At 33.6% G+C, this 1060983-nt stretch overlaps 7 protein-coding genes, 1 long non-coding RNA gene and 1 other non-coding gene across 13 annotated transcripts; 7 read left to right on the top strand and 2 right to left on the bottom strand.

Moving 5' to 3' along the window:
* The first annotated feature begins 26068 nt into the window (after window positions 1-26068).
* ppl (glycine cleavage system H protein, mitochondrial) lies at window positions 26069-42245 on the top strand. The gene is made up of 5 exons (XM_035351679.2): window positions 26069-26409; window positions 31726-31805; window positions 37884-37947; window positions 40803-40934; window positions 41799-42245. Exons 1-5 carry the CDS (start codon window positions 26256-26258, stop codon window positions 41891-41893), a joined length of 525 nt encoding a protein of 174 aa, XP_035207570.1. The 5' UTR covers window positions 26069-26255; the 3' UTR covers window positions 41894-42245.
* Window positions 42246-84387: 42142 nt separating this feature from the next.
* Window positions 84388-105499, top strand: LOC118182345 (peptidyl-prolyl cis-trans isomerase B-like). 3 transcript variants are annotated; one of them, XM_035351676.2, is made up of 5 exons: window positions 84388-84574; window positions 85737-85853; window positions 87570-87774; window positions 95811-95933; window positions 104620-105499. In XM_035351676.2, the coding sequence occupies exons 1-5, from the start codon at window positions 84515-84517 to the stop codon at window positions 104841-104843; spliced, it is 729 nt and encodes a 242-aa protein (XP_035207567.1). In that variant the 5' UTR covers window positions 84388-84514; the 3' UTR covers window positions 104844-105499. The 3 variants fall into 3 exon arrangements, with proteins under 3 accessions (XP_035207567.1, XP_035207569.1, XP_035207568.1); XM_035351677.2 differs by having other exon boundaries at window positions 84438-84574; window positions 85704-85853; XM_035351678.2 differs by lacking the exon at window positions 85737-85853 and having other exon boundaries at window positions 84391-84574.
* Window positions 105500-109817: 4318 nt separating this feature from the next.
* Window positions 109818-151557, bottom strand: LOC118182344 (glutathione synthetase-like). The gene is made up of 12 exons (XM_035351675.2): window positions 151223-151557; window positions 145097-145277; window positions 144857-144932; window positions 139045-139187; window positions 138882-138924; window positions 134316-134389; window positions 134012-134173; window positions 123886-123952; window positions 122057-122245; window positions 121746-121827; window positions 119232-119421; window positions 109818-110125 (listed from the first exon to the last, which is right to left on the bottom strand). The coding sequence occupies exons 1-12, from the start codon at window positions 151314-151316 to the stop codon at window positions 110002-110004; spliced, it is 1425 nt and encodes a 474-aa protein (XP_035207566.1). The 5' UTR covers window positions 151317-151557; the 3' UTR covers window positions 109818-110001.
* Window positions 151558-284473: 132916 nt separating this feature from the next.
* On the top strand, window positions 284474-877996 carry LOC118184608 (uncharacterized). The gene is made up of 11 exons (XM_085808461.1): window positions 284474-284769; window positions 592851-592945; window positions 743353-743400; window positions 781706-781867; window positions 797683-797943; window positions 820821-820844; window positions 823938-824068; window positions 837621-837864; window positions 849549-849674; window positions 857114-857476; window positions 872518-877996. Exons 2-11 carry the CDS (start codon window positions 592939-592941, stop codon window positions 873312-873314), a joined length of 2163 nt encoding a protein of 720 aa, XP_085664587.1. The 5' UTR covers window positions 284474-284769; window positions 592851-592938; the 3' UTR covers window positions 873315-877996.
* Window positions 291762-291835, top strand: TRNAS-ACU (transfer RNA serine (anticodon ACU)). The gene has a single exon. It is a non-coding gene; the product is annotated as a tRNA-Ser (tRNA).
* Window positions 824596-894594, bottom strand: LOC146999584 (uncharacterized). The gene is made up of 3 exons (XR_015038748.1): window positions 894040-894594; window positions 841152-841383; window positions 824596-824983 (listed from the first exon to the last, which is right to left on the bottom strand). It is a non-coding gene; the product is annotated as an uncharacterized LOC146999584 (long non-coding RNA).
* A 23052-nt stretch (window positions 894595-917646) lies between these two features.
* Window positions 917647-970147, top strand: rin (ras GTPase-activating protein-binding protein 2). 3 transcript variants are annotated; one of them, XM_035354315.2, is made up of 11 exons: window positions 917647-917771; window positions 927964-928067; window positions 932598-932679; window positions 940276-940377; window positions 942085-942253; window positions 945032-945125; window positions 945242-945480; window positions 956089-956282; window positions 961821-962120; window positions 965019-965078; window positions 966893-970147. In XM_035354315.2, the coding sequence occupies exons 2-11, from the start codon at window positions 927973-927975 to the stop codon at window positions 967112-967114; spliced, it is 1557 nt and encodes a 518-aa protein (XP_035210206.2). In that variant the 5' UTR covers window positions 917647-917771; window positions 927964-927972; the 3' UTR covers window positions 967115-970147. The 3 variants fall into 3 exon arrangements, with proteins under 3 accessions (XP_035210206.2, XP_085664584.1, XP_035210204.2); XM_085808458.1 differs by having other exon boundaries at window positions 917713-917771; window positions 932598-932700; XM_035354313.2 differs by lacking the exon at window positions 917647-917771 and adding an exon at window positions 917882-918111 and having other exon boundaries at window positions 932598-932700.
* A 10902-nt stretch (window positions 970148-981049) lies between these two features.
* Window positions 981050-1039570, top strand: LOC118184610 (RNA-binding protein NOB1). The gene is made up of 8 exons (XM_035354316.2): window positions 981050-981247; window positions 1006042-1006174; window positions 1007740-1007873; window positions 1014336-1014392; window positions 1025016-1025303; window positions 1026047-1026144; window positions 1033638-1033779; window positions 1039274-1039570. The coding sequence occupies exons 1-8, from the start codon at window positions 981182-981184 to the stop codon at window positions 1039541-1039543; spliced, it is 1188 nt and encodes a 395-aa protein (XP_035210207.1). The 5' UTR covers window positions 981050-981181; the 3' UTR covers window positions 1039544-1039570.
* Window positions 1039571-1048232: 8662 nt separating this feature from the next.
* LOC146999583 (uncharacterized) lies at window positions 1048233-1054871 on the top strand. The gene is made up of 2 exons (XM_085808438.1): window positions 1048233-1048392; window positions 1054500-1054871. The coding sequence occupies exon 2, from the start codon at window positions 1054500-1054502 to the stop codon at window positions 1054725-1054727; it is 228 nt and encodes a 75-aa protein (XP_085664564.1). The 5' UTR covers window positions 1048233-1048392; the 3' UTR covers window positions 1054728-1054871.
* The last annotated feature ends 6112 nt before the right edge of the window (window positions 1054872-1060983 follow it).

The following is a 1060983-nucleotide window of genomic DNA, read 5'->3' as shown; positions in this document are numbered from 1 at the left end:
ATTAGAACATTATACTAATATTATTAAGCTGAAGTGCATAAGATATCAACTCATAAATCAGTAAATATTTAAGATTTTATTAAAAATATTAATCCATATTTAATCACAAACACATGAACTAAAGACCTTTTCATGTATGTGGAGGAGGTAAGATTTTTTTTTCATTTTAAATCAGTGCCTCCCAACTAATCAAAGAGCAGTTTTTAGAGACAGTTTCTGTGGCAGAGCCCATGGAAAGTTACAAATTTGCATAATGTTTAAGATTAATTGTATGAGAAGGAAGAATGGATAGGTAGTAAAGGGTGTGTAAATTAAAGAGATATCTAAACAAATGTGTGATATCTGCACAATGAAATTATACTTTTTAAACTCTGAAATGAACCACAATATATCACTTTATTTGAATGCCATTCATAATATATTCAGTTTTCACAATATATCCTTAGATAGTAATTGCAGATGAGTGTTTTGTACTGGTATAGGCATAGAATCCATTTTGAAAGCAGCAACCATAATTTTGCATTCTCAGATAAGGTTTTGAATTTATTTTGTAAGTGCAACCAAAACTCCAGCAGATTTTGGTTTTGAAATGCAATTTTTAGTTTCCTTGAGATGTCGCATATAGTATCATTCCTGGAGCGGTCACACTTTAAGTTTGGGAATTACAGATTTAAATGAAACACATTACATGTAGAATCAAATATTTGGGTAAGTTTTGTTATTTGTTGAAGTTGTTGCCTTTCCAGAATAAGCACATAAATTGATACTTCTTAAAATATGTTTTTATTTTAAGATTTATTTTATGTGCATGTGTGTACATGTATACATTTATAAGTATGTATTAAATTTTAAAACAATATTCTATTGAAATATCAACATAAGATTTAAAACAAAAAATGAATATGTTCCTTCAGACAACCGTTGAAGTGTAAACAAATTTAGAAACAAAGGATCATAAAAGATTTTCACATGTTATCTTCATTGGCATGGAAGGGGAGAGTACCAGAGGAATATTAATCACAGTTTGTTTCTGAGCTAACCATTGAACAATAATAGACCATAATAATGCTTTAATAAATTTTTAGATTAAAACTGCACATCAACTGCCCAAACTCGACACTCTTTGAGAGGGATAAATGAATATTTGGTTAAATACTTTTGTAAATGTAAGGTGAAAAAAGATCAAACAAAGAAACAAATTATAAATATATATATAAAATATCAACTAGGCCTAGAACAAAGAGCCAAAAAACACAGGTTTATAACTGCTGCATGTGGCTGGAGCCTTTGAGATATGTAATGTGGTTAGCAGTACAATTCTTTAAAAACAAGAGTTTGTAATTGCATATATATTAAGGTGAAAATCCTAAAACTGTGTGTCAGGCTGAAAATGCTAGTTGGCAGTAAATTATTTGCTAAACCACGAAAAACCTCATTCAAACGCAAAATTTAAATAAGTCAATGCAAGTGATTATCTTTGTAATTAAATAATGAAGAATCTGTATATATATGTTCCTTGCACTGTGGAGAAACAAGCAGCTTAGAGCCACCAAATTTTGAACACTTGTTGTCCTGCATCAGAGCATGTGCACCTACAGACTTAAATTTTGAATTTCCTTTTTGTTTTGTATTTATTTCATATTCAGTGCGAATTTAATGACACATTAACAAACTTGATAATTTAAAAGTAATGTGTTGCCATTCGGCAAAGAATAAGATATTTATGTTTCAAATTTAAACACACATCTCCATGATATAAAAGAAATATGTTGCCAGGCGTCAAGGATGTAACATACTTTTGTTTCAAATTTAATATGGAAACTCTGCTATTTAACTGAAATAAAATACTTTTATCTTACACTCACCAGTGTATTGCCATTTCGAAAATTGTAAATTATTTTTCTTTCAAATTTGATCTGTTTATTATTGAGTAACAAATTAAGTGATTTAAAAACAATAAATACATTTTTTATCCTTATTAATTACTAGCTAGACCCATGAAATTAAACTAGTTGAATTCATTATGCATTTTTTTTCCTTTTTATAACAACTGTTAGGCAGCTGATCACACAATCAGGTAGTTTATAATAAACCAGGCAATAAGAAATGCTATGAGCTATCTGTTCTTTTCAATGCTAAGAAACGTATTCAAATGGTGATAGAAGCAACCTTCAAATGCGTTATAAAACAAATGTTTCTAAAAAGTATTAAAAAAAATAACATAAAATTTTAAAAATATTGTTAAATGAATAAAAATCTGAAAGGTTTCAGATTTTAAATTACGTCCAAGGGGGCGTTTTTTTTTTAACGTTTTGTGTGTTACTTTTATTTATTAAATATCATGTTCTTTGCACTTAAACCATAAAATTCAGTTCAGTAGCAATATCGCAAAATAATTTTAAAATGAGCATATCTTTAGAATTTCCTATACACAGTTACGCGGCCGCTAGAGATAAAAAGGTTTTTTGTTTTTTTTTTCCCGGCCGTAGAGTGTTGCCATTGCTCGCTTTTAAATCGTTGAGTTTGTTACTAAAAAATTCCTTAAAGTTTTATACAATATAAAATCGATAATAATAAAACAAATTTCAAATTTGGACTTCCAGATGCCGAGATTCGGGTGAAAACCTACGTTATTCAAAGTTTTAGGGCTCTAGGTACCGTTGTTTTATCACAATACGAGAAACATACATACATTTATGCAGATTCCTTATTTAATTTCTTTAAATATAATACAGCAGGGGGTTAATATCTTGTGGCAACAATTTGAAAAGTGAAACGCCGTTTATAGTGAACCAAGGCAAAATGCCAAAACAAAATTAATAGCCCTTCTGGGCAAATTGGGCTAAAAATATTAAAGCTGCAAATTTTGACAAGTTTTACAAAATATGAAATCAATAATAAAACAAATTTCAAATTTGGTCTTCCACATGCCCATATTCGTAGGAGGATTACGTCATTCAAAATTCGATACTCTGTGTACCATTGTTCTATCACAATGCAAGGAATATACATACATTTATGCAGATTTTTCATTATTTCTTCAAATATAATGCAAGATTCTAACATTTGGTGGCAACAGTTTGAAAAGTGAAACGGACATTTATAGTGATTCGACGCAAAACGAAAACAATAGTCCTTCAGGGACAAAGCCCCTTTGGACTAATTATATATATATAAAGTCCCCGTCCCCTTTGAACTAATATAATATAATATATATATATATATATATTGTATCGAGTAAAGGACGAAACACCTTCGTATTTATTTCTTAATTTTTGTTGATTGAACGGAAGTTGGTTTGTTCCCCTTGAAAAGTCAACTAATTTCCGATCAATATCAATGATTACTTGCATTTAATTTGATTACTTGCTTTTAATTTATTTCTTTTTACAATTGAAATTTTGTTATTCATGATTTAATTCAAGTACCCGTTAAACATTTTTAACAATTTACATTCAAGTTACTTTAAAACAATTTTCGAAATTGAACTTACTAAGTATGGATGTTGTCTTTTAAGATAATTCTACTAAAATTAATCTTAGGAGGTAATATAATCAATATTTCTTTAGTAAATAAATTATTATATATATATATTCTCTTTTTTTTTTTTTCTCTCTCTCTCTCTCTCTCTTGGCAAGATTCTTGCTTCAATTCTTCTATTTTATTATCATTTCAGTATAAAATTAAAATAATTTTCGATACTTTTTACAAAGTATTAACTCTTTAAGCTAGCAGATCCACTCATAAGATCTTGCATATTTTGACTAATAGCATATCGCTATTTATTTTATTTTGTACAGCGGCATTTCTATTCCATTATTTATTATCCTTGGGGAACATTTAAGGCCGAAAACTTGGAAATTCTAAGTTTTTGAAGGTCTAAGTTAAGGTTAAATTAGAAAAATTTGCAATTAAAATCCTTGAATCTTGTGTTTGATTTTTTCAATGTTTCAATATTCATATTGTTTTTACGGTTTTTTATTTTTATTTATTTTTTTTTCCCCGGAATCTTTTAAATAAAAGCAAGTATAGAAGGAAGACGGTTATCTAATGATTTAACAGAGATAAGTACTAAATATTCTCCAGAAAATATAAAAATGTGACACTCATAGCCACAATAAGGAGGTGATCCAGATCCACTGAAATTGCAACAATCACATTCTTTTTTAATAAATGATGAACATTTTTAAAACTAATCTTTCTAATGTGTTGAGTTAAAATATTTGTTTCCCCAAGTTAGTACTGGGAAAAAAAAAAACAAGACAAAAGGGGGAGGAATTTTTAAATCTTAAATCCTTTCATGGAGTTTAATGATTTAGATATCCCATCCTTAATTCAAAGTATCATCAATAGATTTTTTTAGCATATTCCATATCCAATCATCAGCATCTCAAACATAGTTATTTTTGCTTCCTTGTACGAAGAAAAAAGGAAGTATTGTAATAGCGAAAAATTTCGGGTATCATTTTTCAACGAAAATATCGATTTTGAGAGCTCTCTAATGCAATTTAATGATGTTTTTGCTTGACATCCGCAAGTAAGGACAGAATAAAGGCCTCTTTTCCACCAAAAAAATTATAAAACTGATTTTAAATGAATTCTGAATAGAATTTTTCGTTGCGTATATCGCATAGCTCATAAACGTGTAGCCTCAGAACGTAGAAATTTTGTATGTAGGACTGCTATAACATGTAGATATGCACCTCGTATTTTGGTTGCAATCGGCCGCACCAAAAGTATATAAATATGTGTATATATATATCCACTCTGTTACTCGGCTTAGTGAGCTCAGTTTCTTTATTCTGATATGTTTGTAAATTGTGCATTTTTTGCTTTAAAAAAGATTGAATTATGTTGTTCTTATCTTCCGGTTAAGGATTTTATGCCGTTAGTAAATCTGCATGCAATATTTGTGGAGTTATCAACAATTTAAAAGTTGCTCAAGTACAGCTAAGCATAATGAATTTTGCGATGGCGGACATGTTTCTTTACATTTTAATCTTGGCAAAATAGCGGATTTGTTGCCAATGTAGAGAAACTAAGCTTCGCAACAACAAAGATAACGCCGCCTTTTATTATTGCGAATTAAATCATGCTTAACCCATTCTGGAATTTATTCGAGGAACTGTTTCGGATTTACTTCGTAATTTTTAATATAGATATTTTGATTTTTTATGTATTTTTGCCTTGTCGGGAAGTGAGAACAAAATTAACTGAATGAGGAATACTGAATCGTCTGAAAAAAACTGTTTCTTTTTTGTTTTGTTTGCTTAATTTCTTTTATACATCGTTTTAGATTTATTATAGTATTTGAATAGAACATGTGGCAACGATTAGATAATTCTTCAAATGATGTAAATTTATATCCTACCATTTTAGGTGGGGCTATAGAAAATCAAACAAAAACGGTAACATTTTGCAGAACTTTCTCTTCAATAACCCATACTATATCTATCCCCCTGAAGAATTCACTTTCAGGCCCACCAACATTCGGCAGTATCCCGATATACTTGACATAGTCCTCACTTCGTCAAACATACCCATAGATCTCGAAGTAGTCAATGATCTGTCTTCAGACCATGTCCCGGTCATAGCCTATCTTGGCGTCGTTAAAACTGATAAGGAATACGCTTACAAAATCACGGACTGGACTACATTCAGTGAATTCCTTAATAAACATAACCCCGACATTAACTCTCTCAAAAGCATAGAAGAAGTTGACTCCGCCATTGAAATTCTCACTAATAATATCAAAAATGCATATGATTCTTCAACCACAGAACACAAAAGCAATAAACAGAACCTGAAGCTCCCTCTGTAAATTAAACATCAAATTCGAGAACGTAATCGTCTTAGGAAACATTATACATATGCTCGTGACCCAGCTATTAAATCCGTAATCAACAAAATGAACAGAAAAATTAAACGTCTCATTGAAGAACACAGAATTAATACCTGGAGCTCATTCAGAACACCAATCGATTCCTATACACAGATGAAGATAAGGCCAATGCATTTGCTGGTAATTTTGAAACTCAGTTCACACTAATGATACTCCAGCTGATAGCAATTTCGTTAACCATTCGGTGGAAAAATGGTTGATTCAGCCCACGGCAAACAATCTCCCAACTTTCACAAATCCCAGCGAAATTAGTAACATCATTTCCAAACTACATAATAGGAAAGCACCAGGATATAACAATATATCAAACAAAATGCTGAAAACTCTACCTAGAAAGTACATCTCCAAAATCTGCAGAATTTTGAATGTCTGCCTATTTCTAAACTATTTTCCGACGGCGTGGAAACATGCCGTAATTATCTTGATCCCTAAACCAGGAAAGCCCCTCACGAAAGTTGAAAATTACAGACCGATAAGTTTACTCCCTTCGCTCGGAAAAATACTTGAACGTATTCTTTACATCCGATTGGACCCTGTTCTCAGCGTTCTCAGCCTAATCAGCAATTCGTACTCCGCAAGGGCCTCTCTACCACTATGCAATTAGTAAGGATTGTCGAGTTTCTCAGCTCTGCAATACACAAGTATCAAACCACTGCGTTCCTTATGTTGGATGTGGCCAAAGCTTTTGGCCGCGTCTGGCATAATGGACATATTTTTAAACTCACCACTCTCGATGTCACCGAGAGTTAGTATTGATGATCCATTCCTTTATCAGTCACAGAACGTTGAAAATCAGACAGAGTCAACATTATTCCAACCCCAGAAACATTGCTGCGGGCGTTCCTCAAGGATCTAATCTAGGGCCTCTGTTTTACTTAGTTTAACTCAAGGATCTAATCTAGGGCCGTGGACTTCCCGATGTTTGATAACAATACTAATTGCATCACCGCCTGCTATGCTGACGACACAGCTATTCTGTCTTCTTCACTCAACTCCCGTCATGCAATAACTCGCATCCACAGCCGGATGAATGAAATCGAACGTTGGTGCTGTAAGTGGAGAAATCGTATTAACGCAACTAAATCCAAACTCTTGCTCATAGGTCGTCACCACAAGAAAACTGTGGATGTTGACATGACACTATTTAATGAAAAAGTGCCTAAAGTCACTCAGGCAACATTTCTTGGCGTCCAATTCAACTCCACGCTTACCTGGAACCCTCACGTTACGACAACAATAGGCAAAGCAACAGGTGCGGCAAGAAAACTTAACAACATTATTATCTCAACATCCACGCTTGATCTCGCCAGGAAACGAAGGATCTATATCTCCATCTTACGCCCATTTCTTACTTATGCATCCCCAACTTGGTCCGGAACTTCAAAATCTGACTCTTTCAAACTTCAAACTTTTCAAAATAACTTTCTTAGAAAAATAACGGGAACTCCATGGTCCATCAGAAACACTGACCTACACAAAGACCTAAACTAGATGACATCAAAGCTTACATTGGGAAAATAAATACAGTCAAAAGTCGTTAATCCGGACACCCATAATCCGGAATGATCTATAATCTGGACCCCAAAGCTACAAACTTTCTGCGCATGCGTCAACGAAAATGCGTTGACGCTTGCGTGTAATACACGCATGCGCATAATACGTTTACGTATGCGCATTTAATGAATAACGGACGGTATAAGCTAAGCTAAAATTGTTGTTCTAAGCTAAAGCGTTGTTCCTTAATCTTCGAATTAGACCCGGCTTATTATTTTTTACAGACTGTTAGAACAATTTTATAAAAGTAAGTTGGAACTTTCGATTATGTCAAATAGAATTTCCGATGTTGGAGCTGCCAAAGGAATCTACAAAGCGAAAGCATGTTTCTATGTCCATCAAACAAAAAGTGGAATTGCTGCAAAAATTGGATAAAGGCACATCCTTTGTTTCTCTAACCATTCCGAAATCTGTTTATCAATTTCACGCTGCTCTGCGTGTGTGTGTGGGGGGGGGGGTAGCCGCGGCGCGCAATGAATTGGAAGTTGATCTGTCAGCACTATCCTTATCTTCAGGGCAGAAGTTTTTATTTTATTTAGCTTATAATTCGCCCATTTCTTACTAAATGTAGTATTTCATCTCGATGTACTCCGTCTTTGATATGATTTATCCACAACCGGATGCATCAAATTCCTCGTCATTATAAATATCACGAATACAAATCAAATAGTTTTCTGGTTGCAATTTTCTGATTTCAGCTATGCGTAATCTATGCTTTACGCATGCGCGCGTTGAAAGAAATGTTTAATAAAGTAAACAAATAAATATTAAGCTTTTTTTTTTGTAAATTTTGATGCCCTTTAGATCATAATTGCTCTTTATTTCATAAATTACCATATTTCTAATTTTATAATTTCTGCATGCCATCTTACCAGATTTAAACTGATGATCTATAATCTGGAATCGCCGAAGTCCCGACGAGTCCGGATTAAAAATTTTTGACTGTAATAACTTTTATTCCAAGGCCACCAACACTAACATTGTTAATTATGCAGATAATTTCAGGTACAAGCTCCTGGAAGAAGACCTTAATCTCCGCCCGTATGCTACTCACCTTTTTACATACAATATCTAAATAATTGGCATATTCCTTTCCATTATTTCACATTTATTTTATTTTCTTACAGTTTCAGTTCTTACAGGCATGGACCTCATTTACTTCTAATTTCCCTTACTCACAGAGTTTATCACTCGAAGATCTTCATGCGAGTTTGCCCTACCCAGAGATAATTGAGGTGCTGGTAAGAGCGCGATAGATATTGCGCTGAGGCCATCCTAACTGACAAGTATCAAAGTTATATAATATGGACGAAATGTAAGGCTGTTAAGTGAACCTAGCGCCAGAGTGTCGCTATGGGAAATAAATATAGTGAATTTTAAAAAGTGATTTGTTCTATTGTGGTTTATGCGTTATCGACGATGTAGATTTAATTCAATCCAATAAGTTTAAATGAAATGCAAGAAAAAATGCGTATAATTTAATATTCCGTGTAAGGAAGTCATGTGGTGTACACATCAGATTTTTTCTATTGTCATCATCAGCGATTTTTAATTTGAATCCAATTCATACTACTAGCAACACTTTTAAAATATCTCCTATGAAATAAGGTTCCAGATAATGAAAGAGGCATAACTTTCTTAATCATTGCTTCAATAAACATCTTAAAATTGCATAATTGTGTAGTAATTATGAAATCTAATTACAGTTATATTTTAATTGTAATTACAAAGTAATTGTGTAATCTAATTCTAATTATGTTATTACAATTATATAATCTAATTTTAGTTAACAATATAGTTGTGGTTGTAATTGTAGTTGCAGTAGATAATTATAATTATATATTTAAGAAAGTGATTGCCCTGATAATTTCAGTTGCATAGCCTAGAGAAATCGTAATTGAAAAGTACAATAAATGGCAGTATATCCGAAATGGTTCATTAGTTTGGATAATAAGTAATGGAATGGAATAATAACCTATAAGGAAATCATTAGTATTTTCCATTTGGAATCAATCATCCTGCTTAATTTATGCAATATAGTATATTGTTATATATAGCAGTTTATAATAGCAATTTAAATTATTAAATAATTCTTTGTTACTACGCATGATTTCAGTAAATATGTAGAAGAATATAGTTAAAGCTGATTGTATTTAAACGAATTAATTTTGGCTATTTCATATAGAACTAAATATGCACAACTTTGTTAAACAATCTATTATGTATGTTTATAATGTCTGCTGATAGATTTGAATTTGTCTGAAATGGGAAAGCAAACAAAGACTGAACGTCTTTATGGAGGATTTGTTTGGAACTGGTATTTTTTTAAAAATATATATAACATAGGAAATAAATCACAAAAGCCACCTTTATGAAATAGAAACCATATTTGCAATACACAGTTAAAATAAGTTTCACTTTAAGAGAATTGCGTATGCAAGAAATACTTCGGATAAAAATAAATACGTGTGTATTTATTAAATAAAAATATGTATTAATTGTTTATTTAATTGAACGCGAGAAAGCATCTAAGGGTAAGAATTTTTTCATGAAGGACTTTCTAAGGGAAACCACATAGATACCCAAATATCTAGATTGTTCACCAGAATTCGAACCCGAATCGACCTACCACTATTAAAATCGAATACTCAGTTAGTAATACTCAGTTACTGTTAAGCCAAAAAATAAGTACAAGATTATATATATTTTTTTATTCTCATACTGCATATATTGGCGCGTTCAGAACAGATACATACTAAATGCAAAAAATACATATCCAATTCGACCTTGAATCGAGGCTACAGTTTTAGAGTGTTATTTTAAAAATTTTCTATGCGGTTGATAAGAGCTTTTTACTCAGTGTCGCCCAAAAAAGTTAAAAGCCTAGATGTGTCTGCTCTGTATCGGGAGGGAGGGGGAGGAAATATTGTTACGTAGGTACAGGTTCGTAATGCATTGAATGCCCACAGAACCCATTTCAGGAACTTTTCACAAAAGTACTCCTTCAGTTCTTCTCAATATGACAGAGCACAGTCGATAATTACCACTTCAAACTACTAAGAACGTTAAACACAGCGCATACAAAGCGCATCTAAGAAGCGAGTACAGATTACTCAGTACTCCGAAAATTTCAACTCTTTTCGAGATTTTCGATTTCCACTTCGAAAATTTCCACTCTTTTCTATTTCTCAAAATTATTGGAAGGTTACATATGCGGTTACAGTTACGTAGATATTGTTGTGTTCTACGGGTTCGTGGATTTGGAGTGATTGACAACAACACTTGATGAAGAATCAAAACACAATTTATTCGTCAGTGTTACACAGGATAGTTCCCAAAGACACGTTACAGTCGTCGAGAAACTACAATAAACATGCTGAAACAATCAGCAACACAGCCTTCGGGCCCTCAGGCTATAACGGTGAAGACAGCTTCACGGCAAAGCACTAAAGTACAGCTCTCGATCGTGGCATTCGTGAAAAGAGACCTCCCTTCTCAAAGGCCACGTCCCGACTCGGTCAAATCGCTCTCGGAGCTCAAGACACTACTAAACTCAACGTACTCAAGACACTCTCGACGATAACTCACCATACAAAAGACGATACGCTGCTACTTCGCGTACAGGAACGGTTTATATAGCTTTTGACTTGCCTTCGAGAACATTTCGGGGCAAAACGGTAAGAATTCGTTCCAGAAAGCTCTTGCTCCGTCTATGGCATATCGCCCAATTGGTCGCCAAATGTCGTCAAATGGGCACTATCGCGCCAAATCTGGCAACCCTAAACACACTTTGCGGGAAAGCTATCTTACCACGGTTGGGCGTTTCGTAACAATATTTAGGCCAACTACAGTTATACAAGAACCAGACCAAAATGTCATCGAATTTGGCGATTTCTCATCAAATTTCGCAACAAAAATTAGTCTCCGAAACCACTTCCAGCTTGGCGATACCTCGTGAATTTAGCGAGACAGCCATTTACGTGAATTTAGCGAGACAATCTATTTAACGTTGAGCTCAACTTTCTCAACGTTAAATAGACTTTCCCTGTAATCTTATTTTCTCAGCGGAGCTTCTTCTCTTAAAGTTATTTCATGTTAAGTTACACAACTACAACTTTAAACATAACTTCACGAAAATTATGTACATTTATACCAAATGTTACAATATTATATAGATTATATTACAATTTCTTTTAAATTCTATAATTTGTATATTTAAAACAAAAAAATTAGGAATTTTTTACCTTCCTGAATTCAAATAGTAAACGTTATACTGTAATCTGAAGTTTTCAGGCTGCAATTTTTAGTTTTCTCTAATTGTTTGCACTTTCTACAAATTTATTTACGGTGAAATTTATTATAATACATAAAGTTAAATTAAAGTTAAATAAAATTAAATAATTATCTTGCACCATTGCGAAAGGAATGAAATTTGAATTTACCAAATACAATAACATTCTCTCATTCATATCAAAGCTAATTTAAATTTAAAATTATGAAAAATCAATTGTAAACAAATAAAAGATTATTTATTGCTGCGAACTAATTTGCAATATCATTCAAATTCAGAAAGCATATGTAAATAAGTGCAAGCATCTAAATACATGAAAAAATATTTAATAATCCAAAAAGTAATTCTAAAAATTTTTAAGAATTTTTTAATACTAAGTTAATTTGCATAAAGTGAATAATTGTTGAGCAGGCAGGAGACAGATCTTTTCAAAGGGATGTTGCTTCCAAAACCTAACTCTTCAATTACTCAATTCGTGTTCCGTCATCCATATGGGCATGGGTAAAGAATTTATATATATTTGATTCCTTGCAGGAATGGCGCAAGAGAATTATTTACATTTAATTTAACTTTACTGCATTGTTGTGAAACAAATACAGTCAAAAGTCGTTAATCCGGACTCGTCGGGACTTCGGCGATTCCGGATTATAGATCATCAGTTTAAATCTCGTAAGATGGCATGCAGAAATTCTAAAATTAAAAATATGAAACCGTAATTTATGAAATAAAGAACAATTATGATCTAAAGGGTATCAAAATTTGCAAAAAGAAAAAGCTTAATATTTATTTGTTTACTTTATTAAACATTTCTTTCAATGTAAGTTGTTTAAGTTTTGCTTCGTTTCATGTGATAATACTTTCTCTTTAATTCTATTAAACAGACATAATTTCTTGTTCAGTTACAAAGTTCCGCTGTTCAAGTCCTATAATTGCTGTGTCGAGAACACCGACTAATTTGTCAATCGAAATTTTTTCGTTTTCAATAACCTCTGTCACTTTTCTTCGCTATCGGAAGCGAATTATAATGACGAGGAACTTGTTTTAAATCATATCAGAGACGGAGCATATCGAGATGAAATACTACATTTGGTAAAGAAATTATAAGCCAAATAAAATAAAAACATCTGCGCTGAAGATAAGGATAGTGTTGACAGATCAACTTCCAATTCATTACCTCGCGGCATTCCCCCCGCCGAGCAGCGTGAAATTGATAAACAGATTTCGGATTTCAAAACATACTTTCGCTTTAGATCCTTTACATATTAACAAATATATATCGGAAATTCTATTTGATATAATCGAAAGTTTAAGCTTACTTTTATAAAATTGCTCTTACAGTCTGCAAAAAATAATAAGCCGGATCCAATTCGAAAATTAAGGAACAACGCAATCATCAACATTAACTGAAATAGATAATTAGATAATTTTAGCGTATACGTCCATTATACATAAAACGCGCACGCGAAAACGTATTCTGCACTTGCGCACACTCATATGCGCAGTCGTAAAAGGTCTTACGCGCACGCGCAAACGCCTATGCGCATGTGTCAACGCGGCGCATGCGCAGAAAGTTTTTAGTTTTGAGGTCCGGATTATAGATCATTCCGAATTATGGGTGTCCGAATTAACGACTTTTGACTGTATAATTATATATATATATATATATGAATAATGAATAATGAAGACTGATACTAATATTTTGCCATCATATTTGTTGAGTTTAAAAAAAAAAAAAAAAAAACAGTTTACTAGTCTAAAAATCGTTTTATCTTCCTCTACTCCTAATGTATATTACGCAGATTTCAGTATTGGCTAAAAAAGTGCAGCGCTCGAAAAACGAACTGAGAAAGTGAAGAGCTTTTAAAACTTGAGTGCAGCTGCTGATAAATCGAAGAATGGATTCTAACAGCTTCTCGTGAGAAGTTTGCGTTATTAAATAATTGCAGTTGTTTATTTTTTGACAAAATGTTTGAAATTGCCTCCCAGCTAAAGCTACATAAAAGTCGAACTTAAATTCCATAAAAGTTAATCTGTTTCTCGCAGAATTGCTGTATTGCGAAATAAAGGATTTAATAAGCTTAATAAAAGGCCTATACTTCCCAAACATCGAGATTTTACCACCTCTAATCTCTACGTCAAACTTATTTAGTGTCACTTATTCCAAATTTTAATTAGAGCTCACCACTGTAATGTATGATAAGCCACTATGTATTTCGACAATCTAGAGTACTGTTTCCCAACGTGGGGCCCACGCCCCATAGGGGAACAATTCGAAAATGGACTGGCCCAGATTTTAAGGGGACAAGGAACATTCAAATTTCCAAATTTTCTTCAAGAAACCGAAATTTCATTTTTTTTATTCCCAGAAATAAAGAATCATAAAGAACATGCGAAAATAAAGAAATAAAGAAACACAGAGAAGAGAAATAAGTAATGTATACGTAAAAAGAGTTTTTAAATTGCGGTGCATTTTAAATACACCCCTAACCCTCGATTTACACGGAAGATAGGGTCCGCACAAAACCGTGTAAATCGAAATCTTGGATTTTACTACGTAAATCCGTGTAAAATGAAGCACACTAAATATGCATAATTTAGTTATTTATTTACATAAAACAAAAGTAAGACATCTTAAAATAAATAAAGTTATAATATTCGTTCATAAAATAAAATATATATATATATATATATATGTATGTAGGTAACAGAAGTGCATATTTAATTTATTTTACATTAGGAAAATACTATAAGATCATTCAAAAAAATTATTATAAGTTTAATCACTGTCATCACTTTCATGAACTATTAGTCTTTTCTTCTTGATTGGTATGATGTCACTTTCATCACTAAAACATTCTTGATAAGATTCTGCTTCAATGGTTGACAGATTAGGGAAGATCTCAGATCGACAAGACTTTGTAGTGAAATCCGTCATTAACAATTGCCCAGTTTTTTTCCCTAAATATTTGTAAACCTCCTCATATTGATTTAAGCACTTACTAAGCTCCCGTTGGAAACGGAGAGCTCTCTCAACATTCATGTTCATATCGTAAAAAATGATTACCTAATTTTCTTCCCAACGCTGACGACTCTTGTTGTGAACGCAACTGGTTCAGATTGCTCTTCATCAGAATCTTTGTCTTCATCATGTTTATTTATTTTATAAGGTATTTGTCCCACCTTCTTAGCGAGCCTTCGTGGTGTAGTGGCCTGCACGCTCAACGCGTAATGGAGAGGTCTACGGTTCGATTCCCAACGAAGGCTTTGCAAATTTTTAATCTCTCCGGCTTTTCCAGTTAACCTAATGTCTCTACAGTGGCGCCCGAGCTAAAAAGGGTGGTGGATGATGATTCTCCCCACTCAGGATTGGGCGATTGGGTCCCCTAAAAACCCCAGTCGTCCTTTAAAAGGTGGAGTATATAAGGTATTTATTTCTCCTACCTTCTTGGCGTGCCTTCGTAGTGTGGTGGTTTGCACGCTGGGCTGGTATTCCAGAGGTTCGTGGTTCGATTTCTGGCGAAGACGTTGCTAATTTTTCATCTTGCCTGCTTCCAAAAAAATACTTACTAGCTCTACAATTTCATGAATCATGTTAACTAACTCATTCTCACTTAGTTCTTCATCAGCCATTATTTCTTTAATAGCTGCCTAAGCTAAATCCTCAAGACCTTCTCCTCCTATAATTTGGGCCACTTTAGTGATCTGAGAATATTTATGCTCTAATCTATCATTTTCATATTTAGCAACAATCGGCCATATTGCTTTCCAGCATGAGTTGAGCGTTGATTATTTAATCTGAGTATATGACAGCCCAACGCAATCTAAGATTGTAAATTTCTTCCAAGCATCCATAAGAGTAAGAGATTCATCATTCTCCATTTGTTCTGAAATGTACCTGAAGGCTTGTTTAATATACAATGCATTAAAAATGTTGAAGGCTTGTTTAATATACAATACATTAAAAGTCGAAATTATTCCTTGATCTAATGGCTGTAATAAGTAAGTTGTATTCTTTTGTAAAAAGGCTTCTACATTTTCGTGTTCTAAATCTTGAGGATGACCATGCGCATTATCAATTAATAGAAGAGCCTTAAAAGGAATCCCTTTCTACTTAAATAATGTTTGTTAAATAAATAAATAATGCATTAAAAATGTTGAAGGCTTGTTTAATATACAATACATTAAAAGTCGAAATTATTCCTTGATCTAATGGCTGTAATAAGTAAGTTGTATTCTTTTGTAAAAAGGCTTCTACATTTTCGTGTTCTAAATCTTGAGGATGACCATGCGCATTATCAATTAATAGCAGAGCCTTAAAAGGAATCCCTTTCTACTTAAATAATGTTTGGCATCTGGGACAAACATATTATGAAACCTTTCATTGAAAGCTATGACGGGGACCCACGCTTTCTTATTAGCCATCCAATCAATGGGAAGATTATTTATGTTTATTCCTTTAAATCAGTATGGTGTTTTTGATTTGTTAATAATCAATGGTTTCATTATGTAATCGCCTGAAGCGTTGCAACAGAAAAGAATTGCTATACGACTTTTCACTACCTTATGACCACTAGCTTATTGGCAAGCTTTAGCTAAATAGTTTCTTTCAGGCATTTTTTTTTTTTCCAGAACAAGCCGGACTCGTAAGCACTGAAGTTCTGATCAGAAGTGTAGGAATTGGTTTGCTGGATATTGTTGTGCTGCATCCGAATCAGCAAATACACTTTTTCCTTTCAGTCTTAGATTATGTAAAGAATGTCTTTTTTTAAATCTCTCAAACCAACCATGACCTGCGGAAAAAGATATTTTTTTTTCATCTGACGGTGACTGATTTTCAACGGTGACTGGTCAAGTCAACGGTGACTGATTTTTAAGTTCTTTATAAATCTCTAAAGCCTTATTTGTAATAGCATTAGTATCAATTGGAATCCGTTCTTGATTTTGGTCTTCTACCCATATCTAATGCATGCCTTTTCCATATTTTCCATTGTATCATCTCTTGCATATGAAATTACTCTTACTGCTGTAAGTTCCAGCTGCTACATTTTTTCTAATAGAGTCTTCATTTTTTCTAATTTTATTGTGGCTTCATTCATGCAGTAAAATTTAGCAACATCTGTTACTCTTTCTCTATTACGTAGACGATCTAATATTTTAATTTTTGTTTCTAAAGAAATAATTTTCCTTTTCATTTGATTTTTTTTTTCAAATCTTAGGCATAATAAAGCTTTAAAAAATTTACGTAAATTATAAAATGCCACAAAAAATATAAATGTTGAAAACTTACCAGTAAACATTCAAATATGTAGATAAAAATGATGTACTAAAATACTGATACTGCACGAGTTCACATGAACAAAATAGCTTTACTATTGTAAAATAGATATACATACTACTATGAAGATTCCCATTTTACAACATTCTCTATCATTGCTGTTGCCACCAGTGTTACCAAAGCAGGGGCGTAGCTAGAGGGGGCAAGGGGGAGCATCTGCTCCCGGGCGCAGAATCCAAGGGGCGCCAAACTGATGTTCCGACATTTTAGAATTAAATGTTTTCCATCCTTGGCAAGCAGTAGGAGGCGCGAAATCTTCAGTTGTCCCTGGGCGCTGAAAACCCTAGCTACGACTCTGTACCAAAGGAATGAGATTCAAAAATGACTTCAAATATATATATTTGCGTATACGCAGCCGAATATACATTCTTATTAAGTTTTTGAAATACGTTAATTTTTAAACCGTGTAAAACCGAAATTGTGTAAAACGAGTACCGTGTAAATCGAGGGATAGATGTATTTCATAAAGTATTTTTGCTGTAGACATGGACATTTAAGTGCTTTTAAAGGGCATTTAAATAGCTGACACATTTCGCTGTCCAGATGTTTTTCGTACATGTCAGCCAACGAATTAATTTCATTTTTTACTGTAGGAACGGCAACAGGTATATCATACACGATGAACGGCCACCTTTTTATCTTTTATGCCAACAATGCATGACCAACGAATTAATGAAACGACGTCGCCTTGAAGCACATTTGAAGGCTAAATACAATGCTCATATTAATTCACATTTGATTTATTTTCAGACTTTAAAGAAAAATTTTGAAAAAAGAGTAACATTAAAGTCTCTATTTACTGCTCATAATGGAACTATTACCGTACACTTGGAGGCTAATTATCAAATTTCATTGCTCATCGCTAAATATGGGAAAGTTCTTTCCTAACAGGGAAGAATTTAATCAAACCTTGAATATCAACATTTCTTAAAACGGCTCTGGAAAAGGATGACAAAGACGTTAAAGCTATGCCAGTAAGTAACAATGCTGTTAGCAGAAGAAATATGAAAAGAGTGAGGATATTGAAGTACAAATTGTCGAAAAGCTGAAAATAAGAAAATTTTCGGTGCAAATGGATGAATCAACTTCGAGAGACAGTGAAGCCGTACTTATAATTTATGTAAGATATATTGATGAAGGTGATTTAGCTGAAGAAATGTTGTTCTCTAAATCATTAGAAAACACCACTACCTCCAAAGACATTTATAGTAAGCTAAAAATTTACTTATATTTCAAAAATATAACATCTTGTGCTGCAGATGGTGCTCCTAATATGATGGGGAAGAAAGAGAGTTGCTTAAAACTGATGAAAGATGAGAATCCAGAAATGCTTCTTGTGCACTGTGTTATTCATAGAAAAAACCTAGTAGCTAGAAACATTTTGCCTGTTCTAAATGAAGTACTAAATTCAGTTATAAAATGAATCAATGCTACTAAAGCTAGTGCCAAATGTGAACGTCTCTTCAAGTTATTTTGTGAAGAACAAAATGAAGACTATATGAAACTTATACTTCAGGCTGTCGAAAGGGGACTGCATGAAAAGAGTTATTTAGCCGATATCTTTGAAAATTAAGTTTTATTAAATAAACAACTTCAAGAAGCAAATAAAACTCTTGTCAATGCAAAAACGAAGATATTTGGTCTCATTATCTTTATTGAATTATGTCAATCATATACCACAAAAATTTTGAAGAGTTTCATTGGCTCCAAAAATATGAAGTGACTGATATCGCTATATACATGTTATAGTTGATCATCTGAAAATTTTATCGGCTGATTTAAAAGAAAGATTTTTCTGATTTGAAACAAACTGATTTCCCAACTTGGATGATGCAGCCAATGTTAGCGGATTTTGCTGATGTTTCAAATATGCAGTATCAAGAAAAACTCGCAGAAATGGTAAATGATGAGTCAATTAAAACTGTATTTAATATAAAAGCAGCGATGGCATGTCTTTGTGAAGAAACCGAAATCAAATATCCCCAATGCAACAAAATATGCAAGAGAACTATTGTTACTGTTTCCATCTTCATATTTAGCTGAATGCGGGTTTAGTGTCATAAATAATTTGCTGCTAAGAAAAATCAGCTGGATATAATAAAATGGGGAAACTTGAAACTAAAATGAACTAAACTGGAGCCTGACATACTTCTCTTTTAAGCAAGCATCAAGCGCAAGGATCTTACTAAATTTAAATAATAAATAATTACTAATACTTAAAGTAATATAACTTTCATTAAAATTATTTCGTACTTGAATTTCAGTTCTCCATTATATCTTTTGAAAGTTTACTTATTGTGTTTGCTCACAAAATTTCCTATTGATTTCTTCCTAAAATCTATCATTCAAATTTCTTTCATGAGCATTTCCATTTTTGAATATTAAAAAATATGTATATGCTAGGGGGAGCATAAGAATTTTAGAGAGGATTAGGTGGGGCATAGCTCAAAAAAGGTTGGGAGACACTGATCTAGAGGGAAGAGGGGACTCATATAATATATATTGTAACGAAATTTGTACATAGATATATGATTTTAGTGCAATCATTTGTGAAATTGTTGGATTTTGCTGCGTAATGTAACATGAAAAATCTGAAGAAACGAGCTATGCAGAAAAGTTAGAATACAGGGCAAGTCCATTTAACATCGAAGTAAATGTGTATCTCGGTGATTTGGAGAGAACGCTTCAACAGTCGCCCAATTTGGCGGTCAGTTGGCGACATTTTTGTCTGGTCTCTTTATATCACCGTAATAGATACTGTAATTGAATAAGTGCAATTGATTTCATGTGTGACTGTATTTAGCGCTCATGTTACTTCTAGTAGTTTCTAAATGGCGAAAGTACTAGAAATATCTCGGCGGCCGTGTGAAAACCAATGAGGCTGGAGAGAGCATCTGCTTTCAGTTAGTTGTTGTTACTGTTGTTGCGAGTTGTTAGTTCAGCGTGCTGAATTCTAAGGTGTTCCGAATACAAATGTCATTTTCAGACATACAAATTAATATACAAATGTCATTATGGAATCGGATCAGAGCCGTTTCGAATGGAAGTTCCGGAAAAGGTAGTGTTGTAAAGGACTTTATGTGAATAGTCAAGAGACTTTTTCTCTGCACAGGAACGATATAATTTTGCGTGCAAGGACAGTGAAGCTTCTTCACAAAGTGACCGTGTGTCCGCTGAAGGAAGTGCGCTCTAGTGCAGCAAAGTAGCGAAATTTTCCCAGGAGAGTTACGTGTACCCAAGTTAGCGCCAGGAGAATAATCGAAGGCGTCCTCAAATTGGTGAGTACCATTTTTGTGATTTTAGAGAAGTTGTGCCGGTTATTCGAGACTAGATTGATTTTGGACATACCTCTGTTATCGGGAATTAAAAGTTTTCCTGTGGTTAAACCTTCCTAATTGAAATTTAACTGTTTGTTCTATTGTTCAAATGACAATTTAAATTGCTTGAAATATTGTAACGGTATGCTTTAGAAAAATTTAGTTTTAAAATTAGTCCAGAATTTTAGGACAATGTTTTTATAGTTGAGATAAAGCAGGAAAAATTTACATGTTAATTAGCATTTCTGATTTATGTTTTGTATTTATGCATATGTTAAATATTTAGAGATCATTAAGTGTTTTAAGGCAACTAATGTTCAGAAATTATCAGGATATTACTCAGTTTTGAAGAAGTAGATCCGTTTTTGTTTTTGTGCTTTCGTCCGACCTTGACAGTACGTCTTTGGTCGAAATGGACATTAAATTATTGGATGAGACCCCGGCTAGAGTCAGGCATTACCGAATGTCGACGAAACAAACGGACATCTCAAGGGATGAAATTAGGCGTTTGCTTGAGTTAGGGGTCATAGAATTCGGCAATCTGACTGTGCATCGCCTATGGTCTTAGTAGAGGTCTCGGCAAAAGGTCCTCGCCCTTATAGAGAATTAAATTCAAACACAATGACCGAATTTTTCCCTCTCCCCAATATAAAAGAGGTTGTAGAAAAATTCAGCGCAACTCCGTTTATCACCAACATGGATCTAACCAAAGGATACTTCCAGATACCGCTCACAGAACGTGAGCAGAGGTATGCTGCATTTGTGACGCCTTTTGGGCCTTTCATCCTGAAGAAAATGATGTTTGGACTCTTAAATGCGAGCTTCTGTTTTTGTAAATCGATCGCTCAAGTTTTAGGAGGGTTGGATCATTTTGTACTACTGTATATTGATGACACTGCAGTCTTTTCGACGAATTGGGAAAGGCATATCTTCATATGTCGCCTTTTAGACGTCTTGGGTCGCCTTCAGGAGGCTAAATTGACGGTTAAGCCCTTAAATGCAAATTTGCTCAAGACCATGCAAAATTCCTCTGCTATAAGGTAGGGTCTGGGAAAAGGTCGCCTAGTGAGCCCAAAATTCAGGCAATCAGAGATTTTTCGACCCCCGCTACTAAAACACAAATACGTAGCTACATTGGTACTGTAAGCTACTACGCAAGGTACATAAAAGACTACGCGCATATTGCGGTACCTTTGACAGACGCTTTGAAGGACAAAAATAATAGAGAAAAAGAAATTTGGACAAAAGAGTGCGACGATGCTTTCAACGAGGCCAAACTAGTAAAAAGGCCGGTTTTATTTGCACCAGATTATTCTAAAGAATTTTTTGTGCAGACCGACGCCATCTTATATGGTGCAGGTATTATGTTGTCTCAAATTCGAGATGGGGAGAAATACCCTATACCAGGGGTGAGATGTTCGTTCTCGTAAGCGTATCACTGATGGTACGCAGGAGAAAAATAGGTGGTATGCAAAATATTTTTAACTATTAAATTCCAAGATTAAAACCCCAACATCCTGATTCAGTTTCTTCTCTAACACTCGTAAAATTATCTGATCGATCTTTATCGATCTGAGCTTTGTTCAAGAGTGGTGGTGGCAATAGTACTTTGTAGTAGTGGTACTAAAGGTTTTCAATTTTTGTTTAGATGGTACGCGTTAGTCAAAAGGTTGAGAACCGCTGCCCTATACTGTATCTTAGTAAGAAGTTTTCTAAAGCTGAGCGTAATTGTAGGATCATTGAAAGAGAACCAGCGGCTATTATTTATGGACTAAAGAAGCTAAATCATTACTTAGACGGGCAAAATTTAAGATCCAGACGGTTCATAATCTGTTAACCTTTTTAAACAAAATCATGGGTTCAAATTCTTGTTTGACTCGCTGGGCATTGCGTCTCCACCAGTACAATTTTGAAATTGTTCGTAAGCCAGGCAAATTACACGGCAATGCGGATGGCTTGAGTCGTGCCTTAGTCTAATAGCTGAATGTCATTAGTGGAAACAATGTCATTGAAAAAAATTTTCCTTATGAACTGAAAATTAATGACAATTTTTGAAGTTTTCTAGAATCATTTTTTTTTTTTTTTTTTCAATTCAAAATTGTTGGAATCGTGTTTTTCTTTTTAAAAATGGTTAGAATCAAATGTTTTTATTCTAAGTATTAGATTTTTGTAAAATTTGAGGAAGGCTCAGATTTGAAGGGGGAATAGGAAATCTTAATCTCCAAAACTAAGAAATGTGTCAGGGAAACAATAGCAGTAGTTTGAATCTTTTTTTTATTTTTTTTATTTTTGCTTTTAAGTTATCTGTCTCAAGGTGATGTTATCTAGAAATAAATGCAGGTTAAAGTAACTGGCTTCCCTATAATCACTTAAATGGTTACCACTTGAAAAGTACTTTGAATTTTCCTTTTCATAGTCTAGGAAAATTCTTCTATGAGGGAGGAAATGTGATAAGGTCACATAGAGGTTCTTCGTCTAGAATGAACGATTTTCGAATGCAATGGTACCTCTTTCAGACCATGAGAGAAATCCTTGTGCTGCGAGGTGCCTTTGTTAATGAATCCGGTTGCAGTCTCGAAGGTCGCTCCAACGAAAAAAAGGAATAAAAGAAGTCTTTTCATCAGGATCAGAATGTGGACACCTTTGTTATGAGTAAAAGATCTTCTGCTCCCCCCAGGAGCAGGTAACGACACCATGAGTTAGAAAAGGATTTAGCAGCGAGGAAGTAAGGTTTTGAGTAGCGAGAACATGAGGTGGTCAGGACTTTCCTGCTGAGATGAGTCAGGACTTCCCTGCTGGAGCTATGGGCATTTTGACCCGCTAGAACTATTACTCCTCGTGTATACCGTTAATAGTGCACTTTCCTGTTTAATAACTTTCTAAAATTGCGGGACTAAATGTATCCAAGTCCCACATCGTCATGAACCGCAAATGTTAATGTTTTTATTTTATTAAAATTCATGTTACGGTTAGAACTTGAGTTAGTTAGAAGTTCATTTCAACCCTGTATCACAACCGGGGTTTTGTGTAGCGGCTTCGACCACTACCCCACAATATAGACTACTTTTATTTACGCAAGCAGACACGCTTATGTTCAAGAACTATCAAAGGAGCGGTTACTATCGAAGGGATGACCCTTACATTGGGGAAGGGGAAGTTAGAAATGATTTGAGCAAAGTAGTAGAGCGGAGTATTAGGGGGCAGAAAGAATCATGAGAGGAAGGCTGATGGAAGACTCGCAGTGGGTTACTGGCGATAAGGAAAGGAAATTTGAGGAGTAAGAGCATGGTTAGATGGAGTTTTAAAGCAGATGTGCAGTTGCGAAATCAAATACAATCTAACATTTTCTGAACACGACACCTTCTGATATAATTCTAGCTGTCAACCAGAATGTGACAGTAAAACTGTCCTTCGAAGTCCGAGTTATAAACTGAGTACGAAAGTAAGGTCCTGCGCCAAGTGAAAATTTTCGTCCTGCGCATTTAATGGCATTTTTCAAAAAAATCCATTTCCAGTACTTTCGGGAAAGAAAAATTTACCCACCGTCATAAATTCATTTCACTTCTCGGAAAAAAGGCCTTTAATATGTGGGTGGGGGCTTGCGAACCAAAGCTTACTTCAAATGAATTATAACACTACAGCTGATGGGAATAATCGCATGCGACTATTTAATCATCAAAGGATTTGTTTCCCAGAAAAAGAAAGGCAAATGTTCAGAAGCTTAAATTGTTTTTTAAGACAGATTTATTATTAAAATAAAATTTTCAAGCTGTAAAGATTTCTCTGCTGAAGTTGTGCTTCAGGTACATAAAAGAAGTGCCGTTGCGCTCTTTTTTAAGTTCTCCGGTGAGCTTCGGCTATTATTAAGATTTATCTCAATTGAGAAGGAACTGGAGCTGAGTTCCGGCGCAATTTAAGCTTTAGCTACGAGCATACTTCACAGACAGGAATAATTCCCTGCTGCTACCCTTCTCTTTCCACCAAAAAGAGGGGTAGCTATGTCTATTTGAATATTCTTATGTATTTTTTCTCTTCGTATCTAGTATTAGCTCATGTTCTGTATCTTAATTTTCTTGTAATATCTGTTGACTGTAATTTAAAAATTTTTGAAGTTACAGGATAATGTATAGCTTTGTTGAATGATTTTCTGTTCTTGTTGTGACTCATCTTGCTTTTCTGAAATTAGAAAAATCCCTCTAAATTCAGAGTGGCAAGGAGGTAAGATTGCGCATATCGTTGGCAAAAGCCTTGGGCAACATACAGGTGAGAGTGCTACTTGGCTCAGTTCCTCCCCCCAATTTTGAAGGAGAACACCACGGAGTCCGAAGGTTACCACCCCTCTTCCCTTACGACTAACTTCTCGACAGTACTTTCACCTCGCCGCATATTTTGAGTGTGTCCATTCCGTACAGCCACTATACATTTATAAACATCCATGACTTCTCCAGAACTCGAACCCGGGCCTTTTTACAAATATACTTCTTGTTAATGTTATGCCAATATAGTGTTCTGCTACACAAATGTATTAACTTATATTTATTTTCATGCCTTGCTTTTGACTGTATTCGTCTGGAAATGTTAATGTAAATATTTTCATGTCTGTATTTCATCACTGTATATTCTGCTACATTTTGTCTTTATAATAATAATAATTTTAATAAATAATAAGTTTTATTATCTATCAAAATTTTCTGTACTTTTTGCTATTTAATTTATAAAACATACTAAAAAATAACATAAATCTAAGTTGCATATATGTATTTTTCAAGTTTTAGAAAGGAGGGAAAGGGATGATCTGTTAGAGATTGTAAAAGCGGTGTATGGGGCAAAATAGGTTGAGAGCCACTGATCTAGGTACTGCATAGGATTACTATACTGAGCGCTGGAATCGCTGATACTGAGTTTGTTGTGACTAATCTCGCTTTTCTGAAATCAGTAATGAACGGATCCACGAAATTCATTGTGGCAGGTTACTTCAATTCTTCATCATTTGAAAGGTTACTTTAAATGAATTACACCATTTCAGTTGATTGGAATAATTACATGTGACATGTATATTCCAAATCTTTGCTGTCTCGTCCTAACTTTAAAATCGATGGACATAATAAAATTATGCGAACATTGTACGAAACCTGTGCGGAAAGCTTACACACAAACACACACACAAAACAAATAAACAAAAATGTAATGAGCGTAATTTTTCTCATAGCGGTAGGATTTGATCGTGGTATGGCTTGGGCCCAAGGCCCAAGGCGTTTTGCTTCCGGAGTACCTTTGCAAATAAATGCAATAACCTCCACAACTTCGTTAAGAAAATAAATTGAATAATTAAGAGTGAGCATAGCTAAAGTGAGGAATGAAACCGTTAAGGGTTTAAAAACCAGAAGTGAATGAGAAGTCCACTCAAGGGACGAGAAATTCCTTCATCTTTCAATTTCGCTTAGGAAGGGTCAATGACCTCAAGTCGAAGAAGAATGCAGGTATGGCTTCGGTGCCATGAAAGATGTTTATACACCGTAATATGGCTTTGACGGAAGAATACCTAAAAAATATTTCAGATATTCTATATTATAAATTTCTTAATGAAATTTTAAAATGACCAGTATTTTATAAATTCATTTTTAGACAATTATTTAATAAATACATAATAAAGAAGATAACAAAAGGAGAAGCAGACGACTCCATTGTTCAGCATGTACACAAACAAGTAGTTCCTTTCGAATACTGGTCTACTGATGATTATACAAAAATGCTTTTGTGAGAGAGATATTATCTTTGCATGGTTTTGACGTCATAGCAACTTATCTTATAGTTCGAGTATAGATTACAAAGTGTGCTTTTTTCTGCGGCTAACGTATGCCGGTAAATAATTCTATAATGGCTACTATTGTAAAGAGCATTAATTTCGGCTTATATTCCCGAGCGTTAGTTTTTCGGTTAAAAAGAGCATATGATTGTCATTCTGTTAAAACGCTTAGATGCTTTTCACAGACACATTTTCAGTTATCTAGTAAGTGTGTAATGTTTTCTAACAAGCTTGGAATTTCGAAAAGTAGCCTCTGAGTATTATTTCATTGCTATACATTGTCCGAACGTTTTGAAAATACTTTGGTTATTAAAATTCTGAACTTTATATGTTTATCAATTCTATTACAACGACCTACTAATTGCCTAAAATACTGTATAACCGAATGTATATCTGGAATTAATGTAAATTTATATTGTTATTTTTTAATATTTTGGTGTGATTTCTGATGCATTTTAAAGCCTGGAATTCTTTTCGTTCTAGTTAGCGAGTGTTCCGTGGAAGTACAACCAGTTTTCCATTATAGGTTTATAGAAATCTATTAAGAGAGAATGTATTTTTTATCTTTAGTTTCTTAAAGGTTTGCATTGCTATACATAGTATGGTCGTTATTTAAATTCATGCGTAACTTCACGAAATAATGTATATTTTAATGATTACATGTTTAAAATATAATGATAATAGTACAGATTAGTTATTAAAAGTACTTTTACAAGAACATTTAAATAGCCTATTTTTGATATTATGTACTTCTTATTGTTATATAAAAGAGTCTAATGAGACATTTTGTTCTTAGTTATCAGTCAGATGAAATTTTATAAGATCCTTTACTAAGTTTCACATGAGTAAACTATTTTGGGCCTTTTGAAATTTTATCTTATGCTGAAAGGAATGTATGCTTTGTAATGTGATAAGCTGGCTTAAATTGCAAGATGTTGGTAATATATATATATATATATATATATTTAATTTAAGCACAGCATGGCAACATTATGTGTTTTATCGAATTTAAAATTTTAGGTTAATACATAATTCATAATATTTAATGCAAAAATGCCATTTGAAGTCAGTAAATGGTATGATGTGTGCATGTTTCCAATAAAAGAAATCTACATTCTGAAAAAATGAAATGTTATCATAAAAAATAATAACTTAGAAAGAACATTACATGCAGGTTTTTGCTTGAAACATTTTTGCTGTGTAAGAAATATTGTTAGATGAAGTGAAATTAGAATTTGCTTGTTAAACAGTAAAACAAGTGTTTTTCTTCAGAATGAAGTAATAATCTTTTAAAAGTGGTTTACAAGGAGAAAAATTTTGCAAAACTTTATGGGAGTAGCTTATTTAAGAAATATAATAGCAATATGAATGAAGTAGATCCAAAAATGAAAAACCTTATATGGTATCAAACCATTGTCTTAAGTGAATATTTCACAATGATGCATAATTTTGTATGGTAATAAAAAGTCTGGCTTCATAATAGTAAGATCTCCAATCATGTATCACAATATCACAATCATTGGTCCACTTTTTAGGAAACTTAATAAAAGGTGTTTCCTAAAAATAGATGTTTTTTTTTTTTTTTTTTTTTTTCATTTAGACAAACCTGTTGAATCTCGGGAAATTTTTGAGTTTTTGAAAAGAGCTGTAGGAAAATGACATCTCAAAACAGTCTAGGATTTGTATGAAACATTTGTTGGATTAATCTTTTAAGAAAAAGTCTTTTTCCTTTAAGAAAAAGGCTTAGAACATGTATCGGAATTATGGATACTGTTATCAACTTTCTGTAGAACCAAATAATATCTAATAAAAACTATACTTGAGTCATAAATATTCAACACATGATTCATTGTAATAGTAATTTGATATAGTTCATACTCCATGTGATTCACTATAATTTATTACTTATGTAAAAATTGATTTATAATAAATAGTGTATTTTAATTTCTTTGTAATTAGAAATGCATACAATAGCAATGATGATGCATTAGTATGAGTAGTTGTGTACTTACTAATAGTTGTCAAATGTTTGTCATTGATTTAAAACTATTTCCTGATAAGGTACTTTGCATGTACACTGTTTGTGAATAACAGTACAATGTAATGAAGTAATTCTTTTCAAAATTCAGTTTAGGTTTTTTGATTTTTTCTGATTATTTACATGAAAAACCCTAAAAGGTAAGGCAATGCACTATGTCGCTAAAATGTATTTGTGCCAATCCAGGTATTTGCATAGCATCCACCCCCGAGACTTCTGCAAAATATTTTCTTGGCATGATTGCAAATTAAGATCTCTTGTAGAAGAATTTCAGTGTTTTAGCATAGAAGTAGTCTACACATGCAGTTTTCAATGTCTTTGGCAGAATCTTGGCCTTAGCTTTCTGCATGCATAGTGTGAAATGCTGCTCACTTAAAGGTATCGTGCATTTCTTTTTTTCCTTCACATTTTAGGATTTTGATCGCGAGGTTGTATATGATGCCAAGTTTGTGTAATGCTGTAATTTTTTTGACCAAATCAGATTGTTTACAGGGAAAGAACAACAGCAAAAAAACAGAAACAAACAAACACACACACACAAAAAAAAAAAAAAAAAAAGAGGAAGTGTATGTGTCTTCTATTGAAAAAGAAGAATGTAAAAGAATAGATATGGAAAAAGAAGAATTAAAAAAATAAGTGAAACTGGATTCATCATTGAAATGGAAGTAAAGATATCCAAACAGATGTTTATCTTCAACGTGGACAATGAGTTTGTAACTTTTTTGTACAATGCAGATAATATCAGTTTTTTTTATTTAATGTTCTGTAGATTGAATGATAATTCATCATTCAAACTGAGAAGAAGAAAAAATTGATAAAATAAGCCTTTTTTTATAAATCAATTAATGAACTAAAAGAAAGAAAAAATATATAGTTTGATGACAACAAGAGTTTAAACAATTACCTTTATTGAATTCAGCTACAGTTTTATATCATGAATAGTAAGAGCATGGGCACCCAAGTAATGAAAACAAATTATCAAATTGCATTAGGAAAAGCATAAGCCATTATCCATGTAAATTTATCAAGTGTGCTCCACGTTTTTATTATTCATGATATAAAATTGCAGATAAATTTTATAAAGAAAGTCATTGTTACTTGCATATTTCATGATTGACCACGAAACTGTCCCAAGCAAGGCGAGTTTGTGCCAGTTATGGATAAATGATGTCCAACACACACATAGCATTTGTGCTTTTGTTTGATGTTACCTTGTTTGATTCTCGATAAGCCATTTTTTATTTTTATCAGCAAGTATATACACAGTCCAGTCACATTAATGTGACCACCACGTACTTTCCATGTCAGAGTTAAATAACCAATCACAGAAGGCAGGTGGCAGCACAGTGCAGTTGAGCGTATATAAAGGGTGTGTGAGGGCTTCGGAAAACATTTCAGTCGTTGGCGTAATGCAGAAACGAAGCGATTTATCCGACTTCCAAAAGGGCATGATCATTGGCTTTCGGGCCAAGGGTGGAAGCATTTCCGAAACGGCTGAGTTTGTGAACTGTTCGCGTGCCGCCGTGGTAAAAGTGTACCGTGCATGGCAAAATGGGACTGTCCAAAATCAGCGATGTGGCAAATGTGGTGCACCACGGGCCATAGATGACAGAGGTGAACGACGGTTGCGGAGATGCGTTCGGGCAGATAGACGGGCTACCGTTGAGCAACTGACCACCAAAATGAACCAAGGGGCTACCAAAAGTGTCTCCCAAAGTACTATTCAGCGAACATTGCTGCGTCTGGGCCTCCGAAGCAGACGCCTGGTTCATGCACCTATGCTGACTGCTGTTCATCGATGGCGAAGGCTAGAATTTACACGCCAGTACAGCAGCTGGACGTCCACTGAGTGGCGACAGGTTGCATTTTCGGATGAATCGCGTTTTATGCTCCATCGGACAGATGGATGTTGGCGTATAAGGCGTGAAACCTCTGAAAGGAACCACCCTGCAACCATTGCCGGAACGGTCCAAGCTGGAGGCGGGAGCATTATGGTCTGGGGAATGTTTTCCTGGCATTCTCTAGGTTCACTGATCATTGTGGAAGGCACAATGGATCAATACAAGTACGCATCTGTCCTTGCGGACCATGTTCACCCCTACATGCGCATTGTTTTTCCTCAGGATGATGGCATCTTCCAGCAGGACAATGCGAGGTGCCATACAGCTGCCAGTGTACGTGCGTGGTTCGAAGAGCACCAGGATGAGTTTACCGTCCTCCCCTGGCCAGCAAACTCACCTGACTTAAACCCAATCGAGCATCTGTGGGACCATCTCGATCGAGTTGTTCGCGCCATGGATCCTCAACCGCGTAATCTAGCGCAGCTGGCCACGGCATTAGAGTCGGCATGGCTCAACATCCCAGAGAACACCTTCAGGGACCTATGTGACTCTCTTCCTGCACGTCTCGCAGCAGTCCGCTCTGCGAAAGGTGGTTATTCTGGCTTTTGACAGATGGTCACGTTAATGTGACTGGACTGTGTAAATTAATCTTTATTGCTATAGTTTTTCCTTGTATTTTGGAAAAAAAAAAAAAAAAAAGATTTAGAGATCTGTAGAATCACATTTGACCAAATTGTGGTTCATTTACAGTTGGTTGAAAGAATTAACATTTATTGAAGAGGGGGGGGGAACGCCTGGATATGGCCGACAAACCAGTAATAGATTGGAACAATCACCTGCAGAAAGTTCGTACTCATAGTTTAGCATTTTAAACAGAGCTTTCAGTAAAATCTGAGGGCCTAACAAAATAATAGAAACCGAAGAAAGCCTTTTTGCATAGTGCAAAAACGAAGAGGGTCGAATACTTCATAGGAATGGCTGTTTGGTAGATTATGCAGAGAGATTGATGATGTCTTACTGTAAGAGTTACAAGTAGAAGTGCAGTTTAGAATTCCTCATGAGCGATTAGTAGAGCGATTTGGAGTGATTTCCCCCAACTTTCATAGTTTAATGGTAGCCAGGTTTCATGTTCAGTGGAATGATCGTGAAGCCTGGCTACCATTCAACTATGAAAGTAAATACTTCATGATCAGTGAATACGAGTACCAAATTATTTAATCTGTTCCCATTAAACTGTATGTTAAGTTGTTTTTCTTGTTTTGGATCATTATTTATTTTGAGTTTTAAATAAAAGCTTATTTTATTTTTAAAAATAATTTTCTATAAGTTAAAAAAGTTAAAAAAATTTTAAGTGTTTATTTTATTAATTATGCAATATATTCAGTAATCAGAGATAAGCCTTCATAACTCAGGCATAAATAATATATAGCAGAAATTGGAAAATTAATCTAAAGCATCTTTTTGGTGTAACTGTAATTTGACACTTATTGAACTGCTTTTCAAAATGCCAAATAATCTGTCTTCAGTGGCATTTTCATCTAAAATCATTTCTTTCATTTTGCTGAGTACTTAAATGTTGAAATTTGTAAGATTTCTTTCTCTTTATCTGAATGAAAGTAAAATTTGAAATCTCCTTTTCAGATCGAAAGTATGCTGAAAAACATGAATGGATTGTAACAGATGGTAAAATTGGAACCGTTGGTGTGTCTCATTATGCTCAGGTGTGTTTAAAATTTTGATAAAAATGTGAATTTTATGCAAGGCAAAATTAACTATTTTTTTGCCCTAGGCACTTTTTCCTGTTGTGCCACATAACCCTCATTCCCCAAAAAATTAGAAAATAAAAAAAATAAATAAAATATGTTCCCGAGTTTGTTAAAAAACTAATGCATGTATTAATTTATATTAAACATATTAATTAATATTATTAAAAAAATTGTAAATATAAAACAAACAATAAATTTTAGTTTCTATTCCAAAAGGAATAAAAATGTATAGATATGTATAATTTTGTTTTACTCTAAATATTGCAAAATTGGAAGTAAAAGTGCATTTGTTTGTATATCAGTAGACCATAGAGTTAGAACTGTTTGATTATATTTCATAAGTTAGAAAACGGAATTTATTTTATTAAATGTCAAAACTGGTTTTCAAAATTTATGAAATTAGTTCGGTAAAAATATATTTCAAGGTGTCCCTTGGCAATTTTTGGCAACTGGCCAGCAAGGCACAATTTCAAGATGGCTGCTACACAAAACCAAAATAACAACTCAAAGAATTGCACAAACTCAGTGTCCATGTACACATTAATCTATTTTCACTTCAGAAAAGATAAGAGAATTGCACAAACTTGGCATTGCGCACTCCCTTGACTTTATCCATGTACACATCGACCTATTTTCACTTTAAAAAAAATCAAGAAAATGATAATGTCATATAAGGTTAACCCATTAACCACCAAAACTACAAGGAATGATTCTTTTCTCATGAAAATAATAACCAATATTAAATTAAGCATTTATAATATAAATTTACATTGAAAATAAAAAAAAAAAATGCTCTTACCTGTGGAAAAAGCGGGTGTTGTGTTCGTGCAACGTCAGTGGAATAAGACTACGGATGTTTTGTGAGTAGGATTGTACTCGTGCGATGTTTCCTTTGAGTGGAGCACTGGATTACTTTTTAGCTGTATAACATTTTATAAATCTACAAATCACTTTACTTGTAATTAATTTAGTATTAAAATATACATTATATTTCTTTTACAAATACAGATTATTTCAATTGAAAGGTTTAAGCATGAAAAGCTTCACTACAATCATGATGTAAAGCTACATTACATACTTTGCATCTATAAACAGTCTAGCTATGGCACTCTTTACAACAAAGTCTTTTGTTATCATTGGACCTTTACAATAAAATGTCTACCATCTTCATGCAATGATATTTGAATGCTGAATTTTATTAGGTCTTCTTGTTGCTGATCTATTTCTGGCTAAATCTACACTATCAGTGTGCAAAAGGAATAATGCAATCTCGCATCTGAAATCTAAAAGAGACGTTTTATTTCCAATAGTAGAAAGTCGTTATATTTTCCATGCATTTGTCAAGGCAACATCAATGTAATTAGTAAATATTGGCGACCACCATTTTTTTGCCGCGAACTCTTATTCTGTAATTGGCTACTAAATTGTCACATAAATCAACTCCACCCATTTTGGCATTGTATTGTTCAATAAGATGAGGCTGAGATATAAAAACCTTTTTCCTTTGCATTTTTGAATAACGAGAAACATTTTTTATGGGTTGAATGTTTCCAAATGTTGAACCAACAGTTACAACCGAATTGTCGTTCCATCGGACAAAAATTATTTTGTTTTTCTCTTCATACTGGAAATCATAATAACCCCTATCTTTCTTACAGACACATTTCACAGTTTCTAGTGGGCACATTTGTATGCGGTTTTCCTGCATTGTTCCTGTAGCATTGAAACCTTTATTTTTAAGATGACAGAGAAGCTGAAATGATGTAAAAAAGTTATCAAAATAAATAGCATGGTTGGCAGGAGTTTCAACAACACTGAGCAAATTTATCACCACACTTCCTCCAAGCCCAAATTCCTTATATTCTGGTAATTTTGGAGCTGTCGACTTACCTGAATAAATATTGAAAGGAAACACATATCGATCATATGACTCCAAAGTCCATGCTTTGTATTTAAATCTTATAGGTTTTCCTTTTAAAAACATCTTTGCTGAATGTTTGCCATGATAAGGAATCATTTGCTCATCGATATTCAGAACGTAGGAAAATATACCAAATTGAAGAATTTTTTATTTAGTAAGTTTTGATATGGTCTCACCTTATATAATTTATCAGTATTGTCAATTTGACTATTGTCAGCTAAATGCAAATTCTGCTTCATATTCCTGTACTGCAAATGTGACATCGATTCTCGTACAATATTAACAGAAATGTCCTTATCAAGAGACCAATACATTTTTTCTTGAGGTAAAGCAAAAAGAAAATCGAAAATCTCTCCACTAGTTTTACCTTGTATTTTGTCTTTTATAGTTTCTCTTCTATCACTTTCTTCATTTTTTTCCTGAGACATAACTAACGGTTCCTTTTTTATCCATTTCAAGTTTTCAGTTTTCTGCTTTTTAAACTTTTTCGTATCACTACCACTGCTTTTAGAAGGCTGAAACTTACTTCTTACGTGAACTTCAACTTCCCCCAGCAGTATCATTTGGTAACATATCATTATTTAAAACATTGTCTTTCCCTTCTTCTTCTTCACTAGCTTCTGCAATTTCTGGGCAAACAACAACAATATCAGTTTCATTCTGGTCATTATTAACATTATCATCATCTGTTTCTTTATCAAAAAATCTTTGAAGAACTTCTTCGAACGTAAGATACCTTGTTCTAGGCATTTTTTCAAGCAGCCAAAACATGAACCTTAACATCGAAAGAAATGTGTTTCCTGCTAATGTTACGTCAGCGCAACACCTGTTTTCCCTTCCTTCCCAACATTAATATAAACATCTGATTGATGTACTGTTCTGATAAATGGTGACTTTGACTAAAAATAGATCACTCATATAGACTGCAATTCTTTCGTGAAATATTTTTGGCAAAAATACACGATCGAAAATTTTGCTTAAAGTATGAGATTAATTATTATAAACAAAATGATTGTTGAAGGCAAATATTTTTTTACAGAAATAATCTTCATAATATTCTCTACGCAAAATCCTCTGCTGGTATAAAATATCTTTGTAGTTATATTTATATATGGATTTATTTTGACTGTTGCGTCAATGCTGCACCAGCGGCTAATGGATTAAAACAAAGTTACTCATCAACAGAATTGAACAAAATTTGTAGCCAATCGAAGCTCAATAAACTGCATTTTAAATCACACAATGAAATAACATAAAATAGGAAATACATGTTATCACATATAAAAAAGGAAATATCGACTTACCATGTTTAGAAATTTCTGTGTCTTCAATCTGTAGCACACAAAATTTCTTAACAGCATCCAAAAACTTTTTAACATTATCTGAACTAGAACATGTATACTGCCGTCACCACATAAATTCACAAATTAAGAGTAAAAAATATCTTCCATAGTGCCGGCCTGTCGATGGCATTTCTTGCACGAACCTTTCTTGCGACGAACGCATAATCACAATCTTTTTTCGACCATATGCATTTCCTGTGTATAAATAGGACTCTTATAATGACTACTAAGTAAGCCTTCATTTACACACCAGTCAAATAATGCCTTTTTTCCCTTTCATTCCAAACCATAAAGAAACTTCACATTAATCTCATCACATACAGCTATTTTATGGTGTACAGCACAAAATATGCAACATACTTCCTAACTGAAATCCAACACAGAAATAAGCCCTTACAAATATTTTCCCATCAGTCAAATTCACCGCAATCACACAACCAATCACCTCCTAACATTCAACTACACAGGCTACCATAAATGAAACAACAACTTAACGATAATCCAAGGGGCACTCTAAAAATACCATTCCCTGTATTATGCCTCACCTTGCAGTTAGTCAGAACAACACTGTTTGCATACAATGGAGACGTAGTAGATAAGAAAAGAAACCCATAGATTTTACTGAAAGTTTTTTTTTTTTTTTTTTTTGATTTATTAATTATCTATGCCTTGGTGAAAAATTGCTAGCTGATTGGTAAAAAAAAATTATGGCTGTATATCTTTATGGCTGATAGGTACTGTTCTGATCATAAATAATAACAAAAACATTTTAATAAAAGAAAGAAAGGAAAACAGTTTTAAAGGAAAACAGTCTCTTATGTCTGATATTTGCATTTTTATAGATAATAGATGTCATTCAGCAAAATGACTGTTAATATATAGGTTGTAAACATGTATTCAAATGTGTCCATATGTATTCAAATGCATGTGTGGTATACACAAATGTGGATTAGCTATTAAACCATGTATATATGAAAATATGTCAGAAAAATGGGATTCTACCAAATTTTGAAACTGGCAAGTCCAGGCAAATGAAATCTTATTCATAGCTTCAAGTATGTATAGCTTCAAGTTGTTTATCACTGGATTATCAAATGTCTTGTGATAACCAAGTCTTAAAGGTTGTACTACACTAGTTCAATTTGCTGTGAGGAAAACAACATTAAAATTTTGCAAAAAATCTGTGGTTTGAAGATGGGCAGTATACTAATCCATAAAAAGTAAAATTTTGTGGTTTTGTCTCCTCATAGTTTTGTCTATTTTGAGCCATTTTGTAAAAATGTTCGTAGTCAACTAAGCTTATTTGCTTTGTATTGTAATAACTTGTTTGAAGCATCTTGGTTTTTATGATTTTCCTATAAGAAAAGGAGTCACTTTGTCCGTACCTTCGGTATTTGCACAAAGTAAAACAGTGAGACGTTCTTTACTTTGCTTAGCTACATGATACTTGTCATCTTTGGAAGCTAGATTTCTTGCAGGCATAAGTTTACAGAAAAGACTAGTTTCATCAACATTAAAAATGTCTTTTAATTCAAATACATCTGTTTTGATAGATAAATTCTTGAACTACTCTTTAACCAACCTAGCAGGAATGCTTTTTGATTCTCCGTTTATTATATGACGTGAGATTCCATGTTACAGTTTTTAAAGTGTCCACAAATTTCTCCACTTTCTTTAACTTTTTCTATCATAAAAAATTATTTTTAGTGTTATCACTGGAATATCCAGTTTCTCTGTTAACTGAACTTTTGTCAAACCAGTATTCTCATCAATTTCTTTTAAAATTTGAATTTTATCTTTTAATGAGATTGCCTTTTGCTTTCGTGAAATTTTATATCAGTTAATTCTACTCCACCCAGTTTACGTAATACAGCATCCTGTTCAGAACAAGAAAACATTATCGACTTTTCCTTCCAAGTATCTCCTCTGTTCATGAACTGGTTTTCAACTTGTGTATTAGATTGTAATGTCTCATGCTTTTGTTTCATTTTCCTATCTTCATTTATGGGAAACATCATTGAACAATGGGACTGTAAAATGTAAAACAATGCAGTAAGTCAAGCAAAAGCAAAGTTTAACCAAAGCTATGAAAGGTATAAAATAAATATTTTACTAAAGTAAATAGGACTGAATCGGGTCTAAGATTAAATGACGTATATAAATGTAAAAGACATATAAGTGGGGACCCACTGTATTTAAAATTTGCTTTGTCTGTATAATACTATTTAAAAAAATTTTTAATGAAGTTATAATACCAATATTAACTGTAAATGTTAACAGAAAAACATTAAATTTTAAGGATTATATAATCTTAGTCTGATGTATAAGTACTTTTCAAGTGTCCCTTTTCCACTTATTTAAAATTGCCCATTAGAATCACTCACACAATAAAATCTTATATTAAATACGGTATGTAAAATAAAATTAATAAAAATGTATGTATTGAGTACTGAAATATTTTGACAGCTCTGATCATACATCTATGGATAAATCATACACATTATAAAATTAAAACAGATCAACCTATGTAGTAATTCAAGTAGTGCTGATCAGTTTCTTCCAACTGTTCATTTTTATATTTTTTCCAACTGATCATTTCATATTTATTTTAAAAACTAATATAACTGTAAGAGTGGTTTTTTTTTTTTTTTTTTTTTTTTAAGAAAAGGAAGTCTGTTTTTTGAAACTTCAAACTGAACATCTTTTTAAGTGGAGTAAAAAATTTAATACAAAATGTTGTCCTAATATTATATTCATTGTATATTTTAGGAAGCATTAGGTGATGTAGTCTATGTCCAGCTTCCTGATATAGGTCAGACAGTTGAAAAGGATGGTAAGTAACACAGCTAAGAATATTTGATTCAGTCAACCAACTCATTGGTGACTTTGTGATATGTCAAAAAGTGTTTGTTTGACTACCTTTACAGTTCACAGATATTATCCCATTTATAAATAATAATAATAATAAAAGCATAGTATGGTTGGTTTAATTAATTTCAAGGCACTCTACAAGTTGATCCATGTGAGATGTCCTGATGGAGTCCTGAAGAGCAATTTGGCTTGAAAAAGAACAACAAAAAAAAAAAAAAAAAAAGTGTTGCTGTAGGAGTAAATAATATCAAAAGAAAGGCTTGCAACACACCAATACAAATTATTCAAGAGGAAACAATGCTATCATACTGCACAGTCATTTTGTAATTCCTAGTCACCATGCTGTGCATCAGGTTATAAAAAGTAGTAAACTCGTAAAGAAATTTCTCCTCAGTCAACTACTTTGGAAAATATTGATATTCCATTAGAACTTAGGACTACTGGTGACAAAAAATTTCTTTAAGATAATCCATCCTTTAATAATAAACTCATACTAAAGCTCAGGAGCCCTTTCCCCTCCCCAAATGCATTCTGAAAGAAGCCCTTTATTGGATCTAGTCTTGGATGAGATCCATTCACACCCCTACTGGAACAGGTGAAAATGCAAAAGTGCTTTCTTTTTCTTATGCTTTGATGCCTAGCAATTCAGAAGATATTTATTCTAATTTATTTCAGTATTTGAATAACTTTACTGCTGAACATGACCTTGAATTAAATCCTCATTCCATTATCAATGATTTTGAAAGAGCAGCAATTAATTCTTCTAGTCACAAAATCCCACCAGTCTGCTAGTAAAGAGTTTTTTCATTTAGGGCAAAGTGCATGATGCTAAATTCACGCATCAAAATTAGCTAAAAGGTATGCTGAATATAAAAGTTTTAGTCTGAAGCTTTAGAGCATTCCAGTTTTTGCATTTCTTCCATCTGGTGATATTTCATCTTCAATTGATGAGATAAAGTCTCTTATTCCTGATGAAGCAAGTGTAATAGTAGTACAGTGGTTTGAGGATAATTATATACATGGTAAAATCAGGAGGGATATGAGAAAATGAGAAATGGGAGAATTAATCAATGTTCTGCCTTATTTCCTCACGCTTTATAAGTCCATGAAAATGATCGAATAAATCATGGTATTCCAAGAACACAAAATCAAGTGTAAAAATGGCACAGATGTTTTGAAACATTTGTTGGAAAATTTCATGTTGGTGTTTATACAATAATTGATGAGCTTAAAAAGGAACAGTTAAAAGTGCAGTGTACGACAAATAATATTGTTCGTGGGAGTTTTTTTTTGCCAACCCACAAGAAATATTTTTAACAATTAAAATGCATTGCTACTGTCTTTAATGTCAGAACAAACCAAACAACTATAGATTTCTTATGTGACATTACACACAATATTGCGTTATAGACTATTGAAGAGGATGAAGCCTCAGCAGAGTTATCTGATACACATAAATAAATTAATTAAAATGCTACCCAGAAGGAACTAAAATTCTGAAGGTCTTAAGTTATTAAAAAAGGTTACTACTCTCTGTATATATCCTTCAGACAACTCAGCTGTTGGCCAAATAACATTAGGAAATCGAGCAGTCAAGCAAATGAGTGTCGGACAAATGTACCAGACCTCGAAGCAGATGGCAGTCCAGCTAGACCAAAGTGTGTTGTGTTCAGGATGAAATCTCAATTCAAACTGAGTTAGTTCTCAATGCATTTTGATTGGATAATTAACACTGCTCTAAAATTATTATTGGCTGTTTGAGTTTTAGTTCCATTTACATCACCAACATTATACAAGAATTATATCACGTGTATTAGTTTCAAATGATGCAGTGCAAAAAGAGATTACTATTTTTGGAATAAAGAAGCATATGCATCGAAGAGCTAAGTAAGTATTTTGTAGATTTGTCATTAACCCTAATGTTAATAACAAATAGTAGATAGTTGTAGTACCCTGCATGATCCATGGATAATGTCATTGTGTCCCTAGCAGGGTCCAGCTGTGGTAGTAATTTGCTGTCTGCTCTTTCCATACCAGCTTATGTCTTAAATCATTCTTAATTGTGAAACAGAATTCATGTGAGAAATCACCATTGACCTTTTCTAATGACCCCAGTGATGATGTAATTTGGCTTATATGATGGCATGATGATAATGGACTAGATCTTGACTAGCTTCCATGAATATAGAACAACATAATTTGGTTCACAGGTGATGATTTAAGGAGAAATGTAAGTACTTGTAGCATTGACAATTTCTGTAGATCTAGCATTTTTCATTAAAATGGAAAATAGTTATCATCTCATCTCCTTTCATGACTACCATCATGCATATGCTGAGCAGTTATAGTTTTAGAAGTTTCTTCTATCATGAAATGACATAATTTGATATCTAATGTCATTGCAACTTCAGTAATGCTTTGTCCTATCTCAAAGTGTCCATTTGCTTTCCATGATTGTGCTCATTTGGATGATGTCATAAAGGTGTTTTGCAGCTGATATTTGCTGTAAACAATATAATCTTTCTTGTGAAAATATATGGTTTAATCTCCAGAAAGTGTAAACTTGTATGCACTAGGACATTGTTGCTCGTTTCAAATTAACTGTAATCCATTTTCTTTTATGAAGACAAAACAATTTGTTTCACAACATTTTGCTTATCATTTTCCCTGAGTCTGTTGGGTGACCTGGCAAGGCAAAAACCAATTGTTTCTTACCAGAATATATATAATTGAGAATTCTGTTTGTGAGCTGTTTTGTTAAACTATTGAAGTTTCAGCTAAATTATTTTTGTTTAAAAAGGAATTCTTATATTCTAGGTGAAGCAGGAGTTGTGGAAAGTGTAAAAGCTGTAAATGAACTCTATAGTCCTGTTAGTGGAACCATTACTGAAGTAAATGAAAAACTTACAGATAAGCCAAGTTTGATAAATGAGTCATGTTATGATGAGGGTAAGTTCTCTAATTTCTGAGGTTAATTTTATGAAATGTTATCTCTCAAAGCTATGTTTGCTTTTTTCTAAGTTTTTAATTTTCTATTTTAAGATTATTTCCTATTTAAAATTTGCTTTAAAAATATTGTTTTTAAGCATGATAAAATTGAGTTATGTTGGAGAAGAAAATTCTCATAATTCAGATAATTTTGAGATTTTAATTGTGAAAATTTATTTGTTCATCAAAAAAATGCTTTTTTCAATATGTTAATTTTTAGATTCGGATTTTTTTCATTTAACTTTGTAAAATGAAAAGAGTATTATTGAGAGTAAAATATATGAGTAAAATGAAAAATGTGTTACAATGTATTATTTTAATTTAATTTTAAAATGCTGAAGTCACAATCACTTTTAATTAATATTTGTAATTGCCAATCAAAATTATCACATGGTTTCACTTAGTAGAAAACACTTTCCTCTTCAGTATTGATGTAGAAATTGATCTAAGGGGGGAAAAAGGTAATATTCAGCTCTAAGATTTATTTCTCCCATATTGTTAGTTATGGAAAAGTTAGTTATGGGGTTGTTATGAAAATTAAAAATGATAAAATTCTCTTAAAATTGAATTATATATACCATATTTTTGTATAAATCTAATTGTTGAAAATTGCTATACATTGTTATTTTTAACAGGCATCCTCATTGTAACTTACTGCACAAGTAATAAATTCTAATTTATATTATAATCCTACTAAAAAAAATAGTAAAAAGAATTTTATTTCCAATTTTTATGCCATAAATTTTGAATTGTATAAATTAAAGCTGTTTGAGCATTTTCATTTATTTAGAGTTATCACACTAATTTATGTTCATTTCATTTTAGGTTGGGTATTTAAAATAGAATTATCTGATTTAAAAGAGTTGGATACTTTAATGGATGAAGAAAGTTATGAAAAGTACTTGAAATCCATTCACTAGCATTTGTAATCCTTCATAAATGAGTTTGTGTTCTTTCGCTGAGTTCTTAGTCATATTTCTTAGTCTAGTCAGACTTAAGTATTAAAAAAAAAAATCTGCCAATGTTTGTTAAAGCACATAATTTTTACATTTGATTTGTATTTTCATTTGAATTGAATAACTTTCTTATTATTTTGTGATTGTCTTATTTGTCCGTCTCATCTTCATTTAGTTAATGAGAACATGGTTGTTGTATCTTTGGCACTGTATGCATTTATATCTCTTTAAAATGGATTGTGCATATAAAATACTGATGAATTTTAGAGGTACTTGTCTAATTTTATAATGTGAATAAAATATTTCAATTACTCTATTTGAAGTCTTTTATTATTTTAATATTAATCATATTTGCCAAATTTTATGCATATATACCTTTTGCCTTTGTAATTATAGTGCATGTAGGGCTTTTTTGTGCATGCACATGATTTTAATTATTGTGATCGTAGTGCTGGTCATCCTGAAGATTTAAACACATTTGACTTTAATTATATTAAAGCTGCAGATTATCTGAATGTAACTGTGGATTAATGGCATCTTTATATGGTGTAGAATCTTCCTGCAGAACAATGCCCCATGTCACAAGACTCGAATTATGATAGTGTGGTTCGATAAGGATAAATTCCAGTTAATGTCCTGGCCATCTCGCAGGATCTTAACTTGATAGAGCACATTTGAGATATCATAAAGCGGCAGCTGAAACGCCCCCATGTTGGAATATCTCGACTTCATGTAACTGCTGCTTAGACATGCAGTACAATTTGTCTCCAGTCACCTACCAAGAGTTTGTAGCATCCATGCCAAGGCAAGTTGCAGCTTTTTTGCCGGCCAAAGGTTGCACCACACGTTATTGAGTGGATGGCTATAATGTTTTTTTTTTTCTCTTTTAGAGTAGTGATAATGAACTAGAAGTTTATTCTTAGATTATTTAAAATCCAAAATTTTATTCTTTTCATTGCACAAGGTAAAGCAGAAAGAATGAATGTTTTTTTAGTAAATTACAAAATTATTTATTTAATTAGAAATTTATTGATTGAATTCATACTTAAATAGCATTTGACAAAATTAGGTGTGGAAAATAATATCTCCCATGTGGTGTCCATTATTACTGATGTATTTCTTAAAGACATTCTGGGAAGTTGGCATGCACTCTTCCAAACATTGCTCTGTCCAAACATTATTCGCCATTTCTCGCTGAGGCAGCAACTCTGTGGGATTTTAACTGCTATACGGCGTGCAATCTCTTTGCCAGAAATACTGATCTTACACCGACAACATGCTTTATACTACTCAGACACTTCCCCATTACGTCTACCTGCATATCTGCGCATGTGCTACCGTACATCACCTTACTGAATCTCCTGATTGGTCTTTCTGTCCGCTCTGCCTCTTCGTTCAGCTGATATGCTAATTTTTCGACTTCGTCCTTAATTTTTGCACACCAGTGTATGTACTCTAGTTGCACTGAAATTGGTAAAATTAAATTAATAGTTCAATGAATCATAAAATTTCAGATAACAAATAATGAAGCAATATGCATTTGCATTAAATTGGTGAAACTTGAGTTTATTATTATGTGGAATTTTTCTGTTGTTGTCACCAATAATGTAAAGCCTATTGTAATGCAAATGGTTTGATTTATTGAATTTGGAAGGTCATTTATTGCATGGCCATGTTTTGACAATATCATATATATTTATATATTGTCATGTAATTGATTAGATCTCTCTTTGTATATATTTTCATATCATATATCTTCTCTTCCTCTTCCCTAATAACACTATTTCTAAACTTCATTCATTGCCTTGTAAGACATAAGGTAGGACAAAATGGCTTGGCTATAGTAATTGATTTTAAAAAAGGTTCTGAATATTGAAAAGTTTGGGAGCTCCTGTTCTAGTGCTTTACCGTATTAAATTATCTTAATGTAGTGAACTCATGTTGAGGAGAAAGTTAGAATGAATGAATAATTTTTCTCTTGGATGTTGGTCATAGATCCGTTACTTAGTTTAAGAAAGGAAATTAAGTAAGATAGGCTTTCTGACTTTGTTACTTTTGGTTATGTGACATCTATTCTCTTGGATTCCATTCCGGCAGGAACTGCAGCAGGCTCATCTAATCACTATACCGTCCGGGTGGCTCTAAATGGCAGTGGCTTTTGTTTGGCTAGTGGTTCAAATGATACTCTTATTTTTTTTGTGAGGGGGCAAACAAAGTTTTGTTTACTACAGAACTTTTTTTGTCTTTATATAAATCTAGTTTTCCCATGCCTTCTCCGGGATTCGAACCCGGGCCCTTTGGTATCGCAGTTGGCTTCCCTAACCACTATACCGTCTGGGCGGCTATGCCAAAAGTAATTGTTCTCAAAATCTGCAAAAACTTTCTTAGTTACCTGATAAGCCCACAGTTTCCGGATTAATGCCTCACAACTGGCTTAAACTTCCCTTAAATCTTGTTTCTCTCTTTTCAAGCAAAGACAAGGAAAGAATGCTTTGAGAATCTTTAAAAAGGTACTATATTTACGGCCTCGAGCTTGGCTTTATTGGAACTGCCCATAGAAAAATAAAAGTGAAAGTAACAATTATACCTTAGAAATTAGAAATAAACAGCACTGTTGAATATCACTTCTACAAAGTATGCGCCTTCACAAAAGACCAAAATTTTCTGCATATATATACAGGGTGTATCAGTACAGCGGTGACAAACTTTCAGGAGAGATAGAATACACCTAGACAATGGGAACTCGCATAGGAATGCATGGACGGAAACCCTTTCCTGGTGCTGTAGTGATGACACAAGTCAAGAAAGAAAGGACATAAATCGGGTGAGAAAACATGTTTATTATTCATAGTACAACAAAAACAAAGAGAAAACAGCACAAAGAGACAACGATCAACATCAAAGAAGGTGTTCGAAATTACGACCCAGACCGTGATGCAGGAACCATGCGTCATGCATCTTCCATGCGCCAGAGAAGTGAGGGTCCATCAGGGGTCCGGGGCCTTAATTTCGAATGCCTTCTTTAATGACGATCGTTGTTTGTTTTTGTTTTTATTTGTAGGTTTCTGCTGTAAACATAATAAAAGATGTTTTGTCTCACTGTTTGTGTTTTTCCGTTTTTGCATTTTGTGTCGTCACTACCGCGCCAGGAAAACGTTTCTGACCATTTAATTGCTATGTGATTTCCGATCGTCTAGGATTACTCTATCTCTCCTGAAAATTTGTCACTGTACTGATACACCCTGCATACATATAATTTATTTACTAAAGTAATATTGATTATATTATCTCCTAATATAAAGTTAAGAGAATGTATCTGAATGAAGTAAGCATTAAAATTTAATCCCGAAAATAATATTTGTAAAGAAACTTGAATTTAAATCATGAAAAATAGAATGGAAACTTTTACAATGAAAATTAATAAACCAAGTAATTATCGTCATTGATCGGAAATTAGTTGACTTTTCAAGGGGAACAAACCAATCCCCGTTCAATTAACAATAATTAATAAATGCGAAAGTGTTTTGCCTTTTACTGAAGTAAGAATGGCAATTTGAGTTAAAGCCAAAGCTGTAAGTCAAACTTTTTAAAAATCTCAAGAAATTATTGCCAAATTAAGTAGGAGTAAATAAATTTATCTGCTGGATAAAGTAGTTGTAAAAATGTTTTATCATTTACTTGAGTAAAGTGTTCCCTGACAACCTTGCTTTCATGCATGCTAATTCAAAGCTATTTTTATAAACAGAATTTAATCTTTGCTATATTTATGAAATAGAATTCAAAGTAATCATTATAAACAATGCAATCTTTGCAAAATTAATCAAATAAAGTACAAGGAAATGTGCAAATTTAAATTTACATAATATACATAAAAGGACAGAATATGAATTAATTAACTTGCATCCTTTCTAGTGGGAGGATGGTGAAGTGTTCGTGTCTGTTTTCTTACTCAGAAGGAGTGTGTTATAGCTATTCGAGATGTAAGGAGCAGCAGTGTGGACCCTTTGAATTATTACAGTCGGTTAACCTTTGAGAAGCTATTTTTGGAATGTGGGAGGGACATGGTTCCAGAGCTCTTTTGTGAGTATAAATGCGTCTGTTAGAATTTTGATATTATACTGACTAGTGAAAGGAAATTAGTTAATTTCTGGCTAATTGTCGTTGCAGAATGAGGAAGAATAGAAGAAGTAATTTTTATTGCTCGTTAGCAGTAAAAATTACTTCTTCAGACTTAGAGTATGAAAAAAGCTCATTTTTTTAGTAACAACAAAAGGAATAAGAAGAAGCCAGAAGACAAGGAATTTTTACATTATACACAATTATTTCCGTAATTACACTATGTACAAATCCTCCAACTAATAGTAATCTAACTTATACCGCCTTTTCAGATTAACGAACGGCGAAACACGAATTGAGTAATTGAAGAGTTAGGTTTGGAGGCAACTTCCCCTTGATAAGATCTGTCTCCTGACTGCTCAACAATTATTCACTAATTCAAATTCATTTAGTTTTAGAAATTTATTTAAAAAATTTTAGGATTAACTTTTTTTTAATATTATGTATTTTTTCATGGTACTTGCAATTAATTTGCATATTCTCTCAGAATTTAAATGATATTGTAAATTAGTTCGCAGCAATAATTAATCATTTTTATTTGTATGTAATTAAAATTTCATAATTTAAAATTTAGATTTTAACTAATTTGCTTTATACGAATAGAGAATGTGTGTTAAATTTATATATATACACACACACTGCCCTCCAAAAGTTAAGGAACAGCATGCTTTTTAAAGCTCACCATTACTAAAATTTCAGTAGCGTTTAAATTCACAGTTCATGTGCATGAAAGTGACAAAGAAAATATATACAAAAACAATAGCTATCGCTTTTATTTTGTAGAAATGAATATAGTAGTTTTATAGTAGTTGGAGGGAAGAAATGCAAAAATTGTAATCTTTGTTCACGAGTGTTGATTTTCAGTTGTTATTACAGTTTCGTTGACAATATCCAGAAGAGTCTATCAATGTCCAGGAGAAGTTGTTTGCCCTATTTGTTGAGGTAGCGGGCGATCGGATGCATGGAAATGGGGATGTAACAAGATGCTGCTAGACGTCTCAATGTCTCTTGTAATGTGGTCCACCGACTATGGAATCGGTTTGAATTCGAGGATTCTGTGTCTAGAAGACCAGGCAGACCTAGAGTTACAACACCTGCGAGAGACCGTTATTTATGCTCTTTTGGCCCAAAGAAGGAGTAAAATTACTGTGCCTCAGCTCATGGCAGATCATTTAGTGGCAATAAGAATTTCAACTACTACAGTGTGCAGACGCCTGCACAATACGGGTCTTTATGCAAAACGACCAGTTGTTTGTGTCTCGTTGACCGGTGGACACAGAGATGCCCGTTTATGTTGGGCAAGAGAACATGTCTCCTGGACCAGTCAACAATGGGTGTCTGTTCTCTTCACAGACAAGTCCAGGTTCACTTGGAGATCCGATAGAGCATCTTTGGGATTACCTTGGAAGACAGGTTACTGCTTTAAGTCCTCCTCCAATGTCGTTAGATGAAACTTGAACAAGGATTACGCCGTGTCTGGTCGTTGCTTCCCATTTCACTAACCGATAGCTTAATTGAAAGCATGGAACGTCGCTGTCGCCAATGTATTGCTACTAGGAGTGTACACATTCCTCAGTAGAACCCATTTTCGTAATGTTACCAACCCATTTTTCCTAAAAAAAAAAAAAAAAAAAAAAAAAAAAAAAGAGGCATACTGTTTCTCCAAGACTGGATTTCTCCAAGACTGGATGCCAAGAGTGCAATTTTTTTGTTGTAATTCATGTTTGTGTTGAACTTTAGAAACATTCTATGTCGCAGTTATTAAGGAACATGTTCTGTAAATTTCTTGTTTTTGTGTTGCTTCATTCTCAAATTAGACACAAAAACATGCTGTTCCTAAACTTTTGGAGGACAGTGTATATCTGTGTGCAAATAATTAAAAAAAAAAAAAAAAAAAAAATGCAAATCAAAATTCTAACTAATTTGCGATAGTCTCATAATAGTGTTTTAATTTGGTTTTCATCCCATATCTGACATAACAGAAATCCCATTCCTGTCCTAAAAATAGTAACTGCTTATAATAAATCTCTCTACACTGTGCCATTTCCAAATTTATCTATGCCATAGGCTCTTTCATAACACTACAGGCATTTATATCATGCTTCTCTCTCACACTTTCTTTCTGAATTGCGTTAGCCATTTTCGTGCTTTCTTGCATCCGACTTCTTTCTTTCATCCATTGCTTTTGTCTTAAGATGTAGGAAACTTAACAAAATGTGATGAAGATTTAATGCAGTTTGCGTCTCCTAAAAACGTGTTTTGTCCAGAAATACAATGTGTTGAATAGTCACAACGGCTGCGATTGATTGTAACTACGCAATTCTAGACGCCGTCACAAATCTACAGCCCTCCACCATGACTGAAGTTTCTCGCATTCTAGATTGTTAGATGTATACACCTTTTTTTTTGTAGGGAGTGAAGAGGAGATCGATTTATAAATAATATTTCAAAAAGGTTACACAACTAAGTGTACATTAAAAGATTAGCTGCATTCGAAAGGCTGTAATTTTAAGAAGAATCCAATTAAGTTAGACTAGAGTAAATCAGATTTGGTCATATGATACTTTTCATTGAAATTAGTACTTCTTAAATTTTTAGCTGGGCAGCCTACAGAGAAATGTTCAGTCGGTAACTTTTCATTTATAATCTGCTGAAGATCGTTTAAGAGAAAAGATTCTGTAAATAGCAAAATATATCTCGCATGTGTTTATAACCTCATAAGTCTGTAAGGTTTATCCTAACAGTTGTTTTTAAATTAAAGCTCCTTTCCTATTTCTTCTAATTTCAGATTAAAATACCTTACCATTATGAGTTTTTAGAATCGCGTTAAATGCAAATGAGAAGGAGTAGTATTTAAGTCGAAGTACACCGACTTCGGTAGAGAGATTTAGATTCTCTGAATAGTTCCCTTTGTCTTTTGAGTACGTCTCTCTAAACTGTTACTACGCTCGGCCGTATTACGTGCCCTTGATAGCTTCCGTAGCTAATTTAATAATATGGGCCAACTAGTTAGAAATTGTGTTAGCTTCGGCTATATCTCTTTAGTTAGTCTTTAAGTTCTTATATTTTTTAGCTTAAACAACCCAGCTGGAGTCTTTGTTGTACGTCCTGAGAAAGGGACCGTCTGTACACATTTAGTTTGAGCAATAAAGGGTAATTAAACCTTCATGAGTTTTACATATCTGTTTCTGGACTTAGCGATTATTCGCTAGTTTCTTGATAAAAGGGAACACTACAAGTTTTTTACATCAACCGCAATAGACATTTCATTTTCTCTGAATTCTAATTTGTTTACAAGATGTTTTCAATCAGTGGTAAAAATATTGTCTAAAAAATATAGCTATTTCATCTGCAATAAATGTCGACTGAAGTTTCAAGCATAAATCTTCAAAAAAAAAAAAAAAGACTATTTTCTAGGGAAAAGAAATAAAAACACAGTCCATCAAACCTGCTTAGACTTCTGCTATATAATTGTAGGTTATGAATAAGGTAGGGTACGAACTGCGCCAAATTTGATCGAATTTTTTAATCCACGAACTGCGCGACGTTTCCTGTCCCCCATTTCTTTCCAAGAAGATTGGGTGCTACAAGAAGTCGTTTATCGCCATTAATGGTACATTCTATTGAGACTGCAAGCCTTTGTTTTCGTTTATCAATACTGTAAAAACTGTGCATGTAAAACAAATATTAATTTAAAGTCTGGCGTGTGCTAAAAAATAAATTTCTTTTACACTCATTTTAAAGTTTTATGATGCTTAAAGGAATGATGAGCCAGATCTTTTTTATTCTCTGTAAGAATTAAAAACTTTCCAAATTGTAGATTTTAGTCGCTGATATATATATATATCAGTTTTGAATAGTAAAATTGATAGATTAATGACATACACAAAACTGATACATAATCAACGTATCAAATATCGGATTTGTAGTTCACCTTAAATAAGTTTCTTGTCTAGATAAATATTAACTAATCTTCTTAGACAGCAGAATGGTTTTAACTTTCAAATTTACCATTTTAGGTAAACAGTTCTAATTTAATTATAAAAATTATCTTTATTAAATCTAAAAATTGGACTTCTTAAGTCGTTCTAAATTCACACTAATATTATTGCAATATATTCCCGTATTAAGCTTTCCATTTTTAATCATTGAAGTTATTTTAAGGTTATTTAACTTTGCTACGAATTCCATATTTTAATACTAGAAACGAACTTTATTATATTTAACTTTATTATATTTAATACTAGAAACGAACTTTATTATATTTAACTTTATTATATTTAATACTAGAAACGAACTTTATTATATTTAACTTTATTATATTTAATACTAAAAATGAACTTTTAACAAATTCCATATTTTAATACTAGGAAATATTTATTCTGTTTTCCACCTGATGTACTTTGGCATACATTTAATTTCTAATACGCATTTAATTAATAAATTGATAATTATGAGTGTCATCAGAATTTTTATAATTAAAAAAAAAACAATTCAAACTCCCTTATATTCATATCTTGGGATTTTCAGTCTCCCTTTTAATCCATTCCTTTTTCACATATTGTTGCACTGTACTCAAGTTTTCATGTATGTAAAATTTATATAATTTGTATTGTATTTATGCCAATTTATATTTAAATGATAATTTTTACAAATTCTTGCTTCATAACTCTAGTTAACAGAAGATGTTTCTAACACCTTGGCAAAGCTTAATCTTCAGCATGTAGCTTATTTTCTAACCTAGTTTCAGGCTGACTTATTTGTAAAATTAGTTACTTGAAATTATTTGTTAACAAAGATGGTCGCTAAATCACGCTAATAATATTTCTAACTGTTGTAATTTATAATGCAACGAGTTCATACGATTTATAATATAATTCATTTATAATTTTTTCAGCAGTATTGAAATTAATAGCAGATACTGATAATGTTATACATTTAGATTAGAATGATTTAGTTGCCATTGCCTTCTTCACTCATGCTTTTATGCTACTTCCTAATATTTCATAATGGTATACAGGTAAGTTTAACTTATTCATTAAACATGTAAATCTCTAATTCAGCCCACTTTTGTTCTTATGTGTGCTGTATCTTCTATTTTCTTTAATATACTGTTCAGCCTAATTTCAAAAGGTCTTATGATCAAGCGGAAAAGTCACTAAACATTGGTAGTTCGACCCGAGTTTCTAGTCCCAGTGATCCCCTAACTCTTTCTTTTTTTGTACTTATTTACTGTGAAAAAATGTATCATAAAAATTTCAGTTCACGAAGTAAAAATACTTTTAAAATTTATTCTTTAAAAATATTGCAAAATTTTTCACCTTAGCGTGTCATTTTACAAATCCCTCTGATAAGAAAAAATAAGGAAAGAAATTAACTTGGTTTCGGTGATTGATACCTCAGTGCAAATTATGTGTAACTTTTTCCAAAAGCATAGAGTTTATATGGATATCAATAAATTATGGATTATTTCTCATCTAATTTTATTAACATTTTTATTCCAGAATTTTCCTTTCACACTGTAGTGTTTAACTTTATGCGTTTTCTATAATAATTTACATTTGTTTATAATTTTACGCGAATGAAAGTGATTATTTAATTGTATAAGCTTTGCTGAAAGATAAACGAGAAAACAAAATTCTATCACTTGCGGTCAAGAGAGTGTTTGATGTAATAATTATTATATATTTTCTTTGATAGTTTTTATTTAATTTCTTTCATTTATGCATTACTACATAGTTCTTTTCAAAAAATATTTTTCTGTGCCGCTATGTCCTATTTCAGTTTCAAGGAGTGCGTGCTCCGTGTAGGGTATATAATGCTTAATAAACTTATGATATGAAAGAGATCTAAATTCTCTTCTCATTTCTGCTGTATTTTTTAAATTTCAACCCCTAAGAAATTTACTCTAGAAATCTTAAACACTTATTTCCTGGAATAAATTCCAGAAAGGATTAAGCATGACTTAATTCACAATAATAATAAAAGAAGGCGTTATCTTTGTTGTTGCCGAAGCTTAGTTTCTCTAGATTGGCAACTAATCCTTTATTCATTTATAAAAAATATATTTCTTTATTTTTATTTTCCTCTTGGCTACAGTTGGCTTCGAAAAATAAAACTGTAACCCTGTGGCCATCGGGGGAAAGAAATTTTGATCGGCGCAGTTGGACTATCTCAGGACGAGGGGTGGATTTTCATCAGCGCAGTTGGAGTACACCCATGAATAATAATTTACGTCTGACAGTTAATCAAGCATATTTGTAACTTTATTTAAAAACGGGACAAAATGGACATTTTTATCAAAATTATGAGACGGCTGAGAAATGTTTAAAAAAAAGAGAGAGAGGAAATAATGTTATAGTATGTCTGGGGTCAACTTACTGTATCGAAATAAAGTTCGGCTAGACGGAGAAAATATTTCTGCTGAATAAAAAGAATAAAACTATTTTTTAGAAACTTGCACAAAATGTATTAAATTCTAGGACTTTCGCCAGACAACCTCTTTTCGTTTCGTGTGCTGCCCTGTTTCCTTTCAACATTTTTATATTTTTTTTATCGTATATCTTCGAATACGAAGGGAAATATTGCTAATGAAGCGACTGATTTTGTTTTATCGAAAGGAAAAGACTTCGAAAAAATAAAAATTGTGCATTAACCAGTTTGCAAAACTAGTAACTCCGGAACTTTTCCTTGCGCCTTCGTCCCCAAAATGCCAGTGATGTTAAGAGAAATCGAAACTTTCTGGGGTAGTATGCCATAGTGTTTGTGTGTTAGTTAACTTTCTTGTATTGATTTTATTTGAATTCAAGTCAAACTTGCATTAAATCGAAACAAATCACACCCACTTCATGTAATGTTTATGAAGAATGTACAGTCAGGTGTACAACTGGGACTTTATATTTTCGATTTCTAGGCCAGTTATGTATTTATTAAATGATATCTTTATTAAAGAAATGTTGCGATGCATAGCTGCTTTTGTGAAAAAAAAAAAAAAACATCACGGAATCTTTTGGGGAATTCGAAGAAGAAGCCATTTTGCTTTTTATCTATTTATTAAATGGGAACGATATGAAATCTGTAACAAACCTCTCTTTATTTTTTTTCAACAAAGTTTTCATTCTGAAGTCGCAATAAGTTAATATCTATATATACACTCTTTTGCAAAAAATTCGAAGCACTAAGAAGGACTTTGGCGATCATGACGAAATTTGGTATGCAAAAACATCTTGATCGAACATGCAAATGATCAAAGTTTCGAGGAAAATGGACAGGAATTGCGATCATAGCGCGCATTTCTAATGCGCAATTCGCAAAGTATAAAACCAGTAACAGAGGCGGAAAAATTATCTTCTTTTGTTGCTGCCATTGTAATTCCGTAAAGAAGCAACTAAAGGTGCCATTACGACGATATCGAAAACCTTACAGACAACTAAACGACTTCGAATGTGGTCGCATTGTAGGGTTGCGTGAAGCTGGATGGTCATACCAAGCAATAGGCCGCCACCTGCAGCGTACAGACACTGCTGTGCAAAGATGTTGGCAGCAATGGGGGCTACAAGGAAATTGCCGACGAAATGAAGGCTTTGGAAGGCCAAGGAGCACAAATGCGAGGCAAGATAGGATGATTGTTCGCCAGGCCCGAACCGCCCCAACGATATCATTTTAGGTTATTTAATGCACTACAGCCACGTCTATACCTCCCGTGGTACCGTCCACCATCTCATGGTGCTTGTCTGAGGCGGGGTTACGCTTACGGAGGCCTTTAAAAGTTTGCCTTTGGCCCCACAACATCGGTGGAGTCGTCTAGAGTGGTGTCGCAGCCGATCATCATGGCTGCCATCAGACTGGCATCGTGTAGTGTTCAGCGATGAATTCCGCTTCACTCTTGAAGCAGATGACCACCATGTTCGTGTCTGGACAGGACGAGGCCAGCGTTCCCAATCAGCTTTTGTTTTACAAAGGCATACAACTATAACCCCTGGTGTGATGGTGTGGGGGGCTGTTTCTTATGACAGCAGGTCATCTTTATTCATCCTCCGTACATCTTTAACAGCTGAACGATATGCTGAAACCCAGGGATAAATAGAAGGGCTAGGTCATTCCTTTGTTCGACTCCTCGCCGACGCGAGCCTCATGGAGGGGGGGAACTAGAAGTAATCTGACGTGTCTCTGTTGCACCTGCTCTGATTTCGCGCCTTTAAAACTGTAGTTTCATTCATTTGCGAGACGATTTTCTGGAGATTGCATATCCCAAATTAATGTTAATCATACATATTTGTTTTCTAATAATGCAAATATTTAAAATAATTTGTGTATATATATATATATATATATATAGTTTTAGTCAGTTTTCCTTTTAATTCTATATTTAAAGTATCCTTTATGTAATATGGCTTCTTGTGCTGTAGCAACGTGCCGTAACACTTATAGAAATACGAAAGGAAGAGATATTGTATTTCATGCTTTCCCAAAGGATAATTTGCTTTTGACGAAAGAATGGATACATAAATGTCGAAGACAAGATTCTATTAATGTGAAAAACGCAAGAATTTGCAGCGAACATTTTCTGTGTAGTGATTATGAAGATGACATGAGAAATCGCTTGCTTGGATTGCCGCAAAAGAAACTGTTGAAATACAATGCTGTGCCGAAAGTAAATTTATCGTGTGCAGTAAACAAAATAACACCAAGAAATCGGAGACATTTGAAAAAACTAATGCAGAGTGCTTTTGAAAGACTACATGAATTAAGCCCAAATAAAATTTATTTTGAGGCCGAGAACGAAATTGAAGCTGACAATAATAAATCAAATGTGAATGATTTTGAAATAAAACTCACAAGTCACAATGCCCTATGTGACAATATCCCTGAGTGCCCTAAGTGTAAAGATAAACAAGAATGTATTGATAATTTGAAGAACAAAATAATATCCTTAGAAAATTGTAATAAAATATTGACAAATAGAGAAAAGAAAGATTTTAGAATGTTTGCTCTGCGACAAAGAAGGTGGACGACATTTAGAAAGAAATTTGTATCGGAAATTCAGAAATTAAAATCCCAAACAGCGAAATTTAGGAAAAAACAGAACAGATCGGAGAATTTGGAAAAACGTTTAAAGCATATTTTTACAAAGACGCAGATTAACGCATTGCTAGAAAAGAAGGAAAAAATCAGGTGGACTAGTGAAGATATTTCACGTTGCATTGTCATAAGAGCTCTGTCATCTAAAAGCTACGATTTTTGGAAAGAAAAAATGGGAATTCCTTTACCTAGCACTAGCACATTAAAGAGATGGTGCGCTAAATTTTCATGTAGTCCAGGAATTCAGAGTGATGTTCTTGCTGTAATGAAGGAAAGATGCCAATATTTGAATTCTGTAGAAAAAATATGCGTTCTCAGTTTCGACGAAATGCACATAGATTCTAAACTCTGCTATGACTCTAAACTGGACCAAATTCTCGGTCCTTTTCAAAAAGTGCAGTTTGTTTTAATCAGAGGTCTCATTTCGCAGTGGAAACAATCAATGTTTTTTTATTTTAACACTCCAATGAAGAAAGAACTTTTTTTTTCACTCATAAGACATATTCAATCATCTGGAGTAGAAGTGAAAGCAATAGTGTCTGATTTAGGAGGATCTACTACTTTGTGGAAAGAGTTACAGATTTCGATTAATAGTTCTCAGTTTCCAAATCCAGTATTCCAAACGAAAAAAATATGGGTTTTTGCAGATTTAGCACACTGCCTCAAATTACTGAGAAACCACTTTTTAGATAAAGGATTTGTTTTAGAAGATGGAACTGTTTTAAATGTTGATATTATTAAAGAGGTTTTAAATAAAGATTCAGGAGAAATTAAATTGTGTCACAAACTAAAACCAAATTATTTAATGGTCAAGGGAAACGAGAGACAAAAAGTCGCTCCAGCGAAAACATTATTTTCAAGAACTACAGCAAAAGGTATACTCCACCTCACAGGAGATAAAAAAAGCATCCGACTTCTTTGAGTTAATCGACAATTTTTTCGATATTATGAATAGTACGAAAACATACCCTCCTTCAGATAAAATACTTAAAGCAGCATTTGGATTAAATGAACATCATGAAAAACAAATTCAAGTTTTGGAATTAATGAAGAAAGTCATTGGTGGATTAAGAGTTCAGGGAAAAGCCAACTTACTGCCTTTCCAAAAAGGAATAATAATTTCAATAAATTCTCTTTTTAGCCTACACCAGGATTTGAAATCATCGTATGATGCTAAATATATTTTAACCTCTAGATTAACTCAGGATGCACTTGAAAGTCTCTTTAGTCAGATTCGAGGGCTTGGTAGGTTTAATGACCATCCATCACCTAGTGAAGTTATACGCCGCTTAAAGCAATTAATACTCGCTAATAAGCTGCCAAATTTATCTTTAAAAGTATGCATGACTAAAGAAAGCAGAAATATTGATTCATATTTAACATCCGAAATACTTGAAAGGGCTTTGAAAACTGAGGAGGAAGATGCTTTTCCATTAAATACTATTGATGATTTGGATTTGGATTTCATAGAGGAACCTTCTCCTATGGCATGGGAATTAGAATTGAATTCCGACAGACAATTTTCGACAGCCGAAAAAGAAGCATTAACATATGTTGCAGGTTATATTGCCTATCGTGTGCGAGACAAAGACTCATCATTGGGAACAATATCTAAAAATAGTGCTGATGAACCAATATTTAATTCAGAATGGATTAAATTATTGTCCTTAGGAGGTTTGACTACACCTTCTGATTCATGGATGAATACAGTTTATGAGTTCGAAAACATATTTTGTGCAGTTCATGGTACAGGTTACTATAAAGGGAAGCATGTAATTGGCTCTTTAATTAATAAACTGGTGTGGTGTGTTGTGGTGTATTTAATTATGGCAAAGCACACTAGGGCTATCTGCCTAAGAGGAGGGATGCCTTTCGTGGAGGACTTTCTAAGGGAAACTGGCTCGTATACACGTTACACATGGGGAAAACCACGAAAACACCCATGCAGCCAGCCCGTTCGCGGGATTCGAACCTCGGACCGAACTACCAGTGTTCAGCGACTTTACCGCTCGGCCGCTGGTGGGCCAATTAATAAACTGGAGAAATATTATCCTGAAGTTAACAGAGAAGCAATTCGTTTATTTTGCAGAGTGAGAACTTTTATTAGAATACGTTTCTTAAATAGAAATGCATATGTTTTTTCCCTAAGAAAAGCAACCCAAAAGGCAAAAAAATGGATTGCTTCGAATGTGGCAGCCAATAAATAATGTTTCAACAACTTGTAGTTGCATTGCGACTGTACAAGTAAGCATATATTATATGTTTTGATTTGAAATATTTCTAGATGGCATTTTAGAAGTTAATAGCCTAAAGCATATTTCAAATGAGAACTAATTCTGTTAAGTTATTGTTACAGTTATTTTTATTGTATCCTCTGTTATTATTGATTCGATTTTGTGTTAGCTTAGCATTCTAGATAAAATATATATAAAGTATGATATTAAAGTAATTGACATAAGAAGACCTGTCCCCTAACCCCCACTTTTGAAAAATTAAATAATTATTTTAGGTACTGTGAGTAAAGTTGTTTTGTCTAAATTAAGATAAGAATCTTACATGTATTTATTTAAATGAAATATTGATGTAAGCCTAAGTTACAAAATTATTTAAAAAAAATATATGTTATTATATTGAATCGGGATAAAAATATGCCAATGTAAAATTTACAATTAGGCTGAAACTCAAACTTAGATTAGCAGAAATTTTGCCATATATAACCATACATGTTTAAAACTATGCCAATTTAAGGTTGTTTTTTTGATTAATTTTAAATAGATGTTATTATAGTTATCTTAGAAGCAGTAGTACAGTTCTCTTAGTTAACATGCAGATAAAGAAATGATTAGAAACAAACAGGCATTTAAAGAAAAAAAAAATCCCTGCAAATAAAAAAAGGAACTTTATGCTAAGAGTAGCGCACTTTATCTATTATTTTAAAATTGAGTAAGTACTATTAAATTTTGTAATGTTCAGTGTAAAATGCATACTGCAGTAACATTGTCTCTTCCAAATTATAGCTATCTTTCACACACAGCTCATTTTAAACGCTGGTTCTTCAAATTTAAAACGCTAATTTCTATGTTGTCAATTGCATCTCCGCGCTCAGTGGCATCATTGCTACGTCACCACTCCTCACTGCATGTTTCAGAGGGAAACGCTCTATGAGCTAGCCCTTCTCTTTAGTCCTGGCTGAAACCATCCTGCGGCTGTTTGCATTACCCTTCATGGCATGTCATCCTGGCCCATTTTCCGATAAGATAATGCCAGGCCACATACTGCTCGCATATCTCTGGACTGTGTCCGTGCGGTTGATACTCTTCCTTGGCCAGCAAGGTCACCAGACCTTTCACCAATGGAACATGTCTGGGACATGGTAGGCCGCCAGATTCGGGCACCTCAAAATATCTCAGATCTGGAGCGATAACTGATGAATGCCTGGCAGAATGTGTCGCAGGATGGCATTAGGAAACTCTATCACTCCTTGCCTCGACGAATTCAAGTATGCATTGCCGCCAGGGACGGTTCGACCAACTAGTAATTTGAACACTCAATGGGTGATTGTGAGCCGTGAACAGGTACTATGACCTTGATATTGTAACCATTTTATTATCTGTGTATGAGCTATACACCTATTCAATTTCATCAAAAACAACCACTTCCTTCATGGTGCTTCGACTTTTTTTTTTTTTTTTCCAAAAGAGTGTATATATTGGTCCCCAAGCGAACTTGATACTTATTTTATCGAGGGATGAAAGGCTGAGTCATCCAGCCTGAGGATTGAACACCGAACCTGCGGTGCTGCTTCGCGACGCGCTAGCCACTGCGCCCCCGAGACTCAGAAAAGTATTTAATAATGGCAAATAAACCTATCGCGTCAGAAAATCGATAATTAAATGAACAAAAAGTCTGAAAGGGTTCAGATTTTAACGGTTTCCCAAAAGGCCTTTTTTAAAGTTAAATTATATGTTTTATCAGTAGAGATTATTAATAGAGAGTCTTAGATAGAACAGCGAAACATTTTATAGGCTTTTAGACAAATACATATTTAGAATAACATGGGGACGTTCTATATCTCCTGTACGTTTGAAAAGGGAAAAAATGCGTAATCTAATTCTATAAAAAATAGTGAATGTTTTAAATTAGATATAATATCAATTAAATGCATTTTTACTGAAATCAGTCAGATTTAAAAAAGTAAGAAAATAATATTCGTAAGAACTGCATCTGTCGTTTTAAACACCTTAGTTCATTAACCAATAATACTAGTCTAATAGCACTTTTGGGCTAAAAAAGAGAAAAAGAAAATTTGAAACATAGCAAGGAAGAAGTATACGCGGTTAGGTTTCTAAGGTAAATCACGTGATCTTCAAAGGTAAGAAACGACTGTTAGGCAACATTTGGATACGTGAAATCGTAGCGCGATTTATTAATAACAAACAGTAAAAATCGCATGGTTAATACAGTTTGTTAATCCTTATTTCAGAAAGAGGGTCGAATATTGTTTACCAAGTGAAAATTTCAGAGTGTTTTAAAAGAAATATTTCCTGATGTTCGAAGTTAAAAATAATAGAAAAGTGATAATCGGGATAAAAATCGATTAATTTTAAATCGATAAATTATGTTAAAAATTCGAAATAAACTTTTCTAAGAAAATTATTTCCCAGGCTATCCCATGGTGCAAAGACTAAAATTGTGTGATTGCTCGTTAGGAGATTTTGACTAGTTTGAAGTGTAACTACCGATCGCATTGTGTCATATTGAGAAGAGCCCTAGAGTACTTTTGTAGAAAGTTCTAGAGCTGTGAAGTGTTCCTTTTTGGTAAAATAAATATTAAGCAATTATTAGTTCTGTGCATTTGATCCTTTGCGAACCCATACGTACGCAACAATATCGATTATGAAGCTTAAAATTACGAGGTAAGATATTTTCACAGTATTACACTGTGCGTTATTTCGGGTCATTTTTCTACATTTATTTGTTCTGTTTAATGAACTTTTCGTTATTTCTTTCTTTATTCCTCTTCTAGCTATTGTGGTATTATTGATTATTTTCTTTTGCTCTTCTTTATTCCTGCCGCAATGCTTGTTTTATATCTCCTCCATTCGTCTTTGAAAATTAATGAAAGGTAAAAATTTACAAAATTTACCGCGGAATAACGATCTAAATTTCTTACTGAAAAATAACGTACAATGAGAATCCAAAATTTTTATAACATTAAATATTCTAAACCCCAAAAATATTCATAAACTGATGTTTAAGTTATTTTCAAGAAGAGAAGAAGCTGTACTTAGAATGTACATCTTACTTTCTCTTTCCCTATGAGCCAGTTCAATAATCATATTCTAATATCACATATTTATTTTTTGTTATCCAAAGATATAAATGCCGGCTGGGGTGTTAAACCTAGGATCCTGTTTTTCGTGCATCACTGAAATCCGCAACTTCTTTTGGCTAATTTTTATTTGAAGGTAGCTTCGAAAAATTCAACCTTGATGATGTGACCTGAGTGAGATTAGCTTTTCCATTTGGGTAATGTACTGGAATTCCTGTCATATGTTTTCGATAAGATATACCTCGGCCAAGTACAGCAATGGTGCAGGGGTCTTTTATTCCCCAAAGAATTCTTCCTTAATGAAACTCCACTGCAAACCTGAACTGAGTTTTGAACTCTAAGACTTCCGATTCTATGAGGCTAGTCTTCTTTTGAACTCTGAGCTTCGAAATTAGCCAGCAGATTTGAGAAATTTATGATTAAAGATGGAAGATTCGAACGAGCTATCATTCTTTCGCGGTTTCGGTCACGTGGTCACTGGTAGAGCACACTAAAGAGCAAAATTCTCCCTTTTTGTTACGCATTATATTAAAAACATCTGTATGAAAAGAAATCAAGGTATGAGTTTCCAAAACTTACAATAAAAGCTTAATAATGTTATCTTACAATAAAAAAACTGATGAATGGCAGAAAATAAAGAAAGAAAGAATTGGACAAAAAGTATCGCAGTTCACAGTCATGCATTCTAAAATGAATCTTTAAATGCAAAAGATTAATATAAAACAGGTCCTTAAAAGTTCTTACTCGGCCTTTGTTTTTGCAACCTTTGGTCACACACGTGTGCTTCCACATACAAAAATGTTCTGAATGACGCAAATATTTATATTTTAGTATTTTTAAAGATAAAAAAAAGTCAATTCTGGAAAAACTACGATATTTAATTTTTTGTTCAGTGTTCAGTGTTCAGATTTGTTCAGTGTTCAGATTTGTTCAGTGTTCTGGTCTCTATATTTATATTTAGTAAAAAGCTAGCCGCTTGCACTGTTATCCACTGCAAATGGTTATTATATAAGAGAAAAAATATAAATTGGTTTTAATGAAACCAGCTAGTGTAATGTCACAGGTCCGGATAACAACGGAAATGAAGATTTGTGTTTATTGCTTTTAAATCATTTAGTTTGTTAATGAGTAGCAGAATAAATTTGAATAAATTTTAAATATCTTTCACTTTGTCGAATGGCAATACGCAATAGACGATAAAAACATTTTATTTCGGTAAATGGCAACACGTTTTCTTTAAACCGAGGAGTTTCTTGTTAAATTCAAAAAACAAATATTTTCGACATTATTCATATTCAAATATTCAAAGACATTTTGACGAGTGACAACACGCTTTTTTTATATCGCTGAGTTTTCTGATTAAATTTGTAGCGCCAATATCTTACGCTTTACCCAGTGGCAACTAATTTTTTTTTAATTGCCGATTTTTTAATCAAAAGTCCGTTGAATTCGCATAAAATATGATATAAATAAAAAAACAAACTCGAAATTCAAAATTCGGGCTTCAAGGTACTTATGTTCGGGTCGAGGACTATATGTGTTCAAAGTCTGGTGGTTTTAGTTTTTCCTAAATGCGAGGAGCAGAACTACATACAGATTCTTCTCGATTTAATAACAGAGATTATATTGATTCTAAAAAATAGAACGCAAAACGTTTGACTCTCGTACGACAAAAATTGACCCAGGTATTTAATTTTAAAATTTAAAACTTTGCCAACTTTCTCGGCTTGCACTGAGTAGTCGTTTAGAAATACAAATTAAAATAATTTGAGGTTGATTTTTTCCCCCTCCTCTCTTTAATTCTTAATCCGTTCAGTAATATTTATTATTTTATGATTTACTAGCGTTTAATATTCTTTAAATTATAATTTTATTGAAGCCGAAAGAATTTTTACACAATAATTTATAAGTTTTCAAATGCTAAAAATATTCTATAAATATTCTCATGCAGTTTTATTGCTTAAAATCATCCAAATAATTCAATAAACTAAAATTTTCTTCTGTTATGGAAATAACGTTATGAGTTTGTTTTCATTAAATATTGAAAGCTCCTGCTGTTTTATAAAAACAAATTCCACGAGATTTTGTGAATAAGATCTCCTTTTCGAAAAAAATTATATTATAAATACATCTCGCGACAGTCTCAATAAGTATGCTCATCACTTAGCCTACTAACATTAAAAAATCTTTCTCTAAATTGAGATTTCATTTTCAGTCACGTATAAATGCACACATTTCTCTTTCTATTTGTGTACGATCCCTAAATACAAATTCAAACTTAAAAATTACAAAGATCAGTCAGTTTTTGTCCTACCAGAGTCAAAAGTTTTTGCATCTTGTTTTTTGGAATGCGTATAAACTTTTATTAAATACAACTATAGGGATCAGGACCCCTATAAAAAGGTCTGATTTCGTAGTTTCTCAAATAGCTTTTGTTTAAAGACACCAAAGCATGAGTATTTGTCTTGCATAAACTTTTTTGCAATTGGAAATGGTTGCGAAAATAAAGGCCGCATAAGGATTTTTATGGGTACGATGTGTATGTACAATGTAGTTTTTATATATTTAATATATTTATTATATATAATACATTTAAATATATTTATAAATATTTATATATTTAATACTGTCCCCGGGCGTTGGAAATCATAGCTACGGCCCTGCTTAAACTTTCAGCTTAAGCAGTGCACAGACTTTTATGCAGGAAACCTAAACATATCTATACTGATCAATAATTTACAATTTGAACAATTTTGTTACTTAAACTTAGCGACCGCATTTTGGGAAGACCTTTATTACTTCCAATAAAGGAGAACAGAAGAAATAATGACTTTTTATATCACACAGAAGAACATTTTTATGAGTCCGTAAGACGATGAAAGATCTTAAAACGTTGCTCAGAGTCCAATGGTTGTCAAATTATTCGTTAAAAATTGTATTTAAAGTTCAAAGAAAGGAATTCATGAAAGCATAAAATACACCACAATCAGTGCCATCATAATTATTGTATTATATTCGCTTCCATTCGATGCTTATTTTTAAAGAATTATTTCATCGTGGATCACAATTTCAGGAAACACCAACTACTTTAACTGAAACATTAACTACTTTAATGTTTTAAATAAGGGTTAACACTCATTTAGGATTTACCGCTCATCTGGAACGGAAAAATATTCGAAAGAAGAATTTAAGAAGACGTTAAGCAAAGAACGTGGGAAGCCGAAGGTCGTGAGACATTTAATACAGCTGGGATGAATTAGAACTTTCCCGTTGAAAGAAATAGGCGGTTTAGGAACAAGGAACCGTCTTTAAAATTCAAGCCGACGTTCATCGGATGGGGAAACCGGATGGAGGGAAGGTTATAATCAGACGCGTTGACAGGACCGTTTTCTTCAATGCATCGTCTTCAAAGACGCAGACGTTACAGTCGGAGTTTTCGAGTAGACGGTGCTGTAAAGTACGGTAGAGTTTTCGAATTATTAAGCAGCGGTTCTCAACTTGTTTTGTATCATACATCCCTTTCAACACTGCCAGAAAATCATACCCTCTCTTGTTGCCCAAACTAAGAAAATACATACATACTTATTAAGATTTAGATAATTTTTAACGTGTTTTATCAAAGCAACCCAAAATACAGAAAATGTTGATAAATGCCGAAACTTGAATAAAAGAGTTTCGTAACATTCATAAAGTAAAACTAAGTACTCAATAGCTAAATAAAAGTCTGACCGCATCCCCCCCCCTCTCTGAAATTATGGAATTCTCTCCCTGGTTGAGAACCTCTATTATACAGAAATCGCAGTACTATTAAGTTTAAAAGTGTTATCCACAGCCTGATTGTACAAGAGCAAATGGGGCATATGGCTTCGCCTCCGCCTGTAGGGCTGCCTCAAAATTTTTATGTAATATTTAAACTCTGTAAGCTTGTATATTCAAATATACTTTTCAAAAATACGAAATTAGAAACTGGCACAAAATTTAAAATTTTGTATTTTAGTTTTTTATGTCTTTCATCAAAAATCGGACACTGGATTGTTGTTTTGCACTTCCACTAGCGCCTGATATCGTTTAGCAAAGCCTTAATTTCAGACTAACTTTAACACAGTAGCAAAATTTAACTTTGCAGCTAAATTCTGCTACTGTGTCACCACTAACATATTTAAAATTCATGACATCACGTAAAACTACTGTAGGCGAGTGATTATTAAACCGTGAGTGTTATTAAACTGTGTTATTAAACTGCGAGTGATTATGTAATAACATTATTTTAGTCTTATCTTTTTTATTTAGTTAAATTAAAAAGATAAGACTAAAATAATAATTGAAGTTTGTAAAAAGAAACGGTTACAATTATTTAGGATCTTCTCTTAACCCTAGGCCTTTTTTTTTTTTTTTTCGAGAGGGGGGAAGAACACCTTGGTTTAAAATATAAAAATTTATATTTTATAAAACAACTACGCCGCTACGCGGTCAGCCTTCGTCTGGCTTTTAAATGTACCGGAAAAATGCCTAAAGGAAACACCAAACATTAAATTTAAAAACTGCTCAGAATTTTACTCTGCAGAACAACTTTTATCTTAAAAATATATATATATAATTATCCTAATAAATAAATTAATCAACTTTCCGTTGCCTTCTCTCGACAGACGTCCGGTATCCAAGAGAGATATTAAATTAAAATACTGTACAGAATTATCGCCCTCATTTTTCCGAGTGGCAACAGTGCTCATATCAGCAACAATGACAACAGTGATATATCTGCAACAATGACTGCATGCCATTGTTGCTGACATAATGAGAGATTATTATCAATTTCATCAAAAAAACATAAAGTTTAAAAAAAATCATTCGAATTTTGAAAACATTCGCTTCGAGGTGCACTGGATCTTGTCTAGATACACCATATGTACCAAATTTCGTAGCCCTGGGTCTATTAGCTTACGCGAAAGCACGGACGAAAGACACACAGACTCTTTCTTTTATTATATGTAGAGATTTGCAGAAAACTTTATATAACTCTTACTGATGACACTGATTACTTTGAAATGAATCGGAGGAAGAGGAGCCTCCATAAGAGGTAAACCCTCTGTCACTAGTTTAATAAATCTGATTCTAATGTTGTACTGATCCTAACTACCTTAAATATTAATGTCTGGATCCGCGAAGACCATCAGTTGATTTACCGCACTGCCTTAGTCTTTCAGTAAAGTAATTCCAGCACAGAAGAAGATTTAAAGTACTTTTGTATTAGTTTGTCAGCCAAATCCGTGAAATAACAGGCGGAGAATTCCGCAGTTTGGAGGAATAACAGAAGTTAAGCTTAATATAAAACTTTAAGTATTAATAGGAAATTTACAAGACAAAACGTGCCTAAGAGCTTTGGCTTAGGTCCATATATACATACATATATATATATACGTTGGTTTTCAAAAACTAAGGGAAAATTATAAAAATAACGATAACTCGTTCAAAAATAAGCCAATACGTATAAAATTTGAATATATTACTAAATAAGAATTGCTGAGTAAAACTGCTGAATGCAAATTAGTGGCACTGAAGAGTTACAAGTGTATCTAGATGTTCCGACAATATATTTGCTATTTTTAAGAGATCTATTGAACTTGTACCATTATTGTTATTTACCCTAATATAGTACAAAGTCCGTAATCTAGACTCGTGAGGACTTAGGCGCTTCCGGATTAGGGGTTTTTCCGGATTATAGATCATCAATTTAAATCTGGTGAGATGGCATGCAGAAATTATACAATTAAAATGTGAAACTGTAATTTATGAAATGAAGAGCAATTATGATGTAAAGGGTATCAAAATTTACAAAAAAAAAGCTTAATATTTATTTATTTACTTTATTAAACATTTCTTTCAATGTAAATTGTTTAAGTTGCTTTGTTTTATGTGCTAATACTTTCTCTTTAATTCTATAAGCAGACATAATTTCTTGTTCAGTTACACTGTTCAAGTCCTGTAATTGCTGTGTCGAGAATACCGACTAACTTGTCAATCGAAATTTTTTCGTTTTCATTAACCTCTCTGTCACTTTCTTCACTATTAGAAGCGGTATACCGGAAGAGGTATCGGAAGCGGTACATCGAAACACACTTTCGCTTTGTAGATCCTTTGGCAGCTCCAGAATTGGAAACTCTTTTTGACATAATCGAAAGTTCAAGCTTAATTTTTATAAAATTGCTCTAACAGTCTGCAGAAAATAATAAGCCGAATCCAATTAAAAGATTAAGGAACAGCGCAATCTGCAACATTAACTGAAATGCCTTAGAATCAGTAAAGATAATTTTAGTATACCGTCTGTTGTACATTAAACGCGAATGCGTAAACGCATTACGCGCATGCGTAAAGCATACAAAAAAAAAAAGGTTTGTGGCTTTGAGGTACAGATTACAGATCATTCCGGGTTTTGTAATAAAATTTTTGTCCGTTCGTTAAGTAATAGTCCTTCTGGACTCAAATTCCTTTGGACTTTAAAAAAAAAAAAAAAAAAAAAAAAAAAAATCTATATTTCCCGTTTTATTGGGCCGATTGACGAAATTCAGATTGCGTTTGTCATCTCTCGAAAGCGCGACTTAGCATATATATTAGATTTCTATATAGCGACTGCTATATATTAGATTTATATATAACATTATTCTAACACAGGTATTTTGACACAAAATCGGACTTTTTCTGAAATAACATATCATTTTTTTTCCATATTTCAATTCTGCGACTCAAATTATGCCAGACTGCCAAGTTTTGTAAAAATCGCACGAGTAGTTTGTAAAAAATTAGCTCTCAAAATTTTAGCTCCTCCATGTTAATTGAATTTGGCATATATTTATTAATATCTCATTTTTTATTAAACTTTTTTTATTCTTCCTTTCATATTTCGAAATTTAGGTTCATTCCAAATAAAATTCACCCATTTTTATGATTTATTTTCAAAATTTGTATTTTTAAATAATTTTTATAAATTTCTCGAAAAAAAATTTGAATTATAACCTATATTATAACCTCTCATCTTAAAGTAGATGTATGCAAAAAATTTTTTTATTCAAAACTTTCTAAGATATACACGAATTTACATATTTGGGCGGTTTGAAATTTGGCATCTTTTTTTTGAGCGATAATAACGCCAAATGTGGTTTATGGATTTTGTTACAGTGAATTGCCACAGCTATTTTTAACCTTAAATTTCTAATAAATTTTTACGGAAAATTAATTATATGAAATTTTCCCCCTCAATTATGCTTAATAAATATTTAGTAATACTATATGAAAAGCTATTTTTTAAAATTATAGATGATATTATTCAAATTTTTAACTTTTTTAAAAATTTCTTTCTTCCTTTCTTTTTTAAAAATATTTGTAAGAGTAAATTTTTACTTTCACCGTGTTATTGTTACTTTTGCCGTGTTAACAGTCCGTCTTCTACTTTAATTTAACTGCCTTTAAACTGTATTGCCTAAAACTGAGAAGAAAGTTCGTTTGATGTTTATTTTCACAATGTTTTTAAGCAAACAGGACGTCGACAGTTTGGGTCATGTCCCAACTGTCAAAAGAAAAAAAAAATATATATATAAATTTTTGCATTAATCCTCTTAGAAAGAATGTTTTAAGTAATTTCCTCTCGTGTTGTAGATTACATAAAAAACATGTTCTTTAATATAGAAATTATTAGGCTTAAAAATTCTAAATAATAGTATAACCAAAACTAACATAAACAAAGACTCACTTGGCCTTTTTAAATAGTTTTAATTAACAAAACACAATTACGATAAAACACTGCATTTAAGGGGTTACAATATGATTTAGATTGTTTGCACCCGATACAAGAAACAGGTCACTCGATGGTACATCATAAGCGCTGCTGGAGTGGTTTATTTTTTTCTCATTTAACAAAAATCTTTTAATTCAAATATTTATCCTTTGGACTTTGCTTTAAACTTTATTTATAGTTAAAATGTCTAGAAAATGAAACGCTGTCTTAGCTGAAACGCATTTAATGCAACTGATATTTTAAAAATTGACAAGAAAGCAAAATTTATGGAAGGGTAACAATCGAAAAATCTTAATTTTCTTGTGTCAGCACTGAAAACAAATGTAGAAGGAAAGAAGGAAATTAGGGGGTAGCTTAAAAAGGAATCTACTTCAAGGAAGTTGGGTGTTCAAAGAGAAACATACAGACGTCTACACCAGCAAAACAAGCAGCAACTGAGTTTGTGCTAACAGAAGAGACAAAAACGATATCCTTGCAGATTAAAGTGAAGAGCAACTGGTTTTCGACTATATGGTTGTATAAATTTAAATTACGTCATAGAACATCATATCGTATCATAAAAGAAGCATCCCATGATTTTTCAGTCGAATTATTTGAAAATTCAGGAATTTATCCAGTAATGTACGTGAATGTCACCTAAAGATGGTCGAATAGTTCCGTTTTCAATTACATGTCCCAAAAATTCAATTTTACGTTTTAAGAATTGGCACTTTTTGAAATTTATTTGTAACCCATACTCCGAAGCAGTTTTGAGTACTCTTTCTAATTTGTCTAAACACTCAACTTCATCATTAGCCGGTATGACTATATCATCCATATAAATAATTAGTACACCTTCATTTAACAAGTCAAGAAATACTGAATAAATATACCTTTGAAAAACATTTGGACTAACACATAAACCAAAAGGAGCTTTAAGAAATTCGTAAATACCATTATGTGTTACAAATGCGGTATATTTGGTGCAATTTTCGTCTATGTCTACATGGAAAAAGCCATTTCTCAAATCTAGTGTCGTGAAGACTTTGGACTGTTCTAAGCGATCAAGTACTTCCGGAATTAAAGGCAGTGGAAATTTGTCTTTAATAATCTTCTTATTTAATTTCCGATAATCTATACATAAACGTTTCGAATTATTACGCTTGTTACACAAAACAATAGGCGCCGAATAATTAGAATTGCTAGGCTTTATTATGCCCTCTTTCAACCATTCCTTAATTTGATCGTCAACAACTTTTTGTTCTGTAAAAGACATGTATCTTCTATTTTGACAGACAGGAATATCATCGCATAAATTTATTTGCATCTTGAAGTAAGATTGTCTATTTTTCCGTGGTTGGTACGAATTAATTAAATTACACAGTCTTTCTTTATGTTCTGCATTCGAAATATGCGATAAATCAATCTCGTTGACAGAAATAGCATTCACCAGATGTGAAAGGTAATTAAACGTCGAGCTACTTCCGCTTTCGGGACTTTTGTTTACATTAACAGAGACGCCAGACGATTGCGAAGGATCATAAACATTCTTCAATGAGACAGCAATATTCAAATTTCCCATAACGCAACGAACGTTAGAATTTCGAGATGACTCAGCAGTTATCAAGTTTACATTACTTTTATTCCGATGAGAAATTATTTGAAGGCCATTCTCGGTAAAAGAGAAGTTAAACTGACTCAATACATCCAAACCTAATACAATTTGATTACATAATGACTTAACAACATAAATTTTCGTACGCAGTGAAAAACTATCAATTGAAATATCAGAAATGAAAAAGCCGATGGGGTACGTTTGCTTTGATTCAATTCCGTTTAATGTGATATCGCTACAATTTAAATTAGGAGAACCAATCTGCTTGTGTAACTCTACGCTGCATATCGTTATATCTGAACCAGTGTCAACCAAACTATCAACTAAATGATTAGTTATTTCTACAGTCTTCATAATTCTATGCTTGTCGGAAATTCGTTGTAATAAAGCTGCTTGTTGTGTCTCGGGGGTCTGCTCTGGACAGTTCGTTGAATAATGCCCGAACTTCTTACATTTTATACATTTTACACCCTTTGATTTGTTTACACAATGCTTAGAATAATGCCCAAATTCCTGGCAATTAAAACATTTGACCTTATTAACGTTAGATTGATTTCGGTTTGATGACGAAAGCTTACTTCTATCTTTAACTTGAGTGTCTACTTTCGGTTTCGGATTTTTAAACTTATCATTGTCCGATCTCATTTTATCATAAATTTTATGCCTTTGTTTAAATTCAGTTATCGTTTCGCAACCATATAGTATAGTTTTCCTCACTACAGAATCGGGAATACCATCAATAACATATTTAATTAATGAAGCATCTTCAATGTTACCTCGCGAACACATTTCTTTCGTTTTCAAAAAATACTCATCTAAAGATGCATTAGGCATCAATTTACGTTTACATAACATTTCATGCAACTCAGCAGAATTAAAAGCTTTACCATATTCAGATTTCAAAAGCTGTTTTAACTTACACCAGTCATTAACTTTAGGTTCACTCTGAATAAATAGTTTCGCTTTACCTTTTAATGATCTTTTAGCAAAAACTAATTTATGCAAATCACTTAATTTCAAAGAATTTATAACATCTTCAAATTCATCAATCCATTTATCAACATTTTCATATGCATTACCAGAAAAAGGATTAACAATACTTTCAATATCAGAAAAACTAAGATGAGGTTTAAAATGATCTTGAATTGGAAGCTGCATACTGTTATTTACTTGAGACTCATTAAAACCAGGATTGTCTCTTTGATTATCATCAAGCATTACTTCAGAAATTTTATTAATAGTTTCATCTTCAATATCACTATTTTCTTCATGCAAAATATTTTCAAATAATACAGATAAATCACATAGGAAAGAGACAATTCGGGTTACTACTTCCGATTTCAAACCTTCTGAATTTATGCACAATACATTGCAAACTTTAATTAACTCATTCAAAGTAAAACTATTCTGCACTGCATCTATTTTCTTATTAAATTCTTCAGAATCTGGTTTAAATATAAAGCCAGAAAATTCACGTAATCTTTTCCGGTTATTTCGATCTCCATCAGTATTAAAAATAAGCTTATGCAAACTTTTGATTTCAGAACTTTTACTGTTCTTTAAAGCTGCTTCCAATTCTGGAATTTCTACTAACTTCATATTGGAAAGAAAGTTTTGTACTCACCCGATAGATGATCGTCGTCAATTGGGTAATCCACACTTTATACGAGTAATCCAATAAATCGAATAACTTTCACTCAGTAGTTCAAAGGACAGTTCTACTACTCGAACATTTTGGAATTCGAGGCCGCACGGTTGGTCGCCATATTTTTTTGTAGAATTTGACTTGATTCACAGCATGAGAGCACGAAGTAATATTTAAATGGTTTATTTAATATAAAGAAATAAAAGTAATTAAGAAAAGTATATAAAGATGAAGTTAACGGTATGCAGGATTAACATAATGATGTAAAGGCATAACATCGAAAGCACAATATAAGTTTATAAACTCTTGAAGACGTGTGAGCCGTCTGCTCACGTCTGCCCTCCACTCTCGACCAGGTCTCAGCGCTGTCTGGGATGATTCTTACTGCGCTGGGTGATGCTATACTGATGACGTCATAATCCTGGTATTCTAATTCAGCATTGGACGTTGATGACTCCCACAGAAATAAGAAAACGCTGTAAATAATAGAAGAATAAATATCTTTAGAAACGAAGAAACTAAGTTACAAGTTTCACGGTTACTATTATTTTGCATTTGAGACTTTACTGTCATTTCTCCTTTTCCGTTCCCTCATTAGAAATGTAAATTAGTTTGAGAATATTTAAGCTGACCTGTTTGGATTGTAAAATAGAGCATGTTTCTGCGTCTCGAGGCCTCGTTGCTAGGTTTCGCTAGCTCTGGTAAAATTGTAATTTTTCAGTTTTTTGTTATTGCTGCCGATATTTAATTGTTACTCCAGTGAGAAGTTCTAAGCGAACTTAGTTTTCAATTACATTGTGTAGTCCTTGACTACTAGGTTAAGTTTTAATTTGAATTTGACTTTAAGTTGTTACTTCAAGTTACTTTAAGTTACATCGCCACAAGATGGCGTAAGTAGTGGTTGACAAGTTGTACTTTTCTGTTCACGTTCTGATTTAATAAAAAGGTTACTTTAATCTTTTCAAGTCTCCGTAATTAATTTCAGACCAAGTCTGAAGTCGCTTTAAGTCTATTAGAAGTTTGGATATTAGTTTATGCTCCCACATCAAGTCAAGCTCTATACAGTGGCATTAGGAGGTTCTATTTACAAGGAAAGACTTCAAAAAGTCATTGACTTCATACTCGCGTAAAGTGTCGGTTAGAACTTTTTGAGTGTAGAACAGTGGGTCCAGAAAGGACAAAAGAATAAAAGATCGCGATACTGAGAGCAGATGGTCTTATATAGTTCAGGTCTTATATAGTTTTCACCCGGGTGCCGAGTAAATTCCATTTCTCGAAATGACTGGAAGGCATATATGATTAAAGTTGCATCTAACGGCCGGATACGGTTGCAGTTGCATACATATACAGTTATTCAATTGCAGCATTTTCTTTAAAATACAAGACTAATCTACGTTCGAATTTTACCTTTTTGCGAATTCAAGTTAACCTTCCATTTGTTGCTAATTATATCAAAACTAAATATTATAAGAATATTCAATAAAACGCAATTTGATGGATGCAGCAACATCTATCAAACGCTGATTATATCGGAAATCAGTAAAATGCTGATTATACAAAAAAAAAAAAAAATCTATCAAGGTGTAATCCGATGCTGCGTTCACATGATCTTAGAATTTACTGGAAAAGAGTACAGTTTACTGGGAAAGAGTACATTGTACTCTCGATTATTCGGGTGCGGATTATCCGGTTTGCGGATTAAACATGCGTGGCTGTGCTCACGCACGCACACTTAACGCTAAACGTGAGAGTGTGTAAAAAACACGAACGTGTAAGTCCGAGCATGTTCTAAATTGCGTCTTTAGACTTAGTTTCAACTATTCGAGTATAGTTAGAAGCTCTGGAAAAGTAAAGGATTTAATGAAATTTTAGAAGAATTTTATTGTATTGGATGCCATATACAGAATCGCAAAATTTTGGTCGAAAGTAAAATCAATAACACTGATTCGACGGAGAAAGAATCTTCCTAATAATAGAAATTGCAGATTTGTCTAATTGTAATGAAGTTGAGGGAATAACTGAAGTTGTATGCCAAAAATTGAAAATGCAAAATTCTTAGAAAATGTTGATCAGCAAAACGTAGAGGAATAATTCTACAGGACCAGATTTTTAATACTTAAGTAATACGGATATCGTTTCAAATGTCACAAAAACATAAGTAGAGAGTAATACTGAAAATTCGCGCGAAGAAGATACTGACAATTACATTAATTTTGAGATATCTGCTGTAACAGTTTTGAACTTAGTCGACCAAAGAGAATTTGAATACAATGCCAAAAACGTTCTTAAAAGAAAAGGTTAAATTATTGGCCAGTTTAATTAATAGGCACATACAATATGTATGGAAATCAATAGTTTGGATTACCCGTGTTTTTCATTTATCCGTGATATGTTTTCCCGGCCATTAGCTCGGATAATTGAGAGCGCACTGCGCTATGAAGAGACATGTGTCAAATTTAGAATGAACTCTTCGATTCTCACACGAGTGTTGCTCTTGGACTCTTCCGAGGTCATCCCGCCGCATGTCTACAACAGCTCGGTAGATGTAATGAGAAGCTTATCTAAAGACGAGACGGAGCGGATCAGACGACGAGCGGCTAAGCGTTCTTCACATATGTGTAGGATCATTATCAACACAGCAGTTTACTTCCTTGCACGAAACCTTGTGGGTGTTTCAAAGCCAAGTTTTTTTGCTGAATGATGAACAGTGCCAATATCAGTAGGATGGTAAAGCAGGGCTTCATTTCGAGCCGTATGGGAGGTTCTCAGGAAAGTCGAAGAGAAGTTAATGAAAAATAGTTAAACAAAATGTAAGAAAAATAAGCAAAAATATTCATAAATTAATTGTCATGAGAGGAATTATGAATTAAATGAAATTATTGCGACCCCAAAAAGAATTTATTTATTTAATAAATAAAAAACAAATTGCAAAACTAAGCACTAAAAGGAGATAAGATCCGAAAGGTTTCAGTTTTTAACTCTCGTTTAAAGCAGCTGTTTGAAAGTTTCATATATTTTTTCCCCAATGGCGGGCTCTAGCCATCTTTAGGGTCTGGTAACTGCGAAGGCCATTGGTTTCTTTGTGGAGGTTCCTAACAGGTAAGCCACCGTTGCCTCCAATGAAGGGACGTCCAGGCCTTCTCCGGGGATTCGAACGTGGGCCCTTTGATACAGTAGTCAGAGTCACTAACCAATTTCCCGTCTGGGCGGCAGTTTCATATGCTTTATCAGCAGAGATTATCAATAGAGATGGCCCAGGTGGAAGAGTGAAACATTTTTGAGGTCGCGCCAATTCAATTCAGATGCGTAAATTTAAAGAAATTGCATTAGTCAAGCTCAAAATAAAATAAACTTTCACAAAGTTCAGTTTTCAGAAAATTAATTTTCACAAAAATCCTTGAATGAATTCTGGATCGGAGATAGAACTGAATTTCCGGCTATTTCTAAAAAATGGCATTAAATATTCTTCAGCCATCCAGCATCACATATTTATGTATTTATGTGAAACGACTTTTTCACCCTTATTAAATTCCACGCTGAAAAATGTTGAACATGGTTTATTATGTTAAATGTCTAGCAATGTCAAATGTTGCACCAGGGTTTAATTTGTTATGCAGCAAAAGCAAGCACATCTGTCTCCTTTAAATTTTCTTTCATTAATTTTTGCATACTTGGAAGAAATCATAAAACTACTTTTTTTTTATGTGTATATTGTTTATGAAAGAAATAAGTTCTATTGGGGAAAATATTTTTTTTATATCTATTTTATATATGAAATTTTTTGGGTCACAAAAAAAAAAAAAAAAAAAAAAAATTCAGTCTTTAAAAGGGATTGTGAGTGAAAAACTTTTAACTATGATTTAGACTAACATATTAACGTTATATTTCTTCTGTATATTTCAAACGTGAAAAAGTATATAAAGTAAATTCTATAAAAATATTTAATATTTTTTATCATTTGAGTTATTAATTAAATTCTATAAAAATAGTTAATGTTTTAATTATTACATTATTCAGATTAAAATGTAAAAAGTAATATTCTTATGAAAGATACATTATTTTGAAGTTCCGTGAAGCTCTCCCTTCTACTCCGTTGCAGGTATCAAAGGTCAGGTTTGATAAAAAAAAAAAAAAAAAAAAAAAAAAAAAAAAACAGTGAGATATTCCTCAAAAAGCATTTATTTATCTATTTATCTATTTATTTATTTATTTTTTAGCTCAAAGGCCGTTAGCCCAGAAAGGCTATTAATTTCGTTTTGGCATTTTGCGTTGATTCAATATAAACGGCGAATAACTTTTTAAATTGTTGCCGTATTAGTGCCCTGTATTATATTTAAAGAAATTAAATAATGAAGAATCACCATAAATGCATTATGTTCCTCGCATTGTGATAAAACAACGGTACCTACAGCCATCAAATTTTGAATAACGTCAGTCTCACCCGAATATGGACATCTGGAAGCACAAATTTGGAATTTGTTTTATTATCGATTTCATATTAGTACAACATTAATGAGTTTTTGATTAAGAAACTCAACGATTTCAAAACGAGCAATGGCAACACTGAACGAAAAAAAAACATATCTCCAGCACGCGAGACTGTGTATCGAATAACCCACAAAACATTTTAAAAAAAAAAAAAAAAAAGCCCCGTTTGGTGTAATATAAAATCTGAAAGCGTTCAGATTGTTAAAATAAATTTTTTAAATTATTCAATTTATTTATATTTTATTTCATTTTATTTATTATTTTTACTTTTATTTTTAGTATTTATTTATTTTTGCATGAAAGATGGTAAAATGTCGCCTTAAAATGATGCTAATTTTTGCAAAAGAAGAGTATTATGTGGGACCACCAGTGACCATAAGCCTGCAGGTCACCGGTGAGCAAATGTCTTGATAAGCACTAGTGTTCTTCGGTTTTATTTTAATTTTAAAAATCTATCAAAATTTACTATTCTGTATATTATTGGTGACCTACGGATTGAGTGCACTGAGTGTCAATCTGTAAGTTACCGATAATAAACTGCTTGACAGTCACCACCTACCAATAGCTCTGAAGGTCATTGAGCACCCGCATTTTCCGGCTTATAACGCCATTTATAATTTCAAGCTACTTTCTTTTAATTTTTAGAAATATTCGCCTTATAACGCGTACCCATTTCTTCACGAAGAAACTTAAAAAGATTTATGCACAATGCTCTTATCTTTTGAGATTACTTATTCGAAGTTTTGTCCTAGTGTTTCGAACAATAGCATACCGAATTGACAAGCGGTATGGGAACAATATATATGCGGGTTAAAGGCTTGAGAGAATAAATATTCCTACAAACAGGGTGGATTGTATTCAGTGAAAAAGCCCAAAAGAATGCTATTGTAGGGTTTCGAGAAAAAGGGAGATATAATTTGGAGTAAATGCACTTCCAACTTGAATGAGTTAGTGGAATTAGGTTGAAAACTAGTGTTCCTTTTAGTAATAAATATAGCTCCTGCGAAGAAAAACAAACACAGTGCTGGTTTCAAATGCAAAGCCATTTATTTTGCGAAAGAAAAATGGAAATCGTGCTGCGGCAAGGGTGTTTGGTGTTGGTGAAAGATGGAACGGATGAAGATGATTATTTATGTATGAATCAGAGTAACAATGATGGTGAGGATGAAACAGAATTCGATGATGTGCCTGAAGATGTAACGGAAAACGGAGATAAAGAACTTTTCATGTTATCCGATAACGAACATTTTAAAGTTCATAAGGTATGTCTTTTTTTTTTTTTTTTTTTTAAATAAACAGCATTTAGGTACAATGCGAAAAAAAAAAGGGGGGGGACAGTTCGATATCTCCCGTTCTACCGGGAAGATTGACGAAATTCAAATTGCGTTTTTCATGTCTTGAAAGCGCGACTTAGGATATATATTAGATTTATATAGCATTGTTCTAACATAGGTATTTTGATACAAAATCGGACTTTTTCTGAAATAACATACCATTTTTTTTTTCATATTTCGATTCTACCACTCAAATACCTAGATATTAAATTTTGTAAAAAGTGGTGCAAAATTTACTGAGAAATTCAAAAATATATCTTGGTGCAATGTTTTCAGTTCAAGAATAATTCACTTGGCAACATATTTTCTTTACTCTTCCATTATGCCGGAACGAAAAAAAAAGACAAACTTTCCTATGTTTTTACATAGTGAGATGAGCGGGAAAAAAGTCACTTCGTTCTTACTTTCAAATAATTTTGACTTAAGTGCGTAAACCACATTTTCGTTATTATCACTTTCAACAAATATGCCAAATTTCAAAATGCGCCAACATATAAATTCAGGTATATCTTCGGAAATTTAAAATAAAAAGCTCTAATTTTTTGCAGGTATGCTTACAAATATACCTGCTTTAAGATAATGGTAAAAATTTTATAGATTATAATTAAAATTTTTTTTTGAAAAATTTATAAAAATTATTTAAAATACAAATTTTAAAAATAAATCATAAAAAATAGGTGAATTTTTTTGGAATGAATCTAAATTTCGAAATATGAAGGAAGAATTAAAAAAGTTTAATAAAAATGAGATATTAATAAATATATACCAAATTCAATTAACATTGGAGCTAAAATTTTGAGAGCTAATTTTTTAAAAACTACTCGTGCGATTTTTACAAAACTTGGTAGTCTGGCATAATATGACTCATAGAATCGAAATAGGGGAAAAAATGGCGTATTATTTCAGAAAAAGTGCGATTTTGTGTCAAAATACCTGTGTGCCTTCGTGGTGTGGTGGTCTGCACACTGGGCGCGTATTTCAGAGGTCCGTGGTTCGATTTTCGGCGAAGGCGTTGCTCATTTTTCAAGTCTCCTGTTTTCAAAAATGCCTAATGTCTCTACAAGTTGACCTACAGTGTTCGTGCCATTTATTTACACTTTGAGATCTTAAATCTCAAAATCACTTTTCTTTCTCCCTCATAAATAATTTTATTTTGCGGTTTATAAGATATGTTCTATTTACAGCATTAAAAATATAATCTTCTTTGATTCTGTATTTCAAAACAATTACCCAAATTCTTCTACAAGCTCTAATTAAAAATTCTGTATAGCAGCAATATACCAATATCCAGCGCAACTTACCATCAATAACTGCTTTCAACCTCACCGTTGCATGTCTCTACAAGAATTTTTCTACCTCCATCTTCCCAAAGACTAACTGCAAAAAGTGCATCCTTAGGTTTCACCAAATAGCGCCAGATACTGCAGACACATCTACAGGCGATTCACATGTTTCTAGCCGACTTCTTCTTGATTGGAGCAGTCTTTTTCTCCAGCAGATTATTTTCCTGTCGTTGTAAGATTTGGGTAATGCAGAAAACATTAAGAAAACGAAATATAAGATTCTTGGAAAATGCATCACCAACAGAGCTTCACTGACGAATTTGTAACATTTATGGACCCAATTTCATATCTGATTCAATAGTGAGAAGCTAGGTGAGATAATTTTAAAAAGTTGATGATACTGTTTACGAAGAAAATTTTTGTCCGGAACATATTCGAGTGCATAATATTGATCTATAGTATTAAAAACTTAATTAAAAGAGCCTGATTTTACGAATTGGCAAATAGACCTCATTTATATTAAATGATGCTATCTTCTATATTTAAGCTGCTATCCATATATTAAGCATTCCTTGTATATAAAACTGTTATAGTTATTTCATTAATAAAGAAGTTATTGAACTTCCAAAACTTATCCTGAATTTTTTTCTTAACCCGTATCAGCTTTGTGTCCTTTAATGTGGAATTTAAAACTTGTTATAGTTTCAAAAATATAAATTTTGCTCTAATGAAAAGATTTATCCTTTTCGATTCGGATCTTACAGATTTAACCTATTAATATCACAAACTAATTTAAAAGAGAAATCACATGGGAGTTAAATTCATAGAAAACACAGGAACGAGGAGGAGAATGCTATGATGGAACATTGAAATGATTGATTTTCTTCCTATCCTATCATTCCATTAAAATGTTATCTGCTCACATTCAGTTGTTCCTTTGGATGCTTAAACAAAAGTAATCTGAAACTTAAAAGAGAGAAACGTGGCTGCCTGTTAATATGGGAAATCTTTAAGTTGATAAATGAAGTCTCAGCACATCCATTGCGGCTCTTATGTACAGCTAACAGACCACATGGTTAATTTGTCATTATAATCCCAAATGAATATATTTAACACTTCATATCTGGATGTTCATCTTTTGATTCTCTTCTAAAGAGGTTTTATATATTTTTTAATACGCTGAAACTGTATATTACACTTATACGTTTCTTAATTCAAAACAGTGACTCTATTTTATTCCTTTTCTGTTACGAGATCTAACTCCGAAACAAATTTGTTTTCTTCTGGTGAGCATTTTTGTTCTTACTTTGCATGATTTCATCAATACCCAAGCTCTAAAAATACAGAAAAATTAAATTCTTAATAAAAAATTTAAAATGCTGCTTTGTAGAATATTGTTTAGTTAATTTTAAGATGTTTAAATAAATTAAACAACAAATTAATACTTTTCATACTAGCCATGGATTACAAAAATTAGAAATACTCTCTATTTAAAAATCTTCAGTTGTTACATTATTAATCTCAATAAAAATATTCTCTAGAAGAAAATTTGGGGAATTTTACTTTCAAATATACCTAACCATCTCTTTATTTAGGTATACAAAAGAACAGTTGATTCATTACTTCCCACTTTCACCTGACAATACCCTACGTTCTATTACAGAGATATTTCACCGTCGGGGATATTTGATGATATTAAAAATATTCGAATCAAGAAAAGCCCTGGAATCGATAGACTGAAGATGATTATAAACTTCCACAGAAGTCTGTAAGTCTATTTGCAAGCTAACTAAGATCATAAACATTATTTTGACCGTCAACATCTTGCAGGTTTCTAGAAGACTGCAATGGTTAAGCCAATATTAAAACCAAAAAAATAAAAAATCTCCCCAGAATCCTACCTATTACCTTTCCTAATCAAGATCGTCAAAGCTGTGATACTGAATAGAATTCATTCCTTCATGGACCAAAATAATATTCTCATCCGTAATTAATTTGGTTTCTGACACCAGTTTTCTACATGACCTATGCAGAGTTGTGGACCAACTGTACAGAGCTGTCTCAAGTGGAATGCAAAAACAAGAAATTACTAGGGGACTCTTTCTAGATATAATCAGAACTTCTGATTGCGTCTGCCTGGATGCAAAAGAACAGTTGATTCATTACTTCCCACTTTCACCTGACGATACCCTAAGTTCTATTACAGAGATATTTCAGCGTCGGAGATATTTGATGATATTAAAAATATTCGAATCAAGAAAAGCCCCGGAATCGATAGACTGAAGATGATTATAAATTTCCACAGAAGTCTATAAGTCTATTTGCAAGCTAACTAAGATCATAAACATTATTTTGACCATATATAAGCTACACAACATTTTCCAGGTTACGTCACAAGCCTTATTAAATCATACGTAACCGGTTAAACATTTTATCGTATCGTTTGCATTTCTAATAGTACATATTTTACACCATTCGAGCCGATGTTCCACGAGAGTCTGTCCTCAGGCCCACGTTATTTAACATTTATGTGAACGACATTCCGCAGACACGAAACACTACGCCGGTGATACAGCGATCATTATATAAAGTGCATTTCTGGGGTAAGTCATACAATATTGACAAATCACATATATGCACTTGGGTCTGGCTACTCAAGCGGAAATATAAATAAATATTTAAAATCAGTGAAATTCCTATTCACGAAGACAAAACAGATAAACTGAAACGTACAGCTTTATGGTCATATATATGTCATGGTCTCTTTCCTGGGCTGAGAAAGTTCCTTGTCTCGGGGTGATCCTCGCTAATGCTTTCATTGGACCCCACACGTTTCATTTATTATTCAGAAGCTTCGAGAGCATGAAGTTTAATTCTCCCCCACCCCTAAGCTTTATTTTTGAAAACAACAAGCTAATTTAAATTATCTGTAAACAAAGCCATCTTGCGTTCCTGTTCAGTTATGCTTGCCCTACCTGGGCGTACTCAAGCCGCATTAATCTAAAGGAACTACAGACTGCACAAAACATTGTTTTTCGACAATATACAGTGGGTATATTCATAATAATAAAATACACGAACAATTAAATATTTTGCAACTTAGGAATAAGCCAAGAACTTTCTTAAAAAATCTACATTAATTAATAAGGTTTGCATTGGAAATATATATGATATTCGTAAAATAAAATGCTCCAGGGCGATCCTTAATGTAAATATATCCTAAGGGCAGCAAGTTTTAGTTGTCTTGCTTGTTTTCATTACTTATGTCTACTGACAAAATGTAAGCCCTGTGAAACTTTTAATTTTTTGGACTCAAGGAATTGCCATAATGGTCATTCATTGACCTGGTGGTGTGGTGGTGTATTTAATTATGGCAAAGCACACGAGGGCTATCTGCCTAAAGGGAGGGATGCCTTTCGTGGAGGACTTTCTAAGGGAAACTGGCTCGTATACACGTTACACATGGGGAAAACCACGAAAACGCCCATGCAGCCAGCCCGTTCGCGGGATTCGAACCTCAGACCGAACTACCAGTGTTCAGCGTCTTTACCGCTCGGCCGCTGGTGGGCTCATTCATTGACCTGACAAGATTCGAAAACAAATTACTCTGCAAATATACTGTCTGAAACACAGGTGCCCTGGCGACTGCACCGTTTCAGCTTGAAGAAATTCATTACTTGAATCGCCTATTAATACCTAAAAATTTCCGGCATTTGTTTGCTTACTCAATTTAGATCGAAAAAGGCGAGATTGAAGCAAAAGAAGAAACAATTGACAATCACGTTTTCTGGCTTTGTACGAGGCGTATTCGGAAACTAAGTACTGTTTTGTAAAAAAAAAAAAAAAAAAAAAAAAAAAAAAAAAAAAAAATTAGTAAAACAATTTTTTCGAGTCCAATTTTATTTTTACATGAAAATACATGTCTTAAACTATTTTTCAACATAGTTTCCGCCAATGATCAAACACTTGTCATAGCGGGTGACCAGTTTTTGTATACCATCATCAAAGAAACTTCCCGCCAGTTTCGATAACCACGACTCCACAGCATTTTTCGTGTCATCGTCAGATCCAAAGCGCTTGCCACCAAGCTCGCGCTTCATGTGCAGGAACAAGTGATAGTCGGAAGGCGCCAAGTCCCTTTACGGCGAGTGATCGAACTGCTCCCAATGAAATTGTCGAATTGAGCATTGTCATGGAGCAACACAATTCCTTTACTGAGCATTCCTCTTCGTTTGTTTTGAATGGCACGCCTTAGTTTTGTTAAAGTCTCACAATATCGTGCCGCATTAATGGTTTCACCTCTGGGAAGAAATTCAGTAAGCAAAACGCCTTTCCTATCCCAGAAGACAGTGCACATGATTTTTTTGTGATGACATTGTCACTTTGAACTTTTGTTTTTTCGGAGAATGAGTATGTCTCCACTCCATCGATTGTTGTTTCGATTCTGGTGTGAAATGACACACCCAAATTTCATCACCTGTCACAATTTGGTTTAAAAAGTTTTCTCCCTCATCACTGTACCACGTGAGAAATGTCAGGGCACTATCAAGTCGCTTTGTTTTGTGAACATCAGTGAGCATTTTTGGAACTCAACGGGAACACAGTTTGCGATAATTCAAGCGGTCAGACACAATTTCGAACAAAACAGTACGTGAAATTTGTGGAAATGCCTCTGAAAGAGTTGTCATTGTGAAGCGTCTGTTCTCATGAATTGCTTCATCAACTTTCCTTATCAAATCATCGGTGACAACAGAAGGCCGACCACTCCGAGCTTCGGCGTGGACATTTGTTCGACCTGCATTTGTAGCCTTGGCTACTAATGTTTAAAATTAATTTATGACTAGTAACAGCATGAATTATAAACAAATAGCTAAGTTATTGCATTTTATTTTCCAGCTATCGAAATGCGACGCTACGAGCAACGTTTTGAAACCAAAACCTCGCAATCATGAATCAGAGCTAGAACTAGTTGCCATTCAGCATAAAGAAATTTAAATATAAATATGAACTACTTATTGCCATTCAGCATAAAAGAAATATAAATATGAATATTAACAAAATATTAAAGTTAATTTTATAAAATAATTAAATATATGAACAAATATATGAAATAAAAAATAATTATTTCTCATGCACTAACTGGGCCACTACACATTAAACATTCTTACCCACTTTCTCATCATTCCATCACTTATCGCGTGTTCACCGTAAACTTCTGTCACTTGACCATAAATTTCGGCCAGTTTAACATTCCTCGCGTTCAAAAATTTAATCGCGGAACGAATCTCACAGTCAACGGGAGAACTAATTGACAATTGAACTAATTGAACTTAAACATTTTGAATATGCACAGCAAACTGAAAACACAACATACAGAAACCAAAATGGCGAGAGTTGAAAGTCAGTGAACAAGAAAGACTAGTGCGCATGCGCAGAACGCCTACCACAGCGCTGCGAGGGCGCTAGAAGGAAACGGTACTTAGTTTCCGAATACGCTACGTATATGTGTTTTGTATGATTGAAAATGGTTTTTAAAAGACCTTTTTGAAAGACGTACTTTAAAGAAAAAAGTGATGGAATGTTTCAAAATAATAAAGAGAAATATTTCATGGAATACCTCTGTAAATAAGCAATAAAACGAAAGGAATACATCGTTCATTTTATCAAAACGCTGTGTACTTATAAAAAAGCCCTTATTAAGTTGCCAAATTCATTACAAACCCATTTTTACTTTTCCCCTCTTATCCAGAAGGGTGCAGCACTAGTAACCATCTTAAATGATCTGGCAACGTTAAGCGTCGTGTCACTGACCCATATCAAGTTCTTTCTGAGTGGATGAACCATTTTCTCTGATCTGAAATTTCTAAATTATAGTTCACCCGGCTTTAGTAGGCAAAGCTACTTAATTTCCTATTCATTCAAAATGAATTATCTGCCATGTTTAACTATACTTATAATAGTTGTCGCCTTTTCCTATGCAAAGGTAATAGTTTCTTGCTTTTGACTTTTTTTTTTTTTTGTTTCAGTGTTTTTATTTATCTTTACATTGCAGTTGTCTAACGTATGTGTTATAGTTTTGAGTTACATGATTCTAAAAATGTGAATATGCTTTTCTTCGTGTAAAAAATATTTTGGCAAAGTCTAGACCACCGCCCAAATAGTGGCGCCCTCTGTAAATAATGTTTAAAGGTCTTATTTTTAATATTTATGTCTATAAAGCATTTTTATCATTTAACTTCCACTGGTAATACTTGCAATTTTTAAGATATTGTAAGTCATTTGGCATAGTAATAGGAAGATTTTCAGATATAACACCCGCTTGATTTGTCAATTTAAATGCATATAAATGTACAACTTAAAATTTAATATTTCATTTTTTATTGCTCTTGATTTTATGTTGCCTTAAATTACTCAGTAATCCTTTGCTCGTAAATCTCTAAAATATATTTAGTCGGGGTGGGAAAATAACTTGTCCAGTTTTAGTAATCTTGACTACTCGGTCGGTGCAAATTTGTATTTGATTATTTATTATTATTATCATGGTATATTCATTGCATATAAAATTATTTAGTTAGAAATCCTGATTGAATGCTATTAAAATATATATTGAAGTTTTAACATTAACTAATTAACTGAGCTTATTAAACAAAGCTTATTGTTAGCTTCACGAGTATTTTGCAAATTTTAAGTCTTTTTTTTTTTTTTTTTTTTTTTTAACTGCTTTATTTAGATATAGATTTCAAGAATGCAGTTAAAAGAGGAGCAGTTAAAAAAGGAACAGTTTTCTTCTTTTACTGAACAAAATATTTTTTTATGTGTATGAAAAAAAAAAGTGTATTATTCACTGCAAAATAATTTCAGGATATTTAGCTAGTTTTAATTTACTGATTATATATGGTATATATTTTGATTTTTATATTTCTTAAGAAGTATATTTATCATTTATATACATGTTTCATTGATTTAGCCAAGTTTTATCTGTCTTAATTTATAAGTATGCGTATGTAGAATCTTAAAAAAAAAAGGGGGGGAATTTTAAAAGTTAGTTTTGTAATTTAAAAATGGCGGAAATTCTTGATGGTTTGTATTAAATTTTTTCAACTTATTTCCAGTTCTGAATGAAAATAAAAATTGTTTATCTGCAGAGATCATCAGACTGGAAGAAATGGCCTCCACAAATACGTAACAGATACCTGCATGCTTTAAAAATTAGCTTAAAAAATCGTCTTAACAATAAAATACCAAACAATGCCCAATTTTTGGTAAGTCTAATTTTTTTAGTTTTGAACTAATATGGAAGGTAGAATTAATGTGGGAAATAAAAAAATTTTCAAGAATTCAATGAAAATTAATGATCAGAAAAGGGGGGGGAGAATGAGTACCTATCATTATAAAGTTGTCAATATTATTTAGACATGCAGTTAGAGTAATATTAGAAAAACTGCCTCCTGTCAGTGGATGGGGCGGCACTAATTCCGATTGGCAATGTACCTTAGGACAGAAGCTGTCCTGCTCCCAGTGTTGTATAACAATTAATTACTAACAAATACTGAGAAAGTAATATGAACTATGTATTAATTTATTACTGATTGATATACAAAAACTCATCAACTTGAACTTTTAAATTAGGCAGAACTCCAGCATAGACCATTCTAAACTGAATTTTGGCTATTTCTAATTTTTTATAACATTTATATTATGTTGATTTTATGTGTATTTTATATCTAAATCAATAACAAAATATAAATGGATTAATTTTCATAATCTGAATATTATGTGTCCTATTTGCAAAGTGATTTTATTTATTAGAGTAATTTTATTTTCAAACAATTGCTGTACATTTAAATCCCTAAATGATTTTTTTTTTTTTTTACAATTTTTTCCTTATGTTGTAATGTAACGCTTGTCATAAGACTTGTGAATATAAAATACTGTATAATGTTTTCAGAATAGAGAAATACTTGATATTCTATAAATAAAATAAAAAATTCTATAAGTATACTTCTGTAATACTTCTATGTAATGTTTTTAGAATAGATACTACAGTAGTTTATTTATATAGATTTCAGAATCAATAAGTACTGTAATTTGGCAAATAAGGTGGTTGTCAAATACATAGAGATTCCTTCAAGTAGACTTTGCTTAGCAATGATTTAAATTGAGACTTCAGAAAAGTATTATTCATTTGCAATACAGATAATTTTTATGTACAGAAATTGATGTCAATTTAATTAATGGGCATTGTCAGAAGGTCATCTTCAGAACTTCATCTATGCTTTCAGATTACAGGTCAGTCCTAAGAATAGCAATTTGCAAAATTCATCTTTAGCTATAAGAATATCAGCAGAGGATCCCGGCTATCAGTGGTCAAAATATCAGACTCTCCTTCCACATATGTGTTCTCATTAGCAATATTTTGTCACAGTTTAGTACTCGGAAATTTTTTATTTTTGCGTTTGTAGGGTTCAAGCATAAGAGTTGTGATGCTGTTAGTGCTTCTAAAACTTGAGAGAAGCCATAATGTCTTATCCATTAAGTGACTTTAAGAGAACAAATTTTGTAATTTTTATAAATTATGCAGTATATAAAATGATAATAGTGCATGTACAGCATGTTTTATTAGTACTAATTTATAACATCTTACTGTACCAAATTTATGAACTGTACTCCAAACTTTATGTACCAAATTTTATGTATGTTGCATGGATAGGGCAAGTCTATTTTATAGCATTCATTGCTACCCACAGTTATGTCCTAGAATGAATTAATTAATCATGGATGTGAGAGTTCTACTATCGTGTAGTGAAAAAATTAATATTTTTGTACAGAAATAAGAAAACGAAAATAAAATTTTAATGTAAAGAATATTGATTTGATGACTTTTTTATACTTTACATATGCATAAATCTATTTTCTAATAGCAAAATGTATTGCATTATAATTTTTGATAGTTTTATGAGTTGCTTTTCTCTTTCTAGGGTAAACAAGTTGATGTTACCCATAAAGTATATTTTGATATCACTTCTGATGGAAACAAACTTGGTACTATTGTAATTGGACTTTTTGGGAAAGTTGTACCCAAGACTGTAAATAATTTCATTGCTTTTGCTGGTAATGGATACCAAGGAAAGAAGTATGAAGGTTCAAAATTTCACAGAGTTATTAAAGACTTTATGATTCAAGGTATAGATTTTGGTTATGTTGCATAATATATTTAAACAACAAAATTAATTTGCTTAAACTTCGGAGTTTTTAAAAATTTTTATACATTTAAATATAATCTGATTGAAAAATCAAAGAAAAATTCATTGTACTTTTTTAATAAAATATTTAATTTGATCTTCATAAGCAGCAATAGAAAGAACACCAGCTAAAATTAATGGTTGATCTTTACATTATGATAACATGGCGATTTTTTGGCGAAAATTTGGCGACCAACTCTCCTAGAGCAACCCTCTAATTTTTTTTTCCCGCCGCCATTTTGTCTTCATGAAGTAAAGACATGTTTCTTTTCTTTTTATCTACTGAACACTTCTTCCAACAATCTACTAGCCGAATTACACTTATGCTGGAAATTTTATCTAACAAAACTGCTTAATCATGACAAATATTCACTGCAAAATTGGGAAAAAGTGCACAATACCATACTCCTTACGCGTTTTTCACAATAACACATACACATAAACCATGTACACGTCGACTTATTTTTACTTAAAAAACATCCCAGAATTACACAAAAATGGCATTGCTCACACTCTTCACTATATCCATGTACACTGCTTTTTTCTCATAAATTAGAAAAATTTCACGAAAATACATGACAATTTTCTGAATCTTTAAACCCGGTAAAAAGAACATATATAAAATTACCTGATCGCAAAAAAGTATATACCCCTTTCCAAATATGAACATTTCCACATATAAAATAAATAAAATATCCAAAAACTTTTACCTCTAAATCATCTATTATATTATAAACGTCACCAACGAATTCATACCGCAAACATTACAAATACTTAGTGTCAAATATTTAAATTATTTCCATGCACGTTTACTTCAACTAAAACGTATACCAAATGCCTACAAACATAAAATTCACAAAATAACTATCATTTAATTAAAATATCACTAAACCATGTACACGTCGACTTATTTTAACTTAAAAAAAATCCCGGAATTGCACAAAAATGATATTGCGCACACTCTTCACCATATCCATGTACACTCCTTTTTTCTCATAAATTAGAAAAATTTCACGAAAATGCATGACAATTTTCTGAATCTTTAAACCCGTTAAAAAGAACATATATGAAATTACCTAATAACGAAAAAGTATATACCCTTTCCAAATATGAACATTTCCACTCATAAAATAAATAAAATATCCAAAAACTTTTACCTCTAAATTATCTATTATATTATAAACGTCACCAACGAATTCATACCACAAACATTACAAATACTTAGTGTCAAATATTTAAATTATTTCCATGCACGTTTACTTCAACTAAAACGTATACCAAATTCCTACAAACATAAAATTCACAAAATAACTATCATTTAATTAAAATATAATTAAATTCAAAAACACTAGTTAAAATATAAATAAGCACATACATTAAATTAATAAAAATTAGCTTACAATCCTAATTACTAAACTAAATCATTGCTAATAACAATTTTCCCAGTAATATCAAATTACTTTACTTCCACCTTACATTTAGAACAATGCATAAAAATATCCTCAAATAATTAAAAATACTAACTTACCTAATCTTCTTCAGAATCTTGATTACGTGTCCGATAAACTTTTCTTATTTCTGTTTCAGGATCTTTAAAATCATACTTATAATTCACAGCAAGGTACCAGGTAAAATAAATAACTTAATAAAACATCTTTACTTCTATCTCGCACAACCTTAAAGAAACACTTATTACTATTAAGTTGATATCATTAGTGTTTATTTAATATTGCAGGCATTATTATTCTAAAAATGTCTCACTAAATACCCATTTCGAATTCACTTTAGTTAGGGCCATGGGATCCAAAAATTAACGAACACTGTTTCACACAACACAGAATAAAGCCAAATACAAAATTTCCAGATTTTTTCCCGATTTCCCCCCTTTTCCGATTAAAGAACCGTAATTCGTTCGTTAATATCACATGTCATATCCCATGATCTCTCATTTCCCTCACACAAAATAATGCGTAATCGGAACTGAGTACTGCTCACATTATTACCAAAGTCCCAGGTAGTAACCTTTATCGCCTCCAAAATGTCGCTAAACTACCAGTTACCATATTCTAAAGATCAGCTAAATTTTTTTTTTTTTTTTTTAATAAAAAGTAACTTCTTTAATGAAAAGAAAGAAAACAGACTTTGGGGCAAGGAATGAGAATAGGGCAAGTTTTGAATTTTTCATAATTAGTATGAAAAGTGTAAGATAAAAATAAATAAATAAATAAAAAAAAAAAAAAACTTTTTATAAAAGTATAAAGTGATATCCAAAAGTTTGTGGAAGTGTTAAAAGTTTACTACTTATGTTAACTAATTTTATTTATGTATATTATTTTAAAATTAGGTGATAGGAAAAAATAGTGTTTGTGCCTTAAATGTTGTTATGAACTTGGTGAAATGATTCAGCTTTCAATTAAAATGCCAGATTATAAATTATAGTGCCTGTTTAAACAATTTTTTTTAAAAAATGGCCATTTAATCAAAAATGGTTAAATGTCTGTTGAAGCTGATAATTTATTTAGTAATGTTTAAAGTTGGAAAAAAATGTAAAATTTGCAGCCGTGTTGTAGTGCAAGTACAGTCAAAAGTCGTTAATCCGGACTCGTCGGGACTTCGGCAATTCCGGATTATCGATTTTTCCGGATTATAGATCATCAGTTTAAATCTCGTAAGATGGCATGCAGAAATTCTAAAATTAAAAATATGAAACCATAATTTCTGAAATAAAGAACAATTATGATCTAAAGGGTATCAAAATCTGCAAAAAGAAAAAGCTCAATATTTATTTGTTTACTTTATTAAACATTTCTTTCAATGTAAGTTGTTTAAGTTTTGCATCGTTTCATGTGATAATACTTTCTCTTTAATTCTATTAAACAGACATAATTTCTTGTTCAGTTACAAAGTTCTGCTATTCAAGTCCTATAATTGCTGTGTCGAGAACACCGACTAATTTGTCAATCAAAATTTTTTCGTTTTCAATAACCTCTGTCACTTTCTTCGCTATCGGAAGCGAATTATAATGACGAGAAACTTGTTTTAAATCATATCAAAGACAGAGCATATCGAGATGAAATACTACATTTGGTAAGGAATTATAAGCCAAATAAAATAAAAACATCTGTGCTGAAGATAAGGATAGTGCTGACAGATCAACTTCCAATTCATTACGCGCCCCCCGCGCGTTCCCCCGCCGAGCAGCGTGAAATTGATAAACAGATTTCAAAATGTACTTTCGCTTTAGATCCTTTACGTATTAACAAATATATATCGGAAATTCTATTTGATATAATCGAAAGTTTAAGCTTACTTTTATAAAATTGCTCTTACAGTCTGCAAAAAATAATAAGCCGGATCCAATTTGAAAATTAAGGAACAACGCAATCATCAACATTAACTGAAATAGATAATTAGATAATTTTAATTCGCGTGCGCGTTTTATGTATAATGGACGTATAAGCTAAATACGTCCATTATACATAAAATGTGCACGCGAAAACGTATTCTGCACTTGCGCACACTCATATGCGCAGTCGTGAAAGGTCTTACGCGCAGGCGTAAACGCCTATGCGCATGTGTCAACGCGGCGCATGCGCAGAAAGTTTTTAGTTTTGAGGTCCGGATTATAGATCATTCCGAATTATGGGTGTCCGAATTAACGACTTTTGACTGTAGTAAAAATTCAGAAAACTTTCCCTAATGTTCTTGTAAAAAAATTTTGTGATCAAGGATTTGGAAGGATGGCTATTAAAATTAAACAGTAACATAAGGTTATAAACATTTCATTTTAATACTCGGGAACAGGCTTCTGTCAGGAACCCTTTTTTTTTGTCACCTACGTTCACTTGAAGAAAGAGTTTTAAGTACAACTCTGCTCAATGTTACCAGTTTTAATGCTAAATCCAGCAATTCCCCCCCCCCCCAAAGAATTTGGCAGAAAATTTTTTTAAATAGTACTTATTGGGGAAAAACTGCACTTTTTAAAACTCATTTTCCATTTTTTAAAGTTTATTTTTAATAACATCCCTCGATTACACACATTTAGGAATGTATCATGTAGTAAGTTAAATTTAATTCTTTTCTTTTGTACAAGTACATTTTTGAGAAACTGGTAACACTGTTAATTTTGTCCTCGGTTATTTTCTCATCAAATAGCTGTTGGTACTTCATTATTACTGAATGAACTGAAGTTTGTGATTATTGTTTAGCACTGGGCTATTAATTGCTGCTTGTCCATATACAGTCAGTAAGCTGTTGATGTCTTTCAGCAATGAAATGTATTTTTAATATCAAAATATCGTAATTCATGTTTTGATATCTGGCATATATTGCTTAACAAATGCATTCAAAATGGCATCAAATACTTTTGCTATCTGTAATTTGTCTGTGCCTGTATACGAATTATATTTAATAAAACAAAAAGTGACTTATCTCAAACCAATTTTCAGTTCTTATTTTTTAATGCTTTGTTAGTTATTGTTAACATTGTATTTCTACCAATCTTTTATTATATATAATTTCATTGCATAAAAGTTGGAACACTTGTGATGTTTTTGCAAATTACCATAGTATGCTTGAAGTAATGGATCTTTACTGCTCCATTTTTTTGGCATATCTAGGAAATGGATGATGCAGAATGCAATAGAAATTAACATTATTTCAAAATATCTAAGCGTGAGATGAACAAATTTTCCATGGGAAAAGAATTAAAAAAAAAGTGCACTGCATATATGCGCTTGTTCCAATTGGTTGGATGTTGAAAATAAGAATAGTTGACACTGAAATAAAAGAGAAGCCATTTCTACTCTCCATCAGCCCTCTTCCCCCCCCAAAAAAAAGGGAAAAAAATTCCAGAATAGCTCCTAGGGTTGCCACAATACACACAGTGAAACAGAATCATTGGTGGTTTAATTTGTGGTTTAATTGGTGGCGTATCAGCAGGTACCAGTCGGTAAACAGTATTATTTTAAGTATGGGATGTTGCTTTTTTATTATACATGCAGACTTTCTTTATTAAATAGAATTAAAAAAATAAATTGGATATTGGAATTATTCAGCATTCACAGGCAATTTTATGTAACAGTGAGAATGGCTTTTTCTCATATTTTAGGAACTCGGCAAACCTTAGGGTAATACAGAGTACAGATTTGATTTTGGTATAGAATTATTTTGCAGTGCATTTTGCAGAAATTCTGCTTAATCAAAAATTATACTTATGATTGTGTGCTTGTTCAATCTGTTTAATAAAAAAAATATATATACCATAAGAAATTATTTTTAAATAAAAATAATCCAACATAAAAATCATAATAAAATGTTAAAATAATCGGAAAGAGTTTGAAATTTATAGATATATTTGAAATTTGAGGAAAAATGTGAAAACTACAAAATCTTGGGAAAATTCTGCAGCATTCACGAAAATAATCTTGGAAATTAGTCGTGTGATAAAATTTGCTACGTTGATGATAATTCTATGCATCTCTTAATCAGCACAGTGAAGAAAATGTTGTAAAAGAGCATGAAATCATCCTGAGAAATCATAGTCAGAATATTCACAAATTTTAAGAAGCTGCCAGATTATTTTATGACATGTATTTAACAATTTCATCAAATGTCTGAACATGAAAAGACTTGATTGCTCACAAACTTGGGTAATGAATGTTTTTGCTATGCAGCAGTTTTTGCCATCTTGTAACATAATTGCCTTGCATTGTCCTTGCTTACCTTAAATTAGCTTCTGTAATTTCATCTTCTTTAAAATAAAAATATAACTGAAAAGAAGATTTTGATTTACAAAAGAAGTTCAGGAAAGTTTACAAATAGTACTGAATATGTTGTACAAAATATAAGGAAATGTCAATATAAAGTATAAAAATAAATGGTTACATTATTTAGAACTACTTTCATATACATACGCCTTCAGTTGGCGACTACCTAAATTTTTTGTCTACATTTCGAACTTTAAGCCTAAAATGCAAAAATCATGTTTTGAACACACAATTTAAGCTTGAAAGTCCGAAACAAAAACAAAAAATTTAGATGGCAAAACTTAAAGTTTCTAACCAAAAATATTTCAAAAGAATCCATGTACTCAGCGATATGTTTTAACTTGAAAAAAAGTCTATAAATTACACAATCTAGGCAGCGAAGGAATTTATGAACTACGCACACTTCACTTTAATAAATTAACGTAACAATAAGTTTCAAGAATACCGTGTACACAGCGTTCTGTTTCAACTTAAAAAAAAATCTGCGAATTGCACAATCTAGGCATTGCGCACTAATCAACAAAATTAACTAAAATAAATTTCAAACAATTAGAAAAAACAACAATAACGACAGAAATTCATATTAAAAAAACAATGAACATAACATTCTACAAAAAAAGACCAAGAATAAAATAAAATACACTTACCATAAATGAATGCTTCTTTGAACAGCAGAAATGCCAGTTTCATGCCACCTTTAACATGCTGCCACGTAATCACTATCATATTTATATGACAGCCAGACTCACTATCCACAAGATTGATATTATCTTTCACAAATAAATGTTCAAAACCTTCTTTCCTAAATCCTTGTAGGATTTCCAGCCATCAGAAAAAATAGTTGTACCAGGCTCAATCCACTCTTTAATACACTGCAGCAGAGTTTCCTGACTTCTATCATGCACAGCCACCATAAATAACATCCCAGACCCTCTTTCCATACCTCCAAATACCCACTGCCCCTCAACAGGATGGCCATGATATTTCCCTTTGCCGAATTTTATCAACTTCCACCACTTTATCTTTCCCTCCCATATTCTGAGACGCAGAGTATACAAAGTCCAGCATACATAAATCACTTAAATACCACACACACCACACGAACCAACTAGCAACCTGTTTTCTAAAATAGGTCTTAAAACTTAGAATTCTTTTTAAATTGCTTTACAAATCATTGCCATCCTCAGCTTCAAAACAAAGATTAATTAAATCAAACATCTTGATATTTTTCAGTGTTTTCAAATACTAATTAGTATTTTTGTGTGTTAGCAGTTGGTATAAACTTTTTGATTAAACATGCCAGAGCAGAGGAAAAAAAATTAATATTTTTTTACGACTCCAATCAGAACCAGTTTTTACTGGTAAAAATATCAGAAGCAAATATGGATATCTTCATTATTTTACAACCTCAAATATAGACAGTGTAGCAAGTATAATGAAAGCATAGCAACAGTTCACACTCCGTAAACATAAACATTAATCAGCTTAATGCATCCGATTTTTTCTCTTTACCTTTTCTGATATAAGATTACTTCAAATAATTGTAAGTAATAACACAATGTTGTTCATTTATTTTAAATGGCTGGACACCTGCAATTGGAATCCAAGTTTCCACATAAGAAGAGTTGCTGTAGAAACCAATATCGCCGCCAAAACCATCGCAGAACACTCAATCATGCCAGAAACCAGCGCACAACACATATTGCTGCATTGGCAACCTGAGGGTGCATATAAGAGTAGTACTCATTATTTAAGATTTTATGTAAAATTCTAGGAATTTTGGGGGCAATTAATATCTATGTTGGGAGCAAAACAAAGCTGAATAAGTAGGCAGTTGAGTTGGAGCAATATTAGGATTAATGTTTAGATTGTAAAGGAAACCAAAAAATAAAATATTAAACTATCAAAAATAAATCAAAAACCAGATCTTTTCAAAGGTAAAGAGCGCTATGATGTATGCTAAATATTTTAAAAACAAGTCTGTGAACCTTAGTGCAGCTTCTCATATTGGAGAATATATCTCAATAAGGATGAAAAAATTTTATTTTAGGATGTGGTTCCACCACCATTGTGAATTACAGAATTATTCAAAATTGTCATCTGAAAAATAAATAAAACTTAATTCTTAAATCTCAATTTTACATGTTATGATTAATTTTTACTGGCTTATAAAATAATTTATTATATCTAATTTACTTTCCTTTTGTAGGAGGTGATGTTGTATCGATGGATGGATCTGGTTCAATTTCCATAACTGGAGAAAAATATTTCCCTGATGAAAATTTTGAGTTAAAGCATACAGGGCCAGGAATCCTTAGTATGGCTAATGCTGGTAAGCTAAAATTCAGACTTTTTTAAAACTGATTTTCTGTCTTTTTAATATAAAAAATGTTTGAGAATCAAATTAAAAAAAATGGTAAGTTTAAAAATTCAAAGAAAGAAATGGGTGTAATAAAACATTAAATTTTATGCAAACATGAGCTTAAATATTTTAGATAGTTACATTATTTTTACTTATAAAACATTTTGAATATATGTGTGTCTTAATATTCTGTGTGCCAGTTTTATTTTTATGTCTACAAATTTGTCTGTAAATAATTAATAGTTTATAGAATGCTAATTAGCCCCAGTTCTCTAATGAATCATATCATAATTAAGACACAATAACACGCCGAATAAATACTGATTCAGAAGTCAAACAACAAAAATCAGCGTTAATTCACAAAATTTTCACAGGACTAGTTTCGATGGTTTTACCGAACCATCATCTTCAGCTGCAAAACCGCAAATGAACAAGATAGGAAATAATGTTTAGATAAGATAAGAAAGCCTGGACAAGAATAAGCAAGTGGCACCATCTGTTGGCGAAACCAGAACTAAAACATAATTTCTCTAAAAGCCGAAGGCAAATTTGGATTGGAATTAGGATCGTTAACTAGAACAGAAAGATTTTTATGAATGTGAAATGCCTCTAGAAAATCCAGTTCTCCAATGGAAGATGTTTTTTGAATAATTTTGGCAGCAGAAAAATTGAAAGTGTGATTTTCGGACCAACAATGTTGAGCAACAGAAGACTTCTGTGTTTCCTTTTTTCTAACATATGCCTCATGTTCTTTGACGCGAAATTTTAAGGCTCTCTTAGTTTGGCCAATGTAAATTAAACCGCACTGGCAAGGAATCCTATAAATACCCCAGGAATTCATATCCGGAATGGGGTCCTTGAGTATAGAAGTTGGAATTTTATTGATGGGAGAGTAAACAACCCGAAAGTTAAATTTCTGCAAAATATGTGCAACTTTATAGCTAATTGATGGAAAGAAGGGAATGACAACAGAATTTTTATAATCTCCTAAAATAAGAGTGTGGCTTTTAGTGTGTTGAGATGAGAATTTTTTAACTGCTTGATTAATAATGTTGGGTGAAAAGCCCCTGTCAATAGCTATCGCTTTTAAATAATTTAGTTCTTCATCAAGGGCTAGTTTGGAGGAGCAAACTTGAAGAGCACGGAAAACATAGGAATAAAATGAAGCTAACTTTTGTTTAGTTGGATGACATGATTTAAAGTGTGGTGGAAGGCAAACCGATGAAGGTTTACGGTAAACTGTAGTACTGAAGTTGGATGTGTTACGTGTGACCAGAATGTCGAGAAACGGAAGAGAATTGCAAGTCTCAAGTTCAAAAGTGAACTGAATAGCAGGATCAATAGAATTCATTGTTGAAAGAACTCTATTTAAATCATCTTTATTACCTTCAAACAGGGTAAAAGTATCGTCTACGTAGCGGAACCATGCCGGGAAGTTTAAAGTTTCAAACAATTTTGATTCATAATAATGCATGTAGATATCAGCCAGGATGGGACTGAGGGGGCTTCCCATGGCTAATCCCTCAGTTTGCTTGTAATATTTATTTTGGAAAACAAAATGTGTTTGTTTCAAACAGAGTTGAGTGAGAGAAATTAGCTCATCAATTTCGATGCAAGAGAAATGAAATTCGCGAAGTCTGGTTTCTAGACATCTTAATGCACCCTCCACTGGGACATTGGTGAATAATGATTTTACATCAAAAGAAACCATGAGTAAATTACGAGGAGAAATGTTTTTAACCTTTTTTACAAACTCTATTGAATTTTTTATGGTGTAAATGTTATTGTCTAATAGAGTGGAAAATCTAGAAACTAAATATTTAGCTAATGGATACGAGGCAGTACCTAAATTTGATAGAATAGGGCGGAAAGGAATACCACTTTTATGAATTTTCGGAAGAGCATATAATCTGGCACAATTCGCAACAGATGGGATAAGCTTATCAAATTTAGGTACTGCCTCGTATCCATTAGCTAAATATTTAGTTTCTAGATTTTCCACTCTATTAGACAATAACATTTACACCATAAAAAATTCAATAGAGTTTGTAAAAAAGGTTAAAAACATTTCTCCTCGTAATTTACTCATGGTTTCTTTTGATGTAAAATCATTATTCACCAATGTCCCAGTGGAGGGTGTCTAGAAACCAGACTTCGCGAATTTCATTTCTCTTGCATCGAAATTGATGAGCTAATTTCTCTCACTCAACTCTGTTTGAAACAAACATATTTTGTTTTCCAAAATAAATATTACAAGCAAACTGAGGGATTAGCCATGGGAAGCCCCCTCAGTCCCATCCTGGCTGATATCTACATGCATTATTATGAATCAAAATTGTTTGAAACTTTAAACTTCCCGGCATGGTTCCGCTACGTAGACGATACTTTTACCCTGTTTGAAGGTAATAAAGATGATTTAAATAGAGTTCTTTCAACAATGAATTCTATTGATCCTGCTATTCAGTTCACTTTTGAACTTGAGACTTGCAATTCTCTTCCGTTTCTCGACATTCTGGTCACACGTAACACATCCAACTTCAGTACTACAGTTTACCGTAAACCTTCATCGGTTTGCCTTCCACCACACTTTAAATCATGTCATCCAACTAAACAAAAGTTAGCTTCGTTTTATTCCTATGTTTTCCGTGCTCTTCAAGTTTGCTCCTCCAAACTAGCCCTTGATGAAGAACTAAATTATTTAAAAGCGATAGCTATTGACAGGGGCTTTTCACCCAACATTATTAATCAAGCAGTTAAAAAATTCTCATCTCAACACACTAAAAGCCACACTCTTATTTTAGGAGATTATAAAAATTCTGTTGTCATTCCCTTCTTTCCATCAATTAGCTATAAAGTTGCACATATTTTGCAGAAATTTAACTTTCGGGTTGTTTACTCTCCCATCAATAAAATTCCAACTTCTATACTCAAGGACCCCATTCCGGATATGAATTCCTGGGGTATTTATAGGATTCCTTGCCAGTGCGGTTTAATTTACATTGGCCAAACTAAGAGAGCCTTAAAATTTCGCGTCAAAGAACATGAGGCATATGTTAGAAAAAAGGAAACACAGAAGTCTTCTGTTGCTCAACATTGTTGGTCCGAAAATCACACTTTCAATTTTTCTGCTGCCAAAATTATTCAAAAAACATCTTCCATTGGAGAACTGGATTTTCTAGAGGCATTTCACATTCATAAAAATCTTTCTGTTCTAGTTAACGATCCTAATTCCAATCCAAATTTGCCTTCGGCTTTTAGAGAAATTATGTTTTAGTTCTGGTTTCGCCAACAGATGGCGCCACTTGCTTATTCTTGTCCAGGCTTTCTTATCTTATCTAAACATTATTTCCTATCTTGTTCATTTGCGGTTTTGCAGCTGAAGATGATGGTTCGGTAAAACCATCGAAACTAGTCCTGTGAAAATTTTGTGAATTAACGCTGATTTTTGTTGTTTGACTTCTGAATCGGAATCATATCATATAAGTAACATCAAAACTGTAATGCATATCATAAAATTAAATCATAATGATAAGACTTATAACACCTATTGTATATGTTAGTGGAATCTGAATGTTCACAATTTTAAATGTATAAAAATAACCTTGTTACCCGTTTTCTAAAATAGGTCTTAAAACTTAGGATTCCTTTTAAATTGATTTACAAATCATTGCCATCCTCAGCTTCAAAACAAAGATTAATTAAATCAAACATCTTGATATTTTTCAGTGTTTTCAAATACTAATTAGTATTTTTGTGTGTTAGCAGTTGGTATAAACTTTTTGATTAAACATGCCAGAGCAGAGGAAAAAAAATTAATATTTTTTTACGACTCCAATCAGAACCAGTTTTTACTGGTAAAAATATCAGAAGCAAATATGGATATCTTCATTATTTTACAACCTCAAATATAGACAGTGTAGCAAGTATAATGAAAGCATAGCAACAGTTCACACTCCGTAAACGTAAACATTAATCAGCTTAATGCATCCGATTTTTTCTCTTTACCTTTTCTGATATAAGATTACTTCAAATAATTGTAAGTAATAACACAATGTTGTTCATTTATTTTAAATGGCTGGACACCTGCAACTCAGGGGCATAGCTAGAGGGGGGCAAGGGGGCATCTGTCCCCGGGCGCAGAATCCAAGGGGCGCCAAACTGATGTTACAACATTTTAGAATTAAATGTTTTCTATCCTTGGCAAGCAGTAGGGGGCGCAAAATCTTCAGTTGTTCCTGGGCGCTGAAAACCCTAGCTACGACTCTGCTGCAACTCGATGCATTCATTTGGAATAGTAGAACCCATTGGTCTTTGGTACTTACATATTGTCACAACCACCTTATAAAAAATCGCAAAATTTTCAGACTATGCAAAACTCTGGTAACTATGCATATAATCATTATTTGGGCTACTCCTGCTTGTAACATTCCTTCAGTCAAGCAATGCCACCATTTTCGTATATTCGTTCTTTTTGTTACTTTCCAAGTTCTAATGGACTTTTATAAACCGATCTTGATATTTTTTGTTTTAAACTCAATTTTAAAATATGTGCTTGAGGAATTTGCCAGCAATGGAAGAAACTGGTAAAATTTCTGCAAGAAAATAGTATTTTGCTGCAAAACCACTAAAGAGAAATATGATGTGAAGTATTTAGTAGATAGCCAGTGTGTGATGTAGAGACTCTCCAGTTCACTGATATTTACTTCTTTGTACAAAGTAAAGAAAGTATTGCACTTATGTAAATTTTTGGGTGTCGTATTTCAACGAAAGTATCCATTTTGACCGTTATCAAATGCAATTTAACTATGGTTTTATGTGACATCATCTGTAAGTAAGGACAGAAAGGATTCTTTTTCCCAGGCAAATTAGAAAACTGATTTAAAATGGCTCCAAAAGAGATTTTTTTTGTGGCGTCTACATACGTACATATGCATGTATCTCGCATGACTCGAAACTGAGTAGCACCAGAATGTTGAAATTTTGTATATAGGACTGCTATAAAATGTAGTTGTGCACCTCCCTTTTTAGTTGCAATCGGCAGCACCATATATGCACACACACTTAGTTACTTGCCTTGGTAAGTTCAGTTTTTTTATTCTTATATGATAGTAAATTGTGCATTTTTTGCTTTAAAATGATTGAATTATGTTGTTCTTATCTTTCGGTTAAGTTTTAACCACCATTGAATGCAGTTTAACGAAGAGATTTTTTCATTGTGTCTGTACGTACGTAGGTGCATATGTATTGTATAACTCAAAAACGAGAAACCTCAGAACATTGAAATTTTGTACATAGGACAGTTATAAATGTAGTTGTGTACTTCCCTTTTTGGTGGCAATCGGCCGCACCTAAAGTTAAGAAATATATATATACCAACTCTGTTACACGGCTCCGTGGGCTCAGTTTTTTATTCTTATATGTTGGGTAAATTGTCCATTTTTTTCTTTAAAGATGATTGAATTGTGTTGTTATGTTCCGGTTAAGGTTTTTGTGCCTTTAGTTAATCTGCATGCAATAGTTGTAGAATTATCAACAACTTAAAAGTTGTTTAAGTGCGGCTAAGCCTATTTTTTTTTTAACCATAGCAGCCATATTTGTTTATATTTGAAACTTGGCAGAATGTGAATTAAATCTATTTCTGCACCTTTAGTGTCATTTTGCCAAATGGGACTAAAAGTGAACTTGCAGTTTTATGCACCGGAAAATTTGCCTTCTTGCCTGCTGGCCAAATTGCTTGTTTTTGAGTACAAACTCTAATTTTAATTGTAAAAATTGTTTTCTTAAATGTTTTAACTGTATTTGGCATTTTATATTTTTCAATTTTTAATAAAGATATTTTGAGGTTTTATGTATTTTTGCCTTGCCACGAAGTGAGAAGTGAATTAATTGAATCAAAGATATATCTGTAATGAAATTTGAGGAAATAAGTTTAACTGGAATGCAGGAAAAAATGCGTATAATTTAATATTCTGTACAAGGAAGTGATGCGGTGTACACATCAGACTTTTTTAAGTAAGTTTCTGAAGATCTTCTATCTCTCTTCCTCTATCTATAACCAAATCTCGTGAGCGAACTTGTGGCTTATCAGCACTTTAAATGCCCCATGCACAAACAGCATATACATACAAACATCCAAGCTTTCTCTGGGATTCAAACCTGGGCCTAACAATATGGAAGCCAACAGTACTAACCACTATACCAGTTATGGCAACATAATGGTTAGCTTTTCTGGATTATTTATATGTAATGACATATAAATACATTAACTTTTTAGCTCCAATTATAATTAACTTATGGATGATACTTCAGTTGTTGCTCTATATAAACAGTATTGTGTTCAGTTCTTTTAAACAAATTTAACATAATAAACACTCATTAGGCAAATACATATATGCGTGAACTTGCCAGTAGTATTGCTAGTTTATCTTTCCATGACCTTGTTAGTTCCAATAAACATGTCTCAGCAAGGGGTTAACAACCATGTTGCAAAGATTTTTTACTAATCAAGATGTCATTCCGTATCAGATTTGTTAGACTTAAAAATCGGTATATGCCCAGATTTAGTATACCTTTAAACCTCTACCTATTCAGAAGTTTTTAGAAGAGAAAACTTTTAAACCTGATAATGAGCTGGATAACCTGCTGATGTTTTGCATGAAGGGGTTAAGACAAGATTTTAATTCTTCTGTAGAGATATTTGTGGTTGCTGTAAGAAGTACTACTATATTACGGTGGTAGGTGGATGCATTAAAAATAGTATGAGTAGTTATTCAATAAATAAAGTTAAGCAGATAAATTCATGTTCATATTTTATTGTTCTCCATATTTTTGTTACATGAGAAACTCTAAGCAATCTTTCTTATTAAAAAAATCTGAATTTTAAAAATTTCACCAATACAAAAACAAATTCCATTTTTTAAATAGCATTAAATAAATATTTTGTGACAATATGAATGCTTATTAATAGTTAAAAAAACATATTGGTCTTTGTTGTAATATATTTTGTAAGAACAGAAGCTAATGGAGTGAAATCTTTATTCTTGTTTCTATAATATAATTCCCAACATCTGCTGATTGAAAAAATTAAATACATCAGTTAATCGTTTTGCCTGGAATAAATTTCTTGCTTAATTGATATCACTTATACATCAGATTATGAGATGAAGTTTGAAATTAATCATTTCAGTACTCTTGATATCATGGGTACTTATAAATATTGTATAATCCAAACATAACAGAAGAGGCAAAAATTTAGTAATTCGGAAAGTACTGAATGTAACACAATGCTATTTTCACAGAAGTGCACATAAAGACATGATTTTTTTTTTAAATGATGACAGATCTTTTTTTTTACCAGGGTAGTTAACTATATTCACTGATAAGTAATGCTTCAGTTGTGTCAGAAGTTCATACAGTCGTGCATGGTGCAACACAGCTAAGATTACAAATGATCTATGTAATGGCTGTCACTTACAAGAATGCCTGTTAGACATGGCACTCTGCACTGCATCAAAGAGGATTTAGCAGTAATTCTTATCACTTGATGGAGAATAACTCACTTATGTGGTATGCAGATGTGCGAGGGGGCATTGTTGCTTCTATATTCAAAAGTACAGCAAAAACTTGAGTTTTAATGATTGTTAAAACTATTGGTGTGCATAATCAGGAAGTGGTTACAAATTTTTCTCTTATCAACTTTTATAAATAACTAAGCATGATATTGTCAGTAGTTTTTGTGTGTTTCAGTTATAGATTTTCACAGTTACGTTGGTATCCTTGATAAATTTTTCGAAAATATTCCAAAAGATCCGAGTTTAGAATTAAGTAAAAATAATGATAATAATCAAAAAAGATGATTCTGTTTGCCTTATATGTAATCATGGTCTATATTCTTCCAAGATTGTAACTGTACTAGAAATAATATAAATATTTACTTTGTGTTACAGATTAATAAATTAAAAGTTTGAGAAGATGCATGTAAAATTTTATTTCAGTATATTTTTAGCTTTTCGAAGGTATAATCAAATTTATTAAAATATATGTTTCTTAATTTTTTGTAAATTTACTTTTAAACTGTTGTATTGGATCTAATAGGAAGAAAAAAAAAAAAAAAAAAAAAAAAAAAAAAAAACATTAAAATTTAGGCTAAAAGGTAATCTGAGTTGACAGAGCTAAGTTCTGTACCAATCTATGTATGAGGATGTTAATTTCTTTAATTTCATAATTTATTATAGTTGCAAGAAGAACCTGTTAGTGCATAGTAATAATGATATTTTTGCAGACAATTTTTCATATAATGTAGTTCTGAAGAGGAAAATGACAATACAAATAGTTCTAAAAGTTTTATCGTAGTAAATGCTGGAAAAAAAAAAAAATGAGTTCTAGCTGTGATTATGAGTAGTGACAAGACTGGTGAGCAAGCAATACAAGTAATTGGTCAGAAGCTGATTGTGAACTTTAGCTTTGAGGTCAGAAGTTGAGAATTTGGAGAGTAATGAGAGATATCTACATAAAGTTACAATATAAATAAATGGCTGGGTATTAAAGTGTTTACTTTGAATAATGTAGTAAAATGTGCTTTAACATAAATGTTGGCTTTTAAGGATCTGTACCACTTTAGCAACATTAAAACTGTATAATATTATTTTTGTTTCAGGTAAAAATACAAATGGATGTCAGTTTTTTATTACAACTGTTGCAACACCATGGTTAGATGGTCATCATGTTGTCTTTGGTAAAGTTCTCCAAGGTATGGATGTCGTAAACACTATTGAAAACGTTAAAACAACACCAGAAGATAAGCCAATTAAAGATGTTGTTATTAGTAGATCAATTGTGGAAGAAGTGAAAGAGAAATTGCAAGTGAAAATGGATCTATAAGGAATTCCTTTGCTGTTTTTTATAAAGTTTTTTTTATATAAAAAAACTGGTTTTGATATACTTAATCAATTTTTGATAAATGCAAGTATACAGTTACTTGTTTCTTGTTGCTTTTAGAAGGTAGCGTAATTTATCTTGTCTCAAATCCAGACAAAAATTAAAAAAATTGCATCTAACATATTTTTGGCAGGTGTTCTTTTTTAAACTGTTATATCAGTAACTCAGTATTAAAAATAGCTATGCAATAATATACAACCATTTGTAGGTTGCATTTTCTGTATAAAGAGAAGAGGGGGAAAAAACTAGTATTTTTTAAAACTTTATATATAAAAATATACTTTTTGTATAAAAGCAATAAATTAAGTGTAGTTTTAAAATTTCATTAACTGCAAGATATTTGAAAGTGTATGCACATTTCAGTATCTTTTTTTATTCATGTTTTTTTATTAATATTAATTGCAGGACAAGTTCTGATAATTGATGTAATTGGATAAATAATTCTTTGTTTTTATTTTTATACTTAAGTCTATTCAGATATTTATGTGCCAAAGATTGAAAAATTTGAGCTTGTATTTTCCTAAAAGTTATTAGTAATTTATTAGACCAATGTAACTTTTCTATGCAGCTATATTTCTAATAAAATGTTTGAATAATCAGTTTTCTGTTGATTTAGTTTAGTAAGATGCAGCTGAAACAGTATGTGTGAGAGTTTCATTCGAACTTAAAACAATAAATGGGCAAATTCAAACTTTATTAGACCAATGTTTGGCATCGGTTTTAAATGAAAGATTTCAGTACACTGAGAGACAAGTTGCTCTTGAAGAAAGATGAGCACTTCTTAGGCACTTCAAATTCGCTGAATTTTCTTGTTTTCAAAAAAAGCCACAGGCTAAATTGTAAAAATTATTATAACTAAAATGCTGATTTTGTGAATTTATTTAAACAAGCAGTGTCTACTTTTTTATTTTGCATCAGTTTTTACTTCCTTGTACGAAGTAAAAAGAAAATATTGTAATCGCAAAAAATTTGGGATACCATATTTCAACGAAAATATCCATTTTGACTGCTATCGAATGCAATTTAACGATGTTTTTGCATGACATCTGTACTTAAGGACAGACTAAAGGATTCTTTCCCCCCCAAAAAAAATTATAAAACTGGTTTAAAATGAATTCTGAAGAGAATTTTTCGTGGCTTCTGTGTGTAGATATTTCTCATAACTCAAAAACGAGTAGCCTCAGAACGTTGAAATTTTGTATATATGACTGCTATAACATGTAGATGTGCACCTCGTAGAGTCTTGCAATCTCAGAAACCTTTTGTATTAGAGTCTATACCATGAGCAAGTTTGAAGGATAGATTTCACTTGCTTTACATTCTTTGGAGTTTGCATTTCTTGAATAGCAACTGTTTTGTCTGGATTGACTTCAAGTCCCTGACTCATTGTGTAATGCTCTAAACATGTTATGAGATTACAAGCGAAATTGCATTCCTCATGTTTAACTTGAAAATGGCATCTGAATTATCTAAATGGTCATCAAAAACTGGGACAGCATGATGTCATATAGGTGTGAAATTACAAGAATATGTTAAAAAAGATTCTAAATTTTTCAATTGTTCTTTAGAAGGTTGTTGGGGCGTTCTTCAGACCAAAAGGGGCAAAGAAAAGCCATTTTGTTATGAACTGTAGGATTTACTTCAATTTGGTGGTTTAAGTCAGTGGTTGATGTAAAAGGAATGTTTGGCTTCATGAAGTTCTTCAATCTTGGGCGAAAGATTTATCAGTCTTAGTTTCTGGTAATCTATTTAAAGTTGCACATGCCCATTAGGTTTGGGTACTAATAGTATTGATTTAAAGTGAATTCACATTCTTCAGTTTTTTTATTTGCTTGCAACTCATCTAGTGCTTGCTTTAATATTTCTTTGTTGGAGACATACAATATGATGGAACTGCAACAAGGGGATTATGACTCTTGTTAATGTAATGTTGTACTTTGGGGTTGGTTCTTCCCGTAGTTGAATATTTTAATACTGAAAAATTTATTGAATTCTGTTCTCTGTTCAATGGGCAGTTGTTTTCCTTCACTTTCTCTTACACTTGTAAATCTGGCATAATTTTCTGGATGCTCAGATGGTCTGATAATGTCATCATTAAAGATAAGCTTCTGCTTAGGGTTGTTGTTGTAATACCACCTAACAATTCCAGTGCTACATAAAAAAACAGTTTCTAGAAGTGTTTGATTATCTTTTGCTGTAGGTAACCCAAATAAAATTATTCAGAATGATTCTTTCAATTTCTGCTTGGGTTGTATAAACGCCTATTTCCATTTGGAGTCAGAACCCAAATGAAAAATTATTTGGTTGACAGACTGGTTTTTATTAGCTTGTTAGATTGCAATTCAATAGAAGAAAAATATGATAAAGTTATTAAAATCAAAGTTTAATCAGTATTAGTATTAAAACTTCCATCTATAAGATGGACTTCTGTGTACCTCCTAAAATACACGATAGCTAAAGGTGCAGTTCTACAAATGCATTGTATCAGTTCATCTTTATTGTTGTTCCTTACCTTTTGGTTAAGAGTGACTTGGTATATATTCAGGGGGAGAAGATCTTGTTTCAGGAACTAAAAACGATATCATTTGGAACCTTCACATCACTTTGTTCCAACCTAGTGAAAGGAAGTGTGTGTGTGGGGGGGGAGGGGTAGAAATTGTTGTGGATCTCGAACATTTTGCTCTTTTTAAGAAACAGGTTAGTGAACATCAATAGTAATTGGGGATCATTCTCAAGTTTTATTCAAAATCCAACATGGAACAGAATCCACTGGAATAGAAATCGACCCATTTCAAAAGACAGCAGGGAATTGGCAAATCCAACCTCTTGCCAGATGGGAAACATTGTGTATTGGCTGTCAAACATCCTGCTGAACTGACAAGGTACACTTTTCACTTGAGTGAGAGAGAACCCACATGTGATTGTGGAAACACCTTTGCATCAAAGAGAACAATGTTGTGCAGATTCATTGCATTGTTCATTGTCCCTTTTTTCTTTGAGGAAGTAAACAGCCTTCTTTCAAGAGAAGCAAGTGCTCCATAGCGTAAAATTGATGCAGGACAGAGCACCTCCACACAAATGTTGCTCAGAATTTTTAAGACATGTCACAATACCTCTGTCCTCTGACATTCTTTCCTGCATGAATGGCCCACTGAGGTTTCCAGATTTAACCCTTGCGACTTTTGGTTATGGGGCTATTTGAAACCAAATGTTTAGAGAATAGCTGACATTATTGGCCTTATTAAAAGAAGTATTAAGATTTTCTGCAACAGAAATTACAGCTGAATTGTCTTCACTGATATGCAAACTTTCATGCTACATTTAACAAACGTTCTTATGAATGGTGGCCATCACACTGAACATTTGTAATCCTCGCTATATTATGAACTGTTCTGTGCCATTGTACATACATAACTGAACAGCACCCAAAAGCAACCCCACTCAAAAAAGGACTTTCTGTACATTTTTGGGAAAATCTCATGCTATTGTCTATTCTTTCCAAATTAATTGAAATTTTAATTTTTTCTGTTAAGTTTTGAATCCTGCTATTTAGTTTTCTAATCTTTTCAAAATATTTAGTATTGTTCGCTTAAAATACACTATTGGTACAAATGCATATAAAATTATCAAATGTAAGTTGAATATACAGGAATAGTTAAATTCTTCATGTTGTGGTTATCTATCTATCTATCTATATATAAAGAAGAAAGTTTGTGTTTGTCTTCTAATCACTCAGTCACTACTATAGCTATCATCACCAAGCTTTCTCCAATTCTCTTCTGGGTCCTGGAAAAGGTAGCCATCCACTTTTCCAAAAAAATTGGAGAAATTAATTAAAAATTCTGAAAAATGATAATTTTTGCCCTCATTTTTCAGAGTGGCAAGTTTCCAAGCTGGAGATGAAAATTTGCTTTATTTAGAAAGTTGCTGCCACTGCTCGCTTTCAAATCCTACAGTTTGTTATTAAAAAAAATTGTAAAGTTTTATGACGAAATAAAAATAGCATTGCCAAACATTAATTACATTGTGATTTAAAAAAATTTGGGGAAAGCCATTTCGGCTATTCCCATCTTCGTATGACTTTAATCAGCTGAAATGTTAAAAACTTTGAAAGCGCTATTTTTCGCACTCATTTTTCAGAGTGGCAACAGTGTCACGCATTGGAGATAAAAAATGCTTTATTTCGAAAAGAGTTGCTACTGCTCGTTTTCAAATCGTAGAGTATGTTAATAAAAATTTTATAAATTTTGCAAAATCTATACATATAAAGAAAAATGCCTGTTTGTGTGTTTGCGTTATTAATTTCTGGTCAATTCTAATCAATTTTTGACATATTTAATAGACTAAAATTGAATATAGGTAAAATATTGGATGGAACTTGAGTCTTTATGACAACTTGATTAGAAAGACTAATAGTGTTAAAAACTGCTGCTGAAATAATGAGAGAGAATTAGCTTATTTTTCTATCAAAATTTTTTATGTGGGTTTCATATCTTATTGAACTGAAAAATGTAAGGGTATGAATCGTATTTTTTGCTTTGTTGTTACAGATGTATCGTTTTCTCTGTTAGATGCATTACTCTCAATCTGACTTAACTGGCATCAGGAACTTCTGCTAGTATTTTAATATAACAATTCTGTGGATGTTGAAAGTCATATTATAATAGAACTTATATCCATGAAATGGTGACAACATACAATACTAATCTTATGTCTAATAGATTAAACAACATTTCATTATTTTTCAGCTTGACTTATTTCTTCAGTTCAGCTTTAAATCATTTAGCTGCTTTAGGAAAAGAATTATCAAGGCATACTAATCTTTTTTATAAATACAATTATAAAAGAAAAGAGGAATCAAATAAAATAGTTTTACACAAATTTTCTTATAATTATGTTTGAATGAATAAAACACAGTTTTTAATATCTCATATTTTTTTATTTTAAAAAGTACAGTAAAAATTTATAAAGTGAAGATATAACAAATATATATATGAGAAATGTTTAACAATGCAAATTCTAATTAAAAAACAATCTTTCCATACATGCAACAATGCATGTACTAATATATAAATTGTTCATAATGAATTTATAAAAAAAATTATTCTAAGTATGGAGAATCCAGTGCTCCAAAACCTGCAGCAATGCCACCTTCATTGGAATCAATTTTCTTACTGCGTAGAAGATGACCTGCAGCATTATTAATAAATACATCTTTTTTATTCCTGAAAATGCAAAATAAGATAAGAACAAGAAAATATATTAAAAAGATAAATACAGATGATTCTTAAAATAGCTTAATTTCTAATGAAAGATTAAAGAAGATGTAACTTATCATAGTCTGTTTTTCACTGACAATACAGTATCTTGAAATTCAAGTTTATATATCCATTCTCTCTTTTGACACGTCTTTATTTTGATGAGAACATAATGCAATGTTGCTCATCACCAGTGGCCAAGTGGTTGAAAACTGGGAGTTTGATCCAAGTTCAAGCTCAGTAAGAATGAGCTGGCTGCATGTGTAATGAGATCAACAGACGTTTCCCCTAGAAAGTTTTCCAAGAAGGCATTTTCCTCTTAAGCATATACCCTTGATATGCTTTTCCTTATTCTACTAACCTAACAATCTTTCTAATGGCAGGTAACAGTGCAATAAGAACTCGTTTAACACTAGAACAGTCAACCTTGCCAATAACCAAGTATAGACATTAGCATGATTTGAATATCGGCAATTAAATCTCGTAAAACTTTTGCTCTAATCTTTATTCTTTAATATTTTCACTAAAATTGATATTTTATTGCATGGAAAAATAAGTAAAACTATTAAATTTAACTTGCACACCAAAAAATAAAAATAAATTGATATTACACAAAAATGAAAATTTGTTAACCTGCAAGTGCACATGATCATATGAGTTACACGAGTGTGCGCATTGGGTCTAAAAGACTCGTTTTGTTTAAAAAAAATATGCACATTAAAATTTTTATTTCTCCAAATGCATTTTATGAAATAAAATTTGTTAAAGGAATAGAAAATCGTATTATATATTAGCATAGGAAAAAAAATCTCTGTCAATTCTTTTATTTTCCTTATTAACTCTGTTTTTTACTCTGCATCCACTTTTTATTTTCTTTATTAGCACAACAGACACCAAGAAAAAATGCAACAACAAATGTTAGCAGCACTCTGATCAAAGTGTTGTGTGTTCCAAATGCAAATATTTTTCACATTCGGTACAGTGCATTTCCGTTTTTGTGTGCTTTTTTGCTGCACAAACTGCACTTTTTTTAATCCTTTCTGATAATTTTTTCCCAATAAAGCAATTTATGTCATTCTCACTCTCATTTTCAAAACCTATATCAGTTTCTGAGAATCACTATCGTATGAACTAAAAATTCACGATCACTTCCATCCTCATTTTCTTCAATACATTCTTCTTCAGTTGATGCATGTAATAACTTTTGCAACATTTCTTTTTTGTAAGATAAATTACGCGACGTTTTCCATTTTCTATACTATCACAAATCAACTATGTAACAGTAATAAGAATAGGCACACTGCATCTAAAAGCCCCAATCCGATCAAAATCAAGACTCCAAATCAAAGCCCCACTGAAAAAACTTCCGAAACATAAAGAGGTCAACCTCGAATATGGCTACACTGGACCACAACAATTTGCGTAAAATACGCGTACTTTGAGAAAGGTTTGCTTAATCGTGCGGGTCCACTGGACACAGTGCACGCACTCTCGGATTAATTTTTGACTATGAATATTCATAGAGATATTTACATTAATATAAAAAATAAAATATCTTATGTAGAATTTATACATTTATGGGTACTTTTTGGGTGCATTTCTATATACCATTTTCTTGCACAAAAGGTACTTACAGCATTTTCATTGCAATTCTTACTTTTACTTCTTTTCATATTACAGAACTTCCTTAAATTAATTTAGACACCGCATTTTGGATAATTTTATACTATGTATAAATTTGAATGCAATTCATTTATAATTTATTATTTTAATTTCAATTCAGTTTTTCCTTTGAAATTAATTTCACTAATGTTAATATGGCTGTAGCGAATAGTTTATCCAACAGATGGCAGTATCTGCCAAGCTCCTTTGGTAATTGCCAATGCACATGCGCAAGTGGAGTGTAAAAAGAAGTATGTTATTAGGAGAATGAGCTTTCGTTAATAATGTTGCTGCGCGTTTTCGCTGTGTAAATAAAAGTATATTTTTATATCATAGATGTTCTTTACTCTCTAATGCGAAGCACTAGGTTAGTGCACGAATCTCTTCTGATTCAGAAACCATTTTCAAGCCGTGGATCACCACAATAAAAAGTGGCGTCCGTCTAACAGGACGCATTAGTTAGGTAAAGGACACTTTTGATGGTTTAACAGCAGAAATGGAAGCCTTGAAAGTAAGAAGAATACCACTGCGTGCAGCCTTCACGAAAGCATATAATAGCCTACATGGACATTTGAATGAGTCAGAATTGAACAGTGATGTTCTATTATCGTCCCTGGAAATCCTGGAAGATAAAGGAATTCGACTACAACAGTTGGATGAAGAAATATTGGATCTCCTATCAAAATCGAAAGAAGTCTCGCAAGAAGAATATACTAAAGAATTTGAGTCATGTGAGACTTACAAGGAGAAATTAATAGCAGCCAGAATGAAAGTGAAGCAAATCACTGTGAAAATAGAGAAAAATTTGCTGACTCATGCATCGGTAAATGAAACCAGAACTGTTGATTCAAGAACAACGACAACGAATTTGAAGCTTCCGAAAATAAATTTGATTGAATTTACAGGTGATCCACGACAATGGTTGAATTTCTGGAATACGTTTAGTAAGATACACGAAGATCCAGTGCTAGATGATCATTTGAAATTCGTATATCTGATCCAGGCTACTGCTGCCAAATCGAAAGCACGGGAAATAGTGCAGAGTTTCCCAAACAACTAAAGATAATTATCCGAAAGTCATCGAACATTTAAAGAATCGTTTTGGACGTGAAGATATTCTTATACAAGTGTACGTTCGGGATTTATTGAATCTTGTGTTGATAAATAATAATGCAACCAAAAAGGACTTTGGGCTATAATCGTTGTACGACAGTTTAGAAACAAAATTGCGTGCTCTGGAATCTCTCGGTGTGACTGAAGATAAATACGCTAGTGTTATTTTTCCGTTAGTTGAATCTTGCCTGCCCCGACATCTTACGCGTGTGGGAGAGGGAACGGGAGAGCTCGTCACAACAAGGTAAGAGCGATCTTGAATATCTGAAGAGAGAATTAAATTAGCGCGTTTTTCTTTTGATAAAAGTAGAAAATCTAAAAGTTACATTAATGATGAGTCTAATATTCCTACTTGTAATGATTTGTATACAGGAGACAAATTTAAAGAAAATGCTCCTATTAAGAAAGTTGAGGAATCGTGTTTATTTTGTGATAAGCCACACTTAACAGAAAAATGTTTTAAAGCTAGTACGCTTACATATCAGGATAAAAAAGATTTAATATTTAAGAAGGGTTTATGTCTATTATGCTTGAAGAAAAACCATATTTCTCGTAACTGTAAGTCCAAGGTTAAGTGTTTAATTTGCCAGAAAAGGCATTTGGCAGTAATGTGTCAACAAGTTCCTTCTCAATTGAAAGAGACTAAACAAGTAGAGCCTGTGGCGAAAAATGAGGTCAATGTTTTGGCTAGCAGATCCGTGAGCTCAGATGTGTTACTACAAACATAAACATTAATCGTAAGGGTAAAAAATGGCAACAGGGAAAGGATAGTCAGAGGGATTAGATACGGGTTGCGAGAGAAGTTATTTAACGAAAGATATTACAGATTCTTTGAAATGTAACAGTGTTGGTGAAGTGAAATTAGTTCATAAATTATTCGGAGGTGTAGAAACAAAAGAAAAATTGCATTCTAAATATATAGTTAATTTGAGTAGCCTTGATAATAAATATGTATGTAGTGTGCATTGTTTAAGTGAATCTGTTATCTGTTCTGATGTTAAGAAAATACCTAAAGGTCCTTGGTTGAAAGAACTTCGTAAATTAAATATTCAAGTGTCAGATGTAGAGGGTAATGCTCTCAAAAACGAAAGTGACATTAAATTGTTGATAGGTTCTGATATTGCTGGAAAATTATTCACCGGAAATATTAAATGTTTACAAAGTGGTCCGGTCGCGATGGAAACAAGTTTGGGATGGATTTTAATGGGTAAAATTCCAGCGAAGGAATCTTCGGGTATAAATGATTCTCTTGCATGTGTTTCTTTATTGCTAAACGAAAGATCAGCAGAAAACTTGTGGAAGTTAGACGTTATTGGTATAAATGACCCAGTTGAGTCTAAAAAGAACGCTGAAACTCATGAGGAGACCATGCAATATTTTGAGGAAAATTTGAATTTGGATTCAGACGGGAGATATGAAACTGCATTACCTTGGGTATTGGACCCCTCTCGCTTGTCTAATAATAAAACGTTGGCAGAAAAATGCCTGACTAATACGCGAAGGAAATTATTAGATTCGAATCAAATTAAAGTTTATCAGGAAGTATTTGATACTTGGTTGAAGGAACGAATTATTGAAGAGGTAAATGAAGGCGAAGTAGATAGAGAGCACTATTTGCCTCATAGGCCGGTTTTTAAAGAATCTAGCGAAACTACGCGAGTAAGGCCAGTTTTTGATGCTTCGGCACACGCCAAAGGAGAACTTTCCTTAAATGATTGTCTTGAGAAAGGTCCCAACCTAATAGAAATAATTCCAACATTGCTGAATCGTTTTCGGAAATATCCTGTTGCAGTAATTTCAGACATTGAGAAAGCCTTCTTGCAGATTGGTATAAGAGAGAAGGATAGAGATTATTTGCGTTTCTTTTGGAAAGGTGCACAAGAAGAGAATACTAAAATTTACAGACATTGTCGCGTGGTTTTTGGGCTTAACTGTAGTCCATTTTTGTTAGCCGCCACGTTGAACTATCATTTAAATCGTGCCCCAGATCAGTTTGCAGTTACAGCCAACATTTTGAAGGAGTCCTTCTATGTTGATAATTGCCTGACTAGTTTTAAGAATGTTGAAGAATTGAATAGATTTGTACTAGAATCGAGAATGTTATTGTCACTGGGAAAGTTTAATCTTAGAGGATGGCAGTCGAATTGTGAAATCGAAATAATTCCCAACTCTAAATTAGATACATTCGTTTGCGTTTTAGGGTTAAACTGGGATTTGAAGGATGATACTCTTTCCTGTAAAATTGAGTCACTAAAGAAAGAGGAGATTGTCGCAAGTAAACGAACACTCCTTTCTTGCGCGCATAAGTTATTTGACCCAGTAGGCTTCCTTTCTCCCGTTACCCTGTTCCCAAAGGTGATATTGCAAGAGTGTTGGAAATTACGATTAAATTGGGATCAAAAATTGCCAGAACATTTAGAAAAGAAGTCCAAAGAATGGGTAAAGGAAATGAAACTGCTGTCTGATGTCAAAATTCCTAGATGGCTTAATATTGACAGATCGGTTAACGAAGATGTAAGTCTTCATGTTTTCAGCGATGCCAGCAAGCATGCCTATGCTACCTGTATTTTCTTAAGAGTGAAGACCGAAAATAAGGTTTATTTAAATTTTGTGCAAGCACGCACTAGAATTAAGCCTTTAAAGAGTATATCCATTCCTCGTTTGGAATTATTATCCTGCTTAATCGGAGCATGCTTGGGACGTATGGTCTTTTCAGATTTGAACATGCCAAATTTAAGAACATTCTTCTGGACTGACTCAACAACCGCTTTGTGCTGGATCCAGCGAGACGTACGGTGGGGAACTTTCGTTTGGAATCGTGTCCAAGAAATCAGAACACTTACAAAAATAGAAGATTGGCATTACATCGCTTCGGAGCTGAATGCCGCCGATCTCCCTTCTAGAGGCTGTTCAGTTAAACAGTTTTTGCTGTCGAAATGGTGGGAGGGCCCATCATGGCTGTTAGAACCAGAATCGTCATGGTCAAGAGGCACCGATTTGCCGGACGAAGAGATCATAAATTCAGAAAGGCGTAAATCAATATTGACAACTCTTAACAAAGATTCTAAACCTGACAATTGGTATTACAGGTACTTTTCATCCATAAAGAAAATTGTATGCATGTTAGGTTGGATTCTTAGGTTTTACTTTAAATTACGAAGAATTACAAACGAAACCTCCAAAATTTTGTCAGTTTCGGAAATTGAAAGAGCTGAGATAACTCTTATGTTATTGGTTCAAAGAGAATCATTTAAGAGTGTGAATGATGATAAAATTAAAGACCTCAGACCTATAGTTGATCGTGATGGTTTGATCAGAGCTAAAACCAATATTTCTTATCGCGACGATACTGATGACTTTAAGTTTCCTCTCATTTTGCCATCTGATCATTCAGTAGTAAAATTACTAATAATGAATGCACATAATGAGCTGCTGCATGCTGGTACTTCTATGGTGATGTCTCATTTGCGGGAAAAGTATTGGATCCTCAAAACTCGTAAGACAGTATGAAACTGCATTAGAAAATGTGTTAAATGTCAAAGATTTAAATCCAAAAGTTGTGATGCAACTCCAGGAATTTTGCCGAAAGATAGAGTACGTGATGCAAATGTTTTTGAGATAGTCGATCTGGCAGGACCCCTCTACCTTAAAGATGGTCGAAAAGCTTATATTGTTCTTTACACATGTGCGGTCTATAGGGCCATTCATCTGGAGTCAGTACCATCCTTGACAACTGAAGCTTTTTTCCAGTCATTGAGACGTTTCATTTCTCGTCGCGGAAGACCATCTATAATATACTCAGACAATGGCAGTAATTTTAAAGGAGCGGAGAGCCTTCTGCATACAATTGATTGGGAGAGTCTACAATCAAAGGCCGCTGAGCAAAGAATTCAGTGGAAATTTATTCCTCCTTCCGCATCTTGGTGGGGCGGTTGGTGGGAACGTTTAGTTCAAATGGTGAAACAGATTCTGAGAAAAGTTCTAGGTCGTGCTGCCCTGGATTACGAGGAGTTGCTTACAGTACTATGCAACTGTGAGAGAGTAACCAATACTAGGCCACTTACCTACGTGTCGGAAGACGTTGAAGATTCATCCCCATTAACTCCAGAAATGTTCCTGCGGGAGATTTCCAAATCAGGAGTACCTGATATCGATACAGTGGATAAGGAAAAACTGAGTAAACGAGCTAAGTATCTACAAAAGGTGAGAGAACAACTTAGAGCAAGATTCCGTGTGGAATATCTAGGACAGTTACGTCAGCAGTCCATTAAAAACTCTATAGCTAAACCTCTCCAGGTGGGTGAAATTGTTCTACTTGAAGATAACAACAAAAAACGTGCTTTTTGGAACCTGGTGCGTGTCATAAAGCTGCTACCTGGTCGTGATGGACAAATAAGACTTGCTGTCATAAAAACAGAGACTTCTGAGTTTCTGAGACCAGTGCAAAGACTGTACAGACTTGAGCTGGATAACCCAGTCCAAAAGGATATGACTGAAAATATTCCTATGACTACCAGCAGTGGTAGAACTGTGAAACCAGTGATACGTCAGTGAAATGTTTTGTACTTGTTTGAATACTTTGTAATAATTTGATTTATTTTTATTTTTCTAGGTTTAGTATTATCTGTTAATATGTCTAGAAAATTATGGAATGCTGCATCTTCAGGTAAATTTGTATTTCAATTTAATTAGAACATCTTGGTAGGCATAATTTTATACTTCAATGTTGTATACTGTACTATTATGCATATATTATACTTAACAGATATGTGAATTTACCTCCCAGTAAATTCAGGTGGGAGGAATATGTAGCGAATAGTTTATCCAACAGATGGCAGTATCTGCCAAGCTCCTTTGGTAATTGCCAATGCGCATGCGTAAGTGGAGTGTAAAAAGAAGTATGTTATTAGGAGAATGAGCTTTCGTTAATAATGTTGCTGCGCGTTTTCGCTGTGTAAATAAAAGTATATTTTTATATCATAGATGTTCTTTACTCTCTAATGCGAAGCACTAGGTTAGTGCACGAATCTCTTCTGATTCAGAAACCATTTTCAAACCGTGGATCACCACAATGGCTTTGCTAATGATTCAAATGCTAACTACAAGATCTAAGATACTTGTAAGTAGGGATTGACCACAGTCTTGATCTAACTTTCACACGATATTTTCACCGACAATGTTGTGCATAGGACTTGGTTTTCGCTGTAATTTTGGAAGTTTTGTTTTCGTTACAACCTAACAGAACACTAAATTTAGGATAATCAATATAATAATGTGCTTTATTTCTTTGGTGGAGTAATAAATGTGGTGCTAGTACATTTACGCTTATATAAATCCTTCAAAATAAAAAGTCTTTCCAACAGTTCAAATTATGTAGAATTTTTTTAGTGGTATTTAATTTTTTTGCAGAAGCTCTTTTACATTTATCAATTCTTTGAATGTTTATGATGCAATAACATCAAGCCCTATACTTTTAGATAGTTCTATATGTCTTACATTTAGACTTGTATTCACCTGCATTCAACCCACCGAACTTAAACCTCTAACTGAAAGCATACCAGAAAAGTTTTAATTTCCATTTTAGGGAAGAGAAGAATATTTTTTAAATTTCCCGTCCCATGTAAACACTGACATTCATTCTTTATTACATACTGGAAATGTTCTGACCTTCTGTCTCTGTTTTTGGTTGCTTGTGTATCATTTAGCATTTAAAATATGAGATACGTCGACATTTTTACAGATTTTTGACATATTTTAGGGTTGGACTGGATTATTTGATCATGGTAAAGCACATAGAGATGTCTCATATGAGAACTTTCTAAGGAACCTGTTCTGTGTATTCATTACATGCGAGGACAACCATGAAAAGCTCATGCAGCCACCTTTTCAACAGTTAGGAATACAACTAATTATCGGTGTTTTTAGGCTTTAGCTACTCAGCCTGAAGTTAAGTACAAAATTTAAAGCTTAATGCTGAAAATGCAATCATACATATATAAAATTTTATCATAAAGAATGATATGCATATTTATCATGAATCTCCAATTCGAGATTCTTCATATTAATTCTGAATCCTGCTGTTAAAATAAACACAATAAAAGGTGAATTATTGTATAAGTATAGCATTTAATTTGTGCTCTACTACATCATCTACAATAGACAAAAAATTGCAGTAAAAAATTATATCCTACAAAAACTGTACAACTATCATAAAATGCAACTGAATCTATTTAATAATCCAACTGATTAACGTTTTCCCGCATTTAAAATATCCTAATTTGAGAATATGTGAACTCACCCTAAAATAACACCAAAAATTCCAAGCTCACACACAATGTTACTTGTTTCTGGTACTTTATCTCTCTGAATAATACAGTTGGGAATGCCAGGAGGTTTAATGCGCTCCATCAGTATATATGCTTTCCTTTTTTCAGTCAATCTAATATCTTCCAAAAGACGTTTCACATCTTCACCATATATATTATTTCCTGTAAAATTCAGAAAATCAGCATCTTTAAAATAGAAAATTTACAGAAAGATATACTGTTTATCAAAAAAGCACACAACAATTTTTCATTCTTAATATTAAGCTATATACAGAACCAGCATAACTATCCTTCATATTCATCACAGCCTCTTTTATGCAATAATGAGTAAGTATTCAGAGCAAATTCCCTCCCCTGTTTAATTTATTTTATCAAAATCAACTATTCTGATGGAGTTTTTAGCCATTATGTTATGGAAGACATTCATGGACTTGAATCCCTCTGATTTCTGCTTCTGAGAATTCCTGAAGGATCATGTCTATGAAGGAAACATATGAACTTTGCATCAATATAGTGTTGCTGCAATTCCTCTAAAATATTTTAGCATTACTGTTAAGTATGCCATGATATACACTACCCGACACTGAAAGTGCACCACCAAGAAGGAGTGGCCAGAAAGTGATTGAACTCGGCAAACAGAGAGGGACAGTAACGAACATTCTTTCAAAAATAGAGAGCGAGAAAGCGCCGGCTGAGCAGGTTGCAGGACCACTTTTGATGGCGATACATGAAGCAACACGTTTAGGTATAGAGTCAATGAGATTATGGATGGTATCCTGCGGAATGGCTCTCCATTCCCTGTCAACCATTTGCCATAGTTTGTCTTTTGAATGAGTAATGGCAGTGTCTGCAAACGGTGTCCAAATGTGTACGATTGGTGAGAGAATGGTGGCCAGGGAAGCAACTGTACACGTTGCAGAGCACATTGGCTGATGTGAGCAGTGTGTGGTCAGGTGTTATTATGCTGATAAAGGGCACTAGGAAGTTCCTGAAGGTAGGGGAGTGTCACCGGTTGCAGCACATCATCTGCTGCTGGATTAAACACGTCTCCACATCAACACCACACTCGTATGTGGCAACTATCTCTGGAGGAACAGAAGACTCAGTTGAGAACACGATCCTGTGCCATTCCGTCATCTACATCCCTCGAGCCTGGAACCATTGCAGACATTGGCATCTATGGTGTGGGGTCAATGACAGTCTTTCTTCACAGATGCCACAAGTACAGGTCACTAGCCAGCAAATGATGGCAAATGGTTCTGTTCAATATGGAACATCGAGGGTGCAGAATGGAGGTAGAAGTGGCTTGTAGGTTAATACTGCTTGCGGTGAACACATCGATCCACGTATGCTCTCGGCACTCTGGTTGCACCGGCACCCCTCGGCCTTGTAACATTTCTTTGTTCCAACCATCGTCGCCACAGCCGGTGCACTGTGGATGCATCCAGGTGTGTGTCAGCTGAGATTTGCCGTATAGACCAATCTGCCCTTCTCAGTCCAATCACCATGCTCCTCGTAAGATCTTCTGCCTGCTGGATCTGCCTCTGCTAATGACTCTGTTGATGACGGCCTGGCATTTTCTGCTATTACACACATCCTCTGAAACAAGAACAAATTTTCTACAATGTTTTCCCAAACAGAAATAACGGCACAAAAATTTAACATTCTGCGGGTTCCTTCCCTTATATTTTCAACATGCGATGGGCAGCTGCGCATTTCACATCATTTGCATAACTTGGTGACGTGTATCTACCTTGAAATTTGCATAATTTTTGAGCAACTCCTTCTCGGTCTGGCATTTTCAATGTCGAGCAGTGTACTTTAAACATGTGACTGATGCAAGTGGAATGCACATTGAACAAATGTTATGATTACATAAAAATTTTCCAGTTTGGGTTTCTTGTTTATGCTCTACCTTTTCATGTGGTAGTCAAAATTTTAACTATTATATATTATTTTTTAATCACAGTTTTCTTTTCTCCAAGATACATAAACCAGAACGAATTTTACTTGAATAAATACACTTTAATTATAACTGTAAATTAACACATTTTAGTTAATGAAAATTTATATGCAGCATTTTCAACAAATTAATCTAAAATACAGTACTAAGAACTAAACATAAAAGTGAGCATTTATTCATTCACATCCAAAATAATAACAAAGAAAATTGTTTCTGTTACATAGAATGCTCAAAAAAAGGAAGCTACATGCTTTATTTCCTTAAATACTGAATTCAATCTAATTGACAGAAAATTGAACACACACTCACAAACAACACAGATTATGCTTGAATGTATAATGCAGAAGAAATTACTCTTTTTTTCGATTGTAAGCAACATAAAGGCAAATCACCATACTTAATATTTTTCATATGTATAAACTTCATTTGAATGCACAGTAGAATACTGGTTATATGATAAAATCTTCAGTATAATCAAATTTACTACTGATTACATAGAGAAATAAATGAGTAAGTTAATTACCTCCACCTTCTCTTTCTGGTTTCATTACATATTTATCAGGATTCTGTATACCCATAGAAATTATTTTATCGCCATCTGGTCCCTAGAATGAGAAATTTTACAAATAAAATTATAATAATGACTTTCTGCATAAAATATCACATATTTCACAATATTTTAACAAAAACTGGTATTCAATAAATTAAACACTGTACATTATATTTATTAATATTTCTCAAAATAAGTGCAAAAACATTCATTTTATGCAAAGCAAAATTAAAAAAAAAATTGACAAAAGAAAAAATCTTTAGAAATGTTAACCTGCAACTTACCATATCAAGTGCATACTGATGAACAAATACTTCACGCAACTTTTCCGCAATGTCATGGCTAACAAAGTTTTCAAGCACTCCAGGCTTAGTCAAGTAAAGTTGAACTTTTTTTGTACCTGCTAAATGTAATCCAACTGAGGGGCATTTAATAGCAGCAGAACGCTCCATCAAAAGCCTAACTTCCCAGTCCTTTAAAAGAAGAAAGCTAAATTTCAGTTCTGAAATCGCACAATATTTTTAACATCATAAAACAATAATTTTTCTTACATCCAAATTAAAGAGCATTTGTAAATCAAAATAGATGTAAACTAAAGAAAGCAGTGAAAGATAATTAACATAACACACACAGGATGTTTCAGTACAGCAAGTACAAACTTCTGGGAAGATAAACTGAAATCATATAGCTATGCAGGGTCAGAAGGACTACTGTTGCATACTAGTGTGCAGAGAACATGAGAAATGAAAAGAGTAGTATGTAAGTAAAAATGTGATTTATTAATAACAATAGGTACATTTAACAAAATGCACAAAAGGCACACACATTATTCATCATTACACCTAACACAAATGAGCTGTAAAATATCGGGTTTTAATGAAAGTTTCCTTCCACCGCAAATATTGACTGTACAAACAGTTTGCATTGGCATGCATAATCATATTTTGTCAAACAATTTTTGGCATTTGAAAGAAAGAGAACACTTTAGAACACTGTGCTGTGAAATTTGTAAAAGAAAAATCATTATCATTAAGTACAAGGTGTCTGAAACAGAACTATCACACTGCCAGATTAGAACTATCATTTACTTCCAGTTCAGTTGCAAAAAGTCAGGTACAGAATGTCACCAAATCGTGTGTATAGCTTTAAGTACTAATGTTGTATCATGTGACACTGTGAAAGTTTGGTACCAAACAACAGATTAAACATTATATGAATGATAGTTTCCTGAGATGACATTTTCTACTGAGCAACCTACTTATCTCAGAAGTTTGTATATGTTGTATTCAAACACCATGTACATATACCAAGTAAAGAAATAGAAAATGTAAAAATTCAATAATTCAGAATGTATACAGAGAAGCATGTATGCTACACAAATATCATATTATTCATAAAATTCACTGTTATCTGCAGTATACCTGGGAACATAATACGACATAGATATAAGAGTCCTACTATATATATACATATATGAAATCTCTCTCTTTTCAGGCATACACACACACATAATCACTTTTGTCTTTTTCAAAAATGCAAAATTATATACTAAGAAACAAAATATTTAAAATTTTCATTGCTATTTTAAAACTTTATTTACTTATTAATAAATGAGCATAAATTCAAAGTAAATGTCTCATAACTATTGAATTATATGTCCCACGTAGTTCTAAAGCAATGCTTTGATTTTATCAGAACTATATAGTTAATTTTCAGAAGGAAAATTCTTATCTTTGTTTATACATTATCTGCTGGGTGGTGTTGGAGACACAATTTAAGGTACTGTAAACGACCTAAATGGATATTTAAAAAATGTTCTAATTTTAATTTTGATCCTTTAAATCAACAGAGAAAGAACAAAAAAGTATTTTCACTATTTAAATTCTGGAATATTTCCCTCCTGATTTCTTGAATATACACCGAAACATTAAAATTATAAACCTGAAAACTTCTAAATGTAAAATTATGCATAGAATATTTTAATCTTTAAAAACAAGCACCCTATAGTTTTAATTGGTTTAATAATCCTCAAGAAAGGTGAATGTACATCTTTGAGAGGTAGCAGGAAACAAGCATTATAAAAGAAATTCTAAACCTTAAAAAGCAAACAAACCTCAGGTTCATAATGCTCTGGAATGTATCCAGTACGATAATAGACAACTGCAACTTCTTTATCTTTCCTATGAAAATGTAATAATGATAAAAAATAAATAAATTAGGATAATCAAATCATTTCAATCACAAGTTCTGTCAAATTTCATATTGTATGATGCAAATTAAAATACTTAAATTAGTTACAAAATTATTTTGCCACAAAGCAATGAACAGTTAAATACACAAATTAAAATAATTAAATATACTTTTTCTTCTTCATGTTACAAAACTGTTTTATAATATAAAATAAAAGGTACTCTTCTGTTATCAGAATCGGTGCAAACTACCACAATACAGTAATTATGTGGATCCTTTTCACCAGCACAGCATTACAAGAAATTTGATGAATTTTAAAGAGATAAGTACCAAGTTTCATCCCACTTTCCATATCAGCAAAAAATTTTGCATTCAACAATTCAATAACAATTAGAACACTTTCATCATCAATACAGGCTATCAGACAAATTTACCCACTACTACTTTTCTTGAGTAGAAAGATGCTTTACTTAACCCATTAGCCGCTGGTGTTGCGTTGATGCAACGGTCAAAATAAATGCGTATATAAATACAACTACCTAAGATATTTTATACTAGCAGATAATTTTGTGTAGGGAATATTATGAAGATTATTTCTGTAAAAAAATATTTGCCTTCAACAATCATTTTGTTTATAATAATTAATCTCATACTTCAAGCAAAATTTTCGACCGGGTATTTTTGCTGAAAATATTTAACGAAAGAATTGCCCGTCGTCTTTATGAGTGATCTATTTTTAGTCAAGGTCACCATTTATCAGAACATTACATCAGTAAGATGTTTATATATGTGTTCGGAAGGAAGGGAAAACAGGTGTTGCGCTGACGCAACGTCAGCAGGAAACGGGTAGTCAAGCTCCTTTTTCACTCATTCCTTTCGATGTTCTGATTCATGTTCTGGTTGTTTAAAAATGCCTAAAATGAGGTATCTTACATTAGAAGAAGCTCTTCAAAGATTTTTTGATGAAGAAACAGATGATGATAATGTTAAGAATGACCAGAATGAAATTGATATTGTTGTTCTCCAGAAATTGCAGAAACTAGTGACTAAGAAGAAAGGAATGGCAACATTTTAAATAATGATAATGATATTTTACCAAATGATACTGCTGGGGAAGTTGAAATTCATGTAAGAAGTAAGTTTCAGCCTTCTAAAAGCAGTTACAGTCATACTAAAAAGTTTAAAAAGCAGAAGACTGGAATCTTGAAGTGGATAGAAAAGGAACTGTTAGTTATGTCTCAAGAAGAACACGAAGGAAGAGAGAGAAGAGAAATTATAAAAGGCAAAATACAAGGTAAAACTAGTGCAAAGATTTTCGATTTTCTTTTCGATCTAGACATTACTCTCTTCTCGTTGAACAGACAAATATATACACTCAGGAAAAAAAAAAAAAAAAAAAAGCCCAGAATTTATTGCATCTGAAGCCTATATGAGAAGATTTATTGGAATATTATTGCTTACAGGATATCATTCTTTACCTCAAGAAAAATTGTATTGGTCTTTTGATAAGGATATTTCTGTTCCTGTTGTACGAGAATCGATATCACGTTTGCAGTACAGGAATATGAAGCAGAGCTTGCATTTGACAATAGTCAAATTGACAATACTGATAAATTATATGAGGCGAGACCGTATCTAAACTTTAACACCACTTTTTACTACTGGAAATATAAAGTCTCTTTTACATTTCAGACGCGAGAATGCATTATTCCTTTTGAAAACTCCTATTGAGAGTGTAGAATTAGCCAGAAATAGATTAGCAACAGAACCTAGTAAATTCAGCATTCAAAAACCATTGCATGGAGATGGTAGACATTTTATCGTAAAGTCCGTTGATAACAAAAGACTTTGTTGTAAAGAGTACCATAGCCAGACTGTTTATAGATGCAGAGTATGTAATGTAGCTTTACATCATCATTGTAATCAAGCTTTTTATGCTTGAATCTTTCAATTGAAATAATCTCTATTTGTAAAAGAAATACAATGTATATTTTAATATTAAATTAATTACAAGTAAAGTGATTTGTAGATTTATAAAACATTAAACAGCTAAAAGGTTATCCTGCGCTTCACACACACAAAAAAAAATTACACGAGTATAATCCTACTCACTGACGTTGCGTGAACGCAAACACTCACTTTTTCCACAGGTAAGAGCATTTTTTTAAAATTTTCAATCTAAATTTATGTTATAAATGCTTAATTTAATATTTGTTACTATTTTCATGAGAAAAGAAACATTCCTTGAAGTTTTGGCGGTTAATGGGTTAAAGATTTTATTTGGAGAATTTTCATTTCCACCAAGTACAGTCACAATAAAATGCTAGAACTTATAACAGTTACATGAAAAATTCATTATTACAAAAATAGACAAAGCAAACAACAACTTCAGTATTTTATGAAAGACATTCTACTAATTTAATAAAGCAAGAACTCCTTAGTACTACTACTTATCAACAAGTCAAAACAATCAATAAATCTCCAAATGAGGTTCAAAGCTTGGCATCAAAGACTTAAAATATCGCACAACAACAACTATAATAAATTTCCAAATCTTTATGCACTTCCAAAATTTCACAAAACACCGGTCAAGTTCAGATTCGTAGTCAATGGTACAAAAAATGTTTTGAAAGAATTGACAGTTCTTTTTTTGCTAAAAAGCTAAAACAAATTTTTAACATTATCAATAATTTTAATTTTCAAGAACCATAAATTCAGTTGGATTATTAATAACAACAAGCTGATTATAGAAGGACCCCAAACTCTAGATATTAAGAATATTAACTGCTATGATTTCAAAAATGTCTATACTACTTTACCGCTAGAGGATATTTTTGATAATCTTCTCACTCTGTCTGATTTGTTTATGCAAATTCTTATAATAGTCTCCAAAGAAGAATAGAAAATCTACCTAAGATTTTCTATTCTTCTTTGGTTTTCTTGAGATTTCAATTTTCGTACCATTAAACTCATCAACTGGAATTCCAACATCTCCAAGAGATTTATAATTAATTCAGAAGTCAAACAACAAAAATCAGCGTTAATTTGCAAAATTTTCACAGGACTAGTTTCGATGGTTTTACCGAACCATCATCTTCAGCTGCAAAACCGCAAATGAACAAGATAGGAAATAATGTTTAGATAAGATAAGAAAGCCTGGACAAGAATAAGCAAGTGGCGCCATCTGTTGGCGAAACCAGAACTAAAACATAATTTCTCTAAAAGCCGAAGGCAAATTTGGATTGGAATTAGGATCGTTAACTAGAACAGAAAGATTTTTATGAATGTGAAATGCCTCTAGAAAATCCAGTTCTCCAATGGAAGATGTTTTTTGAATAATTTTGGCAGCAGAAAAATTGAAAGTGTGATTTTCAGACCAACAATGTTGAGCAACAGAAGACTTCTGTGTTTCCTTTTTTCTAACATATGCTTCATGTTCTTTGACACGAAATTTTAAGGCTCTCTTAGTTTGGCCAATGTAAATTAAACCGCACTGGCAAGGAATCCTATAAATACCCCAGGAATTCATATCCGGAATGGGGTCCTTGAGTATAGAAGTTGGAATTTTATTGATGGGAGAGTAAACAACCCGAAAGTTAAATTTCTGCAAAATATGTGCAACTTTATAGCTAATTGATGGAAAGAAGGGAATGACAACAGAATTTTTATAATCTCCTAAAATAAGAGTGTGGCTTTTGGTGTGTTGAGATGAGAATTTTTTAACTGCTTGATTAATAATGTTGGGTGAAAAGCCCCTGTCAATAGCTATTGCTTTTAAATAATTTAGTTCTTCATCAAGGGCCAGTTTGGAGGAGCAAACTTGAAGAGCACGGAAAACATAGGAATAAAACGAAGCTAACTTTTGTTTAGTCGGATGACATGATTTAAAGTGTGGTGGAAGGCAAACCGATGAAGGTTTACGGTAAACTGTAGTACTGAAGTTGGATGTGTTACGTGTGACCAGAATGTCGAGAAACGGAAGAGAATTGCAAGTCTCAAGTTCAAAAGTGAACTGAATAGCAGGATCAATAGAATTCATTGTTGAAAGAACTCTATTTAAATCATCTTTATTACCTTCAAACAGGGTAAAAGTATCGTCTACGTAGCGGAACCATGCCGGGAAGTTTAAAGTTTCAAACAATTTTGATTCATAATAATTCATAATAAGATTTATAATTAATACTATTAACATTCTTAGAATTAAAAAAGTTTGCAATGAAACAGATTATCTTCAAGAAGAAATATAAACCTTATTAAAATCCTCATAGAAAATCAAATTCCAAAACAGTTTCATACACCTTAGAAAAAGCTAACATTAACTTTATCTTTCGAATTACTTGTTTACAGTGAAACGATATATTTTACCCAAACTTGAAAAGAAGGTAACTTATGGATGACCTCGAAGAGTAATTTAGTGTGAATAGTAATTAAAAATATCTCTTTTTCTTTTTGAATTCGGCTAGAATTTATGGAATTACTGGCATGCTATCCTATTATTACTAAACCTATTTTGATTCTTAAGACATTTCTATAGCTTGATTATGTGAAGATTTTCAACATTTTTAACACCTTGCTTCTTTTTCTTGAAACATTCTTCCAATTTTTTTTTTTTTTTTTAAAAAGGTAGTACTAGAAATACATTGCCATCTTGGATGATTCTCTTAAAAGCATAGTAGTCACCAGTTTCACCAATTAAATAACTCCCAGAAAGCGCAGGCTGTTTAATTGTTTTTATGTTCTTTACTTTTCGTCCTTCACGAGTCCCCCCCTTCTGATAAACCCCTAAGCAGGGTTCGTTTAAATTCTTACAGCCCTATTGATTGGCATCCATTCTTTTGGCTTTTGAAGCATTCTGCTGATATGGAAGATTTGAAAAGTTATGTTTGTCTTTTGTTTCTTAATTTCTATGTTTTCATTTTTAATAAAATTTTTTTTTCAATTTAACTCAGTTTGCTCCAGCAGCTTATTTTTATGAGTAACTTTTGGCTCAAATTTAAAATTCACAAAAAAGCTAATTTTCGAGAAATTGAGCTGCACTTGTTTTAGACTTCATATAATCCGACTGAACAATTTATTTTTCAATTTTGAAGGAAAAAATTGTTTCATTAATTCTTGTAGAATTTTTCTTCTCGATTTAATTGAGTTTATATAATTAGTTTGTTTCGCCTTTTTTAGGCCTTTTATAGGTTTTTTTTTAACAATTTATTTTTACTATTATTTTGCTTTTATATATAATGTTTGATCTTATTTGAGTAAGAATGCATATAGGGAAAAAGATCTGAACATTTGAGAACTATTAGAAAGCTATTTTAAAATGAAGGTTTGATACAAAAAAGCGGTTTTGAATTTCAAATGGTTAAGAGGAATGAAATATGTATTCGGAACTCATTAATCCACTTGGTTTAAAGCTTCAAAACACTTTCCCCTTGACAAGTTCTGTTTGAAGCTTTAAACAAAGGAGATTAATAAAAAAAGTTATTTTGTTTTGTTATGTATAATGTTCTGTAAATTTTAAAAAAACAGTTTCCCTTTTCTCATATTAATTTTAAGTTAAAGATTACGTTTTTTAAAGTTTTATTAATTTACATTTACTCAATTTGACTACCCCGTTACTTACCCGGAGAAGAAAGCTTAGACCTTCATATGAAGGGACAAAATTTTATTCAATTTCGTTCCGACATTTACTTTTTCATTTTTACACATATCTAAACACACACATCCATATATATATGCATTTCTGAATCTGGTATCAGTAAAAAAAAAAAAAAAAAAAAAAAAAAAAAAATCAATTATTAAGAGATTAAGAATGTATCTAAATACAGTCTATTGCCATACTGTTCAAATATCTTATAATTAGGAAAACTCAATTTAAAAATTCAGTTTTAGAGAACTGCTATGTATGGAAATGGCTTTCTGTTGCAATAGAAGATGAATATATGTTATTTTTATTTACTATTACTTTTGCTGCTTGCAGTATTTTTTCAGTACTTATGTTTAAAGTGATGTTTAAAACTGCATTAATATTCCTCCCCTATAGAAACTAGAAGGCAATCAATTCAATGAAATTAAATGACAAGATTTACCATACAGCAAACATATTTTAAATGCAATAAATTTGTTTATTAAAATTATAATTCTAGACCAGGGATTCTCAACCAGGTGGGAATGCTTCTTTTTTCATAGTTTCAGGGAGGAAAGCTGTCAGTCTATTTAGTTTTACTTTATGAACATAAAAAACTACTTTTATTCAATGTTGGGTATTTATAAAAATTTTCTACAATTTCTGTCATTTATTTATAAAACAGATCGGAATATCATCTAATTCTAGACAAATATATATACAGTCAAAAGTCGTTAATCCGGACTCGTCAGGACTTCGGTGATTCCGGATTATAAATCATCAGTTTAAATCTGGTAAGATGGCATGCAGAAATTATAAAATTAAAAATATGAAACCATAATTTATGAAATAAAGAACAATTATGATCTAAAGAGTATCAAAATTTACAAAAAAAAAAAAAAAAAAAAAAAAAAAAAAAAAAAAGCTTAATATTTATTTGTTTACTTTATTAAACATTTCTTTCAATGTAAGTTGTTTCGTTTTTTATGTGATAATACATTCTCTTTAATTCTATAAACAGACATAATTTCTTGTTCAGTTACAAAGTTCCGCTGTTCAAGTCCTATAATTGCTGTGTCAAGAATACCGACTAATTTGTCAATCGAAATTTTTTCATTTTCAATAACCTCTGTCACTTTCTTCGCTATCGGAAGCGAATTATAATGACGAGGAATTTGATTTAAATCATATCGGACATAAGATGGAGTACATCGAGATGAAATACTACATTTAGTAAGGAATTATCAGCCAAATAAAATAAAAACATCTGCCCTGAAGATAAGGATAGTGCTGACAGATCAATTTCCAATTCGCTGCGCGTCGCGGCGTTAAAGGTAAACAAAGTTTAGATAAACAAACGTTAAAGTTTAGATAAACAAAGGATATGCCTTTATCCATTTTTTGCAGCAATTCCACTTTTTGTTTAATGGACTTCGAAACATACTTTTGCTTTGTACATCCTTTATATATTAGTAAATATATATCAGAAATTCTATTTGACACAATCGAAAGTTCAAGCTTACTTTTATAAAATTGCTCTAACAGTCTGCAAAAAATAATAAGCCAGATCCAATTCGAAGATTAAGAAACAACGCAATCTGCAACATTAACTGAATTAGATAATTTTAGCTTAGCTTATACCGTCCGTTATACATTAAACGCGCATTCGTAAACGTATTTTGCACACGCATATTCGCAGCCGTAAAGGTCTTACGCGTTGACGCATGCGCAGAAAGTTTGTAGCTTTGAGGTCCAGATTATGGGTGTCCGAATTAACGACTTTTGACGGTATTTACTTTTCAAGTTTTGAAAAGGAGACAGGACGGGAAAGATCTTCTAACAATAGTGAAAGGGGTGCATGGGGAAAAAAGGTTGAGAACCTTTGTTGCAGACTGACCAATAATAAATGAAAGACATAATAAGAGCACATCAACTGGAATTTTAGAAACTATACAAAATTCGGTACATGATTTTGAGTAGCCTGGTGAAAAAGGGGAACTGGATGAAAAATGGACACAAATTTGTATGTGTGCACATGGCTCATGTTTCATTTGTATATGTGGCTAGTGAAAATTTTCTTTTTTACGATATGATAGTTTATTATTAATAAATATTTAATATATGAACTATTTTCAAACTGTCCTCAACAACAATTAAAAAAAAAAGATGTTGCATCCAGAAAATAGACACTCATTGGGATTAACAAAATGGTTAAACAAAAAACAAAGAGCTATGTCTAGCCATTACCTAATATTGTAGAATAGGCATCACGTTAGCCATGATAATGTGTTTGACATATTATTAGTAGTAACTGATAAATTGCAGCTATCAGGAAATGTATGTTAAAAACGAATTTTTGGATGTGTTTAAGTATGTTCTTTATCTTAAATAAATTGCTTATAAAATTGCAAAAACATTAAATACAAACATAACAAAAAAGAATAATCACAAGTTTACATTAAATTGCTCTGGTATTAAACTGAATTGAGCAGACGCTAGGTGAACTGCCGATTTGCAGTAGTTACTGTTTAATTAGTTTTGTTTATGTTGCTTTTTATAATATTTGATAACAAATCACACTTCCTAAATTTTAATAGTAGCAATGTTGTATTCTCTTACAGAGACTGCTTCAGAAAGGATATAACCAAAATTCGAGGTACTATTCGGTTTTGAGGGCCGTAAAAATTCTCCAAACTATTGTTGATGCCAATGCTGCCAAAAATAATTGCGGCAACCCTAATGCAAGAAAGGAAGTTTAATAGTAAATAACTATTTAAGATTGATGTTTTAATTTATATGAAAGGTTAATTTCATATAATACATTTTTATTATTATAATATATATGAAAAAGGCTAAACATGACTGTATGGAAGCATAAGAGTAACTAACTATTTCAGATCATTATTATAATTTATATAAAAATTGCTAAACATAACTGAATGGATGGCTGCATCGCTACTTCGCTACCGACTTATCGCTAAAGCATAATTTCATCTCGTTGGTTGTTCAAATGTAATTTTCTGTAATGAATGATGCCTTTTCTTTGAATATATTCTCGGTAAAGTGCAGAATCGCTTACTTATTTGTTTGCCGCTTTTTACAAGGGTAAAAACAATTGGATTTTTGTCAATTTTCTTTTACTTTTTAAGTGAAAATAGGTCGATATGTACGTAGATAAAGTCAACGGTGTACGCAGTGGCATTTTTGCGCAATTCTAGGATTTTTTTTTAAAGTGAGAATACGATGTGCACATGGATACCGAGTATGTGCAATTCTTAAAAATGCGTCAAGCAGCGGGTGATTCTGCACTTTACCCAAAATTCTATTGCAGAGTTTTCATCATGGGCAATTTCCAAATTGTTAAATCCACAGGGTATCAAAAAAGGATTTAAAAATTAAACTAGTATTTCAACGGCGTCTTAAGAAATATAGAACTATATAAACTTGCGCAATCTGAAATCAGCACATACGCTAGATTTGGCGCTTTTGCGCGTACATTTTCGCTGCAATTTTTTTACGGCCCTCGAAACCGAATAGTACCAAATTCGATCCTAAATCTAAATTTGCTGTTGGTTTTACAGGAAAGTTCTTTGTATTTTGAGGAAACCTGACAGGGGTCTTTCATTCTTAAGACAAAAAAATTCTGCAGTCATTAAACTAATTTCATTTTTTAAAAACTTATAATTCATAAGTAGCATTTTTATTTTAATAAAAAAAATTTCTGCAACTACAAAAAAAGGTAAAATTTACAGAAAATGAAAATTTTTTAAATACTATTAAAATTTTAATTCTTTTAAACATTTCAAAGATTATTCTGTAAAAATCACATTTCAATAGTTAAGGAAATATTAAAAACTATTTTGTTTGAAGATTTCAAATCAACAGAATTCAGCCGTTTTTCAGAATTTCAGCCAGATCAGAATAATAATTTTACTAAACTGTAAGAAAATCTTGTTTGCTCTATGCAGCCCTTTCACCACTGTAAGAAAAATCATCCCTCCTCCTTCCTAACTCGGAAAAATAGATATATGCTTATTTAAATTTACATTATTTTTTAACATGCTTTTATAAATTAATGAAATGATATAGAAAATGTTGATTAATACGAAAACCTCAATAAAAATAGTTTTATAAACTAAAACTAAATAATCAACAGGTAAATAAAATGTCGACCGCATTTCCCCTCTGAAAGTATGAAATCCCCCCTTCGATGGAAACCCCTGCATTAAAGTAAGCTGCTCATTTCTTTTAAAAATAAAATTACACTCATTTCAGTATCCTTTAATTTTAACTGAGAAAGTTTTATGAGGATTTCTACATATAATCTTGTAAAAATTAATAAACAATTTCAGAAAACATGAGAAAGCACTATTGAAAATGTTAAAAAATTTACTCAAATATGGAAAAGAAAATCAAGAATTCTACTCACACCAATAAATTTTTCCCTCGTAATTTAGCAGTATTTCTGAGTTCCTTAAATGAACATCGCAATACAGATATTTTACTTTCAAAATCTAAAATAGCATACTCTAATGCACGTTGATCACATATGTTCAAGGTAGTTTCTTCTACGACAAAAAGAACAATGGCACTGAAATAATGCAATAAGTTATTTTAGAATATTTATTTATAGCATTTTCAATTGTACATAGTAACATTATTCACCACTACTAAAGGGAAAAAAAAAATCTCCATTAACTTACTAGAAGATAAGAGAGTATAAAATGGCTTACTTTTGGTTCTCATAAGCATCCCAAGCAGATATTATGCCTTTTGCTAATTCATACACAGATTCATTAATTGGTAACTAAAAATACAATAGATATATAAAGTGATAAAATATTAAATCAATATCAAAATTAAAATGTATTAATTACACTATTAAAACATATCATGTATTATAGTATATATACATATATGTAATAAAAACAAATTTATAGAAGTACAGATGAAGGAACATTGAGAAGCCAGAAACGTAGAAACACTCATTGTGCATCACATACACAGGACAGATTGTACATCCATATTGAAGAGGTAAAATTCTGATAGCATAAAATACTGAAAATGCTGATCCACAATGAATAAGAAATTTGGCAGTTAGGACGGATTAAATTCTGTTTTTATTTAAAGTGACACTTGTGGCCACAATTTACTTGGCACTTATATTGTGCCTATTTCCAGAACATTTACATTTTTGATACTATTGCAATTGGAAAAGAGCACAGAAAAATTGCGTCCAAGCAGCAACAGAGGTTGAGTCAAAGTGCATATTTATCCAATATGGCAGCTCATCAAAGAGGAAGGTTTTGGTTTAGGTAGAAAAGTTTCAGTTCTCAAAATTTTGAGTTCAAGTTCCTAATTAGCTAAGTCATCAGCATTATATGCCAGTTATGCGACATAGATTTACCAAGAAATGATGCTTTGCAGAAATGTTATTGATTTTTTTTAGAATAAAGAGGAACTTCCCAGATTAAAAATGAAAAATTAAGTGGCTATTATTAAATTAAATTATAAAGCTGATTTACATATTTTAATCTTACACACACATATATATATGTCGAACTGAATCTGACTTCCAAAGTATTCTGCTGCTAATTAAAATAAAAACTATATTTCACGAAAGCAAAGTTCTTTACAAAAAGTAATTCTGAATTAAGACCCCACATTTTCAGGAATTATTTTAAAAGTCAATGCATTTTTAAGCTAAATGTTTCTCTCTTAAAATGAATAAAAGAATAAACATTCATTCAATAAAACTAAAAGGGGAAAAGAATATCAAAAACGTCATACATTAATTTAACAAGGTTTTTAATAACTACTAAATCTAGCAATTTATGGCATGGGGCTTATTTCTAAGGGTTTTGCAAAAATTCTACCCTTTTTTGTTTCCCACTTCAACATGGTATGTTGTTGAATATTTGAAAAGATCGCAATAGATGCATTCTTACTGAGGTGAGAAGAAGATTTTTCAGTTTCTTTGATGTTCATTTTGCATGTATGCAGGAAGGCCCTGGCAAGTGAGAATACAGCAATAATGAACTCTGTTCCTCACTGTGTAGACATGTAGGACTAGGGTTTGTTAATGAAAGCGATCTATATCAGTCACCTATTAGTTTGTAGGTATCATTAACCTCCCTTTAAGGGTTGAAGAGCAAACCTTTTCAAAGGAATGCACAGTTAGTGAAATTCATCATCTTTGAGTATTTTAATAATGAAACAGAGTACAAATTAGTTACCTTTCACACTGCTGTTCTGTGAAAAGTTTAAACATCAAAGAAAATGATATTAAGGTTGTAAGAAATTTAACTATAGACACCATAACTGATTTCTTATTGATACAATAATAAAATATCTAGTTTTCTAATATAAAATGGATACAACTCCTACATTATGAGCAAGCTTCTGGCCAAGTAGCATATATACCTACAAGCTAAATGATCCATGGCTCAATACTTGATAACGTAAATGTAATACTCCAACTAAGGTAAGGAGTACTGAAGTGGAAGTTTGCAGTTCAATACTTGACAGATCACGCATTGCTGGATGGAGGTTATCAGATCATGTGATTTTTCACATATTTGGCCACTTTTGACAAACCTATACTATTAAAATTTATGTCTATATGATTCTGCTACTCCATCATTTCCTTGTGCTATTTTATGCTACTTAAGCAATTTTTCGATCTATAATAAAAATATAAATCTGAATATAATGTCTTTATTAAAATTAGTACATTATAAAAAGTAATACGTTATTTAGGCTTGAATTGGCAATTCTGCGATCACAGCCCATGAATGCATATGTATGCAGTTTTCATTGCTAATAGTTGGTATTTTAAATATGTTTCATTCAATGAATTATTTAATAGTTTATTGATCTAAAGTTTTTTAATGTCAGAATATAGCTGCTGCATAAATTAAGCTGTGAATTAAGAGTAACATTAAGAAATCTAGCACCAAAATCATTGGCTTTAAAAATACCTATAATTGAGAACTGGCTAGGAAGAATGAAAAGGGGGGAAAAAAAGACTAAAGCTTACTGAAGTCATATAAATGTGAACTTAGGGCATATTAAATTGATTTAATGGAACACAGTACTTCTTTAAAGCATAAATAAAATTCTATGTTTAAAAACTGATGGTTGAGTTACACTGTGTTTGTTTTATAACACATTTCATTCCAAAAGCTACTTGGTTAGTTGCAAAATGAAAGCAATGAATAATTTATGCAAGCAAAATGAATTGTGGTAAATGTAATCTACCTAGAATGAAGCTAAGATATGAATGTCTATTCATAATCGAAATAACAATTTTATTTAAACTACAAAATTCCAAGTCATTCTTTACACTTTTATCCTTATTGAAATTCCATACAAAAATTCAATATATAGTTCTAAAAATGCTTTTACTTATTTATTTAGTATATACATCAATAATTTTTATATTCTTATAATTTCAGCATAAGTAACCTATGCAACTTTAAATAGTAAAAATAGATAAAAAATTATACATATAATTAAAAAAAATTAATGCTAAAATGGTTTTAAAATTTGCACTCAAGCTGAATATCTTTTGTTTACACGAGGATTTAATTTGAATTCATGGACCACAGACTGTATTGCTTTGTTGATGGATGGGCCCAACTGCATAAAAGAAATAGTAATAAAAGGTAAAATATTGCAAAACAAGAGTAAAACAAAGTCATGAACCTTAACCAATATTAGCAATTTTATTACTCATTAAGTTTTGTTTTTTAAAGTCAATTTTTTCCCCTAGTTCCAAAGTGAAATATCAGTTTGTGCCCCACTTACCATATATTTGATATTCACTCTCCTGATCATTATATTGCTAAGAACTAAACAATTGAAGTCACTTAAAAATCAAAGCAACATCATATCTCTTAATAACAGAACAAAAAAATTTAGCAATGAAAGAGGGTAGATTTTTATTATCAACGAGAATCTCATGAAGTGAAATAAATTCATTAATCAGAATAAAATATTAATTGAAAAGCATTAGCAATTAAAGTAAAGCAAGAAACAATGAATAAAAAAACTGTGGACTGAAAAGAATTAATGCAGCAATGGTAATGATCCAAGCATAAGAAAGTATCTAACAACAAGTATGAGTAAATTAAAGAATAAATAAATTAACTGATAATTAAAAGAATTGAAGATTTAAACAATGGAAAATTGGTAAGCCAGTTTTAAGTTAAACATAACAAAGCTATGACATCATCAAAAATCTATTGATCTCTGAAGTCACATTCTACTTTTTGTGAATTTTCAATTCTTCTCTTGCTACTTTAGATAAAAAATTTCTGCTAACCCTGGATAGAAGTTTAATGCCTATAACTAACATTGACAAATGGCATCACATCATTGCAGTACATAAATGTCAAAATCAACATTAATGAAATATTTGAAAATTCATGCGAGTTTTGAAAAGATGCATCTGATATTGTAACAGGCACATAAAAAGAACACCAAACACATTTTTGACTGCTAAAGCTTAAACCAAATATGAGAATCGTTAAAACAAGGTTTTCCAAAAGTCTGTAGCCCACCAGCAGCCAAGTGGTAAACTGGCTGAATAATAGTAGTTTGACTGTGTTCGAACGCAGATTAACAGGCTGACTGCATGGGCATTTTCATAGTTTTCCCCATACGTTCCGTGGACATTAACCAATTCCCCTTAGAAAGCCCTCCACAAAGGCATCCCTCTCTTCAGAAAGATCACCCTTGTGTGCTTTACTCTAATCAAATAAATCAAACCAATGCAAAAATCTGTGCAGTTTTAAGATTAGCTTCTGATATTTTTTCCTTAATGAAATTTCGCAAAGTATTAATTTTCTCAAAGGAAATTCACCATACAAAAATTTAAGCATATTTTATAAACATACTCCACAGATCTCAATAGTACTTTGTGTTAGGAGCTATAAATCTATCTACAATTAAAAATGCTAAAAGTTGCATGTGTTGTAAAATTAACTAGTATAAAATTGCAATTTAAAAATTAAACGCATAGTTTGTTCATTTAATTTTCAACCTTGTGAAAAGAGATATAACATTTACTGTATGGAATATTCTTTTTTCAAAACAAGCACCTACAGCTCTTTCCATAAATCATTCATATGTTAACTACAAACAATTCAAAGAATTATTAGTTTACTCTCATTGCCAAATTTTAATTGGTATTATATGAAGCAAACCATATTGCACTTAACTACATCATTATTGACTATGGAAATATTCAACAGATAATTAAAAAAAATTAACATATGATTGATTCAAATTCATACTTTATGTTCAAAACTTTTCTGGCCAAGTTTTTCCAAGACAAACCTATTTGTATTAAAAACAAGAAATTCTGGTGTTAAAATTTTAACAAATAAAATACAAAAGAACACTTACATAAGATACGTTTAAGAAAATACAGAATTTACAAATTCTAAATTATCTTACTCATGCAAATCTCGAATTCTTGGTGCCAATCCACCAAAGGATGATGCAATGGTATTATTTTCAACTTGTTTAATGCCTGTTATCTTTTGGGATGAGTCAGTGTTCAACATATAATCTGAACGTATTAAACCCAAACTCAACTGCTGTAAAAGGAAAAATAAAATAAAAAAAAATAAATAAATAAAATTCCTTTGTGCATTTTAAAAATTTATTTTACAAAAGTGCTGTATATTTATTGTATCAGAAAAAAGGTACTTCCTTGTTAATGCAACCACCTTGATAAGTCACCAAAATGGAAAGATTAGTCACCAATTTTAAATTACATTTTTTTGAAATGTTGATTATTTTTACCAGTAAATATTTAAGTGGCAGCAATATGCTGGACAAGAAAAATGGTACTTCATTCTCCCCATGTACAAAGTGATCTGTTTTCATATTTAAAAAAAAATTGCACAAATTTGAAACTGAACATTGCCTTGGCATTGAGCACATTAGACTTTATATAGATACATATAATAGAAACAAACTTAGAAGTAATAAACAACAGGAATATTTCCTCGCAGGCATGATGGTCTAATAGTGCTGGAATTCTTCCCGACCGATGCACAATGTGAAATATACTAATCCAAAATTGTAACTATCATCAACGTCAATTTAATTTCTTTCGGTGGTTCAAATTTGTAATGGGATAAAAGGCTCAGTCTGAAACACAACAAAAACTAATTTATTTACAAGTTACTGAAATAGAGCATTATACTTCTTTGCCTCTAATTATTAGGGCCGGCAACTCCCTTACAAACATTCTACAAACTAAGTTAAGCACATCTCATTACAGTTCAAATTCTAATCCTACACTGAAGAAAAAGGCAAAGTACAGAGACCTCTATTTAGCAAGTTTTGCAACACTAAATGGACGCGTCAAAGGTGCTCCATTCAGAGTTGTTTCCTGTGATTTTAAAGAATCAAGTCGCCCAATTTGCCAGGCCTTTGGGGATGATGCCGTTAACAAACGAACTGCTAGGCAATGGTTAGAGAAGTTCAGGGCAGTGGATATGTCTCTTAGTGATACACCACACAGCGGTCAGTTAAAAGCACTGGACGAGGAGATGATGAGGCCCTGAGAGCAGCCATAGAGACTGACAGTACCCAAACATGTGCTGAGCTTGCTGCACACTTCTAGGTATCTGATGAAAGGATCAGCCTCCATTTGCAACGCACAGAAAAGGCATACAAGCTGAGCAAGTGGGTACCCCCCTCACTGTCCGATGCAAACAAGCAACAGCATGTCACTGCCTGTTTGTCATTGCTTACTCAGCACCACAATGCATTCATATTTGATGAAGTACTCACTAGCAATGAAAAGTGGGACCAGTATGACACAACCAGGCATTCTAGACATTGGTTGACACCACTCCATGTTGCCTCGTCCAGCGAGACCTTCTTTCCATCCACGCAAGATCACGCTCTGTATCTGGTGGACTAGTTACCAAATAGTGCATTATGAGCTCTTGCCAGAGGGCCAAACCATCCCGGCAAGCCTGTACTCGCAGCAGTTGGAACACATGCATCAGGCACCAATGCATAAAGAGCCAGAACTGGTCAATTGTAAAGGTGCACTCCTCCTTCATGACAATGTGAGGCCGCATGTAGCTCGGGAGGCCAGGGTCACCATCCAGCGACTAGGCTGGGAGACGCTACCAAATCCACCATACTCCCCAGACCTTGTGCCAAAAGACTACTACCTTCTCCATTCCCTGGACAACAATCTTTGTGGTAAATCCTTCAACAACCGGTCAGACCTCGAACAGGCCCTCACAGACTTCTTTCTGTCCAAGACTTCTGAATTTTACCACGTTGGCATCTCATAGCTAGCCACTTGTTGGCAAAAGGCACTGGATGCTGATGGTGATTACTTTGAGGATTAGCAGTGATTATTATTTGTTTTACGACTTTTTCTTTCTGACTGTCTAAAACGGCAATAACTTTGTTGGTTACCTTGTAATTCTAAATGTTACCAAATTTTGACAAAGCAATTATACTGGTAGCTTTAATAAGGAAGAAACAGACAAAAAAAAAAAAATAACATAAATTTCCAGTCTTGCAGAAAAAGAACGACATGATACATCAGCTATAAGTTAACCTAACAGTTTGACTAAGAAACTAATAGGTTGACTTTAAAAAAGAAATCTGGATACTGTTATATTTCTTCCTACACACAATGGGCCTTTTTATTACTTTGGATATAATTCAACTACCAACATAATTTATCACATACATCATTCATAAAGATTACTAAATTAATTTTCTATTAATTTTTGTTTTAATGATGAAAAACTTACAGAATTCTAATACACAAATCTTCTACTGGTTACCACTTCTGAAAGTGACCTTAGAGATGCGATGTATAAGAACATCTCTATAAAATTATTTAATATCCATTTATATTTATATCCATTTATATATTTATATTATTATCCATTTATATCTCTATAAAAAATCAAAATAATCTAAAACTATACTGACTGTCTTGGAGAGGTTTCACTGTGTCTTCTTCATCAATTCATTCTTTAATTTATCATCTATTCTTAATAGAGCTAGGACTAGAGTGAAGCAAGTGAGGCACTTACAGTTAGGAAGAGTACCAAGTTTAGAAATGCAATAAAAAATTTTAAATTATGGTTTTTAATTCTCAATTCTGAAATGCACTGAGAAACACCATTTTAAAATATCATGTTTTAAGAACTAAAAAGAGTGTCACATATTTTAGCACTTGCACGCTTTTCCTTAATGAATTAAAAAAATCAAATGAAAAATTTATTATTAACATTTTAGTATTTTAAGTGACATAGAAAAATCATTATTACATTGTATTTTATATAATTTAAACTTGTTATTATTGCTTTATGCTTACATAAGTGCATCAGATATAATAAGACAGCGAATTTTCACACCAGGTAACAGATATTTCAGGAATGTTCCTTCTAAGCCATGAAAACACAGAGATGAATCAATGCATCTAGTGTAATATCACATGTTCGATGCACCCATTCTCCATGGATACACAGATCCAGATGCGTGTATATGCTCCATATTGTTCTGCAAGCATAAAAAGTGGCACATGCACCAAACAAGGTTATTCTCTTTGGGAGAAAACTGTTTGCCTCATGGAAACAAGTTACTGGAAGCCGCGTGAAAGGAAAGTGTGATAATAATTTTTTTTAAGATTTGATTTGTAAATAGATTTTTATTTGTATTTAAGTCTAGAAGGAAAGGTTTTTTATGCCTCTAACTTTGCAGTACTGAATTTTGTGAAAGTCTGTGATATGAAAGATTTATATAAGGGATTAGGGATCTCGCTAGCCACTTGTAGACTGTATAAAGATTTTTAAACATAACAGTGTCAGCACTTCGACACAGCCACTTGATGAAAACACTTTAGTTGATGACAATACTAGTGCTTCGAGACAGCAGCTAAAAGTTCACTGCTGAGAGTAACCACAAAAGAAGGAATTCAGCATTGAAGGTATGCCAAGACCAAAAGGATCACCATATCATTATCAAATGAATTATGCACTTAATTGTCTGATGCAGTGATGATGAAGGTCCCTGAAGTGAAGTGTGGTGTCTATGTTACAGAAGAAGCTGGCTTATTTGAGTATCTCTTATTAATCTTAATAATCTTGAGGCTTAATTAAGGGAAAGAAAAGTAAAATTCTTTAAACAAACTGAGTTTAAAATTGGGGTTGAAACTGCATATGAATCAAACTGTAAAATTTGCTCAGTAATTATCTGTGTTAGAAGTTGATTGTTGATTAATGAGTAACAGTTTAGTAATTATAATGTACGCATGTAAAGACAGCAGAATTGAGTGAAATATATCAATTTAATAAGGCAGGGAAAAATCTGTACTTAAGCGTGAAGAGAAAGCAATTCTCTGAGAATTATTTGAATGATATTTCATATTAACAATGAATTGTATTGAATGTCAGTAATATTTGAATAAGAAGTTAAATCTCTTACCCATACTGCCAATGCATTATATCTTACTGCATAAATTGATATTAAGTGGTATATTTGAATACTAACTGTGTATTTGAATACTAACTGTAACTAACTATTTGTAGTATAAATATGAGTGGCTAGGAAGTATTAATACAATGTATTAAGGTAGATTTAGATCTACTGAAAGTATTGTATTTTAATTTAGTAGTCGAGAGAAAATCTAGAATTTGATCAAAATAGGAAAATAATGTATTTAATGAAAGTCAAGCACAAAGAGCTACTGCGATTAGCTGGGTCTTGTTATAGGCACAGGAATGAGAAAAGTACAATTAAGCGATGCAATTCCAAATATTTCTATTGTCTGCATGTGGATATTAGTCTGGGGAAGAAGTTTATACTGAAATAAGAAAAGAAGCCCTCTACACTCTCCTTTAACTTCTTAAAATGAACAAGAAGAGGAAAAATAAAAATTTCATCTTCATTGAAGAATCTCGAATAACTTCTAGAGTTGTTAAACACTCACAATAATCAAAGTTGCAGTTGGTATTTTTGGCAGTTATTATGCAATGCATATTATTTACATGTTATTAGATTCTTAATTAAATTTTATTTTCTTTAAATCTCTTTCATTCTTTTCCTTTTAACTGATGTAAAACATGACTTTTAAATCTTAAAAATATATATAAAAGAATTTTATATTTCAAAATATAACATTCAAAAGTAGCTAAAATTAAATTTTGAAGTCTTTCAAAATATGGTACTTTTCCGTTTTGCTGTTGCAAATGATAAAGTCGCCAATAATGATACAACTTATGCCAAACGGAATATCTTCGCTAGTAACCTTTAATGCTTCATTTTCAAAACACGTCGCAGCCATTTCTTATCAAATTGATTGTTTCTTTTAATACCGGCATACAACTGCATAGAATTTTTTACAAGATAGTTAAATTTTATACCCTAAGACCATTCGCGGTAATTAAGTCAATTAGGATGCAATCACACCGCTCACCCGAAGGTGAAAATATAGAAAAGGCAAAATCAAGGGTTAAATTCATCAATTCTAATGAGAATGCACTAGTAAAGTAAATCAATGCGGTTTTACATAATTTCTGAGTAAGCTAGTCATACAAATTGAAATAATTCTTGCATTTAAACTTGTATTCCAAATTAGGATTTAACTTGAAATTAATATAGATAATTACCAAGAGAATAAGTTTTTTGTAGCGTAGTTTACGTGAGATGAGATCACCTGGGGTCATGTGATATGAACTGGTGAATCAGGATGTTGAACCATGAAAGCATAGTAAATTCTTAAATTAATGTCTGTTTACAGATTTATTGCCTTTATTTTTTGGCTTTTTACAAAATTTTAAACCATATTAAAATGTTTATGCTTTCAAAATAAAAAATCCTTAGAACTAACATTTGTTAACATTTTTTATGTGTATATACTGTTGCCAACAATGTCTGCTCGGCGAGATTTGCGCCGGCGAAACAGAAAAGTACCCAAAATATCTTATTTTGAAGCTATAAAACAAATAATTAATTACAAATTAACAACTGAGAAATAAAATAATTAATCCATAAATTAATACTTAATTTGCTTAAAAGCAAAATTCCAAATTAGAATTATATTATTGGAGAAGTCAAACAACAAGAATCAGTGCAATATGTGTAAATTTTGCAGAACTAGTTTTGATGGTCCATTAAAACCAATCCTACAAAATTTACAAATATTACATTAATTCTTGTTGTTTGAGTTCTCCAATAATAATTTTTGGTATATTATTTTAACCTAAATCATAGTTACCTGTTCTGAAATTTCTTGATCACATTCTTCATAGATCTTGAAAATATTTCGAGTAAACTCATCCACTTCAATTGTACTAAAAAAATTTGCAATTAATTTCAATCGTACTTAAATAAATTATGATGCTAAAAATTTCATGCAGAAGAAATATTCAGGTATACAAAAAAAAAAAAAAAAAAAAAAAAAAAAAAAAAAAAATTAAGTTTAAAAAAATTAAAACTATAAATTAAACAAATTTACCTAGACAAACATTTTTTGAGAATTTCTTTAGAATAAGAGAGTTGATGGAGAATTAAATTAATATAAGGTTGCAAGTCATATACAAATTGGAAAAATTTTGCAGGGAATGGTGATGGAACAATACAAAAAGAAAGTGGTACCCTAGCATCCAATGGTAAATCAGATGCTCTCATAGCAATACCTAAAACAAAAGAATATCATGTACTTAAAAACAAACTATTAAAACATAAGGAACTTAGCTAGTATATTCTTACTATGCTGTACAAGATCACCAAAACTAAACAACTGCTCTAACTTACAATGATGATTCTATTATGGATGGTTGTAAGCTAAGAATTCCTTATTTAACAAAAACATTTTGATTATGATCCTTGTGTAGAAATTCTAAATATCTACTACCATCTATACCAAAAATAAATAAACAAAAATAAATTAAAATTAAAATATATTACTATATTTATTTGCACATTCCCCATTCTTTTTACTAATTTTATTGTATGAAAATTTAGAGGGGAAAATTTTGAAAATAAATTAAAAAATGCAGTTACAATAAGAACATAACAAATGAAAAATATTTATTACTACAATTAAGAGCAACTATCAGAATTATATTATAATTTCTGCATGACATCTTACTAGATTTAAATTGATGATCTATAATCTGGAAAAACCCTAATCCGGAATTGCCGAAGTCCCGACGAGTCCGAATTAAAGATTTTGTATTGTATTTAACATTTTCTAAAAAATAATTGTGGGTGAAATTTCTGAAATAAAAATGAGGGTACTTTTCTATTTTGCCAGTGCAAGTCACCAATAATGGTACAACTATTGCCAAACGAAATATCTTCGCTGGTAACCTTTTGCGCTTCATTTTCAAAACAAGTCACAGCCATTTCAATACTGGCATACAATTACATAGAATTTTTACAAAAGATAGTTAAATCTTATACCCTAAGACCATTTGCAGTAATTAAATCAATTAGAATGCAATCACACTGCTCACCCGAAGGCGAAAATATAGGAAAGGCAAAATTAAGGGTTTAATTTATCAATTCTAATGAGAATACACTACCAAAGTAAAGCACTGAGGTTTTAATTTCTGAGTAAGCTATTCGTATGAATTGAAATAATTCTTGCATTTAAACTTGTATTCCAAATTAAGATATCACTTGAAATTAATGTAGATAATTACGGAGAGAATTATATTTTTGTAGCGTAGTTTATGTGAGCTGAGATCACTTGATACGAACCGGCGAATCAAGATGTTGAACTATGAAAGCATAGTGAATTCTTAAATAAATATCCTTTTCAAATTTAGTGTCTTTATTTATTGGCTTTTTATAAAATTGTAAATCATATTAATATGTTCAAAATAAAAAATTCTTAGAACTAAAGTTTTTTATGTGCATACTGTATGCTGCGAGATTTGTACCGGCGAAACGGAAAAGTACCAAAATGAGTCTTTAATGTCAGATTTCTTTTGTAAATAATTTAAATTCTTAGCTATTTATTGCACTAAATAGTTGCCTTTTGAAAATTATGCTTTACAGTATAAATAGTAATCTAGTGACTATCATTTCCAATACAGATTTGAATGTCTTTTTGTTCACAGCTTGACATTTGTAAACTGAATTCTGCCAGGATCTGAGATAACAGCGTGCAATAACTTTTTTTTTAAAAATTTTTTTTTATTTTATGTAACATCATATATATTTCACACATTTAATGTGTAAGTTTCATATCTATAAACATACTTTTATCAACTTTAAAAATAAGTCTCACATGATGTACATTCTGATGTCCACTTCATCAGAGCATCTCTCTTGCAGATAATCGTTTTGCTCCATAAATAATTTTATCATTCGCAGTCTCTTTGGGAAGGGGGGAATATAACTGTCATAAACGAAAACTTGATTGCCTTCAGATTTATTTCTACTTTGGAATTTCTACATACTAAGTATACTTATTAGTATTACATTTCCAACATAAAATCTATACTCCATTGGATGGGGATAAGCCCATATTTGCACTTATCAGGAAAATACATCATACCACTATAATATATATATATATATATATATATATATATATATATATATATATATATATATATATGTAATGAAAAAGACTTAGCCTTAATGATACTGTAGCAGCACTGATTGCATTGTATTAAAATAAGCAATATTAATGTTGTAGAAAAATTGATTGCACATATACATAGAAATACTAATGGCATAGAAACATGAACTGAATATTCATAATTAAGCGCAAGAATTTTAATTGCATAGAATGCTGAATTCAGTGAATTTTTGTGGTGCAACTTACAATGAATATGGTTACCTAATGCATTGTTATGCACATGGTTACCAGAATTTGATACCTTCTATTAAGTTGGTTGGGATAACACATAAGTACTTATATAGAGCATTTTTCCAAATTAGCTGACATTTCCTACAGATGCATCCTGAAAGCCAAATAGCATAACTGAAAACACATAATAAGGAATTTAGTAACTACTGTTTTCTATATTTTAAATCACTTTTACATTTATAGCTAAATTATTAACTTTACATATGAATACAACTATAATTTACCACATCACGAATATTTTGATCTAAATGGAGTTAATGTAATTTATTCAGAGAAATTAACTTAATTGTTATACATAAATATTAGGTTGATCTTTACAATATGGTAACTGGTAGTTTGGCGATATTTTGGAGGCGATAAAGGTTACTATCTGGCACTTTGGTAATAATGTGAGCAGTACTCAGTTCCGATTACGCATTATTTTGTGTGAGGGAAATGAGAGATCATGGGATATGTCATGTGATATTAATGGACAAATTACGGTTCTTTAATCGGAAAAGGGGGGAAATCGGGAAAAAATCTGGAAATTTTGTATTTGGCTTTATTCTGTGTTGTGTGAAACAGTGTTCGTGAATTTTTGGATCCCATGGCCGTAACTAAAGTGAATTCGAAATGGGTATTTATGTATGTATTAATTTAATGTATGTGCTCATTTATATTTTAAGTAGTGTTTTTGAATTTAATTATATTTTAATTAAATGATAGTTATTTTGTGAATTTTATGTTTGTAGGAATTTGGTACACGTTTTAGTTGAAGTAGACGTGCATGGAAATAATTTAAATATCTGACAATAAGTATTTGTAATGGTTGCGGTATGAATTCGTTGGTGACGTGTATAATGTAATAGATGATTTAGAGGTAAAAGTTTTTGGATATTTTATTTATTTTATATGTGGAAATAATAAAAAGGGGGGAAATCAGGAAAAAATCTGGAAATTTTGTATTTGGCTTTATTCTGTGTTGTGTGAAACAGTGTTCGTGAATTTTTGGATCCCATGGCCGTAACTAAAGTGAATTCGAAATGGGTATTTATGTATGTATTAATTTAATGTATGTGCTCATTTATATTTTAAGTAGTGTTTTTGAATTTAATTATATTTTAATTAAATGATAGTTATTTTGTGAATTTTATGTTTGTAGGAATTTGGTATACGTTTTAGTTGAAGTAGACGTGCATGGAAATAATTTAAATATCTGACAATAAGTATTTGTAATGGTTGCGGTATGAATTCGTTGGTGACGTGTATAATGTAATAGATGATTTAGAGGTAAAAGTTTTTGGATATTTTATTTATTTTATATGTGGAAATGTTCATATTTGGAAAGGGTAAATACTTTTTCACGATCAGGTAATTTCATATATGTTCTTTTTACCGGGTTTAAAGATTCAGAAAATTGTCATGTATTTTTGTGAAATTTTTCTAATCTATGAGAAAAAAGCAGTGTACATGGATATAGTGAAGAGTGTGCGCAATGCCATTTTTGTGCAATTCTGGGATGTTTTTTTAAGTAAAAATAAGTCGGTGTGTACATGGTTTATGTGTATGTGTTATTTTGAAAAACGCGTAAGGAGTATGGTATTGTGCACTTTTTCCCAATTTTGCAGTGAATATTTGTCATGATTAAGCAGTTTTGTTAGATAAAATTTCTAGCATAAGTGTAATTCGGCTAGTAGATTGTTGGAAGAAGTGTTCAGTAGATAAAAAGAAAAGAAACATGTCTTTACTTCGTGAAGACAAAATGGCGGCGGGAAAAAAAATAGAGGGTTGCTGTAGGAGAGTTAGTCGCCAAATGTTCGCCAAAAAAACGCCAAGTTACCATAATGTAAAGATCAACCAAATATTATATTTACCATAATTGTTATTTTACACATATAATATTTCTCTTTTATTCACTTAATAAAGGAAAATATTCAGCTGATCTTTATTCTACGGTACCCCTTGATTTTTTTCTTAAAAAATTCCCATGGGGTTCCAGATTTGGTTGTTCGCCAAATCTGGAAGCCCACAGCAGGTTTTATGGGAACCCTAATGTTGGTATGTTAGCAAAACTACTAATTATTGTGATAGTTTTAATTTTATTTTAGCGTCCTGATTTTTAAGTGAAAACAGATCGATGTGTACATGGACAAAGTTAAGGCAGTGCACAATGCCTAGTTTGTGCAATTCTCTGATTTTTTTTTTACGTGAAAATAGGTTGATGTGTTTATGGACACTGAGTTTGTGCAAGTCTGACTTCTTATTTTGCATTGTGTAGCGGTCATCTTGAAATCGTGCCTTCCTGCCGCCGATCTTGGCATAAAAAAAGAAACGATTCATCAAGGGCTATATAAAGGGATACATTTTTACCTATAATTTAGTAATTTTTTACACATTTGTTTGCCTGTTAAATCAATAATCTTGATTTAAAAAATCCTATCACTGATTCTGAGGGATTCATTAAATCTGTGTATGGCTGCATTTATTAGATTACATACTCAAGATCATAATTTTAGCTTCGAACAAAATTTTTCTGTGATATCATTACATAAATTAAAGTATGATTCAAATTGTTTAATGATACTTGATTTCTTTTAGAGGAGAAGCTCATTGAAGTAGATGCTGAATTTTACACTGGCTATCTATTAATCAGATTCAAATCCAAACCATTACAATCAAAATGCATTAAATCAAGGCTCAAATTCCAATAACAGAAGAGTATCCCACATTCTGAAAATTAGTAGAATCTGCTAAATTAACATTATGAAGAACATATTAATGAGATAAAGTTCACTTTTGAATTTAATATAAATACTCCAGAATGCTTTTAGAAACATAATACAAATATCTTAGAATGTATAAATAAAAATACTGTTTATAACATGGAATCACAGTGTCAATCAAACAATATGTTTTTTCAATGGTTGGTCACACATCAGAAATAACTGACATGATATGACAAGTAAGATTAATAACGAACATCAGATATTTATAGCTAATATTTACTGTATTTAATTTTATGATGCAAATATTTGTGAAAATGTGCATTAACCCACATTTTGGTGCGATTCAGGCTAAGTCTGCGCTAAAGCTCACGTCAGACTCACAAACATATGTGGTATTACTTCTAAGTAAAAACAAACGTAAGATTTAAAGAATATTTCACGCGTAAATATTTTCTTTCATTAATTTAAATTACTTTTGGTTTAATCCCAGTATCCGGTGCACACGGGATTTGGCTACTTTTGGCGACTGTATGATGAACAGTAGAAACGGACATATACAATGAGTAGTTAACGGGTCATTCAAATAAAATATACAGTTAAACATAGTATATACTATGTATATAGTACATATTTGGATCATTTTTGGTGGTGGCGATAATTTTCAAAATTGCGCGAAGGCTGCACCATATACCAGGATTTTACCTTACTTTTTTTTTTGGTTGCAAATTTAAGGGGAAAAAAAGCGATAGTAAGAAAAAGAAAAAAAAAAGAGAGAGAATTTACGCTTTAGTAAACATCTTATCAGAGGTGCTATGCTTTACGAACACATGCAAAAAACATTACCTCCGACTTTAAAAAGAAATGATTCGACGCAAGCTACTTTTTTAATCAAACTTAAATCCACACTTAGCTGGAAGACTTATAAAATCATATTTATTGAAAGAAGAGAAGTGTAATAACGCCATTCTTACAAAAAAAAAAAAAAAAAAAAAAAAAAAAAAGGGATGTTCTTAAAGAAAAATAAGAGAAAGAAATCTGTTTAAAAAAAAACCTTTCGAAAAAGCATAATCCTTTGCATCTTCAGCCAAAGCATCCAAGTTCTCCTCATCAATACCGAACCTTGTATTCAAAATATGCTGTTCCATTGTAATTTCTTAAATTGAGAGCAGACGATTTTGTGCCTTTAGCAGTTAAACAACAATACAGAAACTCCTACTTTTATACCTTAAGAACACCTTAACATATCTTATAGTAAAATATCTAATACAATTAACTGAGCATTAATTGCTATTATATATATATAACAAAATAAAGAACAAAACAAGTAACAAAATCGATGCATTCAATCTACAACTTATATAAATCAGAATTTCGCGACTTCTTACAATGAAGCTGAGTTGAGGAAAAGGAATCCTGAAGTCACAAGATTTCAACAGAATTTTAACAATAATAATAATACTAATAAAAATTCAAATACAAATAAAGAAACAAAACATCTGAGAGGTTTCAGATTTTAAATTAGGGCGTTTTCTTAACGTTTTTGCGTGTTACCTTTATATAATAAATATCATGTTCTTCATACTCAAAACATAAAATTCAGTTCAACAGCAATATTTCAAAATAATTTTAAAACGAGCATATCTTTAGAATTTCCGATTGATCCATTCAATGTAAACAAGAACAAACAATGTTTCAACCGGAACTTATTTCAGGTTAAGTTATTTTTAAAGGTTTTTGTCACCTGTACTGTTGTTTGGGGTCATTTTTCTAATTTTTGAGTGATAGTTGAACAATTTTAGTTTTATTTACTTGTTTATTTATTTTTCTTACAGTTAACAATTAGTTTTCGGAACTCAATATTGGGATATTTTAGTTTTATGTAATTATTTTATTACATTCTGCTAACCTTTGAAAACAAACAACTTTTTCTTTTTCTGTTTGTCTGTCCTGAACCTCGTATTTAAAAACTGAAGAGCTGTAATCTGGATGATAAGGATCATTAGGTTTACCTGAAAAAATATGTATAGTATTGGAAACAGAATGAAAAATAGCATTAGCTTCTATTTTGATATTTCATACACGGATACTTTAATGTGTACTCTCTTAAAATATTGCAATTTTCATAAATAATACTGTGTGCAAACTAAGAATAAAAATTACAGTTAAAATATGTGAAATGAATGCAGAATAAATTTCAATTAATGTACTGAAAATCATTTGAATTCCAAAAATAAAAAAATAACACGAAAAAAAAAAAAAAAAAGCATCGCCAATAATACTTTCTCTAAAATGCGGTCACACGAATGTAAAGCTTTTTAAGATTTTAATATATGATAACATAACCTCAACAGACGAAAATCGACGATATGTTTACATATCCATTTAGCAGTGCTTAAATTGCGCCCGGCTCCCGTACTTCTCAGTTTTTAAGATAAACTACAATTCTAGCCGCAGCGCACCGGAGCCCTAAATAAGATGAGCTGCGGTACTTCTTTTTACAAATCTGAGCCACAATTTGAAGGGAAAAATTAGATTTCCTAACTTTTAGTTTAACAATAAGCAGACCTTGCAATACTCTATTTCCTTAGAAATACAAACTCATGACAACATGAGACGTTCAAGTAAAGTCCTCTCACTCACATGCGGAAATCTTTCCCTTTGAAGGGCAATAAATTTGCGGGAGTTTGTTTAAGAACGTATAAATTTCAAGGCATGCCATCTTATCTAGTGTATTGTTATCGATGGTTCCAGTTAGTTATCCTCGCAGGAAGGAAAATTTGTGTTTTTAAATGTGCGTTAAGTGACAGTGAGTACATTAAGAGTGAAATACTGAGATAAACTGCTCAAACACGTCCTATACATGGTCTTTCCACAATATCCACTAATGTAACCAAATACGGGGGGGGGGAGGGTGAAAAGTGTAACCAGCAATTTTACGTTCATCCTTAGGAGTCAGATTGAGGACACATTTTACCCGTGACACACATCCACTTGATGGCTATAATTATGGGCGCCAGAGACCGAACCTTCGACCTGGGATTCCTTACAAAGTTTAGATGAAACGGGCTCTGGTTGGGACTCATCAGTGGCGGCGCAGACCCCACAGTCCCTGCCCGGCTTTATACTCAGCCTCGGCGAGGTAAAATCAAAATGCGAAATCAAAAAAGATACTAAAGTCACCTTTGCCTCGGGGCACCACTCCCTAAGCATCAGTTAATTCGTGATCGGTGCCTTGCCTTACTCAGTCAGTCCCCGTCACTGGGACTATGAGGGCCAAACCCCCATCGAAAAGCCCCACTTAACATCTACATATCTGCTCCACAACAGCCGAGGGAACGGACACGACAGTACCAGTACGGTCCCTGCCAAGCCCGAACATACCCGAGTACAATACTCGGGTTCTAGTCCTGTGAAGAGTGTTTATGTACCCCAGTGGTTGAGACTGTCTAGGTACAGATCCTAACCAGTAATCAGCAGAGAGCCGCGGTCGAAGAGAACGCTCTCTCTCACCATAATTCCCTTCAATTTTTGTTTCCACTCACTCATACCCTCACGCCCTCATTCTGTTTCACCCCGTTTTTAGCATTATCTGAATTTTCATGAGCTATACGTTAAGTATATTTAATTTTTGTGATGATAAAAGAACTTTCTTTTTTCCTATGATCCCTTGAAATAGTGCCTTATATTGCACAGAAAATTAGTTTTTTTTTCTTCCGTTGCCTTTTGAAAGATTAGACTAATTTATCAAAACGAGAACGAGACAATATGTAATATATTTTGCATTACTTTATTAGGGTCCTACAGTATGTAACATAGTGCAGCCTAAAGTATACTTTATTATTATATAATTTATCAATTAAACGTGATCCTATGTACATAATTTGCAGGAATATCCTGTATTATGTATAATATTCGCTATTATCTACAGTTTTACGTATCTGTGGTAAATCTTGGTATAATGTCATAATTTCAAGTAACTGAAGCCATTGTTCAATATTATATTGTTGCAAAATAACGTCGTTTTCTGAAGAATCGTTTTATATAACAATACGGTAGGATTTAAATCCCCCCTCCTCCCCCCAACAATAAAAATATTTTAACGATTTGTTAAATATACAACTATACTTATATTTCGTTCTTGGTTTATTATCTTAAAGAGAAATATAATGTTTGAGCTTTTTAGCAAAAAGGGCTATTAATTTCGTTTTGTGTCGAAAACTTTAAAAGTCTGTGTCACTCTTCAAATTGTTGCCACCAAATGTTATCGCCCTTTATTATATTTAAACAAATTAAATAATGAAGAATCTGCATGAATATATGTATGTTTCTGGCACTGTGATAAAGCAATGGTACCAGAGCCATCCCATTTTGAATAACATACGCCTCCACCCAAATATAGGCATTTCGAATCTGGAATTTGTTTTATCATCTATTTCAATGCTATACTCATAAATGCTATACAAAATATAGCATTTATGAGTTCTTTAATAAGAAACTCAACGATTTCAAAGCGAGCAATGGCATTTACGGGAAAACAAATATTTCCAGCGCGCGAGCCTGTGTATCGGAAATTCTAAAGATACGCTCTTCTTAAATTATTTTGGAATATTGCCGTTGAATTGGATTTTATGGTTTAAGTAAGAAGAACATGGTATTTAGAAAATAAAGGTAACACACAAAACGTTAAAAAAAAACAGCCCTTTGGGCGTAATGTAAAATCTGAAAACTTTCAGATTTTTTAAAAATATTTTCTTTTAAATTTTATTTCTCAAAGCTTAACATCAGAAGTTGTATTGTTATAAGATCATAGATATTATTACAGATATCCTTTTATATATAGTTTTACTTTTTTTTAATTTTTACTTTTAATTCATCTGTGGCTTTCTTTTATAGATGCCATTTTGGGTGGCGTGTGTTGTTGCGGTAGATAAAACGATGAAAGCTTGGCTCGGTAATATTAACATTTTTATTTAATGCTAGAAAGGATATATATTTTAACACACGTTCACTCATACATAGTCACATTGAATGAAGTGCACACGATAAGCATTTTTACAGGTAGCAAGTCCACGTAGGAAAAAAAATCATGAAAGTCGTATTACAGCTACGAAGACATCACGAAGTGGAAGAGAGGTGAGCGCGTGCTTCACCAACACCTCCTTATAGAAGGAAGCCGGGACACTGGATTGTGACGTCACGCGTAGTCGTCTATGTCGAAACCCCGAGAGAGCAACGAAACAAAACAGGCTGCGCGCTAGTGCCGTACTTAACGTTGATTTCACTATTTGATATAGATACTTGGGTGGGATTTTATTCAGAGATTCAATTATATATAATGAATAATTTAATTACTTCAAAATTTAACACAATAAAATTTGACATAAATTTAAGAATTTTTTGTTTCTTATTTCTTGACTTTAATGAATTATACTTCCTTGTAGGTTTCACAGCAGCATTTAAAAAGTTAAAAATCAGCCATACTAACTCAAAAAAGGAATTTCTGACTTTTCCCTCATAATTTAATATTGCTTTATATTTTTCTAATATTTATGAAAAAAACCCAAATTATCTGCATACAAACTATTACTTATCATTTCATTTTTCTTCCAATCAGTAATTTGTCTTTAAAAGAAAATGGTATAAAAATGCACTAAATTTTGTCTATAATATGCTATGTGTCTTGCAAGTTTCAAATAAATTAGTATATCAGAGGTTTGCTTAGCAAATAATTCAATGTGCAATTTAAAATTATTGCTTAAATCTGTAGAACCAATAATATTAGTTGTATATGTACTTAACTGTATTGTGTTAGTTATATAGCTGAACTTGAAAATAAAGATTCACAAGTGAAAAATAAAAAAAATTTATTTACAATTTTATGCAAGCAGTCAGCATAACAACACAACACCTAAGTTATAACATACAAATAAGTTAAAACCAGCTGATCTCTTTTTATCAATAAATTATTCAAACTTTCTTGTAAAAATTGAAGCAGAAATCTCATTAAGCATATTGCCATACTAAGAAATCTCATCAATTCTTATTTATTAACAGGTGTGAAAATTTCAAAACTGCTTCTATATTAATTGGGTCTCATCAGAAACAATAAGATGAGACTATGTGACCTTAATATTTAAATTTTGATACTGCAAGTTCAAGTTTCTATTCGTTAAATTTCAACCCATTTTGTCTGGCAATTACAAACACCGTTATTAACTTTTTACAACAGCCAATTAATAGTTTCAAAATGTATTACGATACTGCCATAATATGGATAAATATCGGGCAAACACTTGAGAAGACCGTCCATTACCATTTAAAACACTTCAGGTGCACAAATGATATTAAATTTTATACGATGGCTATTATTATTTATGAAGCATATAAAGATACATTCAACAGCAAATGGATGTCAGCATCACCAGTATATGTAAAAACATTTATTGATGTTGTGTAAAGGAAGTGATTATCAGTTAATGTTTCAAATATAGAAAATAATAAAAATGTTTTACCTATGCACCAGTATCCAATTTGAAAGTATCTGGTCACTACATGCAACACAATTTTGTTGTAATTTTTCCAAGCTAAAATCGTGATCTTCTAAGTAACTCGCTATCAGGCTTGTTTAATTTAAGCAAAGAATATATCAAAATGATTTGTCCAGAAAGCCACCAGTCTTAATTATGGGACACCGGTAATTTCAAAATGCACATGAAAATCACAGGTTTGTGAAATGAGTGCTCCTAATCAGAGACACCCTTTATTCAGCCAATTCCCAGAATAATAGTAGGAGTTATTACAAACCTGTTATTTTGTCGCCATGCTGAAACACATAACTGTTATCTTGATACAGTAATTTATCATATGGTAACATGAAAATTATACTCAAATGATATAAGTAATGGCCACTTAAAGACACAACACAGACCCTTTTTACACAACAACAAATTAAAGACAAGGAAATGAATTTTTCAATATTTTTAAGTGTAAAACAGTCAGTACATGCCCATATAAAAAATATAAATTATAATGACCCATTCTCAGTATAAAAGCAGCAGTTACCATAAACTTGTCATCTTGTAAGCATGCTGAAACACAACTTTTATCATGAGAAAGCATTTTACAGTATGTTAACACCAAATGATAACCACTTACTAAACATTAAGTGGTAGCCATGTACAACCCAGATACCATTTTATGCAGCAAACACTCAACAGAACGAAAATGAATTTTTCAATATTATCATCTTTCAAGTGCTCTGAATATAAAACAGTCAGTGCATGTCCATATGAACAAAATTATAATGACCCATTCCCAGTATAATAGCAGCAGCTATTATAAACATACAATTTTCTAATCATGCTGGAAACATATAACTGTTACCTCGATAAAACATTTTACCATATGTTAACACAAAAATTATATCAAAATGATAAGAGTAGTGGCCACTTAAAACATAACCCAGACACATTTTTATGCGATGACAAATTAAAGGCAAGGAAATTCCTTCTTCAATATTTCAAGTCATAGAGTGGATATATATATAAATATATTTATATACGTTTGGTGTGGCCGATTGCAACCAAAATACGAGGTGCACATATACATGTTATAGCGGTCCTATATACAAAATTTCAACGTTCTGAGGCTACTCGTTTTTGAGTTATGTGAGATATGTACGTACACACGAACGTACGTACATACGTTCGTACAGAAGCCACGAAAAATTCTCTTCAGAATTAATTTTAGTTTAAGTTTTTTTAAGCAGTTTTATAATTTTTTTGAAGGAAAAGAGTATTTTATTCTGTCCTTACGTACAGATATGGTGCAAAAACATCGTTAAATTGCATTCGATAGCGGTCAAAATGGATATTTTCGGTGAAATATGCTGCCTGAAACTTTTCGCGATTACAATACTTCCTTTTTACTTCGTACAAGGAAGTAAAAAGGACATGCCTTCTTCAATATTGTTACGAATTTGGTATTTAAAAAGCAAATGTTAGTTCAATTATAAATTAAATGGTTTTATTTCTCGCGCAGTGCAGCGCGTGACGAATATTAAAAGAAAGCTAAGCCGGAAAATTGAAAATACTGGAAAATTCTAGCGCGTGATTTTAAAATGTTATAAAAGGAGGAAAACATCTCAGTTCGTAGTAGTTGCTTAGTTTGTTGTTGTTTAGAAAACTACTGTTGTTGATTGTAGCGAATTCGCGGATTAGCGTTCTTTAGCTGTTTTGAATTACGTTCTATTGGACATTTGAGTAGTTAAAAGAAAACTACTGTGAGATATTGTAATACTGCGTGATAATTTGAGAAAATTTAAGCATTTTTGTTGTGATAATAATAAAGTTGTGATAATAATAAATTCATTTTTCATCGGACTTGTGCATTCATTTAGTAACGAATCCGTACGCACGCAACAATTTTTGGTGTCAGAAGTGGGGTTTGAATGCCAATAACAAGAGCGATGGAAGAGCAGTTAAGGCAATTGATAACAGCCTTTGCCTTGTTTAAAGAAGAAATGAAAAAAGAGATGAAATCTAGCCAAGGAAAGATGGAAGGGGCCGTCAACTCTGTTAAGGACGAAATGAAAGCCGTTCAAGCTGGTCAAGAAAAGATTGAAGCAGGTCAAGAAGAAATGAAAAGAGAGATTACCTGCATAATAGAAAATAAATTTGAAGCTATGGAAGGCAGAATTGACACAGTTGAAAATAAAGTTGGACTAATTGAAGAAAGAGTTTCTTCGGTGAAAGAAGAAATAGAAGAAAGAGTTTCTTCTGTAAAAGAACATATAGAAGGGAGAGTTTCTGCTGTGGAGGAACGAATTGAAGGAAGAGTTTGTGCCGTCCAACACCAAATCGAACAACAAATTGATGAGAGAGTTTCTGAAGTTGCCAAAGAAATGGATACTTTAAAGAAATTCGTAGCGTCGGCAGGGAGCAGGAGTGATGATTTTAAATTCTTACCAATGCCTGCTCGTCCACCTCTGAAGCTATCCACATATGATGGGAAGACTTCCTGGCAGGTGTATAAGACACAATTTTCTATCGTGGCGGATGCGAATGGATGGGATTCCCAAGCTAAGGCCTGTCATCTCGCCGCTTCTCTAAGAGCCGACGCAGCGGATATCCTTCAGACTCTTCCCGAAAACAAAAGATTAGATTTCGAAGCTCTGTCCGGCGCCTTGGAGTTGCGCTTTGGGGAGAAGTGTTTAAAAGACTACAGCAGGCTCCAATTAAAATCTCGTCAACAGAAGCCTACCGAAACACTTCAGGAGCTCGCCGCGGATGTTGAAAGGCTGTCCCATCTCGCCTTTTCGGAGTGCCCGACAGAAACAAGAGAAATCCTGTCGCTGCAATATTTCATCGACGGCATCCGAGATCCTGAAATACAGAAAGCTCTTCGAATGGCAGATGTAAAGGACATGAAAAGCGCTCTGTTGTACGCCATGAAGTTCGAGGCAGCCCAGCAAGCAACTAGTAGAGATCGCTACCCAGTTAGAGCTGTGCGAGTCCATGAGCCAGTGGATCAACTGATGGCTCGTTTAGATGATTTAGCCAGACAAGTCGACGCTTTGATACGGAGTAGGAGGGAGAAGAAAGTGGCTCTAAGGTGTTGGAGATGTGGTAGTGAAGGTCACCTAAGACGGAATTGCAGAGCACCCCAGGGTACGGAATATAAAGCAGATGATTTTACCAGACAAGTCAGTGGCTTGAGATGGAACATATGTGAAAAGAAACTAATTCTAAAATGCTGGAACTGCGGAGTTGAAGGCCACATACGAAGAAATTGCAGAACATCCCGAGGTACGGAAAATAAGACCATTTCCCAGCAACGACGCAGTAAACGAATTAGTGACCATATCGAGGAACGGAGGTTGTCAGATAATGAAAAACCTTGTTTTAAAGCGCTTAAAATTTATACAGTGAGTGGCAACAGTAACGGAATGTCCATTAATGGGAATATCGATGGAGTTCCTTGCGATATGATCATTGACACAGGAGCTAATGTTACCATCATTAGGAAAGATTTAGCTGAACAGTTTAAAGACAAACTTATTTGGACGCCATCCTGTGTTACCCTTCAGACTGCGTCTGGTGACAAGATCGACATAACTGGGAAGTTAAACGTAAACATCACGTTTGGAAATGCCGCCTACCATCACACGGCTTATGTGGCGGATATCACAGATCCATGCATACTCGGATTGGACTTTTTAAGGAAATACAATTTTTCCTTAGACTTCAAAAACAACAAACTGCTTTCAGCATCTGGTGACATGACTATCCATCCTCAGAAGAGATCCTCACTTGGAAATGCCGACGCCTTGTCCGAAAGACCCAGCTCGGGAAGCCGCCGAAATCATACCGGGGTCGAAAAGAAACGCAAGACTACCATCTATTCTCCATCTCAGAAGCTCTCCGGTCGAGACCTTCGTCTGCCTTGTGACCACGTGTTTGATCGCCATACGGATGCGCCTTCATCGCCTGAGGAACACATCCAAGACGCCCTGGCCCGGTTTGAGGGGATGCACCGTTCTGCACGAAAGCGAGTCAACTTGGCGACGGAGAAAATGAAGACCAGATGCGACACAAGAGCTACTAGACATAGATCCAACAAAGGAGACAAGGTGTGGTTGTGGAACCCGATTCAACGAAAAGGACTGAGTCCTAAATTACAGTCACCTTCGGATGGTCCATATACAGCGCTGAACACGAATGACGTCGTGGTTCGGATCCGTGAGTCTTCGAACTCTTACGACAGGTTAGCTCGTTACTATGGCCATAGTACATAATGTAAATAATTGTAAATAGTATTAGACCATGGTCCTTTTTGTTTATAAATGTGTATTTGATTTGATTTGTATTTAGTATTTGTTTTATATTTAGTATTTGATAGCATTTGATTTGTTCAAGTTAGTTATTGCATTTATTGTTCATGTTGTTTGATATTGTAATGTAATGTTTATGCCTCAGTTGCATTTATGCCACAGTTGTAAGTTTAGCTTCCTATCCAGGGACTGTACTGCTCGGGACGTGCAGTCCTTGGGAAGGGGGCAGTGTTACGAATTTGGTATTTAAAAAGCAAATGTTAGTTCAATTATAAATTAAATGGTTTTATTTCTCGCGCAGTGCAGCGCGTGACGAATATTAAAAGAAAGCTAAGCCGGAAAATTGAAAATACTGGAAAATTCTAGCGCGTGATTTTAAAATGTTATAAAAGGAGGAAAACATCTCAGTTCGTAGTAGTTGCTTAGTTTGTTGTTGTTTAGAAAACTACTGTTGTTGATTGTAGCGAATTCGCGGATTAGCGTTCTTTAGCTGTTTTGAATTACGTTCTATTGGACATTTGAGTAGTTAAAAGAAAACTACTGTGAAATATTGTAATACTGCGTGATAATTTGAGAAAATTTAAGCATTTTTGTTGTGATAATAATAAATTTTTGTTCATTTTTCATCGGACTTGTGCATTCATTTAGTAACGAATCCGTACGCACGCAACAATATTTCAAGTCATCTAAATATAAAACAGTCAGTATATGTTCATATCAACAAAATTATAATGACCCATTACCAGTATAACAGTGGCAGTTATTATATACATATCATTCGGTAAGCATGCTGAAACATCACTTTTATCAGGAGAAAGCATTTTACCATATGTCAACACCAAACTTATACCCAAATGATAAAAGTAGTGGCCGCACTAAAACACAAACCGAGATACTTTTTTACGCGATGACAAATTAAAAAAAGGACATGCCTTCTTCAATATTTCAAGTCATCTAAATATAAAACAGTCAGTATATGTTCATATCAACAAAATTATAATGACCCATTACCAGTATAACAGTGGCAGTTATTATATACATATCATTCGGTAAGCATGCTGAAACATAACTTTTATCAGGAGAAAGCATTTTACCATATGTCAACACCAAACTTATACCCAAATGATAAAAGTAGTGGCTGCGCTAAAACACAAACCGAGATACCTTTTTACGCAATGACAATTTAAAGGCAAGGAAATGCCTTCTTCAATATTTCAAGTCATCTGAATGTTAAACAGTCAGTATCTGTCCATATCAACAAATGTATAATGACCCATTACCAGTATAACAGTGGCAGTTATTATATACATATCATTCGGTAAGCATGCTGAAACATAACTTTTATCAGGAGAAAGCATTTTACCATATGTCAACACCAAACTTATACCCAAATGATAAAAGTAGTGGCTGCGCTAAAACACAAACCGAGATACCTTTTTACGCAATGACAATTTAAAGGCAAGGAAATGCCTTCTTCAATATTTCAAGTCATCTGAATGTTAAACAGTCAGTATCTGTCCATATCAACAAAAGTATAATGACCCATTACCAGTATAACAGTGGCAGTTATTATATACATATCATTCGGTAAGCATGCTGAAACATAACTTTTATCAGGAGAAAGCATTTTACCATATGTCAACACCAAACTTATACCCAAATGATAAAAGTAGTGGCCGCACTAAAACACAAACCGAGACACTTTTTTACGCGATGAGAAATTAAAAAAAGGACATGCCTTCTTCAATATTTCAAGTCATCTTAATGTAAAACAGTCAATATCTGTCCATATCAACAAAAGTATAATGACCCATTACCAGTATAACAGTGGCAGTTATTATATACATATCATTCGGTAAGCATGCTGAAACATAACTTTTATCAGGAGAAAGCATTTTACCATATGTCAACACCAAACTTATACCCAAATGATAAAAGTAGTGGCTGCGCTAAAACACAAACCGAGATACCTTTTTACGCAATGACAATTTAAAGGCAAGGAAATGCCTTCTTCAATATTTCAAGTCATCTGAATGTTAAACAGTCAGTATCTGTCCATATCAACAAAAGTATAATGACCCATTACCAGTATAACAGTGGCAGTTATTATATACATATCATTCGGTAAGCATGCTGAAACATAACTTTTATCAGGAGAAAGCATTTTACCATATGTCAACACCAAACTTATACCCAAATGATAAAAGTAGTGGCTGCGCTAAAACACAAACCGAGATACCTTTTTACGCAATGACAATTTAAAGGCAAGGAAATGCCTTCTTCAATATTTCAAGTCATCTGAATGTTAAACAGTCAGTATCTGTCCATATCAACAAAAGTATAATGACCCATTACCAGTATAACAGTGGCAGTTATTATATACATATCATTCGGTAAGCATGCTGAAACATAACTTTTATCAGGAGAAAGCATTTTACCATATGTCAACACCAAACTTATACCCAAATGATAAAAGTAGTGGCTGCGCTAAAACACAAACCGAGATACCTTTTTACGCAATGACAATTTAAAGGCAAGGAAATGCCTTCTTCAATATTTCAAGTCATCTGAATGTTAAACAGTCAGTATCTGTCCATATCAACAAAAGTATAATGACCCATTACCAGTATAACAGTGGCAGTTATTATATACATATCATTCGGTAAGCATGCTGAAACATAACTTTTATCAGGAGAAAGCATTTTACCATATGTCAACACCAAACTTATACCCAAATGATAAAAGTAGTGGCTGCGCTAAAACACAAACCGAGATACCTTTTTACGCAATGACAATTTAAAGGCAAGGAAATGCCTTCTTCAATATTTCAAGTCATCTGAATGTTAAACAGTCAGTATCTGTCCATATCAACAAAAGTATAATGACCCATTACCAGTATAACAGTGGCAGTTATTATATACATATCATTCGGTAAGCATGCTGAAACATAACTTTTATCAGGAGAAAGCATTTTACCATATGTCAACACCAAACTTATATCCAAATGATAAAAGTAGTGGCCGCACTAAAACACAAACCGAGACACTTTTTTACGCGATGAGAAATTAAAAAAAGGACATGCCTTCTTCAATATTTCAAGTCATCTGAATGTAAAACAGTCAATATCTGTCCATATCAACAAAAGTATAATGACCCATTACCAGTATAACAGTGGCAGTTATTATATACATAACATTTTGTAAGCATTTTGAAACATATAACTGTTACTTTGATAAAGTATTTTATCATGTTAACACCAAACTTATACCCAAATGATAAAAGTAGTGGCCACATAAAAACATAACGCAGACACTTTTTTACACAACAAATTAAGGGCAAGGAAATGAATTTTTCAATATTTCAAGTCAATTATAATGATAAAGAATCTTACCATATGTTAACACTAATTTGATATCCACATTAATAATAAGGACCACTTAAAATACAACCCAGACACTTATTTACATAGATGCATAGAAATGAATTTTTCGTTACTATTACTTTTCATGTGATTTCAAGGTTAAACAGACAGCATACATGAGTAGAAAAAAAATAATAAGGAATTCACAATAATGTGTAACAGTAACTGTTAGATGCGAAAATATTTTTTCAACAGAAATAAATCTGAACTAACATCACTAGGCTTTGCAATTAATTTTTTGTGTCTTGTTACATGCATTAAAGTTACTAAACTTACTAGTCTATGAAATACAGCATCATTTGAATTAAAACCTACATTTTTTAAATGTTTAATTGCTAAACACCCATTATATTTTTATTTATGCTTTAAAGTTTTCAATTTGCGCTCTTTTGCAATGCTTTTCTGGTTTAGTGTATTATTCTTTAATTTGCAATAATTATTTAAAAATGTGTTCGTTGATGACCAAAGAATCTGCTTTAACACTTTCTGTGACTCACTGAATTTAGTACATCAGGATGAGGATATAGAAGTCCTCTATCAAATCTTTTTATCCAAGACTGTCCTTCATTTTCTACAATTAATTCTTTATCAATAGTTAGATTGCCTTTACAAATATCACAGCTTAATAGTTTCACAACTTTATAACTACAGTAACCAGCTATATACATTAAAATTGGTATGTCATTTTGAACATTTTGTATATCTTCATTTGTAATAGTTATTCTTCCTGAGAAAGTGCATCCAATATTTTCTTGCTCCAGAGATTCAATACACAGGTTTTTACAATTTAGATAAATAGGAATTCCTCCATACTTTGATGATTTAATAACAGTTGGCAGAAGACTTTGTAATCTTAATTTTGCTTCAGTTTCATATACTTACCTTATAGAAATATTATGTTGTGAACCAGCCAGCTGTCTATATTTTCCGAATCTATTCTCTAGGAGATCTGTCTGAACTTTTCCTGGTAAAAAGTAAGTAAATTTTAGCTCTTCAATGCAATACCTTGCCATTTCGAGCAACGAATAGCTAGTATGTGTTAATGCAAAATGTGTTTCCTTAGTTAGTCCACCACTAGAACAGCCTAAAAGTTTCCACTGATCTAACCACTCAAGTAACTTATTTAAATAAATATATCTAATATCATCATTTTGCACAGTTAACGGCTTTTGATACTCATTCATCTTATGGTGTCCTTTAAAGATACTTTTGACATTGACTATTGACCACCATGTAGATATAATTTTAATAAATTCAGCTGTTGTTTCGTAATTTAAAATACTATTTTCTTTACCAATAACCATTATTGCCTCTGCAAGACGACTGTCAAATATTTGTAATGCTAGCTTGACATTTTGTCTTTCCAAATTGGTTGGATACAGAGCTTTCAGAGTCAAACCATAACTATATTTTACAATTCTGCCTGCCTCTAATGAATGGAGACTTTTTATGCATGCAAATGCCGCTGTTTCGACCTTGGAAAAATTTTCAAAATTTGGATAAAATAAACATTGCCCAGAAGTTTTTTGATTTATCCAGTTGTTCCTGACACACTTCAAGATGTGCACTGAGTCAATAACAAAAAATAGTGGCCGAGATAAGTCTGCAGGGTTTTTATACACAATACTAATTTTTGGAGGCATACAAAATAATGACATGGCTTTTTTATTTATTGAATTATTGTCAGAGACAACTGCCACAATTCTATAACCTATATTTTCTAAACCAATTATAATTTTCTTAAGATATTGATACAGATCCTCAGCATTTAATGATTTAACTGGTAATATATGTGCCACATCCTTGAAAGGTGATAATAAGCTACGTATCATAAAAACATAAGCACTTGTAGCAGCTTTTTCACAGTTGTAGGCCATGCCACACAAATTTCCTCCTTTAAAATCGAAACATGAATTTAAATGCACTTCATCCATCATAATAATTACAGTTTTATCATTTTCTTCTAAATCCTTGCATCTTTGTTTAACATATCCTAAAAAGTCATCATTAAATTGCTCAGTAATAGGATTAAGAGAAAACGTTGAACAAATTCTACGAATAGTACGTGGATGGGGAATAGAAATGTAACCTGAATGTCGTAAAAACTTGTATGCATGCGGTGAGATCGAGTTTAACAAACTGCAAAAAATAAGTAAATCTGGAGTATATCGATACTTCTCTTTCTTTACATTTAGTTTATTTACTTGCTCTGAAAGGAAGTTCAGTTCAGTTTCTTTTTCAGGTAACACTCTTTTCAATTCTGAAAGCATATCATCCACAATTTGTATAGAATTCTTAATATATTCTTCATTTTGTAAGTTATGAGACAGACTTTCAACTTCCTTTAGTACTTCTAGAAACATATTTACATTACTAATTTTTAGAGGGAAAACAAATTTACCAATAGATTTTATAGCGATGTTTTTAATATAAACACATACTGTTAAATCCTCATTTATTACTACCGATTTCTGAATTTCTGGAGCTGGGTCACTTAAAATATCAAGTAACATAGTTGAATTTTCAGTATGTACAGTTGTCCAAAATGTTTCTAAAATCTGATGTTCTAGGCAATTATTGAATTCAATTAAACTTTCAAATGATCGTTCATTATCATACCGTTCTTTCATTTTCAAACTTTCTTCTATCGCTTTCTCCAGGTATTTCTCTTCTAAACGACTTTCTTCTTTTCTGGTGACATTCTCGATACAGAATTTGATGACATGTAGGATGGGCCATCAGAGAACTGAGAAGGTATGCATCCTTTTTTCAAACGTGGCCTAAAAATTGGGGCTTTAATTAACTTCGCTGATTTCTCATCATACATTTCGATTTCTCGTATTATTTCATCTGATCGAAAATGTAATTCACATACCTATAAAAGAAAATATTCAAAAATCAACTTGTTGTGAGTACAAAAGTTAGATGCATGTTAATATTTAGTAACAGAAGTCAATAAGCCCTATGATTTAAATAAATAATTTGATACATAAATACGAATTAAAAAACCAGTAATATCATTTCAATTACGTGTATAATTTAAGTAATTTGTAAAATCTGGAATGCTCATCATAATGATTACAGCTTTATTTACATTTAAAGAAAATTATATATTTGAGATAATTGTTTACAACAAACACTGGTTACCAAATACAAATAATTACCTTAAATACATCATACCAAACTTTCATATATCATTACAAAAATTTTAAAATGAAACCTATTATGATTACTTAGTAGTTCCTTGTCATATAAATTATGATAAATTTGGAATAACTACAGAATCTGCCTGCACAGTATACTAGAAAGCATTTACAAATTATTGGCATTTATGTAACTACTAAATTTAGAATTATTCCTGTTATATGGAACTTTATTTCATTCATAAAACTTTGAAGGAAAATATTTTTTTTGAAATGATTAAAACAGGCAAGATTAAAATCTTTCAAACATAAAACTTCTTACCCACAGATCAAAATCTAATATCGTAAGCATAAACATCACATACCTATCAATAAAAGTAATAAAAAAATGTAAAGATACAAAACATAAAAAATGCAGTAAATTGAACTTACTCTGGTATGTTTAGTAGGTTGAAAGCCATCTTTTCTTCGTAGACTCCTTATCCATTTCATCCGGAGTTCAGTCTCATTTGGAAACTTGAATACAGCCACTTTTGGTCCGTTTTTATAATTACCACGACATGTGGCTACAGCACATTTATGAGGCATCGTATGAAATTATAAAAGCACGAGACAATATATAAAAAAAGCACGAGACAATATAAAAACTCTGTCGCTAACGCAAATAACCGCTCCACGTTCGTCGCTCTTGGCTCAACTACGGGGCTTTGATTTTGTTTGAAGGAGCGAGGTGAGTCAGAGACGACTACCTGTGACGTCAGAGCTTCCCCTCGCTTCAGTGTCCCGGCTTCCTTCTATAAGGAGGTGTTGGCTTCACCGACAGTATCCAGGAACAGACTTAATGTCATTGTCCTTACGCGAAGTCTCACGTGACTACTGACGTCATTTCACTGTTTACCAACTGGATTTGACAGATGATGCGATCTCTTGAATAGAATTTACAAGTACCTGTGAGAACGCCACAGTACTCCCTCCCAGTACCACTGGTACGTTATAAATATTTTGGGTTAAATTTAACCGTTCTTCCAGATCTGGTAGTTTTATGTTGTTCTTTAACAGGATTGAATTAATGTTGATTGAGAAGTTTCTGGATCTTGCATCAGAAATGCTGGTTTGAGACAATCAATTCCAATCACTGATTGTTTGCCGTTGCAGGTGATGGTGAAATGTTTAGGTGTCCGTTTGACAACTTTGAATGGACCATCATACGAAGGTGTTAAAGTTGGCTTAATGGCATCATTGGGCACGAATACGTGAGAAGATGTCTCAAGCGTAGGATGTACAAAATAGCTTGGCTTGTTATGCGAGGATGCTGGGGCTGGCGAGATATCACTCATAGGTGAAGGAATGTTGAAGGATCGATGGCTGGAGTAGATGCTGGATGAAAAAATTCGCCCGGCAGGCGGAGGGTTGCACCATATAACATTTCAGCACAAGTACTACCAATGTCTTCTTTGAATGCTGTAAGAAGACCGCTTCGTACAGCATTCAAAGAAGACTGCATTACACCGGGTAAGGCTATTGTATGAGCTATTGTGACACTTCAGAGCCTGTTTTAGAGATCGGTAAAATTGTTCCGCGATCCCTTTTCCAGATGGATGGTATGGTGTTATTCGGATATGGCGAATGCTAAGAAGATATGTAAGGGTACAAGTGAGTAGATGGTAGTAGGCATGCCAAATCTTGAAATCCACTGGGAGATGAACGCTCGAGCTACAATTTCAGCAGAGATACTTTCAATAGAAAAGGCTTCAGGCCATCTTGTGTAACGGTCAATACAAGTGAGAAGGTAAGTATAACCATTTAAAGGAGGCAATGGGCCTGCCAAATCTAAGTGTATATCATCAAAACATCTTGCAGGAAAGTTAAATTGTTGAATGGGGCTGTGAGTGTGACGCGATACTTTACACCGTTGACGCGTCTAATACATGAATGAGTCCATTCTGTGACGTCCTGGTTCATTGCTGGCCAGACAAATCTGTCCGCGATCAGCTTTTTGGTGGCGCGGATTCCAGGATGTGCCATATTGTGCAAGGCATTAAATACTTCACGTCTAAAATTGACAGGAATATAGGGACATATTCTATTATTCTCTATGTCACAGTAAATTTTTAGCGTTGGATCAATGTGCAGTGGTTGTTACTGAAGGGAGGTTTGTAGATTCGAGATTGGGTTCTTGAGTTCCTCATCATGCAACGGAGCTTTTGCAATTTCAGAAGAATTTGGAGTGTTGAAGTTGATTTTGTTTATCCGAGACAAAGCATAGGCAACACAATTATCAGTACCAGAGACATATCTGATGTCTCTACTGAACTGGGCAATAAAATCCAACTGTCGAAGCTGACGAGGAGAACACGAGTCACAGGTTTTTCGAAAAGCGAAGATTAATGGTCGATGATCAGTGAAAATGATAAACATTTTAAACTGGAAGTCGTGTCCTTCCAGATTGTGCAGTAAGTATTTAACAGCACAGTGCACAGCAAGTAATTCCTTGTCATATGTGCTGTATTTCCTTTCTGCGGTGGTAAGTTTCCTGGAGAAGAATGGCATTGGAGAAAAGTCCTCTAGTGGATTCCTAGTGGTATGGGCTTGAAGTCCTCTAGTGGTATGGGCTTGAAGCACAGCTCCTATGGATGTGTCAGAAGCATCCACCATAATAGAGAGCTTATCATTAGGTGAGTGATAAGAAAGTGTGGCTGCATTTGCCAGATCGTTTTTGCATTGCACGAATGCTGATTATGCAGATTCAGTCCAAGGGACAGCTCGTTGATCGTTTTTTTTTGTTATTCTTCAGAAACTCGTGCAGGCAGGCCAGTTTTTTTGCAGCATTTGGCAGAAAGCGTCGGTAGAAATTTAACATTGCTAGGAAACGCTTCAGTTCAGAGATGGTTTTTGGTTGAGGTAGTTCGTTAATTGCTTTGACTCTTTCAGGTAAAGGTTTTACTCCATTCTGAGTGATAAGACATCCAAGAAAGGAAACTGAGGGCTGACCAAGTACACATTTGTATGGGTTTAGTTTTAGTCCATGCTAATTAAGGCGAATAAAAATCTGGCGCAGATGTTGGAAATGTTCTTCTGCATCTGTTTATGCAACTAGGATATCATCAAAATATGGGATGCAGAAATCAAGACCAGATAGCACTTGGTGAAATGTTTGGCTAGCGTTGCGAAGGCCAAATGGCATGTACAAGTACTCAAAGAGACCAAATGGTATAGTGACGGTCGTTTTCGGAGTGTCTGCGCGGTTTACAGGGATTTGATGATAGGTAAGGGGTTAAATCAAGCGTTAAGAATATGTACTTTCCTGAAAACATTTGAGCGTAATCCTAAATACGGGGTACGGGATAACCACGATATTTTTGACGACGATGTTTTTAAACTGCGAAGTTTTTGAACCGCTTCATTTTCGACGACGATATTTTGTACCACGATGTTTTAGAACTGCGATATTTTCTCTTTGCTTTATTTTCTCCCACGATGTTTTGTACTGCGACGTTTTCGCTTTGCCTTGTTTTCTCCACGACGTTTTCATCCTCGGTGTTTTTGCCGCAATGTTTTCGGTTGTAACACCGGGTACCGCATATTTCAAAGAAAATATCCATTTTAACCGCTATCGAATGCAAAACGATGTTTTTGCGTGATATCAATATGGATAAAACTAATTACGTACGGAGAGAATAAAGGACTTTTTCTCCCCGCCAAAAAAATTATAAATCTGATTTAAAATGGATTCAGAAGAGATTTTTTCGTGGTATCTGTACGTACGTAAGTGCGTATGTATGTATCTCGCATAACTCAAAAACGAGAAACCTCAGAACGTTGAAATTTTGTATATAGGACAGCTAAATTCAACTCAATAAAGTTTAAATGAAATGCAGGAGAAAATGCATATAAGTTAATATTCCGTGCAAGGAAGTCATGTGGTCATATTTTTTTCTTCGTATTATAGTTTTTTAAATGGTTCAAGATTGATTCTATCAACTAATTTGTTGATTATTTGCTTCTATTAGCTTGAAGTTTTAGATATGGAAAAATAAATAAGTAACATTATATTAATTTAAGCGTAAAGAAACGTTGCTGTTGTTATAGCAAAGATTCCGTTTTCAGTTTAACGAGCGCGTCTAGTTGGTAATGTGCCAACTAGAGGGAGAGGGTAAGGAAATGAGAAAAACCCACTTTTGAACGGATAACGATACGGAAGCCGTTAATGTGCACATTACTAAATAATACGCGAAAAACTCTTAATTCTGCACTTTAACAAAACAAATCAATTAATTTGCAGAATAGCTAGGTGCACTTCAAAGACTTTTTCAAACACATATATTTATATGTGTTTGGTGCGGCCGATTGCAACCAAAAAGGGATGTACACAATTGCATGTTATCATCACAGTCCCATGTACAAAACTTCAAAGTTTTTAAGGCTTTTCGTTTTTGAGTTATGTGAGATACATAAATATGTATGTACGTACGTACAGACGTCACGAAAAAGTCTCTTCTGAATCTATTTTAGATGAATTTTGTAATCCGTTTTGGAAAAAAAAAGAGTCCTTTGTTCTACTCGTAAGTACAGAATTCATGCCAAAACATCGTTCAAGTGGATTCGAAAGCGGTCAAAATGGATATTTTCGTTGAAATATGATACCCGAGCTTTTTCGTGATTAGAAAACTTCCTTAAATCGTACAAGGACGTGAAAATTAACCAAAACAACCTCTTTCATTTTAACCGACAAAAATACACAGCGGGGAAAAAAAAAAAAAGTACACTAAAAAAAAAAAAAAAAAAAAGGGGGGGGTGGGGGGGCAGTTTTATATCTTCCGTTCTACTGGGCCGATTGACAAAATTCAAATTGTGTTTTTTATGTCTCGAAAGCGCGACTTATAGGATATATATTAGATTTATATATTGCATTGTTCTAACATAGATATTTTAACATAAAATCGGACCTTTTCTGAAATAACATACCAATTTTTTTCCGTATTTCGATGGTACGCTTCAAATTATGCCTAGATATTAAATTTTGTAAAATTTGGTGCGAAATTTACGGAGAAATTAAAAAATTTATCTTGGAGGAATTTTTTCAGTTTGACCCAAGAATAATTCACTTAGCAAACTTCTTAATTTATGGCAAATAATTTTCCTTTCCCTCCCATTATGCTGGACGAAAAAAAAAAAAAGGCACCTCGTTCCTACTTTTTTACATTGTGCACGAGCAGAAAAAAGGTCACTTCGGTCTCTACTTCCAAATAAATTTAGCAAAGTGTCTAAACTATACTTGATGTTTTATCGCTTTCTACAAATATGCCAAATTTCAAAAGGCGCCAATATTTAAATTCGAATATATCTTCGGAAATGTTGAATAAAAACTGTAATTTTTTGCAGGTATGCTTAGAAATACGTCTACTTTAAGATGATTGAAAACTTTTTATAGGTTATAATTCAAAACTTTTTTTGAAAATTTTATAAAAATTATTTAAAAATACAAATTTAAAAATAAATCATAAAAAATGGGTGAATTTTATTTGGAATGAACCTAAATTTTGGAATGTGAAAGGAATTATCAAAGAAGTATAATAAAAAAAGAGAGATTAATAAATATATACCAAACTCAATTAATATTGAGGAGCTAAAATTTTGAGAGCTAATTTCTTAAAAACTATTCGTGTGATTTTTACATAACTTGGTAGTTTGGCATCATTTGAGTGTAGAATCGAAATATGGAAAAAAATTGGTACGTTATTTCAGAAAAAGTCCGATTTTGTGTCAAAATACCTATATTAGAACAATGCTATATATAAATCTAATACACATCCTAAGTCGCGCTTTCGAGACATGAAAAACGCAATTTCGGCAATAGACCCAGTAGAACGAGTATAGAACTGTCCCCCAATTTTTTTTTTTTTTTTCGTAGTGTACCTTACTACCTGAGATAAAATAAAGATATGGAAGTCTTTCTAAGTAGCGCTAAGACGTAAGCGATTTATGTAGAATCGGTACGACATGCTTTCAGCATAAAGTTTTTTTTGTGAACCTTTTTTTGAAATAAAGAAAATGCTAAGAAGTTTAATAACTCTTTTTACTTATTTATGCACATAAACCAAACGATTTCTATAAATTCTAAAGCTTTTGTTTTAACATGGCTTTAGATAAAGCAGAAATAGTGCGTTGAATCAGTTATCTGGAAAGATACGCTTTGTTCCTTACAGTAAAGATGCACCTCGTTTGACAATAAACTTTTCTTCCTCTTTACAGTCCATTACGTTATACTGACCATCCTAAAGTTTCCCATTTATCCATAACTGTAATTTACGATATGCTTTTTGGCAAAATGGATCTTTATCGGAACGTAGTTACTTTTTATTGAGATTTGCGATTCTTTTTTTGGATACAGGGCATTTCGCAAGGAAGAAAGAACGCGTGGCTAGTTGAGGATGAGTTATATTCTTACAGGACATTTTATATAATCTCTTTCACAAAGTGGCATATATTTTCATAAATTTTGAAATGTTTTTGTATTTTGGCGTCTTCAAAAAGCGGTAGTATATCTTTTCAGTAAAGGTCACTGCTGAATGAGAAAATTGTATATTCAGGCTAAAGAATAATAATCGACGTTTGATTTTCACGAGCTTATTCAATCAAAACATTTAAAACTTAAAAAAATTTCTGATTTTAAGAAAATTAAATTAGGTGCCATGCTGTTACAGTAAAAAAAAAAAAAAAAACATATTGTATGGGCTTAAAAAATTTGTAGTATTTTTATGTTCCTTATCGAAGAAGGAACTGCATGTTCATCACTAAATACAAAAATATATAACAGTAAAAACATTAAAAATAAATAGTATAGGACCCATTCGCCACATCCTGGGGGTGAAGAATCATCATTCATCACCTTTTAGTTCGGGTGCCACTGTAGAGTCATTAGTCTATTTTCAAAGCAGGAGTACACAAAAACTATGCAGTGCCCTCTCCAGGACTCGAACCTGAATCTCTCGAATGCACGCCGAGTGTGCTACCGTTACACCCCGAAGACATGCAGAAAGGAGAGAGAAAATATCTCATAGTGTTAAGGGCAATTTAAAAAGTTTCCTTTTAATTCAAGCAGCAAAGAGTGTATTGTATTATTGATAGATAGGAGAATTCCGTAAATTTATTAGTAAAAGCGTTTAGAAAGGGAAAATATTGCAAAAAATATAAAAGAGAGTTCCGCACCTTAATACTAATACTGATGATTTACCTTATAAGGTATTTCTCACACTTTCCTAGCGTGCCTTTGTGGTGCACTGGTTCTGCACGCTGGGCCGGTATCCAGAGTCCGCGGTTCGATTCCCGGAGAAGGCGTTTGCTCATTTTTCATCTCTCCGGCTTTTCCAATTAAACTAATGTCTCTAGAACCTTAATACTAATACTGATGATTTATCTCAATACTAATACTGATGATTAATACTGATACTGATTACTTTACACATATTGAACAGATCATTAATGAACATAATATTTAATCTTAAACAACTTGTAAATTAGTCATAAACAACTGTATCAGATTACATCGTAAACAATTATAATATAAGTAAATTCCCTCACCCTACAGAGTAGAGAAAAAGGAAGCCTGGTGCTGTCATCTATTGGCAAGGTACCATCGGTATGGGCTCTGGTATATTTTATGTACCGGTTTTCAAAAGCATATGAATAAGCTTCTTTTAACTATCAACTTTGGCCGAAATGCAGTAAATATATAAGGTTCAGCATGTGTACGTCATACATTTGCAGATTTTTAATTCCCTCCTCCAACAGAATTTATGAATCTTCAAACATGAGACCTTTGAACGAGGTATATTAATTTCATAACTGCAAAAATGTTGAGCGTTCGTAGGGTAATGCTGCCATTTGAAATTAGAAGGAAACGCTAGAAACTCAAGATTACAGCTTTTGGTGCAGAAAAATTATCACTTTTTAGAAGGTTAAAAAATTTATAAACTTCCTGTATATTTTAGATACCGGTGCCCTTTAAAGAGTAAGTAATTTAGTGCAGAAAATGTTCAAAATAGAGTGCTAAGGCAACCTTTTTTTTTTTTTTTTTTTTTTTAATGTCAGGTTCTAGTTGTATACAGGCATTGGCCACTACTATGGCCAGAAGCGGTGGCCAACTTTATTATGGAGGCCCCCTAACAGGTGGGTCCAAAGAGAAGGGACTTTCAATTCGTATTTCCCCTTTAGAAATTGATCGAAATGATTCTAGCAATTTTGTACTAAAAGAACGCCCAAAAAGGGCATTTTATTTAAAATATAAGCAAAGTGATAAACAACAAGGGGATCGGAGAAGTTGGCAACTTATTCACATCTGAAACTTTTATAGTGAATTAAATTAGTTACTGAACCAACTTCAGTGTCTGTTTGCCTAGTGGGACCAGATGCTAACTTCACATTTTTGCGCACCGAAAATTTTTGTCTTCTTGCCCGTTGTCCGAATTGCTTGTTTTGGCGTAGAAGCTCTAATTTTTCGGTGTTTTATAATTTTTAAGAAGATGCTTTGAGTTTTTATGTATTTTTCTTTGGCTCGAAGAGAGGATTGAATTGATTAAAATACACCTCAAATGAAATTCGTGGAAATAAATTTAAATGAAGTGCATCAAATTTGTGCATAATTTAGAAGGAAGACAATGCACTTTCAAGAGTTCCACGCAATATCCATATTTTTTTTTTTGCATAAAATATAGTTAAACTTTTTGCATCGAGGATGGTTTGGATATTTCGAATACTTTTAACATCTTTATCATCTTGCCATGTTCACTTTAAATATGGATGAATTAATATATTTTTCTAAACAAGTAAAACTTCCAAAATGCAGACGATGATTTTTGCGATGCATTTTCATTTAAAACAAAAATTTACAAGAAACACTGTCTACCAAAACATTTCAGGAATAATTTAGAGTATTTGAATTATTATGTGAGTTGTTGATTAATACATTTTGAGCAAATTATTTTATTGCGAGAAATATTTCGATAATGTTTATCTGACAACAAGCTTAAAATAGAGGAAAAAACTATACTAGAAAAAAAAAATGTGAAATCTGTGCTTCGATATTTATAACAAGATCTATGCGAAAAAATTTTAAAAATATAAGTGTCCGAAAACACATTTGAGCAACAAATGTAAAGGTTTTTATTTTGGTTCTTTCTAGTGGATTAAAGTGGATTTCTAGTGGACTTGTATCTAATTCGAGATACTGAGATTCTTTTCTTAATGTTTGCTGTTTCTAGCACTTTCCAGTAATACGATTTCCTTAATTCCTTTTCTTGTAACCTTGATACGAAATTCTTATTATCGTATCAAGGTTACAAGAATCAGATAAAATAAATCTTAGGCAACAGGAAAAGAGAGGTTAAGATGCAAACAAGATTTAGTGAGGGATTAAAAACTCCGTAAAACGAGATTTTATTCAAAAGCAGCTTCTAACAACCACTACAAATCCTTTCTGTTATTGCAGTCGTCACGAAATTTCTATCAAATAGATGCAGAAGGAGGATAAGAAGTTTTGGAAAACATTTATTTTTAATCCTCTTTCATCAATAAAAAGTATTTTTATATCTTGATAATATCTGTACCGATGAAATCTACATTCAAAGAAACTAGAAGAAATTGAGAAAAAAATGTGTTATTAAAAAGTATTCAAGATTAGAAGTATGGAAACCAAAATCTCAGAATTACACTTTGTACATCATTATAATTCGAAATAATAAATGAAGGCGTTTTTTTTTTTTTTTTTTTTTTGTTGTTGTTGCGGAGCTTAGTCTCTCTAGATTGCCAACAAATCTACAATTCTGCTGTTTCAAATGTAAACAAATATGTCCGCCATGTTATGTAAAACTTAACCGCACTTAAACAGCTTTTAAATTGTTGATAATTGTACAAATATTGCTTCCAGAATTACGAAAGGCATAAAACCCTTAACCGGAAGATAAGAACAACATAATTCAATCATTTTTAAAGCAAAAAATGTACAATTTACAAACATATAAGAGTAAAGAAACTGAGATCACTGATCCGGGTAACAGAGTGGATATATATATATAAATATATTTATATACGTTTGGTGCGGCCGATTGCAACCAAAATACGAGGTGCACATCTACATGTTATAGCAGTCCTATATACAAAATTTCATCGTTCTGAGGCTACTCGTTTTTGAGTTATGTGAGATACGTACATACGTACATACGGACAGACGCCACAAAAAATTCTCTTCAGAATTCGTTTTAAATCACTTTTATAATTTTTTTGGGGAAAAAGAATCTTTTATCCTGTCCCTACGTACAGATGCCACGCAAAAGCATTGTTAAATTGCATTCGATAGCGGTCAAAATGGATATTTTCGTTGAAATATGATGCCCGAAACTTTTCGCGATTACAGAACTTCCTTTTTACTTCGTACAAGGAAGTAAAAACGATCTAATGATCGTACAATTGCTTAAAATATATTGTTGAGTGCTTACGGGTTCGTAATAGATTGAATACTCTCAGAACATATGATAGCTTGATAAAATTTATTTCACCAAAAGAAACACTTTACAGTTCTGGAACTTTCCACAAAAGCTTTCATAGAGCTCTTCTCATTATCACAGGGCAGCATCAGTAGTTACACTTAAAATACTAAGAACGCTAAACAGAACACAATACGAAGCGCAATGCTCTCTCGGATATCTCAATACTCCGAATTCAGCTCTCAACTAACGACAACTGAGAGCAGATGCTCTCTTCGGTCTTAGTTTTGACCCGTCCGCCGAGAAAGTTCTAGTACCTTCCATTTCTCGAAACGGTTAAAGTTACATCTAGTGCCGGATACGGTTATAGCTACATATAGCGATCAGTTCCAAATATTCGATTACACTATGAATTAATTATACAGAGACCGGATTGAAATGTTGCCAAATGGTTGCCAAGTTCGGCGATTATTGTAGATTTCTCGCCATATTTGGCGACAAAAATTCGTCGCTGAAACTGTCGCCACGAGATAGCATTTACTCAATGTTAAATAGACTTGTCCCTGTATTCGTATTTTTTCTGGCAAAGCTTCGTCTCTTTCAAGTATCTCCTGTTACATTATAGAGAAAAATACTACATTTTCATATATAATTTCAATCAAATTATTTACTTCTATAAAAAATTCGTAACAGTATTGAGAAATTATTATTGACGACTCATTCTGAGCTCGCAGTCGTCCAGTCTGCTGTTGCACTCACTCCTACTAAATCTTTATTATTAGGCATCACTTTCTTCGCACTCTTACGCCATATGAAATTCAATAGCAAAATTGCAAAATCGTTGAGTTTGTTAATTAAAAATTAGCTAATATTTTACAAAATATGAAATAGATTACAAAACAAATTCCAAATTCCGAATTCGGGCTTCCAGCTATCCATGTTCGGGTGGAGAACTATGCTATTTAAAATTGGATGACTTTAGGTATCGTTGTTTTTTCATAGCGGGAGAAGCATGCATACATTCATGCAAATTCTTCATTATTTAATTTTTTTAAATGTAATACAGGACGATAATATTTAGTGGCAATAATTTGAAAATCGATACGCCATTTACAGTGATTCAAAGCAAAATTCCGTTTCTCGATTAACATCCCATTCTGGACTAAAAACATGGAAAATAATCCAAAAAAATCTATTATTCTTATTCGCAGATACAAAAATTCGTGCAAAACAATGGTAATGTGTATAAACAACAAGATAAATCCAACTACTGTGGCCCATTAGGGGCCGAGCAGTGATAAACGCCAAACACCGATCGAATAATCTACGTTAAGGCAACTGCCTGGGAATTTTCTTCGTTTTCTTCATGCATATCGTGAATATAAGTTAGTAGCTAATTTCTCTTAGAAAGCCCTCCAAGCAGTCAGCATTTCCCTCGAGCGGATATCATTCGCTTTGGTATAGTCTGATTTCATCCAATCAATGCAGTTTTTAGCAGTAAACTAGCTTATACATTAATAAAGTCTTGTAATTTTTCATAATACTTATGGCATAAGTTTTAATATATTGTTGCGTGCATATGGGTTCGTAATGGATGGAATGCGTGCTGTACCGATGATCGTATTTTTCCAAAATAAACACTTATATTCAAATTCAGATGAGCAGGTTTGAAAAAACTTTATATATACTCACATTTTTGCCCCTTTGGAATTTCGGAAAAGAAATGACATTCACAAAGTATTATTCACCATAGGTGCGAATTATTATAACTATTTCGAACAGCATTAGATTTCGTTACTATTAAAAATAACTTTGAGGAAAGTCATTTCTTCAAAAGTATTTAAAAAAATTAGAATAATTCTAGATAATACCGTACAAAAGAAACATTAAAGTTCTGAAAAAAGCGTTTAAGTATATTTTGTCAATTTTCGAGACTTTCGCTAAATATGAACCATTCGGATAATGCACATCAAGAGCTTTCATAAATTAGTGTTATATTGTAAGTGATATATTTCTTATAATATAGAATAATTTATTCCCAATTCAACTCTTCGGATATACAGTGGCTCAAATAACTGAGAATACACCTTACTTGATAAATCTAACCTGGTTTTTATTTCCATACATAACAGATAGTTTAATTTAAAGTAAAGAGTAATAAAAAAAAAATCCAAAATGAAAAAGTCAGAAGCATTTTAAATAATGTTATATAGTTTTCTATATTTTTTAATTTAAATAAAAATATTTCGAGGTTTTATGTATTTCTGCCTTGTAGCGAAGTGTGAGAACTGAATTAATTGAATGAGAAATATATCTCTAATAAAATTCGAGGAAATAAATTTAAATGAAATTCAAGAAAAAATGCGCATAATTTATTATAACGTACAAGGAACTCATGTGGTGAACACATCAGATTCTTTTAACATAAATTATATGTAAAAGGAGCAATTGAGCCTACGGTGTAATCGGCGAGAAAAACGATACGTTTTTAATCATCTGAGAACTGCTTGCAAATTTGCGATTGTTGACAAGAATTGAACGAAAAGGAAAAAAAAAGAAAGAAGAGGAAGAGACTCAGTAAACAATCATTATCTTTGCGTTCGCATTAATTTCCGCTTAAAACATGCTGGAAAATTAATCGGGAAGATATTATGGTTGTAATATCTTCTGACTTCCAGAGAAAACTTAATGAAGAAGCTTTCCGAAGAGAAAGTTATTTCTTTGACCAAAGTTCACAGAGGCGCAGTATCGTTTACGAAGATGCATATTTTATGAATTGTTTATAATCCAGAAAATGAGGAGCAATTTTCCTTAATCAAAATTCGCTTTTCTTTGGGATTTTTCAATCTTTTTCCCACTCATTTCCATATTTTCAAAGAACGAAATTAGAACTAACGACACTTGAAGGAAAGCCGTTGCAAACTGCTTACAAATATGAAATGGTACTCATTTATATACGATCCAGGAAAGCATAGGATATGATACTTAAAAGCAGGGAATTTATTCATTTTTGAATTATTTTTGAAGTTAGGAACGTTCCGGGTGAAATCTTTCTAAAAATGTACCGTTCTACGTTAATACACCGCAGCGGTTTCCAACCTGTGCTCCGAGGAGCCATAAATGATTCTCGGGCAGTTCCAGGGGCTCCTCCAGAAAAACTTAATAAAACGTAACAAAATTAAAATAAAAATATAGAATCAAAATAAAAAAATTAAATTACATTCTGACCGCGAAAATTAGCCAAGCTGAATTTCGCGTCTCCTCTGGCAGACGATGCTTGACCATTTCTTAGAACTGCACATAATATTTCTATGCATTTTATTTTTTCATTAAATGTTTTTTCAAGTTATTTCTTTATTCAAGCATAAAATGTTGCATAGTAGTAAAATTAAATTGTAATTTTCTTGTAATAAGAAATAATGACCGAATGCGAATTTGAACTGAAGTGCATGTCATAATCAACTTGCAGCAACCGAATTTATTGCAAGGATCTTAATGATGCTGTCAGTAAAAATATCTGCTGTTAATACAAATTGCTTTGATTTATTGAACTTTGGGAGTACCTCTATGTAGGGCTAACTTTTAATAAAATCACGTTGAGAATAAACTGAGGAGTTACTAAGTTTATTCGCAACGAGATTCAAAGTCATTAGGTTTTTTTTCCATGCTGGGGATGTGAAAAATGTGCAATGACCTCACCGGGATTTGAACCCTGGAACTCTCGAATATGCGTTGAGTGTGCTTACAGTTACACTACGAAGGCATGCAGAAAGCAGGGTAAAATGTGTGTGCGTATGATAAAGCCTATTCAAATGATGCCATGGGCGAAAATGACAGTCCTAGCAGTCTGCAAAATGTTATTGCCTGCGTAGAGGTTCGTTATCTACAAGACCCCAGTTTTTAACAACTCAGCAAGGATGGCCGGACTGTAAAAAATGCGTGCAGTTGTCACAGTTTCTGCAGGTTTTTCCTAGCCTCTCTCTTAATTTTCAATCCTCTGTGATGGCTAGTTCTAAGCCTGACTACGGTTTTAGTTGTATGTCGATCTCCATTGATGTTATGGGGCTGAAGCTTTATTGCGGATTGAATATTCCTCCAATCTATATTTGATTAAGTTATTATTATTTTTGAAATTTCGAGTTTCTTTTGGCAATTTACCTGCCTTCTCGTTTCTTGTGAGGTTGACATGCGCTAGCAGCTATTGAAGAATGCAGACCTTATCTTATAAGGTATTTCTTCCACTTCCCTAGGGTGCCTTCGTGGTGTAGTGGTTCTGCGAGCTGGGCCAGAGGTATTCCAGAGGTCCGTGGTTCGATTCCCGGCGAAGGCGGTTGCTAATGTTTCCTCTTTTTTGCTTCCAATTAACCTAATGACTCTATAAGTGACGCCCGAACTAAAAGGGTTGTGGATGATGATTCTCCGCACCCAGGATTTGGCGACTAGGTCCCCTAAAACCCTAGTCGCCCTTTAAAAAGGGGAGTATATAAGGTATTTCTCCCACCTCCCTAGCGTGCCTTCGTGGTGTAACGGTAGCACGCTGGCCCGGTATTCCAGAGGTCCGTGGCTCGATTCCCGGCGAAGGCGGTTGCATATTTTTCATCTTTTCTGCTTCCAAAAAAAATTACCTAATGACTCTACAATCTAACTCTGAGTCACAGAAGACAACGAATCTTTTTCCTTCCTCATAAATTTGAATGGTCTCTGCTGCTGCCAGAAGCTCGCAAGTGAAGTTAGAGACTATGATTTCAGCGCTAATTTTGTGTTGATAAGTATTATCTCCTGAGGTAGTCACAAATAATCCCGAACCATTATTAGTGATTGTCTCATCAGATGAACCATCTGTATGGGCATGTATAAAGTCCACTTTTGGATACTGTTCAAAATCCTGACCCTTTAGCTTTAATACTGCCAATCAATTCCTTTTTATTGCATGGCTCTAGTAAGTTGAGTACAATTTTAGAGGTCGTAGGGAGCAGATGGAAGATTTATTGCAATCGAGGCCGAGAACTGCTCTAATATCTTTGTCAAATTACACGGGAGATGATCTTTACAGTCTAGTGCTGACAGAGGAGTTTTGAAAGGTTTTTCTAGAGATGTGTTCTGGTACACGGTTTCTTGTCTTGTATGTAAATTTTATTACATTATACTATCTACTTTTTCCGAGGTTTTCATTCCTGAATTACTTTTAAATTATTAGTAGAAGACACTGCACCGGTAATGATTTTTCCGGACTTTGCCTGAGAACTTCCTAATTTCCCCAAGAAAGTTCTGGAAGAATGGGAGAATGGGAGAATTATACTCCATTATCGGTCTAATTAATGAGGTGTATATATCTGACAGTATTTTCTCATGCTGAAAAAAAGTATTATCTCCCTTTTTTCCAGCATGCCTTCAGGGTGTAACGGTAGCACACTCGGCGCATATTCGAGAGGTCCAGGTTTGAGTCCCGGTGAGAGCATTATACATTTTTCACATCTCCTGTTCAAAAAACCCTAATGATCCTATAGTACAAACAGTATAAATAATGAATGGGATTTAGATGGTGCTAGAATTTATTATTACTGTTAAAACTTCATTTTTTTCATTAAATATAAAATATAAAATGAAAGAAATACTTTATGTTTTAAAAATCATGCATGATTCTTGTTTTTCCTATATTAAAATATTTGCTGAATTATTTACTTGAAATGATCAAAAGGGATCTACCTACCTAAAGGATTTTCGGTAAACAGATCAATCTAACTAAAAGATATTACTTAGATTAATTAAAGGAATCTATGTACTTAAAGGAATTTTTCAGTATTTAAATTGTGTGTATTTTAATTATGGCAAAGCACACTAGGGCTATCTGCCTAAAGGGAGGGATGCCTTTCGTGGAGGACTTTCTAAGGGAAACTGGCTCGTATACACGTTACACATGGGGAAAACCACGAAAACGCCCATGCAGCCAGCCCGTTCGCGGGATTCGAACCTCAGACCGAACTACCAGTGTTCAGCGTCTTTACCGCTCGGCCGCTGGTGGGCTTTCAGTATTTAAAAAAACAATTCACATTGGTGAACCTTTTCATATGTAGAAAGTCATTATTTAATTATCTATTTGATGTGATGAGTTTCTCAATGTTTAAAGTCAGTTCACGTGGGTGAATCTCGTAGTTTCCGTAAAATACTAAGCTCCCATCTAAACTGACCCCATTTTCTATGCTTAAAATCCGCATAAGCTAATAAGTCTGGTACCTAGAACCTAGTGACTCTGTTGGGGTATTCAGTTAATTATCTGTTTCAAATCACGAGATTTTCAGCTCGGCGAGGAGTACTCACGTAAAATTTAAGTAAGTAAAATTTAAAATTAGACACACACAAAAAAAGGGGGGGGGAAATCATAAATCGGCATCGGCGTAGGTTTGAAATAAAACTGCATTGATTTCGAAAGCCATTAGGCCTAAGTACTTCTTATTCAGAAGTGAATATACTTTTGGTAAATTTCTTGCTTGCTTTATGGATGCTTGTCTTATTTACTAGTTTGTTACAATGTTCCTTGCTAGTATAACGATACATGTCTCATAGAAGGAATCAGAATATTATTTTGCTTCTTATAATCGGAGGAGAAGTTGTCATTAACTAACAAAATAAGATTTAGAATTTGCAATTATTGAGTAAAAATTTAACAATCCATTAAATTCCTTAAAAATTCTCAAATAATGTTCATTCTTTGAATGAAATATTTCAAAAATATAGAAATGCCACTAAAATAAGTTAAATTGGCGAAAAATGCAGCATTGGAGATCGTAATAATCATGATTATATGATCGATTTCACTTTGTCATAATCCCAGCCGTTTGAAACATCTGTTTGGAGTCGAAATATAAAAAGTTTAATATTCCCTCTCATAAACTGAAACTCATTTGGCATGATTTCCTTCAGAAATAAATTATATTAAAAAATTAAACGATGTATAGTCCTTTAAAGTACTTGGTCTGCAGAAGCAACAAATTTCACTTTAATTCTCCGTTATTGAAAAAGTAATTATATAAGTTATTTATTTTTTAAACCCCACTTAATTATTTTTAATTGCTGCTTGAGTGAAACTGATTTTCGAAACAATTGCTTTCATAAAAAGTAGTGTATTTTTCTTTTTTCTTTCTATAAATATGTTTAATAAACGTTTCCGGGCTTTCGCATTTCTTTGAAATATAATTTAGATACCAAAGAAGGGGAAAAAAAACAAAGTAAATCACTCTGTTTAAAATGAAATTACCCTGTGAGTACTTAATGAGAGGCTAGAAAATAAAATAATAAATTTGTAGTACAATATATTCTTTAGTGAAGCAGTCTGTGAGTTAGATGTGGTTTAGTTTGGTTAATTTGATTCTGGCAAAGCTCTTGAGGCTATATGCCTAAGGGAAGAGATGCCTTCGTGGAGGACTTTGTAAGAGAAACTGGTTCGTATACAGGTTTACGCATGAGGAAAGCCACGAAAGCGCCCCATGTAGCCAGCTCGTTCGCGGAATTCGAGCCTCAGACCGAACTATCAGTGTTCAGCGACTTTATCGTTCGGCCGCTGTTGGGCGAGTTAGATGTGGATATTCTCAGCTGAAAAGGTGCGAAGAAAATTTGCATAGCAATTTTCCTCGGAATTTCTTCTAACTTTCTTGTTACGAACTTCATGAAATTGTCTAGCTCACTGGTGATTAAATTTCGGTCATTTACTCGAGAAGCGAACATTATAATAATAATATAAATCCTACAGCGAACATTATAATAATAATATAAATCCTACAGCGTGGGAAACCGGACCACTAATTCGTTCGGCGAGGTTACTATTTTGATTTAACGTGATTTTTATCGCTTAGGGAAAATAATATTATTTAATTATTTCAAGCAACAAAGAGAGACGGGAGAAGGGAATTTGCAGTTTGAATTTCTATAATCCAGGTCAAAGCCTGAGCATGATCGAAAGGTAAAGTCTATTTTTTAATGCGAAACATTTATTGGTATATTCCTATACCATTAAAACTAAAAATAAATTTCATACTTATGATTATGATACATGGGTAACAGTTATTGTTTATCAGCTGATAATCGATCAAACAAAGAAGAGCTTTTATTTACAAACATGTTGCCAAGTGGCCTGGAAACTTCTTAGTTTCATGAAGAACGATTTTCTATGCTTGGCGAATGCGATAACACGCGCTCCAGGAAAGTGTGTTTGAATAATTGAATTTCGAGGTTTAACGAATGAAGTGTAAACTTGATAGAGAAAATTACAGAGATATCAGAAGCATATTAAAACTCAATGTAAGTTTTGTGATATATTTATACAGTATTTAGTATTATTAACTTTCAGAATTCTTTAATTTTGCTTAACGGAGAGAGCAATTCCTGTTTGAGGATGTTACCATGATAGAAAAACAATGAAAATACATTCATCTCTACAAAAAAGGCTTTAAATTATTTAAATTAACAGCATACGCACCCTTCGTATGAGGAACACGAAAACTATTTTTAGAGGATATATAAAATAGCATTAAAAAATGTCCGTAAAAATGCAAAATACTTTCCTTTGCAACGAAGTGAAATCATGCCACTGCCGAGTGTAGTCATGTGTCGGAATGTGAAAGAGCAGAAATTCCCACAGTTCTTTATTTGGCATATCAAACCGTAATAAACTCACAACAACTTAAGGAATAAGATCACTGAACACCTGTAGTTCGACCAGGGTTCAGATACTGGCTGAATGCGCGTTTTTGTGATTTTGCCAATAGCTAAAGTGAATACGACCCAGTTTCCCTCAAAACGTGCCCTATGAAGGCATGCTTTGCCTCAGGGTAATAACTTTAATTTAATTCGTCGTAATCTAATAAATGAATAAAAGAGTTATTGCAATATATATTTTTTAAATTGCAAAGAAACATTAGTATAATCTGACAATTCTTCTTTAAAGACCGAGCAGAGGGCCTATTTTATGAGCTGTGAAAATTTCAAGACTTTATAAACTTAATTTTTACATATCGAGATTTAAGCACATTGAAAATATAATAATTAAAAAAAAATCCTCCTTTGTTGAAAGCTCTCCAAAAGTAAGTAAATTTTGTCAGAGATTTGAAATAAATTTTATTTCAAAGGCTATTTTTTCTTCTATACGGTAATGAAGAGATTTAAGTTCTGGATTATCGTAGAGAGGAGAACATAGGCTATTTCTGTTGTTAACTTCTAGTTATATAGAAGCCGACGATAGATTGGTAAAACATTTTTTCCCAAAAGAAATACTTACAGCTCTGGAACTTTCCACAAAAGTACTCCTACAGCACTTCTCAGTATCACACAGTACAATCAGTAGTTGCACTTCAAACTAATAAGAACATTAAACGCAAATAATGCAAAGTGCATCTCAAAGCCGAAGCTCGCACGGAGATCTATCAATACTCCGAATTCAGCTAACAACTGAGAACTGATGTTCTCTCCGGTGTTATGTGATTTTTTCCAGATCGCCGAGAAATTCCAGTACCTCCGATTTTTCGAAATTGCTGGAAGGCATATACAGTTACAGTTACAGTTATATACAGGGCCGGGTGTAGTTACAGTTACATATTGGGATCAGATCAATTACAGAAATACAGTTTGGCGATAAATATTAGTTTTCGAATCTGTGATCAGCTTCGTGCTACCTCGCCAACTTTTAGAGACAGCCAATTAATTACCTTAATGCAAAATGGACTTGCCCTCTAACTTTTTTTTCCTTGCGTACTTTCGTATTTCTTGAGGCTATTCGTGTTACATTACACAAAATTCGTAACAAATGGGACCTGTAAATATTCAATTCAATATATTAATATTAAATGAAAAAAATGTAAATTTAAAAAAGAAGTACCGTATTTGCCGCCGTATAAGACATACCTCCTTTTTTATACACATTGTTGAAGGATAAAACTTTATTACTCATCATTATAATGAATTTACAGTATTTTAAATATAAAGGAATACAAGTACAAAGTAATACTTTCTGCAAATGCTTAATCTATCTGGGAAAGAATACCTTTTAATCTTCTTCGTCATAACTCAGATACTTATCTCCAGAGCTAAATGAAGAATCACTTGAAACCTCTTTTAAATCAGCATCCGAGTCCTCATACAACAAATTGTTCTCTGTACCATCCAGTGCATTATTAATGAAACATTTCTTAAATGATTTAACCACTGTCTCTGTTTTCACAGCATCCCATGAAGCTTTGACCCATTCACAAACTTGCGAAATGCTTTTTCTTCTTTCTGATGGTACAAACTCAAAATTTGAAGACTGCATCCAGCTGTTCCACTTAAAAGTCGTTCGTAAAAATTGGAAAGTTTAAACAAACCCAGCTGTGATCGTCGATGACAGCGCATGCGCATTCACTGAACTCTATGTAACTGTAATAGTCATACGTTTCGCAAGGAAACAAGGCAAAAACCGCCCAACTCCGAATAGAAGAAATTTCCAGAAATGAAGGTAATCAAAAACTGAGTATCGACGTATAAGACGCGCCTCGTTTTTCAGACCTATTTTCAAAGAAAAAAAGTGCGTTTTATACGCCGGTAAATATGGTACTTCGACTTAGCTGTGAGTCTTCCCATCTTTAAGCTACGTAAGAAGCGCAGAGATAAACAATTTCTTTATTTAAGCATTATTAGGCCCTTGCGCGATTAAGCGCCTAAAATAGTTAGAAAAAAGAAAATATATATAAGATTAAGAATATTAATTATAGTAATTAATAATAAACAGATGACGAATTGCTTTATTGCTTTTATCACTTAGCTTGTTTATCAATAACAGATATTAAATTTCAAAGAAAAAATTAAACATCTTATGTTGCCAAATGGTAAGATACTGACGCTTGGAAGATCAAAAATATTTTATTTCGGGCAATGGCAATACATTTCTTTTAGATAGCTAAGTCTGTTTGATTCAATAACAAAAAACAATTACTTTACGTTTCCGAGGTGACGACATGTTTCTTTTATATCACCCAGTTTTGTGATTAAATTTGAAACATAAATTTCTTGCGCTTTGCCGAGTGGCAACACACTTCTTTTATCCGCTGAGTTTGTTAAATAAATTTCATTAAATGATTACAACGATATTTAATAATCATAATTAATTAATCGTTCACAGTTATAGTCTTCAGTATGTTAATATTTATTCTTCACACATGAAGTGCATGTAATTATTCCTGGTTATCAATAATTGAAAATTCAATTATTTAATGATGAAGATTATTGAAACACTGCATCGTTTTTGGAGATTGATTACTGAATATTATTATAAATTACATTTATAAAAAGTTAAAGATATTAACTTTTTATAAATGAAACATTAATTAATGAGAATTTCAATTAATATAGTAAGCAACTACCAGCCTGATCGTACCTATATGAAGTAAAAGTTAAAAATTATTCTTTTTATTTCTCGTGCGCATTACGTTTCGGCCAGGAATTGGAATTGTTAGCACGTGCTTGGACATTTTTTTCTGCCATAGAACAAATGAAATAACGTTGATCGCTTTCACTTACATTCAAAATAAAGGAAAAGGAAATTCAATTTCGCTTAGAGTTAAAATTCTTCTGACATTTGAAATTTTTTTATGTTTGGACATTTAATTTCTTCTTTGCAAAATACTAAAAAGTTATTCTGAATGCTATTAAATTCTTGGCATTTTTCATTTCATTGCATGTAGAATTTAATTCAATTAAAATATTGATAAGAATTCGTAAAATTAGATTTCTTTTAAAATATTTCAAGCATTATACTTTTTAGTGGTGAACTTTTATTTTATCATTCTGATTTTTTTTAAGTGGATCAATATCAAATTACGTAATCAAATAGTTCGCGATTAAAAACATTTCCTTCCTTTCGAATTTGTGCTTAAGGTTTATACCAAAATTTGTTTGAAAATTATTCTATAATGTTTTTCTTAGTTCTTCAAATGGCAGTATTTACTTATAGGAAATATAAAAGGAAATAAAATGATCATTTGCCGAAGTTTCACTGTAAGGTTTTTATAAATACATTTCCTTTATCAGTTTCACACTATATGATGAAACACACTAACATGTAATACAAAATTGATCAAGAAAGTGCATTTAAATCATTTATGGCTGAAACACATGAGAATATTACTTTGAGCAATAAAGTAAAAAAGAGTGAATTTTTCCTCTTCATTTTAATTACGATTTCCATATTTTAAGACTGGATTCTCAGTTATGAAATTTTACAATTATGATTAGGGTTAATCTGTTACATTTTTACAATTTTGACAATTAAAATTAGAGTTTCTAGGCTAAAACAAGGAAGTCGGCCAGCATGCAGGAGAAGCCAACATTTTCGGTGCACAAAATTGAAAGTTAAATTTTGGCCTCATTGGGCAAAAAGGCATTGAGCGCCGCCTGGGATACCACTGGTCTGACTTCGTTGTAAAACTCTTACAGTGTTAATATTCATCCCGGCAGAAGGGCCTTCCATATATAAATATTGCAAGGGCTTCCTTATAAAGCACAAACCGGTAGTAAATACAATCTGCAAAGTTGTTAACAAGCTCAAGAGAATGGGCCAAGATTTGTGCTCTCCTCATTAACCAAAACTCTCAAGGCATGATACACTAAGTCAGCATGCAGTTCCACATTCTCAGCCACATAAGTCTACTCCTAAAACTTACATAAGTCCCTGTTACAGACACTTATCAAATAATGTACAGTCAAATGTATTTAACATTTCCTCTTCTGTATATGCATAATACTTAATTTTTTTTAAACTCATGAGCCTGTATTTTAATCCTATTATTTTGTAATTGTATTTTTGTATCTGTATATTTAATTTGTATTTTTATTTGAATTTTATTATGAATATGCAAAATTACCATAGCAAATTGCAACAACAAATGTCAAAACAGTAAAACGAATGCAATCTGCCCTTGTATGGCCATGTAAATGCTCTTGTTAACATCCTAAAAAGCTCCCGAGGCGGCCTCTTGAGGCCTCAGGGAATTGTTCCTGGTTAGTGGAGGGCGCGGGACACATGCCTGTTTACCTCTGTTAGACATCAGGTGTCCCCGTCCTCCGTTACCAACCAACCAATATTGCAAGGGCATACAATGTCTGTGTATAAGCACAGATATTACAAAACATTGTGTTGTATAAGTTACACGAGACTTATAATTTTTAAATACAATATACATAATACTTAGATGTAATATACATAATACTTAAATATAATATACATAATACTTAAATATAATATACATAATACTTAAATATAATATACATAATACTTAAATATAATATACATAATACTTAAATATAATATGTATGATACTTAGATATATATTACATAGTGCTTAGATATAATTATGACAGTTATTGACAGTTAATTCTTAATACCTTGTTGAGTATAGCTCGATAACCTCCTCTATCTTACTTTTCGCCTGCTTATTGCCGCAAGTACTCTCCGCCCATTACGGCCAGTATTCGCTAGTTGGTGTTTTTAAATGAAATTTATCAGTGTGTGGGCAACTGAAGAGATAGTGATCTGCCTCACCTACCGCACCACATTCTCACAATTCCGAATGTCTTAAGTCAATGTGGGAAGGGACCACGGGCAGTGTGAATTTGCGCTCCGCTGTGTGTTTTAATCGATCATGAAACTATCGGAAAGAACTTGTAGGTCCTCCTCTCTGTATTTTCCCTTTATCCATCTTTTCTGCTATTCTTGTACAAGGCTATTGAGTGCTATTTTTTAAAAATAAGACTGTGGCATACTTACTGAGTTTTCGAGTCCACTGGAGTCACTGGCTGCAGATTTTGCAAGAAAGTCCGCCGCTTAGTTGCCAGTGATATCCACATAAGCTGGAACTCAGATCAGGTTGGGTCTATCATCTGGTGGGATTTTTAGAATTTTTTGTATGCCTTGCACTAAAGGACTCCTTGCTTTCATGCCCTCGGATAGCCTCCAAACTTGATGCTGAGTCACCATATATATTTACCTTAGTTGCTAATTGATACTTTGCGCCAAATCGATGGCTGCTTTTAATGCTAGAAGTTCTGCCTGAAAGACGGTATTTTTGCCTTCCAGTCGTCTTTCGCCAACTTCTAACCACTTCTCCTTCTTGGAGTGCACTGTAGAGCAGCCTGTGCCTTTCTACGTCTTTGAGCCATCTTTTTTTTGTATATATAGCTAGTGCTTTCTTATCTAATGGGTTTATTGCAGGTGTACTGTGTGCGATATGTCGGTATATGCCGGGTGCTCTAGCATGATTAGCTTGCGCTTTTCATAGTCTATGTAGCAGAATGTCTTTTGCCACAAAGAGATGTTATCTTCCAGTCTTTACTAGTTCTTACTAATAATGATTCTGTCTCCACTACAAGGTCCAGTGGAGGTATACCCGCCAGCACTTGCAATGCCGCGGCTGGGGATGTTCTATATTATCAATAGTTGCATTCTTTGGATGGTGAGTAGCTACCTCCTCATTTGAGCGATGAGTTTCCTTCCTCATTTATTTCCTCCCATATAAAGTGGTCTTTTCTTGAGATTGTTCTGTAACAGCTTTTAGCATAGTGATGAGAGTACCCCAATTAAGTTCTGTTGTTTTAAACATGGAATTGCTAAGCTGATTTATTTTCTGAGATCTTTAATTTGTGGTACCCAGGAAAGATAACTATTAATTATGATACCTAGGTATTTAAGGTCGGTGACTCCTTTTATAGAGACTCCATTTACCTTGATGCTGGGATTCCTATTTCGTGCTCCATGCTTACATATAAACACCTATATATCTGCTGATTTGCTCAGCTTGCAAAAGCATTGATCGCGTTTTGCGCCTTTAGCTTAATGTCCGTGCTACCAGAAATCACCAAAAGAAAAACGTCCGCGTACGCTTGGATACCCACTCCTTGTTGTTGGTCATAGAGTGCGAAGGCTGTGTTCCCTACAAGATTCCAAAGCGTAGGTCCCAAGCGGCAACTCTGTGGACAGCCGCTTTCTAACTTAAGTTTGAGTATATCATTGTCTGTTGTAACCTGTATCCAGGGATCCTGTTAAGTATCTACTTAGAGGATCGTTGGATGCAGGTTACAATGGACAAAAAACAAGTGCAAAAAGGCACTGAAGTTGGTGCACCAACTGATTTAATTCACGCTTCTACTAGTTTCAAATGTAAACAAAGGGCGGCGCCTTTTAAACTTTTAAATTATTTATAATTTTACAACTACTGCAGGCGGATTAACTAAAGGCATAAACACGTTGAGCAGAACACAAGAACAATATAATTCAATCACTTTTAGAGAGAAAAATGCACAGTTTAACAACATATAAGAATAAAAAACTGAGCTCACCGAGCCGAGTAACAGAGTGGGAATAAATATACATATTGATAGATAGAAAGATGCATTTATATATGTCTGGTGCGACCGATTGCAACGAAAAAGAGAGACGCACAACTAGACGTTATAGCAGTTCCATATACAAAACTTAACGTTCTACGACTATTCGTTTTTCAATAATGCGAGATACATATATACGTAGTTACGTACGTACAGACTCACGAAACATTTCTCTCTTGAATCTATTTTATATCCATTTTACAATTCGGTTTGTTCTTTAGTCTGTCCGTACACACAGATGTCGCTCAAAAACATCGTTCAAATGAATCTGAGAGGAGTCAAAATGGATATTTTGGTTGAAATAGCGTATCTAAAATTTTTCGCGCTTACAATATTTCATTTATTTCGTACAAGGAAATAAAAGTTCGTTTAAAACTTTCTTAGGTACCTGTCATAATTTCAGAGTCACTAATTTCTTCTGTCGAAGACAGAGGAGAACTCGCTTGTAGGATTTGGTAGGGGTTGAAGACCTTAAGTTAAATTTACAGAATGAACCTTACAAATATTTAAAATTAGACTTGGGGAAGATCGCGGGAAAAATTAAAAATAAATCAGTAAATCATTAATAATTAAAAATAAATAAAATGGAAAGTTGTAAACAAAAATATTAATAAGTTAATGCCAATTTGTTTATAAATAAAACTAATTACTTTATAAATTAAAATACCAGAACTCATTCTATTTGAGGTTCAGCAGTAATTACAATTTTAATCTAAAGCTGAGAAATACGGAAATTGGGTTCTGGTGCTCTTCGTGTGAATTTAATTTCATCCAGTCTAACTAGTTTGACAAACAGTGATAATTGTATTTTACATGCATTAAAAACGCTTAAAAGAATCGCTAAAAATAATTTTTAGATTCATAGTAGAATAGCTTTCAGAAACCCAAATATATTCTTACTTCGTTCTCGAATTGGTTTACTTGTAAAGCGCCTATCACTTTTTAATATCACAACAATTGTATCCTTTTGCTACGTTAGCTATCCAATTTTGAACGAACTATTAAGACTGGTCTCCACCCACCTTTATTGTTCGAAACTGAAGGTATAGTGCGTTAATTTAATTTGGATCTTCAAAGTAAAAGTAAAAAATAAAAAAAAAAAAAAAAAAAAAAAAAAAGACTTACCAAATGATTTTTTTAAAAAATAACGCTGGTAGCTTCTAAGTTGGAGACTTTTGAAAAATTTAATCAGAATCTTTTGCGAATTTCCTGTCTTCCTTATCGGTTTGCTTTTTTTATTCTACTGCTTGGAGGCAGATGGAAACGTTAAGAAAATTATTGCGAAAGTGCTTAAAAAAAGAATCTTTGTTTCTTATGCATTGTTGGATGAATATGCAGAGTGATACGTCTTAACAGTTTTTACAGTTCAAGTCATTCAGCTTTTGCTCGTCGAATTATTTTGAAGCACGAATTTTAAGAAAAGTGCATTTATTCTCTCTAAAATGTTGTGAATCTCTTTCTTTTTGTATATTTTTAAGTCAACGGAATGTGCAGGAAAGTTAGCAGATTCATTTTTCTTTGTAGAATTTCTTAGAAGATTAATTAGTAGAATCCATAAAAATATTACGTGATTGACTCTTTACGCGCTTTTATGTTCACTTTGGCATTGAACCAAATTATGTGAAGACTCACCCTTTTTATAACACAACTTCTTCAATCAAAATTCTGAAAATTTTCACAAAGAAAGTTTAAAATTTCTGAAATGCAAAGTAAGAAAGAAAGAAGAAAGTTAGCGTTTATAAGGTATGTTCTCCCTCCTTTCGGCAAGCCTTGGTGGTGTAACGGTTAGCACACTCGGCTTGTATTCGAGAGGTCAAGGTTCGAGTCCCAGCGAGGTCATTACTAATTTTTCATGTCTCCACCTTTCAAAATAACCTAATGTCTCTACACATTTACCGCCTAAGCAGAAAAACTTATCTTTTCAAATAATGCTGAACCCATCGCTGAACAAAAGCTTAACTCAGCAGCACGTTAACTACTAGGAAAAGGAAGAAGACCTAGTCAATCATATCCAGTTACTAATGAATTATTGTCTATTAAGGCCATCTAATTACACCACTTTAACTTTCCTTACCTCTAAAGAACTTTCGATTTGGAACTAACTAAGTTTTATATCAGGTAAGATTTAAAATTTAAAATTTTTTTACAATTTATGATTTATTAATTAAAAGTTAAGAAAAATACTAGCAGGTTTCTGGGTTTCCCTAATTCAAACATTTAAATAAATGCCGTACATAAGGCTAATTTTCAAATACTAAACAACTCGGCTCTAAAAATCGGAATTTAAATTCTACGCGCTAAGGGGAAATAGAATATACAGAAAAGAATTAACATAAAAGTTAACGCGTTATACCATTTTTAATCTAAAATAAACATTAAAAGCTATAACTATTTATGACGTCTCCTTTAGCATATTTAAAAACAATCCCCCTCCCCCCAAAAAAACCTTTTTACAAAGTGTGTTCAAAATTATTATCGCAAGGAAGAAAAGAAAAAAAAAAGTTATATTGACATAAATAACTTAAAACTACAGTATTAACAAAAAAGCCATATATTCAAAGGCATAATTTACATTTTCGTGTTCGTAATTTTCACAAAAATCTCATGATCACATCATCGAACCTACACCAAATCATAAATTTGAGAAGAAAGATTATGTGAACACCACATGACTTCCTTGTAAGGAATATTAAATTATACGCATTTTTGCTGCATATCATTTAAACTTATTTCCCTGAATTTCATTAGAGATATATCTGTCATTCAATTAATTCAGTCCTCACTTCGTGGCAAGGCAAAAATACATAAAAACTCAAAATATTTTCATTAAAAATTTAAAGATATAGAAAAACATAAAACACCAAATACAGTTAATACAATTAAAAAACAATTTTTACAATTATAAAATTACAGTTTCTACGCTTCAAACAATTAGGCCAGCAGGCAAGAAGGCAGATGCTTCGGTGCACAAAACTAAAAGTTTCCTTTTTGTCCTACTCGACAAAAAGACACTGAAGATGCAGAAAGAATTAATTCACTATTTTCTAAGTTTCAAATGTAAACGAATATGGCTGCTATGAATGATTGATAATTCTACAACTATTCCATGCGGCTTAACTAAAGACATAAAAAACCTTAATCGATAGATGAGAACAACATAATTCAACCGTGCAAAAAATGCAGAATTTATCGTCATATAAGAATAAAAAAACTGAGCTCACTGAGCCGAGTAACAGAGTGGGCATTTATATATACATATAAAATTGAAAAGCTAATAAGTACTGTGCTGTAAGACCTATTTGGTCTCAAAATATATATTATATATTATTATATTAAAATATATATTAAATTATATATATATATAAAGATATATACTTTTGGTACGGTCGCTTGCAACCAAAAAGGGAGGTGCACAACTACTTGGTATAACAGTCCTGTATATAAAATTTCAACGGTCTGAGGTTACTCGTTTTTGAGTTATGCGAGATACATACGTACGTGCGTACAGACGCCAAAAAAAATCTCTTTTGAATCCAATTTAAATCAGTTTTATAATTCGTTTTGGGAAAAAGAGTCCTTTATTCAGTCCTCACATACAGATGTCACGCAAAAACATCGTTAAATTGCCTTCGAGAGAGGTCAAATGGATATTTTCGTTGAAATATGGTACCCGGAATCTTTCGTGATTACACTACTTCTTTTACTTCGTGCAAGGAAGTAAAAAGGTTGTTTCAGAAAATTGCGTTTAAAATGCGAAAAACGTTTGGAAAAATAATCAAGTTCCATCTTTTAAATCCAAGCTATTTTTATTCTACTCTCCCTATTTAATCTCTATTTTAAAATTGTGCAAAACATAGAAATGAAAGTTTAAAAAATGCATTTAGTTAATTGGAAGAAAAAAAATAAAAAACAAATCATATTTGTGTCTGTCGTGTAAATACCTAAACAAAAGTTTCGAAACTTGCTCGGAAACAACCTCTACAAATTGATGGAATTTTATAAGCATTTAATTTATGCTATTCAGCTGATAATTTTAAGAACATTTTAAACTTTATTTCAATTGCTAAACGATATTTCGAAGGCTCTGTATATTACGTACTTAGTCCAGAATATTGTTTGAGCTTTTTCTTTCAAATGATTGCTATTTAGTATTCTGTTGATTTCTGTTTATTGTGTAATTTACCTAAAATCAGGTACAAAATTTCATTTCTAATGTAGTGTGATACTTCTTTGACAATATGCAGCAACTCCAATGATGGAACACAGAAAAAGAAAAAAACTTTATTTAGCACTCAAAATGGCGACATACAAGAGAAAACAACAACAACAACGAAAAAAGAATTCTAACATTTAAAAATAAAATTATATTCTTCGTGCGAGAGTCGCACGTGGCACTGGAGCCTGGTTTCAAATACTGCCATTCACAAATACCTTAATGTTCATTTAATTAAGTTATTTATTTTAAACAACAAGATTTTAATAATATTTAAAGCTGTTACAGTAGAAATCATCTGTTAAATAACCAACTATATTATTCTATCATTTGATAGTAATATTTATTTTCTTCTATTGACAATAAGAACAGCGATATATATTAACTGCCTTGGACTCGTAGTGCAGAACTAATCGCACTACAATCCCGATCATTATTACTCCCCACATTCTCGTCCTTCATTTCTTCTAACAGAATGTCAGAAATTCCTATCTTTATTAAAGACATGACTTAGCAACCCTTATTTCATTTTTCCCCCTGCTTACCGTTCCTCACCAAACGTAGTAAAAAAGGAAGACAAAGGATATCATTAAAAGCAGATTGCGAAAAAGAAAAAGAAAAATAATGTTTTATGAAGAAAGTAAACATTAGTTCGTTTTCTTAAAGTTTGAGTGAGTAATAAGATTTATGATTTTTCCCTGAGACTGTAACTAACCCCACCTGGCTATGAGCGACGAACAGAGAATTTTAAAATCCCATCTTTATCATTTCGTAAGGATTAAAAATATCCGCTTTGAAAGTTTCTTAATTAAACATTCCGGAGCTTGTGAGTTCTGACTATTCTCAAAATTTTATTACGGGAAGCATGAGATAAAAAGTGATAAATGTAACTGTAGGAAATTTCCTAATTTGATAATTGCGGTAAAGTTTGTTTAGAACAAAACTTAACAGTTCTCGCTTCCGTGATTAGTAAAAAAAATACATTTGTTTGCGCTTAAATAAAATTAATTATTAAAATTCCGAAAGAATTATTAATTAATGTATTAATAATTTCTCCAAAATTTTGTAAATATATTTTTGATTATACTGTAGTTTTATAAGATATTCACGGTGTTATAAATAAGCACATTCGGCTAGATATCGGAACGCCGAAGCTCGAATACGGTGAGGACACTGAACATTTTTTACATCTCCTGCTCTAAAATATAAAAATCCCGCCAATCAAGTGGCCCCCGAACTAAAAGGTGGTGGACGATAATTCGTCATCACCAGGACTTGGAGATTGGGTCTCTTCCTCTCCAGTCTCCCTTTCAGTGGGAGAGAAGGTAAAGCATTTTCGCCCTCCTTGATTCAGTGCTTTTATGGTGTAATTTTAAAGCACATCTGGATAGCAATCTCAAAGTTTGGAATTGAATCCCGGCGAGGATTCAATTCCAAATTCTGCACATTTTCAACATCTCCTGCTCCGAAATAAAAAGATCTGTAATCTCTATACCCCTGCATTCTTTATGTAAATTACATTCACTTGTATTAAAATAATTTAATAAATATAGTTTAGAGACTCAATATTGCAAAGAATAAATTTCCTGTTGCTTCGCTTTCGGCCATTGTTACTTATCTCTGGTATTTAAGAAGTGATTTTTGATTTTTCTAATGTTAAACCCGCCCATTTCGACCACAGAACAAAGCCAGACGTAGCATGTAAACAGCATCTGTACCAAGATATCTCATATACCTTCCCAACTTGGGCTACTATTTCCGACAGACAGCTGGATCCTCGGAAAACACTACAAAATAAATTCCTGAAAACAATCAAGGATGCTCCTTAATTTACAAGACACTGTCCTATGACAATACGTTTACAGAATCATTAAATATGTCTTCCAGACATCAAGAAAATGTGATAAGCTTCATTACGAACAAATTCACAGTTACGAAGTTATATTTGAAGATTATCTTTTAGGGCCATATACTACACACCATCTCAGAGTTCTCACATTTTGCGTGACTTTCGGTCCACTTCAATCATTTAAGGCTCAATGTCCTCCTAAACAGTCCAGCTCTCATTTTGCTTCTTTCCTCTTTCAGTTCCCCTTCATTATCTTAAGGATTTATTGATCAGATATGATCAAAGTTGTTGTTATTGTTGTTCTATCTCATTTGTCTGACGTATACAGAAACAAATCCGCGAATATTATCTTCGCAACGAGTGCAATTTTTTTGCCTGTTGTTTGGCAGGAGCCTTGAGCACCACAGTGACATTAAGTCTTCTGCTCCGTTCGGCCCCAAGTTTGACAGAGAGCACCCAGGGAAAGGGTGTCCAATTGTCTTTCAGCTCTCTTTCCCTACCACAAAACCACACAATAGGACTTTCGGCTCGCCACATATTTAGAGTACTTCCATGTCGCAAAGACGCTATATACTTACACCATCCGAGCCTTTTCCGAGATTCAAGCCCGGGCCCTTCAGCACGGTAATCAGAGTCACTAATCGTTATCCCGTCGGAAAGCTACTATCGTAATCAAGACTTATATAGGCATATTCTTTAAGTTAGTATTAATTAGCGATTCTAACGGAACACTAATGTAATAAATACTATCAAGTCAGCAAACAAAATTTAATTTTTATACCCAGCGACACCAGCAAGCCATTTATAGGATGTAAAATATATTTTTTGTATTATTAGAGACGCTCATTACTTCGTCAAGAAATTTCTGAAACTGAAGAATCTGAAATTGAAGAATATTGATTTTTAATTAACTCTCGCTCATTTGGGGGCGGATTAACGGAGTTAGGAAAAAGTCCAAGCCTTGTTAAAAATAAGGGGAAGATTTATTATCTCAAATTATTTGCTCAAAACACATCTATCCACGGAAAATACAAAAAGAATATTCATAATAATCTACAATAAGGCAATATATGTTAAGGCAAAAGGTATATATAATAAGGCAATATATCATTATATATAATGTAACGGATTTTGTGTTTAATTTGCTATTTTTTGTGGAATTATAATTAAAATTGTTTTATTTCCAGTGCAATGCAGCGCGAGACGAGTTTTAAGAACGCCGAAAAAAAGTAGAAATACAGGAGCACGCGCATTTAACATTTAACAAATAGATATCTCGTAATTGTAATTTTGCTTTAAAGAAACCTCCAGAAAATACCAGAATGTACTCGTGCACGATTAAAAAGCTTATAAAAGCCGGAGGAAAACATCTCAGTTCAGTTGTTTACTTAGTGCTGTTATTGATTGCAGCGAATTCGCGATGAGATCGGATTAGCTTTCTCTGAGCTTTGGATTGAGTTCCATTTAACAGTTTAGTAGTTTAAAATATAACTACTGCGTGATACTGTACGAATATTTGTGAGGAAAAATTTCAGCGTTTTGTTTTATTTCTTGTGATAAGAATAAATTTTATTGACCTTTTTATCGGCCTTGTGCTTTCAATTTATTACGATAATATACGCACGTAAGAATAATAAGGCAAAAGAATATATAATAAGGCTAACAGCAGTGATTGCAGACGATATCATAGTAACTAAGAACGATTTTTATTTATTGAAATACATCATTTAACGTTACGTAATCAGAAGTATATAAACATTGTTAAATCCTCTTTAAAAATAAATTGCTGAATTTATTTTTAAAGAGAACGCTGAAATTTTGTATATAGGACTGCTATAATATATGTATATATATTCACTCTGTTACCCGGCTCAGTGCTCTCAGTTTCTTTACTCTGTTATGTTTGTAAATTGTTCATTTTTTGCTTTAAAAATTATTGAATTATGTTGTTCTTAACTTAAGGTTTTTATGCCTTTAGTAAATCTACATGCAATATTTGTAGAGTTATCAACAATTTAAAAGTTGTTTAAGTGTGGGTAAGTCTAATTATTTTTGCCACGGCGGCCAGAGTGTCGCTATGGTAAACAAATATAATGAATTTTAAACAGTGCATTTATTCTATTGTTTTTTATGCGCTATCGACGAAGTAAATTTAATTCAACCCAATAAGTTTAAATGAAATGCAAGAAAAAATGCGTATTATTTAATTTTACGTACAAGGAAGTCATGTGGTGTACAAATCAGGTTTTTTATGTTTATTTATTAAATGTCACGTTCTTGGCGCTGACGTCACGATAAATTCGATTTAACAGCAAAATCGCAAAATATTTAAAAACAACATATCTTTAGAATTTCAGATAGAGAACCTTTTTTTTCAGTTCAGTGTTGCCACTGCTCGCTTTCAAATCGTTGATTCTGTTAACAAAAAATTCGCTAATATTTTACAAAATATGAAATAGCTTATGAAATAAAACTGAAGTATAAATTTCGGGCTTCTAGGTATCCATGTTGGGATAAGGATTATATTATTCAAAATTGGATGGCTCTAGATACCGCTGTTTTTCCCAATGGGAGAAATATTCATGCATTCATGCAGATTCTTCATTATTCATTTTCTTTAATACAATATGGGGCGATAATATGTGTTGGCAACAATCTGAAAAGTGATACACCGTTTTTAGTGATGCAACGCAGAATGGTGTTTCGAAACTAATATCCATACAGGACTGACGTCCATTTTCAGTTAATGCAGGTGATTTAAAATTCAAACACTATTTAATTCTCACATAATTCATGTAACAGAATTATTTATCGAGTGACAAAGAATTAATACTCTGTTTTCTCAAAATTCATTAACATAAAAGTCTTTTAATAATTCTTAAAATTTTTAGTTGGAAATCGGATATTACTGAGAATCGTCGTTGAAAAGATGTTTCAAAGACTTTAAAAATTTCAAGAGTATCTTCTGGGAGAATATTTCCCATGAATGGATTCTTTTGTATCCATATTTTAATCTTAGGCTAATGAATTCGGATTGTATATTCTAAACATGCTGGAATTAAGGACCCTTTTCATCACTTTATCGAAATCGACTGACGTGAAATAGAATAGATTCGAAATATTTGAAGAGCATGGAAGGCAGCTGGCGAAGATTCCGTTACGGGGACAAGGATCTCTTACTTATTGCAAACCCCTTCGAAAAATAAAAAAAAAGTACAAATAAAAATATATATAAAAAAAATGCAACACTGTACCAGATATTTTAGCATGACCAAAACGTCAATAAATGGGTGTATCATTTCAAGGGGATTTTTTTTACGTTGTCTTTAAAAGATAAAAAAATGTATATATTTAAGAGCAGAGTATAAAATACCGATAATCGATAAACTTTTCTTTGTAAAATGTATAAAAAATAAAAACTTTGCAAATATTTTTTCAAGGCAAGATAAACAGATCTCTCGTGGGATTTAATGATATAGTCAATATGTCTGATTATAAATCACGCTTCCATTAAAAAAAAATATTACAGTTTTGGTCTTGCATTAACAAACATCGATTTGCCTTACAAATTACCAATCTGTTTTTGAAGGACCTACCGTAGATGGATTTTAACACAATTTCACTTTCTCTTTTGCTCTATTTAATTGGAACTCACATTGGCTTTAAAGCATTTTTAATTTCTGTGTTTTCTAACTAAGTGCATAATGTTTACTTCCTTGTAAGTAGTATTGCAACCGCGAAAAATTTCGGGCGTCGTATTTCAACAGAAATTTTCATTTTGACTGGTCTGGAATCCATTTCAACCATTTCTTTTGCGTAACATTTCTATGCAAGAACACAATAAACGACTATGTTTTCCCAAGCGTATTGTAAAATCAGTTTAAAATAGATTAGGAAAAAAAATTTTTTTTTGTGATGCTGCGAAGGGATGTATAGTGCGAAGATGGGGAGAAAAAAAAAAGTCTCGAAAGCTCGACTTAAGATAAGATATATATTAGATTTATATATAGCATCATTCTAACATAGGTATTTTGAAACGGAATCGGACTTCTACTGAAATAACATATCAATTTTTTTTTTCATATTCCGATTCTACGACTCACATTATGCCTAGATATTGAATTTTTTAAAATTTGGTGTGAAATTTAAGGAGAAATTCAAAAATTTACCTTGGCGCAAATTTTCAGTTTGTGGCAAGAATACTTCCCTTGGTGAACTTCTTAATATATGGCAACCCAACTTTCTTTACCTCCCATTATGCCGGAGCAGAAGAAAAGGCACTTCGTTCCTACATTTTTGCATTGTGCATGAGCGAGAAAAAAGGTCACAGAGTTCCTACATTTAAATAATTTTAGCAAAGTGTCTAAACCACATTTGATGTTTTATCGCTTTCAACAAATACGCCAAATTTCAAATCGCGCCAATATATAAATTGACGTATATCTTCGGAAATTTTGAATAAATACTGTAATGTTCTGCAGGCATGCTCAGAAATACGTCTACTTTAAGATGATGGTAAATCTTTTATAGATTACAAGTCAAAATTTTTTTGAAAAACTTATAAAAACTTTAAAAGTACAAACTTTAAAAATAAGTCATAAAAAATGGGTGAATTTTATTTTGAATGAACCTGATTTTTGAAATGTAAAAGAAAAAATAAAGTAAGTATAATATAAAGAGATGTTAATAAATATATACCAAATTCAATTACCACTGATGAGGTAAATTTTGAGAGCTAATTGTTTAAAACTACTCGTGCGATTTTTACAAAACTTGATAGTTTGGCGTAATTTGAGTCGTAGAATTGAAATATGGAAAACAATTATTATGTTATTTCAGAAAAATTCGTATTTTTTTTGTCAAAATACCTATATTAAAAGAAAGCTATAGATAAATCTAATACATATCCGAAGTTGCGCTTTCGAGACATGAAAACACAAGTTGAATTTCATCAATATGCCCAGTAGAACTGTTGGCCCCTTTTTTCCCGCAGTGAAGGCTCTTAGGTATGTATGTATTTCGTATAGCTCAAAAACGATTACCTGTAGAAGGTTGAAACTTTTTTATATGGTATGACATATTTTTTATATGATCTGCTATGACATATAGTCATGACATATTTATTTAAAAAAAATAACAAGTCGAATAACGATTATTGGAGAAGTATCTTTGTAATATTGCGCAATGGCCGGCTTTGCTTGTGATTCTTCTGTAAACAAAAAAGGATGTACCCCAGACGTCAAGCAAAGATTGCATATTGTCCTTGATCAACCAAGAATAAGAGAAAGCACGACCTTATCATCAAATAACAGCACCAGAAATTACAATTAATTTACCAGTTTGATTAAAGTGGGATGGCTGTAGACGAAGAAATCTTTCTGATTAATGCCTGCCTAAACAGCGTTTTCCTGCCACCTCCTCAAAATATCCACTTCATTAGCTTGCTTTCAGAAAATAAGGAGTTATGGCCACACAGGGAGAAATAAATAAAGGAACATATAAAGAAAGGCAAATTATTCTTGATAGTCACAAAAAAAAAAAAAAAAAAAAAAAAAAAAAAATGCTCCGAGAAAACATTTACGAGAATAGAAGGCGAGTTCACTAAGAGTAAACTAAAGTTTTTAGGAAATTTCTGACTACGAAGTACTGCTAACAACTACTAAAAATCCGACAAGAGTTTAAGAAAGCCTTTAGAGAATTCTACTCTTAAGTTCCGGTTTATGCGCCTTGTTTCTGGCTTTACGTTTCGTTCAATATAAATCCCGCTGTCTCAAAGGCCTCGTTTCCTACCGTAAATAGCGAGAATAGATATAAAATTGAGTTAAGAATTGAGAAAAACCTTTCCATTCAATGCAGAAATGAATGATTGTCTGTTTATTCTCCTCATTGGAGGAGCTGGATTTTTCATATGCCATTCATCTCTAAATTCTCTAATCCGTAAAAATGTCATTTTGTTTTTGTCATTTTCGAAAATAAATAAATAAATAAAACAAAACCTGGAAAACAAAATCAGTCCGAATATCGAAGAATGAATTATTTATTTTAGGTCCGAAAAGTGAAACGCTTTTTCTTTTCGACAACTTACTTTTCTTGTCAATTTCATCAAAATAAATGCTCAGCGTCTGAATTTTCTTTTCCTTGATTCTTGAATGAATTGACATTTAAATGAGCGCTCTGTGTAGATATATGAAGATGTTATGGCATTTGCTGAAGTTGATCGTATTTTTGAGTTCTGTTTTCAAAGCCTTTTGATAAAATAGCATTAAATGCCACCCGGTTTTCTCTGTTTGCATGACTTTGCGACTTTTCCAAAATTTCAGCTTATTTCCGAATCTCGATTTTCTTTAAAACATCGTTTATTAATTGCTTTTTACATTGATATTTAATTCATTTCTAGCAAGCAACCATATCCACTGAAAATAATCCAACTAGAGCTCTCTTTTTTAAAATTCACTAATCCTTTTTTGATTATTCAGGTGTACGGCCTATTCCTGAGGATTATCGATTACGCATGATTGTTATGAATAAAGCATGAGTTTCTTTTTAGTTGAAAACAATGTGCAAGGTATTTGAAACCCTCATAAAATATTGAAGGTTAGATTTATCCATTGTAAAAATATATACCTAAGACGTTTTTAATGCATGAATAGGCCTCACCCATAGAAAGGCTTTTGCATCGGCAGGGTTAGATCCATTGCGTTATCCTCTTATCTCTTTGATCCACCTCACCTATTGGTTGAAGTTGAAAGAATTAATTGAAGGGAAAGTTTTTTTCAAATCGCTAACAATTTCCTTCTTATTTCTAACAGAATTATATTGCGGTCACTTTGGAATTTTGAATGCACAAGTTTTATTTTTTAGCCCAAAGGACCCTAGCTCAGAAGGCGTATTAACTTCAAAACGGTATTTGGCGTCGATTTACTTTCCAACTGTTGCCACTGAATATTATCGCCACATATTTTATCAAAAAAAAAAAAAAAAAAAAAAAAAAAAAAAAAAAAAAAACTAAATAATGAAGAATCTGCATGAATGTTTCTCGCATTGTGAAGAAACATTGGTACTAGAGCCATCCAATTTTAAATAATGTAGTCCTCCAACCGAACATGGGCATTTGGAAGCTCAAATTTTAAATTTCGAATTTCTTTTATTATATATTTAAAATTTTGTAAAACTTTAACGAATTTGTGATTAACGAACTCAAGCAAGCAATAGCAACACTTTATGGAAAAAAAAATTATCTCCAACGCGCGAGTCTTTGTATCAGAAATTCTAAAGATATGCTGTTTTTAAATATTTTGTGATATTGGTGTTGAGTTGAATTTTATGTGTTTTAAGTGCAAAGAATATGATATTTAATAAATAAAGGTAACACACAAAATGTTAAAAAAGCGCCCTTTTGGGCATAAAGTAAAACCTGAAAGCTTTGAGATTTTTTTTGTTGTTTTGTTTTTTTAATTATTTTTTATTTATAAGTGTTTGGTCAATTATTTACATTAGATCCAAAGATTTTCAAAAAGAATTTTTATTGATTAAGAATGGATTTTTTCGCTTATTTTGATCCAATCGTAAAATAAGAGAAGAAGTTGATTTTCTAAAATCAACACAAACTTAGGACTTGAAAAGAAAGAGTCAGAATTTTGTTATGTCTAATATTTAATAAGAAGGAGGACATGGAGAACAATAACAGGAAAAAGGAGTAATATGTTCCGCTCTAAAGGCGCCACTTTAGTTTTCCCATCGGTTCCTTGATGCGGAAACTGTATTAAGTTTGATTTTGTAGTTGTTATACCGAAGTCTTCTATAGACAGAAGTCAATGTCACGGTTTGAGGCATATACATCCAATAATAGACTTCTGCTGTACAAAAATATTTGTGGCAACCAAAACGCAGAGGGTTCACCAGTGGCCGAGCGGTAAAGTCGCTGAACACGGGCAGTTCTGTCCGGAGTTCGAATCTAGACGAACGGGCTGGCTGCATGGGAGTCTTGGTGGTTTTCTTTAGGTGTAACGTGTATCCGAGCTAGATTCTATTAGAAAGTGCCTCCACGAAGGCATCCCTTCCCTTAGGCAGATAGACTCCGTGTGCTTTGCCGTAGTTAAATAAAACAAACTTGAGCCAAAACGCAGTACTGATATTGTTGCGTGCGTACGGGTTTGTAATAGATTAAATGCCAAAGTCCGATGATGAGTTAATAAAAATTTATTCTTATCAAAAGAAATGTACCAGAACTCTGAAATTTTCCTCAGAGATATTCGTACAAGTGTTCACAATATCACGCAATATAATCAGTACTTCAAACTACTAAAAACGTTAAAATACAACTCAATGCAAAGCGCATCTAAAGAGAAAGCCAAATCGTATTTCTCAATTCGCGCGGAAATAACGACTCGTAGCAACAGTAACTAAGCAACTGAATTGTGCTCTCTCTCCGGGCTTTTACAGCTTTCAACCAGTCGTGAGATATTTCTAGTACTTTCTGGATGGAATTACGGTCACAGCTAACATAGTTGGTAGTTACATTCATTTAATTGAGATACAAATTACCGAGATAACCATTTATTTAATCTTAAATGCACGTGCTCCTGTATTCTTACTTTTCTGGCATAGCTTTCTTTTAAAATTTGTCTCGCGCTGCATTGCACGGGGAAATACAATAGTTTTAATTACAATTCTACTAAAATTACCTATCTAAATAAAAAATTCGTAGCAATATATATAATTTACCTTAAATGCAACAATGAAACTTTGATCCATAGGCCTTTAACGGAATTGTATTTATCAATACTTTAACGGTATTATACTTGAGGGCAAGAAAACAGGATTCGCATCGGGATTTAAATATGCTAAATGCAAAGACAGTACTCCAGAAAACTTTTTTCTCAGGTGCAGATAGCTGTCAGAATTGCTTCAATTCATCAAATAACCAATCAATTAGTCTTTAGACAAGACAAATACCTATATAATAATATATTACAATATATTATACTTAAACGGTCTTAAATAAACACTGAAGTCTAGTTGGAAGCAAAAAATTTTTACAAAGGAAATGTAACATATTTTTAAGCAAAATGCCCAGCTGAATATGCAAGAAATGTGGGAAGAATAAAAATACAAGAAATGCAAGGAAGGTGACATAATACGTTTGCAATTTCAGAAGAAGTCCTAAGTTCCTTATATATATGCATGTCTTTCAATGCAATTTCAGAAGAAGTCCTAAGTTCCTTATATATATGCATGTCTTTCAAATTCGGTTCTTAAAATTCGGTTTCAAATTCGGTTCTAAAAAAAAAAAATGCTCCGAGAAAACATTTACGAGAATAGAAGGCGAGTTCACTAAGAGTAAACTAAAGTTTTTAGGAAATTTCTGACTACGAAGTACTGCTAACAACTACTAAAAATCCGACAAGAGTTTAAGAAAGCCTTTAGAGAATTCTACTCTTAAGTTCCGGTTTATGCGCCTTGTTTCTGGCTTTACGTTTCGTTCAATATAAATCCCGCTGTCTCAAAGGCCTCGTTTCCTACCGTAAATAGCGAGAATAGATATAAAATTGAGTTAAGAATTGAGAAAAACCTTTCCATTCAATGCAGAAATGAATGATTGTCTGTTTATTCTCCTCATTGGAGGAGCTGGATTTTTCATATGCCATTCATCTCTAAATTCTCTAATCCGTAAAAATGTCATTTTGTTTTTGTCATTTTCGAAAATAAATAAATAAATAAAACAAAACCTGGAAAACAAAATCAGTCCGAATATCGAAGAATGAATTATTTATTTTAGGTCCGAAAAGTGAAACGTTTTTCCTTTTCGACAACTTACTTTTCTTGTCAATTTCATCAAAATAAATGCTCAGCGTCTGAATTTTCTTTTCCTTGATTCTTGAATGAATTGACATTTAAATGGGCCCTCTGTGTAGATATATGAAGATGTTATGCATTTGCTGAAGTTGATCGTATTTTTGAGTTCTGTTTTCAAAGCCTTTTGATAAAATAGCATTAAATGCCACCCGGTTTTCTCTGTTTGCATGACTTTGCGACTTTTCCAAAATTTCAGCTTATTTCCGAATCTCCGTTTGGCAAAACTGTTGATGCCACGCTAGAGGGAGTGAGTGAGTGCGCCGTTGAGATGGCTTCCGACCACAGGGGTGAACCAAAAGGAGTTGCATACCAATCAACAGCGGGAAAATATACTGACAGTCGAAATGTGGCCAAAACAGTAATAATAATCTACTAATATACAAATGATCCCAAAACTCTGAGTAGCGCAATTACTGTGCGCGAATTATTCCGGCTGCGCAACACATTTTTTTCAAAGTCCAGCGTTCGAACTTCATGCGCTGGGGATCTCCTGGTTTTAGTGACTAGAATTGGTACATATGAGAAAGATGGAAATCTTTCTTGTATAATATTCGTTTCAGCCCGGATACACCAAAGTGTGTGCTTCTACTTGGGCGTAGGTTTCATTCGATCAATCGATCCTTCTTTCGTAGTGGATGGGTCACCAGCGGCGAGCGGTAAAATCGCTGAACACTGGGAGTTCTGCCTTGAGTTCGAATTCAGGCGAATTAAGATGGATGCATGGGAGTTTTCATAGTTGTCCCTCATGTGTAACGTGTACACGATCCAGTTTCCATCAGAAAGTCCTCCACGAGAGCATCGTCACTTGCGCATATAGCCCTAAAGTGCTTTGCCATAATAAATTAAACCAGGCCAAACTATAGTGGATGTAATCGTTTGATCCAAATTGCAACCGCTATTTATATCAAAGAAACCAGTTTCACAAAATCTTGGTGCAAGTGTTTGAGAATGGAACATATGTCTCTTTGAAAACCTTTTACGAAATAATACTGACCTATAAACAAGGTGCTTATCAGCTGTATCAATTAGGATTGCTGTGACAATGCATTTTAATCTCGCAGCACTATTACTTTGAACGGTAACTCACTGTGCCCAGAGAAAAATGCGTTCTAAACCATATGAATGGCGTTTGCAGGTCCAAGTTTCTATAACAAACTGGTTTATTTTATATTTCTCACCTAACTTTAAAATTTACCTAAGAGTTTTGAATTTCTAAGCATTTATTAAATTTTAAATGCCAGTATAAGTTTTAACAATATGTATGTTAAAAATATCTTAAAATTTTATTTTTTAAGAAAGGGATTGATTTCGAATTTTTCACAGTTATCTACATTGGTTTTTAACCTTTGACACTAATTTTAAGTCGCCCACGAAGATACGTTCATACGTTTATTAAATTTATTAAATTAATAATTTGTTTAAGATTTGATTTTAATTTTTGTGTGAAATCGTAAGCAAACTTTCTTAATCATTGATAATGGCAGCACATATTTCTACTCCAATAAAAATTTAACAGAGAAACGCTTTCACAGAAGATATATGTGAAACCGATGAAAAAAAAAGATTGGATATAAGGCAAAAGAATTGAGATGAAAAAGGAAGAATCAACTGTAGATTAAACAAGAGTATCATTAAAATTTCGTGAACAATTACGATAGCGAAAGCAAACAAATCGAAAAAATCATTGTAAGCTGTAACGCTAATAAGCACTGGACTGTAGGCATTACTAGCGTAAAGCTTACAATACGATTTATTATTTATTTAAATGTAAACAACAGCACTTCGAAGAGACGTTATTGTTTACATTTTGAAATAAAATATTATAACTCCTAAATAGACATTTTAACAATCAATTAAAGATCTGTCACCCACCTTTGATATCATAAAAGCATACTGCTTTGAGTTAATCATTAAAGGATTATTTTATCAGGACTTCTTAGCAGAAAAAGCGATGTTTTCACAGATGTGGAGAACTTCGAGATTTCGATAACAATATCTGGAAGATTACATTAACCGCGATGACACTGAGTGACGTCTACTATAGTAAAATTACACTTATAATAAGACAAAATAGGAAAGAGAATTATTTTTAATTTAAATATCTGCCATTTTAATCATTTGAAGCAGAGCTAATAGAATGACTATGCTAACGATAAGTATCCAAGCCAGCCTCTCTCACTATTCAGAGAATCCAATGGTAATATATGCAAGCCAACTTATATGATGCACGCCACCTTTATACTTTAATATGTGGTAAACTTCGATCTCTGTTTGCGTTTGCGCTAACTTTAAATGAGTTAACTCTGGGAACTGTGCAAGATTTTGAATATTCCAATTTCTAACAGTGTTCAAGCTTCGTTAATTCAACTGAAGCAGCTAAACCGTTTTGCATTATCAAATATATTGACACATCTAAAATTCAAATACAATGTTCATAGTTGTTCCGGTGTTTAATGCTATAATATTAAATACGTGCATTCTTGCAGTGCCATTTTGAAATAGAACTGTTTTAAATCCTACTAATTTGTTTATAGGAAATTTGTCATTGGCAAGGAGAGATGAAAATATGATTAAAATTATACATTGTGAGTTTTTCATATCCTGTATCATGTTACAATTTTAGACTTAATAGCTTCGAAACAGAGTAAAAGTACAGTGTTAAAATTATAAATCAATTTGAAATATGTGGTTGTGTTAAAGAGAATGTTTTTGATGAATCTCTGAGAAACCAAACATACAATAACCGAAGGCCAAAGTAATCAATATATATTATAGAAGTAAGTGTAGGATGTGCGTGTTGCTTAAACTCAACGAGTCCACGTACGATCTAGAGAGTTAGATGGTGTGGTAGCTCTATGCTGCATCCATGAAGAAGGTTCCCGTTTTTATCTGAAGGGCGTGCTTTTGAAGATATAAAGACTGGAAGTTTCGCCCTCTAGAAATTTCTGGAACTGTCCAGAATATTCTAGAGCCTTCCACAACATCCCAGAACATTCTGGAATGTTCGGGAATAGTCTGGAACGTTCGGGAACATCCCTTATCATTGTGGAACATTCCAGAATACTCTCGAACGTTGTAGAATATTTTGGAACATTGTGGACTATTCAGAGCCTTTTTTGTATGTGTGGGGCTCCCGGGAAGAGAGAATATACAAATCGATTGACACGATGGTAAACGTTGAAGAAAGTGTTAACTTCTCCCACAGAATTTTTAAACTCTTTGCGAATAACATCATTGAAGATGAACTTGTGAATGGAAAGGACAAAGGACACACACTATTAATCCTCAGAATACCACTGATATCTACTAAACTGCCATTCTAATTTAAAAGATTGAAATTTCCAATCAAAGTTTTACCTATAGTTTTACAATTAACAAAGTGCAAGGCCAAACTTTAAAACATTGAGGCATCAACCTCCAAAGGTTCTGTAACTGTAAATTCTGTAACTACCCCTTTCTCATCTCTATTATGTATATACATGTGTTATTGCAACACTGGAAAATTGTTATGATGTGCAGTATTTTTGGTTTCCTCACTTAGGAAAATATATATCAATATTTTCGACTTCTCTCTATGCGAGTTATGGCCCACGAGCGTCCGAGCAGTAAGGTCACTGAACACTGGTAGTTCGATCTGCGTTTCGAATTCCGGCGAACGGATTGGCTGCACAGGCGTTTTCGTGATTTTCTCCATGTACGTGGATACGAGCCAGTTTCCCTTAAACGCTCCCACGAAGACATCCCTACCCTTAGGCAAAGAGCTCTCAAGTTATTTTCCATAATCAAATAAACCAAAACAAACAGTTGGAGTTGTTGATCACTGGAATAGTTGCGATCCTATGAATTAATGCTTGCTGTAATGAATGTTTTTCTTTCAAAATGAATGAAAATGCAAGCAATTCTAGATATTATTGTTATGTGATATCTGTCTGAGGCTTAGCTTATTTAACTAATTCAGCTTTCAAATCTGACTAGGTGTTACATATATCCTGTGGATGAGTTATCCCTGCTGCAATAACTAAACTCTTATAGCAAAAATACAGAGGTATATTTTGAATTTATTTTGTGTTACTTCCTGTGAGAGCTAAACTAAAAGATAGCTCAGCACCACCTTCCCAGTCGTCTGGACCTGCATGCAAACATAAGCTTTCCTTAAACTGTTTCTAATTACAGTTCTTAATTTACTCTAACCAGAGGCTAATTTTCACCTAAGATCGCTAACAGCGATACAAAATTCTAACTTCCCAAACTAAATCTTATCTCCCAACTTTTAATCTAACATGAAACAGCGGTTACTCACCAAGAGACAAATTCCGCGGCTACCAGTGTCGGCTTGAATGCCAAAATTCTTCCACATCGGTTTGCGCTATTTTTCTAATTTAACAGTTTAACTACCTGCCACTCAAAATCGACATTCATTCTGGAACGAACGAAACTCGAGGCGAAATCAGGTAAGAGGAAATATGTAAATTAAATAAATTTGTTAGTGAAATTCAAACACCAATACCACAGTTATTTAAAATAGAATGGCTTCTCAGTGGATATTGTTAAAATGTACGATTTGAGCCTTTTATTTAGCTCTGATGATTAGATTTTATTATACAGGGTGGTTATAATTAAACTTCTACTTTCAAATGGTCATAAAAAGAAAACGGTACTTTTCCGTTTTGCCGCCGCAAATGATAAAGTCGCCAATACTGATACAACTTATGCCAAATGAACATCTTCGCTGATAACCTTTTACGCTTCATTTTCAAAACAAGTCGCAGCCATTTCTTATCAGATTGATTGTGTCTTTCAGTATTGGCATACAATTACATAGAATTTTTATCAGATAATCATATTTTTACCAAATGTTATCAAACTTAGTAATCGTGTAAAGGAGGTCATGGGAATTTATTTGCAAGAGGAAAAAAGTTAAAAAACTAATTTAATTTAAACTAATTTTTTAAAAAACTAATGTAATTTAAACTAATTTTTTTAAAAACTAGTCGTGCGATTTTTACAAAACTTGGCGTTTGAGTCACAAAATCGAAATATGGGAAAATATAGGCACATCATTTCAGGAAAAGTCTGATTTTATGTCAGAATATCTCAGTTAGAAAAATGCTATATTAATCTGATAAATATCCCAAGGTCTCGTTTTCGAGACATGAAAAACGCAAGTTAAATTTCATCAATCCGTCCCGTAGAATGGAAACTGTCCTTATGTGTGTAAGGTGTACATCAAATGAGTGAGAAAAGTAAATTTAAATGCCGAAGTGGAATTCTTAAAGGCTTTAAATCTTTAAATATTCCACTAAGTATAGAGTGATTAATGTTTTTCTCCTAGGGTTTGAAAAAGATTTATAGTTCAAACTATAATAAATACTGTAAAAAACTGTATTTTGAGGTTTACAGTAATAGACACTATCATATGTTTACAGATTTAGCCACTAAGGTTGTAAACATAATTTTATGCGGAAGTACAAGGCAAATATTCAGCTTTCTGATGAACGGTAAAAAATTATTGCGTGCTAGAATTTACTGAACGGAAGTTGACTGTTGTTAAATCAGAATTTTCCCATAGAAACATTAAAGAGAATCATCTACAAAATGAAACATTTCATACGTAGTAAAACAAGTTTAAGGAGAGTATGTTTTATATAAAACTTAGTTTCGTTATGTACTGATATGAATAATTTTGCCGCATTTATTTTAGTTTTGCATTGTAAATTTTCGAAATCCCGACGAGAATGAATCCCGTTGTATTAGTTGTAACGTTTCAATTTTTTTTTTTAAAAACACAATTTTTTTTTCAGGAGATTTCCTATGAAATTAAATTTATATGTTAAAATTTAATTGTTTCATATTTCTTCAGCATACGTAATTAAATGTTAAGCAATTGTAGACAAAATGTAAGAAATTTAGAACCAAATCCATAAAGACCGGAAAGAAATGAAATTCAAAACCAGCAAATCCAAAGTTCCCTATATATATATAAATAATCAACCATTAGTCAGAAGAATTACAGATATGGGAAATACAGAAATTACTTGTTTAAATTAAAAATTGTGACACTGTAATATTGAATGTTAGGCTATATATTTGGTATGTAGACATCTAATAATGAGCAACTTGCGTTTATAAAATAAGCATTCATTAGAAAGGCTATATAATCGTTTAATATGATGAGAGCTCTTGTATGGTATTCGTTGAAAATTTTGGTAGCTTGCTGCGATTTCAATTTTTCCATGAGAAAAAAGTATCCGTTTTCAGGGCAAGAAAGCGAACAGAGAGAGAGAATAGATCTTAAATAACCTCAACAAAGCAAGGAGAAACATATCCCTAAAGTTTTCTCCATCTCTCTTTACAAGAAGAAACGACTGCGCACGTCATGACGACATCCAGTCCCTTAACATCTGCTCTTACGACATCGGAAAAGTGAATGAAAAATCGGATCTTTTGTGATGTCCCGGTCATGCCGTAAGCCGCAAAAGCCGCAAAGACACGAGTGGTGTCTATTTTTGACAACCCAGAGGTCGAGGGGAGATGGAAAAGGAATGGAAATAATGACGGAAAAACTTCTCCTCTGGCTAAGAGCTGCGACGGAAGTCTTCCATAGTTCGGCCAAGTTTTTTTTTTAATTCTCCCTCTACCCTTAATGAAGCTTTTTGTCTTCTTCTTCTTGAAGGAAGATCGACAAGAGCTGAAAAGAATTTGAACATAAACTAAGTTGTGCTTCTTTCTTCTTCACAGCCCAAGACTCTAGTATAATTTGTACCCCAAACTTACGCTAAGGAGAAAATTATCATTGAATGTGTATTTTAAAAGGAATAGCCCAGAAGGGCTATTAATTTCATTTTGGCATTTTGTGGCATTTACTATAAACGGCGTTTCGCTTTTCAAATTGTTGTCACCAAATATTATCGCCCTGTATTATATTTAAAGAAATTAAGTAATGAAAAATGTGCATAAATGTATGCATGTTTCTCACACTTCGACAAAACAACGGTACCTAAAGCCATCCAAGTTAACGTACGTCTCCTCCCGAATATGGGCATCTGGAAGCCCTAATTTGAATTTGTTTTATTATCTATTTCATATTTTGTGAAGCATTTATGAGTTTTTGATTAAGAAACTTAACGATTTCAAAGCGAGCAGTGGCAACACTGTACGAAAAAAAATTACCTCCAACGCGCGAGACTGTTTAGCGGAAATTCTAAAGATATGCTGTTTTTAAATTATTTTGCGATATTGCTGTTGAATTGAATTTTATGGTTTTAATTGAGAAGAACGTGATATTTAGTAAATAAAGGTAAGTTTTAGAAAGCACCCCTTTAGGGCGTAATATGAAATCCGAAAGCTTTCAGATTTTTTTTAAAAAGTTTTTATTCTTTAAGACGTGAGTTTCAATGCGTTATTTTTCTTTCCCGATTTCCATCTGTCGATTAAATTAGTCCATTAAGATTCCTTTGGATGGCATCAGTCAATAAGCAACTTAACAAAGAGAATTGTAACTAGCTTCAATATGGAAAGCTATAGTAACTTATATAAGCTACCTTGATTAATTAAAATCTCATTCCTATCAATTTGAAAAATGTATATCAGTAGAATTTTCTGAATAGTTCATTAATGAAATATTATTACCCTTCTCATAACACAGTATATTTTAATATAATGAAATCATCTGGCTTGTTATTTAACTTATCCATATGAGCTCCATTATGCTGAACAAACAACTGTATGAGTTTCGATATTCTTTGTAACTTTTCCACGAAAGGAAATCGACCTGCTCGACAGGACAGCCCAAGAATTCATTTTACGCTATTGTCACCTCAAATAATTTTATCCCATTTCATAAGTTTGAAGCCCACCAGCGGGCGAGCGGTATAATCGCTGAAAACTGGTAGTTCCAAACTGGGTTCGAATCCAGGTGAACGGGCTGGCTGCATAGATGTTTTTGTTGTTTTCTTCATGTGTAACATGTATACGAGCCATTTCCCTTAAAATGTCCTCCACGAAGGCATCACGCCTTCCAATCCAAACCATTCCAAAAGTTTAAATGGTCACCTGCAGAGATATCAAGGGAGTAGTATAGGTATATCCGTGACTCGCAGGAGAAATGACTCCATAATACGCTTTCAAAATATGTCCTTATAATGTGGTCTCAGTAAGCGGGAGATTTTCAAAATAATTTACCAAGAACAAATAAAATTCTTATATTTCTTTGTGCTATGGTCACATGCAATGTTGAATTATGCTAAATAAAAAATTATGGAATAGTTTGGAATCTCTTGGGAAACTTATGAACAGTGCTAGAAAATAATGTTAGAATCATAACTAAAAACGCTGAGATACGCAAGTAGGAAAAGAAATTACTAAAATGGTATCGACGAAGCGTTCTACTTTTGCAAAATAATTCTGAATTTCTTTAAACTATGCCTTTCTTGTGCTCTTTATTTCACCAAATAGCGAAACATTTAATAAGAAAGAATTACAATGCATACGTTTTCAGAAATAGGCTTGAAAGTCTCCATTGCATAACGACGTTCTTTCCCTAAGAAGAACAAAATATGTTCCAAGAAATCAGAAGCGCTGCCTAACGGGTGCTTACATTAAAAAAAACATTTCTTGTAGACAGCGCATGACTTCCTTGTATGGCCTGTTAAATTATATACAATTTTGGCTGCATTTCGTTTGAACTTATTTCCTCGAATTTCATTAGAAATATATTTTTCATTCAATTCATTGCTTTCTTGGTAATTCTCGATGCAAGGCAATCTTGAATAATGAAATGGTAAATATAGATTTTCAACAGTTAAATCGTTAAATGATTAAAATTTAATAAATTTTTCCAATGATATGTAATCTTTCGCACATAACAAAGTGCAAATTTAACAAAAGAACGAGAATCTAGCAATTAGTCTAATATAAGTACATCTCGAAAGGCACGTTTCCGAGATTGCACTGCACTTTCTGCCGCCCAGACGGTATAGTGGTTAAGAGAAGCCATTGAGGTACCAAAGAACCCGGTTCGAATCCCGGAGAAGGCATGGATATTTGTAAATATAGTGTCTTTACGGCATGGGGACACTCCAAACACATGGATAGTCGAAAGTTGTTTTGTTAGTAAGTGGACCCTTGGACTCTACCCCGGGGGGTTGCTCTCGCTCAAAATTGGTTTTTGGTAATAGTAGATTCCAGTAAGTAGACCCTCGGAGCCCCCCTCCTCGGATGTGCTCTTACTCAAAAGTAGTATGGAAAGTAAAAATTTAACCTTCTTGAGGCGCTGGCAACCATTGTTCCATGAAATACATGGACAAGACAACAATAATAACAACCGTACGTACTTAGTTTTGGCTATGGCTATGAAAAAGAGACTCAGAAGTTGTCTGTGGCCTGTGTTTAGGATCACTGAAGTTCGACACGGGTTCGAACTCAGCCGAACGGAAACAGCAAAAAACAGCCGAAAAAACGGAAACAGCCGAAAAAACAGCAAAAATTGACTGCATGGTCAATTTTTGCTGTTTTTTGACCCTAGTAAGTACTACCTTGGGGTGCTCTCCCTCAAAATTGGTATGGAAGTAAAAATTTAACTGGTACTACTCTTATATGCGCTCGCAGGTCGCCAAATGTAAAGATATGTATTCTGCGCTGGTTTTTGGAGCGTCTGTGCGATGGTTTGGAGGACGATGTTGTTTGTATGGCAACCTTTTTGACGTTGAAACTTACTCTTTTGCTGCAGTAGAAATTATAAGAACTGTTGAATGGGAGAAATTAAAAATTTCTTTCTGTAATATTTAAAGAAAGTGTTTGTGTTTTTTGTTTTGGCGATGTTTGAAATTGTCTGGTGTTCGAAGAAGCATTCATTCATGGTAAGTGCATTTTGTTTTATTCTTGCTGTTATTTTGTAGAATGTTATGTTCATTGTTTTTTTTAGTATGAATTTCTGTCGTTATTGTTGTTTTTTTGAATTGTTTGAAATTTATTTTAGTTATTTTATTTTATTTTGTCGATTAGTGCGTAATGCCTAGATTGTGCAATTCGTAGATGTTTTTTAAAGTTTAAACAGAACGCTGTGTACATGGTGTTCTTTGAAATTTACTGTTGTTATCTTAATTTATTAAAGCAAGGTCGAATGATGCTGAATAATAAAACTAAAAAGATAAAAGAAATGGGTTAGCAGGAATGAGTTAAACAGCTAACTTTGCATGTTACACACATTGTGAAAAAACGATGGTATCTATATCTATCAAATTCTGAATAACGTAGTCCTCCACCCGAACATGGGCACAGCGAGCTCAGAGCGCAGAAAAAATCTTATTGTGTGGGGGAATGGGAGTTTAACTTTGTAATGCTAGTATTGTTTGTTGCTAACATAAACTGTTAGTACATTGTTTGCTACTAGCTTTTGAGGTTGGCTTATAAACGAATTTAAAATGATCCAAAATAATTCGTTCATTGAGTTAAATGATTAAAAATATTACTTTTTTTTAAATTCTAATATACTTTGGTTAAATTTTTAATATTGAATTTTTTTCAATATGGATTCCCTATTTTTCGAGTAGATGGAGCTTCCATTTTTTAGATTATGGGAAAACAATCGGTGACTACCTGCTTAAGAAAGGGATGCCTTCCTGGAAGACTTGCGAAGTGAAACCAACGCGTAATGAAATTACATTGAAGAAAAAGCACGAAAACTTCCACGTAATCCGCTCATTTGTTGAAAGCTTTGCAAAAGTACGAATCCCAAGTCGAACTACCAGTATTCTGCGGTTTTACTTCTCGGCAGCTGAGAGGTTCGAGGAAATGAGAGCTCTTATTTAAAGAGCTCAAAGATCTTAGCTCTTAAATACATTAGACGAGCGGCCGAGCTGAACGCAGGTAGTTCGATCCGAGGATCGAATTTCGCGAACGGGCTGGCTGCATGGACGTTTTTCCCATGTGTAACGTGTATACTAGCCAGTTTCCCTAAAAAAAACCTTTATGAAGGCAACCCTTCCCTTAGGCAAATAACCCTTAAGGGCTTTGCCGTAATCACATTCCATAAACATAAATAAACTAGGCGATCAAATATTCGTGCTTTTGGCGATATATAGCTGGATTTGCATGCCATTTTTAAGTTCGGCTTTTATATGGCTATGAATAATTGCGTCGAAACATTACCTCTCGGCTTACAAGCGGTAATATACGATATACGCGTACGATCTGACCATCTGAGCTGACACTTCTCGCAAATTTTTGTTGACATTTCTTGTAAGGGCATGGCATAAAGTATTAAATTGCGGATGTAAATGGCTGTCATTCGTGGGAAAGGAAGCTCATAACGCGAAATAATGTACACTAACATATCCTAACTTCCTCAGATAGTCATAAGCTCGAGAAACACGATGCTGGCTTATAATCTATATGTGCAATTTTTTATGTTTTTCAACACAGGCATGAATTCGAAAGATTTTCAGGATCCAGCTTAATGTAATCACGTTCGGCATCAACAATTTGGCAGCAGAAAGGGAAGCGCGCGGACTGGGAAATTTTTGTAAGAGCTTGTAATTCAGTTCATGAAATTCCCGAATTTAGAACTGGAAATCTCATCTATAATGTACCGAATATATATAATAAATAAATATATATATATATTTTTATTCACTTTATCCTTTGCAAGGCTTCTTATTTTAGTTCTCGAAGAGTAGATATGGTTTAGTTCTTCGTACAGTCGTCAGAGAACGTGCTAAAAATAATAATAAGTAAGTGCTTCAAAAAGCATTTGAGTGTTACCTTTAAAAAGCAAGTTTGATTTTTGTAACTTATGCTTTTAGTTAGCTTACGTACGATAAAAATTTCTGATTGCACATCTCAAGATGATTTTATGTAAATAATCATACACGAGCGTATAAAGGACTCGCAATTTTCGGATTTCTGAAAGTCACATTTTTAGGCTCTTTCCTCTTCTCTTCATTTCATTTCTTGATACATCTATCCCATGGAAGATTCAAGCTAGGCTTTAACATTTCGATACAATTTTTAAAACTTTAGGAAGTATTATAAAGAGATACGATGTTTAGCTAGCTTCCTATCTCTTATGGCATCTTCTCTTTGTATTATAGTTAATGTATAATTATATGTCTTACGTTTGAAACATTTGCACCTTTAATACTTAAGGTGGTGAAACGAATTCCTTATTCAATATATGTGGCAGTCGAAACAGCTAAAGCCGGGTGCTATATATGTAAAAAAAGACTCCAAAGAAAAAATGTTAAAGGAACTAATAATGAGCAAGAAGAATAAGGAGTGTCGTGGAGTCATTCCTGATCCTTTCAGGTCCGTAACGTGAGTAATCAGAATGTAAATCCTGAATCATAACGAAATTCGTAAGACTATAATTCTAGAGTTTATGTAGAATTTAGTTGCGTGAGTGAAAATGATGAATGCTGTCAATTCCAATCCTTTTTTACTCTGTGCTCTCCGAGAAAGTGTTTTCTAGTAGCTTTTCTTTTATGTTTTAGAAAAAAGATGGGACTAATGACTGTTTGTTACTTAAATAGAATCTTCTCGATTTTTACTGCCTTGTGCGAAGTAGAGGGAATATTGTAATCGCGAAAAATTTCGGATATCATATTTCAACAAAAATGGCCATTTTGACCGTTCTCGAATCCATATAAACGATGTTTTTGCGTGACATTTGTACGTAAGGACAGAAATTTTTTTTCAAAATGGATTCAGATGAGATTTGTTTCGTAACGTCTGTACGTACATACGTATGTATCTCGCATAACTCAAAAATGAGTATCCTTACAAGTAACACAAGTAAAAATGAGTATCCTTATATAAGTTGAAATATTATATATGGGACTGCTACAACATGTAGCTGTGAACGTTTCTTTTAGAAATCGGTCGCATTACCACCCACACGTTTATATATTGGGTCACATAAAATGTCTCCGCGGTTTTTTGCCGCTAGCTGGTGTTGATGCCTGTATATACGGCAACATTCATACGATTGTTTCAAACGAACATGTGCTAAAAAGGTGGCATTCAGCTTCCATTGTTTATGAAGATAGGTTTCTAATTCGTTGCTCGTGTAAAATGTTATGTTGATTTGAAAATGAGGGAAATATTTGAAGAAAATATGCTATGTAATGCCTTTTTTAATATAAAAAAGGTAAAAACGCTGCAAAAATATGCTGAAAATTTGTGAAGTGTACGGTGAGAATGCTGTGAGTGAACGAAGGACCCAGAAGTGGTTTGCTCGAATCCTGTTCCGAAAATTTCGATGTCAAAGATGCACCTCGCTCTCGTCGGCCAGTCGATGAAATTTTGCAATTCGGGAAGCAAGATTGGCACGCAAGCTGTCAGGAAATAGAGCAGGCACTAAATATCAACCATATAACAGATTGGAATCATTTAAAAAGAGCTGGCCACAAAAAGAAGCTCGATGTTTGGGTGTCACATGAGGAATTGTCCATTATGGGCTGCTGCAACCTGTCGAAACCATCAATTCAGACCTATACTGTGCACAACTAGACCGTTTGAACGAAGCTATCAAGAAAGCCAACAGAAAGGGAGATGTGTTGCATCATGACAATGCGCAGCCACACACATCTTTGATGACTCGGAACAAATTGACGGAACTTGGCTGGGAAGTTTTGATACATATGCTGTATAGCCCGGACCTTGCACCGTGTGACTACTATTTGTTTCGGTCTCTGCAAAACTCTTTTGATGGTAAAAATTGGCCGACCGAAGCGCCGCTGAAAATCACTTGGCCAATTTTGTTAACGATAAGAAGGTCTACACCGATGGAATTATGAAGCTACCCGTAAACTGGCAGGCAAAAGGTCATATATAATAATGGTCAATATAATACTTGATTAAAATTAATTTTCAATAATGAAAATTTTTGTTAAAAAATGTACTAAAAAACCACAAAGACTTTTTATATGACCAAATATATACATATATTATGCAATATTTTAATTGCGTAGGAGGAATCCGGTACTTTTAACTTGTGGCTCAGTGGAAAGGAATACAGACGACGATAACAAAACTGGATATTGATGAATCACCAATCTTTATTTTCGCACATATCAAATCATTTCTTAGTAGATAAGATACTTCTAGATCATAAGTAATTACAATAATATTTATATACACGTTACGTCATCTTAGAATAAGTTCAAAGGTGAGCATATCAGCATGTTCGCATGGCGGAAACTAGGAAAAGGAATGACGTAGTTTTTTGCATAGTATTTATACCAAGTAAATGCATGAGTATATCTAAGCTGCTATTGGTTAATTTTAGGTTGTATGTAACATTTAAAGATTTCGAATTTGGGAGAACAGATGAATTGGGGGAAAGGGGCAGAACACCAAATTTAGAATAGTTAATTTTGAGGTTGCCAATTACTTCTTAGAGCAGCCATTGTCATTTTGTTTTATTTTACATATATATATATAATATTCTCACCCTCTTATCCGGATCGGCGAGTTCAGTAATATTATGTTGGTAAATTGTTCATTTTTTGCTTTAAAAGTGATTGAATTATGTTGTTTTTATCTTCCGGTTAAGGTTTTTATACCTTTATTTATTCTACAAGCAATAGCTGTAGAATTGTCAACAGTTTAAAAGTGGTGTTAAACCTAATGAGGCTGTCATTTGCTTATTCTTAGTAGAATAGTGAATTAAGTAAGCTTGTGCTCAAACTTCAGTGTTTTTATGCCGAGTAGGTCCAAAAGTAAACTTTCAATTTAGTGCACCACAAATCTGTCTTCCTGCCTACTGACTTGCGCAAAAACTCTCATTCTAATTACAAAAAATGTTTTTCAAGTGTTTTTAACTGATTTTGGGATTTTATGTTTTTCTGTATTTTTCAATTTTCAATGAAGATGTTTCAAATTTTTATATATTTTTGCCTTTCCGCGAACTGAAAACTGAATTAATTGAATGAGAAATATATCTGTAATGAAATTCGAGGAAACAAGTTTAAATAGAATGCAGTAAAATATGTGTAAAATTTAATACTCCATACAAGGAAGTCTCGTGGTTTCCACATCAAGTACTTTTTTTGCCTGTTGTTAACGCGTATGCTACATTTTTTCTTCGTCGTCATTCTCACTCGCACAGTATAAAAGGAAGATTCTTTAACCCTCGAAAATATATAATCCTGCAAACTTACTGAAGTTTCCTTTTTTCCTCATTGTTCGTGAATAGTTTGTTTGAGATAGGTGGGTAATAGTATGGTAATATTTCTGTACTGTTTCCTGCTACGCTTGTAAGTTCCAGTAGAGAGGAATGCCCAAATGTATGTTTTTTTTTCTTTTTGTCAAAAACTTATAATATAAATTTGCAAAAGATATTAAATTTAAGTAAGGAGAAATATTTCTCTTGAAATGCCACACGAACAAAACAATGAAACAAAAAAAATGCCTCGTTTTAAGTTGTACTAAATTTAGATATTCAACGAGTGAGTATTAGCAGTCACCATTTTAATTAATAAATAGGAGCGAAATAGAGCCCAGACTTCAAACTACGCGTACAACTATGATATAAAAGCCTCTCCTTCTGAATTTTTGTAGCTTCAAGGCAAGCTCATTATTTCGCATTTTGATAACAGTATAGCAAATTTTACTTTGTTTATCAGTTAGGGCTATCTCATTAAAACAACGTTCTGGACATTGCAAGCAACGTCAAGCAACATTCAACAACAACTATCTCCTTCAACTTTTTTTTTTCGTTCTCAATTTTGTTTAAGTGTTTTTACGCATCAAATATAATTCATTTCTGCTATACAATAAAAGATGCTCCGTCCCCCCTCCCCCCCAAAAAGATGTTAAAAAGTTTTCATATTTTATAATTATTAATGCTTTGTGTGTTAACTTTATTTATTAAATATCATGTTATTCGCAAGTAAATCATAAAATTAAGTTCAACAGCAATATCACAAAATATTTAAAAGAGCATGTCTTTAGAATTTCCATTTAAAAGAGCAGGTCTTTAGAATTTCCGAAACACAGTCTCGCGTGCTGGAGATAAAAATTTTCTTTTCCCGTACAGGTTGCCATTGCTCGTTTTTGAAATCTTTGAGTGTTTTAATAAAAAATTCGTTAAGGTGTTACAAAATATGAAATAGATAATAAAACAAATTCCAAATTTACGCTTCCAGACGCCCATATTCGAGTGGAGGACTACGTAATTCAAAATTGGATATCTCTAGGTACCGTGGCGTTTTACAGTGCAAGAAACATACATACATTTATGCAGATTCTTCATTATTTAATTTCTTTAACTATAATGCAGAGCTCTAATATTTGGTTATGGTTATTCGCCACTGACCAGGTTTTCTGACCTAAGGTAAAACCGGACGGAACGATGCCTGATCACTGGAAAAAAACAACTAACAGCCACCACAACAAGGCAATGGCTCAAAGACCAAGTGCCATTAATTCCTCTTAATCAGGAATGTCACAGTACTACAGTACTTTACAAAAATGATTTCAGGACGTCTAGCATAAGATGTTACATATGGCAATAAGCAAAACGTCAGTGTATAATATTATAGTTCAATAATATAATGCATTTAGTACCGTAATTTTCGGAAGAAACGCCGCGGCGTTTGCGTGTTCAAAACTTAAATTTTCAGCGGGTGCGGCGTTTCTACCCATGCGGCGTTTAGGTGCACTAAAAATAAAATATTTCCTATGATGATCATTGTACATAGTTTGGATGGCGTTCCCACACAAAAGACCACTCAGTTGCTTTTTGCGAACGTTATTTTGTTTACATTCTTTCCCTTGAACGGACCTACATGCCTTATTCATCCTAAACGAGATCTCAGAACAATAACATTCTTCCCCCTTTCAAATCAACATTCTCATCAGTTTGAATAGTCTCTCTCCTCTGCAATTCGATGAATCTTCCAGGACCCATCCTCTCCCCACCCCTGCGTTTTCTGCAATTTTTTTCAAAGGCGGACACGACTCCACCTGCCTCGCAATAACGAACTTTCCCTTCAGCATGAATGTATATTTCTTGGCATTCTGCCAAATACAGATCCCATCAGTTTGGGTACAAGTACTTGTTGGATAGTTTTTAAGTAAGAAGGGAGCGGAAAATTTTTGAAAATGTCTCTAAACGGCACAGAAGCTATACATTTCTTACCTTTAATTTATTTTTGAGTTATGGTTTCATTTTATGCATTTTTCTTAACTGGTATGTCATATATCAGGACTTAGGTTGAGTTTTCGCATCTATACGGCCCACGACGATGTCACGCGCAATTTAATCTATTGTGGCGTTTACGCTGATGCGGAGTTTCTGTGTAATTTTAATTTTTTTCCCGCCATTTTTCTCGAGTGCGGCGTTTACGCTGATGCGGCCTTTCTTCCGGAAATTACGGTAATAAGATACATGAATGCATAATTTGATGGTATTCCATAGTATAATGCCTTAATATTATGAGATAGAGATATGATAAAGTTCGAATAATATTATAAGTTAAATACCACTAAATGTGAAATGTGACACATTAAGTTTATGTTGTTTGACATAATAACTGTACTAATGCAAAGCGTTTAATAACACATAAATAGTTATGTATGAATGATGTAAATAGGTCATATATGAGTGAACCAAAATACGATAATACATTGCGTTAGGTGATTACATTAGTTGTTTTAAATCGGTGCCCCACTGACTCTACACATACCTTACAAACATAACAGAAAATAAAGTGTTGCATGAAATGATTCAATGAAACAGTTACACTATATGTAACACGACAGATATGATAATAATTTAAAAATATACTTGACACAGGAATTCAATAACAATATGCAAATTATTATAACAATTAAACCAATACTTGAGGTGCTTATGATATAATACTAAAAATCGTCAGTGCAATTTAAATTTAAATATACAAGATCGTATATAAAAAGTATACTGGTGAAAAATAATATTAGAAAGAGAAAATCAATAAAACTTACTAATTGAAATTCGATCAGGGGAAGAAAATTTATTTAAGTTGTAACAAATTTTTATACAGTTACTAAGTTTATTTAATGCTCCTTTTGATTTCAATAATTGGCTAAGCCAATTTGCCCAGTATTGTTCTGAAGGTTGACGTAGACGAAAAGTTTTGGTATGTACGCATAGTGATCAGGTGATCCCTGATGACCGCAGCTACATACATCGTTCTCTGATAGGCCAAATCTCTTCAAGTAAGTCGGGAACAATTTGAAAAGTGAACCGACATTTAAAGTTTTTAACGCAAAATGCCAAAACGAAATTAATAGCCCTCCTAGGCTAACGCCCTTTGGGCTAAAAAAAAAAGAGAGCCTATTTTGTTTATTTTAAATTGAAAGTTAGCATTTTTATTGAAAGATGCTAGGAACGGAAATAAGGATAATTTTATTCACGAAAAAGATTATAATGTTGTTAATATCTCTACTCTCACCCCGATGCAAATTAATAAAAATATATACGAACACAGTTCTTGGAGTTATTTGGCAGCGACCACTGATTGTCATAATAATATTCTCGCCCACAACTAGGTTTACTCAAACAGCCTTTAGTTTTTGCTGGACGTGTTTGCTCGGTTAGGGCATGTGCCAAAACTCACAGGCACAATTGCTCTTGTAAGTTTTAGCATTTTAAAATAGTTAAATTTTAAGTTGTCATTTAGATTCTGTTAAGCCTGAATAGCGGCAATCCTTCTTCTTACGTGAGCCGTGTAAAGCTGTTAAGCTGAGCATCAAATAAAAAGATATTTTTAAAACTTTTCACGAATTTGTATAACTAGCGTGTATATGTATCTAGGATTGGTGTAAGTCGCCTGGCTGTCTTTGCGGAGCCAGAATTTAATGTTCCAGTAGCTGAATTCCGTATAACTCATTTAAATACCTTTCACAAAATGACTGCATACAGTTCTAGATCTCTACAAAAAATCACCAGAAAAAAAATCAAAAGACTAGAAAAAATATTATGATTGAAAAAAAAAAATTAATTTCGTCGAGCCAGCCTTAGGAAAATTAAACTTCGTTCCAGCTGAGAAAAGTCAACAGAAACTTATCAGAATTACCTTATAAGCTTTTAAAACTTGCAAAAATCACAGAGAGAGATTGGTTTCGAGAAGGTTTACCTAAGCTTAATTGCGTTTTCCTTCGTGTATGCCTAGCTAAAGAGTTAATTTTAGTTTTTAATGAATGAAAAACTGTTGTTGCATATTCATCACTTTACCAGCTTTCGAATACTTGAAACTGCTATTACAGTTTTTAGACCTCTTTGTATAAGATAAAAATATTCAGATTGAGAAAAATAAACCAAAACTAATCTGCCAATGGCAGAAAGAAAAAACTATTCCAAATTTCTAAAAAAGTTTAAAATGAATAAGAGAAGTTAATTCATAGAAATATTTTCTATAAGTAAAAGAACAGAAATAAACATATAACAATATAGGACTGTGCATTCGGAATGACACTAAATATAGAAAATGTATTTCACTATTCCAAACTGTTTAACACAGAAATGGCTCAATATATGAAGCGAGTCGAAACATCATAAATGTTGATGGATATTCACGAGAATGAAAAACTTTCTACTTTCTGGATCACGAGTTCTATGACAAGGGTGTCTACAGAAACTCGAGTTCTTATTAATAACACCAACTAAGAACATAAATACAACACAAAATATCCAATGTTTAGACGCAGGACATGTATGTCTAGAGACGAGAGCGTAAATGCTTCGGTAATGAACGTAGATGAAATTGCAGTATGATACAATGGTAAAATACGCTGTAGAGCCATTAGATTTTTTTTATTTAAACAGGAAAGGTGAAAATATGCAATATCCTTTCCAGGACTCGAGCCCTGGACATCTCCATTACGCGCCGAGTATGCTTTCAATTACGCCCCGAATTCATGCGGAAAGGAGGTTTTTTTTTTTAAGTTTATGTGATTACGACAAAGTCTCGATGGCTTGCCTAAAGGAATAGATGCCTTCGTGGAGGACTTTCTAAGTGAAACTGGTTCGTATATACTCTACACAGGGGGGAAAACTACGAAAACGCCCATGCTACCAGCCCGTTCCCGGGATTCGAACCTCGGACCGAACTACCAATGTTCAGCGAACTTTACTACTCGGCCGCTGGTGGGCCTGCGGTAAAGAGGGAGAAAATACCTTATTATTTAACCTAGTGAAATTCCGTCAAGAGATATTGCAAAAGTGCTTGTCCTATGTTAAAAAAAATGTGTTACTGTGTTAAACACAGTGAATACCATCTGCAGAATAATCAGCCAGATAACCGCCCTGGGGCAAGACCTATGCCAACCCCACTAATTCAGGGTCTTAAGTGAATGTAAGTACTCCTCTGCATCTAAGGAAATACAGTATCTTCCTTCTGCTAAGCGCATGTACCTTCTTTATTAATAGTATTTATGTGTCATGTCATGTATGTGTTATGTTAATGGTTTTTTTTTTCTTTTTTTTTTTCTTAAATGTGTAACCAGTATGTTATGTAACGTATACCTTGCAAACCTAAAATCTGTAATACAATACAAATAGCCAATGTATCTCTCATCTTCCCCTGTATGGCAATGTAATAAATCTTTTAAGATCTCAATAAACCCCCGGTAGATAGGGGAGGGCGCGGGACATATGCCTGTTTACCTCTGTTAAACACCAGGCGTCCCCGTCCTCCGTCACCTGTCACCTGTCACCTGTCCTATGTTAAAGTTTTACCAAAATTTTTGCAAAATATTCAGAAATTGTGTATAAGAAAGTTTAGAAATGCTGACTTTCTGAAATGGGCACATGAGACTGCTTTTACATTTTAATGCGACTTACTTGAAGTTTTCGAACAGTACCAAAGAAAATAACAGTTGTGAAGAGTTTCATATTGAGAGAAGGGCAACGCATTGAAGGCGGTAAAAATACCCAAAGTTCAGAACTCGCAATTTTAGATAATACAATTTGTGAAACGAAAAAAAAAAAAAGAGCTGAAAATTTTACGTAGTCAGACCATTTAGTCGCCGAGAACCGCACTCAGTATTAACGACAATTTGGAATATTTTAATTGCGAAGGGTAGTTATTTATATTGTTCACTAACTCAGTGGAACCTCGAGATACGAGCACCTCCATATACGAGAAATTCGAGATACGAGGAAAGTATAAGCGAAACATTTCTCTCTAAATACGACCATTGACTCGAGTAACGAGCAATGAGCCAGGCTGTTGGTATGCTTGGCGCCATTTCCCGATCCGTCTCGACTCGGGGTATCCCCTCATCAGATCACTCAGTGCTCGTTGATCTACGTGTGTGTGCGCTTGCGAGTTAATTGTTGATTACATTTAACGTGAAAATAATTAATCCACGATGCTTCCCAAGAAGATTATTGCCTCAGATAGTGCTGCAAAGAAAAATAAGGAAGCCATGGCCGTTGAAATTAAAGAAATCATAGATAAACTAAACCTGGTGTGAGAGTGACGGAACTGGCGAAGGCTCACGGCCTTTCGACATCGACGATCTGCATTATTCGGAAGAAGAAGGAAGAAATTAAGAAACTTGATGCAGGCGAAGAAGTTACCGTTACTTCCAAGCAGCGTCCAAAACTCCTAGAAGCAGCTGTTGAGAAGCTGTTGTTGGTGTGGATTAACGAGAGGCAGTTAAGGTCGGTGTCGGAAGCTATCATAAAGATAAACAACGGTTATATTATTTACCAGTGTTATTCATTAGAAAAATTGATTTTTATGTCGATATTTTTGAACGGATTAACTGAATTTCCATTATTTCCAATGGGGAAGTTTGTTTCTAGATACGAGAAATTCGCTATACGAGCTCAATGCTGGAACGAATTAAATTCGTATCTCGAGGTTCCACTGTATAAAGACATTTATGTTGTTTAGTCATACCCACTAATGGAACGTAAGAACATTCTAGTACAGATTGATATTGAGAATACTGTGTAATCATCATTTTCATTAAATGTAATATTTTCCAAAGGAAACTATAAAATGCATTACAGTGAGGAAAGAAATGCTCATTATCAAATGTGCAATAAAAATGTTCTTCGTTCAGATAAAAAGTACTAGGAGAAAACGTAATCCCAGGCTAACGTGATCCAATGAAATTCGGCAAGAAAATTTCAAATAAATGACTTCAGTCCCCAATGAGTTCTTCATATAATCGTTTTACTTTCAGAACCGTAATAGTCTTTAGATTTCTGAATTATTAATAGAATATCTATTAAAATGTATAAATAAAAACTTCAATAAGAACGTTATTAGAAGGAAGATTTTTTGATCTTATCTGTTATATAAACCCATAGAAAGAAACATCTAGTTATTTATATTGCTTGCTTCAAAAATGTAATCATTTTATCAAATTCGGTATGGTTCATAATGGTATAAATTTAGTAAACGTTACATTCTAAGATAAAAATTCTCTCTTCATTAATGAGAAAAATTCTGAAGTATTTTTTATTATTATTATTATTTTTTTTATGTTAAGCAAAACTATTTTGGATCTAGCGAAGTGAATATAACTAATAATCATCGATTGGTAATGCAAATATCTACGAACATTTTCAGGTTATTATTTTTTACTTGTATTCTATTCAAAGAAAAGCATCAGTTTTTTCGCTTTCATAAAGCAAAGTGCGATTGCTCCGTATATTCACAGAAAAAGAAATAAAAAATTCACGAAATGAAAGACGTAAAAAGAACTAGATTTAGATTCAATCACACAAATTCTTAAAAATTTGTTTTCGTCCGGTGAAACGATATCAGTCAAAATTGAAATTTGAGGTTAATTCAAAGATTTCCTGTAACTTCAGTTGCTTTGACATTGTTTCAGATGTACGTGAATATTACGTACGTTTATTAGCCCAAAAAGGCAATTATCCCAGAAGTTATTAATTTTTCGCAATTAATTTCGTTTTGGCATTTTGTATTGGTTCACTATTAAATGCGTTTCAATTTTCAAATTGTTGCCGCCAAATATTAGAGACCTGCATTATATTTAAAGAAATTAAATAATGAAGATTCTGCATGAATGTTATGAGTTTTCTCGCATTCTAAAAACCAACGGTACCTACAGCCATCCAATTTTGAATGACATAGTCCTCCACTCGAATATGGGCATCCGGAAGCCATAATTTGGAAACTATTTCATAGTTGGTAAAACTTTAACGAATTTTTTATTAAAACATTCAATGATTTCAAAACAAGCAATGGCAACACGGTGCGAAAAAACATATTTATCTCCAGCGCGTGAGACTGTGTATCGGAAATTCTAAAGATATGCACTTTTTTAAAAATTGTTTTGTGATATTGCTGTTGAATTGAATTTTAAAGCGCGAAGAACATGATATTTAATAAATAAATGTAGCACACAAAACATTAAAAAAACGCCCCTTTGTGGGTAATATAAAATCTGAAAGCTTTCGGATTTTTTATACTCTATTTTGATTTTTAAATATTTCTGTAGTGTTGTATATTGTTACTCATTTACTTAATTAGTTCACTTTGTGTAATAATTTTATTAACTATTTTAGCTTAATTAAATTCGTGACCAAGTTTTGTGTTTGTGAGTATTTATTTTGTGTATTATACTGTAGATCTTTGTAATTCTGTTGAATTATAAAAATAACTGAATTAGAATACGAGTTTAATTGGTAGAAATATTCCTACTGGATCGTGACAACGTGTGGTAATTTATTGCCAAATTGGTGGTAATTTTTACCTTTCCAAAAAATGCATTTCGAAGGTTTAGGAGCTATTTCTCGAAGCTCTCGGAAGTATCGCGCAATAAAACTCGTATGTGCGTGTGCTCGCGCATATTTGTTTTAAATTGTTTTATATATGCATTCTTGAAGTTTAATATTAAATGAAATAAAATAAAAAAAATAAAAAATTCTTTGCTTGAGCTGCAAAGGAATGGATTTTAAATATTTCGGAATTATTTTTAACAATTTTTCAAGAAAGATGATCTTATACTAGGAAAACATTGTGCAGGGAATTAAAAGTGTTACAAAGCAAAGCGTGTGAGAATGCGCATTATTTCATATCATTATCAAAGCTGGAAAATTTTTGTGGCATATTTGATTACAAAAGAGAAATGGAAAAAAGTAATCGTAATATCAGTTGAAGAAACAAATAAAAACTATTAATCCTCCTCTGATTTGAACTATTAATTATCCGGTTTTAATGTTTTAACAATGTCAAAGCAATGAAACAATGTCAAAGCAACTGAAGTTACAGGAAATCTTTGAATTAACCTGAAATTTCAATTTTGACTGATATCGTTTCACCGGACGAAAACAAATTTTTAAGAATTTGTGTGATTGAATCTAAATCTAGTTCTTTTTACGTCTTTCATTTCGTGAATTTCTTATTTCTTTTTCTGTGAATATACGGAGCAATTGCACTTTGCTTTATGAAAGCGAAAAAACTGATGCTTTTCTTTGAATAGAATATAAGTAAAAAATCCCTTGAAACTAAACGTTAAAGTAGTGTTTAATTAGCGCTTATCTTTCTGCATTCAAGGCGGCTGAAGGTGTTTTCATAAAATTTTATGCCTTATATTTTCAAGAACATTGCGACTAAAGGCGGATATCTAAAATCGATATTTAAGGAAATTAAGTCCGCAGCCACATTTTGAAAACTAATCATTATGAATTATTTAATCAAACTCTGGTGAACTTAAATTAATTTTTGAATTTTCCAAAGTTATATTTAATCGAAATATCGACTAACATGTATTTTTTAATCAATACATTTGTCTTGATTGTTCATCAAACGGAACGGGAGAGAAAAAATTACACTAAAGTTTTATGGTTCATGGTTGGACAGGAAATAAACTTTAAGTCTTAAACAAAAGCGTTTCTTATTTGATTACTTAGAGTTAATAGACTCATCCTTTTTAACAATTTTTTGTTTCCAGACGCAGATCTTTAAAATGTTTTAAAACTCAAGATTTTCCTGAATACATTGTAAAATCTAATGTTCATAGGGAGTATAAACTAAGAATTTAAAAAGGCTGTTGAAGAATTATCCTCAAGTCTTCTGGAGTACAGAAACAAAAGCAAGAAGAAGGATGTATAAGACCCTTTTATTTGAACGCAAAAGAAATACCAACGACCCAACTCGGGTTTACAGAAATCAACACTTCTGGTTTAACTTAAATACTTAATGTTGAACGAAATCAAATGTATTAGCTTGGCCTAACGGCTCACAGAATAAAGTCATGCGCAGGAAAGGCTCTGGTTTGTGAAACACCGGCGAAAGAAGTCAAATGGCTAGAAACACTCAGCGCCACAGAATCAAATCGCTAATAGTCATGACACAATGTGGCCTGAAATAGGCAGTAAACGCTCTAAAATTAACCTAGTTTCATTTATGCCACGGGAAACATGCGTTTCGCATATTTTTTCCGGCTGTCATGATTTAGTTGCCATACGCGCTGCTGGTGAAATGAATCCTGGAGCTGTGATCCGGAGGACAACACTGAAGATGGAGAAGGGCGTGTGACCAGTTGTCAGGCGATCCAAAAAAGCCATCTAGTTAGTTGAGAGATATTAAGAATTATGTACATATTTACAAGAATTTACGTTCTGAAATGCGCATATGAAGTGAATCAGAAAATGAGTTCCGGGTCATGAGAGTGGTCACCCAATCAAGTGTTGGCTCTGGTAGTTGCTGCAAGATTTGGTTCTTCACTGCTAAATACACATAAACATATTTACATATATGCACAATATTACGAAAAGTCGAGTTACAAAAAGTGAGAAAAGTTACTAAAAGTGAGAAAGTCCTGACTTTCACTAAGTCTGCCAGGGGACGTAAGAATTTATCTTCTTTAAGCACTTGATAGTGGAAGAGTCCGAATGAATTCATATGCTCACTTCGTTGCGCACTATGAAAGAACTTTCGATTAGCAGTCGTGAGAAATCTTGCTATGGGTTCGATTTTTAGATCTCGATGAAGAACAGCATTTCTTACAAAGTAATGAGCATGAGTGCATATTCTCAAAAGCTTGCTCTGAACCACCTGTAATTTTTTAATATCAGCCGGTGTTGCAGCCGCCGCCCCAAAAGGAGAGGCATAAGTTATGATTGTCCTTGTTCTTGTTACAACTAATGCTTTTATTAATTTCTCTCTATTGTTGGATATTTATTATTTAATTTCATGTTAGGGTATAGCAAAGCGCGCATGGGTTATCTGCCGAAGGAAAGAGATACCTTAGACTCTTTTAAAGCTAATTTTATGATTAACAATTCATTAGATATGTTAGCGTATTTGATTCACTGAATCAGTCTAAAGACAAAACGTGCAGGTAAAAATTAGGTCTCGATAATTATTGATTTAACTGCTACATTATGAGGATTTAAATTTCGATTAATCTGATAATTGTAGCTGACGATTTCATAAAATAAAAGGCCGCTTTTGCTTAACTTCCACTTAATCTGCAGTCTAGTGGAGGTTAAAAGAAGAATTAGAAGTTACAAGAAAGAATTAGATAATAACAACGTGGGATCGAAAATGTACCTTAAAAGTGAATTGCAATATAAGTTCCAAGGACACATCGGAATTAGTCAGTTCTATCAAAAGAAATTTAATGAAGTCTTTGACAAGCTTGACAAATTAATGAAGTGCTTTACAAATTATAAACTGCTTAATAATTTTTTATTTACATTTTAATATAAAATTATGCAGAGGAAAGAATTAGATAATAACAACGTGGGATCGAAAATGTACCTTAAAACTGAATTGCAATATAAATTCCAAGGACACACGGAATTAGTCAGTTCTATCAAGAGAAATTTAATGAAGTCTTTGACAAACTTGAAAAATTAATGAAGTGCTTTACAAACTGCTTAATAATTTATTTACATTTTAATATGAAATTATGCAGAGTTTCTGCCGAATAATGCTGCTGCACTTTCCTTAACAATGACAGTTTTTGTGTTTCTGATAAGACTAAATTGTTTTCAATTTGCATTTTGGAGTAATAAATATAGGACGAAGAAACAAAAATTGCATTAAATTTCACAAAAACCTTCTTTTGCTAATTTTCTTTGCATAAATATGATTTTTTGAATGAATGTGTACGGAATTATGGCGTTCTCTCGTGCGTGTTTTCGTGGTGTAAGCGGTTAACTTGTCCAGCCAGCATTTAGAAGAACTGTGGCTTTAAGCCCAGTAAGCGCACAGTTGATTTTTCATTTATCCTGCTCCGAATAGTCTAAAGATTCTGCGATTCTAAGAGAATCTATTAGACTAGAAAGCATTTTTTTTTAAATGTATATCAAATAGGTATGGTTTTTTGGAGGATTTTACAGGAAAAAAAAGCTTCGTTTATATTCAGATTTGTATTATAACTGTATAATACCATACTTTGTTTTATCGAGATTTAATTTTATGCCAACATTTTAGCCTTTCTGTGTTTTCTTAAGATTATTTTCCGCATATATATATTTTAACAGAATTTCATATTTTCCATCTCTGCATGACTTGGGAGAGTATCGATTCAGATACACGCAAATATTTGATAATTAAGTGCACAAATATACACCTAGTGTCCCTTTTGTCTGGTTTGAAGTACTTACCCCTTTTTGCAATTCGCATTTGTGTCAAAAATCAGCAAGCGGCCCCAGACAAATGGGACAGCGAAAGCAAAGGTGTTGGAGTTTCAGGTGACAAACGACGTATCCGCCCGAAGCCACAGTGTATTAATCAATGTCAACTTCACGCGCCCAACGATCCATTCAGTAAGCAAGCAAAGGAAAATAAAATTATGTCGCCATTCTGTGCGTGTTGTGTTACCTCAGTGTGGGGCATTCTAAAGAGAACTCGAAGTAAAAATCTTTGAAACGTACAAGAATTTTAATTCTTCCTAAAAAGTCGTGGGAAGTTTGGAAAAGGGCTATTGTCGGCTTCCCGACTAAGTTACATAAGCAGAATTCTTAGTTCAAACTCAGACTGCAGTTCTTAGCAGTATTCCTTCGGCAATAATGATAAGCTGTTAAGTGGTTTGCTCGAGTTAAATATAAAAGCACTAAAATCAGGACAGTAAAGAAAGGGCTAAAAGATAAAATTAATGTACATGAATTTATTTAATTCATTTACCTTAATTTACGATTCACAATTATACAATCAGTAAATGATTTAGATGTTTTCGCGAGTTTATTTGTTCTTCAAAGGATTGTTGTTGGGTGCCTGTTTGAGGGAAAAAATGAGAGAAAAAATCTATCCAGAAAATACATAATTCAAACTTAGGTCGGAAAAGACTAACAAATGGGCAAATGTCAAAAACATTTATTATTAATACATTTATAATTTATGCAAAAACTGCTTAAAATCGGAAAATGAAAGATGAAATAAAATACATTTAAATCAAGAGAGCGAAAGATAATGAGAAATTATATTAAATAATATGGATACTTTGGCTAAAAATGGATTCAATTGTTTTTCGTTAACTTTAACTCTGTGTTCTAAAAAGTGTACCACGAGGCTTGCATATGTAAGTTACAGCACTAACCAAATATATATATATATATATGCAATAGCAAATGCGGAAAAATTATTAAAAATTAATTAATAATAATAAAAAATCTGAAGGCTTTCAGATTTTATATTACGCCCAAAGAGGCGTTTTTTTAACGTTTTGTATGTTACCTTTATTTATTAAATATCATGTTCTTCGCACTTAAACCACAAAATTCAATTCAATAGCAATATAACGAAATATTTAAAAAGAGCATATCCTTAGAATTTCCGATACACAGTCGCGCGCGCTGAGGATAAAAATGTGCTTTTTATTTCGTACAGTGTTGCTATTGCTCGCTTTGAAATCATTGAGTTTGTTAATGAAAAATTCGTTAAAGTTTTACAAAATATGAAATAGATAATAAAAAAATCCCATATTCCAAATGTGGGCTTCCAGATGCCCGTATTTTAGTGGAGGACTACATTATTGAAAAGTTGATGTCTCTAGGTTCCGTTGTTTTCCCACAGTGCGCGAAACATACATACATTCATGCAGATTCTTCATTATTTAATTTCTTTAAATATAATTACAGGGCTGTAATATTGGTGGCAACAATTTGAGAAGTAAAAATAATTAAAAGAAAAATAAAATAAAAAATGATAAAGAAAAGAAAACTCCATAATCTAAACTGAGACTAAAATTTAGAACAGAAGTTGTCTCTTTAGTCCGAAAAAGCTCAGAAAAAATTGATGACCAAGATACAGACAGGTGCATCAAAGTTGCCTGAAATATCTGCTGTTCAGTGAAAAGCGCACTCGAGAAGAATATGCTTTACATCTTCATCTCCGTTACTGCAGCAGCGCAAAACACTTGAAGCAGTCCAAATCGCTTTAGATAGCTCTCAAATTGCCATATCAAATAAAAAAATTTAACTACTTTAAAATCCGTTGAAAATTGAACAACTTTTATTCTGTGAAGAAATGTAGCAACAAAACTTATAGTCCATTGTGCTTTTGGTGAGGCCGGATATTCTATGCTATAGCATGCGGAAAATTGCGAGAGAGTATATTATATTACGAACCCGTAACGCACGCAGACAACAATATAAGTTTGTTGATGAGAGTTTAGAAAGATGTTACATGAAAGTGCCTAGTTTATATTACAATACATTCATGGAAATATGTAGGAAACGGCCAAACAACTTGTCTTGTTCATAGTAACCAAATTCGCGAGACAATAATTTCCAGAATCTTTCGACTACTAAAAATTCAAAATCAATATTTCTTTTCAGTCGTTGCTAGCAAAGTTTTACGGAATGTGAACTTCTAATATAGAGATTTGTAAAAATTATCAAAATATCAAGAAAGGAAAAACCTACCTGCTTCAAATTTAAAGTAAAGAATATGTTCCTATGCGTTTTACTATTCTTATTATGGTGTTAACAATTTAATTAGAAGTCAAGGCTAACTATGCAAATATATTGCATCTTTTGAATAGTTCACTAAATTAATAATAGGGCTAGTAATAACATTAATAATTACTATACACACGTTTTTGTACTTCCTTGTACCAAGTAAAGGAAATATTGTAACAGAGAAAAATTTCAGTTATCATATATAAGGCATATTTTAATTTTAGAACAGTTATTTTTAATTTTGAAACCGTTTTCTTTTAATTCTTATTTCCCACTTACAACTCCCAACCAGAATAAGTTTTTAGTATCTCGTTTTATGCAAATGCGTTAGCTTCGGAAGAAGTATTCAAGGAAAGTTTAACTTACTTCGAAAGAGAATACTTAGGGGTCCTTTAGTGACACGTGCTTGCCTTTTGGTTACTTCGTTCTTGAATCTACTATGCTCGACCGCATTGCACGTGCCTGTTGAGAATCGTCGGGGCTAGCTTAATTTGAGAGCCAACTACATTATCTATTTATGTCTGGCTTCAGCTAAGGTCAGGTGTCTGGCTTAAGTTTATTTGGTTTAGTATTAGATTAGTTTCTCATTTTCTTACCCTGATTTAAAAGCCCAAATGGAGGTTTTCCTGTAAGTCCAAGAAGGGGCCATCCGTTATTATTTTTTGAATAAATAAAAGGGTGCTTTAACACTTCTGAAGTTTCTGCAGGCAACTACTTGAACTCGGCGAAAACTCGCTACTTAGTGTACTAGGTTCCTCGACATTCTGTCTAAACGAAGTACTGAGGAACATTATATTGGCGCCCGAAGTTTCAATGAGCCATGTCGTTAGAAGGGGGAAAATTTTCGTTAATCCCTTTTACGTTTCAAATCCCGCCGACACCAGTAAACCCGACGGAAGGATTTGGATTGATAGTAGAGATCATGCGGGCAGCAATGAAACCAACTGCGACGTCCGACGGGAAAGGTTCTGTCATGTCCTTTCTGGAACAGTTGAAGCTGCATTTGACGTTACATCCGGTCCACGAACTTCAAAACGTCACAATAGCCATAGCGAACTTAAAAGGCCAAGCCCTTAGTTGGTTCAAGGGAATCGGAAAGTTTCTACTGGGGGATCTAGACTCTGAAACATATAATTAGAGGCCTTCAAGACCGAGCTACTAAAAGCATTCATGCTCCTCAAAGACTGAGGGAAGCTGGAGTCGAAGCTCTTCAGTAAATACCAGACGAAAATGGAAGAATTGACAGACTTTAATTTACGAAAAATTCAAGTATTCAATTTATTGTGTGGAAAGAGGCCAGATAGTGAATTGATCAAAGTTTACTTTGCCGCATCTGCTTCATTCTATACAAGATTTTCTTGAGGTGAGAAACCCACAGACACTCGAAAGTGTATTTCAACTCACCGTGGAGTTCCAAAGCCGGCCACCTTCTGAAAACGCGCGTGCGGTAAGTTCAGACCAGGGCCAGTACTCGAGATTTTTGTCTCAACAAAGACCTAAAAGTAGGCAGTATCCGTACCCACGATCTGAGAAGACCGAGAAAGGCGGTAGCAAAAAGACGAGTCGAACAAAGTCATTTGGCGATAGCCAAAGGAAGCAACAGAAACAACGGATTGATAAGCAGAGGGATTTAAATTAGGGTACCCGAGAAGATGGTCCGGTCACAACCCGTGGAGGAAAATCCCTCAGAGATTAACCTAAATACCGTAGTGGTACAAAATTTGGCTTTGCCCAAAATTCACATAGTACTGAATAACGTGTCTACCACTGCATTGCTGTACACTGGAATGCAGTGCAGCTTTTTGTGGTAAGAAATTTTTAAAAATCATTTTCGAAGGTTCAGACTGTTTAAAATCACGGGGCAGAAAGTAAATTGCTCCCAAGGTAAACAGTGTGTTCGCGTAGGAAAGTAGGGGTGCATATACAGATTAAGAATGAACACCAAAAAGTGAACTTTCTTGTGATTAAAGGTCTATTAAGATCAGTAATTTGGGAGTCGACTTTTTACGCGCAGCCTAGCTCTAACTTTAATCACCAGAAGTAGAACCTGAATCATCTCCAGAAAGATAATAATAAAAAAACTGAAGCCGGAAGAAGAAAGAAAGTTTTACAAACTTTTGGACTCGAAACCTGGCTTCTGTCAGGCAATGTCGCGTGAAATCAACGTAGGCGATGCCCCCCCCCCGGTGCGGTCGAAACAATTTCGCTATGATAAAAAAATAAGAGAAAATATAACGGAACATCATATAAAGGACATGTTGGCAAATAAGATAGATAATCGCGCCAAGTAATAGTCCTACGCGAATCCGGTAGCCTTATGCAAAAAGAAACACGGCCTTCCATCTTCAGATCCGAAATCTTTGAGATTCGCCGTGGATTACTGCAAATTAAACAGTATAACGAAATATCCGGTGTATTCCCTGTCTATAATAGATGAATAATTTCAAAAATTAAATCAACGAACTGTAAGACAACGCTTGACTTGACGTCAGGATATTTTCAGATGGCAGTAAAATTACATAAATGAAATGGTTATGGCATGTAGAGAGGCATTTTTAAGTGTCATATGATAAAAAGATATTTCGTGAGTTATGAGCAGCAACGTTTTTCGATAAAATAAAATCAAGTATTTTGTAAGAGAATATCTATGAATATCAATAAAATTATTATATGTTGACAGACTGTCAACATATAATAATTTTATTGATCTTAGTAGAGCTAGTCTATGCTAATACCCAAAAGTTAAGAATTCTGAATACGCAAATTAATCTGACAATGATAATTAGGCAATCATTTCGAAGCTGAAGCAGCGTCATCATTAGAAGTAATACTAATGAAACAAATAAAAATGTCCTATAAATGGATTTAATTCCTTTTTCTCTCTCGCTCATCAGAATAAAAATAAAAATCACAAAAAGTAATACCGCAATCTTTTTCTGAAAAAAAAAAAAAAAAAAAAAAAAAAAAAAAATGACAGACAGAAGAATACGAAAGCTGAGTAAACACAGAACATTGTAAAGCAAAAAGAAATTTCTTGGATTCATTTAATGATGCCATATGAAGAAAAAATAAAAATGTAAAATTGCTATTTCTTATCAAGGATCCTTAATAGAATTCGACCTTTTATCTAGCTAAGTCAGGGACTTTTAGAGTCATTAAGCTTTTACCGAGACAGGAAGCATGAAAAATGGGCAAGATACTTGCCGGTATTCGATCATTAGACCTTCAGAGTCTAGCCGGACTGACTTCCAATTACACCACGAAAGCAGGCGATAAAAAAGAGAGAGAAGACCGTACGTTCTCTCCTCCTAAAGGGGGATAAGGGAAGTAAGGATACAATCTCAAATATTGATGGTAACGAATTATCGTACTCCACATTTTTGTTCGGGCGCCACTGTGGAGTCAGTTATGTTGCTTGGAACCGAAAACGTGAAAAAGGAGTGGTGCCTTTGCCGGGATTCGAACTCCGGATCTCTTTACTGCTGATTGAACGTGCTTCCAACTACATCACGAAAGCGCGCCTTAAAGTGGGCCTTTCATAAATTACCTTATATTCTTTTCCTTTTGAAAGGCGACCGTGAAAGAGGTAAACCTATCTTAAAATGTGATAATGACGAACTATGACCCAAAGCATTTTAGTTCAGTTTCCACCTGAAGAATGTTAATAATTTTTTTTTTTTGGATCTGGTTTATTTCATTATAGTAAAGCACCCGAGGACTATCTATCTTCGTGGATGACTTTTTAAGAGTTACTGGATCGTATAAACGTTACGCAGGGGGAAAACCACGAAAACGTACACTCAGCCACCCCGTTCGAGGGATTCGAACCTCAGGACTAGCGAAGTTCAGCGATTTTACAGCTCAGCTACTATTAGGCAGAACTTTTTTTTATCAGGCAGTAAATGTGAGAAGTCTGCTGTACCCTCGCCGCGATTCGAACTCTTTCCCTTCCGCTAACAGGACGAACTTCTAGTTACACCACGAAGACATTGTGTTGGAAAGCTTTCACAACGGAATGAGCCGATTTCAGTCCAAAGGGGCAATTTGCCCTCAAGGACTATTTATTATTTTCGTTTTGGCATTTTGCGTTGGTTCATTATAAATGTCCGTTTCACTTTTCAAACTGTTGCCACCAAATGTTAGAGTCCTGTATTATATTTGAAGAAATTAAATAATGAAGAATCTGCATCGATGTGGAATATGTATGTTTCTCGCATTGTAATAAAACAACGGTACCTAAAGCCATCGAAGTTTGAATGTCGTAATCCTACTGCGAATATGGGCATGTGGAAGACCAAATTTGAAATTTGGAATTTGTTTTATTATCGATTTCATATTTTGTAAAACTTTAAAGAATTTTTGATTAACAATGATTTAAAAGCGAGCAATGGCAATACTGTACGGGAAAAAAAATCTAAAGATATGCTCATTTTAAAATTATTTTGCGACATTGCTGTTGAACTGAATTTAATGGTTTAAGTGCAAAGAACATGGTACTTTAATAAATAAAGGTAACACACAAAGCGTTAAAAAAACGCCCCTTTGGACGTAATTTAAAATCTGAAACCTTTCAGATTTTTTCTTTTTTTATTTATTTTTCTGGCTTTTGGTATATACTTTCAGGATTTTATAATTTTTAGGTTTTAATTTCAAATTTCTTTCATTCTTATGTTGTATATTTATAACATATTTTGAAATATATTGGTGTTGAATTTCAAATTTTTTGGTTCTTTGTGTAAAATAGGTTCTAAATATCTCACCTTTTACTTGTTCAATTTCAGCAGCATATTGCGCGAAAACAAAGACATTTTTATATTACATTGTTTTAACTATGTGCACTAAAATGCAAAAATAATTTTTTGGCTAGTATAATGTTCTTGGTGATATGCCATTAAACCTATAATCATGCGGTTGCTAACAACGCCAGATATTAAATCAAAAATATCAAAGAGAAATTAAGTGAATTGAATGTCATTGTTCTTATGTGCTAGATTTCCATGCTATTATCTGTTCCATGTTATTGATCTTTGTCATTTTGTTAATATCTGGACAAGATGTTTAGACGGTTTTTGGAATATGTGTTTCTTTTTGGCTTATACGGCTAAAGACATTATCAAGGAGAAAAAAAAAACATTACTTTTTAGAACTTTTAACTAAAATCATACAGCTTAAATAATTTTTGTATATACTGTATTTAATACTTTAGAGTTTTCGGAAGAGAAAATTAATAAAAGAAAACTTCTTCTGAACTTGGAGAAATTGTTCTTTCAAAATTATTATAAACAATGATGTATGTGACGTCACTTCTGTCTCTAAGCCTTTTCCCTATCTTTCGGTGGTATAATGTTACATGCCCTTTTTTTAATTTCCATTTGATTTAGAATCCAGAATCTCCATACGAGTAATAAAATACGAGTAATATTCATACGAGTAATATTTAAAAAAAGGGAATATTGGTTTTACTTACTATTAAAATTTTTTAAATAAAACAAAATTTCTAATCGAAAACATATTTGAGACAGCACTTTTAAAAATACATCTATACATCGGGTTTTCACGAAAGTTTCCCGCCACCGTAAATCTCATCTGCGCAAACAGTTCGAGTGTTTAATCTTATTTTGTCAAACGATTTTTGGCATTTGAAAGAAAGAGACTTGCTTTAGAATACTGTGTTGCAAAGTTTGTAAAAGAAGTATCGTTATCAATAAGTACAAGGTATCTAAAATGGAACTATCACGTTCCTAGATTAGAAACATCATTTACTTCCAATTATGTTGCAAAAGGTCAGCTACAGAATGTCATGAAACCATGTGTACCCAGCTTTAGGTACTGTTCACCAGAGAACAGGGGCTCCATTACCTAGCTGACATGATGCCTGCCTCCCACGGATTAAAGCCCCTGCCTCAAGCCATTTATTATCACTAAGCAAAATAAGTTTACAGTGGTATACAAGGCCTTCAAGAACATAAGTAATATAGTCATGATATACAGTAATCAGAAGATTTCAAATTTAAGATTTGATACCATAATAGAAGAAAAATATTAATACAGTCTATTAACTCCAAAAATAAATCAGTGGCACGAAGAACCCACTGCCGGAATCTCGCAACACTATACCACAACGATGTATCCAAAAATCACCATAACTTCGAAATTTTCAGGTCAAATTTCACAAAATTGGTATCTTCGTGATCAAAAACACTTTATGCACACATTTTAAAACATGTAAAACACCAATTGTAGTTATTTCCACCTTTAAAATGCACTAAAATCGTAGCACGAAGTTTAACAGCCAACAGCATCGACGATCTCACGGCTTTAGGTACTAATGTTGTGTCATATGACGCTGTGAAGGTTTAGTACCGAAAGTTCAAAAACAAGGACTATGACATTGAAGAAGCACAGCGCTCTGGATAGCCTACTGATGGCGATGAGGCCCGCCTGCAAGAACTTGTGGAAGAACATTAATATGCGACCACTCGAGAGCTTGCTAAAGAGTTACACGGTAGTGCCATGATCATTAGTCGCGCTGTGCAGCGCATAAACTTGACGTACAAGTTCAGTTGTAGGATGTCGCATGAGCTCGCTCAAGCAGATAAAAACAGACGTGTTCGGGCCTGCACTAATCTGCTCGAATATCAACGCAAAGATAATATTATGGACCGGACCGTCACTTGTGATGAAAAGTGGAATTACCTCAACAACACAGGCCGAAAATGAGGTTGGTCCGCGCCAGGTGAGCCCATCGACAGCGTCGCAAAGTGCAGTTTGACTAACAAAAAGATCGTGCTTTGTCTTTGTATCTGGTGAGACTACCGTGGTATTATCCACAAAGAGTATCTGGGAAAAAAGTTAAACCCTCGACAGTAAGATGTACAGCGAGATGCTACTCCGTGTTGACGCTGCTATCACACTGCTATCAAGGAAAAGCGTCGAACTGAGTTCCGTCGCAAAAAGGTAATGTTCCTTCGAGATAATACAAGACCATATGTGTCTGCATTCACCAGCTGGATTCTGTGCGATCACGAATGGGATCTTTTGCTACACCCACCATATAACCCCTACATGGCTTCTTCGGACCTTCTACCTTTTTTCACACTTGCAGCTACATCTTGCTGGTGCTATCTTTTATTCTGCATGTATGGATGTCCGAAATGAGGTTGCTCTGTTTTTGGACTCGCGGCTGCCAAGTTTCTGAAAAGCTTCCAAGGCTTTGAAAAACTACCAAAACGTTGAAAAAAAAATCATAGATTTGGGTGATGATTACTACCTGCACTAAAGTACAGCTTTCATGTTTTTAACTTTCTTAAGAAAGTTTTTTGGCGGAAAACCTTCGTTACAAGCAGATATTTATTAAGAAGTTACAAATGAAATTATTAAATTTAGTAAATCATGTGCTTAATTAAAACCATTGAGTCTTGAAATTTATTTTCTTTCCATCAAGGAAAAAAAAATTGAATATCTATATACTAAGTTTTCGACACTTTTCTAGAATCTTTATGAGTCAAAGGAAGTGTGGAGGAGTAGAATTATATTAGAGCCTGTAATTGAGCACTAAAGTGGAATGTTAAATTCTTTCCAGAAATGTTTTGGGTAAAATAAATAATAAAAGTGGGGCAGTCAAGGCCAATGATTTATGGGTGATCCAGGCAAAATGAAGCTGTAGCAATCACGCTCAATTTTATTAAATTTATATTAGGTGTCGATTAAAAATATCTTTCCTAAGTTTAAAATTTAAATGTGTGGTGCTTTTTTTCCCTTAGTTAATGTTTGAGAGGTTTAAAAGACGGAAACAGCACAAAAATTCGAGCTTTCAAAACTTAAAATCTTTTGCAATATTTGTGATACTCATTAATATTATTAATATTATGTTACTAATCGTAGGTAAAAATACCAGAATTTTAGGTCTCGGTTATATTTGTTATTATATAAACTAACCAAGAAAAAACATTTTCGAGCAATATCGTGTTTAGTATTAAAGTGTGGATATTGCTTATGTTTAATAAAACAAATTGGATAAATCAATAAAAATATGAATAAAAAAGATTCACAAGCTTAAAAAAAATCTGAAAGGTTTCAGATTTTAAATTACGTCCAAAGGCCCGGTTTTTTTTTAACATTTTGTGTGTTACTTTTATTTATTAAATATCATGTTCTTCGCACTTAAACCATAAAATTCAGTTCAAGAGCAATATCGCAAAATAATTTTAATCCTTAGAATTTCCAATACACAGTCTTACGCGCTGGAGATAAAAATGTTTTTGTGTACAACGTTGCCATTGCTCGCTGTGAAATTGTTGAGTTTGTTAATCAAAAATTTGTTAAAGTTTTACAAAATAGGAAATCGATAATAAAATAAATTCCAAATTTCAAATATGGGCTTCCAGATGCCCATATTCGCAGTAGGATTACGCCATTCAAAATTCGATGGCTCTCGGTACCGTTATTTTATCACAATGCGAGAAACATACATACATTTATGCAGATTCTTCAATTATAATACAGGGCGATAATATTTGGTGGCAACAGTTTGAAAAGAGAAACGAACATTCAGAGTGATTCGACGTAAAATCGCAAAATGAAAACAATAGTCCCTCAGGAACAAAGCCCCTTTGGACTAATAAAATTTCGAAATGTAAAAATGGCAGTAAAAACAACATGAATATAGATTTATTCGATTTTGTAATTCCGAAGTACTTTAAACGCCATACATATAATAATCAAATCTCTCTCTAATCAAATTTTGATAATATGACAATTCTGACTGTATTTGTTTTTATTAGCATTCGAAAAGAAGAGCTTAAGCTGATTGCGTTACAATTTGAAGGCAATCGACAAAGGATTGCCCAATTCGAGGGGAAAACGAGGATATTGGGAAGAAAAACGGGGGAAACGAAACGCAATTTCATTAAAAAAAAAAAAAAAAAAAAAAAAAAAGAAAAGAAAAATAGAAAGAGAACTTCTTATTTATCTGGAAATTTTATGTTTATTTTATTATTTACAACATTTTGAATAAAATGACATTTGAATGAATCCTTTTTTTTTCGATATGAATGTTTTACTATTTTTACTCCAATATCATCTTAAATTTAGACTAATGAAATCCGATTTGATTCTCAAAATGGAATCTTTCCGAAATTATTTTCGCATTTAGCGTAGCTCGAATATTTCCTTTCTTTCTCGGTGTAATTTAATTGCTAGAAACTTAAATTACATAATTCCTAGCAAACGAAGCAGGATATGAAAATATTTTTTTAAATATCTTGCTAAGATACAATTCAGCTTGCTTTGAGAATTCTAGGTTTTTAATTTCGCTGAAATGTGGCATGTTAGAAAGTAGTTATATAAAAAAACTTCTTTTTGGAAATTTTAGAAAGTTTAGCGGAGGGTATATTTTCAAGTTGACCTTTCATATATATAAATGCTCCAAAGTTTTAATAAATGTAACAGTTTTAACAAACCGAAAACTATTTAACATCGTTTTTGGTAGATTATATTATACAGAAATAGATGCCAATAACTTAAAACTGATATTCTTTTCAAGTTTAATATTGGTCAGAAAATTAGGATATATTTTTTTATTGAAATAAATGTTATTGTTTAAGAAAAAGGGAAAAAATGTTTGTATGATACACACCACCTATACTTCGATTTACACGGAAGATACGTTCCGCACAAAACCGTGTAAATCGAAATCTTGGATTTTGCTATATACGTAAAACCGTGTAAAACGAAAAACACATTAAATGTGCATAATTTAGTTATTTATTTATATAAAGAAAAAGTGAGACTTCTTAAAATAAAGTTATACTTCGTTCATAAAATAAAAAATATATGTAGGTACTAGAAGTACATATTTGATTTATTTTACATTAGGAAAATATAAGGTCATTCAAAAACTATTATAAGTTTAATCACTGCCATCACGTTCATGAACTTTTAGTCTTTTCTTCTTGTTTCGTATGATGTCATTTTCATCGTTCTTAATAAGATTCTGCTTCAATGATTGAAGAATTAGGAAAGATCTCAGATCGACAAGACTGTGTAGTGAAATTCGTAATTTAACAATTGCCTAGGTTTTCCCCCCCCCCTGAATCTTTGTAAACCTCCTCATATTGATTCAAGCACTTATAAGCTCCCGTTGGAATCGGAAAGCTCGTTCAACATTCTCGTCATATTGTGTAAAATGATTACCTAATTGTCCAACATAATATCTGCTCGAAACATTACATCTCCACTACTGTAATAATCCTTTTTCCTGATGAGGAAGCATCCACCAGCGGCTGAGCAATAATGTCGCTAAATACTGGTAGTTCGCTCTGAGGTGCGAATCACGCGATCGGGCAGTCTGCATGGGCGTTTTCATGGTTTTCTGCTTGAGTAATGTGTATACGAGCCAGTTTTCCTTAGAAAGTCTTCCACAAAGGCATCCCTCCCCTTGTCAGATAGGCTTCGAGGATTTTCCGTAATCACATAAACCAAAACTTGATGAGGGGAGACTGTATAGTGTTCCAGACTCTCTCCAAATACAGATACGCAGAGAATCTGTGTCTAGGCTGACTCTTGACTCATCTGTAAAAAATACAATGCACAAGATAAAGTGTAAAACATGTTTTATTTAAAATACCTATGGCAAGATACTTTCAGAATTTAATTTTACGAAACTAAGTACTTACTTTCTGAAATAGAATGAAGAACAGACCAAAATTTAACAACCTTTCTTCTGCTACATATTTAAATAACAAAATATACATGAAAAGTTTTGTTACACGATTTTAGTAACTTAAAACGGGAATAATTGTTTTTAAATGTCATAGCATTCTCGATCAGTTAAAATTAATTTCTTCGGCTGGTAAGAACGATGAACGTTGAAGTCAAATCTGTCAGAGGGAAATTTAGTTAAGTCCGTAATTTAGTAAGTAATAGGAATCTACGGCTCACCTGGTGATACGCTGTAGTCAAATTCTGAAAGCGGCTGCAGCATATTCAATTAGAATGTTGATTAAATTATCATGTAATATACCTATCACATCTGTTGACGTCGTCATTTCACTCTGAGTATAATAAAAATAAATTCATGCAGTTGTATGGGATCTCACGATTAAAACAGTTTATACCGGAGGAAAATGTTTCAAGCTATATAGTTTTCGAATTTCAGCCTGTCAAAGGAAATCAAATGGTTAAAAAAATTCAATATGAGATCTACCTTCATTTACAAAATTTCTTATGAACGTCTTTTTTTTTCACATAGAGACTAATCCATAGACCTTTAAAATTCAGGAACAGTGAGAGTATACAATATGCTGAACACAAGGACGTAAAAATGCTTTAAATAGCTTTCCATAGTCGGAATAAAAATCAGGAACGCCCTAGGCATTCGGCCGCCAAAAGAAAGCTTTACAGTATTGTAATTCTACCAAGCATTACTCGGTAAAATCTTCAAATTTTGCCGCACCTAAATTCTGCTGCACGGTGCGACCGCCGCGGTTGCACTGGCACTGGCGCTCGCCCAGATAAAAACTAAAAATTTAGATTTTTGGAGGCCAAAGTTATAATTCACACGGCTTTAGTTTGGATTTCTTAGAAACTTCTGATATTTCTTTGTAGAGCTATCTTCTTTATGATTCAACTTTCATTCAGTTTCCGTTGGAATCATTACCAGAGCTTCACCTATCTTCTTTCGACGGAAAGCTGCAACATCAAGAGCTATCCACTTTCAACTGCTTTTACTATCGCTTACACACATTGATAATGCTGTATTAGGTCTCTGTGATATTGCTGTCAGCGATAAAATCTTTGATTTCGTTTTCTCGCTATATGTTGAATTTCATCTCTGAACACTGGTAGTTCGATACTGGTTTAAAATCCCAGTGAACGAGTTAATTAACGAGAATAACGTCTTTCTTAATTCTTCCAAAAAGGCATTCCTTTTTCGGAGCAGATAGAGCTTGCTTGCTTTGTTTCAATCACGAACCAATCACCAATCACGAACGCCCAACGTTTTTACTTCCTTGTACAAAGTAAAGAAAGTATTGCAATCACGAAAACTTCTGGGTATCATATTTCATCCATTTTGACTGCTATCGAATGCAATTTAACAATGTTTTTGCACGACATCTGTACGTAAGGATAGATGTTGGACAGCGTAAAGGACGCTTTAATCCCAAATGGATTATAAAATTGATTTAAAATGGATTTAGAAGAGACTTTTTCGTGACGTCCGTCCGTATGTATGTGTCTCTCTATCTCGCATAATCCAAAAATGAGTAGCCTCAGAAAGTTGAAATTTTATATATAGGGGTGCAAACATTTGTCGTTGTGCACCTCCCTTTTTGGTTGCAATCGGCCGCACAGAACGTGAATTTATACACATATACGTCACGGACTTATCATGACGACTTTGAATATATATATAATATATATATATATATGTGCGTCTCTTGTTTAGTAACAGAATAGTAATTAAGAAAAAATTAAATATAAATAAAAAAATTTAAATTTAAAAATAAATAAAATCTTATAAACTCTTTAAAACATTCGTCTTTACCCTTCTCTTTTGGAACTTTCAGATAAAAAATTCATTCTTTAAAAAAGTTTTATAGGGTGTAGACTACTCCAGATTTCTTTAAAAGAAAATTAACGAACTTTAAATGAATTTCATTATCTTTTCAAATTTTGGTGAGAATTAGAATTTCTTTTTTTTTTTGCATCTCTGTTTTAGTGCAAACATTTTTATTTCTGCTAATTTGGTTAATAATAGTATTTGCAATAACCTTTTTAGATATGTTGGATATTATGCGAATATTAGTAGAAAAATTAAAATCTTTTCTTTTATCCAAAAGTTTATTTTCTGTTAGATTATGAATACTTAGATAAACATTTTCAGTTTGGTTTTTATTAGTATTATATATATATTATATATATATATATATATATATATATATATATAGTTTAAATTTTTTTTTGTAATTATCTATATCTATATCTATATATGTACTTAAAGAAAGTATATGTATACGTAACCACTCTGTTACTCGGCTTTGTGAGCTCAGTTTTTTTTATTGCAATATATTGGTAAATTGTGCAATTTTTGGTTTTAAAATGATTGAATTATGTTGCTCTTGTGTTCTGGTTAAGGGTTTTATGCCTTTAGTTAATCTGTATACTATAGTCGTAGAATTATCAACAATTTTAAAGTTGTTCAAGTACGGCTAAGCCTAATTTTTTTTTTTTTACCATAGCAGTCATCTTTGTTTACATTTAAAAATTAGAAGAATAGTGAATTAAGTAAATTTCTGCACATTCAGTGTCTTTTTGCCGATTGGGACGAAAAGTAAACTTTCAGTTTTGTGCGCCGAAAAATCTGCCCTCTTGCCCGCTGGCCGAATTGCTTGTTTTTGAGTAAAAACTCTAATTTTAATTATAAAAAATCTGTTTTTTATCTGTTTTAACTGTATTTGGTGTTTTAAGTTTTTCTGTATTTTACAATCTTAATTGTATTTTACAATTTTAATTGTATTTTACAATTATAATTTTAATTAGAGTTTTTATGTATTTTTGCTTTGCCACGAAGTGAGAACTAAATTAATTGAATGAGAAATATATCTCTAATAAAATTCGACGAAATGCAGGAAAAAGTATGTATTATTTTATAGGCCATACAAGAAAGTCATGTTGTGTCCACATCTGATTTTTTAATTTTAATTTAATAATTTTTTAATTTGCATTTGACCGGAAATATTGTGGTGGATGAAAAAATAATTTTTTACTTCATAGTGTTTTTGATTAAAATGTAATACTTTTACTAAAACATTTTCCAGTACAAAATTTTGAATCTTAAAGTAAAAAAATGGAATCAGTGCCTCTGAGCGTAATAAAATTATTCCCTCTTATCCGTCAAAATAGCGACGTAGTATACTGCATCTGCTTTCGCTTAAGATTTTCCATCTGTCCTATATTGTAATATTGCATAAAAGTTATTTGAATTTCTTTTTCTGATTATTTTAATTTTGAAATCTATTATTGTTAGCAGAATATGAACATTTTTAGAAAACCACTAATAGACTTTTTAAAAGCCTGTAGAGGCATTAGGTATTTTTTGGAAAGCCGGAGAGATATGGTCACTTTATTTAACCTGTTCCGCCAAACTGAGTTAATGGCACTACAGGGTTAGGAAGTCATCCTAGTCATTGCTAGCAATCTGACGGTTAGGCCGCCTTTCTACATTTTACTTTAATCTGTAGTTTCTTGGATATAATTATTTTCATTCACTTGCTTCATTATCTCTAAGATGCCCTTGTTGCAGTAATAGTCAGTGAACAGTCTATTCACAGGATATGTGATGTAGTCGGAAGGAAAGAACTGCTGTCGAAGCTGCTCTGTCAGAGGGCAGGAGAGCAGGTAATGAAGTGCGTCCGCGTCTTCCCCGCGAAAACCGCAAGAACAGTTGACGTCCCGTCTGAGGAAACGTCTGTAATACGCTGGGAATTTTCCGTGGTTGGTACAGGCTTGGAGGAAGAGTCGGTTGCATTTCAGCCTCTTGAGAGAAGGTATTGGGAAAATGTTGTAAGTAAATCTTCCTGTCTCTTCTTCCTGCCATCGTGATGACCATGTCTCTTGAAATGCTGTCTTGAGGAGACTTTTTGTAACTTCTGCGGAAAGCGGAACTTCCTTGTCAATTTCTGGTTTGAGAGCTGCAGTCTTAGCTAGTTCATCCGCTCGTTCGTTGCCTTTCTGCCCGGTATGTCCTTTTATCCAGTTGATCTTTAAAGGTATGGAAGAGCCTAACGTCAAGAAGATCTCTGTAAGTGCTGCCGTGTGCCGATGTTTTGGAGGAAAGGAATTCAGCGCATTCAGAACGCTCATGCTATCTGTGAAGAATGAAGTGTGAGCTGCTGGTTGCGTACCTAACCATAGTGCTGCTTCTTTGAGTGCTAGGGACTCGGCTTGGAAGACTGAAGCATGATTGCTTAGACGGAATTGTGCTTGATAAATTTCTTCATTGTTCGAAAAGACTGTGAACGCTGCCCCTACTCGTCCTGAAATTTTTGAACCGTCAGAAAAAATCTCTCTTTGTTGTCCTGAGGGTGGCGATTTGCACCAGGAAAGGATGGGTAGATCTCCTGGGTGTAAGTCAGGGGGATCTTGGAAGCTTTCTATGCTGGCATAGGATAGATGTAAATCTTTTTTAGTGTGAAGGTCCTCTTTGTAATGTAGAAGTCGATAGATTGATCTTTCTAATTCTGCTTTTAGGTCGAGTGGGAGCGTGCCAGCTAAAACCTGAAGTGCTGCGGTTGATGTGGTGTTATACGCACTGGTGATTTTTAACAGGATTACTCGCTGTATTTGATGTAGTTTTTGACATATTCTTGCTGTGCCATTCATCCAGACTGGGCAGCCGTAGAGGATCATGCGTTCAATTGCATTAAGGTATAGATGTTTTAACAGGCGCCCCTTTTGGCTCCACTTGTCTGTGATTATCCTGTTTAGTTTATTGATGATTCGATGCGTCTTATCTCGGACTTCCGTAAGATGTGATACCCACGTGAGCTTCTTATCAAGCGTGAATCCGAGGTATTTAATGGTATCCTGGCGTCGCAGTGGATGCCCTTCCCACTTTATGCGTGGTGGATTCGCGTCTATTTTCGAACCTTTTGGAAAGACTATTATCTGTGTCTTTTCAATACTGAAACACAGTTTGTTGTCTTGACTCCATTTTGCAAGCAATTTGAGTGCTGCGTCTGCTTTACGCTCTATTGTTGTCCTATTGCCTCCGTCTATTATGAGTATAAATATCGTCGGCGTAAGCTTGTATCTTGGCATTGTCTCCCAAGTTGATGTTCAGCGCTGAGTCTGCAATTATGTTCCACAAGATGGGTCCGATATTAGACCCCTGTGGGGCTCCTTTGTGGTAATTCATCGTGATATTTAAGCCGTCTCTTTTGTAGGTCACTTGACGTTCTGTGAGGTAGCTTGCGATCAGTTGGTAAAGATTCTTTGGACGTCGCAGGTCTTTTAGTTTTGTTTTGAGCGCTGGCCACCATAGTTTATTGAATGCGGAAGCTACGTCAAGCGATATTATACACGTCTGTTATTTTGTCTGTTATTTAAGATGATGTCTTGAACACGGTTGAGGGCGTCGGTGGTGCTCCGCCCTTTAGTAAACCCGAATTGGGCGGGGTTTAGTAGTTTGTTTTTGACTAGGTAATACGTTAATCTCTGCGTAAGCATCTTGTCAAGGACCTTTCATCACGCTGAGAGTAAGCAGATAGGTCTGTAAGAACTGGGCATGGACTTTGGATTTCCTTCTTTTTGGAACAATACTTTTGCGTTTTCCCATTCCTTTGGAAAATAACCTAATTCAAGGCACTTGTTAAAGAGTGCTAAAATTTGTTTGTCGTCCGCGAGCCTAAGCTCTTCAATGGTTTCAATCGTGAGGCCATCCAGCCCAGGAGCTTTACCTCGGCGTGTTGAGTTTATCGTACGTTGCATTTCTTCGAGTGTGAACGGCTGATCGTCTTCCGAGTTTGGAATCTCGGTTGATTGGGAACGGATATCTGCATGGTATGTAGAGTCCTCGTTGGGGTCGTCTTCTGGAAAATGGAGCCTCATGATTTCTCTAATTGTATCCTCAATTGTGCTCGTCATTGTGCCATCTTCAATAACAACGCCTTCGCTGGGAATCGAACCGCGGACCTCTGGAATACTGGCCCAGGGTGCAGAACCACTACCCTACGAAGGCACGCTAGAAAGGCGGGAGAAATACCTTGTATACTCCCCCTTTTAAAGGGCGACTGGGGTTTTTAGGGGACCCAATCACCAAATGCTGGGTGTGTAGAATCCTCATCGAACACCCTTTTAGTTCGGGCGCCACTGTAGAGACATTAGGATTTTTTTGAAGGCAGGAGAGATGAAAAATGAGCGACGCCTTCGCCGGGAATCGAACCACGGACCTCTAGAATACCGGTCCAGCGTGCAGAACCACTACACCACGAAGGCACGCTAGGAAGGTGAGAGAAATACCTTATAAGCTGATAAAAATCATTTGAGGGGGAGGATTCCATATAAACTTCATGCGCATAACTGTTTTTGTTGTTCAGCTGACAGTGGAAAAACAGAACTTATACGATGATTAATTTGAGAAAAATTCATAAAAAATTAATTCAGTATTAAATGAAAAGTTCTATATCGAATTTTGATTTAGTACATTATGGCGAAGCACTTTAAAGCTATTTGTCTAAAAGTAAGGATGCCTTCGTTTAAAATTTCGAAGAGAAAATAGTTCCAATAATATCACACCCTGAGGAAAAACAGAACTTATACGATGATTAATTTGATAACCTAATTCAAGGGTTAAAAGTAAGGATGCCTTCGTTTAAAATTTCGAAGAAAAAATAGTTCCAATAATATCACACCCTGAGGAAAAACAGTAGACAAGGTTTGCTGAGATTCGCTGAGATCTGGACCCGAATTCGGTGATTTGATTACTCTGCCTTCTTCGTCATTTGAAAAAAAAATGCTTATAAAATATTGTATTTCCATAGCAAATAAAGGCAAAACTGGAAAAATTTCGTTTAGGTAGAAGCGGATCAAAAATTTATTTCAAGATTTCACCCAAACAAACAGGCGCACCAACAAGATTTCAGAGAAAGTAAAATTATGTAGAAAATTGGTATAACAAATTGCATGTAATTGTATGACAAATTGGTATAACAAATTACTGGTTCAAATCTTAGTACGATTAAACAAAATTTTAACTAACGATTTATTTTTACCGAGAGGAAATGACGGGCACATTGGAAACGCGTAAGTCGCATCTTCGGAATCTGAGCCGCCATTTCAACGTCGCAATTCTGTGATGTGACTTCAGGAAGACAAAGTGACAGAAGTCAACTCGAATCGATGGTAGGGAAATTCACCATTAGTAATCCTTAACAACTGGACATCAGAATTCGTATTGAAAGCTGTCCTAGGCGACTGTAGACGAGGAAAAGTGAAACAACGCGTGCAGATCACAGTGTGTGATTAATTAATTTTTAACAGTTAGAGAACCTACTGATATCCTAATCATACTTTATTAATGAGTTCTGGGAACAATGCCTCTGTCACTGCCTGCCGCTTAATGATAGTGTCACCAAAAGCTTTGTATTCTGGCGAAAGAGCGTGGACGATGAGATTAATTAATCAATGATGAAATGGGAATATAACAATTATTCTGCAGTGCCTAGGCAAAGTAATTCATGAATGAAGAAATACAGTACCCATAAAAATATATAGAATTAAGAAAAAAGGCATTGCACATTCGAAGTCCTTGAATTTCCCTTCATTTCATTCCTTATAAGATAATCTGATCAGAAATGGAAAAAGATTTCGGCGGTTATATTTATCTGGGAGATTTTTAAATACATAATACAATTAATAATAATAAAAAAAAAAAAAAAAAAAAAAAAAAAAAAACCCTGAAAGAACTCAAATTTTAACGGTCAACGAAAAGAGTTTAAGATTTTTCTACCTGACCTCGCAGTCTACCAGTCTGCTGTCACACTCATTCCTACTAACATATTTTTAGTCCAAAGGGGCTTTGTCCCTGAAGGACTATTTTTTTCGTTTTGCGATTTTGCGTTGAATCACTACAAATGTCCGTTTCACTTTTTGAACTGTTGCCACCCAATGTTAAAGTCCTGCATTATATTTGAAGAAATTAAATAATCAAAAATCTGCATAAATATATGTATATTTCTCGCATTGTGAGAAAACAACGGTACATGGAGCCATCGAATTTTGAATGACGCAATCCTTTTACGAATATGGGCATGTAGAAGAACAAATTTGAAATTTAGAATTTTTTTTATTACCGATTTCATATCTTGTAACACTTTAACGAATTTTTGATTAACAAACTCAAGGATTTTAAAGCGAGCCATGGCAACGTTGTACAGAAAAAACATTTTCATCTCCAGCGTATCGGACTGTGTATCGGAAATTCTAAGGATAGGCTCATTTAAAAATTATTTTGCGATATTGCTCTTGAACTGAATTTTATGGTTTGAGTGCGAAGAATATGATATTTAATAAATAAAGGTAACACACGAAATGTTACTAAAACGCCCCTTTGAACGTAATTTAAAATCTGAAACCTTTCCAAAAAATTTTTTTTCAGTTTTTTTCGCAATTTATCATATCAAAGTTCAATTTTCTAATTAAGATAGCTTTACAAAACTTTTTTTCTTGTCTTTTGTTTTTTAATGTTTTGTGTTTTTACTTTATTTAGTAAATATCATGTTCTTACTTCTTATGTCACGTAAAATTCGATTCAACAACAAACTCACAAAATATTTTAAAACAGCGTATTTTTAAAATTTCCGTTAGATAGTCTCGCGCGCTGAAGCGATAAAATGTTTTACACTGTACAGTCTTGCCAATGCTCGCTTTGAAATCGTTGTATTTGTGAATAAAAAAAATTCCTTAAAATTTTACAAAATATGAAATAGATAATGAAACAAATTCGAAATTCAATATTCTGGGTTTCAGCTCCAAATGTTCCGGTAGAGGACTACGTTATTAAAAATTGGATGACTGTAGGTTACCATTGTATTTTCACTGTGAGAGAAACATGCATACGTTCATGCAGATTCTTCATTATTTAATTTCTTTAAATATAATGCAGAATGACAATATTTGTTGGCAACAAATTGAAATGTGATACGCCGTTTATAGTGATTCAACGCTAAATGCCATTTAGAGACTAATATCCCATTGGGGACTAGCGATGGTTTTGGGCTAATAACGTAATTTAAATTAAGTAACAATATACCTGCAGTAAGTTGAGCAGCAGGGCCTGATTCACAGAATGGTGTACAGGGCATGTGATCTGTGTCGTTTCTTTAAGGGGGCTCTAAGTTCTTCAATGTATTCAATTAGTAAAATATATAAAACTTTTGAAAAATTTTTACAACTCTTAAAATTTAAAAAATAAACACTGGATCGTTGTCTTAATCTATGTCACGGCGACTGATATATTTTACTAAAGCCTGCATATGTCAACTAATGCTAATTCGCACAGCCAATCTCTGTTATCGTACGATCACCACATGTGAAGCTTATGATATTAGGTAAACATACACTTTATTTTAAAATTCATAAGAAATTATTTATTATTATGATCTTATCGTCTTAAATTGAATAGTTGTAATAAAATCAGAATTTTTCTGTTTATTCCAGTTTTTTTTTCTGAAGAGAAAGTTTCCTCATTTTTCCCCTACGATTTAATATTTTCTACAACATACAATAAACTGAAACCGTGAAAACAAGAGGTATAGAAAGGCGAAATGTAATTTTTAATTAAATAATCTTTAACAGAAAAATACTATATTGTTAGATTATTTAAAGAAATACTTTATATAATTAGCATGTGATATTGGTAATATATAAAAAATGAAAGGCTTGAATTCTAACTCGGACTTCCAGTTTTGTAAATCAAGCCTACCTCAGCAGTTAAAATAAATGGCCCCTTTCGGTAAATTATGAAAATGAGGAGAGACTTGTCATGATTCTTAGCTACTGCGAATGTTCAAATTGTAAGGCATTATGTTGATTAACTGTTTATCTTGTTATTTTTATCCATACCGTCACTTCTACTTTCGCCAGCCCCCACCCGGCCACACATATAGTACAACTCCAATTACCCGAATCGCTGATTATCTGAATCGCTTTCAGAATTTCAGAATTTTTCAGAATCAACCGAAGAAGAGAAAGAAAAGGAAAAAAAGAAAAAAGAAGCCCAAGAAAAGGAAAAGGAAGCGACAGGAGAAGATGAGCATGACGTGTCACTTGAGGTATTGAGAAATATTCTTTTGAAAATTCCTGGATGTTCAGAAGTTAGTGCTGAGTGCTGAGGATACAGCAGAATGGATGGTGTGTGATTCGTCAGACTCTGGGTTTCAAATTTTAAATGATGATGAACTTATTAAAAGTGTGAGAGAACAAAGTGTCGAGGAAGAAGATGACGTTAATGTCGAAGTTGAAGCAGACACAGGACCATTAACGTTTGCCGGTGTTGAAGTGGATGAAGCGTCGAGCACATTTAACTTCTCGTTTTCAAACGGACTTGGCAACTTGGCTGCCCGTAACGGATGAAGGACAGGTATAGGTACAGGTAGAAGCTAGGCCAGCACCTCCGTAGTACCACAGGTAATTGTGTTAAACAGCTTACTTTGACCGAGATGTTCAGCAAGAGAATGACTTTGAACACTTGTAAGTACTGTACTATGTAACATGCACGTAAAATTGTTGTCTTTTCACTTTAATTGATTAAAACCTCTTTTTCTTTAAAAAATAGTTTTTCCCCCCATTTTCAACGAACGGTACATGGAACAGATACAGTAATTTATTAAATTGTACGTATACCTTTCTTCGAAAAAATTCAGTTATCCGAATGGGGTCCGGTCCCAATTGATTCTGATAATTGGAGTTATATTGTATATAAAAACAGGGCTTTTGAAGTCAAAAGAGAGCTTTTTGGCAACGACCGCGGAAAGCCTTGAACTAATTTCGTCCAGTTCTTGATTTCCCTAATCGGCTTTAGCCTTTGCTGGGCATTTTGTCACATGAATCGAAGTACCAGGGCCAAAATTTACAGCAAAACTTTTCCGTGTGAATTGCATACTTTACTCACTTCAGTTTAATGTTCTGTTAAATCTTGCAAGAAGTAATGATTTTTCTGTCAGTTACATCAGTGCTCCGCAACAGGTGTGCCGCGGCACACTAGTGTGCCATGAGTAGGATATAGGTGTGCCGCAATCAAATACATGTATTTGACATTTTGCAATTTTTTATCATGTATTTAATACACAATGACAATTTTTTTCCTTAATAATGTCTATTTTAAATGTTTTTATATATTTCACTGTTGTGTGGTTGTGTGTGTGATTGTAAGTGTGTCAGCATTTGAATTTTTTCGGCACTTCCTTGATAACTCGGAACTCTTTGGTGTGCCACGAAATTCCAGAAAGATTTTTTGTGCGTCGCAGGTGAGAAAAGGTTGCGGAGCACTGAGTTACATGAAGCGTTCAAGTTGAAGTTCTAATAAAAATATTTATTTTAAACGTTCTGAATTCACAGTAAATTCTCTGGAACCTAAGACTAGCCAATAAGTCGCCCAGCTATCCACATGGAGCCAGTATTGAGCATTTAATTAGCCAGTTGACATACCAAGTAATCAGTGTTTTGGTTACTATTCAATAAAACAAGACATAAATATTTTGTATTAAATCTGACACTGCTATTAAAAAAATAAAATAATTTGGGCGTACGTTTTGTTGCATGTACCTGCTAAACTGCTGCAACTTGTGTAACGTGACAAGGCAAGCTGGAACTTGTGCACCGAACCTTTCTTTGTATGAAAAGATGTGAAGAATGGAACTCGGTTGGTTCCTTAAAAGCAATTTAAATAATGTTCTGCAGTTCTGCAAAGCATAGTTAAAGAAAATATGAAAGATGTATTAATTACATTATATATAAGTAACACATGTTTTGTGTGCTGTAGGAAAACGAATTATGCACAGTATATTAATATTCCTTACAGGTGATGCCGTTTCTAAGCATTTATAATTACGCAACCCTCAGTTTTGGTAACGAACTTCATTATTTCGATCAATCTGTCTCTATAGCGTTGATTAGGAATAACATCGTCATAAGAAGCTTAGAGAAGTCTCTTAAAAGAGAAGTCTACTCTTCTAATATTTTTTCTAAACTTAATTTGATTTAATGTGTGCAATGTTTCACATTCGACACTGGTGAAAATTCGTGTTCCATTGGCATGCGGAAATATTTCCTGGAGTTTAATGAGTACTTATCTTGCTTTCAGAAGTTCTATGAAACCAATTTTTTTTGCACCTTCTTCGTTGCTTTTGAAAAGAACTTGCAAGATGGAAATAGATATGTGTACTAATCTGTAATTGGATTTAGATATGCAGTGTTAATCACTAATTTGTAATTTGAATTCAGACCAAATAAGAGCTTTGGTTTTGTGAGAAAAATGTGTGCGTTTCACACGGCACAGGCATGGATCGTTTGCAAAAAAAAAAAAAAATGTGACTGTGAGAGAAGAACAACACCAAATTTATAGGAACGTTAAATGGAACGGACAAAAAGGAAACATAGCGCTATCTGTCGAGGAGAACAGTAACGAGAGAAATTAAGCTATTAGAATTTCAAAAGTACTGGAAAGACCTTCCAAACACTATCAAAATACAAATATAGTTGAAAATTCTGGAATTCACTAATAATATTAAAATATTAAAAGACATTAAAATATTTCAAAATTCTAAGATCTTAACTTTCCTCATTTCATTACTGTTACCCTTTACAGATGCCGCTATGTTCACTTTTTTTTTGCTTTCTGATTTTCCTATAAATGTTTTATGACTCCTTCTCCCTTTTTTGCTATTCCATCTCGCAAGACAGCAAAGGGAGGCGCAATAACGAATTTAAAGGATTTATTTGAGATCATCCTCGAAATCAGTAGAGTTTTATTCAAAATTGATACAAGTAATCTAGGCTTACATTTTTGCTTAACTACTTCCTTCTATGAAATAAAGGAAATATTGTAATCGTGAAAAATTTCGTGTATCATTTTTCAACGAAAATATCCATTTTGGCCTCACTCGAATCAATTTGAACAATTTGTTTTGCTTGATATTTGTACGGACAGAATAAAGACCATTTTCTCCAAACCGGATTGTAAAATGGATACAAAAGGCACTTTTTCGTGACGTCTTATTTCAGACTTGTATTACATTTTGTCCAAAAGCGACGGTTTAAAAAATGACAAACACAAACAAAATGAAATTAGTTTGATTCAGTCCCCTTTAAGAAGAACAACCCACGCTGTTACTTCTTTAATGACGTGTATTGTTTTTTTTATCTCCCTAAGCAACTGCAAAATATATTACTGAAACCATTTCCTTTCTAGCTCCTTATTGTGCTTTTGCATTATCAGTGTATTGCTACACAAGTGTAGATAAAAGAAAGTACGAAATAAGATTTTTGTGAAGTAAAAATGTCTAAGCCTCGAGGTTTTTCCAAATGTAGTATTCAAAATTGGGGTGCGCATTAGATTCGATGGCGCATTAGATTCGAGTGCAAAGTTCGCCGATGACGTCAACCAAATTTCTCGACTACATTTACCGTTACATTTATCGTTGACACATTATTGCATAGAGGATACAAACTGCAGAGTACGTAGTCACGAAATGGAGGGCAAACAAAGAAGAATGTCATATGACGCTACTTTCAAACGTAAAGTAATTCTTTATGCTGAAAAAAATGGCAATAGAAAGGCAGGGAGAGAGTTAAACGTAGCTGAGAGCAATGTTCGCTTGTGGCGGCAACAGAAATTGGCACTGTTTGCAACTAAAGCTAGTAGAAAGAAATTCACTGACCCTCGCAAAGGAAGACACCCTAAAATTGAAGAAAAAGTTTTGGAATTTGTACGTGAAAGGAGGAAGAATCGACAACCTGTGACTAGTGACACCATAAGAAATAAAGCAAAAGAGGAGGCTGAAGTTCTTGGAATACCGAAACAAGAGTTTAAGGCTAGCCGTGGATGGGTGGATCGGTTTATGAAGCGGATGGGTTTATCTCTAAGACGCCGTACAACAATATGCCAAAAGCTTCCTGCAGATTATGAGGGAAAACTACTAACATTTCAGCGGTATGTCATCACACTTCGGAAGGAAAAGAATTTTTCAATGGGGCAAATTGGCAACGCTGACGAGACGGCAATTTGGTTTGATATGCTTGGTAACTACACCATTACGGAGAAGGGGACTAAGGAAGTTATCATCAAAACTTCGGGATGTGAAAAACAACGCGTAACAGTGATGCAGTTCAATAACAGCAGACGGGTGCAAACTTCCCCCTTTCTTAATCTTCAAACGGAAAACATGCCCTAAAACCCCTAAGAATGAAAAGCTGTTCCCAGATGATGTCCTGATTCGAAACCAAGAGAAGGGGTGGATGACGGAATCATTAATGCTCGGATTGGCTCCGAAATGTATGGAAACGCCGTCCCGGTGGCTCTCTAATCCACCATCAATGCTTTGTCTGGACGCATTTCGTGGTCATCTCACCGACGACGTAAAAAAGAAGATGCACAGCCTAGGCAGCGATCTTGTTATCATTCCTGGAGGGATGACGTCTGTGTTACAACCCCTGGACGTTAGTATAAATAAACCTTTTAAGGGGTACGTTCAGGCGGAGTACGAAAAATGGTTTTGTGAGCCAAACCGTGTATTGACCCCGACAGGAAAAATTAAGCGTGCTGCACCGCACATTGTTGCACACTGGGTTTCTGCTGCCTGGAAAAGCATCAAAGCACCAATGATTGTGAAATCTTTCAAGAAATGCTGCATTTCAAATTCATTGAATGGCAGTGACGATGACGTGCTCTGGAGCGCCGAGGATGACGATGACCATGATGAGGAAAGAAGAAATGAATCTGCTTCTGACGAAGAGAGCGGCGAGGATTCCAGTGATGAAAACATTAGTGAATAAAGACGTTTACTATTAATCACTGATTGTAGAAGCTGTTAGCTAGATAGAAATGTTACGATTTATTTCATGTTCATATTTTACTATAGGTACCGTATATACGGCAGTGCTAATTAACAATGATTGTTGTTTCACATGACAATAGCCCACTAATAGGTTAATTCTATGTTCTGCTACTTTATGTATAAATCCATTGTTGTACAAAATATGGTATCTAAATTTAAATAAAATTATCATACCATTCATTGATAGTTTATATACAAATCCATTGTTGTATAAAATAAGATTCAATAAATTCCTCATATCATTGATGCGCATTACATTCGCCGACAAACAATTTTTTTATTATTTAAAGTTTTAAAATGGGTATTGTTGCTCCGAACTTCTATATTTTAACATCTTTCTATGAAACTTGATAGTATCACGAGTCGCGTATGTTATTTGATAAATCGAGTAAAAACGAACTGAGTTCTAAATTATGTAGCATTCGCGTTCCAGTTTATTCGATTTATGAATTTTGCGAACACTTATAAAATCTTAGTACAAAATCGCCGAGAATGAATGACTAGATTTCATGAAGCCGCTGTGAAGTAAATGTCAGGCATGAAATGAAAGCATTTTTTATATAAAAAGAATTCTGTAAGGTTTCAGATTTTAAATTACGTTCAAAGGGACGTTTTAGTAATATTTTGTGTGTTACCTTTATTTATTAAATATCATGTTCTTCGCATCTAAACCATAAAACGTAATTCAACAGCGATGTCACAAAATATTTAAAAGAGCATAACTTTAGAATTTCCGATACACAGTCTCGCGAGCTATAGATAATTTTTTTCCCCGTACAGTGTTGCCAGTGCCCGCTTTGAAATTGTTGCGTCACTTAATCAAAAACTCATAAATGCTTTACAAAATGTGAAATAGATAATAAAGCAAATTTCAAATTTGGACTTCCATACGTCCTTATTCGGTTGGAGACGTACGTTATTCAGAATTCTATGGATCTAGGTACCGTCGCATTATCACAATTGGCTAAACATACATACATTCAAGCAGATTCTTTATTATTTAATTTATTTAAATACAATACAGGGCAATAATATTTGGTGGCAACTAGTTGAAAAGATATTCAGACGTTTAAAGATTTCGACGCAAAATGTCAAAACGAAATTAATATCTCTTCTGGGCTAATGCGGTTTGGCTAATAATTTAATTATTCAAAAAATTATGAGATTTTTTTTATATTTATTCTGCTCACAAAAGACTTAGATTTTGTTGAAAGTGCTTGTGTTCGTAGTCCTTTAAAACACTTTTTATGCTTTAGTCAACAGTCAGGTCATTCAAAATCAGTTGTGTATGTCTTGATGTGCTAGAGGTTGGAGTTACATCCCTCTAAAATTCAACTGTTGCATTCAGTTGAACCGCGGAAGAAGAAGCGGGGGTTGCATAGCTGTTAATGCGTTATAGTTACAGATATTTGAGAATGATACATGTATACATAATAATACAGCGCTTACATATTAGCGCAACCAACCTTGAAGCTGTTTGGTGGATTTTTATAGAAGAAAAAGGTGATTCGGTGAATTTTTGAATTGAAACTTACAGTGGATATGATTTCCTAAAAATAATACGTAAGTACCGAACTTTCTTAAAAGTTTTCTCGAGGCAGGCCACGTTCCATGTAAACCGTAGGGCCTAAAAATCCACTTGTGACATATTAACACATCGGAGATTCTCTAAGGTCAATTATTTGCGCCTCTGAAGATTTTTGGCCTTTTTAAATTTCTTGTACGAAGTAAAGGAAATATTGTAATTGCGAAAAATTTCGGATGTCATAATTCAACAAAAAAATGCGTTTTGACCGGTTTCGAATTCATCTGAAAGATTCTTTTGCGTGACATCTGTACGTACGGAGAAATAAAAGACTCATTTTTGTAAAACATATATAAGATGAAGAAAACATAGCACTAGTTTTCTGGGCTTGAGGTATTAAATTTGGAAAACTTATTTTCGATAATGATTTGTAAAACTCAAACTTTTGACATATTTAGAAGCAACCGCTTGAGTTGATTGTTAGCTTGCAAATCAATTAATTAAAGCTACAAATATAACCTCATTGCTTCACAATTTACGTTGAAAGCCATGGTAAAAATATCCAGTTCTGTTTAAATAGCACTGAAATCTACGTTCGAACTCAAAATGCATTATTTTCAAGCCATATTCATAGTTCTTAAGCTTCTCTTCATTTATTGAGGGTACTGAATTTAACCTCGGAAAATGAGATCGTTCTTAGCTATATGCCCAGCAAACAGATAAAGTTTTATTAAGTTTTCAGTTAAGATAATTAAGTTAAGATTAAGTTTTTTCTAAGAGGTCCAATTCACCTATATTGGATTCCCATGTCTGCTCGAGAAAGAGATAACGCTTGTTGGCACCAATCTACAGCTATAACTAACAAAGAACTTCCGCTTTTAACACTTAACCAGTTGAAAGCTGTATGTGCTTGCAATTTCCGTCGATTTATGTTTTGTAGAACAAAAATAGAGAAAGTGAAAAGATCATCAGTCCTTTGAAAAGAAGGAAGAAAAAAAAATAAACAAAGTGCAAAAGGAGATGGATATATAATACATAAATATATACTTCTTTGAATTTGCCTCGGACTGGCAAATTAAAATTCTAACCACGGGCCGGATAGAAACTCCCGGCGGAACGGAGTTTGCCCATCCCTGGATTAAGCTATTCTTTCACTTCACGAAAGAACTCTTTTATACAAGCGTTACCAAAGAAAGTACAATTAGCACCAAACTCCGGTCAAGTCCACGGATGCTAGAAAAAATAAGAAGTTTAGCAAAGTAACTCTATCGAAAGCTCTTACCGAAGACTTGGTTGGGCGGAATCTACGCATTGTTCATTGATTAAAGATGATAGGAAAAGCATAGTTTGAAGACCCGATGCGCCTTGTCCCTTGGGATATTACTGGCTGAAAGAAAGGAAAATCTCTCAGTGGATGTCTTAAAGAGTCTAATATGAAAAGATATATTGAAGGATTTCGGAGAAAAAAAGCTATTCCTGAATGTAGGATCGTAAATCCATGCCCAAAATCTAGCAGTATATTTTGAAGAATATTGAAGCATTGATTTCCAATAAATAAGAATGTCTGCTAAATCGCTAATAATTAAAGAAGTTTTTAATTTCCAAAAATTTCCAATTAATAGTAGATTACTCTATTTTTTTTTACACCAATGGCCAAGTGTGTTAGTTAAACGCTAACACGGCATCACGGGTTTCAGTAATTGGCAAATGACCCATCAATTCCTGATGTTTTTCCTGATGTTGCGTATGTGCAAAGTAATTACGAGCCATTTTTAATTCCTTGTACGAAGTAAAGGAATTATTGTAATCGTGAAAATTTTCCGGTAACATGTTTCAACGAAAATATCCATTTTGACCGCTATCGAATTCAATTTAACGATGTTTTTGCCTGTATGTAAGGACAGAGTAAAGGATTCTTTTTCCCAAAACAAGTTGCAAAAAGGATTTAAAATGGATTCAAAAGAGATTTTTTCTTGACGTCTGTACGTACGTACGTCTTTATATATGTATCTCGCATAACTCAAAAACGAGTAGTCTCAAAATGTTGAAATTTTGTATATAAGACTTTTATAAAACATGCAGATGTGCACCTCCCTTTTTGGTTGTATACAATCGGCTACACCAAAAGTATATAAATATATATGTAGGAAAATTTAATTGCATGCAAATAAAAGATTAATTATTGCTGTCTCTAAAAAGGTCTGTCTCCTGCATGCTCAACAATTATTCATTTTATGCAAATTAATTTAGTCTTAATTTTTTGGATTATTAAATATTTTTTCATGGTTTTAGATATTTGTATTTAATTTAAATATGCTCTCTGAATTTAAATGATATTGCAATTAATTCGCAGCAATAATTAATCTTCTATTTGTATACAATTAAATTTTCATAATTTAGAATTTAGATTTAAATTAGCTTTATACGAATGTGAGAATATTCGTTAAATATATATACATATTCCCCCTCTGTTACTCGGCTCTGCGAGCTCAGTTTTTTTAATCCTTATATGTTGGTAAATTGTGCATTTTTGTGCTTTAAAACTGATTGAATTATGTTATTCTTATTTTTCGGTTAAGGTTCTTATGTCTTTAGTTAATCTGCATACAATAAATGTAGAGTTATCAACAATTTAAAAGTTGTTAGAGTACGGCTAGGCCTAATTTTTTACCATAGCAGTCATATTGGCTTACGTTTGAAACTTAGCGGAATAGTGAATTAAGTCAGTTTCTGCACCTTCAGTATCTTTTTGCTAATTGGGACCAAAAGTAAATTTTCAGTTTTGTGCATCGAAAGATCTGCTTTCTTGCCCGCTGTCCGAATTGCTTGTTTTTGCGTAGAAACTGTAATTTTAATTGTAAAAAATTTTTAAATGTTTTAACTGTATTTGCTGTGCTATGCTTTTCTATATTTCTCTATTTTAAATAAAGAAATTTTAAGGGTTTTATGTATTTTTGCCTTTCCCCGAAGTGAGGATTGAATTAATTGGATGAGAAAGGTATCTCTAACCAAATTCGAGGATGTAAGTTTAAATGAAATGCAACAAAAAGTTCGTATAATTTAATGCTTCGTGTGAGGAAGTCATGTGGTGTACACATCAGATTTTTTCCTTAGATAATCCTCCATGAATGCACTCGTCCTTCGAAGTAGTTAGCCATAATTTAATTTGTATTATATTCAATAAAGCAAATCAACAAACCCAGTTATTTTAAAAAGCAGATAAATTTGATAGCTTGGCTACTGGAGACAGAAAATACTTAGAAGGCAAATTAGACAGAGCAACAAATTTCTGTACTTCCACTTTTTAAAACAATAACACCAGTTTTAGAGAATAGGAGAAAATTTTACATTTCTGATTAAAAGGAAATAAATTTGAATAGGAAAAATAGTTCACGTTTTCTCATTTCTTGCGAAGCATTACGTTATAATTATTGTGCTAATATTAAAGGTATGAAAAGCAATTAAAAATATATTAATTCGTTTCGAGGTAGCTGTCTCGGATTTTAAGTTTTCTCTTCTGCAGAATGATACGTAACGAAGCAATGAAACTTCAGATTAATTGAGAAATATGAAAATGCTTTCCTAAAGATAATGATTAGTAAGGTATTAATTTTCCTTAGAATATAAATACCGTAAACTTTGAAAATGAGATTTTAAGAAATGAAGAGTCGTCATTCCGCTACCCTTTTGTGACTTTAAATAGTGATTTAGGCGCATTAATGTTCTATGTCTGTTTTCGATTAATAGCAACGCATATTAATCAAACTGAATCTGAAATGCGTAGAATGAGTTCAAACAGATCTTTTCTAAATCCGCAAACATCAAAGGTAAAAGTAGGAATTAGAATTCGAAGAAAAGACGATACTACAGAAAATTTTAATTTTTAAACTTATAAGGTATTTCTCCCGCCTTCCTAGCGTGCCTTCATGGTGCAGTGGTCAGCACACTGAGCCTGTATTTCAGAGGTCCGTGGTTCGATTCCCGGCGAAGGCGATTGCTCATTTTTCATCTTGCCTGCTTCCAAAAGTCCTAATGTCTCTGCAAACTAAGTGAAATTTGACTTTGTAATTTGGGATGAAATAGTAGATTTCAAAGTACTCTTGATTTTCGAGAGTATACGAAAATACTTCAGAATTTGAAGCTAAATCATCATATTAGTACGAAGGTAGCTATTTATATTTCCGGCCTTGGCAACAGTAAGTGTTCCTAGGCGACCGCAGACGATTCTAATACAAAGTTTGATATTTTTAATCATAACATGTTCATAAAGTTTTGCCATTTTAGCCTAATTTGTATTGTTTACGGTAAATTCATCTCGGGCAAAGAATGGAACTGACTCGTGAGCATTTTCAGGCAATTATGTTTCATAATTTTAGACGTGGATTATCAAGACAAGAGTGCTTCGACGAACGTAATTCTGTATACAACCTTAAAGCACCATCCTACAGCACTGTAAAAAACTAGTATAACGAATTCTGTCATGGTCGAGGTTCGTTCCAGGACGAATTCCGTGAAGATTGTCCAAAATCGGTTGTTGTGCCAGAACATATCAATGTTGTGCGTGAACTGATAAAGCAAGATCGGCATGTGACATATCGCGAGATAGAGGCATCTTTGGACATTAGTATGACAAGCATCAATAAGATATTACATGAAATATTTTCCGGTAAAAAAAGATGTGTTGGCCCTGGATCCTGCATAATCTGACAAACGCTCAAAAGAAGGCTCTAGTCGATTGGTGCAAAGAAATGTTGGAAATATACATTCAAGGTGCATCAAAGGCTGTGAGCATCTACATAGGTGAATCATGGATCTATGCATATGAGTCCGAAGCAAAATAGCAGGCGGCTGTATGGGTCTGCCAAAACCAGGCAAATCCAACCTAAGTTGTTCGCGAAAGAAGCACATCGAAGTAAATGGTTGCCTGCTTCTTTGGCATTATCGGTCAGGTGGGAACAGTGGCGTTAGAGTAGAGTTTCTTAAACTATGGGTCGCTACCAAAAATGGAGTTGCGAAAATTCAATGCGATAGATGAATTTAAGAAAACTTCATTCATAAGACTTTTAAAGAAATTACATTAATTGACATTAATGAGATTACGCTTGTAAAGACATTACATTAATTGATATAAATAAGATTAATTACCTGTTATATAAAAAGCAAAAGGAATTTGTAAAGTTATCTAGCGATTCAAACTTAAAACTTGAGTTTTCTCAGAAATCCTTAATGAATTCTGAATCGGAGTTGGAACTGGATTTCTCACTATTTTTGAGCTCACCAGCGGCGAGCGGTAAAGTCGTCTCTGTTTGAGGTTTGAATCCGGCGAGAGGCCTGGCTGGATGGGCGTTTTAATAGTGTAACTTGTATAACAGCCAGTTCCCCGTTAAAAGTCCACCACGAAGACATCCGTTCCCTTAGGCAAAGAGTCCTCGAGGCTTTGTTGCAATCACATAAACCAAATCATTACTTTTTCAGCTTTAATGCTAATTAAAACCAAATGTCGTTTAACGTTGAAACATGTTGAAGATGCTTTATGTCAAGCAGTATCAAATATGGCACCAAAATTTGTTTTGTTATGCAACAGAAAACAAGCACATCAGTCTCATTAGAATTTTCTTTTCTTAATTTTTGTTTGCTTGAAATAAATCCTAAAACTACTTCTTTTTTATGTATATTGTTTACCAAAGATGTAAATTATTTACGGGAAGATATTTATTTTTATATCCTTATTTTTTACATTTAATATCTGGGGACGCAAATAGGATTTCAATGATGAAAAGGGGTCGCAATTGAAAAAGGTTTAAGAAGCGCTGGGTTGAAGCAACGCAGGATGGTCCATTCCGAATGGTAGGTACACGACCATTTGCTTGCCAGACATCATAGGAGAAATTAAAAAAAGCAGAAGAGGCGAATCATTCTTCATCATGACTGTGCGAGGTTTCACACTTCGGTCAAACAATGGAATTTTTTGACGGGCCGAAACACCGAATCGATAGGTCATGCGCCGTACAACCCTGATTTGGCGCCCAATGACTTTTTTTTAATCTCACTCAAAAATAAATTACTTGGTCAACGATTTGCGACACCCGAAGAAGCGGGTGGTGCATTCAAAACGCATGGTTTGGAGTTACCTCAATCGGAGTGGAAAAAGTGCCTCGAAAATTAATTTAAACGCATACAAAAGTGTATTGATCTTCATGGTGAATATTTTAAAAAATCAATAAAAACCTATTTCGATCATAAACATTTGTTTTTTCATTATTAGGTCAGAAATATAAATAGCAAACCTCGCATGCTTAAATTTTAAGCGCAGAATTCATGTGATAAGTCCAACTCATGGAAGAAAAATGTATGCTAAAATATTCAAGGGGTTCGTTTGAAGGAAATCTTAATATTTGAGCAGTTATTTTTAGAAAAAATGCAATAACTTTTACAGATTCAAAGACAGTGAGGTTTAATTGCATACTATAACTCAACTTATTTTGCGAGGGACAAAAAGAAAATTCTTTCCATAAGTCTACACTTGTAAGTTGCGTGTCATATATAGAGAAAAGGTTTATACATATTCTACTTTCTTCAGAAAAGATAAAGAATACAAGGAAGTGAAATTGGAAATTCAAAATCTTTGAGAATCAGAGCTGTAAAACCATAAATTCACAGGTGTATTTCCGAAAAAAACGAGATTCGAGTAAGAATATAAAGGAAAAGAAGTGTATTGACTGTAAATCCTTGTTTCTGAAAAGGCATTGTTAAAAAATATAAAAACACGCAAGGACATTAGATAGGAGAGCAAGATGGAAATCATAAGGAAAATTAAAAAAAAATATTGATAACTTGCTTTAAATATACTTCATGTATGCGAAAGCAAATAAGAAGTAGAGGAGTAAGGATATTTAATTTAATATAGAATTAAAGGCATTAGCTGCATGTTAAGACAAGGATTTTAAACATGTATCTTGCAACATTTTGTTTATAATATTAACGTAAATTTGATAGTAACATAAAGCCACCCAAGAGGTTAGCGTCGCTAACTGCCATGCCAAAGGTCCTGGTATCGAATCCTGGAGAAGGCATGAATGTCTGTAAATGTATAGTGTCCGTGCGGTGTGGGGGACATTCTAAATATGCTGCTAGCCGAAAGTCCTCTCGAGAGGTTGAAGGTAGGGGAAGAGGAGTGGGAGGCCCTCGGACCCGTCCACCCACGTGGTGCTCCTCATCAAAATTGAGGGTGGAACTGAGCTTAATCGAACTGTCACCTGTAAGATGCTCAAGGCTGTTGCCAACAACAGGCGCATTCTTGTGCTCCTTGCCACGAGGAATTTCGTGGGCTTGGGCTAACTATATACGTCAGACAAGTACTGTACATCAGCAACAACAACAGCAATATAAAACCTTCTTTACTAATAAAATATGTTCCTCACGGAAAGGACTGCTGCGTATTTTCGATTAACTTGCTACGGGAAAATCCTCAGGTGCTTTTAAGCTATTGATTTGGTTATATTTTAAGGTTTAATTTAGCTAACATGATAATTTTATGCTGTTGGGAAATTTGGATTCTCCCTTGACAGGTGCTGAAGAGGCGAAAAGCTCAGAAATGTATGTCCTCCCGATATGCCTTTCCCGGGTGTCTGTAGTCCTGGTAACGCCGTCCCGGTTATCGTCGTGCCTGCTGGTGGCCAGTAGCCGTGATTCACTCCAGCGTGGTGCGGCGATTTTATGCACGGAATCTTGATATGGAAAATAGCTGTCGAAGATTAGAATGGGAATAGGTATCTAGAAGAGTGTCTCGGATAGCATTTACATGAAGTTGTTATAATAAAAATGTAATAATAGAATAGTTTTATGGGGCCAAATGTAAACCGCAATAACCCATAATACTTGAAAAATGTAATAATAAAAATGTGTGATTTAAATAAAATATGAAATCAAGGAAACTTATCCCAAAAGATGGCAAACAGATATTACCAAATCAATTAAATTTATTTCTTCATCTTCGTTACTGAAATAAGCATTGACATAAATAAAAATTATCAACCAGACAGACGAATGAAACGGAATCTGAATATTTAGCACGAGTGATGCACATCATCAAAATAACGTAGCACTCAGAATAAAGTCAATGGTTTTCCATCAGCGCGAAACAAAGTCTCGGTATAAAAGAAACAATCAAATTTTGATGGCAGCCATTAGGTGTAATTGGTTAAGCATAGTATTATTGCATTTTCGTTTTTAAATCAGTAAATTTCAGATCTTATAAACACGTACGCGCGAAGAGTTCTCGAAAGGATGAAGACGTTGAACCTAAATTATTTTTCGCAGCGATGTATCAGGAAACTAGAGTAATTAATTACTTAAATATTCATTTTAAAATCTCACCAAAAAGGAATTTCATGTATCAACAAACATCATCTAAGGGAAGCAGCAACGAAAAAGAACAGGAAAATGGCACATCGCCTCCAGCGGCCATTCTACACCTTCGGACCCCAGAAGCAGAAGAGAGAAAAACCGGTTGTTGTAATCTTTTTCGCCTTGTCATTCGGCGTTCGCAGTTAACACACCTGACGCTGAATAATGTGGAGGCTTGCCTGCACAGAAGTATCACATGAAAATGTTGCAACCAAATATACTTTACACACACAAAAATGCGACAATTCCATATCTGTCATTCTGCTTGGCCGATTGACGAAATTTATCTTGTGTTTTTCATGTCTCCAAAGCGCGACTTAAGATACATATTAGATTTATAGGTAGCTTGAGGGTAGTCTATGATTCGGTGTACCCTTTGGATTAACGCCAAATTGTTGCTTCATTTATGGTAGCCTGATTATTTTACTGTGTTATGTTTTGGAAACTTTGCCATGATGTGATTGGTTGTAATGCGTGATCACGGTGATTTTGATTGTTGAATTTTTCTCAGGACTTATTTCTGCTTTGGATGTCGGTTAGGAAGTACGTTGTTTATTTTGTGCTTTATACTGTCGACACTATCGAAGGTATGTGGGGTATAATAAAAAGGGACTTTCGAAAGAAATGCCACCGACAGTCCGGCACTACGGAGGATATTTTTGATTCTTACTTTTGTAATATTTATGTGGCAACGGCAGTATACAGATTCTATTTCAGATAATTTTAAACAGTTTTTGGATGCTGTTAAGGAATTCTGTGTGCCACAGACAGAAGACACAGAATGAAATACATTTTTCCTGTAGCTTTGTTCTAATATAGGTATTCTGGCACAAAATCGTGCACTTTCTGAAATGACATACCGATTTTTTCCCATATTTTGATTCTACGACTTTAATTATGCCAAACTGCCATGTTTTGTAAAGATCATAAAAGTAGTTTTTTAAAAAAATTACCTCCCAAAATTTTAGCTCGTCAATATTAATTGAATTTGTTGTATATTTACAAATAACTTCTACTAATAACTTCTTTTTTATTAAACTTACTTGATTTCTTCTTTTACAAATCGAAATTTAGATTCAATCCAAATAAAATACTCAGTGATTTTCTAATTTATTTTTAAATTTGTATTTTTAAATAATTTTTATAAACTTTCCCCAAAACGTTTTTAATTATAAGCAATAAAGTTTACATCATAACATTGAAAGTAGATGTATTCCTAGACATACATGAAAAAATTTAGAGTTTTTTATTCGAAATTTTCCAAGATATATTTGAATTTATATATTGGCCCACTTTGAAATTTGGTATACTAGTTACAACCGATAACAACGCCAAATGTGGTTTAAGCAGTATGTTAAAATTACCTGAAAGAATGAATGATGCATCTTTTTTTTCTCCTCGTGTACAATGAAAGGAAAAGGAAAATTAGGTTACCCACAAACTGGAAAAATTGCGGCAATCTACATTTTTGAATTTCGTGATACGTTTCTGATCAGATTTTACAAAACTTGGCATTTTGGCATAATTTGAGTTGTAGGATCGAAATCTGAAAACAAAAATCGGTATGCCATTTCAGAAAAAAACTGATTTCGTGGCAAAATACCTATGTTAGAACAATACTATATATAAATCTAATATATATCCTAAGTCGTGTTTTCGAAACATGAAAAATGCAAATTAAACTTCTTCAATCGGCCCGGTAGAACGGCAGATACAATAATACTGTCGTTTTTTTTTTTTTTTTTTTTTTTTCCAGAGTTGTATTTGCTGACGTACCAGTCATGTTAATTATCTGTTATTTATCTATTGTTATTCGTCATATGTTTTTCCTCACATGTCATAGGTTGACATATCCTGTTCATCTGTTTTGTAAAGTTCAAGAAAAGCACCCATTAAAATTTAAGTTTTACTCAGAGTAATTTTGCTCCTTTGGCAGGCAACCAAGTTTTACAAAAAAAATTGTTACGAATTTTGTATTATTTTGGACACAAAATATTGTTACGAATTTTGTAATACTGTTTGAATTTTGTATTTATTAGTATAGGTTATTTTAGTAGAATTATAATAAAAATTGTTGTATTTCCCCGTGCAATGCAGCGCGAGATAAATTTTAAGAGAAAGCTATGGCGGAAAAGTAAGAATACAGGAGCACGTGCATTTAACATTGAGTAAATGGATATCTCGATAATTTGTATCGAGACTGAATAAATGTAATTGGCCGCTATGTTAACTATAACCGCAATTTCACCCTCGTATTGCTTTCCAGTAATTTCGAGAAGTAGAAAGTACTAGAAATATCTCGTGGCCGGTTGAAAATCTTTTAAAGAGAGAGCATCTGAGTTCAGTTGCTTAGTTACTGTTGTTGTGAGCTGTTTAATTTCGCTTGAACTAAGATATCAGAGTTAGATTTCTCTTTAGATGCCTTTGCATTGCGTTGTGTTTAACGTTCTTAGTAGTTTGACGTGTAACCTCTGACTATACTGTGTGACACTGTACGAATATATCTATGGAAAATTCTAGAGTTTTGAAATATTTCTTTTGGTAAAAATAAATTTTATTAACCTATTGTTGGATTTGTGTATTCAATCTATAACTACCCGTACCGCAAGCAACAGTATCACCATTATTCTCAGTATCAGCACAATCTTAATAAACATAATGATAATTTATTGCACTTTTTGTTTTTGCTGTCAGTATTAATTAGATTGAAAATTAGCTCGAGATTTAATATTGAGCGATTCTGCAACTTAGGAAGAATACTGTGCAGATAGTCGTTATAGCTGTTATGCAGAAGGCAGGAACCTCTCACCTAGCCGATCTGTGAAGTTAGTAAAACAGTCTGGTTAGAATCTTTAATGCCCAAGAGATTTAAAGGTGAAAAGATTCTGTGTTTCGCTGCTTTAAATACTTGATTTCCTGCCCGCAAATAGTGGTGTATCGTATTTGTTAATTTGTTGACAGTCTCTTTTTATCAGTATGAAAGTTTCGTGAAATAATGAAATAATAAGTAGCGCACAAAGAATGAAATTATTGATGTTATTTTTTTATTTTCGTTGGATCTGTGAATGGATGCTTAGCCTGAATATTTTTATGATATTTATTGTTTTAAAGATGACAAGTTCTAACGTACTCTACAATAATCTTCGTCATCTAAATTTAATTATTAAGAGGCGCATCTAAAAAAGCAGATATTTTGCAGTTTTAAATTAAAACTATGCAAAAATTTTGCGTAGTTTTAAAATAGAAGCCTGCTTCATATTTCGCACACTTAGTCTCGTAAAGAATATATTTCCAGTTTCCTTGCATGAAAGAAGTTATAAGAAAATATCTTACAAGTTGATCAGAAAAGCGAGGTTTTTCATAACATATTCATAGATTTCTAGACAGGTTTTGACAGTATTTCAAAGCACTCCTGTTTTTGTCTTACAGTAATTGGGTATTGAGAAGAAAAAGTAAACTGAAAGGGTCCGTAACTCGTTTTAAGAAGTAGGCAACAGACGATGGTAATCCTGACTTGCTTGACGCTAAGCATAGTGCCGAAGAACTTTTTTATATCTTCTACGCACCATCTGTGACGATAGAATTATAGAATAAAACAGAGAAAATGGAAGAAGGATGTCATAAACTTAGACACATACTTGCTATAATATCATCATAAGAATTTGGTAAGGGATTTAAACAGCATTTATAAATTATTAAAACTAAAAATTTATATTACAAACGATTTTATACATTAACCAAGTCGAAGTTATTAGTCAGATATAATCCTTGTTCGCAACACTTAGACCCCCTCAAAAATGTTTCAGATTTTAAATTACGTCCAAAGGAGCGTTTTTTTAGCATTTTGTATGTTACCTTCATTTATTAAATATCATGTTCCTTGTATTTAAACCATAAAAATCAGTTCAAGAGCAATATCTCAAAATAATTTAAAATTGAGCTCATCTTTAGGACTTTATATCATGCTTTTCCGTATATTGTAAGAAATATTCTTGTCTTTATTTCGAGTGGTATCAATGCATATTTGAAAACACAAACAATCATAAGCCTAGCCATAAACCATACTAGCATAAACCGAGATGGTTAACACTAGTCTTAGGGCAAGTTAAAATTACCGTTTTCCTACCAATCTTCTGTAAAATATGCAGCCATTTTTTCCAGTTTACTCTTGCTACAACTTTAATTTAAAATTTGCTACAAACTGAGGCAAAAAACGTCTGTAAAATCACATTAGAATACAATTTCAATGTGTAACTTTTCTCTGGTATAAAATTTCGAAGGCAGTGAGATAATAAACATTTCAAAAAGGCTTTTTCAGCTATGAAATAAAAATTTCAACACACTGTTAATAAATTTAATATCAGTTCTTCGATATAACTCTTTTCTTTCAATGAAAACATAGAAATTTTAAGGAAAATAATGAAGACTCTTAATACCGTCATGACATTTCATTCTCTGTTATTCGTACCTTTCTTATACTTCAAGTCGAAATTTGTTTAATTCGTTTTTGGTTATAAGCAACGAGTAGTAGTTTTGTCTAGCAATCAGTTTCATAAAATGAAATAAATGTATACAAATCTTCTATTCTTTTCAAAGATAAACTGGAACGAATTAATAAATGATTAGTTTCAATAACTGAGAAAAAGGAGTTAAGAGAATCTTCTTTATAGAGTAGATGTGAAACGCGGTTTATAGTCAACCAACGCAAAAACGAAATTAATAGCCCTTCTGGGCAAATTGCTATTTTGGGCTAAAATGGTAGAAATAAATATTAAAAGTAAAATTACGCATGATTTTGTCTTTAAATTTATTTTACACTCTGCTTGTTGAAACAGAAAGAGTAAGTAAAAATTAAAAAGAATTGATGAATTCAAATCAATTTTTTTAATATCGTTATTCAACGAAAATCTAATTTCCTAACTCAATTTCGATATAAAATTTATTTATTTTAAATATTAAATTATTTTGGAGCTTTAAATAATACTCAATTCAAAGCAAAGATAATGCGGTAACACTTTTTATTCTTGAAATCTGTAAAAGAAACGGACTAGCAAAATTAACGCATCAGTGGCAGCTGAATGATTATGTAAACATTTGCACAAATAATAAATTGAATGAAAGGGATAAGAGGAAATAAAGGTTTAAAAATAGTTTAAAAATAATATTTTATATATTGAAAAGGATAATATTTGTTTCTAAGAGGTAGAGGAATCCGGGAACTACTGAGCGTAATTCAGGAAAATAATCATTTTAGTCGGACTGGTGAGGAAAAAATTCCTTTCATTTGACTATTTCGTTAATTGCATTTTGCACTTGCTGAGTTTAAATGGTGCAGTTTTTAATGAGGTTTTAAAACTTAAGCTATTATATGACGTATTTTTTTATTCAATTGTTAATAAAAAGAGTCCCCATCACTTTTTTTTTATCGCTTTTGGAGAACTCGAACGAGAGCTTTGTAGCTTTAGTACACTCAACTTTGAAGAAAACCAGTTTCATACCATTTTTTTAAGTGATTTCTTTTCAAAATTAAATGCGTTTGATTAAACAGATTCCCCATTCTGTGGATGACAATAAAATATTTCATAGAATAAAATTCAGTTTAGGTTTTGGATAGAAATGAAGGCAAAAAATTAATTTTGAGGTTATGAAATAAAAATTATTTTAACAGTATAATAGTTTTAAATCACTGGATTCTTTTATAATGTATAATTGAAGCAATCTTCCTAAATAAGACCTTTCCCATTTTTTCTTCTTTTTAACGCAATAGGGTGTTTGCCCAAAGGGCTATTAATCTCGAAAGGGACTTTTCCGTTATCCAATTTTAAATTGCGAATCCCTTTTCAAATTGTTGCCATCACATATTATCGCCCCGTATTGTTTTAAAGAAATTGAACATTGAAAAATATGAATGTATTTATGTGTCGGAATGTGAAAAAATGACGGTACCTAGAGTCATCCAATTTTGAATAACGTAGTCATTCCTCCAAACATGTGCACCTGAAAACACAAATTTTGAACTTCAAATTTCGTATTTCATGTTTTGTAAAACTTTAAGGAGTTTTTAATTAACAAATTAAACGATTTGAAGCGAGCAGTGGCAACACTGTACGGAATAAAACTTTCTTATCTCCATCACCCGAGACTGTCTATCGGAAATTATAAACCTATGCTTGTTTAAATACTTAGTGATTTTGCTATTGAATCGAATTGTATGTGGGATAAATACGAAGAACATGATATTTAATTAATAAAATTAACACACGCTAATAATAAAAAACAAATAAAAAGTGTTTAGCAAACCATCTTAGAAAGAAAACTAATATTAATATGATAAACTGAGAAAAGACTGAAAAAAATAGAAAAATGTTCGACAACACATTCTGCTGACACTGCATCGGGAATTTTAAACATATGTTGTTGCTAAGCTGCCTTTAATTTTTTTTAAATTTTGTTGTTGAATTGTACATTGCATAAGTGCGAAGAAAACTATGGTGATTAATAAAGCTAAAAAGACAAAAAGAAATGGGTTAGCAAGTCCAATAGCAGACTAGTAGCCTGCGAACTCAGAGAGAGTGTAAGAAACCTTAACAAACCCTTTTGGGCGACTATTAATATCTGAATGCTTTCAGATTTTGATTTTTTTTACATTAATATGTTTTCTGTATTAAAAATTAAGAAATATAGCATACATTCTTCGCAAATTTGAAAAGCTGAGTTCTCACACATTCCCAGCATTTAAAATTGAAATTTATTCGTGGCAAATGTTTTTTATAGCAATCAAAGAATTGTCTGTAATTTTTTCTTCTGTTAATTCTTACCATTGAAGAAATTGGAGAAAAAATTTAAGAACTTGAATTTTAATCGGTTTATGAGTATTTCTTTATATCTGAATAAGATTCGATTGTCCAATGTAATAAGGATTGAAGGAAGTGTAATAGTGTAAGAGAGCGATAAATAGATTAAATGTAAAAATGGAAATCAATTTCCATTATGTATCAGTTCATACGATTTCACTTTTTGACTATCACTTACGCATCGTTAGCTCCAATATGGCTAATCGCACTGTGTACTTAAGTAATCAGTATCTTTTCTAGCTGTGCTTCTTAAGTGTATATCTCAGGCTTCACAGTTAAAATCCTTTTGTGTTCAATCTATTAATTACACGTTTTTATTTTATTTTGTTTCTTTGATCAAATCTTGAAATTAATTTCTTTTCTTGTCTTCTCTCACTTTTTGCTTTCTTACACGAAGTAAAAAGGAAGTATTGTGAGAGCGAAAAATTTCACATATCATATATCAACGAAAATATTCATTTTGACGTCTATCGAATGCAATTTAGCGATGGTTTTGCGTGATTTCTGCACGTAAGAGGACAGAATAAAGGACTCTCCACCCCTCCAAAAAAAAAAAAAAAATATATATATATATATATAACACTGATTGAAAATGAATTCTGAAGAGAATTTATATGGCGTCTGTGCATATGTTCGTATCTTCCATAACTCAAAAACGAGTAGCCTCAGAACGTTGAAATTTTGTATGTAGGACTGCTATAACAAGCAGATGTGCACCTCGTATTTTGGTTGCAATCGGCCGCACCAAAAGTATATAATTATACGTATATACATATCCACTCTGTTACTCGGCTCAGTGAGCTCAGTTTCTTTATTCTTATATGTTTGCAAATTGTGCATTTTTTGCTTTAAAAATGATTCAATTAAAAATTGAATTGCTTTAAAAATGCTGAAAATTCTGTTTAAGATTTTTATGACTTTAGTTAACCTGCGTGCAATAATTGTGGAATTATCAACAATAGAAAAGTCTTTTGAAGTGCGACTAAGCCTTCTTTTTGATTACCATGTCGCCATGTTTGTTTACATTTGAAACTTAGCACAATAGTGGATTTGGTGCCAATCGAGAGAAACTAAGCTTCGCAGCAACAATAACGCCTTCATTTATTATTGCGAATTAAATCATGCTTAAGCCATTCTGGAATTTATTCGAAGAAATAAGTTTTTCAGATTTACTTCGTAATTTTTAATATAGGTATTTTGAGTTTTTATGTATTTATAAGGTATTTCTTCCGCCTTCCTAGCGTGCCCTCGGGGTGTAGTGGTTCAGCACGCTAGGCCGGTATCCAGAGTCCCGTGGTTCGATTCCCGGCGAAGGCGGTTTATAATTTTTCATCTCAACAATTTTTCATCAAAAACGAATAGCCTCAGAACGTTAACATTTTGTATATTGGACTGCTATAACATGTAGTTGTGTATCTCCCGTTTTGGTTGCAATCGGCTGCACCAAACGTATATATATATATACCCACTTTGTTACTTGACTCTTTCAGTTCAGTTTTTATTCTTATATGTTGGTAAATTGTGCATGTTTTGGTTTAAAAATGATTGAATTGTTGTTCTTAACTTCCGGTTGAGAACTTTAGTTAATTATGGCTTTAGTTAATTTGCATACAATAGTTGTAGAATTATCCATAATTTAAAAGTCGTTTAAGTTCGGCTAAGCCTAATTTGATTTAATTTCGGCTAAGCCTGCTACGGTAAAAAAAATCAAGTTCGGATAAGCCTAATTTTTCACCATAACAGCCATATTTGTTTACATTTGAAACTTACCAGAATAATGAATTAAGTCAGTTTCAGCACCTTCTATGTCTTTTTGCCGAATGGGACCAAAAGTAAACTTTCGGTTTTGTGCATCGAAAAATCTGCCTTCTTGCCCGCTGGCCGAATTGCTTGTTTGCGCAGAAACTCTAGCATTTGGTATTTTATGTTTTTCTGTATTTTTCAATTTTTAATAAAGATATTTTGAGGTTTTATTTATTTTTGCCTTGCCGAAAAGTGAAAACTGAATTAATTAAATGAGAAATATATCTCTTATGAAATTGGAGTCAATAAGTTTAAATGAAATGCAGCAAAAAATGCGCATAATTTAGTTTTCCGTACAAGGAAGTGATGTGGTGGTACACATCAGGTTTTTTTCACTTTTGTGTTTATTTATTTATTTGTGAAAGGTAGTTTTTATAGTGAGAAAAATCATAATAAAAGATTTAGATTTGGTGATTAATTGTCAAAAAAATAAATAAAAACATTTCGTCTTTAACTTATCATTTCTCAGAGTTATCAGTTTTAATCTTTTATCTACTTTTAACGAACAATCAAATGAAAGCTTAACAATAAATTAATTCGTAAGAAATTGATTTAGTGGAAATGAAGAATTCTCAGTTCATCAGTGCTAAGAAGCTTCAACAGGTCTACAGAGGCCAGTAACAAGATTAACAACTTGAGTGAAGTCAGATATAATGGTGACACTAATTTGTTTCTTTTTTTTTTTTTTAAAGTGATTGAGCTGTTTGAATCATTTTCAGACTGGAAAAGTAAGAAAACTAGTATTCCTCCGAGCATGACTTTAAAAGTAATATAAAGACACCATTTCTTCAAAGAATATCCCATCCCCACTAATATCGTTCTCCTCGAACAATCATAAATTATCTCCTTTCAATCGTCGATCAATGAGTTCGATCGATGAAAACTACTACAAGCAGTGTCTTTTTCCTCACCCTCCCTTCAAACCAACTTTCTCGTCCTCTCGCGTACTCCGATTCAAGGTGGAGACACCAGGCGGCGCTAGGACGATCCCAGAGAATCCAGCGAAGTTGGCCCGCACGCACCAATCCTCTCTCAGCATTCTTTAACCGAACATCTTTTCAACTGTTGCTCCACGCCGTCGGATGCTCTCGCAGTTCTTTGTTGGGAAGCGCTGGCTGAATTCGTGTATCCTCGTCTTCTTTCGATGTCGTAAGAGATCATTGCCTGATAGGATTACAAAGGCATGAGGTGACTGTCCATGTGTTTGAAAGGACGCTTCTTGGAAGGACTACATATCGTGTGGGGTGTCTGTAATAACGGTGGAAAAACCCGTCATTCTAAATGGTGCCGTGGAGGGTTATTTTTACCCAAGGTAAGTAAGGCAAGAAAACTTTTTTTCCCTGCTGTCCCACCTTCCCTCCCTGTCTCGCTTATTTAGAATGTTCAGATGAGATCTTGCAAGCGAATGTATTCCACGTATTTTGACGTAGGCGGTTACATGTACATCGCTGTACTCTTAATGATAACGAAGATTATAGAAAAAACAATTTGAAAGTTCTGGTCTTCGTTGTCGGATTTAGTTAGCGTTTCAATTCACTTTTCATCTAAAATATTATTCACGAAAGAAATGCGTGTTTTGCGTTTAAAACGTAATGTGAAGCATTTAGTTAAAAGACACAACTAAATTTTGATATATTTGCCTTGAAAAAGCAATTAAGTATTTGCTGCTTTGAAAGGACTTATTTTGTTAAATTAATATTTGCTCTCAAAGTAATGAAACAGGACAAAAAAAAAAAAAAAAAGTAAACACTATACAGTTAGACGTAATAAGCTGGTGATAACGCAATGAAAAAATGTTGTTTTAACTTCAAAGCAAAATCATATTTCGTATTAAATTATTAACTTAAAGTTACGGATTTGTTTCTCCAATTAATCAATTTTTTTTTCACGATTGTTATCATTCGATTGTAATATTTTTTGGGTTAAGAATAAGAATATTATTTTTATCAAATCTTCACTATTAATCCGTCTTATGAACCAAAAATGAAAAAACACCCATCATGCAACTGACTTCAAAATAAAGTATTAAGCTGTTTTTTAAATGATGAAGCAGAATTGAAAGTAGTGTTATTGAAATTAATTTTATTTTTTACGTATTTGCCAATGCTGATTTGATTAAAAAATTCCTCAAAGTCTATGAAATTGGCGAGGAAGTCGACTCCTTTGAAATAAGCTGTCAACGAAATTCCATTTTTTGCAGCTGATGGTGAATGCTATAAAAGAAGACGCAAATATATTTTTTAACCCAAAGAGGCGTTAAACCCAAAGGGCTATAACTCAAAACGGTATTTTGCGTAGTTTCACTTTCTGCATTGGTTCATTTTTCAAACTGTTGCCACCAAATATTATCGCCGTGTATTATATTTAAAGAAACTGAATAATGAAGAATCTGCATGCATGTATGCAGGAATGTTTCTCGCATTAGTGAAAAAACAACGGTACCAAGAGCCATCCAGTTCTGAATCTTGTAGTCTTTCAACCGAACTTGGGCACTTGGAAGCTCGAATTTTGAATTTCGACTTCCAGCTAACACTAGTTAAAGTTTTATTTTCGATTTTATATTTTGTAAATCTTTAACGAATATTTGGTTAACGAACTCAACCATTTCAAAGCGAGCAATGGCAACACTGTACGAAAAAAAAAATAAATTTTTATCTCCAGTGCCCGAGACTGTGTACCAGAAGTTCTAAAGATTTGCTGTTTTTAAATATTTTGCGATATTGGTGTTGAGTTTTATGTGGTTTAAGCGGAAAGAAAATTATATTCAATAAATAAAGATAACACGCAAAACTCCCGTTTAGGCGTAATATGAAATCTGAAAGCTTTCAGATTTTCTTTATCTTTTCCTCAGAATAGAATTTCTAATAAATGTAAAAACGTTCAGTTATTTTATATGGTCTTATATTTTTATTATTTCATGTCAGTTGCCAAAGAAATCGCATCTTCGTCATGTACGTGCTAAATAAATTTCTCCATGTGTTTAACAATTACACACCAACTACATTGCTGTGCGGATTTGTGAACCAAATTTCTCCTTGTACTTTGTAGAGACATTAGGGTTTTTTGGAAGCAAGCAAGATGAAAAATTAGCAACCGCCTTCGCCGGGAATCGAACCACGGACCTGACCTCTGGAATACCGGCCCAGCGTGCTTCCGTTACACCACGAAGGACGCTAGGGAAGTGGGAGAAATACCTTACAACTTAATAGTTGTTTACTTTGTAAAAATTCTCTTCGCGCCACTTCGGTTTTGTTAACGACTTGTGTTAGGGAAATGTTTTTTAATCCGATTAATGTCTGAACGAGTTTTTCGTTTTTAAGAAAACTTTAAAAATGTTAAGTTTGTTCCGCGTTTGTTTTTTAAATTATAAATAATTCAAGGTATATTTCCCGTGTGTTCTTATGACATAGCAGTCAGCCTATTTAGCTTTCTCAGGGAGGTTTCGAGTACGACTCCTAGCTAAAGCACGCTTGAAATGTGAAAATGCAAGAAAATCTGAAAGCTTTCAGATTTTATATTATGCCCAAAATGGCGTTTTCTAACATTTTGTGTGTTACCTTTAATTATTAAATGTCATGTTCTTCATATTTAAACCCCACAATATTCAGTTCAACAGCAATATCACAAAATATTTAAAAACACCGATATTTCCGATATGCGGTCTAGCGCGCTGGAGATAAAACTGTTTTTGTTTCGTGTTCTGTTGCTATTGCTCGCTTTGAAATCGCTGGTCATCAAAAATTCGTTAAAGTTTCACAAAATTTGAAATATATAATAAAACAAATTCGAAATTCAAAATTCGGGCTTTCATGTGCCCATGTTTGGTTGGAAGACTACGTTATTCAAAACTGGATGGCTCTAGGTACCGTTGTTTTATCAGAATTCGAGAAACATATATACATTCATGTAGATTCTTCATTGTTCTTTAAATATTTCTTTAAATATAATACATGGCGATAATATTTGGTGGCAACCGTTTGGAAAGTGGATCAACGCAAAATGCAGTTTGGAGACTAATAGGCCTTTGTGTCTAACGCCCTCTTGGGTTAGGAAAAGAAACTTGATAACTACATTGAAGCCGAAACAGACAGACATTAAACTCATTCGCAGATATTAACTCACTATTATTTTGAGTTGCTAAACTGGATCTCTCCTCCTCCACTCCACTTGCCATTCGTGGGAAAGGGAATATAAGGTATTCAACGTATTCCTGCGGAGGGTCTTTATGATATCACCTCATCCAGCTAACACTAGAAAATCTTGAGCTCGATTCCTGGTAAAAGCACGGTTGATTTTTCGAGACTTATATTCACAAAATTCTAATAAATTTGAAGAAAAATGCATTAAAGTTGGAAAGCAAAATAGAATAGCAGGTGCTTTAACGCCTACAAAGAATTTGATGTCACAGAATATATTAGTTTAAGGAGTCACATTTCAAGACTTCCGCACAGTCATAACAGATGATAAATTTCAATCTTCTATACCAGCGATACACAAATCATATGGTAGTATGGTTTGTGTATTAAATTACATTTAAGCATATTAAATTTGAGAAATGTTCAGGATCCGCAGCTATATTTTTCAATAACTAAGGCTAGATATTTATGTAATTTTGACAGAAGTAAAACACTTTGTGAATAGAAAGAAGCATTTCAAATAAACTACTGAAAACTTCGTTATTTTATAATTAGTATGCTTATTTGCAAATATCAATAAATAGTTAATGTTATTCTTGTTGTTCATTAAAATATGTTCCTAAGCCAAACAAATTATAAACGGGTTTACGCTGTACTGAATTTTTTAATTATATAAAAATAAGCATTTCCTTACGATTATTTTCCTTAAAAATATTTTTTCTTATTGTAATTATCAGTGGATATTAATAGAAAGAAACCGAATTCGAAGTTTTTTTTTTTATAATAAACACAAAAACTTTAAATTCCAGCGAAGAATTGGGTAATAATCTTAAAAATAGATCCAGTGATTTTTATTTTATTTTTAATCCCTATGCATTTCTTTATTTCATATCAGAATAAAAATAAAGTTGATGTTCAGAGGGCGCGCCATGAAGAAATTACAATTTAATTTTGAAAATCATTTAAATAAAATTTTCAATTTACAAGTAGCATAACAAGCAAATTTGTTTTTATAATTGACATAACCTTATATACTATTAGTGATATACTTAGCCTTAAATAATAGAATTACAAGTAGTTTGTAACATACAATCTGGATCGTCAGATGCGTTTTACTTTTTTCAGCCACACATGTGTGTAAATTTCTGAAGTAAGATTCGAAATATATTTTTGGTAAAACACATTGCCTAAGTATTGCTTTCTTGACAGTCATTTCCTGTTCTAAAAGAGCGTAATCGTCACTCCATTACGCCACAAAAATGTAATTATTTTTAAAATGTGTTTGCTCTGTAGCGTATATCGCAGATTTGGAAATAGTTTTGAAATTTGTTACTTGTATACGCATAATTTAATTCAAGAAGTTCAATTACTTATTAAATATGTGCATCGTGAAATTTTCTTCAAATTTTAATTATACTTAAAAAAAAAAAAAAAAAAAAAAAAAAAAAAAAAAACTAGTGCTTGTTGCTACGGAAACCACATTTAACAAGCCAAGCAGCCGTTTAGTAATGCCTGATCTATACCGAGGCACGCAGGCGCCAATGAGACTGTATTAGGTATCTTCCTTATTCAGCAGATTCAACTAACAGTTAGATTTTTAATATTTATTCTCCTTTCCATCTTCCTGCCGTATTCTAATCTGTTTCTTTGACCGACTAGACTACAATAGATCGTCCTGTTTAAAATTTAAGAAAAATGCCCTCATTGTCTTTCCGCTTCTGGACGTTGAAACTAGAACGAATTCCTGATTGAACGAGGATGGATTGGTTTAAAAATAAATAAATAAATTTTTTTTTCCGGCTTCGCCACAACTAAGGCGAGAAGTGGTGGTCACTTTATTATAGAGGCAACTAATACGTGGACTACTTTTGCCTTCTGTGCAGGCACGGACAGTTACAATCATGCCTTCTCCGGGATTCGAACCCAGGCCCTTCGGCATCGCAATCGGCTTCAGTAACCATAACTCCGTTTGGGTAGCAATTTATTTATTATGAAATGTTGGAAAATTACAACACAAGACACCAGAATAAAGCAAACTGTCTGTGGAAAATACAAAAGAAAGTAGAAAATGTGTGGTACTGCAGATGACGTCACAGTTTGCAAAAATTATTTTTACACAATAATGTATGACAGGGGTGATCGCATTTCATTTGAGTAATAAGTGAAAAATTGCATGAATTCAGGGAAAATTCGAGGGCCGCAACTAGATTTTCTAAAAGCATGAAAAATGAGCAACGCCTTCGTCGAGAATCGAACCACGGGCCTCTAGAAGACGCGCCTAGCGTGCAGACCACTACACCACGAAGGCACGCTAGGAAGGTGGGAGAAACACCGTATAAACTTACCATATTTCATACATGTATTTTATTTGCATAAGAGCGCACCACTCGCTTATGGGAGCCGCGCTAGGTATCTGATGTAATTGTACATAATTTGGAATATGTAAACATCGTTAAATCATTCGTGGAAAATAAATTGCTAAGTCGTAAAAATAGGTTAAGCGTACAGCCACTTAAACTATCGAAATACAAGTGTCATAACAACAAAAACATAACAAAAACATTGTTCTTTATGTTTTTGTTTTGAATGATGGTTTAAGTTACATAACCAAATGAACTTATTCTCCGAATCAAACTGCTTGAAAATACAGTTAAATTGTCAATAATATTTTTCTGTTAATTATAATATATGGTTTACACTTTTTCATTCTTGATTAAGCTACTATCGGATTACGTGATTTTGAGATAACCGTGGAGGTCGTCCTTTGCATTAGTACGGTTAATTTGCAGTCCGGTTAATTTGCAGTCTTTGTATACATCACTTCAACTCCTTTAAAGAGCGTAATTTTAAGTTTTATGTGTTTGGTAGGCAAAGCTCTGTGCCCAAAAATGTTCGAAGCAATATTCCTGTATTTAGTAATGCCATTTTATTTTTACTACAAACACCTTCCGTTTACGAAACTGAATGCGGACGACCTCCCAAAGAGGCTATGCTAAGTAAGGAAAGAAAGATCCAGCTAAGTCTTAAAGTAAAAGTCCTTATCTGGGGGTGATCCTCAATAAAACTCTCACATGGTTCCTACACATTACATCTATTATCCAGGAATTTCGAGTAGGTAAAGCCAGACTCTATACCTTTAATTGCTCAAAACAGTGTTTTATCTATAGATAACAAGTTACTTATTTATAATTCCATTCTGCATTTCATGTGATGTTATGCAAGCCCAATTTGGGGATATGTCTGTAAAAGTAATCGCAAAAAATTTCAAACATGTCAAAACTGTGTTCTACAGCAGATCATTAATGTCGAATGGTGCATACGCAAAAACCGCACCCACGAGGAGTTGGGTGTGGAACAAATAATAACGCATTACTACAACCTTGCCAAAAAATTTTACGAACGACAGAAAATGATTAACAACCCTGTAATTAAGATCTGTGAATATGATTATAATGATTTAATAAATATTAACAGGCCTCTGGTCATCCTCAACGTTTGGAATATGTAAACTACTCGTAATTATGCTTATTGTGTTTTCTCACTTATGGTATCCTCATTTTATTCCTTATTCAATTCATTATGTCGGAATGCATTCTATGTTCATAATTTATTTATGTAATGTTTTATATCATTATTCTGGATTCGAAGTACCATGATTTGCCTTACCTTACTATTATATATTTTTTGTCACTTACTTAATAAATAAGGGCTTCCATAGTTAGGCTACACTTTGGCTAAATCAGTTAGTGTATTCTCACTTTCCCTTAAAAAAATGTGATGTGTCCACCACATGACTTCCTTGTACGGAATATTAAATTAAACGCATTTTTTTTTTGCATTTCATTTACACTTATTGAATTCTACTTCGTCGATAGCGGTAAGCCACAATGCAATAAATGCGCTCTTTTAAATTCCCTATATTTATTTACCATAGCGACACTCTAAGTTCATCAAACAGCGTTACATTTCATTCATTTTATGACTCAGAATGCACAAAAATTATATCATCTGAAGAATTACCTAATCGTTTGCTACATGTTCTATTCAAATTCTATAATAAATCTAAAACGATGTGTGAAAGAAATTAAGCAAATAAAAAAGAAACAGTTTTTCACAGACGATTCAGCGCCGCTTATCTCATAAGGTAATTCTCCCGCTTTCTTAACGTGCCTTCGTGGTGTAGTGGTTCTGCACGCTGGGCCACTATTCCAGAGGTCCGTGGTTCGATTCCCGGCGAAGGCGTTTGCTAATTTTTCATCTTGCCTGCTGCCACAAAAATCCTAATGTCTCTACAGCGGCCCCCGAACTAAAAGAGTGGTGGATCATGATTCTCCTCACCCAGGATTTGGCGATTATGTCCCCTAAAAATCCCAGTTGCCCTTTAAAAGGGAAAGTATATAAGGTATTTCTCCCGCCTCCTCTACATGCTTTCGTGGTGTGGTGGTCTGAACGCTGGGCGCGTATTCCAGAAGTCCGTGGTTCGATTCCCGGCAAAGGCGTTGCTAATTTTTCTATCTCTGTTGCTTCTAAAAAATCCTAATATCTCTACAAAGTAACATGGTAAATTCATTTAATATGGGATGTACTGTGTCCTCAGATCTGTTATCTGTATTTTGTATAAGTACAGCATAAAGTAACCAACGCTTATTGCTTTGTGTAAATGTGTAATTTGTTTGTAATGTGTAATATTGCTCTTTATTTAAGCCTGTTGTATCAAGTTATTTATTTAAGCCTGTTTTATATAACAAGTTATGTACTATATAATCAAGTTATGTCTTATATAATCAATTACATTATTCATAATCTATGCTGAATTGTCAAGAGAATAATGTTCAGCGTAATATGTTGCAAAGAATATGTAGTGTATTAAGTGTAGCACTGAGTTGTAAATATGCCTTAAGTACAGTGCAATGATCAATGCAATGCATATTATAAAATGTGTAGTGTAACGAGCATGTGTAGCAATGTACCTCGGGAATAAGTAAAAGTAATAAGTAACGGAATAAGTAATTTCCTGACAAATGCTCATTTTTCGTGTCCTCTGCTTCAAATAATCCGATGACTGTACAGTGGCGCTCGAACTAAAAGGGTGTTGGATGAGGATTCTCCACACCCAGGGCTAATAATTCGACTCATTGGCACAATTCGTTCACATAAATAAACACTAAACTAGTGAACTATTGTTATTTTAATGTATATATGTTTTAATATTGGTTGTCGGCCGAAGGCATTTTGGATTTTGGACAGATAGCTGGATATTTCGCGGACCGGCAAATATTTCTTGCGGACAGGCGCCGTTCTGCGGACTGGCGGCTGAGAAACACTGGTGTAGTGGTTCTGCACGCTGGGCCGGTATTCCAGAGGTTCGTGGTTCGATTCCCGGCGAAGGCGATTGCTCATTTTCATTTTGCCTGCGTAAAAAAAAAAAAAAACATCCAATGTCTCTACAACCTAATGCGCATGCGCTTCGCGTAAACATTCTCCTTTGTCCGAGTACGACTGGGGACAATATGTGCTGCTAAAACGAAACGTTTATTTCCTCAAAGTTCGTTAGAGATATATTTCTCATTCAATTAATTCACTTCGCGGCAAGTCCAAAATACATAAAAACGCAAAATATCTTAATTAAAAATTTAAAGATATAGAAAACCATAAAACACCAAATACAGTTAAAACAATTGAAAATATTTTTTACAATTAAAATTAGAGTTTCTGTGCAAAAACAAGCAGTTCGGCCAGCAAGCAAAAAGGCCAAATTTTTCGGTGCACCGAACTAAAAGTTTCCTTTTGGTCTCACTCGGCAAAAAGACACTGAAAGCGTAGAAATTGAACTTGCTGTGGACACTATACTGAGTCAATACATGAAATAATTTAATAATTTAAATGATAATTCCAGAATGAATTACGCATGATTTAATTCGCAATAATAAAAGACGATATTATCTTTGTTGTTGCGAAGCTTAGTTTGTCTAGATTGGCAACAAATCCACTATTCCGCTAAGTTTAAAATGTAAACAAATATGGCTGCTATGCTAAAACATTATGCTGACTCGCACTTAAAAAATTTTAAATTGTTGATAATTCTACAACTATTGCATGCAGGTTAACTAAAGGCATAAAAACCTTAACCGGAAGATAAGAACAGCATAATTCAATCATTTTTAAACCAAAAAATAAAAGCACAATATACAAAGATATAAGGAACTGAGCTCACTGAGCCTAGTAACAGAGTGGATATGTATATATATAAATATTTATACACTTTTGGTGCGCCCCATTGCAACCAAAATAGGAGATGCACATCTACATGTTATAGCAGACCCACATACAAAATTCAACGTTCTGAGTCTATTCCTTTTTCAGTTATGCGAGATACATACGTACAGATGCCAAGAAAAAATCTCTGAATTCATTTTAAATCAGCTTTATAATTCGCTTGGGGGAAAAAGTCCTTTATTCTGTCCTTACGTACAGATGTCACGCAAAACATCGTTAAAATGCATTCGATAGCGGTCAAAATGGATATTTTCGTTGAAATATGGTACCCGAAATTTTTCGTGGTTATAATACTTCCTTTACTTCGTACAAGGAAGTAAAAAAGTAATTGAGATCTTTAGTTGGTTATTTTCCTCATAATTCGCAATGTTAAAACTTATTCGACAAGGGGTAGGGCCTCGCGCCTGGTGTTTGACACGGCCCTACGAGTCTTTCAGTCTTAAAGTAAGAAAAGAAAGGGAGTTTAAAAAGTTATAGTTAAGCAGAAAAAGCAATTAAACTATATATAAAATAAAGGAAACGTAATGAAATAGTAAATCATGCCTTTTGTTCACTGATTTACTGTCCCTGTCTAACAGAAGAAAAAGGGAGAGGGGATGTTATCTAATTCGATGTAATGAAGTGATGAAGGTATCGAAATACAGCAGTGGAAACACGCGAATTTTATGTTTCTACAGTAATCATGAGCCTGCCGCTACGAACTACGTAACTAATAGGGATTATTATGGGAAAGGTAGGGAATTGGTGATTTTAAATATCGCTTTAAGTACGTTCTCTGGTTCCAGGAGACCCTTTCCGATTCGCATGACCTCTAGTTCACAATCCCTCTTTGTGGTCATAAATATGTTAGCAGGGGATCACAATTATCGGTAGTCCTTGTTTTCGTACACATTACCTCTTCGTCAAATTTTACCACTCTTCTGCTTCTGTCATTCTCTCTATTCTCATTAGTTCCGTTTTATTGCAGTTCTCACGCTCGTAAAGTTACCGCAATATTGTCTCCAAAGTGCAAGAGTGGCTATACTGCTAGTGAAGTGTTTTACATAACATAAATCTTTCTGCCTTCGTTTGCTAAAGTATGTTATGTCATCTAATTCAGGAAATACATTTTTCTTTTCATTTTTCCCTCGTATTTTGCCGATTAGGTAAATAGACAAAATCCGTACTTTTAGTATCGGAGAAATACATTAGTATACAGTTAATTTTGAATCACTTTATTTAACAGTATGGTAATATAATGTAGGGGTACGTATGTGCGTAGCACTGTTAAAAAACAACGGCGCCTAGGGTCATCGAATTTTGAATAACGTAGTTCTCCATCCCAGCACGTGCACCTGGAACCCTAATTTGGAATTTTGCATTTCATGTTTTGTAAAATTTTAATGAATTTTTGATTAACAAACTCAACGATTTGAAAGCGACCATTGGCAACACTGCACGAAATAAAACACTTTTACCTCTAGCGCGCGAGAATTATATGGGAAATTTTAAACGTATGCTATTTTTAAATATGCTGTGATTTTGTTGTTGAATGGAATTGTATGTGGTGGAAATGCGAAGAACATGCTATTTAATTAATAAATTTAATACACAAAATGTTAATAATAAAAAGATAAAAAAGAGTTTAGTAAGCCACCTTACTAAGAAAATTGAATATTGATATGATGAACCGAGAAAAGACTGAAAAAAGATACAAAAATGTATGCCTACACTGTGCTGAAAATTCTAAACTTCTGCTCATTTTAAAATTTTCTCAATTTTTGAAACTGTATATGGTAAAGATGCGAAGAAAACAATGCTTATTAATAAAGCCAAAAAGGGAAAAAATAAAGCTGGGTTAGCAGGAGTAACTTTAACAGCAGACTAGCAGACTGCTGTTCAAGTTAGCAGACGTTGTAAATACAGATAAATTACTAAAATAAATTAACGAGCAACAATGATTTTCAAAGCTTAAATTTAGATAAATTATTAAAATAAAAAAAGATCTGAAAGCCTTCAGATTTTATATACGCCCAAAGGGATTTTTCCTTTACACACACATACATTTAGGCTAACGCCCCTTTGGACTAATACTTAAAAACAAACATGTATTTAGAATTTCCGACAGACATTCCCGCGCGATGGAGATAAAAATGATTTATTCCGTACAGTGTTGCATCAAAAATTCGTTAGTTTTTTAAAATAAGAAATAGGCAATGAAAAAAATTAAAAATTCAAGATTTGGACTTCCACTCGTCCATATTTGGGTGAAGGACTACGTTATTCAAAATTGGATGGGTGTAGTTACCGTTTTTTTTTCCAGTGCGAAACATTCATGCAGATCCTTCATTATTTAATTTCTTTAAATATAATACAGAGTGATAATATTTGGTGGCAAGAATTCGAAAACTGTTTCAACTCTTTTAATGATTCGACGCAAAATGCCGTTTCGAGACTAATAGCCCTTTAGGGCTAACGCCCCTTTGGGCTAAAAATTAAGCATTTGATGATACTCATGACTATCGATAACTTTCGTTCGACGATGTCCGGCTCTGACGATCAAAACTCCATTATCATCGATGATTTATAGGTAATCTGATATACTGTAGCAAATTTAAACAAATTATTAAAATAAAATTATGCAATTGGCAGATGAAGACGAAGGAGAAAATAGAAGTATTTATGTGTGACATTCTAGACAGGTACACTCCTACCCTATAAGTCCTTTTCTTAAACCATCAAGATTAATTTTATTTCACTCCTCCTTTACAGTCCATCCAATGTTTTGGGATCCCGCTTATAAAGAACTTGTTTTTGCAGTCCAAATGCACAGTGATCCACAGGAGACACATAAGGAGAGTTGGGTGGGATTCATTTAAATGGATAGCTTCCATTCCTGTTTCATTTCTCATTTTTTTCAAAAAATAGAGCTGCAGATTTGGAGGTATGGCTTAGAGCCTTATCCTGATGGAACTTAACACAATCAAGATTGTTTAGATAACGAGATGGAATTTCTTCTTTAAAAATAGGTATTAAAACATATTTCTGATAGTAATACGAATTAATTTTAATATTTTTTTTCTATTTTATTTTAAGTTTTCCATTATAAAAGAATCCAGTAACAACCACAAAACGTTTAGAAAAACTCTCCTTGTTTTCTCTGAACCAACATATTAAGTCTTTTTCTCCCCTTTTTCGGTAGTAAATCGATCTTTTTCTATGGCAATGGGATAAGTATATCCAAGTCTCATCAATTGTAACTATATATTTCCATTTTTCGCTCGCCAAATAATTTTCGTACAACAATCTGCGTATAGTCTTACGCCGAGAAACGTGTTCTATTATTTCGTTGTCCTAAATGTTTTTATTAAGCTTTATTTCTAAAGATATTTTGGTCTAACATATCGTAATATCTGTTTTTTTCTGCACATTTATTTCTGGTTATTCACGACATTTATATTCCCTCTATATTCATGTCTTTGTTCCTATGATAAAACTGATGATTTTCACATTTGTTTCCAATAAATAAGGGGAAAATTTCGATATTCAAATAATTTTATAGGGTATATCCCCCACCTTCTTCGCATGCCTTCGTGGTGTAGTTGTTCTGCATGCTGGGCCGGTATTCCAGAGGTCCGTGGTTCGATTCCCGGCGAAGGCGGTTGCTAATTTTTCATCTCTCCTGCTTCCAAAGAATACCTAATGTCTCTATTTTAATTCCAAGATTGTTTATTAAGACATTAATTCTGCAACCATTAACCCAGATTACAATTCAGCAAATATTTATATGCTCAGCATTATCTCTAAGGTTTAAACTCTTATCTAAGCAAACTAATTAAATTAATGAGTAATCTTCATGGCTGACGAATAAAAATTTTCCAACGTTAATGCAGTTTTGAATTTTCGAGATGTTTCGTTAAATACAGTTCTTTGCCGTCTATTCCGCTAAAATCAGAAAAAGGGGAAAAATAAAGAAATAAACATAAATCTAAAGTAATTAGAGAAAATACTATTATAATAGTTTAACATTAGCGGGAACCGTTTTATAAAGGATCAGTACATGATTATTCTGCTTCGCACTTTTTAAGCAAGCTATTTATGTGAGGAAAAGGAAATTTGTGATTGATAATTATATATTAAATTCTTTGTTTGTCAAAAACTGGTATCGAATTACTTTCTTTGATTACACGTCCTATTGTATTAAATGAATTCTCAGCTTATAAGTTATTTGTCCCGCCTTTCTAGCATGCCTCCGTCGTGTGTGGTCTGCAAGCTGGGCGCGTATTCCAGAAGTCCGTGGTTCGATTCCCGACGAAGGTGTTGCTCATTTTTCAATCTCTCTTTCTTCCAAAAAATCCTAATGAGTCTACAGTGGTGCCTGAACTAAAAAGGTGTTGGATGATGCTTCTCCTCACCCAGGATTTGGCGATAGGATCCCCTAAAAATCCCAGTCGCTCTTTAAAAGGGGGAGTATATAAGGTATTTCTTCCGCCTTTTTGTCATGCCTTCTTGGTGTGGTTGTCTGCACGCTGGGCGCGTATTCCAGAGGTCCGTGGTTTGATTCCCGGCGAAGGCTTTGCTCATTTTCCAATCTCTCTTTTTTCCAAAAAATCCTAATGCCTCTAGAAGCTGAATAATATAAGAAAAATATTTTTACTAAGGAAATACATATTCTTTCAGATGTACTAAAAAGCGTAAGAAAAATCAAAATCGATGCCAAAATGTGTAAATACCCCCTGTAGATGGATTCGCTGCAGATTTATATTACAGGTAGAAAGATGACTTTGCATGGCAATGTATCTGCAAGATGCTTATATGCATGTTTTGTTTTGTCCTGCAAATTTAGACAGAAATAAGAACGAAGAATAAATTATACAGAAGACTGTATTAAAGGAATACAGGTAATCGTCAAAGTTATGACGACCCATGTGTTTGCAGTCACCTCTCTGGGTATTGTACAGTATTTTGTGCAGTAGCAACATTTGTAAAACGCGTGGTTGTTATGCGCATAGTGTCAAAACATAATCTCCAAAAATTTATAGGACTCTTTTAAGCTCCTTTCTAATCTCAAACATTTACAGTCATCAAACTCTAATTTAAAAACCTTTTAATCTCTAAATTTCATGTACCATATTTGCCGGCGTATAAGACGCACTTTTTTCTTTGAAATTAGTTCTGAAAAACGGGGTGCGTCTTATACGTCGATACTTATTGCTTCGGTACGTCGTTTGTGAATGGGTCAAAGCTTCATGGGATGATGCGAAAACAGAGACAATGGTTAAATCATTTAAGAAGTGTGGTATTAGTAATGCGGTGGATAGTACAGAGAACAATTTATTGTATGAAGGACTCAGATGCTGATTTAGAAGAGGTTTCAAGTGACTCCTCATTGAGCTCTGGAGATGAGTGTTTGGGTTTTGACGGAGGAGATTAAAAGGTGCTCTTTCCTAGATAGATTGGGTATTTGCAGAAATTTTTACTTCGTATTTGTATTCCTTTATATTTAAAATACTGTAATTACATTATAATGATAGTAATAAAGTTTTATCCTTCAAAAATGTATACAAAAAAGTGGATGCGTCTTATAGATCGATGCGTCTTATAGATCGGTGCGTCTTATAAGCTGGCAAATTTTATCTTGCCATCGATTTTATCTTGCCAGTTTATGTTCATTTTTCATTCACTCGAGATTTTAAAATACTTCAGGTGATCGAACTTCCTAACTTATTTTAATGGAGCACTACTAAATTTCTTCTTTTAAGATGCTTCATTCGAATACCATTAACTGCACTCGCATACATACAGTTCTTTGTACTAAAATTAATCCCTAATTGCATAATTTAATATAGCCTCAGCCTCCTAAAATAAACTCCTCAGGAATGCTTGGCACGATTTGGTTTGATAAAGATAGTTAACAATAACAAAGCACACGAATCTAGCACAGTTATCTGAAGCCAGTCATCTGACAAATATCCCAAGTCTATTTTTATATCTCTATTGCAGAATATTACACTTTGCCTCAGCTTACTAATAAAACACTTTTTGATGCAATCGATAAACGCTATTTCAATAACAGCTATCGGCAGTTTCATTACGTTACATATTTATGATAGTTGTAACTCAGTTACAAATTCAGTATGCTCGTTAGGTAACCAAATATTACTTCAGGTTACTAAATGAAATACGAAAGCTTTCCTTCATTCTTTCAGCGTCGTAGAAGCGGTTTTGTGAGGCAAGCACGAACGGGTGAAACCAACTTCGTAAGAAATATTCACTCTCGGTATCACGTACGTAAAATGCAGTTGGCAACCTCTCAAGAAAACTGGAAGTTCAAACTACTGCTTTTATTTTTTTAATGGTTTTGCGAGTACAACTAACGTCATAGATCAGGATCTATGCTTGCGTGTTCGTTCAGGTGGTGGCAGTGGTGACGAATGGGAGCGCGACTCTAAGAATCCCACGGAAGACTACTCAGGAAGAAAACTGAAGGCAACTTAACTACCGTTACCTTTATCGCAATATACCGCTATTCTCTCAAACAAAGAAACAGAAACAAAATATTGAAGAATGCATACATAAAAAGAAACGCGTGGAAGGAAAGGTATTCCTTCATGCACGTTCTCGTGCTGAAGGTGGTAGCTACTGGAAGAATCGGGTTTCGAATCACGGGGAGAACACAATTTGTTTTCTTGCTTGTTTCTTCTGTTTTCTTGATGCTTTCTTTCCTAAAGTTTCAGATTTTAAATTACGTCCAAAGGGGCGTATTTTTAACATTTTGTGTGTTTTACCTTTATTTATTAAATATCATGTTCTTTAAGAAAGCAATGTCGCAAAATAATTTTAAAATGAGCATATCTTTAGAATTTACGATACACAGTTCTGCGCGCTGGAGATAAAAAGGTCATTTTTCAATTACGTCTACAGGTGGGCCCGTGAACATCGAGACTGGACCACGGATAAATCGGAAGACAGTGGCTTGGTAGAATGAATCACGATTTCCCGTTTATCACGTCGATGGCCGTGTCGGGGTACACCGTCTTCCAGGCGAACAGTTGCTTCCCTCTGTACAACAGGTCATACACAGGCTGGTGGTGGTAGTATTATGCTCTGGCGGACGTTTTCGTGGGCGCCTCTGGGACCCTTAGTTGTGGTAAAACAGAAAACACCATGAAAGATGCGGACTTCCCGAACATAATTACGGATTAGTTGCACCCTTCTATGGTGTCTGTCTTCACAACTGGGAATGCAATTTTCCAGCAGGACAACGCCCTATGCCACAAGCTCGAATTATATTGAAGTGATTCGAGGTGTATAAGGATGAATTCCAATTAATGTGCTGGCCACCTAACTCACCGGATCTTAACCCCATACAGCACAATTGCGATGTCATGGATCGGCAGCTCAGAGCTCAAACACCACCATCTCGGAACATCTCGACTTTGCGTGACTGCTGCTTAGGTATTTGGTGTAACCTGTCTCCAGTCATCCATGCCAAGAGGAGCTGCAGCTGGTTTGTAGGCCAAAGGTCACGCAACGCGTTATTATATAGATAGTGATGATGTTTTGGCTCTTCATACGCAGATTAACTTATTTGCTCCGTTGACGTGCAGAATCAAGAGTTTTCCGCATTTTACTTAAGTAATGTGCACATTAATAGCTTCCATATCGTTTAAGTTCAAGAGTTTGTCGCTTTGATGATTAATTATATCAGCTAATTTGTTGCTTGTTTCATTGTATCCGTTGATTCTTCAGCTATCGAAAAATAAATAAAAACATTATGCTAGTTTAAGCATACAGAAACGTTGCTGTTGTCCCAATAAAGTAAAGAACTTGTGTGCACTTTAACGAGTGCCTAGTAGGTAGTGCGCAGATTATCTAAATAATGTTCAGATTTTCTAGGTAGTTTGAGAACAATTTCGTAAACAGTTTCGTCCCTTTAACGGATCACCCTAGTTAATTTGCAAATTACGTAGATAATCTGCAGCGTAACTGATTTCTGAACTTTAGCTGCATATTTCCTAAGTTGCATTTTCAAGAAATGAAAAATTAAATTAAATTTCGTTAATCGGCCCAGTATAAAGGCAGCTAACGAACAGTCATTTTTATACGTGTGTGTGTGCAATGCGCTTTAATTTTCAGTTTTCGAATTCTCTCTCTCTTTTTTTCCCCAAGAAAGGGCTCGCAGCATCTACATGCTGTTCTGGAAGTTAACAGTTATTAAGATCTGGAATAATAAGAGGAAGCTTAGAGCTATGGAACTGGAGCTCAACAATAATTAAGATACAGTTTACGGAAGTGTTTTTCAAAATTCGTATTCTTAGGACCCTTTTTTTCGGAGGGCGAGGGAAGGAAAGAAGAGAATGGAGAAAAACTATCTAAAGAAATACTTATCACAATGGAAATAGGTTTTCGCCGAATAAGTTTAATGAAACGTCCCACAGAGAAACGATAAAATGAATTCGTGTATATTTACTTCATCAACCCTTTTATCGAAAAATTCTGTAATGAAAAAAGTTTGCGAATGCTTAATTAGAACCCCTCTTGCAAAAAGCTAAAGAAATATACTTACACTGTAAGAAAAATTAATTGTATGTAATCATAGCTATTTAATGCAAATTGTGCTTGCCTGATAAAAGATAATAAACATAAAAAAAAAGTGCAAAGTGAGTAATTTCCGGATTTATTTGCTTTCCGGAAAGAAAGAAAAAATAAAATTTCGGCTTCCTTCTTTGATGAAATGCATTACTCCCCAAATGTGGTTGAATTGGCCCAAGTTTGTTTATCTACTTTGGAGGGGATGTTAGCTTGATAATAGAATCTGTTTCCTGGTAAAGTGGGATGATATAGTACACTCTTCAGTACCTTCAGGAGTGCAAGGTAAATTGCATGTACTAGCATCTTCTTTTTAAAAACACGCAAGGCATCCTTTTGAAAATGGCGTCTTTACTCAGCTGCAAAATCTTCTGAAACCTTTTACAGGAAAGCCTTCAGCTTGGACAAAGACTTTCGAGCTATTAACATCTTCATAGAGCTTTAACAGCTGAGAGTCACATAAAAAAACCTCCTGCTATCGTTGATAATAAATATTACACTGCTTTTCATTGAAGTCAACGTCAAAATACTGTTAGGACGGCCAGTGCCATTTCCACAGTGCAATAGTGTTTAGTTCGAAATAATGGTGGATTCTCTTTAAATTTTTCAGTAGGTAAGCTTGCGTGCTTAACTCTAGATTGGTCATCCCTCAAGCCATTCGGCGCCAGTCATAACGTTTCCAGAGATCCATCTTCTTTTCTTGAACTTCGCTGTACTAGAAACGTAAATATATGTCTCAGTTAATAATAAGTAAAACAGTTGGCGTAATGTGAGTAAATTTAAAAATTATTATTTCGAAGATTAAATGGAATCTCCCTCTCTTTTCAGCTGCCAAAGTAAAAATGAAATAAATAAATAAAATTCTGAAAGCTTTTGAATTTTATATTACACCCAAAGGGGCGATTTTTTTAACATTTTGTGTGTTACCTTTATTTGTTAAATATCATGCTCTTCGCACTTAAACCATAAAATTCAGTTCAACAGCAATATCGCAAAATAGTTTTAAATTGAGCATATTTTTAGAATTTGCGATACAGAGTCACGCGCGCTGCTTTTTCTGTACAACGTTGCCATTGCTGGCTTTGAAATCCTTGAGTTTGTTAATAAAAAAATTCGTTAAAGTTTTACAAAATATGAACTCTATAATAAAACAAATTCCAAATTTCAAATTTAGGCTTCCAGATGCCCATATTCTCAAGAGGATTACATCATTCAAAATTGGATGGCTCTAGGTACCATTGTTTTATCACAATGCGAGAAACGTATATACACTGATGTAGATTTTTCATTCTTTAATGTTTTCAAATGTAATAGAGGGCGATAGTATTTGATGGCAACAACTTGGAAAGTGAAACGGACATTTAGAGCGATTTGATGCAAAATCGCAAAACGAAAACAATAGTCCCTCAGGGACAAAGCCCCTTTGGGTTAATGAAAGATAGGACTGCGCAAGATAGGCAGTGAAATGCATAAGGTGTTTTTAACCAAATGATAGAAAATTAAGTTACTGGTGGCATATACTTACTGACAGATGTACAAGAAGCAGCTAAGAAATTTCTTGAAAAGCTATGAGGTATTTCTCCCACTTTTCCTAGCGTCCTTCGTGGTGTAACGGTAGCATGCTGGGCCGGTATTCCAGAGGTCCGTGGTTCGATTCCTGGCGAAGGCGGTTGCATATTTTTCATATTTTCTGCTTCCAATTAAACTAATGACTCTACAAAGCTTTCGATAAAAACGGAACATAATTGAGATAACTAACCAGAAAGAAAGATTTTGATGGTTGTGAATGTCTCCAGGAAATCTAATTTGCCAAACGAAGACATGTTTTGAATAATTATGGCTGCCGAAAGACAAAAAATGTGATTCTTTTACCAACAGTTATTGGCAATGGAGGAATTATAAATTTATTTTTTTCGTATGTAAGTCTCACCTCTTTAGTTCGTTTATCATTGAGCTGGAATCTTCTCGCATTTTTCTCTGTTCTTCTCCCGTACGCATATACTCCTTTTCATTATGTGTACTCTTGCAGCAGCAAAATATGCTTAACATTTAAAACTATAGGCTTTCAAATTTACTGATGTTAGGCAATTGCTTATGTCTAATGCCACTAGACCATTAGACAACGGGCTCTCCAATATCTCGCCACGCGATAAGAAATACCAGACAGTGCAGGGCCCTCATCCAAATGTAAAGAAGTCATGAGAACGTGTAGGAAAGTCCCCAATGTTAAAATGAAAAAGAGGCAATAATGCCCAGTTAACATTCTAAAAGTTGCAACTGCAACCGCATGAGATGTATCATGCGGTAAGTTTTCTTGAAAAGAGTACATTCAAAGGTCTGCCATTGGAAAGATGCAAAGAGCACCAGGAAATCCTAGTTATTTTCAATTTAGCTGAATGAAATTGCAATTTCATGAAGGATTTCTGAAGAATAAGAAAATGGAATAGTAGAAGAGAAAAAGGGAATAGTAGAAAAGAAGAATGGAAAAGTATAATTGAAGAATGGAAGAATTGAATAGTTCCTTTCTTAGCAGGTAATCAGCTCTCTGTGACTAATTCCCTCAACATTCTGTGTTCTTTTTTGTTTCAAGTAAATAAATATTTGAAAGGATTCGTGAATATTATAAGGTTGAATTGGAGGATGATCCGGTCCCCCTTGTCAATGAAGACCTTATGACCAATGTAGGTCCCCTCGATCATGCCAAGCTTGTTAATAAATAATAAACATACAAAAATGAAACACAAACATACAAAACAGTAATACAAACAAGACAATTTCAATTCCAATAAAACATACAAAATATACATAATATTCAACCGAGAAAATGTATTGACAAACCTTATTTTATAATGCTATCAAAACATATTCTTATTTTATCTATAATTTTTAAAATTATATATTATATAAATATAAGATCAATCACACAACTTTAAATAAAAACAAAAGATCAGAGCAGTCTTAGATCTCAATACCACAGATGTTTCTATTAGAATTAAGATAATTCATAAATACTCTGGCAGTCCCCTTAAGTAACTATTATTATAAGGTATTTTCTTTCTCCTTCGAGCATGCCTTCGTGGTGTAACGGTAGCACAATCGGCGCGTACTCGAGATGTCCAGGTTCGAGTCTCGGTGAGGGTATTGCACATGTTTCATATCTCCTGCTTCAAAATAACCTAATGATTCTACACTACATTTTTGTATCAGATTGCAAAGAAATGTGTTAGAAAATTTAAAACGTAGTTTATTAATCTTCTTAGTGAAATAAATTTCATAAATTACGGAAAATTCAGAAAACTAATTTGTATGAGACCGTGTGTCAACCGGATATCCGAGTAACTGAGTTATCACTTTTCCTTACGCCAACTGTTCATTTACTCTGTAATATGAATAACAGAATTTTATTTCCTTATTTACTATTATTTCAGTTGCTTAAATATATTGTTTATGTTACGCTTATTATTTATCTGTTTAAAGAAATAACATTACTGTATTGTTATGGCTTTTGTATTGATTTCGCTATTTTTTTAAATAGAATTAATTAAAATTGTTTTATATTGCCGTGCAATGCAGCACAAGACTTAACTGAAGAGAAAGCTACGCCGAAAAAATTAAAAATACAGGAGCACGTGCATTTTAAACAGATATCTCGTAATTCTACGCTTTGCCTTCCGGAAAAATCGAGAAAATACCAGAATATTTTCGTGCTGATTAAAAAGCTTATAAAAGCGGGAGGGAAACATCTCAATTCGGTAGTAGTTGTTTACGTATTGCTGTTAAGGACTGTAGCGAATTCGTGATGAATTCGGATTAGCTTTCTCTGTTTTGAATTAAGTTCTGTTGAATGTTTTAATAGTTTTAAACATAACTACTGAGAGATATTGCAATATTGTACGAATATCTGAGGAAATTTAAGCATTTTGTTTCATTTGTTGTGATAATAATAAATTTTATTTACTTTTCATCGGACTTGTGCATTCAATTCATAACGAACCCGTACGCACGCAACAATATTACTTCAAATTTAAGTTAACTTTTATTCAAATGTTTAAGACGTAAAACTGGAGTACAGTTTAAATTCAAAGAGAATAGTTTAACTTCTTATTTATGTCGATTTCCCGTAATGTCGTAAAGATATCCTTAAAGAAATTGTCAAAACAATATCCGAAAAAAAAATAAACTGAAAGCTTTCAGATTTTATATTACGCCCAAAAGGGCGTTTTTTTTAACGTTTTGTGTGTTACTTTTATTTATTAAATATCTTGTTCTTCGCACTTAACACACGTAAAATTAAGTTAGGTGTGTTTCCTTTTTACTTCGTACAAGGAAGTAAAAGGTTTGAAAGACAAAATGATTATGTTCAACGATCCCCCCCCCCCAAAAAAAAAATCATTAAAAGTTTTTTGCTATCTTTTGGTTCCGAATGCAAATGATAAGGGAGTTAAAGCTTTTATACTGTTCGATAAAAAGAAATCCAGATTTAATTAAACTAGTAAATATTTGGCACATTAACATAAGAAAGGTTTCGCCTTTTATTGAATGATTATTCAATCGAAGTACTTATTTGTTCTGGACCCCTCTGTATAATTGAATATTGATTTACAAGCTAGCTGTTTTTAAAGACCCTCTCACTTTGTTCAACGGATTTGATAACGTTGTAATACAAAAATCAGTTTCAGCTTCATTTTTTTATTTCACATAGCATATTTCTAACAGTTTAGTATTAGCACAGAATTAAATATTTGAGTTTAATATTAAGTAAAATGTATCCTTGGATGGCGCTTTATTTTATAAAAAAATGTATTCTTTTCTATGAAGGCTGGCAACACTGATCCTGTCCTTCAAGGACCGAAAGTATTCCATGTTACTGACCGGAGTAAAATTATGAAGTAAGAAAAACAACGTAAATACGTAGTAAAAAGGAAGTGACTGTTTCAACGTCACGAGAGCAGAGTCAAAATCAAAATTTGTGGAATGAAGCTTTAAAAATTCTAACAAAAACTGGATTAGGTATTTCTCCCTCCTTCCTAGCGTGCCTTCGTGGTGTAGTGGTTCTGCACGCTGGACCGGAATTGTAGAGGTCCGTGGTTCGATTTCCGGCGAGAACATTGCTCATTTTTCATCTCTCCTGCTTCGAAAATACCTAATGTCTCTACAGTTGCGGCCGAACTAAAAAGGTGGTGGATGATGATTCTCCTCACCCAGGATTTTTCGATTGGGTCCCCTAAAAACCCTAGTCGCCCTTTAAAAGGGAGAGTATATAAGGTATTTCTCCTGCCGTCCTAGCATCCCTTCGTAGTGTAGTGGTCTGCTCGCTGGGTGCATATTACAGAGGTCCGTGGTTCGATTCCCGGCGAGGGTATTGCTCATTTTTCATCTCTCCTACTTCTAAAATACCTAATGACTCTACAACTTTATTAACAAAAGTTGACAGATTTGAGTGAATGGGGAATCACTTAAAGAAATTCAATTCATAAGTTGAAGAAATCTTTTGAAAAATTTTAGCAAAATTTGTACAGTTTCAGCTTTATATCAGAATTTGTTGCTCTTTTTTACTTCGAGTTTGCTCAGCAGACAGCGCTACAATAATTGCTTCCCACTTTTTTTTTGTTTTGTTTGAAATACACTTTGAATTTTTATTGCTTTCATTTCTCGGATTCCTCGTGCGGCCTGAAATGAATTTTTCTCACAAACCTTGCGCGTATGCGATCCAGTGAATGCAGCTATGGCTTGAATGATTAAGTCTTTTTTATTTCCCTGTACGAAGTAAAGGAAGTATTGTAAGCGCGAAAACTTTCGGGTATCATATTTCAACGAAAATAGCCATTTCGACCACTCTCGAATCAACTTGAACGATGTTTTTGTACATGGCATGCGTACTTATGAAAAGCATGAAGAACTCGTTTTTCCAAAACGGATCGTAAATCGGATTTAAAAGGGGTTCAGAACAGATTTGTTCTTGTCGTCTGTAGGTACGTATGTATATCTCTACATATAATAAAACAAAGAGTCTGTGTGTGTCTTTCGTTTGCGCTGCGCGTAAGTTAATAGACTCACGGCTACGAAATTTGGTACATAGGTGCATCTAGACAAGAGCCACTGCACCTCGAAGCGACTTTTTCGAAATTCGAATTCAATTTTTTTTTTAAATTTTATGTTTTGTGACGAAATCGCGTCATTTTGAGACATAATGGGCTATAGGAAAGCGAGATTTTACTCTACGCACTCCATTTCACATCGTCATGAAACGTAGGCACTTAGCTATTTTAGGAACTTAAAATAAATTTCGTGTTTCAATAAATCGATTAAATACGAATTTATTTAACAAAGTGAGCTTAACACCTTTTCAACGGGATTTTTTCTAAAAAAGTTTATTTTTAAAAATGTACAGTTTATTTTTCTTTGATTTTTGGACACGTTTAACTTTTATCCTTGCGACTGCTTTTACAAAAAGAATTTTGGAAAAATGATAATATTTTGTACTTTTAAAAAAATTTTTAAATTGTTCCGAATACACTTCTCACATTTTTAAAAATGTGATTTTGGCAACAATTTTCCTTTCTTATTGTTGTTGATAGATTTTTGATGAAACCGCATCATTTTGAATAGTTTCATTCTTTTAGAAATATGGGTTTGGCAACAATATTTCATCGTATTTCTGATATCACTGTTTTTAAGAGATAGGCATTATTGAGTTTCTTTCATGTTCTGTTCATAAGATATTGAAAAGTTTTGCATGATTTTTTTCCTTCAAAGGAAAATAGGGTAATTTTTTTTATTAGGATAATTAATATTTGTATTAAGGGATATAGCTTATTTCATTGTAATTTTTTTCTCTGGAAAATATAAGATAAAATATCATTATTTATACATTGCTTTTCAGAATTTTTTGTTTTTTGTATTCTTTTATGTTATTTATTGCTCATTTCACTGTTTTTAAGATATTGAAAAGTTTTGAGTGATTTTTTTAGGAAACAAAGTTCTTAACCTCCTTTATACCATTTGAGTTCTTAAGATTTTGCAAAGGGAAGGTTGTTAATTTATTTATTAGCATAATTAATATTTGTATTAAGGAATATTGCTTATTTCATTGTAATTTTGTTATAATAATAACTTTTTTTATGAAGTTTTTCTGCAGAGTAAAATTCTATGCAGTTTTTAAATTTAACGTTTGGTGTTCCCTTCAGCCATTTTTCCGGTACATTTAAAAGCCAGACGAAGGCTGGCAGCGAAGCTGCTAGTATAACATATAATTAAAAGTGATTAGCTGCAGAACGCTGAAACACGAGGCTGGTTTAACATGTAGTTATGCACTTTTCTTTTTTTTTGCAATTGGTCGCACCAAACGTTTGTGTTTGGGTTTGCGTATATATATGTATATTCCCAACCTGTTACCCGGCTCGGTGAGCTCAGCATTTTAATTCTTATATGTAAGTTGTGCATTTTTGCTTTAGATGTGGTTTAATTATCTTGCTTCGGCTCATGTTTTTATGCCTTTAGTTAATCTGCATGCAGTAGTTGTAGAATTATCAACAATTTAAAAGTGACGCTAGGCCTAACGAGGCCACCAATTGTTTACACTTGAAACTCTTAGTAGAATAGTGAATTAAGACAGCACCAACATCAGTGTCATTTTGCCTAGTGGGATCGAAAGTTAACTTTGAGTTTTGTGCACCGAAAATTTGGTGTTCTTGTCTATTCGCCCACATGCTCGTTTTTGTGTAGAAATTCCAAAATTCTAATTCTTTTTAATTATAAAAACTGCTTTTTAAACTATTTTTAACTGTATTTGGTGTTTTAAGTTTTTCTGTATTCTACAATTTTTAATGAAAATGCTTTGAGTTTTTATATATGTTTTCCTTGGCGTGGAATGAGAACTGAATAGATTGAATGAGAAAATTATGTGTAATGAAATTCGAGGAAATAAATTTAAGTTGTACGAGGAAGTCAAGTCCAACATCATGTATTTTTAATTAAATAAATGTAAAAGTTTGTATGCGGCATTAATTTATGATGAAATGATATCACAACAAATTTTCTTCTGTTTTTTTTGGCGCTGCTGGTTTGAACAGCTTTTTTAAGGGGTGTTGGGACCCAAAAATCCTCAAAAAATGGCGATTTCGGATTTTTGCATTTTCAAATTCTCTCCACGTTTATCTTTCTAAAAATACCATTTTTTAATCTCTATGAAAATTAGAACTGTAAAAAATCTGGTTTTAATTTGTCATCGAATGCTTTGATAAATGAGAATTTTTACATTAAAAACGCGTTTTTCTCCAAACGTGATTTTTTTTATATTCAATGTACCTTTTCTCAGGAACTACTGATCGCAGGTATCTAAAATTTTTATGCCTTATTTATTAGGTTTCCTAATATTTACTAAAATAATTTTTTTGTGATAAATTAAGAAGAAAAAAAAATTAAAAATTTTTTTGTCTGAGAAAAGTGCTAAATTTTACTATGCCTAACAAAATATTCTGTAAGTTACTCTAAAATTCAAAATGTATCGAAACTCGTTTTAGTATAATCAGGTAGGTGTACTTTAATTACACAAAAAATTTCAAGCATGTATCTACAGCAGATTTTGAGAAAAGGTATATCGAAATTGACCAATTTAACATTGTCGGTATAGGGATTGAAGATACCCCTTAAATGTACAGATTCCATGCTCTGTAAATTTGATTTCTGGGGAACTTAATCTTGCAAATAGCAGATTTAAAATTATTTCACGCAAATAAACTAGAATCTGCATGTGGAGTCAGATAGTAATTTCTCTGTGCATCTTACAATTTTGTAGTTTTTAATTTAATTTTTTTAACTTTTAAAAATTTTAATGGTAAATTCTTCGAGCTGTTATACGGTAATCTAAAGTTCCGGAACACGATCTATCGAATAATGCTTTTCTCAGGAAATATTTTATGTTTTTTTTCATAATTTTTTATTCTTACTATTTCGGTTTTGCTCTAGATGGCGCTAAAGTACTTTTTCCTTTTATTTATTATTTCTTTGTTATAATTCGCTTATTTTACCGATGCGTGTATAGTGGAAAATATTTTCCACTTTAAAGAAGAAAAATCTGATGTGTACACCATATGACGTTCTAGTACGGAATATTACATTATACGTATTTTTTCCTGCAATTTCATTTAAAGTTATTTCCACGAATTTCATTAGATGCATTTCTCATTCAATTAATTCAGTTCTCACTACGTGATACATATGAAATATATAGAAATATAGAATATCAGTAAAGCCATAGAAATATAAAATATGATATAGATAATAGAAAATGAAAAATATAAAACACCAAATACCGTTAAAACAATTGAAAACAATTTTTACAATTAAAATTACAGTTTCTACGCAAAAACAAGCAATACGGCCAGCGCGCAAGAAAAGGCATATTTTTCGGTGCACAAAACTGAAATTATACCTTTTTTTTTTATTTATTTAAAGAAAAAGAAATCCTCGTGCACCACAAAGTATCACACGAGACTTACAAGGAAAAAAAAACACAAGTAAATACAAAAGTAAAATTATACCTTTGGTCCGATTTGGCAAAAAGACACTGAGAATGCAGAAAATGACTTAATTCACTATTCTGCTAAGTTTCAAATGTAAAAAAATATGGCTGCTATGGTAAAAAAATTAGGTTTAGCTACATTTAAATAACTTTTAAATTGTTGATAATTCTACAACTACTGCATGCAGATTAACTAGAGGCATAGAAACGTTAACCGGAAGACAAGAATAATATAATTCAATCATTTTGAAAGCAAAAAATGCAAGAATAAAAAACTGAGCTCACGGAACCGAGTAACAGACTGGGTATATATATTTATATACTTTTGGTGCGGCCAATTGCAACCAAAAGGGGAGGTGCACAACTACATATCATGCAGTGTCACATACGAAATTTCACCTTTCTGAGGCTACTCGTTTTTGAGTTATGCGAGTATATACGTTACATAAACTACGTAAATACGTACATACGTACAGACGCGACAAAAAAAAAAGTCTTTTCTGAAAGTTTCATAATTTGTTTCGGGAAAAACCGTGCTTTACTCTGTCTTAAGTACAGACGTCAGGTTAAAAACATTTTTAAATTGCATTCGATAGGGGACAAAATGGATATTTTGGTTAAAATATGATACCCCAAAATTTTCGCGATTACAATACTTTTACTTCGTATAAGGAAGTAAAAAGGTTTACGTCGCATTCCCCTACAAAATGCAGAACAGTTTTAACATTTTGAAATTTTAGTGGCAAACTCCTCGAGGTGTTATACAGTAATCTAAAGGACCGGAACACCATCTATCGAATAATGCTTTTTCCGGAAGAATTTCATAATTTTTTATTCTTATTATTTCGGTTTTGTTCTAGATGGCGCAACGGTACTTTCTCGTTTTATTCATTATTTCGTTGCTGTATTTCACTTATTTTACTGATGCATGTATAGTGCAAAATATTTTTTACTTTACGGAAGAAAAAGGTGTACGTCTCATTTGCCCACAAAATGCTGAAAGATTTTCTGCAAAATCCATTTCCGTCCATACTCTAGCGTATTTTCAGTATTCCGATATCAATCTATGTTTAAATTTTGCCTAATTTAAAATTTGAAATTAGCGTTTTCTTTTGTATTTAATAACTATTAGAAACGTTAGAGTACTTTAATTCCTAAATACTCAACAGCTCAGATGCAAACTTCCGTATTTTTCATCTTTTTAAATGAAAACGCGTAAGAGTGGCTGTGAATTTTGAATTTTTGCAATTCGTGTTTCGCACAATTCTTAATGGTTAGCTTACGTGTTCTAGGTTAAGCAAATATTATTATAAGAAACCCGGGAGCCTCGCTGGCGTTATTCCAAAAATATTTCCAAACCGAGAAATGAAACACAAGACAAACAAAAGATGTGTTGTTGTTATACGTGCATCTATTGTGCGGAATAAAATACGTGACCGTATTTTTTTAGCTGCATTTCAAGGATTATATCTCTAGTGTGTTCGAATTTTGTAAATTTTATGTCCCTAACTTTGTAGTATGGATAGAATAAAACAATTAGAATTATTCGTGTTTTGTATTTTTCAAGAATCTATTTCCTTACATTTTTGTGATAATGATTGGATTGGATTGTGTGATGACGGAATGAATGACTTGTTTATTTTTCACTCATTGTATTGTGACTACAAGTGAATGACTTATAGAGTCAGTTAACACATTTTTAGTATTTTCTTGATAACTGATTATGAAATTTAAACTAGCGAGCTGCCGCCAAAGGAGAATTTTTAAGTTCTATATACACCCGAAAAGAAAATGCATAGAAACAATTTCGGTATGAATGAAATCAGTTCATTCTTTCCAAGCAACAACTATTTCGTAAATAATTTTTTTGTTGCCAAACCAGGGAACAAAAACTTTTCACACTTCAAGTTGATACGTATGACGTCATGATTTAAATTGATTGCAATACAATAACTTTTCTCAATATCAATAAAAGAATTAACGTGACAATTACGTATCATGTCAATTTTCCTAAATTGAAACAGAAATGTTGCCAACGACAGTTATTCATTTAAAATGCTGAGGTTAACGAAAAATTTTCGACATACAATCACGTCACATGCAATCGCATGCTTTCTTCGACGTTAGAATATGACCAACAATAACAATAACATATTTAATATTTGGCAACGTTATTTGTAGTCCAAAGGAGCTTTGTCCCTGAAGGATTATTGTTTTCGTTTTACAATTTTGCGTTGGTTCACTATAAATGTTCGTTTCACTTTTCAAACTATTGTCACCAAATGTTAGAATCCTGCATTACATTTGAAGAAATTAAATAATAAAAAATTTGCATAAATGTATGTATATTTCTTGCATTGTGATAAAACCATCGAATTTTGAATGATGTAATCCTACTGCGTATATGAACATATGAAAGACCAAATTTGGAATTTGTTTTAGAATCGATTTCACATTTTGTAAAACTTTAACGAATTTTTGATTAACAAATTCGAGGATTTCAAAGCGAGCAATGGTAGCGTTGGTACAGAAAAAACTTTTTTTATCTCCAGCGCGCGAGACCGTGTATTGGAAATTCTAAAGATATGCTTACTTTTTAAATATCTCTTCTTTTGATTCTTTCTTTTTTAAGAATGTGAGTAACTTAGTATAAAAGAAGAGTATTAGTATAGATTAGTAATATTAGTATAGATTTTGGCTGAGCTAATGTCTGAGATCAAAAGTATTCTTGCTTTTACAATCTAATCGTGTAGTTGGATTTACGGTTTCTTGTCAACTGCTATCGTCGTAGATTGAGATTTAGAAGAGAGCTGTTTGACTCGAGCTTGCCGTTTTACCAGTAAATGGGATTGGAATTAGCCTTTTGAGAGTTAGATAAAAGGTAAGTCTTAGATGGGAATTCCCTAGAGCAGCAAAATTCCCAGAACACAGTAATTGCAAATAGATACTGGAATAGGTTAGTTATAGTAACAATTACAAACTGCTTTAGGTAGAATTACCAACTGCTTTGGCAGAATTACAAATTGCATACTGTAATTACAAATTACTTTTCGCATCGTAATTTTTTATTGTTTATTTGTATACGTTATCGGCAAAGTGTGAAATGCCTGCCTTCTATAGAATATGCCAACATATTGCGCGAATCACTTCGCCCATTGTCGACGTCAGGAATAGGAACTCGCACAATAGTTCTCAAAGAAGAAATGGGAAATTGTTTTTCCGAATTCATTAATATTTTTTTTTTTTTTTTTTTTTTGGCCTTGTATTTTTAGATTGATTTTAGAATTTATTTTACCTATAATAGAATTTTCAGTTTTGAAACAAAGGGTGCACAAAACATCCATTTCATCATCTTTACTAGCATGGCTACAGAAGATGAACTTTTTGAAGACATTTTTTGCTTGCAAGTGCATGACTCGTTTCCTTTAAATGCGCACAAAAGATACCAGAAACGGAGTATGTGAAATATTGAATGAATTGAAATGCACGTGATATTCGAAACGAATCGGAGATGTATTTCATACTTTGCCGGTTTCTCATTTAGTATTCTATAGAATGCCTGGTAAATGTGTGAAATATGAATCGTTTTGATTGCCGGCTAGATTTAGGCATTATATACGAATTTCAAACTTTGCCGGTCACATATACAGGTGATAGGTGACGAAGGACGGAGACGCCTGGCGTCTAACGGAGGTAAACAGGCATATGTCCTACGCCCTCCCCTATCCAGACGCAACAACTCCCTGGGGCCCCGTAAGGGCGCACCTAGAGTTTATTGATACTTCATGAAAGGCCATACAGGGGCTATTTCTTTTCAGAGTGACATTGGTTTACATGTTGGTTGGTTTACATTAGTTACATTGTTGATATGACATAAACATAAAACTTACATGATGTATGATATTTGACACATAACATTACCCTAAACTTGAGCATAAGACTTGATACTTTACATAATACATAAACTACTACTTACTCAAAAATTACTGCATAATAATTACATAACATATAAATAACATAAAGTCTGCTTATTCGTAAATTATCGCATACACATAAGTCACTGCTTGCACTTGAATTACTGCTTACACATAAATTACTGCTTACACAAGAATTACTGCTTGCACATGAAATACTGCTTACACATTAATATGATGCTCAATTACATATAAACATCATAGAAACAGTCACCAAACAGAGGGAGAAATCTGAAGACACATGGAACTCCGATATTGCGTTTTACCATGGTCAGGAGGCTGCACATTGGTGGTTTGTTTGCACGACGACCTGTGCTGTGTATACCATTGACGCTTATTCATCCGAGAAGGCGTTTTCTGTGGTATAGGGAACACCAGAATTAGACAGATGGGGGTCGAGTACTCTTTACGGATGAGAGCAGATTTAGTCTGAGTTGCGATTCTAGACATCTGGATTATATACATCTGGAGAGAGCGGGGAACACGCAATAACGCCTTCAACGTCAAAGGGACCGGAGTTTTCGTTTGGGGAGACATAATGCTTGGTAGCCGTATCGACTGTCACATCTTCCGAGGAGGTTCAGTCACAGGAGACTGCTATTGTAATATGTTCTCCTTCCTTACATGCGTCTTTTTCACAGGTGCTATGGGTCCTCAGTTCCTCTTCATGGATGACAACTCTCCACCTCATCGCAGGGTTGCTGTCGAAGAGCTGTAGGAGAATCATGATATTAACCACATGGAATGGTCGGCAAAGTCTCTGGATCTAAATCCCTTCGAGCATAGCAACGATTCTGGAGCTGTGATTGGTGTTATACGAGCAGGAGAGATCATATCCCCTACTAAAGGCTGGATGTTTTTTGCTGGACACCTGTCACATAGATGTTTCGGCCTTCTGTTGCATTGTGCCTTATGCTGCTTTTACAATAAAGTTCCTTTCTATCATTCTGATTGCTTTTTTGCGAAGTTTTGCTTACATTGTAGAGCCTTTAAGTTATTTGGAAGCATGAGACTTGAAAATTGAGCAACGGCTTCGCCGGGAATCGAACTGCGGACCTCAGGAATACGCGCCAAGCGTGCAGACCACTACACCACGAAAGCCCGCTAAGAAGGCGGGAGAAATACCTTATAACATTACGTTCTTACATCTTGGGGGTCTTATGGTATTATTTTTGTTAACTTGGAAAGCTTTGGCACAACGTTATATTGAAAAAACAGTCTCGTCCTTAATTTTTGCACACCAGTGTATATTTATATACGCTTCGCGCGGCCGATTGCAACGAAAAACGGAGGTGCACAATTGCATATTATAGCAGCGTCATACACAAAATTTCAACGTTCTACGGATACTCATTTTTGAGTTACGCGATACACATACACACGTACCTACAGACGTCACGAAACAAATCGCTTCTGAATACATTTTAATTCCATTTTACAATCTATTTTGGAAAAAAGAGTCTTTTATTCTGTCCATACGTGCAGATGTCAAGCAAAACCATTGTTTTTTGGGATTGCAATATTTTCTCACTTCGTACAAGGAAGCAAAAATGTGTAGAAGAGAAAATAAAAGAAATTACGTTTTAAATAGAAACGGTAAAAAAGATGTAGAACTCAACCAAAGCTTCTGAAATTCATGAGCATCCATAAACAAGAGTATGAATGCAATAATCTGTTTGTTTTATATTGTTATGATATGCAAAAATTAACGAGAGAAACTTAATTAAGACAATGTTTTCAATTATTTCATCAAAATAAATATTTGTACTTTAAGAGCTTATTCTTTGAACAGTTCGTATGCGAAATAATTAAATACCTCAGCTGTTTATGCAAACGGAAGTAAAAAATTGCTTTCTGCTAAATTCTAAGCTATCTTTAGTGTGTCCAAAAAGAGAAGCTAGAAAAAGATAAACATTTCCTTGTAATTTAATGCATAAATCTTCTTAATTAAGAATGCTTAATCGAATTTTTCGAATGGAACGTGGAATTTTGAAAACTTTACCATTAGTTCCCTAGCTCAAATTCAAAGGTAAAATTACTGTTTAAATTTTTAGAACTTCCTCAGTTTACTATTCGAATCTCGCCATAATTTGCCTAAGAAAACAAAACTATAAATTTCTTATTTAAACTTTTATCAAAGTTGCTAATGAGCAAATATTAGCTGGTTGATTATTTTAGATAAAACAGGGCCACGCTTTCGTTGGCAATAAAGTTAAACTTATTATATATACATAAAGTTAGACTTGGTGTTTCTTCTTTAAATTCAATTTATACATTACTATAAAACCCTGTTCAGAACTTAGATTCGGATTCAGAACTTAAACTGTTAGACCTTAAACTAAATGATCAGTGTTCATTCTACCGTTTCCTTATTTGAACAAGCCAAAATTCGGATTAGCAATCAGGCAAAGCAAGAATTCAGGTTTATATGTCTGTGGGGAAGGATGCTTCCATCGTAGACTTTCTAAAGGAATTTGCTCCGTATGTGTAATCCAACTATAATTTAATGATATCAGTGATTTAAAGCTTATTTTCATTAGTCCTGATAGAGGGTTTGGTTTGTTTGGTTTGTTTTAGTTACGGCAAAGCCTCTAGGGCTATCTGCCTGAGGAATGCCTTCGTGGAGGACTTTCCAAGGGAAACTGGCTCGTATACACGTTACACATGGGGAAAACCACGAAAATGCCCATGCAGCCAGCCCGTCCGCGGGTTTCGAACCTCGAACCGAACTACCGGCGTTCAGCTACTTTACCGTTCGGCCGTTGGTGGGTCCCCTGATAGGAGAAGAGAATGTCAAATTATTTCCGTTTTAGCGTTGAATTTCATCGATTTACTAAGATTTATCCATTTTATAAGAACTAATAATCGCTAAAGACATGCATGGATGCACTTCCCCAGCGGAATGGATGAAACCGCCGAAAACTGATATTTATCCTTAATTTGGATACTTAAAAAGAGGCTTAACTGAACCCTCCTCTCAGACTGAGAGCTCTCATGCAACTTGTCAAAACTGATTACACAAACAAATGAAGTCATATACACGATATTTTCGGTTTTTCTTCAGGAAAAATGTTGCATCTTTCTTTTCAAGAAGTTCTGATGAGAAGTGGACTGACACGTGTCAGTTTCAGACACACAGATTATTTAAATTCAGTAAATGTGATTATGACTTATATTACTGTTCACAAAATGAAATCTGACAGTTTTTAACCGTTGAAGAAATTTGTGATAAAAAGAGACAAGATCCAGTACCCTTTACTTTCGAAAGGACAAACGAAGAAAGTGAAACACGCATGAAAGTAACCCCTGAAACAAACGAAACTATGCAACATCAACATCGTACTCAATGAAGTCTGACTTGGACGATGTTCCTTTTAGTTGGTTCACTCTATTTGATCAAGCCTACTAGTGATTGAGCGATAAAGTCGCTAGCCACTGGTAGTTCGATACCAGGCGAATGGGCATTTTCGTGGTTTTCCTCATCTGCATGTGTATGAGCCAGTTTCCCTTCGAACATCCTTCACGAAGGCATACCTCTCCTTAGGAAGACAGCCTTCGTATGCTTTGCCATGATAAGCTAAACCAAACCAGTAGATTTGCTAAGGAAATAGCCAAACATGTTTTAAAATATAAAAACTAAGTAGTACTGTATTAAAGATTTTTATTACAGATTTTTAAAGCAATATTTTTATTAAGTATATAATTAGACATAAAAGAGCAAGGTATTTGGAAGGTACGGAAAACAAGTACTCAGTTTGAAATATGTAGGGCGTTTCTGGATTTAATTCAAATTACAAGATCCCTTTAAAAAGTCTACCATTATGCTGCATACACAGATGAGGACACTGCTTCTGTTTGACCAGAATTCACTTACGTAATTCATCGAATTATTGTTAAAGAATACAAAAAAAAAAAAAAAAAAAAAAAAAAGATCTGTATATTTAGACTTAGTGAAACACCCGATACACATTGTGTTTAAATCAAAAAGCATTCTCTGTTGAACAGTATTTTTGATAGTCTTTTGACAGGTGACAGGTGACAGCAGGGCCGGACACCCGGACGGCTTACAATGACTACTCGGGTGCTGTCCGGACCCTGCAACTATCTGTAGCTAAACCTTTAGACATAAATATAGTAATTTACAAATACACCTCATCGTGTAATCGCACGACGCGTCAATGTACATAATGCAACACACTAAGATACTGTAAACTCAAAGATAGACACAATACACCAATACACATAATTGTGACACACTAATACGCTATACACCAGTATTCTATACACTAATATACTATACACCAGTATACTATACAATAATTCACTAATATACTATACACGAAAAGATAGACAAAATACACCAGTGCGCATAAATGCGACACACTAGTGTACATCGACACTAATACATAAGTGCCATATACACAAAAATACACATAGGTAAGATAATACAATTATTCTATTATACTACTGTAACATACACGTGGATACAATACACTGAGATAGGTAGAAACGTACGCTAAATTACAATATATAAAAAAGTTAAGTATTGATACACATAGATACTGCGTAAATTCTATATATTTTAAAATACACTTTTGTGTAAATATTAATAATACACAGTACTACTACAGGTGTTTCTCTGTATGTTCTTAGATCTTGAAACATGACAACTTGCTGCTAGAATATATTTATAGACACAATAAACCAATGACATGATGCGTCAATATACATAAATAAATGTTTCACACTAATATACTATACACTAAAAGATAGATACAATACACCAATGCGCATAGCTGCGACACACTAATATACTATACACGTATATACTAAACACTAATACACGATACACTAAAATATAGGCACAATACACCAATGCACATTAATGCGACACACTAATATACTTTACACTGATATACATTGACACTGATACGTAAGTACCATGTACACAAAAATACACGTAGTAAAAAATTCTTTTTCTTAGTAATTATTATAAGGTGTTTCTCCCACTTTCCTAACGTGACTTCGTGGTGTAGTGGTTCTGCAAGCTGGGCCGGTATTCCAGAGGTCCGTGGTTCGATTCCCGGCGAAGGTGTTTGCTAATGTTTCATGTCTCCGGCTTTTCCAATTAACCTAATGTTCCTACAGTGGCGCCCGAACTAAAAGGGTGGTGGATGATGATTTCTCCCCACCCAGGATTTGGCGATTGGGTCCCCTATAAAAAACAACCCAGTCGCCCTTTAAAAGGGGGACTATATAAGGTATTTCTCCCACCTTGGCGAGCCTTCGTGGTGTAGTGGTCTGCAAGCTGAGCCGGTAGTTCAGAGGTCCGTGGTTCGATTCCTGGAGAAGGCGGTTGCTATTTTTCATCTTGCCTGGTTCCAAAAATACCTAATGTCTCTACACTATATTCTCCCAAGAGGTAAAATCACTGAATACTAGTAGTTTCGACCCGGGTTTGAATCCAGGCGAACGGGCTAGTTGCATGGGTGTTTTCGTGGTTCCCCATGTGTAACGTGTACACGAGCAAGTTTATCTTATATAGTACTCCACGAAGGCATCCCTTCCTTTAGGCAGGTTGCTCTAGTGTGCTTCGTTATTATAAACTAAACCAAACCAAACCTAGGGAAATTTTCACTTGATTAAAATTCTAAGTAGCCAAACTGTTCATTAGCTAGGAACAGAACTTGCAGCGCTCTAACAAGATTTCTATACTTAAAGCTGTATTCGAAGAAGTTCAAGAAGAATACTGAATCCGAACAAGAATACATAAGTCTACAAGAAAACTAAAGCACATTGAATAAACATATCTAATCCATCGAGTTGATAATCGAGCATCATTCTTCTGTTTTTAAGAATCGAACTTCAAATTCCATCTGGTATTTGCTCTCATTGATCCCAGGCGTTCCCTCCAATATTTTCAGCCGTCAAAACTAATAGAATGAAACATATTTCATTGCTGAGAAAAGTCGGTGGAAAATGATCTTATGCCGGACTCAAATAGCAGTGGGTAAATGTAATATATTTTCCACCGCAGAATTTCTTTTTGTAAACTGAAACTAAAAATTCGAACAAATAAAGAGAGGCAAGTGAAATATATATTACATTTAGTTTTCTATCACTTCCCTCATCCGGATAGACTCAAACAGAAATGTTACGCTGTAAAAGAATTAATTCTGTATTCTTAGGCCTTCTGGAATGGTTACCTTTCTTTAACTTAAAAGTGTAGTGAATTCATTCATGGACAATTTATAATCCTAGAGTTTGGAAATTAAATATGAAATAACAGTTTTTAATAATAAAACTTAAAAACTGCTTTTAGACATCAAATAAGAATTGAGAAACCAACCAATTTTTCAAATCGAACCAATTTTTCATGAAATATGTCAAAAAAAGCATTATATCAATATTTCTTCATTTTATTACATTAACTACAACTTTAATTTTTATCATTATAAGAAAGTTTTTGAATATAATTGGGGTGTATTGGAGAAATATAAGGTAATAGATCTATCATGTAGTATAATTTTTGAATTATAGAGATATTTAATACATGGATATATTTAAGGGTTTTTATCTGAATGGTTTTAAAAAATATTGGTATATATTAATACGCTCATTTTATGTTTTTCAATGTTAAATTGATTTTAATTTATAATGCGATAGTTCTTAAAGTATAAGTTAAAAGAAATTTATACTTTTGATGACCTCAAACGGACGTACACCAAAGTCAACAAAATGTGAAATTGATACATTTATGAAATATTAAATGTGGGATTCCTATTGAATGAAACCAATTTTTTATGAAATTTTTATTAACTGGGTCCATAAAATAACAAAATGAAAAGGTTTTATTTCAATATGTCTTCATGCAATGCAATTTAAATTACAGCTTTATATTGATATGTGCAATTTTTTAATTTTTATGATCATGAGAAAGTTTTTGAAAATAGTCATGATGTATTTTATTATAAGATAATGGTTCTATCATGTAATATAATTTTTGAATTAAATGTTATGTCTGCAGAAAGTGGACTTGCACCATTTTCAAAGTAATTACCTTTGTAATTTCATTAATACGTAAATTTGTGTTGACAAAATGATGAAAACTTTTGAAAGATATTTTTGTTTGGGGGGCGAGAACTGTTTATGGATTAAAAGGCTCTTAGCAGACTGCATTTATTGTTTTCATCAACTAACTTTTTGTCTAAAATGGACTTGCACCATTTTCAAAGAAAACGGCACAAATATACTTTTGAAATGATTTGCAGATGACAGATGTTTTTTTAAGCAAAAAAAAAAAAAAAAAAAAAAAAAAATTTGACATACTCCGAAAGTAAAGTAATTTTAATTAATTAAATTGTGAGGCATTATTAGTCCAAAGGGGCTTTGTCTCTGAAGGACTATTGTTTTCGTTTTGAGATTTTGCGTTGAATCACTATAAATGTCCGTTTCACTTATCAAACTGCTGCCACCCAATGTTAGAGTCCTGTATTATGTTTGAAGAAATTAAATAATGAAGAATCTGTATAAATGTATGCCTATTTCTCTCATTGTGATAAAACAACGGTCCATAATGCCATCGAGTTTTGAATGACGTAATCCTTCTTCGAATATGGGCATGTGGAAGATCAAATTTGAAATTTAGAATTTGTTTTATGATCGATTTCATATTTTGTAAAACTTTAACGAATTTTTGAGTAACAAACTCAACGATTTAAAAGCGAGCAATGGCAACACTCTACAAAAAAAGATTTTTTTCCCTCCAGCGCGCGGAACTGTGTATCGGAAATCCTAACGATATGATCATTTTAAAATTATTTTGCGACATTGCTATTGAACTGAATTTTATGGTTTAAGTGCAAAGAACGTGATATTTAACAAATAAAGGTAACACACAAAACGTTAAAAAAACGCCCCTTTGGACGCAATTTAAAATCTGAAACCATTCAGATTTTTTATTTATTTTATTTTTTTTATTTACTAGTTGCATGAATAAATTGTTTGGAATTAAGAGAGTGAAAAGTTTTTATTCGGAATAAGTCCAAGATAAACAATAACGTATTTGGCTGTTGACTTCAATTCTCTCACAACACTATTCCCCACCTAGTCAGTAAGCATGATATTCAGAATACGTAAAGGGTTGTTATAAGTAAGTGATCCACGGAGCATTGTCAGTGAAACTGATAAGAATGGATATTTGGAAAATAATTATGTAACGCAGCTGTTGTTTGGGATAGTGAGGAGTAGAGATTTTCGAACACATAAGATGTTTTAGCCCCAAAGGAGAGTTAGCTTAAATGTTAGTCTCCAAACGATATTTTGCTTTGAATCACTATAAACGGCATATCAATTTTCTAATTAATGCCACCAAATATTATCACCCTGTATTATATTTAAAGAAATTAAATAATGAAGAATCTGCATGAATGTACGTATGTTTCTCGCATTGTGATAAAACAACGGTACCTAGAGATATCCAACTTTGAATTGCGTAGTCCTCTACACGAACATGTGCACTTGGAAACGTGAATTTTGAGTTTCGAATAGGTTTGTATTACCTATTTCATATTATGTAAAACTTTAATAAATTTTTGTTCAACAAACTCAATGCTTTACTAGCAATACTGTACGGAATAAAACATTTTTATCTCCAGCATACAAGATTGTCTGTCAAAAATTTCAAATATTTTAAATATCTGGTAATTTTGCTGTTATAGATATATTAGTCATAGATATGTTAGTCATAGACTCATATTGAAGACATAGACTCATATATACGTTAATTTTGCTTTGTGAAGGTTCTCATCGTCATACACGGCCGAACTCTCTCACTGGCAAAACCGTATATATATGGCCTAGAATATTTTATTATGATGTATGTAAGAACGAATATATACGTTCATCTAGAAATAGGTCTCAGAAAATAAGGCAAAATATTAAAAGTACATTAGTACGGCATTGAAAAAAATACTTCTTTCTCATGACAGTTTTCCAAAATTTAGGCTTTCTTAGTGAAACCTCGTACTGGTCAGAGGGTTATATATATGCCTGCTAATAAATTAAGTTAGAATACCATGAAAGATAAAAGAAGAGGGAAATAAATCAAGCCTTATTAATATGCATTTTCTGTATTTGTGTGTAATTTTCCAAAAGTTTCCTTTTAAGGGAAGATTGGGGTATTTTAAAAGTTTAATTTGCTGTTTTCTTCAGCTTGTGGTGCTAGCTTATAAAAGGAAGTCTTTGAAATAACTGGGTGCTGGAAAACTCTTAATATTTCTTCCACTTTGTCAGAGACTAAAAGAAGTTTTAAGCTAAAACTGAAAAACTTCAAGTATTATTAAAATTTGAAAGATATAGAAAAACATAAAACACCAAATACAGTTAAGACAATTAAAAACTTTTTTTACAATTAAAATTACAGTTTCTACGCAAAAACAAGCAATTCGGCCAGCGGGCGAGAAGGCAGATTTTTCGCTGCACAAAACTGTAAGTTTACTTTTGATCCCACTCGGCGAAAAGACACTCAAGGCATAGAAGCTGACTTCATTTGGATAATTTAATGACTTAAATGGTAATTACAGAATGGATTATGCATGATTTAATTCGCAATAATAAAAAGAGATGTTATCTTTCTTGATGGGAAGCTTAGTTTCTCTAGATTGGAAACAAATCCACTATTCTGTCAAGTTAAAAATGTAAACAAATATGACGTCTATAGTAAAAACGTCAGGCTTAGCCGCACTTAAACCACTTTTAAATTGTTGATAATTCTGCAACTATGACATGCATGTTACCTACAGGCATAAAAACCTTAACCGGAACATAAGAACAACATATTTTAATCATTTTTAAAACAAAAAACGCCCAACTTACCAACATATAAGAATTTAAAAAAAAAAAAAAAAAAAAAAAAAAAAAAAAAAAAAACGAAGCTCATTGAACCGAGTAACAGAGTGGATATATATATATATATATACATATATTGCAACTAAAATAGGAGGTGCACATCTACCTGTTATAGCGGTCCTGTATACAAAATTTCAACGTTCTGAGACTACTCGTTTTTGATTTATGCGAGATACATACATACATACGTACGTACAGCGGCTACGAAAAATTCGCTTCTGAAGCCATTTTAAATCAGTTTTATATGTCGTTTGGGTGAAAAGAATCCTTTATTCTGTCTTTACGTACAGATGTGACGCAAAAACATCGTTAAATTGCATTCGATAGCGGTCAAAAATGGATATTTTCGTTGAAATATGATATCCGAAATTTTTCGCAATTACAATACTTCTTTTTTACTTCGTGCAATGAAGTAAAAATCTCAAATTTTCTGCAGAGTTCTTATTCGATATGCTAACCAAATGCAATAATACGCGTTTGATTTATTCTTATTTTAAACGATTCATTTATTCTTATTTATTCCTTACTTTTATTCATACTGTAAAGTAATTCTTACTTATTCCCTTAAAATCATATTTTCATTTCCTTGTTTTTCTTCTTTTATTAATGTTTTCTGCTGCAAAAATATATTTTTTTCAGAATTTTAGCGTAATTTAAAGTAGTTATTTATTTACAACACGCTGAGATATTATTTTCAAGATGGTAGTTCCTTAGTACATATAAACATCAGTTTTTACGGGTGAAGTGGAAAAGATTATGGTATATGCATTAATATTTAAAGAAAATAAAAATTAGAAGTGTTTTCTTTCTCCTTATCCCTTTTGTTTTCCTTTTATTTTTATTCATTTATTCATTTATTTAGGCTAATATTTTGTCTCACTGCATTACAATTTATTTTTTTAATGTTAAGAAAATTAAACAGTTGACAGTTTGTATTTTCTTCTGCTGAATATTTTTATGCAATATCCGTCCTAATTAATCAGACATATTAAATCTCACTATTTTAATTTATTTACGCGTAAAAATTTACATATTGTCTCATTAGGCTTGAGACCCCTCCCCTTGCCGTAAAAGCTCTTTTGATTTAGCAGGGTAAAACAGTTTCATTTTATTTATTTCCTGTCTCTTAAACAGAATGTCACATTTTTAATGTTTTCATCGAAGAAGAAGCATCAAAATCGATTAATTTTATTTTCCTCATTTTGTCATAACTTTTTTTTTTAAAATTTCTGAATCAATTAACTAGTTAAAATAGTAAACGCGCAATTCTCTAATAAAAAGTATTTTTAATGCTTTAAATATGCTTAATAGACTCCCGACTGCAAAATGAGAGAAAAAAAAGAGAATCTGAAAGGTTTCATATTTTAAATTACGTCCAAAGGGGCTTTTTTTAACTTTTTGCGTGTTACCTTCATTTATTAAATACTAGCAGCTACGCGGCCAACCTTCGACTGGTTTTTAAATGTACCGGGAAAATGCCAAATGTTAAATTTAAAAACTGCGCAGAATTTTACTCTGCAGAACAACTTCATAAAATAACCACAAATTTTAAAAGAAAATGATATAACAAAATTACAATGAAATAAGATACATAATTAATTACCGTAATACATATATTACATATATTAATTACCGTAACAAATAAATTAACCTCTCCCCGTTGAAAAATCTTAAGAATTTAAATGGTATAAAGGAAGTTAAGAACTTTGTTTCCTATAAAAATCATGCAAAACTTTTTATATAATTAAAAGATAATATAAAAAATTACAATGAAATAAGAAATAAATCTCATATTTTCAAGAAAAAAAGTCAGCAGTCCAGTATCCATCAAAGCAATGAATGAAAAACTGTTGCCAAAATCACATTTCTAAAAGAATAGAACTATCATCAGAAAGCAATAGCAATTCAAAATTGTGCTTTGTGGATGAAATAGTTCAAAATATACAAACCTCTTTGCCATTAGCTAATAAAGAGAGAGGGAAAAAAAAGGAAATTATTTTCTGTTGTGCCTCGCGAGACACATGCGTGTCAGAATAAGAATGTGCGTCCAAAAATCAAAAGAAAAAAAGCAGCATTTTATCTCATATTTGCAACAGTCAGCAGTCCAGTATACAAATCATTGAATGAAAAATCTGTTACCAAAACCACATTTCTAAAATAATGAAACTATTCAAAATGATGCGATAAAATCGAAACGATAAAATAATAATAATAATAAAAAACCTGATTCGAATTTTGAAAAAATCGCTTCGAGGTGCACTGACTGTATGCACCTACTATAGTATACCAAATTTCGTAGCCCTGAGTCTATTAGCTTACGCGCAGCACGAAGCTATTAGCTAAGCGCAGCACGAAGCGAAAGACACACAGACAGACCCTTTCTTTTATAAGGGCGAGTCAAATGAAAGTGAGCCAGTGCGAATATATGACAAACAGAGTACTTTATTTAAAGGTAGTCTCCATGAACATTGAGACATTTATCCCATTGACAAATGAGCCGTGTGATCCCCGTCTCATAAAACTCCTTGGCCTGTCGATTCAAAAAGTCTGTAACCGACTCCTTCACGGCGTCGTCCGACACGAATCTGGTACCCTTGAGATGTTTTTTCAGTTTTCCGAAAACGTGAAAGTCGCATGGCGACAAATCTGGGCTGTATGGAGGATGTTGCAGCGTGTCCCACTTGAACTTTGCCAGTTGTGTCTTAACCACATCAGCGACGTGGGGACGAACATTGTCGTGTAGCAAGATCACACCATTCGTCAATCTTCCAGGTCGTTTGTTCTTGATTGCTACACGCAGCCGATCCAGCGTTGCACAATATCGTGAACTATTGATAGTCTCTCCACGTTTAGCAAATTCAATCAGTAATGGCCCCTGACGATCGAAAAAAAAGTCAATAGCACCTTTCCGAGGAAATGACAGCCTTTGCTTTCTTCGGGGGTGGTGAATTCAAATGTTTCCACTGTAAGCTTTGCCGGCATGTTTCAGGTTCGTAGTGGTGGCACCATGATTCGTCTCCGGTCACAATTGCAGACAAGAAGTCGTCACCCTCATTGTGATACCGGATGAGATGAGTCAAAGCAGTGCCGAACCTCTCCGTCTTCTGGCGGTCGTTCAAAATCTTGGGCATCCATTGAGCACACAAAAGCCGATAACCGAGATGATCATGAATTATGGTGTGAACCGAACCGTGACTGATGTTCACACGCTCTGCCAGTTCATCGATGCTTATCCTCCGTTCTTGTCTAATCAGCTCATCAACCTGTGCAATTGTGTCGGGGGTGATTGCAAGGTGGCTTTGGCCCGGTCTTGGATCGTCTTTGCAACTTTCACGTCCTTCTCTGAACCGTTTGCTCCAACGCTTCACAGTGACCAATGCGATGCAATTTTCACCGTACACAGCAGTCATACGGCGACTAATTTCATGTTGGGAATCACCTTCAGCTGTCAAAAACCTGACCACACCACGCTGTTCCTCTTTTGGAGCGTCCATTATGTCACGCTACCGTCTTCAACCCAATGTAAGAGCGCCTTAAAGAACTTTAACCTCACACTTTCGCGCCACTTTCGTAAATGAAGGCTGTCTCTGTGCTACGCGCATGCGCCGCAGATGATGGACCGAACCATTCTTGCTGAGGAGGGGTTGGCTCACTTTCATTTGACTCGCCCTTATATTTATATGTTGAGATGATGTTTTTCACACTCAAACCATAAAATTCAGTTCAAGAGAAATATCGCAAAATAATTTAAAAATGACAATTTCAGATGCGCAGTCTCACGCGCTGGAGATAAAAATGTTTGTTCTGTACAACATTGCCACTCGCTGTGAAATCCTTACAAAATTAAATCCTTATAAATTACTGCTAATTTTATTTCTTGCTATTTCTTATTTTACAGCATGCAATGTCTTATGAAGGAAATCTTTTACATTTCTTTTCCTTCATTATGTGGGAGAATATGCTTGCTGGAGGGGCAAATGAAATCATACTTATTATCGCTGACATGTCGGCATTCCTCCTAATAAATCGTTTAGTAAGACTGACAACAAGATCATGTCTACCATTAATAAAAGGGACTCTTTTTCTTTATCCGGTTGTGAAAGACCTTACTAAAAATTAATTTTATCAAAACAAGATAGGGAAAAAAAAATAGAACGATATCTGGAACGGAATCGTAATTTAAAATAAATCTGGACTCGATCCAGATTCACCTTTCCTTCGATGTTACAACCTAAAACAAAACGTGGAGTGCTGAAAATTCGCGAGAAAACATACCTCTCTCTCTCCTGCTGCGGTGCAAGTACAATTTTCTGGGGGAGGGAGGAGAGAAAAAGCACTTCCGGTTCAAAACAATGCCTGCTGCGGAATAATGTGGGGTGGGAAACTTTGGAGGTAGTTCGGAAAACACGAGGGTTATTTTTGAGCTACTCGCAGAGAAAGTCTTCTTGTTTTTCTACCCTTTTTTTTTCACAAACGAAAGAGGGAAACTCGCAGGTTTGGAAAACATCCTCAGTAAAGAACTTGTATTACGTAATCTTCATTTCCCTGCCTGAGACTAGTTGCGACGCAGCTCAGGAATTCACGTCATTCTTAGGTCCCAATCACATTATGTTTCAGCTATGCGGGACTTGACGTCGAAAGGGACAATTCTCAGAACCCGCACAATTCCGGGAAACACACGTAGCTAAGTTACCATTCTCACTTACTACAAAGACTTGACGCCAAACAGTAATCGATTATCGCTCAAATTGGGATCACGGGATCTTTCAGAAGCAGAACTTTCGTCTGATGGGTTGTCTCTACCCGGGACCCGAGACATTTTCGGTGAGGTTTGAAAAAATCCCGCGTAGCCGCAACATAATATCCGTAGCTAGGCGGGGCTTCGCTTCCAGCGGGGCTCTTTTTTCTAGGAATCCTCCCATTTAAACCAGTGCTACCAGAATATCGTTTCTCAGAAAAGTCTCGTCTAGTAGGGATTATGGTATGTGATAACCATATGTGATTACATGGGTACTCTTACAAGAACCGTGAGTTAGGAAAATTCTCTAGTTCAGCAGTTCCTCAATGTTTTGACTAACACGTATCATCTAAACAAAAACTGAAAAACTTTAATACCATATAAAGTATTTCTCCCGCTTTCCTAGCGTGCCTTCGTGATGTAGTGGTTCTGCACGCTGGGTCGGTATTCCAGAGGTCTGTGGTTCGATTCCCGGCGAAGGCAGTTGCTAATTTTTCATCTTGCCTGCTTACAAAAATATCTAATGTCTCTACAACAATCATTACATTTTCCAATGATTATTTTTCAGTTTCTTATATATATATATGTGTGTGTGTGTGTGTTTGTGCGTATGTAAGACAGAAAATACGTAAATCAAAATAATTTAAACTAACGGGTAACTCTTTAAATCTTCCTCTCTGTTTTAAAAATTGTAATAACTTCTCTGAATTGCGTCATTTCCAGATCATTCCATTTTGTATGGTCTGCGCAAAGCTGATGACGTAATAATTGGGAACTGAAACTTTTAACTCAAAACCAAAACTTTTTTTTTATCCTGACCTTTTTACTTCCGTGTACGAAGTAAAGGAAATATTATAATCGCGAAAAATTTCGGGTATAATAGTTCAACAAAATAGCTATTTCACCCGCTCTCGAAACCATTTGAACGATGTTTTGGCGTGATATATGTACGTTAGAACAGAATAAAGGACTTTTGTCCCCAAAACGGATTGTAGAATGGATTTAATATAGATTCAGAAAAGATTTTTTTCGTGACGTCTGTACTTAAGTACGCACGTATATGGAACTCTTATAACATGTAGTTGTGCACCTTTTCTTTTGATTGCAATCGGCCGCATCAGAAGTGTATAAATATATATACTCACTCTGTTACCCTGCTCTGTGAGCTCGGTTTCCTTTTATTCTTATATGTTGGTAATTTGTGCATTTTTTTTTTTTTTTGCTTTAAAAGTGGTTGAATTATGTTGCTCTTACTTCACGGTTACTGTTTTTATGCCTTTAAGTAATCTGCATGCAATAGTTGAAGAATTATCAACAATTTAACGTAAAGTTAAATAAGTTAAATAGCAAGAATCAGCATACTATTTGTAAATTTTCCAGGCCTAGTTTAAGTATAAAGAACGATATTCTATCTCGTTCATTTGCATTTAAGCAGCTGAAAAATTGGGTTCTGAATTTAAACCGTCGCAACTAGTCCTGCAAAATTTAGAAATATGACGCTTATTTTTGTTGTTTAATTTCTGTTATAATCGTTGCGCGGCATGTTATTTTAACGTTAATTTAAAAGTTGTTTAAGTGATGTTAAGCTTAACGGATCTGCCATTTGAAACTCTGAGTAGAATAGTGAATTAAGTCAGTTTTGGCACCAACTTCAGTGTCTTTTTGTCCAGTGTCACCAAAAGAAAACTATCAATTCGATGTATCGAAGAATTTGTTTTCCTGCCCCCTGGCCGAAATTCTTGTTAGAAACTAATTTTAGTTGTAAAAATTGGTTTTTTAATAAACTGTTTTAAACTCTATTTGGTGTTTTATGTTTTTCTGTATTTTACAGGTTTTAATGAAGATGTTTTGAGATTTTATATATTTTTTGTCTGCCGCAAAGTGAGAACTTAATTAATTGAATAAGAAATATACCTCTAATGAAATTCAAAGAAATAAGTTTAAATGAAATGCAGCAAAAAATTTGTGTAGCTTAATAAGTTGTGCAGAAAATCATGCGTGGCCGCATCAGATTTGTTTAAAGTAAAGGAACATGAGCACCACAGGGCAATGTTTCATAATTGTAAATGAATGGAAATTTGGGATTCAACGAGAACACAAACTTGATGATGAACGTTGAAACATTGTTCAATTCTGCTCAACTTAATGCAAAAAATAAACTGATTTTGGGTTTAAATCAGGTACTTAATGAAAACCTACTTCATATATTTTTTTTAATTCACGAGGAGGAAAAAGTTGATATCTAAAAGGATACCATACCTTTAAAAGATTTTCCCTCTTTCTCAAGGAAGTATAATCAGTAAATCGTTTTTAGATCCAAATAGGAAAATATCCACAGACTGACAGAAAGGACTCGATATGTAATCCAATGAATATTTTCCTTTTTATTACTAGTTAGTTTTGTCATACGTAAGTCATAATATACCTTACATTATAGAGACTCGTTTAATTATGTGCAGTAATACTCACAATATAGAAGTCCAACCTCTCTTTGGAGGAGGCTCTGGCAACCATTGTTCCATGTAAAATATATGGTCAAGACAACAATAACAATACTCACAATATACCTTATATATGAAGACTTTTGTATAATTCGACCGCCTCATCCGCAACCATGAGCGCAAACACGCATGCGCCATTCGGACCAAATTATTCTCAAAATAGGGTGGAAAGATGGGGACTTTCTTTCCCTCGAACATATAAATTCTCTCTTCCCGAAGAAGATAAGACTTTCTTGTGACCTTTCACATCACAACAAGTAATTACTCCTAATTACTCCCCTTTTGGACGAGTCTATGTGTTTTGGCAGAATGCCAGCCAATGTTGCGTTTGAGACGGTCGAACTATATCAATCTGAATACTTATGCCTTTCATAAGAATGAAATTTCTGATTCTAATTCCCTTCAGCAATTGTGAAGCAAAATATTAAGGTCTATTTGAGAAACTTGAAGAAAATAGCTGTATTCTAATCGCAATCTTTTGTTTGCTATTAAAAAACTTTAATTTGGCAATATTGTGAAATTTATTAAAATAATTCAGCTTTATCCAGTTTTTCATTGTCTCAAAATTGAAGTAATTTTATTAATATTTTAACAAAATTAAGATGTCTTTGCTTGGATGGAAAGTAACGTCTTCGTGTAACTTAAGTATATTTTTCTTTAGTTTTCTTTCATTTTATAACACGGAGACAAGAAATTTTGTAGTTTTGCCTTTCAGTGCATTCGTAATTACTTATAACAGCTAAATCCAGATAAACTACCAACAATTTTCATTTATTTCTGCAATTATTAAGCTATTGCTGGATTTTAAGATTTTTTTTGCAACGTTATTTTGAATATTTTTTTAATTTATCGTCAAGTTATTTCGTATATGAAGTTCTTCAAAAGCGTTTTTAATTCGGATGCAAAACAATCAGCTTAAATTATACGCTCAAGAACAAAATTATGCCTACAACGTTTACTGAAAATAAATGGTAGGAATTTTAACGGGGAGTCATGATTTGGGAATTTAAATGAAACATAATACTCAAGAGCTTTAGCGCAGACTAAAGCACTTAGCTTGATTCAACAATAGCCTATTTCGCAAAAGTAGTTTACAACAAAGAGTTAGGTCGTCATAAACAACCTGGCCAGATTCTTATGAAAAATTTAATTTGAATACGAACGTAATAGCAGGTTTAAATATTATTACGTAAACAGCACAAAATATAAAGGAAAAGGGGAATTACTTTCTTGAGTTGCTCATTTAAATTGTTTTTATATTTCTACCATTTTGTTTAGGAGATTTTATATAAATTGAACCTATATATTTGACTGCCAAATTATGAAAGAAAAATTTTGATATATTCCGCCTATGTGCAGCTAAAAAATATTTTCTTTAAATTCTCATATGATATAAAATATTAAGTGTTTTTAGTTCAGAATTTAATTTAACGTTTCTCGTGAACGTTTTTCAGATTTTGAGGAAGTTCGTTAGATATGGTTGTAAACGCTGTACGTTATGAGCAGAAAATATGCGAAAAAATTTGAATTTTAAAAGGAATTCTCTATATTTTTATTAATGTATACTGTGCGCGGGAAAAAAAAGTTTTAAAAATCTAAAAGCTCTCAGATTTTACATTACACCCAAAGGGGCGTTTTTTAACTTTTTGTGTGTTACCTTTATTTATTAAATATCATGTTCTTCGCACTTAAACCATACAATTCAGTTCAACAACAATATCCAAAAATAATTTTAAAATGAGCATATCATTAGAATTTCCGATACACAGTCTCGCGCCCTGGAGATAAAAATGTTTCATTTTTCGTACAGTGTGTTGCCATTGCTCGCTTTGAAATCCTTGAGTTTGTTAATCAAAGATTCGTTAATGTGTTACAAAATATGAAATCGATCATAAAACAAATTCCGAATTTCAAATTTAGTCTTCCACATGGCCCTATTCGTAGAAGGATTATGTCATTCAAAATTCGATGGCTCTATGTAACGTTGTTTTTTCAAAATGCAAGAAATATACATACATTTATGCAGATTTTTTCATTCTTTAATTTCTTCAAGTATAATGCAGGACTCTAACATTTGGTGGCAACAGTTTGAAAAGTGAAACGGACATTTATAGTGAACCAACTCAAAATGCCAAAAAGAAATTAATAGTTCTGGGCAAAATTGCCCCTTTAGACTAAAAAAGGGAGACAGTTCTATATCTCCTGTTCTACTGAGCCGCTTGACGAAAAACCGCGACTTAAGATATATATTACATTTATATATAGAAGTGCTTTAACTTAGGTATTTTGACACAAAATCGGACATTTTCTGAAATAACATATCATGTTTTTTCCATATTTCGATTCTACGACCCAAATTATGTCTAGATATTCAATTTTGCAATTTTTGGTGAGAAATTGATGGAGAAATTAAAAATTTATCTTCGCGCATTTTTTGAATTTGCGCCATGAATAATTTCACTTGGGGAACTTCTTAATATGTGGGAACCTATTTTCCTTTCCCGTTTTACATTGTGCATAAGCGGAAAAGAAGTCACATTGCTATCTCTGATTTTGGTTTTCTTTTCTTTCTTTCTTTTTTTCTTTTTTTTTAAAGTGGATGTCAACCTTTTCTAGCACCCAGAAAAGAATTGTAAGAAGAACGGTGATGATAGCTATAGTAGTGACTGAGTTAATCGCGAACAATTACCGAAATGCACACATTCTTCTTTATATGTTTATATATATATATATATACATAAATTGTAATCACGGAGGAGGTGGTTAAATGCAAGAGCTCAGTCTTTAAGAATCTCGCATTTGAGCTGGTCTATATTATCTTAAAACCGTAATCATTATTAACGGTCATAACTTGTTATCATACACCATTCTGCAAAGGCAGCAAATGAAAAATAGTATAAGTAGTTCAAGAATGTAATTAGTCATTTAAAATATCAAAATGAAAGAGAAATACACAAATGTGAAATTTAAAACTAGTAAAAAATGCAACGTTATTTCAGTATAGAGTTTGAATTAAACTTTTTCCGTTTTGAGTTTGGCTTTGGCAAAAAACTTTTTTGCTTCTGAAATAGAGGGACTCGTATCTGATCGTTCTCGAAACAAAGAAGTTTTATTAAAAAAATTCAAACTAAGGTTGGTTCAACAACAATATCACAAAATATTTAAAAACAGCATATTTTTAGAATTTTTGTCACAGTCTCGAACACCGAGTTTTCGTACAGTGTTGCCATTGCTCGCTTTGAAATAATTGAGTTTGTTAATCAAAAATTCGTTAAAGTTTTACAAAATCTGAAATAGATAATAAAACAAATTTCAAATTTGTGCTTCCGGATGGTACTGAAGTGGAAGGCTATGTTATTCAGAATCTGATGTCTCTAGGTATCTTCGTTTTTTCACAGTGCAAGAAACTTACATTTTTTTATGCTGATTCTTCATTATTTAATTTCTATAAATATAGTGCCCGGCTCTAATAGTTGGTGCATTCATGCAGATTCTTCATTATTTAGTTTTTTGAAATACGTAGGCTGTCTGAAAAGTTTCTGACCTAACAAAGAAAAAAGTTATTTTTCTCCAAAATTACCTTTATTTTTAGACGTAAGTTTATACATTTCTTCCAGCGATGCTCGCATCCTTTTAACCCATCCAAATAATATGTGGAACCTTTCAATGCAAAGACGAAAATTTTTATCCTCAACACACTTCTTTAGCTTAAGGAGCAAACAAAAGTCACTTGTTTCCAGGTGTGGCGAATAGAGCGGGTGGCCAAGCAGTTTAAACCTTAATGGATTTTTCGCTATTGCAAATGCTGAGGTGTGAGATGGAGCATTGTCTTTGGTGAAAAAATTTTTTTTTTTCAAATGTGGCCGTTTTCCGCAATTTCCGCTCTCAGCTTGTCAAGTAATGCTGCATAGTATGCTCCGATAATGGATTTTCCCTTTTAAAGATAATCTATCGAGACAATCCCATGGAAGTCCCACAAAACTGTTGCTATCTCTTTCCCAGCAGAAGGAACAGTTTTTGCCTTTTCTTGGAGCCCATTCTCCCTTTGCAGTCCACTGTTTTGACTGCGCTTTTGTTTCTGGGCTGTAATGATGAATCCATGATTCATCTGCAGTGATTGATAGTCGAATCTCCGATTTATTGAGCCAACAAACAGAACGGTACGAATGTTCATTTTAAGTCCAAAGTGACTTCGTTTAAGTCCAAAGTGAGCAAACGCGGCACCCAATGTGCAGCCAGCTTCCGCATATCTAAATCTTGGTTCAATATGTGGCAAATTACGTTCTCTGGATATGCTCATAGCTTCTGCTATCTCTGTAAACCTTTATTCAATGGTCGTCCAGCACCATTTGGTGGATTTGGAAATGTTTTCATCAGTGGTTGCAGTTTTTGGCCATCCTGAAAGTTCATGGTCACCCACGCTGGTATTCCCACGTTTAAATTCAGCTACCCAAAATTTCGCAGTTATTAATGGTGGTGCAGAGTCCCCGTACACTGTGTCCAACTATTCTTTAATCCGAGTAGGCGTATTGCTTTTCAAAAACAAGTATCGAATGACAGCACGATTCTCGGTTTTTCCATTTTTGCAAACACGATCACATCAACTTAATAAAAGTAATTGTGAAACAAAACATTCGCGTTCAAAATAGCTGAAATTTTGATTGGTAATTATCAAGTGACGTCCAAACAAGTCCCCCCCCCACACGTCGGTTGATATTTGAGTTGCCATCTACATAACTCAGGTCGGAAACTTTTCAGACAGCTCTCGTATTATTTATAATAAATGACGATGATAATTGTTGCCAACAGGTTGAAAAGGGAACCAACGCAGAAAAAGAAACGACGCAAAATGCCGTTTTGAGATTAAAATAGCCCTTTGGGTCCAACAATCCTTTGGGCTAAAAAAAGGGTACTTTTTTATAGTATAATACTTTTATATACTTTATGCTACTTTATACTTTATATACTTTACAATACTTTTATAGTATAATACTTACACAAATATAAAGCTAATACTATATATATAAGATATCTTTGGTACTGACGCGAATAAATATTTTTGATGACCTCGAGGTATAAGAAATAGTCTTGCTAGAGAAGAGCATAACAATTATCTGTAAGGTTACTATTATTAGTTCAATTAACTAATTACTCCGAGTTAGACCTGTACTGTTACTTTTCTTTCAGTTTCCTCATCGGAATGCACATCAGTTTGAAAGTTTTAAAGTCGAGGGTTTTAGATTGTACGATAGAGCATGTTTCTGCCTCTCAAGACCTCTTTGCTAGGTCTCGTTAGTTCTGATAGGATTGTAATTCTTCTTTTTTGAGTTATTGCTGCCGAAATTTAATTAATAGGCCAGTGAGAAGTTTTGAGCCAACGCCTCATAATTCAAAAGTATAGTCTTTGATTTCTAGGCTTAAATTTGACTTTGACTGTTACTTTTAGTCACTTCGCCGTAAGCTGTGGTTCTTTTATTAAGCAAGAGTTGTGCGTTTATGTTAAAGTTTTGATTTAATAGAAGGGTCGTTTTAAACCTTTTAAAAAATCTGCTGCACTTTTCAGACAAAGCGATCATTCGCTCCAAATCTGTTAGGAGTTTGATGATAGTTAATGCTACCAAAGAAACCCAAGTTCTGTTTTGATATTTTTTTGTATTCTCAAAAGTGCTGGTAACTTGAAGAGGTGGTCGCCCACGGGAGATAGTATCCACGAGAGGACTCATTGTATATTGAAAATCAAGATGCATGTATATTGATACTTGAAATACGCAGGAAAGACCGTCAGGTGAGGTACTCAAAAAATAAGTATTTTGTATTTAGAACATTAATTCTAACAACAGTAATTCATTTTAAAAATGTTTAAACAGCCTTTATGATTCTCCCTCCGAATCCATATTGTAAAATATTCTTAAATATGTTTCGCTTAGGGATCTTTTTAAATTGGTCTAACAGTTAAACGTAAGTAAGTTGACTCACGGAGTCGATCACAAAGAGGATTTTACTGTTATGAGTCATATACTATTTAAGCCATTATCTTTGTAACATTGCGAAAAACAAAAATGGAACTGTTCTAGATCTCTAATTCTACTGGACCGATTGACGAAATTCAACTTGCGTTTTTCATGTCGAAAGCGCGACTTAGGATATGTATTAGATTTATGTACAGTGTTGTTCTAATATAGGTATTTTGGCATAAAATCGGACTTTTTCTGAAATGACATGCCAAGTTTTTCCATGCTTCAATTCTAAGACTCAAATTACGCCAAACTGCCAAGTATTGTAAAAATCGCAAGAGAAGTTTTTAAAAAATTAGCTTTCAAAATTTTAGCCCTTCAATGTTAATTGAGTTTGGTAAATATTTATTAATATCTCTTTTTTTATTCAATTTTTTTGATTCTTCCTTTCACATTTCGAAATTTAGGTTCATTCCAAATAAAATTCACCCATATTTTACGATTTATTTTTAAAATCTGTCTTTTAAAATAATTTTTATAAATTTTTCGAAAAAAAATTTGAATATGGGAATGTATATATTGGCGCGTTTTGAAATTTGTCACGTTTTTTGAAAGCGATAATAACATCAAATGTGGTTTAGGCACTTTATTAAAATTATTTGAATGTAAGAACGACGTGCCTTTTTTCCGCTTATGCGTAATGTCAAAAGGTAGGAACGATATGACTTTTTACCTGCTCCTGCAGAATGGAAGGGAAAGAAAAATAGGTTGAAATATATATTAAGTTCGCCAAGTGAATTATTCTTGGCGCAAACTGAAAAAAATACGCCAAGATAATTACGCTCTGTAAATTTCGCACCATTACAAAATTTAATATTTAGGCATAAATTGGAGTCGTACAATCGTAATGTAAAAAAAAAATTGGTATGTTATTTCAGAAAACGTCCGATTTTGTGTCAAAATACCTATGTTAGAACAATGCTATATATATAATCTAATATATATAAGTCGCGTTTCGAGACATGAAAAACGCAGTTTGAATTTCGTCAATCTGTCCAGTAGAACGGGAGATATAGAATTGTCCCTTTTTTTCCTCCCCCCCCTTTTTTCACAATGCACCTGTCAAGAATCAGCTCATTTTAGCTGAATCATTTTGCATGATCTTCCAGAGTAAGTGCTCGTATCTGAAAACAGAAGAGACGGAACAGATTCAAGCTTGTTTATAGTTTCAAATAAACTCTACATGTCTTTTCTTAGAAATGTATTCTCAGAAATTTGAGATCGAACGTTTGGTGTATGGACCAGAGTCGGTTGTGTGGATCACGCAGATACCAATGTTCTTCTTCTAATGATGTAACAAGTGTTGCCGTAAAGTGCTTCCAGTTGAAAATATTATCTTAAAAATTTACCCACGAGTTTGAATTCCTCGGAGTACATTTAATTGCTTTGCATAAAGGAATTCTTTAATGAAGCTCTGCTCGTTAGTAGCAGAGTTAGAAAATGTCAAATAAAAGCGTTGTTATTCTCGGATTAACAAAGGCGTTATTTCTCAAGAATTATTTTCTCCTAATGATGATGCGAATGGGAAAGAGTGCTGCTTCGGTAAATCAGTTTGTTTTAATAATTACCGAAATAATGTTTGAAAGTCCTTCTCTAAAAAAAAATTCGGGGTAAATTACGTTCTAAGCCCGTAGTCGTCAACCCTTAGAACTTTACGGACCACTACATATACAATTTTATATTTGGTAGAACACTAATATGAATTTAAAAAAAACCTTGAAACAGATCTTAAAAACAACATATTAATACGCAAAAACAATACTCAACTTTTCAATACATGTAATTCTAATTTTCATTTGCTAATATAATTTTTGAAATATTTGGTGTTCAGCAGCATGCCTTAATGGAAATTCAGGCTACGCCCCTGATTGTGAGTAACAATACTATTAATATCCCACTGACACACATATTTCGTTCACATTGAAAAATTATATGAAAAGTACAAAAATTTTACCTCCTTGTACAGAAAGCCTCACATTTCCATATCACTGAAAAGAAACTTCACGAAAAGCAAGAACAAACCGGCAAACGCAAAGCAATATCAATAAACTGATATTCTTAAATTTTTTTGTTGACCTAAGTATTCCTAATGTAACTTGAATTGAATTTTTTTTATATTACTTGTTTATAATGGGTATAAACATTTATTAAATATAACTACAAGGGTCGGAGGTCCGTATAAAAAGTCGGTTTTCTTAATTTTTCTTTGTTTAAATTTGTAATTGCTAAAACATGACCATTTGCGTCATACAAAACTTTCTTTTTGTTATTAGAAATTTCTATACCTTACGGATTGCGAAAATACACGCAAGAGCCGAATGTGAACATTATATAGAGACTGTGTACACAGCATTGCCTTATTTTAATATAAGCAGAAAAAATTGAAAGCAGAATTTCCAAACAAAAAAATTATCTTCGAAACAACAATTCAGAGTTCCTTGGGCCAGTAGGAGGTATTTCGGAGTTCCTATAGGTCTTAAGCTATCTACTTCCTAATCATAAAATTTAAAGCAGTGGCTCTTAGCCTTTTCACTTGTCGGTAAGGCTTCAATCTAAACCTAAATTCTTCCACTCATTTGAGAAATGAATTTTTCTGCTTTGCTATTTAGGAAATTTGCTATTTTATTGAAAGGCAAATTAGAAAAATACAAGTATATTTGTACAAAATAGTGTACCAGTTTTTAATGTTCTACCTTCTTCTCCTTTATTCGTAATAATTAATTCATTTGAAATACGAATCTTTTTTTTTTTTTTTTTTTTTTTTTGAAAGAGATATATAGTAGTCATGATTTACATTCAAGCCATTTTTGGCTGTGTTTTTTAATTCCCATTTATTAGTTCACACTCTCTTTATATCTTGTTCAAATTTTCAATCATTAATAAAATACTTTTTATTCATTTACTCAAATTTAAAAACAATTTTTTAAACTTGTAGTGGATAACACTTGATGTTAAAACAGTTTTTTCACATACTAAATATTAAAAATTTTAAAATAATTATTAAATTGTATTATTTGTAATTAATTATTAAAATTAATTTTTAAAATTAAAAAATAACTTAATTTAAAAAATTATTTTTTAAAATTAAATTATTAAAAAATTAATTTAATTAAAATTAATTTTAATTTTTTAATTTCGATTTTAAATAAAAAATTAAATTTTAATTTTTAATAAAAATTTAATTATTTTAAACATTTTTTATAATTAAAAAAGAAACTGGAAGACTGATTCATCATTAAAACAAACATATTTCAAATTGTATGCTTGTGGTAAATTCCTTCCGTTGAAATTCTGCCTGTGGTAACAGGCCTTCGGTAATGGTACTACATATGTGCATCGACATACGAAAATAAAAACCTGCAAATCCACAAAAATAACGTTAGATAAAAACTAAAAATTTTTCGCTGAACATTTCACAGAATGCATCAAAATATCGCAAACAAACGAATATTTCGCGACTTTTTAAACTTCTTATAATAATTTATCCACAGGCTATGCTTCTGTAATAAAAACATAGACATGCTGTACGATTATTTTGCTATTAGCACTCGGAACTTTCAAAACTATGTCAAGTTAAGGAAATTAACGAAGATTTGTGATTTATTATGTCTTAGAAAACTCATGAAACTATTTCTCAATACGCCTAAAAATGCAGAAATACTTTTTTTCGCAAACTGATGGACAGTATCATTAATAAACGCTTTGCATAATTAAGTGATTTAATCAAAACATTAATCAATAGTGCATCACGTTCTGAGAACGTTGGAATAACAATGAAATATTACACGTTTATTTATAAATTAGTTTCTGACGAAGTTTGACAGAAGCTTTCGACTTTTTACCAAAAATAAATCAGCTGAAGAACCTTTTAACGAATGGTTATTACATGCTTTTATTGGAAAATTTTAAACTGATTGGCATTTACTCTACTGAGTTCAAAATTCTTTTGAGAATGTTAAAAAAATATTCAAATAAAATAATCTGAAATTTTATTTACTTTACTAGCTGAGACCCTGCAGCGGCCGAGTAGTAACCACGCTGAATACTGGTAGTTTTGTCCGAGGTTCGAGCCCCGGGTTGGTTGCACGTGTATTTTATGTGGCTTTCCCCATTTGTAACGTGTATACTAGCCAGCTTCTCTTATAAAGTCCTCCACGAAGGCATCCTTTCCCTTAGCCCTCGAGTACTTTGCCATGATCAAATAACTCAATTCAAACCTTTACTAGCTGAAGTACCCGACGTTGTTCGAACTTGTAACGTTGTTGCGGAGCGTGAAAAAACTTCATTTAGGCGGAAGGGGGTAGCTTTTATTTTTCTTCCTATTTTAGTGAATTGTGCAAAATTTTGCAGAGCTCGGATAAAACTTTGCAACAATGAAGAACTAACACGACCTGATGTAACGGTATTAATAAAAATTGATACTTGTTTGTTTCCGGTTTATCTGTTTATTTTTATAAATGGGTTTTAGGAAAATCCGATTTTTTCACCATTTTTGAAGTAATCGCAAAAAAACCGAGAGAGAGCGTACTTGAATTCTGTGTCCAAGCTTCGATACTGTTCTGAAAAGTTCAACATTGTTCTAAAGCAGTGATAACTAAACCGTTGATCGCGAGCTACAACTAGCTCGTGGGGACATTTTCAGTAGATCGCGTCGACCTTATTGGTTGGCTAACCTTAATTACTCCACCGAGCTGATGCTGACGACAACAATTGCCATTGTTAGCCTCATCTCATAGTTGATTGCATACGCGTGAGGTTGTGCACGTTATGTTTTTTGTGTGTATATTAGACATTTGCTAACTTTGATAGTTTGATTTACGCATTGGTACCAAGCTAGGTAACGATGGTGTGTTCAAAGCAAAAAGCAAAATACTTATCACTTTCATTCGGAATGGGAAGCCGATTACTTCTTTACCCAGGTAAAGGACAAATGTGTGTGTTGACTGTTCTATGCAAGTGTATCAGTTCGTACGAAAGTAGTGAATTCAATAAACGCTTTCAAGATTTCAAAAGGATTTCAGTTGTTTGTCAAATAGGGATTAATGCTTTTATAGGGATTAATGCTGAAGAATTCTCTACTTGTGTTATAGAGCATTTTGATTTTTAAGAAGACAATGAACCAGTGGAATTGGAATTGATTGATTTTCAAGATGATTTATGCGTAAAGTCGCCTTTTTTCAAGTATTTTGCCTCTTGCTCCTAAAGAAAAATACTCAATTTTGGTCCACGTTTGTCTCAAAGTGAAGGCAATATTCGGCTCTACATATATGTGTGAGATTTATTTTTCCAGTATGAAATTTATTAAAAATAAGTACAGAAACAAACTCACTGATGAACACTCGAACAACTTCATTGAAATAAAAGCCACTAACTACTCTCTCAACACTAAAAAAATTGTTGATGACAAATTTTCATTTAAGTCTGATAAAAAAATCTGTCATGACTTTTGTTATTTATTACTAAGTACACTTCAATTTATTTCTTATGTACATTTCAATTTCAGTTTCTTTTTGTTATATACACTTTAATTAAAATTAATTTCACATTTCGCTCTTCTTTATATATATACATATGTCAGATATAACCAAATACGATAATTGCTTTAAGAATAATTGGCGATCTCAAAAGTAACATTCTAGATTTGGTGCTCTCCCCCTAAATGCATCTGTTCTCCCAAATTCCCATCTTTCCATGTTACGTAACACTTAATGAAGATAGCAATCTTAAAAAAAAATCATTCAGCAGAGTCCAAGTCTTGACAGAGCCTCTTTAATAACCACAGGTCACAAATATCTATCTTCCGAAGTAATTTTATAAATCCAACTAGAAATTTATTTAATTTTGAATTAAACTTCAATATTCTATAGAGATTTTTGGCTAGGCTTAGCGATAATAGAATGCTCCACCAATTGAGTACAAATGCTGATAGTCATATAACAGGCGGTACAGCAACTCAACTGGTGGTAAGTTAGTAAGTAAGTAATGAAGATACCTCTTGTCCAATCAAAATAATTGTAAACCGAAAGATTTCTAACTCGAACTGAAACCTTTGACTCCATCCCTTCTTCCTTTGTAGTGCGGCTTCCCTTTTCGCTTAACTTTCCTTCTGGCAAGACGCTTCGCTGCTACGCTTATTCATCTAAAATGACTTACGTATGATCTAGAAATATTTTATCTACTAAGGAAATGATTTGATATGCTTAAAAGTAAAGATGGCAGATTTGTCGAAATTCAGTTTGGTTGTCTTCATCTGTATACCTTAACCACCAGCCTTTCGGATACCGAAAGCTGTTAAAACTTCCAGTGTTTTCTTCTACGCGTTAAAAATATGACATATGCAGAGGGAATTTTCTTGAATCCAGCTGGTGTCATTTCACGGGTTCTGTTTGTAATTAGTAAGGATTGAAATAGATGTGCGTTTGTTGCTTTTAAATCGCTTAGTTTGTTAAAATAAATAAATTCTAAGACATTGTAGACACACGATATAGAATCTCTTCGCACATTTTTTAGACGGTTTCCATTCTATCTACAGAAATATTTAACCTAACATTTTTGTGTTTTAAATGTTCCATTTGATTACTCTTATTCTTCACTTCCTTTCTACACCGTAACTTCAAAAGAAAATGAAGACTTATTTAGTGCCCAAAGAGGTATTTTATCCCATTCCTCTGGAACAGTTTTCCAAAACCCAAGGAGGGTCATAGGTCGACGTTTGGACAATTTGCTATTTAAAAGTCTTACAAGCGCAAACATCCGTGGATGATACGCCAGGAGAGTTAATAGGGATATGAGCGAAAGGCATGGCCTTGATATACGTTTCTTGTTCCATTTCTTCCAAGAAACTAGCAGTGTATTTTGACATGCGGCTGCTTGTTTATTTTGAATCAGCTTGTAAGAATTATGTTAATTTTATTAACAGTTAAATTTTGAGTTAAACTTCTTTCCTGTCAAATTCTGAACTTTAACTTACTACTTCCGGCCAGAATGTAGTTTTAGAATCACGTCTGAATACATAATGAGGAGGAGCGGTATTTAAACCGCGAAGTTCTTTTTAGAGAGAGAGTTACCAGATATTCTGTCTGCACGCGTCCGCCTTTTTAGGCTACTCTCTCGTAAGCTATTATGACGCTCGGCCTTACTTAGACCCTTGATAGCTTTGCAGTCAATTAGCGTTAAGGGGCCAACTCGGTTAGAATTTTGATAGCTTCGGCTATATCTCTTTTTAGTTGAGATTAGTTTTAGTTTACTTCTTAGCCTCTTAAGTTCAAGCCCAAGTGTCGGCTTTCATTGTACATTCCAAGACGGAGTTCTGTTAAATCTTATCTGAATAATAAAGGGTTATTTACCCTTCCATCTTATTGTTTCTTGTCACACGAACTCAAGCGATTATTCGCTTATCAGTTCTTAAGATTTTTCACGTTCAACAGTAGCTTAACGTTTACAAAGTGGGGAATTCTACAAGCTGTACTGCTTGATGGCGCTGTTTTTAAAGATTTAGTAGAGATATGAATGAAGGTATGGCCTTGATACATGTTTTTGGTTCCATTTCTTCCAGGAAATTAGCAGTGTATTTTGACATGCGGCTGCTTGTTTGTTTTGAATCAGCTCTATTGCTTTGATTTATGAATAATGTATTGTATAATTAAGCAGACAATAAGTACCATGTAATGTTACTCCGCACGTATAACTATACCTTTCAATATTATATAACTGTATAACTGTGCATGCATAACGGTGCATATATAGCTTTAGTAGACTCTGCGCATGCATAACGGTGCATGTATAACCGTGTTATACCCTGCGCATGCATAACTGTGAACACAAGATATGAATACTGTACTGTGAAGACAAGATATGAATACTGTACTGTGAACACAAGATATGAATACTGCACAATTTAACTTCCTGTACGAATAAGCATCAACATCAGTGTAAAAATCTACTACCCATGTATGACTAACCCATTGCGTTTTATTCTCCATGTTAAGCGTAATGTGCCTAGGTGCGTTCATGTTAAACATAGTATGTTTTGATTGTCACGTGCTGTCATGTGTTTTTCGTTTTTTTTATATAAGTTTTATGTGTTTAATGTAATGTGTGTGTTTAACGTAATGTTTATGTATGTTTTATGCTGTTTAATGTCATATTGTGTGTACTTTGTATCGTGTACTGTTATGTTTTGTATATTGTGTGTTGAACTGTGTTTACTCTATGTGTATTTATTTGTCATGTATTTGAAATGTGTATACTTAAGCTGCATGTACTATGTCTTACCATTAAGAAGCCAAATCGTATGTCTACCAAGTATCCATTGTACACTTGTACACTTAAGACGCCCCTGTTTGGCCACGTGAAGAAACTTATTTTGATATCTCAATAAACTTCCGGTGCGGGCCTCTTGCGGCTCCAGGGAGTTGTTGCCTCTAGGTAGGGGAGGGCATGGGACACACGCTTGTTTACCTCTGTTAAACATCAGGCGTCCCCGTCCTCCGTCACCTGTTTACTGTTTGATGGCACTGTTTGTGTGAGTAGTAGGGATATGAATGAAGAGTATGGCTTTGATATACAGTTTTTGGTTCCATTTCTTCCAGGAAATTAGCAGTGGATTTTGACATGTGACTCCTTGTTTGTTTTGAATCAGCTCTTCTTGAATTTACTGCCTGATGGCGCTGTTTGTAAAGAGAAGGCATTTCATATTTGCAGACTGGGTATAATATAAAAAAATCAGCAATAATTATAAATCCTGTTGAAAAACTTTCTTTAGATACTTTGAACCATGTTCTAAGATTTTCTTTCTTTTCTTTCATGATAATAAATGGATCTCTTTTATTGCGATTATTTTAATATACTCTAGATCAATCGTGCCATTTTTTCCATTTTTATCCGAATAGTTTCTCATAGAGAATTCTGCAACGCGTTCAGCTTTCGGCGATACGTAATGAAGTAAGATGATGCACATTGCGTTTTTCGCTATTTAAAGATACAAATCAACATTAATCACTTCGTTTGCAGTTGACAATGCGCATTTTAATGGTCGTGTTGTAGAGACATTAGGTTATTTCGAAGAAGGAGAGATGAAAAAATGAGCAATGCCCTCGCCGAGACTCGAACAACAGACCTCTCGAATACACGTCGAGCGTGCTGACCGCTACACCAGGAAGGCATGCTAAGAAGACGGGAGAAATACCTTATAATGTAACTGTGTTTTGACTTCCCAGATTTTCTTTTAATATTAAAGTTTTTTCCTTTGAAACATTCTAAACATTCCATTTTTCCCTTGGGTATATATTTTGAATAATATTTCTCCTTGAAGCCAAACTTTGAAGCTTTCTTCCTTTCTTATTGACAATATTATCTATCATTCCTTAAGATAATGAAAATTCGTGGCTTTTATAGTATTTTTAACAACTAAATACGAATAGCTTTAATTGAGAAGAGCTCAAACATAGCTTTCCGTCCATAGCTTCTTTAAAAGCGTCATTTTGCGCGAAAACAAAATTGTCAAGTAGCAGATGATAATTCACACTTTCAAAAATACAATTGCAGTTAAAAAAAATTTCCATGCAGGTGATTTATTTTTATTAGCAAAGCAAAGTCATCTAAAAATGTACGAGCAGCTTTTGTATATGTTTCTTGAATTTTCAATCTCTAGGAAAATGGTTTTGTGTACAAAAAGTTACCAAGAATCAGATTCTGATACATTCTAAGGTTACTCATTACATCTTTACTGGGAGAAACATGGCTACTAATGTGTTACACATGAAGTCCCTTTGAACTTGCATGGAGATAGATGTATTGGACAACTGCCGAGGAACTGACTCAGCTGAAAAGCGCTGATGCAAAGATTTGTTTATTTCTTAGGATCCGGCTTCCAAAACAGAGGTACATGACATCGAGGAAAGAAACAACAAAGAGAGTAAGAAGTATTCTTGCTTCTGAACTTGAGGTACGAAAGCAGGGAGAAGTCGGCATTAAAATATTTTGTTCATTTGTTGTCATTCGCTAAAATTAAAAAATCTGATGTGTATACCACACGACTTTCTTATACAGAATATTAAGTTATACACATTTTTTTCCTGTATTTCATTCAAACTTATTTCCTCGAATTTCATTAGAGAGAGATTTCTCACTTCGCGCTTAGGCAAAAATACATAAAAGCTCAAACTATCTTCATTAAAAATTGAAAGATATAGAAAAAAATAGAACACTGAATACAGTTAAAACAATTATAAAAAACAATTTTTATAATTAAAATTACAATTTCTACGCAAAAACGAGCAATTTGGCCGGCAGGCAAGAAGCCAGATTTTTCGGTGCACAAAACTAAAAGTTTCTTTTTGGTCTCACTCGGCAAAAAGGCACTGAAGATGCACAAAGAATTGATTCACTATTCTGCTAAGTTTCAAATGTAAACAAATATGGCTGCTATGGTAAACAAAAATTAGTCTTAGCCACACTTAAACAACTTTTAAATTGTTGATAATTCTATAAATATTGCATGAAAATTAATTAAAGGCATAACAACCGTAACCGGAAGATAAGAATAACGTAATTCAATCATTTTTAAAGCAAAAAATGCTCAATTTACCAAAGTATAAGAATAAAAAAACTGAGCTCAATGAGCCGAGTAGCAGACTGAGTATACACACACACACACACACATATATGGATATATACATATATAGATAGATAGATAGATAAAAGTATATATATATATATAGATAAACGTATATAAATAAATAAATATATATATATGCGGCCGATTTCCACCAAAATACGAGGTGCACATCTACATGTTATAGCAGTTCTGTATACAAAATTTCTACGTTCTGAGGCTACTCGTTTTTGAGTTATGGGAGATACACGCATACATAGATACATACGTACGTACAGACGCCATGAAAAAAAATCTCTTCTGAATCCATTTTAAATTAGTTTTCTAACTCGTTTTGGGAAAGAGAGTTCTTTATTCTGACCTTAAATAGAAATGATACGCAAAAACACTGTTAAATTGCGTTCGATAGCGGTCAAAATAGATATTTTCGTTGAAATATGATACCCGAAATTTTTCCCGATTACAATACTTCCTTTACTTCGCACAGGGAAGTAAAAGGTGTAAATAAAAATATATGGACGTTGCTACAAGTGCCACAATGGATATCAAAAATATATCTTGTGGCAAAAATCTTTTTTCTCAGTAAGATATTTGCAAAAATATAGAAGAAAGCTCCCGAGATGTTATTTTGATTACCACTATTGAATAGAATATTAAAAAAAGATTTTGGGGTTTTAAAATAAAATTCAAATTGAATAATATATTATATACTCTCTACAGAAAAATACCTCTGCCACTAGAATAACGAGCTGGCTGCATCAGTCTGTCATTATTTTTTCAAGTGCGTCTTAATAACGAGCCGATTTCCTCTAAGGACGTCTTTTACAAAGTAATCTGTCTTTTGCTGAATACTACCTAAAGTTTTTGGTAATTACAATAATTACCTCACGAGCAAGCTCGATTCGTATAAATGTGATTGTCAGTCATTTTACATAGACGAATGACAACTATAGATGTTGTACCGGAAGACTTAATTACTACAGCAGATTGAACTGGCTTTAATAGATACTTTTATAAAATTAGAAACGTTTCTTTAATGTATTCAAAGAGAATGGGAGAGAGAATGAGAAAGCTCTGAGATATTACTGAGGAAGTGAAACAAGTTCCTACTGTAGGCTGGTCATAAAAAATCTCCCCCGATATATGAGCCGCTCAACAGTTTATCCGCTCAACCAATCGAAATGGAATTTCAGATATCATTATTTGAAGGTATGCGCTCGAAACTGTTGATTTTAGGGCTGTGGAATCGGTAGGGAAAATGACCGACTTTGACTCCTGGAATTTTAAAGTAACTCCCTGACGTATATGTAAATATATACAAATGGGTCACAGCTTATATTTTAATATAAAAGAAGCAATAGCTGTACAGAAAACATTGATGGCATAGCAAATTATTTATATTAATTAGCATTTATTATGAAATGGAAAAACTGGCATTAGTAATTTCTAAGAAACAGAAACCTCGGCAAGATCCTTTTTATTAGAAGGCCATAGATCCAATTTGATAAACTTCAGAGCTGAGAACTTTCCACACTAACTTGAGTAGGAGGAAAAGCTGTTACTGTTACGGCTACTTCTTTTAACTTTTCAGGATAGATTTTTGAAGTTCTAAAAGAGGTGTCTTGCAAGAGCAATCATATTTCTCTATTTCTACAAAGGCGGTGTAGAAATCTTGCTTGCAGTTTTTTATTTTTATATCTGAAAGCTCTTGGTTCGTTATTTTCACTCGCTTTGCCTTAGCCTTTTCAATTTTATCCAAAAGTAAGTTTCAAAATTTAATTCATCACTGGAAGAGGATGATAGAGACTCAGTTGCAATGTCTGCAGTTTGACTCTCCTGATCTGAATACTCAAATTGTTCTGAGAATAATTTCATGCTTAATGAAAGTTCATAGATGGCTTTCTTTGCCTTTTAATTTGTTCGTCATCCAACAAAATTCGGTGATTTGGATCTACATATATTGAATCCAGCAAGGTCTCATTGTCTAGCAAACTAGTTTCTCTTTTCTTCGTTGAAGAAATGATTCCTTCTGCAATAAATCCTCCATTTCAGAAAGAACAAACATGACATTCTTCCATCCTCGCCTGCTGTTAATTCTTCAGATTAATTAGAGCTTTTTTGTGGCTATATACGGTGCAGAAAGAAGAGTTTCTAATTCTGCAAGATCATTCCACAGTCTTTCTGTTAGTAAAACATTAGGGTTATCTACATCTTCTAAAAAGTTCTTGATTCTAATAAAATCTTTATCATAAAATATGTACTTCCCCGTTGCGTTGCTTGAACAATAATTGCTCCTTTTCCTGGCTTGCTTCCTAAGAATGGCATCATTTTTTGTTCTTATTGCTATTGCTGCTTACCTAAATTTACCAATGAGATTTGTAACTAAATGAATTAGTTTAATCAATAGTGGCAAATATCACATCCATCCTCCTCTCTTATATTTATTTATTAATAGGTCAATTAAAATAAAAAAAATAACTATTTATTATTGTATATAGTTCATAAATAAAGATAACTCAGTTTGTCATTAATTTGTTTTTCAATTCAGTTTAATTTCATTTCAAATTCAAACTGTCCAACAAAACCTGGAGTCGGAGTCGACGTGTTTTTAGCAACTCCAGCTCCGACTCCTTTTACCCAAAAATCTGCTTAACTCCGATTCCTACTCCAAGACTCCGACTCCACAGACCTGGTTGATTTAACGCAATAAAGCTCTCATGGTTACGGTTTGATGAAAACATTTCTAAATTTTCGAATGGCAACACCCACGTTTTTCCTGCGCAAATTGATCAGCGCATTAAAAAACCATAAACGCATTAGACACGACGACGAAAACTGGCGGCTTGAAACTTTTGCGAAGAGCATTGTAAAGGATTAGTGACAACACAAGAGAGGAGAAGGAAACAAACTTTTATTGGAATTACAAGTTTTCTACGTGTACTATGTTTCAAGTTAGAATCATCACTTGTAACTTTGCAGTTTGTGTCCCTGGTTCTGGAGTTATCTGAAGTCTAATATGTACATATCAAATCCACGAGATTTGTCAGACTTGAAAGATGGCATAAAAAGTGAAGTTATACAGATTTCTCCTGCGACGTTCGTCATTGTTGTCAACAAACTCCCGCATGCAGTGAGTTATCGTCTGCGAAGGTGGATACTTTGAAGACTTGTAATTCCAATAAAAGTTCTTTTCCCTCGCTCCTCTTGTGCTGTCAGTGGTCCTTTACAATGCTGTTCTTTGTAAATGTTTTACGCCGGCATTTTTTTCCACAGGTGTATCTTTCCGACGCCATTTATCGTTTCTTAATACGATCGTTTGCGCAGGAAAAAGGTAGGTATTGCCATTCGAAAATTTCGTAATCTCTTCACTGTAACCGTACGCTTTAAATCATCACCATCTCGAGCGCATACCTTCTGATAACAGTACCTGAAATTTCCTTTTGATTGGTTGAGCGGATAAGCCACTAGGAGTTCATATATCTGGGAAGTTTTTTGTATGACCACGCTGTATTATTTCACATAAACAATAAACCGGGTTTAAATTCAGTCATCAATGAAGTGGTTGGTCCGTCTCCTCTCTAAAAAAATCTGTTTGAAAAGAATTTGCCACTCCGTGCCTTCCTTGTATTGGACAATGATTCTTAACATTCTCCAGGTCTAGAAGATGAATTACTTAAAGAATTTAAACTAATTAAGATCAAGTTTTTGTCTCTAAACGCTATTCCTTTACAGCAGTCCATGGAACAGCAGGCCATTTCAAATTTTAAAAAGTTCTAAACTAAAGCAGTTTCGAGCGTTGTTTTGAGGTAATTGAATGAACCCATTTCATAGTTAGAGAGTTTTGGAAAGACATCTTTCACATCGTTAACTGTCTTAAAATGTCCTTAAAATTCTGCTGCGTGTTCAGCGTTAGTCGATATATTGTGGAGAAAGACGATGCACATTATATGTTTCGTCATTTTGAGATTCAAATCTGCATTAATCACTTTGTTTGCAGTTGACGCTGATCATTTTACCACTCTGTTGCTCGGCTCAGTGAGCTCATTTCTTTTTAATCTTATATGTTGGTAAATTGTGCATTTTTTGCTTTAAAAAGATTGAATTATATTGTTCTCATCTTCCGGTTAAGTGTTTTATGCTTTTAGTTAATTTGCACGCAATAGTTGTAAAATTATCAACAATTTAAAAGTTGTGCAAGTGCGGCTAAGCCTAATTTTTGTTTACCATAGCAGCCATATTTGTTTACATTTGAAACTTAGCTTAGTAGAATAGTCAATTCAGTTTGTGCACCTTCAGTGTATTTTTGCCGATTGAGAACAAAATTGAACTTTCATTTCTGTGCACGAAAAAACTACCTTGTTGCCTGCTGGTTGAATTGCTTGTTTATGGGTATAAACTCTAATTTTATTTTTAGAAATGTTTTTTGACTGTTTTAACCGCATTTAGTGTTTAATTTTCTATATGTTTCGATTTTTAATGAAGATATTTTGAGATTTTAAATACTTTTGTCTTGCCGAGAACTGAGAACAGAATTAATTGAATGAGAAATATATCTCCAACGAGATTCGAGGAAGTAAGTTTAAGTGAAATGCAGAAAAAGTGCGTATAATTTAATATTCCGTACAAAGAAGTCATGTGGCGTACACATCAGATTTTTTTATAGCAAAGCAAATTCGTCTATAAATGTGCGAACAGTCTTTGTAGTACTATAGTGTTTTATAGTAGAGAGAATGTATTTTAGAGTATTGTATTTCATTATAAGTATGTATTGTATTATTACAGGGCATTAGGACACAGTCCGTATTCTTCTCAGTTTGGAAAGATTTTTCATAGACTTATCAAATCTCCCATTTTAGAGTTATTTGTCCAATGTGGCTTTTTAGCTTCAACCACAAATTATGTAACTTGTTCTTAATATTTAGATACTATTTATTTTTCTTTCTTTTGCAGGTAAGACATGCATTGCTTTCTTGGTGCTAGAATCTCAGACGACTGAGACCACTCACATTTTAAAGTAACGTATAATTGTTCTATAAAAAGTATTAATGCAACATAAGTATTTTCTTGGATCTTAAGAAATGGGAGTACGTGCAAAACAACAAATTTCGAACTAAAGAATTGTTAATAAATGTATTCTGAAACTTTATCAAGTTAAATTCAGAGGCGTATGCTTTTATTATTAACGTTCCAAGGAAGTCTGTATAAATAATAAACTATATTATTATAAATTCGTTTGAATATTTTTTCGGAATGAAACGCATCATTATATTTTGATTACGGATAAAGTTGTTTCACTTAACGAGATGTAGAGACATTAGGTTAATGGGAAAAGCCGGAGAGATAAAAAATTAGCAACCGCCTTCTCCGGGCATCGAACCAAGGACCTCTGGAATACCGGCCCAGCGTGCAGAACCACTACACCACGAAGGCACGCTAGGACAGTGGGAGAAATACATTATATACTCCCCTTTTTAAAGGGCGACTGGGGTTCTTAGGGTACCCATTCGCCAAGTGTGAAGAATCCTTATCCAACACCCTTTTAGTTCGGGCGCCACTGTAGCGACATTAGGTATTTAAGAAGCAGGCAAGATGAAAAATTAGCTACGCTTTCGCCGGGAATCGAACCACGGACCTCTGAAATACCGGCTCCGTGTGCTGACCATTACACCACGAAGGCACGCTAGGTAAGGGAGAGAAATACCTTATAGAGTGTTTCACATTAGGAGTAAGATTCGGGAACAAATTATGCTCATTAAGCGAGGTTCCGATGTACTACTTTGTACATAGTTTAACAAAATTTAAATCAGTTCAAAAAATCAGTCAGGCACTAAATAAGGTATAGAAAAATTAGTATAATTATGTTATATTTTAAAAATAGAATGGAAATAAGATTTTTCAAACAGTTTATAAAAGTGCTTGTTCAATTCAGTTACTAAACGTGAGCTATGAAGTTGATTAGAATAGAAGGCTTTCTTCTCCGATTGGCTTAGTGGATGAAAGAAGTTGCAGCCCAAGTCGCTATATAATGTAATTTCAAGATTACATAATATCAAATAAAAATTATAATTGCGTATAATTATTTTTTTAAACCGTATGGTTTTCTGAATGGGTAAATGATTTCCTGAACAGGTTAAAAGATAAAATATTCACTGTTCAGTTTATTTTCAGTAAGAATATATTTGCTGAACATAAAAAGTGAATTTCGAGTCGCATATATTATTTTTTCAAGCCATATGATCTTCTGAATGGGTAAAATGGGCTAAAACTGGGTAAATGATTTCCTGAACAGGTAAAATGATAAAATATTATCTGTTCAGCTTATTCTCAATAATAATATAACAATAATTCTTTACTGAACATAAAAAGTGAATTTTAGGTTGCATATATTATTTTTTTAAACCATATGATTTTCTGAATGAGTAAAGTGGGCCAAAAATGGGTAAATGATTTTCTGAACAGATAAAAAGATAAAATATTCCATGTTCAATTTATTCTCAATAATAATATAACAATAATTCTTTGCTGAACAAAAAAAAAAAAAAAAAAAAAAAAAAAAAAAAAAGTGAATTCGTACATAATATCTTTATAATTATTTTTGCTTTTAGCATTATTTGGATAATATTTCTAAAATTTTTCAATTGTATTTTGTGTAATTCACTGTGATTGTCAAAATTAACTGCCAGATGTTTAAAATTAACAGTCTGGAAGATTTTTCCGACGTAGGTATTTGAATTTTACGATGCCTTAATGCTTATTTAAAAATATCTTTATCAAAGCTTTTATAGAGCTTTGCGTGAGATTTATTAGCGTGAGATAAATACATGGCAACTGTCAATGTCGCCGTGTACGATCTACTATTCATTATGAATATGAATGCTATTACTGTGACGATACAAATTAAATGACGATTTTGTTTGGTTTGGTTTATTTGATTATGGGAAAGCACTCGAGAGATATCTGTCTAAGGGAAGGATGCCGTCGTGAAGGACATTCCGATGAAAAGTAGCTGGCATACATGTTACACATAGGGAAAACTATGAAATCGCTCATACAGCCAGCCCTGTTTGCCGTGATTCTAGCCCTGCACAGAACTACCAGTATTCAGCGACTGTACCGCTCGGGCGCTGGTGGGCAAATGCAGATCTTATTCTTCGCACAAAAGTTACCCTTCAACTTTATCTGGTTAAGAAATTGAGTGACTGAGAGCAAACGAAATGTAGTGTTACTCAATAACTTAATTCTTGATGCGTTAAAAAAGCAAAATAACCTAAATGGTGTAATAATAAATTTAATTTACGATGTATTTAGTTCATAATTCTGAGCATTTTATGTCTAAAACAAACACGAAAAAATTTAATATTGCAAGCATTTTGCAATGATTGTGTTATCAATAACCAAATTCCTAACTTAAAACTCACACGCTCTAAGTGGCAAAAAGTTTTACTTATTCTTGTTCTTAATATCTTAATATATTGACTAAAATATTCCATTTTGAGAAGCTGAATATATCAAAAATGCTTGAGTCGTAATTTTTAAGATTATTTATTAACATTTAATAAAATTTATGTCATAATTCCTAATAAAGCTTCTAATATTTAACATTTCCAATATTTAAGAAACCAATAGGAAGAGGCTATTTTTTTATGAAAAGGTATACAGAAGGGTTCAATGGAAAGTTTTTCCTGTAAAGGTAAATTAATTGCATATCTGTGTAGCACTGTTGTTTAGGTAATACCTGCTAGAATTATTTCAATTCATTAATTTGAGAATAAATGCAATCAAAAATACAGCATTTTATTTCTTTTTTGATTGTGATACCAAATCCTGAGAGCAAACACTACACCGTTGAATACCGAAGCCCTTCTTTAACTAATTACGCTTTAAAAGCTACTTTAAGATTAATTACCACACGCGAGTTCAAATAGTTTCTGTGAGCTGCGTGTATTTTTAATTAATTATTCTAGAGATGCATTAAAAATAAATTTCTCTCTCTTTTCCTAGCAATGACATTTCGTATTTTAGAATAAAAGATTTCTAATCATGAAAGTCTTAAATTACAGTGAGTTTTATGTTTCAGACAATTTTGAACTTTTGCATAGGTGGTCCTCTTGGAGTGCACGACAATCAGTGATGACGATTATTGATTAGCATAATTACTTTACCCTCTTTAAGGCTCTTAGCTCCGTATAAAGAAAAATCCTAAAGTAAAAGCGTGTAAATAAGTTATTTTTAAAATCATTATGATCTAGCTAAAAGACAATGCAATTAATTTTGCAGCAAAAATTATAGAAAACGTTTCTCCTATGATTAATTTTCTGAAATAATGTAAGTTTCCAAATAAGGAAAACTGATTTCGTGGCTAAAGGAGAGAGAGAGAATTATAAAGAGGTTGCGTTAGAAATTATTTTTAGTAACTTAAAAAAAAAATTTGAAAGATCTCAGATTTTAAAAGTCGCCCAAAAAGGTTTGTGAAGGTTTTTACGCTTCCGCTGATCGCAGTCTACTAGTCTGCTCCTACTAATACACCTTTTTTTTTGTCTTTTTAGTATAATTTTTATCATCATCATTAAGTATCATTTTCTTCGCACTTATGCCGCATACAATTCAACAGTAAAATTACAAAAAATTTAAAAGCAACACAGCGATACGTTTAGAATTCTCGATGAAGCGTTAAGCGTTGGCACACATTTTTCTGTTTTTTTTTTTTTTTTTTTTTTTTTTTTCAGTCTTTTCTCAGTTCATCGGATCAATGGTCAGTTTTCACATTAAGCTGGTTTTACAAATTTTTTTTGTCTTCTTATAATTAACGTTTTGTGTGCTAACTTTATTTATTAAATACGACATTCTTGGCGCTTACGCCGTATAAAATTCGATTCAACGGCAAAATCACAAAATATTTGAAAACAGCATATCTTTAGAATTTCCGATATATAGTCTTGCGCGTTGGAGATAAAAATTTTTTATTCCGTACAGTGTTGCCACTGCTTTCTTTGAAGTCTTGAGTTTGTCAATCAAAAATTCGTTAAAGTTTTATAAAATACAAAATACGTAATAAAACAAACCAGAAATTCCGAATTCGAGTTTGCAGGTGCTATGTTCCGGTGGAAGACTAAGTTATTCAAAATTCGATGGATCTAGCGACCGTTGTTTTTTTCACAATGCGGGGACATGCGTACATTTATGCAAATTCTTCATTATTTAATTACTTTAAATATAATGCAGAGCGATAATATTTTGTGGCAACAATATGAAAAGTAATGCGCCGTTTATAGCGATTCAACGCAATGTCGTTTCGATATGAATATCTCCTTCGGGACTTAACGTGCCTTTTGGGATAATAATGCTTATTAAAAGTATTTAAAATTAATGAGTTCAGCAATTACTTTATTCTTTCTGTTAACATTCCTTTCTGAAACAGTCTGAAATTATTATTAAGAAATTATTATTCTTACGTTTCTTAAAAGTAGAATGAAAATAAGCATTTCAAGAATGATTTACTTCCAACTGGTGTTCAACCCATACATGTACGCTAAACTGTCAGTTCAGAAATAAACGCGCTTGATTGCATAAACAGAAATGAACTGTCTCAGTACAGTAAACAGGAAATGAAAAAAAAAAAAAAAATATATATATATATACCATAAGCTAGCGGCTTCTAAACTTTTGCACTCGCTGTGCCCCTTTTTTAGATTCAGCTTCTCCAGCGAAGTCTGTTAGTCAGATGTTTTAAGAATAGTATTATAAGGGTGTTTAAAACGTATAGATAGTAAGAAAATGTTAAGTAACAAGATATTTCAAGAGCTGTCCAATACCCATGCAGCTATACTTTTTATACCTGTAAAGTCTATATCTCTTTAGGAACATAAACTTTTAAAAGGCCTATTGAAGAATTATCTTCTAGCCTTCTGAAACAAAACAGAAATCAGAAGAAGGGTGTATAAGACCCTTTTATTCAAACATAAAATTAACAAATGACCCAACTTGGGTTACAGGAAACCAGCACCTCTGGCTTAACAGCATAACGTAATAAAAATAATTTCAAGGTGTAGCAGATTAGCCTAACGGCTCACAGAATACTTTAACGTCTAGACAAGGCTCTGGTTTGCAGTAAACCGGCGAGACAAAGCCTGATGGCTAGAATACTCAATGCCGCAGACACAAGTTGCTAATAATCACAGTACAACGTGGCCTGGAATAGGCAGACACTTATAAGGTGTTTTCTATATATATAAAACTTATCAGGTATTTAGCCTTAGGTGGAGTTTACCACCCGATTAGGTAACTTCTAAGGTATTTTCTCCCTCTTTTCAGCATGCCTTCGTGACAATTGTAACGGTCAGGTCTATTGTAACGGTTAGCATACTTGTCGCTTATTCGAGAGGTCCACGTTCGAGTCTCGGCGAGAGCACTGCACATATTTTATGTTTCCTGCTTTAAAATGCTCTAATGACTCTACAGTGGCGCCCGAACTAAAAAGGTGAAAAAAGTGATGCATGATGATTCTTCACCACCAGGATTTGACGACTGTGTCCCCAAATCCTCAGTCGCCTTTTAAAAGTTTTTCTCTTTTCAGCATGCCTTCGTGGTATAACGGTTCGAATCCCAGTAAGGGCATCGCACATTTATCACGTCTCTTGCTTCAAAATGGCCTAATCACTCTACAAATTAACTTCCGAAATTCTTGCCTTAATAGCATTTCATTCTACATAAATCTGAATAAACTATCGCTATCTCATTTACATTCTGGGATGAAATGCATGGGTGAAAAGGAAGTAATAGGAAAGTTGCAACTTAAAATGAACTATTAGTTAAAAATAAAGAGATAGACCTCACAAACATTTGAAATTTACTATAATATCTCAATTTTTTCCCGTCGTGATTTGTCAAATTTAGCCGTACCTAAGTGTTTTTCCAAAACTCAATAAATCAAAGCAATTGCGTTACGAGAGATATTTTACGTTATTGCCGAAAGCATCGTTAAGATCCTTGCATTGAATTTAATTGCTGCGAGTTAGTCATTACATGGAATTCACTTCTAATGCATATACATCATGCCTTCTCATTTTAAACTTTTTTTATTCATTATACAGACAACTGTAATTCACTTTTACCCTCATGCAACTATATTGCAGTATGAGCCTAAATTAAAACATAGAAAACGTTTAATATGTTACCTGTGGGCGAATTTTTGTGCACAGATTTCTTTTTTTAATTTCACCTGTTGACAACTGATGGCATTAACACGAATTCTGCATGTTGTTTTGGTATGTGCACAGGAAGAGAATCCTGCTTTACAGGGATGTGTAGTTGAGAAAGTCTGTAGCATTAATTTTGATATCTCTGACAAGATTTTCAAGTTTTCTTGTCCTCAGCTAAAACTCCAACGGACTTTTGTTTTAAAACGCGCTCTTTTGTTCGCCGTCAGAAGTCAAGTCTATGAGGACCTTGTATTCTCTTGATATGAAGCTAGATAATTTTTTTTTCGGTTCTTTCATATGAAACGCTCCCCATTGCCGAATACAGTCACATTATAACTTTCGGAGGAAAATATTTAGGGATTGCTTTTAGAACAACATCGAACATATCATTTACAGCGTGTCCTTTTTCTCCAGAGAAATTCCGCTAGGTAGGACTCGACGTGGTGGCAAACCGTTGCATGACGCCTTTTATTTCGCCATTTAGCGCTTCCCCATTTGCGTTCTATATTTTGCGTGTGTGTGCCAGTTTCAGAATCTACGAAATTATATGTATGATTCACTTTAATATGGATATACCAAATTGTTTAAGTTCTTCTACTTTGTACCCTTTCCAGAAGTTGGAAAAAATGGTCGTTCGTCTTTCATGTTATTTTAAATTTCATTCATTAGTGAAGTGACACTACGTGGGTGTATTACAAGAAGTGTTTAGCTCCTTTCGCGACAAATGCCCTCCAGAAAACCACTGTGGAAGCAACATTCTTCCAGCCCCGTATTTGCGTCACGTGAACATGCTTTCGTCAATCTCCACAATGCATTCGACGCCGCCGATTTTCTCCTTTTCTGCTGCCACTCTTTCATGAACGCATACCTCTCGCAGATAAGGCGTTATACTCAGATGCCTTATCTGCACTTATGGCCCCCTCCCGCCTTTTCCAAAAGAATAAAATGGTTAATGAAAATAAGCAGATTTGTTTAGCAGCAGAATGAAAATAAGAAAATTAATTTCGCTGGTCATTATGGGAACGAGAGACCGGATGCACTAGCAAAAGATGCCGTCCTGGGGTTGGAACCGAAAAGGTTTCTGTTCAAGCTATTGAAACAAAATACGTGTGTTATAATAGAGGACAAGCTTATTAAAGACTGGAAAAATCTGTAGGATCTCTCCGAAAGAAACAATTACCTAAGCTGCTTAAAAATCAGAAAAAAAAAAAAAAAAAAAAAAAAAAAAATGCGAATTTTAGAAGACGTAGATGTCAATCATATTCTCACTCCGCATGGAAGATTCTCTGCTTACTTAAAAAGGCTCACATCCAGGGAAATGGTATATGTGAAGTTTGTAATAAATTCGGCGATTCAAAGCACTTCGTCGAGGACTATTGCCTGACCGGAAGTATGAGAGGAAAATATAAATTAACAAAGTTTGAAGATTTATTTAGTAACCATGAATTCTTTAGTAAATTTGCAAGAGATATTATGCAAATTGTGAATGAGAATAACAAGAATACTGGTATCGAGATATAACGAAACAGAAAATCCTATTGAAAACAGATATGATTGAAGTGAATTTAAAAATTTAAGATGAATTTTGATAATATAAAGGAAATTTGAATAATAAAAATTGAAAATAAAATTTATAAAGGTAGGAAAGTACATATAAATGAGAACGATTTACTTTATGCGACTGTATGATCTGGTGTTTATATTAGCTTTGCAACCTATCGCCAGATATTTATTAAGTTTGTTATGTTTCGTTATTTAACCATTTATTTTGTTATGTTTCGCTATGCAACGCTTGTTTGTTTTTGAATTGGCCTGTCCCCCTCATAACCATACGGCAGGCTTCGTCTGCTAGGTGGGCTGGGGGCCAGTGTTTAGAACTAACTAACCTCCCGCAGATAAACTGATCGAATCCACTACTATCGTTTTGTTGGTCATTCCGAGTTGCTTTTTGCAGAACTTGACAGATGTTAGTTTTTCACACCAGTAATATATGAAACGTAAAGCTATTGTGAATGTCATTCGACTTCCTTCGAACCCACACGCATTCGAATACATTTTCAGCATGTGCGGATGTTAGATGTGCTTCGTTGATGTATACCTGCATTAGTTCGCATTCTCGGTTTTCGGAAGTCTGCAAATAGCGAACGTTTCATTTCGAGGTCCAAACACGGAAGTGTTTAGAATAGCAAGGTTGCCATAAACAGGGAAATATTTGATGATTAATCGTTGGGGGTGCGATTAAAATTTAGGATATATTTATTATTGTTATTTTTATTCTATACCAATTCGGTACCCATCTAAAGTCATTCAAGTCCTTTTTCTTCGGCCTCTGGTAAATAAATTTCAAGCGACTCTTTCGAGATGCGCTTGAGTATTTGGCCAATCCGCTGTTTTACACACTCAACCACTTATCAGTTTAAACCGTCACCAACACACTATTATTATCTATTGCTAGTGCTTGTACATTTGCATGCACTTTAATCAAATTTGTAAATGCCTTTTGTTTCAGGACAATCATCTTAATTCAGTAAGCAGCGGCAGGGACTCTGGTGGCTTAGCATATGGCTCATACATTAGTTTTTTTAAAAGCAAGCGATTTTATACGGTTTAATATTTTTTTATTGTTGTAGAGACATTAGGAAAATTGGAAGCAGGAGAGATGATGATTGAGCAACACCTTTGCCGGGAATCGAACCATGGACCTCTGGAATACGCGCCCAGCGTGCAGACCACTACACCACAAAAGCAAGCTAAGAAGGCGGAAAAATACCTTATATACTCCCCCTTTTAAAGGGCGACTGGAGTTTTAGGGGACCCAATCGCCAAATCCTGGGGGGTGGAGAATCATCATCCACCATCCTTTTAGTTTGGCGCTATTGTAGAGACATTAAGATTTTTTGGAACAGGAAGAAGTGCAAAATGAGCAACGCCTCTGCCGAGAATCGAACTACAGACCTCTGGAATACGCGCCCGGAGTGCAGACCACCACACCACGAAGGCACGCTAAGAAGGCGGGAGAAATAGCTTATATTGTTAATGAACATTTAGTACTTAATTTTAATTTGCATTTGTTAATGAACATTTATTAGTTAATGTCAATTTGTATTTGTTAATGAACATGTATCAAGCTTACAACTAAATCTTCCAAAGAAATGAATCGCACGCAATATTCGCGAGGAAACCGATATGAAATCACATTGCTATAGCTTCACGATACATTATTATAGATACGATATATTATAGATACATACATACGTGCAGAGGTCGCGGGAAAAAACTCTACTGAATCCCTTTTAAATGCATTTTTAATCCGTTTTGGTAAAGAGAGTCCTTTATTTTGTCTCGACGTACACATGTCACGTATAAACATCGTTGAAATGGATTAAAGAGTGATCAAAATGGGTATTTTCGATGAATTATAATACCGGAAAGTTTTCGCGATTACAGTACTTCCTTTACTTCGTACAAGGAAGTAAAAATGTATTTACATAGCTTCGTAGTTTAACATTAATGAAACCGTGTACTATTTTGATTTCAAGCTACTGTATTCGGCTCATTTAATCAACTATTTTGTTAAACAGGCGTCAACATATCAAGCTCTGTATGTACAAACGTTTCCCTTTAAAAAAAAAAATATACCTCCGAGAAAAAACTGAATCCCTTTTATATTCAGGCCAAATACGATACATACAAGTACCTGGACTGACAAATTCGTAACAAGCAGATTCCACCCACTTGGGCGATAGAAAATAACGTGCTTTATTTTCGGAACAAAATAAAACTGTAAACCTGTGTCTCTCTTTTGTTTTAAACATTTTTTTTTATCAGGCAAGGTTTTCTGGAACATTTTTTATCCGACTCAACGCAGAGAAAAAAATGCGCATAAAAAAGTGCTGTTTAGGCGCATCTCCAGTTTTTTCTTACGGTTTTTTTTATGTGTTCCTATTTACTAAAAGCTGGCAAAGGAGCTAAATCCTTCAGATGTGAAATAAACTATTCTGTTTCCCGGTATAAGGGTCTGAGAAGGAAATTGACTTAAAATATATAGAAAAACACAAAGCGACAAGAACATTTTAACATTGACATCGAAGGATCTTGTTAATAGATGACTCTATAAGGTATGTTCTCCCTCCCTTCCGCATGCCTTCGTGATGCAACTGGAAGCAAACTCGACGCGTATTCGGAAGGTCCGGAGTTCGAATTCCGGCGACGACATTACATATTTTTTAAGTTTCCAGCATCGCTATAAACCATGATTCTACAGTGGTGCTACGATAATTTGTCAGCACACGGATTTGGCGATTGGGTCTCCAAATCCCCAGTCGCTCTTTAAATGTGGAATATTTAAAGCATTTCCCTTCTTTTCCGCATGATTTCGTGATGGATAACACGTCCGGCAAGCATTGGGAGGTCTGGCGTTTGAATCCTGAAGACGGCATTGCGCAATTTTAACGCCTCTTTGTAGAAAAATTAGGTATTTTTTTGGAAGCAGGAGACTTGAAAAATGAGCAACACCTTCGCCGGGAATCGAAACACGGACCTCTGGAATACGCGCCCAGCGTGCAGACCATCCTAAGTAGGCGGGATAAATACCTTATATACTCCCCTTTTTAAAGGGCGACTAGTGTTTTAGGGGACCCAATCACCACATCCTGGGTGTGGAGAATCATCATCTACCACTCTTTTAGTTCGGGCGCCACTGTAGAGTCATTAGGTTATTTTTTGAAACAGGAAGAAGTAAAAAATGAGCAATGGGACTCGAACCGCGGACCTCTGGAATACGCGTCCAGCGTGCAGACCGTCACACTACCACACTAGGAAGGCATGCTAAGAAGGTGGGAGAAATGCCTTATATCCTGCTTTAAAAACACTTAATGACTCTAGAGCTCAAACACTATGCTTCATTCGTTCTACTGGTTTATGAAACTAATATATTTACACAAGTTGACAAATTTAAAATGATATTACATTCGCATTTCGTTTTCGCTGCATCTCACTGTGACCAGTGGCGCAGCGCCCTCTGCAACGTTTTCTACAATTTAAAAGCGGAATTCGAATTTTCGAATCCTTGATTCTCGGAAAAAAACGAGAGGGAACATGACTGAATATTCTAAAACTCTAATCTTCGCGCTTTTTTTGACATTCGAATTTGTTAACACTAACAAACACTACCCGACGTTACAAATGCAACACCAAGAAGGAGTGGGTAGAAAGTAGATGAAAACCGCAGACAAAGAAAATTATTTCGAAATGATATGCACAATGTAGAGCGAGAACAGAGTCGGATCAGAATGTTGGTTGGTTGAAATGAAAGGATACCAGATGATTCCTATAAGTAAAATAGGTACTGTCCCTTTGCACTGTTATTTAGAGCTACTCCCCACTTGGCGGGCGGCATTTATTGAAATTTGGTAATATACACAAAGTGTACATAAGAATGTAGCATATATAATACTGTACATGAATTCTGTATGAATAATTTGGACATATTAGATTGAATGGACATTGCCTTTGTATATTATATTAGTTTCAAACTTTAATAAGTACCTAAATAAGTTTATTGGCATAAGTTCGTTGGTATAGGTTCATTGTTCTAGTTCTTGATGCATGGTTTTAGTTTATGTTGAGTTCATATGTTTTAGTTCATATGTTCAGGTTTATAGGTTCATAAATTGACAGGTTCAGTATTGCATTTTACATTCGAAGAATTATCCAAATTGAACACGGAACTGGAACTAATCATTATGGACTGTTTTATCTTTAGAAATAACAGCAGAATTATCAGCATTTAATATTGCCATATTATCTTCATTCTATAATGGTTGTACATTCAGTAGATACTCTGCTGTTATCCGAAATCTTCTCGGATGTCAGTCTAGATGAACGTTTAGGTATGAACTCATTTAACATTTTCAGATCAGACGCATTTGTGTTACTCTGAGACTTTTCCTGGAATAATTAGAAGTGGTAAATGCATGGCTTCAGTTTTTTTTGTTTTATTTGTTGTTGCTGATTCTTCAAGTATTAAGTCAAATTTAGATTTATCATTTGAACTGATAGTTTTGATTTCAAGTTTAAATGATGATTTCACTGCACTTAATACCGTCTTCTTTATTATATGTAGAATCTACATCTTTTGTTTCTTCAGGTAATGAAATGACAGTAACAATATTGCTACTTGGAGGTGCTGTATGTTTCAAAACCAGTTTTATTAAATTTAGTATTGCATTTTGTCTTTGAAAGGAGACTGAACAAAGAATTGGAACTCGTTTCATTATTAACTGTTTCGTGCATGGGAATAACAACAGCAGAATTATCAGCAACTATTGCTGCCATATTATCTCCATTCTGTAATAGGTCTTCTGAAATGGTAGCAAATTCAGTTGATACTCCGTTTTTATCCGAACTCTTCTTAGATGTTCGTCTAGATAAACATCTAGAAATTAATTTATTTAATAGTTTCAGATAACAAGTATTTGTGACATTCTGGGACTTTTCTGGAGCTGTAGGAAGTGGAGAATGCATAGACAGATTCAATACTTTGTTTATCTGTTGTTACTGATTGTTTCCAAGCTGCTGTTACACTGCCTCTAGATAGTAGGTAATATCGCTGTATAATTAGATTATATCGCTGTATGCAGTTAGGGCTTTGATTTTTGTTATTTCTCTTTGATACGTGGGGCAGTTGGGTGCATATGCTGGATGACTGACATTGAAATTAGTTTTATTTACATAATTTGATAGTTTACAATTAATACACTTGGGATTGTTGGCATTGCATTCTGTAATATTATGCTTTCACCCGCAAAAAGAACAGTAATTCCTATACCTGCAGTTTTTGGAGGTATGTTTGAAGTCTTGATATTTGTAGCATCTTCTAGCTCCAAAAAGTTGTGTTATTTTGTGTCTTCTCCTTCCATTGTGAAAGGTGCCTTGGTACATTAAGATCTGGAATGCCAACGGAGTACAGTCCATTTAACGGCTTGATTTATTTTGTCGTTCAATTTAAAAGAAGGTTTGGTATCCGAGTTTTTAATAAAGTTACTAGTAATTAATTCGAGTACTTCTTTTTTCTGTAGTATTTTTAGGTAAATTGTTGATGGTACATTTCGGTGTTGTTTGTTTTTTAAACTTTTCATTCTCTTGGTGTGTCTTCAGGTGCCACATTCAAAAAAGTGCTTTCTTAACGGATGAATCACTGCGAATGCTCTTATGATGTCAAGATACAATCAGTTAAAAAAAATAATCTGGATTTCTATATTTTTATTGTCTTTTTTATTGCGATAGTGCGATGAAATGTTTAGTTAGCAATTAATCTCAAATTTCTGTGTTTTCTAGATATTCAAAGGAATTAAAATCAATAGTAAAGAATAAACTTTTTCTTTAAAATTTTGTTTTAAATACTTTGTTGTATAAACGAATTTTCTTTTTCGCATGTGCTCTCTTTAAGTAACAGGTAATACGTCCGGCTGACAGTCAGGAGAACTGTAGTTCGAATCTCAATGAGGGTACAGAATATTTCTTACATTTCTTGCTCCAAAAGAATCGAGAAAGCCTTTACAGTGGCGCCCTATTAAAGTGTGGCGGACGATGATTCGTTGCTACTTGGATTTGGCAAATAGGGCTTCGTTCCTCTCTCTCCAACACCGTTTAAGTGGAGAATATTATAACGAATTATCACTTTTCCCCGTGCGTGTGCTAGTGGTGTAATTGGTAGCACGTCCAGTTGACAATCGAAAGGTCCGAATCCCTATGAGGGTATGGTTAAATTCTCGCTTTTTCAGGCTCCGAAATCCTGACATTCTACAATTTTAGAAATCTGTGTTAACAGAGATCGTTTAATCCATATAATAATAAGTTCGTTCTATTTTAAAATGAAAGGGGAAAACTTGTGGGGGCTCTTTTGATTTATATAACAGTTAATTTTTATTTTAAAACAAATTTCTTTTCATTCTCGTTTTCAACCCACGTTTTCTTGCCAGCATGTTATTAAGTTAGCGTGCGTGTGTTCAAATGAGGTAGAAAGAAGTAGTATTAAGAAGGTGATTTTAGAGCATGTTATGCCTGCTTGAAGGCCACGCTGCTATCTTGAATTATCAACAATTAGATTTCTGTGGCGTTGAGCGCTTCGAGCCATTAGGCTTGTCTGCGTCGACTTTTACGAGTCAGTGCCATCCTGCGCGTTAAATAATCCTTTGAGTCTTAGGCCAAACTTACTACATTTAATTTTAAGTTCATCATTACCTTTTTTAGTGTCGGTGACATCTGTGATTATGTTGAGTGTCTTTACACCCTTCTCTAAACTCAGTTGTACTTGAGGACAATTCCTCACACAGTCTTGTAGCGTCTAGTTAGTTTACGCTTGCGAAAAACATGAGACACTATGAACTGTTCAAATTTTTGCGTTCAGTTTCTTAAACGTTTTGTCAAATTAATTAACAGTTATCGGAAAAAAAAAAAAAAAAAAAAAAAAAAAACACAGCAGATGGCAGTTTGCGCAATAAGGATACAATTCCCTTGAATATCATTTTCGTATTTAAAACGCTTATCTCTGCTTAAATTATTCCTTTTGACAATGAATTATTTGTCCAATATATGTTCTGGTAAGCGAGGCGAAGTCACAAAAGGACAAGGATCCGTTTGGGATGTTATCTACAAAAGCGACTGTTATCTGTCGCTGAAGTTTGGGTAAATGGCCGAGCTTTGAAAATAACACTGGGAAGCTAATTGTCTATTCCCGCCGCTTCTCGTCTGCTTCCGAGTAAAGCCCCGATCAAACTCTTTATCTTTCTTTGATCAGTTTGTTATTGTCCTTCAGGGTAATGGGAACGTAATGATATAGGGAAACATTAGGCTCCAAGCCGGTTCGGCAACTGAATATCTCAGGGAAGAAACCAATGTTTTAGCGTTATTGCTGTTAAATCTTTTTCCACGAGTAAATTATTAAAATGTTACTTTCGTATATAATTTGTCACATGAAGATAAAAGCTTTTGCTGTATTAATAACTTACTTTTTCATTAGGTACCAAATTATAAGAACTTAATTTACATCTTAGGTAAAACACTGTTCTGTACACCAGTGTCGATAGTAAGAGTTAGATGGAGATATTCGAATTCGGCTGAGTTATTTATTATAGCCACATACTTTAATTATCCACAGAGATTAATTATGGAATATCAAAATTTAATATGTACTGTTATTATCCCGCAAAAGATATTAAATTTACGTGAAATTTTTAAGCAAATTTTAAAACAATTTGAAGCATTCTATATGAAAAAATATTAAAGTTATGTTAAAAAAGTCTTAGAATAATAAATTACATGCTTTTATCTAGGGAATGATGTAGGATTTTAAGAATATCTTAAATAATAAAAAATTTCAGAATTTGGAAATTAAAAAAAAAATAATTAAAAAAAATTTCAAAATTTGGAAATTAATAAAAAAATTTAAGAATTTGGAAATTTTTTTATGAGATTTTCAATAAATTCACGATGTCATTATCTAAATAACAGGTGAGAATTTCAAAAATATTTAACATATAAATATTCTGGTATGATAATTATATATTCCCTAGATAATTATATATACTAGATTAAGCATACAAAGTTTCATAAAAATAAATTAATAATAATTTGATTTATCTTGCACGAAGTGAGCCAGTTTTTAGAAAAGATAGATTTTGAGAAAAATGCGTTTAAAGTTTAAAATGCTATAGTTTTATTATTAAATCTTGACCTAGATACCTAAAACTTCCCAATCTATAGGTTATACCTTCCTTTTGTTCAACTTTATCTGTTTTTCTGTTTGTATACAGCCTATTCGTTTTTTGTGGAAATTTTTACTGGGTAGTGAGTGATATTTTGATTTACTTATTCGCTCCGTGTCGATCTTACTAAATCTCTCGACTGCATATTCACCATGTTGCATACCTATATAATTTAAAATATATAGTAAGCCTAAAACTAATGTCCTCTGTTAAAGTGTATAACAGCTATATATGCCCCCAATTTAAGAATTTGTAATTCCGCAATGGCAACCATCGGTATAAATTTACAAAAAATGTCATTACAATTTTGTTTGCATTTTGTGTCCTCTATAAGCACTTTTATAAGAGCTTCTACTCACATAGTTTTATATACGCTCTGAAGAATATTAAATGCATTCTTTGGATTTGTTTGTGTACACTCTTCTAACTGATACAGATCGCTTATATTTACAAAAAATGTCTGGTCTGGCAAAATGGTCTGGTAAAAAAAATCTGGGCACAAACCATGTATAGGTAGATTTGCACTAGAGGAAGTGTGAAAAAAAATGGAGCAATTACAGCACTTTCCATTCATTGTTCGTGATTCTAACTCCATTTTGAAGTTTGTCAATAAAGACAAACATTAGTGAGCGAAGTTGACCCCTCAAGCAAGATATTTTTGTTTTCCCTTCAATTTTCTAAATCTGGAACGGGGCTTCTGAATATGACTTATGCATTCATATTTAGTGACACTACTTGAATATAAATATCTTTTACGTCACAAATCACTTTCAAAAACATCTCCTGTCGATGAGAAACATTTTAGTTTTAGTTCACTCGATGAGAATTGCTTTATTCTCAATTTCCTGCGTAACCCGTTTCATAAATTTGTTCCTTACACATTTTCGTTTACAAACACGGCTTCGATTTCTTTATCACCTTTTATTATACTTTTAAATCGAATGTTATTAAAAATAATCAAAGACTAAGATAAATCTAATTACAGTATGCAATGTTTCTTATCAAATCAAACTCATATGCTAGCGAGAACATAACGCTTTCAACAGGTAATTAATAAAAATATAGCATTTTATTGGAAATGCTTTTATGTTGCTGCACAGATTACAGATAAGATTCTCTTAATTCCCTCTCTTTAAAAGTTTGTACATGACATGTCAAGGGTAAAAAATTATTTATGTCCATTTCTAGCTCTTTTCAATCCTTTGAATGCTCACTTTCGGTGATTTGAATGCCCATTTCCGGTTTTTGCGTTTTTATGAAATCCTTAGTATCTCGGTTTCTAATTAACGTAGAAACAAAAGCAGACCAGTTTTGGAAAGCTCAATAAACAATCTATCCAATGAACGAATAAAAGAAAATTGCCATTTTTTGCCAAAATTGGCCTTTTCAACGTGTTCCTTAAGAAGTTTGTTGAGTCATTAGGCTATTTTGAAGCAGGAAACAGGGAAAATGTGCAGTGTTCTCGGTCGCGACTCGAACCCTGGACCTCTCGATGACCCTTCGAGTATGCTTCCCATTACACCACGAAAGCACCGGAAAGGTGGGAGAAAATCAGTTCCAAACAAACTGATCCAAAAACATGTTCCAAACAAACTGATTAAAGTACTAAAACGTACTTATTTTTCCTTAAAGAAATTTGCATTTTCTATCGGAAATATGCTTGTTTATGAACAATCCCTTTTTAAATTTAAAATTTTTGTTTTCGCCGTCAGATGTTGGGATGAATAACAGTCCCACGACCACACTTACCTAAAGTCCCATATCGCCGTGCCCGCATATGCAAATCAAATACATCTGTTACTAAAAATGAAGAAGAGGAGCACTTCCCTACATTACTAAAAAAATCATGCAAGCTGTACAACATAGAAAGAACTCGTCTTATTTTAAATTTTACTCTAACTAGCCAGGATATTAAATCCAGACAACTACATCAGAGCCCTCCACGAAACCATGCCTCTTTAAGCATAGAAATTTAAGTACTATGTCAAATAGTTCGACCGCGAGAGACGCGATCATGAGCAAACATACGCTTGCGCCACTCGAGCGGATTTATTTATAGAATAGTGCAGAATGTACCCATCTTTTCCCTATTTTCCTATACTGTTTTCACTAAGAGGAGGGATAAGGTCCACTGAGCTATCACGTTACTCCTCTAACCTATTTTTTGAAACTAGCCGCCTTATTGGACGAGTTAAAAGTCTTTTGATGTTGTGTCAGTCAGTGTTTATCATGCCAAACTCGTGATCGATTTAAAAGTAGCTATGCTGAAGAAGGTACTCATGTATAGATAGAAATATGCACATACGTTTATTATCTCTCTGCTTTTCAGTTACGCTTCTAATATGACTTTTTTAGCTTCAACTGCAAGTTATGTAAAATAATTTGTACTAAAACTTTAGGTAATATTTATTTCTCTTTTTATTGCAGGTAAGTCATCCATCGCTTTTTCGGTGCTAGAAATTAAGACGACCACTCGCATTTTAAAATAATATAGAATTGTTCTATAAAAGGTATTTTTGCAACATTTGTAATTTTCTCGGGTTTAAGAAAGTGAGTTTAAAAATACATGTATGCCGTCCAGACGTTAAAGTGGGTTGTGACTCTGACTAACGTACCGAAGAGTCTGTGTTCGAATCCCGGAGAAGACATGGATGTAATTTGTACTTCCCCTTCATAGGACGCAACGGTGGCTCACCTGTTAGGTGCCTCCATAATAAATACCAACACTTCCGACTTTAGTAATGGTCAATGCCTGTAAATGGCTAGAGCCCGCCATTGGGGAAATACTAATCAGGAACGACGAATGGCCACATGTAAGTCATGTATATGCGACACTTAATTTTGTTTGAAATTCTAAAAGATGTGAGAAATGTTATATTTGATATTCTAATGGCATTAAAATGTATAAAATTTGATAACAGCAAATCAGAATCAAATTTTATCATTCTTTCTTCTATGCACGAGCCTGTTCAAAGACTTCTGTTTAAAGTGGTCTATCGTATATACAAACAACTGTGTAAAGAGAGCTACTTTACATATGATGATTGGAAAAAGAGCTATTGAATTGACAAAAGCTTTATTTCTAAAATTCCTGTTGGATAAAAATTAGTAAATATAAAAGAATTATTAAAAATTATCACAATGAGTTTATTTCGATTTTACTGCAATAAATAGGTTTTGATTTTTCGAATGAAAATTAAATTTGAAATTCTAAAATCTACCCTGATAAATAATAACACCAATATTTGATTAAGAGATTTACTTTTGATAAAAGGAACGTATCCTAAAAGCAATTAAAATTGAATCTGTTAATAATGTTCCTATACTATATCTGCTTAATGTGTTGCTCCTGTCTCAGATAATTTTATTGTTGCGGGTAGAAAAAACGATTTTAGAGTTTAATAATGACATATTTAGATGTATTGCTTTTGGTGAAAAAAGAGGTTAACAGGCATTTTAAAACTGTCTCCTTCAATGCATAGGCATATTAAAAATGCCAAATTAGTACATCAGCTTTCATAAAATAAAATAATGCATTTTAAGCAATTACTGATGTTGCACCTGGAAGTAAACAGTGAGAAAATCTGACTGATGATTTTTATCTTTATTAATTATTTAGATAATGAAATTTTTGTTATCTCTTGCCGTTACGCTGAGCGTATCTGTAATTAATAAAATTACCACGCTGTTGCTTTATTTTAAAAGAAGAACCCTTTTAAGGATAATTGTTTCAATAATGCTTCCCATGCTAAACATGTTTACTTCTTTTGATGAAAGACTATTGAAATTATCTTTAACGACATGTAATTGAGTAATTATATTTGACATCATTGCATTAATAATTTACTCTCCCTGCTGAAAGAAACAGCTTATTTAGTCATCTTCTGACGGTCAGACTTTGTTGGGATAGGGAACGCTTTCATTTCAGCAGAATGCTTTTATGTGTATTTAAAATACCAAAGCTAAATTTATGTGAAAGATAATTAGCACAGATTTTTACAGCAACTCATTATCGCGCTTTCTGGTTTTCTTATTTATGCTCTTTATTTAAGTTACACGAGGCATTCCTGCAGTCTAATTAGTTTAAAGTAGTTAAGTTCCTGAAGAATGATTCTCATGTTTTCATGGTGTTTGTTAGTAACAAAATAGACTGTCTACAGGAGTTTTTTTTCTCCTTATGCAATCAAAACACAAATGCTTAATTCAGGTGCTTTTCAAAAGTTCTGCATCGAAAGTTTCTACGCAGAAGAAGGACGTTTCGTTTCAAGGCAGAATATCCTTTTTTCAGTTTCTTTTTAAAGCATAGACCTTAAATTATTATCTCATAACTTGAATCAGAATAGTTGTTTGTGTTTGTTTTGTTTTATGTGATTATGGCAACAACGTATTTCCATATTAGCCTCGAGGGCTGTGTGCCTAAGGGAAAGGGATGCCTTCGTCAAGGGCTTTCTAAGGGGAACAGGCTCATATGCAAGTTACACATGGGGTAAACGCTCATGCTGCCATCCCGTTCGCGGATTCGGACCTCAGACCGAACTCGGTGTTCAGCGACTACAGAGAATACTCACAAACAACAGGGTCTACCGCACGGTCACTGGTGGGCCTGTTGTGACTGCTGTTCCATACAGTGACTATCTACCACATGTTTTTAATTTCATAACTACAACAATATGATGAATTCGTTATGCTTTCTATAGAAACTTTGTAATAAATTATTGCATTCCTCAGTGCGTAATGTTAGTGTTAGCATGCCCGGCTGGCATTCGTAGATCCATGGTTCGAATCCGATCGAGGGTAGGTGATTCCTTTATTTCAGCTCCAGAAAAGCTTAACAATTTCAGACATATTTTAAGTACAACTGGAAGATGTGAGGCTTGTTTAAAACGGAGGCACCGTGCAAATACCTGGTCCACACTTTGAGTGATTTAGGCCTCTGATGGTGTCACGCATTCTCACGTTAAATATTCTGGTGACTTCACCTGATCAATTCAATTTTCAATAAGAAACAGTAATAAATATTATTGTTTTGGTTTATTTTGTTAAATGGGAAAGCATTATTATACATTATATATTTATGTACCATGGTATCATTAAAAATACAGTGCCCATATAAGCAACCAAGTGTAACTACCAAATGCATTGTTCGTGTGCTTAGACATACTTAGTTAGCATAATCCAGGCACTTAAGAAATTCACTCCTTATAGCACATTCAATAGACTCTAATATACAAAATGTATAATCCAAATTATCTAACCCTTCCAATCTTCATTACGTTGCCAGTAACCGCGGGTACAACCCCACTGGCAACAAAATGCTCCAAAGGCAAATGACAAGTAAGTCGGAGTCATCGATTCAATGCGTTAATCGCATACTTAACGTCGCAGGTAATAGAAGATTCGCTAACGAGTGGGGCATTATGAGTGAAAAGTTGATAAGGACATCGATAAAACCGCTTTAACGAAAGGAAAGCAATTAAGGATAAAAGTGATGCCACCTCTTTTCACGGCATCTTCGAAAGTCTTCGTCATCAACGAACTGGGGTCGCCCACCATTTAACCGAGGGGGATTTTAAGTTTTCCAAAGCACCCCGAGGCTCGTAATTAATCATTTCGGCATCGGCCCAGTGGGGCGAATTTTCTTCGGCAGTAACTCTGTGTATGTAACCTTTGCGTCGTTCAGCATTTTCTTAAATTTAGGAATGGATTAGATAAATCGGTATTTTGTTTGCAAGAAGCTGTACGGTAAAATTAATTCTGACAGTAGATGTGAATCTGGAAATTTTTGGGAGGAGGCTGAGTGAGTTGTGAATCATTATAATACAGTGCGCTTTATTCTAATAGATTACATAAACTATAATGATTATTAGTCCAAAGGGGCTTTGCCCCTGAAGGACTATTGTTTGCGTTTTACGATTTTGAGCTTGTTCACTATAAATGTCCACTTTCAAACGCTTTTTAAACTGCTGCCACCAAATCTTAGAGTCCTACATTATGTTTGAAGAAATTAAATAATGAAAAATCTACATAAATGTATACATATTTTTCGCATTGTGATAAAACAACGGTATATAGAGTCATCGAATTTTGAATGATGGGCATGCGGAAGCCCAAATTTGAAATTTAGAATTTGTTTTTTGATCGATTTCATATTTTGTAAAACTTAAGTTCTAAAGATATGCTCAATTTAAAACTATTTTGCGATATTGCTCTTGAATTGAATTTTATGGTTTAAGTGCGAAGAACGGGGTATTTAATGAATAAAGGTAACAGACAAAAGGTTAGAAAAACGCTCCTTTGGACGTAATTTTAAATCTGAAAACTTCCGGATTTTTTTCTTTTTCAGTTTTAATGATATTTTTGCTGTGTGCAGTCTTATATATAATAACATGGGTGTTATGTGGAAAGTGTATGTTATAAAGACAGTAATGACCCTGTAACACTTTCCGAGGATCTGTGCTACTATGAAACGTAGTGTAACGGATTTTGTATTTAGTTAGCTATTTTTAGTAGAATTGTAAGGAAAATTGTTTTATATCCTCGTGCAATGCAGCACGAGACTTCTTTTAAAAGAAAGCTACGCCGGAAAAGTTAAAAATACAGGAGCAGGCTCATTTAACATTTAATAAATAGATATCTCGTAATTGTACTCTTTTGCTGTCCAAAAAAATCGAAAAAAAGGAAATTACCAGAAAGCTCTCGTGCACCATTGAAAAGCTTTAAAAAGGTGGAGGAGAACATCCCAGTTCAGTTGTTTACTTAATGCTGTTATTGATCGTAGCGAATTCGCTGTGAGATTGGATTAGCTTTCTCTGCGCTTCGGATTGCGTACTTTTTAATGTTTTAGTAGCTTAAAATATAACTAATGTGTGATATTGTACGAATATCTTTGAGGAAAAATCTAGCGTTTTGTTACATTTCTTGTGATAAGAATAAATTTTATTACATTTTTATCGGACTTGTGCATTCAGTCTATTACGAACTTGTACGCAAGCAACACAGTATTGCTACGAATTTTGTATCGATGTAAAAAATTTTAGTGAAATTAGTATCTGTTCTGCAGAGTACGAAACTGTGATAGAAAATATATGATTACAAAGCTAAGTCTATTTAACATTGAGGTAAATGGCTATCTTGCTAAACTGGCGAAATATCGCCGAGCTGGCAACGGTTTTGACGACTAATTTTTGTCGCCAAATTTGACGAAAAATCCCCAAAAGTAACCAAATTTGGGGACATTTTGCTCTATAATTGTAACTGGTACTGTATTGAATAAACGGAATTGATCCATATATGTAACTGTAACCGTAACCGCATATGTCTTCTAGTAATTTCGAGAAAGTGCTGGAAATTTTCCGGCTGCTGAAGGGAGACTCTATAAGACGGAAGAGAGCATCAGTTCTCAGTTTTTCAGTTCGTAATTGACTTCGGAGTACTCAGATTTCCGTGAGATCTTCGTTGTTTAGATTCGCTTTACATTGCGTTGTGTTTAACGTTCTTAGTAGTTTGAGCCCACGAACGGCTGAGCGGTAAAGTCGCTGAACAGTGGCATTTCGGTTAACAATAGTAGTAGTATAAATCGAACTAAGTTCTTTACTATTTATTTTTGATGTTTTTATTTTGATGTTTTTATTTTGATGCACTTATTTAATTATTTTTATTTTCACACTAAATATTTCTTTAATTAATGTTTCAATTGATCATGAAAATAAAGTGTACCCGAAACATACGCTTCACGGATAAATTTTTTTTTTAATTTCCGAGGGAGTAAACAGTGGTAGTTGAAATAGAAATTGTAAATTTTAATTAGTAGGAAGTATTTCTTAAAATCATATGAAAGTAGTAATGCCTTTTAACATTCACATTTATCATTCCTTTACATTACCATGTGTAAAACATATTGCACGGAAAGTTTTCTTGCGGAAATTAAGAGTGAAGAAATTCTTTTCGAAATATTCTGTAGTTTTAATTAGGTAATATTTAAAACTTAAAATTTATGAAAAAGAAAATTAACATCTGTAATACACGTAAGATGTAATCGTAACATAATCATAAATGAGAGTTTTCATTAACTACATTTTTTTAAGATTCTGTATTAAGTATTTCCACATATAATGAATTTAACATATTCTCCGCAGAAATATTTTAATATTATTACTTCCTTGTACGAAGTCAAGGAAGTATTTGTAATCACGAAAAATTCCGGATACCATATTTCAAATAAAATATCCATTTTGACCGCTATCGAATGCAATTTAACGATATTTTTGCGTGACATCTGTCCGTAAAAACAGAATAACGGACTCTTTTTTCCCCCAAACGAATTATAAAACGTATTTAAAATGGGTTCAGAATTGATTTTTTTCGTGGTGTTTGTATACGTACGTATGTATCTCGCTTAACTCAAAAACGAGTAGTTTCAAGAACGTTGAAATTTTTGTATATAGGACTACTACAACATGTAGTTTTGCATCTCCCTTTTTGGTTTCGTTCGGCCGCACCAAAAGTATATAAATATATATATGCTTCCTCTGTTACTCGGCTCAGTGAACTTAGTTTGTTTCTTATTCTAATACGTTGGTAAATTGTGCATTTTGTCTTTAAAAATGATTTAAGTATGTTGTTCTTAGCTTCCTGTTAAGGTTTTATGCATTTAGTTAAATTGCATACAATATTTGTAGAACTATCAACAATTTAAAAGTTGTTTAAGTGCGGCTAAGAATATTTTTTTTACTATAGCGGCCATATTTGTTTACATTTGAAACTTAGCAGAATAGTGAATCAAATCTTTGTGCATCTTCAATGTCTTTTTGCCGAGTGAGACCAAAAAGAAACTTTTAGTTTTGTGCACCGAAAAATCGACCTTCTTGCTCCCTGGCCGAATTGCCAGTTTTTTCGTAGAAACTATAGCGGCCATATTTGTTTACATTTGAAACTTAGCAGAATAGTGAATCAAATCTTTGTGCATCTTCAATGTCTTTTTGCCGAGTGAGACCAAAAAGAAACTTTTAGTTTTGTGCACCGAAAAATCGACCTTCTTGCTCCCTGGCCGAATTGCCAGTTTTTTCGTAGAAACTGTAATTTTAATTGTTAAAATTGTTTTTTTAATTGTTTAACGGTATTTGGTGTTTTGCGTTTTTCTAGATCTTTCAATCTTTAATGAAAGTATATGTTTTTATGTATTTTTGCCTTGCTGCGAAGTGAGAACTGAATTAATTAAATGAAAAATATATCTCTGATGAAATTCGAGGAAATAATTGTTTCTTATTAGTAGCAAATATTGTCGCCAGGTTGTCTCGAACAGAGAAGAATGCTTACGAGTGTCGTATGCGCATTAAGTAAGCAGTGGTGAATCGTCTGCGAAAAACTGCTTCTTTTTTATTTGTTTAATCTCTTTTATACTTTGTTTTAGATATATTATAGTATTTGAATAGAACATATGGTAACGATTAGATAATTCTTCAGAAGATTTAATTTTGTGCATTCTGAGTTATAAAATGAATGCAATGTAACTCTGTTAAATGAACCTAGCGCCAGAATGTCGCTATGGTAAGCAAATATCGTGAAGTTTAAAGAGTGCATTTATTCTATTGTGGTTTATGCGTTGAAATAGGATTTAATAAGTTTAAATGAAATGCAGGAATAAATGTGTATAATTTAATATTCCAATACAAGGAAGTCATGTGGCGTAATCATCAAATTTTCTTCTATTTATTTCAAGAAAAATATTGTTGTCATAATTACACGTACTTCAATAAACAAAATGAGTTCATTGTTCAAATGCACTTAACATTCACGAACTCCCACGAGGAAAAACTTATAAGACTCTTTATTTTTTATGGCAGTAATGTTAGTTATTCGAACGATCCGACTTTCAATTTAATATGGCAAATGTATTTAACTTTACAGTGTCGTCTACCATAATCCTGTCTAGCCTTGAAGCCTATAAGAAAAATTACTCTATTAAGTTAGAAACTTGGAACTGCATCATAATTAATGATTAATGAGGAACTGCATCATAATTAATGCATCTTAATTAATGAGGAAAATGTTAACAATCTAATCAATGATCGGAAATTAAAAAAAAAGTAATCCGGGACACAAATGTTTAGGGCACTTTATTTTCATGATCAATTCAAACATTAATTAAGGAAATCGTTACTGTGAAAATAAAAATAATGAAATAAGTACTGCATCAAAATAAAAACATCCAAAAAAATCTGAAAGGTTTCAGATTTTAAATTACTTCCATAGGGGCGTTTTTTTAACATTTTGTTTGTTACCTTTATTTATTAAATATTACATTCTTCGCACTTAAACCATAAAATTCAGTTCTAGAGCAATATAGTTTTAAATTGAGTATATTATTTAGAATTTCCGATACAGAGTCTCCCGCGCTGGAGATAAAAATGTTTTTCTCTGTACAACGTTGCCATCGCTCGCTTTTAAATCCTCGAGTTTGTTAATCAAAAATTCTTTAAAGTTTTACAAAATATGAAATTGATAATAAAACAAATTCCAAATTTCAAATTTGGGCTTCCACATGCCCATATTCGCAGTAGGATTAAGTCATTCAAAATTCGATGGCTGTATGCACGGTTGGTTTATCACAATGCGAGAAATAAACATACATTTATGCAGATTTTTCATTATTTAATTTCTTCAAATATAATGCAAGAATCTAATATTTCGTGGCAACAGTTTGAAAAGTGAAACGGACATTTATAGTGAACCAACACAAAATGGCAAAACGAAAACAATAGTCCTTCAGGGACAAAGCCCCTTTGGACTAATAAATAGTTAGACAACTAAGTTCGAATTGTGTTTTTAAACTTAAGCAATTAATTTAGTTATCTGCTAAAGAAACTGAAAAACAATAGGATATCTTAAGTTAGCTTAGTTAGTTTATCTTATCTTAAATAAGATGTCGCAAATTTATGCATCAGAGATACTGCTTAAAGGGGTTTAAGTTGTTTGTTTTGCGTACACATGTGTACGCTGAACACTAATATATGGGTCTGGATTAAAGTTTTATAGAATTCGATTATTTTATACGATTACGAATTTTAAACAAATTAGAGCGGACTTACTTGCAAACATGAATTTCATTCTTTTTGCACCCTTAATAATTTAGACACATGAAAAGAACTTTTACAGAATTCCACCAAGTGTATATTACATATCATTTCATTACTGCATCCCACGAAACACTGGATATTTTTGTTTATACTAAACTGAAATAGCTATAACTAGCCGAAGTACCCGATGCCAGATAAGTTTGAGAGTAATGTAACAACAGACAGAACGATACCACTGTAATCCTTCTCTAATAGCAAAAATGGAAAAAATTCGATTCATAGTCATACATTTTTCAGTCTGATGCGATATGGAACCCACATAAAAAATTTAGATGAAAAAATAAACTAATTCTCTCTCATTTTATCAGCAACAATGGCACTCAGTTTTGAAGGATTTTCGTCTTTCTAATCATATGGTCGTAAAAGCTCCAGTTCCATCCAATATTTCATCAATATTCAATTTTAGTCGATTCAATGTGGCCCAAAATTGATCCTAATTGATCAGAAATCAATAACGGGAACAAACAAACAAAGACACAAACAGAAATTTTCTTTATATAAATAGATTTTGTAAAATTTACAAATTTTTGATTAACAACCTCTACGATTTGAAAGCGAGCAGTAGCAACACATTTCGAAATAAAACATTTTTATCTCCAACGCACGAGACTGTTGCCACTCGGTAAAATGAGTGCGAAAATGAGTGTTTTCAAGAGTTTTAATTTATATCTCGGCTGATTACAGTCGTACGAAGATGGGAACAGTCGAAATGTCTTCCCACGAATTTTTGGAATCGGGAATAATGTATTTAATGCTTATCAATGCTATTTTTATTTCATTGTAAAACTTAGAAATTTTTATTTAAATGAACAAACTTTACGATTTAAAAGCGGTATGCTAACAAACTTATACGTTTATTGGTAAACGGTATTCTTTTTTTTTTCCTCTCAAGAATATATTTCGTCATTAACGTCAACTTTGACACTCTCGCCTTTTTCAAACTACTTGTCACTAACTCTCTCTGGTGATGTAATATTCCTTTTATGACTCACATACATAATCTGCCATATTTTCATAGTGGCATTTTAGTTTAGAACTAAAAAAGGGCACAGGGATGTAGATGCACTTCACTCAATTTTACTTGTAAATAAAAATGAGGTTTATTGTTGTGTATGAAGCCATAAATAAATTTTAATATCTTAAGTTGTTCACTTAAGATATTAAAATTTATAAAACTCCTTACAAAGTTAAAATATGAACTTGCAGTAACTTAGACATACAAGCGAAATGATTAATTTTTGGGAAGCATCTTATAATCCCCCTACTGCTTCAATTTGTAAGATTAAATTTTGTACCAATTTGCTTGAATTTGAAATTTACAGCTGCCTTTGGAATGCTTGGCTTATTTTTAACAAACAGAAAATACAAAGGAAAACAATTGCAATATATAATTTCACATTATTGTCTAATACTTTGAAGAAAAGTGTACGAATGAAGAGTTATACGATTTTTAAATGTCTAAAATCTTAAAATGCGAAATATATGTACATATCATTTTATGTTTTCAAAAACTTAATTTTGAACATTTCTACCAAAAACCTGCAGTTTTCTTGACAGATAATGCTTAAAACTAAGTATAGTCCTAAACGCAACCCTAATACCACTTGAAATCAGCACCTAATTAAAAAAAAAAATTGTACATACTTATTAAACAGCAACAGAAATCTTTTCAATTAACATTAGTTGCATTTTTCTCTTTTCATTATTGCAATATTTAGGTTTGTATAAATTATAAACACTTTCTTAATTTGAATTATTCTTTAACTTTGTGAAAAGCGATTTTGCTGGACGCGCAGTGAGCTAATGACCCCGCGTTCGACAAGGATCTGCTGTAGTTTTATCCATTAAGATCTCACGCACAAAAACAAATTCGGAAAAAACAATAATATTAATCTCCGCTGTGAAACAATTTTTAACCCAAAGGGCTATTCATTTCGTTTGAGCATTTTGCATCGGTTCACTTTTCAGACTGTTGCCACCACATATTACAGCTCTCTAATATTTAAAGAAATGAAATAATAAAGAATCTGCATAAATGTATGCAGGTTTCTCGCACTGTGATAAAACAACGGTACCTATAGTGCCATCCAATTTGGAATAACGTACGTTTCCACCCGAATATGTGCATCTGGAAGCCCAAATTTGGAACTTGTTTTATTATCTATTTCATATTTTGTAAAACTCTAACGAATTTTTGATTAACAAAACTCAACGATTTCAAAGCGAGCAATGGCAACACTGTACGAAAAAAAAAAAAAAAAAAAAAAAAAAAAAAAAAACTTAACCGCGCAACTGTGAATCGGAAATTCTAAAGATATGCTCATTTAAAAATAATTTTGCGATTGTATTGAGTTTTATGGTTTAAGTGCGATAAATATGATATTTAATAAATAAAGGTAACAGACAAAACGTTAAGAAAACGCCCCTATGGGCGTAATGTAAAATCTGAAAGCTTTCAGATTTTTTTTTTTACCATTAATTTTGTTTGATATGTTTGCCGGAGAAAACAAGGTAGAGTCAGATTTTTAAATACCCCCCCCCCCCCCAGTTTTCGTTTGTATTTTCTTTTCTTATTACGAATATTCAATGTTCTACTACGAATGAGAATATCGTTTTGTGGCAGTTAACTTCAGTGAATTTGGATCCCGATTCATTCCGTAAACTACTTGTACTTCTGTGAGCATGGGGGCATGAAAGAATTGTTTCCGAAAATGCCAGTATTGGGCATTACAAGAACTCACTCATGCTTATATTCTCCTTGCTTTTGCTAATGAGAGGATTAAGAACCAACCGAGGCCGAAGGAGCGTATCATCTTGATCGATATGCGGGCTTTTCTTACTTAGAGTGCGACCGGAAAGAGTTAATTTATAACCAAGCAGACTTGTTAGGGGTTTAGTTGTTTTTTGTTCGTGGCACCTGACATGATTTCGCTTAAGGTACTACTGTTTAAGAACTAAAGAGAAAAACAAAGATGAATTTTTCATAAAAAATAAATTCTTGTTAGAAATCGCATGTGCAGTGCGAAAAAAAAATCCGTTTTACTGGCCGATTGACGGAATTCAACTTGCGGTTTTCATATCTCGAAAGCGCGACTTAAGATATATATTAGATTTATATACAGCATTGCTCTAACGTAGGTATTCGGACACAAAATCGGACTTTTTCTGAAATAACATGGCAATATATTTCCCTATTTCGACTCTACGACTCAAATTATGCCTAAATAGTAAATTTTGTAAAATTTGAGGCGAAATTTACGAAAAAATTCAACGATTTATTTTGACGCATTTTTTCAGTTTCCTCCAAGAATCATTCACTTGGCGAACGTTTTAATTTATAGAAACCTATTTTCCTTTCCTTTTTGTATCGTAAACGAGCGGAAAAAAGTCGCTGTCCATTATATCAAATAATTTTAACCAATAAATTTAAAGTGTGTAAACCACATTTGGCGTTATTATTGCATATAAGCAGAGGCACTAAACATGAACCACATGACAGTTGGAATCATTTGAAAAGAGTAGGTTACAAAAAGAAGCTCAATGTTTGGGTACCACATAAATTGCAACCTGGTGCAACCTGGCGAAACCATCAATTCGGACATGTACTGTGCACAACTCGACTGTTTGAACGAAGCAATACAGAAAGAGCGACCAGAATTATCCAAAAGAAAGGAAGTTGTGTTCCATCATGACAATACACGGCCACACGCATCTTTGACGACTCGGAAAAAATTGACGGAACTTGGTTTAGAAGTTTTGATGCATCCGCCATATAGCCCGAACCTTGCACCGTCTGACTACCATTTTCTTCAGTCTCTGCAAAAGTCTCTTGATGATAAAAAATTGGCCTACCGAAGAACCGCTGAAAATCACTCGCCCAAGTTTTTCGACGATAAACCACAGAAGTTCTAAACCGATGGAATTATGAAGCTACCCGAAAAATGGCAAAAGATCATACATAATAATCGTCAATATGTACTTGATTAAAAGTGATTTTCAATAAAGGAAATTTTTTTTCAAAAATGTACCAAAAAAGCAAGGAGACTTTTTACCCAATATTTACGACGTAATTACAAAATGCTTACTTCCGATTTTGTCAAAACCTGTTGATCTTAATAGCAAATCACTGAATGTTTTTGCTTACCAAGAGGGATGCGTCAGAGAAAAAATTCTTCCTGTCCTCTATTTCCTACCTCCATGCGTAGAATAAACATTCCTCATCATTTATGTAAAGTCCAAAACATGCTTTGAAATCTCCCGATTCACCAACAGATCAGCATGCTAGTTTCTGTGTTTTCTCATCCATGAGACGCAAATATAAGTGAAAAGAGATACAAGTTGACTTTCACCTTTAGATACTCCTTTTTTATGAGGAAGCTTCCTGGTATTACTTGATATCATGAAATAAAATTTCCCTCGGAACTTTGTTATTCAATTCTTTATAAAGGGAAGAACTCCCTGCTCTGTGTTTGGAGCTTCGTTTCTTAACGAAGGAGACCAAGATGCTTTCAGAACTTCTTGGATGAAGTAAATGAAATTGAATTCTTTTCCTTTTTCTTTTCGTGTGACTAGGGAAAGCTTTTAAATAATTTATAAGACGTGACTGCTCTTGCAGCGTTTTCCACAGTATGAAGGGAATAAACATATAAGTTCCGTTTTGATGCATTTTACAACCTCTCAAAACGAACTTTTTAAGAAAAGTGAGAGAAGAAAACTTCAGTATGACTTGTTAGACAGTTTTATTTTTAATAATTTAAAATATTTTTGAAAATTTCGAAATATATTTAAGACGTGAAATAGTGGATAAATTTTAAATTAATAGTAATTATAAACTTCAAGGTTTCAATTAATCCTTTTTACTTCCTTGTACGAAGTAAAAAGGAAGTATTGTAATTGCGAAAAGTTAAAGCATCATATTTCGACCCAAATATCCATTTTCACCGCTATAGAATGCAATTGAACGATGTTTTTGCTTGACATCTGTAGGTAAGGACAGAGTAAAGGACTCGTTTCCTCCAGAAAAATTGTAAAACTAATTTAAAATGAATTCTAAAGAGAATTTTTCGTGGCGTCTGCGCATACGTATGTATCTCGCATAATTAAAAAACGAGTAGCTTCAGAACGTTGAAATTTCGTAAGTAGGACTGCTGTAACATGTAGATGTGCACTTCGGATTTTAGTTGCAATCGGCCGCACCAAAAGTATATAAATATATGCATATATATATATATATATATCCACCCTGCCACTCGGCTCAGTGATCTCAGTTTATTTATTCTTATATGTTTGTAAATTGTGCATTTGTTGCTCTAAAAATTATTGAATTATGCTGTTCTTATCTTCCGGTTAAGGTTTCTAATGACTTTAGTAAATCTGTATGCAATATTTTTAGAATTATCAACAATTTAAAAGTTGTTTAAATGCCGCTAAGCCTAATAATAATTTTTGACATGTCAGCCATTGCTTGTTTACATTTGAAACAACAGAATAGTAGATTTGTTGCCAATCTAGAGAAAGTAAGCTTCGCAATAACAAAGATAACGCCTTCTTTTATTATTGCGAATTAAATCCTGCTTAATCCATTCTGCAATTTATTCGAGGAAATAAGTGTTTAAGATTTACTTCATAATTTTCAATACAGACATTTTGAGTTTTCATGTATTTTCTTTGTCGCGAAGTGAGAACTGAATTAATTGAATGGGAAATACTGAATCGTCTGTGAAAAACTGTTTCTTTTTTAATTTTTGTTGTTGTTCTTTGCTTAATTTCTTTTATGCATCGTTTTACATTTACTATAATATTTAAATAGAACATGTGGCAACGATTAGATAATTCTTAAGATGATATAAATTTTGTGCATTCTGAGTTAAAAAATGATTCTTATCGTGGTTGTAAGGTATACAAAAAAAGATTCAATCGTTTAGAGAAGATAGAAAAACCACAAGAAATTCCCACTAAAGATGACTTGTCCGAAGTCATTCAAGCTTCAGGCCAAACTAATCAAGAAATGCCTAAAAACCTTTACAGTGACTAAGTTAAGCAGAAAAACTCTCAGGAAAATTTAGCACAAATCATTAACATTTTCAAAGATCAGAAAACCCTTTATTTCATGAAATGAATAACCACAATAGCTCAGAGAATTAAATCAGCTAAATCAAATATGCAGAAACTTTGTCTAGCTTTTTAAGTCATCGAGATTATTTCGAACTTTGCAGATCAAGATTAATTCGCAGCTTCTCTCAAGACAAGCACAGCCGAGCGGCAGAAATCCTCAAGCTGCAGATCCTCACATCGTGGGGCCACGTTTATTTCTCTTCTAGAGACTCTGCACTAGGTGTAAAAAGTACGTTCCATCTTACTGGATTCAACTCATCATTAAAGACACCTATACCTAATACCCAATATTTATAATATATTGGTAAAGGCCGAACTAGGCCGATTGCCTCTTAATTGTGTTACGACATAGGCATAGTTAAAAAATGATTGAAATGTAGCGCTGTTAAGTGAACCTAAAGCCAGAGTGTCACTATGGTAAACAAATATAGTGAATTTTAAAGAGTGCAATTATTCTATTGCCGTTTATGCGCTATCGACGAAGATGATTTAATTCAATGCAATAAGTTTACATGAAATGCAAGAAAAATGGGTATAATTTAATATTCCGTACAAGGAAGTCATGTGGTGCACATATCAGATGTTTTTTTTTTTTTTTATGCGCAGTGTACATTATACAGAGATAATAGGTAAATGGGCGCAGATGACATCCAGATACGCATACAGTTATATATTGCGTGAAGAGATAAGAGCTGGCATGTGAGACTCTATGCACGTGCTTTGTCACGCATGTTATATATAGTGCAGATGAGTTGTAGGGAAATGAATAATTAAACCAACTGTTGGCAATTAACCATGATATTATAAATCGTAGGGACAAGCCATGCTGCGTAATCGCAACGTGGCTGACGCGATCGCTGTGTCATTAGCTTTGCAGCGTTATATGATTCAGAGATGTACATTTGTGGTTCTGGATTTGACGAAATAAGGATCTCTATCCAGATATGTAGATGTAGGGAAATTCGTATTTTAATTCAGCCCAAAATGCTTAGCTGATTCCCTTTTTATAGCCAAATGATTTGTTATGAGTTTTACAGTAAAAAGCCTTAAAAAAAATTTGCTACCTTAGCTCCTTGTAGGAATAAATCTGTTAAATAACACTATTTTTTAGACTTCAGATAAAAAAAGATAAAAAAGGAAAGCAAGATAAAAAAAACTAAATGAGATTTTAGAGTCAATAGGTTTAATTATTAATTAATTAATTTATTTATTTTTTGTACCAAAGGGGCGATTTGCCCAGAAGGACTATTCATTTTGTTTTGGCATTTTATGTTGGTTCACTATAAATGTCGGCTCACTTTTCAAATTGTTGCCAACAAATATTATCGCCCTGTACTATACTTACAGATATAAAATAATGAAGAATCTGCATAAATGTATTTCTCGCATTGTGATAAAACAACGGTACGTAGAGCCATTCAATTTTGAATAACGTAATCTTCTACCAAATATGGGCATAAAGAAATCCTAATTTTGAATTTAAAATTTGTTTTATTATCTATTTCATATTTTGTAACACTTTAACGAATTTATCATTAACGGACTCGACGATTTCAAAGCGAGCAGTAGCAACATCACAGGAAAAAAAAATTACCTCTAGCGCGCGAGACTGTGTATCGAAAATTCTAAAGATATGCTCATTTAAACATTTTTTTGCGATATTGCTTGTGAATTGAATTTTAAGATTTAAGTGCGAAAAACGTGAAATTTAATAAATAAAGGTAACACACAAAAGGTTAAAAAAAAGCCCCTTTGGGCGCAATATAAAATCTGAAAGCTTTCAGGTTTTTATTTTTATTAAAAATATAGACTTCTCAAATACGCGTCGAGCGTGTTTTCAATTACTCCCCGAAGGCATCCGGAAAGGAGAGAGAGAATAGCTTAGATGCTATCAAACCCAGCGTAGTATATTTTAAATGCTGGATACGAACATAATTCAAAATGGATTATGTGATATTTGGAAGAAGATACTGATAAATAGTATGTATTTGAAACGGGAAAAGGAATATCTTCGAAAAATCATTTCCAGAATAAAAGCGTGTTTCCCTCGAAAACTGTTAAACATATCGAAATGTAAGACATACTAAGAAATAAATATCAGGCATTACCTTCTTTACATTGCTAATTTTCAATATTTTAGTAGGAGCTTCGGAATTAGAATTGATATTTTTGCAAGCATACTTAATTTCAAAGCTTTGCGATGGGTGTGTAGCTGTTTCTGCAGGTAGACAATGAATATTTGTATCACATTTGATATTTTTGACAAAATTCCGCAAAATAAGTTTTAACACCTTTTTAGTTTAAAAGAGTAAGCTCATATTGCTTTTCTTTATCACAGTAAGTAGTGATGGAGTTTAGCCTTTTATCTTTCACGTTAGACACGTACTGCTTGATAAATTCTGTCTGTTTTCTGTTTTACTGTCTGTTGATCTCTTCTATCTGTTGCTAAATTCTGTCTGTTAAACTGTTACTCTCTGGAAGCTGCGAAGAATTTTAAATTGTGCTTGGTTAGAGTTGAAGACACTATAAGATGCTAACTACCAAAAATTAATTCTTTTCCATCGATAGAGGCTAAAATCTTTTTCTTTCAAACATCTAAAACGGCCGTTATATACGAATTTCTGGATGGATTTCTTTCCTCCTTGCCAGGTAAAATGCTACAGTGTTAACAATAACCTACTTAAGTAAGGTGATTACTTCTATTTTAGGGATCTTTTTGCGGTTTACCCCCAGGGAAGGTTTGAGGGAGAAGGAAAAGTTGTATTCAAATAGGAGAGCTCATTTTGTCGTTCTTCAAAAGAACATCCAGTCGTTCTTGTCATTTAACAGCTCCCAAAAAAAAAAAATGACCCGTGCAGTAACATGATAGAGGACATTATCAGGGAGAAAACTGACGCACGCGTTCTGGCTATCTGCCGATGTCTAAATGCACGGGCGTTTCGGGCGCTTCGCTGAGAAAGAGTTAATTATTGGACAGAGTTACTGTAAACGAGTCACCGGGTTTCAAAAGATTCTATTTGAAGTATTTCACATACAATAATAAATGATATGTGAACAGAACCGAAAACTAGCCGAATTTCTCTAGCATTCTACAAATATTCTGTGTATATGTCATTGGTAACGCCACAAGTATCAAAGTGTTAGCCCATTTCGGTTTATACCTTTTGGCTTCGTAAATCTTTTGATGTAATACCATATGACATTTCCCCCTGCGTGCAATAAGCTCTGTTTTTCGCTTATACTCTCGCCGCCAGCAAAGGTGTGGGAGCTCAGGAAAGGCAACAGTGTTACTATGATAGTCATTGATAAAACACTATAATAAAAGGCAGGATCGACATCGATTATGCTTAGATGTGTGCCTATAACCAGTGAGGTACACTAGAACATTTGTAATGCGTGAGGAAAACTTTAGGACTTTCTATATATTTTCTCATATCACTTGTTGTATAATCTATTATTAGTCCAAAGGGGCAATTTGTCCTGAAGGACTATTAATTTCGTTTTGGCATTTCGCATTCCAAACTTTAAAAGGCTGTATCACCATATATTATCGCTCTATGTTATATTTAAAGAAATTAAATAATGAAGAATCCACATAAATGTATACATGTTTTTCTCATTGTGATAAAACAACGGTACCTACAGCCATCGAAATTTGGATAACATAATATTCCATAGAATATGTGCATGCGAAAGCCCTAATTTGAATTTGAAATTTGTTTTATTATCGATTTCAGATTTTGTAACACTTCAACGAAATTTTCATTAAAATACTCAACGATTTCAAAGGGAGTAATGGCGACACTGTACGAAAAAAAAAAATGTTTATCTCCAGCGCGCGGGACTCTGTATCGGAAATTCTAAAGATATGTTCATTTTAAAATTAATTTGCGATATTGCTGTTGAACTGAATTTTATAGTTTGAGTACGTAGAACATTATATTTAATAAATAAAGGTAACATACAAAACGCCAAAAAAAAAAAAAAAAACGCACCTTTGGACGTAATTTAAAATCTGAAACCTTTCAGACATTTTTTTATCTTTTTTTGTTTATATTTATCCATGTGTAATATTTTTAAAAATACAGTGTTTTGAAATCTATTGAATTATTTATATTAGTCCAGCATATATGTGTGCAAGATATTTTTTAACTCCAAGCGTTATGATAATCATATCTTACTTAATATGATGCGCGCTCGAGGTTAAATCTTATAAAAATCACATAAATATTTTTAATTAATGATCACAAATAAAGCTGTAGTACTCATATTTTGACATCTCCCATTCTTGTCCTAGTTAAAGATTTAAAGTTAAGGAAAATTCTATACTTAACAAAATGGAAGGAAAATCACGTTTCGAACAGCTCGCTCGAAAATCAATCACTTTAGTTGCTTAGAAACAATTATTTGTTTGGAAGTTCATCCTGATAACGAGCACATTTCACGATCAGTCAGAGATTTCTAATTGCCACTTACCTATCTAGCATTCTTAATTAGGTGGGAGAAATTCTAAGAGGCGTTTTTTGCACTTACCATTATTTCAATAAAATTAAAAATGATACAATGATCTAATTCCGTACTAAAAGAAGAAAGGCTGATTTGGGGTTATAAACTTCGTACCTACAAATTTATACTAAATTAAAGGCCTGAAGAATTCTACATTTTTTTAAAATTTGAATCCTTGAAGAGTTCTCGTATTTCTCGAAACTCTTATCTCCCGAATCCTTCATATGAGAGTAAGAATAATAATAATAAATTTAAAATACCGTTGTTGCTTGCTTACGGGCTCGGATAGATTGAATACACAGAGAACAACAGATGATAGCTTAATAAAATTTATTTTACCGAAAGAAACAGTTCACAGTTCTGTAACTTTCCACAAAAATACTCGTACAGCTCTTCACAGTAACACAGAGTACAATCAGTAGCTACACTTCAAACCATTAAGAACGTTAAACACAACGCAGTGCAAAGCGCACCTTAAAAGCCAAGCTAACACGGAGATATCTCAATACTCCGAACCACGCTGAACCAAACATCTCATAAACTGATGCTCTCTTCGGCTTTATGTAGTGTTCTCCTGGCTGCCGAGATATTTCTAATATTTTCTGCTTCTCGAAATTACTGGAAGACATATTAGAGCCGAATTACGGTTACAGTTGCATAGACGATCAATTACAATTATTCAATTACAGTACCCATTAAAGTTACGCAGAGGCCGAAAATTTAGTTGTCAAAATCGTTGCCATCTTAACGATATCTCGCTAAATTAACGAGATACCCATTTACTCATTGTTAAACGGACTTGCCCTGTATTTGTATTTTTCCGGCAGAGTATCGTCCCTCTAGATTTTCATGTTATATTATCCAGAAAAGTATTATAACTTCACTAAAATTATCTCTCTACGTACAAAATTCGTAATATTTCCCCTTTCATAAGGACTGTACTTCCCGGACAGTACAAGCCCTGGATAGGAAGCCATACTTACAAATAAGACAAATCAATGCAGTACTTAAATAAAAATAAGCCAACATACTAAAGACACCTTATGCATGAAGACATGGAACTCAACTAACCAAAATAATAATAATAATAATAATAATAATAATCTGAAAGCTTTCAGATTTTACCTAAAGGGGCGTTTAACTGGAATCTCTTCCCTTCTCCATTGTTTTCTCTGGTACTCCTGAAACCTCAAATAATCCACAAATAGTTAGAGAAGGTGAATGCTGAATCGTTGGTTGCCGAATTATTCAGCAAAATCGTAGACTGAATGACAGTTCATGTTTGCTTCGGTGTGACAGTAACATGAGAACAAGCCGACGGAATTCATCATGGCAAAGTGTGCAAGATTGCGCATGTCGTTGGCAAGACCCTTGAACACCGTACAGGTGACAGTACGACTTCGGTGAGTTCCACCCCCGAACTTTGATGGAGAGCATCCCGGGGGCGGTTTCGAGTATTTCCCATCCCCTTTTTCCCTATCATCAACCTTTCGAGAGGACTTTCAGCTCGCCGTATATGTATACTACCCCCATACCATACAGATACTATACACTTACAAACATATATCCCTTCTGCTGGAGTCGAACCCGGGCTCTTCGGTTCTTCAGTCAACGTCGCTAACCACTATTCTGGTTAGGCGGCGCAGGTAGTTTGGGAGGGTTTATCTAAAACGGAAACAGTCACTACGTGGACGAAGTCATTTTTAAATATTAAGGAAGCTGATTGTCTGAACGCATTAAGGAAGGGGAAAATTATGCTGATATTGCTTTAAATCTTCATGATCTGGCGTTAAAACACTATCGAAAAAAATACGCGAGGGAAATATACGCCAGGAAATACGATATTTCACACTTTGAGTTTGGATCTGGGAGCCATTATTTTGAAAGTGACTTAATAACTATTATACATTGCATATAGATGAAATAGAAATTGCTCTAAGTCATTTGTCTTCATACTATTCCGTGGAACGTTGGAAATTCACGAGTCCAAACCTGGGACTCTACCCGTCAAAGTAAAAATTCGACATTTGACATATTGTTACGAAATCCAGTTGCGGTAAGACAAGTAAGGTGGATTTGGCGCGAAATCGGCCATTTGGCTACAAAATTGGCGATAGTAGTAGGAGTAGCAGTCTGGTGAGTATCGTCAGTCTAGTGTCAAGGTGTCTTGTCGGTGTATCGCGAGTTGGTGTATCGAGAGCGTGCATCATTGAGGCTATCGAGTGTATCGTCGAGTGCTCGCGAGTTGTAGCGTGCAGAGTCTCGAGAGTATGTTGAGTTCCGAGAACGACTGAACCGAGTCGGGAGCTGTACTCTAGTGATTTGCCGTTAAGCTGTCTTCACCGTTATAGCCTGAAACCTGTGTTGGTGATTGTTTCAGTTTGTCGTAGTTTTTCGACGACTGTAAACGTGGTTTTGGAGATGCCCTGAGTAATACTGGCTAATAAATTCTGTTTTATTGTCCATCACGTGTTGTCATTAATCACTCCAAATCCACCAAACCGTACAGAACACAACAATATGTCAATTTATATTTTAAGACTGAATTTAGACGACAATATTAAAAATTATACAATGGAGCCTATTTCCTAAAAGCGAAAACTAAGTAGACTGTTTTCTCAAGTACAAGTCATCATCGTTTCAGGAATGTTAGAAAGGAAAGTATAAAGGCTTAAGATATTAAGTTATTGACTCTCGACGATTTATTTGTCAGTGTTTAGTTTAAAATTTAATGACATTTGTATTAATTAGTTCTTTTTATTACTTAATTATATCTCTGTAAAAATAGTTCTAATTCTAACTTATCATTATGAAATCTTTGTACATTTTTATATAAATGAAATGAATTTACAATAAATATCTTTTAATCTGCTTTAAAAATCCGTATAATGTAATTATGAAGAAAGCGTTGGCTCTGTATTTAATCATAACGAATAACTATACTACTTACAACTTATAACAATAATCGGATGATGAAGTTAAGCTGCGAAAGGATGATTGATTTAATGACGAAGTTAATCTGTAAAGCTAAACATAGATATTTATATATTTAGCTATGCTAAAGAAACTTCTCCTTGGATTATTCCGTATAAAGTTGTTTCGGATGAAGTCCAATTTTACGTAGCATTCTAGTAAAATCCTTTGTAAATTTAAAAGGCATAAAGCGAGGAAGAAATGACCATTAATTACATGGCAAAAAAGTCTTTGAGAGTTCCCAGATCTTGAACGGAATCTACTAATTTATTGCTGAAATTTAAAATAGCGTTAAGCCATATTATGATATAGTAAATACATAATTCATATAATAACTAAGATTAACATACGCGCAGATGCTTTCATTTATTCAGATTGAAGAGACCGAGATACGAGGCCTGCGGTGGAGAGAAACGACAAAGATCATCCTTTCTTTATTTGCATCCGTAAAATCGAATTGGAATAACTTATCGCTAATTGCGTCCATAAAATCGAATTAGAATATCTAATCTTTAAATGCATCCATAAAATCGCCGTATCTTAATCGTTTCAGTGCCTGCCTGATCAAATATCGAGAATCGAAATCCTGTTATTTCCGTTGAGAAATAATTTTTTACCTTTCTAAAAGTAAAATTACTTTTCGAATTTCTTTCATAACCCAAATATCTGATGTGGACACTACATGAATTCTTGTACGACCTATTAAATTAAACACAATTTCTGATGCCTATCATTTAAACTTTTTTTTTTCCTCGAATTTCATTACAGATATATTTCTCATTCAACCAATTCATTTCTTATTACGAGGCAAGGCAAAATTACATAAAAACTCAAAACATCTTCATTAGAAGTTGTAAAGCACAGAAAATCCGTAACACCAAATACTGTTAAAAAAAGATTGTCGATACACAAAACTGAAAGTCAACTTTTGTTCCACTGGGCAAGAAGACACTGAAGTTGGGGTTCCAAATAACTTGATTTTTTTTGCCCTATACTAAGAGTTTCAAATGTTAACTAATGGCATCCTCGTTATGCCTAGCGCCATTTTAATTTTTAAATTGCTATTAACATCGCATTCAGATTAATTAAAGCCATACAAACCTTAGCCGGAATATAAAGATAACATAATTCAACCACTTTTAAAGCATAAACGAATATATAATACCAATCTATAAGAATAAACATGCTGAGCTCACTAAGCCGGATATATAAATATATATGTACGTTTGGGTGACTGATTGCAACGAAAAAAAGAGGTGCACAACTACATGTTATAGCAGTCTATATACAAAATTTCAGCGTTCACGTCTACTCCTTTTTGAGTTATGCAAGATATATAGACGTACGTACGAACAGACATCACGGAAACATATCTCTTCTTAATTCATTTTAAATCCATTTTACAATCCGTTTTGGAAAAAAAGAGTTCTTTATTCTGTCCATACATACGTATGTTATGCAAAAACATCGTCCAGATAGATATTTCTGTTGAAATACGATATCCGAAATTTTTCTCGATTACGATACTTCCTTTACTTCGTACAATTGAGTAACAAATGTGTTATAATTTAAGTCTTTCGTAAAGCGGGGATACCTGTGCTTTAAAGTTACATAAAAGTACAAGTTTATTTAATAAATATATATTATCTACATCTTTATTAATAAATATTTATTATTTATACATTTACTAATATATAAATCACTACTGTATTTAAATAATTATAAATAAGAAAGCTTTTTATGTTTCATTGTGCTTTTCTAAGACCATCGTTAGTGATTTCTGACCTTCAGACAGATACGTGATTTCAACCCCACTCTAATCAGTCTTTGCTGTGAGACTCTGGTTGCGATTTGAATATTATGCAGCTTTTCCGAAACATTGTAAACGAATTCAACTGCATGTTCTGTATGCTAACTAAGATAGTCTCAGGCCTTATAATTCCATCTTTGCAAATTTCAGATTTTAGTTCAAAAACGTAAGTTTTTATTTGTTTCAACGGGGAAATACTAAACTCTAAATCTATATCTGTTTTACATATAATTAATTTTAACGTACTTCTAAGCTATAGCTTAATTATTTACGCCATTTGTTGTTTCATGATTACAGCTTTAGAGAAAATGTGATTGTGTAAATTTATAATTGTGGGAATATTTATGACCTCAGGTACAATGAATAAATTAACGACTAACGAAATAAGTTTTGCACTCCAAATATGAGGTTCCAAACTGAAAGCTGCGTTTATTTCTTGGCAATATTTCTGAATTAAAATAAGTTTTATAATGATATTTCGTGGTTTATTAATAAACGTTTAACACACATTTAGATAACTGGCTATATGTGATGTTAATTTGCTTTTAATTAGACTGCATAAAAATATCAAGCATGCATAGCTTAGGTAGAATCCATTTTAGCAGAAATTAAATTCCTCAGTATTGCGAATTGTAGAAGGGAGCGTTATGAAAAACTTTAAAAGAAATAAAAAGTATATATAATCAGAATTGAAAATAATTATAGGAGTTATAAAGAATATAGCTGTTACTAAAAGTAACTTGCGGCAAGTCCTCATCGCTATGTCTTATCGCTATGTGTAAGATGAAAAAGGAACATAAGAAGAATGTAAAAGACCCTTTTATTTAAAACTAAGTAAATTGGACAGAAGACACACCTGGTGTTTACAATAAGCCAACAGTTACGGTGAGAACTTAAAGTAGAATTTTTAATTTAAAACTAAATCGAAATCTTTATTAGAAAAAGGCTCCGCAGAGCAATTTAAAGGCGAAAGTTAACTCTTAAGCTTAAACCGACGTGAAAGTACAGTCGCCGACAATAGGAGCAAACTAGTGACGTTGCCTTCAGCAGGCAGAACACGCTCTGTCTAAACAATCTCAAACCTTCACTTAAATACGCGCGAGCCAATTTCCATTCTGGCAGGAAACGGAAAGCGAATAGTAGCAGTACAGATTCAGAACATAAAATAACTGGTTAATTAACGTAAAGAAATATTGGTGTTCTTCAGAATTGAGAAGAAATTACCATTAATGTGCATGGACAAAAGTCTTTGAGCGTGCCCAGACCTTGAAAGAAATCTATTAAATTGTTGCTGAAATTTAAAATAGCATTAAACCATATTAGGATACAGTAAATAATTCAAATAGTAACTAATATAAACGTATGCGCAGATAGTTTCAGCTGTTCAGATTGAAGAGATCGAGGTACGAGACCTGGCAGTTCAGGAAAGAAAAGTCAAGTATTATCTTCTTTTAATTTGCATTCATAAATTCACTGTACCTAAATCTTTCCAAATTCTTTCTGATCAAATGTCGAAACTGTTTTGTTTATGTTGAGAAGTAACGTTTCACCTTTCTTTCTAAAAGTCAAATTACTTTCCGAATTTCTTTCATTTACCAAAAAAAGAATTTCATAATTTATGTCTTTCTTTCAAATGTCGAAAACGCATAGAATAGACACATAGAATGGATATTCTGTAGTAACTGTTCTTTACAGATTCTAATTTTTTCCTATTTCCTTGGTACTTGGAAATGAATTTCAACGGTCTTCTGTTATTTTTACGTTCTCGTTGACTTCCACATCTCTCCAGTGAATGAAATTGCGACAGAAATATCAGGTAACTTCATTGCGTCGAAGTCAAATTACACGAGTCTTTTAATCAATTACCTGAAACTTATACTTCAGGTATAGCAAACTTATGATTTAGGTGTAGCATGTGCGTTGACTAAACATAGATGATGTCCTGGGCTTGATTCTAAACTGGAACCCAGGTCTTTAGAGTGAGTCAAACTGGAGCGCAACGACGGTGGAGGATACTCGGTTGGTCCTGTACCGTTGTTTCGTTGCGCTTAATTATTGTACTTTAGCCGTTGCTAGAAACATCTGGACCCAAATAAGATTAATTCAATCCAATAAGTTTAAATGAAATGCAAGAAAAAATGCGTATAATTTAATATTCCGTACAAGGAAGTCATGTGGTGTACACATCAGATTTTTAAAATTTTAAATTTATGGATAAACATCAGCAAATGTTATTATACATATTTTATGTATATTATACATAATTTATGACGTTAGGTATATACTTTATTAATTATGAAACGATTCCATAAATGTTCATAAAATTATTACTTGGATACAGTAGACAGTTGACAGCCGAAGTAAGACCAAAGGCGCCAGTGTTTTGCCCTGGGTCGGCGGCTACTGTTATAGGGTGAACGGATGTTGAATTGGAATTTTCTGTGAATAGAACACTTTTTCAGGGTACAATACTTCTTAAGCATCAGTACTTCGGCATATTTGTGAGAACAGCTATACGTGTGTTCCTTGTATTTTTGATGACACTATGTTTTGATGAGTTTCTGTAAAGATTACTTGTCTGGAATGTAGTTTTATAGGTGAAACTTCTAGGATGCAAACTAATTATGTTTAATGTGTTATATGTTTGTAAGAAAATTGAGCAGAGGAGGAAAAAACACCTTTGGGAATATTGGAATTTATTGTCAGATGCCGGGTTGTTTTTTTCATGGGCGATGACATAAATTTGTGTCTATATTTCCTACCATATTAATTATTCTGATGATGTTTTTTCCGTATTTTTTCCTTTTTTACAACGAAGGGCTATAATTGTTTTAGTTAATTGGGATGGATGGTGAATACGGAGATTTTTCGTAACTGGGAATTTAACTAGATAATGCATTCTAATTCACTGTAAATACAGATATCTGCATAGGATATTCCTCTGCAATAAAAAAATGGTTAGAGAATTGCACCTGTCCTGAAATAATCTACGTAGTTTATTTTAGGAGCCACATTTAGTCTATTGTCATCAGAATTTGGTAACATACTGAAAGTTTTACTGCAGACGATTTCTTGTTCATGATATGAATAGCATGTCGTTATTTATCGTTACTGAGGTGGTGTCTTTTAAAAGTATACCTGCTTGTTCTTTTCCTTCGTATATTTCGTAGTCTTCGATTAATGAAATAATCCTTTGTCTGTATTCCGAACTAAATAAAAATATATTAAGTTACAATGAAACCTTGAGATACGAGTTAATTCATTCCAGCATTCGCTCGTATAGCGAATTTCTCGAATCTTGAAACAAACTTCCCCATTAAAAGTAACGGAAATGCAAGTAATCCGTTTCGCACCCCCAAAAATATCAACATAATCAATTTTTCTAATAAACAACACCGGTAAATAATATAACCGTAGTTTACCTTCATGATAGCTTCCGACAAGTGATAGCTTCCGGCACCGATTTTAACTGCTTCTCGTTAATCCACACTAACAACAGCGTCTCAACATCTTCTAGGAGTATTGGACAGTGCTTGGAAGTAACGGTAACTCATTTGGCTACATCAAGTTTCTTAATTTTTTCTTGATTCTTCAGAATAGTGCAGATCATCGATGTCAAAAGGCCGTAAGTCTTCGAAAATTCCGTCACTCTTACGCCACGCTTATATGTTTATCTATGATTTCTTTCTTAATTTCAACGGCAATGGCTCTCTTATTTTTCTTTGAAGCGCTATCTGAGGCAACCATCTTCTCGGGAGACATCGTGAAATATTTATTTTCACATTAAATGTAATAAGCAATTAACTCACAAGCGCACAAACACGTAGATCAAAGAACACCGAATGATCTGACGACGGGATTCCCCCAGTAGAGCCCAGATCGGGAAATGGTGCCATACATACCAACAGCCTGCTCGTATTTAGAGACAGAGTTTTCGCTTATACTTTCCTTGTATCTTGAATTTCTTGTATATAGAGGTTTTCGTATCTCGAGGTTCCACTGTATGTGATTTAAATTAAAAATAAAATATAGGTTAAAATTTTTAAGAAATGTGTTTTTAAGTTGTATATATATATATATATTAACTTTATAACAACAAATATAGTTAAGTATAGTTATAAGAAATATAGTTAAAATTTGGAAGATGTTAAAGAGTATATGTCATGTAAAATATCAAAACTTCGGAAATGTGCTGTTGCAAGGTCTCTTGAAAAGTAAATAAAATGCTTCATATACTATACTATAGTCACGTGTGAAGTCACAAAGATGATAAGCATGGTAGCGTAACGTAACCATCTCCGAACCTTTCGAGCTACTTGGTTGAAGACGTTGATGACGTCAATACTAGGGATACTGCAATACATGTAAACTGAAGATGCGAAACAGATTCGCAGTAAATGAGATGAAATATAAACATCAATTCTCTTCTCTGACATCAAATGGAGAAGAGAAAATTTTGAGATTATTCTGCGAATTCAATCAAAATGTGAATCGGAACTAGCGGAAAGGAAATTGAATTAGAACTGAAAATTGTCAGTTAAATCTTTTCTTGGAAAAAATATGGTATGATCATATGGGAAACAATAACTTCCTTAAAAAATCTAATGGTAAATTTACATCAAAATGGATGCTTGATTCACAAAATTTCCACCCGGGTTGGAAAAATCCAGACTTTAATAAATTTTTCGTATGGATTCGAGGATATTATCAGTTAAAGAAAAAGCTGTTTTCATAAACAAGAACTCGGCATATAGCATACCGAGAGGTTTTGTTTTTGTTTACTGGATTACGGCAAAGCACTCGAGGGCTATCTGCCTAAGGGTAAGGATGTCTTCGTGGAGGATTTTTAAGGTACACTAGATCATATACAAGTTATACATAACGAAAACCACGAAAACGCCCATGCAGTCGGCCGATTCGAGCCTGGGACCGAATTACCAGTGTTCAGCGACTTCACCGTTTGGCCACTGGTGGGCCCTGACAGAAGGAACAGACAGTTTTCACATCCGGGATTTCATTCAAAGTTCGAACAAATTTATAATTTTTTATTTATGCTTATGCTTACTAATCAAAGCTCTCTATATTGAATAATTATCTGGAATGGGGCGCCAAATCTAGTATCTTGATATACGGACCTCAACCTTAGCGTGTCTGATCAAAAACACATTTATTAGAAATCGTAACTGTAAAACAATTAATAGCAAAATATTGGGTTACTAATTATTAATATTGTTTTATTACTTTAGACCAATACAAATAGCTTAATCACATCCTGTTGCAATTTAAAATTTTTATCTGAAATGTTTCTTTAAATTTTTAGGGAGAAAAATGTATTTCATAAGCATTCTTACCGTAAATAAGGAAAAGCATTGGGGCTATCTTAACGCTTGTTTCCTGTTTACTTTATATAACATACCAGCTCCCTCCGTTGCTATTTTTCGTGCTTTACGACCACGTTTATTCTAAATTTTCTCTCACATTTGGAACCCATGACGGCAGATGTTTTCTTTATCAAATCAATCAATGAAGTGAAATTGCTTTTGGCGCCATTAAATGATATTTTAGGAACGGAAAACTGAGATATCATAGTTATGTTGTTTGGACAGGTTTACAGGTTTCCTGGATTTTGTTCAAAGATTTTAATTGTAAACATTTTAGACGTACTGTGTTAATTTGCAGCAGTTTGATGTACAGCGATTACAAAAATTCTTTATGTTGGTCATCTCGGCATGGCTACGATTTCATACATTCTACAAGGAAAGCCACGAGAAATGTTAACTAATATGGAAAATCTGATGTGTACACCACATGACTTCCTTGTGCGGAATATTAAATTATAGGCATTTTTCTTGCATTTCATTTAAACTTATTTCCTCCAATATCATTAGAGATAAATTTCTGATTCAATTAATTCAGTTCTCATTTCGCGGCAAGAAAAAAACACATAAAAACGTAAAATATTTTCGAAAAACAGAAAGACATAAAACACCAAATGCAGTTAAAACGATTGAAAAACAATTTTCACGATTAAAATTACAGTTTCTACGCAAAAACAAGCAATTCGGCCAGTAGGCAAGAAGGCAGATTTTTCTCTGCACAAAACTAAAAGTTTCCTTTCGGCTCACTAGACAAAAAGACACTGAAAGTGCAGAAAGACTTAATTCACCATTCCGCTATGGTTGAAATGTAAACAAATACGGCTGCTATGGTAAAAAAATCGGCTTAATGCATGTAAAAAACTTTTAAAATGTTCATAATTCTACAAATATTGCAAGCAGATTAACTAAAGGCATGAAACCCTTAACTGGAAGATAAGAAAAAGATAATTCAATCATAAGAAAATGCACAATTTACCAACATACAATAATAATTATAAAAAAAAGAGCTTTACAGAGCCGAGTAACAGAGGTAGGGTATATATATATATATATATATATATATATATATATATATATATATATACTTTTGATGCAGCCGACTGCGACCAAAAAGGTAGACGAAAAAAAAAAGATGTTATAGCAGTCATATATACAAAATTTCAACTTTCTCAGGCTACTCGTTTTTAAGTTATGCGAGATTCATACATACGAACGTAACTACATACAGACGACACGAAAAAAATCTCTTCTGAATCCATTTTAAATCAGTTTAATAATTCGTTTGGGGAAAAGGAGTCATTTGTTCTGTCCTTACGTGCAAATGGCACGCAAAAATATCGTTAAATTGCATTCAATAGCGGTAAAAATGGATATTTTCGTTGAAAGATTGTACCCGAAATTTTTCGTGATTACAAATACTTCGTACAAGGAAGTAAAAAAATTCCAGAAATGTGCAAACGGATACTGAGGTACATTTTAAATAAAATATTATTTTCTAATCTGCACAGTTTGATTTTCGAAGCATGGTTAATAGACCCTTCTCGAAATTTCTGAATTTTTTTATTACTTTACATTACATTTCAGACAATTGTTGCCATTGAACGAAATATTAAACCTTTCATTTATCTTCCACGCACTCTCGCAAATAAAAAATTCTTTGTTCAGAAAAGCACGAAATCTTAAAATTTATTTTTCAATCCTCAATCATTTTAAAAACTCTGATGTGGACACCACATGAGTTCCTTGTGCGGCCTATTAAATTATATACAACTTTTTGGTGCATTTCGTTTAAACTTATTGCCTCAAACTTCATTAGAGGTATATTTCTCATTCAATTAATTTCTCACTTCGCAGCAAGGCAAAATTACATAAAAACACTAAACGCCTTAATAAAAATTTGAAAAATATAGAAAACAGAAAAAAAAAAAAAAAATAGAGTTAAAACAGTTAAAAAAATAATTTTTACAGTTAAGATTAGTTTCCACGCAAAAACAAGCAATTGGGTCAGGGAGCAAGACACCAGATTTTTCGGTGTACAAAACCAAAAGTTTACTTTTGGTTCCGCTCAGAAAAAAGACACTGAATGTGCAAAAACTGACTTAATTCACTATTCTGCTAAGTTTCAAATGTAAACAAATGGCTGGTCTAATAGGCTTAGTCGTTCTTAGGAAGAAAAGAGAACAAACTAAAAAAGATCTGTGCGGTCAAAAATTTTGCGCATTGAGCTGCAAAATATGAAAACAAAGTAAAAAGGGAATTCTTCAAGCTATTGCTTAAAAGCAAATGTGATACTGTGGTTTCCGTGTAAAATTTTTTAACACTATGTAAAAATAAATTGTAACACAAAAAGTTAAAATACAAGAAGTATGAAATACTAAACAGGAAAAACGGAAAAATACATAGTGAATGTAAAACTTAATTCAAATTTAAAAGTTAAAAAATGAGATGAAAGTTTAAACAATCCTAAAACATTTTAAAATTGAAACAAAATTATTTAAAACACAAGTAAAATTGCTAAGAAGCGGTAAATGGTAAATTAGCCTAATTCGAATTTCATTACGGACTTATTAAGGGAAATGCACAATGAGTTTCGACTCCAGCTAATTCCATCCAGCTAATTCGTCAAAAAAGAAGAATTGAGACTGAACACGAAAAAACGTTTTGAGTATTAAACAGATAAAAATACCTGATATAACTTATATCTCAATTCTTCTATATGTATCTATCTATCTATATATATATATCTGGTGCGGCCGATTGAAACGTAAAAGGGAGGTGCACAACTACATGTTATAGCAGCCCATATACAAAATTTCAACGTTCTGAGGCTACTTGTTTTTGAGTTAAGCGAGATACGCACACACGTCAGACATCACAAAAAATCTCTTCTGAATCCATTTTAAATCCACTTTTTAATCCCTTTTGTGAAAAAGAGAAATTTTCTTCCTGTCCGTACGAACATATATCACGCAAAATCATCATTGAAATGGATTCGAGAGCGGTCAAAATGGATATTTCCATTGAAGTATGATACCCGAAATTTTTCGCGATTACGGTAATTGCTTTACGTAGTGCAAGAAAGTAAAAACCCGAAAATTTAAAAGCAATAAACGGTTTTAATATTTCAAATGTTTATTTTAATCTACATATAAATGCTGTAGTTTAAAATACATTTAACTTACATGGAATAAATAACATTCTTAAAACATTTCAGCATTACTCTAATTAATAAAATATGCTTTTAACGTTATATGTTTATACACAGAGGAATTTTTGTTTGCAATTCATTAACTGTTTGCTAAATGAGAATTTGAAATATATATTTCGATTCTAAATGGAATTTCGAGACGTTTATCGTATGTTTGCAGTGTAATTTACTCAATCAATATTTAAAAAGATTTACAGCTTCGACTCATTATTAATGCATCGTGTTAAATTTTTAAGCTGCCATACTTTTTAAACAGCTTTAATCATTCCTCGTTTTTCTTCCTTTTCGTGCGTTTGGAGATATGTAAGTAGACAGTGTTTATCTTCTTATTAAATTTATTACTTGGCTCGCGAAATGTTGAACGAATTTATTAGTAATAAACTTGGATGAAAAATATAATATATTGTTGTGTTCTGTGAGGGTTTGTGAATTTGAAGCGATTGACAACACTCGATGAAGAATGAAAACACAATTACTCAGGACAGCTCCAAAAACACGTTTGCAGTCGTCGAAAAACCAAACACACTGAAACAATCAGCCGCGTTATCTGATTATTGTAGACGATGCCATTCTACGTTATTTGTTGCAAAATTTAAATGCTAAAAGCAACTACGACAACAACAAATTCTTAAACGATTTAGATTTTAACGTTGCACGAGAGGATGTTTTAAGGGTTTTTTATACTACACACATACCACACAATGCAGCAGCGATAGCATTTGATAGCACCATCCTTTTATTTGAAAAGTGATGCAAACCCAAATGTAATACGGACAAGAAAGTGAGTATCAAAACTAATACCACTTCTTGTTTAAAAAAATTCATAAAACTAAAGCAAAATTTGCTACTAATATAGGCGCAATGAATCTGCCAAATGAATTGTAAAATAAACTATCCGGTTAGTAAGTTTTAATGATAAAATTATACTTTGTATTTTTATGCTTAATTTATACTTGACTTATTTTTGCAGCGTTTGGAAAGCCAACATTAGACAGAAAAAAGATAGAAGGATATATTTTAGATAGTTTTTAATAAGGTATTTATATTTTTTTCACAGAATCTTGAGATAGTTCTATTTGGCGATTAAAAGAAGCTCTCCGTTTTCTTTCTTTAGTTTCAATGCATCTAGTAGGACTATAGCAGCTAATTTTATAGCTTTATTTTTGACAGTCTAACTATGTGTAGACATTAGGTTATTTCGGAACATGAGACACGAAAATTGAGCAATGCCCTCGCCGGGACTCGAACTTTGAACCTCTCGAATACGCGCCGAGTGTGCTGACCGTCACACCACAAAAGCATGCTAAGAAGGCGGGAGAAATACCTTATAACTCTACTTTCTCCTCCAAATGTAGTTAAAGTAAGCATAGCAGATTGCGGTCTCGTAAGAAAACTGATAAAGCGTTTAAGATAAAACATTGGAATTACTGGAAATACGGCAATGTACACACACGCACGAGGAAATGAAAACGAAATATTTTTAATTACTTAGTAGTATGTAATGTTGTAAAAAAACTAACCGTCATATAAGTGTAAATCGGAAATTAAGAATATACATAGCTGCTATTGAGCTATGACTGCATGTGTGTATGTAGCGCTGTTTTGAAAATTTCACAAAATTTAAAATTTTCAGGAAATTCTCCGTTGACGATCCAATAATCTGTTGTGATTATTTTTTTGTTCTCTTGATTATCTGCAGAATATTAGCAGCTAGCATTTTTAATGTTATCTATTTATAAATAAGTAGATTCATATATATTTTTTTAAAAAAAATTCAGAGTTTATAACCTTCGTTGTTAATGTCCTAAACAAGGAATAAATTCAACAATCATAGAGATATAGCTTACGTCAGATTGGTTTGGTTTATATTGGTTGATTATGGCAAAGCACATTACGCCTATCTGTCCAAATAAAGGATGCCTTCGTGGAGGACTTTCAAAGGGAAACTCGCTCGTTAACATGTTATATGTGGGGAAAACCCCAAAACACTCATGCAGCTAGTCCGTTCGCCCGGATTCAAACCCAGGTCGAAACTACCAGTGTGGCGCCCAACCGGGATATTGGTTATCCATGATCAAATCCATCGAGAAGGCATAGATGTTTATAAATGTATAGTGTCTGTGCGGCACGGGGGAACTCTCATTATGCTGCCAGCCGAAAGTCCTCTCGGGAGGGTGGTGGCAGGTGAAGAGAGGGCGACTCTCGAATCAACCTCTGGTTGCAGTTCATCAAAATTATGGAGGCGAAATTAAGCAAAATCGTATTGTCACCTTTATGGTGCTCAATGTTGTTGCGAACGACAGACGAAATCTTGCACTCCTTGCCACCATGAATCTTCAGACAAGTGAGATATGTCACAACAGCAACAACAACTGTCAGCGTTCAGCGATTTTATTACGCGGTCACTGATGGGCCTTCGAACAAAAACAGAAGAGTGTTACAATGGCCGTTTAGATTTGCCAAGTGTCCCTTTTAAACAGATTCTTACTCGTATTTGAATCATATCATCATTCATATATTCATTAGACAGAACAACAGGACAAATTTTTAACCGAGGGGAGGGGGAAATGTGTTAATTACAACAAAATTTACATTCCGCTTGTGAGGATTCCATGACTAAATCCACGAGGAAAATTTTGACGATACATAATTGGTTCTTATTAAATTTCAGTAGGAAACATTCACTTAAATTCAGGATGAGAGGCAAGAGGGAATTTAATTTTCTTCAAAATTCCTGGGCTAATTGAAAGAAGCGTGTTCTATTTATGGAAACTTAACCACTTATAAAAAAACTCTTTGCTCTTGGAGATAAGAAAAAGGCAGTATCATGCAGAAAGCCTTTTCAAATACTTGTTTAAACAGAAAAAGATCAAGTAGAACAAGAAGGTCATTGGGAATTAGAGAGTAATACCAACAGATGAAAAGATCACAAGATTAGGAGGCATAAACACTTTTCTGTAAGATATGATGTTGACAGAAGCTGTTTACATTATCAACAGAAATTGCGCTCAGGAGTGTTCCGATGATCGCATTTGAAAGCAAACTAAAAATTGAAAACTTTCCTTTAGACTTCCCACTTGCGTTTCCATTCGCTGACAACTATATTTCGCAAATAGGCTTGATCTCATTTAATTTGTGACAGAGATAACTCCTTTAATTGCATAAAAAAAAGCTTCTTGAAGAACAGCAACAAGGGAGCTATAACATACGAATTTAGGTTCTTAGGGGAAAAAAAAAAGGTATATGTGTAATTAATTGAAGCTTCTGTAAACAATTTTATCTTCTGTAAACACTTTTGGGAAAGTTTAATTTAATAAGCTTATTAATCTTAATAAGGTATTTTTCCCGCGTTCCTACCGTGCCTTCGTGGTGTAACGGTAGCACGCTTGACCGGTATTCCTGCGGTCCGTGGTTCGATTCCCGGCGAAGGCTTTTGCTCATTTTTCGTCTTGCCTCCTTCCAAAAACATCCTAATGTCTCTACAGTGGAGCTCGAACTAAAATGGTATTGGATGATGATTCTTCTCACCCACGATTTGGCGATTGGGTCCCCTAAAAACCCCATTCGCCCTTTAAAAAGGGAGTAGATAAGGTATTTCTCCCGCTTTCCTAGCGTGCCTTCGTGGTGTAACGGTAGCAAGCTGGGCCAGTATTCCAGAGGTCCGTGGTTCGATTTCCGGCAAAGGCGTTTGCTCATTTTTCATCTTGCCTGCTTCCAAAACTATCCTAACGTCTTTACGATCTTTGTTTCTCAAAATCTTTCTCATTTCTTGTGCATTTTAATTAATTAAATCTTAGATATAAACCATACCATGAAAGCTGTTCTAAAATAGTGCACGAAGATATTAATGCCGACATCGATGAATTAACAGTTTTCGTTTTCATTTATCTCATACTCATTCATTATTTAAGGCCCACCAGCGGCCGAGCGGTAAAGTCGCTGAACACTGGTAGTTCGGTCCGAGGTTCGAATCCCGCGAACGGGCTGGCTGCATGGGCGTTTTCGTGGTTTTCCTCATGTGTAACGTGTATACGGGCCAGTTACCCTTAGAAAGTCCTCCACGAAGGCATCCCTCCCCTTAAACAGATAGCCCTCGAGTGCTTTGCCATAACTCAACACACTAACCATTCATTATTTAACGTCAGATCGGTCACAAAATTATGTGATTTCAGTTAATTAATAATACTCAGTGATATTATGCAACGATGATGAAAATAATCATTTCTCAGTTTCTCCTAAAATATGAAAATATCTCCTTTTAATTCTTTTATCCCATAATGCATAGGGTGTATCAACTAGTTTGTCTGCAAAGTATCAGTTATATTTCTTTCCCACCCTACGTAAAAACGCGATGTTTTGCTATTTAAAGGCTTCGCATCGATTCTTGCGAAATTACAGGATGAGTGGATTCATGGGAGGTAATTAATTGAATTCGACATCTATCTACTGAATGGCTAATTCTGCTACGCGTCGCCGAACTTCGTCGTGGTGATTCTATGTACTCTACCAGATGGGGGGGGGTATGTGAATAGTTATTGAGACTTCGGTACAAGAGACACTTTGATTCAGGCTCCTGGGCGACAGACGCATCCTCAGTGGAACAGACAGCAGTTTCATGGCTTTTGCTGGCGTAACATGGAATATTTCTAAGTGTGAACCAGCAGAAATGCTAATTCTCGTGAAATGCGGGTTTGTAACTCTTCAGATATAGAGTTACTCTGCATAAACCAGAGCGGTATAAATACGTTACTGATCAGCAGAACAGAATGAGAGGCAATTGCATGGCAAATAAACTGATCTTCGAAGCAACATTCGTCTGGTAGTCAAAGTCCGAAGAAATAATTATTGAGTGTTCACAGAAAACCTCGCAAAGAAAAAACTCCTCGTACAAAACATCGTCGGAGAAACGAAAGGAAGGATAAAACCTTGGAGTTCTAAAGTAACGTGGTATGAAATATAGTCGTTGAAAATAAATCGCTTAGAAACCATCGTCGTCGAAGATATCGTTGTTAAAAATAAAGCATCTAAATATCATCGTATTACATAACAGGCACAGACATACGTTTTTCAGGCTTTAAAAGTTGTAAATGTGTATTCGCTTAATGATTCGTGAGCGCAAGAACGAATGAGAAATAGTTTTAACGAAACGAAAGAAAATCATTTTACAATTTGATACTTAACTAAGCAATAATTTCATAAAGTTACTCTTTCCGTTTTTTATTTTTTTTTCTATTACATTTTTCTTGAAAAAAAAACCAATACAGTTTTATACGATAGTTTTTTTTTTGGGGGGGGATTGGTTAATTACAACAAAGCCTCGAAGTTTATCTACCTAAGGGGAAGGCTGCTTTCATGGAGGACTTTCTAAGGGAAACTGATCGCATACAGGTTACATATGGGGAAAACCACGAAATCATCCATGCAGCCAGCTCGTTTGTAGCATTCGAACCTCGGACCGAACTACCAGTGCACAGTTCAGCGCTGGCGGGCTCTTTTTATGCAAGACATTCATTAAATAGCGACATTTAATAGTTAACTACAAGAATTTAAAATTCTGCTAACTGCAATGCGTCGCATTAATTTTCTACTGATTTTCAGTTCTTTGCTTATGCTTCCTCCTTACTCTTATGGAAACAAAAATAATTGATTAAAAAAATTAAAACAGCAAAACGTATTAAAAACTTTAAAATAATCTGAAAGGCTTCATATTTTAAATTATGTGCAAAGGGACGTTTTTTTAACGTTTTGTGTGTTACATTTATTTATTAAATATCATGTTCTTCGCACTTAAACCATAAATTTCAGTTCAATAGCAATGTCGCAAAATAATTTTAAAATGAGCACATCTTTAGAATTTTTGATACACAGTTCCGAGCACTGGTGATAAAAAGGTCTTTTTTTCCCCGTAGAGTGTTGCCATGGCTCGCTTTAAAATCGCTGAGTTTGTTACTCACAAATTCGTTAAAGTTTTAGAAAATACGAAATCAATCATAAAACCAATTCCAAATTTCAAATTTGGTCTTCCACATGCCCATATTCGTAAGAGGATTCAAAATTCGATGGCTCTAGGTACCATTGTTATATCACAATGCGAGAAACATACATACATTTATGCATATTTTCCATTATTTAATTTTTTCAAATATAATGCAGGACTCTAACATTGGGTGGCAACAGTTTGAAATGTGAAGTGGACATTTATAGTGATTCAACGTAAAATCGCAATTAAAAAAACCCTTTTTACATTTAAAATTATAGTTTCTACACAAAAATAAGCTAACAACTTAAATGATAATTCCAGAATGAATTAAGCATAATTTAATTATCAATAATAAAAGAAGACGTTACTTTGTTGTTGCGAAGCTTAGTTTCTCTAGATAAGCAATGAATCCACTATTGTTTCAAATGTAAACAAATAGGCCTACTATGGTAAAAAGTTAGGCTTAGCTTCACTTCAACAACTTTTAAATTGTTGATAATTCTACAGCTATAACATGCAGGTCCACCTAAGGCATAAAACCCTTAATTGAAAGATACGAACAACATAATTCAATCATTTTCAAAACAAAAAATGCACAATTTACGAAGATATAAGAATAAAGAAATTGAGCTCATTGAGCTGAGTAATAGAGTGGACGTATGTATACATATATTTATATACTTTTGATGCGGTCGATTGCAACCAAAATAGGATATGCACATCTACATGCTATAGCAGTCCTATATATAGAATTTCAACGTTCGTTTTTGAGTAATGCGAGATACATACGTACGTACAAACGCCAAGAAAAAAATCTGTTCTGAATCTATTTTAAATCAGTTTTTATAATTCGTTTGAGGAAAAAAGAGTCCTTTAGTCTATCCTTACGTACAGATGTCACGCAAAAACATCGTTACATTGTATTCGAGAGAGGCCGAAATGGATATTTTCGTTGAAATATGACACCCGAAATTTTTTGCGATTACTATACTTCCTTTGCACAAGAATGTAAAAAAACCAAGCACTTCTGTTGAAACAAAAGAATCAATTATTTATTCAAGCAGTCATGTGTTTTGCAATTGTTAAGAATGAATTTAAATACGCTTAAAATTTCATTTAATTACAACAACACGTGCTACCGATTATTTAGAACGTTACGAAGAGTTATTAATCCTTTGATTTTCATCTTAAACCTTTTAAGAATTAGCGACATGCTTATTATAGTTAATCCTTCTTTGTTTCAAAATATGAGTAATTCTTCCAAGCTTAAAAATGTAAAATGCAGGTATTTTTAAAAGAATATATTTATTAAACTTTCCCATTCTTAAAGTTACAAAATATATTTCTATTTTAACGCAAGAAAGAATTAATTGTAATCTATAACACAGCAACTCAAACGTACAAACGGATGCAAATCAATAAATCTCATTATCTGAGAAACCAAAGTAATAATAGCTGACGGCGCTCCTGGAATGTAATTGAATAATTATTGAGTTTTTAAAATACAGTATTTAGTAAGATACGGATACAAATAAATATGATTTTACGACAAAGAGGTATTACCTTTTTGTGCTAGAGATGTTGACGATAAAGTCTTTCGAATATACCGCTGACTTACGTTACGCTATTATTCATTTTTCATCCAAGCGATTTGACAAATTTTGCCATTTTGCTAAATATAGGATATTTGAAACATCTTCCACGCTGCCTTGGTGATATGTTAGTTTTCAGAGTGCTACCAGTCCATGACATTTAGTACAAAAGTACATGACTCAATTGTCAGCCTGCAGTTTACTTTCGAAGGACGATTTAAGGACCTTTATACGAGTATATTTCGGATTACATACAGTTAAATTATGTACTGTTTTACTCTGAAAGTCATCTGAAACTACTCTGAAAGTCATCATCTACTCTCATTGCTGCATTTACCCCACTCATTTTGTTTGACTTTTCGCATTTTTCGTTTTAGTTTTTTTTTTACGCTGATAGTTAATGGCCCTCCATGAGAAATCGAAGACTGACTGTATATCGAACAGTTCATTTTTATAAGCATTACGTAATTAATCAAATATTTACAGCAGCATTTAGTAATTACCTTTCGCAAAATCATTCAGCTCAAGTATTCTGTGGCCACTGTTTACCCACGAGGGCCCCCTGATTTATTTCCTTCTGATGAAGAAGGACCTGTGTGCGCTAGCCCTCGAAATCGTTGAGTTCTTGAAAAAAACCAGATGTTGCTTTGCTAATTTTATGTTTCCCTTTGCCGTGTTTCTTTTCTGTTTTGATTTTTTATTGGTGATATTGCAGATTTGATGAACTAAAATTTCTCGAAAGCGAAACACTGGAAAAAAAGCAAATGTAAACAATTTTGCGAAATTTTATCAAAAAAAAAAATTTCATATTATAGAGTCTCAGGTTCTTCCGTTTACGTAAACTATAGATGGAAATTCTGGAAGACCTAAGCGAATTATCACTATGTCTTGGAAATTAAATTACAGGAGAGACTCATAAAGGGTGTAATAGGCCTTTTTATTAAAATCAGAAATCAGAAGACTGACAGAAGACACTACTCGTACTTACAAACCCAGCCAGCATTTATGGGGAAAATCAAAAGTAATGAATTAAAATTAAATAAGTAAATTGTAAGCTATCGCAAAGGCTGCATAGACAGAATGCGTGCAAGTTGGCTTAGATCAAATATCGGAGGGACAAGTCTAATGCGAGAATAATGCAACACCTCAGATAACCTGCTATGGAGAGATTCTACTAGTAACATGGCCTTCAGTAGGTGGATGACGCTCTGATTCTAACATCTAAAAACCTTCCTTTAAATACTATATATCCTTCTACATCATTTACTATATCTTTCTACATCAAATTCTGGAAGGAAAACGGAAAGCGAGAAAGACAGTAAATATTATTAGCATATAACAACTGCTTAGTAAAGCTAAATAAATCCTTACAATGCAAAATACTATATAAACGAAACTGTCACTAGAACTTAAGACACTTGAAAAGTTTTGTCGCTTCCATTTGGAAGTTTTTCAATATGAGTCTCCTATTCTGAGCAACGCCTACTTGAATTCGAAATTGCATAGCAGTACGGATCATTCAGAATCGAACTCTAAAGTTTTAGATTTCTAATTTTGAATCGTGGAAAGAAGAATCAGTATTCTTGATACAAAATACCAATAGAAATTCGATTCTTTTACTGTTGGATAAGCTGCAGCGGAATAAAAGCTAAAGGAATTTCATTTCCTTTGTTCTCAGAAAGAGACTTTGTTTCCTCGATCGTCTAAGTTTACACACAATTTTCTATTCGAACTCAATAAGAAACTACAGCCTAGTATCCTTTTGTTCTACTCCCTACGCATGCAGGAATTATCTATTTATTCATGATGCAAAAGCAACTTTAATTAAGCAACTTTTAATGTGCTTGATAGCGCATATGCTAAATTAAAGAAACAGTGCTAAAGAAATTTCCTTAAAATCATCACCAAATTCTAGCCAAGTATGTTTTGATCTTCTAGTGTTTGTTTTAGAGAAACTGACAATCAACGATGGAATTAGCAGTTTTCATTATTATTTATCCTATTTAAAAGTTTTGATTTATTAGAATATGGCAAACGCACTGACTATCTGCCTAAATGAAGTATGCCTTAGTGAAGGATTTTCTAAGAAAAAATCTGATGTGTACACTACATGACTTCCTTGCACGGAATATTAAATTATACGCATTTTTTCTTGCATTTCATTTAAACTTATTGGATTGAACTAAACCTACTTCGTCGATAGCGCATAAACCACAATAAAATAAATGCACTCTTTAAAATTCACTATATTTGTTTACCATAGAGACACTCTGGCGCCAGGTTCACTTAACAGCGTTACATTTCGTTCATATTATAACTCAGAATGAATATAAATTTACATCGTTTGAAGAATTATCTAATTGTTGCCACATGTTCTATTCAAATACTATAATAAATTTGAAACGATGTATAAAAGAATTTAAGCAAACAAAATGAAAAAGAAACAGTTTCTCACAGACGATTCAGTATTTCTCATTCAATTAATTCAGTTCTCCCTTCCCGGCAAGGCAAAAATACATAAAATCTCAAAATATCTATATTAAAAATTAGGAAATAAATCTTAAACACTTGTTTCCTCGAATAAATTACATAATGGATTAAACATGATTTAATTCGCAATAATAAAAGAAGGCGTTATCTTTGTTGTTGCGAACCTTAGTTTCTCTAGATTGGCAACAAATCCGCTTTTTTAGCCAATTTTGAAATGTAAACGAATATATCCGCCATCACAAAATTAATTAGGCTTAGCTGCACTTAAACAACTTTTAAATTGTTGATAACTTTACATATATTGCATGCAGATTTACTAAAAACATAAAACCCTTAACCGGAAGATAAGAACAACATAACTGAATCATTTTTAAAGTAAGAAATGCACAATTTACAAACATTTAAGAGTAAAGAAACTGAGATCAATGAGCCGGTTAACAGAGTGGAGATACGTATACATATATTTATATACGTTTGTTGCAGTCGATTGCAACCAAAATACGAGGTGCACATCTAACATGTTATAGCAGTCCTATATACAAAATTGCAACGTTCTGAGGCTGCTCGTTTTTGAATTATGCGAGATACGCACGTACGTACAGACGCCACGAAAAATTCTCTTCAGAATTCATTTTAAATCAGTTTTATAATTTTTTGGGTGGACATAGTTCCTGCCAGCTCTGATAAGTTTGTAATTATTCGGCTTTGCGTTATTCCTGCCGGCATTTGAATTGCTGTATTAGAGTTTTAGAGCCAGCTTCGATTTAAATTTAATTGTATAGTCCTTGACTACTCTATGTATTAAATTTGAATTTGACTGTTACTTTAGTTATATCATTACAAGTGGTGCTTATGACAAGAAATCCATTTTATATTCAAAGTTTTGTTTTAATGAAATGGTTATTAAAATCTTTTCACGTGTTTGTAGTTACTTCAAACACAGCCATAATTCGCTTTAAATCAGTTAAGAGTTTGAAACTAGTTTATGCTCGCAAAGGAAGTCAAACTGTATAGTTTATCAGGCTTCAAAAAACATAGTCATTTTTGGACAGGGTTATCGGGAGAGTTCACTAGATTTACAATTTTGTATTTCAAGTTAGATCCCAGAATTACAAATCTGCATCCTGTTTGAGTTACGAAACTATAAGTATGGAAGTGACAAGTGTAAGAAAAAGTAAAAACACTTCATACTATTCTTTAAGCATAGAGAATTAATTCTCACAAATAAAAGTACAATATTCATTTCTAAGTTATTTTATCCGGAATTGCTAAAGTCAGAATTAAAGCTCCTAAGCTAAACAAAGCATGAATCAGTAATTGTAGAGATACGTTGCAGTTAAAATTACATAAACACGTAATTTAAGTACCTTTCACTAGAATTACTCCTTAGGAGTAGCAGTCATTCCCATAATTTAATTTACCATTTGCAAATAATTACAGGTTAACTGGGGGAATTTTATACTGAATACTGAAAGGCAGAGGAAAGGGGGGAAAACAAGGATTATTAGATATAGTCTAATATACTAATTAGACTAAATATAGCAAATAATTTCAAGTCTAAAACTTACAAGGTAATGGAATGTCTGCTATCAAAGATACATTAATGAAATAAAACACACACACAAAAATCTGAAAGCTCCTAGATTCTACATTACGCCCAAAGGGACTTTTTTAACATTTTGTCTGTTACCTTTATTTATTAAATGTTCTTTCCACTTAAACCATAAATTTCAATTCAACAGCAATATCGCAAAATAATTTTAAAATGAGCATATCTTAAGAATTTCCGATATACAGTCTCGCGCGCTGGAGACAATTTTTTTTTTTTTTTTTTCGTACAGTTTTGTCATTGCTCTCTTTCAAATCGTTGAGTTTGTTAATCAAAAATTAGTTGAAGTGTTACAAAATATGAAATCGATAATAAAACAAATTTCAAATTCCAAATTAGGCTTCTAGATGCTCATATTCGGTGGAAGGTTACGTTATTCAAAATTGGATGGCTCTAGGTACCGTTGTTTTATCACAATGCTAGAAATATGTATACACTTATGCCGATTCTCCATTATTTAATTTTTTTAATTATAATACAAGGCGATAATATTTGGAGGCAACAATCTGAAAAGTGAAACGGACATTTAAAGTTTTCAACGCAAAATGCCAAAACTAAATTAATACCCTTTCTGTGTTAACGCCCTTTGGGCTAATAACTCACGTTTGGAGGTTTTATTACTTTATTTGTGATAAATTTTATTCTTTTTTAAACGTAAGGAAAAAACAATAATATAACTCTATTATTGCACAGAACGAACGCTTGTTCGTACGAAATGTTATTAACAAAATAGCGTACTTAATGCATGTTTCCGAACACTCTTTTTGAAGTTTTAGAAAAGCTTACTGTAGTTATTAAGTTTATGAAAATTATCGTGCACACGCTACACCTCTAAACTTTTAAGAGTGAATTTATAAAAATTTCAAAGAGAACGTAATTTTCACCATTTAGCGTTTTTTCTACAGTTAGAACATTTTCAGCATCTTGATGCTTTCGCTTAGAATTTAGACGTCGAAATACACTTTAGTTCCCTCTTTAAATATTTCTAAATTTTTGATATGCTTATAAATTTTTATTTACTTTAAAATGCGATTTTGTTTCAGGAACAGAACATCTGGCAAGAATAATCGTTAAAAAGAAACAATGTTTTCTCTGATGTAAACTGCTTGATGATATTTGCATTTTCCTAATGCTTCTCGCATTATTTTCTTTTCCTTCAGATTTTCATTCCATGGTATCGGATACCGCTATACAAAATCAAACTAAAATTTCCATTTATATTCCTTTATGAAAGCAGATGCTATTTTACCGAAAGCAGATACAGCCGCCCATTAGCATCATTGCCATATGTGTCATTTGGCAGCTTCAGAGAATAGAAATAGACTACAGGCATGCAGTCTGGAAATTCAGATTACATTCTAACACCAAAAAGAGTATTTTACCATTAGAATGTTTGACAAATTATGATGTGGACGCCACATTCTTCTTACGCCCTATTAAATTATACACATTTTTTGCTGCATATAATTTAAACTTATTTCCTCGAATTTCATTAGAGATAGATTTCTCATTCAATTAGTTCAGTTCTTACATTGCGGTAAGGCAAAAGTACATAAAAACTCAAAATATTTCATTCAAATTGTAAAATATAGACAAACATAAAATACCAAATACAGTTAAAAACAATTAAGAAAACAATTCTTACAGTTAAAAGTAGTGGATCTACGCTAAAAACAAGCCATTCTGCCCGCGGGCAGGAAGACATATTTTTCGATACACCAAACTGAAAAGTTACTTTTGGTGCCACTCGGCAGAAAGACGCTGAAGTTGGTGCACAAACTGACTTAACTCACTATTCTACTAAGAGTTTCAATGTAAACATAGGGGAGCTTCGTTAGGCTTAGTAGCACTTCAGCAACTTTTAAATTGTTGACAATTCTATAACTAATGCCTGCAGATTAACTAAATGCATAAAGAATTTAACCGGAATATAAGAACAACATAATTCAATCACATTTAAAGAAAAAAATGCACAATTTACCAACATATAAGAATAAAAAGAAGGAGCTCACCGAGCCGGGTAACAGAATTTAATAGGTATATATATATAACAGTTATATATTTATATTTATATACTTTTTGTTGTACCGATTGCATCCAAAAAGACAGTGCAGAACTACATGTTATAACTGTTCCATATACATAGTTTCAACGTTCTGAGGCTACTCGTTTTGAGATATGTTAAATACATTCGTACAGACGACACGAAAAAATATTTCTGAATACGTTTTAAATCCATTTTACAACCCGTTTTGGGAAAAAGGATCCTTTATTCTATTCGTACATACAGATGTGACTCAAAAATATCTTTCAAATGTATTTGAGAGCGGTCAGAATTGATATTTTCGTTGAAATATGATACCCGAAGTTTTTCGTGATAACAATATTTCCTTTAATTTCGTACAAGGAGGTGAAAAAATAATATGAAATCAAATCAAAACACGTGAAAAAACATACAAATATTATTTTTCTTTACTTTATAATAACACAATATCTACTGTTGCCAATTCAAGAAACTAAATCTTTATTGCTATAAGAAATTAAAAGTCGACTCAAAACATTTTCGATTTTAAAAGCTCGGTTCTTCCTGCATTTCGTTTTCGAACGTATGCCACTGGTCAAGTTATAAAATCGCTTAAAGCTGTTAGCTTTATCCAGGTTAAGATACCAGCGAAACAGTTGCCTATGCAGAAGTTTCTATGGTTTTGTCCACTGTAACGTGAAATGAACCAATTTCCCTTTGGAAATTCTCCACGAAAACATCCCTTCCTTTACGCAGATAATCCGCGAGCGATTTGCCGTGATCTGAATAATCCAATGCTTTTCGAACTTAAAATAGTGTACACAGACTGTGAAATATTAAAAACGTATATTACCGACTGAATAAAACTAAAAATTTAAATACATATACAAACTTGCAACCTGTACACCGCTACAAAATTTCATTATAAGAATTATATTCGGTTATACTAGCAGATGATAGCATACATAAGTAGAGATAAAATTTTTGTTGTCGACTAGTCATAAGGCGATTTTAGTTATGACTATTACGATAAAAATTAATATGTGTTGCAAAAATATTGTTGAAAAGTCCATGTAAAATAGCTTTTTGATTGATTCACTTACGTTTGTTGTTGTTGCTAATGCTCACTTGTTTGAGCTATAGTTACCGCAAGCCCACGAAAGTACGATTCAGTTCGGTTCCGTTCCCAATTTTGATGGCTAGCATTCCGGGGGGGACGGGTTCAAGGGTCTTCCCCCTCCTCTTCCTTTACCATTAACCTCTCGAGAGGACTTTCGGCTCGTCGCGTATTTAGAGTACCCTCATGACGCACGGACACTATACATTTACAAATATCCGCCTTCTCCGGGATTCGAACCTTGGCCCTTCTGCACGGGTCAGCGACGCATAGCATTACACCGGTTGGGAGCCTATTCACTTACATTGTATTTAACGGCGCAGTTTTATGATAGTGAGGATAAAATAAAATATCTTAATGCTCAATGTCAATACAGTTCATTGATTATGAGAAAACAATTATCTCAAAGTGAAAACAGTAAACATTTCGAAAAGAATTTTCTTCGAGTTATTTAATAAATAATGTGCGCTTTAGAAAAAAATAAAGGACCGGTCTAGATGATTTAATAACGGCAGCTCAAGCTGTTTACGATCAAACAAAGAAATAAAGTCATAAAAATTAATCAGACTAGACTCAGGATTATCGAAATATGCATCTCATCAAATGTTGGTTTGGAAATTATATTTTGTTCTAGTTCTATGAATGGTTCCTATGTTTCAAATTTATTTAATTGCAAAAATTGAGAAAGTGCAGAACCACTTTGCTGTGTTATTTATCACTGAATATGAGTGTATTCACCTTAAACAGCTGAGCATGTCTAAGAGCGGAAAAGGAGCGGGCGTTTCAGTTACTTGTGGAAGGATGAGAATTTGGATTAAAACTGTACATGTTCAATAATTTTAAATCTATAACCCTTCTGTTTTACTTTTGGCTTTGGTTAACCTATAAGGTATTTCTCCCACTTTCTTGGCATGCCTTCGTGGTGTCGTGGTCTGCACGCTGGGCACGTATTCCAGAGGTCCGTGGCTCGATTCTCGGCGAAGGCGTTGCATATTTTTCATTTTCTTGCTTCCAAAATGCCTAATCTCTCTTCAGTGGTGCCCGAACTGAAAGGGTGTTGGATGATAATTCTCCTCACCCAGGATTTGACGATCGGGTCCTCTAAAAATCCAAGTCGCCCTTTAAAAAGGGGAATATATAAGATATTTCTCCCGTCTTCTTAGTGAGCCTTCGTGGTGTAGTGGTCTGCTCGCTCAGCGTGTAATTGAGAGGTCCGTGGTTCGATTCCAGGCGAAGGTGTTGCTCAATCATCATCTCTCCTGCTTCCAATCAACAATAATAAAAATTAAGACACAATAACACGCCGAATAAATACTAATTCAGAAGTCAAACAACAAAAATCAGCGTTATATTTACAAAATTTTTTTCACGGGACTAGTTTCGATGATTTTACCGAACCACCATCTTCAGCTGCAAAACCGCAAATGAACCAGATAGGAAATAAAATATATGAACCAGATAGGAAATATAATTTATTTCCTATCTGGTTCATTTGCGGTTTTGCAGCTGAAGATGGTGGTTCGGTAAAACCATCGAAACTAGTCCCGTGAAAAAAATTTTGTAAATATAACGCTGATTTTTGTTGTTTGACTTCTGAATTAATAATAAAAATATTAAACCGTATAAAATCGCTTCCTTTTAAAAGCAGAGTCTATAAACTAATGTATGAGCCATATAAATAATTACTTGAAATTTAAAATAGGACTCCTAAAATAGGAGTTAAGATTGTTTTATTTCATGAGATTCTTTACATTATGGCGTGCTGCAAGTTTCTAGAGATCTTTTTATAAGGTATTTCTCCCGCCTTCTTAGCACGCTTTCGTAGTGCAGTGGTCAACATGCTGGGCGCGTATTTGAGAGAGTAGTAACACGTAAGAGGTCCGTGTTTCAAGGCATTGCTAATTTTTTAAGAAATACCTAATGTCAGTACATCGTTATTAACTATGATAGATGAATAGGAAAATATTGACACTTTTTTGAAATACCAAGAACCGTAGGAGCCCATATTTCTGATTCTGAGTAATATTAATAATGCAAACGTAAATCAATCCAGATGTAAAAGCATTTACAACATAATATCCCCACATACACACAAACAAAAAACAAACAAAACTGAAAAGTGTCAGATTATAATGGTCGCCCAAAACGGTTTGATAAGCGTTTTTCTTTTTATGCTTTCGCTAATCTCACAGTCTACAAGCCTGTATGATAGTAGAGAGTATGTGTTAGAGTATTATATACTGTATTATAAGTATATGCATTGTAATATGGAACACGTATTCTCCTCATTTTGGGGAGATTTTTCATACACTTTTTACATCTTTCATTTTTGAGTTACAAATCTAATATGATTTTTTAAATTCAGTTACAAATTATATAAAATAATTTGCACAAAAAATTGTTAATATTTTTTTTCTATTTCTTTTGCAGGTAAGACATCTAATGCTTTTTTGGTGTTAGAAACTCAGACGACTGAGACTACTCGCATTATAAAGTAATGTAATAATTGTTCTATAAAAAGTATTAATCCAACGTAATTTTTTTTTTTTGCTTCAATAAATGAGAGTTTAAAAATACATGCATAACTACAAATTTCGAATCAAAGAATTGTTAATAAAGTTAATACTGAAACTAAATCAAAATAAATACAGTGGGATGTACTTTTACTTACTAAAAAAAATCCAATTCCATGAGCGTTATGATGATGTATTATTTAATAAAATTTGTTGTTTTCGGGATATTTCAAGTTAGTTGAAGTAATTACAACTGTAATCAATTTTATAGAGGAACTTTAAATTTGTATGTTATTTAATTGGCATTTCATCCGTTTTCTCATAAAAAGGAGCACTTTTTGTAAACATTATGAAATTTTATTTGCTATTTTATGATGAGATTTTCTATGCGCTAGTTAGTAAAATCTCGTTACGAAAAACTCAGCAGATGTAACATCGCAAAATTAAAATAGGTACAATAATATACCTATTTTAATTTTGATCACGTGACACACTCATATGAAGCAGGAATAACCCTGCCTCATATGAGTATGTCACGTGATTTGTTACGCCTGAATCATTCAGGTTTAATCATGTACACCATGCACTAAAAAAAATGAGACAGTTCTATAACTCCCTTTCTACCGGGCCAACGTGGCGTTTTTCATGTATCGAAAGTCGACTTAAGATATTTATTATATTTATATATAACATTGTTCTAATATAAGTATTCTGATGCAAAATCGGACTTTTTCTGAAATGATGTACCTTTTTTTTTTTTTCATATTTGGATTCTACGTCTCAAATTATACCAAAACGCTAAGTTTTGTAAAAATCGCATTATTAAGTTTTAAAATTAGCTTTTGAAATTTTAGCTTCTCGATGTTAATTGTATTTGGTATATATTACCTCTTTTTTGAATTTGAATTACAACCTATACAATTTTTACCATCAGCTTAAAGTGGATGTATTTCTAAGCATAGCTGCCAAAAATTAGAGCCTTTTATTCCAAATTTCCAAAATCTAAGTTTATTTATATATTGGCGCCTTTTAAAATTTGGCATATTTGTTATAAGCGATAAGAACGCCCATATACGATTTACGTACTATGTTAGAAGTGTTTCAAAGAATGAACGATGCCTTTTCCCCCACCCCGCTCGCCCACAATGCAAGGGAAAGTAAAGCAGGTTACTACAAAATTAAGAATTTCGCCTAGTGATTATTCTTGGCGCAAATTGAAAAACGTGTATTGAGAAAAAAGATAAATTTTTTAATTTCTCACCAGATGTTACAAAATTTAATATTTAGGCATAATTGGAGACGTAAAATCGAAATATGAAAAAAAAAAAAAAAAAAAAAAAAAAACGGTATGTCATTTCAGAAAAAGTCCGATTTTGTGTCAGAATGCCTATATTAGAACAATGTATGTATAAATCTAATTTATATTTCAAGTCACCCTTTCAAGACATGTGAAAAATGCAAATTAAATGTCTTTAATCGGTCCAGTAGAACGGATAGAACTGTCCCTTTTCTTTCTTTCTTTTAATATGCAGAGTGTACCTGCAATGAATCTGACAAAAATGGCGATTTATTTCTACAAATTAAAGATGCAAAGAGAAATCGTATAAAACTTGTAATTCGATAATGACACATTGAAAGAATTCAGTTTATTTAGTATATGATAACAGTAATAATAAAACATTTATAAACCATTATCATATGTATGTCAAACATTAATTTAATATATAACTCATAATATTTAAAATGGATTTCAGAGGAAATAAGGAATAGTCTTTCGAGAACACTTTCATAAAATAAATTACTCGAATTGTTAATTTTTGAAACTTTTCAAATTAAACTGTGTGTGTATTATTATTTTGTATCCCGTTTTTATTTAATACGTTGATATAATGTATCAAATCATCATGAAATAATTTGTTTTAAAAGATTAAACAGTATTTAGCAAGTGATTTTAGAATGAAGGAAATGTTTGTGAACTGACTGAAGCACTAAACAAATTTCTACGTTGCTTGATACTCTAACAAACTCCCAGGAAAAATAAATATTATTTAACAGGAAGAATACAAATGCATGGTACTAGGAAGGTAATTTTAAAAATTATAAATAATTGTGTTAACCCTCTCTGTGCAGTAGTGACAACTAACAAAATCTCCTGAAGATTCTATATCCATGCGAGGTGTGTAAGTAAAGTAGTGAGACTGATTTTAGTTTTATAAATTCTATTCGATTAAAATTACTATCTCACATTGTATTCTTCAAAGTAATCACCTCAAGAAACCACACAGCGAATAAGCGGATTGAGGAGCATTAACTAAAAATATAGTGTGAGAAAGCAGGTTGTCGTTATGCATCTTCCAGTTGTTCCTGATTTCTGGTCTCACGTACATGAGCCTTCCTCAATATCTTTCAAAACGTTCTCAGTAAACGCGTTGGTTCCCCGTTCGGTCTGTACGCACAAGCTCTTCGTAGAGTGTTGATTCCCCGTTCGGTCTGTAGGCACAAGCTCTTCGTAGAGTGTTGGTTTCCCGTTCGGTCTGGAGGCACAAGCTCTTTGTAGAGTGTTGGTTTCCCGTTCGGTCTGGAGGCACAAGCTCTTCGTAGAATGTTGTTTCCCCGTTCGGTCTGGAGGCACAAGCTCTTCGTAGAATGTTGGTTCTCCGTTCGGTCTGGAGGCACAAGCTCTTCGAGGAATGTTGTTTCCCCGTTCGGTGTGGAGGCACAAGCTCTTCGTAATCCCCGTTCGGTCTGGAGGCACAAGATCTTCGTAGACGACTTCATGGCCATTGAACAAAGAAAATCGGCATGCTTTTGATCTTTGGCTTGCTCATTCCTGCATTTCTTTTATCTTGCTGAGTGCTAAGTATATCATTCCTGGCTATGGTGCTTCGTTTCTGAGTCGTACTCGAACGTCCAAGACTCGTCACCAGTAATGATATGTTCTAGAAACTCAAGAGTAATTTAAGTCTACTAAAGAAACAAATAAAGGCATGTGTCACTCCTGTTATTAACGTACCAGCGGCCAAGCGGTGAATTTATAAAACCCTCTTTTTCGATTTGGGTTCGATTGACGGCTAACAGGCTGGTTACACGTGCTTCTTCGAGATTCTCTATTCCCAGTCAACTTTCCTTAGAAACGTTAGGGTAATTGACAAGATAAGTTATTGTTACGTTAATTCTTTTATTGATATTGAGAAAAAGGTTTTATACGACATTAAAGTTAAATCATAAAACGTCATATGCGTACATGAGGTATCAAAAGCTTTTGTTTCTGGTTTGGCAACAAGACAAACATTTACGAATTGGTTGTTTTTTGAAAAGAATGAACTAATTTCATTCATATTGAAATGTTTTGTACATTTCCGGTGTACACAGAACTTATAAATATCGCTTGGGCCGCAGCCCGCTAGTACGTTTTTAAATCATGCCAAAGAATAAAGCTTGAAGGTACACTGTTTCACAAGATCTTATTAAAGTGCAATTTGAACCCAAAGTTTGAAGAACCAAAACATGTGCATCGATAAGCAGACGACTAAAAATAAACGCTGTCATCAGATAACAATATATATTATTGTTCGTTACAAAAAGAAATTATTCTGTTTCAATTTCCTCAAAACGTTTGTAGAGTTATTAGGTTATATCGATGCAAGAATATGAAAAATGAGCAGTAATCCCCCCCGCGGGATTCGAATTCCGGACCTCCAGAACACGCGTCGAGCGTATTTCCAGTTAACGCCAAAAAGGTATGCAGAAAGGAGGAAGTACTTACGTTGTTTGAAATATATTTTTTTAAATTTTAGCAGTAAACAGAGACGTTAGGAATGTTCTCCTCAGATTTTTGGTTTTCTTGATTAAAGACAGAACGCATGCATTTTGTAGTTGCATAACATGTCCCCAAATGTGTAAATAAAACCACTAAATATAAGTAGTTTAAAAAACGTTTGATTTACGTAATGTTTTAATGGAAGTTTCCGTACTTTATATTCCTACATATGATGCCAATTTGTAGTAGATTTTGTTGGAAACTGTTCTGACCGACCATTCAAATAGCAGAGACTTCCTGTGCTGTCATGTAATAAATGACCAGCTATCTAGTATATCCTACCGGGACTGTTAATCGGAAATTATAGCTTAAGCAAACAGTCACACTCTTTGAAAAGTCACTAAATTGATTTCAAAGCTGCTAATTAATACGATTCTAGCAATCAAATTGCAGTCAGCCTCTTTAGATTAACACGTTGAGTGCCACGTCAGTCACCGGTGTCTGACACTGAACTTTCCATTCACGCCGCGTCATTCACCGGACTGACACAGACGTTTCTATTCAGGCCAGTTGACTGACAGTCACAAATACGATGTAAAACTAAATAAAATATAAAGTTTTTTTAATGGATTTTATTGAAACACGATAACATAAAACGGTTGTCCTTCGCAGGTATTACAAATTATGGCAATTTCTTCAGTCAATTTTCTGGCCATTTCTCTACAAGACTATGGCGTATTTTCTTCATAGCGTAATTTACAATATCTTCGTGTTGCAGAAATGTTTCCAGACCTTTTTACTTCTTTGTACGAAGAAAAAAGGAAGTACTATAATCGCGAAAAATTTCGGGTATCATATTTCAAAGAAAATATACATTTTGACCACTATCGAATGCAATTTAACGATGGTTTTGCGTGACGTAAGGACAGAATAAAAGACTCTTTTTCCCTAAAAAAATTATAAAACTGATTTAAAATGGTTTCGGAAGAGATTTTTTTTCGTGGCGTCTGTCCGTATGTACTTATGCATCTATCTCCCATAACTGAAAAATGAATACCCTAAGAAAGTTGAAATTTTGCATATAGAACTGCTATAACATGCAGATGTACACCTTCTATTTTAGTTCCAATCGGCCGCACCAAAAGTATAGAAATATATATATATATATAGTTTCTTTATTCTTATATGTTTGTAAATTGTGCACTTTTTGCTTTAAAAATGATGGAATTATGTTATTCGTATCTTCCGGTTAAGGATTTTATGTCTTTGGTTAACCTGCATGTTATAGTTGTAGAATTATCAGCAATTTAAAAGTTGTTTAAGTGCGGCTAAGCCTAATTTTTTACCATAGCAGCCATATTTGTTTACATTTGGAACTTAGCAGAATAGTGGATTTGTTGCCAATCTAGAGAAACTAAACTTCGCAACAACAAAGAAACGTCTTCTTTTATTATTGCGAATTAAATTATGCTTAATCCAATCAGGAATTATCATTTAAGTCAGGGGTACTCAACCGGTGGTACGCAAGAGAAAAATGGGTGGTACGTAAAGAAGCAAAGTATTTTTATCTATTCAATTCAAAAATTAAAACCCCAACATCCTGATTGAGTATTTTCTCTAACACTCGTAAATTTATGCGATCCGAGCTTTGTTCAAGAGTGGTGGTGGTAGTAGTACTTTGTAGTAGTGCAACTAAAGGTTTTCAGTTTTTGTATAGATAGTACGCGTTAGCAAAAGGTTGAGAACCGCTGATTTAAGTTATTAAATTATCCCATATATTGACTCAGCATAGCGTCCACAACAAATTCAGTTTCTATGCGAATTGCTTGTTTTTGCGTAGAAACTGTAATTTTAATTATAGTTTTTATTAATTGTTTTTGGTGTTTTATGTTTCTCTAAATGTTTCAATTTTAAATTTAGATATTTTGATGTTATAGAGACATTAGGAATTTTTTTAAAATAGGCAAGATGAAAAATTAGTAACCACGTACGACGGGAATCGAACCACGAACCTCTGGAATACCGGCACAGCGTGCAGAATTACTACACCACGAAGGCACGCTAGGAAGGCGGGAGAAATACCTTATAATGTTTTATGTATTTTTGCCTTGTCGCGAAGTGAGAACTGAATTAATTGAATGAGAAATATATCTCTAATGAAATAATGATGAAATGCTTTTAAATGAAAGGCAGGAAAAATATGTGTATAATTTAATGTTTCGTACAAGGAAGTCATGGGGTGTACACAGCTGATTTTTTTGGAGTTTTGTGTCGTGGCTTTTGAGCAATATTTGCAATACTGCTAGTTGGAATGTCTCAGTCCCGGCATTGTGAGGTGACATTCAACTAATTCAACAACATTCTAGGCTAAAGAAAGATTTTTGTCTTCACTGGATCAAGAACCACAAAGAAGTGAATGCATAAAAAAACAAAAAATTACTAATCTTGTGAGGTATTTCTCCCGCATTCCTAGCGTGCCTTCGTGGTGTAGTGGTCAGCACACTGAGCTGGTATTTCAGAGGTCCGTGGTTCGATTCACGGCGAAGGCGTTGCTAAATTTTCATCTCTTTTGCTTCCAAAAATCCTAATGTCTCTACAATCTTGGCACTGTTGTACCACAGTACTAGCGCATTTCTAAGCAGCGTGCATGGCCTGACGGGAATTCTCTTATAAATTCTCGTGGCACCCAACGGGTTAAACTATCATGAAAGGAAGAATGAGAAGGGTTCGATAATCTTTTTAATAGGTTTAAAATCATTGAATCGGCGCTTCATGTGTGTTTACAAACTTGGATATTTTTATAATTTTCTGAGAGTTCATTTCTTGTTCCTAATGCGCAAAATGATTTGTAGTTTTAACGCTAGGTATTTCATTACATTTAAAAATTACATGCATAATAGAAAGCAGTCCCGTTGGCTCTAGGCATTAGCATTAATTTACTGATCAATGATCTAAAATTGGAAGAATGATTGATTTTTTAACAAGAAAATTGTATTTAAATGATTGTAGAACGCTCGACTGAGATCCACTATGAATTAATTTTACATCTTAGTATTGACGCATGAGCGGAGGAATTGATTCATGAAACCACTCGAGCAATAAATGCAAATCTTTATTATTTTCTCTTCAGTATCAAAGCTTTTGCATCGTTAAAGATAAGATTTAATGCGCATTTTTGCTGTTTTGTGCACATTCCTATAACGACTTAATTTTGATTGTGAAAATAACTTCTTTCAAGTTTGGAAAGCGAAAAGATTGAGAAACATTCTCGAGTATTTTGTTATCGAGGTCATTAAACTCTTCAAAATATGCTTTGTATAACCTATGTGAATAATTTTAAGCGTAAATTTTAAAAAACATTGTAGAGACATTGAGTTTTTTTTTTTTTTTTTTTTTTTTTTTTTTTTTTTTTTTTTTTTTAGGGAGAGATAAAAAATGAGCAACGCCCTCTCCTGCAATCGAACCGCGGACCTCTCGAACACGTGCCGAGTGTGCTGACCACTACACCACAAAGGCATGCTAAGAAGGCAGTCGCCAAATCCTGGCGGTGGAACATCAACGTCCACCACACTTCTAGTTCAGGCGCCACTGTAGAGACATTAGGATTTTTTGAAGCAAGAGATGTGAAAAATGAGCAATGCCCTCACCGGGACTCGAACTACGGACCTCTCGAATACGCGCCAAATGTGCTGACCACGAATGCATGCTAAGAAGACGGGTGAAGTATCTTATAAATTTAACAGCAGATCGGTAGCCTAAAAGCTCATCGAGAGTGTAAAATATCTTAACAAAACGTTTAAGGCGATCGCTAAATTTTGAAACCTTTAAGATATTTTTCATTTAATTTTTATTTATTGTTTCTAGAAATTATATAATACTCTTTTCGTCTCGCTGCAAACAGCGGATAATGGATCGGCGGACACAAAGACGCGGCTCTTGTTTTCTTAATTTTCTGTTTTTGCTTTCTTTACAGTATGAGTATACAGGCAGCTGTGTAAAACGTATTTCCACATACGTGCGCTTTCATAACATAAATGATAAGCATGTCTAGACAATCTTGATTTGAATTCCAGTGAAGGCAAAGTTGATTTTTGATGTTTCATGATTCAAAATCTTTAATAAACCTTACAGCGGCGCTGAAACTAAAATTAGTGGATGTTATCTTGTTAGGACTTCCTTTGGGAGACTGAATTTCGGCCTTCTTCTTAGTCGCTTTTTAAGTAAAGATGGATAAAAAGCACTTGCTGAATGAAAGACAAATTCTATTTCTGGATAGTCTAGGCAATTTAAAGAGAGTTTTCGTTCCTTATTTTTAAATACACATCTCTATTTTACTTAAACATTGTATACTTTAGTAATATCTATTACAGACATAATTCAGCAGTTTGAGAATACATTTAGGAAATAATTATAAACAAATTATGGGCTATTACAAACAAATGTTGTTACAATTGCTATTAATGGTTTCCTGAACGAACCTAGGATACGCACATGTAAGATTAAAAAAATATGTAAATCAAAACAAACACTTAATTAACAATACCGTCTTAATTATTCATTTTGATTTGAATATTTTCTCTCTCTGATCTAAAAACAGTGATTGCTTATAATAACGTTTTCTGGAATGCGTCATTTATATATTAATTCATATCAGCCGCAAAAAAGTATAACTAACATAAAAGAAACGTTATTTAAATCTGCTAGAACTGTTTCCTTTTACATCTGTTACGCCTGCAATTATACTTCATGCTTCAATATCTCATGTTTGCGAGGTTTCCCAAATCATCACATACGTATATATAGAGAGAAAGCTAGATAGATAGATAGATATAAATATAGAGATAGACAGCTGCCATTCTTAAGAGAAAATGTTATAGCTCTAGTTGTAGAAAAAAAGGTCTTTTCCAAGTACTCTTGTAACTGTAATCTCATGTATTGCTGAAAAGCTTTATATCAGCTTTCCAGTATGCAAAGCGTTTCAGAAAAACATGGCTACAAGATTTATTTCTATACATATTGCTTAGATACATACAATTCAGTTTGAGAGTTTTTCAAAATAAGGTACAGAATTTTCTAATATATTTTCAGCACTAAACGTAAGAATGCTTCATAAATACAAAATACATAATGTATGTAAATAAAGTGCAAAGCGTCATGTACATAAAATATTTATCACTTTGAGTACTAAATGAAAGAATAGCTACTTTCACGTTAAACATTTTCAGAGATATCCGTATTTGTTGAGCCAAAGTATAGAAACCAAAGCTTCATGCGATTGTCAAAGCGAACAATATTTATTTATATTTATTTCCTAAGTTTTATGGGAAAGAATATATTTAATTTTACTTAAATTTTAGAGAATATTGAAATTCGCTAAATCGTGCATTGAATAATCTCATTTAATCAAATATTTCTGTAAGATTTACAACAATTATCCACGTAAATGAATAGAGTGGTTTTGTATTTAACTAATTAAAGCAAAGTATTTTACAACTGAAATTTGTCTTTACAGGGACCGTATAAAGAATTACGTACTGTATATACAGAAAGTATAGGGATTATTTTCATAAATAATTTCTGTTATATTTTGAGAAATGTTGTAATTGGAAGTGCGTGATTAATATTAACATGTAAAGAAGTCTGTACTTACCTTTTTCCAACACTTTATATGCTTGTGTAATTTTAGTCATAAATATATTATATTTTTGTTTACATGTAGTCAAACTTGTAATTAATTATAACCGATGTAGTGATACACTGAGGACTTGTTTTCACTGGCCTGGAGTTAAATATTTAAACGATTGCCAAATTATCTTCGAGTTAATGGCAATGTTTCATGAAAATAAAAAACAAAATTGCGAAATTCTATAATTAAGCTAAAACCTGAATTTATTTTCCTTCACCTATCTTATTTTCCCTCTTTTACTTCGAAAAAAATATGATGTGTACACCACATGACTTCCTTGTAAGGAATATTGAATTATACGCATCTTCTCTTGCACTCCATTTAAACTAATTAAATTCTACTTCGTGGATCGCGTATAAACCACAATATAATAAATTCACTATATTTATTCACTATAACGATTCTCTGGCGTTAGGTTCACTTAGCAGCGTTACATTTCATTTACTTCATAACTCAGAATGCACAAAAATTATAACATCTGAAGAATTATCTAATCGTTGCCACAAGCTCTAATCAAATATTATGTTAAATCTAAAACGACGTATAAAAGAAACTAAACAAATAAAAAAGAAACAGTTTTCCCAGACGATTCAGTGCCGTTTACCCAATGAACTTGCGCTACTCGTAAACATTCTCCTATGCCCGAGTCAGACGGGCGACAATATGTGCTGCTAATACGAAACACGTATTTCCTCGAATTTCATTAAAGATAGATTTCTCATTCAATTAATTCACTTCTCACTTTGCGGCAAGCCAAAAATACATAAACACTCAAAATATCTGCGTTAAAAATTAAAAAATATAGAAAAACATAAAATACCAAATACAGTTAAAAGAAAATTACAATTTAAATTAGAGTTTCTGGACAAAAATAAGCAATTCGGCCAACGGGCAAAAAGGCAGCTTTTTCGATGGACAAAACTAAAAGCTTCCTTTTGGTCGCACTCGACAAAAAGACATCGAAGGCGTAGAAACTTACTTAATTTGTTGTGGACGCTATGCAGAGTCAATACATGGGATAATTTAATAGTTTAAATGATAATTTCAGAATGGAGTAGCATGATTTAATTCGCAATAATAGAAGAAGACGTTATTTTTGTTGTTGCGAAGTTCATAGCTTGTCTAGTTTGGCAACAAATCCACTATTCTTCTCAGTTTCAAATTTAAACAAATATGACTGCTTTGGTAAAATAATTAGGCTTAGTCGCACTTAAACAACCTTTAAATTCTTGATAATTATACAACTATAACATGCAGGTTAACTGAAGGCATAAAACCCTCAACAGGTAGATAAGAACAACATAGTAATTCAATCATTTTTAAACCAAGAAATGCACAATTTACCAACATATAAGAATTAAAACAAAATCAGCTCACGAAGCTCAGTAAGAGGGGCTATATATATGTATATATATATATATATACTTTTGGTGCGGCCGATTGTAACCAAAACGGGAAGTGAACATCTGCATGTTATAGCAGTCCCACATGCAAAATTTCATCGTTCTGAGGCTATTCCTTTGTGAGTTATACATACATACGTACATACATACGTAGGTACGTATAAACGCCAAGGAAAAAATTTCTCCTGAATCTATTTTAAATCAGTTTTACAATTCGTTTTGGGGAAAAAGAGTCCTTTACGTGCAGATATCACGCAAAAACATTGTTAAATTGCATTCAATAGCGGATAAAATGGATATTTTTTTCGAAATATGGTACCCGGAATTCTTCGTGATTGCAATACGTCCTTTACTTCGTACAAAGAAGTAAAAAATTATCTGTATCTGAAACGAAAAATCAAAAAAACTTTAATTATCTGCTCGAAAAGAAAGTAAACGCTCTTATACTATCAGTTAATTAATTGTTGTAATTAAATTTTTACATGTCATTATCGACCACTCTCAACGGAAATTTTTTTCTTAATTCTATAGTCATTTAGAAGCGATACAAGCAAACTAAAAATTGCTGGTCTGAAACTTATGCGGTACGTTCGCAGACGCTTGGATACTCTTAGCCGATCATAAACATTGTTTTCACGAGGTGTCTTTTAAGCTTTCAAGATAAAAAAAAAAAAAAAAAAGACGATGTGTTAGAAGTTACGGAATAAGCTACTTTGATAAATTATGTTTTAAAAACTTTGTATTATAAGTAAATTGCAGTTGAGAAGTTGAAATGTTTTAAAATTTTACACCCTTAAATGTAATAAACAGAAAGAAGATGAATAATCATCTGATTTCGAAACGGAAATTTACTAGATGAAGCAGATTTGAAACAATTAAAACAGGTGATTTTACAAAGGGTAAAAGAATAAAGATTGGTATTTGATATGGCAAGATTTTTTATACTACATTCGATATCGTTGACAAGACAAAGGCCTTTAGTACTTTAAAATGTGAAAATAATTAGCTCTTTCGACTATATTCTCTTACTAAAGTTTTTTTAAATAATATATTTATATGAAAAAAAATGTTAAAAAAATTTTAATATTTTGATTTTCATTCTTGTAAGTTCTTTCGTCCTCTCCACGCTCTTTCGGCACTCTCACTTTACTAAGAACTTACTGCGATTCTTTTGTCATCTTCAGTCTGTATCTAAGAAGACGTTTTCGACAATACTCAGCTTTTTATAAGAATGCATGGCTACCTTAAATCATCTTCAGGCTCAGTAAGATCTTGGGTTATCTTGTCACCATTAGTAGATACTCATTGTAGTAAGAACTTATGGCCTTCCTATGGTCATCTTAACCTTAATAAGATCTATTATCCTGTCATCCTGCGACTACCTTCATACACTTAGTACGAACTTTCGACTATGTCTATAGCTATATTCACATTTTAGTTTAGTACTCTCTTTCGTCAATCCTAGGGCAATCCACAGATTGTTATTATAATAAGATCTTGGGAAACGTTGGAAAGTTCAGATATTCTTACGAAGGTAATAAAATTTAAAATAAATAAAGATAAATAAAAAAAATTGTAAAAATTTTCAGATTTTATGTTACGTCCGAACGGGCATTTTTACTTCCTTGCACGAAGTAAAAAGGAAGTATTGTAATCGTGAAAAGTTTCAGGCAGCATATTTCAACGAAAATATCCATTTTGACAGCTATCGAACGCAATTTAATGATGTTTTTGCGTGATATCTCTATGTAAGGACAGAATAAAAGACTCTTTTTTTTCTACAAAAAAATTACAAAACTGCTTTAAAATGAATTCTGAAGAACTTTAAATTTTTAAAGAACTTTAAATTCTGAAGAACTTTAAATTGATTCTTTAAAATGAATTCTGAAGAAGGCGTCTGTACCAACGTATGTACGTACGTACGTATCTCGCATAACTCAAAAACGAGTAGTCTCAGAATGTTGAAATTTTGTACATAGGACTGCTATAACATGTAGATTGCGCACCTCGTATTTTGCTTGCAATCGGCGGCGCCAAACGTATATAAATATATTTATATATATATCCACTCCGTTACCCGGCTCAGTGATCTCAGTTTCTTCACTCTTATATGTTTGTAAATTGTACATTTTTTGCTTTAAAAATGATTGAATTATGTTGTTCTTATCTTCCGGTTAAGGTTTTTATGCCTTTAGTAAATCTGTATGCAATATGTTTAGAATTATCATAATTTTTAAAATTTTCTTCTAATAATTTTTTTGATGACGGCCATTGCTTGTTTACATTTGAAACTGCAGGATAGTGGATTTGTTGCCAATCTAGAGAAACCTAGCTTCGCAACAACAAAGATAACGCCTTCATTTATTATTGCGAATTAAATCATGCTTAATCCTTTCTGGAATTTTTTCGAGGAAATAAGTGTTTAAGATTTACTTCGTGATTTTTAATACAGATATATATTGAGTTTTTATGTATTTTTGCCTTGTCGCGAAGTGTGAACTGAATTAATTGAATGAGAAGTACTCAATCGTCTGTGAAAAACTGTTTCTTTTTTATCGTTCTAGCTTTATTATAGTATTTGAATAGAACATGTGGCAACGATTAGATAATTCTTTAAATGATATAAATTTTGTGCATTTTGAGTTATAACAGGAACGAAATATGATACTGTTAAGTGAACCTAGCGTCAGAGTGTCGCTATGGTAAATAAATAGAGTGAATTTTAAAGAATGCATTTATTCTATTGTGGTTTATGTGCTGTCGGCGAAGTATATTTAATTCAATCCAATAAGTTTAAATGGAATGCGAGAAAAAGTGCGTATAATCTAATAGTCCGTACAAGGAAGTCATGTGGTGTACACATCAGATTTTTTTTCGTTCACATACACATATACGTTTCGAGAGCATTTCGGCTAACCGCACATTGGGCTAAAAATATTTAAAAATAGCATATCTTTAGAACTTCTGGTAGACAGTCTTGCGCGCTGGAGATAAAAATGCGTTATACCATACAGTGTTGTCACTGCTTGATTTTAAACTGTTGAGTTTTTTAATCAAAAATTCGTTAACGTGTTACAAAACACGAAATAGGCAATAAATCAAATTCGACATTCCAAATTCAGTCTTCCGGGTGCCCATTGTTCGGGGTGGAGGCATCATGGTATGGTGGTGGTATATATGTTTGTTTCATTATGTTATTCAAAATTTGATGAATCCAGGCACCATTACTTTTTAACAATGCAGGAAACATATACACATTCATGTAGATTTTTCACTATTTAGTTTCTTTAAATATAATATATGGCGATAGTATTTGGTCGCAACAATTTGAAAAGTGATACAACCGTTTATAGTGTTTCGAGGTAAAGTGCCATTTCCAGAGTAATATTCCATTCGGTAGTAACGTCCCTTTTGGAATGCGAAGGGTACTTTCTTTTGGATTAATAAATCCGCGTTTTTCTAGGAGAACATTACTTAATTTATTACGATACTCGATTAAAATTTTTATTGTAATATTTCTATTTTGTATGTTTAAACTATAAAAAAATAAGATAACTGATAGGTTGCAAACAAAATTCTTTAAAAAAACAAGTGTAGAAAAAAATGGCAATTATTTCCATGATTAAAACTAAAATTGGGTACATCGTTCAACTCATAATTTACGCTAATTTAATAAACCATTCTTGATTAACTATTCTTTTTTGCAAAAGAATTAACATAATCGGACTATTTGAACAATATATACATACAATCTGAGCAATATATATATATATAAATTTAACAAATATTCTCTACTATATAAAGCTAATTTAAATTTTAAACTATGAAAATTCAATTGTATACAAATAAAAGATTAATTATCGCTGCGAATTAATTTGCAGTATCATTTAAAATCAGAAAGCATATGTAAATTAAGTACAAGTATCTAAAAACATGAAAAAACATTTAATAATCCAAAATTTAATCCTAAAATTTTTCAAAACATTTTATGACTAAATTAATTGCATAAAGTGAATAATTTCTGAGCAGGCAGGAGACAGAGCTTTTCAAGGGAAAGTTGCCTCCAAACTTAGCTCTCCAATAATTCAATTCGTGTTTCGTCATCCATATAGGCATGGGTAAATTATTCGAAACCAAAAGTAGTGAAAGTAGTAATTGGAAAGTTAGCTTTGGAGGCAACTTCCGCTTGAAAAGATTTGTCTCCCGCCTGCTCAGCAATTATTCACTTTATGCAATTAATTTAGTTTTAAAAAATTTTAAAAAAATTTAGGATTAAATTTTAGATTATTAAATATTTTATCATGTTAGATACTCGCACTTCATTTACATTTGCTTTCTGAATTTAAATGATATTGCAAATTAATTCGCAGCCATAATTAATCTTTTATTTGTATACAACTGAATTTTCATTGTTTAAAATTTAAATTAGCTTTATATAAAGGAGAATATTTGTTAAATTCAAATTTCATTCCTCGCAGCAATGGCGCAGGAGAATTCTTTAATCATTTATTTAAATTTACTATTAGTTTCTTATGAAACAATATATATATATACACTGACTACCAATAAGTATTTGGACACCTATGCAAATGATGATATCAGCGGTCCTAAGGTACATCACGGACTCCGCCGGTATATATCGTGTAGGAAACAGCATCGGCTTTAGTGCATGCAAGATGCCTCGCAGTTCGGAGCTCTCTGATTTCGAGAAAAATTATAATCGGGTATAATTATCGGGTATCACAAATGTGACCGATTCTTAAGGGACATATCTAGCGATCTGAAGTACCCAAAATCGACAGTGGCCTATGTGATTAAGAAGTGGAAAGTGAGCGCTGATTGTCAGAATGTGCCCCGAGTCGGCAGACCAACGAAACTGGGAGAGAGACCGACGAGTGCTGTCCAGAGAAATTCGGAAGAACCGCACCCAACCGATGGCCTTCATCCGCGAGGAGTTTCAACAGGCATCCGGGAGTATTATTCCAATGAATACCATCCGTAAGGAAGCACATCTGTTGGGTTTTCATGGTCGTGCTGCTGCCCATAAGCCTTTGATCACAAAGTCCAACTGCGCTGCTCGGTTAATGTGGTGCAAAGCACATCAAAATTGGACCGTAGATCAGTGGAAACGGGTTCTTTGGACTGACGAATCAAGGTTCACCCTTTACCGTTCGGATGGCAGACTCTGGGTCTGGCGTCTACCTGGAGAACGTCTCCTGCCAGAATGCATTGTGCTAACAGTCAAGTTCGGCGGAGGTGGAATTATGGTCTGGGGGTGTTTCTCCTGGTATGGGCTGGGACCCTTGGTCCCCATTCATGGTAAGCTCAACTCCGATGCCTACTGCACTATTTTGGATGACAATGTGCTTCCTACGTTGTGGCAGTTTCACGGGTTGGACCCTTGTTACTTTCAGGACGACAATGCCAGTTGTCATGTTTCGACGTTGACCAAGGCTTAGTATGGTGCCAATGGAGTTCATCGAATGGACTAGCCTGCCCAGAGTCCAGACCTGAACCCTATCGAGAACCTCTGCGACGAGTTGCATCGCCGAATTCAGGGGTGCACTACCCGTGCAAAATCGGTGAAAGAACTTCTACGTCTTCTCCAAGCCGAGTAGAAGAAAATACCACTAGCTGTCATACAAAGACTTGTGGAAAGTATGCCCCGGAGGGTCCACGCTGTAAATTATCTCTCGTGGAGGCTCTACCAACTACTGATTTTGAATAAAGTTAGTTTTTCTTTTCTATCACAGGTGTCCAAATACTTATTGGTAGTCAGTGTATTACCCTGATTATTATATATATATATATATATATACATAATAATACATCCAAATATTTGAGGAATTCCAGATTAATGAAAAAGTTTTAATTTTGGACAAAATATAATTTCTGCCATTTTATGCAATTTCCCAATCTGGATTAAAAAAAAAGTATCTTTCTCCAGAATAAATCGATTTTTTTTCTCGTGTATTTAGTAACCAATGCTGAGTGAATTAACTGTTTAAGCCTCCATCGGTCCGGAGACGAATAACCCAGACGCCTAATTTTCGTTTGAAAGAAATGTTACATGCTCTGCCTCATTTATTCTTCGCTTTTCTTGACAGAAAGAAGAGTATCAACTTTTTTTTTGTTTGTTTTTATTATTTCTTTTCGTCTTTTCCGTTTCCTCCCTACTCTGTTATTTGAAGCAAATCTTTATATTTTCTTTTATTTAAAGTTTTCATCCGGAAGCAAAAAATGGGGAGAAGTGTGAAAATGTATTCTTCTTTCTTCTAGTTAAATGTAGCGAAGTGGTTGAAGATCCATCGGAGCGGGAGGGAGGTGCGAAAATGCTTTTACTAGCTGTGTCTCAATCATTTTTCCGCTTTATTCAGGTAGAAATTCAAAAAGACTTTAATGAGTTTCCTTATTAAGTTTTTTTAATCATATTCGAGATGGAAGGGATATGACGGAAAGAACAGAAAAAAAGGGCTATGTCTTTTAATGGATGCGAGTAGAAGGTTATGCGAAACTGTCTTGGGAATCGTGAAAGATTTCACGGACTGGGGATTCTAATTATTACAGCATAATTTTTAATAGGCTTATTCTCATAATTTTTAAATCTAGAATTAGAAATACATAACAGCTATGGTATGAAATTATCATTAGTTCAGATATTTCATTAGTTTCAGAGGATAGATGTTTCTGTTGTGTTACCGGTGCTTAAATACAAGTTTCAATAAAATTATACGATTTCCATACTTAAGGACCCCATTCCGGATTATGAATTCCTAGGGTATTTACTGGACTCCTTACCAGTGTGGTTTAATTTCCATTGGTCAAACTAAGAGATCCTTAAAATTTCTCTTTAAAGAACCTAAGGCATAGGTTAGGAAAAAGGAAACACAGAAGTCCTCTGTTACCCAACATTGTTGGTCCAAAAACCACACTTCCCGTTTTTCTACAGCCAAAATTATTCAAAAAAAAAAAAAAAAAAAAAAAAAAAAATCTTCCATTGGTGAATTAGTTTTTCTAGTTAAAAAACAATATCCTTCTGTTTTAACTCACGATAGATATCCAATCCATCTTTACCATCTTTCCTTCTTTCCATCTTACGATATTCCAATCCATCTTTACCTTCAGCCTTTAACCCTTTGCGGCACAGTGTGTCCGGTCTGGACACACTTAAAGATTTCCATTTGTACGCACAGAAAAGTTGAATGAAAAATGATTTATAGGTTACCATAGGTTCCTCTGAACCTTCTTTATTTATAATAGATGACAACTCAACACAAACCAGTCCATATATTTTAGCCATGTTTAGTTTTTCAAAGAAATCTTCCAGACTTTTTTAGGGTATAAAAGGAATTATTTGAACAGAAATTTCTATGTTATGTTTTTGGATGTATGTTAATCTCCTTATTCTATATTAGTTTAAAATGTTTACCTTGAAATCTTCCCTAAAATCAAACAGCGAACCCTAGGTGTGCCCAGACCGGGCTCACCGATCATCTAGGACAACTAAGAGTCTGTATTCTTTGTTTCTTCGCATCTGATTGGTCTGTTCATTGACAACAATGCTCGTTTCAGCACTTTTTTCGAAGTTCTATTCAATCAGTGTGCCCACTTTGGGCACATGCACAGAATTAAACGATAAGTGCTATCTTCCCAAAATTTTACTTGTGTACTCCTCTAGTCCTAATTACACTGCCTATCTCTTTTTTTTTTAATCGAAACTCCAACTTTATAAGGTAGCGTGCGGGAAAGGGTTAAGGGCGAACGGCCTGTCCGTCCGGTCTGTACTCCTCTCGGTCGTACTCCTGTGCAGCTATTCTTATCTTATCTATATCACGATATCTTATCTCATTCATTTGCACTGTAGGAGCTGAGGATGATAGTTCCGTAAAACCATCGAAATTAGTCTTGTAAAAATTTGCAAATGTAACACTGATTTTTTTTATTTGACTTCTAAACTAATATTTGTTCTGCGTGTTATTTTTACCCAAACAATACAAATTATTTCTAGTTTCGTCATTACAAGGGAAACTCAAAATTTCAAAACAGCACATGTTACCTTTCAAGTTTTTTCGTGAAACAAAGGATGGACGTTATACTTGCGAATACACCTAAAAATTAAGAAATGAAGTTTGAAGAGACAGGTGCCCGTTATATGCCGGTATATAAGGACATCATTTTTTCGTCGAAATACGGAGACAATTATGCATTAATTTGAAGACCATTTGAAAAAACTAAAATTTTTAACTAAAGAAGGTCAGATCCGTATATTACCAGCTGCTTTGATATACAATTTTAGAAGCGCATCTTCTGGTCTTTTACCACAATTTCACTAGTCAAAGAAAACACTAAAAAACGAACATTAAACTATAAAAGTTTTTTGGTTTACGAAAGATTACGGTATGATTCACAATGAACGTCATATTTGGTTTGACAAACCTGTACGCACATTATGAAGGATTAAAATAAGGTTTGCTTAAATTAAAAAATAACATCTCCCTAGCTATAGAACTGAAAGTTATTTTTCTCGTTATTTTACATGTTTAATGGCATCGCAAAGCTTGTATGTCCGTAGAACAAACGAGCACGCATCTGAGCAAAGATTATAAATGGGAGATTTATAATAACTAAAATAAAATAAATAAGTAATAAAAGTTAATAGCATAAACATTTTGCCACCAAGAAAACACAACTCTTTTATTATTTAAACCAAAACGGAGTCTTAAAATTTTATAGCCAGCGAAAACTCTGAAAGAGAATTTTTATACCTCAGTTACAGTCTTTCAAAGTTTCAAAAATATTTCGTGGTTTATGGCTGAGACCGTAGTTTAGATGAGTGAAAAAGATGCTGTCTTTAGGCTTGGAGCGAAGTCGACAACAGGCTTCCTCATTCTTCTCCTCGTTTCTTTCTTGGCTGATTTTATTTAATTAACTCCATGAAGTTATTCTTTCGTAAAGTTTATCTTATGTAATTACTGATTCGCGGTTACTGAATTAAGCAGGTTCTAGTATTAAATTCATTATATAGTTAGATTATTTTGTAAAATATAGCAGATAGACTTCAAATTGCATCAGCTTTTCGTTTAGAGCGCATTTACTTCCACAATTTATACACTGTTTCAAAATTTATAAATTAAAAATATTAAAAAAAAGAAAGGAAAAGTGAGTTAAAATTTATTTTAGAATTAAAATTAATTGGATTAAAAATTGTACAGTATTAAAAAAAATCCAATGTCTCTACAGTGGCGCCTGAACTAAAAAATCTGATGTGTACACCACATGACTTCCTTGTACGGAATATTAAATCATACGCATTTTTTCTTGCATTTCGTTTAAACTTACTGGATTGAATTAAATCTACTTTGCCGACAGCGCATAAACCACAATAGAATAAATGCATTCTTTAAAATTCACTCTATTTCTTTACCATAGCGACACTCTGGCTCTACGTTCACTTAACAGTATGATATTTCGTTCATATTATAACTCAGAATGCACAAAATTTATATTATTTAAAGAATTATCTAATCGTTGCCACATGTTCTATTCAAATACTATAATAAAGCTAGAAGAAAAGAAATTAAGCAAACAAAACAAAAAAGAAACAGTTTTTCACAGACGATTGAGTATTTCTCATTCAATTAATTCAGTTCACACTTCGCGACAAGGCAAAAATATATAACTCAAAATATCTGTATTAAAAATTACGAAGTAAATCTTAAACACTTATTTCCTCGAAAACATTCCAGAAAGGATTAAGCATGATTTAATTCGCAATAGTAAATGAAGGCGTTATTTTTGTTGTTGCGAATCTACGTTTCTCTAGATTGGCAACAAATCCACTACTCTGCTTTTTCAAACGTAAACAAGCAATGGCCGCTATCAAAAAATTATTAGGCTTAGCGGAACTTAAACAACTTTAAAATTGTTGATAATTCTAAAACTATTGCATACAGATTTACTAAAGGCATAAAAAAATTAACCGGAAAATAAAAACAACATAATTCAATCATTTTTAAAGCAAAGAATGCAATGGACAATTTACAAACATATAAGAGTAAAGAAACTGAGATCACTGAGCCCGGTAACAGAGTGGATATATATATAAATATATTTATATACGTTTGGCGCGGCCGATTGCAACCAAAATACGAGGTACACATCTACATGTTATTAGTAGTCCCATATACAAAATTTCAACGTTCTAAGGCTACTCGTTTTTGAGTTATGCGAGATACGTACGTACATACGTTCGTACAGACGCCACGAAAAATTCTCTTAAGATCACATTTTAAAGCAGTTTTATAATTTTTTTGTAGGAAAAAAGTCTTTTACTCTGTCCTTACGTATAGATATCACGCAAAAACATCGTTAAATTGCATTCGAAAGCGGTCAAAATGGATATTTTTGTTGTTATATGCTGCCTGAAACTCTTGGCGATTACAATACTTCCTTTTTACTTTGTACAAGGAAGTAAAAAGGTGGTGGATGATGATTTTCCACCACCAGGTTTTGGCGGTTAGTTCCCCAATCGTCCTTTGAAAGGAGGAGCATATAAGGTACTTCTCCTGCCTTCTTAGCTCGCCATCGTGATGTAGTGGTCAGCCCGCTCGGTGCGTATTTCGAGAGGCACCGTGGTTCGAGTCCCGGCGAGGGCATTGCTCATTTTTCATCTCTCCTGCTTTCAGAAAATACCTGTTGTCTTTACAGTCGATGGGAGCCACGTTTAATTAATTGTGATTTTTATCAACATGGTTGTTCGAAGTATGTGCAGGAAGAAAAGACTACTTTCAACTCTTTGGTCCTGGACATGTTTTAAGAATTGTGTTTCTGCAACCACATTTCACAAGTCAATAGACAAAGGCAACTGCGAAATTCTTCAAAAATACTGATCCCAGTCATTTATTTCCAATAACACAGTTTCTAAAACTTTTAAGGAAATATTCTAGTTTCAGCGCTGAAATAGTAAGCTTTCATAAATGGAAAATTAAAATTGTTTATATCGTTTTCATGTAAAATAAAAACTCTATAAGGTATTTCTCTCGCCTTCTTAGCATGCCTTCGTGGTGTAATGGTCTGCACGCTCGGCGCGTATTACAGAGGTCCGTGGTTCAAGTCCCAGTGAGGGCATTGTTCATTTTTCTTCTCTAATGCTTCGAAATAATCTAATGTCTCTAAAAATCTAATTACTAACAGACCTTTTAGTGAGCTAATGTTTCAAGCGCGAAAGTGTTCGAACTTTTAAATATAAGATTCAGTGAAACATTCATAATAGCTAATTTCTGGGGATCATTAGAAGAGTTAATATCTGATATTGTTTAGCTCAATACAGAATAATTAACGTCCAAAACAAATTTTTTTTTTTTTTTTTTTTTTGTAATGACTTCTTCGAGTTTGTAGAAATTTTTAGAGCCTATTTAATTTCAACATTAAAGCTTGGAAAATTATATTAGTCGGTCATCGTATTTTTGAGGGATTTCAAGAATATTGTACGTAAAATTATTTAAAATTTTAAGTTTATTATTTATCTAAAGTTACTGAGCATGGAATTTTTTTTAATTCCAGTTTTTGCCCTAAATGAATTATATAAGAAATTGGATTTTATGCTTGTGTATCTTTCACTTCTATGATATGGAAAGTTTCATAGCATATTTTCAAAAATTTTATGAAGTAATTTTGTTTGAGTAATATGCGTATTAGCTTACTCTTATTCACATAATCCAAAATTATTAAAACTGTTATGCACGCCACTAGATGATTTCAATCTCATCTGGAGGTAGTTATTTTAAATACGTGATTTTTAGTATTGATATTTATTTGTGTTTTTCATTTTCTACGAGGTGACCGTTTGTTATTTAAAAACTGTTCTGACATCATCGAAGTTTATACACTCTGTTTACAATAAACACATAATTTACATAACAAAATAATTTTCTATTGTCACAAATTGATGACATAAACAGACAGAATAAAGGACTCTTTTTCTCAAAACGGATTGTGAAAGGAATTTAAAATGGGTTCAGAAACGATTTTCTTTCTGGCGTCTGTACGTACATATGTGCGTAAGCACGTATGTATATCGCATAACTCAAAAACGAGTAGCCTCAGAACGTTTGAAACTTTGTATATGGGACTGCTATAACATGTGGATGTGGACCTCTCTCTTTAGTACATATATATATATATATATACCTTTTCTGTTACCTGGCTCGGTGAGCTAATTTTTTTATTCTTATATATAGGTAAATTGTGCATTTTTGCTTTAAATGTGATTGAATTATATTATTCTTGTGTTCCACTTAAGGTTTTTACGCCTTCAGGTTCCACTTAAGGTTTTACGCCTTTAAGTTCCACTTAAGGTTTGTTGATCTGCATGTAATAGCTGTAGAATTATCAGCAATTGAAAAGTTGTTTAAGTTCCACTAAGCCTAATGACGCCGCCATTTGTTTATTTGAAACATAATAACATAACGTATACATGGGTGCACTCCGTACTTAGTATCATAGTGAATTAAGTCAGTTTCTGCACCTCTAATTTTAATCGTAAAAATCGTTTTTTTACCAGTTTTTAACTCTATTTGGTGTTTTAGATTTTTCTGTATTTTACAATTTTTAATGATGTTCTGAAATTGTGTGTATTTTTTTCCTAACCGCGAAGTGAGAACTTAAATGATTGAATAAGAAATATATCTCTAATGAAATTCGAGGAAATAAGTTTAAATGAAATGCAGCAAAAACTGTGCCTTACAAGGAAGTCATGTGGTGGCCATATCAGCTTTTTTTCACTTGCGATGGCACTAAAATTATCTCAAGTAAGATAGTAAGATCCTTAAAACAGAGCACAAAGTCAAAAATAAGAACTTGAATACATAATCATTTTCCTTAGAACACTTATCTCACCCAATATCTCTCAGAACTTTCGTGCAACACTTTGTAATGAAGAATGTGGGACTTATCTTTTACTGCATGCAGTTCACAAAAGCTAGAATTTGGGCTAGAAGAAGCACCAATCCTACAAATGCGTCCCACAAGACAAATAAGTCCGGTTAAGAGACAAAAGAAACTGTTATAGCCTTCCGATGTGGCCAATCGGGGATATTACTCTGGCAGAGTTTTCCATTTCTTAAAAGAGATCCTATCTCTTAGACCCTGGTGGAGTATGAAACTATGGATAAAAGTTTTTACTACGGGAGCAAATGTTCTGGAATTAATCAAGTGTATGATTTCGACATTCTTATCTGCCCACATATTAGACTATTAATTTCCAGAAATCTTTGACTATCGTGATAGCCATGGGGGAGTAACGGGTGTGCTTTCAATTTCTCTAAAAACAGCACTGCTTCTTGTAAATTGAACTCCGCCTCGATATTCCTTGAGGCAAAAAATTATCCATCCCTATGTATAATGGAATTAAATGTGAATGGCATAATTCTTTTTCATAAATTTTATCCAGTTTTATAACTAGTATTTATAACTAGTTTTATAACTAGTATTTTTAATTAGTTTTATAACTAGTATTTATAACTAGTTTTATAACTAGTATTTTTAATTAGTTTTATAATTAGTATTTATAACTAGTTTTATAACTAGTATTTTTAATTAGTTTTATAACTAGTCATAATTTTATAATTACTATTTTCAGTACAAAGTATTTTTAACAGTAAGTCTTTTTGTTCAAGAAAGTAATGCACATAATATTATAGTAAAAATAAAGAAAGTATTAAAGTAGTGTTATTGGTAGCTCGAACGTAATAAAAATTATAAGAAAAAAAAAAAAAAAAAAAAAAAAAAAACAAGTCTGAAAGCTTTCAGATTTTATATTACACCCAAAGGTGCGTTTTTTTTCCTTTTCATTTACATACACATACACGTTTCGATAGCATTTGGACTAATGTTCCTCTGGGCTTAAAATATTTAAAAGCATCCCATCTTTAGAATTTCCGATAGACACTCTAGCGCGCTGAAGGTAAAAATATTTCTTTTTTGTACAGTGTTGCCATTGCTCACTTTTAAATCACTGAGTTTGTTAATCGAAAATTCGTTAGCGTTTTTGCAAAATATGAAATAGACAATAAAACAAATTCCAAAATCCGAATTTAGTGTACCAGGTGCTCATATTCGGGTGGAGGACTGCGTCATTCAAAACTGGATGGCTATAGGTCTTGTTTTCGCAGCGCGAGAAACGTGAATACGTTCTTGCAGATTCTTTAATATTGAATTTCTTAAAAAATAATATAGGTCGATAATATTTGGTGGCAAAAATTCGAAAAGTGATTTGCCGTTTGTAGAAAACACAAAATGCCTTTTTGAGACTAATAGCCGTTCTGGGATAATAATTAATATAAAAATTATGTAATTACTATTTATCGTTTTATGATTAATTATTTTCCTTTTGTAGCATAATCATTAGTAATATTTTTCAGTAGGTTTCGATTTGCCGAAATTACTTTCAGTTTATTTATTTCTTTAAACGTGAACTGATAATGATGTAATTTGTATTTGATAAATATTTTAACGCAATATTTTTGTTTACTTTATGCAGAATATTTTAAATAAATGCAAGAGATAACTTTTAGCCTTTCGCTCATATTATGTGCAAAATACATATCTTTACTAATAGTAGAAGATTTAAATTATTATCTTAAAAAATTCTTATCGAAACTTCGTGGATAAGAATTTGCCAATTTTGTGACAAGATTCTAATTTCATAGTTCGCTATCATTGTAAATGTTTTGACTCCTTTTCAATTTCAGTAAGAGATCCTTTCTAAGGTTCTCTAAATCAATCGAAATTAAAGGACTGCACAAGGACTTACTCTGCAATGGCAGCCTTGTTTATAGAGTTGTGAAATTTAAATATAATTCTTCTAAGAACGAATAACAGTTATTCTGACCGTATATTTCTTTTTGAATGATTGTAATATCATTATGTTACCGTGTCTCACTGGTAGTCTCATTTTAGCAAAAATACTAATTTACGCTGTTTATATAAATTGTTTAAAATCAGCTCAAATTACTAGTACATATAGCACCTATAGTTTAGCTAGAGTAAAAATTTTCTCCATGAAAAGTAACAATCATTCCAGTGACGAGGTGCTGATCCAAATCTCCAAATCTGCAATAAAGCACAAACATTCAGATTGACCGAGAATAGTTTGAAACACTACCAGTCTTCTCACATACTAATTTTTAAAAACTAGTCTTTAAAAAGTGAAGATTTACTAGTGTACTCAGTTGCGTTGTTGGTACTCATGTACAACTAACGATATAATTATACAGCATATTTATAAATTCCTTATGCTGTTTCCCCAACGATATGTTGTTGTCATGCTGTTCTAATACAGACGTAGTTTCTAATTAGGTAAACATTTACGAAATCTACCTTGTAAGGTCCTATAGGTAAATTAAAGTAACTTTTCTCGCTAGATCTTTACAACTGTGTAGCGGATATTCACTAAGTTCAAACTGTATCAATGCTAGGACGTAAGAAGGGTAAAAAGGCTCTTTTATTCAACTCAAGAAAGAATAAAAACAGCAAAATTGCAAGCCTTTTAAATATCAGCGAAGCAACGCGGCCGAACGACAGAACACACTCTGTCTGGAGTAACTCAGACACCACCACACAGCAAATTTGCAAAACATCAAACGATCTGAAAGATTCTGAAACGTGTAGCACTGCTACATGGAAGGTTTCGTTATTTATTCCTTCTATAACATGAATAAGAGTTGTCAGAAAGGCATTTTCTCGAAGTAATATTACTGTGCTTTCCAATAATGTAATAAATTTAAAATTTAATCCAGAACAGTATCTTGGTTTGCCAAAACAAGAAACTATTTTTAAATTACACGTTTTAGAATCTTTCACTTCGCTTTCAAGCAATAAAGGTTTCATCAGCGTAACAATTCTGAAGCAGTATATTTTCTAATGGCAACAAGAGGATTGATGCATTCTTTGCGAATCATTCCTGACGTTCTTGGATATACTGAGTGACCTTTCGTTTAATGATTTTTACAGAATTGTCGTCAACATCATGTTGCGTTGTCTAAACACACTGATCCGCTAGATTAATTTTGATAAAACATGTCGCTGGGCAGTGGACCCAGACCCAGGCAATTAACGCCCATACATAGTTTATAATCCATCTCCAGTGGCGAACCGAAGTGGAGCGTTCCCGCGGTCACACCCGAGGGGATGAAAAATGAAGTCGAGTAACATAGGTGACAGGGCGGCTGTACACCCGGACGGATTTCTAAGACTACTCGGGTGTGATCACTGGAACAAATATGCATTGGCCGCTTTACAATTCTACAGTATGAGCATTTATCCAGTATCCATAGGTGACACGAATACACAGGAATTACAAAGTGGCATGCATTAATTTTAGAACAGCAAGGGTACCACTCACGCAAGGTGACACGGTCCGCAAGGATCAAGGCCATTTCTCCAAGTACACGAAGTTTGTGGCGGACAGTCGCAACCGGGCACCAATAAGTCACAACCAGACCACCAACTGAAAACAAAGTAATCCCCAAGAGTGGATCAACGGAGATGAAACCCCAGAAATCCACCATTCCATATCAAACATATGTAGCCTCCCCAGAACTAAGGGGCAGGCAATACAGTACCCGTTCAGTCTCTGTCGTGCCTGAACCTACCCCTGAATGAATGGCGTTTCTAGTCCTGTGAAAATTGATTTTATAACCGTGGCCGAGTAACTTCACAGATTTCACCTGCGTCGACCCTCGGGGGAGGGGGGAGAATTTTGATAAGACAGAACAATAACGGAGATGCAAATAAGGCAAAAATCTATTTACGATCAATGGACCCAAACTTATTTTCTCAAACGCTGTTTGGGGTTTAAATGTAGTATCGTTTCAAACGGCCAAAATTTACTTTAACCCTATTTTTTGCTCTAGCAGGCGAGCTTTGCTATCAGGGTGATGTCACTTATATACATTTCTTTATAGCCAGTGCACTGGCACTTTCTAACAACGACTTTAATTACTGCAAGTTTCGCGCATATCACATGAATATTCGAAAACGTTTCTAGCCGAAAAGTATTACTGTTAATCTTATATCACAGATATTTTGAAATTTGTTTGGTCTGAAACAAAAGCAACGGAATGTCAAATAAAGTGCTCTTAACTATCAAGAACACTTATTTTTACATTCAATTGTCCCAAACGATTTAATATTTTTATTTTTCTGATGTAAAACCAAAGGTTACTTTTGCTTGAAAGTACTTCTATAACGTTGGTGTCTTTTGGGGCAAACTGAAAAGTAAAGAGATAAAACTTCAGTTCATATATTTTATTTGGTACGCTTAATGAAGCAGTGAACACAACAAAGACATCAAAACATAGTTAAAGACATCCATTATTTTTTCAGTGGGTAAAATTTGCTCTTCCGGTTTTCTTGCAGAGCAAAGAGAGCTGATAACCGTCACAGCTGGCAGCTTAAGTTTTTCGTCAAGCATTCCGGCTGCTGCCTCCAGAGAAACGAGAAAAAATGCTCCTTTATTCAAATGAAGCGATACGAAAGGACTGTGGGACAAGAGAAACAGAATTTTTTTGCCCCCGATTTCTTTCCTTTTTTTTCTTTTTTAGAATTTTTTATTATACAAAATGAAAAATAAAGACATGACGTGTGGAAAAGAGCTACATACAAGAAAGGTGTTGTATAAAAAGAATATTTGTTTCCTGAAGAAAATTAAATGTTATAAAAATACTCTCTGTTTTTTTTTTCAGCATCCTTTTAATTAGAAGGCCAGTAAATATTTTCTAATCTAATGTTAAGGAGCTCTTATAAACAAGGTTAACGTAAAGGAAACAGATAAGTTAAAAGTTTAAAAATGCTTGTTTTTATCAAGTAGAATTTATTGCTATTTTATAGAGGAAGTCTTTCATGTTTATGCTCCCTCCTTTCGATCGTTTCAGTGATCCCGTAAGATCTAGCACACGTAAGTGTTTGGTCGCTAATCAGGTAAAAAAAGCTTTTCGTGTACAAAAAACTAATTTTTTTTTGGTGTTTTTCAGTGTTGCTTTAGAATACGGTACATACCAAAATATGGTTTGGCTTTGGATTGATTGTCCAACAGACCAGAAAATGGCTCTGGTGTGCTGGCAACAAGAGATCCGAAATTGTGAGTATACATCAGGAAAATAGGTTCGTTATCAAACGAGACATTTGAACTTTCATCTATGTATCATTTTAAATATTTACTAGTTTAGCTACCTTTTTTTTTATTTATTAGTCCACCAGCGGCCGAGCGGTAAAACACTGGTAGTTCGGTCCGAGGTTCGATTCCCGCGAACGGGCTGGCTGCATGGGCGTTTTCGTGGTTTTCCCCATGTTTAACGTGTATACGAGCCAGTTTTCCTTAGAGAGGTCCTCCACGAAGGCATCCCTCTCCTTAGGCAGATAGCCCTAGTGTGCTTTGCCATAATTAAATACACCACACCACCATTTATTTATTAATCTTTTTTATTATTATTAATCTTTTTGCTATTAAGTGCCATTTTATCAGCTACTGTATATAAAATGCACCACATCTATACTTTCTTCAAAATAATAATAATAATAAATCTGAAAGGTTTTAAATTTTAACAGTCATCCAAAAGTATTTGTTAAGGTTTCTTACGCTCTCGTTGACCTCGACAGCTTCTCAGTCTGTTACTGCACTCACTCCTGCTAACCCATTTCTTTTTGTCTTTTTAGCTTTATTGTTAAGCATCATTTCTTTGCACATATGCCATGTACAATTCAGCAAAAAATTATAAGAATTTTAAAAGCAGCACAGCAGAAAAAGTTTAGAATTCTCGATGGAGTGTTAAGTGTCGGCATACATGTTTATATTTTTTTTCCAGTCTTCTCTCAATTCATAAAATCATTGTTCAGTTCCACAGTCCAGCAGAAAATTCATAAAATATTTAAAAAAGCATATTTTTTGAATTTCCAATAGATAGCCCGAGGCGCTGGAGAAAAAAATGTTTTTTTTTCCCGTACAATGTTACCACTGCTCTTTTTCAAATCGTAGAGTTTGTTAACCAAAATTCCGTTAAAGGTTTACAAAATATGAAATAGATAATAAAACAAATTCCAAATTCGGGCTTCCAGGTGCTCCTGTTGGAGTGGAGGACTACGTTAATAGAAACAGGATGGCCCTAATTACCGTTGTTTTTTTACGATGCGAGAATTCATGGAGATTCTTCATTATTTAATTTCTTTAAATATAATATAGGGGGGATAATATTTGGTGGCAACAGTTTGAAAAGTGATACTTTGTTTACAAGCGATTCAACGCAGAATTCCGGTTCACGACTAATAACGCATTTGGGCTACCGCCTCTTTTGGTTCCTTCCCTCCCAAGAAAAATCTTAAACTTTGAAATTGCAAAATACTGCCTTAATGTCTTGTTTCACTTATATGAATTATAAATTCTCTAAATCGCTGATAGAGGTTCTTCAATCTATTTAAATTATTAGTGCACAGCTGCTATTACTTCTTGAATTGAAAGATGCCTGAGTTAGAACTCAAACCAATTAAATGTGCTGCATGCCATGGGATTTCCAAGTAAATGTGCTGCATGCACATGTACTTGGAAATCCCATAAATAGTTGTTTCTTAGTTTCGTATCGCAGTGTTTCGTAGTTACCTCAGCACTAAAGATGTCAGCAACTATTAAGTTCACCTGGTGTCATTGTGATGAAGCATGAGAAGTAAAATGATATTTGAATATTATATGACATATTTATGATATTTCGAATATACCTTTTTTGTGCATTCGGTGCTAAATTCACACAAAGCATCTTATGAGTAAGGATAAGCGCCTGTTATAGCTACAAACTAGTATTAGATAACGTGCTGAGATAGGGTTAAAGAGGGGCATTGTTTTATATTTATAGTAGTCGCTAAGCGGCCAGCTTTCGTCTGGCACCGTAAAAATGCCTAAAGGGAACACCAAACATTAAATTCAAAGCCTTCACAGAAGCAGATCACTCCAGTTTAAGTTTGCGCAAAGAACTAAATTATGCAGAATTTATCTTAGTGATAACAGGCACACAATCTTTTAAATGTTTTTACATAAGAGTCAGGCACATGGAAAGTAATCTGCGTTAAATTACGTTTGGGCGCTAGGATTTTTTTTAAATCTTTTTTTAATCTTTTTTTTTTTTTTTAAGTTTACCCTGTGCAATAATTTAATAGGTTACATCTTTCCTCCATGCAGGACCAAAGACTTTACAAAAGCCCCATAAATATATGACAGTTGTGTCAGGATTAGCATCCGCATGTAGACATTTAGCAAGTCCAGAAAATCCACGGCAGTTAATTTTTCAGGCAGAGTCCTCCTTTCTTTACTTTACACAAGTTTCTGTCTATTCTAACAGCGATTCTTAACAGTCTTTTGATTGATTCCTTGCTTAATTTTAATTAGTTCCTAACAGGATACTCTTTCCATGAACACCAACTTCCAAGCTTACATGTAGACTTTATGAGGTTCTTAGCCGTCTATTCGGCTGCGATATCGGAGCAGGGTGGAGCTGAGAGTGGATGGTTTCTGCCAGGGAGATGACAGGCTAAGACCAGGTCAGTGGTCTTCCTTGGTGGCGCTCACTCACTCCTCACTCTGCAGATCAACTTTATCAAAAAAAATTGTATCACCTATTAAATTACAATGAAATAAGCAACATCCTTAACACAAATATAAATTATCCTAATAAATAAATTAACCAACTTCCCATTGCAAAATCTTAAGAATTCAGACGGTATAAAGGAAGTTAAGAACTTTGTTTCCTGAAAAGGCCCTTTGTAAAAATTATCTGAAAATAGGAACGATGTGACTTTTTTCCGCAGATGCACAATGTAAAATGGTAGGAACGATGTCACTTTTTTTCGGCTCCTGCGCAATGGAAGGGAAAGGAAAATAGGTTGCCATATATTAAGAAGTTCGCCAAGTGAATTATTCTTGGAGTAAACAGAATAAAATGCGCCAAGGTAAATTTTTGAGTCTCTCCTTAAAATTCGCACCAAATTTACAAAATTTAATATTTAGGCACAATTTTGACTCGTAAAATCGAAACATGGAAAAAAATCGGTATGTCATTTCAGAAAAAGCCCGATTTTGTGTCAAAATACCTATATTAGAACAATGCTACGTATAAATATTATATATATTCTAAGTCGCACTTTCGAGACATGAAAAACGCAATTTGAATCTTGCCAATCGGCCCAGTAGAACGGTAGATATAGAACTGTCCCCCCTTTTTTTTGGTGCAGTGTGCATATGCTTTACATGCATCAGTGTGGAAATATAGATTTAAATCGACTCCGGTGTGCCCCGGGAATCGAGTAAAGCAGTTCTCCATTTGCCCCTTACTCCCTTGGGACACCCGTGCCTTAAATAAGGTCAATGAGCCGCCCATTAACTCTTTTAATTTTGAATTTTTGAACATTAACAAAATTTCTTTCAGATGCAGTCTTCGAACTAGCACTTATTTTTTTATATAAGACTCCTCCTCAGAGATATCTTTAAACTGAATTTGCAAAACAACATACTCGGTGCAGTCTTCATGTAAGCAGCTTCCAAATTTTCAAATTTTAATTTATCGCTTCACTGATCTCGGATCAAGCTTTCCCAAAAGAACGAATACCTTCTTAATCTTGCATTACACGAAATTCCATTTATTGACGCGAGACTTGCTAACTCAAGAGACATTTTCATGTAGTTGCGCCGATACAAAGCAAACGCCTTCATTGTACTGCGAAAACCGGGGATTAAAACTTCATTACGCTCATTTCAGTTTATTGTCGCCGAAAAGTTAATTACTTAACGAAGTTTCAATGAACTCCCGGTTTTATACTACCGCACTTGGCGATCGTAAAAGGTCGGGAATAATTTTGTTTCTGAAGCATTTATCTTATATGTTTCAAAAATCATATAAACATTGTGTATAGAATAAATTGCATTATTAAATCACAGAGTAGATTTTAAGCGACGATAGAAAAGTAATTTTCAAAAGGAAACGCTTAAAAAGAAAAAAAAAAGCATATTAATTTTCTTCGTAAAATTGACATGAAAAGAAATTTTGAGCCTAATAACCATTTGAAGTGCTTGAACATTCTAAGTTCACCTCTTAGTACTAATAAAGTCACCTTCTAACTTAGCAACTAATTAGTAATTCTAACTACACTTTAGTACGTTAACTTAGTAAGGTGAACCTAGTAACCTTAGTTCAACTTATTGAGGTGTTTAGTATGAAATTACTAAACACCTTAGTAATAAATGTGCATATAATATACCGGGCCTGATTTCCGCAACGGCAAATCGGACATGTGCTTCAGGCTTTCTCTTTCGAGAGGTTTCCAGTGGTATATTACCGTAGTGTTTAAAACACGTAAAACTGTATGCATATTTTCGTTTCTAAAACATTTATTGCATGAGAAAAATAGAGAGGGTAGATTTGTCCTCGATTTCTAGTTAGGTAAATTCGGCCCGATGTATATATATATATATATATATATAATTTTTTTTAGGTAATCAATCTCAATTTGCTTCTTGTTTGACGAAACGCGTTCTGGAATTAGCAGAGTTCGAGGCTCGCTATGCATTTCTCTTGAAAAGTCCATGGTGATCTTAGAATTGGGCTAATTTTCCAGTTACCGCTGCTTTGTTATTGTTTTTTTAACATAATGTTTTCGTAGTATTTTTTGTAATATGTTTTGTGATTGTTTAAACTTTATTCTATATACCTATTAACTTTTAAGTTTGAATCAAGTTAGGCTTTCACGTTTTCCTTAATTTCTTTATTAGTATTTCATACATATTGTGTTTTTACATTATAAATAACAATTGGATCTTTACTTTGTGTTTAAACTACTTTGCAAAGGAACCGCAGTATCATTTTAGCTCATAGGCAATAGCTTGAAGAATTTACGTTTTAGTATTATTTCAAATTTTTCAGCTCAATCCGCAAAATTCTTGACCTCACAGGTCCTTATGCGATGATTTGTAGGTGCTTTATTTTTTCCCATGCTATTTTCAACGACGATGTTTTAAACGAAATTATTTAACCACTTTATTTTTTAGGACGATGTTTTGTACCACGATGTTTCAGACTGCGATGCTTTCTCCGTCATTTCTGTTCACCCGCAATGTTTTGTGTGACGACGTTTTAACCTTACGTTGTTTCCTCCGCGACGTTTTCTTCTGCTATTTGGGGCAATGTTCTCGGCAGATACCTTTCTTACAGTGAACGCCCCCCCCCAGGGGTCGATGTAGAGAATTCTGGGAAGCTTCTGGTTAGGATCTGTTACTAGACAGTCTCGGCCCCGAGGGTATACAAATTACGAACCTACTGAGTCTGGAGGCCCCGGAAAGGTCACTTATTGCTCGGCTCATGGGTCTGGCAAGTCCTAGAGCTGTGGGCTCTAGTCCCGGGTTGGCTGGGTAATGTCCCTCTGCGACAGGGAGCCCGAGTGACTGGTAGGTAGCAAATAGTCGACGATAGCGCCAGCGTTGCGTAGGGTGTCAATCTTCTCCAAGGTGCGAGGACAGGGTTGAACCCCTGGGCCTACTTCTGAGGGTGGATTGGCTACGTAGTGCCAGCACCTAGCGTGGCGGAGCGTTTATTCCACATAAAACTAGTTACAGTGAATGGGGACCATGGTTGGAAACATTCTCAACACATAACCTTGCAAGGCATAATCATAATGGCAGAGAAGTTAATAGAGACGGATCAGTATTTTATGACTTACCACAACTCAGTAGTATAATTGAAGCCAAATTTTCAACGTGATTGTTCTGCAACAGAGGAGATAGCCAGAAATGAAAATTCAAAATGCAGACTGTGATAATTCTTTGAAGCTTTATTAATATTTGAACGCTGTTTTTACGCTACCTTATCTTTTCTTTGATTCATACCGAAGCAGTATTAGTCGGAATTCACAACAATTTTTTTCTGCTGCTTAAGATAGTTAAATATCCCTTTATAATAATTAGTTAAAAGGAGAAAACTGGGTGCCTTGTTTGAGCAAAGTCGATTTTGATAATTGTAAATATCAAAGGCGGGACTCCTGAATGCAAAACAGTTATTACCATTAAGTAATCAACCTTTAATTACACTGTAGATTTGTTAGGCTTTTTTATGATGGAAACATGAAAAATGTGCACTGTCCGAGCCGGGATACGAATCTTGGACCTCTCGAATACGCGTCGAGTATGCTTCCAGTTACACCACAAAGGCATGCGGAAAGGAGGCAGAAGAGACCTTATAACACACTCTCACTTTAATTCTATCGTGTCAAGGGTAGACAAATAAGGTTTATTGAATCTTAATTGATAAGCTGATTTTAATTGATTTGGTTGATAAGTAATACTGAGTATTAAACTTTTAGATGGTAATACTTTTAAAATTAATTAACTTACAAGGCTGGTAAATTAGGAACACGTTTATAGTATAATAAATAAGATTAAAGTGAACTTGCTTCTTGATTTAAAGCGTATTTCTTCTTTTAATAGAAACAGTTTCGCCGACTACGTTTTGAACTTGTTGAACATTTAGTTACCTACAGGTGAGATAATATTGCCTCTACAACTCAAATGACCTTTAGAGGAATTTTGAAGCCATAGTCTTTTATAGAATTTTGGAAGTATCGACCTTGAGATATTCTCTAGAAAAGCATACAGGAAGAGTAGCAGGTGCGGAGGTTGATTTTATTTTCCCGTTTGTACTCATCACTCCATAATGCCGTTGATTAAAGTGAAATCACGTGCGCTGCTTCTGCCCATTCGGTTCTAAATGCAGAACTTCCATCAGGCACAACGCCAGGCGAGACTTGGAAAATTAGAACACGGTTGCAGGCACGAACAATTAGGAAAGAAATAGATTTAATTAATCAAAGATGTTTTTTTAAATTTTTCTGTTCTTGACATGACCAACTCTGCACCTGCACTGGCATTTTGAAAGATGTACGTAGTAAAGGCTTTCAAATCAGCCCAGCTGTATTAATCCGCAAATTAAGCAGTACGTAATAGCACTGATTTTTCATTTAGAAAATTATTATTAGAAATTCGTATTTATTTATGCATCCTTTTGAAGCATATATTTTTTATCTACATCAAAGCTTGATACTGACGTTAAAACTTCCATAATGTTTAGATCTTTACGTTATGTTACGCTACAGTAAATGTATTATCTTTTCATCTAGGCAAGTCTTGTCACTGCACGAAACATAAGATATTTAGTTTGTCTTCGGCCGTCAACCAGGATAGTGGTTAGGGACTCTGACTGCCGTACCGAAGAGCCCGGGTTCGAATCCCAAAGAAAATGTATGCGTTTACAAATGTATAGTGTCTGTGCGGCATGGGGGAACTCTAAATATTCGGCGAGTCATAATAACTTCTTTGGATTGGGTCATTTCTAGCTTATTCCGTTTTGCAGGGCCTGCGCAGCGCTATGACGTGATAATTGGGAACTGAAACTTTTAACTCAAGCCAATTTTTTTTTTCTTCATGTGCTTCCATATTGCATAACTACGCACTTCAGCTTTGCTCTATGTCTTGCTAGGATGTAATTTCACTGTCTTGCTTGCAATCACAATAATATCAAAAATGTAAATTTTCTGTGAATAGGCACGACTAGAGTGCTAAAAGTGATTGTGGCCACAAAAGTCATTTGCAAATAAAAACGGAATTAAAACTGCCTCGTTTGCCATGTTTCTTAGATATTAGGAACTCAACATATTAGCATACTACGCAATCAGATTTCTTCCTCTTCAATATGGATCTACGATCTATCTTATATAGCTATTACGCATCGACCTTGTTATTTTCCTTGCTATTATTTCCTATATATATACACTTTAGCCTAAAATTTTGATGTTTCAGTTCCGTCTGTTCTGTATTTGTTCCAAAGCATTACCTGGGCAACAGAACCGTAGTGTATTCGCCATAAATACATAAGTAATTTCAAAATATTGCAATTCTATTGTACAAACCGCCTGAAAACTTTTGCGAAGTATGTATTTATATCTGAGTGCTTTATATTAAACTATTAAATCCCTTCAACATTTTTTTTCAGAGATGAAGAACATAGCCTGGTTATTATTATCATACTTCTACAAAGGCTTGTATTTTACGCTTCAGAATGCTTCAGCGAATAATATCAACAAGCAGAAATTGGTTTTCGCTCTTCTTTGAACACTTTCGTTTATTTTCCTATTTTCCTTTGATCGTTTGAAGTGGTGATGATCAAAATTGTTTCGATATTCCCCTGAGAATGACTACAATAAATTACATTTTACCACGGTTTCGGTGTTAATGTCTGCTTAAAGTAGTTCTCTTGAGGCGTTACGTACACATCAAAGAATACGAATAAGCGAATATTGTTCTTAAATAGGTTATGGATGGGCTTAGCTTTCTTAATACAACAAAGCAATACATGAACGCCGGAAATCATTTCTATGATATGTTGCATGTTCTGCTTTATTGTTTAAAATAAAAATTACATAAGTAGAATTTAATAAAATATTTTAAATTTTTACCTTTTTATTGGTATATTTTAACATCTCTTAAGAAGTTTTCAGATTATTACTAATATACTGCTATTATTATGTATGCAATTTATATACATGCATTATGAATGATGCATATGAGTAATATCTATAAAACTAAATAAAGTTACCTACACCCTAAATTATATATAGTTATAAAGAAAAAACTTATAAAACCTTAAGAATACCTATCAAGTTATAAAACTTATTGCGAAGTTTTACATTTTTGCGTGTTTTCTAAAATATTTTAAGAACGTTTTAGAACTACCTACTACTAATCCTCTGCAAATATTATGCGTGTAATTTGTATACATATGCATGCAATTTATATACATGTATACTGAATAGTGTATATGACCGACATACCTATAAATAAGCTAACGTTATCGCTTTATTATGCAAATTTATTAATCTAGCTTTTATAGAGAGCAGAGAAAATTTTATTGTTTGTATATTTAATATACAATACCCGATTTTTATGAGCTGTAAATTTTACTCTTTCAACATTCCCCAATAGCGAAATCCTTTGCCCCCCCATGACCCATGACATTACAGTGTTTGAAATCTACGCTACTATTTTGTTCCATCGCTATATCAGTTACTCGGTTTTGATAAAGTAAAATTCGGTTTGAAGATTATCATTAATATGCACTTTCGCTTATTTAATATTTTCAGTTTGTGACTTACAAGCAATGAAACATGTTAAGCGAAAATTTGCAAAAAGACACGATATGCGTATCTTGCAGTTTCACATGCAACGAACAGCATTATAGAACAAAAGCTAATTCTGCAGAACAGACGCATTGTTTATAAAGGAATATCTGCAAAACTGTTGTCAATTTGAATGTTCGCCTTTTAATGCCGAGTTGGAGATTTAAATCAGCACATCATCACTGGAATGTTTATTTTTTCGTGGAAGAAATTTTACTCTAATTGAATTATAGGTTATTAGGTACTAATCTTTTAGCTTGTTTTAAACAGTTTATATAAACATCGCAAATTGGTGTTACGGCCATTCAAAAATTAAAAAAAAAAAAATAAAATAAATAAATAAAAAAAAAAAATAAAATAAAAAAAAAATATGATGTGAACAGAACATTTCCTGCTACACGTTAAAAAAATGTTTTTTTGCTATTAAAATTAGAGTTTCTATGCTAAAACAAGCAATTCGACAACGAGCAAGAACATAAAATTATAGGTGCGCACTATTTAATGTTAACTCCTTGTTCCACTGGGCAAAAGGGCGTTTCAGTTGGGGCACCAGCTGAAGTAATTCACTATACTCAGAATTTCAAATGTAAACAAACAGCCGCCACGTTAGGCCTAGCGCGACTTTTAAATTGTTGGCAACTATTTGCAAGCAAACTAACTAAAGACATAAAATACAACTACAGCATGCACATTAACTAAACGCATAAAAACCTTAACCCGTAAATAAGAGCAACATAATTCAGTCACTTTTAAAAAGCAAAGGGTAAAAGTTTACGATTGGGTGCCCCTTGTTATTTGGCGATTCTTTTTTGACGCCCAGATCGGCGCCAGGAAGGCAGAATTTCAAGATGGCCGCTACACAAAACCAAAATAAGAAGTCAAAGAATTGCTCAAACTCTGTGTCCATGTACACATCGATCTGTTTTCACTTAAAAAAACATCCTAGAATTGCACAAACTAGGCATTGCGCACTGCCTTAAATTTGTCCATGTACACATCAATTTATTTTCATTTAAATAAAATCAGGAAGCTAAAACAAAGTTAAAACTATCATGGTAACCAGAAGTGAGGTTTTATCGCCAAAATTTAAAAAAAAATTGTCGCTAAATGAAGGGGCACCCAATTCTACACTAGAGCCAAGTAAAGTATGCACAACTTACCAACATATATCAATAAAAGACAAAACTCAACGAGACGGATAAGAAAATATAAAAAAGAAAAGAAAAGAAAATCTGAAAGGTTTCAGATTTTGAATTACGTCCAAAAGAGCATTTTTTAACATTTTGTGTGTTACCTTTATTTATTAAATATCATGTTCTTCGCACTTAAACCATAAAATTCGGTTCAAGAGCAATATCGCAAAATAATTTTAAATTGAGGATACGTTTAGAATTTCCGATACACTGTCTGGAAGAAAAATGTTTTTTTCTGTACAATGCTCGCTTTGAAATCCTTTAGTTTGCTAATCAAAAATTCGTTAAAGTTTTACAAATTATGAAATCGATAAAAAACAAATTCCAAATTTCCAATTTGGGCTTCCAGATGCCCATATTCGCACTAGGATTGCGTCATTCAAAATTGGAGTGCTCTAAGTACCTTTATTTTATCAGAATGCCAGAAACATACATACATTTACGCAGATTCTTCATATTTAATTTTTTCAAATATAATGCAGGGCGATAATATTTGGTGGCAGCAGTTTGAAAAGTTAAACGGATATTCAGAGTGATTCGACATAAAATCGCAAAACGAAAAGAATGTCCCTCAGGGGCAAAGCCCCTTTGGACTCATAATTAATGTCATTTTGTTACTTAATTGTTTACTTATTTTTATTTTGCTTTCGTGTTTTATTTCCTCTTATTCATTCTTTACTTTTTATATAATTTTTAATTTTTTTCTATAATTTATTTTACTTTTTTCCTTTTGTATTTAACGTTTATTTCATTATTAGTCCAAAATGGACATCAGTCACCAATGGGATAACAGTTTCGAAAGCGTATCATGTTTCACATTGCGGCCACCAAATGTTATCGCCTTGTATTATAAAATATTATCGCCCTGTATTGTATTTAAAAAAACTGAATGATGAAGAATCTGCATGAACGTATGCACGTTTCTGGCATTGCGAAGCATAATGGTACCTAGAGCCATACAATTTTGAATAACGTAATCCTCCACCCGAATATGGGTACCTCAAAGTCCAAATTTTGAATTTGTTTTATTACCTATTTCATATTTTTTAAACCTTCAACGAATTTTTGATTAACACAAAATCAACGATTTTAAAGCCAGCAATGGCAAATTTTGTTAAACCTTGTTTTCTCCAGCTCGTGAGATCGTCTATCAAAAGTTCTAAACATATTTTATGATTTTGCCGTTGAATCGAATTTATGTATGGCTTAATCGCCACGAAAGTGATATTTAATAAATAAACGCAAAATGTTGATAAGTAAATGATAAAGAAAATGGTGTTTTGTAAAGCTATCTTAGTAAGGAAACTGAACATTGGTATCACGATCTGAGAAAAAAACTTAAAACAAAAGAAAAAAAAATGTATGCCAAGACTTAACTCTGTATCGAGAATTCTAAACGTACATTGCTATGCTCCTTTCAAAATTTTTGTAATTTTCCTGTTGAATTGTATATGGCGTAAGTGCGAAGAAAATGATGCTTAATAATAAAGCTAAAAAGGCAAAAAAAAAAAAAAAATGGTTTAATAGGAGTGAATGTAACAGCACACTGGTTGCCTGTGAACTCAGCGAAAGCCTAAAAACCTTACAAACCCTTAAATCTGAAAAATTACAGATTTTTTATTTTATTGTTTTTACTTTTCGTTTTATTTTGTTTTTAAAACTTTCTTATTTCCTATATTTTCTCAAATAGTATTGCTATTGCTTTTATCTCAAAAATGCTTCTTCCATTGGAAAAATAAACTAAATATTTTAAGTTATGTCAAACATGAAGGGAGGTAAGCCATGCCTCAGAAACGCAAAGAAGTCTACAAAATTCACTCGGTGTTGTATATGCATTCTGGGACTTTTTAAATCTTTTCTTATATATCTCCAGAAATAAAAAAAAAGTTTAAACACAATTCTATATCGTAGTGTTCAATGTACCATGCATAATATGGGCAGTTCCCCGGAAATATTTCGAAAGAAAAAGGAAGCGGTAAGATAAAGAGGGTAGCATGTCGGTGGCCTTCCTTTTACAATAATAAGAGATGACTTTTCTACGGTAAATTTTAGAGGGGAAAAAGCACTCAAATCTCGAAAGAGTGGATATTGGTTGCGAAACGTGCCCTCCAACCCATTAATGCTCAATGGTCCAAACGGCAAGGGAATGACCTAAAACAATTCTTGCATTTCTACCGAATCAACATTGAAGAAATCACATGGAAGAAACTTTCGAAACCTAGATCGACAGGAAGGCCATTTTAGTGGGAGTTTGAGTGATCATCTAACAAATCTGCACGTGATCTGCTTGGCCTAAGAAACAACCGTAGACTATTACCTCTTGGTTTTATGCGGCTGCAGAAAAGATGGAATACATCCGTTTTAACTTCCAAGAAAAGCTAAACTGACGTTGCCTTTTGAAAAAGGTTTAATATTCTCTAAGAAATACTCTAACAATATGCTACGTGAAAACCTCTAAGTATATGCTAAGAACAGGCTCTAAGAATCTACTATGTATGAATATTTGCAGAAGAACTGCACGAAATTGTTTGTTTTCAGAGGATACTTACAGCTTATATATTTTTCTAAACTGAAGTGTTTCTAATCTAGTAATACATATTTTTAGGATTTTTTAGTCACTAAAATTGTCGTCTGATTTGTATTTTGTTAACATTATGTATGTGTGCTTCTTGAATCGCGAGCGTGAAGTTTGCTAGGTAGAAATTTAAGAACCGCGCGTTTCGGCCTGCGTGCCTATCTCGGCAGTTCGTTGAATCTTCAACTGCTTAATCAGTAAGCTTGCTGAATCTCAGCTGTATCTTAGAACGCGGTTAAGTTAGTTACGATTTTAGAGCTTCGTAGGTAGTGATCTCGTTATTTATTCATCTTGTCATTTATTTTTAGTTTCACATTTCTGTTTTGTTAAACCGCCGGGTCGGCGTAGTTTGTGAGCGTCAAGTGAACGCAGCTGTTATTTCTAAAGTGGAATAAAAAGGGATTTAAGCCCTTCTTACGAGTTTGTGTAATTTACAGTTCATAGCAGTCACTACCATCGTTGCTGACAAGTTGGAGCCACGTAACACTATAAGGTAACTAATATAAAAGATATAATCGGGCCAAGACATTAGTGTATCGCTTCTCGTCCTTTTGGTCAAGATCAAGTGTAGTCTTCGACATTATTATGATTAGTGGAAACATTCGTAATTATGCAGACGATAATGCAGTGCTTGTCAAATCTTTGAAACTCGAAATGACACACTAAAGTTGCAGCTGTTGGTTAACATTATTTTTCTCTGTTTGTCTACATGCAAAATCAAGTCAAAGGCAGCATCTCCCAGTTTTGTTGCAATTGGCAGCGCCAAACGTATGTATATATAGATATATATATATATCTATATATACCTTCTTTTCTCGGCTTAGTGATGTGTGATTTTATTGTTATTATTATATGTTAGTAAATTGTGTATTTTTTTAAAAGTGATTGGGTTATGCTGTACTTACGTTCTGGATAACGTTTTTATGCCTTTAGTTAATCTGCAAACAGCAGTTGTATAATTATCAACAATTTAAAAGTGAAAGTCCCGCTAACCCTAACGTGGCGGCTTTTGGTTACCATTTGAAACTCTTAGGTAGAGTGAATTAAGTCAGTCGGTGCAGAAACTTCAGCGTATATTTTGCCCAGTGCGACCAAAAGTCAAAATTTTGTCTTTCTGCCAGTCGGCCGATTTGCTTGTTTCTGGGTACATACCCTAATTTTAATTCTAAGAATTGTTTTTTTAAACTCTTTTTAACTGTATTTGGTGTTTAAGGTTTGTCTGTATTTTACTAATGAAGATTTTTTTGAGATTTCACGCATTTTCGGCTTGCCGCGAAGTGAGAACTTAATTGATTGAATGACAAATATATCTCTAATGAAATTCGAGGAAATAAGTTTAAAAAATGGCTATAATATAATAGTCCGTATTGTGTATACATCAGACTTTTTTATAATGGAGAACGCTTCGATTATCCTGTCAGTTTCTTCGTTTATGGAAAAAGGCTCATGAAGAGAGACTGGTAGAATGTATGAAACTTGAAGAGCAGGACGGTCTGTTGAAACGCCTCCTAAAGTACAAAAGTAAAAAATCTGAAAGATTTCAGATTTTAAATTACGTCCAAAGGGTCGTTTTATTAACATTTTGTGTGTTACATTTATTTATTAAATATCACGTCCTTCGCACTTAAACCATGAAATTCTGTTCAACAGCAATATCGCAAAATAGTTTTAAAATGAGCATATCTTTAGAATTTCCGACACAGAGACTCACGCGCTGTAGATAAAAATGTTTTTTCTGTACAACATTGCCATGGCTCGCTTGGAAATCCTTGAGTTTGTTTATCAAAAATTTGTTAAAGTTTTACAAAATATGAAACCGATAAAAAAACAAATTCCAAGTTTCAAATTTGGTCTTCCACATTGCCCATATTCGAAGGAGGATTACGTCATTCAAAATTCGATGGCTCTATGCATCGTTGTTTTATCACAATGCGAGAAATATACATACATTTATGCAGATTTTTCATTATTTAATTTCTTCAAATATAATGCAGGACTCTAACATTTACTGGCAACAGTTTGAAAAATGAAACGGACATTTACAGTGAACCAACGCAAAATCGTAAAACGAAAACAGACAGAAATCCCCTTTGGACTAATAATGTTTCCATTTCTGTTATAAACAAGAAGTGACACAGAGGCTTAAGCATAAGGTCTTTGCTTGCCTCTTTATGGTTCTAGATGGTTATAGCTGTAAAGAATTTCTCATTTTTTCAAGCTTTTATTACCGGTAATTTTATAGTTCTCTTTTACGTATGATATAGAATTTAGTACCAACCTTTACAAACGTTTAAAAAAATAGAATGCCATATTTTGTCTAATATATTTTTGGCAAAACTCTGGAGTTCAGTGTAAAAATGATTAATATTTCATGTCTTTTATGCTTAGATTCATGCATGCAAATACTCTGCCAGAAGGCGTGTCTCAAAATTAGTATCATCCAACTACTTTCAGCGCCACTGAAATTGGGACTGAAGCCAGGAAAATGCCAGCAAAATTAAAATGACTGTGCAGCGTGGATATTACTGTAACGTTCCGCGAAAGAGGCACGGAATGTTTATTGAACGTAAAACGTCGTCTTATTGAAATAACGAGCGAGACAAATTAGTTTCTTGTCGATAAGCTAACTTTACACTTACAGGAATAGTGCAACTATTGAGTACGTCATTTACTTAAAGAAGACTGAAACGATGTCCTCATTCGATGCTTCTGTTCAAGTCAAAGCTTTTGTGCAAGTTCTTTAAACGATCTGTATTGACATAAAAAGGAATAATGATTTAAATCTTTGTTCTCATTAATGAGAAATTTTGATAATATGGGTAATATAGGGAAGCCTCATTATAAGGATTCATCGGTGCTACACAAAAAGGATGTTGTAATGAGTGGTCGCTGTACCAAAAATGGATTTAATGCATTCTCATCACATGAGGATCTTACGCATCAGTAAATGTAACAGTGTAGAGATATTGGGTTATTTCGAAGGAGGAGACATGAAAAATGAACAATGTCCACGGACTCGAACCTCCCTCGGACTTATCAAACACGCTCCGAGTGTGCTAACTACTACTCCACGAAGGCATACTTAGAAGGTAGAAGAAATACCTTATTATGGGGATTAGAGGACTCAATCGCCAAATCCTGGTGGAAAATCATCATCCATCACCTTTTTTAGTTCGGGCGCCAATGTAGAGACATTAGAATTTTTGAGACTGAGAGACGTGAGCAATGCCCTTGCGGGGACTCGAAACTCTTCCACAAGTCTTCGCAGGCGGTTCTCATCAACATGGGTAGGGTGGCCAGAGCGCTCAGCTTCTTGAAGGTCATAGTCTTTTTTTTTAACACTTAAGTAACTAATACATTTTTTGACACATAACCATAAAATTGTTGAAAAGGGTATTTTGCGATCATTCCAATGAAAAGCCAACTTAGTAGAAAGATGATGCATATGCAAATACAACTAGCCTGATGTCAGATTGTACGCCAAGGCACGCAAAACGCTAGGAATCAACACATGTAATGCAAGGAATTGTTAAAAAAAGAAAAGAAAACGCATTTCTAGACATTCTTCTGCGAGTAAAAGTAATGGCGTAATTAGCTTACCCGAGGTATTTGTACCAAAGTAGATGCGGTTCTAGAAATAAGCTATGATTGATTAATATTAGTTTTAGTTGCCCTTTTCCAGGAGCGTTACATAACATAGAAAAATGTCGAAGTTGCAAGAACAGATCAATTTAGGGGGAAAGCATTAAATCTAGAATATTACTTTTGAGATCGCCAATTATTTTTAAAGCAGCTATCGTATTTTGTTATATCTTACACATATATATATGCTTTTGATGCTGTCGACTGCGATGAAAAGTGTGTGCACAACTACATGTTATAGCCGTCACATATATAAAATCTTTAAAGTTCTACGACTAATAACTTTTGAGTTATGCGATATACATATCTTCGTATACTGAGGTCATGAAAATCGCAACATGTGGCAACAATTTGAAAAGTTCATTTTAAATCTATTTTACAATCCGCGTTGGAAAAATGGTTCCTATATTTTGTCCGTGAGTACTGAACGTCATTCAAAAAGTTGGTGAAAGAGGATTCGGGAACGGTCAAAATGGATATTTCTGTTGGAATTATGATACCCGAAATTTTTTGCGATTACAATACTTCCCACCCTTCGTACGAAGAAGTAAAAATGTAGAAAAATTATTGCAATCTTTATATTACTAATTTAGTTTTACTTTAGATGCATATTATAGCGTTGGCTAAGAAATATAATCAGAAATTTTTCAGTCAATTATGTATATTGTGATAGAAACCTATTTTATTAATGATAGGTACGGCATAAAATAACACTTGTCGCAAAACGTAATGGAGAACTTCAGCTAAAATGATTTTTTAAAATAATTAACATAAGTTGCAACTAAGCAACTTATTTTTATAATATTGAATACAAATAAAAGTGTATATATTTCGTCATTTGGCAGTAGTATTCGTTTATCAAGAAAGACTATTATCCAAAGTGAACCAATAAACTCGAACAGGTTTCTACTTTTCGGTTTTTGAAAATAAAAGGCACCAAAATCTCTACTTATTTTATACCATTCAAATTATGCATCTCCTTTGGGCACTACGAGTTAGTTCATGACCGCCAAGGAGATAAAATGAAACACCTAAATATTTCAGACCCGTAAAGATATTTCAGAAATGATCATTAGCGTTAAAGGTCTAGCTACCATTTCCTCTCACTCCGTCATCATGCGTTAGTTTCACTATTACTCGTTATAAACTACCTCGAAATTTTACTTATGTTCTGATATCTCAGATATTCATAAAATACCCGAGTGTTTCAAGTGATGAAAGTTTGGGGTTGCTCGGGAAAGGGACGAGGAAGTGCTTAAGCAAATGGCGTGTCACTCAAAATCCTTTGGGATGCGAAGAGGAGGAATAAAAATTTAAAATGGGTCCCCAAATCTTTAGATGTAGTCACTGGAAACTTTAACTGCTTTTCAAAGAATGGCAATCCATTTCGCTCGAAATGGCGCTGACAGGTGGCATTTATAACATTTCTTTTTTTCTTTTTCCTTTTTTTTTATGGTAAAGCATGAAATTCTACGAGTGGAGAAACAAGACGAAGGGGTGAGATGTTTTATCAATTGTTGAATTTTGATTCTACTTCATTTCTAAAGGGAGAAGGGGAAAAAATTGGAAGATCAACTCTGCACTTCATCGCATTCTTCAGTTACCGCTCTTTTTATCGTTTTTTAAAGAATGTAAAGTCACGAATCTTGACGAACTCAAATGTAAATAAAAATCTGAAAGGTTTCAGATTTTAACGATCGCTCAAAAGGGTTTGTTAAGCTTTTTTGCGCTCTTTATGAGCTCGCAGCTTACCCAGCCTGCTATTACACTCATTCCTGCTAATACTTTTTGTTTTGAACGTTTTAGCTTTATTATTAAGCGCCATTTTCTTCACACTTAGGACATATAAAATTCAACAGCAAAATTACAAAAATTTTAAAAGGAGCGTAGCAGTACATTTTAAGAATTGCCGATGCAGCATTAAATGTTGGCATATATTTTTCTGTGTTTCTCACTTCATCAAATCAGTGTTCAGTTTTCATACTAAGATGGGTTTACAATTTTTTTTTCGGGGGGGGGGGAAGGCTGGGGGCTTTCATTTTTAACGTTATCTCTGTTTACTTTATTTAATAAGTAAAGCGTTTTGGGAGCTTACATAAAATTCGATTCAACTGCAAAATCATAAAATATTTAACAACAGCAGATATTTAGAATTTCTTTTAGACTTTCTCTCGCGCCGGAGATAAAAATGTTTCTTTCGTACAATGTTGCCATTGCTCGCTTTGAAATCATTGAATTTTTCAATCAAAATTCGTTAAAATTTTACAGAATATGAAGCAAATAATAAAAGCAATTTGCGATTCAATATTTGGGTTTTGAGGTGTCCGTATTCGGGCGGAGAACTGCGTTATTCAAAATTCGATGGCTCTAGGTATCATCGTTTTTTCACAGTGCAAGAAACATACATACATTCATGCAGCTTCTTCACTATTTAGTTTCTTTAAACCCAATACGGGGCTGTAATATTTGGTGGCAACAATTTGAACGAAGTCATTCGTCATTTATAGCGATTTAGCGCAAAATGCCGTTTCGAGACTAAGATCCCATTTGGGACTTTTTTTTTCCTTTGAGAACATACAGACTCCCCGTGCACCACATATGTACAACACGGGGCTGACAGAGGTAAGTTAACTAGAACATTAAAGGTTACATGTATAAATAAACATTAAAAATTACACGCATAAATAAAGCGAACAAAAGCAGAGAACAGCAGTCTGGACTTTCCGAAAACAGATAAGTTCACTGGCCAAGTCATTCCGAACATTTTCAAATCGTTCTGTAAGCATAATCTAGGGCCATCAAATGTAGGGCACGAGAAAATCAAATGTTCTACATCCTGAGGAACTCTTTTTGAACATTCACATAAATTGTTTGATCGTAGATTAAAAAACGAAACAGGTAACTTACAAATTCACCGTAACCAGATAAAAACTGAGACACTTTAAAATTTAACGAGAGGAAAGACTCGGAATTCAGTCTAAGGTAAATAGAAGGAAGGAACGTTTTGGTGACTTCAGCATTACAAGATGAAATGTATTCCTCATTCCACATAGCTAAAAGCTTTTTTATAATGAAAGGACGTCCAATAGCTCTTTGGAATGCTAATGTTGATATCAATGGGTAAATTTAAGGCATCTTTAGCTAAGAAATCAGCTCTTTCATTTCCGTAGAAACCATGATGAGCACGCACATAAGCAAAGCAGATATCAATACCTCTAATTCTAAGTGAACTAACAGTTACTAGGGTTTCGATAACTAATTTATCGCAGCTGGTAATACTGTTCAAAAGTTGAAGAGAAGAAAGAGAATCAGAACAAATAAGGTACTTTGGGGATGTTGTCCCATGATCCTGGATCCATTTGACGGCAAGATAAATGCACAGAAGTTCTGCTTGAAAAACTGTACATTCATTCCGTATACGGTGTCTAAGAAAACAAATCTCGGAATGGCCTTCAAAAAGAACAAATGCAAGGCCAACCTTGTTGTTCATCTTGCTGCCATCTGTAAAGATAACCATATGAAAACTTATTTCAGCAGTCTCTTTATTAATCGCAGAAATTTATAGGTTCTAAAGAAGCGGGATGAGGAAGATCAGTGAAGGGGACAATTCCATTAATACAGTCTTCCGAAGCATGAGTTGCCAACGTCCATTTTTGGGCTATAAATGGGAATTCAGAGATCCCTCTTTTTACAGCTTTTTTTAAGAATATGAGGTGATGAATCTCGAAGAATTAAGAGATTCGTATGTTCTAAACTAAAACAAATAAATGCTCGCGCGTTCTAAATTTAAAGTAGGAAGACATTGCATGTTATATTTTTACGTGATTATTCTTCTAGAAAATGACTAAAAATTGTTCTGTGAAAACAGTGTCGTAAACGGAAACTGCGTTATTGCATTCATCATTTAACATGTTTTAAAATTAGATAGCAAAAGAACCTTTTATAGCAATAAATTTTGCATAAAAATAATCCTAATAAGCTTGTCTCACACCTTCTTTTGTCAACCTAATTAGCTTGTCTCACACCACCATTTTCGTCCTTCTGCTGGTTGTAAAATTATCCGAAGCCTCCACAATTTGATCTTAAAAATAAATAAATAAATAAATAAAAATATATCACATATTAAAAATAATTACAATTAAATAAGCAATTCCCTTAATACAAATAGTAATTATCCTAATAAATATATTAATCAACCTCCAGTTGCCTTCTCTCGATAAACGTTCAGTATCCGAGAGAAACATTAAATTTAAAAACTGCACAGAATTATCGCCCTCTTTTTTCCGAGTGGCAACAGTGCTGATATCAGAAACAATGGAAACAGTGACATATCAGAAACAATGGCTGCGTGCCATTGTTGCTGATATAGTGAGAGAAAACTATTGGGCGCAATGTAAATCTGAAAACTTTCAGGGTTTTTGTTTTTTAAAATTTTATTTAAAGCATTTGAAATACAATAATAATGAATGAACAAAAATAAAAAAGAAAAGAATATAAATCTGTATATCGCTCTAATATTGTAAAAAAAAAATAAATAACATATAAAAGATTCAACGAAGATTACATAATTTGGTTCAGTTCCAAGTATTTTTTAATTTTTGAAATTTTCTTTTCCTAAAAACAAACACAACAGTCGCATAATTTATCAGACTACTACGGTGATGTAAATATTCTCTAAAGACAGTTAATTACCTTATATTCCTTTTCTGTGTTAAAAATTACGCCATCTTCCTAATTCTTTTCAAAATAAAATTCCTAATTCAGTGAGAGTTGAAATAATTTTCAGTTCTTTCATTTCTATGAATTACACAAGAGTTTTGGAGATTATAACTATTTTTTTTAGCCCAAAGGGGCAATTAGCCCAGAAAAGCTATTAGTTTCATTTTGGCATTTTGCGTTCGTTCACTGTAAACGGCGTTTCACTTTTCAAATTGTTGCCACCAAATATTAGACCCCTGCATTATTTTTAAAGAAATTAAATAATGAAGAATCTGCATGAATGTATGTCTGTTTCTCGCCCTGTGAATAAACAACGGTACTTTAACGAATTTTTGAGTAACAAACTCAACGATTTAAAAGTGGGCAATGGCAACATTCTACGGTGGGGGAAAAAACCTTTTTATCCCCAGCGGGAGCGGAACTATGTATCGGAAATTCTAAAGACATGCTCATTTAAAAATTATTCTGCGACATTGCTACTGAACTGAATTTTATGGTTTAAGTACAAAGAACATGATATTTAATAAATAAAGGTAACACACAGAATATTAAAAAACGCCCCTCCCTGCGGACGTAATTCAAAATCTGAAACCTGAAAGATTTTTTCTTTTTAATAAAGTTCTGTAAAGTAAAATTCTGTGCAGTTTTTGAATTTAATGTTTGGTGTTCCTTTATCGAATTTTTTCGGTACATTTAGAAGCCAGACGAAGGCTTACCGCTTAGTGGCTAGTAGGTAATAAATTAATAATATAATCTAAGATAAAATATAAATATCTGGAAGCTTTTTTTAGATTTTACATTACTTTTTTTAACATTTTGTGCGTTACCTTTATTTATTAAATATCACGTTCTTAGCACTTGAATAATAAAATTCAGTTTAACAGCAATATCGCAAAATAATTTTATATCTTTAGAATTTCCGATACACAGTCTCGCGCACTGGAGATAAAAATGTCCCCCCCCCGTACAATGTTGCCATTACTCGCTTTGAAATCGTCGAGTTCATTAATCAAAAATTCTTTAATGTCTGACAAAATATGAAATAGATGATAAAACAAGTTGCAAATTTCGGCTTCCAGATGCACGTATTCGGGTATTCGTTACTCAAAATTGGATGGCTCTAGGTACCGTTGTTTTATCACAATGCAAGAAACATATTTACATTTATGCAGATTTTTCATTATTTAATTTCTTTAAATATAATACAGGGGTCTAATCTTCGGTGGCAACAATTTGAAAAGCGAACCGACATTTATAGTGAATTGACGCAATGTGCCAAAGCGAAATTAACAGCCCTTTTGGGCAAATTGCTCCTTTGGTCTAAAGTGCTTTTCTTCGTCATAGAAAAATAAATTTTTTAATTTAAAATTAGGTATTTTTAAAATTATATAATACTTTAATATATTAAAAATTGTTTAATTTATTAACCATGTACTAAGAAAATAGATGACGCTAAAAATAAATTAAAATACGGCTTTTTTTAAAAAATGAAGTTTGCGTCGTCAGTATAAAACGAAGCGTAGAAATATCGATGTTAAAAATAAATTAGAATCTCTCTGGAGGTATGTTAATAAACGGTCTTCGAAGATAATTAAATAAAAATTCTTCAACATGCATCAGGACTGTAAACGAGGCAAGAAAACAAAACTTTATTCTTCTCTTATTCCTTGATGCACCTACAAAGATCTCATGCTATCCTCGTTCGTTCCTCCCTTGCAGTCGTAAGAATGACGGATGTGGCAGTATTCCAGCTCATGCAGAAGTAAAGTGTACGATTTCTGGCAGTGTTTGAAAAGCTACATAAATACTCTACTTGCTCAACTAAACAGTTTTTATATCACAGTGAAAATGCAAACTAGTTTCCACTTGAGATAACTTGCAAGGATCTGAAGTAGACTGACAGTGAAATTAAATGGATATTGATAGTAAGAATTTAAAGACAATTTATTGTGAATTAAAACTTTCACTGTTTTTGCTGTTGTTGTTTTGATTTATGTCACTTCCCTGACAGTAACATCAAAACAAACCACGAATTTCTTCCTGGCAAGGAGTGCAAGATTGCGCCTGTCGTTGGCAGTACGACTTTACTCAGTTCTACCCCCCATTTTGATGAAAAGCACGCCGAGGGACGGGTCGGAAAGTTACCCATCCCTCTTTCCCTACCACTAACCGCTCGAGAGAACTTTTGGCTCGCCGCATATGCAGAGTGCCCCATCCCGCGGACATATTATATATTTACAAACATCCATGCCTTCTGCAAGTATCGAACCCAGGTCTTTCGGTATGGCAGTCAGCGTCGCTAACCACTAGCCTGGTTGGGCGGCTCATTATTATTACTTATTTGCACGAATTAAAGGCAGTATCGTAATTTCAGCTGATTTCAGCTGATATATTGCAACAGAAATATAACGGAAAATAAAGAACTACTTTTTCAAAACGGGTTGTAAAATGGATTTTTTTGTTACTTTTTTGTGACGTCTGTACGTATGTATTTTTACGGATTTGGTATTTAAATAGCTAATGTTAGTTGAATTATAAATTAAATTGTTTTATTCCCCGTGCAGTGTAGCACGTGACGAATATTGAAGGAAAGATAAGCCGGAAAATTAAAAATACAAGAGCACGTGCATTTAACATTAAATAAATAAATATCTCTTTTTGATTTCGAGAAAGTTCCAGAAAGTTCTCGAGCGCGATTTAAAAATGTTATAAGAAGGAGGGAATCCTCTCAATTTAGTTAGTCAGTGATTTTAGTTAGTTTTTTGTTGTTTTAAGAGTTTGCTTAGAAAACTGCTCTTGTTGAGTGTAGCGAATTAACGGATTAGCTTTCTTTAGCTGTTTTGAATTAAGTTCTCTTGAACGTTTGAGTAGTTAAAAGATAACTACTGTGAGATATTGTAATACTGCACGATAATTTGAGGAAATTTAAGCATATTTGTTGTGATAATAATAAATTTTGTTCATTTTTCATCGGACTTGTGCATTCATTTCGTGAGGAGCCCATACGCACGCAATAGTATATATCTCGAGTAACACAAAAACAATTAGCCGCAAAACTTTGAAATTTTTTATGTGGGGTGGCTATAACATCTGGTTGTGCACCTCCCTTTTTTGTTGCAATCAGCAGTATCAAATGTATAGTGACATAGATGTATACTCGCCTCTTTACCTGGCTTAAAGGTCCTTACCCGGTCTTTATTTTTCGCAGTCGTTGGTCGTAATCACATACTTCCAATTACAGAAGTGTTATAAATGACAAAAATATTCATGTTTTGGCAACGTGAAATTAAAAAAAAATTTGATAAATAAAGAAATCAAACTTTTAATACAGCCTTTTCGTTTCCTATATTTATATTTCCAGTTCCTGTATTGATTTGGGGAAAATTATAAAAACTATGACTCCAGTACGAAAATTGACACGGATAATTAATTTAAAATTTGCAATTTTTGATATCATTTTCAACTTTTCTTGATAGGATCGCTTATTCAAGTTCGAATAATTACAGGAAATAAGTTTAAATGAAGTACAGCAAAAGATGTGTATAATTCAATAGGCCGTACAAGGAAGTCACGTGATGTCTACATCAGGTCCTTTTAAATAAAAAGTAAATGTATTTTTACCTAATTTTTATGACCAAATATAATGCATATGCCTCTGATTATTCGAGACGGCGAGTTATTACAATGTTCATATTTTGACGGATGAAAAATGAGTGAGGAATGTATTGGAAAAGTAAATTTTATTAAACGAAAAAGATATTTTAGGAAAATTCAAAGAAAATGCTTTGACTTGTTTTTGTTGTGTTCATTACCTTATCTGTAATTTCCGTATAAGGCAAACCTGTCATAATAGAAATGTAACCCACCAGCGGATGAGTGGTAAAATCATTGAATATGGGTAGTTCGGCCCAGGTTTCAGTTCCGGCAAAAGGGCTGCCTGCATGGGACTTTTCCTGCTTTTTTCCAGTTGTAATATGAATACGAGTCAATTTCTTTTATAAACTCTTTTTCAAAAGCATCATCCGCGTAGGAAGATAGCTTTCTCGTACTTCTCCATAATACTGTAGAGACATTAGGTTATTTCGATGCTTGAACTTGAAAAATGTGCACTTTCCTCTCTGGAATTTGAATGCCGGACGTCACGAATACGCGTGCCATGCGCTTCCAGTTACTCCACGAAGGAATGCGGAAAGGAAGGAGAAAGCACTCCCCGTTTTAAAGGGAGGATGGGCATGAGAGGACTCAGTCGCCAAATCCTGGTGGTGAAGAATCATCATCCACTACCTTTTTTGTTCGGGTGCCACTGTAGAGTCATTTAGAATTTTCTCGCTGTCAGGAAAATGAAGAAATGTACAATGCCCTCTCCGGGACTCGAACCTGGATCACTCGAATACGCGCCGAGTGTGCTGCCGTTATAACCACGAAGGGATGCAAAAAGGAGGAAGAAAATGGCTTATATACTCCCCCTTTTAAAGGACGACTGTAGATTAGGGGACCCATTCGCCAAATCCTGGTGGTGAAGAATCATCGTCCACCACCTTTTTATTTCGGCGCCACTGTACAGTTATTAGGTTATTTTTCTGCTGGAGACGAGACAATTGAGCAGTGTCCTTGCCGGGAATCGAAACTGGACTTCTCGAATATGCGCCGAGTGTGCTGACCATTACACCACGAAGGCATGCCGGAAGGAGGGAGAAAATACCTTATAAGGACCCTTTTATTAATTCGGATAAAGTTTAACAGACGGCACCAACTCACGCTCACAGAAGCCAACAGTTACGGCTTAAATGAAAGATAAAGGATTAACTAAAACTAATGAAAGTTAAGTTAATCTTAATGTTTCATAACTGCAATAACGCGCTAGCTGGCTCTGACCTAAGGTCGACGTAACAAAGCCTAATGACTAGACTCACTCAACGCTGCAGAATACTATTCTCAATTAATAACTTGGCCTTTGGATAGGCAGAACAGGCTCTGAGTCTACCCTGTAAAACCTTCCTTTAAGAAGCCTCTTCTTTCAACCTCATTTGAATGTCACGTGAGTTAGACATTTACAAGGAGGAAGATGGAAATGAGAGCCATAAGAAAAGTCATTTAAAATAAAATAACTGGTTAGAAACTTAAACGTGAACTGTGCAGACAATTGTTCGTTGCATATTGATATTTCTGTCAGACTGGAAGAGGAACACGATAATATAAAATTTCATATTAGGGGGAAAATAGCAGCCTTAGTTATGCGTAGAGTTTGAATAAAACACGATCCATTTGGAAGTGATAACGATCCATCCTCTTTCTTTTTAGTAACAGCTAGAAGATTAATTTCCAAGTAGGTGCAGCTGAAAGATTTCAATTCCCAAAGGGGAGGGATGCAAATGATTTTTTTTTTTCTTTTCTAAGTTTCTGCTTCGAAAGAGCTAATGACTACATGACTTTTATTTGAAAACTGACATATGGTCCTCTTCAACAAAGCAATATTGCTATTAATTTTCCTGTTACATTTATAAGAGTGATCTGTTTTCGATATTTTGTTGGTGGAAAGTAGATTAACGACTGAATCATTGTTCTGTAATCTGCAGTGTCGGTTCCAGTTAACAAGACCGCGAGCTTTTAATTAAAGCAGCATTTGTTCAGGATAAATCCTAAATCAAAATCCCGCCTGATAAAATAATCAAATTAGGACTAAATTATTTTATAGGTAAATGAATGGGGTCTAAGACTTTCAGCTGCAGCAGTTTCGCTGTCACTCTTTCGTCGACAAGATAATCCCCCGGCACTAATTCGCGGTGGGCTGTTTCAGCGTCAAGTCTATTTGATGGTCACCTCTAAATGAAATACTTGATAATGCATGCTTATAATATACTATATAATTATTTACAAATATGGGATATGAAGAAATGACACATAGTTAATTAGAAAATTATGTCAGCATCAAATAAGAAAATTGATAGCATTTCGTAATTATGGGCTAAAACTCTGATATAGAAACCCACAAAGTAAATTCTTTATCTGGAAAAAATCAGCAGTTCTAGGTAATATATTAGTAATTCTAGAAGATAAGTTTAATTGAAAAAAATTTTTTTTTCCTTTAAAATTTAAGACCGCCTGAGGTAAAAGATATAGAATAGGCAAATAAAGTTATTAAACTGAACAAACTTAACTATATTATATGGCAAGATATAATATAGGAATTTAAAGAAAAATGCTTCTTCAGTATACAGAAGGTAAACAAAATTATTAAACTAAATAATCTTAATATAATATGGTAAGATATAATGTAGTCATTCAAAGAAAAATGCGTCTTCACTATAGAACAGGTAAACAAAATTATTAAACTAAAAAATCTTAATATTGTTGCGTGCGTACGGGTTCTTAATAGATTGAATGCACAAGTCTGATAAAAAGTTAATAAAAATGTATTCTTATCACAAGCAATCTAACAAAACGCTGGATTTTTCCTCAAGATACAATATCGTGATATCACGCAATATAATCAGTAGCTATATTTTAAACTACTAAAACATTAAATAGAACGCAATCGAAAGCGCAGAGAAAGCTAATCCAATCTCACCGCGAATTCGCTACAATCAATAACAACAAATAAGTAAACAACTGAACTGAGATGTTTCTCTCCAGCTTTTTAAAACTTTTTAATCGGTACGGGAATATTCTAAAAATTTCCGTTTTCTCGAGATTTCTGGAAAGCAAAAGTCTGAAATGCTCAGTCTGAAATGAACTCACGGAAACTATTGGATAGCTTAAGGGCAAACTTTAATGGTGTTAAAATATTTCAAAGTGCCCAAAATGCTGTATAATAATGAAGAGAAAGGACGATTGAAAGCCAAAGCAAATAACTAGCGAGGAAAAAAAAATACTGATATCTGCCATATATGTCATATATATTTGAAAATAATGAATTTAAAATAATGTGAATATATACACGAAAATACAGTCCATAAAAATGAAATGGATAGTAGAAATTAACCCATGACGTTGGATTAAAGGAAAATTGCTCTTTGTCAAGTTAAGAAATGCGTCATGGTGTTTTTGTTAGAAGCACTATCAGTGGAAATCTTAATATTCTGTTTCTGTAAATCAAACTTGTAGCGCAAATGCCAATGTTCTGACGCATAGGCCATTTGTGAATATAGCTTATAAGGCTACCATTCATTGCTTCTAATTTTAATTCAAACATTAGAAGTATCATAAAATTAGCAAAGCACCAACCTTGTGCTTGATGTTTATTTAGTCAAGATCTCAATAGATTTGAGGGCAAATGGATACGGGTCCCTCTTCATCAGGAGCAAAGAAATCTGCAATACTGGATTGCTTTGTTAATTTTATGTTTCACTTTGGCGTGTTTCCTTTCTGTGTTGATTAGAAGTAACGATATTATCCGTGACAGCTTAGAAGTAACTTATATTATATCTCAGTAGTTAATTTTCCATGAGTACTAAGTACATAAAAAAAATCGTGCAACATTTTTCTTGTTGACTCTTTCAATGTGTAAACATGAAATAATCTGCATTGATGCGAAGAAATAAATTTCGTTTTTCCTACTTTGATGTTGAAGCGACCAGAAAACATTGCAGAAAAAGTGAAATATGTAAATATGTTCTGTAAATATATTTCAAAGTTGCCTAAGCAATAAATCTGTCTCATATGACATTATTAAAGTTCAAAGGGATAACAGATAGTATAAACAATTTATTCTCTTTAGCTTCTGTCATTTTTGCCCCCCTGTATAATCGTATCCGGCCCTCATATGCCTTCCAATAATTTCCAGAAGTGGTAAGCAGTAGAAATCTCTCTACGGCCGTGAGAAAACTATATAAGATCGGGGAGGCCCACCAGCGGCCGAGTAGAAAAGTCGCTGAACATCGGTAGTTCGGTCTGAGGTTCGAATCCCGCGAATGGGCTGGCTGCATGGGTGTTTTCGTGGTTTTCCCCATGTGTAACGTGTATACGAGCCATTTTCCCTTAGAAAGTCCTCCACGAAGGCATCCCTCTCCTTAGGCAGATAGCCCTCGACGCTTTGCCGTAATTAAATAACCTAACCTAACCTAACAAGATCGGGGAAAACATCAGTTTCTCAGTGGTGGGAGTGTTTTATTCAGCGTGAATTCAGAGTACTGAGCTACCTCCGTGTGAGCTTCGCTCTTTAGATGCGCTTTGCATTACGTTGCATTTAACCTTCTTAGCAGTTTATAGTACAAATTGTACTCTGTGATATTGTAAAAAGTTGTTGGAGAAGTAAGAAATTGAGTAACAAAGGGTTTACCCACCATATTCGTGAGAAGAACAGCTTTGTAAGAAACACACATTTTTGAAAACATAAATAAACATCTATACCGACCTTGCATCAAACGACAATCACGAAAAGTTTCATTTCGCCGTTAAACTAGAATATTTTATTTAGTAATCTGAACAGGAATTTGGAAGTTCCTTTTTCATTGCATAGCAGGAAACTTACTTTTGAAAAAGGCAATAGTTAATCATTTAAGAATCATCAAATTTTCTTGTTTCATAGTGTATCGTATAAACTTATATACATATTTTTGTTTATGACACTAACCTTTTCATCTCCTACCTGAGCATCTAATAATGTATGCGTAAGCTATTCCGTATTTTTAAACATTACTCACTTACAGTATTTCCTAAAGTCAAATTTTCTACCTTTAGTGTGTCTTCCATTCTTGTAATTATTTCGCACATTACTTAAGCTTTATATATAAAGAAAGTCCGCGTGTTTGTCCTCTAATAACTCAGTCACTTTTTTTCCAGAAACAAGTAGTTAAAATCAGAGATATTAATTAGAAACTCGGAAAAACGATCATTTTCGCCCTCATTTTTCCCAGTGGCAACAGGCTTGCAAGCTGGAGATGAAAATCTGCTTTTTTTCGAAACTTGTTGCCACTGTTTACTTTTAAATCCTTAGAGTTTGTTAATAAAACATTTGCACGTTTTACAATGAAATAAAAATAGCATTGCCAAAAATTAACTACATTATTCCCGATTCCAAAAATTCGTGGGAAGCCATTTCGACTATTCTCATCTTCGTACGACTTTAACCAACCGAAATATTATTAATTGAAAACTCTGAAAGCGGCTAATTTTCGCCCTCATTTTTCGGAGAGGCAACAGTGTCGCGCGTTGGAGATAAAAATGCTTTATTTCGAAAAGTGTTGCTACTGGCCGCTTTTTTAAATCGTAGAGTTTGTTAATCAAAAATTTGTAAGTTTTACAAATTCTATACATATAAATAAGAATGTCTGTTTGTGTGTTTGTTTGAGTTACTGATTTCTCATCAATTATGATCAATCTTTTGCCACATTGAATCGACTAAAATTGAGTATAGGTGAAATATTGGATGGAACTTGAGCTTTGACGATCATTTGATGAGAATGACGAAAATCATTCAAAACTGCGTGCCATTGTTGCTGATATAATGAGAGAGAATTAGCTTGTTTTTCTATCGAAATTTTTATGTAGGTTCCGTATCGTATCAGACGCATTAAAAATGTATGACTATAAATCATATTTTTGCATCCTTATTAGCGAAGCATTATTGTTCTCTCTGTTACGCACAATCTAAGTTAACTGGTATTGGGTACTTCCGCTATTGTAATAAACGTTAAATCAATAGACTGCACTTCAGTTTAATGTATTTCTCTATTCGACTCCAAGAATCTTGAGTAGGCCATGAGTGAAGTTATTAGCGGTTGGGTTATTATTATTGGCGGTCTTGAATGGGATATGAGTTGGGTTATTATGGCTATGCACGCGAAAGCTATTAGTCTAATGAAAAGATAGATACCTTTGAAGAGAACTGCCTGAGAAAAACGGCTAGTACTCACATTGAGTTCGAACAGGGTAAATCTATGACGCAAATGGGTAATTGCTGTCAACGATAATCATGTGTTCTAAGACAGTTATTACTACAGAAGACCAAAATCCTATGCATTCGTGAATGGCCTTCTTAAGAGAGAATTCCGTGCATTAAATGCTTAAATAATAAATGAACATACAGCGAAACAGATAAGTCGAATCCTCGGCGGCAAGTAATCTCATTCTCATAAGAATGCATGAAAAGATATGTATAATAGTAATTGTATATTTGAAATGTTTGTTATGTGCTACAAGTGATAAAACAAAATATCTAGAGAAATATGACTAAAGTAGCCAACGAAGACTGATTAATAAATTGCAGAAGAATGTTACAGTTTTGGTACATTCAGATTAAACCGAATCAACTTTATGATATGGATAGCGATTCAGCTTAATACATTGAGTGCTACGTTAGTCGGCAGTGACTGAGACTGAACGTTCCGTTCAAGCCGCACCAGGCACCGATGACTGACGCTAAATTTTCCATTCAAGACCACGACAGTCGCCAGTGATTGATAATAATAAGTACGATATAAAACTTAAAAAATTACCTTTTTCTAATGGATTTTATTGAAACAACGTAAATATAGAAAAGAATAGTTTTTCGAAGGTACCAGAAAATGTGCAACTGGTTTAATCAACGTTTTGCCCATCTCTCTACCAAATTGTTTTTTTCGTAGCATAATTTACAATATCTTCGCAATGTAAAGGCTTCACCGGTTTTTTTTATTCCAAAGGGGAAATTTGCCCTGAAAGACTATCAGTTTCGTTTTGTAGTGCGTTGGTTCACTATAAATGTCCGATTCACTTTTCAAATTGTTGCCACCAAATATTAGAGCCCTGTTTTATATTTAAACAAATTAAATATGAAGAATCTACATAAATGTGTGTATGTTTCTCACATTGGGATAGAACAACGCTACCTAGAACCATCTAGTTTTAAATAACATAAGCTTCTACTGAATATGGGCATGCGGAAGCCATAATTTGGAATTTGAAATTTGTTTTACTATCGATTTCATATTTTGTGACACTTCAACGAATTTTTGATTAACAAACTCAACGATTTCAAAGCGAGCCATGGCAACACTGTACAGAGGAAAAAAGAATATTTTTATCTGCAGCGCGGGCGACTGTGTATGGGAAATTCTAAAGATATGCTTATTTTAAAATTATTTCGCAATATTACTGTTGAACTGAATTGTATGGTTTGAATACGGCACGTACAACATGATACTTAATAAATAAAGGTAACACACAAAACGTTAAACATACGCCCCTTTGGACGTAATCTAAAATGTGAAACCTTTCATTTTTTTTTTTTTTAATTTTGTCTCGGGGGGGGGTTAGCAGTAGTTCCAATACTGCTAGATTGAATGTCTCCGTCGTGGCAATTTTTGAGGTGACTTTCAACCAAAATTTTCACAAATTAGGTTAATGAAACATTTTTGACTTATGTAGCCAAGGGCGACAGAGGACTAAATGCATATAAACGTAAAAAAAGTTCTTAACTAACAATCTTAGAAGTGCGTTTGGCATTGCTATACCAAAATTCCATCGCAATTCTAAGCATCGCGCATGGTCTGACGGGAATTTCCTCATAAATCCGTATGGCACTCAACGTGTTAATTAACGTTTATAGCAAAACGTAATGCAGAACAGCAAATTAAATAAGCCGAAGAATCAATTAATAAACTTTATTAGCCGATTTAGTTATTAACATTAAAAATACTTCGCCCAAATTTCAGCGCAAAAATGTAATTGTAAGTAATTTCTCTTCCCGTCAAATCAATCCAAAACAAAAGAAGAGTAACTGGAAGCGTTATAGAAAATAATCGCTTGGGTTCAAATTAATTTATTATCTGGTTATATCTCTAATTACTTTAAGAAAGAAGAAACGTGTGATAAATTATCCAATGTTTCCGTTCTTAGGGAAAAAAATCAACAATACCAAGCTAGAGGGAAATATTAGGAAATTTCATGGTTCCTTTTATTGGTACTACTTGCCCGTTGTCTTCCAGAAACTAATGAAGAAAGATTTTATCAAGTTATCGGGGTATTTATTTCTCAAATTTATGAACGTCAAGCCCAAAAATGCAAGGAAGTTGAAAATATATTTCGTTTCGCAGAGAAAATCTAGACTTTTTATATTTAATTTGCCTTGGTAAAACGTCAAAGTGAAACAGCGAAAAAAACTGATTACCTTCATTTGAATAATGAGCTTTGAATATCAGAAATATACCTGATACAAAAATAAAATTTCTTTTTAGCATTGATATAATTAGAAACGTTTATTAAATGTTTCGCGCGAATTCTTTACTTTTTACACCACATGTTTAAAAGGGAACAAAAACACTGCATGCGTTATTGTGAAAACCTGAAATATAAATCAAGATGAGCGTGTGATTCTTTAATTAAAGTAATAAATGTGTCATAAAAAATTAAATATCTGGTAGAAATGCAAATATTACATATGTAGAAACATTATAAAGTTTTGTAATTTTTCCTTTTTTTTTATCGTTTTGTATACCATCTGTGGTGAACAAGTAGTAGGTATAAAGTAGCATATAATAGCTCAAAAGTTCGAGTTAAGAATGTAAATTCTGCACGGAAATATTAATATGCAGAAAAAATATAAAACGATGTATTTAAGCCCTGCAAAAGTTTATAAAAAGACAACAGAAAATTGAGTAATTCAAAATGCAATCAGAATTCTATTAAAAGAAATATTTGTGAATCAGAAAAGAAACCTATTCACATGTGTGCAAAATGAGAGGCACAAAGTTTCTTCTTAGTCCAGTAATTGCAAATGCTGAAGGAGTCTGCAATAAAGAAGTGGATTGCACTTGTAGTTTCCGTGCATATAAAAGCAAAAAATAAAATGTATACAGGGTGAATCTAAACAAGAGGGCAAACCTTTAGGGGGTGATAGCAGGCAGCTATACGAGTAATATTCGTCATAGAATGTACGGTCGGAACGCAAGCGATGAGAAGTTATGGGGTAGTTTTCCATTGCCACGTTTAAGGAAGTTACACAAGAATGAGAAGACATGCTTTAGAAAACATTTTACTAACAGGAATGTAATTGATGTACACAGCGATAAAAAAAATATGACAGTTCTATATCTCCTGTTCTAATGGGCCAATTGACGAAATACAAATTGCGTTTTTCCTGTCTTGAAAACGCGACTTAAGATGTGTATTAGATTTATATATAGCATTCTTCTAATATAGGTAGTCTGACACAAAATGGGACTTTTTATGAAATGACATGCCAATTTGTTTACACATTTCGAATCTATGACTTTCTTCTTGCTATATTGTTTAATTGCACGCCTCCACTTATAATCCTTTCAAATTAATATGCCTCGTAATTAGTAAAATTCAATTGCAAATAAATAGAGAAACACAAAACTAATAATTTAAATGTGAATTTACAACATAAATCCTTTCATATTTCTACTCACTCATCCAATTTCACATGATAATTTAATTAATTTAGTTGCAGAAGTCCTCCAGATAAAGACAATAATTTTCTTGACGTTTCATTTTCGAAAATTTCAAAATTATGAATACACCTTAAAGTATTACCAAAAATTACATTAATCTGATCGCCTGTATCTATAATAGCAGGAAAGTTAGTATTCCTTACCTTAATATTTAACTCGAAATATTGTAATTTTTAGGTAAAGTTTGATTTTGGTAGGATAGCGGTGAATTATAATTGAACGCTGGATATTGTGAACTTGGATATCTTAATAGTAGTGGTAATAAGATATAGGGTAGAATATTCTTGGAGTTTTACATCTTGGATAATTAAAATACGGACGAGAGATCCGCCTAGGAAGTCTAGCCATAAATCGCCTAGGATCCGCCTAGCCATAAATCTGGGAACATTTTTGGTTATTGAGGTGAACTCGAAGTTGGATATTTTGAAAACATAGTAGCATTCAAAATTGCTCTGGCAAACCACGTGTTAAAGACTCAATAAGAATTTGATCACTTAAATATAATTCAAAATCTAATTTTAATTTTTGACAGAAGCACTTATCTATACTTATAGCTTTAAATTTATCGCACTTTATACTTTTGATGCAAAATTTTCTAAACTAGAAAAAATTAACTTAATCCTCGTCAATAGAAATAATTTCAGATTTTTCATGGGACATATTTAAGGTTTCTGACCTCGTTTGCATTTACAACTTTATCAAAGAATCGATAAATTTCTTAATTTCAGAACATAAAAACAAAATTTATACCATTACAAATAAATCATAAAGCAACGTTTAAGTTACTCACTTATAAATTCAAAATTATTTAAAATAAAATGCTAAATTATTACACTTTCAAATTAATTTTTTCACTCTTTTAAAAACAACCCTAATTTTGAAGGTCAAATGTAATGAGTTCGCAGCATAACTTTCATTTTAAAATTAATGATTCAAGAAAATTAATGATTCAGTCGATGATATTACATTTTAGGCCGACAAGCGTTATGCTTTATATGGCAAACATTTCATTGACACTTACATAGGCATTTTGAAAAGCACATACGTAGAATCATAGTATCTTGCCGTATATATATATATATACTATATACACTGACGAGCTTTGTAAAGTTTGGTGGACAGCACCTGTAGAGATTGGAGTTCTTATAACTTTCCTACCCTACGAAAGGTATTGATGTAAGTCAGAAACCAATGGATTGACTATTGCCGACAAGTCAATTCCTGGAAATTTACTCTGTCTTAAGTGGATTAATGAAATATATCTTGTATGATCTAGACAAGACAGACACCAGACACAGAGCGACGCGATCCTTTTAATATTATAATCTTTTAATAACTCAGCATGATGTTGCACCGCCGATATTGACATTCTATTCGTCTTCAAGTGTCCATGATTGTTACAAATGTTTTCTTAAGATTATTAGTTAATTCACAGAAGTTAACTACGTTGTCCACATACGTTTGGTAGATATGCAGTTGTTGATCTACATCGACTCTTGAAATGTGAAGCATGTCGTTTTGTCATTGTCTCCCATTGTCATTGTCTACATTGTCTCCCATTGTCATTGTCTACATTGTCTCCCATTGTCATTGTCTACTGTGTAGCTGTTTATAGATTCCATGAAAGCCGCAACTCTTTCGCCCCAAAAACATGCAGAATGTACCATTCGGAAGACAAAACTTTCAACACATGATGTGAATTACGCAGTTTTTATATGAAGCACGGTAAATTTACATGCATTTTGTCTGTTACTTGAGATTTGGGGCTGGTTCTATATGTCAATATCTAGTAAAATCATGAATTAAGTAACTTATAAAAAATGAAGGTGCGTTAATCAAAGCAAAATTACTTTCAGAAACTTTTATTATACTGTTTTTTTTTCTGTAACAATGCCTTCTTTATCTGCAGTAAAAGGTGAGTACAACAACGAGAATGATGTCAATGAATCTTTGAAACGTTTCTACTAGCAATTAGGAAACTCTTCTTACTAAAAAGGAATGGAAAAATAAGGAATAAGAGCAACCCACGACATTATTATTTATGGAAAAGGGAAACAAGGTAAAAATTTTTCTAATTGTGGTTTAAAAGGAAAGTACTAATTATAATATAAATCTTTGAGTACGGAAAATTTATAGACATGAAATGCCTTAAAAATCAAATTTACCGACTTTTGCATACTAGTAACGCTGTGAAATATATGATTTATCAGTTTCCATCTCCGAACAAAAGATTGATTCCCTTGTTGCGATTTTAGTCCATTTAGTTTGATCAATAAACAGCAATCTACTCTGATGAAAAAGGCTGTAAAGTTCCCAATAATTCAAGTCTTAGACCAATATGCGTGTCCTTCTGACAATAGAAAATATAACATTGAAGTTAACCTTAGATAAAATATCCACTCACTAACAAAAGAGAATTAAAAGAATGACTCTTAAATTATTGATTATAATATAACTGAGACAGAACTGATTGGAATAGACCAATGTTTTTATTAAAAGAGCTTCTATATTTCTGAGTAACTTGTTCCAAAATATAAGATTTAAGCCTATATCTATTTTTAATTTTACCGACATAAATCAAAGTACAAATAAAGATATTGCGTTTCAAAGTTTTCATGTTACTCTGAAATGAATACAAGAGAGAAATTTAAAAATCTAACAAACATTTAAGTAAAACAGCACGCAGATTTTTATCTCCAAAGCTCAAATTCATTTTTGTAAAATGGACTCTTTAATATTCTAAAAATCCTTATCTAAGATTTAAGAAAAAAAAATCGTAACATCTCCAAGCATAATAGTATATTTTTTGCTTGATTTACAAGGATCTTCTTGGTTTAAAACTTAATTTCTTCAAACTTTGAAAGAATCTTATCCTCTTTATTTCTGCTCGGAAGGGTCGAAGTTTTTTTTTATTTAAGTGTGATTAAAAGTCTTTTCCGAATCAATCATTGTCATGTAATATATTTTTTAAGTCATGCTACCTTAAGCTTTTCTTCAAATTAAGCCTTTAACAAGGTACAAAGTAAGCTATCGATTAGGTTGCTTTTTCCACTTTTAGAACAATAATGACAACAAGTAAGAATACGTTTTACTAAGAGATGATATAAAATTTTTTAAACTTCTCCAAATACTTAAAATGTGCACGAAGTTTCCTTCGCAACTGAGGCATGTTATTAAAAAAATAAATGCTGTCTATGATTGATATACCTCTAAAGAGTATTTTTTTAACCAACCGACTGGATTAAGTTTGACGTACTTGACTGTTTCAGTTTATTGTAAATGCTCTTCCAAGACTCGAGGACAATATTTCTGCTTAAATTTCGAAGACTAGTAATTAATAGTAGATTAGATAACGTTTTTCGTAATTTAACTTTTTTCATCATTTTTTTGAGTTTACATGTTAAATGAAATATATAAAAACGTAAATCTCCAGAAGATTTTATTTTTATATTTTCGAAAAATAATAGGTTATTTATAACGAGAGGAATTATTAAATTCAAAATTTAAGTACTTGTAAAAAGTACATAAACTGCATGATTTCTCCTGTCTCCTTGATACCTTAAAATGTTTCCTAGATGATAAGAGAAACCAATGTATCATTCCAAAGGAATTTGGCCATTTAGATCTCTAGCCTTTATTCGATATCTTTTGATTGATTCTCGATTGTTTTTACTATTTATGTCTGAACTTAGGTTAAAGGCCATATTTTGTAACATTGCACACTGAATTTCCTGAACTTTATGTAATGTTTTGAATTTTAGACATTACGTTAGCCTCTAAAATTCGCACTCTTCAGAGATAATCCTTGTGCACTCAGTTCTGTGCATAGTTTCGCAGTAAATATTTTAAGGAGAGAATAAAAAATTTCCAGTAAGCTAAGAAATAAAATTCGGGAAATCTGAGTGGTCACACTTCATTCGAAATTATATGATAAACTCTTTTATTACCTACTAACCTTCTATGTGATTCATTTAGCATTAAAAAATCTATTTCGGCATATCAACTGAAATAGTGGTTAACGACCCTGACTGCCGTACCGAAGGGTCCGAGTTCGAATCCCGGAGAAGGCATGAATGTTTGTAAATATATAGTGTCTGTGCGATATAGGGCTCTCTAAATATGCAGCGAGCCAAAAGTCCTCTCGGGAGGTTGGTGGTAGGGAAAAAGGTGTGGGAGACCCTCGATCTCGTACCCTCGAGGTGATCTTCATCAAAATTGGGGGTGGGTGGAATTGAGCAAAGTCGTACTGTCACCTGCATGTTGCTCAATACAACGACAAGAGCAGTCTTGCATTGTCGTTGTCATTGAATGTTAAGGGTTAGGCGAATTAACATCGATGTAAATGGTCGTTAAAATACAGAGTGGCAAGTTAAAATTACATTTCACAGCAAATTTAAGATACTTATGTATCATTTCCAAGTGTCATATGACAGTTATTAATAAGGCTGCCATTTTGCGGATAGAGTAGAAACGTACAGCTTGGCAAATATCGATGCGATAACAAAAGTGTCTTTGCAAACCTGACTTCAGTTAACTGCAAAATAGCATTGTTATAGATACTGCTGGATGATGAACTTTTCATTGTTAAAAAAATAAAATTTCATTATGGCTTTCTATCAGTTCCTTTCAATTTTTTGTTTGATGCAATGCAAATTCAAATTAGAATTCGTCGTGGTGCAAAACACCAATGTAGTTGAAGTTCTTTCCTTAGAAGAAAGAATATTGTGGCAGTAGTGTAGCTAGGGTGAGGCAAGGGGGGACATCTGTCCCCGGGCGCAGCATCTGGAAGGTGCCAAATTGATGTTACATAATTTTAGAATGAAATGTTTTCTATTTTTGGCACACAGAAAGGGGCGCAAAATCTTCAGTTGTCCCCGGATGCTAAAAATCTTACCTACGGCTCTGTGTCGTGAAAAGAAAATCAAGAAAATGGTGTCCCTCACAGTGGGGTAAATTTTTTTAGTTTCAATCCTTTTCAATTTTTAGTTTCAATCAATTTTTTAGTTCAATCAATTTTGAAATTTAATCTGGGGTGAAGTTGAGAGTTTTGGCGTAGTGTAAAGCATGGTTCCTTACCAAAAGAGCAAACGTGCTGTAAGTTAAACATAAAACTTTAATGGGTGCTTTGCTTGACAAAACCGATGAACAGGATATGACAATCTATGACAAGTGGCTAACTTGACTGGTATATCATCAGGTATTTGGCAGCAACAATTCCATACGACACATTCGACTAGATTCCTATTTCCATTGGAATCTTCGACAAATCTTTTCCATGCCAAGATTACATACATAAGATTGTCGAACCACGCTCAAAAGAATTACGGCTACTGGCCACGTCAAGGAGCAGGAACTCCGGAAGACACATCTTGCCACATCTTCTTGGCTTCTACCGCGGGCCTATGTAGCTTTGAACTTTACGCATCTTCAGCACTTCGCAATCGCAAGAGAAAAATGCAGACTTCTCAACATATGCGTTCGCACACATAGAATTTTCTTATTTTTCAATGATACGTTAGAATCATGATCAAGGAGCTATCGAATGCAATTTAACGCTGTTTTTCAATGATATCTGCACGTAAGGACAGAATAAAGGACTCTTTTTCCCCCAAACGAATTATAAAACTGATTTAAAATGAACTGAGAAGAGATTTTTTTCGTGGTGCCTCTACGTACGTGCGTATGTGTATGTATCTATCTCGCATAACGTAAAAATGAATAGCCTCAAAACATTGAAATTTTGTATGTGGAGCTGCTATAACATGTGATTGTGTACCTTTCTTTTTGGTAGCAATCGGGTGCACCAAAAGTATATAAATATATATGTATACATACCCATTCTGTTATTTCGCTCCATGAGCTCAGGTTTTTTTATCCTGATATTTTAGCTAATTGTGCATTTTTTGCTTTAAAAATCATTGAATTATGTTGTTCTTATATTCTGATTATGTTTTTATGCCTTTAGTTAACCTGCATGTTATAGCTGTAGAATTATCAACAATTTAAAAGTTGTTTAAGTGTAGCTAAGCCTAATTTTCTACCATAGCAGCCATATTTGTTTAAAAGTTGTTTTAAGTGCTAATTTTTTTTACCATAGCAGTCATATTTGCACATTTGAAACTTAGCAGAATAGCGGATTTGTTGCCACTCTAGAGAAACTAAACTTTGCAATAGCAAAGAAACGGTCGTATTTTATTATTGCGAATTAAATCATGCTTAATACATTCTGGAATTATAATTTCAGTTATTAAATTATCTCATATATCGACTCGGCGTGGCGTCCACAAAAAATTAAATCAGTCTTTTGATCTTTGGTGTTCCTTTGCCGAGTGATTCCAAAAGTAAACTTTCAATTTTAGGCACCAAAAAATCTACTTACTTGTCCGCTGGCGGAATTGCTTGTTTTTGCGTAGAAACTTAAATTTTAATTGTAAAAGTTGTTCTTTAAATTGTTTTAGTTTTATTTATGTTTTATATTCTTGTATATGTTTCAATTTTTAATAATAATTTTTTTTTTTTTTTTTTTTTGCCTTGTCGCGAAATGAGAACAGAATTAATTGAATGAGAAATGTGTCTAATGAAGTAAGTTTAGGTGAATTGCAAGAGAAAATGTGTATAATTTAATATTCCGTACAAGGAAGTCATGTGGTGTATACATCAGATTTTTTTTTTCTTGTATTGGATCAAAAGCATTTTGATAGCTAAACTTTACTTTTTTTTTATTTTAGTGCTTTCATTAAAAATTATGCAATTTCACATAACCACCAGCGGTCGAGCAGTCCTTCCACGAAGGCATTCCTTCCCTTAGGCAGATAACCATGGCATCGTTTGCCGTAATAAAATAACACAATTTTAATTATAATTCTACTAAAACAAACTATCTATTTAACTAAACGATCTAACTGTAAAACTTTCTAACTAAATACAAAATTCGTCACAATATATATAATAAGTGACATTCATACGTGAAGTTGAATTGTAAATTTCAGTGCTTTTATCAAAACATTCTTCCTGTGTTCCTCCAACAACCATTGCTCTGTAACCTCTAAATTCAGTGTGGGACGACTTTAGTTATCCGTTAGAGCGGATTTTTGAATTCGATTATTTAAACATTTTTATTCTGTTAACAAACTATAAATTCGTTCACGTGTTGCCTCATCTTTCTAGGGAAAAAACACACAAAAGCATTGTCTTCCTAAATTAGTGGGTAAAAGCAGGAGCAAATTTGAACTCCCAACCGACTTGGCCAGAAATTATTATACCGAGTTCCCCTCGACCGGAAGTGTTTTTAATAAAACGTCTGCCTCTTCGGCCTATAAAAAGCGTTCTCTATCTTCCTGACCAATAAAAACTTTTTTTTCCCATCCTGGCAATGCTTAGAAATGAGCGACAAATGAAGAAGAGAGAAGACAGGAGCTGTGATTGAAAAATCAATCGATGCCACTTCAGGCCGTTGCGACGAATATAAAGCACACCGACAGCACCAACAGCTTGTAATGAGACAGCTGAGGAAAAAGAACCAAAAATGAATAAATAAAAGTAAAATTATCGGCCTGTCTTATGAATCCATCGTATAATTTTGCATTTTCGCCTATTAATATTGAAAAGCTTTTAATTTCTCTGTTATAAAAACTGCGTATACACTGGAAAAAAAAAAAAAAAAAAAAAAAAAAAAAAAAAAAAAAAATCTGAAATGTTTCAGATTTTAAATTACGTCCAAAGGGGCGTTTTTTTAACATTTTGTGTGTTACCTTTCTTTATTAAATATCATGTTCCTCGCACTTAAACCATAAGATCCAGTGCAACAGCAATATCGCAAAATAGTTTTAAAACGAGCATATCTTTAGATTTTCCGATACAGAGACTCACGCGCTGGAGATAAAAATGTTTTTTTTGCACAACGTTGCCATTGCTCGCTTTGAAATCCTTGAGTTTGTTAATCAAAAATTCGTCAAAGTTTTAAAAAATAGGAAATCGATCATAAAACAAATTTCAAATTTCAAATTTGGTCTTCCACATGCTCATATTCGTTGGAGGATTACGTTATTCAAAATTCGATGACTCTATGTACCGTTATTTTATGACAATGTGAGAAATATACATACATTTACGCAGATTTTCATTATTTAATTTCTTCAAATATAATGCAGGACTCTAACATTTTATGGCAACAGTTTGAAAAGTGAACCGACATTTATCCGTCCGACGCAAAATGCCAAAACGAAAGTAATAGTCCTTCGGGACTCTAGTCCCTTTGGACTAAAAAGAAAGAAAGAAAAAAAGAGACAGTTCTATAACTCCCGTTCTTCTGGGCCGATTGACAAAATTTAATTTGCGTTTTTCATGCCTTGAAAGGGCGACTTAGGACATATACTAGATTTATATTATTCTATCACAGGTATTTTAACACAAAATTGGACATTTTATGAAATGGCATACCCATTTTTCATATTTCAATTCTATAACTCAGATAATGCCTAAATATTAAATTTGTAAAATTTGATGAGAAACTTAACGAGAAATTTAAAATTTATCTTGGCTCACTTCTTTTAGTTTACGCCAAGAATAATTAATTCACTTGACGAATTTCTTAATTTATGGTAACCTATTTTCATTTCCTTTTTCATTGTTCAGGAGCGGAAAATAAGGTGCTTCTTTCATTCTTTGAAATAAATTTAACAAACTGCGTAAAACACATTTGGCGTTATTATCGGTAATAACAAACATGCCGAATTTCAAAACGCGGCAATATATAAATTCCCGTATATGTTGGGACATTTTGAATACAAAACTCTAATTTTTTTGCAGCTCCGTTTAGAAATACATCTACTTTAAGATGATGGCAAAAATTATATTATTCAAAAATGTTTTGAAAACATGTACAAAAAAAGAAAAAAAAAGTCGGAAAAGTTTCAGATTTTATATTAGGCGCAAATGGGAATTTGTTAACGTTTTGTATGTTAGCTTTATTTATTAAATATCATATTAATCCTAAAATTCACTTAAACCCTAAATTCAGTTCAGCAGCAATATCACAAAATATTTAAAAGAGCACATTGTTACGAAAAGTCCAGGCGCGGTGAGATAGCTTCCCCGCAAAACAGTTTTAGGGTTGTCATAAAATGTCAAGGAAAGGCAGGGTTGCCACATTTTGGCGAGAAATCGCTCATTTGCCGAAAATTGGCGATATACCATGGACGGATGGAGAACCTTCTTGAACGAATTCTTACCGGTTTATCCCAGAATGTTCTCGAACACAAGCCGAAAGCTATATAAACCCTGCTGGTCCGCAGTCAGTTAGAGTGTCTCAGAGAGTGTGCCTCGTCTAGCGAGTCGTGCGGAGTCGATAAAGTTGACAACGAGTGCCGAGTGAGTCGTCGAGCGCACCGAAGGACTCTTAGTGTATCGCGGTTAGTGCATCGTCAAGACAGCGTGTTGTGCTCCGGGGATGACTGAACCGAAGAGTCGGGAGCCGTGCTCTGTGTGTCGTCGAGTGCATCACGAGTTGTAGCATGGAGAGTCTCGAGAGTACGTGGAGTTCCAAAAACGACCAAGGAGAGACAAAAGCTGTACTCTGGTGCTTTGCGGTAAAGCTGTCTCCACCGTGATAGCCTGATAGCCTGAAGGCTGTGTCACTGATCGTGTCAGCGTGTTTATAGTAGTTCATCGACGACTGTAAAACGTGTTTTGGAGCTGTCCTGACAATACTGGCAAATAAAGTGTGTTTCGATACTTCATCAAGTGTCGTCGTTATTCACTCCAAATCTACGAACCCCGTACGAACGTAAAGGAAGAAGATAACGTAACCATATATTTAGAATTTCGGAAACACGGTCTCGCGTTGGAGAAAAAAAGTGTTTTTTTGTTTGTTTGTTTGTTTGTTTGTTCTTTTTCTCGTAGAGTGCTCGCTTTGAAATCGTTGAATTTTTTAATCAAAAATTCATAAATGCTTTATAAAATATCAAATAGATTATAAAACAAATTCCAAATTTGTCCTTCTAGATGCCCATATTCGGGTGGAGACGTGCGTTATTCAAAATTGGATGGCTCTAGGTATCGTTGTTTTATCACAATGCGAGAAACACACACACATTTATGCAGATTCTTCATTTTTTAATTTTTTTAAATATAATACAGACTTTTATATTTGGTGTCAACAATTCAAAAAGTGATTCGCCGATTATAGTGAATCGAGGCAAAATGCCGAAAAGGAAATTAATAACCCTTCTGGGCAAATTGCCCCTTTGGGCTAAAAATACTGAAAAATATAAATTTAAAAAATAATTTAGAAAATAATTGCGAATTTCACTTGGATTGAATCTAAATTTCGAATTGTGAAAGAACGAATCAAGTAAGTTTAATAGAAAGATATATTAATAAAAATGTACCAAATTCAATTATAATTAACATGGACGACCTAAAATTTTGAGAGCTAAATTTTTAAAAAGTACTCTTGCGATTTTTACATATCTTGGCACTTAAGGCATAATTTGATGTATACAATCGAAATAAGGAAAAACAATAGGTATGTAGGGAAAAATAAGGCAAAAAGTAGGTAGTATTTAAGGGAGATCTATGTAGAACGGGAGATACTTCTTCCCTTTTTTCTGCAAGGTGTGACGTATAGTTATGTATGGAGTAATAAAGAAACAATACAGTACTATTACTATCAAAATATAATTTAAAATATGCACAGACAATAACAATCACTGTTAAGATTATTAGTTTAAGCTTTACATTACTAGCTTTCAACAATTTGTAGCCGGTCCCTCTCAAAAAGCTGACATAACAAAGCTAAAACATTGTTATAGCACAGGACTCTAGAGCTTAGGGGATCTTCTAAACTCCGCTTTTATTGAGCTTCTCATTGTTTCCGTTAAGCTACAGTAACGAATGCTTTTGTTGCTGTAAATCCTATTCAAATCTTAACGCCGCCGGCCAGGACGAATCAGCTGAGATGTGCTACATTCTAGCAAAGCGATTTGTTTAGAGGTTGGATGTAAATCAGCAGGATAGGATCTTCTAATACTGGTGGTTTCTCGGATAATAAGATGTGCTGGTGGCTTCGGCGTAAATAAATACATTGTTTCAACTATTTGGAAATCAGCTTATTCTGTTCTATACGCGCTTTTAACTGGTTGGAAATAGTTCTATACGCGCTTAACTTGTATTATGTAGCATGTTGTGAAAGTGATTGGAAGATTTCTGACATTTTTTCTAATCAAAATTAGCTTTACAATTAGCATTATGTAAATCTTGCATTAAATACTTAACAATAAAATGTTACCAAAAAAAAAAAAAAAAAAAATCGGATTTCAGATTTTAACGATCGCTCAAAATGATTTGTTAAGGTTTTTCTCGCTCCTGCTGAGCTCGCAGTTTACCGGTCTGCTGTTGTACTCACTCCTGCTATCTTTATTACTGAACACCATTTCTTTCTCACTTATGCCATGTACGATTCAACCAAAAATTACAAAAATTTAAAAAAGCAGCATGGCAGCATATTGTTGCGCGCGTAAAGGTTCGTAACAGATTGAACGCACATGTCCGATAAAAGGTTAATACATTTTTTCTTATTAAAAGAAATATAACAGAACGCTGGAATTTTTCTCAGAAATATTTATACAAGTGTTCATGATATCACGCAATAATAATCAGTAGTTATACATAAACTACTAAAAACGTTAAACAGAATGCGAAGCACAGTACAGAAAGCTAATCCGATCAACAATAACAATAGCAACTAACTAAACAACTTAGTTGAGATGTCTCTCCTGTTTTTAAAGCTTTCAATCGCTCGCGAAAGAGTTCTAGCAATTTCTTTGCTTCTCGAGATTTCTGGAAACCAACAAGAGGATGGAATCACGGCTACAGCTAACAAAGTAGTCAACTACATTTATTGAGTTTCGATACAAATAAAAGAGATATTCATTTATTCAATGTTAAATGCACGTGCTCTTAATATTTTTACTTTTTCGGCGTAGGTTTCTCTTAAAATTTGTCACGCGCTGCACTGCATGAGGAAATAAAACAATTTTAATTATAATTCTACTAAAATTAGCTATACAAATACAAAATTCGTAACATTATGCTTAGAATTCCTGATGCAGTGTTAAGTGTTGGCATACATTTTTTTATTTTTTTTTAGTCTTTTCTCAGTTTATCATATCAATGTTCAGTTTTCTTAAGTAAAACGGTTTTTTTTATTGTTAACTTTATTTATTAGATATCACGTTCTTTGCATGCACTTCACATAAACTTGAACTCAACAGCAAACTCACAAAATATTTAAAAAGGCTTATCTTCAGAATTTCCGCCAGACAGTAAGAGATAAAAATATTTCATTCCGTACAGTGTTCCCGCTGCTGAATTTTAAATCGTTAAGTTTGATAATCAAAAATTCATTAATGTTTTACAAAATATGAAATATAAATTTCGGGCTTCCTGGTGCCCATATTCGGGTAGGGGACAAAGTTATTCAAAATTTAATGGCCCTAGGTACCCTCGTTTTTTCACAGTGCGTAGAACATACATGCAGATTCTTCATTATTTGATTTCTTTAAAGAAAATACACTGCGATAATATTTTGTGGCACTAATTTGAAAAGTGATTGATCGTTTATATTGTCTTGGTTTGGTTTATTAGATTACGGCAAAGCACTCGAGGGCTATCTGCCTTAAGGGAGGGATGCCTTCGCGGAGGACTTTTTAAGGGAAACTGGCTCGTATACACGTTACACATAGGGAAACCACGAAAACACCCATGCAGCCAGCCCGTTCGCGGGATTCGAACCTCGGACCGAACTACCAGTGTTCAGCGACGTTACCGCTCGGCCGCTGGTGGGCTCCGTTTATATTGTGGAGGACGCAAAATTCCGTTTCGAGACTAATAGCCCATTCGGGCTAATGTCCTTTTGGGCTAACTACATTAGTAGGTGAAAGCCTCTTCCATCAAGTATAAGTTTATTCTTTCGTTAATATTAATATTCTAGAAGAGATGTCCGTTCATTTCAAAAGGGGCCTATAAATCGCTATCGAAAGAATACACATGCAGCCTTTTTATATCTGTTTTGCGGAATTCGGTGTTAAATATATGGTTTTTATTCATTGACTATGAATTTATTCAAATAGCATCAATTACATTTCTTTTTATAATTTATAAGAAAATTTGTTTGAAGTTATTTAACATTGTTTCTTTAAGTGAAAAATGAAGTTTGTCCAAATTTTTTGCAAGTATTTTCGAAGTTCGATTCTAATGCTGTATTAATATAAATATTTGATAACACTGAATCAGTTTTCTACTTCTCAATACTAATTTTTATAAGACTATCTGATAGAAAAAACCCATTTCTTCGGAAATAATTTGTGTTCTTTTGGGAGTGATTTTCATGAGTAAAATACAGATTTTTGCGCTACATTAAATCTAGAATCACACCGAATTTGAATCTAACTCTATATTTGGGCCACTTTCGTTATAATAGCTAAGTTATAATAATCCGTTATAGTAGTTTCCGTTATAATAGTTCCGTTATAATAGTGATTTCCTGCAACTACGGCTCACCCTTAGCAGTTACAGCTACGTGTTAGCAAGTTATTGCCTTTTCTTAATTCTGATTGTGAGCAGAGATACAACACAAAATTTAAAAGTAAACTTAAAACTTTGTTTTTCATAACTAGACAGATTAAAATACTGCGATAGTAATTCAAATCTCCTTGACAACTGAAGTTCGCTGGAGTTTTACAATGCAATATTGACCGCTTTACACTCCAATTAATCTACGCGAAACTACGAGGGTATTTATAGTCTGTTACTTTAAAATAGGAACTTCAAGGTCATTTTCCGCCCCCCCCAGGTTTGACTCGTTACCATGGTAACAACAGCTGTCGGAAAAAAAGTACACTTATTTTTCTTTTCCCCTATTTCGCTTCCATTTAACGTGTTTCACTTTGTGAAAAGCATACGAGTTGCGGTCGCAAATGGTGGTGGTGGGGGGGAATTGGTAACGACCACGAATTGCTTAAATTAAAGTAACTGGTACTGGTTGGGCAACTATAACTGGTTGGGCAGATTAAGCTAAACTAATTTTCAACGCTTAACTACCATTCAAGTCCAAGTACTCATGTCTACCCGGATCAACGGCTTTTGGTAAAGAAGCAGCAGCGTTCTATACTGAAGCATATAGTACTATGAATCATCCCAGTTCCGATTCTTCTATTTTAGCTTTCTGGGCGTTTTTGTGGTTTGCCCCATGTGTAACGTTTATACGAGCCAGTTTTCCTTAGAAAGTCCTCCACGAAGGCATCCCTCCCCTTAGGCAGATAGCCCTAGTGTGCTTTGCCGTATTCTCAATACACCACTATTTTAGCCTTCGCTGCTCTATGGCTCAAATTATGTCTAAATATTCAACTTTGTGAAATCTGATGCGTAATTTACGAAAAATTCAAAAATTTATCTTGGCGTATTTTTTTTTTTTTTTTTTTTTTTTTTGCAGTTTGCGCCAAAATGGCCGAATTTTATTTAATGTGAAAGGAAGAATTAAGTAAGTTTAGTAAAAAAGAGATATTAATAAATATATATCAAATTCAATTAACACTGAGAAGCTAAAATTTTGAGAACTTATTTTTTAAAAACTACTCGAGCGATTTTTACAAAACTTGGTATAATCTGAGTGGTAGAATTGAAGTATGAAAAAAAAACTGGCATGCTATTTCAGAAAAAGTCCGATTTTGTGTCAAACTACCTATATTAGAGCAACGCAATATATAAATCTAATACATATCCTATGTCGCGCTTTCGAGACATGAAAAAAGCGAGTTGAATTTCGTCAATCAGCCCAGTAGAACGGGAGATACAGAACTGTCCTCCGTTTCCGAGTGCAGTTCTTCATGTATGATGCAGTATTTCGTTAAGCAGTACTTTCTTTTGCATGCTCTTTTTATGTATGGCTAGGGATCCAATCTTAAGTTTCTTCTGCATTAATTGATAAATAGAGCGATTACCATTGATCAGCATTTTTCGTATGACTGACACATTGTTTCGGAGTTCAGATTTAGATATCTAACAATAATTGCTTTTTAGAGTATACTGTCTGCCCGTCTTAAAAATGGCCTAGCTACCTACGAACAAGAACAAATGTTGGTATTTCAGGAATCTGAGAGGTAAAATAAAAGTGGTATGATTATTATTATGTACGTGTTCCGCCCTAGGACACTACACGGAAGGGAGGGATACCTTCGTGGAGGAATTTCTAAGGAAAACTGGGTCGTACTAGCAAGTTACACATGGGGAAAACAAGGAAAGCGCCCATGCAGATAGCACATTCGCTGGATTCGAATCTCGAACCGAACTAACAGCGTTCAGGGACTTTACCGCTCGGCCGCTGGTGGGCCAAATAAAAGTGATATAAATTAATTTAGTCGAATACGTCCTGCTATCCTCTAGTTAATGGCCCTTCAGCGCTTGAGAAGTAAACGTTACTAAACACTTGTAGTTTGGTTCAAGCCTGGCAAACGGTTGGCTGCATGGGCGTTTTCGTGGTTTTTCCTCATGTGTAACGTGGATTGAAGTGAGATTCCCTTAAAACATCCTCAACGGGGCATCGCTCCCTTTCCTGCAGTGAATAATGACGGAGCATGTAATAAATAAATAAACCTCCAGTTGGTCATCACTATTCTAAAATATGTGAGTGATACTTTGCTAATTTCTTAAAAGATATTTTTTTTTGCTTGGATTAATTTTATCTATTATTAACTCAATTAATTCCTTGTCGAAATTTAAAGCATATGAATTTATTTCATTGGAAAATAGTACTCGTATGACGTTCCATAAAAGTCTTTTTTCGACCTTTTACTTTCGCAAACTTTTATCATAGGCATGCACGTAAGGTTACAAGAATATTCTAAATAAAACAAGTACCCATGAGGTGGTACTTTTAAATTATAAGAAACTATTTTTTGAAAATTACGAGGCCTAATTTTTAACGTGACACTCCCGCTAGACTGCATATCCATATTTACTATATTTTTTATATTTTCCAATATCACAAAGTCGTTTTTTTGGGTGTCCTTGAAAGGTCGATTAAAAATACATTAAAAAATTTCCAGGCTGATTTTTGCCCCTTTAACATCATTCAGTGATATTCCTTTGTGATTTGTTAGTGTATATTGGTTTTTAATTTACACTTTTGTTACATTGATGTCCAGACGATACTCCGGTACCGAAGGAGCCGGGTTCGAATCCTGGAGAAGGTACGGTTGTAAGTGTCCATTTTTTCATTGAAAGTAACGGTGTCCGCCTATTACGTGCCTCTACAAAATAATGGCCGCCACTTCTGGCCTTAGGAATGGCCAGTGCTGAATAGGCAAATGCCAGCCATTGGATTAAAAAAAAACACTTTTGTTACATTTGTTAAGCCAACATTTCCTCACAAATGATGTATAAGTTTCCAAATGCTAAAAATCCGGCAATAATATTCGCTTGCAGTTTTATTGATTTGGAATCATAATCTAAAATTCTTTGGTTAAGAGATACTTCTTGCTTTAATTCCTGCAAATAATATTACAAGTTGGTTCTAAGTTAATGCTGAACCTGCCAATGTTCTCTAGAACACAAATTTAATAGTAATCTGTGAATAAAAAAATCTGAAAGGTTTCAGATTTTAAATTACGTCCAAAGGGGCGTTTTTTTAACGTTTGGTGTGTTGCCTTTATTTATTAAATATCATGTTCTTCGCACTTAAACCATAAATTTCAGTTCAATAGCAATGTCGCAAAATAATTTTAAAATGAGCCTTTCTTTAGAATTTCCGATACACAGTTCTGCGTGCTGGAGATAAAAATTTGTTTTCCCCGTAGTGTTGCCATTGCTCGCTTTCAAATCATTGAGTTTGTTACTAAAAATTCGTTAAAGTTTTACATAATAGGGAATCGATAATAAAACAAATTCCAAATTTCAAATTTGGTCTTCCACATGCCCACATTCGTAGGAGGTTTCCGTCATTCAAAATTCGATGGCTCTATGTACCGTTGTTTTATCACAATGCGAGAAACATACATACATATATGCAGATTTTTCATCATTTAATTTCTCCAAATACACTCATGTCCATAAATTAAGGATAATTCGGAGTCACGCGGAAATCGAACTCTAAAATAAATATATCACCTGTAAAATCACTACACACAACTTCAAGAATCATATGCAAATTTCAGGAAGCAACCAGATGACACCGATGGTACGTCACAATGACGAGAGTGTAAGAGAGTGATATATACGGAATACAGGCAAAGAAGTAAACTTGTTCGCAGGCGCTTTATAAGCATTTCAGTACAATAACCGAATAGTTATGACACAAAGGACGCATTTGGATGATTTTTTACATGGTAGAATTATCGGCCGTCTGGAATGTGGGCGTACCCAACTGGAAGTATCAGACGAACTTGGAATTGCCCACAGTGTCATCTGCAGGCTTTGGCAACGATTCCAGGATGATGGTAATGTGAGTAGACGTTACAGCACAAGTCGCCCCAGAGTTACAACGCCGAATGAGGACCGGTATTTGGCAGTTACTGCCAAAAGAAATAGGCGGAGCGCAGCCTCAGACCTGTCTCGTCAGCTCTCTTTAGCCACTGGTACGACAATTTCAAGGCAGACCGTGTACAGGCACTTAGGGCAGATTGGTCTATATAATTGGTCTATATGCTCGTAGACCTGTCAGATTCGTTCCACCTACTGCAACTCACTGTCGCCTGCTGTTAGCCTGGAGTAGAGAGCATGCACTGTGGACACCGCAACAGTGGGCTTGTGTGATGTTTTCCGACGAGTCCAGGTTTGGCTTGCAGTCTGATTCTCGCCGGACTTTCATATGGAGAGCTCCAGGTACCCGTTACCACCAAGAAAACATTGTTGAACGACACCGTTACGGTGGTGCAGGAGTGCTCGTTTGGGGTGGAATTATTCTGAGTTCCAGAACTGACTTGCATGTTCAAATTGGAACCATGACAAGCCAAATCTATCGGGACGTCATTCTGGAACAACATGTACGTTTGTTTTGGGGCGCCATGGGCGTACAATTTGTGTTTATGGATGACAACGACCGTCCTCACCGTGCAAACATCGTAAGCGAATGCCTTCAATCGGAGGATATCACCCGTATGGACTGGCCAGCATTCTCATCGGACTGGAATCCAGTAGAGCACGTGTGGTACATGCTCGGCCGACGAGTTGCAGCCAGTCAACTTCCTCCTACATGTCTACCGGAACTTCGGAGAGCATTGCTTTTTGAGTGGTGTAATATCCCCCAAGATCAGGTCGATAATTTATTACTCAGCATGCCTAGGCGTTGTACGGACTGTATTGCATCGTCTGGGAGACATACAATGTATTAATAATCATATCAACCATGTAATATTGGTTTTTTGTAAATAGTTGTTTTTTGTAATTTGCTCCAGGGAGAAAAAAATCGCTATTTTGTTTTTAATAATATCAATTATATAGTATCTTTTTTTGCTCTTTACCTTTTGTTTAATAAATAAGCTTTACAAATAAGTCAAATTTGTTTTGCTTCTAACTCTTCCTTTGCCTGATTTTGCATTATCCTTAATTTATGGACATGAGTGTATAATGCAGGACTCTAACATTTGGTGGCAACAGTTTGAAAAGTGAAACGGACATTCAGAGTGATTCAACGCAAAATCAGAGTGATTCAACGCAAAATCGCAAAACGAAAACAATAGTCCTTCAGGAATAAAGACCCTTCGGACTAATAATCTATGAATAAGATATTATTTTTTATGTAGGGTTTCTGTTGATGAAAACTTCTGATGGAAATCTACCTATCATCACTAGTCAATCTGTTAACACGATAAACCTTTTTTTAGACTGATATTTAATTTTTTGTTGCATAGAATTTTAAAATTTCGCTCTTCACTTTGTGTACAAACCCTATATTTTCAGAAAATATGATCTCAAATTTTAAGATTAACTATCTTAGTTAGCTTTTTTCTTATAGGAGTCAGGCGTTTTGTTTTAATGAACACAAATTTTTACTAGAACTTTGTAGACAAAGGGACCATAAAATGTCAAATTTCGTAGTTTTGCCAAAACTACTTTTTTGTAAAACTTAAAAGCTCCAAAATATGAATAGTTGCTTTGCTTAAAACATTTTTATCTGAAAATGTATATTTACGATATACGGTTTCGAAAATGATATAATGACTTTTACAGATACGCTGCATGTTTCATTGTAAACATAATGAAGAACATTCTGTAACTTACATAAAATTATTCATGAACAGTGTAACAATAAACAAATCTCAGTACTTACACAAGTTCTTCTCCCTCCCCAATCCCTCTTCCTTCATAACATAAAAAATATTTTATTTCAGTCCCCGTCAGAAGAGTAAAAGAAATGAAAGTAGTGATATTTCCCCATGGTAACGAGATCTAAATATTTCCACATCTTCTGCTTGTGTTTTAATTTTGGTTTTGAAGATGGAGCAGAAAATTATGCGCTTGTCAAGCCCGCTGCAAATCTGAATAAAATATTACCACCATTAGGCTGACATCTTGAAATTAGCGGAGGAAAAAAAAATGCTTTAGTGTTTTTTCTTATGAGTCTTTTTGGGACTCGTAACAAGTGTTTTAATACAAAACTTTAAAATAAAGTTTTTTTTTCCCTTTTAACAAAAATTCTGTATCAGAATGATTCTAAGGAAATCTTGAGCGCTATTTCTGAAATCATTTTCATTCGTAATGTTGCACTTAATGTTATTTTTCAATGCTAAATGAAAGTTTCACTTTGCGAAATGGCTCACTTTAACTTTTTTTTCATTTACGAATCATTTTCTTCCTTTATTTATTATAAAAAAGCAACCCATAATGATAGCAGACATATTTTCATATTGAAGAATTTTCAGAAACATTTGTGTGCTTCATCTCTATTTTTCGTAATAGTTAGAAAAATAAAGAATACTAGATAAACTGTCAATGGCCATTTTTTGATTCAGTTAATTTCACACTGTAACAACAATGGAAATATCAATACACAATTAATAAATAACATTAAGTTACTTCAAATTAAATAACTACTTCGAATGTTTATGTTAACTTCTTTCTAACAATTGGTATGAAATATTTCACTCTAATTGAAAAGATATTAACACTACCATAAATGCAAACTATGTCAACTGCTGTTCGTATCGATCATCGGTTAAAAGACAGAACATGATCGATAACATGTTATTTATTAGCTTTATATTTTTCTTTTAATAACTTGCTTTCGAGGTTTCTCGCTTGCAATTCCAGTTTTAGTGTGTTTTAAATACATTTACACAGGACTTAGCAGATTACGATTTGGAAGTTAGATTACTTCAAAGTATAGTGGGTAGAAGAAGCCTTGGCAATTGCCTATAACTGATCATAATAGTTAATAAAGGAAATTTTTGACAATTTTAGCTGGGCGTAACGAACACAGAAGATAATAAACGCACAAATCTAATGAATACGCAAAATATACAAGAAAACCTTAAATTTGCATGTCAAAAAAGTATTGGAAAAGTTATAATTCCTATGCAAATTTTGTTATGTTTGGATTTAAACTGATTAGAAACGCTTATTAGTATAAAATCGGCAGTGCTACTTCAGAACTTTTAGAACGTTATTTTGCTAATACTGTGATAAAATGTCTTCGAAGTCGAAGGAATTGGATATCAATGTTGAAAATATGATTATTAAGCTCAGAAAGGAAAGTTTAACTTATCGTGGTATAGGAATATAACTGAACATAAGTTGATTTACTGTTAGAACTGTTTTAAAAATTCTGAACGAGACAGGATCGACGGAAAATAAGATTAGAAGTGGACGGCCATGAATATTTTCTGCAAGGAAAAAACGTGGCATTATCAAAGAGGTTAAGAAAAACCCTAAAATAAGTGCATCCTAGGTAGTCAAAGACGTTGCTAATACTTAGCATAAAACTTTTAATGTACACACTATACGGAATATTTTAAATGAAGGTAGTTATGAAGAGCAGCTAGAAAGATATCTTTCATTTCAGAAGTAAACAGGAGAAAGACTAGGTTTTGCAAAATCTCTTGTTAATTTATCACACGAGTTTTGGAACACTATTTTCTACGACGAATAAGTTTGACATTTTCGGGAGTGATGGACGACAATATGTGTGAAGAAAGCAAAACGCCGAACTGGAAAAACAACATTTAACACCGAGTATGAAACATGCTGGAGGAAGTGTCATAGTTTTGCGGCTGTAATGGCAGCGAACGGAGCTGATAACACGTGCTTCATTGACGGTATTACGGCAGCACGTACGTACATTAACATATTGCGCCATAACTTGAAATTCAGTTCCCAAAAAACGTGGCTTAGAAACGTCATTCATGTTTCAACAGTACAATAGTCCTAAGCCTGCAGAGAACATCACCCGGGAGTAGTTAACGCTCCTCGCCAATTAAAGGCAGCCTCTCAATCCCCTGAGATAAATCTAATTGAAAATTCATGGCAAAAATTGACGTCAAGAGACATAAAATTTCGTGTAAAGATGAAGTTAAGCGTATACTCCGGCAAGAATGGCCCAAATTTCTAAATACGAGTACAACCAAGACTCGTAGTACAACCAAGACTTTGGTCTTCTCTAATGAGAAACAAATTACAAGCTGTTATGTAAATGTATGAATGCAAAGTATTAAAGTTTGTTCCCACATTTTGCTGTATGATTTTGCCAATACATTTTTCACAAGCAAATTAACGTTTTTGTTGTATGTTTTGCGTAAAAGGCATATTAAAATGAAAGTTTCATTAGATTTATATGTTTATTACCTCCCGTGTTCGTTATGTCCAGCTAAAATTGTCAAGCGTTTCCTTTGTTAGATAATATGGTGAATTTTAGGCAATTGCCAATACGTTTTTTACCCACTGTACATACGGCCATCTGCCTGATGGAAAAGAGATGGCTTCGTAAACGACTTTCTAACAGATTTGGGAATTTTGGAAAATTTAATATTTAGGCATCATTTGAGTCGTAAAATCGAAATATGGAAAAAAATGGCATGCCGTTGTCCGATTTTGCGTCAAAATACCGATATTAAAAGAATGCTATATATAAATCTAATACATATCCGAAATCCCGCTGTCCAGACATGGAAAACGCAAGTTGAATTTCCTCAATCGTCTCAGTAGAACGGGAGATATAGAACGGTCCTTTTTTTTTCTTCCGCAGTGTACATTTTTAGTTCTGAGATCCGTGTTGCAATCAAAGATCGTACAGATATTTAAGTTATACAGTTACTGGATTTTACGTCTTCTTGCTGTTTATTGCTGAGAGATAAGGTATGATACCAGAATATACCCTTTCATTCGCTAATTATAAGTTTTAAACAATTTCGTCGCACTTTCAGTTGAAATCTCATGCACTCGTTCAATCAGATGCACTCATGCATCTGAATTGCATTCTACTGTGTTACTCTTCGGAAATACTTCTTTTCGACATATCTCAACTCCAAGGAATATCGATGCACAGAAATGAAATGATTTTCAAAAAAACGAAACCGATGATTTCAGTATCTGTCAATCAAAGTTCAAGACCTAACAAGCTCTTTAAGAAAACAGCGCATGGAAAAGGGCTGTATATGTTTGAAAAAAGAATCCAATTTACGAGAAGCGCAGTGTAAGCGCGAAAGAGGTGAAAACATTTTCAACGCATTTTGAATACGTGATTTTTGCATTTGCAAGTCGAGAGAGGAGTGACAAGGATTCTATGTCACTGTCGAAGCCAAAAAGAATAAACAGTTCCAATTTCGAAGACCCTTGCATACGAGATGGATTTTTGCGCTCAGAACTCCTTTGGAGATAAGAGTGATAGAAAAAGTGAGCCTCGTTCAGAATGGGTGTGTAAATCAAAAGCACGTTTGTCGCATAAATACAGAATATTTGATGTGGACGCCGGATGACTTCCTTTTACGGCTTACTAAATTACACACATTTTGCTGTATTTCATTCAAACTTATTTTCTCGCATTTCATTAGAGATATATTTTTCATTCAATTAAATTAATTCAATTACTAAAGTTCTCACTTTGCGGCAAGGCAAAAATGCATAAAATCTCAAAGCATCTTCATTAAAAACTGTAATATACAGAAAAACCTAAAAAGCCACATATAGTCAACAACAATTAAAAAAGAAAATTTTGGCAATTAAAATTAGAGTTTGTACGCAAACTTAAGAAGTTCTGCCAGCGGGCACGAAGACATATTTTTCGATGCACAAAATTGAAAGTTTACTTTTGGTCCCTCTTGCCAAAAAGACACCGAGGTTGGTGCACAAACTGACTTATATTACTAAGATCACTTGTCATACTAAGAGTTTCAAACTTAAAACAAATGATGGCCTCGTTAGCATTACTCAAACATTTAAGGGGTATCAGCAACCCCTATACCGACAATGTTAAATTAGCCATTTCAATGTACCTTTTCTCAAAATCTGCTGTAGATATACGCTTAAAATTCCTTGTGTAATTAAAGTATACCTATCTGATTATACTGAGATGAGCTTTTGAAACATTTTGAATTTTAGAGTAATTTTACAGAATATTTTGTTATGCATAGTAAAATTTATCACTTTTCTCACACCAAAAAAAATAAAATTTTTTTCTTAGTTTATCACAAAAAGCTCATTTTACTAAATATGAGGAAACCTAATAAATAAGCCATATAAGTTTTACATATCTGTGAGCAGTAGTTCCTGAGAAAAGGTACATCGAGTATAAAAAAATCATGTTTGGAGAAAAACGAATTTTTTAAGTGAAAGTCTTCGATGATCAAAGCACTCGATGACAAATTTAAACTAGATTTTTTAATTTCTAATTTTCATAGAGATTAAAGAATGGTATTTTTAGAAAGATAAAAGTGTACAGAATTTGAAAATGCAAAAATTCGAAATCTCCATTTTTGGAAGATTTTGGGGTTCCAACATCCCTTAAATTCTTGATTATTCTACAACTATTGCATGCAGATTAACTAAAGGCATTAAAACCTTAACCGGAATATAAGATCAAGATTATTCAGTCACTTTTAAAAGCCAAAAATGCACAGTTTACCAATATATTAGAACAAACAATTGAGCCCACCGAGCCGGATAACAGAGTTGTAATGTATATGTATTTACATAAGTTTGGTGCGGCCGATTGCAACCAGAAAAGAGAAGAGCACAAATACGTGTTATAGCAGTCCCATGTACAAAATTTCAGCATTCTAAGGCTATTCAGTTAGACGTCACCAAAAAATATCTTCCGATCCATTTTAAAACCGTTTCGGAAAACGAGTCCTTTATTCTGTCTGTACGTACAGATGTAGCAAGGAAATAAAAAAAATTAAGCTTTACTTCGTAGAAGGAAATAAAAAATTAAATTTGAATACTTTAACCTTCAAAGGTTATAAATTAAACACGGAATTTCCACTCAAACTAGATACATAACAATTTAAATGTTCGTTCTCAGCCAGAAAGATAAATTTTAAGCTGTAGTTTTTATTTGCTTTTTCCAGCAGTAGGAATTAATCCAATTGTAAACCTTCAGATGGAACACAAACTCGCATGCTCTGAATGTTTCTCATAAGAATTCATAAGTACTGCGATGAATATCTAGTCTTTCCCGTAATAATCCTTTATTATTGGTAGTTATTGAATTGATAATTCGTAATCTAAGATTAATTATTGATTAAAATCTGCTGTCTGAGATAACGTTGCTATAGTAATAGTATATTACCAAGCGATTATTTTGTTTTCAGTTTTTACTTATTATTAAAGGATGAATTGTTGAATTCTTGAAGAAGTACAAATACATATATTGATACTAAAATCAAAAACTGATAATAGGGAAAAATTTAACATAAAAGCAAAGTTTTTTTTTATTATTTCAAACATAATTTTTGAAACGATTTGTTCATAAATTTAATAAACTCTTGACAAACTGGAAAAACATATTTATTTACCAGTTTGGGAATTAACTTGCTGGGAATTTAAAAAATTTTAATTTTCACAATATTTTAGCATTCCATAGAAAAATATTAAAACTATTATTAAGTTTTATTTGGCATTTTTAAGGTAAGGGAAATTTAAAGAATAATTAGTAATATAGAATACATTTACAATAAAATACATTTATTAAATATTAAAAAAACGTTTTGTAAGTTTGTTATGTACGCCCAGTTTAAAACGTAATTCTGATATAAAACCTAACTTTATTAAGCTGAAAATATATTCAATTTTAATAGGGAAAACACTGTCTTGTAATATATTGTTCTTTTTGTTTCATTCTGAAGATTGCTGATAATAATTACGAATTGATTGGAAATTTTCATATCAATATATACAAATGATACGTTGGTGGTGGAGAATTATGGGAAGCAGGAATTTAACTTATAATCTATTATATGACTACCTCTGTACGCCTACACTATAATTTTTCCAGATTTACTAAAACAGAACATTTATTGAAATGTTTCTGAAGTCAAAATGACATAAATTGTGAGGAAGAAATTAACATTAATTTATAGGTAAAAGGTGATTGCAAGTCTTCAGAATCTTACCTTATCAAAAGCGTTTTAGAGTCATTAGAGGTTTTTATGCTGGAGGCTTGAAAAATGTGTAATACTCGCACCGGGTTTCGAATTCCGAACCTCCCGAAAGCGCTTCAAATGTGATTACAGTTATACCACGAAATCATGCAGAAAGGAGGGAGAAAATACCTTATATACTCCACCTTTTAAAGGGCGAATGGGGATGAGAGAACCTGATCGCCAAATCCTAGTGGTGTTGGGCGCCCTTGCTCTGGATCTTTCGAATACGCGCCGAGTGTGCTTCCAGTTACACCACGAAGGCGAAATCACCTTTATCACTCGATGTTTCAGGACAGTTCCCACAGAGGTGGTGTGTATCTTGGCCGGTTTGCCGCCCCTCTCAGTCTTGTATAAATTATATTATCAGAAATATTTATTACGATCCGGTAATATGGACATTATTCAATATGATTCAAATATTGTTACTAAACATTCTTTTGAAAAATTTAATTACCATCTGGTTCATCCGACAAAACGTATTGCTTATAGTTTTGATTAAAATTTACCTAAAATTGATGTGTATGATGTCTATACGATGGTTCGGGGATCGGAGGACGCACTGGAGCAGCTTTCGTTATTTACTTTTATGGAACAGAAATTCATAATTGTCAGTATAGACCGAATTCTTATAATTCTGTTTTTCGAGCAGAGTGTGTAGCGGTCTTACAAGCTTTAAAATGGATTAAGATGAATGTTTACAATAATGTTATTGTCAATTTATATACTGATTGCCACTCGTAGCTTCAATTGCTCTCCCGCCCCGACAAAATAAATTTGCTTATTCTGGATATAAAATTGTTGCTTGAAAATATGTACCCTAAAATTGTGTTGCACTGGGTCTAAGCCCCTGTTGGGTATGCCGGAAATGAGAGGGCCGACATTCTGGTCAAGGAGGCTGTTACTAAAAAGAACAAACCATTTATGGTAATATCTGGCTCCAAAGAGTAGCTTTAACTCTCATGAAAGAATATTTTAATAATGAATGGAAAGAACTGTGAGAGAACTCTGATAGGAAGAAAAACCTACTCATAGATATTAATATTTCAAATAAAATGTTTATTTACAATGATATAGATATGAATCAATTGATTACGGGACATGGGAGGTTCCCATATTACTTGAATAGGTTTAATATACAGTTTTATATGCATATATTGTAAAATGTAAACATATGTTTAATATACATATATTCAAACAATGAATTATGTTTGAATTGTGGTGATCCAGGAAATGCCAGACACTTCGTGGTGGACAGTCCGCTAATAGATACTATTAGAAAAAGTTTTAATAATGTATCATTTGATTTTAAGAATTTTAATTTTAAACATTTTAAGCATTTTTCAAGAATTCTAATGCGCTTTGTTAATAATAATAGGCAAGTTGTTGGCATTTTGGTTTGAGGGATTTACTTTGGTGAGCATTATTGGTGGTGCAGCAATTTTTAGGAGTTTTAATTTAAATTTTTAATTACACTTGGGATTTAAGGGGTTTTAATTCTTAGTTTTTATGTGTGGTGCCCTGTCAATTCCAATGTGTTGTTTGTTTGGTAGTATTTTGTGTTTGTGTTGTCCTTATATATATACATTTCTTTATTTGTGTTTTCTTATACTAACATATATTTTTCTTGGTTAGTTGTTTTTGGTTTTATGGGTGCCCCTTTAAGATCATAAGATCACTTCGTGATTAGGTGGGTGGGGAGCACTCCAGCAATCTTCTTCATCTTCACACCTTATACTTTCTAAAAGGACACTAAAAGATGTAATTTTATGATAAATAAAATTTCCAAATAAAATGAAATTGTAAATTTCCGGTGTAGTTTAACACTGCGAAATAAAAGGAGCGAGGACATTGGAAGACATTGGTATCTTCGTAAATGACACGGTAATTTGGAGAAGGTATTTCTGATGAAACTTCGGAATTTCGCATGGATGAATGTACTCAAAGATTTGGTCTAACCGCAGTTAACACTTAGAGAATAGCAACAAAGTGATGGCTTTGCCAATGTTGCTTTGAACTGAGCTAGTGGAAATTAAGAATTGAGAGATAAGGACACACCCTGCAGGGAACAGAGGTCGAAAAAGCTCTCTATCTCATCTAGTTTTAACGTTAGGTCGCCTAGTCTACAATTTCTATGCTTGCTTTGCCCAATACCCAAAAATCTGTCTTGATCGAATACGGGTTATAAATTAAACAGAATACTTAATTGCTGACGTCGCACATTTTTTCCTCTTACAAGACAATCAGAACATTCTGTTAATGTTTTCAAATTTAAAGTCCTACTTTTTGCAACCATTGCACTAGACAAAATTTGAATGATATTTTCGCTTTTAGATGTCCCCGCATAAGCGAAAATTCTCTTACACTTTCTTTCGTTAACGAAGGTAGAGATATTATATTAAGATTTTCGTTAAAGCGAAATGGCGGAAAGTGAATGCTCGTAAAGAGATACTTGTATATCTTAATATCAAAAACGTTAGCATTTATAAGATGCATTGAATTAAAGGAATAGTTTTAGAATGCTTTCGTCATCAGTAAACGGACTTCCAGGAAAGAGTTCCTAAAATCGGGATTGGATTGGATTATTTAATTATAGCAAAGCACATATCTGCCTAAAGGGCTATCTGTCTAAAGGGAGGGATGCCTTCGTGGAGTACTTTCTAAGGAAAACTGGCTCGTATACACGTTAGACAGGGTGAAAACCACGAAAACGCCCATGCAGCCAGCCAGTTCGTGGGATTCGAACCTTAGACCGAACTACCAGTGTTCAGCGTCTTTACCGCTCGGCTGCTGGTGGGCCTAAAATCGGGTTAGAAGCATGCAATTGTAATCATTTGTAAACAGATTATATGGATGCATTAAAAAGCATACATTTAACTAGACAAGATCCATCTAATAAAAGGTGATATTTCTTGCGTTAAAAGTTTAAAAATTCTCAAATGTTTTACCAAAACTGAGCAGCAGGAGAAAAAAAAAAAAACCTCTAAAAGTAATTATTTACAAAGCGCTTCTGAAATAAATGTAAGTAATTCCTTCTATTACAAATACAAACGGAATAATAAACATTACCGTTAGTTAAATATTAGTTATTTGAATTGATAAATATTTAATCCAGGCAAGATCTATAGCCAGAAATGAATTTAGAGTACAATTTTCCTTTGTTTCTTATTATAAACCATATTCAGGATGTTATTTAAAAATAAAGAGCATTGTTAATAATAATAAAATAGCATGTCTGTTATGAGTAAGATTTTCAATATCAGATATTTAATGTAACAAAATCGTAAAAATTCAGTCGTGGAAATATTCAAGCTGTGCAATTAACTTTGTGGAAAGGCATAGAAAATATCTGAAAATTTTTTCGAAGCATCTAATTACAATTAATTTATGCAGAGAGAAGTTAATTAAATTGGATATTACCGAATCAATCTTTTTGAAGAACTCTTAATAATTGTCAGTGAATTTATGTTTACTAGTTAATCTCTGAAATGTGTTGTGTTATCAGAAATGAGGTGAATGGAAGGAAGCAGCGTTCATCGCCTTCCTCTAGGTATTTTTTTAAAAAACATTTTACGCTTTTAATTCTTCCCTTTCATCCTTATCAACAAATATTTGCAACATATTAAACGGAGCGGCAGTGGATTATAGAGCCAATTATTTCGTTCTTCTTTCTCAAAACTTTTAGCGTCTTATATTAGGAATCTCACGTCTCAGTTGCCATTTTCCGAGACTGATTCGAGAGTATGGATTAAAGTAGCAATTCATGAAGTGGTATTCGGTTAAAAAAAAGGTAGAGCCTCTTCTTATTCTTTAGAGGTTGACATACACTAACACACGTACCTAACGCTTCTGATACCGCTTTGCCAAGCCTCAAAAAGCATTTTCTCCTCGATATTGATTCTTGGGGATTTGTTTACAGATGATGCCAGTACTTCAAATCTGTCTTATGTCACATAAATCCAAAATTTTAAACAAAAAGCTCTCTATGATGCAAGGTGAGAAGAAATAATTTAAACCGCGCATGAAATAAGGCTTAAAAAATTAAATAACAGTAAAATTATACATTTAATTATAGGGAAAATGTAGTTTCTACTTATATAACGTGAACCTGTTTATTGAAATATGTAAAACGTTTCTCTTGAAGTTCGCTTTTCAGGAAGAGATTGTCCTTTTATGCGAAACTAAGATGGGAAAAAAAGATATTTTATCACGTGATTCTTAACTTTAACAAGAAACCGTTAAGAAACCCCGTAAGTACATTCTAGACATCAAATTTACTACGAGAGACTGCCTCGTATACAAATAATTTTCTTTCGTATAAATAAATATACTTTCAGCAGTATAATGTCGTCTATATGCGAGGCCGCTTATAATCAAGACATTCTTCAAGAAATCACAGTCATCGGTAAATTTAATATTAATCTCATAAATGTGTTCTCTTTCTTCATACGGAATGGATGAACAAAAGAAGCAGCTTTCATCTCCTGTAGAGACGTCAGGTTCATTTTGAAGCAGGCAAGATGAAAAATGAGCAAACGCCTTCGCTGGGAATCGAACCGTGGAGATCTGGAATACGGGGCCAAGGTGCAGACCACAACACCACGAAGGCGGGAGAATTACCTTATATACTCCCCCTTTTAAAGGGCGACTGGGGGTTTTTAGGGAACCCAATCAACAAATCCTGGGTGAGGAGAATCATCATCCCCCACCCTTTTAGTTCGAGCGCCACTGTAGACATTAGGTTAATTGGAAGCAAAGGAGATGAAAATGAACTGCCGGGAATCGAACCGCGGACCTTTGGAATACGCACCCAACGTTTAGACCACCACACCACGAAGGCGGGTGAAATACCTTATACTCTTTTCATTGCTCTTTTATTTTGCAAAGAAGTTTTTGCGCTTTTAATTCTTCCTTTTTAGGTAATTGTTTCAACGTTTTAACTGAAAGATATATATAATTGGAAAGATAACAGAGACAGATAATTGCAATTATTTCGTTTCCTTCTCAGAACTTTCAACGTCTCGTAGCAGGAATTTTCCATTTCAGTTGCCATTTCCCAATACACCTCGTAGGTGGATTAAAGTATCACTTCACGAAGTGACACTTTGACGGAAAAGTAGATCCTGGTCTGAGTTTGAAAATCATATTAAATTTTAGAATAACTTTCATAATATTTTACCGAAACATTTGAAACTGAATTTGCCTCCCAGTGTGCTGAAATTGAATCTGCCATATGTAAAAAGTTACGCTGTGTTCTTATCACAGAATTTTAATTTGTATTCTAGTTTGAGCTAAGCAACAATAATTTGCTTCTGACTGTTTGTTCACTATGCAAGTTTTTCAAGACAGATTACCGTGACGGCACTATCAATTAATGAAAGTTCGAAAGTAAGAATTTTCTGTCGGTTAGTATCGAAATATCGATCATCCCGTTCCATGATAAGCAAATACCTTAGCGATTGATCTAAAAGTAGGCTTACCATAATAATTGCTGATCAGACTGAGAAAATTTTGGAATAATACTCACAACAGAAAGTAAAAAACTACTAGAATAAATACTATTAATAGGAAAAGCTAAATGAAGAAATTATTTAAAAAAACAATGGGTTAAAGAAATTTTTAACTCAGTTAATTTTTATGAAATATTTAGTATTTATCACTAGTGTTAAATTTTTGTAAAAATTCTTTGTTATTTTTATTGGCATCGAAAGATTCACGTTTGTTTCAGCCATTCTGCCTCTTTCTTCAGACACTATTGTATTCTATTTTTGAGAATATTCTACCGAGTGGTATATTCATTATTGAGTATGAGTATGGTATGGTATTTATTAGGTGAGAATATTCTATCGAGCGGTGCACCTGGCAGTCTGAAATCATATTCTATTATTAAAACAAGATTGGGAAAATGAGTTTTTTTTCAAAATGATATGACTGAAAATGTCTCACCATTTTGACACGTAATTTTTTCTCCACATTCCGCAATTACGGCGCGGGGGAAGCTTTCTTCAATCATTATTTCGTCAAAATGTTGATCCATGTTTGTTGTATTATTTGCAACAGTTTGAATAACTTCACCTGAAGCTTCAGTTTCAGTCCATGTTAATTCACTATTGTTTATCCAAATTAAAGATTCTCTTCCACAAACTCTATTGCCCCTAGAGTACACCCCTAAATTCCTGTCAGAAGGGAATCTGTCATAAAATGCTGTAAAATGTTACAGGATTGGGCTGATATTAAATAGTTCTATTATTATATAATATTCTGAAACTGTTCTTTCTTCTTGAGGCATAAATTTACTATCACGTCTTTCCTGAAGGTTTGATTTCAGTTTTCCAATGCCAGTTCACTGACAATATCAGTTGCACTCGCTTTTTAACTGTATATAATCAAGGTTGCTTTGCTAAATAATCAAAATTTCACTTGCACAAACCACAAGCACAACAACAATTTAATCACAATCACTTTTTTTGTCAAATCTGCACTGTTTTTACCTTTCATATATTTCGCACTTTTAAAACTTTACCAAATAACCGGAACAAAATAACAAACTGGCACGCAAAGAGTACATTATTAAACTTGGAAAACTCACATCAAAGCCAGATATCTGGTGAGCCTGTAGAGTCATTACGTTTTTTACTGGAAGTATTATGTTGTGTAATTTGAAGAAAAGGGCTAGAGGGCGCTGTTGCTCGCTTAGTTGTAGAGAATAAAGTTTGTTCATGTTGAAGGCGGCGGCTTAAGAATACGCTCTGTATATAGTAATTAAAATATTGTTAAAAACGTAAAAGTGTTAAAATTAGTAAACCCACTGAACCACCATCATCTGATTTGGAGATGCACAAAATTATTAGATGGTGCATCGGCGTAAGGAATTAAGTCTTTGTGAAGATTTTAGGTGTTCGATCCAAGTGTTTCGATTTCAATGGATATTTCATATTCAAGTGACAATGGAATTCCAAATAAAGGTAGGGAAATCTTAAATTAATTATTTAGTGATTATTTGTAGTACATTAGTAAGTATTTATTATTGCTGTCGTGGGTGTATTTAAATTAAATAAAATGGAAGAGAAGTTAGATAGATTGAAACGTAAACGTTCCACATTGAGATCGTCTGTTACTAGGTTAATTAAAGTGATTGAAGATAAATTAAAAATTGAAGGGGAGGAAAATTTGATTAAAGAATTACGAGAATTGTTTGAATTATTAACCGAAAAGAAAAATAATTTAAGAACGCTTGATGATGAAATACAAGAGTTAATTGATGTTAACTTAATTGAAGAAGATTGTAGTATAAGCGAAGAATACAATGACAAATGTATAATTGCTTGTAGTCAAATTAAGCAGTTTCTAGGTACGGTTACCGCAGTACCGCCAGCGAGGAATCCCCAAAGTTCTGATTTAAACCAGTCTAGTGGTAATGGAATTTTGCATGTAAGTTCGAGTTCTAGTGGGAGTAGTACGCTGAAATTACCAAAATTAATGATTGATAAATTTTGGGGAGACCCCAAACAATGGAATGAATTTTGGAATAGTTTCGAAAATTCGATACATAAAAACGAAACGCTTTCAAAAATACAAAAATTTGTATACTTAAAAACATTCTTAACGGGACAAGCTTCGAATGTTGTGTCAGGCTTTGAGTTAACAGAAAGTAATTATGATAGTTGTGTAGCATTACTAAAGGACAGATATGGTCGAAAAGACCTGATCATTAATTCATTCATGAATAAAATTCTCAATTTAGAAGCCGTTAAAAATTCTGCTAACGTAAAGGCTTTACGTAAATTATATGACGAATTAGAAGTTTCGATTCGTAATTTGGAAACTTTAGAAGTAACTTCTGGCTCATATGGACATTTATTAATTCCAATATTATTAAAATTAATTCCGGACGATTTAGTTTTGGAATTTAATCGGCAAAGAGGATCGAAAGATAAAGTTGAAGTTTCGGAATTAACACAATTTATTAAAACGGAAATAGAATGCAGGGAAGTTTCAAATCTAGTATTAAGCGAAAGGAAAAATCCTGTGCCTCCGCGAGTCGATCAATCAAAATATGAAACTAGAAAATATGTAAAAAATACACCCACGGCTGCATTTCATACTGCAGTTAACCGAAAATGCATCTTTTGTGATAATTTGCACGAGTCATTTAAATGCGAAGTGAATGTTTCTGATAAATTAAAGAAACTAAGATCCGAAAACCGCTGCTTTTCTTGTTTTAAAAAATTTCATACATCAGAAAGGTGCAGAAATAAAACTAAATGTAATAAATGTGGCGGTATGTATCACAATGAATCGATTTGTACTAATAAATCCCTTGTAAACAAAAAGTTGGAACAAGGTTATTCCAAAAATGAAACTGAATCTCTGACTTTGAATTCTGAGGAAAGAAATAAAGTTCAAAACTTAAAATTGATTGCTTCTGTTCCTCAAGGTGATAATAATAATGACTGTAATGCCAGGGAAATATTATTACAAACTTGTACAGTTTATGCTTGTTCTAAGTATAAATCAAAATTAACTAGATTAATTCTTGATCAAGGCAGTCACAGATCCTTTATAACGAAAAAATTGGCCGACCATTTAAAACTTACTCCAATCCGTTATGAAAGACTTTCTGTTTATTCATTTGGTGCGACGAAGGCAATGAATCATTCCTATCCGGTCGTTGAAATCGAAATTCAGAATTGGAAACAAAATAATAAAATAAAAATTGAATGTTTGATCTCGGATGTTATTTCCTCGGCGTCCATCAGTGTGCCTAGTAAACAAATTGCAGACTTCATGGAGCATATGGGGTTGCAGATCGCCGATTGCGCAAGAAAAAATAACATAGATGTTGAGATATTAATTGGAGGGGATGAATTCTGGAATGTAGTTTATTCTGAAAGAATTAAAATATCTGAAGGGTTGTACGCAGTCAGTTCTGTGTTTGGTTGGGTTGCCGCAGGAATCGAGAAAAATAAAACAAACAAAAATTGTTCTGAAAATTTAGCGGTAATGACAAACACTGTTGTGTTGAAAGATTTAAAAGGTTTTTGGGAATTAGAACATATGGGAATTAATGATTCTGATGACTATTCCGATATTGACTGCGAAATAGTAGACCAGTTTGAAAGAAATTTGCAGTTTAAAACGGAAGATATGAGGCAAATTTAATCTGGAAATACAGTCCGAATAATTTAGGAAATAATTTTGAGGTAGCTAAGAAACGATTCGCAAACCTTCACAATAAACTAAGTAAAACTCCGGAGATTTTTCAGGAATATAAAAATATAATTGAGAACCAGATATTAGAAGGAATTGTGGAGGAATGTCCAAATAATGATACAAATTTGGGATATTTTATGCCTCACCGAGCAGTGATACGACCTAGTGAAACTACTAAGGTAAGAATTGTGTACGATGCTAGCTCAAGGACAGAGGACACGAATTCGTTAAATGACTGCCTTGAATCGGGACCTAATCTAAATCCAAATATACTAGACATTATGTTAAATTTTCGTAAGTTTAAGATAGCGTTTTGTGGAGACGTTGAAAAAGCCTTTTTGATGATAGGAATTGCTGAAGGTGATAGAAAATTTCTAAAATTTCTTTGGTTTAATGAAAATAATGACTCCTTTAAGATTATGCAAATGTGTCGCGTAGCTTTCGGTTTGACTATATCTCCTTTCATTTTGGCCGCCACTATAAAATATCACATTCGAAAATATAAAGATAAAATGCCGGACAGTTTCCAAATGTTAAATTCTTCTGTCTATGTCGATGACCTATATTTTGGAGCAGGAACGGTTGAAGATGCATATCGGTTATCTGTAGATGCGGTTAATATATTTAAGGATGCTGGGATGAATTTCAAAAAATTAAGAACTAATTCTAAAGCATTAAACGATTTATGGGTCTCAGATGGGATTAAGGAATCAGACAACAAATTAACTAGTGAATCGAATTTCTTAGGCATGATTTGGAATTCCATTGAAGACGATATAAAGTTAAATTTAAAAAATTTAATTGACTTTTCTACTGGAAACGATTTTGCTACAAAAAGGAAACTTTTGCAAAGCATCGCCCAAATATACGATCCATTTGGATTTATTGCACCCTTTGTTATTCGGGCGAAAATTATTATGCAAGAAATCTGGTGTTCCGGTTCTGACTGGGATGAGGTCCTTCCTGCAAAGATTAAGGACAAATTCAACATTTGGCGGGAGGAACTTAATGATTTAACTGAAATATCGATACAGCGAAATTTCTTTGATGATGATCCAATGAATATAAGTCTTCACCTATTTTCGGACGCTAGTCCTAAAGCATATGGGGCCATCGCATATTTCAGATATTGTACGAGTGATTCTAAAATTAAAACTTCCTTTATCATGTCAAAATGCAGGTTTGCACCTTTAAGATCAATCACGCTTCCTCGTTTAGAGTTAATGGGAGCACTCGTGGCTGCTCGAATGTATAAATATTTGAAAAAATTGTTTGGTGATTTAATTGAGGATGTTTATTTTTGGAGTGATTCCGAAATCGCCATTACTTGGATTAAAGGTTCGCCAAATAATTGGAAACCATTTATCGCCAATCGTGTTACAGAAATACAGAGTATATGCAACAAAAAATTGTGGAACCATTGCGAAGGGAAACAAAATCCTTCCGATTTACTAACTCGAGGAATTAGTGCTCAGTCACTAATTAAGAATGATTTGTGGTGGCATGGGCCACACTGGTTACGTTTTCCTATTGAAAACTTTCCAAAACAAAAGAAATTAAAACCAAATTCAGAATCGTTGGAGTTAAGAAAAAGTATTATTTTGACTGCACCTGTAATTAACAATGAATCCCCAATTTTGCATGTAGAAAAATTCAGTTCTTTAGGAAAATTACTTCGAATTACTGCCTATGTATTTAGATTTATTGGGAGGCTTCGGAAAAGGTCTACAGAGAATGGACCTTTAAGTGCTTTTGAGATTAAAGCAGCTGAACATTATTGGGTAAAAATTACGCAACGAGAATCGTATCAAGCGGAAATAATTAAGTTATCAAATAAAAAATCAATTCTCGATTCTTCCATCTACTCCCTTAATCCAAGGCTTGATGAGGAGGGAATTCTTCGGTTGAAAGGTCGCATTCAATTTGCAGACTGTCACGAGAATTTAAAACATCCTATTCTATTACCCTCAAAATGCAAGTTTACCGAGTTGATCATCACGGACTCGCATGAAAGGGTATTCCATGCTGGAGTTAATTCGACACTAACTCAGATCAGAGACAAATATTGGATCATTAAGGGAAGACAGCGTGTTAAGACTATCATCAGCAAATGTGTGATATACAAACGATATAGTGCTCGTCCTGGGGTACAGGATATCGCTCCACTTCCTCCAGACAGAATCCAAGAGGCGCCTCCATTTGCTGTGATCGGGTTGGACTTCGCTGGTCCATTTTTTACGAAAGACAGGCAAGGTAAAGTTTACATGCTGTTGTTAACGTGTGCGGTCACTCGTGCCTTACATATAGAGATAGTAACTGATCTCAGCACTGAAAGTTTTTTGCTAGCTTTCCGAAGATTTTTAGCTCGCCGAGGACCGTGTACCACCGTGTATTCCGATAATGCCAAGACTTTTAAAAGAGCTGATAAAGAACTAAAACATATTTTTAAAACTTTGAGTGATTCATCTGTGAAAGAATTATTTTCTGCTAGAGGCATAAATTGGAAATTTATTATTGAGAGGGGTCCATGGTGGGGAGGGTTTTGGGAGCGTATGGTACGAACCATAAAATCCAGCTTGCGAAAAATTATTGGTCGATCATCCCTTACTGTGAAAGAGCTTGAAACAGTGATCATTGAAATCGAGGCAATGATTAATTGTAGACCAATTACCTACCGTGTTTACCGATCCCAATGAACCTTCTCCACTAACACCCTCTCATTTTCTGGTTGGTAGACGATTGCTATCTCTGCCTGCTAATAAAATAACATCAAATAATTTGACTGGGTCAAGAAATTCAATTATTAAACGATATAAATACCGTCAAGATATTTTAAATCATTTTTGGAAGCGTTGGAGATCAGAGTATCTTTTTAATCTGAGATCTGCCAATATTTGTCCTCCACACTCTAACGCATCTCAGTTTAAAATCAACGATATTGTCTTGATTCATGACGACAAACATCCCAGAAATCTTTGGACAATAGGTAAAATTTTGGAATTAATGCCAGGCAGAGATGGTAAAATAAGATCTTGCATAATTAAAACACCTACTGGTACCTTAGAAAGGCCTATACAATTGTTATAATATGGAACTTAACTAATGTTTGTATTTTGTATTTTTAGGTTTGATTCTCCTGACCTTGCTGATAGGTATCATTTAATGTTTTGTAAAATTTTATGTGCTTATAATTATGTATGCATGTTTGTTATATTTAACCATTTCTCCAGGATTTATTGTCGAAATATTAATTGAATATTCTAGAATATATTATTGAAAGATGAACTCTCCACCGAGTTCAGGTGGGGAGTGTTGTGTAATTTGAAGAAAAAGGCTAGAGGGCGCTGTTGCTCGCTTAGTTGTAGAGAATAAAGTTTGTTCATGTTGAAGGCGGCGGCCTAAGAATACGCTCTGTATATAGTAATTAAAATATTGTTAAAAACGTAAAAGTGTTAAAATTAGTAAACCCACTGAACCACCATCATCTGATTTGGAGATGCACAAAATTATTAGATGGTATTATAAGCACGAAAAATTCCGGGTACCATATTTCAACGAAAATATCATTTCGACTGCCATCCAATACAATTTAACGATGTTTTTGCATAACATCTGTTCGTAAGAACAGAATTAAGTACTATTTTCCCCAAAACGAATTATGAAACTGATTTAAAATTCCATGTAGATGTGTACTTCCCTTTTTTGTTGCAATCAGCTGCACCAAAAGTATACAAATTTATGGCATAATAAAAGCAAGGAAAAAATGGAGCAGTGTTGATGCGCACTTAGATCCATATTGAAGAGGACGAATTCTAATTGCGTCCTGTGCTAATAAGCAGACTTGGTAATATCTAAAGAACTTGTCAGTCGAGGCGGTTTTAATTCCATTTTTTCTTGAAGCTGACATTTGTGGCCACAGTTCGATTGGCACTCTAGTCGTGCCTAATCACAGAACATTTACATTTTTGATTTGCGATAGCAAGCAAGAGAGCGAAATTACATCTTAGCAGGGCAGACAACGAAGCTGAAGTGCGTAGTTATGCAAGATGGAAGCACACAAAGAGAAAGGTTTTGGTTTGAGTTAAAAAGTTTCGGTTTCCAATTATTACCTCATCAGCGATGCGCAGGCCATGCAAAAAAGGAAAGATCTAGAAATGACGCAATCCAGGGAAGTTATTACGATTTTTAAAACAGAAAAAGAGAATTAAAGACTTACCGTTAGTTTAAATTTTAATTTTGATTCACATATTTTTTATCTTACATATATATATATATATATACCTACTCTGTTACTCGGCTCAGTGAGCTCAGTTTATTTTTATTCTTATATGTTGGTAAAAAAGTGCATTTTTTGCTTTAAAGATCATTGAATTACGTTGTTCTTATCTTCCGGTTAAAGTTTTTATGCCTTTAGTTAATCTGCATGTAATATTTATAGAACTATCAACAATTTAAAGTGGTGTAAGTGCGGCTAGGCCTAATATTTTTTCCGTAGCAGCCATACTTGTTTACATTTGAAACGTAACAGAATAGTGAATTAATGCTTTCTGCACCTTCAGTGTCACCGTCAGTTTTGCTGAGTGGGACCAAAAGGAAAAGTTTAGTTTCGTGCACCGAAAAATCTGCCTTCTTGCAAGCTGGCCGAATGGCTTGTTTTTGCGTAGAAACTCTAATTTTAATTGTAAAAATTGTTTCTAAATTGTTTTAAGTGTATTTGGTGTTTTATGTTTTTCCATATCTTTAAATTTTTAATGAAAATATTTTGAGTTTTTATGTATTTTTGTCTTGCCGCAAAGTGAGAACTGAATTAATTGAACGAGAAATATATCTCTAACGAAATTCGAGGAAATAAGTTTAAATGAAGTGCAAGAAAAAATTCGTATAATTTAATATTCCGTACAAGGAAGTCATGTGGTGTACACATCAGCTTTTGTTTTGCAGCAGGAGACATGAAAAATGAGAAATGCCGTCGCCGTTACTCGAACCTGTACATCTCGAATACGCGCCGAATGTGCTACCGTTACACCACGAAAGTATGCAGAAAGAAGGGAGAACTAAAAGCACACTATGAATAGGGGTGATAGTAACGCCATGTCTTTATAGAAGCAAGCACTACTATACTTTATTAACTCAATTTCAGACTAGAAATTTTGCTTTAATTCTTTCCAAGAATCCCAGAAAATAAAACAAAGTGCTACAGCAGATTGAATTTACGGAATGAAAAGCGACTTCACTTTGAAATATTTAAAAAATGAAAATTACCACGATTAAATAAAATGTACTTCGATTTCAACGTATAGGATTCTAGTTGAATTGAGTGTCCTTAGCAACTTGCAACTTGAGAAAAGTGTATCGATTATTGACTGGTATTCTGAAAACTATAAGAATAAAGTCCAGAGAAGGGTTAGAATACACTATTATTTAACTCGGAGAATATTTCACAGTTGAAGTCTCTCGGGCTTACAGGAAGCCTCCATTTCGGCCTTGAACTTAAGATAGAAAATAAGAAACTAAACTGATTCCAGATAACGAAGCCGAAGCTTTACAGAAATAACTAATCGAGTTGATCGAGTTGGCCCTTATTTAAACCTCACCGGCGAATGCTAACAAGCACGTAATAATACGGCCAAACGTAGTAAGATTGGCTTAAGCAACGACGTGGACCGAAGGCAGAACACCCTTCACTGAGAACTTCTGAGCTTATCTACGGAAATGACAGAAACTTTCCATTAAATACTGGTTCTAACTCATTTACATAAAACGGGATACTGAAAAATTCACTCTGGCAAGTGGGGTGTCTTCGTTTTGAAGTGTTGAATCATTTACAGTAGTTGTCTTTTGATTATTTATTGAAAACAATAACAAACATGATTCAAACAAATATGAAATATCATACGTGGCACAGTGCCGGATCTATACATTGTGACAAGGTGGCATAAAGTTTCTTTGTCTAGGATGAGTGATTTCAGAGTGCAATGCTTTTCATCAGTGCTGAAATCCTTTGCTTGTTTTTTTTTTCCCACTGTCTTGGACAAAGAGGTAAAAGAAGTCTTTTCAGCAGAGTCAGGAGACGGACACTTTGATGGTCAGGAGATGACTTTTTTTTGGATGGAGTGAAAGAATCATTCCCCCTCGGGAGTTCTGCTTAAGTAAACGCAGGGAGATATATTCCTTTCCGGCACGCTACCTTTTAAAGTCAGAGTTTAAAAAAAAAAAAAAAAAAAAAAAAAGGTAGGCAGTCTGATTAGGCCTAGAGGAGCACACAAGAAACATTTTGTGAAGATAACACTTATCGTTTTAATTCTGTGAGTGCACCGAAAATGGGCACACTGATTGAACAGAACTTCGAAAAGATTGCTGAAACGAGCATTGTTGTCAATGACCTGACCGATGAGATGTGGAGAAACAATGAATACAGACACTCAGTTGTCCTAGATGATCGGTGAGCCCGGTCTGGGCATACCTAGGGTTCGCTGTTTGATTTTAGGCAAGATTTTAAGGTATAAATTTAAAACTAATATAGAATAAGGAGATTAGAATACAGCCAAAAGAATAACATAGAAATTTCTTTTCAAATAATTCCTTTTACACCCTAAAAAAATCTGCAAGATTTGTTTGAAAAATGAGGGTCTTAAAAAACTAAACATGTCTAAAATATATGGATTGTTTTGTGTTGAGCTGCCATCTACTGACTATAAATAAAGAAGGTTCAGAGTAACCTATAAATCCTTTTTCATTCAATTTTTCTGTCCGTACAGAAGGAAATTTTTAGGTGTATCCAGAACGGACACACTGTGCCGCAAAGGGATGTAAGGTGGTTTCCTGAGAAGAGGGGACATCTTTTCTGTTTAGAGCTATGGGCAGTTGGCCTGCTAAGAGCGATCATCCCTCGTGTATAATGCGTTAGAGCATTTTTCCTGTAACAGAATTCTGAAATTACGGGACTAAATATATCCAAGTCCCACACTGTCAAGATATGCAACTGTTAAGGTTTTCATCTTATTAAAATTCATGTTATAGTTAAAACTTGTGTTTGAAGTTCATTTCAACTCTGTATTACTATCCGGGGTTTGTGTAGCGGTTTCGGCCCCACACACCACAACGTCTTACCATATCATCGTTCCGTTCTGTTCTAACTGTATTCCCCCTCCGTCGCTGGAAAAGCCAACATCAGTTTATCCCTTTAAGGAATTTTAGTCGGAATAGCAGGCAGTTGTAAGTGGGAAACAAGAGAATAAAAGGAAAGGGTTTTCAAAACAGTACAGCTAGAATAGCTATTAGAAAACTAAAATAAACCACTACGAATGTATTGGTAATTTTAAAAGAAATGTGGACAGTTTTCAAGACAGTAATCAACTGATATATGCGCAAAGATATATCATCGCAAAGCTATATCGACATGAAATACTCGCAAGCCAATATTTCTTCACTGTTATGAGCTAAGTTCTTAGGATCAAATAAGTTCTATTTTGCATCAAATAAAGTGAAGGTTTGGATTTCGCATGCAACCAAATGCGAATCAAGGGCCTGACATGCAAAACATAAACTTCTGCTTTCGAAATCAATAAACCTAGAAGTCTTTTCCAAATCTCACTCTTTATTTCTAAATGAATATGTATGCGCCTATCAATCTTTCTACTTCTTCTAACAAATTCTTTTCTCTTGGCGCAAGATTTCAGAGCCGTAAACTTACAGGAACGAAACTCTCCAAATCCTAACTTTAAGCATTTGAATATTTTAGTGTCAAAGGTTTGAAGAAGAATGTAAATCTGTACAATAATGTTATGCAATGCTCCATTAGTTTAAACGAATATAAAGATTTAAGCAAAATTAATATCGAAGCCGCAATATTTTGTATTTAGGAAACCTGCCGAAGAAATGTTTGGAATTTTAAATGCAATTCCACATTAATAAACCTATCAGTGTATTTTGAGGGCGGTGAAGCTCAAGCAAGTAAACACCAGACTTATTCTATTTTTAATCTTTATTTTCGAAATTAGACGATGTCCTCATATTTCAAAACAATATTTCTTTGTTAATTTATAATGTATTTCTCCAGGCTTCTTACCATGCCTTCGTGGTGTAATGGTCAGCATACTCGGCATGTACTCGAGAGGTTCGAGTCCCGGAGAGGGCATTGCTCATTTTTCACGTCTTCTGTTTCCAAAATAACCTAATGTCTCTACAAATTTAAACATAATTAATTTTTTTTTAATTTAAAAACATTTTCTCAATTTAAAAATGTGACATATAAAAAAGAAGCATACTTTAAGTCACAGGGCCAGTTCTTAAAAACTGAAGAAATTATACTTACGTATAAACTGTCATAAAATAGGAAGAATTAAAGTGAGCAAATTCTTTTAATTAGTTTTAAGGCAAAATTTCATCATCCAATAAATTAAGATTAAGGCAGAAATGAAGTTTTAATAAAACAAAGAAAGGGGCATCAACAAATGCGTAAAAGTATCCACATTTTTCTCAAAAATGCTGAATCTATTTCTGCTAAACAATCAGAATCAATAAGTTTAAAACTGCTGGATATTTTGCTATTTATATAAATTAAGAAATCTAAATTAAGGTATTTTTTAGCAATTTGAATAGCTGTATTACTTTATTCTAGCCTAAGCCTTACTTTTACACGCTTTGAATAATTGTATTGTGTTTCAATCTTAAATTCTTGAATTTTCGAATATGATCTAAATTTACTTTTAAAATTTTTATTTGTGGTAAGATATGATTTATTTTCTTAAATTATGTGGTAACATAGCTGTCAAATCTAACAGTCTAAGTCAAGCAATTATCAGAGGTGAACTAATAACTGTCAATAAATTAAGTATTAAAGCTTATAGGCAAGAAATGCTAGAATTGATCCTCAGCTGAGGCTTTACATTGAAACCCAACTAAAGAACTTTTGGAGAGTTTGAATTGCTTGAGTGAAAATATCCTTTTGATCTTGGAGGTCTAACTCTACTTTCCTAACTCTTTGACTGATAAGGTCGTATATGTACGACCTCAAATATTTTTGTGATGTCCATATCTTTTTTTACTTATTACATGCTCCGCTCTTAGGCACTACACGCAAAGGGGGTGCGCCGTGGAAGTCTTTTGAAGGGAAACTGGCTCGTATCTACATACGTTACACACGGAGAAAACCACAAAAACACCCATGCAGCCAGTCCGTTCGCCGGGCTCGAAACCAGAACAAAATTACCATTGTTCAGCGGCTTTTACCTCTCGGCCGTTATTGGGCCTGATATCTGTATGAAAGTCCAAGAAAACATGCATCCTTGAAATATGTCCAAGAAATTAAGAAAATATATTAAAAGTACATAGATCCAGATATAAAGTACCAAAGTCATTTTAATATTAAAACCAAGAAATAATTCTTTCTGAAGGTAGTTTGGGAAAATGTGTGATTTCTTAGCGAAATCCCGGCCGGTTGGAAGGCAAGTAAGGTGTCTAGATATCCCTCTGTAACATTATATTTTAACCAACTATGACACATCTCGCTCCAGAAGAGGGTAGGAAGGAGTCCCAGGTCACATCACAACCAAATCAGATTTTAATCAAATTTTGCAGGTCAAATTTCGCTAAATAATAAGAATAGTCAACTTTTTTCCCTAAACCGCGCATATGCGCCGATATTCACTAATTTCTGTAGTAATCATTATTTACATTCCGGATCCGGTTGCAAAAGATAAGTATGCACAACTTCCAGGATGACTTAAATAATGCATTAAAAATGCACCAGCCAGTGGTACGTTTGATACGCTGTGCTGTAAGAAAAACTGGACATTGTTGAGCCTCAAGCAGAATTTATCCAAGCTGTTGTGCAGTTTCAAGTACCTGAGTTCTTAGCGTAACTCGGTTGTCCAAAGAGAGGCGTTCGATCTCTCCCTCTAAGGTCACAGCTTTAGAACCAGATCAAAAGATTTTTCTTACATAAGTTACTAAGATTATAATGTCATTCAAGCATGATTATAATGCAGTATCTTAAGTGCAAATCTGGTTAGCAATTCCCTAATTTAGTAATCCACACTATCTTTCAGCATTTTGTGCTTTCGAATTTAATCACAACCGTGGCTGTCAAAATATTAAATGGCTGCAACGACACGCGCTTACAGGTATAAATTCTCGAAACCCTGGGAGACGACTTAATCCTGAGAGACTAAAACCTAAAGGGAAAAACTAAATAAATCTGTTCACTACCACATATATTATAGTACGTTCCTATTTAAATAGATTACGTTACTTTCTATTTAAATAGGAAAGTTTTTTGCGTCTATTTTCGCAATTAGTGTTTTTTTTTTTTTTTTTTTTTTTTTTTTGAGCTTCCTGCTGCTGGATTCTTTTTTCCCGTCATTCTCCTTTATACCGTATTTATTTATTCATCGCAGAAGTTTTGTACCTTTTATAATATCAACCGAAGCTATCTTGAGTTAAAAATAACCATCATAAACTGTTAAAGAATCTGATGTATGGAACTTGGTTAATATCATAATTAGCCTAAACGTATTCTAACTTCAGAGGAAATTAATATCAGCTTATCGCTGAGAAGAATACTTTAAGGCAAAAATACTTTTAATTAAAATACTTTTAATTAAAGGGGAAGTATATTTCTTTTTTTACTTCCTTGCACGAAGTAAAGGAAGTATTGTAACAACGAAAAATTCCGGGTACCATATTTCAACGAAAATATCCATTTTGACAGCTATCGAGTGCAATTTAACGCTGCTTTTGCATGGCATCTATACGTAAAAACAGAATAAAGGGATCTTTTTCCCAAAACAAATTATAAAACTGATTTAAAATGTATTCAAGATAAATTTTTTGTGGCGTCTGTACGTACGTATCTCGCATAACTCAAGAACGAGTAGCCTAAGAGCTTTGAAATTTTGTATATAGAACTGATATAACATGTATTTGTGCACCTCCCATTTTGGTTATAATCGGCCACACCAAACGTATATATATATATACAATACGCTAATCTGCAAGCTGGCTTGGTGAGATCAGTATTTTGTTGATATTTAAGTTGATAAATTGGGCAATTTTTGCTTTAAAAATTAGTGAATTATGTTAGTCTTAGCTTCCGGTTAAGAATTTGATATCTATAGTTAATCTACATGCAATAGTTGTAGAATTAGCAACAATTTAAAAGTTGTTTAAGTGCTACTAAGCCTAACGACGCCGCCATTTGTTTACATCTTAAACTCTTAGTTGAATAATGAATTAAATCAGTTTTTGCACCAACTTCAGTGTCTATTTGCCGAGTGTGACCAGAAGTACACTTTCAGTTTTGTGCACCAAAAAATCTGTTTTCTTCTTCCTGGCCAAATTACTTATTTTTGCGTAGGAAATCTAATTTTAATAGTAAACAAAAATTTTTTGACTATTTTTAACTGTATTTGGTACTTTACGTTTTTCTGTATTTTTCAATTTTTAATGAAGGTGTTTTGAGTTTTTATGTATTTTTTACTTTGAAGCGAAGTTAGAATTGAATTAATTGAATTTTGGTGCGGCCGATTGTGGCAGAGTGGGTATATGTCTTTAGTTAATCTGAACGAAATAGTTGTAGAATTATCAATAAGTTGTTTAAGTGCGACTAAATCTAAATTTTGGTTACCATAGCAGCCATATTTGTTTACATTTGAAACTTAGCAGAAGATTAATTCACCTTCAGTATCTTTTTGCCGAGTGTGACCAAAATTAATCTTTTATTCTTGTGCACCGGAAACCTGCCTTGTTGCTTGCGGGCCAAATTGTTCGTTTTTGCGTAGAAACTCTAATTTTAATTGTAAAAAGTGTTTTTTATTGTTTTAAATGTATTTAGTGTTTTATTTTGTATTTCTATATTTTTCAATTTTTAATGAAGATATTTTGTTTTTTATGCATTTTTACCTTACCGCGAACACAGAACAGAATTAATTAAATGAGAAATATATCTGTAATGAAACTCAAGGAAATAAGTTTACATGTAATGCAGAAAAAATATGTATAATTTAATAGGCCGTACAAGGAAGTCATGTGGTGTCAATATGAGATTTTTTTTTATATAGCGCGCGTAACATTCAAATCTGCAATGCATTTTAAAATTATCACAAATACAAATATTTTTGGACAACAGGCATAAGAAAAGAATTTCTGAATATTTTCACGTTCTTAAGATAAAGAGGTAGAAAACAAGACAGTATTCATCTAAAATTATGGAAAAATCCAAGCTTAGTTTAACGTAGATTTTTAAACGAAATCCTCCATTCGAGGTCGACCCAATCCACGGCGCTTAACTTCAGCAGCAAAAGTATTTTCGCAAAGCTGTTTTTGTGCCTAAACGAGAGAAACCTGTATCTGATCGATGTTGAAATCTACGCCAAACTAAGGCTCCTATTTTTTATAATTTTAAAGGTAAAATGCAAGTCAGAAATCGTATATTTTCATTGCAGCATGTGTGAACCGTCAATTAGCATTTAAAAAAAGTTTCTTTACTGTCATGGTCTGCTCTTTTAATTTCATCTTAGGATGTATTTAATACACAAATAAATTTTTTATTGGTTTATTTAAAAAATTTTCAATTTTGGGTCTAAAAAAATAAAGTAGCCTAAGATGATTCGAAAAATTTTATGTACGTTTCGAAATTTTTATCTTTCATTAGAAAATATGAACCAGCCCTAGCAAGCCCACCAGTTTAGAAGGACAGATGTCTGGTGTGGCAACAATAAAGCCATATTAGCTGGTAAATTGCTTGTTCATAATCATTCTTTGCCAGAACCTGTTTTGTTAGCAAACCCGAATGAAAGTTTTTAACTGCGATAACATGTTTTAATAATGGTGTGCAAAGCTGCAGTAAAGTAATGGAATGATTAGGAATGCAACCAGGATTTTATACGGTAACGTCTTTGCAAAAATAGATTATGAGGAAATTCGTGAGGCCCATCTCGCTTACCAAAAGCATTCTAAAATGGCCAAAAAGAAACATCAGTTAATAAAACAACAACAAAAAAAGAACAGCTAGATGCAGAGAGGTCAGTTCAAGATGATTATGGTGCAGGAAAATGTTAAAATTTTTTATAGAAATTATTAGTGTTTAAATAATTTTTTTTTTCAATTTCTTCTCAGATTTTTTTTTCTTTTGTCCAAAGGGACTTTGTTCCTGGAAGACTATTGTTTTCGTTTTGCGATTTTGCGTCGATTCACTACACACGAATCACTTTTCAAACTGTTGCCACAAAGTATTATCGCCCTGCGTTATATTTAAAAACTTAAATAATGAAAAATCTGCATAAATGTTTGTATATTTCTCGCATTGTGATTAAACAACGGTACATAGAGCCATCGAATTTTGAATGACGTAAACCTCCTACGAATATGTGCATGTGGAAGACCAAATTTGAAATTTGGAATTTGTTTTATGATCGATTTCCTATTTTGTAAAACTTTAAACGAATTTTTGATAAACAAACTCAAGGATTTTAAAGCGAGCAATGGCAACGTTGTACAGGAAAAAAACATTTTTATCTCCAGCGCGGAGTGAGTCTCTGTATCGAAAATTCTAAAGATAAAGATATGCTCAGTTTAAAACCATTTTGCGATATTGCTATTGAACTGAATTTTATGATTTAAGTGCGAAAAACGTGATATTTAATAAATAAATATAACACACAAAATGTTAAAAAAAACGCCCCTTTGACGTATCTGAAACATTTCAGATTTTTTTTTTTTTCTTTTTTTTTTTTTTTTTTTTGTTAAATTTTGGTACACTTTTCTTGAAACCTCTTCAGCCTGGAAGGCTTAAGTTTCCCACAGTTATTTCACATAAAAACTTTTTAAAACATTAGGCTTTTAATTTACATTTTATGTGTTTTATATAATCTACAATCTGTCTATTTTAAATGAAAAAAGGAATCTAGAGTATACATTTATTTTGGGAAAAGTTATAAACTTTTGTTTCAAAATAGTTGCATTTCACCAGTCGATATGCCCCACGTCCCGTTACAATTGGATGCACTGACACAAAAGCAATCATTCTAATTTCGGATATATTAGAAAAATAATGACTTAAAAACTCAATTCTCTCGTCAATATTCAATATTCCAACCATTTTGTCGTTACAACTTTCAGATTTTTCCATTAGGAGTAAAAAAAAAAAAAAAAAATCTGCACCTATGACTAAAACATATGGAAATCGAATTCAGTGGGTTGGCAACACTTTCCTGCGGAAATGAATCTGCACCACAGACTTAGAGTGATACAAATCTTTCCCTTCCAGAAACAAATTTTTATAGACCCGGCGGATGTAAAGAATTATTTATTTGCTTTTTCTTCGCTAGAGAACCTGATGGCTCAAACTGTTTCCAGTCAAAATTAAAGTTCTAAAAACATTCAAAAGTTTTATTTCCTCGTCTTGCGATCGGTTATTTGTTAATTTTTATTCGGGACATGATGTTTGCCCTTTAGATTTTAATAACTCTACCAGAGTCGTTTTACTGCAAAAAGTAATTAATAAAGTTGAGTTAATATCTTTATGATTCGTTAATTTTTTTATTAACCTTTAAAAAAATTGTTCTTTTCTGAAGGCGAAACGGAAATGGAAGGTACATTAATGAATTAGGAAAAATAATTAAATTTTGATACTAAAAAGTATTAATTTTCTTAATTACTGCTTCAGCCTGAAGGATTTCCATCCGTTTCGCTGTGAATATTTATAATTAACAAAACAGGCGAGTTTTAAAATGGATAAAAAATTGTTCCTTTTTTTTTTCGTAATTTGATAGCCAAGTATGAATCAAAATACCTGGCAGCCTTTAAAAACAACAGCTGAATATCTTACAATTTTAGAAGCTGAATATCCTACAATTTTAGAAAGATCGGCGACACAGAGTACAAAACTTCTGAAGCCAGCAGCTGATAAAAGATCTTCCACCAATTATCATCTTTTTATTTGTAATTTGACGTTTGTTCATTTTGAAATCAAACACGTGCGCACTTTCCATGTTTCTCATATGACATCACACGCGCCTCTTTGCTTAATTAACCTGTTTTATAACATTTAACGAGATCACTTTGTGCAAATAAGTGTCCAATAAGATAAGAAAGTGACAGTTTTGCTCTTAATCAATTAAGATCAAGACCAAGTGCCATTAATTGCTCTTAATCACGAACGTCACAGAAAAGTACTTTACAAAAATGATTTCAGGACGTCTTGCATAAAATGGTACATATGACAATAAGCAAAACGTCAGTGTATAATATTATAGTACAATAATTATAGTGCATTTAGTAATAAGATACATACATAATTTAATGGTATTCCATAGTATAATGCCTTAATATTATGAGATAGAGATATGATAAAGTACGAATAATACTACAAGTTAAATACGACTGAATGTGAAATATTGTTTTTAAAGTGTTGCCTAAATGCAGTACTACAAGGGTCACATTAAATTTATGTTATTTGACATAATAGCTGTAGTAATGCAAAGCATTTTATAACACATAAATAGCTATTTAAGAATGATGTAAATAGGTGATATATGAGTGAACCAAAATACGATAATACATTGCGTTAGGTGATTATATTAGTTGTTTTAAATCGGTGCCCCACTTACTCTACACATATCTTACAAACATTACAGCAAATAAAGCGTTGCATGAAATGATTGAATGAAACAGTTATACTATATGTAACATGACAGATATGATAATAATTTAGAAATATACTTAACGTAGGAATTCAATAACAATATGCAAAGTATTATAACAATTCAATACTTGAGGTCTTTATGATAATTTAAAAAAAAATTAATTAAAAAAAATATACTCAAAATAAATTTCTAGTAACTCTGTGCAAATATTACAAAGTAGTGAAAAAAGGAATGCGCATTTAATTTTGGAAAAAAAAGCATACATGAAAGTATAAACAAGGAACTGCATACTAAAAAACGAAAAAAAAAAAACTCCTGAGTAAGAAGAAAGTTAACATTGCTTCTAATTAATGAAGTACACGTTTTGATATCATTATAAGGCTAAACTAGGAGTTTTTCATACAAACTTATATTAATGAACTACAAAAAATCGTCAGTGCAATTTAAATATATACAAGATAGTTTACAAAAAGTATACCGGTGAAAAATAATAAAAAATCTGAAATGTTTCAGATTTTAAATTACGTCCAAAGGGGCGTTTTTTAACATTTTGTGTGTTACCTTTCTTTATTAAATATCATGTTCCTCGCACTTAAACCATAAGATCCAGTGCAACAGCAATATCGCAAAATAGTTTTAAAACGAGCATATCTTTAGAATTTCCGATACAGAGACTCACGCGCTGGAGATAAAAATGTTTTTTCTGCACAACGTTGTCATTGCTCGCTTTGAAATCCTTGAGTTTGTTAATCAAAAATTCGTCAAAGTTTTAAAAAATAGGAGATCGATCATAAAACAAATTTCAAATTTCAAATTTGGTCTTCCACATGCTCATATTCGTTGGAGGATTACGTTATTCAAAATTCGATGACTCTATGTACCGTTGTTTTATCACAATGCAAGAAATATACATACATTTATGCAGATTTTTCATTATTTAATTTCTTCAAATATAATGCAGGACTCTAACACTCTGTGGCAACAGTTTGAAAAGTGAACCGACGTTTATGAGTCCGACGCAAAATGCCAAAACGAAAGCAATAGTCCTTCGGGATTCAAATCCCTTTGGACTAATTATATTATAAACAAGAAAGAGAAAATCAAAAAAGCTTAATAATTTAAATTTGATTCAGGGGAAGAAAATGTATTTAAGTTGTAACAAATTTTTATACAGTATAAATTGGCCTCTGTGCTATAGTCTATTACTTTCGAACAGGTACATCAATGCCGTAGCGTCGCTTTAGAATCATAATGTATGTCGTCATCACCACACATGGGGATTAGGAGGCATTAAAAAACTTGGTCATCTTCTGCATTATCTGTTACCACGGTCACCAAGGACGCATGATTGACGATGAAAAATCGTTTAGTAATGCATAGTTGGAAACGCTTTCCTGGAGTGGTAGTGACGACACAAATCGCAAGAAAGGAAGGGCGCGAACAGAGAAAACATGTTTATTATGCTTAGTACAGCAGAAACCAAGAAATGAGAACAAAAACACACGACGATCCTCACGAAAGGTGTTCGAAATTACGACCCCGGGCCGTGATGCAGGCCTCTCATCTCCGGAGAATGGAAGATATGATGTTCTGGAAAATACCGGGTGTTGTATACTTGCATTGAGTACTTCCTCTGGGTATACGTCAAGACACTGGTGTACGAAACCTCCATTAACATCGCTGAGGCACTTGTTACACGCATCGTGGCAGCTGCTGGGGTAGTCTGGGACACGTCCGTTATTTTCCAGAATATCAGATCTTCCATGGACCGGAAATGTGAAGCCTGCATCAGGGTCCGGGGTCGTAATTTCGAACACCTTCTTTAATGACGATCTTTTATGACTTTTGTTCTTATTTCTTGATTTCTGCTGTACTAAGCATAATAAGCACTATTCTCCCTTTCTTGTGTTTTGTGTTGTCGCCAGCGCGTCAGGAAAGCCAAAAAACCCCAAAGGCTTATACTGTGGCTGCTTCAGCCCAAAAACGAATTCACGAATTTTTAGATGCGATTTAAGACGATTTTAATCCACAGTTTAGAAAAAAAATGTATCTTTTATTGGAAATATCAATACAATTATGTGAATAATGAAACCCAAATAAATAGTTCTTGATGAAAACGGCCACCTGGCTTATTTGCGAAAACTTGAAGACTTAATAACATAACTTCTAATGACAAATTTTGGATGCATTTTAAGAGGCCACTTTAACAAAGAGATACCAAGAAATATTATTTAAAGCATAAAACTTGTCTTACCCTAAAGCAGTTGAAACAAATCTTTATAATTTCGAATGTTTTATCATTTTTAATGTATATTCACCTAATGAAAAAAACCTAAAGAATGATTAATAATAATAAATGATAATTAATAAAAATAATTAAATTACTTTGCAAATGACCACGTTCAATAAGATAAACATAATCAAGGATTCAACGTATTTTATTCATTTAAAATTCTTGGTAGAAATTAAATATAATTTCAGTTTGGTTTACGGTCATAAATTCAAAGATACTTTCGCCTTGACTTTTTGATTTTCTCCAATCGTTCGTAGTTTATTTGGCTCTTGATGTAGTTATTATTTGAGTAATCAATGATCCAACGCTTGCTCTTAGGGACTTCCATCGTTTCCATTGGCCTGGGTCTCTGCTCCTGTTTGTATAGGCCTTTATTATGATCATTTATGAGACTTCGTATGAAATTGCGGTTGCTTCCTAATTCTACTTGCCATTTACTTTTTTTCTGCTCCGGTTCAGATATAACGGAAACTCCGAATAGCTCTTTCGATGAGGTTTTAATCTGAGGTTGATGAAGAAAATCATTTTCAAATATCACAGTTTTGCCAGTTTCGTCGTTTAAAGATAATGATGAGAGACTGTCCATGCTTTAACAAAATTCGCGAAAGTTTAAAAATTTAAAAAAGAACTATTGTTTTGTATTTGGAGGTTATTAGTTTTACATTTAAAGAGAGATTTTTGGACCTAAATTAAAAAAAAGATGAAGTTTAACCTTCTACACAGTTTAAATTTGTTGCCAAAAGATATTAGTGTAATACAAATTACTGAACAAAGGACCGCATGAATATACTGGAAAAAAAAAACAAATTAAATTTTAAACTATGATCGGAAACCATAGTTTTCCTTTAGCAGCAATTTATATATGGATATAATTAAAAATATTTCTGTTCTCCGCAAAAATTAACAGCGATTTAATTTGCTACCCACAGAATGCGGATAAAACGCATTTAAATATATTTGAGTGAAATACGAACGAAATTTTCAGGCGTCACTAAAGTTTTATTTTAATAACGGAACTATATATCCGCCGCCGTATAAATTGGCAGAGAGATATGTCGTAATTTTCTTTGTTAACCAAGCTATCTTAAGCCAAAATGAATTGATAACTTTCCACTAATTTATGTGGCAACACGCACCTTCCTCATGTAATCCCAATTTACTGTCGTATTATGGTTGATTTCTAACTGAAGTTTTCAAAATTCAATCGACGTCAATTCCTGACACCACAGATGGATAAAACGAACGGTACTGAGGAAAGAAAGACGACGCGAGCCTTTCAAATCATGTTTTGGTTCTCAATCTTTTTTTTCCTATCCACAGCAAGAACGTGCGAAACAACACCATGTCTACTATAATAGCTTTAATTGAGTCAAAAGTTAATTTCATCGAATGATTTTGAGAATAAAGTCAATTGCTATAAATTGTTCCATTGTCCTGAAGGAATCTTATGGCAGCCGTCATTAGGTAATTTTTCTTCTTCATTAGGTAATTTTTCCAAATTGTGCAGTCCATGGTACTAAATAAAATGGCAAAATATGGCAAAAAAAATAACGTGTTTCAAACGAAAACTTGTTCATAGTATATTTCTTTGATCATTAATGGTTTGGATTCTTGCTCAAGCACTGACTCACTTAATGTGATTGTAGATTTTATAACTTCAGTATAAAATATTTTATAACTTCGGGCATGTATTAAATCTATGCCTACTAGAAGGACTGGTAAGCGAAAAGTACCTTGGTGGTCATTGGAATTTTCCATTATGAGAAAGAGAGTCAACGCTGCTAGACGTAGGTTCCAGAGGACTACTAGCAATGATATAAAGGACTTGTATAAGCGGAAATACCTTGATTTAAGGAAAAAATACAATGAAATGCTTATTGAGGCCAAATTAGAGTCTTGGAGGAAGTTTCTTTCCGATATCAATAATGAGAATGTGTGGAAAAAAATTTACACTTATGGTATTGTTGCGTGCGTACGGATTCGTTACTAAATGAATGCACAAGTCCGATGAAAAATGAACAAAAATTTATTATTATCACAAAAAAATGCTTAAATTTTCTCAAATTATCACGCAGTATTACAATATCTCACAGTAGTTTTCTTTTAACTACTCAAATGTCCAATAGAACGTAATTCAAAACAGCTAAAGAACGCTAATCCGCGAATTCGCTACAATCAACAACAGTAGTTTTCTAAACAACAACAAACTAAGCAACTACTACGAACTGAGATGTTTTCCTCCTTTTATAACATTTTAAAATCACGCGCTAGAATTTTCCAGTACTTTCTCGAAATGAAAAAGAGTTATTTATTTATTTAATGCACGCGCTCTTGTATTTTCAATTTTCCGGCTTAGCTTTCTTTTAATATTCGTCACGCGCTGCACTGCGCGAGAAATAAAACCATTTAATTTATAATTGAACTAACATTTGCTTTTTAAATACCAAATTCGTAACACTGCCCCCTTCCCAAGGACTGCACGTCCCGGGCAGTACAATCCCTGGACAGGAAGCTAAATTTACAACTGTGGCATAAATACAACTGAGGCATAAACATTACATTACAATATCAAACAATATAAACAATAAATGCAATAACTAACTTGAACAAATCAAATGCTATCAAATACTAAATACAAAACAAATACTAAATACAAATCAAATACTAAATACAAATCAAATACTAAATGCAAATCAAATACTAAATACAAATCAAATCAAATACACATTTATAAACAAAAAGGACCATGGTCTTATACTATTTACAATTATTTACATTATGTACTATGGCCATAGTAATGAGCTAACCTGTCGTAATGAACGACTTTAGGTTTAGAGTTCGAAGACTTACGAATCCGAACCACGACGTCATTCAGCCTGTTTAGGACTGTGTACGGCCCATCCCAAGGTGACTGTAATTTCGGACAAAGTCCTTTCCGTCGAGTCGGATTCCACAACCACACCTTGTCTCCTTCGTGGAATTGATGTTCAGTAGCTCTTGTGTCGTATCGGGTCTTCATCTTCTCCGTCGCCAAGTTGACTCGCTCTCGTGCAAAATTGTGCATCACTTCAAACCGGGCCTGGAGATCTTGAATATATTCCTCAGACGATGAAGGAGCATCCGGAGGGCGGCCAAACAATAGATCACAAGGCAGACGAAGGTCACGACCGAAGAGCATCTGTGATGGAGAATAGCCGGTAGTCTCGTGGACAGCACTGCGGTAAGCCAGTAAAAAGAGTGGTAATTTCTTGTCCCAGTCCTGTTGGTTTCTGGAAACCACTAATGAGAGGTTATTGAGGATGGTTCGATTGAACCTCTCTACCATGCCGTCCGACTGGGGATGCAATGGCGTCGTTTGAGTTTTGTCAATGCCAAGTAGTTTGCATAGTTCTTTGATTACTGCCGAGGCAAAATTCCTTCCCTGATCGGAATGTAACTGAAGAGGCACTCCGAACCTGGAAATCCAGTGCTGTATCATTACCTCAGCTACTGTGACTGCCTCTTGATCAGGAATAGGATAAGCTTCAGGCCACTTGGTGAAGTAATCAATGACAACGAGTATGTATTTGTTGCCATCAGCAGTTCGTGGCAGAGGTCCCAGGATGTCAAAGGCGATACGTTCAAAAGGCGCACCTACGTTGTAACGTTGCAGTCTGCCTCGGCTGCGTTTCCTCGGTCCTTTCCGACCTGCACAGGCATCGCAAGATCGGCACCACTTTTGCACGTCATTCTTTGCATTATTCCAGTAAAAGCGCTCACGAACTCTCTGTAAGGTCTTCATAATTCCAAAGTGACCTCCTGTAGGGCTGTTATGTAGTTCTTTGAGGACATCAGGAATCCGGGATCTTGGAAGTATCAGTTGCCATCGGAACGTCTTCCCATCATCCGACTCGAATTTCCGGTATAAGACGCCGTTTCGAATGTGAAGTGAATCCCAGAGTGCCCAGTATTGTTTTGTTGTAGGACTACAGATAGAAATGTCCTGCCATGTAGGTTTTCTGTTTGATGACTCTATTAAATCAAGTATGGGTTTAATGTCGCGGTCTTCCAGCTGGTCTTTCCTGACTTCATCATCACTCCACGGGTCTCGATCAGCCGATGTTGATGTTGTAATTTGTCTTGCGACCGGAGTCAGCAGCTCGTATTTCGCTTCCACCCTGGAACAATATCCGCAGCTTCCTTGGCAAGGTCTTCTAGACAGGGCGTCGGCGTTTCCGTGTGATGATCCCTTACGATGACGGATAGTGATGTCATATTCTTGGAGTCTCTGTATCCACCTGGCTATTTGACCCTCAGGATTTTTGAAATTTAAAAGCCAGGCCAATGAGGCATGGTCCGTGCGGAGGAGGAATTTTCTCCCGTATAGATAATGATGGAAATGTTCTACAGCTTTGACTATGGCGAGCAACTCTTTCCTTGTGACACAGTAATTCCTCTCCGGTTTAGACAGGCACTTGCTCCAGTAAGCTACTACACGTTCTTGGCCGTCTATTTCTCGGGACAAAACAGCACCGACACTTTCATTGCTCGCGTCGGTGTCGAGAATAAATGGTCTGTCGAGCTGAGGATACGTCAGGATTGGAGCAGATGTTAAAGCTTCCTTTAAGTTGTTAAATGCATCCTCGCATTCCTTTGTCCACAAGAATCTTTGCTTGCTCTCTGTCAGCTTGTGAAGTGGTCTTGCGATGGAAGAAAAGTTCTTCACGAATCTCCTATAGTAGGTGCAAAGCCCTAGGAAGCTTCTCAGCTGATGGACATTTTCGGGACGCGTCCAGGATTTAACCGCTGATACCTTTTCGGGATCCGTGCGCACACCTTCTGCAGAGATGACATGTCCCAGGTAAGTCACTTCCTTTCGATACAATTTGCATTTAGCGGGAGTCAGCTTCAGATTGGCCTCTTTCAGTTTCTGAAGCACCTTTCTTAGATTTTCTAGATGCTCTTCAAAACTCTTTCCGATGATGATGATATCGTCCAGGTATATCAGACAGGCTTCGTAGGAAAGGCCTTTCAAAACAGTCTCCATAAGACGTTCGAATGTTGCCGGCGCATTACACAGTCCAAACGGCATCACTTTGAACTGCCAAAGTCCTTGTCCCGTAGTAAATGCCGTCTTTTCTCGGTCATCAGGATGGATTTCTACCTGCCAATACCCACTCTTTAAATCAAGTGTTGAGAACCACTTGCTTCCAGAAAGAGTGTCTAGAATGTCATCAATTCTAGGAAGAGGGTAACTGTCTTTCTTCGTGACCTCATTCAACCGGCGATAGTCAACGCAAAATCTTGTTGAGCCGTCTTTATTTCTGACGAGAACGATGGGAGATGCCCATGGACTCGCTGAAGGCTCGATGACATAGCCTTCTTCCATATATTTTAACAGTGTTCGCACCTCTTCCTGTTTAGCAAACGGTAGACGTCTTGGATGTTGCTTGATCGGGGGATGATCGCCAGTATCTATTCTATGTTGTGTCAAACTAGTTCGACCCACGTTAGAAGACGAGCGGGAGAAAACAACTTGAAGATCTTTAATGACGCGATCGGCAGCATTTTTCTCTTTATCGTTTAATTGTGCATTCTGCAATAACTCCGATGTAATGCTCTCTGAGGACACGGATTCTGGGATGTTACTCTTTCTTTCAACGCTGGTTACTGGAGTACATGTTGCAACCACTTCACCTTTCTTAATAACTCTCGACTTTTCAGTTACATTGGCGACTCTCACCGGGATAACCGTTCTGGATAGGTCGACGAGTGTTGAGGCTACTAGTACTCCTTTTGGGATATTACAGTTATTGGGATATTCTATGATGCCGTAGCGGAAATTTCTATTTTCGGCTATGGATCCAGGAAGTAAAATTTCTGTTCTTGCCGGTATTGTGATATAGTCTTGTGCTATGATTTTATGGACAGATTTAACTTCTTCATCATGAACGAGAAATAACGCTATGTCCTCAGATGTAGAATGCAATTCGTTATTTTTAAAATCCAAGGAAAAATTGTATTTCCTTAGAAAGTCCAATCCGAGTATGCAAGAATCAGTGATCTCTGCTACATATGCCGTGTGATGGTAAGCGGCACTTCCAAACGTGATGTTAACATTTACTTTTCCGTCGATGTCGATCTTCTCACCGGACACAGTCTGGAGGGTAACGCAGGGCGGCGTCCAGATAAGTTTGTTTCCTAGTTGTTGAGCCAAATCTTTTTGGATGATAGTGACGTTGGCTCCTGTATCTATAGTCATATTGCATGGAACTCCATTAATATGTCCTATTATGAAAAGTCCATTACTGCCGCCTCTCATTGCAGAAATCTGAAGCGCTTTAAACGGGGGCTTTTCATTATCTGGCAACCTCCGCCCCGCGAGATGGCCACTAATTAGTTTCCCTGCTGCTTGTTAGAAGCGGTCTTAACATCAGTATCCTGGGGTGTTTTGCAGTTTCTTCGTATGTGTCCTTCAGCACCGCAGTTCCAGCACTTAACGGTCGGTTTCTTCTCACCAATATTCCGTCTCAAGGCGTTCAGTTGTCTAGTTAAATCGTCAAGTCGAGCGGTGACTTGATACCCTGGCTCCTGGACTTGAGCAGCTCTGACTGGGTGGCGGTCTCGACGAGTGGCTTGCTGGGCTGCCTCAAATTTCATGGCGTACACTAGAGCACTTTTTAAATCTTTTACATCCGCCATTCGTAGAGCTTTCTGTATTTCAGTATCTCGGATACCGTCGATAAAGTATTGCAAGGACAGGATTTCCCTTGTTTCTGTCGGGCATTCCGAAAAGGCGAGATGGGACAGCCTTTCAACATCCGCGGCGAGCTCCTGAAGTGTTTCGGTAGGCTTCTGTTGACGAGATTTTAATTGGAGCCTGCTGTAGTCTTTTAAACACTTCTCCCCAAAGCGCAACTCCAAGGCGCCGGACAGAGCTTCGAAATCTAATCTTTTGTTTTCGGGAAGAGTCTGAAGGATATCCGCTGCGTCGGCTCTTAGAGAAGCGGCGAGATGACAGGCCTTAGCTTGGGAATCCCATCCATTCGCATCCGCCACGATAGAAAATTGTGTCTTATACACCTGCCAGGAGGTCTTCCCATCATATGTGGATAGCTTCAGAGGTGGACGAGCAGGCATTGGTAAGAATTTAAAATCATCACTCCTGCTCCCTGCCGACGCTACGAATTTCTTTAAAGTATCCATTTCTTTGGCAACTTCAGAAACTCTCTCATCAATTTGTTGTTCGATTTGGTGTTGGACGGCACAAACTCTTCCTTCAATTCGTTCCTCCACAGCAGAAACTCTCCCTTCTATATGTTCTTTTACAGAAGAAACTCTTTCTTCTATTTCTTCTTTCACCGAAGAAACTCTTTCTTCAATTAGTCCAACTTTATTTTCAACTGTGTCAATTCTGCCTTCCATAGCTTCAAATTTATTTTCTATTATGCAGGTAATCTCTCTTTTCATTTCTTCTTGACCTGCTTCAATCTTTTCTTGGCTAGATTTCATCTCTTCTTTCATTTCTTCTTTAAACGAGGCAAAGGCTGTTATCAATTGCCTTAACTGCTCTTCCATCGCTCTTGTTATTGGCATTCAAACCCCACTCCTGACACCAAAAATTGTTGCGTGCGTACGGATTCGTTACTAAATGAATGCACAAGTCCGATGAAAAATGAACAAAAATTTATTATTATCACAACAAAAATGCTTAAATTTTCTCAAATTATCACGCAGTATTACAATATCTCACAGTAGTTTTCTTTTAACTACTCAAATGTCCAATAGAACGTAATTCAAAACAGCTAAAGAACGCTAATCCGCGAATTCGCTACAATCAACAACAGTAGTTTTCTAAACAACAACAAACTAAGCAACTACTACGAACTGAGATGTTTTCCTCCTTTTATAACATTTTAAAATCACGCGCTAGAATTTTCCAGTACTTTCTCGAAATGAAAAAGAGTTATTTATTTATTTAATGCACGCGCTCTTGTATTTTCAATTTTCCGGCTTAGCTTTCTTTTAATATTCGTCACGCGCTGCACTGCGCGAGAAATAAAACCATTTAATTTATAATTGAACTAACATTTGCTTTTGAAATACCAAATTCGTAACAGTATTAAAGAAAATTTTATGAGGAAGATTGAGATCTCGGGCCTTCGGCTTTCAAGCGGTAACTTTACGTCTTCCTTGGAGGAAACTATCGATGCTATTCTTGATAAAGCTTTTCCTCCTGATTGTGTGAGGCCTGATAATGACTTTCATACTCAGTGGCGCTCATCTTCTCGGAGTAATTATGCGTCTCAGATTGATCCTCCTTTTTCGCAGGCCGAGGTTGATGATGTAATTCGTAATTTAGGGCTTGGCAGGTCTCCTGGCTCGGACTCTATTCCCAATGAAACCATAAGATACTTCCATCGGCTTTTTCCTGCAGTTTTTCATAGATTATTTAATATATGTTTGAATCTTGGTGCTTTTCCACGAACTTGGAAGAACAGCGCGTGACGAGTTTTAAGAGAAAGCTACGCCGAAAAAATAAAACTACAGGAGCACGCGCATTTAATAAATAGATATCTCTAATTTTACGTTTTTGCTTTTCAGAAACCTCGAAAAAATACAAGAATGTTCTCGTGCATGATTAAAAAGCTTATAAAAGCCGGCGGAAAACATCTCAGTTCAGTTGTTTACTTAGTGCTGTTTTTGATTGTAGCGAATTCGCGGTGAGATCGGATTAGCTTTCTCTGCTTTGAATTGAGTTCTATTTTACGTTTTAGGAGTTAAAAATATAACTACTGTGAGATATTGTGATGCTGTACGAATATCTTTGAGGAAATATTTCAGCATTCTGTTTTATTACTTGTGATAAGAATAAATTTTATTAACTTTTTATCGACTTGTGCATTCAATCTATTACGAACCCGTACGAATTCAACAATATATATCAAGCAAGATACTTTCTCTCTAATATTTGCATGAATATCTTACGCCTAATTCATAAAATTCACTGTACTATAAGTGGATGCTTAGAACTATTCTAAATGAGATACTTGTTCATTCAATTTGTTGTTTGGGGAGCTGTTATTATTGCTACCATTATTTAGTGGACGAATATGGCATTCCTTTGATAAGTTGATTTGTATGAAGTCCGTATCTCTCGCTCGCCTTAGGATTCGAAATCATTGTTCAGCGATATTTATCTTCGTTTCTAAAGCAAACATTGTCTCCACCCTGCAGCTGTATCAATAAATAATGCATTGTACTTGGCTATATTTAGAAATATGTCTCATTGTTTCTATATTCCATCAATGCATTCAAATTTTATTTCACTTTAAATCGAAGTTTGTTTATTCGGAGAGGATCTTTAGAATTTTAATGCATTGTAAAATACACTTTATTAGAATTAAAACTGATTTTTAAAGAATATGTGGAAAAGAATTGATTTTATAATGGTATGATTACATATAGTATGTATGATGGAATACGTATATGATGATGGACATCTATTACATGTATGCTATATTAAAATTACGTATATGGATGATGGATTAGGTATAATAGCATATATACAAGCATTCAAATACAATATACGGATACTATTGATGGTATATATGGATGGTAGAGATTACCTATGGACTTCTATTACGTACATGGTATATTAGAATTACGGATGATGGATTTCAGGAAATGCAATAACTTTATTTGTGTAATTATTTTCATTGTTTTTAACACATGTTTTGCGCATAAACATTAAAAAGCAGTGTTACGTAAAATGCTTAGCCAAAGTTCCCAATGTGGTTCGGAGTTTATGCAGAGTGAGAGGACTTCATTAGGGGGTGGGGAAAGTGTTTTTGAAATCTCAGCCAGACAGAGATTTTTCTCTTATTTTGTTTCAAGTCGAATTGTACAAATTTAGAATAAAACTGTAGAACAAACGCGAAACAATATACAGATTTTAGTAAGTTCTGGAAAGTTCTACATTCTTCTAAAGGGCAAATGAGTACAGCACCATCTAATCGTATTAGTAAGAACTGCGACAACAGCGGCTGAACCTAACATCGTTGACGTGATTTGAAGATTGCAATTGCATAGTAATATTCATTTTTTTATAAAATTCATTTAATAAACGTGATTCTTAAACTGTATGCTGCGTAACTATTACATAATCGTTTTTTTATATTTAACCAGCTCGCAAGACAACCAGATCAGCGGGTTTTTCAAGCAAGCAACCAATTCGTTAATAAATTTTTTGTTACAAAATTAACGTTTTAAGAGTTTCTAATTAATATCTTACAACAAACCGCATCAATCAAAAATTAATACCTTGCGCAATCCTCCACAACCAATTTGTAAATAAATTTTTTGTTGCCAGTCTAGCGCTTTCAAAGTTTTTAATAAATATCTTGGCTGATTTTAAAATTGTGCGAAGATGAATATGGTCAAAATAGCTTTCAATGAACTTTTGCAATCCGGGGGTGGGCACCTCTCTCGCGAACTCAACTCCCCGCCGTTCCGGAGGAGATGATGTTACAAACAAATAGACGGACTGACAGACGCGCACAGAGTTCAACTAGTATAGATTTCTTTTATTTTAGTTTTTTTTTTGAAAGCTTAAAAAAATTTTGTAATTTATAAAGGTTAACTTTTTAAACACATATATACAATTAGGTGAATTATTTAGATTGTGATTTCTCCCACTTCTTTTACTCATATTGCTAAACAATACGATATATTAATATTTAAAACGAATATATCAGAGTTCTTGTGCATGATAATTTGTTGCAATAAGGCTCTCGTTTACTGTTATCAGCAGAAAATAAAGAAATAACACTCTGAGCATCACTACTTACAAAAACATAAGCAGAATAAAGTTAGAACTTCGGATCTGAGTTACTAATTAAAGTTTTAAAAGCTAACATAAGCATTTTTTTATGAAAACATTGATCTGTGAGCGTTAAGAATATTATTTTACAAGTTTACTTACTTTGCAGTGTAATTTCTATTTAAAATGTGTACAAAAATAATAGTCTTGGCTTGAAATATAAACTCATTTAAAATGCAAATGTCGGATAAGAAAGCCGTGCTCATTATGAAGACTGTAGACATTACAAAACCCGCTATTTAACTAAGGCATGTTAAAATGTTTTTGATTTTTAAGGAGTGAATACAATGACATTCCTGCATATAAGGCAAACCTTTACTTAAGAGAAAAGCTCATTTACATTAGCATTTTAGTGCTTTCTAACGCATACACCAGAAAAATTGTTATTGCAGAAACGTGGTTTTCAAACTGCGTTTTGTAAAAAGTGCCTAAGTCCGAAATTTTGCACAACAAAATATAATATTTAAACGACCCTTAAAGTTAGAATATGCACCACCTTTTCTTGGTTAAACTTATTCTACGTTGTCTTTTCTTGGCTAAGTCATATTTTACCACTTTAAGACATATTTTATTATGTACATTTTTTCTCAGCAGTAAATATGATTTATATTTTTAATGTAAAATAGTAAAATATGGTTTATATGTGACTGTTTAACATCATATTTTCTTGCCGAAAAGCATTTTACTATTGTACATAATGTGTTTATTGGCTAAACCATATTTTACTATTCTACATCATCTTTTCTTGGATAAATCATATTTTACTATTTCAGATTATTTATTCTTGGCTAAACAATATTTTACTATTTTACATCACTATTTTTTAATTACACCATATTTTACTGTTCTACATCATCTCTGCTTGGTTAAACTATAGTATTCTACATCGTCTTTTCTTGGATAATCATATTTTGCTATTCTACACCATCATTTATTGGATAAACCATATTTCACTATTCTACATAATATTTTAATAGATAAGTCTTATTTTACTCCTCTACCTCATCGTTTTTTGGGTAAACCTTACTTTATTATTCTATATTGTCTTTTTTTGGATAACCACACTTTGCTAATCTACATCATCTTTTCTTGGATAAACCATAATTTGAAGAAAACACTAGGAGTAGTTTTACGTATTATGAAGCTCCACCTAAGAAAAAGGTGTTTTTTTTTTTTTTTTTTTTTTTGAATAATTTAATTTTTTTTTTCGTACAAACGCAGGATAAAAATTTGAATCAGCGACGAAACCTCTATTTATGGTTCTTCGCTGAGATGGAATAATAAAACGATGAATGTGTGAAAACTATTAAAAAGCTGGGAAACTATTGCTCTTTGCAAATAAGAAGCACATTTTAAACAAGTAATATTATTATTTTCAGCCTGAATTCGTTGCTCTTAAGAACTATTTTGAGGAAAAACGTCGTCGTACATATTTATTTTAAATGACTGAATTTTGCATCAACCGAAAAATGACTCTTCGAAATTTAAAATGTTTCCACGGCCCTCTTGAGCTTTGCATTGAAAAAGCACTTTAACTTTTCGCTAAACTTCTAAAATCTTTGTAAGAATTTGTCATAATTCTTGTTTATTTTTGTCCATCTTCTTTGTCTACAGTCTTTGTGTACCTGTATTGAAAACTAACAGGAAGGAATGGATGAAAATTAACAGAAATCAATTTATAGCAAATTACAACGAAATAATCTACGTAATTCATATAAATAACGCGTATGAGCAAATGTTACTATAAAATCACATTTATAGACTAAAGAGAAAAAAAATGCAAATTATAGAAATACATGCTTCGCTTCAAATGTTTTCCCAGGAAAACCCTATCCTGTGTAAAAATGATTAATGTGAAAATATGTTAGCTAGGCGAATGGTGAATGGAGAAATAAAAATAATGTTATTTATGTAGAAATTCATTACAGACCAAAAATGATAAACGTTATATGTGGGAAAATAATCATTGTCAGAAATTATTAATCAAATTCTGCTGTGTTATCTCTTATTAAATGTGTCAGATGACCGTAAGTTTCACGGGCTAAAAACAAACAACTGTATTTGAATAGTATTTTACATTGAGACTATAGAATCTAAGGATAACGCTTCAATGCAACATTTGTGATTAAAATTATGTTTTGGAATTTGTAATCGGAAATCCTACAGAGGGCATCATATTTAAAAGAAATTACAATGATTATGTAGATATCTGTTAGAAAAAGTAGTTATTCTAAGACTTGGGCTGAAAAGTAAAATGCCGATGCGAGCTCTTTTGACACTAATATTCCTTATTTCTAATCTATTCGGTATAAATATAATATAGTTTCATTTTTGTTTCTATAAAACTTGTATTAAAATAACGAGATTTATTTTTAAAACTGTCTCGGTATTTTTTTGTATTTGACAGGTTAAAAAAAAAGCATGGGTATTTATTTAATCCAGAGGTCCGTATTTGCGACTTTTGAATAATCCCGATTAGTCTCTGTTAATAACCTTAAAATATTTTGATTATACTTAAAAAATATATTTTACTAATAACACTGATTTCTCACTGCTTACCTAATTCTGTTTATCGCAATGTATAATTAGCATTCATGATTTCCTACTCCATATATAATTGGAACAAAGCTTGAGCGCAGTAATAAACCAAACCAAAACTCATATGTACTCGTAGCTTCCTGATTGGATAGTGATCATGACATAGTCTATTAATTACCTTAAACTGCATTACTAATATAAAAGATGATGTCTATTAATTATCATAAACTACATTATGGAGATTATTAGGTACTTTCGACACGAGAAAGGTGAAAAAAATCCACTGGACCATTGCTGGTATTCGATTACCGTGGGTTTTCCGATGTACAACAGTTCTAAAATGTAACGCGAATGCTAGCCGGTTACCCTTTCATTCAAGGCTCATTCGGAGGGCGACCAAACAAGAGATCATAGACGAAGGTCACGACCCCCGAAGAGCCTTTGGGATGGGGAATAGCCAGTACTCTCGTGGACAGCATTGCGATAAAGCCAGTAAAAACAAAGGTAGCTTCGTGTTCCAGTCCTGTTTTGGTTTCTAGAAACCAGCAACGAGAGGTTATTGAGGATGGTTCAATTAAATCTCTCTATCATGGCCGTCTGACTGGGGATGTAAAGGTGTGGTTTGAGTTTTGTCAATGCCCTTTGATGAGGAAATTGTAGAGACATTAGGTATTTTTTGGAAGCAGGCAAGTTGAAAAACGAGCAATCGCCTTCGTCGGGAATCGAACCACGGACCTCTGGAATACCGGGCCAGCGTGCAGAACTACTACACCAAGAACGCACGCTAGGAAAGCGGGAGATATACTTTATAAACTTACCGAGAAATTTAAAATTTTATCTTTGAGGACGATTTTTCAGTTTGCTCCAAGAATTTAGCGAAATTCATCATACGCGAACGGAAAAAAAAAGTGAATCGTTTATTCTTTAAAATAATTGTAACTAAGCGCGTAAACCACATTTGGACTCAATTGCCAAATTTGGACATATGCCAAATTTCGAAACGCGCCTATATTAATTCACCTATACCTCGGGAAATTTTGAATAAAAAACTAATTTTTTACAGGTAGAAATACATCTGCTATTTAAGGCGATGGTAAAACCTTTATAGATTACAATCCAATACGTTTTTTGGAAAATTTATAAAAATTACTAAAAAATACAAATTTTAAAAATAAATCGGGAAATATCAGCGAATTTTATTTGAATGGCATTTAAATTTCGAACTGTGAAAGAAGGAATCAAAAACGTTTAGTACTAATTAAAAGAAAAGAGGTATTATTATACAAATTCAATCAACATTGGGGAGTTAAATTAACATTATGAATGCTATTTTTTTTAAAACTACTTGTACGATTTTTATAAAACTTGCTATTTTGGCATAACTTGAGTCATAGAATAGAAATAAGGAAACAAAATTGGTACGTTTTTGCAGAAAATTTCCGATTTTGTGTCAAAATACCAACGTTAGAACGATGCTATATATAAATGCAATATATATCGCGCTTTTGAGACATGAAAAACGCAAGTTAAATTTCATAAAAAAAAATTGCATAAACAAACTACATAATACTTCCCGTAGTTTGTTTATTTTAAATTGTGATTTCAGAAGAAACACCCTCATTGAAAGGCGAAGTTCATTTTCGAAACTTAATTCTTAACGAAAAATTAATATTTATCCATACCTCTTTTCTCATTTCTAAAGCATTTTATTCTGTAAGAAACTTTGAAGCATTTTTAAGAATTCTGAGAGCTTTGAATAAAATAATTATGTCTGTGTTGAACGAATCAGTATATTCTGTGAAGTATCATTTGTTTCACTTGTCCAGTAATATCAGATCAAGTCTAGGAACTTTATCGTGAATAAAATACAAGGATTTTCCCTGTTGTTGGCTTAGGCCTGAGGCACCTCACAAACAACTGTATTAATTCGATTAGCTACGCGACAGTTTTGAATCATATTCCCTCAGGGGATAGGTCCAAGAGTCTCTCACCCCTCCACTTTAACCAAACTCTCAAGATAATTTTCAACTGGATATTATTTTAAAAGGTCCCATGCAGCAAAGATATTGATATTCACATTTACAAACATTCAAACCTCTTCCAGGGTTCGAGCCCGACCCCAAGTTCAAGAAGACTCCATCCCACCAGGATAAACCAGACTTTACCATCATGGCGACGGAGCGGCTGATCACTGTCTTGTAGTTGGTTTGGTTTGGTTTTATTAGACGACGGCAAAGCACTCGAGGGCTATCTGCCTTAAGGGACGGATGCGTTCGTGGAGGACTTTCTAAGGGAAACTGGCCCGTATACACGTTACACATGGGGAAAACCACGAAAACGCCCATGCAGCCAGCCCGTTCGCGGGATTCGAACCTCGGACCGAACTACCAGTGTTCAGCGACGTTACCGCTCGGCCGCTGGTGGGCTGTCTTATAGTTAGAGTAATTCAACACTAATTGACAATGCTGTTACGAGTAAAGAATTTTATTTTTCTACTAATCTGTTTATCCTGTTTAAAAAAAAATAACGTGCTGTATTAAGAACGTCTTCTTTTTTGAAAAGGATTTCCTAATGCTGGTTCCATTATTCCAAATTAAATAAGTATTTATTCCATTTTCAGTCAAGTGAGTAATAGGCCACTTTTGTATACGATATAGTTCAAATTAGATTCATAATGACTTTTAGTAAATTTATTTCTTAGTTGAATGTTGTGTAAGTTGTAATTTAAATATCCACTGAATAAATTAGTTTAGGTGTTTTATTTTTTTCCCGTGTGTATTTACTGAGTCGCAAGCATGGGAAGATCGGATTAATGGGAAGAGGAGGTAGCATTTTGAAAGCATTATTTACAGTCCAGCACTTCAGATGGAATTTTACAAGTAAATAAATAATATTTAACAAATTATTGCCAACTAATCAAATTAAATTTTTGTTCTTAAATAAAATTAAAACTGACAAAAACATTAAAACTTGTTTTTCATTTTCTTTGGGGGCGGAGAATGCAAACGGAAATAAAAGGAGATGAAAATTAAAATTTAAAATGCATGTAAATGTTTGAAAAAAATATAAAAAATATAAAAGTAAGAGTCTATCTATGTGTGTGTGTCTTTCGCTCGTGCTAAGCTAATAGACCCAGGGCTACGAAATTTGGTTCATACGGCGCATTTAGACAAGAGCCAGTGCACCTCGAAGCGATTTTTTCAAATTCCGAATGAGAGTTTTTTTTTTTCATTTTATGTTTTTTGATGAAATCGCATCAAATCGATAAATATCGCGTACCCATTGTTGCTGGTATATCACTGTTGCCATTGTTGCTCATATCAGCACTGTTGCCACTCGAAAAATGAGGGCGATAATTCTGTGCAGTTTTTAAATTTAATGTTTCTCTTGGATACTGGATATTTGTCGAGGCAAGGGGAAGTTGGTTAATTTATTTTTTAGGATAATTAATGTTTGTAATAAGGGATATTGATTATTTCATTGTAACTTTTTTTATATGTATTACTTTTTTTTGTTTTTTTTGGCCGAGTAAAATGTTGTGTAGTTTTTAAATTTAATGTCTGGTGTTCCCTTTAGGCATTTTTCCGGTACATTTAAAAGCCAGGCGAAGGCTGGCCGCGTAGCAGATAGTTTTTATTATACATAAGATCTTAGGCTTCCTCAATTGGCAACAATAGCCGGGGCTTATTTCTTGCGAAAACAAAACTCCTTAAGTAAAACAATGAGATTCTTCCTAAATCTTAAAATAATAGCAATTTTCGAGTTGACATTAAACACTGGACTCACTCAATTTCCATCTGCAAAATAGAGTATGAATATTTGAAAATTCGGGAAATATAATTTTAAGACTTCTTATAAAAGTAAAGTATCTTTTTTAAGTCAAAATGACTGAAGTATTTTAATACAAAAATGTCATAAAACTGTTCTAAAACAATATATCAAAGAGATAAAAATTTAAAATAGTTTTCAAAACCTTTATAAAAGTGCCCCCGAAACGCATCCGAACATGATCACTGTCGAAAACTCTACGTTTTACTTCTAATATAAACATCGATCTGTAAGTTTCTTTTGTTTCCTCTTTCTGTCTTTTGGAATCAATGACCATTGATAATGGAAAAGAAACTGCGAGTTGCAGCCCCACATGCTTCGTTTTGCCTGTTGTGTTTTTATAGAAGACCAAGAGAATGATTTCAGGGCCCATTCACATCAGCAGAGGGAACCTCCAGAGATCGCCGGGGTAAGATGTAGTCTCAATGAAGATGAATCGTCGAAAGAAGGCTTGAATTGAACTGAGAAAAGTTCCTTGGAAGAAAAATGTTCTTCAAGCTTTCTTCAGTACATCATTTTATTTTTGAAAGTTTTATTGGAATAGGGTGAAATGGAGTATGTTTGTTCACCTGTAACATTCTTTATCGTTTCATTGGAAATGTGGAAAAGATTCCATCATCATTGATATCTTTGTTGTTCTAATTCTCCTCAGGCTTTCTTTTTTAATAGTTAGATGTCTGCCTTCCGCGAAAGAAAGCTATGCACAATCTTTAAAGGTAAACGCAAGTATTAATGGAATTGCTTGAAATATCCTAAACGACGTCAGATTTCTTGCTTGGAAAAATATTTAGAGCGGATATTTGTCCTTTTGTAATATTGGTAAATTTAATGTCAAGAGATTATTGTTTTCAGTTAGCGATAATTCATAGTCGCAATGGATAGAGGCTGTTGCCAAATAACAATGCATAAGATATTTCATTTATCTTTAATGTTATGTAGATGTGTTTTCCGTACAGCATTAATCACATAAGAATTCATTTTCCCCGGACTACTCGGCAATATTTTACAGACGCTCCTTATGCCCATCATGTTGTATATAGTTTCTTGAAGGTATGGTGCACTATGTTCGATACTGTTGCATGCTACGCGTTCTTAGATTTGGAGTGATGGATCACAATACTTGGTGAAGAATCAAAGCACAATTTATTCGTCAGTATTACACAGGGCAGTTCCAAAGACGCGTTACTGTCGTGGAAAAACTACGATGAACGTGCTGAAACAATCAGCAACACAATCTCCAGGCTACAACGGTGAAGACAGCTTCACGGCAACGCACTAAAGTACAGCTCCCGACTCGGTCATTCGCTCTCGGAGCTCAAGACACTACTACTGAACGCAACATAATGTTCCATTACTCTTCACAATAAACTGCTACTCCGCGTACAGACAGGGTATTTAAAGCTTTTGATTTGCCTTCATGAACAATCTCGGGAAACTCGATGAGAATTCGTTCTAGAATATTCTTTTCCCTCTGTGGTATATCGTCAATTTTGTCGCCAAGCGGGCGATTTCGTGCCAGATGCGGCAACCTTGCCTTTCCTTGCCACTTTCTGGCAAACCTAAGCGGTCTTTGCGGGTAAGCTATCTTACCGCAAATGTGCAGTTTGCAACAATATGTTGCCTACAGATGTCCTCCCTACCTTTCTTTCACATTGAAAAAAGTATTTCCTCGTACAGGGTATAATAAATGAGCGTTTGCATATAGCCTGGTGGTCTGAGTAAAAATAATAATTTAATCATCTGTATGAGCTGTGGTCCCACAGGTTGTCCAGATATTTTATAACTTTATACAACTTCATTATTTTCGTTAAAAAGGAAACACCGTACAAAAAACTGTCGTGATTTGGTATAAGATTCGTTGGAAAATTAACTGTACTACGCAGAAAAATATAACTTTGATAGAGCTTACCAATATGCTGACCATTATACTGTCAAATAAAAAGATCTTTAACGCTTTAATACCTTTTCAACATCATGTTGTACTATGCGATTTGGAAGGTGGACAGGGAAAGCTGCTTTACATCAAAAAGGAAACTTCAGTTTCAGATAATGTATATGTTTGTTATTAGTATCTTTGCGGAGAAACAGCACTTAAAATTCGCCATTTTGTACATTATGTAAGGGGTACGATATACTCAACTTCAATTAGTGCGGCTCTTCTCGATCAGAATCGAGCCGACATAGGACATGATGATGCTGTCAGATTTGTAAGATATTGTCACAAGTTTTGTACATCTGTAAATAATTTTAGAGAAACTGTGTAATTGTAGTATTTTTTTTTTTCTGTATAAGGTAACAAGAAAAATCTGAGAGATGATACTATAACGTAAGAATACAGGGGCAATTATATTTAATATTCAGCAAATGGCTATCTCACTAATTTGGCGAGATATCACCAAGCTGGCGTCGGTTTTGGACAATACTGTTTGTCTCAAATTTGGCGAGAAATCTCCAAAAGTCGCCAAACGTGGTGACCATTTAGCGACATTTTTTCCGGTCCCTATATTATTATAATGGTGTGGTGGTGTATTTAATTATGGCAAAGCACACTAGGGCTATCTGCCTAAGGAGAGGGATGCCTTTCGTGGAGGACTTTCTAAGGGAAACTGACTCGTATACACGTTACACATGGGGAAAACCACGAAAACGCCCATGCAGCCAGCCCGTTCGCGGGATTCGAACCTCGGACCGAACTACCAGTGTTCAGCGACTTTACCGCTCGGCCGCTGGTGGGCCCATTATTATTATAATGGATATCGTAGTTAAGTAACTGTTCTTGATTCTGTAAGTAAATGTAACCGTATTTGGCTTTCATATGTATTCCAGTAATTTCGAGAAGCGGAAGGTACTAACAATTTCTTGACGGCCGGAGAAAAGCTATGTAAGGCCGGAGAGAACATAAATTTTTTGTTTGTTGCTTAAGTCAGCGTGAGTTCAGAGTATTCAGATACTTCCGTCTTAGCTTCGCATTTTAGATGCGCTTTGCGTTGTGTTTCTGATTTTGTATTTCTTTAGATTTTTTTAGTAGAATTTGTAAGTAAAATTATTTCCTATTCCCGTGCAATGCAGCACGAGACTTATTTGAAAAGAAAGCTACGCCGGGAAAATCAAAATACAGAAGCACGCACATTGAACATTTTAATAAATAGATATCTCGTAATTGTACTCTTTTGCCATCCAGAAAAATCGAGAAAATACCAGAATGTTCTCATGCAGGATTAAAAAGATTATAAAAGCTGGAGGAAAACATCTCAATTCAGTTGTTTACTTAGTTCTTCTTGTTGGTTGTAGCGAATTCGCGGTGAGATCGTATTAGCTTTCTCTTTTTGAATTCAGTTCTCTTCAACGTTTTAGTAGTTTAAAATACAAATACTGTGATATATTGCGATAATGTACGAATATCTCTGAGGAAATTTCAGCATTTTGTTTCATTTCTTGTGAAAAGAATAAATTTTATTTACTTTCCATCGGACTTGTGCATTCAATTTATTACGAACCCGTGCGCATGCAACAATATAAATAAAATACAAATAATTTGTACGTAAATAAATAAGCAATGTGTTACGTTACGTTACTACCGGGGGGAAAACCTTTTTGTCTACAGCGCGCGGAATTTTGTATCGGAATTTCTAAAGATCTACTCAGCTTAAAACTGTTTTCCGATATTGCTCTTGAACAGAATTTTATGGTTTAAATGCGAAGAACGTAATATTTAATAAACAAATATAACACACAAAATGTTAAAAAAAACGCCCCTTTGGACGTCATTTAAAATCTGAAACATTTCAGATTTTTTTTTTTTTTTTCTTCTTTATTTTTAATGCAGTCTCTTGTTCAAGACAACTAATCTCTTCTGTATGGTAAGGAAGATACTCCAAAAATGAGGAGAAGATGCTTATTTTAAAGTAATTTTTGCCTATCTTAAAGTAATAGGTAGTAATAAGTAACAATATACCTATTTTAAAGTAACAGGAACAGGAGACTACAATAACCGACATTCTAAACTCTTCAGTAAACATTTTTACTGATTTACATTCAATTTTGACTTTTTACACAATTAACATTCGAAGCAAAGCAGAATATAATGTGTAAATTACTTTTTATTCTCTCTTTTAATATTGTTTTGATATTTGTAAAAATTGTATTTCTAAATTTGATGTAGATCACATTAGGCGATAATAATAAAAGTTTAAAAATATACGCTAACACTTCTTCAAATTTTATCTCTTTTCTCGAATGCTTTTGAGAATCCTTCAATTTTTTCTGTTGATATTACGCTTAGATCTTTCTGTTGTTGATAATTTGTCTTTTTTAAACAACCTGTATAAATACTTAATCGAAAGATTTTTTTAATAAATAAATGCACATCTCCCTTTGGGGTTAATTTACGGCGAAATTATATCAAAGCTTTTTTTTTTATCTTTTAACTATTTGTCTTTGCCATTTTAAACTGCTCAGTTTATATAAAATTTATGTTCTACAGCTTTCATTTTATAGTGACCAGTTCTTAAACTGTTACGCCTATTATGATCGCTTGCCAAAGTTTGTTTCAGGTATTAAATTCACACCAGCATACTTAGATCAAAATGCAGCTCTTTTTTTTATCTTCTTTTTATATTTATCAATTTTTGAAACGTTCTTTTCAAACTTTTTGAAACCTAAATACTAAATGTGTAAGGTTTTTCTCCCTTATTACCGCGAATCTTTGTAGTGTTATTGGTAAACACATCCTCCTAGCAGTCTGGAGGTTCCGCAAGGGTACTGTACATTTTTCGCGTGTCCTGCTTCGTAATAAGAATTTATCTATTACTTTTCCCTGAGTATGAAACATTCTGGAGAAATATTATAAGGTTATTATTTAAATTAACCAATTATTTATAATTTCAGCCTTTAGTATAACTTTTTTCGTTTCCTTACTAGAAATATAAGGAAATTCGTGAGTATTTAAGTTGAGGTTTGGGGATTGTAAGACACAGCGTGCTCCTGCTCATCATGGCCACGTTGCGTATGTCCTGCAAGCTCTAATGAGGTTGTAATTATTCGGCTTTGCATTATTGTTGCCGACTTGTTGTTACCCCAGTTAGGAGTTTGAGCCAACTTAGATTAAATTTAATTATGCAGTCTTTGAATACTATTAAATTTTGAATCTCACTGTTAGTTTAGTTGCATCGTCAGTAGTTGTGGTTGCTTTTGTTAATACGAGAAAGTGCATTTATGTTCAAAGTTTGTGTTTAAATAAAAAGGTTTATTTAAAATCTTGCCAAAACTTTATAGTTAATTACAATCACAGCGATAATTCTCTCTACGTCTGTTAGAAGTTTGGAAATAGTTTTTGCTTCCAAAGCAAGCCAAACTCTATAATATTAAAGTCTATTTAAATTCTGATTCAGTTTCCTGTTTCTTTGTAAAAGTGCTATATGTTTTTAGAGCATTAAACAGTTAAAGCGAAGTTTTATTTTTATTATCTTTATAAGCATATCTTCAACGTACATGATAAATGACTACTCAAAAACTATTATTCCCAATGTTTCTGAATCTAAAATTTTATGAATCTAAACAATACGTTTTTCTATGAGTGCATATTTAATAGCATTCGAATTTTACCTATTCTGTGCGTTTGTTTCATAAAAAAAATTCTGCAACTGGGAAAGAAAACCGTAACCATAATCATTAGTCTGAGAAATAAAATGCTTTTTGGAATTTATTATTCATGTATATGTAAAAGCTTGTCATCTATAAAACAGATTTCTTCCCTAATAATTCATTATAAATAAACAGAATAATAGAAATTCGTCGTAAATAAATAGCCTCACTGAATTGCTGGATCAAACTGTAACGCCGAAACGTCTCCTAAAAATAAATATGTTCAAATGTAAATGCAAGTCAGACCGAATTAAATTTATTTAACTAAAGTTTTTTTAAAATTTATTTAACCAAAGTTTTTTTTAAATTTATTTAACCAAAGTTTTTTTTAAATTGATGAACTTTATATCTAAAATTAGATTCTACATTGTAAGAACAGGCATTTGTTCACCAGAGTATTTCTGATTTAAAATATTATCTCTACTATGCATAAGCGTTGAAAATTTATTATTTATTCATTATTTATTCTTATCGTATAACAAAGATATCGAAACTTCATATTTTTGGCTTCTTTTGTATTTTATAACTATCCATTTTATCCAGATTTTTATAAAACTGAGCCTACCAGCGCCCGAACAGTAAAATCAGTGAATACTGGTACTTCGGTCCGGGGTTCGACTACCGGCTAACGGGCTAGCTGCACGGGTGTTTTCCCGATGTGTAACGTGTATACGAGCTAGTTTTCCTAAGAAAATCCTCCAGGAAGGCGTCTCTTCCCTTAGCCAGGCAGCCCTCGAGTGCTCTGACATAATTAACTAAACCACACCAAAACGAAAATTAAAAACTGAAATCTTACTTTTTACTTCTATATATCAACAAAAGGTAGTTTCTTGACATTCCTCATCAAAAACTACTTCAAAATAATTACCGGAATCTTTTTAATCTTTAGAAACTTAGTAGTTTTGTCCATTCAAAAATAATATTTTTTTCCAATGGCGGGCACTTTCCTGTAACGGCATTGCCACTACTAAGGCCAGAAGTAACGTAACGGCATTGGCCACTACTAAGGCCAGAAGTGGTGGCCATTTTATTGTGGCCACCACAATAAAATGGCTTATTAGACGGCCACCGTTACCTCCTATTAAGGGACCGATATTTTCATATTCTCCGGGATTTGAACTCGGGCCGTTTGTTATCACAGTCAGGCGACCCTAACCACTATATCGTCTAGGCGGCTGAAAAAGAATATACAGTAATAAAAGAAATTACTGCATTCCCACCGGCCTTTCCTCGTAGTGTAAATCATAGCATGTCCAGCTAGAAGTAAAAGATCTGTAGTTCAAATCACAATGCTGTAGCTGATTTTTCACGCTTCTTGCTCCAAAAATTCTAATGTCTCTATAATATTGTGAATTATATATAGCCACCAAAAAATGGCTATGAATGAAGAAATGGTATGAATCTCGGGCAAAATGGCTATGAATATCAATGCCGCGCAACTAGTATAGTAGTCAGCGTCGCTGACTTCCGAGACGAAGGGCCAGGGTTTGAATACCGAAGAAGGTATGGACGTTTGTAAATGTATACTATCCGTGCGGTATGGGAGTACTTTAAATATGCGGCGAGCCGGAAGTCCTCTCGAGAGGTTGGTTGTAGGCAAAGAAGGCTTGGAGACCCTCGGACCCCTCCACGCCCCGGTGTGCTCTCTATCGAAAATGGAGCCGGAATTGAGCTAAATTGCACGGTCACCCGTAAGTTACTCAAGGCTGTTGCTAACGACAGGCGTAATCTTACGCTTCTTGCCACGGGGTATTTCGTGGGCTTAGTCTGACTATAGGTCAAACAAGTGATCATTAGTAACAACAATAACATGAAGATCAATTATTCGGTATGATACAATTCGTTGCGTATCACAGAGGCAGTTACACAGTATTTGTCAACAGAAGAAAAAATTCAGTACCGTTTCCAGTTCTACTGTGACTAAGATTGTTACTGTTATAACACAGAGCCCTTAATTAGTAAATTGAATATTTCCATTATAGTAACACCTCTATTTATTTTCTCGCAAACCTTACTTTATTAGACGTGATTTTTACAAATTTTGTAAGCTTTACTTTTTCAGTCATTTCACGATTTCCAGAAAGGAGCGAACACGCGAAAATAACGCATGGACTAACACAAGAAAAAATTGAAGGGGGCAGCTGAGAGGAAATATCCTAAAAGAGGAAACGAGAATCTAATATTTGAAATAAAACTCATGAAATTAAATTCAACCTTTAACTGCAGCCCATAAAATATACATTAAAAGGAATATGATATGAGAATGTTCTGTAGACAGAAATTGAATTCTTCAAGGCTTTTGAAGTTTAAGAGTCTAAATTCAATTTCCAGACATTCGAATTCGCTTAAGCAATACCGTCTGACTTGCAGTAATGGGAATTATTTTGCGAGTGTTATATTTAATCAGAAATTTAAAATGCCTAATAAAATGACTAAACATTATACATATATTACAGTACTACAAAATTTTTATTTAAAAACAAAATTATTCCCAGTATTTCCCCGCAATATGCTACTCAGCATTGATCAGTATAGACAAGTAGGAAGAAATTTGGAACCAATTTTACACAAAAGAGCCAAAAGAAGTAAAATTAACTTTGTGTTGTTTAGTTCTAAGCCGTAAGTTTTTCTTAAACTATTATAGTAGTAAAAGAGTTAATAAAATTTATACTGATCAATTTTCAGCGGAAATACTTGGAATAATTTTGTTTTTAAATAAAAATTCTGTGATATTATAATACAAGTGAGCAGCTATTAGCGCCTTTACTACTTTAGTAGTTTAACAAAAGCGTACAATTTAATGTATATCTATACATATAAAGAAAATAGTCTGTGTGTTTGTTTTCCAGCATACCATCGCATATTTTGCCGCTATGCTGAGAAGATTTAATCTGTTTTTTCATGACTGGCATTTTTTCCTGATAATTCTATGAACTTTTCTAATACTTTAAGCTCTTTATAGAAAGAGTTTTCTTACTTTTTTCCTGGGAGAAAAGCGAGTGTATTGCTAGTTAGTGATAGTACAGTGATAAAATAGAGTTTTTCGGTTGAACCCCAAAGATTGATGCAGACTGAATAAAAGAATAAACTCGAAATATGAGGGATTATATGAGTACACTTATGAAGTTTATATTAGCTAGTATATTATTTTTTATATTGATTTTTTCCTATATCTCTTATTTGCTCCGTCTGCTCGTACCGGAACACAAATTATTTTGAATTTAAGTAGCACGAAGGTTTGTAGTTTAGAGAGAATGCTGCGGTAGCCACCTAGTGTATCCCTTTCGCCAGAGATTTGCAGCTAATGTGAGTGGGCTTTGTGATAATTCAGCCAATTCGCTTCCTCATAGTCGAAATGTAGTTTATAAATGAAAATTTGAGTTTGTGATTTACTGTCTTAAACCTTTAACTACTTACGGGACGTATATGTCCTACTAAAAGTTACTCCTCGGTTAAAAAATACATAGAATCTCCCGAACGTTGGAGATAATTTTCATATAGTTTGAAAATCGAGATGCTGCTGTGTTCATTTTATACACATAAACAAATATTAGTTGTCCAATGTGTAATGTTGCGTTAGGCAAAGAACACTTTTTACCCTGTACTGTTACGATGTAAATCTATTTCATATAATAAAGTTTCCCAGAATAATAGGTGTTCTTTTAGTAAGTCGATCGCTATGTGTGGGACATAATTAATTGCATAAGTGACCATTAACTGCATAAGTTTGGCTTGAAAACCGTTAGTCAAAAAAACCTCAAATACCAAATTTTTCTTTTTTATGACATAATTGTTCACTTGAACAGAAAATGGGGTAAAATATTTTTTATAAATTCGTAGTCAAAGGGAACCCAGCAAGTAGCGATGGTTAATAATTCTTAATTTTTAGTTGTACTTTAAGATGTAGTTTTAATAAATCTTTTAGTTGAGGTTTTACTTCTTATTTTGTGTATTAGAATTTAGCTGGAAGTCTTATTAAACGTGAGGAAGAAAATTCGCCAGGCAGGGCAAAATTATTCGAATTAATGGCTAAAAAAAATAAAAAGATAAATCTGAAAGGTTTCAGATTTTCAATTACGTCCAAAGGGGCGTTTTTTCTAACAATTTGTGTGTTACCTTTATTTATTAAATATCAGGTCCTTTGTACTTAAGTCAGTTCAATAGCAATGTAGCAAAATAATTTTAAAATGAGCATATCTTTAGAATTTTCCATACAGATTCTCACGCGCTGGAGATAAAAATGTTTTTTCTGTAGAACGTTACGATGGCTGGCTTTAAAATCCTTGATTTTTTTAAAAATTCGTTAAAGTTTTACAAAATATGAAATCCATAATAAAATTCCAAATTTCAAATTTGGGCTTCCAGATGCTCATATTCGCAGTAGGATTACGTCATTCAAAATTGGATAGCTCTAGGTAGCGTTGTTTTATCACAATGCGAGAAACATACATACATTTATGCAAATTCTTCATTATTTAATTTAACTTCAAATATAATACAGTTCGATAATATTTGGTGGCAACAATTTGAAAAGTGAAATAACGCTTGTAGTGAGCGAACGCAAAATGCAGAAACGAAATTAATAGTCCTTTTGGCTAAATTGCCTCTTTGGACTAATAAATCTAACTTTACACAATTAAATGTGTAAACACAAGAAGAATGGTTACTACTTTGTTATTATCGCAACCACCTTGGTAGAAGTCGCCAAACTGTAGCAAACATGCACATAACAGTTCTTTAGATAAAGATACCGATAACTTTAAGGTGGAATAAGCAACGTCGCCATTTTCATATATGCTGTTTTGGTTGTATTAGAAGCTTTAAAGGCAAATTGCAATAAATTTATTCTTCAGCTTGAAATATGCGCTTGTGAGATTTGCATGCAAACGAAGAAAAGAAATCTGATTTTTTTTTTTTTTTGAAGGAATATAATTTTTTTGCCACAAAGTTGAGAATGTTTAGATTTGCATTTGATGATGTATTTTGGAAAGCCTTCTTTTTGAAAAATCCACGGGAAAAAGTGTAAGGAACACGTCGGCATTTCAAGCAGCAATAATCTCGAGAACACTTATCTGCCATTTACTACAGCAGTCAGATTTATATACTGCTAGGGTTGGTTTTATGAGATTACGGCAAAGCCTCGAGGTATACCTGCCTAAGGAGAAGGATGTCTTCATGGAGAACTTTCTAAAGGAAACTGTCACGTATTCACGTTACACATGGGGAAAACCACGAAACCGCCAGTGCAGCCAGCTCTTTCGCAGGATTCGAACCTCGGACCGAGCTACCAGTGTTCAGCGACTTTACTGCTCGTCCGCTGCTATGCATTCTGTTGCAGTAGAGAATAAACAAGTGTTAAATTTTGCTTGGAAGAGCTGGAAATGCCAGATAAGACTATGATAGACTGGAATAATAACGTGCGGGAGATACCATTTGTAAGTAGTTTTATAAACTGTTTTCCTTGATAAATATCGAACTAAAATTAAAATGTGTACTTAATAACAAGTATGATATGAAATAAATAACTTTCCTCGAATTAAAATTACTCTTCTTTTCGTTGTTCAGAAAATCGCCAAACTGTGCCAAGATAGTTGCGATAATACCAAAGTACCGAGTTATTTAAAGATTACCTTACGTTATATTGAGTATAGGTGGAAAAAAAGGAAATTTTCAAGAGTTTTGATTATCAAATCTAAAACTTTTATTTCGAATCTATTCCGGAAGTATATAAATTTTAAAAAACTCGGGTAACACATGATTCCGATGTAATCGAGAACCTACTAAAATTGGTTTTCTCCTTCTCAGTCGACTATAATTTTTATTGTTACTAATGTTCCTATTATTACTAATGTTCCGAATGTTAGTAATGTTTGAGTGTTAAATGCGAAATCCTGATCTCGTATTTCATCTAAAACGAGGTTGTTTGCGGTAAATTATCTTCGGTTTCCATCACAATCACCGTTCGAAATTAGTTTTAGTCTTAAAGCAACACTTTTATTGTCGTTTGATAATTAGTATTACCAAATATTTCAAAAATATTTGGTTTAATCCTAGTATCCGGTGCACACGGGATTTGGCTATTTTTGGAGACTTTATGATGAGCAGTAAAAACCGGACATTGCGATGAGTAGTTAACGGGTCATTCAAAGAAAATATATAGTTAAACATAGTATATACTATGTATATAGTATATATGCTATGTTATATACACACATAGTATATAGTGTATAGTATATATTTATAGACGTTCTTTGGATCATTTTTGGTGTTGGCGATAATTTTCAAAGTCGCGCCAAGGCTGCACCGTATACTAGGATTTTACCAAATATTTTTTTCCTAATATTTAATACATTGTTAAACATTTGCACAAGCCAATAAGACCGTAAGATATTATATTCCAAACTGTACTTACGCATTTTTGCTGTAGAATTATCCTCTTATTTCAGATTTAGTAAAGTGCAAATTCATAAAAATACCTCTTTTCTTGGTTTTGTTAATAACTATACAGTGTTGAATTTGAAATAATTTAAGAATTTTAATGAAAGATGGTACTGATACACCAGCAATAATTTCAGGCTGGATTTAGTGTAATCATATTGGCAGAATTTGTCTACTGTTTACAGAGAAAAAGAATGATTCGTTGAATTTTCGGATTACAACTTACAATGAATACGATTACCTAAAAAGCTGTTATGCGTATGGTTGTTGCGATAATACGTAAATACCTGGAAAAAAAGGTTGATCTTTACATTATGGTAACTTGGCGTTTTTTTGGCGAAAATTTGGCGACCAACTCTCCTACAGCAACCCTCTATTTTTTTTTCCCGCCGTCATTTTGTCTTCACGAAGTAAAGACATATTTCTTTTCTTTTTATCTACTGAACACTTCTTCCAACAATCTACTAGCCGAATTACACATATGCTAGAAATTTTATCTAACAAAACTGCTTAATCATGACAAATATTCACTGAAAAATTGGGAAAAAGTGCACAATACCATACTCCTTACGCGTTTTTCAAAATAACACATACACATAAACCATGTACACGCCGACTTATTTTTACTTAAAAAAACATCCCAGAATTGCACAAAAATGGCATTGCGCACACTCTTCACTATATCCATGTACACTGCTTTTTTCTCATAAATTAGAAAAATTTCACGAAAATACATGACAATTTTCTCAATCTTTAAACCCGGTAAAAAGAACATATATGAAATTACCTGATCGCGAAAAAGTATTTACCCTTTCCAATTATGAACATTTCCACATATAAAATAAATAAAATATCCAAAAACTTTTACCTCTAAATCATCTATTACATTATACACATCACCAACGAATTCATACCGCAAGCATTACAAATACTTAGTATCAAATATTTAAATTATTTCCATGCACGTTTACTTCAACTTAAACGTGTACCGAATTCCTACAAACATAAAATTTACAAAATAACTATCATTTAATTAAAATATCACTAAACCATGTACACGTCGACTTATTTTTACTTAAAAAAACATCCCCGAATTGCACAAAAATGGCATTGCGCACACTCTTCACTATATCCATGTACACTGCTTTTTTCTCATAAATTAGAAAAATTTCACGAAAATACATGACAATTTTCTCAATCTTTAAACCCGGTAAAAAGAACATATATGAAATTACCTGATCGCGAAAAAGTATTTACCCTTTCCAAATATGAACATTTCCACATATAAAATAAATAAAATATCCAAAAACTTTTACCTCTAAATCATCTATTACATTATACACGTCACCAACGAATTCATACCGCAACCATTATAAATACTTAGTGTCAGACATTTAAATTATTTCCATGCACGTTTACTTCAACTAAAACGTATACCAAATTCCTACAAACATAAAATTCACAAAATAACTATCATTTAATTAAAATATAATTAAATTCAAAAACATTACTTAAAATATAAATGAGCACATACATTAAATTAATACATACATAAATACCCATTTCGAATTCACTTTAGTTACGGCCATGGGATCCAAAAATTCACGAACACTGTTTCACACAACACAGAATAAAGCCAAATACAAAATTTCCAGATTTTTTCCCGATTTCCCAACTTTTCCGATTAAAGAACCGTAATTCGTCCATTAATATCACATGACATATCCCATGATCTCTTATTTCCCTCACACAAAATAATGCGTAATCGGAACTGAGTACTGCTCACATTATTACCAAAGTCCCAGGTAGTAACCTTTATCGCCTCCAAAATGTCGCCAAACTACCAGTTACCATATTGTAAAGATCAACCGAAAAAAAATTTGTTTAAAATTTTGATTGATTTTTTTCACAGGAAAAAAAAACGTTTTGATTTAATCCTAGTATCCGGTGCACACGGGATTTGGCTACTTTTGGCGACTTTATAATGAGCAGCAAAAACTGGACATATACGATGAGTAGTATACGGGTTATTCAAAGAATATATATCGTCCTATACATAGATCTACTCATCGTATACATAGTACATAACTATGGTTATAGTGTATAGTATATACATAGACGTTCTTTGGATGATTTTTGGTGTTGGCGATAATTTTCAAAATCGCGCCAACGCTGCACCGTATACTAGGATTTTACCAACGTTTTGTCTATTAGTTTCGAAATGAATGATTTCATTAAAGTGCTGAGAGCCCTTCTGCAAATCCAGAATTATGCATTTTTGAGCAGTTACGTAGAAGAGCAAATTTAAACTAATTTCCGTTTAAAATTAAAATTTAAATTAATAATTTAATTAATTTAAATTTAAATTTTAAACTAATAATAATTAATTTAAAAACTATGTCATAAAATTAAACAATGGGCACATTTACAATATCTATAAGATAAATGACTGTATAATTAACATTGTTAAAGAAGGTAAATCTTTCCCTTTCTACCGACTCAATATCAAGTTTTAATTAAATACGTTATTATCTCTAGAAGCTTGAATTAACAAATAAGGGCAAATGACATATCTGAATTCAATTTAACAAAATATGTAAAAATTGGACTTTTCATTTCGAAAATCATTTATCAGTTTTTCAAAGTAATTATATTTTCATTCTGTTCTGAACATACTATTTGATCATAAAAAATTACAGCTTATGATTAAAATAAGAAACTTCAAGTGGCATTTTCATTAACTGATGATTTTTCTTGATAATGTGACAAATGAAATATATATATGTATAAAAATATGAAAGCTTTCAGATTTTACGTTACGCCCAAAGGAGCGTTTTTTAACGTTTAGCGTGTTACCTTTATTATATCATGTTCTGTGGCTTAGGCCATAAAATTCAGTTCAACGGCAATATCGCAAAATAATTTTAATATGAGCATATGTTTAGAATCTCCGATATACAGTCTCGCGCGCTGGAGATAAAAATGCATTTTTTCCTCCGTACAGTATTGCCATTGCTCGCTGCGAAATTGTTGAGATTGTTAATCGATATTTCGTTAAAGTTTTAGAAAACAGGAAATAGATAATAAAACAAATTCCAAATTTGGGCTTCCAAATGCCTATATTCGGGTGGAAACGTAGGTACTTTTCCGTTTCGCCGGCGCAAATCTCGCCAAGCAGACTTTACTCGCGACAACATACAGTATACACATAAAAAATGTTAACAAATATTAATTCTAAGAATTGTTTATTTTGAAGGCATAAACATTTTAATATCGTTTAAAATTTTGGAAAAAGCCAATAAATAAAGACAATAAATTTCGAAAAAGACATTATTTTAAGAATTTCCTATGCTTTCATGGTACAACAGCCTGATTCGCCGTTTCATATCACGTGATTCCAAGGGACCTCTTTTCATGAAACTACGCTTCAAAAATCTAATTGTCTCAGTAATTATCTACACTAATTTCACGTTAAATCTTAATTTGGAATACAAGTTTAAATGCAAAAATGATTTCAATCCGTACGAATAGCTTACTCAGAAATTGTGTAAAACCGCAGTGCTTTACTTCGCTAGTGCATTTTCATTAGAAAGAATGAATTTAACCCTTGAAAGGAGAGACTGTCTATCTAATACGAGAAAAGCCTGAAATGAAGCCTAATAACAGTAAGCTAAAAAGCCAAAAAATAATGGATTAGTTGGAGCGAGCGTAATAGCAGATGGGTAGACTAGGAGCTCAGCGAGAATGCAAAAAACCATAATACCTTTTGGGTATAATAAACTTTTGGGAGACTGTTAAAATCGGAAACCGTTTTTTCATATCAATGTTACTTACAGGGGTTGGACAAAAATATGGAAACACCTTTAAAAAAACATGTTTCTTTGCTTAATATGGTGTAGGAAATCCGTTGGCATCCAAAACAGCTTGCAGTCTTCTCGGAATTGATAAATACAGTTCCTGTGTGTTTGCCAAGGAAATATTATACCATTCTTCCTGCAAAACGGTGGCAAGTTCAGATAACGATGTTGGCGGTGGATAACGAGAACGCACTTTCCGTTCCAATGTAGACCACAAAGGTTCGATAATATTCAGGTCTGGTGACTGTGGTGGCCAGGGGAGATGGGACAACTCATCCTCGTGCTCAGAAAACCAGTCCTGGACAATGTGAGCTGTGTGAACAGGGGCTTTGTCGTCTTGGAAGACACCATCACCATCGGGGAACAAAGTTTGTACCATGGGATGAACTTGATCGGCCAAAATGTTCACATAAGTCTTGGCAGTCATGTGCCCTGACACAGTTATCATGGGGCTAGCAGAGAACCACGATATGGCTGCCCAAACCATAACAGAACCCCCGCCATGTTTCACTCTTGGCAACAAGCAGTCTGTATTATAGGCTTGAGATGGCGTTCTCCAGCCGTAAACTCGGCCAGAAGTGGGAAACAATGTGAAAGAAGACTCGTCAGACCATATTACTCGCTTCCACTGCTCTATAGTCCAGGCTTTATGACTTAAACACACCTTTTCCTGTTACGGGCATTAGCATCACTGATGAGTGGCTTCTCAATTGCAGCACGGCCAGCAATTCTCTGTTTATGAAGCTCCCTTCTAATTGTTTTGGTACTCACAGGGTTCGGTAACACAAAATTCATTTCAGCAGTAACTTTTGCAGCTGTGGTCTTCTTATTTTTCGTCACAATTACCCTTAATGATCGTCTGTCACGATCACTCAGGACACACTTTCGTCCGCGCTGTGATTTAGCAGATGATGTTTTTCCGCTTTTCAAATATGCGGAATAAATCTTCGATATAGTACCTCTTGAAACACTAAACACCTCGGCTACCTTGCTTACGGAAGCGCCTACCATACGTGCTCCAACAATTTGCCCACGTTCGAAGTCTGTTAACTCTGACATAATGCAATGACAACCTCACATAACAGTACTCCGACAACAACTGAACTGTTTAGCACATTTACGAAGTTGTATAGGTGCGTCAGTAGTCGAAAACGCCAGCGCCACCTACATATTTCATTAAAATCAATCTTTCTTTTCAAACATGCATTTCACAAGGTGTTTCCATATTTTTGTCCATTCACTGTATGTTTAAACAGAAACATCTTAACATCGCTTAGTACAACAAATAAGGAATATTGGTTAGCTGAATTTGGTTATTGGTTTATTGGTTAGTTGAATATTTGTTATCAGGCACAAACTTTTGGCATCCTTTTCAAGTGGTGGTACTAATCGCAAAGAAAACCTTACTAACTTTCATTTTTTATTATTATACTTATAAAGCGGTACATTGATCAAATGCTTTTAAACATTAGCGCTTTGTTGCTATCTAACAAAGCCAGTTCAAGGGGAAGGAAGGTTTACGTAGGATTATTCTGAAACGAAAATGGCTTATATTCGTGTTGTGCATGGGGGAAACCATCAAAACTCCATGTATCCTGTTCTTCCGTCATCATTCCAAGCCAGGTAAATTACTCTGATAAACTGGTAAATATTTTATCCAGGTTACGTTTTCGTGGGTATAATTGGTTAATATCATTACCGAGGGATTATTAAGCAGGTCTTTTGTCCAAGTAAATGGATCTTAAGATCTTAAATGGATCCAAGTAAAGTGGTCTTTTGTCTAAGTTCAACTGATACAAGTAAATTGGTAATTTGAAGATAGGCTGAACACAATAATACGAGTATTCCGTAGTCTCATCTTATTGGTAGTTTGCTTTTGAAGAAAACTACGTGTATGAATGACACTGAGAAATCCAGTTTGCATTAATTATAGACAAAATCATGAAAGCATTTTACAGCCAGCTTCTTATTTTTTCAGTCGCTTAGAACCGCAAAGACATACCAGTTTTCTTCTTGTTCAATTGATAGACAACTGCTTGGCACGAACTTATAAGGCGGCAAATAATAGAAATAAAACTTACACCTAAATTGAACAAAACGTCAATTCTAATAACATTCAAACTTCCAGCGCCATAAAACGCTCGAAACTGCCTATGCTTTCAGAATTCAAAGTTTAAAGAAAACTCATGACTGTTCTTTTTTTTAATACGAATATTGCAAAACTTTCCATGATTTTTGGCGCCCATTTCTCTTGAGAAAAAGAAAATACAAAATCCTCTTCAGGTGGAAATTCAAAATGGAATCCATGAGGTTTGTTGAATAGTTTGAGAAATATATTCAAGAGCACCTTATCGGAAATATCCCAACGCATTCCTTCCCTTGAGAAAGAATTTCCCCTCTCTTTTTTTTTTCTTTCAAAATTGCATTGGGGACAAATTCAGTCGCAAAATTTTGCTGACATTCCTTTCTATTATGGACGTTATTACTCTGATAAAATATGTATTTGGAAGGATTGTAGTCTTTCTCTTTTTCATAATTCCACTTAGATTGGCTTAGTAGAGCCTGAAAGTAATTATGTCCAGCATGAAAGTCGAATTTCATTCTCGAACACATGGGGTGGGTCCTTTGAATTGTAAGATCAGAAACAATCCCCCGAGATTTATTTTAATATAAAAACTAACAAATAAGAAAAAAATTGAAGCATTTATTTATTTTTAATAATGAGACATAAAAGTCAAATACATACTACACAAAATTAATTAATTTACGAAATCTCGTGCTTTAAACATGAAAATACATATTGTTAAACGAGAGTTTCTGAAGCACTTATATTACACGCAGAAATCGATGTTTGATATACTAGACGTATACTGTTTTTAAATATATGAATTCTCACAGCACGATGAATGATATTACATACACTGCATATAATCTGGGTTTATATGAATGGTGTTATAAGTCGCAAAGGGGCAACATTATATGGATAGCCGTTAGGATGGAAGGTCAACCCTAAATTAATTTCACACAACGGAGGCTACAATTTGATTTAATGTGATGTAATTTTTTACTTCCTTGTACGAAGTACTGTAATCACGAGGAATAATAAAGGAAGTACTGTAATCACGAAAAATTTCGAATATCATATTTCAACGGAAATATACATTTTGACTGCTCTCTAATCTATTTAAATGATTTTTTGCGGGAGAACTGTATTTACGAAAGTCATAATAATAAGAAAAAGAAAGGACTGTAAAATGAATTTAAATTGAATTCAAAAGAGATGTTTTCGTGACATCTGTACGTACGTATATATTTATCTCAAGTAACTGAAAAACGTTAGTCATAGACCATTTAAATTTTGTATATAGGACTGCTATAACATGAAGTTGTGCACCTCCCTCTTTGTTGCAATCGGCCCCATGAAACATATGTATATATATTCCCGCCCTTTTACCCGGCCTGGTGAACTCAATACTTTCATTCTTATATATTGATAATCTGTGCATATTTTGCTTCAAAAGTGATTGAATTGTGCTCTTTCGGTTAACATGTTTATGCCTTTAGTTAATCTGCATGCAGTAGTTGCAGAATTATCAACAATTTAAAATTTTAAGTGGTGCTAGTCCTAACGATGCCGCCAGTTGCTTACATTTGAAACTCTTAGTAGAATCATGAATTAAGGTAGATGGTGCACCAACTTCAGTGTCTTTTTGCCCAGTAGAGCCAAAAGTTAACTTACAATATTGTACACCGAAAATTGTGTCTTCGTACCGTTGTTCGAATGGTTTATTTTAGCGTAGAAATTCTAATTTTAATTACAAAAAAAATTTTTAACTGTATTTGATATTCGGTTTTTTATTGTTTTGCAATTTTTAATGAAGATATTTTGAGTTTTTAGGTATTTTTGCCTTGTCGCGAAGTGAAAACTGAATTAATTGAATAAGAAATAATCAATCGTCTGTGAAAAACTGTTTCTTTTTGTTTTGTTTGCTTAATTTCTTTTATACATAGTTCTAGCTTTATTATAGTATTTGAATAGAATATGTGGCAACGATTAGATAATACTTTAAATGATATAAATTTTGTGCATTCTGAGTTATAATATGAGCGAAATATAATACTGCTAAGTAAACCTAGCGCCAGAGTGTCGCTATGGTAAACAAAGTGAATTTTAAAGAATGCATTTATTCTATTGGGGTTTATGCACTGTCGGCGAAGTAGGTTTAATTCAATCTCATAAGTTTAAATGAAATGCAAGAAAAAATGCGTATAATTTAATATTCCGTACAAGGAAGTCATGTGGTCATGTGTACACGTCAGATTTTTTAACTCAAAAAGATTTATATTACAAAGTTAAGCCATTTACAATTTTCATTGAATAAAGCTATTTTGTATATTTAGAGAAGAACTCTATGCCATACCTTCAATTATTACAGCTGTGAACGAATAGTATATCTATATCAAAGGCGCCTCAAATCATTCTTTGTGCTCTTTTAAAAATACTCAAGCTTGCACGCATGGTGATCTAAGATATTGTGATCGTGAATTCTCGAGCTCGAAACGCGGTTGATTTCTCGAGAAATGCCTCATAGGCGATCATCTTCAGTTTCACAATAAAGAACAAAGTTTAATGCAAGTTCAGTGGGAATAGCACAGTAAACACGCGCCAGAACTTCGCGAAGATAAACATTTGGATACTCGAAGATTCTAGCGAGATTAGTTTGGAATTTTTAAGAGATCGCATGACTTGAGATCATATTTCATAAAAATACTTCATGAATCAAAATTTGGTTGCAGCTAGAGAGGAAGCTAGCAGATAGGTTGTAAAATATACGATGGAGTAAAGTTGTGAGCTCCACCTATACGCTACAAAATTTGTCATAAGTTTTAAGGACACTATTAATTTTGGACAGTCTCTCGTCTTTTTTTCGTGAAGATCCTAGTTATTAGACCACAGAGATAATTTGTTCTATTAAGCGAATTCTTTAGTTATTAGTCCACAAACTGTTTGTTAGTCCAAAGAGTGTTAGCCCAGAAGGGTTATTAATTTCAAAACGGAATTTCGCGTCGATTCACTTTTCAAATTGTTGCCACCAAATATTATCGCCATGTATGATATTTAAAGAAACTAAATAATGAAAAATCTGCATGAATGTTTCTCGCATTGTGAAAAAACGCAATTTGTTTTATTATCTATTTCAAATTTTGTAAAACATTAACGAATTTGCGATTAAAAAACTCAACGATTTCAAAGCGAGCAGTGGCAACACTGTACGGAAAAGACATTTTTATCTCCAGCACGCGAGACTGTGCATCGGAAATTCTAAAGATATGCTGCTTTTAAATATTTTGCGATATTGCTTTTAAATGGAATTTCATGTTATTTAAGTGCGAAGAACTTCATAGTTAATAAATAAAAGTAACACACAAAACGTTGAAAAAAGCGTCCTTTTAGACGTAATATAAAATCAGAAAGCTTTCAGCTTTTTTCATTTATTTTTTGTTTTTGTATCCTTACACTCATAAAATGTGAACTGAAATCATACGCATCTTACAGAAATATTTTTAGATTTGAAGCATAGACATGATAAGACAATCTAGACTGCAGCCAAATCTCGATTTTACTCTTAAGATTGATTATATTAGGATAATTATGCAAAAGGATTTCTAAAACGGAGCTAAATAACTTATATTGGCTCCATTATTTTCTCATTAAATTCTAAATTTAATCTCAAAAGTTTAATTTATATTCTCCAATAAAACCATTTTCACGTAACTTTAAAATAACTGTCGATTCGATTTTAATAGCCCAAATTACACGTAGAAAGATGTCCACGGCTGGTTTCTGCTTTTTAAGCTACATGGGAGATGAATTCTAACATTTTCCAAGACCAAATCCTAAAAGATTTCCGAATATCTCGAGTACTTCACATAATAATAATAATAATAATAATACGAGAAAAATTTTTATTTAAAGTAATTAGTTTATACTTCAAGGAAAGCTGAATTCTACGTTCAATGAAATCAAATTTAATAACGCTGTTTTTTTAAATGCACTTAAATTTATGAACAATACAAGAATAAAATTTAATATATGATGTATATAATTAAGAATTCTTGAATCAAAAAATTTATTTTCCTAATATAATTTGTCAAAATACATTTAAGGGTAAATTCAAATAGTTTATCTTTAATTTATCGAAATTGTTTTAAATTAAAACAAATATACAGGAGCGAAGATTATTCACAAGAGTTAACACAAATAATCATTAAATACAGAAACGCTTAGTCCTGTCCGAAAAGAAATGTGAAACTCAGGGCGATCGCGAAGTTATATTGGTGAATTAGATATATCGAAATTTCAATAACCTCACTCTTATTACTTCCTTACACAAGAAGTATTGCAATTACGAAAAATTCCGTTTACCATATTTCAACGAAAATATCCATTTTAACCGCTATCGAATACAATTTAAAGATGTTTTTACTTGACATCTGTACGTAAGGACAGAATAAAAAACTATTTTCCCCAAACGAATTATACAACTAATTTAAAATGGATTCAGAAAATATTATTTCGTGGCGCATGTATGTATATATCTCGCATAACTCAAAAACGAATACCCTCAGAACATTGAAATTTTGTACGTGGGGCTGCTATAACAGGTAGGTGTGCACTTCCATTTTTGGTTGCAATCGGCCGCACCAAAAGTATGTTAACATATATATACATATATATATACACACACATGTATACTCGCTCTGTTACTCGGTTCTGTGAGCTCAGTTTTTTAATATTAAATGTTCGTAAATTGTGTATTTTTTGCTTTAAAAATTATTAAATTATCTTATTCTTATCTTCTCGTTCAGGTGTTTATGCCTTTAGTTAACCTCCAGGTTATAGTTGTAGAATTATCAACAATATAAAAGTTATTTAAGTGCGGCTAAGCCTAATGTTTTTACCATAGCAGCCCTATTTGTTTACATTTAAAACACTAGCAGAATAGTGGATTTGTTTCCAATCTAGAGAAACTAAGCTTCGCAGCAACAAAGATGACGTCTTCTTTTATTATTGAGAATTAAATCATTCTTGATCCATTCTAGAATTATCACTTAAGTTATTATCCCACATACTGACGCAGCATAGCCTCCACAAAAAACAAAGTCAATTTCTACGTCTTTCAGTGCCTTTTTGCCGAGTGGGCCGCGCAAAAACTCTAATTTTAATTGTAAAAAATGTTTTTAATTGTTATGACTGTATTTGGTGTTTTAACATTTTCTATATCTTTCAATTTTTAATGAAGATTTTATGTATTTTTGACTTGCCGAAAATTGAATACTGAATTAATTGTATGAGAAATATATCTCTAACGAAGTTCGAAGAAATAAATGTTTCGTATTAGCAGTACATATTGTCGCCAGTCTGACTCGGACAGCTGAGAATGTTTACGCAATGTTTTAGCGCATGCCCATTAGGTAAGTGGCTCTGAATCGCCTGTAGAGAACTGTTTTTTGTCATTTGTTTAATTTCTTTTATATATCGTTTTAGATTTATTACAGTATTTGAATAGAACATGTGGCAACGATACGATAATTCTTTTGTTGATATAATTTTTCTGCATTCTTAGTTATAAAATGAAGGAGATGTAAGGCTGTTAAGTGAATCTAGCACAAGAGTGTCGTTATATCAAATAAATAATCTTGATGAAGTTTTCCTTTCAGTCACCTTTACACTCATGGAAACAGGAAAAAATTACAGTAATCTTTGACACAAATGCGAGATCACGTCCGGCTCTATCCAATAATGCAGCAGATATTATTCGTCTTTCCTTTTTCTGTTCATTTGTTAGTGAGCGAGCGACGATTCTTGCGTTAAGTTTCCATTTCCCTAAATCTTCGGGTAAAATCTTATGATACACATCGCGATTCAAATTCAGTTCTTCTGATATCATACCGCACAGTTATACGACGGTCTTCTTGCAATAACTGCCTTGCACGCATCGTCTGTGCCATAGACGGGTGACCAGCTCCGGGATCGTCTTGCACTGGATCTCTGCCATCACGAAACCTTTTATGCCACTCGCAAATACGACTTCTTGAAAGTGCCTCGCCTACATATGCTTGCTTAATCATGTTCCACGTTTCACTTAGGGGTTTTCCCGAGCTTAACGCAAAACTTAATGTTCACTACTTGCACCAAATCATCATCCATTGAGTCACATTAACGAATGCGACAACAATCCGAACAACGTGTTGCTAAGCAGAGCCCTAGCGCCTAGTATGTTTGCGCGGAAACATGGCCAAGGTCCTATCAAGTAACAATGCATACTAGGTAATATAAAAACATTTGTTCCTTTATAATATTGCAAATTCAGAAATAAAAAAAATGTCCTGGAAAACTTTTCTTACAAAGGATGTATATTAATATGAATCTTATAAATCCTGACTCCAAGGATTGCAGGGTGTCGATTTTCGGACGATGTGTGTTCATTTGTTCTCACAAAACGCAACTAAGGAAAGATTTATTTCGCGTTAAATCATTAATGTGTTAATTTTACAGAGGATATAGATTACTGATCACTCGGAGCATCGAAAATATTACAGCCAAAACTCTGATACAGCCCGTGTGCGGCCAAGCGGTAAAATCACTGAATACTGGTACTTTCGACCTGGTATCAATTCCAGGCAAACGGGCTGGTTGCATGGGTGCTTTAGTGGTTTCCCCATGTGCATCGTATATACTAGCCGATTTTCTTTAGAAAGTCCTCCACGAAGGATCCCCTTACAGGCAGATATCTCTAGTGTGCTTTGCTATATAATTAGCCAAACCATATATTCTACAAGGAAAGGCTTTAAACTGATAGTGGAATATTAGTTCCTTAAAAACAATAAAATGTTTTATATGTTTCCTGTAAATAAATATTTCCATACAGCAAAATACTCACTGCATTTATGTTCATAATTAACACGTTACATACCATTACCCGCAAAATTCGCTGAAGTAAGCTAAATAAATCGTGTTTTAGTCCGAACTGGCTTGGTGCCTGAGGGGCTATTACTTTCGTTTTGCGATTTTGCATCGAACGACTCTGAATGTCCGTTTCACTTTTCAAACTGTTGCCACCAAATATTATCGCCTTGTATTATATTTAAAGAAATTAAATAATGAATAATCTCCACAAATGTATGTGTGTTTCTCGCACTCTGATAAAACAACAGTACCTAGACCCATTCAATTTTGAATGACGTAATCCTACTGTGAATATAGGCATCTGGGAGCCGAAATTTGGAATTTGTTTTATTATCCATTTCATATTTTGTAAAGTTTTAACGAATTTCTGATTAACAAACTCAAGGATTTCAAAACGAGCAATGGCAACGTTGTACAGAAAAAAACATTTTTATTTCCAGCGCCCGAGACTGCGTATCGGAAATTCTAAAGATTTGCTCAATTTAAAATTATTTTGCGATATTGCTGTTGAACTGAATTTTGTGGCAAAACGCCCCTTTGGACGTAATTTAAAATCTGAAACGTTTCATACTTTTTTGTTTGTTGTTGTTGTTTAGTTTTTTAAAAACTAAGCCTCCTATAAGTTTAATAAAGCTTATAGATATTTCATTATATTCATTTTATACAAAAAGACATAGTTAATCGTCTGTTGATGACGTTAAACATTATATCCCGAAAGAATTAGAGTTCCAGTTATAAATTAAAAGAAAAATACTTTTCTCACTGGGAGAAAGTAATGAATCGTCTAGACGAAAGCATTTTGTTTTGTAGTTTTGTCTTAAATTTGTTTCCTAAAGTCTTAAATTTAAATCCGTAATAAACATGGAAAAATGGTGTAAAATATGCGAAGTCAATAGTTTAATGAAAATAGTTATAAATTTGCCACGGAGTTCTGCACAGTCTGCACAGTCATTAATTTCCAAAATATATAACGTTTGCTTTGTACGCAATCTTACAAAGGCTTGTGTCTCTCTAGATATAAATGTTACAATAAACAGGAAAAAAAAAAAAACTATTTCACATATGACTGCACTAAAATCATATATCTATGTACCAAATTGGTAACAATACCAAAATAAAACTTTATTTGAAGTAAAAAAAAAAAGTCCTTAGATTGGAATGCACTTTAAATAAAGCTCTTTAAATGTTCTAGAAATCTGGTCGAGCTTCATAATCATTTCGAAATTATAGTTTCTGATTTTCGTATTGCTTCATTTATTTCAAATCCACTTGTTGATACTCATTTTTCCGAAGTATCGCAACAAATTGCAAATATATTAAATTAAGATTTAATTGATCTGTAAATGAAAGTAATTTAGTTTTCAGTCTGATCTACTATAAAAAGCAAGAATGTCACAAACAGATTTTTGGATATTCGCAGTTGAGAAAAAATATCCACTCATGAAAGGAGCTTATCAAAAATTCAACTCCTGCTATAGATTAACTTACGTTTGCGAAAGTGAATTTTTAATAACGAACTTGTTAAAATCGAATTTCAGTTCCAGGTTTAACAAACAAAAGACCGAGGAAATTGGTCACGACATCGTTATGTGCCAGATTACAATAAACTAACAAAAAGCGTGAAGCGCCGAGTTTCACATTAAAACGTGCTTTTCCTGTATTTAATTTGCTAAAATTTTTAATAAATTACATATGTTACCGGCCAAGTATGAAACACCGGCATTCTATAAAATGCCGAACGATTTTAGGCAATGTAGAAATATGAGAATTATTATGTACTTTCACTAGGCATTGTAGATAAATATCTAGGCATTCTATAGAATAAGAAACGCTCGTTAGGCAAAGTCTAAAAAAAGTTATGATAAGCCTACTGTTTAAAAGACGTTCCTTCCTCAAAAATACAAATGGTATTTTGAAAAATTAATGAAAGAGTCGTTCTGTCATTAAAAAACTGTTCTTCGAAGTATGTAAAAAAAACGATAGTAAGATGACCTTGATGCGACATAATAAAATTTGTATTTTCTATCTAGCTGAGACTGGGAATGGGTAAAATTTTCCATGACACGGAAACTGAATTTAGAAACTGTCATAAGTTTCGCAACAATGCCCTTTGAATACAGTACAAAGTCTCTCCGGACGTCTATTATCCGGAAAGATCTATAATCCGAACCTCAAAGCCACAAACTTACGCATGCGCGTAATGCATTTACACATGCGCGTTTGATGCGTGCGTCCGCTGCGCATGCGCGTAAAGCCAGTAAAGAGTTTGTAAATTTTTGTAAATTTTGATACCCATTAGATCATAATTGCTCTTTATTTCATAAATTACGGTTTCATATTTTAATTATATAATTTCTGCATGCCATCTTACCAGATTTAAATTGATGATCTATAATCCGGAAAAACCCCTAATCCGGAATCTCCGAAGTCCCGACGAGTCCGGATTACGGACTTTGTACTGTGTCTTTTTGTTTTTTTTTTCTGACAGGGCTTACAAAGGTGGTTGTACAGTTCAATATCATTATGTGTAACGTTTTTGTATTCGGTTGAAAGTTCTTTCCACATACTGTCACGTCGTCCGTGTCAAATGAGTTTTCATGAAGTACGGGAAATAATTCAGCGTCCGTGACGTAATACTGTATAGTACTGACGCTTTCTTTAACAGTATAAATGAATTTAATTTTGTTTTCCACAAAGATCACATCCTAGCGATTCAGCAGCTCGTAGTTCCTTTCTAGTAGATATTTTGGCCTCTTTGCGTCATTTATTAACTTCTGGTAAGTAGTTTGGTTCTTCGAAACGAATTGAAAATGTATTTCATGCTTTTCCGTTTTGTCACTTGGCATTCTATAGTATGCCTAGGACATGTGCGAAATATGAGTCCGGAATATACATTGCCGGCTAATTTTATGTATTATATAAAATGCCGGTTTTCAAACTTTGCCGCTAACATATATATTTAATAAATTATATACTTTTAATGTATTAATATATAATTTTAACATATTAATATAATTTTAATATGTTATATATTTTTAATATTTAATGATATATTTTAATAAATTATAATAAGTAATTTTACTGAATTTTCAATAAATAGTAATATAAAGGAGAACATAATTATACTTTTTCTTTACCAAAGTACTACTTACATGGCACCAAAGATTCTATGCGAGCAGTTTACGTTTAATTGAATTACAGAAATATAGCTTCGCGTGATACTTTTGCGTTGTATTTATATACTTTTCTTACTTACAGCGAGCCTTTATAAATTCACGTAATAATGTGATATCTTTATCCGTATGTCAGAGATAAATGATACAATTATTTTGATATCATTTTAAAATTCTCTCATCTTTTAGCAGCTGATGCTTCAGACGCGACGTAAAACATCGCTCTTGGTGACAAATAGCGCAATTCCAAAGTGACATTTCTGAGAGTGGTAATCCTTTTCGCAGAAACGGAAACTTTCCTCTTCGCTTTCAATAACAATCTTTCACTTCCGGTCTACGAAGTCACGAGTGCGTTAAAGCGCATGATAAATATATTTTAAGGTCGATACCAACACTGAGGGAAAAATAATCCACCCAATAAACGTCTAGTGCAATTTTAGTACTTTTATAAATGCTATGCTAAGTATGCAATATTCGAAACACGGAGACCTAAACACTAACGCAAAGATCAACTTTGCGGTACTAAATGTTCAAAGTAGTCTTAAAAGCAATAATTTTCTCTCGATTTATATAATCGCTTGTTGTTTGAATCATAGTTGCATTTTCAATTTTCCTCGCGAACGTTTTTTGTTTACACGCTGATTAATATTTTTGGCAAGAGAGGCTTAGTTTTTTTACTGCCTTTCTAATATTCTTTAATTTTTATTCTTCTAATTCTCTCTCTCTAATGTTTCTAATGTTAGCATACTTTCTTTTCGCTTCATGCTTTTGAATCGAACAGGCTGACTTCTGCGGTTTTATCGATGTCTAACTTGAATACGAGCCAGTTTTTCTTACAATGTTCTCCAAGGGACGGCTGTCTTCGTGCTCTAGGCAGATGGACTGTAAAGCTATCTTGAATCGAACAGGCAAATGGACTCTAGCTGCCTAGTGTAAGAAAGCACTCTTTACAAGTAGTCATAGAATCTTTTGCGAAAATCAAAGAAAGCTTTGCCATTGTCAAAGCAATTTAGTTTGATTTTAATTGGGAGCTACACAAATTATATTAAAACTAATGGAACAAATTTTCAAAGATGATAAGAGTATATAGGAATAAATATTTTTCATCACATAATGCATGGTCGTCTATTCAGCGGCGATGATTGATATTTTTCGTTGTCCCCCACACGCTCTTTCGCAACAGAAAGACACAGAACGCTTGTAAATTATTATTATTATTAGTTGTTGTTGTATTCATTTTATTTTCGTGTTTGAGTTTTTTTCATGCATCTTGTTTATTTGTATTTTCTGGTTGGGGCAGGGCTTTGTTTCTCAACTGATGACTTTTAATGAACTAAATATTTAGCAACTCTGAAGTTCTCTCAGATCATCCAAGTAACTTTTGCATGGAGACAACGGTCTCACTTCTTTTAATCTTTTCTGTCGTCTTCTTAGAAAGATGTCGTTCCTTATCTTCTGATTTAATTATGTCAATTATCATCTTAGTCCACAGTTTCCTGATTCATGATCCATAATTATCGGCTTATAATGAATTCATATACGAATAAGGAGATGAAATTCTAGCATCGTCATTGAGTTGCGAAAGGTAACTTGTGTGGGGAAATACAAAATGCCCTCCACTCTCTCAAACTGTGACCAATATTTTCTGTAACGGAAGTTTCTTGTTTCAATATGTTCTCTTATCCTGCAAATTTTGTTTCATTCATTTCGAAATATACCATCGTTACAATAGTGAGGATTCACCAACGACCGCGCGGTAAAATCGCTGGACACTGATAGTTCGACCTGGTTTGCGTTGGCAGCATGGGCGTTTTCTGGTTTTGGCTATGTGTAACGTGGATACCAACCAGTTTCACTTTGAAAAGTCCCTATCCTTAGGCAGATAACCTTTGCCATAACCAAATAAGCCAAACCAGTATTGTAATTGGCGACGCTTGCTGTAGTATCGTTGAGCTTGGGTTAGAATCCCGGAGAAGGACTGGATGTTTGTCAGTGTATAGTATCTGTACCGGATGGGAGCGCGTAAAATACTTACGACACAAACATTCAGTCAAGAGGCTTGATGGTAGGGAAAGAGGGGTGAGATACTTCTGAAACTGTCCCCTGCTCCTTCAAAACTGGGACAGATCAGTAAATTATGCAGATCTGATGTTCTGCCCACATCTTCCTCTCCTCTATATCACTACACTTCATATGGAATCAATTCATAGTTTTAAAAATTACTATTCGTTTTTCAATTATGAGAGATACATACCTAAGTACGTACAGTCCTCGCAAACAAATTCCTTCTGAATTCATTTTAGAATCTGTTTTGGAAAAAAATAATCCTTTACGCACATATGTCATGTTCCCCCCCCCAAAAAAAAAAAACCAAACGTTCAAATGGATTCGAGAACGGTCAGAATGGATTTTTTGCATTGAAATCTGATACCCGAAATTCTTCGGGAGTATAATACAAAGGAAGAAATATATACTTCCTTTTGATTCATACAAGGAAATAAAGATGTACGTATGCATCTGTCAAAAGCAAAGAACTCCTTTTAGCATGCCTTCGTGGTGTAACGGTTAGCCCACTCTACCTGTATTCGAGAGGTCCAGGTTCGAGTCCCGGCGAGAGAATTTCGCAAGTTTTATGTCTCCTATTTCAAAACAACATGATGACTCTACAAATTAAGTAAGAGAAAGTAACTGAATGTTTTCCCTGGCGAAGTTTCCAATTTCAATGCAACATATGCAGTTTTGCACCACTGGTTTTGGCTCCACATCTAGCGTTATATTGAGAAAGTATTATATTTTGACATCACGAATCATTTCAGTTGGTTCTTTCTTTAAACATGGGAGTCAACCTTTTCTGTCTGGTCCTCCAATAATCGCATCGAGATGGCGTTCAAAGCGAGAAATCAATCAAGAAAGGAGAAGGAGAGTGAGAAGAGTAAATTATTTCCTCAGGCAGGTCTCTCCCTTGAGTGTGGATTCCCTCCCTGCATCGCGACCTTGTCATTCATTTCTCATTTGTCAAGCGAAGACTTTTCTTTTCCATTCTATCACCCGTGTCTTACAGATGAGTTTCTCCGTGGTGTCCAATAGGAAAAATTGTGGTAGAAAAGAAGTTTTTTGTTCTTACTAGACGAGGTTGCAAAATACGCAGTTTGATCTGCATCGAATTTATCGGGAACCGTCTCCTGAAATAGGAGTACTTCTTCCCCTTTAGGAACTAGTTCTTTCATGAGAGTAGCACGTAAATTATACTTATTAATTCTAAAATTTGTCTCCGAGATAACTTTCAAATCGGAGATAGAAAATGTTTTTTTTTTCAGTTTGTAGAGACAATAGGTATTTTTTTGAAGCAGGCAAGATGAAAAATTAGCAACTGCCTTCGCCGGGAATCGAACCACGGACCTCTGGAATACTGGCCCAGCGTACAGAACCACTACACCACGAAGCCACGCTTGGAAAGCGGTAGAAATATCTTATAAGTTAACGCATTTTTACTTCCTTGTACGAAGTATTGTAATCACTAAAAATTCCGGATATCATATTTCAACGAAAATATATATTTTGTCAGTTATCGAATTGAATTTAATGATGTTTTTACGTTACATTTGTAGGTAAGGCGAAAATAAAAGACTAATTTTTCCCCAAAAAATTATAAAACTGATTTAAAATAAAGAGAATTTTTCGTGGCTTCTTGTATGTATGTATCGCGCATAACTCAAAAACGAATAGCCTCAGAACGTTGAAATTTTGTATATGGGACTGCTGTAACATGTAAATGTGCATCATGTAGATGTGAAATAAAATACTTTTATCTTCCACGCAGCAGCGTACTGTCATTGAGTAAAGTCGAAAATACTTTCAAATTTAACCTGGAAGAAATACTGAGTGATAAACTAAGTAATTTTATAACAATAAACACAGTTCTTAAGAATATGTTTTGTACTTTTGAATGTGATTGATTTAAATAAACATGTATTAAAATCAGGAGATATCTAATTAGAAATATTCAATATTTTATAAAATTACACTACCTTGACTCATTAAAATCATTGTATACATTTTATGGTTACTCTGTTAGGCGCCAATTTTTGATGAATAATGTAGTGAATGCAAAAATATGTATGGCAGCCTGTAATATTTTGTCGGGCATTCTAAAGATTTGCTGTTTTTAAATATTTTGAAGATTTGTTGTCGAATTGCAATTTATGTGGCATAGGTGCGAAGAACGTGATATTTAATAACTAAAGTTAACACAAAAAGGAAAGTTAGTAATAAAAGGAAGAAAAAAATTTAGCCGTCATACTAAAAAACTTAACATTTATATGACGAACTGAAAAAAGACTGGAAAAAATATAAATATGTTTTTATGCCAATACACTGCCCCACTGCATCGGGAATTCTAAACATATGCTGCTGTAATATTTTCAAAATCTTGTGAGTTCGTTGCTGAATTGTGTCGACTGAGGGCGAAGAAAACGATGTTTAATAATAAAGTTAAAAAGACAAAAAAAGGTGTTTAGCGTTTTGTAGGTTTGTTAAGTTGTAAGTTGCCAAAGCTGTCTCTCTAAACCTAGATATTCCGCTCATTTCATCTGCATTTTCTGGTGGAGCTGTAGCAACGATAGAAATGCAGAAAGAATCAGTAACGAAATGTTGTATTAATTAAATAAACCTTATAGTACGTTTTTGAAATTTAGAACGATTCTAATGAGAAGTTTATTAAATCAAGAAACATCAAATCAATCATTTTTGTCTTACAGCGTTCAATTTTAATCAAGGTTCACACTTGTAAATGAGTTCATTAATCTTTTCTAAGAATGAAACAAAACATCTTTAAGTCTCACATAAACAGTTTTATCGAACTGCAAACTGCAGCCGCAGAAATTCGCTGCGAAACAGTTCCCTTATACATTTCTGTTATTATGAGCATATTGAAACACAAGATTGCCTGTAATTTAAGAGACCTAGGTATAAATTAGTTTTAAAAACAGCAAAGAGATAATAGGAAAACGCCATTCAAAAGCAATTTAAGTCTTCTCAGCAAATAGAGAAGCCGACATTTAATATATGTACGTAACAGAGCTAGCGGTACACTTGCACTTGATTGAAATGGATTCAGAAAGATTTTCTTCTAATTAAGATAATATTTTAAGCCTTCAATTTTGCCTATAAAATTGCTACATGGCACGAACAAATTACAAGCCTTGTACTCCAGATAATACAAGCTCGAAAAGAAGAATCAAACAGCCGTACGTTTTCTCACCATTCGGTATCCAATTATCAGTATAATAAATAAAAGGCACGACGAGAGAAAATGAATCGGCCATTTTACTACGCTTGGAAGATTTCGAGACGAGACGAGACGAAATGCAGAGTTTCTAAACTTCTTTTCCGTCAAAACATTTTCCGGTTTCTTAAATTTTTGGGAAAACTGTTTTTTACATAATTTTCTTTGCCTTAATGGTATTATTACTAATTGTTAAGGTAATAAAGTTTAAAAACTTTTTCTTCCTCCTGATGGGTTTGAACGTAGTTCTGCATAAAATAGGTTTTAAAAATGTTTTAAATGCAGTGATTTACACCTTAATAATTCTGTAATCTTTATGATTTTCACTTCCCGGTACGAAGTAAAGGAAGTATTGTAATCGCGATAATTGTTGGGTATCATAGTTCAACGAAAACATCCATTTTGACCGCTCTCGAATGCGATGTTTTTGAGTGACGTCTGTAAATAAGGACAGAATAAGGGACTCGTTTTTTTTCCCCAAACGGAAATTATAAAACCGATTTAAAATGGATTCAGAAGAGATTTTTTCGTAGCGTCTGTACGTACGTATGTACACATGTATGTATGTATCTCGCATTAACTCAAAACCGAGTAGACTCAGAACGTTGAAATTTTGTATATAGGACTTTTGTATATAGGTATTCTTATATGTTAGTAAATTGTGAATTTTTTGCTTTAACAATGATTGAATATGCTGTTATCTTCCGGTTAACGTTTTGATGTTTTTAGTTAGTCTGCATGCTATAGTTGTAGAATTATCAGCAAATTAAAACTTGTTTAAGTGCGGCTAAGCCTAGTTTTTTTTTAACCATAGCAGCCATATTTGTTTACATTTAAAACTTAGCAGAATAGTGAATTAAGTCCGTTTGTGGTGCACCTTCAGTGTCTTTGCGCAGTGAGACCAAAAAGGAAACTTTCAGTTTTTTGCATCTAAAAATCTGTCTTCTTGCCAGCTGGCCGAATGGCTTCTTTATATGTAAAAATTCTAACTTTAATTGTAAAAATTGTTTTCCTAATTGTTTTAACTATATTCGGTATTTTATATTTTTCTATATTTTTCAATTTTTAAGAAAGATATTTTGAGGTTTTATGCATTTTTGCCTTTTCGCGAAGTGAGATCTGAATTAATTTAATGAGAAATCTATTGCTGATGAAATATGAGGAAATATGTTTAAGTGAAATGCAGAAAAATATGCATACAACTTAATATTCCGTACAAGGAAGTCTTGTGGTGTCCGCATCAGATTTTTTTTATATAGTTTCGCTTGTTAAGGTTCGCGTTTGATTTCCAATAATGCATTTTCCTTAAAACACTCCCAATTCTTTTTCCTTGAACGAAGTAAGGAACGTATTATGTAATCATGGAAAACTTCGTTTATCAGATTTCAAAGGAATCTCCAGCACATTTTGACTACTCTGTTGCGTGACGTCTGTACATACGGTCAGAAAAAAGGACTCTTTTTTTTTTTTTTTTTTTTTTTTCAAAACAGATCGTAAAAGGGGTCTTTTAGTGACGTCACTACGGATCTGGCATAAATAAAAAACGGTTAGCCATAGAACGTTGAAATTTTGTATATGGGACTGTTATAAAATGTAGTTGTGCACCTCCATTTTTTATTGAAAGCGGCAGTACCAAAAATATGTGTGTATATGTATATATATATGCCTGTAATATTAAAAAATAATGATTTTGTACATTCATACACGTTATGAAAAATGCAAAAACTTTGACCCCCGATCAAAAAATAAATTACAGGATATTTATTTTCGAAATTTTGCATTTTTCTTTCGCTTGCAATTTTGCATTTTGCTTTTCAGCTTGCCTTGAGGGATCAATTAACTACGTTAGAAAAAAAAATCCAGTAAATACAATTAAAAGAACTGCAGCAAAGCAACTGTATAATTTCACAAGCGTACAAGGAAGGATGTGGTGTCCACACTTTTTTTTTTTTTTTTTTTCGTGATATAAGGTATTTCTCCATTCTTACTTCGTGCCTTTCTTATGTGACTGGTAGTACGTGCGTTTTTAGTTTAATGCTTTTTTTTCCTTGCACAGTGTACCTTATAGATGGCAGTATCAATCAGTTCATCTGCGACCCAGTTTTGAAGGGAAATCTCCCGAGGAATGGATTTCTAAAGTCTGCCTTCCTACTTCTTCCACCACCAGCCTCTTCACAGGACTACCGGCTAGATTGTATTTAGAATGCAATCCAGCAGAAAACGAGTTTAAAAAATAGTGCAGCCGAAAGCATCCCACATGCGGCAAAGACATTTAACGGATACAAATATTCATGCCTTCTCAAAGCTGCGATCTCAGATTCAGAGATGGGTTACCTCCCAAACGGGATGTTGCTTAGTGACTGTCACTGCCAACGACAGACTCAATCTTTTACTCCTTGCCACTGTAAATTTCGTGGCCTTTTTCTGGTGACGAACTCAGACAAGTAAGAGTAGTTACAGCACAACGCAGGATATGATTGCCGACTTCCCTATCACCATCCCAACAAGTTTGGTTGTAAATTATTTGAACTCGGGCGTAAGATAATTTCTTGTAAAGAACTTGGAATAGGAATTATTTTGTATAACTAACTGTTGATGCACTGTAAATAATTTGTCAAAAAATCGTAAATATATTTTCTGAATATCTTATTGATACATATTTGAATAAATATTGTTTACTGTACGATTTCGCTCAAGTTTTGACAACCGTGTTTCTTCATTGCAGGATGAAAATTACAACATTACGAGGACAATACTGACTTTTTCGATTTACTCGGAAATAAGCTGGGCGTGGCAATAGCTCGACATTCTCCATGCAAAGTGAGTGCACTTTTTCTACATAATTATTGTATATTTCCTTGAGATTTCTTCATTAATGACATTCAATTTGCTGTGCTTCAATATTTTCTTAAAATGTACATTTTTCTTACTTGTATAGTGTGGTTTTAAATTTCTAACATTCATAATAATTAGATTTAAATCACCGATGGGATGTATTTCTTCCTTGAGTAGATCCGTTTGTGTTAAACGGATCTACTCAAGGAAGAAATCAACGTTGTGAAATCAAATGCGTTGTGGATTTTTTTTTACACCGATACCCGTAGAATAAGGCTTAAGCATAAAATTCACAACTTAAAGCAAAGTCTTGCATTTAAGCCTTGGTAATAGTGGTCGAAACATTTTAGGAAAACTTTACATAGCATATTCTGAAACTAGATTTAAAAAAAGAAAAAAAAAAGATTAACACGTTGATGGTGGCACGGATATTCGTTCTTCTTTTCATGCGGCGGCGCTTGAATTAGCGGTCCGTTTCGTGGGGCGAACAGAGCTTTGAAACAAGGCCACGAATAGAGAAAGGAAAGTAACAACATATTGCGAAAATTTGTAAGGGCAAGCTGGTACTTTGTTTAGTCTACTTTAACAAATTGCATAGAAAAAATTAAGAATTATATTTAATTTATAAGTTACATTTTAAATTGAATAATTAAAATAAAATAAAATTTTGTACTACGTATTTTTTTACATACAAGCGTGACCCATAGATGAGTCATGCCGGCCCGCGGAACAATCAAGCATGACCCACCGGTGGGTCATGCCGCCCCACAGAACAGACAAATATGACCCGCCGGTGGGTCAGGCCGGCGTCAGTGTGTTAAAGGAAATTTTACAGGGACTACTATTTTCAAACATGTTGTGTTACATCAAATTTTTTGGGGATTCTTACATATTTTTATGGTGCTGATTTAGGTTACAAAATCAGAATTTTTCCATTGATCTCCAGCGTTTGTAATGAACTTTGAATTAATTCTATAGCCTATAAAACTGATAAAAAAATTTTTTCGCAATTATTCGATTTTTACGACATTTAACTCAATATTTATTCCTGACCATGTATTAACATATCGTAAAACGAACGTAAGTATCAGAACGAAGTAACAGATCGACAGAACGTTTCCATCAGGGTGCATACACAGTAAAAACAGATGGTAAATGGTTATGGAGTTCACTTCGGTAATCAACAAAATTATTATTGAGTCTATGTGTGATTAAATTTTATTCTTCAATTTTCTGCTTAGAGTCAAACTGCCTTTGAAATGCATTCTGAGGCATGCTGGCTTGTTTTTGAATTTCCATATAGAGAAACTGCAACGTTCGCAGTAATGAGCATATTCTTCTGCCGTCAGTGCTTGGCAAGATGGCATCAAAGATGAATGGTTTTAATTACTAGATCACTGCTGATCTGTGACGTTTTGAAGAAAAGCGATTCGGTTTATATTCCATAGTAGGAACACAATAGAAAGACTTGTTATATGCCATTTCATTTATGATTTAACTAGAAAGTAAATAGAATTTATTGCTCTTAATTTGACAGAAATACGGAGCGGGATGTGGTTTAAGTCAAGGAAGCAATGTCTCTCCCGTGTTCTAATCCACGAATTCCAAATGTCCTCCATTCTGTTTTGGGAGAGCTTTCGATTTCAAAATCCAGTTCAAACTCGAATCACAATTCACAATAACTCTCAATGAATATTTATTTACGTACACCTTCTATATTACTCTATTTACGTCGTTCTTCAAGATTAATTTTAAATCAAAAGACGGAAATAATTCCCCATTTGAATCAGATTCTATTAAGAGAAGCCGAGTAAACGACCGCTATCTTCCAAATTTGTTCTTCAATTCCCTGTTGCCACTGGCAGAAGTGAAGCTTTTGTTCATAGTTGTAACACTACGAATCCTCATTCATTAAAATAATTAAATTGAGAAAATGTCGCTATTAAATATAATGAATTAACTACCACTAATTCAATTTAAATCAAAATTTTCAGTTAGTTCTGAGAATAAGTTGACTCAAATGCGAGATCAGGCATTTTCATGACATAAATGAATGCTACGTCAAGCATTCTTTATATAGCTATATCGTCTAAGTAATTCTTATAAAGCCACCTCTATGTCACTGAAAACATTGCAATGTAATATATTTCTATTTAATTGTAAAGGAAAATAAAAATAACATGTAAAAATACTTCAGTGTAATATATTTTTACTTCCTTGTACGAGATAAAAACGAAGTATCGTAATCGCGAAAAATTTCGGGTATCATATTTCAGCGAAAATATCCATTTTGACCGCTATCGAATGCAATTTAACGATGTTTTTTCCGTGACATCTCTACATAAGGACAGAATAGAGGACTTTCTCCCCCCAAACAAATTATAAAAACGAATTAAAATGGATTCAGAAGAGATTTTTTCGTGGCGTCTGGATGTACAATTGTACGTATGTATGCATTTAGCATAACTCAAAAACGAGTAACCTCAGAACGTTGAAATTTTGATAGACTGCTATAAGATGTAGATGTGCACGTCCTATTTTGGTTGAAATCGGCCGCACCAAACGTATATAAATATATATATATATATATCCACTCTGTTACTCGGCTCAGTGAGCTGAGTTTCTTTATTCTTATATTTTTGTAAATTGCGCATTTTTTGTTTAAAAATGACTGAATTATGTTGTTCTTATCTTCCGGTTAAGGTTTTTATGCCTTTAGTTAACCTGCATGTTATAGTTGTAGAATTATCAACAATTTTAAAGTTGTTTTACTAAGCCTAATTTTTTTTTACCATAGCAGCCATATTTGTTTACATTTGAAACTTAGCAGAATAGTAGATTTGTTGCCAATTTAGAGGGACTAAGCTTCGCAACAACACAGTAACGTCTTCTTTTAATATAGCGAATTAAATTATGCTTATTCCATTTTGGAATTATTATTTAAGTTATTAAATTGTTCCATACATTGAATCAGCATAGCGTCCACAACAGATTCAGTCAGTTTCTACGACTTTCTGTTTTTTTTTACCGAGTGAGACCAAAAGTGAGCTTTCAAATTTGTGCGCCGAAAATTCTGCCTTCTTGCCCGCTGGCCGAATTGCTTGCTTTTGCGTAGAAATTGTAATTTTAATCGTAAAAAAAGTTTTAATTGTTTTAACTGTAATTGGTGTTTTATGGGCTTCTATATCTTACAATTTCCAATATAGATATTTTGAGTTTTTATGTATTTTTGCCCTGTCACAAAGTAAGAATCGTATTAATTGAATGAGAAATACATCTCTAACGAAATTCGAAGAAATAAGTTTAAATGAAAGGCAGGAAAAAATACGTATAATTTAATTATGCGTACAAAGAAGTCATGTGGTGCACACATCAGAGTTTTATTAAATTGCAAAACAAAAGAAAAATAACATGTACGTATTGAAAATTTTAAGAGGAATATGTTTTTAAAGAAACCTGTGACATAAAATTTTAAATCCTCGCAGATTATCATACATGTTTTAGACGCCATGCTGGGGAATTTTTGCAGAAAATAGACGAAGCGCGAATTAATATCCGTTCAGGCTGTAAATTCTGTCAAAACTTTAAATTTGTTCGCTGTGTTTATCGGAAAATCTTGACATGCATATCAGGATCAGTTTATATCTTTTTTTTTTCTCGTTTCCTACGCACGCCTTTACAAGATATAAACTTTTACAAGCGAAATAAAGATAAAAGCTTGCTTCGGATTTTCCTATTATTTAGCATCAGGAAAACGCGTTTTCATTTAAAATTTAGTAAATTATCGGTAATAATTAAATTTTAAGTTTCGAAAAACTGGTAAATTTATTGTAATTAATGCTTGTGTAATTAACACCTATAGTTAATAAGTCCTAGAATTTACATGTCGTTAAACGTAGTCGTATTAGGAACCTATAAAAACATATGTTTGGTTTTATGGAACTCTTTCCATCTTCAGAAATGGTAAAAGGGCATCGAAATTATATAAATCTGTGCTGTATTATTGCATGTGAAAAAGGAAAGAAAAATGTATTATTTTATTATAATATTGTTACGTAGGTTGAATGCAAGTTTCATTTTTAACTTATCATTAATATAATAAAAGGATTATTAATAAATTAGGAATAAAATTGTTATTTAATGAATTATTTTAGATATTTAGCTTTGCAAGGAGTCTTGCAGTCTCCCATCCCCCCCGCTTATGTTTTTATAATTTAAATGGTTAGCACATCCAGCGAATAGTTAGAAGAATAGTGGTTCGAGTCCCGATGAGAACAATTGGTTTTTTAAGCTTCCACCTCTAAAAAAATCTAATACATCTCTACAGTGCCATCTAAAATTTGCATTTATCACTCCTTGAATTTAATCGGCTAATTCTCGAGCCTCTTGCGTCACTGTTTCAGTGAGGGAGGGTGCAAGGAATTATTATATTCTCCGAGTGTACTCACGTATTAAAAAGCGGTGTTAAGCACAGCTTGCAGCTGGGAGAATCTTCGTTCAATTCACAGCCGGGAAACAGTTGAATTTTCACATTTTTTTTTTTCAAACATTTGATAGGTCTCCGCACCTTTGCGGTTCACATTTTTTTCGATTATTGATTTTATTTTCGATAATTGGATTTTATTTGCGAAATTCCAAGAGGAGTTGCATAGAGCAGAGGTTCTCAAACCGGTGGTACGCGTACCACTGGTGGTACGCAAGAGGAAAATAGGTGGTACGCACAGAAGAAAAGTATTTTTAACTATTTAATTCAAAAATTAAAACCCCAACGTCCTGATTGAGTTTTTTCTCTAACTCTCGTAAATTTATGCTATCTGTTCAAGAGTGCTGGTGGTAGTAGTACTTTGTAGTGGTGGTACTAAAAGTTTTCAGTTTTTGTTTAGAGGGTACGCTTTAGTCAAAAGGTTGAGAACCGCAGTATTTCTTAGTGAGAGTCCTATACAGCAAGCAAAACTAATGCCTAGAAAAATGGCGGCATTTCGAGATCGTGAATCAATTCATTTGCTAGTGTTAAGTATATACGACTTAACGTACGACATTAACGAATAATGATTACAAAATGCTGGGTGCGTCATGAAAAAAGACAGTCCCTCACAAGATACTGATCTTGACAAAGCGTTGAAGAAATTATAAGCCTTAATTTAACTAAGCTCGCAGTTCTTTTATCTATTGTAAGGATCTTTTTATCAATTAAAGCTCTTAAAAATTCTAAGGACTGTAATTGAAAGCATTCAAGTTTTGTTTAAGATTGGTTTGAAATTAAAACCTACGGGATTTCGAGAATTACAGCAACTGTCTCGCTTCTTCAGAAACAAATCATTTCGTTTCATTCTTCATGTATAGAAGAGTGTATGTTTGTTTCTCTTTACAAAAGCAATAAGCCTGTCATTTAATATAAATACTATTGCAGTCATTAAAATACTTTTTATAGAGCCAGAAAGCCTAAAGATTACAAGTTAGCGAAGGTGTTTTAATACGTTCGTTCTATTCGCCAAAGAACTAACATTATAAATATTAACTATATGATTAGTATTAACTGATTGAACTAAATGACTAGAGCATAAGGTTTTGGACTTTTCAAAGAGAAATTCTTCTTGCCATAGACAAGCCGATTTATGATCACTACTTATCATCAATCAATGAAACCCCTAAGCATAGAACTGGCAGTATTCCGATGAAGATGATATAATCCAAACTCAGTTTCAAACAACATTTCAGTGTGCTTCTTATAGTGTAAAAATACAAAGGCTGTTCGCACATATTTTAAACAACTTTTATTATAACAAAAATATTTTACCTAATTTTGTACTTCCTTGTACGAAGTAAAAAGAAAGTATTGTAATCGCGAAAACTTTCAGCCAACATATTTCAACGAAAATATCCATTTTGACCGCTATCGAATGCAATGTAACGGTGTTTTTGCGTGATATCTGTACGTAAGGACAGAATAAAATACTCGTTTCCTCCAAAAGAATTGTAAAACTGCTTTAAAATGAATTCTGAAGAGAATTTTTGTGGCGTCTGTACGTACGTATCTCGCATAACCCAAAAACGAGTAGCTTCAGAACGGTGAAATTTTGCATACAGGACTGTTATAACATGTAGATGTGCACTTCGTATTTTGGTTGAAATCGGCCGCACCAAACGTATATAAATATATTTATATATATATCCACTCTGTTACCCGGCTCAGTGATCTCAGTTTCTTTACTCTTATATATTTGTAAATTGAGCATTTTTTGCTTTAAAAATGAATTGAATTATGTTGTTCTTATCTTCTGGTTAAGGTTTTTATACCTTTAGTAATTTTATTTAAATAATTCAGATGAAAAATTTAAAATATATTCTTAAGAATTGCATCTCAAATAGTTTAGTTTGTTAATTAATAACAAACAGGCTAAATATTAAAGAATGGTACCTTATATTTTTCGGAATGGCAACAGGCTCGAACGAAAAGTGAAACAAAGCATTTAAATATAGCAACTCAAAATTGTATTTCGAGGCTAATAGTGCTTTTGAACTAACAAATGATAAAACATGATAAGTCAAATTATGAGAAGTCACAATATGCTAGATAAATTTCCAGTGATTTTTGTATCCCAGATAAAAATGTTATCCTAGCAGCGATAATGAAATTCATAAGCTTTACACATAGATTTCATTCCTATAAATAGTATAAGCTGTGATTTATTCATTTAATTTTGGGGAGAAATAATTAATTGACTGACAAATTTTAACATATTTCAAAATTTCCTGACAGATTTTTAACATACGAACCTGTAAAACTAATAAAGAGTATCAAGTACAACGAGCAAAGGAATATAGGAATATGAAAATAAACCTCCAATATTTCATGCGGTTTCATACGAATTTCAGACTTTTTTTTATGGTTTGTTTGTATAAGCATGTTACATCCCTCTGAAGATTTCAAACAGAAATCCATACATTTCATCTCATTTGAAGTTAGATTTAAAAGGAAAATATCTTGCGAAAAGAAGCAAAGGAATTCTGTCAATATATGCATTTCGATCGCCTTCTCGAGAAATCTAGATCAAAGTCAACATTTCAAAATAATTCTACGTGTGTTCAGTTATAAATAGATGAATATTTAAAAAGTTCTCTTAAAACTTTCAAATCTACTTTATATAATTTTCATACTTTAAATAAAAATAATTTAATTTACAGAATTTTGTTCCCCACTTCTGAAAATTGTAAGGTTTCATCGTGGTTAACCATTTTTAAATTTTTGGGTTTCCTTTCTACTACTACGTTCTTTCACGAAGTAGTTTCAACCACCCTCTCTAAAAATAATTAAGTGAAGGGGAAGAATAAGATATGGTTGGATGACTTATAAAATATCGAACTTTAAAGGAAAAAAAGAGACCAAAATTCCGGATTGTACGGAGCAGTCCTGCATTTTCAATTCATTGTTCCGCCTCAGGATATGTTCCGGAAAATATCTCGCATTTTCTAAATGTGGTTGACTAAAAATTTTTATTAGTTCTTCTGCTTGGGGTTATGAAGATAACTTCGCGATCTCATGGGCTCGGAAATATATGCAATATCCAAATAGTCATCTTGTTTAATATAAAATAAAAGTCTGGAAAATTCCCAAGGGGAATTCGCGAGGTTCACTAAAAAGACTGATTTGTAAAGGGATTTCCGTCCTGGTTGGGAAATGAGCGGTGAAATTAAATCATCTGAAGCATTTTAAATGGTCTTTGAAGCATTGTAAAATTTAAGCAGAAGATGAAAGCTTAAATTATGCAAGAAACTGTTTTGATGAAAGATAATTATTGGATAACTATTTATTTAATGAAATAGTTTGTTTAGAAAGAAACTCAGCGTCAAAAAAACTAAACAACGGTCCAAGTATGAAACTGATGCTGAGCAAACAACTGATTGAGATTTTTTAACATCAGAACAGTCAAATACTTTTTAAATCTATCAAATATATAAGCAAACTTTGATTGTTGAGGAAAGTGTAGGATGCAGTGCATTGTAGAGTCTCAATCTCTTTGGTAACATAAACTGAGTGAGGACTTTGAAGACTAAAAGCGAATTATCGACACAGACTTGGGTAAAAAGAACGCTTTTGTTAATTCAGCTATAGTAATAGAAGCACAGATTTTGCTTACAGAAACAGCCAGCATTTATGGCGTAAATCAAAAGATAAAGAATTCAAACTAGACTAAGTAAATTGTAATTTATCTAAACGCTACACAGAAAGAATACGCTTTAAGTTGGCTCAGACCTAAGATCGGCGTGGCAAGACTAATGGCGATAATAACATAACGTCGCAGATAAACTGCTTTCAAAAGAATCAACTAGTGATGTGGTCTTCAGCAGGCAGAACAGACTCTGATTCTACAATCTAAAACCTTCCCTTAAATAACATCTTTTTTTACCTCATTTGAATACGCGAGAACTAGAAATTAACATTCTGACAGATAAAGGGAAAGCGAGAAAGACAGTAAAGATCATTAACATAAAACAACTGATTAATAAAAATAAACGATTAATGTATAGTATATTTCGATAATAAATACAGTGAAATTTCTCTTGGAAGAATCTAAAAGTAGAAAATATTTCTAACAACATAAATAAATATTGGCCCTGAACATTTTCGATAGTGTTCTTTTTAAGACCATGTGGTGTAGTGGCCGAAACCACTACCCAAACCCTGGGTTGTGATACAGTGTTGAAACGAACTTCAAACTCAAGTTTTAACAATAACATGAATTTTAATGAGATGAAAACCTTAACAGTTGCATATCTTGACAGTACGGGACTTCGATATATTTAGTCCCGTAATTTCAGAATTTTGTTATAGGAAAAATGCTCTAACGCATTATACACGAGGAATGATCGTTCTAGCAGGCCAACATGCCCATAGCCCTAAGCAGAAAAGCTTTTCTCTCTTCTCAGGAAGCCACCTTATATACCTCCCTGTGTTTACTTGCGCTGAACTCCCGAGGGGGGGGAGATTCTTTCACTCATATATAACAAAGTGTCCATCTCGTGACCCTGATGAAAAGACTTCTTTTATCTCTTTATCCAATGGAGCGACCTTCGAGGCTGCAACCGGAATCATTTACAAAGACAAAGGATTTCACCACTGATATGAAAATTATTGCACTCTGAAATCTCATCCTAGACAAAGAACCTTTATGCCACCTTATCACAACCATTTCAAATTATAGAGGTAAATCGTTTCAAACTACAGAGGTAAATCGTTGTTGTTATTGTTGTTGACTAATGCTCACTTGTCTGACATACAATCACCCCGAGCCCACGAAATTCCTGGTGGCAAGATACGCCTATCGTTGGCAACAGCCTTGAGCTCCTTACAGGTGGCAGTGCGATTTAGCGCAGTTTTGCCCCCAATTTTGATAGAGAGCACCCCGGGGTGGATGTGATGGGCCCGAGGTAAAGAGGTCGGTAAAGACCTCGGGGTCTCCCACCCCTCTTTCTCTATCACCAACCTCTCGAGAGGACTTTCGGCTAGCCGCGTATTTAAAATACCCCCATGCCGCATCGATACTATACATTTACAAACATCCATGCCTTCTCCGGGATTCGAGCCCGGACCCTTCGGCACGGTAGTCAGCGACACTAAACACTTTTCCGGTTGGGCGGCCAAAGTAAATAGTTTCAAACTGTAGAGATGTAGCTGGACAGGTTTTCTGTGACATGTGAGAAAATGAAATTAATCCAAGTAAAAGAAGAATTGTTTGAAATACTAAAATTATGCTCCAAGCAATCAGCTGAGAAAATGTGTTCCCCGAAAAAAAAAAAAAAAAAAAAAAAAAAAAGAAATTAAGTATTATTATTTTCATTTAACACCGTTTGTCGCAAATTTTATTTCTTAACGTCCATTACTTTTTCTTACTTTCATATCGCCGAGGTTATCGAGTTTAGATAATTAATCTGAAATTGGCAGCGATGCTGCGCTCCGTAAACAAGCGCTTTAATAAAAATAGCACATCAAAACCTACAATTCGATTCGATTTGAAACGCTGCCTTATCTATATCCAGAGCGAGAAAAACAAGCTCACGAAGCAATGAAAAAAGAATTAAATTCATTCTTTCCTTCCCACCTCTTCAAACCCTCCGCAACCACCATCCCTACATCGCTTTCCACTCCCCTCTTTCTTCTCTCTGAACCTAGCAAAGGCGAAGGAAGAAAAAAACTAAGGAATTCTAATGAAAAAGGCATCCCGACAGTTTTGGGCTGCAGTCCAGGGCAGGAATAGAGTAAGCTTCCGATGGAAAAGACGTTGTAACAAGATGTCCTGAGCTCTCTTCGCAAACTGAGTCCACTTAAAATTGTGACAAGGTTCTTGCTCTTTTTTTTTTTTTTTTTTTTTTTTTGCTTTCAAAAATTATTTTGTGCACTGTGACTGACAGTTCGTGATAATCATTCCAGAAATCTTAATGAGAACATTGTTTCTTAAGAGGAGAGGTATGGATTTTTTAAAGTTTTTAATTCTTATGAAAGGAGGGAATGTGAAATTTTGGAGTATGCCCCGAGTCAAACTGCGTCGTTCATGCTTGCGTTTATTACTACTGCTGCTGTCGTATTATTACGTAAAGTGTAATTCACTGTGGGATCCACTGAATAGCACCAAAGTTGTATCCGAAATAAAAGCTGTCAAATTCAGTCAATTTTATTCCGATTATTTATACTTATTATAAACAGCCAGTTTTATTCCGATGAACATAAATGTGAGTGTATAATATTTTGGCCTAATTTATATTTTCAAATATTGTGGAAATGTACCTTATCAAAGACTGATGCTATCACACAGAGTGCAAAAGATTTCTGCCAGTTACAAAAACCATACATTCTCACATGTTTTCACTCTCCCGCGTATTCCCACAAATATTTTTCAGCGTATGATTAAGATGTTACTGATGTAGGGTAGAAATTAAAAAATAGAGATACATAAAAATTACATAGTTCAAATAAAAATAACATTGAAACTGGAAACAGATTTCATTGATATAAAGGATACAATGATAGTTGTACACCCCTTTATATGCATTTTTGATCTTCTAAAATTATAAAACGTCTTCTTTCCCTATTTTTATCCCTATTTGTTTTATTATGTATCCCTATTTTTCATAAAAAAATCTCATGTGGACTTCACATGGCTTCCTTGTACGTCCAATTAAATTATACACATATTTCGCTGCACTTCATTTAAACTTATTTCCTCGAATTTCATTAGAAATATAATTTTCATGCAATTAATTCAGTACTACGCAGCAAGGCAAAAGTACATAAAAACACAAAAAATCTTCATTAGAAATTGTAAAATACAGAAAAACCTGAAATACCAAGTAGGGTTAAAAAAGGTTTTACAATAAAAAATAAGCAGTTCGGGAAGGAAGACAAAATTTTCGGTGCATAAAATTAAAAATTAAATTTTGGTCACGCTGGGCAAAAAGACACAGAATTTGGTGCATGTTGGAAGGAGGTAGCAAATACCTCCTATACTCCCCCCCCCCGTTTTAAAGGGTGACTGGAGATTGGGGGAACTAATTGTCAAATCCTGGTGGTGACGAATTATTGTCCACCACCTTTTAGGTCGGGCGCCACTGTAGAGCCATCAGGTTACTTTTTTATGCTGGACAAGTGAAAAATGTGCAATGATGTCGACGGGACTCGAAACTTTGACCTCTCGAATACGCGCCGAGTGTGCTACTGTTACACCATGAAGGCATGCTGGAAGGAGGGAGAAAATACCTATATATATATATATGTAAGACATAACAAAATACGATTGCTGTTTAAAAAAATAATTTAAGAATATTTCCTCAAAATTAGCATTCTAAATTTGATCCTTTCCCCTCTAAATTCATCTGTTCTCCCAAATTCGAGAATCTTCGATGGTTATAAATTAACCAATCATAGGTCTCTAGAATGCTCCTACTCTTTTATAAATACTCTGGCAAGTTAATAACGTCATTCATTTCCTAGCTTCCGTTTTGCTAATAGCTCCTCGCTTTGCTTCCCCGTCTAAATTGCCTGCGTCCTTATTTTAAGAATCAATGTACATAGAAATTTATCGTATTTCATAATGAATGAATCACAGAAATGTCTCGGATTTCATTATGATTGGATAAACATTGATGGAGAGGATTTTATATGCGTAGAAATAAAGACTGGAAATTCTTCAAGTTCATGTTTTATTATCTTCACCTGTAAGCCTCCACACTCAGCTGCGACGACTGCAAGCGGATTCTTCTTCTATGCTTCCAGAATATGAAATATATTATATATTTGAATGTTGGTTCACACTGACAACCACCTGATTCTCAGTCTGAAAGTGAAGCATATAGCCAGCCAGTTATCTCTAACATATTTTCCAAGAATCTCTTATGCTCACTTGCTGGCCGCCTTTTAGAACATCATCAAAGTAAGGTTACAACCCACTGAATAGTCGTGTAAAAATTATTAAGAGCAACGAAAACATTTTCAAATTTTATTTTCATGTTAAAAACGTCTTAAATGGACTTTTCACAGAATATCAAAACTTGCTACAAAAGCTTTGTATTGTAAAACATAAAAAATACATTATCATTTATCGGAAAACGTCTTAACGGAGTTTTTATCACAGATAATAAAGCGGTTCGGAAATGATTCACTTACATTTAGCAGCGAAATTCATGCAGCCATGTGATTCGATTTCTGCGCTCTGAACTCATGACGCATCCAAACTCCTTTCTTACTAGCCTTAACCAAGTTGAAGAAGTATAGATATTGTGCAGATAGCCCTCATGTTTTCAGAGAATTCTAGCATAGTTATACTTCACTCGATGAAGTCCATATTTATTTCTGCTAGTATTCAGATTTAATAGGGTCTGTATTGATAGATTCCAAATATCTCTTTCAAATCCTTCGAAGGAACGGCAGCACTGAGGAATGCATGGGGGATGTATGTTCCAACACTTCAGTGTGTCTAACCACTACGAAATTCAAACACTATACAGTAGTAGATTTTATTTTTTCATTTCATTCTTCATATCTTTTATATATTTAAAAAGTGGAAAATATGTAATGTAATTTTATAAAAAATATTTAATTGTGTTAATTAAATACACTATTATAAATTAATTGCATTTTCATTTACCTGATTAACATTCAAAATTTAAAAAGTACTATTCTGAAGAACTGCATCTCTTGCTTTTAAATAGCTTAGTTTATTCGTCAACTAGTGGAAGTACCCAATGCAAGTTAAGTTAGATTGAGAGTAAAACATCTAAAAACAGAGAGTACAACTGTAATCCTTCTCCAATAACGATGCAAAAAGTACGATTCATAGTCATACATTTTTCAGTCTGATGCGATATGTAACAAGCTCTACGATTTGAAAGCGAGCAGTAGGAACACTTTTCGAAATAAAGCATTTTTATCTCCAATGCGCGATACTGTTGCCACTTGAAAAGATGAGTGTGAAAATTAATATTTTCAGAAATTTTAATTAATATCTCAGCTGATTAAAGTCGTATGAAGAGGGGAAGAGCTGAAGTGCTTCCCACGACTTTTTGAAATAGGGAATAATGTATTTAATGTTTGGCAATGCTATTTTTATTTCATAATAAAACTTAGAAAGTTTTTATAACAAACTCTAGGATTTGAAAGCGAACAGTGGCAAAAATGTTCGAAATAAAGCAGATTTTCATTTCCAATTTGCGAAACTGTTACCACTTGAAAAAATGAGGGCGGAAATTAGCGTTTTTCTGAGTTTTTAATTAATATGCCTGATTTTAGCTACCTTTTTTGGAAACACGTGGACGTTGACCTTTTCCACTACCCAGAAAAGAATTGTAGAAAGTTTGGGGACGATAGCTATAGTAGTGACTGAGTTATTAGAGGACAAACACACATACTTTATTCTTTATATATATAGATAGATAACAGACAGATTAAATTAAAAAGATAAATATCTTATATTTTGCCAAATGGAACAAACCTGAATGAAAAATGAAGACAAAAAACACTAAAGTGAAATAGTGCAAAATCGCGTCTCGAGATTAATAGCCCTTTCGAGCTAATAAATTACAAGATATTAACTATTAAAAAACCAATTAGAAAAGTATAACTACATATAATATATTAATAGTTCGGGATAATGATAAGCTATTGGGGTAACCAATTTCACCAGTTTTATCACCCGAGGTGATCTGTTTACCACCGTTTTCTATGCACAACAAACGATGTTAAAAAGACATATAGGGAAAGTTATGTGTTTGTGTTTGCTATAAAATCTTATATCCAACATTTCGCAGTGCTTATTCTCTTGTTTTTCTGCTAACAAAATCGTCAGTGACATTCTAGAAGTTCGTTTCATTACTCCGGCGACTGCTGTGGAGACGGTACAGTAAAATTCCTTAAACGCGAGGTATTTGCTTACTTCAAGCTTAAATGTTTTTCGATCGATTTGCATTTAGAAAATTTGCTCTTACAAATAGTAACACTTACAACAAATAGTGAGGAAACTCAAAGTTTCAAGGCAAGTGAACAGGAATTGCCATCATTGCGCGCAATTCGCAAAATATAAAACCAGTGAGACAGAGGCGGAAAATTTATCTTTTTCGTTAACAACTAAAGATGCCATTACGACAATATCGAAGACCTTACAGACAACTAAACGACTTCGAACATGGTCGCATTGTAGGGTTGCATGAAGCTGGGTGGTCATACCGAGCAATAGGCCGCCACCTGCAGCGTACAGACACTGCTGTGCAAAGACGTTGGCAGCAATGTATGCTGCAAAGAAATTGCTGACGAAATGATGGCTCTGGAAAGCCAAGGATTGTTCGCCAGGCTCGAGCCGCCCCAACGGTATCATTGTCGACCTATTCAACAAACTAAAACCACGTCTATACCTCCCGTAGTACCGTCCACCACCTCACGGCGCTTTTCTGAGACGGGGTTACGTTCACAGAGGCCTGTAAGAGGGCGCTGCCTTTGGCCCTACAACATCGGCGGAGTCGACTGGAGTGGTGTCGCAGCTGATCATCATGACTACCATCAGACTGGCATCTGCCATCAGACTGGCGATGAATCCCGCTTCCCTCTTGAAACAGATGACCCCTGTATTCGTGTCTAGAGAGGACGGGGCCAGTGGTCCCAATCAGCCTTCGTTTTACAAAGGCGTACAGCCCTAATCCCTGATGTGATAGTGTGGGGTGCTATTTCTTATGGAGCAGGTCATCTTTAGTCATTCCCCGTACATCTTTAACAGCTCAACGATATGTTGATACCATCCTGCGGCCGGTTGCATTACCGTCATGGCAGGTCATCCTGGGGCCATTTTCCAACAAGATAATACCAGGCCACATACCGCTCGCATATCTCTGGACTGTCTCCGTGCAGTTGGTACTCTTCCTTGGTCAGCAAAGTCACCAAACCTTTCACCAATCGAGCATGTCTGGGACATGGTAGGCCGCCAGATTCAGGCACCACAAAATATCGCAGATCTAGAGCGACAACTGATGAATGCCTGACAGAACGTGTCGCAAGATGACATTAGGAACCTCTACCACTCCTTGCCTCGACGAATTTAAGCATGAATTGCCGCCAGGGGCGGTTCGACCAAATACTAATTTGAACACTCAATCGGTGATTGTGAGCCGTGAACAGGTACTATGACCTTGATTTTTAATCATTTTAGTATCTGTGTATAAGCTATACACATATTCAATTTCATCAAAAACAACCACTTCCTTCATGGTTCTTCGATTTTTTTGCAAAAGAGTGTATTATCATGGGTATACTGAAAGTAATTTATACTTATAGTATAAAGTAATTTATACTTTTCTTTTGATTTTTAACCTTGTCTGTCTATTTGTATATATGTCTGTTTTATCTATCTATCAGTTGTGTTTTTGGTGTCCGACATGTGGTTCGGCGAGTAAAACATCTAAGGTTTAACGCCAGAATATGGACACACCAACCAACCAACCACCTTGAGATGAATTAGTGCACAGATTACGTAGCCAGCCAAACTGACCATCCTCACTGTTAGCACTGACTTCAGCTGTGATGAATTCCTACGACCACCTATCGAAACCTGGTGGAAAGTCTATCCAGACTTGTTCAGGCTGTAACTGATGTAAAAACGGGATCAACAGCATATTAATACACGCCTCAGGATAGGCCTTCTCTTTAAACGTACGGTGTAGAAAGATAGTGAAGAATAAGTTTATCACACAAAACATTTAAAACACAAAATCTTTAGGCAAAATGTTTCCGTAAATACAATGATATGCGTCTAAAAAATGTGGGAACACCCTCTGTACTTCCAGAATTATGAAATAAACTTTGACGCCTTTAATGAAAAATATTTTTCCTATAGCCCAGATCTTTCTACTTGCAAATATTTTCAGACTCAGTCCGCTGAAACAGTCATTCAAGGAACGTTGATTCTTGTCAGACGATAATATAAAGAGGGCTTCATAGGATGTTTTTATGAAACGACAACAGACTTCTACCAGACGGATAACTTCAACCTGATTCATTAATCGGACAACTACTAAAACGCATATTATATCTTGAAAATAGATTGAAACTATCTGGTCTCGGTGCTCTCTAACGACTCCTTTTTATTCAGACCTTTATTTCAAAACATCTTTTCAGCGTCTTTCAAGATAATATAAACAGAAAGAAAAGAGATCGATAACATAGCTCTAAGGTAGGTTAAATAGAAATCCATTGAAGATTGCAATGCATATATGTCGTACAAAGGGAAAGTAAATAAAGGTTAAACAGCCTTGGCTTTCTTTTCATTTCGATTGCGTGAAGTAGAGAGCTATAGATTAAGATACCCAATCAGCTTTAACATCGGAGGAGAGATATTTGCTTCATGCCGTGACAACAAGAAAAGAAAGAAGTATAGGCATCCAGTTTCAAAACAGAACTGAATAAATAAATTGCTAAAACCTATAATCGATAAAAATATTACAGTGTCATATTTTGTTCCTTTATCGTCTGCACATCTATGGAGATCTAAAGAACGAAGTTATTTTATAATGTACTTTTTCCTTCCTTCAAGCATGCCTTCGTGGTTTAACGGTAGCGCACTCGGCGGGTAATCGAGAGTTCTGGGTTTCAGTTCCGGCGAGGGCATTGCACGCTTTCACGTTTCCTGCTTCAAAAAATCCTAATGACTCTAAAATTTGTTAGCAGCTATTCCCGCATTGATCAAAGAATTTTTCATCGGAGCGATACTTATTCTTCGTTTTTTTATTTTCAGCCCAAAAGAGTGTTCGTCCGAATGACCCCTTAGAAAGTTCTCCACAAAGGCATCAATCTTCCTAGGCAGATAGCACTCGAACGCTATGTCATTATAAGGTATTTTCTCCTTTCATCTAGCATGCCTTCGTGGCGTAACGCCAGCACACTCGCGTGTATTCGAGATTTCCAGGTTTCAGTCCCGGCGGGGTCGTTTTTTTTTTTTTTTTTTTTTTTTTTTTTTTTTTTTTTTTTTTCACTTCTCCAGCTTCAAAAATACCTAATGTTCTACAATAGCGCCCGAACTAAAAGGTGGAGAATAATGATTCTTCACCACCAGGATTTGGCGATTAAGTCCCCTAATCCCCAGTCGCCCTCTAAGAGGGGATGTATGTAAAGTATTATCTCCTTTCTTCTAGCATGCCTTCGTGGTGTAACGAATACGCTCGGCACGTATTCGAGAGGTCCAGGTTCGAGTCCCGGCGATGGATTTTCTCATGTACTCTTCCTTAAAATAATCTGAATGTCTCTAATTAATAATCAAATAAACCAAACCATTGCCAAACCTGTAACAATTTTGTAACTATTTTTAGATGAAAACCAGTCAGATCGATTGCATTGTTTTTGACGTCGTGTTATTTAGTTTATTTAATTACGGCAAAGCGCACGAGGGCCTATTTGCCTAAGGGAAGGTACGCCTTCGTGGAGGATAATTTAAAGGAAACTGACCCGTATTCACGTTACACATGGGCAAAACCACGAAATCGCCCGTCTAGCCAGCCCGTTCGAAGTGAATCGAACATAAGACCGAACTACCAGTGTTTAGCGACATTACTACTCGGCGGCTGGTGAGCCAAACATTTTAAATAAACTAAGAATGAAGTTTAGGTTTACTGCGGCAAGAACAGAATAGTAACAAAGTGTCCGGGGGGGGTATTTTTAAAACTACGCTTTTTGCAAAACCTAAAACTAATTTCTTTTCTACTAAAGATTAAATATTTCAAAGTAACTTAATGACGCTATTCTAGTTTGAATACAAATATTTCTCTGCCTCTGAGTGACAACGCAAAAATTACTAGAAGCGCATTAATTTAGAGAACGCTAAGTGGCCACAATGTGAACTTTGGAACTTGCTTTCGATTTGTTTGATGCAACTCGAATGCTGTTGATAAGATGTTAATTAGATTTTAGATTAGGTTATTTGTTTTGGTATTCTAACAAACTCCCTTTTAAACTTGATTGAATGTTTATTTAGATACAAATACAGCTGAGCCAGACAGGTAGAAATTTTAATTTGGTATTTAGATTAATTGAAGAACTTTGTTAGATAAGTTATTGTCTGTTGAACAGACGCTATAATTATGTTATAGTTTCACGTAGTTTGAAATGACAAAAATTTAGTTAAACATAAACTTCCCATTTGCTATAAATGAAATTTGCATACGAAATTCTGCATGCAAATAAATAAAGTGCATCCAGAATTTAAAAAGGTCAAATAGTACTGAAACAAAAACAGTATTTAAACAATACAACATGCATGAACTATTTATTACGGGCGAAAAGCAGAAATGAATTCAACCGAAACAGTTATTTATCAGTTAATTCATTATAATTCTTTATCAAAGATTACGAAAGTACACTGAATTCTCCCAGAAATTTAAGAATATTCAATCTGCATTTCGAAATTCTTTATTATGAAATACTATATTTCAGAAACTTGAATTGACTTTCATCTCTCAATTACTTTTAAAGTTGTTCAAAGTATTTAATAAGTTCTACAGTGAGGAGACTAATATATGACAACGTTTCACTCATTTGACTCAAGTTTCTGTCTTTCATACCTTAGCATGAATTGCAACTTTTATCAAAAATTCTCAATAGTCCAGAGGCAGAAAATGAATTAAATAAAAAAATCTGAAAGGGTTCATATTTTAGCGATCACCCGAAAGGGTTTGTTAAGGTACGCTCTCCCTGAGCTAGCAGTCTACCAGTCTACTGTTGCGCTCACTTTGCTAACCCTTTTCTTTTTGTCTTTTCAACTTTATTTTTAACTAGGGTTTTCTTCGCACTGTGCTATGTACCATGGGTTCTCAACCAGTGGTACGTAAGAGAAAAATAGGTGGTACGCAAAGAAGCAAAGTATTTTTAACTATTAAATTCAAAAACATCCTGATTGAGTGTTTTGTCTAACACTCGTAAATAACAAAATTGGCCATATATGATGTTTTGAAAAGGAATGATACAAATGGATGCTGTATTTAATAGGAAATAAAAATATGTTCCTATAAAAAAGATAACAATATCTCATTAATTCTCTTAGCGTTTATTGATTTATTAGCATGTAAGCACTTTATGTCGACATTTCCGAGCTCATATTGCCTCATTTTCAATGAGAATCATTTTTTAATGTCGGTTTGCTATCTCTAACAGTAGGTGTTTTGTCATCTTGTTGCTTTGCATTCCTTAATTTTAATAATGTTGTCTTCCAACGGAACATGGCCACTTGGAAGTCCAAATTTTGAATTTCGAATTCGTTTTCCTTTGGACGTAATATAAAGTCTGAAAATTTTCATATTTTTTTTAATATTTCTCTTCAGAAATTGAAAAATAATCATTGTAAAATGTAGTGGTGGTACTAAGGTTTTCAATTTTTGTTTAGATGGTACGCGTTAGTCAAAAGGTTGAGAACCGCTGCTATATACAATTCAATATATATACAATTCAATATATATTCAATATACTATATATATTGCTATATATACAAAGCAGAATATGTTCAGAATTCCCAATGCAGTATTAAATGTTGCCATACATTTTTCTATTTTTTTCCCACTATTTTCTCACTTCATTATATCAATGTACAGTTTTCTTGGTAAGGTGACTTTCAGAACTTTTTTCTGTCTTCTTTTTATTATAATTGCGCGATGTGTTAAATTTATTTAACAGATGTAGTGTTCTTCGCAACTATGCCATATAAAATTCAATTCAACAGTACAATCAGAAAATAATTAAAAACGGCATATCCTAGAACTCCCGATAGACAGTTTCGCACGCTGGAGAAAAAATATTTTTTTCCTTCTAGTGTTGCCACTGCTGGCAATCAGAAATTCATTAAAATTTTACAAGATATGAAATAGATAATAAAATGTATTGAAATTGAAAATTCGAATTTTTGTCCAGATGCAAATCTTCGAGTGGAAGACTACGTTATTCAAACATGGATGGCTCTAGATAACCTTTGGTTTTTCACAATGCAAAAAACATACATACATACATGCATATTCTTCACTGTTTAATTTCTTAAAAAGCAATACAGGGTGATAAATATTTCGTGCCAAAAATTTCAAAAGTAATTCGGATACTTATAGTAATAAGTCACAAAATCCCGTTTCGAGGCTAATACCCATCCAGGCTAACGTCCTTTTGGGCTCATAAAGTAGTAATTAGTATCTATGGTAATTTAAACTAAACCATTCTCTTACCCGTTATAATCCATTCTAGTTTGACCCAACTGGAAGTTGTCTGAAATCTTATGATAATATTCCCTTCCATCCCGAACATACGGTTGCTTTTTCCAAATCTCTTACCCTATTTGTGAAAAAATACGCATGCAAAGGGAAGCGAGTAGACAGACAGAAAACTTACTGCTTCAGTCAAGAGATAAAGAATGCTCCTTTTGTGGAATACTTACTCAGTAACTTTTCCGTAGGCATTATCGAAAAGCAGGAGCAGCCGGCGACCAAAACTGCTTACTTCACATCGAACAGTCAAATGGGAAACACAGAAAGGTAAAGAGCGGAACTCACAGCACGAAAGTGCCTCTTCTGTGCCCATGGGACATCTTCGGAAAAAGATCTCCGCCGATAAGACGAAATAGCCCTCAGTTGTAAAGAAAATAAGAAGCCGAAGGTGAAACCCACATTTTTTTCTATTTATCCCTATTTTCCTTTTTTACCGTAATAAATGCAAGATCTACATTTGAGTGTAGCTTTGAGCCATACCTACAGGCTTTGCGTACTGGAAAAGAATGAAAATAAAAAATGTTATGCTGCACACTTTAAAGCTAGAAAGGGTTTAGAAAATCTCACAATTTTGGTTCTTCAAGAATACAATATTTATATAAAACTCGCGACGAGACGCGAGATCATGTTTCAGTATTCAAAGAATACAGATACAAGTGATGTTACGTTTTATTTTGCTTGCAGCTGCTGGATTTTAGAAAATGAAACTTGAGTGTCTCTTGCGATTTTCGCGTTTAATAATTCGCGTTATTTTCGTAAGTGAAGTTCCCTCTGTATTGCTTCTACGCAAAAATATTTCTGATAGCTGTAGTGCGTACAGAAGCTTAACTTTTGTAGAGTGATTAGGTTATTTTATAGCCGGAAACATGAAAAATAAGCAATGCCCTCGCCAGGACTCGAACCTGGATCTCTCGAATATGCTAACCGTTACACCCCCAAGGCATGCTGAAAATAAGAAAAAAAATATATACTCCCTCTTATAAAGAGCGACTGGGGATTAGGGGACCGAATTGCCAAATGCTGGTGGTGAACAATCATCATCCACCACTTTTTTAAATCGGGCGCCACTGCAGAGTCATTAGGTTATTTTGTAACCGGAGATATGAAAAATGAACACTGCTTTCTCTGGGACTCGAACCTGGATCTTTCAAATACGCGACGAGAGTGCTAACCGTTACACCACGAAGGCATGCAAAAAAGACGAAGAAAATACCTCATAGACTAACAGAAAAGTTATAAGACAATCCTTTATTCGGAATCAGAATGAATCAACGGACTCGAACTCGGTACCTCCCGAACACGCGTCGAGTGTGTTAACCGTTACACCACGAAAGCATCCTGGAAGGAGGGAGAAAATACCTTACATTTTAATTTATTAGAGTAAGATTTATTTCATGTAGTGGCAATAACTCCATAATTTCATACAGTGGTCATATCTTTATGACCTATAAAGTGAAAATCCAATATGGCAATAACTCCATAATTTCATACAGTGGTCATAACTTTATGACCTATAAACTGAGAATCCAATATAGTTTTACTGTAAAACATAAGTATTTGTAAATATCATGTAAAACCTGTTCGTATACTATGTAAAAAACACACAAAATGAAGCATCAAATACTTCGAAACCATGAAATCTTTACATGGAAAGTTGCTGGTATCATATTACTAAAAGAAGAGGTGCTTAAACGAAAGATAAAAGGAGAATCGATTTGAAGAGAGAAGATTAAGAATCGATTAGGCAACAGATGCCGAATAAAGATGAGTTTCTGGCAGGATGCAACCATATCAGTTATCCGAGTTCTCGTGGGTTACGCCAAAGAACTTAGATATATTCAAGAAATGAATGATTTTTTTTTTATAATTGGAGGAATTCATTTTGCATACAACTGACAAAAATATTTTGCCCCAGAATTCTCAGAAAAGATGAAGTATTGAGATACGAAAATGTATATTTTAGTTAGTAATTTCGTTTTGAAAACTGCAAGCTAGAAAAAGGAACGCAATAAGCTGAAAACCTAAAACCTGATATAACCTGAATCTGCTGGTTCGCAGTCAGTCTGCGTGCCTCTTCTAGCGAGCTCATAGTCAGTCACTGAGCGAGTGTTTCGAAGTCTAGCGCCGAGTTGGTCGTCGAGTGCATCGAGAGAGTCTCTTAGTGTATCGCAGTTAGCGCATCGTCGAGAGAGTGTGTTGAGCTCCGGGAAGGACTGAACCGAAGAGTCGGGAGCTGTGCTCTGTATGTCGTCCAGTGCATCGCGAGTTGTAGTGTGGAGAGTCTCGAGAGTACGTGTAGTTCCAAGAACGACGAAGCAGAGTCGGGAGCTGTACTCTAGTGCTTTTCAGTGAAGCGTCTCCACCATTATAGCCTGATAACCTGAAGGTCGCTGATTATTCCAGCGAGTGTGTAGTAGATCTTCGACGACTGTAAAACGTGACTGTCCTGATTATTATTGGCTAAATAAAGTGTGTTTCGATTCTTCATCAAGTGTCGCCGTTATTCACTCCCAAATCTACGGACCCCGTATGAACGTGAAGGAAGAAAATAACCTAACAATATTAAGGTGTATTTAATTATGGCAAAGCACATGAGGGCTATCTGCCTAAGAGAAAGGATGCCTACGTGGAGGACTTTCTAAGGGAAACTGGCTCGTATACAAATTACGCATGGGGAAAACCACGAAAACGCCCATGCAGCCAGCCCGTTCGCGGGATTCGAACCTCGGACCGAACTACCAGTGTTCAGCGACTTTACCGCTCGGCCGCTAGTGGGCCTAACAATATTATGAATATCCACGCGAGCATTACCTCGACCATCACCAGCTTCTGCCACATCTACGGAACCCACCATACGAGCCAGTTTCCTTAGAAAATCCTCCACGAAGGCATTCCTTCCCTTAGGTAGATAGCCCATGCGTGGTTTGTCATAATTAAATAAAATAAAAGAAACAAATCTGTCACATCTACAAGTAGCCGAGCTGCTAGACTATAATGCAAAGTCATAGTCTTTCCTTTTCAACACCACGCAAATGGAAGGGCATGCAAATTTGCGACAAAGAAAGACCATGTTTCCTAGAATATTTACGACGTAATTGATTACACTGAGATACGTGTTCTTTTCAAAAATGAATATGTACGAAAGATGAAATTTCGTAACTTCAAATATTATCTATTAACAGACATTTTGTTTGAATAAAAAGTTATGATCCTAACCAGTTTTTTCTTTCTTTCTCTTTCCCGCCGGAAGCAAACGGCGTTAAAACTCTTTGAAATAAAGCAGAGCAGAAGGCAATTGAAAATTAATTGAATCTACAGAAGTTTTCTTTATTAGCGAAATGATTCTTGGCTAGAGTGTCTTTTCGTAATGATCAGATTCCATTTGAAAAGTCACATTTCGCCTTCAAACGGTGCAATTATTTGTACGAAATTTGTTTAATACAATTAGAGAACGCCTTTGTTTAATAAAAATGTTCATTTGCGTTCATTTGTTCTCAGCGTTTTATCTAATAATGACTTCCTTATTCGCAAATTTTTTACAGTTCTAAAAAACTCGCGATCTAGTCACAATTTAGTTGGAAGCTTCAAACAAGTATTTTGAATCTATTTTATTTACAGAAAAAAAATTCTTTGCATATAATTTATTTTTCTTAAAGTGGATTAAATTTGACATATACACTAATTTGCATGTATAATAATTAGATGTCATTTCCGAGATTCAATAATAATTTTGATAATAATATAATGATTTTTATTGTCTACATTTGACAGCATAAACTTTTACCTGGTGAAAATTTCTTAATATTTGCTAAACATTTATTCATTATTTCCCCCCTCTCTTAGCGAATTGTTACTTATGACACTGCTTATTAATTTAATCAAAATATATAACTTTATATAAGTAATAGTATCCAGAGTTCTGATTAAATTCGAATGACTGTTCCTGATCTGCAACCGTTAAAAAATCAAACATGCTTGTTTAACCAAAAACAGAAATTTTAAAAAACGTTACAATAGTCAAATTTATTATAAACTTAATGTGGAATTTATAGACTTTAAATGTAATAGATAATTGAGCCACTTAACGTCTGGCAACGAAATCAAACAGTTAACATAATTACTTATTTTAATTAAAAAAAGTTTATATAAACCTAGAGTGATGTTTCAAATGCACTCGTAAAACTTTACAGGTGTAATCTCTTCTAAAGCAACTTATTTCTAGAAACAGTGAAGTACCACTGAATTAGGTATAGACAAGGCTGTGCAAAATGTGTAGCACTACGTTACATTTATGATCACGTGACTGTACTGTGGTTCACACCTAGTACTGTCCTAATCAGTACTATCCCTAATTCAGTGACACTTCCGTGTATAAAATATTCATAATAATTACTAACTTAAAATATTATTAATATAATTATAATACAGTTATCATTACAAAGTTAAATCATCACTTTTAAGGCTAATATAGATGAAACTGATAACACATTCATAGGGGTTTTCGACACCTTCAGAGAATTCAGAATGTGTTTTATTTCCTCCATAAGGATTTTCGAAATTTTTGAAGCCCTTTCGAAGTGTTATTCTTCAAGACAATGTTCCATTTTACTGAAGGAAAAAGACATTTCAGGTGTCAAAATCTGTCGCGTGAGTAGGATAATTAAGAGCAGGTGCTGTTTTCTTCGAATAAACTGCTTTACGACTACACTGTATGAAGCACAATCCCTCATTTTTAGTCTAAGGTTTCATTATAACACATACTGGTGACTGACAAAAGGAAAGAATAGAAAAAACCCATAAGAAAATAACATAACAAAAGATTAGCAAATGCTAGTAACCAGAGCCTGATTTAAACGAGTGAAATGGAGCAAGTGCATGGGGTATCTACTTTCAGCGAGAGGTTAAAAGTCTAGAATATATAAAATTTTATTTATTTCAGTATTATTTAAAAAATACAAGTTTAAAAGTAGGAACAAAATTTAAAATTTTTCATTTTAATTTTTAATGTTTTTCTTCCAAAATCAGACACTGTATCATTCATTGTCTTATCACTCTCATTGGCAACAAGTATCATTTAGTGAAGCTTCTAGTTTACAAACTAAAGCTAGCCAGTCCCTATTAACTGTGTGATCACCACACTTGAAGTTCATGATGTTACATGACGATCTTTTGATTATTGTCATCGTGATCATATGCTCGACTATTTAATTCATAAACAATTTAATTATATTATTTTGTTTCATTTTTATAATTAAATTTATTTAAGTTTCTAATAACAAACGCAGATAAATTAAAAATCTGAAAAAGCTCAGATTTTAACGGTCGCCCAAAATGGTTTGTTAACGTCTTCCTACGCTCTTGCTGCGCTCGCAGCCAAACTAGTTTCTGATGAAGTGTTGGCATACAATTTTCTACATTTTAAGTCTTTTCTCAGTCTATCATATAATTATTTTATTTTCAATAATAATAATACTGGCGCAGGGCAGTTCCAAAGACTCGTTTACTGTGTTTGAAAAACTACGATAAATACGCTGAAACAATCAGCAACACAGCCTTCAGGTTATAACGGTGAAGACAGCTTCACAGCAGAGCACTAAAGTACAGCTCCCTACTCGGTCGATCGCTCTCGAGCCAATCTCTGAACTCAAAACACGACTCTAGTACATTGCGTATAGGCCTGAGTATATATAGCCTCAACCTACCTTCGATAATATTTCCGGAAACACCTCTAAGTTTCGGTTCCAGAATGTTCTCGCTCCGTCTACGGCATATTGATAAATAGGCGATTTCACGCCACATGTAGCAATCTTGTCTTTTCCCGCCACTTTCGGGCAACCCTAATCCCGCTCTGCATGGATGCTATCTCACCGCAGCTGCGCATTTCCTAGTAATATCATGTCACAAAATTTTTTATGTAATTCACATTAGTGATATCTGCTACATTACAAAGAACTAGAAGAGAAGGGGGGGCTTCATAAGAAGTTTTGTAAATCGGGCCTTAGTAACTATTCCATTTAGTCTTGTATGAGAGGTCTGCTGGTATCGGTTGCAGAAAAAATTAAATCACCAAATTTTACAAATGCTATTCGGAAACGTATATCTGCACATTCCACATCGAATAAAATACGTTTTATCCTGGATAAACAAAGATATCGTAATCCCCTTACGCTTGGAATAAAACGTCACCTATTCCTAATCTCACACGCTTAAATAAACCTTAGTCCAACTACATCGGAATGCTATGAAATATTATTCGAGAAACAATTCTTCAGTCAGTTAGATATTTACTCAGGGAAGAAAATTGTTATAACACGCGTAAATATGAGGTCGTCATTTCTTCATAGCAACGCAAGGAAGCAAAATGTCAAAGGGGGGAGCTTGTCAGTACTAAACGCACATAAAACAGAATAAAAATACTGTTAACTATAAAAGCGGAAAACTTGCAGAAAGATATCTTTACACGACATCGGCTACTGTCTCGAACTAATAATGCTTTTGCAAGTAGTTTGGTTGGCTGAAGACCGGGAAGAAACGTACACAAAGAAGAAAAGACAGATTTAATCAAGTGAATATTCTAACTGAAAGCAGGATTGGAGAACCATGTTCGGAGCCGAAATTTTGGAAAATAGTACAAATGAACCTACTATAAAGTATTCATTTATTTTTATTAACCAGATATTTTAGGTTAAATATCTTTACTGTCTCTCTCGCTTTTCATTTTCCTGCCAGAATGCTAATTTCTATTGGCGAGTTCTTCAAATGAGGTAGAAGAAGATGGTATTACGCTATTTATGCATATGCTGGAAAGTTTTAAATGGTATAGTCGAAGAGTGTTCCGCCTGCTGAAGGCCACGTTACGAGTTGAATCTCTTTAATAGCAGTTTATTTGCGGCGTTGTATTATTCCCGCTTTTAGGCTTATCACGCCGATATTAGACGTGAGCCAATTCGCGCGCATTTTGTCTGTGTGGTGTTTGGCTACTCACAGTTCCCTTAGTAAAGTTAAATTCGTTACTCCCGAGTAACGCATCTTCCAAGCACAGTTGATTTTCGACCTCCCAAAGGATTCTCAAAAGAAATCAATAGAAATCAAGTTCACGAGATTGCGTATTTTTGTTTCTTGCTGAAGACGTTCTTCCAACCTACGAGCTCAATGAGCTGTCCTGTTGTGGTTCTGGGAAAGAAAATTTTCGGCAGATGCACTCGCATAAAGACATAGGTAAACATCAAGGATATCATACATGTACATTTCAGCATCACATTTTTAAGTATAAGTGAAAATTTAAGTATGGAAATAAGTGAAAATCTGAGCTCCGCCTAGAGAATCCCGCCTCATATGAAAGCATTATTTTTCCTAAAGATTCTCTTTTGAGGATGTGTGTAATAACGAGTTTCGACTTCTCTTCGCATCCTACAATGTCTGCTGTCATCCTGAAAACTAAATCTGGACTTGTCTCGTTAATTTGCTGTCCAGATCGGATCCAGACGCTCGCAAGCGCAAACATTTCATCCAGTGACGAGAAATGAAAGGCGCACAAACTACTGATCATCTCGCATACCAACCAATTTTGTAGCCGAGAGATTCTCAATATTTTTTGCTCTTTGGCAAGCGTAATCTAGTGCTCTTTACCACGAGGAATTTCGTGGGCTTGGGCTGACTACGTCAGACAAATGAGCATAAGCAACAACAACAAGCACGCATCGAGAGATGCGCTCATTCTTTACAAGAGAGCTAACGAAGAAGTCCGTCCAAGCCAGTTTTGACTAGTGTCATCCAATATGGTAAATTTTGACCAAGAACAACACCGAAGAATGGAACTGGAAAGCATTCTGCTCCTCTTCTCCTACCATCAAACTTTCGAAATGGACACTGTTGTCCTATACATCCCAGGGGCTCTTATGCCTTACTGATGATTCGAAACTGAACCATCAGCATAGTAGCTTTTCCTGACTACCATTAAACTAACCAGAGGGGCCAACAATTGACAAGAAGGATGGAAATTTCGGTGTATTATATTGTGATGCATTTATTGTTTAAGAAGAGACATAAAGATAGTTTTAAATAGTTTTCATCAACCATCGTTATATTAACCAAGGCTGTTAACAATTAAAAAATTGGAAATTTAATTTTAAGAAAAAACCCACTGTTTGAGTTAACGAGAATCATTTCTCATACTTTTTTAAAACACTAATGGAAAACAATTAAACAAAAATCAAACTAAACATATTTCAGAAATTCAGTGAACAACGAAACAGTAGCAGTAAAACTCTGAGCTGAAAGATTACGAAAAAAATATTTTCTTAATTCCCACAAGATCCACTAATTTCCTTGCCCTTTGCGAGTATCTAGAAGTTTAGAAAATATAATAGAGGGCTTTATAATTAATAAATGCTGGACTCGAATAGGAAAATTATTTTTGTTTTGGCACCCGTAACTCCTCAAGGATTTTAACGACAATACATTATGTGTCAGAATGCTATGAAGTCATAAGTGTTATCATTAATCTATGTCTGTTTCTCTTACCCAAAGTGTTTATATCCCTCTATCCAACGCCTAAAGGAACCCTTCCTTCTCTATGAAATTTTCTACTTCAAAGCTTTAATATACAATTCTAACAATATTTATCATGCGGAACGTTCCTTACTTATAAATGTTCTTTGGCGTGGAAATTTATTTGTTTCATAACATGGCAAATTTCATTTATAATCTTTAAATATTTTAGCAACCTTTTTAAAATTAAACAAACTCAGACTTTGTGGATCATATGTTTGGCGTCCCTTATAGGTTATGTGCCAGGAATTCCACCAACCAAACTCGGACTTTGAATGACGCTGGTTTTATAGAAATTATCACGTATTCAATTATTTCCGTTTTTCTTACTTTGTAACACCCATATGGGTGTCTTTTTAAGGGTTATGTTGTCGTACCCGTTGATTTAGTCCCACCGTTAACGAAAACCCAAAACAATTTTTGAAACTGTTACAAATAAACTATAAGTTAGAGAATCCTCACTAAGACAGAAAGAACTTTAATAGGGTAAAATATAGTAGCTTAAAATTAATCAATATTGTTTTCTGACAGCAACGCGATTCCGATTGACGTTTCATTGCTTATGCAATGCAGTTTTATAAAGGCCGTCTAGCTGGTATAGTAGTTAATAACTCACTAACTGGTATAGTAGTTAGTGACTCGGTGCCGAAAAGTTCGAATCCCAGAGAAGGTATGGATGTTCGCAAATATGTAATGTCTGTGTGGCATGGGACGTACAAATAAGAGATAATCCGAAAGTCTTCGCGAGAGGTTGTCATAATAGAAAAGGGGTGGTTGACCCTCGGATCCGTTCCCCCCGGTGCTCTCCTTCAAAATTGGGGGCAGAACTGTCACCTCTATGATGCCCAAGGCTCTTGCCAACGACAAATGCAATCTTGCCTCCTTGCTATGATGAATTTCGTGGATTCGCTCTGGTATCAGACAAACTAGATTAGTCACTACAACCATTTTATGAAAAATGCGGTTTTTAAATTCTGAAATCACTTGAATCTACACAAACCATTATACTGTAAAAAATATGGTGTTTTTCTCTTGCTCTGTCTTTGCATGTGTATTAAACTAAAACTTCCAAACCTTTTATAATCAGACATCCAAAAAAGAGCTTTAAAAGGAAAAAATTCTGTAAATGCAGCGTACAAAACGCTTAATTATTCCATTAGTTAATACTGATAATGTGTTACTATACATAATTTATCCATTGAACTTCACCAAGTAAACGTACGTTACATGCAAATTTGGTTTTCATAGTTTCTTTTGATAGTAGCCGTAGTTGTTCATAACGGCCAACAAACCTAGTAACGTGTTTTTCACGAATCCCTGGGCACTGTCACGTATCAACTGAAGTGCAACAATGTTACACGCCATATTCGGTTAGAAATCAAAAGCAAAAAAAAAAAAAAAAATCATATTATCGGAATTATTTGGTACACCGCGCTTAGTCACGGCCAAGTTCTTATTAGTTGGCCGTGGAGTAGTTCATATGATGTATCGCACATTATGTATTCCATAGAAAGTGCTCAGGTCCCTGAACGATGACATCAATGTGAACGAAATTGTATCTTTGTATAACCGAGTGTCTGACATATTCAAAGATAACTGCCAATGTATAACTGCTGACGAAGGCTAATTAGATTTGGGCTATGATTTCTGTGATATGTTAAAGGATCATACTACATATTCAATTCCACAGGACCGCCTGAAATGAAATCGGGGAGGGGATGTTCAAATCTGGTGATCTACAGACAGAAAATGCAGGAAAAGAGGTTTTATAAACTATCAAAACGGTACGGGATAGACCAAATCTCTAACTTAAAACATAGCCAAGAAATTCATAATTGCAAAGCAGGGCGTCTTATACCGATGGACTTCGCTTTTCGGGAAATCTGCAGTAGAGTTTCTAGTAATGAAAACGTGCATGACTCTGGACACTTTCGGCAAAGGGTTGCAGTAACCGCCGCAATTGCAACTCCTTCTTCGAGTGCTTATTGGACTTAGTTTAAGCTAGAAGCTCAATTTCGAGTTCCATTCGACACATGGAATATGTATTGAAATCTAGTGAGGTCGAAAGAAATATCTTAAATATTTCTTTTCCAAAATTTAAAACATTCTTAAGTTTTACCTTTTTAAGCTATGTACTTCCAAACCTTTAATCACATTTTAACTTCCTTGTACGATGTAAAAGAAGTATTGCAGTCGCGAAAAATTTCGAGTATCATATTTCAACGAAAATATCCATTCTATCCGTTCTCGAATCTATTTGAAAGATATTTTTACTTGAGATCTGTACGTACAGACAGTAAAGGATTCTTCCAAAACGGATTGCAAAATGGATTTAAAACGGATTCAGAAGAGAATTTTTCACGACGTCTATATTTACGTATACGTACGTACGTATGTATACAGCATAACTCAAAAATGAGTAGCTGTAGAACGTTGAAATTTTGTATATTGGACTGATATAACATGCAGTAGTGCACCTCTCTTTCACGTCGCAATCGGCCGCCCTAATAAGGTCACCATTTGTATACATTCGAAACTCTTAATAGAACAGTGAATTAAATCAGTGAGTGCACTAACTTCAGTATCTTTTTGCCGATCAGGACCAAAAGTAAAATTTCAGATTTGTGCACCAATGCATCTGCTGGTAGAACTTGTTTTGCTTAGAAACTCTAATTTCAATTGTAAAAATATTTTTTATCTGTATTTCGTGTTTTATGTTTTTCTGTATTACGCAATTTTAAATAAAGATGCTTTGAGTTTTTATGCGTTTTTGCCTTGCCGCAAATTGAAAGCTGGAATTACTTGAATGAGAAATGCATCTGCAATAAATTTCGAGGAAATAAGTTTAAATGAAGTGCAGGAAAAAAAAATGTGTAGAATTTAATACATTGCGGAGGGAAGTCATGTGGGATATCTACATCAGTTTTTTTTTTTTTTTTTTTTTTTTTTTTTTTCAGAGTGATACATCTTTGATTGGTAAATATGAAAACTCTCTTAACTCTGTCGGTTCGTTTCTTAGCTCTAAGTCCAAGATCTTCGTTTGTCTGAGTTATTTATGTTTATACGACTTTACGTGAATGTTTTTTAATTATTTCCTTTACGAATTTATGTTTCAGGATTGCCTCGTTAAATTTTATTAGGTTGTATTTTCTAATTTTATGGCCTTCTTGCCTGAATTTCCCCGTTAGGTTTAATTTCATTTAATTTACTTCGTCTATCATATTATTTTCTGTATCAAAAATGGTAGAATTAGGACCTAGATCAAGGTTAGGTTTTTGGTTTGAAATATCTTTAAAAACAGTGTTGCAGACTGAAGGAACAATATCAAAATAAATGTAAGATAATTAAAAAATATATTGTAAAAATACATATAATAGATGGAATTAAATGTAATCTTTTAATAAATATTCCAATGCTACAAAATGTCCTTAAACTTTTATCTGTTTGTTACATAATTTAATGGGTTTTAATTTGCTCTAGTTAGCAACATCAAGCCTCCCCGCTCCCGAAAAAAAAAAACGGATCTGAAAGAATTCAGATTTTAATAATCGCCCAAAAGGATTTGTTAAGATTATTTACACTCTCGTTGGGCTCGCACTCTAACCAGTCTGCTGTTGCACTCACTCCTGCTAGCTTTATTATTAAGCACCATTTTTTTGCATTACGCCATATACAATTCAGACATACAAGAGATATGGATGTCACGAAACAAATCTCTTTTGAAACAAATTTAACCCTTAAGTGCATGTATTTTTATTTTATTTAATTCAGGTCTAAAATAAATTAGAATTGATATCAAATAAAATAATAAAAATACTAAAAAAATCTAAACTAAGTTTTTATTCTAATTTTTGAAAAAATATTAACTTTTACAAAAAAATATGATAGGAAAATATATAACAACCATTTTATGTAATAATACATACCTTTTCAAACTTGTTAAAATAGTTTTAAAACTTTGAATACATCAAAATAACAACAAACACAAAATCAAAAATTCGTAAACGCAAATAATACCCACACCCTACACATCAACTCACAATAATGACGGTCACACCTTTAGTGATGCCACCACACTGAAACTTTCAAAACTATAATACGTACACAATATGTATCCAATTGGCTACACTACTCAGTAAGCTAAAATTTGTGTTTTGATTTGATTTCCCTGACTAAATATGAGTATGTTGCCAAATAGTAACGACGTGCATTTAAGGGTTAAATCCATTTTAAAATCCGCTTTATAAAAGAGAGTCCTTTATTCCGTCCGTACGTACAAATGTCATGCAAAACGCATCTTTCAGATGTATTCGATAGCGTTCAAAATGGACATTTTCGTTGAAATATGGTACCCGAACCTTTTCTCTGTTACAATACTTCTTTTATTTCATACAGGGAAGTAAAATTCTTATAAATAAACGTCTGTCAAATAAAATTGATTGAACCAGCTTAAGAAGAAAAAATGGTAGCAATTGCTTCGTAAGCATCTTAGATAAATGCCTAGCGAGAACACTTGCGGACTAGTGATTGAAATGTTTCCCGCAGACATTTGCTATTCAATTCCTCGTGAAAGGGGAATCTTTCCAGTCTAACTCGAGTGGTAAATCTATCTGCTTGTGAAGTGTAGCGTTAAATGAAAGAAAGTAACTAAATGTTGGTAGACACGTAGAAGAGATGTGTTAAGAAACATAAAAGGTCGCTTTCCGCCTATGAATAATTGAACATTCAGTGATACGCATTAAAAGCCTTACTTTATTTGCACTCTTTTGAGTATACCTGAATGGCAGGAGAAGAATTTTTAAAGATGTTCCGCTTGATCATTCTTTGGATAAGTGAAATATTTCAGCGGGTCGTGGATATATCATGAATCTTTAAAACAAATGATTTTGAGAGGACAAAAGAGAAATTATTTTTGAAGTTGCTAATAATTTGCTAGTATTATTTAAGTATAAAAACAAGAAATATGTAAAATTTTAAATCCACGTGTCATGTTAACTTTCCATCTCTGACCAATTGCCTTTCATTCATCCGTCAGTTGCTTTCCATTCTTTTAGAGATCTCTGCAATAACGATTATTCCGTAATTTAATGACCGAAAGAACTGAAATAAAATTTCATTTTTGTTTTAATTTTTAAATAAATTTTACTCGCTGCCCGTCAGCGTTGCTAATGACCGGTAACCAACAAAACACAGTTAATTTTGAGATTAACAAATATGTTCATACTAAATGTGCCAATGAAATTACTGGATAGAACCAAGCAATAAATTTCGTTATTTTAAAACAAGTAAAATAAAAATTTCAAAAATTTAAGATTTTAATGGTCGCCCAAAAGGGTTTTTTAAGGTTTTTTTTACTCTCTCGCTGAGCTGTACACTCAACCCTGCTAACCATTTTTTTTTTTTTTTTTGGTCTTTTTAGCTTTATTATTAAGAATAATTTTCTTCGCACTTAAGTCATATACACTTCAACAACAAAATTTCAGATCTTTTAAAAGTAGCGTAGCAGTATACGTTTAAAATTTCTGATGCAGCGAAGTGATGGTATACATTTTCCTGCCGCCCAACTGGGACAGAGGTTAGCGACGCTGACTGCCGTACCGAAGGGACCGGTTTCGAATCCTGGAAAATGCATGGACAGGGGCCGTACAGACTCTAATTTTGCGGCGAGGGCTCTCTCCATCAAAATTGGGAGCGGAACTGTCACCTGTGTGCTCAAAGCTCACGATGAATTTCGTGGACTTGTTCTGATGTTACTATCAGACAAGTGAGATAAGTCACAGCACAACAACACAATACACTTTTCTTTTTTTCTTCAGTCTTCTCTCAGTTTATCATATCAACGTTGAGTTTTCTTACTAAGATGGCTTTACAATACTTTTGTCTTTTTGTAATTAACATTTTGTGTGTTTACTTTATTTATTAAATATCACGTTCTTGGCTCTTACGCCACATAAAGTTCGATTCAACGGTAAAATCACAAAATATTTAAAAACAGAATATCTTCAGAATTTCCGATAGACAGCGCTGAAAATAAAAATGCCTTTTTTTTTTTTTTTTTTTCGTACTGCGTTGTCATTGCTCGCTTTGAAATCCTTGAGTTTGTTAACTAAAAATTCGTTTAAGTTTTACAAAATATTAAATAGATAATAAAACAAATTCAAAATTCGGAATTCCAGATGACCATGTTCGGGAGGAGGACTAAGGTATTCAAAATTAGATGGTTCTGAGTATCATTGTTTTTCCTAAGCGCAATAAACATGCATGCACTCATACACATTCTTCATTAGGTATTTTTTAATATAATAAAGGGCGAAAATATTCGGTGGCAACAATTTGAAAAGTGATAAACCGTTTATAGTGATTCAGCGCAAAATTCCGTTTCGAGACTAATATCCCATTCGGGACAAACATCCTTTTTGAGCTAATAAATTAAGTCTGAGTACGGAAACACTTTTAAAGCTGTTGTTTACCAGTGACTTGCAGAATGATGATCACTTAGGGTTCAATTCGTACTGTTGGGCAGTATTATGGCGTGGACCTAGGGGACATGTTTAAATTGAAATTAAATTAGGGCATGTTGATCACCATCATTATGTTTCTACAGTTATCTCATTTAGCATTTATGTATTCAATTGCATATATTTGCTTAGTAATTTGAAATTTTAATTCTTTACTAAGCTTAATAACAGTTTAATTTTTCGGTCACACAAGTTTCAGTGTCGCCAGAAGTTTCTATGCTGGAATCCCCTCAGCCCTTTTAAATTCTGAAAGAAAAGCTAAGGAAAGCCCATAAATATGGAAGTTTCCACAGACTGGAGATTGTTATCGACTAGGGAAGAAGTTAATTAATATAGATATCTTTTCATAATTAAGAGACATTATATTATTGAAGTTTTTTCCTAAATAAGTGCATGGAAATTAAAAAACGAGAAAGATGCTTTTCAGAATTTATACATTCGCTCTGAGTATGCAAGGTGTGACACACAAAAAAAAAAAAAAAAAAACGAGACTAGTCCAATAAATAATTGTACTTACAGAACCAGTTCTCCGTGACATTATCACCTTCAAAGTAGTTCCCTTCAACATTCGCATACTTCTGCATTCGATGCTGCCATTGCTGATAACAATTCTGGAACGAGTTTTTTTGGAAGGCTCTTCAGGAGATTCTCCGATTTTGCCTGAACCTCTTCCACTGAGGTAAAATGTCTGCCCTTTAAGAAAAATTTAACTTTCGGAAATAAAAAAACGTCGCATGGAGCCATGTCAGTTGAATAAGGAGGATGCCCCATCACAGTAATATTTTTACTGGTCAGAAACCGCTTGACAGATAGGGCCGTGTGAACGGGTGCATTGTCCCGGTGCAACAGCCAACAGTGGCCTTTTTCTTCCTAATTTTTTCACGAAGTCTCTTTAGTACTTCAAGGTATTAGTATTGATTAACAATGTAACCACTGCGATTCAATCATCATGAACGTTTCTTGGGCACCCAGCACGTTCGTCATCTCCCACACTGTCCCTTCTCCCTGTGTCGTTTATGCCATTCAAACACACGTGCATAAGACAAAGTTTCGTCTGCATAAGACTCGGTTAACATTTGAAATGTTTCCTCCGTGGCTGATTTAAGTTTCACAAGAAACTTAATGTTGATTTGCTGTTCAGTTTTTACATTAGACATTCATACCGTCCATTCATATGTCTTCATACGCATAAACAGACCTTTTAACAGTTCGGAAGCACAATAGTCCATCGATATCGTGTTGTTGAAATAAATCAAGCGATATGAGCTTTGTGGCGGTTTCCTATGCCGTTTTTCTAGAAATTTAATCGCAGATGTTGTCGCTGACCGTTGGCCTGGTGAATTTCAGCTTCTGCTGTTTTGTGTGCATAGAGAAACATAACTGTATTTTTTTTATATGGGAATAAAAGAATTGTGCTGAATATAGAGTTTATTTTTACGTTTCTTTTCCACCTTCTTAATTTTAATTTGCCATTACATTAACAACTAACAAACTTCTTTAAGTATCTTTCTCCAGACTTTTGAAACACAGTTCATAAGTTTTTCGCTCTCTTTCTACGATACGATTAGGGTAATTTCAATATAGGTATGTTTCATTTTTTGTAGAAGCATTTTTTTTTTATTTTTATTTCTCACGCGATAAATGATTCGATTTTCATTAGGAATTCTACATCTAGTCTTAAATTCTTGGCACTTTTTTGTTATCTAATAGCGGGCACTTAATTATTCGACAATGGCTACTCTTAAGACCAGAAGGGGTGGCCATTTTAGTGTGCAGGCACCAAATAGGCGGCTAGCGGTGCCTTCTATGAAGGGACGGACAGTTACAACCATGCTTTCTCCGGGCTTCGAAGCCGAACCCTTTAGTATCACGGTCGGATCTCCTAACCACTATACCGTCTGGGCGACAGTTCCCTTGGATATATATCCAGAAAAGGTGAAGAATTTTGTATGTCTTTTTTATTTTCATTTCCTAAATTTGAATATTCGTTTATTACTTTTATGTACAATAAAATAAAGACAAACATTTTAAAATAAATAAAGACAAACATTTTAAAAGTTAATCATATTGCAGTTGAGAAGGAGGTTTCTCTTTTAAAGTTACAACTTTAATTTTTCAGATGTTCAGTGAAATTTTCAGGTGTTCAGTGAAATGTTTGAATACCTTCCTTTTTTATATACTTGACATTCTTTTTATATAAAGCACACATTGCCTATATTGTCCTTTTTTTTATGAATAGTAGGTTTTATTGTGTTCTTGGATTTCTTGATTCCGATATTCCTGTTTGTATTCAGCTCACCTGCGGCCGAAGGGTTAAAGTCTCTAAACGCTAATAGTTCGATCTAGGTTCGATTTCAAGCTCGCGGGCTGGCTGCATGTACGTTTTCTGTGTTTTCCCCATGTGTAACAAGCGCACGAACGATTTTCTCTAAGAAAGTCCTCCACGAAGGCATCCCTCCTCTTAGGCAGATATCCCGTGAGTGCTTTGCCATAATTAATTAAATCGAACCAAACCTATTTGTATTGAAATGTAGTACAAATGTAGTTTTCAATCTAAAATTTATTATAAATATTTGAAAGCAAAGGCAATTTATAAATCAGTGTAAAAAAACTGTCCGATGGCTTTTTATGCTCTGTTAATTTTAGTTATTTCGTTAATCAAAATCGTTTAAAAATATACGAACCATTTCTGCATTTCTCAAACAAAACCAATTGTCTAACATTAATGATATTCCAATAATTGAATTATTCTTTGTTTTTATAACAATCGGCAGTCTTAAAGAATTCAGCGTCAACAGGAAATATCATCTCACATAATGTTTATTTATATAAATGAAATTACACAAATTACTTTAATTTTTACCCTCGCTTACTAACACTTAAAAAAATTAAAGTATTATAAAGCGTTTAAAAGTAACTGCTGTTATACTCGAGGTAATCACAAATCATTATACAAAATTCTCTATAGGTGTAAAACTATGGAATTAAACAAATGACAAGCATAAAAGTCTCTTTTTTACATTATTTTATTAATCTGGAATATTAATCTCTTATGTTGCACAAAAGTGTTCTTCGATTAATCAAGTGCCATTATTTTCGCATTTATTCAGACACGTTTCCTCTTTAGAAGAGCATTTAAATAATGGAAATTCTCACGAGAACAGAATAGCAAGCATGAACTGTCATCACTCTGAATAGTAATTTAAAATATGGTTGTAGCATTTATTCAGGGAGGATTTGCAAGGAAGCCAAGTTTCACAGTCGGTCGGAATTATACACATGTTTAAAACTGTCAGACACGCTTTGGAATTTGTTTGTTAAATAGACTTAGAGGATTTCCTTTAAAAATATTTTATCTCGATATGAAAGATGACGATCTCTTTTCAAAAGCGCTAAACTTCTGCTTTCTTGAAATAACTTAGCGGTAAAACTGAGTTTAACTGAATGTCATTCTAATATGTTATTGCTCTATTCTGGTTACAGTTGACTAAAAGCTTTTATGAGTAATCTTATTTTCAAAAGCATTACAACAACAACAACAAAAATCTGAAAGTTTTCAGATTTTAAATTATGTCCAAAGGGACTTTTGTGTTTATTAAATATCATGTTCTTTGCGTTTAAACCGTAAAATTCAATTCAGCCGCCAAATAATTTTAAAATGAGCGTATCTTTAGAATTTCCGACACACTGTCTCGCGCGCTGGAGATATAATTTTTTTTATTCCCATACAGCGTTGCCGTTTCTCACATTGAAATCATTGAGTTTTTAATCAAAATTTGTTAAAGTTGTAGAGACATTAGGTATTTTTGGAAGCATGCAAGATGAAAAATTAGCAACGCCTTTGCCGGGAATCCAACCGAGGACCTCTGAATTACGCACTGAGCGTGCAAACCACTACACCACGAAGGCTCTTAGACTTAGACTTAGACTCTATAATTATATCTTACATTTTGCCGACATATCTTACATTTTTGCAACAGTTTAGCACTTAGGAGATCAAAATGTTTTATTTCGAGTTGTGCTGCTACTTATCGCTTTCAAATCGCTGAATCTGCTTTAAAAAAGTTGAATTTGTACAAAATATACAGTAAATCAAAAACAAATTCGAAATTCAAAATTCAAAATTGGGGTGACAAATCTAGATGCCTTCATGGACGATCAGTGGGGCGTTCAACAATAGTAGTCGGATCCCTCTTATCTCCCCGACGCCTCCAGACTCTTAACTGGTGATTGTTATCAGACAAACAAAACCGAGACTCGTTGCTGAATACCACATCGTGTCCTTCAGATATCTAAGTGGCTCGTAGACAGCCCCGTCGCAGTTTTTTGCGTTGATGGTTTTGTGCTAATGGCAGTCTTCGCAAAGGGCGGCTTGTGTGTGTGCCGCTTTCACAAACGTCGGTAAACTGTTCTCCCAGATATTGGTCCATCTAAAGCTCTCTACACATTTCCCAAAATGTTCAGCTTAGTCAACTGTGGGGCCGCCATCGCTTCTCTTCGTATGTGTCGATCTGTGTGTTCTGTAGTACGTGTTGATGGACTTGGTCTTCGGCGACTATTTAAATTTCTTTCATGGATGCATCTAGACAAAATTTCTCTGCCCAGTGGATACAACTACACACGCTTCAGCAGGGATATGCCGGTAAGACCAATCAGCCGTACCTAAGCCTACAATTTGACTCTCTGTAAAATGGTCTATTTGCCGGAACTGCCTACAGTGTCCTCGTCCAGGCATCTTTTCATGCATGCGTGTTTTCTGGAACATTGAGCTTCTCAAAATTCCGGCGTTGGTTCATCCGCTGTTTCCTAGCCTTTTATCTCGCGCAATTAATCGTGTGACCAACTTGTATCTTGCGTTATTTGCAGGACTTGCTCCGCTACGTATTCCCCGAAATTTGCATATTTGTACAGCCGAAACTTCATGGTGTTGCATTTTCTGTGTCGGGCAGTGTATAAATCGGGACATCTGCATAACTGTTCCCCGTTGTATAGGGGCTGGTATCTTTATGTTGTTCGGCAGCTATTCGAAAACTCAGAAACCTTTTTGAAATGTCTTCCGGCATAATGATTTCGCAGCCTTTTGCAGATCAGTTTTTAACTTTAAAAAAACCCTCTGTTATAAAGATGGCAGTAATCTTAATGCTGAGGCTCCGTTACAGATATAGAACGTCGATTTGCATGATAATCAGTATAGCAATGTTGAATCCCACTTGCATAGATATGCTTCGACATAAAGACTGTCCACTTTACATGAACGTTACTTTTCATAAATTAAAAATTGATCTTCATATGAATGCATACCCCTCTATCCCATCGCTTTCTTGTAAAAGCTTCTATCTTTTCGAACAGTGTTCTAATTGTGTAAAGTGCGTATTTGTAACATCTTTATGATAGATCACCTTCATGAAGTGATCTTCTCATCAGTAATTTAAACTTGTAGAGTCTTCAGATTTTTTTGAAGCAGGAGACGTAAAACATGAGCATTGCCCTCAAAGCCCTCACCAGGACACGAACCCTGAACCTCTCAACCACGAACCATTACAACACGAAGACATGCTGGAAGGAGGGAGAAAATACCGTATGTACCATAATTTCCTTTTGGGGTCACTCTTTTTTTCTGACCATGACGCCACTCCATGGCCAGGAGGATCTAAGTGTGCCCCCTATACCATACCCTACCATACATTATATACCATTTAAATCAATACGATCGTCTAAATCAATCGAAACAATAGCCTTTGATGAGTTGCGCAATTTTTTTCAGTTATACACTGTTCAAAGACAAGCCACATGCCATTCGAGTATGGAGTTTTACACTTTCTCTAATTTCGGGTAAAAGTTAGATATACTTTTAGCTGCAGAATCATTACAAAAAAGTACCAAAGGCTAGATTAGAAAAATTTAATTTTCCGTTGCACTAAAATATCTTTGCGCAATTTTTTACTTCTTGGACGTACAGCGATTTTCCGTTTTTTAAGGTAGCATCGCCATGAATTTAGAAATTATGATATTCTTATCTTGTTATCTATGTAATTTTGTTGCTTTTTTTCTTCATGTACTTCGTTGCCCACGTTTCTGCGAAAACATAATGAGATGTTTGTCAAATAGATGCACTCACGCAAATTTTAAAGATAATGGTAGTGCCACAATTGGGTCATTAAGAGGACCACCAGTTTATATCTTTTCTCCGTTTGTTTTTATTGACTGTATCCTTAATTTGCAGCAACACAGCAACGGTTTCTTAACGAGTTATCGATAAGGTAGCAGGTCTAATGAGGAACTAATTACTGCGCACGAGTGACTTTCAATAAAAGAGCGATGCTATTTCTGTACTTGGCAAGATGTTTTTTGTGCTTAACTTGCTCTAATTTACTTTAATCATCCTGTAGTTGCGCAAATACATATGCGCAGTTGCTATTTAAAAGTATTATTTTCATTTAACTATGTAAGCATAATAACAGTTGTCATTCCCACGTGGAAAAGATGATACTAAAAGAGCTTTTCGTTCATACATCTACACCATAGGCTATGAAAACTTCCAATATAATAAAAGCAAATTAAACTCATAATTGAAAATACACGAAACATTATGATGAATTATATTCAAACACTTTAGCCGGATAGAAGTCACAGGTTCCGAAACATGTTAAAACGATTTCGGCTTCCCTTGGCTCAAAGCCAGAGCGCCTTCTTCCTCCAAGTATAAGCTAACATCAACTAAGCCTATTGATGTCAGCATCTGGCTCAAGATATTTTCTGCTTAAAATGAAATTTAAGTGATTACGTTACCTCCGTTCCATTTCGCAGATGGAAACATTCATACTCTTTCTTCTCTTTAAAAAGAAACATACTTTTTTAGAACAAACGTTAGCACATTCAGCGTCTTCCAAAAAGAATATAAAATATTGTTACGAAATGCCTAGCTGCGGTAAGATAGCTTCCCAGCAAAGCGGTTTGGGTTTGCCAGAAAGAGGCAAGGAAAGGCACAATTGCCACATTTGGTGCAAAATCGCCCATTTGGCAGTATGTCATAGAGAACATTCTAGAACGAATTCTTATCGGTTTTCCCCAAGAATATTCTCTTTTCCCCAAGAATATTCTCTAAGGCAGGTCAAAAGTTGTATGCAGGTCCTGCCTGTACGCAGAGTAGGGAAGTTTCAGGAATATATTGAGTCCAGTAGTATGTCTTGAATTCAGAGATTAACTCGAGAGCGCTCGACCGAGTCGGGAGCTGTACTTTAGCGCTTTGCCGTGAAGTTGTCTTCCCCGTTATAGCATGATAACCTGAAGGCTGTGTTGCTGATTATTTCAGCTTGTTTATCGTAATTTTTCGACGACTTTAAAAGGTCTTTGGAACTGTTGTGGGTAATACTGACAAATAACTTGTGTTTTGATTCTTCATCAAATGTTGTCATCAATCAGTCCAAATCCTTTAACCCATACAATACAGCAATACCTTCTCTTTAAAAGGAGCATAATGAATGCAAGTAGGTAGAAGGAAGTCTTTATAACGGCAATTCCTTCTTTGAGATATGCGCCCGTAAGATATTCGCTAGATTGAGAGATTCTCTGTGTAATAAATGCATCGACCATAGAATGAAGTCCTTATAATTGGAATCTTTTCTTAAGATATGCGTTGACAGATATGTGACAGATCGCAGTCTAACCCGATGGCAGCTTCTTTTACTAAAGAGGTTACAATTATAGAGGTTACAATATAAAAGGACGTGAAAATGCTTTAAATAGCTTTCCATAGTCGGAATAAAAACCGGGCTCGGCACTAGGTCCCCCCCCCGCAGCAAAAATATTGTAAATTCTACCATCCATTATCGGTAAAATCTTCAAAGTTTGCAGCCCCTAAATTATGCCGCCCAGTGCGACCGCAGCGGTTGCACTTTAGCTAGCGTCGGCTCAGATAAAAACTACAAATTTAGATTTTTGGAGTCCAAAATTATAATGCGTACGGCTTCGTCCTTCAGTTTGTATTTCATTGACTTCTAATATTTTATTGTAGAGCTATCTTGTTGATGATCCAACTTTATTCACTTTCCGTTAGAAGAAATCAAGGGAGAAAAAAATTACGAACATATCTAGCAGCGATATCTTTTTCCACTCCACGGAAACGACTACCTATTTGTAATATGCTTGACATTCGTAGTAGCATTTTGGTTCTCGTTTGAATGCAAGAAATCTTAAATTTTTCAGCAGTATGAAATGGTGGTGAGATTGACAATGACATTTTTGTTGCCAACCAACGAAAAAAAATATTCCGTTTAGTTTAAATCCTATAAAAGTACATAAGAATATATAAAGTTGTTGAAAAATTCTCAGTAATGCTTAAAAGGATATAACGCGTAGTCTTTACCAGCGGTACGCATGGGTGGTATATCAACCGATCAGAACTGTTGAAGAAAGATTTGTTTCAGCAAAACGAAGGCAGAGAGAACTCATTTGTCAGACCTATTTGTATCTACGTTAGGCTTCCCTCTCGAAGTTTCTATCATAGCTTCATTCTACTTTTGTTGGACAGCAATATTAATGAACAGCCAGTTCTCATAAACAAACCATTGTTGTCATCTTCTGTTACATTCCAGCCCATACAAAAAGATGCCATTCAGTAAGCTATATGGCAGGAGCTGTTAATTTTTTATTGCAGAGTTCTGAAATTATGTCCTTCCTTAAACTTGAAAAGGAACGAATATGCTGTTGAATATATTGCAAAATAAAATTTGTGTAGGTGAAATTTAATAGTCGGGTTAATCGTTTTAATTTAATCGTTAGGGTTGGATTGCAGTGCGGATATAAAAACGACGTGCATTGTCATTGAAAAACGGGAACAATGGTGGGTAACTTCCAAAAAGAACAAAGATTTAATCTAGAAATTCTCTCAAAGCTCCCTTTTGTGTTTCTTGGCATGATAAAGATATGAAAAGTTGTTTCCATGATAAATGATGATGCCACTCCATATGTAACTAAGCTACTTTGGAAGTATGTGCAGTTTCACTATTGTTACTTATTCGTGTTTTTGATTTCTTTAGAGACATTTTGATCGCAATTAAAAGAGAGATAGATATGTTACAAAAACACCTTATCTCACATTTTAATTTAAACAAATCCATCACTGAAAACCCATACAGATTCTGGAATCTCGAATCGGGTAGTTAGCACGTGTTTTGACTCTTTATACACTCAACAACAATAATTGCATATTACTTATCGACTACAAGACACGTCATGCTATGGCATCAACGAGCATTTACACAGAGACATCCTCCTGTCTTACAAAGGGCATTTTGCTAATGATGGGCCACTTATCGCTACACAAAGCTGTATGTTTCTTGTTCCGAATTTAGTCGCTAAGTTTTGGATTAGTCTTTGAAAGAAATCAAACTGGTGACCCAGTTTGATTTCTTTCATAGTGCTGATTTATAAAAGCCCTTTTTTAATGTAATAGTGGGGGGTTTTTTTGTTTGTTTTTTAAGAATTCCTTGTTTTTAGAAGATGTTTTAGCATTGTGGTTATCAGGTATTTACAAAATTATAATTCAGAATTATATACATTAAGATATTTCTATTTTTAGTTGTAAATCTAGATGATGACTATCCTATTCTGTGAGAACCTCTGTGTATGATGACCATTGAACATGATGCGACAAATATCTTCCCGGGACCGTCCCGCTCAAAATCTGTATCTAAGAACTGATACAGAATTTAATATTTACTACCACTACGTTGTAATCTATATTAAAACTGCGTTTGATAATTACTTTCACTTTTCAAACCAACAGATACTGATTGGGATCGAGGATATAATATTTTATTACGAGAATTAAGCTTGTTTACATCCATTCAAAAGTCTTGAACACAGAGTATTATAAATTTCATCTGCAAGTTCTTAAGTTCATTTATTGTTAACTTAAAAAGGAGACGTAATGTGCTGAAGGAGAAGAAATGTAACTTACGTGCAATATTTTGAAATCTTATTATTTCGAAGACGCCTGATAAAATGACCTTCAATACAAGGTATATTATGCTGTTTATATTCTTTTGTTGAGACGGAATAGCACAGTGAGTTAAATTATAAGATTACTGTAATTTTAACTAACTTTCGAACGCTGTCATTCCTTAAACGCCATTTATTGCTTGCTTTTAGCTTTAAAGGTATTTATTTAATTTTAATTAAATTTAATTAAATCATAATCACTAAAAGATTTTTAACTAAGCCCATCAGCGGCCGAGCGGTAAAGTCGGTGAAAACTGGTAGTTCGGTCCAAGGTTTAAATCCCGCGAACGGATTTTCGTGGTTGGGTCCGTTTGTAAATGTGTACAGGGGAAAGTTTCCCTTAGAAAGTTCTCCTCGAAGGTATCCTTTCCTTTATTCAGATAACCCTCGCTACTTTACCGTAATCGCATAAACCAAACCACTAAAAAATTATTCATACAGTTTCCGCTGTCAAATTTAGTCACGCCATTCATTCACTGTTTCTTCATTTTTCGATCAAACGATGAAGATAGCATTGACAAACTCATAGAGACCTACAGGGCCTGCCTTACGAGGATTGGACAATTGACGCATACGTTATTCCCAAACAGCCTGCTTGCATGCATTCATGGAAGTGTTAAATATATTCTCAAAATGATCTGCTTTTATTTATTCATGGAAAATAATGATGTTAATTAGATATAAAGCATCCACAGTACTTTGGAGGAGAAAAACAGTAGATTTCCTAAAAGAATATTGGTTTTTTAACACGAGTGAAGAAAACTTCATGGAGTATTTCGTATTCGAGAATTTTACTAAAATCAAGAATAATACAAAAATTAGACTTAAAGAAACAGTAATTCATTTATATGGGAATTTTTCAAAAGCTACCTTAACGGCGAAATGTATACATTTTTAAAATCAAACATCATGGTTTAAAAAAAAAAGCCTCAACAACATCTCGAAAACATTTGTTTTGTATAACCTGTAATTCTTTAATAACAAGACATTTTATCAGCAATCTAAGCTAATGAAACGCACTAAAAGTTAGGCTAATGATTGCATTGTTCTAATTATCGATCAATTTAAAATTTTAACAATGCTTTGCTTGGAATAGTTTCCGTCAGAATTGCAATGCACGGGCAAAGCTGCTTCTAAAATTTGATTAGCGTGATGTTGTATTTAACTATTTATAATTGATTAACTGCTGTTTAATAATCATACAAAGGGTATTTTTATGCTTCTAATAATACTAACTTTTCTCACTGTCTTCCGTTTTACCAAAAATCAGAGCATCGCATATGTATCTTTCATGTTTCTTCGTAAAGAACAGAGTGCATATAATACGCAAATATGCCTAAAAATTTTAAAATGTAGTTTGAAGTTATAGATTCGCGTTATACGCCGGAATATACCGTAATTGGCATTCACTGCAAGAAAGTTCAGAATTTGCATAATTTTATCCTCTTTGTGAGTTGTTTTACTTTCTTTTCAGTCTAAATATCTATAATTTTTTGGCTGACATCTTTTGGAAAGAATAACTTTTAAAAACCAGATAGCAGAAATATATTGAACCAAGTTTTGCTGTCATTTAAATTCAAGAAGAATAAATATATTTAAAAATCATACAGATACATATTTAAACATCTGTCGTTAATAAGATAAATTAACTAATATTTTACGTAGCAATGCAGTCTACTTAAGTTTGATTGTCAAATTAATTTTTATATAAAATGAAACACCTCAAAAAATGTTTTAATCAAAAATGCATTATAATGCCGATGTTCTAAAGTACAGTATCTAAGTATATTTGCTCACCTAATGGCTATTAAATAAAACGCCCGGGTACTAAAATAAAAGTATATTTACTCAAATGGTATAAAATAATTATAAAACGAAGCGTAAAGCTAATGTGAAATATCTTTTATTAACTCTGTCCTGTAAATGTGCTACATCTTAATCTTTTCAACCTGTCATCGGAATGTTTTTATTGCTTTTCGGTGGAAGCTTATGATAAACCTATTTTTCATCGATTAATGTACTTCCTTAGAAAATTGACTCCCGAGGGAAGATAAGTTTGGTACGATGCCAAGAAAAAAAAAATTCACTACAATAAAATATCTCATTACTTTCATTTTTAATATATAAATTCACGCCAATATATAAATGCACGTATATCTTGGGAAATTAAAAAGAAAAACTCTATAATTTTTTTGCAGGTATGCCTAGAAATGCATTAATTTAAGGTGCTAGTAAAACTTATATGCGGTATAATTTAAAGTTGTTTTGAAAAATTTGGTTAAAATTACCAAAAAATACAAACTTTAAACACAAATCAGAAAATATCTACGAATTTTAATTTGAACTAAATTTAAATTTTCGCACTGTGAAGGAAGGAATCAAGAGTAAATTTAAAGAAAAAGGAGATATTAATAAATACATACAAAATACAGACAACACTGAGAAGCTGAAATTTTGTGAAATTTTTTAAAAACTTCTCGCGCAGTAACAAAACTTACCACTTTGGAATAATTTGAAGTTGTAGAATAGAAATCTGGAAAAAATCGATAGGCCTTTCGGGAAAAGTCCAATTTTCTGTCAAAATACCTATCTTAGGCCAATACTATATATAAATCTGATATATATCCTAGTTCGCACTTTTGAGACATTAAAAACACAAGTTAAATTTCGTCAATCGACTCAATAGAACATTAGACACGGAAATGCCTTTTTAGTCCAAAGGGGCTTTCTCCTTAAGGACTATTGTTTTCGTTGTGCGATTTTGCGTTGAAAACTTTAAAAGGCTGTATCACTTTTCAAATCGTTGCCAACAAAAACTATCGCCCTGTATTATATTTTAAGAAATTAAATAATGAAGAATCTGCATAAATGTATGTATGTTTCTCGCATTGAGGTAAAACAACGGTACATAGAACCATCCAATTCTGAGTGACGTAATCCTACTGTGAATATGGGCATCTGAAAAGTCCAAATTTGGATTTTTTTATGATCAATTTCATATTTTGTAAAACTTAAAAGAATTTTTGAATAACAAACTCAATAATTTAAAAGCGAGGAATGGCAACAATCTACGGGGGGGGGCGAAACCTTTTTTATCTCCAGCGCGCGGAACTTTGTATCGAAAATTCTAAAAATATGCTCATTTTAAAACTATTTTGCGATATTGCTGTTGAACCGAATTTTATGGTTTAAGTGCGAAGAACGTGATATTTAATAAATAAATGCAACACACAAAATGTTAAAAAAACGCCCCTTTCGACGTAATTTAAAATCTGAAATATTTCAGATTTCTTTTTTTAGTCCAAATGGATTTTGTACCTGAAGGACTATTGTTTTAATTTTATTTCTTGATTTTTTTTGTTTTGTTTTGCACGTGTCTGTATGTAGAGTGTACAGTTTCATTGTTAGTATTTAACAATAGAATTTTTACATGTCTGATTTGAGAGATGAGTAAAGTCGTCTGGCAGAAACTGAGCAGTCTCGGTATTGCAGCCGATGTACACTGTGAGGGAAAAAAAAAATCTGAAAGGTTTCAGATTTTCAATTACGTCCAAAGGGGCCTTTTTTTTAACGTTTTGTGTGTTACCTATATTTATTAAATATCATGTTCTTTGCACTTAAACCATAAAATTCAGTTCAACAGCAATGTCGCAAAATAATTTTAAAATGAGCATATCTTTAGAATTTCCGATACACAGTTCGACGCGCTGGAGATAAAAAAAGTCAACCCCCCCCCCCGTAGAGTGTTGTCATTGATGGCTTTTAAATCGTCGAGTTTGTTTCTCAAAAATTTCTTAAAGTTTTACAAAATATGAAATCGATAATAAAACAAATACCAAATTTCAAATTTGGTTTTCCGCATGCCCATATTCGTAAGAGGATTATATCATTCAAAATTCGATGGCTCTAGATACAGTTGTTTTATCACAATGAGAGAAATATACATACATTTTTGCAGATTTTTCATTATTTAATTTCTTCAAATATAATGCAGTTCTCTAACATTTGATGGCAACAGTTTGAAAAGTTATTCGCAGTTTATAGTGATTCAACGCAAAATCGCAAAAGGAAAATAATAGTCCTTCAGGGACAGAGCCCCTTTGGACTAAAACTGAAACAGTTCTATACCTCGCGTTCTACTGGGCCGATTAACGAAATTCAAATTGCGTTCTTCATGTCTAGAAAGCGCGACTTAGGATATGTATTAGATTTACATATAGCATTGTTCTAATATAGGTATTTGACACAAAATCAGACCTTTTCTGAAATGACATGCCATTTTTTCCATATTTCGATTCTACGACTTAAATTATGACAACCTGCCAAGTTTTGTAAAAATCGCACTAGTAATTTTGAGAAAATTAGCTCTCAAAATTTAGCTCCTCAGTGTTAATTGAATTTGATATATATTTATTATTCTCTCTTTTTTTTTATTAAACTTATGTAATTTTCTTTGGCATTTCGAAATTTAGGTTCATTCCAAATGAAATTCGCCCATAGTTTCTGATTTATTTTTAAAATTTGTATTTTTAAATAAAATTTATAAATATTTTGAAAAAACTTTTGAATTATACCTATAAAATTTTTACCATAATCTTAAAGACATGTATTTCTAAGTATACTTGCAAAAAATTACAGTTTTGTATTCAAAATTTCCGGAGATATACGTGAATTTATATATTGGCGCGTTTTGAAATTTAGCCTATATGGCGAAAGCGATAATAACATCAAATGTGGTTTATTGCACCTTATTACAAAATACAAATGATATCACATTCAAATATAAGTAAATTATTTTTAAGTTCTTATGTTAGTGAGATGGAAATGCAATGATGTATTTCATTATAGAAAACTTTAATATTATTACGTTGGGATATAACGATCACTGACAAGTTCTTGAATTAGAAATGCATGGTCTTGATCTGTAATTTCTTTCATTGCAAACCTGTGTGAAAATTTTGTGGAATTTTTTATGAAAAGCTTTATACCATTCATAAAATTCTGAAAAGTTAACATTTGCAATTTAAATAGTAATATTTATTAATATTACATTGTCTCCTATCTCGGCGGTCATAAGAACAAAACTTTACTTCAAAACTGGATTTTACCAGCGTTTATACACTGATTAGCCAAACCATTATGACCATCTTCACATTTTGCAATGAACTCAATTTGATGACATGGAGGGCCCGTGATTAAGTAGGAATGGTATTTAACTGCTACTTTTGGAGAAAGTTAGGAATCATTCTCTCAAGTACTTTTGAGAGTGATGGGAAAGGCTGCTGATATAAGCGAATCTGATAGAGGACAGATTGCAATAGCCCGAAGTATTGTAATGGCAAGTTATAATGGCCCGAAGTAACGAGTATCTCCAAAGCTGAACGACTCTTAGGTCGTTCACGATATGCCGTTTTTGAATTTATGCAAAGTGGATAAATGACGGAAAAACCACCACAGCCAAGGTGTTGGACCCACAGTTCAGCGGACCTTGTTGGATATGGGACTTCGCAGCAGACTTCTCACTCGTGTGCGTCCCTGGTGACCAAGCGTCATTGTCAGCTGCGGATACAGTGGGCTCGGGACATCCTGACTGGACCACGGATAAGTGGAAGATAGTTGCCTGGCGGGATGAATCAAGATTTCTCATTCATCACATCGATGGACGTGTCAGGGTAGACGGTCTGTCAGGCGAACAGTTGCTCCTCCCTGTACAGCAGGTCATAGACAGGTTGGTGGTGGCGGTATTATGCTTTTGGGGACGTTCTCATGGGCGGCTCTGGGATCCTTAGTTGTGGTAGAACAGACCATGAAAGCTGCGGACTATATGAATATAATTGCGGATCATTTGCACTCTTATATGGCACCTGTCTTTCCAAATGAAAAAGGAATCTTCCAGAAAACAACGCCTCATGACACAAAGCTCGAACTGTGTTGGAATGGTTCAAGGAGCCGAAAGGATGAATTCCAATTAATGTCCTGGTCACCTAATGCACTGGATCTGAACCAGATAGAGCACATTTGAGATGTCACGGAGCGGCAGCTCGGAGCACGAACATCACCATGTCGAAATTTCTCGACTTTATGTGAGCGTTGCGTAGACAGTTGGTACAACCTGTCTCCGGTCATCTGCCAGAACTTGTGGCATCCATGCGAAGGCTAGTTGCAGTTGTTTTGCAGGCCAAAGTCGCTCAACGCATTATTGAGTAGGTGGTTTTAATGTTGTGGCTCTTCAATGTAGATTTTTCATTGATTCCTTGCTGCATAAAATGCTTAACTTTAAGATTAATGCTTTTAAACTGCCTTTCGTCTAAGCCAGGCATGCCAAACACGCGAGCCGCATGTAGCCTTTGATTACTTTATCTGAAACCCTCCTTTCAGCCCGAAAAACAATAGAAATTCTGAGTTATACATAAATAAAAATCTGGAATTTCACTCCACATATATACAACCTCGGATCTTGAAACAGTCTCTTTGGATAAAAAAGGATCTTGAAACAGTCTCTTTGGGAACCGAGTTTCTCAACTGACGATGATAAAGTCCCAGCCCATTTACAAATGAAATATTGACAGAAATTCGGTGGGATTTGACTCTAAATCGAAATTCAGAGAAGTAGTATCCCCGAAGTTTATAAATACTTCCCCGCGTGTTTTCCAGAAAACCGAAAATTTTCTTCGTATATGATTTCAATGCTCGTTAGTAATGTATCAATGTGAACAACCTTCTCACTTATAAAAAGGAACAAATCCTCTAAAAAATTCAAGTTAACAGATATTCATCAGACTTCTGAAAATGCAGCATAAGCGCACGTGGGCATATTTGAACATTTTTAAAACTGCATGGGGTTTAAAGCAAAACATCAGTCATTTAAAGCAAAACGAGAGGACCGTATGAGGCCTTTGACTACTCTTTCTAGAGCCCCCGGTGCATCCCGAGAAAACAACACAAATTATTAGTTATAATAATTAATAAAAATTTTGAATTCCACTCCACATATATACAATCTCAATTGCTAAAAAGGGTGTTTGAAACAGTCTACTTTCTCAACGACGTTGAGAAAGTCTTGAGAAAGCCCATTTACAGATGGAATTAACAGAAATTTGTGTGACTGGATTCTAAAGCAAACATTCAATGAAGTGGATACTTCGCCACCCCCTGAAGTTTGTAAATACTTGCATGCTTATTTTCCAGAAAACCCAAAATTTGTTTCGTATGGGATATTCATTTTCGGTAGTAAGTATCAGTGTAAACAACGTTTCTCAATTATAAATTATAAAAACGAATAAATCGGTAACGAGTTTCAAGTAGAGAGACATTCGTCAGACTTCTGGTGATGCAGCATTGTCTCCAGACATTTAAAACCTGGTTGAACGAAAAAGAAGATGCCAGGTATCAGGAAAGAAACAATGTATCGATTTACTATGCAAGATTTATTTCTGTTTTTTAAAGAAGTAATAATATTAGGCAAGATTTTACTTATTTACTCACTACTGCAAATATATGGTTAAGCATAAAATAAAATTCTTTTCCATTGCGGCTCTATGTGTTGTAAAATGCTGACTTATTTGACCCTCCTGGGGTATTGAGTTTGACGTGCCTGGTCCAATCAAACACTTAGTTCCTAAGTAGTTCCTAAGTAGTAGAACGTGAGACAAAGAAACCAGACAGTTGCGCAAGAGGACGGGGAAAAAAGGCGACAGAGTGATACTAGAGTGGAAGCCAATTTACTCTGGCTTGCCTTCTGTTGGATTTAACCATCTCTGCTAAGTAATAAGTAATTGGTGACATTTCCAACCATGAAAACTGGTGAGATCGTTTGTCTGCAATTGTCAGACATTCTTTTTATTGGAAATGTTGCAAACTACCTCGTTGATTTTATACGAAACTCTATTTATACGTCGATATTATGCTTTCTTTTGCTCTTTTCTATTTGTTTTACTTACAGTTCTTTACAATACATTACTTTACTTTTTTGGTAGCAACTTCTTAACAAATGTAAGAATATGAAATATGAGATTTGCGCATCATGTTTTGGTAATTCATAAACTTAGCCGGATCCGTTTGTCTCCTCTTCTAACTTCATTTCTTTTTTTCATATCTAAATTTAATATTACATAGATTCCTTATACATTTTACTTCCTTTTACGAAGTAAGCGAAATATTAAAATCGCGAAAAAGTGCGGATAAAATATTTCAACGAACTAATTTGACAGATCCCGAATCCATTTGTACGATGTTTTTCTACGCCATCTGTACGTACGGGCTGAATAAACAACTCTTTACATCAAAATGGATTTGAAATGGATTCAGAAGACACTTTTTCGTGACATCTGTACGTTATATTTTTCCTCATCCTGTCATCCGGCTTGGTGAGCTGAGTTTATTTTATTCTTATATGTTGGTAAATTGTGCATTTTTTGCCTTAAAAGTGATTGTGTTGTTCTCATGTTCCAGTTAACGTTCTTATGCCTGTAATTATTCTGCATGCAATAGTCGTAGAATGATCAACAACTTAAAAATTTTTGAAATGCTACTAAGCCTAACGACGCTGCCATTTGTTTGCATTTGAAACGCATAGTAGAAGAGTGAATTAAGTTAATTTCTGTACCAATTTTAGTTTCTTTTTGCCAATTGGGAGACCAAAAGTAAACTTTTAGTTTTGTGCACCAAAAAAAAATCTGCTTTCTTTCCTGCTGGCCGAGTGGTTTGTTTTTTCCATAGAAACTAATAGTATTTGTAAAAATTGTGTTTGTGACTGTTTTTAACAGCATTTGGTATTTTATGCTCTTCCGTATTTTATAATTTTTAATGAAGAAGTTTTGAGTTTGTATGTATTTTTAACTTGCCGCAAAGTGAGAACTAAATTCATTGAATAAGAAGTATATGTGTAATGAAATTCGAGGAAATAAGTTTAAATTAAATGCAGCAAAAAATTTGCATAATTTAATAGGCCGTACAAAGAAGTCATGTTGTGTTTACATCATATTTTTTATTTTGTAAGTTGATATCGTAAATCAAAGTTATATTAGTTTAGTTATCTTGTCTCCTATTAAAGTGGCCCTCAGGGGGCTCACTTTTGTGAGTACGGGTTTGGCAATCCCGAGGTACCCTAGTCCTTCAGGGGATCATCTTCTTGATGAGACGGGTGTCACGATCCTGGAGCCCCAGTGATCTATCCTCTTTTCCGTCTCCTCTCCTCTTGGCTGGAACTTTTTCCCTTCCCTTCTCCCTTGTGGTTTCTCTCTACGGAGTTTGGTGCTCGTCACGAGAAACTGAAAACACCCTTGCGTCCAATTTTCAAATGGCGAGAAAACTGCCCACGTGTTTGCCGTGCGTGGAGACCCGTGTCGCTGGAAAGGAGGGTCCTGGTAGTTGAGGGACGAGGTACTGTCCCCAACACGCTACTTTGGCCTCTGCTTCAGCTAAACGGGAGGCACCTTAGTCGTCCTCACGGGTGTCAATCGGCTGGTCACTAATCCTTGTGTCAGTGGCTTGGGGTCAAGCTCTCGGGAGTACCTGCTTTTGGGAAAGCCGACTGTGGGGCTTCAGTTTGCGTATAGATCCGGCTAGCCCTAACACAGGAATCTGTGTTCCCTTGTTGGGCTCCGTGGTGGGCGGGGCCGTCGGACCCGAATCATTTTTTCTTTCACTATGGCTTCTTCACATATATACCTAATTAAAGATTTCGAGGTCACTCCAGTCACTCAATCTAGTTCTGAAACGTCTACAGCTAAACCAGTCACTCAACCTAGTTCCGAAACGTCTACTGCTAAACCAGTCACTCAACCTAGTTCTGAAACATCTACTGCTAAACCAGTCATTCAACCTATTTCTGAAACGTCTACTGCTAAACCACTCACTCAACCTAGTTCTGAAAAGTCTACTGCAAAGAAATTACGTACAGATAGAAATGAAAAAAATCATAACAATAGTCCACGTTTCCTAGTCATCTCTAGTCCTTCTGGCGAAATGCATAAGATGTCTCCTTTCGTAATAAACAAATACATCCAGTCTTGTATTGGTGAGCAGAGAAATATAAAGCGTCTCCGCTCCGGAGACTTGCTTATTGATACAAACTCAGCCACCCAGTCTGCTTCTTTACTTCAGATAACTAAACTTGGGCAAGCGAATGTCACTGTAACACCCCATAAGTCACTGAACTATTGTCGTGGTGTAATCTCAGAATTCGACCTTCTGTATGTTTCTGAAGAAGAGATCGCTTCTGAGCTATCCGAACAAAATGTCTGCTGTGTAAGGCGGATCAAGATGCGTAAAGAAGGTAAGTTGATAGACACGAAACACGTGATCCTTACCTTCAACACGCCTGATCTGCCTAAGAATATTAAGGCCGGATATCTAAATATTCCTGTAAGACCTTATATTCCAAACCCTATGCGATGTTTCCAATGCCAGCGTTTCGGCCATTCTAAGACGTCTTGTGGCAACCTTACATGCGCCCGATGCTCACAGATTGGCCACGATTCTGAAAACTGTACCGCTGCGCCTCTTTGTATAAATTGCAAGGGTGAGCACCCAGCATTTTCACGCCTCTGCCCAAAATGGAAATTGGAAAAAGAAGTGCAGAACTGCAAAGGTTACGAGGAACATCTCATATGCCGAAGCCAGAAGATTAGTCCAGAGCACACAGCTTCGACCAAATACATCATACGCCAGTGCTGTAAAATCATCTCGTACAGTCGCCACCCAAACATCAATAGGCACACAGACCCTACCAAATAAAACCCATCCGTCTACATCCAACAAGCAAAAAGAAAATGCAACCCATATAGTACAAAAGAAAGAAACAGTTATTCAAAGTAAGCCCAAAACTACTACACATAAAATATCCAATAAAAATAGAAGTCACAGCAATAGCTCTTTTGATGAGATGATTTCTGAATCTGCGGATTGAGACTTTATGGAAGTAGAAGAGGGTCTGGAAGTTCCCAGGCATCTACTTCCACGAAAAACAAAAGAACAGCACAGAAAAAACAAAAACCATTCATAATGGCCACCCTCATGTCATGGAACTGTCGCGGTTTCCACCGAAATTTGCTTGACATCAAATCTATAATAAATGTGTATCATCCTGTGTGCTTAGCAATACAGGAAACAAATTTGAAACCCGAACACCATGCAAAACTTCGGAGGTTTTCTTTCGTCAGGAAGGATAACCTTGCAGGTGAGCGTGCCAGTGGAGGTGTAGGTCTCCTCTCCTCACTGGATTATCCCTCAAATGTACTTCCTTTGACGACATCCCTCCAAGTTGTCGCTACTCAAATAAATTTTGATATTGTTGTTTCATTTGTTTCTTTGTATTTGCCTCCAAATGAGCACATTTATCAGCAAGATTTAAATAATCTAATAGAGCAGCTGCCTGAGCCTTTTATCATAATAGGAGATTTTAACGGCCATAGTCCACTCTGGGGAAGTAAAGATACAAATTGCCGAGGAAGACAAATTGAGCAGTTGATCGAAGATCATAGCCTTTGTCTCCTAAATAATGGGCAAGATACGTACTTCCATGAGCCTTCAAGGACATTCCACGCTCTCGATCTTGCCATCTGTTCACCATCTCTGTTGCCATTTTGCACATTTAGTGTCGGAAATGACCTGTACAACAGCGATCATTATCCTATTTTTGTGTCTCTTGCACGAAGAGGAGCAAACCCCGTGTCGAGAGTCCCTCGTTTTATCCTGGACAGGGCAGACTGGGAACTCTTCTCTTCCGTTGCAGAGCTGACAGAGGAAATGGTAGAAGGTGTGCATATCGATGACGCTGTTGAAGCTGTTACTAATACTATTATTCAGGCAGCTATGCTTTCGATTCCTAGAACATCAGGAAAAACACTAAAATATTCGAAACCGTGGTGGAATCGCGACTGTCATGAAGCACTGAAAAAACAGAAAAAAGCATGGGGTATTTTTCGTAGATATCCTACTCTGCGAAACCTCATAGCTTTTAAAAGAGCCAAAGCAAATGCACGGAAAGTAAGAAGGCAGAGCCAGAGGGATTCCTGGATTTCATATGTGTCCTCAATAACATCCTCTACGCCTAGTAAGCGGGTTTGGGAAAGAGTTCGAAAAGTATGCGGAATGTATAAAGACCACTCACTTTCCTTTCTGGAAAAAGATGGCCGAGTGATTAGCTCCATAGAAGAAATTGCAAATACAATTGGTGAGACATTTGCTGCCGTTTCTTCCAGCCGAAATTACTCACCTGCATTTCTTTCTATCAAGCAACGCTCTGAGAAAAATCCCATCGCAGTTCAACTCTTCCAACTTTGAGCCGTACAATAGAGACTTTACTATGGTTGAATTAAAGAGAGCTTTGTTGCAGACACATAGGTCTTGTCCGGGTCTGGATGGCGTGTACTATGAAATGCTAAAGCATCTGTCCTATAAGTCACTGAGTGCCCTTCTCACACTTTACAATAGAGTGTGGAAGGAGCGTACATTTCCCAGTGCATGGAGGAGAGCTGTTGTCATTCCTATTGTGAAGCCAGGGAAAGACCCGAGGAATCCCTCGAACTATCGGCCAATTGCCCTTACCAGCTGTGTTTGCAAACTGTTTGAAAAGATGGTTAACAGCCGCCTAGTCTACTTCTTGGAAAAGAATGATATTATATCGCCTTATCAGAGCGGTTTTCGAAAGGGAAGAACAACTGTAGATAACATGCTCCTCTTAGAGACATCTATTCGAAAAGCATTTGTAAAAAGAAGCCACCTTGTCTCGATATTCTTCGACATTGAAAAAGCTTATGATAAGGCATGGAGATACGGTATACTCCGGGATCTTCACGAGAGTGGCTTGCGCGGCAACCTACCAATTTTCATTCAGATTTTCTTGAACAGTAGAACTTTTCAAGTAAGGATTGGCTCTGTTTTTTCGGATGTTTTCCAACAGGAAGAGGGTGTGCCTCAAGGCTGTGTGCTTAGTGTAACGCTGTTCAGTTTAAAAATAAATTCTGTATTAAAAGAACTTCCTCCTACCATCTTGGGATCGATATGTAGATGATTTACAGATTAGCTGTCGAGGAGCAGACATGAGATACGTAGAGAGGCAATTGCAGATGGCTCTGAATAAGATCCAAGAATGGTCAGACAAACAGGGATTTACCTTTTCGAAACAGAAAACTGTGTGCGTGCACTTTTGTAGGAAGCGAGGTCTCCATCCTGAACCTGAGTTATATCTAAAACGTACAATTATTCCAGTTGCGCCCGAAGTGAAATTTTTAGGAGTGACGTTCGACCAGAAATTGACTTTTCTTTCTCATGTTTTAAACCTGAGAAGGAAGTGTCTAAAAACACTAAATATTTTAAAAGTGTTGGCGAACACCTCCTGGGGTGCAGAGCGTTGCTCCATGCTTCGCATTTACAGAGCGCTTATCCGCTCTAGACTGGACTATGGCTCAGTGGTTTATGAATCCGCTCGCTCATCTGTTTTGTTAAAACTGGATCCTGTTCACCATCAAGGTTTGCGGATTTGTTCAGGAGCTTTCAGGACTTCTCCTGTACAGAGCCTATACGTTGACTCTAACGAACCATCACTTTATCTGAGGCGTGAGCAATTGTCCCTTTTACAATATTTTAATATCTTATCCCAACCTGAACATCCCAATAAGCTGTGCTTACTTGATAATGAGTGTAACACTTTATTTGAAACACGTCCATCCTGTGTTCCTACCTTTCCTTTAAGACTTCGCCCTATCATTGAGGAACATTCCCTCTCTGATATGCGCCCCCAAGCAGTACAGAACTTTGAAATCCCACCTTGGGAAAATTCACGGATTCAGCTTCTTGATGTTTTCAAACATCACGTGAAGGCAAGCACTAATGAGATCGTTTACAGACAACTCTTTGCTGAGCACAGGCACAAATATAGCAGTTATTATCCGATATACACAGATGGATCAAAGTCAAATGATCATGTCGGGATGGCTTTTGTATTTGAAAATTACATAGAGGGCAGATGCCTGCACCATGCTTTCTCAGTCCTAACATCTGAACTAACTGCAATATATTATGGTCTTTTGTACATCTCAAAGCTCTGCCACAAAAAGTTCATAGTTTACACAAACTCGTATAGTGCTCTTAAATCCTTGGAAGCTTTTCCCAACACTCAGAATCCTGTGGTAGTGGATGTTCTCAAAATTCATATAAATTTAACGATTCGAGGTTATGAAGTCCTGTACTGCTGGGTTCCTGGACATGCTGGAATAAAGGGAAATGAGCTTGAAGATATCGCAGCCAAATCTGCTGTTGAACTGTCCAGTCGCCTTATCCCTTTTAGAGATATTTGCAGTGTCATCAAGGGAAAGGTCCGAAAAAAATGGCAGCAATTTTGGGATGTTCAGCATCACAACAAGTTGAGAAATGTCAAGCCTAGAATTGAGCATTGGGATTTTGTTGGAAATCGTAAGGAGGACTTTCTTTTGACTCGCCTCAGAATTGGTCACACTAGAGTCACACATAACTATCTTCTCAAAGCTGAAAATGAGCCTGTTTGTTTTAATTGTAATGTTTGTTTATCTGTTCATCATATTTTAATTGAGTGTACATGTTTTAATAGTCTTCGCCAGAAATATTTTAATAGCTGTGATTACCTCTCGACCGTTTAATCGGAAGAGAGGTCAATTCTAATTTATTTTATTATTTAAAAGAGATTGGGTTTTATTACCAAATGTAATTTGTTTTGAAGACTGTGTCTTGAATTTTAATATGTGCTTTTAACTTGTGTTTATATGACTTCATCCTCTGGATTTGGTACATTTATCTACTTGTTTTTATTTATTGAATTTTAATGTCATCAATTGTAATCATCTCATCTTTTGTTTGGCGCATCATAATCATCTCTGGTTTTTGCGCCATAATCACTCACTCACTCACCCCTATTAAAGTGAATAAGATATCAAAAGACTTTAGCAAAACTTTCGAAATTTAGGTATATTGCTATATGTGTAGAAAATTACTTTAATTCCTAAACGCAGCGTAAAGGTTACTGATTTTTATTACCCTATAATGATGAATTTAAAAGCATTTAACTCTGGTTCTCTTTTAGTGTTTAAGGCTCAGATAACGCGAAGTAATTTGGGCACAAAATGCAATAAAAATAGCTCTCAAAGCTTAGAAGCTTAGATAATTGCTTTGTCAGTTGGTTTACTGATTATGTCTTAAGCTTTGTAAATCGGCAGTAACTCGTATGTTTCTCAAGCTATTTCACTCAGTTTTTGGTTCATAAAAATTTTTTAAACTAAATTAAAACTAGTTTTAAGAATGTTCTTTTGGAAAAATGTTCTCTTATAACGCAGAAAAAACGTTTATATTTTGGGCACGTAATATAATAGCGATTATAATATTTTTTCCAAAAACCAAATTATTTTCCGAATTTGCTTAAAATTAGTTTTGGAGTATTCTTTTGGAAAAGTGTTTTCTTATAACGCAGAAGATTTTTATATTTTGGACACCTAATGATATAGTAGTTATAATATTTGGTTCGTTTAATTAGTTATGATAAAGCACACAAAGTCTATGTGCGAAAGAATGCATTTTTGGAAGATTTTTTAAGGAACGTTGGCTCGAATTTACGTTACACTCACGAAAAGTTACAAAGACGTCCATTCAGTCAGCCTAATTTTAAGTCTTACTAACGTTTATTTTATTTTAAACTTTGCTATCCTCTATTATTTTCCATTTCCGGCCAGAATAAGCGCGATGATTGCACTTTTATGCTAATGAAAAACTGTAAAAAATATTTTAGAAGTGGCTTCTAGCCGAGAGAGAGAGAGCCTTCCCGCTGCCCTGCTACGCGCGTGCTTTTCAGTCAGTTCGTATCTGCCTTTAGGCCAGAACTTAGTAGTTCCTGCAGATATACTACACGTATTATAGTATTTGCATCTAGCTCACTACATACAAAGTGTCAAAAGGCCAATCTTCGCGTTAATTGTCTCTGAGTGTGTGAATATTTCTTATTTTTTACGTTTCAGACCAAAAGTGTTGGTCTCTGTATCCTGAAGTGCGGGAGCAGCTGTACGCTGTGTGAAATAAAGGGTCAAGTTAACCCTTTTTAACTGGATTGTCTATTTATCGTATCACACCAACATAGCTTGAGTAAGCTCCCTATTCCCACTCAGAATTGCACTGATGTTCCCCAAATCAATTAGAAGGAACAGCAGTCCTGACAAGCTGTCTTCTGCAGTCGACTACTAACAGGCTATAAATTCTCGCTACTTCGCAATAATTTGAGTAACTTACTTATGATAATCGTGCTTATCGGCAATCGTGAACAAATATATAGTGTTTCAAGGAAAGTTCTCATATTAATTCAAGGAAATTCATCATGTTAATTATTGTTTTCATTACCGCTTTTATTACTTAAGTACCATTATTATCATAGAAAAGCAAGCACTTATGTATTAACACAGCCTCCAATGCAGAATTCGCCAAACTCTGCCAACCGTTGTGCATAACCACTCTTCCTGTAACCATGCTCATAACAGTCCTTCAGTTGAGCAAGGCCGCCATTTTCGAATGCGTTCTTTTGTGTTGTATTTCAAGTTCCAACGGTTTTAATAAACTAATTGTGATATTTTTTGCTTTGTACTTAATTTTAAAATATGGTCTTGCGGAATTTGCTAGCAACGGAAGAAACTGTTGTAAAATTTCAGCAGGAATACAGAATTTCGCTAAAATTTTTCTAAAGGAAATGCGTTTCCTAGATAGCCACTGTTATCGAGTTTTACACGAAGCCGAGTCTCCGCAATTATCTATTTTCAGCGAAAACAGATCGCTGTGTACTTCGGAGGAAGAACAGCGTAAAAAAATTACAGAACGATTTGAAGAAGAATGTAAGTGTTTTATTTTTTTTTTTTTAATGTATCACGTAATCCTTATTTACTTATCTTTATTTAGTATTTTAAATTGCTAAAGTAAGTTTTCTTTTTATATGTCGATAATGTTTATCGCCCTACGATAAACATCGATAGTTTGGGAATCTTTCTTAAAAAAAAGGCGCAAAAATCACCAGCTTGCAGCCCTACCTTTACATCTGTAAAAATCACCAAACTGCTTCAAGATGGTGGGTTTATACGTAAGTACCGTTTTTATTTGCCTTTGCTTCACCATTTGCAACAGTTCATTAATTAATGCTAAATTAGGAAACTTTACTTTCGAAAGTAAGGAATGGAAAATAACATAAAATTAGTTATTGCAATAAGGAGTCTATATAAAATCCGAAATTTGACAATTAGTACAGGAAAACAAAATATGACAAAAGAAAAAATACTGCCGTACGGATAAATAGGCAGTGGATAAAACAATGTAAAGACAAGCTATCGAAAACAAAACCAGGGGGGAAAAAAGAGATCTAGACGAAGAGAAATAATGAGCAAATTTAAATGAAGAAATAACGAGCGGCTGATTCTTCTTCTTTTCTTATTTGACTTCAAATAACATGGAAATCGATATAAAAGTAATAACAATTCCTAGCAGGAAGCAGTCTATTCTAAGACTTTAGGCCGAAAGAATGATGTCTAACGCGTAATGAATAGAAACGATCAGTGGCGTAATTAGAGAGATTTAATAGCAATTAGAAAAGTTTAATTAAACGTTCGCTTGATTGAAATATTAAGGCATGTTAATTATTTACTGGGCACGGATCGCGCTTGAATTCTGACGTTTCAAAATTTAACTCAAATAACGTAAGGCTCAGAAATAAATAAAATGTAATAAGATATTTATTACAATATTTACCATAAATTCATTTGAAAATGAGACGAAAGTTTGCTGTTTATCATACCTTTTAACAAATATATTAGTCTAAAAGAGATGTTAGTCCCGAAAGGGATATTAGTCTCGAAAGAGCATTTTGCGTTAATAAACGGCTTATCACTTTTCAAAATGTTGCCTCCAAGTATTATCTCCCTGTATTATATCTAAATAAATTAAATAATGACGAATATGCGTGTATGCATGCATGTTTCTCGCATAGTGAAAAAGCAACGATACTTAGAGCCATCCAGCATTGAATAGCGTAGTCCTCCACCCGAACATGAGTACCTGAAAGACCAAATTTTGAATTTCGAATTCGTTATATTGTCCATTTCATGTCTTGTAAAACTTTAACAACGAATTTTGGTTAACAAACTCAGCGGTTTCAGAGGGAGCAATGAAAATTTTTATCTCCAGTGCGCGAGAGTGTCTCCAGGAAACAAGGAGGTTAAATAGATGCGGCGAGCGTGACGTCACAAAAGTGAAGCCAAGAAAATGTAAGCAACGTGACGTCAAAACTTATCATGGACGCTATGCAGCGTACGAAACATACTGTTAAATAAAATTAGACTGAATTTGAAAGTAAATATCAGCATCTACAGGCTCAGAAAAGCGTCTTTAGGCATTTCGCACAAAATGTTATTGAAAATTCCTCTGGTCTTCCATATTTTCCATGTATACATTTGTGCTATAGTTACAATTTGCACATTTGCATGTGCACATTTGTGCTATAGTTACAATTTGCACATTTGCATGTGCCTAGATTTTATTGAATTTGAAGGAGTTATTTTGAAGCCTTCTGATTTTTCTATATACTTATCAGAAATCGTTTATATTAAGTATTAAAATTAGAACGCATTACTTAAAAACATTCAGTGATGAACATTAAGGAAACGCCTATCAGAATATAAACAAAACCAAACATAATTCCGCTTATGGCAGCGGCCATGGTCAGTCGTGACGTTTCATTTTCATTCTACGGGCCATACACGGAAGGCTTACTCCATTTATTTTAACCTTCTTGATCAGAAATTCCAAAGATATGCTGATTTTAAATATTTTGCGATTTTGCTGTTGAATTAATTTTATGTGGCGTAATCTCCACGAACATGATATTTAAAAAATAAAGTAAACACACAATGTTATTAATAAAATGTAAAAATAAATAAATAAATAACCTTTGTAAAGCCATCTTAGTAAGAAATTTGAGCATTGGGATGACAAACTAAGAAAGGATTGAAAGAAACGGAAACATTTATGCCAACACTTAACTCTGCATCGGAAATTCTAAACGTTTTCGGAATTCTCTGCAACGGAAATTATCTGTGCTGCTTTTAATTTTTTTTTTTTTTTTTTACATTTTTCTTATGAACAACAATTTGGCTGAATTTGGCTGAATTGAATAAAGCGTAAGTGCGAAAAAATGCTACTTATAACTAAAGCTAAAAATGCAACAAAAAATGGATCAGTAAGAGTGAGTGTAACAGCAGACCGATAGACTGTGAGCTCAGCAAAAGCCTTAAAAACTTTAACAACTGCTTTGGGGCGACCGTTAAAATCTGAAACCTTTCAGATTTTTTTCTGATATTATGTAGTGCATTTTGATGACCATCAATCTCGTGTTTTCGTATTTGTTTTTCTAACTTCATACTTGGAAAATAGAAAATGACGACTCACATACCACAGTCGATGAATGTTTTATTTACAATTTCTTCAAATAATAACAATTAACACGATTCCAGAGATGTTTGCCCACGCGTAATTCCATAATTGATGCATAAAATAAAGATGTTCGTAAACATTACAAATAATGATGAATGTCATTTTTTGCAATTTCCTATACAGTACGATTATGCATACTTTGTAGGAAATAAAATGCGATATTTTTATATTGTCAGATGACAGGAAACTACAGATAAGCATCGATCTTTTGACATTTCTGTAACCAGGCTGTTACGTTAGCCAAATTGTTGTATCCTTTCTAAGTATTTTATTTCTGCTCTATTTCTTACCTATATCCCACAGTGATGTATTATTTTCATACAGCCATCGTATGAAACCAACTTGACATTTTTTTTCTTTTAACCACGTCATCATTCAGTTACCCGTCTCTCTCTCCCTCCCAGCGTTCGCACTCTCATTCTTCTATTTAATCCCGATTATGACACCCTTCTCTCCTCTGCCAAATACTAGCGTGAAATAGGTACTGTAAAAAGCATTTACTGTGCATGATGTACAATGTGTATCATGCTCCAGTACCGCAAAAGAGCATTTTTAGAAAACATTAGAACCTACGAAAAACCGAAGCTCTTAGAACCATTAAGAAGTGCCGTCCGTAATATAATGTGTAATAGGTAATGTAGAAAATATCTAGTTACTTAAACTAATGTGTACTGTGTATAAATTACATCGTACTGTGTACTGTAGTACTGCGAAAGGATACTTTATGAATCACTATCCCTGGCATAATGTGTAAATGCATACAGTATTTAGTTCCTTAGAATAATTTGTATTGTGTCCTATGTGCATCAAGTCTAGTACCGCAAAAGCGTACTTGTAATTAATCTTATTTCGCATAATCTATATTACGTGTTAATTTGTTTTCACTATATTTAAAATATTATGTGCATTAAGTGTTCCTTTTGAATTTATTAAGTACTAATGTTAACTCCCTTGTATGCGGTCAACAATTATAACTATGCCCCGTATGGTAACGTAGAATGTAAATTCAATAAACTTCCGATGCGGCCCTTACGAGGCACCGGCAAGTGTTACTCTAGACGTTTTCGGAACCTGTATAACACCCGATTAGTCTTTGGAAGCAGTCCGGACGCGCTCTCACCCGTTCACCTTCCACGTACTGGCATGCCTCCTTGATTTAGGGTTGTTGCAATTATTATGCTAAATTTTATAATCTTTTTGCATTTTTATTGAGTTCTTTAACAGCTTATTCAGTTGTTCCTGAATTCTTTGTTCTTTAAAAAAATTTTAAAAATTCAGTTGTTGCATTAATATATATTATTGTTACTAATCTCGTCTGTCTGAATCAGATCAAGCTCACGAACTTCAACGTGGCAAGGAGTCAAGATTGCGCCTGTCATTGGCAAGGGCCTTAGCCATTATACAAGTGACAATCCTACTTCGTTCAGTTCAGCTCCAATTTTGAAGAGAACACCCAGAGGGACGGGTAAGAGGCCCCCCCTCTCTCTTCCCTTACCACCAACCTCTCGAGAAGACTTTGGTCTCACTACATATTTAGACTGCTCCAATACCGCACAGGCACTATACAGTCACAAACACCCATGCTTCTCCGGGATTCGAGCCCGGACCCTTCGGTACGGCATTCAGTATGTAAGGATTACAGTGGTGGCCAAAATTGTAGCCACTTTTGGAAATTTTTAGGTTTTTGAACTTTGTATGCTTATAGAAAATGTTACGTTTCGCAAAATGCAAACTTGTATATATCATTTTAAAGAGAATTTATTACTGAATTCAATACAAAACACAAAATTCAATTATTTGCAATACAAAAAAGTTATATGTATAATAACTTAATATAAATATAAATATATATATATATATTTATATTTATATTATGTATATAACTTTAATATAAATAAAAAACACAGTTATGAAGTGGTTTGTAATGTCTAGCTTTCCTGGCCAATCACTGTTCTTGTTCTGAGAACCAATCAAATGTTAGTAATTGCCAGTAGAAGCTGACATCATGTTTACACTTGAAACAATTCATTATTTTGCTTTGTTCTGTAGAAGGAGGACCTGTTTCTTATACACTGCAATTACAAGTAGGAATTTTTGTAAAAATTTTTAATATTTAGTCAAGAAGCAATGACGTCAAATAAAAGAGTAGATTGGACACCTAGAAAGAGATGTAATATTATTGTGTTACGAGAAAGTGGTCTTTTCTATGCTGAACTATCAAGACAGGTGGGTGGTTCAGTGACTACATCTGGAGTCCGAAAGTTTTGTTTACGATATCAGGAGACAAATTCAATAAAAACAAAGAAGAAAAGGCCGAAAAAGGTGCACCACATCTATTGATGACAGAAGAATAAAAAGACTATACCTCCAAGATAGAAAAATGTCATCAGCGGCCATCAGAAGTGATCTGAACGATGCTGGTATTTCTGTCAGTTCAAGAACAATCAGGAGAAGATTAACAGATGTTGGACTGAGAGGTAGAATTCCACGAAAAAAGCCTTATCTTAATTTTCAGCAACGCAAAAAAAAAGACTACAGTGGGCAAAGGAACGCATTAATTGGACAGATGATCAGAGTGATCACAAGTTATATGGAGTAATGAAACTAAGATATCGTTATTCGGTAGTGATGGGCGAAAATATGTAAGACGTAGAACAGGAGAAGAGCTACATCCTGACTGCATTCAGGCAACTGTGAAGAACCCAGTTACTGTTATCATTTGGTCATGCATGTCAGCAGATGGTATTGGTCGCCTTCATGTCATCGATGGGACACTGAATGCCAGAAAATACATTGACACTATTCTAGAACTAAAACTTCTACCTTCCATCAGAGATCTCTTTCCCAACAATGCTTCGTTTATTTTTCAGCAGGATTCTGCTCCTTGCCACACGGCCAAAATATCAAAAGAGTGGTTTCGTACAAAGAGCATTAAATTGTTGTCATCAATCCTATCGAAAATTTGTGGCACCGTTTGAAAACTCTTGTCCGAATGAGGCGCCCATCAAATAAAAGGGAACTAATTGAGGCTATAATTGTTTCCTGGCATCATGTAATAATGAAAGAAGAGCTTAAAACTCTTGTCAGCTCAATGAAACGTCGATGTGAAGCTGTAATCAAAAATAAAGGGTACCCTACTAAGTACTGATAACTCACTGCAATCATCACTATCTAATGTATATCGATAACTATTATCGTTTAACATTTTGGATTGCAAATAGTTGAATTTTGTGCTTTGTATTGAATTCAGTAATAAATTCTCTAATCAAAATGATATATACAAGTTTGCATTTTGTAAAACGTAACGTTTTCTATAAGCATATAAAGTTCAAAAACATAAAAATTTCTAAAAGTCTCCACAATTTTGGCCACCACTGTATGTTAATTTTTATGAACAGTTAAATTTTGAGTTAAACTTCCTTTCCTATCGCTTCTTAATTTCAAGTTAACCACTTCCGGCCAGAACGTAGTTTTAGAATCACGTTTGGATGCAAATCGAGGAAGAGCGGTATTTATCCGCGAAGTATATTTGCTTTGATTTCTTTCATTTTTGGCTCCATCTTCCTGTAAAAATTAGATAAACAATTAAACTGAATTCATTATCTCTTCTGTAATCACTACTAAGTAATTTAAACTACAGATGCGGTGCATTTATAGAATTTTAGGATCGAAATTGTATTCATTCCACAATAAAACAGATGAAATGGAAATTAGTGGCATTTCCTGTTCAAGCGCTTCATCTCTCTATTCCTTTAGTTTGATTAGAGAAAGAAATTAAGTATGTAAAAAAAATTTTGTTCAGTTTCATGGCAGCAGATATCTGATGATACGGATCTAAATACGGAATAAAAGCTAATAAAATGTACTACGCACAGCGCAGCGAAAATCAAATAGCTTAATATAAAGGCAAGTATAAATATTCCTCTTCGTCCCGTTCAACTGGCAGCTTATCAACCTTAACTTCTTGTTCCCAAATGATGACCTTTAACGTGACATTTCGTTTTAAAGGACATTATTTTGGGAATATTTCAGAAAAACGGGCACATAGTTATTACAAACTATTTAACAATTGACTTCAAAAAAGCTAAAACAAACGTTCTGGCAACATGTCAAGAAATGTATAAGTATAATAAGAAATGGATATAGATGTTGAAACAACAACGAAGCTAATTTATTCAAACATGAAATTTTCATGAATTTCATTTTTAAAACTTTAGTGGCAAAATACAATTATAATATTGTACACATATAAAAAAGATTTAACATCATGTAAGAGAATCACGCATCTTGGAAACCTCAAAAATCGCTTGAGCAGACATTTACTAAAATATGCAGTTTCTCATTAATATATAGATATATACGTAATAATGTGCAACAGATCTGAAAAACAGTTTCCAAAAGGTTATCTCTCTAAAACATCATCGTGAAAAAAAAAAATCAATTATTTGAACAAAATAATTTCCGCGAGCGTTGTTTTCTTCGAATAATACACAAAGATTTAACTTCAAATAGAACTCTAACCTATAACTTTATTACTGGCGTTTTAGATGCTACCGAAACAAGTTAATTAATCTATTTTTCTTTTACCGACTTTCTTGAAAACCTAGTGCTTTAAAAAAAACCTTATCAGTAATAAATAGTTTCATAAATACTTCCGTAATATTGTAGGGACATTAGTAGTTTTTTGGAAGCATGAAAAATGAGCAATGCCCTAGCCGGGAATCGAACCACGGACCTCTCGAATGCGCGCCGAGCGGGCAGACTACTGCACCACGAAGGCGGGATAAATACCTCATAATATTTATCTTAAAATTTTCCATTTAGTTAAGAAGTACTGTAGAAGCCATATCGCATTGAAGGCACCAGACATTTCCTAAAAATACCCTTTCTCACAACCAATTTGAAGGGTAAACTTTTTACCTAGCATTTTACTCTGAGAATCAGGATGCTGCTAGTTGTCGCTAGCTTAATCAATCAGAAGAATTGCAGAGAATGATAAGAAACCCTGTTTTACCAATGAGAATAATAAAGGATGTAGACTTAGCTATACCTTGAAGACGGTAACATAGCTATGTGAGCAGAACGTTTAGGGATATAATGTCCAGCTCAATGTTGTAAGAATTTATCATTCTATCGAATAGAGAGTTCTAAGATCTGTAGTTTGACCCGCATTCAAACCCATGACTGCATATTTGAGAGATACTAAATTCAGTGAGTCATCTAAACTAAGGACCAAGCTTTCTTAAAAGCTACGTACTACAATAAAATTCCGCTTAACCAAAACAAGGACGTGAACTAAAACTGACCTTCCTTTTTTAATTCAGAATCAAATTATAATTCTGCAGTGGCAACAAGTGAATGTAATGTATGTGCATGCAAAAAAATCAATAGAAAATGTTCTGTCCTTGAAATGACCTCACAGTGCATTGACGAATTATGTCTATCAAAGTTTGCGATCGAATGAGATCTTCGGAAGTAAATAAGTTTCAAAACGCTAGAGCTTCAAGGATGTCAATAAATTATATTAAAAGTCTTGCAGTACATACATCAAGAAAATTATCGCCATTTGTTTTAGAAATAACACATTGTTGCCATCCAAGTCACCAGATTCCCCTTATCTGTATGCTTAAGAATACAATGTTTGTTTGTAATTAAAATTGCATATTTCATTTTTATTAGCCTTTACGTAAAAGAGTAAATTTAAAATGGAATTATGAAATTTATTTAATTTTGAGTTATTAAAAAATTATTTTGTAAAATGATGTCCGGAAAAATGAGGTCTTTCTGTTTTTCACTCATATGAAAAAATAAACGTCTGTCTTTGGATCATCCGAAAAAACGCATAATCCGACATTGCTTTCTTAATTAGTTTTAATAAACGGAGTTCTTTAGTATGTCAATCACAAATCGAGTATTTTCGTTAATCCCCCTTTCAAACCCGAAGCATAATCTACTTTCCGTAACTTGCATTTATCGTAAAATTTAAAAGCATTTCCTTGAAACATTTTAAACGGGTTTTAAAATGTTTCTCCTGATAAATAACCTTTATTCTTTAATCTGCAAAGTCATTGTATCCGGTAGGCGTTCAGTGCTGATGTTCCCGGTTGCACCAGCTATTTGCTTAAGTGCTTTATGTTATCTCATTTCCTCTGTAACCGCAACCCTAAATACATTACTGCAGGCAGAAAATAGCTTTTCCCTCTATGCCCTGTGATCACACAATTCGCTGACTGGCAAGCAGATTCTTTAACAGGCTTTCTTCCCAACGAAAATAAATACCGATATTTTCTATGGCTCTCCATGGTCCCTATAAGCTTACATTCTCGCATTGCCATGTGTTCTACTTGTCTTTAATTTCTGGTCCCAGATTAATTTATATATATATGTAATAAAAGCAAGGAAAAGTCGGAGCACTGTTGATGCATATACTTAAATCCCTATTGAAGAATCCCGATTGCGTAGTATGCTAATGTGTTGACATCGTAATATCTTGCAGTTTTAATTCCATTTTTTTTTTTTTTTTTTTTTTTTTTTCAATTGATATTTGTGGCCACAGTTTGCTTGGCACTCTAGCCGTGCCTATTCAAAAACATTACGTCCAAGCAGAGCAGAGACAGAAGCTGAAGTACGTAATTAGAAGAGAAACGTTTTGGTTCCAGTTAAAAAGTTTCAGTTCCCAATTATTATATCATCAGCGCTGCGCAGACGATGTAAAATGGAATGATCTAGAAATGACGCAATCCCGATAAGTTATTACGATTTTTTTTAGAACGGAGAGGGAGAATTAAAGTTTCCCTCGTTCGTTTAAATTATAATTTTGATTTACATATTTTTTATCTTATATATACCGTTTTGAGACTAATATCCCATTCAAGACTAACGTTTTTTTGAGGCTAATAAACATACTTTAAATAATGGAAGAAGGAGCATGATTACAAATGAACAAACAGAAATAGCATTTAAAGGGAATTCGAGCAATGTCATTGTGTGAACATTAGCGCAAAGAAGTTGTTTAGAACTTCTCGGTTACGTAAACGTAAATTGCGTATTACTGTAAATAAAAATAATTCCCAAATAATACGACATCATCTGCCGTGATTATTGTAATTGCAAACCTTATGTATTTTCCATAGACAGTCGTGTTTTATTCTGATAGCTAGAGATAGTAATTTTTACATTAGTCTGCAGTAATCAACAATTTTTTAACAATCTTTGGTTTACTGCAGTTCGCGTAATCAGCTTCCAGTCCAGCTGGAGATAAACATATTTTCAATATAAAAGGTTAATTTTTTATTTTATAGAAATTTTTTGTAAACTATTTTTATAGAAGCTAACTTTTCTACAAAATCCTCAGTATCCATTCCAAGAAAAAAATCTTAACAACGAACATCTCCTATTTTTTAACTCCCTATTGCATGAGTTCAGTATATTTTGCCCATCAGCTATTGGGTTATTCGTGTAAATAGGAGAAAAAGTCTCCAACCTCGCACAAAAATGCAGCAAACCGTAAACGTTAGACAACTTTTACTATTAGTTAAGAAGCAAAAAAGAGTAGCAAAATGCTTCATTTATCACAAACATATGCTTTATTTCCATCCCATCAAAAGTTATTTATTTTCTGCTCTGCTACCGTTTTGCTGTTTATAGCTTCCCTTCTTATCTAAGATTCCGGAATTAATGTGCGTCTGCTGACGAAACTGCGTGTCTCCTTCCCCAAATCTGTGCACGAAGTTTCATCTTTGTGATTTTTCGTTAAATATTTTTTTCAGTTGTTGTTGTCTACTACTCGACAGAAAAAGACAGGTTTTTCTTGAAACCTCTTCTACACTAAACTGTAGTGAGACTTTATTCACGAAAACTGTTTAACCTCAGAACACATTTTTTTTTTTTTTTAATTTCGCGTAATATATACAAGGACATTCTAGTCTAGGGAAGTTCATCATGATAGAATTTGTAAGAAATTGATCCCGGTTTCGTATCATCTCAGCTGTAAAGTACTTCTCCACACTGAAGAGATTTTCAATTTGAAGGCGATGATTCATTTGCGTATAATTTGCATTGATCTTTTTGTTTTAAAGGCTCCAAGTTTATGTCGTTATATGAGTTTACAATTATGCAAAAAGTCATTAATGAATATTTTATTGATGTAGTTAGCCCAAAAGGGCGTTAGCTACGAATGGGCTATTAGTCTCGAATCGGGATTTGGCAGCGTATCACTTTTAAACATCTGAATCACTTTTCAGATCTTCGTCACGAGATATTATCGCCCTGTATTACTTTAAAGGAATTAAATAATAAAGATCTGCTTCAATGTATGTATGTTACTTGCACTGTGAAGAAACGATGATACTTAGGGCCATTCAGTTTTGAATAAGGTAGGCACCTTGAACATATGCAGCCCGAATTTTGAATTTTATATTTCGTATTTTGTAAACCTTTAACAAACTCAACGATTTGAACACGAACAATGGCGACATTGTACAGATTAAAACACTATTATCTCCAGCGCACAAGACTGTCTATCGGAAATTCTAAAGGTATGCTGTTTTTAAATATTTTGTGATTTTCCTAGTCAACTGAATTTTATGTAGGCTAAGTGCGAAGAACAGGATACTCAATTAATAAATTTTATACAAAACAAATTTTTGTAATTTTGCTGTTGAATTGTATATGGCTTAAGTGCGAAGAAAATGATGCTTAATAATAATAAAGCTAAAAATACAGAAAAAAAAATAGTAGAAGTGAGTTGAGCAGTAGACTGCGAGATCAGCGGAAGTGTAAAAAACCCTAACAAACCTTTTGGGCGACCGTTAAAATCTGAAAAGTTTCAGATTTTTTAAGACTTTACAATGGAGCTATTTTTAGTAAAAAAAAAAAAAAAAAGGAGCCTTAATATTTTTGTTACATATTATATTAATTTTTGTAACATATGGCTTTAATATTTTTGCTTCTCAGGAAAACGGATTAACGTAAACGCGTCTTGGAAATCGATAGTATTTTATTCAAAATCTGTACCAGTCTGTGTTTACTGTTTTTCTTATTTTAAATAATCTTTGGGTTTATAAGTTAATATTTTAATGTGTTTAGCTAAATACACAATAGTGCAATGAAAAAATAATAATAAAAAAAAACTGAAAACTTTCAAATTACGCCAAACCGAGCTTTTTTTTTTTTTTTTTTTTTTTTTTTTACTTGTGTTACATTTATTTATTAAATATCATGTTTTTCGCACTTAAACCATAAAATACATTTCAACAGCAATATCGCAAAATAATTTTAAAATGAGCATACCTTTAGAGTTTCCGATGCAAAGTCTCGCGTGCTGGAGATAATTTTTTTTTTCCGTACAGGTTCCCATTGCTCGCTTTGAAACCGTTGAGTTTGTTAACAAAAAATTCGTAAGTTTTACAACATAGGAAATAGATAATAAAACAAATTCCAAATTCGGGCTACTAGATGCCCATTTTCGGATGAACACGTACAATATTCAACATCTGATGGCTCTAGGTACCGTTGTTTTATCACAATGCGAGAAACATACAAACATTTATGCAGATTCTTCATTATTTAATTTCTTTAGGTATAATGCAGGGCTCTAACATTTGGTGGCAACAATTTAAAAATTGATTCGCCGTTTACAGTGAATCAACACAAAATGCCAAAACGAAATTAATAGTCCTTCTGAGCAAATTGCCGCTTTGAACTAAATAAAACTTTTCAGTAACAATGAAATATGACAAATATTAAGTTAATATAAAAGAAATAAAACAAGGGTATCTAAATTTCGAAATGTTACCTCAATTAAATTTCATCTCCATCCCATTAAGAGAAGTGTTATGACCTCAGATATCGGTGGTAAATGTTAAGATCGAAACGAGGAGAATGCTAAACTACACTTCAAAAGATTTCCAGGAAGAATTCCAACAATGGTACAACAGCTTTGGCCGAAGCATAAAAGCAAAAGAAGCTTAAAAACTTATTTGAAGGTTATAAAAACCGGCGAGCTCAGCGACAGCGTAAAAAACCTTGACAAACCCTTCTGGGCTAACTATAAAATCTGAAACCTTCCAGACTTTTTTTTCTTTTTTACAAATTTATTCTTCTTGCATATTTTTCATTTCATGAGATTTTTTCCATCTGCTTTTAACAGTTGTTTTACTGTCTACCAACATTTTTATGTTTCCATTAACACAAAAATCTAGTGTACTTTAAAAATATTATATTTACATTCTTTTACATTACTTTTGACACTATTATCTACGTATCTACCTTTAAAGAAATGTGACTTTTAACTGGCGATGGCGATGCTTATTCTTTTCTGACTTCAGATGTTGAAGAAATATTTAAAAAGTAACCATCCATAATATTCTTTTCAATGCTCTTCCCCCCTCCATTAAAAAAAGTATTTTATTCAGCCACTGCGGATCTAAAATATTGGTTCGATTATACTTCCCTCCAGATAAGCGAAAAACAAACTCCGAGAGAGATGACAAAATGAGTATTCGATTTTCTGGCATACCTTATTTCTCCCAGAGGTACTTATGTTTCGCTCAGCTAATCTTCTTTGACTGCAACCGAATAGGAAAACTGTCACAAGATATAAAGTTCTTCAAAATGAGTCCAATACCCAAAGACAGAACGGTACAATAAATGATTGCAATAATCTACACTCCATTTGCAGATATAACGTGTCTGTTTTTAATTTAGTGTTTCATTGCAAAGGAATTGCAGCAGTGAAGACGTGATCCAATAATGTTGTCTTATTACACGGCTGCACGGCTGTTGCAATGATTAATGGTTCTGACGTAATCAACAGTCCAATGCATGAATATTTATAAAGAAAAAGTTGGGAATTCTACAAAACAAAACAAATCAAATGACAGTATTTTTTTATAACTGAAAAACAATGTCTAAAACATGTGGATATTTAAACGTAATAATATAAATGTGAAGAAAAGGGCGAAGTTCGGGAGAAACGACGTTCGCTATAGTCGGTCTCACCGACGAAAGAGTTGAGATCTAACGGATACCAAGTTCCATAGCGGTTCCTTTAATCATAGCTGTGGATTGAAGAATGTACAACGTTCTTCAATGCATTTAAAAAACAATTTATTACTTTCTTTGATATCGGATTCCTAACTTGGAAATTTTTAATTGTCAATAAATTACATAAAAAATATTTGACTTATTCAATTAGCAATTAACTTGCCTGCTAAGGAACTTGCCATCTGTTAAATCTCAATACTTCTGTCGGAGACACCAACTACGCCGAACGTCGTTTCTCCCGAACTTGGCTCCTTTTTCACATTTACGTTTCTGTTACGATATCATTAATTTTTGAAGAGTTAAATTAAAGGTTATACTCTTATTTAGACACTTAAATAAAAAAAGCGTCTAAATAAATACATGGCCTTCAATTTTTTCTCTTGCTTTTACGCTGCAATAGTTTCTTTTTATGAAAATGAAATAAAAGATTTTGTCAACTTTTTATTAAATGAAAAAGCATCTGAACAAATACGTGACCTTCAAAAGTACAGATTCACGTTTCCCTTTTTTTTATCGTTTTATTTGCATCTGGCATCTGTTTCATTACTTATTGAACATCTATTTCATTATTTATTTCCATTACTTATTATTTTGAGGTATTGAACGGCAGCGCTCTGATCGTTTGAATGACGATTACATTCTTCTCGCGATATCGCTGTAGTTAGACCCGAATCCACTACCAAAATGAAAAAAAGAGCCGGGCTTGCACTCTACCTTTGGGCTATCATTTCATCTATTATTAGCAGCTTTTTATTCTTCACTTTCGGAAAAGTTGATTAGCATCTGAGTTGTGCGGAAACCAGTGGTGGGTGCAATGCCATCTATTGGTGACGTTGCCAAATGCTCGTTATGAGTATTATTTGGTTTAGCCTCGATAATAATGTAGGTTTTTTTAAGTTTTAGAAGTTTCCCTTTGTCTATGCCTAATGATCTGCCGTGATGCCAAATTTCAAGTATCTAAGTCATTTAGAAATTGTCTAGGTTTTTGATGAGTGAGTCAGTCAGTGAGTGATAAAAATGACATTTTTCAGACCTTAATAATTCCATAATTATAAGAGGTAAATGAATGAAATTTGAGATTCTAGGCGTTCGAGGAAGCTCTATTAGACGTACAAAATTGCACATTTGTAGTTCTAATAGAATTTTAGTAATGAAGGGTCGAAAGTAGCTCGAAACGGTTCGTGTAAGATACACATGGCCGGTGTCTCGTCGTTTCTTTTCCATTTGTTGCGAACTTGGCTGACACACTGCCATGTGTCTAAAAAAGCTGCAAGTAGACGTTTAAAATTGTTAATTTAGCGTTATAGATCAAGCAATATTTCTAGTTCGTTGAGCTGTATTGACGATATCTTTGAGTTTTATTAAATTTTTCCATTATACGAATGATAAATGTCTGATGTGGCCACCACATCACTTCCTTGTAAGACCTATTAAACTATACACATTTTCTGTTACACATCATTTAAAATTTTTTCCTCGAATTTCATTAGAGATATATTTCTCATTCAATCGATTCAGTTCTCACTTTGCGGTAAAACAAAAATGCGTAAAAACTCAAAATATATTCGTTAAATACTGTAAAATATAGAAAAACTGTAAAATAATACTGTAAAATATAGAAACACATAAAAGATTAAAAAAATGTATTTTTGGAGAATAAACATAAAGAGGAGTTTCGTAGTCATCAATAAAATTATATGTAACAGATTTCGGTATTTCCAGAATTTTCATTTTGAGTTTTTTCAGACAACTAACTAAACGTCTATAAAAACTTTATTATTTAAATTAAACCTGATTTTAAATAGAATACTGTATACAAAACTGAAAGTCTATAAAACTTCACTCCTTCTTTAATTAAACTCAATTTAAAACAGTACACATGTTTCTGGTCATTCTGAGGCTTAGAACGCCTCATTGAAACATTGAAACACGAGCAAGTTAAAATATTAGAACTTTAAAAACGTCGATCAGAAGTAGATCGGAATTAATGTCATTAACTTAGTAACAGTTTTTAAATGTGAAAAGCTTAAACTTTCAGTTGTTTAACTGAAGAAGTTATATTGATAATATTTGCGGAACCAAAGTTAAAATTGTACCAGCATTAAAAAAGTACATGCCATTTCTTTTCAGAACGGTCTGCAGTATTTAATCCGAACTAAAACTTTGCATTAAATTCTAAAAGCATTAAAACTTTTCATGAAGGAAACGAATCCTATATTCGAAAAGAGTAAATAGCAGATTATCGATTTGTTTGAAATCTTTCACATTCACAAAAAGTTCACATTTTTCAATTAATGATACTGACTTCAACCTATTTCTTATCGACGTTTTCAAATTTCTAACATTTTAGCTTTGGCACGTTTCAGCATTCTTTCCTTGACAGACGGTGCTATGTTCATTTCCTCTTTGCTCCACCCACTGATTTCTTTCTTTATTATTTTTAGTCCAAAGAGGCAATTTGCCCAGAAGGACTATTAATTTCGTTTTGGCATTTTGCGTGGATTCACTACAAGCGTTGTTTCACTTTTCAAATTGTTGCCACCCAATATTATCGACCTGCATTATATTTAAAGAAATTAAATAATTCTTTAGAAGATTCTGCATGAATGTATGTATATTTCTCGCACTGTGATAAAACAACGGTACCTACAGCCGTCATATTTTAAATGACGTAATCCTACTGCGAGTATGGGCATCTGGAAGCCCAAATTGGAAATTTGAAATTTGTTTTATAATCGATTTCATATTTTGTAAAACTTAAACGAATTTTTGATTAAGAAAACTGAACGATTTCAAAGCGAGCAATGGGGAACAGTGTACGGGGAAAAAAATTGTTTTTTTATCTCTAGCACGCGAGACGTGTACCAGAAACTCTAAAGGATATGCTCATTTTAAAATAATTTTGTGATATTGCTGTTGAATTGAATTTTATGGTTTAAGTGCGAAGTTATTTAATAAATAAAGGTAACACAGGAAACGTTAAAAAAACGCCCCTTTGGGTGTAATGTAAAATCTGAAAGCTTAACAGCATTGATGAGAAATGTCATTGAAAAGATTGAATAATTAATAGAGAAAAATATAATGCGTGTAAAAGTGCGCATGAATCTACGATTACTAGTTTCATAGAGACACTCACTAATTCGTGCACAGCCACTTCTATAAATGCATTATCTTTTCTGTATAAATTGATAAAATATTTTACTGTAAAGCATCATAGAGAGTAAGTGTTGGAAACACACTTTGTCTCTACATTGTATGATGTTTATGAATAAATTTGTTATGCTTTGTTAAATTAAGTAAATACATGAAAAATTAATCATCGCAATTTCTGGGATTTTCTATTTGAATTTAGAACATGAGTTTTGTTTCTGTTCTTTTACAGCAATTATTAAACACTTCATAAAATGAGCTTGTGATTTTTACTCCCTTATACGAATTAAAGGAAATATTGCAGTCACGAAAAACTTCGGGTGTCATATTTCATCGAAAATATCCATTTAGACCACTCTCGGATACATTTAGCCGCTTTTTTTTTTTTTTTTTTTTTTTTTTTGTTATTTCATGGAATGATCAGATTCGTCACATGGTAAGATCTTTCACAAACGGGACTCGAGTAAAGTAAATTGCTGCGTACTTTTTCTACGCTGCATGTAGTTTTATCGTGTAAAATTTTATTAATTTTAAATGTCACTATTAAATATTTAAGGAGTTCAGGCTTGCACAACAAGCGGATGCAGAATTTTGTAGCATATTATGATATCATAATTCTGTTTTTGTTGTTTTAAAATTTCTTTTTGTTTGTAACTTTCAAATAACCATTGACTGATATAAGAGAAATGGTAAAATGCAATAACTTTCTTTTATTTCTACTATTGATGCATCTTTTCATATTAGAAAAATTCATCTTCCGGAAAGTTATACTATTGGTTTACAATGTTTTAAATTATCTATTGCTTTAATGTATGTAACTAAATTTTCAGCGTACACCTTATATATTTTAGATACCATCCATTGGATAATCAATCGTTTGCATAACAAGTACATAACTGGTAAGAGACTTCATCATCCGTTCAGCTTGCGATGACATCCACCATCGCTAAGTAAACAGATTGCCATTTAAATTTTAAATACCTTTCATAATAGATAAAATCGTATTTAAATACCATTTATGAGAGATAAGATCGCATTTAAATATCATTCATAATAGTTAAGTAACTCAATCACTTAAGTATAACCCGTTTCGTGCAATGCCGTCACTGGGAAATGACATGATAGCAGATCATTCAAGTTATTTTGAGCCAACTTAACTGTCACAAAATGTTTCAGCAAAAAATGACTCAATCCATAAGCTCTCTGCTAAAGAGACAATGATTAAACGGCGCTAATACTTCCAGCAGCAGTCTAACTCATGACTGCAGGCGGAATCATTCGACAACTATAGATAAACTCGTCAAATCTTCTTTCTTAATCCTTGCCTGAAGCCGTACTGCCTTTCACAGCCGCATGAAAGCTGTGAAATGGACCTTTAAAAATATCCTCAAGGAGTGTCCCCTAGTGCGCGTATGAGCTTCAGCAGCAGGAGGTCAAGATCAAAAAGGAGAAGATATACTCTCTACAGAATAAACTGGAGAAGGAGTCCTTTCTCCTTTTCCAGAATAAACTGGAATAAGATTCCCCATCCCATTTAACTCTAGAGGCCGTCTCTTTTGTTGGCGCGTGACTGATGAACGAAAACCGGTAATCCAGACAAGCGTGCGCTCGGGATAAAGCGAAACATCTCATATTTTATCGGTTACTACAGGGGAGTAAAAAGCTTTGAAAATCGGTTTTCAACAGAATGGGTTCAGTGAAATTTCAAAAAAGAAAAGCGATGATGATCGATTTTGGTTAACCTTTGCACGCCAAGTGTCGATTTCTGGGAGACGTGGTTGGATGGACTAATGGTATTTCGGATTATGTTGGTCACCGCGTAGACAAAATTATTCACCGATAATAGCAAACTTAAAAATAATTAAATACCCACATTGAATGCTCTAAAGATTGGAAAAATCCCAAAATATACATTATTCATCTAAGAAGACTTTTAGCAGTACAGTACATTTTAGATACGTACACGAATGTGAATATTAACGTGCAAAATACAAATGGAAGGGAAGATAATTATTGCTATGCGTTAGACGAATTTTTTACATTTCTTTTGAGTGTTGTGATCATAGTAAACTGAGGCGCGTGTTACGTAGATACTACATTACATTACATTACTGGTGAGCCCAGGGCTCACCAGCAGCCGAGCGGTATTATATCGCTGAACACTGGTAGTTCAGTCTGAGGTTCGAATTCCGCAAAAGGGCTGGTTGCATGGACGTTTTCGTGGTTTTTCCCATGTGTAGCGTGTATACGAGCCGGTTTCCCATGTTTTCATGTCTCTGCCGACTCGAGAAGAATGCGTAAAGCTTCGGAAGTATTTGGGAAATTTCAAATCTTCTGTGTTTCCAAAATGCCGGTTTGTTAAATAAGTAACAATTATTCGCTTTAGAAGATTATGCAAATTTTTAAAAGCATAGTTCATAAAATTTCTCGAATTGTGCAAATTATCCTCGAATGAATATTAAGGAGAGAAAAGGGAGCGATAGAAAGCTTGCTGATTAATTTCTGCATCCTGGCAGTATCCAGACAGAACTTAATGAAAACTAAAATGCTTTAGAATATTTAAAAGTAAAGTTGTACCATTTGTTCGATGAGAGCATGGAGACGCCGAGCAATATCTTAAGAATCTTGACAACAAGAGGGAATACTAAAAGTTTTGTAAACAGCGAAAATTAAATTTATATGAAGATTTATAAGACTGAAAATATTAATACTAGAAAGCTTTTAATGGAATTTAAGGAATTTAATGAGAGGCGATTTTATTCAATGAACATTTCTATATAGACTTCCTTTAGTGTATTTTGGGAAAGAGGGGAGTAAGTATAATAACTTTATTCTTAAGAATTAAAAGAAAGGTAATTTTTCTCAAAAAGGGAAGTAATTTTTTTTATAATTTTGATTGAATTATGTCGATTACCTAGTACTCGGTGATTGATGGCTTGAAAATGCCTCCGTGAGATCATCCCATCCTTGATGGACAGCTCTGGTGTGCTTTAATCAGAATCAACCATATAAGCAAAAGTTTGTTCATAAAAGTTTTCTTGCTTAGTTTACTAAAAACTTTTGAATGATGTCCCAATGACGTAGTTATAATGATAAAAAGAGCTGCTTCGAAATAAAATAATCTGAAACAGTCACGAATTACTCGTACTTTTGTGAAGCGAGTACCAACAGCGGAGTACTCGTACAGTTCTCGGTATGAAAGCACAATCAGTAATCAGAAGTTACCACTTCAAACTACTAAGAAAACTCAACACAACTCAATGTACACTGCGCAAAAAAAAAGGGGGACAGTTCGATATCTCCCGTTCTACAGGGCCGATTGACGAAATTCAAATTTAGCTTTTCATCTCTCGAAAGGATATACATTAGATTTATATATAGCGTTTTTCTAATATAGGTATTTTACAAAATTCGGACTTTCTCTAAAATGATATGCCAGTTCTTTCCATATTTCGATTCTACAACTCAAATTGTGGTTAAATATTAAATTTTATAATATTTGGTTCTAAATTTATGGAGAAATTCAAAAATCCAAGTTCAAAATGTTTTTCGAAAAATTTATAAAAATTATTTTAAAATATAAATTTTAAAAATATATCATAAAAATGGTGTATTTTATTTAGAATAAACCTAAATTTCAAAAAGTGAAAAGAAGAATCGAATAAGCTTAATAAAAAAAGAGAGATTAATAAATATATACCCAATTCAATTAACATTGAGGAGCTAAAATTTTCAGAGTTAATTTTTTAAAAACTACTCGTGCGATTTTTTACAAAACTTGGCAATTTGGCATAATTTCAATCACAGTAACTCGAGATAGGGAAAAAATTGGTATATCAGAAAAAATCCGATTTTGTGTTAAAATACCTATATTAGAACAATGCAATACATAAATCTAATACATATCCCAAGTCACGCTTTTGAGACATGAAAAACGCAAGTCCCTGAAGGACTATTGTTTTCGTTTTGCGATTTTGTGTTGGTTTACTATAAATGTCCGTTTCACTTTTCAAACTGCTGCCACCAAATATTAGAGTCCTGCATTATATTTGAAGAAATGAAATAATGAAAAATCTACATAAATGTATATATATTTCTCGCATTGTGATAAAACAACGGTACAGAGAGCCATTGACTTTTGAATCATGTATTCCTACTGCGAATATGGGCATGTGGAAGCCCAAATTTGAAATTTGGAATTTGTTTCATAATCGATTTCATATTTTGTAAAAATTTAACGAATTTTTGATTAACAAATTCAAAGATTTCAAAGCGAGCCATGACAACGTTGTACAGAAAAAATATTATCTCCAGGGCGCAAGTCTCTGTATCGAAAATTCAAAAGATATGCTCATTTTAAAACTATTTTTTTTTTTTCGATACTGCTGTTGAACTGAATTTTATGGTTTAAGTGCGAAGAACGTGATATTTGATAAATAAATGTAACACACAAAATGTTAAAAAAACGGCTGCTTTGGACGTAATTTTAAATCTGAAACCTTTCGGATTTTTTTTTTTTTTTTTTTAATGACCGAGCTGTTTTCTTTCCCGCAGTGTACATCTAATAAAGAGCGAAACTCGTATGGGAGATCTCTCAATTCTTTGAGTTAAATTCTGAACTGAATTGAATTATTTAATTGTGGCAAAGCACACGAGGGCTATCTGACTAAAGGGAGGGATGCCTTCGTGGAAGACTTTCTAAGGGAAACTCGTATACACGTTACACGTTACACATGGGGAAAACTAAGAAAAACGCCCATGCAGCCAGCCCGTTCGCGGGATTCAAACCTCGGACCGAACTACCAGTGTTCAGCGTCTTTACCGCTCAGCCGCTGGTGAGCTAAATTCTGAATTGAAAACTAAAAAAACGGAGAGATTATCCTCTCTCCTACCTCAATACAGTTTGTCCCTGGCTGCTGAGAAATCTTTAGTACCTTAAATTTCTCAAAGTTATTTGAAGCTGGGCTGGCTGGTTAAGGTTACATATAGGTATCAATTACAGTTTTCACTTATAGTATCAATTGCAGTACACAGGGACGGAACCCAATTGTCGCCAAATGGTGGCTACGTTTGGCGCATTTTGGCAATTTCTCTACAAATTTTGGCTTCAAAAAATTAGTCGCCAAAACTATCGCCGATATCTCGCTAACTTAGACAGCCATTTACCTCAATGTTGACTTGCTCTGTAACATTTTTTCCCGCAGTACTTTGCTTTTTCAAGCATTTTTTGTTATATTATATGAAAGATACTACAATTTCGCATATAATTTCACTAAAATTATTTTCATACATAACAAATTTTTAACATTAATAATGTTGCTGTTTATGTACAAGTGGCTGGTATAGAAACTATGTTAAAGATTTAAGAAATGACGAGGAATGTGACATCCAAGTTTTCGAATTTCAAAATTTTTAAAAGGATTCGAGATTTGAAAACTCGATCCTCTTTGCTTTTCTTTTGTCATTCGAAACTTTTGAAATGTAACGTAAAATACTTTAATCGTTTTAACTCAAAACTTTGGAATGGCCAGGTGTACTAACGTCCATCAGAAGCGTTCATTTAAAAACGAACGCAATTATAAAACTTTCAGAGGACCTGGATCAGCAGAATCATCTGAAGGTGGCCTTGAATATCACATTTAATTTTTCGGATGTACTGATTTAACATTCCATACTTTGTATTTATCTGAACTACTCTTGACCTAATTCTCTATCTTCTGTAAGTGCTTTGATTCAAAATGATTCTGAAAAATATAAAGCATCTTAGCTTTTTCGCGAAAATTCTGTTATGAAATTATATTCAATACGTGAACTTCGAGGTTGAAGTGTTTGAAAATTTGTTTTATGTAAAACTTTAATAGATAACCTAAAATTTTTAAGCTAAGAAACAGTTTTATTTATTCTGTTTACTTTTTTTTTTTATTTATTTATTCTTATATGTATGATTCGAAAGGTCTGAGAATTTCATAAACCTTTGAGGAGTCAGAGTTAGATTCAAGAAAATTTAGGATTCGTCCAGCCGACAGGACAAAGATTTTGAATCATCTAAAGTAAAAGATAAATAAATAATAATTAAAAAAATTTGAAAGTTTTCAAATTTTAGCAGTCGCCCAAAAAGGTTTGTTAAGATTTTTTACGCTCTTGCTGAGCTCGTAATCTACCAGCCTGCTTTTACCCGCATTCCTCCTAACCGACATTTTTTCATCTTTTACCTTTATACTTAAGCGTCATCTTCTACGCAGTTACGCCATAGCAGTTCAACGGCAAAATTGAGACAGTCAGCAACACAGCCTTTAGATTATCAGGCTATAACGGTGAACACAGCTTCACGGCAAAGCACTAAAGTACAGCTCCCACTAGGTCGATCGCTCTCGAGCTAATTTCTCGAGCTTAGCTAATTAATTTTAGCTAGTCTCGAGCTAAATTTCTCCAGCTAGTTTTCTGAGCTTAATTCGAGGAACTCAAAACGCTATTACTGAACTCAATATACGCTTCGCGACAAACTGCTACTCCGCGTACAGGCAGGTTTCATATAGCTTTTGACCGCCTTCGAGAACATTGAGGGAAAAACGGGTAAGAATTCGTTCTAGAATGTTCTTGCTCCATTTATGGCAAATTGTAAATTTTGTCGCCAAATAAGCGATTTTGCGCAAAATTTAAGAATCCTACCCTTTTTTGCCCATTCATGGCAACCCTAAACCCGCTTTACGAGTAAGCTACCTTAACGCAGCTGGGCATTTCGTAGCATTATCAACGTTCAGTTTTCTTACTAAAATGGCTTTACAAAACTTTTTTTTGTCTTTTTATTATTAATGTTTCGTGTGTTTACTTTATCAATTAAAAAATTTTTTTTCGTACATTGTTGCCTCTGCTAGCTTTGAGGTTGTTGAGTTTTTTAATGAAAAATTTGTTAAAATTTTATAAAATATAAAATAGATAATTAAACAAATTCAAAATTCGGGCTTCTAGGTGCCGATGTTCGGGTAGAAAACTACGTTATTCAAAATTGTTTGGCTAGCTACCTTTGTTTTTTCACAATGGGAGAAGCATGCATACATTTATGCAGATTCTTCATTATTTAATTTCTTTAAATATAATACAGGACGATAAATATTTGGTGTTTATAGTGATTCGACGCAAAATACTGTTTCGAGACTAATATCTTGTTCGGGACTAACGTCTCTTTTGCACTAATAAATGGAAACTATTTATTTTTCAATATAAAATAATACCTACCATTTGTATAGTAGAAATTAGTAGTAAATTATTAAACATTACTTTTTATGTTCATGTATAAATGAACACTTTTAATAGAAGTGAAAATGGCACGTAAGTTCCGATCACTTTCACATTCTACACATAACAGGAAAAAAATTTTACTTGCATTTGCTGCAGAAAATGAAAGCTTATATATATATATATATAAAGCAGACGCTTTTTACTTCATTAAAATTAAAATAGAAAGATTCTCAGTGTATTCACGCTTCGAAGGAAATCAATTAGTTTAAATCTTACATCAACATCACATGACTTCTTTGCACGGCCTATTAAATTTTACACATATTTTGCTGCGCTTTATTTAAACTTATTTCCTCGAATTGCACTAGCGATAGATTTCTCATTCAATCATTTCAGTTCTCCCTTTTTGACAAAGCAAAAATGTATAAAATTTCAAAACATCTTCATTAAAAATTTTAAAATACGGAAAAACCTAAAACACTAAATGCAGTTTAAAATAGTTAAAAAAATATTTTTACAATTAAAATTAGAGTTTGCATGCATAAAAAAAGCAATTCGGCCAACGGGTGCGAAGACAAAATTTTCAAAAAACAAAATTGAAAATTAACTTATGGTACCATTGGGCAAAAAGACATTGAAGTTGTGCACCAACTTACTTAATTCACTTTCTACTAAGAGTTTCAAACGTAAACAAGTGGCGCCATTTAAACTGTTCAGTTGTAGATTAATTTTTCAACTGTTGCTAAATGAGAGGTGCACAACTGCATGTTATAGCAGTCCGTAAGCAAAATTTTAACGTTTCTACGACTAATTGTTTTTGAGTTATGCGAGATAGATACATACGTACGTACAGACGTTATGAAAACAAAATCCCATCCAATTCCATTTTAAATACATTTTTCAAATCGTTTTGAAAAAATGATTATTATTTCCCCGTACATATGCAAAAAAAAAAAAAAAAAAAAAAAAAAAAAACATTCGTTGCGAAAAAAAAAAAAAAAAAAAAAAACGTCCAAATGTACTCGTGAGCGTCCAAAATTCTCTTTAATATATGGCACCTGAAAATTTTTCCGATTACAATACTTTCTTTGCTTCGTACAAGAAAGTAAAATCAAATGTGTTGTATTCATATTTCAGAAAAATGAATACATTACCAGAACTAACGAGCATTTTACTGTTCATTAATTTTTAATCTCTATTAACTATTCGATTTTCACTGCGTTTGTAAACCTTCCTAATGTTTCTAAAATCGATGAAGAATAAATTATATTAAATCATTGGAAGTGTTAATATATATTATGCCTTTACTGGAGCAAGTAACTGCAATATCAAATAAGCGTTTTAGAATTCATTTTCATATCGCTAAATATTACAACAATGATGACTTTACTTCCCAATCTTTGTACACAGTTCTGCTTTCGATTCACCCAGAATTGGCAAAATTCCCTGGCGAAGGAATATTCGATTTAATAGCATAATAAATCTTTCTCCTTTCATGTATCCCTTGTTTCTCGCCGACTTTCATGAATTATGAGCTTCGTTATTAGAAATACCTTTTAGATTAAGAATACAAAGCAATAATTTATCGTCTTTATCGACCATAAATAAATATCGATCATTAATAGAGGTTATATAGCACAAAAATGAAAACGTTTTCCCTCAAATAATGTCTAAGATTTTCTTATTGATTTAATTTTTAAAAGAACGTGATTTGTTACTTGAAATTTCAAAGAATGCACTGAAATTTTAGAAATTATTAATTTAATAATGAAATTTTATTAATTTAATTTTTATTGATTACTATTTTGGTGCTCTATTTTAAGTTTGTCTATTCTATGAAACTTAATGCTACCTATACCAATTAAAAGAATTTTAAATTTATGTTGCTATTAAAAAACATTATTTAAGTAACCCCTTTTATAAAAACTTAGTAGTTTTTTATTATATAATATAGAATAAAAAATCTTAGAAAAGGCACAGTTAAAACGCTTCCTCTTATTTTTTTTACTATTAGTCCAAAGGAGCATTATCTCTGAAAGGACTATTGTTTTCGTTTTGCGATTTTGCGTTGGTTCACTATAAATGTCCATTTAACTTTTCAAACTGTTGCCACCAAATGTTAGAGTCCTGCATTATATTTGAAGAAATTAAATAATGGAAAATCTGCAGAAGTGTATGCATATTTCTCGCATTGTGATAAAATAACGGTACATAGAGCCATAGAATTTTGAATGACGTAATCCTACTGCGAATATGGGTATGTAATTTGAAATTTGGAATTTGTTTTATTATCGATTTCACATTTTGTAAAACTTTAACGAATATTTGATTAACAAACTCGAGGATTTTAAAGCGAGCAATGACAACGTCGTACAGAAAATACATTTTTATTTCCGCGCGAAACTGTGTATCGGAAATTCTAAAGATATGCTTATTTTAAAATTATTTTGCGGTATTTCTTTTGAAGTGAATTTTATGGTTTAAATGCGAAGAACATGATATTTAATAAATAAAGGACGTTAAAATAAAGCCCCTTTGTAAAATCTGTAAGCTTTCAAGTTTTTTTTAAATATATATATAGAATATATATATTATATATATATATATATATATATATATGGAATACTGTCTTATAAGAAAAAGCGTCAAATGACCACGAAAAGGCAACAGTTCACGTTGTATATCCAAAAAGATTCTGAACTTTAACATTAATTGTAACTTGCAAAATTGAGTATTACCAAAAATATCAGACACAAAACTACGCCTATACGTGCGGGATAAAATAAACGTACGATGCAATTACCTTTTCGATTTTCCAGTTTTTTACAGATTGTTCTGTAAATTTTGTGAAACCAGAAATGGAAGCAGCATTCTTTTTTTCCTGCTGAAATGAATAAAAGCAAAATAAGGTTTTAAAAAAGCGTCTCTGTTGAGCACGCATCTGTAGATAAAGAAGTTCCAAATTCTAGTTCTCATTTCATTAGGATAGTTCCAAGAAAAACAATATTTCTCTTTTAAAAATAAATTGTGTTTATCTTCTTCAGCGGAGCTGTGTCTCGGAAAGGCATTTTTCAATCATCACTTCGGGTGTTCAAGCCTCTCACAGAAGTCCTAAAATTGAATAACATTCGTTTCAGAAAATTGTTTTTTTCCCTTAGTTTAATCAATAATATAAGTTCTTTATTTTTGGCATTCTTTTAGCATTACTGTTTTCATAAACGTTTATTGTGTATCCTTTAACCCTTTCCCGCCGACTGTCACGTATACGTGCCAGCAAGACACGCTCTCATTTCCCGGCCGACACACGCTGGAGTGCCAGAGCATTTTCTCGATTACCCCCGGCCGTCACACATTTGTGCCAGTGGCCTGGCCTGTAAATGTGTGCATTTCTTGCTTTTTCATGGATTAAGCTTGATAGCAAAAAACCCACCGGCCCTGAACAGACATCCGCGAAAGAGACTGCCGGCAATAGCGATACGCGCGCGTTTGCGCTTCCGTCGCGAAAGGGTTGAAGACTTCTGTTTGGTTTTATGTAATTACGGCAAGCCTCGACGGCTATCTGCCTAAGGGGAGGGATGACTTCGTGGAGGACGTTCTAAGGAAACTGACTCGTATACACGTTACAAATAGGGAAAACCACGATAACGCAAATGCAGCCAGCCCGTTCGTTAAATTTGAACCACGAACCGAACTACCAGTGTTCAGCAACTTTCCGTTCGACCGCTGGTGGGCCTTTGAGACTTTTGGCAAGCATATTAGAGCTTCTTGGAAATTCTTAGAGATAGTTTTTATCTTATTTAAATGATTTAATAAGATGTACACTGCGCAAAAAAATTAGACAGTTCTATATCTCCCGTTCTACTGGGCCGATTGACTAAATTCAAATTGCGTTTTTCATATTTTGAAGCGCGAATTAGGATATGTATTACATTTATATATAGCATTCTTGTAACAATGTATATGTTGTAACATAGATATTTTGACACAAAATAGGACGTTTTCTGAAATCACATACTAATTGTTTTCCATACTTCGGTTCTACGACTCAAATTATGTCTAAGTACAAAATTTTGTAAAATTTGGTGCAAAATTTACGGAGAAATTCAAACATTTATCTTGGTTTTTTTCAATTTTTTTCAATTTTTGCCAAGAATAATTCATTTTGCAATTTTTTCAGTTCTTGGCGAACTTCTTAATATATAGCAACCTATTTCCCTTCCATTATGCATGAGCAGAAAAAAAGTGATATCGTTCCTACTTTCAAATAATTTTAACAAATAATTTAAAGTTTGTTTTTCAAATAATTTAAAGTGCCTAAACCACATTTGATGTTATTATCGCCTTCAACACATATACCAAATTTCAAAACGCGCCAATATATAAATTCACGTATATCTTCCGAAATTTTGAATAAAAAACTCTAATTACTCTTAGAAATACATCTGCTTTAAGATGATAGTAAAACTTTTTTTCGAAAAATTTATAAAAATTATTTAAAACTACAAATTTTTAAAATAAATCATAAAAAATAGGCGAATGTTATTTTGGAATGGGCCTTAATTTCGAATGTGAAAAGAAGAATGAAATAAGTTTTTTTTTAAAAAAAAAGAAAGATTAATAAATATATATACCAAACTCATTTAACATTGAGGAGCTAAAATTTTGAGAATTAATTTTTTAAAAACTACTCGTGCGATTTTTACAAAACTTGGCACTTTAGCGTAATGAGTCGTAGAATCAAAATATGAAAGAAACATTCGTCAAAGACGAGTGACAGGATGATTTCAATAAAAACTTCAAGATGAATCACCACAAATAAACTTAGAAGCAACATATTTTGCATGCTTTTGGATAACTCTTTCATTTTGTTGCCTGCGGCGCTTTAGATAGCTAAAAATACACAAAGAATCTTTGTTTCTTATTCAATCTGTCGGAAGATTTAGAAAAAAACTGTTACACTATTGAACGATGTTAGCAGAAAATACACACACGTACTGAACTCTACGACGAGTTAATGCGATTATAGAGTTAGCTGCAGAAAGGGTAAATTAAAACCTAAAATGGTAAAAATAAAAAGGAATTTCTTCCAAGTTGATATTGTAGGGATACAACTTATGGCATTTTCCTGCTAACGGTATCTAATTTTAATTATTTATAACTTACTGATTCTATTTAAGGTATTTTTTACGTTACGTGTTGACGGAATTCATAATTCGGAATTTATATATTTAAAACTTTGGCTTTAAAATTCATCATGCAGTATTAACTTATACGTATGATCATTCGTAAGTTAGATCGTAAATTAGCAAATGAAAATTATGTACTTAATTTTTTGGATGTAAAATCTTAATAAAAAGTTCCACAATGTTTTAAGCAATACGTGTGTCTAAAAAGTAATTTTATGACTTGAATATTCCCGCTAAGTCTTATGCAATATGGAAAGAAAAATTATGAATTACTGAAATTTTCTCTTTCTCCCTCTCTCTCTCTTTTTAATTTATAAGTAGGCATAGAAATCCGTAGCACCAGCCCTGATCTTCTATATTAGAAATGCGCGTTACTGATCGGTGTAAGAAAGTGAATCCAAGAGAATTATTCTTGGCGCAAACTGGAAAAAGTGCGCCTAGATAATTTTTTTTTTAATTTCTCGGTAAATGACTCGCGAAAATTTTTATAAACTTTAATATTTAAGCATAATTTGAATACCAAAGTATGGGAAAATAGTATATCACTTCTGACAACGTCCGATTAATTTAAAAATGCCTATGTTAGAATAACGCTATATTTAAATCTACACTAATGTTTGTGGAAAATACACTGAAAAGACATTAGGTATTTTTTGAAAGTAGAAGACGTGAAAACTGATTAACACCTTCGCCGGGAATCGAACCACGGACCTCTGGGATACGCGCCTAGCCTGCAGACCAACACACTACGAAGGAATGCTAAGAAATCCGGAGAAATATCTTATGTACTCCCCCCTTTTAAAGGACGACTGGGGTTTTTAGGAGACCTAATCGCCAAATCCTGGGTGTGGCGAATCATCATCCACTACCCTTTTAGTTCGGGAGCCACAGTAGAGACATTAGGTATTTTTTTAAAGCAGAAGACGTGAAAAATGAGCAACGCCTTCGCCGGAAATCGAACCATGGACCTCTGGAAACGCGCCCAGCGTGCAGACCACCACACTACGAAGGCATGCTAAGAAGGCGGGCGAAATACCTTATAACACTAGCATGACAGAATTGTCGGAAATGAAGGAAATTTATTCCTCTTATTATCGATAGTGGTGCAAATAAACGATCAAATTTACAAGACAAAAGAAAAAAAAAAGTCGCTTTGCATATTCAGTCGCTTTGCATTGCGTTGTGTTTAACATTCTTAGTAGTTTGAAATGTAACTATTGATCATACTGTGTGATACTGTGAACACTTGTGCGAATATTTCTGCATAAAATGCTAGAGTTCTGAAATATTTCTTCTGCTAAATATAAATTTTATTAACCTATTATCGGACTTGTGCATTTTGTCTGTTACGAACCCGTACGTACACAATGTATTAATTCAAAAGTTATATATTTATATACTGTCAAGAATTTTTGTAAGTATTATACTTTGTACCACTGCAAAATAATTACATAAGTATTTCTAGCATCAGCAGTAATTAGGGCAGTTTATAACATGAATAACTAAAAGGAACACTATGGCTAATTTTATTACTTTACAATTCAAGCAAATAAAAACAATACCTTTATAAAGTATTACATTAGTTCATTACAATGTTTCTAAGAGAAATACAACCTACATGATCATTTTTTTTATAGTGGCGCACAGACTGTGTAGATCTCTAGAATATTTAAAAATGCATAAACTTCCTAACTTGTTCTTTCTATGTATTCACTCCCATCTTTGATTAGTATTTACTGTTTTACTTCCTGAAACTTGTGTTCATTCTACTGAGTTCTTGATCAGAAAAAGTATCATTTCATTCCATGAATTTTTAATTCATTTTCTCCACATCTGGCTGTAACTCGGACCCAAGTTCAGAAAAACTACAATCAGAATACGTAATTTCTGCCTCGCCGAAATTAAGAGGTTTTCTTATAAACTTCTGCCGCTGTTCTTCTTCCATCCCGTTTTTTCTTCTTTTATGAATTTTCCTTTAAAAGCATGACCTACTTTTTAATTTTTAAAACAGCTTTTGCTCTGAAACCTTCAGTCTGTGATTTTTTATAAACTTCTAAGAATAGCACGAATTTGATAACTGCAAAATATGACAAAGCTGAACTGGTTTGTCAGCATAGTTTTTCGCTCAAGCTTTGGATATTTGATCAACTTTGGAACTAATTTAACCGTAGAAATGTCGGTAAAAGCGAAAGATTCCTAAAATTAATTTTATTTTGTCTCTCTAGTCGTTAAAAGCAGAATTATGGTTGTTCTTTCCTTACGCCGTGAACTCGAAATTTCTACTTTAAGAACCCGGAAATTGATGTCATAATATGCACATTGAATATTTTTTAAAATGATAATTTTTCATTTGAATGCTTTTGGTGGTGTTCAAAAGACTATTTTGAACCTTTCTATTTGTTATTAAGTGTTCGGGAACAAGATTAGTTTTGCAATTTAATTTTCATACTCGGCAACATTTTCTTTTCCTTATGTTTGTGTTTCCATTATATTAAACCTATTTTCAAGTTGGACCTAAAAGCGTTATGTTCAAAATTAACGCATAAAATAGCTCTAAGAAAACTGCATGTACAGAAAGAAGTCTTTGAGAAAATGAGCTACAAAATATATTACTTATTTCTATCCCATTTTACTGATGTAAATTTAGTTCTGTTAAATGTTAATTACTTTTGTTAAATATTGGCCGCTGTCCACCAGAAGTACTCATTGTAGGAAAAAGAAAGAAAAATAACAATTTTAACGAGATCAGCTAGTGTAATCCATATGTCTACCTACTTGTGTTAATAATAACAGAGAGGAACAACTGTGGGTTTATCTTTTAAATCACTCACGTTGTAATCAATGCGAGACTAATAAGATCTGAAAGAAAAACTAAATATATTACGCTTTGCCGAATGACAACACATTGCTTTTAAATACCTTATTTATTTATCAGAAATTTAAGATTGCGCAAAACGTAAAATTAAATTTAAAAATTTCAAAGTTCCAAATTTTAGGTTTTTGGGTGTACATGCTGGGTAGAGAATTTTATTTATTCCAAATTTGGTGGCTTTGGTTCGCAGTTTTTGCAGAATACGAGAAACATACATTTGCACATATATACACTCAAATTTTTCATTATTTTTGAATAACAAAGATAACAGACATCGGTAATCGCCTTCGAAATTATCATTTATTGCTACTCTTTCATGTACTACTCTTTCATGTACATTTTTATCATATCGTGTTTCTATGGTATCTAAATTGACAAATTTAATCTAGACCTGTAGCGAGTAAATTTTAGAAAGCCATGTTCAGGGGCCGCTATAAAAAAAGAAGTATCTAAAGTTTTTAAGTTTTTCCAAGGAGTGTCATCAGGTTTTTAAAACTCTAATTTATTTCTGATACTTCCAATAGAATAACAAAGATATAAATTTGCAGCATCATATTTACTTTCTATATAATTTTGATTTCCTTATCAGGAAGTTGACCAATGATACAGAATTCAGAGTTTTATAAATTTTCTTAGAATGTTAATTTACAGTGTTTCGTCGCGAAACAGAGAAAAATCTAGGTGGTTTAACTGCACCCGAATTTCTCTTAAAATTCTTTATGATGCTTCCCGACTTTGAGCAATTTTTTTCAGTTGGAAATGGAAACATATGATTTTCTTGACTGAAATGTGTTAAGTTATTATTTATATCTGCATCGTACGTTTCGCAGTTACCTTTCTTAAGCGAACCGCGCATTTTTAATGAAAGGTTTCTGAAGATTTGGCAAACATTCGTTCTTTTATTACTGTGATCATGAATATTTCTTTCAATATTTCCTGCGTCCTGCACTGAGAATGTGCCTGTGGATTGTCTTTTTCCTACTGAGCCATAATTATTCAACTCTGTTCCTGTTAAGTCGCAGAAGATTTTAAGCTTCTTAGAATGACTGTTTGACACATCAAGTTTCTTCGATTGTTGCGAAAACACCGAAGAATATTTTATTGGATCATCTATCAGGTCATTGTTACTCGGTACCTTTTTAATGTTGACAAAACTCTTTGACGTTTTATAATCATTTTTTCCTGAGGCTTTCTGTTGCTTTGTTTCTTGCGAAGATGTTTGGGAACAATCATGATCAATCCGAGAACTATCCAGTAAATCATTACCCTCATCCTTTCCAAACAGTATTGCGCCCTCCGTTGATGTTTGCAGTTTCATTGTTTTGTTACACTTTGATTGAATCTTGGCATATTCATCATTATCACAATATTTTAATTTCTGGTAACGCATAAGTGTATTTACTGAAGATTTCATTTTCATTCCTTCCTCAGAAGAGTCAACATTTCGAGATGAGTTATCATCGCTCTTTATATTACCTTTTCCATTCTCGGAAGAGTCAACATTCTGAGATGAGTCATCCTTGCTCTTCATATTACCTTTTCCTTCTTCAGAAAAGTCAATATTTCCAGATGAGTCTTCATCACTCTTTGTATTACATATTTCTTCCTCAGAAGAGTCAACATTTCGAGATAAGTCATCATCACTCTTCATATTACCTCTTCCTTCCGTTGAATGTTCCGTCCGTGTTCTAACCTTGGGAACATATGAGAAATCGTTCGCAATTTCACCACTAGAAGTAACCTCAGTTGTTTTATTTCTATCCTTTTGGTTTGAAAATTGAAGATGACCCGCTTTAAGCATCACAGGATTCATAACATTCCTGATAGATGTATTCGTTTCCTGCATGTCCTTCCACTTTACTACGAATTCGCCTTCGTTCATAAATACATCCCCCTACATGGTTTCGCTCATAAGCGATGCGCTTTGGAAATAAAATGTGAATAAACAAAAGAAAATATACCTCTTGCAAATGTAGGATCACTTCTTGATGATAAATTCACTCAAAATACAAGCATATAATCATTGAACTCACTGTGAAATATTTTCTTTCCTTATTTTCCACTCATTTTTTCTTCTCTCATAAATGTCGTGAAAGTTGTTATAATGAGCGTTGTATTAGCATAAAAAAGACACTTTAAGAAAATATCACTTTTATATCACGCAAACATTTGAATTCAACTTCAAAAAGAATTAAGCAATTTTTTCAATATATTAGATAGCTCAGATCACGTTAATTTATTACATTAACGTGAATTATTTTTGTTGCCACATGCGGGTAGTAAATAATTGTTTCTTTAAAACAAGTATTTGTATTCCTTGTTGTGTGAACGAGTTTCTTAAAAATAAACTAAAAAATTATTGATAAGTATCAACATATTTCATACGCTACTTCTATAGTCTAAACTGTAGTTTTCATCGGAGTTTCTAGTTAATGTAAAGAGATGCTTGCTTAAAAATATGCATAAATTATGTTTATAAAGCAAACCAAACGATTCTGTGCCGAGGCCTACCAGTTACCGAGCGAAGTCGTTTAACAATGGTAGTTCGACCTAGGTTTGATTCCAGGCCCACAGGCTGGTTACATGGTCATTTTCGTCGTTTTTCCCTTGTATAACATGGATACTAGCCAGTTTCCTTTAAAAGGCATCCTTTCCCTTAGGCAGAGAGATTTCACCTATGTTTTATGGTTTTCTGATTTATTCGATGAAATAAGATTATATTAATTTAAATTTCTCTTTAATTTAAAAATAAGACGTCGTCACGTAGCTGCTATTCAGTGAAAATCTTGCTTCTACCGCGGGTCTATACAGCGTTGATTTTTATTCATTTTCATCACTGAAAGGGAAAATACAAATTTCCCAACAGTTTAAAAGTTATGTTTCAGTTTATTTGACGGTGTAAGTGTCGAAATTCTCTTATAATTATTTTGATTTTCAGGTAAGGATAAGTGCAGGAATTTCAGAGCTAAATTTACCTAAATTACATAAATAATTTATACCGAAATGTGAAAACTTTCTGTCATATTGAATCGTCAATGCAGGTACGTAAGTGCGTAGTATTTTCAAACTTTAATTTACAAATTTGACTCGAATAAACCAACTGATAAGAAACTAAAAAATAGAAAAAAAAAGCAAAACAGATCCATACAATAAAGAAGACAAAATTAATATTTTATATGCTGTAATTGAAGTGCTTATTTTTAACTGGATGATATTGTTTTTAACTTATATAAGGATTACTTTTGTTTAAATCACCAACTAGCAATTTTATTTGCTTTCGCATTTTAGAGCCATACCTATTCCGTTCGGAAAATGTAAATTGGCTTCATCTAAACCCTCGCGGATTGTAGATATTATATCTGATGTATAGAGTATTTCTGTTTAGTGCTAATAGAACTTTACAGTGCATTGCAGTTGTATATTGTATCCTCTTACACGTTAGAAGCAAAGCTATTTCTAATCTCATCTGATCGACCGGGGTTTCGCTAAAAAAGCACAAATTTCCCAAAACTACTACGAGAAAAAATTATTATCTTGATTTTGATGTAAAAATTCTCCCGATATTTTATACCTGGATTTGTTTACTTTTAATATATTGCTTTAATTTTTTTAGATATTTTAATAAGCACGTATATATACGTTCTTACACATATCACAAGAAATATTCTAGACCGTATATATACGGCCTTGCCGGTTAGCGGGTTAATTCCATACATAAAGAGATAGGTCATGATTTCTTGATGCTCGATTATGTGTATTAATATCGGCCAGATTTTAAAAGATATTAATATATTGGTCTTCTGAGAATTCACAAGCTTTTACTTTCCTAAGCCTTTCCTATGGCTAAGACCTTTTCACCGAATTTTATATCTTTAGATTAATTGGAACGATTTTAAGTCATTTCCAAATGATAATGATTTCATTATCTTTCATTTGAAACTGAAGACGAACTGCAGTCTCCCATAATCAGGAATATGGTTCCCCAGACGGAATTACGGTGAATCCCAAATACTGTTGAAGCCGTTGCATAATCTTTTCTCCTTGTTATTCGACAGCTATTTTCGTTCACGTGCGAGGAATACACAATGGAATTTCTAAGATTAAATTTCTGCATGAAACGAATGAATAAAACAATCTTCTGTTTACGACATCTTACATGCAAACATCATTCAAATTGGTTATTATTTAATTTAGTAAGTAATCGGAAATATCAAACGGGGAAAATTACTTCGAACGATTAATGGCATTGTACATCATTAAAGAAGAATGATGGTGTTAGGAGTTCTCTTACAACATGATTCGTAGAGGAATAAACTTGGAGCATATATGCATAACCCCATAATTGATATACGACTTGGGAATGCTCTTAAAAGCAGATTGTTCCTGAACAATAATAAAGCTAATTCTATTCATAACATTATTTTTATTTTAATATTATGACTTAAGATTATTTTTATGATAACAGTTACATTAAATATTCGAGATATTTTTAGGCCCAAAAAAAAAGAGAAGATATCAAACAAGCATTTGGTAAGGCTATTTTTCATAAGCCTTAGAAATTCGGGATTTTTTTTAATATTATTTAAAGATCATTTTTTTAACTCTCCCTATATATATATTGTTATGAATTTTGTACTTAGATAATTTTAGTAGAACTGTAATTAAAATTGTTATATTTTCCCTTGAAATACAGCGCCAGACAAATTTTGAGAGAAAGCTATGCTGGAAAAGTAAGAACACAGGGGCACGTGCATTTAACATTGAGTAAATGGTTATCTCGGTAATTTGTATTGAAATTGAATAAATGTGAGTGACCACTATATTAGCTGTCACCGTAATTCCATTCACTTATTGCTTTCCAGAAATCTCGAGAAGCAGAAAGTATTAGAAATATCTCGCTACCAGTTGAAAGATATAAAAGGCCGGAGAAGCGCGTCTGAATTCAGTCGCTTAGTTACTGTTGCTGTGAGCTGTTTAGTTTCGCGTGAACTGAGATATCCGAGTTAGCTTTCTCTTTAGATGCGCTTTGGATTGCGTTGTATTTAACGTGTTTAGTAGTTTGAAATGTAACTGCTGATTATACTGTATGACACTGTGAACATTCGTGCGAATATTTCTGTGAAAAATTCCAGAGCTCTGAAATATTTCTTTTGATAAAAATAAATTTTTATTGACCTATTATCGGACTTGTGTATTCAATCTATTACGAACACGTACGCCCGCAACAATATACATATATATTTGCAACAGCCGTCTGCTTTAGTTGATCCTTGTAAACTATCGTTTAAATTTCTGACCCTTTATTATGTTAATATATCAGTCTCATTTCTATTTCCCTGTCGGAATGTAAATTTCTAGCTCGCGCGGTATTCAAATGAGCTAAAAGTAGACAGTATTTAAAGTAAAGTTTTAGAAGGTAAAATCATAGCGTATTCTCCCTTCTTGAAGGCCACATTGCTAAATTTGATTATCTCGATTCCTATTAGTATTGTTCACTCCGATTTCGGTCAGAGCCAGCTTGTGTGCTTGTTATATTGTGAAGCCGTTAGGCTATACTTAATTTCATTAGTTTTAGTTCATCCGTTATCTTTGATTTAAGCCAAAACTATTGGCTTCTGCAAGCATGAGTTGGTGTCTACTGTTAAACTTTATTTAAGTTAAATAACGGGTCTTTCTCTGTTTCTGTGGTACTTACAAGCCATAGTAATAATTCACAAATGCCCTTTTAGAAATCTAGTCTAATTTTATGCTACCTGAAGAGGTTATCACATATAGCGACGGTCCCCACTAGACGGGACTTTTCTGAGAAACGAGATCCTGGTAGCACTGGTATAAACGGGAGGATTCCTAGAAAAAAAAGGCCCGCTAAAAGCGAAGTCCCCCCTAGTTACGGAAACGATGTACCGGCTACGCGGGATTTTTTGAAACCTCGCCGAAAATGTTTCGGCTGCTGCTCTGTCCCGCGTAAAGATTAACCAATCAGACGAAAGTTCTGATCCCAATCTGAGGGATAATCGATTACTGTCTTGCGTTCAAGTCTTTTGTAGTAAGTGAAAATGGTAACTTAGCTACGTGGTTTTCCTGGAAATGTGCGGGTTTTGAGAATTGTCCCTTTAGCCGAAGTCCTCGTAGCCGAAACATAATGTGATAGGGACTTAAGAAGGCCATGCCTCCAGTACCTTCATCGATAAAGAGGAAGCTTCCCTGCAACTTTGATTGAGAACACTCTGAGTTAGGGATCCGAGAGTCTTCAATCCCTATTCTCCTACCATCAACCTACTGAGAGGACTTTTGGTTCAGCAATATTCCAACTGCATTTCCATGCAACTTTTTGTTATGCAACATTGATGAATTGGCATTAAGCGCGTCTCTTCTTTAACGAAAAATTCTTGGTAATGCTGACATATAGACTCAGAAAAAATTACTTGAAATCATGTTACTATCAGTTTTGAGATCGACGTACGTAATGCTTAATGCACGCTAAATCCGCACTGTCGTTCTGGATCGCATTTGTGTCCTTCCTTCTTCTTTGTAATAGTTACGGCTGAAAGAAAACGCAGAATCAGAGAACACGTGGGTTAGCAGGGCGGAAGCAAGAATTATAATGCGATGTGTGTAAGATCAGAAGACACCCAAATCAGAATGATTTCGTTTCGGTTTAGCTTTAGTTTGATTGGTTAATATTAAGCTTGTGCTCTCAAATTTGAAATCCCAAATTATTGCCTGAAGCGTTATTTAAGTGTCTCCGTCACGAGCGTTACGTAAGGATTGTGCAAGAACATTAAGTTTGAAATGACGCAGTTTAGAACGGTTTATTATAAGTAGTTACTATTTTCAGGAACGTACGGAGTCAAGGAATTATTGTAAGTTATAAATCTGATTTATTTATTTTTATCGCATATATGTGAGATAAAAAAAAAAACATGTTAATCAAAATTATAACTTAAATTAGCAATAGCCTCTTAATTCCTCATTTTAATTTCGGTACTTTCCCTTTCCATCTTTTACATAAGGATGCTGACGTAGCTAATTCGGAAGTTCAAATTTCCAGAACCGGAACCTTTCGCTTCGAACTAAACTTCCACACTGAATAAGTACACATTAGCTTTTCTGCACCTCCGCGTAGCTAGACTGATGCTTGCTGCTGCTCTTCCTACCGCAATAATATCAAAAATATAAATATTCTCATATCAAAAAATGTAAATATATAACACAGAGTGATTAAAAATGAATGTAGCGATCAGGATCGGCTATAATTATTTAATTGAAAAGAATTTATCGATAAGAATTACACTGAGCGGAGCTCAAAATTTTGTTTACGTGCTTTATAAATGTTCTATATGACTCACCTTGGTAACACGGAGAACATAAAGCCATAAATAATATAATGATAATGTGACATAACCCCATAAACAGAAACCGCAGGGTGTCAATGGATTTATGTCAAAGACCTTGTGTATGTGCTTCTTTTGCCGAAAAAAATTCTAGAACTCAAAAGGCGCATTTCTAATACGTTTGCGTTGGTGACTCCAGATATGCTTCACAATGTATCGCTGAAATGGACTACCGCTTAGATCTAATCCGTGTTACCAAAGAGAGTCACATAGAACATTTATAAAGTATGTAAACAAAATTTTGAACTCCTTTTTACAGTCTATGTAATTCTTATCGATAAATTCTTTTCACTTAAATTATTACAGCCGTTTGTAACCGCTATATTCATTTTGAATCACCCTGCGTATTACGATTAGTGTGCCAATTTGTTTGTGGTCGCAAAATGTTTAACTACAATAAAAAAATTGATTTAAATCTTCTACGACTCCATCTAATTGCATCTACATGATTTTTTAAAAGCTATTTTTCAAATTCAAACTTCTGTCATAAAACTACGTTCTGCCGAATCCCTTTGCGTGCGATATCATACACAGGATTTGTATAGCGTCTCTGATAGATGGCGCGCTCTACTAGCTAATTAAGTATAACGGCCGCGCTGAAAACTGCTTGCTGAATCAGATGTTACACTAAAGAAATAATTGATTACTATTATAGTCATTATAATCAGATGTTAAATATGAACAAAACATTAAGAATTTGCAAAAATAATCGATTAAGAAAAATTTAATTAAAACTGAGTGAAATTATAGTTACTTAATAAACATCTGATGCTTCATAAATACAGAAAACGATGTTTACTAAATTTCAAAACGAAATTTTTTTCAAATATATAAAAAACATTTAATCTAAAAGCTCGCGCTAAACAGTATTAAATAAAATAATTATGATTTCTTGACCATAGCACTCAAAAATTGCAGCTACTTTTAATAACTTTATGTTTGCAATTTTTGAGTGTTGTGTTCAAGATGCTATAATTATTTTATTTCATACTGCTTATATTGCGATTAGAAATAGCTTTTAGAGTAATTGATTTTTATATTTTATTAAATTTATTCTTCATCAGAGATCTACTGTCTATGCTTCAACATCTGTCAGCATCATTCACAAAATATCATGTTTTTAGGAAATTTTTTAATGATAAACTCTTTACCGAGTTATTTGGTTAAACCGAATTTTCAGATTGTATTTCTTTATGTTTTATTATTTTTTTCATATGAATATTTTTATTTTTTATGTTGGAAGCAGAACTCTTTTTTTTTCATATATTAAGCTGCAGTATGAAATTATCAGACTGCAAATTTATCTCAGTTTTTCATCTTTAATTACCTTACGTAGAAGTTTATCTAATCTTTTAAAATCTAGCATCGAATTTATGCTGAAAGCCGTTCTATACTGGTAGCCATGATATGGGAAGCCATTAATTACTCGCTACGCACCCTCTGTTGATTCATATCTTTAACAAACATCAGATTTAAACCTAGCAAACTTGTTACTAACCAATTGAACCTACTTTGGCCAATCTAATTCAAACGCTGGTCGAAATAAATTCAGAAAATGGAGGTTATGAATCGTTAAATCAATTTTTCCAGTCACTGGTGAACTTCCATTTTATCGGACTGAATATAAGTGAATGACATTAGTATGCCCTTTAGTGCTAATTATTGGCTAGAATATAGTAATAGGTTTGCCTTGCTAGAATTTTCTATTGCATCAATGAATCTTTAGAACGCATTTAATCTTTTAGAACGCATTTCTAATTTCTTTCTTGTCTACGTTTAAATTATCTCTTTATATTACCATTCCAGTTTTACGCAGGTATATTTTAATTATTACTATTATGCTTAGCCTTTAGTTTCTCTAAAATCACTTCTGAGCGTCGAAACTAAATTCATGTCTAGAAACGAAATCACTACCAGTTCATTCTTTCATTTGCCTTTTATCTTACAAAGGGACATTGATTTCACCATTATAAAAAATCTGATGTGGACACCACATGACATCCTTGTACGGCCTATGAAATTATACTCATAAACTTGTTTCCTCAAATTCATTACAGATGTATTTCACATTCAATTAATTCAGTTTTCACTTCGCGGCAAGGAAAAAATACAGAAAACTTAAAACATTTCAACTAAAAGTTGTAAAATACAGAAAGGCCTAAAACACCAAATACAGTTGTAGGGTTTATATTTATTTTAAGTTTAAACTATCTTTCCTGTCAAGCCTTACTTTCCCCTGGAACTGCCAATGCCAGAGTATGTAAATTTTAGTAGAACGCGCAAGGATTCAAATTATCAGCGGAAGTATTCTGTTAAATAGAAAGGAAACGAGTTCGAGGTGTGCTGTTCTTACTTCACGAGCGCGGAGGTAGTTAGCCAGAAATTGAAGAACCCCGCGTTTCGGCCTGTGTGCTTGCCTTGAAGAAGTGTTAATCGTTCAACGTGATCTTCAAGTTTGCTGAATTAGCAGCGGTATTGTAAAACGCGGTGAGGTTAGTTACTTTTAGAGAGCCTCGTAGTTAGAGTCTTGTTATTAGTTTCTTTTCAGGTTCTTATTTTTATTTTACCGCCGAGTTGGCGTAGTTTGTGAGCGTCAAGAGCACGCACTTGTAATTTATTACGTTGAATAAAAAGGGACTTAAACCCTTAGCAAGACTCTGTCATTTATCCAGTTTCAACAGTCACCTCTTGGTTGCGTGCAAGTTGGAGGCGCGCAACTCTACACAGTATTAAAGAAAAAAAAAAAAAAGAAAAAGAAAAAGAAAGAAAGAAAGAAATGGAAAAAAAAATTTTTTTACAATTAAAATTAAATTTTATGAGCAAAAACAAGCTATTTCACCAACGAGCAAGAAGACCAAATTCTCGGTGTACCTAAAGTTTCGCCCACTGGGCTAAAAAACACTTCATTTGTTGCACCAACTCACTTAAATTACTATTCTACTAAAAGTTTCAAATGTAAACAAACTACTGCCTCGTTAGGCTTAGCGCCACACAAACTTTTAAATTGTTGACAATTCTACAACTATTGCGTGTAGATTAATTAAAGGCATAAAAATGTTAATCGGAATATAAGAGTAACATAATTCGACCACTTTTAAAGCAACAAATGCGCAGTTTACCAACTGATAAGAATAAAAATAATGAGCTCACCGAGCCGGATATCAGAGTGGTTATATATATATTTAAATACATTTGACGTGCCGATTGCAACTAGAAAAGGACGTGCACAACTAGATGTTATAGCAGTCCCATATACAAAATTTCAACGCTCTAAGGCTACTCTTTACTGAGTTATGCGAGATAATGCGTATGTACACTGCGAAAAAAAAGGGGGGACAGTTCTACATCTCCGACGAAATTCAAATTGCGTTTTTCGCGTCTTGAAATAGCGACTTACGATATATATTAGATTTATATATTGTATTGTCCTAACATAGGTATTCTGACACAAAATCGGACTTTTTCTGAAATAACGTGCCAATTGCTTTTCCATGGTTCTATCCTACGAGTCAATTTATGCCTAGATATTAAATTTTGTAATTTTTGCTAGAAAATTTATAGAGAAATTTAAAAGTTTATCTTTGAGGATTTTTTTCAGTTTGCGCCAAGCATAATTCACTTGGCAAACTTCTTAATTGATAGCAACTTATTTTCTTTTACCTTTTTTTTTTTTTTCCATTGTCCACGAGGTGGAAAAAAGTCATCGTTCATACTTTCAAATAATTTTAACAGAGTGCGTAAACCACATTGCATTATTAAAAAATTATTATCGTTTATAATAAATACACGAAAGTTCAAAACGCGATTTTACAATCTGTTTCGGGAAAAAAATGTCCTTTACGTATAGACGTCACTCAAAAACATGGTTCAAATGGATTCGAGAGCGATCAAAATAGATACTTTCGTTCAAATATGATACCCGAAATTTTTCGCGATTACAGTATTGTAATTTATATTTACTTCGTACAAGGAAGTAAAAAATTTCACCATTATAAAAAAATAATTTGAAAGTTGTAATGTTTCTAACTTCTTTGTCTAAGCATATGCTTAACTGAGTAGAAAGCTTATTGAACTATATAGCGACATATTGGTGAGTCCAATTGTGTAAATGAAAAGTTCAGAGAAGAGTTAAACTGAACACAGATGAACTAAGAGTACAGATGGCCCCTTTCTAGGGCTTACAGAAAAGCCTCCACTTGGACTTTAACTCAAGATAAGAAAATAAGAAACTAATCTAATGCTAAACTAAGCTGAACTTAGCTGAAGCTGTACAAAATTATCTAACGTAGTTGGCCCTTAATTAAACTAACCGGCGAACATCAACGGGCACATGCAACACGGCAGAGCGTATTTAACTATAAACAACGAAACAGCCGGACGGCAAACACGCGCCACTAAGGATTCCTAAGCTTTTCAGCTAAAGTAAGCGAAACCTTCCTTTAAATACTCTTTTTGCCGCATTTACATGCAACGCGATACTTAAAAACTTATTGTGATAGGGAATAGCGGGTGGGAAACAAGAATAGACAGTAAAGCATGTTTAAAATTAAAATAACAGTTAGAAACTTAAAATAACCTCTCCAAAGTATCGTGCATATCTTCAGAATGTTTTGCGGAAAGTTATATTTATATTTATAACAGTACTGTAATAAGATAAAGCCGTTATTTAGCCTACATATTTTATTTCTCAACTGCAGGTTTTTTTTTTCTTATATGTGCAATATATCTGGTTTAAACCAAAAACGTAGTCACACATATAAAATTGGGCAACAATATACTAAGTTGGAATCGTCTATATATTTATTTCTCCACCACCACTCCCCGTATTGATTTCAAGACTTGGACCTGCGATTATTTTTGACAGGGGAATTTCTGTATCCTTTATGTTATTAACCAGTAAAAATTTCTAAATATCATATGAACTGATTTTTCACCCGAAATTTCAAACATTTATTCTGGTTCTGATGTTTATGTATTCTCCCCCCCCCCAAAAAAAAATCAACTTAAACATTTCTATTCCCTATGATGAAAAGTAAGTTTACTCGGAAACCTAGTTTCAAAATGGTGGTAATAACAAACAACCACGTTTACGCTTAAAGCCCACAAATACTGAACATTCTTTTTGTCACCTCCATTGCCAGAAATGAACTCGTATCTGATTTTACATGGAGGAGGGGGGGGGGGAATGTATGCCCACGCAAAAATATATCGAATGCAGAGTGAAAACATTTGGTGTCTGGAATAATTGGATATATTTTTCTTCTTCCCAGAAACATCGTTTCCTTTCGTTTGCGATTTGCATCGAAGTTGTGCTCTGTTCGCAATACTGTAGCCTCATCAATAAGTTTGCACACAGGTAACTGCATCTCTTGATATAAAACTGTTCAATATGATTCGCTTTTGAAGCAGAGAAGCTCATCTGGGATTCAAACGGACATATTCACGTTTTACGTTTTACTCCCCGCTTCTCCGAAAATGTGCTGAAATATTCCACTCTTTTGTAATGTGTTGCCACAGCTGATAAAATGTTGGACGTCATTGTTCGGAATTCATCCTCGTGGCTGCGCTTAAAACCGGCGCCTAATGACATCTCGATGTTTTCGCGTCCGCCGATTCCGGTGCTATTTCGATCGCTTTTCTCCCTCTTCGCACGAATTCGGAACCAAGGGGTTGTCTGCAAACGACAGATGTCGTCTTCCGGAATTGTTTATCATGTGATTAATTGACACATTGTAGCTCGTTTAGGTTTAAATTTGGATTTAAAAATGAAAACATATTAAAAAAACTTTTAAATTTAACATTTATACTTAAATAAATATATTTTTAATAAAAATGTTTAAAATGAATCTCTAACTGCCGCAACATTCTTGGTTATATGCCATTAAAAATAAAATCACGAGGCTACTGACAGATATACATTTTAAATCAAGACTGTAAAAGAAAAATTTAAATTAATTCAGTGCAATCATTGTTGCATGAGCCACTTCTATTATTCTTTAGAATTTGCTTAGCCGCTTTTCATTAAAATTTTTGTTATTCTTTAAAATTCGTTTCTGTTCATCATTTCTGTTGTTTTTTTAAATTCTCTTATTTCGCTCCTGTTCATCATTTCTGTTCTATTTAACATTGTCTTAATTCTCTCCTGTCCATCATTTCTGTTGTTCTTTATAAAATTCGCTTCTGTTTTTTTTTTTTTTTTTTTTTTTTTTTTCTGTTGTTTTTTTATAAAATTCGCACCTGCTCATTATTTCTGTTGTTCTTTATAAAATTCGCTTATTTCACTCCTGTTCGTTATTTTTGTTATTCTTTAAAATTCGCTTTCGCTTTTCGTTAAAATTAACGCAAAAATTTTAACGAAAAGCGAAAGTTAACGAAATTATTTTCAACGAAACGAAATTTCGTTAAAATTAACGAAATTATTTTCCCTGTTCTTTAAAATTCACTTCTGTTGTTTAAAATTAGCTTTTATCTCTATGCTACTACAGTTTTTCATTGATATCCTAAAATTTTAGACGTATATATGACTAAGAACGTTGTAGCACTAAATAACATATTTTACTTTTTAAGATATTTAAATAAAACTATTTAGTTTAAAACTTTTTCATGTATATTTGGTTTTACACATTTTTATCCCATAAAAGTACAGAGAAACTCCTCTGCAAAGAGCGCAGGAGAAATATATCCTCTAATTCGAACACTAATGAAATACATGACGTCATCTTTCTTTGAATACCACCCCCATCAATGGCCGAGTCGTTAAACACCGCGGAATACAGAGAGCTGGATCTGGGTTCGATAGCAATCAACGGGCTGGCTACATGGTTGATTTTCATGGTTTTCTCATATGTAACATAAATATGAGCCAGTTTCCTTTAGAAAGGCATCCTTGCTCTGCACAAATAGCCTTCGTACGCTTTGTCGTGTTCAGATAACCTATCTTAATCTATGCTCATATTAAATTTCTTTGAATTTCTCTTTGTCAATGGCAATTTCCATTTTAAAAATCCGTTATTGGTAACAAATCCACGATCATCACTAGCAGCTCTTCAATCGATGTGGAAAACAAATGCTGAAAATCAGTAAATTTTATTAAAGATTACCAACAAATTTAATTTAGAAAATAGGTTTCTGATCTATCCGATAGTGCATAGATCAAAATATTTCATAATTAGTTTAATCGTTAAGCAAATATATATGTGAAAATCCTTAAATGGCTGCTTCACGTTATAAGGTACTTCTCCCGCTCTCCTAGCGTGCCTTCGTGGTGTAGTGGTTCTGCACGCTGGGCCGGTATTCCAGAGGTCCGTGGTTCGATTTCCGGCGAAGCGGTTTGCTAATTTTTCATCTCTATAGCTTCCAAAAATTACCTAATGTCTCTGCAATGGCGCCCGAACTAAAGGGATGTTGGATGAGAATTCTCCACACCCAGGATTTGGCGATTGGGTCCCCTAAAAACTCCAATCGCCTTTTAAAAAGGGAAGTATATAAGGTACTCCTCCACGCTTTCCTAGCATGCCTTCGTGGTGTAGTGGTTCTGCACGCTGGGTCCAGAGGTTCGACTGGGAGTCGAACCTCTGGAACCTCTCAAAGGCGGTTTGCTAATTTTTCATCTCTCTCGCTTCCAAAAATTACCTAATGTCTGTACTAAGTATATAAAAAAACTATGTATCAAACTTTGAAAAAAGTAAAAATGTTTGATACGTAAAGATAAAGCAGTGATTCACTAAGGATAACTACTTAAGATATTAAAGCGGGCACATTATCCTTAAGTGCTATTTAATATCAAACTTGTCACTGCTACACACATGTTCGCATGATAGAAGCTGACGTTATATGTAGGATAACTGCGCATATAAAATCTTTAAAAAATAAATTTTAAAAAAATTTAAAATTCCAGATTTTAAATTACATTTAAAGGGGCTTTTTTTATTATTATTATTATTTTGCCTCTTACCTTTATTTATTAAATATCACGTTCTTCGCACTTAAACCATAAAATTCAGTTCAAGAGCAATATCGCAAAATAGTTTTAAATTGAGCATATCTTTAGAATTTCCGATATGCAGTCTGGCGCTGGAGATAAAAATGTTTTGTCTGTACAACTTTGCCATTGCTCACTTTGAAATCCTTGAGTTTGTTAATCAAAAATTCGTTAAAGATTTACAAAAGATGAAATAGATAATAAAACGTATTTCAAATTTGGGCTTCCAGATGCCCATATTCGCAGGAGAAGTTTTACGTCATTCGAAATTCGATGGCTCTATGTAGCGTTGTTTTATCACAATGGAGAAACATACACACATTTATGCAGATTTTTCATTATTTAATTTCTTGAAATATAATGCAGGATTCTAACGTTTGGTGGCAACAGTTTAAAAAGTGAAACGGACATTTATAGTGAACCAACGCAAAATTGCAAAACGAAAAGAATAGTAATTCAGCGACAATGCTTCTTTAAATTAAAAAACATAAAATTTAAAGAAAAAATTAAAAGTCTTGTTAAATTTTTATTCTTAATTAAACTGTATTTTGTGGAATGTGGTTTATAAAATATCGACTTAAATGCACGTAATTAATGTTAATTGTCAATTAAAAAAACTATATTATTAAAAATGTACGAGTAAGGCAAAAAATTTTAACATCCCCCCTCCCAAAAAAAAATTCTGAAACAGGAATTACAAATTAATCATCTTTAGGAGAAAATTACCTAAATCATAAGATACCTTTCTTTTTTTGCTGAAAAGGAAAAAAAATATTCGTTCTACCAAATTGAACATTTTTATACTTAATTAAAAAAAACACACATACCTAGTAATAAACAAAACAAAACAAAAAGTGAAAATTCAACTCTTTTTTTTTTAAATTTTCTTAGCTTTACATATGTTTTTCTGAGATAAAAATAAAACTAACTGTATTCTTGGGATTAATTCTTTAAATTTTAAAAGCGTATTTTCTGTGAATATTTCAAAACTGATGAAATCGTAACCACAGTATATATTCTATAGCACGCTTTAAGAAATGTTAAGCACTCATGTTATCACTTAGAAGTATTTTTTAAAAAGCTGAGTTTTATTTCTAAATGTTTTGTAACAGTTTATAAATGAAACAATAAAGCAACTCGTAAATGCAGATTTGAAAATTTGGCGTAGATTTTGAATAAAATGTTATCGATTTCGAAAGTTTTCTTAAATAGATCTCTCTTCTTCAGACATAAGGCACATTATGGTGCCGTGACCAGGATTATAATAATAAAGGCACATTATGGTGCCGTGAAAAAAAAAAGGGGGGGAAATTAAGTTTTAACTGTTTCATTTCAGGTAGAGAACCATTTTATGCTTATGCCTAAAAATATAACTACACATGTGATTCCAGTTTGATAATTGCTTAAATATTTTGAATTTTCTGATGATGTCTGATATCAAATAGGTGAACATTAGTAATGATTGGATAAAATTTTGAATTTTGTGTTTATCTGATATGAATCATTAAGAAAAAGTTGAAAATTGCATATGTAAAAATATATATATATAGAATTACATATGACTGTTTTCTGCTAATGTGAAATAATTTAATGATAAAAAATAGATATGTGAAAATGGTAATATCAATTCAAAATTGGTCAGTATTTAAGAAATTATTCCTGAATGTATATCATATTGTGTGGTAAGGAGTATGTAATAACTTGTATCCATGTGAAAAATTTCGATAAGTTACAATAGTGTATTTATGAATGTACTATACATTAGAAGTAATAATAATAGTAATTTAGAGTGGTACTAAAGTATAGTAAATTGATTCAGAATGGCTAAAAAAAATAATGTAATGAATATGAGTCTGGCTACTGCTCTGCCTACCTTTTCAGGGGAGCATGACGAAAATATAACATTTTTTTTAGATCAGTTATGCCAAATGGCAAATTTAGAGAACTGGAATGAGAACAGAAAAAGTTTGGTGTTAAAAATTCAATTGAGGGGTAAAGCATTAAAATTTGTAATTGATAATGAATCGTGTAAAGATATGTCATTTGATGATTTAAAAGCATTACTAAGTAAAAAATTTGCAAAATCTCAGTCATTTGACACAATTCAAAATAACTTTAACTCAATTAGACAGACCCCAGATCAGTCAGTCGAGGACTTAGCGGAAAAAGTGAATACTTATGCCACAAAATATTTTGGGTGCTATCCTAGTTCGAGTGAAGAGGTACATAACCTCACTCAAAAAGCAATGCTTTCAAAATTCTTAGAAGCTCTCAGACCAGATTTAAGACTGGAGGTTAAAAAACTAGGACCTATTGATTTTGCTACTGCTGTTAAACAGGCAAAGAACATAGAAAAAGCATTGGAGGATTCTGGTAATAGCTCACAGACACATGATTTTTCACCTGAATTAAATACATTAATTATGCAACAAATGCAAAATAATAGAGCCATTGAGGATTTGTCAAAAAAATTCAATGAAATTTTACCTAATGGTAGTGTAAACAATGTAACTAGCCTAGAAAATAATGCTACACAAAGTAGTAGTAATAGAGAGTCTTGTCATATTTGCCAACAGAATCATTGGACTACAGAGTGTCCTTATTTTCCTTCAAACAATAATTTTCAATATTATAGACAGGCTAGAAACAACCAGAGAAGAAATTTTTATAGGGGTAACTTTATCAATAGAAGGAATAGATATAATAGTCGGTATGCTTTCACGCAAGGTAATAGACTACAGAACAGTAATAGAAATAGGCCACAATACAGAAGATACAATACTCGTACAAATAATTTAAACTAATGAAGGGTACTTGCAGATCTCCCAGATACACAAAGTATTACTCAAGTGCCCATAAAAAAATTTGGGGGAAACAAGACAAAATAAAAAAAGTAAGGAAATCAAATAGGCCAAATACACATGAAAGATTCAGACACAAAATTAAAGAAAGTAATGAACAAAAATTGGTAGCTTCTTGCCAGACTAATAGTATCACAGAACTACCAGTAATAGAAATCAAATTTGGCGACTTTGTGGTAGAAGCATTACTTGATACAGGTGCAAATTTAAGCTTAATACAGCCAGACACCTTGCAAGTAATAAAAAATTACACAAAGATTCATTACTTAAGCAGATCTGTAAGAATACATACGCTAAATAATGCTACTATCCCATATGTATCTGCTGTAAACTTAAAATTTCGTTTAGGAAATAAATGGCTTGCCAACCAATTTTTTGTTACACAACATAATTGGAACACAAATTATCAAATGATTTTAGGGTATGATTTTATTAAAAAAAATAAGATACTTATAGATGCAGATAAAAGTCAGTTAATCATTGATAACACATATTTTGATCTTTTGGACAAAAGAAAAAACTGTACTAATATTAATGCAAAAAAGGTAGACAAGAATAGTAGACCAGAGGAGTCGGGTATTGTAAGAGTAGTATTGAATACCAGAATTGCGCCAAATACAGCAGAGATAGTAAAGTTAAGCATTCCAATTAATATGCAGAAAGAAAAGCAAATAATGTTCTCACCAGACAGGCGAAAAGTGGGCAAGATAGGTGTGACTGATTCAATTCATGAGATAAGTGACAGGCAATATATATTCACCATAATTGAAAACAATTCCAATGCCGCAATTATTCTAAGAAAGGGTGAAAAGATTGGTAAGGTATATAAAGTTGAAGAAAAACAATTTGAAAAACCTAGAAAGCAACAAAATTTGCAGATTAACCATATAACTTTAAAAGAAATTAAACAATTAAGAAAGGAGGAATTAAGCCCAGATGATTTTGATTTAAGTCATTTAGAAGCAGAACAAAAAAATAAGATGATTGAAATGCTCATGAAAAATTCAACTGTGTTTTCAAAATCTTACACCACTCTGGGTGAGACTGATGCTGTCGTGCCACAATTTAATTTATTACATAACTTTCCAATTCAAACTAGACCATACACTATTCCTCGCATTGCTAAAAAATATGCCCAAGAGGAGATAGCCAAATTGTTAGAAGCAGGTATTATAGAGCCATCGACATCGAGTTACAGTTTTCCAGTAATTTTTGTCAAAAAGAAAGCACCACCTAATACTGATCCTAGCAAATTAAAATTTAGAATGGCAGTAGATTATAGATTGTTAAATTGCATAACTGAATCATATCAAATATGTCTACCTAAGATTTCAGATATTTTGCATAATATAGCAGGTAAAAGTTATTATTGTGTGCTAGATCTTAAGTCAGCATTTTTTCAAATAAAGTTAGATCAGAAAGATAAAGAAAAATTAGCCTTTTGCACGGAACTTGGCAATTTTCAACCAACTCGGTTACCTTTTGGTGCAAAAAATTCATCTGCTTATTTCCATACTCTAATATCAAAATGTTTAGGTGAATTGCAGGGTCCAAATTTACAATATTTTCTAGATGACATAATTGTTGCAGCTAACAATATAAATGAACTAGTAATTATTTTACAAAAGGTGTTTGACAAGTTAAAAAAATTTAATTTAACATTAGACCCAGCCAAATTGCAGTTATGTAAACAAGAGATTACGTATTTAGGTTTTTCGGTTAATAAGAATGGTTTTGCTCCTTCAGAGGAGAATATTCAGAAAGTAGCCAAATTTCCTAGGCCAAGAAATGTGAAAGAGGTTCAAACATTCATAGGCATGGTAAATTATTTTCGACACTTAATTTTTAATTATGCAGAAATTGTCAAGCCAATAGTAAATTTAACAAGAAAGAATATACCATTCGTGTGGAACGAGAGATGCCAAAATGCATTAGATAAAATACAAGAATTAATTTTAGAAAAACCCACAATAAAAAACATAGAAAATGATAAACCTTTATATTTAGTAACCGATGCTTCTAGATCAGCCATTTGTGGCATATTAATGCAAAAAACTGATGAAAAGTTTTTCCCAGTACAATTTTACTCAAAAATTTTAACACCTGCTGAGGCTAGATATCCTTCAATTAGGAGAGAACTTTATGCAATCTTCAGATCAGTAAAGCAATTTCACAAACATCTGTATGGGAAAAAATTTATAATATTAACGGATGCTAAACCTCTGACTTTCCATATTAGTCTTGACAAACAGCCAGATATTGTAGCACGTTGGTTGTTATATTTACAGGAATTTCAATACACGATGGAGCATATTCCTGGTTTAAAAAACCCAGCAGACTACTTGTCAAGAGTTTCAGAGGATGTAGTGGTAAACAATGTAAATATATTTAAGACCAATGATAATTTGTCTATTCAAAACATAATTAGTAAACAGCAAAGTGATCCAGACATAAAATCAATCATAAAAAAATTACAGGATAACCACAAAGAAAGTGTAGAACAATATTTTATTGATAGTCATACAGATGTAGTAATGATAAAATTAAAACCTGTAAATATGAGAAAGAAGGACAGAAGTATCCAGAATAAAATTCTAATTCCTAAGGCATTAATTAAAGATGTATTACAGACAGTTCATGCGCCTCACTTTGGTATTCAAAAGACATATGAGTTTGTAAAGGCAAAGTATTATTGGAAAGGTATGTACAGAGATACGAAAAGTTTTGTAGAAAATTGTTCAGATTGCTTACAAAATAAGTCTAGACCTCACAACACTCTGCCACGTCTAATTCCTAAGAAAGATCTTGCTCCTGGAGAGATGATAGCTATAGACATAGTTGGTAAACTGCCAAGATCCATAGATAATAAGTTTTATGTACTCACTATCATTGATCATTATTCCAGATATTTGGAAACAGTTCCGTTAAACAACTGCACTTCTCAATCCATCATAAAATCTTTAAATGATTATTTTGCCAGATTTGGCATTCCAAAAATTTTGTTATCAGACAACGGTTCCTATTTTTGTTCCACAGAATTTACTCAGTTTTTAAAATCGCTTAAAATAGAACACAGAAAAAGTTCAATTTATTATCCACAGTCCAATGGGTTGATTGAAAGAGTTCACAGGGTAATGAAAGAATCAATTGCAGCAATATCAAACAAAATATTTGAATGGCCACAAAAAGTACTGATGTTTAAACTGTATTATAATAATGCTAAACATTCTGTAACTCAATTTTCACCAGCAGAACTATTTTTTGGTAGAACATTAAATACTCCCATAGATAGCAATGATCCTCTTAAATTAGCAGAAGATTTCCAGGAATATTCCAAAAGAATAAAGGAACAATTGAGTAGAGATAAGCAACAAGTAAAATTAAATGAGGATGAATACTTTAATTGTGCAAAAAAATATTTGAAAGGGAAAAAAATTCCAGAATTGAAGTCAGGGGATAAAGTTTTTATGCAGGAATTTACTGATCGAAGGGTGCTACATCCAAAATACAAGGAGCCATATGAGATCATTAAAAAGCTACGAAATGATAATTATATAATACAATTAGAGAATAAAACCACTAAAGTTCACGTAAGTAAATTGTTTTTACAAAAGCCTTCAAGAGTAGATTCAACACAAAATGAGGATTAGGAGTGTAACACAATTGTAAGTTGTCGATCAGCAAATCAAAAAAAAAAAAAAAAAGTGTAAAGAAGTTGTGATTATGATAAGAATGTAGTATGTGTACAAGCTAGATAATGAATGATGATCATGTGTGGTATGGATCAATTTAGTGTAATAAAGCGCTAATTGCACGATTTTGGTAGAGTTGGCTGGTCCATATACCAGAAGAATTGAATTGTACTATGCAGGGTCTCATTGATTACTAGGTAGCAAAAAAAAAAAAAAAAAAGAGTGTGGTTCAAATCTCCTTGTCTTACTGCTAAATCAAATTGAAGGTATGTAATTTAGTAGTGGATCTAATACAATTGTAGCTTGTAACAATGTCATGACATATTGGTATATGAAATGTATATGTAAAATGAATATGATCCAATGATAAAAGTAGATATGTAATGAAATAGTGAATGTGATTCTAAAATGTAAAGAATGAAATAAGGGAAACAATGGTTAAGAGGAGTTCCATCAAAATTGATAATGCAAATGTTCTTAGTTTAAGTGATTAATTGGATATTTAATCATATGTGAATTGTAAATTATGTGTCGTAAGTGCCAAATTTTCATTGCCTGGAATCGCATCTGTGGTGATATTTTAGGAAAGAGTAGACATGCATGAGTACGTAAAAGAATAATACTAATGTAAAAAATATATATCACAAAATGTTTAAAATGCTGTGTTTTTTTTTTTTTTTTTTTTCAAGCAATGTGAAATATTAACGTGAAATATGTGTGATAGTGCATACGAAAGCTCAACTGTGTTCATAGAATGAGGAATGTATGGAGTGCCAACGAAATGATAAAGTGCAGTCAGTGCCTTTGCAAATGATGTAAAGATTGGTGTGAATGTCTAATGCAGACGAAAGTTCAAGTGTGTCCAGCAGAGAGGGATTTCATTTGTCCAGTGATGGGACAAAATTTTTTTTTCTTCGGCCGGAGAGAATGTGAGAACATTGTGGCTACATCGATTCTTGTATCGTTATCACGCGCGAGCACGTGCGTCGAAAGGTATAAATACTGGAAGGACTGGTTTGTCTCTCTCTCTTTTTTTCCTGTTTCCCCGCTTGCTGCCTGACGTCGAGCTTAGCGAGTGTGTGGGCCTTCGGGCCACACACACTCAGCAGTCGCCATTTGTTCCTGTCTAATTTTGCCGAGAAAGAAGCAGAATGAAGAAATCCAGTACTCAAAGTAAAAGTTTGATTTGTGAATAATATAATATACGCGCAAGTGTGTGGAATTTGTGAATAAAATAAACGCGCAAGCAGAATATAAGTAACTGTTCGACTTCAAGATGTGCTTGATCAGCAATGTGTCACCACGTGCGATGTGTGTAAAGATCATATGAATGTAAAAGGAAAAAAGAAGAGCTTATAAGTGTGTAACCAGACAGCGCGATAATATGAAGATAGAATTCATCAAGTTTCAACCGCAAAATTATTCGATGGAACAGGATTGCGCGAATAGTCACGCGTCGGCACTCCACGGACATTCCATTTGAGTTATCGCATTGCGAGTATCTAAGTTATGATATTTTAGTATGTATATGTGTGTGATAAATATGTCTTATTTAATCCAGAAAGTATGTGTATTGAAATAAATATGTGATTGGAAAAAGAAAATAATCGGCTCATGCATGCATCAGTGGGTAAGTCTTGTTAATCTATTTAGTAATGATTAAGCAATGTACTAAACACCAAATTTTAGTTTAAGTATTTACGCAAAATTAATTTGTACTTGATATTCTTAGTATCGACACTTTATACGATCAAGGCCAGCAACACCACAAGTAGCTGCCTTGGTGTGTCCAGAAACAGCTGTCAACATCACAGCTTAGCTTAATATCACTGTCGATCCCGTACACTCGTTTAAGGCGAGATGTGCTCAGATATTCTTAGCCACTTTCAAAGTGACAATGTGCCTTTTCACCGTGGGCGATCTGCCTCGAATTAGTTGGAAGCGCATCCATGGCTTTCATGGCGAATTGCTTCCATAGTCAATTTAGTCTTCTGACCTGTTTGAAATGTTTCTAATCCTCTCGAGCATTTTTGCAACGAAGTGGAATCACTACTTCAATGATCAGAAACGCCTCAAACATAACCAAACAAAATTAGAACTAATACCAAGTCAGTATGGGTTAATATTTCCTCAAAAATGATATCAGCACCTTGCTGAGTTCATGAACATAAGTATGTCAGCTGTGATCAAAACTAAAAGTGAATCAACACGTTAGTAGGAGATTTTTCTAATGTTTTGGTCATTCAATGTGAACAGCAAAAAATAGCAATAATTAAAAATATAAACAACGGTTACCAGATAAATGAATTTAAATCTAGATGCTATACTAATAGAAAAATGCTGTGTACGCTTTTAAAATGTTTTACTTTGTTTAGCGATAATTTTTTTTTTCATCCTACCAAAATTCCCAGTAACGCGTAACTGAACACATCGAATTTCTTTATTAATTGAAGTACAGAGCAGTTTTCAGCCTGGGGGAATTTCACAGTTTTGAGGGGGAATGGGATCAGCTTCTGCTTAGGTTTTTTTTTTTTTTTTTTTTTTTTTACACTCATGTCCATAAATTAAGGATAATGCAAAATCAGGCAAAGGAAGAATTAGAAGCAAAACAAATTTGACTTATTTGTAAAGCTTATTTATTAAACAAAAGATAAAAAGCAAAAAAGGATACTATATGTTTGATATTATTAAAAAAAATTAGCGATTTTTTCTCCCTGTAGCAAATTACAAAAAAAAAAAAAACCTATTTACAAAAAACCAATATTACATGGTTGGTATGATTGTTAATACATTGTATGTCTCCCAGACGATGCAATACAGTCCGTACAACGCCTAGGCATGCTGAGTATCAAATTATCGATCTGATCTTGGGGGATAATACACCACTCAAAAAGCAAAGCTCTCCGAGGTTCCGGAAGACATGCAAGAGGAAGTTGACGGGCTGCAACTGATCGGCCAAGCATGTCCCACACGTGCTCTACTGGATTCAAGTCCGGTGAGAATGCTGGCCGGTCCATACGGGTGATATCCTCCGATTCAAGGCATTCGCTTACGATGTTTGCACGATGAGGATGGCCGTTGCCATCCATAAACACAAATTGTGCGCCCATGGCGCCCCGAAACAAACGTACATGTTGTTCCAGAATGACGTCCCGATAGATTTGGCTTGTCATGGTTCCAATTTGAGCATGCAGGTCAGTTCTGGAACCCAGAATAATTCTACCCCAAATGAGCACTCCTGCTCCACCGTAACGGTGTCGTTCAATGATGTTTTCTTGGTGGTAACGGCTGCCTGGAGCTCTCCATATGAACGTCCGGCGAGAATCAGACTGCAAGCTAAACCTGGACTCGTCGGAAAACATCACACAAGCCCACTGTTGCGGTGTCCACAATGCATGCTCTCTACTCCAGGCTAACCGCAGGCGACAGTACGTTGCAGTAACTGGAACGCATCTGACAGGTCTACGAGCATATAGACCAATCTGCCCTAAGCGTCTGTACACGGTCTACCTTGAAATTGTCGTACCAGTTTCTGAAGAGAGCTGACGAGACAGGTCTGAGGCTGTGCTTCGCCTGTTTCTTTTTGCAGTAACTGCCAAATACCGGTCCTCATTCGGCGTTGTAACTCTGGGGCGACCTGTGCTGTAACGTCTACTCACATTACCATCATCTTGGAATCGTTGCCAAAGCCTGGAGATGACACTCTGGGCAATTCCAAGTTCGTCTGATACTTCCAGTTGGGTACGCCCACATTCCAGACGGCCGATAATTCTACCACGTGAAAAATCATCCGTATGCGTCCTTTGTGTCATAACTATTCGGTTATTGCACTGAAATGCTTATAAAGCGCCTGCGAACAATTTTACTTCTTTGCCTGCATTTCTTATATATCACTCTCTTACACTCTCGTCATTGTGACGTACCATCGGTGTCATCTGGTTACTTCCTGAAATTTGCATATGATTCTTGAAGATGTGTGTAGTGATTTTACAGGTGATATATTTATTTTAGAGTTCGATTTCCGCGTGATTCCGAATTATCCTTAATTTATGGTCATGAGTGTATTTTGGTGTACATGACTATAGCAAATCCCTCGATGGCTATCTGCCAAAAAGTAGGAATGCTTGCATGGAGAGATTTCTAGGGGAAACTAGCTCGTATACACGTTACAAACGGGGAAATCCATGAAAACGCCCATGCAGCTAGCCAGTTTGTCGGCATTCGAATCCCGGACCGAACTACCAGTGTTTGCGTTGCGGCTTTACCGCTTCGGCCGCTGGTGTGCTTTAGACTAATATAACAAAAATTTGTTTTATTCAGGTTTTGGTATTATCAACATTTTCTATAGTTTTTGTATTTTAATTTATAAATCCCGTTAAAAAATAATATTTTTCCTTTCCACCAATAGCGGGCACTAGCTGTTATAGGCGTTGGACACTACTAAGGCCGGAAGCTGTGGCCACTTTATCATGGAGACAGCTAATAGGTAGGTCCCGTTGCCTCCTATGAAGGCAGAGACAAGTTACATCCATGCCTTTTCCGGGATTCGAACCCAGGTCCTTCAGTGCGGCATTTAGTGTCGGTAACCACTTTCCTGTCTGAACTAATGCTAAACTTCCAAATCTGAACTAATGCAAATGTATTTTTCGAGTTTGGGAAAGGAAGAGGAAAATCTTCCAGGAGTAGTGAAAGGGGTGTATGGAACAAAACAAGTTGACATCGAACTTCAGGTACAGCATTATGAACAGCAAAAACGCCCTCCGAAATTTTAAGGTTATTTTTAATGACGTGAGAAGCGTAGCTTTCCGCGTTCCGGAGTCTACACAGTTCATTATCTCGGGAGCAAAACTCTGGCGAGTATATCAAGATGCTATTTTGGGGAGTTCCACGATCAGGATGGAAGATTACGTTCGGAACGTTTCTTCTTCTTCTTGCTTTTTGAATATCGAAGTGTGACATCACGAAGAACTCCGTCCTTGGTACGAGTCCAACGAGTTCCGTAACAGGTGACAGGCCTCGAAAATGAACGGCGCTAATTTTAACTCGTATAACTTTTTCGTCTCCGAAGAACTGAATGACGTATTGCGGGCCGTGGCGCCAATGTACTGCGATTGGTAAATTAGAACATTTTGATGGCAAAAAAAAAAATATTTATTTTCTTTTGCATTTCGTTTTCGTATTAATAGTTTTTTATGTATATGAGGCTGTGGATGAGAATTTATAATTATCAAAGTACATGTGCTAGTTATCCTCAATTTAAAATCGATTTTAAAAAAAGGAAAAGTAAAATTTCGAGCTTTCGAGTTCGAACTTTCTAGCACCGAACTGTAAATATTTCTGTTTGTGATTATATTCCTAACCAGGCCCGACTTTTGCATTTTCAGCGCGCTAGGCAAGAGCATCTCGTGTAAAATAAACTTTTTAATGTTTCAAACAAGATCATATTATTCAATTAATTGAAATCTGTGTTTATACTGTAATCTTAACATTTGTAACCTTTTATAAATAAACTTTTTGTGCTTTTTTTAAGAGGAAATCGTCAGTGTTGTCATTATAAAATCTCGGCAATCTATGATCCGCCAATCGTCGAGTGACCCATTTCATACTTTATACTCACCTCCTTGAATTACAAAAATAAAAGTTTAATATAGATAAAATCTGAAAGAGTTCAGATTTTAACAATCGCCCAAAGAATTTGTTAAAATTTTTTACGCTTTCGATGAGCTCGCAGTCTATCAGTCTGCTGTTACCACTTGCTTCAATAAATCCAGTTTTTTTTTTCCTTTTTAGCTTTTTATTAAGCATCATTTTTTTCGCACTAAAGCCATATGCAATTCAACAGCAAAATAATAAAAAGTTTTAAAACATTTTTAGTTCAAAGGGGCTTTGTCCCTGAAGGACTATTTTATTCGTTTCGCGATTTTGCGTTGGTTTGTGCGTTTAAATGTTAATAAATGTTCGTTTCACTTTTCAAACTGTTACCACCAAATCTTAGAGTCCTGCAGTATATTTGAAGAAAATAAATAATGAAAAATCTGCTTTAAATGTATGTTTCTCGCTTTGTGATAAAACAACGGTACCAAGAGCCATCGAATTTTGAATGACGTAATCCTCCTACGAATAGGGGCATGTTGAAGCCCAAATTTGAAATTTGTTTTATTATCGATTTCCTATTTTGTAAAACTTTAACGAATTTCTAATCAACAAACTCAAGGATTTCAAAGCGAGCAATGGCAAAGTTGCACAGAAAACATTTTTATCTCCAGCACACGAGACTCTGTATCGGAAATTTTAAAGATATGCTCAATTTAAAACTATTTTGCGATATTGCTCTTGAATTGAATTTTAGGGTTTAAGTTCGAAGAACGTGATATTTAATAAATAGAGGTAACAGACAAAATGTTAATAAAACGCCCCTTTGGACGTAATTTACAATCCGAAACCTTTCAGATTTTTATTTATGTTTAATTTAATCTTGAATATATTTTGAGTATTTATTTCTCTTTTTATTGTTAACGTTTTGCGTGCTTATTTTATTTATCAGATACCGTGTTCTTGACGCTTACGTCACATAAGATTCCGTTCAACCACAAAATCACGAATTCTTTAACACAGCATGTCTTTAGAAATTCCGATAGACAGTCTCGCTCACTGGAGGAAAAATAAATGTTATTTTTCCGTACAGTGTTGCCATTGTTCGCTTTGAAATCGTTGAGTTTGTTAATCAGAAATTTGTTAAAATTTTACAAAATATGAAGCAGATAATAAAACTAACTCGAAATTCAAAATTCGGGGTACCATCTGCTCATACTGGGGTGGAGGACTACGTTATTCAAACCTGGATGGCTCTAAGTACCGTTGTGTTTACGCAATGAGAGAAACATGCATAAATTTATGCAGATTCTTCATTATTTAATTTCTTTAATTATAATACAGGGCGATAATATTTGGTGGCAATGATTTCAAAAGAGATACGCCGTTTATAGCGATTCAACGCAAAATGTCGTTTTGAGACTAACGCCTCTTTTGGGCTAAGAATTAAATTAATGCTTTTATTGCAATATTATTATATTCCCAACCAAAGTCGTTACCTATTACAAACCAAAGTCGCATGTCTTTGAACGAAAATGTGACTTTAATCTCTGATCGTAACGTTTGCTTACTGAAAACATCTACTGACCGCTTTTGATGTCGTAAAGTGGTACATGTAGATCCATCCGCAATAATTTCCATTCCATAGAACTACCTATTTGCTCCCTCCCGTCATACGCTCGAACTATTTAGTTCAAAGCAAATCCACGGTGGCAAGTTTTACTTTGATACAAACATACGGATTCAGTTCGATCCACTCTTTCATGCTGCTCTGTTAAATAGAATTTAAAATAATACGTGATCTCGAATGTACGTAAGTTATGGCAGCCATTTCAGGGAGAATATACTACTTAACGAAATATATTTCAGGATGACTAATAGAGGAAGATATTACGAACCCTATCTAATTGTGGATATAAAGAAAATTTAGATTTGAATTGCAATTTAGCATTTAAGAATTGGCAACAGCTTGTTATATTTACTTACCGTTCCGATCATGAAACTTTTGCTTTAGTGTATTAGTTGTATTTTTCCAAAATAAATGCTCTGTTATGTTTATTAAGCTTTATTGCTGATCGCAGAGTAATTAAGATAGCGTTAAATATTCTTGTTTAACAGTACGAACTGTTGAATTCTAAGGACACGTGTCTATGATTTTTCTCTATTTTCATTAACACCTAAACATATACTGACGTTAGAAATTTTGTAGAGGCATTAGGATTTCTTGGAAGCAGGAGATGTGAAAAATGAGCAGTGCCCTCGCCGGGACTCGAACCACGGACCTCTCGAATACGCGTCGAGCGTGCTGACCAATACACCACGAAGGCATGCTGAGAAGGCAGGAGAAATACCTTATATACCTTTTTAAAGGGCGACTGAGATTTTAGGGGACCCATTCGCCAAATCCTGGTGGTGAAGAATCATCATGCACCACCGTTTAGTTCGGGCGCCACTGTACAGACATTAGGTTAGCAGGAGAGTTGAAAAATGAGCAACGCCTTCGCCGGGACTCGAACCATGGACGTCTGCGGGCTGATACACCACGAAGGCATGCTAAGAAGGAGGGAGTTATAAAATATATAAACCTTATAACGTTTTTTTTTATCGAAAATCACATTTTTCTGAGTAGTTAAGTTGCATTACGTTACACACGTGAGCACAGGGTGGTCATAAAAAAACTTTTCGATGTATGATTAGCCTTAGCAGCCAATCCCCTCAACCAACCGAAATGGAATTCCAGCTAATTTTATTTAAAGATATGCGTTCGAGATTGTAATGATTTATGAAACAATAAAGCTCTCAAAAATGTTCGAAATTTTCGAATGGCAACACCCAATTTTTCCCCTGCTTATTGAGAAACCCCTAATGGCGTTGGAACGATATAAGTATGGCATAAATTGCAGGCGTAAAACATTTGCGAAGGGAAACTAAAGAACCAATGGACAACACACAGAGGAGGAGCATTGAAGCACTTTCCGAACATCTTCGAAGAAGTCATTTCCACAGGTGTGAAACCGTGCTCCATCACATGTGCTCGGAATGCAGCAATGTTACAGAGCTACGTAACTCCAGAACTGAAGCAGCGAAATGTCGTTAATGACATTGTATGGATGCAAGATGATGCTCGCCGCACGCGTCGCCATATGTATTAGGCAAGTGCTGCACCAGCTCTTAGATAGAGTCATCTCCCGTAAATCTGCGGTTTTGGTAAATCTGCGGTCCCCCGATCTCCCTCCGATCGATTCCTGATTCTACGGTTGAATGAAACCTAAGGTATGCGCATTAAATCCACCGGATTTGTCAGAACTGAAAAATGTCACAAAACGTGAAGTTATGCAGCTTCTTGATATAATGCTACGTTCGACAATGATGTCAACAATCTCCCTCATGCTGTAGAGTCATTGAGCCCATCTGCTGCAGAGTAATAAAATCGCTGAACACTGGTAGTTTGTTCCGGGTTCGAATCCCACAGAACGGGCTGGCTGCATGGGAGTCCATGTATACGAGCCAGTTTGCCTTAGAAAGTCCTCCACGAAGGCATCCCTCTCTTCCGTGGGCTGCCTAAGGGTGGAGCAAGTAAATATTTTTTTTTAAAGAATAAACTAAGAAACAGCTTCCAGTCCCTATGATGTAAAATCTCTCATTTATTTTTCGTTATATGATTTGTATTTTGTTTTATCACCAACAAACAAACTATTTAAAAAAGAGTCTGAAAGGTCTAACGGTCGCCCAAAAGAGTTTGTTAAGGATTTTAATGCTCTCGCTGAGCTTGCAGTCTACCAGGCTGCTGTTACACTCACTCCTACTAACCCATTTTTTTAGCTGTATTATTAAGCATCAATTTCTTCCCTTTTACGCCATATGCAAACAGCAAAGCCATATTCGACAACAGCAAAATCTTAAAACATATAAAAAACATAATCTCTTTAGAATTTCTGATAGACAGTCTCGCGCGCTGGAGATGAAAACGTTTTATTCCATACAATGTTGCCACTGCTGGCTTTGATATCGTTGATTTGTTTATAAAAAATTCGTTAAAGTTTTACGAAGTATGAAACAGAATAAAACAAATTCGAAATTCAAAATTCGGTCTTTTAGCTGCCTATGCTCGGGCTACGTTATTCAAAATTGGATAGCTCTAGTTACCGTTCTTTATTCACAAAGCGAGAGACATTGGTATATTGATGCAGTTTCTTCATTATTTAATTTCTTTAAATATAATATAAGGCATGGTGATAACAATTTAGAAAGTCATACGCCTTTTATAGTGATTGAACGCAAAATGCCATTTCGAGACAAATATCCCATTGGGTAGTAATATCCCTTTTGGGCTAAAGATGTACATTTCTTAATAAGGTTCGTTAAGTATTTTCTTCCTCCTTCCAGCATGCCTTCGTGGTGTAACGATAGCACACTCGGCGCGTATTCGAGAGATCCAAGTTCGAGTCCCGGTGAGGACATTGGTCATTTTTCATGTCTCCTGCGTCAAAAAAAAAAAAAAAAAAAAAAAAAAAAAAATTCGTAATGACTCTAAATTTGCGCACGAACTAAAAAGCATGGTGGACGATAATTCGTCGCCACCAGGATTTGGCGATGGGTCCCGTCATCCCCAGTCGCTCTTTAAAAATGTTCGCCCTTCTTTTCACATGCTTTCGTAGTGTAATCGGAAGCACTTACTGGAGAGGTCCAGGGTTCGTGTCCTAGTGAGGGCACTGCACATTTTCCACCTGTCTTCCTTCAAAAAAAACCTGATGACTCTAGAAATGTCATTAGCATTTAAGTTACTATAAGTAAAGAAAGGCCATATCTAACAGAATATTTGGTGTTCTTCAGTTAGAGAATAACATCTTACAACTCTTTTATTGCCGACGCAAAAGATGTGCTATAGCAAAATTACATCATATACACATCAGAAATAAAATTTGATTACAATAGAGAAATTTTCTAGCATCATATAAATATCAGTCCATAAATTTGGACAGTGTTAAAAAACATAAAATTAACAAACTAGGGTATCAGACTATGGTTTGCTCCTAAAGACTTACCGCTGTGAAAGCTATGACTCAATAAGGTATATTTTAATAAAATAATAAGGTATATTTTAATAAAGTTTTGTCGACAAATAGCACTCTCTCGCGAAATGTCATTATCGTGGAATGTGCATCCTTAAATCCATTGAAAACTGTGCTAATTCATGAACTGCTTCGTTATTTGTGGTATTTGCAACGTTGTTTCCAGTCGAACGGGCTAGCAGCAGGGCTTTTTTCAGGGTTTATTTCTTGTGTAATTCGAATATGAGTCAGTTTCCTTTAGAAAGCCCTCCGTGAAACATCCCTTTCATTTGACAGATATCCTCCGTATGCTTTATCTTAAATAAACTTTACCTTAAGAGGAAACTAACAGTATGCAATAATATCTTCTTTTCTTAGGTAATATTGCGTTCTTTCCTAGTAAATTGAACACGTTTACTGCCGACACGCATTAACGGTAAAAATTGCATGAACGGTTCAACTGTATGACCTACGTATATTTTTAATTCATAAGATGACTTTGCAAAAAAAAAAAAAACATAGCTGCAGGTTATTATGTATAGGCCGCAACATGGCATGCTGTATCAGTTTTGTTTACTTTTTGGACAATACTTTATACTTTTCAGAACATTATAACCCACATTCATATACTTTGAACACCATTTTGTAAGAAAACAAAATAAATACTAGTTTCAAAACTTTAGAACTTTGTACATTTTTACGAGTAATAAATATATATATATAATATGAAAGGTGTCAAAGCAAGCTTCTGGGTTGGTTTGCTGTGACCTCTTTTATTTTTTATTTATGTTCGGGACTTTCTCTATTTGTCTAGAAATAGCGCCAAGGGTCTAGACTGGCGTCATTCAGGTTGGTCATGCGATCCTGCGTAACTATTGATGCAGATGCCTCTTAAACAATCACCAAATTGTAGACCAAAACTAAAAACTAAAACTTTTGACTCCCTTCCTTCTTTCTCTGAACTGTTGCGTTACTTTTGCTTGTGCTTTCCTCTTCTCCAGATGCTTTACTACAATCATCTATGTGCTGCTATGATCGCTTCTATCTCAATAGTATCAAAATTGTTCTGCAAATAGGCACGATTGGAGTGCCAAGTTAATTGTGACCACAAATGAGAATTTAAATAAATATAGAATGTAATCCGGCTCGACTGTTTCTTCTTCAAAATGGATGGACGCTCTAAGCATCAAGTACCTACGCCATCAGTATTTCTACACATCTACATCTCAGTGTTCTTACACCAGTGCATCCACAATTGCGCTAATATTACATATATACATACATTAAATTATATATATATATATATATTTGTAATTTAGGAGCAATTTGACAGAGTGTTTTGGAGACCGAAAAAATTTACTTTCTCATCTAAAACTGCAGGAAAGGTGGCCCAGTACATGCCACCTTTCCAGTGATACATGCGGCCACATGTCGTACATACTGCATGTAGTACATGCGGCCACAAATGTGAAAGTTGCTGTGACACACCGGTGAATCACGATGCCTCAAACACATACCTATCATGATCCGCCAGAGGGTCACGCGGGCAACTAATGGGTTGAAAACTTTATTTCAATTAAAATCATAATCACAAGCGAATTTTATTAAGGCTTGAAGGAATCCAGCCTTCATATAATCTAATCTAAGGACTGAATAATACTCGTTTTATCTGGCACACAAACATTATTTGAAATCTGAATCTCTGAGGAATAAAATATATCTGTATACATCAAAGGAAAAAAAGGGTTGGTGAGTAGTAAAATATTTCTTTCAAGTTTCTTGAAAGAAAATTTTTTGAGAATTCTCTCAATAATAAAAGAAGGTAAACTCTTAAATATTTAAAAGCAGCAGCATAAGGCGAAAAGAGACACTTCTTGAAGACTGCTTTCTCTGTAAGCGCTAACTTCTGCTTAAGTTTCGAAGAAAATGCTACGTTTAACGATTTTATATGCACGTCTTGGCATCTAATGCTATGCCGTTGGTAATGCATTCGACAACTGCATTACCAAAAGCATAACATTAGATGAACTAGATTTGTATTTTTTACTTTTGTTCTGTGCTTTGTACTGCGCCATTTTTTGCATTTTGGTTGAGCGACTGTACTACACATTCTCATAACAATCAATTCAGAACGAGGTAACGAACTCACTAAAAAGAGAAATACAGTTTCTGCTGGAAATGGCATGAAGCGATTTTTCCTAAAACGAATATTTCTTTAGACAGAAGTTTCTTCTGCAGGTATTTAATACATGACGCGAGAAAATTTAAAAGAATAACGCTGCATATATGAAAAAATTATCATAGGTATGTTATAAATTAATGTATTACTGTGCTCCTACCTAAAATTAACCTAAAAATGTATTACTGTGCTCGATTATTAAAATGAAATTAAAACGCAAGATGATCACCAAAACCTTGAGTCAGCGGTGATTATTTTTAGGAGGGGCTGGGGAACTACTACGATAGCGGGCGAGCCAGCTGTGCTTTTAGTCTGTCGATTTTAGATCCCCTGGGTTGGATCAATCTTCATTGCTTGATAGTTGCTTCGAGTTCTATGCGCTGTCCTTGACAAATTGTAAAAAAAAATATTTTAGTTTCAATACCTTGTCTTGTTAGAAGAGGGCATGTCAGTTATAACGTCACTGGAAGTTCTATATTCGTTAATTGTGCTTGACTCCAATGAGTAAAGAATACATGCATGTTCTGCGCTTTTGAATGGGAATAAATGCATGTTATCCGAGCCTATCATTTTATAAGAGTGCGTAAACTACTAACACTATTTAGTGCTTGGCCTATTGGCTAGCAGTGATTAATATGGGGCGCCACAATAAGTTTAGAAAGATTTCTGGGACTTAGCTCGGCTTACTGCCGCTATAATGGTAACTGATTTCGGGAATCGGCTTGAAGTCTGCTCCATAGAAACCAATAATAATACCGCCGAGGCAAAAGTTCACTTCATTCTCCAACGCCGATATTTGCATCTGCTTTTTTTTTCTTCTGACTGTTCCCGCTTTCCTCCGTTTATTAAAGTAAAACTTATAAGGTATTTCTCTCGCTTTCCTAGCGAGCCTTCAGTGTGTGGTGGTCTGCACACTCAGCGCGTAATTGAGAGGTCCGCGGTTCGATTCCCGGAGAAGGCGTTGTTAATTTTTCATCTTGCCTGTTTCCAAAATTACCTAATACCTTACAGTGGCACACGAACTAAAAGGGTGTTGGATGATGATTCTCCTCATCCGGGATATAGCGACTGGGTCTCCTAAAATCCCCAGTTCGGGACCCCAAAATTTCGATTTGCGACCCCATTTGGGATCGCGGCCCATAGTTTAAGAAACTCTGTTCTAGACTAAGTAAAATCCCCCGTGTTCGGATATGAGGAAAGGCTTCCGTAAAAACTTTACAAAATTTGTTCAGCGTTACGTAATATTGCTAAACATCCTTTGGAGATTGCTCCCATTGCAAAGAGCCCGTAAGTCAACCTTTAAAGTTAAACACTAATTTTCCTTCCGTTAAACATTAGTTTAAACATTTATTAAAATTTGTTCCACTAACCCATGCACTTATAACATATAATTGACTCCAACTGACAATTACCCTGTAGGACATCAATAACCAACAACTTTAAAGGAAACTGCCTTCTTAGATTTAATTTTAATTTTTAAATCTATTTTAATTTACAGTATACTTGTGACCAATATGTTGATCATAAATGATCATACTCTTGTAAGTTATCGATCACGCTTGATGGGAGTCGGTATCCTTCATTTTAATTTTAATTTAACATTTAGCATACTTACTCTACTGCCCCTTCCAAGTGACATGTGTATTAACCTTCAGTAACATTCAAATTGACCAGCAATGTTGGAGGGCACCAATCTACCTCAGCTTAACTTTAAAATAGTTTCTTAGCGCATTGCCTCACATTTCTCGACAACAAATGACTATCAACCTGTTGGTAAAAGATGACTAATGGCAATGACGGTTTTCTTGGCGTAATTTGGTTTTAACAATTTATGTAAATTATGTAATTTTTAAAGGTATGTAGTTAATGATGTATCCAACTTGTAAATTTTTATTAATTTTTAGACTATTATCTTAATTAATAAAATATGTTTCAAACACCATAAATCGAAGAGTTGATACAAAATCATTTAAGCTAAATCCTCGCAGCTCTCACGCTTATTAAAAAAAAGTGTAACTGCAAAAATTATTTATTAAAGAAATGTTATTGAGTAGTTATGTATTAACCTCAATGGATCCCACGCACGCAAGACTTACAATAGACTTACAATTACCCCTTAAAATCATTTTCCATGAATAAGTTTTCTTTCATCATAAACTAACATCAAAAGAATCCCATGACACCACTGTGGGAATGTAACTACACACTTTCGCCAGTAATACGTTAACCGCTGTACCATTTAATTTTCCGACTTGCGGTCAGCTTAAGGCAGTATACATGTTACTCCAAGGTTTAACCTGTATTTGTTCGATTATTTCTGAAAGGTGCGCGCTCGTCATTCACATACATTTTGACTTAACCGTGTAGAGACATTAGGTTATTTTTCTTTGGAAGCAAGAGAGATGAAAAATGAGCAATGCCTTCACCGTAAATCGAACCAGGGACCTCTGGAATACCGGCCCAGCGTACAGAACCACTACACCCAGAAGGTACGCTAGGAAGGTGGGAGAAATACCTTATATACTCCCCCCTTTAAAGGGTGACTGGGGTTTTTAGTGGACCCAACCGCAAAATCCTGGGTGAGGAGAATCATCATCTAGCACCCTTTTTTTAGTTCGGGGGCCACTGTAGAAACATTAGGTATATTTTAGGAAGCAGGCAAGATGAAAAATTAGCAACCGCCTTCACCGGGAATAAAACCACGGGCCTCTGAAATACCGGCCCAGCGTGCAGAACCACTATACCACGAAGGCACGCTAACCTTATAACCTAAAAAAACTGACAGAATTAATGCTTATAAGAAGAAAAAGTTTGTTTTTCACCAAAAGGTACGTATTATCATGTATAAAGGAATTCTTCAAGTTTAGGACCTTTTCCTTATTTTCATGATGTTAACATAATGTGAGCACTCGTGACGTTAATCGAATACTGTGGCCGCTAGGTAGGAAAAGTTTTTCAAGTTTTTGAATACGCAAAGAAACAAAATTTCCAACTGTCATAACCATAGTCTTAGAACAGCTTAAACGTAGTTCTAACCATAGTTTAAACGAAATCTGCCTGGGTGTTCAACTGGACGTTCAATACACTAGAACATGGATGTGGTAGACTGGCCATCAACACGTCGATTTAATAACGTGCGATTGTGTCTTATGCGGGTACAACACTATTTGGAATTATCCGTATCATCATCTAGTACTGTCCTATCACCGGCTTGTGAGACTCACATAAACTTGCTCAGATATTTATTATTTATTTACCAAACGCCATTACATTGGCCATTAGGCCATTAAACTCCTTACTTGCCAATAGCGCTGAAAAAAAAATTGTTAGTGCTTCACACTCGTCCAAATGTTCCACCGTTATTGGCCGTCCACTATTACAAAAACCACACAACGGCGAATCAGCTAGTCCAATGTGAAATAAATGATTCTGTAGGCAGTCATGTCCCGTCAATAGTGTAAAAGATGCAACCGCAACTGTTCGCGGAAAAACAAAAAAGCTGGGTTTGTTGAGAGAACACTCCAAGGCTTTACCCTACAAGCCCGTGGCAAAATCTCTGAAAGTCTTTTGATATGTTAGCGATGTCAGAAGCTTAATAGAATGGAGGCTTACACTCGTTTTTGGCTTTCGGAGAACCGTAGCCCTCTTTTTCGCAAGCATATCAGCCATTACTTGCTCAGATATTGACTAACCCCATAACGAGCATCGCCGTGCCGAAACAGCGAACTCATTATCATGGAGGTTTCGTTAATTTGTGTTGAATTTACCACCAAGAAACTGCTCATGTCCTTCATGTTGGGAGACTGCCAGCGGTACCGTTAACCACATCCTGTCCGGGAAACGTTACTCCCACGACGCCGAGGGGGACACTCAGAGGAGTCTTATGAGAATACATCAAGGACCACGTTTTTGTTCTTTCTTTCTTGCAAGTTTAGATGATCTTAAACAACTCTCCAAAACAGTTACTGCACTTTAGAGACGTGTTTGAGCTTAACTAGCGTACTATAGTATCCTGTTAAAAAAAGGGTGACGTATAGAATATGCTTAGCGTCTTTTAAATATCATCCAGTTTCTACCCTGTTTCGGAATTGTAAATATAATTATAGCAAGACACAGCATTTGTTTGATCTCTCTGATGTCTAACAACAATCGGGATTGGTTCGGTTCTTGTTATAATATTATATTTTATAAAATAGTTGTCTAGTATCCGCCCAACGTAAGGAAAATAATGATGAAAAGTATTCATAACAAAACACATTTGACGTCAAAAAAATATAATATCTCAGTTTTTAATCTGTTACTGATTTTCGATGCCTCCTGCCTAAGGAATAACAATCCCCGAGGAATTTTGTTATCATAAGCAATGATGGAGTCCGGGTGGCATGTTTACTTCGAAATCCGAAATTCATGACTTATCATATTTTGAGCTCAGCCTGTTTATTCCTGAATTACTGTAAATCCCTAGTGAAAGATGATTCCATACCGTGGACTCTACAATAGTTCAGAAATTTATTTTAAGATTAATATTTCTACATTCACTTCGACTTGTAAATCTCTTGCATACGTCAACAGAAGTAGAATTAGCATAATGGGCAATCTGAGATATTTGTGTTATCCTTTCAATCGTAGGTCATTAAGTTATTATTCTAATCCGATATTCTCGTGATAAAATTTTGGAGTATTTTGAAAGACTAAATAAGAAAATGCTTGAGTTAAAACGGCAAAACACACGATTGGTTACAGAGTCCAGAGCAAAACATGTTACTGGCTTGCTTCTCTTTAATTTTTTAATGTAATAAAACTTTGACGTAATTTAATTTTAAGAATTCGGGAACGCATTCTGTGCTCGGCGATATGTCGTGGAGAAAGACAATGTATAAGGTATTTCTCCCGCCTTCGCAGTGTAGTGGTCAGCACACTGGGCGCGTATTCTAGAGGTCCGTGCTTCGATTCCAGGGCGAGGGCGTTGCTCATTTTTTATCTCTTCTGCTTCGAAATAAACTAATGCCTCTACAGTGGCTCCCGAACTAAAAGGGTGGTGGATGATAATTCTCCACACCCAGGATTTCGCGACTGGGTCCCCTAAAAACCACAGTCGCCCTTTAAAAGTGGGAGTAGATAAGGTATTTCTCCCGCCTTCTTATCATGCCTTCGTAGTGTAGTGGTCAGCACGCTGAGCACGTATTCCAGAAGTCTGTGGTTCGACTCTCGGCGAAGGCGATGCTCATTTATCATCACTCCTGCTTTAAAAATAACCTAATTGTTGTACAAATGCACATTACGTTTTTTCGCATTTCTGAGGTTCCAATCAGCATTAATTATTTTGTTTACAATTGACCTTGAGCCTTTTAATGATTTTGCAACTGTCCTTTGACTTAGTAAATTTTCTTTTAACGTTAAAGGTCGTAGCTTTCGATATCGAAAGTTCATTGCTTTCACGCTGTTTTGTAGTAACTAGTAGGTACGAATAATTTTCTTCGGAAAGAACACAATCATAACCTTCCATCTATAGCTCCTTTAAAAGCGACATTTTGCAAGAAAATGAAACTGTCAAGTAACAGACGATAATTTATACTTTCAAAAATATAGTTGCAGTTAGAAAACATTTTCCAAGCGGTAGATTTTTTCTAATACCAAAGCACAATCGTCGAAAATATGCGAACAGCCTGTGTATATTTTGAAAATCTGGAAATGAAAAAATACATAAAATGGATTTTATGAAATTCTGGCCGTGACTGATTAAAAAAAATAATCACCACTCTAATCACTGTAGACATTCTGAATCTATTTAAATATTTCAGTTGTCTGAGAGTGAAACAAATTCATATTTCATTGTAAGTTCCATATCAAGTTCGGCATAATTATACGTTTTATATACATTGTTTTCTCTGTTTACTTGTTTGCGTCAAATCTAAAAGAATAATTTTGACTCCTTGCGCGCAGCCGATTTTCTTCACATCATATACACATTCACATTTGCGATGACAATACCATATTGCACAGTGATCGCTTTACAGTGCAGTGCAATATTTTTTGGCTTATTGATTTTACTGTTGAACGCTTTTTGCTACTTCAAATTATTATGGCATATTTCTTCTTAGCAATCAAATTATTTAGCACAGAATTTCAACCATTACTCCTTCAGACTGACTGAAAAATAATCTTCTAAACAAAGGTGTTTTTTTTTTTTTTTTTTTTTTTTTTACTTCCTTCTATGAAGAAAAGGACGTATCATATTTCAATGGAGGTATTCATTTTAACCCTTCCTGAATTCATTCAAAAGATTGTTTTTGCTTGACGTCTCTACGCACGGACAGAATAAAGATTTTTTTCTCTAAAATGGTTTGCAAAATGTATTTAAAATGCATTCAAAATGGAATTTTTCTTGACGTGTATGTATCTTGCATAATTTCAAAATGATTAGCTATAGAATGTTGAAATTTTGTGAATGGAACTGCTATAATGTATAGTTGTGCACCTCCCTTTTTTTATTGAAATTAGCAGTATCAAAATAATGTCTCTCTCTCTATATATGTAAAATACAAATATCTACCTTCCAAAATCTTTAAAATAATAAATTAATAATAGCCTTTTAACTTTTGTTTTCATTCTAAAAATAACATCAATAAATTTTTCTAAATAAATTCCCTTCAGTTCTGGTGCGTACTTACGGATGAAATCTGAACTCAAAATCTGGACATTAAACTGTCATTTGATCTGAAATAGAATTCGGTATAAGAAGGTCAACCTACGTCGCAACTCTCGCTCTTCACCTCTACTTCTTTTCACTCGATCGCCTTGCCGCTAGTTTACTTTTCTAATTTCCATTGTGTAAGATTTAAGCTGTACAAAATTGGGGTATGGGGTGCGTAACGCACTCATAGAGAAGATGTGCACTATCATGGAATAAAATTATATCTCCAAACGGCCACGTCTGAATTTTTTTTTTTTTTTTTTTTTTTAATGCATACATCTTGCTAACTACGCAGTTTTCAAGCAACGCATTAAAATCTCTTCAAGTTATAATGCAGGAAACAAACGCCAATCCGTCGCAACTCTCACCAAGTCATCCTATTTCAATAATAACGCAGTCTGATCACAATAATAACGTAGTTTTATTATATATATATATATATATATAATATATATATATATATTAATATTAACTTTGATAATCTCCTAGGAAACGAAGTGTGAATAATAATATAATGGGAGATTTTTTTAAGTTCTTAACTTTTTAAGTTCTTTTTTAAGATTTTTTTAAGTTAAATCTTACTAATTAAAAAAGGCCTTTATTTTCTCAATCGTTGGTCTTCTATCGTTGGTCTATTTATTTTCTTCTTAAAAAAGGCTTTTATTTTCTCAATCGTTGGTCTTAGTCATATGCTTCTAATTATAGAAGTGTTTCAAGAGACGAATATATTCATGTCTCTACAATGTCAAATTTTTAAATAATAATAATAATAATGTGTAAAATAACAATAATTTTACACAAATAACGAAATCTAACTCTGAATGCGGTTTCTCGGTTTCTATATTTACATCTCGAAAACTTTTATACTAGTTATGAAAAATTAAAATTATAAGAAGTTGGACTCCCGATAACAGAAGTTGATCGAGACATTTAATTTCAAAATTTGCTATTTTTGATGTTATTTTCAACTTCTCTTGAGAGATCGTTTAATTAATTTACAATAATTCGAGGAAATAAATTTAAATGAAATGCAGCAAAAAAAAATGTGCAAAATCTTGTAGGCCGTACAAGGAAGTCACCTGGTGTCTCCAGCATTTGTTTTTAAATTTTAGTATAATTTAAAGAGTTTTCTCGCCCTTTAGCTATCATGTATTAGCTAACCAAGGAGATTTTTTTAGTGATAAATTTAATCCGTGACTGTTAGAGTTTTTCATGTTTATTAGATGGATTTTTTAAAATAGAACAGATATTTAAGTGAATTAAATGTTATATTAGTATATAAAAACGAATAAATACGACGGCTTTGAAAGAAATGTGATATAGGTTAAAAAGTGAACAAGATGGCCAGTTGCTTGGATCGCAAAGCTGTTTGTAGCCCTAAATTCGGTGTGTGTTAGGAAAAACATTTAAATATTAAATAAAATTCAAGAATAAAGGGTTGGTTTATTTAATTAAAGCAGAGTACTCGAGAGCTATCTGCGTAAGGGGAGGGATTCCCTTCGTGGAAGACATTTTAAGGGAAAGTCCCTCGTACAAAGCGAAGTATTTCACTTTCCCAGACCCCGAAATTTTGTTGTTCTGCATTGACTTCGGAAAAAATCTAGTCACTTTGACGGAAACAAAATGGAATTCAATACAAATCTTCAATATATTCGACGATCTCTTTGATCCTTTCTCGATGTGCTTTACTTGTGAAACATTTCTATACGATTGAAATACTAAGGTAATAAAATCATTAAAAATTTTTTTTTTAATCTGAAAGGTCTCAAATTTTAAATTACGTCCAAAGAGGCTTTTTGTTAACGTTTTGTGTGTTACCTTTATTTATTATCATGCTCTTTGCACTTAAACCAAATAAAATCCAATTCAGCAGCGATATCCCAAAATATTTAAAAACAGCGTATCTTTAGAATTTTCGATACATAGTATAGCGCGTTGGACATAATGTATTTTTCCGTACAGTGTTGTCATTGCTCACTTTGAAATCGTTGAGTTTGTTTATCAAAAATTCGTTAAAGTTTTACAAAATATGAAACCGATAATAAATAAATTCCAAAGTTCAAATTTGGTCTTCCAGATGCCCATATTCGCAGTAGCATTACGTCATTCAATATTTGATGGCTCTAGATTCTTCATTATTTAATTTCTTCAAATATAATACAGGGCGATAGTATTTGGTGGCAACAGTTTGAAAAGTAAAACGGACATTCAGAGTGATTCGACGCAAAATCGCAAAATAAAAATAGTCCTTCAGGGACAAAGCCCCTTTGGACCAATAATGAATATTTGTTTAATTATTGTATTTATTAAAAGAAAATTTTAAAGTCCCATATTACATACTTAATATGGGAATTTTTTTCCTCTTTGGCAAGGCCCACTAACGACAGAGCGATAAAATCGCTAAATAGGGATAGTTCCGACCTGGGTTTGATTCCAGGAGAACGGGCTGGTTGCATAGGCGTTTTCGTGGTTTTCCTCGTATGTAACGTGCATACGAGCCTGTTTTTCTTAGAACATCGTCCACGAAGGCATCTCTCTCCTTAGGCAGATTACTTTATGTTCTTTACTGTATTGTTTCCTAATTTGCTTATTTTAAATGTAATGTAAACTGCACATGTCAAACTGTAAACTGCACACTAATCAATATATGGTATATCGCACTGTATCCTCATGTAATGTAATGTATCGTATTCTGTGCTGTTTTATCATCTGCATAATTTAAATGTAATGTAAGTGCAGTGTTATGTAATGCAACTTCGCCTTCTAGGCAACGCATTTTTATTGTATGCAACATACATCAGGGAATTCTACGCAGCATCACGATGCAAGACGTCTACGATACTTAAAGAGACAACAGTTACCTCAGTCTAAGCTACAAACATCCGGTCGGCCAGGTTCTCACGAATTGACTCTGAGTTGGCATTACTCCGCTTGGTTTGCCTTTAGGACGGAGGCCTTCTCAGAGGATTTATCCTTTACCCTTAGGCAGATAGCCCCAGTATGCTTTGTCATAATCAACTAAACCAAACGATATGAAACCCTGTTTCACAAACAAGAATATACTGTGTTCGCTTCTCGGAAAACTAGTCGTTATGTAGTATGTGTATTGCATCGTGCCATATATTGTGCTATGTAAAAACACAAAATTTATATTTTATTTCTAGTAGATGCTCAAGGTTTTCACGCAGTTGTCAATTATGAGAATGATAATTCGAACCATCTTAAATCGGAAAATATATAAATATGCCTATAGTTGTTATATATTTGTAATATACAAATAGACATAGGAAAAAGCGCACATTTTATTAACTACAGATATATAAATTCCTTTTAGAAATACGAAAATGGGGAGACGCCTCCTTTTTTTTACGAATGAATACGCGAATTTTATAAGAACTCGTTTTCTCCTCTTAAGAAAACAAACAAAAACAAAAAAAAAAAAAAATACTTTGAACAAAGTTATGAAAGAAAATGTTATACGAATAGAGAATATAAACTTAAATAAAATAAACTTAAATAAAATGCAATTCATTTTGTGTTTACATTCCGCAATTTGCATGCATCATCTTTCTATAACCCTGTGCATACTTTTCGTAATTTTCAAAGCACCATAAATATTAAACACGAGTGAATTATTTACGATTATTAACGCACAGAATATATGCAAATTTCTCCGTACAAACGAACACAGAGGAACCACTCTATAAATATTTATCGCGAGTCATTATTCATCGAAAGCAGGTTATGAAGTTGCACTATAAATTCCGAAGCTAACAACTGCCTGAAAAAGTCACAATCCGTCGAAGCTTGAAGAGAATTCATAAATCAAAAGCGTAAAATGAATTCTCCATTCGAAGCTCTTTTCCGGAGTTTAAGATTCTAATAACCCGAGTTCTTTTATTAAAAGAGACAGTAATTTATACTCGTCCAGAAACTCGTTAGTCAAACCTCTCAACTCCTTATTGGAAACTTCACCCACTATGCACTCTGATCCGTCTCGCTGGAGGTGGATACCCGAAAGCCGAAGAATGACGTCTTCTACAAAAGCGGTCAACAAGATTATTTGATGTTCTTTTGGTATATCTAATCTTTCTCGCTAATGGCTCCCAACTTTACGCAAAAGAAGTTTAAGTACTTTGAAAACTTGAATGAATAATTTCATAAGGTCATCTATGTCGCTATTTATAAGTTGCTAGAGGCTATGGATGGATCCTAAATGTTTAAAAGCCTGCATTAAAAACCAGCATTAGAAAGAAAACACCTTGGCCAATACTGGAAGAACAAGAAGGCATTTTTCATATAAAAACGCTTTAGGAAAGACGGAAAACATAAACTAAATTTCTGTTTATATCTACCATAATCTAGGAAGTTCGCACACATAGGCTGTTCGCACACATTTTAGACGAATTTCTTTGCATTTACAGAAATACTTTACCTAAACTTTTTGTGTTTTAAATGTTTATTTTATAACCCTAATTCTTCACTGCCATTCTACACCATAATTTCCATGACAATAAGGACTTTTTTGTAGCATCGATAGAGGTATTGTATCTGCTTCCCCTTTGAGCAACTTTCCTAAGTTCAAGGAGTGTTATAGGTCGACTCCTATAACACTCCTTGAACTTAGGTATAGGAGGTATCTGCTTCCTCTTTGAGTAACTTTCCTAAGTTCAAGGAGTGTTATAGGTCGACGTTTGGACAATTCTCTTTTTAAACGTTCAAAAGCACAAAAGTCGATGGGTGATACATCAGAAGATTTAGTAGGGGTATGAGTGAAGGGTATGGTCTCTTGTTCATTTTTTTTTTCAGAAAATTAACAGTGGATTTTGTCGTGCGATTGCTTCCTTCGTCTTGATGCGGTTCTACTGACTAATGAAACTGTGTGTAAAGCGAAAACGATTTCATATTTGAAAACTGGGTAACAGATATGTTTTTGATAATATCTGGAGTTGATATTCACATTTTCTCCATTCTTTTTATTTTTAATTTGCCGCTATATGAAAAATCATCAACAATCGTAAATTCCTTTGAAAAATTTGCTTTAGATTCTTTGAGCCATGTTTTAATATCCCCCCCTCTTCAATGATAATAAATGAAATCTTCTTTAATTGCAGTCATTTAAATACACACAAAATTCCTCTATTATGACAAGAGTTTTCCATTATTACCCGGATAAATGTTTTTCTTAAAAAATTCTGCAGTGCGTTCTGTGTTTGACGGTATGTCGTGGAGAAAGATAATGCACATTATATTTTTTCTCTTTTTTGATATTCAAATTAACATTCATCACTTTGTTATCGGTTGACACTGAGCATTTTTATGATTTTTGCAACTGTCCTTCAACTTGGCGAATTTCCTTTTAACATTAAAAATCTTACATTTGCAATATTCAGAACATTCCGTTGTTTCCTTGGATGTGTATCTGGAATAATTTTTCCACTCTGAAGCCAAACTTTGACGGGTTTTCTTTCCTTTCTTGTTGTCATTATTACGCGTCGTAGCTTTAGATATCGAAACATTATGGCGTTCACAGTATTTTTAATAACTAAATAGGAATAAGTTTCTTCGCAAAAGAGCATAACATAGCCTTCCATCCATGGCTTCTTTAAAGGTATCATTTTGCAGAAGAAAAAAAAAAGTCAAGTAGCAAACGATATTTTATGCTTTCAAAAGTATTGTTGCAGTTAAAAAAAGTTCCAAGCAGATGAATTTTTTTTTTCAAAGCAAAATCGTCTAAAAAGTGTGTGACCAGGCTCTGTACTTGTTAAGGAATATTGTCAATAAATGAATATGAAAATATCATTAGAAATCGCAGCTTCAGACAGAGCATCGAAATACAGAATGTGATATAAATTTGAATTTTTAAAAAATCACATGAAATCTGTAAAATCTTTAGGTTTCTCTTTGAACCAGGAGATATGAAAAATTTTCAATGTCCTCCCCCGGGGTTCGAACGCCAGACCTCCTGCTTGTTAGGCGGACCTGCTATCTGGTTACACCAAGAAAGCACGCGGAAGTGAGGGAGAAAATACCTTATGAATTAATTAATTAAAGTATCAGAGTGCGATTTGCTTCTAAAGAAACAGACAGTATTTGACATGACACCAATTTTTGTCAAAATTTGCACTGGTAGATTGTGCGTTAATGTCATAAATGTGTGCGCATTTAAACACTTTGAAATAAGATAAGTACCTGAGAGCTCTTCCTCATTTCACGCTATATAGAATATTTTTTTTTTAATCTGAAAGTTTTCAGATTTTATATTACGCCTAATTTTTTAACGCTTTGTGTGTTACCTTTATTTATTAAATATCATGTTCTTCGCCTTTAAACCATACAATTCAACAGCAATATCACAAAATAATTTAACAAGAGCATATCTTCAGAATTTCCGATACACAGTCTCGCGCGCTGGAGGTAATCCCCCCGTATAGTGTTGCCATTGCTCGCTTTGAAATCGTTGAGTTTGTTAATCAAAAATTCGTTAAAGTTTTATAAAATATGAAAGATATAATAAAACAAATTCCAGATTTTAAATTTGGGCTCTCAGATGTCCATATTCGGGTGGAGACGTACGTTATTCAAAATTGAATGGCTGTAGATATCGTTGTTTTATCACAAAGCGAGAAATATATATACATTTATGCAGATTCTTCATTATTTAATTTCTTTAAACATAACAGAGGGCGATAATATTTGGTTGCAACAATTTGAAAAGTGAACCCCCTTTTATAGTGAAACGTCACAGAGTACCTAAACGAAATTACTAGCCCTCTGAGCTTACGCCCTTTAGGCTAAAAAATGAGAATTTCCAAAACTCTAATTCTGCGAATATCATCGCAAACGAGACGTGATGTGCTGTCATAGCTGAACCTCATCAGCAGAGTCCTCATTTAGACAGCCGTCGGAATCATAGCAACAATTTATTTTATTAGTTGAAAATGTCCGATTTAGAATTTTTAAGAAACCTTAAAGAAAGTAGGCCTATATTTTTAACAAAATGTTATAAGCTATGACAGTTTTAGTGTAGTAAGTTGATTTTGAGCAGGAAAGTGAAATTTTTTCCCATTATTTGTAATTTACGTAGAAAGGATTCTAGGTGAGAAATTTCCCCCTTACTGGTAAAACTTTAAATTACCTTTTAGCATAAATACGGGCGACAGGAATAATTTTTTAACATAAATCTTCTAAAGAAATTAGTTTGATCTGTAACAGGCGATAAGATTTGTACCATTCTATTATTCTATTAGATCTCACTGGCAATAGCAAGTTTATTCTAGAAGGCGAATCGGTGGATACTGTATTAAGACCATTAGGTTTTCGAAGCAGCAGACGTGAAAATCAAATATACCTTCGCAGGGTTTCGTACCAATGTAGTTAGACGTCCTAACCTCTTTCACCATGGCAGTACACACGGGGAAATGTGAAATTTCCTTACTTTCTTCCCGACCACACACACATACACCTAAATGATGACTGGGAAATACACACGAGATCCAATCTACCAAATCCATGTGGTGACAAGTTATCGTCCTCTGCATATTAGTTTCTGTTGAGTCTATTAGACATTTCGGACCCGGAAACACTACAAATTAGCTGTATTGTCACTGGAATTCGAATCACTGGAATCGAAAATCTGCCAGTTGGCATCAGGGCAGATTAATCACTTACACCACTACAGCACAAACGGGGAGATGATATATTTCCTTACAAGTATACTCCGCATGCACGGATGTCAGTGTCTCAAAAAGACTTCGAGAATGAGAAATTTGAAGTGCACCTAATCCGTGAAGACAGTCAGTGATAAATATCCGTGTGTTACACAAGATTCCAATAAAAAAACAGTGCGTGGTAATCATTTAGCCCATTTAAGATGAGATATTGCTAACAGCACGTATGTGAGCTTTAGCCCTCTTAAATGGAAGTCCTTTGAAACATTTTCAACCACAGATTCTTCCTATACGTTGAGTCATACCACAAATTCATTTACTTATTTTTCCCCGTCTTCGTGCGAAAAAAATCAATGCTACAAAGTCTTCGAGAAACGTTGCTCTCGCCTTCGTCCGCGTGTATGTGCAATCACTAGGCTTATTGGACGTACTATTCATCTACAAAAGAAATCCCGAAACCAAATCAGGAAATGTACTATCACGCCAGTGACGTGACTTGGACGCATAAAGCATGTGTTACCGATGTTCATGGAGTATATACGAGAGAACACGAACCTGGAAGACATATGATTCCCGAAGTTTATTTACCTTCCCAAGGGAGGGGGGGATAACCAAAAGACTTGATCAAAACTATGTCTTTCCGGGAAGTGTGGGAGAGGGTCGGAAATAGCTTCTTCCAGTCATTTCGGTTGTTGTTTCTTAATGTCCTCCCATCGCGCATAAGCATTCCTCCTCCCCTCAGGCGGACATCGCGATATGAAATTTTATTCTTCTTGCGCTTAATAGGACATCAGAACTCGTGATCCATACTTCGGAATGTCCTGAATCACGTGGGCAATATTTCAAATCGAATAAGATGGATGCGGGTTGAACCATTTGTTCGTTCCTAGATGGACTGAGCAGAGGCTTTGGATTCGGTACGTGATGGCCATCCCCCCATGCTTCCATATGTTACGTGAACAGAATTCAGATGACCTCGTTGACGTATTAAGAGACTCTGATATCGTACGTGACCCTCATTTTATGTATCCTAGGGGTCAGCGTATTAATCCACGTACTTGTATGTAGCATGTCCGATCCAAATGTTCCACGCCATAGAAAACTGTATCATAATAGTCGTAATAATAGCGACTTCGGAAGAAACCTGTTTCGAAACGCACGTGGCATAGTTCATTAAATTTTATTTTTGGTCTTAGCGTAACTTGTCATCTAGACTTATTCAGTCCTCTTCAATTATTTTTACGATAAATTGTTATTATTTTATGCAATTTATCAAACAGCGGGAACAGAAATAAAATATAATGAGGAAAAAATAGTTCGAAAAACAAAAACGCAGACTTGGTTCTTTATGCTGCTTTTATCATATTTTGTTTTATTTTTTACACCGTTGATTTCGTTGGCTCTTTGTTGGGCCATATCTCGAAATTAAATTTTAATCCATTCCTATCCTGATACGTTTCTCAGAAATTTTCATAGTTAGAAATGACTAACTATGACTACATTCTACTCATTTAAAATCTTTCGTTTGTAAATTTTATTTAAACTCCATCGCTCTTAGCGAAATTGTGATCTTGTCCGTTTAGCTGTAGATCGCCACTATTTCTTTAGTTGAAAGCAGTTTCTTTCTTTATTTCTTTATATTGCATTCTGGCAATTCTCACTATAATTCGAGCACTCTTACTGCTATTTTATCGAAAATAATCCAATTAAGAATTGTAAGACTGATTATACTTCTTTATACTATAGTATTGTATGTATTATTTAAATTCATTAATTGTTTAATCACTTCGCAGTTCAAGAAATTTTTGAGAAAAATATGATAAAAAGGTCTCCAAAGTTTTAGTTATTTTTATTGCCGAAACTGTAAGATAATTGCATTTATGGAGCAAAATGAGTTAAAAAAATCATTTACTCTCCCAAAATTAAGTATACATTACAAATTAAGTATATATTATATATATATACGTATAAATTAAGTATACGTATATATATATATATATACGTATGTTTAATTTTACATGCGAAATGTCAATTTAATAAAGATAAGTTTACTATTCAATAGCAGCCTGTGTGAAAAACGCCAACATTAAAGGGGTAATGAATTTTTTTGTAATTTTGTATATATATATATATATACATACAGAATTACTAAAAATTTCTATAATATATATATATATACCTAGAATTACAAAAAATTTCATTACCTCTTGAATGTTAGCGTTTTTCACACAGGCTGCTATTGAATAGTAAATTTATTTTTATTAAGTTGACATTTCGCATGTATTACATATCTTGAAATTTCTGAGTATAAGCTAATATTTCAACTCGGTATGATGTATTCCCACATTTTACAGTCCTGGCAATAGTATCTTTTTTCTTTCCACTGCTTTTAATTTCAGAAAAATCCAATTTCGGTACACATAAAAATTTAACAATGTAAATTACATACATTAATTTACGTAATTTAGCAATGTAAATTAGATAAACCTTAAAACCTCGGTTATTAATTTTTCGCAATAAGCTGAAAGTATGAAATTTTTTTTCAAAGCTTACTTAAACGAAACATTCATGAACTGTTACTGTAGTATACAATACCCAAACGAGAGAGCGTGTTTCGTTTCAAAACAAATCAAAGCGCACACACAAAAAAAAGGGTGGGTACGTTCGTTTCACGGATTAGTAATGCCATGTATGAATCAAAAAGTGAGCTAGAATAAATTATACGTGATAATCAGAGACGTGAGCTGGTCATGCCCGTACCATATACGAGTAAATCAGGCTTCGCATGCTAAGGCGTTACCCATATGAGGTACGGGCAAAACTCCTAAATGGTTAAACTGCCCATTTTATGACTCATTTTTAGAGCATTACAAAATTTCTGAAAATTTCATGCATTTAATACACGTATTGTTTACATTCTAATATTTCTAACTTTTCTTTCGTATATTTTTAAATTATGACTATTACTGATCATGCAGTCACTTTGAGGGAAAAGAAACGTGAGACATCACATTTAAAATAATTGCTATAAACGATTAACTCTAAAGAATTAATTAGGAATATTTAAGGTTACGACAAATAACGGATAGTTACGATAAAGCTGTCGAAAACTATCCGTATAAGGGATGAGATGAACTGGAAGAGGTTTCAAAGGAAATTTGCTCGAATTGACGTTACATATCGAACTATGAGTGTTCAGCATTTTTCCCGCTTCGCCATTCGTAAGCCAGTTTCAGAATACAGGATGTATCAGTACAGTAGTGGCAAACTTTACGGGGAGAGTACACTTAGACGATGGGACATCGCATAGCAATGCACGATCCGAAACGCTTTTTTTTGCGCGTTAGTGACGACACAAAACGCAGAAAAGGAAGAACACAAACAGTGAGACAAAATGTATTTTATTATGTTTAATACAGCAGAAACCTACAAATAAGAACAAAAATAAACAACGATCGTCATTAAAAAAGTTGTTCAAAGTTACGGCCCTCTACCGTGATTTAGGCCTCACTTCTCTGGCGCATGGAACATCTGCATCACGAATGGAAGATCGCGTGGAAGATGCATAACGCACGGTTCCTGCATTATGGTTCGGGTCGCAACTTTGAACAACTTTGAAGATGATTATTTTCTCTCTATGTTGTTTTTTCTTTGTTTTTGTTGTACTCCGAATAATATGTGGACTTTCTCACCCCGTTCGTGTCCTTTCTTTCTTGACTTTTGTCAGTACCGCGCCAGGAGAGCTTTTCCGACCATGCATTGCTATGTGATTTCTCATCGTCTAGATATACTCTATCTCTCCTGAAAGTTTGTCACCGCTTTACTGATACACCTATATGTAATTGCGTCTGTATGTCTTTGTTTATATGTAATTGTATCCACGTATCTACTAGTATTATCACATAACTTGGCACTGCATAGCTTAATATACATCTATTACGCACTGAATAATCGTGTACCTAATGTGTCGCACCCAAAATGTCTGTATATATGTATATGAATTTATGTTCTGTATATATGATAATCCAACTATGCATCTGTACATTTTATCCTGTAACACGGCACCGTATCTCAAAAATCAAACTACGGTCCCAGTCTAAAATTAATTGCACCAATTATCTGTTCAGCATTGTATTAAGTACCTATTGTTAATGTATGTTAAAGTAGCACGTACCTAACGCTTATACTTGCTGATTACTGTGTACCTAATAGACGTGTATTAATATCTTTGTACATAGGTTAATATACTTATAAACAGCACAGATAACCCAGTAGCAAGACACTGTACTACACAATACTAATCTAGGGTCTAAATTTAATTCATTGTACTAATTACTTTATCTAGCATAACATTGCGCATCTAATGTTTCAGTATGTACATGTCTTATGTATCTAATAATAATGCTTCAAAGGATCATAGTGTACCCAACATATGAGTACACACTTTATGTATATATGCTACCGTATCCATGCTTTTGCATAAACCTTGTAACATGGCAATGTATCATCTAGTGTCTAACATTAATTAGCTTTAACGCCCCTGTATTAAGTACCAAATCTGCATGTATGTTTATGTTTTAGCGTATTAGCTCAATGACTACGTATGGTAAACTAGATGAAGGTTGACGTGGCGTTTCACCAATTAACCGTATTGGTACAGGGGTGGTGCGCACGTCCTCCGTCGCATGTCGCATGTACTGATACACCCCTGCATTAATTGACGTAAGATTAATATTTCTTCATCAAATGTAGCTGAACCATGAAACATGCTGCTAAGTATAAGTTCCCATACTGAATAAATTTAGCCAAATTTTACCTGTGAATATGTACAAAAGGGCGCCACTTGTGAACCTTATAACCTGTAATAACCTTTTATAACTGAAATAATTCCATGGATACTTACTTCTTTAAATTATTATTACAGTTCAACATTGTGTTCCCAATACTTATTATGGTTACCTCATTATGTTTATCTATATAATAACTATGTTTATTTGCTATTTTTATTACACCAAACAGATGTTTAATTTAATTTGTGAATTTCAATTTTTATTGAGATTATACTATAATCTCTTTATATATCTTGTCGTTTTTGTCCTAATTATTTTCAATAAATACTAGATGCGGAGCGTACGGTGGGATTGCACGATGTACCATAATAGGTAAACTCTAATCAGCGGTTCTCAACCGGTAAAACGCCTACCACTGGTGGTGCGCAAGAGAAAAATAGGTGGTACGCAAAGAAACAAAGTATTTTTAACTATTAAATTGAAAAATCTCTTGAAGAAAAAGAACAATTGGCAGGAATTTTCTGTGATCGAACTCTAACTGAAGATTTCAAAAATAACACACTCATTAACTTTGGCTAAACCAAAAAAAAAGGAATTTAAAGGCATTTCAAATAAAACTATTAAACTTTTATTTCCTTTTTGCACTTTCTTATTTTGCACAACTTTTTGTGCGAACAAAGATTTTCTTCCATGTTATATTTAAAAAATAAATACAGAAGAAAATTAAAAGTGGATCCTAACTTAAGAATAAAACTAAGCGAAATGAGACCAGACAAAGAAATTGATATCTCTTAAACAGGCCCAAATTTCAAACTAAATTTATAATTAAAGTATCATAACTTAAATTCTGATAATTAAAATGGTAACCAATTTTTAATCTAATATTTTTTTATTTGTGCACATTTAATGCAAATAGCATATAGGTTGTGCAAATGGCAAAATATGTTTTTTCTTTAATGTTTCTACTGAGAAAATGAAAAATAATGCTTGTAAAATGTAGTGGTGGTACAAAGATTTTTCAATTTTTTTAGATGGTACACGTTAGTCAAACGTTTGATTACCGCTGCTCTAGACCATTTAGAAACGTTTCTTTGTTAATTTTAATAAAGCTTGATATTTTTAAAGAGTTAGTATGGGAAGACATTACCAGTGGACCCATGGTATATCGCTGCTGTTCCCCATACTTTTACCTCTACCTGTACCAGAATACAGAAATGAGAAGAAAGCAAAAAATTAAGAATTAAAAACTTTAGAAACTCTGTCTAAGAAGACTTAACAAATCGCTTGCCGATAATCACTTCCCCTTCAATAAGATATCCTCCTTATTTCAGTTTGAGAGAAGAATCCTGAATGGCTTTGCCAATAAGATAGTCTGGTGTTTCTAATACCTTAATGCAGTAAGTAATCACTAAAAACGCGGGAAATCAATTTGCCTAATATCAAAAAGACTTGTTCGAGATTATGCACGAAATAAAATGAAAATTTCCTCAACAAACAGATGGCTCTTTTGTTGATTTTAAGGCTCAAGCTGTTGGTTTTAAGTTGAAAGCATACAAAAATTCTCCGCGTTTATTACTTTTGGAATAAATCCAACTACGTAGTGTAAAGCTGTATTTAATGCTCTTTCAGATTTTATATGCCAAACTTATTGAACTTCTTTTTCTTTTACAGCATTGTGTATAGCATCGTTAATCCTCATAATCTGCCAAATGTCTTTTGGTAAGCTCTGTTTTATTTTCTTGATAATTCTTACAAAACATTCAGTAGTGTGTCTCAATTTTGTAAATATATATTATTAATGTGTCTAAGGTTTTATTTTACAAGATTTCACCAGAAATATTAGATTTTCATATATTAAATTTTATTTTGCTTTCAGTGATTTTTTAATCTTCTGAATACAATGCAATGCACTTACTTTTATAGTAGTCATTCGAAGTCACTAAATGGATGTTTCCATTACAAAAATGTATTACATTTTTTACTCTCATTTTAAATAACCGGCAAATATTATGTTCACTGATAATTCTAGCTAAATTTGTTATTAATAAAATGGAAAGGAACTGCTATAATGACATCTTATAAAACTGAATAATTCCCTTTTTTTTAGATTAAAGCTAAAGAAAGCATATTGTGTTTTGTTCCGAATAGCAGAATTCGTACCGACAGAAATAGTAATAATAAACAAAGAATCTGAAAGGTTTTAGATCTTAACAATTTCCCGAAAGAGTTTGAGAAGCTTTTTATACTCTCGCTGAGTTCCCAGTCTACCAGTCCCAGTCTAACCCATTTCTTTCTGTCATTTCAGCTTTATTCTTAAACAGCACTTTCTTTGCACGTACGGCATATACAATTCAACAACAAAATTACAAAAATTTTAAAAGCAGCATAGCAAAATACGTTTAGAATCCCCAATGCAACGTTAAGTTGTTGGCATATATTTTTCTGCTTTTCTCAATTCATCATATCAATGTTCAGTTTTCGTTTCTTCCCAAGATGGCTTAACAAAACTTTTTTTTGTCATTTTATTGTGAACGTTTTATGTGTTTATTTCATTTATTAAATATCAATTTCATGGTACTTACGCCATATAAAATTGAATTCAACGGTAAAATAAATATTTAAAAACAGCATATTTTTAGAATTTCCGATATACAATTTCGTGCGCTAGAGATATTTTTTAGGGTACAGCATTGCCACTGTTCGCTTTAAAATCGTTGCGTTTCTTAGTTAAAATTTCGTTAAAGTTTTTCGAAATATAAAAAAGGCAATAAAATCAATTCGAATTTCAAAATTCGGGCTTCAAGGTGCCCATGTTCTGGTGGAGTTACCATGTACGTTATTCAAAATTCGATGGCTGTATGCACCGTTGTTTTTTTACAATGCGAGAAGTGTGCATATGTGCATCTAGATTCTTCTTTAATTTCTTTTAATAGAATGCAGGGCGATAATATTTTGTGACAACAATTTGAAAAGTGATGCGTCGTTTATAGTGATTCAACAAAAAATGCCGTTTTGAAGCTAATATCCCATTCGAGACGAACGTCCCTTTTGCGCTAAAAATTTGTAAACGCATAAGATCCAAGCCCACTTATATCGTTGTTTTAGGAGCTGGTAGGAAGAGTGTTGTTCCGTTGGTGATTTATTTTCCCAGGAATATTTTTAAGTACAGAAATAAAAATCAAAGCATGCGAATATAATGTGTTTATTGTGAGTTATAGATGCTACAGAACTATAATGAGCAATTAGCTTAATTCTAAAACATAAAAGTTAGAATTAAAACAAATTATACATAATAAATATACTGGCTTATTCACAATTCGCTCCGGGGCTTCAAAACTAACGAAACTAAGATGAATACAGCGAAAACAACCTTACAGAAACAATTCAAGATTTTTATAATAACACTTGGCAGTAGTTATACAGATACGTTCGGCCCATTTTTCTTCGAACAAGAAACTGTGTTCGGTGACTCATTTCTAGATATGTTAGAACCCTGGTTGTTACTCCCTTCCTAGTTGAACAACAATCAACAATTATGATGATTGCATTTTTCAAATAGACGGTGCTCCGGCCTATTTGCACAAGAATGTACAAGAGCTTCTTATTCGTGTTGTTCACCAACACTGGATTGAACGTACTGTAGCAACAGACAACAGCCTTCTTCCTTGGCCATCCTGTTCGCCGGATTTAACACCATGCGATTTCTTCCTTTGGGGATTTGTGTTAAAGACCGAGTTTATGTATCGCCAATGTCCGTTAAAAAAAGTTCCCGGTCGGAGAAAGCATGCGCTGCAGACCGTCACGGCGGACATGCTACACCGAATATGGGAAGAATTACAATGTTGATCTTTGTCTTGTGACCAGTGGTGTACATATTGAAAGACTGTGATTAATACATCAAAACATGGACCGTTGCCGCTGCTTATGCTGTAAGGTTTGCCCATATAAAGTAATACATCGATTTATTATTAATTTTTAAAACCGCACCATTCATTTATAAACACCCTGTGAACAGAAGAATTCACAGCTTTGAAAGTCTGTAAAAGCAAATCTCTGCAGCTGAATTAAAATTAATTGAAATATATAAATCTAAATAAATAATTTATAAGGTTATTATTATTTTAATTAACAAGTCATTATAATTAACTTATCTTTTCTGTTTTCTCACTAGAAATGTTGAGTTAGTATTTAAAAGAAGGGTTTCGAACTGTAAGATAGAGTGTGTTTCTGTCTCCCGAGGTCAGGTTACTAGGCTTCGCCAGCTCTGATAAGATTTTAATTCTTCGATTTCGCGTTATTGCTGCCGACATTTAATTATAATGCCGCTAAGAAATTCAGAGTCAACTTGGAGTTAAAAATCAATTTTATAGTCTGTGACTAATACGCTTAGTTTTAAGTTTGATTTAACTGTTAAAGTTACATCGCTACAAGTGGTGGTTGGTTTTGTCAAGATGTGCGTTTAATAAAAAGGTTGTCTGAAACTTTTCAAGACTCTGTTGTTACTTCAGACACAGCGATAATTCTCTTCAAGTTTGTTGAATTTGGTTTATTTTATTATAGCAAAGCACTCAACGGCTATCTGTCTAAGGGAAAGGATGCCTTCGTGGAGGACTTTCTACAGGAAACTGACTCGTGTACATGTTACACATGGGGAAAACATCCATGCAACCAGCCTGTTGCCAGGATTCGAAACCCAGATCGAATTACCAGCGTTCATCGCTCCGTCGCTTGGGGACGCCCACGTCCACGTTTTGTTAACTACAAAAAAGCAGTTTTAAATGTTTTCAGTTTCAAATTTTGTAAAACGGAGAAATTTATTTTTAGTTAAAATTAACATATCTCTCATTTTTCGTTTATAATGTACTCACTTAAGAAGTATTATGTCAAAAATAAACTTATGGAATCCTAAATTTTCACATTAAAAATTCACTCACTCATAGACTCCTGCATAGATTTCAATTTTTTAATTTTCAAACTCAGGCATGGACTTCAACATTTTAACTATTTATTTATTTTTCCGATTATTTTTAGCACGATTTAATTTTATAATTCGGCATTTTATCATTTTCTTAATTTACTTTTGCCTCTATAAATTGCTAAATAAATCTTTTTTGTAAATCATATGAATTTATCAATTTAGAGAACAGATTTTTAAATTTAATAAAACGTGTAGTTATAATATAATGCAAATAAACACAGAGATTTGAGCTCTCGTACTTTTACAATAAAATCAGCTAAAGACCTAAAACTTTCGCAAACCTAAAAATATAGGATTTTCATTTAGCAGAATATTTTTCCTGATATTTTAATCCTACAAAATTTTAATTCTTGAATGGTAACACTCAATTTGAAAATCTTGCCTTTCTCAAGAAATTACCCATAACACCAAGCTAATCTGCGAATATTATTCCGAGCCAGCAATATGCGAGTCCTGAACCTTTACCTTGAATAAACTAGATTGAACTTATGCAATCCTTTAATTAAGAAAAGGTGAATTAATGATGCTTTTTTATATTTACTTCTAACAAACCACCACTGAACGCAGAATGCACCGGAATGCAGCTGCAATCATTAACAGCCGAAAAAGAGCGTTAGCCCAAATGGGTTATTAGTCTCGCAATGGAATTTTGCATTGAATCACTATAAACGTTGATTAACTTTTCAAATTGTTGTCATCAAATATTATCGCTCTGTGTTATTTAATCAAATTAATTAATAAAGAATCTGCATGAATGTATACATGTTTTCAGCACTGTGAAAAAAAAAAATGTACGTAGAGCCATTAAATTTTGAATAACGCTGCTCTCCACCCAAAAATGTGTGCTTGGAAACCCGAATTTTTAATTTCTAATTTTATACTTGAATTTTTAATTCTTTAATGAATTTTTGATTAACAAACTCAACTATTTGAAAGCGAGTAGTGGCAACACTGTACGGAATGAAACATTTTTGTCTCCAGCTCGCGAGATCGTCTGCTCAAAATTCTAAAGATATGCTGTTTTTAAATATTTGGTGATTTTACTGTTGAATTGAGTTTTATGTGGCTTTTTTATATTTAAGAAGTGCGAAGATCGTGATATTTAGTAAATAAAGGTAACACACAAAACGTTAATAATAAAAAGACAAAAACCATTTTTTCTACACATCTTACTTAGAAAACTGAACACTGATTTGTTGAACTCAGAGAAGAGTGAAAAATATATATATAAATATACGCCGGCACTTAACGCTGCATCGATAATTCTAAATTTTGTTAAATTAAATAAGTATTTTATGATTTTGCTGTTGAATTGTGTATGACGTAAGTGTGTAGAAAATTATACTTAATGATAAAGCTAAAAGATCATACCAAATGCATTAACAGGAGTAAGTGCTACAGACAACTAAGTTAGACAGCTCAGTGACAGCGCGGAGAAACTTTAACAAATCCTTTTGAGTGACCGTTAAAATCTGAATCCTTTCAGAATATTTTTAATAAGGTTATTTCGAACAGGCCAGGAAAATGCAGTAACTCTCTTTGTGCGCCATGCATTGACTGCGCAGGAAAACTGAATCTGCAACTGTATTATAAAATGGTTTCTGAATAACCATTTTATAATACAGTTTCTAGTAATAAAATTAAAAATTAACTGCAATATTATCTTCTGTCTCTTTGGCTACACATTGTCAACCCTATTATCATTTTAAGAAACATTCCAATTCGTTTCAGATTCTTGAAATAAAGGTATTTTAATTAGTTTTAAGGTTCTTCAAGTGACAAATTTTGAGATCATGTTACTATACACTGCGGGACAATTGCTAAGAGACATGTTTTATAATAACTAATAGTTATTGAATGAAAAAATGAAACTTAGCGTGTATTCAGTAAATGCATTTTATTTACATATTTTATAAAGCATATAAGATATTTCCCCCTCTTTTTCGCATGCCTTCGGGGTGTAACTGTAGCGCACACGGTGCGTATTCGAGAAGTTCGAGTGTCGGCGAGGGCATTGCTCATTTTTCACCTTTCCTTCTTTCAGATAACTTAATGTCTCTACGCGTTGTCTAGTATAATAATATTTCATTCAATTATTTTGTAGAGAGTACTCAAATATTCCCTAAAAGCCAAATTCAGTTATTGCATGTTTAACGTATATGATATGGCTTTTCCTCAGTACTTTCGAACAAAGGAGTATTGCAAAACGTTTCTACCTCATAAACTAATAATTCTAAATCCCATCATCAATTTATGAATGTAATCATATTAATACAAATGTTATGTATTTTAATTTCACTGTGTTCTGCGTTGTTTAAATATCTCCAGTTCGGCATACCCATGATACATACGTATCATGTCTGTTTTCAAACTTCAAAATTGCAGCGGTTAAACAAATAATTAGGAAGCTCATCGTTTTCACTAACAACAAATTTTCATTTTCTCCGCTTTTGCAGTCGGAACCAAAAGGATGGATGGGATTTTAAGAGCCTTCGTGGAAAATTTAAATGCTTCTTTATTATTTAAAGCACTCGCCGTTTTCTTTGCTGACGCCTGATGTGGTTTCTTTTTCGCTGACTTTCGATTTCGGTTCCGCTTCTCCGGTAATTCCTGGAAAAGCCTGATGCCGCTCAACAGCCCATTCATCATCCAGAGCGGTTTTCATCCACGCGCCCAATTAGTTCTATTTCATCGCGCCCTCTGCCGGGAGTCTTGAAACGAGATGGTGTAACGAGACAAGACATCCAATTTCTTGAAGTGTGCAAACGATTAGAAAATGTTCTTTCCGTTCCAAAATATATTCATCACATATGATAGTCAATCAACCACAATAAATGAAGATTGAAACAAATATTTTTTTAGTTAAAGATAAATGTGATGTTTTCAATCGGTCTCAGACAGTCGCGAATAAAGTATATTTTTCGAAGTTCCTTGAAACTTCTATAATTGGTAAGTACAAAACAACCAACAACTACCAAGCAGTACTCAATGTTCTTCGAAAATATTTTTAAAATATTAACTTATTTTTACTATATTAAGAAAGAAATTTGTCGTTCTAATCTACCGGCTATATAAACAGGGAAGTTTAAATTACAAAAAAGACATGGAAATAATTTCGCCATACTTTTCTGGAGTGTTCAACGTATCAGTGCAGCCGCATGGACACAGTTTGCAGACATTTTATAGAATAACCTATAATTTCAAAAATACATTTTAATTAAATATTTATCGCTAAAAATTAATAAATATATTTACAAGCAAATTTGTGTTCCGTTTGTAATAGTGGGAATTTCATTGAGATCGTCTTAACAATTTCAAAGCAGTTGTTTCTTTTAGCGACTTTACAACAAAATATTGCACTTCTACAGAAATTTTACCGAAGTTTCTTCGATTGTAGGTGAATTCCATAAACACTGTTTAAGATAAAAATAATAGTATCATAATTTGTCTATAAAAACCATGGAATTTGCATTACATCAGAAAAAACAGTTTCGAAAATGGCGATGTCGCTTGTTCAAATTTAAAAACTATTACCGTTGCTAGTGGCCTCCCGCTGGGAACAGTCATCAGCTCAGTTCTTTTTAATGTTTTTATTAACGATTTACGGAACACTGGCACCGTGGGTGGATTCTGCTCTTTTTACCGACGATTTCGTTATCTAGAGTTTTGCTTCTAAAAACAAGCGGTGGTTTAACTGTGACTCTTAATAGTGTTCTGAAAGAGCTGGAATATTGGTGCCTGAAAAACGGCATGAGAGTAAATCAAGACTAGAGCACGTGCCAGTTCTTCACTCTGAACAGAGAGCCTTTTACCCCGAAGATGACATATAAGGGTGTAGATACTCAGCATAATTATTCAACAAAATATTTGGGTTGCATCCTTGTTCCACGATTTAATTGGAGGAAACATGCGGAACATTTGAAAAATAAGGCCGTAAGAAGACTCTCTTAAAATTTCTGGCTGGCTCAAGGTCGGGCTGTGACAAAGAGACATTGTGAATACTTACAAATAATACATTCAACCAATTATTGTTTATTATAGCGAGATCCTCATCACAGATCCGAAGAATATTATCCAGATCCTTGAAGTCTTTCACAACCAAGCGTTACGTATAATTACTGGGGCAGTGACATCTATTCCTATTCTTACAATGTTGTATTAAGAGAAAAGCGAATCAATTATACCAGAAACTGGTGCGTTTGCCCAACAACCATTTTGGGAGGAACTGTAATAATAAAATTTCTAGAAATCTTAAAACTCAAACTGGTTTCAATGCAGGCTGCTCGAGAGAATTTGATGCTTTGGAATTGAGCCGAAATTATCTAATTTTTCCTCCGCCCCTTTGTGGCTTGGACTTTTTAAATATAAATCTTATTCAAAAAGTTGTTAAAACGAAATGAGTGGTTCACAATTAAGATCTATTGCAATGGAAACTATTGGGGTTCTCTATCCTCAAACTGAGTGGTTGCGTGTCTACACTGACGGCTCTAAGTTAGAGAAAACGCGTAGTGGTTGAAATCAGGTATCTATAGCGAGCTTTTTAGTTTCTACATAACCTCTTACTACTGCCTTTTTGATGGGGAAATCGAAGCTATTGCTGTGGCTATTCAACAACTGTGGATTCGTAGCCACTGTTTTGTGACCGCAGTAATATTGTCAGATCCCAAAAGTGCATTTCAAGCTCTTCTGAATAATCAAAATAGTTCCCAAAGAATGTTACACTGTAACCCTTTGCTTAAGGCAATGGCACACAGAATTTCTTTCCAATGGATTTCAGCCTACTGTGGAATAATGGGAAATGAAAAAGCTGGTACATTAGTTAAGAAAGGAATTTTGATAACGCAACGCATTAATCGACTGCTTTCTTTTCATACGACTAAATTGTTTGTTAACTTGACTCGTAAGAAAATTCTTACGCAGGATATGATTAAACTTGCTATAGATAAGAGATGGACGATTCTGGGGAAAGAGACAACTTTCATTTCCAGTTTTCCAAGAAAGACAGCGGTAGCTCTGTTTAGACGTCTGACCGCACATGACTGTTTGCTGGACCACCTCTACAGAATTGCAGTGGTAGATTTTCCAAAATCTATTTTGTGTGACTTCAACCAGCCTATGATTTTTGAACATTTAAATAATTATATTACACTTTTTCGGTATGAGGACATTGTTAAAAAGTACTGGAGAGCCCGTGAACTAATGGCTTAAGCGCTAATATTTGGCATTTATAAAATAAATAAATGGTTGCTAGAATCTGGCGCAGTAAAATGTAGGCGAACTTTTAATAAGACAATTGTTGTAACACGGCACCGTTTGAGGTAATCTAATATTTCCAATAAAAATACACAAGATATAAAAAAAATCAAGTACAATACAAAGAAGATGTAGAGACATTAGGTTCTTTTTTGGAAGCAGGCGACTTAAAAAATGAGGAACGCCCTCGCCGGAAATCGAACTACGGACCTCTGGAATATGCGCCCAGCGTGCAGACCACCACACCACGAAGGCATGCTCAGAAGGCAAGAGAAATAAGTTATATACTCTCCCTTTTTAAAGGGCGACTGGGGTTTTTAGGGGACCCAATCACCAAATCCTGGATGTGAAGAATCATCATCCGCCTCCCTTTTAGTTCGGGCGCCACTGTAGAAACATTAGGATTTTTTAAAGCAGGCGAGATGAAAAATAAGCAACGCCTTCGCCGGTGATCGAACCACGGACATCTGGAATACGCGCCCAAAAATTTATACTTCATGTTTAGTCAAAAGATTGACATTCAACCGAAAGTTATGCTTTTCAGGTAAGTTTTCTTATTAGTTGCATATAATTGTTTATATCAGATAATTTTAAGATACAAATATGTTATCTGGGAACGCAGCAATATAAACGCATTTCATTTCTTCATTATTTGATTTACACATAGATTTTCACTCATATAAAATGAATACAAAATCGAAGGCCATTATTTTAGATGCAACTTTAATAATATACAATATATTGTTACGAAATGTACAGGCGCGGTGAGATGGCTTTCCCGCAAAGCAGTTTTAGGATTACCATAAAATGGCAAGGGAAGGCAGGGTTGCCCCATTTGGCGACATTTGGCAACAAAATTGGCGATATCTCATGGACAAATGGAGAACCTTCTGGAACGAATTCTTACCGGTTTAGCCCAGAATGTTCTCGAACGCAAGCCGAAAGCTATATAAACCCTGCTGGTCCGCAGTCAGGGGAGAGTGCGTCTCAAAGAGTGTGCTTCGTCTAGCGAGCAGTGCGGAGTCGATCGAGTTGACAGCCGGGCAACGAGTGCCGAGTGGGTCGTCGAGTGCACCGAAGGAGTCTCTTAGTGTATCGCGGTTAGTGCATCGTCGAGAGAGCGGGTTGAGCTCCGGGATTGACTGAACCGAAAAGTCGGGAGCTGTGCTCGCGTGTCGTCGAGTGCATCGCGAGTTGTAGCGTGGAGAATCTCGAGAGTACATAGAGTTCCGAGAACGACCAAGCAGAGTCGGGAGCTGTACTCCGGAAAGCAGAGTCGGGTGCTTTTCAGGAAGCTATCTCTACCGTGATAGCCTGATAACCTGAAGGCTGTGTAGCTGAACGTGTCAGCGTGTTTGTAGTAGTTCATCGACGACTGTAAAACGTGTTTTGGAGCTGTCCTGACAATACTGGCCAATAAAGTGTGTTTCGATACTTCATCAAGTGGCGTCGTTATTCACTCCAAATCCACACAACCCCGTACGAACGTGAAGGAAGAAAATAACGCAGCAATTGGTGTCAGAAGAATTAGAAATTACGTAACAATATATTATTCTAATTTCTTCAAATTTTGACATTCACAAATGCATGCAGAAACACTCACACTTATATGTTTACATAATGTTTTCTAGAATAGTAAATACACCTATATATTATTAAACAAATTGAAATATAATATACTTATTACTTAATACTGCATATCAAAATAAAAACACTCTCCAGTTATTTATCATTGAATAATTTTCACTAAATACAAAAATTTAAATCTTTTTGGATAGTAATTTGACTTACATCCCGGAACGCTACATTTTCGCAGCATTTGTAAAAATTCAATTAACACTGTATTATGCACCTTAATTAAATAATAACTAAAGGAATTACAGTTAATTATTTAATTCTATATAATTCATGTGCAGTAGTCCATAATTATTAATACACGTCTATTTAAGCTTAGTGAATATACAAAATATATGTACAAGCTCGAGCTGAATATTTTTTAACATTCAAGATTTTTTTAAATATTATTATTCTTGTTTAATTTAGAAGAAGGGATTACTTATTCTAATAAAGCATTACGAGATTCGTGTTTGATACATAGTTTGAAAATGGAAGATACAAGAGAAATTTACCAGATTGTTATAATATTTAACATGAGTGTTATGGCATATGTAATAAATATGTATTAGAACATGAATAAAAATGGAGGAAAATCTCTTTAGCTTGCATTGCAAAGTATCTATTTTGTATCACGAACTAACTTTAAGAAGTACAGGTCAAACAGAATTAATTAAAGGAAAGCATTAAAGTGAGCTAGCAAACAAATTTAACTTTCGATACATCTTGCTAAAAGTTAAATTTACTATAGTTAAGGAATAGTTAATTCTACATAACTTCTAGGTTAATCGTACCCTCTGTTTACACGCATACATAGAAGATGGGCTTAGTACGATTGCCCTCGCTCATGACGTCACATCAGGGAAGAACTTTGGAATCGGCCTTCTCCCATCAAGAGGGCCTTGGTGCAGACCACTACACCACGAAGGCACGCTAAGAAGGCGGGAGAAATACCTTATAAACAATCTTTTAAAAATTGTTTTCAAGATTTCGAGTTAATTTGTCTAAGTGAGGTTGAATCAATTCCTAGAACGGTTTCAAGAAATCAGTAACAAAAGCTCAGAAAACAAAATAAGATGACTAGCAGAATTACAAAGAATTTCGATTGCGAGCTAATTCAGCATATAATAAATCTTTAAGAACAATTGTTAGTTAGATACTAGAAAAGTGAAAAGCGTCTCCAAAGCACGAGTGATACGGAGTTGGCTGTTGTCGGGTGTATATTCAAAAATACAGCAACACTCGGTAGTTGTATTGAATATGGAAACTCAGGCTACGGATAAACAGACGCTGCCACGTTTTCTGTAATATATTTAAGGCCGCATATGAGACTCCCATCTTTATGGCCATAGCGATATATTCTGTTCAACTTTGTACCCAGAAAAGCAAAACATTCGTATACCGTTCAAAGTCATCGTGAGCTCTCTGGGATAAAAGTTTACTATCCCAGCAAAAAAGGTTAATTACTGTGAAATGTCTCTGTACTTCGATATTATCCAGTCCAGTATGTATAAATATGTGTAACTGAATAACGTAGTATTCGATTAAGTTGTTTAAACAAAAACAAATTAATCAACAACTAGGTATTTTTTCTGCATGAATTGAAAAGAAATCGTTACGTAAGGCAGTTAATTTCGTAATGATTCCTTATTCTTCTTAGTCTTATTTGTTCGCTCCACTTCTTCTCCACTTCTCCAATGCATTACATTCGTCATTTTTAAATCTAGCAATATTAAATCCTAACCAGAACCTACTCTGGCGTTGGTAATCTCGGTTTTCAAAATCTCTTCGCAATTACTTTAGATAAAAATAGTTTCCATGTTTCTCCGATCAAATCACGCATCTTTTTCAAACTGAAGCATTGTATTTACCTCTAGGCATCAGGGTTGTAGTAACTTCCAGGCTGCTTTATCATATGAAATGTCAAGTAGCGTTAGACTTAAATTAAGCCTTCAGGCATCACAGCCATATTCGTCAGACAAGATTCTTTACTTCTCTGTTCATATGATTCTGTCTAATGCATATAATCTTGCATTTCCCACCCGTAAGCTTCTCGGATATTATTCTTTATCTAAAAATATTTTACGAGAAGAAATATGCTCAGAATTATGCAGAGAAGAAACTTTTATATATGATAATATATAAAAGTTTATATTATCATATATAAAAGTTTATAATAATAGATACTTAATGTGATGTTGACATAGAAGATTATACTGAATGCATGATTACCTGGTGTATTTATTTCCAACAAATACGCAACCGTTAATTTGCAGGTGATTATCTTCATTTCAGCATATTCACATATTGAATGAATATAAATACTGAAAACAGGTATATCTGCTGTTCCACAATCACAAATATATCTTACGGTTATTGGCAGCACAACAAGGGCGAAAAGACAGAAGGTGCCCATTTACACTAGAGAACAAACGTAAGCTCGAAGATAACAACGATTACACCATTGACGTCAGATTAATAATCCAGAAATCATGTAATTTCTCTACAGAGAGATGTAATGTAGTACCACTTCATTTCTATTGGTTTGGCTAAATTTCGATTTTATTCTAATTAGACAAAAGATTGTACTTCCACTTTTCCCGTTACGTAAAATCTTGCATCATAAAATTAGGACAGCAATCTCACGACAGGAATTAATTTTGAAATGACGCATTGCATAAAGATTTATTATAAGCATATGGTCTTCAGGCTAGAATTAAGAAATAACCTGATTGAAAATTTATTTAAAAGGTTTGCGGCGGACCACTGAATCGCGACAAATCACTTTTTTCAAGCTTGTTGTCAGACGGCATAGTCTGACATCGCAGACACAATAATTCATTCCAATTGACAGTACAAGAGACATCACTTCACGACCAGCGTCAAGAGATTTTAGCGTGTCTGTCTTCAAAGCCTCTCAATTTCAGGAGGGCTTACGAACCAATGATATTGTTTTTCCTCTGATATCGTTCCAAATATAACGATTCAGAGGATGTAAAATACAAATGAAAAATTAAGGAGGCGTGGCTAATTCAGTTTGCAGATTGTTTCCTACCGAACAACAGGTCAGAATGCTCTAGCACTCCCGACCAGAAAGACATGTTGTTAGCAAGATTCTCAAATAACGAGAACGGTAATTTTACCTACATTAATTGCTCTATGTTTTCCATATTATACATATACGTAATAGAGCTTCTTGTAATTTTTAATAAATATGTTTTGAGTTCAAAATGCAGTAGGTCAAATGCACAACCTCAACAAATATAATAATCATTACATGAAGTCATCAGCGCGACCAGGCGCCGGTTACCGCAGCTTATTATTACACACTGAAGATATGATTTTTCTAATTTATAATCCTTATCTACAAATCTATATCTATCTACATATGTACATATTATATATATATATGTGTATAATAAGATGATTTGGTGAAAATAAGTTGTAACGGATTGACGATGGTAAGACAACAGTGATGTAAAGATGTGAAGGTTGCAACGAATAGTGTATTCTAAAATTTCTTGATCGTCATCTCTTTAGCCTTTGATTTAAACCCCAACGTTTGGATTATTAATGCTGTTTAAACTTTGCTGAAAGATAATATATTGTGGCAACAATTTGAAAAGTGATACGCCGTTTATAGTGATTTCAAAGCAAAATGCTGTTTCGAGACTAATATTTCATTCGGGATTAACGGCCCTCGTGGGCTAAAAACTTAATAGTAACAATGAAGTTTTATTGCCGCACGTAGTTAACAACTATTTATACATATTTTTTAATTTAATTGAATATAAGACATAATTTTATCACACGAGTATCGATATTGCTTTTACGTAACAAGGCAAGAGGAATTTGGGTGGTCTCCTAAGCTAACATGTAAAGACTCATATTGTCAAATTTTTTAATCTTTCTTTCCTTTCTATATCATTCTCATTTGACTTAACTAGTCAGCTTTTTGAGATGCATTAAAAGCTAAACTAGCATTGCAAAACAAAAACTCGTTAAGAAAGTGCTTTGTTGCATCCTTTAGAAGGCTTAGTGACCTGCGTTTTTTTTTGAAAAATATGTCAACAAAGCATTTTCTATGCATGAAAAAGCTTTCTATTCTGCCTTCTTCCTGAATTTTAAAACAAAATGCGAGGTAAAAGTTCTTCAAAAGCAAATCCAACAACTTCTCATTTTTTAAAAAAAGTTGAGTTACGAAGCGGAAAAGAAGAAGAGCTGCAATCAAATGTTTGTCATTAGTGCGCGGCATTAAATGGGGGGAAGGAATTTCTTTTTATTCTCAGAATAAGATTAATTATGTCGACCTTTTTTATAACATTATTCTTCAAAGTCGGAGTTTTTATCGCCGTAAACAATCACTAAATCAACTAAAAGCGTTGAAAGCGAGAGGAGGAGGGAGCTGTCTTAATGGTGAGGTTTTGAATTCAACTGATAACGAAGATAAGCTTCGTGGAAAGCATTTGTACTATTGGAAAGCGAAAACATTGTCAGGTTAAAAATTCAAGTTGTATTAAGCTCTTTGAATGAGCTCCTTTTAAGTTACCTAATTGTATATAAACACGAATGCAAAATTATGCAGCTGTTGTGTTTCATGCATTTGATAATAAAAATAATTTCGATTTGTAACTAGCCATTGAATAACCGAACGGATTTAATATATATACTAAATTGTGAATTAATCGATATTAAATAAATTCATCACGAATTGTTTTCTCCGTACTCGTGACTAGGGCTGCCAACGTTCTTTTTTTGGAAAGGGCAGCCTTTCAAACAGCTTTCCTGTCCTTCAGCGTTCATTTCAGAGAAAACATCTTACATTTTTCATGTCTCGAAAGCACGACTTAGGATATATATTCGATTTTTATGTATATACCATTGTCCAAACATGGGTATTTGGACACAAAATCCGACTTCTCAAATGGCATACCAAGTTTTTTCCATATTTCGATTCAGCTACTCAAATTATGCCGAAATGCCAAGTTTTGCAAAAAATCAAACGTGCAGTGTTTAAAAGATAAGATGTCAAAATTTTTACTCCTCAATGGTAATTGAATTTGATATAGATTTATTAATATCTGTCTTCTTATTAAGCTTACTTGATTACTTTTTCAGAGTTTGAAATTTACATTCAGTCCAAGTAAAATTCGCAGATAATTTTTAATTTGTTTTTAAAATTTCTATTTTTCGTAAGTTTTATAAATTTTCCGAAAACATTTTTGAATTAAAGCTCACACAGGTTTTACTATAACCTTAATTTAAAGTATTTTTGGCATACCTGCAAAAAATTAGAGATTTTTATTCAAAATTTTCGAAGGTATACGGGAACTTATATATTGGCGCGTTCTGAAATGTGGCATATTTGTTACAAGCCATAATAGTGCCAACGCATTTTTTTCCCGTTCGTGCACAATTAGAGGGAAAGGAAACTAGGTTATCATAAATTAAGAATTTTGCCAGGTGAATTAATTTGGGCGCAAACTGAAAATTTTTAATTTCTCGTAGTTTCTCACCAAATTTTAACAATTTTATATGTACGCATAATTTGAGTCGCAGAATAGAAATATAAAAAACAGGTACACCATTTCAAAAAAATTCCGATTTTGTGTCACACTTCCAAAGTTAGAAAAATCCCTTTATATAATTCGAATATGCATCCTACGTCGTGCTTTGGATACGTGAAAAACGTAAATTAAATTTCGTCAATCGGCCCAGTACAACGAGTCCCTTTTTTGTATGTGTGTATGCACAGTGTAGATAACTGACGCTTACATAAACACGTAAAACGTTTGGTTATGTTAAAATTTAACATACAACTTAGTATTAGTTAACAATAAAACCAGCCTATTGTAAGAAAAATGCATCATTTTTTCGGTTCTCGAAAGAAGATTAATTACGACGGCCCGTGAATCTGAGTATCATTTCTTAGAATCCAGACTTTTTTATGGGATTGCTATTAGCGGCGATAAAAAAAAACTTTTTACCAGTTTTAGTCACTTTTTATTGCAATATTTATTAACATGTAAACCCTTAATTAATTACTTTCGCGTGCAATAATTCAGTTCGTTTATACTTTACAGAAGCAGCTGTTTTTATGATAAATTTATTCGCCTTCGGAGAATAAATGTTTGCTTTCTTAATTTCCCTTTGGTGTTGAACCAATCTTAAGTTAATTGGCAATTTGCCAATAAAGTGGATCATCTGTTCGCCATTTAGAATTTTTTTTGTGTAAAATTATGATGAGGATGGTTCTTCATTAATTAATCATAAATAACCTCATTTTTAACGTGTTTTGAGAAATTAAAGATAAGTGATAAACATTTTCCGTTGTATTCTTTCCAATAAAAGATTTTATATTAAATTAAAAAAATTATAATCCAAAATAACAATGAAAATGTCATTGTGTTGTACAGACAAGTTTTTTTTACTTCCTTGTACGAAGTAAAAAGGAAGTATTGTAATCACGAAAAGTTTCACGCAGCATATTTTAACGAAAATATCCATTTTGACCGCTATCGAATGCAATTTAAGGATGTTTTTGCGTGATATCTGTACGTAAGGACAGAATAAAATACTCTTTTCCTTCAAAAAAATTATTAAACTGCTTTAAAATTAATTCTGAAGAGAATTTTTCGTGGCGTCTGTACGAACGTATGTACGTACGTGCGTACGTATCTCGCATAACTCAAAAACGAGTAGCCTCATAACGTTGAAATTTTGTATATAGGACTGCTATAACATGTAGATGTGCACCTCGTATTTTGGTTGCAATCGGCCGCACCAAACGTATATAAATATATTTATATATATATCCACTCTATTACCCGGCTCAGTGATCTCAGTTTCTTTACTCTTATATTTTGTAAATTGTACACTTTTTGCTTTAAAATGATTGCATTATGTTCTTTTCATCTTCCGGTTAAGGTTTTTATGCCTTTAGTAAATCTGTATGCAATATTTTTAGAATTATCAACAATTTTAAAGTTCTCTAAGTGCCGCTAAGCCTTTTTTTTAATAACGGCCATTGATGTTTATATTTGAAACAGGAGGCTAGTGGATTTGCTGCCAATCTAGAGAAACTTAGCTTCGCAGCAACAAAGATAATGCATTAATTTATTATTGCCAATTAAATCATGCTTAATTCTTTCAGGAATTTTTTCAAGAAAATAAGTGTTTAAGATTTACTTCGTAATTTTTAATATAGATATTTTGAGTTTTTATGTATTTTTGCCTTCTCGCGAAGTGAGAACTGAATTAATTAAATGAGAAATATTCAATCGTCTGTGAAAAACTGTTTCTTTTTTGTTTTGTTTGCTTAATTTCTTTTATACATCATTTTAGCTTTATTATAGTATTCGAATAGAACATGTGATAACGATTAGATAATTCTATTCTTTAAATGATATAAATTTTGTGCATTATGAGTTATAATATGAAAGAAATATATAAGTTAACTGTTATATAATTATTGGATTATATAACAGTTAGTTTCCGTTATATAATTATTACATAAGTTAACTGTTATATAATTATTAATACTGTTAAGTGAATTTAGCGCCAGAGTGTCGCTATGGTAAACAAATACTAGAGTGAATTTTAAAGAATGCATTTATTCTATTGTGGTTTATGCGCTGTCGGCGAAGTAGATTTAATTCAATCCAATGAATTTAAATGAAATGCAAGAAAAAATGCATATAATTTAATATTCCGTACAAGAAAGTCATGTGGTGTACACATCAGATTTTTTTTAAAAGCAGGATTTGTGAAAAATGTGCAATGCCGTCGCTTGAATTTGATCCTGGAAGTCTCGAATACTCGCCGAGTATTCTACTGTTACACCACGAAGGCACGCACAAAGAAGGGAGAAAATTCCATAAAGTATCTTTTCACAATAAATCGTTTTCATCAGTCACAGAAAGGCATATGTTATGTATAAATATGCAGTAGTAAATAACATTCAAAATACAGTTTTCATTTCATTTATTCAAACTTCGATATAACACTAATAACCCTAGTACTTTAGAAGTCATACCTACATAGTATATCTCGGCTGAAGCATCGACAGCAAAAATATTTAAAGGCAAATGGCAGAAAATGAAAGAATTTACTGCTAATGAAGTCTTCGAAAATCATCACCATCAGTTTTAGAAAAATATCTGATATGGACACCGCATGACCTCCTGTACGGCTTATTAAATTATACACATTTTTTTCTGCACCTCATTTAAACTTATTTCCTCGAATTTCATTACAGATATATTTTTAACTCCATTCGTTCAAGAAGTAAAGGGGACAAGGCAAAAATACATAAAAACTCAATCTTCGTTAAAAATTGTTGAAACACAGAAAAAAAAACCTAAACATCAAATACAGTTAAAAAACCGTTAAAAAACAATTTTTACAATTAAAATTAAAGTTTCTACTCCAAAACAAGCAATTCGGCCTGCTGCCTGCAGGCAAAATTTTCGGTGCATAAAATAAAAAGTTAACTTTCTGTCCTACTGGGAAAAGGACTTAATTCAATATTCTACCAAGAGTTTCGAATGTAAAAAAAGCTCCCTCGTTAGGCTTAAAGCCACTTAAACTTTTAAATTGTTTAAATTCTACAACTATTCCATGCAAATTTAACTAAAAGCATAAAAAACTTAACCAAAACATAAGAACATAATTCAATCACTTTTAAAGCAAAAAATGCACAATTTACCAACAGTTAAGAATAAAAAAACAGCTGACCGGACTGATTAACAGAATGGCAATATATAAGAGCTTTCACGGCTACAGTTACAGTGAAAACATTTCGAAATTTTCGAAAGGTAGCACCCATTTTTTTCCTGCGTAAATTGATCAGCGCTATGGCTTTGGAACGATCCAGGTATGACAAAAATTACCGATCTAAACATTTCAAAGAAGAGCATTGTAGAGCATCAATGACAACACAAAAAAGTAGCGGTTTTCAGCATACCCACCTTTGCAGACCACCTTTACATGCCAGAAATTGCTGACAACAAAGACGAACGTAGCATTGTAAGGATAAATTTGTATAACTTCACGTTTTATGGCATGCTCCGTTTCTGACAAAATCTCCTGCATTTGATGTGTATACCATAGATTTCAGATAACTCCAGAACAAGAAATCCATCGGAGTGTGGTTAGGAGAACGCTGTGTGTACGAAACTGCAAAGTTACTAGACATAACTCTATCTTGAAACATTGTACGCGTTTAAAATTTCTTAATTCCAATAAAGTTTTTTCTGCCTCCTCTCTTATGTTGTCATTGTCCTTTACAATGCTGCCTACCAACGGCCGATCGGTAAAGCCGCTAACACTGGTAGTGCGACTTGGGTTCGCTTCCAGGCGAACGGGCTGGCTGCATGGACGTTTTTGTGGTTTTCCTATGTGTACGTGTATACGAGCCAGTTTCCCATAGAAAATCATCCACGTTGGCATCCCTTCCCTTAGGCAAATAGCTCTTGCGTGCTTTGCCATAATGAAATAAAACCAAACCTTTACAATGCTCTTTTTTGCAAATATTTTATGCCGGTAATTTTGGTCATGCTTGGTTCGTTTCATCGTCATTTGGTTCCATAGCCATCAAATTCCGCAGGAAAAAATGTTGGTGTTACCATTCGAAAATTTAAAAATTTTTTCACTGTCTCCGTAACTGTGATAGCACTATTGTTTTAAACATCTCCAAATAACTATATCTAAAATTTCATTTCGATTGGTTGAGTGGATTGGTCGTTAGGGTTTCATATATCGAGAAACTTTTTCCATGACCATCTTGTACATAAATGCTGTTTTGTGTACTCGACTCCCTTAGTTATCTATCAATTAAGCTATGAAATTATGGAGTCATGTCAGCATTAATAAGTGTTTCTCGTTTCAATCCAGTTCTTGAAACGTTTTACAATTTTAAACTGTTACTCAAATACTTTTTTTAAACTGAGAAAATGAATTTCAAAGTTCAGAAGTTTTAATGGCGTACTTTATTGATTAAATTTCTTTTTTTTTTTCATTCTTAATAAAAACAGGAAAAAATAGGTTCTTAATCTTTCACTGCAACTTAAAAATTTTTCTTTAATTAAAAACAGTTAACATTAACCCCCAGGCATGTTTTCGTGGTGTAAGTTGTTACCCCATCCTACTAGCAAGTACAAAATTCCATGGTTTGAATATCGACAAGGGCATGTTTCCTGACTACGAAAAATTGAATACTCTAAACAATATAAAATATTAAATGATAAATCTTAGTTATATTTTTTGTATTTTCAACAGAGCATTCAAGATACGTCATGCTAACTGCAAGGAAACAAGTTCATCATAGTTACATTTTCATCGCATGTGGAATCGTGGTTCATTAGAGCTTTAATTATAAGAGGTGTATTGGATTAATTTAGTTTTGTAACTATACCTTTTTTATATATTTCAAATAATCAATCAATTACTATTATACACCGGTAACAAAATCCTTTGAGTTAAAAATAACGATATCACAAACAAACAGTGCTTTCGGTATCACAGTTTACCGTTAATATATAAGTAACGCTCTAAATTCTCACTCTGTCCCAAGCGTTTCTAACTATTTACCGAAACTTCATAATGGTTTAATGTGGACGGAAATTGAATCGGAAATGAAAGAAAGGTCGTGCCCTGTAGGGCCAACGTCTTCGCATTTTCGTGCAGAAATCTGAAACTCTATTTCCGAAATTCAAAATGAAAAATGATTACCGGAAGAATCGGTTTCTTTATCCAGAGAGACGGGAAACAGATAAAAAGGGCGTCGGTCTCATCCAGTTAGTTGGGGCTTTGATCCTAGAAGAGTGTGCTGGAATTCAAAATACCTTTTTACCTCCCCTGGCGGTGGTTTGAAATGAAGGGTTTTTAGAATAAGTCAAATGAGATTTGGTAATCTTAAACACAGTCGGTCGCTCCATAGTGTGTGGCTAACAAAGGCTCGGAAAATAAAGCTATGTATACTATATATTGTAACATATAAAATGTATTTAGAAAGTATGTTAGGTTTAATTTTATGTATAAAAAGGAAAAAGAAAAAACGTATTATGTAAGAATTAATGTAAAAATAATCCTGTAAATACGGCCTGCACCACCGGTGCTGAATGTGTATGAGCCCATCAGCGGCCGAGTTTTAAAGCCGCTGAACACTGGTAGTTCCAACCTACGTCCGATTCCAGCCAGTTTACCTTGGAACGTCCTCCACGAAGGCATCCCTTCCCTTAGGCAAATAGGCCTCGAGTACTCTGCCATAATTAATTAAACCAAACCAAACTGGAAGCGTATGCGAGAAGCATGGTTGCTATTTTGCTGGTTTCGACCCGGATACTCCAATTTTTAAAGCAGATCTCCGGATTCAGGTTTTATTAACGGAATCGCCAGATTGAATAAAATTGTTTTGCTCATGAATTATTTTGTAATTAGATAAGTCACCTTATAATGAGAGAAATGATAGTCTTGTTGTATTTTTGCCTGGATCCAATCGAAACTATTTTCGGAATTCATTTCATTAGTTTACCCACTTGTGGCAGTTGTAGTTAGTGTGCTAATCAGTACTGCTCGGGAGAAGACTAGAAATGCGGCCAACAAATTACATTTAACATTCGTGCTGACGGTACTAAGTGAGTCTGAAAAAATAAATTTTACTTTTTATTAAGGAAATTGCCAATCGCTGCGATGCATTAGAAGACTTACGCAACATTGCTTCATCGTTGTTGAAAAGAAATTTTCGCTTTCCTTAAGCAAATGTTGAAAGTATCTTGAATAATATTAATGAAGAGGACTACTTTTAATACAAGGATACTGATTTCGGTTTTGAATTTTCCAAATTATTAATGGAGAACATAGCTTTTGAAAATGTTTCTTCGAACGAGTGTATTTTATGTAATATTTTTTGTGAAGAAATCTTTCCTTTATTTCCACTTCTTAAAAACAGCAGGTAATAAACTATTAAAACCGTAATCCCGGAATTATGGAGATGTTTCTGAAGATTCTAAACTTTCTAAGATCGCTTGTTTCACACATACGCTAGAACTATCTACGAGATCTCAGATTGGTGAGAAAGAAAATAAGTGGTGTTCTCTGCTGACTGTGAACTAAAAAAAATTTTAATGATGGTATACAGACAGACAAAGCAGGTTTCTTGGTACAAAGCAAAAAACATCAAAAATTCGGATGATTGTTTCAGTTTAAAAGAATTGTCTGAATTTGCACTATATACAGGTTCCCTATTAGCAATGCTACAGTTGAAAGACTGCTTTCGAGAGTAATTGTGTTTACTTCATTATTGTATTCTCTACCTGTAGGAATGTTCTTTTTCCTTCCTTTTCACACATTAACTTCATGCGTACGGCCTCAATAAGTCGAAAATATATGTAGGAGCCACGAGTTTAAAATGTTTGAAAAACACTAGCCTACATAATATACGTCCTGCAATAAAGCCAACTCTATGAATTTTGTCACCTGTGTAATTACATAAGTTTAGGCCAAGTCTACCACCCCAAAATTTGCTACTCTTTACAGATGTCTGAGATTAAATGCAGCAGCCGTCGGTCGAGCCGGCATTGATCCGCAGTGCAGTTGTTTTCCATGTTGTTTTAAATGGTTGCTATATCTTAATTAAAATAATACACCGAGTAACCATTATTGGAGGTAGGGAGGCAACAAGAATCAGCGTAATATTCGTAAAATTCGCAGGATTAGTTTCGTAGATTAAAATATAGAACATTATGCTTCAGCTGCAGAACTGCAAATGTCGAAAGAGAAAAGGTATCAGAGAGACAAAGGAAGTTAAGCTACTGTTGATGAAAAATGAAAACTATGAAATAATTACCTTAAAAGCTGAGGGTAAAGACGAGCTGAAATTGATATCGCTAAATACAATTGAAGACATTTTTGAATGTGAAACTAGAAATCTAATTCGCCTCTAGAAAATCTAATTCGTCAATGGGAGATGATTTTTGAATAATTCTTTCAGCAGAAAATTTGGAAAATGTGATTTTTCTGACCAACAATGCTGGGCAACAGAAGATTTATGTTTTTTTTTTGTAACATGTACCGCATGTTTATTAACGCGAAATTTTAAAGCGAAATTTTAAAGATGTCTTACTTTAACAAATGTAAATTAATCCACATTGATAAGGAATCCTGTATTTACACCAGGAGTTCATATCCGGAGTGAAGTCCTTAAGTATGGAACTGTGATATTTATTTATTTATTATTATTATTATTTACATTTACAGAACTCTTATTAATTTTCTAAAAACCACCACCAGATTGGTTTCTAATGCATAAGTGAGTTTTATTTTATATAATAGTTCAAATTTCTGAAATTCTAAGACTTTAAATACGGGATGTTTTAGTACCACGTTTCAGAACTTCTAGGAGGTGTAAGGTGCACCCCAACGACTCAGAAACATATAGCAATGCAGGGTCTGAAATGCTTTTCTGACGCAGTAAATGGCATTGCACAAACGTCCCCAGCATTCTTGCAGGGAATCGTCATTTCGCGAAAGGACGCAAAGTTAGTAGGATGATTAATTATATAAACGCGGAGTTAGCCGATATGCATTTGGCATATGGGGCTGCAGATTGTAAAAGGCTTGTACGCGGAACGATCACCTGTGAGGCTTACGCCCAGCCATAATTTCTTTACGGCTATACCAGAGGTTAGCTGAAAAAGGTTCCTTTTAAAGAGCTGCCATGAGTCAGGCACGGTCAGCACCGGCTCCAAGTTTGAGTACGCGAAGTGTAGCGCACATAATCGGAGTTTACCGTTCCAGCATCTGTAGGATTCTCAGAGAAAAGGAAATGCACCCGTACCGCTTGCAGCCTATCCAGGCACTTCAACCGGGCGACTATGCACAATGGTATCTTGAAATGTGTGCTACAGATCTCCGCTTGCCTCCTAATGTGTTGTTCACCGATGAGGCATTCTTCACAAGGGAAGGAATATACAACGCCCAGAGACGTATGCGTCTCTGGGCAGTAGAGAACCTCATGCAACACGAAGTCGTGCAGCGCAGAGTTAGTTTTCCGTTAATGATTTGGCCGGTATTGTGGGGGGATCACGTCATAGGACCTCACCGGTGGCCTTTGCGTCGAACTTGTTATAAGTACTTGATCTTTTCGCAGTAAGTCATGCTACAGCTTTTATATGACAAATAAATTTCTCCATCGATACGACAAACAATGCAGTACCTGCACAATGGGGGGGGCTGCCCATTTCATCCATAACGTTCCTACCCATCTAGACGTCAGATTTGGCCAACATTGGGTCGGACGTGGTCCGGTGCGTTGGCCTGCTCGATCACTGGACATATCATGTCTTGATTTCTTTTTATGGCGCCATTTGAAGACACTGGTTTATGACACCTCCGTTGACAACGCCGAGGAGCTGATTCCACGGATCACAGTAGCTCCTGGGAAATTCGAGATATGATTGGAATATTCCAGAATTTTCGAAATTCCATGCTTTGTAGATTTGAGGCGTGCATTGAAGTCGGTGGATGAAACTTCGAACACTATCTTTGATTCATGTTACTTTTGTTCATGTAAATTTATTATTAAAACCAACATTAATCTCCTTGGAGGCTTTTAATTTCTGATATTTCTGTGCACACCAGCGCGTCAGGAAAGCATTCCCGACCCTGCATTGCTCTATGATTCCGAATCACCTTGGTGTCCCCTATCCCTGCTAGAAGTTTTGAAACGTGGTACTGAGACACCTTGTATAATAAAATAATGAAACACTGTAATCCAATACTGTTAGCTATTAAATCTGTAGATGAGCGTTCTTATTATTCTATGCCTATTATTTGTACATTTATCTAATCTGTTTTAAAAATCATTAAATTTTAATTAAATATATGTATCAGCTATATTTAACATGTATAAGAGTTGAAACGGAGGAAATTAATCTTGAAGTATAAATTCCCAAGCTTAAAAGCTGCGTACACGAAATTATAATTATTTCTCTGACGTTCGAAAACTTTAATTGGTTTTCTCATTGGCAAAAAAACCATTACTGTCATCTGTGGGCAGGAATATGAGACATACCAATAAAATCAAAGAAAAAAGGAATAAAATATGAAGACTACGCTCACTATATATTCTGTCCCATAAATTCATACCTTTTTCTATTTAGTTCCTTGTACGAAGTAAAGGAAGTAATATAATCGCGAAAAATTTCAGGTATTATATTTCAAAGAAGGTAAACATTTTGATAGTTCTCGAATCCATTTGAACGATGTTTTTGCGTGACATCTCTACGTACCGACAGGCTAAAGAACTCTTTTTACGAAAATGGGTTATAAAATAGATTTAAAATGAATTCAGATGAGATATTTCCGTAACGTCGGTATGTACGTATGTAACTTGCATAAATCAGAAACGAGTAATGAAAAACAAGTACGTAGAACGCTAACATTTTGCATATGCAACTGCTATAACATTTAGTTATCTATCAACCCCCTTTTTCGTTGCAATCTAAAAATAAAAAAAAAAATGAAAACCTCAGTCGCGCAACAATGAGATGGGCCATGGCCGAATCTGTTTTCTTGGCCTTAGGCGCCGTCGGCTTGTCGCAGGTCCCCCGGTGTTTAATCCCCAAGCAAACTTGGTACTCATTTTATCGACCCATTCGAGGGATGAAAGGCCGAGTCAACCTTGTCCAGCCTGGGAATCGAACTCCGGACCTGTGGTGCAGCTGCGCAGCGCGCTAGCCACTTAGCCACCGGGCGGTTTTCGTAGCAATCGCCCGCACCATATACATATATAGTGGGTGTATATATATATATATATATTGCATTTTTTCTTTTTTTGCTTTAAAAGTGATTGAATTATGTTCCGGTTAAGGATCGTATGCCTTTACTTAATCTGAATGAAATAGTTGTGGAATTATCAGCAATTTAAAAGTTTCAGTGCTGCTAAGCCTAACAAGGCCGTCATTTAGTCAGGTGGTGCACCAAATTTTGCTTTTTTTTTTTGTCCAGTGGGATCAAACGTTAACTTTCAGTTTTTGTGCATCAAAAAAATCTGGCTTGTTGCCCGCTGGCCGAATTGCTTTTGTTTTTTCCGTACAAATTCTAACCTAAAAAAAAAAAAAAAAAAAAAAAAAAAAGTAACTGCTTTATGTTTTCTATATTTTACAATTTTTAATGAAGAGTTTTGCGTTTTTAGGTATTTTTGCCTTGCCACGAAGTGAGAACTTAATTAATTGAATGAGAAATATATATCTAATGAAATTTGAGAAAATACGTATAAATGAAATGCAGCAAAAGATGTATATAGTTCAGTAGGCTGTGCAATGTACTTATGTAGTGTCCGCATCAGATATTTTTTAATAGCAATTAAAAGCCTAGAAAGCGGTATAAATTGTTTCATTTAAGTTTAACTTAACTTAAAAAATATAGCAGAATTTTAAGTTAGCTCCACTCTTTTTCTATGATGAGAATTTTTTCATTACGGGAGAAAAATTTTAATTTTACAAACTATTTTTTTTTTATGTTTAATTATCTAAATCTTAATTGGGGACCTGTGTTTGGTTGATTTCAAAATCAATAAAGATTTATTTTAAATCTATGCCAAAGTAAGGTTGTATTTTGCCTAGTTTTAAACATATATATTCAGCCGAGTTTCGAACGATCATATCCCCAGAATCATTCATGAGACGTATAGAAAACGAAATTGAATCAGTTAAGAGCTTCAAATTATGTTTATTCAGAATATGTACCTAATACGGGCACTAATTTAGTATTGACGTGATCGGCTTTGAAAGTAAAAGAATACGAATTATTGAATAGAAGGCTGCGATTTTTTTCCCTCCGTTATGTAGTCATATACTTCACTAACCTGATGTAAATATCGTCACAGTTAAGTGATTAATTTATTAACCACTCACTTCAATTATGATTAACTTTACACATATAACTACTGTATTATTATGACAAGATGAGTCATTAGGTTACTTTGAAGAAGGACATATGAAAAATGTGGAGGGCCTTCGCCGGAGCTCGAACCTGTATCTCTCGAATACTGCCGAGTGTGCTACCATTACGCCGTTACACCATCAAGGTATGCTCGAAGGAGGAAAAACATACCAACAAAATTTAAAAAGACGACTTTGTGAAAGGAATTCGAAATTAAAATTAAGTCTCTATGGGAAATGTTTATTTAAAATTTTAATATTTTCTAAAATTATACAGTACGTAATGTTGTATAAAAGTTTTTTTAATTTGTTAAAACAGTTAGCATTTAGAAATCAGAAGGCTGAGTATTTCATTAATTGTGTCTCGCATAAAACGTAATGAACCTACATCGCTCATCGAGAGCAGAAGCTCTTTCAGCTTGGAATAAAATAAATTTTAAGATTATTTCAAGCAGTTCCAAATTATTCTTTTATTCAGTCTATATTTCACTCTAAGCAATCAAAAGCGTTTGTTTGTACAACGGTTCCTACCAATATTTGTATCTGACTAAAATTTCTCTATCAAGAAAATCACGATCATTCGATATGCTAATTTTTTTATTCTGCTTCTTGAAGGCATACGCTTCAAACGAGAGCAACATAATTAAAGAAACAAAGTTTCTGTTAGTATTGCCGCTTATTTCAAGAATCTACATTTTCCCTCCTTCACTACATTCAAAAGAAATGAGACGGCAAGGGAAACCTTTTTGCTGAAATAAATTTAATTTATTTCGCTTAATTCAGTATGCCTTTTCATAGCTCGAGGCGAGTTGCTTAACCAAAAAATCAGAGAAAAAGAACGTACTCACCTCTCCTCTACACAGGTCATTTCCTAAAGAATTTCCCTTTGCAGTTTTTTTACAAACCTTTCGTTCTGTATGCATTGTGCCTACACGTTTGTAAAAATTCGTATAAAAGCAGGTGTGAATAATTATAAACGAATGCAGAACAATGCAGACTACAGACAGTTCCAGCTAATTTGGTAGGCAGAAGCTGCTCGTTTATTTAATCGAATTACACTGAACGTATTTAGCAAATATTCGATAGTCAGCTCCAGTACTAAGGAAAGAAAAAAAACATTTTATCGAAATGAAAAAGAAATTCTAAGCCACTTCTTCGAGAAGCATGCATGCTAATGAAGAGATCTCTTCTTAAAATGCTATTTCTAATGAGGGGAAGATTATGTCGGGTTGGGAAGGAAGAAATTTTGGATTTTTAGTGTGAAATATAGCGCAATTTTTGTGCCAGAAATAACAAGCAAATAGTTTCCATTGTTTTCGATGGCCTTCTAGCATGTTTCTGGTAACTTCATGATTCCGAGCTCATAAAACTTCCGGTCTTTATCAGCAAAACTCTCAACCAGCGTCGAATGGATGTCATCGTTATTACTGAAATTTTTACCATTTATGAAGTTTTCTAAACTTCGAAATAAACGATATTCCAATAGTTCGGGTAATGTATATTCTTGAATGGGGGATGCGACATCACTCCCCAATCAATCTCCAATAATTTCGTACGTGTCGCTAAAGATACATGAGGCCTCGCATTGTCGTGGTGGAGCATGATTCTTTTGCGATTTGCCAATTCTGGTCTTTTCCCTGTGTTTGTTTCCTCCAGTTTTGTACGCTATGGTCAATAATCATTTGAGCTGATCGTTTGGTTGCTCGGAAGCAGCTCAAAATATATAACACCATTGTAATACCACCAAATTGACAGCATGACGTGCTTTTGATGCACTTTAGCTTTTGATATGATTTGTACTGACTCATCATGCTTGAAACATGATCTTTTTCTATTAAAGTTTTCGTAGAAGATCCATTTTTTATCCCCAGTGATAATTCGCTTCAAAAAAGGGTCGATTGCAACCCAAATATCGAGCTTCTTAACCAGTCCAAGACATCGTATGTGATTTTAAATTGTTGTCAGTGATACACTCAACCCTTTTGCAATCTCTCGAACAGTTATATCACAATGTGATTCAATTGTGGCTTTAATTTTGTCATTATCAACTTCAGAAGATGAGACAGAACGTCAACTTCAAGTGAAAAATCTCTTGGATGAAATATTTTGAACCAATTCTGGCGCGTGGGTTCTGCTAAACAATCAGCACCGTAAACTTCACATACCTGTTTGGGTGAGCCTCACCAGAAGGCATCCACAAAACAAAATGTGATTACGAGAATAAAGCGTTGCTGAATAACACGCGTGACTAAATCGTCTATCAGTTACTTCAGATTTAATGGGCTTAAAAGCTACTTTGTTAAAACGCCCGATTACTCGGAAACTGTATCTGGTATATGCTATCCAGGATTCGCTGACTAATACATGTAAATGCTTAAAATTAATGAGTTGGAAATTCAACGAATATCCAAGAGAGCAGCCTGAACTATATGAAATAATAATACAACGCCATATGGATTGTTTAGAATGTTGCGGTGTTATGTCACGTTCTGGAATTAATCTTAACACATGAAACTCCTGAAAATCAGGTTTCATTACTAGTAGGCGACTCTCAACTGGGGGAGGGGTTCATAGATTCACTCATCAGTTTGTGACTGCGTCCATTAGTTGTGATACACATTGCTTTGTTAAAGATTTCGTAATTTTTTTTTTTTTTTTACATATAAAATTTTTTTATTTATTTGTTGATCTTAAACTGCGAAATGTACTACACTTTGCGTATTTGCTATTTGGCATGCATTACTTTTATAATTTTGAAAATAATTTCTTACTTTACTATTATTTACATCTGTTTTCGGGGAAGTTCTAGCGTTGCGTTTTAAATGAAAACAGTCATTTATCGTATGGTTATTTCTCTTACAATAAGTACAATATCGTGTAACATACTTTGATTTATTTTCGCTTTTACTTTTCAAAGCAACTGAATCGTATTTTTGAAATTTCTTAGTTTCCACACATCTACAATACTCATCTATTAGTTTGTTTTTAACATATTCTAGCGGCAATTCAGCTTCCGATTTACTTTCTATTGCAGTTATTAAGGAGTTGTATGAATTTGGTAAAGAACATAGTAATATTGCTATTAAGTTATTTTCTTTAATTTCTTCACCTATACTACGCAGCTTTTCAGCCAATTCTTTGATATGTTCCTGCATTTTAGAACTTTCATTATATCTGATGGAATATAGTTTTCTAAGAAGAAATAACTTGTTTGTTAAATTTACACGTTCGTGGACACATTTTAACTTCTGCCAAACTTCTTTCACAGATTTACCATGCAAAACATGGATAATTTGCAAATCCGAAATGTTTAGGCATATTAAAGCTTTAGCTTTACGATCATTCTTTAACCAAATATCAGTAACAGTTCCCGGTTTTTCTTCGAATACAACATCATCTAAACCTTCTTTTATTAGAAGTTGTTCTATTTTAAATTTCCACACTGAGTAATTTTCATCTGTTAACTTTTCTATACAAATTGATTCTTTTAGAATAGACATTATTATTCGTTACAATTATTCTTATAAACTTTGTAACTAGTACTGTCAACAAAGAGTTTTAACACTTTATGCCCCTGGAATCTTACAACATTTAAATTTTAGTTTTTTTTTTATTATTATTTTATTTTAAAGAAGCATTTTCACAAGGCAATTACCCTACTCAGTCTCATAATCTTTTGTTGGTTTGTGCATTAGCACTGAAGGCGTAATGAGTAAGTTTAATCAGGCGCAGTTTTCATTAAAGAATCATAAGTCAAAAAATTAACTACGAAATCTTTATTTAATAAAATAGGAGAATTTTGCTTAACTTAAGCATAACAAAAAGTAATAATCTTCACAGATATTAAAACACTGAATTATCGAAAAGGAGATAACTTACATACAAATATAAGTTATACATCTTCAAGCATATCTATTTAGGCAATAAGAAAAAACAGGTACATACTTTGACACCGTACCTGAAAAGAGAAAGTACTAACTGAATTAGACCTTTGACCGTGATATAAGTAGCTAGGGTGAAAATCGAATACACTGCACGTAGGTAAGGTGAAAGTCAAATATACTGCATTGCACGCGAACTTTACTTTCTCTCGCCAATATATATATATCTTGGCGCACGTTCGTTTCGTTTGCCTTTAGAGTTTCATTATGCAAAATACCTAAATTTATGCTAACAGAAAAGCTTTTGCAAATCTTGTTCACAAACTAAACACAAACGCTAATAGCATTCTAATACATATTGATCATGAGCTAAAGAAGATTCATTTTCAATAATTGACCCTATAATTAATATCACCGAAGAAAATCCAAATACAGATTTTTGATCGACATTCATTATTTGATAAAGAGGGTAAAAAAGATAAATTGAAAAATTTCAAATAATTTTCTCCTGTGTTAAAATTCTGAAATTTCATTAAAACTAATTTCCCGTTAATACGTTTTGTAAGGCTGTCTTGTGTCTTTAATATCTTTTAATACGTTACGTAATTTAATAAACAAAATCTGATGTGGACACCACATGACTTCCTTGTACGGCCAAATAAATTATATACATTTTTTGCTGTATGTCATTTAAACTTATTTCCTCGAATTTCATTAGGGATATATTTGTCACTCAATCAGTTCAGTTCACTTCACGGCAAGGCAAAAATATATAAAAATTCAAAGCACCCATTGAAAATTATAAAATACAAACACAAAATACAGTTAAAACAGTTAAAAAACAATTTTTACAATTATAAGCCAAAATAAGTAATTCGGTCAACACAATGGAAGACCAAATTTTCGATGCACTTAATTGAAAGTTAGCGTTCGGTCCCACTGGGAAAAAAGACACTGAGATTGGGGCACCAACTAACTTAATTCACTATTATATTAAGAGTTTCAAGTGTAAACAAATGGGGGCCTCGTTAGGCCTAGAATCTTCTAAATTATTGAAAATTCTACAACTATTCCAAGCAGATTAACTAAACGCATAAAACTCTTAAAACAAAAAATGCACATTTTACCAACATTTAAGAAACAAAATGAGCACACCGAGAAGGATAACAGAGTGACAAAGTGGGAATACATATATATATATATATATATATATGTGTAAAATATAAAAAATAGAACGGCTTTGCTCTATGCGAACCAGCAACCTTTAATTAACTTTCTGCAATTCAGGATCTTCCCCCTTTCAAAAAAGAAAAAGGCAGAGCAATCGAGAAGCCTTTTCGAGAGAAAAAGCGTTAGAGTAGCAAAACATGAGATATATAATCTTTAAACATACAAACTATAATATTAGCTTTCGAACAATAAATTATATACGTAAAATTTTGAGTTCTTTTAAAGTCCTATGAAGATATGAGTCCAATCTGCATAAATGTCTTGTTTCTAGCACATTCACATCCTAAATTTGATACTTCAGAGAAGGATTTCCAAAACGTTTTACACACCAGATCACAATTATAAAAATTTATATACCCATTAATTATGACGAATGATCATAAATCTTAAAATTTACACCAAATTTCACATTTATAAGTAATACTTATCATTTGGAATAGCATGATTGAAATTATGGTTTTACTTTTATTGTTACATTTCACAATTTTCTTATTTTACACAACCTAGAAGACCCCACAGTTCTCTCCTAGTACACATGAGTGGTTAGTAAACTGCGCTGCAGCATTCCATTATATTAAAAAAACACACTTCATTATATGAAAAAATAAAAATCTTATATAAAAAATTAAATAAAGTGGGAGCCTTCAAAGTTTATATGACATGAGGAGGGTAAAAGGAACAATTATGCAGAGGTAAAACATGCCTCTGTTTCTGAACCAGTACTCCCTCATCATACTTCACATTTAACATACAGTTATTGATAATTATAACATTCATTTACCATAATTCCAAACAAATTTTAATATACTGTACTCTTAATTAAATTCTGATATAAATTTTAATACGATTATTCAATTTCTTAAATCTTTGGTATTTGTATATTAATTTTAACAATTCTTAGCATTCTCCCATTTAGTAATTATTTCATTTGTATTTTATATATACATTATTCTCAAAATAATTATAAAATTCTCAAAATTCTAAACAATAATATTAATTACAAAATAATTTCAAAATTTTTATCTTGTCAACAAAATAAATCCAAAATTTTTAACATTAATTCAAAACTTTTTAACAAAATTTATACTTACTAATAACAATAAAAATTAAAAATCTTCCCTGCATAAAATCTTAGATTACTTATACATTTTAATTTGATATTTTCATAACACAGTACCACATTACATTTTCAGATTTCAAAATACAACCAATTATTGAGCAAGTTATTTATAATGATGCAGATGGAGAAAAACTCAAAAAACTTTTTTATCACGTAATATCAAAAGACATTTTCTGAATATCGGCACTTAATTTTCTGGATGGAAACAACTTTGAAGAATAAATTTAGAACCGAAGAAATTAATCACACTTCAATACCACTTTTCGTGACTCCGTTAAATCACTTTCATTTATACTTTATACACCATATTTCGATGTTATACTGACCTTGGCCTGATTAGGAATTCAGATGAATATTTTCCTTTTTCATTTTATCCATTCTTTAAACGATGTGAGATTAGTTGACATAAACTACACTGGAAGTTTCGAAAATCGGCTGCGCTATTTTATTGTAATGATAGCACAAATTTTGGAAGCACTATGCGCAGAAATGCTGATTGCGTAGATACATGAAGCTTAGAGCTTCCATCTATTTTGAAGAAGAAGCAGTCGAGCCAGATTACATTCCTTTTATTTATTTAAATTCCTATTTTGTGGCTACAATTCACTTGGCGCTCTACTCGTGCCTATTAAAGAACATTTACAATTTTGATATTATTGCCAGAGAATCGAATATAGCAGCACACGCATAATTGCAGAAAGACGTCTGGCCAAGAGGAAAGCACAAGCAAAAGTGACGCATCAGTTCATAGAAAAAAGAGAGGGAATCAAAGGTTTCAGTTTTTAGTTTGGTTTACAATTTGCTGATTGGTCAAGAGGTATCTGCATTAAGGGTTACGTAAGATCGCATGATTTAATTTCAATGACGCATTTTGGATTTACAGCGCTATTTTTAGGAAAGATAGATGAAGTTCCCAAATGAAATAAAAAAATAAAAGAGGTTATAGTGAATTCAATTTAGAAGTTTGCTTTGATATTTTTTATCTTACACATAGATGTAAAATATAAAAGTAGGACAGCTTTGCTCTATGCGAAACAGCAACCTTTAATTAACTTTCTGCAATTCAGGATCTTCCCCTAGACCAGTACTTTCTAGATCATTCGAGCCTATTACGTAACCGCTTCTATAAATAACGAAGTCGCGCCATTTTGCATCAGATTTCTTCTCTCCTCCTGCGCTACAACACTTCGCTGCTGCTTAACCCATTTTTCTTTTGTTAGAATAGTTATAACGCAGAAAGTTAAATTTAATCGTACTTAGTCTAAATCACTATTGAATATGTAATTTGGAGAATTTCATCTAAAGTAAAAATGATCTTCGATGAAAATTGAAATAAAAATATGGAATAGTAAAAAGTGAAATCCATCTGTGTCGTCATTGGATGCTGCCTTAACACTCAGCCGCAACAATGTCCGGAACTCATGTACCTGACTGCCAAAATATCACATATATATAAATATACAGATATACAATATCACTCAGATCAATATATGTATACAGTATCACAAATTTTTTTAAGGTGCAGCCGAATGCAACGAAAACGAAAGATGCCCCATTACCCGTTATAACAGTCCCATACACATATTTTCAACGTTCTAAGGCTACTCGTTTTTGAGTTATGTAACATACGTACGTACAGATTTCATAAAAATATCTCTTCTGAATCCATTTTAAATCCGTTTTGAAAAAAGAGTCTGTGCGTTGCAGATATCGCGCAAAAAACATCGTTGAAATGGATTCGAGAGCGATCAAAATGGCTGTTTTGTTTTTAAATATGATATCCGAAATTTTTCACAATTACAACACTTCCTTTACTTCGCACAAGGAAGTAGAAATCGGCGAGCTGAAAAACATATTAATAATAACGTGCTACAGCTCTTTGCAAAAAGAAACAGTGATTTCAACAATCGATTGCTGAAAAATGTTAATTTTTTCTTAAAAGATATAATATTACAGGTATAACAACTGCAATTTTAAAAGTGCGTCATATGTGCACCAATTATCACCAGAATGCTTATGATATACTAATGAAGAAATCATTATCAACAAAAAGCGTAGCAAATTCAAAAGAAAAAATGAATTTTTGCGATCAATATTTGTGTTTTCCAGCGAAATAAACCGCAAAGGAGACAATGAAATATGTAGCGCGAAAATCATAACAAATGTCTTTTTGCATAATTGGATCCTAGGGGGAAAATTGATTTTAAGACCGACAATTAGTTGCAAGATGCTAACTTCCAATAATTGCAAACCTAGTTTCCCTAAATTGTCATGTTTGGGGAATAATGCAATTTTCCTGACAATCGCACGCAAATTTTCTATGAATCTTTTTATTACTCTTTTGGAGCTCAGTAAGTAAAATGATTTTTTTCCTCCCACGTTTAGTGCTGATATAAAAATCAGGAGTAACTAGACTATAATGTATGTAATGTAATTGCTAATTAACTCCCTTTGAATATTTTTCTTAAAATTATAATTTATATAAACGTTTAGATGAGATTTTAAATCTTTATTCCTTGTAGCAATATTATCAGCTATTAGTCAAAAATCACTGGTCACTGGTGCCTTAAAGTGCTTTGCATTGTAATAATGAAGGATCGTTTAAAACACTATGATTGAAACACATCTCGCTTGAAACACAGCTTTAGATTACAGTAATTCCAACCTGGTGCTACCGTTACAACACGAAGGCATGCCAGAAAGAAAGTGAAAATACCTTATAAGGTTATAAACCGTATTCTTCAATGCGCAGAAATCAAGATGTCAGAAGTGTTTCTTAACCTTGTAAGGATCATTTAATATTATATATAACCTATTACTTAATGTTAACTTCCTTTCCTATCAAGCCTCGTTTCATTTCCCAGCCAGAATGTAAATTTCCAGGCGTGGGATATTTAAATTAGTTAGAATGAAGTAAGTATTTAAAGGAACGTTTTGGAGGTGAAATGAGAGCGTGTTTTGCTTGCTTGAAGGCCACGTTGCTAATTTTTATCCTCTAGCGATTAGAATTCTGCGGCGTTTAGTTATTCATGTCATTAAGCTTGTTTACGCCGATTTTCGACAACGAATAGTTTGGTAGAACTTTTCTATAGAATTACAATGAGACACCATAATAATTTTGCCATCATCATTGTCTAGAACCCCTACTGAGCCAACCTGCAAGCTAATCAAACTGAAGCCGTTAGGTAAAATTTAGATTTCATAAACTTTAGTTTATCCATTACATTTGATTTGAAGCCAAAAGTGTTGGCTTCTGTAAGCACGAGTTGGTGCATCCATTATTTGGATCAATGATAGGGTCATTTACATCCTTTCCCTGTCTCTGTGGTACTTACAAGACATAGGTATAAATTCGTAATTGTCTTTTTTAGGTCTGGTCTAATTATATGCTCCTGAGAAGATCAGATCTTACAATCGCTAGTAAAATTAAACATAACCTATGCACGAACTTTCGCAGATTGCACATTTCTACCAATCAGTGAATAACGTTTTGTCATCATCATTGTCTACGGCCACTACTTAAATTGGTTTTCCTGCGCATTATAATTCTATAGAAAAATTCTACCAAACTATTCGTTGTTACAAATTGTCTCTCCGTGTACTTATAGCTTGGAGTAGCTCGGTAATTAATAAGCGCTGAAACCAGAAAACAGATTCAAACGTGGCAACAAAGGCCAAAGTACATTGGGGATACGATGTATGGTTTCCACGCGGTAAATCTTTGACCTCAGATGTCACTTATCATCTTCAAGGACACCAATACCAATCTTACAAGGATAGGAAGCCATTAGACAGTTGCGATTAAGCCAGTTAAATCCAGATTCAACTTTTGAATGCCATCCTAATGCTAACGGAGAACATCATATTTTCAAACGAAATGCTGTATTTGTATTGAAATTACGAACATCTCTACATTGAAAGAAGATGTTGAGACTACCTGTTTAACTGTTAGGACCAGGTTAACCGTCTTCCGTCACCTGTTTTAAGGTACTCCGTTTTCGGCCTCAAAATTTTAGCTCCTCAATGTTAATTGAATTTGGTATATATTTATTAATATATCTGTTATTAAACTATCTTGATTTCTTCTTTCATAATTTGAAATTTAGATTCATTCCAAGTAAAATTCGCAGATATTTTTAATTTGTTTTTGAAATTTGTATTTTTAGTAAGTTTTATAAATGTTTTTAAATCTTTTTGAATAAAAACTCATACAATTTTTACCATAACCTTAACGTAGGTATATTTCTAGGCACATCAGCAAAAAATTAGAGTGTTTTTTTTTTCAAAATTTTCCAGGATATATGTGGCTTTATGAATTGGCGTGTTTTGAAATTCAGCATATTTGTTATATGCTATAACGTCAAATGTGATTTAGGCACTTCGTTAAAATTATTTGAAAGTTACTTAAAAGAATGAATTATGCATCATTTTTCCGTTCGTGCGCAACTGAAAAAAAGGCAAAAGAAAACAGGTTACAATAAATCAAGAATTTCGCGAAGTGAATCATTCTTGGCGCAAACTGAAAAAAGTGCGCCAATATAAAATTTTGAATTTTTCGGTAAGTTTCCCATCAAATTTTACATCATTTAATAGTTAGGCATAATTCAAGTCGTAGAATCGAAATATGCATATATGGAAATATGGAAAAATATGGATGTCATTTCAGAAAAAGCTCCATTTTTTTTTTTTTTTTTTTTTTTTTTTTTTTTTTTTGTAAAAATACCTATGTTTGAAGAATACTATATATAAACCTCATATATAACCTAAGTCGCTCTTTCGAGTATGAAGAAAATAGTTAATTTCATCAATCATGCCAGTAGAACGAGAGCTACAAAACTGGCCTTTTCCTTTTTTGTGCAAAGTTTGCCTGTCGCCCGCTACGGTATGTGATAATACAAGCTTTTATTAACACTAATTATTTAAGTTAAGATTATCTTGTAATGTCATTTTTTCATCTCTGTGTTTTTTTTAACGTGATTTTTTTTTTCTTTTTTTCTGTGATTAGCTGCCAAATGCATGGACAAAAAATCTGATGAAGACTCTACCCGTAGTGATGAGCTAGCCTGCTACAATTTCTCTGTAGGAAATCCTCAAAAGAAAGAATTCTTCAGTCCCAACTACCCAAATGACTATCCAAGGAATATAATGTGCTCACTGAGAATAAAAGGTGAATTCATTTTTTCTCATTATTGATTGGTTATAAAACTTTCCAATATTAACAGAAATGCATTAGCACTCTGCAATATACGTTGCTAGTGAAAAAAAAAAAAAAAAAGACTGGCTTCAATAATTTTTCGTAGTTATATTGATGCCTGTTCTATACCCTTAACGTTGTAGACAATGTTGGTCTGCAATTCAATCAGAATGAACATTTTACTATCCCGAAAATTCTTTATTTCGAAATCCCCCCTCCACTTCTAAGGTTTGACTGCATCTAAAATATGCTGTCAAAAATAGCGGTGCCAAATGGTAGGAGGGAACTCATATGGTGTTAATTCAACTTAAGCTAATGCTAAAAGAGACTTATTTAACAAAGAAACAATTATTAATAAAGACGCAACTGTCCTGTACTTCACAAGATCGCTGGAGCACGAGGCTTCAAGAAATATTTCCCTCAAAGGGAAATACAGCTAACGCCTGTTTCACCGGAATAATACTGAGGATTTATACATTGTTAATTAAAACTCAAGTTTAATCCAGTAGCCATTAAAAAAAGGCGGGAAAGAGGAATAACTCACATTTTAATTAATATAAATCGATTTTAAGTTGATAAATAGATAGATAAATATATATATAGATGTAGATATTTAAGAACGAAATGAATTTATTTTTAGTAATTTATTATTTTTATTTTTATTTTAAATAATTCGCAATTTGAATTTCGAGAACCTTCAATATTACAAAATTTTGCTTAAGCAATAGTAGCTTAAGCAATAGCATTCAGTACTGTTACAACAGTAAAATGTTACTCAGCAAGGTTTCTATCCTTGCAGTAGAGTTTAAAATACATTTGTCAGCCTTTCCATTGATCGGATTCCTAGTAATGAGGTGTTAGCTGTTATTGAGAAAGCTGTTCAGATGTGGCGAATAATTATCCCCGCTACATTTAGGAATATTAGTTCCTCAAAACATCTTTCGTTTTCTTCGCATATGAGAAATGGTGTCTGCTGAAGTATCACCAGCCGTCACCATAGACCAAACTAGCATTACTATTCCTGCATCTTTTTTATTTCAACAGAACAGAGCCTTACGGGTAAAGTCCTCTAAAACGCGCAGGTTGGTTAAATGAGGACTCTGACAATATCTTTGCAAGAAAAAGAACTTGAATGATAACCTTGAGATACAGCTATTTTAGCTTCCCTAAAAAGCTATATTTTAAGCGTGTGTAGCGTTTTAGTAGAGCAGGAACTGCATACTAAATAATACTTTGTTTGGAAGGGCAATTAGTGGAAGCAGAAAGGATCACAGTCCGTTAATCTACAGCTCCAATAATGGTACATTATACGACCCTACCTACTGCTACTAACGAATAAGCGCCGTTTGCAACTGTAACTTTTAGGAAAATGAAACCGACTTTGAATAAAGGAGCTTCTAAGAGCATGTGTTAATCATTATCTGTAAGGATGCTTCTCGTACTCCAGAGATTATCAAAGCTCAGTAAGCAACTGGATATGTCTAACTTCATTAGTCTCTTCGATCATTCAAATTCGCCCTATGAGTTCTAGGAAATTTCTCATAAAATGTTTCGGAGAAGGCACGGTTAGAAAGGCTCAATGAAGCGTTAGACTATAAGCCCCAGCAAGAAAAATCAGAATTTTGGGAGACCAAGCCAAGAATTTCCTCAAATCACCCTTCATTGTTCTCAAAATTTCAGAAAACTTTGACGCAGATGGAACAGTAGCACTACTGGCAGATAATGTTGCGTCCTCATCAACCAGCTCTTTTTCATACGCAAAGCCATTGAAGGAAAAACGGAAAGAAGAAATGTATTTGTACATTGAAACGTCCAAATTTTGAGATGACCTAAAGCATACAGTTGGCCTCTCGATTGGTTATTAATCTTGTTTGCTACTTCCCTACATTAATATCGAGCGCTGCGTTAACTGTCAATATTTTGGGAACATAAGCAGGAATTCCCAACTTCCTTGAAGTACGGTAGCGGCCACCTCACATTAAAGTGTCACTCTGAAACTGAATTCTAGATTAAGTGCAGCAGTTTAAATAAAGGTCAGAAATAAGACCAGATGTGACTCTGGTCAGTCCATTTGATGCCTGTTCTATGCCCTTAATGGCATCGCCTTCAAATTTGGAAAGTCCTTCACTGGAAACTTTGTCCTCATTAAAGTGCGAGAAAATATGCTGAGCAAAACTCACAGCCAAGCTTTGGTATTCATGCCAGTTAATGCCGAACTCATAAGCTCAAAAATCTAAGCTAAAAAAATTCAACTTACGTAAATATAGAATATGTGGTTTCTAAAACGCAAACCAGTTGTAAAACTTCTGGTATGTCCAATCAAGTCTGTTCCAGATTTAACCTATTTTGGAGTGACGCTTGATAGCAAACCTGTATGGATGCCTCACTTTCACACCATTGAAACGAAAGTCTCTTTGTTAGCAAGTTCAACAAAAGAACAACTTCAAGTATTAGAGAGAGTCCACCCCTCCTTAAATGCAACAATAGGAAAGGAAAGAACAATAACAAGAATCAGTAGGCTACAATGCAACTCCAAACTTTGGGATGATATGTATATTATATCGTATATCAGTACGGATTATGAGCTGCAGAAACATACTATACTGTAACATCACGCACACGTTGATCTAACAGTAATCATATCAGTGACTCAAAAGTCTGTTTTACATATAAAGTTGCGATATACACGCACAATTTACGCACAGGGTTGTGGACCAAAACTGCGCCCAACAAAAACGCTTAACTACTAAAACTTGGACACGACGACTGAATATAAAAATATGGTCTTTTCAGGCTAAGCTTACAGCACTGAAGGCAGCCATAAGACATGCAGCTTAAAAGAATGATTGTGCAGTGATCTTTAGCAGTTTGGCCTCTAGTCTAATGGCAGTACAAGGCTCAAACGGCAGAACCGAGTAAGTGAGTAGCAAAGCTGCTGATTGCCCTAAAGACCATTGTTCTACCAGTATTCAGTGCGCGCTAGTATTCAAGGCAACAAACAAACGAATGAATTACCTAAACCGGCAGTTAACACCACTTCGAAGCACGACTACCCAACAACGTTGCTAGTGCCTTATCTAAGAAATATCACATCTGTAAAACTCATAAAAATGTCGCGGAACAAATAAACTGAGGCCACAATCGAACGCAGAACTTTTAAATTTTGTCTAAAACATCAAACTTATATACATGCAACGGCTTCACATCATCTAACGGTACACGCACTCTTCTCGAGCTATCTTAAAAACTCTAACTCTGCATCCTGGGATAACTGAAGATTGTTCAGAATTGCAATTTTTCTATGGAAATATATTTTAAAGGAGTAATAAAAAGGAATTATTTGATATAATTTATAACCCTCATAAGAGGGATAGCGTATTTCGTTCTCCTAAGCGAATATGATATTTATATCATGTTCTGTTAAGGTTTTGCAAATGATTAGTAATGTGAGCCATTAGTAATATCCATTGAAGAAGCAATATAAATAGATTAATTTAATTTTTAACAAAAACTGTAAGTAAAACCACAGCAACAAAACAGTGTAAAAACAGCTATGCAAATCACTAAGGATTGGAAAGTGTATGTATCTCTGACTTTGTAATCTTTTATAATTTTTTTAAAAAATCCCATCTGAACCTGCTGGCTCTATCCGCGTGTGCGCCTAGGAAGTTCTACAGAGCATCTTCCAGGATGGCAAATACAACGAGAAACTAGTCAAGTCCTAGGAGCAGTGAGTCAGAGTGTTAGTGTTTTTCGGCTTTTTTCCATCAAAACTGGGACATAACTTCACTGTGCTCGCGGATGAGAAATTGGACACCATTTACCGTACGCCTTGGCAACGTTTCCGGTGATGAGCGACTTAATGACCGAAGAGTATTGGCAGTTTTTGACGATAGTCTATCCGCCTGGAATTGAGGATAGTCTGCCCACCTGGAAGCGACAGCAACAATTAAATTACTCGCATGTATTGTTGCGAATAAAAACAATACTTAAATTCAGTGACATCAACTGCTATCGCTGCTGTTATCATACTTGTTTTCATCTCCTTTTCTTTTATTCTGATGATTTGTGATAGTAATTTTCTCATCGCTCCGCATTAAACAAGGCTTAACTTTTCTAAGGTTAGCTGTTGGCTTGGCTAGTCGCCTAAAATAGTTACTATGAAAGGAAAAACCTATGTGATAACTTTAATGAGTTGTCGATTTAGTACAATTTTACAGATCCACCTAGTAATTTCTAATAATGGAGATGAAATTGTTTCTTTAAAGAGCGTTTAATTGTTTTAATCTTTAAATCGCTTAGTTTCTAAATTCATTCATTCATTCATTATCACTATTACCGGAATATTGGCTATTGGAAGTCAACGTGTCCTGCTCATGACACTTAAGCCCGAAGGGCGCATGACGGTGTAATGTCAGGACCGGGAGTTTGTAAATCGGTAACAGACAGATTAAATTTGAAAGAAAAATTAAATACCTTATTCATTGCGGAGAGACAACACGCTACCTTGTGGAAGATAAAAGTATTTTACGTCGTGGAAAAATATTTCCTTTTTCGAATTGGAATGCTGCAGGTCACCAGGTTGCTTTCACACCGGGCATTATACTTGTCGAAAAATTAGTTTTCTCGAATTATGTCAGTTTACAGAATATCTATTATAGTAAGATCTTAAGTGCAAAAAATCAGAAGTTTCACAGCACACATATTTTTCCAGTAAACATGAATAATAAAAGTAAGCAAGACAACTAATTATTGCTCTTAGATCATATTTACCTTAAAGAACTCCCTGGAGCCTTTTACGTTATGAATATCATATATCAAAATCCTTAATACAGAAGATTTTTCAAGGAGTTCTTGGATTAGCTTTACATACGCCCTGCACAACATTCAATTTTTCATGTATTTTATGGTACGAATATACCAAAATACATTTCATATTTGTCGAAAATCAGTATTGTGTACATACTGTAATTGCTTTCGATTAGTATAGTTTGATTACGCCCAGACAGCGCAGGCATAATTTAACATTGGACGTGAGATGGTTTTGTGAATGAGTGTTTTGTTGTCTACAGAAAGAACGCTATTTCGAGCAGTTATGAGGAATAGCCTTCCGCGCTTGAAATTTCTGACTAATAGATGTAATATATGGGGTTCATGTGAGAGAATTAGACATATTTAAGTGTTTGCTGAATTAGTTGATTAAATTGGAAAAACAAATACGTTGCGCTTTACCGAGTGACAACAAACTTCTTTTAAGTTGAGTTTTTGATAAAATTTGAAATATAAATATCGTACTCTTTAAAAAGTGGTAACATAATTTTTATTCCTTAGTTTGTCGAATCAAAAATTCCTTAATTTCGCACAAAGTATAAAATAAATTTTTTTTATAAATTTTAAATTATTAATTTGGACTTCGAGATACAAGTGTTCGAGTAGCGGACAATGCGTGTTTAAAATCTGGTCGTTGTAAGGTGCCGTCGTATTTCTACAAAGCGAGAACATATATGCATTTTAGTAATACAGAGAGATAAATCCCGGTTAATTCCCTATCTGATGAATAAGGAGTTGAATGTGTAATTTTTGTCTTTCCTTACCGTGGGTCTTCGTGGTGTAATTGGAAACATGCCTGGCTGGCACTCGAGAGGTCCAAATTCAAATACGCTGTTTTTTTATATTTCCTGTTTCGACAGTGCTAATAGATTCAACAAATAGTACCCGAACTAAATGGTAGGGAACGATCGTTCATCAACACCTGAGTTTTGCAACAGGTCACCTCCTTTCAAGTGGTGAAGAATGGTAAGGATTTTTCTTCTCCCTTGTTATGTGCTTTCGTGATGTAATTCGGAGCACGACCGACTGGCAATCGGAAGATGAAGAGTTTAATTTCTGTGAGAGAATCACTGTTTTTTCATGTTTTCTGTTTCGACAATCCTAATAGATTCTACAACGCACTTTACATTTTGCAAGGGCCCAACAATCTAAAGCTGAAAAACAATAAACATTTCAAAAGATTTCCTTCAAGGTATCCAAAAGTGTAAAATACTGTTAAATTTTAAAAAGAAAGATTCTGTAGTATGATGTTAAAAACATCTTTTACTGATTATAACAAAGCTGCAAAAACTGAATGTATTTTAATTTATATCAATTAAATACTTTGTCAAAAAGGTAAAATAAAAAATTTTTAAATATTAAATATGTGCATGCATTGTTTTTTAAATATTAATTTTGTTGATAAATAATTTGTTTTAAAATTTGAAAAGAAAATTCAAGATCAAAATTTGCCAAATGCCAGCACGCTGAGAACGGCTACGTGCAACAACACATTAAAGATAAATTTGAGTTACTTTTTTTTTGTTTTTAAAAAAGCTTAAAAAACGAATGTTGATGACTTTATAACTCTTATTTTGCCATAAAGTCATCAATACGTTTACCATTTTTCTCAAACTAAAAATTACACATAAAAGCATTACCGTTTGCATGGGCTTATTTTCTGTAATTTCGATTCAGGTTTTATGTTCCACGAACGTTTCTAAAAATAACAAATGACACTTTAACGTTACTTTTGTTCTTATATTTTCTCAAAAAGGTCTTTTAAAAGAAAGCTAACTGAATTTATTAATTCTCTTCATTCTCTTGAGATAGGTTATTGTAAGGAGCAATATTTATTCTTGATGTTTAGCTAAACATCGCACGTTTGAATGGCTGTTTACGAAATGCAGTTTACGGCAGTAATAGTTCTAGAAATTATATCTTGCAGGCTTCCAAACTTTTCCAGTAATAATAAAGTTTTCTCAGTGCATGTTGTTTATACTAAGAAATTCCTTCTCATATATTTTTATCCACATACAATAAAAAATAAACTTTAATGTCTCTCGGGTATTCTTTTCTGAATGCTTCACAAAAATTTTTCAAAAAATTAAATTTATACACCAAATCAATATTTATTCTGAAAAACTTCTAAAGAAATAATAATATGGAACTTTACCACGGGCAAATAACTATATTCATCTCAGTAGTGGCGGAGTATTTGAACACTTGTAATTAATCTCGTGTGTAAAACTAAGATATTTTCAAAATAGTTCTATTGTTATGAAACGTATTGAACCAAAGGTTCTAATTATTACGCAGAAGAATTATGCAAATATTCAAAATAAATAAGTCAAATACTTATGCGTACGCGTGCTTATCTGCAGAATACGGATTTTTGAGAGGATATAAGCGCAAGGGGGGTTTTCGGCAATTCACTAAAAATCGGCAATTTTTCTCCCTTTTTTCTGCATACTTTTGTAGTGTAACGGTTGGTACACTTAAAGCGTATTTGAGAAGTCCAGGTTCGAGTCCCGGCGAGTGCAGTACACATTTTTCTTGTCTTCCGCTTCAGAATAACTAATGTCTCTACAAATTGTCAGGTAAAATGCACAGAGTCACGAAAGTATGGATGACGAAATCAGATATAGAATTGTCGGTAGATTGGAGGCAGGCCAGTTCCAAACGCAGGTGGATCCAGAGCTTTGCCTGCAGTTTGTGGAAATAGCTTCAGGATATGGATATGGATATGGAGAAGTGTGGTGGACACCTATTGTTTAACCATTAGCAATGAGGGTGTTGTCCAGCCACATTAATTATCCAGATAATTACATCCCACAGGAGACCCTGCCAGCTAATGGATGTAGTATACTGAAGCTTACAGAAAGAAGGATCCAGGAGATTACAGTAATCCAGAGCAGTACGTTCGTGACTTTCTCTAACAACTGTAACCACAGGTTACAGGAGACTCTGCCAGGCGTTTCTTGCAATGCTTTGTATTTTACCACACCGTGGGTAGTGCCTTTCTTTTTCTCTTAAAAAAACATTGATGTTTTCACAGTTGGTGCCTTTCGCACTTACATGCTATGGAGGATAGCTCGAGGTCTGCTTACATACAATGTTTTAAGCTTTTTTATGTTATTCTAGGCTGTACTGCATAGCTCAGTGCCTCTTGTGGATAGGAAGTTCATTATAATTATGATTTTTTTTTCTGAGGGTTTGTTCTTGGTAGCGTATCTAACAAAAGAAGTTATTTCACTTTCTGAATTCGGGACTTTTAGATGATGTTTAGCTGTCAGGGGGCATTTGAATAAATAATATTCAGGACTGCCTTTTTCTCCACATGCACACTGGTCTGATGTAACTATGTTCCTTGCATAAAAGTGCGTGGGAAAAGGGCCATGCCCTGAAAAGAACCACGTTATTTCTCTTCTTATTAAACTGGGTGGTGTGCCTATTTTGGGGAACATCTGATAAATCCTTCTTCTTTGTTCGGCGTTGTTCCACCAGTTCTGCAATTCAGCTTTAGATTTGTTGCTTATGATTTTTTTTAAACTGCAAGCCAGGCCATGGTACTGATAAATTCTGTGCATTTTGACACCTAGCTGCTTCTTTGGCTAAGATGTCAGCCTCCTCGTTGCCTTTTGCATGTACCTTCAACCAAGTGACAAAGAAATGTTGATTTTGTGATGCTCAAGTTCTTTCTGTAATCTCCTGGATCCTCCTTTCTGTAAGCTTCAGGATACTATATCCATCTCGAAAAGACCTAGACAAAGTCGAGCAAGATAAAAAAAAAACATGAATGAGGCCCATTATTTGGCACATTCAGTGAGGTGGCACAGAAATGCTACAGCTTCATAGCTCTTACGTGAGCTGTATGCTGCCACTAGAACCCGCTTTTCATGGTCAAAGGCTTCATGAGATATGGCTGTATGCCGCTGTCTGCGTCCCTCTTATAAGATATTTTCTCCCTCCTTTCCGCATGCCTTCGTGGTGTAACGTTAGCACACTCGGTGCGTCTTGGCGAGGGCATTGCACATTCTTTATGCACTCCTGCTACAAAAATATAAAATGTCTCTACAGTTGCGTTCGAACTAAAAGGTGGTGGATGATGATTCTTCACCACCAGGATTTGACAATTAGGTCTCCTAATCCCCAGTCGTTCAATATCAGGTATTTTCTCCTGCTTTCAGTATGCCTCCGCAGTGCAGCGGTAGCTCACTCTCCCTAAATACCTAATGTCTCTATACTCTCCTTACAGCGCACAAGAAAGCGTGCTTAGCATAGTGCGAACAACATGCACCTTGGACCAGACTTCATTGGAGCAACGTGCTTTTTACAAATGTGTGAAGATTAAGCCTGGTTACTGATTCTTGGCATACATGTATTGAGAAAGCCTGGAACACGCTATCGTCCCTCATCAGAAAAAAAATCATTACGATGGTGGAGATGTAATGGTTTGGGCAGGCGTTATGCTGGACGACCCCACGCACCTGCTTGTGTTTGACAAAGGTGTAGAGAGGAAATCTTACAGCTCTACGTTTGACTTTTCAAGTGCGGAGTTGGTGTTGGGTTATTCTTAATCGACAGCAACTCTCGTCCAATTTTCAGCTGGTTGACAATTACCTGGAAAGTGGTAGTAGTCGCCGCTTGGATAAACCAGCCAGATCTCCTGACCTTAACCATGTACAGCATGCCTGGGGACGTTCTTGCAAGGTCAATTTCATCTTACCATCCCTCTGTTAGAACTATGCCGGAGTTAAAAACTCCCTTGCCGCAGGAGTGAGAGCGATTGTCACAGGTACTCCTCATCTGCCTCCTGTCCGTTCTGCCGTCACGCTGCGCGACATGTCTGGGTGGATATCCCTACACGATGAGCTTTACTGATAATCATGAGTACATAAAATGCCTTTAGAATGGTGACATAATGTGCAAATTCTCTTAATTTTGCACAGGAGTGTAGTTAAAAACTTGTAATTCAACCTTAATTAGAATGCAGGCAAATGAGCTGGTTGCAGTTATATTTCTGTGGTTTTCGTCGCTTGTAAATTGGGTATGTGGCAGTTTCCAGTAAAAAATTTTACTGCTTGGGCAGGCAGTCCTTGAGTGTTTTGCCATTGTCAGAAAGAAAGCAAAAACGGCTTCATATTTTTCCTTTTTTCATAGCCCACGAGCGAAAAAAAAAGGGTGTCATCCATACTTTCAAATAATTTTAACAAAGTACTTCACATAGCACATTGGCGTTATTATCACTTTTAACAAATACGCCCAATTTCAAAACGCGCCAATACATAAATTCAAGTATATCTTCGGAAATTTTGAATAAAAAACTCTAATTTTTTGCAGGTGTGCCTAGAAATACATATGCTTTAAAGTGAAGGTGAAACTTTTATAGGCTATAATTCGAAAATGTTTCCGTAAAATGTATAAAAATTACTAAAAAATACATAGTTTAAAAATAAATCAGAAATTATCTGCGAATTTTATTTGGATTAAATCTAAATTTCGAATTTTAAAAGAATGAATCAAGTAGGTTTAATAAAAAAGAGATATTAATAAATAGTATACAGGGTGTTCCAAAACGACCGCATTAACTCTGCACAGCTAGATTCCTCGTTGGGAGAAAATGATGGGGCTCGCACAGAAATGTGCCGGATCCTCATTATGCTGGAACCAAAGTCTCCAGTATTGCCGCTAATGGTATGACATCGAGGAAGTCGGTTAAGACCTCATTGAGAGACACCAAGTACGATTGTCCAGAGAGCCGTTCAGGCAACAGATATGCTCCAAGCAGGTGATCCCCGAGTATGCCGGCTCACACGTTAGGAGACCAACGTTCCTGATGTTTCTGCGGCCGGATTGCATGTGGATTGACCTGGGACCACATATGGCTGTTGTGATGGTTGAATACCCCATCACGAATGAAACATGATTCATCGGCCTACAGGATATGTGCAATGAAATCATTATCTGTGCTCTGTTGCTGAAACAGCCATTCACAGAAGACCACGCGTTTCTGAAAGTCATCTGGTTTCAGACCTTGCACGGATGTGTACCGAAATGGGTGTAGCCTCTCAGACCGTACAAGCCTGTGCACAGTACTTTTACTTGAAGTCATCTCACGGGCTAATGCGCGTGTGCTTACCTCGGGCGTCTCTTCTACCCGCTACAGTATTGCATCCGCCTGTGCTACCGTCAGGCCGCTCCGCGGTCTTCCAGTATCTTGAAGATTGGCTGTTGGCAAGACGCTTCCCGTATTTCGTAGTCTGTCGTCCAGCCTATGAATGACGTTGACATTGGGAGGACGACGGGACGAATATCGACAAGCATACTCCCTAGCAGTTCGTAAGACATTTCCATTACATCGGCCGTACATCAAATACATGTCGCAGTAGTCACGAACGGAATACATGGCCATGATACAAAGACTACCGGTAGCTGCAAGATGCAGCCTTTTAAATACCAGTTCAACGGCGACTTAACGTCATTCCACGGCACGCGCATGCATGACGCGATATGCATGACGCGATATGCGCGGCGAAAGTTTTAAACATTATTGTCTGGAAAGATATGTCAATAAATTTCCAGACGAAATTTATTGATATGTCCAATAAAGTGTTTTTTTTTCCTTGCACCGGCAGTGACGTCATACTTTATTTTTCGTATTTTTCTCGTAAAATATGGATCGTACAGGAATGCTTCTTTGGGCAGTTTTTATGTACTCCCAACGAGGAATCTAGCTGTGCAGAGTTTATGCGGTCGTTTTGGGACACCCTGTATACCAAATTCAATTAACACTGAGGAGCTAAAGTTTTGAGAGTTAATTTTGTAAAAGACTGCTCGTACTATTTGTATGAAACTTGGTACTTTGGCATAATTTAAGTCACGGAAACGAAATAGGGAGAAAAATCGGTATGTCATTTCAAAAGAAGTCGGATTTTGTGTCAGAACACCTAAGTTAGAACAATGCTATGGATAAATTTAATATACCACTTTCGAGACATGAGAAAGGCAAGTTAAATTTCGTCAATCGGGCCCAATAAAACGGGAGATTTGCTTTTGTTTTTCCTCCTCTGGTAAAAAAATTTTAAGGATATTCGTCACGACATATCTCCTTTCGATATAACTACAGTGAGGTCTATCGTCTTCTTAGATTGGAGGAAACTGGTTGCGAAAACAATTATTTCTGATAAATTGAAATTAGAACAAGCCAAAGAGTAAAATTATCTAATGTTTGACTAAAGTAATAAAAACTAAGAGTATATGGCTTTGTATTATATATAAATGGAAGAAAAAGAGAAACGATGATACAGTACATAAAATGTCACACTTAGATCCTTACGCAGTATGCTGGAGTGAATTCAAAAATCAAAATGTATGCGGCGGACCACTTTAAGAAACGAAATTAACGTGTACGATCCCCGACAGATCGCAGTGTTTCCATTACATTTACATTACAGTGCAAAGTTGTTACGAGGTGTGAGACGACAAGCTCTGACATTGCAGAAGAAATAATTCGTTCACATACGGTTCTGCTTGATTTTACAAGAATCATAACTTCACGGCCAGTATCAAGGAATTTTAGTGATCTGAACTGTATCGCCTTCAAAGCCTCTTTGATTTCAGAGAGCGTGACGAACCAATTGCTCCTCTGATATCGTTCCATATGTAATGAATCAGAGCACGTGAAATACAGCCAATAAATTATGAAGGCGTGAGAATTTCAGTCTGCGAACTGTTTTAGACGAAGCAAGACTACAGAATGCTCCTAAACTCTCCTCTAGAGAGAGAGAGCTGCCACTAGCAAGATCCTTACATAATGAAGACAATAACTGATAATAATCGTTTCTATCCCTTCAATATTGTTACGTGTTCTTATAGATTTATGTTAAATGTATTTTACAAAAAAAAAAAAAACGCAACCAGCATCAGTTACCACATGGAGTCGCGCAGACAGTGCAGCGTATACATTTATTTCATTTTTCCTTCAGAAAATTGGTGATTCATCCTGAGAAACAAGTGGTCCATGTCTGAGAAACCCAGTTACTCTGATCGAATCCATGTAAGATTTTAATGTTCTCCATTTTCATTGCTCTAAATTTTATTTCTTGAACTCATACTCATTTATTACTTCCATGTACGAAGTAAAGAAAGTATCGTAATCGTGAAAATTTTTAGGTGTCATATTTCACCGAAAATATCCCTTTTGACCGCTATCGAATGCAATTTAACGATGCTTTTGCATGGCATCTGCACTTAAGGACAGAATAAAAGACTGTTTTTGTTTCGTGACGTCTGTACGTACATGTGTGTCTCGCATAACTCAAAAACGAGTAGCCTCAGAACGTTGAAATTTTGTATATAACAGTACAAAGTCCGAGAACCAGACATCCAATATATGAAATGATTTAAAATCCGGACATCAAAGCCACCGTCCAAAGGGACAATTTGCCCTAAACGATATTGTTTTCGTTTTACGATTTTGCGTTGAAACCTTTAAAAGGCTGTAGTATCATTTCTCAAATCGTTGCCACCAAATATTATCGCCCTGTTTTGTATCTGAAGAAAACTAAATAATGAAGAATCTGCATAAGTGTATATATGTTTCTCGCATTGTGATAAAACAGTGGTACCTAGAGCCATCAAAATTTGACTAATGTAATCTTTTATAGAATATGGTCATGTGGAAGCCCTAATTTGAATTTGAAATTTTTTTATGATCGATTTCATATTTTGTAACACTTCAACGAATTTTTGATTAACAAACTCGACGATTTCAAAGCGAGAAATGGCAACGTTGTACATAAAAAACATTTTTATTTCCAGAGCCTGAGACTGCGTATCGGAAATTCTAAAGGACATGCTCAATTTAAAACTATTTTGCAATATTGCTATTGAACTGCATTTTATGGTTTAAGAGCGAAGAACGTGATATTTAATAAATAAAGGTAACACACAAGATGTTAAAAAAACGCCGCTTTAGACGTAATTTAAAATCTGAAACCTTAAATTTTTTTTTGTGTGCTTTACGCATGCGCATTTGATTTCCTTCTTCCGCGCATAATAAAGCATGTGGAGAGTCCCGATTCTTAATTTCCCTTCGGCACTAAATAAAATATCTCGTTATTGAAGAAACAATCATTTTAGCATAAATTTGTATTTTTGGCTTCGTTGCTATGTATCTGCTTGGCCTACATCTCAAACTGAAACATTCTACATACATACATCATTGATACATATTTTATATCCCCGACGCCAACCTGACAAATCATTATTTATCATATTTTGCTTTCATCACCGCATGCTTATCAACACATGACAACTTGAGTTATGTAGCGAGGCCTAAGCAATTTTTTATGTTAGTAATTGAATAATAAAGGAATATGGTAACCTTTTATGTTGACATTACGCTTGGGCGATGATTACAGATTTAAGTTAAATGCTCTAAGAAATGTTGACAAGGAAAAATTTATCAAAACTTTCTTTCCATATGCTACAAAATAGATTTTGTTAGTGATACTCATCGGTCAAAAGATTACATACATTTAGTGCTATTTAAATTAAGAATAACTGATTTGTTATTCACATAAACCCAGAACCAACGCCATGGCTCGTATGGCCACACCGGGAGACAGAGTTTAGGGAAGGCAAAGGGAGGTGCTTGGTAGCAGAATTTAGGACCCGCAGAGAATGAATGCATCAGGCGGTAAGATACCTACTGCCGGCCCTCAATAAGCCTTAAGTATATGTGGAAATTTATTTATTCTGGACTCAAATAAGCCTTAAACATGTGCAAGAAATAGACATAAGTATAATAAATAACTAAACTGATTCAATTCAGGCTTAATTGTCTCAGTGCGCGACAGAAGCAAGATAAAATTTAGAGGAACAACTTGCCGTTAGTCGCCAATGTCATGATAAATAGCCAAACATGTACAATAAACAATAGCTAAGTTTCAGGATGATAGCTCCGAATTTTAAAGGTTTTCGGATATCGCAAACCAAAAGTGAAATTTTTCAATTAACGGGTTTTGTAAAGAAATGTAGAGAAGCGGTAATAAATGAAGATGATATAAAAGAAATTTTTCATTGTGATGACAATGCTCCTCAATCATGAATCAATTAGTAGATGGCGAAATCTGTATTATGGTTCTAGATCTAGAAAATACGGCAAACACCCATAGTGAAGAGAGGTTACTGAAAACGAAAAAATTTCGATTAACAAGTTAATCGGAATTCTCTACACAGCAATTACAAGACTTCATAAAAGAAAAAAGTCTGAAAGGTTTCAGATTTTAAATTACGTCCAAAGGGGCGTTTTTTTAACGTTTTGTGTGTTACCTTTATTTTTTAAATATCACGTTCTTTGCACTTGAACCACAAAATTCAGTTCAACAGCAATGTCGCAAGATGCCCATTTTCGCAGTAGAATTACGTCCTTCAAAATTGGATGGCTGTAGGTACCATTTTTTTATCACAACGCGAGAAACATATATTATTTCTTCATTATTTAATTTCTTCTGACAACAGTTTGAAAAGTGAAACGGACGTTTATAGTGAACCAACGCAAAATCGCAAAACGAAAACAATAGTCCTTCAACATTTTTACATTGTTAATTCAATTGTTACATTGTTAGTCCAAAAGGACAAAGCCCTTTTGGACTATGCGTAGAATTTAGTAGTCCTTTCAAGGAAGTCATGTGGTGGAAGTAGATTTTTTAAAATGTAAATAGTAACATTTCTCCGCTATTTACTGTTCATTAAAAACACTTCTGCCCTGTGTATAGCCCTATATGTTAAAATTTGCTTAATTAATTATAGTCTAAACTCAGAAACTCAGCCTATTATGACTTTAAAAGAACTTATGTATTATGAAATAGCATCAATTCTTTTATTTATCTAATACTCGTAATTACAAGAATGTTAAAAATTGATTTTCATATATAAGACTGTTTTAATGGAGCTTGTTTGTGCTTTTATAGCTGATGTTGGTCACATGGTCATGCTGGACTTCCGGGACGTTTTTTCAATTGAAACTTCACCGACTTGCGAGTACGACTATCTTGAGGTAAGAGACGGAGCCTATGGTTATTCACCCCCTCTTGGCAAATTTTGTGGACACGAATTTCCAATCAAGTTGTACTCTACAAAAAGATATATGTGGCTACAATTCAAGTCAGATGACACTATCGAATACAAAGGATTCAAAGCTGTTTACGATTATGTGCCCATTTCCAATCGAGGTAAGTTTCACCCATGAGGTTTTTGATTTATAAATTATGATACAATACCTGAGGGTTAATTATGATTAATTATGATGATTATTAATTATAATACAGCACCTGAGGTTATGTGTCAAACAGAGGAATACTTTCGTACAGAACTTTATAAAAAAAGCTATAAAATGTTTCAATGAATTTTAAAAATTAAAATCAAATACATTGCAAAAGAACTAAAATGTTTCATACTGATATTAATCGTGTTATTATCACTTTATTCTTCCTTTATTTCACAATATGCTACTTTTTGAATTTTGTAAATATAATTGTTAGTTTTGTTTTATGAGATTTTCCCTAGACTTTAACAAATTCATCCTAATCGCCCGATATTTTTCGCACAGTTATGATACTTGCACTCAGCATTAAAGGGATTAAGGTCTCCTTATTTTTAGAAGAAACTATTGGAACTTCGAAAATGGAGAAAAACCACCAATGCCTCATGTTGCCAGTCTGTTCCATGAATGGGCTGAAGCCAGGGACGAACTACCACCATTTCGCGGTTTCACTAACTTGGTCGCAACATTGATAAACCATCAAATAATCATATACTAAAATTTCAGATCATTCTTTTCACGCTTCAGGTAGTGAAAATGAGGAAATATTATTCGTTACGAAGCATAAAATCGTTACCTGTTCACATTGTATCTAGAAATTACTTAATTATACGGTGCAAGTTCAGTGGTTTTTCAAAATAATGGAAACATCTAATCAGTATTAGAGGTTTTAGTTCAAAAGGGAGGTTAGCCCAAATGGTCTTTTAGTCTACAAACGGGATTTTGCGTTGAATCACTATAAACGGCATATCACTTTTTAAAGTGTTGCCACCAAATTATATACCTGCATTATTTTTAAAGATATTAAATAATGAAGAAGCTGCAAGAATATATGAATGTTTTTTGCAATTGGAAAAACAATTCATTTAAAACATTATGTTTCGAAAACAGTTCGAAATTTTGATGGCTCTATAGAACCATCAAATTCTGAATAACGTAGTCCTCTAAACGAACATAGGCAAATGTCAGAATTTGAACAAAGTCAGAATTTCGAATTGTTTTTATCATCTCTTTCATTTCTGTAAAACTTTAAAGATTTTTTTATTAACGAAATCAAAAATTTTAAAGCGAGCAGTTTCAACACTGTATAGAATAAAATATTTTTATCTCCAGCGCGCGCGATTGTCTATCGAGTTCTAAAGATATTATTTTTTTTTCCAATATATTTGGTGATTTACTATCGAATTCAGAATTATGTGGCGTAAATGCGAAGATTATGATATTGAATGTGTAGAGACGTTAGGTTAATTTAAAGCAGGAGACTTGAAAAATGTGCAATGACTTCGCCGGGACTCGAATCTCGGACCTCTCGAATACGCGCCGAGTGTGTTGACCACTACACCACGAAGGCATGCCAAGAAGGCGGGGGAGAAACCTTATGAATGAATAAAGTAAACACACAAAACGTTAATAAGAAAAAGACAAAATTGCATTTTGCAAGACATTTTTGCTAGCCATCTTACTAAAAACTCAACGCTGATATAATGAATTACGAAAAGAGTGAAAAAATATAAAAATGCATGCCATCGTTTAACACTATATCAGGAATTCTAAATTTTGTTGTTTTGCTGAGTTTTATATGGCGTATGTGAAGAAACATTATGCTTGATAATAAAGCTACTAGGGAAAGCAAATGGGTTAGCAAGAGTGAATGCAACCGCAGGCTAAGTAGGCTGCGAGTTCAGCGAGAGCATACAAAAACTTTACCAAACCCTTCGACCGTTAAAATCTGAAACATTTCAGTTTTTTTTAATTATGAAATCTTTTTTTTTTTTTTTTTTTTTGTTTTTTTTTGGGATTCGTAAATAAACAAACATAGACACGAATTTTCCTTTCCTTAAAAATATTGCAGATATTTTTCTACTCTTAGTTAGTAGTAATTAAGCTGTAATCTTCATGCTGTTTTGTGAGTAACACATTATGTTATACATTACAGATTTCCATGAACAGAATATTATTTTCCCCTTGCTTTTAGAACTTCTATCGAAGCAATTTCCAAAGTACTGAATGTCTCCTTAGCTTAGGTATCAAAAATCATGGCAGCAATTTATGGTAAATCGTATTTGTGGAACATGATATTGGAAGAGAAGATTGAACTAAAGTGAATGATGTACGTTTTAACTGGATGTGAGAGAAGGAAAAGAAGGCATAATAATAGAGGCATGCGTTTAAATACTGTATTAAGTAGTTCAGAAATATAGCTTCTAGCGCAGGAAAAGGAATATCGCTAGCTCTAAAAACAACCTCTCTTTATTTAACATTAAGAAAACTGTTCATCTTGAGTGTACGAAAACAAAGTTCATTAACTTCAGAAATAATGAAGTGAATTAATAAAGTAAGCATTTAACTTTTACACTACCTAGCATGCTGAAATTATCTTTTAACTTTTTCGAACTATCCAATGTTCTTTAAAATTTTCGATTATGCGTATTTACGATTGTACTATTATTCTAAACTAATGAGTGGACTGTATAGCAAACGAAATAACTAATTTATTGACAGTAATTTATTCAGTTCTAATACATGCTCTGGCATGTTGCTTAGCCGAATCCAGATGGCCAAGTGAGCGTTTCTCTCCCTATCCAATAGGTGACACTGTATTCTAACTTAACATGCCGCCGTCCGTTGAAATTACAAATTTCAACATGTAAATTCCAACCAAATATACAATTTAACAATTCAAGAAAAACTAATTCTACAATACACTATGAAAGATAATAGATAATCTTTCATCATGAATATAATATGAATAATATAAACATTCAAGAACATTAACATTCACTATGCTACAATCGAACTTATTCTTTAAAACAGTTCTATTTTAATGTAAAGCACAATTTTCAATAAGAACATATAATAATGTAAGCTAAGCATTATTATCCTGGATAGGTAATAAACAAATTTTACTAATACATCGAATATACACACCATTTGATGTTTTCACTTTAATAACTCTAGCCTTATTATCCTTACCATGTAAAACTTCTAGAATTCTAGCTAAAGACCATTTAAATGGGGGAAGATTATCTTCCTTTAACACAACTAACATACCTGCCTTTAAATTTTCTTTATTAATAAACCATTTGGTGCGTTGTTGGAGATGATTTAAATAATCAGTTTGCCAACGTTTTCAAATAACTTGAATGAACTTGGTAATAACTTGTCATTTAGAAAGTCTATTATCTGTTAGATGAGACAAATCTGGTTCAGGATATGAAATAATGGAACGTCCAATTAAAAGATGACCTGGCGTTAAGGCTTCAAAGTCATTTGCATCTATTGATAAAGGTAAAATTGGACGAGAATTGAGAATACCTTCAATCTGTGTGACAACAGTCCAAAATTCTTCTAAAGTTAATTTATAACTGCCGATTGTACGCTGAAGATGATATTTAAATGAATTAATACTTGCTTCCCATAAACCACCGAAATTTGGTGCTCTAAAGGTGGAATTAATTTCCAATTTATACCTTCAGATGTTAAGAAATCTGCTATGTCAGAATTGGATTTAAGGACTAGGCTATGCAATTTTTTTAGTTCTGATTTTTGCACCAACCATATTAGTACCGTTATCTGACATTATGGTATTGCATTTTCCACGTCTAGCAATAAATCTTTTAATAGTAGCAAGTAATGAATCTGTGGTTAAATCAATTACTACCTCTAAATGTACTGCTTTTGTAGCTAAACATATGAATATAGCAACGTACACTTTTGCATAACTACCCTTTCTCTGATTTTTATAGTTGATGAGGAATGAACCAGAAAAATCGAGTCCACACGTATTAAATACAAACCCTGGGTTAATTCTTTCACCAGTTAAATTTCCCATAAGTTGTTCACACACAATTGGTTTAACCTTAAAACATGTTACACATTCATGTACAACCTTTCCAGCTATATCTCGACCATTAATAACCCAAAATTTACTACGAACCTGATGCAATAGTGCTTGAGCACCAAGATGTAAGTATTTAACATGGTAATACGAAAATTTAATCTAGTAAATACATGATCTTTTGGCATTATATAAGGAAACTTTTGGTTGTAATTAAGATTACTATTGGCAAGTCTGCCTCCTACTCTCAGAAGAGAATCATTATCAAGAAATGGACATAAAAATTTTAACTTACTTTTGGAAGAAACACAATTCTTATTTTTTAAAGATAGAATATCCTTGCTAAAATGTTGTAACTGTACATACCTGATCATGACTTTCTCAGCGTCATACAATTCTTTAAGAGTTAGAGAACCTATTAATTTTTTTTCCTTACAATTGGCTATAAATCTACAAGCAAAACTTAACACACGAATAATACGAATATAGTTATTACTGATATTAAGTATATGATCTAAAATAAAGGAATTAGAGTTCGCATTTAGATTAACTAAGTCATTATCCTTGAGTCTTTAACGTATTCCACATCAGATGAAATTACTTCACAAGGATTAGTCAAATACCTCTCCTTAGTCAAGAAAGTTGGTCCATACCACCATAAATCATTATGAAGAAGATCTTTAGATTCAGCTCCACGTAATATGAAATCAGCTGGATTATTGTGAGTGCTAACATGTTACCACTCATGAACAGCAGTCATGCTACGAATAACAGATACTCTATTAGCAACAAATGTCTTTAGTTGATAAGGTTCCTTCTTAATCCATGCTAACACTATTGACGAATCAGTGAAGTAATATACCTTGACTATAGGCAGCTGAATGGCCTCTAATATTCTTTTCATTAGTGGTACCAACAGAACTGCACCACAAAGTTCCAAACGAGGAATGGTAATTGACTTCAGAGGTGACACACGAGACTTGCTGCACAGAAGTCTTGATGAACATTCATTTGAAGATGGCATACATTTCACACAAATTGCAGCACCATAGGCTTTCTGACTAGCATCACAGAATCCTATATTTTCTGCTTGCTGTAATCCATTGGTTAGAACAAATCTAGGGATGCGATAATCGTTGACTATTTTGAGACTATGCGGAAATTCCTTCCATTCTTCAAAGTAATTTTTAGGAAGAGGTGTATTCCAATTTAATTTTAGAAGCCAAAGGTTTAGTAGAAATATTTTCGCTTTTGTCGTAACAGGTCCAATTAAACCTAACGGATCAAAGGGGCGACCTATTGTTGATAAGACATCTCTTTTTGTTCCTGTTTCTTCAAAGTCAGATATCTTTAAATCGTAAGAAAAACAGTCTGTAGACGTATTCCATGACATTCCTAAGGCCTTTATAATCTGAGGCTTATCCGCAACTTGAAAGGAGTAATCCTGAGTAGCACTTTCTTTATTCTTCAATAGTTCTGCATTATTTGAACACCATTTGTGTAACTGCATTCCACCACGTTCTAGAAAACAGGTTAACTGTGTCTGCAACTTTTTGGCTTCTTGCAGCGTATTAGCTCCAGTGATAATGTCGTCCACGTAACAGTCCTTCAGTATGGCTCTTGAGGCATGAGGAAAGTCAGTTGTTTCATCCATTGCTAACTGCTTCAGGACCTTGTTGCAAGGAATGGTGCACTTGCTGTTCCGTATGTTACAGTCCTTAGACGATAAGTCTGCACAGGACTACCAACTGATTCTTTCCACAAGATAAACTGCAGGTTTCGTTGAGATGGTTCAATAAGTATTTGTCTGTACATCTTCTGAACATCAGCTCTTAATGCATAGTTGTACTTTCGAAATCTAATAATAATAGAAAATAAATCTTCTTGAGGTATTCGCCCTTTCATTAATACTGAATTAAGTGATTTTCCATTGCTAGTAGCCGCTGATGCATTAAACACAACGCGAAGCTTTGTAGAGGTTTTCCCTGGCGGATAAACTCCATGATGACTAAAATAATTGCAAGTCGATGTTTCAATTTCTTGAACTTCTTCCATGTGATTTAGATGCTTATATTCCTTGATAAAATTCTTATATAATGTTTTCATATTCGAATCGCTTTCTAGTCGATTCCACACTTGATGCAATCTTTTCTCAGCTAGCGTTTTCGATTCTCCTAATTCTACACCTTCCTTAATGGGTAACTGAACTACATATCTTCCATCATTTTGTCTATAGTGAGTACGCTTGAAATGTTCTTCACAGTATTTTTCTTCTTCACTCAAAGCATCCTCGATATTTTCAATGGATTCAACTTCCCGAAATCTTTGCAAAATTTCTTCAACACTTTCCTCATTATTTAGAAATAAACCACAATAATTTATTTCTGAGTTACTCTTGCATGCACCAGACGCGATATATCCAAAAACTGTTTCTTGGAATATCAACAGTTGATTTTCTAATTGAAATTTTCCTTGTTTTAAAATCTCAAGCCCCTAATAACATATCTATTTTGTTAGGTGTTCCAAATTGCGGATCCGCTAATTCAATATCAATGGAAATATTTAATGACTGCACATCTAAACTCCTTGATGGAGTTACATTGGTTATTTTAGAAATAATCAAACAATTAACTGTTCTTACATATGTTAAATCCTTATTCGAAATCTGTAGATCTAATTTATAATTAATATTTATAACGTTCTCATTAATTCCGGATACAGATGCATAAATTCTTTTTTTTCTTTATATTTAACAAATTAGCAACTCCTTCACACAGGAAACAACTTATGCTGCCGTTATCAAGCACTGCGCGAACTGGAATTCTTTTCCTTCCGAATTGCAAATATATACTATTGCTGTCACTAATAACACATTTTTTCTCCGTGTCAAAAGACAACTTGATTGATTTTTATTAGATACATCTGCATTCTTGTTTATAATTTCGCCACTAGCTGCTTCCGTTTTTGTTTTGTCTAACTTATGTTCGATGGTGCCATTTCTGAGCAGGCGATGGATTAATGAATGATGTTTTTTATGGCATTCCGAACATCTGAACTTAGAATTGCATTTTGCGATTAAGTGTTCCTTACTGAGACAGTTTAGGCACAGTTTATGGTTTTTAACTATTTCATATCTTTTATTTGGTTTTAGTTTTAAAAATGAACCACATTTATGCAGTGAATGATTATTATTTTTACATATAACACAAATCGAAACACTATCGGTTTTAACCATCAGAGCCTTTGATTTCGATTTTTTTTATAACGGATATTTCATTTTATTAGTACTACGGTTAATGTTATCCAATAACTGACATCTTTTCTCTAAAAACGAAATTAATTCATCAAACGTAGCAACTTCCGTAGCATTAATGCTGAGTTCAAATTGTTTGCGCGTTTCAAAATCTAGTTTCTTAAGTACAATATTTAATAACAGAATATCCGATAAATTAGTTTTCTCATACTTTAAAACATTCAAAGCCCTAACGTTTTTAGTAACATTATCTATTACATATCTTATTCCTTTAGACGATTCGAATGTTAAAGTACGTAAACCCATTATTGACTTTATATGCGTCTCAACTAATATTCTTTTATTTTTATACCTATCTTCAAGAGCTTTATAGAGAACTAAAAGTATCATCAACAGTTTCAAGATTTTTTGCTTCATCAATTAATGCAGCCTTTAAATAGTAGAGTTTCTGAACTTCTGTTAGTTGAGTGTTATTCACTATAATGTTTTCGAATTGAAGCTTAAAATTATTCCATTCGGTATATTTACCAGAAAGCTTAGGAATTGGTAATTGTAATTCTGGCAAATGTATTTGTACTCTGGAATCAAATTTATTACAATCATTTTCATTTTCAGAATGTGCGATATATGATAGAATTTCCATAACTCTTACCTCTAGAACTTCCGTTCTTTCTTCCATTTCGGCGATTTCTTCATCGATGACTGCGACATCTATTTCATCAACGCTTTCGAAATATCTATTCCTTAAGTTTCTAATATCCATTTGAATGCTTTGAAGTGATCTATACTTTATTTGAATTTCGTTCTTATTCCTTCACAACATTTTCTAATCTAGTTATTTTCGCTTTTAACGAAGTTTTATTTCTATCTAATGCCAGCATTTTGTTCATTTCTCCGGCTTTGCTGACCATGTACTCATGTACTATGATTCTAAACTAATGAGTGGACTGTATAGCAAAAGAACTAACTAATTTATTGACAGTAATTAACTAAATTCAGTTCTAATACATGCTCTGGCATGTTGCTTAGCCGAATCCAGATGGCCAAGTGAGCGTTTCTCTCCCTATCCAATAGGTGGCGCTGTATTCTAACTTAACAACGATGATATCACAATAGTACAAATAAATTTTTCAAACTTCGATTTATGTTATTTAATATACTGATGAATTTAAGTTACAAATCCTTGTTTAGCGTTCAAAGTAGTCATCGTAAAATTTTGATCATTATACCACTACATATTTCGAAACATAATGTTTTAAATGAAACCCTTTCTTTTAACTTTCTAATATATTTTGCTGGATTCTGATGCTTTTTGCGAAAAGCTTTCGATTTTTTAATTAATCTATGCAATTACTGATTTACTATCGATTTTTTAATTATTGTATGTAATTACAATATTTTAATATGTCGTTACTAATTACACACAATGATGAAATTAAATCAGAATATTAATATTTCTTTGTTTGTAAGCTCCTGAGTTTAACAGGTAATTTGATCAGATTCCTACACCAAACATAAATTTAAATGAATTAAATGTAGTGCCAGATTAAAAAGAATATTTTGATACGTTCTAGATACGAGACTAAAATGTAAGGATACTTCGCGCTTTGATTTTCATAGCTTCATTCTATCGCGGCTTTTTCAAATATATTCATTAAAAATTAAATCGAGTGATCGAGGCAGCGAAAATGATACAGCGCGCTTGGTTGTCTGAGTCAATTACACATTAATACAATGTGTATAGTTTCAAATTACAATGAAGTACGATTTATTACAATTATAATTAAAATTACTCTACGTGGGGATTGTAGGCCTATGTTTTGTAAGCTATTATTCGAGCATCCTGCAAATCCTTCAACGTCAGGTGCAGCCGTTCGTCACTCCTTATATGTGGGCAAGAATGTTTTTCCAAAACATCGGTTGTGATGGAAACAAGCCAATCAAACCCTGCTGTTCACTGACTGATTATCCTATCCTGGCCATTGATTAGCTCCGCCTCACGCAAGTTCACTTTGTAGGATCGTTCTCTGTTTTTCCACATAAACTAAATTAGCTCTTACAATGAACCTGGTGAATTCTCGCACAGGCTTGAATAAATACCAGCACAGAAGGGTGAAAAAAACCCTTATTAATTCTAAATAGTTAACAGAAAGGCGCGATCTTCGTGCGTTACAAAAGCACCGTCAAACTTGCGGTGAAACTAAAAGCGTAGACTATAGTTCAAGTCAAAATCTAAAATAAGTAGTGCTGGATAGCACGCAATTTCCGCCTAACAGTTTGACTCACAAAAACCTAACAGGCGTGATGATAAATCCGAAAATGGCTTACTAGTGTAACAGCAAAATAACAGTGCAACTTGCGCTGGCCAGCGAAAACACGCTCTGAATAAACTCAGATTCAACTGTTTAAATACACTGAACTTTTAAACTGGCGAGAATTTGTGAGGCGAAGTTGAGAAGTTCAGTAAAGGTATCAAACTTAAAATATATTTGTGATGCAAAATAAGAGAAACCCTACAACTTCTCTCTGCATCACTACACATCGAAAGCTACTACGCTTTAAACATCACTACGCATCGGAATCATCCTTGTTCTTGTTAGTGTTTGTGATTTGAGAACTTTTATCTAATCCTCATGGTGGCTTCTAAACTTGCTGTTTCTTCTAAGCATTCTGACGATCAAACTACTGTCTCTTTCAATAAAAAAGCAAAGCGCGTTCTGACAAGTCGTAATAAATTCAAAGTGAACACGGAGTTTGCCGTAGATGTTCGGTTCAGCGACAGTCGCAAGAAAAGCATTCCGTTGGATTCGCTCACCATCCGGGAGAAGGCGAAGCAGCTGCATCAGAGCTCTACAGTGGATGAACCTCTATCAGGACCCTCTTCCCCAACGTTCATTATTTCGCGGTAAATAAGGATTGTTCTTTCCTTATGATACTGAGATAAAACTGCAATCATCTGCTTGAAATGCAGATTATTCTGTAGTCTTGTTGTGGCCCCAACTTGTCAGCAACTGTGGTAGTGACTGTTACTAAGTGTAAATTTACGCAGACACGTAAGAAGGGTTTAAAGCCCTTTTTATTCAACTTTAAAAATAACAGCTGCGTCCACTTGACGCTCACAAACTACGCCGACCCGGCGGTTTAACTGAAACAGAACGTAAAACTGAACAATAATGACTGGATGAATAAAATAGCGAGATCACTATCCACGAGGTTCTGAGATCTTAAACTAACGTAACCGCGTTCTAAAATACCGCTGAGATTCAGCGAGTTTACTAATTAAGCAGTTGAACGATTCAGCAAAAACTGCCGAGATGCGCACACAGGCCGAAACGCGTGGTTCTTAAATTTCTGCCGAGCAACCTTCACGCTCGCGATTCAAGAAGCACACCTACAATCTCGTTTTCCTTCTATTTAAACTCAACTTACTTCTGCTAAATTTGAATATACTGCGCGCTCTACTACAATTTACATACTCTAGCATTGGCAATTCTAGGGGAAAGTAAAGGCTTGACAAGAAAGATAGCTTAAACTTAAAATAAATGTTAGTTAAAATAAATATAAACCCTACATTTCCCGCTGCCAGAATTTAGTAATCTTGGAAGCAGGTCCTAGAAACGACCTGTTGAAAAGTTTTCATATTCTATCCTAAGACTCAAGAGCCCCGTTTACATAAAACAAACTTTTCACTAATAAAATTTTTCAATAGTTTTTGTAAACGATTAGAATACAATATCTTCTTACAGGATCTTCTCTGCTGTTCTCTTCAGCAGTCAATCTTTTTCTCTTCCTTCCAGCATCTGGAAGGAATAAGTATCAGTATATTCCAAATATATTATGATTTACACTTTCTTAACACTCTATAGTATTTTTGTTTTCGATCATTTTCTTTTCCTTATTTAACTGCTTAAATTTACATTTATTCAAATATTCAAACATGAATTTAACTTTACCCTGGTTCTCCACCATGTGTGGTGTCAAACGGGAATCTTCATGTTTTTGTATTTCAACGCTTCCCCTAACCACAATGATTTGTTATATTTCAATCGACCAATTATAACACACCCTATTCTAACATACTGAAACTCGATGAGCTATGTTTAACATTCTTAAATTCAAGTGTGGGTGGGAGAACCCTAAAAACCACATTCATTCTAATTTTCCCCTCTTTCATCTTTTCACATGCAGGCTTTCGCTCTAAAGCATGATATTATCTACTGTTTAACACTTAGGTTTTAACTCGTTTCTTTTGAGCATTTACTTTTAGCATCTAAAATTTTATGTATACTACTTTTACATAACTTTCAAGTATTTACCTATATTTACAAAATTCTAATTCATATGATTTTTACAATTTACAATAAGATGAATAAGAGAAAATAAAATTTTACTTCACGCTTTCTTCGCCAAGCTGGCGGCACTGAAACTAAATTTTCCATTAATACAACAATACGAAGCTATTTTACCTTCCAAATTTTCACTTAAACGTAACAGAATCAGTCTTTCAACCAACATGAACTGCTTGTTCTTAGATATTACACTTAAAGAAAATAATGCTTTTGCTTTAGCTAAATAGAGTAAAACAAAACTAAGTCTCAACCGAGACAAATTGACTTCCGTCAACACATAGAACTTCGTATTTACACATAACATTTCAGAACAAAAGAAAAATTTATAGAAGATTTTAACTTATCTTTGACTTTTCGATGCTTGGCACTCCGACATCCTCTTCTGGCAGAATTGATCCCAAGTTACAGAATTCATGGAAGTTAACCTCCTCTTTTGATTTCTTCGAATTTCCTCCATGGTCGCTTTCCTTTTTCGTCCTCTGTACGCCGGCCTCTTGGGGTGGTAGTCTTCGGGTTCCTGTCTTTTCCGTTTGGCCCCTGGACGGCTGGTCTTGGCGGCCTCCGGTCTGGAATCTTGCTTGAATTTTTTCTGCTGGTCCCAATCTTTTCGTTCCTCTTGCTCTCTCTTTCTTCTCATGAACGGCGGCCATGTTTGTTTCTGACTATCTGGCCCTGGAAGTGGTTTCCTCGACGCAGATTTTCTGGTGTGGGATGTTGTATCTGGTCTTTTCCTGTTTACCAAAGATTCTTTACGAGGCGTCGTTGATTCCCTGCACGTCTTGAATGCTGGAGTCTGACCATTCTCTTTCCTTCTTTTCAGGACCCTAGAATGACTTGTAGAAGGGCTAGGTTCCTCTTCTGTTCTCTGCTTCTTGGGTGGGGGAGCAGGCGGCGTTAATTCTGGGATTTCCACTTCTTTTGCATTTAGATAATTCTTTTCCACTTTTCACGTACAGTGGACCCGCGTAATCTATCCCGGAGTTTTCAAACGGAAAGGCTTCTCAGCATCTGTCTGGTGGGAGAGGTGCAATATCTTGCATGACAGGTTTCGTTCGAAATATCTTGCAGACATTGCAATTGTACAGAACACTTTTAATTTTTCGACGAGCCTTCAGCAACCAAAATTTGTCTCTTATCTGATTTAAAGTATCTGCTATTCCTCCGTGCCCTACCACCTGATGACTGTGAAGAATAATTAGATCAGTAAAGTGATCTTTGTCGGGCAACACGATTGGATGTGCTTGTTTGTAATCCAAATTTGAATTTTCTAATCGTCCACCAACACGAATTACACCACTTTCGTCTACAAATGGATTGAGGGACCTTAGTTTTGATTCTGAACTTAATTCATCGTTGTTCTTCAATGCCCGTATTTCATTTGTAAAATTTCGCTCCTTAACACGTTTGATCCAATAAGTTTCTGTCATTTCCAATTCGGTAACCTGCAAACATCCTGATAATTTCGAGGTATTTTTAATATTGTTGATGAACCTTAAGCACCACGCAGTAATTCGGTAAATTCTGTGTAAATTGCTGTAATTTTGGGTTTTAAATAAATCTTCGGAAGGTTCGGTAACGCATGCATTTACGAAAACTTCCTTTGATGTTTTTCTTAGTTCCTTGTTGGAATCTTCAATGTTCTTTGTGGAACATAAATTCGGTTTTAGCCAATGTTCCATTTCTTCTTTCAACCACGTGGGCCCTTCCCACCATATGCTATTCTGCTTCAGATGTTTGACATTTTCACCTCTAGTTAGTAAATCAGCTGGATTATGTTCACCAGGCGTATATCTCCAGTTCAAGACATCTGAATTCTTTTGTATTTCCTTCACTCTGTTCTGAACGAATGGCTTCCACCTTTTCACATCACTTCTAATCCAATGTAACGTTATACTAGAATCGGCCCACATATATACAATTAAATCAATGTCTCGAAGTTTCTTTTGAATGTAATTTGACAAGCGCGAGCCTATCAAAGAACCCATCAATTCCAATCTGGGAAGTGATAATTTTTTCAAAGGTGCTACTCGTGATTTTGATGTAATGAAACTTGTATGAATGACTCCATTTTTCGAATAACGAAAATACAGAACAGCCCCATAGGCCTTCTGACTCGCATCTGTGAAACAGTGTAACTGTAAACCATCCTTTATATCCCTTGTCCCAGCACCTGCAAACTGATGTCTTGGTATTTCCAAACTAGAAATATGAGCTAATTCATCACACCAGCTTTGCCAATTCTTTCTGAGATTTTCTGGTATTTCAGTGTCCCATGCTATCTTTTGTTCCCATAAATCTTGTAATAAAATCCTAGCTCGAATGGTGTATGGATTTAAAAACCCCAGTGGATCAAAGAAACGTCCTACAAATTTCAAGATTTCCCTTTTAGTTGGTATGTTATCTATCCTTTTGGCATCTTTTACCAACTCTTCAATTTTTATCAAAAATGTATCATTTGACCTATTCCATATGTATCCCAATACTTTAGAACAAGTCGAATCGTGTGAAAAATCTTCTTCATTCCATACCCTTTGAAAATTCGTTTCATTCGTTTTCCAATCCCGCATGTTAAATCCACCTTCTTTCAGTATGCGTTTAATATGTTCCGATTCCTCGAATGCTTCTGATTCTTCATCTGCTCCAGCGATTAAATCGTCAACATACATATTTTCAGTTAGCATGGAAAATACGTTCGGATACTGTAACTTGTATTTGTCAACATGTACATTAAGAGTTGCTCTGAGAAGAAACGGACTAGATGTTGCTCCAAAAATTACCCTTGTCATACGAAGAGCCTTTATTTTGGTTCCATTTAATTCACCATCGTTCCATAGAAACTTGACTGCGTTTCTGTCTTCATCAGCAAGAGAAATCTGCAAGAATGCTTGTTCGATGTCAGCTGTAAACGCAATTCGATTTTGACAGAACTTAAGGAGCAATTCCAGTATATCTGGACACATCTTAGGACCTGAATGTAAACAGTCATTTAATGACAAACAATTCTCCGTATGTGACGAAGCGTCAAAAACCACACGGAGTTTTGTAGTTTCCTTGTTTTCTCTTATAACGGCTTGATGCGGCATAAAATACGTTTTTGGTCCAATTTCAATGTTAGTCTCTTCGGCGATTCCTTCTTTTAAGTACCTATCAATTACTTCGCGATATCTGTCATAGAACCGTTGATTATTCTGAAATCTACGACTTAAACTCTTAAATCTAATTTTAGCAATCTCCAGATTATCTCCTAGCTTATTTGAATTATGATTCCAAGGAAGGCGCACCATATAACGATTGTTTTTAAATTTCACAGATTTTTTGAAATTATCGAAAACTAAATTATCTTCTAATTCGAGTTCCTTATCCGAATCATAATTTATCCCCATAGAATCGAGCTCCCAGAGATTGTTCATCAAACTAGACAGTGATTCGTTCTGTGTATCTTTGTTATTATGAACCACAACCTTCATCGTATTCACATTAGTTTGTGAAATTCCGTAAGCCCTTTCGGTTCCACTAATGGTCCAACCCAATTTTGTTTCAACCGCTACTAAGGAATTAGATAGTCTGAGAACCTTACCCGTAACTATCTTCCAATAAAAATCCGCTCCTATCAACAAAGAAATTTTCGGCGGTTTATTCCCTGGTCCCCATTCATCGGAAAGTTGTATGCCCTGTTTTTTAAAAAGATTAACTATTTCATTTCTAGGGGAATGAATATGTGATCCATTAATGACAGGAATAATTAAAGCTTCTATTTTGATTTCATATCAATTCTTCGAATTTCGCAAAATGAGCCTGGTTTTTTTTAACATTCTGCACTTCAGACGTCGTGCAGCCGAAAGAGAATATTTTTATTTTTTCTTCTCCAATAACGGGAAGTTTTAATTTCTTACAGATGTCCTCTCTAATAAATGTTCGCTGCGATCCTAAATCAAACAACAAGCGAACGCTTTGCTGGCGCCAATTGCCTGTGTTTATAATTTCAGCTCGTGCTGTCAGAAGAAATGAGTTATTTGCTGTTGTGCAATCGGAAACAGAAGAGACTACTGCCCTTTGGACGGGACTCTTGTCTGACGCATTCGTTTCGTCAGAGTGTATCAATGTATGATGTCGCCGATCGCAAATACCGCAAGTTATTTCGATTTGCACATCCTCGCTAAATGGTATCATTTGAGGCACCTAAAACAAAATCCCCTTCGCCTTAACGCTTCCCTTTTTTCTGGCACAGTTTTTTGACATGATTCTGACGTATGATTTTCAGAACAGAATAAACAGCTATTAGATAGTGATGTGTTTAACGCTGCCGCTGAAGGAATTCTACCCTTATTATAATCCCGATTTCTTTCGTTGTCTCGAAAACGTTCTCCAAACTGCCGCTGATTTTCAAAATGGGATTTCTTTTCAGTGACTTCAGAATCTGTTGGCTTAATTAAAAATCCTGTACGTTCTCGACTTTCTATTTCTTTTCTTAGAAAATGGAGCAAATTCGTAATTTTTGTCTGATTATCATCTTCATATTTCCTATTAAATTCTAGTGCTAAATCATTCGGAATCACATTTATTAATATCGGATATAATAAGGTACTGTACAAATCCGGTAAAATATTACACGATTCTAATCCTCTAATTTGTACTTCACAACGATCATATAATTTTCGAAGTGCTGTCACATCGCCAGACCTTTTAACCGGAGTCAGAGTTAATAAATTGTTCATATGGGTATCTATTATTCGTTCTTTGCGTCCGAAGCGATCTTTTAATATTTTCACAGCCTTCTCGTAATTCTCCGCTGTTAATGTCAACCATTGTATTGCAGTTTCTGCATCGGAAGTAAGAATTGACTTTAAATAGTTAAATTTATCTACGGCATGTAGACTTTCGTTTTCGTGTACAGCTGTCTCAAATCGTGCCCAAAACCCGGGCCAACTGCACACGTCCTTTCTCGAAAATGTTTCCAGTGCCAATTTGGGGAGTTTAATTTTGTTCTGAGATTCAGTGACATTTCCATATGAAGTAGAATTAGCGCTATGTGGATTAGTATCTAAATATCTTTTCGCGCGTAATTTCCAAATAATAATTTTACTTTTATACTTTTCTCTAGACATTATCTCATCTTCTAAATTTGCTACATCAATTAAAGTTTCAATACCATTATCCGCTAAGATTAGTTCTTCTTCTTTACTAATTAACTGAGCAACCGTTTCTTCAATTACATTTTATCACCCTCATTAGCAATTTCTGTTTCTATCTTATTTATTAGCCTTGTAGCTACTGCTCTTATAGCAGATCTTTTCTTTTTTAATTTTTCTAAATCCATGTTTTTGCTTAAGCAAAATCTATTAAATTTCAGTTCAAATTCAACCCAATGGCCCCACGTTATGGCGCCACAATATTATTATTTTATATTCTTTATATTACTTCTAACTAATTAATCAAGGTAAAACAAAACTGCTTACCTTGTTCCAATGGGTTCGGCCAGGGCCAATGGGCTGAAGTTCCTCTGTGCTGTGCATCTGCAAAATCTTGAGAGGGATAATCCATAAATGATAAACTTTCTTAACACAAATATATTTAATGAAGACGTTAACGGTTACATAATTTTTACATAATGAAAGGTTTAAATGTTCGCAAGACGCAGCGTGCGACTTCTCAGTCCCGAGTTCTCGATCTCTAGCGAGAGTTCATAGTTCGAGATGACGTCACTCAGCCATCGGATCTCAGCAAGAGTTGAGTTGCAACACGACTAATGTTTCTCTCTCCGTAGCTGTATAATTCCTTTGAGTAGAATTTACAGTTTTGCTAAAAAATGCCAAAGGATGCCCATTCTGCATGAGAACCGCATCTACAGCTTAGTCCGACGCGTCGGCTGCAATTTCTAGGTTTTCGTCCCCTTCCGGTAATTTCAAAACAGGGGCATTTATGAGTGCTTCTTTTAACTTTTCAAAAGCTGTATTTGCTTCTACTGTCCACGTAAACTTACTTTTTTTCTTTTAATTACTAACAACGGTTCAACAATATTCGCGAAATCTTTTATGAACAACCGATAATAAGAACATAACCCAACGAAAGAAGAAAGTTTCTTGGCGGTATTGGGAGGTGGGAAATTCTTGACGGCTTTTATTTTTGAATCCTGAGTTTCTATACCCTTTTGCGAAATTTTATAGCCCAGGTATTTAAGTTCTTTTGTCGCTAACTTGCATTTCGATGCGTTAATTGTAAGACTGGCCTCTTTTAACAATTTAAAAACTTCTTCCAAGTCTTTAATATGTTGCTCCAACGTGTACTACTCGTTATAATTATATCATCTAGATAAATTAAAGTCGATTTTCCTGGGACAGGCTTTAGAACAATGTCCATAGCTCTCTGGAATGTTGACGGGGCCCCACACAGCCCAAAGGGCATGCATAAAAATGCATAAGTGCCCGATTTTGTGATAAACGCGGTTTTATGTATATCTTCTGGTTTCATAGCTATTTGATAATAGCCACATGTTAAGTCCAACGTAGTCATATATCTCGTAGACTTAATCTTTCTAATAATTTCCTCAATTACCGGCAAAGGGTAAACCGGGAATTTAGTAATACTATTGAGTTTTCTGTAATCGATAGCAAACCTCCAAGCCCTTTTATCTGAAGGAGGGAAATCGTTCTTTTTCCTACATAGTACGACTGGACTCGCGTACTCACTATTTATGAGCGTTATTATCTGGTTCTGCAGCATTACTTTAATGTGTTCCTCAATAATTTGTTCTTTCTGTTGATCATACCTGTAGGGTTTAGCCGTACAGGGTTTATCGGCAGTTAGTTGTATATCATGTTATACAATTTGACAGTTACCAGGCCGTTCTGAAAACAAGTTAGAAAAAGTACTCACCACTTGCTGGATGGCTTGGCTTTCCTGGACACTCAAATGGCTCAAGTCTACCTGAGGTTCTTTCACCGGCTCCACCACCCTCCGGTCCATTTCCAGCATGATCGAATTATCCTGAAAATTGAGCTTAGCTTTCGCGGCCTTTAAGAACTCCATGCCTAAAATGACTGGATTCTGTAAATTTTTCACCACAAAAATTAATACTTTAAGACTCTCGTCTTTTACCTGTATTCTTAATGTCTGAAGCATGTATATGCACACGCCCTTGTTTGGCCACGTCAATACCACATATTCTCCATTAATATATTTCCGATGCAGCCCTCTCAGGAAGTCGCCAGGGTTGTGTTGTTCTAAATAGGTGCGGGTACCGGACGACACCCGATTTGTCATATTAAGCCGTCCGGGTGTCCGGGCCCTGCATTCACCTGTCACCTGTATTCTTAATGATAATTTCCCGATACATTGGCAAGTTTCTCCTTGGGCGGCTATAATTTCTGTGTTTTTATTTTTAAACAACCGTAACCTATTAAAATTCTTATTGAAAAATTTATCAGTCATAAAATTACTTTCTGCCCCTGTATCAATGAGGGCTTCCACCGGTACATCGCCAACCAGGAATTGGATAACTGGTAACTGTGAATTCTTTACCACGACCGTGTTTAGGTATCTTCTTGAAGGTTTTTTGCGAAACTTCAGGGGTTTGGACCCTCGCTTTTACAGACCCCTCAAATCGTTTAAAGCTTTCTTTTCAACTTCAATCTTTTGGGTACGCGGACGATTTTTTTCGAATTTCCTTTTTGTGCCTTTACCTTCGTGCTTCGATGAGTTGGCTTGATAGCTCTTTCCCCCATAAGATCGATTTGTGTTACCGGTCTGTTGATTTGAGAATTGTCTTCGGGGACTTTGAGAATACGATGCCCCTCTAGATTTTTCCGCTATTCGTCGGTTTTGGAACTTGACCGCCAACTCGAAGAGTTCCTGCAAGGTGCTTGGATTTCGCATTTCCAAGTAATCTTGGACAGCAGATAGCAATCTTGGCAAAATTATTTCAATTACCTCCGTGTCGGGTTTCTTTCCATACAGCATGTCTGTCAGCTTAACTTTTCGCAGAATAAAGTCCGTCAAATCTTCCATATTACGTTGATAAAAACTATAAAGTTCGGCTTCTAGCTTTGCTCGGTCTTTCACTATGGGGAAGGCCTTTAATAGTGATGCTTTAAAATTTTGAAAGGTATATGCTTGGCCTCCGAATTCTCCTAATAAAAATTTTCCTAAACTCTTCCACCATAGTGAGGCCTGTCTTCTTAGTGCAGACGTGGCAATGGCAACTTTTTGCCTTTCAGGCACAGGATATAACTGGAAATGATTTTCGAGGCCTTCTAAGAATATCGCCACCGAATTTTTTCCGTCAAAATTGACGGTTGGCTTGATAGATGCTCTCATAGTTTGGACCAGGTATCCACTTCTAACTGGTTCGCCATTTTTTGCTGTTGGAGTTCTACAGGGGCTTCCATCCAATTATCGGTCATCTGAGTTCGTAAGATGTTCGGGCGCCAATGTAGTATTGTGTGGCCCCAACTTGTCAGCAACTGTGGTAGTGACTGCTACTAAGTGTAAATTTACACAGACACGTAAGAAGGGTTTAAAGCCCTTTTTATTCAACTTTAAAAAAAACAGCTGCGTCGACTTGACGCTCACAAACTACGCCGACCCGGCAGTTTAACTGAAACAGAACGTAAAACTGAACAATAATGACTGGATGAATAAAATAGCGAGATCACTATCCACGAGGCTCTGAGATCTTAACCTAACCTAACCGCGTTCTAAAATACCGCTGAGATTCAGCGAGCTTATTAATTGAGCAGTTGAACGATTCAGCAAAAACTGCCGAGATAGGCACATAGGCCGAAACGCGCGGTTCTTAAATTTCTACCTAGCAACCTTCACGTTCGCGATTCAAGAAGCACACCTACAATCTCGATTTCCTCCTATTTAAACTCAACTTACTTCTGCTAAATTTTAATATACTGCGCGCTCTGCTACAATTTACATACTCTAGCATTGGCAATTCTAGGGAAAAGTAAAGGCTTGACAGGAAAGATAGCTTAAAATAAATGTTAGTTAAAATAAATATAAACCCTACAATTCAAACAGCCACAAAATTTCGTTTTCTGAAATTTCAAACAAATACCATATTTGAAAATGTTTTTGGTTTGAAAAGAATCATTCATAAAGAATAAGTTCCTGAGTGAAATATATGAATTCCACATTTTGTAAAGATGTAAAAACAGATTTTTGAGGAGAATTCACAATCAGCGTTGAGAGCTCAATTGAATAATTGGTTTCTCTTTATGATAAAGCACGAACGCACAATTCATTTCTCGTAAAGCAGTTTCTAGCAGAGAAAAGTGTAACAGTTCTCAACCATTCACATTTTTCTTTAGATTTGACACTTTCTATACTACTTGAGACTACTTTCTCTTCCCTAGAGTCCCATATCAGAAGCAATTACATTGCTGGCTATTAACATTGTTAAACCAGGAAGGAAAGCAAAGGACAAATACGAGTGCTTTATTCCATGCCGCTTCATCTGTATGCCAGAATTCATCAATCGTAGTGGCTGGCAGATCGTAGCGTCCCAGTCTCTCAGCAAACCATGACGAGATGTACTGAGTGGGTGAGAGATTTAAGAGTACGTGCTAGTCAGGGCAACACTCGAACTTCGTATCAAGAAAGGTTCAGGACAGCACAAGTGGTCGTGCATTATCTTTTTGAAAGATAGCGTCACGGACGGCTCGAAGACAGAGCACAACCACGGACAGAGCACAGTCATACGTCAGCTATGTAACGACGCCTGGGCGAACAAGAGATGATTGGGATCTCAGTGGTACGTACAAGCATGCCGAGTGCTGAGTTTGTATGACGATGAATGCAAACTCGCGACGTTCTTTCTCTTAAATATCTATACCAATACGTCCATCATGATGCTGTGCGCAGAGCCGGGATTCGTATCCAAAGACGATGTGGTGCCACTCTTGTGACCAGTAGTTCATTGCACCACTGAGGCGCGTCTGTCTCTGCTGCAGCTTCTAGGAAAACCATGGCAAGGGTCATCGTGGTGACAGTCCATGCTTCTTCAGATGTCGACGCATTGTCTGAGCGGACACTTGTTGTACTGCACACGAAGCAAATTACTCACTCAGGCTACGGGATGTGGTTGTACGATTTCGCAAGATCTGGAGGCAAATGTGTCCATTCTCACAGGGGTTAACGTCCCGGTACTGCTGAAGTCCTGCTTGCCTTTCAGCATGGCCCTCCTGGACCCATCGATTCCGTATTTGCTAAGCAGTCCTGAAATCTCGACCAGCAGCGTCACGAAATGATAAAATGCAGTCTCGATAGGCCACGATTCTACCACGTAGGAATTCCGATACGTGCTGGTGAGAGTTTCTCCTTCTTGCACTAGACCTATTATGACCTTTATGTAAACATATGCGATTTCCAAATTCTGTAACGTTCAGATGCGATTTCCAAATGAGAAAGTGCGTATTATACGCAATGTAGATAGCGTTACTCTTTGTGCATGCGCCGCTGGAATGCTAATCATTTGCATATCCCCAGCATGTAGTATCACTCATGCATGTTTGATTTTTTGTTACATGCTTCCTATACGGTATAGCAATTTTAATGGTAAAGGGTATATTTTTATAGCTTTCAAAATTTTAAGAAATTCGAAATTTAATTTTATGAAATTCAAAATTTTCTAACCACAGTCTTAAACAGTATTTCATAGAATAAGTTGTAAGAGGTGATTAAGAAGCTTTATGGCTTAAGATTAAGAAGTCAATATGCTAAACGCTATATTGACTTAAAAGGATTTTGTATTAAAAACTAAAAAACAAGAATGTAGCCTACATTCTTGTTTTCTTTTCGATTTCATACAAACTTTGACCTAAAACGCTGCGTACTGAAAGAAATAAAGCTTTGTAGCCAATGCTTTCGAACACATAATATAATTTTACAAAATATTATTTAATTTTAATTTTTTATAGATTTGTTTTTCTAAATTCATTTCTTGCATCTTTAAATCACTGAAATTTTCTGCTAGCATTATTTTTTAAATTATTCTCACATATGGCAATGTTTTGTGGATATCTAATGTTATTACTTTGCTTCCAATTGAAGCCTCGATTTTATCACATATTTAATTTGGTGTACGTTGTAAGCTTTAATTACTGATTTTAGTTTTGTAAACGCTTAAGAAAAGCTGTTGATTTTTCTTCTTCTTTTCGACCAGGAAATGTTCCTAAAAATACTTTTACGATCTACCGTTCTTTGATAGAATTTAAACTGCTATTCGGATATTGAATTGAAAACATTTATATTTTTCTTTATATGAGTTATTAAAAATGTATTTCAACGAACTTCTAATTTAATTTATTTTATAATCTAATGAACTTGTTTTATCATCGTTTTAGGAGACGGTCACGATAATGAAATAGGTGAGCTCTTTTTCCTTATAATTTTCTAATATTTCATTTTAATAATTTTTATTGCTATTTCGTATTTTATTTAGATGTCTTCATTTAAAATATTGCTTCTAACTGTCATCATGAAATTTCAAATTTGGAAATCAAAATATAATTAATTAATAAATAAATGAATGCAGGAATTTAAGTATATGACATATAAAATTTCTGGCACTAATGTTTTAAAAAACTTTCTACAAATTTGTAAAATTATAAGTGACACCATTTTAGTATTGATATCTTATTTTTCTTCTCTTAAAATATCGTGTTCTTAGGGATAGAATTTTCTATGCCGTTAATTGTTTGCTTTCATCCAGTGAAAATTGGCTGTCATGGATTCGAAAGCTGAGCAAAAAATATAAATTACGTTTTTGTACAGAACTCAAAAAACAACAAAGATCTTCAAGCAAATTATGGCTGCCTTGCCAGCGTTTACTATATGTTGCCACAACCTAGGCCAATTGACAATTACATAAATTATAAATTTATAATAATGCAAATGAAAATTTATAATACAGCATACAGTGGTGGATAAAATCCAATTCAGCAAATAGCGGTAATAGTAACAAAAATTGAACACAATTCAGATTTTTCCGAAAGGTTCGTCAGCTTTCTCATTTGCATTAACATGACATGATGGTATCCAACAATAAAGAATTTAATATCATCTGTGTTTGAATCTCCAATTAAATTCTAGCAACGCAATAATTAAAGGACTTGGATTTTCTAAAACTTATTCGAAAGACTTAAGAACCCCCAGTGAATCTGTACACGCTATAGAGTTTTCCCTGTGTTGCCTCAGAATAAAAGCTAATAGCTGCGATTCTCTGCAATAAAGATAATGCGTGATGGAGCCTCAAATCTTCTATTAAACTCTCGCATACAAAACCAAATTCATAATGATCTCGAGAATTAAATCTGTCTGTATAGTTTGGGACACAGTTGTGGTACTCGCCCAAATTACTGAACATTTTCAGAGGCTGAATACGCGTATCATTCCATAAGCAGATATCTCGAAAGCGAAGATTATAAGAAATATTCCTTTTGACGCTCTGTTGATAGTAGCTTGTAGATCTAATACTGGTTTATTTCATAAAGAATGGTGAAACGATGGCAAGATCTATCACGGGGATTGTCCTCGTCAGTAGTAGAAAGAAAATATTTTATTCATCATACAGGAGAGACAAAGGCGGTGATTATCAGTCAGCGGTTCAATTTATCGTTCGCTATGAGCATTTAAATGACCAGTTGGAATAAATAATGCAGACACTGATTAGACTGATATTCTCATTTGATGCAGATACAGAGAGCGTATCTAGTCTGTGAATTATAATTTCTGTCGTAGTGGATTGGAGGCTTATGGCTACCTGGAGAAGACTTCACGAGTAGCGGTGAGAAGACGTACTTTCACAACCATGATTGCCATTATTATAGTTTTTTCTGACCCCAGAGTGTCTCCGAAGCGTCACTGGTTGACTTGTTTTTAGATGTGTTTCTTGTACTGAAAACAAATTAGATGCTGGCGTATCAGTGAGGTCTTTAATTTTCACATAACTCTAGTAGAAACAGAGACATTTCCAAGGTAAAAGAGGGACCATATTGATGCTACTTTCTTGTTTTTCGGAGGGGAAAGGTTTTGGAATATGTAACTCTGCTTTTACTTCTATATTCGAATCAAGATTCCAAGCACATCCTCTCAAACGAGTTATGGTCCTGACTTTAGGATTTCGAGCTGCTGTTGTTTTTCACTAATTTTTGTTTTATTTATTTATTTTTTTTTTATTCTTTGTGTATTTTTTAATGGTGAAATTATGTCGTTGGTATTATATGAATGATGATCAAATCATTTATACTAGTTTATGGCTGTTTTTCCTGGATGTTTAAGTGGAAAGTTTAAAGAAATGCGTAGCATCATGTTTAGGCATGGTCGAATGCTTGCAAACAACTTCCTCGCTTCGGTTTACGAAATGCTTTTAGTGACTTTCAAAGTCTAAATCTCCTTCTCGGATTTCCATTTTGAGCAGATGCACGCGAATTCTGTGTGCTCCCCATTACAGTTAATGCTTAGCACCATAGCTGAATAATTTTTGCTGTATGCCCAACTACATCGAACACATGTGACATCACAAGGTATAACCTCTGATATGGCCAGAGTTTGAAAGCATTTAATTAGATTGGGGTTGTAAAGATGCATCGGACAATTCAAATACCAATCTTGATACTCTAAAGCAAATAAAGAAAGCTGCAGGTTAAGGTATAATATGTTTTGTATTTACAATACTATCTACCCTTCGCAGCTTGATTTGAACTAAAGATTTTCTGTTCAGAGAGTTTCTCGACTAATTTCTTCTCTGATGCGCAGGTAGTTTTCTAAGATAATATCTCGAATGAAGTTCAATAACTTATCCGTAGAAGCGGTGTGTTAGACTGTCTGATCTTATGCACGGCAAGAAAGGACATATTTTTTCGAGCAGCTTGTTTAAGTTATGTATCAAAATTTAACTTCTTATGCATCAAAAATGGTTACATTTTGTGAAACTCCCCAGAAGAGTAACTGATAGCAATAAAACGTGGAACTGATTAGGTTGATTTACATTAAGGTTTGTTCTAAATTTCTTAAAAGACGAGATGGAATTTTCAACAGTTTGTGGGATGTTTTGGAATCCATTTTTGTGGGAAAATGTAGTTTGGACCCGGCAACCCCACCTACCAGAGAATCCAACAAGGGGGTACAGATTCCTTCGACAAGGCTAACTTGACCTATATGCTCATTAAAGTCTCGCAGTCGGCTTTCTCAAAAGCAGATGCTGCCGATCGCTTATTTTCAAGTCATTGTCACTAAGAAAAAGTAACCAACTAGTTAACACTAACACAGCTAATTAGCTCCCATTTTAATCTGAAGCACAATCTTAATAACATTATAATTCCTCAAGAATAAAAAACAGCAATAAAAGAAATTGGCTTTGTAGATTGTATTCCGTACTTTTGAATTATTAAAACTGGCATCTGGTGGAGCAAACCATACAACAATAGCTACTATCTTATCTTTATTTTCTCTTTTACTAGAATGTTCGTTTCACAGAACAGGCCCTTCTGGAATCATTTCGAAGTCTGAAGTCATACCTCTTCTTGATAAATATAGGCATGAAGACGCTATTGAATGTATGTGGACCATCGTAACAGAATCTGGAAAACAGGTTTGTGATCCTTTTGGGTTTCTATCTATATAATGTGAATTTCTATATGCTTTGCTAAAGTTGTAGAACTTGTGAGGTAAAGAGATTAAATTTTATGCAAATCACAATTAAAGTATTAGAGGATGGCAAGGGAAATCTTGCTTAAGTTTCTGTAATTGATCGAAATAATGACCAGTAACTAAATCTTGTAACAATAAATATATTATTACGAATAACTTCCAGGCTAGACTTAAACTTCATTTAACCGGTAACATGCTATGCCAGAAGGGGATTTATGAGGGAGCAATCTGACGGACCTTACATTCCAAGCAGATCCTAAATTTGATTAATTTATAAATACAGTAAACATACCTTGGATCTTAAAATGATAGACATGTAGAAGTACCTTCACATCCTAAATCTGCCATTTCTGACTTTCGATATGGAAAGAAACGAGCTGAACAGCTCATCTTTAAGCCATTTATCGTGGTGTGGTGTTTTCAGTGTGAAGATATTAAATAACTTTAATAGTGGTTATACTTATCCAAGTTAGGTTCCTGGTTTTTGCTGTGTCATGGTAAAGTGTCCAAACCAAAAACAAATTTAAGCTGGCTCGGTTACATTTACAAAGATTGTTTATTCATTACTCCATATTAGACTTCGCACCATATTGATTGTTCGAAGCTCGCCACTGTATAATGCTTCCTCCTATTCCTGGAACTGAAAACCGGTCTTCTTCCGTTCTGAATACAGCTCTACTGCCTTCGGAATTGCAGCTGACACCTCCAATACGATGAGAGCTCGCGGAAAGCCAAACAAAATCCAGAAGGAAAAGGAAAGGGGCTGTATTATTAAATGAGGGTATGAATAATAGCAGTCGTCACCACAGCAAATGCCCTTCCAGTAGTAATGCCATAACAGCACTCCTCATGTAACCTAAAAAAAAAAGAAGAAGAAGCCATCCGCGAAAAAGGCGTAAGATAGCACGCAGCAAAAATCGAACGGAAGGTAAACGTAAAGTAGCAAGCAGTAAAAATCCAAAAAGCCACGAGGTTTCACAAATTCTCGCTATTTATAATCTAGTACAGTTAAACCAACTTACAAAGAGGCGACGATTGCGTGGCACATCATCTTAATAAAATTGGAATTCTTCCATCTAGTATACGCCAAATTTGCAATTCGGGCATCATAAAGGCAGAGCATCTTCTTATATGCCCAGAACTAGATAAAGAGTCTCAGAAACGTGGTGAGATAAGCAAGTTATACTGGAATGCCAGAGCTTTCATGAACTCTTGTAAAGACTATACCTTTTATGTTGTTTAAATTTTTAACTTTTTACTTTTGTTGCCATGTTAATTTATTTTTATTCTTACTTTAAATGTTTGTTCTTTTCTTATTATTATTTGTTCTTGTGTGATACTTGAACTGTTTCATATGTTTGGATTGATCTTTTCAATAAAACCATTCCAATAATTAAACCAACAGTTAAGTATCTCAGCCAATGAAACAAATTCCACAGTGAGAACAACCAGTCATAATATTCCTCTCTCTTTATCAGGCAAACTGAATTGAAATGAGTTCCTGCGTGATGAAATCGCTTAATCATGTTACAACAAACCTGTCGGGGAAACAAAACAAATCTCTTAACTGTTTTGATAAGGTTGTAATAATTCCAAAGATTTGAATTTAATGTGACTTCTTCCCACCATTCTTGTATAATGATCTTAATAATCCATAGCCAAGAAGTTTTAGAACACTGATCATTCAAGCTTTACAAACTGCAAAATAAAAAATAACAGCATTTGAAATCAATAATTTGCGCTGATAACCACGAAAGTTTGTGAAAATTAACTGAGATTTTATGTATAAGTAGAGCCTCCCATACTGAAATTTAAGTTGTGCCCTTAGCATAGATTAGTATTAAAAGTGGCTCATTCCAAGAAAGTCTACGATAATAACTTTTTAGGTTGTTAATTAAGCAGTAAATCTTTACCGTGCAAACTGTGAGACCATCGCCCAATTGTGTAAAAGGATTTGTTAATCTTCATGTGGCGAAAAAAAAGGTGTCTAAAATATAATTTAACTAAACATTTTTTCCTGATTTCATGCTATATTAAAGAAGGCCAGAGGCTTCTTTTTCGTATTGTGCAATAGTATTTTCATTTCGCACTGTAAGAGTGAGATATTGAAACAAACAGAAAAATGGGCGTCTTTACCCTTTTTATTTCTGCAACTGGTAACCTGTTAGTGAACTATAATATCTATATTACAGAAGCAAATATAAAATTAATGGGAGTTATTGCTTTAAAGAACAGAATTTGAATGGTTGGGTTATTCAATTATGGCAAAGCACACGAGGGCTATCTGCCTAAAGGGAGGGATGCCTTCGTGGACGACTTTCTAAGGGAAACTGGCTCGTATACACGTTACACATGGGGAAAACCACGAAAACGCCCATGCAGCCAGCCCGTTCGCGGGATTCGAACCACGAACCGAACTTAATCTAACATAAATCTAGTTTTCATAGCATAGTTGCGCAACGCAAATAACATACAACTGAACATGCAAGTATTTTCTTTACTTGTAATCAGAATTTCCATCCCAGTTTCTTAAAATCATTGCATTTTCTTTCAAACGTTCTTCATACTTTTTATGACAAGTTCCTTGTATTCCTTCTCTAGAACCCAGATAATTTTATTGAGCAAGTATGAGTAACTGTTTTTGTTTCCTTAGGAAAAAATTCATATAAGGTATCATAAGAAATAATTGAATTAAAAAGGTTCTGAATCAGCTTCCATAATATTCATTTTCCTTTTAATGAAAATTGTAGTTTTTTCCTTATGACGAAAAACATATCGTTTACCAATAGAATTCGTAGAATATTCTGCGAAAATCTGCAATTATTTCATAGGTCTTATTCTATTTTGAATTATGACGAACAAAATGTTTTACCATTATTTATCTTAGAAACAGAACCTTTATAGTGTGATATTTTCGTTTATATTTATGGCATACGAAATTTACACTGTGTACGACTTTGCTGACCACCTGCAACTCTGGCAAATTACTATTTTAGCTTTATTTGCAATTACGTTCGTTTGGGCAGTAGAATTCTTAGTTGGCATATTATTTTTACTACTTACATAATCAGCCAAAAATTAGCAGCGCAGTAAGCCTGAGACTGGCGTAGATTTAGTCAAGATCTCAATCGATTTCGAAGATATTAAAGTGCAGGTCCCTCTTCGCCAGAAGCAAAGAAATTTTCAAGACTCAAGTCTTCACTCAATCTGCAAGTCTTACATATTTCTTTCGTCTTGAGGAAGAGGGACCTGTACCTGAATGCCCTCGAAATCGATTTAGATCTTGGTTAAATATACACCAAACTCAGGTTTGTTGCGTGCTAATTTTATGTTTCACTTTTGCGTTCCTAATTTCATGTTTATATATATATATAAGCAGCCTAATTTGAACATTATTTTTTGTAAAAGACCGTGAATTACCAATTAAATAAATATTTTTGTCTGGTTAGCTGCTATTTCTGCAATATAAGCCTTTGATAGTGCATCGTCAGTTTCGATTTTGAAAGAAATCTCTGAATTAATTCATTTACATATTCCACAAACAAACTGATCTCTTACGGTCACTTAACGGAATTCCCGAAATTTCCATGTTCCGCTAAGTGGCGCAATCCCGTTACATAATCATTCATACTTACATCGTTGCATTGCATTCTTTTATGAAATTAACCCTTTGTTTCATCATGTCCACTCTAGTAGACAAAAGTTTAAATTTGTTTATTTTTCTGTAAATGCCTTAACATATTCCATTCCTGTGTTTATTCATTCTATATTATTAGAACTTTCAACTGTCGATCATAGATGGCTATATAGCATCACTAAGTAAAACATTGCTATTTGGAAAATGGCTGCTACTTCTGTTTCCAAGTTAGTACAATTTCTCATAGTAAACATTATATAATATTGCTTACATTTTCTTATACTTTCATTTTTTATTCATAATTAGTAATTTTAGACATTTTATTTTAAATGTCAGTTTAAGAAAATTGTGGAGTGCGTAGATAAAGATCTGCCGAAAAGAGTGAATTGAAACCCAAATGTACTGCTTATCAAGCCAAATCACCACTGGAAATGTTTACGTTTGGCAAGGAATTTCTAGAATATTTGACATTTGAATCCAATAGGTACAGGTTACAAAATTGCAGCAAAATGAATTCAATCACAATCGACGAAATGAAGGTATTTTGGGAGATCTGTATGTACATGTCAGTTGTTGATTTACCATTTAGAAGATGGTAATGATCACTGCAAACAAGGCAGGAAATGATTTCAAATGCATGACCGTAAATCGTTGGGAAGAGATTTGTATGCAAGTACGTATATGCATGCTGTCCATTGTAGTGAACAAACTGTAGCAATTATTTAAAACGAAATTTGAATAAAATTAATTTTTTTATTATTACTAAGGTTATTTTAAGTAGAAAAAATACAAACATTTTCGTTTAAGTTCTCTAGATTATTTGTATGCAACAAAGGGTTAAAACCTGCAATAAATTTTGGATGATTTTAGGGGAAAAAATGTTGGTTTAATATGTGGTCACAATTTCTTGAACATTTTATTCGATAGCTTCTTATTCCTTGTAGCAAGCTCTATAAGAATGCTTATCATTTTAATTCAACTTTTAGCTATCAAAGTAATTCCATTAGCATGAAATCAGTAATTCCGTTAGGTTAAATCAGTAATTCCATTAGCTTCTAACAAAAACCTTATTTGTTCGGTATAGAAGCCCCTTAAATCTTTAATATCATTTTCGGCGATTGCAGAATAGCAGATATTCCGAACGGAAATCAAAACTCGAGGTAACTTCAGTTAAAAACGAAACTAGGTCATGTTTATAAAGTATCGAATTCTTCAGATCCCATCATTTCGTCGCCACATAAAATCATACGAGGTAGGGGGTCATCAGAATGAATACATAATTATAAAATAAACATCATCCAATGATATAACGCAAATATTTTAGCATTTTCTTTCAAAGTGGTTAAGTCTACTTTATATTATATGGAGATATTTAAGGGTTTGTATTTGAATGGTTTGAAAAATATTGGTATATGTTAATACATTCATTTTGTATTTTTTAAATATGAAATTGATTTTGATTTATAATGTGATAATTTTTAAAATGTTAGTTAAAAGAAATTTATACTTTTGATGACCTCAAATAGACTTACAACACTTTTAAAATCAACAAAATGTGAAACTGATACATTTATGAAATATTAAATATGGGATTTCAATGGAATCAAACCAATATTTTCTGAATGTTTTATGAAATGTGTAAAAAATATATAAAAAGGCTTTACTTCAATATTTTTTCAAATAATGCCATTTAATTTTAACTACACATTAATACGCGCCATTTTTTAATTTTTATCATTATAAGAAAGTTTATGAAAATAATCATAATGTGTTGGAGGAATATACGGTAATAGATCCATCACATCGTTGAATTTTTCGTATGTGATGGGCGTAGCATGATGATATGAAGGTGCTAGTATTCTATTTTTATATTTTTTAAGTTTTCCTCGTCTGGAGGATAAATCTAGTGTTTTAAACTCCTCATTTTCATCAAATGTAGTTTTATACAGTGTTGTATAAGGTTTGTATTTTAAAACCCTTATCCAACATATCTTCAGCTAATTTGCCTCTTCACAATTAGTATTTTAGAGGCAATCTTACTTTTTTACTTGAATTTATATGAACAAACAGAATATGTTACTAAGTTTTATGTTTTAACGGGCGAAGTACCAAAATTCCAGTAAACGAACGAAAATTTATATATCATAAACAGTGTTGCCACACATATGAAAACGAATTAGAGAAATTATGTAGTATAATTTTTGAACTATATATGTCTTCACCAAAGTAATTACATTTGTAATTTCGTTAACTTCGTAAACTTATATTGATAAAATGATGAACATTTTTAAGGGTTTTTTTTCGGAGGGAGGGGATTGTTTATAGATAAAAAGCTTATAGCAGATTGAATTCATTATTACCATTAAAATGGACTTATACCACTTTCAAAGAAAACGACTCATTTAATCCTAAAGGGTGTAATCCAAGTTAAAATACCAGTAATTACATTCTGTTGACAAACTGCAGATGAAAATTACGGAAGTACTAAGTGTTGCCACACGGCATATGCAAATCATAACAATGAAATTAACTAAATATTTCAATAATTAATTTTTGATATAAGAATTTCATTTAATGTTTTTTTTTTCGTTCCTGTTTGACGTTTTAGGTAAAGCAGATTGAAATTTGTTGCTAATTAGTGCCTATATTAAGCTAAACATTACCATGATTATGTCGTGTCTCTTTCTGTATCCCTTTAAAGATATTCTTTCTGTATACCATACATTGTTTTCGTTTTTTCTCTGTTGCATTAAAATAATTAAGTCATTAAATATTTCCCCTTGACACTAGTCTAGTCTATTATAAAGAATTGCCGCGACCGAGTGCTCACTCCGTAGAAAGTTCGTCAAATGAATTCGCAAAGGGATATCTGAGATGATGGGGGGAAAAGTCCAATGAATGCCCAAAGGAAAATTTATCTTTACAAAGAAATAAGAATTTAAAAAATTCCGTTCTAGAAATCACATCAACGATACTAAGTGCAAGCAAAAGATTTCCCTCAGTAGTTTTAACCTGCATTTTTCTTCGGCGATTCTGTGTGGATTTCCTGAAACTACTGACAGCTTTCCCTACTTAGCAACTAGTACTTCAAACGGTTTAACATGCAACGCCATCTGTCTGTCGCTTTATCAAAGACTGCAACACAATAAAAAAGTAAACACTCGGCGGTTCTTCACTTTTATTTTTAGGAGTGTGAATGCCCTCCTTTCCTCAAATCAAAGAAGCGCGAGTTTGTAAACAGAAGAGAGAAAAAATCTGAGAATCGTTTGCTTCAGCTATTATTTTTCTTGTAAAATAGCAGAGATTTATTCATCATTTCAGAGGTTTTTTTGGAATTGTTTGAGTTTCGGTGTTTATAACTTTTATTTCAATAAGTTGCTTAAGAAGATCAAAGAATTTCAGTTTTGCTTGCAATAAAAAATACAGCCAGACTATAAAATATTTTGGACTAATTTACTTACAATATGCTTTAGTACATTAACGTCTTTTAATATTATTGCGCCTAGGTAAGCAAATAAGACGTACATAATTTATTAATTCTATTGTAAGTATAGGGGAATATCGAAAATTGTTTTACCAAAGGTGATTAGAAAGCTATTTGTTGTGATCCACGCCCTTTTGAAAAGCTGCTGCTTAACATTAAAACCCGATTAAATAAAAGAAATAATTTAAATGCAAAAAAATTTTATATGTAAAAGTAATAATTTTTTTTTAAATAATGAAAGAAACTTTCAATTTTTCGATGGTAACGAGAAAGATGACAGTACTTTCCCTTGGCCAACTTCTCAATTCGGCAGCAATGTTGGTCTCGAGAAGTTGGTCCGTAATCTCACATTCTACCTTAGACTTCACAATCATGAGAAAAAATTTTCAAATAAATATGTGCTTCCTAGCAAAGCACACATTTTCAAAGCGTATCGCGAAGATTAGGAAATGCATTCTCCGAAATATAGTGTTTGTAAAACATATACAAAGGGAACACTAAAAACCTTTTATGTTAAAGACCAATTGTTTTGAAATTCAAGGAGCTCCGGTATGTCGGTATCCTTATTGTCGGTAGCGTCGACACTCAAAGGTTTAGAAAATAAATTTAAAGTTTATTGGCTCCAAAAAAATTACTAAAATCTGTCTTCGAACTCACTGTGCAATGTAGCTAGTTTTGTAGTATTTTTAACTCTCAGATGTGCCTTCCAATATTTGAATATGACCACGAAAGCCATGATCAAACAGAATCCACTGTGCACCATTGAATCTGTTAGTTATAGCCTCGTATTTACTTATTAAGCCATTTATGTGCAATGAAATGTCGATAACAGAGGCAATTTCTTTCACCATATCACATTATTGATTCTACAGCCGGCTTCAGTTTGCTGTGAATGAACTACTATATTTCGCCTCTTAAGTCAAATATTCTTTTAATAACCTTCTCTTTGTTAAGCGAACGTACGTTATTATAATAAATCACATCGCCGTGATCCATCTTGTAGTCTTCGATCAAAAATTCTTGGAACTGATGATGGTTCAATTCTGTTATAGTAATAAAGTTGATGACGATCACAATAACTTTCATGATGTTCTCAAATCCAATAGCTTTTATGCGCAAACTATCTTGGTAAAATAATCAGTAACAACGACAAAACACTTTCCTTTTATTTCCGACTCTATTTACAGTAGCATTACAAAAGGTTTCTTCATTCCCGTTTTGGCAGCAAACCATCAGCTACTAAACGCTGAAGGTTGATAAGGCGAGATCGAAACGCCGAAGCATTTTCTTGACAGCTTCGAAGAATAGCTATGCTTTTTGTTTTTATCTTCGTAGGTACGCCCGCTAATAGTTCTTCTGTAACAGTATTGTTTGTCACAAATAATCCTGTAATATAGGATTGTTTGTGCTACGAATAAACAGAGCTATTCGTGATTTTTTTTTTTTTTTTTAAATTTTCGGTCTCGTTTAAAGAATATTACATGAATTCATGATGCGACCATATTTTTTTAAAGTTTGCTACTATCAATGACATATTCTTCAGCACATCATTCAATAGGTGTTCCAGATAACCTCGGTTTTTTAAATACTTTACTATTTCGGCACAGAATTTCCTCATTGGCGATGAGACATCTTTTACTAACTAGCTTTAGACGAGATCTTTTAATTTCCCTCTGAAGACGTACACTTTGTTGCTTACGAAGCTAGCCTTGAAGGACATCAAATCATCTTTGTGTCATGGGGCCGTTTTATATTGTGCTCTTTTGAAACTTACTTACAGCAAATTAAAGCCATTGGGTTATCATTCATCCGCACAAAGAAAGTCAAAACGACTCCCTTTTCTTTAAAACACAGTAAAAACTTTAAAAAACTTTGATTTAGGATTTTTACTCATAGTGCCATACTTCACACTTATTATTCACTAAATATGGCACATTCTAATGATACTCTATGGGTACCTCTTAAAACATAACATAAGTAGTAATGATAGTAATCTACAGTAAATAGTAATCTTAAGACATTAAACGTACTACTGTTTTGGTACCGCTCGCCCTGGAAGGTATAAAGTTTAAAGGAGGCTGGCTAATAGCCCGAAAATCAAGAGTGAATTCGACTCTCGCGTAAGCCTCGGCTGTGTATATGCAGCTCTTCCTTTCTTCTTCTGACTGATAAAATCAGTCGCTTCCTTTGGGCATCCTGGACAACACTTTTCATGATGACTAAATGACCATTAGATTCGAGTAGGGCCTTTGAACCACTTGGATGGTGTCATTTTACAATTATATACAACGCTGTATAAATTAGTGGTTCGCGAACATAACTGGTATGTTTAATGTGGCTTCCATTTTCTAATAGGTTGAAGGACTCTCGTCTTAAGATATTCTTTAAATTTTTATTTAATGTCTAAACCTTTGATCGAAATACTTTTTTCATTAAACTGTTATGTAAAGATGTTTGAATATTGTTCGAGGTTTTCAGTCTTGTCATGTAGTTTGTAATAGCTGGCAATCACTCTAAAACTTCTGAAGAGTTCGGACTTTTTATTCCAAATCAAAAGCATCAACAAACAAAATTCCGTTTCAATATATTCAATGTGATTGAAACTTTACTCAAGCGCCTTTGCAGTTGATATCTCGATGCCCAATGATGGCCTTAACTCACTGTTTTTGTGCCCTACAGCAAAAATTTCCACAATATTCTAATTCCTATGATAGTCTTATTTTCATTCACAATCCTCATAATTTTTGTTGCATAGCTATTCAAGAATTTTCTTTTTTCAATTACATTCTGTTCATTTATTTTTCCAAATCTCGTCCTCACACTCTCGGTCAGTTTACATTCTTCTATAAAATGAGCTGCATTTCCGTACTTCCCACAAGCCAAGCATTGATCATTGCCCTGGAGATTAAAACGTTTTAAATAAGCCGGAAATCTACCATGATCCGTGATAACTTGAATGGTACTTATATTATTAAATAGATCCATTTTTCTTTTTATGGTCGAAATTTTCAAGTAACCCTTATTTTTATTTGAACCGTTCCATTTCCGAGTCCATTTCTCAATTATACTTGCTTTCATTTTTCTCAAGGTAATTCTTCTGGAATCATTAATAGCGTCATAAATATCACCCTCTCCCAGGGCTGCTTCTTTAGCTAGCATATCCGCCCTCTCATTCCCGGTAACACCAATATGTGCCTTGACTCAATGAAAATATATATCAATTTTTCTCTCTTATTTTGTTATGAATGTTTTTTATATCCAAAGGAAGTCTATTGCTTGGTTGCGGATTCACCAAGCCTTGTAGGGCCGAGAGAGCATCAGAATAAATATGTATTGTAAAGTGCTACATATATTTTTGAGGCCGAAACGCAAAGGCTGCACGTGTCATTAGCTAAAGCCTAGAGTGCATTATAGTTATATATATATATATGACTATTTACCTTAAACAAACTGGATGTATGTCTTTAAAGCCAAAAGCAGCTATTAAGTATATTTCAAGAAATGTGAATTTTCGAAATTAAATTGTGATACTGATGATCTCATAATAAGAACAACAATCTACTTTAGTCTCGAATTCTGCAATGACTTGTAAAAATCGTAAAATACGCAGCTAATTGCCCTTTTACCAAAAGATATCGAGAACTGATTATAAAATATTGGAAACATCAAATAAATTCCTGTATATTAATTATTCTTTTTTCATTTGATATGAAACTTATCCGCGAGCTTCTATATGGAATCTATAAATCTACAATCAATTAGGCAACATTAAGAAAATATACTAAGTCCAACGTTTTTAATTAAAACTGTATGTATCTTTAAACAATTTCCAACACTTCGCCAAAATTCCTTACTTAAAAAGCCTTTTTTTTTTTTTTTTTTTTTTAAGTATGTACTTTTTGTGAGCAACCTTTCTTCCATAAGAAGCATCCGAAAAATAAAATAAAAGAAAATGTTCCGATGAACATTTTGTATCGTAGTTACCACTACGTCTATCAAATTATATATAGATGTAATAAAGACTGAAGGTTCATATTATAAATATTACGGTTGTATTTTTTCCAATAAATATCTTTTAGAATAAAACGTAAATGTAATATTATAAGATGCGGCAGTAGTAAAAGTCATATTGTGGCCGTTAATAAATGTTAAATTATACATTGTGTTTCAGCACAGCGGTTGCAAACTTTCAGGAGAGATAGAGTACACCTAGACGATGGAAAAATCACATAGCAATATGTGGTCGGAAACGCTTTCCTGACGCCCTTGTAACGACACAAAACACAAGAAAGGAAAGATACGAATAGGGTATTAGGCTTAGTACGGCTAAAATGTCGGAGCGGCTTTGGCTCATTCAAGGACTGAGCGTCTCCACCTGAATGCAAACATATCTTCAACTTTGGATCCGGTGAGGTCCGGTGCTTTGATCAGCAAGATCGCCAGACCTCATTTGAACTGACTACTTCCTGTGAAGGGTACGTCAAGGCACTGGTGTGCGAAACCTCTGTTAGCAGTGCTGAATAACTTTTATGCATACATCGTGGCAGCTACTGGATAAGTCCGGGATACGCCTGATATTTTCCATGACATCAGAGCTTCCATGCGCCAGAGATATGAGGCCTGCATAACGTTCCGGTGTCGGAATTTCGAGCATTTTATTGCTGATGATCATTGTCTGTTTTTGCTTTTATTTCTTCTTTTCTGCTGCAATAAGCATAGAAAACATATTTTTTCACTCTGTTTTGTGTTGTCACTACAAGCCCAGGAAAGCGTTTCCAACCATGCATTGCTACGCGATTTCTTATCGTCTAGGTGTACTCAATCTCTGCTGAAAGATTGTAATTGCTGTGCTGAAACACCTTGTATACTATGTGGCCTTAAGTGTTGGGTTATGAAGTTCAAAACCTCAAGTGGCTGGACATGTCTGGCTTACTGTGAACACTGATCAGTTCAAATACCGACTTGAGTATTTGTGCTTAGGGTTTCAACTGCAGCAGAAAACTCATACTATTTTTTGACCATTTTATACTTCGTTCTTCCTTGGTGAGCGTTTTGTGACTTTGTTTCTTTAATTAGTTAAATAAAGTTACCACTTGTTAAAAGATATGTATAACGTTTTAAATTCGCTCTGCTCATCACACTACACGGAGTTTTCTTTTATAATGTTAAAGATAGCTTAAAACGTGTTATTCGGGAACGCAAAACAATTATGCATTACTGTGTGATACATAATACATTATTCCAGAAGCATATTTTATTACGGGTAATAATAATGCAAATGGTTATGCAAAATGATAATTCAGGTATCTGATGAGTAAACTGTATTATAAATAACATCAATTAGAGATATTGTTGAAAAATATAAAAGAAATATATAAATTATTTAGAAGTTCCATGTGTTAGAAGTTCTATGTGTTCCTTTTAAATAGTTCCATGTGTTAAGAAATGCTATGTAGCAGCCCAATTGGGATAGTAGTTAGTGATTCTGACTACTGTACCGAAAAGCCCGGTTTCAAATTCCGGAGTACGCATGGATGTTTGTAAATGTAGTGTATACGTGAAGTATTGTGGCACTCTAAATATCGGCGATCTAAAAGTTCTTTCTGAAGCTTGGTGGTAAGACTGGAAGCTTGGCTCTTGCCACTGACGGGCGCATTTGACTCCTTTTCATGATGAACGTCACTGGCTTGTGCTGGCCATTGTCAGACAAGTGAGATTGGTAACAACAACAGAGAAATGTCATGTTTTAGTGGGAAAGACTTGACAATAGTTTCGACGAAAGCCTCTTGAGAATCGGCAATTTGTGAAACCATGTGGATGATAAATGCTACAATAGCATAATGTAACAGACCCAAAAGATGTAAGAACTAACATAGATATATTTTTAAGTCAAATGTTTTGGGTTTATATTATTGAAAAAACGAATACTAGAACCCGACTGTTAATGAAGAAAAACTTTTTCCTTTGTTTTGTTACCATACTTTATTATTTTCTGCGTTTTCATTGGCTGCTTCTTTTTGTTGTACTATTTTATATCAGATGTGCTTTCTCTTAATTCGTGCTTACATACTGCAATAATTCTTTAACTCTTCATATATTTTATAATCCTCTCCATAGTCACCCCTTCTTTTCCCTAAACATTTCCCCACTCTCTTCCCCCTAAAAAAATATCTTTGCCCTTTCTTAAATTTGTTTAAATTTCAGGTATAAACTTACGAAAAGCGAAATTTACTTTTCGCTGTTGTTCATTTAAGAATTTTTATCTTCATTTCTTTAATTGATATTTTTAGATAAATATCCCCCACAATCTTCTTTACACGCAGTAACTTAAAACTATCGTATCTAAGCTCATGTGTATTTTCATTCCTGTAGCTGTACATGAACTTCCTCAGTTACAAACTATACAAACCCAATGACTGCGATCAGAACTTCATCCAGATCTTCGATGGTGGCAGAACTCCGGATAAAGAGTGTATCAAGTTTTGTGGTACAACAGCTGAACCTCAAAAAACGTCTACTAATATGTCATACGTGCGATTCTTCACGCATAAGGATGCTTTCAAAGACACAGACTTCAAGCTCCATTACACTGCATTTCGGCCAATAGAAAAGGACGGTGAGTTATTTTCCATCCATTCCTTGCTCATTTTCGTGCTTGAAAAAATATTATGTTTTCTTTTTAAGCAATTATATCATGTTTTACACTTGCAGGTTTTATTTCTTTTCAAAGTGTTCTCCACCAGCATCAATACACATTTCACTATAATTTGCCCATTGATGGAACTCGCAATGAAATATTACTTAACCCTTTGACTACCAACGGGACATATATGTCCCACTAAAAATTTAAAAATGACTGCTGGGTTAAAAAGTACTTTTAATCTCCTGAATATTGAGTATCATCTTCCAATAGTTCGAAAATCAAGACGCCGTTGTGCTCGTTGTACACAAATGAACATAGAGAAAAGAATAAATATGAATTTCGCAATGTGTAATGTTGGGTTCTGCAAAGAATGCTTTACTCTGTACCATTCGATGTAAAATCTATTTCATATAATAAAGTTTTCCAGAGTAATAGGTGTGTGGTGTGGTACGTGTATTTATAGATTGTCCAGTGTAATAGAGACATATGTATTTACGACTGGGACATATTTGTCCCAGGCTTTGGCTCTAAACCCGTTTGTCAAAAAAAAATCCCAAATGTTAAATTTACCTTATTTATGACATATTTTGTTCACTTGGATAAAAAATGGGGCAAATTTCTTTAAATTCGTAGACAAAGGGTTAAAGCAAGCAGCGTATTTTTTTGCACCTGATCCACATCACTGAATTGCCTTTTCTAATCACTTGTAGGGTTTTATGTTTATTAATCAGTTATCTTATAGTTTTTACCTTTACTACCACTTCTACTTTTATGGGCACAATCCTCTTACCTGTCTTTTTTTCGCCTACCTGTATACATGTAAACAGAATTTAACATTAAATTAGATAAGTTCCATACACAGTGAACAATTTTCGAGATCTTTTTCTTACCCGTGGAAACAAAATATCGCACTGAGAAAAAAAGGTGAGTATCGTAAATGAGATAAGCTACGTTGTTCTTTCTAAGAACCACGTTGTTGTTTCTAAGAACAGGAGAATTTAACTTGTTTGCGAGTTAACGTTCTCAGACTTGCTCATCGGCTCATCGAATAGAGAGAAAGTTTTATCGGTGTGACTGATCTTTTGACAATATCTTCTTCACTACATTTTCGTGCATTTTTAATGTTTCCCTCATTTCTGCTCGTCAGTAGATGTTCACTACATTTAACATGTCAGCATTTCTGAATCTGGGAAAACAACTTATAAATGTGTGATTTAGTCAGAGCGTGATCTTTAAGGGTTTCCCGAAACATAACAAGGGTCTCAGCTGTAGTATTCCTCAACAAATAGCAAAGTTACGTGCAGAGGCTTTGAACTTTACAGCGAAACGTTGCAGAAGTGGCACGACTTTGCGAGCACGAATACACACAGATCAGCAGCGAGAACGAACCTCTATTCTCAGATTGCTATTTGGCAAATACGCACGCGAAATCCCAAGTTAACAAGGCCTAACGGTAGATTCTTAATTACGAATTGCTCCTTTGCAGTATTATCATTTCGGTCATTTTTGGGTATCCCAAAATATATATCTTTCTTTGTTTTATTCAGTTTTCCCCCCTTGCTCATTTCATTGTGATATTAATTTCTCAGTGCCAATTTTTGTTCTTGTTTGTGTTTTGCCAAACTGTTTGCCCGTAGTTTATGTATTACATTTCATTCATAATAGTTCATAATAGTTTGTTGTTTGTATTTCATTTTAACGTATTTTTTGTACAAGTGTTATTATCTTACGTGGTATATTTTCATTTCAAAACATTTCCAGACAGCTCGGAAAAGCTTATGGCGCAGATCTGTGTGTAAAACTATAAAATCGTAAACGATTTTCATATAGACTTCCATTAAAATTTTCAAAGCTTTTCATACCTTCGAAGTACCTTCATGCCTTCTATCGAAATAGATGTAATGTATTAATCTGCTTCTAGAAACTTACTTCAGTGTTTCAGACACTCCTGGAAGCACTGGGAGAATGCCTCTTTTAGTGTATAAGAAAGATATAGTTTCTGATAGCTTAACAAGAAACATTCATACCGTAGAACCGTTTTGATAAGAGAAAATAGTGGGTCAAAAGATATGAAATCTGGCAAAAAAATGCGACTGCTGCAGAACAGAGACCTCTTTCTGATCAAAACGACCTCGACTGCTTTGCTCAAATGTCGTTTGGTCAAAATGGAACATTGTACCGAAACGCCGTAAAAATGCTTTAATTTCGATTACCCTACAATATGCGAGCTACGCTTTCCTAAAAGATATCATATTATGCATTTCTCCTGTAAAAAAAAATCTGGTGTGTACACCACATGACTTCTTTGTACAGAATATTAAATTATATGCATTTTTTCCTGCATTTCACTTAAATTTATTTCTTCGAATTTTATTGGAGATAGATTTCCCATTCAATTAATTTAGTTCTCACTTCGCCGCAAGCCAAAAATACAAAAAAAACTTAAAATACCTTCTTTAAAAATTGAAAGATATAGAACACATAAAACACCAAACACAGTTAAAACAATTTTAAAAAATCATTTTTACAATTAAAAGGTAGTTTCTACGCAGAAACAAGGTTACTCGTTTTTGAGTTATGCGAAATACATACATAAATACGTACGTACAGACACCACGAAAAATTCTCTTCTGAATCCATTTTAAATCAGTTTTATGATTCGTTTTGGGAAAATAGTCCTTTAATCTGTCCTTACTTACAGATGTCACGCAAAAACATTGTTAAATTGCATTTGATAGCGTTCAAAATGGAAATTTTCGTTGAAATATGATACCCGGAATATTTCGTGATTACGCTGCTTCCTTTACTCCGTACAAGGAAGTAAAAATGTACTATTCCTCCAACAACCAATTTTACTATTTCAAGTTTCACGCACGTAACATTTCGGCGAAATTTTTGAGTAAACAAGTGTTTGCTATAACACAGTATTATATAATTTTATAATTCTGTCTTTTCTGTTTAAAAAAATATTCTTTTACCAGTCTTTAGAAGATAATACAGTGAAACTTCGATTTAGGAGTATAATGTGTACCTGAAGATCGTTTTTTAATCGAAATATTCGCAAAACGAAGCTATTATCTCCATAGGAAATTAATGTAAAATACATTAATCCGTTTGTCGACTGCAAATGATTGCTTATTGAAGCTGTACAACAGTGCTTTGTGCCAAAATTCGTGACTCAACAAGTGGAAAACCTAAACTCCAAGAAAAAAAATCACAATAAGTCAATACTGAGTAGGTAAAATAAGATGAAAACTTACTTTTACTACTGTGTGGAAAGGAGCGAATGGTATAAATGAAAAATAATGAGGTAGAGAAAAGAAAAGGCATGTTATTGCTTAGATGAGGAGTTCCGTTCCACAGAAGCATCAAGTAACTAGCTTTTCCTGGTCATCATCTTTTATCTTTTGTCTCTTAGCACCACTAGACTCTTCTTGAGACTCACTGAGCATCCGTTTCAGTTAAAATTTGGCTAGTATCATTTGTTGATATCTAAGGTTAAAATTGTTTCTAAAATGAGACATTGCATTGTCAATGAAAATGCTTATATTACATAACATATTATTAAGAATATTTGCGTATATGTAAATAATTTTAGTGAAATTATATGCGAAATTGTGGTAAATTTCGTGGAATGTAACATGAAAATCTAAAGGGGCGATGCTTTGCCAGAAATGTAAGAGTACAGAGGCAAGTCTATTTAACATTGAGTAAATGGCTTTCTCGCTAAATTGGTGAGATATCGTAGACCATAGACCATAGACCATCGCGTTTATAAGAGGTGTACGACCTGTGAGGGCCTTTACCAATCTATTTTTGTTTCCGTATGGACAAAATCATCTGAAGTAAAATACCTGAATAATCAGGGCTGAAGGAAATTCTCTATGTCTGTACTAAGCAGCTGTGGATACTATTTTTGTGTGTGAATTTTCATCTAATTTCTGCCCTACAATATTTTTTAGAACATTAAAATAATTTTTTATTTGCATATTTGAATGATAATATTTTTCTGCATCTTGTTTCTTTTCTGTAATTCTCTATATAGTATATTTCACGATTTTATGTACATTTATTTTCCTAAAAGTAGTTTTCTTGATTATATGCTAAATTTTCAAAATATCTACAAGTCCTTTCAAAATATATACAAGTTCATGAATTTTCACTTAATTTCTGCCCTACAATATTTTTTAAAACATTAAAGATAATTTCTATTATCATATATGTATAATAATATTTTTCTGCTTGGATTTCTATATACAGAATTTCTTAATTTTATGTACATTTATTTTCCTGATATTTATTTTTCCTGATTATATGCAAAAAATTTTTTCTTAAAATACATACAAGTCCTTCGCGTTTTAAGGTTCCGCTGAGGGTCGAACCGTTGATCTTAGGATGCACAGTGGTAGGGGTTTATCCCGCTAAGCTACCGGTCGCTTGTTGAATTATTACCAATTGCTGTTATGATGGATTGTTCTTGGCCGTTTAAAGGGCTGAGATACTGTGTAATCGTATTTTCCTATTTTTCTGAGGATGTCATAGTTGCTATTGTCCAATTTTTGAAAGAAATTATGCGAGTGAATGAGGATGAAGTTTTTGCAGGATCTCTCTATTGCTCTTTGCTGCGCTTGCCCATGCTGGTGCAGCGTATAATAATATAGGACGGATGCTTTGCAGGTAGAAGATTCTTTTGGTATTTATATTTAAAGGTGAATTCCTTCCAATTAGTGGATATATTGATTGTAGAGCTTTGGATGCTTTGGTTCTTGTTTCTATTATGTGATTTTTGAAGGTTAGTTTTTCGTCCAGGAGGACTCCTAAGTATTTTGTAGCCGCTTTCCGGGGGATAATGTTGTTTTCAAATTTCAGATCTTGGTAAATATGCCTGGATTGTGTTCTTTTGAAGATGACTACTGTTGACTTGGTGGCATTTATTTTTATTTTCCATCCTTTGTACCAGGGGGCGAGTTGGTTTATTGCATTTTGTAATTTTTGGGTGGCATAGTCTGGATTCATGGAGCTGCAGATAATAGCTGTATCGTCTGCGTAACAGGCGATGAAGGCATCTTTTATTATTGGGATATCATTTGTATATAAATTATATAGTAGTGGAGAGAGATTTGAACCTTGAGGTAGGCCGCTACTGATTTTCTTGATGAGAGAAGTATGGGATTTGATTTTTACTTGGAAGGATCTATTGTTTAGGAAACTATTTATGAGTGCGATGCTCTTCAGAGGGAAGTTGTAATTTATAAGTTTGATAAGGAGGCCGTAATGCCAAACCTTATCAAAAGCTTTTTCTATGTCGAGGAATAATGCTGCTGTTGTTTCATTTTTATTGAACGATTCGCCTATTTTTTCTACGATTCTCGTTATTTGTTGAGTTGTGGAGAATTTTTTCCGGAATCCAAATTGATGCTCTTGTAGTAAATTTCTTTCTGTGATAAATTCTTCAAGCCTTTGGACGATGATACGTTCAAAGACTTTTCCTATTGCTTTTCTTGGGAGTTCTTTTAATGCTTTGTTGGTGATATTGTCATGGCCTGCGGCTTTTCTTTTGTTTAGATTTTTGATAATAGTCTTGATTTTTAGTGGAGTAATCGGTTGGATGGGGGCATCCGGGACAGTTGTTAGGATGTGCTGTACATGGTTTTCGATATTTATGTCATTTGGGTTTGGGAAGTTGTTTATCGTGAATTGTTTTTCGTAGGAATTTGCAAAAAGCTCTACAATTTCGTTTAGGTTGTGAGTGGTAGTATTGCCATCAGATATTGGACCTATGGTTGTTTCAGTTGTTTTAAGAGATTTGGCTATTTTCCAGACGGAGTTGTCTGTGTGGGAAAGGCTTTCTAGGAAGATATTCCAGGAGTTTTCTTTAAATTCTTTCATTAGTTTTCGCAGTTGCCTGTTGCTTCTGTTAAATTCCCGTAGGTCTCTTGGATCTTGTGTGTTTTGAGCAATTTTCCTTAATCTATTCTTCTCTTTGATCTTGTTTTGGATATTTTTTTGAGAGAGTTGCGTTACTGTTTTGGATGGGGTGTTTACTATTGTCGAGGGTTAGTTGAATTTTTTGAGAGAAGTAATTTATTGCGTTTTCTATTTCTTCTTCATTTTGAGGAGAGAAGGTTGGGTTGATGCTATTGTCTATTTCATGTTTAAATTTTGACCAGTTTATTTTACATTTTAAAGGTGGTAGCCCTTGTTGGAGGCCATGCAGGGTGAATTTGATGGGGAGATGATCCGAATCTAACGCTGTGTCGACTTGCAGATATGGTTGTTGATTAATTTTAGAGGTGATGATTAAGTCTAGTACATCGTTGGAGTTTGGATGGATTTTGGAGAAGGTTGGTTCTATTGGAGCAGTGATGATGATATTATTGTTGTTGCTGTAGTTGTAGAGTAAGATTCCGTCCAGGTTATTGTTTTTGGAGTTCCAGGTGGTGTGTTTTGAGTTTAGGTCCCCCGCAATAATTGTGGGGAAACCTAAACTGATAATTTTATCGATGTCTTGAGTGCATAGGGCTTTTCCTGGTGGTTTGTATACTGCGACTAGTAAGTAGTTTATATTCCTGCTGGGAAGTATACAGGCGCATGCTTCTATACTATTGAGGGTTGGTAAATGAAATTTGGTGCTATTTAGACTTCTTTTGATGATAATAGCTGTGCCGCCTCCACGGTTGTGAAGTCTGTCCACTCTATGTATATCAAAGTTAGGAATTTTGAAGGAGTCTTCGGGTTTGAGATGCGTTTCGTTTAGGAGAATGACGTCCAGGTTATGTGTATTTATGTAATCTTTTAATTGTAGCGTTTGTCTTTTAATACCATTGCTATTGAAGGATAAAAATTTAGCATAGTTGATATGCGGTCTATTTCTTTGGTTGATTTGTTGTCTGTGATTATACATAATTTTTGGTGTGAAAAATCTTTACTGCTTCTAAGGCGATCTTTAATTTGTTGACTTGAGTATTTTTAAATTTAAGGTAAAGGTCATGTATTTGCTCGATGAATTCGACAAAATCATCAAAATCCTCGTCTTTATCTTGAATATATTCTTTTAATTGCGGTTTTTTATATTGAGGGGGTTCTTTTGTGGCGGTTTCTTCTTTTTGATGGGTTGGTTCTTTGAGTTGCGGCTGTTTGTTTCCATTATTTTTGGTTGATGCTGTGACTGCAGCGTATGATAGAATGGTGTTGCCTGATTGGCTGGGAGTATTGCGACTTGCAGTGCTCCGGGAATTTGTATTAATTTTTTCGTTTTCTATGGGTTTTTTAATATTTTCGGTTGCGTTGCCTGGTCTTTCAGGGCATTCAATGCTACATGCTGGGTGAGGCCCTTTGCATAATATACATTGTGCTGGTATTTCCTTTTTAAGACGAGCTGGGCAGTCAAAGGATTTGTGGCTTTCTAAGCATCTGACACAACGAGGTTTGTTGTGGCAAGCTTTTTGTGTATGCCCGTACCGCTGACAAAACATTGTGTTGGGCCGGGTTTTGATTTGTAGCTGATTGCTCTTGTTTTCATGTCAAGTATATGCGTGATTCTATAGATTTGTTTGCCTTCTTCCGTTCGTGGCGTTTCCACGTAGAAAACAGGAAGAAGAGATGGGATGCCATCGCGCATGCGTGTAAGTTGCCTACATTTGAGTACAGGGATTCCCTGTGAAATAAGATCTTCTTTGATTTCGTCAGGTGTAAAATATGTTTCTAATCCTTTTAGGATAACTCTAGTTGTTTTGTCGGAATTTAGTAAGTATGTGTGATAAGGGATTTTTTCCTTGTCAAATTTATTTTGGAGTTTTTTATAATCTTCTGCGGTGACTTTTATTAGACTTTTATATTAGACTAGAATATTATATATTAAGAATTTATATTAGACTAGAATAATTTTATATTAGACTTTTATTTTGAGATTGTCTCCCTCTTTTTTACTCTCGATCTTGGTGATATTTAGGGTTTCTTTTATTTCTGTTCTTAGGTCTTTCCAATTTATATCCTCTTGCGTTATAATGAATGGGGGAATTTTCCCTGCATATTTATGGGGTTTTTTAAAAGTATTTTCTTCCTCTTCAGTGATATCGTCTTCCGTTTGTTGGTTTGCATCAGTGGCTCCATCTGTTGACTCGTCGAGTAGGTTATTGAATTTATTTGCGGTTACTATTTCTATTTCTGAATTGGTTTCACTTTGATTTGAATTTGTTCTTTTGTGTCTTTTGGACTTTGGGGCCTCTTTCCAATTATCTTGTTTGGTTGGGGTACTATATGGGTAGTTGTCTTTGTTGACAAGAGCTTTTAAATCGTTTTGATTGAACTGGTGGTTTAGTAGGATATTAATTTCGTCTATTTCATCGAGGAGTATTTGATAAATTTTTTCTTCTTCTTCCGTTATTTGGGAATTAGCTTTTTTGTTTTCAAGTATGGTAATATTTTCTCTTAATTCTTGGTGCCTTTCGAGGATGTTTTTGATTGAGCCTTTCGGCAAAGTATTGATGCTGTTTGGTGAGACATTTATGGGTATATCTTTGTCCGCTATCGGTGTGTTTAAAGCTGCATCGTGCAGTGCAATTTCGTCGTCTATTCCATTTACAATTATACATGGATCGGAACAAAATATTGCGAAGCTAAAACTCTTCCCCAAAACGTAGCCAGCTCTGCGATATCTCGCCAGTTTAACGAGATAGCCTTTTCCTCAATGTTTAATAGGCTTGCCTATGTTCTCTTACTTTTCTGGCAAAGCTTCTCTTAGGATTTTCATGTTACGTTATGCTTCTCTTAAGATTTTCATGTTACATTATGTAAAAAATATTACAATTTCGCTTATAATTTCAGTGAGAGTACTTAAATATATACAGAAATTCGTAACAGTATGTTTTACTTCTGTTAATATACTTTAATTAAGATGAGCAGTGTATATGAATAAAGACAAATAAACTAGTAAATCAAAAAAACCAGAATGGAATGTGACCTAACTTTGATGAAATGTGCTAACATTTCTGCCATTTTATACATTTTACAAGTACAATTTTTACCAACTTTTTTTCTTTTCAGAACACTATAAGTTTTTAATGAAAATAGTATATAATGAATATATACATTTATTATAATGAAAATAATATATGTGTAGTGTTAAGTGAATTTTTCTTCTGCAAAATTGTGAAGAAATTAAGTTCTTACAAAATGAAAGTCGAAAAAAAAAAGTTTTTATTTCTTAACCTTCAATATCTAGTCCTTGCAAGTCTATACAATCACTGACACGTTAATTCAACTGTTCGGACTCCTTCGCAGAATTTATCTTTTATAGTGCTGTCTAAATCTAGTTGGATTTTCTGAATTTCTTCAGTGCTTTTTAAAGCAGTTAACTTTGAATTGAGGCTTTACTTTGGGAAAGAGAAAACACTCGGTAGCGTACAAATCTAGTGAATGAAGTGGGTGATTGAGATTTGTGTCCGATTTGCTTGCTAGAAACTGCTTAATGATAATGGAGATGTGTGACTTTGCACTGTCATGCAGATGATACCGGTTATCCGAAGGAGCTTTTTCGGCCTAACGCTTTGAATCCTTTTCAGAAGTCTGGCCATCAAGTCTTTATAAAATATGGAGTTCAACAGTTGTCTCTCAGGAGTATATTCTTGTAAATTATAATTTGTCAATTTAACAGTCACTAATATTGCCTTCATTCAAGATTTTGACGTTTTTCCAAGTGATTTTGACGTCTCTCTAGGTGAACCTTTTTCCGTTCAAGAATACATTTGCCGTTTTATCTCAGGATTATTAGCAAAGTATCGAGTTTCATCTCCAGTGCAATTTATTTGAAAAATCATGATCCATGCTAGCCATTTGATCCAAACCCTGACTTGCAAAAATTCGATTTTCTTTCTTTTCAGCTGCAATTATTGCGTGAGGAATAGTTTTTTCCCTTTATTCAAGATCCTTCACAATAATTTTGTGAGAAGTACTTTTACTGTTTTTAAGTTAATCATCTATCATTCAAAGGAATAGGTGATGATTTTTCAGAAACAAATGTCAAATATCTATGTTCTTTTCCATTATACTCCAATTAATTTTTTGAGGTTTCGAATGTATGACGTTATGTATGCTCATTGCATCGAAGCAATTATTAACTGCTTAGAAAATTCTGTCCATAAGTAGACTATAGTCTAGGAACAGCAAGTGTAGTGTCATAATATGTCAATTATCGTTTGGCATGTTTGCCAGAATTTTTTAAAAAATTATACCTAAATATATATAGACGCATTGCTATGCGCTACAGTGTATAACGAAGCTATACAATGCTTATTAATGAATTTTCCTATTTTGGGATTTCGTGATCTGTGTATAGTACTATCTTAATGTACACAGCGCAAAAAAGGGGGGAAACAGTTCTATATCTCCCGTTCTACTGGGCCGATTTCATGTCTTGAAAGTGCGACTTCAGATATATATTAGACTTATATATAGCGTTATTCTAACGTAGGTATTTTGACACAAAATCGGACTTTTTCTGAAATAACATATCATTTTTCCATATTTCGCTTCTACAACTCAAATTATGCTTAGATACTGAAATTTGTAATTTTGGGTGAGAAATTTATGGAGAAATTTAAAAATTTATCTTGGCGTATTTTTTCAGTTTGCGCCAAGAATAATTCACTTAGCGGAATTCTTAATATATAGTAACCTACTTTCTTTTTTTTTTTTTTTTTTTTTTTTTTTTCATTAATGCACAAGAGGAAAAAAGGTCCATCTCTCATTCTTTCAAATAATTTTAATAAAGTGCGCGTAAACTATATTTTCGTTAAAAAGGCAGTCGGTGAAGTTTTATTTTTTCTTAGTTATTAAAAGTACTATTTTTCCATTTTAAGGATCAGTTTCCAAATTCTTGCAAATCAGGCCAACATTCAATGTCTTACTTCTATTTCAGCATTCCATATTCTTGATAACGAAATGACGTATTAAATAGACTTAAATGGTTTAAGAGTTTTGTAATAATAATAATAAATTGGTATGCAAAGGGGGAGAAAAGTAGTCGCTAGCAAGAGTTTTCTTTGCCCATGCCTCTCGCTGCCCAGCCATACCGTCAGAAAACTTTATTGTCGTTTATTTCTTAGCTTATTGGCTTACTTTTCCTCTATAGAAATTAACGTCTCACTCGGGGCTGAGTGGACCGCTGAATGCTGGTAACTTGTCCTGGGTTGAAATTCAATCAAACCAAGGTGCCTGCATGTTTTTTTTTTTTTTTTTTTTCGTGCACAAGCCAGGTCTTCTTATAAGAACCTCCATCAGCAAATAATAAGTTAACCCTCCGTTTGCAGCTCCCGCGATTTCCGAGGGGTACGAAATCCGTCTCGTAATATGGGTCGGGTTGCGTGAAAATAGCATGATTAAGTATGTATTTTTTAAAATTAAGAATAGACTATTAAAATTTCTGGATTATACTCATTTTGTTTATAAAGATGTGAATAGTAATATATGAAGATAGAGAATATATAAAAAAAAAAAAAAAAAAAAAAAAAAAAAAAAAACGCCCCGTATTTCAGAACCAGAATGTGTCCAAATCGTGCCGTACGCAGAGGGTTAAAAGAAAGAATATATACATAAGTCTCAATTATTTGAAATATTGAAATTACATTAAAAATTCTCATTAGCCTTTTATCCATCAGATGAATGCGACCCTAAGCTGGAGTTCAGCTGTGCAGACCAAACATGCATAGACGTAAACCTCAAGTGCGACGGACATGATGACTGCAAATATGCCTATGATGAAGAAAAAAATACGTGTGCTCACGGTAAGACAGATATTTTTAAATTAAATAAATTACTAAATTCAACGCACTGCCTGTTTTCCTAACTATTTAATTCCTAACAATCTTATTAACTTTCACATGGTTTAATATTTTTTATTATCTTTAGCTACTGCCTTTAGCTATAATTTATTGTTTTATTAAATATCTAATATTGTAGTACAGTTGTAGAGCCATCAGGTTTTTTTGAAGCAGGTGACGTGAAAAATGTGGAGTACCCTCACCAGTATTCGAACCCTTGACGAACCCTTCTCGAATACGAGTCAAGTGTGCTTCCAATGACACCACAAGGCATGCGGAAAGGAGGGGGAAATGTATTATATACTGTCTCTTTTAAAGAGCGACTGGAGATTAGGGGACACAGTCTCCAAATCTTCATGATGACGAACTATCGCCTACAACCTTTTAGTTCGGCCGCCACTTTGTAGAGTCATTACGCTTTCTTTAAGCAGGAGATATAATAAATTTTCAGTGCACCCGCCGGGACTCGAAGCCTGGACCTCTTGAATACGCATCGAGTATGCTTCCAGTTACACCGCGAAAGCATGCGGAAAGGCGGGAGTAAATACCTTATAGTTCTTCAGAAATATAAGTTTTCAGAACACTAAATTCTGAACTATTAATGATATTTCGATTTCTGTGGTAATAAAAAGTTTAATTTCTCTGCTATTTTTTTTTCTTTTCTTTAAAATTTCAGTTTTATTTATTTGTATGAAAGTTTACATTTCATGTAGCTGTACTAAAAGATATCACACGCAGGAACTGTTGTAATCTAAAGATCTCTCTCATATGGTTCTCTAGTTAAACTTAAATTAATCCTAACGAATAGGAAAAGATTTTATTGACAAAATGGCATTGGTGCAAAGATTGCCTGGCCAAGAGGAATAACAAGAAACCAATGAACCTTAATAACGGATACAATCTCTTCTAACTGCAGTGGTTGCGTTTTCGATACTCAACACCAGATTATCTAACAGTTCTTTGGGTAAGAGTTCCTGTTCTTCGAGCAATTCAGCTGTCTTTTGTTTTTCAAAGGGTAAGATCATGCTGTCAGGTATTTCCCTAAACCTGTACACACCTCTTCAATGAGATTTAAATCAGGGTAGTATGCTTTCCAGTGTACTCCATCCTGTGGATATTTTCGTTTTCCAGAAGCTCCTCAACAGTTGTGTGATCGTGCCTTATCATCCATAAAAATAAAGTCAGGATCAATGGCACCTCGGAAAAGAAGTTCGAGATGGAAGGTAACTTCATTACAAAAATGATCTCCGATAAGAAACCTCTGCCGAAAATGTAGAGCTCTATCTGTCCTTTTCGCGTAATGCCTCCCCATACATGCACGCAATGACGATCTCTTTCCCTGCTGTTAGTGGAATGAAAGCGTGTCTCTACCTGTCTTCACATCAAGTGGCGCCGAAAATTGTATGTCAGACTGAAACGACTAGCAGAGATAAAGAAAATGGGAAACCATTGATGAGGTGTCCAGTCTTTATGTTCTCTAAACTACAATAACAGGTGCTACCGATGGGCTGTAAATAGTCTGCAGCGTTGAAGACGGCAGGCGAATAGCCTACTTTATAAAGTCGTCTGGCCAGAGTAAATCAGGAAACCTGTCGTCTAATAGCCATACGCAGCTGCTGAGCAATGTTGCCCACTGTCTGGTTTTGATCTCTTTAATCCTGCAAGGCGATATATCGGTGATCAGTCACTGTTATACTCCTTGGCCGAGCATGACCAATTGTTCTTACTGCTATAGCTGTCATTTGAATCGGGCGTGAAATAATACCTTTTTTATTTCCAAGCGCTTGAGCCACTACGCCCCTCCTCGATCATTCTATTACGTTTAAAGGCGTCGTGATGTTTACTTATAGAAATACTACACGTACAATCTCACTTTTATGTACAGAAGAATGTCTGAAAACGATCTTTCCATTCTTCATTTTAAGCTGCCTTGTACTGCGTGCGCTGACTGCTTGCTCGAGTTTTGCGTGCCCTGACGTACTCTTGGATGTCATAGTGCCAATATTTTCAGACGCATTCATCTTTCTGTTTTCGACTAATATTCTCTATCAATGAAATAGACTTGTACGTTTCGTAAGGCGGCTATCAATTCTTGGTGTAAGAGAAGGTATATCGCAATTACTGCTATTTCAATAGTATCCAAACAATCTCTCAACTTATGCCAAGTAAATGTGAACTTGCGTTTGTTGAAGCTCTTAAAAGATTCAAATTGGACTGCGTAAATATTGCATTAAAACGGCCTTTGTTTGGTATCATCTTGGAGATCTCAAGGAGAAGATTGGATTGATATTGGTTTCATCTGGATCTCAACAGCTATTCAAAAGATACTGACATTTGAATTTTTTCACTTTAAGACTTAAAGTTTATCAAGAATCAACAATCAAACTTGGATTAGCGTCTGAAAATTTACATATTTTGAAATATCTCTCAGAAAATCACCTAAGTTTTTCCTTAATTTTTATACAGTTAAACAGCATAAATTTTTTGAGCTAGTTATTGATATAAAATATTACATTTTAGGATATATACCTTTGAAAATAAGCTGTTTTTCATATATTTTTTGCTTTAATTTAATATTGAATTATATTAGAATCCATTGTTGAAATTTAAACTTAGACTGATAACAGTGCATGCCTTTTTATATGCCTCATTCAATAACTTTAAGCTAATATTATATTTATAATATTCTTTTAATTTATACATTAAAATATCTTATTTTCTTTAAGCATATTATTTAGAATACTCTATACAACTCAACACTTAGCTCATTTTTTTTATTACATTTAATAACACTTAAGTCCTATTATATTTATTTTATTTACAATAATGATCATAGTTATAACTTAACCTTAATTTAAAAGTTTATTCATTATATATGTATTAATGGCCTCAACTAGCCCGAGTAATGTAAATAATTTATCGACTCCTGCAACACCATCAACTTCTTCGAATATCTCGATTATGACTACAAATTTGGACGAATCCTTATCAACTACTTAACATAATACACAGCCAACTTAAAACATTTAGGAGCGAATAACGCCAAGCATAAACTAAAGCGTTCCTAAAAGGAATTTCTGACAACTACGAACTAGGCTTCAGTCTATTAATCAAACGAGATCAACAAATCGTATCTCTTCAAGGTCAATTAGATATATATAAAATAAAAGTTCAAACTCAGCAAAAACTTATCGGAACTCAACAAAATCAAATTTTTACTCAACAGCTTCAAATCGATACTCAGCAAAAGTTTATCGATTCATTACTAAAACAGATTGAATCATCTACATCCACAGGACCTCAACAAGCTACTTTAACAAAAATACAAGCTTCTATCATTTCTTCAATACAAGTACCTAATGAATCTGAAGAACCGCCATTTTTGCTTGTAGAAAGTAAAAAAAGGAGACAACACCCTTAACAAAAGCCATCAGAATACGTTCTGATCATTTCCTCTAAAGACTCCAATAGTTCATCAAAACAGATACAGGACCATCTAGCAGAACAGCTAAATCCAATCAAATTAGGTTTTCAAACTCAGCAAATCTGACCAACTCGCAACCAAGAATTATTAATTCGTTGCAACTCCAAAGAGCACATCAATAAGCTAAAGAATTCTATTTCTGAGTCTAATAAACTTAATAACTCACTTTAAACAAGACAACCCAGGCCTATACAAGTACCAATCATTGTATTTAAAGTCCCCATAAAATACACACCTGAAGATTTCATCTCTGCCATAGAATGAAAATTACCTTCTAATAAAATTGGAGCAATAAATCCAAGAACGCCTCTACATCATTCAGATTCGATTAATAACTGGATCATTAATCTTGACAACGTATACAGTATTAATTTAGGAATAGAAGGAAGAATATATCTAGGCTTGAATTCGTGTGTGTACAGAAGATACATTAGAGTTCCAAGGTTTCTACAAATTGCCAAAAATTTGGTCATCATAGCCGAATTTGCAAAGGAGCACCTGTTTGTGCTTACTGTTCCAAAACCCATGATAATAAACTCTTTTGCAAAAAAAAAATCGAAGTACCATGAAGGATGTGGTTGTTTTTGATGAAATTGAATATGTGTATAGCTCATACACAGATAATAAAATGATTAAAACATCAAGGTCATAGTTACTGGTTCACGGCTCACAATCACCCACTGAATGTTCAAATTAGTATTTGATCGAACCGACCCTAGCGGCAATGCATGCTTGAATTCGTCGAGGCAAGGAGTGGTAGAGGTTCCTAATGTCATCTTGCGACACGTTCTGCCAGGCATTCATCAGTTGTTTCTCAAGATCTGCGATATTTTGTGGCGCCCGTATCTGGCGGCCTACCATGTTCCAGACATGCTCGATTGGTGAAAGATCTGGTGACCTTGCTGGCAAAGGAAGAGTATTAACCGCATGGAGACAGTCCAGAGATATTCTAGCGGTATGTGGCCTGGCATTATCGTATTGGAAAACGGCCCCAGAATGACGTGCCATGAAGGCTAATGCAAACGGTCGCAGGATCGTATCAACATATCGTTGAGCTGTTAAAGATGTACCGAGGTCATCTGCTTCAAGAGTGAAGCGGGATTCATCGCTCAACACTATACGATGCCAGTCTGATGGCAGCCATGATGATTGGCTGCGAAACCACTCCAGACCACTCCGCCGATGTTGTGGTATCAAAGGTAAACGTCTTAAAGACCTCTGTGAGCGTAACCCCGCCTCAGGAGGTACAGACGTTGCTATAGTGCGTTGAATAGTCGACAATGATACCATTGGGGAGGCTCGGGCCTGGCCAACAATCATCCTAGCTTGCTTGTATTTGTGCTCCTTCGCCTTCCAGAGCCTTCATTTCGTCGGCAATTTCCTTGCAGCAACCATTGCTGCCAACATCTTTGCGCAGCACTCTCTGTACGCTGTAAGTGGCGGCCTATTGTTTGGTATGACCACCCAGCTTTACGCAACCCTACAATGCGACCACGTTCGAAGTCGTTTAGTTGTCTGTAAGGTCTTCGATATGGTCGTAATGGCATCTTTAGCTGCTTTTTTACGGAATTACAATGGCAGCAACAAAAAAAGATAAATGTTCCGCCTCTATTACTGGTTTTATATTTAACGAATTGCACACTAGAAATGCGCGCTATGATCGGAATTGCTGTTCATTTGCCTTGAAACTTTGATCATTTGCATGTTCAGTCAATATGTTTTTGCATACCAAATTTCGTCACGATCGCAAACCTTCTTAGTGCTTTGACTTTTTTTTTTTTTTTTTTTTCAAAAGAGTGCATTTGCTCATGCGAAACTCCTGCGCTGCAGCTTTGCGGCCGGCTACGAGCATCCGTTGGCAAGCCACAGGCGCCGTTACGGAAACTTTGACCGTGTTAACATTTGTTTTTGAGTATTTAAAATGGCTCCGCTGACTGAGAATCCCACTGGCTATGAAATAGGATCGGTGATTCGTTTTCTTAATGTTAAAGATGTGAAAGCGACTGAAATTCATCGTTAGATTAGTGACGCATACGAAGAAAATATTATAAGCAATGGAATTGCACGGAGATAAGTTAGAGCTTTTAAAGATTTCCGCACGAATGTTCATGACGATGAAAGAAGTGGGCGACCTTCTATCATTACTAAAGATTTGGCAGAGAAAATTGATGAACGAGTGAAACAGAACAGCTGCTTTACAATTCCATCATTATCTGATGATTTTCCTCGGGTTTCACGCAGTGTTCTGTAAGAAATTGTGAACGAAGGCTTAAATTACCGACAATTATCGCATACTGAGTACCTAAAATGTTGACAGAGGTGCATAAAGCCAAGCGTTTAGTGAGTGCTTAGCTTTCCTTCAGAAGGGGATGAATGTTTAAGCCAAACTGTCACTAGCGACGAACGCGGCCTTACTCTACGCCAGAATCAAAGCAGCAGTCCATGGAATGGAAGCATTCATCATTACTTAAGAGAGTTATAAGGTATTTCTCCCGCCTTCTTACCATGTTTTCGTGGTGAAATGGTCATCAAACTCGGCGCGTTTTCGAGAGGTTCGAGTCCCCGCGAGGGCATTGCTCATTTTTCATCTCTTCTGCTTCGGGATATTCTTATGCTTCGGGAATAACCGAGAGATATTAATCTCTACAGAGTGAAGTTGAGGCAAACGATTTCAGTCCAGAAAATCATGTGTATTGTGTTTGGGGACAGGAAGGGGGAATGTTTCTTGGAAATTTTTTGCCTCGTAGTGACACAGTATATTCTACTACAATATTTCTATAAGGAGACATTAGACAAATTGCACCGTGCAATCCAAAACAAAAGACGTGTCATGCTGAGTAAGGGGGCGTTTTCCTTCGTGACAATGCCCGTCCACACGCGGCTAAACAAACTCAAGATCTCGCGTCATTTGGCTGGGAACAACTTGATCACGTCCTGTACAATCCCGATTTAATGCCCAGTGACTACCACCTGTTCCTACATTTGGAGAAGCACCTGGGCAGTCTTCACCACAACGACGATGATGAGGTCGATGTGTTGCAGTGGGTGTAAAATCAGGCGGCAGATTTCTGCGAAGAGGGTATTCAAAACCTGGTTGTACGATACGATAAGTGCCTCAATATTGTCTTGAATTATATAGAAAAATAGACTAAGTTACAGGCTTTCGTATAAAAATTAAATTGGTAAGAAAATTCTACTTGTTCCTTTTTTAATTCCAAGTAGACTTACCTTAAAAATATGCCTCGCGTTAAAAGCATGCCTGACTGACATATTATCACTGACATATGTATGTGTTAACATACATATGTCAGTGATAATAACATATGTATATGTATTATCACTGACATATGTATGTGACATAACATACATATGTCAGTGAAGTCAATTTACTTACTAGTGCCTCATAATTACTGTAATTCTATAATTCAGTTTATTCTGTAGTTTATCCAGTCAATTTACTCTAGCGCCTCATAATTACTGTCATTCTATAAATCAGTTTATTCTGAAAGCAGTCAAACCATTCTATATGATATATGCTAGCTAAACAGTTAAGAAGTTATCACAATACTGCCACAAGCCATCTTTTGGGGATAATTTTTTTTTCTTATACTGTTATAAGTGATAATTAATGGTTTCCCAGTTTAGCACGGTTTAGGTATTTTAATAAAATATTATAACTATATTATTCACATAATTATGGAATTATTTTCACACTGCGCAGCCTGTTTTATCAAATATCAATTATTACTTACTATATTTTCATTTTAACTACTTTATGTTTTTGATATGAAAATATTTTACAATCCATGAAATCGCAGAGCCGATAAGCTAAAGGAATACTGTGTCTGAAAAGTGTGCAAAAAATTTAACTGATATCTTTAATACATAGTTAAGAAAGTGTTCTTTTTTTTTCACTCAGCTTTAGGAGCTGGAATGGACTTGACGTCGGAGCACATGATAATCATCCTGGTAGTATTCTTTTCGCTGGTCGTAGCCATGTGCGCGTCTATCTCCATCTCCTGCTATAACAAAATTAAGGAACGAAAGTTGCGAGAGAAAGAGTACAAAGAAAGACGTTCCAAAGAGGCTTCCGTCGAGGCCACCATAGAAAGAAACATTAGGGGACATTCCAGCCCAGACCGGGTCAGTGAAGTCAACCAAAAAAGACCGGCAGCATTTGACCAAGTGGCCGTCGGATTCAGAGACGAAGCAGACGACGAAGAGTCTTCAGATGGCTGCTACGTGCCTGAAGTGGATGTTAGCACCTATAAGCATCCAAATGGTAAGATATACCTTTTCTAGATTTTGGCAGGACAAACATGCTTCTGATTTATCCAATCCATATCGATCAAATTACGTATGAGTAATATTCAGTGTCCATCAATAAAATCATCCATCTAAGCAAATATTTCTTAACCATATTGTTGGTTATACTCGTGCTTTATAAAAATATGCAAGCTTGTAGGGTTTATAGTTATTTTAACTAACATTTATTTTAAGTTTAAACTATCTTTCCTGTCAATCCTTACTTTCCCCTGGAACTGCCAATGCCAGAATATGTAAATTTGAGTAGAACGCGCAAGCATTCAAATTATCAGCGGAAGTAGTATGATTTAAATAGAAGGAAACAAGTTCGGTGAGAGAGAGTTATTCTTACTTAGCGAGCGCGGAGGTAGTTATAGAGATTTGAAAAACCCCGCGTTGCGGCCTATGTGCTTGGCGGGAAGTAGTTGCAATTTTTCCAGTGAGCTTCAAGTCTGCTGAATTAGCAGCCGTATTGTAAAACGCGGTGAGTTAGTTATTTGAGAGAGCCTCGTAGTTAGAATATTGTCTTTAATTTCTTTTCAGGTTTTTATTTTTATTTTGACTGCCGAGTTGGCACCGTTTGTAAGCGTCAAGAGAACGCAATTGTAAATTAGTACGTTGAATAAAAAGGGACTTAAACCCTTTATAAGACTCTGTGGTTTATACAAGCTTTCACAGTCACCTCTTGGTTGCGTGCTAGTTAGAGGCGCGCAACGTTATATTGGCGCCCGAACACTTATCGAACTGAAATGGCCGAAAACTGGATGGAAGCCGCTGGACAACACCAAGAAATGACAACGCAGTTAGAAGGATTTGGATACCTGGTCCAGACTTTGAGAGCATCAATCAAGCCAAACGTCTATTTCGACGGAAAAAATTCGGTGTCCATATTTTTAGAAGGTATAGAAAACCACTTTCAGCTCTATTCTGTGCCCGAAAGACAAAACGTTGCTATCGCCACATCAGCACTAAGAGGACAGGCCGCGCTATGGTGGAAAAATATAGGCAAATTTCTTCTAGGTGAATTTGGAAGCCCGACGTATACTTTTGAAAATTTCAAAAAATCGTTAGTAAAGGCCTTCCCCATAGTGAAAGATCGCGCACGGCTGGAAGCCGAGCTATATAGTTTCTATCAACGGGATACAGCACAATTGACGGACTTTATTTTACGAAAAATCAAGCTAACGGATATGTTGTATGGGAAAAAACCCGATGCGGAGATTATTGAAATAATATTACCAAGATTGTTACCCGCTGTCCAAGACTACTTTGAAATTAGAAACCCAACCACATTGCAGGAACTTTTCGAATTGGCGGTGAAGTTTCAAAATCGCAGAATCGCGGAAAGAGCGAGAGGGGAAACATATTCTCAAAGTACCAGAAGGAAGGAGGAAACAAGAAATGGAAATCGCTCATATGGGGGAAAGAACTATCAAGCTAACGCATCGAAACTTGAAGGGCAAGGCCCAAAAAGAAAATTTGAAAATAAGCATCCGCGTACCCAGAAGACACAGATTGAAAGGAAAGCTTTAAACGACTAGAGGGGCCTGTGAAAGGGAGGGTCCAGACCCCGGAAGTTTTAGAAAAACCCTCAAATAGACATCTAAATACAGTCATCGTAAAAAACTCACAGCTACCAATTATACAAGTCCTGGTTGGCGATGTACCAGTAGAAGCCCTCATCGATACAGGGGCAGAAGGCAATTTCATGAGTGAAAAGTTCTTCAAAAAGAATTTTTATAGGATACGACTCTTTAAAACCAGAAATACGGAAATTATAGCGGCGCAAGGAAAAACATGTCACTGCATCGGGAAAGTAGCATTAAACGTACAGGTAAAAGAGGAAAATCTCAAAGTATTAATTTTTGTGGTGAAACACCTCCAACACTCTCTTATTTTAGGTATGGACTTTTTAAGGGCTGCGAGGGCCAAATTAAATTTTCAAGATAGTTCCGTGGTGCTGGAGATGGACCAGAGGGTGGTGGAACCGGTGGAGACACCTGAATTGGACCTTAGCCATTTGAATGACCAGGAAAGTAAAGCAATACAGCAAGTGGTGAGTAATTTTTCTCATTTGTTTTCAGAAAAGCCGGGAAACTGTCAGATTGTAACTCACAAGATTCAATTAAATGCCGAAAAACCTTGTAGGACTAAACCTTACCGCTATGACAAACAAAAAGACGTAATCATCGAAGAACATATTCAGGAGATGTTAAAGAATAAAATAATAACGCCCATAAATAGTGAATACGCGAGTCCAGTCGTACTATGTAGGAAAAAGAACGAGTTTCCTCCTTCGGATAAAAGGGCTTGGAGGTTTGCTATCGATTATAGAAAACTAAATAGCATAACTAAATTCCCAGTTTACCCTTTGCCGGTTATAGACGAGATCATTAGACAGATCAAATCGACGAGATATATGTCTACTTTGGACTTAACGTCTGGCTACTATCAAATAGCTATGAGACCCGAAGATATACATAAAACCGCGTTTATAACAAAATCGGGCACTTATGCATTTTTACGCATGCCTTTTGGGTTGTGTGGGGCCCCGTCAACATTCCAGAGAGCTATGGACATTGTTCTAAAGCCTGTCCTAGGAAAATCAACTTTAATTTATCTAGATGATATAATTATAACGAGTAGTACGTTGGAACAACACATTAGTGATCTCGAACAAGTTTTTAAATTATTAAAAGAGGCCGGTCTTACAATTAAAGCCTCAAAATGCAAGTTCGCAACTAAAGAACTTAAATATCTCGGTTATAAAATTTCGCAAAAGGGTATAGAAACGCAAGATTCAAAAATAAAAGCTATTAAGAATTTCCCACCGCCCAACACCGCCAAGAAACTTTCGTCTTTCCTTGGACTATGTTCTTACTATCGATCTTTCATAAAAGATTTCGCTAATATTGTTGAACCACTCTTAGTAATCAAAAGAAAAAAGAGTAAATTTACGTGAACAGCGGAAGCTAACACGGCTTTTGAAAGATTAAAAGAAGCGCTTATTAATGCCCCTGTTTTAAAATTCCCTGAGGGGGACGAAAACCTGGAAATTGCGGCAGATGCATCAGACTATGCGGTGGGTGCGGTTCTTATGCAAAATAACCATCCGCTGGCATTTTTTAGTAAAACATTGAATCAAACACAAAGGAATTATACAGCTACAGAAAGAGAAACATTAGCCGTATTAATGGCTGTACACAAATTTCGAGTTTATTTCGGCAAATCGCCAGTAACTGTCTTTTCGGATCATGCGGCTGTTGGTAGACTTTACTCGGGAAAAAACCTAACGCCCAGGTTAATAAGATGGGCTTTAAAACTCCAAGAATATAATATCACAATAAAATATAAACCGGGTAAGGAAAACAATGTAGCTGACGCACTTTCTCGTATAAAACTGGACGAGGAAGGTAATGAACTTAAATGCGCTGTGTTGACTTCAAAAATTTTAGATTCTAGAGATACGGTTATTACTGAACTGAAAGCTGATCCTGAATTTGGAAATATCTATGCTTATTTGAAAGACTCCGAAGGCTTTGAGCATACAGATATCGATGCGATAAGAAATAGAGCAAAAAACTATGAAATAATAGATAATTTATTATTCTATACGAAAACAACGAACGAAAATCTTGAGTATAAGCCAGTCATCCCAGCCTCGCTTCGATTAAGCATTTTGAGGGAGTTGCACGAAAAAAAAACAGCGGGCCACCTCGAGGTCAGAAAGACTTTAAAAAGGGTACGCGAGGCGGTATATTTCCCGCAATTATACAAAATAGTAACGGCGTATGTCAGGTCCTGCAATCAATGTCAGTTAATAAATGATATTACTTACAGCCCGGCCGGGTACTTAAATAGCATTCGCGCTACATTTCCGAATGAAATTTTAGGCATAGATCTCCTTGGTCCCTTCCCCCAGAGCGAGTTAAATAAAAATCGTTTTCTTTTAGTAATAGTAGATCATTTTTCAAAATGGATAGAAATTGTTCCACTTAAACGCGCGTCAGCCAAAACAGTCGCAGATGCATTCTTACACAGATACATTTTAAAATACGGTGCACCGATAAAAGTCATTAGCGATAACGGAAAACAATTCATTAGTCAAATATTTGAAAACATATGCAATGGACTTGATATACGCCATATCAAAATGGTTCCGTATAGACCACAGGCTAACATAGCAGAAAGAGTTAATAAAAACATTGTAAAAATAATTCGCAGTTACGTTAGCACACATCACAAGCGCTGGGATGGCTACATAAATGAATTAGCTTATGCTTTAAGAACGGCACATCATGATACTACGGGAAAAACTCCAGCAGAATTATTTTTAGGCAGAAAGTTAAGTACGCCTTTAGATAAATTATTCTTTGTGCAACAAAGAGAGCAGGAATTCAAACAAAAGGACGTGCAAAAACTAATTGATCAGGCGCTTAAAACCTCGGATACGGCAAGAAATAGGCAGAAAATTTATTACGATAAAAAACGCCGTGAAGCAGATTTTAAAGTTGGTGATAAAGTATTGAAACGGAAATTTTCTTTATCAAGTGCCCCAGACAATTTTATGGCAAAGCTAGCTCCAAAGTTTGAAGGCCCCTATGTAATTCAGGAAATCAAAGGAGTAGTTTTATATCTTAAAAACGAGAGAGGGGAAATCTGTAAAGCAAGTCCCGACCAGGTGAAAAAATACTATAATCCCAATGATTTTGAAATCCTTAAAAGTTTCTTGCAGGACTCAAGTCTAAACGAAATAGAAGGGCCAGAGACTGCAACAACTATTCCACCACCCAAGAAACGGAGAACTGAAGAGAGACCTAGCACTTCTACAACCCGGACGTCGGTATCAAAAAGAAAAAATGATTATCAAACTCCGGCGTTTAAGAAAAACAAAAGTACAGATGAACCGGGTAAAGAAACCGTGGTAAAAAGAAAAACACCACCTACAAAGGATGGCAGGAGGAATTACACATCAAGAAGAACGCGCACACGGCCACAGAGTCAGGTGCCAGCAAGGCCGCCGTTCCGGAAACTGAAACGCCAACAGGAAGCACAGATGTACGAGGAACAGAAGAAATTCAAGGACTCCAGACCGGAGGACGTCAAGACCAGCCGTCCCAGGCAGAAACGCAAAAGCCAACAACCAGACGATTACTCCGTCAAGAGGCCAGCATGTAGAGGACGCAAAAGAAAGAACAACGGGGACGACAATTGGAGATCAACAAGGAGAAGATTGACATCCATGACACCTCTAACTTGGGATCAATTTTGTCAAAAACGGATGACGGAGTTTCAAGCATCGAAAACTCAAAGATAAGTTAAAACCTTCTATAAATATTTTTCTCTTTTGTTCCGAAATGTTATGCATAAGTACGAAGTTCTATGTTTTGACGAAAGTCAATATGTCTCGGTTGAGACTTAGTTTTGTTTTACTTTATTTAGCTAAGGCAAAAGTATTATTTTCTTTAAGTGTAAAAGCTAAAAACAAGCATTTTCTGTTGGTCGAAAGACTAATTCTGTTATGTTAAAGCCAAAATTTGGCCGGAGATAAAAATAACTTCGTATTCTTGTATGTACTAATAAGAATTTTAGTTTCAGTGCCGCCAGCTTGGCGAAGGATGAGTAAAGTAAAAATTTATTTTCTCTTATTCATTTTATGGTAAATTGTAAAAAGCATATGTATTAAACTTTTGTAAATGTATGTAAATACTTGCATGTTATGTAAAAGTAGAATTTAGTCTAGAAGCATAAAATTGTAGATGCTAAAAGTGAATGCTTAAAAGCAATGAAGTCAAAATTTAAGTATTAAACTGTAAAGTCATGCTTTAGAGCGAAAGCCTGCATGTTTAAAAGATGAATGAGGGGGAAGTTAGAATGAATGTGTTTTGTAGGGTTCTCCACCTACATTTGAATTTTTAAGAATATTAAAGTAGCTCATTGAGTTGTAGAATGTCGAGTAAGGTGTGTCTATTTGGTTGTTGAATTCTAACAAATCATGGTGGTTAGGGGAAGTGTTGTAAGACTAAAACACGAATATTCCCGTTTGACACCACACACGGTGGAGAGCCAGGGTAAAGTTAAATTAATGCTTGAAAAATTGAATGAATGTGAAGTAAGCAATAACTAAGAAAAACGAAACGTTAAAAACAAAAATTTATTGTGTCAAGAAAGTGTAAATTATAATGTATGTAGAAAGATACTGATACTTATTCCTTCCAGATGCTGGAAGGAAAGACCAAGATTGATTGATGAAGTCCAGGAAAAGTTGCTGTAAGAAGAAACCTTTGTAAAGAGTAACAGAATTTTAATTGTTACATAAGATTATTTTTGTGTAAACGAGGCTTTCGCCAGTTAGTTCAGAATTAGATAAACTTACAACAGGTCGTTTGTAGGACCTGCTTCCAAGTTTTCCAAATTCTGGCAGCGGCAAATGTAGGGTTTATAGTTATTTTAACTAACATTTATTTTAAGTTTAAACTATCTTTCCTGTCAATCCTTACTTTCCCCTGGAACTGCCAATGCCAGAATATGTAAATTTGAGTAGAACGCGCAAGCATTCAAATTATCAGCGGAAGTAGTATGATTTAAATAGAAGGAAACAAGTTCGGTGAGAGAGAGTTATTCTTACTTAGCGAGCGCGGAGGTAGTTATAGAGATTTGAAAAACCCCGCGTTGCGGCCTATGTGCTTGGCGGGAAGTAGTTGCAATTGTTCCAGTGAGCTTCAAGTCTGCTGAATTAGCAGCCGTATTGTAAAACGCGGTGAGTTAGTTATTTGAGAGAGCCTCGTAGTTAGAATATTGTCTTTAATTTCTTTTCAGGATTTATTTTTATTTTGACTGCCGAGTTGGCACCGTTTGTAAGCGTCAAGAGAACGCAATTGTAAATTAGTACGTTGAATAAAAAGGGACTTAAACCCTTTATAAGACTCAAATACAAGTTTATACAAGCTTTCACAGTCACCTCTTGGTTGCGTGCTAGTTAGAGGCGCGCAACGTTATAAGCTATTTATTTATACCATAAAATATTTTGTATTTTAAATCATTCTGATAAACATTCAGAGAGGATGCATAAGAAATATCCAGAAATATGCATATGTTGATATTTATAAGATTTTACTGATATTAATAAGATTTATTAAAGTATTGTTTATTATACCACACATTTCCCCGGGTTCTTACAGAATTTAACTCATTCAGCGTAAGACTCCTTATATAACTTAGCAGTTGTAAAAAACAAGTGCTATTACTAAGAATTTTCTAACGCCTGAGAAGCCCTTAGAGCAACTGTTTCAATGATATCCTCTTTCAAATCGTCCGATTTTCGAATTTTTCTTTTTTTACCCGCAGTTTATAAAAAAATCCCATGCAGAAGTCCAATGGAGTTACAATCTGTGTGGGTAAGTAAATAGGTCTCCTCTTTGTAAAAGTATTGGTGATGCCATCTGCACTAATAAATTAATAACTGGTAAAACAAACCCTAAGAATATATTTTCTATTTATTGCGTAGTAGTTTGAGGAAATATAACAAGTAATTTTTTGCATTCCATATTGTTATTTTTTAATGTTTTTAACTGAGGTTTTCAGTATTTACGAAGGATCATTGAATTTCTGGCTTTTCAAATACCTGAGCTCAATGCATTCAAAATTCTACTAGATTCATTTAGTTTGAAACGATGTATTTTTTCTTTAAAGTAATTAACGAAATTTTAAAAAAATATTTAAAACAAGTATTAAATAATTCTTAACAATCATAATTCGTTGTTCGTTTCCAGAAAAATAAATTACATTTTTATGCTACTGTAATACTGAACGCTGTATTTTGGTAAAGTAATGAGGCTCTTAAGTAGAATTCATTAATCTACATTAATTAGATTAATAAAAAATCCAGTTTTCGACTTCGGCCAAAAGATATATTTATTTTCAATATTACCTCGACCTTAAGCTCTTCTTATCTGCACCTGTGACTACAAACAAAAATGGTGGACAATTAATTCTTACCAACATGGGATTGATCTAGCGGGTATTCTCTTTCTATGTGTCACTAAAATAGATTAATCCATTTGAAACTATATCACCTTTATTTGTGAGAGGGTGGCGAGGAATTTAAGGTGAACTGTTGTGATTGTTGCGTTATAATGGTCAGTACATCTAGCTGGTTATTCGAATGTTCGCCTCGGGACAGGGCACGTAATTTATTTTTAAGTATTTCTCTTTTCTAAAGTCCTTTCGTTTCCTTATGCTCAGTAAACTACATATCTAAATGCGTGATGCATTCTAGAATGAAGTTTGTAATCTAGAACAGCGGCTTGCATTAGAAGTCTTGACGACCTTTAACATATCACAGATCTTCTAGTTTTCCTTCACTAGCAAAGCCTTTTTCGTTCTCGTTTTATATTTTATTTTACGGTAGGAGAGAATTAAAAATCATAAATCATTTAATAATATTTTCTAGCATTTTATTACATTGTACGGTTATTTTAATCAACCAATTATTTATAATTTCAGCTTCTGCTATCACTTATCCTTTCCATTTTCTAATTAGAATACAAATCAGTTTCGGAATAAGACAGAGCGTGTTTCTGTCTTTCCAGGACACGTTACTAGGTTTCGCCACTCCTGATAAAATTATAATTCTTTGGCTTTGCGTTACTGCTGCTGACATTTTAATTGTTAGCCCAGTGAGAAGTTCTTAGCTAACTTGGAATTTAAAATCAGTTGCGTTGGCTTTGACTACTAAGCTCAGTTATAAATTTGAGTTTGACTGTTACTTTTAGTTTCATGATTACAAGTGATGTTTGATTTGGTTGTTTAAGGAAGTTTGAAACTGATTTTTTGTTTTATTGCTATTTATAATCGCTACTGGAATTTTTTTTTCAGTTGCCAATGATGAAAGGTTTAAGCCCCAAAACCGCTTTAATTGATGCTGTCATATTAGGTAACATTTCTTATCCTTTTATTTTAGTTTTTCATTCTTTCCGAAAAAAATTCTTAACCTTTTTTTTTTAGTATGCTTTTTGCTCAACCCTTCTCCTTATCATCCTATATCTGCATTTTCATAGCCAGTGTCTTCAATATGAATAATTTTCCCATTTCAAAAATCACCATTCCTAAAACTTTTAATGTGAGATCTTTGAAGTTTGCTTGCTTTTAAACATTTGATTAATAACTTAACACAGGGGGACGACACAGGGGACACAAGGGAAAGTATGATTTCACCATAAGGAGTCGTAGTGTATCGTTCTGGAATTTCACTCTTGTCTATATTCATTTCAGAGCTTCCACTCTCGCTCTTGAATATAGATTTTCTATATATAAAACAACTACACATTGCCAGTCGGATTTATTCTTTCAGTTGGTGTTATTTGCAATACATTAGAATTTCATAAAATATTTCATAACTGTTTCATTACTAGTTAAATTAGAAAGCAAAAGCGATATTCAACTTAAGGTAATAATTTATATTGAAATTTACTTCTTTTAATAACTTGAATCTTAAAAAAAGAAAAATAGGCCTAAGTAATTTTATAGTAATGTTGCAACTGGTTTGCTTTATTAAATATTATGTTTTAGTGCACTTGAGGTAAAAATTCATGTGGCTCTATAACAAATATTATTTATGTTTTCATTATTAGAAAGTAAGTACTAAAAACTGAACATTTATGAAAAGTACTAAATCTGGTGCAAAAGTACTAACCCTTGTGATCCTGAGCATTATACTTCTTGAAGAACAATCCGAAATTCTGTAATATTCAAAGATTGAGGATATCTGTATAGAGTCATTAGGATCTTTTGATGCTGCAGATGTAAAAAATGCGCAATGCTATCGCTTGGACTCTAACCAGGACCTCTCGAATACGTGCCGAGTGTGCTGCTGTTACACCACGAAGGCATACTGAAGGGAAGGCGGAAATACCTTATGTTCTCCTCCTTTGAAGGGATGACTGGGGATTAGGGGACCCAGTCGTCAAACCCTGGTGATGGCGAATTATTATCCACCACCTTTTCTGTTCGGGCGCTACTTGTAGGTTATTTTAAAGCAGGATACGCAAAAAATGTGCAATGACCTCGCGGGGACTTGAACCTGGACCTCTCGAATACGCGTCAGTTGTGCTACCATTACACCACGAAGGCACTGTAGTGTCATTAGGTTCTTTTGTGGGGAAGCAGGACTACATGAAAAATAAGCATTGGCTCTCTCCGGGACTCGAACCCGGATCTCTCGAATACGCACCGAGTGTGTTATTGTTACATCACGAAGGCATGCAGAAAGGAGGGAGAAAATACTTTATAAATTCCCCCTTTTAACGGGCGACTGGGGATTAGGGAACCCAATGGCCAAATCCTGGTGGTGAAGAATGATCATCCACAGCCGTTTAGTTCGGGTGCCACTGTAGAGTCATTTTTTGAAACAGCAGTACGGGGAAAATAAGTAGTACTCTCGGCGGGACTCGAAACTGAACCTCTCGAATACATGCCTAACGGTTACTCCACGAAGGCATGCAAAAAGGAGGGAGAAAATATCTTATATAGCATGCTGGAAGGAGAGAGAAAATACCTTATATCTGTTTGGATGGAATGTTTATTTTTGTCAATTAAACAATCGTTCTCCTTCAAAAGGTGAAATAACGCCATGGCTACAAGACGAGGAAAATCTGGAAAACTGGCTTGAACTAGTGAGACACTCCCAGACCTTTTTCTTAGCTTCATTTGATAGCAAACCTGCTGTTAAATTATAATTTAATTAGGATTTTTGCAGAATTAAAAGTTACATGGTTATTAGTGGTTTGTAGAATAGTCGTTCCTTTCTTTGCGAGAAAGTCGGCTCTTTCATTTCCCTCGATGCCACAATAAGCAGGAATCCACTGCAAGACATTTGAGTCATCCAGACTAATGAGAATCTTCCTACATTTGTAAATTCGTTCGCAAGTGTAAAATTTATTGTTGGAGATAGCCTGCAAAGCGGCTTTGCTATCAGATGGAATTTTATGTTTTATGAACTGTTGAGATCTGGTGAACGAGCAGGCCATTTCATGACTCCAAGCTTGGTCTAGTGCTTTTCAAAACGTAAATTTATAGCTGTGGATGTGTAATTCTTATGTAAACTAACTAAGCTCGGTAGAGTAAACGTATAAAGTGAGTGGTAGTAAAGCATATGAAAGTACGCTATTTCTAACCAAGCTCGTTTAAGCATATATGTATTTTTTTCACATGGTATTAGGTTATTGACTCATCATTCATAGAACCGAAATTCCACTTGTAATCTCTTTACTTTATGCGAAGATCAGCTGAACGCGCAACATTATCAGACGAATCCATTCGTTTGTTGCTTCAAATGATAATTCGTTTATTGCGTCCAGTGGCTATGTTCTCATGCCCAGGTGAGGTACAGTGTTCTGTGTCATGAGGCAAGTAATACGTTCGTACTTGGCTTCGACAGTTAAAACCCATAACCTGCATGTAACATTTCCTCTCGCTGAAGATCACACAGAGGGCAGCGTTGAGTTGCTATTTATTTACTTCTATGGTGCATATTTGTTGTTTCAAATCATTCTTGACAGAAAAACCTTGGCATGATGATCTGAAATCTTTCGATGGCTCGGATAGGTGTTTTGTCGGAGTGACTGTATTCCATATTTTTCCTACGTTTCTGAAGTTCTGTGATCCATCTCAGTATAGCACCTGTTAAGCATTCCTCATTGAAAATCCTTCAAGTCATGATAATCTGCCGTTTTTACTGTGGAACGAGATTCCTAAGCTTCTACGACCATCTGTCGCTATATAGCCTCATGGACCTTATAAGAGATAGACTAACGCAGTGGGCGAGGCGCGCGTCACCGACACGTCGGCAAGAAAGACTAGGGACGATCAGGTTTACTTTAACACTGAAGCCTATGGCATTTGTATCATATAACTCTTTTTAATTATTAAATGTGATACGTTGTATAGTGCTGAGATTATGAAAGCCACAGTTTTTTCCAAATAGGATTTAATATATCTCATTAAAGCACTTTTTACTGCACTTCGGCATTTTTTTCACGCGTAATTCTTGTACAAACATCTTTACTTTGGTAAAACGGTAAAAACTCTAAGCACAAAATTTATGAACTTAATTTTTTGTAAAAATAAAGTAAATTAAATAAGATTGATAGTAAGTTATACTTTGAAATAAATAAGGTAAAATTAAACAATATGTGATATTTTTTTTTAAATTTGATGAACATTTTCAGGCAGTGATTTTCCAAACTATACATTACAAAACGATCATATTTATTTGATTATATGATCATTAAATTATTAAAAATAAAGTGGATTAGTTATTTTAATAATTCTTAAAATTTGGAGCATAAAATTTTCTGAGCGTAATGAAGGGGGAAAAAAAGATAAAATAAAATCTAGAAGCACTCAGATTTTATATTACGTCCAAAAGGAACCTTTTTTTAAAGTTTTGTGTGTTACCTATATTTATTGAATATCATGTTCTTCGCCCGTAAACCTCATACATTTGAAAACAGCATATCTTTAGAATTTCCGCACTGGAGATAAAACTGTTATTTTCCGTACAATGCTCGCCCTGAATTCGTTGAGTTTGTTAATCAAAAATTCGTTAAAATTTTACAAAATATGGAATAGATTAAAACAAATTTGAAATTCGGCCGTCCAGATGCCCATGTTGGGGTGGAGGATTACATTATTCAAAATTTGATGGCCCTAGATACTGTCGTTTTTGTCACAGTGCGAGAAACATACATGTATTCAAGCAGATTCTTCATTATTTAATTTCTTTACATATAATACAGGGCGATAATATTTGGTAACAACAATTTGCAAGGAGACACGGACATTTATAGTAAAACAGCGCAAAATGCCGCTTCAAAAATTACAGCCTTTCTAGGCTACCGCGGCTTTGGGCTAATAAATTAAATTAACAGTAAATAAAAAAAAATCTTATGCAGAACTAAAAATAATTTTAAAAAATAATCACTATAAAATACAAGCAAAATTAATTATTATGGTTAAATACAATTTTAATATTAGAATTAAATGTATAAAAATTGTTAAGGAGTCAAAAGTGTTTATCACTATGATGTATTATGAAATATAATTGAAATAAAATTCCTTTATAGAAATTGTGCTGTAATACTCATCTATAATTTTAAAAAAGTAGCACAATTTAGAATTTAAAAAAAAACTTTCAAAAATTTGTTTTTAAATATTTTAGTATTTTTTACTTATTTACACCAATAAAAAGCATAAAAATTATTGCAAGAGAAAATTGCTTGTTTGAAATTTTCTATTAGTTCAGATTTAAAATATTTTTTCTAAAAGAAGTAGTTACAAATTGCCTTACAGCATAGGAAAAGCTAAAAAATATCCAGCCCTGAAAGCATGCAATAGCTTTATAATTATTTGGAACGTTAATTATGCTTGATAAATATGCTAAATTTTTAAAAACCAATCTCAATTTCAAAAATAAAAATGTGTAGAAATTCTAATTTGTGAAATGAGGCGCTACAACCAGCTTTTTCTTGAAAATTATACACGCTGCAATAGGCAACCAATGTTAAATTTCTGTAAGTCGTCCCTGTTCCTCCGGATGTGATCAATGTGACAGCCGGCAACGCCTCAGACGAGGGAGAAAACCCGTTTGGGTTAGTCTATTTCTTATAATGTCCATGTATAGCCTGAGCAAAACTGAAATTCTAGCTATAAAGTCGCGTTCGGAAAATGACGAGAATTTTGCTTTAACAAAAGGTCATTTTGAAATATGCAAATAATTACATACTATTCCCGCATTTTCTGTAACTGATATAAGTTGAACTCTGTCGAGTGTTTGTTTTTTCTTTCAAACATATCTATGGAACAAAACAAACTTTTTCAAATTAAATTTTAGTTAAATTTCTTTTCAAAGTTCAGTCATATTAAGTAAAATGCTTATAACCCGTCTTCGCAAGCAGTATAGCCAGGTAACGGATTTTAAGACAGAGAGAGAAATTTGTTTGTACTGGTTAAACAATGGTATAGGAGTATGTTTGAATAGAGATAACTCAACGGTCCATTGATGAGTACAGAGCTAAATTTACAGAGTTATGTGCAATTAGTCTTTTATGGGCCAGCTACAAATTTAACAATAAACGCTTTTCAGCCCAACATCGAATCATTTATTTCTGTAATTATTGCTTACATTTGATCTGAAATCTTGTGTTCCGAATTTGTTACAAGCAAACGGAAATGATCCAAGTTAATAAATTTATGATCAAATAGGACGGAGAATTTTCGAAATGAAATAGCATCATCTTCAGCAATAAGACCCACTTTTGCTTTAACTCCAACATAACCAAATATTATTTGCACGCATATGTGGGTAACAGAACAATGTAGCCAAAAATAGCAAACAGCACACATCTCGAACACGGAACACAATGGTTCTTGATTTTAATTTTGGGAATTTACTTTTGCAAATTACTCCTATTTCATAGTTCCCTATAAAAAGCTGCAGGTTTCCTGGAAATTGCTTCTATCCTCATGAATTGTCTACTCTCCTTTGGAAATAAATGCGCCTTTAGTAGAGATTCTTCTTTTATTCATTATTTATTCTCTCTTCCTTTTGTTCAAAAATTACCGTCTACTAAAATACTTCGAACAGCCTTTATTTCTGCCCACTCTCAAAACTGTTTGTTATTGGAGGTTGAAATTCACTGGTGTCTTCTTCCAAGGATATAGGAATTTAGGAATTATCAATTAATTGTGAATATCCGCTAAATTGGAGTGACCATTCATGGAGATTCGAATGAAATTGATCAAATATTTTAACGGAATAAAATCCCAATGTATAAACGTGTTTTAATTATTAAAAAAAGCAGATTGCTTTTCTTTACGCATTTGTTTAAGAAGATAACCTTCACAAAGCAGATTGCCTTAGTAAAGTATTCATTGGAACTATTAATGATGATATCGAAAGTGTACTATGCCTTTCATCAATTTTCAGGATCACTTAAAAATATCTCTTGTTTTTTACAGGTGGTGAATCGATACCGAAAAAAGGAGGAGTTGGACGAGGCGCTGGGCTCCAACAAGCTCGATTTCCATACATCAGCGAAAGCTTTGAGAGTCTAGAGAGTGATGTCATCGTGCCTCCGGCGCCTCCACCTGTTCCCATGCATATGAAGGAGCGCCGTGATCTGTCTCCTCCACCTCCGACATATCGGATCGTGGGCGGAAAAGTTGTCGCCAATCCCGCCAAAAATGAACCTTCTTCTTTAGAGAGGTTGGAATCCCAAAGGCCTACCTTAGACACTAAAGGTGGCAGCAATTACGGTCGTTGGGGAACACCTGAAAATGCGCCTACGAAATCAGTGCCTCCCCCTTCCAGTTATTCCCCATACAAGCCTGGTGAGAAAACAAAACCTCTCGCTGAAAAAAATACAACCGGACCAACGGATGTGAAAGCTAATTTTCTACGAGGTCCATTAGAAGCTGGAGCTCCTAGGTCTGCTTTCACGCGATCTCCAGGTGAAATAGGTCTTCCTAAATTTGGAATGGCTAGAGTGACGCCCGATGGACCGCGTGGTCCGCTGGCTGCCAAAGGGGCATCAGGCAGTGCAACAGAAAAGGGTCTGCCTTTGGCGACGTTCCGAAGTCCCTATGAAGACCCTTCATATCCCAAAGGTTATCGAACTGGTACGCCTAGAAGTATTCGCAACAATCCCGAGCCTTTGAGGGCACAGGCCAGCACAGAGCCTAGCGACAAAGACTCTTCCAGAGCTCATAGTGTCGCTTCGACTTTGTCGGCCCCTGACGTCATTGGCAAACGTTGACTTTCTGAGAAGTGAGATCTCAGGTCTAAGCTAGTCGAAACATCGCTATCTACCAGGCGAATGGAGATTTGTGAGCTGTTGGAAAATATCATTTCTATGGCATGCACAATCGTTTGACTCATTAATCCTCCTTTTATCATGGACTTAGTAGTATCACCTTTTACATTTACCTTAACATTTCTTTAATACGAGTCTTCCTTGTCCAACTTAGGATTATCACGGATGATCCAAAACTTGCGATATTCGCTCCAGTACGGAACAGCGATAAGCCATACTGCAATATTTTACTCAGGCAGCAACTTTTTATTCTTCATTGTTATTAGATAGTTTGTAATTGTTCATAGTGCACTTTGTCCGAATATTTGAAATTTTTCACCAAACATATGTGTCTTTATATGGAATCCTGTGCTTATAAGGAATGTGCTTCAATGAAAGTGTCCTTTAATGGCACTTCAGAAGAATGGAAACGTTTTATGTATATGTGATAAATATTATGTCCAGTTCCAGATTGATTAGATAAATACATAGATGTTAGAAAACTGCTGGTAAAAAGAGCAGTATCATTTTCGATTTATAATTTTATAGCTACCTTATGCTTGTGAATGAAAAACCTGTCTTACCACCTTTTCAAGACCGTACATGTGTTGGGGTTTAATTCTTCTGTAGCGCTTCTCAAATGAGCGATGTATCTTCCTAACATGATTAGCAAGATATCAGAATAGATTTTTTGTTATTTGTATTCAGCAAATGCTGTAAAAATTATAAATTATATAATAATGAAAGTTTATATATTCTGAAACTGAGAAATGTATTCCTATTAAGCATATGAATATCACCCTTTCTTACAAACAGGATACTGAATGCATGTAATGATTAGATAAAAAAAATATTTGTTAAAAGAATGAATGAAATTAAGAGGGCTTTTAATAAACTTGAGATGCAAATTAATATTTCGCAGACTTTTTGAGCTTATCAATATTATAATTATTAACAAGATTTGGATAAACTTCTGAGTGATATCAGCGTAAAATAAATAATCATAATTTCTAATTTACTAATACAGTGCACCGAATGTTTTAGAATATTCGCTTTTTAAATATTAGTGGATTACATATATTATGCTCAAGAAGTTAGTAATTAAAGTTAGGCAAATCATCAACCTTATTTTGGCGTAGATTTTAAATACAAATTATTCGATTTCGAGGGCTGTCAGACACTGGTGTCCTTTCTTCAGGAGCAGAAACAATTCTGTTAAGTTTTACCCTGGCGTGTTTCTCTTCTTATTTGATATTTGTAATTATTTAAAAATAGTAAAACTCAAACTTAATTTTGCATTGAATTCGAATGAAAAGATTTAATGCAGCGATTCTAAAACGTATTGTGATCCGCGAATAATCAGGGATCCAGGAATGAATTTTTAAGTTAAAATTTGATTTTGTATCGAACCCGAATATGAAAAATATAATAAAAGTATATCATTAGTTCACAATGAAGAATCCGATAAAATGCCCATCATATGCAAAGGATCATCAATCATCACAGTTTAAAAATAGATGATTAAATACGTTTAGAAGTGTCTTACTGGTAATGAAAAAAATCATGTCAGATCATTTCTTGAAAAGTTTTCATATTAAATTAACGTCCGCCAAAGCTGAATTTGAAAAAAAAAATCTTTTCTTTTAGCGCAAAGGACGGTTAGCCAGAAAGGCTATTAGTCTCAAAACGGCAATTTGCCTCGAATCTAAAAATCTGAATCACTTTTTCAAAATGTTGCCAATAAATATTATCGCTCAGTATTATATTTAAAGAAATCAAGTAATGAAGAATCTGCATGAATGTATGCATGTTTTTCGCATTGTGAAAAACCAACGGTACCTAGAGCCATCCATTTTTTAATAACGTACACCTTCACTCGAATATGAACACCTGGAAGCCCGAATTTTGAATCTGTTTTATTGTTTATTTCATATTTTGTTAAACTTTAACGAATTTTTTATTAACAAACTCAACGATTTCAAAGCGAGCAATGGTAACACTGTACGGGAAAAAAAGCATTTTTATTTCCAGCGAGCAAGACTGTCTATCGGAAATTTTAAATATAGGCTGTTCTCAAATATTTTTAGCCCAAAGGGAGATTAGCCCAAATGCTCTCGAAACGTGTATGTGTATTATATAAATGGAAAAAATGCCCTTTTGGGCGCAATATAAAATCTGAAAGCATTTTTTTTTTTTTAATTTGTTCTTTGATTTCAAATTTGGTAACAAAAATCTTCTGGAGGTATAAATCTATTACTGTCAGATTTCTAAAGACATATTGTAGCGTTTCACATAATTTTATACTGTTAAAAAAAATCTTTATACTGTATAATATGCTTCTTTCATATGTGCAGAGCCAGTGGAAGTGCGTCTGCAAGGCCTTTATCGTAGCCAGTTACCACCAAAAAATGGGCGTCTTTTAAACAGTTCAAAATTAACAGTTTATTACTATTAATGAAGCCACAAGAAATAATTCGGAAAAAATTAAAACACAAAAGATGGAATTATTAAAATACACTCAATATCTTTATATATAATATCTTTATATATATAAGCGGCTAAAGTGTGTGTCGCCGATAGTTTATTGTTGCCACTTAAAAAAATGAGCGCGCAAATTAATGTTTCCGCAGTTTTTAATTAATATCTCAGCCGATTAAAGTCGTACGAAGATGAGAACGGTATCAATAGATTCGGACACCTTTTTGGAATTCGAGGATATGCGTCTCGAATTTCAACTCGGCGCCGTTCATAGATATTCGAGAAAAAAGGATTTGGCACGTAGCCAAATCCCTGTAATAGGGAAAACCCAAGAAAAGAAAATGGAAAATGTAGGGAAAAATTAGTTTTTAATTAATATATCGGCTAATTAAAGTCCCACGAAGACGCGAAGGGTCAAAATGGCGTGCCACGGACCTGCGGAATCCTACGGCATGCTTCGCTAAGACCGGGAGCCAGTCGTTTCGGAGGAGATGATGTTACTTCACCCCATATATATATATATGCGACTTAAGTGTCTGTTTGTCGCCGAGAGTTTATTGGTTGCTTGCGTAACTGTACTAGCCAATAGGGTGAAGCTGTTACGGCACAGGGTTGCCGTTTCAATTGAGACGTAGACAATTTCCTGTAAAACTTGCCTTTGCTATGACCATAAGTCTCAGGGCCAAACGCTTAAGCGTGTTGGCATTTTTTTACATGAGCCTGCATTTGGACACGGTCAAATTTATGTTGCCTGTTCAAGAGTTCGTGAAAGAACGGACGTAAAATTAAAAATAATTGATGGTCCTTTGCAAGGCGAGCTTAAAAATGATGGAAAGAATCTACACAAGAAATGTTGGGTACAAAGAGATCTTTGACATGTGAATTAACATTTCATTATTTAAATCACATTTATTTATTGAGATAGCGGTGGCTCTTAAGAAATGTACCACCAGTGGTTTCCTTCGTTGCACTCTACTTTAAGCAATTAAGAAAGTAGAAGGGGGAAATCCCGTGGAGCAGTAAGAAAAGGGGCGTCTTTGCCGCCTGCCCTGGGTAATTCAGTTTAAATTAGCAGATACCTTTGCACAAATCATTTTAATTACAATTTATAATATCTAGAACAGCGGTCATTTCGTATGACGGCCGGGCTTTCTAATATTTTCATAACGAAATTGAGCTTTACTACACATCAAGTGTAGTTAGGAATTTAATATTAAAAGTTCTGAAATTTTTTAACCCTGTTACCCGCTTTGCACTGATTTGCACCGGTGATGTTTCTTGGTTGATTGAAAAATCACGACATGCGGCGTCGCTCCGTCTTGACACGAAATAAAACGCTCAGAACTTGCTAATAAATTAATAGCTAATGTGTTTAAGACCACTAGTATAATTCAAATAATTTATAATAAGTGGTGTTCATTATTCTGTTTTACAAAATAAAGGCAAACATGTACAAATATTTAACATTTTTTAAAAAGTGAAATTTGAGTTACTTATTATACATGTGGCTGTCGATTATTTGAATACAGTCTTCGAAAATTTCAAAAAGGAAAATATTCTAATTAGAATTATTACTAGTCCAAAAGGAACGTTAGTCCTGAATGTGATATTAGTCTCGAAACAGTATTTTGCGTTGAATCACTGCAAACGGCGTATCACTTTTCAAATTGTTGACACCAAATATTATCGCCTTGCATTATATTTAAATATATTAAATGATGAAGAACCTGGTATGTATATGTATATATATATACGTATGTATATGTTCATATGGCATGTATATTTTTCACATTTTGAAAAAACAACGGTACGTAGAACCATCCAATTTTGAATAACAAAGTCCTCCATTCGAACATGGGCACCTGGAAGCCTGAGATTTGAGTTTTTTTTTTTTTTTTATTATCTATTTCATATTTTGTAAAACATTAACAAGTTTTTGATTAACAAACTCAACGATTTCAAACCTAGCAGTGGCAACACTGTACGGAATAAAACATTTTCAAGCGCGCGAGACTGTCTATCAGAAATTCTAAAGATATCCTGTTTTTAAATATTTTGTGATTCTGCTGTTGAATCGAATTTTATGTGGCTTAAGGGCCAACAACGAGATATTTAATAAATAAACACGCAAAATGTTAATAATAAAAATACAAAAAAAAAAAAAAAAAGGTTTGTAAAGCCATCTTAATAAGAAAATTGAACATTGATATAATAAACTGAGAAGAAACTGAAAGAAACAAAAAATATATATATATATGCCAACACTTCACGCTGCATCCGGAATTCTAAACGTATACTACCATGCTGTTTTTCAAATTTTTGTAATTTTGCTGTTGAATCGTATGCGGCATGTTCCAACTAAAATTCCCTAAAGGGGTAACCTGATGTTCGTTTTTCCCGCGGCGGGGGGAAAAATACAGTTAGAACAGACAGGAACGAGGATATGCTAAGATGTATAGATCCGGCACTGTGCCGCGTATGATATTTCATATTTATTTTAATCATGTTTGTGTTACTGTTAACAATAAATAATCAAAAGACAACTACTGTGAATTAAATGACTGAACACTTCAGAACGAAGACACAACACAGCGTAAGTGCGAATAAAACAATAAAACGATGCTTAATAATAAAGCTAAAAAGAAAAAGAAAAAAAAAAAAAAAGAGATTTAGTTGGTGTGAGTGTAACAGCAGACTGCGAGCTCAGCGGGAAAATAGGAAACATTAACACAACTTTTTGGGCGACCGTTAAAATATGAAAACTTTTAGATTTTTTTCTCCTTTCTTATAAGGAAGTCTTTCGGTCTTAAATTTCACATTGATTAAGAAAGAACTTATATACATTTAAAAAAGTACTAACATATGAAATCATCTACTGCAGCTTTTGCAAAAATCTCGTAAATAAGTGTGGATTGTCAAAAGAAAATTTTCTATCAAAAATTTGGCAACATTTTGAAATTTTTGTTGTCACAAAACAAGTATCGCGAAATGCAGTTGTTTTCATATATTTTGTCTTTCCTTCGTGCTGCGCGCAAACTAATAGGCCCAGGGCTACGAAATTTGGTATATAGGTGCATCTAGAAAAGAGCCAATGCACTTCGAAGCGATTTTTTTTTTTTTTTTTTTTTTTTTTTCAAAATTCGAATCCGATTTAAAAAAAATCGGATTCGATAAAATCGAAAAGGTAAAATAAAAAATTTTACCTTTTCGATTTTATCGTATCATTCTGATTAGTTTCATTCGTTTAGAAATGTGATTTTGGCAACAATTTTTCATTCAGTTGTGTACTGGACTGCTGACTGTTGAAAATCAGCCCTTTTGCCACTTAGGAACATGAGGGCGATAATTCTGCGCAGTTTTTAAATTTAATATTTCTCTTATACTGGACGTTTGTTGAGCGAAATCAACGGGAAGTTGGTTAATTTATTTATTAGGACAATTAATATTTGTATTAAGGGATATTGCTTATTTTATTGTAATTTTGTTATACGTAATACATTTTTTAAAAATTTGTTTGGGTTTTTTTATGAAGTTGTTCTACAGAGTAAAATTCTGTGCAGTTTTTAAATTTAATGTTTGGTGTTCCCTTCAGGCATTTTTCCGGTACATTTAAAAGCCACACGAAGGCTGGCAGCGCAGCGGATAGTATTAAATATGTCTAAAATGAGCAAAAGTTTACTATTTTTCTGCCTTATTTATTTCAAACTCACAAAAGCAATATTTACATGTTCTTCAATAAACTCTCATAAAAGTGCCTAAAGGCTAACAGTTTTAACTAAAAGGTATGAATATCGAAGATCTGCAAGGTTTATGTTATAAGGCATTTTGAAATTTTGTAAAATATCAAAATAATTCTTCCTTACCATCATTTTTATAAATATCTTATTTGCCTGTCTACAGTCTTTCAGTAACTAATTCTTTTATAGTTACGTACTTTTCGTTAAGCAGCTTGTACAGAGGCTGTTCACACATTTTTTAAACGATTTCATTGTACTTGCAAAAGTACCTAAACCTTTTTTGTTTTAACCTCAAGTTTGAATAATATTAGACATTTGGCCATATCATGCTAATGAGTAGCATTTTCATTGTTGTTTTGTACACATTATCGTCATACAATAAACTATATCCACACCTAATTTCATTTATTTCAATCCAATGTAGATGTTGCTTGGGTGTCTGACGTCAGCCACAGTGTTATTTCAAGACTCTGAAAATCATTTCAAACAGATTGAATGTGTAGCAAACGTCATGGGGGAGGTCGTGTTTGCAGTACGCCTGCAGAAGACAGGTACATAGTGCTATCAACAAAAAGGAACCGGAGCAGTACAGCTATTGAGCAAATCAGTTACTTGCTGTTACTGGCGAGTGAATCCTCCGAAAACCTGTAACCAAAGATTGCATCAAGGAAGACTATAAGACTGCCGTCCTGTTATGTGCATTCCGTTCCTCAGATAGCTACGTACCGTCCGTTTGCAATAGTATCGTAATTGGACTCAACAACTGGGTTTGTATATTATTCTTAAAAGAGAGTAGGTTAGTCTTTTACCGCCAACTGGTCTGGAAGAGCTGTTATATAGGCGTCAACTGAGCTGGAAGGAGAGTAGTACTCTTATCGTCCAGAAAATATCCGTTAAAGAATCGGTATCCGAAATGCAGTATCATGGTATGGGCCGGCAGTATGATCAATGGCCGCATGCCCCTACATATGGTTGTAGCTGGTACTATGACTGGCTAGCGATACATTAGTGATGTTCTTCTGCCGTCTGTTAGCATGTTCTGTAATGCTGTCAGTGATAAATTTGTTTTCAGAGACAGCAACGCAACATCTCCTCGAACAGTCGCTGTCGAGGAGTGTTTAGAGAGCGAAGATATTCTACTCCTCGTATAGCCAGCACATTCTCCAGATCCGAATTCCATTGAAAATGTTTGGGGTGGAGTCTTACTGGATAACAATGCCCTTCTAAACAAGGATACCCTCATCCGCGAAATTACCCCAACAGCTGTTGGATAATGTTGTGCAAAGTATCACACGACGTGTGGAATCTTGCATCGCCCTCCATGGTGACCATATCCCGAACTGACATCTTGGCCGGAATGCCTGCGGACGGTAACCCCATTTTTTTACTTTACGTATTCAGCGCAATATGACAATTTTGTCCCTTGAACACCTTTCGAAGCCTTCTAGATTTCAGAGCACAATAAATTATCTTTATTGTTATGTTCTAGTATCCTAACATTATTTTATTTCATTTGCCATCCAAACACACTTACTTTTTAACGCGCTATATTGCCGTTTATGATGCGTCCTAAGTAATTGTCCACCGGTCTATATACTTGGAGTGTAGACTTAAGTTTCGGACTCCTTTTCTAGTTTATTGCCCTTTAAAAATTCTTTTAATGTATCATTTTGTAGGGTGCTGTTATACCTGGAAGTTAAGTCCTACAGACTCTACTAAACAGATAGCGAGTTATCGGTACATCTTAAAACAACTCAAAAAATACTGAAGAAGGTTGAAATAACCTTTTTATCCAATTTTACATTAAACAGAATAAGCACAAGAATAGGCTACAGAAGAAATCTCACTGCTTATGGTATACTAAAGTCTTAAATCATAATACTTTAGTATGCTTAAATCATAATACTTTAGTATGAAATCATAATACTTTAGTATCAGTCTGTTACGAACGATGTTGAGAATTGAGCTATCAGGATTATCAGAAAAGGTGATCCTTTGAGCTGAATTTCCTATCCTAGTTGAGAGTTTGATTACGTTCGTTTCTCTTTACTTCTTGAGTAATATATTTTCCTAAATTCTGAAACTATTTATCAGTTTGTAAAAACCTGCTGTCACCCAACTGTGTCATTTTTTTTATTTTTTACTCAAACGGAATTTTATTAGCAAATTAAAGAAAAGGATAAGAATTCCGAATCAGATTATATTGATAATGTACTCTTCGTCACGAATTTTTAATTAAAATCAGTTCTGTCGTAATAAATAGAAGCTCACAGCAAATCTGAGAAAACAGGTAAAGCTTTCAGAGCATAAACGAATAATGTTTATTCTTCCTTAAACGAATAATTTGAAATGAGCAGCCTTTACAAGAGATTCAGGATCGTCGTTCAACAGATGGTATCTTTTGAACGACAATCCTGAATCTCTTCTAAACGCTGCTCATTTCGAATTCTTTCGAATAAAATAAGTGAAAGAATTAAAGAAAAAATTTTGCAAATTGTTAGTTTCATTCTACAAAATTACTCAAAATCTGTCAAAAGAAAAAGGGAATTAGAAGAAACAGAATGTGGAAGTCAAAATGGTGAAGGAAAAAACCCTGAAGATGGCGATATTCTGCCAAAGCGAAAATGCATCTTTAATGACAATTTTGTTTTCCTCACTTACATTAACTGAGTAAAAGCCTTTTATCGGCCACGGATTCTCTGAACAAACATAAGTGTATAGTTATAAATAACGTATATTATATATTTATAATAACGTAGAATTGTTAAATATTTGGAACCTCATCCTATTCTCTTTAAACTACTAATTATTTCTTATCTTTCTTGTTTGGGTATTTTGTATTAATTCATATAACGCGAAGTGTATCTCATATTTGTAACTTCATGAATGTTTGTAATGAATGAGCTAACTAGAAATGCTTTGAGAATTAAAATAGTGTTGAAAAGGGGATAACAGAAAATGAAACAGCACTAAAAAAATAACTGAAGAAAGAGGAGATGTAGTTCAGGAATGCATTCGAAACAAGAAAGAACTCTAAACAACGTTTAAAGAGATAGTAAATACTTTTCATTAAGTCTTGGACTATCTGCAGATAATTCTTTTCCAATAACATTTCTGTAGACATACTTAGCGAAAAAAAAAATTGCTTTAATTAGAAAAGAAAATATTTCAAACTTCTGTCGGACATGACATCCTTGCTTCGGAAAGCTTCGTTGCTAACATCCTTTGCTTTCTTCACAAGGCTTTGGGTCTAAGGCATTAACGATAGGTTTTTGGATTTTTAGCCCAAAAGGGACATTAGTCCCGAATGAGATATTAGTCTCCAAACGATATTTTCCTCGAAACACTTAACTGCGTTGTATTACTTTTCAAATTGTTACCGTCAAATAATTTCGCCCTATATTATATTTAAAGAAGTGAAGAAGCTGCCTAAATGTATGCATGTTTCTCGCATTGTGAAAAACAACGGTGCCATCAAATTTTGAATAACGTAGTCCTCCACCGGAACAAGGGCTCAAATTTCGAATTTCGAATTTGCTTTTCTTTCTTTTTTTTTTTCTTTTTTTTTTTTTTAATCTACTTTATATTTTATAAAATTTGAACGAATTTTTGATTAACAGACTTAACGATTTCAAAGCGAGTGGTGCAACCACTGTACGGAACAAAACATTTTTATATCCAGAACACAAAACTGCCTATCAAAAATTCTAGAGACATGCCGTTTTTAAATAATTTGGGATTTTCCAGTTGAAATGAATTTATGTAGCGTACGCGCCAAGTTCGTGATATTTAATCAATAAAGTAAATAAGAAAAAGACAAAAAAAAAAAATTTGTAAAGCCATCTTAGTCAAAAAAAATGAACGTTAATATTATGAACTGAGAAAAGACTGAATATATATGTATATATACCAACAGTTAACACTGCGCGCCGTCCACATGGTATAGCGATCAGGGAAGAAGACTGCGATACCGAAGGGCCCGGGTTCGAATCTCAGAGAAGCTATGTTTGTAACTGTCCATCTCTTCATAGGACGCAATGATGGCCGCCTGTTAGATGCCTCCACAACAAAGTGCCCACCACTTCCGTCCTTAGGGCGTAGAAAAGGCAAGTTTCCCCCGTTGAAAAAAAAAAAAAAAAAAAGAAAATCTGAAAGCTCTCCGATTTTATGCTACTCCCAGGTGGACTTTTTTTTTTAACGTTTTGTGTGTTACCTTTATTTATTAAATGTCATGTTCTTTGCCCTAAACCACATAAAAGTCAGTTCAACAGCAAATCACAAAATATTTAATATTTAAAAACAGCATATGTTTAGAAATTTCGGTAGACAAAGTCACGCGCTGGAGACTTCCCCCCCCCAGCTCAAACAGCATTAGCACAGAAGGATTATTAATTTTGTTTTGGCATTTTGCATTGATTCACTATAAACGGCGAATGACCTTTTTTAATTGTTGCCACCAAATATTAGAGCCCTGTATTATATTTAAAGAAATGAAATAACGAAGAATCTGCATAAATGTATGTATGTTTCTCGCATTGTGATAAAAACAACGATACCTAGACCCATCAAATTTTGAATAACGCACGTCTCCAGCCGAATATGGGCATCTGGAAGCCCAAATTTGGAATTTGTTTTATTATCTATTTCATATTTTGTAAAGCATTAATGAATTTTTAATTAAGAAACTCAACGATTTCAAAGCGAGCAATGGGAAAGCAATTCAAAGCGAGCACGGGGGGGGGGGGGAAACACATTTTTAACTCCAGCGCGTGAGACTGTATGTCAGAAATAGATATGCTCTTTAAATACACTGACCTCCAAAAGTTCACGAACAGCATGTTTTTTAAAGCTCACCATTACAAAAATGTCAGTAACATTAAAATTCGCAGTTCATACGGATGACAGTAACGAAGTTTAAGAAAATATATGCAAAAACAAAAGCTACCACTTTTATTTTACAGAAATGAATACTTATATAGGAGTTGGGGGAAAAAATGCAAAAATTGTAATTTTTGCTCACGAGTGTTGATCTTCAGTTGTTATTTCAGTTTCGTGGACAATATCCAGGAGAAGTTGTTTCCCCGATTTGTTGTAGTAGCGGGCGATCGGATGGATGGAAAAGGGGATGTCACAAAGCGCGACCGCACCGAGCTGAGGTTGCTGAAGAATATCTTGAAGGTCACGGTATGGGGCGAATGGAACAGCCATCTCAATCCCCAGACCTGAACTCGATAGAGCATCTTTGGGACTACTTTGCTTAAAGTCCTCCTCCAAGGTCGTTAGATTATAAGGTATTTCTCTCGCCTTCGTGGTGTGGTGGTCTGCACGCTAGGCGCGTATTCCAGAAGCCCGCGGTTCGATTCCCGGCGAAGGCGGTTGCTCATTTTGCATCTTTCCTGCTTCCAAATTACCTAATATCTCTACAGTGGCGCCCAAAATAAAAAGGGTCGTGAACAATGAATCTCCACACCCAGGATTTGACGATTCTGTCCTAAAAACCCCAGTCGCCTCTAAAAGGAAGAGTATATAAGGTATTTTTTCCGCTTTCTTGGCATGCCTTCATGGCATGGTGGTGGTCTGCATGCTGGGTGCGTATTCCAGAGGTCCGCGGTTCAAATCCCGATGAAGGCTTTGCTAATTTTTCATAACTCCTGCTTCCAAAAAAATCCCTAATGTATCTATCTACAAGATTGAGCTCGAACAAGGATTATTCCGTGTCTAGTCGTTGCTTCCCATTTCACTATCCGACAACTTAATTAACAGCATGGAACTTAATTGACAGCTGCCGCCGATGTATTGCAGCTAAGGGTGGACACATTCTTTATTAGGACCTATTTTTTATACTGTTTCTCCGAGAGTGAATTTTTGTGCCAAGAGTGCAATTTTTTTGTCGTAATTCGTGCTTTGTTGAACTTTAGAAACATTCTATGTCGCATTCATTAAAGAACTGATTAGTGAACATGTCCTGTAAATTTCTTGTTTCTATGTTGCTTCATTCTCAAATTAGACACAAAAAAACATGCTGTTCCTTAACTTTTGGAGGGCAGTGTATTTTGTGATATTGTTGCTGAATTGAATTTTATGGTTTAAGGGCGAAGAACATCCCATTTAATAAATAAAGGTAACACATATAACGTTAAAAAAAAACGCCCTTTTGGGCGTAATCTAAAATCTAAAAGCTTTCAGATTTTTATTTTTATTTCCCCCCTCCCCCCCACACACACACAGTGTTGCCAGTCCTTGCTTTGAAATCGTTGAGTTTGTTAATCAGAAATTCGTTAAAGTTTTACAAAATGGGAAATAGATAATAAAACAAATCCGAAATTCAAATATCGGGCTTGCAGCTGCCCATGTTCGGATGGAGGATTACGTTATTCAAAATTTGATGGCTCTATAGGTACCGTCGTTTTTTCAGAATGCGAGAAACATACCTACATTCATGCACATTCTCCTTTATTTCATACAATAATACTCCTTAATAAAACAGGGCGATAATATTTGGTAGCAACAATCTGAAAAGTGAGTTAGCCTCTTACAGTGATTCAACGCAAATCCCGTTTTCGCGACTAATATCTCTTCTAAGATAAAGCTCTTTCGGCTTAAAAACTTAATGCTGCATCCGGAATTCTAAACATATATTGCTATTAAAATTTTTGTAATTTTGTTGCTGATTTGTATATGGCTCAAGATCGAAGAAAATGATACTGAATAATAAAGTTAAAATGACAAAAAAAGCGGGGAGTTAATGGAAGTGAGCGTAAGAGCAGACTTTTTTTTTGGGAGGGGGGTAGACAAACTTTTCGACACCCGTTAAAATCAGAAATCTTTCAGATTTTTTAATTTTTATCTATTTTTAATACCGTATATCTATTATAAAACATTCCTCAATAGTTTATTTAAGTAAAGACAAGACGATATCTAGGCCTTTTCATATTGTGTTTACTGAACTTGTTGAACAAAAACAAACTATCTTCCAACGCGCATTGTCCTGCTCTAGAAGGAAGCACCACTTTCATGAGAAATATTATAGCCATAAAAGAAATGTACTTGATTCGCTATCGCATATAGATAGGTTAAGATCTAAGGCCGTGTTTAAGACCTAAACCCTTAGGTAAAACATTTTTCAGGGCCCTAAATGCTAATTTTTCTTGTCTTCATGAGCAAACAAATTACGTTATGAGAAGTTATAAGATGATTCTAGGATAGGGACAGCAAATCTATGGCACGTGTGCCATATTAAATTGCTTTTATTCACTTACATTCATTAAAAACAACCACATTAAAAAAAAAAATCTTCAAGACTAACGAACATCAAAGGCGGATTCAAAAACGAGTACGAGCATAGGCGCTATTAATGACTAAACCCCTAGTTAATAACTAAACAGCAAATATAGTTACAAATCACTGGCCATCTGAAAATAACAAACCATAATTCCTGTTCAGAAGTCAAACAACAAAAATCAGCGTTAATTTACAAAATTTTCACAGGACTAGTTTCGATGGTTTTACCGAACCATCATCTTCAGCTGCAAAACCGCAAATGAAAATGCGGTTTCATTTGCGGTTTTGCAGCTGAAGATGATGGTTCGGTAAAACCATCGAAACTAGTCCTGTGAAAATTTTGTAAATTAACGCTGATTTTTGTTGTTTGACTTCTGAATTAGTATTTATTCGGCGTGTTATTGCGTCTTAATCATAATTCCTGTTCTAGAGACTTGGGTCGTGTCCTTATGGCAATAGGTGATAAGCAAGCATTGTATAAGTCCAGGCGTATTGTTTTCCACCGTAACTTCTGCATTTTTTAACACTTTATTTAGAGCCGGTTCTTTGTGTGCAAGTTTATTAAAAAAGCTAAAGGCGAATTCACGGATGTCCCTTTAATTATTTCATGTAGTCGACGGAATTTAATCATAAGAAGAGAAATATAATCTAAAACATATTACCTAAAACCGAATCGAAAATTTTATGAACCGATCGAAAAATATAGTCTAAAACATTCTCATGAACCATACCTCTTTCTCTTCTACCGTTTATTGAAGGTGGATCCAGCAACTCTGAATTCGTATGTAACTCTGTGACGCCATCTGCCGACATATTTTCTAACTATTCCGTAGAATAATGTATTTTCTAAGATAATTTGAAAAGAAATGAAATAATATAATGGAAATAACACAGACACTTTATAAACACAATCAGATTTTCTCTTCAGCAAACAGATGCTTCATTTTAAATTCAAATTGGTACGCGTCTCTTTACATTTATTACAACAGCTTATAAATTTTATTTACTCGAAGCTATGAATTGTTTATATAGGAACACACGAAATTCTTGGCATTAATTTTCTAAAAATTCAAACACCTTCATTTTACATCGAAACGTTAGAATCAATAACTTTCATCTATATTTAACACCAAATTAAATACCTCTTTTATAACTAATTAGTAGCGTCAAATTCAGCCTCGAATTCATTTTCATTTCAACTGCAAAGGATTATAACTTAAAAAATTTTAAGCTAACGTGCCAAGAATAAGCTGTGACTTCGAAATGCAAATCTAAAAATACGCTGTTAAGTTGTTCCACAGCAATTGAAACGTGTTCGAAGTTTTTAACAATTTTTGATCAGCTTATACAGCTCTCTTTTTTCCTAGTTTTAAAATTCTTGTTTATTAAAATTAATCAAAATAAAACGTATATACACCAAAAGAATTTTCTCGGTATCTTTAAGCTTCTGAAAACTCCTATTTCCGAAGATAACTGGAATGTATTTAAGCCTACTTAAATAAAAGTTACAGTCTACGTGAGGGGGGATGAAATCTTATATTTTTATTACTGCTATATTTTACATTAATTAGCTATTCAGGTTTAAAATCCGTTTTGAAAAGTCATTTATATAAGTTGTTTTAAGCTTTTTCATGTTTTTGATACTTTAACCAATTTAACAGATTATTTATATTTGTTATTTATATTTCTTATAACAAGCATATGTTTAATAATTAAATTCTATTCTTTTCAATCTCATTTATTTGATCTCATTTATTTTATGAGTATTTTATTTTATTACTTTTAACTCTTTTAGGTCAATTTTCTTTTTTCTTTTTTTTTCTTTTTTTTTTTTTTGTAATGAATGCGACATAAATATTATCACATACATAGTGTTATCACGTACATTTGGCACAAAAAAAAATGTATAGTTTTATATATCCCGTTCTACTGCGCCGATTGGCAAACTTAAACTTGAGTTTTTCCTGTCTCAAAAGCAAGACTTAGGATATATATTAGAATTATACATAATATTGTTCTAGCAGATGTATTTTGGCACAAAATCGCACTTTTTCTGAAATGACATTTTACCATTCTACTAATCAATTTATGCGAAAGTGCCAAGTTTTTGTAAAAATCGCATAAGTAGTTTTTAAAAAATTAGTTCTCAAATCTTTAGCTCTTCAGTGTTATTGAATTTGTTTGTATCTGGTTGTAACCAAAGTTTTCCTTTTTTTTTTTTTTTTTTAAGTTAAGAAAAAAAGGAAACGTGAAAGCAGTATCTTTAGTGCGGGTAGTAATCACCAATCACCACCCAAATCTATGATTTTCTACCAAAGTTTTGGTAGTTTTTCAAAGCCTTCGGCCCAGAAACTTAGTGGCGCAAGCTCAAAAATAGATCAACCTCATTTCGGACGTCCTGTGCGAAATAGAAGATTATACCAGCAAGATGTAACTGCAAGTGTCAAAAAAGGTAGAAGTCCGAAGTACGTATCGAGTCCAGCCGGTGAATGCAAACCCATATAGTCTTGCATTATCTTGATGAAACATTAAATTTTAGCGCCGGAACTCAGTTCGACGTTTTTCTTTGATAGCAGTGTTAACATAAACTAGCATCTCGCTGTACACCTTACTGTCGAGGGTTTTACTTTTTTCCAGATACTCTTTGTAGATATAAACCACGGCAATCCCACCAGATACAAAGCATGATCTTTCTGTTTGTCAAATTTCGCTTTGCGACGCTACCGACGGGCTTGCCGGGTGCAGGCTAACTCCCTTTTCGGTGTGTGTTTATGAAGCAAATCCACTTTTCATCACAAGTGACGATCCGGTCCAAAATTTTGTCCTTGCGTTGATATTCGAGCAGATTAGTACAAGCCCGAACACTCTTGCCCTTATCTACTTGAGTCAGCTTATGCGGCACCCAGCGACAGAACTCGTATGTCAATTTTATGCGATGCATAGCGCGACTTATGGACATGGCACTAACGTCTAACTCCTTAGCAAGCTCTCGAGTGTTTGCATACTGATCTTCTTCCACAAGTTCTCGCAGGCAGGCTTCATCAACATCAATAGGCCAGCCAGAGCGCTGTGCTTCTTGAATGTCATAGTCCTTGTTTTTGAACTTTCAGTACCAAACCTTCATAATGTCATATGATACAACATTAGTCCTAAAGCTGTACACATAATTTAGTAATATTCTACCCCTGACTTTTTGCAATAGAACTAGAAATAAATTATGGTTCTGATCTGGTAGCGTGATAGTTCCATTTCAGACACCTTGAGCTTAATGATAACGATATATTTTTACAAATTTCACAGTACAGTGTTCTAAAGCAAGTCTCTTTCTTTCAGAACATGCCAACGCAAACTGTTTGTGCAGACGACATTTACGGTGCCGAGAAACTTTCGTTAAGACCCAATATTTATTAATATCCCTTTTTTAAAAAAAACTTACTTGATTCCTTCTTTCAGTTCGAAATTTAGGTTCAATCCAAATAATTTTCGCACTTATTTTCTGCTTAATTTTTTTAATTTGTACTTCTTAGCAATTTTTATAAATTTTTCGAAAAGGTTTTTAAAAAATCGAACTCACAAGTTTAAACCTATACGTTTCATCATCACCTTAAAGTAGATGTATTTCTAGGCATACCTGAAAAAAATTTAGAATTTTTTATTCAAAATTTCTCTGAATATATGTAAATTTATACAGTGGCATATCTTAAAATTTGGCACTTTTGTTATAATCGATAATAACGTCAAATATGCTTTACGCACTTTGTGAAAATTATTTAAAAAAAGTAGTTATATATTTCTTGGTAAGTTCCTCACCAAATTTTATAAAATTTAATATTTAAATTTGAGTCGTAGAATCGAAATATGGGAAAAGATAGGTATGTCATTTATGAAAAAGCCTTATTTTGGATCAAAATACCTATAGAAAAAAGCCATAGACAGGGTGTACCAATACAGCGGTGACAAACTTTCAGGAGAGATACAGTACACCTAGACGATGGGAAATCACATAGGAATGCATGCTCGGAAACACTTTGCTAGCGCTTTAATGACGTCACAAAAAGCCAAAAAGGAAGGACACAAACAATAAGAAAAATATGTTTTATTATGTTTAGTACAACAGAATGGCTGCATGGGCGTTTTCGTGGTTTTCCCCATGTATAACGTGTATACGAGCCAGTTTCCTTTAGAAAGTCCTCCACGAAGGCATCTCTCCCTTTAGGCAGATAGCCCTCGTGTGCTTTGCCATAATTGAATAATCCAATCAAAATTACTACTCCGGACCGTGATGCAGCCCTCGCATCTCCGCATTGGAAGATCCGCATCACGAATAGAAGACGCATGACGGGCGGTTCCTGCATCACGGTCCGGAACGTAATTTTGAACACATTCTTTGATGATGATCGTTGTCTCTTTATGTTGTTTTTTCTTTGCTTTTGTTGTGCTTCGAATAATAAACATGTTTTCTCACCCCGTTTGGTCCTTTCTTTCGTGACTTCCTACGTGATTTTCAATCGTCTAAGTGTGTACTTTATCTCTTCTGAAAATTTGTCAACGCTATACTGATACATCCTGTATAAATCTAATATATATAAGTTTCGCTTTTTAAGACATGAAAAAACGCAAGTTAAATTGAATCAATCGGCCCAATAGAACGGGAGATATAGAACTTTTTTTTTTTTGTGTGTGTGTGTGTGTGTGTGTGTATGTGTGCGCGCAGAGTGCACATGTATGTACGTGATAATATTCAAATGTCATTAAGTGTAACTAAATAAATTTATCTTATGTAAATGTAAAGATTAAATTAATAATTAAAATGTAAAAAAAATATATCAATATTTCTTTACATTTTAATCAATATGTCAGTGGCCAAGGGGTTAAAATCGTCAGACGCTGAAAGTTCGTCCCAAGTTCAGGCTTCGGCGAACGGGCTGGCTGCACGGAAGCTTTAATGGCTTTAATGGTTTTCCTTTACGTGTAACGTGTATAAAAGGCAGTTTTCCTCAAAAAGTCCTCCACTAAGTCATCTCTGCTTTTAGGTAGATAGTTCTGAATTATTATGCTTTGTTCGTTATCGTGTGTTTCATTTTACAATATTGCGAAAAATTGTGTGACGCTATAACCTTTAAAAAGCTCGGTAAACGAAAACTCATTAGAGCAAAGCACACTGTAGTATCTAAGGTAAGCGAAGGAGCTTTCGTCGATGGCTTTTTTATGAACTGTTCGTGTTTCCACTACGTGAAAAATAAAACCACGAAGACTACTATGCACTTAGAAAAATTCACTTGAACGAGTCACACGAATGTTTAACGAGTTTCTTTGCTTGGTGCGGTTATTGATGTGCTCCCCCGCCCGAGAACAAAATAGTTTACACTACAATTAGCATCATTATCATCCATTCGGTCCCTCAAGGAATTTAGCCCAGATAGATAAAAGACGCCACCAAAGTGATCGTACACCGAAACATTTTCGTAAAATTTCATAAATAAAATTATTGTCTTCCGCCTTTTTTTTTTATTATTATTATTATTATTATTATTATTATTATTTTTGCATTTTGGTGACGTTTAAAAAATTGGCTTTACTTTTTGCTTGCTTACTTCGTTATGCGTGTTTTATTTAATGTTTAAAAATGGCTCGTAGTCATAAGGAAACAACGAGTAGCATTCGAAAATTGATCATTTTTATCACAAGGATGGAAATTCGATTCGAAATTATTGCTAAATTAGAAAATTTATCTTATCCTACGGTGCAATTTGTGAAATCCTATGGTGCAGTATGTTTTAAAGAAGAAACTTGGATACAAAATAAAATAAGAAGAAGTTGTCCGGCAAAGAGTACTCGACGTGACTCAAAGCGATTAGAGATTTATAGTTAGAAAATCTCAGAAAAATCCACGTTTGGGTGTTTTAAAGATTTCTACAGAATTTACTGAAACATTTTCTACTTCAATTTCACTTAAAACTGTTCGACGAGTACTTAAATCATCTGAATTACATGAGTGCTATACTAATTTTTTTGGAAGTGCAAAAAATAGAAAGCTCAGGCTTTCTTTTCAAAATAGATGGTAAATTATCCCGAAGCGTATTAGAATCATGTCTTATTTGCATATGAAAGCAAATTTAACATTTTATATTCCAATAGGCGTATAATTGTGTGCAGGAAAAAAATTGTGGAGATTATTTCCCAAGACCTTGGTTGGTATAGTAAAGCATGGCGGTAGATGTGTTCTTGTGTGAGGGTACATGTCAGCAAAAGGATTACATAATTTAGTATTTATTGATGGCATAATGATCCATGCCCTTTATTTAAATATTTTGAAAGATAATTTAAAATTATCCATCCAAAATTTGAATATTGGAAACTTTTTTTTTTAAACCAGGATAACGATTCTAAGTACACGGCCCTCAACGGTCGTCCTTTGGGTGTCTATAATCGTTCACGAGTTCTGAAAACACCACCTCAGTCATCAGATTTAAACCCAACAGAACACATCTGGAGAGAGTTAAAGGTTAGAGCACGAAGACACAACTTTAAAACAAAAATCGAACTAAAAACAGTAATGATGGAAGAACATTGATGGAGATATTACAAAAAAAAAAAAAAAAAAAACTGGTGAACTCTATGACCAGACGTTTGAAAGCTGTCATAAATACCTCAGTATATACTACAAAATACTAACTTAAAGAAATACTACAATATTTACTAATATGTGCAGATTTCTTTAAAGCATACGAAGACTTTTGTGAGGTAACATTTTTATTATTGTTTTCCAAAAAAACGTTTTAGCATGCTCATAAAATAATTAATGTAGTTTTCCTAAGAGAAATTTATAGATATTATGAAAAAATTTTCATTCCAAAATATTAATTTTTCTTAATAAATGAAGCAATATTTTACTGAAACTCGTAAGTGTCCGAACACTTTTTGAACCCCTGTACCTGATTAAACTGGCTTTTTGCAATTCTAGCAGAATTCTTAATCTAGGAATCCTTATTTTTCTTAACTACAATGCGTTATTGATGAATATAAATCATGAGAACAAATAAACTTCTGAGATAGAAAATTCCACATTATCTAGGAATTATTTATAGTATGCTTGTATTGTTAAAATTTTGTCGAAAACAAAATCTTTCAATCTAATAGTGTAAAAATTAAAATCTTTTAATCTTTAGAGCAATAAGAAACAAAAAACTCACTTTTATTCTTTGAGTCCGTTTCTTATTGTCCGAACAGTTGTTCTAAGTAATCTTGAAGAATTCGAAGAGTTTACACCAAGACTTAATTGATCTTTAGTACACAGAGAAATTCAAAATGGATCTAAATGAATTAGATTCGATCATAATTTAAAATTATATTATTATTTATGAACTAGTGTAGCAAGAAAACTAGTTTCTGCGGTAAAATTTACAAGTTATTGTATATGTACATACAAGACAGTTAAAAAAATATGACGTTTATAAATAAGATATTTACCACTGCTCTACCAGTTTCAATCGAACTTGCTTTTTCTCTGAATCAAAACCAAACGATCCGGCTGGTGTTGCCACTCGTTTAAGGTATTAAGATTGGCTTAAAAAAAAATTTCGAAAAATCAATATCAGATTTTAATGAAATAGACGTTCTTTAAAACAATGATTTAATTGAACCCATTGCATCGTATTGTTCTAACATATGTAATTTTGACATAAAATCGCACTTTTCTGAAATGGTATTTTTTCCATATTTTGATTCTACGACTCAATTTATGCCAAAGTGCCAAGTTTTGTGGAAATCGCAAGAAGAGTTTTTAAAAAATTAGCTCTCAAAACTTTAGTTTTAATTGAATTTGTATGGATTTATTAATAACTTTTTTAAAAAAACTTACTTGATTCCTTCTTTCATAGTTCGAAATTTAGGTTCCCTCCAAATAAAATTAGCAGATATTTTCTTCTTTATTTTTTAATTTGTACTTTTTTAGCAATTTTTATAAATTTTTCGAAAAGATTTTTGAAATTTGATCTATGAAAGTTTTACCATCACCTTAAAGTATTTCTAAGCACACCTAAAAAATTTTTATTCAAAATTTCCCAGGATATACGTGACTTCATATATTGGCGCGTTTTGAAATTTGGCATATTTGTTATAAGCGATAATAACGCCAAATGTGGTTTACGCACATTGTTAAAATTATTTGAAAGAATGAATGATGCATCTCTTCTTTTTCCTCTAGTGCACAATAAAAGGAAAAGAACAATAGGTTACCATAAATGAAGAAGTGAATTATTCTTATTAAATTAAGAAGTGAATTGTTACGCCAAGTGAATTATTTCTTGGCAAAAACTGAAGGTACCTCAAGATAATTTTTAAATTTCTAGGTAAGTTTCTTAAAAACTTTACAAAATTTAATATTTAATCTTAAACAGTAGAATTGAAATGTGAAAGAAATTGGCATGTCGTTTTAGAAAAGTCCCATCTATGTGTCAAAATACCTATGTTAGAACATTGCTGTGTGTAAATCTAATATATAAGTAAACTAATACTAATAAATCGCGCTTTCGAGACATGAAAAATTAAGATTACAATTACGATTACAATCTTCATCCAAGTGTGGTATTTGGAAAGATGGATAAATTATGCACGTATTGACAAATTATGCACGTATGCCTTCAATGATTCACATCGATCCCACCCATTGATTCCGACAGATACGACATTCGAATTTCAATGTTTGCAGTTTCCGGTGAGACTCGCATTTGCATTGCAATATCAACAAAAGCATAGGGATAATCACTACAAGTTTGTTGACTAAATTTGAAAAATCCCTGCTTTTCACATGGGCGGCTGTATGTGTCTTGCTCATGTGTCGAAAATCCTTCCGATTTATTCATTTACGTACCAGATGGGAAAACAAAAATATGCTGTGTATCCAAAGCATTTGAATAAACAGAATTAAAACACGAACACTTTTTTTGCTTTAAGTAATATTGTAGCACATGACGGGTAACATCTAGTTTTATATAAGTATTTCCATAATATATACATCCTTCGAACTATTACTCTGATTTTCATATTCTGGAATGCACGGTATAAGCATTGCTCATGAAAGCCTATCAGGACTTGTATGTCTTTTAATCTGTTTCCGAAACATGACGTGTCCTGAATAGAAACAGGGAGCTTATTCAAGTTATGTTCAAATATGTATGGAATGGACGACACAAGCAGGAAGGGTTAACTTTACCCTTTATTGTCCACGATATTACAGGTGTTCCCGCACTTCGGGATACAGAGACCAACTACTTGTGGTCTGAACTTAAAGATATAAAAAACTAACTAACTAAAAATAAGAGTTAACTGCGAGTGCTTTACACAATTGACTAACGCTAAGACGGGCCTTTTAAATTATTACGTATGTAGTACGCAAACTACCGAAACTACAATACGTTTTAAATATCAAGAGGACTAAACCTCTGTTCTTAAAGGCGGACAGCAGCTGATTGGAAACTCGCGTGTAATACAGTGGCAAGGCGGCTCACTTTCTCTCTATCTAACTCTGCTCTTGGCGAAAAGCCACAACTTAAATACTTAAATACTTGAGCAAAGACAATTTGAAAAAAAAAAAAAAAAAAATTGACGCGTTTATTCTGGCCGAAAGTGGAAAATAAGAAATGATAGTAAAATTTTAAAATAAAATAAATGTTAATAAAACTCAAGATACTTATAAGCGTATTTTGTGATTTTGCTACTATGGCATTTTAATTTGCACTAAGTAATCTGAGATTATATAAAAATCGAACATTTAATTTCAAGTGAAATTAAAAAAGAAAGTAATTCAAGTGAGTTTGAAAAAATATATTTCTCAGAAATTTAAAACTTATTATTACAGCTTAGAACATATCATTAATTTTTATTATTGGTGTACACAGAGAGGGAATTTTGAATACAAGGCTGAATACTTGATTGGAAGCAATCCGCCGGAAAATTTTGTCTTCCTACTCGCTGGCCAAATTGCTTGCTTTGGCGTAGAAACTCTATTTTTAATTATAAAAATTGGTTTTTAACTGTCTTTAATTGTATTTTGTATTAGGTTTTTCTGTATTTTACAGTTTTTAATTATGATTGAGTTTTATGAATTTTTTGCTTCCCGAAAAAAGGAGAACTGAGCTGATCGAATTAGAAATATATCTCTCACGAAATTCGAGGAAATAAGTTTAAAGGAAGTGCACCAAAAAAATGTGTAATTTAATAGGACTACAAAGGAAGTCATGTGATGTCCTCATCAGATGTTTTCCAAAACTAATTGTAAAATGGATATTTTCCAAAACTAATTGTAAAATGGATTTTTTTCGTGATGTCTGTACGTACATTTGTTTCTCGCATAATTCAAAAGCGATTAGCCGTACGACATTGAAATTTTTGTATGTCGGAATGCTATAACATCTAGTTGAATACCTCACTTTTTTATTCCAAACTATTAAATTATATACGTACTAGCGGAAGTACCCGATGCCAGTTAAGTTAGATTTAGAGTAATGTATTTAACAACAGAGAGGACGATACCGCTGTAATTCTTCTCTAATAACGATGCAAAAAAACTACGATTCATAGTCATGCATTTTTCAGTCTGATGCAATATGGAAACCACATAAAAAATTCTATAGAAATTAAACTAATTCTCTCTCATTTTATTATCAGCAACAATGGCACGAAGTTTTTAATCTTTTTCGTCTTTCTAATCAAATGGTCGTATAAGCTCAAATTCCATCCAATATTTGCCCTATATTCAAGTTTAGCCGATTACAAGTGGCAAAAAAATTTATTGTAATTGATCGCAAATCAATAATGTGAACAAACACACATTCTTCTTTATTTATATAGATTATGTAAAACTTACAAATTTTTGATTAACAAACTCTATGATTTGAAAGCGAGCAGAAGCAATACTTTTCGAAATGAAGCGCTTTCATCTGCAACGCGCAAGACTGTTACTCTGAAAAATGAGTCCGAAAATTAGTGTTTTCAGAGTTTTCAATTAATATCTTGGCTGATTTAAGACGTACGAAGATGGGAACAATAGAAATGGCTTCCCACAAATTTTTGGAATCGGGAATAATCTATTTGATGGTTGGCAGTGTTATTTTTATTTCATTGTAAAACTTAGAATTTTTTTATTAACAAACTGTACGATTTGAAAGCGAGCAGTGACAACACTTCTCGAAATAAAGCAGATTTTTATCTTCAGTGTGCGAGACTGCTGCCGCATTGAAAAATAAGTGCGAAAATTAGCGTTTTCAGAGTTTTTAATGCAGTGGACGTCGACGTTTCTCAGGACCCAGAAAAGAATTGTAGAAAGTTTGGTGACGATAGTTATATTCGTGACTGAGTTTATCGCTAACAAACACACAACACACAGACATTATTTTATATATAGAGAGAGATATATGTACCCTTGTAATTTTTGTATATGGGAATGCTATAAAACCTAGTTGAGCACCTACCTTTTCTATTGCAAACTACTAAATTATCTGCGAACTAATATGCAATATCATTTAAATTCATAAAGCATAAGTAAATAAAGTGCAAGCGTGTAAATACATGAAAAAATGTAACACAATCCAAACATTCCATCTTAAAAACTTAAAAAAAATTATATATATATACCCTCTCGCCTTACGCGGCTTTAATTTCGCAATCGTTGGTCGCAGTCATCCGCTTCTGATTACAGAACAGTTTTAAATGACGAAAATATTCATATTTTGGTAATGTCAAACTTTAAAAAAAAATTCTCAAATGATGGAATCTAACTTTTAATGCGGTCTTTCGATACTTATATACTTATATTTGGGAAAATTTTATACGCATCATAATTTTATTATGAAAAAATAAAATTACGAGGCATTTGTCTCCCAGGCTATAAAAATTGGCCGGGGTATTTAATTTCAAAATTTGCGATTTTCAATGTCATTTTCAACTTGCCATGAGGGATTAAGTTAGAATAATTCGAAAAAATCAGTTTAAATCAAGTGAAGGAAAAAGTGTGTGTAATTTAATAGAAGTCATATAATGCCTACATCAGATTTCTTTTAATTGTTCTACTTAATTAAAAGAAGAAACTATTTTTTCGTTTGGTGAAACAAACTATTCAATTGAAACGAAGCAAAGACATTGTTACTTTACTGATATAAAAGATTAATTTGTCAATAAACTTCATAAATTGATGCAAAATAATGATAAAATACATTATATTTGAATTAGAGAAAAAGAAAAATCTTAAAAAACATGTAAATGAATTAATCGGCTAAGGTGACGGTTACTTGGTTAAGAAGAACAGTAAGCCATTCCGATAATTGACATTCCAGATAAGTGAAATACAGATAATTTAGGTTCTGCTGCATTTTCAGAGATATTGATTATGATACCTTCTAACATTCGTATCTCATAATTTCCTTGCTGCAATGCAACATACTTCAGTGTCTGAGCACATATTGATTCAGCGGTCAGAGTAAGAAAAACTGAATGAGTAATCTTTTTCTCCTAGCACCTACGTCACTGGACCAGCAAGCAGGATTTCTCCATACGGTTCGCAAATGAAAGACAACGAAATTCTACTGATACCTAAAAATATTGCGCAAATGTACTCAACTCTATTATACGGTTATTTTTACTGCAGTCAGATAAACGAAATAATCGGGTCTCATCAAAAATCAAGTGCTTTATTACCTCATCTAAAATCAGTACGATTGCCATATACAAGTGCACCTTAACAGCACACTTTTCAAAAACATTTACTTGTTTCTAGAGTTTATTTTTACTGACTTTACTAAACTGAAAAATTCAACTCTTAACTGGAGCTGTTTCGGTTTACAATAAATAAATAAACTTTTAACTAAATTTTAAATTTCATTTAGTAAGCATTTATCAAACACACAAAATTAATAATAACAAAAAGATAATCTGAAAGGTTTCAGATTTTAAATTACGTCCAAAGGGGCAATTTTTAAATATTTTGTGTGTTTCCTTTATATTTAGGCTTCCAGATGCCCATATTCGCAGTACGATAAGGTCATTTAAAATTTCATGGCTCTAAGTACCGTTGTTTTACCACAATGCGAGAAACATACATACATTTATGTAGATTCTTCATCATTTAATTTCTTCAAATGTAATACAGGGCGATAATATTTGGTGACAACAGTTTGAAAAGTGAAACAGACATTCAGAGTGATTCCACACAAAATCGCAAAACGAAAATACTCGTAATAGTCTCTCAGGGACAAAGACTAATAAAACTAATAAAAATCTGAAAGTTTTCAGATTTTATATTGAGCCCAAAGAGGCGATATTTTACGTTTTTTGTGTTACCTTTACTTATAAAATGCTATGTTCTTCGCACTTAAACCATAGAATTCAATTAAACAGCAATATCACAGAATATTTAAAAGAGCATATCTTTAGAATTTCTGATACACACTTTCGCGCGCTGTAGATAAAAAAAAAAATTTCTTTTTTGTACAGTGTTGCCATTTCTCGCTTTCAAAACGTTGAGTTTGTTAATTAAAAATTCTTTAATGTTTGACAAAATCTGAAACAGATAACAGAACCAATTCCAAATTTGGGTTTCCAGATGCACACATTCGAACGGAGAACTACGTTATTCTAACCTGGATGTTTCTTTGTCCGATTTTGTGTCCAAAAGCCTGATTTTATGTCAAAATACCTATATTAGAATACTACTGTATATAAATCTAATATATATATATTATAAGCAAAGTTGTAAGAATAATACAAAAAAGACCAATTTTGGTCAAAATTTTTTTCCGCAATGTGCTGCAAATTAAGGAAATGAGAAGAGAAATTGTAGTTAGCTCGCCAAAAAGTTACCAAAAGCTGTGGCTCCAAGAAAAATCCATCATATGCATACTCAGTAGTTTTTTCAAGTTCGAATAAAAAACTATATGTTAAAGATTTTCGGAAATTTTCGTACAGTTTTAGAAAAAACTAATTAAATTGAAAGAGGTACAATATTAGGCTACATGTGAAATAAATGTAAATTATAAAACACAGTAAAATACTAATCGATAGAACAAGTTAAAGGCAAAAAATAAAACACGGTAAAAAACCAATCGATGGGACAAGCAAAAAATGCATATTAAAAATTAAAAATTAAGAAGCGGAAAATGGTAAATTAGCTCAATTCGAGGTCCACTCTGGCTTTTCAAGGGAAATTTTCTGAGAGAACATTGAACCAAGCTAACTCCATTACGCGTTTTGCCGAAACAGACAATGGAAACTTTGCGTTACAAAATTTTTTATTTAATTAAATAAACAGTCCTAAAAAAATTTTTTAGTCTCAATTCTCTGTTCCAATTTCCCGATGCGTCCGCATAAATTAACACATTAAGGTGTGAAAAATGTAAATGCAATTCCGATGTACAGCAATAATAAAAATGAAAATAAAAATAAATAGCGGTATGCTATTAGTCAAAATATACAATAACGTACGGGCTGGACCTTCAAGCTTAAAGAATTAGAACTTTATCAATAAATCTGAAATTAAATTTAAAGGAATAAGGAAAAAATTAAACAACCAACAGCGTGGGTCTTCCTAAGACAAAGAAAAAAAAATTTTAAAAGAAATATGAAAAAACAGGCCTGTGGCAATATTCTAAGTCGCGCTTTTGTGACAGGAAAAACAAAAGTTGAATTTCGTCAATCGGCCCAGTAGAACGGGAGATATAGAGCTCCCCCCTTTTTAGTCCAAAGGGGCTTTGTCTCTGAAGGACTATTGTTTCCGTTTTGTGATTTTGCGTTAGTTCTCTATAAATGTCCGTTTCACTTTTCAAACTGTTGCCACCAAATGTTAGAGTCCTGCATTATATTTGAAGAAATTAAATAATGAAAAATCTGCATAAATGTATGTATATTTCTCGCAGTGTTAAACGGTACATACAGCCATCGAATTTTGAATGACGTAATCCTACTACGAATATGGCATGTGGAAGCCCAAATTTGGAATTTGTTTAATTATCAATTTCATATTTTGTAAAACTTTAACGAATTTTTGATTAACAAACTCAAGGATTTCAACAGAATGGCAACGTTGTACCCCCCCCCCAAAAAAAAAATTATCTCCAGCGCACCAGATTCTGCATCGGAAATTCTAAAGATATACTCAATTTGAAACTATTATGCGATATTGCTCTTGAATTGAATTTTATGGTTTAAGTGCGAAGAACGTGATATTTTAAGTGAAAAGACATTAGATATTTTTTGGAAGCAGGAGAAGTGAAAAATTAGCAACGCCTTCTCCGGTAATCGAACCGCGGACCTCTGGAATACCGGCCCATTGTGCAAACCACCACACCACGAAGGCACGCCAAGAAAGTGGGAGAAATACCTTATATACTCCCTCTTTTAAAGGGCGGCTGGGTTTTTTTTAAGAGGCTCCAATCGTGAAATCATGGGTGGGAAGAATCATCATCATTCACCCTTTTAGTTCGGGCGCCACTTGTAGAGACGTTAGGATTTTTTTGGAAGAAAGAGGGATGAAAAACTAGCAAACGCCTTCGCCGGGAATCAAACCACGAACCTCTGGAACACAGGCTCAGCGTGAAGAACCACTACACAACGAAGGCACGCTAAGGAGGCGGGAGAAATACCTTATATACTCCCCCTTTGAAAGGGCGACTAAGGTTTTTAGGAGACCCAATCGCCAAATCCTGTATGTGGATAATCATCAATCAACAGTTCGGGGGCGACTGTAGAGACATTAGGTATTTTTGGAAGCAGGCAAGATGAAAATTAGCAACGCCTTCTCCGGGATTCAAACCACGGACCTCTAGAATATCGGCCCAGTGTGCGGACCACCACACCACGAAGCCACGCCAAGCAGGAGGGAGAAGTACCTTATATGCTCAATTTAAAATTGTTTTGCGATATTGCTCTTGAACTGAATTTTATGGTTTAAGTGCGAAGAACGTGATATTTAATAATAAAGGTAACAGACAAAATGTTAGAAAAACGCCCCTTTGGACATAATTTAAAATTTGAAACCTTTCAGATTTTCTTTTTTACTTATTTTTCCCCCGCGGTGTACCGTAGTTTTTTTTTTTTTTTTTTTTTTTTTTTTTTTTTTTTTTCCAGTATGAGAAACGTACATACATTCATGCAGGTTCTTCATTATTCAATTCATTTACACTCATGTCCATAAATTAAGGATAATGCAAAATCAGGCAAAGGAAGAGTTAGAAGCAAAACAAATGTGACTTATTTGTAAAGCTTATTTATTAAACAAAAGGTAAAGACCAAAAAAAGATGCTATATGTTTGATATTATTAAAAAAATTAGCGATTTTTTCTCCCTAGAGCAAATTACAAAAAAAAAAAAAAAAAAAAAAACCTATTTACAAAAAACCAATATTACATGGTTGGTATGATTGTTAATACATTGTATGTCTCCCAGACGATGCAATACAGTCCGTACAACATTTAGGCATGCTGAGTATCAAATTATCGATCTGATCTTGGGGATATTACACCACTCAAAAAGCAATGCTCTCCGAAGTTCCGGTAGACATCTAGGAGGAAGTTGACTGGCTGCAACTTGTCGGCCAAGCATGTCCCACACGTGCTCTACTGGATTCAAGTCCGGTGAGAATGCTGGCCAGTCCATACGGGTGATATCCTCCGACTGAAGGCATTCGCTTACGATGTGTGCACGGTGAGGACGGGCGTTGTCATCCATAAACACAAATTGTGCGCCCATGGCGCCCCGAAACAAACGTACATGTTGTTCCAGAATGACGTCCCGATAGATTTGGCTTGTCATGGTTCCAATTTGAGCATGCAGGTCAGTTCTGGAACCCAGAATAATTCCACCCCAAACGAGCACTCCTGCACCAACCGTAACGGTGTCGTTTAATGATGTTTTCTTGGTGGTAACGGGTACCTGGATCTCTCCATATGAAAGTCCGGCGAGAATCAGACTGCAAGCTAAACCTGGACTCGTCGGAAAACTTCACACAAGCCCTTTATTGCGGTGTCCACAATGCATACTCTCTACAGGCTAACCGCAGGCGACAGTGAGTTGCAGTAAGTGGAACGCATCTGACAGGTCTACGAGCATATAGACCAATCTGCCCTAAGCGTCTGTACACGGTCTGCCTTGAAATTGTCGTACCAGTGGCTGAAGAGAGCTGACGCGACAGGTCTGAGGCTGTGCTCCGCCTGTTTCTTTTGGTAGTAACTGCCAAATACCGGTCCTCATTCGGCGTTGTAACTGTGTGGGGCGACCTGTGCTGTAACGTCTACTCACATTACCATCATCTTGGAATTGTTGCCAATGCCTGGAGATAACACTCTGGGCAATTCCAAGTTCGTCTGATACTTCCAGTTGGGTACGCCCACATTCCAGACGGCCGATAATTCTACCACGTAAAAAAATCCTCCAAATGCGTCCTTTGTGTCATAACTATTCGGTTATTGCACTCAAATGCTTATAAAGCGCCTGCGAACAATTTTACTTCTTTGCCTGTATTCCTTATATCACTCTCTTACACTCTCGTCATTGTGACGTACCATCGGTGTCATCTGGTTACTTCCTGAAATTTGCATATGATTCTTGAAGATGTGTGTAGTGATTTTACAGGTGATATATTTATTTTAGAGTTCGATTTCCGCGTGACTCCGAATTATCCTCACTTTATGGACATGAGTGTAAATAGAACGCAGGTCTCTAATATTTGGTAGTAGCAATTTGAAAGGTTAGTAGTAGTTATTTGGTAGCAGCAATATTGGTAGCAGCAATTTGAAAAGTGAACCGACATTGATAGTGAACCGACGAAAAATGCCAAAGCGAAATTAATAGCTCCTCCGAGCAATATGCCCCTTTAGGCTAAAAAGTTGAAATAACGGTTTTTCCAAAATCAGAAATCGATGAGGGGGAAATATATTGCTTTAACAACGATCCGCGCTGATTATGTACTGAAGCCTTTAAGTGTTCAGAAACAAAAATAAAAGATTTGAAGAGACACGAAGACGTTGATTCAGTTTAACTGCCATGCAAAAATGAGATAAAAGTATTTAAAGGAAGGTTCTGGAGGGTAAAATCAGAGCGTGTTCTACTTGCTTGAAAGCCACGTTGCTAACTCTGATCCTCTAGCCAGCAATATTCTGCGGCGTTGAGTTATTCTTGCCATTAAGCATGTTTACGCCGACTTTGAGAGGAGTGAGCTTGCGCGCTAGTTATACTGTGAAGCAAGCTATACATAATTTTCGTTAATTTCAGTTCATCCATTATCTTTGATTTAAAGTCAGAGCTATTGCCTCCTGGAAGCATGATCTGGTGCCGTTGGTTAAACTTTAATTAAATAAATAAATCTTTTTCTACACCCTTTCGCCGGTCTCTGTGATACTTACAAGACACAGTAAATATTCACTGGTTGGTCTTATAGCTTAAAATACTTGCATTTTATGCATTAATAATTCGAAATCCAACTTAATTAAGTCAGAAAATAGTTTCAGAACTCCGCAATTTTGGAATAAATTTAAATGATTTGCTTGGCCGTAACCGTTACAATGAGGCTTTTTTATGTAGGAAGACGAACGTAATCCTTCCCATAGACAGACAGCTGTTGATAAAAATCTAGTCTCTTATATGCTTCATTATATTTATATACGAATTTGCAGAAACCACTCTATCATGTAAAATTAAAAATTTATATTTCTTACATTTTTTTTTTTTTTTTTTTTTTTTCCAGAGTTTTGATATTTTGCAGTTTTCTGCCTATTTCTATTTGTTTATGTCTCCTCTAGCGCTAAATCAGCAATATGAGCTGTGTGGAACACCAGTTCCACATAATAATATGGCTAGTAATAATAGCAATCGTAGCAACATTACTCTTGTGCTGAATGTAATACATTAGTTCTTCCTTTTATGTGAAAGTACTAATTGTTGATCCGAATCAGTGATTACTTTATTTCTTATGAAGAATTATGTTACCATATACTATTAATTTCCATTCCTCTATTTCAAACTAATTTAAGTTCCTCTAAAATAGAAAAATCCATTCGTTGTTTATTTACTAAACATCGTTGATATTATCGACTATCTTTTGAATTTGAATAGTTACTGAAATTTTTAATGTATACATCATAGATGTTTTGCACTTTGAATCTTCGATTATGGGTCTGATATAAACTTTACCATGTTTGTATTACCTATCTTCTGATATTTTACTGTGAAGAAATCTTAATGTGATACTATGAGTGGACTACATTAACAGATTTTCAACGCCCTTGAAAGAACATCGTAAACCAATATATGTTTTAATCAGGATATTGTACCGTTCGCCAGCTCAAGCACTGCCGTTGGCTTCCAAATACCTAAGATTGTAAAGGAAACAACATCTTTGAAATGCTCCAACACCTAGATCTAAGGAAATTTAGAAAAGATTTGTAATAATTACGTACCTCTATTCTTTAAAATATTACTAAAGGGGGAAAAGATTTTCCAGCGACAGTTTATCAGCATTTTTTATTGTTATTGGTCTATGATCTATGTTCGAGGTGCCACACTGAAGGTTTAGGGAAAAGATACAGAATTTCATTATTGTTATGCTTCGTGAGATAGAATTTTTGAAAAATATTATTTTAGGTATAGTAAGTAAAGAGATAAAACATAAAAGAGAACATTTGAAAACTTCAGAACAGAAAAAACATTTGAAGACTTCTTTAAGAGTTACGACAACGATTTTTTTTTCTTCCCCAAACAAAGCATGTTCTTCTTATTTCTTTGCGGGAATCAGAGATAGTACTTTTAAGAACTATTAAGTGCCATGGGTAGTTACTATTAAAGAATAAAAAACTGGTTGCGCTGAAAAATGACTAACTCATTCTGGTAAGGAATTGTAAGCAGAAGCTAGAAGAGACAGGAAAGTGCTATAAACTTAAAGTAACTGTTATAAAATTAGTACATGCCTTACATCTTTCCCCACAAAAATTTAAGTACTCGAAGAAAAAGGTCTCACAGGGACTTTGTTGAGAGTTTAAATTCTAGAAAACTTCCTAACAATTCAAAGTTTAACTACTAATATTTTCGAATTCTCAATTCAGTCTCATTACTGACACTGAGGTTTTAACTTTCTTTTTAGGACCAACTTTACAAATGATCTAAGCCCAAGTTACAACTAAATGATTTTTACACAAATTCTTGCTCAGCACATATATCTTCTTGATCTTGACATCACTATGATGCATAGTTTGGTACTTCCAAAATATCTGGAAGAAAAACGCATTAGTACATTATTTCTAAAAAATATTTCTAATTTCCCTTCCATTTACATTTTATTGCATTTAGGCCCTCAAACAGATTTCATTCACACACATTTTAACTCATTTTCCCCTCCTAGCTCTACAGAAATTTGTTCTGTTATGACACAAGCGTGTCAGTGTTGTGTTACCACGAACAACACTTCCAACTAACCCCAATGTACGAGTTATTAGAATTTGACACACAAGAGCTCAGGGATAAAACTGTACCTAATGTGCTAAAGAGAGGGTGATTTCTTTCCCTATACTATAATAACTTCATTATCTACATATTTTCCTGTCAGTCAAGAAGATTGATGGAAATATTGTCCTGACAAAAATTATTCTGACAGATATTTGGAGAAACATATATTTCTTTTTGAGTTATATGATCAACAGAAACTATACAGATATAACACGTAAAAAACCTTGAAAAATTATATGTTGAAACTTGTGGAAATTTGGGAGGAACTATTTATTTGGTTAGATAATCAACAGATAAAAGTGGCTGATGAAGGATTTCTCAGTGTTATATGAAACCACCGAGAATTTATGAATATGTTTTGATATCATGTTTATCCATTATTGGGGCTAACTTACATTGCTGTTAGTTTTTGTTTGCCAAAAATGGTCGAAGGTAGAGTAAAAATATTAGGAGTTTGAAGATAGTCATCAATATACCATAATATATTTGCAATAGAAATATAATACCCAACAACCAAAAATAAATTATACTTATCAAATGAATTTTAGTATGCCATAATTATTTCATGGGAAATTATAATACACCTCTTAGATAAACAACTACAAACATTATATACAACAGCCATTTCATTAAAAAAAAGACATAAATTATATTAATCAGATAAAATTTGTTGTAAGAGCTTCATTATCTACTAGTTATAACTCTTAAGCAAACAAGAAGCCATTTCAAGTACCATAATATAATAAGAGCTATCCCAGTCCATCACAGAATATTAAAAGCATTTTGGTAGAAACAAGAAATTTTACAGTAATTTTCCAACCATATTCTATTATATAGATTGTAGATTTTAAAATTTTATCATTTAAAAAGTACAATTTCATAGAATGAAAAATTTTTGTTCTTTATTCTTAGGGAAAACATTGTATTTTTAAAGAAATCCAACACTTTCTTTCTTATAAGTACGCAGACTTCAGAATTCTATTGTAATTCAACATGACAAAAAAAAAGTATTTGCAAGTGAAATGACGGTTAAATATAAAATATGTGAATCCATTTGTATGCGCTGTCTTTGGTCGCATGTGTACCAGAAATGCATAAAAAAAAAAACCTAACACTTTTATAAAATGCTGAAACTAGGGGTTGGATAATCAGAAAATACTTAAATATTTAGTATTTGAATGAGGTTGATTGTGTATGCTTCATATAGCTTTGTCCAAAAACAATGTACCAGTCATATGTAACACAGAATAAAGTATATTAAATTACTGTTGACAATTTCAGTTTCTTGGAGCATATTTCATATCTGATTATACACATGTAATATGAATATGCGGCAGTTTTCAATGAAAAGTACTACACAAAGGCATCATCTATACCCTTAGGTAGATAGCCTGAGCAGGCTTTGCTGTAATCAAATAAACCAGAGCCATTCTACTTTACACTATTCATTTAACAAGTGCAGCAAAATTTGGTACACTTCTGTTATCAGGACCGAATTCAGAAATGTGTGTATGGATGAATGCGTTCACATACGCATGTATGTTTGTGTATAAACACACATATAAAAGTGCATACACACATACATACATTTCTGAATCCAGTCCCGATAACAGATATTCTATATATAAATACATAGATTTTCTTATATACAAAACATAAAATTTACGTGTATATTTTTTTATAAGGAACAAGATTTCTGACATGAATCAATTGTCTTCAACTAATGTAAAGTGCAAGTGAGAAACGAAAGAATAATTATATAGAATTAAGTTGTAATGTATGTTTAAAAATTTTTTCTTTACTGTAACTGTTCTTTTATTCATAGAACATTATACTTGTATTTTCTTTTATTCAATTAGTAACAGTTAGAAGTGAATAGTGATTGGCTAAATATGGATATGTTCTTGTGTGTTTCACGCGGTTCTACTTTTGGTACTTACTCTGTGACAAACTGAATTTCATTTTTATTTGGAAATTGATTAAATTAATTGTGATGGCGTGGTCTGAGAAATGGAATTTTGTGAAGAATATTTAATATTTGCCAATAAAAATAGTAATAATTTTAAAGTTTCTATCAACATTTTTTATATTTTCAAAATGTGACTTTCAAAAATTCTTTTTTTTTTATGGTAAAATGTGAATTACATTAAGAGTATCATTTTATTTTAATTTCTTTATGAAAATAGTTAACCTAAAAAACATAAAGATCTCATCAACATATGAAAAACATAGCTCAAGTAAGTTTTATAGGCATACTGAGAAAAAAAGAAAAAAAGGATATTCAAAGATGTTTTAAAGTAAAAGAAAAGAAAACTGTATACTATAGTTCTATTAGCAACTCAAAATATATATTGTGATATATTCTAAAAGCAAAGTCATATAACACATAATGATATAAATTAAATATATATAACAAATATGTAAAGCTCTATAATGATCATAACTGTATAATAAATGCGAACACACATTATATCATGCAAAAAAAGCAAAAAAGGAAGGACACAAACAATGAGACAAAACATGTTTTATTATGTTTAGTACAGCAAAAACCTACAAATAAGAACAAAAACAAACAACGATGGTCATTAAAAAAGGTGTTCGAAATTCGGCCAAGCAGTCGCTGAACACTGGTAGTTCAGTCCGAGGTCCGAATCTCGCGAACGGGCTGGCTGCATGGGCGTTTTCGTGGTTTTCCCATGTGTAACGTGTATACGAGCCAGTTTCCCTTAGAAAGTCCTCCACGAAGACACCTCTCCCCTTAGGCAGATAGCCCTAGTGGGCTTTACCATGATTAAATAAACCAAAACAAAACAAAACCATTATATCACGGTATATAACACTGCTGTAAAAGGAAGAACATTTGATTAGAAATTTACCTTTTATATATATTTGATAACTCAGAACAGTAAAACATAAAGATGACAAGAAGTTATGAAAATAGGTTATGCAACTTAAGAAACAACAAGTTATATGAAATGCTTTTTAAGTTACAGCAATATCATGAGACACCATAAATAACCATATCATAAGATACTATAACTTAAGACAATATCATAATACATATTACCAAGATAAATATAATTTGTTCCTTCTTTTACATCAATAATAAGTTTTTCTTTAAAAGTTGTAGTGGTGAATGCCAAAACAAATTTATTATCAGTGCCTTTAATGCAAAGTCACACAAAGATAAACTTGATTTACCAAATTTCTGAAAACATTAAAATCAAAAGTGTTAAATTACAGCAATATCTATTAAAATATTTTAATTTCAATGTATGTTAAGAAAGCAATTGTCTGGTAATTCTTAATTCTTATATGAAAACTGAATTAAATGACGAATAAGTGACTAAGCTTGTACAGTATTTTAGAAGATATTTCATGTTCATGCATTGGAAATAAATATCACTTAAATGTGTGTGTGTGATTATGGCAAAGCCTCGAGGGCTATCTGCCTAAGGGAGAGATGCCTTTGTGGAGGACTTTCTAAGGGAAACTGGTTCGTATACACGTTACACATGGTTAAAACCACGAAAACACCCATGCAGCCTGCCCGTTCGCGGGATTCGAACCTCGGACCGAACTACCAGTGTTCATCGACTTTACCGCCCGGCCGCTGGTGGGCCCCGCTTAAATGAAAGAGCTGAAAATATAGTCTGCATAATGCATAAAATATGATCAACTCTATTTGTTAAATACTTAAATTAATGCTTACTTTCAGGGATGTAGCTAGAGGGGGACAGTTTTTATATATCATTCTGAGAAATAACTTAAGATTGATTTGCAACACTTGGTATAAATAAAGATATTTTTACCAAAGAATTAATATTATTTACAGACTTTTTACTGTCATACTAAATGTAGAAGCTAGACGATTTGAATATTTCATCTAGCCTCTTCATTTAATGACTTAATGTATTTTTGCTCCTCCAAAATATTTTAATGACAAATTTAGTCATTAATTTACAATGTTTATCAGATAATATCAAATCAATATGTATATCTGGTGTTTCAAATATATCTGGTGTTATCAAAGGCTCTTAGCATTTTTATCTGTACTATAATTTTCTTAGTAAAAGTTCTGTATGAAAACAATTACAGATTGGATTTTCAATTAAAATTTTGAGATTGTGTCAGTGTTGACAGGGAAGATGTTTTTTGTTTCACAAAAAAAGCAGCAAATATTTGGTAGAATAATGTCTAATGAACAATTTTTAGCCACAAGTAAAAAAAAAAAATCACTAAATCTTCTTAAGAATACTGATGAGGTATCCAATATGCATATATTTTCAATGAGGCTTATATTCACAGGTATCAACACTGTCACCAATTCTAGTTACTAACATATAAGCAACACGATAAAATGAAATTTTTATAATGACGTAATAAGAGAATTAATGCATATTTGCCCCAGGAATACAACTAATATAGAATATATTTGAAATTATAAATATGGTTGCATCTTTAAATAACTATGCAAAATCTTACTTCTTGCAACTAAAAGGCTGTGTATTCATATATTATTCTTATTCTACTAAATAAAAGCTTGTTATAAATAAAATAGGAATCATAAACAATCTAATAAATTACTGAACTGATCCAAATCTACTGTCCTTGCCTTTATTTGCTAACCTGTATATCTGCATACACATGTCTGTGCACGCTGTTTCATTTACTCCAAAGTTTTTTAGTTATATGCAATCATATTTTGAATAACGGCTGAGAAATAAAATTACCTAAAATTCTCTCCCCTATCAATATTTATCACTGAAAAAATACTTGGGTATTTTGCATTACAGCTAAAAAAATTTTCTCAAAAAAGATATATGTGCCCGTTTGATGCTTCAAGTGAGAAAAAATACTTTCATCATTAGCTAATTTTCACCATGGAGAAATTTTTCTAAACTAATTTAAAAACTTTTTATTACTAATATTTACTTCAAAGCGAACACTGCTATAACAGATAAAAAAAAGCATCTAACTCTGCTCAGCGAGTAACAATGCTGTGTAACCAGATAACCATAGCTATTTTCTGAACTTGAAATTTTTTATGCTAACTATCCTCAACCACTGTTAACAGTTCTAAATGTTTAAGAGGAAATGACTCACACATAAAAATTTCAACATTACCAGAATATGAAATTCAAAGTTCATCATCAACGTTAAAATACTTAACTTTTATTTTTATATGTGTCATGCTATAAATTTTCATTTAAATCATTGCTAACATGAACTGAAACAGAATTTAAATTTCTGCTGATAAAATATGCATGAAAACCTAATTGTATATGTATGTGCATTAATAATACTATTTAAGAGATCAATGAGCTATAATTATTTATATTTCAGTACACAAATAAGCATGTTTACTTTCGAAGAACACACATACACATTTATATATATATACGAGAAAGAAATTTTGCATATATAAAGAAAACTTTTCTTACAAGGAAAAATATAATCAGTTTTTTTTTTTTTTCTTTCTTTCTTTTTTTTTTTTTTTTTTTTTTAAATGCTTAGAAAGCACTTTCATTTAACGTCCAACTTTCTTTCCAATTCGAAATACCCGAATCCACTCCTTTCTTCGTTTTGCTATATTGTTCGATATTTTTCGAATCAAGAATGCGATGGAAGCATAACTCAGGTTCCTTGCGAGCTCGTGAATCAGGGCTTAATTTCTAAGATTAGAAGTGCCGGAGCCCTATGCAAGACCGTCAGCAAAGAGGAACAAGAGTAAATAAATAAATAAAATGACTAATAAACTCATTAATAATTTTAAAATTAAATAGTTAATTATTATCAAATTAATTAATAGCTATTTAATTAAAGTTTATAAATTGTTATTTAATCCATAATTATTAGATAATTAATTAATTATAATTTAAATGATAATTAATAGATAATTAATTATCATGTATTGAAATAATTAAAGATTGAAGTAATTAAATAATTAAAATTAAATAAAATGTAAAGATATATATTTAAATTTAATAAGCGATTTTTAATATAATTTTATTGTTAAAATAAATTTTGCGAGATAAAACTTCTACTGAAATTGTTATTCAATTACATAAAAGAAGTGCCACAGCCTTCTTATTAAGGGCTCCGGTGCGTTCCGGCTGGAATTATGATTTATTACAAAAACTAAGAAGCACCGGAGCTGAAATCCGGTGGGCTCCGGCCCAATTTAAGCTCTGATCGTAGGGAAGGAAAAAGTTCTTTTGTCATCACAAAAATTAAATATACTTAAAATATAGCTGATGAAAATTTCAGGCCGAAACAGAATGAGGGTATGAGTGGGTGGAAAAAACTGAGGGAAAACTTGGTGAGAGAGAACGTTCTCTTTAAACGCGGCTCTCTGCTCATGTAATTATAGCCATGAAGCAGATGTGTGTCAGGGGTAAAATGAGTCCGGAATCTGACTCCTAAGGATGTATGTGGAGTTGCTGGTTACGCTTTCCCTCCATTAGTGGATACTGTGGGAAGACGATGTATATAGGACAAGCTTGAGAAGTTTATCTCAGTATTTCCCTCTTATTGTACTCGCTGTCACTTAACGCACATTTAAGAACACAAATTTTCCTTCCTGCGAGGATAACAATACACTAGATACGATGGCATGACGAGAAATTTACGCGTTCTAAACAAACTCCCCCAAAAGGTTTCCGCATGTGAGTGAGGGGACTTTAGTTAAACGTCTCATGTTCTCATGAGTTCGTATTTCTAGGGAAATAGAATATTGCAACGTCTGCTTATTGTTAAACTAAAACGTTAGGAATTCTAAATTTTTTTCGTTTTAACTGTGGTTCAGTTTTATAATAAGAAGTACCGGAGCTCATCTTATTTAGGGCTCCGGTGTGCTCCGGCTAGAATTGTAATTTATCTTAAAAATGCAGAAGTACCGGAGCCGGGCTCCTGTGAGCTCCGGCGCAATTTAAGCACTGTCAAAATAACACTGGGGTCTGATTATTGGAGTGTCACGTATTATTGGGGTGAATAACACTGGGTTCTGCTTATAGACCAACAAAACGTATGGTCTATACTTTTCTAAGTTATACATAATGCCCACAACAATAAAAAATAAACGTTTAATTACTTTTCGATCACAGCACGCTTCACAAACTACGTAGTATTGTCAAACGTAAATACGGATTTTTAATGTTTCCACCTTTTAGTCACTAGATGGTGTATCAGAGCGCTGGAATAGCGGATAGTAGGCACGTAGCTGGGTTGCTTATTTTCCTCATAAATTTATTCCTCATTTACCTTAGACAGGCGGATATTTTTTCAGATGGAGTTCTGAGCCGTTTGTAACTGTTTGCGACTAGTACATGAGGAATATACCCAAACTGTGCAGGAGTAACAAAGTATAGGACGTAAACGTCTTTTGTATAGTATGAGAACCTTGAAGACCATGAAAAAAAAAGGATGCCAGTGATTTTCAAGCCACAAAACCATGCAATATGATTTGCCTTATTGCTTGCACCACTGGATGACCACTGGATGCCAGTGATCCAGTGGAAGAAAAGATTGCCAGTGATTTTCTTTTCTTCGTGAAGATAACTGCTGGGGAATTTGTACACATTATTTCAATTTTCTAGTTCAGGTGCCATGTCTCTAATAATGGATGTGATTTTCCACTGCTGTAATGCTGGACGAAGAAAACCATTTTGTGAAACGATCGCTAGTTGATCGATAATGTGCTAGAGTGTGGGATGCCGCGTAATGTGTGGGATACCACATCAGAATAAGGACGTCGTTCACGTATAAGTTGACTAGTGTAAGCCCGAGTAAAGAGCACAAGTTAAAAGAGCATAGCGGCAGGAGAATATGTTTGAAATCCGAAAAAGGAAAAATTTTACCTGTTAAGTAGGAATTAATAATATTTCTGATCTCGTCTGGAAATCCTAAGCTAAGTAATTTGTGAATGAGGCCCTCCAGCCAGACTTTATCAAAAGCTTTGACTATATCAAGGAAAAGTCCAACAGTATACTCCTTTTTCTGTAGCCCCTCAGAAATTAGTTCAACCATTCAATTCAACATTATTATTATTATTACTATTATACGCCAGAGAACAGGGGCCCCGTTGCCTCAGTTCAACATTTGATAAGTTTCTACCAAAACCAAATTGTTGTGGAATCATAATTCTATTGACATCAATGAGGGCATTGAGTCTTGCTATTATTATCGCTTAGGCGATCTTACTTATAAAATATAGCATATTGTTTGGACGGTAGCTTGCTGGCGAAGCAGAAGGCTTATTTGGTTTAATTATGGATGAAATGACCGCTGTTTTCCAGTGTGGGATGGGAAGTACTCATGTTTCAGAATGGTTTATTTTCATCAGCAGAAAGACCGTTTTCAGTGGTGGAAAATGGGAAATTCTTTTCCGTTTTACTGGTGATTTTGCCAAAACCAGGACTCTTCTTGTTATTTATTTTTATGATATAGCCGTGGACTTTAGAAGGGAATATTGGACTGATGTTGTTGGCATGTAGATTTATTGTGAATGGATGCAGATTATCTGAAGCATCAAGTTATGTTTGGTTATAGTGAATACTGTTTGTGCAAAACTCAGATTCTAGATTGGTAGCTAAAAGCTCTGCTTTCTCAATTTTAGTACAATGGATCCTAGTAAGATCGTTTAAGAATGGAAAGGTTCTGTGATTTTTAGTGAGGTGTGCGGCAGCTCGTCAGAGAGAACTTTTATCCTCAGTAAGGTAATTAATGGTTGGATCCTAGCAGAGCCCAAACCCTTGGAGCACTCACTTATATGGCAAGTATCGATACGTACATGGACAAAGTCAAGGAAGTGTGCAATGCCACGTTTGGGCAATTCTCTCATGTTCTTTAAGTGAAAATAGGTAGATATGTACACGGATACCGAGCTTGTGTTATTCTTTGACTTGCTATTTTAAGTTCGCGATTTTGAGAAACGCGTGAAGCAGTGTGTGATTCTGCACTTTCCCAGTTTGTCGCCAAGGGTGTGGGCTCTCCTAGGATTATACCTAATTAATATAATTCGTCCAACTGAGCAGTGCTTGGTTATTGGTTAGAGACCTGACAGCATCATGCAGTCTGTTGACAATCTCTGCGAACAGCGTTCCTCGTTCTAACAAGATTTTTCAAGGCAGGTGCCCCGCTATCTTGACCAAGCTGTCAGTGTCATCCTCCGACTGTATTGTTCGAAGCATCTGCTGGGTGTTATTCAGATCTTTGCCAAATTTTTGCCAATTTGTAACAACGGTTACATTGTCTAGTGGAATGTAACAAGGGAGAGATGTGAACCTGATTATATTCTGATGCTAATTCATCCAGCATAGAAATATCCAGCGGACAACTACTATTTCTGAGTAAGAAGACGTCTATGAACGTCTGTTCCACTGGAAACAGTATTATACCATGTTGGGTTGGATGGAGCTGCTATTCGTATTCTGGCAGACTGGGCCATATTGAATACGATGTGTCCTAAGGCATGTGAATTGTAGCTATGCACAGTGTCTGCATTTTGGTCATTTAGGTTCTATGCGTGGTTGATGAACTATGATGATTTATTGTCATAGAAACATGTTGTTGCCTACGAGTAAGAGATACAAAGGTAGAGACAAAGTGCATGCAAGTGACATGAATAGCTGGGTCCTGTATGGTTGAAATTTGTATTGTTGTTGGATAGTGAGGGATAGAGCTCTTGACAAGAAAAACAGTACCTCCACCTCTTGAATGACTGTTAGTGGGTCTGTCAGAATGACAGGTGTGTTAGTTACAATTTTTTTATACCTGGGCTAAGTCGTATCAGTTGGGCATGTTTTTACAGAGCCAGCAAAAAGCGAAAAAGTTGGTTTTTCAAACGTTTCAATTCTTCAAAAGAGAGTTATTAGTATAGAGCATTAATATTTGATAAAAAGTTTTGTAAGCATTTTGTAAACTGTAAGTAAGGTTAAAGTTACACATACTCAATGAACCCCCTGCTAACTGTTTAATTACGTTCAGATTATCATTTATCCTTAATTTCCGTCCTACCACTTGCGAATTTCATTTTCTTATGAACTCTCAATATTTAAAAATTTGACACTGAACCACAGGGTTATTTATTATATAAAATCTCAAGATCAAGAGGCTATTTACTTTTGCTCAGATACGTATGATTTTACGTTTAAGTAAAAGTATACATGGACGTAAGAGTACGTACTTTTGCTTATACACGCATTTATATTATATTCACACACGCATTCATAACAATCTTCCAATTTTTCATATCCATAATCTGTGGTTCTTAGAGACATTAAAGGCAATGAAACACTACCTATAGTTTTGAAAATGGCAACTTGATTTTCTAAAAGGGGTGTTATACGTAGATCCACGGTTTCTGCGGCGTGTTTTTAGCGGGCTTTGTATAAATACAAGTTGTGAGGCCATTATTGCTGTTGGTAAAGAAAAGTATAAGGTAAAATATTTGAATGTGGATATAAATAATTTTTCAATCATAATTAAAGTCTGAAGTGAGGCTGTATCAGTTTACCAGTGACGAATGTAGAGGGCGTTAAGTCTGATTTAGATATCAACCAAAACCGAATGCCGTATGTTCTGTGCAGTGTCTCATAGGTTGAAGTAAATTGTGTTAAAGTGTTTAATATCAGGAATTTTTTTAACAAATTATTTAAATTTTATTATAAGCAATAATATTTTGGTATCAGCTTTACTGATAAAAGTATAAAATCTTCTTAATAATTACACCGTATAGCTTTTCGAGAGCAAAGTCTGTTAGGCCTAATAGTGCTGGAAAGGTACTGTTCTCTATTGTTCATTTTAATGTAGCTGTTTTAGATGTTTAATTGCTTTTTAAAAATCTAATTTTTGTAGTTATGAGTATATAACATTCGATAGATTTATTTGCATTAAACTCTACGTTTCTGGTAATATTCAGCGATGTTAATTGTTCTTAGGAATTTTACCATGTGCATCCTACTTCGAAGCTGTTACATGCTATACCGTGTGTATATTAGTAATTTACTGCTGGAACATTTTGATGCAAGTATAACGAGGGTAAAATAATCGAAACTTTTGTATTTATTATTGTTTTATAGAGCCCAAGCAAAAGATAGAAATTATTTCTAAAGCATGCTTTAGATTTTAAATGCAATTGGAGACTTTCCTTTTTATGCATTTCAGTATTATCGCTATGTAAAGATCGAAGATTTAGAGATAGGGAATGGTTTGAATTTTTCATTCAACTAAGATCATGTAGCGTAACATTTATTAGTAATATATGAAATAATGTTGACCGTATAGTTACGTTTTTGTAGCTGTGACTAAACATTTATATAAAACGCAGTATGTATTGCAGCTGTTAGAGATATTTTAAATCGAATTCATGAATTATAGTCTACTGTTTACGATTATCACACTAATTTAAAGTATTACTGGAACTTTTAAAAAATTATCTGTGTGATGCAATTCAACAGAATAATGTAGCCGATTGTGTATTTTGAAATAAAATGTTTAAAGGAAGTAGAAAATAATGTTTCCATTAATTTTTAAATGCGGGAAATATTTATTTAAACTTTTAATTCGATAATTTATAATTTTCAGTAGTATGAATGGCTTTATTGTATGAATGGTTTATTTCGGCCTTCATCAGCCATTTGTTGTTGACTAGTAATCTTTATCTTTTACTGAATGAGTTATAACAATGTCTTTCTTTCCCTCTCATTTTGTTTTGTATTAGGGATTTTTCATCTATTAGATTAGGTTTCATTCATCTATATGATTGTATAATTATTTTAAGTTTAAAGATAATTTTAAGAAGTTGTGAAATTCATGTTAATGATCATAATTTCCCCATCTAAATGGAAGCATTCTTAGGAAGATTATAACTTTTCATTCATTATGTATTTCATTTAAAATATTGTTGAGTTACCTCAATAGTTGTTTATCTTTGCTTATTAAAATGTCAAAAATGTAGACACTATGATGAAAAAAACTAGTCAGTGGTCAGATATTCCATTAGCTTTTCTTCTGTGGTACATTATGGGGTTTAATCATAGTATCCGGTGCACACGGGATTTGGTGACTTTATGATGAGTAGGAAACTGGTTATTCAAAGAATATATATAGTTATACATAGTATATACATAGACATTCTTTGGGTCATTTTTGGTGTTGGCGATAAGTTTCAAAATCGCGCCAAGGCTGCACCGTTACTAGAATTTTACCCATTATGGGCTAGACTTGAGATTATAGTCCAGTCGCCAAGTGAAGCAAAATTGCGCCAAATCTGGTAAACTTTTGGCTTAAATACGAATCGATGCTTTCCGATCATTTATTGCTTATTTACTGCTTATTACAGTGGGGAAAGTGCAGAATCGCCCACTGCTTGGTGCATTTTTTTCGGTATCCATGGGTACGTCGACCTATTTTCACTTTAAAAAAATATCCTAGAATTGCACAAAAATGCCATTATGTGCTTCAGATTTAAATTGATGATCTATAATCTGGAATCAACGAGTCTGTATTAAAGACTTTGTACTGTATATGGACACAAAGTTTGTGCAATTCTTTGACTTCTTATTTTGGTATTGTGTAGAGACCATCTTGAAATTGTGCCTTCCTGGCACCGATCTTGGCAAGCGCCAAAAAACAAGGGACACGCAATTGTAAACTTCTACCAAAGTGACTAATAATGCTATTAATCTCTCTTTTGTAAATGGAAAATGTAACCATAAACCCTAACAATTTTAATGATGCCAAGAGGTTACTAGATTTAGTGCGATTTCGCTTCATTTGGCGACAGGACCGTAATCTCCAGTTTAGCCGAAAATTGGTAATTTTCTTCACCCTCCTTTTTAGTTGTAGTATTGTAAATCTTCAGCAGTAGAAAATACTCAAGATGTCATTATAACCAGATATCAGATAGTACCTTGGCCATTCGATTTGATGCTTTCTCCTATCTCCATAATGCACTATTCTTTGATTTCTAGACTCGTTGAATGAGTTTTCAATCATTCTTTTGAAGTTTCCTGAGAGGACTGTGTTTAATTTAGTTTCTAAGCTTCTCTTGTTATCATTCTGCATTCTGACCATACGATTTACTCGAGATCTGCCTTTGCAGTCCAGGCAAATAAATCTGTATAGTTAGAATTCATAACTGAGGACCTAATAGTAATTATTTAAGTGGAGAATTGTTGATTTCTGGTATGTACATCTTGGAAAGGGGGCAGTAAATTTTTCCAATTAGAAATTTGGGTTTAATCCAAGTCTACGGTGCACACAGGATTTTGGGTACTTCTGGTGACTTTTTGGTGTAAGCAATAATTTTCAAAATCAATCCAAGGCTGCAACATATACTAGGATTTTACTTAAATTTGTAAAAATATAATTTTTAAACAGTTGAAATTAGTTTTGAAGTTGACTGATGTGATAGTTAAACTTAATTCTTCTGCACTACCTAATTAGAATAACATCATAAGACATAAAAATCTAAATCTTCTATTGTGCATATACTCCATTGAAATAAGCTATAGGTAAAGATTTTAATAATATATCAAGACAAAGAATAGCACAAACTTGGTATCCATGTACACATCAACCTATTTTCACTTTCTAAAAAAAAAAAAAAAAATCCCAGAATTGCACAAACTAAGCTTTGTGCACTGCCTTGAGTTTGCCCATGTACACCAATATATTTTCACTTAAAAAGTCAAAGGAGCACCCAATTCTACAGTAGAGGCAAACAAAAAATACATAATCTCAATAAACTACATTTTAAACCAAACGATAAAATAACATAAAAAAGGATTATTTATTTAAGCATTACACTAAGCAAATATCCACTTACCTCTGTGGTATACAAAATTCCTTAACAGCATCCAAAAACTTCCTAAAATTATCTGAACTAGAATTCATATATTGGCGTCGCCACATAAATTCACAAAAATAAGGGTCTAAATCATCCTACGTATTCCGGACTGTCACAAAAATGGCTACTAAGTAAACCTTCATTTACGCACTAGTAAGTTAATGCACTTTTCCACTTTCGTTCTAAACCGTACAGAAACTTCAAATTAATCTTATTACACACAGTCATTCTACCGTCTAAACAATGAAACAAGCAATGTATTTCCTAAACACACACCACAAAAGACCTTGCGAAGCATCCCATGATTCAAAATTTCTTGGAATGATGCAAACGATTATGTCATAATGGGGTTTTCATAACATTCAACTACTCAGGTTACCATAAATGAAACAACTTTGCTATAATACAAGGTCAACTCTAACCCAATTATCTTGCTTGTTATCTTGATTAGAAAGCCTACATTTAAAATTATGTAAGGATATTGAGCATAAAGCAGATATATTTGGTACATATGAAAGGTATATTATGAAATTCCTAAGCCTAAAACATACGACTAGTTATCCAGTTAATGAAGTCTTGTTGACCATAAATGTTGGCAAAGACGGGACTGTGCCAGTCTCTGGCCGTATCAATAGATCATTCTTTAGTTTGCAAAATTTTGGATATAAATGGCTAATCTATTAAAAACTTAATTTTTCATGATTTATTACTATTGTTTTCTAATCTCATATGCTCATTAACACCCACTATTTTGGTACTTATCTGTTACCAGGATCAAATTCTTCGGTAAACTATAAGTGCAGTTTTCTTGGATGCTTGGGTGAGGCCCTATCTCAAAGTAATGAATGAATCTGTATTCGAAAAACTGCATTCAATAAGGTGTGGAAGTTGAAATGATATAGCAATACAGGCATTTTGTAGTAATAAAGCAATTCAGAAATTGGCAAAATCTTGATGATGATAATATGACAGTCAGAAATTTCTCAGTATGAAAAAGTCTTAAAATTGAGTGAGAATATTCAGAAATGTAATGTGCATACAAATGTTTCTGAATCTGATCTCAATAACAGAAAAGTGTCCTTTTTTTAATGTCATGATCTTGTAACTCAATAACCAAAGCAAAGCTGTTAACAATAGTGTTGTGCTATCATGCTTATCTGTTACTGAGACAGCAACAGTATCCTGCATGTGCCTTCTAGTGGCTTTAGAAGTCTGTCATTTGCTTAATTTCTTGGAAGGGAAAGTTTTTTTTAAGTTCTAATATATTCTTGTTAGTCGAATGTTGGATAGTTAGGCTTTTACTAAATATGCAGTTAGTAGTTTTTAAAAATTATGCATCTTAACATGACCAGAAAAGCTTTTCATGTTTCAGTGTGGTGACACAATCAGGTGTCCTTTCATAAATAAAATAAAAAATTTCTTAATACTCTCATAATAACATGCTATTATGAGAACATTAAGTATTTCTAAAAATGTGTACATTGTTCAGAAACTTGCTTTGTGTAAGGTTTGGTTGCTAATGGTAGCTTTGTTTCTTTCTTTTATTGCTATGTGAAGGCATATGAGGGAAATGTAACTGATACCATATTAACAAATAATGAGAATTGACTTGTAATGGGTTAACTTTGCAAAAAATATGGGTACTATTCTGTTTTGAGGGCCATAAAAAAATTGCAGCGAATATGTATGCGCAAAAGCGCCAAATCTAGCACACGCGCCCATTTAAAACAGCACGCCAAATCTATCGAACGTACTGATTTCAGATTGCGTAAATTTATATAGTTCTATATTTCTTAAGACGCCATTGAAATACTACTTTATTTATTTATTTATTTATTTTTTAATATATCCATTGGATTTAACAATTTGGGAATTGCCCATGAGGAAAAGTCGGCAATAAAATTTTGGGTAAAGTGCAGAATCATCCACTGCTTGACGCGTTTCTAAGAACTGCACATGCTCGGTATTCATGTGCACATCGACCTATTTTCACTTTAAAAAAAATCCTAGAATTGCACAAAAATGGCACTGCACACACTATTTATGTACACATCGAGCTATTTTCACTTAAAAGGTAAAAGAAAATTGACAAAAATCTAATTGTTTTTACCCTTGTAAAAAGCGGCGAACAAATAAGTGGGTGATTCTGCACTTTACCGAGAATATTTTCAAAGAAAAGGCATCATTCATTATAGAAAATTATGTTTGAACAACCAGCGAGATGACATTATTATTTAAGTTATCATTTAGTTTGTTAATCTGTCGCAAACTGTTAAAATTTTAAGGTAAATTAAAGATTTTATGATTTTATTGGATGTAGCTAGCCCATTCATTGAAATTTATTTGAACTGTGAGTGTTCGTTCAATGGTCATAATCTGTTTACCTGCAGGTGGGCAGCTATGAAAGCTGTGTTAATTATCTAGTGATCTGAAGTTTTTTGTAAATAATTCAGTTACACTGAACTCATTGTGGATATTCTTAGACATTAACCACACTTGGTGATGATAACCATGAATGTACTGTATCATTTAAAGTTATTAATTTATATATTTAAAAAATTCTGCATTTCGAATAATTGAGAATGAGGATTACTTTATACCCTCATTCGGTACATTTTTATTTTGTGCGAAAATTCTAAAATAAAAGATGTATGTAAAATGACAAATTATTCTAATGATGCAGTATTAGATTTTGCTCTTAATCTTTTAATGGTGGGAACCTCACTAAAGTGCTCTCTTAAGGCACGCTAACAGCATGCAGTGTCTTGTGACAGGCAATTTGTGCTGTTAAGCCTAACTCAGGAAAAATTTGGCGTCCATTTATTCCAGCTTTACTACTTTATGAGAGGAACACTTATGTAGCTGTCAGAATAAATTTTAAAGCTTTTTCCTTATTTTTTCCATATGTTTAATATTATATATTCGTATTGTACAAGATTTAGGGAAAAAATATGCTTTTTCTACAACTGAATTTTCTTCTTATATCTATTAACCCTCTGTCCAACCAGGGTTTTCACTAAGAAATTTCCCAAAACTACTATGAGAAAATTATTTTCTTGATTTTTAATGCCAAAATTCTCTTGATATTTTATACCTGGATTAGTTACTTTTATTGCCTTAATTTCTTTGATATATTTTGTATACCTTGCCGGTTAGAAGGTTAAAATTTAGTAAGAAATTTTTCTTTAAATTTCATCGATATTTTGAATTAGGATATTGCTTGTTTGAAGAGTTTTGGTTTTAACATTTTTTAAATTCTTTATTGCATTTATAGGATTATTTGAAATTTATTACTTATAAATTTAAATTTTTGGCCTATATGAAAAATTCTAAATTTCTGTCTTTACTAATAATTCCTCAGCAGCTTAATGCGCAAAAATACTAGGTAAGATTATGCTTTGCTTTTTAAAAATATTTTTCTAGTTATTAAAATTCAATGATGTACTACAATACAAAATTAGAAATCTGGAATTCAGCAGTTCTAGGTTTAATGTCATTAATTTAAATTTAGTAAGATAACATATAGGAATTAAATTAATAAAAATATTTTTATTAATATTTACTTAAGAAATAAGTATTTTGCATAAAAAGATTTTTTTTCCAGTCGGAGAAGTCGCATTTTAATTTTAGTGAAATTAAAATCCAAGCTCAAAGTGGCTCTGATCCACCCTCATTTAATCTTATCATTGGGTCTTAAAATGTATATGAAATTTAGAGTTTGATTAATTCTCCTTTTCTCGGTCCAGTGCAGTTCACGCCATTGCAGGTTCATTTTTTGGTACTACGGTTTCGAAGGCAAGAAAGGAAGTATAAATAGTAAATAACTATCTAAGATTGATGTTTTAATTTAGATGAAAGGTTAATTTCGTATAATACTTTTTTATTATTATAATTTATATGAAAAAGGCTGAACATGATTAAATGGAAGCATAAGAGTAAATGACTATTTCAGGTCATTATTATAATTTATATAAAAATTGCTAAACATAACTGAATAGATGCCTGCATTGCTATTTCGCTACCGACTTATCGCTAAAGCATAATTTCATCTCGTTCATTGTTAAAACGTAATTTTCTATAATGAATGATGCCTTTTCTTTGAAAATATTCAGAATTGGAATTCAGAAGTGCAGAATCGCTCACTTATTTGTTTACTGCTTTTTACAATGGTAAAAACAATTGGATTTTTGTCAATTTTATTTTATTTTTTAAATGAAAATAGGTCGATGTGCACATGGATACTGAGTATGTGCAATTCTTAAAAACGCGTCAAGCAGTGAGTGATTCTGCACTTTACCCAAAATTCTATTGCCGACTTTTCATCATGGGCAATTCCCAAATTGTTAAATCCATAGGATATCAAAAAAGGATTTAAAAATTAGACTAGTATTTCAATGGCGTCTTAAGAAATATAGAACTATATAAACTTATGCAATCTGAAACCAGCGGGGTACGCAAGATTTGGCGCGCTGTTAAATGGGCGCGTTTGCGAGATTTGGTGCTTTTGCGCATACATTTTCGCTGCAATTTTTTTACAGCCCTCAGAACAGAAGAGTACCCATTTTTCTAATTTTTTTGTTTATACTTGTTTTCATTTTCTTACACAAAAGTTTATAAAATGAGTTGTCTTTTGAGATCAGGATGAAAGTACATTTATATGTATTTGCGTTTGTATAGTCTGAACAAATCTTAAGTATTTATGAAGATGTTGGCCTCCTTTTAAACATGTGTTGCTCATTTTTTCAAGCAGTTTCTTTCTTGTATATACATTCCTTAAAGTATATTTTAAAATATATAAAATTAAATAAAATATTTAAAAAATATTTTATTTTTAGTCCTCATTATAGTTTTTAAAGTATATTTTATTGCTCAAACTTTAAATTATTTCTCATTTTAGTTTTATTACTAAATGGACTATGTGGTCTAATAAATTAAGTGGATTTGTGATATGTGTAATAAAAGTATGTTTTACATTTCAAAACCAATTGCAACAATGGTTCTCAATCACTTTAAGAATGAATTTTTATGATATTTCGTTATCAGAGCGGCCATTGTTTATAGGCCTGTGGCAGTTTTTAATACTAGCCTGGTGAAAAGTAGAAAACATTGTAGGAACCTTGAAAATAAAGGGAAGAAATAACATTTATTTGTAGTGATGTTAATTTGATAGATGTCCTAATGTTAACTCTAGTTTGCGCTGCCCTTTGTCTTTTATTTTGCCATTTCATGGTTATTTTAAGTCTGTCAGTTTTCAACTAATGTTTACAAGACTTTGGAATTGTGAAAATAATAAATTTGCCAACAATCTGAATAAATTATGTTTCTTTCATGCATGTGTTCTTTAAACGTCCTCATTATAGTTTTAACATCTTTATTGAGTATTTGCATAAAAAAAAATTGGTTCATTCTGCAAGTTCCTCTTAAAACATGTTTCAATAAAGTGCTGCCGCTTTTGTCTTTTCTGTTGATGAATAGGCTTTCATCATTCTTAATTTTTTCAGATTTACCAATTTTAAATGTTTATATAATAATAAAAACTTCCTTTGTATAATTGTTACACTGAATCATTTTGTATTTAGTTAGGTTTCACTGTGTATCATATAACCGTCTAATAGAAATAAGCTCCTGCATGATAACTCCAGAAGCATAGTGCCACAAGGGGGGGGAATCAAGAACCATAACACCAGTTATCATCAAGATGGCACTACCCACACATTTCATCTCCAGAGGCTTTCTTTTTTGTTTACATTTTGGTAACTTAAATAAAAAAGAAACATCTTTATTGAGTATTTTATTTTGGATTTGGTAACTATTTTGGCTATTTTGGAGTGCCATTCCTTAGTATGCAAAATTTCATGCTCATGAGGAAATAACTTTTTTTTTTTGTCTACATATAATGAGTAATTTTTTAAAAAACTTGTTTTTAGTAGCATTTTAAAAGGTTGAAAACTGCATAGTACTTGCATGTTAACGTGCAGTGCAATTTGGCAATGTTTTGCTGATGAAAAGGTAATCTGGTACAAGTTGATTTTTTGCCCCCTAAGAATTCCTAAACTGTTGATATTTATATCATTCAGTAAACATTATTAACATATGAAGAAAACATACTTTAGCAATTTAAGATAGAAATTTGAATTATTAAATAAGGATTATGTGATTCATTAATTCTTAGAAATTTGAATTATTAAATAAGGATTATTTGATTCATTAATTCTTAACTTTTCTGTAATTTTTTTCCCACTGTTCTTCTCCCTAAGTATACAGGGATCTGTTTTCACTTTAAAAAAAGACTTTGTTTTGTGCACTTTTCTGCAATAGTGGCTATTGAGAAAACTCATTTCCCTGTTGTTCCCTTTAGAAAATTCTGCATTCTTAACAGAAATTTTACTACTCTTCCATATTTTAAAACTAAGGCACTATTTACATATCACTATCATTTGTAAAAACTATTGGAACTTGGAATAAAAAAAAATGAAAATGGCAGCATTGATTAGCAGAAGTGTTATAAGCATGTTGCCAGAAGAATAGCTAAGGGCATAGTTGCTAGAGTTAGGCACATTTTGAAAATTTGGCAACAACTTCTAAGGCAGTTGTAGTCTTGACTGAACCTCAGAACGTTACCTATTACGGATATGGTAACTAAGAGTGGTGTCCTTTTTACTAATAAAGCACCATTTTTATTTACTACCTCATGTTCAGAAAGGTAATAAGTTCCCTTCCCCTTATTTTTTTCATTGTGTTTGTTTACAGCTTGTTATAAATAAAATGTTAATTTTTTTAGATACAAGACATGGTCATGGACATACCTACTCCCCAGTGTGTGGGCCGAGAATTTGTTCGGCAGTATTATACTTTATTAAACAAGGCTCCTCTACATTTGCACAGGTAATGTTAAGAATTTTATTTTATGTTTTGATAAAATACTGGGTGCTCTTTTGTTATTGGGACGGATTCAGGAATGTATGTGCGAATATGTCTGTGTAAATAGACAGATATATGTATGTATATATGCATGTGCAATATATGAACATGTACATCCATACATACATGCATATATATTCATGCATTTCTGAATTCAGCCCTAGTAAGAGAATAGTACCAAATATTGTTTATAACTTCAGGTTTTAAAACTGAATTGTAATTATGTATACAGTTTTTATATAAAGGAGTGCCATTTCCATTGATTTGCTTAAGTTGTTCAGTCTGATTAATTTTTCATATTCATAAACAAACATTTGTAATTTCTTGTGTTGACAAGACTGTCTTACTCATGATTTGGCTTTTTTAAAATCAGTTTCCTTCCCTCGTTATTACATTTGATCTGTATTTATGAATATTCATTTTCTTCAGCATTTTTTTCTTTAATGATGTATCATTTCATTGCTAAATTATCGATACTCTTCTGTTATCGGGACCAGGTTGAGAAATATGTGTGTGCATGTATGTGTGTATGTATGTATGCATGCATAAATACATACATACAGCTCTGAATCTGATCTCGATAATAGAAAAGTACCAAATTATCATAATTGTGAATGGCGGTATACTATAGTCCTGGGAAAGTTCAGTATTATAGCTAATTCCAAAATCCTGTGATTAAGAATTTAAAAGAAAGCAGTGTTAAAAAAATTTAAAAATTATCAAAATGCTATGCAGTCAAATCAAACAATCTATTGAACAGACTATGTATAAGTGGCATTTAAAAATCTTTCTTGTTATCTCTTAAAAAAAAAACTGTTCTGTCTGAAAAATTTTATCAAGCAGTTAATGTAAAACAACAACAACAACAACAACAACAAAAAAAATATGCTGGCTTGATGGGGAAAAAGTATTAAATCTTAACTGTGAACTCTCTTCATATTTAAAAGAAGGCATTATCCTTTTCAAAGTTATCATTTGTATATCTTAATCTGTTACTGTATTGTTAACATGGTTAACAGAACAGCTACCATGTTGGCTTGAAAGCTGAGAAAAAATTTGGTTGTAGCAATTAATAAGAGTTGCTTATGTCAAGATGTTCGTTGAATTCATGCTGAAAAATGACTGTGTTGCCAGATTGTGTGACTGTTTGTAAATTTACCATGTTGGACAACCAGTGTTACTAAAATATATGTCTGAGATTTAGCAAATTTTCTGTTATTCCATCATTTCAATATGCTTGTTTTTGCTACTTTAATTTTTTTATATATTGTAAAATGTGTACATGTTAAAATATATCTATTCAAATGGTACAACTCTAATATACGCCCTAATTTCACCAAATGTGGCGATATGTGTTCTGCACTGGTTTTTGGCACGCTTGCGTGTTTTATGGCAACCCTGTTGACATTGAAAAATCTTTCGCTGGAGCTTGTTGATTCGCCTCTGTGTCTGAGAAGATGGGAGGAAAAGATAAAATGGTAGTTGTTGAATTGAAGTTTGGCAAAAGGAAATATCATTGTGGCTATCCTGTTGAGGGTTAGTGGGTATTTGGAAATGTGGAAAGAGGGTCTGGGAGATTATTTTTAATGGCAGTGCATGATAGAAGTAGGGATTTGTGATTTTATTTATTTGTGAACCATAGTATAAATTTTCTGGATAGTATGGCTGGCTGTCATGTAAATACGATAGCGATTACATGGCGGCATGTTAAAGGCGGTATGAAATTTATATTTCTGCTATTCGAAAACGCATTAATTCATGGTAAGTGCATTTTATTTTATGCTTGTTCTTATTTTGTAGAATGTTATGTTCATTGGTTCCTTTAGTATGAATTTCTGTTGTTATTGTTGTTTTTTTAAATTGTTTGAAATTTAGTTTATTTTGTTTAGTGTCTAGACTGTGCAATTCGCAGATGTTTTTTAAAGTTGAAACAGAACACTGTGTACATGGTATTATTTGAAATTTATTGTTATGTTATTTTATTAAAGCGAGAAGTGCGTAGATCGTAGATTCCTTCCTTGCCTAAATTGTGCAATTCGTAGAATTTTTTTTAGTTTAAACAGGATGCTGTGTACATGGTATTGTTTGAAATTTGTTGTTGTTATGTTAATTTATTAAAGCGAGGTGTGCGTAGTTTGTAGATTCGTTCGTTGCCTACATTGTGACATTCATAGATGTTTTTCTTTAAGTTAAAACATGTCGCTGTGTACATGGATTCTTGTCAAATATTTTTGGTTAGAAACTTTTAAGTTTTTGCTATCTAAATTTTTTGTTTTTGTTTCGGATTTTTAGCTAAATTGTATGTTGAAAACGTAGTTTTTGCATGTGCGAAAACCACGTTTTTGGAGACATTTTAGGCTAGAAGTTCCAAAATGTAGACAAAAAATTTAGAAGCATAAAGATTTGGCGACTTGAGGGCGCATATCAGAGTAGTTCCATTCAAATTAATTTATAATAAAAAGTGATGATTTATTTAAGCTTAGATTGGAAACTGAGAATCCTTTGATCATAACACATATGGGCTCAATTTTTAGCACAAATTTCTGATGCTTTCATGTATTTCATTGATTACTTTGATTACTATTATGATGATTTGTGATAAAGTTTGTGTATTATATTATGGCTGCTATGTTAACTAATGTATGAACTATGAGTAACACGAAATAATAGTCACCACCTTTCAAAATGCTTGCTTTAAAATATTCATGTTCGTGAACTGGCAGAAAAGAATGAAACACGACAAGCCAAAAACTTATTTCAAGCGATATAAATGTGAACTGGGGGCATATAAAACCAATTTATATACCTCAATTCATTCTTTAAAGCATAGGCAAAATTCTCATCAAATTATGCCTCAGAGTAATATAAAAAATAGATTTGGAAAAGTGAACAGTATAAATCAATTTGAATTGAAACTTTCTATGTTTGTTGCTTTCCTTGAGTTTATATGGTCATCAATTTCATCACCTGAAATTTTATATTTACAAAGGAGAGTATAAAGAGAGTCATTTCACTTGAATTGCCCAAAGTAACTGAAGTTAATAAATCATCATTTTCTCTAATATTGATTGAGTCTACAGATGTCTTATTATAAGCATATATGCTCATTCGATATTATAATGAAAAAGAAAGTAAAGTACCAATGCAATTTTTTAAGATTCATTGAAATTCTCTAAAGACTAAAAAATTAAAGTACCATCAGATTTCTATAGAACCACTCAAATTTACTAATGAAAGATCATAAGTTATCAGAATCTGATGAAGTGAAATAAGTTTAACACTGAAAACATAATATTAACTGATAATCATTAACAATTAAATTAATGGAAGAAACAATGAATTAAAAAAAAATTAGTTGCCAACTCAAAAGAGTGGTACAACGGAATTAACAATCCAAAAATGAGGGAGCATCTAACATTGGATTTGAGAAAAATAACTTAAAATGTCAACTTAAAATTAACTAAGAATTATTTCTTTTAAAAAAAAAAGTTGTATAATAAAAAATTAGGAATGGTTTTTAAGGTTTTTGTCAAAACTAATGTGCATATGTAACAAAACCATCAAAAAAATGAAATCGCAGGCCATAGCTTAACAAAATTCATGAAGACTGAATTTATGATGAGCTTCTGCTACCTTGGATCAAAAATTTTTTGGCAAAATGGTGCACAGTAAACTGGAAAAAAGTAATATGTAATGACTCTTCAACATTATATGTACTGAATAAATAATATGTTAACCAGAATGTGAGTAGGCCAGAACAGTCGAGATATTAAATATGTGCCAAAAAAAGAGTTCTCAAATGATTGCTTTTTTTTTCTTTTTGAAGTATGAGTGCTCCAGTTCTTGTGTAATGAAACTATATGACAGAAAATGTAAGGTGGGAATATGACGGTTATAAAATTGCTGACAAGAGTATTGGAACAGAACTGTAAATTGGTTTAAGGGAAGTCGCTTTCCTTCATGTAACATAGATTCTAAGTCTCCTAGTTTTACTCAAAGATTTTTGGTTTTTCATCACACAGCTCAGAATCTCCTGGTTTTTAATTTTTTTGCCTTACCTAGAATTTTTCATGCAATATTTATAAATTTTATGTTAAAATTATATTGCAAACTGTTGATGAATCGTGCAATATAAAGTGAATTTAAGTAAATTTGGAGTTCTTTTGAAATAGTGCCTCCACATATTGTGAGAATCTCCTAGTTTTTCATATTTCAAGGTTGGCATGTATGTTATTAGCATTGGTAACAATTAAAAATAATAAATTCTTGCTTAATTGATCTGCTGTTGCTGAAAATATATGCTCATGGCCCTTCAAGTTGGTTATTTCTACTCTAACCTGCAGCATTATTCAATACTTTCTTTGTTGTTTATTAGAAAGAGATTATAATTCCAATCTAAATTTTATTAATCTTTGTTACAAATATAAAATTAGGGTATATTTTATTTGATCTTGTATATCATAATTCTAATAGATCATATGTATATCTTTTTAGGTTTTATAATAATGATTCATCTTTCTTACATGGAGGATTGGATCGACCTGGGCAAGAAACTCGACCTGTAGTAGGACAACAGGTAACTTTGATTGGAAGAAAGGTATTGTTTAATGAATTTTTTTCAGACATACTGCCAGAAAACTTCATGTTTAACTTTAAAATTGGGAAGAATTTATCTGTATCCCCTACGCCCAACAACAAAAAAATTATGTATGACTATGTTTGAAATTGATGCTTATTAAAGTATGGATTTATATTTCAAGCATGCAGGTCTGTTATTTATGGACCAAAAGCATTTGTCCTTTGTAATTGACCATCGTCAATGGCTGAGGATCTAAAACTACCAAATATTAATAGTTGAGCTTGTAATCTAGTTATGTTGAATGAGGGAGGGAGTTTTTCAAGTTTTCACCATGATTTGTTAGTATGATGAAGTGAATTTCGTGCAAGATTTTAAATTATTGCTTAATATTTGACATCCAATTCAAAGAAATCCTCTCTGACAGCAGTGTTTTATACCTATGATTTTTCTAAATGTTAAAATGTGTTTTCAAATCATTTCCTTGAAACTGTTTTATGACTTCCAGCTTTTTATTATTATTTGGCATTAATGGACTCTAAATCGGGGTCATGAAATAGCAGTTTTAAGCATGGAAGTATGAAAAGATCACTTGGTCGCATATCTGCTGAATACTGGAACTTTTAGTTGCATGGATGCCAATTCTCCATTTTTCATCACATCTCCTGTTTGACCACTGAATCTTAGTTTTAATTTTTAGCTTTACTAAGTAGAATGTTTCCCATCGATAAATAAAATTTCAAAACTGCAAATTACATTCTCCCATCCCTAATAATTTTCAGTATAATTGTTCTTATTAAATTTTATTTAATCTGAATTACTGTAATTTAGTGTATGGATTTGTAAAATTTTATGAAGATTTCACCAAAGTTTAATCAGTTAATTTATATTTAATTTTGTTTTATGTGTATAAATAGTATATTACTCCACAGTAGTATGTACATTAATTTTATTGTTTCTATCATATTTAAAAGTATGTAAATTGCCTTACCTGCCCATTATTTTTTCACCATAAAAGTAAGAAAGTTTTAAAATGAAATCAGCCAAAGAATATAATGTTTAGAATATATAATTAGATACATTTTACATTAGAAACATGTTTCAAAAAGTGCAGTGACCTGAAGCATGCATTGAAAAGTGAATTTAAGCTAGTTTGGAATTCTTTCAAAATTGTGTTGTTGCACAGTGCAAAACATCTCTCAGAAACTTTATTTTTCACTTTTCAAAGTTGGTAGCTGTACATTGTTGGACAGAAAGCACTGTGAGAAATTGCGTTTTCATTGTGCAAAATCTGTGAGTTATCTCACAGTGTCTTAGTTCATTTTCCTCAAACTGCTGCTGTTAACATTGGAATATAATTTATTGGTTGTTTGGCTAGTTGATAAAAATATTCATGATGTGCACAACATCCCTTGATCATTTTTATTTACTTTTTTTATTTTTGTAATTATTATTAGTAGTCACTTTTTAACAAAATTATTTATTGGCACATCATAAGTTCAAATGCTTAGCAGAAACTATATGCTAATTGAGCTTACTCAATAATATTCCTTTTAGTTAATGTATGATAGTACCAAATATCTGATTTTGAAAGGTTAGTTGCTTATTAATCTGCTTTTTAGTGTACCAAAGCATGGTTCATGTTTGACCAGGGTTCGTAGCGGTCCTTACAAGTGCTTATAAGTCCTTATGTTTGAAAATAAAATATAAAGGCCCTTATAGGTGCTTACTTTTTCTTTAAAGCCCTTATTTTTTTTGCTTTTAGTGCTTTTTTTTTTTTTTAAATGAATGTGCATTTTTTTCCAGTACCGAAGCCGAAACTAAATAAACAACTTTTCTTCCTTATATGCAATGTCAGATGGTGAATAATACTCCCAGGAAATTGCTTTCCCCCCCTTTCTCTGCATTACCGTAACCTATGGTGCTGGTGCTATGGTTGCTGGTGTGTGCGAGAGTACAGACAGGTGCACGTCGTTCTATTGGTCAAAGAATTGCGAAAATGGTAGAAAATTCCGTTACATTCGGTATTCTTTTCCTTCCACCCAAATACTACACACATTTGAATTTCTATCAAGATTTTAATAATTTGCATTCTCGTTCCGCATGGTCAGTTCATATTCGTGTTTATTATGATCGTTATGCTTATATTATGAGTATATGCATGGATATTTATAATATAGTTGCAGTAACTGCTGAAGTGTAGATAAACTTCCAAAAATGGGTGTGTTTTTACACAGATTAGCTTTCTAGGGAATAATATTCGGAATGGCTTAAATAAAAGGAAGGTAATCAAATAGTCAAAATAATTTCCCCCCCCCCCAATACATTTTACAGTACGGAGGTTGGGAGGTTCTCCACTTTCTCCGCAAAATCTCTAATATTGAAGCAGCGGATCCCTCCCCAAGTCCAATCTGGATTGAATAGGACTAAAAGTTTTTGCGGTCTACCCAACCTAAGCAAAGATTGATTCTATTCCAGAAATTTAACGCAGTCTGTTGAAAATTAGAATCGGAAACACCCCAAATTAGTGAGTCTTTCTTTTCCTTTATTTAGTTCTTTATTCTCCGAATACCGGCAGCTGTTGATTCTGGATTGCGTAATATCGCATGTGGAAGAATTACGCAGCACGTATTGCGCAGTAACATTTGCGGTATTTTGCAGAGTTAATTAATTTTGATTTTGATGTTCCGCCTGAGATTTGTTTATGAACACTTAAAAGAGTTTTTCTGTGCTTTCTAAGTGGAATATTTCTCAGTTCCGTTGGTCTGTTTTTATATATATATGGAATACATATGGTAATGTCAAAATCATTTATTTAGCGGAGAAATCTAAAGAACGGCTATTATCTCCCCCCACTCCTCTTTTTCCAGTTACTATCTGGAATATTTGGCAATTTCCGAGTATGCGGGTTAGTTAAGCTTTTACTGTTAAAGGAGACTGCATGAAGCAATTTCCCGTCTTCTGATTTCAGAAATGTGCTTCTTTTTTACTGAAATTACTTTGCTTGGAATATATGTTAAGGGAAAACTGTTATGCAATGAAAATTTAGAAATTGTTCAGAATTTTGATTTAAGTTAAATTATTTAAATATTAATATGAGTGGGAAAATAAATTGTATTTTTTATTAGGTGCCAAACGAATACAATTGATATGGCTTATTATTATTTATTTTCTATATTTTGAACTGAAATTTCATTAAATCTTGTAATATAGTTTAGTTCTGCATAGTTTTTTTTTTTTTTTCCTTTCTCATTGTAAACTAATTCTGTAAATTAAACTGCCATTTAAAATTTTAAAAAAAGTTATTTGTTTTCCATGGTTGAGGTAATGCTCATTTTCTTAATAAATATTGCATTGCTTATATTTTAAATTACAAGTCTAATTTTTCTTTTAAGGTTATGCAGTTGTGTATAATATAATTAAACAGGTGCTTATTTTTTCCTTAAAATGTGCTTGAAAAGTGCTTATTTTTTTAACTAAAATGTGGCTATGAACCCTGTTGACGCATTTTCTGCTTTCCTCAAAACACTGTACTTCTCGGAAACTATGTTTTTGTTAGTGTTTCCTAGATTTTTTTCTGCTTTTCAAACATTTTTGTACTGGAAATTTCATTGTGAAAACTGTTTAGTAGTACATATCCTTTGCTCATCTATATATTTTATTTTATAAAATATCCAGAGCAAAAACTATAAATTAACCCTCTAGATAGCCTGGATTTTAGATCTGTCGTGAAGACCTGTATTTAAAGAGCCATTATTATTAGCTAAATATGTATATTTACGGATTTTAGTCCCTATTTTCATAAATTTACATTCATCAAGATGGCATTATATTATTAATAAAAGTAAGAAAGCAAAATATCTTAAATTATAAGCTAATACAGTCAAAAGTCGTTAATCCGGACTCGTCGGGACTTCGGCGATTCCGGATTATCGATTTTTCCGGATTATAGATCATCAGTTTAAATCTCGTAAGATGGCATGCAGAAATTCTAAAATTAAAAATATGAAACCATAATTTATGAAATAAAGAACAATTATGATCTAAAGGGTATCAAAATTTGCAAAAAGAAAAAGCTTAATATTTATTTGTTTACTTTATTAAACATTTCTTTCAATGTAAGTTGTTTAAGTTTTGCTTCGTTTCATGTGATAATACTTTCTCTTTAATTCTATTAAACAGACATGATTTCTTGTTCAGTTACAAAGTTCCGCCGTTCAAGTCCTATAATTGCTGTGTCAAGAACACCGACTAATTTGTCAATCGAAATTTTTTTTGTTTTCAATAACCTCTGTCACTTTTCTTCGCTTCGTAAGGAATTATAAGCCAAATAAAATAAAAACATCTGCGCTGAAGATAAGGATAGTGCTGACAAATCAACTTCCAATTCATTACCCCCCCCGCCGAGCAGTGTGAAATTGATAAACAGATTTCGGATTTCAAAACACGCTTTCGCTTTAGATCCTTTACATATTAACAAATATATATCCGAAATTCTATTTGATATAATCGAAAGTTTAAGCTTACTTTTATAAAATTGCTCTTACAGTCTGCAAAAAATAATAAGCCGGATGCAATTCGAAAATTAAGGAACAACGCAATCATCAACATTAACTGAAATAGATAATTAGATAATTTTAGCTTATACATCCATTATACATAAAATGCGCACGCGAAAACGTATTCTGCACTTGCGCACACTCATATGCGCAGTCGTAAAAGGTCTTATGCGCACGCGTGAACGCCTTTGCGCATGTGTCAACGCGGCGCATGCGCAGAAAGTTTTTAGTTTTTATGTCCAGATTATAGATCATTCCGAATTATGGGTGTCCGAATTAACGACTTTTGACTGTATATAACAAGTGACAAAAAATCTCATGACCAGATAAAGCCTTCATGACGCTCAGAGATTTAAAAAAATTATTTGGAGATGCTCAGAGATTTAAAAAAATTATTTGGAGATGATAAAAAGGAATTGAAATACTGGTAATTACGTAAAGTTTTATGAGAGTTGTAGCAATTCCATGCATGTGTGTATTTTGAATTAATCATTTCCATTACTTTTTATCATTGTATTGTATGCATACAGAAAATTATGGAAGTTCCTATTCCCTCCCCCACACACACAGATATTTTATGAGAAAATATTCCATGATAGCATCGCTCACTGTATATGGATAGCACCTCAACTGTTTCACTAACCATCGAGTATAAACTTTTGGAGAAATAGAATAGTAAAATATGTGCTCCAATCAATATCTTCATCTTGTAATATATGTCCCTCAGTTTGTGTTAAATAACATTTGTTGGTAATGATGTTATGAATTTTGTATATAGGTAGATGATTTGAGTGCAATTATATGTGAAATTCTAGTTCTCTCCCCTCCCCCTGTATAATACAACCTGAAAATATAAAGAAGCAAAGCTTGCCGGAAAAGTGAGAATAAAGAGGCAAGTCTGTTTAGTATTGAGTAAATGGGTATCTCAGTAATTTGGTAAGATATCGCCAAGCTGGCTACGGTTTTGGCGATCGATTGTCTACAAATCTAGCAAGAAGTCGCCAAACTTGGCAGCATTTTGGTCCTGTCAAAGTATCACCCTAATAAGTATTATAATTGGTTTCAGATCAAGTGTAACCGTACCCTGCCTCATGTGCCTTCCAGTGATTTTGGGAAGGACTAGACATTCCATTGCAACTGCGTGAAAACTATTTAAGGCCGAAAAGAGCATCTGCTTTTAGTTGTTAGTTCAGCATGAGTCTGGGTGTTGAGATATCTCCGGTGAGCTTCACTCTTGCATTAGATGAGCTTTGCATTGCATTCTGTTTAACATCCTTACTAATGTGAAGAGTTGTATAACTATTTTGTTGAAAGTCCCAGAACTCTGAAATGTTTTTCTTTTGATAAAATAAATTTTATCAACTATCATCAGAGCTGTGTGCACTCAACCTACTGTGAACCCGTACGCACACAGCAATAATGTATAGTGATAGCTCAATGTATGTCACTAATCACCATTCTGGATCCTTGAATGTATACCAAATGAACTTTTCCATAAGAAATAAGGGGATTGTAACTAACATTGTTTAATACTAAAATATAAATGCATTGGGTGAAATATATACAGTACATATATGAAGCATTGTGCATTATACAGTACAGAATCTGTAATCCAGGCTCATCAGGACTTCGGCGATTCCAGATTATAGATCATCAGTTTAAATCTGGTAAGATGACATGCAGAAATTATACAATTAAAAGTATGAAACCGTAATTTATAAAATAAAGAGCAATTATGATCTAAAGGGTATCAAATTTTACCAAAAAAAGCTTAATATTTATTTGTTTACGTTATTGAACATTTCTTTCAATGCGCTTGTGCGTAAAGCATATATTACGCGCATGTGTAATGTATGAGCATTCTTTACGTGCATGCATAAAGTTTGTGACTTTGTGGTCTGAATTATAGATCATTCCGGATTACGGACTTTGTACTGTGCATAAATTTTTCCTGCTGTCCAGCTCAAAAACAATTTAAACATCATTGATCTTTGTTTGGCAACCAATTCAACCCTGTTCACATTCCTAGCCAATTTTATAGCACCTTTACTTTTCACTGTTGTAAACAACATTGTACTTAACATACAATATGCCAGTGGTATCCAAACTTTATAGCAGTGTATCTCCCAAAACAATTTTGAGACCCCATTGGCCATTAGTTATATACCATCAGTTCAGAGTTTTTAAGATTTTTATCCATTTTGCAATCACACCATAAATTTTCAGAAATCCCAAATCGCTCATTCTGATATTTATTTATGCTTTTTATAGATAATGTCTGTTCTGTGAAATGCAGGACTTCTTGGATAGATGATATACCACCATGAAAGAAATTTCTTGTGGTTTCCATAATAATCCACAATTTTTCTCTTATTTGAAATTATAAATCAGTACATTCATTTATGCATTCACATAAATACAAAATTGCTTAAAGTCAAAAAAAAATTTTAAAATATCAAGTGACAGATAATCTTTAAAAAATAATATTGTATTTCAAGCTGAGGTTTAGGTCATGAATCAAAAAAAGAGATCAGAAATAAATTGTTACTCAATTGCACAGCAGAGTTTACAAAGAAAATTATTATTTTTATATTAATTTGGAATCACTGGTTTGAATTTCTTCATCAGAATTGAGTAAATATTTGCTGCGCCAATCTAACATAATGCCATTAAAATGTAGTATAAAGTTAAAATCCTTACATATAATGTAAAAATGAAAGTGAGCAAATATTTTTGAAAGGAAATGTTACTTGAAAATATTGGTTTGTATTACTGTCTAATTGGCAAAAAAGAAAATCTACCGTGGTGTATACCTTTATTGCAAAAGATGTGTACTGTGGATAATTTGGGGGCGTAGGGTGAATAATTGAATTTTGTACTCTTGTGTTATTCGAAACAGATTCAGAAATGTATATATGTATGTATGTGTGTACATGCATATCTTTCTGAATTTGGTCCTGATAACTAACAAATTCCTTTAATTTTAACCTAATTTGTAAGCTATTGTTGATATATTAAAATAGTCATAATTTTTCAGGATATACATGAACGTATTATGCAGCTGAATTTCCGTGACTGTCATGCAAAAATTAGACAAGTGGATAGTCAAGAGACACTGAATGACGGTGTTGTCGTACAGGTAACTTTTTTTTTACTCTTGAGAAAGATAAATTTGATATTTTCTGTGCAGTATCATATTCTCTTTTTTGGGAAGTATATAAAATTGTCAAGCTTGTTAATTTTTCTAAGGTGATTTTCCAGTGTTTACTAACCCATCCTTTATTTTGTGTAACTGTTGGTCTTAGAGTTATGTTACTTCCAATTACGAAAATGTTTTAAATGACAGTGTTTTTGTAGTTTAAAATTTAAAATTAAATTATGAAATGTAACTTTTTGTATGATCCATGTATTTATATTAAGACAATTTGTGTAAGAAAAAGTCGACTACTGTACGACAAAATTTTGCTGAAATATTAAATTTAAAAGTTTTTGACATTTGATATTTTCAGTGTGCCTAAGGGTTGCTTAACCCTTTAACTGTCAAGTTATTTTGATGATTTGGGTACACAAATTGTCACATTTTTTTATTGGAAAAATCAAATGTTGAGTACAAAAAAAATATACTTAAGTAGTTAAAAATTGATAAATTGAATCATGTGTCTTCGGTGTTTATAAGTGTTTTGTGCAGTTCTTAAATATGTCTGTTGTGTTAGAATAATTTGGGTACTTATGTACTGTGACGACTATACCTTGGCAACATTTGCCAATAAAAATCTTCATTGTCTTTTTTTTTTTTTTTTTTTGTTTATAAATTCTTTTAAAAATAAAAGCCTTAAGGGAACAAAAACTTAAAAACCAAATACTCTTCAGTAGTATTAACCCTCTAAGCAGCCAGGGTTTTCGCTAAGAAAGCACAAATTTCCCAAAACTACTATGAGAACTTTTTTTTTTTTTTTTTAATGTAAAAACTCTCCTGGTATTTCATACCTGGATTTGTGTACTTTTGATATATTGCCTTAATTTCTTTGACATATTTTTAATATGCACTTATATATATGTTCTTACACATATCTCAAAAAAGTATTCTAGGCCACATATATATATACGGCTTTGTCGCTTAGAGGGTTAAGTCAAGTTTTGATAAGTGTAATATTAAGAAAAGCAGTCTGTTTTATGTAGTCATGCAGTAAACCATGTGAGAAGTGGATACAAGTCAGTTTACCTTTGAAAGACCTCCATTAAGGCAGTTAGCCTCTAGAGTTCCTCACTCTTTTTATCTACAGTAAACGTTGAGGGACTTAGTGAAGAAGACGTAGACACAAGAAGGGTTAACTACCCTTTATTTCACTCAATAAGATGAGCAGTTGGCCCCTTTCTCAGGCTTACAACAAAGCCTCTGCTTGGGCTTAAAAATGAGAAATTAAAACTAACTAAAGGAGACTTCGCCGAAACTAACACAAATCTAACGTAGTTGGCCCTGAATTTAAATTAGCAAGCAGGCAAATATCAAAAGACACATAATACACGACCTAGTCTAACAGCTTTTAGAGAAACTTAGTCCGAAGGTAAACACACGCTACTCAAGATTCCTAGCACTCTGTCTCTCGAAGTAAGTTGAACCTTCCTTAAATACTCCTTCTAACTCAATAACTCATTACATAATAACTTCTAGCTCATTAAATACATTTGCATTCAATGTGATTCTAAAAACTAGTTTTAAAATAACTGTTATTAAATTAAAGTATACTTTATTAGCCCTTGTATGCTTTTCCATGATCAGTTAAACCAAATCATACCTGCATTAATGTGTGCATGTTTTGTTGATTGTTTATGGAATTTTTTACAGGTATCTGGTGAATTATCAAACAATGGGCAGCCTATGCGTCGCTTCATGCAAACGTTTATTTTAGTCCCCCAGTCACCAAAGAAGTACTATGTCAGAAATGATATTTTTCGTTATCAGGATGAAATTTTTTCCGAAGACGATAATGGAGAAATAGACAATGCCTTGGGTGGTATGTTATTACATTATCTTATTAAACAAGTTAAAAGAAAAAAAAATTATACATATCATACGTGCTGGCTTTTGCAAATTTTTCAGAAAATTATATTCAGTTTTAATACTTTTTTTTTTTTTTTTTTTTTTTTTTTTTTTTTTAGTGCAAATTTGAACATTTATTGCTAACCAAATTTTAAGTTGTGTTGCTGTCTGAATCCATCGTGTTCAGTATCGCTGTTAGTTGAAAAAATTAACTTGTTTCAAAGCAGAGATAATATCTCATATTCAGTTTTCATTTCCTCCTCAGTTTACTGCTGCCAGGCGCTTGCACATTTTCTGAAAGCACCTAGCATGAGACCAGTCAATTTATTATCTCTTTGCTGTGACTTAGCAAGCATCAGACTGATATTGCACTCTCAAGGAAACAATAATATGATGCAATTGCCAGTCTTTTAAATGTGGGAAATGACCCTGTGTTTCCAATATTAAATCTAGCACTTTAAAAAGCAGCACTTCTTCCCCTCCCCGAATCTGAATTCTTCAGTATTATGTTGCTAGCACTGATGATTAATCACCATTTTATGTATTTTAATACCTGTTTAGTTTCGAAAAGAATTTTATTTAATTTTTAATGGTGAAATATTAAGAAATTAATGATATTTATGGTGGTATCTTTAAAGATAATGTACTAAAGTATTTTTTATAATTGGAAAAAAATAGAGATTGTATATTTCTTTTTCTCCGTTTTATGTCTTAGACATTCAAGTTTGATATTTAAAATAGCTACAATCATTAATTGTAATCGTGATAGTTAAAGCAGGATTTTATTTTTTTAAGTTCATTTTTAGCAAAGGCACCCAAAAAAAACTGTTGTAAATAAATTAATTTCATAATCTTATTTCCACTTCATGATAGTAAGTGGTATTTCTTGTTTTGTATAAGAAAATATAAAATCTGTTATAATGGCTATCTGTGAAAGTAATTGGAGTTTTCGATAACATGAAAACAGCACTGGTATGGAACAGTGCCTGTCCTTCCCCTCACCGTCCAAAAAAGCAAACTAAACTTTTTAATTGTTTTTTTAAATTTTTAATCAGTTAAAAAAACTGTACTTCCTGCCAATGAAATTGATTGACAATATGCGTATTTTACATTAATATTTATTTGAAATTATGTCAAATTTTTATAACCGATTTATTTATTTATTATCATTTTTATGTTGCTAAATATAGTGATTTTTTATATTAGTGTATGATTAAAAATTTAATCTTTCTTATGTATCAAAATTATTTTCATCATTAATGTGCATAAGAATTTTTTAATAAATATATAGTGAACTTCCAATTAATTAAAAGCAGATTGACGGGGCTTATTAACTCTACACATTCCAATTTCAAATCGTCATGAAACGTAGGCACTTAGGTATTTTACAAACTTAAAATAAATTTAGTGTTTCAGTAAATTGATTAAATACGAATTTTTTTAAACAAAGTGAGCTTAACACCTTTTCAACAGGTTTTTTTTTTTTTTTATGTACAGTTTATTTTTCTTTGATTTTTGGACACGTTAAACTTTCATCCTCGCAACTGCTTTTACGTAAAGAATTTTGGAAAAATGATAATATTTTGTATTTTTTTAAAAAAAATTTTAAATGAGCTTCCGAGTACATTTCTCACATCTCTCATCTCCTTTAAAATGTAATGTTGGCAACAATTTTCCTGTCTTATTGTTGATAGATTTTTGAAGAAATCTCATCATTTTGAATAGTTTCATTCTTTTAGAAATATGGGTTTGGCAACAATTTTTCATCGTATTTCTTATGTCACTGTTTTTAAGAGATTGGCATATTTCATTGTCATTTATATATATATATATATGTAATGCATTTTTATTGATTTTTTTATAAAGTTGTTCTGTAGAATAAAATTCCATGCAGAATTTTATGTTTTTTGAGTTGCTTTCATGTTATTTTTTGCTTATTCACTGTTTGTAAGATATTGAAAAGTTTTGCATGATTGTTTTTCTTCAGCGGGAAGTTGGTTAATTTTTTATTAGGATAATTAATATTTGTGTTAAGGGATATAGCTTATTTCATTGTAATTTTTTTCTCTTGAAAATATAAAATATCATTAATTATACTTTGCTTTTCAGAATTTTTTGTTTTTTGTATTCATTTATGTTATTTATTGTTCATTTCACCGTTTTTAAGATATTGAAAAGTTTTAAGTGATTTTTTTTAGGAAACAAAGTTTTTAATTTCCTTTATACCATTTGAATTCTTAAGATTTTGCAAAGGAAGTTGGTTAATTTATTTGTTAGCCCTGGTATAGTAGTAGGATAATGATTAATTGGAATTAAGAGATATTTCTTATTTCATTGTAATTTTGTTATACGTAATAACTTTTTTTTATGAAGTTGTTCTGCAGAATAAAATTCTACGCAGTTTTTAAATTTAACGTTTGGTGTTCCCTTTAGCCATTTTTCTGGTACATTTAAAAGCCAGACGAAGGCTGGCAGCGAAGCTGCTAGTCTTTAATAATAATTCAGTAAAGTCAGTTATAGTTTAACTCTTTCATTGGCACCCTTTAATAATAAAAATTTTTCATTCGGAATTCCAGATCTCAAGCTTTGTATTGTATTAACAAAAGCTTAGATACAATTTATATGTATTAGAACTGTCTAGATGATATAGAAACTTCATGCATTAACTTTACAGAATGCCAGTTTTTCTCAAGTACAGGTATGTTATATTTACTTATATATATTTCTGTTCATATACTTTGTTCTTTTATAGATATTGATGTTGAAGAGCAGAATAATCAGAAGACCTCACCTGCTTTAAATCAAGATGATGATAATGTTGGATATCATGAAAATGAAATTATGAGGTAATTCTCATAGTTAACTTTTTAATAAGGAATATTTTTAATTTCCATAGCTTTTATAATAAGGAATATATTTATATTTAAGTACAAATTATATTTACCACCATTTCGTTATTTAGAAACGGATCTGTCTATGCTTCTGATAATGTTACTAAGTTTACAACTCAGCAACCACCTAGAGAAAATGCTCCAAGTCCTCAACCAGAGTTAGAAGTGGAATCTGCCAAATCAGATTGGGAAGATGACGAAGAGGAGGAGGAAGAAGAAGAAGAGCTTGAAGAGGAAGAAGTTGTAACAGAGAGAGTTTCTGAAGATATATTAGCTCCTGAAGCAGAAAGTCCTCCAGCAGTTTCCCAGGGTTAGTATAATTTCCAAACAAGCAAGATTATTATTCTTGTGTTTGTAAAAATAAAACTTTTTTTAAATCTGGAAACTAAAAAATATTTTAACTCTGTGTTGCCAAACTGCAGGATATTCTGGCAGGCCTGTTTTATCTTTGAGATTCCATGCTGGAAATTCCTTGTCATATCATAAGTATGTACACTGCTCAAAAAAAATGGGACAGTGCTATATCTCCCGTTCTACTGGGCCGATTGACAAAATTCAAACTGCGTTTTTCATGTCTCGAAAGCGCGACTTAGGATATATATTAGATTTATATATAGCACTATTCTAACATAGGTATTTTGACACAAAATCGGACTTTTTCTGAAATAACATACCAATTTTTTTACATATTTCGATTCTACGACTCAAATTATGCCAGAATACCAAGTTTTGTAAAAATCGTACGAATAGTTTTTAAAATATTAAAATATTAGCTCTCAAAATTTTAGCTCCTCAATGTTAATTGAATTTGGTAAATATTTATCAATATCTCTTTTTTTATTAAACTTTTTGGATTTTTTCTCTCACATTTCGAAATTTTGGTTCATTCCAAATAAAATTTACCCATTTTTTGCGTTTTATTTTTAAAATTTCTATAGATTTTTCGAAAAAAAATTTGAATTATAACCTATAAAATTTTTTCCATCATCTTAAAGTAGGTGTATTTTTAAGCATATCTGCAAAAAATTAGACTTTTTTATTCAAAATTTTCTAAGATATACACGAATTTACATAATTTCGCGTTTTGAAATCTGGCACCTTTTTTTTGAGCGATAATAACGCCAAATGTGGTCTATGGATTTTTGTTGCACTGAATTGCCACAGCTATTTTTAACCTCAAACTTCAAGTAAAATTTTACGGAGAATTAATTATATGACATTTTTTCCCTCAATGATGCGTAATAAATGTTTATTAATACTATATGAAAGGCTATTTTTTAAATTATAGATGATATTATTCAAATTTTTAACTTTTTTTTTTTTATTTCTCTCGTATCTTTTCTTTTTTTAAAAAATTTAAGAGTAAATTTTTACCTTCGGCGTTTTATCGTCTGCTACTTTACTTCGTTTAAATCGAATTGTCTAAAACTGAGAATTTTCGTTTGATATTTATTTGAATTTTATGACATTAACTGCACAATTTATTTCTAAACAAACTGTTGCTTTTAAAGTGGCTGAAAGAGCGGCTGATACTATCCATATTTTTAAAGCACAATATATTTTTATAGAAACATAATATTTAGAATAATCATTTTTTATAAAAGTCAAATTATGATATAAACATACAACTCTCTAGAGACTGAATTAATGGAAGTTCAATGGTTATGTAGAAATGATCTGCAGCTACTTAATGGCTGGATAAGTCTGCCGATTCTGTGGACAAGTAAGAATAATTATATAAACGACACCAACATTCTGGATTCAATAAACAATGAGTATACGATGTTTATTAAATGAATTTAAGAAGTTTTAAAACATAAAAAATCAACTCATTTTTTTTCCTAAAATGTATTTTTGTGCGTAGCGTATTTTCATTATATCCTTAAAATTCTAATTTAGAATGTAATTGTCAAGAACTGAATCCTAATCATCAGTAATATAATAAGTAATTATTACGGTTATTAATAAATCCTTCTTATAAAGTAATTGCAAATATTTCAAAAAACTTTCTATCTAAATGCAAATATTTTAAATTTTATATTAATCAAGATTGCACATGATATAATTTATTTGCACTTCAATTCTTACCGTCAGTTCTAGTAGAAGTTACAAATCAATTATATTTAATTAAGGATTGGATTGGATTATTTAATTATGGCAAAGCACACAAGGGCTATCTGCCTAAACGGAGGGATGCCTTCGTGGAGAACTTTCTAAGGTAAACTGGCTCGTATACACATTAGACATGGGGTAAACCACGAAAACGCCCCTTCGGCCAGCCCGTTCACGGAATTCGAACCTCGGACCGAACTACTAGTGTTCAGCGTCTTTACCGCTCGCCCGCTGGTATGCTATTTAATTAAGGAATGACCATCAAAGTTTAGAAAGAGCGTACAGTAACAGCAATTCAATTATTGGCGCCGCATCTTTCATGTTACTCCAGATTGGCAAGCTACATGATTTTTAATGAGTATTCGGGTTTTGCTAGTAACTTCACTTGGAAATCGCACTTAAACTAGGTTAGTTGGTTATTTGAACATAGAAAGAACATGGGAGCTATTTGATTAAGATGCTTTCATAGAGAACCTTCGTAAAGAGAACCTAGAAAACTACGGAAACCAACCATGCAGCTTGGGTTAGACTTCACAACAAACAATTAGTATTTAAAAATCTTCAAATGCTAGTCAACTGGTGAGGCTCCAATTAAAGTTCCAATTTAATATTTTATTTGTAAATATTTAAAATATTGTTGTATTCTTAGACACGAAAAGCAGAATTTAAGTTTTGTTAACTCGTTAGTAAACTCCCAAGCCGTAGTGCAAATGAATATTCAATTTGTTTTGCAATAATTGTATTCACTTAATATTCTTGGAATATGAGCTAAAGAAGGAACGTTCTTGGAAGATTAAAGAAGTGTTTAAATCCAGTGATATTAGGTTTGTCTTACAAGGCTTAGGATCAAAACGATTCTGCAACTGCCCGAGTAGTTGACTTGTAAATGGCTGCGAATTAAACAGATGACTTTTAATCTTACGTTTTCAGTCAGGAAAGGTATTCCAAATGTTTTGTATTGCATGACGATGCATCTTTTCATTATTCAATAACCAGTCGGAGAATCACTTGTGTTCCCAAAATAAGTATGTGTACTCAAATCGTCCTACATGTTCTTGAAATTTGTCTTCATGTGATTTTTTTTCTTTCACCAAAACTAAAGCTGTCTCTCAAAGGAAAGTTTTTTTGACATTGAAGAGACAAAAGGATTATGACATCTACTTGTAGAGATCTGTTTTTGACATGCCTCTAAAAGCCCTCTTTTCCATTACATGTTGTGCAGTCAGACAAAAAGTTGCATCAGCATAAATTCTATAATCTATTTTTATTACACTCTGATTACTTTATTAACATACAGTGAATATATACTAAATCTTTTACTTCAGCTTAAGTAATTCGGAATTTTTGACGGAATTGTTGTCGGAACTAGGACTTAGAAGATAAGTCAAATTAAATATTTCGATAACCCAATAAATTCAAGTTCGAAATTTCAATATCTTATTTTCGGAGGGAGGGGAAATGTTTTCAGTTTTGGTCCATTATACTAAGTATATTTGCTTCGATTTTTTATTTTTCCATAAAAGCGAAAATTTTACGCATGGTATACATTTACGCATGGCATAGCTTCAAATTAAAATTTAATAATATACAGAGTGGTTATAATTAAAGTTCCACATTGAAACGGTCATAAAGCCTGAATTCGGCACTAAAACATGAAGATACTGATTCAAAACGCTTTTAATCGATTTGGGCCAAAGAAATCTCTCATGTTATCTATCTAGTTCCATTGCATTCTCCTACTGCATTCGATTGCATAACAGTCATTTCACACTGTTTACTGTTGAATGACAGCTAGTGTTATAACAGAACCATTTTTTTCTGAAGAGCAGTCGACAGCTGGACCACTGCGATTGCAGCTCACTTAGAGTCAATATTAAAATGTTTCGTGATACATGAACTACAGTAACGTGGCATTTTAGATACTACGATTTTTATGCACGGCTGGGTCCCACCTCACGTGTGTCGCACAGTTACTTAGGCAACATTTCACGAATGAAAGTCTTATACGCCAACACTTCCCCTCTTCCCACCAGACCTCAACCTCTGTGACTTTTGTCTATGAGGTTATCTCAAAAGCACTGTTTATGGTGATAATCTAAACAATTTGGCAGAAATGAAAAATGTGATACACTGATAACATTCCTCCTGATATGCTATGTGTAACGTGTATACGAGCCAGTTTCCCTTAAAAAGTCCTCTACAAAGGCATCCCTCCCTTAAGGCAGATAGCCCTCGAGTGCTTTGTCGTAATCTAATAAACCAAACCAAAACCAAACCTGATATGCTAAGAGCTGCTGTTTAGAATGCAGTAACATGATTTAACTTGCTTTCGGAAAATGCTGGACGCTACATTGAACATGCTTTGTAACACGTTTCGGAAAATATTAAACACATTTTAAACAGATGTTTTCACATCTTATTTCATTTAACAATATTGTATACAGCGCCATTTTTCCTCTGATGGTGAGTTTTTGAACTCTTTTTTTTTTTTTTTTTTTTTTTTTTTCCGCCGAAAATAAATTCCCATAACCTCCTTTACACGATTCCCAAGTTTGATAACATTTGCTCCGGTAGTTTTCCTTTTATGACCATTTCAAATTGAAACTTTAATTATAACCACCATGTAAATTAAACTTTAAAAGTTTGACAGTTTGGTTCAAGTCCCAGCTTTAAAAATATATATATAAATATAATCTTTTATATTAATCCTCTTAGAAAGAATGTTTTAAGAAGCTAATTTTTCTCTCGCGTTATAGACTGTATAAAAAAACATGATCTTTAGTATGATTTAGATTGTTTCAGCCGATATAAGAATCGGGTCACTCGGTGGTACAGAATAAACCCTGCTGGACTGTTTTATTTCTTTGTCATTTAGCAAAAATCTTTTAATTAAAATATTTATCCTTTGGACTTCGCTTTAAACTTTATTTATAGCTAAAATGACTAGAAAATGAAAAGCTGTCTTTAGCTGAAACGCAATTCATATAATTGATATTTTAAAAAATTGACAAGAATGCGAAATGTATGGAAGTCTAGCAGTCGAAAAATCTTAATTTTCTTGTGTGAGCACTGAAAATAACTGTAGAAGGAAAGAAGAAAATTAGGGAGAAAAGTAAGGAAAAATTTGCAGGGAAATTTGGCTATCAGACATACCAAGATGTTCAAAAAGTTGGACGTTTTCGAATATACTTTCAGGATACTTCAAAGAATTTAGGTGTTCAAAGAGAAAACACTTGGACGTGTACACCAGCAAATACCATCAATTGAGCTTGTGTTAACAGAAAAGACAAAACGATATCATTGCAGATTAAAGTGAACAGGTACTGGTTTTAAACTATATGGTTGTGTAAATTACGTTATAGAACATCATATCGTATCATAAATGGTGAATCCCATGATTTTCTCAGTCGAATTATTTGAAGATTCAGGAGTTTATCCAGTGATGTATGTGAATGTTAACTAAGGATATCTTTTTTCCCTTCCTGATGAAACAGCGGCCGAGCGGTAAAGTCGCTGAACACCGGTAGTTCGGTCCGAGGTTCGAATCCCGCGAATGGGCTGGCTGCATGGGCGTTTTCATGGTTTTCCCAATGTGTAACGTGTATGCGAGCCAGTTTCCCTTAGAAAATCCTCCAGGAAGGCATCCCTCCCCTTAGGCAGATAGCCGTAGTGTGCTTTGTCATAATAAAATAAACCAAAACCTTTGGATGAAACCAGTCTTTCCTTTCATCTCATACCTTCAAAATGTTTAGCCTCTAAAGACTGATAAAGGCTCTGACGAAATACTTCGTGAAGAACTTTCTAAGGGAAACCAGCTGTCATACGCGGTAGACATGAGAAAATCCACGAAAACGCCCATGCAACCAGCCCGTTTACCAGTGTTCGAACCCCGGAGTGAACTACCAGTATTCAGCAACTTTACCGCTCGGCCGTTTGTGGGCCTTTATGAAATGGAAGGCGATAACTTTATTTAAAATGATTGTCAGAAATACCAAAATGTTTCGAAAAGTTGGATACTTTTCAATATACTTTCAGAATGTTTAAAGAAAAAGAGAAGAAAAATAAATTTTTTCGTAAAATTTAGTATTCGTATTTTTTTTTTTTTAATTTAAAACTTTTCAATCTTATGATATTTGATTCTTGCGATTTCAAAAATAAAATATTTGACTAAAATGTGAATAACATTTTAAGAAACCAAATGTAGGATAAATTGTGTAAAGCAATGGGCACAATGATAAAACTGTTTAAAGCAGTGTATGCAAGTCATCCTAAGTTAAAATATTGGTTATACATCTCTCTTATTTATATATATTTTTTCTGAACGGAACATTGAAAGGCGTGTAAAACTGTGCTTTACTGTATTTTCTCTTTTGATTGGCGCCATCTGTTGGTGAAATCAGAACTAAAACATAATTTCTTTAAAGGCTGAAGGCAAATTTGGATTGGAATTAGGATCGTTAACTAGAACAGAAAGATTTTTATGAATATGAAATGCCTCTAGAAAATCCAGTTCTCCAATGGAAGATGTTTTTTGAATAATTTTGGCAGCAGAAAAACTGAAAGTGTGGTTTTCGGACCAACAATGTTGAGTAACAGAAGACTTCTGTGTTTCCTTTTTTCTAACATCTGCCTCATGTTCCTTGACGTGAAATTTTAAGGCTCTCTTAGTTTGGCCAATGTTAAACCACACTTTCAGTTTTTCTGCTGCCAAAATTATTCAAAAAACATCTTCCATTGGAGAACTGGATTTTCTAGAGGTATTTCATATTCATAAAAATCTTTCTGTTCTAGTTAACGATCCTAATTCCAATCCAAATTTGCCTTCGGCCTTTTTTCCCCCTCACAGGAAAGGAAACTAAATTGCCATATATTAAGAAGTTCGCCAAGTAATGTATTCTTGGCGCAAACTGACAAAAAATGTGCCAACATAAATTTGTGAATTTCGCTCCAAATTTTACAAAATTTCATATTTATGCGTAATTTGAGTCATAGAATCGAAATATGTAAAAAAATTGGTATGTTATTTCAGAAAAAGTCCGATTTTGTGTCAAAATACCTGTGTTAGAATAGTGCTATATATAAATCTAATATATATCCTAAGTCGCGCTTTTGAGACATGAAGAACGCAATTTGAATTTTGTCAATCGGCCCAGTAGATCGAGAGATATAGGACTGTCCTTTTTTTTTTTTTTTTTTTTTTTTTTTTTTTTTTTTTTTAGCACTGTACCTATTGTTAGTCTATAAAATTGGAGATTACTGAACTTACCAAGTAAACATTTCTAAACATCCCCTAGATTGTATATCAGAAATGATCTCTTCAGTCATTTAAATTGCTTCACATTCGATCAGTTAAAATCTTTTATTTGGTGAGTTGATATTCTTTGTTTCAAACAAGCAAGAGTCTGTTTTACTTAGTATTATTATTCTTTACTTCTTACATTCATAAAAAATTCCTGGTCAGCATGCAGATATTAAAAGTAATGAAAATGAATTCTGTGTGGATAATTTTGAAATGTTCATTAATGCAGTGGTGGGCCTTACAAAAAAAACTTATGCTGTGGCGGTAGTCTGGTGCACATGCAGTGATATTTCACACAGCTGCTCTTAACTAGAGGGGTGGAGAAAAGAGACAAAAAAAGGTTTTTTCCACCCGCCATTAAGAAGGCCAGTCTTCTTTCCCTTTACCCATAAGCCACTACGAATAATGTCGCAAACGTGAATCGAAATGAGTGATTTCTAATACTGTTTACACTTTTTTATCCCTTAAATGTGCGCAATATTATTATTATAATTATTATATGAATTTTAAAAAATCTACTCTTGCCCATTGTTTCGTGGGTGGTGTTCGCATTGTGAAACTTATCTAGGTAGTGGGGGGGACTTACCTTTTTCATGCTTGTTTCCAATAAATGAGGAAATTTATGAATTTAAAAAAATGCATGTAAGAATTGCATAATATATATTTTTCATTATTTTACAAACTAAGTTGTCAGAAAAAAATTTTAAAATAAACGTTTGTGTAATTTTTCTGTAGCAGTGAAAGTATAAGGATGTTTGGCTGCATGGATTAAAAAACTCTGTAAAATAAGGATTAAAAAAAAAAAAAAAAAGACTCAGTGTTTTTTTTTTTTTTTTTTTTAATATCAAAGAACAAATATTTTTTCTGACACTGTTCAAAGCATGTTTTGTCTTTTTGGTACATGCATAGACCCACATTGCACGTTTTGCACATGTATCTTCTGTGTTTCTTCCTTGTGCTGCAAAATGTACATTGATTGGATTTAATTTCACTGGTATATGTCCAGTGTTATTTAGTTTCTTTTCATCTGGCACACGAAATTCTTTTTTTTTTTTTTTTTTTTTTTTTTTTTTTTTTTTTTTTTTGTGTGTGTGTTAATGGGGGGGGGGCTTGGTCTTTTTGGCTTTGATATGGATCGTTCGTTTCCCCATTCATACTTATTTTATTCGTAATTTCGTCTCAAAATATTCAGAAAATATTTTTTATTTAAATAAAACTTTACACGATTTCTATTTTTAATTACAGCAAAGTATAGTTACATTAAATTTAAACCACAGGAAATAATTTATAAAATTGCAATACTAGCTGGGAGAGTAAGTGTGTTAAGGTCAGAGAGAAGTCTCTGGAAAAGAAAGACCTTTTTACTGGGCTGGGGCATGTATTATTTAGTAATAAAATAACTCTGTGATTTCCAAACCCCTTATATATATCCGGGTAAAAATAAACGTTTCTATTTGAGAAGCAAGCAAATGCCATTGTGAAGAGCAGTGGTTTCAAGGCGCAACCACCGAGCCTCTAGAGCATTGTGACACAAATGCTCTAAAGTGGGGCAGTGGTAGCACCCTGAAACCACAAAGCAAATGCCATATATAAAGGGGTTTTTTATATATGCAGTTAATTATTGCTATTTTTTATTATTTATGATAGAAATCATGATGTGCAATGAATAACTTTTGAAATTTAAAGTTGTTTATATTAATAAAAGAAAGTTATTTTCTCTCGTTGAAAACAAATTTTAAAAGGCATTCAATTTGAAGTACTAAGACCTAAGTCATGTATGATTCTGTAGTCATTTTGTGTTATTTAGAGATAAAAGGTCAGTAATCAATCGATTTTCACTCAAAAAATTTCGGAAGGAAGAGGAGAAAAAAATTTGAAAATTGATGGTTTCAAGGCGACCTCGCGTCAAAGGGTTAATGTAGTTTACTGTGGTTACAAGTGCTACCAGAACTTTCGTAATGGTTCCCAAAAAAATTATGCACTATTATTAATAGAAGCTTTTATTTAGCTGATTTCATGATGTTTATCACTATGGTTAAAATTTTGTCTTTGACTTTTAAACTGATTTATGATGAGATGTTGATTTCAAATATTGTACACACTCCTTGAGGATGAGGGTCATTTTTTTTAAATTTAATGAAACGACTTTTCACAAGTTTTATTGTTTACAGAATTGTATGTCCCATGGGGGGAAATCTTTCAAATGAAAATTTTACCATAATTTTCTTTTATTTTGGGGGGAATTTTTGAATACAGCTCCCAATTTTTATCCCTTTTGACATTATTTTTGATATCGTTCTAATTAATATATATATATAATTCACATCTAAAAATGTGTTGGCTTGAAATTTTCAGATTATGAAGCAAACTCTTCAGGGTCTAAAAGATATTGTGAGATTTTTACATTTTTAAAAAATGTGTTGTGAAGCAGAATTGGAAGTATCAGTTTCAAAGTTATAATCTCACTACGTCACACTATTTTTCGTGCTTCCATATAGATTTCTATAATTTTAATTGTATTTCCTTATTTATTCATCTACGTTCCCCTTGCTGTAAAAAAATAAAGCGTACTTTACAAAAATTCTGGCATTTTATAAATGTTATTCCTGCGTATATTATACAGTCAAAAGTCGTTAATCCGGACTCGTCGGGACTTCGGCGATTCCGGATTATCGATTTTTCCGGATGTTTTCGTTTTCAATAACCTCTGGGTCACTTTCTTCACTATGGAAGCGAATTATAATGAGGAGGAACTTGATTTAAATCATATCAAAGACCCGAGATGAAATACTACACTTAGTACGGAATTATAAACCAAATAAAATAAAAATATCTGCCCTGAAGATAAGGATAGTGCTGACAGATCAACTTCCAATCTGCTGCGTGAAATTGATAAACAGATTTCGGATTTCAAAACATACTTTCGCTTTGTAGATACAAATTACATATTAGTAAATGTATATCCGAAATTCTATTTGACATAATCTTTCTAATATATCATAATGTAATAATGATGTTTCTCCTCCCCCCCCTCTGTAGCAGAGCAGCGTAAAATTGATAAACAGATTTCGGATTTCAAAACATACTTTCGCTTTGTAGTAAATATATATCGGAAATTCTATTTAACATAATCGAAAGTTCAAGCTTACTTTTATAAAATTGCTCTAACAGTCTGCAAAAAATAATAAGCCGGATCCAATTCGAAGATTAAGGAACAACGCAATCTGCAACATTAACTGAATTAGATAACTTTAGCTTAGCGTATAACTCCGTTACACATTAAACGCGCATGCGCACAAACATATTCGCAGCCGTAAGGGTCTTACGCGCTCTCGTAAACGCCTGTGCGCGTGCGTGAACGCGACGCATGCACAGAAAGTTTGTAGCTTTGGGGTTCGGATTATGGGTGTCCGAATTAACGACTTTTGACTGTATATAGTATGTAGATAAAGTAAAATATTTTGTAATAAATGTTTATTGTTATATATAATTTCTTGTCATTTTCAGAACCAAAAACTTATGCAAACATGGTTAGTAAAAATGCTAGTACTGTTACTGCACCCAGTGTCCCTGCTGCTTCTAATACAACATCTCCAGTTTCAAGCCTTCCTCCTGCTCATAAGAATGATCAATCACCAGCTTTTAAAGCAGAAGGAACATCAACACCATCTGGGCAGTTGAGCAGAGATAAAAGTGAGCCGGTATGGGTTTTTCAGTGACCAATTCCAGCAGGAAACTGCACTTGCCCTCTATATTATTTTTTAATGCTATACTTAACCCATTTTATCCTAATTTATTTATTTTGTTCAAATTTGAAAAGAGTATTTTCTAAGGTTAATTAAACCTAAACAAACTAAATATAACAAATTAGAAAATTTTTTATATTTTACAAAAGAAATCTGGCCCGTCCTCTAAATAGGACACTGGTATAAAGGGGATAAAATTTGCATTTACATGTTTTTAGTGTTCTCTTCAATGATGAAAAGTGATTTCTGTGTACAAATTTTACTTTATTCGACTAATACTTCCTTATTTACAAGATAGTTCCCTTTTGAGATGAACTTCACTCTAATCTTGGTGGAAAGGTCCAAAGCAAGCCTTAAAAAGTGTTTTATAAGTGTTTAGTAAAAAATGACCAACACTATCTTTACGGATGTCTTCTTTTGCATCAGAAGGTACAGTCCATATGCTAGGTCTACCTTTTGTTCTTAGCACAGTTTCCTTTAGATTAGATAAACTGTTGTTACAGCTCTTTGGAACTCCTTCTAGTTTAGAGCATCATTTTTGTTCAGAGTTTTGTGAAATATCTAGGCGTGTACCATAGCCATATCCAGCGAACGTATAAAAAGTGGCCAGTACCACTTTTTCCCACGATGTTTAATGGAAAAAAGTCCAGCCAACCAGTCATGGTGATCCACACCACCCATATGTTGTAAGAATTAATCAAATTTGGCATCTTTACGTTAACTTTATCTTTGTGTCCTCTCACTCGCCTCTTCAGATCAAAGAATGGTTCTAAAGTGCTGAAATTTGTAGCAACAGTGACAGTACTATTATCATTCCATCGCAGCAGGAAAATCTCAGATTTCTCGTCAAATACAAACTCAGGCGTGCCTGTTTCTTTCTTCCGCATAAACTTAGATTCTTCTAAAGGAAACTCGTGGTTTATCCGATTTTCTTGTATGGTTACTGTAGCTCGAAAACCCTGTTCATCAAGATTTTTCAAAAGATAAATGCTAGTAAATAAGTTATCAAAAAAAAAAGTGTAACTTGAAGGCTTCACAATATTCTGTGTTAGTTTCATCACAAACCGAGTACCAAGAAAAGTATCATTTCTCGCATCAGATTCTTTACCGCATCTGATCAGCATCTAACCAGTAGTCACGTTCGCAGGTATTTGAACGATAACCAGTTAGAAGGAAAATTCCGATAGAAACACATATTTCGTTAGCAGTGGCCGAGAAATCGTGTTAGTTTCTTTTACAATGAGATCTTTGACTTCACTGGAATAAAACTGCTCAAAAAGCTCTGATGGAGTTTTATCTTTAAATGCAGTTTCCATCTGCTTGAACAAGTCGCTTGCAATTGATTCATCCTGTGTTTTTCATTTTGTATATTGTGGTAATTTATTCTTTATCTAAGATGACTGGTGTCTTTTAGCCTTTTTTCTACTCTTTGTTGTGAAAACACTAGAGCTTGTGGACGGTTCAGGCTGGAAACTACCTTTAGTTATAACCTACAGAGACTCAGGAACATCAGTTACAATAATCTCACCAGTATTTACTTCATTCTAATCTCCTTCATCTTTGTCAGTTAGTTCACTGGTATCTGGTGGTAACATAGCAATTTCAACTTCGCTCTCATCTGTATCTAAACTATTGAATAGTTCTAATGCTTCCTCTAACTTCAGAAACCTTTGCACTAACATAACTCAGCAGGGGTGAAACACTACAATTTTTTTTATTCTTATTTATAAGGAGGGAAAGAACGTGACAATTGCATAGTCGTCCCATTGTCCTATTTAGAGGACTGTTAAAAATCAATGCGCTAAATCTCACCTAATAGCAAAGCTTTCATTAACCATCAGGATGATGAGGAAAGAGTACTTTCACATTCAAAATGCTCAGCTGAGTGTCCAGAGTAAACTAAAAACGAATTCTGCAACCACAAAGAGATGATACAAACCACGCCTACTAATGCTATGAATAATCAAAATGTCCAGAGGAAGTAGGAGGGAGCGAGGCACATAACTCATGCTAGCAGATGCTAATACATATCCCTATATATTCCAGCTGGCAAAATATTCGCACCAAGCAAATACTGATTTCTACATGCTATTTTTCAGCTGTCCTTTAAATAGGACAGTGGGATAAAATGGGTTAATTTTTTTATTTTCAAGTAAACTGTGTTTCTTTTAGTAGGGTGGGAGATGCCTGTGTGCGGTTTTGGGGAATTAGACCATTCTATGTAATAAAGGCAGTATTGAAGGCTGTTCTTGAGCATGTACATGATATCCAGGATAACAAAACACAAAGCATTTTGAGTGGGAATTTTATGTTCAAAATTTTAAGTCATTATATGCATAAATCAGAAAAGTGGATATTTTTGTCTGATTGAAAGTAATCTTAAGCTGTTGTTTCTCTACAGTAAGTGTAAATTAGATTAGATACTTTGAGAAAGTACTCAAATAAGTATTCTGTATTTGATAGTTTGTGTGTGAGTATTCAATCTCCCAAGTCCCAACAGTGATAATTTTATAGGAGAAAAGAGTATGTAAAGAAATCTTTCTAGTATAAAGTCAGTGCATTATTGCTGATATACTGGTGTGCAAAAATTAAGGACAAAGCGGAAAGATTAGCTTATCAGTGGAATGAAGTAGCAGAGTGGACTGAAAGACTAATCGGGGAATTGACTAGGGCTTGATACATTAGTATATGCTCATGTAATGCAGCTAGACGTAATGGGGGGATATTGGAGAGGTATACAGATCGCTGGCAGTATGAGCTCAGCATTTCTGGGAAGCTATTACATGTCGTATATCAGTTTAAATACCATCGAGTTGCTGCCTCAGTGTGAAATGTTGAACAGTCAGTCTGTTAAGACGTGATCTGGATGATTTAACCTGAGCTTGAATCATTGGAAAGAATGAGGAGCTCCAAGTGTGGCTGTGTAGTAGTTCGACTGCTGACAGCATCATTTCACGACTTTAGAGAGCATTTTCAAACTACAGGAACAGCTGTCTGAGGATTTAGCAGTGATCATCCATGAGCAATCACGGCAACGGACAGCCATATGTTGCCATGCAGGCAAGAAGAAATAGGCGGCAAATGGCGGGAGAAATCTTAAGATGCATAGGACATGTGATTGGAGAACCGATGTCGGGTTGTACTGTAGCCATGAAGCCGTGCAACGGTGGTTTGTTTGCATGACAACTTGTATGGTATATGTCATTAGCACCTGCTCATCGGAGAAGGCATTTTGTGTGGTGCAGAGAACACCAGTGTGAGTAGCAATTCTAAACGCATACACGTCTGGAGAGAGTGGAAAACACTCAGTAACATCATCAGAAGGGAATGGTTTGGAGGTTACAAAGTTCTCGTTTGCGGAGGCATAATGTTTAGTAACCGTGCTAACCTTTACATCTTCCAAAGAGGTTCAGCACTGGGACCTGGTATTGTAACGAGATTCACCTTTCTTACATACGTCTTTTCATAGATACTGTGGGTCCTTTGTGCCTTTTTGTGGACAAAAATTCTCCATCTCAACAAACAGTTGCTGTTGGAGACATGGATTGGCCAGCAAGGTCTCCTGATCTAAATTCCATTGAACATGTAATGGAACTTTCTAGGAAGACACATGGCAACACGTAACTTGTCACCAGTATCGATTTCAGAGCTGTAATTAGTGCTTCAAGAAGCAGTGCCTCAACAGCTGATTGACAACCTCATATTAACATGGACAGATGATCTGAAACCTGCACAGCAGTCATGAAAGATCATATCCCCTACTAAAGGCTGGATGTTTCTTGCTGGACACCTGTCACATGGATTTTTGGCCTGCTGTCGCTTTGTGATCCATGCTGCTTTTTCGATAAAGTTCCTTTCTATCCTTTTCATTTCGTTGGGGGGGGGGAGTTTTGCTTACATTACCCATGTTCTTGCATATTGTCAATCTTGTGGCATTATTTTTATTGATTTGTAAATCTTTTGCAGAATTTTATGTTGAAAAAAACCACCTCATCTTTAATCTTTGCGCACCAGTATGTTTTTTATATATATTTTTCATTATATGAAAAAAAATAATGAAATACTAAGCCACTAGGACATAAAATACCAGTGGGCAGCATTTAGAAGAAATGGTTACAAGAAAATAGTATTAAGTAAATGTTAAAATTATTTTAGTGTTATGTGTGGTATTGGGATTAGTAAGTGTAATCAATGGTATCCAAGGTTTTTGTTTGCTTGTTTTGAGGAAATTCAGTGATTATCAGATTGGAAGTGGAAAATATGAGGTCCTGCCTGTTAAAAATTTACCGATTAAAAAATTAAAAAACGTCATTGATAGATTTACCCCTGAGTAGAAATGATATATTTTGACAAGCCCCCCCCCAAAAAAAAATAGACTGTTGTACTTACAAAATGTTTTGCAGCAATTTCAGTGTGTAGTACAGTGGTGTAGAGAACACAGACTGGACACCTCATCAGTTGAATTCTCTTTACCAGTGAGAGTTGTTTCAGTCTGACGAACAATTCTCGATGCCATTTAATATGGAGATGAATAGGGATGGACCCATCTAACATCAGGGAAGGAAATTGTTGGGCTAGACCTAGCATTCTTGTATGAGGATGCATTATGCTGAATGGATGGAGCTCCACATTTTCTATACCAAAAATCATTACTTTAATGAAGTTATCCTCCCTACATGTGGCTTTGATTTTATGGGTATCAAAGCATGGCCACACTGGACTTATGTTAATGAAGAGCTTTTAGAAAGTGAAGATGTGTACAGAATAGATTGGGCAGTGTGCTCTTGTCATTTAAATCCTAATAAACATGTGCAAGATATAAGGAAGACACTTAACATGATCTAAAACAGATGTTTCATCAAGAATGAAAACGCTTACCTCCAAGAATGTTAGATACTGTGGTGTTAAGTATTGACAGATGGTGCAATTCAACCATTGCAGTTAGCGTAGGCCTTATCCCTTACTAGGTCGGTCGGTTTGGTTTATTCTCTTTCTTGGCCAGACAGTTTTTCATACCAATGCCATTCTGTCAATAAAGCCTCTTTTTTTTTTTTTTTTTTTTTTGTTTTGTTTGTTTCATTTTCTAAGTTCTAGATTGTACCTCCGTAGTATATGAATTTCGTATCTGGCAGTTAATTTTTTGCAATATTATGGCCAAAATCAGAAAAATTGCTTAAATTTTGCATACTATTGTACTTTTTGCCAATGAAGGGTGTTGCCTTATCAATACTTTTTGCAGCTTTTCTGTTATGATACGGTTATCAATTTTGTTATACACATTTTTGTACATGTATAGTATATTTTCTTAAATATGTATGTTGCAGAGATTTTTTTATGCAAAAATTTTTAAAAAATTACGAAAATCTTAATTGGGAATTGATTTAATTATTTTTGAAAAATAAATTATTTTATGCTTCTCTTTTGTGTAATATTTCAGTTTCTCCTAAAGAAGATTTTGATGATTTTTTTAATTATTGTTAATAATTAATATAGGTAACATTTGGACAGCAAGCCAATCGCATGTCACGTCCTAGACTGAATTCTGGAAGGAGTGGTGTGCCACGTTTCGAAAGTGGTCATGAACATTCTGCAAGATCTCCTGATGATCTTGATGCTGAAAAAAGGAAACCTGCCTTTATTCATTATCCGGATTCTCATCAGCTTTTTGTTGGCAATTTAACACATTCTATCACAGAAGAGGACCTCAAAGTGCATTTTACACAATTTGGTAAAGTTCTGGATATGAGGATCAATACAAAACAGACCCAAAAACTAGGTGGAGGAAAAGTACCTGTAAGTATCAACAGTGATATAACATTTATATTCAGTTTAGCATGACTCATTAAATGTGGAGTTAAGAGCACCAATATCTAGTGCAGCTCCAAAAAACATGTTTTCACACACACCCCCTCCCCCAAGAAAACTATTTCTAGCTTGCTACTTTTTATAGAAGCCTTACTGATAGCAAAAGTAGTAGTTTAATATTATATATACTGTAAACTACATTTCCATGCAATAAAATAAGCTAGAGCAAAATTTTTTAAGGGAGTCATAAAAACTAAAAAATATATAGTAATATATTAATTTATAGTACAAGTTTAAAAACCTCTGTATCAGATAAATTGTGTTTAGTATATGCATTAATCTAGAGATAGTATAATGCTTAAATCTAATGTCAACACTACACATTAAAAAAGTGAAAGGTTTCATGATAGATAAAACAAAGTAACAAGTTAGGGGGGATAAAAAATCCATATAGTGAAGCACTGATGTTCAACTTTTACTTCAAATGAGATATTTCTTCTTCGCAGCAGTGCCATGTCTATGTATAAATTATTCTCTTAGTTAAATTTTACTATATTACTTAGTTTGCATCAGAATATTAAACATGATTAAAACTAACTAAGAAATGTGGGCATAACAAGCATACAGCATGCTTTATTATTTTATTACTTGAGCTGACCTCAATACTCAGAGTAGAAAAAAGGCTATGGTAATATTTCTGTAAAATTCTACAATTAATTGTTTGGTTTACCTATATTTACCATAGTCTCATGCATATTTTTATCCTTTTGTACTAATTTTATCGTCTAAAAGTTGAGAGGGAATATTATGCAAATAATATCCTAAGGACAAGATTACAGTAAGAGCACAACAAATGAAAAGTAGTCATGTATAAACTACGAAGTAAATAACAATTTATTTCTTTTTTGAAAAAGCTACAATCTTTTAAGAATAAATAATAATATTGTTGTGTTTCTGTATGGGTTCGTGGATTTGGATGTTTGACAACAAGACTTGAAGAAACAAAACACAATTTATTTTCTAGTATTACTCAGGACAGTTCCTAAAACACATTTATTTACTGTTGTTGAAAAACTACTATAAATATGCTGAAACAATAAAAAACACAGCCTTTAGGTATAACATTGAAGACAGCTTCATGGCAAAGCACCAGAGTACAGCTCCTGGTTCGTTTTGGTCGTTCTCAGAACTCTACATGCTCTATGCTACAAATCGCAATGTACTCGATGATAAGCACTAGAGTATCGCTCCTGGTTTGGTCATTCTTGAATCTCAACACACTCGAAATAAAACTCAACAAGGCACTAACTCACGATAGACGAGACACCGACTGACTCGCTAGACTCTACCTCCTACTCCGCGTTCAGGCAGGGTTGCTATACTACCGGAAAAACTGGAAAAGGTCAGGGAATTTGAAAATTGACCTAAAAATTTAGTGAATTTAAGTATTTTAGCCAAAATCTGGGAATTTCATATGGCAATTCCCCGAAAAAAGCATGTTTTGCTCCAACGTTGGAAGCGATCACTTTCTTATCGAATTGTGTATTGCGTGAGCATCATTCAGGCAGGTGGCATAGAGCACAGCTCAATTAGATTGTCTTTTAGAAAGGCAAAGCAAGTTTCCAGCAACTTCGATTTCCAGTAACCTCGCGAATCGCATGTGCAAGTTTAACTAAACAAAATACTTATTCTCCTGTAAAACAAAATTGGTTTAATCCTAGTATACGGTACTATGGAGGTTAGAATCAAAGAATATGTATTGTTAACCTTTTCACGAGGGCGCACCTTTGTTTAAGACGCTCGTGCGGGACGGAAGGGAATCAAAGGTAGTCACCGTACAGGACAGAAATTTTGCATCACTAAGCCTAATTTTATATATAAAAAAAATCAGAAACAAAAGTTTCCCTTCTATCATCGTAATTTTTGGTATCATTTTAGATTATTACTTGAGCTCTTATATATGCTAAAATTAGCACTTAATAGCGTGTTCTTTCCCCCCCTCCTATATTTTACATGAAAATATACTTAAAAAATTGCTTATCTTGTAAAATAATTTTTGGAAGCGCTATTAAAATTATTCCAAAGTTTTAATTGATAAAATCCATCAATAAAGTTTCTTAGAAAAAGTATTACTTTCTGACTCTTCAGAAAATGAATCAACATTCTCATCTGCATTAATAAATGGTTCATTGACCATATGAGGGTATTCTTCCTCTGATAAATAGTGCCTTCCCGCCATAAAGACTAGAGGTGAGGCTTTCCGAAATAAAAAGAGAAGAAATGGAAATATAGCTGAAGGCAATGCAAAACGTAACAATACTCCACATGTGCTTGGTTGCTTCTTGTATTAGGCTTGCATAAAGTTCAACAGTTAGAAGGAAATGGTTTGGTGGTGACCTTAGCGAGGTTTATCTTTGTTAGCAAGGCAAAAACAATCACTATGTGGATAATTCCATTTCTAAATTGGGGGGGGAGCTTGTTCTCTGGATGCATTAAAAAATGGGACTTGCGTGAAGAAATGCAGTTTTTACTCAGTGCTAGTGAAACTATGCGAGATCAGCAAGTGTTTGTGCCCGAATATATTGGGGAATTTTGTCATGATGGTTTTTATTCCATAGTAATGAATGGTCAGTAAATTAGTTAATTGTAAACATTTTATAAATTCAAGAAGCATAAAATCCTTCTCTCCCCTTTCCAAGACTAAATTATTTTTTGTCTGCTAATTTTTTCGAATAGCAATAAAAAAATTCAGATACGAGTATAGAAAAATGTCTATGATTAAGGGAAGTCACACAATTCAAATTTGCTTAATTAAAGTAACAATCATATTAGGATTTATGTTAATTGAAAACATGTTTTAATATTTCTTTTCATTATGATTTGTAGAATTTTGGTTTCATTGTATTTGATGATGCTGAATCTGTGCAAAAGGTTTTACAAGCCAGGGTAAGTTTTTTCACAATTTATTTTCCTCATTATTAAATTAGTTGTATCCCTGTATTTGTAAATATATTCTAGTATATGTGCAGTATTATAATATTATATATACAGGGTTTGTAAAGTCTTTGAGTCCTTAAAAGTCCTTAGAATTTTTGGAATTGAATTTTGGTCCTTAATTTTAATCATCTGAATTTTCTGTCTGTTTTTACCACTGCCATTTTGAGTGTGGACTATCATTTTAGAGGAATATTTTTGGCGATTCACTGACATATATGGTTTTCGAAATGGGTTATAATTTGTTGGTTTTCGAAATGGGTTATAATTTGTTTCCATTTTTAATATAAATGATGGGATACTAGAAAGAATTTTGAAATTAATTTTTTCTAATAAAGAGGTCTTAAACAACTTTTCACTTTTGGGGATGTGAATTCTTTTATTAAACAGTTCTAAATTTGGCGGTTTTAAGATCAGTTTCTATAGAAAATATTTACTTCAGAAATCTGAGGAAGTTTCGATTTTTTTCCCCCTTAAGTATCGTAACATTGATAAATTTCATTCAATAATGGTAATATTTTGAAATTATATTTAAAAAATAACATTAAAAACATTTTTATTTTTCGCTGTCATAAAGTTTCATTTTGGCAACTTATTACACAATATTTTGAATCTGGGGGAAAAAAAAAACAAGGTATAATGTTATAAAGCACAATTTACGAAACAGCTCTCAGCAAGAGAAAAATTAGCTATATAATAAATTAAAAATGTGGTTGTTTTAATTTGTTCAATTTCCCCATGTAATTTTCTCAGAATATGCATGAGTTTTCTCTATGAAATTAATTTGACACTTTTGCCTCTTCCCCCTTCCCCCCCCTCAAAAAAAAATATTTCTGTCTTTTTGCTGTTACAGAATTAGCAGTGATAATTTTTCTTTGGGATTTTAGACATTCCACCTTGGAAAGATTAGAAGGATTTGAAGGTTTAAATAAAAATAAATGTTTTGCAGCTTTTAATGTGTAATTATCCTAATATCGCTTTAGAAGTCAATGTCCTAAATTATATGTATTTTAAAGTGTGCAATTTTTATTAGATTTTAATAGGGCTTTTTTAACAAAATATTGTTAAAAAATAAATTTTAATAGTTGCCATGTGCATCCATAATGACTAAGGTTATCTAACTACCTAATTTAATTATTTGTAACTAAATGTTTACCTTTAAAAATTATTTCTACATATTAAAGCGAGTTATAGCTTTTCATTAATACTCACTGTGGTCACAAGATAGAACACAAAAATGTAAAAATTCAAGTAAAACTTATTCTTTGCATCTAGTGAGACTTAAAATAATGCAAAACAACATAATCAAAACTTTTCGGTCATATGAATCGCATAGCTTTTACTTTAGCTCTGTCTGTCTAAATGTTCAAGAAACATGTTCAAAGACCTTTCTTTTGTTGATTAGCTAACTTCTACATGTAGCACTATTTTATTTTCTACAGTAAATGTTAACAATAGCAACAACGATAAATTAAGGCTGAATTCAGACAAAATTACAAAGATGTCTAAATTCAGCCTTATTTTATTGCAAAATTATGCCTTTATTTATTTATTCCAGTGAATATTTATTTTGAACAAATCATTTTAAAAGTTATGTTTCTATTTTTCTCTGTCTTTTATCATGTGTATTGTATCATCTATCAAATACTCTATAAGAAAGGTTTAACATTTTTATATACAAAAATTTGTTATGTAATGTATTTATTCATATTTGTTTATTCTTTTTTAATTCTGAAATAATTGTGTGTGTTCTGTTTGTTTTCTAGCCAATATATTTCAATGAACACCGTTTGAATGTGGAAGAAAAGAAACGACCAAAGGATAATCGTATTAATTCCAATGATAACAGGGTTGGTCTTCCACGTGGTGGGCCATCACCACGGGTTGGTGTTGGAGGACGTGGCCCACGTGGTGGTATGATGCCTCAAGGAACTGGTAGAGGTGACAACAGGGGAGGCATGAGAGGAAATTACGCTCCTCGACGTTAATTTTATAAATTAACCGTATTTTCCGGTCAACGTTTAGTTATCACAATGTATGGTCCTTACTGATTACATGTTGGACATCTGGTGCCTGGATAGGACACATTCACCAGTCACCTTGTGTTTATTTTTTATTATGTCAAGCTTTCAGGTTTCATTTGCTGGACTTCATTACTCAAGTAACAGTGAAGGAGAAAAAAATGTAAATAGAAAAGTGCTTTAACCATGTTCTGTTTTGCTTACGAGTGTGACTTCATAAATCTTTGATTTCTGCTTCATGAAAATCCAGCCTCCACAAGTTGCCAAACTAATGTTCATGTGCATCTTGACACTAACTTGTAAATTAGGTACCAATAAATCCAAAATGGTATGTTAATATGCGTGAAGCATGTTTCTCTTAGAGCTTTATGGGTGCCACGAGGGGATGTAGCCGGCATCATTAACTTTCTTTCACTAGTTCGTCTTTTTGTACTAAAATCACAGAACCATTTGTGATAGTTTTTTCAAGAAATTGTCCATCAGTACAATTGTGATTCAACGGACATTTAAAACTGGTGCTCAGTGATCTCATCTTTGTAAGATATTCATATTGTGTATTACCATTGAAGCTGCTACTTAAAAAGAATTGCTTGCCTTTGGCTATATCTAAAATAAAATATTTTTTAATTTATAAATCAAATTCTGGAAGTAATTACATCAAATTACACTACCTCATAAAGCTTTGAGATATAAAAAAAAATCTTTTGCAAAATTATAATGAAAGCATATGCATATTAATTCATATTTGCTTTCCCCCCTGTCCATTATGTGTATTGATTATCATTGGCTTTTAAATTTTTCTCCCTGAATTTTTTTAAGTTTTTTTTAAGAAATTTGTTAGCTGTGAATATTATACAGGAAGAATTAAATCCTGCATTTATATTATAATGACGTTTATTTCATAAGTAGGATGTTTGAAATTCTGATTATTGAGCTTGTTTGTTGTTAAAAAAATATATTTATTATAAAGTCCTTTTAATGTTATGAAGTTAGACTTTACATTGAAAGAAGTGATTTCAAGTGTAAATGTTTATAAACAAACCTTTTGTTAAATATTTTATGTAGCTTGAGTTGCTTGTTTCATTGTTGAAATTTTATGTGAGATTTTAATTTCCTTTCTGAATGTTCTGTCATACTTCCAGCAATATCTTAATAACTGCAATTATCCTAAAAAATTTAAATAAGCATACAGTTCGTGTTGTGATCCTCTATATTATATTGTTGGGATCAAGTGAGAAAGTAGGGCTTTGTTAGAGCAAAGTGTACTTAATGGATGAATTTATCCCATTGTGAAAAAATTTGGTTTCCTTTTTCATGTAAATTGTGTATTTTTGTCCTGCTGTGCCATTTGCATATTTCCTCAAATATGTAGCCCAAAAAAAATGTGAGATTCTCTTCCCCTCCCAATTAAATTAAATAGCATAAAATAGATTTAGTTTATTTAATGCTATTTGATTTAGCTTTCTGTCACATTTCTGATTTTTCTTTTCTCCTTTTGTGTAAAATGTGTCTTCTCCTCATGAAAGTGTATTAATTTTAATTTAAATGCTTTTTTTCCCATCATCATAGACTTATTTTAGACCTAAGTTTCTTGTATTTAACATCTTCAATTTGCAAGATTGCTTGTAGATATGCCTAATTTGGTTTCATCCTCGCATTTCTGTGTGTTTCAGTATATGGATTGAAGTAGCTCTAAATGTGGCTTTTATTCACATTTTGTTTTTCTTTTTCATATTTAAATGTCCGAATTGGCTATCATTTTTTACATTTGTTAAATGTTTTTGTATTGTAATATGATAGGTTGTATGGCCTGCATGCTCTAGGTATAAATTTCTAGAAATGTTCTAGTCCTAGTCTATTTATTTAAGTAACTAACTTTATTTCCGCCCAGTATAGTTTATTTCATAGTTAAATGAATAATTAGAAAGTGCAAATTAGGAGTTATTACATTTCAATTAATAATACAGTGTTAAATTTTATCTAATAGTAAGAAATATATTAGGAATTCTGATATTAAGGGTATAGCAATTTTAGTCACTTTTTTGCTCATTTACAGATATGAGAGCACCATTTTATTTTTGTGGTGTTTTATCAAATTTCAGTTTTTAAAGATTGGAGTGGCACAAATGCTGATCATCAAATTAAAAAATTTTCATTAGGATTTTTGAATTTGTACACCAAGAGTGCCATTTATAGTGTAAGCGAATATTTTGGATGTTAAATGTTACTGTTGATTCTACCAGTAAATTTAGATGGTAACCGATACCGTGAATAAAAAAAAAATTTTAATATTTTGTGTGGAATGCGAAGTTTGTAAGCGTCGTGGTAATACATGTAATTAACTTTATAAATGCTGAATCAGACGCGTTAGATAACCATGTTTCCAATTTTTTTAAGTGTAGTATCAAATCTAAAAGCAGTGTATGAAGCATTGCTAATTACATATATGTAAAAAATGTATATAGTGGTTTGTGAAATTAATCTGATTTAACTTTTAACGTATGGGTGTTACGTGTGATATAAGTTTTGTAGCATAAAATTAGAATTGTAAATTGGAAACTTATTATTTTCTCCTTTTGAGAAACTTTAAAATTGCTATCCATAGATTCTTCTCTCTTCTGTTTTGTACTGGGTTTAACCTGGCACAAGAAAGTTTTTATTAAGTTATTTAGTTTAGAAAATATTTTGCTTTCTTCTTTCTATTTTAGTGTCCAGAAATTTTATTTGTTTAATTTTTTACAAAATTTATGTACTCTCGGCATCAATTTCTGTATAGAATGCGGTGTTGATTGTTCACATCAGCTGAAGAGATTAATTTTTTAAGCTAATAGAGAAATTCTTATACTCCTCTATGTCAGTGTTTAATGTGTACATTATTGTTTCATAGTGACTTATTTTGATCAAAATTTAAAAATAAAAATTGTTGATCTTTCTTTAAAAAAAAAATTTTTTTTTTTTTCAGCATCTACTTCATTTCAATAAAATTATAATGTTTTTTCTTTTATGTTTCATGTGTCTTCAATTTTAAAAATTGAAATTAGTATATTGAAAATTTAACTAACAAAATGTAAAATCTAATACTGATAAAATTCAAAACTTTTGAGTGAACTGTTCAGTGTCTATTTTATTTGTATTTAGCGATCAGACTGGGCAAATGAAGGTATAAATACCCACATATTCTTAAAATCCTACAGAAATGTATGTTTTAGTATATAAGTCCATATGTTGGCATTGACAGTCTTTCTTTAGCTAAATGCCGTTAGCTTAAAATTTGTAAGCTTCTTAGAATACTGAGAGTTTAGTGTTGTGATTTTGGATATGTTTATGCTTTGTTTAAGGTTCAAAGCACAAAAAGTGCCTTGTATTCTTTATTGAAATTATTTTTTGCCAGAAGTTTGTTATATGTACATGAACAACATCAAGTCTTTTTATGATCAGTTTCTAGTGATTCCTTGCAACCCTGAACGACCGTATTTTCACTAGTTTTTTTTTTTAATTGAAAATGGTGAAGTGCATATCATTTCATAGGGAAGGAGGTAATGGAAGAACTTTGAAGGATTAAAAAAGCTTTATCTTTGTTTTCCCTTTTGCTACTCGGGGAAACAAAAGATGTGATATCTTAATGGGAACCCATTAGTCGTACAGTGCTGCTGTTTACATCGGCTATTTCGAGATTCATTATCCTCCTTGATCCATTAAAAGCATGGTACGTCCAAAAAATTCCTGAAGGTTGTTTGACATATGTGTAATGCAGTTTGAGATTTGAATAAATTAGATTTTCCCTAGAGATTGCTGCATCAACATGCTGTCACATTTACAAGTTCTTCCGATTTTCGATCACAGCAACCTGATTTACAGTATATTTCTCCTAATTTTCTCTTATTCCTGAAATTTATCTCTATTTTTCTTATTCTGTTATTTTCATCCAGGCATGCAATTTCCAGCATGTGAGGTTTTTATTTTATGCTTTGATTTACCTATTTTATAAGACGTTTTGTACACTGCTACGTCTGTGGAAGTAGGCGTGCGTGTTTAACATCATGATCCAGTTTTTCAGTGCACATCAAGCATTGTTGCTGGCCATTTGTTAATGAGTGCGGAACAGATTGAAGTATTTCTGCATTTTTTTATTTCTATACAGTGTGAGTGTCACGTTTTTAATTGCTTCTTGATGTGGTTTAAGGATTTGTAATCTGTTTTCTTAGTTATATCTCTGGGGAAAATAAAATTTTCCATATATTATTGTATAATTTTTCATTCAATATGTTTTTCACAGTGAGTTTCAAATTATGATAGAAATGCTGATGTACTAAAGCATGCATGCACATTATTTAGTTTTAATTGTGCTGAAAATAAATTATTCTCAGGTTATTTATGCAGAGGGCTTATTTTCTGCATTTTTGCTTCTGGTTACTCTGTGCCACTGAATACCTTCAATCATGTTGTTGTTTAATTTGGAAAACAAATGTGTAACGATATCAAAATCACTGAGAAATATTCAGGTAAAAGAGAATACTACTTATGTTGTGAAAAATGGTGTTCCGGGAATCTTGAAACATGAAAACAGATTTGCAAATTATGCAGTTTACCTGCCACCTTTAAAATTGTCTGAGAAAGGTGCAACTTTTTTAGCAATAAACATAGCTGAAATCTTGAACGAGTCCTAAAAGAAATAAGTAGTTGAGTTCTTGAGCAAAAGCTAACTTGGAGTGATTGGGAAATGAAAGAATGAAATGAAGCCAACTTCTGTTTAGTCAACTGACAAGTAGATATTCGACCTGTCTGTTGTGGTTTAAGCACATGCTTCTCCTTCATAATTTCCAATCCTGCAGCTGAAGGGAAAGATTCTATTTAACCTTCGAAAACTAGCACTGCAAATTTATAACAACTTCCTTGGATTCTTTTTGTTTTTGTTAATATTTCGTAATATCTTTGGAAAATGATTTTAAAGGTTTCCTCAAAGGAAAATATTCTGTTTTTATGCTTTCTAATGCTCAAAGCAGTAATCCGATGACTGCAGCTCTCTGGTCAGTGCTGGATTTATGTACAAGTTACAGCTTAAGGCACCCACATTTTTGAGGGCCAACTATAAAATTTTCCCATATAAAGTGCCCTGTATCTCAAACAACTTAAACCTTCATAAAGTCTAAATCCAAACAGCCCTGTCTGCAAGCATGGTTCATCCTAAAGAGAAAAGGGTATCATTCTTTGTAATGGTGAGTATCTGTAAGAAATCTTAATATTCTACTAAATTGTCTCATTGCTAATGCTGTAGGGTAATGGTTCTAAATTTGAGGTGTGAACTGCCCTGAAACTGGGAGAAAATATTTCCATGACTACAAGAGTGTTTTTTTTTTACATTAGTAGTGAATACTACTTTGACGTTTGGAATATAATGTTAGGATACAAAAAAGCTCTCTTGACTGTCCCCACTTGGTACCCTTAAAAGTTAGATTAAGACGAAACATACAGATTTTAAAATAGAGACGAAATATTCACCGTTTGAGCAATGCAAAGTATGTCATTCTAAATTGTGTGAACATTATGCAAATGGTAAGTCATTTATTCTATCTTAAATCACAGCTTATACTTATACACACTTTCCTCTTTTAATACCACACATTATCACGTCACTTTTAATTCTTAAAATACAATTAACATTATGTCCTTCATGTGTATAAAACAATAACATTCAATTCAAAAGAATAATTCATAATTCAAAAGAATACTCGTTGAACTGTATATTAGTTGCTAATATTTACTTTGCTATCACACCAAAATTTTATGCAATAGAACCATCTCGACTAAAGTCAAATACGAGTCCTTCCGGATACATGCTTGAGGCAAACCTCGAGAGGAAATTGCAATTTTTGCGCTAAGATATAAAGTAAACTGAATATATAGAGAAATTTTCACTCATCTTTCACTTCTGTGGAATTCTCAGAGTTTTTGAATAAGTTTTCAGAACTGGTGTGGTTAATTTGGATTCTCTTGTGAAGCTGATTGCTTCTCTGCTGTTCTGTTGGTAGCTTGCATTTCTGTGAATTCTGTAAATGTATGCAAAAGTGCATGCACTTTTGCACCTGGGTTGTAGAAATTCAGCTATAGCGACACTCATCTTTGAGAAACAATCTGATCTGCCGTCAAAGATCTCGCCAGCTGTCCTGAGAACTTCCTGAAATTTAATTTTCGCTCCAACAGACATTGGAAAATCCATTCCCAGTATCAGATTCGTCTAAATTTTTCACCAACAAATAAGCCACATTCTGTTGCATATTTTTAACCAGCATGTACTCTATATACTAAATAATATTGTTTTTAATTATTACTGTAATTAATTGGATATGGGAGTTTTTTTATTATCTGGGAGTAACTGTACCTTCTTTTATTGTAGCTTACTTTAAAGATTTCTAATTTTCTTCTTCAGAGATTTTGCCAATCACCATTACTGGATGAAAAAGTCTAGCGAATTTGGAACCGTCAATGCTTGGGCTTCCTTCTGTATGTTCTGTAAAAATGCCCACTAAAACTCTGCTCCAGGGCCGTTCCTAGGCCCATTGGCTGTGTTTCATACTAAGTACTTACAATTAATTTATTGAATTTAAAATATTTACTTGTGGTATCGCAAGAGTTTGGTCACCCGTCTTATTTTAGAGTGTGTGTACCTTTCCGTGTATTTTTTCACTCGTATACTTTTATGCCCTGAGCCCTTTCTAGGAACGGCCCTGCTCTGATCACATCCTACTGTACGTGTATTCATTAACATACGCCTGCTTTCAAACTTCACCGCCAATTCAAACCCACATTTCTTAAGTCGCAAAAACCTAGGCAATATTTAATTAACTTCTGGGTCTACATTCTTAATTAAATTCGATGTCACATTTTTTCCTCTTCATCACTCAGTTTACCATTTTGGGCCTCTTCAAAATAAAGTCCATCAGATATTTGCCAAAAAGGTTTTTTTTTTTTTTTCCCCAATGGCGGGCCATCAGCCAACTTCGGGTTGGCCACTACTAAGGCCAGAAGTGGCGCTCACTTTATTTTGCAGGTACCTAATGAGTAGGCCTTCTGTGAAGGGACGATCATTTACAACCATGCCTTTTCCGGGATTCGAATCCAAGCCGTCTGCTGTTGCAGTCGTCTTCCCTAACCACTGTAGCATCTGGGCAATCTTTGCCGATAAGTTCCACTTCAAATTTTGCCCTAATCTAACCAGAAAGAATGCTTTCAGTTTTAAACACTTTGAACTTAAACCTCTCGCTGCCTGATTCACCTAAGAAATTTTTCCAATTTGCACCAGCTCTTTGCCTATCTTCGAAGAGCTGTGGTTGTTATCATGACATTCTCTATCTCCAAAGGGTAATGATACAAAATGTACTTCTAATTGTTTCACGAAGGGCATTACTGAATTTCTATCATTGAATATGGTGGGGACGTAGGCTGAAGGCTATGTGGTTTGTATGTGTTCGTATACACTCTTTTGCAAAAAAATCTAAGGACTTCTGCAATCGTGACAAAATGTAGTATGCAAAAACACATGCAAATGAACAGGGATTGCAATCATAGTGGGCAATTTGCAAAGTATAAAACCAGTAACAGAGGCAGAAAATTTATCTTTTTTGTTGCAGGCCATTGTAATTCCGTAAAGATGCCATTACAACAATATTGAAGACCTTACAAATGACTTCGAATGTGGTTGCATGAAGCTGGGTGGTCATAGTGAGCTAAAGGCCGTCAACCTGCAGCGTACAAACACTGCTGTGTGAAGATGTTGGCAGCAATGGTTGCTACAAGGAAATTGCCGACAAAATGAAGGACTCTGGAAGGCCAAGCATCGCAAATGCGAAGCAAGATAGGGTTATTGTTTGAATCGCCCTAACAGCATCATTTTCGACTATTCAATGCACTGCAGCCACGTCTAGACCTCCCGTGGTACCAAACATTCTCATGCCGCTTGTCCGAGGCAGGGTAAGCTCACAGAGGCCTTTAAGACGTTTGCCTTTGATCCCACAGCATCGGTGGAGTGGTGTTTCAGCTGATTATCATGGCTGCCATCAGACGCATTGTATAGTGTTCAGCAATGAATTCCGCTTCACTCTGGAAACAGATGACCACCGTGTTCGTGTCTGGAGAGGATGGGGCCAGTGGTCCCAATCAGCCTTTGCTTTCCAAAGGCATACAACCATAACCCCTGGTGTGAAGTGCTATTTCTTATGACAGCAGGTCATCCTCCATATATCTTTAACAGCTCAACGATATGTTGATACCATCCTGTGACCGGTTGCATGACCCTTCATGGCACATCATTTTCCAACAAGATGATGCCAGACCACATACCGCTCGTATATCTCTGGACTGTCTCCATGTGGTTGATACTCTTCCTTGGGCAGCTAGCTCACCAGACCTTTCACCAATCGAGGATGTCTGGGACATGGTAGGTTGCCAAATTCAGGCACTACAAAATATTGCAGATCTAGAGCGATAACTGGTGAATGTGTTGCAGGATGACATTAGGAACCTCTACCACTCTTTGCCTCGACTAATTGAAGCATGCATTACCGCCAGGGAAGCTTCGACCAACTACTAATTTGAACACTTAATGGGTGGTTGTGAGCCAAACAACGATTTTATTAAACTAAACTTTGGTTCGACTCCTGCTGCAGATAAACCAGTACTTGTGGGGATGTAAATTAAATAAAGTCGGTTTCTTAAATTTAAATTGTTATAAAGTAGTTAGTCAGTCTACAGAATCAAATACTAAGCTAAAATCTGGCTTAAATTATTTACCAGCGCATAAGTTTGGAGCATTGGCTACGAGAGAATGCAAATGCATAGAAAAATTAATTTTTAATAGAATCTAGCACTGCAGCAGGAGTTCCAGAACCTCTCTTTGACACCAAGATCCAAAAAACCCTCATCTTAAATACACTAAAAACTAATTTGCATTTTTGTGGGATATGTAAAGAAGAATCAAATTCATAATAACTGGTTAGTTAACATAAGAACCTTACAAACGTGCGAGTAGCTAAGCTAATTTACTAAATACTAAATGTTGTCCTTTAGAAGTTAATAAATCACAAGTGTTAATTTGGTACAATAGTATATTTTGTATTTTCTGCTTGTTATTCTGATGCTTAATTTTCAAATCGGTAGTTTATAAACATTTTCATGCAGAAGATTATAAATTCAGTCTTGAAAATAGGTAAGATATTAATGTTAGTTTTTTTAAGGCTCATATTGTACTATTAACTTATTGTGTTAACAAATTTTTGCCAATTTTAAAATTGATGTACGCTGTGGCCATGAAAGTCCTTGGCCAACCAACTTTTTGCAACCGTTGGTTATAGACATAAATTTTCAATTAAAAAAAAGGTTTTATATGACAGATTCATGTTTGGTCATTTTTAAATTTAGTGATATGAATTTTGTAGATAATATGAAATCTAGCCTTTTGTACTTGGCTCCGCATTCCCTATGTTCATATTATGAAACGTTTGTACTTGTTATAAAAAATAAACTGAAAAAGTATATTGTCCGTGCTGCAAAAATTGACCCGAGATAATTATTTTCCAATGATGTCTGCCGTGAAATGTTTCATTTAGAGGTAGGTTAATAAGTAATACAATATTTTGCATCTGATTTTTTCCTTAAAAGCCGTTCGATGATACAGTTTTACCATGTGTCAGTGTCTTTATAAGTTTATTGTATTGGGTATGCCAAAGAGTTTTTACGCATATAATCTAAGTTTTCAATTTATAAAGCGCTATTAACCTTGTAAAGTTTTATTACTTGAGAATCATAAGCCGAGTAAAAAGATGTTCTACATCTTGACACTCTAGAATAAAATAGTCATCATCATCAATGCAGTATAGTTCGACCGTCTATTGCGAAGCCTCTGTTGGCATTTCGCCAAAACACATAGAATCCTCCAAAAGGAGCGTCAGTTAAGCGCTGCGGAATGAGAGGTCACATGAAAGTTTTCTTCCTTGGTAAAAGGGAATCATATGACCGATTTCCTCTGCAAAAATCATCAAAATCAAAATAACCCGACTTCTCACAAAGAAATAAATAAACTTAATCCAAAGAAAGCATCTGGATATGACAATATCACTAATAAGGCCTTGTAATACGTCCCAAGAAAAGGCATCGTCCTTATTACAAATATTTTTAACGCATGTTTAAGACTTAATACATTCCCAAAAAATTGGAAGCACTCCATTCTGTTATTAAAAAGCTGCAAATTTCGCAAGTAACTTTAGCCCGATCAGTCTTCTGCCTGCGATTGCCAAACTTTTCGAAAGTCGAAACTAAGTTTCGACTCGCCATTTTTATTAATGAAAATAACATCATCAAAGACCATTTATTCGGATTTCGCCAGAGATTTTCAACGACTCAGCAGATCGCCCGAATCGTGGAATCCATGGGTGAAAATTTTAACAAAAAGGAAGTAGTTGCTGCTATTTTTATGGGCGTAGAGAAAGCCTTCGATAGAGTTTGGCATCGCGGTCTTATCATCAAGCTGCTGAACTATGGATAATTCCACTTGCCATCATCCATCTAATCGCTTATTTTTAAAGAACAGAATTTTTCAATTTAAGATTCAAGATATTCCACAAGAAAAATTCACGCGGGTTTACCACAGAAGTCTAATTTCTCCGCTTGTCTATAAATTTGTATGTTAATGATCTTCCTAATATTGAAAATATTCTCACCGCGTGCTATGCCGACGGCACAGCACTTTCATGTCACTCATTTAATCCATATCATGCAAGAAATAAACTGCAGAATGCCATTGATTACATTTCACCCTGGTTTAAAGGATGAAAAATAAAAATTAATCCCGAAAAATCAAAAGTGATTTACTTTAAAAAAGGAAATATCCTTCAAGCCTTAGAAGAAATTACGCTAAACGGACAAGTCGTATCTCGTGACCACCAAGCAAAATATTTAGGTGTTTATCTCGACCAGATGTTAACTTTCAAATTTCATGTTGTTAACTATATCAGAGACAAAGCATAACGTGCCTGAATGAACATTTACCCTTTGTGCAAATGTTTCAAGTTAAATATCAAGACTCTATCTACAGACAATCCGACCCATAATTCTATATGCCGCCCCGGCGTGGCCAGCTACTGCACATTCAAACAGAGCAAAGCTTCCAAGTTTTTAGAGTAAAACTCTCAGATTCCTATCATACTCTTCGTATTTAGTTAGGAACACTCACATTCATAATTCTCTAAAGATTTTACCATTAGAAAGTGCACAGGATTTTTCCACTTTTATGTAATTTAACGAACTTTTGCAGGTCCTTAGGGAAATGATAAACATGTAGTGGTAAAGGCCTTCGAGTCGAACACCTCTTAACGATATCTCCGGTAAAAGGGAATTTATGTGATCGAGGGAGGAAAAATCCTTATGTCATTGGGTGATGATATTGCCCGATGTATCATCAATTGTCTTTCGTACCTTTAGTTTTTTTTTTTTTTTTTTTTACATACATACAAAAATATGAATAAATTATAAAAAATTAAAAAAGAAGCTCTTGATTGCGTAACGAGAAAAAAATGGAAAAAGTACTGCACTCATATAGAAATAGTAGAAAAAGATGGTTTGATTGAAGATTTATGCCAATCTTTGATTATTTCCTTTGGTGAAGAGGAAGAGAACTTGAATATGTATAATGACTGAGATACAGAATAATAAGTACTGAGGTAAGAAATTTCGTTTTTTAGCTCCCCAGTACATGTAATACTGCATATAGCTTTCAGCGCAAAAATCGAAGCGATGTAATATTTATTTATTATAATTAATATAATTACACAATAAATATAATAATTATTTATCACTGTATAATCATAATTAATTAATACACAGATCATATTTTATTCTCGAGTGTCAAGATGTAGAAACATCTTTTTACTCGACTTCTGATAAAGATCGAGTAGGGTGGGAGGCGGAAAAAACGGGGGTGGCAAGTCCAGTGTCGTTATAAGATGTAACCGCGGGTAGTAAACCGCAGAGTCAGTTTAGCGTGAATGAGTCAATTAAGGTTGTAATTCTTATGTGGGTAGGATGTCACATGGGTAACGATGTTTTTCTCTGCGACGCGGGGAGTGTCTGAGAGTGCTAATAAGACTATTACTGTGGGTTTGTACTCAATAAAAGAAGTTGACCGCTAATCGTTTAATATAGTCTTGAATAAGTTCGATTCGAACGTCTCTGTAAATATAGATGTTTGTAATATACCAAGAAGCATTGATAATTTCTCGTAGAATTTTGTAGAATTTGTAATTGTTTAATATTGGTTTTAGCTGCATGTCCCCAGATCGGTGCTGTCTAAAGGAGTGCTGGACGAAGTATGGAGCGATATAGAATTAATTTGTTTGTAGTAGATAAGTTGCTTTTTCTACCAAGAAGAGGTCGCATAGTAGCTGCCGTGATTTAAAATTTTTGTACTACGGGCCGGAAGTGGGTTCTGAAGGTAAGTTTTTGGTCAAGGGTGACTCCAAGGTATTTGGTTGGTATATTCCGGTACTATATTCCTCGATATCGCGAAAGCTTTTGACAGGGTATGGCATAGAGGCCTTATTTACAAACTAATCACTCTCAATTTTTCAGATCATTTTATTCGCTTAATAGTCTCTTTTCACAGCAACAGAACATTCAGAATCAAAATCGGTACTGCTTACTCTGCCACCAGAGTAATCAATGCTGGTGTCCCACAGGGGTCAGCACTTTCGCCGTACCTTTTTAATATTTATACACAAGACATCCCTAAAGACCCTTCTGTTCATCTTGCACTCTTTGCCGATGACACCGCCATACTTACTAAAGCCTGCACAGTTATCGCCGTAAGAAACCAACTCCAAAGCTATTTCATAAAACTGGAAAAATGGCTTACCCTTTGGAGGATTAAAATTAACACTGATAAAAACTAAGGCAATAATTTTCCGTAAAGGAAACATGAAATACTATCCTCCACCCCCTGAAATATTTGACGAAAAAATAGACTGGATTGATGAAATCAAATACCTTGGAGTCACCCTTGACCAAAAACTTACCTTCAGAACCCATTTCCGGTCCGTAGTACAAAAATTTAAAATTACAGCTACTATGCGACCTCTTCTTGGTAAAAAAAGCAACTTATCTATACAAACAAATTAATTCTATATCGCTCCATACTGCGCCCAGCTCTCCTTTATGCAGCACCGATCTGGGGACATGCAGCTAAAACCAATATTAAACAATTACAAATTCTACGAGAAATTATCAATGCTTTTTGGTATATTCCCAACATCTATATTCACAGAGACGTTCGAATCGAACTTATTCAAGAGTATATTAAACGATTAGCGGTCAACTTCTTTTATTCAGTACAAACCCACAGTAATAGCTTTATTAGCACTCTCAGACACTCCCCGCGTCCCAGAGAAAAACACCGTTACCCATGTGACATCCTTCCCACATAAGAATCACAACCTTAATTGACTCATTCACGTTAAACTGACTCTGCGGTTTTACCACCCGCAGCTACATCTTATAACGACACAGAACTTGACACCCCCCTTTTTTGCCGCCGCTAGTGCGGACCTCACCCTCTTTCATCCGCCTCGCACACTCCTTTCACTCTTCTTTTTCTCCCCCCACCCGATCTTTATCAGAAGCCGAGTAAAAAGATGTTTCTACATCTTAACACTCGAGAATAAAATATGATCTGTGTGTGAGTGATTTCTTGATCTTTATACTCCGTGGGTTCAAATGATGGATCCAACAACTCAATGCGCATGCGTGGTTAACGTTGTTACCAATCAAGGTCCGTAGAAAGACGGCGCGAATAGCACCGGCCCAAATTCCTTCTAGCCCATCGGGGCACAAAGACTTAGCGAGTGCAAAACTAGACATCTGTCCACTTTGTCTGTCTGTCCGCAACGCAGAATGTTGCCTTTTATATTAGGAAAGCATGAGTCTTATTGAGATAGTTGCTATTATATTTTGCTGAATTATTTCAGACGCATTAAATTTTCTAATATTATCATGTCGAAATCACTAAAGCATTTGGTTGTTGATTCTGGTGCTTTCATCAAAAACGCACCCGTTCATGTAAGTTTTTTTTATTTCGTTTATAGGCATTGCTTAATAAATTTGTTACATACTGTGTAATATTTCAAGGCTCAGAATATTTCTACGTAATGTTAATAATTTTCAATAAATGTGTTATTTGTTCACCTGTTTGTTATCTCTTATTTATTCCTTATAATTTTTGTGGTTGTTCATTAGCCGTTTGTCATGGTTAGACATGTTAAAGATATTTTTAATTAATACTATCCAAATACATCTAACATGACTTTGGTCGCTGGTTTTACAGTACCCCAAATATCGAAATATTATTTTAAAAATAAGCTTTTAACCGTAAACTAGTGGAGGAAAGTGTAAAATTGCCAACTTGGCGCGCTCTCGCAACTTGTTTCCTGGATTTGCAACCCCTCCAGAAGATACTACGCAAGGCGCGACGTTTACAATGGCGAACAGGTAAAATAAATACAAAATAAAAGTTGAAGCAAAATTTTGAAAGGGTAAAGTGCAGAATCGCCCACTCTTTTGAGAGTTTTTAAAAACTGCATATACTCGGTATCCATGTACACATCGTCCTATTTTCACTTAAAAAAAAACATCGCAGAATTGCACAAAAATGGCATTACACACTCCCTTAATCCATGTACACAGTGACCTATTTTCACCTAAAAAGTCAAAGAAAATTGACAAAAATCCAATTCTTCTTACTCTTGTAAAAAGCACCAAACAAATAAGTGGGCGATTCTGCACTTTAGCCTTTTGAAAACTGAAAATCCTTTAAAGAAAGAAACATAGTAAGCTTAAAAAACTTAAAATCATTACAAAATCCTGAAGAATTAAAATTCATTCATCTATATATATATATATATATAAAAAAAAAATGGGGAAAGTGCAGAATCACCCACTGCTTGATGCCTTTTTAAGAATTTTACAAACTCGGTATCTATGTACACATTGACCTACTTTCACTTAAAAAAAAATCCCAGAATTGCACAAAAATGGCATTGTGCACTCCTTTGACTTTATCCATGTACACATTGACCTATTTTCATTAAAAAAAAACACCCCAGAATTTACAAAATGGCATTGTGCACTCTCTTGACTTTATCCATGTACACATCGACTTATTTACATTTAAAAAGTCAAAGAAAATTGGCAAAAATCCAATTCTTCAGGTAGAGTAGACTTTAAGGTACCCCTTGTATTATGGCGAAGTTGTTGTTTGATTTATCGCCAAGGTGTTGTTTCATTTATGGTAGCCTGAGTAGTTGAATGTTATGGAAACCCTATTGTGATATAATCGGGTGCATGATTCTGGGAAATTTTGAATCATGGGATGTTTTGTAAGCGTTTTTGTGGTGTATGTTGGTTTGATTCTTTAGAAGGTAAAATGGCCGAATGTAGTAAGATTAATTTGAAGTTTCTGTACGATTTAGAGCGAAAGGAGAAAAGAGCTTTAATTGACTGGTGTGTAAATAAAGGTTTACTTAGTAGAAAATCATGGTAAGTGAATATTTGCTTTTCGTAGTGCTTAAATGTATAAGATGCTTTTCCTTTTTTATGTTATTTTATTGTTTGGTTTAAAATGTATTTTATTGAGATTATGTATTTTTTGTTTGCCTATATTGTAGAATTTGGTGCTCCTTTGACTTTTTAAGTAAAAATATATCGTTGTGTACACACAAAGTAAAGGGAGTGCGCAATGCAAGTTTGTGCAATTCTGGGATTTTTTTTTAAGTGAAAATAGGTCGATATGTACATGGATAAAGTTAAAAGAATGCGCAATGCCATTTTTGTGCAATTCAGGAATTTTTTTTAAGTGAGAATAGGTCGACATGTACATGGATAAAGTCAAAGGAGTGCACAATGCCAATTTTGTGCAATTCGGGGATTTTTTTTATGTGAAAATAAGTCGATGTGTACATGGATACTGAGTTTGTGCATTTTATTTTGTGTAGCGGCTCAAGCCGCTTCTCAAGCTAAAATAATGAGACAAAGAATTGCACAAAATCGGTATCCATGTACCGCCAAGTTTCGTCAAGGGGTACCCTAAACTATACTTTTACCCAATTCTTACTTTTGTAAAAAGCGCCAAACAAATAAGTGGGAAATTTTTAAAACTGGAAATCCTTTAAAAAAAAACCTGATAACTTTAAAAACTAAAATCGTTTTAAAAACGTAGTAAGTTTAAAGAACATAAAATCCATAAAAAAAACCCTAAAAAATTAATACTTTTACTTCCAAAAAAATTTAAAATATGAAAATCCAGTACTTACAAAAAAACATAATTTTAAAAACTAAGAATCGTTTCAAAACCATAGTAACTTTCAAACACTTAAAATCATTACAAAACACTGAAAATTTAAAATACTTTCAGTTACCTGAAAAGGGGTAATCCACTCCGCTCAGCCGATGAACGAAAAGTAACGAATTCTCAAAATGTTCTAAAATTATTGTTTAAAATAACTGCATCTCTACTATCTATTATTGTCTACACCAATCAGAAATTTTAAATTTTAAAATACATAATGAGCACGTGCGAAAATGCTCCGAATTTCACGCTCAAAAGAAATTCTCAATTCAAAATACGTACTATGCATGCACGAAAATGCTTTGAAATTTGCCCTCCAGAACGACAAATTGACTTGGATACCACATTTGGCGCACTTATCAATCTCGTAAAAAGTGTCAAACACAACGCACCAAATAAGTGGGTGATTCTGCACTTTAGCCAACTAATGTTTCGTTATAATGAAGAAATTAAATAATTATGCATAATTCACTTCCAATGAATTTGGTTAGCTCTAAATAACAATTTTTGAGCAAACGTGTGCCTTCTATTTGTAGTCATATTCTGAAGAACTGATTAGAAGCCAGTTGGGTAAGACTGCTGACTGGGCTCAGGGGCGTAGTATTTTTATTTTTAAATACGAGCTAATATCCTTTAGTCCTCTATGAAATCATCTTATCCTTTATGCCGGTAGCCATAGTTTAATATGCGTTAATCTAAAAAATCTATATACTTGTGCTTTACTGCATGTTTTTAACCTAGACTGTGTATTTTGTAAATGTGTGCATCCAGCCAGATCTGGTCGAAAGCCTTGGTGATATCACTTGTGACTTTTCTATTTTTCAGACCTTCAGGGATGATTTCCATTAACTGGTATAGTTGATTTGAAGTGGGGAGATTCTTTCTGAAGCCACTTTCCTGATCTTGTTCAAATCTAGTAGGAAACTAATGGGTGTATATGACTCAGAAGCCATTATTGACTTGCTTGACTCAAGAATGAGTCTAGCAGTTTTCCATTCATTCGGAAAATATTGCCATTCATTGTGGTATTAATAATTTTAGTTAACAGGAAGATGATCTGGCAAGAATCAGACTTGTCATTCCCTGATTGTATTGGTGGTGTAGTATAGTGCAGTGGTCTTGTGCAGAAATTTCCTGCGGACCACATGTGCGAACTGAAAATAGTTAGTAAACTAGAATTTTTTTAAACACAATTTAGAAACGTTTATTAACAAAAGAAATAAAAAAATAGTACTATTCCGTTTTGAGGGCCTTAAAAAAATTGCAGCGAAATTGTATGCACAAAAGCGCCAAATCTAGCAAACGTGCCCATTTAACAGCGTGCCAAATCTAGCGCACGCGCTGATTTCAGATTGCGTAAGTTTATATAGATCTATATTTCTTAAGCTGCCATTGAGATACTAGTTTAATTCTTAAATCCTTTTTTGATATCCTATGGATTTAACAGTTTGGAAATTGCCCATGACGAAAAAGTCTGCAATAGAATTTTGTTTAACGTGCAGAATCACCCACTGCTTGATGTGTTTTTAAGAATTGCACATACTCTGAATTCATGTACACATCGACTTTTTTTCACTTAGAAAAAAGTCCCAGAATTGCACAAAAATGGCACTGTGCACACCCTTGACTTTGTCTATGTACACATCGACCTATTGTCACTTAAAAAGTAAAAGTAAAATGACAAAAATCCAATTGTTTTTACCCTTGTAAATTGCGGCAAACAAATAAGTGGGTTATTGTGCACTTTCCAAAGAAAAGGCATCATTCATTATAGAAAATTATGTTTGAACAACCAACGAGATGACATTATGCTTTAGCGATAACTCAATAGCGAAATAGTGATGCAGGCATCCATTCAGTTATGTTCAGCAATTTTTATATACTAAATCATAATAATGATCTGAATAGTTATTTACTCTTATGCTTCCATTCAGTCATGTTTAGCCTTTTATTTATAAATGATAATAATAAAAAAGTATTATATGAAATTAACCTTTCGTCTAAATTAAAACATCAATCTTAAATAGTTATTTACTATTATACTTCTTTTCTTATGTAAGGGTTGCTGCAATTATTTTTGGCAACACTGGCATCAACAATAGTTTGGCGATTTTTTACGGCCCTCAAAACCGAATAGTACCAAAAAATTTTATATTTCACTTATTAAGTATTTTTCAAGACATGCATATAGTAGGGAAGGAAAAAAATTCAAACTTGTATTTATTTTTGATTTCTGAAGGTTTGGTATCTGTAGCATATATTTGTTTATTATTTTTAATTCGGGAATGCTGAGATAACCGGCACTTGGCTAGGTTACTGAAATCGCGTTCGCCAGCTTGGGAGAGGAGATAGGCGCCAAACAGTAGGAATAATGTTTAGGTTGCTATTCCAGATGTTAACTAAGATAGGGAAAAGGAAAGGAATATTTTCTTTCTATATAGTTGATACTTCGTGTTGGGTGTCATGACTTTGCAGATAAATCTTTGTGCTGATGTATTGACTTTGTCAGTAGACATTTTGAATTCGCTGTTTAATTATTTTCTAAATAAATTAATTACACTTGTAATTAGAATAAGATAATCTTATTTTTATACAAGAAAATTACAAAATATGCTCCTTTTCCGTACTTATGCTCGCATTATCCCATGTGTATTTGCATATAATTAATTTCTAAATAAAATAATTATACTTCCAATCAGAATAAAATGATTTCATTTTTATATAATAAAATATGCACTTTTTCTAACTTATTGCTCGTATTTCCAGATAATTTCTAATTAGAATGAAAATGTTTTTAATTATCTACTTAATATTTAAATATATGAGAGTTTGGCCATAACAAACAGGAATTCATTTCTAAATAAATTAATTGTACTTCTAATATGAATATAATTGAAATAGAAATTGAAAAACTAATTGGTAATGAAACATAAGACCTATTTGGTCTTAAAAATTTTTTTGTGCAAAATGCTGCAAAAAGAGTTTGCTAAAAAGTTACCAGGAGCTGTATCTCCACAAAATAGTTCAACGCAGTATTACTAAAATATTAACATAGAAGAAAAATTTTTTGAAAAAATTATTAACATGAAAAAAAGAAGAAAAAACTGCTTACACGCGAAATAAAACTGTTTAAAATCAATGTTGGAAAACTTGTGAATGCACGAAAAAACTATTATGATCGTTGTGACATGTGAAAAGTAAATACATATAAAAATAGATCGACGGAACAAGTTGAAACAAAATAAAAATGATTAATACATAAATTGCAAAAATTATGATTAAAAATTGCAAAATTACAAAAATTATAAAAATTACAAAGTGGAAAATGGTAAATTAGCCCAATCGGACATCTCAACCAGGCTTTTCAAGGGAAAAATAATTGAATGTCGAATTAGGCTAAATACCATTACGTGTTTCGCCGAAACAGACCAATGAAGCTCTTGTTTGATGAAAAAAATTTTTTAAAAAAATTAATATGAATTGTTCCGAAAAAAATCTTTTTTGGAGCTTCAATTTTCTGTTCCTTTTTCCCGACGTGTCCGCAGAAAAACACATTAAGGTGTAAGAAAAGGTAAATGCAACTCCGAGCAATACAAAATTAAAATCAAAATAAAATAAATAGTGGTCTGCTATTAGTCAAAAATTACAATAACGTACAGGCTGGTCCTGCTAGCTTAAAGAAGAAGAAAAAAACTTTTATAAAGACTATGGTACTGAAATCAATAAATATGCTATTAAACACGCATAATAACAACCGCCATGGGTCTTACTAGGACCAATAAAAAATTTTAATTTTTTAAGAAACGCATAAAACAAAAGAAACTAAAAAAAAAAAAAACAGACCTGGGTAGTGCCGACCTCTGGATCGTGAAAGTGCAAATCCCCTCCGTGTCCTAACAACCATCCCTCTCGTTGTGTGACGTAAGTGGGTGAAACAATGCTATTCCGTATAGGCCAATGCGCTTAGATTGTAAATTTTTGATGGGAACTCTTATCCCCCCCTTTGCTAAAGAGGGTTTGAGAGACATAGAAAGAACTCAAATTGGCATCAATCAAGTTGTTAGAAGAACAAAACTGCTTCAAAAAAGTGAAAATGGCTAATTCAACTAAGATTACTTATTTTGGCCACAAAAGAAAGAGTAAAATGGAAAAAATTAATTTTTTAATAAAAGTCGTCATTCTTCAAGCTAGAGGGCGGTCACACTACTGTGAAAAGTGAAAAGGCCCGATTTGTTAATAATAGTAGAATTTGGCCATCTAAGTAATTCAAAACTATTAAAACAATAGTATTAAATTCTAGTGCCAAAATCTTAGGAGAAAAGAAAATGTAGTGATGAGAATAATCTGTACATTTTTACATTAGATTATCTGAATCAGCCATCCACTTTATACCGTCCCAATTGGGCTTTAAGTATAAAATTTCATTATCCAAAACAAATTATCTAAAAATTGGTAAGGCTAATGCCAGCTTTTTTTAAAGTATTTTTAATTATTTTATGAGGAATTTGGTTATTTTTCAAAATTGTGACGAAGTAAAGTATTTCTTCTTGTAAGTGTTCTGTAGTATTACATATTCTTTTTATTCTAAGTAGCTGTGAAAAAATTGTGTTAATGATGATTCTTTTGAAAATATTAGAATTCCAGTTGGTTAACTTTAGTATAGAAAAAGTGAATTCTTTCCTCTTGTCGTAAACTTTAATAAAATTGTAATCAATAATATTTAAGTCAAGGTAGACTACATTATTTTGCACCATATTTGTATTATTTAGTTTTAAGCAAGTTGAGTAAATATTAGCAGTTTCTATTTTGTTGTGGTTGTTAAAGGCAATGATATCATCAATGTGACGATAGATGTGTTCATAAAATTTATGTTCTTCTTTACTTAGTGAATGGACAAAGGTCATATATACATATATATATATATATATATATTAATTTATGGAAGGCAACTTCTTTCTAATTATGTCCATGTATAAATACGATTAGGATTATTTAGAATATCAAAAGCATTCCTGGGCTGTTTGCTTAAGGAGAGGGAAGTCTGTTAGCCATGGCTTGACTTCGAGACGAACTACCAGTGTGCTACAGTTTTGCCCTTCAGCCACTGAAAGGCATCCTCTATCATAAAAGCAGTTTTTTAACCCATCATAATTATATTTGTATTCAAATATAATTATTAAAAATGTAATAAAATGATAATCAGACTTTCAAATGCTAATAAGTTAGTATAAAATATTAAACAAACATTATTCTGCTGTTTTTCTATGTCAAGCATATTTCACTGATTTCTTTGACTCATTTTGTGAATTTAAAGTTGTATGTATCAGTAAAAAATCTAAAACATTAGCCAAAACATGAGCATTTCTTTATTTTTCGCTAAAAACGAATAAAAATTAATTAAATTTATATCTTTAAATTGTTGAATAAAATTTATAGTTATATTTTTCTGACATGTTATTCATGTTTAATAGTAATGAATATGTTGTCCTACGATGGCTTCTTTACTCTAAATATTGGCCTCTGAACAACAGCGAGCGAACGTTTTTTTCTTATGCGCATGCGTATGATGGCGCAGCTGTCTCTTCTACCGACACATCCGTCATTCGAGCATCAAGCGTAGGGAGATGCTGATATGTTATTTGCTGTGTGATGCTCAATATGATTTCCTGTGTGATATTTTTATTCATTATTCATGTAAATAAAGTGACTTGTCCTACGTTGGCTTCTTTACTCTAAATATTGGCCTCTGAACAACAGAATGCAAAATAAAAAAAAACTTCAAATAGGTAAAAGATAGAAATCTTTGCATCACTGTATTCGCTACAAATGCATAAATGAAATATATTCGACGACCACATAAAATTGCTTCGGGGGCCACCAGTTTGAAACCACTGCTATAGACTATGCTCAGATTGCACCAAAATAATGTTTTAGGATTTAAATTTTCATGGAATAAATACAGACAACTTCAGATAACGTTATCCAGTTTTATTTGATTGGTCTCTCTGAAATTTAAACAATTGCATAACGTCGTGGAAAGCCATAGAAGCGCTTGTTAGAAATCTTGTTTCCCTGCAGTTTGCAATTCAAAATTACATTTCTTTGTTTACCTGTATGAAAACTATTTTTGCACTTAAACAAACAAACAAACAAAATAATAATAATAATAAAAATAACCCTCTTAACCTTATTAATCGAAATTATGTGCGTAAAAGAATCTGGAATGTAAAATATAAACCTGACTGGATGATCGAATATCCTGGAATACATTTTGAGGATGCAATATAATATTATTGTGGAATTACATGCATAGTTTATTATTTAAAACTTTCATCATTAACTATGTTATATATATCGCATTTTCGTGATTTTGCTGCATTTATATAAAGAACATGCTTTCAAACAATTACAGTCAAAAGTCTTTAATCCGGACTCGTCGGGACATCATCGATTCCAGATTATCGGTTTTTCCGGATTATAGATCATCAGTTTAAATCTGGTAAGATGGCATGCAGAAATTATAAAATTAAAAATATGAAACTGTAATTTATGAAATAAAGAGCAATTATGATCTAAAGGGTATCAAAATTTACAAGAAAAAAAAAGCTTTATATTTATTTGTTTACTTTATTAAACATTGTTTTTACAATAGCAGCTCCATGGACACCCAATTTTTCATCTGTACTGCATCTAAACAGGAGCTTTTATTCAAATCTGGTTCCTTCCAGAGATCTGGAAGGAAAACTAGTTTAATGAAATGTTACACAATGAAATGGCAAGTAACATGCATATTTATATTTCTCTTAACATTCTTATTTCATTCAAGACTATTTTAATTATCTCTTCCCGTGCTCTCTGACATGTGTTGTAAAAGAACACCAAACACGAATGTGTTTATGTATACGTGTTCAACACTGCCTCCTACAATCAAAACACTAACGTGTTAAAATTCAACATGACAAGACCTCGTAACACACCCTTTCTTCAACTCTAAACCCTGAGGTACTATTCTGAAAGTGGCTAACTCTGAAGTGTAGCGTCAGAGAGCCTAACTACATTCATTCAACCTTTAACACATATTCACCATAATTTGGTCTTTTTTCAGCCACACGAATAAGTTTTAAAATTTTTTATTTTTTATTTATTTATTTATTTATTTATTTATTGGCATTACTTTCACTTTTACCATATCATAGTATTTCTTAACATTTAAAATAACAGTTCACATTGTATATAAGAACATATTAACATGCCGTTAATTTTACGCATTTTAAAACATACATTAGTAGTACATTGTTAACTTCTATTCTTTTCAAAGCAAGTGCCAATTCTTCTACATTGAAATACTACATTTCAAAAAGTCTTTCAGACTAAAACTTCTTTCTTGCCAGAATGTTTTTAAATAAAATTTATACAATAACTTTTACAATATTTAAGTATTTACACATTCCTATTCTACGTGAACTTTAGTTTTACGCGCAAGTAATTGAAAAACATAATACCAAAATCGGTAACAACTCATTTCTCGCCTTTTTGGCGATAAAGGTAGACCTCACAGAGGTAAAACTTCTTGAAATCTGCCACTTGCAGTAAGAATGAAAGATTAACTTAAGTTTGCAAAGTAACATAAAATTTTACTTATCTCTGTGATATTCGGACATTCTTTTCTGAGCCCAGTCCTGGAAGGTAGCGCAGATTCTGGTTTGATTTATCCTCCTTCTTGTGCGGGCTCGCTCTTCAGTGCCTTCCTCTAGAAGCTTTCTTTTTCCTCCAGTTCGGTCACCCTTGAATACCTTCTTTTTCGCCTCTGCCTGTGGTCTTGGCCGTTTGATGGCAGCTGGTCTTGGCGGAACCGGGACACTTCTTTCGCGTTCCTGCTTGGACCTCGTTGCTGGCCGTTCAAATTTTCCTTGTAACTTTTCCTCCGCCGCTGGTGGCCCTTCCGCAGTTCGACGACATTTGCTGCAGAGAGTCCTGTCCGATGAGTTGATTTTGCGTTTGGAAGCCGGGTTATAGTTGCCGTTATTTCTCCTGGCTTTCTTTGCCTTCGTCGTACTTCTCCCTTCTTCATTCTGGGGGTGTTCGTGAGCTCTCTTTTCTGGACGGTGGAACGGCTTCTTTTTCTTGTTACCTTCAATTTTCCAGCGGGGAAACTTTCTTTTCAATTGCTCCTGCCTCCTAATGGCTTGTCCTTGTACTTGACATTGTTCCACCTCTGGAGCTTGTGCCTGTCGTGTCTGCCGTGCCGGATCCTGCAAAAGATCTTTGAAAATTTGCATTTTATTACGATCATAGTAGGGTTTTATTTGATCAATGTTTGCGGAGCATGTTTCACACTTCCTGGCTTTTAACACCACTACAGCGTGAGTTATTTTTTCTATGACATATGGTCCTTCAAATCGTGGAAAAAATTTGGCAGTTTTATCTTCTGGTGCTGAAGAAAGTGAATGCTTAATTTTTAACACTTCATCCCCTACTTTATAAGTTACTCCCCGTCGTTTCAAATCATAATAAAGCTTCTGTTTTCTCTGTGCTACTTCAGTATTCTTTTTTGCTTCTTTAATTAATTTTTCTATATCACCCATTTTAAATTCTGGGGCTCTTTGTTCCACATAAAATAATTTATCTAACGGCGTTATAATCTTTCTGCCTAAAAATAACTCAGCAGGAGTTTTGCCAGTTGTATCATGTTTTGCGGTCCTAAGGGCGAAACAAATTCATTGACATAGTTATCCCAGCTTTTATGAAAATTTTTAACATAACTACGGATAATTTTCACTATATTTCTATTGACCCGTTCCGCTATATTTGATTGCGGCCGATACGGGACCATTTTTAAATGATGTATGCCCAGTTTTTGGCACATGTCTTCAAATACATTACTTACAAATTGTGGACCATTATCCGATATAACTTTTAGGGGCGCCCCGTATTTTAAAATATATTTATTTAAAATAGAATCAGTAACTAATTTCGCGGATGCTCGTTTTAAGGGAACAATTTCGGTCCACTTACTAAAATGATCAACCATAACAAGGAGATAGCGACTTTTATTTAACTGACTTTTTGGGAAAGGGCCCAATAAATCGATGCCAATTATTTCATTTGGAAATTCGGATTTAATACTATTTAGAAACCCGGCCGGGTGGAAATTAATATAATTAACTGCTTGACATGTTGGGCAGGACTGGACATACGCCCTTGTTATGTTAACTTTTGCAGTTCAGGAAAATAGACTGCCTCGCGTACGCGTTGTATAGTTTTTCGAATACCAGCATGAGAAGCTAAAGGGCTGTCATGCAACTCCTGCAGGATATTTAATCTAAGACTAGCTGGGATAACAGGTCGAAATTCATTGTTGGAATTCATAGTTTTTGTATAAAATAATAGACCATCTATTAGTTCGTAATGGGCCGCCCTATTTCTTATCGCCACAAACAATATCTTGGTGGGTAAAATTTTCAGGATCCTTTAAATACTCATAAATGCTTCCAAACTCAGGATCCTTACCCAGTTCGGTTATTACAGTTTCTCGGGAATTTATTGTACATGCTGTGAGCATTGCCACCTTTACAGTATTACCTTCTTCATCTATCTTAATTCTGCATAGGGCATCTGCTACGATATTTTCCTTTCCGGGGGTATGCTTGATTACCAGATTATATTCTTGTAGCTTGAGTGCCCATCTTATTAACCTTGGGGATAAGTTTTTCCCTGAGTACAATCTAGTTACCGCCGCATGATCAGAGTACACTGTTATTGGCGCCTTTCCAAAATAGACTCGGAACTTTTGCACTACTAACAGAACTGCAAGTGCCTCTCTCTCGGTTGCGGAATAGTTTCTTTGTGTTTGATTTAAAGTTCGGCTAAAAAATGCCATGGGCTGCTGATTTTGTGAAAGTACCGCTCCTACCGCATAATCCGAAGCATCCGCTGAAATTTCTAAATTATCATCCTTTTCAGGAAATTTCAACACAAGGGCTTGCATTAATGCTTGCTTTAATTTTTCGAACGCACTATTGGCTTCGGCCGTCCACGAGAATCTTGCCTTTTTCCTTTTTAATTTTAACAATGGTTCAGTAATAGCTGCAAAATCTTTTATAAAGGACCTATAATATGAACAAAGTCCTAGAAAAGAAGAGAGCTTCTTCGCCGTGTTTGGAGTCGGATACTTTTGTACAGCAATTATTTTTGATTCGTCTGTCTCGATTCCTTTCTGAGATATTTTGTAACCTAAATATTTTAATTCAGGGGCTGCAAATTTGCACTTTTCGACATTAACTTTTAGACTGACCTCATTTGATAAAGAAAACACCTGTCTTAAATCCTGTACATGTTGGTCGAGATTATCACTAGTAATAATGATATCGTCTAAATAGATAAATGTGGACTTTCCAAGAACAGGCCTTAGCACAATGTCCATACATCGCTGAAATGTTGCCGGTGCCCCTGAAAGGCCAAACGGCATACGCAGAAATGCATAAGTGCCAGACTTGGTTATAAAAGCAGTCTTAGGCACGGCCTCAGGCCTAACCCCTATTTGAAAATAACCAGTCGTTAAGTCTAAAGTCATCATATATTTGGTCGATGTTATGTTCCTTAGAATTTCTTCAATAATAGGTAACGGATATACCGGATATTTAGTTATGGAGTTTAATTTACGGTAGTCAATCGCGAATCTCCACCTTTTTGGATGTGTCAATGGATAGTCATTATTTTTCTTACATAAAACCACCGGGCTAGCATAACTACTTGAGATGGGCGTTATGATCTTTTTACATAGCATATCGGTAATATGCCATTCTATAATTTTTTCCTTATTCTTATCATACCGGTATGCTTTGTGGCGAACTGGCATTGAATCTCCGGTGTCAATACTATGGTTAGTAACCTGAGTAAATCCTGGAATATCACTAAGTAGCGAAGCAAATTCACGTACCACTTGTCGGATTCTTCGTTGCTCTTCATTAGGCAGGTGGTCAAGGTTTAACATCGGTTCAGCCTTTTCTTCTCGAACTGGTTTCATCGTCAGCTTAAAGGACGCTTCATTAAAATCCAGCGTTGCTTGTGCCTCTGAAAGAAAATCTATTCCTAAGATAATATGTGCTTTCACATTCTTTACTATGAAAAACATAACCTTTACTTGTTCGTCCTTGATTCGGATGTATAGTGGTAATTTACCTATGCACTTACATCTTTCTCCTTGCGCAGCTAACACTGTCGTATTATCCGAATTATATATGCGATATTTACGAAAATACTTCCTAAAAAATTCTTCTGCCACACAGGAACACTGCGCGCCTGTATCCATTAGTGCGGTGGCTGGGATATTATTCACCAACACTTCAATCTTTGGAAGAGTCAAATTTTTCACCATTACTGTATTTAACTTGAAGGAAGAGGGGTTTTCTTGGCCTTCGGATTTCCGCCCCTCCCGTCAGCAGAAATCCGTTTTAGTTTAAATCATATTTTGTTTCCATGCTTTCCTTCTTTTTCCACTGGCCTTGAGACTTTTCCCTGGGTTGCTATTGAACTGTCGACGTTCGCCGGCTGTTTTTGAATGCTCGGGTTTCCTTGCCCACTGATTCGCTTTGCTTCCGTAGCCGTGTGCTTGACTTTGCTGTGGTCTTGGTGCACCAAATTGGTTTCGTTGTTGATATTGGCGTCTTCTTTCAATGTCCGCCGTTCTTCTACTTTCAAACTTGATTACTAGCTCAAATAATTTTTCCAGTGTAGTCGGATTCCTTAATTCAATAAAGTCTTGCACTTGGGGAAGTAACCTCGGCAAAATCACTTGAATTATCTCAGGATCTGGACGGTTTCCATACAAGAGTTTGAAGATGTGAATTTTTCTTAAAATAAAGCTTGAGAGATTGTCGATTCTTTGCTGATATATGCTGAAAAGTTCCGTTTCTAATTTCGCACGATCCCTTACGACAGGGAAGGCTTTTACTAGGGCAGTCTTGAAATTTTCGTAAGTATAGGTGGGACTTCCTGCTTGACCCAAGAGACTTCTGCCTATACATTTGAACCAATTAAGCGCTTGGCCCCTCAAAGCGCTGGTAGCTAAGGTAACTTTTTGAAACTCGTGCACGGGGTAGAGCATGAAGTGGTCATCCAATTTTTCCAAAAAACTGGTTACCGGTGAGTTTCCATTAAATGTTGCTTCTGGTTTCATCGAAGCACGCATGGTCTGGACGATGTAACCAAATCCTTCCAGGGCGGCAGCTTGCATTTCTGGATTCTGAGCCGCTTCTGCAGGCAGCACAGGTTCTTCTTGAAACTCGGCCATGGTTATTCTTCTTCATTGGGCGCCACTATGAGGTTCAATGTTCCGTCTTACTTTCTTTGGGAACATGCAAGGACCTGACTCGGAACAGGGAGCTTACTAAAGCTATGTTCAATAACTGTGGGAAGTAGACAAGATACACAAGAAGGGTATACAAAACCCTTTATTTTTCACTCTTTACAATAATTTCCGTACTTCGGAATACAGAGACTAACTACTTGTGGTCTGAACGTAAGAATAAAAATATAACTAAACTCTAACTTAACTTTGGAATAATAAACGTGGAAGATTGGCCTTATATTAACAGGAAGCCGTATGTAGTACAGAGAACTGTTAACACTACAATACGTTTAAAATTATCACGAGGATTAAACCTCTGGCCTGGAAGGCAACTAGCAACTGAGTAAAACTTCTAAGCTAAGCGGCCTGCTTCGACTAACTCCTTCCTCTCTCTCGCTTGGCAAAAAGCCACAACTTAAGTACTTGGCGTTCGTCAGACAAATTTTGCATAAATAAGTTAACGCTTTTAATTCTGGCCGGAAGTAGAAAATAAGAAGTGATAGTAAAGATTTAAAATAAAATAAACGTTAGTAAAACTTAAGATCCTTACAAGTATATTATTTTTTTAGCATTCTAATTCACAAATTAAGCAGGTGAAACAAATCTTAATCTTCCAAAATAACTAGCCGTTTACTTAAAATTTCTAATTACTTCTTACTATAAATATTATTAACTAGTCCACCATGGAATTAGGGAAGAGAGAGAAAATAATTCTTAAAAAAATTTCACTCGCGGGTGTGAAAGATAATTTTTTCGCATTAAAAGATCTTTGGTGTCCAATCCAATATTCTGAAAAAAGAGTGAAAACCATTTTTTCTGGCAAAAACACTTTCGGAAGTGCCCACATTCACTTTCGGAAGTACATCAAGAACTACAGGTGCAGGATAGGATACTGAAGACAAATACTTCTATCTAGAATACTTCAATAACTAACCGCTTTGAGAAAGCCAATTCTAAAATGCGTCTAGGCCAGGAAGCGCCGGATACCAAGGACAAAAACTTCTATCTGGAACGCTTTAATAAGCCAGGCACCGCTTTGAGAATGTCTGTTTATCGTGTTTGGAAGAGATTATGAAGAAAAGGCGAAGAAGAGAAATCAATGCTAAATTTTTAGGTAAAGAGCTCTTGACATTGCACAAAAAAATTACTCTTTAACCCATGGCAAAGATAACGCACGTCCCCAAACTGCTGGCACAGGCAGCCTGTAGCAGGGCTAAGGCTTCACAATCTCCTTTTGTCTTTCTAACTTCACCTCATGAAACTCAAATCAGTCTGTCTTCAACACTCGTACAAGTTCCGAAAAAAACTAGGCCCAAAAATTTGCACATAAAATTAAACTTAACCAACCTGAGAATTTCTCTTTTTATTTTGCATAAAAACTTCACCTCCTCAATGAATCGAAGCAGAGATGTTGTACAAAGACCTTTTGATCAACTGAAAACAGTGGGTAACAAAGAGGTGTGAGAAACCAAAATTCGATCCCCAACTAACAAGTGGAAAAACAGATAAGAATCAAAGCTGCCACTTAGAATGAATTTGCAGAAGCCCTCGTCTGAAAGAAACTCATTTATTCAACACTTGCAGCATTCCAAAAGAAAGTGATTGCAAGACGTCAATTAAAACTTCCTTTTACCACCCAGTAAACAAAACCCCTCAGCATACAGTATACTGCCTTCTGTTATCATAAAAGCTATGGGGAAAGAAGTCATTTCCATCCAGAATGTTCAAAAGAAAGGCTTCTTGCCTGCCTTTATTAGAAAATCGAACCGTTGAAAAATACATAGCTAAAGATTTTAATAGTTACAAATATATATATTCCATTATGCTCCTCACAATTTCAATATAAATAAAAATACCTGATTATTGATTAATTAAATAACATAAGCACAATTAAACAAAAGGCTATAGAATCTAAAGTGATATAATTAATATTATCCAGGCTGTATTATGACTGGAGGAGAACTCATGCAACATAGAAACATCCAGTGGTTCATTGGTATTTATGGGAAGGAAGAATTCTTAATTAACCTGTTTTTTTAAGTATTTAATTCCCTGTTAATCACTTTCGATATTATAGAATTTATAACATTCTACTTAAAATTCAATTTTATGCTGATAATCAGAGCAGGGATTTACACTCAGTTCTATATTACAGTCCCTGCATTCATAACAGCTCATTTACTTTTTGGAGGATTGTTGTGGGAGTAAACAAACAAAACAACACCATTGTACTTTCTCAGAACTGTTATTTGAACAAAGTACTTCCTGTCTATTTTTAAAAGCAGTTAAATTTAGATTCCCCCCCCCCCACCGCAAAACCAATATTTCGCCAATTTTCATTTTGGGCAGCAGGAAATTTCCATTAATTCCTTTTTTTCCTCATTGCATTTCCACAATTATTTGTTCCAATTCACAATTGTTTGTTATTCGTCTGCTTATGATGGAAACATGAAAAAACAAGCTATATATATACACTCATCATCAAAATTAAAGGATAATGACTGAAATAAAATATATCTGATACTAATTCATGGTCAAGGGAAGGCAAGTTGCGTGTTCCTTCCTCTCTCCAGATCAAATCTCTAGAATCACTGTTCAGACTATATCTGGATTCGTCAGTAAACAATATTCGGGCCCAGATGTAATTCAAGTTCCTGTGGCAGCCTGAAGATCTAAAACCAAATCTTTTGTAGTCGTTTTCTGGTTTCTTCCAGCTGACAATGATGGAAAACTGTCTTCTGATGCAGTTGTTGCTCTTGGTTGCTCTTGACCAGGTTGTCTATCAACTGATCAAGTGCTTAAAAAGTAGCTGAAAACTCTTGATATGACATTTTGAAGGATATTCAAATCTTGGAAAACTTCCATTTGTGTTTGAATTCCCTCAATGCTATCACTTATTTGCTACTTTTGTCATTCCCTTAAATGATGCCTTTGAATCATAACTGCTGAGTACTGATCAATGTAAGCAGACCAAAATAACACTTTTTAAATAATCACCAAATTTGCATATTTCTGGCACTAATTTATGTGTGGAAGCGCAATTTTGTGTTCAGTTGTATTTAGTTAGCATAAATAATTACAGCATTGGGCATTTTGTGCAACTTTAATTTAGTGAGCTTATTTTTCTGTTATTATCCTTTAATTTTGATGATCTGGGTAAATAGTACCTTTTATCAGAGAATTCTTCAAGTAGATTATTCATATAATTTGTTAAAAGATTTTTGATGCTTTGAGGTTGTAATGCTCAAAACAGAAACATTTCACACATATATTTCTTGATTAGAAACTGGACTGCAGATCCAGGTACCAAATGCTCTAAGGGAGGAAAAAAAAAAACTCTCATAATATCTATCAATAAATATCATGTGCACATTTAAAGGAACACCCAGCACTCTTATCAAAAAAAAAAAAAAAATCCTGTAACATTTATATGAATAAATAGCATGTACATTTAAAGAGCTGTCAGGAAGCATGCATGTTGAAACATGCCTTTTGCCGTATGTTTGTATAGTTAAAATCCAAGTGTGTGTGAATCATCTTTGTCTCCTATCAAGTAGAAAATACATGTAAAAGGTCAATTTACATATACAGTCAAAAGTCGTTAATCCGGACTCGTCGGGACTACGACGATTCCGGATTATCGATTTTTCCGGATTATAGATCATCAGTGTTGGGAATGGCATCACTAAGCCAACGAATCAAAAGCCAGATAGAGACTGACGTCATGGGACGCCAGAGGAAAACGAACAGTTCCGGTTTAGTTAGCTAAGGACGATGTGTGCATGATGTGATTAGATAGATATTTTAGCTAGATAAATATTTTTTATTTTTTTAACTTGTCTTTATGTGTAAATAAATCTTTTTGCTTAAGTTTAAAGAAAGTGCTCCATTTATGACAAGATAGCTGTTAATTCATCGGGTAGATGACTTAAGAATCCCTTCTGAGCTAGCCATTGTTCGAACGTAACGCCTTACGTAACATATCATTGTGGCGCCAAGACGTGGGGAACGATAACAGCTAAAATAAATTGAAAATGGAGCTTACACAGCTGAAAACCAAAAGAAAATGTCTAAGCTCTTCCTTTACCACATGTGCAAACAAAATTGATACAGAACTGAAATCAGATATTCCTGATTTGAAGCTACTTTCGATTCTGGAACAACAGCTTAGAGACAAGTTTAATCGACTTGAAATTTGCCAAAAGGAAGTAACGTCGCTAATTCTACAATCTAAAGAAGCTGAAAAGCTATATGAAGAAGATTTTATTTCGTCTGAGCCTTATAGAGATAAATATTTTGAACTGTGTTCTCAAATCGAAAAGCTGTTGAAGAATCCTTTACCTACTGAATTACCAGAGAAGCGCAAATTTAAACTGCCGAAGATCGAACTAAAGAAATTCAACGGCGAAGCAAAAGAATTTTTGACGTTTTGGAGCCAGTTTTCGAAGATCCATGAAGATCCGACGATTCCAGATGAAGATAAATTCCAGTACCTCCTGCAAGCAGTTGTTCCTCAGTCCAAAGCCGCACGGGTAGTGGAGAGCTTTCCAGCAACGGCGTCAAATTACCCGAAAGCAATCGTCCAGCTTCGAGAGAGGTTTGGAAGAGAAGACTTACTTGTACAGATATACGTCAGAGATCTTCTGAGCATGGTTATGCGTAATGCAAGCGGTGGACGTGTGAAGACGGATCTTCCCACTCTCTATGATGATTTAGAAACCAAGATTAGAGCTTTAGAAAGTCTTGGAGGAATGCAAGAGAAGTATGGTGATTTCTTAACGTCTTTAGTTGAATCCTGCCTGCCCGAAGAAGTATTAATTGCTTGGGAGAGAAACAGAAATTTAAAAGAAGCACCTCAGCCTGAGGACCGATGCCTTGAAAATTTGATGAATTTTCTGAAACAAGAAGTGAAAGGAGAAGAGATGGTCGTGTTAGCCTGCACTGGGTTTGGTTCTAATCATATTTCTAAGAAAAAGGATACACTAAATAAAAATTCAGATTCCGCCACCGCAGCTGCGTTAGTAAGTACATCAAATTCTGAGAGCCCAGGTAAGCGCAATTTTAACTGTCTCTTTTGTGAAAAACGGCACCAACTAAAGAATGTTTTTCTGCTAGAAATATGACATTAAAAGCTAAGAAAAATATATTAATTAAAAAAGGGGCCTCTTTTGGATGTTTCAGATTTGGACACACTTTTAAAACATGTCGAGTAAAATTATTAATGAACTGAAAGATAGAGGCGTCAGTTTGTCTGATTTGGGTTCTTCTGATCGTGAGATTGATCTGCTTTTGGGAGCGGATATTGTGGGCGCTTTATTTACTAATAAATCTGTTCGGTTGGAGACAGGGTTATTTTTGATTGACACTTGTTTGGGACATGTGTTAACTGGGAAGCATGAGTCATTTGGAGATAGCAATGATGATACTGTTTTGAATGCAATTTCGTTGTATGTTAGTAATTATTCGATAAAAGATTTGTGGTCTTTAGAATCCATAGGTATTTCAGATCCCATTGAAAATAATAGAAAGAATTTAGAACATTCTAGAGTTTTGGAAGAGTTTAAAAATAATGTGAAAATTCTTTCAGACGGTAGATATTACCTTTTAAATCTGATGTGGCCGATTTGCCGACAAATAAAGATTTAACTTGGAAGCGGCATAAAAGGATGTGCCAGCGAGCACAAGATAAAGCATTTGTAGAAGAATATACTACGATTTTCCGGGAATGGGAGAAATTGAATATAATTGAAAAGGTAACTGATAATGCTGAGACGGGACATTTTTTACCTCATCGGCCAGTAATTAAGGATAGTACCACTACAAAAATCAGACCTGCCTTTGACGCCCGAGAAAGCGGTAAATGCTCTTTGAATGACCTTTTGTATAAGGGTCCGAACTTACTAGAAATAATTCCAGAGATACTTGATAGGTTTCGAATTCATCCAATAGGATTATCTTCAGATATTGAGAAAGCATTTCTGATGCTAAGTATAGCCCCTCAACATAGAGATTTCTTGCGGTTTTTTTATCCGTCCGAGATTGAACAGATTGTTTACCGACATCGCAGAGTAGTATTTGGGTTAAAGTCGAGTCCATTTTTATTGGCAGCCTCAATTACACATTTATTAGATAATGTACCATCTGAATTTGATGCTATAGCACAAAAACTGAAACATTCTTTTTACGTAGATAATTGTGTTTCTGGTGTTGCAAATATTGAGGAGCAGGAAGATTTTATTGTAAATGCAAAAGATATTTTGTCACGGGGTTGCTTTAATTTAAGAAACTGGGAGAGTAATGTAAAATGTAAGTATGTTTCTAATAGTACTGGTGTCACGAAAGTATTGGGAATTTTGTGGGATCTTGATAAGGACACTCTTAAGTGTAATTTAAACTTTAATCTTGTAAGTGAAGATCAGAATTTTACTAAGAGAATCATTTTAGCTACAGTTCAGAAAATATTTGATCCAATAGGTTTGTTGAGTCCTGCAATCTTACCACCTAAGCTTTTACTGCAGGAAACGTGGAATTTAAATTTAAAGTGGGATACTCCCTTACCAGATAGTATTCAAATGTCTTTTAAAAGATGGTTTAGAGAAATAGATGCATTAAGAGATATCGAAATCTCATGTTATGTTGAAATAAATGATTCCACTGAGATGCATGTTTTCGTAGACGCGTGCAAAGAGGCATATGCCACCTGTATTTTTTTTAGAACGAGAACCTCTCAAGGGGTAAAAATTTACTTTGTTAGAGCAAAAACCAGAGTTGCACCTTTGAAGAAAGTAACAATCCCTAGGTTAGAGTTAATGGCTTGCTGCATTGGTGCCAGGTTGGCATATTCAGTGAAGCAGGCTTTAAATGCCTATGAGATTAAAACAATATTTTGGAGCGACTCTAGGGTAGCTTTATACTGGTTAAAAGAACGTGGTGATTGGACAGTTTTTGTCTCGAACAGAGTAAAAGAAATAAATAATCTGTTTCCTAATAATGAATGGCGACATGTGCCAGGGAAAATGAATCCCGCTGATCTGATTTCGCGAGGGTGTTCCCCTAAGAAATTGTTAGAATCCTGCTGGTGGAAAGGCCCGGCATGGTTGTTGCAAGCAAGAGACAACTGGCCTGACACCGAAATATTGATAACAGAAACACCCGAAATAACACTTGAAAGGAGAAAGGTTAGGTTATGTAATATTAATTTGTTGGAAGAGAGAGTGCCGTGGTATGCCATTAAATTCTCAAATTTCCATTCAATAGTTAGAATGGTTGCATGGATATTGAGATTTATCAGTAATGTAAGATCGCGTCATGATACTAGACAAGGGGTAGAACTGTTAAGATGCCACTTAGACTGAACTTGATAGACTTGAATGTTTTGAGTAGCTATCCAGCAACTCAAAGGGGGGAGGATGTTGGGAATGGCATCACTAAGCCAACGAATCAAAAGCCAGATAGAGACTGACGTCATGGGACGCCAGAGGAAAACGAACAGTTCTGGTTTAGTTAGCTAAGGACGATGTTTGCATGATGTGATTAGATAGATATTTTAGCTAGATAAATATTTTTTATTCTTTTAACTTGTCTTTATGTGTAAATAAATCTTTTTGCTTAAGTTTAAAGAAAGTGCTCCATTTATGACAAGATAGCTGTTAATTCATCGGGTAGATGACTTACGAATCCCTTCTGAGCTAGCCATTGTTCGAACGTAACGCCTTACGTAACATATCAATCAGTTTAAATCTCGTAAGATGGCATGCAGAAATTCTAAAATTAAAAATATGAAACCGTAATTTATGAAATAAAGAACAATTATGATCTAAAGGATATCAAAATTTGCAAAAAGAAAAAGCTTAATATTTATTTGTTTACTTTATTAAACATTTCTTTCAATGTAAGTTGTTTAAATTTTGCTTCGTTTCATGTGATAATACTTTCTCTTTAATTCTATTGAACAGACATAATTTCTTGTTTTACAAAGTTCCGCTGTTCAAGTCCTATAATTGCTGTGTCGAGAACACCGACTAATTTGTCAATCGAAATTTTTTCGTTTTCAATAACCTCTGTCACTTTTCTTCGCTATCGGAAGCGAATTATAATGACGAGGAACTTGTTTTAAATCATATCAAAGAGGGAGCATATCGAGATGAAATACTACATTTGGTAAGGAATTATAAGCCAAATAAAATAAAAACATCTGCGCTGAAGATAAGGATAGTGCTGACAGATCAACTTCCAATTCATTACGCGGCGTTCCCCCGCCGAGCAGCGTGAAATTGATAAACAGATTTCGGATTTCAAAACATACTTTTGCTTTAGATCCTTTACATATTAACAAATATATATCGGAAAAATTCTATTTGATATAATCGAAAGTTTAAACTTACTTTTATAAAATTGCTCTTACAGTCTGCAAAAAATAATAAGCCGGAACCAATTCGAAAATTAAGGAACAATGCAATCGTCAACATTAACTGAAATAGATAATTATATAATTTTAGCTTATACGTCCATTATACATAAAACGCGCACGCGAAAACGTATTCTGCACTTGCGCACACTCACATGCGCAGTCGTAAAAGGTCTTACTCGCACGCCTAAACGCCTGTGCGCATGTGTCAACGCGGCGCATGCGCAGAAAGTTTTTAGTTTTGAGGTCCGGATTATAGATCATTCCGAATTATGGGTGTCTGAATTAACGACTTTTGACTGTATCTCAGTTTCTATAGACATATGTCGCCATCTTGTACTAAAAATATTAGTTTCTAAAACAATTCAAAACTCTATCATGAATGTGTGGCCTCCAGGGATTAACGAGAAAATTCTGTCACACTGGTATGCCAGCTGGGAAGTAAACATCCTTTGTGCTGGCATGTATGCGTGATCATTGATTGGAGAGATATAATCAGGAGTAAACTCTGTCTTTGAAAAATGGGCATATGTGCAGTGATGATTCATAGCAGTAGCCGAAAAATACCAACTGAGTCTGAAGGTGGAAAAATTAAATAAACTCTGTATAATTCATTTTAATGATTATATAGGCCTTCTCTCTATGTACCTAGTACACGAACATGAAATTATTGCAAGACTGATATTTCGTTGAAAATTTCATCATTTGATTTGATAAAAATTTTCTGAAATAACTGAAGTGAAAAAATGGAAAGACGTATTTCTTCAATAAATATCTTATTATTTTCATTAAACTAAAGTTTTAAAATGGTAGAAGGCTAGATTATGTTAAGTTATTTTTTAAATTATTATTAAGGATTTTGTATATATGTAAATAATTTTAGTGAAATTATATGTGATACTGTAGTATCTTTTGTACAATGTAACATGAAATGCTTGAAAAAGGGAAGCTCTGCTGGAAAAATATAGTTACCCTGGTAAGTCTGTCCATTTCACTAAATTGGCGAGATGCCGCTGGGCTGGCGACGGTTTGTGCAACTAATTTTCGTTGCCAAATTTAGCAAAAAGTGCCTCAAAATCATCAAACATGTCGCCCATTTGGCAACATTTTGGTCTGGCCCCTGTATAACTGTAATCGATCCCTATATATAACTGTAACTATATCTGGACCTTATATGTAGCTTTAACCATATACAGTTATCATTACTGAAAGGTATATATGCATTTCAGTAATTTTGGGGAATGGAGGTACTAGAGATTTCTTGGCAGCTAGGGAAAAAAGTATATGCCTGGTATAAAGTATATGAGAGAGCATCAGTTTTCAGTTTTTAATGCAAAGCTGACTTCAGAGTATTGAGAGATCTCCGTGAAAGTTTCTTTTTTTAGGTGTGTTTTGCAATGCATTATGTTAAGTTCTTAGTAGTCTGAAGTATAACTACTGATAGTGCTCTGTGATACTAAGCAGAGCTGTATGAGTACTTTTGTGGAAAGTTTCAGAACTGTAAAATGTATCTTTTGGGAAAATAAATGTTATCAAACTATCATCAGTTCTGTGTGCATTCAATCCATTACGAACCCGTATGCACACAATATTATTATAGCTGAATTCATCTTAGCTGTTATATTTTAATAAGTTATAAAATTACTCTTTTATGCTATGCTGAATGCAAATATTTACAGTTATATTTATTTTAATGTTACACATTTTAAAAGCAATATTTTTTAATAATTGATTGTGTGATTTTTCATTTTCAGGAGTTCAGTGAACATATATATACAGTACAAGGGGCCATTCAGGAAATAAAGGACAAGGCAACTTTACAAAGGCTTCAATTTTTACCATATACATTACAGATTAAAAGTCCGTCTCCCGATGCTTGCAAATTTGGTAATTATGTGGCATGAATATAATATATATATCACTTTTAATAATTATGTTGCATAAGTGTGAATCCTTAAATTATAGTTTGAGTAAAATTTGAAAAAATGTATCGTTGCAAATAAATTTGAATGCAAACACATTTCAAAATAATTAAATGATCTAAAAGCAATCAGTCAGTGTAATTAAGTAATATGTTAGTCAAAGTTATTCATTATTTTTTCCAGAGCTGTACTAAAAATATTCAATATTTAGGGAGAAAATGGGGATGAAAGGGGAAAAAATGTCTGAAAATCCTTTTAATTCTCTTTCCTCACCAGTGTCTTTTGTCCCATATCCTAAGTACTGTATCCCTCTTTCCTAAGAATCTTTTGTCCTGTATGATTTGATTTCTTTAATGTTCCGAATAACATTGAGAAAATAATACACATAGTTGAGTTTTGTGTAGATAATATTCTGCAGAACTTTATTATTGTTAGAAGCAGTAGGAAGTGTTCAGCATGTACATAAAAAAAATTTGAGTTTCTTATATTTTCTAAACTATGTAGTGAGACACATCTATGTAGAATATCCTGGAATAGTCAATTTACAGTATTAATAATAAATTATCCAATTAAAGGAATAAATAAATTATAAAAATAATAAAAAATAAATGAATTAAATATAAAGTTATACTAATAATAAATTAATCAATAAAAACAAATAATAGTAAAAAATCCTATTACAAAAATTTTTAATTTTATATACTTTTTTTTAAATTTATTGTTGTTATTACTATTTTGCTATTAAAAAATCGGCTGGAAATTTTTGAAAACAGAAGTATATACAAATAATATTTTTGTTGTTTGTAATTCGGACGCGAATGAACTTTGAATTTTGTTATGAAATCCAGCCATAACGCAGTAAACTGTAACTGGTATGTTTATTTGACATTAAGTTTTAATAAAAGCATTAATGCCCTGAATATCAAGTTGAATTTTTTGCTTTATGTATATGTTGTTGCTGAAAGTACTAAGAAGTTTCGCCGAAGAACTGCTAAAAGTAATGTGAAAAAAAACATAACTCTCATGACAGAAAATTATGTTTTAAACTATTTATCAGAATATGAGTACTAATTAATAATTGAAGGTAAGTCTTTATTGTCTATTTTCTTTTGGAAGTACTGCATACTAAAAATGACTGATTATTGAGCATTGAGTCTGATAACAGAAAAATGTATAAAAGCTATCCGCTGTGGGGAGAGATGCCTATGTAAGACGTTGCTAAGAAAAAAATGGCTCATATTTATGTTTGATAGGAAATTCATATAAATCTTCATGCAACCAGCCCATTTCATTGCTGGGAATTAACTAATATTTCTCACCTTCTAACATTTGATCATTGATCAAAGTAAACATCGATGTGATAGTGAATGTCTATGTTTCCGTAAAATCTAGTAAAATGACAGCATATTCCCACTTCTCATTTTTCTCGTATATAGCTATGTTTATCATTGTAGTGGTGTGTAAAATTGACACCTTTTATTAATATTCATATTTTGAACAAACATATTATTTGATATATTTTTATTTCAGCACTTGAATATTCAAAAAAGACTGGAGATTATTCTAGTCTCTCTGCTACTGATCTTCAAATTATAGCTTTGTGTTATCAATTAGAAAAGGAATTTGTTGGGACTGATCACATAAATAAAGAACCAACCTGCAAGGTAAAGTTAATCACTCCTTTAGTTTCATTATTACTTTTATTTTTTGCATTAAAAAAAAGGCTAATAAATACAATAATACTTAGTACTTGGGGATTATCTTGTACCTTCCAATATGTCATCCAAACTACCAATTATGACTTCCCACTCTGGAATCTTCAGAAATAATTCACATTTTGTTTAATATTTGGGGTTTTAAAAAATGTCAATGACAGAAAGGAATCTTGAATGAAAAAAAGTTTAACAAGTACTGCACTAACTTTTTGAGAACTTTCATCTTGACAATATTATAAAGATGTTCTGTGCTTAAGCACCTGTGCCTTCTCTAGGATTCGTACCTAACCTAAAGGCTGTGGCTGTTTGCTCTCCTAGTAGCAGGACAGCAGTATGAGATATGTAAAATTTTTTATTTGATATAAAAATGATTAAGAATAACTGTATTAGCAGTATTATAAGTTGGCTTTGCTTTTGTTTCATTGTTTTATATTTAGTGTTTTATTCTGTAATTTCTAATTTATTCTAATAAATATTTGGATTTGAATGTCATTTAGAAGTAATTATTCCAACTTAAATTTTTAAATCATCTCATACTAGAAGCATGCAGAGTAAGGAAATAATTTCTAAAAAGAGCAAGAAAATATCCATAAATATTAATTGACTTGCCAACATTCTGTTTATTTAATTGAGTGAAAAACAAATAAAATTAGTGAAATTAATGTTGTTAAATTAAATTAGTGTGGGTTACTCAATATGTTAGCAGTGTTAAATGAATTAAAAAAAAGTCTTCTAGATAATTTTAGATTTTCTACTTACATGGTGCTTTTTATCTTCTATGTAAAAAAAATGACTTATTTGATTTGTTATTGTGTAACATCAACCAAATAAATAATATTAACTTTCCTGCCACATGAAAATAAAATGACAGTTTATCTGAATGAATCAATTTGACTTTTTTTTTTTTTTTTTTTGACTTTGCATTTAAAATATCCAAAAGCTCTAAGCTCTTTGTCTTTAGCTAAATGTAAATAATGCACATTATATATTCTATAACCCTTTTTTTTTTTTTTTTACTCTGCTTTTCTGATTGCATCTGCTGTTGCTCCATTTATTGATCTGAGACTTAATTTTTATAAATTTAAAAGATAGAATAAGAAAGTCAAAGAATATTGTATTGAAAGGTTTGTAATTACATTACAATTAAATGCATTTTACTTATTTCAGGTAGGTTTTTACTGCATATATTAAGATATTCATAATGTACTGCAAGAAACCTTTTTTCAAATTACAAGTTTCTCTTTTCATGATTTGTATTTCATTTTTTACAATTGTTTCTGTATTCTTTATTGCTTGCATACTTCTACTAAATTTCATGATTTGTTTTACAAATTCTTTTAAAAAAAGACATCACTTAAAAAAATTTTGCTTTTATGAAAAAGAATTTGCGTGCATAAAAACAGCAAAAGCATGTGTTTATTAGTCATGTCTAATCTGCCCTCAGTATACATAACTATCTAGGATTTTCGGTCATCTGCTTCTTAATCTGATCTTGTAAAGTACAGTTGAAGAAATTACTGATGTTTTCTTTTTAGGCATATAAGAATTTTCATAAATTCCCAAGAGTTTACCCAAGAGATGGAAGCCGAGGGGATAATATTATCACAGTTAGATGCCTGAATAATGTTTCTCATCCCAGTATTTTGTAGTTAAGATCACAGCAATTCTTTAGCAACAAAATTTGGATTTATGAGAAAAGTGCATATAAAAAAAAGTAGGAAGAGGAGAGGGAAGAAACTATGTTGAATAAGTTAACAGTTAAACATGAATAGCATAGCAATAAATGAAATGAAGATTTAACTATTTTTGTAGATAAAGACACATGGTGTTGCCATGATAAGCTATATAGTACAGAACATACTTGCAAGCGCAAAATGTAATTGGAACATGTATATAAAAGGAGGGACTAAAAAGGAATTTCAGAACTATAAAAAATTTGAAAAGGAATAGTAAAAAAATGAGAAAATATTTAAGATTAAATAAAATGAAAATTTAGTAAAGTAAGAAAAACTTATTTAAAAATAAGGTTTGAATCATTGTGCAAGGAATTAGGTGATGCGAAGTAGTAAAGCTGTCAGAGAGTTGCCATAATTTCCGACCATTGATACGAGACGTTAAAGTGCTAAATAAATAAAACATGTCAAAAGCAAGTAGGTAATGGTTTGTTTTACTCTGATTAAAAAAAAAAAAAAAAAAAAAAAAAAAAATCAGTGAACCAGTCTAATAAAAAGAAAACCTAGAATAATAAGAAAGACACAAAGGTAATCCTTTTTTCTCCAATCATATTTTAAAGTTGATTTTATTTTCTTAATTATATCATTTTCTTTCATGTGGTTAAGAAATTGGGAGCAAGTCCTTTTAAAAATATAAAGACAAATCAAAATTGCTTCAGTTATCTTTTTTGACAGCTTATTTCTTTCATCCAACCACTGAGTTCACATTAAGGAAAACATTCTCTCAACATTTGCACACAAGAATGGCAAATATGCATTTGCATAGCATTATTAGACATGACTTCTGTTCACCATATTTTGTATCTGCTAAAATCTTGAGCCATTTCTCCCATGATCAGTTTCATAGTTGCTTTGCAGTTTTGGTTGGTTTATTTTTTTTTTAAGTAATCTTCTAGACATACAAATTAATTGAATATAATTTTAGTGTTCTAATATCGATGTTTCTTGCATGTAAATATGCAGTAGTATATTTTGTTTCTTTCCATTTAGGAACTTGGTTGAGAGTCATCCAGTCGAAATTGTTTTTGTGAAATGATTGTGGCCATTTCTCAACATATTTTGAAGCACTATTAAAGAAATCAGTGCCTTGTTTTTCGAAAGTTTCCACTTTGGTGTTTCGGGATTGAGCTTTTTTTTTTTTTTTTTTTTTTTTTTTTTTTTTTTTTTTTTTTTTCTCTTTGTCACCATTCCAATAAAATTTTTTCAATTTTTTGCTTTCGATCATATTTTGTTTTTTCTCTTGTAGTACAGACTTTACTTCATGTCTGTGATATTTGACTTTTTTAAATTAGAGATTCAAATGTATTAAGAAGACGTATTGTGAGTCGAGAGAGAAAATAAAATTTTGAGCAATTAAGGGGCATGAAATAAGTGTAGTTTTATGTGCTTTTTTCAGTTTAGAAATAATTTTTTTTATCTAGGTTTCCAGGCAAGTTTTGGATTGGGTATAACATCAAGATATTGACTGATTTAGCCCATAGGACAGCAGTTCTCAACTCTTTGATTAACTTGTACCATCTAAACAAAAATTGAAAAAACTTTAGTACCACAACTAAATTTTACAATCATTCTTTTTCAATTTCTGAATAGAAATATTAAAAAAATATATATACGTATTTCGTCATTTTAACAACCTACTGAATATTTGCATTTATAATTTGGGGCTGTTTAAGAGAGATGAATTTCTGTATGTCTGGCCTTATTTCACTTAGCTTTAACTGTAAATTAGGATCTGTTATTTTAATTTTGTTCTGTATTTATTTTTCAAATATAACATGGAAGAAAATCCTTGTTCATACAAATAAGTTGTGCAAAAAGGCAATAACAATTTTAATAGCTTTATTTGAAATAAATGCCTTTAAAATCTCTCCCTCCCCATCGCCAACTGTTAACAAATGTGTTATTTTTGAAATCTTCAGTTAGAGTTTGATCACCGAAAAGGTTTATCAGTTGTTCTTTTTCTTCACGAGATAAAATTTCAGATACATTTGAACAAAATGGACATCTAATCCAATTTTCTTTTTCATAATCCTCGGCAAAATGTATTTTGAAATTATGTTCAGTTAGAAAACTTTCTAAAAGTGGTAAAGAGCTTAAAATATTATTATCCAATTCTTTGATTTTTCTTTATCATTACTTTTATTTTACCTCTAATGGTACACAAATTAACATTTTGTCCTTGTAATCCTAAATTCAATTAACATTCAAAAAATATCAGCTAAATATGCTAAACATGTCAACCATAATTCACTAAATAAACAATTTTGCAATTGAAATTTTGACTCCCGAAGGAAATTTTGAATTTCTAATCTTCTAAGTTTGAAAACACGATTTAAAACTTTGCCTCTAAATAACCACCTCACTTCAGAATGTAATAAAAGCATTTCATGTTCACTGCCCATCTCTTGGCATACAATTATAAATATTCTTGAATTTAAAGCTCGGCTTTTAATAAAATTAACAATTTTCACAGCTTGATTCAAAACCATTTTCAGATTTTTGGGGATTGTTATGGCTACTAAAGCTTCACAATGAATGGGAGCAGTGAGTAAATTTAGCTTCAGGTGTGACTTTCATTATTTGAGAAATAACACCGGAATGTTTTCCTGTTTAGGGCCGAGCTCTGTCACTCATTCTCAGACATGAAATTGTAAATTACTTGTAATTTTTATTATTAAAATATTGAAAATTTCATTTGCAGTTGCTCTATCGTGAGGAGATTAAAAAAATAAATACTCTTTGGCAGTTCATTCATCTTCTTCAAAACGTATGTAAACTAATAATTGAACAAAGTTCGTTATATGAGTACTTTCATCCAGTTGTGATGCGAAATACTCATTTTGTTTTATTTTTTAAATAAGTGTCTTTTTTATGGAATTTGTCATTTAATGAATTCGCCGACTAACTGTATCATTTGATAACAGTATATTATTAAGTTCATTGGCTGCCTTTCTTGTTAAATGATGTTAAAAGGATATCTTTATCAGCTGGTAATATGAGATTTTCTCCAATAGTGTGAGCCTGTCCAGTCTTCACAATTCTTAATCTTACTAGATAACTAGTTTCCAAAGCTTTTTTACTTGAATCAACAAAACCCTTCATCACTTGTTTACTAATTTTGAGCTCCGATGATTTCCTTTTAAAATATTCTTTATGATATCCTTTAAATAGGCATACATAGATTCAAGATGTCCTTTGACAAATGATGGTTTCATACTTTGATTGGATAATAGTTCATCTCTAACAGCATGTTGAGGTTGAGGGTCCATTTCAAGTAAACCCAAATGATAAATAACTTTCATTATTTTTTCTATAAACAATTTTAATTTTATTTTCAATATTCTAAGTGCTAGTAGAATGTCCTGGATCCATCACCCGTGAGTAATCATTTTTTCGCTTAGTCAAGCCTAGCCATTTTTCCATTTTAAAAATCTAGGTTTGTTTTATTATTTTTTCACAAATATTTAAATATACAATATATTACGAGTTCTTCAAAAACAAACAACTATTATTCTCAATTCGCGTAGAAAAGTAAGAAATACAAAGCAACAAGAAAATAAATACCTAATGTTAGAGACAACAGATCGATGTAAAAAAATTATTCTAATTTTAAATAGAGCAATTTGAGCCTGGAAATGATGGCGACAAAGTATAGACAGGCTAATAAATCAACTCTAATGAGATATTGTTATCTTTTTATAGAAACTTTTTATTTCCTATTAAATACAACATCCAATTCTATAACTCCTTTTTAAAACATTATTTATGACAAATTTGGTTATGTCTATGGCTAAAAGAATATTCGTGAAAATAAAAACGGATTGTTTTGCTTGTTGGAGTATTTAATTTTTTAATTTAGTAGTTAAAAGTACTTTCTTTCTTTACGTACCACCTATTTTTCTCATGCGTACCAACGGCTCAAAACCACAGCCATAGGATAATTATTACATATATTTAGATATAAATATTTTCAGGAATATTGGAAATGTGAGGTGTATTGTTTGCAAACATGTCATTTACACGTTTGTATATTGTTACTTTACATATCAGAAAATGCAAATGAACACCCCTGTGGATTGTGGACTTGAAATTTCTGATGTGTAAAGTATTTGATTGCTGTCAAGAAATGATGAAATGTTTTCTCGCATGATGATTAAAATTGATAAAAAATGAGTTGCTTGTTTTTTATTAATTCAGTTTTTACTATAGTTAGTCTTTTCTTCAAATACTCTTTAATGAATATTTAATTAATTAAAAAAATAAAATCACCTTTGACTTGTGTTGCAGTGCTCTCAGTACTCTATACCAGATATTTGATTTCTTCCACATTTTTTTTTTCCCCCCATTCTTTTGTACAAGATATTTTGGTTCAGTAGTAAAACCAACCAAAATCTGCAACATCTTTCTGATATCAAAAGTTTGATATTAATAAGACAGTGAAACTTCTGAACTTCAAAAATTATTTTAGACATGAAATTTATAATCCTCAATAATGTACTATTGTTAAAAAGTATGTTGTTGTACACACAATGTTGTGTAATTTAAGTAGATTTATTTCCAAATTTCATAGGAGTTACATTTTCATATTTGTAGTAATGACAGTAGTTTCTTATTTGTTTTATGTATTGAATTTTTATTGAACTATAATTTGCTGATAATTATTTTTATTATGCCATAGGTTACAGGGAAATCACCTTTTGGTAATAACCAGTTAAGTGGATTTTATTATCCTCGGGTAAGCATTTTAAAGGTTTTCTGTCTAAATTAACACTGATAGAACAACATAAGATAGGTCGAGCATCAGAATTTTAAAAATGATAGTGATTTTTGTTTTATTCTGTTTGACATGCAAGTTAAATATGAAAAATAAGTTGAAATAGCATTTAACTAACTATACCCAAGCTTATATTTTTTATCCATTGTTTGATTTCTTTGTTGTAAACATTTTTCTACTTCAACTGTTGTCATAGTCTGCCATGGTCTTAACTGCAAGTCTGTCTAGTTTAATGGACAGAAAGACTTAACTATTGTAACATTTGTTTTTGAAGCAACATTTATTTCAATTCTTTCTTCTGAGCTTATATTATACACCGAAGAGCCAAAACATTATGACCACCTACTCAATAATGCAGTGCATGACCTTTGGCTTGTCAAACAGCTGCAACTTGCCTTGGCATGGATGCCACAAGTTCTTGGTAGGTGACTGGAGACAGGTTGTACCAAATGTCTAAGCAGCAGTCATGCAAAGTTGAGATATTCTGACATGGTGGTGTTTGAGCTCTGAGCTGCTACACCATGACATCCCAAATATGCTGTATTGGGGACATTATTTGGAATTCATCCTTTTGCTCCTTGAACCATTCCAACACAGTTTGAACCTTGTGACATGGTGTGTTATCCTGCTGGAAGATTCCATTTCCAGTTGGAAAGACAGACATCATGTAAGAGTGCAACTTATCCACAGTTATATTCAGACAGTTTGCAGTTTTCATTGTCTGTTCTACTGCACTCCCTAGACGTTGTCCATGGACACATTCAAAAATTTTCACTTAAGAAGTCAAAGGAGCACCCAATTCTACAGTAGAGCCAAACAAAAATTTTATAATCTCAGTAAACTACATTTTAAATCAAACAAAATAACATAAAAAAGAAAATTCATCTTATGCATCTAAGCACTACACAAAGCAAATATCCACTTAACTTATTTAAAAATTTCTGAGTCCTTCAGTGTGTGACACACAAAACTCCTTAACAGCATCCAAAAACTTCCTAAAAATTATCTGAACTAGAATCCGTATAACGGCGGCACCATATAAATTCACAAAAATAAGAGTAAAAAATACCCTCTGTAGTGCCGGCATCCTCCGACGTTCAACCATACGCTTTTCCTTCCTACAAACAGGACACTATAATGGTTAATAACCCCCTTTCACTTCAAATCTTACAGAAACTTGAAATTAATCTTACCACATTCAGCCATTTTATCATCTAAACCACAAAACAATGTATTTCCTAACCAACACACACCACAAGTCCTTACAAATCTTTTTCCCGTCATTCAAAATTTACGGCAATCGCGTAACCAATTATGTTATAATAGGGTCTCCATAACATTCAACTACTCAGGTTACCATGAATGAAATAACAACTTGGCGATAAATGAAACAACAACTTCGCAATAATACAAGGGGCACCCTTCAATCTACTCTAACCACAGAGGATGACTGTTGCTCATTTTCCAGGCTGAATTGTGTTTTATTGGCAGGATGAACATTCTTAAATATATTATAGATTTGCATATAGCCCTTAGAATCTCTAAACTTAGTATCTGATGAAAACCTGTGGTATTATCCAGAAAAATAATAAAATGCCAGCAGAACCATGTAACTAGTTTACCTGAAATAAAAGATCTGCTGTTGGAAGGGAGAATGAAAATTGATGTTATTTACATCTCTGTACACCATGCAAGACAGCTACAATATGCAAGCTATGTGTAAGATATGTAACAGTTAAAGCTGGTACAAATGTTCTGGCTTGTTAAGGAATTATACTGTATTGTATGAAATTTCAGGAGGGGTAATTGTTTTGTCTGCTAATATGCAAAGTTGTCAAACTTCCCAAAAACTACCATGAAACTTTCAGGGGGTGATCATGAATGTTAATAAAACAACAAAAAGTGTGACATTTTATAATAGCCCAAAGTCTCCAAAACAATGCACGGAATGTGGCTGACACAGCCACAGAGCTGTATACAATTTGTATCTGATTTACAAGGTCATGGTATGTATGATAAAGGTATATTCTTGGCAGGTGGTATGCATGTCTTACCACCTGCCAGGAATGCACAGTCATTATTGTTGGAATAGTGTGATATAGAACATGGGCATGTTTGACTACTAGTAAGTAATGTTGTATATCACTAATAATACCTTGTATGCAGTGGCATGCTATCTGTGGATATAAAGATTAGGCTAATCCCCTAAAATTTTAGTATTAACACTTTTAAGTGTATTTTTTCTTAACATATAAAAGTATTAAAATTAACATAGTTTTACCTCTTTTGAAACCACATGCTATTTAAGTGTAGTTAGGTTTTCATTCAAATGGGAGGAGCTCGAACTGTTTTATCTTTAAGCAAGGAGGCATTTCACCTGTTCCCACAGCTGCCTTAGACATGTTGTTAACTATTGGCAGAAGGTTGTAAAATATTTTTTATTACTTATGACTCTTAAAGTAAATTAATTTTAACTTAGGGCTGTATACTAGTTCATGAAAGTGTTTTGGGAATACATAGAGTTCAAAGTAAAAAATATTCATGCAGTAATTTTGGGTTTAAACTGTGGAGAGGGAAGTGGTATGAAATGCTAGTCCTCATACGATTGATTATTATGGAGTGTGCATAAGCAGTCATTGATGTACTTTTCTGACAATGTGCTTGCTCCTTATTTGTAACTGTCAACCTATGGTCTCAATAGCTTGTCTACTATATTTTTTATAATGATAATATATTTTAAAAGCAATAAGAAATAATTACAAAAGGGGGATGTATTCTATATATTCTTACTTGTACAAATAAGAAACATTATTACCAGGGTCTCCTACTCTGTGACCATTGGTGCCATTATGCCTGCTGATGGTTTTACATGTGCCTGCTGCTGTGACACTTCAATGAAAACTATTTAAGTTTTCAATAACGTATTATATATTTTTGTATAGTTAGTGATTAATTAAAGATATAGAAACATATATGTTTATAATTAGTATATATTTATCATTTTAAATGTACTTTCCATTATGTACTGGTTTGACTAGTATTATCCCAGTTTGAAGGTATGGTATTGGTGCTTTGGCCAGTTAGTAATTTTGCTTCAGTTATTTGTTAAAATTTAAAAACTTACAAACATTAAAAATATTTTTTAATGCCTCCCTCTACTAGTGTACTGTATGCCACTGTTTGTACATGGTTCCATACACAGAGCGTAATTATTTGTTTTGCATTGGGGTGCTAAAGGGGAATCTTCATTTTTTTGTTAGTTATATGCACATATGTTTAATGTACATGTTCCAACGTTATTGTTAGTGTTTTCTATTTCATTGTTTTTATGTGTTTTATTATTTTAATACCAAAATAAGTGATTCGAGTAAAAGACGTGAAACCTATGATTTTAATGCTGACTGGAAAGAATCGTATTATAAAAATCACTGCATTTGTTTGTTGTGCAGCAGCATTGGAGTGCCAAAAAACATAATGTTGAACATCATTTTCTGACAATTGATGCCGCTTTTAATTTAACCATATTAAATAAATCTGAAGAGAGAAAGAATTGGCTAAAATCAAACCTCCCTGCTCAACAATAAGTTTTCACTAAGCCTGTGGTAAAATATAAGAATATGTCACTATTGTTTCTTTCAAAATTTCTCACATGCTCACAAAGAAGAAAAATCTTTCCAGGATGGTGAATTGTTAAAAGAGGTTTTTCTAATCAACATGAAATATCATCTTTTGTCAGCGCCTACCAGCGGCTGAGTGGTAAAGTCCCTGAACAGTGGTAGTTCGTTCCGAGGTTCGAATCCCGCAAACTGGCTGGCTGCATGGGCGTTTTCGTGGTTTTCCCCATGTGTAACATGTATACGAGCCAGTTTCCCTTAGAAAGTCCTCCACGAAGGCATTCCGCCTCCTTAGTCAGATAGCCCTCGTGTGCTTTGCCATAACTCAACACACCAACACCATCTTTTGTCAGCAATACAAGATTTGCAGTTATGTAACACGATCAAAAAAAGAATACATGACATTTTCGAAATCATGATAACTCAGCTAAAGCGTGACTTGGAAATACATAACAGGTTCTCACTACCACAGGTAATATGTCAGACAATGCACTGTTAGCAGTTATGGTGAGAATATTAAGTTGTTTTCCTGAAAAAGAAGACTTGTTGAAAATATTAACGATGAAAGGACAGACAAGAAATGATGATATTTACAACATATGCAAAGTCAATAGACATGCCTCTGCATAAGCTGTTGCCGATAACCACTAGTGGGACACGACCAGTGGTTGGTATTATTAGTGGACTCAATTACTCTCTTTAAGAAACATAAATCATATGAAGATTTGTGTGGTAGAATATTGCCTTTCAGACTCATCATAAAAATAGTTACAAGAATAGTTAATTTATTTGAGCAGCCCCTTTGCAATACTGATTTTTAAGGCCTTACTAGAAAATCCTAACAGTCATGATCTTATTCTGCAAACTAAAGCAAAATGACTAGATAAAGACAGATTTCTTGCAAAATTCATAAATTAATGGGAGAAAATAATAAATTTTCTAATAACAAAAATAAAAACTTTCCTGAACTAATGGACTTTCACTGGTTGGCGGATTAAGGTTTTCTCACAGATGTAATTGAGAAGCTGAATTATTTATACTTAGAACTTCAGGAAAAGGACAAACATGTAGCTTTGATAGGGTCCAATACTTGTATTTAGCTAAATTGTTTTTGTGAATAACACATCTGAAAATGAAGTAACTTGTGCATTTCTCAAATATGAAAGGAGGAAAAAAGAAAAAAAAAAAAAAAAAAGGTGAAGCAGAAACTGACTTGTCCTCATTTGTTATCAGCCTTCAATTGCTTCAAGACCAGTCTGAAAAACAATTTCAACATTTTAATATTATCAAGTCAATGGTCACCTTTTATATCAGTTTTTTGCTTGCCAAGTAAATGTAACCAAAATACTTGCATATTTGTAGAGTTTATTCAGACAAGGATGGAAGAACTAGAGCTGGAAGGTCACCTTTTATATCAGTTTTTTACTTGCCAAGTAAATGTAACCAAAATACTTGCATATTTGTAGAGTTTATTCAGACAAGGATGGAAGAACTAGAACTGGAAATTTTGAATCTTCAAAATGACACTGTCCATTGTATCAGATGAGAACTAAAAGAGCATCATACAAAATCGAAATACAGATCTTGACTTACATATGAACATCTTGATTGCTTAAGAGCAGGAATATCTTGCTGTATTAATAAGAAAACAATGGCCAGTGAAATGTAATGCCAAATATCACACTGACTTTAAGATTTACATTTTTTAGAAAAAATTTTTATATCAATGTATTGTAAAGATTTTTTGAACATTTTTCTGTATTATTTTACACAAGAATACAATCAATAATTTTTATATCTTAAATTTATTTATTTATTTATTTATTTGAATTTTTTAAAAATATTGTTTTTAACGTGCCAACCTGTAGACTAACACTGGAAAAATCAATGTGCTCACTACCATATCTGCTTTCTAGAATGTACTGTAAGGTACAAAAAAGTTGTGGATGTAAGGTACAAAAAAGTTGGGCATTCAAGTTGCATAGTATACAATTTAAAAATTATTGCTTTGCAAACTAAAAATTAATCTGTTTTGCAGGCCCTATGTTCCTTTTGAAATAAAAGTGATTTTAATTAATTATTTAAAATTTTATGACATATGTCAGATTAAAAAGTTATTTATTTATTATGGCATGACTACTGTGATTTTCCTTCTTCATCTAGTTTTCATAAATATATTAGAGCATCATATGTATTATTGCACTTATATTCACATTCAAAATACAATAAATCATGTCATGACAACCACCTTTCCAAATAAGACCCTCTGAAAATGACCTGAGAATATAAATAAACACTAATACTGAATTTTAGTGCTCTGAATTCAGCCAACCATCTCTGGCTGATCATTTTAGAGTAGGTTAAGTAATTTTTCTTACTACCTAGGATTCCTTAATACCTTTGGAGTAAACCATGGCATGTGATTGGTTGTATATTTAACCAAATAGCTTGTGATCATCATGTTATGATACAGTCAAAAGTCGTTAATTTGGACACCCATAATCCGGAATGATCTATAATCCGGACCTCAAAGCTACAAACTTTCTGTGCATGCGTCGCGTTCACACATGCGCGTAAGACCTTTACGGCTGCGAATATGCGTGTGTGCATGCACATTTAATGTATAACGGACGGTATAAGCTAAAATTATCTAATTATCTATTTCAGTTAATGTTGCAGATTGCGTTGTTCCTTAATCTTCGAATTGGATCCGGCTTATTATTTTTTGCAGATTGTTAGAGCAATTTTATAAAAGTAAGCTTGAACTTTCGATTATGTCAAATAGAATTTCCGATCCTGGAGCTCCTAAAGCATCTACCAAGCAAAAGTATGTTTCGATGTCCATCAAAGAAAAAGTGAATTTGCTGCAAAAAATGGATAAAGGCATATCCTTTGTTTCTCTAACCATTCCGAAATCTGTTTATCAATTTCACGCTGCTCTGCGGCGGGGGGTAGGGTGGGGGATGCCCGCGGCGCACGCTATGAATTGGAAGTTGATCTGTCAGCACTATACTTATCTTCAGGGCAGATGTTTTTATTTTATTTGGCTTATAATTCCTTACTAAATGTAGTATTTCATCTCAATGTACTCTCTTTGATATGATTTAAATCAAATTCCTCGTCATTATAATTCGCTTCCGATAGCGAAGAAAGTGACAGAGGTTATTGAAAACGAAAAAATTTCGATTGACAAATTAGTAGGTATTCTCGACACAGCAATTATAGGACTTGTGTATTATCACATAAAAAACAAAGCAACTTGAACAACTTACATTGAAAGAAATGTTTAATAAAGTAAACAAATAAATATTAAGTTTTTTTTTTTTTTTTTTTCAAAATTTTGATACCCTTTAGATCATAATTGTTCTTTATTTCATAAATTACGGTTTCATATTTTTAATTGCATGCCATCTTACCATATTTTACACTGATGATCTATAATCCGGAAAAATCGATAATCCGGAATCGCCGAAGTCCCGACGAGTCCGGATTAATGATTTTTGACTGTATAATACTAGAGAGGTTGATAGCACTGAAGTATCTAGCAGATGACCATTTAATGTGGGTTATACATATATGTTGTTAATTTTTTTAATAATTATGGCTAAATAAACCTTCGATCTAATTCAGCAGAACATTTCATTTCTGAGGATGTGTTGAAACTTTGCTATATTAGTTACATATACTAATATTTTTATAAAGCAACAATATGCTTCTGAAATGATTAATTTAGAAATTTAAACTGTACAGGAAAAATTCTGTGCCCCCCATTAAAAAAGAGTGGCGTGAGAAGAAAAGAAAATTTCTGATGCTTTAAATTAAAATGCCAATCAATGTAGTGTTCTGTACAATGTTCAAACCTTGTTTTCAGTCCTGAATGATGTGCCATTATTGATACTAACTCTCTTGGAGTGAACCCAAAGAATTGAAATTTTTTGACTACTCGGTGCTGATGTTATCAAATGTTCTGATTGCTCAACCATCTCTCTCAGATTTGTTTTTCCATTATTGCTATTTTTGAAAGCATTTGTAAACATAAACATTGATCAGCTGAGTGCATCTTAGTAGTTTAAAATCAAAATGTCAATTTATTTTCATTTCCTTAACTACATATGCAGATTTTTAAACATGATCTTTTTTATGTTTGTAATATTTTTTGTAACCTCAGCTGTTGTCCGGGTCACAATTTTTTAGTGGTAAAAAACGGCAACAACAGCAACAAAAAAAGGAGGAGGGAAGGGAGAAGCAGAAGAGCAACATCGAAGCAATTGGCCTATAATAGATCCTATAGATTGTATTATTCAAAAGTAACATTTTACCTCTTTTTCAAAATAAAAGTTTTGAAACTTAGGGTTCCACTTTAAATTGCTTTACAAATTATTCCTGATTGCAGCTTCAACACAGACTAATGACATTAAACATTTTGATATTTTGTAGAGTTTTCAGATACTAAATTAGTATTTTTGTGTCATTTGTGTCTACTTTCATCAATTTGTAGCAAATATGAAAAAAAGTTTGGCACTATGTAAACATGAACATTATTCAGCTGACTGCATCTTCAGCTCGTACATTCACTTTGCCTGTTCTCAGATGTGCCTATCATAGCTGTCAGCTCTTGCAGTTTTTCATCACATCTCCTGGTCTCCCTTTAAATCATCGAATCTCCTGATTTTTAATTTTTAGCCTGTACTGAGAAAAATGTTTTCCAGCAATAAATGAAATTTATTGAATTAAGGACTTAAATTAGGCAAATTCTGTTTCTTCACCTCTATTGATTTTCAGAGTAATCTTTCATGTTAAACCATATTTTATGTGACCTGTATTTTTTCTTATTACATTTTATTGATTTTTGTATTTTTAAATTTTATTTGACAGTGCATTATTAAGTTTATCCACACAAACGCTATATGCATTAATTATTAATTTAATTTTCATCATATTTAAAGGATTCAGGATTTTCTTGATATAAAAGTGTAAAAAAATTGCTAAGTGAAATTAACTAAAGAATGTAAAATTTAGAACATCCAATTAAATGCTAATATATTTCACATCTGAATTAAATTATATACAATTCAATAACTTGAACCATGTATTGTTAAGTGAATTAAAGTTAGTTTGGAGCTCCTTTGAAATGTCATCATGATGCAGTATGAACCTCCTGATTTTAAAGATTTCAAGGTTGGCAGCTATGTGTTATGTTGCATTTGTTTTAATTAGTATAGGATGTTTCATATTGAATGGGACAAAAAGAAAGCATGCCTGTGAACACTGTAATTATTTATTTTGATAAATCAAATTTAAAGTGAAACTATAGTTATCTAAGCTTCTATAGATGTCTATGTGTGGCCTTTCAGTGACATGGCAAATATCTATGTGGTATTCCTGTTCCTTCCACACACATAGAATATGCTTTATTAATTATTCGAGCACTTCAGTTATCTGCTGCTACAGTTGCTATAAGTCCTGGGGAAATGGAGGCACAAACACTTTGTCTTTAACAAAACCCCATTAGAAACAAAATCACAAGGGGTTAGATCTGGGGATCTCAGTGACCAACAAAGCAATGGTTTAGCGTTTGATCCAGCTTAGCCAATCTAGCAATGGGTAGACTATCATTCAGGTGGCTGGTATATGTTTTAAGCCAATGTGGTGGAGCACTGTCTTGCTGCAGAATGAAGCCAGGAATTGCTTATTCCATCTGAGGAAACAACCAATTTAATAGCAGTTGGTTAGTAAATGCACATGCTAATAAATTTTTCCATGAAAAAAAACGGACCAAAAAACATAACTGTTGGGAACCTTGTCCTGAAATTGGTTTTTCCACCATTTGGTGTTGTGGTTCTTTACTAAATTTCGTGCAAAAGTATCTTGGAACAACAATAAGTGATGATATTTTGGCATATTCCAAAACACAGTATGTTTTCACCTGCATGGATGGTGCCATTTTGATTAATAATGCCTCTGGCAGTGATTTCGTAACTGGAAGATTTTTCACTGTTGCCAGGTAAAACTTATATAATTTTAGTTTCAGAATTAATTTGTTTCAGCTAAATAAATCAATTATAGAATTTGTACTGTGCTATTCTTTTTGTCCCATTCAATATAAAACATCCTGTATATATATAAAACTTTCCATAGAACTGCATTAGTCACGTTTGTTGTAATTTGATTTTTTGTGTTTTGGTTATTGTTTTTTATTGCAATAAATTGATATTGTATGATGGATATCATTATTTTATTGTTCTTTGCATGTACATTTTTGTTCAATGCTTTTCAAGATTGAACATTTTGTACTTTTTTTCTCATATAGAATTAGTGATTTTTGCCTTGTTTCTGTATCTTTTAAACCTTTTGAATTTTTAAATGTAAAAAGATTTTATATATGAAAATCATAATTAAATAGCATCTGTATTAGAATTTTTAAGACAGAAACAAGAATTTAGCACATCGTTTACCAGAATCAAATTTTGTATGTCTTCCATTAGGATTTAATTTACAGCACATCTTAAATTGTTAGGAATTTTTTTTTTTTTTTTTTTTTTTTTTTTTTTGTATGAAAATTTATATGTCCATAAAAAATTATTCAAACACTATAAAAGTTATTGGCTATATTTTTTGTACATAGCTAATGTATATCAATTTCTTTTGTGCAATTTAAGCATAGATATTGTATAAGGAAATTAAACTGAAATGCCGCTTGAGCTAATTTGAGCACTATTATATAAAATAGTAGTGAGCAATGTTACGTAGAACAGTAGTGTTTGATGCAGCTCAAATCTAGAAATAGAAACATTAAATAAAAACAAGTGTGTTAATATTAAAGTTTGGATTTTTATTCATTGTGCAAATCATTTTTATAAAAAAATCATTTTTTTCCTATTGTGAATTTGGTTCACAGTGTTATCAATTGATGAAAACAAAATATATGTGTTATTTAGCCTCTGTGATTTGTATTTTATATTATTATTAGGAAGACGTCAACAGTTTAGGCGAGGAGTCTTCTAGTGAAGAAGGTACATTAAATTGTTCTGCAGATGAGAAACCAACTGAAAACTCTGCATCAGTTGAAAACAGCACAGAAGACAATAGCAATATAGGAAATATCAGTACAGAAAATGTATCTCATACAGATTCTGATGAAGAAGGCTGGATTACTCCAAATAATATCGCCGAAATACAAAAAAAGATGGGGTTTTTGGCATTAGAAGAAAGTACTTCAACAACTGTGGGTTGCATCACAACTGATTTTGCAATCCAAGTAAGTAGTATCTGTATAATTTAATTGCTACATTTTATATAGCTTCTGTGCAATTTCTGGATATCAGTTTTCTATATTTTAAGAAATAATTGGTGCCTTTGGAAGCGCACAGGAAATTCAAGTTGTTATTTTTAATTAAAATTTTTTTATCTATGAAAAGTGTTTAAAAATTAAGGAACTAAAATTATCTTTATGCAGCTGATGCATTCATTTTTATAAATTAAGTTTAAAAACATTTTTATATTTAGTAAACAGAACTGCATGTATTTGCAGTCATGCTGCACAGCTTGAATGTACCTTTGGCTGGGGATCTCAAAAGGAAATTGCAAAAAAAAAAGGGGATATGCACAACTAAATGTTATAGCAGTTCCATATACAAAATGTTAACATTCTATAGCTAATTTTTTTTTAATTATGTGAGATAGATACGTATGGATTGATAGATGGATGTTGCAGAAAAATTCATTTTAATTCAGTTTTGGAAAAAAGAATCCTATATTCTTGTCCATGAGTACAAAAGTGATGCAAAACAATTGTCTGAATGGATTCAGGATGTGTCAAAATGGATATTTCCATTGGAATATGATACTGGAATTTTTTTGTGATTACAGTACCTCCTTTACTTCATGTAAGGGAGTAAAAAAAGAGTTAAATTTTTTTTAACTTTAAAATATGCTTAGAGCAATGTAACCTAATCCTTGAGTTTGAGTTCAACTTTCATAATTTAATTATTTCTTTTTTAGAATGTTCTGCTTCAAATGGGTCTTCATGTTGTTTCAGTAGATGGTATGCTAATCAAACAAGCACGTGTTTTCATTTTACGCTGCTATGCTTGCTTTAAGTAAGATATCCCTTTTAATATTTATCATGAATAGATATATGTTTTATTGTGGATGAAATGAAGATTTTGTGCCAAATGTGTATCAGCTCTGTCTTTAGTGATTATAAATTATAAAATGATAAATCATATTTGTTTTTAATGTAGAACAATTTGATTGATGCTGTAATGATAAATAGCTCCATATGCTAAGAATTTCAAAATGTTTTCCATTGAAACAATAATTTCAAGTTAGAAATTTACAGTACAATGAAACTTCCAATATTCAAACTTGCTGAAACAGTTTTAGTTTGTTCGAGTTTCATTTCTCGACTGTTTTGTTGCTTATGTGAGGTTTTCTTGTATATTATGAATGCCATGTGAGCTTCTCTTGCTTAAAATTGCTTAGAGGTCATGGAATATGAGCAACTGTTCTAAGGCTGTAGTCAGTAAGGAACTTCTGAACATGAATGAGAATTCAATGAATTGGTGCAAACAACAGGTATGGCTTCCAAAAATTAAAAGCTGTAGTTTTTGAAATTTCCCTGCATAGTAATTTTATTAATGATGCAACTTTATTCTTATTGAAGGCATGAGAGAAGTCTTTCTAAATTCTCCCTACCTTTTTTAAAATTTTTAATAAGAATACAGTTGCATCTTTTTCATATTAATCTTGCAATGCTAAAGGAAACTTTATTTTCAAAACATTTTTTTGGCTGTGGTTGTCACTGTATCAATATTCAGTTGATAATCTGTTATAACAAGCTGTTCCACTTGCGTAATTACTTGATGTACTTGCGTAATTACTTGATGACGGGTTGATGTACAGTCTAGGCTCTTTTAGTTTGCTTTCACTCAATATTCAGTTTTCATTGATTTGCTAAAACTCATGAATGCACTCGTTTTATGTTCATGACACCATCATCAAATGTTTTATAGGGATTTTATTATACTAGAGTGAAGAACATGAATTATAACATGCTGTTTGAATGTTAGTATTATCATCTTTAACCTATGATAGGTGTTTCTTAATGCGATCATGTACTTTTGTAATTTTAATTAGAAAAATATGAGAGTTTGTTTAAGAAACACCAGTGTCTTTCATGCAAAAGTTCATTTATCAACTGTATATAGTGTTTCTGGAAATTGTTTAAACAATGCTCTACCCTTAATATTAATACTCGAAGGGCATCCATCATTGGAAGAAAACATGATAATGTCACATGTAAGTCCCCTCCCCCCAAAGAATCTGAATGCTTTCAAATTTTACATTACACCCAAAGGGGCATTTTTTAAACATTTTAATGTCAAATGATAATGTCAAACATGATAATGTCAAATGTAAGGGAAAAAAAAAAACTGAATGCTTTCAGATTTTACATTACATCCAAAGGGGCATTTTTTAAACATTATGTTCTATATTTCAAATTCGGGCTTCCAGGTGCCCATATTCTGGTGGAAACGTATGTTATTCAAAACTTGATGGCTCTAGGTAGCGTTGTTTTAACACTATGTTAGAAACATACATACATTTATGGAAATTCTTCATTATTTAATTTCTTTAAATATAATGCAGGGCTGTAATATTTGGTGGCAACAGTTTGAAAAGTGAGCCGACATTAACAGCAGTGTGTCTGATTGCCCTGAAAATCGACTGAGCTATTCAAAATCTATGTCAAACTAAGGTTTCTTTCTCCCCCCCCCTTTATTGTGTGTAATTTTAAATGGTTGACTGAAATCAAAGCCAAACTGGTTATTGAATCTCTTATTTGTCTACATTTGTCTGCCGTATGGCAATTTTCCATCATCTAGGTGGTTCTTTCCTCTGGCTTACTGAATTTAAATGATGCACCATAGTTTTTAAAACAATTTTCTAACTTTACATGCTTCTGTTCTCAGGGGAAAAAAAAAAATGATGGTAGGCTCTGTCTTTTAGTTTAAAGAGCCGCCGCTAATGTTTAATGTGTGGTGTTACTAACAGAAGTGTGAGGATGTTATAGAACAAATAAAACAAACAAAAGATTTTACATACACACATATATTTTATTTTTTATTTATTACACTTGTTCATTCAAAATGATCCTATGTAAAACTGATTGATAATATGAGAAATATGATACATTATTTAAGATCCCTGCAGTTATATTCCTAGTAAATGTTAAATCTATAAATGAATTGCCAAGTGCACTTGGATAGTTACTTGGCACCATATTGAGATTAAAATGATATTTCATAAAATCAAATGCTTTGTTTGGTTTGATATCCACATTGAAATCTGTTATCATAATGATAAGAACATCTGTATCTACAGTAAACTTCGCATCGATCAATAACAGCAGTCTCAGAATATTTCATCCATCTACTAAGCAAGAACATCATCGAATCTCCTGAATTACCAGTTAGATGAATATGCTAGAATAAATCGTGACTGTCCATTAGCAGTTACTGACTGTCTAACAGATGACATTGGCACTTGTACATGGTCATGCATGCAAAATTTTGGTATTTTTGGCATGTTATTATGCATATTCCATTTGTCAAATTTTATTTATTTATTTATTTGTATGTGTGTGTGTGCTAATGTGCTCTTTCATCTGTCTAATGATGTATTTAGATTGATCGTAACATTTGTAGTTAGTAAGATATAGGCATTTGAATACATCTCAAATAGTGTCTTAATTTTTGCTCTCCCTTCAGACCATAATAGAGGAATATAATCCTGCTTTAAAATTTAGAGATTTTACAGCTGGAATACATCACATCTATGAATTATCAAAGCACTCAAAATAATTTTAAGTAATAAAGAATATATGCAACAGTGAATTAGAGGGCTACTTTTGTTTGGGAGATTATTAAATGCAAGACTGAGAAAAATTCGTTTGTTGAAGATTTATATGAGAAATATTATAAACAATGTCACAGACAAATAATTTGTCAAATCCTCCAAGATATTAAACATTTGGCTGAATAAAAATGGGCATGTCATAGGTTGCAGCAACAAGTCATCCAAATGTTAGCCATAGTGTTATCCACTAATTATAGAATCAGTTCCTTAGTGAATGTACAGTGTCAAGATGATCCAAGGCAGGCTATTCATTGGTAATGCGCTTTCTGAGGACTGCTGTCTCACACTTTCAACTGCATGAAGGCATATCGCAGATAAGTCTAGGTACTCTTTAACCCTTTGCGGCGCACTACACGTTAATGTTGGAATTTCAACAAAAAAAGTTGTATGCAGTCCATTTAGTCCTAAAGGAGTATACAAGTAAAATTTTATAAAAATTGCACTTACCATTTTAATTCTGTGGGTGTTCCATGAGGTGGAACACTGTGCTGCCAGAGCTTTTAAAAGTGCGACTAAGCGAGCATTGCAGTGAAGCACAAAAATGAGTAGAAGCATTTGTATAAGAATGAAAAAACTCTGTATTATGGCTGTATACATGGGTTCCCGGATATACACAATATTCTTGAATACATACGGATAAATGAGATAAATATTTATATACACAAGTCCTATATACAAAAATATTTACAAATTTTTGGAAAGAGAGCTTCAGAAAGAGTTGGACCTCTCCGTGCCATTTATGGAAAATTAATAATAAAAAAATTAACTACGATTAATATTAACAACAAAGAAAAATAAGCCTATAATATATACATACACGAAAAATATCTACACAATTATTGAAAATAAACGGAAATGAGACTAAAATGTGACAGCAAAAAATTCACGCAGGTCTAAGTAAAGATGAGTCAAGCTACTAATAAAATTCCCGCCTAAAAACTACTCCCAAAAAATTCGAGATGCCAATATTAGGGCTTTCATAACACAAAACACACCTCACCCCTCAATACTGCTTTGTTTGAAATCATCCCCCCCCCAAAACAAAGGAAACAGAAAACGTAAACAACGGATGTTGTCTCCTAAGCACAGATGTTCTGATTCATAAGAGCATGAGATCGCTAAAGGCACATTGTTCCTGCTAATGGAACGCCCGGTCAATGATTCTGCGTATGGTTTTTGTATGAAAGATTAAAAAAAATTATAGAACAAATAATTTGGAGTACAGACAGCAAAATTATGCCTAATTTTTTTTCTAAATAAAATTTTTTATATCATTAAAAAAATAGAGAACATTACTTGAAAAAAAGTGGATTTTAATAACACATAATAAATGAAAATTCTGTGTTTCCTTGTGATATGCTGCTATCTACTGTTTAAAAAGAAAAGTTCAAAGTATATTATAAAGGCATTTTTATCTATTTACGGTTGAATTTAAAGGTTTCAGAAGCGATTCAATTTGGGTGTTCCATGTAGTGGAACACTGAGCCACAAAGGGTTAAAATCTGACTTTTACCATGCTATGATCTGGAGGAAATAAGGAACAAATTACAGCCAGTAGAGTAATACTTACTGAGGTGCTAATGTCATTGTTTTGTTACAATTCAGTTTAAGCAGCTCATACTGGCCTGTGTATGTTTCCTGCAGGATCTAACTCAGTTTGAATTTATTAGAACAATATCCTAGAATTATATGAAGACCAAATACTTATACAATTGGCAATTCCTGTTATTTTGATTGATGATATTATCCATCATTGTAGTACATGTATAGTTAATCATTATCTTGACAAGTAAGGTATTCAGGAGATTGACTAGCTGTTTTGATTACCACATCATAATATAATTGAGACATATGAAACCCATATCTTTAAACAAGCTATAACTATGATTATAACATATATTGTTTTTGTTCCTTCTAAACCAGTGTTTCCCAACCTTTTTTGTGCTATGCCCCACATAATTATCTCTAAAATTTTTAAGCTCCCCTAGCATATGCATAATTTTTAATATTTAAAAATTGAAATGTTCTCCAAAGAAACTTAAAAATGATAGCTTTTAAGAAGAAATGACTACGAAATTTTGTGAGCAAACACAGTAAGTGAACTTTAAAAACATGGAGAGCTGAAATTCGAGAAAAAACTCATTTTAGTGAAAGTTTTCCATTTTAAGTATTAGTAATTTTTATTATTTAAATTTAGCGAGTTCCTTGCGCTTGATACTTGCTGCAAAGAAATTTTATGTCAGGTTCTAATTTAGATAACTTGAGTCTCAAGTCTTCCGGTTTCATTTAGCAGCGAATCATTTATGGCACTAAATCCACATTCAGCAAAATATGAAGACAGAAACGGTAACAATAGTTCTCTTGCAAATTTTGTTGCATTTGGATATCTGATTCTGGTTTCCTAACAAAGCTATATCATCGCTCCTTTTATATTAAATGAAGTTTTAATTGACTCATCATTTTGCATTTCTGCGAGTTCTTTTTACTGCATATTTGAAATATCAGCCAAATCCACTAGCATTGGCAGCATCATCCAAGTTGGAAAATCAATTTGTTTTAAGTTACAAAATCTTTCAAATCAGCCGATAAAATTTTCAGATGATCGACAATAACAAGTATAGCGGTATCAGTAACAGGTATAGAAGTAGTCACGCCACATTTTTGGAACCAATGAGACTTTTCAAAATTTTTGTGGTAAATAGTATATGCCTGACATAATTCAACAAAGATAATGAAACCAAATATCTTCCTTTTGCATCGACATAAGTTTTATTTGCTCCTTGAAGTTATATATTTAATTTTTCAAAGATATCGGCTAAATAACCAACAATTGCCTTGTTATCATCTGTTAACGGATTTTTCATTTCAGATTTGTCGCTTATAAAATAACTACGAGTGTCAAATAGTTCCATAAATCTTTCCAAGCAGTTCCCTTTCGACAGCCTTCTTACTTCAGTGTAATTGAAGTCAGTGTGAAATTGAAAGTGAAGTACAAGTCTCATATAGTCTTCATTTTGTTCTTCATAAAATAACTTTAAAAGACGTTCACATTTGGCCCTAGCTTTAGTAGCACTTACACTTTATAACTGAATTTAGTACTTCATTTAGAACAGGAGAATTGGAATTGTTTTTAGCTAGCAGGTTTTCTCTATGAATAACACAATGCACAAGAAGCATTTCTGGATTCTCGTCTTTTATCAATTTTAAGCAACCCTTTTTCTTATTCCGTGCTTTATTTTATTTTTCAACCATCATATTAGGAGCACCATCTGCAGTACAAGATGTATTATATTTTTATTGGTATATTTTTTATATCTAAGTAATTTTTTAGCTTACTACAAATATCTTTGGAGGTAGTGGTGTTTTCTAATGATTTACAGAAGAACATTTCTTCAGCAAAATCCCCTTTATGAATATATCTAAGTTGGTTCATCCATTTGCACCAAAAATTTTCTTATTTTCAGCTTTTCAACAAGTTGTATTTCAATATCCTCATTTAATCTTTCTTCTGCAAACAGTATTGTTATTTAGTGGCACAGCTTTAACGTCTTTGTCATCTTTTTCTTGAACGTGTTTTAAATGCTGATATTGATGGTTTTATTCAATTCTCCCCTATAGTACGGCTTTTCCCAGATTAAGCGATGAGTAATGAAATTTGATAGCCTCAAGAGCACGATTAACAGTTGCATTCATTATGAGCAGTAAATAGAGACTTTAATATTACTCTTTTTTCAAAAATTTTCCTTAAAGTGTGAAAATAATTCAAATATGAATTAATATCAGCATTATGTTTTGCCTTCAAATGTGCCTCAAGACAACCTAGTTTCATTAATTCATTGGTCAAGCATTATTGGCATAAAAGACAAAAGTTGACCGGGTATGAAACCAAATTTTAAATATGCCTCCGAATACTGACGAATGTTTTTTTCTTGCTTGCACCCCTCATTTCACTAAGGGTTGAAAGAAATAAATATAAGATCAATATAAACAAAGCTGAAAGCAACTGCTGTTGCTATTCAAGGAAAGAATAATACACTGGTTGCCATTCCTACACTAAAAAATAAAATAAATTCGTTGGCTGAAATGTGCGAGAAACGTCTGGAAAACATAATGTGTCAGTTATTTAAATGTCCATGTCTACAGTGAGAATTGTTTGTAAAATATTTAAAATGCACCACAATTTAAAAACTTTTTTACGTATACATCACTTACATTTTTCTTTATTTTGGGGAATAAAAAATGAAATTTCGAAAAATTTTGACTTCATGAAACATATTTAGAACATCCTTTGTCCCCTTAAACTCTAGACGAGTCCATTTTTGAATTGTCCCCCTTAACAGTCAGATTTCTCCCTTGTGGGGCGTGGGCCTTACGTTGGGAAACATGGTTCTAAACTATCTGATAGTATAATCAACAGCATGAGTAAGAGGTGCAAAACCTCTTTATATCTTATTTGCATTAAAAATATCTGCCCCGAAAACTGTTTTTTAATTTTAATATGGTTGTGTCTCATAACAGTTTCCCATCTCTGGCAAATAACCCATTTAACAATTATTTTCATATTACTAGTTTTAATTGTGTATATATGCATGTTTGATTTTAATTAAATAAATTCTTAATTTTTACTGTTTTCATTGTGTGTACTTTTAATTGTAATTTCTTTTTAATTTAGGACCACCAGTAATATCACAAAGAAGTTTTGTCCAAATTGTGGAAATAAAACTTTGAAAAGAGTTGCAGTTACTGTTAATGAAGATGGAACCAAAAATATACATATTAATTTTCGTAGACCTATCAATATAAGAGGAACAAGAGTAATTGAGCTTTTCTATTTTATTTTGTTTAAGTACTTATGTATATTTTGAAAATTATATAGCAATTGTACATATGCATTTTATTTAATTATTTTTGTACCTCCTGGAAATTTATTTGTACATGTTTTATTTACAAATTTCAATTAAAAGGGACTATTTACGAGTTCTTACATAAGTATATTTGAAAGTCCCTATCATATTACATTCATCCATTGGGTAATATTTTGACTGTTATAACTGTTATTAACAGTATGTTATAACTGTTATAACTGTTAATAAATAATTGTTATAACTGTTATAACTATATATATATAATAATATAACTGTTATAACTGTTTGACTGTTATAACTGTTATTAACAGTATGAAAACTGAAAACTGCACATTTGTTTAATTGAATTTCTATAAAAATGTCAATACCTGTTAGTAAAAGTTAAAATTTTAAAATATCTGGTTGTAACGAAAGTTTTCCGCCAAAAAAACATTCTTAATACAGTTGGTGGGGGACAAGAAACCAGTATCTTTAATGTGGGTAGTAATCACCTCTGCCAACATTTTGGTAGTTCATCAAAACCTTTGGCCCAGAAACTTGGTGACAGCGAGTCCAAAAACACATCAACCTCATTTTGGATGTCCTGTGTAGAATGGAAGATAGCTCTAATAAGATGTAGCTGCAGGTGTGAAAAAAGGTAGAAGTCCAAAGTAGCGATGTCAGGGCTGTATGGTGGGTGCGGCAAAAGATCACATTCGAGTTCATACACAGTCCAGTCAGTGAATGCAGTCTTGTATTATCTTGATGGAACATTACCTTTATGCATCGGAACTCAGTTGAATAATTTTTCATGATAGCAGCTTTAACACAGAGTAGCATCTTGCTGTACACCTTCCTGTTGAGGTTTTTAACCTTTTTCCAGACACTTTTTGTGGATAATACAATGGCAGTCCCACCAGATACAAAGCATGATCTTTTTATTACTCAAATTTCACTTTGTGATGCTGCCTGTGTTGTTGAAGTAAATCCACTTTTCGTCACAAGAGAAGATCCGGTTCAAAATCTTGTCCTTGCATTGATATTCAAGCATATTAGTGCAGGCCCTAACCCGTCTGTTCTTATCTGCTTGAGTCAGCCCATGTGGCACCCAGGAATTGAACTTGTATGTCAAGTTTATGTGATACATGGCACTAACGTCTAACTCCTTAGCAAGCTTTAGAATGGTTCTTCTTCCACAAGTTCTCGCATACGGGCCTCATCAATTTCAGTAGGCCAGCCAGAGCTTGCTTCTTGAGTTACTTGAAAGTCATAATCTTTTGTTTTAGAACTTTCGGTACCAAACTTTCAGAGGTTCATATGATACAGCATTAATACCTAAATTTATACACATGATTTAGTGACATTCTATAGCTGACTTCTTGCAGCCGAACTGAAAGTAAATGATGTTTCTATTCTGATAGTGTGATAGTTCCATTTCAGACACCTTGCACTTAATGATAACGATATTTTTTTTACAAATTTCACAACACTAAAGCAAGTCTCTTTCTTCCAAATGGCAACATGCCAACACAAACTGTTTGTGCAGATAATATTTGTGGTGGCGGGAAGCTTTCATTAAAACCGAATAATTAGTGGATCAATTGATGACAAATTTTTGGCAGAGGTAATTAAAATTCTAAACATATAATGGGAGATCAAAAATGAATATCTTATAATAATGATAAAGTTTATTCAGACGGGAAGAGCAATTAGAGATGCTTAGGAAAACATCTCTGTAACTTCCTTTTAAATTACTGGTAACTGACAACAGTCACCATTTAAATTTAGTTGTGTAAATATTTATTGTATATAAGAAGCCAAACTGTAAATTACATTTCAAATATGAAAAAGTAATTTTTATTTCTATTCCCAGAACAGGCTTTTATGACATTTGTTTAAAGTTAATAATTACCTCAAATTGGTAATATGTTCATTGCATAAACTGCAGAATAATCAGAAAGATCAGAATCAGAAGTACAGGAAATATGTGATACTGTAAGGCGTAGATTTTTAGCATAGAAACTCTATCGATTTTGAGGACTAACAAAGCCCCTCTTTATCAAGAGCAAAGAAATCTGCAACTGAAGAACCAAGTCATGAACATATAGCTGCATTCAGATGATGGTACAAAGGGCATAAATGGTTTAAGCCAAGGCAACCAGTCTGTGCTACAGGTGTGGATGGAATTCTCGCATTTTATTCCTTGTGAGTATGCCTCTGTGACATTTACATCACCATCTGAACTCAATCTAAGGAAGTTGAGAGAGTAGTGCCATCTGTTAATAGAAATAATAGTGAAAATTGAAAAATTATGATAATGAAGATTTAAAAGCAATAAGAAGGATTGGATTAAAATCATTAATTAAACATGGTAAATTTTTGTGAATATGAAAAGCTTCAAGAAAATCTAATTCTCCAGTGGAAGAACTTTCCTGAATAATTTTTGCAAACCCAATGTCGAAATTGTGATTAAATTTCCAACTATGATTAGCAATCATAAACTTGTAAATATCATCTTTTTGGACATAAAATTCATGTCCCCTACTGTGAAACTTTAATGCTCTTTTGGTTTGGCCGATGTATCTTGAACAATACTAAGATATGCTATAAATTCCCCAAAAATTGAAGTCAGAAATAGTATCTGTAAGCGTGAAAGTGTCGTCAACATAGCGAATCCAGAGACGAAAAGATAATTTCTCAAATAATTCAACTTCGAAATAGTGCATGTAAATGTCAGCAAGTATAGGACTGAGAGGATTACCCATAGCTAATCCTTCAATTTGGCGATAATATTTATTTTGGAAAACAAAGTTAGTTTGATTTAAAGAGACTTTAGTAAGTGAAAATTCTTCTCTCCAATTTTAGGATACGAGAAACACAATTCTCAAAGCCTAGTTTCAAGGCATTTAAATGATCCTTCGACTGGAACGTTAGTAAACAGAGATTTAACATCGAATGAAACCATAATGGAGCTCAGGGGAGAAATATGTTTAAGTTTATCAACGATTTCAAAAGAATTTTTTACAGTGTAAATATTAGAAAGTAATGTAGAAAATATGAAAAATAAATATTTGGCTAAAAGATTTGAAATGTAATTTACAGTTTGGCTGCTTATATACATTCCTAACTTGAAAACTATAGGTCGAAGAGGAGTTCCAGTTTTGTGAACTTTGGGGAGGTCCTTCAGTTATCAGTTTCATGACTCCATCCAGTTCACATTTGAATCTGAATCTGACAATATGCTTCCCTTCCTTGATATTCTTATAATCTGCAATGAATTTGATTTCAACACTACTGTTTACCATAAATCTTTTCTGTTCGCTTGCCATCCCATGTTAAGTCATGTCACCCGACTAAACAAAGAATGGCTTCTTTTTACTATCATGGTTTTCGCACTCTCAAAGTTGTTCCTCTGAATCTCTACTTGGTAGTGAATACAATTATTTAACAGCAGTTGCCACTGATAGAGAATTTTGTCCCATGGTTATTAATAAATCTCTTAGAAAGTTTTCATATTTCCATTGAAGAAAACATTCTGCTGTTAGGAATAACGTTAATAACCTAGTCATGATTGCCTTTCATCCTTCTGTAAGCTACAAAATTGCAAGAATTCTCCAAATGTTCAAGTCAGTTCAAGCCTATCAATAAAATCCATGGTTCACTTAAAGATACTATTTTTGACTTCAATTCTTGGGGAATTAATAGCAAATCTTGTCAGTGTTGTTCAAGATGTATCGGTCATACCAAAAGGTTTAATTAAGGTTTTGCATTAAGGAATATGAATCTTATGTCCGAAAAGGTGAACCTACCTAACACTTTTAAATCTCTATTATCCTAATTTTTCAATTTTCATTATTATTTCTACCAACAGATGGCTATTAACTCTCTCATATCTCTTGATTCCCTTAGTGTATATGAATATGTTCGTAACTTGGTTTTTCAGTTGCAGATTTCTTTGCTTCTGATGAAAAGGGACTTTATATGCCCTCGAAATCGGTAGAGTTTCTACGCATAATACAGGTTTCTTTACTTTCATGGTGTACATTAGATATTAAATTATCTGTGCAAATCAGTAATAATCATTACAGATCATAAGAAAACATTATAAAGGATCATAACAAAATGTCGAAATACCTGCTGTTGCAGTTATAATATGTTCATTCTTAAGAAGAACTTCACATTCCATGTGTTTCCAGCTATATCTAATGGAAAATATATTTCTGCTATGTATAGGGTGGTCATAAAGAAACTTTCCCATATGTAAACCCCTAGTAGCCTATCCACTTAATGAATAGAAATTAAATTTCACATATTGTTATTTGAAGGTATGCACTCAAGATTATGATGATTTAAAACAATACAGCTCTCATGGTTACAGTTACAGTTAAAAAAAATTTTGAAGTTTTGAAATGACAACACCCACTAATTCCTATGCAAATTGAGCAGTGCATTGAAAACCAGTAAATAATGTTGGAACAGTACATCTGTCTATAAAACATATGCAGAGAGCATTCTAAAAGACTAGTGATAACATAAAAGCATAGAGGGAAAGAACTTTCATTGGAATTGCAAGTTTTCAATGTGTACAACGTTCCAAGATAGATACACATCAAACCCATGAGATTTGTCGTAATTGAAAGATGCCATAAAACATGAAGTTATACAGATTCCTCCTATAATGTTATGCTTGCCATTATTGTGTCAACAATCTACCACATTCATTTTGATTGTTTTTCAGTGTTACCGTCTGTGAAGGTATGCACATTGAAAACTTGTAATTCCCATAAAAGTTTTTTCTCTCTCCTCTCTTGTGTGTTCCTTGGTCTTTACAATGCTATTCTTTGCAAATCTTTTACATGAGCAATTTTTGTCACAGTATATCGTTCCAATATTGTTTACTGTTTTCTTATGCCCTGAAAAATTTGGGCAAGAAAAAAAGAGGGTGCTGCCAATAGAAAATTTCAAAATTTTTTCAATGTGAACCATGAGAGCATTGTTTTAAATCATCAAAATCTTAAGCACATACCTTCAAATAATATATGACATTTCATTTCGATTGATTGAGTGGATAGGCTGCTGGGGGGGGGTTCATATATCAAGGAAGCATTTTTATGTCTATTCTGTATATTTGACATTTCTGCTATGTCTAAAATAGCTTGAAATATGTGATAAATTATGCCAATCAATTTTTTCTGTTACTTTTAGTTAATTTGCAGATCTAGTCTATTTTAAAAATAATTGCATTTATTTTGCTGATTTCAATTTTCTCCTAATAAGAGTAATTATTAGGAGAGTAATTTTTAAGTACTAATAAGAGTAATTATTACTCCTTATTAGGAAAGTTTCTCCTAATAAGAGTAAAAGATATGTCTTTTAATATGCTTTTTTGTTTTTCTTGTATGTACAGCTTCTGAAATAGTAAAAGAATGATATTAACTTCTTCCTTCTTTCATTTTACTTTTAGTACTCTCTACCCATGCCTAAAGGAGGTAAGCATGCAGTCAATCCTGTGTTGTGTGAAGATCAGCCAATTCCACAGAACAAACCTCCCAAATCTGCTCTGCAGAAAATTGATGCATTAAGTCCAGACTATGAAATTCTGCCATCTCCGTTTGCTAAAAATGATGTTTACAGTCGGGCTGCTTTATTGGGCATCAGAACAAACAAAAGTGGAAAAACTAAAAGAAACCCAAATGAATGGTCAAAACGCACTGGAAATAGGAAGAGAAACTAGAAATGAAATAAAAATATTTAAAGAGTTTTTATTGAAGTGTTTATTTATAAGATTTTCTTCGCCAAATCAAACACCAAACAGAAAGTAAGGCCAAAATCTAAAATCTAGTTCCTAATCTTGAATTATTAATTTGTTAAGGAAGCATAAAATGTTTAATAGTTTTGAAGAAAAAGAGTTAGTTTTTTATGCATTCATCGGCATATAAACTCAGTCAAGTACGATGCCGTGCTTTAATGCTGTTTGTTATGCTTCCCTAAAGACACTTTACGGTTTATCCATTTTCTGGATCAGCAAAGTGAAATTTGTGGTTCACGGTGAAATGTTCGAAGATGGTATCTCTCAATGACAACCAGTAAAGTTTTTGCAGATCGATCAAGAACTGCAATTACAAAGCATTCGCTGGATTCTCGGCACAGTCCAGCTAAAACCCATCATTGTGGAAGAACCTACTGTTTCACCTAGTGAAAAGGCTTATGTCTGTTTCTACAATCTTGTCGCTTCCACCAATTTTCACTGTTGGCCAAGCTATTAAAGCTGCTGTGGAAATCTCCTGCATCAACAGTCATATTATGGTTATGTTATCTTAAGTTGTAATTCACAAAATTTAATTGATGTCACCTTTTGGCACCAGAAATGTATGAACTTAAGGATTGTGAGGAAGGGGTTTTGTAACCATCAAACCAAATTTACTTTCTCACTTATTTTCGCTCAATGAAGGACATTTTCTCAAATTGTGAAATTCATGGCAGGTAGCAAAAAAAGAAATGCGTTAAATAAATATTTATTTCCTGCAAAAAAGAAACTAAACTCATGAATTGTGTGAAACCGAACTTGTGAATTTTGTTAGATTTACCACAATTAATTAAGCATCACTTGTATTAATAATAGTTTGACAATTTTTTACAGTTCCTCAAAATGGAGTAGTATGAATTTTATATTACATTATAGATTATTCAAATTGTTCAGTTATTCAAATTATTCAAATTTTAGTTCCAGACTGACTTCTCAAGAAGTAATAATTTGGAACATCACAATTTGAATAATCCAAGTAAAGGTAAAAATAAATACATAATAAAATGAAATGGAAAATGAAAATTCTTTTTATTGCATATTTAAATTTTATCTTTAAATGCTCAAAGAAAGTTCTCTGAAGCTATGGTTCTCGTGGATTATTCAGATTTTGATGTTTCAAATTATTACATCTTCAGAAATTGGTCTGGAACATCAAAATATGAATAATCTATAATGTATTAGAAATTTCAATATGATTGTTATATTCACTTTAAATAAATTATAAACAAATTTAAAAAATAATAAGGGATCATCATTAATTCTGATTCATAATTATAAAATGTAATAGGTTTCTTTATACAGTTTTAGCATCTTCCTGGGAAATGCATTAATTTGGTTAAATTGCCATTTAATACATATAAAAAATTGTTTTGTAGTTTATTGAAGTTTTAAATTTAATAAATTTATGCCATTATAAGTTCAGAAACAGGCTGAACAATTTACTTCTCTCGAGATATCAGGCCCCTGCAGGCATTGCTTAGAGATCTAAATTCTTTATTTTTTCCGCTACAGTAGAATCCCAATCATGCGACCTAAATTGGCTTTGACCTGGTTGGATGATGTGGAAAATAGCCAATGCAACGCTTAAAATGGGCAAAATAGATTCATTATTTCAAAAATTACATGCTGGTAGCTTGAATAAATTATACATTTATACTGATAAATAAAAAGACAGTAATTCGCTTATGTTTGTTAGTTGTTTGACGTTTTCTTTCAGCCAGATTAGCTGTGAGTTGTTTTAGCATGTTGCATTTTGTAAGTGTCCCGTATCATCACAATTAAATATTTGGCTACCAGTTTTTCTTGTCCAACAACTTATGAAGCTTTTCTCCAACTCATTTGCTAAAGTTTTTCCTCTACATACAGTTCGTGGCTTCATCACAGCCATATGCCACACCTTTTCTTTCACCTATCGAGCCATTTGTCACTGGCTGTAAAGTTAGGATTATCCTTGTTAAATTCTTTCAAAATTTGAAGGGGTTTTTCTGTAGGATTGGTACAGATATTGGAACACTTTTATCTCTGTGTTTATAAATCTAAGAAACAAAACTTCACCAACTTTTTCATGCTCACTTTTTTTTTTTTTTTTTTTTTTTTTTTTTTTTTTTTACAACGTTAGCTGTCACTCTGCTCAGAACACACCTCTTATATCTCCTTTTGGTTCCTCTTCCAGTCTCAAATGGTCAATTTTGTACCATTTTATAAAAGTTTTCACCTTTGTCCAATCTCTTCAAAGCTTTCAGTTTTTAATTGATAGAAACATACACCTTTTTTCTCTCTGAAGCCATTGCAACACACCACAAATATATATAAATATTAGATTAAAGTATTGTTCTATAAATCAAGCACTGTCACAAGAACAAAGAAAAACAAAATCTTAATTCATCAGCATATATAACTTGGTACTGAGGTACAACGAACTGAGCAGGCACAGACTGCTGACTGCAGTGTAGTGACTCATACTAATAGAATTTAGGTCAACAACGAAACTTGAACTCTGTTCTCTTGTGTATGCTCAATAATTTGTGATTTTACAGAATTCTTTTGTTTTCTTCTGACCAGATTCGATTAAATGGAAGGTTGGATGGCCAGGGTTCCATTGTGACTTCATGATTTTATACTTTTGCTCTATTTTTATGTACTTATTTAATCTCAGTGCTGGACAGTTGCTGACACATATTTTAATTTTATATTTTCCAAGTACTTACACCAGGTTGAGTTCATATTGTGTTTAATTATTTCTTTTAAATTTTCGATATATATACTACAGATCATAAATTTGAAAAACTTAATGAATATCGTATTTGACAGCATATAAGACGCACTTTTTTTCCTAAATTTGGTCTCAAAAAAGTTATCTGCGTCTTATACGTGAAGGACACAGGTTAACTTTCAATACTGAATGCTATTTTTAGCCCGGATAAAGGTCTAGACTACTAGACACACATAACTTTTTCTACATCTGCCATAATTATTTTGCACATGCGTGAAATATCTGTCACCAAAAAGCGCCAAAGCTCGAAGCTGATGTCGTAGTTTGAACAGGTTCGACGGTCACATTACGTCTATGGAGCCTTTCCTTCTTTAGATAGACTTTCTTTGACTCAGCCGACACATGTGTCGGTATCGGTGCTCTGTATAAACGTGTCGTTATCGGTGCTTAAAACTATTTGTTTTAAAAAAATACCGTGGAAAATATGACTACAGGAAACAAGAGATTAAGCTATACAATTCAGTATAAACTAGGAGTGTTAAACTACGCCAAAGTGCATGGAAACAGAACAGCAGCAAGGCATTTCGGTCCACCACCTACCAAAAAATGATACTTACTTGGCGACTGCAGGAAGATCAACTTAAGACTGCTAAAAAACAAAAACATAACCTTCAATGCCCAGCTCCATCTTGGCCTGAACTTGAAAATGACATAAAAATGTGGGTGATAGATAAGAGGAAATCTGGGATAAGTTTTTCAACTAAAATGATAATCAATGAGGCCAAAGGATTTGCAGAAAAACATGGGAATCAGAACTTTTCAGGGTCTGAGGGTTGGCGCTACAGGTTCATGAAAAGGCAAGGCTTATCAGTGCGCATAAAAACAACTATTGCACAGAAAATGCCAGCAGATTATGAAGAAAAAATACCAGCATTTCATAGGTTTGTTATAAATGTATGCAAGAAAACTTCTTTTGAGCTCGGTCAAATAGGAAATATGGATGAAATTCCACTTACATTTGATGTACCATCCAACAAGACTGTGAGTATTAAAGGGTCTAAATCAATAACCATAAAAACTACAGGTCATGAAAAAAACCCGATATACGGTAGTTCTAACATGTTGTGCTGATGGCACAAAACTACCGCCGTTTTTCATATTCAAAACTTCCAACGGGTGTAATTGTTCATGTTCATCCGAAAGGCTGGATGGATGAAACTGATTAGAGAACGTATGGGCAAGGCGACTTGGTGGACTCTTAAGAAAACCCTCTCTTTTTGGTTTTGGATCAATTTAGCACCCATAGGACTGAAACCATAAAAAATAAAGCAAGAGAATTAAAAACCCAGATAGCTGTCATTCCTCGTGGACTAACTAGCCAATTGCAGCCTTTAGATGTATCGGTGAATAAGCCATTTAAGGAAAAAGTGCAAGAATGATGGAACAAGTGGATAGGAGAGGCACATCACGTCTTCACACCCTCAGGTAGAATGAAGCGGCCCTCAATTTCGCAAGTGTGCGAGTGAGTAAAAAGATCTTGGGAGGACGTAAAGGCTGAAGTAATTGTTAAGTCCTTTAAGAAGTGTGGAATCAGTAATGCTCTTGGCGGAATAAAAGACGACGCATTATTCGAAGAAGGTGATACTAGCAATGACGGAAACAGTAGTGATGACGATATTCTCGTTTTCGATAATGATGATAGTAAAAAGGAATTTTATGGTTTTGAAAGTCTTATTTTATGAAAGGCAACGTTTTCCTTGAATCTGTGTTTTTTGTTGTTTCTGCTTTATTTTGTATTATGTTTGATTGCTTGCCGTTCATTCATTTATTCATTATTGAAATTTACATATCATGTTCAAAATAGCTTGCCGTTTAATTTTCCTTAATAAAAATATGTTTAGTAATTGCATTCAATGATTGTTTATTTAGCTTTTACGAAACGTGAGAACTATTCAAACTTTTTCCCTTGTGTGTGGCCTTCTAAGTAAGGGTGTGTCTTATATGCTGTCAAATACGGTAATTATTATTAATGTCACACAAAAGGCTGCGAAGTTAATTAAATAATCAAAAAGGTAAAATTACATAGAATTAATATCTGTCTGTAGTGGTAAACTTACAAAGAGAAATGCATAAAATAATATTGTTACGAATTTTGTATATATGCAAATAATTTTAGTGAAATTATCTGTTTATATATATATATATATATATATATAACTTGAAATGCTTGAAAGAAACGAAGCTCTGCCGGAAAGGTAAGATTACAGGGGCCAAGTCTGTTTTAACGTTAAGTAAATGCTTATTGGAGAAGCCAAACAACAAGCTTCAGTGTAATATTTGTAAATTTTGCAGGACTTGTATTGATAGTTTAACTACAGAACCATCTTCCTCAGCTGCTGAAAGACAAAATAGTAGTTAAACCATTGAAACTAGTCCTGCAAAATTTACAAATATTATGCTGATTCTTATTCTTTGACTCCTCCAATAATCATTATTTGGTTAGCATTTTAATCTAAATTGTATGTTATTTTAAATTAAATAAACGGCTATCTCATTAAATTGGCGCCAAAATCGCCAACCTGCTGACGGTTTTGGCGACCAGTTTTGATCGCGAAACTTGGCGACCTTTCAGTCCAGTCCCTACTTATAGATACTGTTATATAATGTTAACCATTTATGCCTTCCTGTAATTTTGAGAAAGGGAATGTACTAGAGATTTCTCGGTGGCTGGGTGAAAGCTATATGAGACCAAAGAGAGCAGGCAGGACTTGCGTTTAATGTTTTTAGAAGTTTGAAGTGTAACTATTAATTGTGCTCAATGATACTGAGAAGAGTTGTACGAGTACTTTTGTGGACAGTTCCAGAACTGTAAAGTTTTTCTTTTGGGAAAATAAGTTTTGTCAAGCTATTATCGATGTGCATTTAATCCATTACGAATCCGTCTGCACATAACAGTATGATGTACAGTCAAAAGTCTTTAAACCGGACGTCCATAATCCGGACCTCAAAGCTACAAACTTTCGGCGCATGCGTAAAAGCTATTGCGCAAAGGTATTATGTGCATATACGTTTACGCATGCGCATAATACGTTTACGCATGCACGTTTAATGTATAACGGACGGTATAAGCTAAGCTAAAATTATCTAATTATCTATTTCAGTTAATGTTGCAGAGTGCGTTGTTCCTTAATCTTCTAATTGGATCCGGCTTATTATTTTTTGCAGACTGTTAGAGCAATTTTATAAAACTAAGCTTGAACTTTCGATTATGTCAAAAAGAATTTCCGATTCTGGAGCTGCCAAAGGATCTACAAAGCGAAAGCATGTTTCGATGTCCATCAAACAAAAAGTGGACTTGCTGCAAAAAATAGATAAATTCATATCCTTTGTTTCTCTAACCATTCCGAATCTGTTTATCAATTTCACGCTGCTCGCGGGGGGGGGAATGTCGCAGCGGCGCAATGAACTGGAAGTTGATCTGTCAGCACTATCCTTATCTTCAAGGCAGATGTTTTTATTTTATTCGGCTTATAATTCCTTACTAAATGTAGTAATTCACCTCGATGTACTCCATCTTTGATATGATTTAAATCAAATTCCTCGTCATTATAAATATCACGAATACACATCAAATAGTTTTCTGGTTGCAATTTTCTAATTTCGGCTATGCGTAATGTATGCTTTAGGCATGTGCACGTTGAAAGAAATGTTTAATAAAGTAAACAAATAAAAATTAAACTTGTTTTTTTGTAAATTTTGATACCCTTTAGATCATAATTGCTCTTTATTTCATAAATTATGGTTTCATATTTTTAAACTTATAATTTCTGCATGCCATCTTACCAGATTTAAACTGATGATCTATAATCCGGAATCGCCGAAGTCCCGGCGAGTCTGGATTAAAGACTTTTGACTGTATTTCAAAAACTTTTAAACCAAACTTGAAACAAAAGTAAATTAACACAAAATTCATACAATAGTATACAGCACTTGAAAATCCTTTGGTCTTTTTCCAGGAACAGCCGAAAATTTTTTAATAGAGCCATGTTTCTATATAAAGATAATTCTATGTGATTTACCTTTTTCTTGATTATATATATAGTATATGAATTTAATATTACACATTTATGTCATGAATTTTAAAAACAGAAAAGTATGCACAGCACTAATGAAATCATTAACAAGTACAGAAAGGTGCGGAATTAAAACTGCAAAATTAAAAGTTTTTAAACTTTTAATTTTTAATGGCTCCATCCCTTTAGGATTAGCAAAGTGGCTAAGTATTGAGTTTTTTTTATTGGAAAAAGAAAAAACATTTTGAATTTGTGCATTAATCAAACTTTACTTTTTTTTCCTCTACGTTAACTACAAGTCGAATTACATGACACTGAATTTGTAAAGTACATTCTGGAACTCCCTGTATATTGTTAAGATTTAAACTATATAAGAAACTTAGGAAACTTTCTTTTGCGAGTTCTAAATGGAAAATTTTACTTTCTATAAGGACTAAAAAGGATTTAATAAATATAGTAACATTCACGAATTCTTTTAATTTCACCGTCATAGTTTAGTTTAATTATGGAAAAGCACACTAGGGCTATCTGCCTAAGGGGAGGGATGCCTTCGTGGAGGACATTCTAAGGGAAACTAGCTCGTATACACGTTACACATGGGAAAAAACACCCATGCAGCCAGCCCGTTCGCGGGATTCGAACCTCGGACCGAACTACCACTGTTCAGCGACTTTACCGTCATATTACATCCTATTTTTTTTATGTTTCAATTTAATGGAAACCATTTCAGTTCTTTTTTTCCCCTGATGCCAGAAAAAATAGATTCTTTTATTATTATTTTATATAACAAAGAAAGAATGATTTATTCTTAATGTTGCATGCACCTACACACAATTTTATGCAAGTTCGATTTTGTTTCTCAATAGGATTTAGGTTTGGAAAGGAAAATCCGACTTACAGAAGTGTATCCTGGCATAAAGATGCTCGCACCCTTGGCGAAGATCGCATTTTTTTCTATTTTTTTGTTGTTGTTGTTGTTGTTGTTGTTGTTGTTAGAAACTGATCTGCACGCCTTTTTATGACACACTTATGAAGTGTGCATACAAGTCAAATCAGGGCTTACTTTAGGATTTTATATTAAACACAAACATACATATTCATTTAAAGAAATTGCCCACCAGCGGCCGAGCAGTAAAGTCGCTGAACACTGGTAGTTCGGTCCGAGGTTCGAATCCTGCGAACAGGCTGGCTGCATAGGTGTTTTCATGTTTTTTCCATGTGTATACGAGCCAGTTTCCTTAGAAAGTCCTCCACGAAGGCATCCCTCCCCTTAGGCAGATAGCCCTAGTGTGCTTTGCCATAATTAAATACACCACCACCACACCATTTAAAGAAATTAAATTTTAGATGGCTTATGTTGTTTGTTTTGCTTTTTCATGTATTTAAATTCTGATCTGCTAAAATAATTATATATAAAAAGTTCATCATTCGAGGAATTAGATATTTAAAAAAAAAAATTGTATATGTGTTATAGTTTTCCGGATCTAAATTTATGCAATTTAATAGCTTTAAAAAAACTTTTTCTTTATTATGTTTAATATAAAATGGAAAGATGCAATATTCTTACATTACAACTATTTATTTATTTTTTGGAAACTTATATCTTCGGTCAAGAAAAAGTGCTATAGGCAAACGAAGTTAAATATTTTACCGATCTTTTTGAAGAAATCGCTATTCTGTGAATCCCTCTACTATCGCCTATTCTTTGTGTTTAAACCAGAAATCGAGTTCTTCGGAACTGAAGGGTGTGAAGGTCACCTGACTGGGCACGTGCTATTTCGTCATTGTTTTCTCGTGACTTGAAGTAAAGAAAGAGATGAGTAAATTTTTATCTCCATAACCCTGAAGTCTGCGATCATTCGATGGAACTCATTGAATGTCTTTGTGACTGTGTGATTGGACTGTCAAATACTCTTTTGCCATTGGATTGATAAGAGAAAGTTAAATTTTTTTTACGCGAAAATAATTATTTCATTCTCTCTTAAAGGAAGGTAAGCTTTTCTTAATATTAAAATACATTCTATAGAAAATAATTACATAGTGCTGTTCACACAATATTTAGTATCTAAATTTTTTTAGGGAGGAAGTAGAAAGCTTTTGAATTAATTAAAATTTTGATAGTTGTGCGTATGTAATTTTTGTTAAATTTGATTTCCCCACCCACAAAAGATTTTAAAAAGTGGTTAAATTTAATTAGTAATACGCTTTTATTTCATTGTTTTAAACAGATTTTGCACAAATTCTCAATTTTATGCGAATTTTCATTTTATACAGTAGTTAACTTTATTTCATGTTTCAGAGCTGGAAATTAATTAAGTTCGTAAAATAAATTCATTATTTTTCATTAGGCCGTTTCTTTTAGACTTTTCTTTATATGCATCCTATGCACGTTAGCTATAGAATCTATTAAAACATAGAAACTCTTATTGAGAAAATGTGTTGAAAACTATTCTGTACATTGATAGCTAGAGGCGGTTTTCGCAACAATGAAGCCGGTTTTGGAAATTGAATGTTTATGCATGTCGCGTCTGGGTTATCCAACCTAACCCATATAAATATTGCTGAATTGTCACTAGTAAATAAAGTTTGACAGTTGAGTGTTGTTAACAGGTGGTAAAGGAGGATCTGAGTTAAAGGGGGGGAAGAAAGTGACCATGCGTTACAAGGATGGAAAACTAAGCAAAAGACCACTTGAGGCAAGATTGAATGTAGTAATGACAAATCATAAGTCCTGATAGGTGAGGTGTAATCTCAAAATTTGGAAAAAAATAAACATGCATATAAATAAAATACAAGTGCAAGTTAATAACATATAAATACAAATGAATACAGCAAATAAAATGAATACATAATACTAAATACTTGATTAAATAATAGCCCACCAGCGGCCGAGCGGTAAAGTCGCTGAACACTGGTAGTTCGGTCCGAGGTTCGAATCCCGCGAATGGGCTGGCTGCATGGGCGTTTTCGTGGTTTTTCCCATGTGTAACGTGTATACGAGCCAGTTTCCCTTAGAAAGTCCTCCGCGAAGGCATTCCTCCTCCTTAGTCAGATAGCCCTCATGTGCTTTGCCATAACTCAACACACCAACACCAACTTTTGTCAGCAATACAAGATTTGCAGTTATGTAACACGATCAAAAAAAGAATACATGACATTTTCGAAATCATTGATAACTCAGCTAAAGCGTGACTTGGAAATACATAACAGGTTCTCACTACCACAGGTAATATATCAGACAATGCACGGTTAGCAGTTATGGTGAAAATATTTATTAAGTTGTTTTCCTGAAAAAGAAGACTTATGAGAATATTTATTAAGAATTATGGTGAGGCGAGAATATTTATTAAGTGTATTAATTAAGGTGAGAATATTTATTAAGTTGTTTTCCTGAAAATATTAACGATGAAAGGACAGACAAGAGATGATGATATTTACAACATATGCAAAGTCGATAGATATGCCTCTGCATAAGCTGTTGCCGATAACTACTGGTGGGACACGACCAGTAGTTGGTATTATTAGTGGACTCAATTACTCTCTTTAAGAAACATAAATCATATCTAGATTTGTGGTATCACAGTATCATCCACAAGGAAGCTTTGTGTGGTAGAATATTGCTTTTCAGACTCATCATAAAAATAGTTATAAGAATAGTTAATTTATTTGAGCAGTCCCTTTGCAATACTGATTTTTTAAGGCCTTAATAGAAAATCCTAACAATCATGATCTTATTCTGCAAACTAAAGGAGAATGACTAGATAAGGGCAGATTTCTTGCAAGTCCGTCAGTAGGCTGATCGGGCGGTAATCTTCAAGAGTGGTGATAGCTTTGCCTGGTTTGGAGATCTTGGAGAATTACTTTGTACCACCTGTTAAAATAATTTTGAAAATTTTTACTATCGCAGTGACTCTATGCTTTCGGACGATTGTGGAGCCTATCTTAAAACCTCTGAACCTGTTCTCGAAAATATTACTTTATCAATTCTTTCGCCAAAGTCCCTGACCAACAAATGGATTAAGAATTTATTCAAAACTTTAAATATAAATATAGGAATTCATTTGAGCAAAATGGATTTTATTCCCTGTCGCGTTCGATTCAAGGGGGAAAAAAATAAAAAATACACAATTGAGAGTTGCTGTTGCTTCAAACACGTAAATGAAGTAACGTTATAAAATGCTTAATTAGAGAATACAAGAATTATAGCCAGATGCCACGAAAGTAAGTTCTGCCGAAAATGTTGAAGATTCACTTATAAGGTATTTCTCCCGCATTTTTAGCATGCCTTCGTAGTATAGTGGTAAGCACGCTCGGCGCGTATTCGAGAGGTCCGTGGTTCGATTCCCGGCGAGGGCATTGCTCATTTTTCATCTCTCCTGCTTCGAAATAACCTAATGTCTCTAAAGTGGCGCCCGAACTAAAAGGTGGTGAATGATAATTCTTCACCACCAGAATATGGCGACTGGGTCCCCTTCGAGTCCCGGCGAAGTCGTTGCTTATTTTTCATCTCCTCTGCTTCGAAATAACCTAATATCTATACACACTGACCAAAATATATATATATATATATATACTGAAGGAACTAAAAATTATAAAAATGAATCAGTTGTTGAAAAGTTACGTGACAAACTCATAATTCAAAGTGTGTTGAATTCACAGTTAGCTAGAGAAATGGAAAACGATGAAGACTTAACCAAGATAGCTTGGCGTCAGGCTAATAACTGTCATTTGCGAAATTCGCCGGAAAACAAAAATAAGTCTGAGAGAAATAATAAATATTTCATAGTCTACTTTAAAAAAAAAAAAATGGAATTTATAAATCAGGTGAGAAACTTTATTTAAAAAAACTTCATGCACTGGTAATAGCGATCATTTCAAAGCAAAAACCCGATTTGGAAAATGTTTATGTAATTTTTTTTTTTTTTTTTTTTTTCATTCCTCAATACGTTCAATAACGCGGGGGAAGGGAACAAATCAATTTGCAGCTTTGCAGAATTTTGGTCTGATAATCTGGCATCGTTCAGATTATCTGATAATCCGGCAAGTTCCGAATTATCAGATTTTTGCTTTGGTTTTACAATTAGATATGCAGTAGTCAACCTTTTTATACCTGCTGCCCTGCCCGCTTTCTAAGTAGTAAAATTTTCTCACAGACCACCGGTGCCACAGTAACTAAATTTAGCATAACTGTAAAGTAATTTTTTAGTGGCGGTAAATAAAAAAAAGGTGTATGGTTAAATTTATTCATTTACTTATACTTTTTCTATATTTATAACAGACAAAAAATTCATTAAAAAATAACAAAAAAATTAATTAAATTGATGAAAATTAAATGTAAAATTTTAATTAATTTGATGTTTGCTTCAATTTTCCTAATAAGGAATAAACGAAAATCTCCTCCTTCGAAAATATTCAGAGGGTTTCTCTGTTGGGTCATAATGTGATTAACGGCACTAAATAAGCCTGATTATGCAGTTGGGAAATCAATAAATTAAATATAATTTTCCACGTATTTTGATATAATCTAGGCATTTTTACCTTCTTATGCAGAAACGTAAAGAAATATTGTAATAGCGAAAAATTTCGGATATCGTATTTCAACGAAAATAGCCATTTTGACCGTTCTCAAATCCATTTAGACGATATTTATTTATTTTTTTTCCCTGTGATGTTTAAATGCATAGACAGAATAAAGGATTCTTTTTTTCCCTAACGGATTCGAAAGATATTTTTTCATAACGTCTGCGCGTACGTACGCATGTATGTACACTGCGCAAAAGAAAAAAAAAGGGGGGGACAGTTCGATATCTCCTGTTCTACTGAGCCAATTGACGAAATTCAAATTGCATGTTTCATGTCTCGAAATCGCGACTTAGGATATATATTAGATTTATATACAGCACTGTTCAAAGATAGGCATCTTGGCACAAAATCGGATTTTTTTCTAAAATGACATGCCAATTTTTTTCCATATTTCGATTTTACGACTCCGATTATGCCAAACTGCCAAGTTTTGTAAAAATCGCACGAGTAGTTTTTAAAAAATTAGCTCCTCAATATTAATTGAATTTAATACATATTTATTAATCTCTCTTTTTTTTTTTTTTTTTTTAATAAACTTACTTTATTCCTTCTTCCAGAATTCGAAATTTAGGCTCAATCCAAATTCAATTCGCACATTTTGTATGATTTATTTTTTAAATTTGTATCTTTAAATATTTTTTTTATAAATTTTTGTATTATAACCTATAAAATTTTTAACATCGTCTTAAAGTAGATCTATTTCTAGTATGAGAATTAAAAATTAAAAAAAAATTATCAAAATCCGGCGTGTCAAAAGTGTCCGGCGTATAGCGCAGGCGCTGTATAGATCACATTCAGCTGTCCATTAGATCTTAAGGAATATCTTCCGATATTACCTTTATAAACTTTCACTAGTGCAGCGGTTGCTTCCACATGGTTTTGACGCTCGACTCCGATTCTCAGTTCAGTTTCTTGCTTGCTTTGAAGTCAATTTAGAATGGCCTGGGAATATCCTCTGGACAGACAAGGTGCATTTTCATTTGGATGCTGCAATGAATACTCCCAACTGCCGAATTTGGGAATCAGAAAATCCGTGCCCTGTCTTAGAGGTTCTATTGTGTTCACCAAAAGTGACGGTATGGTGTGGATTTTCTGTGTCATTGATTCTCGGCCCGTACTTCTTCGAGCGATATGCATAGAACGAAATTTTTCTATCTATGCAAATACATCAGTGCTTCCACGCACAATCTTTATGCAAGATGGAGCTCCTTCACGCATTGCACGATGTGTTACGAATGTTCTTAAACGTCATTTTACAAAAGAACATGTCACTAGCCAGCTCTTTTGTAATATGTGGCCTCCCCGGACATCAGTCGATGCAATTTTTGGTTTTGGGGACATTTAAAACGCCTGGTAAGTCGGGAAAGTCCAAGAACTTTACCTGATCTTAAAAGAGTCAGCATTTCACGCCACATGCTGAACATTTTTCAGCACACTCCTCGATCAACTGTGGAACATGTCACCTTGCGATGGTAGCTCTAAATGATAGCCATCATATGCAACATATGTTTTTATACCAAAATTTGTAAAACTATTGTAAAGGAATGGTTAAATGTATAATTTATTAATAATACGCCCTCTGGTGAGGTTATTTGTAACTATTTTTTTCTTCGCCGAAAAAAATTCTCATCCCTTCGCGTCACCAAATTTTACAATTTTCTGATCACTGGTTTCGTTTTAGGCGGCTTTGAAATGGGGTTCTTTAATTACAGACACCCTGTATATATAATTTGATACTTACCACCTGTTTATATATTCATATTCAACTGCTTTGTACCTTTTGTATTTCTCCACACTGTATGCTCTGTACCATCTTGTTATTCTGTTATTGTATATATTAACATAGCAGCACTGAGGGTTCGCACTTGTCTTGTATTCTAACTCCTTTTATTTCAGGTTCTTATCACCAACTTCAAACTTCAGAGTTTGTGTTTTGTCCTTGTGTCATCAGTATCTCAACTTCTCAATTTGTATTTACAACTTGTTTAAAAAAACTATCACTACTTCTTTAATTATTAATTACTATAAGTAGTATTATGAGCTATATCTGCAGTTAATATAAATAAAGTAATATTTAATTTTATCAAATCTCTTTTCATTGTAAAATACTTGTACAGTTAATTGCACGGTATAATTAGGAAAGTTAATTTCTTCGATTAGGAGTAGGGCCCAGGTACCCTGGTGTTACACCAAACTAATCGACTAGTGAAAGACGAAAAAACGCCGACATCACTTACAAAAATGGGGAAAAGACGTTGCAAAAGGAATAGTTACAAAGAGACCAGGAGTCGGTGACAAAAGCAAACTTTCCAGCATTGCCTAAACAGTGGATAGTCTACAGCTCTGTTTACCAGTTATTTAGAGACAAATAGAATTTCTTTGTACCCCTCTATTTATATTATAGGAACTGAATATTTTCCATATGCCAAACTGAAAATATCTTCCAAAATAAATTCATTTTGTCGGATTAGTTATCAGCACAAGTAACTCTATAGCCTAATTTATTTTCTTTCAGATGGGAGCAGGACGAGGGGGAAATCCATTGTGGGCCATAGTTTGGCTACTTATCTTAATCTTCATTTCTTTCTTTGTGGCTGGATTTTGCGCTGCATGGTACATACTTCTCAGTCTTTTTACACCTTGCATATCATCATTAACACCTGTTACAGACTTTCTTATGAAAGGAGTTAATTTTGTGAACTACTGTTCTTCTAACATGGTCAACATGAGACCTCTGTTTTAGTGGCTTCTGGATATTTGTTTTTAAATGTACACATTAATTGTAATTATATTTATAACAATTTTTCAATATTCATAAATTTATATGACATGATTATGTTGAAATGTACTTCGTTTTATTAAGAATAAAATATTAATCACAAATCTATACGGGTAAATTATGCAATATTCTGATATGATTCGATAATTTTAAATATAAGGTTCTGAACTATAAGCGTTTTGAAATTTGTCTACATCAAATATATTAATTACATTACGTTTATGCTATGCAGAATAATTTAGGAATACATTTTTCTTTTTGATATGCCTTTGATCAAATTGTTTTTATTGAATTAAGGAATTTCATTCAATTCAGATTTTGAAAGGTTTTGCTAGTTTATTTCTTACAAACACAACTTACTATAAACAAATATTCAATGTGCAAAGAAAGTAAGTCAATTTTTCTTTATTACTGAAAAGTCACTAGCTCCTTCTATGTCTGAAAGGAAGAATTGAATATGTACGAATAAGCTTTTAAATGTTGAATCAAACAGGATTCATTTTCAGCTGATGGTACAAGTTCGGATTTGATTATTTGACCGTACACCAATAATTATCGCCTTAGTAGTCATGGCTGTTTGAGTCGAATATTTTCATTTTAAATGTTTGTTTTGTGCGTTTAAGTTCCATTACTTTAAAGTTTTATTAACCTAGAAATACAGCTTTTCCAAAATGCGAGATGTCAGTACAGATTATTAATTATAGGATAAAAATGATTTTAAAGGTAACAATATCTTGAAGAAACTTTTTAGCAGATTAACAGCAATTTTTCAAAACAATTATCAGGTTTTGCTTGCTATGTATGATGAAAATACTATTAATGACTTCAGATGATAAAACAAAATGAAGGGATAAAACCCTCGTGTTAGTTCTGAAAATAAGGATGGTCGTTTCTGAATATATAAGAAAATAGTACAAAAAGAAATTATCATATAAAAATGTTTTTGAAAATATTATCCTATCTGAAGAAGATTGTGTACGGCAGTAAAATTCTCTCATTTTAATTGGAAGTGAGAAAATTAAAGCCGGATAACGAATTTTTTTTTCCTTCTACAGGGCGATTTAAGTTAAACAAATGTATTAACTGGTGTAACAAATAAAAAATAAAAACATTATTAACCCTATGTTTAATGTTTCGAATAAAACTTTTCAAGGGGTTATTAGAACATACAAAACACGGATGATTAATGAGTGCAAAATACGTATCGTTCTTCCCAACATTATGCAATTCAAAACGCTGTTAATTAATTGTTCTGGAAACCAAAAAATATTTCTAACAGTCTCATATGAACTGTTAGTAACTGCAATACATGCATCACAATGACAAAGAAGTGATTGGCATATACTTCGAAAGCTATTCAGCAAGTCTCTGCTGCAGTGATGCTACTTGGCTGACAAGGTCTGCAGTAGAATCAATCTCTGTTTTGTAAACAAGATCCACTGTCATTGTAATGCATGAAATTTGCATTATCTATTTGTACAATTCATTTATAATAATTCTCAAATATCTTGCTGTAATCATAAACAATTACCAAGGACTTCAGTTTACTTAATTAAATTAAATAAATCATGAAAGAAATACTGCAAAATTTTCACTATCACATTCTGTAAGTTGGAGATGATTTATATTTATGATAATTAAAATCAAAAATGAAACAAACTATTTTTAGTTTATTCTTATAGCATTTAAATCCACTTTTATTAACTGCATACAGCATTATTTTACGACACCAGGAAATATTAATTTATTAAAATTTGTGCTATTTCTAATTTTATACTCTTTGCTTGATAAGCAAATAGCAAACAGAATACTATTTTCCGAATACGTATCCAGGTCTGCTGCTACGGATAATCCCTTAGCAGGGAAAATGTATCACGCTGTCCTCCTAGAAGAAGTACGTCATCGGATGACAACCATAACGTGGTGTACCATAATATGCTCTTTCTCCCCGTTTTGGCGTTAAGGCTGTTCTCCGAACCTTATCCCAATAAATAATCAATAGGGGTGGATTTCACTGCTCCAGTAATGGAGACGCAAGACTTGACTTTGAAATTTCTCATCTAATCTTTGAAATTAGTTATTTTCTTAGAAGCGGTAACAAGTGGGTCACAGCAGTAAGTTACGGTAGGCAATACAGGTTTGATTACACGTAGAGCTGCACCATTTGGATCCCGCCAAAATCTTCAAAAGAGACAGTCTTTTTGATACCCGACCAGAGTCGTAGTTAGGGTTTTCAGCGCCCGGGGACAACTGAAGATTTCACGCCCCCTACTGGATATCAATTTATCAATCACATCAATGTACTTTTGTGTATTCATTTCCAGGGGTGTCTGGGGACCCCAAAAAATCCCCTGAAACTTTTACGGACTTACTACCGACATTTTGGAGTTTCGAGAAGGGGGGGAGAGAAATGAAAAATTACAATTATGAAGTATTGAATAACCTAATTATAAAAGTTCAATGAATTACTTTTTTTGCAAAATTAATAACCATAAATTTTCAAACTACTACATTTTATGTAAATATTTTAAATTACCTGAATTAATTCTTTAAAAAAAAATTATCTAATTTCTGCTGCTTTTTTTTATTTTCTGATGTTTGTGGGCTTGTCTTTCTTTTGTGGTGAACTTCATAATTGCAGGAAGGTTGACTTTTATTTTCCTCATTTACAGTTGAAGAAATTTCCTCAAGAACTGCACATGCAGAGGTAGAAGCAGTTTACTTTTCTGCTAATGTAGGTTTTTCAGAGACTTTTATAGGTGACTCATCTGAAATAACATGTTTTTAAGTACTCGTGATATGTTTTGCAACTTCTGTTCATATTCAGTAAGAGATCTTTGTGAATTGGATTTTTTGAGCCATATTTTTCACATGAGGTTTCTTTAGAAGCCATTAAATCATATTTAATAGTCTGCACTGCATCTAGTGAATCAATCTTAAGAGAGGTTCTATAGTCAGTGACAAGTGTATCCATTAAGTTGAATGCACTTTCCACTAATGGGCCATGGAAGCAGCTAAGGCAGGCTTTGACCAATTTAGCCAATGTAGGATACTTATAATCATTTGTGAAATCATTTTTTAAATTAAAAACTTTAGACCAATATTTATCAATTGTACACTTGACTTGATTTCCACTTTCATCAGATATGTAGAGCATTTCTTTGGTGATATCAATATCACTCTGGTATAACCTTATTTCAGCTTCTACTTTTGACTTTTCATTAACACTAAAAATATGGGACATAAAAGATGATAATTTTTCAAAAGCTAATATTGTACTGGTTTTACCTCTTAGCTCTGGATCTAATGCTGTAAAACTAATTAGATATGAATTTTTAAGGGGTAATTTCTGTTTCATATGCCGTGCTGTATTAGTATAAGCTTTCATCAGAGAAATTTGGAATTCTTTTGCTATTGGATGATTTTTTGATAATTTCTTCAGGAGAGTGGAAGCTTCTGCACCAGTAAATATTACTTTGCTAGGTAGATGGAATTCTGGATTTGTGACATCAACCTTTAATAAATCATTATAAGATGTGCACTCTATATTTTCTGGCTTCATAAAAAAAGAGAAAAATTTTGCCATCAATTTATAAATACTGGAATGTATTAAATGAAGCATTGTTTTTTTTGTTTCAAATAATTTAATATATGTGTTGAACTCTGGTAATACTGCTGAATATAATGTCATATGCAATAAAGTTTTGTTTTGCATAACAAATAACCCATTTAGTATTCTTTTTTTCCGAGGTAAAGCATCCTTTGTAAGTTGTTGGGAATGCAAGCAAGAATACACCCCTTCAACAATTTTTTTTCTGAGCTGCAGAAATATTTCTTTTATTGTATACAGTTTCAACATAAGAAAAATAATCCCCTTTATCAGTTTTATCCAAGTAGTGAAAATAAAATGCAATAAGAGCATCCCACAGATCTTTGATTCTTTCTAAAACACATAAAATGTACACCCACCTATGGTCTGGTCTCTTCAAGGGCTTAAGTTTTTTAATGGCAAGGGATTCACAGATTTTGAAAAAATTTTCTCTTTTACTGCAGCTTTTCATATCAAAAAATAGATGTCATCAAACAAATCTTCTAAGTATCTATCAAAACATGAAGCAAATTTTTTTGCACAGTTATTAGCTGTGTGACATGTGTCACCATCAATATCTAATAAATAGGGTTCTTTGTTTGATCGTAGTCTGGTTTCAACACCCTTTTTTTTTTTCCACGCATGGTGTTACATGAGTCCATTAATACACTAATTAAGTTTGCCCATGGAATATTATTATCTTCAATAGTATTAATAACTGCTTTAAAAACAGCTTCTGAATTGCAAGATTCCATCTTTAGAGATGCAAAATGATGAACTACAACTTCATTTTGATTGTTGTCATAAAACTGCACCAATATTGCCAGTATACTTTCTTGAGCATTGCTAGTACTTTCATCCAAATTTAGAGAAAATGGAGTCTCCTGTAAAGTTTTAATGATATTTTCCTTAATAGTTTTTGCGAGCCCATATTTCATCTTATAACATGCAGTAGTCCTGGACATTTCCAACGAGTTTAGTTAATTAGTGTCTGATCGCGGCTCAACTGTTTGCAGAGTTCAATTAAATTGGGAGCTACATTGAAAGAAAGAGAATTCTTGGCGATAAACGAAGTTATTAATACCTCTTGGCGTGCTTTTCTTGTCACTATATCCAATGGCCGAGCATCAGTCTCCAGTAAGTCATCAGTATTTTTTGAATTAGCATAATTACTTAAAGTCATTGAATGTCTAATGCACTTTGAATATTTTATGTGCGTCACAGTTTTAGAATGATTTGTGAAAGCCTTGAATCCTTCCCCACCATACTTCAGCATTGAGTTACAAAAAACACAATATGCTTGTCCAGCAACATTTATTTTCTTGCACCATGTGCCGATGGTATCCCCATAACCATCTCTCCGTTCAATCCAATTCCACCTAAATGCATTCTGGACACCTTCTTCTAATTGTATAATATCACTATTTATATCGAGAAATTTCATAGTGAAATTCTCTTGCGTACATAAATAAAAAAATATTTCAATAAACGAAACGAAAAATTTATACGTGCATCAATAAATGAAACGAAACTTTTACACAGCAGAGAAAAAAAAAGTTGAGAAGCGATCAATGACAAATAGCTAATACGGCGAAAAATCCCTCTTCTCTACTTATTGGCGCCACGTCAGGAGAGATAAGACCTTTGAACCCAGAGTCACGTGATCGCACATCTGGTCGAACGAAGTCTCTCCCTTTTTATTCTGCCGCGCCTACTTGCCGAAAAGAATCCAGAAGAGAATGTCCGAGAACCGGGGGAATGAGTCATAACTCGCAATAAGATAGAACAAAAAAGAAGTTTTTTCCCCCTTTTCATGCATTATCACTGCCTTTGGAGAAAGAAAGGAAAAGTTTTCACCACACACACTGACCTTGCGTTTTCTGCTTGTCTGATCGCGGCTCAACTGTTTGCAGAGTTCCATTAAATTGGGAGCTACATTGAAAGCAAACAAAATTACCCAGATCAAAATAAATAATTCATTATTATTCCTACTTCCTTTTGAATGACGATCCCCGGAATTTCCGGGTATCTAAGTTCAAAATCCCCGGAATTCCGGGGTTTCCCCGGAGCACAAACACTCCTGCATTTCGGTTTCCCATTTTTGTTTTTAGAGTTCGATTAAATCTTTCTATGACAGAAGCTTTGGTTGTATTATGTGAAAGCGAACATTTCACTTTTTAAAAAAAATTTGAACTTGTTTATTGGTAAACTCTCTCCCAGCATCTGTTCCCAGGGATCCAAGCGTATTTCGAAAGGATGTCTATACAGGTCAGCAAATATTTATATCCATCCTTAAAAGACGTCAGGGATTGCATATCCACTAAATCAGATTGAAATTGCTCGTTTAAGCCTCCTACGATGACTCTGTTCCTGGGAAACTTGTGCCTCAAAGGCTTGTGCAAAGTATAAGAATCCTTGGTTTGCAACCATTTCTGGATGTCTTTTGTTTTTACGCGACCTTTTAAAGCACGATGCGAAGCAGCAACACCCCCGAAACTTGCGGGGACCTGTGGATCCCGATAGGTCTGAGACAGAGCTGCGTTCATTGCAACAGTTGTTATGATCTAAGCGTACACTGATATTCATTTATATATGTTTAACTAGAACAGGGAAATAATGCCAGAGTTTCTA

This window comes from Stegodyphus dumicola, chromosome 1, assembly GCF_044657685.1.
Source record: "Stegodyphus dumicola isolate Sdum_Otavi_A_Nest chromosome 1, ASM4465768v1".
Lineage (NCBI taxonomy): Eukaryota > Metazoa > Arthropoda > Arachnida > Araneae > Eresidae > Stegodyphus > Stegodyphus dumicola.
Note: the sequence above shows the minus strand (reverse complement) of the source record. Positions and strands in the feature narration are given on the sequence as shown.

Bases quoted from the DNA above. Each gene is read 5' to 3' on its own strand.
- rin (XM_085808458.1), top strand. From the start codon at position 927,973: ATGGTCATGGACATACCTACTCCCCAGTGTGTGGGCCGAGAATTTGTT. The intron at 945,126-945,241 runs GTAATTCTCATA...TTCGTTATTTAG, and splicing joins CATGAAAATGAAATTATGAG to AAACGGATCTGTCTATGCTT. The intron at 956,283-961,820 runs GTATGGGTTTTT...TAATTAATATAG, and splicing joins GCAGAGATAAAAGTGAGCCG to GTAACATTTGGACAGCAAGC.
- LOC118184608 (XM_085808461.1), top strand. The intron at 837,865-849,548 runs GTGAGTTATTTT...TTTATCCATCAG, and splicing joins TCGGCCAATAGAAAAGGACG to ATGAATGCGACCCTAAGCTG. The intron at 849,675-857,113 runs GTAAGACAGATA...TTTTTCACTCAG, and splicing joins AAAAAATACGTGTGCTCACG to CTTTAGGAGCTGGAATGGAC.
- LOC146999583 (XM_085808438.1), top strand. From the start codon at position 1,054,500: ATGGGAGCAGGACGAGGGGGAAATCCATTGTGGGCCATAGTTTGGCTA.
- LOC118182345 (XM_035351676.2), top strand. From the start codon at position 84,515: ATGAATTATCTGCCATGTTTAACTATACTTATAATAGTTGTCGCCTTT. The intron at 84,575-85,736 runs GTAATAGTTTCT...GTTTATCTGCAG, and splicing joins TCGCCTTTTCCTATGCAAAG to AGATCATCAGACTGGAAGAA. The intron at 95,934-104,619 runs GTAAGCTAAAAT...TTTTTGTTTCAG, and splicing joins CCTTAGTATGGCTAATGCTG to GTAAAAATACAAATGGATGT.
- LOC118184610 (XM_035354316.2), top strand. From the start codon at position 981,182: ATGTCGAAATCACTAAAGCATTTGGTTGTTGATTCTGGTGCTTTCATC. The intron at 981,248-1,006,041 runs GTAAGTTTTTTT...TTTCATTTTCAG, and splicing joins TCAAAAACGCACCCGTTCAT to GAGTTCAGTGAACATATATA. The intron at 1,007,874-1,014,335 runs GTAAAGTTAATC...ATTATGCCATAG, and splicing joins ATAAAGAACCAACCTGCAAG to GTTACAGGGAAATCACCTTT.
- LOC118182344 (XM_035351675.2), bottom strand. From the start codon at position 151,316: ATGGAACAGCATATTTTGAATACAAGGTTCGGTATTGATGAGGAGAAC. The intron at 134,390-138,881 runs GTATGAATTTGA...TTGTATTTTTAG, and splicing joins AGAAAAGTTTTGAACATAAA to TTACCAATTAATGAATCTGT. The intron at 122,246-123,885 runs GTTTGTTTGCTT...CTTCTTTTAAAG, and splicing joins CAGAGCATTATGAACCTGAG to GACTGGGAAGTTAGGCTTTT.
- ppl (XM_035351679.2), top strand. From the start codon at position 26,256: ATGCCGGTAAATAATTCTATAATGGCTACTATTGTAAAGAGCATTAAT. The intron at 26,410-31,725 runs GTAAGTGTGTAA...TCTCCTTTTCAG, and splicing joins GACACATTTTCAGTTATCTA to ATCGAAAGTATGCTGAAAAA. The intron at 31,806-37,883 runs GTGTGTTTAAAA...TGTATATTTTAG, and splicing joins GTGTGTCTCATTATGCTCAG to GAAGCATTAGGTGATGTAGT.